Genomic DNA, 1153433 nt, shown 5'->3' with positions numbered 1-1153433 from the left:
TAATCACTGCAAAAGGTGCCTCAACAAAGTGCTGAGGAAAGTGTCTGAATACTTACATAAATGTGATATTTTGGTTTTTTTTAATTAATTTGCTAAAATTTCTGCAAACCTGGTTTTACTTTGTCATTATGGGGTATAGTGTGCAGATTGAGGAGAAAAAAATACATATTATCCATTTTTTAATAAGACGTAACAAAATATGGAAAAAATGAAGGGGTCTGAATACTTTCTGATTGCATTGTATTCATTTAGGGGCAGATCTTTAAATCTACGCCCGATTTTTTAACATACGCGCACTGCAGCATACATGTTATAAAATCCAGGGTCGGTGCGCGCAAGGGGGTGCACAATTGCGCAACTTGCGAACGCCGAGCCACGCAGCCTTCCTCCTTGCCCTCTGCCCCCCCCCTCCCCGCACCTTCCCCTATCTAACCCGCCCCCCAGCCCTATCTAAAACTCCCTCCTTACCTTTATCTGGAAAGTTACACCTGCCTCTGGGCAGGCGTAACTTTGGCACGCCATCCCCTGGCATGGCAGCTGTTCCGGAGGCCTCGGTCCCACCCCCCGGAATGCCCCTGGGCCTGCACCCCCAGAACGCCCCTTTTTCGAAGCCCCCGGCCATATGTGTGCCGCAGAGCCTATGCAAGATAGGCTTGGCCCGCGCAGGGGCAGCTTTTCGGGGGTTACGCGCATAACCCTTTGAAAATCTGCCCCTTAAGTATGTAATAAGGGTGTAATGTACAAGATGATTCCTTATTTAAGAAATCAATTATTCCAATTACTTCCGGTTTGGAAACATTAAAAATGTACCCACTCGATGAGCATTCCAACCATAGGAGAATCCTGAGTATCATTGGCAAAAGTATTACAGATAACTTGAATATTCTGGGAAAATGATTGCACATATGTTTTACAACTAATAAATGGTACCCTCTCAGAAGTTAGAAACATGACGACAGGAAAAGACTATGGCCCATCAAGTCTGCCCATCTGATCAATTAATTTAGCATTATAATTTTCATCACATCCTTACAGATCCCCTATATTTATCCCATGCTTTCTTGAATTCAGACACTGTTTTTGTCTTCACCATTTCCACTGGGAGGCTGTTCCACACATCTATCATCCTCCATCGAGGCTAGAGGGATTGGGGTGTCCACTGTTCCCATTGATGCTGTGGAGGCCGCCATCAACCCCAATGCGGCCACCGTTGAGGTCGCAGTTGATGCCGATGTCGATGCCGCATACTGAGCCACCACAGATCCATGTGGAAGTGCCAGTAACGCCTAGCCTGCCTCCCCCTGTAGCTGCGTTACCTATACCAACTTCCTGGGAGGAGCTGGACGTCCTCGTCCGCCAGGCTGTCCTTGATGCCTTCCGGAATCTACAACTTCAATCGATGTCGGCCCCCATACCGGCACCAACACTGGAGCCATCAATATTCGCACCATCACGACACTGCCTCGCTGCCCTCATTGGTACCCTACCAATGACAGCCTAAGTCATTGACGCCAACTCATCCTTCTGAGCCTCCACAGGCCCCTATACCTATCCTAGGATCCTCAAAGGGCGATGGGGACTCTAATCCTGCTTTGGCACTGATCCCATCGAGACCAAAACTAACCTCCTCTCGGAGCCTTCTCCACCAGAAGAGTGGAGAGTATCCCTCCAAATGACATCTCCTTTGCCACTTTTGTAAAGGAAATGTCTGAAACCATCCCTTTCGACCTGGTCACTAAAGAGGACCAGAAGTTTTCGGGAGGGTCTAGGTCGTAAAATCTTCCGGGGATCCATGTTAGTGTCAATTATTGCTTCCGGTTCTTTCACTACCCTGATTGGCCAGCACACAAGTCGGCAGTGCACTATAAAACCGGTAGTTCCAATATGGCAAATCCTCTGCTGAAACGCCGTAGCCACATTCTATCAGTTTAAAAAACCTCAAATTCACAGACACGTATGTATTTCTTTTTTTGCACAGGAATTAGGATCAATAGCCCCTGACGAAGGCCACGAAACACGGTGCTGTGTTCAAGTGGCTATTTGTATCATTAAAGTGTTTTTCCCCGTGATTATACACAGTGAGCATGCATTTCTGTTACACTTGTCAACAAATAAAAAGTTGTAACTATATAAGTGAACAGTTTACAAAAAGCTTTGTTTAGCTTTATGCCCTGCTCACATATGAGGGTTTTCACTTAAAGTTAAAAAAAAATTATTTTTGGCACTCTGGTGTAGTTTGGTTCCATTTTAATTTATACATATTGCTGTTTGACACAACACCGAAGGAACCTCACTGCCATCAACATGAAGTTTGAACAACATGTGATTGCTTCGAAACATCCTCCGGTTGCGAGCAATAGGACTCAGTGCTAGATGGTGAGCCGGGCTTAAGGCCCCTGATTTACGGCCTGAAGTCCAAGATAAACTAGCTCATCTGCCATGCACTACAGATCATCTCTTCGTGCACACGGTCCAGCACAGTGCCTCAATTGCAAGACCACCGCAACACCCTGCGACAACTCTCTACGTTTCTTGCAAATCCTCCATCTAGAAAACCAGCGAAGAGGGATGCTAGAAGGACCTTTTAGCGCTCACACGAGTATTATCCAGCTCCTGCATGAGACCAACCAGTCCACTTCAAAAAGCACGTACATGTCAACAACTGATATCCAGATCACACCAGCTCCGCGCCAGTTGGGCAGGCTTTTGGATTTTGAAACCTTGCCAGAGAACAGAACGGTCCATCCTACTGAGGACCAGGGCTCGGGACACCGTTCCCCGGACACAGCAAGGCAGAGGATCTTAATCCCGCTATTTCCTACTTCCAAGGAAAACAGGCGACCTCCGCCCATCCTGGACCTCAGAAATCTCAACAAATTTCTTTAGAAAGAAAAGTTCAATATGGTGTCTCTCAGCACCATGCTTCCCTTACTACAACAAAGAGGTTGACTCTATTCTCTGGACCTTCAATATGCTTCATAGTGAGTCAACAGTATTTTCAATACCAAGTTCTGCCATTCGAATGGACCGGATGGTATACACCCCAGAGTTCTGAAGGAACTAAAAAATGAAATTTCAGACCTATTAGTAAAAATGTGTAACTTATCATTAAAATCATCCATTGTACCTGAAGACTGGAGGATAGCAAATGTAACCCCAATATTTAAAAAGGGCTCCAGGGGCGATCCGGGAAACTACAGACCGGTTAGCCTGACTTCAGTACCAGGAAAAATAGTGGAAAGTGTTCTAAACATCAAAATCACAGAACATATAGAAAGACATGGTTTAATGGAACAAAGTCAGCATGGCTTTACCCAGGGCAAGTCTTGCCTCACAAATCTGCTTCACTTTTTTGAAGGAGTTAATAAACATGTGGATAAAGGTGAACCGGTAGATATAGTATACTTGGATTTTCAGAAAGTGTTTGACAAAGTTCCTCATGAGAGGGTTCTAGGAAAAGTAAAAAGTCATGGGATAGGTGGCGATGTCCTTTCGTGGATTGCAAACTGGCTAAAAGACAGGAAACAGAGAGTAGGATTAAATGGGCAATTTTCTCAGTGGAAGGGAGTGGACAGTGGAGTGCCTCAGGGATCTGTATTGGGACCCTTACTGTTCAATATATTTATAAATGATCTGGAAAGAAATACGACGAGTGAGATAATCAAATTTGCAGATGACACAAAATTGTGCAGAGTAGTTAAATCACAAGCAGATTGTGATAAATTGCAGGAAGACCTTGTGAGACTGGAAAATTGGGCATCCAAATGGCAGATGAAATTTAATGTGGATAAGTGCAAGGTGATGCATATAGGGAAAAATAACCCATGCTATAATTACACGATGTTGGGTTCCATATTAGGTGCTACAACCCAAGAAAGAGATCTAGGTGTCATAGTGGATAACACATTGAAATCGTCGGTTCAGTGTGCTGCGGCAGTCAAAAAAGCAAACAGAATGTTGGGAATTATTAGAAAAGGAATGATGAATAAAACGGAAAATGTCATAATGCCTCTGTATCGCTCCATGGTGAGACCGCACCTTGAATACTGTGTACAAGTCTGGTCGCCGCATCTCAAAAAAGATATAATTGCGATGGAGAAGGTACAGAGAAGGGCTACCAAAATGATAAGGGGAATGGAACAACTCCCCTATGAGGAAAGACTAAAGAGGTTAGGACTTTTCAGCTTGGAGAAGAGACGACTGAGGGGGGATATGATAGAGGTGTTTAAAATCATGAGAGGTCTAGAACGGGTAGATGTGAATCGGTTATTTACTCTTTCGGATAGTAGAAGGACTAGGGGACACTCCATGAAGTTAGCATGGGGCACATTTAAAACTAATCGGAGAAAGTTCTTTTTTACTCAACGCACAATTAAACTCTGGAATTTGTTGCCAGAGAATGTGGTTCGTGCAGTTAGTATAGCTGTGTTTAAAAAAGGATTGGATAAGTTCTTGGAGGAGAAGTCCATTACCTGCTATTAAGTTCACTTAGAGAATAGCCACTGCCATTAGCAATGGTTACATGGAATAGACTTAGTTTTTGGGTACTTGCCAGATTCTTATGGCCTGGATTGGCCACTGTTGGAAACAGGATGCTGGGCTTGACAGACCCTTGGTCTGACCCAGTATGGCATTTTCTTATGTTCTTATGAACTAGCTTCAACACCTTGTGTATTACACCAAATGCCCAGCAGTGATTGCCGATCATCTACGAAAAAAAAAAGCATTCACGTGTTTCCTTACCTGGACGACTGCCTGATAAGGAGTCAATCCAAACAAGGAGCTCTAAACTCTCTAAGACTCACTATAAATCTACTAAATTTGCTGGGATTTCTGATCAACTACCATAAATTCCTTATGGTTCCTTGCCTCCATTGGACCAGATCTGGGCACTACAGTCCAAAAGGCCTTCCTGCCCAACAACCGTGCAGACATCCTATCAAACTGTCCATATCTCTGCACACATGCAACATAGCCTCAGCCCATCAATTCTTCCCATTGCTGGGCGACATGGCTTCCACAGTCCACGTCACTTTTATGGCCAGACTAGCCATGGGAAAAACTCAGTGGACTTTAAAATTTCAGTGGCTCTAAGCCGTTTAACCACTTTCACCCCTGATCCATGTCACCGATCCAATAACCAATTCCTCATGTGACCTTGGCCACGGTCACATCCATCTTGGGTTGGGAAGCTCGTATTAACAACCTCCAAACCCAAGATGTGTAGACTCTGCTTGCTGAACAGTCTCAGATCAACTTCCTGGAGCTTCGAGCCATACGTTATGCCCTTTATACCTTCAAACACTGCCTCTCACACAAAACTGTGTGGATGCAGACAGACAAGTGGCAATGTGGTACTCGAACAAGCAGGGACGCAAGTCAGCTTTTCAGGCTATCCATACAATTTGCTTAGACCAAGTCTCCATTCTATGTAAAATTTATTTCAGATATAGGCACTGTTGCTATCCTAAAAACGCACCTGGCTCTGGGCTAAGACAGGTTTGGGAAGCCCAGCTTCAGATGCTTTATAGCCAAAATGTATTTAGACAAATTCAAGGCATTTTTTGGAGGAATGTATGATTCAGGTGTGTTCAGATAAAAACAATTGAGGACACAGACTGAGCATCAGCAATGTATCTAGTCAAGGTATTTTTAGACTGAGGTTGTCAGCACCATAATTTGCAGTGCTGAGAGCCTTGGGTCTGATTTCAGTACCAAGGAACTTGATGTTGAAACCTGTTATCACACCTCCCTGACTTATGGGACAATGGAGGCTGTGCCTCACCTCTATGGGTAAGAGTTGAACTGTTAAAGCTCCGAGTGCAGGATTTAGGTGACTGATCTTTAAGTACTAGTTTACCCAATGAAAAAGCATTCCTTCCCCACCATTCTGGTTCATAGGTTACCTTATATTAGGAGTATGCAATAGTCCATAGTTGGTGGCATGGGACAGTCCCAGCCACCTTTACTAATGGTTGTGATAATAGATAGATGGCATAGTGTGACCACGTTTAGCACACAACTTAAAAGGTTTCATGCCCGACACAGCTACCAAATTAAAAAAATTTTTTTTGAGAACTTAAAACATGAAAACAAGAGAACTAACTAAAAGAAAACCTTGGCAAAAACCAAAATGAACACGTCAAGGATACCTCTCCCTGTCAAAGAGTAGAGAACATCATGATCAGCAGCATAGGGACATGGATAACCTACATAGCTCTCTAAAAGTCCCGACTGGATCTCTGCCCAAGTTAAGAGTACCAAAGCTCACCTCAAGCGATGGCGCTTTCTTCACTTCCGAGCTTTCAGTACCATTTATTTATTTATTTATGTTTTTTATATACCGGTCTTCTTACATTATATGCAAATCAAATCGGTTTACAGAGAACTGTTGAAAAAAACTGACTCCTTTGCTTGAGATCATCACAGGCACTGTGGCACCTTGCTCAAGTTCTCAAATCCCTCCTCTCAACTTGAGATTTTGCTCAATTGCTAGCAACATGTCAGCACAAAGGGAGCATATGGCCCAGTCTAATTAATTTAGTACTATTTCCTTAGAGATCCCCTGCTTTCTTGAATTCAGGTGGTTTTGTCAGCAGGCAGAGGCTTTTCCATACATCTACCACCATCTCTATAAAGAAGTATTTCCTAAGACTACCGCTGAGCCTACTCCATTTCAGCTTCATCTCATAAGCCCTTGCTCTAGCGCTTCCTTTCCATTGTAGAAGGCTCAGCTCTTGTGCATGGAAACCTTTAAGATATTTGAATGTTTCTATCCTATCTCCTCTCACAGATACGGTATACACGTTTAGATCTTTTAGTCCATCTCCCTAGGGGGTCGATTTTAAAGACTGCGCATGCACACATGGCTGTGCCAGTGTACACATGCATGCTGGATTTTAAAATCCATGCGCGCATGTGCGGGCGAATTTTCTAATATTATGCGCAACGATGCAATTGGGCCTTCCCAAGCTCCCACCCAGTCTACTCCAATTAAGGCACGTACTTCCCCAGAACAGAGGCTAATGGCCACTGTCCCGGCTGGCCTCAGTCCCACCCCCTTTTTTGGGGCCGGGTCCTTATGCGCATATCTGGACTTACATGCGTGGCCAGACCCTTTAGAAAACGTGTGTGGTGCGCGCAGGGCCTGTCCCCATGCATAAGTCCCAATTTTTATGCACATGGCCCTTTGAAAATTCACCTGCATGCTTTACAACAAAGATCACTGACCGTTTTAGTAGTCACCCTCTAGTCTGTTTACATCCATTTGAAGGTGCAGTCTCCAGCATTATACCCAGTATTCCAGGTGAGGTCTCACCAGGGATCTATACAGGACTAATATCACCTCCCTTTTGCTGCTGACCATTCTTCTCACTATGCAGCCAAGCATCTTACTGGCTTTTACTGTTGCTTTATGCATGTGGCTGGCCAGGATAATACCTAAGCTTGGGCACCAGCAGTTGAGGTAGGTTCAAGGTTAACAGGCCCTCTGACTCCAGCTTTGAGAAGCTGAAGTTTAGCTTACAAGCAAAAACGGCTCATAGCAGGCTTTTCTAGGCCTGCATTGTTCCAAATGACACCTTTGGACAAAGTGGCAGCTGAACACCTTGTGGCTTTATCACACACACACACACACACACACCTGTGTGTGTGTGACAGTAATGGACATTTATACTTGGGTCAGAACTTTAAGCTGCTGGACTGTTTCTTGCCATCGTAAGAACTGACCAGGTGAACTAAAATATTCCTACCACAAAAGATTACTCCTGCTTATCTCTGTAGTGCTACTCCATGGATCAAAGCAATTAAAGATTCAGCTACCATGCATACATTGAAGAAAAACCATAGGCTGGTTCAGTGCATCCAAGAAAAAAAAACTAAGTGCCATTGAGGGTGGTTCAGACAGAGTTTAAGAAAATATCATCCCCTCAAATGCCAAGAAAGTAAGAACAGAACACATCTGATAGCCTCAACAGTCAAAACTGAACTGAGGGCAATAGCATGGGAACTGCATTCCAGAAAGCTCTGAAAGAAACAGTCTGTTCACTGCCAAACTGCAGTCACACAATCCCATGGGACTGAACTGCTCGTCTTCAGAGAATTAAATTACCATTTCCTGGCGTGTAGCCAGATGGACTCAGAACGAATGGGATAGTATCCGCGTGCTAGCAGTTGAAGACAGATCTGACGTCAGCACGGGGTATATATATCCCCACAGGAAGCGTAGCAACTCAGTAATTTCCGTCTCCAAAGCAGTTTGGAGTGCCTGCACGCTAGTTGAGCGTGCTTTCCAAGACTACTTTAATTTTTCTCTTTTCTTATCATTCTAGATTCTACTTTCTACAAAAATATCGAGCCCCGCACTCCTGCGGTGATACCCAGGGGGTCACTCCCCCAGTTGAGCTTCCCGGGGTGATTTCCGTGGTCCCCCGGAGGTGTAAGTCCTCGGTCCGGTGGCCGACTCGCGGCAGGGACACAGCCCCCGGGCGAGGTTCGGGTGAGGTGGACGAGGCTGCGGGTGCTTATCCTCAAACGCGGTGGTGAAGGTGTTTGCCCGCTCTCCCCGCAGCCGGAGACCGCCTGGGTTCCAGCCGAGAAGCACCGAGGTTCAGGTGAGGCGTACATCTCGTGTTTCGGGTCTCCGAAGGAACAGAGGATCGGCGGCGTGGCACGCCAAGGAGGGCGCCATTTTGTGGGCCTCGTTCAGGTAGGGCGCCGGTAATGGGCGCAGGTTTATTCCTCCTTGTGCGTTTATTGCCTTATTGCTGAGAGTATATCGACTGTCACGGAGCTTGTATTGCTAAACCGCCTGTTGCTGAGGGCATATTGAATGCCATTAAGCGTGTATTGCTAACCGCATATTACTGAGTGCATATTGAATGCCATTAAGCGTGTATTGCTAACCGCATATTAGTGTGAGCATATTGAATGCCATTAAGCATGTATTGCTAACCACATATTACTGAGAGCATATTTATTTATTTTATTTATTTTTAGTTTTTATATACCGATGTTCCTGTATAATATACATATCACACCGGTTTACATGGAAATAAAACTGATGCCTCGGAGAGGCAGTTTACATCGAAACATTTTTAACAGCATAACCAAAGGGGCAGGGGAAAGGAGGAGGTTACAGTGTATTAATTGCATATTTAATGTATTTAATTATTAATTGCATATTTAGTGTATTTAATGGCATATTGAATGCCATTAAGCATGTACTGCTAACCGCATATTACTGAGAGCATATTGAATGCCATTAAGCGTGTACTGCTAACCGCATATTACTGAGAGCATATTGAATGCCATTAAGCGTGTATTGCTAACCGCATATTACTGTGAGCATATTGAATGCCATTAAGCGTATATTGCTAACCGCATATTACTGAGAGCATATTGAATGCCATTAAGCGTGTACTGCTAACCGCATATTACTGAGAGCGTATTGAATGCCATTAAGCGTGTATTGCTAACCGCATATTACTGAGAGCATATTGAATGCCATTGAGCGTGTATTGCTAACTGCTTATTGCTGAGAGCCTATTGAAAGCCATTGAGCATGTTTTGCTAACCGCTTATTGCTGAGTGCATATTGCATACAATTGAGCCGTTTTATGGCCGCCTATTGCTGAGAACATATTGTGCATATTGCTGCCGCATATTATTATTATTATTGTGCGCCTGTTGTATTAAGCGCCTATTGCTGCCGCATATTATTATTATTATTGTGTGCCTGTTGTATTAAGCGCATATTGCTGCCGCATATTATTATTATTGTGCGCCTGTTGTATTAAGCGCCTATTGCTGCCGCATATTATTATTATTATTGTGCGCCTGTTGTATTAAGCGCCTATTGCTGCCGCATATTATAATTATTGTGCGCCTGTGCGATTAAGCATACTTTTCAATGGATGAGAACACCGCAGCGTCTTTTATTTTATTTATTTATTTATTTTATTTATTTGTGTTTTTCTATACCGGCATTCACGGAAGTTCGTATCATGTCGGTTTACATAAAACAAGGGGTGAGCAATACATTATAACGTACATAGCTAAAACGTAAGAGTATACATTACAAAAGTATAACAAGTGCATAGAAGAAAAAGTTACAATAAAACAGGGGTTATTCTAACTGGGATTAGAGTTAGAGGAGAGATAAAAAGTTTAACAAGAAGTAAAACATTGTAGTGATTGGTTGGTAGTGTCTGTTTCAGTTTAATAGAAGATGCTCAGTGTTGCTGCATTTGATGGAAGTGAATCATTAAGGGTCTGGAAATGCTTTCATGAACAGCCATGTTTTAAGTCTCTTCCTGAAGGTTGGAAGACATGGTTCCTGTCGTAATTCTAAGGGGACTGAGTTCCATAGTGGGGGACCTGCTGTGGAGAAGGCCCGATCTCTCAATGTTATATGTTGGGTAGTATTGTTGTGAGGTACCTGTAGATATTCTCTATATGCTTCTCTGATGGGTCTGTTGGAGGAGTGTTTTTTGAGAGCTATTTGTAGATGGAGTGGAGCCAGTCCATGGATATTTTTGTAGATTGTGGTGAGGGACTTATGAATTATTCTGTAGTGGATTGGTAACCAGTGAAGGTCTTTGAGGACTGGTGTAATGTGATCTCTTCTCCTTTTGTTTGTTAGAATTCTTGCTGCCGTGTTCTGTATCATTTGGAGAGGTTTAGTGTGGGATGATGGGAGGCCTAGTAGGATAGAGTTGCAGTAATCAATTTTCGCAAATATTATTGCTTGGAGCACTGTTCTATAATCATGGAAATGAAATAGGGGTTTTATTCTTTTTAATACGTGCAGTTTGTGGAAGCAGTCTTTGGTTGTTTGGTTGATAAACGATTTTAAATTTAGCCGGTGTCTATAGAAACTCCTAAATCTCTTACTTTTGAGATTTGCAAGTTGGCTGGCGGGTTTGTAGTGATTTTGCAATTATCTGGAGAGATTAGCATGAATTCGCTTTTTGATTGGTTTAGAATAAGATTTAAGCTGGATAAGAGATCGTTAATTTCTTGAAAACAGTTTTCCCAAAGTTCTAGAGCTTTAGTGATGGATTCTTTGATGGGGATCACAATCTGGACATCGTCGGAGAATATGAAGTGTTTTAGGTTCAATTTGTTTAGCAGTTGGCAAAGCGGGAGAAGGTATAAGTTGAAAAGTGTTGGTGAGAGAGAGGAACCCTGAGGAACTCCTTGTGAAGATGGGTATCTGGGGGATTCTTTGTTGTGGATTTTAACTTTGAAACCTCTGTTTTCTAAGAATGTCTTGAACCATGTTAGTGCTGATCCTGCAATACCGATGTTCGCCAGTTGGTTTAGTAATATGGCGTGGTTAACAGCGGCAGCGCCGCCTGCCTCAGGCATTAAAGCCCTTGGCCTCTGCTCTGCATGCCAGCTTAGAGCCACGCACAGTGAAAAGCCAGACTCCCTATGTGCCCAATGTGAGGAGGCCGGGAGACCCTCGGGCCAGGACCCCTCTCAGCCACGATTTTCTGACAGTTCCCCAGGGGCTACCCCGGATTTAGTGGGCAGTCTCGACCAATCAGGAATCCCGGGGGATCTTGTACCCCGGCGATTAGAGGCTGCTTCAATTTCTGGGTGGATCTCTTTAAGGGGATTCATGCCTTTGTACAGATGCAAACAGCTTCCCGTCCAGGCCTTGCTGTTCCGGTTGTTCCTGCGGTTTCTGCGGTTCCTGCGGGGGCTGTGACTGTGGCGGCGGCCTCTGCTGCGGCGGTGGCGGCTCCTATGGATCCTGTTCCTGGACCCTCACGCCATTATCGTGAGCGGGACTTCCCGCCGCTGGACAGTCCGGATCAATCAGACCAGGAGGTTTCACCGGATGAGTCTGAACTCCAGGACGAGGGGGAACTTCCCCCAGGGATAGCAAATGTTGCTTACCTGATGTAACAGGTGTTCTCACAGGACAGCAGGATGTTAGTCCTCACAAATGGGTGACATCGAGGATGGAGCCCACCACGGAAAACTTCTGTCAAAGTTTAAACAGAACTTTGACTGGCCCCTACTGGGCATGCCCAGCAAGGCACTGACCCTGCAGCCAGCAGGGGTCTCCCTTCAGTCTGATTTTCAAAGCTACAGGCAGTGCCTAGAAAGTAAAAATAAAACGAACCCAACACCGCGGGGAGGCGGGCGGGTTTCGTGAGGACTAACATCCTGCTGTCCTGTGAGAACACCTGTTACATCAGGTAAGCAACATTTGCTTTCTCACAGGACAAGCAGGATGGTTGTCCTCACAAATGGGTGAGTACCGAGCTGAGGATGTCCCGACTTGCACCAAATGTACTCAACGGTGTGCAACAGGCACAACAAGTGAGGAGAAATATGGGAAAGGGCATCTGCACCCTACCGGGTAGGTGGAAGGGTGTTGGTACATCAGGTTGGAAAAAGGTTACGCAAGACAGATTGGCCGAAGATGGAGTCCTGTCTTCCAGCCTTGTCCAAACAATAGTGGGCTGCAAAGGTATGGAGAGAACTCCAGGTTGCAGCTTTGCAGATGTCAGGAAGCGGCACCGATCGAAGGTGTGCCACTGACGTCGCCATGGCCCTCACAGAGTGTGCTTTAACACGGTCTTGAAAAGGAATGCCAGCTTGCTCATAGCAAAAAGAAATGCAGTCCGCCAACCAGGAAGAAAGAGCCTGCTTACCCACAGGTTGCCCTAACTTGTTAGGATGGAAAGAGACGAATAATTGAGTGCTCTTCCTGTGAGAAACTGTACGGTCTAGGTAAAAAGCTAGAGCCCGTTTACAGTCTAGGGCAGGGGTCGGGAACCCATGGCTCGCAAGCCAGATATGGCTCTTTTGAGGGCTGCATCTGGCTCGCAGACAAGTGTCGCCATACTTCGCGGTTCCCCGCTGACCCAGCTGCTCTCCGGTCCTCCGCCGCCCGGGCTTAAAATGCTGTCAGCCCGGGCGGAACGCGGCAGGACAGCTGGAGTCAGCGGCACCGGCGTGCTCTCTTCTCCTCCCCCCCCCCTCCCGCGGCCCGGAAGAGGAAGTGGAGAGCATCGGGTGCCTGCGCGGGAAGAAGAGACCACACTAGCGTGGTCTCTTCTTCCGCGCAGGCACCCGATGCTCACCACTTCCTCTTCCGGGCCGCGGGGGGGAGGAGAAGAGAGCACGCCGACTGGAGTCATCCGGGTGCCTGCGCGGGAGTCATCGTGTGTCAGCCGGGTGCCAGCGCTGGAGTCATCGGGTGCCTGCGCGGGTCTTCCCGCGCAGGCACCCAATGCTCTCCACTTCCTCTTCCGGGCCGCGGGAAGAAGAGAGCACGCCGGTGCTCTCTTCTTCCCGCGGCCCGGAAGAGGAAGTGGAGAGCATCGGGTGCCTGCGCGGGAAGACCCGCGCAGGCACGCTAGTGTCCGACGGGAAGAAGACTGCAGTGCGGCTCGGAGGAAAATGAAAATCTTCAACCGCGGCCGATGGGACTCCGCCTTCGCCTCCGCGAGGGCTGAAAATGAAGGAGGTTAGCGTTGGGAGGTGGCTGCTGCTGCCGCGAGTTCCCGGGGGGGGAGAGAGAGAGTGAATGAGCGAGCAAGCATGTGTGTTTGAGATCCTGTGTGTGTGAGTGAGAGATTGCATGTATGTGAATGATTGAGAGCCTGTATATGTGAAAGAGAGTATGTCTGTGATTGAGATCCTGCCTGTGAGAGAGAGAGCATGAATGTAAGTTTACCATTGGGAACCTGAATGTGTAAGTTTGTAATTGAAAACCTGTTTGTTTGAAAGAGTATGTGTGTATGATTGAGATCCTTTGTGTGTGAGAGAGATCATGTGTATGTATGATTAAGAGCCTGTGTGTATAAGTAAGAGAGAGATCATGTGTGTCTGTGTCTGATTGACAGCTGGTTTAGGTGATGGAGCATGTGAGTATGTGATTGAGAGCCTGTGTTTAAATGAGAGAGAGAGACCATGTGTGTCTGTGTGATTGAGAGCTGATTTAGGTGAGGGAGCATGTGAGTATGTGATTGAGAGCCTGTGTTTAAATGAGAGAGAGAGACCATGTGTGTCTGTGTGTGATTGAGAGCTGATTTAGGTGAGGGAGCATGTGAGTATGTGATTGAGAGCCTGTGTGTAAATGAGAGAAAGAGAGGACATGTTTGTAAGCATGTGAATGAGAGTCTGTGTGTGAGAGAAAAAGACAGCATGTATTTTTGTGATTGAAAGCCTGTGTGTGTGTAAGCGTGAAAAGATAGACAGCATGTGTGTAAATGTGTAATTAAGAGCCTATATAAGTGAGAGAGAAAAAACATTTGTATATGTGAGTGACTGAGAGCATGTGTGTATAGGTGTGTCATTGAGAGCCAGTGTGAGAGAGAGCGCTGGTATGTGACTGAGAGAGGAGAAAGTTCCAAGCAAACCACCCCACCTCCTGCTAATTCAGAACAATCTCAGGACACCTGGATATCAAACGTTCACAGGTATGCAGAGCAAAAAAATTTTTGTATCCTTATTATTTTTCATTACTGGATCTTTGTGTCTGCTATTTTGAATATTTTGTTGGTATCTGGAAATGTTTTATATGAGTTTTTAATTATTGGATATTCCACTCATCAGCTGTTTCGAAATATGTTCTTTTTGTTAGTACAGTTTTACTGCTGATGATTTTATATTTCTTGATTTGTTTTATAAGGATGTGTGATGTTTCTTTTTTCCTTTGTTACACTGCATACAGAGACTCTGGCTTGTTGCAGTTTCCAATTCAGTTTTTGTCTGCATGCTTCTTGTTATGCGTTTTGGTCTCTTTATTCTATGTTAGGTGAGGGACAGCACGTGATTCAGGTGAGGTTTTCTGCTGGCGTGTAGTTTCTGTGTAGGACTCTATAGCAGCCTGACTTGGTCCGTTTTCCTAATAGGAGATGTATTGGTGTCTTAAGGCCTGGTGTAATATTTTCAGAGACTTATTGTACTTTAAAAGTGTGATCTTACATAAAATGCATACATTTACTTGTATTTAGTTTTAAACATATTGTATGGCTCTCATGGAATTACATTTTAAAATATGTGGCGTTTATGGCTCTCTCAGCCAAAAAGGTTCCTGACCCCTGGTCTAGGGTATGCAGGGTCTGCTCTCCAGAGTTGGAGTGGGGCCTGGGAAAAAAGATAGGTAGTACGATAGATTGATTGATATGAAACTCCGAAACTACCTTAGGTAAAAATTTAGGGTGAGTGCGGAGTACCGCCCGGTCCTGCAGGAGCTTAGTGTAAGGCGGATAGGTAACTAGGGCCTGTAATTCACTAACCCTGTGAGCTGAAGTAACAGCCAAAAGGAATAACACTTTCCAAGTGAGATATTTCAAGTCACAGGAGTGCAGAGGTTCGAAAGGAGGTTTCATTAGACGACCAAGAACCAGGTTAAGGTCCCAGGATGGGGCCGGAGGACGCAAGGGTGGCTTTAGATGGAGTAAGCCCTTAAGAAAGCGTGTTACTAGGGGTTGTACTGAAATAGGATTACCCCCAATACCCTTATGGAAGGCGGCTACCGCACTGACATGCATTCTGATAGAAGAGGTTTTAAGACCTGATTCAGAGAGATGCCATAAATAGTCCAAGAATTTGGAGATTGGACAGGAAAGGGGATCAAGGGACTGAGAAGTGCACCATGATGTGTACCTTTTCCATTTGTATGAGTAAGACTTTCTTGTGGAAGGCTTTCGTGAAGCTATCAGGACCCGAGAAACGGAATCTGAAAGGTTAAATGGTTGAAGGACTAACCTTTCAACATCCATGCCGTCAGGGACAAGGCTTGGAGGTTGGGATGGAGGAGGCATCCGTCGTTTTGAGTGAGCAGATGCGGGTCCTTTCCCAGAGGAATGTGCCTGCGGATGGAGAGATCCTGGAGTATTGGAAACCATACTTGGCGTGGCCAGTAAGGTGCTATCAGGATCATGGTTACTCCGTCCTGGCGTAGCTTCACGAGAGTCTTTGACACGAGAGGGAGTGGAGGGAATGCATAGAGCAGACCGGTTGTCCACCTGAGGGAGAATGCATCTCTCGGCCGAGAGTGCTGGCTCCGAATGAGAGAGCAGTAATCGTCCACTTTGTGGTTCTGAGGGGACGCAAAGAGGTCTATGCGGGGAGAACCCCACTTGTGAAACAGAGAGGTCGCTACCAGAGGATCGAGTGACCACTCGTGTGGTTGGAAGACACGGCTCAGCTGGTCTGCCAATACATTGTCTACTCCCGGCATGTAAGTGGCCCTGAGGTACATGGAGAGGGAGAGGGCTTCCGCCCAGATCTGCGCAGCTTCCTGACACAGAAGGAAGGAGCCTGTGCCTCCCTGCTTGTTTATGTACCACATGGCCACTTGGTTGTCCGTCTGGATTAAGATTATCTGATGAAATAGATGATCTTTGAAAGTTCGGAGCGCATAGCGGATTGCTCGAAGTTCCAGGAAATTGATCTGGTGTTCGGCTTCCTCTTTGGACCATAACCCTTGGGTTTGGAAGTCGTCCATATGGGCTCCCCAACCGATGTGAGAAGCGTCGGTGGTTAGGATTACTTGCGGATCCGGTGGAAGAAAGGGTAAGCCCTGAAGGAGGTTGACCTGAGTCGTCCACCAGGTTAAGGACAGGCGCAGCGCTTGTGTGACTGTGACTATGGAGGACAGAGGCTGAAAAGCTTGAATCCATTGGTGTCGTAGAGTCCATTGTGTTACTCTCATGGCTAGTCGGGTCATGGGAGTGACTTGAACCGAGGATGCCATGTGTCCTAGGAGAATGAGGAACTGGCGAGCCGTGGCAGTGTTCTGAGGACTGGAGCTGGCGAGCCAGGGATATTAGGGTGTGGACCCTCTGAAGAGGAAGGTAAGCCTTTGCCTGTAAGGTGTCCAAGTCTGCCCCAATGAAGGATAAGGTTTGAGACGGGACTAAGCAAGATTTCTCGTAATTGACAAGAAACCCTAAGGAAAGGAGTGTTTGAATTGTCAATTTTAGGGAGGATTGAGCTATCTGTTGGGTGGAGGCCCTGATTAGCCAATCGTCCAGGTAGGGGTAGACGTGGACACCTTCCTTCCTTAGGAATGCTGCTACCACTACGAGACATTTGGTAAAGACTCGTGGGGCAGAAGCCAGACCGAAAGGTAGGACACGGTATTGATAATGGTCGTGGCCTACTAGAAACCGCAGATATTTGCGATGGGATTGTGTGATCGCAATGTGGGTATAAGCGTCCTTGAGGTCGAGAGAGCACAGCCAATCCCCTCTTTGTAGCAGAGGGAGCAGCGCACCTAAAGTTACCATTTTGAACTTCTCTTTTTGAAGGTATTTGTTGAGGGCTCGAAGGTCCAAAATGGGACGTAGTCCCCCTGATTTCTTTGGTATTAGGAAGTATCTGGAATAGAATCCCTTGCCTCGTTGAGAGGGAGGAACGGGTTCTATAGCATTTGATTGCAGAAGAAGAGATACTTCCTGTTGTAATTGAGCCAAATGGGTGGATAGACTCCACGCTTGAAGAGGCGGGGAGTCTGCCGGAAGAGTTATGAAGTTGAGGTGGTAACCGTGTGCGATAATTGTTAGCACCCACTGATCTGAGGTGATCTGCAACCAAGGTTGTAGAAAATGGTACAGTTGACCTCCTACAGGGATGTCCGGAAGAGGGGTTTGGCATGTGTTCCCTACAGGGGAGTCAAAGGCCAGCCGCAGGCCCAGGAGGAGGGGCTACAGTAGGCCTTTGTTTCCTAGGCTGACGCGGCTGAGGCCTAGTAGAGGATCGAGCTGGACGAGGCCTGGCCGATGGAGGGTAGTAACGGCGTGGCCGAAAGAACGACTTCTTAGAGTCCTTCTTAAGTGGTTGTTTGGAGGAAACCTCAGACGGAACAGAAGAAAGTTGTTTCAGCGTCTCGTGGTGATCTTTCAATTCAGCTACTATTTGCTGAATTTGTTCTCCAAACAAATTGTCCCCTAAGCAGGGTAAATCCGCTAAACGATCCTGGACCTCTGGGCGAAGGTTGGATGACTTTAACCAAGCCCAACGTCTGGCCGAGATGGCATTAGCTGAAACCTTTGTGGAGGCATCGAAGATGTCATAAGCTGTTCTGATCTCGTGCTTCCCCGCTTCAAACCCTTTGTTAAGAAGGGCCTGAAGCTGTGGCTGGTATTGGTCAGGTAATGTGTCAGCAAAATCTTGCATCTGTTTAAGGATGGCTCTGTTATATTGCGTCATGTAGAGTTGATATGAGGCTATGCGAGAAATCAGCATAGCTCCATGGTACACTTTCCGTCCCACACTGTCTAGGAATTTATTGTCCTTGACCGGCGGAGTGGAGGAGTGTGGCTTGAGACGCTTGGCTTTTCTTTGTGCGGACTCCACCACAACAGAGCGATGATCCAGTTGAGGCTTTTGAAAGCCTGGTGCTGACTGGACAAGGTATGTGGAGTCAGCCTTCTTGTTAACTGGTGATACAGATGAAGGAGATTCCCAGTTTTTCTTTAAGAGATCGAGAAACACCTGGTGAATGAGGATGGAAGCGATGATTTTTGGAGCGTCCAAAAATTGAAGCAGTTCCATCATCTGGTGTCTGTCATCGGTCTCAGATTGCAGCTGAAAAGGTACAATTTCGGACATCTCCTTTACAAAATTAATAAAGGAGAGATCCTCTGGAGGAGATCTTTTTCTACTCTCTGTAGGAGAAGGCGGTGATGGTAAATCTGTGTCAGAAGATGTATCATCACCCCAGGTATCATAGGGATCATTTGGGGGTTGAAGCCCCGATGGACCTGGTTGAGGATCCGAAGGCATCGAAGGAAACCTTGGAGGAACCGGTGGTACAATCGGTACTGGGAACGGCATCGAGGGTTTCGGTGCTACCGATGGAGTCGGTGCCGGTCTTGGAACCGATGGAGCCAAAGGATAAATCGGTGGAGATATACGAGAAGGCACCGATGGGACCACCCCGGAAGGGGGAATCAGGAATGGTGTTTCTCCCGCCGATGAAAATCCAGTCGGAGACGATGGCGCTGTCGGTGCTACTGGAATCATCGATGGGAGGGCATGTACAAGTGCCTCCATACGTTGTAGTAGCGGTGCCAGCGCTTCCACCAAAGGTTCGGTGCTCGGTTCCTTCCTCGGTGGCGGAGTCGGTGCCGGGGTCGATGCCGGTGGCGGTGCCGGAATCGGTGCCGGAGACGGTGCCAATGGAGGTTGGAATCTTTGCATCGCTTTCTCGATGGCCTCCTGGACCAGCCGGTCCAGTTCTGCCCGGAGACCAGGGGTAACAATACCCGGCTCGACGGGAGAGGGAGGCTGAGGCAGAGCCGGAGGGACCACCGTAACCGGTGGGATCACGGCTCCCACACCCCGAGAGGGTGAGGGTTTCCTCGATGCCTGCGAACGAGACGTGGACGGTGCCAAGTCTGAACGAGGCCTCTTAGTCGGTGGCTCGGCTTGTTCAGAGGTCGATGACTGTGGATCCTCGACAGGCCGAGACTTGTGCCGTCGATGGCGATGCTTGTCCTTCCGGTCTCCTCGCCCATCCGGGGAGGGGACAGGAGTCGACGGCCGAGAAGTCATCGATGGTGGACAGTCACCGGAGGGTTGACGATGGTGGTGCAACTTCGACGGTGCCGGTTCCGATGACGTCGATGCTATCGATGGCGTTGGGGTGGGTGCATGGAAGAGGAGCCCCATCTTCTCCATCCTGGCTTTGCGACCCTTAGGTGTCATTAGGGCACATTTGGTGCAAGTCAGGACATCATGCTCACTACCCAAACACAAAACACAAACCCTATGGGGGTCTGTGATTGACATAGTCCGGGTACAATCCGGGCATCGACGGAACCCCGTCGCCATGGCTTAAGGCCAAATTTAGTCGCGGGCTCGGTAATTGCCAACAGGCCTCGAGGGCCAAATTCGACGGTAGTCGAAGAAAAAAGGCAAAAAACTTACCGGTTTCCGCGGAGGTGACAAAAATTTGTCGAAGGGAGACCCCTGAGGGGCAAATTTTCTTCGGAAAGAAAAATACCGAATTCCTGTCTGGAACGTGGTAAGAGAGCTCCTTTCACCGCGTGGCAACTGCTGCGTGGAAAAAAGAAGACTGAAGGGAGACCCCTGCTGGCTGCAGGGTCAGTGCCTTGCTGGGCATGCCCAGTAGGGGCCAGTCAAAGTTCTGTTTAAACTTTGACAGAAGTTTTCCGTGGTGGGCTCCATCCTCGATGTCACCCATTTGTGAGGACAACCATCCTGCTTGTCCTGTGAGAATGAGCCATATAGAACCATGAGGCGGTTCTTCCCTAAGGAGGATCTCTCCGACCTGGTGTCTCAGTGTCTGGCGGAGTTGGATATTACAGGTCCCAGCACTACGGTACCCTCTGTGCAGAACCCCCTGCTGGAAGGTCTTCGTCCTACAGCCCGCCATTTTCCATTCTTGCAAGCGGCACAACAACTGATAGATTTAGAATGGGCGGCACCTGTACCCATTGGCGCCGGCTATCCAGGACCTGCTGGCGTGCCCTCAGGTGGACGCCTTGATTAGCGCTGTGGTCAAGCGCACTACCATTCCAGTTGAAGGGGGGACGGCCCTCAAGGAGCCTCATGACCGGCGACTGGACGCCATTCTGAAACAGACCTTTGATGTGGCGGCTCTATCTTTGCAGATCGCGACCTGCTGCACAGTGGTGACGCGTGCCTGTTTGTCACAGGTTAGAAACAACGCTCCAGCAGCTGACATGGAGTCAGCTCTTTCGTTCCTCACGGATGCTGCATCAGACCTGGTCCGGACAACTGCTAAGGGGATTTCATCCTCCGTAGCCGCCAGGAGGCAGCTCTGGATCCGGAGATGGTCGGCTGATGCGCCTTCAAAGACACGCCTCACCAGGTTGCCCTTTAAGGGCTCTTTCCTATTTGGCAGCAACCTTGATAAACTGGCCAGCACATGGGGTGCCTCTCCAGTGCCTAGGTTGCCGGAAGATCGGTTCAGAAGGGGTCAGCGTGCCTTTCCAAGGCCCTCCAGGGGCAGGAGTTCACAGTGCTTTGTTCCCTACAGGGGTCGCTACCAGGCACCACGTTCTCAGGCATGGAATCAGTCCTTTCGGACCAAGCAGCGCAAGAGGGGAGCAGGCCCGGGCTCGGGTCCCGGCCGCGCCTCCCAATGAGAATCCGCCGATTCATCTGGGGGACGGAGCCATAGGGGGCAGGTTAACCCTCTTCTACCCCAGATGGGTCGAGATCACGTCGGACCAGTGGGTCCTCGCCATTATCCGGGAGGGATATTATTTGGACTTTCATCATCTCCCTCCAGACAAGTTTGTGGAATCATCATGTCCCATGCACAAGAAGGCAGCATTGGAAGCTACCTTGGCGAGGCTCCTGTCCTTGAAAGCCATCATCCCAGTACCTGCCTGGGAAGTGAATTCTGGACACTATTCCATTTGTTTCATGGTACCCAAGAAAGGGGGCACCTTTCGGCCTGTGCTGGACCTCAAGTCAGTCAATCGCTACTTACGGGTGCCGAGGTTTCGCATGGAGACTCTGCGCTCCGTCAAGGCTGCAGTACAGCCGGGAGAATTCCTCACGGCGTTAGACCTGTCAGAGGCATACCTGCATATCCCGATCCATCCGGATCATCAGCGCTACCTACGTTTCAAAGTTCTAGACCGCCACTTCCAGTTTCGGGCTCTGCCCTTCGGGTTGGCCATGTCACTACGGACATTCACCAAGGTGGTCGTAGTGGTGGCAGCGGCACTCAGGCGGGAAGGAATTCTGGTCCATCCCTACCTAGACGACTGGCTGATCAGGGCGAAATCTCGAGAGGAGAGCCTTCGGACAACCGACAGAGTGATCGCCCTTCTGGAAAGCTTGGGCTGGGTAATCAACCTCAGCAAGAGCTGCCTACAGCCTTCCCAGTCTCTGGAATACCTGGGAGTGCAATTCAACACGCAGGCAGACACAGTCAGTCTCACTGCCAAGAGAAGGTTGAAACTTCAGACGCGTATCCAGTATCTGATGGGAGCCAGTCGGCCCATAGCTTGGGATTATCTGCAGGTTCTTGGTCTCATGGCATCCACCCTGGAGGTGGTACCTTGGGCAAGGGCCCCTATGAGACCTCTACAATACTCCCTGCTCTCTCGCTGGAGCCCTCGTCTACGGACCTATTCCACGCACCTACCTCTGCCTGCCAGAGTCCGGATACAGTTACGGTGGTGGCTGCAGTCCGACCACATGAGCAAGGGGTCGAGGATGTCCTCTCCCACGTGGACGCTGCTCACCACAGATGCCAGCCTGAGCGGCTGGGGAGCACACTGCGAAGGACTCACCGCCCAAGGGCGGTGGCGTGGAGAAGAGTCAGCGTGGAACATCAACCGTCTAGAGGCTCGGGCAGTCCGATTGGCATGCCTTCGATTTGCGCACAGACTGAAGAACAGAGCAGTCAGAGTGATGTCCGACAACGCCACCACGGTGGCATACATCAACCGTCAGGGTGGAACCAGAAGCCGACAAGTATCTCTGGAGATCGCCCCACTGATGGTTTGGGCAGAGACGAATCTTCAGGACATCTCCGCCGTCCACATTGCCGGGAAGGACAACACCACGGCAGACTTCCTCAGCAGAGAACGTCTAAATCCGGGAGAGTGGCAGCTGTCACCCACAGCCTTCCAGATGATTGTGGATCATTGGGGGATCCCGGACATGGATTTACTGGCGGACAAGTCCAATGCTCAAGTACCCAGATACTTCAGCCGCAAGCGCGACCCGTTCTCACACGGAATAGATGCCCTGGTTCAGCCGTGGCCTTCAGGGACTCTGCTATACGCCTTTCCTCCGTGGCCTCTGCTGGGCGCCATCATCCGCAAGATTCAGAAACACCGGGGCCTACTTCTTCTAGTGGCACCAGACTGGCCAAGAAGACCCTGGTACGCGGACATGAGAAGACTACTGGCAGGGGAGCCTCTTCCCCTGCCTCCTCTCCGGGACCTTCTACGTCAAGGTCCCATCCTCCACGAGGATCCGGCTCAATTCTCTCTTACGGTCTTGGCCATTGAGAGGGCTAGACTGAAGAAAAGAGGTTACTCGGAGCCCGTGATAGATACACTCCTCCGAGCTCGCAAGTTTCCACATCCCTCACCTATGTAAGGATTTGGAGAGTATTTGAAGCATGGTGCGACACTCGCGGCACCAATCCACATGCGACCACAATCCCTATTGTGTTGGATTTCCTGCAGGATGGACTTCAGAAGGGTCTCCCCCTCAGCTCCATCAAGGTCCAGGTGGCTGCGCTGTCTTGCTATGGTCCCAGGAGGGATGGCAAGACCATCGCCAAGCACCCAGATGTTCTCGCTTCCTGCAAGGAGTCAAGCATATTCGTCCACCACTGAAGTGGCCAGTGCCCTTATGGAACCTCAATCTTGTTTTGGATTTCCTCGCGGGATCCACCTTCAGACCCCTTCGGGGCCTGTCTCTCCGTTCTCTAACCTTGAAGATGGTGTTCTTGCTGGCTGTATGTTCAGCACGCCGCATCTCAGAGCTACAAGCACTGTCCTGCCGTGATCCATTTCTCAGAATCACTCCGGAGGCTATTCATCTTCGGACGGTTCCCTCCTTTCTACCGAAAGTGGTTTCACAGTTTCATCTTAACCAAACCATATCCTTGCCTACCACGGCGGGTTTGAAGAAATCTGAAGAAGGGCGTTTATTACGCCATCTTGACATTGGCAGATTGCTGCCCAGATATCTGGAAGTGACACAAGAACTACGAAAGACGGACCATCTGTTCGTCCTGCATAGCGGGAAGAAGCAAGGTGAAGCGGCCTCGCGGCCCACCATCGCCCGCTGGATTAAAGAAGTTATCAGAGCAGCTTACGTGGAGGCCGGGAAGTCCCCGCCTCTACAAATCAAGGCTCATTCTACCAGAGCACAAGCGGCATCTTGGGCTGAATCCAGGATGCTGTCGCCTGCAGACATCTGTAAAGCGGCAACATGGTCCTCCCTCCATACCTTCTCCAGGTTCTACCGTCTGGATGTCCAGGCCAGGGAGGACTCAGCATTTGCGAGGGCGGTCCTACATGGTCCTCAGGCAGCCTCCCGCCCAGGCTGGGAGTAAAGCTTTTGTACATCCCATTCGTTCTGAGTCCATCTGGCTACACGCCAGGAAATGTTGAGATTACTTACCTGATAATCTCCTTTTCCTTAGTGTAGACAGATGGACTCAGCATCCCGCCCTGCTGCCTGTGTACATGGGTTTCACCGATTCAAGGTAAGCCATGTCATTTGTTTACATAAGAGCGTACACTCTACCTGGTGTTAACGCCTTCCGGTTGTGAATGCTGGCGGTCTCCAGCTACTATCAATCGGTCAGGGGAATCCTGTTTCACTTTTCACTGAGCGTCAGTACACACATCCATAACAGCTTTTGCAAGGAAGATTACTGAGTTGCTACGCTTCCTGTGGGGATATATATACCCCGTGCTGACGTCAGATCCGTCTCCAACTGCTAGCACGCGGATACTATCCCATTCGTTCTGAGTCCATCTGTCTACAGTAAGGAAAAGGAGATTATCAGGTAAGTAATCTCAACAATATATCTAATAGTGTCAACAGCTGCGTACCACAGCTCATGAGAATGTTAAACAGGAATTGAGCTGTGTTCTGTTTTTACCAAGAAGTAATAGCTGTTTTGTCTGTTCACAATAGAAAATCTTAAATGCATCATCCTCTCTTCACTAGAAAATTCAAATCTGAAAAACTTAAAATAAGCCACAGCAATCTTGCATTTCAGTTCAGAATGTATGCTGATGCATTAATGCAGCCACTGTGTATTTTGTTTTTGCATATATAAAATGTTTTCTTTAATCCATAATGCCTGAAGTCTCCAACACTAAAGGAAAATTGGTTCTTACCTGCTAATTTTTGTTCCTGGAGTCCCACAGATCAGTCCAAATGCATGGGTTTTTCTCCACTACCAGCAGATTGAGACAGAAGCAAAGCTTTTATTTACTAGCAGTACATTAGACAGTGTGCTAGCTGCAGTCGCTCGGTATGACCTGTTCACAAGCCTAGCCATTTAAACTGTAACCATAACTTTTATTCTCCCCAAACAGGGGGGTGGGGTGTGGGAACCTGAAACAGGAGTACAGGCTTATATATGGAATATTCAATACTAAATCAAAGCAACCGCTGATCTATGTACACCACATAATACAGCAGTCTTTAAAACCAGGGCTCTGATCTGGAATGAAAAATAGTAGGTAAGAATCTATTTTCCTTTCCTTATCCTCCCTCAGATCATACCAGACCCATGGGATGGATCCAAGCTCCCCTAAACTAAGTGAGAACCTGGAAGACCTGCTTGCAACACACACTCGCCAAAACCAGCTGAGTCCAGAGCCCAAACATCCAGCCGATAAAAGTTTAAACTATGCAACGAAGATCACGTGACTATTTCTCTTGTGGCGACACCAGCTTACATGCAGCCCAGGTCAGTTTGCACTTTAGTAGAATGCACCCTAAGTCGTTCCTTTACTAATGTAGGCAGAAGCAATAGCCTCCTTTATCAATCAAGAAATGGTTGCTTTTGACACTTTTTCCCCTTTTTATGACTTGCAAAGGACATAAATAGTTCTGTCTTCTGAAACCTTTGTGATCAAGTAGCGCAAGAGGACCGTGCACATGTCCAACAAATGTAGCTTCCAGGCATCTGGATAAGACTCAAAATCCCTAAAAGGCAATTCAACAGTCTGACTTGAACGAAAAGCAGAAACCACTTTTGGCAAGAAAGATGGAACCCTGCACAGGGATACTCTTGCCTCTGAAAACTGAAGGAAAAGGTCCCTACACAACAATGCCTGTAACTCTGAAATACACTGTACTAGATTGCTACCAAGCAGCCAGATTTCAAGGCGAGGTCCTTCAATGACTCCTTTCCTAGGATCAAAACAAAAGATGGTTTACACAATGCCCTCAGGACCATATAGGGTTCCCACAGAGGCTCTACCTGCCCTACTGGTGGGCGCAAATGCCACCTGTACCCGAAGAGAACCAAGGGCTAGCCCTTTCAGAATCCCCTTCTGCAAAAAAAGACATTTACCTGAGGTTGCTTATAATGAGGCAACCCCCTCCGCCAGACACCGAGCCTCAAACTTCCACCCCCGCACGTATGCAGAGATACGGATGGCTTTCATGCCTGCAAAGGTGCTATAATCTCATGCAAGTAACCCTTCAATCTCTACTGATGCAGATTAAGCACCAAACCGAGACATAAGCAATCCACCTGATCCAAGAAAACTGGACCCCGACACAGCAAACTGGACAGGTGCCCTAACCTCAGCAGACCTTCCACCACCAGGTTTACTAGACCTGAGAACCACAGTCGCTGAGGCTACTCTGGAGCCACCCAAATTCATCTGTGATACAACCCAATACGCCTATTAAGGGCCATGGGGGAAACACACAGTACAGCAGGAGTCCCGAGGCCAAGGCTGGGAAAGAGCATCAAGCCCTTCCACCCCCACCTCTCATTTTCAGCTGAAGAATCACAGACCCTTGGCATTTGCTCTCTATGCCATCAAATCCATTTGAAGCACACTTCACCTCTTATGAATGAGTGACATCACCTTGCTCAACAACTACCACTCTTTAGGGTCTAGAGTGTGCCTGCTGAGAAAATCTGCCTGCACATTCTCCACCTCGGGTACATGAGAGAGACAAACAGGAAGTGCCATTCCACCCATTGGAATCATTGCTAAACCTAAAAAAACAAAACAAAACAAAAAAAAAACTGCTCATCTCTTGATGCCTCCTTCCTGATTTATGCTGCATTGTCAGAAATAACTCTAACCTCTTAGCCACAAACCAATGGCAGAAACAGGAACAATGTCTGCAGGGTCCTCTTGTGCTACTTGATGATCATTAACAGTTTCGGAAGACAGATAGTCTGTTTATGCTCTTTGCGAGTCAGTTGAGAGACCAGGATACTTCCAGCAGTGATCACAGTCCCTAAGCTGTTTGACTGATAGATGGCTCCCCATTCTTTCGACTGGCATCCATCATTACTACCACCAAATCTGGAATCTCCAGACACACACTCCTTCATAGGGAATAGCCACTGCTATTGATTGCATCAGTAGCATGGGATCTTCTTGGTGTTTGGGTAATTGCCAGGTTCTTGTTGCCTGGTTTGGCCTCTGTTGGAAACAGGATGCTGGGCTTGATGGACCCTTGGTCTGACCCAGCATGGCAATTTCTTATGTTCTTATGTTCATTTGTCCGGCGAAAGCCACCAGGATAGATACAACCTGACCTCTGCAAGAAGGGGTAAACAGAGCCTGAAATCTTCCAACTGTGGGTTCCTCCGTGACAGCAGCGCTTTCTGCAAGACGCATTTGTGCGAACATCCAGGGTACTATATCTAGTGCAGATGCCATGGAGGCAACACCTGCAAGTAGTCACAAACCCTGGGAACTCCAGAAGCAAAGCAACTGCTGTACCTGTCCCTGCAATTTTATTATGCTCTCTAAAGTGAGAAACACTCCACCTTCCTTGGTCTTGAAATGAGCTCCTAGGTATTCCAGTGACAGAAGGAGACAGGTGACCTTTCACCATGTTCACAAGCCAACCCAGGGATTTTAATAGCTATAACACCCACTGCACAGACTGCAAATATCCCTTGACTTTGCCCACATAAGCCAGATGTCCAAGGGTGAACTAGAATACCCTCCCTATGGAAGATTGCCATCACAACAACCATCACCCTTGTATGTGCGAAACACCATACGGAGACCAAAGGGAAAATTACAAAACTGATGGTTCTCCAATATGACAATCCTGAGGAACCATTTGATGTTCCTACTGAATGGGAACATGCAGATAAGCCTCAGTGAGATCTAGGGACTCCAAGAATTCCCCTTTCCTGGCTGCCACAATGACCGAGCACAGCATCTCCATATGAAAGCGAGGCACCTGCAAGGAAGCATTCTTCTTTTTGAGATCTAGGATGGGGCGAAACGTGCCCTCCTTTTCAGGAACCTAATAGAATATCTTCCTTGTGGGGATAGGGAAACAAGTGTAGCACAAACTGTAGTACTCATTTTGGAGGTAGATGGAGAAATCATGAAGTCTTCATGCAGCAAACATAAAATTAAATGTAATTGTCACTGATAGGACCCACTGCTCTGTTACCTTGGACCATTTTTCAAAAAAACAGGGATAAATGACCCCCAATGCTCACACTCTGAGAATGGGCCAGCTGCAGCCCATTGTGCTTCCTTAAGACACCCAGAGCCAGCACCCAAAGACTTTCTAGCAGGCTTTTTTTTTTTTTTTTGTGGATCCCTGAAAGGGCTGCCACTTGCCAGAAATCTGACACTGCAAAGTGCTGCTTTTTTTCAGCTGATAGTCTTGCTTCCCAGTACTTCTGCCTATTGGGAAATGTCTTCCTGGCTCCTTTGGGTTTATCGTTAGGCAGCTTATGTCACTTGGATATCCTTCCAGGTGCTTCAACAGATGCTCCAAGCCTTCGCCAAACAAGGAGGCTGCTTAGCTGCGACTTGGACCAAACATCCTCTGACCAATTTTGAAGTCAGAGAAGTCATATAGCTGGAGAAATAGTCACGTGATCTTCGTTACATATTTTAAACTTTTATCAGCTGGATGTTTGGGCTCTGGGCTCAGCTGTTTCTGGCAGATGTGCGCAGTGAACCATATAGATCTTCTGTTATGAAAGCCAAGCTGACCTCCAAATATTCTACCCCTCTGGCAGACAGTGGCATGCTCTGCCTCTTTACAAGATGCTGCTGAATCCAGTGCAGACAAGCTCGTGCCATAAAGCTACTGCAAACTGCAGCATGAATTCCCAACACCGAGACTTCAAACAGCCTCATCAGATGTAGCTCCAGCTTATGATCCTATGTCTCCCAGCGCTCCCAGAATGGTGGTCATTACCGCCAACCCCAAGGCATCCAACTTAGGTGAATTCAGCAGTTTCAGTGCCACCTCTGGGAACAAATAAAGTTGTGCCATGGCCCTTCCAAACTTTAAGCCCACCTCTGGGTAACCCACTCGCTAAAGACTAGCTTCTTCATAGTATGATGGAAGGAAAAAGCCATAGTGGGGCCCCCTAAGTCCCTCTATAATACATTCTTCTCCTTCATGCTCAGACTCTTCCATCACTTGCTTAATCCCCAGCTCCTTCAAAAACTGGGAGATAGGAGAATGCAGTTCACCCTTACGGAGTAGACGAACCATCTTAGGGTCATCCCCTTCAGTCACTGGGATTTCCCTCTTGTCCAACGAGTCCATCTTCCTCTACATACTGAGGGAATTCCCCCCCTCTCTCCTCGCCAAGACAGTATTTCTCCTCCAGATCCAGAATCTGGATGCACCCCCCCACCGCGTGGGGGGGGGGGGGGTGTGCATTTTTTTGCACTTTGAAGACCATGAGGCATGCTAGGAGCAAGGCCATCTTCCACTGACCCCTCTCTAACCAGATATGCCTTGTGCATAAACAGCACACATTCAGTGGAAAATGTCTCATCAAATCCTTGCTGGGGACTGCCCGAGGTTTCCACTGCTGGCAATTGTATTGAGGGAGAGGCAGCTCCCTACCTTGTGGGCCCAGCAAACAAAATGGTCACAGCAGTCACACTGTAGGATATTGAAAGTGCCTTACACTCAAGGCCTGTGAAGCTTGCTTCTTTGCCTCTGCTGCTGACTTCAGCAGCTCCCCCCCCCCCAATTGCCCACAGAAGGCCAGAAGCCTGCAACTTTGAGTGCTTTTTACCACACACAGCATTATTCCCTGTGCTCAGCAGAAACTGCCATCTGCACTATATGGTCATTTGCTCACTCATCGCAGCTTTGGGCGTCTCCAAAACTGAAACCACAAAGCTGTACCGAAGGCTCAGTGTCCTGCTAATTTCAGTCCCTCTCTCCCTTAACTTGCAGTTTCCCACCTGGCAACTGCAGCCCTGCTGCTCCTGTTTAAAAAAAAAAAAAAAAAAAAAGTAAACAGTGCCCTACAAGGAAAAAAAAAAAAGATGTATTTTCCTGTTCAGCATGTCCAGGGCACTTGCAGGAGCCAGGCAACTTATAGAAAGGAGGATTTAGACCACTAGCTATCAAGACTGCCCTACTTCCTCTGGGCAGTCACTCCAAGGACCACTGACCCCATTTGTCCCTATTCCACCAGGGGGATGCTCCCAGTATGAAGCCTAATACCCCGGGAGCAAATTCCTGTCTTCAGTATGACTACATACTACTGTTACAATAAAAGCTTTTCTTGCGTCTCCATCTGCTAGTAGGGGAGAAAAACCCATGCATCTGGACAAGAAGAAATTGCCTTAACTAATAATTTCCTTTCCATTAGTCCTGCTATACCAGTCCAGTCTGACAAGTGGGGAAATTCCCCCTACCAGCAGATAGAGGCAGACAACACTGATTCCCTCTGATGTAACAGCCACTATTTAGGAGTTAGTGCTAGCAGCAGAGATCCAGTATTCTTCTGACCAAGCTTCAGATCAGACCATCAACTAAAGAATAATTAACATTCAACTAAAACTCTGAGAAGCTTCCCTGTAACCCGCAACAGAAGGAAAAGGGGGAAATTAAATGTGAATAAGAAAAGAAAAAGGGCAAAGCCCCCAGATACCCAAAGAAAACATCCTGACAAAATACAGCCTTGCTTCCTGGATGAGTCCTAGACATGTAGCAGGACTAATGGAAAGGAAGTTAACAGGTAAGGAAATTTCTCCTTCCATCTTGTCCTGCTACACCAGACCAGCCCTTGGCAAGTAAAGAAGTACCAATGCTTCATCTACCCAGGTGAGAGGAAACAAGGTCTATATGGAGGATAGCACCATAAGATATATCATTCTCATGCCAGCACATCACATGCTTCACAGAAGGTATGCTGTGAAGATCAAGTGGTCACCCTGCAAATACTAGTTGGCGCAAGAGCTTGTACCTCCACCTAGAACGCAGACTGAGCCCTGGAGTGCGCGCACAGCAATATTGGAAGTGTATTGCTCTTTAGCAAGTAAGCCGAATCAATCATCTCCTTTATCCGGTGAGCCAGAGTAGCCTTAGAGGACGCCTCTCCTTTAAGTGGATCTCCAAAAAAGACAAAATCTATCCAGCTTGCAGAAGGCATTAGTGACCTCTAAGTACTGCAGGATAACCTTTGCACAGCCAAATGCCTGAGAGAACGAGACTAGGTCCACACTCCTTCATGAGAAAAGGCCAGAAAGGAAAGTCTGATTTACCATGAAAGGTGGTGTGTGTGTTTGGGGGGGGGGAGGGAGACAAACCACTGTATCAGAAGAAAGTCATCAGAAAGGAGTCCTGTCAAGATAGTAATTTAAAGAGCTCTGTTTCAAAGGGAGCCCCTGTTAAGGTTCTCAACACTAGATTAAGATTCCATGGGGGAACAACGAGACGGAAAGGAGGCTGCAACCTTTTCACACCTCTCAGGAAGTGGGACATGTCCAGATAAGCCACTATAGACACCAGCCATGGGGCCCCAGTAGCAAGAAAACTGCCACCTGCACCTTTAGGGAATTCAGGGCCAGACCCTTGTCCAATCCACCCTGAAGAAAGGACAAGATGCAGAGAACAGCAGCTCACCAGGGGGACTCCAACCTGGCCTTGGAGAACTTCTCAGTCAGACACCAGACTCAAATGTAAGCCAAGGAAGTGGATCATTTATGAGACTTCAGTAAAGCAGAGTTGCTTACCCGTAACAGGTATTCCCCCAGGACAGCAGGATGTAGTACTCACATGTGGGTGACATCAGCAGACGGAGCCCTATCACGGAAAACGTTTGTCAAAATTTCTAGAACTTTTGACTGGCACACTGAGCATACCCAGCATGTCATAATCCCTGTAGCCACAGGGGTCTCCCTTCAGTCCTGTTTGTAACAAAAGGTGCGAGCGAAAAAATAAAATAGAACATTTCGGACCCAACTCCGCGGGGTGGCGGGTGAGTTTCATGAGGACTACATCCTGCTGTCCTGAAAGAACACCTGTTACAGGTAAGCAACTCTTTCTCCCAGGACAAGCAGGATGGTAGTCCTCACATGTGGGCGATTAGCAAGCTACAGGCTGACTCGTTTGTTTGGACCAACAGCATACAACTTGTGCAACAGGCACAACAACTGGTATGCTGTTGGGAAAAAGTGAGGCAGCCTGAAAATCACAGCAGATGTATGTGGAAGGAGTTGGGATTATACTGGAAATAAGTTCAAGACGGATTGGCCAAAGGCAGGGTCCTGACTTCCTTCCTTGTCCAGGCAGTAATGTGCTGCAAATATGTGAAGAGAGCTCCATGTTGCAGCTTTACAGATCTCAGCAATCGGTACTGAACAATAGTGTGCTACCGAGGCTGCCATGGCTCTTACTGAATGCGCCTTCACTCGTCCCTGGAGAGGAAGGCCTGCTTTTTCATAGCAGAATTCGATAGTCTGCTAGCCAGTTGGATAGCGTTTATTTGCCCACTGCAATTCCCGGTTTGTTTTTATCAAAAGAAACAAAGAGTTGGGTGGATTTCCTATGGACTGCAGTGCAGTCGAGGTAAAAAGCTAGTGCATGTTTACAGTCTAAGGTGTGTAAAACCCTCTCACCCTGGTGAGAGTGAGGCCTTGGGAAAAACATGGGCAAGACTATAGACTGATTCAACTGAAAGTCAGTAACCACCTTGGGAAGGAATTTAGGGCGAATACGGAGGACCACTCTGTCAAAGAAGAACCTTGTATAGGGTGTTGGGGAGGTACCCGTAATGGAGAAGGTTTTCATGGGTAATGATTCAGATGGTCTGAATCAAATCACGGTGAACCTAGAAGATGTGGTAGGCCTGATTGACAAACTGAAGAGTAGTAAATCACCTGGACCGGATGGTATACACCCCAGAGTTCTGAAGGAACTAAAAAATGAAATTTCAAACCTATTAGTAAAAATTTGTAACTTATCATTAAAATCATCCATTGTACCTGAAGACTGGAGGATAGCAAATGTAACCCCAATATTTAAAAAGGGCTCCAGGGGCGATCCGGGAAACTACAGACCGGTTAGCCTGACTTCAGTGCCAGGAAAAATAGTGGAAAGTGTTCTAAACATCAAAATCACAGAACATATAGAAAGACATGGTTTAATGGAACAAAGTCAGCATGGCTTTAATAAACATGTGGATAAAGGTGAACCGGTAGATATAGTATACTTGGACTTTCAGAAGGCGTTTGACAGAGTTCCTCATGAGAGGCTTCTAGGAAAAGTAAAAAGTCATGGGATAGGTGGCGATGTCCTTTCGTGGATTGCAAACTGGCTAAAAGACAGGAAACAGAGAGTAGGATTAAATGGGCAATTTTCTCAGTGGAAGGGAGTGGACAGTGGAGTGCCTCAGGGATCTGTATTGGGACCCTTACTGTTCAATATATTTATAAATGATCTGGAAAGAAATACGACGAGTGAGATAATCAAATTTGCAGATGGCACAAAATTGTTCAGAGTAGTTAAATCACAAGCAGATTGTGATAAATTGCAGGAAGACCTTGTGAGACTGGAAAATTGGGCATCCAAATGGCAGATGAAATTTAATGTGGATAAGTGCAAGGTGATGCATATAGGGAAAAATAACCCATGCTATAATTACACAATGTTGGGTTCCATATTAGGTGCTACAACCCAAGAAAGAGATCTAGGTGTCATAGTGGATAACACATTGAAATCGTCGGTGCAGTGTGCTGCGGCAGTCAAAAAAGCAAACAGAATGTTGGGAATTATTAGAAAAGGAATGATGAATAAAACGGAAAATGTCATAATGCCTCTGTATCGCTCCATGGTGAGACCGCACCTTGAATACTGTGTACAATTCTGGTCGCCGCATCTCAAAAAAGATATAATTGCGATGGAGCTCCCCTATGAGGAAAGGCTAAAGAGGTTAGGACTTTTCAGCTTGGAGAAGAGACGACTGAGGGGGGATATGATAGAGGTCTAGAACGGGTAGATGTGAATCGGTTATTTACTCTTTTGGATAGTAGAAAGACTAGGGGGCACTCCATGAAGTTAGCATGGGGCACATTTAAAACTAATCGGAGAAAGTTCTTTACTCAACGCACAATTAAACTCTGGAATTTGTTGCCAGAGAATGTGGTTCGTGCAGTTAGTATAGCTGTGTTTAAAAAAGGATTGGATAAGTTCTTGGAGGAGAAGTCCATTACCTGCTATTAAGTTCACTTAGAGAATAGCCACTGCCATTAGCAATGGTTACATGGAATAGACTTAGTTTTTGGGTACTTGCCAGGTTCTTATGGCCTGGATTGGCCACTGTTGGAAACAGGATGCTGGGCTTGATGGACCCTTGGTCTGACCCAGTATGGCATTTTCTTATGTTCTTAAGTGCTTGTAACTAACTAACCCTTCGAGCAGATGTAATGGCTACTAGGAAGAGAACTTTCCATGTAAGAAATTTAACATTGCAGGAGTGCAAAGGCTCAAACATGAAGCACATGAGCATTGTAAGTACTAGATTTAGGTCCCATTCAGTGACTGGTAGCCGTAGCGGGGGCTTAAGTTGTAGTTGACCCCTCATAAACCGACTCACAAGGGGTTGCACCGTTACTGGGGCATCCCGCACACCCTTGTGGTACGCCGAGATGGCACTCAGGTGTACCCTCACTGAGGCAGTCTGGAGACCAGAGTCTGAAAAGTGCCAGAAAAAGAGATGGAGTGGGACAGGAAAAAGGCTCGATATCTTTTTGTATGTACCATATGGTAAATCTATTCCACTTAGAATGATAGGATTTTCATGTGGAAGACTTTCATGAAACTACAAGCACTTGAGAGACATCAGTTGAAAGGTTGAGCGGTTGCAGGATCAAGCTTTAAACATCCAGGCAGTGAGGGATAGGGTCTGAAGGTTCAGATGGCATAACATACCATGGTTCTGAGTTATGAGACTGGGCGCTGTGTCTAGGCAAATGGGTTCTCTGATCGAGAGGTCTAGAAGCATGGGAAACCACACTTGTCAAGGGCAGTACGGGGCTATGAGTATCAATGATCCTGTGTCCTGTTGTAGTTTCACGAGAGTTTTGGCTATCAGCGGTATCGGGGGATACGCGTATAGGAGGCCTGTGTTCCAGGGGTGAGCGAAGGCGTCCATGGCTAATGTATTTTGGTGCCTGTGCAGGGACCAGAATCTGTCCACTTTGTGATTCAGTTCGGATGCAAAGAGGTCGATTGTTGGTTGACCCCAACGCTGGAAGATTCTCCTTGTTACCACATGATCCAGAGACCACTCGTGGGGATGGAACTGTTGACTGAGGCGATCTGCTACTACATTCTGTAATCCTGCTAGTTAAGTGGCCCATATATGCATGGAGTGCGCAAGGGCCCAGGCCTGTGCAGCCTCTTGGGAGAGAAGAGCATGTGCCTCCCTGTTTGTTCAAGAATCACATTGCAACTGTGTTGTCTGTCTGTATGAGAACAGTTGTGTGAAAGGCAGTCCTTGAATGCATATACAGCATAACGTATGGCTCGAAGCTCTAGGAAGTTGATTTGAAACTTTGCTTTAAGTTGTGTCTAAGTTCCCTGAGGTTGAAGGTTGTTCACATGAGCTCCCCAACCCAAGTTGGATGCGTCCGTAGTTAAGGTCACTTGTGGAACTAGTTGCTGGAAGTGTAGACCTGTTAGCAAATTGGCCTTATCTCACCAGAGAAGTGAGACGCAGCTGGTCAGGTACATGGATCTGGGATGAAAGAGGTTGAGTGGCTTATAGCCACTGAGATTTCAAAGTCCACCGAGTTATTTTCATGGCTAGCCTGGCCATGGGAGTGTCGTGGACTGAGGAAGGCATGTGGCCCAGCAACATGAGGAATTGACGGGCTGAGGCTGTTTTCTTTGTGTGCAGAGATGCAGCTAGTTTGGAGAGTGTCTGCATGGTCGTTGGGCAGGAAGGCCTTTGCTACTGTGGTGTCCAAAACTGCTCCGATGAAAGTAAGGAGGTGAGATGGATTCAGGTGGGATTTCTGGTAATTGATGAGAAACCCCAACGAGTGTAACAGATTGATAATGAGCTTTAGAGCGCTGAGAGCTCCTTGTTTGGATTGGCTCTTGATTAGCCAGTCGTCCAGGTAAGGAAACACGTGTATGCTGTTTTTGCTTAGATGGGCGGCAGCCATTGCTAGGCATTTTGTAAATACACAGGGTGCCGAGGCAAGTCCGAAAGGCAGAACCCGGTACTGAAAATGGTGATGTCCCACTATAAAATGCAGGTATTTGCAAGCATACACGTCCTGAAGATCCAGAGAACAGAGCCAATCTTTTTGCAGAAGGGGAAGCATGGTGCCCAGGGACACAATCCTGAATTTTTCTCTGTAGAAATTTGAGATTGCTGAGGTCTAGGATGGGGCAGAGGTCACCTGATTTCTTTGGAATGAGAAAATAGCAGGAGTAGAATCCTCTGCCCTGCTGTGCCCAGGGAACGGGTTCAATAGCCCTGTCACTCAGATGGGTGGAGAGTTCTGACTATAGAAGGCTTGTGTGATCTTTTTGGATCCACAGCGGATTGGGTGGTGAATCCGGAGGTACCGTGAGGAAGTTTAGATGGTATCCGTGGGTTATAATGGATATGACCTATTGGTCTGTGGTAATGCTGAACCAGTTGGTTATGAAGTGGTGAAGCCGACCTCCTACCGGCAAGTCTAGTTTTGGATTTCTGGAGTGGCTGCCGTTCTCTGGATAGATTTCAAAATCCAGAGGCTTGGCCTGCTTGTGGAGCTGGCTGAGGTCTGGATGGTTTGGGTTGTCATGGATGTCCTCTCAGAGGTGGTTTGGATGGTCTCACGCGAGAGGTAGGTGGATAGTACCTGCTTGAGTGATAAAACTGTTTTCTGGGATCCCTTCTCGCGGTTCTTCTTGCGAAGGAGGTAGCCTCTGTAGTAACTGTGGTTCCCTGTACGTACCAGGATCAGTCCAGGACACCTGGGTTGTGACTCCGCACCAGTAGATGGAGACAGAGCAAGACCTGTCGGACTCAGCCATATATGGTAACGTGCCTCACACAGCCCCTCAGTCTTACTCTGTCTCCAGTAGATGGTGCAGGTGCAGTCACAACCTCTGCCTTCCCTGGGTTCTGTCAGATAGTCAGGGTTGGGGGTTTTTTGGTGTTAGTTTTGACTAAAAAAAAAAAAAAAGATTAGTACAGGAAATAGGAAGAAGAGAAGGTCCCTGTCTGTCCTGCCTCCCAGGGGGGTTAGAAGGTTCTGAGGGGACCACCCCCCCCCTGGTTGAGGCCACTGCTAGGGACGAGGACCCAGCTGGTCAAGTAGCAGCATCAGGGGTGACACCAGGGAGCCCAGTTCACTCACCCCGCTGAAGCAGGAGCCTCAGGACCGGGGACAGCGGCAAGTTTGGTTAAAAAAAAAAAAAAGCAGATTTTTTTTCTTCACGCCAGCTCAGTTTTCTTCGCCGGGGGGGGGGGGGGGGGGGGGGGGGGGGGGGGGGGCCCGCCTTGAAGGATCTTAAATTTAGATTTAATTTTCATTTTAACTTAGTTAATCTCTGTTCTTCCTCGCGGTCGAGCCGGGATTGCCGAAGGGGTCGGTCTGCGGCGCACGCAGCGTCTTTCCCGCAACAGCATCGAGTGTATTCAGGCGGCGAGGGACCATCCGGGGCCGGTCCCGGGCGGCGCGATCGCCCGCTGCATGTAGCCACGGCTGCAGAGCCTTTTCCCCATCTTAGCTACGGGCCGGGAAGTCACGCGGGAGGCTGCTGGTGATGGCGGCATGCCTCCTGCGCTTTCTCCGCAGCAATGGCCTTCGGGGGGGGGCAGAGTGCCGGTGGAGGCCCAGCGCGGACGAGGTTGTCTTCGACTCAAGAGTCCTCATTTTCTTCGGATTTTGCGCTTTTATATTAGTAATTTATTTGACCGAATAAGGTCATTTGACTCTGTAAACCACTTTGGTCAGGAAGTCTTTACTGGAAAACGGTATATAAATTTGCTTAAATAAAATAAATAAATAAATAAATCTGTAGTGACTTCGCCATACAGGCTAGCCTGCGCTGGGCCCAGGTCCTCCAGGCAAATGCAGATCTCTCGTCAGAGGAGGCCACGCAGGCAGATCGTTTGGAGGCAGCAATAGCGTACAGTGCAGATGTCCTCTACAACCTCCTTCGTACGTCAGCCAGATCCATGGTTTCGGCTGTTTCGGCCTGTCGTCTTCTTTGGCTCCGTAAAAGGGGAAACTATTGTTTGGCAAACAGATGATTTGATGCTGTCCCTTGGGGAAAACAGGGCCTTTAAGCTGCCTGAAGACTGGTCTAGAACTCTGTCCTCTGTCCCTAGTAGGTCCCGTTTCCGAGGAAACAGGAGGTCGCGTCCTCAGAAGTCCTCCGGTCCCCCCTACCATTCGGGTTCCTCCCGGTCCTCCTCGTGGTCGCAGTCCTTTCGTGGGAAACGGTTCGGTAGACAGGGGGAACCCCGGCGGGAATGGGGTCCAAGGCCTCCCAATGAGATGCGGTTGGCCCATCCCTCGCGTCAGCTCCAGTCCATCGTTCCAAATGTAGGAGCCAGGTTGGTGTCGTTTTCCGAGGAATGGGCCAAAATAACGTCGCACCAGTGGGTCCTCAGCGTGATAAGGCACGGCTACGCGTTAGATTTTGCACGAACTCCAGCAGACAAGTTCCTGGTGTCGCCCTGCAAGTGTCCAAAAGAGTGTACAGCAGTACGGGGAACCCTTCGACGCTTGGGGGCAATATCCCTCGTGCCCCCCGGTCAGCGAGGCGAGGGCCGTTACTCCATTTACTTTATCGTGCCAAAGAAGGACGGCACGTCAAGGCCAATTTTGGAACTGAAGGGGGTAAACAGATGCCTTCGCATTCCACACTTCAAAATGGAGACGATTCGGTCGGTGATTGCCTCGGTTTGTCCAGGCGAATTCCTGGCTTCCTTGGATCTCACGGAAGCGTACCTCCATATCGGCATTCAGCCGATTTATCAACGGTTCCTCAGGTTTTGCATTCTGGGCAGGCACTATCAGTTCAGGGCTCTTCCTTTAGGTCTCGCTACGGCCCCCCGCACGTTCACGAAGGTGATGGTAGTGGTGGCAGCTCAGCTCCGACGAGAGGGGTTCCTGGTACACCCCTACTTGGACGATTGATTCGGGCCAAGTCCGAGGTTCAATGTCGTCAGGCGGTCGACAGAGTCTTTCATCTCTTGCAGGCCCTGGGATGGGTGGCCAATCTCAACAAGAGTCATCTGGTTCCCACCCAGTCTTTGGAGTACCTGGGAGCCCTATTCGACACAAAACAGGGCAAGGTGTTTCTTTCCAGGGAGCGGGTGTGCAAGCTTCAGGGCCAGGTGCGCCGGTTATTGTCTCTTCGGCTTCCGCTGGTTTGCGATTATCTGATGGTTTTGGGTTCTATGGCATCAATGCTGGCTTTGGTCCCCTGGGCTTTTGCTCATCTACGTCCGTTACAATCAGCGGTGCTTTCCCGCTGGAAGCCAGTGTCAGAAGAGTTCCACCTACCGCTTCTGCTCAAAGCCCAGGCGAGGGCCAGTCTTCACTGGTGGCTAGAAGCGGACCACTTGACTTGTGGAGTGTCCCTGCTAGTGCCCGACTGGACAGTGGTCACTACGGATGCCAGCCTCTCCGGTTGGGGAGCGGTCTGCCTAGGCAGGTCAGTGCAGGGCTGGTGGACCTTGGCTCGATCTCAGTGGTCCAATTGCCTGAAGACCAGGGCAGTACGCCTGGCCCTGCAATCCTTTCTGCCGCTGGTACGGGGAAAGGTGGTCCGGGTGTTGTCAGACAATGCTACCACCGTGGCGTACATAAATCGTCAGGGCGGGACAAGAAGTCCACTGGTGGCAGAGGAGGCACAGCTCTTGATGTGCTGGGTAGAACAACATCTCAGCAACATTGCGGCATCTCACATCGCCAGAGTCGACAATGTTCAGGCGGACTTCCTCAGCCGTCATTACCTGGATCCCGGAAAATGGGAACTGGCGGAGAACGCTTTTTACCTCATTTGCGAAAGGTGGGGAACGCCACACATGGACCTGATGGCCACGTGGCAGAACACAAAGGCTCCTCGATTTTACAGCCGACGTCGAGAGCGAGGGGCAGAGGGCGTCGACGCGTTGGTTCTGCCCTGGCCGGCGGACGTGTTGCTGTATGTGTTTCCCCCTTGGCCGATGACAGGCAAGATACTTCGGCGCATAGAGTTGCACCCGTCCAACGTGATCATGGTAGCACCGGAGTGGCCGCGGCGCCAGTGGTTCGCGGATCTCATTCAGTTATCGGTGGATTCTCCCCTTCGTCTTCAAGGGTTCGCAGGGCTCCTCCGTCAAGGAGGACTGAGACGGGATCTAAGGAAGCTAGAACAGTGGTCAAAGACATGGCAGCTGAGATTCAATGCCATGAAGTGCAGAGTCATTCAAATGGTGTATGGAAATCCGAATGAGCTGTATTCGATGGGGGGAGAAGGGCTGATGTGCACAGAGCAGGAGAGAGACCTTGGGGTGATGGTGTCTAATGATCTGAAGTCGGTGAAACAATGTGACAAGGCGATAGCTAAAGCCAGAAGAATGCTGGGCTGCATAGAGAGAGGAATATCGAGTAAGAAAAGGGAAGTGATTATCCCCTTGTACAGGTCCCTTGGTGAGGCCTCAACTGGAGTACTGTGTTCAGTTCTGGAGACCGTATCTCCGAAGGGACAGAGACAGGATGGAGGCGGTCCAGAGAAGGGCGACCAAAAAGGTGGAGGGTCTTCATTGAATGACTTATAAGGAGAGATTGAAGAATCTAAATATGTACACCCTGGAGGAAAGGAGGAGCAGAGGTGATACGATACAGACTTTCAGATACTTAAAAGGTTTCAACGATCCAAAGACAACAGCAAACCTTTTCCGTCGGAAAAAAAATCAGCAGAACCCGGGGTCACGAGTTGAAGCTCCAGGGAGGAAGACTCAGAACTGTCAGGAAGTATTTCTTCACGGAGAGGGTGGTGGATGCCTGGAATGCCCTTCCGGAGGAAGTGAAGACCAGAACTGTGAAGGACTTCAAAGGGGCATGGGATAAAACACTGTGGATCCATAAAGTCTAGAGGACATGAATGAAGAACGGGTGGCTCACGGGAATGACGGCTACTACCTGGAGATAATACCCTTATTCAATAAACACACACGATTAATGCAACTCCAACATTGCTCCAAGCTTAACGGCAAGAGGAAATGTGGAAAAAGATTTGCATTCACAAAAAGCAGGGAGTAGCTTGCTTGTTACGGCGGTTACTACCCCAAACCAAATAAGCTTGATACTTCACTTTCAATGCATAACCAGCATAGCTCTCTGCTACAACGGCAGGGGAGGAAGTCTGATACTACGTGCATATCCAGCATAGCTCTCTGCTTCAACGGCAGGGGAGGAAGTCTGATACTACGTGCATATCCAGCATAGCTCTCTGCTTCTACGGCAGGGGAGGAAGTCTGATACTACGTGCATATCCAGCATAGCTCTCTGCTTCTACGGCAGGGGAGGAAGTCTGATACTACGTGCAAATCCAGCATAGCTCTCTGCTTCAACGGCAGGGGGAATGAAGAAAAGTGGATCTATTTACAGACAACCAACAGGGACTGAGTCGCATAGTCTGGGTAGACAAATAGACATGGGTGTAGCTTGCTTATTGCGGCGGGTTACTACCCCTAACTAATTTAAGCTATATATTACACTTAGATGCAGCTCCAACACTGCTCCTTGCATTAATGGTGGGGGTGGAAGGGAAATAGAACCAAAGGGTTACTAAGAGCCAAGAGTAACAAGTATGAGAAAAAAAAAAGTGCGAAGCTTGCTGGGCAGACTGGATGGGCCGTTTGGTCGTCTTCTGCCGTCATTTCTATGTTTGTTTGGAGGATGCGGATCACTTTTGTCTCACGGCATGGCTTTTGAGAGGCAGCGTTTGAAGAAAAAAGGTTATTCGGATGCGGTGGTAACCACGTTGTTGCGGTCCAGGAAGCAGTCTACGTCCTTGGCTTATGTCCGAGTCTGGGTGGTTTTTGAGGACTGGTGTACGGAGCGCAATGTGGATCCTATCTCAGCTTCCGTCTCCGATATCCTAGCTTTTCTTCAGGCTGGTCTTGCCAAAGGTCTCTTGTGTAGTACCCTTTGGGTCCAGGTAGCGGCGCTTGGTTGTCTGAGGGGCAAGATGCATGGGGTATCCCTGGCACTACACCCGGACATCGCGCGCTTTCTTAGGGGTGCTAAGCATCTCCATCCTCCTTTACGTCATCCTTGTCCATCCTGGAATCTCAATTGGGTACTCTCCTCCTTGTGCTAGTCTCCTTTTGAGCCAATAAAGCGGTCAACTCTCAAGGACCTTACGTTAAAGAGTTTTCTTGTTGCGATTGCCTCGGCGAGTCTCAGAGTTGCAGGCGCTGTCATGTAGGGAACCGTTCTTGCGGATCTCGGATTCAGGGGTTTCCTTACGGACGGTCCCCTCCTTTTTGCCGAAAGTGGTGTCGGCCTTTCATTTGAATAAGTCGATCGAGCTCCCCGCTTTTATGGTTAGGGAGCCGTCGGCGAAGGAATTACAGAAGTTGAATGTACGGAGGGTCCTCCTCCGCTATCTAGAGGTTACTAACCCTTTCAGGGTGACGGATCACTTCTTTGTTCTGTTTTCCGGTCCAAAGAGCGGTGGTGCGGCTTCCCGGACTACGATCGCCCGTTGGCTTAAGGAGGCCATTGGCTCAGCGTACGTAGTGCGGGGAAAGCCTGTTCCTGTGGGTCTCAGTGCCCACTCGACGCAGTCGCATGCTGCTTCGTGGGCGGAATTCTTCTCAGGTGTCGCCTCAGGAAATTTGCAGGGTGGCTACTTGGAAGTTGTTGCATACTTTTACTAGATATTACCGGCTGGATGTTCAGGCAGCTGATTCCGGGGGATTTGGAGAGAGGGTACTCCGAGCGGGACTCTCTGCTCCCCACCCTCGGTAAGTTGGCTCTGGTACATCCCAGGTGTCCTGGACTGATCCTGGTACATACAGGGAAAGGAAAATTAGTTTCTTACCTGATAATTTTCGTTCCTGTAGCACCATGGATCAGTCCAGGATCCCGCCCGTGTTTGCTGATCTGAAGTAACGGAGAGTCCACTCGTTGTTTGTTTACCTAATCTGATTACTTGTTTTGCTCTTTCGGTTGGGGAGCTCTGTTCCAGGTGGGGGTTTTTGAATTGCTCCCTGTTGAGGATAGGTTATCTAGTTAGTTTTGCTTGTCCTTTTCTACTTTGACATTACGTAAGACTGAGGGGCTGTGTGAGGCATGTTACCATATATGGCTGAGTCCGACAGGTCTTGCTCTGTCTCCATCTACTGGTGCAGAGTCACAACCCAGGTGTCCTGGACTGATCCATGGTACTACAGGAACGAAAATTATCAGGTAAGAAACTAATTTTCCTACAGCTGACGCAGGGTCTCGTAATGGTCTTTTAGTTGAGCCACCGCATCCTGTATTTTGTCGCCAAATAGATTTTCTCCGGTGCACGGTAGATCAGCGAGCTTGTCTTGGACTTCAGCTCGCAAGTCAGATGCCTTAAGCCAGGCCCACCTTCTGGCACTGATTCCTGTCACTGATAATCGAGAAGCAATCTCACAGGAATCTTAAGCAGCCCGTATCTCATATTTTCCTGCCTCAAGGTCTTTCTGAAGAATGGTATTGAGACCTTCTTGTTGTTGAGGCAGAGATTCTGCTATCTCTTGGACTGTTTCCACAGGTTCCTTTGGTATTGTGTCGTGTATAATTGATAGGGCGCTATGCGTGACACTAGCATACAGCAGTGAAAAACTTTGAGACCTAGAACGTCCAAGAATTTTTGGTCCTTTCCAGGGGGTACAGAAGAATGTGGATGCAGTCTTTTGGCTTTCTTCTGCGTTGATTCCACCACAACTGATTGGTGGGGTAGATGTGGTTTCTGAAACCCTGGAATGTGTTGGATTGAATAAATTGCATCTGACTTTCTGTTAACTGGTTGGACAGTGGAAGGGTGATCCCATAGGCTATGCTGGAGATCAAGGAGTACTTCATGGACAAGAATAGCCATAATTTCTTTGGGGGCATCCACAAATTTCTTTGGGGGCATCCACAAATTTCTTTGGGGGCATCCACAAATCAGGCTGGCCAGAGTGGCCAGCCTGATTCCCTTCAACAAACGGGAGGGATTTAAACACGAGAGAAGTGACTGATGCACCGACTAGCTCAGAAGGAGCCTAACTCTGTAGTCCTACGACTGTGGAGACCACCAAATGAGGAGCAACGTCTGGAGAGGGCATATGTGAGCTTTGGCCCACAGCACCAAATCCAGGTGCTTTAGCACCTGTAAATAATCCCATTCAGAAGGAACCAGCAGATCCAGGAAACTCTGGCTTGACTGAATATCTTGGGCACCCTCTTGACAGTGAGGAACACTTGGCCCATCTGTGTGTTTGACTTGTGTCCCCCAGGTACTCCATGGGCTGGAGGGTACTTTTTGCAAAATTGACTATCCAGCTCAAGTCTTCTAAAAACTGGGCCACTCAGTCACTTTACCTCCTCGAGAGACTGTGTTCAGATTAATCATGTGGTTTTTATTTGCCCATTTTCTTTTTTTAAATATTGTGGTGCTGAGGAGAGAGAACAGCAGAGAAGAGGGGAGGAGAGAGAACCAGGGCATGAGGAGAGTGCAAGGAGGAAAGCAGGATAAAAATCTCAGAAGAAAAAAGATTACTTATCTGAATCTTGTCTTTTTTTTTTTTTTTTTTTAAGAAGCTGCTCCTCAATCAGGCTCAACCAACCAACCCTGCAGGGGCTGGGAGCCGAGTAAGGGCTTGCATTTCTAGCCTAAACCAGTGGCCTAGCACAGGGATATGATCTGAGATCCAATGTAGAGTTGGTGAACCAATCCAGTTTTACTATCTGCTGGAGGCAGAAAATACTGGATCTCTGCTGCTAGTACTACTTCCTAAATAGCGGCTGAGATATCACAAAGAAAATCAGTGTTGTCTGCCTCAATCTGTAGGTAGGAGGAAATAACCCATTTGTCAAGGGCTAGACTGGTGTAGCAGGACAAGATGGAATAAGGAATTTTGGTTGTGGCTATTTTTGGTCATATGCACATGAATTGAAATCTTCAATCCAGTGCATACAAATTGACTATGTATAAAGCACCAAAGTATGCTCATTAGCAGAGTTTTCAGAACTTGATCATTTTGATTTTAAAAAACACACTAGACACTTTCAAATATAAAAGTTGATGTATTTGTGTATTTACTATGAACTGCCAAATAACTACCACTGTAATTGACAATGTGAATGATGAAGTACACACCATTGTTTTGGTTTTATAAATATTAGCTCAGCCTGTAACAAAATTGCTATTCAGAATGCACCCCCTATAGAGTCAAAATATTTAGAGCAAAAAAAAAAGTCTCAAATACTGAAAATTACAACTATAATATTCAGAAATGCCATTTAACTAACAGCAGTGTTGCATACCAAACTACAATACTGCTGCAGACGCAAAAACTCAGAAGCTTATGTAAATAAATGTCCCACTGACTTCTATGAACTCAGATTGTCTTATTACTTCGATAACCATTTGCATCTGCCACTTCAGATAAAATTGTCTGCTGCACATATAAAAACAGTTATAAAAAGGCAATCATAAAAGATTAAAATGTTGGCAGGCATGTCAGCTTTTAATGAAAAAATAGCCATATCTTAGTTTAAATAAGACTTTTGTTGCAATTTATTCCAGTGACTGAAAAAAAGGCCAAAACAATCATCTACCTCTCAAAACCCCTCCCTTTACTGCCCAGGGACACCCCTCCCCAATCCTCCCTGCCTCCCCCCCCCCCCCCCCCCCAAGAAAAATACTCCTTGTGCAAATCAGCAAAACTACCCTTTGGGGAAGCTCTTGAAATGATATGCCCAATTATTTGTATTTTATTCCCTAAATTACCTACTTCAAAAATCCACAATAAAAGAAAGTCTAAAATACACAACTTCATAGCTTAGCATTCTTTCAAATTACAAGAAAAATTTTCAAGTTACAAGAAAATATTAACGAAAGAAAACGTATGTACAGCACAATAGTATGCAATATGCAAAAGCTTCTGTGTTGCTATTGGCAACGTCTAAATCCTTCCAAACTCTATTCACAAATGTACCTTAACTAAAGACAATTACATCACTAAGCCTGTTAGTTTCAAGAGGGCCAAATTTAGGATTTGAAAATTTTGGTAAATGGACTCCATTCATTGGATTCTGGGTTGTAGACTTCAACTGAATTAAGAAATTCGTTTCCATCAAAGCCTCCCACTGCATACACAGTGCCTCCCACAGATATGACGCCGGCATTGCTTCTTGGAGTGGTCATTTCCCCCATCATCTTCCATTCATTTTTCAATGGATCATAGGCCTCCACACAGCTAAGCGCATGAGATCCATCAAAACCTCCAACAACAAAGAGTTTTCCTATTTAAAATAAAATTTAAAAAAAAAGTTATATTCAAGATTCTCTTGAATTGTCTGCAGTAAACTGACTGGGTAATATTCAAACATTCTATAGTTAAAAAATCCAAATATGTGCAATTGGTTTTATCCACAAGTATTCAAAAAAATAGAATTAAGTTAAATATCTTAAAATTCTCTTTATAATTAACTTATTTTGCTAAATTTTGTATAGAAAAGGATGTCTTCAGCAATAAGTTAAAACCAGTGGTGATCAGACTATGGTTCACTGGCCACATCCAGCCCAAGTTGATGACAAGTATGTCACTTACCAAGGGCTGGAAATGTTACCACCATGCACCTCAGACTTTTGCAGGTGGCTGTAATTCTGGGTGAAACTCAAGAACACACCACACTTCCTCTCCAGGTTGGAAATCCAGAGGAGATTCTGCACCCCCCAAAGTTTGGACCTTCACTGCTGCCTCAAACCCCAAGCCCCTAATGTGGCTCTTGAGCTCAAAAATTTTCAACCTAACAGCCTTTAAATTAGATTGTAACTTACTTTTTGAATTACAAATTTCATTTTTCAAAATATTACAACATGCAGGGGGTGCTCAATTCTGGTCCTCAAGGGCTGCATACCAATTACGTTTTAAGGATAACCCTAATGAGCATGCATAAATCTATTTCCTGTATATCCATTAGGGATATCCTAAAAAGCATACCAGTTTGCGACCCTCGAGGACACTGTGCTTTAAGATATCCTGTGTAACAGGGGAGATGGAGCCCTGTTACTTTAATCTAGTATACAGAGCGGCCAGATGCTGCCAAACTCTAAGGAATGTTTATTAACAGCATAAAAGTGCTCAGTTCATAGGCAAATGGAAAAAGCTGCAGACATTCCACTGCTAGTGCAGATATTCCAGTTTCATGACCAACACAGGATAAAGATCTTTTATTTCTGTTCTGACTACCTTCTGTCTCACACCACTTACCCACACATTGAAAAAGCTTACCATATACTATCTGCAAACGTTCTGATGCAGCCGAAAATAAAATCAATTTGACAGCTATGGTGAAATTTAGATTTTACCTAATATTCTTTCGAATCTTGCCAGACCAGTCCAGAAAAGTAGGTTATGCTCCCAATCAAGCAGATGGCGGCAGAGTGCAATTTACTGGGTCATTCTATGTAGGGTCCCATGTTTACCTCACCCTGCCACTATTTTCTATAACAAGAGAATAAAACTCCTCCCCACACCCCCATCATCCAGGGGCTTCGTAAATAGAGAAAGAGCAGTGATCTCCTTAAACCATGGGAGACCAGCTAACAAACAGCCTAACAAGGCCCCAAAATTGTAAGCTATAAAAACTGTAGCCATACAGATACTTTCAGCCATGCTAGGATTCTTACACCAAAGACAACGGACAAAGCAGAGAACAGAGAACAAACTTTCAGTCTGGGAGGGTGCTGGACTAGTCTGGCAGGATTCAAGGGAAAGAAATTGCAGGCAAGAATAAATGTCTCCTTCCTTATCTTCCCACCAGACTTGTGAGATGCAAAGCAGTCTCATATACTGGGTGGGGATACTGCTCTCAAAACCCTTGAGCCATAGGCATCCTCCTCTCTGGTCCAGGACAGACAATATTTTGTGAATAAATGCAAGAATGACAAAGAAGCCACCATATAAATTTCCATCAGAGAAACAAGACGAAGCTCCGCCCATGAAGAGGCCTGAGTCCTAGATGAACTCTTAAGACTTCTGGAAATCAGAACATCTTAAATGTATGCTGAGCCAACGGCTCCCTTAATTCATCGAGCTATAGAAGCCTTAGAGGCTGCTGCCTCCTCCTTCATCCACTAAAGAGAGGAAAAGCAAATGTTGCTTACCTGATGTAACAGGTGTTCTCACAGGACAGCAGGATGTTAGTCCTCACAAATGGGTGACATCGAGGATGGAGCCCACCACGGAAAACTTCTGTCAAAGTTTAAACAGAACTTTGACTGGCCCCTACTGGGCATGCCCAGCAAGGCACTGACCCTGCAGCCAGCAGGGGTCTCCCTTCAGTCTGATTTTCAAAGCTACAGACAGTGCCTAGAAAGTAAGAATAAAACGAACCCAACACCGCGGGGAGGCGGGCGGGTTTCGTGAGGACTAACATCCTGCTGTCCTGTGAGAACACCTGTTACATCAGGTAAGCAACATTTGCTTTCTCACAGGACAAGCAGGATGGTTAGTCCTCACAAATGGGTGAGTACCGAGCTGAGGATGTCCCGACTTCCACCAAATGTACCCAACGGTGTGCAGCAGGCACAATAAGTGAGGAGAAATTTGGGAAAGGGCATCCGCACCCAACCGGGTAGGTGGAAGGGTGTTGGTACATCAGGTTGGAAAAAGGTTACGCAAGACAGACTGGCTGAAGATGGAGTCCTGTCTTCCAGCCTTGTCCAAACAATAATGGGCTGCAAAGGTATGGAGAGAACTCCAGGTTGCAGCTTTGCAGATGTCAGGAAGCAGCACCGATCGAAGGTGTGCCACTGACGTAGCCATGGCCCTCAACGAGTGTGCTTTAACACGGTCTTGAAAAGGAATGCCAGCTTGCTCATAGCAAAAAGAAATGCAGTCCGCCAACCAGGAAGAAAGAGCCTGCTTACCCACAGGTTGTCCCAACTTATTAGGATGGAAAGAGACAAATAATTGAGTGCTCTTCCTATGGGAAACTGTACGGTCTAGGTAAAAAGCTAGAGTTCGTTTACAGTCTAGGGTATGCAGGGTCTGCTCTCCAGAGTTGGAGTGGGGCCTGGGAAAAAAGATAGGTAGTATGATGGATTGATTGATATGAAACTCAGAAACTACCTTAGGTAAAAATTTAGGGTGAGTGCGGAGTACCGCGCGGTCCTGCAGGAGCTTAGTGTAAGGCGGATAGGTAACTAGGGCCTGTAATTCACTAACCCTGAGAGCTGAAGTAATAGCCAAAAGGAATAACACTTTCCAAGTGAGATATTTAAAGTCACAGGAGTGCAGAGGTTCGAAAGGAGGTTTCATAAGACGACCAAGAACCAGGTTAAGGTCCCAGGATGGGGCCGGAGGACGCAAGGGCGGCTTTAGATGGAGCAAGCCCTTAAGAAAGCGTGTTACTAGGGGTTGTACTGAAATAGGATTACCCCCAATACCCTTATGGAAGGCGGCTACCGCACTGACATGCATTCTGATAGAAGAGGTTTTAAGACCTGATTCAGAGAGATGCCATAAATAGTCCAAGAATTTGGAGATTGGACAGGAAAGGGGATCAAGGGACTGAGAAGTGCACCATGATGTGTACCTTTTCCATTTGTATGAGTAAGACTTTCTTGTGGAAGGCTTTCGTGAAGCTATCAGGACCCGAGAAACGGAATCTGAAAGGTTGAAAGGCTGAAGGACTAACCTTTCAACATCCATGCCGTCAGGGACAAGACTTGGAGGTTGGGATGGAGGAGGCATCCGTCGTTTTGAGTGAGCAGATGCGGGTCCTTTCCCAGAGGAATGTGCCTGCGGATGGAGAGATCCTGGAGTATTGGAAACCATACTTGGCGTGGCCAGTAAGGTGCTATCAGGATCATGGTTCCTCCGTCCTGGCGTAGCTTCACGAGAGTCTTTGACACAAGAGGGAGTGGAGGGAATGCATAGAGCAGACCGGTTGTCCACTTGAGGGAGAATGCATCCCTCGGCCGAGAGTGCTGGCTCCGAATGAGAGAGCAGTAATCGTCCACTTTGTGGTTCTGAGGGGACGCAAAGAGGTCTATGCGGGGAGAACCCCACTTGTGAAACAGAGAGGTCGCTACCAGAGGATCGAGTGACCACTCGTGTGGTTGGAAGACACGGCTCAGCTGGTCTGCCAATACATTGTCTACTCCCGGCAGGTAAGTGGCCCTGAGGTACATGGAGTGGGAGAGGGCTTCCGCCCAGATCTGCGCAGCTTCCTGACACAGAAGGAAGGAGCCTGTGCCTCCCTGCTTGTTTATGTACCACATGGCCACTTGGTTGTCCGTCTGGATTAAGATTATCTGATGAAAGAGATGATCTTTGAAAGTGCGGAGCGCATAGCGGATTGCTCGAAGTTCCAGGAAATTGATCTGGTGTTCGGCTTCCTCTTTGGACCATAACCCTTGGGTTTGAAAGTCGTCCATATGGGCTCCCCAACCGATGTGAGAAGCGTCGGTGGTTAGGATTACTTGCGGATACGGTGGAAGAAAGGGTAAGCCCTGAAGGAGGTTGACCTGAGTCGTCCACCAGGTTAAGGATAGGCGCAGCGCTTGTGTGACTGTGACTATGGAGGACAGAGGCTGAAAAGCTTGAATCCATTGGTGTCGTAGAGTCCATTGTGTTACTCTCATGGCTAGTCGGGTCATGGGAGTGACTTGAACCGAGGATGCCATGTGCCCTAGGAGAATGAGGAACTGGCGAGCCGTGGCAGTGTTCTGAGACTGGAGCTAGCGAGCCAGGGACATTAGGGTGTGGACCCTCTGAAGAGGAAGGTAAGCCTTTGCCTGTAAGGTGTCCAAGTCTGCCCCAATGAAGGATAAGGTTTGAGACGGGACTAAGCAAGATTTCTCGTAATTGACGAGAAACCCTAAGGAAAGGAGTGTTTGAATTGTCAATTTTAGGGAGGATTGAGCTATCTGTTGGGTGGAGGCCCTGATTAGCCAATCGTCCAGGTATGGGTAGACGTGGACACCTTCCTTCCTTAGGAATGCTGCTACCACTACGAGACATTTGGTAAAGACTCGTGGGGCAGAAGCTAGACCGAAAGGGAGGACACGGTATTGATAATGGTCGTGGCCTACTAGAAACCGCAGATATTTGCGATGGGATTGTGTGATCGCAATGTGGGTATAAGCGTCCTTGAGGTCGAGAGAGCACAGCCAATCCCCTCTTTGTAGCAGAGGGAGCAGCGCGCGCCTAGGGTTACCATTTTGAACTTCTCTTTTTGAAGGTATTTGTTGAGGGCTCGAAGGTCCAAAATGGGACGTAGTCCCCCTGATTTCTTTGGTATTAGGAAGTATCTGGAATAGAATCCCTTGCCTCGTTGAGAGGGAGGAACGGGTTCTATAGCATTTGATTGTAGAAGAAGGGATACTTCCTGTTGTAATTGAGCCAAATGGGTGGATAGACTCCACGCTTGAAGAGGCGGGGAGTCTGCCGGAAGAGTTATGAAGTTGAGGTGGTAACCGTGTGCAATAATTGTTAGCACCCACTGATCTGAGGTGATCTGCAACCAAGGTTGTAGAAAATGGTACAGTTGACCTCCTACAGGGATGTCCGGAAGAGGGGTTTGGCATGTGTTCCCTACAGGGGAGTCAAAGGCCAGCCGCAGGCCCAGGAGGAGGGGCTACAGTAGGCCTTTGTTTCCTAGGCTGACGCGGCTGAGGCCTAGTAGAGGATCGAGCTGGACGAGGCCTGGCCGATGGAGGGTAATAATGGCGTGGTCGAAAGAATGACTTCTTAGAGTCTTTCTTTTGCGGTTGCTTGGAGGTCAGCTCAGGTGGGACAGATGAGAGTTGTTTCAACGTCTCATGGTGGTCTTTTAACTCCGCCACAATCTGCTGAATTTGCTCTCCAAACAAATTATCGCCTAAGCAGGGTAAATCAGCAAGACGATCCTGAACCTCTGGGCGAAGGTTGGATGATTTTAACCAAGCCCAACGTCTGGCTGAGATGGCTGTGGCTGAAACTTTTGTGGAAGCATCGAATATGTCGTAGGCAGTCCTAATCTCGTGCTTCCCTGCCTCAAATCCCTTGTGAAGAAGGGCTTGAAGCTGCGGTTGGTATTGGTCTGGCAACGTGTCAGCATAGTCTTGCATCTGCTTAAGGATGGCTCTGTTGTACTGAGTCATGTAAAGTTGATATGAAGCTATGCGTGAAATCAACATAGCTCCATGATAGACTTTCCGTCCAACACTATCTAGGAACTTGTTGTCCCTGGTAGGTGGGGTAGAAGAGTGTGGCTTAAGACGCTTGGCCGCCTTCTGCGCGGACTCAACCACAACAGAGCGATGATCCAGTTGAGGTTTTTGGAAACCTGGTGCTGACTGGACAAGGTAGGTGGAGTCAGCTTTTTTGTTAACTGGGGACACTGATGAAGGAGATTCCCAGTTTTTCTTGAGCAGATCCAAAAACACCTGGTGTATAGGTGTGGAAGCGATGATTTTTGGAGCATCCAGAAATTGAAGGAGTTCCATCATCTGGTGTCTGTCATCAGCTTCAGATTGTAGTTGAAAAGGTACAACTTCTGACATCTCTTTCACAAAATTAATGAAAGATAGATCCTCAGGAGGAGATCTTTTTCTACTCTCTGTAGGAGATGGTGGCGAAGGCAAATCTGTGTCAGAAGATGTATCATCATCATCACCCCAGGTATCGTAGGGATCAAGTGGGGCTTGTAGCCCTGATGGACCTGGCTCTGAAGGCATCGATGGAAACCGAGGTGGAATCGGTGCCGTAGGTGGAACCAGAAATGGCATCGATGGCTTCGGTGCTGCCGATGGAATCGGTGCCTGGCGTGGAATGGATGGAACCGAAGGATATATCGGTGGAGATATACCAGAAGGCACCGATGGAACCACCCCGGAAGGGGGAATCCGGAACGGTGTTTCTCCTGCCGATGAAAATCCAGTCGGAGACGGTGGTGTTGTCGATGGTACTGGAATCACCGATGGAAGGGCCGTCATGAGCGCCTCCATGCGACTCAGTAGCGGTGCTAGCGCTTGTATCAACGGCTCGGTGGTCGGTTCCCTCCTCGGTGGCGAAGCCGGTGCCGATGGCGGCACTGGAACCGGTGCCGGAGACGGTGCCGATGGAGGTTGCAATTTCTTCATCGCTTTCTCGATGGCCTCCTGGACCAGCCGGTCCAGTTCTGCCCGGAGACCAGGGGTAACCATACCCGGCTCGACAGGAGAGGGAGGCTGAGGCAGGGCCGGAGGGACCACCGTAACCGGTGGGATCACGGCCCCCGCACCCCGGGAGGGTGAGGGTTTCCTCGATGCCGGCGAACGAGACGTGGAGGGTGTCCGGTCTGTTCGCGGCTTCTTTGTCGGTGGCTCGGCTTGAGCAGAGGTCGATGGCTGTGGATCCTCGACAGGCCGAGACTTGTGCCGTCGATGGCGGTGCTTTTCCTTCCGATCCCCTCGCCCATCCAGGGAAGGGACGGGAGTCGACGGCCGAGAAGCGATCGATGGCGGACGGTCACCGGAGGGTTGACGATGATGGTACAACTTCGACGGTGCCGGTTCCGATGACATCGATGCTATCGATGGCGTTGGGGTGGGTGCATGGAAGAGGAGCCCCATCTTCTCCATCCTGGCTTTGCGACCCTTGGGTGTCATTAAGGCACATTTGGTGCAAGTCAGGACATCATGCTCACTACCCAAACACATTACACAAACCCTGTGGGGGTCTGTGATGGACATAGTCCGGGTACAATCCGGACAACGGCGGAACCCCGTTGCCATGGCCTGAAGCCAAAATTTAGGCTGGGGATCGGTAAGTGCCAACAGGCCTCAAGGGCCAAAATCGACGGTAGTCGATGGAAAAAAAGGCAAAAAACTTACCGGGTTCCGTAAGATGACTAAAAATTTGTCGAAGGGAGACCCCTGAGGGGCAAATTTTCTTAGGAAATTAACTTCCAAATTCCTGTCAGGAACGTGGTTAGAGAGCTCCTTTCACCGCGTGGCAACTGCTGCGCGGAAAAAAGAAGACTGAAGGGAGACCCCTGCTGGCTGCAGGGTCAGTGCCTTGCTGGGCATGCCCAGTAGGGGCCAGTCAAAGTTCTGTTTAAACTTTGACAGAAGTTTTCCGTGGTGGGCTCCATCCTCGATGTCACCCATTTGTGAGGACAACCATCCTGCTTGTCCTGTGAGAATGGGTGATCTCTTAAAGGAGCTGATCACTTTCAAATATCATTAGACTCTGAACATATAATCAGTGGAAGTCATTAGGAAGGATGATAGGAAAACCATCTGGCAGCTTAGGTAAAAAAAAAGGATGGGACCATGAAGAATTTTCAGAGGTGCTTCCTTAAAAGGCACTCAAGGAGAGCCATGAGGACCAAATTCACATCTCAAAGACAATGAAATGCTTCACCCCCTTAGGAAATGTGAAACCTTCAGACAAACCCTGAAAATGACTCCTGCTGCAGATACCTGCAACTTGTACCTTTAGAGAATTAAGTGCTAGTCTTTTCTCCAGACTTTCCTGCAAAAAGATTAAGATTTGTACCCATTGATGCTTTCAAAGGAGAAATCACCCTATCTTCAAAAATCCTCCACACTCCATATGCTAGGGAAGTGGATTTCTTTCAAGCCTATAAACATGGAAACCATATTAGAATTGCCTTTCCTAAATCCATGGTTCTCTCAGCTTTAGCCATAAGATAGAATGAAGCTGGATCTTCACACACTACTGGTCCTTGCACCAAGAAATCTCTCAGGAAGCTTAAAGAAATTCTCCCTCAATTTTCATAACTGCAAACCAGGAATATCTAAGACATCTGGTGCTACCAAGACCAACAGGTTCCAGATTCTGGCAATCTTTTGCAAGATCAAACCACAAAGCCATGATGGAAACAAATGAGAGCTGGCCAGAGTTGTGCCAATACATCAAAACTCTGTGCTTTCTTCTCTCCTTTGACTGAAGAGCTTTTCCACTTTGGCATTTCTCCTGGTTGCCATCAGGTCCATAATTGGCCTCTTCCATCTGGGAGTAATCAGGGAAGCAGCCTCTTTTGAAAGCTTATACTCTCCTGGGTCTAGTGTATGCCAACTCAAAACGTCTGCTTGGATATTCTTTACTCCTGCTATGTGCACTGCCAAGAGCACATGTGAGTACCCCCCCCCCCCCCCCCACACACACTGGAGAATGAGAACACTTGTATCCTCAACCACCTATGAAGCTGGATCTGGTTTCTGCTGGAAGAGGGAGTCTTGTACAACAACTTACATAACACCATTGAAACAGGAAGGGATTTCTGCTATAGCTATATTTGTACCCAAGCCCAGGTTACTAGGTCCAGGGCTGTTGCTACTGAGCCCAAGACAAGATATCCCCAGACTCTGGAACTCTGGTTCCATTGGATTATGCACACTGTCCTGAATCTTCAGAATCCTTCCTACCATTATGTTTACCCAACCATTCCTCATTTTGAAGCAGGCTCCCAGATACTACATGAGTGGGCTCTTGGCAAAATATGCCACATCCAGACCAGGTCCTGCAGAATCTATTTAGATGGTGGATTTCCAATTTTCCATTAACATCTGGGTCAACCAGTTGTCTAGGTTTAGAGTGTACTAAAACTCCCTCCTGGAGCAAAGTTGCTGACCCTATCACCATCTCTTTTGAGAAAGTTCTTGTTGCCATAGCCAAGCCAAATGGTAATGTCCAGAACTGGAAGTGTCCCTTGAAGAATATGAAAATAGGCTTCTGTTACATTCAGGGATAATAAAACTCTCCCTGCCTCATCACCATGACGTTATCGGGAAAATCGACACTCGATCTTTTGACATGCTTCAAGGCTAAAATGGGCTCGAAGGTATCCTTCCCTTCTTTGACATCGCTCCTATTCCATTACTGGATCACCACTTTCAAATAGCCTAGGCCACCTCCCTCTTTAGACAAGAGCAGCATGGTGATATTATGAAAGCATCTGACTTAACCTGGAAAATTCTAACGTTTAACTTTCTCATGACATACAGAACACGGATCTGAAGAAATCTGGACTCACTTCCAGTAAAACAAGTAAGTGGCTGCCTACTTGCAACTCCGGACCAAGAGTCCCCCAACTTTTATTGGATATTGCTGGGAGACAAACTTCCAAGTCCTTGATCAACTTCCCAAAATCCTCCCCAAAGAGAGTTTTCCCTTAAAGGAAGTCTAACGACACACACCTTGGAAGTTGACAATTACTCAGTTATGGCTACCATTATGGCCATGTTCAGCACAGGCACCCTAATAAAATCATAAGCAGCATCTGCCCAGAAAGGCTGCACCCACTTCCAGCTACATTGTCTCCTCCAAGTCTGCACCTGCTGTGCCCAATGCAAGTAGGTTGCAAATCCCATTCCACCATTACCAATTCTTTTACCACCTGGTTCAGGGGCTTCCTCATGCCTATTATAAGCTCCTCTACAACACCTTTCCTAAGTCTGGTCTTCTGTAATACCTAATGCTCTCAAAGCACCATCAAGGGGGCAACTTATTTATTTTAAACTAGGTGGATCACTGAAGAATTTCCAACCTTTAAAGAAATTTTGCCTTCCTTTGAATTCTCCCAGAATTCCTCTAAGTTTCAGCTTCCCACTGAGAATTTTTTAAAAATTTTCTCCAATACAATGTGCCTGGGAAGAACCAAGAAATGAGGCAGAAAGCCTGGTATAAAATTGAAACAAATTCAGGGGCAGATATAGAACACTCAAAGGCCCTGTGAGCTACCCTGGAAAAGTGCTTATTTCCTTGCCCCCTCACATGTGAAGATAGGAATCAAAACAGGAGGCCCCATTTTCATACTTTGTGGACAAGCAGCTCCACATGATGGCTGTCATTCCTATGGCAAATGACATCATGCCAGCAGGAACAACTGACCGGCATGAAATCGCCGCTGTCTGTAGTCCTGACAACTGTGCATTGCACCAGGGTCCCACCTTTGAACAAGTCTGTTAACAGCTGCCAGTTCCTGGTACCACACAATGCAGGTCACTGGTGCATTTCCTAACTACTCACCATGGTGGCAAAGGGAATGGGACCAAGTCCTGCCATCTGGTCCAAGCTGTCTAGCTCCAAGTGGCTGCTCAATTACTGCTTCACAGTTAACAGCTGTGGGGGTTTTTTTTACACTTTATTTTTAGATTGAACCTACACTGGCCAGCAGAGGGAGGGAAGCAAATGGAGAGTAAAGAAGAGCCAGAGACCATACCCTTATGTTTATTGTCCCAGAAGTTCACAGATTTTTCAACATCGTTCTTTTTCATCAGGCCAGAACCTGACTTCAGAGGAAAGGGAATGCTACTCTATTTGCTGGCGGTAAAGAAAAAGTTGATTACTTGCAACGGTATTCTCTGTGGACAACACAACACATAGGCAAGATGTCCACCTTAGAAAAATGAAATTCCCCTTGTTCCTATGTGGATCCTAGCAGGTCCTTCACAATCTTAATGGAATCTACTGGAAACAAAAGATACTGCCACCTGCTAACAGACCTAAACAAGCATACAACAGCTGAAAATTAAAGATGGTAAGCTTTTCCCAAAGAGGAGACCATGGTAGCAATATCTACCCCTTTCTGAGAACCTGCTGAAACTAGCCACAGAAGCCTGAGAAAATCTGCCAGGGATGTGGCTGACCCAGAACTAGGGACTGCATGTTATGGGTGGTATTCTGTGCAGGTAACCAACATGACAATACATTTGAAGGTAACGTAGTCTCTCACTTTACCCAAATATCCAAACATGTAAAAGACTTATGAATTTGCAATCAACTTCTACATATCTATTTTAAATCAATTTAACAAAGCTCTAAACATATTAGCGGGACTTTAGAAATCTTATACATTTTATTGAAAAAATTTTAAGAACATGGCTCAGATTCACGCTATATAAAACAAATAAAATAAATAAATCATTATAGTTGCCCTTCTCTGTACTTCCTCCATCTCAACTATATCTTTTTTGAGATGTGGCAACCAGAACTGTATATAGTATTCAAAGTGCTATCTCACCATGGAGCGATACAGAGGCATTATGACATTTTCCGTTTTATTAATCATTCCCTTCATAATAATTCCTAACATTGTTTGCTTTTTTTTGACTGCTGCAGCACACTGCTGACGATTTCAAAGTATTATCCACTATGATGCCTAGATCTTTTTCCTGTCAGAATGGCTTGACCCAAACAGCTTCTTTCAACCAACAAGCCTAAGTAGCTTTGGAAGCTTTCTCTCCTTTCTTCGCTTCATCAAACACCACAAAAAGATGGTCCAATCGCCGAAAGGAATTAGTGACCTTCAAATAACGTAACAGAGTGTGATGCACATCCAAAAGATGGAGATCTCTAAACCTCCGCCGAATCTCTAGACCATTCCGGGAAGCCCTGCAATTCAACTGTCTGATTCACATGGAAGGCAGAAACCACTTGGTAAAAATGAAGGCACCATATGCAAGGACACACTGACATTAGTAATATGCAAAAAAGGATCGCAACAAGATAGAGCCTGAAGCTCTGAAATCCGTCTAGCTGAGCAAATCGCAACCAGAAAAATAGTCTTCAACATTAGGTCCTTCAAAGAAGCTCATCCAAAAGGCTCAAAGTTGCCTGCACCTCTGATCTGAGATCTGAAGCCCGCAGCCATGCCATTCTGCAGGCACCAATTCCAGCTACAGAGACCCCTGATGCCATTTTGAAAAATCGTAGGTCACTCTGCCACATTCCAGGCCCTTATGCACCAGCGACATGAGGGTGGTTCTGCTGCTGTTGAGGCAGCTGCTTCCAGATGTACCACAAGTATGTCCAGCTGGTTGGAAGCTTTGCGGTCAATGAGCCTAGCTCCCTGAAAGACCATCCTCCCAAAAGTGTCCATTGCTCTGTGATCCTTCCCTTGGGACGCTGAGGAATGGGTCCTAGAACACTTGGCTCTCGACAATGGATTCATCTACCACTGATTGGTGGGACAGCTGATGCTGGTCGATTCCGGCAACCTTCTGCACGAGATAAACCGCATCTGCGTTCTTGTTTACGAAAGGCACCGTGAGGAGGTATTCCCAGATCCTCAACAGCAACTCCTTAAGGATGTTGTGCACTGTGACCGCCACAACCTACTTAGGAGGTCCCATGAACTGGAGGATCTCAAGCATTTTTGTGCCTGGCATTCTCCTTCAGTTAGCAACTGAAAGGGGATGGTCTCTGTCATCAACCGGATAAACTCTGCGAAGGTAAGGTTCTCAGGCGGTGACCTCCTTTAGCTCCTCCATTGGAGATGGGTCTGAAGGAAGACTACTGGAAGTATTATCGGAGACCTCCGTTGAATCATCCCCCCAGGGGTAATAAGCCTCCTCATCCCCCACTGTCATCGACCAGAGATGGGGCCCTGGGCACTCGGCCTTCATCCAGCTTCCTCCTCCACGGAACCTGTCAAAACCACCATGCTGGCAGGGGGAGGCTGTGGTCCCTCGAAGGGCATTGGTGCCATCCTGAGAAAAGACACCTGTTGTGTTTGAGGCTCAACCCACTGTCTGGACTGATCCGGGTACTTACAGGGAAACCTGTGTTGGTAAAAGAAAATTGGTTCTTACCTGATAATTTTCGTTCCTGTAGTACCATGGATCAGTCCAGACTCCTGGGTTTTGCCCCCCCCTCTAGCAGATGGAGACAGAAGTTTACAAACCAAAACTCCGCCTATATCTAGGCTGGTGCCACCTACAGTCTGGCAGTATTACTTAATGTCAAAGCAGAACAAACCAATAAACATCTTCAACTAACTATAGAAAACAATAACCTTGATACCAGTGAACAACCCCCCAACTGGGAACAGAACCCGAGGTACCGAACATCATCTCATTCTGATTGAGGAATAGACGAACACACAGACAACGCCACCTCTCCCGGCATCAGCATCACAACAGGGTGGGACTCTGGACTGATCCATGGTACTACAGGAACGAAAATTATCAAGTAAGAACCAATTTTCTTTCCCCTGTACGTATCCGGATCAGTCCAGACTCCTGGGATGTACCAGAGCTTACCTTACTTGGGTTGGGAGCCGGAGAGGCCCGCTCTGAGCACTCCCGCTCCAAACCCCGCCGGTCCTGGAGCGTAGACATCCAGACGATAGTGCCGGGCAAACGTATGCAAAGATTTCCAGGTGGCCGCCCTACAGATCTCCTCTGTAGGAATATGGTGACATTCCGCCCAGGAAGTGGCCTGTGAGCGAGTAGAATGGGCCTGCAACCCAGAGGGTAGCGACCGCCCCTGCAAAAGATAGGCTGATCGGATGGCATCCTTCAACCAACGAGCAATGGTAGTCTTGGAAGCCGCATTACCCCGCCTAGGTCCACTCCAGAGAACGAACAGATGGTCGGACACCCTGAAGGCATTGGTCACTTCCAGATAGTGCAGTAGCACGCGTCGCACATCCAACTTACGAAGATCCTTAGCCATGGGATCCAAACCATCTAACTGCAAAAATGATGGTAGCTCGATCGTCTGGTTCACGTGGAACACCACCTTGGGTAAAAATGAGGGAACCGTACGCAACGAGACCCCCAACTCCGAAATCCTCAAGAAAGGCTCTCGACACGAGCCTGAAGCTCCGAAATCCGCAGCGCCGAGGCAATAGCCACCAAAAACACTACCTTCAGAGTTAAATCCTTTAAGGTGACTTTGCGAATAGGTTCGAAAGGTGCCGCACAAAATGCCTTAAGGACCACATTCAAATTCCAGGACGGACAAGGCTGCCGAAACGGAGGACGTAAATGCCTCACCCCCCGAAGAAACTGCACTACATCCGGGTGCGCCCCCTGAATCCGTCCTCGCAAGGACCCCAGAGCCACTACTTGCACCCGCAAAGAACTACATGACAGGCCTTTAGACAAACCGTCCTGTAGGAAAAGAAGGATATCCGAGACGGCCGCATGCGTAGGCACATCGTGCCCAAGACACCAGGATTCAAACACCTTCCAGACCCGCACATAAGACAACGACGTCGATGCCTTACAAGAACGCAGAAGAGTGGATACCACTGTCTCCGCATAAACCTTGGATCTCAACCGTTGCCTCTCAAAAGCCATGCCGCTAGACAAAAGCGATCTACCTGGTCGAAACAAATGGGCCCCTGGTGTAGAAGATCCGGAAAACGAAGTGGTTCCTCAACCACCAGATTTAGAAGATCTGCAAACCACGGGCGCCGCAGCCATTCGGGCGCGACCACTACCACGTCTACCGGGTGAACCTCGATTCGTCGTAACACCCTGCCTATAAGAGGTCATGGAGGAAACACTTAGAGCAACATGTCGGTTGGCCACGGCAATGCTAGAGCGTCCACTCCCTTTGCTGCCGTCTCCCGACGTCGAGCAAAGAAACGAGGAGCTTTCGCATTCTTGAAAATTGCCATCAGATCGACTGCGGGAGTGCCCCATCGGGCACAGATGAGCTGGAATGCTTCCCCCGCGAGCTCCCACTCTCTGGGGTCCAGCCAGTTGCGACTGAGGAAATCCGCCTGGATGTTCTCTATCCTAGCTATGGGAGAGGCCGCTATGCTGGATGTTGTCGACCCCGGCAATGTGAGACGCTGCGATGTTGCTGAGACTTTGTTCCGACCAGGCCATCAAGAGCTGCGCCTCCTGTGCCACCAGTGGACTTCTCGTCCCGCCTTGACGATTGATGTAGGCCACGGTGGTTGCGTTGTCCGATAATACTCGGACCGCCTTTCCCCGCACCAACGGTAGGAAGGCTTGCAGAGCCAGACGGACCGCTCTGGTCTCTAGACGGTTGATAGACCACTGGGCTTGAGACGCTGACCATAGCCCCTGGATCGACTTTCCTAGGCAAACTGCTCCCCAGCCGGAGAGACTGGCATCCGTGGTCACCACCGTCCAATTGGGTACTAGAAGGGACACTCAACAGGTCAGATGCTTGGAATCGAGCCACCAGTACAGGCTGGATCTCGCCTGGCCCCCGAGTGGAAGCGGTAGGTGAAACTCCTCCGAAACCGGCTTCCAGCGGGATAGTAAGGACGACTGCAATGGCCGCAGATGTCTCACTCCGACAAGTTTTGCTCTGTCTCCATCTACTGGTGCGGAGTCACAACCCAGGTGTCCTGGACTGATCCTGGTACGTACAGGGAACAGAGGATTGTAGTTGGCATCAGGACAGATGGAGTCCGTGATGCATCCCTGGCATCAGTGGAGTACTGGCTATCCTCGCTGCAGGGTCATCACAGCATTAAGCTGGCACATCCCTGTGCCCAGCACCAAGCGTTGATGGGGACAGATGCTTCTTCGGCTCCCCTCGATGCTCAACACAGCTCCTCCCCGGTACCGAGGAAAGGAACCCAACTTCCTCGGCCTGAAGGAGTTAGACGATGTTCTGTCTCTGGTGCACCTATCAGCTGATGGCACTGAGTCTCACCGATGTCTGTGTCTATTGGTGCGGCTCTGGGTCCCTCAATGCCAATGGCTTGGACTTCTTCAACCCGAAGATATGCTCCATCTTATCAAGTCGAAGCCAACCTCCTTTTGGGGTCATTTGGGTGCATTTGCAGCAACCCCATATGTCATGCAATGTCCAGAGGCAGAGGATACAGTCATCATGGGAGCCGTGATGGACAAGGCTGTCGGGCACTGCTTAAACCTGGACACAGCCATGACAGGACGAAAGTAAGGAATGTTATATCAAGCTCGATGGCGACTGACTGCACTGCCACCCCGGGGGGTTAACACCACAAAAGGAAACTTACCAAAAACGTAAAAAGCCACAGATGCTAAAGGGAGGCATGAGAGGGGCCTGGCGTTGATTGCTGGTACAGCAAAAACAGATGACCACAAAAAGAACACATGAAATGAGAAATTACTACTTACCTGATTATTTCCTTTTCTTTAATGTAAACAGATGGATTCAGAATGAAATTGGCAAGAAGGTCCAAAAATACAAGGCTCATTCAACCACAATACTGTAGCTCCATGGAAAAGAAGAGATTGAAAAGGGATTCCGAGTGGATGCATGGTATAGGGCATACTCAAAGTTCTAGAAACTTTGACATAAATTTTCCACGTCAGAACTCCCATCTGATGTGACCCATGTGTGAGAATTACCATCCTGCTTGTCCTAGGAGAACAATATGTAAGATTTCAAATACTTACCATCATAGACAGCTACTCCTGCGCCACGTCTGGCCACATTCATGGGTGCAATCAATGTCCAGGTATTGTTATCTGGATTATAGCGTTCCACTGTATTCAGACAATTCCAGGACTCTGCTCCCCCAATGATGTACAAATACCCACCAAGCTCACAGACTGCTGACTGATGTCGACCTACAATAAAAATACCTAGAGGTGGTAAGGTAACACTACCATCTGTAATCCCATGAATTCATAATTTCTACAGGTAAATTATTTCAGTATCAGATGTGATTAAATCTGATTTATTTTGCTAAAACTTCCTAAAAGGAGTCTGGCAACTTACGAATGTTGAGAGGAGTGCTGCTTGTCCAGGATCTTGTCACAGGATCGAAGAGGTCACAATTCTTTAGTCCTTTTTGACCATATGGATCAGAGCCACCAACAACAAACAACTTCCCATTCAGAGCACACACCCCTATGAACAAGAAATTTGTTAGTTTTTCCATCAAATCAGTGAACATAAAGTTCTTACACAAAGTTGATCAATCCTTCTAATGCTATACCAAGTTTTCACTGCCAAATTTCTTTAAACATTTTCCCACTCATGAAATATGCACTAACAATGAAATAAAACTGCTGAACATCTAGTGAGCTCCCGTCTGCATGGCTGCTGCAAGTATTTCCCTGTTCCCATTATCAAGCATCAATGGAGGTTAGACAATGATGCTTTGAAACCTTTGCTCAATGCTCATCAATGATGAACACATAAGCATCGAATGGGAGGAGCAAAATTTGCCTGGGCCTACAGTTGTAGCCAGACTAATGAATTATGATGCACCCTCAATTGAGAAAATCACTAGGGGTTGTGCAGCACAAGAGTTCTTTGGTAACAAAGCAGGTGTGTCAGACTTCAATGAAAAGATGAAAATTTGATCTAAATTTAGAAATTACTACTTACTTGATAATTTCCTTTTCTTTAGGACAGTCAGATGAACCCAGAGCAAATGGGTTATGCACCTCTACCAGTAGATGGAGACGGAGCAGCGTATATAGGAAAATTAGTTCTTACCTGTTAATTTTTGTTCCTGTGGTACCACGGATCAGTCCAGACTGATCCGTGGTACCACAGTCCAGCAGGTGGAGACAGACTAAAAGGATATCCTATATGAGGACAGAGCCTATCCTGTAACCCTTCAGTATAACCATTGTCAAAGCAGAAAACAACAAAACCAGAATAGGATCAAGCAAGCAACCAGAAAGCTCAATGGAGCAGATGTAAAACAATGTAAGAGATATGGTATGACTAACCGCTCTTGCATATACTTGATGCTGAGCAACCAAGGCTTCCAGTATATTTGCTCAGTATTCATGCACAAAAAAGATGTATGGAAATCTACGAATCTGCAAGAGAAACAAGCTTCGAGAGGACAGACAGGGAAGGGCGTCTGGACTGATCCGTGGTACTACAGGAACGAAAATTAACAAGTAAGAACTAATTTTCCTTTCCCTGTATGTACCCGGATCAGTCCAGACTGTGGGATGTACCAAAGCTTCCCTAAACCGAGTGGGGCCCAGTCAGTCCCGCTCGAAGCACTTGTAGCCCAAAAGAACCAAGAAGCGGAGCTTGCACATCCAGGCAGTAGTGCCGAGCAAAAGTATGCAAGGACGTCCAAGTGGCAGCACTGCAAATCTCCTGCGGAGAGACCGATTGACTGTCCGCACAGGAAGTAGCTTAAGAACGCAGTGGATGAGGCGTGAGGCCCTCGGGAACCGCCCGACTTTGACAAAGATAGGCCGAGGAGATCGCTTCCTTCAACCACCGCACTATAGTGGTCTTAGAAGCCGGCTTACCCAGATTGAGTCGACTCCAGAGGACAAAGGATGGACCGAGACCTGAAAGCCATTAGTAACCGGGAGATAGCGAAGTAGAACCCGTATGGCATCAAGTTTACGGAGATCGTCCCCAGTCGCAGGGGAAAACGCAGGGAGTTCTGCAGACTGGTTGACATGGAGGTTAGAAGAACCTTCACTAAGAAGGAAGGGCCCATCATGAGGGATACCCTGGAATCGGAAAATCACAAAAAAGGTTCCCGAAAGGACAGTGCTTGGATCTCCGAGATCCGACGAGCAGAAGAGATAGAGACCAAAAAGACAGTCTTAAGCATAAGAGCTTTCAAGGTAGCGCGACGGAGAGGTTCGAACAGAGCCGCACAGAGGGCCCGAAAGACCAGATTAAAACTCCAAGACGGGCAAGCGGCCGAGAAGTTGGACATAGATGCTTGACACCCTTCAAGCACCAAATCACATCCGGGTGGCCCGCTCAATGATGATCTTCTACCCGACCCAGGAGAGAGCTGAGAGGGGAGACCTGTACGCGCAGAGAACGAGACCCTTGGAGAGACCTTCTTGGAGAAGAGAGGACTAACGAGATCGGGGTCGGAGTGCGCTGAGATACCCGACTCCGCACGAACAGATTCAAGCACGTTCCAGATACGCACGTACGCCAGGGAAGTCGACCGTTTCTGGGCCCGCAGCAAGGTGGAGATGACCTTCTCCTAATAGCCCTTGCGCCTTAGGAACTTACCCTTTAAATGGGAGTGAACCTAGACGAGACTTGGAGGAGGTATCTGCCAACCAGTTCCGAAGCCAAAGGAGGTGTCGAGCCGAGACCGCCGCCACCATCGATCTGACGAGGACCCGGAGCAAGTCGTACGGGGCGTTCGCCCCATAGGCAATCACGGCCTCCAACCTGTCCGCCTGGCACATCTCCTCCGGGGGCAGATCCTGCGACGTGAGAAGCTGTTGTACCCATCAAAGCCCAGCTCTGAGCCAGAGAGCTGCAGATGGTTACCCGCACTTCCAGCGCCGACGCTTCAAACACTCTCTTGAGGTACACCTCCAGCTTCCTGTCCTGGAGATCCCGCAGGGCCGTGTCCCCCATCACCAGGATGGTGGTGCGTTTGGTGACCGCCGAGACCGCAGAATCAACTGTCGGGACCTTAAGTAGATCCAGAAAATCTTCAGGTAGTGGATAAAGCTTTTTCCATGGCCCTGCTGACCTTGAGTGTGGCTTCTGGTGAGTCCCATTCCCTAGAAAGCAACTGCAGGAATGTAGGATGGGTGGGAAATGCTCTTGACGGCAGACGGAGCCCCACCAGAACAGGGTCCCCCTTCTTTGCCGTGGATTCGGGTCCTGGAAGATCAGGCGGTGCATCAATGTCCAGCTCCTGCAGGATATGTGGAATCAGATCCTCCAGCTCTTCCATCTGGAAAATGCACAGGAGCAGAGGGTCGTCACCCTCCATCTGAGCCGCCAGGAGCGGGTCATCGCTGGCCAAATCCGGGTCCCCCCCATGCCCCGTGGGATCCCCCTCCAGAAGATCCAGGAAGAGCCTGGGTCGGGCCTGCCGTCCCCACTCCGGGGGGCCGAGATTCTGGTGGGGGGGCTCCCCCTGGGGGCAGGATCTGACCGTGCCAGCTTAGGGGAGGGAAGGTCCAGGGATGAGATCCACAGGTCGAGCCATCCGGGCCAGGAACGCATTATACATTAGGACCACGAATTCTGATGAGAAAGATGGTGGGACCAGTGAGGTCCGAGGATCCCCCGATGGCAGCAGAAACTCTGGTGCCCGTACTGGTTCCAGAACCAGCAGTAGGACCGAAAATGAGGCCTCCACATCCTCCTCAGAGGCACTGGAGGCAGCTTGTTCCTGTGACAAGATGGTCGCCGTTCCCGTGCTCCGCGGGAACAGGGCAGGTCGCTGTCTGTAAGCGTGGTCCTGACCACGCGCATCTGTATCGTCCTCCGCCTTGAGCTGACCTCCCCACCGGGGAGGCAGTCGGTACATAGTCCCTCCTTGGAGCAGCGACCCCCAGGCCGACCACACGCGGTGCATGCCGAAAATCGCGGCATGTCGCGTGGCAGGGGTAGGGAGGGCAGAAGCGGGGGAAGGAAGATCCGTCAAAGCCACGTGCGTCGGGCTCAGTCCCAGAGCACTGTCGCACCCCCCCCCCTCCCCGCGCCCAAAATATGCAGGGACCACTGGGGAATGGAGCTTCCTGGTGATCGGCAGCCCTGGGGAATGTGACTTCGCGGGGCCGCGGGTCAAAGGCGACCAAGGGGGGGGGGGGGGGGGGGGGAGAGGCTGGACCCACCAGCATGCACCACCGACTTGCACCCCGGAGTGAGGAAATAACCTGTCAAAAGGAAATAAAAAACAAACTTACCCCGACAACAGAAATGGGAGGGATGGGGAGAGCTGCAAATAGTACTGCCTGCAAGCTATAGAATGCTCCCATTAAAACAGGAGCGGAAGCTACAGGAAAGCTCTCCAAAATAATTCCCTCAGAAAATTCTAAATTCAAAGATTTTTTTTGTTTTTAATTAGACATGATCCATCCAAAAGAAAGGAAAGCTGAGGAAAATAGAGAAAATTTCTAAAATAGCTTTCTAGTCATCTCAGTGGGAAACGAAAGCCACCACTGTCATCTGCTGGAGTCAAGGGAATACTGAGGATTAGTAGAGGGTGCACTACCTTATAAGGAAGCATCCTTCAAAGTTCTATCTGACTCCATCTGCTGGAAGGGGGACATAACCCACTGTCTGCACTGATCCTGGTACATACAGGGAATACTGAGGATTAGTAGAGGGTGCACTGCCTTATAAGGAAGCATCCTTCAAAGTTCTCTCTGACTCCATCTGCTGGAAGGAGAAGATAACCCCACTGTCTGCACTGATCCTGGTACATACAGGGAATACTGAGGATTAGTAGAGGGTGCACTGCCTTATAAGGAAGCATCCTTCAAAGTTCTCTCTGACTCCATCTGCTGGAAGGAGAAGATAACCCCACTGTCTGCACTGATCCTGGTACATACAGGGAATACTGGGTGCACTACCTTATAAGGAAGCATCCTTCAAAATTCTATCTAACTCCATCTGCTGGAAGGGGGAGATAACCCACTGTCTGGACTGATCCTGGTACGTGCAGGGAAGACGGAGTTTTGTTTTAAAACATCTGTCTCCATCTGCTAGATGGGGGGAGCAAAACCCAGCAGTCTGGATTGATCCTGGTATGTACAGGGAACACCATCTACCATCTGCTGGAGACAGAGAAATACTGAGGGACTGCAGGTGGCACACTGGGGTTATGTACAGTGTCCGTGAAACTCTCATCTCTATTCCCTGGTAGGAAGGCAAAACCCAGGAGTCTGGACTGATTTGGGTGCATACAGAGGTCACCCAATTGTTGGGATCGTCACCACATTTCTTGGAGAATCAGCATATACAGATCTAAAAAATCAGTTTCCCCTTGGTATGCACTATATGTTAATAAGAAACTGTTTCAATATATAATTTTCTTCAATTATAAATACAGCTGATACAAAGCTTTCAATCTACCTGCATTGCAGCGATTGGTCCTCAATTCTGGAACAGGAGTCCAGTCATCTGCACTTGGATCATACATTTCCCCACAGCTCAGATCATCTGAATGGCCATTGGATCCACCCACAACATACAGTTGACCCTGGAAAATGTTAAATATAATTTTAGAATTCACAGACATGCCAAAACTCAAGTGCCTTAAACATAGTATAGGAATACATGAAAAAAAACCAGTCAAATACACTACAGAATGCCATAGCTGTCCCTGGGAGCGAGTTAACAAGTAAAGTCTCCTTTTAGGGATCAGCTTGGTATTTGTGACCTGGACTAGTTATTGTCAAAGATAGGATGCTGAGCTCAATAGACCTTGGTCTCACCCAGCATGGCATTTCTGATTTCTGAGCGACTCGTTGACCAACTTGAGATCCAGAATTGGGTGGAAGGATCCCTCCTTCTTGGAGACCACAAAGTAGACTGAATAATGGCCGGAGCCCACTTCCATGGGGGGCACTGGGATGATTGCCCCGAGAGCTAGGAGTCTGTCGAGAGTGTCGCACAATGAGCAGCTTTGGGGTGACCCGCAAGGAGAGAAGAGGAATCTGTCTCTTGGGGGACGAGCAATGTCCAATGCGTAGCCGTGCCTTAGAATATCGAGGACCCATTGATCCGACGTGATCCGAACCCACTCTTCGTAGAATAGAGAAATCTGTCCCCCAATCCTGGGAGTCGGCTAGTCTGGCATCATTGTGGAGATTTGGAGGATGCCCCTTGTACCATCCCGTCCCTTGCCGGTCTGCGGCCTCGAAAAGAACGGGACCAAGACTGAGAACAGGAAGAGGTGTCCTAGGGATCGCCTGTCTAGTGGTGCGGAAGCGGCGTTGATCGCAGAACCAGCCTATGGAGGCATTGAACGATCTTGGTGGTTCGCGGCCGATCTTCCGGGAGTCTATGTACCATGTTCTCTCCGAGAGATTTGATGATCTGGTCCAGATCGTCCCCAAAAAGGAATTTCCCTTTAAAGGGGAGAGAGCCCAACTGTGTCTTGGAGGAGGAATCTGCCAACCAGTTGCGGAGCCAGAGAAGACGTCGGGCCAAGACTGCTGATACCATTGATCTGGCCAGAACTCGGAAGTCATACAGGGCCACCTGCTCCGTAGGTAATAACGGCCTCCAAACGGTCAGCCTGACGAGCTTCCTCTGGTGGTAGCTCTTGTGAAGTGAGGAGCTGCTGCACCCAGCGAAGTCCTGCTCTTTGCGCCAGCGAGCTACAGAAGGTTACCCGGACTCCCAGCGCGGAAACCTCAAACACCCTTTTGAGATAGACATCTAGCTTTCTGTCTTGTAGATCCCGTAGTGCTGTGCCTCCCATCACTGGAATAGTTTGCTTTGTGAGTGTCGAAACCGCGGAGTTACCTTCGGGACCTTAAGCAGCTCTAGGAAGTCCTCAGGGAGAGGGTACAGTTTTTCCATTGCCCTGCTGACCTTGAGAGAGGCTTCGGGCGAGTCCCATTCCTTAGCCAACAGCTGGAGAAAGGTAGGATGAGTAGGAAAGGACCTGGTCGGAGGGCGGAGCCCGCCAGCATGGGGTCTCCCTTCTTCCCCGGAGTGGGACCAGGCAGATCCAGAGGGGGCTCACTGGCCAATTCTTGTAGGATATATGTGGGATAAGGGTGTCCAACTCGTCTCTCTGGAAAATCCGCAACACTCTAGGGTCGTCCCCTTCCATCTGTGAAGCAAGCAGGGGATCCTGGAGATCATCCAGGTCCGGGTCTGGCACCGGATCCACTTCCCCAACAGGGGGGAGAACCAGATGCACCCTAGAGGACCCCTGAGGGACCCCCACACCTGGGGCCCCTACTCCCCGGGGGACTCCCACGGGAGGAGGATCAGCCGTCAAAGACTTTGGGAGGCGGAGGCCCAGTGACAGGATCCAGAGGCTGGGACATCCTGCCAGATAGGCATTGTGCATAAGAAGCACAAAGTCTGTAGAAAACGGGGATGGGCCGGAGGGAGGCAAAAACAAGGAATCCCCCACAGGCAAGATGGGCTCCAGAGGAGAAACTGTGTTAAGACAGGTGGAAAAAGCGTAGAACTATCGTCTGATGCGTCCTCTGGGGGAGCCGGGCCCGCCGGCTCTGCATCCAAAATGCCCGCCGTTCCCGCGCTAAGCGGGATCGGGGCCTGCCTCTGCCTGTGTGAGCACGTTTGGACGTGTGAGACTGAACATACCGCCAACTGTTAGGTGCCCTCCCCCCCCAGGGAGGCACCTCATGCAAATCCCCTCGCGGGAGAGCCTCGAACTGGTTTCCCCGCACGCTGAACATCTGAAGGCCCTCGGCATGACCGGGAAGAGGAGAGGGGAGCCGCGAGGAAAAGACAGGCAGTGCCGCGGGAAGAGCCTCCGCTTACTCTCTCACACCGACCCTGGGAGCTCCACAGGCGCCGCAGAGGAATGTGACCTCTCTGCAGTTAGCAGCCCCGAGGAATGCACGTCTCGGGGCCGTGGGTCGGGACGCGGTGGGGGGAGAGAGGTTAAAACCTCCAACATGTACCCCCCAGTCGAGCTGTAAAGGGAAATAACCTGAAAAGACCAAAAAAGTACACAAACTTACCCTGTACAGCTGAAGGAAAAAAAAAAACAAACAAAGAGAGGGAAAGATCTGTTTGCAAGTTTTAAAAAAAAAATTTTTTTACAGTTTTAATCTAGAGGACTTGATCCATCTAAAGAAGCTTAATAGTAGAAAGAGGAGAAAACAAGCACTCACAATGTACTGGGGAAACAGAGGTTCCCCTGCTCCTATCTGCTGGAGTCAGAAAGATACTGGAGAGTAGCAGAGGGTGCACTGGTTTATAAGGCAGCACGCTCCGAAGCTTTGTCTGACTCCATCTGCTGGACAGGGGACATAACCCACCATCTGGACTGAACCGGGTACGTACAGGGAACTGGGTCATCAGTTTTGATCTCGTCTGTGTCAGGATGACCTTGTCTTGTTTGGTGTCAAACCAAACTCCCAGGTATTCTAGGGATTGGGAGGGCTGCCAACAGCTCTTATTTGTGTTGACCACCCACCCGAGGCTCTCCAGTAGAGTTTTGACTCTGTTGGTTCCCTGGTGACTTTTCTATGGGGATTTCACCCTGATCAGCTAATTGTCCAGGTAAGGATATACGAAGATTCCTTCCTTCCTCAGTGTTGCTGCCACTACCACCATGATTTTGGTGAACATCTGGGGTGCTGTAGCTAACCCGAATGGTAGTGCCCGGAACTGGTAGTGATGGCCCAGGATCATGAAGCGTAGAAAACGCTGATGCTCTTGATGGACCGGAATGTGCAGGTAGGCTTCCGACAGATCCAGGGATGTAAGAAATTCTCCCGGTTGTATCGCCCATATGACCGAGCGTAGGGTTTCCATGCGGAAGCGAGGAATCTTCAGGTGGCGGTTGACCGACGAGGTCCAGGATGGGCCAGAACGTCCCTTCTTTCTTGGGAATGATAAAATAGATTTATTTATTTTATTTATTTAAAATTTTTATATACCGGCATTCATGTTGCAAACACATCATGCCGGTTTACATATAACAGGGGTGTACAGTGAACAATTCAATAACCTATTTGTGTAGAAGGAAGCAGTTACAAATAACAAGGTAATAGAACTGGGAGGAGAGAAGAAAAGGGAGAGAATAACATTAGGTATAGGTATTTACATTAGTAATAACATTTTTATATGTGGAAGTGGTAGAATCTGGCTGAATAGAATTAATCGGTGTCCGGGAAAGCTTTTATAGTGTCCAGTATTTGTTGTGGGTGCACCGGTGTTATAGCCTCTAAGGCGAATAATTTGGTCAGTGTAGCTTCCACTACCGTCCTCTTAGAGGGGTCCTGGCAGGGGGATTCCACAAACTTGTCCAGAGGGATGTGATGGAAATCCAGATAATATCCCTCTCAAATGATGGCTAGGACCCACTTGTCCGAAGTTATCTCGACCCATCTTTGGTAGAATAGGGCAAGTCTGCCCCCTATGGCTTCTTCCTTTGGACGGGTCGGCTGATTTTCATTGTGGGGTGCAGCTGGGACCTGGCCCAGAGCCGGCTCCCCTTTTGTTGTTCTTGTTCCGAAAGGACTGGCTCCTGCCTGCGGAGCGAGCCGCTTGATGCTTGATATGTGCTTCTGTATGGGTTGAAGTGCTGTGATCCTCTGCCCCTAGAAGTTCGGGGGAAGGGTCGCTGGTTTCTCTTATCCCTGTCCTCCGGTAGCCGCGGTAGTGGGGATTCACCCCATTTGTTGGCTAACTTCTCTAGTTCGCTTCCGAACAGGAGGGTTCCCTTGAAGGGCATCCTTGTGAGTCTTGTTTTGGACCATGCTGTCGAAGGCGAGAGAGAGAGAAAGAGATCCCGCGCTGCACAGCCGCCAGCCTGATTGGCTCCGCCCACCCACTACGTCATCTTCAGGGGACTCCTGGGCTGCTTAAATGCGCCGCGACGCCAGAGGCGTCGCACGACGAAGGAGCAAGACAAAGGGGCACGCCCCTTTGTTAGCCCCTTCATTAGCTTCTGAGTTAGCTTTGATACGTTGCGCTGTAGTTTGTGCTTGAGTGGAGAAAGGAAAATGGAGATACCTACAGTATTAGGTTATGGCAGATATGCCCCTCTGCTCAATCAAAACAAATGTCACACCAGGCAAGTATATAGTCATAGACGCTCGGTAATTCCTATCTCATTAAGTACGATATTGTCCACTGTAATACTGCCAGTATTAACTTTTATGTATTGTAATGCTCAATCTATTAGGCAGAAGTCTCCTATTTTTATGGACCTCTTGAAAGACAAAGACCCAGACTGCTTACTCATAACTGAATCTTGGCTTACGGAGTCAGATTCAGTGATAGTGAACAGTATTTGTCCTAACAACTATTGCGCCTTTTCAACAGTGCGAGCCAAACGCAGAGGTGGGGGTGTGCTAGCCTTTATTAAAACATCTCACAAACCTATCAGGAAACTAATTCACGAAAGTGATCCCTTTGAATTTTTAATAATATCTACCAACTGTTTAAATGTGATCTTAGTTTATTGTCCTCCAAAAACGTTAAATACACATTTATCTATATTTCTAGAATTGGTCTCCTCTTTGCCCCTAAACCTAACAGAAACTATTTTGATAGGTGACTTCAATTTACAGATAAATAATGAGCCTTCATCCACAACTACGACAATTACATCCTTTTTAGATGCTATGGCTGGTTTAGGCTGGACTCAACCTGTCGCTGAGCCTACTCATAAAAAAGGAAACACTTTAGATCTAATATTCTATAACTTCTCATATTTGAACATATCTTCGGCTGATTTAAAAATTCAACCGGTTCCTTGGTCAGATCACCATCTCATTTCCTTTTCGACCTCTATTATGCAAAAACACCCTCCAAATGATGCGGTTAAACAAACCAAAAGAAGGAAACCTATAGTAGTAGACTCCTTTCTAAATACATTTGCCGAGAACATACCTTATGATCTTGCAGAGAATGTGGACAAATCCCTTGAAAACTGGAACTCAGCTATCTCTAAGACATTAGATGCTGTGGCCCCTTTTAGAACTATAATTCTGAAGAAACCTTACAATAAAGCAAATTTTCCTTGGTATAATAATTCTCTACGAATGATGAAAACTGCTTTAAGGAAGAAGGAGCGTCTCTGGTCAAAACAGAAAAACTCTGAAACACTGCGTGTCTTTCATAACACGCTAAAATGTTACAAAAAAGAGGTTAACTTAGTAAGGAAAAGATATTATGCTGATAAAATAGCAACTGCAAATAACAATCCTACTATATTGTTTAACTTAGTACAATCTTTAACAGCTGATCATGCAAACGTACTCCCTGAAATCACAAACGAAATCTGTGAACAAATATCAAATTTTTTTCAAAATAAAACAGAAACTATATCCAAGGAATTTGCTACCTTACCATATCCTAGTTACAAGCAACAACTAGCAATTTCGGAATGGACCGAGTTCTATCCTATTACTTCAAAGTCCATTCAGAATATTGTTGGCAAGCAAAAAGTTTCTAACTCGCCATTAAATCCTTGTTCAGGTACTCTTCTAAAAAGTATTGTTGAAAAATACCCTGACTACTTATGCCTACTTCTTAATCAATCTTTGGACTCTGGCAAGTTCCCTGACTCATTAAAACAAACTTCAATATTGCCTATTTTAAAGAACAAAAAACTTCCATTTATGGATTTCTCTAACTTGAGACCTATCGCCACCTTATGCTCATTAGCAAAAATTTTGGAATTGGTAGTCTTATACCAGCTAAAAGATTATTTATCAGAGCATGACATACTCCATCCGAGTCAGCATGGGTTCAGGAAGGGACATTCCACTGAGACTTTACTACTATCCTCTTTTGACACCTTCCTGAGAGGTTTCGATTCTTATACGGATTATGTAGTCATTTTATTAGATATCTCAGCAGCATTTGATACGCTGGACCATAAATTACTATTGTCTGCTCTACAACTTATAGGTATCAAATCGACAGTTTTGAGCTGGTTCAGAAGCTCTCTCTCAAACCGCATCTGCCAAATTAATTTAGGCACCTCTTCTCAAAAATATGCCCAATCAACCGGTGTTCCTCAGGGCTCCTCGTTGTCTCCAATATTGTTCAATATTTATCTTTTACCTTTGTGCCAAATTCTATCTGCATTGAATGTTCAGTTCAAACTTTATGCTGACGATATTCAGCTATTTGTTCCGTATAAGTCATCCTGGGCAGATACTTTTTCTCTGATCCAACTTTATATCAGTACAATTGAGCAATGGATGGCTCATAACCGTCTAAAGCTCAATAAAAAGAAAACAGAGCTTCTGTGTTTAAGCTTTATATCCAACCCTACCAACGCCTCACCAACTTGCTTAACCATAGGTACTGAAACCAGACAGGTTACTAAATTAGCACGTAACCTTGGTGTATGGGTAGATACTAACTTATCACTAAAGCAACACATTTCAAAAGTGGTTAAAACTTCGTTTTTCAAATTGCATGTTCTAAAAAGATTGCGTCCCCTTTTATTTTTTCATGATTATCGCTCAGTGCTTCAAGCACTGATTCTGTCTGGTCAAGACTATTGTAACGGCTTATATTTGGGATTGCCTGATTCTACTATTAAGCCTTTACAACTGATACTGAACTCGGCAGCTAGACTTCTTACCGGTACTCCATTAAAACATCACATCTCACCTATTCTGCACAAATTACACTGGCTTCCAGTTAAATATAGAATTTGTTACAAAATCATGTTAATCCATTCTCTGTTGAACAATATTGACTCCACTTGGATGTGTTTCACTTTACATATCTATAAACCACAGAGAGAACTAAGATCTACAGGTAAAAATTTATTGGAAATTCCCTCAGTGAAGAATGCGGCATTGAGTATAACAAGAAATAGAGCTTTCTCGGTTGCTGGCCCCATTCTGTGGAATGCATTGCCTGACTCGTTTAGGCTAATAAGCAGCCGGAAGGAATTTAAGAAGGCTTTAAAAACCTATTTCTTTCAAGAGGCTTTTAAAGATTTAGAAACACCTTAGCTAAGTAAATAAGACTAAATAAGTTTGTATTATATTTTATTACTTTACTTATTCTTGCTTTAAAATTTTTTTTAATGTAATTGGCCATTCTCTGTTTAGTCCATTATTTTTATTGATTACCTAAAATGTTGTATTTTTATTCATACCTATTTTACTGTTTTAAGTTTTATTTAGTATTAATTTTAACCTTTTTAATTGTTAAGGTTATTTACTGCTGTAAACCGTTTTGGTCAGTAAGCCTTACTGGAAAACAGTATATAAATTTGTTTAAATAAAATAAAAATAAATAAATGCGTCAGCCGACCAGCTTCGGAGCCAGAGTTGTCTTTTGGTCGCCACGGCAGATGACATGCCTCTAGCCGCGGTGTGCACTAGATCAGAAGCAGCATCTGTAAGGAATGATACTGCTGGTTTCAGGGCTTCCCCGGGAGTGTTGTTCCTGGTCTGTGACAAGCAGGCACGTGTCACCACGGCACAGCAGGCCGCGATCTGTAGAGACATAGCGAAGACGTCAAAAGACAGGATGGATTCCAGACATCTGTCTTGGGCATTGAGTGGTGCTCCTCCCTCAACTGGGATAGTAGCGCGCTTTGAGACCACTCAAACCATGGCATCCACTTTTGGACATGCCAGGAGATCTCTGGCAGCGGGGTCCAGAGGGTACATGGCTGCCAGTGCACGCCCTCCTTTGAATGTGGTCTCCGGGGCTTCCCATTCGAGGTCAGTTAGCTGTTGGACGGCTTGTAACAGTGGGAAATGACGGGATGTCTGACAGAGTCCCTCTAGGAGGGGGTTCGTCTTAGGTTCCCCCAAGGCACTTGTGCCTGGGATAGCGAGCTCTTTCAAACTGTGTGTGACTAGGACTGGAAGCTCGTCCTTGGTGAAGAAATGCCTCATGATTCGGTGGGGTTCGGTTCCTGGGGGGAGTTCCCCTTCCTCCAGGGGTCCCGGGATGTTGGGGTCCTCTGGTGGAGGTTGTGGCCGTGTTATCGGAGGTCCCGGCTGCATGTGGACAAATGTATGCAGGCCTTTGAAGAATTCCACCCAGGATATAGATGCTGGGTCTAAATTGAGGCGATGTGTCCCTGGGGAGGAGCCCCGTTTGAGGGAGGCTCCCGCTGGGGGACACAAGGTCCGGTGTACTGTTCGAGAAGCTGGATCCTGGCACCGGCTGAGGAGGGCCATGGGCCGAATCCCCCAGGGCCTCCTCGCACTGTATACACAGGGCCGTGGCATCCTCGTGCTGCACAGCTCTGATGTGGCATGCTGGGCAAAGGCCCCGAGCCTTGAGCTTCTCCGGTGGTGCCATAGCTTGTGCGCGTAAAAAATACAGGGACCGGGCGGCCTAGTTATTCGCTCTGGTGCGTCGAGGTTGAGCGTGTAGATGCGTGCGCCGCTGTGCGCACGGGCCAAACTTATGCGCCTGGCACAGTAGACGTGTGGTTGTGCATGTTGCTATGCACACGGCAATTATGCACATGCTGATGTACGCACAAGAGATTTGTGCGCATAGCTCGCCTCTATGTGCACGGGTCGGGACGGTGGACAGGGCGGCGAACAGGTCAAGATGGCGACCACCTCGGAGGGTCTCCATGTGGGAGAACCCCCGAATCTGACCAGGGCCTAGCCCTGCTAGGGCTGATCAACCCAGTGGCACGGGCGCCGGCTGGCGACCTGTGCGACTCTTCGAACTTCGAAGACTGAAGACTTTAAAGACGTTTTCTACCTTACCTTGTCTTGGTGTTTCCCGGTCTCGTTCCGGGCGGTCTCCGGCTGCAGGGGGGAGGGGGAAAATACCTTCACTGCCGCGCTCGAAGTTGCACCCGCTGCCTCTCAGCCTCACTTGATGCCGGGGACTAAGTCCACGCCGAGGGTCGGCTGCCAGACAGAGGCCAACCTCCGAGGGATCGCAGAAATCACCTTGGGAATTCTCAACTGGGGGAGGGACCCAAGGGGTGTCACCGCAGGAAAGCGGGGCTCGTCTGTAGAGGTAAGATTTCTTGTTTTGGGTTTCTTTGTTAAATTACTCTAATGTTCTGCGAGCGTGCATAGAGTCCTGAACTGCTATGGAGATGGAAAATACTGAAGAGCAGCACTTCCTGCTGGGGTATATGTACTAGGACTGACGTCAGATTGAAATCTGATCCATCTCCAACTATCAGGAGTACACTATACCCATTGGTCCTGAGTCCATCTGCTACACGCTAGGAAATGGAGAGATAAAAGCATCTCTAGACCTTTTTTGTAGGGGGGAGTGAAGTCAGTTTGACCTTTTTCTTTCAGTCTCCATCTGCTGGCAGGATGACACACACTGGTATGAATAAGAAGGGACTTATCTTTCCTAAAGAGTGTTTTATAAAATTGTTAGATGTACCTAAGGCAACTATTTAAAACAAATTAGGGAAACTATTACAAAATGAACTTAAAATTTCTTGAAATTGTACATACCATTAACACTGCCATCTGGAATCTTGCTCTTGGTGTTCTCATTGGAGCAATGAAAGTCCAGTGGTCCTTTTGTGGATCATAACATTCAACTGTGCGCAGACACTCCTCCCTATTGTAACCACCTGATATAAAATATAATACTTCATGTAAGGCTTTCAAAATATATGACTACTTTCCTCAAGACCTTGCGACACTTTCTTATAAAATAAAATTAATCAAAAGCTGTTTCAATCTTTTGAACTGGCTTGAAATTCAGATTAGCAAATTCACTTATCTGCATGTTAAAACTCATTTATAAAAGTAGATTCATGTCAAGTCACAGTCTTTAATCAGATTCCAAGAAAAAGCAAAGTTGCTTTGTACCATGTACTTTCCAAGGACTGCAAGAACATTGGTTCTAACCTCCAGCAGATGGAGACAGAAGTTTTTGACTGTCACTGCCCTTAAACTGAGGTACCACCTGCAGTCCATCAGTACTGAACTGTATCCAAGCCAGATGAAAGGAATACAACTCACACTATGTACAAATTCCCCCCCAAACAAGCAGAGGGAAGAAGAAACTTGGAAAACTGATTGAGAACTATTACCTGTACAACACTCCTGCGCGGGATCAGAACCTGAAGCCAAACCCTGAACAAGCGGACTCTCCAACTCCCCTAACCCAACATGGGCGGGAGTCTGGACTGATTTCGGTGTACTACAGGAATGAAAATTAGCATGTAAGAACCATTTTTCCTTTCCCTGTACGTACCTGGATCAGTCCAGACAGCTGGGATGAACCAAAGCCTTACAGAGGGTGGGCTCCTGAGAGTCCTGCTCAAAGCACAGTTACCAAAACCCCGTTTCTTGGGCCTGGACGTCAAGACGGTAGTGCTTGGCAAATGTATGCAAGGACTTCCAAGTAGCCGGTCTACAGATTTCCTGAGGCGAAACCTGTTGACACTCAGCCCAAGAGGCTGCCTGTGAATGGTTAAGAGTGGGCATGAAGCCTGACCGGTACTGGCCGACCTTTTGTGATGGACGCAGAGCTAATGGCCTCCTTCAACCACCAATAGAGGCCCTTGATGCCTTTTGTCCTTACCTCAGACTGCTCCACAGCACGAGAAGATGATCAGACAGGTGGAAACTGTTGGAAAATGAAAATTGGTTCTTACCTGCTAATTTTCGTTCCTGTAATACCACAGATCAGTCCAGAAAAGGGGGTTGTGTATCCCTACCAGCAGGTGGAGTCAGAGAATAATTAGAACATTGGGCACTGCTACATAATGAGTGCCACCTGCAGTCCTTCAGTATTGGCCTGTACCCAAGCCCATGCTAACAGAACTAACTAGGGCAGAGGCTGAAACCCAAAACAAAAAAAACGACAGCCTGCGGCCTCAACAGACTCAGAAACTGCTCTATCGAGTAACTCTGTCAACATGGAGCTCCGTAATTACAAAAAAAACAGCAAATCATAAGGCAATGCAGACTTTCGGTATCTGAAGAAAGGGGTGGGCCTCTGGACTGATCTGTGGTATTACAGGAACGAAAATTAGCAGGTAAGAACCAATTTTCATTTCCTGAACATACTCAGATCAGTCCAGAAAAGTGGGATGTACCCAAGCCACCCTACACTGGGCGGGAACCCGAAAGACCCGCACGCAATACACTCTCACCAAAGGACGATTCATCATCAGCTTTAACGTCCAAGCGATCATGTTTAGTTAAAGTGTGTAAAGAAGACCACACTGGCGCCCTACAAATCTCCTGAGGCGACAGGAGTTGACACTCTGCCCAAGAGGTCGCTTGTTCCCTGGTTGAGTGTGCTCTGAGACCCAACGGCACTTGACGCCCTCGGGAAATGTAGGTGGAGCCGATGGCTTCCTTAATCCAACGAGAAATGGTTGCCTTAGACGCCTTGTCACCCTGTTTGTGCCCCCAAAACAGGAGAAACAAGTGATCCGAATGTCGGAAATTATTAGTAACCTCCAGGTAGCGCAGCAAAATACGCCGGACATCCAATAGATGAAGGTCCCTGCCCTGAGAGGAATCCCGATTGACATGGAAGGCCGAAACCACTTTGGGAAGGAACAAGAGAACCGTGCGCAGGGAAATTCTATCGTCATAAATCCGAAGAAAGGGATTGCGGCACGACAATGCCTGCAATTCCGAAATCCGGCGGGCCGAGCAAATAGCCACCAAAAACACTGTTTTTAAAGTAAGATCCTTCAACAAAGCCCTGCGCAGAGGCTCAAACTGGGCTTCGCACAGCACCCGGAGAACTAGATTCAAACTCCAATCAGGACAAAGGCCGGACAGGCGGACGCAGATGTTTAACCCCTTTGAGAAAGCAAGCAATATTCAGATGGACAGCTAGAGACACACCATTCAACCGACCCCGCAAGGCACCCAATGCTGCCACCTGAACCCGAAGGGAATTAAACGCTAACCCCTAGCGAGTCCTTGCTGCAAAAATTCAAGTACCCAGACTATGTCCACTGTCAACGGATTGCAGGAGCATTGGAGACACCATGCCTCAGTTTCCAAACGCGAACATAAGCCATAGACGTGGCTGGATGGCAAGCCTGTAGGAGTGTGGAAATAACCTGCTCAGAATAATCCTTCAAGCGTAAATGTCGCCTCTCAAAAGCCAGGCCGCGAGAGAGAAGTGATCCTCCCGATCCGAAAATATGGGCCCCTGTCGGAGAAGATTTATTTATTTATTTATTAACTTTTATTTACCGACATTCGTGCAGCACATCATGCCGGTTTACAAATAACTCAGGTGGGCGATACAATAAAACAGTAAAACAATGTACAAAGAATAAAATAAAAGTAAAACCATAACAATGTAACCTTAGAACCAAGTACTATTTCTTACAAAAGGACACATTAACCGATCATGATCAAAAAGGGATAAATTAAGCAGTAGGGGGGGATATTGTTTCTTCTAGGGTATCCATGGGTGGTGCGGGGGGAAGCGAGGGAAACAAAAGGAAGGGGTGGAGAGTTCAAACAGGGGGGGCTGGGGAGAAATTAAATTTGGTTTGTGTCGGGATAGGCCTGTCGGAATAGCCATGTTTTGACTCCTTTCTTGAAAATTTGCAGGGATGTCTCTTGGCGTAGGAGGGTGGGGAGGGAGTTCCAGAGGGTGGGGCCAGCGACGGAGAAGGCTCTCTCTCTGGTGTGCGTGGAATGTGCTGTCTTTTAGAGATGGGGTGTGCAGAGTACCTGCATGGGTTGTTCTTGTGGGTCGGTCGGAGGAACGGTACCGAGGCATTTCGTCTAGCCAGGTGTGATTATGTTTGTGTAGGGAATTGTGAAGGATGGTGAGGGTTTTGTATTGTGAGCGGAAGGAGATGGGTAACCAATGTAGGTCTTTTAGTATGGGGGTGATGTGTTCCCTTTTTTGTGTGCCTGTTATGATTCTAGCCATGGAGTTTTGTAGAATTTGGAGGGGTTTGATGGTGGTGGCGGGGAGTCCTAGTAATAGGGAATTGCAATAGTCTAGTTTTGTGAGCATTGTGGTCTGTACGACTGTGCGGAAATCGTGGGTGTGGAGGAGGGGTTTGAGTTTTTTTATGATGTTAAGTTTGTAGAAACCCCCCTTTAGTAGAGTTTTGAAGTGAGGTTTGAAACTTAGGTGTTGGTCTATGTAGACTCCCAGATCTCTTACAAACTGGGTCTGAGGGGTGGCTGTGGTTGTATTTTGAGTAGTGTTCTGTCGCATGGGGAGATTGAAACGTTCAGGCTGCTTAGAGATGACGAGTAATTCTGTTTTTGACGAGTTTAGAGCAAGATGGAGTTCGGATAGTGAGGCGCTTATGGTGGCGAGGCAAGATTCCCAGTGTTGCAGAGGTTCTTTTATGGATCCCTGAAACGGGATGAGAATCTGCACGTCATCTGCATACAGGAAGAATTTCAGGCCTAGTTTGGAGAGGAGGTGGCATAGGGGTATGAGATAAATATTAAATAGGGTGGAGGATAAGGATGATCCTTGGGGTACGCCTTGCGTGATAGGTATGTGTGAGGATTCGTGCTTGTCGATTTTTACTAGATACTCTGTGTGTGAGGTAGGAGGAGAGCCATGAAAGGGCTGTGTCGGCGATACCTATTTCTGTTAGGCGGGTCATTAGTATCTGATGGTTGACAGTATCATAAGCAGCTGAGATGTCTAGTAGGGCGAGTAGGTACGAGTTTCCGTGGTCCATACCTTTAAGTATGGTGTCTGTCATGGCTAGTAGTAAGGTTTCGGTGCTTCGGTCTTTACGGAAACCGAACTGTTGAGTGTGGAGGACATTGTGGTCTTCTAAAAACTCCGTTAGTTGTTTGTTAATAACCCTCTCTAGGACTTTGGATAAGAATGGGAGATTGGAAATTGGACGGTTCGTGGGCCATCCCTCAGTGGAAGTCGGGCGTCTTGTGGTAGATGAGCGAGTTGTAACAGATCCTCTAGAGCCAGGTGAATCAGATCCGCAAACCATGGGCGACGCGGCCACTCCGGCGCCACCAGAACCACCCTGCCGGGATCGAGTTCAATGCGATGAAGAAGTCGACCGATGAGGGGCCATGGAGGAAAGGAGTACAGAAGAATTCCCGTGGGCCAGAAACACACCAGCGCGTTGAGACCTACCGAGCCCTGCTCTTGCCGACGGCTGAAAAATCTGTCCGTCTTCGCGTTCGCCCTGGTTGCCATCAGATCCAACTGCGGCACACCCCACCGGGCGCAAATGAGGTTCCATGCATCGCGAGAGTTCCCATTCCCCGGGATCGAGCTGTCTGCTGAGAAAATCGGCCTGCACGTTCTCCACTCCCGTGACGTAAGAAGCTGCAATTCCCTGGAGATGCCTCGAGCACAACTGCGGGACTTCTTGTGCTCCCTTGGCGGCTGATGTAAGCTACCGTCGTCGCCGTGAAATCGGTGGTCTGCCGCTCCTGTGGGATGGGTATAATTTGAACTCTGTGTCGTCGTGCCCAGACTGCTCCGGTTTGGAGGGCCGTTTTGGGGGGGGGGGGGTGACTTGCAACACTGAGCAAGAAGAGGATTCCCCCCTCCCGATTTGGTCCCCATGGCAGTAGATCCAATGTTGGGGACTGGGGAATTGGCCCCGCAGGACCCCCCAGATGGGGAGGTAGACGCAGGAGATTTTTCCCCAGAGTTTATCTCGATGCAGCAGGTCTTTTTGGCACGGAGACAGGCTTCCTTAAAGAAACCCGGGTGTGCTGGGGATCCCGCTGAGCCCCCTCTGAAGCAGGGACGTCCTGCAGCCACCCAGCAGCGCCCGGTGGTCCGCTCTCGTCCTGGGGGGGGATGGTCGCGGGGATCCCCATAACCCAGATTTTGAGGCAGGGGTGGCGCCAGTTCAGAGTCTGGGGGTCTGATCTGCACAGCTACTGGACTTTCACCAAGGTTATGGTGGTGGTAGCGGCTTTCCTTCACAAGGAGGGTATTCTGGTCCATCCAGTGTGGCATCATCTGCAAGTCCTGGGCTCCATGGCTTCCACCTTGGATTTGGTGCCCTGGGCATTCGCTCACTTGCGACCGTTACAACGTGCGCTCTTGTCGTGCTGGAGTCCGGTGTTGGAACAGTTCCATCTCCCAATGCTGGGCCGCGTAGCCATGCAGTCAGAGCAGCTGAGGGAAGAAAAAAATAGGCCCAAGACTTGCAGCCGTGCGAGCGCAGGGAAAAATAAATAGAAAAACAAGGCCTCCGCGAGGAACCGCCTGTTCAGCCACCGGGTGCTGAAAACACGGCCTGGACCCGGTACACACACTGCCTACCTTCACTATCAACCCGGAGCCCCGGGAGAGGAAGGAAATGAAACTGCGATGGCTCAAAGCTGTCCCCACAGCCTGCTGCATAGCAGGCTACCCCGGTGCCGACTCCTTACCTCAGACTGAAGAAGCCTTTTTTTTTTTAAACAACTAAACTACTGAAGCCTGCATTAACAGGGGTCGAGGGAGCAGCTTCGGGGGTAGAAGACCAGGAGCCCCCAGCCTGTACACCCCGGGACAGAGCAGGCGAAACAAAATCAGGGGTGTCTAACCCCCCGGACGCCCGACTTCCACTGAGGGATGGCCCACGAAGGTGCCTAACACCTCAGGAAGCAAACGAGAAGGAAAAATAAAATAAATTTCCTAACTACCCTGAAAAAAAAACAGACTGCAGGAGATGCACCCTACCACCTGCTGGAGTCAGAGAAATACTGAGGGACTGCAGGTAGCACTCTCGTTATGTAGCAGTACCTAAAGTTCTAATTGTTCTCTGACTCCACCTCCTGGTAGGGATACACAACCCAATTTTCTGGACTGATCTGGTTATGTTCAGGAACCTCCAAGTACTGTAACAATGCCTGCCTCACTTCCACAATGCCTGCCAACTTCCACAATTCCCTGAACTGGGGGGTTGGAGGACCCGAAACCGGGAAATAAGGGGAGCTCCACAGACTGATTCAAATGGAAAGATGTCACCACCTTAGGCAGAAAAGAGGGAACCGTTCTCAGGGACACTCCCGAATCTGTAATTTGCAAGAAGGGTTCGCGACACGAGAGCCTAAAGCTCAGACACCTGCCGGGCCGAGGAAACAGCCACCAGAAAGACTACCTTCAAAGTGAGATCCTTCAGCGTCAAAGGCTCAAATGGTGATGCAAATATGGCCCTCAAAACCAAATTGAGGCTCCAGGAAAGACAAGGATTCCGAACGGGAGGACGTAAATGTTTTACCCCCCGAAGGAAGCAAGCCACGTCTGGATGAGATGCCAAACTAACGCCTCGCACAATCCCTGAAGGGAACCTAGAACCGCTACCTGAACTCGCAGGGAATTAAGGGATAACCCTTTCAAGAGACCACCCTGCAAAATGGCCAAGACATCACCCACGGAGGCATGGGTCATGTCCACCCCGTGGTCCACACACAGACACAAAAACACCCCAAACCCTGACATATTCCAGGGAAGTAGGGGATTTTTGGGACTGCAAGAGAGTAGTAATCATTGCCTCCGAATAACCTTTCCTCCTTAGGCGCTCCCTCTCAAAAGCCAGGCCACGAGACAGAAGTGATCCACCCCTCTTTTGTTGGTATGAACATGGGGAGCTGAAAAAACAATCCTTGAGAGGGCAAGCAAATTCTAAAGCGTAACCTCGACCGATTATATTTAGAAACCACTGGTCAGAGGTGATTTTTGGCCCACTCCCCGACAAAGAGAGCCAGCTGGCCCCCGATGAGCGAAACAGAAGAGTGGACCGATCTCGCTTCATTGAGAAGACGACTTTGGTCCATCCATGCCCATCTCTGCTGGGCTGGCGGCCACAAAAGGGCTGATCCCACGACTGTTGTCTACTGGGGGGTTGACAGGCAGAAGAAGCAGAGGATCTAGAAGCCCGAAGTCTGCGGTTTCCTCGGAAACGTGCCCGAGAGGGAAACTGATTCCTCGGTTTCGGCTTGTCCTCGGGCAATTTGTGAACTTTGTTCTCGCCCAAGGGCTTGATCATCTCCTCCAACTCCTTACCAAGCAGCAGCTTACCCTTAAAGGGCAAGGAACCCAGCTGCGTCTTCGAGATGTCTGCCGTCCAGTTCTTCAACCCAGAGAAGCTGGCGAGCGGAAACCCGAAGTCCACAGCAGATTGTACAAAGCATCTGTACTACAGGCGATCATGGCCTCGAGCCACTCAGCCTGAAGGGTCTCAGTCTCTGAGAGGGACTTATCCAATTGTAGTTGCTGTGCCCAACGAAGACCAGCTTGCAACATGAAACTGCTGCACATAGCAGCCCGAGCACCAAGGGCAGAGCCCTAAAAATCTTCTTTAAGTGAGCTTCCAGTTTCCTGTTCTGAAGATCCTTGAGCGCCGCAGAGCCAGTAACTGGGATAGTCTTTTTGGTTAACTGCGGACACCGCAGCATCCACTTTTGGGATCCTATGGTCCAGGGCATTCTCCGGAAGCAGGTATCATTTGTCCATGGCTCTACTAACTTTCAAACCCGCATTTGGGATATCCCACTCTCGGAAAAGTAGGGCGGTGACCGAAGCATGAAAGGGAAAAGCTGTGGTTAGACCCATCATTGGGTAGACTTTCCGTTAGGAGTGGACTGGTTTCACCTGTCCTTACCATTGACAGAGACTGCTCGGTCCAGCCTGGATTGGTGGCTTGTGTCAGACAATTTGACCAGGGGGGGTTCCTTTAGTGGTTTCCGACTTGTACAGTGGTCACCATGGATGCCAGTCTTACCGGTTGGGGAGCAGTTTGCGGCACTCTGTGCAGGGGCTGTGGTCCCTGGAGGAGGCGCAGTGGTCTTATCGCCTCAAGACCAGAGTGGTCCGACTGGTGTTACAGGCCTTCCTTCCGGTTCTTCATGGGAAGTTGGTCAGAGTGCTCTCAGACAATGCAACCACGATGGCTTACATCAATCGCCAAGGGAGTATCAAGAGCCGTCCAGTGGCAGCGGAGGCTCGGCAGAACAGAACCTGCTTTGCATAGCGGCATCCCACATAGCCGGGGTCGACAATGTTCACGCAGATTTTCTCAGTCGCCATCATCTCGATCCTGGAGAGTGGGAGCTGGCGGACAAAGCATTTCAACTCATCTGCGACAGGTGGGGGAACACCTTGATGGATCTGATGGAGACGTTCAGAAATGCCAAAGCTCCGCGCTTCTATACCTGGTCAAGGGACACGGGGTGGATGCCCTGGTGCTTCCGTGGCAGACGATGGTACTGCTGTACGTCTTCCCTCCTTGGCCACTGATCGTCAAGGTGCTTAGGCTGGTGGAAGCACACCCATAAGAAGTGATCCTGGTAGCTCTCGAATGGCCATGCCGTCCATGGTTTGCAGATCTGGTCAATCTGGCGGTAAGACGATCCTCTGTGGTTCCCGTGTCTGCTGAACCTTCTTCATCAGGGGCCCGTATGTTTCGACCAGGTCGATTGCTTCTGTCTAGCGACATGGCTTTTGAGAGGCAACGTTTCAAGCGCAAGGGATATACGGATGCGGTAGTGGCTACTTTATTGAGATTGCGTAAGCCTTCCACTTTTCTCTCTTACGTCCAGGTCTGGAAAGTCTGAGTTCTGGTGTGTAGCTCGGAAGGTGGTTCCTACTCAGGTGTCCATCTCGGATGTTTTAGATTTCCTTCAGGCAGGACTAGGTAAAGGTTTATCATGCAGTTCCTTGAAGGCGCAAGTAGCAGCTCTGGGTTGTTCGCGCGGTTCCATCCAGGATTTCCCGTTGGCTGCGCGTCCGGAGGTCTCTCGTTTCCTTCGGGGGGGGGGGGGGGGGGGGGGGGGGAAAGCATTTGCGTCCTCCGATACATCTTCCCTGTCCTTCATGGAATCTGAATATGGTTCTTTCTGGTACGGCACCATTTGAACCATTACATCGGTCAATGCTAAAAGACCTCATGTTGAAAGTGGTGTTTCTGGTGGCAACTGCTTCTGCTCATAGAGTATCGGAGCTCCAGGCTCTTCTGGATTTCGGATTCTTGTGTTACCTTACGCACGGTCCCTTCTTTTCTCCCGAAAGTGGTGTCCGCTTTTCACTTAAACCAATCGGTGGAGCTTCCGTCTTTTTCAGATCTGGACATTTCAGATACATTGTCTCGGGATTTAAAGAAGTTGGATGTCCACAGGACGTTACTATGTTATCGCAAGGTCACTAATGATTTTCAAGTCTCCGATCATCTTTTCGTGCTCTGGAGTGGTCCCAAGAGGGGGAATATGGCATCAAAGGCAACTATAGCTTGGTGGCTCAAGGAGGCGATAAATCTGGCATATTTGTTGCTAGGCAGGCCTTTACCCATAGGCTTACGAGCGCATTATACATGTTCTCAGGCGGCTTCCTGGGCTGAATGCTCTTACATTACGCCACAGGAGATTTGCAGAGCGGCTACATGGAAGGCTCTATACGTCCCTCTTTTGACGGCTGGTCTATTGGACGGCTCCCGAATGTTTTTTTTCTCCCTTCCAGCCCAGCCTGGCTCTCCTGCAATGCCGCATGGTGCGGCTTTTGTGGCCTGTGGTGCCATGCGGACGACGGTCTGTACTCTGAGTGCCTCCCTGGAGGGGAGGGACCCTCCGAGCACACTGCGAGAAAAAAAACTTCGGTTTGCCTAGAGCCTGGGAGGCTCACTTCGGTACAAGAACCGTTCTAGCTTAGTGCGGGAACGGTGGCCATTTTGTCCGCATTTGCACGGTTGGGGGGGGGGGGGGGGGGGGAGAGGCGGATTTCCCACCCTTGTTGATTCCTCAAGCTGGGGCCTCCAGGGGGGAGCCGAACCACGGCAGCGGGGAACCTCTCTTCCGAGGAGGAGCCTTGGGAAGGCTCAGACTCCTCGTCCTCCATTTCTTCTGACTTTGTGTCTTTTTTACACAAAGTCTTCCGGGTCAGACGCTCTGCTAAGCGTCGCAGACATAAAAATGGCTCCTCCAAGATTTCAAAGCGCTTTCAAGGGGTCCAACCACGACGGGGCTGCGGCTCCAGTCCCTATGGGACCTCGGACGCCTGAGAGGGCATCAGTCTCCAAGCTTTCTCACCTGGTGTGGTCCATGCTTCCCACTGCACCCTCTGCTCCTGCCCCTGTACAGGGTGCGGATCCTCCGGAAGGACCTTCCGATGGGCTGGACCCGGATCCTGATCAGTCCCAGTCTGATGTTCCGCTGCTGGCCAGAGATGATCCAAGGGTGGTGCATTTGTTCAGAGGAGAGGAATTGGCCCCCCTGATTCCAGCCGTTCGAGGAGCTGGGCATTGAGGCCCCCCAGGAGAGCACAGTGGACCGAAACGCCTGCCTCAAAAGGATGGGGATCAGGCGTGCAGCCGAGCAGCATTCTGCCGAAAGGACGCTCGAGACTTGCAACTCCCTTGAAAACGGGACCTGGACGAAAAGGATCCCCTGGACCGCGGTCTATTTTCCGGCAATCTTTGGATCTTATTCTCGCCCAGAGACTGAATCATATCCTCCAGCTCTTTGCCAAAGACTAACTTGCCCTTAAACGGGAGAGAACCCAAATGGGATTTGGACAATACATCCGCCGACCAATTCCTTAACCATAAGCGCCGAGCAGAAACAGCAGAAACCATGGACCGAGCGGACGTCCGAAGGAGGTCATAAAGGGCATCTGCACAAGAAAATTATTACTTACCTGCTAATTTTCGTTCCTGTAGTACCATGGATCAGTCCAGACAGTGGGTTATGTCCCCAATCCAGCAGATGGAGTCAGCCCAAAGCTTCGAGGGGGCGTCACCATAAATACTACTACCCCCTCTGCAGGAGTTCAGTATCGAGTATATCAAAGCCCGAGTAAACAGAAACCCCCTGCTTGGATCAAGTTGAAACAGGACGGCAACAATAAGCCGCTGAGTGATAACTTAGTAAACTGAAAACCGACCCACCAACGGGTGGGCGGACACGAACATAGCGTGTCAAACTCCAAGGGAGTAAAACAGTGACAGAGAGAAAACTGGAAACACGTAACGACAAACAGCAGCAGTAAGGGCACTACTGTAAAAGGAGACACAGCTGAACAGACTCAGCATCCACATACAGCCGAGCAGGAGTAGGCCCTAGGACCCAAATGCGGTGGGCGTCTGGACTGATCCATGGTACTACAGGAACGAAAATTAGCAGGTAAGTAATAATTTTCTTTTCCCTGTACGTACCTGGATCAGTCCAGACAGTGGGATGTACCCAAGCTTCCCTAACCCGGGTGGGATCCTGCGAGGCCTGCTCGTAGGACCTGCTCGCCAAAGTGTCCCTGGACGGACGAGGCGAGATGTAGTCTATAGTGTCTCGAGAACGTGTGCAACGATTTCCAGGTGGCCGCTCTACAGATTTCTTGCGAAGACACCGAGCGGCTCTCTGCCCAGGAGGCCGCCTGAGCGCGTGTAGAGTGTGCTACGCTGCCGGGTGGGGGAGTCCGCCCCACCCCAATATAGGAGGCGGCAATGCCGGCCTTCAGCCATCTGGCAATGGTCGTCTTCGAAGCCTGAGATCCCTTACGGGGACCGGCCCAAAGGACGAAGAGATGGTCAGAAGTCCGGAAATCATTCGTGGCCTCCAGGTAGAGCCTCAGGGTGCGCTTGACGTCAAGGAGACGAAGAGACCGCGGCTCCGACGAAGAGAACGATGGAAGCTCCACCGTCTGATTCACGTGGAACGCGGACACCACCTTCGGGAGGAAGGAGGGGACAGTGCGAAGTGAAACTCCCGAATCGGAGAACCGGAGATAAGGTTCCCTACACGACAGGGCCTGCAGCTCCGAAATACGCCGAGCGGAGCAGATGGCCACTAGGAACACCGCCTTGAGGGTGAGATCCTTGATCGTCGCATTCCGCAGCGGTTCAAACGGAGGTCCTGACATAGAGCGTACCACCAGATTGAGACTCCACGAGGGGCAAGGATCGCGCAGTGGAGGCCGCAAATGCTTGACCCCCTTGAGGAAACGGGCGATGTCCGGGTGTCGCCACAGAGATCCTCCGTCACGCAGGAGGGAGCCAAGAGCGGCCACTTGAACCCGAAGCGAGTTGTAAGCGAGCCCCTTGTCCACCCCCGCTTGCAGGAACTGGAGGATCTGAGGGACAGACACTTCCGAGGGTCTTGTGTTCAGGCCGGTACACCACAGCTCGAACACCTTCCAGACCCGCACATAGGCCACCGACGTCGAGGTCTTCCGAGAACGCAGCAGCGTGGACACTACCGCCTCCGGGTATCCCCGAAGGCGACGCCTCTCAAAAGCCAGGCCGCAAGACAGAAGAGTTCTGCCTGGTCGAAAATACTGGTCCCTGGTGGAGGAGGCGGGGAAGAAGTCCCAGCCGTATGGGCCCGTCGATTACTAGGTGGAGAAGGTCCGCGAACCAAGGTCGTCTCGGCCACTCTGGCGCGACGAAGATGACAGTCCCCCGATGAGCCTCTATCCGCCGTAGAAGCCTTCCCACCAGTGGCCACGGGGGGGAACGCGTATAGAAGTAGGTCGGCCGGCCACGGGAGCGCTAGGGCATCGACGCCCTCCGCCCCCCGTTCTCTCCGGCGACTGATGAAACGAGGCGCCTTGGTGTTTTGAGCGGATGCCATAAGATCCAGGTGGGGGGGACCCCACCGCCGAACGATCAGCTGCATGGCCTCGTCGGAGAGGGCCCACTCTCCGGGATCCAGGAGCTGGCGACTGAGGAAATCCGCCTGGACGTTGTCCACTCCAACTATGTGCGAGGCCGCCAGGCGGGCCAGGTGCCGTTCCGCCCACTGCATCAACATCTCCGGCTCGAGCGCGACCTGCGGACTGCGGGTGCCGCCCTGTCGGTTGATATAGGCCACCGTGGTCGCGTTGTCCGACAAGACTCTGACTTCCCGATTCCGAAGGAGTGGCAGGAAGTGAAGAAGAGCCAGCCTGACCGCTCGGGTCTCCAGACGATTGATGGACCACGTCGACTCCTCCGCGGACCACGTCCCCTGCGTGGCGCTGCGGTCGCAGACTGCCCCCCAGCCTACGAGACTGGCGTCGGTGGTTACCACTACCCAATTTGGTAGATCGAGGGACATGCCTCGAGCCAGGTTCTCTGGGACCATCCACCAGTCCAGGCTGCTCCGTGCAAACTGGGGCAGCGGGAGTATCACCTGGTAGTCCTGCGAAAGTGGTTTCCAGCGGGATAGGAGTGCCCTTTGTAGCGGCCGGAGGCGCGCAAAGGCCCAGGGAACCATGTCGATGGTGGAACCCATCACCCCCAGGAGCTGTAGATAGTCCCAGGAAGTGGGAGCTGGTAATGCAGAGAACCGCTGTATGTGCTCCCGCAGGGCGTGCGCCTTGTCCTGCCGCAGAAAAACCGCCCCCAGACGGGTGTCGAAGGTCGCCCCCAAGAAATCCAAGCGCTGCGAAGGCACGAGGGAGCTCTTGGAGAAGTTCACCACCCATCCCAGGGACTGCAGAAACTCTATCACCCTGGCCACTGCCGCCTGGCCATGCCGGAAGGACTTCGCCCGTATGAGCCAGTCGTCCAAGTAAGGATGAACTAGAATACCCTCCTTCCGAAGGGCAGCCGCCACAACTACCATGATCTTGGTGAAGGTGCGTGGGGCCGTTGCTAGGCCGAACGGAAGCGCCACGAATTGGAAATGCTGGTCCAGAATCTTGAACCGTAGAAGGCGATGGTGTTCTTGGCGAATGGGGATATGAAGGTAGGCCTCCGTCAGATCCAAGGAGGCCAAAAACTCCCCTTGGTGTACCGCCGCGATCACCGAACGCAGCGTTTCCATGCGGAACCTGATCACCCTGAGGGATTTGTTGACTTCCTTCAAGTCCAGTATGGGGCGGAAGGAGCCGTCTTTCTTTGGTACCACGAAGTAGATGGAATAGTGGCCCGAGCCCACCTCTCCGGAGGGTACGGGCACAATGGCGCCTATCTCCCACAGCCTGTCCAGCGTCGACTGCACCGCCTCTCGCTTGATGGCCGAGCCGCAGGGCGAGAAGATGAACCGACCCTTCGGAGCGCGGACAAGTTCCAAAGCGTAGCCGCGTCCTATGGTGTCCAAGACCCACTGATCCGAGGTGATCCACGCCCACTCCTCGTGGAAGAACGCCAGCCGCCCTCCAATCTTGGGGACGGCGGAGTGGGCGAGCTGAACATCATTGAGCGGACTTGGGCGAGGGTTGTCCCGCCGTGGAAGCAGATCGCGCGGGGCGGCGCCCGCGAAAGGAGCGAGACCAGGGCTGAGACCTGGGGGCAGAGGTCCGAGCCGCCGCCGGCCTATAACTCCTATAGCGCCTTTGCGCTCTGGCTCTGGTCCGGGAGGACGAAAACGCCCTGCTGGAGCGGTATCTGTCTTCCGGCAGGCGATGGACCGCATTTTCCCCCAGAGACTTGATGAGCTGGTCCAGATCCTCGCCGAACAGGAACTTACCCCTGAACGGCAGGGAACCCAGACTCGACTTGGAGGACGTGTCCGCCGCCCAGTTGCGAAGCCATAGCAGTCGACGTGCCGCCACCACCGAGGCCATGGAGCGGGCAAGGACCCGAAACAGATCATAGGAAGCGTCCGCCCCGTATGCCACCGCAGCTTCCAGTCTATCCGCCTGGGCGGCCTCCTCGGGTGGCAACGCCTGAGACGTGAGCAGTAGTTGCACCCAGAGAAGACTGGCTCGCTGGGCGAGCGAGCTGCACATCGCAGCCCGCAGCCCCACTGCGGAGACCTCGAAGACCCGCTTGAGGAAGACTTCCAACTTGCGATCCTGCGTATCCCTTAACGCTGCTCCACCTGTCACCGGAATGGTCGTCCTCTTCGTGACCGCCGAGACCGCGGAGTCCACTCTGGGTACCTTGATGAGCTCCAGAAAATCTTCCGGCAGCGGATACAGCCGCTCCATGGCGCGGCTGCCCTTCAGAGCGGCTTCCGGGGCATCCCATTCCCTGGTGAGCAACTGCAGGAACGACTCATGAATGGGAAAAGCCCGAGCCCTCGGGCGAAGGGCTGCCAGCACCGGGTCTCCCTTCTTCGAGGAGGTGACTACAGCGGGCGCGACGGGAGCTGGCGGGTCCGGTGGGGGATCAAGGTCCAATCCCTGAATGATCTGTGGGATCAGGTCATCCAGCTCGTCCCGCTGGAAGAGGCGCAGGGTGCGTGGGTCCTCACCCTCTGAAGTGGAGTCCCCTTGGCCCGCCGCCGCGGGGTCCGACCCAGGGGAGGCTGGTGCCGACCCAGGCCCCCCCGAGCCCACGGGGAGCCGTGGTTGGCTGGGGAGCTGTGGGGCCCCCACACCCGCCGGGGCGGGGGGGGCCGGATAGGAGGACGAAGGTCGCGGGTGCTTGGGTGGTGGCGGATCCGCGGGCGCAGCCAGGTCCTGCAGGTAGGCGGTATGCATCAGCCGTATGAACTCCGGGGAAAACCCCGGCCTAGTCGGGGGGACCTCCGCGGGTGGGGGCCCCGGGGGACCCTGCCCCCGGCGGGCCTTCCTCCGGGTCTGTCTCCGGTACTAACCTCGGGGGAGAGCCCTCTGAAGCCACCTCGTCCCCCCGCGCTGCCTGGTCTCCTTCAGAACGCAGCGTATGTAAGATGGCCGCCGTTCCCGCCAGGAATGGGGGAGGGGCCGGCCCGCGCCGCCCGGGCAAGGCTGTCATGGAGGACCGATGCGTGAGGGACCGGGAAGGCACCGAGCACAAATTCCCTCCCTTGACACACGCGATCCAGGTTCCCCACAGGCCGAGCAACGCGCCGGCCGCGGCATCTGGAGCGCAAGGGACCCGGGGGGGGGGGGGCACCGCAAAACGGATCGCCGCTGCGGGGGGGCCCGGGTGGCCTGCGCTACCCGCCGAAGACAGAAACGGCGCCGCGGGGGGGCCTTCCTGGCCGCACGACCCGCCGGTGATGAGCAGCCCTCTCCCCGGTGCAGCCCACGTGGAGCCGCAAAATGGCCGCGGGAGAGGGTGAAGACGCGAGGAGGCCGGAGCACCGGCAGCCGCGTGTAACCTAGCTGCAAGGGAAGAAACAGAAAATCACACTTACCCCGCAGCAGCCACGGACAGCGCCGGTAAATAGAGGAGAGACAGAGAACAATACAGAAGCCACGCCTCCCCAATTAATCAATTAACTTTTTTTTTTTTTTTTAACACAACTTGATCCAACCAAAACAAGCCTACAAACAATAAAGCCTCCAAACAAGGGAAGCAAAAGAACAAAGGAAAAAGACAATCGGGAGCAAGCCCAGATTCCACTACTCGCATCTGCTGGAGTCAGAAGATACTGAACTCCTGCAGAGGGGGTAGTAGTATTTATGGTGACGCCCCCTCGAAGCTTTGGGCTGACTCCATCTGCTGGATTGGGGACATAACCCACTGTCTGGACTGATCCAGGTACGTACAGGGAATGTAAGCTACCGCCTCAAGGTGCCCCCGCCTGGCGAGCCTCATCTTCTGATAGCCCCTCGTTGGCCTGTAACTGCTGCACCCAGCGAAGCCCGGCTCTCAAAGCAAAATTACTATACATGGCCGCTCTGACTCCAAGCGCCGATACCTCAAAAATCTATAAGTTGTAGTTCCAACTTTCGATCCTGCAGATCTTTGAGAGCCGTGGATCCTGTGACCGGGACCATCGTTTTCTTCGTGACCGCGGACACTGCCGCATCCACTTTGGGAACAAATTTCCAAAGCCGCCTCTGGCAGAGGATAAAGCTTGTCCATTGCCTTGGTAACTTTCAACCCTAAATCAGGGGTGTCTCACTCTCTAAAAAGGAGATCCGTAGCCGAAAAATGGAAAGGGAAAGAAGTGGGCGGAAGGGAAAGAAGTGGGCGGTCCCCGCAGGCCCAATAAAACTGGATCCATAGACCCCAAATGAGGTTCGGGCGAAGGCGCCTCAATCCCTAATTCCCCCAATATGGTGGGTATAAGGGGACCCAGTTCATCCTTGCGGAACAGGCGGACCACCTTAGGGTAATCACCCTCGACCAGCACTCTGCTTGTGGTCCCCATCTCCTTGTACCACCCTCGGGGGCTGGGCTGGAGAATCCTGACCATCCGGCTCAACCTCCTCCGAAGAGGTATCTGACCTGTTTTGCAGAGGGACAGACCGGACAGGGCGCTTACTTGTTGCCCCCCCCCCCGGACCAGTGCTGTTTCCGCGGCTGAGAAGGTGGAACAGACAGACTCCCCGTCAGACCCCTGCCTTTTACTGAGCTTCCTGAAGTAAAGGAGGATGAAGAATCATCAGTATCCATGTCTATAGGGTCCTCCAGTGCAGCTGAGCCCAGAAGCGCTGGAGATTTTGGCCTTGAAGGCAGCTGCTGTGGCGATAATGGCGGCAGGAGATTCCCCTCCCCCTCCGCCATCTGAGCCGTGAAGGTAAAAGAAGATAAAATGGCGTTGTTTCCCGTGCTGAGCGGGAGAGGCAGTGGGGACGTGAGGGGCAGGGCTGCAAAGCCCATAGACACCGTTCGACCCCACAGGACAACCCTCCCGGGACTCCCGGAAGGTCCTTCACCACCAGGGATGTAGACTGAACACAGCCCATCCCGTGAAAGCTGACCGCGAACGGAGCCGCACGCCCGACAGGCCGCACTGAGCGACATGAGATGGCCTCCTGAAAAAAATTAAAGCCGAAGAAAGCAAGACACGCCCAGCAACCTGCTCCCGCGTCGCCGCTGGCAACAATTAAAAGAGAGCCCCGGCCGGACTGCCTCTATTTTATTTTATTTTTTTCAAACCTGACCCAGTGTCTGCTGGTCCTGGTGCTGCGGCGGTCCCGTTGGGATGAGTGATCCAGGCTCCCCAGTATCACCCCAAGCTCTAGTGCACTGGTGGCAAGAAAAAAGGGCCCTCGACCCTAAGCCACTGCCACCGTACACACCAGGAGTGATGGTCCCCTCAGAACCTGTCCAGCTCCCGGAAGCCTGACGGACGTCCTCGTGCTGGTCTTGACTTTTTTCTTTTTTAAACAACTTCAACCAAAGGGGCCTAGCCCTAACTCCTCAATTATAAATGCTGTATTTTTCTTTTTTTTTAAGGAACTAGTACAGTCTGTGAGTGTTGCACCCCCCCATCTGCTGGAGACAAGTAATACTGGCAGACTGTGGGTGGCACCTGGGTATATAATGCAGAGTCTGTCGAAACTTGCTCTATCTCCATCTGCTGGTGGGGAGGCAAAACCCAGGAGTCTGGACTGATCCGGCTACGTACAGGGAAAAAGTTGTGAGAAATTCTCACAGAGTTGAGAATCACGAGGCAATTGCTGCGTGGAAAAAAAAAAGACTGAAGGGGGGCCCCTGCTAGATGCAGGGTTAGTGGCATGCTGGGCATGCTCAGTGTGCCAAAGCTCTAGAAACTGTGACAAGTGTTCAGTGATAGAGCTCCATTCTGATGATGTCACCCATATGAGGACTACCATCCTGCTTGTCCTGGGAGAATTGTCCTGTTTTGTCTTCGAACTCCAAATTCACATCCACAGTAACAAAATAACTTCATTACTTCACCTAAAAAAACCCATTACTTAGAAACCAGGGTTAAGCTTATTTGGTATAAATTTGCCATTACAGTAAATTTACACCCACTGTGGCACTCAAATTATTCAAATTTGTTCAATACCACCACAACTTGATATCTTGCACACAGGGACTCAGCTCTAATCAGATTTCCATTCTAACAGCATCAGTCTCTTCATAGTAATTTTCAACTAGCTTTACCTGCAGCTATAAGTTTTCCATTTAGTACTGCTGTTCCCAGTCCAGATCGAGCATACTGCATGGGGGACATGATCTTCTCCACAGGATCATCTTGCTTTATCTCAAAACTCATGCTTTTAAGCAAACGTGGAGTACTAGATGGGGAGCTTTGAGGACTGTTACGTCCATGCAGGAAAATCACACACAATACACCATTTAGGACCGCAAGACACAGGTAGGTGTTATCTGAAAGCAAAATAAAGACATTCTAGGAATTTATGTCAAATAGCTGAACATTTGTTGAGCTAACATGCTGGTCAAAGTCCATGCCATTTTTCATTCAGGTCTAAAAATTGCAGACAACCAAGCAGAATTAAAATACATTTCATGCATAGATACATAGTAGAAAAATTCATGTGGCCTATCTAGTTTGCTCCTCTCTACAATCTCTACCACTCCTTCAGAGATCCCCTGTGCTTGTTCCATGCTTTTTTGAACTAAGACACTGTCCTCGTCTCTACCTCTACTGGGAGGCTGTTCCATGCATTCATCACGCACTGTAAATATTTCTTTAGATTACTTGAGTCTATGCCCCCCTTTCAATCCTCATGCCCTGATCCCTCAATTCGAGCCTTCTTTCTGTTGAAAGAGGTCCACCTCCTATGCACTGATACTTTGGAGGTATTCAGATTCATAGCTCTATCCCATCTTTCCTCTAGGGCAGTGGTTCTCAACCCTGTCCTGGGGACCCCCCCAGCCAGTCGGGTTTTCAAGATATCCACAATGAATATGCATGAGACAAAATTTGCGTGCACCGCCGCCATAACATGCAAATTTTCTCTCATGCATATTCATTGTGGATATCCTGAAAACCCGACTGGCTGGGAGGGTCCCCAGGACAGGGTTGAGAACCACTGCTCTAGGGTATACATGTTCAGATCTTTAAGTCTGTCCCCATGTTTTATGAGGACTACTGACCATCTTAGTAGCCACCCTCTGGACCTACTCCATCCAGTTTATATCCTATTGAAGAAGGGGTCTCCAGAATTGTTCAAAGTATTCCAAATGAGTTCTCACCAGAGACTTCTGCAGGTTTTTGCTGCTCAAATGCATGACCTTGCATTTAGCATTAAATCTTAGCTGCCAGACTAGACATTGCTCAAGCTTTGAAAAATCCCCCCTGTTTTCCACACCTTCCAGATCACCTGTCCTGTTGCAGATTTTGGTATCATAAACAAACCTTTCCTGATAGCCCTTCTGCAATATCACTTTCAAAAATGTTGAAAAGAACCAGTCTAAGTCCTTGTGGCACACTGCTAGTAATGCCTCTCCTCAGAGAGAACTCCATCTACCTTTATACTTTTTTGCCTTCCATTCAGCCAGTTTCTAACCCAGTCAATAGGAAAATTGGTTCTTACCTGCTAATTTTCATTCCTGTAGTACCACAGATCAGTCCAGACAGTGGGTTGAGCCTCCTGTCCAGCAGATGGACACAGAGAAAAACTGCTTTTTAGTTTGAGGTGGAGTATTCTCAGATAAAAAATCCTCTGAGGAATGCTCTGATTGTGTGTCTGACCATGTATCTGATGTATGTTGGTAATGATGAGGTTCCAGTCTTTTAGATGGGGAAATCCCTGATGGTCCCTGTAAGGGATCCTGAACCTCTGGTGAACCGTCACTGCCTTCACCTTCCATTTCTTCTTCCTCAGGATCTGTAGGTAAGGATGCTAAGAGGTCCTGATACCTTTTAGTGAGTATTGCATGTAATCTTCTCTCAGAAGAGGCTTCTGAAACTGGCATGGAAGTATGTTTATATTTTCCTGATGCCTTTTTTGCAGAAGTAATTTTTCCTTGCATAGGTGCTCTAGTTGGAGCTAGAGTATATTGAGGCACTCGACATGCGGGTCCGTAATCGACATAGTCCGGTTGCAGGCCGGGCACTTTTTGAAGCCCGAAGTCTTTTCAGTCGACATCCGATGAAAAACGGTGTTTCTCTTGGTGAAAAACAGATATTTGTCACCAGCCGGTGACAAATCGAGTGAGACCCGTAAAGGGTGAAATTTGTTATAACTTTTTCTAGTTGTGAGGTAACTCACAGGGCTTCTATGAACCGCGATGCAGTTAGCAGCGCGGAAAAAAGAAGACTGAAGTGAGACCCCTGTGACAGGGAATATCATGGCATGCCGGGCATGCTCAGTAGCCTCAGGCAGCCAGTTAAAAGCTTCTAGAAACTTGCCAGAAGTTTTTCCCGCTTAAGGGCTCCGTGAATGACGTCACCCATATGTGAGGACCAGCATCCTGCTTGTCCTGGGATAAATAAATTTCCACTGTCTAATACAAAGAACATTTCTAATTAAAATTAACAAGCGAAAAGAAAAGGTAAAGAATTGGAATAAAGTTTAAATAAAGGAAAAATATAAACGATTTTTTTTTTTTTTTTTACAAGCACAAGGGTTGCACGAAGGGAATAAAGAATAAAAAGAATATACCGGTATAAAGAATATATAAAGGAAAATTAGTTTCTTACCTGATAATTTTCGTTCCTGTAGTACCAAGGATCAGTCCAGGACACCTGGGTTGTGACTCCGCACCAGTAGATGGAGACAGACTAAAACTTGTGGGCGGAGCCATATATGCCCCTGTGCCAGTCACAGCCCCTCAGTCATACGTAATGTCAAAGTAGAAACACAACCAGAGAACTAAAACCAAAACTATAAACCGCTAATAGAACGGGGAAAGAAACACCTCTTCTGGAAACGGCCCCTCCAACCGAGAGAGCGAAACAAGCGGACAAGATTAACCCAGAACAGTGAGCGGACTCTCCGTTACTTCAGCACAGCACTGCGGGCGGGATCCTGGACTGATCCTTGGTACTACAGGAACGAAAATTATCAGGTAAGAAACTAATTTTCCTTTCCCTGTACGTACCAGGATCAGTCCAGGACACCTGGGATGTACCAGAGCCAACTTACCGAGGGTGGGAAGCAGAGAGTCCCGCTCGGAGTACCCTCTCTCCAAAACCCCCGGAATCGGTAGCCCGGACATCCAACCGGTAATGCCGGATAAAGGTATGCAACGACTTCCAGGCAGCCGCCCTGCAAATTCTCCTGAGGCGACACCTGAGAAGCCTCCGCCCAAGATGCAGCTTGAGAGCGAGTCGAGGGAGCCCGAAGACCCACGGGAAGTGGTTTTCCCCGCAACAAGTACGCCGAACCAATGGCCTCCTTGAGCCAACGGACAATCGTCGTGCGGGACGCTGCAGCTCCTGTCTTTGGACCAGAGAACAAAACAAACAGATGATCTGTGACCCGAAATGGATAAGTGACCTCCAGACAGCGAAGGAGGGATCTCCGCACGTCAAGCGTCCGTAATTCCCTCGCTTCTGGATCAGAGGGCTCCCCGACCGCGAAAGCGGGCAGCTCAACCGATTGATTTACATGGAAGGCCGACACCACTTTCGACAGGAAGGAAGGAACCGTCCGCAAAGAAACACCGGAATCGGAAATGCGCAAGAAGGGTTCCCTACAGGACAAGGCCTGTAACTCCGAAAACACGCCGTGCTGAAGCGACCGCCACCAAGAACACCGTCTTCAACGTGAGGTCCTTAATAGTTACGTGTTTCAAAGGTTCAAACGGCGCCGCGCATAAAGCGGAGAACACCCAATTGAGGTTCCAAGCCGGACAGGGGAGACGCAATGGAGGACGAAAGTGCTTAGCTCCCCGAAGTAAACGGGAGATAACCAGGTGAAGAGCCAGGGACGTACCACGGATCTCACCTTGCAAACAACCGATCGCCGCCACTTGGACCCATAGAGAACTGCAAGCCAGACCTTTGGCTAGAACTGCCTGGAGGAATGCCAGAATGTCGGAAACAGAAGCCGTAGTGGGGCCCACCCCACGTTGCACACACCATTCCTCAAAAAACTACCCAGACACGGACATAAGCCAGGGACGTCGACTGTTTCCTGGAACGTAGCAACGTGGCTACCACCGCATCTGAGTAACCTTTTCTCTTCAGCCGATTCCTCTCAAAAGCCATGCTGCGAGACAGAAGTGATCCGCATCCTCCAACAGACGGGGCCCTGATGGAGTAGACCCGCCAGTCCCTGGCGCTGAAGGGGTGCCGCTACTGTGAGCTGGATGAGGTCTGCGAACCACGGCCGGCGCGGCCATTCCGGTGCCACCAGGATCACGTTGGCTGGGTGCAACTCAATGCGCCGCCGAATCTTGCCGATCATCGGCCACGGGGGAAACACGTACAGCAGAACAACCTTCGACCAGGGAAGCGCCAGCGCATCGATGCCTTCTGCCCCCCTTTCTCGACGTCGACTGAAAAATCGCGGAGCCTTCTCGTTGTGCCACGTGGCTATCAGATCCATGTGGGGCACTCCCCACGTTTCGCAAATGAGAAGAAAAGCTTCGTCCGCCCGCTCCCACTCTCCGGGATTCAGGCGAGGCCGGCTGAGAAAATCCGCCTGAACGTTGTCGACTCCTGCAATGTGAGAGGCTGCTATGTCGCTGAGATGTAGCTCTGACTAGACCATTAAGCGCCGAGCTTCCTCCGCCACCTGTGGGCTCCTTGTCCCGCCTCGGCGGTTGATGTAGGCCACGGTGGTCGCGTTGTCCGACAACACTCGGACCGCCTTTCCCCGCACTACCGGTAGGGAGGCTTGCAGAGCCAGACGGACCGCTCTGGTCTCTAGTCTGTTGATAGACCACTGGGCTTGCGACACTGACCATAGGCCTTGGACCGAGCTCCCCAGGCAGACCGCTCCCCAACCGGAGAGGCTGGCATCCGTGGTCACCACCGTCCAATTGGGCACCAGAAGAGACACTCCAGAGGCCAGATGCCTGGAATCCAGCCACCAGAGCAGGCTGGACCTCGCGTGTCCCCCTAGTGGAAGTGGTAAGTGGAACTCCTCGGAGACTGGCGCCCAGCGAGATAGTAAGGTCGACTGTAATGGTCGCAAATGAGCGAGCGCCCAGGAAACCAGCGCGAGTGTGGAAGCCATAGAGCCCAGGACCGTAAGGCAGTCGCAGACCCGCGGCTGGCTGAGAGACAAGAAGCGCCTTACTTGAGCTGGCAGCTCGTATCTCCGTTCGTGTAACAGGAACACCGAGCCCAGCGACTTGTCGACAACGGCTCCCAGATATTCCAAGGTCTGCGAGGGTGTCCGATGACTCTTGTTGAAGTTGACCACCCATCCTAGGGACTGCCAAGGTGTAGGCCCCTGGCCAACTGACATTGATCCTCGGGCTTCGCCCGAATCCACCAATCATCCAGGTAAGGATGGACCAGGAGACCTTACTGGCGCAGCCGTGCCGCCACCATCACCTTCGTGAACGTACGGGGGCCGTCGCGAGACCAACCGGTAGCGCTTGAAACTGGCAATGCCGTCCTAGAACGGAGAACCTGACGAAGTGCAGGAACGACAGCTGAATGCCTATGTGAAGATACGCCTCCGCGAGATCTAGGGAGGTCAGAAACTCGCCGGGCCGCCCCGCAGCAATTACCGACCGAATCGACTCCATGTTGAAGTGAGAAACGCAAAGGCATCGGTGCACTCCACCGAGATCCAGAATAGATCTGGCCGTGCCGCCTTTCTTGGGGACGACGAAGTAAATGGAGTAACGGCCCCTGCCGTGTGGTTGACCGGAACGGAGGAGGCAGCCGAGTCTGATCACTTGGAGGACCCACTGGCCTGACGTTACACCGGCCCATCTCTCGACAACTGAAATCAACCGCGCCCCGACGTTGGGAACGGCGTGCTGTGGCTGTGGTGAGAGAGCGAGAGGCCGACCCCCTTTCATTGCGAAGCTTAGGACCCCTGCGCTCGCCGGGGCTCCCTCATTTCCCCCGAAAGGCTGCTGCCGCCATGGCGGGGTCCGGGAGGAAGAAGTCCTATACGCCTGACCAGGAGACTTTGAGGACGTGACGTCCTGGATCACGAAAGCGGAACCTGGCCGAAAACGAATCCCGCGCCCTGAATTTATCCTCGGGCCGTTGGAAAAAACCCCGATTTCCCCTAGGGAAATCCTTCGATCTCCGGCAAGGGAGAGAGCTTACCCAAAGCGTTCGTGACCTAAAGGTGCAACGCCGGAGTATCCTATTCTCGAGAGGACAGGGCTGACCCAGAGAGGTGAAAAGGAAGGAAGCCCAGCCGAGCCTACCCCCAGCGGGGTGGCGATGCCCAACCCCTCCCGGATGGCGGGAATCAGGGGCCATCTACTTCCTGATGAAGAGGCGGATCAAGCTCGAGTAATCCCCTTCCGAAGCCTGTGTCTGCCTCGCCGCCCCCCTGCGGCAGCGCACCATCCCCCTCAGCCCCCCTCGGAGGCGGGGAGGACGCCTTGGAAATCTCCGGACCCGACGAATCAGATGTAGACCTCTCCCCCAGCCCCCCTCGGAGGAGGGGAGGGCACCTAGGAAATACCGGATCCGACGAGTCAGAGGCAGGGTCCCTGCCCAAGCTAGGCGGTAGGGCCCCAACGGGCGATCTGGCTATGAATCGCGCCGCTGCGATCCGCGGCCGAATACGCGTCCAGTCCAAACTGATTGGCCTCTCAGGCCCCCCCATCTGGCCAGAGGGTCGCTTGAGGGCTCTGCAGGCCATAAAGGCCCTAAGCCAGGCCAAAAGAAAACCAGGGGCAGAAAGGCCCCATGCCAGGCCCAAAAGAAAACCAGGGGCAAAGAGCGTTTCTCCCCCAGCCCTCCCCCCCCACCGCCTCCGATGGTAAACAGACCGCGGAGTCGGCCGCTGTGGGGGGAGGGGGGGGAACGGAACAAGGGAAATCCTGGGACCTGCCGCGCTTGGTGTCGCGCTCGACGCTGGCACCAAGATGGCCGACGTTCCCGCCAATTTCGCGCGAGAGGTCGGCGTTTTTTTTTTTTGTTTGTTTTTTTTTTTTTTTAATCTTTTCCCGCGGCAGACAGGAACTGCTTGGGGAAGGCCGCCGGATGGTCCCCGACCGCAAACGCGAGAGGCTGCCGCCGAACAAGCATCCCCCGAGGACAGGCCGACGATCCTGTGCCCCCCCTTTTTGTCGCCTGAGGAAACCGCGCTCGCTACAGGCGCGCGGCGCTGGAGTCGCAAGACGAGCAGGCCGACCCAAGTGGCCTGCTCGGAAGAGTGCCAAAACAGCAAAATAAAAAAGAGAGAGAGAAACGCCGAAACGACCGCTGCAGCAGAGAACCCGGCGCGCTGAAAAGAAAACGGCACCGTTTTTTTTTTTTTTTTTGTTTGGTTTTTTTTTTAAACTGAGCCGTCCCTCGCAGCGGTCTGGGGGTCCGGCCGGGGCGAGAGAACCGGGCTCCCCGGTATCCCCCGGCTGGGCTGTAAGCGAACCCCGGATCCGCGACCCGTAGCCCAGCCAGTGCCCTACCAGGAGGAATGGTCCCTTCAGGACCTAGGAACCTCCTGGGAGCAAACGACCCAGCCCCGAGGCATGCCGGCGAAAACGCGACGAAACGGAGAGCCACGCGAATAAACAGGTAGGATTAAGGCGACCGACCTCCCCCCGCCAGCAGCGCCCCCCCGGAGCGGCGACGCGAAGGAACAGAGCCAGAAACAAAATCAACTTTTTTTTTTTTTTTTTTTTTTACAAAAAAACCTGTCAACATCCACCGTCCTGGAGCCTTAATCCAGCAGGGGTGAGTGAACCGGGCTCCCCGGTGTCACCCCAGACGCTGCTACTCGCGTAGCCGGGTCCTCGACCCTAGCAGCGGCCTCAACCGGGGGAGGGTAGTCCCCTCAGGACCTCTCAACCCCCCTGGGAGGCAGGGCGGACGGGACCTCAGTGACAATTTACAATGCAAAAATGCAAAATTCCCAAAAGAAAACAACTATAGCCTAAACTGGCCTAAAACCAAGTAAAAGAACCAACCCTGACGGAGTACCAGAACCAGGGCAGGCAGGGCTGTGACCGGACCTGCACCATCTACTGGAGACAGAGTAAGACTGAGGGGCTGTGACTGGCACAGGGGCATATATGGCTCCGCCCACAAGTTTTAGTCTGTCTCCATCTACTGGTGCGGAGTCACAACCCAGGTGTCCTGGACTGATCCTGGTACGTACAGGGAAAGAATATATAAAGAATATAAAGATCTGCTGGGAGACACAACCCAGCGGTCTGGACTGATCCTGGTACGTACAGGGAAAGTAATTTCTCAATGTATAGTATTTTTTATTTTTTTATTTATTTTTTTACAATAGCAGAGGCATTAATAAACATCTCTAGGGTCAGACCAGCCAAGAGGGGAACTGACTGGACCACCAGTATCACCCCAAGCCAGGCAAGAAGGCCACCTAGGCTGAATACTCAAGGGGTAAGCCCCATAGGACCCTGTAAGAGCTAGGAGACAGAACTGTCTCCCTTGAGGAAACAGGTTTTGAGATCTTGAATTATTTATTTATTTTTTTAATAAGAATTAGGTAGGTAATACTTGCTTGATCCTGAAAGAGGTATGAAGGAAAAACCTCTCAGAGATAAATAAATTGCTAAGGAGAGGGAACTGCAGATTCAACTGCCTTCATCTGCTGGAGACAGAGAAATACTGAAGGGACGGCAGGGTGAGCACTGTCCTGATATAGGATACCCTTTCAGTTTCTCTGTCTCCAGGAGGCTCAACCTACTATCTGGACTGATCCGGTTACGTACAGGGAACAGATATAGAGCACATATCAAAGGTACTCAGTTTATTGATAATTTGCCAATGCAGAACCATGTCAAAAGCCTTTCCAAAATCCAAGTACACCGCATCTAAGAAAAACAGCCAATGAATCTCCACATTGAAGAAATACAAAGTTTGCTGATCATTTCGAATCAACAATTTAACCCAGATTTAGAATTCCATTACTGTGATGAACTAAAAAAAAAACCCAGGAGATATGAAGTTACTTACTTGATGTTTTCTCTGATGCAATGATTTTCCATTCATGTTTGGGGCTATGCACCATAGCACTTGGAGGAGAGAGACTTCCAGAGGAGCTGCTACTTATCTGCTTGTGGTCATTCTCACGTGGTGGCTTTTTCTGAAAAACCAAAAGGCAGCTACAGACACCTAACTAAAGACCACACCCTGAACTACCTTTACTCCTTTGGACTAATCCACACCAGCAGTAGGAAATTAGCCTTTAGTATTTAATATCAATCTTCTCCACCTCTACAGATCATTGATAGCACACCTAAATGTACATTAACACAAGCTTATCTTGGTTGGCCGGTAACTCAGTGTTACACACTGCCATGAGGAAAATTCCTGGTTCAATCCCCAAGTCAGGTGGTTCCTCAACTTGTTGGCTGTGATTGCTGGCAGAGGGGAAGTACTCAGTCATTAAGGGCAACACCTGATGGCCAGATTTAAAACTCATGATACAGGAGTCCAGAAGGAGCCCTTGTGCATAACCCTAGTTTCAGGACCATTGCTGCAGTGATCACATTCGGAAAGGTCTATGAAAATAGGGAAAAAAACTCCCCAGGTATTTACGAATGAAGGCTCATGGTACCAGAATGCCATTGCTAGTTCCATCTGATATATAAGAAAATGGAAAAAATGAACTACTGTGTAAAAAAAATGTTTTCTCTATCTTTCAACATGCAAACCTTCCAAATATTTCATCTAACCATGGACTACTACTACTACAGAAGAACTAAACTAAGTCACATGAATTCTTTCTGTTCCAATGTTTACCATACTATCAAGCAAAATGCAGTTGTACTATGCAGCTGACATGCAACTCCATTCCATTCACCATGGATTTTACATTCAGAAAGCCCCTGGTTTCTCATTTTCAGGTTATCAAAACCTAAATAAGGGCATTTAATGATAATGTTTACAGAATATCAGAAATGCTAACTCATATAGCTAAAGTGGAATCTTAAGTTAGCATGCTTAGCTATTTATTTCTTTGTGACAAGTAATTACTTCAATAAAGAGACAGTTAAAAAGCTTCTAAAAACATGGTCTCATTGTAACAAAGGATCTGAAGAACTTATCTTAAGTAAACTAAAAATAAGGTTGAAAAATGTAATACTATTTGGAAACCTTTTTAACTCTGATGTAAAATGAATTGACAAGTTTTTTGGTTTTTTTTTTTTAAATACGCCTCTGCTTTGGTTCTTTCACTTCTTGGAGTGTTATTGAGCAGGGGGATGGGATTTTCATTAAAAATGAATGAGCCAAGTTACATATGTTTGCAAATGTTCTTTATTGCCTTATGTAGGTCTATAGTTCATGTTATGGCTCAATAAAAATTTAAAGAATGGGCAGTGATTACAGTATGTTCCATTATCAAATGAAGTATATTAAAACAGAGAAATACTGACAGGCTGTGGGTGGCACCCTGGTATATATGGCAGAGCCTGTCAAGTTTTGCTCTGTTTCCATCTGCTGGTGCTGAGGCATAACCCAGAAGTCTGGACTGATCCGGTACGTACAGGGAAGACAGCTTTCTAAAGCATCACTTACAACTGGTGGGTTGTAAACCACCTGGGGACAAGGAAATACCTACAGTATGTGAATGTAATCCACTTTGAAGTGCCTGAAAGGCCGAAGAATATAAAGCAAATAAAGAGCTTCTCCAAAATTCTAGGACACTTCTAAAATTGCCACTAAATGGCAGATGTTTGAAAGCAACCACCTTTCTTCCTTTTTGATAAGGAAATGAAAGTAAGAAATGAATTGCTCAAGAAACACATGGGGGAGAGGTTATGACTATTAGGAGAAATTACTACTTACCTGAATTTCTTTTCTTATTTATTTATTTATTTTAAGTTTTTCTATACCGGCATTCACAATAAATATTGCATCATGTCGGTTTACAATTAACAAGTGGATAAGGAACAAGAGGCAACAAATAACATTGATCTTAGTAATAATAGAATAATGATAATAATAGTAGTAATAAAACATTAAACAAGAGGAGGCTAAGGAATGCAGTTACAATAAAACAGGGGAGTAATATAACTTGGATCGTAGAAAAGAAGCAGGGGTTTAATTGGAGAAAATCAATGCCAGTCATTGTGCTTAAAGCAATGATGAATAGCCCTTATGAGGTAGGGATATTAATTACCATTGTAAGGGCAAAGTCTGATTTATTGTACGATAATGGATTAGGTTCAGTTTGGTTCAGGAAATGCTTTCAAGAATAGCCACGTTTTAAGTCTTTTCCTAAATGTGGGAAGGCAGGGTTCCTGTCGCAAATGTGGTGGGATGGAGTTCCACAGTGTTGGTCCTGCATTGGAGAAAGCCCCGTCTCTGGCGGTTATGTGCTTCATGGATTTAGAGTGTGGTACTTGTAAGGTTTCTCTATAGGACTCTCTGATTGGTCTTTTGGATGTGAATTTTTTGAAAGGAATTTGAAGGTTGAGCTGAGAGTGTAGGTGTATAGATTTGTAGATAGTGGTTATGGACTTATATATGATTCTGTAGTGAATTGGCAGCCAGTGCAGGTCTTTGAGGATTGGTGATATGTGGTCTCTTCTCCGTGTGTTAGTTAATATTCTAGCAGCCGTGTTTTGGACCATCTGAAGGGGTTTAGTGTGAGATGATGGAAGGCCTAATAGCAAAGAGTTGCAGTAATCTAGTTTGGCAAAAATTATTGATTGTAGAATAGTTCTGTAGTCATGAAAATGGAAGAGTGGTCTTATTCTTTTTAAGACTTGGAGTTTATAGAAGCAGTCCTTAGTAGTTTGATTTATGAATGCTTTTAGGTTTAACCTGTTATCCATGATAGCTCCCAAATTTCTTACTTGTGTAGTTTGTAAATTGGATGGAGGATTTGTGTTGATGTTTTCAGATGAAATTAGGATGAGTTCGCTTTTTGAAGAGTTTAGTATTAGATTAAGGTTTGAGAGGAGTCCATCAATTTTTAGAAGACAAGTTTCCCAGAATTCTAGGGTTTTGGAGTAGGATTCTTTGACGGGGATGACTATCTGGACGTCATCTGCATACAGAAAGTGTTTAAGGTTTAAATTAGTTAGCAGTTGGCAAAGTGTGTATTGGTCTGCCTTTCTTCTAAGAAAGGCAGACCAATACACACAAGTGTGTTATGCACCTCTACCAGCAGGAAACGGAGTAAAACTGACATCACTGACATATAGCCCTGCCCCAACATTCTCTGGAAAATCCAAACTGTGGACAAACTGCTTATAGTTGAACATGACTTAACCACTCAGGATTCCAACCAAATGGGAATACTGAGCTTAGACAAAAGAATTAACATGCACTAACTGTAGAGGTCGGTTATAACACTTCGTCGTCCAACCTAAGGGAAGAACTAAAAGCAAGAAGGCAACCCAGGGCGGCTTGTGGATTGGCCACTTGCTGGGCACACATGTACAAACGGTAATGTCTGGTGAAAGTGTGAAGCGAAGACCACACCACTGCTCTGCATATCTCCTGAGGAGAAAGCAATTGACACTCTGCCCAAGAAGCTGCCTATGCCCTGATACAATTGGCTTTCAGCCCCTCTGGAACCTTACAAATATAAGCAAATAGCCTTAATAAGCCACTGTGCAATCATGGCCTTCGAGGCCTTATCGCCTTTCTTCGCTCCTCCAAACACAAAAAGATGATCTGAGCGCTACAAAGTTTCGTAACCTCCAGATAATGCAATATCACCCGGCATACATCCAACAAATGCAGTTCCCTCCCCTCAGGGGAATCCCTGGACTACTCTGGGAAACCCAGAAGATCCACCGTCTGACATGGAAAGAGCACCTTTGATAAAAAGAGGTCTCTGCATGACAACCTGCAACTCCAAAATCCAACTGGCTGAACAAACTGCCACCAGAAAAACTGTCTTCAAGGTCAGGTTCTTCAACATCACCCTTCTCAAGGACAGCCCACAAAGAACCTGAAGAACCAGATTGAGGCTCCAATCTGGTCACAATTTCCGCAATGGAGGACAAATGCTTCACTCCTTTCAGAAAACAAACATCAGGGTGGGAGGCTAACCACCTCCCTCGCACCTTGCCCCAAGGGACCCCAAAACGACACCTGCACGCAGGGCGAATTATAGGCCAATTCTCTCGACAAGCCCTCCTGCAAAAAGGATAAAATCTGGGGCACATCCACTGAAAGGGGATCTAGCCGGTGCTGCAGACACCAGGACTCAAAAACCCTCCAGACCCTGAATTACGCTACAGAGGTCGAGGGTTGCCACACCTGGAGGGTAGAAATTACCCTTCAGACGCAAGCGCTGCCTCTCAAAAGTCAAGCCATGAGACAAAAGTGTTCCCCCCGATCCAAAAACATGGGTCCCTGTCATAGCAAGCAAGGCAGATGAGCCAATCTGAGGGGTCCCTTGACTGCGAGACATGAGATCCGCAAACCAAGGGCAATTCTGCCACTCTGGTGGCACCAGCACCTCCAAACCTGGATGAGACTATGCACCAAAGAACGCATCCGATGAGGGACCACAGGGAAAACACAGTAGGACCCCCATCGTTCAAGGGCACAAAGCATCCAGGCCTACTGCACCGATCTCTCTTCTGCGACTGATAAGCCTTATCTTTGCCTTGGCCCACATCACCATCACATCCAATTGCGGTACGCCCCATCTGACACAGATGAGATCCCAAGCTTACAGGGACAGGTCCAATTTTCCCGGGTCCAACTGTTATCTGCTGAGGAAAGCCACCTGCACATTGTCCACACCTGCAACATGAGATGCAGCTTTCCCCTAAAGAGGGAGCTCTGCCCAGGCAAACAACTGACGAGATTCTAGTACCACCGCATAGGCTCTTCGCCCTGCCTTGGCGGTTGATGTATACCACTGTCGTTGCATTGTCCATAAAAACCCAGACCATCCTGCCTTTGATCCAGGGGAGAAACACCTACAATACCCGAACCTCCATTGTTTCCAGGCGATTGATGGACCAGGCCCTCTCCTCCACCGACCACAGGCCCACCCACCCCAGGCACACTGCACCCCAACCTTGGCATCCTGCCAATTCCTGAACCTTCTCCCAGAGATTCCGTGAATATTGGGCCATATATAACTGGTAGGAGACGATATGGGCTTTCAACATTGCCCCCTGGAACAACTTCCTACCCAGTGGGTGCCATACCTATGCTCTCGATCTGGAGGCATGGAAGCATGGGTCCGGGACCGCTTTGCCTTTTTGAGGAGGAATTCCACTACCACTGGTGGGGGAGCTAACACCGCTCAAACCCAAGGGACTTCTGAACAAGGTAGACTGCGTCAGCCTTCCTGTTAACCAGGGACATGGACACTGGATGTTCCCAAATGCGCAGGAGCAACTCCTTGAAGATCTCATGCACAGGAACAGCTACCACCCCCCTCTTTTGATGCGTCCACAAACTGGAGCACCTCCAGCATGTGGTGCCTAGCATCCTCTTCTGTCAGGAGCTGGAAAGGGTTAGACTTCGCCATGGTGCAGACAAAACTGGCAAATGTCAAGTTCTCTGGAGAATATTGGTGCCGTTCCTACGGGGGAGGAGGGGGGGGGGGGAGAGGAACGATTCCGAGAGGACATCCTTGGTGACATCGGAGGACTCAGATATTGTCCCCCCATGGACCGTATGGGGCCTTCTCACTGAAATCCCCCGGAGAGGTCAGTGGGGTACCTGTGCTGACTGCCCGTGCTCTGGGACCCAGAAGCACCAGGGGCATCAACAGCACCAAGGCCCCGATGACCCTGAAAGCACCGAGCCTTCCTCCTCGGAGGAACCAGAAATAGGTATAGCCCCCTGATGGGGGAGGAAACAATGACTGCCGGGGGACTCAGGAACCCCGGGTACCAGCTGCATAGGAAGGATGCCCAGCAGAACGTCGAGACACTCCAACAGCTGTGCTAAAATCGAGGGAGTGGACTCTGGTGTCTGGAGGAAGCAACAGGGCCCTGCAGTTTGATACCCGAGGGCTTGGAGCACCACCAATTGAATCCTACGATCCCGTTCCTCCTTGAAGGCCACCACAGGTAGGGCGGGTGGAGGAGCAGGTGCCACCGGATCGCTCTCGAAGGGGGATCAGTGTCTGGCACATAAATGGGCATCAGTAGGGAGTGCCTTGGCCTCTCGGGTGTGACTAAGGTCAAGACCTGGTTTCTGTGGGGCTGCTTCGGGGGCAACATATGTCTGATGCTGGTGCCTTCCCAGAACTGGTGCCATGTGTCGACAGCAACCGGTGACTGCTTCCTCGATCTCCTCCGGTGCTCGGCCCAGTCTTTCCCCGGCACCAGGAGGGTGAGGAATCAAGACGTCCTGGAGCATGAGGCCACAGACAGCGGTCGATCTCTGGCTTCCCTCTCTGGAGAGGGAGCCTGTACAGCTGAATTTTCCAAAAAGCTAGTGAGATTAGCTGGAATAGAGACTGCTAAATCAGAAGTTCTTTTCTTTGCAAAGAAACAAGAATTTATAGAGATCATATCAGAAAAACCAAGAACTTCTGTTAGAAATCTTTTGAAAGAGACATAGGGAATTTCCCCAGCTATTCTGGGAAAATTAACATCCCTTACATTTAAATGTCTAATATTATTTTCTATTATTTCTAATCACCTGGAACACAATGACTGATCCTTTATCATTATAGTATTCACAGCTTGTATAGATTTAATATTCCCTTCAACTACATCCATTCTTGTATCAATTTCATTTACTTGCTGCTGTATACCAAAATATTGTTGAGATAAATTAGAGGACACTGTATCAATCTTCCCTTCCAATCTATTGACAGTCACATTTAACCCACTGACCAAGTTCCATAGTGTCCCTAATGTTACAGTCTCAGGCCTTGTTGTTTTAGGCCTTACATCCTCCAGATGTTCGGGGTAGGGAGACTCTCGTTGTTCCCTAGCAGACACTGCTGCAGCCTCCTCTTCCTCCAATTCCAGTACGGAACCTCATCGGTGGGTATCACCACTGCTTCATCTGCGCCACGTTGGGCCGGGGGTGGACGCAAGTCAGGACTGAGGGAAGCCTCATCCTGGGGAGCCTCTCGTTCTTCTACTGGGAGGCTTCCAACAGATTCACTGGGTCCCTCTTTTTCCAGCTGTAAAAGCGGAGGTAGGGGTTCTGAAGGAAATACCCTCACTTTCCTTTTTCTTTTAGCAGGCATATCAAGTTTTAGAAGGCAAATATTAGGCTCCGAGATAGGTTTTATTGGTGCTGTCTTTTAGCCGAGATCTCAGTATATGGGGACGGCTGTCCTAATCCTAATCCGACCTTTTTGTGTTTTTATTTCAGGTTATACAGTATTGACTTCAATCACACTGGAAATCATAGATGCTTAACAGGTGTCTTTACCTGAACTGACGGACTTATAACGTTCACACTTAGAAAGAAATAACTATAGTGGAAGTAATTGATGTGATTAAACCTGGAAAATCTCCAAGGCTTAACGGGTACACAGGACGTTTTTATCAAACTTTTGTGGATCTTCTGGCTTCTCCATTAAATAGTAATTCTCTACGACTGGATTATACCTTGACTTCACATTCTAATATTGTCGGGATAACTATTTTAGCTAAGCCAGGACGTGATCTGGCGCTATGTGGCTCATACCGCCTGATCTCGTTAAATTTAGATTTAAAATTTCCTAAGATACTGGTGGAAAGACTCAATTCTTTGCTGCTAACAGTCATTCATCCTGATCAACTGGGCTTTGTTGCAGGCCACATGGCCTCTTCCATGCGAAAATAAAAGCCTTTAATAAATAAAATAAAAATATGGTGGGAATGCAATAAGAAAGACCCATTCATGCTGCTACCTGTAGACGCCGAAAAGGCTTGATTTAGTTTCATTGGCTCTTTTTTAAAGCTCTAAAAGATGCAATTTGATTTTGTTTTTTTATACAATAGCTTCACAAACTTTTATAATAATCCTAAAGTCTGCATTAAGATTAATGGGGGATACTCTGATTTGTTTGAGATTAGAAGTATCAGACAGGGATGTCCCTCATCACTTTTACTTTTTGCAATATTTTTAGAACCTTTTACTATTAGAGATCGGGCCAATCCTAATATTCAGGGAGTTCAGGTGGGAGATTTCTCATCTAAGATGTCATTCGCAGATGTGTTTACACTATCCAACCTGGTAGATTCAGTATGGGTCACAGTGGAGGAGATGGAGAAATTTAGAGCATTATCATAACTTTGAGCTACTTCAAGCTCAAAGTTATGAAAAAACTCAAACCCTTACTTCACACCCATGATCTCCGCACAGTCAATACAAGCGACCCTCTCTGCCAAATTAGACTACTGTAACTCCCTACTTCTAGGCCCCCCTACTCCACTATAAAACCACTCCAAATGCTGCAGAATGCCGTCGCCAGAATCATTACAAATGCCCGTAAATCGGACCACATAAACCCCATCCTCAAGGACCTCCATTGGCTCCCGATCCCTTCCCGCATCCTCTTCAAAACACTCACCATACACAAATCCATCTACAACCACAACTCCAGCTGGCTCGACGAGCCCTTCCGTTTCACACAATCTAACTGCCCCACCAGGGCAACCTACAAAGGTACCCTCCTCCACACCCCTTCCCTTAAGTATGCACACCTTTCCATTACTAGGGAGCGAGCCATCTCCATTGCAGGCCCCACCCATTGGAACACTACCCCCGAAATCTTCGCTTTGAGCCATGCTCCATCAAATTCAAGAAGAAGCTAAAAACCTGGCTCTTCAAACAGGCATTCCCAGATTAGGACATTTCCCCCTCTAACTCATTGCATCTTTATCATGCCTTCTAGTTTAAACTGTTACGTTATTGTTAACCTATTTCTTGAGCTTGTCTTTCACTCCTCTATGTAACCCATTATTCTAGTTATTGTTCTCTGTAATCCCATTCCCCTCCCCTGTTCATTGTATTTTCTACCTATAGTTTGATGTAAACTGACATGATGTTCCCACTAATGTCGGTATAGAAAAGCCGCTAAATAAATAAATTCGCTATCAGGGAAAGTCAAATTTTTAATTTTACAACTCCGGCTCCTCATGTGCAATTAAAGAATTTCCATTTAAATGATCCTCTAGCTCTATAAAATATCTGGGGATACATACTGGGGGTCTTCAGGACCTATTGGCTCGAATTTATAAAGATCTGGAGGAGTGGAATAGGTATTTCCTGGTTGGGGAGAATAGCGATCATTAAAATGAATGTATTGCCCAGATTGAATTATTTATTTCAAACACTCCCCCTAGTAGTACCTATCCCAATGCTTAAGTGGTGGCAGAGAATTATTCATTTCATTTGGAAAGGGAAATCACCTAGGTTTGCTAGTCCTTTTAACAATGTAAACTTCAGGGGGTTTGGGAGTCCCCAATTTAATAAGGTGGTATGTGGCATCTTACCTCAGGGTAGTACTAGACTGGCACAAAAGTCAGCCACCTAAGATGTGGGCTACTTTAAGAACAGGTAGTTCTGGCAGCATGACTTTATGGGCGATAGTATAGCAACCCAGAAAGACATGGCGACCGTTGAGTTGGGTCCCTCCATCGGTGTCTCAGACTCTTAGGGTTTGGCAAACTTGGAAGCCCAGTTTGACTGGGGAACGAGATTACTATTTTAGAACTTTGAAAATATTGAATTTTCTCTTGGTCTGCCCTCATCACCACTCTCTTTGTGGAAACAAAGGGGGATTCGGAGGATTGAGCGTATTTGGGGGGGCGCAGGGTATTTTAAATTTTGTGGAGCTTCAAAAAACCTATGACCTTCAGGAAGAGGAGATTTTTTTGTATTTACAGATCCAGCATTTTCTATATGGAAAAGGGATTTAGCGATCTTTGACTTGGAGTCTCCATGTTTCAATCTTTTTGTAGAACTGCAGATAAGCAACGAAGAGTACTGTTTAACCCCATCATTCATTTATCGCGCACGTTAACGCCATAACACATGCAAAAAGTATGGTAACATGGCGCAAATGCACATTTTTGAGGGAGCAGGATCAGGGAGGAGTTTGGGCGGGATTTAGTTAAATTAGTGGCAGTATCGCACTGTGTAATAGCAATGCATACTATCACACGGTTTTAACGCCGGAAATAACTACATCCTTTTCCCTGGCATTAGGCTGTGCAATATGCCTGAAAAGGAAAATTAGTTTCTTACCTGATAAATTTCGTTCCTGTAGTACCTAGGATCAGTCCAGACTGCTGGGTTATGCCTCCCTTCCAGCAGATGGAGTCAGAGAAAAGCTGAAAAGCACCCCCTAGATATACTGGTGTGCCACCTGCGATCCCTCAGTATAATCAATATCAAAGCAGTATGAAACATATAATCATCCACTCATGCTAAATGGCGAAGTGCAGAGGCCACGGAGAACCAAATTCAAGCTCCAGGATGGACAAAGCGTCCGCACTGGAGGACAAATTCCTAACCCCGCGTAAAAAACAAGCAAATTCCGGGTGACAGGCAATAGAAGAACCTTCAATCTTGCCCCACAGACAGCCCAAGGCCACTACCTGTACACGAAGTGAACTGTAAGCTAGTCCATTTTTCAAGCCGCCCTGCAAAAACGCGAGAATATGCACTACAGAGGCCCTCCATGGGGACAACTTCAACCCACTGCACCAGGAGTCAAAAACCTTCCAGGTCTTGCACGCCCTAAGAGTGGAAATCACAGCTTCCGGGTAACCCTTCTTTCTCAGTTGTCTCCTTTCATAAGCCAAGCCGCTAGACAAATGCGATCCACTAGATCGAAAAATACTGGACCCTGTTGCAGAAGATTCGGGAGATGTCAAAGATGCAAGGGACTGTCTATCAACAGGTTGATTAGATCCGCGAACCATGGCCTTCTCGGCCACTCCGGAGCCACTAGAATGACTAGACTCCGGTGGGACTATGCACCTTAGAACCTTTTCCACCAGAGGCCACGGGGGAAACACAAAGGAGGATGTCTGGAGGCCAAGGAAGCACCAGAGCATCCACACCTTCCGATCCGTGTTCCCGCCTGCGACTGAAGAAACGAGCCGCTTTGGCGTTCAGCAGAGTCACCATTAAATCCAAGCGCGGGGTCCCCAGCGGTGAGTTATGAGTTGCATCGCCTCGGATGACAGTTCCCACTCTCCTGGATCCAGGTGCTGTCAACTGAGAAAATCCGCCTGGACATTGTCCATGCTGCGATGTGAGAAGCCGCGATACAGGTCAAGTAGTGATCCACCCAGCCCATCAATAAACTCGCTTCGGCAGCCACCGGACTTCTTGTGCCCCCTTGTCTGTTTATATACGCCACGGTTGTCGCATTGTCTGAAAGAATTCTTACCGCCACGTAAGGCCAGGCGAACTGCCCTGGTTTCCAACCGACTGATCAACCATGTGGCCTGTCGAGGGGACCATTGGCCCTGCACTGCTCTGGATTGACATACCGCACCCCAGCCGGTCAGACTATCATCCGTTGTAACAATGATCCAAGGTGGAGGTTCCAAGTCCACCCCTTGAAGGAGATGGTCCGGTATTAACCACCAACTGAGACTGGACCGGGCCGGGTCCGGCAATGGTAATAGCAAGTGATAGTCCTCAGACTTGGGATCCCAGCAGGAAAGCAGCGCTCCCTGCAAAAGGCGCATATGAGCAAAGGCCCAAGGAACCAGTTCCAGAGTAGATGCCACATGTCCAAGTACCTGTAAATAATACCAGGCCGTTGGCAAAGGTAAGAACATAAGAACATAAGAACATAAGAAATTGCCATGCTGGGTCAGACCAAGGGTCCATCAAGCCCAGCATCCTGTTTCCAACAGAGGCCAAACCAGGCCACAAGAACCTGGCAATTACCCAAACACCTAGAAGATCCCAAGCTACTGATGCAATTAATAGCAGTGACTATTCCCTAAGTAAACTTGATTAATAGCAGTTAATGGACCAACAGGCTCCGCACTTGAGACATTAAATTGTCCATCCGCTGGTGGGGAAGGAAAACCTTGCCCGCATAAGTGTCGAATCGGGCTTCCAGAAATTCCAATTGCTGGGATGGGACTAGTTGACTCTTCGCGAAGTTCATACCCAACCTAACGCTTGCAGCTGATCCAGCACCGACCAAACCGCTAACTTGCAAAGTGTCTCCGACTTCGCCCGGATGAGACAATCGTCCAGATAGGGGTGAACTAAAATTCCTTGGCGGCGAAGGAACGCCGTGACTACCACCAACTCTGGTGAATACTCTGGGGGCCGTCGCCAAACCGAACGGCAGGGTGCAAAACTGATAATGCTCCCCCAGAACCATGAACCTCAGAAATCTCTGATGATGCTCCTGGATTCCTATGTGGAGATATGCCTCGGTTAGATCTAAAGAAGCCAAATACTCTCCCTTGTGGACGGCCGCAATGACCAACCTCAGCATCTTCATCCAGTTAACCTGCTTCAGGTCCAGGATTGGTCGGAACGTTCCTTCCTTTTTGGGAACTACGAAGTAAACTGAATACCGACCGGTTCGAAGCTCGGCAGGCGGAACTGGAACCACAGCTCCCAGCGCTCATAATAGAGACGTCTGTGCAATCACCTGCTGCTTTGCAGGAGGACAGCAGGGTGACACGAGGAACAGATCGCGGAGCAGACTAGCAAAATCCAAAACGTAACCGTGACTAATGTCGAGGACCCACTGGTCCGACGTTATCTTGACCCATTCCTCCCGAAACAGGAACAGCCGACCCCTGATTAGTGGAACTGAGGAATGGGTCGGCGTTTCTTCATTGCGAAGTCTTGTTGGGGGTAAAGTTATGCGAGGTTCCCAAATACTGAGGCCTCCTGCCACGAAAGGAATGTGTCCATGCGTGAGACCGAGAAGCCTGCTGTCTCTGTGTGGAGGAAGAACCGCTCCCCGCACGGAAACGACGCTGACCACGAGAATGGTCCCTGAAGGCGCCGGAAGGGCGAAATTGTCAGGGTTTGTCTTCGGGAAGCTTATAAACTTTATTGTCCCCCAAGTCCTTAATGAGTTGTTCCAGCTCATCCCCAAACAACAATTTCCCCTTAAAGGGAAAGGAGCCTAAGCGGGACCTGGAGGAAGCATCCGCAGCCCAGTGACGGAGCCAGAGCAGTCGCCTTGTGGTTACCGCTGATGACAGTGTGTGCAGAAGTCCGAAGATCATATAAGGCATCTGCTGTGTAGGCGACCGCGGACTCCATGCACTTAGCCTGCTCCGCCTCTTCCGGAGGAAGGTCCTGGGCTGTAAGCAATTGTTGGACCCAGCGAAGAGTGGCCCTCTGCATGAGGCTGCTACAAGACCGCGGCCCAGACGCCTACCGAGGAAACCTCAAAAATGCGCTTCAATAAAATCTCCAGCTTCCGATCCTGTCACAGGAATAGTAGTATGCTTAATTACGGCCGTGACAGTAGAGTCCACCTTGGGAAGCTTGAGAAGATTTAAGGACTCAGGCGGCAGGGGGTACAGCTTTTCCATAGCCCTGCTGACCCTTAATGAAGTCTCGGGAAAATCCCATTCCCTGGAGACAATCTGAAACAACTTAGGATGAAACGGGAAGGTTTGTGGAGGTCCTCTAAGCCCCACTAAAACAGAATCCCCTGGGGAAGAATCTAACTCCAGCTGGGGGCACCGGAATCTCTAGCTCCCTCAACACATGCGGGATTAAGGGATCCAGCTAGTCTTTACTGAACAAGCGGAGGATCTGGAGATCATCCCCCTCTACTAGCACATGTACGTCCAAATCCCCCCCCCCCCCCCACATCCTGAACTAAAGGGTCTTGGGAGGGGTCCAACGGCTCTGAAACCCCAGGATCTACGGCTGGTCGGGGACAGTGAATCCCCGCCCTCCCCTGGTCCAGAGCGGGCTTGTAATCTTAGGGGGAGAGGGACACGAGACCTCCCAGCCAGCCTCGGCCTCTAAGAAGGCCTTATGCATTAATAACACAAATCGCTAAGAAAAAAGTGCTGGCCTCTTTAAGGCCAGCCAAATCGTGATCGTGTTGCGGGCTTAGGGCCGGTGGAGAGGAAGGAGGGAATTCCCCTCCTTCCGACGCTGTTTCAGCATCCATGCTCGGCGTGGGCAGGCCTCTGCTCCCGAGCTGCCGGAACTCTTCACAGCTCGCATGGCCGCGAGAGGGGAGACCCGCGGGCAGAGCTCGGCCGCTGAGAGGGTCCCTCGCCCCCGGGAAGACATCGGGAGCAGAGACCCTATCGGGAGAGCCGCGCCCCCGACTCCCCGCAGACCGAAGAACACAGCAAAGTCAGCACGGGGGCTCCTCCAAAAAAAACCCGCACGAAAATAAAAAACGCTGAAGAGATGTAAAAATCGCGCCGGGTGACAAGGCCACCCCCTCCGAAGTCCCGGGGCTCTAGATTGGCAGGCCGGGGCAGATTCCACCACAAGCTTGTCACCAACAGGACTTTTTTTTTTTTTAAATTAAGAAAACTAATCAGCGCTTACAAAATATAAACAGTCTCCCTGGCAAACAGACAGGGAGAGAGTGACCGGCCCATCGATGAATACTCCACCTGGCCACCGAGGGAATAACTAAACTCCGGGAATCAGGCGTTAGGGCACTGCCATGCCAAGCCTGCCATGAATCATGCCCCCCCGCACAGCCCGTGTGAAAAGAAAAAGCGTAGCCCTGTAAAAAAGAAAATGAACTTGAACCAATCTGCCTTAGACTATTCTATATACTTTATAACTAAAAAATTGGTCTAGTCAAAGGTACTATACTGCCAAACCTGTACAATCAATCTTAAATTTGAAAGGATCAGGACCGCAAGCTATGTCTCAATCTGGAGTCAGAAATACTGGGGGATCGCAGGTGGCACACCAGTATATCTAGGGGGTGCTTTTCAGCTTTTCTCTGACTCCATCTGCTGGAAGGGAGGCATAACCTAGTCTAGGTGGCACACCAGGTTAAGAGGGGTGCCTTTTCAGTTTTTTTCTGACTCCCTCTGCTGGAAGGGCGAGAAAACACAGCGGTCTGGACTGATCCTGAATGGCCATTACACAATTCGTGATAAATTTTTGGTATTGCATTTTGGCCATTTCTGGGCTTGGGGAGGGAGGAGGGGAGTAAAGAGCCTCTGGGGAGGGTCTCACTGTGTGCACCTATTTATATCTCTATAGGAGGGCCACCTAAAATGTTGAAGTGAGGTGTTGGTGGTGGTTTAGGGTTTAATGGCCAGTTTCACATGTAAAGTGAGACGTACGAACAGCACGGTACACCTTGGTGAAGATTTGACGTCATTTGGCATGAGGAAAGTCTCAAAAAGATGAAATTCTGTACTATGTTATCTCACTCTAGCTTGATGGTAGCCTGTTATAGAGTTTACCACACCGTGCAATACCAATGTGAAGCGGTAACAATTTCCATAAACAAGCAAGCCCCTTTTCCTTATCGCCGGCATTATCAATTTCGTTAGTAACACTTTCCGATGAATCTAGGGGTAAATGCTATACACTTCTAAATAAATACCTTCCACCTAAGCCAGGATATATTAAGGCATGAGAACAAGATTTGGGGAGGACACTACCTGAGGAGGAGTGGAGATTTATTTTCAAGTCAGTTGGTAAGGGTCTAATTGCGGCTAATCTCATAGAAAAAGGTTAAAAAGGTGCTTCTACGTTGGTACTACACCCCAATTCAGCTGTACTACTTTTCTTTATGTGCTTCTAATATTGAGGATGCAGGGGCATTAGGTCATTTTTTCATTTGTGGTGGGAATGCCCATCTATTCAATCATACTGGCAGGAGGTATCTAATTGGTTACAAGCAATAATGGATCTGAAATTACCCTTCCTACTCAAGCCTTATTGCAAGTCCCGCTTGCTGAAGGGTTTTGGTTTCAACAGAACTGGCACAAAAGATTTTGGTAGTAGCATATAGTGATATTGCTCAGTGCTGGAGATCTACTAATGCTCCATCGCTTCAGACTATTTACTCGAATGAATTTGGTTACTGTTTGTTCAAGATCACTGCTTATAAATATCATTCTTTACAAAAGTTTGATAAAATATGGTCTATAGCTTGATGTACATACTCCAACAGGAGATATAGGGGTTTAATTGGTGGCTTATAGTTACTTTCTTCCTTTCTTTTATTCTGGTTATTTGTAATCATCTTTATCCTTTTCTCCTTGGGTTTTTGATACTTGTGTAACTCCATTATTTGATCCTGGATAATTCTTTGGCCCTGGTTACTTAATATTTAATATTTTGTATAATGGTTATGATTGGGATGGTGAGAGGAATGGGGAGGAGCTGGGAATTTTGTATATATTATCTACAAAAGACACTTCAGGATTAAAATTGGTCTTGCCATTTTGTTTTTGGTTTGGTATAAAGATTATACCTGTGTTAAGTTTTGTTTATGGAGAAAGATCACACCAGTATTACGTTGCATTTTGTCTTTAATAAAATTGTAAAGAAAATTTTTTTTTAGATTCTAGCCCCTTAGCTCCGACCACCAACCCCACAACTATGCCCCCCAAAATTTCAAGTTGTCTCTTAATGTTTCTTAAACCTGTATGTAAATCTGACAACCCAGTTACCTAACAAAAATGAGGCATAAAGTCTGACTGATGTTGACTTGCCAGCAAGAATCATACAAAAAATGATCAAGGAATTGCTACCTTCCAGCAATAAAAATGCAAAACAAATCTCATGCTTCCTTTATGCAGTAGTTCCAAGAATTTAGGTGTGCCACAATGATCCGATCAACATTTAACCTAATATTACCTCAGACCATGTGCATTTTGTACCTGCACAAACTGAATGTGGTCATCACAGCCAAACACCTCAGCCTGTCCATCTAGCAGATTCCCATCAAGCAGCTTGTGATCAGCTGAATAGTACAAGGTTTGCACCTGCAAAACAGCAACAGAATACCCATGTGGCTATTGTCTCCATAGCTACTCAACTAGATTACACAAACTCCACAAGGTAATCAGTGTAGCTCTTACAGCAGCTGACAATCTAAAAATCACAAAAATATTAAGTAGTAGATGGGACTGATGTCAATCTTCAAATGCTTGCTGAAGAATCCTTGCTTCTTGGCTTGAAATAAATCCTCTTCAATTTTCAAAATGCTTATTTTCTATTACAGTAACTTAAAAAGTGACAAGCACGAATGTACAGTATATTGCAAAATAAAGCATACAAGATCACAATTTCCATAATTGGGCAATAGTTACAACTCAGGGTTGGTGCATTTAGGTTGCTATTTCCTGAAGACATACTAGTTTACACACACAATGGCCTTTCCCAGCAGAGACAAAAATAGGCTTATAAACGAAGGAAAAAAATGCAAGCCATGGGTAAAAATCTCTTCAACCCCTAAAAATTAAGGCTTACAAATCAGATGCACCAGCCAAGCACACCAACATTCAGTCAACACTGGGGGTGAGGTAAGGGGGGATGCTGTTTTCCTAAAAGCCTGATTCTTCTGGATATGGAGGTATCCTGCATCCTCTTCTTGGTTCGTCAGTTTGATGACTCCTTTCTAAACATTTCATTTCAACTGATATCAGAACAGTTCTGCCTGTGCTTTAAATTTAGCAGCTTTCCTACACAAAACTAAGTTTCTCGGTGCCAAAATTCTTTAAACAGATATCCTGTAAAGGAGTAAACACCATTAAATCATCATGGTTCTCTGCCCACAGCGGATTTTCTTAGGAGAACTGGGGCAGGACTGTTGCTTCGTTACGTGTCAATACCCTTGTGGTTTTTCTTCCTGTTCTTCAGGTCTTGGGTATCCTAGTTTTGTTAATAAACCTATGGGGAGATAAATCAATGGGGAGGAACAACCATTAGAAGTTTTTACCTACTTTTTCATTTTAAGCACAAACCTGTGAAAAAAAGCATTTATGTGCCTACAGAAATCTTCAGTACCACATCCCACTTGCTAAACCAAATTTATGTGCTATTTTGAAGACAGATCAACATTACAAGACAAGAAAAGAGGAAAGCAGAAGACCAGACTGAACGGTTTATACAGCTCACCTGGAAACCCCCCAGTTTCTCAGCTTAGGGGTACCTACAGCAAAATTTAAATTCTTTAGGGTCATGGTTAAAAACGTAAATCAAAAGGGTAACCTTCATAATATAGCATTTTTATTAGAACCGTTTTTCATCCCACTTTTCTTAAAGACTAACCTCTTCCATTAGGTCTTCTAAACTGTCTCCGTTCTCCCAGATGCTACGTTGCACCCAGTTGATTACCTTTGTGTACAATTTGCCATTGCTGGGCAGACAGACATTATCTTCAAGCATTACCTCCAGCTACAGTATAAAAAAAAAGGCATTAGAACTCAAAACTCAGCTTACCACACAAACTGACAAAGTTTTCTGAAGGATTTAATTTAAAAATAAACACGTGTCTCAAATATAATTATATGCCTTTTAAGTCAGTCATCCAAAAGACTTTAGTCGATGCAATATCGTGCATGCTAGACAACAGGTTAACCAGTGGATGGACACGCTTCCACAATCCCTGATGCAATAAGGGGATCAGCGTGTCCAAAACGCGCATCCAAACCAGCACGTAGCTAATAGTGCTCATCACATGTAAATGCCATGTTGATGGGGGCTATTAGCTAGTATCTCCAATGAAAAAACTACCATGCGCCTGTTGGTCGTTTTAGCCCTCAAAAATTAACGCCAGCCCCGGAGCTAGCATTAAGTCTTGAGGTGCCTCAAGCCCTAAACAGAAAAACTGAAAATACTGCGGTCAGGTTAGGTCATTTTACGAGCATCCATTTTCCTAACCCATGGCTGTGCACAGGTTAAGAAAACTCTCGTAGAATTGAGCGTCCATTTACCTAACTTGCGTACAGCCATGTCTCCTGGGCGCCCGATGCCATGGATGCACTAGGAATGCACTATTTATCCCTAGTGTGTCCTTTTCAACACGGTGGCTCATTTGCCTATTGCACTGAGCGCCCAAAGAAAGGTGAATGTGCGCGCAGTAAAAGCACGCGCCTAGTTTCGACGCACGTTTTTACGCGCACTTTATTGCATCAGCCTGTAAGATTATGACCATGATCCCAAGAAATCCACAATGCTGACAACAGCGAGAATGCATTACCATGCGTTACTGAACTAAAATTCTTAACTACTTCAAACATCCTACTAACCTTTAGCCGTGGAAGTTTAAGAAACTCTTCCTGTTCAGAGACCTCCAACAAATGCTCCTGGATGTAACCATCAATTTTATTCAGCAAACGTGGATCTCCCATACAACTTGCAAAGTTCCGGTAACAGATACAGCTCTCAACATCCATCTTGGAGAGTAAATAATCTCCACACACCTTCATAAAGCACACAAATTTCCAAAGTCAGGAAAAAATCTAAATAGCACAAATTATAAAGATTTCTTTGATTCTGGGTCAACCTGCCAGGAAATGTATTGATATAAGGCTGGCAAGTACTAGCTTCTGGAGAAGGATGTTAACCCACGGACATATAAAAGCGTGCCAACATCCATGTAGAGTTAAAACAAAAATGAAAAGCTGAGTGTCCCACAGTGCACCAGAAACCACTGCATATGCCTAGAAAGATTTCTTGGAAAGCTCTGGAAAATTAATCCGTTTCAGCAAAAAAAAACAAAACAATCACATGACTAATCTTTGTGGCTCCACTGCACTTGCTTGCTATTCAAGAATGCATGCTACATAAACCGGAAGACGTTTCTGACAAAGTGATGGCCTTTACCTCTTCTGCTAGTAGCCATTTCAGGTCAGGTGGGGGACATAAGAGCAGGTGTTTGTTTAGACAACGGGAATGAGTGCTCATCTATTCAAGTGGAAGAAAACCAGTGTCTCTCCATTTGGGCAAACTAGATGAGTCAATCAGTCTTTACCATAATTTACTAGGGATGTGAATCGGGCTTCTGACGATTGAAAATATCGTACAATACTTTCAAAGTCGTCAGAAATCGGGGACTCCCCGAAAGATAGGAAAACCCCACGAAATTGTTCGAGGGGTTCTCTTATTTTGGGGGAGGGCAGGAAAAACGGCACACAACCCCTAAACCCACCCGACCCTTTAAAACAGATCCCTTAGCTTCCCCCACCTTCCCGACCCCCCTCCCCCCAAAACTTTTTAAAAGTACCTGGTGGTCCAGAGAGCGATCTCCCGCTCTTGGGCTGTCGGGCTGCCACTAATAAAAATGGCGCAAATGGCCTTTGTCCTTACCATGTGACAGGGTATCCGTGCCATTGGCCGGCCCCTGTCACATGGTAGGAGTAATGGACAGCCGGCGCCATCTTTAAAAATGGCGTGGGCCATCCAGTGCTCCTACCATGTGACGGAGCCGGCCAATGGCACAGATACCCTGTCACATGGGAAGGGCAAAGGGCCATCGGCACCATTTTTATTAGTGGCAGCCGACGGCCTGAGAGCAAGAGATCGCTCCTGGGACCACCAGGTACTTTTAAAGGTTCTACAAGGGAAACACCTGCCTCACTGCTTTTACTCCTTTCAGAAAATGGACTATATCCACATGCAAAACCTGGGACAACCCCTGCACTTTACCTCTAGAACAGCCCAAAACTGCCATTTTACTAAAACACCTTGTAAAAAGGCCAGAATACTAGACACTGATGCTCAAAGAGGAATTCCTTTTCCAAGACACCATATTCCAAACAATCTCCACACCCTAATCTAACTATCTTAAACCAAAAGAAATTGATCTAGTCAAAGGTCAGCAAAAAGTCAAACCTGAATAACCAAACTCAAATTTAGAAAAGATCAGGACCGCAGGTTATGCCTCTCAATCTGGTGGAGTCAGAGATATGAGGGATCGCAGGTGGCACCCCGGGTTATATGGATGGTGCTTTTCTCTCACTCCATCTGGACTGATCCTGGTATGTACAGAGAAAGGAATTCCTTTTCCAAGACACCATATTCCAAACAATCTCCACACCCTGGCATAAGCCAAAGAAGTGGAAGGCCTAGTCTGCAACAAGGTTGTAATAACTTCCTCTGAAAAACCTTTCAATCAAAGGCAATGAGACAAAAGTGAGCCACCTGATCCAAAAATTGGACCTTGATGAAGCAGCCATGGAAGATGCCAGAGTCTTAAAGGCACACCTACAGCTAGATTTATCAGATCCATGAACCATGGTCAGCACGGCCATTTCTGAGCTTCCCCGGATGAGAACTGATCCTTCTTAGAACCCTTATCAGGGGCCACAGAGGAAACAGATCAGTCCAGAAAAAATTCCTACCAGCAGATGGAGGCAGAGAACAAAACCTTGAGGAACTGCTACTTAACTGAGTGCGCCACCTGCAGTCCCCTCAGTATTGACTGGTACCCAAGCCAAGATTTGAACTCTGGCGCCGCTTTGACGGCCACTGCGTGGACGCCTCGGCGCTCGTTTAGGTGCACCAGCGTCCATTTTAAAAAGTTGGCTGTCTGGTGGAGTTTGTGGGCCCTTAATACTGTGTCCGCACCTCAGAGTCGGCACTTTGGATGGCAGAGGTCGGTTGGATCATTAGCAGTCGCCCGGTAGGCAGCCCAGAATTCAGAGTACTTGTGCCCCTCGCCCGGCCTCTACTCGGTACCACCTGGGAACCGGGGGTTAACAGAGGAGGCAGCTGAGTAGACGAATGTCCAAGAGGGGGAGGGGGTGCCCCGAGATGTTTGAACGATCTCGTAAGGGCGGGCTGATAAATTTTTTTTTTTTTAATTGTATGTGCTTTGTTTCCTTTATGCTTTTATCCGTGAAGTATCTCTATAGATGTTATAATTTTAAATGAAAAGAAGAGAAGGAGAGAGCTCCGCGCACACCGTTGCACAGAAAAAAAACCAGACTGAGGAGCCTGAGGTAATCCTGTCAGGGTACAGGAGGGAGGGAGTACTTAGCTAAAAGTCTTTGACAAGCTTTGAGAGCTCCGCCACCTAGTAGCACAGAGGACGTACCCCATACAGCATGGCTATCCAAGTGAAAACACTTTTTCTTTTAAAATGATTACAGACAAAACGAGGGAAGGTTTGACAAAGCAATTTCTCAAAAGATCCTGTATTTTAAACAGCTCAAATCTCCTTTTAGGCTGAGAGCAATAAATTAGGGCTTGCTATTCTGAAATATTTCAGGTGCATGGCTCACAGACAGTCAAGTGCAGTATTAACTGCAAGTTTTAGTTTGCTTTAATTACAGTGGACCCTTGAGCTACAACCAGCTTGACATACGAACTTGGGTTACAACCAGTTTTAGTTTTGAGTTATAACCAAAATCTTGTGTTACAACCTGAACGCCGGCCAAGGCCATGTGTATCCGCTTGTGCATGCGGTTGCTTCTATTTTTTTTCCTGTCAATCGCGGTTTTTTGGGCTTGGTAGGTAGGACTTCTGCTCTGCTGTTGCAGTGATTGGCTGTTGCTGCCGGTGTGGCCTGTCCATCTCAGGCGCACCCAGGGCTGCAAATGTTCACAGAAGCATATAGGCAGACCCGGCACGGCATTGCAGCAAGCAACAGCATCACTGGTGACCAAGGAAGCTTCTGTGCAGCAGCAGAAAGGGAGGGCAGCACTCAGCTGGCTACAGCAAGGTATCAGGAGGGGAGGAAGGAGTATGCTGGGAGGGGGAAATGAATGTTTGGGGGCCAGAGATGTGCTCTGAGGGGGTGGGGAGGGGGAATCCTCCCCCTCCCTCCCTTCCTGCAAGCTAAAGATGTCAACCTGAATGGTGAGTACAGTATGAAATTGTTGTTTCTGATAGGCTAGGCACATTTTATAACTTTTTGGCGAGGACCCTAGGAAAAAATTGAGGTGTATCTGGTAATTACACATATTATACAATCCTTTATTATTATGAAAATGTAGGTAAGGGGTGCTTTGGGAGGTTCGGAACGCTTGATGGGTATTTCCATTTCTTATGGAAAAACTAGTCTTGACTTACAACCAACTTGAGTTACAACCAGCCCTCTGAAACAAATTGAGTTCGTAAGTCAAGGGTCCACTGTATCTTTAAACATGGTGAAACAAAAAATCTGCATCACCAGTACTCTTCCTTCTGCTGGAGGCAGACAATACTGGCCGTGACTGTCAATGCGCCACAGGTAAGTAATGATGTGATAGAAAAAGACATGCTCTGCCTACATCTGCTGGAAGGGGAACATAACACAATCGTTCTGGATTATTGTAACAAGATGAGAAGGAATAATTCACTGTGGGAGCACTGCCGAGGCAGTATCCACGCTTCACTGGAACCATTACATGTGTGGATTGGCATAGCTGCTCCTCAGTCCATACAGCAGGGACATCTCATGGAGAGACTGGCTTAGAATCCACCCCCCATGGGTCCAAGCCATGAATATTCTTCATTCTTCTGTTCATTGCCTCCCCCCCTCTTTTTTTTTTATTTTGCTTTATTGCAGAAGCAAGAAGGGATTTCCAGGAGTTATACTTACAGGCAAAGATGTCTACTTAACCTCCAGCTCTAGCTTCTGCCAATTAAAGAATACAAGTGGAGGAATATGAAAGAAGAGGACCAAAGCCTGTAACTATCACAAATTTACAGAGCCAGTACAGGTCAGTGCCCACTGATCCCCTCCTCCCCTGCTCAACGTGTGTGTGTGTGTGGGGGGGGGGGGAGTGATCTCTTAGAATCATAACCCAAGAACAAATAGCAAACTTCTCTAGGTAGGCATAGCTACATGGGATCATTCATCTACCATCTGCTGAGATAAGAATTCTGGAGAACTGAAGCTGCACAGATCCCTATATAGGATGATGGCAGAGCTCTAAATGTTCTTTATCCCCATCTGCTGGTAGGGAGGCAAAACCTATACACCTGACTATTCTGGTAGGAAGACAACCATGTCAAGTCTAAACAATGTAATGTGGTCGCCATACTAGTCTAGATATGTGTAAATAAAGGTCATTAAAAGTTATAGGTGACACCTTTTAAAATTGGACTACTTTACGGCATTCATGACCAAACTATAGAGTTCTATTCCTTTCATCAGTTCAGCATGTTAAGGGATAAAAAGGTTTAACCTTTATTCCTTAAACTTAGAACTGTAAAATAGAAACACCTATGCACAGTATTCTTCATGGTCTCCAAGGTTTCAGATTTCTATAGCAGTTGTGATTATACCTGCTTTACTCTGTCCATCTTCAACTTCTTAGCTGCAGAGTATACATCTTTTACCAGCTCTTTGTCAGCTTTCAACCTATAAAAGAAATTAGTTACACATAATGTGAACACAAGGTTAAAGCTAAATATACAAATAAATGGTATATACATTTAAATATAAATAACACCAAGAGGAAAGCGTGTCCCCCGTCCCCCCCAATACACAAAATACTTACTGCGCAGTGTAGGCATAATTTAATACCACTTCTACTGCTTCTGGCTTGAGGTCATCAAATTTAACATGAGAAACTCCATGGGAATCACTGTCACTGTTGAAAATTTCAAACAGGAAGGGACTGCAACAAGCCAGGACTGCCCTGTGTGCCAACATTTCATGCCCACACACCTTAAGATAAACAAGAGAAGTAGCTTTATTTATTTGAGACATTTATATACCGACAGTGTGAAACATCATACCGGTTTACATTAGAACTGACGGTTGGAGAGTACAAAAAACAGTGGAAGGGGGAGGGGAGCAAATGAATTCAACGAAAGGCAAAATAGAACAGAAGCAAGAGATAACATATAACGCAACTATCAGTAATTGTGCTAGCGTAGACCGAAAACTAGTTACAGAAATGTACAAAATTGATGTACAGGCTGAGTACAGAGGTTCATAAGAGGGTTAGCTTAAAGTTCAATGGACTAGTTTTGACCTGGTCTACAAGAAACATGAAATTAGAGCAAGCTGTACAAACGTCATACTGTATCTCTTAGAATACTATGGGTCAGTCTTTACTTCCAAAAAAACAAAATGTAGCACTTCAGAGCAAGGTTAGAAGAACTATGTAACAATTGTGGACCCATGTACTGAATATTTTTCCCATAGACAAAAACAGGAAATACCTTTTGTGTTTCTGATTCTATAGAAAGAAAGTTTATGGTTCATTTATATTCTACAAATTAACATTTAAAGCGAAACTACTTTAGGAGCCTATTTAGTAAGCATGGTTCCTATAAATACAAAATGGGAGAAAACACATAGGAAACACTAAGCATACAGTTAATTTTTAGATTGTTCTTAAGACATTACCTGAAGTTTAACATCACAGAACTGTCCACTTTTGCGCAGTGCATTTAGCTTGGCAACAGATGATTCAATGAAGTTCTCATCTTCAAACATCAAATATCCATTGGGAATCATTTTGCAATCAGTTGGCTAAAAAAAAAAATAGCTGATTCAGAAAAATCTATAAAAATTGCATGCTTACACCATATCAGAAAGGCTTACCATGTGGGACTCAAATCTGGCTCTTAAAGCACTGATTTTTTTCAATAACCAAACTATAAAAATTAACCAGTTTTAGATCAGCCATATACAATTATATCGTGAATGCTCATTGTGGATATGTTGAAAACCAGGTCTGTCTAACCTGAGCTAAACTACTACCTTATAAGAAAAAATGTAGTCTTACCTGTTAAAGGAAAATTATTTCTTACCTGATAATTTTCATTCCTGTAGTACCACGGATCAGTCCAGACACCAGGGTTTTGCACCCCCCCCTAGCAGATGGAGACAGATGTTTTTAAAAACAAACTCCGCTTTACCTAGGATAGTGCCACCTATAGTCTGGCAGTATTACTTAATGTCAAACAGTATACTTCAGAACTACAATAACTATGTACAAGAACTTCATAACTAGACCCCAAATAACTCGGGTCACCAAACCCCACAAGGAACGGAACCCTGTGGACACCCGGGAGCAAGGAGAAGCCCAAACCGGATAGCGTTTTCTGCAAAAAATGACAGTAGAAGAAATAAGGAACGAGCAGACTCTCCCGAACAGTCATGTATCGCACAGGCAGGACTCTGGACTGATCCGTGGTACTACAGGAACGAAAATTATCAGGTAAGAATTAATTTTCCTTTTCCTGTACGTACCCAGATCAGTCCAGACTCCTGGAATGTACCAGAGCTACCTACTTGGGGTGGGATCTGAAGAGGCCCCCTCGCAGTACACCTGCTCCAAATTCCGCGGACCCCTGTGCGTGCACATCCAACCGGTAATGCCACGCAAAAGTATGAATAGACTTCCACGTAGCCACAAGACAAATCTCCTGTGGCGATACCAAGTGACATTCCGCCCAGGAAGCCGCCTGAGAATGAGTAGACTAAGCCCTAAGGGCCAGAGGAAGAGGTTTACCACGCAGTAAATAGGCCGAGTTAATGGCCTCCTTCAACCAGCGAGCGATGGTAGTCTTACTTAGAGGCCATCTTACCGCGCTTGGGACCACTCCACAGGACAAAGATGATCCTTCAGCCGAAACTCATTGGTGACCTCCAAATGCCGTAATAAGGCTCTGCGAACATCCAGCCTACGTAAATCGCCAGACAACGGATCCGACCGATCTATGCCCGAGAAAGCCGGAAGCACCACAGCTTGGTTAACATGAAAAGCCGAAACCACTTTCGGTAGAAAGGAAGGCACCGTTCGTAACGAAACCCTTGAATCCGAAATCTGCAAAAACAGCTCCCGACATGAAAGCTTGGCGCTCAGACTCTACGAGCCGACGTAATAGCCACCAGAAAGATAACTTTCAAAGTAAGATCCTTCAAGGTTATACTCTTCAGAGGCTCAAAGGGAGCTGAAACTAGAGCTTTGAGCACCAAGTTCAAATTCCAAGACTGACAATGAGGTCGCAAATGCCTGGCACCCTGTAGAAAACGAACCACATCCGGATGGGCCGCCACAGCCACACCATGAATGGTACCACGTATACAGCCAAGCGTCACGACTTGAACCCTCAGGGAGCTACACAACAAACCCTTAGCGAGCCCTGCCTGAAGAAAACAGAGGACATCGGATACTGATGCCCTGGTGGGAACGACATCCCGCTCGAGACACCACGACTCAAAAATCCTCCAGACTCGAACATATGCCAGGTTGGTAGGCATCTTTCGAGAATTCAGAAGAGTTGCGATCACAGCCGGAGAATAACCTTTACGACTCAAGCGACACCTTTCAAAAGCCATGCCGCGAGAGAAAAGCGCTCCACTTCCTGCAAACAGACGGGGCCCTAATGCAACAGATCAGGAAGGTGGGGAAACCGCAGAGGTCCCTCGCACGCCAGGTTGAGAAGATCCGCAAACCAAGGACGTCTCGGCCACTCCGGAGCTACCAAAATCACCTCCGTAGGATGAGCTCTATGCGCTGAAGCACCTTTCCGATCAGTAGCCATGGTGGAAAAACGTAGAGCAGGATCCCTGTGGGCCAGGGAAGCACGAGTGCATACACCCCTTCGGCCCCCGTCTCTCTGCACCGTCCGTAGAACCGCGGGGCCTTGGCATTCCATAACGTCGCCATGAGATCCATGCTGGGCTGGTCCCATGTCCTGTAGATAATCCGAAAAGCTGCGGACAGATCCCACTCCCCGGGATCGAGGCGGTGTCAGCTGAGAAAGTTTGCCTGTACGTTGTCTACACAGACTATGTGGGACGCTGCGATGCTGACCAGATGCTGCTCCGCCCAGGTGATTAGTTGGCAAGCCTCTATCGCCACCGGTCGACTCTTGGTTCCACCCTGGCGATTGATATATGTGACCGTGGTTGCATTGTCCGACAGGATTCTGACTGCTCTCCCCTGGACGAGAGGACAAAATCCCTGAAGTGCTAACCGTACTGCCCGAGTCTCCAGCCGGTTGATCAACCATCGGGACTCCTCGGGCGACCAGCATCCCTGGACCGACTTTCCTCCGCAAACGGCTCTCCAACCAGAGAGGCTGGCATCCGTTGTAAGTACGATCCAGTCTGGAACTTCCAGGGGAACTCCCCGAGAGAGATTGTCCACGACTAGCCACCAGTCGAGACTGGCCCGCACTGCATTCAGGAGTGGGAGAGGAAGGTGAAAGAGCTCCGAGACTGGGTTCCAACGGGCGAGCAATGCAGACTGTAAGGGCCGCAAATGAGCAAACGCCCAAGGCACCAGGTCCAAGGTGGAAGCCATCGAGCCGAGCACCTGCAAGTTAATCTCGAACTGTGGGAGGACTAGAGTAAAAATCCCCAGACTTGGGCTTGCAGCTTGACAATGCGGTCTGCAGAGAGGAATACCCTGCCTTGCTGCGTGTCGAATAACGCCCCCAAATATTCCAGGAACTGCGAGGGCACGAGTCTGCACTTGGAAAGGTTGATCACCCAGCCCAAAGACTGCAGTAGCTGGAGAACCCTGTGAACCGCTCTGCGCGAGATCGGTCGTCTTTGCACAAATCAACCAGTCATCCAGATAGGGATGCACCAACAGTGATAATACCCCCTCTGCTATACTCATCCCCATCACAGATGGAATTTCTCTCTCACAGGATCTTTATCTTGTCTGAGTCTATGCCATCCCCCCCCCAAAAAGAAATCCTGATATATATCCTCACAGGGATTAACACAATAACATAACGCTCCTTGTGCAATAAAGTGACTTTGTATTAGTGTCTGAAGAAATAAGAAGTTTCTACTCCATGTATATAATCACAGGTGCAACAAGTCCATAGTGTAAAATGACATACTTCTATGAAAGTTTCTATATATTTTATGCAAAAAAAATTGAAATTTATCTTCAATAAATCCTCATGCATGCTACCGTAGCACGAGATTAAGATTCCATTCTGGACAAATGCGACGCAGAGGTGAACGGAGATGTCTGACTCCTCGCAGAAAATGCACCACATCCGGATGGGATGTCAAGGCCTTCCACTGGACTCTCCCTCTCAAACAACCAAAAGCGTAAACCTGGACCCGAAGGGAACTATGGGCTAATCCTTTGGATAAACCCACCTGCAAAAAAGACAAAATATGGGACACACCGACACCTGAAGAGGGTCCAATCCCTGTTGTCCACACCAGGTCTCAAACACCTTCCATACCCTGGAATAGGCTAAAGAGGTAGCAGGGCATCTCGCTTGGAGCAGCGTGGTAACTACTGGCTCCAAATACCCCCTCATGCGCAATAGCCTCCTCTCAAAATCCAGGCCGCGAGACAAAAGTGATCCTCCCGATCGGAAAGTATAGGACCCTGACGCAGGAGATCCGGTAAATGGGTCAGGCATAGCGGTTCGTCCACTGCCAGCCGCATCAGATCCGAACCATGGACAACGAGGCCATTCCGGAGCCACCAGAATCACTGACCCCGCGTGGCCCTCTACACGCCTGAGTACATTTGATATGAGCGGCCTCGGAGGAAAGACGTACAGGACGACTCCGGTCAGCCATGAACATACGAGGGCATCGAGCCCCATTGCCCCGGACTCCCTCCAGCGGCTGAAGAACCTTTGCATCTTGATATTGAGACTCGTTGCCATGAGATCCAACTGCGTGGTTCCCCACCGTTCGCAGAGAAGTTCCCAGGCCCTCCGGGAATTCCCACTCCCCCGGATCCAACTGCTGCCGGCTGAGGTAATCCACCTGGACGTTGTCAACTCCTGCGACATGGGAGGCGGCGATTCCTTCGAGATGACGCTCTGCCCACTCGAAAAGCAGCTGAGCCTCCTGCGCTACCGTGGGACTCTTGGTTCCCTCCTGGCAGTTGATGTAAGCCACCATGGTCAAATTGTCTGTGAAAACTCACACCATCCGATCGCGGACCAAGGGTGGAAACTGATCCAGAGCTCAGCGCACAGTTCTCATCTCCAGGTGATTGACGGACCATGTCTGTTCCGACATCGACCAAAGGCCCTGAGCAGACCTGCCCAGACAAACTGTCCCCCAGCTCCGAAGACTTGCATCCATGGTGACCATCACCCACTCCAGGACCTCGAGAGGCATCCCCTTGTTCCGTGATATCCACTGAGGCCAGACTGGCCCCGGCCGACTCCAGAGCCAGGGGCAGGAAATATTGTGACAGAGGATTCCAATGGGACAACAAGGCTCTCTGCAGAGGCCTCAAATGGGCACACGCCCAGGGCACCAGTTCCAATGTGGACGCCATCGAGCCTAGGACCTCTGTAAGCAATCCCAGACCTTTGGCACTTGTAGACGAAGCAGATGCGCTATCTGCCCCTGAATTTTGTTCACCCTGTCGTCTCTAAGAAACACTCTGCTCCGCTGGGTGTTGAAACGAGCTCCCAAGTATTCGAGGGAACGGGAGGGGCAAGATGGCTCTTCTGCACATTGATAACCCAGCCTAGAGATTCCAGGAGCAACTGAACTCGGTCCATGGACTGCACACATTCCTCGAGTGACTTCGCCCGTATCAGCCAATCGTCCAATCCCTCCTGTCGCAGCGCCACCACCACCACCATCACCTTTGTAAAGGTCCGCAGGGCGGTGGCCAGTCCGAAAGGCAGCTCTTGAAACTGATAGTGCTGTCCCAGAACCAAGAATCTGAGAGAACCTTCTGGTGCTCCCGATGGATGGGGATATGAGATAAGCCTCAGTGAGATCCAGAGACGCCAAAAACTCTCCTCCCTGTACTGCAACAATTACGGTGCACAACGTCTCCATCTGAAAACATGGTACCTCCAAACTCTGGTTGACTTTCTTCAGGTCTAGGATAGGTCAGAACGTGCCTTCCTTCTTGGGCACCACGAAATAGATGGAATATCTGCCTTGTCCCTGTTCATACACTGGCACCGGTACAACCGCCTCCATACTTAACCACTGAAGCGTTTCCTGGACCGCTGCCCACTTGCTTCAGGAAAGACAACATGACTCCAGAAAGACCGACCGCAGTGGGTGAGAAAATTCTAAGGCAAAGCTGTTTCTCACCACGGTCGGAAGTGATCTTAGTCCACTCCCCGTAGAACCGGGCCAGCCTGCTTCCGATTACCAGAGACGAGGAGTGGACCTGCTGGATCTCATTGTGAGGACTTATTGCCACCCACACCCTGGGTGGATCCGCCTCTAGATGACCTTCCAGCCCCTCGAAAGGACTGTTGCCTATGCGAGGACTGTCTTGGGGCCAAGGCCGCTGAGGGCGCCTGATGAAAACGAGGCTGAGAAGAGAAAGGTTTCCGGCCAGACTTTCAATCCTCTGGCAGCCTTCTGCCCTTTGTTTCTCCCAGCGACTTCAAACGATCGAGGTCCTCGCCAAACAGCAGTTTCCCCTGAAACAGATTACATCCTTCAGAGCGGAAGCCCCAGTCACCGGAATAGTGGTCTTCTTAGTGACTGCCGAAACTGCTGCATCCACCTTCAGGACCTTGAGAAAGTCCAGATGGTCCTGCAGAAGCGGATAAAGCTTGGACATCACTCTGCCAACTTGCAGACCCGAGTTGGGGGAATCCTACTCTGTTGATCAATTTCTGGATTTTCTTCGGAATTGGGAAAGCACTGGGGAGTCTCCGTATTAACCCCTTCAGCATCTGAATCCTCCAGGGTGAGCTTAATCCCCAGCTCCTCCAACACCTGAGGTATAAGTGGGCGAAGCTCCTCTATCTTGAAAAGCCGGATCACCCGCGGATCATTGCCTTCAGCATCCAGACCCTCCAAGGTCCCCTGTTCAGTTCTAGAGTCCCCTGGGTCCAGAGGGGGACCCCCAATCGGGTCCCCATCCTGATCGGCCTCCGAGGAGACCTCATCCACCTTCTTAGACTTGTCCGAATCTTCCAGGTCCGATTCCAATCACACTAGCCATCCCTCGGGAGGCAGAGTTTGTGGGCCCACGGAACCTTTAGGGGGGGGGGGGACCTTCCCCTGCTGAACCCGTCGGGCCTTGTGACACCGCACTTACCTGCCTGCCTAGCCAGGACGGCCTCGTGCAGTAAAGTACGAATTCGGGCGAAAGCCCCCCCCCCGGGGCCCCCGAAGGGCTGTTAGGGCCCGAGACACCCGGACCCTTCCCCCCAGGTCGAAACATGGGAAACAGGAGCGGCAGGGACTCCCCGGGAGAAGCCCCCCAATCCAGCTCTACGTCTGCGACCATAACCAGTCCCTCCTGTGATCCCAGCGCAGCCTCCACAGCTTTGCTTGCCTTTCAGACCCCCCCTCTCCTCCTCCAGCACACTCCATGCAGAGGAGGTTATTCAGGCCGACCAACGAGCTACCACAGGCCCTGCAGGTCTCTCTGAGCTGCTTGTCTGTCATAAACACCAAGAAATAAAGCAAAGCAAAATAAAAATCCAAACAGGCAATCCTATGCTTGTCGCGCTTTCCTGCGGCCCAGATCGCGAGGGGGAGGGGCGCACTGCCCCAAGAATTTCCCGCCGGCATGGTGAACAGGCCACTGCAGCGACTGAAAACCGTGTGGCTCATTCAGGAGTACAGCCAGCCGCCACTGGAGTGAATCTGCCCCGACCAGGACCACCCTCCTCCGAATGATCCCCCCGATCAGCCCACTTACTGCCCAGCCTGCACCCGTTCTCACCGAGGATTTCAGATTGCTAGGCCACACAGCCTGCCACATGCTTCTGCTGTTGCATTCAGCCTGCTAGGCCGCACAACCTGCCACATGCTTCTGCTGTTGCAAAAGCAGACAGCTGCCGGTAACTTTTTTTTTGTTTTACAACAAATATTTAAAGGCCCAGACACAAAGGAAAGCACAAAAATAAAAGGGTACTTCCCTGTCCTGGGCAGGCGGAGGGGCTTTGGGCCCACCGAGGGAACCAGACCACTGGCTTAGAGGGGTCCCGGGCTGAAGCTGGCCAGAGGCATCCAAACCCCGGCTCAACCCGAGGGATGACCCTTCTCTGCAGGAGCCTGTCACCTCGTGGAGCAATTTTCCTTAAAATATCCAGTTAGTCAGTACTGCAGGGTTAGCACCTCTACCATCTGCTGGAAGTAGAGAAATACTGTGGGACTGCAGGTGGCACTCTTGTGTATGTGGCAGTGCCCAAAGTTTTATTCTCTACCTCCATCTGCTGGTAGGGATGAATAAAACCCGCTTGTCTGAACTGATCTGGGTATGTTCAGAAAAATTTCTTTTCTTTGTTGAAAATTTTACACTATTCTCTTTTGGATAGTGTCCGCATCTGCTATGGAGACTGAGAAATACTGAAGAGCTAAACTTGCTGCACAGGTATATGTAGAGTGACGTCAGCTTTGAAATCAGACTGTCTCCCATCAGGGAACACAATACCCATTGGTCCAGAGTCCTTCTGGCTACAGGCTAGGAAATCTTTAGCTTTGTGTTTCTTTTAAAAACTATTTTTTTTCAGAGATAAAGCAGCAGACAAAACATAAGAGCAAGAGAAGTGGGGAGGAGATAAGGGGTGGTGGGAGGCTAGTTTTACCCAACTGGTCAGGTCCACTACCCCCCAAGCTCAATTAGGCTGAGCTGGGAATCTGAGACCAACCCAGGCTCTATCAAGCCAGAAACATGGGAGACTGGCCCAAGATTCTCCATTAGGAAAATAGCCAGAAGGCTACTGCCCCAAAAGCAAAGGGTCAGCCCAGAAGCTCTAAAAGTACCAGGACCATCTCCACCATGGGAGGTCATAGGATGAAGCCTGAGAGCTAAAAAATCCTACTGCACCAATCCAGAATGTTGCACCATCTGCTGACGACAAATACTGGTAATTGCCTGTGCTTTAGACAGAGACAGACATATATAAACCTCATCAGTACAGAAAAGAAATCGATGCTTAATTGGTTTAGATATTAATTAAATCACACCATAATTAAGTACAAAAGCTCAAAAATGGCACAATTACAGTTTAAGGTTCAAGCTAATATGTACATCTTGTTGAAAAAAAATTAAACACAAAACATTCTATAAGCTGGCAAAAGCGAATATATAATAGTATTTTTTTCCTATTTTTTGGATCTGAGCTTGCAACAGACTTACAAAGAGAAACTCAGAACAAAAGGGTGAGTAGTACTTCTACTTTTCTTTGGAAAATTCAATCTCCTAATTTTAAAAAACTAATTATCTTTTAATCATCTAAGACAAATTCTGACATCAAATAATTTTATACCAAAATAGAAGCTGTTTCATTCAACTAAACAAATTTTTACACTTGAATACATGTCTAGATTAATATTCACTATGAATATTTGCCAAGCACAAAATGAAAAAAGTTAGCAAACAGAAGTTTTCAAGTTGTGAGCTGCAATAACGTAATCAAATCACTAAAAACTTACTTGGTAAATATCTTGATGTAAGACGAAAACTGAGGAGACAAACTGACCAAGATCCTGCTGGATTTATTTAGAATCAGACGATTTAAAGGTCTTCTTCCAAACAGAAATGCAAGCAGATAGTGCGTTCAGCCGCAATGGTGACCCCAAAACTATCAGGCTTGAAAATGATGTAATCAAGTCTCAGAGCTATAGACATGAATTTCTTTTGTGATAATCATGCATCATAATCTGTAATACAAAAGATAGTGTCAGATTTACTAAACTGTTTTTCATATTTTGTAGCTATGGGAGAAATGCTTAGTACATTTGACATACATCAAGCAAGGCTTTTAACTATTTTTGGTCTTTTTTCACCTTCCCCAAACAGCATTTCCAAGTACAGAAATTCTAGTAACCCTAAGGACCCTGCTTTCTGAGGTAGACCCTCAATGCTTACTTCCTTCTCTGCCTAAGCACACCCTTCAGAACACACCTAGGCTTGAAGGGCAACAGATAGAGAATCTGAATTCAGACTCTCCTATACCATAAGAGTACATACGGCATGGGCCACAAGTGCCAGACCCAATTTCACTTTTTAAATTGTGACTATCCAGAAGACAAGGAAAAGAAAATCTGTTCTTACCTGCTAATTTTTGTTCCTGTAGTACCACAGATCAGTCCAGACTCCTGGGTTTTGCCTCCCCTCCAGCAGATGGAGACAAAGTTTCGACAGATTCTGCCTTATATACCAGGGAACCACCCACAGTCTGCCAGTATTACGCAATGTCAAAGCAGAATGGTTCAAACCAAACTATATACAGGAATCGTAAACTTAAAATGGATCACTGGCCCCAACTGTAAACCAGACCCATTAAAAAGGATAAACAGGATTGATCTGTAGATCATAAACAAATGCAGGACTCTCCATTACCTTTATGCAACAAGTGGGCGGGATTCTGGACTGATCCGTGGTACTACAGGAACGAAAATTATCAGATAAAGAACCAATTTTCTTTTCCTTGTACGTACCAGGATCAGTCCAGACTCCTGGGATGTACAGGAAAATTAGTTCTTACCTGCTAATTTTCATTCCTGTAGTACCACGGATCAGTCCAGACAGTGGGTTGAGTCTCCTGTCCAGCAGATGGAGACAGAGAAAAACTGAAAGGGTATCCTATATAAGGACAGAGCCTACCCTGCATCCCTTCAGTGTAAACGTTATCAAAGCAGATAAATAGAGAAATAACCAACAAAGATCAAGCAAGCAACAAGTAACTAACAGATGGAATAATTTAAAGCTCTAAGGAACCGCTCTTGCATAGATATCCACATCCATCAAGTAGATGCTTCCGGTGCCATAAAATTCTGATAGCAGATAGATCTTCCAAAATGCTGTGAAGGAAACAAGAGAAAGACACTTCGAGCGGATGTAGCAACACTAGCCGGGCATCTGGACTGATCCGTGGTACTACAGGAACGAAAATTAGCAGGTAAGAACCAATTTTCCTTTCCATGTACGTACCCGGATCAGTGCAGACCGTGGGATGTACCAAAGCTTCCCTAAACAGGGTGGGACCGAGACAGTCCTGCTCGAATCCCCTGCCATCCGAAGGAGCCAAAAATTGACACTTGTACAGCGAGAGACCTCCAAGGAGCCGCCCCCCAGATTTCCTGAGAGAGAGACTGACACTCCACCCCAGAAAACAGCCTATGAACATAAAGAGTGGACTTTAAAAACCTGCGGAGCCCTCCGATCCTAACAGAAGCACACCGGCACAATCGCCTCCTTGAGGCTGCGAGCAATCGTAGTCTCAGAAGCCTTGGATCGTCCCTGAGGACCACTCCGGAAAACAAGAAAAGATCAGAGACCTGGGGCTCATTTGTAAACTGCAAATACCTTATAAGTACATTATGTCCATCAAGAAGATACCAGTCCTCATCAGGTGGATTCGCAATGCTCTCAATAGGAAGGCAGGGAGCTCCACTAATTAAGCCCTACAAGACAACGCTTTGGGCTCCAACACCCCTCAGGCTGAACAAGTAGAGACGAGAGTACAATGTATGGCTCCTCCCTTGAGGAATCCCCTACATCCGGATGTACCACCAGCGAGAGTACACCCGACAGCGGAAAACCGTACCCGTAGAGAGCTGAGAAAGATAAACCAGGCCAGAAAATGAAGGACCTGAGATATCGGAGCCTTGTGTGCCGGACTTCCGGACTCAGCCCAATCACAAAAACTCCCCAAAACCAGGCGTAAGTGAGAGAGGGAGAGGGCGTACTAGCCCTTAGCAAAGTGGAAATAAGTTCTTCCTTATACTCCCTCCAGCTTAGGCGCCGCCATTCAAAGCCAGGCAGTTAGAAGCGATCTGACTGACTGAAAATACTAGGCCCTGTCATAGCAGGTATGAAGTATGGCCGGGGAGAAGGGGACAGAGTATTACGAGGTTCACTATACCTGCGTACCACAGCCTGCAAAGTCACTCGGGTGCGATCGTTCTGAGTATCTCACCCACCAGAGGCCAAGAAGGAAATACGTACTGGGAAAAAACGTTGCAAAAATCTGGGAACATCCAGGACATGCACTCCCTCCGAAGAGTCTACCCCTCTGTGGCTAAATAATCTACAAGCTATTGTCCAGTGGGGGAGACCCCACCTGCAGACAATCAGCTCTATTGTTCCACTGGAGAGCCCCCACCCTCCGGGGCCTAGACACTGATGACTGAGGAAGTCTGCTTGAACAAGCAGAGGCAACAGATGACTTCCGGTGTCTCCCGGACATTGATGTAGGGTGTACTGCCTTGTGACGGATCAGAGTAAGAAAAACCTTGAGGGCTAAACGGACCCTCTGGGCCTCTAGGCAAGTGATGTGCCAGTGGGATTGGACTGAAGACCATTGGACTGGGGACCAGAATCCCTGTGTAGCTTGAGTTTGACCCACGGCCCTGGCATCCATCGTGACCCTGATCCACCGACGCATCTATAAAGGCATAGCATGCCGGCGATGGTAGAGTAGTAGAGCGGAGGAGCGCCGAGACCATTCGGATGCTGGCAGCCAGCCGGAGAGCAAAGCCTCCTGTAATAGATGCATATGTTCAAAGCTCAAGGAACCAGCACAATGTTGGAAGTCCTGGAGACCAGAACCGGAAGGTAATCCCAGGCCGTGGGTAGTGAGAATTACACACTTGGCACCTAAGTTTGAGCGCCCGAGGAACAGAAAGGAACACCTTGCTACCAGGAATTCCAGAACCTGGGAGAGCTGGAGATTGCTCTCGGGGACGGTGAGAGATCCTTTTTTTTTTTTTTTTAAACACAAAAGTATAGAGAATACTTGCTTGATCTTGGAAAAATCTGAGAAGAAAACCCCAAAGGGAAATAGAAAACTGAGGAAATAAGGGAATGGCAGGTTCTACCATCTGAATCTGCTGGAGACAGAAATAATGAAGGGATGCAGGGTAGGCTCTGTCCTGATATAGGATACCCTTTCAGTTTTCCTCTGTCTCCATCTGCTAACCAGGAGGCTCAACCCTCGGTCTGGACTGATCCGGGTACGTACAGAGAACAGAGCTTTTACTTATCGGGGATGGGATCCGGAGAGGCCCACTCTCAACACACTTGCTCCAAAATTTGCTCCCCTCGGATCCTGGACATCCAGTCTAATGCTGCGCAAAAGTATGCAAGGACTTCCATGTAGCTGCCCTGCAAATTTCTTGCAGAGAAATCTGTGACACTCAGCCCAGGAAGCGTGTGTAATGCGCCCTAAGCCCCACTGGTAAGGGCCGACCGTGAAGCAAATACGTGGAATTTATCGCCTCTTTCAGCCACTGGGCTATCGTGGTCTTAAGACACCATATTATCCAGCTTTGGACCACTCCAGAGGACAAAGAGGTGGTCTAAGACTAAAATCGTTGGTAATGTTCAGATAGCGCAGCAGAGCCCTGCGAACATCTAACTTTCTCAAATCCTTTGAGAGAGGATCAGACCTGTCCAGATCGGAAAATGACGGGAGTTCCACCGACTGGATTCAAATGAAAGGAGGAAACTACCTTTGGAAGAAAAGATGGGACCATTCGCAAAGTAACCCCTGAATCGGTAATTCGTAAGAAGGGTTCCCGGCATGACAACGCCTGAGCTTGGACACTCGACGCACAGAGGAAATCGCCACAAGGAACACCACTTTCAAAGTGAGGTCCTTCAGAGTTGACCTTTTCAAAGGCTCAAAAGGTGGCGCACACAAAGCCGTAAGGACTACATTCAAATTCCAGGATAGACAAGGTGAACTCACCAGCAGGCGTAAATGCTTTGCTCCTATAAGGAAGCGAGAAACATCAGGATGCACAGCCAACGCCACGCCTCTTATGGCCCCGCATAAGCATCCTAGAGCTGCAACCTGGACCCTCAATGAACTACAGGACAAGCCCTTAGCTAACCCTGTCTAAAGGACGGGGTAATTGCCAGGTTCTTGTGGCCTGGTTTTGGTCTCTGTTGGAAACAGGATGCGGGCTTGATGGACCCTTGGTCTGACCCAGCATGGCAATTTCTTATGTTCTTATCTGACACGGACGCCCAGGTGGGAACAATACTCCTGTCAACGCACCATGACTCAAAAACCTTCCAGGAAGAAAACCAGGGTTAGACGCCAAAGTCTTTTTCAAAACTTTATTGAAGTGGACATGTATATATTCTTAAAGCCCGACTCTGGATGAGTTTCGCCGTTAGCAAACGGCTGCCTCAGGGGCTAAAAACAAATCATAAAGCGCACTAATTAAAATATGCAATCAAACCAATAAATATTAAAGGACCATAAAAAATCATGTATATCTGAAAAATGTATATTATAAAAAGGTGACAATAAACTGTGACATTACAACATGGAGACGTGAAAATATTTAACAAAAAATGTAAAATCATTTGAATAAAAGGCAAACTAGAAATTGAAAATGAGTATTTTACATAAGCCTTTTATTCAAATGATTTTACATTTTTTATGTTAAATATTTTCACCTCTCCATGTTGTAATATCACAGTTTAATGTCACCTTTTTACGATATACACACATTTTTCGGATATACATGCTTTTATTTTATGGTCCTTTAATATGTATTGGTTTGATTGATTGCATATTTTAATTAGTGTGCTTTATGATTTGTTTTTAGCCCCTGAGGCAGCCATTTGCTAGCAGCAAAACTCGGCCAGAGTCGGGCTTTAAGAATATATACATTTCCACCTCAATAAAGTTTTGAAAAAGACTTTGGCGTCTAACCCTGGTTTTCTTCCTGACGGCTTTCTTAGACCGCCTACCTTCGTGCTTTTTGGGACCTTCAAAAACCTTCCAGACAGGCACATAAGACAGAGAAGTCGAGACTTTGCGCGATCTCAGCAGAGTAGTCACTACTGCGGAGTAGCCTTTGTTCTTTAGACACTGCCTCTCAAATGCCATGCCGCTAGACAAAAGCGATCAACCTGGTTGAAACAGACAGGCCCCTGATGAAGCAGGTTTGGGAACCGATGCGGACTCTCCACTGCAAGATTGACCAGATCCGCAAACCACGGCCGGCGAGGTCATTCATGAGCCGCCAGGATCACATCTGCCGGGTGTTTCTCTATTCACCAGAGCAGACGATAAGAGGCCAAGGGGGAAACAAAGCAGGATGGTCAGCGGCCAGAGAAGAACCAGAGTGCCAACGCCCTCTGCACCTGTGTCCCTGCGACACGCAAAGAATCGTGGAGCCTTGACATTCTTTAACGTCGCCATCAGATCCATGCAAGGCGTGCCCCATCTGTCGCAGATGAGTTGAAAGGCTCTGTCCGCCAGTTGCCACTCCCCGGGATTGAACTAATTTAGACTTAGAAAATCTGCATGTATGTTGACGACGCCCAGTATGTGGGACGCGGCTATGCTGGCCAGGTTCCACTCCACCCAACTGATAGGCGAGCTTCCATCGCCACCGGGCGACTCTTGTTTCCTCCCTTGTCGGACAGCACTCTGACCGACTTTCCCTGGACCAGAGGGAGGAAGGCCTCCAATGCCAGTCGAACTGCTCTGGTCTCCAGACAATTGATTGACCACCGAGACTCCTCTGGAGACCATAGCCCCTGCACAGACTTCCGCAAACAAACTGCTCCTCAACCGGAAAGGCTGGAATGGTGACTACTGTTCATTCCAGAACCACCAAGGGAATGCCACGACTCAGATTGTCCGAGAACAGCCACCAATCCAGACTGGACCAAGCGGACTCCGTTAACAGCAGGGGGTTATAGAACTGTTCGGAAACTGGACTCCACCGGGAAAGCAATGCTGATTGTAAGGGCCGCATGTGAGCGAACGCCCATGGAACCTAGAACTTGCAAGTAATCCCAGACTCTCGGAGGATGTTTCGCCAACAAAATCCTCACCTGCCCCTTAATTTGATAATTCGGTCCGATGTTAGAAAAGCTTTCCCCTGATGGGTGTCTAACAAAGCTCCCAAAAATTCCAACGATTGGGAGGGGGTTAGGTGACTTTTGACCCTGTTGACCACCCAGCCGAGAGTGTTCAACAACTGCAGCACGCGAAGGATCACTAACTGACAAAGAGCCTCAGACTTCGCCCGAATCAGCCAATCGTCCAAGTACGGACATACCAACAAGCATTCTCGTCGTAGTTGTGCTGCCACCACCACCATTATCTTGGTGAACGTCCTGGGGGCCGTCGCAAGGCCCAAGGGCAGAGCCTGAAACTGGGAGTGCTGCCCCAGGATGGAAAATCTCAGAAATTTCTGATGATATGCCCGGATCCAGATATGCAGATACGCCTCCTTCAGATCCAGAGATACCAGAAATTCTCCCGGCCGAACTGAGGCAATGACTGACCACAACGTCTCCATGCGGAAGGGGGAATTCAAAGACATTTGTTGACCTGTTTTAAATAGAGAATAGGCTAGAAGGACCCCTCTTTTTTTGGAACGATGAAATAAATGGAGTAATGGCCCCTGTGCTGTGCTGACGGGAGGAACCAGAACTGCCCCCAGATCGAGAAGGCGGTGCAAGGTCTGCTTTACCGCTTGACGTTTTTCGGCGTGCCCGCATGGGGAGACCAGGAACCGCGGATTGCGCAGGCATGCAAAATCTAAAGCGTAGCCGTGTGTTATCACAGAGAGCACCCATTGGTCCGATGTGATTTTGGCCCATTCCTCGTAAAACAGACAAGTCTGCCCCCTACCACCGGTACAGAGGAATGGGCCGGCAGACCATCATTGTGTAGCCTTACCGCCTTGAGTTGTCTGGGAAGTGCCACGTCTGCCAAAACGTCGTCCATGAAAGGGCTGCGACCAGGCTTGCTGTCTGCCCGTATTCTGTCGAAACGAAGAAGCAGGCATTTGGGTCGTCAGATCTTCGACTCCCTCTGAATCGGAACCTAGAAGAAAAAGCTCCTCTGGACCTTGGTATGTCTTCCGCCCAAGGACTGAATTCATGTCCTCCAGTTCCTTTCCAAATAGTAGTTTGCCTTAAAAGGCAAAGAACCCAACTGGGATTTGGAAGACATCTGCAGACCAGTTCCGCAACCACAATAATGTCCGAGCAGTGACTGCCAAGACCATGGAGCAAGCGGAGGTTCATAAAAGATAATAAAGGGCATCAGCACTATAAGCCACCACAGCCTCGAGGCGGCCACCCTGTCGAGCTTTGTCCTCCGAAAGGCCCTCGTTGACTTGCAGCTGTTGCACCCAGCGGAGTCCTGCTCTTAAACCAAAATTGCTACACATCGCCACCCGGACCCCAAGGGCAGAGACCTCAAATCTTCTTAAGCTGCAGCTCCAGCTTTCGATCCTGCAGGTCCTTAAGGACTGTGGATCCCGTAACTGGAATAGTAGTTTTCTTCGTGACCACAGAAACTGCCGCATCCACTTTTGGCACTCGCAGAATCTCCAAAGCCTCCTCCGGCAGAGGATAAAGCTTAACCATCGCTTTCATGACCTTTAACCTCAAATTTGGGGTATCCCATTCTCGGAAGCACAGGACCGTAGCAGAGAAATGGAAGGGAATAGCTGTAGGAGGTCCCCCTCAGGCCCAATAACATCGGATCCATAGACCCTAAGTGAGACTCTTCAGGAGGCACTTCAATCCCTAACTCCCCCAAAATGGAAGGAATGAGAGGCCCAAGTTCCTCCCTTCGGGTCATCGCCCTCGACGATGTGGGTCTGCCGAGCAGCCCCCTGCTGCTGATCGCCGTCGCCCTCTACCCCTTCGGAGGCTGGTCCGGTATGTCTGGATCTTCCTGGTCCAGGGTATCAGAGGCTGTATTCCGAATCCTCCCGTGGCAGCATGGACCTGAAAGGACACTTCACTTTTAAGGGCCCCCTCCCCCGGTCCGCCGACCAGGGTCGCTTATTACTCTTGGAGAGCGGCACTGAGGAGCTCCCGGGTTTAGAATCGTATTTCTTAGTTGCCTTTCGGGCCTTAAAGGCCCTATGCATTGCCAGAATAAAATCTGAGGAAAAGGAAGAAGAATCCTCTGAATCAGTCTCAGGTGTCATTACCCTGTCCTGTAGCATCTGCCCTTGCAGGAAAAACAGGCTGCGAATCGGGCTGCTAAGGAGGGGGGGGGGGGGCCGGGAATTCCCTTTCCCAGCCGCAAGTTGAGACGCTGAGGAAGCCGAGCTTAGAATGGCGCCTTTTCCCGAACTCAGCGACAAAGGCCTGGAAACAGTCGCCGGCAGTTCCCTAAATGCGATCGCAGCCGACCTCCTGCGGAGAACCACCCCCACCAACTGGCTCCGAAGTTCCCTCACCTCCGTGGATGCAGGCTGAGCACAGCCCATCCCTTGAGAGGCGCGCACACCCGGCAAAACAGACCACGCGGCATAAGGGAGCCAAAAAAAACCAAACTTTTTTTTTTAAACTGGGAAAGACGGAGTGAAACGTTCACCGACCGCCATGGAAACAAAGACAAAGGAGAGCCTCGCGAATCCACTGCTGAAATTAGTATTATTTATTTTAATTTTTATTAAAGTCACTCCAACCTGCTCAGCTGTCCTCTGATCGGGTCCTGAAGCGGTCTGACTGGGGTGAGTGATCCAGCCTCCTCTGTATCACCCCAAGCTGGGCTGCCCTGTGGCAAAAGTAGGGCCCTCGACCCTGAGCTGCAGCTGCCTACCCAACCAAGGGGGATGGTCCCCTCAGGACCTGCCACCCCCTGGGAGGCTAGAGACCGTAAGCCACCTTCCTCACTGATTTCAATCTCTTTTTCTTTTGAAATTAAATAAACTTAAGACAAAAACTGTCTAACTTTCCTTTCCTTTTACCAAGTAATTAGTACAGACTGAGTGTTGCACCCCACCATCTGCTGGAAACAGAGAAATACTGGCAGACTGTGGGTGGCATCCTGGTATATAAGGCAGAGTGTCGAAACTTTCTCTGTCTCCATCTGCTGGAGGGGAGGCAAAACCCAGGAATCTGGACTAATCCGAGTATGTACAGGGAAATAAGCAATCACCTTAGAGTACCTGTATTTTTTATTTACTTATTTAGATGTTTTATATACCGGCATTCATGAACAGGTCACATCATGCCGGTTTACATAGAAACAGGGGGTGCATCGAACAGTAGAACTATAACAAGTGCAAGGGGAGCAGTTACAAAAAACCTGGGGTAGCATAACTGGGAGAGAGAAGTAAGAACAGATAGGGGTAAGGAAGAACTGAATGGGGTTAAGATAAATAACTTAATAGTAATTTACAGTGTCAGATGGAAACAATGTTAAAGGAGATGTCGGTGGTTATGGGTTGTCTGGGAAGGCTTGTTTGAAGAGCCTGTTTATGGTTTGAGACAATTTGTGGACCATACCTGCTATGGTCTAAGCTAGCAATGCTGTGGAGATGGTGGGTCCCAAGTTTCTGTGGCACCTGTTTACCTGTGCCTTTCATATGAAAGACTTTCAGTTGGATGGATGGGAGGGGTAAGAAAAAGGAAAAACTAGGTAGCTGTGTCTGAAGGCTTGAAAGACTTCAGTCCAGTTAACACAGGCTCCAACTGACAGGTCAAATCCCTCCCAACATGACATGTTTCGAGTAGACTTATTTTGTATAGGCTCCTCAAAAAAAACAAACAATTCTCTGGCAGGTTTTATAATCCAGTAAAACGTCATTACTTAAACCAGTTTTGTAACAAGAATTCAAGAATAAGGGCTTTACAAATCCGACTTACATTTCAAGTTTTGTGCCAAGCTTTAGGCACCAACAACTTTTCGAGTTTCTGGTCCTTACTTTAGGCCAGATATACTGAAGAGTTTCATTTTATGGAAAAATACTTAGTGAATTACAAGAATTACAAATCTATGACTAATGTAAGTACAGCAGCTGATTTAAAATAATCACTGATAAAAATAGTAAAAAATAATTTAAATAGTCACTAGAGGTACATACTTTGAGAAACTAGACACCTGGCTTGTACTTTTTTTCTAATTTCCATTCAATTTACAGATTTTCTACAGTGATTACAGGACAGCATGCCTCTCCTTTCAGGGCTGTCAGCTATCAAGTGTGAGAAAATTTTTCTAATGGTAGTCAAATATTAAGTACTGCAGCAACATAATACTTCAAAGACTATCACTACCTCCTACATTTAAAACCTTTGCCTGATTGATAAAAGCAGTTCTCCCACTCTGTATGGGACAAAAAGAAGCTTTGTAAATCAAGCCATCTTCTAGTTAACAACACCAATGTGGCCTTTTAAGATACAAATTAAGAAAGGCTTGTGCTCCAATTAACAAATGAGAATTGGGGGGGGGGGGGTACTGTTTCTCATGTATTTTTTAAACCTGGCATAAACTTGATAAATAAAATGGCATCCCAAGAGAGACACTAAATAACCTATTCAAGAACAAAAGCTTGGCTGAAATAGCGTTTATATGTTTTAAAGAATCTGAGTTTTGCCCAGACATGGTCACTATTGTATAGAAACAGCTTAAGGCTTAGCGCAAATAGGGTTTGCATATTTTAAATGGTCTAAATTCTGGCCAGACACGGTCACTATTGCATCTGAATGTGACGTATCATTCAGACCATTAAGAAGTTTCAATAAAATAAACTGTCTTCTACCCCAAAGTTTCGCGTCTCCCACCTCTTCCAATAACGCAGACTTTATCTACGTGTCTCACCTTGCCGCCTTCCTAATTAGCTCAACGCCGCCTAGCGGCCAGCAAGGGCACAGGCCGCACAGCCGAGCCTTTCCATTGGCTGCTTCCTCCGCCAGTCAGCGAACGAGAAAACCCCGCCCCCCCCGCCAAAACCACAATGTGGACGAGGACAAAGAGCGGGAGAAAGGCCCGGAGAGAGGTTAGAGGGCGAGATCTGGCGCGAGACGATAGGAAATATCCAGCACAAAGCACGGGGTACCCTCCCCTAGCGAGGGAGGAAACCGCGAGACGTCCTACAGTAAGGAAGTAATAGCCCGAGCGCAACTCGCCAGCCAGCATTAACCGCATCGCACATGTATAACCAAAACGCATCTCCCTCGCCTCTGCTGCATTAGCGCATGCACGATTAAAAAAAAAAAAAAAAAGGAAATCCCGTCTCCGGCGCTGAGCATCGCCAGGCTGTCCCCGTCCCCCGACCCCCGTCCAGCGCCGGGAGCCTGTCTCAAAGGTGCGCGGGAACCGAGCGCGCCATCCGCATCCAATGACCCGGCTCGGAGCGCTAACAAAGAAACCCCATTAACCATGGGGGGGGAGCTAGATCTTTTCCTGTTGTGACAACCCAGCCGCGTCCGTTGCTCGGACACGCTCCCTGAAGGAATGATTGATAACAAGGCAGCAGCCAAGTGCGTTTCAGCTGTAGATAAATCGTCGCAGGACAACAAGCGGCGGTCGTCCCCGGCCCTCCTCGTGCCCCGGGGCTCCCCATCCTCTTGTCAAAGAGCATCAGTACAGTCGCTTTCACTTCCTGCAAGGACAGCAGTTCCTCCCCGCCCCCGCCGTTCCTTTACCTGATTCCTTTCGGAACAAACGAAGAAATACATATTTGTTGTTTCGACGATGTTGAAGGAAAACCACCAAGCACAAAGGAAGAGCAGCAGCCGCCTTCCGGACGCTCCCCGACTCACTCTCCGCTGTGACGCAGCTTCCCAAGGACGGCCGAGGTCCCTGCAACCGCCGCCGCCGAGGGGTGCTTTGCGCGCGAAACCGAACCGCCCCGGCCGTTAACCGCCACAGACAGCACGAGCCCAGCAGCAGCTCGCGCACCGTTCACCAAACGTACACACACGACCAGGGTTGCCGACGCTTTGGGCGCGCGCCGCCCGCCCGTCCAGCATTTAAAGCACTGACGTCAGCGGGCCCGCCCACCGCCGAGCAGCCAACCAATCGCGGGTGCGCAAGGCGCACGAGCAGGTTGGGCCGGAGGAGTCGGAGGCGACCGGACGGTGTCTGCGAGACTCGGGCTGGGGTTGGTTTTTACCTGCGGAAACCGTGCGGATCCCTCTTCACTCAGGCTTGGGCAGGGCTAAGGGTTTGCCCGGCCTTAAACCGCTCCTGCGGTGGCCACGATTCGGAGAGCTGCTGCACCCATTCTTTTTCCGTTTGGCGTGCAAGGCTGCCACGGGACACGCCGCCTTGGGAATGTGCCTTCCTCCATCCCGTCTTTGAACCAGTTTGCAATCCACCTCTTGTCCCAAGACTTTTACATTTTCTCAGGAGTCTCTTAGGAGGGCCTTTGACAGAAAATGCAAATCCAGTGCATCCACTGGCTCACCATTGTCCATATATTTATTAACCCCTTACAGAGATCGGTGGGGCATGACTTCCCTTCCATTAAACCATGTCTTTAGGTTCTGTAATTTTGATCTTCAATTTTTCTAGACACTAAGGCTTATCTGTCTATATTTTCTGGATCATCCTGCAGCTTTTTTTTTTTTTTTAAGAATGGCTTTATATTGGTCACCCTCCAATCTCCAGGTACAACAGATGATTTTAATGATAGGTTACAAATTGCTAGTAATAGATCTGCAAATACACTGTCTGGTCCACGGGATTTGCTGCTCTTTATTTTGTCAACCTGCTGTTATCACATCTTCCGGGTTCACTGTGATTGTTTCAGTTTCTCTGAATCAACACTATATAAAATAATCTTCCTGGCACGTGTATCCCACCCTCCTCAGTAAACACTGAAGCAAAGACATAGTTTCGTTTTCCTGCTATGGCCATGTCTCCTGTGAGTGCCCCTTTAACCCCTCAAACATCTAATGGTCAAATTAGCTCCCTCACAGGCTTCCTGCCTCAGGTGTATTTGAACATGTTTTTATTTTGAGTTTTTATCTCTTTGGCCAACTTCTTTTCAAATTCTCTTTTTGCCAGCTTTATCAGTGTTTTGCATCTAACTTGCTTTTTCCTATTTTCTTCCGTTGCTTCCTTTTTCCATTTCTTAAAAGAAGTTAGTTGGCTAAAAGAGTGTCTTTCACTTCATTCCAGCAGTTGCCTGGCTTTCCTTCCGCCTTTTTTAATGCATAGAATACTTCTGGTGTGGGATTCCAAGATGATATGTTTAAACAATACACACACACACATACCTGATGTAAACTCTTAATGTTTGCAGCTGCACCTTTTATATTTTTTCTATTTTATTCATTTTATCAAAGGTTTTCCTTTTAAACGTTAAATGTTAGAGCAGCAGTTTTCCTTAATGTCCTTGCTCCAGTTATTAAGTAAAATTTGATCACGTTATGAACACTTTTGCCAAGCAGATCCAACACCAAATTCTGTGATCCAACAAGAATTAGGTCTAAAATATCTGCCCTCTGCTATATGAAACTGTCATTTATTTCATATAGAAACTTCACCTTCCTAGCATGTCCCGCGGTAACATTTACCCAGCCAATATTGGGTTAATTGAAATCTCCCATTATTACTATGCTGCCAAATTTGTTAGCATCCCTAGTTTCTGTTAGCATTTCATCGTACATCTATTCTTTCTGGGCAGTCAGAGGGTAGATATTGTACCCCCTCCGCTATACTCATCCCCATCACAGATGGAATTTCTATCCCACAGGCTCTTTATCTTGTCTGTCTATGCTGCCACCCCCCCCCCCCCCAAAAAAGAAATCCTGATATATATCCTCACAGGGATTAACACAATAACATAACGCTCCTTGTGCAATAAAGTCTTGACATAACTTATTACATGCATGCCGATGATATACAAATCCTCGTTCCAATCTCCTCTACGATAGAAGATGCCATGTCAAAAGCAGCCTCTCACCTTGATGCAATCAGAAACATGCTAATCCACCTCAAATTATGCTTAAATATGAGCAAAACTGAATGTATCCTAATTAACAGAAAAAACCCTGGACAAAAAACAACACCACCCTTCCACTTTGACAAGACCCTCATCCAACTTAAAGAAAACATCAAAGACCTGGGCTTTTGGTTAGACATTGATCTAAATTACAAAAAACACATCTCTACAAAAATTAAAGAAGGCTTTCATAAACTACAAGTAATCAAACACCTAAAACCTCTACTTCACCCCCATGATTTCAAAACCGTACTACAAGCCCTCATCTTTTCCGGTTTGGATTACTGCAACTCCCTTTTGATTGGCTTACCAAAATCATCTTTGAGACCCTTGCAGCCACTTCAGAATGCTGCTGCCAGAGTTCTAACGGATAAAAGCAAATATGATCACATTACCCCTGTCCTCAACCAATTACAATGGCTCCCAATAGAAAAAAGAATTGAATTCAAAGTTTTATCAATAATCCACAAAGCAATCTACAAAGCCGACTACACTGCCTTTGATGACATTATACACATACATCGCTCTCAACGCACAACAAGAACATCTAGTAAACTTCAACTTGTGATTCTCTCACTTCCAAATGCCAAACTATCCTCCACCAGAAACAGAGCCTTCTCCATCATTGGACCTAAGTTATGGAATTCGCTACCCCACTTCCTCACCGCGCAAGAAAAAATCCTTCAAAAAAGACCTAAAATCCTGGCTTCTCAACCATACTCTTAAGGACAGCTCTCAATGACTTTAAATTATAATCCCATAAACTGCCAACTTTCACTATTCCCCTTGGACAATCTCTCCTGATTCAAGCTACTGATGCCTCCTTTTATGAAGAACTCAGTTATCTTTGTCTATCTATTCAGTGTACCTACCCTGTGTACACTATGTTTTTGTTCATACTTCTTTTTGATGCCATTTCCCACTATTGTTAAATTTAAAGTTTAAAAAATCTTTCAATGTAACAAGTTGTTCTATATGTAAACCGGAGTGAAGGCAACTATGCTATACCTCGGTATATAAAAAATGCTAAATAAATAAAATAAATAAATAAAAATAAATAAAGTGACTTCATATTAGTGTCTGAAGAAATAAGAAGAGTTTCTACTCCATGTATATAATCATAGGTGCAACAAGTCCATAGTGTAAAATGACATACTTCTCTGAAAGTTTCTATATTTTTAATGCAAAAAAAATTGAAATGTATCTGCAATAAATCCTCGTGCATGCTACCGTTCACAGAATCACAAGTGTCTTGCCAAGATTCTTGGTGTGAAAATGTCTTTTATGCTCTTAATTGGGATAGTTGTTTATAAATCAAAGAATGTGCTTAGGAGGGAAGGAGAGAAAGACAGTAAATAAATGTCCTTGCTTTCTGGGGTCTGTTTTTTTTTTTAATCAGGCACATACACTAAATATTCATTTAGTGTATGTGCCTGATTAAAAGATACTCAGCAAAGCAATACTTACTGAGCCTCTTCAGCCACTAGCTCTCAGCACTCCTCAGGATTGCATCCACCTCTTCTCCATGAAGAATTATTTTCTAATGCTATTCCCCAGTCTACCCCATTGAGCTTTTTATTATGATTCTAAGGTTTCTTTCTTTTGCATTATTTATACCTTTCTGGTATTTGAATTTCTCTATCATATCCCTTTGTCTCTCCTCCTAGGGTAAACATAATTAAGCCCTTGAGTCTCATCTTGATCATAGCTGTGTCCATTATTACTGCAGTCATTGTTAACGGATTGTTTGTATGCTTTTATAATCACAAAAGGTACAGCTTACATAAAGACTGAAGAGGACATAATGGACACATATCCTGGTCCAAGACTGATGGAGCCTACGAAGAAGTCTCATTTCATAAGGTTTTAGGCACAGACCTATTACCATTTTGGTAGCCCTTCTCTGGACCACCTCCACTCCTTTTGGAGGCGTGATTATTAGCACTGGAAATACTCTAGGTGAGGACTCACCAACATCCTACATAAGAAATTGCCATGCTGGGTCAGACCAAGGGTCCATCAAGCCCAGCATCCTGTTTCCAACAGAGGCCAAACCAGGCCACAAGAACCTGGCAATTACCTAAACACTAAGAAGATCCCATGCTACTGATGCAATTAATAGCAGTGGCTATTCCCTAAGTAAACTTGATTAATAGCAGTTAATGGACTTCTCCTCCAAGAACTTATCCAAACCTTTTTTGAACCCAGCTACACTAACTGCACTAACCACATCCTCTGGCAACAAATTCCAGAGCTTTATTGTGCGTTGAGTGAAAAAGAATTTTCTCCGATTAGTAATATAGTAATATAGTAACGGCATAGTCCGTGTATACACTAGTGCTGTGTAAAATAAATCAGATGGCTAGAATGTTCTAAACTTGAACAGTGGAGCTTGAAATCTAAGTTTGAGCACACTTTAAACCACTGAAAAAACAATGGCAAAGGAGAACAAGCAAGAGTCTCCAGATTTACAGCTGTGTTCCAGTTGCTGCATTTTCTTGCTAACCTAACCTGGATGAGCAAGGTAATAATCAGTAGGAATCAACACAGGAGGTGGAAAACAGGACTTATCAAAATGCCTTGATCAGTGTCTTTGAGAAGGTAAACAAAAACCTGTAGACATAGGAAATAAGGGGCTGACCTCCGTTACTTGGACTTTATGAAGTATTTGCTACAATGTCACATGAAAGACTAGTTTATAAGAGGACAGCTGGCGCTGGAGATAAAATTTACAAGTGGAACTCTTACTCAGATAAATAAGAGGCCAATGTAATAAGGTGTGCTGTGCCATTTCAGGGCACCTTTTTGTGTCCTAAACTATACTCAGGATTTCATGCTTTTAGTGCACAGAACAGTGCTCTAAAAAGGGGGAGTAACAATGTGCAGTAAAATTAGTGCAGCTCCATGCAAATCCTTTAAATGAAGGGCTTAGGTGAGGTGCTTTAAATCTTAAATTGTTAATGATGCGTTTTCTTAATTCTGGACATTTAACTGCTAGGGCAGAAGTGGAGTAAAGTTCTGACGTTAGTGTTAGTCCTTGGTATTGTGCTAGCATAGTCCCGGACGGAGATCCTCCAGTTTTTTTAACTAGGGTCTTTGCTACCATTTTTAGCACACAGGAATATGTAAAATAGTGGGCTAAGCTTTATACTCTTGCCTTAGCATGTCTTTTGTCTTAGCGCACTTTTTAAAACCCCCAATGAATTTGCAAAACATTTGCTTTCTGCACTGGGAGTTAACTTGATTTTTAATGCACAAGGGAAGAAAATGTATGCTAAATTTTAGAGCATATTTTTACTGACAGTTTAGCGCTTCAGACTCTTATTGCTATCTCTGCACACCAAAATGCTACATTCTTTATCACACTGCTACACCAGTCCAGACAGGTAGGTGATCCCTGCCTACTAGCAGATGGAGACAGAGGACACACCTTTTTTCAGTAAAATGATCACTTGCGGGCCGATACAGTAAAATCGTGGGAGAGCGGGCGCCCACTCTCCTGTGCGCGCGATACAGTAATTTAATTTATTAAAATTAGGGCCGGCGGTAAAAAGAGGCGCTAGGGACACTAGCACGTCCCTAGTGTCTCTTTTTGGACAGGAGCGGCGGCTGTCAGCAAGTTTGACAGCCGACGCTCAATTTTGCTGGCATCGATTTTTGAGCCCGCTGACGGCCACGGGTTCGGAAACCGAATGCCGGCAAAATTGAGCTTCCAGTTTTCAACCCGCGAGCCACGGACCTATTTCAAATTTTTTTTTTCAATTTTTTTTTTAACTTTTGGGACCTCTAACTTAATATCACCATGATATTGAGTCGGAGGGTGTACAGAAAAGCAGTTTTTACTGCTTTTCTATGCACTTTCCCGGTGCCCGGAGAAATTAGCGTTAATTTCTGACAGTAAAATGTGCAGCTTGGCTGCACATTTTACTTTCTGTTTCGCGCGGGAATACCTAATAGGGCCATCAACATGCATTTGCATGTTGCATAAGGGGTAAAGCTAGCGCGTCCAAAACGCACATCCAATCGCAGGTTAACAGTGTGCTTCGCCGGAGCGCACTGTACTGTATCGGCCTGTTGGTAAATAGGCTGGTGCTGCACTAGCAGTAGTATTTCCCTGTCTCCAGCAGATGGAGGACATGCTGGTCTCATGCAGAAGGATTTTGAGGCTTCCAGTGCCCCAGTCTTTCGGTCAGGTCCCTGGTGGAGCTTGCTCCTAAGGCAATAGTTGCATACTGATTTCCCTGGTGGAGCAGGATCTCAGTTCCTAGGGCAACAATTTTTGTGATTGTTTCCCTAGTGGAGCAGGCCCAAACCATAGCTTCCAAGATTCCCCTCCGGGGCCTGGTTGAGCAAAGGCCTGGACTATGACTCCTGGTTTCTCTGTGGGCCTGGTCAAGCAAGGCCTGGATCGTGACTCCCAGGTTCCCTCATGGGCCCGGTCAAGCAACATCAGGTAAGTGACTCCCAGGTTTCCTTGTGGGCCTAGTTGAACAGACTCTGGTAAGCGACTCCCAGGTTCCCTTATGGGCGTGATTGAACAGTCTTTGGTACGCGATTCCCAGGTTCCCTTTCAGACCTGGTTAAACAGCCTCTAGGGTTCTCTTTGGGTGTAGTTGAGCAGAGAAGGTCTGGTAGGGGAGGCCTTTAGCAGTTCCCACTCTACCTCAGACTTGTGGGTGTGGACTTCCCTCCTTCTATCTCCTGCCTCCTTCCCAGCCCCCGCTACTTACCTCTGAATTGACTATACTACGCACAGCCAGCTGTGGTCTTTCAGCATCTGCCGCAACAGAGAACTTATAGAGCTGTCTGCAAAGAAGGGCTTTCAACGTTTGGAAGACTCTCTGAGCAGGCATAAGAATTCACTATTATGGTGGGACCAGCAGCTGTTGGAACTGGGCCTGCCCTTATGAAGTCAAATGACTGGCTTTTTTTTTTCCTCCAGAGTTATGTTTGGACAGGGGCTGCTGTGGTTGTGGAGACAATCAGCATTTCGTGGGGGATTTCCACAGCTCGATGGGAGTATTTTTGTTGGCAGCCTCTGCAGCTATTCAATTTATTTATTTCATTTTATATTCCGCCATTTCAATTTGTTCAAGGCAGATTACAGTTTATACATACATAATCTATTACATATAAACATAAAGCAATAACATAAAACAATAGCAATATATTAACATAAAATAATTAAAATACAATACAAAATATATATAAATTGTACTATCAATGTTACCAGCATTTACATAATTGCTTGTCCTTTGCATGGAAAAGTCATAAGGCAAAGGGAAGCAGTCAGCCCTGCTACCTCTGCAGTCCACGGTGTCAATGCCAGCTTCTAGCTTGATGAATTGCTTTACAGGTAGTAGTATTTATTTACTTACAAAAATTTATATTCTGCCTTTTGCCAGGGCCTGTTCTAAGCAGATTCCAATAAAAGAAAAAAAGCAAAAATGATAAAAAATAATCTAAATAAATAATATTTGCCTTTTGTACTGATACCAGTTAGTGGGCGACCTTTGGTAGAGAAGCTCTTTCATGTATACATGTGCACAGCAAGACAGAGCGTTCAGCACAAGGATTACCCGTACCTCACAGAAATTTACGATCAGCAAACAAAGCTCTCTTAACCATTCCATCTGTAAAAACAGCAAGACTAACCCAGGCCAGAGAGCAAGCACTATCACTGGCTGGGCCCCTATTATGGAACACTATGCCCCTCGATCTAAGACTCCAGAGAAATTATAAACTATTTAAAACAAACCTCAAAACCTGGCTTTTCAAACAGGCCTTTTACAAAGAGAACAGCGCAAACAAGTAAGGAAGAGCGGGCATATAGCACCTAAAACATAATCTCCAAGTGCATACCTGGAAATTATTATTATTAATTTATCACACAGATAATCGTAGTTAATAACCCGTAATCCCATAAATGAACCACATGTTATCTCCTAGGAGACATGCATCAATGGAAAACCCATGTCATAAACCAAATAGCCTTTAATGTTTATTTGTTACCGGATACTATTGGCACCCCCTTTGTAAAGTATGAGCTAATCTCCTCTATATGTGCCTTATTGTAAACCGTTATGATGGTAAATAACTTAACGACGGTATAGAAAAACTTTAAAATAAATAAATGTTTTAAATAAATGTTAAAGGCATTCTGAAGGCTTGCAGTTTAAGCCATGCTTGGAGAGCCTGTTTTAATCTCGCATTCCTGGTGTGCTTGTGGGAAAATGCCCAGGCCCCAAGTTAAAAAACAAAAAAAAATTATCGCTTGTTCCTCCCTCAGACCTCTGGAGTCCTGGTCCTTCCCAAACTTCAAGCTCCTGGGAAGCCTCCTCCACTGGATTCCCTTGTGACTTGCTGATCAAGGTGGAGGACTGGAAAACCGAGGAGAATAAGGAGAATAAGGCTTGTTCCCACTTGTCCTTTGGATTGATGCCATGGTATTGGCCATGGACCACAAGACAGGACAGCAGGTTGAAAATTTGAGGCCCATCTTAGTCAGAATTCCCTTTTAGAGTTACTATTTGGACAAGATCCGGAAGGGTTAACTCTTAGTGATTTCCAGATTCCCAGAAGATAGTTTCTGCTAACCTTGACTGTTTGTTTGAAGTCACAATGACCTTTGGGATGTCAGAAGAGTCAGCCCAGGGAGATGATGCTCTGTTCAGATATTGATCAGCCCAGTCGTAGGGTGATGAAGACAAGAATTGTTGGTACAAAGATTTCTCCAGATACTCTTCTGGCCCATGGCGGTTTGGCTGGTCTTCCCCTCCCTAAAGCAATTCTTATAGGCAGCAGAATACACTACAGTAGCCTTACGATGAGTTATTCCTTGCTCTATCAGAACAGTGGTTCTAGTCATGATATGGGATAGGTGATCCCTAGAGGTTGCCACTCCTTTGTTCCAACACCTTGATGGTGTTTCTTTGTTTGTCAGGCTCCAAGAGTGGGTGGTAAAGGCTGCTCTGGGGAAGATTTAGAGTTTGACAGCTGTGATTCAGTGCCATTCAAGGCTCATGGTTTGGCTCAGTATGCCTATTTGAGGTTCTGAAAGAAAAGGCACGTCTCTTCCAGCTCTTCCCTGATAAGAAGAGAGTCGTCAGATGTCTTGGGATGTTCCATTTCAGTACTGAAACCCTGCCTCTGTCAGTCTGGTGGTGAGGCACCAGAAGCGCTTTTCCTCCTTGGACTAGAGGCTTCTGCCAAATTCCCGTTGGAGTTTTGGGCAGAGTGGTGAGCTGTGCAAGAAGTCTGGGGGCTTGTCTTGATACCAGGGTGGACAGAGGTCTCCTGACTCAGGAGAGAATCAGTAAATGGTATGCTAAAGTGAGAGATTTATCTCACAGAGTTCCTCAATGTGTAGAAGAATCACCAGCCTCTGGGTTCTGTGATGGCCTCTCTGGATGCAATTCCCAGGAGCCAGGGCGTCCCTTTGGCTTCAGATATCTCTGTTGTCCTGCTAGTCCAGGTAGTTAAAGCACTGTGGGATGTGTCTCCCTCTTCCACTCAGCCAAGGATGGCCTGCCTAGAATGGCAGTATCATGATTTATCAACGGAATGGACCTGGATTCTCCCAGATTGTTTGTGGGCATATGAGAGCAAGTCTGGTGGTGCTGGGCTGTGTTCTGTCACCCCTCACATAGCTCACAGAATCAAATCCAAAAAAGAAAAAGAAGCAAGTGGTCTGTAAACAGTGTGGAAACCAAGACTATCTGGCCAGCTTGATCATACTGCCCTACATGGTTGCCTATGTGAACTGGCAAGGGAAATCTCAGAGACCATTTGTAGCCCAGAAAGCAAGCAGGTTGGGCAGAACAGAACTTACTGTGTTTTTTTTTTTTTTTAGTTCACACTGCAGGCATAGCACACAATTAAACCGAGCACCTCAAACAGGAATAAGTTGGTTCCCAAAGTGTGCAAGCTCATCCTGGAATCATTCCAAAACCAGATAGATTACGGGGATCCCCCACAATCAAATCTGATGCCAAATCGCAAATTCCCAAGGCTTGCAGATGATTCAGCTGCCAGAAGGAAAAAAAAGAAAATAGACTTCAGTGATTGCTTGCAGCCTGATATCCCAGGAACTGGCTCTGCGTTTTTCTTATCAGCCTAACCCTTGAGAAGCGTGTTAGCTCAGAGAGGAAGGTTCTTCTGCAGTAACTCTTTCTGCTGGGGTCTCAGGCTTGAGGCTTCTTTCAAATCTCTGGCCATCTCACCCTGGCAGATGGAAATCCCCTCCATGCTGTCCTTGCTGCAAAAGCACTTGGGACAAAGACAGCGCTCTTCAGTCCTCAAGGGTCCCACTTGTAACTATTTCATGGTACAGACATCAGATTCAAGGAGCTCAGTGTTAAGCATATTTGCCCAGTGGAATCTGGATCTGGCTGTTAGAATTGTCTCCTTTTTTTGAAATATTTAATCTCACATTCTCAAAAGATATTCCTCAACGTTGGATCCCTAGTGGCCTAATCCAAGAGTTACGGATCATAATTGGCAGTGACCCCTCCTCGTTTTTCCACAGAGCCATTCTCCCTATCCAGGATTGGTTTTGCCTTTAGTTAAATAGGCATAATCTTTTCCAGTGGCCTCCCCGCTAACTCCACAAAACCTTTACAGATGTTGCAAAACGCTACAGCAAGGATTCTAACCAAAACAAACAAAAGAGACCATATAACACCCATCTTAAAGAACCTACATTGGCTACCCATCAAATTCAGAATTCTTTTCAAAGCCCTCTCATCAATCCACAAAGCAATAAATAACATCACCCCACTCAAACTCATGATCCCACTTCAACCTCGCACTTCAGCCAGACCGGTGAGACAAGCATATAGAGATAATCTACAGGCCCCACCGATCAAGACAGCATTAAGTAAAAGAGCTTTCTCCACTGCCGGTCCTAAACTTTGGAACTCTCTTCCATTAGACCTCAGACTAGTACAATGCCCAACTACATTTAAAAAAAGACTAAAGACCTGGTTGTTCAACCAAGCTTTCTCATAACTTCAGTAGCTTATTAGAACTCTAACCAATGAACCCTTTCATTGGTAACCCCTCCAAGAGAACGTGCTATCTATTTATCTCTATACAGTCAAATCTTATAAACCTTGTCCTACTCTTAACATCTGTCTTAACTACAGCCTACATTATGCTCCTTAATTATTTTATTCTACGTTGTTATTCCCAGTTATTTGTATCCAAGTTCGAATCATCCTGTTTCTTGTAAGACAACTCCTTGTCATGGTTATTGTTTTGAATGTAAACCGACTTGATTATTAATTCTGTTACTGGAAAATCGGTATATAAAAAAATGCTAAATAAATAAAGGGAAATGTGACGGTAAGTGTAATTTTTCTCCTTATTAAAGGTTCTTTGAACCTTCCTCGGGTAGCTAAAAGACTTTTGGTCTTAACTTTAATTCCATTTCCTTGAGTCTTGCTACTCCAGTCTAGGACCCTCCTGGGAAGTCAGGCCTTTGCAAGGACAGACACGTCAACTAGAAAGGCGTTGGCGCAAAAGCAGTTCAACCAAAGATGGATTAATGCTGAGTTACGGCATTAAGAATTATCTCAAGGAGATTAAGTGCAGCAAAAAGATTTACTATAAGAATCTCTTGAACAAAGCTGAGAATAGCAAGCATTTCTATTTAAGCTTGCCACGGAAATTTCAGGAACACCACAGTCTGTGTCATCACATATAGAGACACTGCTTCCTGAGGATTTTGCATGTAGTTTTGAGAATAAGATTAGAAACATTCAGTCTGGGTTCCATGCAGATCTTCCTCCCTCTTTTGCTACTGTGGGCTTTACGTTGCCTTCTACCACGACTGGTAGCGTTTACACGAGCAAGCTTTCCACGTTTAATTGAATTACACGTGCGGGCTCAGCTTTATTGCTGAAACAGATGAATCCTGCATCATTTATTCATCATTTTAAATTTATAAAAAGTACTGATTTAGGACTCCTGCCTCATTGGCAGCAATGTTTAACAAAGGTTTAAAATTAGGTGTTTTACCTCATAGTCTAAAAGCAGCCACAGTTCGCCCCTTCTTAAAAAAAAAAACCATCTTTAGATTTTGTTAAAGATGAAAATTACAGACCTATCTCCAAACTGCCTATAACTATCAAAAATCCTTGAGAAGGTTGTCCATGGACAGCTTACTAACCTTCTTGACAAAACCCTAGTATTATTCCCTAAGGGGTCGATTTTCAGACCCGCACGCACGCGTTCATATGCGCGCTAATTTTATAACATGCACGCGTCAGCGCACTCATGTTATAAAATCTGATGGCCGCGTGCACATGTGCACTGGATTTTAAAATCTGTGCATGTGCGAGCTGCCCGTGACTTGAGCGCACAAGGGGGGGGCATTTTAGCAAAATATGCACAGCGACGCAATCAGGCCTCCCCCAATTAAGGAGTGGACTGGGAGGAAACATTCCTATCTGTAACCCTACCCTTTCTACCTCTTCCTCTCTCCTCCCTGACTCCTAAGCTAACCCTAAATAGCCCTCATTTTTTTTATTTTAATACTTACTGCTCCCCAGGAGCAGAATTAATCTCCCCGCGCCGGCACATGCTTCCCTGGGACAGTGCCTAATGGTGCTGTCCCAGCCCATCCCCTTTGCAGGGCCCAGCACTTCAGTGCATAACCGGGTTTACGTGCGTGGCCGGGCCCGTTCTAAAATGCGTGTGGCCCTTTGAAAATCGGGCCGTAAGCAATCAGGTTTTTGAAAAGCTTTTGTGCTGAAACAGCCCTTGCTGCACTGATTTCAGAAATCAGCTTAAATTTGGACAGAGGTCTTGCTGTTTGTGTTGTTTTTCTTGACATAATTGCTGCCTTTGACGCAATAATAGACCATCAGCTTCTTCTCAACCGTCTATTCGACATTGGTATTCAGGACTCTTCCCTTCTCTGTTCAAATCCTTCCTAGAACAAAGATCGTTCCAAATTTATTGATGTCATCTATTCACTCACTTACTTGTGGAGTACCCCAGGACTCAGCCCTTTCTCCTACTCTTCTCAATTTGTTTATCTCTCCAATTGCAAATTTGATATAAAATCTTGGTTTCAGCAGCTACATTTATGCAGATGACGTTCAGGTTCTTGCTAGTTTTGAGTTAAAAAAAAGGGGACTCTCAATAAATTCAATATTTGCCTCTCCGAGATAGCCATTTAGCTTCAGTCCTCTAAACTTAAAGTTAATCCTGAAAATTCTGAGGCCGTTTGGTTCACCAGAAATAGTGATCCAGTGGACTTACCTACTCCTATCATGGCTGGAATTCCAAAACCTCTGAAGAGTACAGTCACTTCTTTAGGGGTACAACTACATTCTTCACTCAAATTCTTGTATATGTTTCTATCCTAGTTCAGCGATATATTTTTTTCTTACTTAGAAGATTCAAACCGTTTTTAGAAATTAAGGACTTGAAGTCGCTCACCTATTCTCTCATACTCAATAGACTAAACTATCGCAATGACATACTACATAAGAACTTATGATATGCCATCTGGGTCAGAGCAAGGGTCCATGAAGCCCAACATTCTCTTTCCAACAGTGGCCAATCCAAGTCACAAGTACCTGGCAAGTATCCAAACATTAAAGAGATCTCAAGCTACTATTGCTTATTAATTAATATCAGTTTATGGATTTTTCCTCTAGGAACTTATCCAAACTTTTTAAAAATCCAGTTACTAATTCCAGAGCAGGGCAACGTTTGGACTCATACCCTAGGACACTTGAACCATAGTCCAGTGCTCTAAACACCAGATCATTCATCCTTCCTAGAATAAGAATATGAGAAGAAAAATAAGTTTAAAGAGGCAATAATAGACTAAAAATCACCCTAGATGTACACCTCAATCTTTTCTGTTTCAGTTTGTCCTGTAACTGGACCCAGAGGTTGAGGCTCACAAGTTTGTTTGCCTGACACAAAGGGATTCAAGTTTCCATAACAGATGAAAAGTGAAATTTATACTGTAATATAAAGTCAGTCATCATCATTCACAGCTTGAGCCAATAGCAAGAAGCGGGCATGTTATCTAGCAAATCATGACTTCATTTTGTGAAAATATTAGTGCACCTTTTCCAGTCTATTTAGAGTGATCTCACTCATTCTATTCCAAGTCCAGTGGTTCTCAAGGTGTGATGAAGTTTCATTGTTGACTGCCTTATGTTGCTATGTTGATTCTTCTCTCTCCATTCCAAATGTAATCTAATACATTAATATCCTTGGCTACCACAATTGTCCTGTATCTTCAAGGATTTCTGCATTATACATGACTGCTAGAAAGCAGTCAGAGCTGGCAAGCCTTATAATTATGGTCTAATCTAATTGAGCATTAGTGTCTTGAATCTGTACAATGGGATTTGACTATAACTACTATTATTAATATTTATATAGCTCTACACGATCTCTTAACCTCTTCCCCTCCAGTGGAGCCACTCTCTCAACTCTGCCCCCTTACATCCCCAGTTCCTCTCACCCCCCCAAACCCACCTCCTCTCTTTCACTTCCTTCAGCCTTTATACATCCCTCCAGCTGATCCTCTCTCACCCCCCAAGCCCTTCTCTTAACCACAAAACTGATCCTCTGTCATCCCCTCCTCCCATCTCTATTACCTCCCAGCCTCTTCTCCTCTCCAATCTTTCACATCCCCCAGTCTCTCTTCTTTCATTCCCCAACTCTCTCCCTCAACATCAAATCCCCTTCCAGCTGATCCAACCCTCGAACAGCTCCTGCATCTGATCCCTCCCTTTAAACATCCCCTTCCTATATGAAATGAGAGCATTGCAATGTACCAAAACTTTTGGGAAGCAGCAAAAAACCTTGCTTTTTGTACAAGCTTACCAGTAGTATGTAGGTTTTTTAACATGTCTAATTTTATTGGTTCTTATTATTAATTTATTGGTTCTTATTATTACTTCATCTCCCATTACATAGTAGTTACATACAGCTCCGATAATAGCAAATGTCATATTGTTTGTAAAAATTGGTTTTCATTTTCTACCCATTAATCTTTACTGGCTAACACTAATACTTTTAGTTTTTATTTCAAATACCTATTAAAAATCTTTTGCTAGAGGCTAAATTTTACCATACCTTATCCAAAGGATTTTAAGGAATTAGTGATAATTTAACAAAATGTTTTTCATTCAATGCAACAGTTGTGGTGCTTATGTGCCAAGGCCTATCATTTGGAGAATAAAAGGATGTCCCTTTTGACTTCAGCTGTCTGCAATTAAAATGGAGCTGATTCATCTGAGGGAGGCACTGTCCAGTATCTCTTGCCCAATTTCCACAGAGGTTTCAGAAACCCAGGAAAAAATGGTTTACAGTGGGCTCTGGTAGAGCAAGACATGTGACAGCCACCCACCTTCCCCAACCTTACAGCATCCCGAGCATCAACCCCCCACTCCCACAGAGACCTCAGACATCCAGGATTCAAAAACCCAGGAACAATTGGATAAGAGAGGGCTCTGACAAAATAAGGCCTGTGATGAAGCCACACCCACTCTCCCCACCGTTACCCCTACATAATGCCTTAGTTATCTATTATTTATTTATTTAACATTTTTAGATACCGAACATTTGTTTTACACTTCATGTCGGTTTACATTGTGACTAGACCACGTATTAGCCCTGGTCCAATAAAACAAGTAAATTTAAATATATAAAAGCACTTGTAAAGTATCAAAGTAATAAAATAAATAAAATAACCATAAAATAAAATAAAATAAAAGAGCTGAATAATTATATTAAAGATGTAAACAACCATGTCAAAGCCACATAACAGGAGCATAAATGAACAAAGACAGAGGCGTTAAGTGTAAAAGAGGACAGAAAAAACCACCAATCCCAAAATTTGAGGTCGATGTTCAAAGATGTTGTCTGGCTGACTTTGGAGTTTGCTGGACAAAAGCCAAGATTTAAATATTTTTTTCTGCCAAGTAGGTACATTTTGTGTGCCTGCGAGCTGGGCACTGCGAAGGGGGGAGGATTGCCAGGTGCAGCAGCGCGAGTGCCGGTTCCATGCTGCCGCCAGACGGTGAGCCGTGCAGTTCTCTTTTGGGTCTGCGCTGCGACGTGTCGCCACCACTATTGTTGCTGCATGGCCTGTCTTTGTGCTGCTGCTGCCGCCAAGGCTGTCTTGGCCGCGGCTCTCTCCACAGCCCCATTTTGAGACTGTCCAGGCCAGGAATCTGATGCTCCAGACCTCTGCTCGACCCTGCTAGGGCACTCATTCAGCCTCTTGGGTGGGGGAGGGGATAAAAGAGAGAGAGAGATGGTGGACAGAGAAGAAAAGTGGAGCGGGGAGAGAAAAGAGGGAGATGGTGGAGAGAGAAAAGGTAGGGTCGGGACGCAGATGGAGAGAGGAGGAGAAAATGGGGAAAAGGGTGGAAGGTTGAAAAGAGAAGACAACTGAAAGAAAAGAAAGCAAGAAAAGCATGGAGGAAGAGAGAGGGCTTGAGCCTGCATGGCACGCAGGGGCCCTGTATCTGCCCAAAGTGAGCAGAGCCTGGTCTTGGGCTCAGTGATGGCAGTGAGGGAGCCCTTCAGGTGCAGCTAGAGCACAAAAATTCAGCACTGGTCCTGTGCCAGAGCCTGCTGGGGTCCCATCCAGGAAACGCAGGCAAGGCCTGTGAGTACTGTGCGGGCTCGGTGCTGGAGCTGCACGTGAAGGTCCCTATTGCTGGGACCGGGAGCATTTAGAGTAGAAAGATGATGGGACAGAAAGGCCGGACGTACTTTGGAAGGGGAGGATCTGGGAGAGGCCATAGAAGAGGCTGGTTCTAGAGCTCCTTTTGGGAGGCTCAAGGACTGGAGAATGGGGTGAGAACCCCAGGAAATGGCTGTGCAGAAAGGGATGAGGCAGGTGGTGGGATGCAGATTGCTGCCTTTTGCCACTGTAACATGGAAAATGACAGCAGTAAAATATATTTTTGGTTGCTGTGTGGCTTATTAGAAAGCTTGGTTATAAAACACTGAAGGACCCTGAGTGCTGTAGTTGATGTTGAGCTTGTAAGAATTTTATTATAATTAGAACATGACAAGGCCTGAAATGGAGGTGGTAGATTTGGGTTTCAGATTCAATGACTCAGCTTTCTAAATCTGAGCTTAAGATGAGTCACAGTTCAAGTACCGTGAGTAGGTACCTTCCCCAGAGGGCTTACATTGTAATTCAGTGCCTGAGGCAATGGAGGGTCACAAGGCCCATGAGTGCAGGAAGCAGGATTTGAACCCTGACTTCCCTGCTTGAGTTACTACGAATCCATTTCACTGCTCAATCTCAAGCCCTCTAGCCATGCTTGCACCCATACAGAGGGCGCTGACAGGAAAGGGGAGCTTGGGTGGGATCGAGCTCAGCTACACAACCGGGATGAATCGCAACTGGGAAGGCTGAATGGACCAATTTAGGATTTCTTTGGCTGTCATTTACTATGTTCCTTTAACCAAAATCGGGTATGTGATGGCCTCCCTTATGGGATTTTGTTTCTAAATTGATAAGAGGTCATCATATTTATATGACTAGCAGGGCTGTTTAGTGTTGGGATTTATTCACGTGCATTGTCTGGATATGTCCTTCTGGAATAGGTAATGTGGGTTTCACTGTTGTGTTGTTGTTATTATGGCTATTTTATGGCACGGTGTGTGTGTGTGAATGTTGGTGTGTGGTGGGGGAGGAAGCTCGTATGTTGGGAGCTGCTGCTGTCTTTGTATTTTCAAAATAAGGTACAGAAAGAAATGCATCTCCGTTTCCTTTCCATTTCCCCAGTGTTGCACTGCACAGATAGAATCTGGCTTATTGCTTCCAGTTCAGTCTTTGCCTGTATATTTCTAGTTATAATTTCTTTGTAACTTATTCTGTATTTGGCAAGGGTCTATCCATGTTCTGTCTGTGTAATCAAGGTAAGGTCCTCAGCCCTAATGTGTAGTTTCCTTGCAGGGATCAGCGGCATTCTGGTTTGTTCACTCTTCCTGATGGGAGAGATGTTGCTATTCTAAGATCGGGTATAATATTTACAATGCACCATTTCATAGGCTTTGCCGCCACTTACAAGGAGCAGGTTGGTTGTTGCCTTTCCCATACCATTCCCAAAGGCCCTGCATACGAGTACTGACACCTTTTTTCCCCCCCAAAAAAGATCTTGTATTTATATATTCTGCTTTTTGGCATTTCAAAGCGGATTACATTCAGGTACTGAAGGGATTTCCCTCTCCCCAGAGGGCTCACACTCTAAGAGGTAGATTTTAAAAGTGTTGCTTGCACAAAAACGGCCACGTATGCGGGCTGCGCGCAAGCAACGCACATTATAAGAAGCCGCGAAGTACACACGTAAGCACCCACGCAGGCGTCAAGAACAAGGGGACAGGAAGGGGCGGGGCATGGGTGTTCCGGGGCCGGGCCAAGACTTACGCGCATAGCTTCAAATTTCAAATCAGCAAAAGAGCAAATTAGCTAAAATCATGGGCAGCAAGAACGGTGGTTTTACCACCACGAAGAAAATAAACCATTTGTGCACTGCCAGTTCTTTACAAGGGACACATTTCTATTAAACGTTTCCTACGGAAACTCCCCTATTTCCATATTAGAAATATAAAACTGAACATCATCTGCATATGTTTTAAAAGGCATGACAAGACGTCAGCCAACAGATGCATATAAATATTAAAATGTCCCGCAAACAGAACTTTATTCTGAAAACACGGCGCAAGGTCTTGACTTGGTGACACTTTTTCTCCACCTCCTTTTGGAACGAAGTCAGTCTTTTAACTACAGAAAATAATTCTAAGGGCTTCTTTATGGAATTTGTAATTGAGTAAAGTAGGCACGCTTAGTAGTAGTAATGAGCAATTTATACCCCAGTATTGTTGTCCTCTTTATTCTGTGAGGATTTACACTGGCGCCATTTACACTCACCTTGCCTGACCGCCTCCTGTTTTCTGCTAGCTCTTTAGTACAACATGCTGCAGGTTTCATACGCTTTTTTACTACTATTGTTTTGACAGGAGCTGCAATATCATAAACCTAATGGTAATGTTCCCTCGTTCTATTGCAGATTCAGTTGATTCTAAATTTACCTTTTTACCCAAACAAATTTCTCACTGAGTCTTGAAAACATCTGTGAGGGATAGTGGGTGTGTGAGCCCTTTGTTCTGCGGCATAGTTGACGCAGCCTCGAGGACAAAACCCACGAGGCCTATGCCGGCAGCTGGCAAACATGCCCAGTAGCGGGAAAGTCTGGAGCTTCACCTATACCAGCCACCTCCCCGCAGGTTGAGCCCTTGGGTTCTGGCAGCCGAAGACTGAGGAGTTAGAGATAGGCCAAAGTCAGGGTAGGTGGCTAGCATGAATGGTCAGATCCAGGCAGCAGGCAATCGTGGTCATGGCCAAGCAAAAAGTCAAGATCTGGAGAGTCAGGCCAAGGGTGGATGAAGACACACTGAAGACATTGGACAAGGCAAGGCTGGACAAAGAAATTGTAGAGAAAAAGGCTGGACGAGGTAAGGCTGGACGAGACAAAACTGGAAGACAAGCCTGCACTCAGGAACGCAGGAGAACAGGAACCATGAACACGCGAGCAACACGTATTGCAAGGCAAGAGACCCATTACTGAAGTGAGGTAATGCTGCGGGGCCCTTGCTTACAGATATCAGGAAGTACCACTCAGTGTTTCCTGCTGCGGGGCCTATATTATGTGCGCACACGTTCTCGCACATGCCTAAGGGAAGGCAGTCAGCAGTGTACAGCAACAGCAGCAACAGGAGGCCTCCGGCAGCATGGGTCAGTGGTGGCGGTGAGTGTGGCAGCTTGCAGGGCAGTTCTGTGAGCCGCCAAACGTAACAACATCCTTATACAAAGCTGTTCTAATAACATGTCTCGCAGTATTTGGTGCAGTAATTGCAGTTTCAAGCTTGACAGTAAACGTCAGAAAATTATGACCTGACCATGGAATAGATTTACTGTTTACTGCCGATACCATATGGTCTTCATAAAGACTTTCAGGGACTAAAAACAGAATCTAAAATGTGTCCACCCTCATCTCGTCCTCAGATCCAGAGGGCAATGTGTGCTACCTTTAATATAGCTCATACTGTCAAAATGTGGTGAGCCCTCTGCAGAAATCTGAACATTGAGGCGAAGCACCACTGTCTATAGCTTTAAAAGACAATCCTAGCTGTCTATTCTCACATTCAGACTCAAGTTTAATGATTGGTGGGAGGTTAGGCTTAGATTTCTGGGGCAACATTGGGATGAGAGTGGATGGTTATCCTTTGGTTCTTTAAAGTTTGACTTTGAGCTCAGAACCGAATCCCATGAGGTTTTCGATAAGCTTAGGACTCTACAGGATAAAAGTGAGGGAGTGGGATGGTGGAGGAGACAGCCATCTCGAGTGAAATTGGTTTTGATATTAGCAGCTGAGAGTCCCAAGATAATTTCTCCATTCTATAAAGCCATCATTTGAACCACTGAGGAAAATGAACCATTATCAGCATAATCTGCTTAATGGAATGAGGACTTGGGTCTGGCCTTGATGGTACAGGACTGACGACATATTTGGAGGGGTGTGCACAGAATCTCCTCCTGCAATTGCAGAGTTGAATTGATGTACAAACCGGTGCGGAAAATGCACAGATATCCTTTATTCTTCTTCAAGTTCTCCCCTGTGTTGCCTAGGCTCTGCTGGAGGAGGTGTGTTGCTGAGGAGTCCTATTTACACCTATGATGGTCCTGTACTTTTATAAAAGAATTTTGGGGTAAAGTAGAGGCCAAAATTGGTGCCATCTTTGATACACGGTTCCACTTATCCTCTACACTATGTCTACTGGGGCTTTGGGAGGGCTTTTCAGCACTGGTTAAGTGAGCAATTGATCTATGCAGCCAGATCTACAATTGCATCTCATTGGGAATCTGATCCTCCTATATCTCGTTGGTTTGTACAGGTACTTGAAATAACATAAATTGAAAAACTGACTTTTTTCCTCCAGAAGAAATCTGCTATATATGATAAAAATGGGATCAATACCGGTCATGTATTGGAGATTCCTCCTAAGAACGGTAATAGGTGAGTCTGGGATGTCTTCATTGTAAGTATCATTTAGCCTGGGGGATTGTCATTTTTATTTTCATTCTGTGCTTTTACCTGTTTCCTTAATGTTTTCTTTTTTTTAATTTGCTATTTTCTTGTTTAATGTCAATTGCTGGTTCTTTAACTAGTTTACAAAAAGCTGTGTACAGCATTGCTTTGAGATGGGTAGAGTTACACAAAATTCACCAGAACAGCATCCAATTAATGTTTCAATTATTATCATCCATAGCCAACTAATACTGTTTTAATATAGTTGTTCCTAGCTAAGACCTTGCTGGGATTTTTTTTACGTTTGTGATTGGCTCTTATTTCTTAGCATTCATTTGATACGCGTATTGAGTTTTTTTTAACAAATATTTTCTTGCAACTGCCAGCGCCCTGCTTAGAACCAGTACTACTTCTATGTGAGACATTTCAAGATCTCGTTTATTTTTATGTTTTATGGGGTAGATAAGTTATGAGAAGATGGCACAGAATGTATATAATTCATGATAAATCTAGAAAAAGCTCTTTTGATGTGCAAGAAAAGATCTTCTGATGCAGATTCAGCTGTAGTGTACCAAATCTACTGTTTCCAAATAGATTGCACACTACACCATCGTTGAAAAATAACAGAACATTTTAATAAGAATGCACAATAGTGTTCCTTTTAAAAAGTACAAGACAAGGAATATTGCTATACTGCTGCTTAGGGACACATGGAGTATGCTGACCCCTACTGCAGACATATGCATGTGCAAAGCAATAGGAAAGGGTGAATAAGTGGGGAAAAGGGTCACTATAAGAACATAGGAACATGCCACGCTGGGTCAGAGCAAGGGTCCATCAAGCCCAGCATCCTGTTTCCAACAGTGGCCAAACCAGGCCATAAGAACCTGGCAAGTACCCAAAAACTAAGTCTATTCCATGTTACTGTTGCTAGTAATAGCAGTGGTTATTTTCTAAGTCAACTTAATTAATAGCAGGTAATGGACTTCTCCTCCAAGAACTTATCCAATCCTTCTCTCTCTCTCTTGCGATAACAGCCTTTCGCATAGGTGATAGTGCAACTCACAATACACGTGCTTATTAGCATAAGGTACACCCCTTTTTGGTATCGCATGCGATATTGGAAAATGAGGCCCTCTGTTTGCTTTTTTGACTGCCGCAGCACACTGAGCTGACAATTTCAATGTGTTATCCACTATGACACCTAGATCCCTTTCTTGGGTTGTAGCACCTAATATGGAACCTAACATCGTGTAACTATAGTCATGCAACCATTTCCCAGTCTTCCTATCAAAAGAAGTGCTGCTGTGAGTAGTCCAGCTTTGCTGTAGTACCCTCCAGTAGGGAGCCAGCCTCTGGTTGGACCTGCCAGCAATTCAGGGCCCACCAGCAGTCAATCCTGGCACTGTCCTCCTTCCTGCAGTCAAGATGCCGTTGTGATCCCCAGGATCCAGGCTCAGCCACCATGGGGCACTGTCAGTGTCCATAAGACTTGCTTTGCTTGTAATAAGCGAAGGACTGTAAAGCAATAGTGCTAGCTACATTTCTAAAGCAATTAACGTTGTTTTCTCTTACAGTCATATGTCTAGCTTTTCTGTCTATTTTTGTCATCTTATATTTTGTATCTAATAATAAAAGGTGTACCTTGTGTACTAGAGTCTGGTGTCCTGTTTTAACAGTTTCTTTCCCCAGATCCCCTCTATTGATCTTCATGTTATAGCCATGTGCTAAGAGAGCTCCTCTAAGGAAGGATATCAGATTAGTGCCTGGATTTATTCGTATTCATACTGCTGAGCTCAGCAAAGTGGGACATTTCAAAGACGGTTAACACTACTATCCTCTTCCTAACTGAATAAAAATCATAATGGAGAAGGGAAATGATGTGGCTGAATTACTTAAAGCATCATGTTTGGCTAGTATTGCTGCTTTCAGCTTCTAAATGCCCTGGGGCCTGATCCTTGACCTAAAGTCATACAGGTGAGTACCACTACTACATTTTATGATTTGGCAGAGTTGTCAGATATGAAGTTGGGACAGGGCAATTAACCTATGGCAGAGATTTTTGTTACAGTAGCTTCATTTTAATGAGATAGCTGGCAGGAATGATAATGGTAGCAGGTTAGAAAGCTGGGATGGACCGTGTTGTTGCTTTATCCTACTCCACTGGGCTTTCAGTTGTTAGGAACAGCCGAGGCTTGATTTGTACATATTTAAGTTTCTCCTTCCTCCCTTCTACCTGGCTCAGCCACTGACGCAATTGTTCTTAGTCAGGGTCCATAGACTGGGTCCCCTCCCTGGAGCGGAGGATGTCTGAATCCTGAACCTGGCAACTAGGTGTCACTGTCTGATGACGGCTGAAACCGCAGTACCCCTGCCAGCCCAAGGACAAGAAAGCACATCTGACATCTAGAAAGTTCTTACTCATAACTTGTTTAAAGGAAATATCCGGCAAACAATCGCAATTCTTTCTAACAAGTGCAATATAGTCACCGTTTCCTGAGTCTGCCATGTAACTGCTGCCTAGTGCTTGTCTAAAAGATGAAGTCCTCATTTATCTGCTTCTTTCTGGTATCTTTTCCACCTACTTGAGTTATATGTTTAAAGTAAATACACCGAAAACAAAAGGCAATTGACAGAAAACATTTCTTTGTTACTATGTAAACAGAAAGACATAGGAGGGCATTTATTCAAGGATTGTGATACAGCTTTGGGACACAGTATCAGGCACAATAAAGTGAAAGCAGGGGCCAAAAAGCCATAGTAACAGAGTAACTGGCAGGCAACAACCTCTTGGCTCAGATAAAGGCCGATGCAATAAAACCTGAGCTAAATTTTAGTATATATTTATTTATTTTTGATATTCCTCCCAGAGGCGTGGCGAGGGTCTCTGGCACCCGAGGGCCAATGCATTTGTGTTGCCTTCGTGGCGCCCCCACCCCCACTAAATCCTCTTTGTGGAAATGCTAAGGGCAAAGAAAGTTACACTAATAGAAACCCCAGAAAAGAAATGAACATAAGATCATAAATTGCCCTACTGGGTCAGAGCAAGGGTCCATCAAGCCCAGCCTCCTGTTTCCAACAGTGACCAATCCAGGATACAAGTACCTGGCAATTACCCAAACACTAAAGGTCCATATTCAAAAGGATTTAGCCGGCTAACTCAGAAGTTAGTCAGCTAAATGAATATTTGGACACATGCAGCTAAATTCTAATTGGCTCATAAGTTAGGCAGTTAGAATTTAGCCAGATAAGTTAGGGGCGTCTCAGCAGCATAACTGGGAGGAGTTGAGTTAGCTGTTGTGCGTCCCGGCCGTGTGGGTGCCGCGACCGCGCCTGCTCACCTGGCGTTACTGTTACGAGCGCGCGCGGGCGCGGTCATCGTAAGCGGGTGGTGGTGAGCCCTTGGGCCACGGCAGGACTCAAGGAGGAGCCCCAAGCCACACCGTGGGAGGTGAGCTGGGCAGGCATGGTGAGCCAGGCAGGCAGGAACAGAAGCAGGGAGTCCGGCCCTCAGCCGGACCTGCATGCCCATGGTAGCCAACACGGGGAAGTTGACTAATGAACGGTCCTCCGACTGTTCCCGGCCCTTTCAGACCTGCCGCAGGGAACGGCAATGGGCAGCAGGCCGGACAGAGGCGAGGGCAGACAGAGTCCTTAAACAGAAGACATCAGACGGGGCAGAAGCAGGCTGACGCAAGACGGAGACATCAGGACAAGGGCTGAAGCGAGACACAGGAAAGATCCAGGCGAGCAGGAACTCCGATGCTGGGATACTCACATCCGAAGCCCCCTCGGCTGGCAGAAGCTCAAGAGCCCGTGGGACGAGTCCCTCCTGTTGGCCACTCCAGGGCCCAACAGGACAGAAGGCTCAGGAACCAGACGAGGACGTAGGTCAAGGCAGAGACAGGAAGACATCCGGGCAAGGGCTGAAGCAGACACTGTAGACAAGGCTGAACGGAAACATTGCACTGTCCATCAGGGCGCCCTACTCAGCCCACCCGTGGGACTGAGTCGCGGACCACCCTGTCCCAGACGCGCCCTACACAGCCCAGGAAGGCTGGTCACGGACCACGCTGAGAAGGAGGGTGCAGGGAAACTCCAGGCGAACAGGAACTCCGATGCTGGGATACTCACATCCGAAGCCCTTACGGCTGGCAGGCACAGGAACAAACATCTAGGCAGAGACACTGGACAGGGATCCATCAAAGCATATGATGATCACGGAAGACCTGGATCAGCAAGGATACAGACGACTGTAGGACCTGATCCGAAGGGCCTTTGCAAGTGAACAGAAAGTCCTTAAATACTGGGGGTAGAAGGCAACTCCCTGGGAGGAGCTTGCCAGGACCGCCCACCGCTGGGCCTATAAGTCAGGTGGAGAGCTGCGGGCCAGCCCCTAGGAGAAGGGCGTCGCCAAACAGGAAGTCCAAACGCTGGCAAGCAAGCCACAGGCACAGCTAGGCCTCTCAGGCCCTGGAGCAAGTCCCGGATGGAACACAGGCGAGGCCCAGGCTTCAGAGCGGCCTCCGGAGGAAGGTAAGAGACCTCCTGTAGCGCAGCAGCAGGGGGGATCGCAACAGTTACCTTCCACAAGCGCAGGCTTGCCTGCTGCTGTGAATCCCCGGAGTCCCTGTCGCTCACCGCGGCTTCCCTCGGCGTCTCCGACCCGTTGAGGCTCCGCCCCTAGGCGTGCACGCAGCAGACCTCTCCACTCTTAAAGGGAGCAGTGTGGGAAAACCCCGGGAGACGCACGCTGATGACATCAATGAGGCTCCATAAATAAGGCAGGGCTCAAACCCCCGATCCCTGCCTTGGCAATCGGGTCGACACCATTGGTGTGATAGTTTGCTTCTGTTCCAAGTGTCTCGTATTCCAGCATCTCCTGTTCCAGCGTCTCCTGTTCCTGTGTCCTTCCCAGGTAGTACCTATCCGGACTGACTTCTTGGTACTGACCTCTGCCTGCCTGACCATTCTCTTGCCTGCCGCCTGGAACCGACCACTGCCTGCATGACCACTCTGCTGTCTGCCGCCTGGAACCGACCCTCGCTTGTTACGACTACACACGGACTGATTCTGGTATTGACCCCTGCTTTGGCTGACCTCTCTTGCACTGATACTCTGGCTCTGACCATTGCGCTTCACTTGGACACTCTCTTCTGGCCCCCGGTGACCATTGGACAACAACCGCGGCCTCCACATGGCTAGACCTTCAGGCAACCTCTATGAACTGTTGCCTTCCCGAGGTCTCCGGAGCTTCCGGGTCAGGTCTAGTTTACCCACTCTGCATCGGCAGCGCATTCTTGCCCGTAGTGGGCACACCTCTCCGATACCTCTCCGGGAGACCCCCGGAGGCACACCTAAGTCCAGATGGTCCGGGTACCCAAGGGTACCCAAGGGATACAAGGTGGAAACCAAGGGATACAAGGTGGAAACCCCGGACTGTTATTGGCGAAGCTCCAGCTATCCTCTGTCTCCTTGTGTGCTCCACCTCCTGGTGGCAGGCGCTCTCCGGGTCCGACCAGAGGGCCGTACCAATCCTGCACCAGGCCAAGGGTCCACCTCCAGCGCAACATTAGCCATCCAAGTTAATTGGCTAACTCCGATATGCAGTTAGCTGATTTACTTAGCCAGATAAGTCTTGTCAATTCAAATTGCTGTCCTAAAGTGAGCCGGCTAACCAATTACGATAATCGGATTTATTCAATAGTGTGGCTGCGTTATTGAATATGTCTTCAAAGTTATCCGGCTAACTTTACTGTCTGGACTGTGTCTGAATATGGACCTCTAAATAGATCTTACGCTCCTGTTGCCAGTAATGAGCAGTCACTATTTCCTACGTCAACCTGATTAATAGCAGTTTATGGACTTCTCCAGGAACTTGTCCAAACCTTTTTTAATCCCAGATAACTAAATGCCTTAACCACATCCTCTGGCAATGACTTCCAGAGCTTAATCATGCAGTGAGTGAAAAAGAATTTTCTTTGATTTGTTTTAAATGTGCTACTTGCTAACTTCATGATGGCATGCTCCCTAGTCCTTGTATTATCTGAAAGAATAAACAACCAAGTTACATTAACCCATTTCTCTCATGATTTTATAAAACTCTATCATATACCCTCCCCCCCCTCAACCGCTCTTCTTCAAGCTGAACACCCTAATCTCTTTAGTCTTTCCTCATAGGGGAGCTGTTCCATCCCCTTTATCATTTTGGTTGCCCTTCTCTGTACCTTCTCCATCGCAACTATATCTTTTTTGAGATGCGGCGACTGAGTACCAGTATTCAAGGTGCGGTCTCACCATGGAGCGATACAGAGGCATTATGACATTTTCCGTTCTATTAACCATTCCCTTCCTAATAATTCCCAACATTCTGTTTGCTTTTTTGGCTGCCGCAGCACACTGTACCAACGATTTCAATGTGTTATCCACTATGACACCTAGATCTCTTTCTTGTGAGATCAGCATAGAGCACATGCTAGCTACTCGTATCTGGGTAGTGCATGACAGCTGACAGTGAAGGAGCAGGAGAATGGGCTTCCTCTTCTTTCTTCGACTGCCAGTGGGATGGGCACTGCCGGTGGCCTTGCAGGCTTCCTAGTCTTCTGCCGCCACGCCCCTACCCCCCGTGGATGTGTGCCCTGTACAATTGCCCAGTACTGCCTTGCCTGCCCTAATGTGATTTAATCGGGCCTGCTTCATCTGCAGGGCCTGGAGTTTTCAGGACTTCCCAGCGCTGAAAAGAAAACAAACTAAAAAGGTTCCAGGGTACCCCCTACAGCCTAGCCCCCCTCCCCCACTACGCCACTGATTCCTCCATTCTTGACATTATAAAGTAGACTACATTATTTAACATGCAAGGAAAAAGACAAGGAGCCTGAGGGATGCAGGAAATTAACGACATGCAAATGAGACCAGGAATAAAAAAAAAAAAAAAAAAGCTAAACAACTTTTATCACTTGTTGGCCATTTGCATGCCATTAAAAGAGAATCCACGCTAAAAAAAACAGTCTAGAAATTAATTGAGTAGCCAATTGGGTCGAGCAAGCCGAACCCCTCTTCCTCCCTCCCACTTCCAAAATTTGCTGAGATGGAACAGCCGAGCAGCAGAAGCCCCCTTACCGTACCTGGGAACTCTCAGGATTTCACTCCCATACGCGGGGTCAGCACTAGAAATCTCAGGGCCTCTCTGTATGCAGCTCCACCGCTTCCCTTCCTCCGTTAGCCTGCAGGGAACAGGATAAGTAAGGCGAGTCTGGGGCAGACGTTGGAAACAGCCTGTGGGACGAACCTGGAGAGGGGCTCCAGCACCCACAAACCTCTCTACAGCAGTGACTCGCTCAGCTTAGGGGAGAGGGAGGATGCAGAAGTCACGGAGCAAAGAGAGTGCTGGGGTCAGGAAGAGAGGAAGGAGAAGGATGCGGGGGGGGGGGGCATCTCTGGAGGTGGGGGGGACAAGGTGGTGCCCCTTACCAACTTGCCTTCAAAATTAGCTGAGCTTAAGTGGTCCGAACCCCCTCCTACCCACCTGCTTGCCTTAAAAAAAATATTAAATAACCAGGAGCCCTCCAAATCCTTCCCCATTTCCAGGGATCCCCAGTCCCAGAAAACGTTACCTTCTTGGGTGGGGCTGCTCCCTCGCTGGCTGCTGATTGGTCCTTCCGCTGTCAGCTGTCGGGGAAAGGATCAGAATTCTGAAAGGGGATTGGTTCTTTCACTGACAGCTGACACTGCAGGGATTAGTCAGAAGCCAATGAGGGAACAGTTTACCTTTTGCGTTCCATATTGATTCCCGACTTGCTATTTTCCCCTGTTTCAGTTTTATAGCGCTTCTCCCTCCCTACAGTGTATTCATTTTTATTAATCTTTATTTTGTATTAATTTTATTGTAAAGCCTTGTTTCGCTGCATTATTTGTTATCTGGAAACCGATGTGATGTTCCCAACGAATGTCGGTCTATAAAAACGGTACATAAATAAATAAATAAATAAATAAATGAATGTTCTCTTCTTTTAGTGCCTGTTAATATTCTGGCTGCTGTATTCTGTAATATCTGCAGTGGTCTGATGACTGATTTTGGTAGACCAAGTAAAAGAGAGTTGCAGTGGTCCACACTTGTAAATATTAGTGATTGTAATATTGTTCTAAAATTTGAGAATGGTAGTAATGGTTTCATATTTTTTTAAAAGCATTAATTTTGCATAACCCTCTCTTACTTTTAATGATAATCTGTCTAGCTGCAAACCCTGCATGATCTCTGGACATATTTATTTATTTATTTATTTATTTATTGTTTTTGTTATACCGAGTTTCATGATAGGCATCACATCAACCCGGTTTACAAATAACAAGGAGTGTAAAGCATAACGTAACGTAAAAAACAATATTTTCAATAAGAACCTTGAACTTTAAATACAGTGAATCAGAAAAAGGGAGAGGGAAAGTTACAAAAAACAAGGAAAATAAACTTGGGATGGAAGGGGAGAAATTGAACAGCACAATATTTACATTTCAGCCTATTGATACATTAGAATAGCAAGTGAAAAAATAAGACTATGGAACGGTACATAGGTACATATACTTAACTTACTGAGTTGGAACTCTTTAGCATACTCCAAATCTGTTATTACGTAATTAAAATATTCTAAAATCTTGAATTTTTTAATAAAATGAGCTGGCATTTCAGTGGCAGTACTGTATTCCTCCATAAAGGTCAGGTCTTCTGTCAGGTCTGCTGGGCTGTGCAGGGCTGGGGATGTGGTGGGATAACATTCACTACTTCTCAGGGGGGAGGGAGTGCCCGTCGTTGCATAACATTGATACCCAGTGGCTAGATCTAGATTCATAGTTGCAGGGTTCTGAAATGAGCCGTGGTCAAGGATGATTGCTTCTGCGACTTGGATAAGTGAAGCGAAGTGAGGGGGTGATTTAAACTAGTGAAAAACAACCCTGGTTAGTTGCGAATGAAAGCTCATGGCACTGTAGTTCAATAAGAAGCCAATTGCAATTAATCTGGAAGCCTAAAGGAGCAGGAGGAGATTGCAGGGCCAGCTCCCCTTCAGAATCATTCCAGTTATGGCACCTGTGCAGCATCTACCTTAGGGACACCTAAGAACATAAGACGTGCCATGCTGGGTCAGACAAAAGTCCATCAAGCCAGCATCCTGTCTCCAATTGTACTCAATCCGGGTCACAAGTACTTGGCAGATTCCCTCTACTGCATTTCCCTTTTTTTTAAACTCTTTATTTAACAACTTTTTCCAGCATTCAGTGAAATCCAATACCAATTAATACAAAGTACACAGCATAAAAATAGAGACATATACTTTCGTGGGGACCTAAAGAGGACCATTACAAAAGCAAGATGTCACTTCTTGACAAAATGTTATTTACAAATACATACAACATTCCAAATAAGGACCCCAAATTTGTTCATATCTGAAGTTTGCATTTTTGAAATTCTTTCGCAGTCTTTCAATATCAGCAATCTCTCACACCTGGGTGTGCTGGGAGTCCAATATAGGATTAGATTTCCAGGAAGTTGCAATAGTGAATCTGTCTGCTAACAACACTGCCCATCCAGCACAGGTCTATGAGAGAGAGACTCTCGTAGTAGTCAACTATTTATCACTATAGGAGGGTTATTTAGTAACTCGAGGTGAGGTTTTAATGGTGGTCTAGGGTTTGGGTATCCATTTGCATTCACAGTGAGACATACAAACAGCACAGTACACATCAGTGAACATTTGATGTATTTGGAATGAGGAAAGGTACACAAAAATGACATTTTTACAATGTACTCTTGCCCTAGCTTGACACACTCTCTACCTGGTTACTATCAAGCTAGGGCGAGAGAACATTCTAGAAATCTCAACTTTGTGTACCTTTCCTCTCTCCAAATCACACCACATCTTCACTAATGTGTACTGTGCTGTTCGTACATCTGCCTGTGCATGTAAAACTGGTCCCAAATCCCTAGGCCACCACCAAAACCTCACCTGGAGTTACTAGATGACTCTCCTATAGTGATATAAATAGTTGACTACTATGTGTATCACATGAGAGTGTCTCTCTCTCTCTCTCTCTCTCTCCCCCTGTATGTTAGCTGCCTTGACCACCACTGGGTGTAAAATGAGTAGTGTATGTGCACCACCAACATAAAAAGAAATGTATGGCAAGAGAAAATGGGGATTTTTTTAATTGTACACTGAACAAGGAGACAGGAGGGAGAGTTTGTGAACTCTGAACGTCTGCTGGTACTGGTTTCTCATAGCCATACCCGTGCATTCTCATATTTGTCCCAGACTTGGGGATTGCAGTGAAATCTCTAGGTAACTGTCTGTCCCCTCCTGTTCTCTGCAGGCTGCCATGGAGTCGGGGCAGAAACAACATGAAGGGAGGTGCTGGATTAGGGAGCACAGTGGTTCTTTTCTGCTCTGTGGGCTCCAGATTCAGCCTTACCCTCTCCTATTAAATACTGCAGCACTTTTATCTACAGGTGGAGTGTACACAGTCTGTGGGACTTAATGAACATTTTTCTTTCTGAGGTAGCATGTATTTCAATTACATCAGCTCAGATTCAGACCATCAATCATCCACTTTTCTCATATTCACTTATCTATCAAAACTGGCACAAATACTGCAGACCAGCTGTAGGAAGTTATTCTTAATTTTAACAAATTTCCTACCTCAGAAAAGGATTGGAATTACAATGAGCACACTTTCACATACTGTCACAGCAGCTCTGCTTACCTGCAGCTTCTAACACACAGCTTTATCTGTAGTTTCCACTTGCGTTCTCTGCAATTTCTAACACAACACTGCTTCAGCACATCAGCTCTCCCTGCAGCCTCCAGACACACAGCTGTCTCTCAGTCTCTGGCACATAGCTCTCCCTGCCTCAGTCTCCATGTGCTTTCTCTGCCTCAGACTGCATGGACTTTCTGAAAAAATCCTCAGAAGAGATCCTTACTTCTCTAAAGTCTCTTCAAGAAATAGTTCTCATCTACTTTAAAAGACCTTCTTATCCACCAAGAAGCCTTTTTAAAACACCTTGACTAAGGAACACAGCTTTCAAAAGAATTTTAAGTATGTTCAAAATATTCTTTTAAGGTAAATAACTTTCTGTGCTTTGCCTCAACTTGGTGTTGCTACACAGACTGACCACAGAGCTGCCTTGCATAGACCCTGGGGTGGGCTAGCATTGCTATGGCGTTACCATGGCTTTGTTTATGGGATGGCAAAGAGTCTTCTTTTATTCTCTCTGAGAGCTGGAAAATGAAACTAATAAGAAAACTCCACTTGCACATTTCAAAATCACACCAATCTTTTAGGTTAGCTTCTAAATAAATGTAACAGTAGTCATGTGTCTTTTCATGACCATATTAGCTATTTTAACCTTTTTATAGCTAATTATATTTTTAACTTACATAATGAACATTTTTTTCCCCAAACTAAGGGTTATATCCATATTTAAATGATCTCACCAGATGACCACCACTAACAAACCCCAGTTTCTGAGAGGTTTTTAATGAGCTTTTAAACTTTAATTTTCCTACAGGCACTGTGTAGGCAGCCTCTTGCTGACATCACTGTCCCACGCCTGTGAGGAGGACCCGTTGGCCTGTACTGTGATCATGCTGGGGCTTTGATTACAGCCCTGACACTGTCTGCTGGCTTAATCTGACAGTGGCAGCATTCCCAGCACTGTTACTGCTGCAGTGGGGCACCAACCGCACTGAGCGGAATTTATCTATTTTTTTAAAAAACTCATTGCAGCACTTTTGGGCTCTCTCTGGTTGCCAGGAGCTCCCCAGGTTCCCTTGGCCCCAGCAATTTATTTAAATTTTATTCACCCCATTTACATTTGGATATCTTTTTTTATATCTTTTTCTTGATTTGTAAAGTTGAACTACTTTTGCCCGCAGATCCTCTGACAGTTCTTTTGCTGGCCCCATTTTTCAGTAACCACCAAAGTCAATGCAGCCCTGGATAAAATGCATAAGGGTTTCGCAAGAGGTAAGAAACTCACTGATTATTTATACAAAGACACTAATTATAATCAGAGAAGGAACAGGGGTGGATACCTACCCTTCATTGCCATCTCAACCGTTATGTGTCAACTTGAGTGTGTATTATCAGCCCAAATATTCAAGGGTATGTAAACTTTTGAAGAGGACCATTTTATTATTTGTTTAATGATTGTGCTATTCTGTGATGCACAAGAGTTGTAATTTGGAACACATTAAAAATAACAGATGTGTGGTGTCTGATCACTCGTGTTTTCTTAAAATTCTACATATCTTACAAATTCTGCCACGGGTATGCAAACTTATGAGCACAATTGTACAAGTTTTCTTTTTCTTCCAATACTTCATGGTATTGAGTAGCGGCATTATTTTTTCCCTCTGCATCATCCCCTAGCAAATGACTGGAGGGGAAGGGCTAGATAAAGGAGCATGTTAGCTCTTCTCTGCTGTATTCTGTCTGCTTTGCTCTCACCTGCTTCCTTCCTCCTATCTGTAGGCTATTGGCTGGGAGGGGAGAGGGTGGATAGAGCCAGAAGTAGAGGACTTCTGCAGTGCATTGGCCAACAGAGTTGGGGGCACCAGCCCTATAAGGCTATGACCAGGACAATACACAACAGCAGCAGAACCAGGTAATTGTCCTTGCCATTAACTCTGTACCCTGTGATATAATTACTGTTGTTTGCACTATTATGTATTATTTTCTATCTCCTTTTAACCACTTTATGTGTTAGTTTGGCAACACACGCACAAATGTTGTCATGACAGTTTCCTAAATCTACTTCTGAGAAAAGCACCAGTGGAGGCTCACTCTCTTTCCATCTCCAGCTCCCACATGCTAGGATGGATGGTGGCAGAAGCAGCATCAGCAGCTAAGAGCTCTGCTCTCTTATCCCTCTTCCTGGCAGAGGAAGGATGGAAAGGGGAGAGGATGACTACATCCTGTAGTCACAGGGACAGGGCTACCTTGGGAAGGCAAGGGCCACTGGATAGGTGCCCGGATTTCCCCCCACCCCCCACACACACCCCAAGGATGGCCTTGCATCTGAGTACCCTGGCATATTTCTTTCTTTCTAGAGAGAGAGAGAGAGAGAATGAATATGAATGTGTGTGTGGGGGAGAAGGAGAGGAATTTAACATGCACCTCCCCCATCCCCTCTAATCCACCCCGAATTTCAACTCAAAGGTTTGCAGGGATGCCACAGCAAACTTTGAAAAACTGGCAAACTCCCATTTGCCTCCTTTCCTTGATTGACTTTGTGGAGATTTAGGTTATTTTTTATGTATTTTTTTAAAAATACGACTCCAACATTGCTCTAAGCTTCAATGGCAAGAGGAAATGTGGAAAAAAGGATTTGCATTCACAAAAAAGCAGGGAATAGCTTGCTTGTTACGGTGGTTACTACCCCAAACCAAATAAGCCTGATACTTCACTTTCAATGCACATCTAGCATAACTCTCTGCTTCAACAGCAGGGGGAATGAAGAAAAGTGGATCTATATACAGACAACAACCAAGAAGGACTGAATTACATAGTCTGGGTAAACAAATAAGCATGGATGTAGCTTGCTTATTGCAGCGGTTACTACCCCTAACTAATTAAGCTAGATACTTCACTTAGATGCAGTTCCAACACTGCTCTCTACATTAATGGTGGGGGTGGAAGGGAAATAGAACCAAAAGGTTACTAAGAGCCAAGCGTAACAGATAAGTATGAGAAAAAAAAAAGTACGAAACTTGCTGGGCAGACTGGATGGGCCGTTTGGTCTTCTTCTGCCGTCATTTCTATGTTTCTCTGTTTCTATATACACCAACTACTACTTTGCTTCCCAATTCTACTGTACCCTGCCCTGCCCATCTCCTGAAATCTAAACTTGGGCTATCAGTAACAAGACCCCCTAGGCCTACCTGCACTATTTGTCCCCTCCCCTGCCAAGAGGAGTCGTGCTTACTCCTGCTATCCTGCCCATCACTGATAAAAAATAGTGCCAGCTCCACCCTGCTTCATGCATTGACCTGCAAGCGAGCAAAGCATGAGATAGCACAGAACTGCCATGATTTCAACAGTACTTGGCAAATCAGCAAGAAGTAAGCCCTTCTTCTTGTGGAAGGGCTTGGGAAATCAGGAAGACAACGGATGGTAGGCAGAATGATTGGAAGAGGTGTCCTTCTCTGGGGCAACGTGCATCATCAAGGTGAGGGATGCCAGTACTACTCCATACTGTCGTCTGTAGCAACAGGAGTTCTGATTTCTTACATCACCACTAGCAGAGGGCCTCCTCAGCCAGCTGGCTATGTCTCATCCAAGGGGGAGCTGCCTGAGGCGCCAGTGAGCCCTATAACGGGTAGGCCTTCAGAAGCTCTGGGTAGCCTTTCTATTGTTTTAGGGGAGCAGCAGGGGTGGTAGATTGTTCATGGGCTGCTTGTGTTAAAGAGGCAGGGGCCAACCAGTGGCTAGATGGCTTTTTCTTGTGTAAGTAGTGGCCAAAGTGGCTAGCACACAGACCTTGCGATGGGGTTGTCATGCTAGCCTTTCCTCACTATTACCATTCATTTTCTCACAACAACATAGCCATGAGAAAGTTAACCAGCTTCTTCAGCTTCCATACGATGAACCAGATTGAGTTTTGAGCAAACAATTGCAAAGAGCCTGCAAGTCAGTTTGCTTGCACAATTTTGAAATATCGCATCTGTTGGCCAAGGGTTTCATTTGCTACCACATCTAGAATGGGAAAGAATTCCACAGAAAAAAAAATTGCAGCCAAAACTTGTGCACAAATCACTCTAGAACATTTGTCCACTACTTTATGTGGATGTTTCTGCTTACACAATATTTTCTGTGGATATTTTGTCTCTTCCTGAAGTTGCAGAAAATTAAATCCTGGAGCAAGAGGTACTTCAAAATTGTCCAAACAAAATTCACTTGTAGTGTTTTTTACATTTTTTGACCTACTTTTGCCTGGAATGGAACTCTGATTCAGTATTACTTAATGAAAGCAATATTCCACCTTTCATAGCAGCACAGATGAGATGTGTATACTGTATTCAGTACATTAGTGTATATACAGATGTGTTAGGGAAGGCAGCATGTCAGGCTGAGAATCTGGAAAGGGCTCTCTTAGTTGCGATTGCTTGGATATGCTATTGGAAAGAAAATATTCAAAATCAGAGCGAACGATGTTACCCATTCAGCACAATGGGTACAAATTGCCAGTATACTGTACTGTAGATTTGCGTAGTTTGCTGTAAACAAAAGAGCAGTTGTAGTCAGTGAGAGTTGGCATAGATTAAAGGCGATCAGAATGGGTAAGCTGAAACGCACAGTTTGGGCTTACTTTATTGCTTCTTCTGACTAATATCCAAGCACGGCGTCTGAGTTATGAGCTGTGGACACACAGTCCCTTCTGACTGAGACAGAGAACCTGTACAATATCATGGGTTAATAACCTATTACATGAACCCATTGAGAACGTCTTGTTATAACCATTACTAAAGCAAGAGGATTAAACTTCCCTGAAAAAAAAAAAAGAATAAATTAGTTATGTTGACTGGGAATTGCAGTCACTGGCATTGCATTTGGCCTCTTGGCTAAGGTCCAAGTGTAGAGTCTGAATTTAGAACTGAATATGGTCCTTTCTTGGCCTTTGTCTCAGACTGAGAATTTATATAATATGGAGAGGGTGAGGGGATTAACACTGTGATGTGATTGCATTATGACCACTAAGCAAGAGAATTAAACCTCCTGTTAAAAAAGAAAGAAGAAAAAAAATCCATTTGCCTTGATCTGAATCTTACCAATGTGACCTTTCATGCTCCTCAGGAGAGGAGGAAGGTAGCTGGAACTTTAAAACAAAACAAAACAAAAAAAAAAAGACAAATATGCTATCAATCACCTTTGTTGTATTTGCCAGAGGCTTAGAGTAGGGAAAAGCATGTACTAAAAAGTTGTTGTAGGCAGGCACTAGCACTGCTGACATTTTACCTCCTTTGTAGAACTGTACATAAAACTTGTCAAACTGCTCAGAGAGATCATGCGGGTGATTTGTGGTGCTCAAGGTGAGTACAAAATAGATTGTGTAAACATTAGTGCAAAGGGAAAATAAGTACATAGTTGGGCCTACAGTTCTGACGATCATATCTTCAAAAGGTTATAAACTGGTTGGAGTCGGTCCAGAGGATGGCTTTAAAAGCATATGGGACAGGCTTAAAGATGCCCTAGAGGAAAGGTGGAATAGGAGAGATATGATAGAGATATTTAAATACCTTCAAGGTTTCCATGTAGAGGAGGCGAGCCTCTTTAAAAAAAAAAAAAAAGAGGCTCTAGAATGAGGGTGAAAGGGGATAGACTCAGGAGTAATAAGGATATATTTCTTTACAGAGAAGTTTAATTGATACATGGAACAGATTCCCCATAGAGGTAGTGGGACAAGGATAGTATCTGAATTCAAGAAAGCATGGAATAAACACACAGGATCTCTGAGGGAGGGAAGCTAAATAGTTGGTGCAGATGTGCAGACTAGAAAGGCTGTAATGTTTTTTTGTCTGCCATCATGTTCTACATCCCTATGGTTTGTTGAGACTTTAGAAATGTCTTATTTTTGGCACATTGCATGAAAACGTATTCCCCCAATCTACTGTTTCTACCCGACCTAGTGAAACCTGAATTGTATACTCCTGATTGTTTAGGGCTGTGGAGGATGAATATCTGTAGATATTTGGGATTGGTATAATAGCAATTGTTGTAATTGAGCCTATTCAGGAGATATATAGTGTGTGAAAAAAAATATATGCCATAGCTCAAAACAAGAAATTTGGGCATGCATTAGGTATAGCCAGCATCAATGCTCCATTAATAATCTTTGCTCTGGCAGAAGGGAGGGGAGTTCTAGCGTCTGCTGCCAGATAGATGTATAATAGATCTGCTAGGGATGTGCATTCATTTTCAACAAATGTGCAATCTGCAACGCATAAGTCCCTATTCGTTGTATTTGTGGGTTCACGAAATGCATGGCGATCCCCCATGAATAAAACATATCATATTAGTTTCATTCTTTTGGTTCGCAGTGATTTCTTAGCGGCCGTTTGAAATAGGAGAAGGCCATGTGGGAGTATCCATTGCAAAAACCAGCCCTTTCCTGTGAGCTATAAATGACCTCACAGCCCTGTCATAGAGTGGGTCAGACAGGTTGGCAAGGAGACGAGAATGCAACCTATCAGAGCTAAGCATTTTTCTAATGCAGCCAATCGCCGCTCTCACTCAGTGCTCTGTGACGCTGTTCCTGATGACGCTATAATATTTATACGTTAAGCATGAGATGTGCCACGCTCTTTCTTTGCGGGAGTGGTCCAGGGAGGTGGCTGTACTCAGAGCTAGTCTGAGTGTCTCAAACCAGTATTCAATTGCTTGCTACTTTGATAGAATTTTCCATTGAAAAAGATATTTGTTCGATTTTGCTGCAGTGCCAGCCATGGTTTTTTTGACCACACTTTTTTTTTTATTGATCTCAGACGGTCTCTCTGTCTGTCCCACTGAGACAAGCTGCTAGCAGTGTCATTTTGCTGCTTATTTTTATATTTTACCCCTGGGATAGGTTGCAAGCAGGATTTGGGTGTTGTGGGTGGGAGATATATTCAATTTCTAGCTAGTGTAATAGAATTTTCCATTGAAAAAGATATTTCTTCATTTTTGCTGCTGTGCCAAGCCAGGCTTTTTTTTAAACTGCAGTTCTTTTCATTGAACTCAGACTATCTCTGTGCTCTTTTAAGCCAAGAAGGCAGTGCACTGGGCATCAGTGGGCAGTTTTGCAGATTCACATATATTGGGACAGCAGTGCTCTTTTAAGCCAAGAAGGCAGTGCACTCGGCGTCAGTGGGCAGTTTTGCAGACTCACATATATTGGGACAGCAGTGCTCTTGTAAGCCAAGAAGGCAGTGCACTGGGCGTCAGTGGGCAGTTTTGCAGACTCACATAGATTGGGATAGCGGTGCTCTCTGAAGCTAAATCCCCAGTAGGCCTCTTTTGTAGTTACAAGTTTGGTGTGTGCACATACAGCAGTCCCAGTTGTAGTGTACATCCAGGTACTGCCTCGTGGGCCTGTGGGCAGTTTTGCAGACTCACATATATTGGGTCAACGGTGCTCTTTTAAGCCAAGAAGGCAGTGCACTGGGCGTCAGTGGGCAGTTTTGCAGACTCACATATATTGGGACAGCGGTGCTCTCTGAAGCCAAATCCCCAGTAGCCTCTTTTGTAGTTACAAGTTTGGTGTGTACACATACAGCAGTCCCAGTTGTAGTGTACATCCAGGTACTGCCTCGTGGGCCTGTGGGCAGTTTTGCAGACTTTCATATATTGGACAGCGGTGCTCTCTGAAGCTAAAACCCAGTAGGCCTCTTTTGGAAATAATTCTTTTAATTGAAATCTCTATTGGCAGTGACATTAAATCCATAATGTCAGGGAAAGCTAGATGTGGTCGAATGATTGGGACTGGCAGAGGAGGCATTTCAAAAGGCAGTGCCAGTCCCCCATTAAAGTTAAAAAGGGACCTGTTCCAATCTAAAATCTCTGGAGGGACAGGCAGTTCCATCCAGAAAAAATCTGAAATTTAAAGATGATGCATCGTCACCACCTGTTTCTGACATTGTAGTTTTGGAGGTGAGGGAAGGGGAGGCTGAGTCTTGCAAGACAAAAGGGTGAGACCCAAAAGCAGAAGTGCGACAGTAGGCTCTAGTTAGCTCTGAAAATGTAGCGCAGACACTGTTTGTTTCTGATTCCAATGAAGAATCATCTTGTGTGGGATTCTCATCATCAGAAATGGAATAAGTAATAGCTGAAGAAGGTTTAGGAGGATTAGTTAGTTCTGTCTTAGCCTTCACTTCAGTGCTGCAGGGGAGAGATGAAACTGATGATGATGAGAAAGAAGAGCAGTCAGTACAGGCACAGAGTGTGACTGAGGCCCCTGGCATTGCTTCTCAGGGTGCACCCACTACTTCAGCTCCAGTGCCAGCATCCACCCCGAAGGCTATAGAGAAGGGACCACAAAATAAATCTGAGATCTGGAGCCACTTTAAAGTGACGGAGGACCCGCGTTTTGCTCAGTGTAATTACTGTGCCAGGGCTATTAGCAGAGGCAAGCAAATGGGACATCTAACTAATTTTGGCATGATGCATCATATGAAGAGGCAACACCCAACAACAGTACTGCCATCTGGGGTTGGTGGCAGTACCAGTCAGGGGACTCCTTTTTCCAGGCAGTGTAAAGAGATTGAAAAGGAGCAGAGTCACCTCATGCCCTCAGCCCTTTCTAGCAGTCAGGTGGCAGGCCAGCAGCCCCCTGCCATGTGTCAGAAGTGACAACCCACCATGGAGTAAATGGGGTGGAGTGCAGTAACGCTATCCTGGGGAAGGAGACAGGCAGCCTCAAAAGTTGTAACCAGGAACATTGTAGAAATGATTGCCCTTGATGACCAGCCCTTGCAGATAATGGAGAATGTGGGTTTCAAGCATTTGCTGAAGATCTTAGTTCCAAATTACAAAATCCCCTCCAGTACCAGATTTAGCAGAAAGGTCATCCCCAGCCTGTACAACCAGTATCACAGTCACATCCAAGTGCTGCTATCTAAGGCAGAGGGGAGTGTGCATTTCACCTGCAATATCTGGACCACCATGAATGCTGTACACGCTTACCTCTCCCTGACAGCACACTGGTGAGACCTGGCTGAGGCAGGGGCAGGCAGCAGCTCTATTAGTGAACAAGTATCAGGGTGGAGGTGAGCTTTACTGCACACCCACCAGACAGACAATGCCCAAACCTCAGCTAATATTCTAGCATGCATCAGACAGATGCTGGTTGCTGGCAGCAACACCAGAGACGGGCCCAGAAAACAGCAAGGTAGGCAATCAAACAACGCCATGAGGAAACAAAGAATAGATGCCCAAGGGTCTTTTCCAAATCTTTAATTGATGGAGACGTATGTGATTAGTTAAAAATTCCCTACTCGCGCCGAGTTTCGCCACATTCCAGTGGCTGCCTCAGGGGCTTAATTGAAAGCACACTGAATAAATATATATTAATTCCAAACGCACATCTGCAGTACAAACGTATCTTGAATAAATACAAAGAGCTCTTTGTTTTGAATCGAGTGGAGACAGTGCACGCTGACGTGCAGAAACACATATGCGGCGCCATTATAGATTGGAACCAAGAGAGGCTTAAGCGCTACAGTATTTATTCAAGATACGTTTGTAGATTTATCCACCGATTAATGTCCTATTTACTAGTTTCTCTTATAGCACAAATTGTGATATTGATTCCAATATTTTGCTTCTAATATTTTCAAATAAAGCTAAACTAAGGAGATAATTTCTAAGGAGTTAACGTGCGATAAAACTTAACATTTTCGTAGCCCACTTGAGTAAAATTCATTTACACATGTAGAACCCAATTTTAAGCATGCAAATGCTTATTAAAATCGGCCCTAATTGTTCAAAAGCTGTGATCTTTGGGTCACTAGGACCTGGAGGCATCCTGTGTGATTTCTTAAAAGCTATAGTAGGTTCACTAGTAGCTGAAGGCAGGCTCTAAAAAAAATGTTGTCCATTTTAAACAACGAAAGAATTGAATCAAATGAACCCTTGTTTGAAAAGGATCATATGCAATAGCTGGAACAAATGACAATCCTTGCCTAAAAAAACAGATAATTCTGTCTGTATCAGATGTCTGTATGATAAAATGAACACATCTATGGCAGCTGAATCTGAAAACATGTAACTCTTCAAACCTCTGCTTGTTGAAGCAATTTGCCCCTCGCCTCTGTGTCTTGCACTAGTGGACAATGGCGGGAGCGTAAAAAGGTTCTGACATTACAATCACTACTGGATGAATTGCTAGAAGTGTCAAATTTAACTACCTTCTTTGGTTATACAAATTCTTTGGTGAATCAGATTCATCTCTTTTTCAATTTAATTTATTTCCTAAAGGGTCTCTGTTTGCAGAGATTCAAAATTTGATGTTCAAATGTACGCACTGACAGTGGTTGCTGAATAATTATAGTCTTATCTTCAGTCTCTGCACGCAAAGAAGATAGTGGTTTATTAAACATATCAATTATCAAAAGCATAAGGTCAAGGGAACATTTATTCAAAATCGTATTCCACCACTCAACAAAAAGAGGATCATCCCCATTGTCTATATCTTAAAAGAAAGAACAACCTGGGCAACGGGGAGGAAGCAGCCTCAGGCAGGGCTCTAGCAGAGCTGGGGGAAATGGGTGCCCGCTTGGAAGGATGTGCCAAAATCAAACATCTGTCAGCTTCTGGCTGGCACCCCCTCCAGCAGCAACAGCTGCAGCTGTATCCCCCAGCACCTCTAGCTGCCGCACCCCTTCAAATATCATAATATCATCATCACTGCCGCTGCTGGGCATTGTTCACCGTGGGGCAGAGACCACCTCTTCTGAGGGATTCTCTAGCGACTGGCACCGCGAACACCATTATTACCTCACCTTCATCCACTGCATCACCAGCTCGAGCACCTCAGCAGCAAGGCACAGAAAAGAAAAGAGCAAGATTAGGCCCCATTCTTCCCCTGTCACTGTATCCATCTCTGCTGCACTCAAAGCGCTGCAAATTAATATTATGCTTGTTGTATCCGGCACAGCAGCTGGTGGTCTCTGCAGGGGGAGGGAACAAAGGGCAATCCCAGCAGCCAGATTCATGAAGAATGGTTTTTCCCTAGACAAGTTATGTCAACTACCTCTTTCACAGTCTTACTCGGAGGCATGGGGTCAGGTGCCTAGCGATGAGAGAGGCAACTGTTGAGGCCCACGTAAAGGCACTGGCTAAAGTGATGGGTCCTGCTATCATGGTGGGCAGCAGAATGTAGAGACACATGTGGCAATTGTGAATGGCATGATAGTGAAGAGGGTCTTCATACTGATAGAGCCTCTGGAGGTCTCCAAAACTATGGTGGTGCTATCAAATATACTACCCTATATACCTCAGGCAGTATTAATAAGGAATCTGTGCACCCTGGGGAGGTCCACTCTCCCATCACAGTGATACCCCTGGGATGCAAGGACAGGACTATTTGACATGCCCTGTTCCACAGACACCATGAAGCTGCCTCAAGGAAGGGAGAAGGTGGAGGGCTCATTCATCATCCCACATGAGTATCTATGATAGTATGGAAGAGGTGAGGTGCTTCCTGTGCCAGGAGGTAGGGGCATACCTGTAAGGTATTAGGCAAAGAAAAACAGTAATTCTGCCGCCCCTGAGCCTGCCTGCTCTGCAGCTCCCTCATCTGCAGCTGATACCAACACCCCAGTATTTACAATGCCCTCCACCCCAAAATCCATCTGCACCTCTGGTGGTCAAATAACATCCCTAACACGTCCAGTTGACATTGCCAACAACAGTAGGCACCCACCATACAGATATATCAACCTAGGCCAAGGAACAGCAGGCCTTGACTAGAGGGACATCTATTACCACTTTTGAGGTCCCCAAGACCACCAATGAAACAGCTCTTATTGCTGAACCTGGCAATAAAATGGCAACTTTCACTTATGTGCCAAAGATGGTTGAAAATGATTTTATTGTGAAACATCATAGAAGATATATTTTTTGATTTAGGTGAGTTATTTCGCATTTACAGGGAAATCTCACTAGCATTTTCCCTCCTTTAGTTTCAACTGTATTTTTCATTGCAAGAAATTGCTTCCTCCTAACCTGTGTATGACGAGACAGGTCAGGGTAGATCCAAACGGGGGCACCATAAAACTTTTCTAGCCTCTTCCTCATGTAAATGCGAAACACTACATCCCTATCTGCGGAAAAAACAAAAGATATATGCAATGTAGCTCTGGTTTCAATTTTTGTATCTACCGATGCTTCAAGGATTTCGGATATATTTAATTGTGGTTTCTCAGATTTACTTTCTATATCATCTTTACCTCTCTTAGTTCCCACATAATATATCTTAGCTACTGGGGGAATAGCTTTTTGCGGCATTTGGAGTACATTAATATCTTCTATGATGTTTCACAACTGAAAGTTTATTTGGATTCATTGACCTAAAGTCTTTAGTTTTGGCTAGGAGACAAGATAGATAGAAAGTACCACCTTATTTTTTCATTTGTACTATTGAGATCACTCTCATTTCCTGTAACCGCTTGAATAGTTTTTCACCTCTAGAGGATTACCAATTGCTTTAAAGGTTGATACATATAGTTGTGTTGTTATTGTTAAGGAAACATTTTCTTTCTTATGTTAGAAATGTCAGATTTCTGTATCAAAAATCGAATTCTATGTATTATTTGAAACGCATAAATAAAAATTAAAAAAAAAAAAAGATTTTATTGATAAGAAAAATTCACACTACAATAATATGATTGGATTGGAGACACTAATAATTGAAAAATTATAAAAAATATCACAGTAATTACAAATTAAAAATGGTAAATTCAATAGTGAGACTATTACCAATATAAGGTCTAGTCCACAGAAGAACTACCGGACATCAGTGTACATAAAGTTTTATAGTCCTCTGGTGGTTTACAAGGTGTTGATTATAGAGAGGACTTATAGGGTCATGTTGTGTTTTGTTACTATCTTTACAAAACAGAAGCCACTCCTCTCATAAATAATCAAATGCAAAAAAGAGAGGAAAACAATCACTATCTTTCCAAAAGAACTCATTAAATGTTATTACCAGAGAACAACGATATCATAGACAATGTCTTCTTGTTTTAATCCACTCTCTCTCGCCCGCAATGGGCCCCAAACAGCATCAGCCAACACGGTACTTAATTGTAATCGTTTATCTTTGTCTCTTAAATATTTTATAGCTTTTCATCAAAAATATTTTTATTGTGCGAATTTTATGTACCAAAAAATCATTAAATGACGTTTTATACCCTATATTTTTTTATAAAAAGCTATAAAATATTTAGGAGACAACGATAAATGATTAAAATTAAGTGCCGTGTCCGCTGATGCTGTTTGGGGCACATTGTGGGCGAGAGAGAGTGGATTAAAACATCAAGGCATTGTCTATGATATCGTTGCTCTCTGGTAATAACATTTAATGAGTTCTTTTGGAAGGATAGTGATTGTTTTCCTCTCTTTGTTACTATCTTTGCCAGGTGCACAATCTACAATATGACTAGCAGCTCGTTTGACTCCATCTGAGGGGTTAAAGCACACACCTCTCAATGCTGCCAATCTACTATCAAAGACCTGATTAGAGCCTGGAACTTGGTCACTGCATCAAGAGAAGCCCCAGCAACCATAAGTGCAGAATACCTGTCCAAGCCTGTGCCCTACTCCTGCCTGGCTGCAAGCATGCTCAGGTCCTCTGTGGTTTGCCATCGACTCAGCCAGGATCACAGTGGTTGGGGATCTCCTGAACTATGACAGACAAAGGTGGGCGACCCCAGAGATCCTAGCCCATCTCATGGGTCTCTTAACCCCTCATGTTGCCCATCACCTACTACAGGAGATCAGGAACACCTGACGAGCACTCCTTCCTTAAGGGGGTTCTGCAGGCCAGCTGTCCCCCTACTTGCCTCGATACCCCATGCTTCCAGATCTGCTCATCAGCTCCAAGCCCTGTGAACCCCCTTAACCTTCTCACCCTGATAACCCATCATATTTCTGCACTGTGTTGAAGCAGAAGTCTACTTGCTCATGCTGCATACCATGGACTTCCTCTCCCTAATCTCCTACCCAGACACATCTGGCAAGAAGCTCTTCCACCATCTGAGGCAGAGCCACCGGTGGGCATCAACACATCCTGAGGCCCACTGAGGACCTGAACTGGAAAATGCTGCATGATGCTCTCTTCATGGACTTATCACTTTCTTGTCCCTTTTGTGGGAGGATAGAGTCCATATTTTGTGTCTTTTTTTTTTTTTTTTTGCATCAGGCTGCAGCCCCTCTTTCTTTTACTTAAAAACCTGCTCCTCCAGTTATGGTTGTATTTCTCCCCACCTATGTTTATTTTTGGATGTGCCATGTCCAGGGCTCTGGCGTAGAGGATAAGGGACCTCCTCGTCAACCTCTTCCTGGCTCTTGCCAAAATATCCATGTACATGACCAGAAGACAGCAGTTGGATGGGAAGACACCCTTGGATTATGAGGTTTTGTTCTAGATGATGGTGCGGTCCTACCTCTGAACAGTGTCTATTTTATTTATTTATTTATAGATTTTTCTATACCGGCATTCGAGATTAGGAACCCCATCATGCCGGTTTACAAATAACAAGAGGGTGTGCACAAAAAACAGAACATAAACAAGTGCAAAGAAATAAAAAGTTACATTACAACAGGGTCATAAAACTGGGGAGAGAATTAGAGTAAGATAGTTGAGTAGTAAAGATGAATTATTTACATTAATAATTTACATAATATTGTGTAGTGTCTTATAAGATGTTACTGTCTTTCAATATGGATCTGGGAAGGCTTGCTTAAATAGCCATGTCTTAAGCCTTTTTCTGAAAGTAGGAAGGCATGGTTCTTGTCTTAGATCGGGAGGAATAGAGTTCCATAGTGAAGGTCCGGCTGTGGAAAAGGCTCGGTCTCTGTAGGTTAGGTGTTGAGTGGTTTTGGTTTGTGGAACAAGGAGTGATCCTTTGTAGGCTTCTCTGATGGGTCTGGTGGATGTGTGCTTTCTGAGTGGAATTTGAAGATTGAGGGATGCTTGGTGATGGATAGTCTTGTAGATGATAGTGAGGGATTTGTGGATAATTCTAAAGTGTATTGGCAGCCAGTGCAAGTTCTTGAGAATAGGAGAGATATGGTCTCTTCTCCTGGTGTTAGTCAGAATTCTCGCAGCTGAATTCTGAAGCATCTGAAGGGGTTTAATGGAAGCAGAAGGGAGACCTAATAAGATGGAATTGCAGTAGTCTATCTTAGAAAAGATTACTGCTTGAAGGACCGTTCTGAAGTCTCGCATGTGAAGGAGCGGTTTGATTCTTTTAAGTACTTGAAGTTTATAGAATCCGTCTTTAGTAGTTTGTTTGATGAAGGATTTTAGATTAAGATGGTTGTCGATAATTGCGCCTAAATCCCTTGTTTGGGTGGTAAGATGGTGGGTTAGAGGACACGGAGGTGGGTTGCTATTTTCTGGTGAGATGATGAGAAGTTCCGTCTTGGCTGTATTTAATATCAGGTTTAGACTCGAGAGGAGGCGATTGATTTCTTTAAGGCAAATTTCCCAAAATTCAAGAGTTTTGGAGATGGTTTCTTTGATGGGGATCAAGATCTGCACATCGTCTGCATATAGGAAGTGAGTTAGTTTCAAGTGGGTTAGCAGTTGACATAGCGGTAGAAGGTAAATATTAAAGAGTGTAGGGGATAGGGAGGAGCCTTGAGGAACTCCAAAAGCTGAAGAGAAGCGGGAGGATTCCTTATTATGTATCTTGACCTTATAGCCTCTGTTGTTGAGGAAAGTATTGAACCATGATAGGGCAGTTCCTGAGATTCCTATGTTCGCAAGTTGATTGATGAGGATGGAGTGTTTGACGGTATCAAATGCGGCCGAAAGGTCCAAAAGGATAAGTAGAAAGGATTGGCCTTTGTCTAGCCCCATGATGATGTGGTCTGTCAGGGATATGAGTAGCGTCTCTGTGCTTAAAGCTTTACGGAAACCATGTTGTGAGGGGTAAAGTATTTTGTGATCTTCAATGTAGTTGGAGAGTTGAGTGTTGACCAGCTTTTCCATTATCTTGGCAATAAATGGAAGATTGGAAATCGGACGAAAGTTGTTGGGGTCCTTGGGGTCTAGATTAGGTTTCTTTAAGAGTGGTTTTAGCGAAGCTAGTTTTAGGTCTTCTGGAAATAGACCCTGGGATAATGAGCAGTTTATGATATCTGCCAGAGTTTTGGATATCGTTTCCGGTATTAGAAGGAGGAGCTTTGTGGGTATTTGGTCGAAGGGGTGGGAGGAAGGTTTCATTTTTTTAAGTAACAGAAGAATCTCATAGGCTGTGATGGGTTGGAATGATTCAAAGGAGGTTCCTTTGTTTTGTATCTGTGGCGCATTAGGACGAGAATTGTTGCTGGGGGTCAGTCGCTTTAGCAGGTTAGATATTTTGTCTTGGAAGAAAATAGCCAATTCCTCGGCTTTAGATTGAGCTAGGTCTATGGGAATATCTGGTATGTTGATGTGTGTCAGGTTAGATATGTAAGCAAAAAGAGCTTTGGCGTCAAATACAAGGTCATGAATCTTGCTAGCATAGTAATCCCTTTTTGATTTTTGGGTAGAGTTCTTGTAGTGATGTAGAGCTAGTTTGTAGGCGGCTAAGGTGCTGGGGCAGGGTGCCTTACGCCATTTGCTTTCTTTGTGTCTTAGGCTTTGTTTAAGTTTATGGAGGTTGTTTGAGAACCATGGTTGTCTTTTTGCTGGGTTTGGGTTTAGATTTTTTGCTGATAGTGGACAAAGTTTGTTTGCTACTGCCTCAGTGATGTTGTTCCAGGAGAGGATGGCTGAGTTAGGGTCAGAGAGGTTAATGTGAGGAAGCTCTGAGGTGAGCTGGCTGTTAAGGTCGTCGGATGAGCAGGGTCTTCTGTAGAGAAATGAGGATTTCGAGGGGAGATGTTTTCTGAATTGTGTCAGAGAAAAAGTGACGGTGATTAGAGAATGATCTGACCATGGGACAGGGGTGCAGGAAGGAGGTGAGGTGTATTTGATCCCAGTATTTACGAAGATAAGGTCCAAGGTGTGTCCAGCTTTATGGGTGGGTTTGTTAATGATCTGTTCAAATCCCATAGCTGAGAGGGCAGTAAGTAGAGCTTCGCAATTGGTGGTGGGTGTAGGGTTATCAACATGTAAGTTAAAATCTCCTAAAATTATAGCCGGGGATTCCAGATTTAAGTGTGTAGTAATTATTTCTACAACGGGGGAGGCATCTGAATCCAGAACGCTTGGAGGGGCATACACGAGTAGGACTTGGAGTTGAGTTGTTTTGAAAAGTCCTATTTCAAGTTTAGGGACTGCTTTGACTGAGAGTTGGTTAAATTTCAAATCTTTTTTGGCTGCCAAAAGAATGCCCCCTCCTCTTTTTTTGAGACGAGGGAGGGAAAAGAAGTCGTAGAGGTCGGTGGGGAGTTGATTTATTATAGCAATATCTGTTGGTTTAAGCCAAGTTTCTGTTATGGCACAGATGTCTGGGTTGGAGTCCAAAAGATAGTCATTGAGGATCAGAGATTTTTTGGTGAGAGATTGAGCGTTGAATAGCGAAAGGGAAAATAGTGTTAGTCCTAGTAATTGGGTAAGAGGAGAAATCATAATAGGGATAAGGGCTGTGTAGTTGCGGGATCTTTGTAGCAAGGTGGTTTTTCCTGTGGTGAGTAGGTTATGTTGAAGAATCGGAATCTGACATCTCGGCGTCATGCTGACTGTAGTGTTAGTGATGCTCGAGTGATGAGCTCAGATGAGAATTTGAGTGCGTTGAATGGTTGAGTATGGAAGTTTGGTGGATGTTGGAGTAGCTGCCTACTGCTGAATGGTCTACTAGCTTGGTGAATGCCTTCGCCAGCCAATGGGCACTGAATTGTGTGCTTTGCGCACCTCCTTTGTTGCTAGATTTTGCACTTCACTGGAAGAATCATATATCTCTGGGAGCTGTTTTCATTTCTGATTTCCGGCAAGTGGTACTGGTTTCCTTTTGGATCTTAGTTTCCATCGATTCTTTCCCCTTGGTTCCTCTTAAAGGGAAACAAGTTCTATGTATTGATAAGGTGCCACCTCCAGGTGGTATTAGACCAAAAACCATCTAAAACAGATCTGATTTCCTTAAGAAAAGCAGCACCTATTCTCCATGCATGCAGTGGGCTAAGACCAGAACTGACTCCACCTGTTCCCTACAGCGTGAAATAATTATTGCCTGCCCTGGGCCCGGTGAATGTCCTTTTCAGACTCAGAATATGGTTACTTTTGTTCACCCAATACAGAGAATAACTGTTGTCCAGAAACCTTTGTAAGTATCACCTAGGAATGAATTGAAGCTTTTAGGGCAATTTCCACTAGCATTAACCTGGGTAAAGAGATATTTAAGTAGGTTTACAACGACATGGGCTGCTTTAAAATTGCCCACTTTGTAGCTTAAGAAAAAAAAAAAATTCCAAAAATTGAATATTTTAAAATATTTGGCCATAAGAGTGACATAGGTTTTCTAAATTGAAACCGTAATGCACTAAGAATCCAACACACTGAGATTTAAAAGCATTTGCTCTCCTGTGCTTACAGATACAGACTAGGGGATTGCCACTGACACACATCAGGCTCTTTATTCCAATCTAAATTTTCAAAGGACTCAAAGCAGAAGAGGACAGCTGTTCTGCATTCCAATTGTGGTAAATGAAATGATTCATATTGCTTCCTGCTCTTGCTGCATGTAGGATAAGTTTCCAGCCGGAGGTGAAGTAATAAAACACTGGTGAGTCATGTCTTTCAATGTCTGTCAGTGCTGTGTGTACTATCCTTTAACACTTGAATGCTTGCAGTGGTGTGAGGATCGAATTCTAATGCAGTTTTATTTGTTCTAAATGTGCAATTAAGCCAGTGAATTTACAGGAGATGTAGGCCTGGATTTGTTGCTCGGCACCTGTGCCTAGGGGGGCAGCAGGCAGAGAAAACAAAATCCTGCCTCCAGTAGTAAAAAAAAAAAAAAGCCTCTACCATCCCTCTGATATCACGACAGATCCTGCATCATGCTTGCAGCTTATTTCCCATGGCGGCTTCTCTTCGGGGGCAGTTCTATCATGAGGCAGGGTGAGGTGGCGGCCTCAGGCGGCAAAATTTCGAGGCAGCAAAAAGTGGCCCCAAAATACTTCTGCCGCGATCGCCTCATCCTACCTTCAGGCCAACACCAGCGGCACAACTTCAACAAAAATTGCCCAAAGGAATCCCCCTGCCTTCTCTGAGGCACCCACAGGGTACACAACTCCACGGGCAGAAGAAGGTATCCACCACAGCACAGCTTAAATGACGCCACCCCTACGGCGCACCCTATGGCATAGTCTACCCTCCCACAGTGCATCTTAGAGTGACGCGGCCCTTTTCTCTCACGGCGCATACAGGAGGGAGGCCCTTCTCCCAATGAAGAGAGAAGGCATTGCAGGCCGATGGCTGTTCCCCGCTGCTAGGGAGGAAACTTCGCACAGCTTCAGCGATGTGTTCCCCGCCACCCACCCCCAACTCAACTTCAGTGACGTGGCCCACCCCTCCTGCAGGGCATCTTAAGAGTGACGCGGCCTCCTCCCCTCGCAGCCATCTTCAGTGACGCGGCTCCCTCCCCTTACAATTAATTGTACACTGTCTAGATTGTCCCACAGATTGATGGTATAAATATATAAACAGTGGCAAGGCCCAGCTTGAATGACTCTGCCCCCATAGCGCAGCTTCAATAACACGGCCCACCCATTCTGTGGCTTTGAATGTGTGTATGAGAGAGAAGGAGAGTGCCTGTGTGCATATTTGAGAGGGAGAAGGAGAGAGTCTGTGTTTGTCAGGGAGAGAGCAGGAGAGTGCCTGTGTGTATATGTGAGAGAAAGCCTGTGTGTGAGAGAGGGTGTGCCTATTTTTGTGTGAGAGACGGAATGTCTGTAGATGTGTGTGTGGAGAGAGCCACTGAGTGTGAGAGAGTACCTTTATGCACGAGTGTGTGTGAAGGAGAGCGAGCCACTGAGTGTGAGAAAGTGCGCGCGGGGGGGGGGGGGGGGGGGACGCTGCAAGCCGCTTCACAATTTGGCCGAGCCAGGAAGGAAGGAAGGATTGGGGTAGATGGAGCCCTAGCTGTTGTACTGCTGTTGCTGTTGCCGAGCCAGGAGAACTGGGACCTGCGCGGGGGGGACGCTGCCAGCCGCTTCACAGTTTGGCCGAGCCAGGAAGGAAGGAAGGATTGGGGTAGATGGAGCCCTAGCTGTTGTACTGCTGTTGCTGTTGCCGAGCCAGGAGAACTGGGACCTGCGCGGGGGGGACCGCTGCGAGCCGCTTTCGCTGTCAGCTGCCCCCTCCAGAGGGCGGCAGAGAAGGGAAGGGGCTGAAAAGCAACAAAAGGTAAGAAAACAACAGAAAGTAATGTCGAGTTGCTTCGGGAGGAGGGGAGGAGGGGATTTTAGGTTTTTAGAGGTTTCCTTTTGGGGAAAAGTTTGCCGTCTACCCTTACCCCTGCCTCTAACGCAGGGGTAAGGGTAGGCGGTAAGTTAGCAGGTTAAACGCGGGGCAAAATGGCAGGGTAAAATAGCGATAGTCGGGGCACGAGTTACTGTATGGGAGGGAATAGCTAATTCGCTCGTTTACATCTGATATACATGCCGCGTGCGGAAGGGGTTACCCGGGGATTTAAAGAGGCGGTAAGGATGGGTTAAAGGGGATAGTGTATCGCGGGTTGGACTAACGGGGCCGGAAAGTGAGTAGAAAGCGGGTTAGAAGCAGGGTAACCGCGGCCGCACTTTACTGTATCGGCCTGACAGTGGGGGGAAAGGAAACAATCTCCAGGGTGGTAGAGTTGTTCTTCACACCGAGGCAGGCACTCCAAAATCACCACACTGACTCCAGCTCTCTTGTTCAAAAATAAAAGCCTTTACTGGCAATTAATGAACAGTACAGCGGTTGATAGTGAACTACAAAAACAAAACCTAAAAATAGTCTCTTTCTATAGTACTCCATCAGAATTCTCCCAAATAGTCCCCCTTTTCCTGACTCTCACCTCGCTTCTCTCACAGTCACTCACCCCCTCTCCTTCCTCCTCAGTCATTCACCCACTCCCTTCCCCTCTGTCACTCACCACCCTCACCCCCTCCCTCCCATTCCTCATTCATACCTCTTCATTACTCATTCATACTCATTCATACCCATTCATACTCATTCATTACTATCGACAATAGGCTGAATCTCAAAAAATTTGTCACAAACACTACGAAAGAATGTTTTCACAAGCTACACATATTGAAAAAGCTAAAACCTCTCCTCCACTTTCAGGACTTTAGAACAGTCCTCCAAACTATACTATTTTCAAAAATTGACTATTGCAACTCTCTGCTAATTGGCCTCCCAGCTATCACCACCAAACCATTACAAATGCTGCAGAACTCGGCTGCCAGGATCCTAACCAACTCTAGTAGAGGAGAACACATCACACCTATTCTAAAGAACCTACACTGGCTCCCTATTAAATTTAGAATCATATTCAAAGTACTAACCATAACCCACAAGACCATTCATTCCCAAACTTCGCTAAATCTAAGTGACCCACTTCGTCCCCACGCATCATCGAGACCAATCAGATCCAGCTACTTAGGCACCTTATATGCACCTCCAGCCAAGTCATCGCTCAAGAAACGAGCATTCTCAACCGCCAGCCCCTCTCACTGGAATGCCCTCCCCACAGACCTTCGGCTAGAAACTTGTAGTCGGACGTTCAAAAAGAAGCTCAAAACTTGGCTTTTCACAAAAGCCTTCACTTAAAGGTCTCTCCCTCAGGGTCAGATTCACGATGATGCGAGATGTCAGACGCCGTAACCATTTAATCTTATAAGTTAATCTCATTATTTCCCCACTAGCTTTATTTTATAATGCATTCATGCTTTTCAAGTCTGCTGTAAATCCAAGTTTGTTGAATGTTTATGTTTATTTATTTTTTGTATATTTATACTTATATTTATAATCATTTAATTTTATTTTAAGTTGTTCGCTGCTTTATCTATAAGTTCATACGAAGTTAGCCCTGTTATCTGTACCCTCTTGTTTGATGTAATTTCCAACTTTGGTTCTATGTAAACTGACGTGATATGTACTAGTACAGGAACATCGGTATATAAAAGCCTTAAATAAATAAATAAATAAATACCCCTTCCCTTTCTTCTCAGTCACAACCTGCCATGTGACTCGCTTGTCTCCCACTAGTCCTAGTCTCCTTCCTGTTGGCCAGGTGCGGAAAGCCTGCCGGCAGGTCATCATTTGCCACCGCAAGGCATCTAGTACCTAGCTTCCTCTCTCTCATAAGCACATGCTCTCAATCGTGCAAACTCCTCTCTCATGTGAACACCTGCACACGCGTGCTCCCTCTGTCGTGTACACATGTTCACATAAACGCTTTCTCTCTCTCATACACAAATGCTCCCTCTCACTTATATACACAGGTTGTCACAAGCATGCAATCTCCATCTGTCGCATACACATACCCTCTTGACATGCTCCCTCTCTCTCTTTCACACGTTCTTACACATACAACAAGCTCCCATATAAATGCTCCTTCTCTCTCATATGCATAGGCTCCCACACACACACTCCCTTTCTCTCTCATACACTCATGCTCCCTCTCTCTCATAAACACATGTTCTCACACACAATCATACATATACACTAGCTCCCTCTTTCTCATACACACAGCCTCTCACATAAACATTTCCTCTCATACGCATGGGCTCTCACACACCTGCACACTCCCTTTCTCTTGTACACGCATGCTCCCTCTCTCACATACACACACACACCTCAGACAGGATCCCATTCACACACACACATACCTCGGTCTGGCTCTCATTCACACCTAAACCCCAGCCAGGCTCCCATTCACACACACCACACACTCCAGTCAGGCTCTCATTCACACCTATACCACAGCCTGCTCACATTCACATTCACACACACACACCCCAGTCAGGATTTTTATTTATTCACATTCACACACACCCCAGTCAGAGTTTCATTCAATAATTCACACACACACACACACACACACACACACACACACACACACCCACACCCACACACACACACACATACCATTGGAAACAGATGGGGGAGCCAATTCTGCTGTTCTTCTTTGTTGGCCAGCCCCTGCGCTACGCAGCTCTCACGAGGCCAGCACTTCCTCTATGCTGATCTTGTGCATCGCGAGATCAGCATAGAGCACGTGCTAGTTGCACGTATTTGGGATAGCGCATGCCAGCACAGTGAGGGAGAAGGAGTATGGGCCTTGCGGACCTCCTCGCTTTCTGCCACCGTGCCCCCTTCCCCCGCGGGTGTTTGCCCTGTGCGATTGCACAGCAGGCACACCCGGTAGTCATGGGCCTGGCTGCCTGCGGGCGATTTCATTGTGCCTGCTTCTGCAGCAGGGTCCGGAGTTTCCAGAAGCTCCCGTATTGAAAAATAAAATACAGAAAAGGCTCCCAGGCGCCCCCTACAGCCCAGCGCCTAAGGGCCTTGGCCTCTCTGTCCCCCCTCACTATGCCACTGCTACATCGTATTGTACAGCATAATTTATCTATACAACACCATTCTAGCAATATATACTAAATATTTTACAGTTTCTGCAGTTGAATCCATCCAGAACAAAATATGAACTGTAAAAGTACTTTTCAACAAACATTTAGCTTGATACGTTGCATTCAGAAAACACATACAAAGAATCTACTCTTCCACTTTTTCTGCCCACACTCTGCTTTCTTCCAGGAGAGAGCATACTTCTGCCCAATAGATCTAAAAACAGCAATATAACATTATATATTGGAAGCAGTTCTTAAGAAAACGAATCACCTCCCATTTCTCTTCCACTCAGTCACTTTCCAGTCTCACAGGCTAACGTTTTCCAGACGTATTTGTGCATTTTCCTTCCCTCCACTGTAAATATCTATCCTTTCATTGCCTCGTTTTTAGCTAGCATTCTGTGTGCATGAACCCATAGGCACATCCCTGAATCAGTTCCATAACCATTCTGAATAAGAATCATGTGACCTTGCCGGTATGGGTGGGGCCATAAAGTTATTCATAATCTCTTCGGGGCAGGGACCCTGAAGAGCTCTTCTACTTGCCTTAAATCCCAAGGTGTGGAGGGGTCCTTTTAGGTCCCAGTGCGGGGTGACTGACTTCCTTCCTTGAATTCCCTAGCTGAGGTGACTTCTTGCACACTGTCAGGCTGACGCAGTATTGGCTCATGTATGACGGGCGCTCATGACTGAGCGCTCGCTCTCCTAATGTGGGCCCAGCCACTTCTCCTGGGTGTGCGATGCATTATTGAAATGAGGGCTCGTGCTAAAAATGACACACTAGGGATAAATTGTGCGCCCCTAGTGCATGCAAGGCATCAGGCACCCAGGAGAAGTGGCTGTGCGCTGGTTAGGAAAACGGATGCTCAATTAATGGGGCGTCTGTTTCCTTAATCTGACCACCGGCAAAATGTTCGTGTTGCTTCCTGTAGTATTGGGATGATACTAAGTAGGAGGAACCACAGAAAAGCAGTATTTTGGGCTTTTTAATGGCTTTATGGGGTTTTTTTTAAGATAGCTCAGAGTGTGCAAAGACTTAATTCCAGCCCTGGGGCTGGCGTTAAGTTCTCCGTGTTAAAAGGTGTGCTTTGGGCGCACGGTGATCTTTTGCATTGAGGGGGTAACAGCTAATAGCCTCATCTGCATGCATTTACAGGTGATGAATGCTATGAACTACTCGCTGGTATGGGCGCACGTTTTGGATGCACTAATCCCCCGACTGCATTGGGTGCCAGTCTAGCGCTTCCGAAACGCACGCCCAAGAGCTCATTAGCCTGTGCGCTAGGCTCAGCGCACGATACAGCACTGGCCTGAGTGTGCCCAAAGAAGATGCAGGGACCACTGGATTAGTGTCCAAACTAATAACTTTACTGTAGACAATGATGGATTGAGAGCACAATAAATATGAATGAGAGCACCACAGTCTTTCTGGCTCTTTAGTACAATCTTGGTCTTCTATCAATGCAGGAGTCTTTTGAATAGGCCGAGAATCCCCCTTTTCAGTCAGGGCCCCTTTAGTGGACGGGAAAACCCTTCCCAGATGTCAAAAACTGTCTCTGCACAGAGAGTGATATTCTCTCTCCCCCCCCCCCCCCAGGGATTGTGAAGACTCAGAATGGGTGTCTTCTCTGGTAAATGGGTTCTTTCTCACACTTAGATGTCCTTTGTCTTGATGGGGGCCCCTGATGGAAGGGATCCTGGATGGACCTACAGGTCTCACAGGTCCACGGATGGGTAGGAAGAGGGGCAGAAAAGATGCTTCCTCTCAGTTCTCCAAAATTAACTTCATCTGCTCCCCAAAAGTAACTAACCCCAGAGAGCCCTTGCAACAGGTCACCACCACTTCAGAAGCAGGTCTTCCTTATCCCTGGGCATCCTAAATGCAGGGTTCCCCACTCCCTGAGTCCCAGCAAGGCCCAGGAATTCAGCAAGGCTCCTACCAAGCAAAATGTCCAAAAATCCAAATTAGTCCCTGGACAACCACCCTGCACCTCTGGAGGAGAGTACAGTAGTGGAGCCTTAACCTGCACAGGAGGATCTCAGATGGATTCCAAGGTCCCAGGTAGGCCAAAAAATTATTTAAAGAAATCTCACCCTTCCCCTCAAACTAGCAACTAAGAATGCTGTGAGAGTCCTTTGCGGAGGTCTGCTATAAAACCTCCTGCAGGGGATATCCATTACAGCACCCACAATGGGAGAGGCTGCCAATGAATGGATCCTCTCTTTAACCACACTAACATGTATGGTCCTAGGGCTTACTGGTAACCCGGGTTACAAACATATAAACCACTATTGCAAACTTCATATGAAGACTATACCACCCCTCTCAGATCTCAGCATTTTGATACATCTCAGGATCTAACTTACCAAATTCAGTTTACCTCTGTCAACACTACGTATATTTTGTTGTGTATTTCTAGGAATCTTTTACATTAAACTTGCAGATTCCCCTATGATATCCCCTCATTATCTTTTTAAAACTCAAAACTCTCAAAAAAAGAATCTCCCCTACCACACATGAATCAATACAATAATTGGAAGAGTATATAATAAGCAATTCTTCAGATGCCAAATTTTCAACAATCACAAACCATTTGACTAATTATCTAACTACTTGTGGAGTAATAATATCAAACATGGAACTTTGGGCTAAACTTTGTCCATACGGTTGACCCATTGATCATCATCAGCTGCCAGAAAACTCTACAGTGAACATTTTTTTAAACTTTATGAATACTTTTCAGTTGTACTTTAAATACATTTATAAGAATATCTCTGCAGTGTCCGTCTTTATAAGATATTCTAATGTCAACTTTATGCAGGAACAATGAGTAAACGCAGTTAACACTCATAATTCCATGGCTTCGACAGCCCACCCAAATGCTGTTTGCTATGCCAAGCTTATACTTAGCTTCTCCCACTTTGGGTTGTAACAATTGCTTAAGAAAAGAGATCACCTTGGGCCCTTACACTGATGTTTTAGATGTCCTACTTTGGGGGACCTGTGACCAAGACAGTGATATTGTGTTGTCAAGAACATTGAAATATAAATGACAAACCATTTAGCCAATCGCAGCCCCTTTACAAAACACATGACCATTTGTTATCCTATAGAAAAAATCTCCCAGATATCTTGTTGAGTTTGACTTCATAGTCTTTCCAAAAAGTCTGTAGCAGCCAAACAGACTTTTCAAAAAGACTTAGCTGGCATTTCAACAGAGTACATCACAACAAGAATTCTGAAATATAGGCCAATAACATCACTAAACTCTGCACATACTTTTTTTTAACTAGGGAGGATAAAAAATAAAAAAGGATGTGAAAAAAAACAGGATCCAAACTCCATAGCATTAGTCTTCTAAAGAAATATAGCCCATTTAATATCTGCATTTAAATCTGATGGTTCCATAGTATTACTTTTAAAGATCCATTATTGCTCCAGTTGGTAAAATATTAGCGAAATAGAATTTTCAAAGCTATTTACATGCATAAAACAAGGCTTCATGCATGTAAATGAAGGATTTAAAATAGTTCCAGGACCTGGGTGTGTAAAAGCATGTGCATAATCCATTTTTACATATACTTTAACATGAGCTACAGAGAGGCATTCCAAGGGGATGCAGATAGGGTGGAACTGGCATTTAGGCTTTAGGGTGGGGGAATTCATTTAAACTCTGCCTGTGTAGTTGTATATGGTTTTATAATATTTTTTTAAATATCTTTTTATTTTAACCAGGCACATAACATACCAATATCAACAGGTACAGAATATAATGATAAACATATCCACCCACAATTGTATCAGCATGAATACATATTCTCGCTACGGTCTTCCCCCTCCAAACCCAATACAGAGACAGAGTGCATATGCTAAATGCTCCAAGAGTGCTAGCTCACTCTTAGTCTCCTTACAACAAAAATGTGTGGAGATGATTTCCATATGCGAGCAATTGTAAGTCATGCTGCATGAAGTAGATGATTTATCACTTTCCTGGAACCAGCCATGTATGATCTATCTCTCCACATTCCCAGAAGACAAACTGATGGATCCAGGGACATCCTTCATCCACATATACTGTGGAAATGTCTGATACTTGAAACCAAAAATAATGCAGCTCAATGTATCCCCACCACATATGAATATGCCTTCCAATTCCCCTGCAGCCCCGCCAACATAATGAATCAGTGTTACAGAATTTAGAGAATTTAGAGAAGAAAAAGGAAGTGCAATATGCACAGTGTGTAACTTTTACAACCCAGTGACATTTTCCTGGAAGCTCTCCTAATTTGTTTCCAGTCTCTCCAGCCCAGATTAATTTGGAGGTCAGAATTCCATTTCCTTACAAGGCTTAATGATGCACCATCCTCTTCCACCTGATCCCTAATACATGCATATAGTTTAGACATGACACAATGTCCCCTATCATCACAACACTATAGATCTTTCAATCATTCACATTTCTCTACTGTCTCACCTACCTTTATCATCTTAGATATATCTTTCCTCAATCGTAGATACACAAGATGTGTATGTTTCGGTATCTGATATTCTACTAGCAAATCCTGAAATGATAATTCTGGAAAAACGGATCCCAAAATCTCAAACCAACTATGCTCCAGCTTGCAATATCAAGTGAAAAAGTTTCTATTGACGCTTGAGGACTATTAACAATAGACATCATATATTATTTCTAAGTAATACCCACTTTTGTCATAAACATTTATTTATTTATAAGCTTTTTTTATACCATCGTTTGGAACAAGCCATCACAATAGTTTACAAACACAATAAAAATAAGATAATAGTCTGTAAAACAAATAAAAATACAATAATAACAATCAATGCTTAGTTAAATAATAAAATCCATAACAATAAAAAGCAAAAAGCATTAGAAGAACTAGAAACAAGCCCTTAACTTCCTAGTGGTAGATGGAGGTAATAGATAAAAATATAAAACAGCAATAAATCTATAGTAATTATTAATAAATAACTCATAAACAATAAATAGAATAGACTAAAAATAATACCCTTTAAAACTGTATTAAAAAAAACTGCGCAATATGTTCCAAATTCTCTCAAAGTGTGTGCTAATATAGGGTTACCTCTACAGATTGATCTGGTGGAGTTAGAAGATAAATACATTGTTAATAATGTACAGATTGATCTGGTGGAGTTAGAAGATAAATACATTGTTAATAATGATGCCAACTAAGCCCTTTTGATTCCCCTGCTTGAGAGGGAGCAACAGATGTGAGGGATCTGTCAGCAAACATATACACAGGTAAGCCTACCTCGCTACCTAGTAATACGTTTGAAAATGGGTTAATTCTATGCCTCAAAATTCTTTAGGTTTAAGCAAATCTGAATATCTTAATCTATGGGATTTGTTCTGTCATATGAAGCTAAAACATTACTCTTTAAAGATGAAAAGGACGACATGGGGACATTGTGTGGCAGATGCATGAAGGGATAAAGAAGCCAGAAAAGAATCGCCATCTTGACTAGCTTAACTCTACCCATCCATGATATTGGAGAGATGTCCATTTACTTAAATCTATCTTTATTTTATCTAGAATGAGATTATAATTATCAGGGTAAAGTTTGGAAATGTCCCTTGGTATCCAAATACCATACACAGGCAGAGTTTAAATGAACCTTTCTTTTGCCAAGTGGAATAGATCAATTTAAATTGGCATCACCTCTGACTTAGAGTAATCGAATAGGTATCCTAATATATACTGTAACTATATGCATTAAGTATTTCTGTAAGAACAGGGATGGTTAGTAATGCATATGAAATTTTGTGACATGATTCCAAAAACTCAAATCCATGAATCAGTGGGGAGCACCCGATGGCCTGAGCCAAAGGCTCAATAGTTAAATTAAACAGAATGGGGGTCAGTGAACAACCTTGCCTTGCTCCTCTAATATCTGAAAGGGGGCAGAAACTACCTTATTAGATAACTCCTGCACCATCAGATTACACATTAAGGCTTTAATCCAGACTATGAAATCATCTGAAAATCCCCACATTTCTATCATTTTGAAAAGACATACAATCAAATGCCTTATCCGTAGCAATAGATATTATTGCTCCTGTAACTCTATACATATTTGCTAAGTATGTAATAATAATAAATCTAGTATGATTGGTCGATGATCTATTCTTTACAGATTTGATCAATTCGGGAAATGATCATCAAATCTCATTTGTAATATTTTTGGTAGAATTTTAATATCCGTATTTGTTCATGAGATCAGCCTGTATGAAGTATAATCCAATAGATCTTTAGTTTTCTTTTATATTAAGACAATAAAAACTTCAGTAAGACTACCAATCCTGGCATCGGATTATCATGAAATACAGAGGCAATTCCAAGAAAGGTTTGTTGAAATCAATCTGAAATCCATCATGGGCCAAACCTTTACCAATTGCTAAGTCCTTGATCGTTCTGTGGACCTTTCCTTTCATAATAGATGCATCCAAACCAAAAATTGAGTCAAAAGATAGTCATGGGAGTTCTAATGGGTGAATAAAGGATTCATTCTCCTCATCACTGAGAACTGTAGGTGTCAATATAAAGATATGAAAAATGTTTATCAATAAAACAATATCAGAGGGTGGAATTGCCCTAGACCAGAGGTTCCCAATGTGCATGTACCTAACCCTGTCCTGGGGACCCCCCAGCCAGTCGGGATTTCAGGATATCCACAATGAATATGCATGAGAGAAAAATGTGCATGTACCCAGGACAGGGTTGGGAACCACTGCCCTAGACCTTCCCTTTTTTGATGTTTATAACATAGCATGTTCACAAATACAGACTACTTATGTGTCTCTAGGCTCATTTTCTGCACATAACCCCTTTGAAAATTGACTCATTTGAGTATTTATTTATTTACAGAAGGATTATATATCGCTCTTCCGTGAGAGAACAGAGCAGTTTACAAGTTCAAAACATACATAATATGTACATTTAAATAACTACGCAGTTATACAGAGAAGACAATATAACAACAAAATTAAAACAATATTTAAAAAAACAGCTCAAAAGATAATTAATCTGCAAATGCCATCTCAAAGAGCCATGTTTTTAGGGTTTTTTTTAACAAATGTTTTGAAGTCTATGCACATGCTTAACCACTCTGGCATTATATTCCAAAGCTTTGGACCTGCTATCAGAATTGCTCTTTCCCAAATCTCAGTAAGGTAAGCACTGGGAATAGATGGAGCGTTACGGAGGCAGTGCAAATTTTCTCTCATGCATATTCATTGTGGATATCCTGAAAACCCCGACTGGGAATAGATGGAGCATCTCGGAGCCCCTTTCCTGCTGATCTTAGTGTTCTCTGCAGTGGGTAAAAATGAAGAGTTGCTCCGAGCTAGACGGTATCTTTGTTAGAGAGTATTTTATGGATTAAAGTCAACATTTTAGATTGCAAGCTAAACTGAACCGCTAGCCAGTTTTACAAATATACTATGGGTGCAATATTATCATATTTTCTTGTGCTTGATAACATGCGGGCTGCCCACGTTCTGGGGAATTTGTAGAGACCTTAAGGAACTGGCAGGGAGGCCGAAAAAGAAAGAATTGCAGTGAATGGTGTTTGAGAAGATGAGAGTTTGAAGTATGGTTTTGCCTTTTTGAGAATTTGCATCTTGAAATATCTTTGCTTAATGATAGAACATATACGGTTGGTCATGGAAAGCTTATTATCTAAGATGACTCCTAGATCACGAATCGAGGTGTTCATAGCAATTGTTTTAGAGTCAAAGCTAAATATTTGTGATTGTTCAAGACTGTTTTTTCTTGTCAAATCAATTATTTTGTTTTTCTTAGTATTTAGGGAGCGCTTATTATGAGCTAACCCAGTTTTGAACTGCAGTCAGGTAAATATGTAGACAGTTTAGGGTATGAGAGAGAGGATTATTAATTGGAATTCAGAAATTATCTGCGTATATATGCAAATTAAGGCCAAATCTAACCAGTAGCTTGCACAGCATTTTGACCTATGGAGCTTTCAAATAATACCTTTGTTGAAAGGATCACTTTCCCTTAACGATGATTTCTTTTATCGACTGTTCAAATACTTTAGTCTATCAAAATATACTATAGGAGTTTCTGAGCCCCCAACTCTAATTTGCTAATAATTGTTCATTATATTCTCAAATCTGCAAAATGGTGACACCTGGAGATATTCAGCTTATGGAGATTTTTCTCATACTGAAAAATAAATCTATTGGGTTAGTTCAGAAAATATTTGACTATGTCCCACAGGACATAGTCAAATATCTCTGAAGATTATAGACCTATGTAAAGCACTCTAAATAAAAGTGCTATAAAATAATCCACCTTTAATATACAAATGTTAAAAATAATAATACATTTGTATTGCAATGGAATACTTTTTGGATTCCATAAATTTTATTCATTGCAAGTTTGTTCCCAAGACTTAAAAATATTTCTCTTTGCTGGGGGTAGGAGAAGCTACTTAACAAGTAACTCAGCACTTTGAAGCGTTGTGATTTGTGTCTGATTTACATGGGGTTTGTATGCAAGCCAAATAGCTAAACTGCCTGTTGCTGAGCAACAGTGTCCCATGCAGAGCAGATGTAGGATGGAAAAAGTAAGAATGTGTAGGTAAAGGGACTCACCTGACAGCCTGGCATAAAGCCAAGGGAAAGGATCGCATCCACTTAAATCGCTGCAGATTCTATTTCTAAAGAAATGCTTTCATTCTGGGGCTTAGAGTCCGTTTTTACAGGGTGCTTAACTTTAAGAAGACGTTTTCCCCATTTTGTGTCTACGGGGTAAGCTACAGAAGCTAAGGAAGTAATTCTGAAAATGTTTAACATATGTAAATGGGCTTTTGAAAACTGCTACTTTTACATGTGTAACTCTGTTGAAAATTGTCAAAAGGTTTTATGCACTTTACGTGCACAAATGGTCTTTTGAAAATTTATACGATATATGCTACTTTTACATACTTATTTATTTATTTATTTAGCGTTGTTTATATACCGAGGTATAGCAGAGTTGCCTTCACTCCGGTTTACATTATAACAACCAGTTACATTGAAATTTGACAAATTACATTATACATAACTCCTTTGGAAATTACTTCCTTATGGGGCTGATGCAATAAATTTGCGTGGGAAGCGGGTGCTGAACAGTCAGCGCCCGCTTTCTTAACACACCCCAGGCACCCCCAAGAGTTACGCCATGCAATATTTAAATTAGGGGGTCGCATTAGTAAGGAGGCGCTAGGGCTGCTTGTGAGCGTAGGAGAACCATCCACTTCCTGGTACCTGTCATTTGAAATGACATTTGAAATGACAGGTACCAGCGCACCCAGGATACTGTATAGGCACTGTATAGTGCCTATACAGTAAAATGGATTGCGCTTCATGGATGCTTCATGGACACGCTTTGGATGCGGCTTGCATTTGCGTCTAATTTAAATACTGTATCGTGTGGTATGTGATCCGGACTGTGCGTGCAGCAAACAAGGGTGCGCCGGCACTGCCGCACTCTTTCTAACGCGTCCTTACTGTATTGGCCTGTGAGTTAACAAGGGGTTGGGTATGGGAATGTGTCTTGCTACCTACGGACTACTCCCGCCAAGCTACTCTGCTTCCTCGGACTTATTTATTTATTTTATTTATTTATTTTTAATTTTTCTATACCGATGTTCCTGTAAGAAAACAAATCACACCGGTTTACAATATAACTACAAAGATTCGCAAAGGAGCGTTACATAGAACAGTGAGGTGATTAAATAAGGAACGAGTTATAAATTAACATATCGTAACTGTGTCTTGTCATATCGTATAGCTTAACATATCGTAACAAATCGTAACATATCATAACTATAACTTAACTTATCGTATAACTCAACTTATCGTCATATTTTGAAACAGACAAGGTATCTTAGAAGCACGCTTAGGACAGGTAACTGAGACAGCATGACATAACCAGACATATCATAACATAACTTGGCATCTTAGGGAAAGCGAGGGGAAAGATGACTAAGAAACATAATAGGAGCAAAATTGAATTAAGAGACATAATGGGAGTGAAATTTACAGACTGTGTCGACTGATTTGGGTGTAAGAGGAGGAATTAAGAGTTTGATATGGCTAGAATTAAGAGTTTGTGATCGCCAGACCATACATAATTCATCGTAATTATGTATGGTCTGGCGTCTGGGAAGGAAAGAATTAGGAGTCAGGGAAGGCTAGGCTGAATAGCCATGTTTTAAGTCTTTTTTTGAACGAGGATGGACAATGCTCTTGCCTGAGGTCTGGAGGTAATGCGTTCCATTGGTGAGGGCCTGCTGTCGATAGGGCCCTCTTTCTTAAGGATGATTTTGCTTGTGGTGCAGACAGGGTGTCTTTTTAGGCGCTTCTAATAGGTCTGGATGAGGTATGTGGTGTGAATTGAATGGAGGTGTCAAGGGATATGAGGTTGTGTTTGGCTTTATGGATGATTGTGAGGACTTTGAAGAGGATCCTGTACTTGATGGGTAGCCAGTGGAGGTGTTGAAGAATGGGGGTGATATGATCCCTTTTTTTTTAGTGTTGGTGAGGATCCTGACTGCTGAGTTTTGAACCATTTGAAGAGGTTTTAGGGTGTTGGCTGGGAGTCCTAGCAGGAGAGAGTTACAATAGTCCAGTTTTGATAGGATGATGGATTGCAGCACCAATCTGAAATCTTGGAAGTGAAGGAGAGGACTTACCAGAGGTACCCTCTTCCTCGGGGCCTCGCTCTTTTTCTTTACTTTCAGATTACAGATAGGAACCGGTACTCGCTCCTCGAGGGCCCATGTTCCTGGACACTCTGAAGATTCTCTACTGCCTGGAAGCTATCACTGCTACAAACAATTGTGAGTTACCATCGCTCTCTCAGAGCTTTCCCTGGAACCAGGTACTCGCTCCTCGAGGGCCTAAACCTTTCCAGCACCTGAGCTTCCTTGAGACCTTATGTGAGTTTTGTCATCCAGTTCTGGCTATGAACACAGCATACCCTGTCTACTCACTATCTATAGTTTCTCTACAGCTCAGCAACCCTGGGATCGCTGTTCCGGTGCCTGAGGGACCAGAACCCTGCCGGGCATATCGGCTCACTACTGCCACCTCTGGTGGTTCCATAAACCTGTCTAATAAAAGAACTAATGTGTGTCTGTCTCCATACTCAAATCTACCCGGTGGTCCCTCTCGGGATATCCTCCCAGGGGTGTGGTCATCTGCCACCGGCCCAGAGATCCACCCACAACTATATCAGATTGCTGACTCCTCCTTCTTTAGGAGCCAATAAGAACAGATTGCTACTCCGCAGTCTACCTATCAGCAGATTTATTACAGATTGCTAACTCCCAGCTCTAACACAGAGCTTTCCTAACAGATTGCTAACTCCTCACGGAGATTCCTAACAGATTGCTAACTCCTCACGGAGATTCCTAACAGATTGCTAACTCCTCACGGAGAACTTAAGAACATAAGAACATAAGAAAATGCCATACTGGGTCAGACCAAGGGTCCATCAAGCCCAGCATCCTGTTTCCAACAGTGGCCAATCCAGGCCATAAGAACCTGGCAAGTACCCAAAAACTAAGTCTATTCCATGTAACCATTGCTAATGGCAGTGGCTATTCTCTAAGTGAACTTAATAGCAGGTAATGGACTTCTCCTCCAAGAACTTATCCAATCCTTTTTTAAACACAGCTACACTAACTGCACTAACCGCATTCTCTGGCAACAAATTCCAGAGTTTAATTGTGCGTTGAGTGAAAAAGAACTTTCTCCGATTAGTTTTAAATGTGCCCCATGCTAACTTCATGGAGTGCCCCCCAGTCCCTCTACCATCCGAAAGAGTAAATAACCGATTCACATCTACCCGTTCTAGACTATTACACTTCTTCCTGCCATGTCTTCAAAAACACCACTGGGTCAACATGCACTGAAACCTTCTGCCTGCCTTGCCCTTACCAACATCGATGTGAGGTTACTAAACAAATGTCGGTATATAAAAACTGCAAATAAATAAATAAATAAATAAATCACAGGGGCCAATATGCACTGACACCTTCTGCCTGCTTTGTCCTGTTTACATCACGGGGGGCAACATGCACTGACACATTCTGACTGCCTTGCCCTATATACCACCACTGGTGTCTGATCCTGCTACCTTCTAACACATCCCATCAACAACATTGCAGTCTGTCACATCCTGCCGCCTTCTGACACGTCCCCATCAACATCACTGGGGTCTGAATCTGCCTGCTGCCTCTTACCACATTCCTGAAAACAAGACTGGGCCCTGTCACATTCTGTTGCCACCTGACATGTCTCCATTAACAACACTGGGGTCTGTTACATTCTGCTGCCTCCTTTCATATCCCTATCAACAAAACTGGAGTCTGTCACATCCTGCCACCTCATGATACATCCCCAACAACAACCCTGGGGCTTCATTTCTCCTTTTACCTCCTGACATGTCTTCATTAACAACACTGGGTCCTGTCATATCCTGCTACCTCCTAACACATCACCAACAGCATCACTGGGGCTTCACTCCTCCTATTTCCTGACATGTACCAATCAGCAGCCTGGGGCCTGTCATATCCTGCTACCTCCTGACACATCCCCAACAACAAGAAGGTGAGTACCACAGATATAGATAAGAATGGTATTAAAAGCCTGAGGAGTGTTCTGTATGTTTGAAAAGCAACGAATGGCTAGGGAAAGACAAAAAGTGGGCAAGTACTGTATTGGAAGGGGATTTGGCAAGAACATTTAACACAGCTGGAGTAATGTTCCAGATGGGGCGAAACAAGCTGTGATAAAACCAATCCTAAAAACTAAACAGCTAAATTTTCAAATGCCAGCACACATAAAAACAAGGAGATAAGTGCAGGCAAAGACCTGATTGCATTGCCGTGCGTCTTTAAAAAATTCCTCTCCCTGCATTCGCAAGTGGGCACCCGTGCGCATATTCATGCACCAATACAAAATCGGCGCTTCCGTGTGCGCGTGCCGGGAACCATGCACATCTTTTAAAATCCAGCTTAAAACTTTCAGACTTGACGATTGGGACAACTATCTTCCAATATCCAATTTATCTTTTCTTTCAAAAATCCTTGAAAAAGCAGTGTTACCCCTAACTGGTAAACCACTAGGAAGACCATGATATTCTATACCCAAACCGATTTGGATTTAGAAACAAATCGCTCCCTCGAGACTCTCCTTGTAGATAAGCAACTTACTTTAGATCAAGGTCAAAAAAATAAATGTAATCACTGGGGTGGTACTTCTGTATCAGATCAGTATTTACAGTACTTACTTGAAAATAAGCTTTGCAATCAACATTGTAAACTAATTTAAACTAGGTGAAAAGAAACAAAACTAGTCTGATCTGTATCTAAAGGTATTCATCGTAATTATGTATGGTCTAGTGGTTACTCTATCAATCTACTGTATATGAAATTTTCCTTTGGGAATGTGTAACAGACATTAGTTTTGCATGAATGAGTAAACATTACAGCTCATTGCAAGAACTAGCTGGCTTGATCAGAAAAAATAGAGCTGAGATAACAGGGGAAGTGGTCTAGGTTTGAATCAAGAACAAGAAGAACAGAGCCGTTGAGGACGTTGACATTGGAAGGTTATTGCCTTCAGAATTGTATTGAATGAAAACTTTAGCCTATGGAATAGTTTACTGCACAACTGTAGCAACTGAACCTAAAAACCAGGACCTCATTTTAAAAGCAGAAAATAAGCCAAGGACTGGGGTAACCTATGATGACTTGCATGAATCTTTCCATCAGTTGTTTCTCCCTAGAGGAAGTTGAAGCTTAGAAAGTGGGATGAGGAAGATAAAAGTGGGTTGTGAGAAAGAACTGAATTGGTGTTTTTCTTAGTGTCCAGACAGATGAATTCAGAAGCAGTGGGTTATGCACCTCTACCAGCAGATGGAGACAGAGCAAAGCTGACATCACAGTATATATAAACCCCTGCAGTGACTCCAGCAGACGGTGGACTTACATCTCCCTACTGGGGATTGTTTCAAGTTTCAGAAGGAGAAAGAAAAACTTTAATGTCCCTGCTCTCCTGCGGGGATACCAAATGGTCCCTTCCCCAGTTCAGAATTCCTGAGATGATGTCCCTGGTCCATCAGACGACTGCCTTGGTCTGGCAGCTGCTTTTTTTCAGCCAGCGTAGACTTAGCTATTGAAACAGCTGAAAGGCAGCTGGTGCAGGAAGCCGAGCGCGGCAGTGATGGTAAATGCCCTCTCCCCTCAGCAGCTGGAGAATGATTCTGTACTCAGCTGGACAGGCTGAGCTCAGGTAAAGCTTAAAAAAAAAACAAAAACAGAGAAGGAGGGTTTTTTGTAGGGCTTCCTCCTTCCTCCAGTCTCTCTGCTCGGTGCCGATCCGACGTTCGTTCCTGCCTCCAAGGGAGGCTAAGGGACATGGGCAGTCTGGTGGATCGAGCAGCCCTTTTGGGCTAGGCCCCGCTCTTTTTTCAGTGCACTGCACGGTAGGCCGTGGCATCCGTTTTTGCGCGTTTTCCCCTGCGTATTAGGCTGCCCTCTTCAGTTCATGCAAGTGCATCCGGTTGTGCATCCAAATTGTGCGCCCAGTTTTTGAACGCTTAGTTGGATGCCTGCTTCGGAGTCCAGTTGGTAGTGGCATCTGTTTTCGGCACGAGCTTGCCTGTATGCACTATCTGGGCTAGGGCGCTCATCTTTTGGGTGCTCATCATGCACAGGGGTGTGCACTTAAATTTTGGGATGCCTACGTTTTGGACGCCTAAATTATGAATGCATATATTTTACAGCACAAATTCAGCTGGACGCACATCTTTCTGTTGCCTGTTAAGTGACCTGACAGACTAATGGCGCCTATAGCTAAGAAACCTAAGCGCCTTTCCGTCTGTGCTGCCTGTCATATTCAGGCATCTCAACCTGGTGTTCCCTCTAATTTGTCCCAGATGAACTGACCCACATCACAGTGAACCTGGAAGATGTAGTAGGCCAGATTGACAAACTGAAGATTAGCAAATCATTTGGACTGCATGTTATATAGCCCAGGGTTCTGAAAGAACTCAAAAATTAAATTTCAAACCTATTTCAAGTACTTTGTAACCTATCTTTTAAATCATCCATTGTACCTGAAGACTGGAAGTGGCCAATGTAACCCCGAGAGGGCTCCAGAGGAGATCAAGGAAACTATAGACTGGTGGGGCTGACTTCATTGCCGGGAAAATCGTGGAAACTGTTATAAAGAATAAAATCAGGGAACATACAGATAGACATGGTTTAAAAAGATATGGGATAAGAGGCGATGTCCGTTTGTGGATTGCAAACTGGTTAAAACAGAGGAAACAGAGAGTAGGATACAATGGTCTGTTTTCACAGTGGAAAAGGGTAAACAGTGGATGCCTCAGGGATCTGTACTGGGACCAGGGGACACCCCCTGGGGAGAGAGATTTGGACTCTCTGTGCAGAGATTGTCATTTATATTTGTTTTACCAGTTTTGGATGGGGTTTTTTTCCTAAAGGAACTTCAACGAGCTAAGCCCTGGAGGGTGGATGGTTCCCTTGCACAGACAGAGGGGAAGAGCTGTAACGAGAGAGAAATTCTGTGGTGCTGAGGACTAACTTTTGTACCATATTTTATCAGATGTTTGTAACAGTCAAAACGTTGATTGTGGACACTAATCCAGTGGTTCCAGCAGGTTATTGGGTGCACACAGTGAAGAAAGGTCCCCATCTCCCAGGGACAAGAGAATAATAGCATTCTGGGCCTTTCCCCCTATTCCAACAAGGAATCCAGGCCTTGGAAGTAAGAGACTGGGGTCGAGCTAGCCTGAGGTTCCAGCCCCAAAGAGACACTACCCACACCCAAGGATAGGGTATCACGTCTCGTTTCTGCCTTGCTTGCACCTGTGGCCCAAGGGCTCACTAATAAAAAATAAAAAAATATCAGTGAATATGGAGACCATCCTAACTCCAGTCGTTGGCATACAAATTCAGTAGCTTAACTGTGCATTTTAATCATCTGTCTCATTTTAACTTCTTTTGAATGCATTTTTGTTTCATCATATACAATTTCAAATATAAAGTAAAGCACTTCTAATATTCGGATCTAAATTCCCAATGCAGGCATCTGCTTCAGGGAAACTTGCAATCTATTCAGGCCCTCGAGAGATAGCAGTTCCCCTAAAGCAGATATTGGAAACATGGGGCTTGGGTCAGGAATTTAGATCTGAATCTGATACATTTTTGGCTTTAGATTTGAAAATTTTGTATGCTGCACAAAAATTCTAAAAAAAAAAAAAAAAAAAAAAGAAGAAGATAAAATGAGACGGATAAAACACACAGCTAAACTACTGAATTTGTTTGTTAACGATTAGGGTTATAATGGTCTCTGTATTCATTGATACTATTATTTGGTTGGTGTAATGGTGGATCACAACTGTATAGTATTTACTTTCTGCCCTTGGAGGTTGTAGAGTTGGACTGTAAAACGTTACCCATAAGTCCTTGAGGATGAAAACACGTAATCACACTTCTCAGAGCCAACCTACACTTTTTTCCGGGATTCTCACAGATACTTGTGTGTCTGCAAGTATCTTTCCATGCAGTGTCTGTGTCAGTCATACCCAGGTAGCCTGCATGTCTACTGGTGGATGGGAAATTCTCTATACAGCGGTTTCTATCAGGGGGAATGCAGAGACTCTAGCAAAGGAAGTTCTAGTCTTGAGTTTTCCCTTGAGCTATCCCAGATTAGAGTGGGGAGAGAGGTCCTTCTTTGGGATTTGGTGGAGAGAGAAACTCACCAATGTGTCTGAGAAGTGCTGTTACGCGCGCCAGCCGTGGCAGACCCGCGGCTCGGCCCCCTCATCTCTTTCAAAGTGATCCAGCACCTGGTCCCTCGTCTGGCGGCTGTGGGCCTCCGGTTCTGATCTCGGGCTGCCCCTGGGGCCTCCAGCTCTGCTACAGTTCCTGATGCTCCGCGTCGGGCCTCTCCGCATGGCCCGTGGAGAGATGCCATCCTGACCAGCACCGCGCGCACAGCTAGTCTCTAAATAGGGCCCGCGGGCGGGAACCTGGCTGCAGCCCCGGATGATGACTTCGGCTAAGCTCCAGGATATAAGGCCGGGCTCTGCTCTCTCAAATTGCCTTTGCAACAGGTCCCCTCGCTAATCGAGTACTCGTTGCTTCTTCTGTTCCTGGTTCCCAATCCTGATTGCCTTCATTCCTGTTTCCTTGTTCCAGTGTTCCTGTTCCTCATCTCTCCTTTGGATTGCTACCTGGTTTGACCCTGCTTTGCCTGACGACGTCGTTGCCTCTCTCCAGTCCTGGACCTCTGCATTGCCTGACTACTCCGTTGCTTCTCTCCAGCCCTGGACTTCTGCATTGCCTGACCACGCCATTGCTTCTCTCCAGTCTTGGACTTCTGCTTCATCTGACCATCCTTTGACTCTCTCCTTGTCTAGACCTCAGTCTTGCTTACCACTGCTTCCAACCTGCCGCCAGCCCAGAACCAAGCTTGCTTAAAGACACCTCTTCAGCCTTTGCCCTGGAGGTGGTTCATTCAGGCTTCAGCCTACTCTTGCTCGGGTGCCCTCTGTCAGACTGAGTTCCTATTGGCGCCCGGGTCTCCGGTACTCTGCCTCGTCCAGTACCTACACCAGTTACTGCCTCTGGGCTGCCCTCGATCCACCCATCGATGACCACTGATGGAGACCACCTAAGTCCAGCCGGCCCCGGCACCCAAAGGCTCAATCCGCGGGGAACGAGGGCTGGTATTGGTGAAGCGCCAGCCGGCCTCCGTCCGTCAGCCCTCTCTGCCTGCCGACGGTGGGGACCCATAGGATCCCTCCTACAGGTAGCGTCAACCTCACCTCGGCCCAAGGGTCCACCTCCGGCGCAACAAGTGCAGATGCTGCTCCATACATATGCCTTCGGACTGAACTTAACAAAAATGAATTTATAACAAATACAAAAAGCAGTTTAATTTCATTTTTGTTTGGAAAACAGTGCTCTATTTACAAATAGTGTGCACTGTTTTCTATAATGAATAAAAATAACAATTTTCAGGGTTTTTGGGGCCACATTTTATTTGTTTTGTATTTAAAGATACAAAACAAAAATGGCCATTTTTGGTTTGGATTACCATTCATTTTGAAATGAATGCACATCCCTAGTAAAATCTATTTGCATCCCTGCCTGTATGTCACTTGCATTGTGGTTGCAATTCATTGATTTTGAGAATTTTGAGCTCAGATCTGCTTTTCTCACTATTCACTTGCTTCTGAAAAAGAAAGTGGCACGTAGGACACAGAAAAACAGATTAAAAGAGGGAATTTTACAATGTCAGCATTTCCCTCTGGAAACCAGGATGTTTATTGGGACCCTGTTTCCAGGCTGCTTGGGGTTACCTTGCTACGCTTTCAGAGTTCAGCACCAGCTTCTGCTCTTTGCTTCTTTTGTAGTGCCTGATTTTCTTTGCATTGCCTTCACGGGTTTCCATCATGGGTTGTTCAGTGGCAAGGTTAAAAGTTCAGTTTGCATCAGCATTGGACAAGTACCAGCAGCTTCCTACAACTGACCTTCCTATGGAAATCAAGGCTGCTCTCAGAACAACCTGCAACCGTTCTGACAAAGAGCCAGGCAACTTCTGCCATAGTTCACTAAGCCAGCACAGAAGAAGCATTTCAGTTTGTAAACTGGATTGATCAGACTTTGAACAGTCCACAACGAGGTCAACAAATACCTGTTAAAATAACCTTTTGTCATTCTGAGTTGGGGCTTATGTAAGTAAGGCTGTATGTGCTAGTACTGAAGAAATGATGTAACCTGGTTAATCTTAGGAAAGCTATCAGCATTTGCTTCAGATCTCTAGATAAAGGCCTTTGCCAAAAATGATAAAGATATATCTGCAAACATCACAGATTTCTTTTTGTTTAATTAAAGATGCATGTTGACAAATGTTAAAATCCATATCCAGGGCTGGCTCAGTGGCAGTGATAGGTACTACTGCGTGGAAGGTCTGTGGCTGGGAGAGCAGCACTCATAGCCCCTGGAGGTGAGGGAGTCATGGTCATTGGTGGCTACACTAGAGGCTCATGATAGAAGGTTCTGGAAGAAAGGCGGGTCCATGACTCCTGCCCTCAGAACTGGAGCTGCAAGGACCAGACTAGACTCGGTTAAGGTTACCTGGATCCAGACTTTCCTGACAGGCTGAATCCCACTGCGTACATGGACTTGTAGTCCTGCTTTTCTTAAGAAAATCAGTAGGGACACCAGACCTACCCCTCTATACAGGCAGTGGGGGTAAGACACAGGACTGAATCAGGTTGTTCTGAAAATCTGGATTCAGGAAGCAGGCGGGAGGTTGGGGCTATGAAAAGAGTGGAAAATCCCCAGGTGCCTGTGAATACTCACCATGCTAGATTTCCAGCTCTGCTTCTGTTTGAGCTGGTAGAGAGAGGAGAAAGGAGGAACCAATGGGTCAAAAAAAAAGATCTGTGTCTAGAAAACCTGTTTGTAGTTGACTAAAGACAGTGCAAAGCAGGCCTAGTGGCACAGAAGCCATTTGGCATGACTTTGGTTTATACTGCAGTTGAAGTAAGTGATTATTTATTTGTCTAGCTTTCTATAAGACTTATGCAAGTCACAGAGAAAAGCCCTTTCTCTCAGCTCCCATACATAAGGATGGGCAGGAATAGGCACACATACAGATTTTAGGTGCACACAAGCTTGCACGAGTATGCGTGTACACTTGCACAAGCGCATGCATATGTGTGCACGTAAGCATGCATGCAAGCTTGTGCTAGTGTGCAGAAGCACACACAAGCTTGCAAAAATGCACATAAGTTCACAAACGTGTGCACAGGCTCTCACACTCCCCCACACACACTGGCTTGCATAAGCACACACACAGGCAGGCACACATACATAGGGAAAAGCCCCACATACATACAGAGGCGCAGGCACAAGCACCGTACAGACAAGCAGAGTCACACACACACACACACACACACACACACATACACACACACACACACAGGCACAAGCTCCCATACACACAGAGGCTGTTATAGACCAGACTACCAGAGCAGCGCTGGGCACTTTTTGCTAGTTTATATTTGAAAGACTTGTGTTGGTGGATCGGTTGTGTATGTCATACTGTCTTCAAAGCTCCCACACACAGGGGCAAGCAGATATAGGCAAACACACACACACAGGCTTACACAATCACACACAAACATGCATGCAAGCTCGTGCAAGTGTTGCGTCCGTCGGTCCTCGACGGCTTCGCCCCGTTTGCCTCACCTTATTCACGGCTCCTCCCGCTTACCTGGGAAAGGTGGCTACCGCCGCGTCTACAAGCCGGCCTCTCTGGCGTCCCCGGAATGGCTATGGTGCTGCCTCCCGCCATTGCTCCTCCCAGGTACCTACTAGGGTGCGCGCGCGCAACCCACGCCTTTGCCGTGTGTTGGGGTGGAGGTGAGGTTCCACCCAAGGCCCCGAGTGCTAAGGGAAAGGGAAAATTGGATGACCCAGTGTGTGCTGGATGTGCCCAATAAAACAACTGGTGCCACTGATTTAGTGTCCAAATTAAAGTCTTTTCTGTTAAATATGTATGAAAATGGCTCGCAAGTTATTCCACAGCACCGCAGTATTTGTTCTGTTACAAGCTCCTCCTCAATGTGCGCAGGAAAGCCTGGTGCCAGGGCCAGGGACCTGCTACCCTTCAGGTGGGCAGAGCACCCTTCCAACTGGCCAAACTACAAAGTTACTGCCTGCACAGAGAGAGAAATTCTCCCTCGCCCCAGGGGTTTGATAGCACCAGAAGGGGTTGGGCTTTGCCTTCACTCACAGTAAGATGACCTCCCAGACTTGGTCGTTTCTGATACAGTTCTTTTATCTCTTGTGTTTGGATCCCTGAGGGGAGGGATCTCTGTGCTTCAGTCGGGAAGGAAGGGCAGCCAGAACGTCCTCCTGGATCTTGAAACCAAATCTTTCCAAAAACTAAGAATAATAGCAGAGTTGGCCCTTGCTGTAGGTCACCACCATTTCAGGGGCAGCTCCAGACACAAAGTTCCCTGGGCCCAGGAGGTGTACAGGCTCTCACAAGGCTCCTAACACTTAAAATATTAGATCCAAAATAATGTACCTAGAGGGAAAATTCAAACTGGCTAGTAAGTGGACTGGAAAGGACCACCAAGCAGGGCTTGCCTGGCTCCTCTGACTGGGCCTGAAAAATAACTGAATCTAAGTTCCTAACTACCTCCTGCACTTGTTCAAACCAAAAGGGACTGCCTCCCGAGCTCTAGCCAGAGCACGCCTGACTTAATATCCAGCCAGATAAATACCGTATTTTCCGGTGTATAAGTCGCACCCCTCTATAAACAGCCGTTATCATGAAAAAGTTGGTAGATAAGTCGCAGCTTTCTATAAGCTGCACCTGTTTGTACAGAGTGTATTGGCTCACTAAGGGCATGCAGGATGCACTGGCTGTGAGTCTTTTTGCCGGGGCTGCGAAGGATGGAGGAGCAGGCACAGGGAGGGCGTGCAGAGTGTAGCAGTGGCATGACGGCATGGAGACTGTATCGGCGTACTTCGGACTTGCAGACAATATCGGTGCACTGAGGGCGTGCAGGATGCATCAGTTGCGAGTGTTTGCCGGCGTCGCGGAGGGCAAATCCACAGAGAGAGAGAGAGAGAGAGAGAGAGAATATGAGTCGCAATCACGAAAATTGTGGGAAAAAACAAGACTTATACACCAAAAAATATAGTAGTTATCTGGCTAGAATTTAGCTGGATAAGTGGCCAAATTTTCATTTATCCCTAGAATTCCTTAATTATCTGACTAAATGCATTTGACTATGGAATTCCTTTTTTTTTGCATTGGGGTGGGGAGTTGTTTTATTGGTGTTTATCAGTAAAAATCTAAAATCCAAAACCCTACTTATAAGAGCCTGATGTTAAAAAGCATTTGTTTGCTTAATATTGGGTTTTAAATATGAAATGCACTTTAGCCGTGTAAATTACTTTTGAAAATTGCTACAATATATGCCATTGAATTGTCTGTAAGATGGTCATGTGTAAGTGCACTTTACTTGCATAAACGGCTTTTTAAAATTGCTACGATAGGATGTTACATTTACACTTGTAATTCCTTTTAAAATGACTTCCTTTGCAGGTGTTGGGATTTTGCCTGCGGACCTAGCCACAGGCAATCCCTTACCTTAAGCGGCAGGCTGTCGCCAACGCCGTCTTCTCAGCCCAGAGGCCGCTGCTGTGCTCTTGCCTCCGCGGGCCTAATGTCGCCGCCGGGAGTTCCTCTTTGCGGCAAGAAGCCGCCGCTGTCACTGCCTGCTTCCATCTTCTTCGCGGCAGGGAGCCCCCTTCTGCCTGGCCTCCCACATGGCATGGACGCCACTGTGGTTTTCTGCCTCCTGGCTCTCCTCTTCATTTAAAGGGACAGCGGTGGGAAACGTCCCGCGGCCCTCAGCAATGACGTCATCCATCCTTGCCCGGACCAGCCTTATAAAAGGGCCCTGCTTCAATCCCTCAGGGCCTTCGGAGCCGGTCTTCACAGCGTCTGTGGTCTTCCTTCCAGTCCAGGTCCTCCGTGGTCTTCCTTTGCCTTGATGGATCTTCGTTCCATGTTCTTTGTGTTCCTGATCTTCTTCATCTTGATGTTCCTGGTCTCGTCCCTCGTCAGAGCTCCTTCGTCGCTTGTTCCTGAGGTTCCAGATATCCTGATTTCCAGTTGTCCTGTTGTTCCATGTCCAGATGTCCTGATGTTCCTGATGTCCGATGTTCCAGCCCTGAATCCGTCTTTCTCGTCTAGTTCCCAGCCCTGAATCTGTCTTCCTCGTCTAGTTCCCAAGTTCCTTGTCTGTTCACCTTTCCTGGCGAGCCTCCGTCGTGGTCCATGACCAGCCCATGGGAGGCTGTGTAGGGTGCTTCATAGCACAAGGCCTACTGTCTTGTCTGCAGTGCAAGCCTCCAGAAGGCTCCTGCCTTTAATGCCAAGTTCCTGAGTCTGAATCCTGAGTCTTGAATCCTGTCCCAGTCTTCGGAGTTCCTTGTGTCTGCTTCCGTCCATGCCTAATACTCTGCCAGAACCTGCTTTGCTTCACTGTGGTCCGTGACCAGCCACAGGCGGCTATGTGGGGCGCACCCCGGTGCAGGCCTCTCCTGAATCTTTGTCATGTCCCGGCTTCAAGCTCCACTGCTTCGTCTGGAGTTTGCTTCGCTTTTGGCGTGGTCCGCAACAAGCCATGGGTGGCTGTGTAGGGCATGCTGCGATTCAGCACTCGCCCAGTACTTTCTCCTGAATCCTGAACCCTTGCCTGAAACTTCCAAGTATCCTGAATCCTTGTCTGAGTCTTCTGAGTAACCTGAGTCTATGTCTGAGTCCTCTGAGTATCCTGAGTCTACGTCTGAGTCTTCTTATTCCTGCCCTCAGCCTCCGTCTGGCCTCATGCACTCGTCATTCCCAAGCGGTGTGTCTGGAAGGGCTATTGAGTGGCTGGAGGGCTACCCTCGAGACCAGCATTGCGTTGCTGGGTCTCATTGTTGCGTGTAGGTCCAGTGGAGGCCTGAGCCTGCCTTGCTCCTGTTCCAGACGTTCCTTGCCTTGTCTTCAGTCCAGCCTTGCTCCTGCTCTGCCTGTGCTTGTATGTGCTCACCTCTCGCAGTGTGTCTTGGTGCTCTTCCCTGAGCCGCACAGTGATCCAAGGGCTCACAATCTCCCTCGTGAAGCGACTGCGCCTCCGCGCTCACAACAACAGGTACCTGAGGCAATAGAAGATAAAGTGACTTTGCCAAAATCACAAGGAGTGTCAGTGGGGGAAGTCTAACTTGAACTCTGGTTTTGTTGTGCGTCCCGTCTGCACTTGGCCCGCGTCCGGACCTACTCACCTCACCAAGACTCCCACGGATCCCGGGTCGTTCTCCCCAGCTTCAGCAGCCAGCTCAGCCAGGCCTCAGCTTCCCATGGCAGCGGTCGCCGGGCCTTCCACCTCCTGCCAGGCCTCAGAGCGGGGCTCAGTGTCCTCCGTGGTGTTGGCCCCGCCCCTAGGCGCGCGTGCGCGCAGACCGCCCGCTCCTTAAAGGGCCAGGGGCGGATCCCAGCTCCGCGGCACGCCCTGATTAAACACTGCTTAAAAGGAAGTGCCTGCCTGCAATTCCTTGCCTTGGCAATCAGGTCAGTCACGCTATGATTTCTAGTTTGCCTCTGCATTTCCAGTGTCTGTTCCAGCCTTGTTCCAGTTTTGTTCAAGTCTCGTTCCAGTTCTGTTCCAGCGTCCTTCTGTTCCAGCGTCTCCCCAGGTAGTACCTCTCGGACTGTCTTCTCGGTAGTAACCTCTGCCTGTTCTTGACTACATTGATCGCCACCTGGATTTGACCTTTGCCTGTTTCCTCGACCACGTCTGCACACTGCCTGGAACTGACCTCTGCCTATCTACTGACAACGTCTGCACGCTTCCTGGAACTGACCTCTGCCTGTCCACTGACCACGTCTGACTGCTACCTGGAACCTGACCCCTGCTTTGGCTGACTAGCCACGGACTGACCACTGGTATTGACCCCTGCTTTGGCTGACTACTCTACCTTGACTCTGGCCTTGATCCTTGCCATACATTCAGAGACTTTATTCTGGCCTTCTCTGGCACCCCGGACTTCTAGCCTGAACATCGACCCTGCACCCTTGATCGTGGTGGGCACACCTCTGAACTTTCTCTCAAGGAGATCCTGCGAGGCCCACCTAAGACCAGGTGGCCCAGGTAACCAAGGGCTGAACCTGAGGGAACCCCGGTTTGCTATTGGTGAAGCTCCAGCTAGCCTCTGTCTCCTCTTGTGCTCCACCTCCTGGTGGCAGGCGCTCTCTGGGTCTGACCAGGGAGCCTACCAATCCTGCACTAAGCCAAGGGTCCACCTCCCTGCGCAACAGGTTGCTAAGGCCATGGACTCGACAGAGTCTCCCACCATACAGACCATTCCGGGTCTGGCTGCAACTATCCAAGAGCAACAATGAGCCTTAGAGACTCTAGCATCTTCAGTGGAAGAGCTCCGCTCTCATTTGCAGGATGCAGTAATGGCTAACACCACAGGCCTAACGTCTACCCTGCTACTGAGAGCATCACTGGCGCTGCGAGTTCTTCTTCATTTCAGTGGGGATCCACGCCTCTGCTGAGGCTTCCTCAACCATTGCTTCATGCAATTTGCCCTTCAGCCGTCATTGTTCCTCAAGGAATCCACAAAAATCATTTTCATCCTCTCACGCCTTGAGGGGAAGGCCCTGGCATGGGCTTCTCCACTTTGGGAGTGCTCTGACACCATCCTCACTCAACTGTCCCAGTTCATTACCACCTTTAAGCAGACCTTTGAAGATCATGGTCATCACCTTCTCCACATCCATCTAGGCTCAATATCCCTCTCTGAGTTTACAGTGGAGTTCCAGACACTGGCCACGGAACTAGGATGGCAAGAGGACTGCCTCCGGGCACTCTATCTAGAAGGCCTATCTCCCGCTCTCAAAGATGAGCTCGCTGTCCATGAGATTCCCATGTCTCTAGAGGACCTGATTTCCCTTGCTGGGAAACGCCCTGCAAGTGTCCAAAGCCCTCAGCTGAAGGGTCTACCTGCACCACCTCCATAAGAACCTATGAAAGTCAACCATGGACGGTTGTCTCTTGAAGAGCACCTTCAATGCAAGAAGCAGGGCCTCTGCTTATACTGCGGTGCTTCCGGACACCTGAGGCAGTTCTGTCTGGTCCTTCTGGAGAACTTCAAAGCCTGAGCCCGGCGGGGGTCCTGAGCTTGGACGCTACAGTCACCGGCCCCCAACTGTTACTTCCAGTTTCCCTCTCCATGGAATCGCGTTCCTTCGCCACCACTGCTCTTATTGACACTGGAGCAAGTGGCAGCTTCATCATGGACGATATCGTCAACCTCTTGAAAATCCCTGTGCAATTCCTAGAGGTGCCTCTCCGCATATCATCTATCCAAGGGGAACATCTCCCTGGATGCATCACGCATCGCACGGTGGCCTTCCGCCTCACCGTGGGAACCCTCCGCTAGGAAAAAATATCCTTGCAGGTCTTGAAACACTCCACAAACCCAGTCATCCTTGGCTCCAAACACATGGACCCCAATTTGACTGGCAATCCCTCCAACTGGTTCAGTGGGGCTCGCAATGCCAGAAACACTGCTTAAAACAAGTGTCCCCAGCAGTTACCATCCTGAAGACTACAACTCTCGCCAGCCTACCAGCTCAGTTCTCTGACTTTGAAGACGTCTTCTCTAAGCAAAAGGCAGACACCCTGCCCCCACTCCGAAAGTTTAAATTGTCCTATCGAACTTCTATTTGGCACTACACCTCCCAAAGGTAGAACCTATCCACTCTCACTTCCTGAGACCCAGGCGATGACCGAGTATATCAAAGAGAATCTCGAGAAAGGGTTCATCAGACTCTCTGACTCTCCGGCAGGTGCAGGCTTCTTCTTCATCAAGAAGAAGGATGGAGGACTATGCCCTTGTATCAACTATCTGGAGCTGAACGCCATCACCCACAAGGATCGCTATCCGTTACCCCTCATCAGTGACTTGTTTGACCGCCTGCAAGGGGCCCAGATCTTCACGAAACTTGATCTATGAGGAGCGTACAACCTTGTACACATCCAGCCTGAGGACATATGGAAGACTGCTTTCAACACCAGGGATGGCCACTACGAGTACATAGTAATGCCTTTAGGCCTTTGCAATGCCCCCGTGGTGTTTCAACGCCTGATGAATGAAATCCTCCGAGATCTACTTTATTCATTTGTAGTTGTATTCCTAGATGACATCTTGATCTTCTCAAATGACCTGCCCTACTTCCTGTCCTAGGTATATAATACATAGGGTAATTTCTCAAAATATCCCCTCACACCTGACAGAGGATCATTGAGAGCTGTGTGTTCCAAGGGATCCCTTTCCAACGTGGGATTCAAAAAAGAGAAAGAGATCAAGAGAGACATTGGAAAGCATGAGTAAGACCACCTTGAGACTTATTGAGGCCTCCCCTTAGGAGAGAGAGATATTTGGAGTCTCTGTGCAGAGACTGTGTTAGTATTTTTGTCAGCATGGGAGGGGATTTTCTGCCTGAACAAGATCACCCCTGACCACCTGAGAACCTCATTTGTCCAAGCCCTGGCAGGTGAGTGTTTTCCTTTGCACTGGTAAAAGAGAGAGAGAGAGACCCTTGTACAGATAATTTCCACTTGTGAACCAATGTGAACTCTGCCAATTAATATTCTGAACCCATCTTTAGTAAAGATTAATTTTGGACACTCACCTAGAGTCTCCTGCATTGCTTGTTTAGCACCCACTTCCTCCGGAGGGGACAAGCACAGAGACACCCTGCCATCTAGGGCCTCGGAAAGTAGATTATTCTCCCCCCCCCCCCCCCCCCCCCCACCATCAGTAAAAGAATGCAGATCCCAGAGAGTAAGAGACTGTGTACCAGCTAGCCAGGAGTGGTGGTTCCAGCCCCAACGGGACAGTACAAATTCTTTTATTGCATGGGATTGCAGTCAGCTCCCCAGGATGGGGGCTACACAACTTTTCACAGTGCATGCTCCCTCCTTCTATACCTATTTGTTTTTGTGTGTGAGTGTTCAGTTTTTTTTCTTTCTGTGCTTTGGGTGTGGACCTGTATTGCATACAACAGAAAGGTGTGTGCTGTTTGTGTGTTCTCAAGTTAGTGTCTCTGAATGGGTTTGTTTTGCACATAACAAAAAAAGGAATGAACCTCACCCTTAAAACAGCTCTCAATCTCTCAGATTTACTGCTAATGTTTTTCTCAGTTCTTACAACCGGCAGATTAAACACAAATCATAGGAAGTATTTTTCCACTCAGCACACAATCAAGTTAAGGAACCTTTTGTTAGAGGATGTAGCCAATGCAACTGGCATAGTGGGATTCATAAGAGGGCTGGACACTCAGTTATTAGCAAGGTAGCAGCACTTATCCCTGAGAGTGAAATAGATCAACTATTTGGGATCTGCCGGGTACTTGTGACCTGGATTGGCCACTCTCTGAGACAGGATTCTGGGCTCGTAGTATTTGGGTCTGACCCAGCATTGCACATCTTATGTTCGCTTCTTTGTAGAACTCATAAAGTGTAATATACAGAGGGGTTCAGAAATTCCTCCAGAAATTATTTGCTGGGACTGAAGTGAACCTACCATGTGCTCTTGCTCCCTCTCCCCCAATCATTTGTTTTGATAGGGGCTGCGGCACAGTATATGTTGAGTGCATTTCTTCCCTGGTGAGTGCCCTCCCCTCCCCAACCACCCGTGCAGCCCTCTCCCTCTCCTTTCCAACTCCCCACCACCCAGGTAAAGTTCGGTCGTTCCTCCTCCCTGCAGCCCTCTCAGTCTCCTCACCCCATCCCGCTACCACCACCTTCGGAGCAGAAGACGACACTGCTGCCTCCAAGACAGTGCCGGATTAAGGGTTTCTCCAACCCCCCCAGAAACAGAAGCTCTAAGGCACAGCCTCACAGTTTGCTGTGGCAGTTCAAGGTTAGGTTCCGTGACAAAAATGGGAACATTCTGAAGCATATTAGCAAACGTTTACATTTTTTATTTTACATTAGAAAAATAAAACAATTTTCCAAAACCAGCTTGTCTCTGTAAAATTAATTTTTATTGCATGAGGTAAAGAGACCTCACGCATCGGTAGATCTCAGGGACAGGAGAGGTTGAGGATTAGGGGGAGAGGATCAGGGATGGGGACAAAAAGGGAGGAGGATGAAGAACTGGGTGAGAAAGTGAGAGAAGAGAGGGAATGAAGGGGAGGGGTGCAGTAAGGAAAGAGGACCGGTGATTGGTGGCATGGGAAATGGGGAAGTCTGGGAAAACAAATAAGCATGGGGGTAACTTGCTGGTGTGGCGGTAACTACCCTTAACCAACATGCCTGGTATTCTGGATGCAACTCCAACATTGCTCTCTGCTTCAACGGCAAGAGGTAACAGGGAATTAGACAGACAGCAACCAACAAGGACCTTGATTTTGACGGATTGGAAAACCAAGTAAGGCGGGTGACTTGTTTGGCATACGAGATGCTACCATAAGCTTGCTGGGCAGACTGGATGGACCATTTCATCCTTTTCTGCCCTTATTTTCTCTGTTTCCTTGTAAATACACCGTGACCACTGAGTAAGTGTCCAAAATAATATTTTACTGCAAACAGCATGGTTGAGTGGTTGCGAGGGTGTTCGACCATGATGTGGAGTATGGTATGAATGGCACAAATAAATGTTTCCAGCTCCGCAGTTATCGCTCTTCATTTATTTATTTTAAAACATTTATTACCCACCCTTCCTATGTTTAGAGGAATATAAACAATATACAAATACACAGTCACAAAGAAAGGAGAGAACAAGATGCATAATTCTTGAGAAGAGGGGAATAACATAATTCATCAGGCAGGGGGAAGAAACAAGCACCCAGAGGAGAGGGCAGTAGTAGGCTAAGTAGCACCCTCCAAGGGGGGACATGGGGATATTCCATTGTCATTTAGGTTAGAGACGCTTTCTTGAAGAGGAAAGTTTTTGGGCTTTTTTTTTTAAGAATGTTTTTTCTCGGAGACATCTTGCTTCCTTAGGTAGGCTGTTCCATAGGAGTGGTCCTGCGGAGAAGAATGCACATTCTCTGGTTTCCTCAAGGTGAGTGAGCTTTGGAGGTTAGATGATCTGAGTGGTTGGGAGGGGGCATGGATTTTTATTGCTGAGGAGGGCCATGGGGAGTTTAAATTGTGGATTGAGGAGTGAATGATCATGGCAAATTTGTATTGTATTTGGTAAGAGATAGGGAACCAGTGAAGAGATTTGAGTACAGGAGAGATGAGTTCACGCATGGAAGTGCTGGTAAGGAGTCTTGTTGCCAAATTTTGTATGATCTGTGGCAGACAGGTAGTTTATAAAGGTAGCCCTGTCAGGAGGGAGTTGCAGTATATCACGGAGAATAGTAAAGATTGAAGGACTGACCTAAAGTCAGTGTTCAAGAAGGGACTTAAAGTGATGAAGCAAGCGTAGTTTGTAGAAGGAGGAGTTGGTAATAGTTCTTATATGGTTGCACATGTAGAGAGAGGGGTCAATAGTGACTCCCAGATTTCATACACTTTGGGAGATGGAGATGGAAAGGGAATCAAAAGAAATATGGTTTAGAGTGTCAACGACTAGATGGCTTGGTAACACAACTCCATTTTAGATATGTTGAAAGTTAATGTATTGATGTGAAGCCATTTTTGGTTGGTTGTAAGAAAGTGGGTGATGAAAGATTCTGTGGGGGCCCATGTTTTCTTGAGAGGATAAAAGAATTGAATATTGTCAGCATAAATTTTATAGTGAACTCCAAGATCATTAAGGGTGCGGCATAATGGAGTTAGGTAAAGGTTAAATAATTCAGCAGAGAGAGCAGAGCCTTGGGGCAATCCAGAGCTCAGAGGCATCAAGGAAGAAGTGAAAGAATCAATTTGGACTTGTTGGGTCCTGTTGTTGAGGTGAAGAGAATCAGGCCAGCACCAAACCAATTATACCAAAGGAGTGTTTTCTTGAAAGTAGAATGGAGTGATTGACCATGTCAAATACAGCGGAAATCTATTTATGTATTTATGTATTTATTTATTTATTTAAAAGGTTTTATAATACTGCTTTTACAACTAAAAAGTTGGGCAAAATGGTTTACAAATAAATATACATATTAAAAGTCATGTAAAAACAAACAATAAAACAGGTATCAATAAACAACCGTAGGAAGGTAAGGGATAAGAGAGAAGGAAAAAATAAAAGCAAGGGCTCCAGAAATAGTAATTTGATACTAATTGTCAGCGGATAGTGGTGTCAGGGGTTGTTAAAGACCAAAGCAAAGAGGAATGCTTTTAGATTTTTTTTTAATTCTGTGTTTGATGGTATTTGTCTTAGATGATCCAGGAGGGTATTCCAGAGCATGGGGACAACGACCAAGAAGGCATGCAATCTTGTGATATCTAGTCTGGCTAGCCAGGAGAGTTTTGTGTAATGAACAAAGTTGTCTGTTGGGCTGGTAAATTCGGATTAGAGTGCATAGCCAAGTTGAGGAGTCATTGTAAATTAAATTATGGACAATAGATAAAATTTTGTACTGTATTCTGAATTTTACTGGGTGTCAATGTAGTGAAGATAGTATTGGAGATATGTGTTCTTTGCGGGAGGTGCCAGTCAAAATGCGTGCAGCTGTGTTTCTGGGAGACAGAGGTAAAGAGTGTTGCAGTAGTCAATGCCTGTAAGAATAAGATTGTAAAATTGTACGGACGTCGTGTGAAAACAGCAAAGGATGAAGGTGTTTTAGTAGGTGTAGTTTATAGAATGAGATTTTTACTATTGTAGAGATATGGGAGGACATAGATAAGCACGAGTCAATATACACACCATGGGAATCGATATATCATCTAAGAGTAAGTGAGGGGGGGGGGCTGCAGGCAAAATAAGGAATAGTTGATAAGTGTATGACTTCTGTTTTAGAGGTATTTAGTTTGAGGCGGTTGTGTGGGAAAGCCATAATTCTATTGTTTTGATATATAGACAGACAGTTGCGAGGGTGTTCGACCATGATGTGGAGTATGGTATGAAAAACGATGTCAGCATACATTTTGAATTGAATATTGAGGTTGCTAAGAAGGTGATGGAGGGGTAATAATTAGATGTTAAATAGAAAAGCGGAGAGTGAAGAATCTTGAGGTATACCAGAAGAGGGGACCAATGTTAATCTGGTGCGAGCGGTTGTGTAGGTGAGAATTATGCCTATGGATTGTAATTGATGAATGAGTATATTATGGTCAAGTGTGTCAAATGCAGCTGAGATATCAAGTATTACTAGAATATAATCAGTGTTTGAATCGAAGCCTCATAGTATAGTCTCAAAAGAAGAGAAAAGCAGTGTTTCAGTTCTGTGACCTTTACGGATGAAGGATGAAGGATTGAGTTATCAGATAGTCAGTTAGTTGGTAAAGAACGATAGATTGTATGAGTTTTGTAAAGGAGGAAAGAGATGTGATCGGTCGAAGATTGGATAGGTTAGAAAGGTCTTCATTTTTCTTCTTTGGTATTGGACAGATAGATGTTTGTGTCAGGGCTTCAGGAAAAATGCCAGAATCTAAAAATTGATTTATAATGTTGCATAAAAAGGGGGTGACTAGTTCATTTAACTCTTTTAAAAGATAGCCAGGGCAGGGATTGAAAGGAGATGTTGGTATTTTGACTTTGTGTAATATATGAGAAACGGTAGAAGGGTTTGTTTGGGAAAAAAACAGACCAACTGTATTCTGGGGTAGGGAGTGATGAAAGAAATTGGCAGGGTGTGTGAAGCTATTAATTTTATCTTGGAAATAAGTGGCGATGCAGTTACAAAGAGAATTGTTTAAGTCTGAGTGAACCGGTTGTTGGATGGTAGAAATTTAACAATGTTGAACAAGACTGATAAGTTTCCATTCGCAGCTTTTATTCTATTAGAGTAAAATGTTTTCTTGGTATTGTTTATTTCCTTTTTGTATTTTCTTAATCAAGCAAAATAGGAGTTTTTAGAAGAAGTGGTGTTGTGTTTACGCCAGTGTCTTTCATGGCGACTGAGGGAGGTTTTTAGCAACAGTAACGAACTGGTGTACAAGGGGGGCACGAGTCTTAGATTTGACATGTACAGGAATAAATGGAGCTATGGTGTTTAAAGTGTTACTAATTGCTGAATTCCAAGTGGATACAGTATTATTTACATCGGTACTGACTGTGGAGGGTATGTTTGAGAGAAAAGCCTCAATAAAAGATTCTGTGGTAAACCTTTTTCTTCTAAAGTGTGTATTAATGCTGCTGTTATTTTTTCGGAGTGAGGGCTGAATCTTAAGGTTAGCAAATAGCTGAATAAGAAAGTGGTCTGACCAAGGTATGCTAGTGATAGAGAGGGTGTTTGGTGGGAGAGAGATGAAGTTAATGTTGAAAACAGCAGGTCAAGAGTAAGTCCTAGTTTGTGAGTAGGGGTGTCAATAATTTGTGTCCAACCCAGAACTTCCACGGCGTCTAAGAATGAGGAAGCGGAAGGGTACATAGAGAGGGAATCTAAATGAACGTTAAAGTCACCAGTAATTATAGTTTTGGTAAGGTCAATTGGGAGGGATGTTATAGTGTCAAGTAAAGGTGTTGAGTCATGGTATATCAAGCTTGAGGGAGTGTAAACAATTATGAAATTTGCAATGGTTGTCGTTAGTTCATATGGATAAATTTGAGGTAGAGGATTTTTTGAGGTTTTAAGGAGGACTTAACTAGGGCAAGGATGCCTGGATTTGGAAAAAGGAGTATATTTGGAGGATATAGAGACTTAATTGTGATGTTGGCTGAGTCGGTTAGCCAGGTTTCAGATAGAAGAAAACAGTCAGGCTTGAGTTCTAGTAGAAGATCATGGATTATAACTTTTTTTTTTCTCAGAGATTGAGCATTGCAAATGAGTAGAGAGAGAGAAGAGAGGATGGCTGGTGAGGATACAATAGATGGAGCAATGGGGATCAAGGAATTATGTTCTATAGGTTTAGGTCTGTGGTGGAAGGTACAGTGTTGTCTATATTTACCGTGTCCATGAATAATAGGGATTTCCATCTCGAACTGAGATAACACAGAGTGAATGAAAACTTTACAGATAGCTTGATAAGTGTGCCAAAGAGTGGTAAGGGCTGAAATAGCATGTATAAAAGAAATAAAATATAGAGCTCTGAGGTGCAGAGGCACGTCGAAAGGGAGCACAAAGGCGCAAGACCCTTTGTCGTGCTCCTTCAGCGCGTGGCACCTCCGGCGACACCACAGGCCCTTTGAGCTGTTGGCCCTTTGATGATGTCACAAGGTAGGCGGGGCTGGAAGCCCACCCGACAGCGGTAGACTCGGGCTCAAGCAGGTGAGACAAGAGGAAGACAAAGTTCAAACACAGCTCTAGATGGCAAACAGCTGGGGCTGGAGCAGAGGCACAGGCGCTTTGGCCACTCGGCAATGCCATGGGCCCTTTGAGCTGTTGGCCCTCTGATGATGTCACAAGGTGAGTGGGGCTGGAAACCCACACGGCAGCGGTAGACTTAGGAGGAATGCTGAGCCTTGATCAAAACCCCGTCTCACCAAATCAAAGCTGGAGAGCAGCAGTAATTCAGTGCTGTGGTGCTTCCTGATCATGAACTGATATTGGTTGAGGATATTATTAGCATCAATGAAGTTGGTGGAGAACTGTTGCTCTTTATCTCTCTTTCTTTTTACAATGTGTTCTCTATTCGTACAGGAGTCTTGTATGAGGTCAGAAATCCATCTGCTGTCCTGAGTTAGGTTAAGCAGTGTGGGCGGGAACCCCTCTCATGTGGCAAAAAGCTACTCTTGGCACAAAGAGTTAAAGTATCTCTCCAGGGTTGACTGAAGATGCCGGATGTGTGTCCTCCCCTATTTCAGATGGATTTTATTACTCACAGTTAGTTGTATCTTCTTTGGAAGGGAATCCTAGGTGAAAGAGATCCAAGATGACCTTCAGGTCCACCGATGGGTAGGAAGAGGGGCAGAAAAAATAATTCCTCCCAGGTCTTGAGAAAAGAACTTCTTTGTTCCCCAAAATAGATAACTTCGGAAGTCCACTGCCACAGGTCACTACTCACTTTAGGGGCAGGTCTTCCCTAAACCTAGACATCTTCGACTCAGGGTTCCCCAGTCCCTGCTTTCAGAAAAGCCCAGGCCTCCAGTAGGGAGGCCTGGGCTTTTCTGGCCTGAGCAGTTTAGTCCAAACCCACACTGGAGGTTCTTAGAGGATTTCCAAGGCTCCAGGTAGGCCGAAAGGTAGCTTAGGTTAAAAAGCTCCAACCTCTCTCACTAACTTCTAACTTAGACTGTCCCCAGAGCCCAGTGCAAAGTTCTGCTATAAAACCTTTCCCCAGGGTATCCATTACAGTTCTGCCATTGGGTGGGCTGTCACAGAATGGATACTCCCTCTAATAATTTTCTTAACTGCACTAGACAATCCCAGGGCTTATTAGTAACTCAGAAAGTGGTCCAGGTTACACACGTGAACCCAACATCAGGCTATTTAAAGGGCCATGGCACCCCTTGTTGACCTCACTATCTCTAGCCCTATATAAGGGCCTCTCTGATCACGATCTTTCCTCAGCAACGGGTCTCCTGCATTGGTTGTGTGTAACGTGTGTTACTGCTTCCGATTCCTGCATTCCTGTTCCTGCCTCATCCTTCCAGCCCAGCTTTGCCTCCTCACTCCAGCTGGGCGCCTTGCCTCATCTCTACAGCCCTGCCTGCCTTCCCTTGGATGGACTTTTGGATATTACCCCTGTCTAGACAGCCTTTGTTTCGCCATGCTAGTGGGGTAGGTACCATGGACATTTAACAAGCTTTTATTCTACGCATGTAGGGTAAATGAAGGGTAATGGTACATGTTTCTTTTGCAGTTTAAAACATGCAGCATTGTGGTGTTGTTTCTTCCTCCTGAAGAAGCCAATAGTAAGGCGAAACAAAGATCCTTTGTCAAGGAACCAAGTCTCCTTAAGGAATTAAAGGCTAAAGCAAGATTTTTTTTCAAGGAAGCAAATTTGAATTGCAAATCAGCTTGAACTTCTCTATATATGAAGTTTTGAAATGTGACAAATGCTGACTTCTCTTGGAGATTGTTTTATGAATGTGTTTTGGGGATCCATATAGATATTTAAATAAAAAACAGTAGTTTTAAGAATTCCAACTATTTTTGTTTAAGGATTCTAACTATTTTTGTACAAGTTCATAATAGTTATGAGACTTTTATAAAAAGAAAAATGTTTTTTGATATCAATAAATATATATGTAAAAAATATTTTTTGTGATATACCAAAAAGGGGCGGATTTTCAAAGGGTTTCGCACGTAACTTATGCATGTAACCCCGAGAATCCACTCCTGCGCGCGCCGAGCCTATTTTGTACAGGCCCGGCGATGCGCGCAAGCCCCGGGATGCGTGTATGTCCCAGGGCTTGGTGGCTCTGGCCGGTAGTTAGGTAGGTAGGGGAAGGGTGGGGAAAGATGGGGAAGGTGGGGCGGGGTGGAAGGAAAGTTCCCTCAGAGGCCGCTTCAATTTTGGAGCAGCCTTGGAGGGAACGGAGGAAGGCTGAGCGGCTCGGTGCACGCAAGATGCACAAGTGTGCACCCCCTTGCGTGCGCTGACCCCGGATTTTATAACATGTGCGCGGCTGCGTGCGCATGTTATAAAATCTATGCCCACGCGTAAATCTTAAAATCTGGCCCTAAGTGGTCAATATTTCTTGCACTTTGATAGACTTAACTTAAAGTTAAGTTATCCAACCAGCCCAACACGGCCAGTGTTTCGCTGTCTAGCTTCTTCAGGGGCATGCAATCATTTTATATATAAAGAGTCATAGAGATTCCACCTAGAAACGACATTGTCAATGTTAGTAAAACATTTTTCTTTTAAAAAAGTTGGAGAAGTACTTATCTGAATGTAAACAGGCTACCATCTTGAAATGGACATAGCGTCTTGATGCCTCTTCACCAGGGACAGAGGAACCGAAGCCGAGGCTTACGTCTCTTTAAATACCAAGTTGTCGAATGACGTCATTGAAACGCGAGTCTTCACTGACAGCTCTCCTCATTCATCACCATTTCTTGATAGACTTGACAGCACAATAACAGCTTCAATGGCTTTACCCTAGAAAAACATGTTTTGTGTTATCGATCACGTTCCATTGCATTGGTGCGGGGGTGATCGTGAATCACTCCTGCTACAAAAAGAACAACTATGGATTTACAGACTTAACACTGTTGCCCCATGTGGGTTAAATACTGAACTTGACTTACATGTTTTTCTAGGGTAAAGCCATTGAAGCTGTTATTGTGCTGTCAAGTCTATCAAGAAATGGTGATGAATGAGGAGAGCTGTCAGTGAAGACTCGCGTTTCAATGACGTCATTCGACAACTTGGTATTTAAAGAGACGTAAGCCTCGGCTTCGGTTCCTCTGTCCCTGGTGAAGAGGCATCAAGACGCTATGTCCATTTCAAGATGGTAGCCTGTTTACATTCAGATAAGTACTTCTCCAACTTTTTTAAAAGAAAAATGTTTTACTAACATTGACAATGTCGTTTCTAGGTGGAATCTCTATGACTCTTTATATATAAAATGATTGCATGCCCCTGAAGAAGCTAGACAGCGAAACACTGGCCGTGTTGGGCTGGTTGAATAAAAAGCATTATAGAGTTTTTCACCATTTACTGTTTTGACAACAGAGGACATTTTAAGAAAATTTATAAATACAACAAAAAAATATATTTTTTGCATTAAAGGTTTTTGAAGGTGGGTGATTAGAAGACCGGTTGGTTGCTTTATAAGTTTCACAACATCAGACTTGCTGACACCTTCTAGGCTAAACTACATATAATTTTTGGTTTCCACTTCTTTTTTGGAGACTTCAATTACCTCAATATTGACTGGGTAAATGTATCATCGGGACACGCCAGAGAGATAACATTCCTGGATGGAATAAATGATAGCTTCATGGAGCGATTGGTTCAGGAACTGACGAGAAAGGGAGCAATTTTAGATCTAATTCTCAGTGGAGCACAGGACTTGGTGAGAGAGGTAACGGTGGTGGGACCGCTTGGCAATAGTGATCATAATATGATCAAATTTGAATTAATGACTGGAAGAGGAACAGTATGCAAATACACGGCTCTCGTGCTAAACTTTCAAAAGGGAAACTTTGAGAAAATGAGAAAAATTGTTAGAAAAAAACTGAAAGGAGCAGCTACAAAAGTAAAAAATGTGCAAGAGGCATGGTCATTGTTAAAAAATACCATTCTAGAAGCACAGTCCAGATGTATTCCACACATTAAGAAAGGTGGAAAGAAGGCAAAACGATTACCGGCATGGTTAAAAGGGGAGGTGAAAGAAGCTATTTTAGCCAAAAGATCTTCATTCAAAAATTGGAAGAAGGATCCAACAGAAGAAAATAGGATAATGCATAAACGTTGGCAAGTTAAATGTAAGACATTGATAAGACAGGCTGAGAGAATTTGAAAAGAAGTTGGCCGTAGAGGCAAAAACTCACAGTAAAAACTTTTTAAAATATATCCGAACCAGAAAGCCTGTGAGAGAGTCAGTTGGACCGTTAGATGATCGAGGGGTTATAGCGGCACTTAGAGAAGATAAGGCCATCGCGGAAAGATTAAATGATTTCTTTGCTTCGGTGTTTACTGAAGAGAATGTTGGGGAGGTACCCGTACTGGAGAAGGTTTTCATGGGTAATGATTCAGATGGACTGAATCAAATCACGGTGAACCTAGAAGATGGGGTAGACCTGATTGACAAACTGAAGAGTAGTAAATCACCTGGACCGGATGGTATACACCCCAGAGTTCTGAAGGAACTAAAAAATGAAATTTCAGACCTATTAGTAAAAATTTGTAACCTATTATTAAAATCATCCATTGTACCTGAAGACTGGAGGATAGCTAATGTAACCCCAATATTTAAAAAGGGCTCCAGGGGCGATCCGGGAAACTACAGACCGGTTAGCCTGACTTCAGTGCCAGGAAAAATAGTGGAAAGTGTTCTAAACATCAAAATCACAGAACATATAGAAAGACATGGTTTAATGGAACAGTCAGCATGGCTTTACCCAAGGTAAGTCTTGCCTCACAAATCTGCTTCACTTTTTTGAAGGAGTGACCTGCTATGTAATGCTGACACTACAGAGCTGCTGCTACTCCTTGCAAGTCCATGGTTTTCACAGTGGGTCGTGCCGGCTCTGTACCTGAAGTAGGTGTTCTGTGAAACAGTAGATCATCAATTACACAAATTACCTGATCTTTGGAGCAATTCTTTCCCTTTGCTAACCAGAAACTAAGCAGCCACACAGAACCATGTCTATGCTGGAAAGTCATCTACATGCTTGGAAAAGACTTTCATGCTTTTCCAAAAAAGGCCTGAAAGTCCATTCTTTTGAGGGCCATGCATGGTTATGTGAGCCATGTGTGTGACTGGTGACCTACTTTAAAGATCACCTGTCACGATAAGCAACTTAAGGGTTTAATTTCCTGCAATTACTGGATAGGAAAATTTTCCACAGAAACAACAATGCAAGAAAAAACACACAAAAAGCACTGTGCAACTTTTGCCTACATTTAACATGATAGGACAAAAGGCCCTTCAGTAATTTTTTGCATAATCTTTTGCTCATACAGTATTTTTTTGGTATGGAAATTTTCATCTTCAAGTACTTGCAGGAAAATAAAGCCTTTGTCAAAATACGTGCTGCTTTACAAGTGCGCAAGGAAACTGACCTGCAGCTTTGCTTTGTTCTGTTTTGCTTCAGATTTGTCAGACCCTTGAATCTGGTCCCAAGCCTTTAACTCTGTGGACTATAATGTGCTGAACACTATAAATATACCACATGTAGGTAAAAAAGAAGGGTCTCAAACTAGTAGAAGTAGGACTACAAAACATGCTAAGAATTCAAAAGTTGGAATTTATATCGGTAAAAATCTAGTTGGGGAAGTAAAGAAGGAGGTTCTGACTAATTGCGTGTAGTCATGGTTGCCAGGGAAACCGTTTCCTGTACTTCAGGTTATGGTTTATGTTTGCAAATCCTAGGGTGGGGGAAACAGTCATTGAAACAAAAATAACTTTATTTAAAAAAAACACAAAGCAGTCAGGATGCAATTTTAGAATGCATGGCTGCGCTTTAGACGACTCAGAGTGAACCGGAACTGGGAGTTTTTGTAGACTGATTAGGAAGTTATAAGATTACAAAAAAAATAAAAATAAAAAGTTACCAGTCACTCTGTGGAAGAAACCCATGGCTCGGATTTCCAGGTCTGTCAAGGCTTTCAGTTCCGTGGACAAGCCATGAGGGATAGTTTCATAGGACAGCAGGTGACATCTAACCTCTTTATACAACTCAGATATAAAAGGCTTGGTCAGGCAGGAACTAGTCAGGCACGCAAGACTGAACATACTGAATGCATGATACACATGCTTGTGTGCAAGCATGGCTGTTACGTCTGTACTACTAGGGAGATGTTTCTGGCCAAGCCTCGTCATGAAGGCAACGACTGTCTTCAGTTCTCACATCCCGGGTCATGACCATATTGTGTTGTGTTTGGGTTGGCCATCTGTTTTGTGGGGGGGCATGGATGAGTCAAGGACATGGTCATAGCAATCCAGAGCTGAGGTCGCTGTTGGACAACGTATCTAATCATTTACTGAAATTTGACTTGCATTCACTCGAATATGTGTGAAACTCAAATAAAATGATGAGTTGAAACTGCTGTATAATGTATTCCTGCTTGTGATGCCTGCATGAGGTTCTGGTAGTGATTAGCAATCTCATATTCTTTGACTCATAAAAGGTTGGATCAGGACTGGTGCTTGCTTTTTTGCTGCCCAGAGTGAGCCCTTACATTGCTACCCCCTCCTAATTCTGTTTTGGGGTTTTTTTTAACTCTTAAATTGTATTCTTTTTCCAATCAGAGCCAGTGCAAGGGTATTTAGCATCCTAAGTGAACCTTACAACTTTGTGCCTAGTCCTCTTCTTATCATAACCCTCTCCACACACAATTACAAATTATGCATTTACAATAAAATATTTTACATGGAAAAGAACACTCAAAGTACAGGTTTTTTTAGGTTAAAATATCAAAACAGCTTATATATTATATTTACATGTACTGATGTGGTGCCAGCCGGAAAATCCTGCAAAAAAATAAAAAAAGATACTTGGAATATATATGTTATTAGGACTATAGTAATGCATTTTGGGTGTGAGCTTGGTCCTCAGAAAGCCATATGTAAACTGAATTACATTTATAATATAGTAAAACTCCCATAACTAAAACAGCGCTGCTAGCATGCAAACAGTTACAACACTACCTATGAAAAGACGACTCTGCAAATATTACACTAGGCCCTAAAACAATACGTCTCTCATTAGGAAAATAGAACAAGCCAGACTGTTATAGATCACTACACGGAAACAGCACGCTAGCAGCATATTTCATCTCAGTCAGACAAGCAAAACACAGACAAAACCTCACCAAATACAGAATAAAAAACTGAATTGGAAACCACCGCAGGTCTGACTCTGTGTGCAGAGAAAAACATGGAAAAACAGAAGCATCACCATTCCTCATAAAACATCTAGCAAAATCAAGAAATATAAAGCATCAATCATAATATTAAAACCAACTAACAAAAATAATAAATATTTCAAAACAGCTGATGAATAGAACAGCTAATAATTAAAAACTCAATTTTTTTTATTTCCCAAACACTAAGAAAATATTTCAAAACAGCATAAACATCGAAAACCATCCGATTAATTAAAACCAATAAGGCTAAAAAAAAAAAAAATTCCCTCACTCTCCATACATGTTAACGTTTGTCTTCTGGTCACCCTGAGGTTGTCGTAGGTTGGTGGGAAGGATAGGGAGGTGCACAAACTTTCTATGCTTTCTCGTGCTTATACTTATGCCTCTCTCACACATATATACACATGCTCGCTCACTCACAAACACACACATACATGCTCCCTTTCTCACACACACTTTCACATTTTCACATACATATGCTCCCTCTCAGGCAGAAATGCTCACACACATACACACGTATGTTCCCTCTCTCTCAGAACACATGCTCACATATACACACACACACACACCACACACACACACATACCTTCTCACATACACACGTATGTTCCCTCTCTCTCAGAACACATGCTCACACATACTCACACACACCACACACACACACACACACACACAAATGCTCTCTCTTATGTAGGGTTGCCAACTTTTCCACAGACCTCGACTGGACACCTGAGGACTCTGGTGGTGGGGGAGGAGAGGAATCACAAGGAGGCATTTTTGCCCCCCTCATTTGCATTAATTTGCATAATTTCAGATCATCCACCTTGATTTCATTGTTTCAGGCCTATTGTCACATGCATTGTATGTGGGCTTAGCCTTCAGAAAGCCATGAATTTAATTACTATTACAATATGATAAACTTCCCAGACGAAAACAGGATGAAGTGCCAGCACTTCAGCAGTAACAACCTTACTCATAGAAAGGCAACAGTGCAAATATTACACCAGACCCTGTTATGGAAAAAGAACAAACCAAGCTGCAATAAATTCCTACAGAGAAACCACATGCTAGCTACCTCTCCTCTGTCACATACGCAGGGTCAGACACTTGCTAAAAACAGAATAAAGAAACCACAGTATAAATAAAAACATATGTCAAGTACTGAACTGGAAACCGCAACTCTACATGCAGGGCAATAATGGAAAAAACAGAAGCATCACAATTTCTCATAAACTAACTAATAAATCAAGAAATATAAAGCATCAATTATAATAGTAAAACTATATTCATAAATAGAGTAAATAATTCAAAATGTCTGATGAACAGAACCTCTAATATTTAAAAGCTCATTTAAACAAAACATTTTATAAAATTTACCAACCAAACAGCACACTAATCAAATAACACCCAATAGATAAAGATTGAAAAACTTCCAACTCTTTATATGTGGGAACTTTTGATTTTCAGCTTCTCTGAGTTTGTCATGGATTATTGGGGAGTGGAAGGAGGTGAGGGGGATGCAGAAACTTTCTACTCTCTCATATAGACACACGTTTATTCTCTCATACACACACTCCCACTCTCTCTCAATGGATACACTGACACACAGGCTTGGTCTATCACAGTTGGTAACCCTATCCCCCACAGGCTCCCTCTGTCCCTCTCTCTATTGCACACACCCTTCCCCCCTCAGATAGGCTCCATCTCTTTCTGGCAAACACAGGCTCCTTCTCTCTTTTGCACACTCATACACCCCTGCACATCGGCTGCCTCTCTCACTCATAGACACCCCTTCACATGCGTTCCCTCTCACACACAAACACACACCTCACAAAATCCCTCACTCACACACACCATCACTCAGGCACAAAGGCTCTAAATAACACACATACACACACATACTACTGTGCCTGTCACTGTGCGCACGCACACACACACACACACACACACATTCACAGGCCACATCGATGTCATCAGCTGCTTACTGCTGCTCGGTTACAGTCCACTGGCACCTTATCTTCAGCCATGAGCGGGATGGGCTAGGCTCACGGCCCACTGGAGCCTCCTTCCACTTCGCGGCATTCTGCTCGTGGCGCACTCGGGGCCTCCTCCATCTTCAGCCACAAACGGGATGGGTTCCGTTCGCAGCCCAGTTGGGCCTCCTCCATGTTCAGCCGTGAACAGGATGGACTCCGTTCGGGGCCCACTATTTCTGGTTCCGTCTTCAGCCGCAAACGGGATGGGATCCACTTGCGGCCCACTGGGTCCGGCTCCGTTTGCGGCCACCAGGCAGCTTAAAATTCTGTCTGCTGGTGCAGGCTTCTCTCCTATCTCTTTTACAGCTGTACAGTGTCCGGTTACTGTTGGTAACCGGACACTGTACAACGGGCTGCAAAACCGGGCTGTCCGGTCCAAAACCGGGCAGTTGATCATCCTACTCTTATGTGATCTCTTGGTGACCATGGGACCGCTTCTTAAGTTAGGTCGTTGGGCAGGATGGCATTGCCTGGTGACCGCAGGCCTCTTCCAGTTGGGTTACCGGGAAGGACAGGATTCCCAAGTGGCCATAGGCCTCCTCCAGTTGAGCAACCAGGCATGTTAAGATCCCCAATGGTTGCGGGCCTCTTTCAGTTAAGCGGGACGGGATTCCCCAGCAGCTACGGGGCCTTTTCTTGGGCCAGGCGGGATAGGCTCCGCACTTCCTAGTGGCCACCAGGGACGAGATCCTCCAGCAGCCGCTGGGCCTCCTCTTTGGCTGGGCTGCCAGGTGGGAAGAATTCCTCAGTGGCTGCGGCTTCTCTCTTTGGCCGATTCACTTCGGCCTCCGGAATGATGGGCTCGGCAGTGGTCTCAGAGCTGCCCACCCTCAGGATCGCTGCCCTGTGCGAGCGTACAACTTGCATAGTGGGTCACGCGGGCCCTGGATGGGAGCTTTCAAAAAAGGTCTTAGCCATGAAATATAAATCTGATCATGCAGATTTCTACTGCCATTTTTACTAATATTGTTTTAAACAGAAAAAAATTGCTTGAAAATTAAAGCTCTATTCTTTCTGAATATAAAGTAACCAGGTCAGAAGAAAAACAAGGCTAACAAACTTGGAAGTAAGAAAGGGTTAACATTTTATAATAATATTACAAATGCCTCAGGTACTATTGACTGCCACACTCCGCCTTTCTGTAAGGTTGTAGGAACATGTGCAATGCTGACCTCAACTGCCCTCCCCCACCATCTCTAGCTCGGCTTAAATTGCATATAAAATAAAAGGCAAGGCACTGGAGCCAGTAGCACTCCCTCGCTGAACAGATGAATGATTTCTTAGTGGCATTCTGTTGTAATCTTTGTCCTTGACATTAACAAATTAATATTTTCCTCCTGTGATTTTCCACTTCTGGCACCCTCTGGCTGTGATTTTACTGCCATCGCGGCTCCATAAGCCGGCACGTCTCTCACATTCGCTGCCGAGTAAACAGGAACTCAGTCCAAGGGTAACTACTGTGGTTTGCCTCACGGTACCTGTAATACTGTAAGTTGCCTGGAGCAGCACGGAGCCTCTGTAACAGGAGAGAATCTGTTTTTAGTGCCTCATTAGCAAAATGTGCTGCAATATTTTTTTTTATTTGACTATGATATGATGCTTTTCATTCCAACAAGCACATGAACCAATGTGTCCTTTTCAAAGCACATCACTTCCCTTCATGCTTTCCGTAGTTCTAATATTCCTGGGAAAAGGCCATCTCCAATTTGACACTATGAAATGTTAATTTCTAAAACACAGTTGACCAACAGCAGCCAAGATCAAAAAGCTGCTATGGGCGGAGCATGTAAACATGAATTTGGATTGAAAATCCATTAAAAATGAGAAAAAATAAAGGCTTTAGGCCAAAAACTCAGACATGCAAATTAATTCATCCTGACATGTGTCTTACTTCCGTTTCCTTATGGCCATAGGATCCTGCACCATGAATTTTGGATTAGCTCAGCTCTAAAAAAGGGCTGGAGGGCTGAGAGGACTGGAGCAGAAGATGTAACAAGAGACAGGAAATGGCAAAAAGAAAGCATCACAGAGTAGAGGGACAGAAGATAAGGACAAAGAACATAGAAAGAAGGGACAGTGGCAGAGATGAAAGTGCAGGAGTTATGCAGCCGTATGACAGAGGAGAGACGGAAGATTAATGAGTTAGAGGCAGATACAGAAGGAAAACGAAGAGGCGCTACCATGGAATTTGGAGAATCATAGAGCAGGAGAGGGACCTTGGGGTGATAGTGTCTGGCAGTCTGAAAGTGGCAAAGCAATGTGACAAGGCGATAGCTAAAGCTAGAAGAATGCTGGGCTGCACGGCGAGAGGAATAACCAGCAGGAAAAAGGAGGCGATGATGCCCTTGTACAGACCCTTGGTGAGGCCTCACCTGGAGTACTGTGTTCAGTTCTGGAGACCGTATCTCAAAAGGGATAAAGACAGGACGGAGGAAATTCAGAGAAGGGCGACCAAAATGGAGTGGAGTCAATATCGGAAGATTTATGAGGAGAGGCTGAAGGATCTGAGTATTTACTGAATACCTTGGAACAAAGGAGGTGCAGGGGAGATAGGATACAGAACTGCAGATATCTGAAAGGTTTTAATGATGCACAAACTTCAAACCTTTTCCATTGGAAAGGAAACAATAGAACTAGGGGTCACAAAATGAAATTCCAGGGGGAACAATTCAGAAACAACATCAGGAAATATTTCTTCACAGGGAGGTTGTTGGAGGCCTGGAATACCCTTCCGGAGGAGGCAGTGAGGATGAAAACAGTCAAATAATTCAAAAGGAGTTAGTATAAACACTGCAGATCCCTAAAGAATAAAGCTTGGAAACAAAAAAAAAAAAAAAAAAGGATCCACGGGGTAACCTGCACGGAACGGCAGCTGCTGCCCTTACAGAATGTATGGGGAATACGACCCATAACCAGTTAGCCTAGAGGCTTTTGAAACTGCTGCAACATTGCTCGCCACTTTGAAAGTGGGGACAAAAAGGAGAGTTGGATTGAGATGACAGCCAACGCTGGGCCCCGACTTTTACCGTCCAGGCTACTGATAGGCAGACATTGGGGAAAAAGCCCAGGACTGCTTCTGCAGCCAAGTCCAAAAGCAAAGCACATTCAGGAAGCAGCATTGTCTGAATTATCATGAAGGCTGCTCACCCCAAAAAATGTTTCTAGTAGTAATCTTGTTATGGGTTAGATAGTTGCTTGATTTTGATTGTAAATATTACTACCCTTAACATAAGGCTTGGGTATAACCTGCCTAGAGAGGCAGTTATACCCTTAACAATAACATGGGGATGTCCTGCACGGACAGGCAGTTATTATCCTTATCAGTAACATGGGGATGACCTGCACGGACAGGCAGTTACTATCCTTATCAGTAACATGGGGATGTCCTGCAAGGACAGGCAGTTATTATCCTTATCATTAACATGGGGGTATCCTGCACGGACAGGCAGTTACTATCCTTATCAGTAATATGGGGATATCCTGCACAGACAGGCAGTTACTATCCTTATCAGTAACATGGGGGTATCCTGCACAGACAGGCAGTTATTATCCTTATCAGTAACATGGGGGTATCCTGCACAGACAGGCAGTTACTATCCTTATCAGTAACATGGGGATGTCCTGCACAGACAGGCAGTTATTATCCTTATCAGTAACATGGGGGTATCCTGCACAGACAGGCAGTTATTATCCTTATCAGTAACATGGGGGTATCCTGCACAGACAGGCAGTTATTATCCTTATCAGTAACATGGGGGTATCCTGCACAGACAGGCAGTTATTATCCTTATCAGTAACATGGGGGTATCCTGCACAGACAGGCAGTTATTATCCTTATCAGTAACATGGGGGTATCCTGCACAGACAGGCAGTTACTATCCTTATCAGTAACATGGGGATGTCCTGCACAGACAGGCAGTTATTATCCTTATCAGTAACATGGGGGTATCCTGCACAGACAGGCAGTTACTATCCTTATCAGTAACATGGGGGTATCCTGCACAGACAGGCAGTTATTATCCTTATCAGTAACATGGGGGTATCCTGCACAGACAGGCAGTTATTATCCTTATCAGTAACATGGGGGTATCCTGCACGGACAGGCAGTTACTATCCTTATCAGTAACATGGGGGTATCCTGCACGGACAGGCAGTTATTATCCTTATCAGTAACATGGGGATGTCCTGCAAGGACAGGCAGTTACTATCCTTATCAGTAACATGGGGGTGTCCTGTACAGACAGGCAGTTACTATCCTTATCAGTAACATGGGGGTATCCTGCACAGACAGGCAGTTATTATCCTTATCAGTAACATGGGGATGTCCTGCAAGGACAGGCAGTTACTATCCTTATCAGTAACATGGGGGTATCCTGCACGGACAGGCAGTTACTATCCTTATCAGTAACATGGGGATGTCCTGCACGGACAGGCAGTTACTATCCTTATCAGTAACATGGGGATATCCTGCACAGACAGGCAGTTATTATCCTTATCAGTAACATGGGGGTATCCTGCACAGACAGGCAGTTATTATCCTTATCAGTAACATGGGGGTATCCTGCACAGACAGGCAGTTATTATCCTTATCAGTAACATGGGGGTATCCTGCACAGACAGGCAGTTACTATCCTTATCAGTAACATGGTGGTATCCTGCATGGTCAGGCAGTTACTATCCTTATCAGTAACATGGGGATGTCCTGCACAGACAGGCAGTTACTATCCTTATCAGTAACATGGTGGTATCCTGCATGGTCAGGCAGTTACTATCCTTATCAGTAACATGGGGGTATCCTGCATGGTCAGGCAGTTACTATCCTTATCAGTAACATGGGGGTATCCTGCACAGACAGGCAGTTACTATCCTTATCAGTAACATGGGGATGTCCTGCACGGACAGGCAGTTACTATCCTTATCAGTAACATGGGGATGTCCTGCACGGACAGGCAGTTACTATCCTTATCAGTAACATGGGGATATCCTGCACGGACAGGCAGTTACTATCCTTATCAGTAACATGGGGGTATCCTGCACAGACAGGCAGTTATTATCCTTATCAGTAACATGGGGGTATCCTGCACAGGCAGGCAGTTACTATCCTTATCAGTAACATGGGGATATCCTGCACAGACAGGCAGTTACTATCCTTATCAGTAACATGGGGATATCCTGCACGGACAGGCAGTTACTATCCTTATCAGTAACATGGGGGTATCCTGCACAGACAGGCAGTTACTATCCTTATCAGTAACATGGGGATGTCCTGCACAGACAGACAGTTACTATCCTTATCAGTAACATGGGGATGTCCTGCAAGGACAGGCAGTTATTATCCTTATCAGTAACATGGGGGTATCCTGCACAGACAGGCAGTTATTATCCTTATCAGTAACATGGGGGTATCCTGCATGGACAGGCAGTTACTATCCTTATCAGTAACATGGGGGTATCCTGCACAGACAGGCAGTTACTATCCTTATCAGTAACATGGGGATGTCCTGCAAGGTCAGGCAGTTATTATCCTTATCAGTAACATGTGGGTATCCTGCACAGACAGGCAGTTATTATCCTTATCAGTAACATGGGGATGTCCTGCAAGGACAGGCAGTTATTATCCTTATCAGTAAAATGGGGGTATCCTGCATGGACAGGCAGTTACTATCCTTATCAGTAACATGGGGGTATCCTGCAAGGACAGGCAGTTACTATCCTTATCAGTAACATGGGGGTATCCTGCACAGACAGGCAGTTATTATCCTTATCAGTAACATGGGGGTATCCTGCACAGACAGGCAGTTATTATCCTTATCAGTAACATGGGGGTATCCTGCATGGACAGGCAGTTACTATCCTTATCAGTAACATGGGGGTATCCTGCACAGACAGGCAGTTACTATCCTTATTAGTAACATGGGGGTATCCTGTACAGACAGGCAGTTACTATCCTTATCAGTAACATGGGGATGTCCTGCAAGGACAGGCAGTTATTATCCTTATCAGTAACATGGGGGTATCCTGCACAGACAGGCAGTTATTATCCTTATCAGTAACATGGGGGTATCCTGCACGAACAGGCAGTTACTATCCTTATCAGTAACATGGGGGTATCCTGCACGGACAGGCAGTTACTATCCTTATTAGTAACATGGGGGTATCCTGTACAGACAGGCAGTTATTATCCTTATCAGTAACATGGGGATGTCCTGCACAGACAGACAGTTAATATCCTTATTAGTAACATGGGGGTATCCTGCACAGACAGCCAGTTATTATCCTTATCAGTAACATGGGGATGTCCTGCACAGACAGGCAGTTACTATCCTTATCAGTAACATGGGGATGTCCTGCACGGACAGGCAGTTACTATCCTTATCAGTAACATGGGGATGTCCTGCACGGACAGGCAGTTACTATCCTTATCAGTAACATGGGGGTATCCTGCACAGACAGGCAGTTACTATCCTTATCAGTAACATGGGGATGTCCTGCACGGACAGGCAGTTACTATCCTTATCAGTAACATGGGGATGTCCTGCACGGACAGGCAGTTACTATCCTTATCAGTAACATGGGGGCATCCTGCACAGACAGGCAGTTATTATCCTCATCAGTAACATGGGGTTATCCTGCACAGACAGGCAGTTATTATCCTTATCAGTAACATGGGGATGTCCTGCACGGACAGGCAGTTACTATCCTTATCAGTAACATGGGGGTATCCTGCACAGACAGGCAGTTATTATCCTTATCAGTAACATGGGGATGTCCTGCACGGACAGGCAGTTACTATCCTTAACAGTAACATGGGGATGTCCGTTACTATCCTTATCAGTAACATGGGGGTATCCTGCACGGACAGGCAGTTACTATCCTTATCAGTAACATGGGGGTATCCTGCACGGACAGGCAGTTACTATCCTTATCAGTAACATGGGGGTATCCTGCACGGACAGGCAGTTACTATCCTTATCAGTAACATGGGGGTATCCTGCACGGACAGGCAGTTACTATCCTTATCAGTAACATGGGGGTATCCTGCACAGACAGGAAGTTACTATCCTTATCAGTAACATGGGGGTATCCTGCACAGACAGGCAGATGCTATCCTTATCAGTAACATGGGGGTATCCTGCACAGGCAGGCAGTTACTATCCTTATCAGTAACATGGGGGTATCCTTCATAGTCAGGCAGTTACTATCCTTATCAGTAACATGGGGGCATCCTGCACGGACAGGCAGTTACTATCCTTATCAGTAACATGGGGGTATCCTGCACGGACAGGCAGTTACTAGTCTTAACAGAAACATGGGGATGTCCTGCAAAGACAGGCAGTTACTATCCTTATCAGTAACATGGGGGTATCCTGCACAGACAGGCAGTTACTATCCTTATCAGTAACATGGGGATATCCTGCACAGACAGGCAGTTACTATCCTTATCAGTAACATGGGGGTATCCTGCACGGACAGGCAGTTACTATCCTTATCAGTAACATGGGGATGTCCTGCACGGACAGGCAGTTACTATCCTTATCAGTAACATGGGGATATCCTGCACGGACAGGCAGTTACTATCCTTATCAGTAACATGGGGATATCCTGCACAGACAGGCAGTTACTATCCTTATCAGTAACATGGGGATGTCCTGCACAGACAGGCAGTTACTATCCTTATCAGTAACATGGGGATGTCCTGCACAGACAGGCAGTTACTATCCTTATCAGTAACATGGGGGTATCCTGCATGGACAGGCAGTTACTATCCTTATCAGTAACAAGGGGGTATCCTGCACAGACAGGCAGTTACTATCCTTATCAGTAACATGGTGGTATCCTGCATGGTCAGGCAGTTACTATCCTTATCAGTAACATGGGGGTATCCTGCACGGACAGGCAGTTACTATCCTTATCAGTAACATGGGGGTATCCTGCACGGACAGGCAGTTACTATCCTTATCAGTAACATGGGGATGTCCTGCACAGACAGGCAGTTACTATCCTTATCAGTAACATGGGGGTATCCTGCACGGACAGGCAGTTACTATCCTTATCAGTAACAAGGGGGTATCCTGCACAGACAGGCAGTTACTATCCTTATCAGTAACATGGGGGTATCCTGCACGGACAGGCAGTTACTATCCTTATCAGTAACATGGGGGTATCCTGCACAGACAGGCAGATACTATCCTTATCAGTAACATGGGGGTATCCTGCACAGGCAGGCAGTTACTATCCTTATCAGTAACATGGGGGTATCCTGCACGGACAGGCAGTTACTATCCTTATCAGTAACATGGGGGTATCCTGCACAGACAGGCAGTTACTATCCTTATTAGTAACATGGGGGTATCCTGTACAGACAGGCAGTTACTATCCTTATCAGTAACATGGGGATGTCCTGCAAGGATAGGCAGTTATTATCCTTATCAGTAACATGGGGGTATCCTGCACAGACAGGCAGTTATTATCCTTATCAGTAACATGGGGGTATCCTGCACAGGCAGGCAGTTACTATCCTTATCAGTAACAAGGGGGTATCCTGCACAGACAGGCAGTTACTATCCTTATCAGTAACATGGTGGTATCCTGCATGGTCAGGCAGTTACTATCCTTATCAGTAACATGGGGGTATCCTGCACGGACAGGCAGTTACTATCCTTATCAGTAACATGGGGGTATCCTGCACAGACAGGCAGTTACTATCCTTATCAGTAACATGGGGGTATCCTGCACAGACAGGCAGATACTATCCTTATCAGTAACATGGGGGTATCCTGCACAGGCAGGCAGTTACTATCCTTATCAGTAACATGGGGGTATCCTGCATGGACAGGCAGTTACTATCCTTATCAGTAACATGGGGGTATCCTGCACGGACAGGCAGTTACTAGTCTTAACAGAAACATGGAGTAACCTGCATGGACCAGCAGTTGCTACCATAAGAAACTTGCTGCCATCATTACTATGTTAGGTCCTAGAAGAAAGGTGGGATATAAGCAGGGGCATGGAGACATTCCTGCAACCACTTCAGCTCAGAGGGTCATAATGCCAAGCACAGCAGAGAACTCAAGTTTCTCACCGTGGGAGACCCTTTCCCGTTTGGGTGAAGAAATATCCACAAGATGCAGGAGAGCTCAGCCAGCAGCTAATAATGCATGGAGGTAACCACGCCAAAGTCATGTGGTAGCCTATCCCACTACTTCTCCTTGTGACCTCGGGCAAGTCACCTTATTCTCCTTTGCCTCAGGTTATCCCTCTGTGGATACTGAATATAATCTGCTTCGAAGCGCCAAAAAGCTCCGACTTGTTGCAAAATTCATTTTGGAAGCATGCAGGAGGCACTACAACTAAATTATACAACTACAACTAAACCAACAGTGTGCTGAGGACAGGTAAAGCAGAGCCAAGCATGTGTGTGTCTGGTCTGGGTGCACATGGGCACAGACCATATGAATTATGCTATGCCAATAGATCAAATATTTTACTTTCTTATGCAATGAAAATGTACAAGTGTGCGGTGATAGCTTCAGCCCGATGACTCTTGAGCAGTATCTCTGGACTCGGGGTATAAACAGTGGTCCCTCTGGGCAACATCTGGTGGCCTGGACTTTTTAAGATTCCTGTAGCCAAGATGTATGTAAGAACATAAGAACATAAGAAATTGCCATGCTGGGTCAGACCAAGGGTCCATCAAGCCCAGCATCCTGTTTCCAACAGAGGCCAAAACCAGGCCACAAGAACCTGGCAAGTACCCAAACACTAAGAAGATCCCATGCTACTGATGCAATTAATAGCAGTGGCTATTCCCTAAGTATAATTGATTAATAGCCATTAATGGACTTCTCCTCCAAGAACTTATCCAAACCTTTTTTGAACCCAGCTACACTAACTGCACTAACTACCTTCTCTGGCACCTAGTGCTGGTATGTATGTATGTATGTATGTATGTAATTATTTGTGCAGAAGAAATTCAGCTTGTGCCAGGATGTCACCATGAAATGACAGCAGGAAGTAATGAATATTTACCCAATAACCATGCAGCCTTATTTTGACTTGCTCAAAACTACTTATTTGGTTCTTTTTCATAGCAATCAATAGTGGAAATGAGAATGAAATGCACAATAGAAATATACCAATTCCGGCTGGAAACTATTTTTATATTTAGAGGAACATAGCCCAAATTGCTCGTAGAGATAAGAAATGTCATATGCATGTAAAAACTGATAAATAATGGTCCTCATGCACGTTGTAGACTTTGCTATATCTCAGTTCCTTGAGAGCAACACTTTATATATCAGGTGAACCATTCCACTCAACAACACAACTGTTCTCTACAGCTCCCAGGCCAGCATGCATTCCCATGTATATAATGCACAGTATAAAAAAGTTATTTATAGCTGGTATTGGTTAAGGTTAAAGGAGTGGATAAAAGACTGGCCACATGGATAGAAGACTACAGTCATGATAAGGCTCATATTTCCTAAAAGAGGCCTGTCTTATGGAAGTGTATATTCCTTTTGGTCTCTCATGCATCGTACAGTCAGACAGGATACATAATATTCAAGCATGGATTCTACAAAGAAAGGCGTAATATGCATTTGCACATAGAGGTCAGACCAGTACCACTTGTGTTCACTGTACCCTGAAAACTCCTCACGTGTGGCCGTGCACGGTGCACAGGCCTGCAGCACACAGCCTCCCGTCCCAGCCCGCTGGGCGAAAAGGAGAAGAGAAGCCTGAGGTGCAAAAGAACCAAAGTATGAAGGCGAGGAGAGGGAAAAGCAGGGGACCATTTGCCCACACTGCAGAGGGATTTACCGCAGGATCTTGGCAGTAATGTGGGAGGAGAGAAGAGGAGAGTCCCCCAGCACAGCAGGGAGAAGGAGAACCGCTGCTGCTTTTCTGATGTGCCCTGCTCTGAGGGGACGCCCACCTAGGGCTGGCTCATAGAGCCCACGCTTTAAAGTGCAGGGGCTGGGGTGGCCAGGTTTGAAAGCGGGACGACCCGCTGGATGAGTTTGTGGAAGCGGAGGGGGTGGCTTGAGAGGGAAAGCCAGCCAGAGGAGGAAGGGCTCGACCGGAGACAGGGGCCAAATTCCAGGCAGAGATCAGCTAGGGAGAATTAGAGGTGGCAACTGGCTAGAGGCAGGGCCGGCGGGAGCACTAGGCGAGAAGGTGCCTAGGGCGCGCAATCCCCTTGCACCGGCCCTGGCTAGAGGAATTAGCAGGGCAAACTGGCTGGGAGGGTTAGGGGGTTGCAATTGACTGAGGAAGTGATGGGAGAGGCAATTAAAGGGAAAGTTGGCCAGAAAAGGGCTCAGAATAATAAAAAAACAAATGAAGGCCTTCCCCATGTCTTATTCTCCCTTTCAGTTGCAAGGTCAAAATCCCTCTAAGCCACCCAAATCCCTCTGGGCCTCCAGTAAAGTAACAATAATGCTGCATGCATTAGACTGTGTTAATGCCTAGAGTACACGGGTTTAGATATTGCTTCCATTAAAGCACATTTTATGCAGGGGTTAACCCTAACGCCCATTAGCATATAAGCCTCTAGGACTTTTCCAGTTTTACAAATGAAGCACAAAAAAAGGGAAAGAAAGTGAATGGCATTTTAACTCTCTCACATGAACAAAACGGCAAAAGATTCATGTTGCTGCTTTTTTTTTTTTTTGTTATAGGTTCTGTTCCATGGAGCTTAAGAGAGCAATTTTCAAAAGATACTCAGGTAAAAGTGCTTTCTGAAAATTCTCCACTCTCTACAGGGATAAAATACACATGTTGTGTCATAATGTGTATACTTTTAGGGGCACAAATGTACGCCCGGTTTTATAACATGCTCCTGCAGCTGTGCGCATGTTATAAAATCAGGGGTCAGCACGTGCAAGGGGTTGCATACTAGTGCACCTTGCGCGTGCCGAGCCCTCGGGGAGCCCTGCTGGCTTGCACCGTTCCATCCGAGGCTGCTCCGAAATCAAGAGATGTTTTATAGAAACTACAGAAGAGGTAGATCAATTAATAAAAAGCATGCATAGTTGTTTCATATATAGGTCAGGCAAGCCAACCTATCAACCTGGTAAGTTGGCCAGAGTCTTACTAAACCAACGTGGAATATTTCAAACTGGTAAGCTGAAATGTAGAAGAAAAAAAGGCACAGATGTCATAAAACAAATCAATAGAAAACTGTCCAAATAATGTCTTTATTTAAACCAAGAAGGTGCACTATATTTACATTGAAAGTAGCAAAAACATATCATAGTCACTGCTATTCATGCTCTTAGTAGGTTAAACTAGTACCACAAAATTCAAAGCTATGCTGTAACAGAGATCAATATTCAACTAAAAATGCTTCTATTATAGGCCGCGTAATAACAGCCGCGATGTTCAGGAATCCCAGTTCATAGTTTCCTCTTCACCTTTTTAATATATATCAAACCACATGGACATTAAATAGCATATACTTAGTGGGGGGTGGAGTCACGATGGCGACTGCATCAGTCGCACTGTGAAACTGCTCTGGTGTTTTTTCTCATTAAACGAATTTCTAAAGTGTCAAAATGCCCCTGAAGCGAATATAGCTGGTTCAATGGTGCTGCTGATTGAAAAAAAAGACCCTTGGGGTCTGGTGGCCAATCACTGCCACCACCCACCCTAAATCAAGGGTCCTGTCGGGCTGAGCCTTTAGCACCCCAAGGGCCTCTGATAGGATTCAGAGTCCCCAGCTAGTTTCCTCCTCCTCGCCCCTTGCCTGTTGTCTGCTTCACATAATTTTGCCCACATTAGCCCTGAACTGCTTTTCCCAATCCCCCCCACCAATCCTAACCATTCCCGTTCCCCCAGCACCTTGAAAACCTAAATCGTTAGCCAGGGCCACAGTCACATAAGCAATGCTAAAAGCGCATGGCCCCGGTCACGGCAATAGCGTACGGTGATCCCAGTTGAAGATGTATATTTTCACGGTACTGGGAGTTGGAGGGACGGAGGGAGGGAGGCAGTGGAGGAGAACTTGGGCAAAATTATGTGAATTGGGGAGCGGGCAGGGCGGGGGGGGGGGGGGGCGTCACAAACTCCTTCGAGACTTTAACTCCTGTAGGAGGGTTTTGGGGGTTGCTGAAGGCTTGGCCCAGCAGGCCCGGGTGGGGGGAAGGGCAGTGATTGGGCCACTAGACCTCTGGTTCCTTTTTTTTTTGTTTTTAACCAGCAGCTGTACTTAACCAGCTGTGTTACTTTGAATATAGCCAGTTAAAGTTAACGTCATCTGGCCACACAAGCCCGGATAACTTTAGACCTAAGCGAAGATATTCAAAAGGTAGCTGGTTAGCTTTAAAGTTATCCATCTAAAGGTAGCTGGATAACTTTAATCGGGGATGTTTATCCCACTGAATATCAAGGACATCTTATCCAACTAAATTTAGCTGAATAAGTCATCCATTCTACTGCTTTTGAATATGAGCCTCAGTGTGTGTTTTAGGGAAAAAAAAGTGAAATACAGACTCTTCGCTCCTTGGTTTGATGTGTCTTAGAACTAGATTACAATTAGTTCATTGGGCTTTGGTATTAGCATATTTAAATGACTTGGCATATCCTAACTCGCAGAAGCATATTCTCAAACCAGATGCTTGAAGTTTGAATTCAGTGATGGTTAAACAAAGGTGTTGAAGCCACAAAAATTATTCCGTTGAGAGATTCTTGCGCAACTTGCGAGAATGGCAGCTAAAGTATTTAAGCAAGATATTTTGGTTTGCAGGTTTCCTAGAGATCAAAAATTCAAAGCTGTCATGTGCAAGAGAGATTGTAATGTCCAAAAATGATTTGAAGGTGGTGCTTGTTTGATGGGTAAAATGTACATTCTTATCACAATTATTTAATCAACTAAATAAAGTTTGCAAAGTGTTATCGTCACCAGCCCATATCATAAAAATATCATTAATGAAATGACATCAGAGATGAATATAATCCTTGAATGGACACCCAGAAAACTAATGACATTCGAATTCGCCAACATATAAAGTGATTAAATTGGGGGCTATAGTGGCCTCCATTGTGGTTCTCTTAATTTGCAGGAATAAAATATCTGATCAAACATAAAAAAATTGTCTTTTAATGCAAATATAGGCACTTTGTATAAAAATGGTTACTCTGATAGGTTCTGACCAGTTATCCAACAAACATTGGATGACATCCATTTACTCAATCAAAAATCCCACAATTTCTAGAAAGAAATCTTGCACATAAAATCACAACTTAGCTTTGTCATTCTGAAAAGCCAGTGAAGATACCCCAACACGGGTCTATGTTTCAACTGGCTTTGCTTCAGGGTGAGAAAAATGACTGCTTTACAGTTTTGAAGTTCCTTTGGCAATCCAGTCCTCACAACATTGGTTTATCATTTGGTGCCATATTGATAAATATAAAAAAGAGCATGAACAATATTAAACTGTGTTAAACACTACGTAGATGGACATACAAAAACTGATGAATAAAACTTATTGAGCTATGAATATTACCATGCTTTTAGTGACTCTACATGGGATGGTCCTTGTAGTCAACATTTATAATGTATCAGAGTGGTCGGAAGGTGACGGTCATAATCATCCATTACCCGGCCATTTTCTGAGGCAATGACTGTTTGTTTCTGCTATTCCCTGGGACATCTACTCCCCGTCTCCAATTACCTTGTCATGCAGATCAGTCCTCCCACTTCCCCTCCTAAGCACCATTTCCCTCCCAGGGTTCTTTGGCCTCTGTTTATTACTCCTAATTCCTACTTGGACTGTGTTCCGTGTCTCACGTTTCCTCCCTCTTTCCTATTCTTTGTTTCCTGCGTGTTTCTTCTGTCCTGCTCTTTACCTTCTGCTCCTCACTTTGCCATTCCTAGTTTGGTTCTCCCCTTTTCTGGCAAGGTGTAAAATACTACACCGTAGAGACAATATGCAGTCTGTGACAATGCATTTAGAATATTGTCATGCTTTTAATGCCTTGTGGGCAAAGCTAAGAAAATATATGTTTAATAACTAAGAAATGGCAGTGATATCAGAGATCAGTGTCAGATATATATATCTATATATAGATATATAGATATATATATATAAAACCGTGTCTTATTGCAGAACACCTTCACATCACAATAGGTGATCAAAACTGAAAATTCTAATTCACTTATTCTTCATTTTTTAGGAACCTTTTGAGTTCACTTAAATATATTGAAATAAAAGTCAGCAAACAAATTCTAAGTGACATTTTTATTGAACTAGCCTAATACATTTGTGATGAGCTTTATAAGGGCTGTGCAAAGCTACAAAAGCTTTTATATTAACAATTGCCCTCTTTCGGTGCCTGGAAAATTTCTACTATAAATTCTTATTCTTTAAAGAAAACCTTGCATTTTGGGTGGAAATATGGCAATAACTATACCTGTCTAGCTTATTTTTAATTGCAAATTAACTTCATAAAAGATACTGTTTTTAACTGATTCCCATAGCTTCATACCGTATTTGAAACCTTGGGTACGCTGTATAAGCCTGGTTCCCACACAGTAACAGATTTATTTCAGTAATATTTAGGTACACAGGCACAGTGGTATGCAAAACAATAGATCAACTTTCCCAGGGAGATAAGCATGAGACGTCTGGGTATTTTCCTCAACATAGTTTGTGAACCTAGATCACTTCATTCCCCTCTTTCCAATAAAGCTCTCCCTTGTTACAGGAAGAGCTCTTTTGGTGTGAAGAGGCTAGGAATAGATAACAGAGACCCCCATCTGTGACCCAGATCAAAGAGTGGATTTGCCCGAGCTTCCCTGTCCCCTCCATGCTGTACTATGTTGCACCATTCCCGCTCAGTGTCAATTATTAGAACTTCACCAATAGGTTATATTGGCTTAAGACGGCCGACCCAGATAATAGAATTGTATTCTAAATGTTAGGAAATATAATGGAGATAAAAGAAAAAATAGTAACTAAAAAAACAGCCAAGTACAGAAATGATCCTGTATGCTGAGCCTATGTAAAATGTCGTGCTTGAAAACAGATATTGTAAACATAATGAGGTTGAAATAATGCTTCCTTGAGCATTACCTTATTTGCGTCTTTACAGAACACATCCGTCTGTTTTCACTTAGAATTTAGCTGTAAATAAATTCTGAATGCAGCAAGACAGCCAGAAAATAATAGGGATTTGCACTACAGTACCTGTATCTAATCACTGGTCATCTTCTTCTATGACAACCAGCTTCATTTCAAACCAATTACCGCTTTCTTTGAAGAGCTAGGTAATGGAAGTATACAATGAGCATTTCTACTTTACATACATGGAGATTGCAAGTGGGTTACTAGTGCCTGATTAACCCTGCCATGTTAATGCATGATGCTGGTCTGCAAGTGGGTTACTAGTGCCTGATTAACCCTGCCATGTTAATGCATGATGCTGCTCTGTCATTGCCCAGCACACAAGAGCTTTCTTGCCCACTGAGAGAGTGGTACTGTTACATAACAAGCGTCTGGCACGAAAGGAACTGCCTTGTTATGAAATACGCTTTTTGTAGTAGGATGAGCTAAGCTCAGATGCTTTATGTGCTGAACTGTCTGTGTGAGTATCACAATTTGTTGCTGCACAAAGCACCAAAGCAGAGGAACAAAGGGCAGATATGAGAGGAAACAATGTTTGAATAATGGGCTTTGTGTGCCTCTGGGCTTTAGGCTCTCAGCAGATGCGTATGGTACTGTTGATGCTGGTATTGGCACTAGGGTTGCCAAATGACTCCAGATTTTCAGGACAGGTTGATCCAGCCCTGGTTTTACCCCCATTGCATTCCCTAAAGCAGAGCTTTCCAAAGTGTGTGTCGCGACACTTTACTGTGTCGCCTGAGGTGTGCCGGTGTGTCGCGCAAGCCCGGTGCACGTGATACACCGGCAAGTGCAGGGGCCGGGAACCCATGGCTCTGAGCCAGATATGGCTCTTTTGAGGGCTGCATCTGGCTCGCAGACAAGTGTCGCCACACTTTCCCGCTGACCCAGCTGCTCCCCGGTCCTCCTCCGCCCGGGCGGAACGCAGCAGGACAGCTGGAGTCAGCAGCACCGGCATGCTCTCTTCTTCCCGCCCCCCCCCCCCCCCGCGGCCCGGAAGAGGAAGTGGGGAGTATCGGGTGCGTGCGCAGCAAGAAGAGGCCACGCTAGTGCGCTCGGCATCAGCCCGAAGAAAAGAAGACTGCAGCGCGGCTCGGAGGAAAATGAAGAGCTTCAACCGCGGCCGATGGGACTCCGCCTCCGCGAGGGCTGAAAATGAAGAGGTTAGCGTTGGGAGGAGGCTGCTGCTGCTGCTGCGAGTTCCCGGGGTGGGGGAGAGAGAGAGTGAATGAGCGAGCAAGCATGTGTGTTTGCTCGCTCATTCACTCTCTCTCCCCCCCCCCCCCAGCTCGGGAACTCGCGGCAGCAGCAGCAGCCTCCTCCCAACGCTAACCTCTTCATTTTCAGCCCTCGCGGAGGCGGAGTCCCATCGGCCGCGGTTGAACCTCTTCATTTTCCTCCGAGCCGCGCTGCAGTCTTCTTTTCTTCGGGCCGATGCCGAGCGCACTAGCGTGGCCTCTTCTTGCCGCGCACGCACCCGATACTCTCCACTTCCTCTTCCGGGCCGCGGGGCCCTGTGTGTATGTATGAGAGAGTGAGAGATTGCATGTATGTGAATGATTGAGAGCCTGTACATGTGAAAGAGAGTATGTCTGTGATTGAGAGCCTGCCTGTGAGAGAGAGAGCATGAATGTAAGTTTACCATTGGGAACCTGTATGTGTAAGTTTGTGATTGAAAACCTGTTTGTGTGAAAGAGTATGTGTGTATGATTGAAATCCTTTGTGTGTGAGAGAAATCATGTGTATGTATGATTAAGAGCCTGTATTTAAATGAGAGAGAGAGACCATGTGTGTCTGTGTGTGATTGAGAGCTGATTTAGGTGAGGGAGCATGTGAGTATGTGATTGAGAGCCTGTGTGTAAATGAGAGAAAGAGAGGACATGTTTGTAAGCATGTGAATGAGAGTCTGTGTGTGAGAGAAAAAGACAGCATGTATGTGTGTGATTGAAAGCCTGTGTGTGTGTAAGCGTGAAAAGATAGACAGCATGTGTGTAAATGTGTAATTAAGAGCCTATATAAGTGAGAGAGAAAAAACATGTGTATATGTGAGTACTGAGAGCATGTGTGTATAGGTGTGTCATTGAGAGCCAGTGTGAGAGAGAGCGCTGGTATGTGACTGAGAGAGGAGAAAGTTCCAAGCAAACCACCCCTCCTCCTGCTAATTCAGAACAATCTCAGGAGACCTGGATATCAAATGTTCCCAGGTATGCAGAGCAAAAAAATGTTTGTATCCTTATTATTTTTCATTACTGGGTCTTTGTGTCTGCTATTTTGAAATATTTTGTTGGTATCTGGAAATGTTTTATATGAGTTTTTAATTATTGGATATTCCACTCATCAGCTGTTTCGAAATATGTTCTTTTTGTTAGTACAGTTTTACTGCTGATGATTTTATATTTCTTGATTTGTTTTATAAGGATGGGTGATGTTTCTTTTTTCCTTTGTTACACTGCATACAACCTCTGGTTTGCTAGTAGACTGAATTACTGTGTCCCGAAATTATGTTTGTCTAAAAAGTGTGTCACCAACATGAAAAGTTTGGAAAGCTCTGCCCTAAAGAAAAGCAAGACTATAAATATCTGCATGCAGGGAAGTAAAACCAGGACTGGATCAACCTGTGCTGAAAATCTTCAGCCAGCAAGCACTGGCAACCCTAACTGGTACATAGAGGCATGTTAAAACCGAATTACAGTTACAATTCAGACTGCAGCTCAATTACACTATTGTAAGCACTTTTGAGATGGGGGTTTTGCATACTCTGTGCTTTATGGTTCTGAGGCACTTTTCTCCAGAGAGCTCATTTCCTCTGTGCTGGCCTGCAGGGGGTAATTGACCTCTGTGCTGGTCCCTGCAGGGGGTAATTGACCTCTGTGCTGCAGTTCAAGCACAGTCTTTGGATGCTGCCTTGATTCAATAGGAAGTTTGAACTGCATACACATCCCAGGAGCCCCTGAGGAAATGTAAGATTGAAACATCCTGCAGTACCAAGGGACAGAAAACCCTTATCAGCCAGAAGGCCAATGGTGAGAAAGCTGACTGTTAATATTTTGTTCCCTGATTGGCCCTGCAGACAGAGAAGGAACTAGCCCTGGAGGTTCTGGAGCTGGGATACAGAGGGAGCAGATCTCTGTGCCGAGGCCCTGTTCAGCTTAGGTGGACAGGAGTTTTCCTGATCTCCCCTGTCACTAGATAAGAGGGAAAAGCGTTTAGTTAATTTGTGTTGATCAGTCCTTGTTCTTTTACCTGTTCCTGTTTGCAAATTTAATGTTTTTCTGTTCACTGTTCTCACTTTTTGTTAATAAACTTATTAGTTTGTTTGCTCTTGGACAGACTAACGATCCCAGTATTGTGTGTATTTGGTTGGTGGGTGTTTTTCTATGAACTCTGTGACCCTTGAGTTGTATGGGGTCCCAGTGTCCCTAGAAAGCACCAGGGGGTAGCTTGTGGGTGGGGAACTTGCCTAGAGGCAAGCAAAGTACATAACAGAGTCAGATTTACACGAAAACAAGGAAACAAGACTTTATCCTCTACCTGAAGGGACTGGGAGAGGATGCTACGTTGCCCTGTGTCCAGTTGAAGAGGGGACTGTAGTGCCAAGAAGTAAGAACTGCTCTGGAACAATTTGTCTTTATTCTTGGATGAGAGGAAGTCTTTTACCACTACTTTCCTATCCACTTTTTGGAGAAGAGATTTTCAATCTTTTCTGTCAGCAGGACGGGACATTGACTCAGATGGAGAAAGAAAGAGGCTAAGGCACTTGGAGTTTCATTCGTCATACATTTTTATTTTGTACTCTGTGATTTTTGCCCTTTTTGGTTGGATCAAGGTCTTCTGAGTTACAGCAAACTTTTTTAATTTGAATGCCACTTCAAGCTTCTGCTTACTCTTTCTGAATTGGAGAACTAGCTTGCTGAGATCTGCTAGAGTGAGTACCCTTGGGAAAGAGGTTGCGTGGGACTGGAGAGACTGTGTATTGATGCCCACCTTGCGTGCACCTCCATATCCCAGGAGGAATCCTGGCACCCAGTGGCTAACAGCGTGATGAATGGAGAGAAGAGTTCCAGGACAGGCCGAGCCTGGCCCTGGGGATTGGGTGGCCCCTTTCATTCTAGCAGTAATCCAAAGAGAGGGTTACACTAGGTACAATACATAAGATAAAGGGGTTCTAGGAGGAATTAGTATCCAAGCAATTACAGAGGAAGAACTGTGTTCCTCTTCTTTTTTGGGATTAAGAAGCTACCAAATCTGCACAACTGCCACCTTAGGATCTCTATCCTGCTATTTAATGAAAATTTACCTCTAAAATTTACTGAGGTGCTACACAAGTAGACTTGTAGATGTATTAAGGATTTCTCATATAGGCTCGAATTAGAAGAAACCCCTTAGCCTGCGGCAGTGTCTAAAACCTAAGAGCTTACAAAACTCTACACCAAGGATGGGCAACTCGGGTCCTAGAGAGCCACAAACCGGTCTGGTTTTCAGAATATCCTCAATGAATATGCATGAGAGAGATTTGCATGTGCTGCCTCCTTTGTATACAAATCTATCTCATGCATATTCATTGTAAATATCTAAAAACCTGGCCTGTTTGTGGTTCTTGAGGACTGGAGTTGGCCACACCTGGTCTAGATAGTCCTTTGTTTACTAGAGTGAGGGCAACTTCCCCTACTCTTTACAGTTTAATCAAAGACTAGGCTGGAAAGTGTATGATAGTAACATTATCCATAGACTAAGGGCTGATAACATGATTTATTTCATGTGTGACCTGCTTTGCCTGTCACTAAAGTGTTTCCTCATCTTTTCCATCAGGGAGGATTTTACATTTTTTTTTGCAGTTTTGAATCCTCTCCTTGCTCTATCCACACCATCCTGTGGGATGTTTTTTGGGGATTATAAAAGTCCCCTGGAGTACGTTCATAAATTAAAGGACAGGAAGACTTGAAGAGAGTTGGACGGAGTAAGGAGTTGCTATGGTTGGGTCTTTGCCACCCCCCAGGTGGACTGACCAAGAAAGGAGTTTTTAAGATGCAAGATTTTGCTATTTTTGGGGTTGAATCAGTTCCTAAAAGAAGGGAAACTCGTGGTATCTGGAAGGGCTGGGTTCTCTCTCTTTTTTTCCTTTGCTTATGGTCAACAGCATGGGAAGAGTGTGAAGATGTTTGAGATACTGGACATTGTTATAAAAGTTTTTGGATGTTTCCTGCATTGGAAGACTAGTGCTTGGAGCAAGGTGCTTTGCCACCTTTTCATGTTGGAATTACAAATAGACTACCCTACCCTCTAAGGGGAAGGGATTTTGGAAATCGATGCTGATGCTGGAATAAGAAGAACATCAAGGAGTGTCATGGATGAAGAGACAATGGTTTCCCTAACTTTGGGGTAATTTTTCAAATCGTGATGGGCAGTTATTGCTTTGCAAATTGAAAATGTAAATTAGGGGAGGAGTTTGGGGGGGTTTAGGAAATTTTGGATCCTGTAGCGCTGCGGGCGATAATGTATCGCACATTATTGCCCACATTAGCACCAGAATTAGCTACAGCTGTTTCATTGGCGCTATATGGGGGAGATAGTGTGCAGCGCGGCCACAACGCACCTTTGCAATGCGGCCGCCTGCTATCATCCCTCCGCCCCTTTTTTTCGCAGCTCATCATTCTGCAGAATGATGAAACCAGGGGTTTGATTGTTCTGATATCGTTGCTCATTTTCTCTGTTTTTACATGGATTTTGATTTTCAACTCGAGTAAACTTTTTACTGAACACCTTTTCTGGATTCGGTGACTCTTTTTTTTCCCATTGGACACTAGCATGTGAGTGGAGAGTATTTAAGTTTATTTTATTTTTGGTCTCTCTTTCCCTCCTGAAGAACTCTTCTGCCCAGTGACTAAGACCAGTGGACTGGGACTTTATGAGGATAACCACTGACATGACTACACCAAGGGCCCAAGAGGTTAAGTCTCCTCCCTGCCAGATGGACCCCATCTGGCATTGTAGCTCCCTGGTTTCAGCCAGCAAGCCAGCTGGGGATCCCTCTTAATATAGAAATTACTTGAGCAGACCCTCATAAAATCTTTAGGTCTTCTTATCATAAGACTTGCCATACTGGATCAGAGCAAAGGTCCATCAAACCCAGTATCCTGTTTCCAACAGTGGCCAATCCAGGTCACAAGCCCTGGGCAAGATCACAAAGGTAGAGAGAGGCCAAGCTTATCCATCCTAGGGATAGGCAGTGGATTTCTTCAACTCCACCTTAATAACACTTTATGGCTTTTTCCTCCAGGAACTTGTCCAAACCTTTTGTAAACCCAGTTACACTAATAGATTTCACCACATCCTCAGGCAACAAATTCCAGAGTTTAATTATATGTTGAGTAAAAAAATATTTTCTCTTATTAGTTTTAAATGTATTACCTAGTAACTTCATTGTGGATCCCTTAATTTTTGTACTGTTTAAAAGACTAAACAACTGATTAATGTTTACTCACTACATTCCACTTATTATTTTATAAACCTTTATCAAACCACTCCTCATCCGTCTCTTCTGCAAACTGAAGAATCCTAACCTATTTAGCCTTTTCTCATAGGGGAATCATTCCATCCCCTTTATCATTTTGATTGTACCTTTTCTAATTCTGTTATATCTCAGGATGAGATTGCGCCTTGGAGGACTACAGAGGCATTATGATATTCTCTGTTTTACTCTCCATTCCTTTCCTAATAATCCCTAGCAAAATATGTGCTTCCTTGGCTGCTGCTGCACACTGAGCACTAGATTTCAAAGTATTATCAACGATGACGCTTAGACCATTTTCCTGAGTGGTGACTCCTAATGTGGAACCTTGCATTGTGCAGCTATAATTTGGGTTACTCTTCCCTCAGGGGCGGATTTTCAGAGCCCTGCTCGCGTAAATCCGCCCAAAACCGGGCAGATTTACGCGAGCAGGGCCCTGCGCGCCGGGAAGCCTATTTTACATAGGCCTCCCAGCGCGCGCAGAGCCCCGGGACTCGCGTAAGTCCCGGGGTTCTCCGAGGGGGGCGTGTCGGGGGCGTGTCGGGGGGGCGGGCCCGGTCGTCGCGGCGTTTCGGCGGCGTGTCGGCAGCGTTTTGGGGGCGGGTACGGGGGCGTGGCTACGGCCCGGGGCGGTCCGGGGGCGTGGCCGCGCCCTCCGTACCCGCCCCCAGGTCGCGGCCCGGCGCGCAGGAGGCCCGCTGGCGCGCGGGGATTTACGCCTCCCTCCGGGAGGCGTAAATCCCCCGACAAAGGTAAGGGGGGGGTTGAGACAGGGCGGGGCGGGTGGGTTAGGTAGGGGAAGGGAGGGGAGGGGAAGGCAAAGGAAAGTTCCCTCCGAGGCCGCTCCGATTTCGGAGCAGCCTCGGAGGGAACGGGGGTAGGCTGCGCGGCTTGGCGCGCGCCGGCTATACAAAATCCATAGCCTTGCGCGCGCCGAACCAGGTTTTTAGCAGATACGCGCGGCTCCGCGCGTATCTACTAAAATCCAGCGTACTTTTGTTTGCGCCTGGAGCGCAAACAAAAGTAGGCTATTCGCGCGCCTTTTAAAATCCGCCCCTAAATGCATCACTTTGCACTTTTTCACATTAAATTCCATTTTCTATTTGCTTGCCCAGTTTTGCAAGGTCCTCTTGCAATTTCTCACAATCCTCTTGTGATTTAACAACTTTGAATACTTTTGTGTCATTGGCAAATTGGATCACCTCACCTGTTGTTCCCATTTCCAGGTCATTTATAAATATATTAAAAAGCAGTGGGCCCCGATGCTACTTCATTTATGATTCATCTGTCATATATCTGCAATCGAGAGCAGAGGCAGTGGTAACCCCTGCTGTTGCAGCTCAGATGGCCCTCTACATTCTCTTGGATTCTGAGTTCCCTATACTGTATAGTGAATGTGTGTGTGAATTGGGGGGGGGGGGGTCACAAGAACACCTTGAATCCTCTTGCAACACAAGAATAGTACAGAAGAGGCAGGGGTGAACCTTGCTCTTGAAGCTCAGATGGATGAAATGTAGCAAACCAATGCTTAATCTCATACCTCCTGTACTCTATTACAGCTTTCTTTAGTTTTCAAGTATTCATTTTGGGAGAAAATGAAGATTAATTTTAGAAGGTGGGAGATCGAGAGATATCTACGAGAGAGGTGGGGGAGATAGGCAAACCTGATATGAAGAAATAAAGAAATTGGAACGGGTATGTGGAGAGGAACCTAGAAGGAGCATAAGGGAGGAGATAGCAGGTAAAAGAACAGAAGAGAAGAGGAGAGTAAGAGGGACAAGCAGTCGGGGGATGATGATTCACCACACCACCTGCACCAGTGTCCCCTGCATGATGCACGCGTGTGCAGCTGCGCAGATCTTACAGGCCTGCAGCGCACAACCTCCCTCCCCCAGCTATAGGAGGAGGAGAAAACAAGCTGGCACCAAGTCAACAGCGTGAAGAAGAGAGACCAGTCTAGGACAGAAAATGCCACCAGCGCCCTCCCTCCAGGAGAGGAGAGGAGAGGTGGAGGTGGAGGTGAACAGCCAAGGGCAGGAAGTGACAGCCTCCTCCACCTCTAGAAGTGAAGACCAACCTGTGATGACAGGAAATGACATCAGCCACCCTGCCTCACTCCAAGGGGGGGGGCAGTCTAGCTGCCTACGCTGTAGAACAGTGGTCCCCAACCTTTTTTGCACCAGGGACCGGCTTCAAGCAAGACCATTTTTCCATGGCCCGGCAGGGTGGGGTAGGGGCGGGGCTTTGGTCATATGGGGGCAGGGTTATGGAGGGGGTTGGATTTTAGTGCACACTTATCATTTAATTATGGCATTTATAATGTGAATGTGACTCAACTCACCATAGGTTCTCACATGCATGGCACACTGACCCATGATCGTCACGGGGCTAGATGTAAAAGTACAGTTTGTATCCACGGGAACCCCCCTGACCCACAATAATGGATGTAAAGCAGAATTATGACATTCCCCATACAACTCACCCTACAAAAAATATATTCTGGTTCTGGTGACATCTCAGTAACAGTAACTCAAACTCCTTCTACTTCTAGGCTCAATAGCCCTACTTATGAAAAGACAGCAGTTTACTACCAATGCATGTCCTCTGAGAAAACACAACAAATAAGACCGATACAAACGCTTACATGCTAGCAAAATATCTCATCTCGGTAACAGACACAGAACCGACCTAACATACTCCCAGGATCTGTAGTAATGCACATAAACTAATCCGCACACAGTTACACCTGTATTATGGAATACACTCAAACAGGTGCAACCCTATCTATGAAAAGGCAACACTATAAATATTAAATCAGGCCCTAAAAACCAATACACCTCTTATTAGGAAAACAGAACTAGCAAGCAGCTATAGATCCCCACACAGAAATAATTGTAAAACTATACTAATAAGCAGAATAAATGTTTCAAAACAGCTATGAACAGAATAATATCCAACAATTAAAAACTCATAAAAACTATTAAACATTCTCCAAACACCAATAAAATATTTCAAAAAAGCAGACATCACACAATTAAAATGGCAGTCAAGAAAAATAAACTTAAAAGACACCTTTACTTACCCCCTCCAGCAGCTCTCCTACTCCCCGTCCCTGCAGGCCGTGGCACACACCAGAAGCAGCAGTAGAAGCTAAGCTCTATACTTATGGTCCTTTTCCTTAGTGCCCATGTCTCTCACACACACACCATACCAGTCATGCCCCCATGACCAGTTTCTGTCTCTCACACATCAATCATCTCCCAGTCTTTGGCACACACACACACACCAGTCACCTTCCTGAACAGTTTCTCTCATGCCGTACACACACACACACACACACACACACAGGCTTCCCACTCCCGTGTTCTACTTACAAATACGGGCTTCTCACTCTCATAATCACTTTCTCTGTCTCACCCACACACACCAGTCTCTCACTCCCATGCTTGTTCTCTCCACATGCACAGGCTTCTCATTCCCATAATCACTTTCTTTCTCTCACACACACACCAGTCACCTGATCTCTCTCATGCATACACACACACAGGCTTCCCACTCCCGTGTTCTACTTACACATACGGGCTTGTCACTCATAATCATTTTCTCTGTCTCACACACATTCACCAGTCTCTCACTCCCATGCTTGTTCTCTCCACATGCACAGGCTTCTCATTCCCATAATCACTTTCTCTCTGTTACACACACACCAGTCTCTCTCATTTCCATGCTCACTCTCCACGTGCACAGGCTTCTCATTCCCTGAATCACATTCTCTCACATTCACACACACCAGTCTTTTTCTCTCACACACACCGTCACCTTACCAAGCAGTCTCTCTCTCTCATGCATGCACACTCACCCAGGTTTCTCACTCCCATGCTTTCTTTCACCCCCACAACACCAGGCTTCTTACGCCCATGCTTTCCCACATACCCAGACTTCTCACTTCCATGCTTTTTCTCTCTCTCACACACACACATCAGTCACATCCCTGACTAATGTCTCACACTCTCACATACACATCAGTCATCTCCCTGACTAATGTCTCACACTCTCACATACACATCAGTCACCTCCCTGACTAATGTCTTACACTCTCACACACACATCAGTCATCTCCCTGACTAATGTCTCACACTCTCACACACACATCAGTCATCTCCCTGACTAATGTCTCGCACTCTCACATACACTCTCACACACACATCAGTCACCTCCCTGACTGTCTCACACTCTCACACACACATCAGTCACCTCTCTGACTAATGTCTCACACTCTCACACACACATCAGTCACCTCCCTGACTGTCTCACACTCTCACACACACATCAGTCACCTCCCTGAGTAATGTCTCACACTCTCACACACACATCAGTCACCTCCCTGACTAATGTCTCACACTCTCACACACACATCAGTCACCTCCCTGAGCAGTCACTTTCATTGTCTCTCACATACACAAACACACATCAGCTCTCTGACCAGTCAATCACACACAGGCTGGCTGCTTCTCTCTCTTTCTCTCACTCACTTCCTCTCTCTCCTCCCCCGGAGCACAAATGGGAGCTGCAGCCTCCTCCTCCTCCAGCCCCCGCAGGCCAAGAAGGAAGACTCCCATCGGCCGCGGGAGGCTCCTGCTGCTCTCTCCTTTCTCGATCCCCGGCTGCTTCGATTGCTCGGGGGCCGACGCTGCTACTTTAGCACGCGGCACTGCTCGTTCTCCTTCCCGCGCACCACTTCCTGTTCCGGGTCACGGGAGGGGGGGGGGGGGCAGGCGCGGGAAGAAGGAAAGTCCCAGCCGCGGGCGCCACCGCTGCCGCCGGGCTGGAACGCGCTGACAGCAGCGCGAGCGGCCGGGAGCGCGCGCCGCCCCCGCCGGTGGTCGGGGGACCCCTGCTGTGGAAGAATGAAGGTCGGCAGTGAGGGCAGGAGAGGAGAGGAGAGGAGAGGGGCCACACTGCAGGGGAAGGCAAGTGCAGCGACAACTGAAACCGAGCTTGAAACCAAACCTGGCTCACGGAGCGAGTGGTGTGGAGGAGGTGAGAGAGGGAAGGGGGAAGCTCGAGGGATGGAAATCTGGGGGAGAAGAGGACTGGGAGCTGATCAGACAGGGAGGGGGAGTTGGAGGGAGGAACTTGTCTGGAGGGCTTCCTTCTTTAAAGGGGGGGGGGATAGCTTTAGAGAGGAAATGTGCTGAGAAAGGGGTTTAAACCCCAGGTACTCTCTCGTCTCTCTCCCCCCCATGGGAGTGGTAAACTGTGGGGGGCAGCACAGACCCAGTTCCTCGTGCACTGCAGTTTTTTCATTGAATTCTGGGGTTTTCCTACTGAAATTAATGGACTTAAGGTGAATACTTGTTGGAAAAAATCTGCAAATAAGACATCGTAATATAGTAGATGATGGCAGAAAAAGAACAAACTGCTCATCCACGCTGCCCAATTATTTCTGTCCACACTGCAAAGATACTGTATCTCCCAGGCACAGCGCCTGACCCCTTATAAGACACTGTATCTCCCAGCCACAGCGCCTGACCCCTTATAAGATACTGTATCTCCCAGCCACAGCACCTGACTCCCTTATAAGATACTGTATCTCCCAGCCACAGCACCTGACTCCCTTATAAGATACTGTATCTCCCAGCCACAGCGCCTGACCCCTTATAAGATACTGTATCTCCCAGCCACAGCGCCTGACCGCTTATAAGACACTGTATCTCCCAGGCACAGCGCCTGACCGCTTATAAGACACTGTATCTCCCAGGCACAGCGCCTGACCGCTTATAAGATACTGTATCTCCCAGCCACAGCGCCTGACCGCTTATAAGACACTGTATCTCCCAGCCACAGCGCCTGACCCCTTATAAGATACTGTATCTCCCAGCCACAGCGCCTGACCGCTTATAAGACACTGTATCTCCCAGCCACAGCGCCTGACCCCTTATAAGATACTGTATCTCCCAGCCACAGCGCCTGACCGCTTATAAGACACTGTATCTCCCAGGCACAGCGCCTGACCGCTTATAAGACACTGTATCTCCCAGGCACAGCGCCTGACCGCTTATAAGATACTGTATCTCCCAGCCACAGCGCCTGACCGCTTATAAGACACTGTATCTCCCAGCCACAGCGCCTGACCGCTTATAAGATACTGTATCTCCCAGCCACAGCGCCTGACCCCTTATAAGATACTGTATCTCCCAGGCACAGCGCCTGACCGCTTATAAGACACTGTATCTCCCAGGCACAGCGCCTGACCCCTTATAAGATACTGTATCTCCCAGGCACAGCGCCTGACCCCTTATAAGATACTGTATCTCCGAGCCACAGCGCCTGACCCCTTATAAGACACTGTATCTCCCAGCCACAGCGCCTTACCCCTTATAAGATACTGTATCTCCCAGCCACAGCGCCTGACCCCTTATAAGACACTGTATCTCCCAGCCACAGCGCCTGACCCCTTATAAGATACTGTATCTCCCAGCCACAGCGCCTGACCCCTTATAAGATACTGTATCTCCGAGCCACAGCGCCTGACCCCTTATAAGACACTGTATCTCCCAGCCACAGCGCCTTACCCCTTATAAGATACTGTATCTCCCAGCCACAGCGCCTGACCCCTTATAAGATACTGTATCTCCGAGCCACAGCGCCTGACCCCTTATAAGATACTGTATCTCCCAGCCACAGCGCCTTACCCCTTATAAGATACTGTATCTCCGAGCCACAGCGCCTGACCCCTTATAAGATACTGTATCTCCCAGCCACAGCGCCTGACCCCTTATAAGACACTGTATCTCCCAGCCACAGCGCCTGACCCCTTATAAGATACTGTATCTCCGAGCCACAGCGCCTGACCCCTTATAAGACACTGTATCTCCCAGCCACAGCGCCTTACCCCTTATAAGATACTGTATCTCCCAGCCACAGCGCCTGACCCCTTATAAGATACTGTATCTCCGAGCCACAGCGCCTGACCCCTTATAAGATACTGTATCTCCCAGCCACAGCGCCTTACCCCTTATAAGATACTGTATCTCCGAGCCACAGCGCCTGACCCCTTATAAGATACTGTATCTCCCAGCCACAGCGCCTGACCCCTTATAAGACACTGTATCTCCCAGCCACAGCGCCTGACCCCTTATAAGACACTGTATCTCCCAGCCACAGCGCCTGACCCCTTATAAGACACTGTATCTCCCAGGCACAGCGCCTGACCGCTTATAAGACACTGTATCTCCCAGCCACAGCGCCTGACTCCCTTATAAGACACTGTATCTCCCAGGCACAGCGCCTGACCCCTTATAAGACACTGTATCTCCCAGGCACAGCGCCTGACCCCTTATAAGACACTGTATCTCCCAGCCACAGCACCTGACTCCCTTATAAGACACTGTATCTCCCAGCCACAGCACCTGACTCCCTTATAAGACACTGAATCTCCCAGCCACAGCGCCTGACCGCTTATAAGACACTGTATCTCCCAGCCACAGCGCCTGACCGCTTATAAGACACTGTATCTCCCAGCCACAGCACCTGACTCCCTTATAAGATACTGTATCTCCCAGCCACAGCACCTGACTCCCTTATAAGATACTGTATCTCCCAGCCACAGCACCTGACTCCCTTATAAGACACTGTATCTCCCAGCCACAGCGCCTGACTCCCTTATAAGACACTGTATCTCCCAGCCACAGCGCCTGACCGCTTATAAGACACTGTATCTCCCAGCCACAGCGCCTGACCGCTTATAAGACACTGTATCTCCCAGCCACAGCACCTGACTCCCTTATAAGACACTGTATCTCCCAGCCACAGCACCTGACTCCCTTATAAGACACTGAATCTCCCAGCCACAGCGCCTGACCGCTTATAAGACACTGTATCTCCCAGCCACAGCGCCTGACCGCTTATAAGACACTGTATCTCCCAGCCACAGCACCTGACTCCCTTATAAGATACTGTATCTCCCAGCCACAGCACCTGACTCCCTTATAAGACACTGTATCTCCCAGCCACAGCACCTGACCCCTTATAAGACACTGAATCTCCCAGCCACAGCACCTGACTCCCTTATAAGATACTGTATCTCCCAGCCACAGCGCCTGACCCCTTATAAGACACTGAATCTCCCAGCCACAGCGCCTGACCCCTTATAAGACACTGTATCTCCCAGCCACAGCGCCTGACCCCTTATAAGACACTGAATCTCCCAGCCACAGCGCCTGACCGCTTATAAGATACTGAATCTCCCAGCCACAGCGCCTGACTCCCTTATAAGACACTGTATCTCCCAGCCACAGCGCCTGACCCCTTATAAGACACTGTATCTCCCAGCCACAGCGCCTGACCCCTTATAAGACACTGAATCTCCCAGCCACAGCGCCTGACCCCTTATAAGACACCGTATCTCCCAGCCACAGCGCCTGACCGCTTATAAGACACCGTATCTCCCAGCCACAGCGCCTGACCCCTTATAAGACACTGTATCTCCCAGCCACAGCGCCTTACCCCTTATAAGATACTGAATCTCCCAGCCACAGCACCTGACTCCCTTATAAGATACTGTATCTCCCAGCCACAGCACCTGACTCCCTTATAAGATACTGTATCTCCCAGCCACAGCACCTGACTCCCTTATAAGACACTGTATCTCCCAGCCACAGCACCTGACTCCCTTATAAGACACTGAATCTCCCAGCCACAGCGCCTGACCGCTTATAAGACACTGTATCTCCCAGCCACAGCGCCTGACTGCTTATAAGACACTGTATCTCCCAGCCACAGCACCTGACTCCCTTATAAGATACTGTATCTCCCAGCCACAGCACCTGACTCCCTTATAAGATACTGTATCTCCCAGCCACAGCACCTGACTTCCTTATAAGATACTGTATCTCCCAGCCACAGCACCTGACTCCCTTATAAGACTCTGTATCTCCCAGCCACAGCGCCTGACCCCTTATAAGACACTGAATCTCCCAGCCACAGCGCCTGACCGCTTATAAGACACTGTATCTCCCAGCCACAGCGCCTGACCCCTTATAAGACACTGTATCTCCCAGCCACAGCGCCTGACCCCTTATAAGACACTGTATCTCCCAGCCACAGCGCCTGACCCCTTATAAGACACTGTATCTCCCAGCCACAGCGCCTGACCCCTTATAAGACACTGTATCTCCCAGGCACAGCGCCTGACCGCTTATAAGACACTGTATCTCCCAGCCACAGCGCCTGACCCCTTATAAGACACTGTATCTCCCAGGCACAGCGCCTGACCCCTTATAAGACACTGAATCTCCCAGCCACAGCGCCTGACTCCCTTATAAGATACTGTATCTCCCAGCCACAGCACCTGACTCCCTTATAAGATACTGTATCTCCCAGCCACAGCGCCTGACCCCTTATAAGACACTGTATCTCCCAGCCACAGCGCCTGACCCCTTATAAGACACTGTATCTCCCAGGCACAGCGCCTGACCGCTTATAAGACACTGTATCTCCCAGCCACAGCGCCTGACCCCTTATAAGACACTGTATCTCCCAGGCACAGCGCCTGACCCCTTATAATACACTGAATCTCCCAGCCACAGCGCCTGACTCCCTTATAAGATACTGTATCTCCCAGCCACAGCACCTGACTCCCTTATAAGATACTGTATCTCCCAGCCACAGCGCCTGACCGCTTATAAGACACTGAATCTCCCAGCCACAGCGCCTGACCGCTTATAAGACACTGTATCTCCCAGCCACAGCACCTGACTCCCTTATAAGATACTGAATCTCCCAGCCACAGCACCTGACTCCCTTATAAGATACTGTAACTCCCAGCCACAGCACCTGACTCCCTTATAAGATACTGTATCTCCCAGCCACAGCACCTGACTCCCTTATAAGATACTGTATCTCCCAGCCACAGCACCTGACTCCCTTATAAGACACTGTATCTCCCAGCCACAGCACCTGACTCCCTTATAAGATACTGTATCTCCCAGCCACAGCACCTGACTCCCTTATAAGATACTGTATCTCCCAGCCACAGCACCTGACCCCTTATAAGATACTGAATCTCCCAGCCACAGCGCCTGACCCCTTATAAGACACTGTATCTCCCAGCCACAGCGCCTGACCCCTTATAAGACACTGTATCTCCCAGCCACAGCGCCTGACCCCTTATAAGACACTGAATCTCCCAGCCACAGCGCCTGACCCCTTATAAGATACTGTATCTCCCAGCCACAGCGCCTGACCCCTTATAAGATAATGTATCTCCCAGCCACAGCGCCTGACCCCTTATAAGACACTGAATCTCCCAGCCACAGCGCCTGACCCCTTATAAGACACTGTATCTCCCAGCCACAGCGCCTGAACCCTTATAAGACACTGTATCTCCCAGCCACAGCGCCTGACCGCTTATAAGACACTGTATCTCCCAGCCACAGCGCCTGACTGCTTATAAGACACTGTATCTCCCAGCCACAGCGCCTGACCCCTTATAAGACACTGTATCTCCCAGCCACAGCGCCTGACCCCTTATAAGATACTGTATCTCCCAGCCACAGCGCCTGACTGCTTATAAGACACTGTATCTCCCAGCCACAGCGCCTGACCCCTTATAAGACACTGTATCTCCCAGCCACAGCGCCTGACTGCTTATAAGACACTGTATCTCCCAGCCACAGCGCCTGACCCCTTATAAGACACTGTATCTCCCAGCCACAGCGCCTGACTGCTTATAAGATACCGTATCTCCCAGCCACAGCGCCTGACCCCTTATAAGACACCGTATCTCCCAGCCACAGCGCCTGACCGCTTATAAGACACTGTATCTCCCAGCCACAGCGCCTGACCCCTTATAAGACACTGTATCTCCCAGCCACAGCACCTGACTCCCTTATAAGATACTGTATCTCCCAGCCACAGCACCTGACTCCCTTATAAGATACTGTATCTCCCAGCCACAGCGCCTGACTCCCTTATAAGACACTGTATCTCCCAGCCACAGCGCCTGACTCCCTTATAAGATACTGTATCTCCCAGCCACAGCACCTGACTCCCTTATAAGATACTGTATCTCCCAGCCACAGCACCTGACTCCCTTATAAGACACTGTATCTCCCAGCCACAGCGCCTGACTCCCTTATAAGACACTGTATCTCCCAGCCACAGCGCCTGACCACTTATAAGACACCGTATCTCCCAGCCACAGCGCCTGACCGCTTATAAGACACCGTATCTCCCAGCCACAGCGCCTGACCCCTTATAAGACACCGTATCTCCCAGCCACAGCGCCTGACCCCTTATAAGATACTGAATCTCCCAGCCACAGCGCCTGACCACTTATAAGATACCTCGCCTTATCCGGGAGAGTTTCTGTCACTTCCATCATTTGTACTATACGCAGATGAGCATATAAGATCCTCTACTTAGTTCCCACAGAACTTTGTAATAATCAAAGTAGCTATCAATTCTAGTGTGGCTGTTGCCCAAATATCCAGCTTCCTTTTTCCCCTGTATAGCCTGCCAGAGAGACCCTGCTATAGGAGTACGTTTGCTTCTGCTATGACTTCTAGTTATTACTGTACTTTCAGCCTGCCAAACACTCCCAGCTGCTAGTTTAAATCTGTCATCATAGCTAAGTCTACTTCGTTACCAATATTAATGTGGCTGTTGTTTGAACATCCAGCCTCCTAACTTCCATGCACAGCCTGTCAGATAGATCTGGTTGTGTTGCTGGACTGCGTTTCTGCTAGGATATGCCTTTCATTGTGGCAGCCCTAATGTGCATTGTTGAATCATGGAAGTAGGGCACTTTAAACACTCCAGTGTGTGCCACTAGATCACGCTTCTGCTATCTCTTGCAACTGAAGTGTCTGGAGCCATTTTTTGCTTCATGCCCATACTTTGTGTTGACTTTATTGCTCGCACATGCTCAGTGCGTTTTCCCTCACCTGTTTCCATAGAGGATCAACATCACTGAAGTGACTCTGCACAGTAGAAAATGTTGTGCGTCCCGGCCGCGTTGGTGGGCGACCGGGCCTGCTCACCTTGTGCTCCCTTCCACCAGCTCCGGATCCTCGTCTCTGGCAGCAGCGGCGAGCTCCCTCAGTCCGCGCCACTCCCAGGCATCCCCAGGCCCATCGGGGCCTTCCAACTATCAGCACTCCTCACGCCGGGGCCCCGCCCCTAGGCGAGCATGGACAGCGCTTCCCTTTAAAGGGCCCAGCATGGGAACCCAGTCCGCGGTGCCAGATGATGACATCACATATTTCCTGCATAAAAGGCGAGGTCCCATCCCCAGACCTCGCCTTGGCAATCGGGTCGACACTTTTGCTGCTCTTGTTCCTGTGCCTGCTTGATCCTGTCTTGTTCCAGTGCTCCTGTGTTCCTGTGTTCCTGTCTTGTTCCAGTGCTCCTGTGTTCCTGTCTTGTACCAGTGCTCCTGTGTTCCTGTCTTGTACCAGTGCTCCTGTGTTCCTGTGTTCCTGTCTTGTTCCAGTGCTCCTGTGTTCCTGTGTTCCTGTCTTGTTCCAGTGCTCCTGCGTTCCTGTGTTCCTGTCTTGTACCAGTGCTCCTGTGTTCCTGTCTTGTTCCAGTGCTCCTGTGTTCCTGTCTTGTTCCAGTGTTCCTGTCTTGTTCCAGTGCTCCTGCGTTCCTGTGTTCCTGTCTTGTACCAGTGCTCCTGTGTTCCTGTCTTGTTCCAGTGCTCCTGTGTTCCTGTCTTGTTCCAGTGTTCCTGTCTTGTTCCAGTGCTCCTGTGTTCCTGTGTTCCTGTCTTGTACCAGTGCTCCTGTGTTCCTGTCTTGTTCCAGTGCTCCTGTGTTCCTGTCTTGTTCCAGTGTTCCTGTCTTGTTCCAGTGCTCCTGCGTTCCTGTGTTCCTGTCTTGTTCCAGTGCTCCTGTGTTCCTGTCTTGTTCCAGTGTTCCTGTCTTGTTCCAGTGCTCCTGTGTTCCTGTCTTGTTCCAGTGTTCCTGTCTTGTTCCAGTGCTCCTGCGTTCCTGTGTTCCTGTCTTGTTCCAGTGCTCCTGTGTTCCTGTCTTGTTCCAGTGCTCCTGTGTTCCTGTCTTGTTCCAGTGTTCCTGTGTTCCTGTCTTGTTCCAGTGCTCCTGTGTTCCTGTCTTGTTCCAGTGCTCCTGTGTTCCTGTCTTGTTCCAGTGTTCCTGTCTTGTTCCAGTGCTCCTGTGTTCCTGTGTTTCTGTCTTGTTCCAGTGCTCCTGCGTTCCTGTGTTCCTGTCTTGTACCAGTGCTCCTGTGTTCCTGTCTTGTTCCAGTGCTCCTGTGTTCCTGTCTTGTTCCAGTGCTCCTGTGTTCCTGTCTTGTTCCAGTGTTCCTGTCTTGTTCCAGTGCTCCTGCGTTCCTGTGTTCCTGTCTTGTTCCAGTGCTCCTGTGTTCCTGTCTTGTTCCAGTGCTCCTGTGTTCCTGTCTTGTTCCAGTGCTCCTGCGTTCCTGTGTTCCTGTCTTGTTCCAGTGCGCCTGTGTTCCTGTCTTGTTCCAGTGCTCCTGTGTTCCTGTGTTCCTGTCTTGTTCCAGTGCTCCTGTGTTCCTGTGTTCCTGTCTTGTTCCAGTGCTCCTGCGTTCCTGTGTTCCTGTCTTGTACCAGTGCTCCTGTGTTCCTGTCTTGTTCCAGTGCTCCTGTGTTCCTGTGTTCCTGTCTTGTACCAGTGCTCCTGTGTTCCTGTCTTGTTATAATATGTTATAATTGTTATAATATGTTATAATTGTTTTTTGTAAAATAGGGCGGACTACGCCCTATTCCCTTGGTTATCTGGAAACCGATGTGATATCTCGATTGAATGTCGGTATATAAAAGAAATAAATAATAATAATAATAATTGTTCCAGTGCTCCTGTGTTCCTGTCTTGTTCCAGTGTTCCTGTCTTGTTCCAGTGCTCCTGCGTTCCTGTGTTCCTGTCTTGTTCCAGTGCTCCTGTGTTCCTGTCTTGTTCCAGTGCTCCTGCGTTCCTGTGTTCCTGTCTTGTTCCAGTGCTCCTGCGTTCCTGTGTTCCTGTCTTGTTCCAGTGTTCCTGTGTTCCTGTCTTGTTCCAGTGCTCCTGTGTTCCTGTCTTGTTCCAGTGCTCCTGTGTTCCTGTCTTGTTCCAGTGCTCCTGCGTTCCTGTGTTCCTGTCTTGTTCCAGTGCTCCTGTGTTCCTGTCTTGTTCCAGTGTTCCTGTGTTCCTGTCTTGTTCCAGTGCTCCTGTGTTCCTGTCTTGTTCTAGTGCTCTTGCGTTCCTGTGTTCCTGTCTCGTTCCTGTGTTCCTGTCTCGTTCCAGTGTTCCTGTGTTCCTGTCTTGTTCCAGTGCTCCTGCGGTCCTCCTTGTGTACCAGCGTCTCTCCTGATTCCTGCTCTTTGTTACTCCTTGTCATACCTCCTTGGACTGATTCACGGTATTGACCTCTGCTTGCCTGACTACGTTTGACCGCTGCCTGGAATAGACCACTGCCTGCCTACTGACCACATTGATCGCTGCCTGGAACTGACCTCTGCTTCTCTTGACCATGTACAGACTGATCTCGGAACTGACCCTTGCTTTGGCTGGCCACTCTCGAACTGATACCCTGACTCTGACCCTTGCGCTACACTCGGATACTCTATTTGCTCCTGTGATAACCAGACCAGCCTGCTCGGATGCTACCAGTGGCCTACCTCCGACTAGACCTTTACGTGCTGCCTATCTTGCCCAGAGGACCTTCACTTCCTGTTTCCTTCTGGAGGTCTCCAGTGATCCCGGTCCAGGTCTAGTCCATCCATTCTTCATCAGCCACGCACCTTTGCTAGTGGTGGGCACACCTCTCCGCTACATCTCCGGGAGACCTCTGAGGCCCACCTAAGTCCAGGCGGTCCGGGTACCCAAGGGCTCAACCTGCGGAAACCCCGGACTGTTACTGGCGAAGCTCCAGCTATCCTCTGTCTCCTTGTGTGCTCTGCCTCCTGGTGGCAGGCGCTCTCTGGGTCCGACCAGAGGGCCGTACCAATCTTGCACCAGGCCAAGGGTCCACCTCCAGCGCAACAGAAAAGGGATGATATGGGTCATGCATATTGCAATGAGGCTGATAATGGAATTGGTAGCTCAGAGCTGGCCCAGCCCCATATCGCAATTATATGCTCATTATTGCTCATCCCATGCAGGTTCTGCTCGAAGTTTGAATAACATTGTTTTATTCACCTGGCCTTTCTCAATAGCTATTCACCTCAGCCTTCTTCCCATCCTCACACTTTGTGAATCAACCCTGATGTGTTTTAGGTTAACTAATAGCATATTATCATCAGCTCCCCTATGAGGAAAGGCTGAAGAGGTTAGGGCTGTTCAGCTTGGAGAAGAGACGGCTGAGGGGGGATATGATAGAGGTGTTTAAAATCATGAGAGGTCTAGAACGGGTAGATGTGAATCGGTTATTTACACTTTCGAATAATAGAAGGACTAGGGGGCATTCCTTGAAGTTAGCATGGGGCACATTTAAAACTAATCGGAGAAAATTCTTTTTCACTCAACGCACAATAAAGCTCTGGAATTTGTTGCCAGAGGATGTGGTTAGTGCAGTTAGTGTAGCTGGGTTCAAAAAAGGTTTGGATAAGTTCTTGGAGGAGAAGTCCATTAACGGCTATTAATCAAGTTTACTTAGGGAATAGCCACTGCTATTAATTGCATCAGTAGCATGGGATCTTCTTAGTGTTTGGGTAATTACCAGGTACTTGTGGCCTGGTTTGGCCTCTGTTGGAAACAGGATGCTGGGCTTGATGGACCCTTGGTCTGACCCAGCATGGTATGTTCTTATAGATTTTCTCCGGGTTCTAGTTAACAAGGTGGAAATGACATTCTGCTGAGATTTGCAGATACCCACTCCTTGATTATCCAGTTAGCTTCTTATAACCTCTGAATTCCTCTCTCAGCAGATAAAAGAATACAACAACAGGCAAACAGTTTCCTGTTTTTCTAAGTTATATTTTCCGGAAGGAAAGGATATTTGTTTGACACTGTAGCATATGTGCTCGGCACTTTTTGCAAATAGTCTGTCATGAGCATGCCTGAGCTGAAGCATTTGCCTAGAAGTCATAAGGTCTGCAGACAAGCTAAAGGGAGAAATGCGGCAGGCAGCACTGGCAAAACACATCTTGTGATGGGGGAGGGGGGAATTCGTGAAATTCTCACGCCCTCCTGGTAATTAGTCACGCTGCCTTGCAATGTCCTTGCTACTTCAGCTGTTTCCTTGGCAAGAAATGTAGTTTCATGTGAAGCTCACTAGCCAAGGGGACGGTTGCTGGTCTGAGCCTGAAGGGAACCCCCACCTGATATGCACCGAAGTCTCCTGCACCCCCTCCTACAAAAAGGTTGAACCAGAACAAATTTGAAACTTTTGAGCAGCAGCATGAATCCTAGCTGCAGACTATTCATGCATTTCCCATAACCTTCATAATTCTGTCCCCTTGAAAAAATACAAAACAAAATAAATAATCTGAGGGGGACAGGCTTGTCCTGGCACGAGGATCATAACCAGGGTGAAGCGCGCAGGCGACAGGAATAATGCAAAGAAAGGTGATGTGGGGGAGGGGAGCGAAAGTAATGGGGCGGGGTGTAAGTGGCCTAGCGGTGGAAGTTTGGCAATTCAAATACTGACTCCTGATTGGTCAGAAGGGATAGTTAGTGACGTGGTGGGGCTGGCACTCGTTTCGGGTTAGCGGTGGCCTTCTTCGGATAGCCGGGCCCAGAGCTGCACGCAGCATGTTGCGTAGGGGCAGGGATAAAGTGACTCAGCCGGGCAGGGGCCCGAGCCATGCTCACATCAGTGGCAGAAGGTGGAGTGCGGTGGACTGGGCATCGGTGAGCACGAGCCTGTCTCCTGGTCATCCCCGTTTCCCCCGGGTTGCGAGGACGCATTGCAGCCTCTGGATCTTTCTTTTCACGGCCCCCACCCAAGGAGCCTGCTGCTGGGGCCCGTGGCGGCAGTGCTTCAGGAAGAGTTAAACAGCCCTCGGTACGGGGCACGAGGGAGGATTTGCGGAAGCGGATTGGGACTTACAGGGGAGCCAGGATGGTCAACGCGCCGGGGATCAAGGCCAATCGCTGCAGTCCAGGTCATGCTGTGACGCATGTGCCAAGCTGTCGTGGGAGAGGAGTGGAGGCACCTTTTCCGACGGCGGACAGATATGATAGTGAGTGGAAGATGGATGCACCGGGATATGACTCCACGGAGGGGTGTGGGATTTCTCAACGCTTTGGAATCGGGCGGGGCAGTGCAGCATGTGGTGTGAGTCGGAGACACACTGTGCCGGTCCAGCCAGGTAAGGGGAGGCTTCAGAGCCAAAAGAGGAGCAAGGGACATCTAGGCAGAGGAGCTGGGAATTGGGGGATGGTGCAGGACTACGAGGAGGATCAGGGCCATAGGAGTGATTTTGGAGGGTGGTCGGTGTGTGTGTGTGTGGGGGGGGGGGGGGCGGCGGGAGCAGGTTCCCAATGGGTGCCAGCTCGCCAGTGGAGAAAAGGGGAATGAGGGCAGGATGGGGGTGTGAGAGTAAAAGGGTAGGGGAGGGTGAAGGGGAGCCTTCCAGGGGTGGACTGGGGTGGGGGGCCAGTCTGCGCAAGCAGGGTACTGTGGCTTGTACATCTGTTTCCACAGCCGCCGCAGAGTTTGAGCAACCGGGGACATCCAGGGAAGAGGCGTGGAGGGAATGGTTAGGGGATGGTAGAAGGGAGCTACACAGCGACAGAGGAAGATCGATGATGGTGAAAGAGCAGGGGGTGACAGGTCAACAAGGTGGATAGCGCGATAAAGGGGAGTGCACAACAGTACAGACTGACCATCCAGCAGGGTCAGGCAAGAGGTGTAAAAAGTCTTCCAGGCATTCCAGGTTGGATTCAAGTTCTTCATCATCTTCTCAGTCTTCCACCAGTACCTCCTTGGGAGCTGAGCAGGGTGCAGTGGATGGTCCACAGCAGGATATGGGACATCTGGCACTGGCATCTTTGACGGAATTATGGGAGGGGGTACCCAGCAGGCTGAGGAAGAAGATCAAGAGGCGTAGATATATAAATATATTCAAACTCCTGGAGGGTAGACGGGGAGGTAGAAAGGATAAGAAGAAAAGCAAGAAAAGAAGGCGGGAAGGTCCTAAGGTGTCTAAAACATTTTGAACTGGGTGAGGGGTTTCTTCAGGTTAGCCAGCATAGTGGGACATTTTGAGCCACAGCAATATGGTGCCCTTTTGGCGTATGGGGATGGTATTGTCGGGGCATTTAAGGATTACGAAGGTTGGGCGTGGCTCAATTACGATGAGAAATTCAGGGACAAGATGGCGGATAATAGACATATGTCGTGGGGAATGCAGGATATTAATTTATGGTGTGATAACTTGGGAGTGGTGCAGGTCATTAATAGGTTATCGGCTCACTGTTCGAAAGTCTTGGCGTTGTTGAGGGAATTAGTGGTTAGGTGTTTGGAAGGGAATGTTAACATTCGGGCCAGGCTTGTACCAGGTGTTCACAATGTGATAGCTGATGCTCTTTCTCGTTTTCAATGGAAGGTATTTCGAGAAGTGGCTCCTCAGGCAAAGTCGGAGGCCGAAGCATTTCCGGAGAGCTTATGGAACCTAGGGAGAACGAAGAAAGGCAATTGATTCAGCAATCATGGCGGCAGTCACTTGGGTCGCTTATACTTTGGGATACAGAGTCGTAGCTCATTTCCTGCAGGGAGTGGGATGAAGGGGAGGGCCGGTGTCGGATGGGAGGGTGGTACAGTTTATTTTGTGGGCAAAACAACAGGGTTTGGCTGTAACAGCAGTTAGGGCTCAGTTAGCGGGTTTTTCATTTTTTCAGAAATTGAGGGGCTGGGGTAATCCGTTAACAGGTTTTGTGCTAAAGCGGGTATTAGGTGGATGGAGAAGGGGTATGGGGCAGCTGGGGGATAGGAGGAAACCGATACGTTATGGGGATCTGTTGCAACTCACGGTGCAATTGCGGGAAATTTGTTGGTCCAGTTACGAGGTGCTGTTATTCAGGGTGGCTTTCTCATTGACCTTCTTTGGAGCCCTGCGGATAAGCAAGTTGGTGGCAAAGTCGAGGAACATGCTGGGAGAAATGGGGTTGTGGGTGGAGCAGGTATATGTGAGTAGAGGACAGGTGACATTGTTTTTACAGAGGTCAAAGAAGGATCAGCAAAGTGGGGGCACTCTATCTTCCTTTTCCCGGCTGCTAGTCCATGGGTATGCCCGGTAAGGACATTGCAGGAGTATGGGAGATGGTTTCTGGCCCCTTGTTAGTGCATGAAAATGGATCACCACTAACAAGATTTGAATTGAAGGGGGCATGGTGTGGGATGATCTCTTGCAGGAGCGCATAGCGATGTGGGGGGTGCCTCACATCTTGTTAATTCACCTTGGGGGTAATGATATAGGGGAAAAAAAAGGATAGAATACAAAATACTATCCATATTACACAAAATAATATATGAAAAACAAACAAACTGGCTAAGTACATCCATAAAATTGAACTCTCCAAACAGAAACCTCCGCTCAGCTAACAAAGGTCTATTAAAGATTCCACCTGCTCATTCCAAACAACTCACCTCAACTCAGAAGAGAGCCGTATCACTAGGAAGCCCCAAACTCTGGAACACCCTCCCAATCGAACTTAGAACACAGCAAAATTTAAAAACTTTCAAAAAAGATCTAAAAACCTGGATGTTTACCAAAGCCTACCAACTTACCCAATGACTCTCAACCACCACTTCCCTTTTACAGATCCTATGCAAACATGTGGAACCAATGCAGGAAAGTAATATAACACATAACCGAAACCTGTATAGTTTGACAACTGAACTACATTTATAAAACCGACAATATCTATGTTAACAATCACAAGAACCTTTTTGAAAACTATGTTAAACATCGAAACTTTGTAAACCGTTGTGATGGCGAAACTGAACGACGGTATATAAAACTCGATAAATAAAATAAATAAATGTTGGGATCTCTTAACTTGTTTGAAAAAAGACTTAGCACAAATTATGATTAGATGGCCAAATATCAGATTAGGGTGGTCCGATATGATCGTGAGGTTAAGCTGCAAGGATCAGGCTTTGTGGAACCGGGGCATGGTCAAAATGAATAAACAAATGGGGCGTTGGATGTTTTGGGAGGGGGGTATTAGCATGCAGCATGAGTGGTCGAGAGGAGTTGAGGCTGGGTTATTCTGTGGGGATGGGGGTCCATCTATCAGAGATTGGTATGGATCTTTTCAATCTTACCCTGCAAGGGGGGCTCGAGAAGGAAATTTTAAGATTGTAAATGCCGCAGTGGGGGCACAAGGACATAAGGGGGACATGTCCTCGTTGTGGCAGAAACCCGAGCCCATGCTGTAATGGGGGAAGATGCAAGGTTAATTGGAAAGGGGGGGTGTCTCAGGCAGTTGGGGGGGCTGCTGCTCGTGAGGGCCAAAGAGCTTGGGGGGGGCTGACGCTCAAGGCCAAAGATTACCACCGCTGGGGGCGAGGCAGGGCGTGCAATTAGGGAGGGACAAATTACATCTTTACCACTGGATGGAGGTGGTAGAGGACGGGGCAGGGATTTAAAAGGGGGAATAATGGGGGTGGGTGATTGGAACGTTAAAGTTATATATGTGTTATTTGTTGTTCGGGCTCGGGTAATTCAATAAACTGCAGCCTTTTACAATGCCATTAAAAGTGTGGTGCATTTTTGGAGGGGGAGGGAGCTGGAGCCTGGGCATGTCTTGCCTCCCTGTGTTGCAGCAAATCTTTCGTTCACTCATCTCTGGCTTGTACTGAAAAGGGAGGATGAGCAAGCTGGTGCTGAGGTGTTTAAGGGAAGGCATTAGGAAATTCGAATAACAATAAGGAAAGGAAGGTTACAGGGAAATTTATTGATTTGATTTAGATTCCACTTTTTCAGGTGAATGTTCGGAGGAGGATGTGAGCTAAGGGAGATGCCCATGTTTTGGTTTTTTTAAGTAGCTGGTAAGTTGACAGGAAGTCACACTAAGAACACAAAAATTTAGGAAGAATCATTCATTTCCGCAGCTCCTGGCACAATCATCATGTCCTTTCTCTATACATTTCTGAAAATGACTGATTCTATTAAGCAAAAGCTTAGTTAAACCCCATGACTAGAACATTAACTTATTGCGTTATTACTTCTGAAGCAGAAGGCATGAGTTTTTAAATTACTCTGCACTATAGAATATAGAGCCCCACCTTGTGGCTGGATGCAGGCATTACGTTTTGATTAATGTAGTCCTGTTTTATTCACTAGTTTGCTTGTTGGCCATGGAACAAACAGATATTTTGTCCAGTAGCATTGACTAGCAGGCCATTAACACCCCACATAGTAAATATTCTTTATTTCAGCCTAAAGGGCTTGGGGAACAACCTTTACATTTGATTTTAGCCAAAGAGTGATAATACACTTGAGAGTGCAGGGTGCGGTCACTTCAGGGGCAGCTCAAGGCAATCTGTTACCTGAGGTGAGGGATGAGATGGCAACCCCCTCGCCCCGCCCCCTTTCCCTTTTCCACACACACCCATACATGCATACACACATATACACTCATTCACTTCGCTCCCTCTTCCATACACACATGATACACACATACACCCCACCCTCTCATATGCATACACACATCCTCTCATACACATTCACAAGCTGCATCCTTACCCCCAAAGCTAGCTGTCACACACACACACAAGCAAGTTTCCTCTCTCACATGGAGTCTCTTTCTTTGGCCAAGTAAGCCTGGCCTCCGCAGCATCTCTCCACTTTAGAGTTGCCTCCGGCGGCAGCCCCGCAGCATCATTTCTCTCTTCAGCCGCCACCAGCCTGGCATCGGCAGTGGCCCGCAGCGTCACTCTTCTCTTCAGCTGCCACCGGCCTGAGTCAGCAGCCGCAGCAGGGGTAAGCGGTGTGAGGCAGACACCACAGTGGTGTTCTAAGAGGGGCATTTTTTGCTGCCTCAAAATTCTGCCGCCTGAAATGGCCGCCTCACCCTGCCTCATTATAGAACCACCCCTGGGTTGCTTTGCTCAAGAAAGAGTGAGCCCTTGGATCATGGCACAACCTCAGGGCGAGGCTACAAGGTGGGCACTATGGGAGGGGAGTGTATTCAGACAATGGCTGGACGTGGAACATAGCTTGGTACTGGAATGTAGATTGGACTTGGAAAGTAGCTCACTCAGAACTCTGCTGAACCTGTACAGGCCCTTTTGGACCTGCTGCTTGGAATGGCGAGTGCGTCAGAACAGACAAAGGCTGAGGACAGGACATGGCATGATGAGGAACATGGACAAAGACCCTGGACAAGGGGAACATGGATGAAGGCAGGAACATCAGGAACTTGATTGAAGATTCAGAAGATTAGGACAAGACGAGGTCTCAGAAGGCTTGGACGAGGAACTGACGAGAGACCAGGAACATGGAACGTAGAACTGGAGGAGCTCCCATGAAGAACAAGGAGACCAAGAACATGAAGACCAGGAACATCTAACGAGGAATATGAAGACCATCAAGACAGAAGTATGACCAAGGAAGACCTTGGACAACCATGAGGATTCAACGAAAACCCTGAGGAACTGGCTGATAGCCCTTTTATAGGGCTGCTGGACTGATGAGGCGATGACATCATCAAAGAGGGCCGCAGGGCTTTCCCCACCATGGGCCCTTTAAATCAACAAGAGAGGCTCGTGCATGCCTAGAGGATGCCGGCAGAAGGTGAATTGACAGCGGCAATCTAGGCCCGAAGATGAGAGGTGGCGACGGTGGCTCCCAGCCGCAAAGAAAGAAGACAGTGGCAGCAGCGGCTCTCAGCTGCAAAGATGGCATGGGGCGACCCTACCGGGCCAAAAGAACGTCAGCAGCGCTTCTGGCCACTTAGAGTGGTAGCAGCAGTGGCAACCCTGCTGTGAAGGAGGACCCAAGTGGCAGCTTCGGTGGCACTTGGGCTGCAAAGAGGCAGACGATGGCAGCACTTGGGCTGTAGCTTCAATGATGGCATCGGGAACAGCAGCTCCCAGCCAGGGGGAGAGCACAGGACTGGTGTTCAGCCAGCAGAGAGGTGAAAGGCCGCTCACAGACTTGTCCTGTGGTGGCATCGCAACACTGTGCTACATTTTTGCTTCTGTTTTAAATGGTGATGTAGAAACTGCAATGAAATAAAAACCCTTTGCAAATGTAAGGGCAATGTGACATTGCAGTAGATATGCATGATCAATCAGATAGCGTGTGAATCTTTCTTTCTTATTTTACGACATTTGTCAAGAAGTAGGGTCTGAGATGGTTCATAAGAAGTTGTGTTTATTGGAAGGAACTTTTGCATAGCCTGCCATTGTTTGGTCTTATGCTGTTATGACTGAGTTGTCCTTGCATAGGATCAGTTTTACTAAACTATTGCATGGAGAATTAAACATAGGTTGATATTTATTTCCCATTTATTGATTGTGAGAGCCAGTACCATATTTAGGCATGGAGGCAGCTGGTTGTCTTGCTTGTTTAGAGATCCTTCCAGATCTCTACCAGAAACAAAATTCTACCAGAAGGAATGATCCATTTACTGGATGGGAGGAAATGGAATAGTTAGCATGAGTTTGCAGCTCCCCCATATGGGAATGTAGAATGGTGTGGTCTTGCAGGCTGGTACAGAGTGCTCAGTTGAGTGCACTGTTTAACCCACGGTTGGACGCATGTTTTGGATGCATATCCACAACCACTTATACTATAAGGGGTTTAGAGCGTCCAAAACGCACGTCCAACCCCCCCCCCCCCCCGAAACTAATAGCGTTTATGAAAGGCAAATGCATGTTGATGAGGCTATTAGCTATTCGCCCCAGATACAAAAATAAATGTGTGCCCAATCCGCACATTTTAACACTCAGAAATTAATGCCAGACTAGAGTAGGTGTTAATTTCTGAGCAACCCAAAAAAGTGGACAGAAAAACATAAAATACTGCTTTTCTGTATATCCTTCAACTTAATATCATGGTGATATTAAGTTGGAGGAACCAAAAGGTTAAAAAAAAGAAGTAAAAAAAAAAAGTGTGTCTGCAGTCGGGTTAGGAAAAGGGACGCTCAATTAACGATCATCCATATCCCTAACCCGGGGTTGTAAAATTGAGCGCCCGTTTTCCTAACTTGCTGACAACCACCTCTCCTGAACGCCTGCTGCCAAGGAGGTGCTAGGGGCACACAATTGTCCCTAGCGCCTTCTTTTTAGCATAACCCCTCATTTCAATATTGTATCGCACGCCCAGGAGAGGTGGCTGGGCGCACATTAGGAAAGAGGGCGCTCAACGCTTCTTTATTGTATCTGCCTGTTGGAGTATATAAACTCTTGAAACCATTATAAGGCGTGGACTTTTGAATTCTCCTTGAAGAGGCAGGATGTCGCTATGCTTTTCCTGGTTTGTTTATTTTACCTAAGGAAGGACCCTAGCCTTCCCTAGGTAAAACAAATCTAGTTTCAGATTTAGAAGCCTGGGTAAAGAGAAAGTAGTAAGGATGCCTTCACCAAACTTTAAGATGACTCACTGGAAACTTTTTGTGCTGAGGAGGAACTTGGTCCACCTTCCTTTCTTTAATTTAGTTCCCCTTTTTTCTCTGAAGAATTTACTTTTGCCACTTTTCTGAGTCCCCTGGGATCCACGGACTTAAGATAGTAACAACCTAAAGGATCAGTGGGTCTCAATCAGAGAGTATGTAGGGACTGCTGGAATTCCTGAAGACCTGTGGCCCTCATTTGCTATATCCATGGCCATCTCATTGAGATAATCCGGGAAGAGAAGAGTAGGAAGGTACCATACAGGTACGAACAGGGAAGTAAGGTCAGTGACTGAATAACTGGACTAAAGGGATGACAAATGGGACTTTTACTTTAATGAAATCTAAATTGGAAAGTTATCATCCTATCCATCAAATTCTGGGAGGGAGCTTTAAGACTATCCCACTAATTGGACAGGATCAGGAATAAAAAGATTCAATTGATTTCAGTAATATCATACATGAAATGGAAGCTTAAAGTCACAAATTTATGAAAAAGAACAAAAGCTGTAAATGAACTGAGGAGAATAAGATCTTGTAACTGACCATTTTCATCAACTTTCCATCTTTGCTCAGATAAAGGTTAACGTTAAAAGATGCGCATGTGCATCAATAAATGCGTGTATCTGGGCGCACACACCAAACCATATGTATTTTCTATCATGCGTGCAAGTATGCGTGCACGATGGAAAATACGCATAAGTCCATGTTGCTTTATGTGTGTGCAAAGCAAAACAACAAAGAGCACTAAATAAGTCCTTGAAATCAAATAAGGAACACAAAAGGCACCACCAAATCACTTCAGGCGCGCAAAAGGAATTTCAATTGTGTAAAAGGAAAATTATTAATGAAGTAAGAGCCACATCTGCAAGCCTGTCAACGTGTTCAAACTCACCAGGTTGAACCGTTCGGTCTTTTCTTCATTTGCGGCTATGAAGCCTGTTGTAGTTGTTATGACTAAAGATTCTGACAAGACTGGGACAGAGTTTGTCTGTTGTGGGGCGAAGTGTCGTCTTGCCAGCTGACACCCCGTGACCGAGGCAGACGGCGGTATCCCCGTCCCCGGCCTAAAAAACGATCTCCGCTAGGTTCTTTTCCAGGCTGATTGCCAGTTGATTTTTGTAAGATTTCATCACCAGACGAATCTTCACTTCCTGAGTCAAAAGTAGTTTTGTTTGCTTTAGATTTTGCTTTTTCACTCATCCAGGGGTAGACGTACCCCTGGGATTAATCTCGTTCGTCCCTCTGGAATTTTTCAAGTTTTAATTGTTTGATATCAGAATGTAATTTTTCAATTGACTCATTCAACTTGTTCGTGTTCAGTATAACTATCATGATCCAAGGAGTTCTCTAGTTGTTCCTTAATGGATGAAATCTCTGTTTGTATTTCTACATCCTTTGTCGGTGCAGTCTTTATAATTAAAATCATTAAGTCTAAACTGCACTTATTTAATATGGCTTTCCAGTCCTGAAGGAACGCGGGATCTTCTCTATAAAGGTGAGGTTCTTTAAGTATGCACAACCCTCTGGGAATCCTCTGTTGTCTGCAGTACTCCAAGAGTGTATCTGCATGTCATGTTGTGCGTGTAGAACGTCAAAGTAACTTATCTAGTGCAGTTAGTGTAGCTGGGTTCAAAAAAGCTTTGGATAAGTTCTTGGAGGAGAAGTCCATTAATGGCTATTAATCAAGTTTACTTAGGGAATAGCCACTGCTATTAATTGCATCAGTAGCATGGGATCTTCTTAGTGTTTGGGTAATTGCCAGGTTCTTGTGGCCTGGTTTGGCCTCTGTTGGAAACAGGATGCTAGGCTTGATGGACCCTTGGTCTGACCCAGCATGGCAATTTCTTATGTTCTTGTGTTCTTATGACCTGACCTCTATCTGTCCACTGACTACTCCTGATCGCTGCCTGGAACAGACTTCTATCTGTCCACTGACTACTCCTGATTGCTGCCTGGAACGTGACCTCTGCCCGGCCTGACTACTCCCGGACTGACTACAGGAACTGACCCCTGCTTCGGCTGACCATTCTGGACTGATACTCTGGCCTTGATCCTCGCTATCCACTCGGACACTCTCTTTTGGCCTTCTGCGACCTTTGGACATTCGTGCCTGAACACCGACTGCACACCCTTGTTTGTGTTTGGCACTCCTCTGCGCTTCTTCTCTAGGAGACCCTGCGAGGCCCACCTAAGACCAGGCGGCCCGGGTAACCAAGGGCTCAGCCTGAGGGAACCCCGGTTTGCTATTGGCGAAGCTTCAGCTAGCCTCTGTCTCCTCCTGTGCTCCGCCTCCTGGTGGCAGGCGCTCTCCGTGTCTGACCAGAGGGCCGTACCAATCCTGCACCAGGCCAAGGGTCGCACCTCCAGCGCAACAGATTTTCCTGTGAATTAGAAGCTTTTGACTGTCTAAGTGAAAAATCTTTGCTTTTTAAATTATCAGGGGCCAAGTATAACATTTGTCTATATTTAGAATATTGTCTCCTGTTTGGGGGGGGGAGGGCTGCTTTAATTTAAGTAAGAAAAAGGAGCAACAAGCTTGGATTCTAGAGTGTTGTGTGGCTTTATAAAAAAAGAAAGGAAACATCCCTTTGTTACTTGTCTTGTCTCTTGGGAGGGGCTGATTATAGCAATTGAAAAGCATTAAGCCACAGTGATTTCCAGCATATTTTCGAGTACAGTCTGCTCGACGGTGGAACAGAAAAGCACCCAATAAGTGCCTGCCAAGGAAAAATTGTTGGTGTCTGTTCGTAATCTCAACCTTTTAAAAGTCTTCCCTTCCTACACCTCTCCCCATCCACCCAAGAGCTTGCTCTTCCTACATAGCCTTGTAATTAGATTAAGTGGTAACAAGGTACTTTGCAAATCTGTAGCATATGAAAGGTGTGTTCCATATTAAAACACATTAACAAGATGACTATTATTCAATGCAATTATTGTGATGCCTTTAACTTAAGGCAAAGCATTTGGAGGCTACTGAAAAACTTATTTGTCTGCTTTCAAGCGTAGAAGACCATTGTGTAGCCTCTCTTTTCCTAAAGTGATAGAAACATAGAAATGACGGCAGAAGAAGACCAAACGGCCCATCCAGTCTGCCCAGCAAGCTTCACACATTTTTTCTCATACTTATCTGTTTCTCTTAGCTCTTTGGTTCTATTTCCCTTCCACCCCCACCATTAATGTAGAGAGCAGTGATGGAGCTGCATCCAAGTGAAATATCAAGCTTGATTAGTTAGGGGGTAGTAGGGGAAGTAACCGCCGCAATAAGCAAGCTACACCCATGCTTATTTGTTTTACCCAGACTATGTTATTCAGCCCTTATTGGTTGTTTTTCTTCTCCCCTGCCGTTGAAGCAGGGAGCTATGCTGGATATGCGTGTAGTATCAGTTTTTCTTCTCCCCTGCCGTTGAAGCAGAGAGCTATGCTGGATATGCGTGAAGTATCAGTTTTTCTTCTCCCCTGCCGTTGAAGCAGAGAGCTATGCTGGATATGCGTGAAGTATCAGTTTTTCTTCTCCCCTGCCGTTGAAGCAGAGAGCTATGCTGGATATGCGTGAAGTATCAGTTTTTCTTCTCCCCTGCCGTTGAAGCAGAGAGCTATGCTGGATATGCGTGAAGTATCAGTTTTTCTTCTCCCCTGCCGTTAAAGAAGAGCTATGCTGGAAATGCATTGAAAGTGAAGTATCAGGCTTATTTGGTTTGGGGTAGTAACCGCCGTAACAAGCCAGCTACTCCCCGCTTTGTGAGTGCAAATCCTTTTTTCCACATTTCTTCTTGCTATTGTAGCTTAGAGCGATGTTGGAGTCGCAGTAACCATGTGTATGTTTATTGAATAAGGGTATTATCTCCAGGCAGTAGCCGTCATTCTGGCGAGCCACCCACTCTTTATTGACGGCCTCTTGATTTTATGGATCCACAGTGTTTATCTCACGCCCCTTTGAAGTCCTTCACAGTTCTGGTCTTCACCACTTCCTCCGGAAGGGCATTCCAGGCATCCACCACCCTCTCCGTGAAGAAATACTTCCTGACATTGGTTCTGAATCTTCCTCCCTGGAGCTTCAAATCGTGACCCCTGGTTCTGCTGATTTTTTTCCTATGGAAAAGGTTTGTCGTCTTTGGATCATTAAAACCTTTCAAGTATCTGAAAGTCTGTATCATATCACCTCTGCTCCTCCTTTCCTCCAGGGTGTACATATTTAGATTCTTCAATCTCTCCTCATAAGTCATTTGATGAAGACCTTCCACCTTTTTGGTCGCCCTTCTCTGGACCGCCTCCATCTTGACTCTGTCTCTTCGGAGATACGGTCTCCAGAACTGAACACAATACTCCAGGTGAGGTCTCACCAAGGACCTGTACAAGGGGATAATCACTTCCCTTTTCTTACTCGATATTCCTCTCTCTATGCAGCCCAGCATTCTTCTGGCTTTAGCTATCGCCTTGTCACATTGTTTCGCCGACTTCAGATCATTAGACACCATCACCCCAAGGTCTCTCTCCTGCTCCGTGCACATCAGCCTTTCTCCCCCCATCGAATACAGTTCATTCGGATTTCCACTCCCCATATGCATGACTCTGCACTTCTTGGCATTGAATGTCAGCTGCCATATCTTCGACCAGTCTTCCAGCTTCCTTAAATCCCGTCTCATTCTGTCCACTCCTTCCGGCGTGTCCACTCTGTTGCAGATCTTAGTGTCATCCGCAAAAAGACAAACCTTACCTTCTATCCCTTCCGCAATGTCGCTCACGAAGATATTGAAAAGGACCGGTCCCAACACCGATCCCTGCGGTACACCGCTTAAAACTGCTCTCTCTTCAGAGAGAGTTCCATTTACCATCACACATTGTCTTCTGTCCGTCAACCAGTTTGCATTCCAGGCCACCACCTCGGCACTCACTCCTAAGTGATGGTACACTGGGATTAAAAAAATAGTGCTCCCATGAAGAAGAAAAGATTATTTTTGAAACATAGTCCATGTCAGGTTTCTTATGAGTGGAAGTAGACACCACGGTCTTCTGAGTATACAGATAAGTTTTTCAATGGACATGATTTGTTGTAGCATTTAAAAAGTATGGGGTAGATTTTCAGAGCCCTGCTCGCCTAAATCCGCCCAAAACCGGGCGGATTTAGGCGAGCAGGGCCCTGTGCGCCGGGAAGCCTATTTTACATAGGCCTCCCGGCGCGCGCAGAGCCCCGGGACTCGCGTAAGTCCCGGGGTTCTCGGAGGGGGGCGTGTCGGGGGGCGGGCCCGGTCGTCGCGGCGTTCCGGGGGCGTGTCGGCAGCGTTTTGGGGGCGGGTACGGGGCGTGGCTACGGCCCGGGGGCGTGGCCGCGCCCTCCGTACCCGCCCCCAGGTCGCGGCCCAGCGCGCAGCAGGCCCGCTGGCGCGCGGAGATTTACGTCTCCCTCCGGGAGGCGTAAATCCCCCGACAAAGGTAAGGGGGGGATGTAGACAGGGCCGGGCGGGTGGGTTAGGTAGGGGAAGGGAGGGGAAGGTGAGGGGAGGGCAAAGGAAAGTTCCCTCCAAGGCCGCTCCGATTTCGGAGCGGCCTTGGAGGGAACGGGGGGAGGTAGCGCGGCTCGGCGCGCGCAGGCTATACAAAATCGATAGCCTTGCGCGCGCCGATCCAGGATTTTAGTGGATACGCGCGGCTCCGCGCGTATCTACTAAAATCCAGCGTACTTTTGTTTGCGCCTGGAGCGCAAACAAAAGTAGGCTGTTCGCGCTCGTCTGAAAATCTACCCCTATATTTTTAGCCCAAATGTAGGGGGTGATGATGAAATCATGCCTAATCTCGTTGAGCAATCTGATAGCCTAATGATATGAGCATTTACCCTCACATGCTTATTGTTTGCAGATGATATAGTGATTTATTGCTGATTTTTCATCTGACTGTAGATTTATTTTTTGGTAAAAAAACCCAAACCTGTCATACCCTTGACACATCTGTGCATCTATAAATAAATATTTCTTATAGATAAAGATACTGGACAATTTGAAATTTTACTGCCCCATCGCTTGTTTCTCCAAAGAGGTGGCCAAGAAAACAAAAGCAGGTTTGGCAGCTGGGATTCAATGCTAAGAAGTACAGAGTCACGCGTTTAGGGTACAGCAATCCAAAGGAGTATTTGTGATGGGGGATGTAAGACTGATGCGCATTTAACTGGGAGAGAGACCTCAGGGCGATAATGTCCAATGATCTGAAAGCAGCGAAGCAATGTGACAGGGCAGTGACTAAGGCCAAAGGGCTCATGGGCTGCATAGAGAGAGGCATAAGCCAAGGGTGTTGTTAGATACTTGTCCTGGGGTTTGTGCCCATAATTTCTTCCCCCCTCAATCCCCCTCTCCACAAGATTTTGTACCTTGATTTGGGTATTTGAGCAAAAAGGCAAGTAATATGTTTCCAAAATGAACTTAATTATGATCAGCTTCCTACTTGCACCCCAAGAACAACTTAGGCCTTTGATCAAACCTTCTTGAAGGAAAGATAAAATCTGAGACACCGAAGACCATAAGGCCTGGATACCTTTAGTTATACAAAAAATGGAGCAGGAAGGATTGCACTCCAACAATTCAGTATCCACACATCCAAGAAGATGCAAGAGAATAGATGAGGTCCAATTAAATTTATAACCAAGTGTTTATTATAATTTTTATAATTTTTAATATTTTTTCAATGTGGTAACTCCATTGCTCATCTGTCAAAATTGTATAGTTCTCAATAGGGTCCCCCGACACAGACCCCGTGTTTCGCCAACAGGCTGCATCGGGAGGGACAGTAAATGATAGCAATTTCAACAACTAAAAAGTGAAAACAAAAATAATAATAATACTAGTGTTGTACTTTGGACATTGAGACGTGGGCCCTTGGTCACTGCAAGAGATGGCACCTCCCACAGGGCGGGACCCTGCGAGGACTTGCAGCCATATGCTAGCTCCAAGCAGAGATGGACACGGAGAAGTATACTTTTTAATTATACTGCAATGTAGATGGAGAGCCGAGGCGCAGGTAGTGTTCCCAGCCAGAAGAGGAGATGTCTGATGACAATGTTCCATTCTGAGGGCTGCAAGGTGGAAAAGGCAGTTCCACAGTCTCACCAGGTCCCGTGAGGGAGATGGGTCCGATAGTAGTCCGCGAAGCAGGGTAGGCAGAGAACCCAGGCCTAGATTGAAAGGCCAATGAGAGTAGATCCAGTAGTGGTCCGCATTGCGGGGTAGGCCGAGGATCTGAGAAGAGAGATGAGACAATGCAGATACAGAACTGGAGTGGTAGTACTCACTCTGATACTGGCAATTGTAGAAGCAGAGATCCCCCGAGGAGTGAAGGTCCAGGACGAAATAAGGCCCCCAAGGAGTGGGTACCTTAGGCATCCTTGATGGTGGTAGGCAACCCCGGAGGGTAGACAGGAGCGTTCTAGCTGGTAGCAGATAACCCCAGAGGGTGTAGAGGAGCGAGGCAAGGCCCCCGAGGAGCGGGAACCTAAGTCATCCTGGAGTGAGAGTACACAGAGCGGAGGAATCTGGTAGCAAGGAGAGATCAGCATGGAGGATTCCTTGCTAACTCGTATCTGATTTCGTGAACCGAGATTAAATACCAGAGCTTGTGACATCATGCGGTGGGGATGCCGCCGAGGTTCCCGCCATGACGCACGTAAAGGACGGGGCTGCATGCACACGCGTGCCCTAGGTGACTCCGGGAGAAGGATGGCGAAGGCAATCGCCCATGCCGGACTGGGAATGCTGAAGGGGTCGGCGTGCAGAAGCAGAGGCAGCCATCTTCCCAAACTGAGCTGAATCAGGTAGAAAAAAGGTGAGCAATAGAGGGCACAGCCATCTGCGAACGACGGGCGCAACAAGTAGCTTCAAATATATTTTTTATACTCATGATCGCAAAGATACTACACTGCATCCTAGTCCACCCGCATTCCATGCCCTCTCAATAACCTATGCCCCCCCTCACTTCCCTTAACACCTCACCACACAGTAGCTCTCCTCACGAAGAATACTAAACTTCACCTTACCCGAGTTTATCCTACTGAAAGCATTCCAGTCCACACACCCAATTATGTTTAACATTAATTATACCAGCCAACTTAGATATATATGTACAGTATTGTATTATATAGCAACCCCTATTTGTCACATTATAAACCTGTTACTACTGCAGTAAACAAATATAATCTGCTTAGTCATTTCTGTCAAACTGTTAAATTGTTATTATAGTTACTCTGTAAATGTTATATTGGTTACACTGTAAAGCTCTGTTGCTGACTCCATGTTACCTGTAAACCGATATGATGTCCAACAACGAATGTTGGTATAGAAAAACCTTAAATAAATAAATAAATAACTATTTGAAACAAGGACCGAAAACAAAATGGTATACCATAAAACATTTCGCCGATGAACATATCTTATAAGTGATGGCTCATTCTAACATTTGACACAGCAAGGAGAGCGGACGGGAGAGACAGAAACAAACATTTAAAGAGACTGTAGAAAAGGCGTGAAAATTCAAGCCAATAGGAGAGCACCAGCTCATAACATCAGCCAATCATAGGGATAGTGATAGCAGAGTAACAGCTGAACAGTCAAAACAGATGTACAATTGAGAAATTAAACAAAATATTGCCATTCTATTTCATTGTTCAAGCCTTTAGGGGCCAGACAGTCCAAACTGTGTATCCATTTCTGCTCTCTATGTATCAGCATCTCTGAAAAATTGCCGCCCTGAATTGGGGGAGGTAACATGTCGAGCACAAAGAACTTGAGGTCAGATTCAGAGTGTGCAAAAGTAAGCCAGTGAGATACAAGAGGTGCAGTTTCACGCCCAGTTCTGATACTTGATCGGTGCTCAATAATTCGTGTATGGACTGGACGGGTTGTCTTGCCTACATATAATTTGGGGCATGAGCATGTAATTACATAAATAACTCCCTCTGACATGTAGAAGAAAAATTTAACTGATACTTAATGTGGGAAACCGGGTGTTCAAAGTTAACCATTGGTGATACATGGGGGCAGACCGAGCAGTGTCCGCATGGTTGGTGACCAGAAAAACTTTGGGAAACTGGCAAGGCTGGGTCTCTAAGATGTGAATGGACCAAGATGTCCCTAAGTTTTCTAACTCGACAAGGCTCCCGAGGAGCGGGTACCTTAGGCGTCCTAGTTGGTAGGAGGTAACCCCGGAGGGTAAGGAGGAGCGAGGTAAGGCCCCCGTGGAGCAGGTACCTAAGTCATCTTGGAGCGAGAGTACACAGAGCGGGCGCATCTGGTAACATGGAGAGATCAGCATGGAGGATTCCTTGCTAACTCGTAAAAGGAATCATGAGCGGGGATTAAATACCAGAGCTAGTGACGTCATGTGGTGGGGACGCCCCCGAGGTTCCCACCATGATGCACGTAAAGGACGGGACTGTGCGCGTGTGCCCTAGGTGACTCCTGGTGAAAGATGGTGAATGCAATTGCCCATGCTGGACTGGGGACGCTGGAGGGTACGATGAGGAGAAGCGGAGGGAGCTATCTTCCCGAAATGAACTGAGTCAGGTAGAAAAAAGGTGAGCAATAGAGGGCACAGCCATCTGTGACCGATGGGCGCAACAAACAGATTGGTGAAGCAAGACTTCCCTTAGATAAATCCATGTTGTCTGTGTCCCATTAAGCTATGTTTATCTCTTTGTTCTGTAATTTTATTCTTTAGAATAAAATAGATTTTTCTCGGTATTGGTCTATAATTTTCCAGTTCAGCTGGAGCCATTTTTAAGATCAGAGGATGGACAATATAATGCCAGTCTTCAGGTACCATAGATGATTTTAATGATAGCTTACAAATTACCAGTAATAAGCATAGAAACTTGAAGGCAGAAAAAGTCTATTTGGCCCATCTAGTCCTTACAATTCTCATCATTCCCTCAGAGATCCCTTATATTTATCCCATGCTTTCTTGAATTCAGATACCATTTTTGCCTCCACCACCTCCCGGGAGGCCATTCCGTACATTAAATACCTTTTCTATGAAGAAATGTTTCCTAAGATTATTCCTGAGTCTACTCCCTTTTGCCTTCATCCCATGATCCCTTGTTCTAGATCCTCCTTTCTGTTAATAGAGGCTAGCCTCCTGTGCATGGAAACCTTTGAGATATTTAAATATCTATCATATCTCTCTTATCTAGTCTCTCCTGTAGGATATACTTATTTAGATTTTTAAGTCTATCCCATATGCTTTAGAATGAAAACCATTGATCATTTTAGTAGTCACCCTCTGGATCAAATCTACCCGGTTTTTATCTCTTGCAGATTTTGGTATCAATCAGCAAATTCATTTCATTTTTAAGTTCTTTCAGAATGATATGTTATAAACCATCTGGTCCAGAAGATTTGCTAATCTTTAATTTGTCAATTTGCTCTATTATATCTTCAAGGTTCGTCATGATTTATTTCATGTCCTCCAGATCATCACCATCAAATACTGTTTCCAGCATGGGTATCTCCCCAATCTCCCCCTCAGTAAATACTAAAGCAAAGAATTAATTTAATCTTTCCACTCTGTCCTTGTCTTTCCTAAGTGCCCCTTTTTCCCCTTGATCATCTAACAGTCTGATTCCCTCACAAGTTTCTTGCTTCATATATATATTTGAAAGATTTTATTATGAGGTTATGCCTCTATGACAAATTTTTTTTTCAAATTCCCTTTTTGCCTGCCTTAACAATGTTTGGTTTCTAAATTGCCAGTATTAATGCTTTTTCCTATTTCCTTCACTTGGATCCTTTTTTCATGTTTTGAAAGAGGATATTTTTGCTATAATAGCCTCTTTCACCTCATCTTTTAACCAGGCTGGCAGTTCGGCCCCACTTCCACCTTTTTTAATGTGTGGAATACATCTGGTCTGAACTTCCAAGATGAAATTGTTAAACAATGTCCATACCTAATATAAAGCTTTGCAGCTGCACCTTTTAGGTTTTTTTTTTTCTTTTTTTAAATTCTTTATTTATAAGCATTTTCTGATATAACAGAACAAAATTCTAAAGAAAAGTATGTTATAAAGAAACAAGGAAAATATTACAATTGCAAAATACAAGGTAATAAATAAATAAAAACAAAAATAAAACTACGGTCCACAATAAAGAGCGAGAAATCACCAAATGCCAAGGAAAAATAGAATTATATCTAATTAGAAAAGGCAAGTAATTATTATTGTATTACACCCCAGTATACTACCCCAAGAGACAGAAGAAGATTAAATAGCAGATGGAGAGGACACTATCGGGGAAGATGTGATACCAGTCTCAGGCAATGCCTATCTTTCACTGATGCATTGTGCCAGTTGAACTGGATCATAAAACACATATTTCACACCAGCAAATTTAACCTCACATTTACATGGAAAATTTAATAAAAAAACAAAAACAAAAAACATGGTCTTAAAAGAAGAAAGTGTTTTCCCCTAGTTTGTATGACCTTGGCTACATCAGGATACATAGCAACTTTTAAATTATTAAAGAAGTTATTCCTCTTACTAAAAGTACAGCCTCAGAAGGTAATCCCTGTCTGAGACCACAAGAAAATAAACACTCAAAGTTGAAAATATACTTTCTTCTTTACTTGGCTTTGCAATAATCAAATATGAAATATCCAAATAGCTTTTTTACTCCACAAAGTTCTCCCCCCATTTATTTTCTTTAGGATGGCGTTTAATAAATCTTAGAAACGGGAGGAATTAAATTATCTGGAACATTCAAAACCTCTAAGATGTACTTTTGAAACATTTACAAAGGGGAAACATTTTTTTTCTTGGAAAATGTATAAGTCACACTCAGAGAAACTAATGGTCCCACCGTCACCAGAGTTATTGAGACCTATCTCGGGTCCACTTCATCTGGCATTGAAACCATAAGGCCTTGCTTTTTAGCTGCAAACCCAAAACTTCTCCAACTTCAGGGTGCCCTTCTCTTTCTCTGTACAGAGATGGCGTGCATTCTCCCTCTCCCGTGACCATGCTGATGTCATCAGAATGCGACGGGTCACCACAAGAATCTGGCTACTGCCTTCACATTATCCCAAGTTGACGTGGAGGCTCACAAAGCTCCGGGGAGAATAAAAACTTTGTCTAAGGAGCCAAAGAGGGACCTCCTCACCTGAGGCGCCCAGCAATGCATCTCCAAAGCAACTCTGAGATGACTGTAGTGCTGACTGCTGCACAAATTGATCAATGGGGCCAGATGGAGATGGATTCGGACCCATAGCTGAGTGCACTCTAGCCTTCCCCTTCCTTTTCCCTATTCCAGTGAGGAAACAACAGAGCTGGACAGGACTCAACAGTAATCAGCCATCTTCATTCCCTCCCCCCCCCCCTTCACCCTCAACCCTTGGGGTTTTTTCTGTTTTCTTCATTTTATCATAGTCTCCCTTTTGAAAGTTAAATGCTACAGCAGTAATTTTCCTTAATGTCCTCCCTCTAGTTACTAAGTCAAATTTGATCAAGTTATGCTACCTCTTGCACCAAATCCTGCATTCCACTAAAGTTTAAGTCTAAAGTAGCTGATTATTCAGTTATTAATCACTAGAAATCATTTTACCTAATGCTAACAGAATATAAGCAACTATTCTAGTACGGTTCAGATATCTGGAAATAAAATAAACCAAACAGTTATTTAAAAATGACCTTACTTGCCCTTTTTTACAAACCAAAAAGCCATACTTGTTTCAATGTATTTACACAAGACTCATCTCTACTCTGGACAAGTGATTTCTTGCCAAGTTAACTCACTAAAAAAATCTTCTTGCAGAAAGAAAATCCTTTTCCCTTTTTTTTTTTTTTTTTTAGCTCAAAAACAGGCTACAGGTAACTATTTACTTCATGACTATCCCTGTTTCTATCTCACTCTCTCTGACTTTAAAACTAAGACAGTCCATATCTTTTTCTTCTTAGACTTCAACGAGACAGCTGTGATTAGTCAATACATCTTATTAGTACGTCATCCCTTGCCTGTTACTGGCTACAGGGATGAATAGATAACATATTGCCTAACTAAGTTCTGAGAAAAATGACTATCATTCACCAGTTTGAATTTCAATATCTGATAGGCTTCCAGAGATGCATTAATTAAAATATTCTTCCCACTGAGGAAGTAATGTCAACAGGGTGTCACTGATATTCATCCAAAGGCACAGCACTGGCGTCCGGCCAATAGGATCACTTACTTCTTCACATAATTATTTGAAACTACAAAATTCTCCCTTTTCCCCCCCTATGGAATTTCCAAGGAAAGAAAAGAAGCCTGCGTTAGCCATCACTACCATGGCTATCCAGCCATAAAGAACATAAGAACATGCCATACTGGGTCAGAGCAAGGGTCCATCAAGCCCAGCATCCTGTTTCCAACAGTGGCCAATCCAGGCCATAAGAACCTGGCAAGTACCTAAAAGCTAAGTCCATTCCATGTTACCGTTGCTAGTAATAGCAGTGGCTATTTTCTAAGTCAACTTAATTAATAGCAGGTAATGGACTTCTCCTCCAAGAACTTATCCAATCCTTTTTTAAACCCAGCTATACTAACTGCACTAACCACATCCTCTGGCAACAAATTCCAGAGTTTAATTGTGCGTTGAGTGAAAAAGAACTTTCTCCGATTAGTTTTAAATGTGCCACATGCTAACTTCATGGAGTGCCCCCTAGTCTTTCTACTATCCGAAAGAGTAAATCACCAATTCACATCTACCCGTTCTAGACCTCTTATGATTTTAAACACCTCTATCATATCCCCCCTCAGCCGTCTCTTCTCCAAGCTGAAAAGTCCTAACCTCTTTAGTCTTTCCTCATAGGGGAGCTGTTCCATTCCCCTTATCATTTTGTTCGACTTTTATGTCTTTCAAAAGGATATTTGATCCCTGCCCTCTACCGTGAAGCATTTCTTCTCCAAACTTAAGAAAAAAAAAGTTGCAGGGATCTTTTTCATGTCCCAAGTAACTGAAAATTAAACCTTAGCTAATCAGAGGAATAAATAATTTAAATTGATAAATGCTTCTAAGTCACTGACTTACAAAAATTACCTTGGAGGTCCACGCCCAATATAAAATTTTCCTATTTGTTTTCAGATTTTGTTGAGCATCCCATCCATGCTCAGCCCGCGCCCAGGACTGCTCACTTCATCCCTGTTCTGACGGGTCCCGGGTCCCGGGTCATACTCCCCCGCTGTTGCTGCAAGCTCTGCTCGGCCTCAGTGTCCCACCCACAGTGGCGTCTGCCGGGCCTTCCACCTCTCACCAGGCCTCACGGCGGGGCGCGGCATCCTCCATGGCATCAGCCCCGGCCCTAGGCATGTGCGCGGACAGCCCAGCCTCTTAAAGGGCCAAGGGCAGCTCCCAGCTCCGTGGCGCACCGTGATTGATTCCCAGATATAAGGATGTGGTCAGACACTACTTCCTTGCCTTGGTAATCAGGTCGTACCCTCCGGTGTCTCTAGTTTGCCTGTTCCAGTGTATCTCCATCCCTGGTAGTACCCTTCGGACTGATCTCTCGGTACTGACCTTTGCTTGCTCCTGACTACTCCTGATTAGGGATGTGCATCGTTTTTTTGACAAACTAAAATATCGTACGATATTTCCTAATTTGTCATGTATTGGGGGTCCCCGAAAATAATAGGAAAACCCCACGAAATTTCGTATGGTTTTCTTATCGTTTTTTTTTGGGGGGGGAGAAAGGGCACACAGAAAAACCCCCCCAAACCCACCCCAACCCTTCAGATCTAATTATTTACAATCCCCCACCCTCCCGACCTCCACAAAACTTGCCTGAAGTCCCTGGTGGTCCAGCGGGGGTCCCGGGAGCGATGTCCCCCTCTCGGGCCGTCAGCTGCCATTAATCAAAATGGCGCCGATGGCCCTTTGCCCTTACCATGTGACAGGGGCTATCAGAGCCATTGGCCGGCCCCTGTCACATGGTAGGAGTAATGGATGGCCCGCGCCATTTTTTGAAATGGCGCCGGGTGTCCATTGCAGACCACACACCAACTCCTGGAACATGCCGCTGCTCAATCCAAAAAACAGGCTGGTTAAAAAATGACGTCCAGCTCCGCAATTCCAACCCGGGGAACTCGTGTGGTTAAGAACCTGCAACCTCTGATTGCATTTGCCTTCGCTGAAATTCACTCCTTGTTTTGTGAGAACCTTTCAAGTAGTTCAACAGATTGGAAATGTGGCATATAAACTCAAACTATCACCCACGCTCCGAATCCACAACGTATTCCATGTATCTCTTCTCAAGCCTGCTGTTTTGTCTTGGCTATCTAGACGGCCATCATGACCTCTACCCATGATTTTCAAAGATGACACACAATATGAGGTGGCCGAGATCCTTGATGTCAGGAGAGTAAGGAAAGAACTACAATACCTCATTTCCTGGAAAGGGTATGGCCCCAAGGAGAACTCTTGGGACCCCACCAGCAAATTCAAGCTGCTCAACTTATCCATGAAATGAGGGGATGGAAATGGCTAGGAGGGGTATGGTGGGGGGAGGGAGAGAATGAGTGAGAATAGAGCATGGTGCTGCACCCTTCCTCCCCTGAGGAGGCAAACAGCAGGATGCACTTTTGAATTCCAGACATTCATCCACTCTGTCTGAGAAGGCTAAGAAGAGCAGGTGGTGCATGCTAGTCTGTCCCACTCCCCAAGGAAGAAGATTGCCTGCTGATTCCAGCTCAAAGAAGAGGCCTGTACCTTACTGATCAAGGAAGGTGAGGAAGAGAGATGCTGGAGAGGATAATTTCTGGGAAGGAGGAATTAGAGACCATTGGAGGTAGGGCAAAATGGGGCTCAAGAACCATTAGGGATTGTAGATGAAATTTGGGGATATGATGACTGATGGAGGAAACATGGCGGATTGGGGGGGGGGGGGCAGGGCTTGGGATGGAGGACCAGGATCACCAGGGCAGAGAGTGAACCTTCTATCCATAACCCTCATCAGTGTTTAACCCCAGTTGTCCTTCACTGCCAGCGCTTCCTGAGCATTGATGAAGAATGGATAGGGGTTGAGCACTGGTGGAGTCCGGAGATGAAGAATTTAAGGGATAGAGAGGAGGAAGAGTGTGTTCTTATATGTGTGTGCGTGTGTTTAGGAGAGAGAGTTCACGCCTGGTCCTGGTCCCCTCCTACCCCTTCCTCCCTCGCCCCCCAGTTCAGAGCCTGGCTCCACTTCCCCTACTCCGCCTTCCCAACCCTGCACAGTTCCACGTCCTTTTTGTTTACAAATTAAGCCCTGGCTACCGTCTGTCCTGGGAAGGTGGCCAGGGCCCAAGATGGGGTTCCCAAGACCTCGGGATGTTTTTTCTAGAGGTCCAGAATGATTACTGCTGAGGAGCTAAGAGAGTTGTCTGTAAGAAGGGTTTGGAGAAAGAGGATAATCCTTTGTGGGAGTCAGAAGGAAGACTGCCTAACAGGGGAAAGGCCCCGAGAGCTCCTGCATGAGAAAATTAATCAGCTGGAGACTCGTTCGTCTTTGTGAGAAGGAGGGCATTCCATATCAGGACTTTTGAATTCGGGGAGCTGCATGCAGTGGTGCAGGTACCAAGGGAGTGCCTAGGGAGGTTCCCTGGTCTGAGAGTACCCCCTGCCTGTTTTTTTATGTTTGTATTTTTAACTGAAACTGTGTTTGTGAATGGAGTTTATTTTGTGTATTGAAGGTGCACTGACCAGAAGTCTACTGCTGTGATTTGTGTTTTCTGTAATCAAGTAAAGGATTTTAGTTTTGAACAGCTGCAGTATGGGCTGTTTGCAGAGGAGATCCAGGAAGAGGCCCTTGAAAGACTGACCCTTCACCCCCCTTTTGAGGAAACACCCGGGAGCATGAGTGCATCCGTGGCCCATGAACCTCTCCCCCTGCAACCACCACCTGTGAGCCCCTGTGGACCAAAGGAAATTGGGGGATGGGCTACAATTGTCACTACAGCAAACAATATTTGCAGTTAGTTTCCTTATTGTAGGTATCTAGGAAAGGATTCACATGTTTTGTTCTTGAACTATACTCTAATGTGTCATCAACTTTTACATTAACAGGCGAGTGAAGGAAAATTGAAAATACTCTGATTATAATTTCCGGTTTCTTTCTAAACTAAGGTCCTTTCCTTAATCTTTTTTAATGTCTTCCTGCCCTGGAATTCAGAGCCTTATTTCAGAAAAGTATTAACCACACAAATTACATAAACATATTTTCTTTAACCTAAGTATACATTTCTTCTCTTAAATTTCTTTCCTTTGAGTTCTAGATTCCTTGCAGAAGTACTCTACTACAATTCAAACCAGTTGTCTTCTCAATACACAAATGTGATCTAGGTATATCATAGTAAGTCTATAGAGACTACTCTAGGAAGCATAAACTTCAGATTGTTTGTGCTGTACACAGCAATGCTCATTTGTTTTATGTTACCAGTGTGAGTGCAACTCCTGGATGGGTACAGCTCTTGGATCTACTCTAACCTATATGAAATAAAACCTGTCTAATCCCATTTTATCACACCAGCTTTCCAGAGAGCTCTCCACAGGATATGCCTTGTGCAAGATCTCAAAACTTTTCAAGGGAAAGGTCATTGTTATGCCCACTGGCCGCGGCCACCCGTGGCTGGCTCAACTCACCTCATGTCATGTTTGGCCCTTTACTCCCTGTACTCTCGTGGCCACAACCAGTCACTGCCGCCGCGTTCCTCCTGGCTCCCTGTGCTCCACGTGGCAGCAGGGATGCCATTGACCAGAGTTCCAACCCTGGGCCTCCCTAGGCGCGTGCGCGCATCATCTGTCCTCCCTTTAAAGGGCCAATGGCGGGAACTTCAGGCTTGTCCCCGGTTGATGACATCACCGGCCTGGGATATTTAAGGACTATCTCCTTCCACCACTAACTGACTTGGCAACGAGTACTCTGGTTCCTAGCTGGTGCTTGCTCTAGTTCTCTGGACCTGTTGTTCCTGTTCTACGGATCCCTGCTCTCTGTGTCCCAGCTCCTCGGGGTTCTGGCTCAGTGCTTCTACATCTGGGACCCAGTCTCTGTGCTCTCGCTCCTCGAGGCCTGGCTCAGTGCTTCTACATCTGGGACCCTACCTCTGCACTCCTGCTCCTCGGGGCCTGCCTCAGCGCTTCTACATTTGGGACCTGCCTCAGCGATCCCACTCCTCGCGACTGGCTCAGCACTGTTACCTCATGAGACCCTGTCTTGGCGCTTCCACCCTTCGGGGCCTGGGTCAGAGCTTCTACGTCGCGAGATGCTGTCTCTACGCTCCTGTTCAGGACCTGGCTCAGCACCTCAGGCAGTGCCTCAGTGCTTCTACTCCACTAGAACCTGTCACAGCAGATTCCCCTCTCAGGGCCTGCTTCAACATACCTTTACTCAGGCCTCTGCTCCTGAACTTCCTTTCCACGGGGCCTGCCCCATGTATCCTGCTTGACTGTCTCTGGAACTGCTGTAGCATCTCATCACTTGAGGCCTTCTCTCTCTCCTCAAGAGTACCTCGACGGACTGAATCTGACACTCCCTGCTTCCAGCTGCCTGTTTCATCTGGGACCACCTACACAGAGGCCTACCTAAGACCAGCTGGCCCCAGCACCCAAGGGCTCAACCTGCGGGGAACGAGGGCTGGTACCGGCGAAGTTCCTGTTTGCCTCTGCTCCCGGCCAGCCTCGCCTCCCGACGGGAACCTGCGGGGCTCAACCTCGCAGGTAGCGCCGCCCTTACCTCGGGGCAAGGGTCCACAATTCCTAACAGCCACACAGGACATTTGAAAACATTGAGAGGTCCTGGTGAGGGCTAGGCTCCCCCTTAGAGTTTGCAGAGTGAGTGGATGTCAGATATGGCCTTTTTTTTTTTAATTTCTTTATCAATGTTATACAATAAGGAAGGAATATACCTTACTTACAGAAAAAAAAGATGATTGATTCATGAAAGAAAAAAATACAAATAAATATAGAAATCAAGGAAGTAAACAGATCATAAATCCTTCTGCATATGATTTTACTAAGAAGATTGTAACACAGCCTTGGTAGGAAGCCTCAACCAATGAAATCACTCAGCTTTTTTCTGTGTGTTTCCTCCCCACCCCTACCCTGCCAACCCTTGTTTTCTGCTTCACTTTCTGGTTGGCTCCCTCAAGGCCCATTTTAGTTGAAACCCCCCTGCAAGGGAGAGGAGGGAAGAAAGAGCATGCTACCAGTTAAGTGAACTGCAGCAGAGAAAAAGAGAAATGAAGCTATATAATAACATGAGGAATCACCAGCCCGGGAAAACCAGAGCAAGACTGAAAAAGTTGCCAGAGCCCTTACTGTGAAGGTGCTTAAATGACCATTGAATAGATGAGTCAGAGACTCAGGTAGGGGATTTGCATGTTGCAGCCCACTTGACTACTGTTGTTAACTTACAGTGAAACATCACTTGAAAACAAAGGATGGTAAAATCCTGTTATAGACATTTGCCTGAAAAAAGTCTTATATTGCAGAATTCTGACTGAGAGGGATTTGTAAGAGAAATGTACTAAAACAATAGTCCTTTCAAACAAATAGACTCTCACCCTAATTAACAAGGAGAGTCAGAATCCTTGGGTACTTAGTTCTCAGAGCAGAAGAAAAGAAGGGTCAAGCAGAATGGGTGGGTTTGCATTTATTCTCTTTCCACAGCCCTGCCTGGGTCTTGCTCTTGTAATTGAGAGGATGTGATCCCTCCAGGTTGGATAACAGTAATTGACTGACCATGAAATTAGCTGAGCTGGAATCATTGAAAGCTGAGATTGCTAAGAGCCTGAATCACTGAGCAATAAGCAAGCCAAATGAAATTATAAACCCAAGCAAAGGAAAACCCTCCCACCAAGGAAGAAAAGTCTAAAGATGGCAGCAGATCAGGAGATGGTCATGGGTCCCCCATCAGGATGGGAACCCAGCGGCAGGTCAGGAGGTGATGTTGGGTCCCCCAGGAGGACAGGGACTCCAGCAGCAGAGGCAGAGTTGGGTCCCTCAGGAGAAAGTGGATCAAGAAGTAGAATTGGGTCCCCCAGGAGGGTGTGGACTCCAGCAGTGGAATAGAAAGCAAAGTCAGATCCCCTAGGAGGGTGTGGCCCTCTGTGGCAGACCAGAAGGCAGAGTTGGGTCCCTCCAGAGGATAGCGACCCCAGCAGCAGAAGCAGAGTTGGGTTCCCATGGAGGGCGGGGACTACAAGGCAGAGTTGTATACCTCAGGAGGGTGCGGGCCTCAGCAGTGGACCAGGAAGTGGAGCAGAGTCCCCCAAGGAAGGCATGGACCTTTCAGTAGGGCAGAAGAGGAGCAGAGGAGATGGAAGAGATTTAGACACAACACAATGGACTTTTCACTCCAACCAGCAATGCCCACCAGCCCATCTGCATCTTTTCATAAGGGGGATAAAAGGGGAAGGATAATAATAATAATAATGATTGATTAAGTGAGAACACAAGAGGTCCCTCCTATTCTAGATGGTGATATGCTATGGAGACAACAACCCTAAATAATCAAATATTAGATGTTCTTGCTATCTTGTAGAAATCTATATAGTTGCATAGCCTGAAACTAATAGCAATGAGTAGATAAGTGTGCTGTTTATTATCCTGTTAGCAATGTACATAGTCATGTAGAAATCTATATAATCATTTAGTCTAATAAACGTATATATTTGTACATACTGCCAGCCTTGTTCAGAGTCCCATTTGTTTTTCTGGGGTGAAGGGAGGGAAATCCCACCCGCTAACACCTTCTTCCCCAGGCAGAGGCACCAGGCGCCAAGAACATGAGGACGAATAGAGTCTGCTTTAAGGGGGCTCCCACCAGGTTAGTCCCAGACCCAGGAACGCCCCATGTGGTAAGTGATCAAGGGAGCAATACACAGTATTATACCCACTCTCTTCTGTCCCTTCCTGTGAATTTAACCTGAAGGCTTGAAAATCAACATTGGGCTGGCTAAATCCCTCAAATTTCTTCCTCCTACTTGGCCCAAGTCTTCCACTCACAGGGAAAACCCCAAGTAATAATAACTTTGGGCCACTCACTTATATTACACTTACTTACATTCTTGAACAAAGTTGAATGGTCAGTCTTCTGGATGAAGTAGTCAAGATCCTAGAGGCTTTGTTGTAGGCCAAAAGCCTAGGATGTCTTTTAGCTGACAGCAAACTCTATGCCTAAAAACAGTACCAGAAGCAATATCTTTCTGATGTTTATATTAGTGTGGCGACCCCATCATTGGCCACTAGATGGCCCTAGGTTCCTATCAGAGAAATTAGCTAGTAAAAGGAGATACCTCTTATCAGCATCTCCCTCAGAGGCTGTCTGTAGTGGGTGGATCCTTTCACTATAAGTGGGAGCTAGGTGTAGGTTAGGTTTGGATTTTGAGTTTGGGTTTTAGAGCGTGAGGAGCTCTTAGACGTCACTCTAAAGAAAAGACTCTTATCTCCTCACTGAACATAATTTTGGAGGAATATCCTTTGTAGGCAGTGGTTGGATAATGTATATTATTTGAGTAAACTTACGGCAGTCAAAAGAAAACAATTGGCTAAGAGTGAGCAATTGTGACGATAGTTTGTGGACTGGAAAATTAAGGCTATAGGAGGGAAAGGGTGAGGGGGATAGGAGGAGAAGACAGAAGATTAATCTGCATTTATAGAGTGGGAATGGGAAGAAAGATGTTTGATGACTTCCCTAAAATACATTTCAGAGTGGAATCCTTCTGGGGTGGGTTAGGAGTAGGCATAGATGCAAATAATGGAAAAGAGGGAAGTGTGATGGAAGCATTTTGACTACATTGTTGAGAACGATTGCACTATTGTACTTTTTCTGTTTCTATGAGCTTGTTACACTATTGTTTTGTGATCTGTTTATATGCTTAACATTTTTCAGTTAAAAAAAATGATATCATGGTGTACTACTGCTTTATATAGGCTCCCCTAGAACATTTCTAACACATAAGGGAGGTAGCAATAAACATGAGAAGATGGATCGGTAAAAAAGGACTTTATTGAATCTTGCCCGACTCTGGCCGAGTTTCACTCTACGAGCTGCCTCTGAGAGCAGCACATTGGCTTTACGTGTTATAAGTTTTCTAGCTTTGCCGTTGTCTAAGGAGTGCAAACAGAGTGGCGTTTTCACAACCACCACAATAGTTTGTTTCCACCCATGAATAATTTTCTCATATGCAACTGCAGCATTTGAGATATTCATGTTTTCAGTAACAGAGTGTTCGTGAATGTGCCAACTGAAGTGGCTCTTAAGCCCCTGAGGCAGCTCGTAGAGCGAAACTCGGCCAGAGTCGGGCAAGATTCAATAAAGTCCTTTTTTACCGATCCATCTTCTCGTGTTTATTGCTACCAGCGATCTTGGATCGGCTTCCGCTTTGTTTCTTGGGACTAACACATAAGGGAAACAGTAACTAATTTTAGTAAAGCTGTGATCTGATAAACCCTAATTTCTGATCATTATTTTCTTTCTATATTGCATGTATAAGGGCCCGGTTTTCTTTTATGTAGGCATTGGATGTATATTTGATCTATGAGCATACATGCATTTTTTTTTTTTTGTATTATCTTTATTAGGTTTTACAATTTCCATCAACAACAGTAAAGTGACAACCGAACAAATCTAGTGCCTCTGTAAGCCAGAAGGCACTAACAACAATAATATACAGGGTGTATAAAGCATTGACTCGTGCTCATGATACAAATGTCACTATGCATTTTTTTTTTAATTTTCATGGCATTATGTAATTGGAAAAGGCTTAGAAGTTTCTCTGTAGGTTTGTGCAGGGTTAGGAAATGGGCAAGTATTTTGGGATTCATGCCAGTATTTTCTGCTGACAGCAGCATGTGAGCATGAGATATTCAGTGTTGGCTATTCAGTGGCACATAAAGGCCATTTCTATAATTTTCCTGAGATAAGCATCTTTTTTTTTTAAAACAGACAATTTGACTTATTTTTATTTGCTGAACTCAGCCAAAAATTTCTCAAAGACCCAAATCTGGCTGGCTTGAGACCTTTATGTTTAAGCTTCAATCTGTAATACCAAAATCTCAGAAAGGAAAACCAGATTATGAATCTAAGTAGTTGTTAAAACAATAAGAGGAAAATGACTAAACCAGGCTTCACTGATACTGTTGCAGTAGCATGAGATTCCATTTCTTCCCTGCACCAGTAGATGGAGAGAGTGACCCATGAATACACTTGCAAGGCACTCAACTTCTGCCCAGGGCATGTTGTACAAATTCAGGTCTTGTGTAGCGATTCTCAAGTACCTTATGTTCAGTAGCAGTGTGCATTTCTTTTCAAATGAAACGAAAAATGTAATGAAACACTCACTTTTAGTTGATTGTAAATTTCATTTTAAAATTAAGTGCCAACATTTATTTGTTTCATTGACATTTTTTTCAAAAACCTACATCTAACACCAGCCATAATTTTTTAAAATGTAAACCCCCCCCCCCCCCCCCCCCCCATAGGTAGTAGTTTATCCCATCCATGGGCTTGTAATAGTCCAAAAGAGGCTAGAGCAATCCCTAGTAGCTCTTACCCTGTTGCTAAGAGAAATCAGGGAAGCTTAACCAATTTGGCAGTGCAATAACAATGGGAGATTTCAATTACCCCAATATTGACTGGGTAAATGTAACATCAGGACTTGCTAGAGACATAAAGTTCCTGGATGTAATAAATGATTGCTTCTTGGAGCACTCGGTTCAGGAACCAACAAGAGAGGAAGCTATTTTAGATTTAATTCTTAGTGGAACGCAGGATTTGGTGAGAGAGGTAACTGTGGTGGGGCCACTTGGCAACAGTGATCATAACATGATCAAATTTAAACTAATAACTGGAAAGGGGACAATAAGTAAATCTTCAGCTCTAACACTAAACTTTCAAAAGGGAAACTTTGATAAAATGAAGAAAATAGAAAAATACTGAAAGGTGGATCTGCAAAGGTTAAAAGTGTTCAACAGGCATGAACATTGTTTAAAAATACAATCCTAGAGGTGCAGTCCATATGTATTCCACACATTAAGAAAGGTGGAAGGAAGGCAAAACAATTATCTTCATGGTAAAAGGCGAGGTGAAAGAGTCTATTTTAGCCAAAATTCATCCTTCAAAAATTGGAAGAAGGATCCATCTCAAGAAAATAGGATAAAACATAAGCATTGTCAAGTTAAGTGTAATATATTGATAAGATAGGCGAAGAGAGAATTTGAAATGAAGTTGGCCATAGAGGCAAAAACTCATAATAAAAACTTTTTAAAATATATCTGAAGCAAGAAACCTGTGAGGGAGTTGGTTGGACCATTAGATGACAGAGGGGTTAAAGGGGGCTCTTAGGGAAGATAAAGCCATTGCAGAAAGACTAAATGAATTCTTTGCTTCCGTGTTTACTAATGAGGATGTTGGGAAGATACCAGTTCCGGAGATGGTTTTCAAGGATGATGAGTCAGAGGAACTGAATGAAATCACTGTGAACCTGGAAGATGTAGTAGGCCAGATTGACAAACTAAAGAATAGCAAATCACCCGGACCGTATGGTGTTATCCTAGGGTACTGAAGGAACTAAAAAATGAAATTTATGATCTATTAGTTAAAATTTGTAACCTATCATTAAAATCATCCATTGTACCTGAAGACTGGAGGGTGGCCAATGTAATGCAAACATTTAAAAAGGGCTCCAGGGGTGATATGGGTAACTATAGACCAGTGAGCCTGACTTCAGTGCCAGGAAAAATAGTGGAAACTATTCTAAAGATCAAAATCTTAGAGCATATAGAAAGACATGGTTTAATGGAACACAGTCAACATGGATTTACCCAAGGGAAGTCTTGCCTAACAAATCTGCTTCATTTTTTTGAAGGGGTTAATAAACATGTGGATAAAGGTGAACCAGTAGATGTAGTGTATTTGGATTTTCAGAAGGTGTTTGACAAAGTCCCTCATGAGAGGCTTCTAAGGAAACTAAAAAGTCATGGGATAGGAAGCGATGTCCTTTCGTGGATTACAAACTGGTTAAAAGACAGGAAACAGAGAGTAGTATTAAATGCTCAATTTTCTCAGTGGAAAAGGGTAAACAGTGGAGTGCCTCATGGATCTTTACTTGGACCGGTGCTTTTCAATATATATATATATATATATATATATATATATATCTATAAATGATCTGGAAAGAAATACGACAAGTGAGGTTATCAAATTTGCAGACGATACAAAATTATTCAGAGTAGTTAAATCACAAGCGGACTGTGATACATTACAGGAGGACCTTGCAAGACTGGAAGATTGGGCATTCAAATGGCAGATGAAATTTAATGTAGACAAATGCAAGGTGTTGCATATAGGGAAAAATAACCCTTGCTGTAGTTACACAATGTTAGGTTCCATATTAGGAACTACCACCCAGGAAAAAGATCTAGGCATCATAGTGGATAATACTTTAAAATCGTCAGCTCCGTGTGCTGCGGCAGTCAAAAAAGCAAATAGAATGTTAGGAATTATTAGGAAGGAAATAGTTAATAAAACGGAAAATGTCATAATGCCTCTGTATCGCTCCATGGTGAGACCACACCTTGAATGCTGTGTACAATTCTGGTTACCGCATCTCAAAAAAGATATAGTTGCGATGGAGAAGGTACAGAGAAGGGCAACCAAAATGATAAAGGGGATGGAACAGCTCCCCTATGAGGAAAGACTAAAGAGGTTAGGGCTTTTCAGCTTGGAGAAGAGATGGCTGAGGGGGGATATGATAGAGGTCTTTAAGATCATGAGAGGTCTTGAACGAGTAGATATGAATTGGTTATTTACACTTTCGAATAATAGAAGGACTAGGGGGCATTCCTTGAAGTTAGCAAGTAGCACATTTAAGACTAATCCGAGAAAATTCTTTTTCACTCAACGCACAATAAAGCTCTGGAATTTGTTGCCAGAGGATGTGGTTAGTGCAGTTAGTGTAGCTGGGTTCAAAAAATGTTTGGATAAGTTCTTGGAGGAGAAGTCCATTACCTTCTATTAATCAATTATACTTAGGGAATAGCCACTGCTATTAATTGCATCAGTAGCATGGGATCTTCTTAGTGTTTGGGTACTTGCCAGGTTCTTGTGGCCTGGTTTGGCCTCTGTTGGAAACAGGATGCTGGGCTTGATGGACTCTTGGTCTGACCCAGCACGGCAATTTCTTATGTTCTTATGTTCTTATGCATCTCAGTTGCAACATGGCATCAGCTGGCCCTTAAGCCAGCACTATTTTATTTCATAGCTGCATATGTTGTACATCTGTACAGCATGCAGCACTGCAACAGAATGGTGCCAGCCTCAGAGCTGCCCTGTTCCATTTGGAAACCAAAGCCTGGTAGGGCAAGTGTGACAAAGGCATCTGTCCCCTGTCTCATTTGCTCTGCTACAGTCCTACAGATGGGATAAGCTAACACCCATGGGATTTTTGTTGTTGTTATTATAGTGATGCAGGAAGATGGATTTGGCAACCATTTCATTATTTTTCTATTTCCTTTCCTTTTCTTTTAGTTTTATGTTTATTTTATTTCAACTAAACCAAATAGGCATTAAAACGAAGATGATCCCAAGATTAAGGGCTAAGGGGACTGGAAGGATTACAGTGTTATTCACAGAAATAGAGAAAGGTGGTGAGAAGGAGTATTTTTATTTATTTTATTTATTAAGGCTTTTATATACCGAATTTCTTGATACAAATCAAATCAATTCGGTTTACAATGAACTAAGTAGAATATACAATTAACCAATCAACAAGAGATACAGAGCATACAGTTACATTATAACAAGGAAGCCTTAACTTGGAGTAGGAAAATAAAGAAGGGGTGAACGGAGCAATAAATATATAAAGTGCAATAAAATAGAATAAATACTATATACAGTGGAGGGGGCTAGGAGCCAACCTCTCTTTAATGGATATTAGGCATGAGAAATTTGGAAAAGTTTTGTTTACAGAGATGTGTGGTGAACAATTCTAGATCAGGCAATGGAGTTTGTGGTGGGGAAGGCTTGGCTGAACAGCCATGTCTTTAGTTTCTTTTTAAAAGTTGTTAGACAAGTCTCCAGTCTGAGGTCCGGAGGCATGGCGTTCCACATGGAAGGGCCTGCTGTAGAGAATGACCGGTCTCTGATGTTTGCGTGGTGCACTAATTTGATTGTAGGAACGTGTAAAGATCCCTTGTAAGCATCCCTTAAAGGCCTGGCTGTCGAGTGCAGTCTGAGAGGATGAGACAGATCAAGCGGGGTTTGATGGTGGATATTTTTATGAATGATTGTGAGAGATTTATGGAGGATCCGGAAGTTTACTGGGAGCCAGTGGAGATCTTTTAGAATAGGAGAAATATGCTCTCTCCGATTGGTATTTGTCAAAATCCTTGCCGCTGCATTTTGTAGCAGCTGGAGCGGTTTAATGGTAGAGGCTGGAAGACCATGCAGGATGGAGTTGCAATAGTCGATCTTAGAGAACAGAATGGCTTGGAGGACGGATCTGAAATCGTAGTGGAATAGGAGCGGTTTGAGTTTTTTGAGTACTTGTAACTTGTAAAAGCACTCCTTAGTAGTGTGTTTTATAAAATGCTTTAGGTTAAGGTGACTGTCGATTAAGACTCCAAGATCTCTGGCGTGTGATATATGTGGAATATTTTGTGATTGGAGAAGTATGGGACTACCTTCTGGAGTAATTAGTAAGAGTTCGGTTTTAGAAGTGTTGAGCACAAGGTTGAGGCTGGATAAGTAGTGGTTTATAGTTTGTAGATGAGCGTTCCATAACTTGAGTGTTGAGTCCAATGATTTGGATATAGGGATTAAAATTTGAAGGTCATCTGCGTAAATATAAAATTTGAGTTTGAGGTTTGAAAGTAGGTGGCAGAGGGGGAGAATGTAGATATTAAACAGGGTGGGTGATAGGGAGGAGCCCTGGGGGACGCCAAAAGGAGCATTAGTATGAGGTGATTCCATGTTTTTAATTTTTACCTTATAGCCTCTATTACTGAGGAAAGATTCGAACCATCTGAGGGCTGAGCCTGTAATTCCTATGTCTGAGAGTCGGTTTAGGAGGATGTTGTGATTTACCGTATCAAAAGCCGCAGAGATGTCGAGGAGGGCTAAGAGAAATGACTGTCCTTTATCAAAACCAATATATAGTTGATCCAGGAGGGAGGTGAGGAGGGTTTCCGTATTGTGTTCTTTTCGGAAACCATATTGTGACGTGTGAAGTATATTGTGGTCTTCTAGGTAATTTGAAAGTTGCTTATTTACAATTTTCTCCATGATCTTAGATACAAATGGGAGATTTGATATGGGACGGTAATTGTTTCATTATTTTTCTATTTCCTTTCCTTTTCTTTTAGTTTTATGTTTATTTTATTTCAACTAAACCAAATAGGCATTAAAACGAAGATGATCCCAAGATTAAGGGCTAAGGGGACTGGAAGGATTACAGTGTTATTCACAGAAATAGAGAAAGGTGGTGAGAAGGAGTATACAAGGAAGATCCCCCAGGACACCTTAAGGGACTGGATCCAAGTATCTGGCCTGGTCCACCTTAAGGCACAGTCCAGAAGGTGATCCTGGTCCCAGGGTGATTCCCTTAGCAGGGGAATAAGAGAGCAAGTCCAGGTGAGAACAGGGAAGCCCTAGAGACGAGAAAGAATCATAGAATATGCTACAACTTCCTATGTTTAACTGCTGTGACTTTTCTTTAAAGACTATTGAAGTAAGCAGGTCTTGTCTGCTTGTTTCATTTTGTGTAAATAATAAAAGTGTAAAGAATAGCCAGACTCTTCTGTCTCCGGTACATTCCCTAAGCCACGAGCCGCACTGACACTTTTACATATAGCGGTAGAAGTGGGATTATCTGCTCTAAGTGCCAGCACAGAACAGAGGCCCATGCAAAAAAAAAAAAAAAGGACAATTCTTTTTTTCTCTTTGGGCCTTGCTACAATGACACCTGAGTGTTTAATACAGCAGGTTATGAGGGATAGCCCTGCCTTGATAGATAGGGAACTGCAATGAGTTAGAGCCAGACAAGCTAGGGATTTTTAAAAAAATCTTTTTTCCTTTTTGAAAAAAAAGGGATAGATTTTGTTTTCCATGTTCCAGAATAGGGCTGTGGCCCTCTGGGAAGAGAAGACTCTGTGGTACCACAGCACATTAAGCCAAAATGGAACAAGTACTACAGACCCTTGCAGAGAAACAACAGCAGCCACAGATAGTGGTACAAAACCAGAATACCCAGCAGCAGGCACTACGCTAACAATTCAATCGACAACGGCTGTCATTGACCCAAATAACATAAGCTGTGCAAGCTGCCATGACCCGGCTGCCCCTGCTGTCTAGGGTAATACTTAAAATGTCATCAAGAAAAGATCCCAGCTGTTTTCTGAGGAACTTTGAGAGAACTGCCTAGGCAATCTACTGATAGATAGCAGCCAGGCTGCCTTCCAAGCTGCCAATCTAGATGGAAAAGTCAGTTAGAGAGAGGTTAAGGTCCCCATCTTTGAAAGGACTGCGCTCACCCCAGAAGCATATCAGCAACAGTTCCCAAGGGGAACCCTCCAGCCTGAGGAAAGTTAATGAAGCCTTTTCTACTGGCTAAAAATGGCTTTTCTATCAGCTGGAAATGGCTGCAGCTGAAGGAGTAGATGGGCATAGAAGTAGCCAAGCTAGTCCTCTTAGATCAGTTCCTGGACAGGCTAGAATGGCCTATGCAAAATTGGGTCACCCTGGAGACCATCCTGGAAGTAAATGACGCCTATTACTGGGCCCAGTTGATGCCAGAGCAACGATGACTGCCAAAAAGACAGTCTTCACAGGACCCTGGGTGTCGCAGTCTGAAAGCAAGACCCCCATCGGAACAGGACAGGTCTGATCCCTTATCCCAATCACAGGACCCAGGCCTGTCACCCTGCTTTACCTATGGAGAGAGGGGTCACTTTGCCTGTGACTGTCACAAAATGTAGGGGCCGAACCTTTGGACATCAGTCTGATGACCCCACATTTATGCAATTTTGTGGACATTCCTTGCTTGGGGTTTTCAACTTTTGTGATTTCAGTGGAGTTGGATGTCTTCTTGACCAGGGTTGGTAGACTTGGGAAGATTAAAACCTCTCATTTGGAGAGAACTGGTCAAAAGAATACAAATCAACTATGATAAAATGGTGACCTTTGCCTGTATCCACAGAGACCAGCGACAATACCCGACCAGTCAGGGCTTGTTGAAGACCCCAGTTGGGCAAATTAAGATAGGAGTACTCCCTTAGCTCCCATAGCCCATTGTACTGGGGTGTGATTATCCAGAATTTGGGAACTTTGTGGATCTGGCTTACAATTGGTTTGGCTAGCTCAGACAGTGACAAAACATCATTCCTTGAGGTCTTTCCATTAGAAAACCCAGACTTATACATCAAAGATTCTAAAATACCTAAACCCCATAAACAACATTGGCAAAAGAAACCTATTCCCAACACTTAGAGGCTGCCATGGGTGATGGCTCTGAGTCAGAGGAAGATCCTCAAACCCTTCAGGATCTCGTAGTTATCCCTCCAGAGTGTGAAGAAGAGGGGAATTCCAGTGATTTTAAATGGACCCAAAGAAAGGATGAGTCAGTTAAGTTTGCCTGAGAATGTGTACAAATGGTAGCTGCAAAATTAGTCCCTGGTGCTGAAGGCAGTATCCCAACTCCCCCTATTTCTTCATTGTGAAGAAGGACTTAGTAAACCGAGTAGCAAAAGGGAATCTAGAGAATTAAACTTTTAGCAACTCTTGTTGCCTGGCCTTAATGCCAACAAGTTCTGCAACTAGCCCACAGCCACCTCCTAGGGGGCTACCTAAGGATTGAGAAATATCCTGGCCCAATTTCTTTGGTTTAGCTTGTACTGGCAAGTCCAGAATTATTATCGGTCTTGCCCTATGTATCAGATAACTAAACCTTCTGGAGTTCAACCAGCTTCACTGGTGCTGATGCCCATTATAGAAACTCCCTTTGAAAGAATTGCTATGGGCCCTGTAGGATCCCTGGAAACGTCCAGCCAAGGGAATAAATACATTTTAGTCATTCTGGACTACACTACCAGGTATCCAGAGACTGTACCCTTGAGGAATATGAAGATTCAAAATGTAATGACGGTCTTCATGGAGGTCTTCTTCTAGGTTGGAGTACCCATTGAGATATTAACTAAAAGACTATGTTTGTGTCCAAAATGATGAAGCAAGTTTGTGCCTTATTGGGGATGAAAATTCAGCAGACATCAGTTTACTATTTGTAAACCGATGGGCTGGTGGAACTCTTTAACAAAACTCTCAGGAAGTTTATTGTGGAAGATGACAAGAAATGGGATTGTTTTGTTGCTCTATGTATTATTTGCAGTCCAGGAGGTACCCTAGAGCTCAACAGGCTTTTCTCCATTTAAATTACTATATGGGAAAAGACCAAGAGGGATCGTAGATGTAGCCCAGGAGACATAGGAGAAAGAACTGACCTCTGGACAGATCCTGGTTGACTATGTAATCCGGGTGCAGGAATGACTAAAAAAAACCAGCGAAGCTGCATGCCTAGCCTGGAAAAGGCCCAGGATACCCAAATCTGAGAATATAACAAGTCCTCTGTTCAATGGGTCTTTTAACCCAGAGACCATGTCCTTGTCCTCTTACCATCTTCAGAAAGCAAATTATATTCCTGCTGACAAGGCCCTTATGAGGTAATGGAGAAGATAACGTCTATTGACTACAAGGTAGCCCAACTGGATAAAGGAAGAAGGTCCAAATCTTCCATGTGAACCTCCTCATGAAGTGGGTCACACCAACTTGTGGCCTTATCCAAGGAGAGGATTTTGGGCCAGAAATGTCACCAAATCCAAGTCCATCATCAGTCCCTTTTGGGGACCAACTCTTCACCCTGTGAAAATCTTCAAATATAAATAGGTCCGTGGTCCTTCTCCTTACTTAGATGGAACAAATGTCACACCCAAGTTTTCTGCAGTAAGTAATTACCTTTATTGATGTGCACACATCAAGAGAAAGAATGACAGAGAGAGGTCTTGTTCTAAGTCTAACAAGGATACACCTGATTCTTATATCTTACAAAGCTAGCATGATTCACTTCTCTCAGCATTCTTAGCTCAACTTGATCAGTAGCAGTTTCATTTCTGTTTTATTTTATTTAAGCAATTTATCTCATAAATCAAAATACCTATTTTAAATTCAAGCATAATCATTGTCTTTCAACTTTGGCCTATATTATCATCTGCACAGAAAAGTAAAGTTAGAATATCCTTTAACCTTTAGCCTAGTTCCTCATTTTAGTCTTGTCTGCCAAACTACATGTCTAATGGCACAGCTTTAAGCAAAACGTTCAATTATAATTGCAGGATACATTCTAAATATATTCTAATATCTAGTTTTCTAATTTGCACCATTACCTTTAGCCTATTTCTGATAATCAAACTGAAATGCGTAAGGAAATCTTTGCTAAATCACCACAACCCCACAAAAAAGCAGATCTAGACTAGCTGGTAAGCCAGAATAAGGATGTTTTTTCCAATGTTCCAGGCCAAATTCATCTTGTTTGCTATGATATCATTACCTCTCTAAGAGTGGTGGTTTGACAGTGGCCATACCAGATTCTGGAGGCTAGACATCACATGGTAGAGGATGAGGTGAAGGAGATGTTCTGATTCGAAATAATAGTAGAGTCCAATAGTGACTGGTTTTTGCCCATTATACTTGTTCCTAAACCAGATGGCAGCATCCAGTTCTGCATAGACTTCAGAAAAGGTAATGAGGCCTCTGTTATGACTGACTGCAGAAGTTAGCAATCTGTTAGAATTGGGGTTGCGGGCTCCTGAAGGAGGGAGAAGCTAGCAATCTTGTAGTGACTCAGATATTGTCTTGCTAAAGAGTAGCAATCTGTAATGAATCTGATATAGTAGTGGGTGGATCCCTGAGCCAGTGGCAGATAACCATGCTCCCGGGAGGATATCCCGAGAGGGACCACCGGCTAGGCTTGAGTATGGAGACAGACACACATTAGTTCTTTTATTAAACAGTTTTTGAAACCACCAGAGGTGGCAGTAGTGAGCAGATATGCCCGGCAGGGCTGTAGTCCCTCAGGTAATGGAACAGTGATCCAGGATGACTGAGCTGTTGAAAGTGAGTAGGCAGAGTAGGCAGTCCCAAGATGACAAAACTAGATGACAAAACTCACATAAGGTCTCAAGGAAGCTCAGGAGCTGGAAACTGTAGAAAGTGAGTAGGCAGAGTAGGCAGTCCCTAGATGACAAAACTAGATGACAAAACTCCCATAAGGTCTCAAGGAAGCTCAGGAGCTGGAAAGGTTTGGCCCTCGAGGAGCGAGTACCTGGTTCCAGGGAAAGCTCTGAGAGAGCGATGGTAACTCACAATTGTTTGTAGCAGTGATAGCTTCCAGGCAGAAGATAATCTTCAGAGTGTCCAGGAATATGGGCCCTCGAAGAGCGAGTACCGGTTACTATCTGTAATCTGAAATAAAGAAAGAGCGAGGCCCCCGATGTGCGGGTACCTCTGGTAAGTCCGAGGAGGCAGAGTAGCTTGGATAGCTGAAACAAATCCTTATCCATGTCCTTGCTAACTCAGTTTGTTAGCGAAAACAGAGACCTTTAAATATTGAAAGCGGATGATGTCATCTCAGGGAAACGCCCCTGAGGTTTCCGCCCTTGCTGGTACATTAATCAGAGCGCGAGCGCATGCGCGCGCACCCTAGGTTTTCATGCAACATGGCGGATCTGCAATGTCGAGCCGGTCCAGGGACACCGGAGGGAGATGGCACGGAGATACCGTGGCAGCCAGCCATTCATCAGACCCGGAGGGAGTCGCCACAGAGGCAAAGAGGGCGGAGTGAGGGCATCAAGCAGCGATGGACGCAACAGCCTCAAAGCTCAATGCCTTTCTGATGCCACATGTAGATAAACTTAGTGAGTGACTTGGAGTAGTACAATTTATCTCCATGCTGGACCTAACAAAGGGATACTGGCAGAACCTCTCATGCTTTCTCTATACACTTCCAGATTAAGCTCCTGCCTTTTGGACTTTATGGCGCTCTTGCTACATTCCAGAGGTTGGTTGACCACCTACTATGCCCACACCCGGGTTACACCACGGCCTGTCTTGGCAATGTTGTCATATATAATGGCAACTGCACCAACTACAGGTAATTCTTACAAGCCTATGGAAGGCTGGGCTGATGGCCAACCCTAGGAAATACCTGCTAGGAAGCCAAGAAGAAGCCTTCCAGAGTTTAAAAAAGGCCATATGCTCAGAACCATTTCTGATGAGCCTGGACTTCACCAGGTCCTTCACGATCCAGACAGACACCTCAGAGGTGGGCTTTGCAGCAATCCTGGTACAAGAGAAAGATGCATAGAAAGATTAAAAGAAGAGGGAACAAAATATACTTCACAGTTTTATTAATAATACAAATCTAAATATTTATTACTTGTGCATATTTTTATATAAAAAATCTTTTGCCAAGACAAACAATAGCCCAGGGTCTCTACACACATTAATTGTCATTTTAAAAACTATTAAACACACCTCATAACACAACCAACACACATACCTCAACCTATACCCATACATTCAACACATTCAATCTATATTGCCATGCAGACCAAGAAACAATATTGCTAAATATCCACAGAAAACCCCCAACCGAGACCCTTATTTCACTATGAAATATCTTCTTCAGGGGAATTTCTAAACACCATGAATGAATTAAAAACAGACCCAATTGCAATTGTTACACACCACACAATACAAATACAAAACTCAAAACATGTAAGATTCACATTGAATTAGGAATTAATAACACAAATGCACTTTAATCAGACCACATGAGGATTAACTTCACATAGTGCAGGCAACAGCACAGCTCATCTCAATTGAAAAATTGCACTTAAAATTCCACAATTATGTAAAGATGTGGATTGAGCATTCTCTCAACACCCACTACGATATGTCAATGTTGGAAAATTCAACCTTAGAGCAAACAAATGACATCAGCTCAAAGCTTGTTGTAGGAGTCTCCAATACACAGCCCTTATTATAAACAAACAAGTGATTTTAAATGTGTTTCCTACGAGACTTGCATCGCCTTCAACCAGTTGCAATAAACTATGTCTGGCACTAACAGCTATTTTAGGAAAATCGCAGAAAATGCAGCAACATCTTCTAAGAATCAACAAAGGGAATCAAACCTGATGATTGAAGAAGCTATTTCATAGCGAAACAGGGGTCTTTGTTGGTGTTTTTCTCTTGATATATAGCAATATTGTTTCTTGGTTTGTATGGGAATATAGATTGAATGTGTTGAATGTATGGGTATAGGTTGAGGAATGAGTGTTGGTTGCGTTATGAGGTGTGTTTAATAGGGTTTTTAAAAAAAAAACTTTATTTTTATTGGCTCAAAGAATAACAAGAATGTGTTTAATAGTTTTTAAAATAACAATTAATGTGTGGTGACCCTCAGCTATTGTTTGTCTTGGCAAAAGATTTTTGATATAAAAATATGCACAAATAAGAAATGTTTAAAATTGTCAGAATCTCTTTGAGGAGTTCTTAAGGCAGTTGCCATTATTGGGGTTTTCATATGTTTCAGTGGTAGGGCCTCAAGGTATCTTGTGGCATAGTCTAGGATCACGAGAATATACTTGTTACCTCGAATAATTCTTTCTAGTGGCCTCACAAGGTCCATAGCCACTCTTTCAAAAGGGTTTCAAATTATGGGCATAGGATTGAGAGGTGCCACCTGAACACCAGTAGGTTTAGTGAGTTGACAGGGAGAGCAAGATTGGCAATAACACTGGACCTGTTTATATATCCCTGGCCAAATGAATTGGCCAGGTTTCTTCCTTGCCCAGGTGACCCCCTAGTAGAAGACCAACCACTAGCTACATGACTTTGTGGCAATAGGACTAGGGGACTAGGATTTGCTCTATCAGTTCTCCATCTACACTCCCCTTTGCAACTCGATATAGCAAGTCTCTTTTCATTATGAATGTGGAGATTTCAGTGTAGTTGCTGGAGCTTCCAAAACCACCTTACCATCTACCCTCTGTAGGTGCTCCCTAACCTACTTAAGGCTCAACTTCCCTCTGGGCCCATTTAAAGTCGCCTGGTTTACCCTCCTTTTCCCAGTTAATGGGGTCGGGCATGAGATTCGAGTTGGCCAGCAATTTTTCCTCTAATTCTGAGGTAGCCGCCCCCTTGGTCTCTTGGTCAGCTGCAAAACTATACTTCTCCTGCCTCTGTTGTCTCCAGGATTTTGTCATTTTTGAGACTTTAGGAAACAAGTCCATATCCTCTAAGGGGAAGAGTTCGGGGAATGGTAACTCCTCATTGTTGGTAGTGAGTGTCTTTGCCATTAGCAGGGTCCAGAGATTGTTGATGTTCAGACAGTCTCATCCAATTAGGATAGGGTAGGGGAGCCATGAGAGAACCCCCATTTCTATTTTATCTTCGGCAATGGATGCCTTTAACTCGTTGGCAAATTGGATATTGTCTGTGGTACCATGTATGCAGGTCAATGGTATCACATTCTCAAAATTAATTTGGACCCGTTTCACCAACTCACATCAAATGAGAGTCTTAATGCTTCCCGAATCTACCAGGGCCTGTGTTGAAATGCTATCTATTTCTATGGAAATAACAAAAGTGCTGGTCTTTTACTATGGAATATCCGCAAAATGACAATAATGTGGAGTCACAGCATTAATGTCCATAGCTTCTTCTTCATGGTGTGAAAAGTCCCAGGCACAATGGCCACCTTCTACACAAACAAAACATGGAGGACTCCCAGTTTAGGCACTGGGGTTGGACTTGCATTTGGGATGATTTTCCAGCAGCCAGAACCTCAGGATCTCATCTGTTTCTTACCTACCTCATATCTTCTCAGGGCAGCGTGGTGTCTCTGGCATAGAGTGAACCTGGTAGTAGGCCTCGGCTACTTCTAAGGCCTTTTCCAGTGTCAGATTCGATAGTTGGTAGACCCGTTGCCGCATGAGCCGTCCAAGGCCATCTAGGAATTGCTCCAAGAGAATTGTTTTTACAACTGCCTCACCAATCTTCCCCTCTTGGTGGAGCCCCTTCCAGGCAACATAGCAAAGTTAATGGAAAAGGTTTCTTGGAATCTCTTCAGGGTGCAGGGAGCTGGACCAGAAGCATTGTCAATAGGTCTTTGGGGTGAGCCCAGCTCTCTATAGAATGGTGGTCTTAACTTCCTGGTACATGGCTGTGCTATCGGGGTTCACGGTCTAGAAAGTAGTTTGACAGTCTTCAATTAGTAAGTTGCCTATGGCCAGTGGATCAATCTAGCTGTCCGCTCAAAATTCTTTAAGAAGCTATTGGAGTCCTTTCCAGGAGTCATTTTCAGTAAGGCTGTGGCCAAGGAAGGGTGGTACAGTCAGCGCCATTTGCAGGGCCTGTGCCACTTGAGTCAGTATGGTGTTCTGCTGACCCACTTGCTCCTGCAAGGGGTGCTGCTGGTCGATCTGGACCTGCAAAGCATTCTGCAGCTGTTGCTGCCCCACAGCCAGAACCTGTATTACCGTATTTTTCGCTCCATAAGACACACTTTTTTTCCCCCAAAAGTGGGGGGAAAATGTCTGTGCATCTTATGGAGCGAGTATAAAAAACCCCCCAAAAACTAACTACAACCCCCTACCCTCCTGACCCCCCCCCCCCCCAAGACCTGCAAAAAGTCCCTGGTGGTCCAGCGGGGGTCTGGGAGTGATCTCCTGCACTTGGGCCGTCGACTGCCAGTAATCAAAATGGCGCCGACGGCCCTTTGCCCTTACTATGTCACAGGGACTACCGGTGCCATTGGTCGGCCCCTGTGACATAGTAAGGGCAAAGGGCCGTTGGCTGCCAGTAATAAAAATGGCGCCGACGGCCCTTTGCCCTTACTATGTTACAAGGGCTACTTGTGCCATTGGTCGGCCCCTGTGACATAGTAAGGGCAAAGGGCCGTCGGCGCCATTTTGATTCCTGGCAACTGACGGCCTACGTGCAGGAGTTCGCTCTCGGACCCCCGCTGGTCTTGGAGGGGAGGGGTCAGGAGGGTGAGGGGTTGTAGTTAATTAAATTTAAAGGGTTGGGATGGGGGTTTCCCACAGAAAGAGAATGATAAAAGTTTTCTGATCTGGGGAGTGGACCAAAATGACCCTCCCCAGACCTGAAAACAAAATGGGGACAAAAAAAAATTTTATGCACACCCCTAATTTTCTACATAAGAAGCACAGATGCGTGGGAACAGAGCAGGTTTAGCACACCATTTTTTTTTTTTAATTTTCCCCCTCTGAATCCTAGGTGCGTCTTATGGTCAGGTGAGTTTTATGGAGCGAAAAATATGGTACTTGCTCCATATTTGTCTGCATTCTGGGGAAGCGGAAGTGCTAGGCAATGCTTCTCTGGGGAAGGAAAGAGAGAGCGAGAGAGAAATTCCTGCTGACCTCTCTGGCCCTGCCTCATATTTTGAACCCTATCTGTACCAGGTGGGCTACCCCCTTAGCCTGTTTGTAGCGCTGTTAGACGAGAACTAGGGAGAACTAGGAATTAGGAAACAGAGAGAAAAAAAGTCTCTGCTTTTTACTTCTGTACTGTAGCTATGAGTTGGTGCCTGTGGTTCACTCTTTAGGCCACTGAATCTCACTGCTGCCAACACATGTAGCATTTTGGACTGGCCATGGCATCTGGAACAGCCAAGAAAGACAGCAGACATGGCTGTTCTCGTCAAAAACAAAGATTTATTTACAGGTTTCAAAGAAACAACAGTACAAAATAGTAGCTCACTTCACGTTAAACATACAAAATCAGTTATATGTACTCCATACGGGCATAGCATGGATTTGACGCAGCTCCCCAGGGCCTCCCTAACCCTTCTGGGCCCTGATCCTTTATAGTGTTAGGTAGGGATCCTCCCATGTCCAGAATCCTTTTTGGCCCTGTGCCTTAAGGTAGACCTGGGCAGATGGCTCTAGCCTGTGTTTTAAGGTGGTTTGAAGGAGTCTTTTGTAAACTCCTTCACATCCGATATATATCGATAAAAATATCGAGGGATATTCATTATTGTCTTCCGTTTTGGTGGAAAGAAACAAACTGCATGTAATTTTTTATACGTACATATTTCTGCGTGTACTATATGCATGCAAAAAATATGTATTCTATCTTTTCTTGCTTAGATTATGGAAGTTTTTAAAAGTAACAAACTAGTAAATAGTTTATATAAAACCATTTTTATTTAAATCAGTTAGGGTAAGTGTTATAGATACTCTTTGATAGAATGAAAACCTTCAAAGTCTTACTATCATCTGTGCTGTCAAAATGTTCAACAGCAAATGCTTCAGTTTTGTCATTGCCGAATCCATATTTATCCTTCTTAGTAGAATTGCATCACTGGTCATCTCGTGCTCTAGTACGCTTGCCTTTCGGAATCCACTTATGATGGTGCGTGACTTCATGGCCTGCCATGCAGCGTCAACCCAGCTACAGACTTCTGAATAGGTAGCTCTATATTGTTTCCCTGAAGGTGTGAATAAATGTGCACCTTCACACATCCATTTATCCCATTCTTTCCTTATTAGGCATGTAAATGCATGATTGACAGCAATATCCAAGCGCTGTAGCTTGCAGGTTATTCCTCCAGAGATGACAGCAATATGAGCTCCAGCAGCATTCAACATTTTCTTCACTGAATCCTTCGTGTGGGCTGCCTTGGAATCAAATATCAACAAGCGTATTTTGGAAAATATCCACCTTGTCAAGCATATAAGCACTTATCAGTCCAGTGTTTCATGACTTCCTTATTCATCCTCCTCTTTTTTTGCACATGACAACTACGGAATTCTGAATTTTTTGTGTGGCAGAGTTATGCGTTTGAAGATTACTAATGGCTTCACTTTCTTGCCACCCACAGTACATGCTAAGACTATGGTAAAGCTGGTTCATTCATGACCAATTGTTGTTATAGGTACCGTCTTAATGCCACATCAGCAACTGTTCTTGTATTCAATATATCAAAACTCATCAGCACTTTGTCCATATTAATAATATCTAGGGTTGTGCAATCGTTTTTCCCGAATTAGGCAATTTGGTTAAAATTGTTGAAATTTCAAAAATTTAAAAAAAAATTCATTTTCGGGTTAGTGTGCACTAACGGGGCCCCGAAAAAAAACAACCCCGAACCACGGGAAAAATGAAATTCCTGCGGGGGCCCCGAAACGAAGCCTGAGATGAAATCCTAACCCGAAGCACATCTCTAATAATATCTCCCAACTGGAGGTTACCTTTTACACTTTCCTCTCTCTCAAAATCACAGAATCTACCCATTTTTTTTCTGCCAGTCATCTGGTAGCTTCTGATCAATCATAGTTCTAGCATGAACAGACAAGTTGGGCCTACACACCCAGTTCACACCACCGTAAAAATCAGGGATTTGCATCTCAGCAGCCAATGCTTTAGCCGTTTTTGTTTGATGCTGACTGTGGAAATGATCCTGCAGCTAGCTCGTTGCGAGAGTACCCAAAGCTTTAAATTTTCCTCAAGATTTGGCCATTTTGCAGGTTTACCACTTCGAGCATATTTTCTTGAGTTTCTTCAGCATTTCTTCCTCAGAAATCTCAAAATCCAACTCAGAGCTTCGGAAAGGTCATGGCGCAAACACCAATCCCCCGCAACCAAAACTCTCTACTATCAACGCATGCATGAATATAGAAATTCCATCCTACATTCTAAACGGGAATACTACACCAAAAAAATAAATGGTCTGCAATACAACCCCAAGGCTCTTTTCACTATGGTCGCTGACCTGACTTCTCCCATACACACACAACAACTAGCTAACTCCTCTACAAATCGGTGCAACGAATTAGCTCAATTTTTTAAAAACAAGGTAGCATCCATCACGGCACAGTTCTCGCACAACAACCTCAATATCTGTCTTCCCAATATCAACTCTCCAGTCTCCCTTTCCTCGTTTGAGTCCTCATCTTCCCTATAAGTAGAGAACATACTTAAGAAAATGAAACCATCAACACATCCCTCTGAAACTATTCCCTCTAAACTCCTACTATCTATACACAATGTAATCGCCAAACCCATTTCAAATATTCTCAACTGTTCCCTAGAGCATGGCTTTGTCCCGAATTTTCTGAAACAAGCTATAGTTAAACCGCTACTCAAAAAATCCAACCTTGACCCCACCACTCTTTCTAACTACAGACCGGTGTCCAACCTACCCCTCCTAGCTAAAGTTCTTGAGAAGCTGGTGAACTCACACCTATCCGATCACCTTGAACAGAACAACATCCTCCCTCCTACCCAATATGGTTTCAGGAAGCATTTAAGTACTGAAACATTGCTCCTCTCCCTACACGATACCCTTATCAAAGGAACCGACTCCGGATCCTCCTACCTTATCGCATTACTTGACATCTCGACTGCGTTTGACACAGTCAATCACGATGGCCTACTCAACATACTCAGAAATATTGGGATCACTGGCAAGGCCATTGATTGGATTCAATCTTATCTCCAAAATTGCACTTTCACTGTCACAATGGACAACAATGAATCTGATCCCATCAGTCTTCCCCAAGGTATACCCCAAGGTTCCTCACTCTCATCCACGCTATTTAATATATACATGCTTCCCCTTACCACGCTTCTCACTAACCTGCACATCAAGCATTTTATTTATGCTGACGATGTGCAAATCATCTTCCCTTTCTCTGACACCATCCAAACTGCTTTACACAGCTGGGAATCCTGTCTTTCCTCCATCAACCAACTCCTAAAGGACATGCACCTAGCTCTTAATTCCAACAAGATTGAGCTATTAATCATATCTAATAGGCAACCGATCCCAGACATCCCTCCTGCTTACTCAGCTACCAACTTCCCATCGCACACTCGCAACTTAGGAGTTATTATTGATAATCACCTCTCATTTAAACCATTCATCAAATCCATCATAAAAGACTGCTATTTTAAACTCCAAACAATAAAGAAACTCAGACCCCTACTACACTTCAATGATTTTCGACAGTCCTCCAAGCTATTATTTTATCGAAGATTGACTATTGTAATGCGCTCTTACTTGGCATTCCTGCAACACACACTAAGCCACTTCAACTCCTACAAAATGCCGCCGCTCGGATATTGTCAAACACAAAGAAAAGAGATCACATCACCCCCACACTTATTGAACTACACTGGCTCCCTATACAGTCACGAATTCTTTATAAAACACTCTCGATCATACATAAGAGTCTAGTAAATTCCAACCTCAACTGGCTTAACCCCCCCCCTTACCTCGCACCTCCAAGAGACCTACACGCCCAGCCCTCCAAGGAACACTCCATGCCCAATCTATTAAATCTTTTAAACTCTCCTCCACTATTAACAGAGCCTTTTCTCTTGCCGGCCCCACCATATGGAACTCACTGCCCCATGATATCCGCATAGAGACCTATACCCCCACTTTCAAAAAGAAACTTAAAACCTGGCTCTTTCAGCAAGCCTACTCCATCTCACCCCCTATTACATAAAACCCCCCTATGAATGTTATACTGATATCTTGGTATGAACGCTTTTATGTCTGCTGATTTTGTACTTTGCACTATCATGTATATAGTTATAGTTATAATCCATAGCATCTACCCATTGATGCCTGTTATATGTAAGGGCTCCTCCCATAAATTATTTATATGTTGCCTAGTTCATCATATTATATTATGTTATCTGTTATATGTACGGGCACTGCCCAATGGTTTTTTGTTCACTGTGAACCGATACGATGTGCGAACGGATATCGGTATAAAAGAAATGTTAAATAAATAAATAAATAAATAAATAAATAAATAAATAAATAAATAAAATCTTTGCACCACTTGAGAATAAAAACATCTTGTCAACAGAAAACAAACGACCCGCTTCTAATTTGCCGTGCACCTTTGCATACTTTATTGACAATAATTTAAAATCAGTTGTGTATGACTTTCATTTTGGAATTGCGATTATACTACCATTATCATTTAATGTGCTACAAAAACTCTGTCATACCTCCTTAATCATTTAACGACTTTGGAAGGACCAATTGAAAACCAATTGGTTAAGGCTACCTGCATGTTATAATTGCAGTCTTGGGGAAATAGGGATGTGCATTTGTTTCATCCATTTTGTCAGAAAAAACCAGAACATGTGTATTTTTTTTATATATGCATATTTATGCACATATTATACAGTATTTCTGCATATACTATAGTGCCGAGGAACGTGCGTAATGCCAAATGTAAAAACGAGTATAACCCGCACTTTTGTTTACTCTGCATCAGACACCTATTGAATGTAAAAATATTTCACGGGTTATATGTGCAAAAATACGATATAGTATTATAAGAAGAACTGCCTCAACTGACTCAGACAATATAGTGGAGGAGAGGGGAGGAGAGATGAAAAAGTACTGGAGAAGATACAAGAGTTGACAACTTGGAGATTTCTGAAGATGTTGGTGGTGACTGGATGAGGCTTTGGGAAAGTATGGTTTAGTGTGAAAGTTGTCAGAAGATGGTCTGAGAGGGGAAGAAGTTAGGTGGAGAAGTTGGAGAGACAGGCAAAAAGAACTAGTCAAGTTAGTGGCCATGCTTGTAAATAGAGGTGAGGCAGTAGAGTTGGAGATGGAATAATGAGTTGGAGATGGAATAATGAGATTATGCTTGTGAATAGAGGTGATGCAGCAGAGTTAGAGATGGAATAATGAGATTATATCCAGCATAGCTTCATGCATATCCAGCATAGCTCTCTGCTTCAATGGCAGGGAAGAAAGACTGATACTTCACGCATATCCAGCATAGCCCTCTGCTTCAACGGCAGGGGAGAAAGACTGATACTTCAAGCATATCCAGTATAGCTCTCTGCTTCAACGGCAGAGGAGAAAGTCTGATACTTCACTTTCAATGCTTATCCAGCATTGCTCTCTGCTTCAACTGCAGGGGAGAAAGTCTGATACTTCACTTTCAATACATATTCAGCATAACTCTCTGCTTCAACGGCAGGGGGAATGAAGAAAAGTGGATCTATATACAGACAACAACCAACAAGGACTGAATTATTTAGTCTGGGTAAACAAATAAGCATGGGTGTAGCTTGCTTATTGCGGCGGTTACTATCCCTAACTAATTAAGCTAGATATTTCACTTAGATGCAGTTCCAACACTGCTCTCTACATTAATGGTGGGGGTAGAAGGGAAATAGAACCAAAAGGTTACTAAGAGCCAAGAGAAACAGATAAGTATGAGAAAAATAAATTGCGAAACTTGGTGGGCAGACTGGATGGGCCGTTTGGTCTTCTTCTGCCGTCATTTCTATGTTTCTATAAGGTGAGTAGTTCTGAGGCCCTTGAGTATGAGGAGTCATCAATGTGGAGGTTACAGACACCAAGACTAAAGGAAGGGAAAGATGGTTCAAGGAAGAAGAAAAGCCAGGACTCATAGTCAGTGAGAAAGGAAGAAGGGATGTTTCAGGGGGTTGATAAATGACAGCTACCTGGAGAGGGATGAATAGGTGGATGGAATGGCCTCAAAGGATGAAAAAGAGTGAGATTGAGGTTAATGCTGTGGCCAGCTTCCTGCTCCGTCCCACCCCACGCCTTACCCCATCTTATGTGTGCCTTCACAACAGTGGCTACAAAACCTTTTTCATTTCTGGAAACGCTGTATCTACTGTTTCTCTGCCCTGCCTCTGCTGTTTCTTACTCTCCCTCTGAGGTTAAGGTCACTATTTTATGCAAGGGTTAATTTCTCAGCCTGCTGAAGGACAATTATGTAAATAGGCTTCCACTCAGCCCAGACATTCCTGCCAAAAGTAAAAAAAAGACTTTGATGGTTTCAAATGTTTACATGTCTAATTCAAAAAGCATTTAAGTTAGCCTCCTTAAAGGTGCAGGGGCTCATGGACCGGTGCTTGCAGACCCTCTAACTCCTGCTCCTTTAAGGGGCTGACTCAGACGGGACATGACCATGTTGTTAGTGGTGAGGGGCCTGAGCCAAAGCTGAGGGGGCACAGTCCCCTGAAGACCCACCCGTGGCTATGCCTTTGATAAATAAGTAGCCAACAGGTTAAATACGATATGGGAACTCGAGGGCCACATGCAAGAATCACAGGATGGTAGAGGTTAGCATGAGCGCTGCGAAAGAAGAAATGGCAGGCAGGGGACTGCTTCAGACAGCAGTTTTCTGGAGGTGCACAAGTTAAACAAATTAGGAGATGCTCATAACAAACATTTTATTTTGTGGAAAACTATGCAAAACAGTATCAGTTTACATGCTTTTTTTTAGCTGTAGAACAAGTGAATAAAGGTCAGTTTCAGCCTTTTCACTACATTTGCAAGCCCCTTTTTATCTTTTAAATAATCGAGAAGGTAGAACTTCTGAATGTTACCATATTCTGCCTTTTAGACCTCAAAGTCTACAGAAAGTTGGAGTATTTGCAAAATGCAGTTTTTAATTTTCACGCATCCTCCTCAGCTGCAACCTCTCTCTCTCCCAGTTGGACCTCCCTCACTAGCGCAGCTGGCGACGTTGCGTTTGACCCAAAGTTTCAAGAGTTATAACTTGAGCTCCAGAACTGGGAGAACCCCCAGCTCCTCTGGGGCAGGTTGGCGGTAGGAGGGGGTAGGAATGGGGTGAACCAGTCCTGGTTGGTACTTAATTATAGCTGAGACTGTTCTGAAGAAGCTCTGCAGTTTAATGGTGGCTCCTGCAGAGAAAGGGGGTTTGCACTGTTCCAAACCAAGTAGCCTTAGAAAAGTAGTAGCACAACACACTGGAGACGAACCTCTGCTGGAGTCACTGAAATGGCATTTTTAAAAGTTTGTTTTCTTTACAGTTGAACATTTTTTGAATGCGGGCCGGATTTTTTTTTTTTTTTGCATGACATTCATTTTGTGTTCTCCTCCCCATCCTTATTATCTACAACTTGGTCCAGTGTCCTCTGCTCTGTTTATATTTTCTCATGAAGCAAATCTTTTCTGATTACCCAGCTGCTTGAACGCTGCTCTAATAGTTATGAACTGTGCACTTCCTGTCTGCTGTGGCAGGGACGGGGGTGGAGGCTGGGACCTGCCGCAAAATCCAAAATATGTTCCTGGCAGTACAAATGAAGCATTCTTGAGAAGAACAAAATGAAACCAAGATGCAAAGTGCAATGCAAAAGCCTGTGAGGGCTGTGCGTACCCAAGGCAGATTAAACAATGAAAACTGAGCATACGAAACTGCTGAAAACAATGCGTATGCGAGGGTCACTTCGTACCAGTTGTGTGGGTGGACAGCCTTTTCCAGCAAATCTCACCAAGACATGGGGCCCGTCCGCAGTCACGCAAAGGGCTGTGAACCAGTTCTCTAGAGATTTCACTTTCTAGAGGGACAGGATGCAGTCATTGCCCTATCAGTAGGGTCCCTCAATTTCAGTTTAAACTGATTTTCACCCATAAATTCCCAGAATCAGTTTAAACCTACACTCACCCTAATTTTAAGATGATTAAAAAGCTGCTTCAGATGCAGTGTTTCAAGGCCCATCTCCCACAAGTGAAAGCGCTCACCCTCCAATGCCACCCAGCCAAAGTGCCTGCTGTCTGGTGCTGTGAATGCATTTCAAGCAGTCCCTGTCTGCCAGACGCACTTTCCGGCAGGCTCCCTGGCCCTGCACAAAAGCAGAAGTGCAGAGTTGTAGAGCGAGGGAGCCTCAGTGAGCATGCTGTGAAGGAGGGAAGAAAGCCGGGAGCCACCATCAGTAAGGATGAATAGGGGTGGAGGGAGAAGCCAGGATGGGGAGGGGAGAGAGGGACATGCTAGGCAGGAGATGGGGGGAGAAATGGGGATGCTGCTGAGTGTGTGGGTGGGAGAGTCTGCTTGATACTTTTTGTCCTGTATTCTGTCCACCAATATTTTCCCAGAAAAATACAAAGTCATTTTTTCAAATGATTTTCTCCTGTTTTTCTTTGTCAAAATAAACCCCGATAAATTCCCACGAAAAATAAAGAACATTACAAAACAGACGGTTCAGCATATCCTGGTGCTGTCCTAGCATCGTTCATGTATCAGTCAGACTGTTCAGCACATCCTGGAAAAGGGTAAACAGTGGAGTGCCTCAGGGATCTGTACTTGGACCGGTGCTTTTCAATATATTTATAAATGATCTGGAAAGGAATATGACGAGTGAGGTTATCAAATTTGCGGATGATACAAAATTATTCAGAGTAGTTAAATCACAAGCGGATTGTGAAACATTATAGGAGGACCTTGCAAGACTGGAAGATTTGGCATCCAAATGGCAGATGAAATTTAATGTGGACAAGTGCAAGGTGTTGCATAAAGGGAAAAATAACCCTTGCTGTAGTTACACGATGTTAGGTTCCATATTAGGAGCTAGCACCCAGGAAAAAGATCTAGGCATCATAGTGGATAATACATTGAAATCGTCGGCTCAGTGTGCTGCAGCAGTCAAAAAAGGAAACAGAATTTTAGGAATTATTAGAAAGGAAATGGTTAATAGAACGGAAAATATCATAATGCCTCTGTATCGCTCCATGGTGAGACCACACCTTGAATACTGTGTACAATTCTGGTCGCCGCATCTCAAAAAAGATATAATTGCGATGGAAAAGGTACAGAGAAGGGCAACCAAAATGATAAAGGGGATGGAACAGCTCCCCTATGAGGAAAGGCTGAAGAGGTTAGGGCTGTTCAGCTTGGAGAAGAGACGGCTGAGGGGGGATATAATAGAGGTCTTTAAGATCATGAGAGGTCTTGAACGAGTAGATGTGAATCGGTTATTTACACTTTTGAATAATAGAAGGACTAGGGGGCATTCCATGAAGTTAGCAAGTAACACATTTAAGACTAATCGGAGAAAATTCTTTTTCACTCAACGCACAATAAAGCTCTGGAATTTATTGCCAGAGGATGTGGTTAGTGCAATTAGTGTAGCTGGGTTCAAAAAAGGTTTGGATAAGTTCTTGGAGGAGAAGTCCATTAATGGCTATTAATCAAGTTTACTTAGGGAATAGCCACTGCTATTAATTGCATCAGTAGCATGGGGTCTTCTTAGTGTTTGGGTAATTGCCAGGTTCTTGTGGCCTGGTTTTGGCCTCTGTTGGAAACAGGATGCTGGGCTTGATGGACCCTTGGTCTGACCCAGCATGGCAATTTCTTATGTTCTTATGTTCACGTATCATTCAGACTGTTCAGCACATCCTGGTGCTGTCCTAGCATTATTCACCTTCCCATTCTATGGAAGAAGAACAAATGTTCCAAGCTGAAATGGTGAACACTATACACAAGAACTTGTTTACTCCTACACCTTCAAAGCAGTACTTCCATACTGATGATCATGCCTGCACATGGACATTCAGCGTGTTCTGCAGTTCCAAAAAACCTTGACCACCATATCTGTTCTTTGTATGATGTGAAGGAGGGATGGGAATTATGTATGTACAAAGCAACTCGTATACTTGAAAACTGATTGTGTGTGGTAGTACTACGTAGTGCACACAGTGCTCAGTATGAGTCAATCCTGCTTACAGTGGTCAGTATGGCTCAATTGAGCACTTCAATATATAAGTAAATGTGAAGGCCTCGCTCTTCATTCACTTCTGTCAGAACACAGACTGAGCTTCTTCCTCTTATTCTGCACTGTAGGATTCGGGGCTCATCGTTCTGGAGAAAACTCATTGACTCAGGGTGGGTAAGTCAGGCAGCTGCCAGAGGTGCCATCAGCTGAGGGGCGCCCTGAACAGTGTGCAAACAAAGACCCACCCAGCTGCAGCCAAAGAGAATGCCGCACCCATGGGGGTTCCCACCCCCCATGTGCAGGAGGAGGCATCCCACAGGGTTCCACTCTCCCAACCCCGCTGGAGAAATGAGCTATGCAACTAGGCGGCACTAGCGGCGGCAAGGTAATGAAAGAGGAGGAGAGTGTGAAACAGAGAGAACCTTCCTCTCAGCTTAACTTCCCTTCCCTTCCCATTCTCTCCTTTCCTCTCCCTTCTTTCCCTTTTCAATGGAAAGGTTTGGGATGAGCGAGAAGGGAAAGGAATGGAATAAAAGGATTGGGAATTGAGTGAGTGAGTGAGAGGGGAAGCGAGGGCCAGCCTGGCTGCGGTGGATCCCATATCACCACAGCCAGACGGGAAGGGGGGCATCATCATTTGGGAGGGGACACTTTTTGCCCAGGGCGCCCATGTGCCCTAAATCTGGCCCTGCATTTAACTCTCAAATCATTCACAACGTGATAACAACTCCCAAGGTCAGAAGAATGAAGTGACACAAGTTATCCAGAGGTTTAAGCAATTTGCTTGGGAAGTCCTGTATCTCAAAAAGGATAAAGACAGGACAGAGGCGGTCCAAAGAAGTGTGACCAACATGGTGAGGGGTCAGCATCGGAAGACCTATGAGGAGAGGCTGAAGGATCTGAATATGTACACCCTGGAAGAGAGGAGGTGCAGGGGAGATATGATACAGACCTTCAGATACCTGAAAGGGTTTAATGATGCACAAACATCAAACCTTTTCCAATGGAAAGAAATCAGGAGAACTCAATGAAACTCCAGGGAGGAAGACTCAGAACCAATGTCAGGAAATATTTCTTCACGGAGAGGGTGGTGAATGCCTGGCATATCCTTCTGGAGGAAGTGGTGAAGACCAAAACTGTGAAAGAATTCAAAGGGGCGTGGGATAAACACCATGGATCGGTAAAGGCTAGAGAATGGAAATGAAGAAAGTGCATGGGGGCAACTTGCTGGTGTGGCAGTTGCTAACCTTGACACTCTTGATGCAACTCCATCATTGCTCTCTGCTTCAATGACATTAGGAAAAGAGGAATTGGATTCAGACAGCAACCAACGAGGGCCATGACTTTTACGGTTTGGGGAGCAAATAAGCTTGGGGTAACTTGCTGATGCGGCTTTTACAACCTTGGATTTCAGCAAAGCTTTTGATACGGTTCCGCACAGGAGACTGGTGAATAAAACGAGAAGCTTGGGAGTGAGTGACAAGGTGGTGACCTGGATTGCAAATTGGTTGACGGACAGAAGACAATGTGTGATGGTAAACGGAACCTTCTCTGAAGAGAGAGCGGTTTTAAGTGGTGTACCGCAAGGATCGGTGTTGGGACCAGTCCTGTTCAATATCTTTGTGAGCGACATTGCGGACGGGATAGAGGGTAAGGTTTGTCTTTTTGCGGATGACACTAAGATCTGCAACAGAGTGGACACGCCGGAAGGAGTGGAGAGAATGAGACGGATCTAAGGAAACTGGAAGAGTGGTCGAAGATATGGCAGCTGAGATTCAATGCCAAGAAGTGCAAAGTCATGCATATGGGGAGCGGAAATCCGAATGAACTGTATTCGATGGGGGGGGAAAGGCTGACGTGCACGGAGCAGGAGAGGGACCTTGGGGTGATAGTGTCTAATGATATGAAGTCTGCGAAACAATGCGACAAGGCGATAGCAAAAGCCAGAAGAATGCTGGGCTGCATAGAGAGAGGAATATCGAGTAAGAAAAGGGAAGTGATTATTCCCTTGTACAGGTCCTTGGTGAGGCCTCACCTGGAGTACTGTGTTCAGTTCTGGAGACCGTATCTACAAAAAGACAAAGACAAGATGGAAGCGGTACAGAGAAGGGCGACCAGGAAGGTGGAGGATCTTCATCGCATGACGTACGAGGAGAGATTGAAGAATCTAAATATGTACACCCTGGAGGAAAGGAGGAGCAGAGCTGATATGATACAGACTTTCAGATACTTGAAAGGTTTTAATGATCCAAAGGCAACAACAAACCTTTACCATAAGAAAAAAATCAGCAGAACCAGGGGTCACGATTTGAAGCTCCAGGGAGGAAGATTCAGAACCAATGTCAGGAAGTATTTCTTCACGGAGAGGGTGGTGGATGCCTGGAATGCCCTTCCGGAGGAAGTGGTGAAGACCAGAACTGTGAAGGACTTCAAAGGGGCGTGGGATAAACACTGTGGATCCATAAAGTAAAGAGGCCGCCAATGAAGAGTGGGTGACTCGCCAGAATGATGGCTACTGCCTGGAGACAATACCCTTATTCAATAAACATACACATGGTTACTGTGACTCCAACATCACTCTAAGCTTCAACAGCAAGAGGAAATGTGGAAAAAAGGATTTGCACTCACAAAGACGGGAGTAGCTGGCTTGTTACGGCGGTTACTACCCCAAACCAAATATCCAAATTACTACCTCCACCTTCCTCTATTCCTGATGCCTTTCAACTAGCTTGATCACTCCATTCTTATACTTCACTTTCAATGCATATCCAGCATAGTTCTCTGCTTCAACAGCAGGGGAAAAGAAAAACTGTTACTTCACACATCCAGCAGAGCTCTCTGCTTAAACGGCAGGGGAGAAGAAAAAAGGGTTCGCACTCACAAAGCGGGGAGTAGCTGGCTTGTTACGGCGGTTACTACCCCAAACCAAATGTACCTGATACTTCACTCTCGAAGCATATCCAGCATGGCTCTCTGCTTCAACGGCATGGGAGAAAGACTGATACATCACGAATGTCCAGCATAGCTCTCTGCTTCAACGGCAGGGGAAAAGAAAAACTGATACTTCACGCATATCCAGCATAACTTCAACGGCAGGGGAGAAGAAAAAAGGATTCACACTCACAAAGCGGGGAGTAGCTGGCTTGTTACGGCGGTTACTACCCCAAACCAAATGTGCCTGATACTTCACTTTCGATGCATATCCAGCATAGCTCTCTGCTTCAACGGCAGGGGAGAAGAAAAAAACTGATACCTCACGCATATCCAGCATAGCTCCCTGTTTCAACGGCAGGGGAGAAGATAAACAACCAATAAGGGCTGTATAACATAATCTGGGTAAAAACAAATAAGCATGGGTGTAGCTTGCTTATTGCGGCGGTTACTACCCCTACTACCTCTAACTAATCAAGCTAGATATTTCACTTGGATGCAGCTCCATCACCACTCTCTACATTAATGGCGGGGGTGGAAGGGAATTAGAACCAAGAGCTAAGAGAAACAGATAAGTATGAGAGAAGAAATGAGGGAAGCTTGCTGGGCAGACTGGATGGGCCATTTGGTCTTCTTCTGCCGTCATTTCTATGTTTCTATGTTTCTATGTTTAACTACTAAGCCTGCTACTTTTGATGCAACTCCTACATTGCTCTCTGCATCCACTGTAAGGGTAAAGGGAAATTGGATTCAAACAGTAACTAAGAGGGCCCTGGGTTTTACGGTCTGGGAAACTGATAAGCCTGGGCTAACCTGCATGGTGCGGCAGATATTTGCATAAGCTTGCTGGACAGACTGGATGGATCATTTGGTCATTTTCTGCTGTCATTTCTATGTTTTCAGGTCACCTCCATGGCTCTGGAGGCTGTGCCCATTCTATCTTATTGCAAAAACCTCAAATCTGGAAAAATAAATGGCTTCAGTTCATAATATTACTGCAAAAAGCGTTCCTTCTCACTCTTCAGCCTTTCAGTAGGAAAGGAAAAGCAGTTTTTCAATGTCTCTGCCCTACCTGGGTAGTGCTGCTTTACCTCCTATGCGGCAGAGTCCAGGAGCTCCAAACGCTGTGAACTGCAGAGCCTTTCTCTTTTTCTAGTGACTTTGCAGTGTCCCCAGCCCCACATTACAAGACTATCTGGCAATCTTGTCTGAGTTAGGATTCAGTTCTTTTCTGCCTCTGCATCATTCTTCCATGGGCTTACTTCCTTGTAGCCCTGCTTCTGAAAGACTCTCCGATCCCTTTCGCTCCTGTGCCTCTCGCCGGTTTCCACTCTAAGGGAGGAAACCACCCTTCCTTCCTGCTTCTTATTACTCCCACCTGTGCTCTGGTGGGTGGGACCCTGGCCCATCCATCTCTGTAAGGTCCCACCCCCCCAGAGCTCCCTTCCAGTCATAGGCCTGATGGGGATTGTGGTTTCTCCTTCTTCCATGTTAACTTGCTCTCTCTCTCAAATAGGCCTTACAGGAGACATCGCAAAAGGTGATGAAACCTTACTGCACAGTCACGAACAATGAGCCAGACTCTGTATGCAGTGCAACAATGGAAAAAGAGAAACATCATCATTCCTCATAAAATATCAAACAAGAAAATCAAGATTCATAATTGTAAAAACATATGTAACCCCTATGATGGCTGAACCAGGACAACTGATCCAGAGGCTTATTTCACATTTCTACTTTAGATCGACACTGTCATTATGCATAAGATTCATGTTCCAGGGTTTCCTGTGTGTGTGTGTTTTCTTTCAAGACCCTCACATTGCTCTTTACTTTTCTCATAGTTAAATCTCTTACTCAGAGCAATGATAATCTCATCCTAGAGGATAAGTCACTACTCAATAAAACACATGAGAATTATTTGGCGGTTTCCAAAACTTCTCTTTTACTGATATTGTGCAATTTATGATTTAAAGTCTTTACAGTGGTGTACTTCATTTTTAAGATAGTACAAGTTCTTTTAGTAAGTTTATGACTTCTTCCAGTCTTTCTTACATTTCAGATGTTAATTCAGTTGAATCAGTTCTTTAAATTCTGCTCATCAGTCGACAGGAGTAATTTGGAATCTTTCAGCACTTTACTTCAAGACACCTGGTCCGCTGTTAGGACCGGCTAGCCCGGACTGTGGGAACACTGAGGGAATAGTTAGTAGGGCTTTGTTTGCTGATTTCAGGTTTCTATTGGGGACGTGTACGCGAAGGGCTATGTTCAGCCATTCTGCCTTTTCGTCGTGTATTAATTTATGTATGGTGCATAGAGTCTTATATTGAATTCTTTGTCAATGGGTAGCCAGTGTAGTTCAATTAGGGTTTTGGTGATATGGTCTCTTTTACTTTTACCAGTTAGAATTCTTGCAGCTGTGTTTTGTAATACCTGTAGTGGTCTTATCGTGGTGTAGGGTAATCCTAGTAGAAGGGCATTACAGTAGTCCGTGCTCGAAAAAATTAACGCTTGTAGTACTGATCGGAAGTCGTTTGTTGTTAGTAATGGTTTAAGTCTTCTAAGAGTCATAAGTTTGGCGTATCCTTCCCTTACTTTTAGAGATATATGTTGTTTCATACTTAGTTCTGTGTCAATAATTACCCCAAGTTTTCGTAATTATTGTCCAACGGTCATGGAGCCCTATCTCAGGTGGAGTAATTCTGAGGCTGAAAGAAGAAGCTCTATTGGGCTCATCAAAGAGCATCCTAAAGTGGGTCAGGAATGCGTGAAGATTCAAAAGTCTGTGGAAGCCCTTGCCAGAGCCTGACAAGACAGCAGAACTATTATAAAGGCCACCTTTTCTCATTCAGGTGCAAAGTTGGCCAGCTGGAGCTAAAAATGAATCAGGCACAGCAGGTCTTGGGATTACCCTCATACTGAGAGGGTAGAGGTAGGTGATTGAAAGCTTGGGGTAACCTGCATGTAGCGGCAGTTTCTACCCTTTACTGATGGTATGGGGGTAACTTGCACAGAGTGGTAGTTATTAATCTTAACAGAAACATGGGGGTAACTTGCACGGAGCGGCAGTTACTACCATAAGAAATTTGCTGGGCAGATGGATGGGCAGATGATGTTTTTCTTTATCATTCATTCCAGGGAAGAGTAGGAGAAGTCAGAAGAAGAATGGTGGCACGCCTCTGGTGAATCCACTATCATCTCATTGAGATCAAGAGAGAAGAGAGGAGTCTGGAGGTGCCATTCAGGTGCAACACGAGGAAGAGAGGAGTATGAAAAATGGGACTTCACACACAGATGACTAAATTGGGTTAAAATCCTATTCACCAGCTGTTGGGAGGTTTAAAAACTACCCCAGTGACTGGAAAGAAAAAAGAACCATAATAATTAATTGGAATTGCTTTTAACCACAGAATAAATGTATTGAAAAGGTAAGGTCACTAATATTTTGGCGATCACGAGTGTAAAAATAGTTTTGGAAATAACAAGAGCTATAAGGACCCCTTCATCAATTTCCATCATTGATCCGTAAAAGTTAGGTTGGAAACCCCATCAGCTTCCAGTGTATGAAATGCTTGGTTGAGGCCTAGAAGAAAATCTTCCCCCAACAGGGAATTATGGACACTCGTTTTGTATTAACATCAGGAGAGGACTTGACCAACTTAAACCTTATTTGAGGTGAGGTCCTTGGGGGTCCTGTGATGGGACACTAGCCCAGGGGTTACAGCAGTATAATGAAAAGAAGAAGCCATGCAGAATAAAGCATGAGCATACCGTTAGTAAACAGAAACAGAAAAGCTGCTATGAAAGCAGGACACTGTGAAAGAAAGAACAAATAGAAAAACACCGGTGGAGATAGGACAAGCAGTGCAAGCTTGTTCTCTCCCCCCCAAAGCACACACATACTCTTCCATAACAGAATCGGTTCAGCAAGGGCAGCAATTGTGCAAACTTCCCTGCTGCGCTGCCAATGTGCCTCGATCCTGTTCTGGAGGAGCTACCTCTATGGATTAGTCACGGGTTTACTCTTGGGGGCCGATGCAAAACAGTGCACTCAGCCGAGCTCACTGTTTAACCCGCAGCTGGACATGGGTTGTAGAGGCACAACTTAATCCCCTTATTGTCTATACAACGCTTATCCAATGCGCGGGGAAACTAATAGCGCTCATCACATGCAAATGTACGTTGATGAGGCTATTAGCCAATCACCCACAATGCAAAAAAAAAAATAAAATGTGCGTCTAAGACATACATTTTTACACTCAAAAATTAACGCCTGCCTAGAGCAGGCGATAATTACTGAGCACTCTCAAAAGTTGTACAGAAAAGCAGAAACATGGGGTAACTTGCACGATATTAAGTAGAAGGAACAAAATCTTAAAACAAATAAAAAAAAAAGAAAGTGCTGGCAGTTGAGTTGAGGAAAGGGACGCTCAGTTAACAAGCTTCCGTTTCCTGAACCCCTGACTGTGCGCCGATTAGGAAAACGGACACCCATAAATTCGGTATCCAATTTCTAAACCGGCTGACAGCCGATCTCGCGCGGGCTGCCGTCGTCAAGGATGTGCTAGGGGCGCGCAAGTGACCCCAGGGCCTCCTTGACAGCGCGACCCCTAATTTAAATATTGCATGGCGCCCCCCAGGAGGGGTGCCTGGGAGCACGTTAGGAAAGCGGGGGCTGAATGTTCAGCGCATTTTAACTGCATCGGCCCTTTGTGTTTTCATTAACCTCTCTTCAGAGACTGCCAACAAGTACGCTAAACGGTGATGGTGATTTTAGAGATGTGTGTGTACCTGTTCAACGGGAACCGGACTGAGATCATACCTCATTTTACACAGGATTCAGATGCCCGGAGCTGGTTTTAAACTGGTGGGCTGGAGGTGAAAGCTCTTCAGCCCTGAGCCATTCAGTCATTGCAGCACACTCTCCCTCTACCCTGAACAAGCCAACATAATCTTTGTGGTAACACGATCTTATTGTTCATTTAACGGCAATATGGCATCACACAGTGAGCAGTTCAAGAAACCGGTGACCAGAAGGATGACCCCATGATCACTAAATAGCTAATTAACGCTGAGGTCACTGAACTGCCTGTTTACACTAAGGATACTTTCACTGTAGTGTATTTAAAGACCAGAAAGGAACAGTAACTTGCACCCAGATTAATGTTCACCTCTGATCTCAAAAGTCACAGATTACTGGAAGATGAAGTGTTATCACATTCTTCTTTAATTTTATCCAGAAAGAGACTCAGAGCCAGTACTTCCAACAAACATGCTTATTCACAGTACCACACAACCAACTTCCAGTAGGCCTTCAGTGCTCTCCCTAGATCTTCTGCACATGCAGAGCAGCTGTATTTTGACCTCCAAGGAAATATTAACCCCTTGAATGCCTTTAATATTGAATGTCTTTGAGTTGGGTATCTAATTCTGACCGGTGAATGCCCTGCATAAGGAAGCTTCTGCCATTGGGCACCTCTTGTTGTGTTCACCTACGCAATTCCCTTAGAACATGAAAAACAGTCCAAAACAAGCAAAAGGCCCCTAGTCCCGGAACCTGACAAACCTGGTTGCAACTGCCGGTGACTGCTTAACTTGTGTACAGCTGTCCCCCCTCTGAAGCTGCATCACAAGCCCCAGATAACTTGGTAACATTTTGTGTAGTAAGCCCACTCGCTGACTCCAGGCTTGTCAACTGCAACAGGAAGAATACGTTCGATGGCCAAAGGTGAAACCACCAAAATTCAATTGTCAGAATTTCAAACAGCACAGGAGTCACCACTTCACTTTTATCATAAATATACAGCTGTTAAATTAGACAAACTGTGACAAATCAATACATTAAAAAATACTCAACATGACCATTTTTTCAGCATAACACCTGCATCTGGGGTATAGACTCACAAAGCTTAAGAACGGGGGGTTATGCATCCCCATAGGTGATAACTAGAAACATTCCAGAGTAAGGGGTCAGTCAAGTGGCATGCGGTGCTGATCCAGATGGCGGGAGTGGTCTGGGTGGCTTTTACTTAGATCAGAGAGAAACTGGCAGTACCAGGGATGACTCATTCTGCTGCTGTGTGGGGAAGGCGATGCTGATCTGATGTGGGAAAGTGTTGGTGTTCAGCCTTGGGGCATGAAAAGAAGAAGGGGGAGAGTGCTGGAGACAGGTCCATTCTTGGTGGAGGTAGGGGATAGTGATGGGAATATGTCCAGTCGTGGGAGGGGGGCGAGAAGGAGGAGAGTGATGGGGTTGGAAGCAATCCTTGAGGAGAGGGGGGAAAAGAAGGGAGAGAGTTCTGGGGGTGTATTCAGCCTTGGGTGGAGGGGTGGTGGTACTGGAAGAGAACTTGAATTCAGCTTGGGGAGCAGTTAGGAAATGATGGGGATACATTCAGTCTTGGGGGGGGGGGGAGAGACAGGGACGAGTGTTGGAGTCAGATCTGGGAAAGGAAAGGAGGAGAGTGCTGGCTGCCGTCGCAGGGCCAGTTTTTGAAGAAAGTGGGGCTGGGGCAAGGGGGTGAGAGAGGGTTGGGGCAGGGGAACAGAGAGGAGGTCATGGGGGATATTGCTGCTCAGCAGGATGGGGATAGAGAGGTGGCAAAGTAGTGCAAGGGATGGGGTAGAAGGTGTAATGTTGGAGCTGCCAAAACCATTCTTGAAGGAGACTGAGAGGTGTTGGGTTGGGGGCCATGAAACCTTGTCATTGTTGATCACTGAAGCAAACTGGCACACGCTAAAGGCAAACAGAACCCGTGTGACTGAACAAAACAGAGGGTGTGCGAGGAAGAAAGAGACAGAGTGACTGTGATCAAGAGCCTGTCCGCATGACAGGTAACGAGTGTGTTTGATAGAGAGTGTGTGCACGGGACAGTCTCCAAAATGAAAAGCATGGACAATCTTTTGTCTTCTGTCTTGCTATTCCAGTCTCCTACGTAGAGAAGCAAACTCAGATTTCCTCCAACACCCACGTTTCTGCTAGGACTTCTAGTTATTAGAGTAATTTAAAGCCTGTCAAATAGATCTGACTGTGGAGTTTTACAGACAGAACTTTTCAAAAAGACCATTGCTTAAGTTTAGATTTTATTATATAGAAGAGGCATAAGATTTGTGTAGCCTCCTTGGCTACTTTGTAGGGGCACACATGGGTGCTGCAGAGTAAGGATGTGCTTTCCTTTGAAATGACAGAGACAATGTCAAACCAGGTTTTATCTTTTCATGTCATTTTTGTAAATAAAATGGCAGTAAAATACACTAAATTTTATTAAGCATTTTCTTTTTGTTTTAATGACTCTAAATTGAAATAGTACACACTAACAAAATAGTGCACACTATTTCAAGTTAGCTTGCACTATTTTGATTAGCACACACCTTTTGAGTTAGTATGCACTACTTTGATTTAGTGTGCACTAAAATGAAAATTATCACCATATACACCCATCCTGGAAACTTTGGGACCCGAGAGAGAGAGAGAGAGAGAGAGAGAGAGAGAGAGAAGCTACAAGGGGCTCATACTATTTAAGTATTTCTATCTCATAGGTCTGATAGGTCGAGGTGAGGTGTCAGTGGTGGTATAGGGTGTAGGGGCCAGTTTTGCATGTAGAGTGAGACGTACAAACAGCACAGTACACTTTGGTGAAGACTTGGTGTCATTTGAAGCAAGGAAAGTCTCAAAAAGATGAAATTTCTTCTATGTTATCTCACCCTAGCTTAATGGACCGGTTCAGGCCCCTCCAGGGGTGGCAGCTGGCCGGTTCAGCAGGCTCAGACAGCTGCGCAACAAGGTCTGTCAATAGGACTGGTTCTGATCCCTCCGGGGATAGCAGCAGGACCGGTTCAGGCCCCTCCAGGGGCGGCAGCAGGACCGGTTCGGACCCCTCCAGGGGCGACAGCTGGGCCGGTTCGGACCCCTCCGGGAACAGCAGCAAGGTGACCGGCTCAAGTCCCTCCTGAGGCGGCGGCAAGGCCGGTTCAAACCCCTCCAGGGGCGATGCAGCAGACTTGGACCCCCCTTGAGGCAATGCAGCAGGTTTGAACCCCTCTTGAGGTGATGCAGCAGGCTCAGACTCCTCTTGGGGCGATGCAACAGGTTCGGACCCCTCTCAGGGTGATGCAGCAGGCTTGTACCCCTCTCGGGGTGATGCAGCAGGCTCAGACCCCTCTCGGGGCGATACAGCAGGCTCGGACTCTTCTCGGGGTGATGCAGCAGGTTCAGACCCCTCTCGAGGTGATACAGCAGGCTCGGACCCCTCTCGGGGTGATGCAGCAGGCTCGGACCCCTCTCGGGGCGATACAGCAGGCTCGGACCCCTCTCGGGGTGATGCAGCAGGCTCAGACCCCTCTCGGGGCGATACAGCAGGCTCGGACCCCTCTTGAGGTGATACAGCAGGCTCAGCCCCTCTCGGGGCGATACAGCAGGCTCGGACCCCTCTCGGGGTGGTGCAGCAGGCTCAGACTCTTCTCGAGGTGATACAGCAGGCTCAGACCCCTCTCGGGGCGATACAGCAGGCTTGGACCCCTCTCGGGATGCAACAAGTTCAGATGGCAGAGCAGCAAGGTTAGAAGTAGTGCGCATGGAAGACAAAGATTGTACTGCCGTGGGCTTGATACCTCGAGCCAAAGTCTGAAGCTCCTGATTTTGTTTCTGGAGGAGCAGTTTAGAGAAGGCACAGGCAGTTCTAGGACGTCTAGGGAAGGTGCTCGTTAGTGGGAAGCAGAGCCCTGCTAGAGTTAATCAGCTCTCTCCGTTTTAGAGAAACCTGTTCCCGAGGCTCTAGCACTGGTCTCACAGAAGCCTTCTTGGCCAGGTAAGTCCTGGGTTTTTCTATCCACAAACTGCCAGCTAAAATGTCTGTTTTAGTTGAGCCAGAAGCAGAATCCCGGTTAGGAGGGCTGATTGTTTTCTCTAATGGAACAGCTGGTCCTAGAGCAGCACAAGGGGGCAGGGTTTGCCTGGTGGTAACAGACACGGAACACAGGAGCATTTCCAACACCCTGGTTTTGGAGTTAGACAATTTAAACATTCCTGATAAACCGAGACGTTCCTCTTATGACAACTGCTGCATACCCAGTGTTCTTGGTCTGAGAGTTGACAGGCAACACAGTTCTTGTAACTGGGATAGCTCAAGGTCTGGCAACAAGCACAGACATAAAAACTTGGAGGCTGAGGCATATTGTGAGTAGAGGGGAAAAAGAAAAATTGGCTCACCGGTAGTACCAAGACCTATCTCTTCCCCTGGAAATTGGTGGCTTCGGCATTCTGTTACACTCGGGCTGTGTTCTGGTGTTGTGAACACCACCCAGAAGGGTGGCTCCAGGTGGAGAGAGACAGGGATGGCTGGAAACAGTGTCTGGGTCCAGGCTGGGTCAGGGCAGGCGGCAGATAACAGTGTCAGAGTCCAGGCTGGGTCAGGGTACCTAGTAGTAAGGCAAAGAGCCCGAAGGCCACACACACACGTACGGCAGAGCAGAGGGCCCGTAGGCCACACACACGGACACAGGGCAGAGGGCCCGTAGGCCACACACGGACACAGGGCCCGAAGACCTCACACAGCGGAGCAGGGGGCCCGAAAGTTTCACTCACACGGCAGGGCAGAGGGCCCGTAGACCACACACAGCACAGGGCAAGGCAAAGCAGGGTAGAAGGCCTGAAGGCCAGACACAGCGCAAGGCAAAGCAAGGTCCAAGACCACACGCACAGCAAGCAAGGGAGGCTAGAGCAGGGAGCCCAGGCGAGCTCGATGCCGAAGCACTGAGGGAACTGCCAGGCAGGGATATAAAGGGAAGTCTTGAACATAGAGTGAACATGGAAGATGGACTGGGCCCGTCAGGAGAACCAGCTCTAGAGGGACCCCTGGTGGTGAGGCGGTTGTACAGCAGCCATAGCCGTAACATCCTCATTATCCTCATTAATGGCTATTAATCAAGTTTACTTAGGGAATAGCCACTGCTATTAATTACATCAGTAGCATGGGATCTTCTTAGTGTTTGGGTAATTGTCAGGTTCTTGTGGCCTGGTTTGGCCTCTGTTGGAAACAGAATGCTGGGCTTGATGGACCCTTGGTCTGACCCAGCATGGCAATTTCTTATGTTCTTATGTTCTTATGTAACTCTCCAAAACTTATAAAGGAGGAGAGAGCTGTTCTAAAGCTGCTCAGGGGGATGGCCATTCCCAAGCCCCTCAGAGGGAGGGACTGGATTTCAATGGGTCCTCCCTCCATCCAGTAATCTACTCTATCTAGCATTTTCCGGGGCTTCATGGTAACTGACAGAATGGTCGGGTTACATACTTAAGCAGCATAAGGTATTGATGTAGCTGATGGTGAGTTTTGGAACTTAAAGTACTATTTTCCTGCTGTGATTTTTTGCAATCTGGACTGTGTCTATTTTTCTATATTTGCTGAATTTGGATTTTTTTTTTTTCATTAAACTCTGTTTTCTGTTTGGAACACAATTGTTGGAGCGGATTGTTCTATTTTTTGGAGCGTAATTCCCTTTATGAGTTATCCCCTCCTTACCACAGAATTTGAATCCAGTACTATAAGTGGGTCAGTGCTCAGCAATGCATGAAAACATGACCCCTTGCTGAGGGAAGTGGAGGTTTACACTTCTTTCACACAATAAAAATGACAAAAACAATAAAAGCACATAAGTATGTATAATAGTACAGAATATGATTCCTAGAAAATCAATTAGCCCATAGACATCAGAAACTTGAGCAGCAGACATGAAGACTTGGAAACCTAAAAACGAAACAAATGTATAAATGATCATTTTTAAGAAACCACATCTCTAACAAAAAGATCAAGAAACCAATTACATAGCTATGTTTCAAAACCAAGTATTCTAAATATGAATCCGTAAAGAGCTGGACAAGAGCCTTTATTGTAAGAACATAATAAAAAATAAATTAATATCTTTTCAAAAGAGGGAGAGAAAGAGGGAGAAAGGGAGAAGGGAGAGGGAGATGGAGAGAGAGCGAGCAATATGTAAATGTATTGTTTATACCGCTGTAAGAGGGGGGCACTATTTATTTATTTATTTATTTTTAACTTTTATATACCGATTTTCTTGTATAGAATACAAATCAAACCGGTTTACAGTGGAACAATAACCTCGCATGAGAGCGTTACATAGAACCTTAAACATATATTAGCTTTGAATAAATAACATTAAATAGAAGGGGCATTGAATGCACCAAAGATGAACCAAATTAATACCTGAGGTACAAAAGAATTAATAAATGAGATACAAAAGGCGTGGAGCTAGTCTGAGGAGGAAGTGACATAAATCAATAGGGATTAAAAGATACAGACTTAACTTAAAACAATAAACAATGCTTGCTGGGTGCCATGAGACAAGCTAGGTGAATTGGTTTGGCTACCAGGGCGGTTCTGGAAACGCTGATTTAAATAGCCACGTTTTGAGGGTTTTTTTGAAGGAAATTGGGCAGGGGTCTTGTCGGAGGTCTGGTGGGAGAGCGTTCCATTGCGTGGGGCCTGCCATGGATAGGGCTCTATTCCTTAGAGATGATTTTGCTTGGGGGGCGTGTAGAGTGCCTTGGTAGGCTCTTCTAATCGGTCTGACCGAGGTGTGAGGGCGCAGCTGAAAGGTGAGATCAATAGGGGAGAGATTGTGTATGGTTTTGTGCAAGATGGTCAGAACTTTATAAAGTATTCTGAACTTGATAGGGAGCCAGTGGAGGTTGTAGAGGATAGGCATGATGTGGTCGCTCTTTTCTGAGTTTGTAAGGATCCTGGCAGCCGAGTTCTGTAACATCTGCAGGGGCTTGATGGTGTTGGCAGGAAGGCCAAGAAGCAGGGAGTTACAGTAGTCGATTTTTGTGAGGATGATTGATTGTAGTACCAATCGGAAATCTTGTGAATGTAGAAGGGGTTTCATCTTTTTTAGTACTTGAAGTTTGAAGAAGCATTCCTTAGTAGTGTTGACTATGAACTCAGGGTGAGGTTTGGGGGGGTGGGGTAGGTTTTGGGGGGCAGTTTTACATACACAGGCAGTGGTATGAACAGCAAAGTTGACATCAGTGAAGATTTTCTGTCATTTTGGAGTGATGAAAGGTAAAAGGGGAGTTGATTTGTAGAGTGTACGCTCTTCCTAGATTGAGAGTGCATCAAGCTAGGTAGAGAGTACATTGTACAACTCCTCTTTTACCATTTGAAATTAAAAACCTTTTTGGTTGGTAATGTGCCTGCCGTGGAGGAAATTACCAATGTGGGAGCAGGGACATTACCCTAACCACACCCACTTTTTTATCGCAGGCGCTATTTCTGCTGTATTTATAGCATTTTGATGAATCTAGAGGAAAGTTAGCCAGATAAAACTCATTCGATGAACTTTGTAGGGATATTTTCCCAAGCTATCTTAAAGTTAGCCAGAAAAGTTTATCCACCTAATTTATTGGCTGATTCACTGAGGCTTTTCTCCCATTCTGTATCTATGGTAAAATACTTTGATGAATCAGGGATTTAGTTTGATAATGCTGAAAATCAACATTTATTTGGCTAACCTAGCCAGATAGCCAACTCTGCCCCAGAATACTCCCCCCCCCCCCCCCCCATACTTATCTGGCTAACTTTTTAAGTCTGGTAAAGTGAATGTGGCCAACTGGCGCTGAATAACAGGCCCCAAATGTATAAAAATCTTTTTAATGTGAATAATATTAAATAAATAAATAAATAAATAAATAAATAATATACTGAAAACGATATAAAAATATACTATTGAAATAGTAAATTAAATAATTGAATATTTTGAACTATGTGTGCAGAAGACACTTTATTTCAAAAGGAGGAAAAATAATTTTAAATACCGTAATCCAACCAAATTAATCTAAAATACACGGTGGTGTATAAAATGTAAGTTCTAACTGTTGCAGGCGTGGACCCTTGGACCGAGGTGAAGTTGGTGCAATCTGTAGGGTGGAGCCCTGCGGGTCCCCAACATCAGCTAGCAGAGCTGGATGAGGCAGATGCCCAACTAGAGCATCACCTATAACAACCCTTCTTCCCATTAGGTTGACCTCTCGGGTGCCGGAGTCAGCAGATGTGGGCCTCTGCTAAAGAACCGGAGATCTATAGAGATGGTTGGGTTGTAGGCCAGGGACTAGGGCAGGCTGAGTTCAGTGATAGTCGGAGAGCAGGCAGTGGTCGGTGGCAGGCAGAGTTGAAGCAAAGTCCAAGGAAGGCCAAAATCTGAACTGGAGATCCGTCTAAGGGAAGGTGGGATGGACAGGCAGGCAGGGAGATGAGGAATGGCATGGCTGGGCAAGAGAGGAGACAGAAGGTACTGAAGAACTGAAGACTGACCAGAAGGCGAAGACCACACAATGAACTGAAGACTGACCACAAACAGAAACAAAGACCAGGAACCGAGGAGATGAAGACCAGGAACACAGGCAAAGACGCTGAGGCAACTCGCTCTACTTGACAGTAATGGACCTATTGCCGAGGCAAGGAGAGGATGTTGCAGTGGCCTTTTATAGGCCTTTGTTGTGAGGTCATCATCAGGTGCCACTTGTCTTTTCCCGCCGAGGGCCCTTTAAATGTAGCAACATCGGGTGTGTGTGTGTGCCTTAGGAGGGGAGGCAGGGAGAGCAGCATTGCATTGGAAGCAGGCTGACCCCCCGCGTCAGGCTCTGTTCATCCGGGCTCAAGGCTGAAGGTAAGTGCCGTGGTCTGTGGGGCAGTGCGTGGACTGCCAAATGCAACAGTAAGAGGTGCGTAAACAACTTTAAACATCAGAAGCCTCTGTTGCTGCTATGAAACAAAACTAGAATTCAAAAGCACACCATCTGCTTATAAAGAAGAGAAAAGAAAAGCTCCAACAAGGGCACCTGTTAAAAGCAGGGATGTGCATTCATTTGAAAGAAAATAGGAAATGTCAACATTTCCTATTTTGTTTCATTTTGTAGGCAAAACCTACAAAATGTCTTCTTTTTGAAAATGAAGGCTCCTTAATTTTAAATAAAACCATTCTTTCACATGGAGCTCCCCCGGGCCTCTCTGGGGGCTCCCATAGAAGAATTGCTGGGGCCAAGGACCTCCCTGACAGGCCGATACAGTACAGTGAGGAGAGCACTGTTAACCCATATTTGGACGCGTGTTTCGGACGCGCTAGCCTTACCCCTTATTCAGTAAGGGGTAATAGGGCGTCGAAAACGCGCGTCCAACCCCCCCGAACCTAATAGCACCCGCAACATGCAAATGCACATTGATGGTCCTATTAGTCATTCCCGCGCGATTCAGAAAGTAAAATGTGCAGCCAAGTCGCACATTTTATTTTCAGAAATTAGCGCCTACCCAAAGGTAGGTGCTAATTTCTGCCGGCGCTGGGGAAGTGAACAGAAAGCAGTAAAAACTGCTTTTCTGTGCACCCTCCGACTTAATATCATGGTGATATTAAGTCAGAGGTCCCAAAAGTTACAAATTTAAAAAAAAAAATTTTTAAATGGGCCTGCGGCTGGCGGGTTGAAAACCGGACGCTCAATTTTGCCGGCGTCCGGTTTCCGAGCCTGTGGCTGTCGGCGGGTTTGAGAACAGATGCCGGCAAAATTGAGCGTCGGCTGTCAAACCCGCTGACAGCCGCCGCTCCTGCCAAAAAGAGGCGCTAGGGACGCATTAGTGTCCCTAGCAACTCTTTTTACCGCGGGCCCTAATTTAAATAAATTAATTTACTGAATCACTCGCACAGGAGAGGGGGCGCTTGCCCGCTCTCCTGCGATTTTTACTGTGTCGGCCTGTGAGTCACTCTGACCCCCAGAAATGTGGCCCGGGTCAGGGTGGGACTCAGTCCCCACTTACCCTTTGCATGGGGAGTACTGGTTAATGAAAGATGCCCCTCCAGCCTCCCTCTACAAATGCCGCCGGCTGTCCCTGAGACCGCTGCCATCGTGATAGGAGAATGCCACTGGTCTTGGGACTGGCCATACAGCAAAACGGCTTCAGCTGTCCCTGAGATCGCTGCCATCGTGATGTCGCTATGGCACAGGGACAGCCGGCGCCATTTCTAAGCGACGCATGAGGGCATCCCTCTCGCACCTAATCCTATGGAAGCGATAAGTGGAGCTCAGGGCAGTCCCAGGCCCTGGCAAACATTTTCTGAAGGTGGGAGCGAGTTCAGAGGGGCAAAGAAAGGCCAAGAGAGGCTCTGTTTCTTTCTTTTTTAAGCTTATTTCGGTTCTGCAAATGAACCAAACTAAAACATTAAATGAAACAAAACCCCAACACCCTCCTACACTAAAAATGAAAAAGAAAAATGAAAAAAAAAGAAAAGAACCAAAACAAAATTTAGAGGGGGTCTGCACAGCAAGCAGCTTGAAATCACGTGGAGGCAATAAAGAACAGCCACCTGCACCTGTCCAAGCAGAGGAATCAATGGTTGTGTACAAGAAAATACTCTGCCTCATCGTTTTCCTAGTGAACGCGCAAAAGAGAAAAACGTAAAAGTCAATATAGAAGTAACATTACCAGCCTGTTACAGCCCCCGGCGGCTCCTAACTACAAAGCTGGTCTATCAAAACACACGGGCAAGGGAAACACCCAAGAAACCTGCCTTGAAACCGGCCTAGGCTTACATTCTCATTTGTTTCTAGTGTGGAGTCACAAAACCTTGTTTTATCCTTGCTTGGTTCTGAATAGTCCCATTTAAGTTTGATATTTTTGACAGCTGTTTTGAGAGGAAAATCTTCTTTAAATAGGGATGCCAGGGATAGCACCTGTAAACCTGTTTATTCTGCGGTTCTTTGCCACAAAGCCAGTGTGCAGATTAGGGGGAACAGGGCCTGCTTGATTTAGTGATGCATCAGAAACTTTGCTTTACCAAGCACAAATTAACCACATGCTAATTATTTAAATAAAAGGGCTAATGAGCTTCTAAGCTCATATCTTCCTATGCACTAAATTGCATTAACTTTCTCATGGCCATGTAGTTGTGAGAAAATGAATGGTACTGGGGTGCGGTAGTTGTGAGGAACAGGCCAGCAAACCAGCCCTGCACTGCAGGGTCATAGCGTTATCACACAAATGTATGAGTTTCAATGCGTGGATGAGACGATGGTGCAGGGAAGAGGGATTCAGCTTTGTAAGGAACTGGGGAAACGTTTGGGGAAAGGGGAGACTTTTCCGAAAGGATGGGCTCCACCTTAACCAGAGTGGAACCAAGCTGCTGGCACTAACTTTAAAAAAGGAGAGAGAGCAGCTTTTAAACTAGAACAAAGGGGAAAGCTGACAGTCACTCAGCAGTGCATGGTTCGGAAAAATGTATCCTTGAAGGATACTAATGAAACAGGAGAGTTAGGGCATCCCAACAGAGAGGTTCCATTAAAAGCAAACAGTCCATGTGCCTATATGTAAAAAATCACCAAAGCTAATGATTTCCAAATTATCCCTAACAACTGAAAAGCAGGTTGTTAAAACAAACAAAAAACACACTTTGAAATGTCTGTATGCCAATGCCAGAAGTCTAAGAAGTAAGATGGGAGAGTTAGAGTATATAGCAGAAAATGATGAGATTGACATAATTGGCTGTTACAAATCCAGAGGTGGACCCCTGTTCTGAGGTAAGTTAGCGTTACCAAAGAGAGTAAACCCTCTCTGGTCCCTACCGTCAGAGGGCAAGGCTTGAAGGTTCAGCAGTCGAATGAAGACTTCGCCCTGGAAGCTCGTGGTTCCCCCAGGAGGAGCCTGTAGGAACCCAGCCGCTGGGACTTAAGAACTTGAAGACTGAAGATTGGTCTGGATGCAGGTGCCTCCTGCAGGTCGTGGATTCCAGATGGCTGGCGCCTCAAGCAAGTCGAGTCAGTCTAGGAGTAAAAGCTGAAGAGTGGTCAGGAGCCGTTCCACGAGTCGAAGCCAGGAGAAGAGTCGAATCCATTCCAGAAGCAATGCAGGAGAATGATCCGCAGCCAGTCTAGAAGCAAGCCAGGAGAAGGGTCCACAGCCAGTCCCGGGTCAAGCCAAGCAAAGAACAACAGCTGGTCCAAGGGTCAGAAGCCAAGAATCAATCCAATGAAGGAGAAGAACAGAAACAGGAATGAAGGCCAGGAACAAAGACCAGGAAACAGGAACACCAGTACGGAGACTCAACAACAGAAGCCTCAATACCAAGGCAAGGTCTGAGGAGCAGACCTTGCCTTCAATACCCAAAGCGAGGGAGGAGTCTTGGGAAGGAGCCCCGACATTTCCTGTCGTGGCCCCTTTAAATCTCTCTTCAGCCGCGCGCGCGGCTCTTTAGTAGACAGAAGGGGGAGGAGTCATCCCGGCTGTGCAGAGCCCAGCGGCCGGCCTCAGCAGCGGCCATGGGCGTGGGAAGAGCGCCGAAGGGGCCTGCCTGCACCAGCAGGGGCCTCAGTGCTAACCCGACGCCGCGGGTAAGTACTTGGTCCCGGCCGCAGACCGCCATGGCCGACAGCCATGACAGTCAGCCCCGGTTGCTGCCCGCCGCGGCTGATGGCCATAACAGTACTCCCTCCTTTAGGCCTCCCCCTAGAAGGCTTGGGTTTACCTGGATGTTCATCGTGAAAGTTCTTAAGAAGAGTTTAATCCAGGATGTTCTTAGCAGGCTCTCACAAATTCTCCTCAGATCCGAATCCTTCCCACGCTAGGAGATATTCCCATGTGTTGCCTCGTTTCTGAACATCTGATACCTCATGCACTTGATATATATTGTCCTCCTCTGCCCTCAGCTGAGGTGCTTCAGGAACCTTCCGAGTAGGCCAGGTGAGGACCAAAGGCTTCAAAAGAGACATGTGGAAGGAATTGTGGATTCTCAATGAGGTTGGCAGACGAAGTTGATAGGTTACCGGACCAAGCTGTCGCAGCACCGGAAATGGTCCAATATAACAGGGAGCCAGTCCCATGGAAGGAACTCTCAAACGGATGTGACCTTTTCTCCCAGACGGAACCGTGGAGCCAGTCGCCGATGTCTATTGACAAATGTCTTGGGGGTATGAGCCGCTTTACGAAGCATGAGTTGGGTATGAATCCAGAGTCATCTTAGTTGTGTAGCAGTGAGCTGGGCTGCTGTGGATGGAACTGGTAACGGCAAAAGCAAGGGCGGCCTGGGTTGTCATCCAAATACGATCGGAAAGGGAGAGGCCCCCATAGAAGTACATGCGTGAGAATTATGGGAGAATTCAGCCCATGAGAGAAGAGTCACCCAATCATCTTGACGAGAGTTGACATATATTCACAGAAATTGCTTTAGAGTACGATTCGTACGTTCAGCCTGGCCATTGGCTTGTGGATGAAACGCGGTGGTAAAGTCTAATGAGATATGAAATTTTTTACAGAGACTACGCCAGTAACGTGCTGTGAACTGAGTACCACAGTCAGAAACAATGTGCTGTGGTAGGCCGTGAAGTCTGAAAATATGAAGCATAAACAGTTGAGCCAAACGAGAAGCCGGCGGGAGGGAGGGCAGTGGGGTAAAGTGGGCCATTTTTGAAAACCGGTCCACTACTACCCATATTACTGTGTTACCCTCCAAAGGCAGAAGGTCCACAATAAATCTGTGGAGATGTGTGTCCAAGGCTTCGAGGGTGCCGGTAATTGTTGTAAAAGTCCTTGAGTTTTCCCCATAGGAATCTTATGTTGGGCACAGGTTGGACAAGAAGCCACATATGCTTGATTGTCTTTGCACATTCCAGACCACAAATAGTACTGTTGAAGAAGTGCCTGAGTCCGGGCTCTTCCTGGGTGCCGGGATAGCTGAGAATCGTGCCCCCAGGCCAACACTTTGTTACGTAGTTTCTTAGGTACCACCATTTTACTAGGTGGAACAGTGAAGGTTGCAGCAAGCATGATGCAGACCGGATCAATAATGTGTTGAATAGGTTCCTCAGTATCATCCGTAGAAAAGGATTGGGATAAGGCACCTGCCTTAACATTCTTGTTCGCTGGGCGATATCGAAGTTCGAAGTGAAAACGTGTAAAAAAGAGTGCCCAACGAGCTTGTCGTGGATTCAAATGTTGAGCTTGCTGTAGATATACCAAATTTTTATGGTCTGTATATACCGTTATATGGTGTTGAGCTCCCTCCTGCCACTGCCGCGATTCCTCAAAGGCCAGTTTTATGGCAAGCAGCTCTTTATCCCTGATGGAGTAGTTAGGTTCTGCTGAAGAAACTTTTTTTGAAAAATATGAGCAGGGATGAGACATCCCGGACATGTCATTTTGGCTTAAAACAGCTCCTACTCCTTCAGCAGTTGCGTCCACCTCCACTATAAATGGACGTTTGGGATTGGGATGCCGAAGACAGGGTTGTTGGAGGAAAGAGTTTTAAGTGCTTCAAAAGCCAATTCAACCTCAACAGGCAATTCCTTGATGTTCGTCCCCTTACGGGTGAGGGCGGTAAGAGGTGCAGCCAGTTTAGAAAAGTTCTTAATAAAACTACGATAGTAGTTTGCGAATCCAAGGAAACACTGCAGTGCACGTAATCCTTTAGGCTGGGGCCATTCTTGGACACACTTTAATTTGGAAGGTCCTTCTAGAACCCATGCTTGGAAATGATGTACCCTAGAAAAGGCAAGGATTCCTGTTCAAAAATGCATTTTTCGATCTTGGCGTATAAGCGGTTCTCTCTTAAGCATTGTAATACCTGAACAACATGTTGCCGATGTGTCTGTAGATTGGAGGAAAAAATCAAAATGTCATCGAGGTAGACTACTACGCACACATAAAGTAGATCTCGGAATATTCCATTAATGAGATGCTGGAATACTGCAGGAGCATTAGTCAATCTGAAAGGCATAACAAGATATTCATAATGACCATCTCTGGTGTTAAAAGCAGTCTTCCACTCATCCCATTCCCGAATCCTGATTAGATTATATGCTCCTCGAAGATCCAGTTTAGAGAACATTCTGGCTCCGTGAAGGCGGTCAAAGAGTTCCGCTATCAGCGATAGAGCGTATCGGTCCTTGACGATGATCGCATTGAGACCATGGTAATCAATACAAGGGCATAACGTACTGTCTTTTTTCCCAACAAAGAAAAACCCAGCTCCTGCTGGTGATTTGGATCATTGAATGAATCCTTTCTGTAGATTATCTTGGATATATTCAGTCATAGCATGAGTCTCCAATGCGGATAGCGGATAAACCCTACCACATGGCGAGGTAGTTCCAGGAACCAGGTTAATAGTACAATCAAATTCTTGATGCGGAGGCAAGGTATCTGCGGCCTTCTTAGAGAAGACATCAGTGAATTGTTCATACTGGGAAGGAAGGCCCTCCAGACGAGTGGTGCAGATAAGGGTACTAGAGGCATTGGATTTTTTAATACAGGTTTCATGGCAGGTTGGACCCCAATGGACCAATCTTAGTGATGTCCAGTCGAACTGTGGGTTGTGATGTTGCAACCAAGGAATCCTAAGAACAACTGGATGAATGACTTTCTGGATAATTTAAAAGGTGATGCTTTCGGAATGATTCGGTGCAATATGGCAATCCAAGGGAATCGTGTGATGAGTAATTCTCCCTGGCAGAGGGTCTCCATGGATGGAAGAGATGATTAATGGTCTTGGACACAGACAGGTAGGAATATGCAGTTGTTCTACCACATCTTGCAGGATGAAACTTCCTCCAGTCCCGGAATCTACTAACGCCAATGTAGAAAATTTGTGGTCTTCATTCTGCAGAGTTATCTGCAGAGTGAGTGGGGGAGCCAGAGTAATGATGCCTAAGGTTACTCCCCCAAAAGAGCCTAGGCTTGGTAGTTTCCTGGACGCGTAGGACAACGCGCAATGAGATGATCCGACCCTCCACAATACCTTACGTCGCCTTCACCTTTCTTCTGGAGAGGTCCATGATTCAACTGCATAGGTTCTTCGCCCAACCTCTCTGCGATGGATGATGATCGAGCCGCTGGAGGAGAAGAATGAACAAGATTAGGTGCGGTCATTTGTCTTCTGGTACTACGTCCTTCATGAGCTCTTTCTTGTATACGGCGATCAATCCTGGTGACTAAGTCAATCAAAGAATCCAAAGAGTGAGGCAACTTCCGGGCCACCATTTCGACCTTAATTCTGGATGACAATCCCTCCAAGAATATGGTCCGGAGACAGCTATCCTCCCAGTGGAGTTCTGATGTGAGCGTTCTAAATTCTATAATGTAGACCACCAACAGATGACCTCCTTGGCGGAGCTGAAGAAGCTTGGAACCAGAGACTACTTGTTTTCCAGGATCGTCAAATACAGTTTGGAACAGTTTGAAGAACTGAGGAAGATTCTGCAGAACAGGATCTGATCATCTCCAGTAGGGGGAAGCCCACGCCAGGGCCTTGCCTTCCAACATCGATAAAATATATGTAGTTTTAGTCAGATCATCTGGAAAAAGAGAAGCTTGTAGATGGAAATGCATACTGCATTGATCGAGGAATCCTTGGCATAAACGAGGTTCACCAGTGTAACGTGGAGGAATAGGCAAAGGAATCATAGAACGGATATTACCCTGTCCCACGGATGGTAGTGGTAAGGATGGAGGAGCTGTCTGAACTGCCGTAATAGAATCCAGACGGGCGTTGAGTCGCTCCAGGGAGACTGCCATGGATTCTAGGATCTGTTGTTGCTCCAAGTTTCTGGGCCAGTCCAGGGATGGCCTGATGAGCTGAAGCCTCTGCTGGGTCCATGGCCTTGGTATTCTGTTACAAATCCAGAGGTGGACCCCTGTTCCAAGGTAAGTTAGCGTTACCAAAGAGAGTAAACCCTCTCTGGTCCCTACCGTCGGAGGGCAAGGCTTGAAGGCTCAGAAGTCGAAAAGACTTCACCCTGGAAGCTCGTGGTTCCCCCAGGAGGAGCCTGTAGGAACCCAGCCGCTGGGACTTAAGAACTTCTTGAAGACTGAAGATTGGTCTGGATGCAGGTGCCTCCTGCAGGTTGTGGATTCCAGATGGCTGGTGCCTCCAGCAGGTCAAGTTAGTCTAGGAGTAGAAGCCAAAGAGTGGTCAGGAGCCATTCCAAGGGTCGAAGCCAGGAGAAGAATTGAATCCATTCCAGAAGCAATGCAGGAGAATGGTCCACAGCCAGTCCAGAAGCAAGCCAGGAGAAGGGTCCGCAGCCAGTCCGGGGTCAAGCCAAGCGAAGAACGACAGCCGGTCCAAGGGTCAGAAGCCAAGAATCAATCCAACGAGGGAGAAGAACAGAAACAGGAATGAAGTCCAGGAACCATGAACACCAGTACAGAGACAACAACCAGAAGCCTCAATATCCAAGGCGAAGGAGGAGTCTTGGGAAGGAGCCACAACACTTCCTGTCATGGCCCGTTTAAATCTCTCTTCAGCTGCACGCGCGGCTCTTTAGTAGACAGAAGGGGGAGGAGTTGTCCTGGCCGTGCAGAGCCCAGCGGCTGGCCTCAGCAGCGGCCATGGCCAGAGGAGGATCGCCGAAGAGGCCTCGGTGCTAACCCGACGCCCCGGGTAAGTACTTGGTCCCGGCCGTGGACTGCCGCGGCCGGCGGCCATGACAGTCGGCCCCGGTCGTGGCCCGCCACAGCCGATGGCCATATCATTGGCATCACAGAGACTTGGTGGAAGGAGGATAACCAATGGGATAGTGCTATATCAGGGTACAAATTATATCGCAATGATAGGGAGGATCAACTTGGTGGGGGTGTGGCACTTTATGTCTAGGAGGGTATAGAGTCCAACAGGATAAAGATCATACAAGAGACTAAATGCTCAGTAGAATCCATATGGGTAGAAATCCCATGTGTGTTGGGTAAGAGTATAGTGTTAGGAGTATACTACTGTCCACCTGGACAAAATGGTCAGATAGATGATGAAATGCTAAGAGAAATCAGGGACACTATCACCCCAAGGTCTCTCTCCTGCTCCATGCACAGCAGCCCTTAACCCCCCAACATATACAGTTCTTTCGGATTGCCACACCCCAGAGCCATGACTCTGCACTTCTTGCATTGAATCCCAGCTGTCATAAGAACATAAGAAAATGCCATACTGGGTCAGACCAAGGGTCCATCAAGCCCAGCATCCTGTTTCCAACAGTGGCCAATCCAGGCCATAAGAACCTGGCAAGTACCCAAAAACTAAGTCTATTCCATGTTACCATTGCTAATGGCAGTGGCTATTCTCTAAGTGAACTTAATAGCAGGTAATGGACTTCTCCTCCAAGAACTTATCCAATCCTTTTTTAAACACAGCTATACTAACTGCACTAACCACATCCTCTGGCAACAAATTCCAGAGTTTAATTGTGCGTTGAGTAAAAAAGAACTTTCTCCGATTAGTTTTAAATGTGCCCCATGCTAACTTCATGGAGTGCCCCCTAGTCTTTCTATTATCCGAAAGAGTAAATAACTGATTCACATTTACCCGTTCTAGACCTCTCATAATTTTAAACATCTCTATCATATCCCCCGTCAGCCATCTCTTCTCCGAGCTGAAAAGTCCTAACCTCTTTAGTCTTTCCTCATAGGGGAGCTGTTCCATTCCCCTTATCATTTTGGTAGCCCTTCTCTGTACCTTCTCCATTGCAATTATATCTTTTTTGAGATGCAGTGACCAGAATTGTACACAGTATTCAAGGTGTGGTCTCACCATGGAGCGATACAGAGGCATTATGACATTTTCCATTTTTTTCCGTTTTCCGTCATATCTTCGACCACTCTTCCAACCTCTGTTGCGAGCGCGGAGGTGCAGTCGCTTACTCTAGATGGATTGTGAGCCCTTGGACACACACCATGGGAGGTGAGAGTGTTCAAGCACAGGTTGGAGCTGGAACAAGGCTGGGTCAGGACTGAGACATGGAACATCGAGGACTGGAATTAGGCAGGCTCAGACCTCCACTGGACCTGCACGCACAGGTGAGACTCTGCAACACAATGCTGGTCTTGGTAGCCCTTCCGGACCCGACACTTGGGAACGACAAGTGCGAGAGGCCACATGGAGGCTAAGGGCAGCAACAAGATGAGACATGGAACTCAGGAACTTGGAAGACTCAGATGAGGATTCGAGGAATTTGGAAGACTCAGACGAGGATTTAGGATTCAGGCACTAGTACAGGTAAGGACCAAGCCGGAAGCAAAGCAGACTCCAGACGAGAAGATGAAGACTTGCAACTGGAAACATGATGAAGATTCAGGAGAGGCCTGCACCGAGGCGCGCCCTACACAGCTGCCTGTGGCTGGCCGTGGACCACACTGAAGCAAAGCAGTTTCTGGCTTGAGTCTAGGGCATGGACGAAAGCAGGAATAAGGAACTCTGAAGACTGGGAACAGGATTCAAGATTCAGGATTCAAGGATTCAGAACTCTGATTCAGGAACAGACCTCACCATTAAAAGCAAGGGGCCTTCTGGAGACTAGTGCTGCAGACGTGAATACAGGCCTTGTGCCACGAAGTGCCCTACACAGCCCCCCAAGGGCTGATCACGGACCATGACGGTGGCACGCCAGGAAAGGTGGACGAGCAGGAAACCTGGAAGCAGAACGGAGAGCCGGAGACGGGAACATCAGGACCAGGACTGGAACATCAGGAACATGGAAAAAGCAACGAACGAGCTCTGACGAGGAACAAGACCAGGAACATCAGGAACATTTAACGAAGAGTCAAATAGACACGAGGAGACCATAGGAGAACTTGACTGAAGAGAGGAAGCATGGACGACCATGAAGATCCGATGCGAAGGCCCCGAGGAATAGAAGCTGAGCCCTTTTATGGGACTGAACAAGGCACAGGAAGATGACGTCATCTGTTTGGGCCACGGGACTTTTCTTGCCGCTGGGCCTTTAAATATTGAGAGGAGGCATGCGCGCACGCGTCTAGAGGAGCCCAATGCGAGGAGAGAGAAAGTTGGTGTTGGAGGCGTCCCTACCATGGGAGGATGAAGATGACAGCAGCTTTCCTGCTGCTCAGGCAGTGGCAATGATGGTGGCTCCTTGCCGCAAGAAAAGGCATCCTGGGAGCCGCTTCCCTGCCACGAGGAAGCAGCAGCGGCCCTTCCTGCCGCATACAGTGGCATTGGGCAGCAAGGAGTGGCAGCGGCGGTTTGGGGAAGCATAGGCAGTGAGAAAAGAGGAAAGAGGAATTAGCGCCAGCGTTGGGCCAGGTGAGAGGCTGCTAGTGGGATGGGCTCCATGAGCAGCATCGTAACAGCTTTCTTAAATCACATCTCATTCTCTCTAATCCTTTCAGCAGGTCCACTTTGTTGCAAATAGACAAACTTTACCTTCTATCCCTTCTGCAATGTCGCTCACAAAGAGTTGAACAGAACCAGTACCAACACTGATCCCTGCGGCACTCCCAAGCTTCTCATTTTGTTAATGAGTCTTCTTTGTGGGACTGTATCAAAAGCTTTAGTAAAATCACATCAAGCACTCTTCCCAGATCCAATTCTCTAGACACCCAATCAAAGAATTCAATCAGATTCATCTGACAGGACCTTCTCCTGGTGAATCCATGCTTCCTCTTATCGAGCAACCCACCGGATTGTAGATAGTTAACTATCCTTTCCTTCAGCAGAGTCTCCATTAATTTTCCCACCACAGAGGTGATGCTAATCAGCCTGTAGTTTCCAGCCTGCTCTCTGCTCCCACTCTTGTGAAACAGAACCACCACCACTATTCTCCAGTCATTCGACACTACATCCTTTTCCAGGGATCTATTGAACAGGTCACACAGTGGACTCACTAGCACATCTCTGAGCAAACTGGGATAAACCTCATCTGGACCAATGGTTTTGTCCACTTTCAGTTTTCCTAGTTCTTCTCATACATTCTCTTCCGTAAATGGAGTTTTGTCTACTCCACCCCTTTCCACAGTTTTGTTAACTAACAACGGTCCTTCTCCAGGGTCTTTCTTGGTGAACACTGAATTGAAGTATTTGTTTAGTATTTCCGCCATTTCTTTGTCTCTCTCCACACATCGATCCTTTTCACCTCTCAATTTCACTATACCATTTCGGACCTTTCTCTGATGTATCTGAAAAATGTTTTGTCACCTCGCTTTACTTTCTTGGTAATCCTTTCCTCCATCTTTTTTCTTTCTTGATTACTTTTTTCATCTCCCTCAGTTTTGCCAGATAATATTCCCTGTGTTCCACTTTTTGGGATCCTTTATATTTCGTGAATGCTTCTTTTGCATTTATTACGTCAGCCACCTCCTTTGTGAACCAGATCAGTTTCTTATTTCTCTTACTTTCATTTACTCTTCTAACATATAGATTTGTTGCTTTTGTAATTGCTTCTTTTAGTTTGGCCCACTGTTGTTCCACGTCTCCCATTTTCTCCCAGTCTTCAAGTTCCACTTCCAGGTACATCCCCATTTCGACAAAGTCCTGTATTTTTGAACTGCAAAACTCGGGTCTTCGTGTGAGTTCTCCATATCCTATTTGTGATATCAAACCATTCCATTTGATGATCATTGGTACTGAGGTGGGCACCCACCCAGACACTAAAGACATTATCCCTGTTAGTGAGCACTAGGTTGAGTATAACTACCTCCCTTGTGGGTTCCATTACCATTTGTTTGAACAGAGCCCCTTGCAGGGCATCCACTATCTCTCTACTTCTGGTAGATTCTGCAGAAGGGATTCTCCAGTCTACATCCGGCAGATTAAAGTCACCAACCATCAACATTTCCCCCTTCTTTCCCACCTTTTTAATGTCTTTGATTAGATCTCTGTCTTATTCTTCTGTTTGAGTTGGAGGCCTGTACACCACTGCAGTAAAAATAAATGCACCATCATCTTTTTTTAGGGTGGTCCATAATGCTTCTTCTCTACCCCACATTCTTTTCAGTTCAGTTGCTTGGATATTATTTTTGACATAAAGAGCTACTCCTTCCCCTTTTTTGCCCTTTCTGTCCTTCCTTAGCAAGTTATAACCTGGTATGTCCGTATCCCAATCATGAGAATCCGTGAACCATGTCTAAGCAGCACATTTAGTCTTTGGTAAGCATGAAAGGATTCACACTGGAGTTATAAGAAATGCATTTGATTTGGGAACAAGAAACAAAAATAGTCGGTTTCCTGTAACTTTGGATTCAAATTACATTAAAACTAAGGAGATGTTTATTTATTGAACTTGATATACCTCTTGTATGATGATAGGACTAAAGAATTTAAGCACAGAAAAACTTGTCATAGTTTGAAGTCAGAAAGGAAAACTGGAATTTCCCCCAAACAAGGATGAAACTAAATATTTTTGCACCAGTGCCAACATTTCTGCAATGAACTGTGCCCCCTTCTAGGTGTTGCGAATGGCGAAGGCACGGTCGCTTCTCGAGGGGATTGTGAGCCGTTGGACCACGGGACGGCTCAGGGAGGAGCCCCAAGCCGCACACCATGGGAGGTGAGAGAGAACCAGCATGGGCAGAGCAGGAACAAGGCTGGACTGAAGACAAGGCAAGGAACAACTGGAACAGGAGCAAGGAAGGCTCAGCCCTCCACTGGACCTACATGCACCAATGAGACCCAGCAACGCAATGCTGGTCTTGAGAGTAGCCCTCCGGTCACTCCATAGCCCTTCCGGACCCGCTGCTTGGGAACGATAAGTGTGTGAGACCAGATGGAGGCTGAGGGTAGGAACAAGAAGACTCAGATGAAGACTCAATATTCAGAAGATTCAGATGAAGAATCAGGATATTCAGAAGTCTCAAACGTAGACTCAGGTTACTCAAAGGACCCAGACAACACTAAGTAGACTCGTAGAACTCAGACAATGATTCAGGTTGCTCAGAAGTTTCAGACAAGGATTCAGGTTGCTTGGAGGTGTCAGGCAAAGGTTCAGGATTCAGGAGAAAGTACTGGGTGAGTGCTGCATTGCAGCATGCCCTACTTTCTCCCATGGCTTGTTGCGGACCACGCCGAAGGTGAAGCAGACTCCAGATGAAGCAGTGGAACATTGAAGCCAGGACATGACAAAGATTCAGGAGAGGCCTGCACCGGGGCGTGCCCTACACAGCCGCTGGTGGCTGGTCACGGACCACGCTGAAGCGGAGCAGGTTCTGGCAGAGTCTAAGGCATGGACGGAAACAGACACAAGGAACTCTGAAGACCGGGACAGGATTCAAGACTCAGGATACTTGGAAGCTAGGCATTAAAAACAGGAGTCTTCCGAAGGCTTGCACTGCAGACGAGAAGGTAGGCCTTGTACCATGAAGCACCCTACACAGCCCCCCATGGGCTGGTCACAGACCACTACGGTGGCACGCCAGGAAAGGTGAACAGACGAGGGATCTGGGAACTGGATGAAGAGCTGAAGATGAGATGGGCAAAGTCATGAGAGGAACATCGGACATCAGGAATGTGGAACATGGTACCTCTGGACACGGAACATCAGGACATCTGGTCGCAGAACAACTGGACATCTGGAACATCAGGAACATGAAACAAGTGAAGAGGGAGCTCTGACGAGGGACGAGACCAGGAACATCAAGGTGAAAAAGTTCAGGAAAAAGAACATGGAACGAAAATCCATCAAGGTACAAAGAGGACCTGGATCGGAACAAAGACCCCAGACCACTGTGTTGACCAGATCCAAAGGCCTCAAGGAACTGAAGCAGAGCTCTTTTATAGGGCTGGAATGGGGCAAAGACTGATGACATCATCGTTGGGGCCTCGGGCTTTTCCTGCTGCTGGCCTTTTAAATACAGAAGAGAAGCGCACGCCCGCGCCTATGCAGAGCCCAGAGGAGCAGAGGCCTGCGGCGGCGTCCTGCCACAATGGAAGGCAGGCTGGAGGCGGCTTCCTGTCGCAAAGAGGAGAGAAAGTCTGCAGTGGCGGCTCCCTGACGCCAAAGAACGAGTCAGCAGCAGCAGCAGTGGCTCTCTGCCACGAGGGAGGTCCCAGGGGTGGCTCTCAAGCCGCCGAGAAGGAAGCAGCAGCGGCGGCAATCCCCTGCCGCATGGAAGGACTTCGGTAGCTCTGCGCCGTGGACAATGGAGGCAGCATGGGCTGGGGCAGCCTGTGGTAAGTGAGGGTCTGTCCATGGGTTGGAGTCCGTGGGCAGGAACGTAACACTAGGTGACCTGATCTCCCTAGTTAGGCCACTGCCCCCACAATTTCCTCCTCTTTGCATGCCCTTCCCCAGATGACTGACCCAGTATCAGTCAGGTTCCCTCATTAGCTGAATGTTCAGGGACTGGCTTCCTTAATGCTGCTCTTGCACCAGCAGTCATCGTTCCTCATGGAAATAAACTTTTGCTTTGTTTGTCATTGAATTTTCTATTTGTTTCATTGTTTCGTTTCAGTTTAAATGATTTCAGCATGCACCAAAACGGTTTAGTGCATGCTAAAGTGACCAAAATGAAACAAAATTACATTTCGGCACATTCCTGCTTTGCTCCCTCCTGGATCCTAGGTAGTTTTGGTGGCATAATTTTCAAAAACCAAAGTGTGCACACATAGTTTCTCTTTGAAAACTGGTGTCATGTATGCACGTACTTGCCATCTAATTTATGCAGGCTGTAATAAAATGACTCCCATAATGAAAAAATCCAATTCAGTTTTCTGAAATAATTGCTTGTACTCTCAAGAGTCAATAGGTGGCGCCAGAGAGCTTATTCAGGGGCATTGAAAACCTGGCATGGCTGAGAGAAGACGCAGAAAGCATCAGTCTGAGCCGGAGCCTCCTCGGAGCAGCAGACAGGAGGGGGGCATGCAGCAATCCCCTACAAACTGCACCGGAAAACAAGGCAACAGAGAGAGAAGCAACAAGGAGCCAGCTGAAAGGAAAGCACACAACCAGAGGACAGAGGACCAAAAGAGCAGCCTGGGACAGCACTAAACTTGAGCAAGCAGCTCTTTTTCTTGCCTGGGTTTTCAGATTGGATTCTTGGAGCAGAGTTACAGGAAACCGGCTATTTCTGTTTCTTGTTCCCAAATCAAATGCATTTCTTATAACTCCAGGGTAAATCCTTTCATGCCTACCAAAGACTAAATGTGCCGCTTAGACTCTGGGTCCCGTCCAATCTAGGAAAAAATGCTCCTCTGCCGAGCTTCTTCTCTAAGGCAGGCAGAACTCTGCTTTGTGCTGTTTGTGTTTGCTCTTCTTTCTCACTTATGTGCCCAGGAGTCGAGCTCAGAAAATGAGCAAAAGGCTGAAGAAATACCTGAAGGGGGCTCCACTTTGGCATTTGTGTTTGATGTGACTGGCTCCATGTACGACGATTTAGTTCAGGTTATTGAAGGCGCATCCAAAATTTTGGAAACTTCCTTAAAGCGACCCAAGAAACCGCTGTATAACTTTGCTTTGGTGCCTTTCCATGACCCAGGTAAGCAAATATCCTATTGATTATTGATTAAGTACCATACTTTTGGAGATCTAATACTAATGCTGCAACATTTAAAAAAATGAAAAAAGTCACACCTTCGTTAGAAGAGTAAATGGATCCTTCTACATCCTGAATGAATTGCTTTGCCTAGTTTTTGCCCGTCTGCGCTGATGAGTTAGCAGCACTAAGTAAGATCAGGATCTGAAAACCCTGAAATGATTTACATTGCCACAGAGTTAATACTATGAAAAGCACAACAGTGTTAAAGCAAATTCTGCTTTCTTCCACAATTTGCCTCTGAAATTCGAAAAAAACATCGAAACCAGTGCAACACGGTGGGAAGCCGCTACATGAACTGAGCAAATGCATGATTGAAGTTGAGGAAAAGGTCCTAGCACACATTGCTTTCATTCATGATAAACACACTGCGAAAGCCAATGAAACTAGACCCCTGGGTAGAAAAGGAAAGCTGAGGAATTTAGAGCCAACTGGCTTTTGTAAGTTGGGATGAGGGTTTGATGGGACTGGAAGAGCCAAGAAGAGAGAATTATAAGAGAAGTATATGGCAGGGTGGAAGAGGAGAGAGTGAAGCCTGGCAGTAAGACTGAATTATAGCTGAATTCCCACTGAGAGGGGACCGGTGGTGTTGTAAATGAAACATATGCTGGTGCTTTTAAAAAGGGCATAACTGCTGAATTAATCTCACTGAACATAATCTCCCACATGTTCTGGTTAGGTTTAACCTGCACTTATACGACTGGTCACGCTTTCTAATTTTAAACAAGTCAGCAAAGAGCTGGTTGCAGGAACATGCTAGTCTGCCAGTCATCTGACCATAAACTCCAGTGGCTCATATGCAGTTTGAGCTTATACGTAAGATTTAGGGGACTTATGTGCTTAACATTTTCCCCATGGACACAAATTGGGAAAAGTTCTTTAGTCGATCAGGCCTTTGGAGCATTAATGCATGTTAAGTTGGCATTAGCGGAAAATGCTTGCATTAACGTTAATGCAAAATTTATGGGGTTAACATGAAGAATATTAAAATGAGCTGTGTCGCATGCAAGGTAGCTCTTAAATATTTAAATGGGTTACCGCAAATAGTGTTACCCCACACAATTTGCATGAACTCACTAGTTAATGCAAAAACAGGTATGTGTGTGGGTGGGTGTATAGTGAAACTGTGCTCGTTGTCTGCGTCTAATGTAAGGTCCAATGTTGCCAGCCTCTCCCACACCCTCATGTCCCACATCATGTGGCTGCCCAAGAGCCTCTCCCATTTGGTCATCTGAATCCCCCTGATAGCTCGGTAACCCTAATCCACCTAAACTCTCCCTCCCTGGGTCCCCCTGCAGCCCCTATCTAGCCCTTTGGATATGGTTGAAAGTGAAGTTAGGGGCAGGAGGAAGCTCACCTGTCTCCTGACTCATCAGCACCAGAATGTGCAGGCACTTCTCTATTTCTTTCTTTCATTTATATTACCACCAACGGGAATACATATGTCTTACCATCCTGCCTGGCTAACTCCCATACTACGCTGCTTCAACTTGTGCTCTTCAGAATTTGCCCCACTGGCCAGCTAACGTTTGCTCCATAAATTTACAAATTTAGCTGAGCAAAAAAAGAGCTGGCTCCAGAGCCTTCCTGAGAGGATGCAGCCAGTTAGTGCTGATCTTCAGTGTTATCCAGCTGGGCAACTTCAGCCACGCAAAGAATGAGCCTATTTCCAGCGAACATTTAAGCACATTTTTTTGCCCAACCTAACCAGCTATGGTTTTTGGCTGAAAATCTTTACCTAAATCTAGCCAGGCACAATGTAGCACTAAACAAAGGTGCCAAGCTAAAGTTAAACAAGTTTCTTACTTGCTTAGCAGCTCTTTCAAAATTGGCCCCTTTAGTGAATCGTGCACTAAAAGCAGAGCAGTAATGCGTTTTTAATGCTATTTAGTAACTAGAGCCCTTTAGACATTAGAAATTAGACAAATATAGGCAGAAAGCAGTGCTGCTTCTTGAAGAGAGGAATGAGATGGGCATTACTGTCCATGAAACGCCATGAAAGTATTTCCAACATGTGGTGGTGAGCACAAAGCTTTATCATGTGGGGAAGCTGGACAAGGCCTTTTGCAAATCGCTTTTCCTTCCAAATCATTCTTGGAACTGGCGTTCTAATTTTCCGAAAAGGAAAAGACTTCAGGTTTCAGAATGCTTTGTGAGGGAATTCAATAAAAGAAGACCCCGGAACTAGATGGGGTAGGCAATCCCCCAAGCCGGGAGTGCCACAAACAGGTCAGCCACAATGAATATGCCTGAGATATTCCCTCCCCCAGCTTTTTTCTCTTCTCGGCCCCTGTCTTCTTCTGGGTGTTGGTTCCCCTATCCTCCCTCTCAGGTTCTTTTCCATTTTCACCCCCTCCCTCAGGCTCTTTTCCTTCACACACCCCTCCCTCTCATTCATCAGACCCTGACACCTTGGGGGTGTCTCTTCTACTGGGGCTGAATGCAGCCAGCCCAACGGTTACCCGAAGACAGCTACGCGCACTCCCGTCCTCCCCACTCCTTTAATCTCCACAGAGCCCGTCTCATTTTATGAGCTGAGAGACTGCCTGTGATGATTAAGCACTGCTGCTCATGCTAGACCAGAGGAGTGAGGAGGAGCGTGGGGGAGAGAGTTGCAGGAGTTTGGGTTACCCTGGCCAGATCTGATGTCTTTAAAGCTGGGGTGCCAGAAACCCAGGTCTCTTTGCATGGTACATTTCTCTGATCCTGATCTGCTGCGGGACCAATGCTGCTTTTCTAAGGTTTTTGAATTGGATGAATAAAGACAATTTGCAGCTCAAATTGAATTTCCATATTCACCCTGTTTAGAGCTTTTTGACCCCAAAACCTAGAAGATCAGACTCTGAAACAAGTGTGACCCTCAGGAACCAGGCAGCAGCTCATCATCTCCTTCTGCCATTTTTGACTGGTGACAACAGCTAATAAGGGGGACAATGGCAGGGGGCTGTGATGATTGAATGAGAGATAAGGAGGCAGGCTGCACCAACAGCAGCATTTCCAGGTTCATGGACCGAAGGTCCCCTCTGAGAGATTAGAGAGAGTGCTTTGGGGGAAAGGTCCCCTAGAGTGCCACTATCAAGTTCTTCCCTTCTCTCATGTCCTTCCTCACCTGAACAAGGTCATGATCTGGTGTCCACAGCAGCAACAAAAAAAAAAGTATGGGGTCTTTTTCTGCACCGGCAACCTGTTACTATGGAAACCCATTAGAGAGGCAGGGTCATCACAAGATCAGTGAGCTCATGCAGGCTCACAAGTCCTATACCTTTTTTTTTTTTTTTGCAGTTGCTGCTGCTACTGTAGGTGGTAGCCCAGGCACACAGCTGACTGTTCTTCTGCTCTGTGTTGGCAGTAGGGCCAAATGGCGGTATGGTGCCTTCAAGGTTTGGTGCTATAGCTAGTTGTCTATGCCATAAGAACTTAAGAACATGCCATACTGGATCAGACTGAGAATCCATCAAGTCCAGCATCCCGTTTCCAACAGTGGCCAATCCAGGCTACAAGTATCAAAACATTAAATAGATCCCATGCTACTAATGTCAGAAATAGCAGTGGCTATTCCTTTAGTCAACTTCATTAATAGTAGTTTATGGAGGTCTCCTATAAGAACATATCCAAAGCTTTTTTAAACTCAGCGACACTAACTGCCCTAACCACATCTTCTGCCAATGAATTCTAGAGCTTAACTGGGTGTTGAGTGAAAAAGAATTTTCTCTGATTAGTCTTAAATGTGCTGCTTGCTAACTTCAGGGAGTGCCCCCTAGTCTTTCTATTATCTGAAAGAGTAAATAACCGATTCACATGAACCCATTCTAGACCTCTCATGATCTTAAACACCTCTATCATATCCCCCCTCAGCCATCTTTTCTCCAAGCTGAACAGCCCTAACCTCTTCAGTCTTTCCTCATAGGGGAGCTGTTCCATCCCCTTTATCATTTTTATTGCCCTTCTCTGTACCTTGTCCATCGCAATTATATCTTTTTTGAGATGCGGCGACCAGAATTGTACACAGTATTCAAGGTGCGGTCTCACCATGGAGCGATACAGAGGCATTATGATATTTTCTGTTTTATTCACCATTCCCTTCCTAATAATTCCTAACATTCTGTTTGCTTTTTTGACTGCTGCAGCACACTGAACCGACGATTTCAATGTGTTATCCATTATGATGCCTAGATCTCTTTCTTGGGTGGTAGCTCCTAATGTGGAACCTAACATCGTGTAACTACAGCAAGGGTTATTTTTCCCTATATGCAACACCTTGCACTTGTCCACAATAAATTTCATCTGCCATTTGGACTCCCAGTCTTCCAGTCTTGCAAGGTTCTCCTGTAATGTATCACAGTCTGCTTGTGATTTAACTACTCTGAATAATTTTGTATCATCTGCAAATTTGATAATCTCACTTGTTGTATTCCTTTCCAGATCATTTATAAATATATTGAAAAGCACCGGTCCAAGTACAGATCCCTGAGGCACTCCACTGTTTACCTTTTCCACTGAGAAAATTGACCATTTAATCCTACTCTCTGTTTCCTGTCTTTTAACCAGTTTGTAATCCACGAAAGGACATCGCCTCCTATCCCATGACTTTTTAGTTTTCTTACAAGCCTCTCATGAGGGACTTTGTCAAATGCCTTCTGAAAATCCAAATACACTATATCTACTGGTTCAACTTTATCCACATGTTTCTTAACCCCTTCAAAGAAATGAAGCAGATTTGCGAGGCAAGATGTCCCTTGGGTAAATCCATGCTGGTTGTGTACCATTAAATCATGTCTTTCTATATGCTCTGTGATTTTGATCTTTAGAAGAGTTTCCACTATTTTTCCCGGCACTGAAGTCAGGCTCACTGGTCTATAGTTACCTGGATCGCCCCTGGAGCCCTTTTTAAATATTGGGGTTACATTGGCCACCCTCCAGTCTTCAGGTACAATAGATGATTTTAATGATAGGTTACAAATTTTTACTAATAGATCTGAAATTTCATTTTTGAGTTCTTTCAATCTGGTCTACTACATCTTCCAGGTTCACTGTGCTTTGGTTCAGTTCATCCGAATCATCACCCTTGAAAATTGTGTCCAGAACCGGTATTCTTATGATCACTATGGCCCCACCACTGTTACCTCTCTCACCAAATCCTGCATTCCACAACGAATTAGATCTAAAATAGCTCCCTCTCTCATATGTTTGTAAATCAATTGCTCTATGAAGCAGTCATTTATTTCATCCAGAAACTTTACCTCTCTAGCATGTCCTGATGTTACATTTACCCAGTCAATATTGGGGTAATTGAAATCTCCCTTTATGACTGCACTGCCATATTGGTTAGCTTCCCTAATTTCTCTTAGCACTTCATCATCTGTCTGACCATTTTGTCCAGGTGGATGGTAGTATACTCCTATCACTATACTCTTACCCAACACACATGGGATTTCTACCCATATAGATTCTACTGAGCATGACCTTTATCCTGTTGGACTCTATACCCTTCTGGACATAAAGTTCCACTCCCTCACCAAGTTGATTCTCCCTATCATTACGATATAATTTGTACCCTGATATAGCACTGTCCCATTGGTTATCCTCCTTCCACCAGGTTTCTGAGATGCCAATTATGTCTATCAAAATCTGTCAAAATGCAGGCTTGGCTGGGACAGCGGCAGCGGTGGTGATCATGGCAGTGGTGATGATCGCAGATAGGGGACAGATCGGCAACTGTTGCAACTTTTTCTGGCCTAGTCTGGTAGTAGGCGAGGGAGAAAATTGTCAGCAGTGTTTGTGACCCAGGGAAAGGCATCATTACTTGTTCCTGACTCTCTGCCATGTGCGCTCCTTCTTGGCCAGCAGATATGTGGACATTGTGGAAATCTTGGGCTTGTCTTTGACTTCAGCAGGCACCCAGAGATTTAAGCTCTGGAGAGTTTTCAGTTATCGGTAATATCTCTTGTTTCCTTGGAAAAGCTAATCTTTCAATATTAGAGTGTCAAGCTTTGAATATGTCAGGGCAAAAAGTATTAGAATTGGTCCTGAACCAGCATCTGTTTGATTTATGGCTGGTGTGCTATAGTCTCAAGTGTAATGTTTTAGTTCTTGTGCATGTTAATATTAGAATATTTCTTACTGTAAATTTATGTGAAGATTATTGTGACTTTAGGTGAAGATTATGCTATGTATTATTATATTCTCTCCCTGCCTAGCATGACCTCATTATAGGCGGGCTATCAGGATGGATCCTCAGAGGGTTCACAAGCTATGCTGGGATGCTGGTGTAACCCTTATCATCTAAGGGGCATCTCCTCTAAGGGTACATAAAAGCATTTAGATTGTTTGAGGCTATTTTTCCATTGCCACAGGTCCCCTCCACTTGTATTACCCCAGGGGTGAGTTCTTTCTATGGGGGAAAACGGATGCTTGTGGCCCAGGCGATGAGGTGATTTCCTTTCTGGTGTGCAGCTGGTTAGTGTAAATCCTTTTATGACAATCAGGACAAGGCTTGGGTGTTCAAAATTAACTTTGCTGATTTAATGAAAAGGTAAGCAACATCCAGGTGATGTCACTGCCTGTACAATGAGTGTCCTGTCTTTAACTCTGGGTAAGTGCCGGGGAAATCCTAACTCCCTACACATGAGAGCTTGGTAGCCCCCCTGCTCCTGAAGGGTCCCAGACTACAACAGATTCCCTATGAATTCTCACAGGCCTAGCCAGATCCAGCAGACTTCACACTGTGACCCAACCTGCGCCTGTGTCCCATTCAAAGATCCTCAGTTTCTTATTGGGGATTTCCTTATTCTGCCAAGCCTCCCAGGCTTTATATCAGTCCCAATGAGAGACGGGGTAAAAACGCAGCCTCCCCTCACCTTCAGTAGGGTATCTCACTGACTGTTCCAATATCTTCTGAGCCCACAGACCCTGCAGCCCCTTCTTTGCTCCTGCTGACAGGGCCTAGTGACCTGGCCTCTGGATCCAGGGGGTAATCTATCTCTCCTCAGAGCTCCGGGCTCTAACCCAGGCAAAATAATCCTTACTACAGTCCAAATCCTTATACACGCGCTTAACTTCTCTCTATTGTGTACCTGACCTGTCAGGGAGTGCACAGGCAGTTTGTTTCCCCAAGCATCGAGGGTGAAGCTGTAGGGCCTCACCAAAAGGAAAGGGACCCACACCAACAGATCTCCTCTCGACTCCTCCTGAATCTAGCCCTGGTCCTCTAGTTATAGCAGGCTCCACTCATTCACCTACCTCATGGAGGAGGCGCTGTAAAATGGTATTCCCTCTAGCTACAGGGACTAGGTAACACCTTGTGGTCAACCCGTAGGGGTGCCGCACCAGTTTAGAGGTGTGGGATCCTGGTGGATGCGCACTTAATCCTGATGCAATGTGCAAATAAATATAAAATTATGCAAGTTTGCCACATTATACCTACAGTACCTGAATCTAGTCCACTATGAAGCACTTGAAAGGAGGAATATAAATCAAAGAAATAATAAAAAAAAAGTACTGTATTTCTCTGTTAATACTGTAAGTAAAAGTTGTATCTGTCCATGGAAAGGAAGTCCTGTGTAAACTGATCTGGATTGGATAAGTGGACTGGATTTAAATCTTGCCACAAATGCACATGTTGACAATCTTGCTTGATGCTACCTGTTTATTTATACCTGCAATACATTATGTCAAGTAATGTTTTTTGTTCTCATCTTATCTTATAATAAACCAGTATTGAGACACCATCCTCTCAGGCCCATGCAGAAAGGTGCATTCAGCTGAACGCATCTTTCTGCCTGCATTTCACATTTTTCTACAAGCAAGACTTACTGTTGTTGTAGCAAGACATTTTGCATGCAGAAACTATATATTCCAGAATGGAAGTACTGCTTAGCACCCTCACATGGAAATCCCATGCAGACGAGGTCATTAAGTAATACTCCCCAATGCAGAGAGGTGCGTTAGCCCAAATCAGATTTTCTTAGTGCTGAACACTTAATTCCATGTCAGGGATGGAGTTAAGTTTCCCGCATTACTGCGCTGACACTTAAACTCCCCCCCCCCTAAAAAAAAATAGAAAAAAGGCAAAAAAATGTTTAGAACACTTAAGCTGGATAAGTATTGACTTATCATGTAATTTACTGTCACTTAGCCGGATAAGTGCTCTCTCCTGTCAGCTGTAACGCCTTCCTCCCTTCCTGAATTAAAATGTGCGTTCAGCCTGTGCCAAACGCACATTTTCCTCACAAGGTGCTTTTTTAAACTTTTGATGCATTGGCACAGCATTGGCTTTACTGCATCGGAGAGTTAATGCACAGATTACAGGTTTGTTGTTTTTTACAGCGTGTGCTGAAATCCAGCGCACAGGTTCTTAAGCGCAGTGGCCTGTCAGTCTGCTTTGTCATCTTATTAAATGTGTTTCTTCATTGCAGCCAGCCTGATAGGTGACCCCTAATGGGGTCAGTCATTAAAACCATTTAGGGGATGGAACTCAGCTTCTTTTAACAGTGGTTATTTGGAATAATAGAGAACACCCTACAATCTTTGTGCTTAGTATGGCTGGGAGCAGATAAAAGGAGTTAAGTGATTGGATTAAATAGCAGCAGAGACCATGGACTCATCTCGGGGGTCAGATATTTTTGTGATGTAGAAGCAGAGGATGGTGACCACTGTTCCCTCTAAGCTGGGCGCGTGTGTGCGCACCCAGAGGTCATGAACCCTGCGCACACAGCAAAGCATAGCACGCACAAGAAGTCCCGGTATTACTGGCATTGGACTGGCTCATAGAACACAAATTTGAATTTGGCTTATAAATAGTTCACAGAAGGAAGATTTTGTGCATGCAGTCTTTCAAAACTTTGTTTAAAGTTGTTACTTTTGATTGCATTGCTATGAATTGACCGAGACTCTGTTATTTGCAGTTTTTTTGTCGTTGCTGCCGCTCTTCTGCTTCATCCAGGCTGGTTTTTGCTAATGGGCTTTTACTGTGGGGATTCGACTTGAGTTTTGTTCTTTTGTTTAGCCCCGGAGTGCCTCAAAATAAAGCAGGAGGCGGCCAACGCTTGTGTGGAGATTTCCTTAATTGTATTAGTAGAAGCGGAACTGTTCCTGGCACCAGAAGGTCTGAGGAGGGAAGCTAAAGAGGCACAAAGGACGTTTGCGTATGACCCGTAGGCTTTGCATCCAGGGCTACGTCAGAGCATGAATTCCTGGGCAGAGGCGGTTGTAAGGGTCAGACTGGGGCGGCTTGGCACCGGTTTTGTCAGATATCACTTTATAGGGCAGGTCTCATGAGCTATGGAGCCAAAGGCTTAAAATCCTCACCGTCTGTGGGGTTAGGCAGAACTTGCCTGGAGTGAACTTTGTATTCACAAAGCTGGGAGATAAGTCCGAGAGTTAAATAAAACATGAATCATTTGTAGTTTTATTGAGATTTTGATGGGACAAGGGGGAAGAGTTTCTTTGTTATTATAGGTGTCAAGATTAGCCTCATTACCCCTGAACAAGTGGTGGAAAAACCTCATAGCCCCTCCCACAATCAGCAATGTCCCCTCGAATGGTTTCTCAGAACATGGGTGACCCTGTTTTACCCTCCCCACTTACTGCTGCTGCTCAGGATGGGCTTGAGCGCCATCCTTCTCCCCCGTCTCTCTCATCTCAGCCTACACCTTTCTTCCCCTTTTATTGCCCTCTCTTCTCACTCCTCCCAAGCTTTTCTCGTCTCTCAGCTCTCTCAGCTACCTCTCAACTTCATTTTCCTCTCTCCCACCCTTCCATTCTTAATTTGCCTCCCAAACGCTCCACCTCCGAGCCATCCCTCATCCATTTGCTTCCTTTCCCATTCTTAAAATTCCGCCATTGGTCCTCTTGCCGTTGGGTCACGCTCCCAAGGCTTTGAGGGAGCAACGGTTTCCACATGGGGAGCCCATGTGCGAGGAGGGGGCAGGGGGCCGCAGGGCCTTGAGGCTGTGACTGGTGGCAAGAGGCAAAGCGCTGGACTTTCTTTACAGAGTTGCGTCTCTGCTGCTGCTGCTGAAGCTGGGTTGCCACTGCTACTTGGAGGAAGGGGGGAAGACCAGAGAAATGACTTTGGGGTGGGGATGGGAATCAGACCCCTTCCTTCCTCACTGCTTGTGGGCGCTTGATATATAAATCCAGCGCTCACAGGGGAACCACCCGAGCACCTTACAGAGAACACCGATCAGTGCTGCGCTCAAAACACCCATCCACCCCCCCTCACACCCTCACTCACACCTACACACAGACACACGTTCCCCCGCGCCCTCACTCACGCCTACACACAGACACACGTTCCCCCGCACAGGCAGAGGCACGCGGGTCTGAGGTTGCATTGTTCTGCATGTGCAGCTCTCCCTTCCTTCCTGCCTCTTTTTCTAAAGCCTGAATTTGCACACAATATTTTGTGGTAGCTGAGGAAATTGGGAGACAGTTACCATGCTGGTGGTGGGAAGTGGCGGAGGCAGGGTCACGCCTTTATTTTTATCTCCATGGTTATTAACATTTCTTAATCGCGCTAAGCAACGTAGAATGGAACATAACGTGAAATTCATTTAGATTAACATAAGACAGACAAGAATTCCATATCTCTATTCTTTCGACATCATGAGTGCTGACTGTCCCCCCAAAAACCCCATGAATCAGGCTACCTGTGATAAAAGCGAGTGCCAGAAACACAGAGACAAAGGGCTGTTCATAAAATTCAGAGCCAAGCCTATCTGAAAAAAAATGTGTAAGCACCGGTTTAAATGACTTTAGACAGCCTGAAAGCCGTAATTCCATAGGATGGGTGCCGCAACCGAAAAGGCACAATCCTTCGTGTCAGCAAGGCAGGCTTGTGAGATTGAGGGCAGCCTCTAACTGTCTGCTATCAGCACCACAATCCTACCTAAGTTCACGCAGACCTACACGCACAGAACAAGCATCTTCCAGGCTGCGATTGCCCTTTCCTTACTCTTGGATGCGACAAGTGGATAAATCATCCTGAAACCTAGCTGGGGCAATTCTCACCTGGGTGGGATGAGGTGACAGATACTCTAGTATCCTCCTTTGTAGCAAAGTTTGCATCTTATAGCGTGTGCAGGGATTTCAAAATAAAATCCCTCTACTCTGGTGGCTGGCTCCAGCCTTTTTCGGCATAGTTAAAAGTACCTCACCTTGTGCATTACCCACATTGGGGCGAGCAGTTTTGAGTGTCCCGTTTTGCCCAGGTAAGTGCTTAGTTACCCAGGTAAAATCTCGTGAAAACGTGACCATCCCATCACTTCCTGCAAATCAATCTTGGAAGCATTTCCAAAGCTGTGCTTCTGCCTGCCTTCCTCCTCTGTATTTTTTGGTAATCTAATGCTGTCCCATCCACAGTATCTGAGTGTAATCCACTTTGAAGTGGCTGAAAGGTAGAATCTGAATCTAAATAAATACATCGTAGAAGTTTATAATAATGGAGATATGTAAGCAGACTCGAATCAATCAATGCAGCATTCCCCTGTTTTATCACAGTCTCTTTTCACTGTGTGAATTTTTTAGGGTAGAGGAATAGAGGCAGCGGGTTACAAATATTTCAAACAAATAAATAAATAAATATGCATTAATCGGAGTAAATCAAGTACTTAAAAATTGTGAAGCCTGAAGAGGATTAAACTGGACATTGTGCAGCAACAACCAGTACCAAAGTCTCAACAGACATAAAGTTGTAAAAGCAAAATAAAATTGGGATGCACACATCAAGTGTCAAAGTAAGAGTCTTTGCTATATCCTTGGGAGGGAGGGAGAGAAACTGAATGCTATGTCGTATTTTAAGACCGTAATCAGAATTATTGTACCCATTTGTAGATATAATACCTTTCAGTCTGGCTCAAGATAAGAACATAAGAAAATGCCATACTGGGTCAGACCCAGGGTCCATCAAGCCCAGCATCCTGTTTCCAACAGTGGCCAATCCAGGCCATAAGAACCTGGCAAGTACCCAAAAATTAAGTCTATTCCATGTGCCTTATAAAGCACATGTATGCCTATTTCTAGGCTACCTTTGGAAGGGCAATACTCTGACCCCGTTAGATTTATTTGTCCTATATCATTGGCGCATCTCTGAATGTTAGGTTTCTTCTGTGTGTGAAACCGGGGGTTCTTGGAGATAAGGTTTGTAACTGCACAGCCTGGTAAACTTTCTGAAAGGTTGGTCTATCCCACTGGAGTGAGGGAACTCTCAGTGGCAGGGAGAGCTTCGCATCAAAAGAAGCAATGTACAGTGAGCAGTGCTCAAACAAAGGCTTAACATCAAAGCTGGTGCTTCCAAGCAAGCCTGGTGCTCTGTGCGACCCCCAGTCCCAGCTGATACCACTGCTGATGGGGCTTCTCCCATCCCCATGCGGCCTCCACCACTGCTAACACATCTGCTCAGCTCCTCATATTTATACTGATGGGTGTTTGCCAGGTGCCTGAATGTAGGAGCAGTGAGCTGCCGCATGGCCTGTCTTTCTTTCTTTATTTGGTTGGTTGGTTTTGTATACCGTCATTCGGTTTCGCCATCATAACGGTTTACGTATTCTTGTAAAATATTACAAAATAATGGTTTACATAATCTTGTGGATTGTTACAACGTCATCATCAATGCAATTTCAAAATGCTTACAAATATGCAAGGTATAGTAACCTTCTAACACAAAGATTTGGGATTTATATTATATTAATTTAATTCTCTTGGATCATAATTGAGTCTGCGTATGTTTTTCTGAAAAGCCATGTTTTTAACTCTTTTTTGAACGTTTCAATGCTTGATTGATTTCTAATTCCATTTGGTAATGAGTTCCATAGTTTGGGGCTGGCGATGGATATTGCTCTTTCCTGTGTTGATTTTAGACGAGTACTTCTGGCGGGCGGGGTTTTGAGGAGGCCTTTGTTGTTTGATCTTAAGTTCCATATTGGACTGTGGGTTACATTTAGGAAGGGGTTGGACTGTGAGTTTATTTAGGAAGTGTGGCTGGGGGAGTGGGGCTGTGGCATTGCACAGATTGTGAATAAGCCACCACCTGATCCAGTGCCTTGGCTAGCCTATGGCCAACATGGAAGGGCAATGCAAAAAATCATAGGTAAAAACCTCTGACGCTGATGTTAATAAAGTTTTTCTTCAAATGTTGATACAATCTTTTTTATAGATAAAATGTGCTTTTTACACCTACATAATGTGGAATGTGTTTATTTAAAGTGAACTATGTTATGTTTAATAAAATATTAAAGGAGTTAGAGGAAAGTTTCATACATAAGTTTAGGTGTCCCCGCACCACTACCTTGTGGTATATATAATCATAAACTCTCCTCCTCCTCCTGTGCAATTTTTTTTATATATAATAGAAAAATTTTTTTTGCTTTCTTTTCCTTATGGTATTATAACCTTGAGACTCTGCCGAGGCGAGAGGGTAGATAAAGTTTTGATGCAAACAACGCATAAATGAGGCTTAACAAACGTTAATGCTGGGTAAATGAATGAATGAAAATCAGACTTCCCCGTTTGGTGTTGGTGTGTGATGTCCGTCTTCTGGTAACAGTCCCGACACAAACTATCCGTGTTTCAGATGTCCAATCTTTCCTCAGGGGTGTACAGATGAATGCTGGACAACCAACTGTTGGGGTCTGAGTCTCTCCAAGCCGTAATTATTCAAACGAATTCCATGTTCGCCTCTAGTAAATATTACTCCGTCCTCGCCTCCGGTCGGATAGTCTATAGGTATGCCATGACCCCTTTTATATAAGACGCTGGACGTAAGATTAACCAATGAGATCAATGAAAGGCCTAAACAACCTGTGACGTGACTGAACCGACCTGGTCGGGAACTGCCCGACCTGGTCGGAAGCTTACCAATGTGCTGTTGACATACGTCTATGACGAGCTGAATTAGCGTGCTGAACCTGGATAAGTTCGAAACGTCTAAACGTCTGATACTACTGTTCTCAGTGAATTGAAAAATCCAAAACAATGGTTTGCCGGATTAATAAAACTTATAGACTTTACAACAGAGTATTCCAATTAAGTTCGTCATTCATGCCCCGGGGGACAGATGATGAAAGCGTAAAAATCCAAAATGCTTCACGGTTGTTAAGGAGGATACGAACGTCACCTCCCCTCACTGGGGGTTCTATGTGTTCTAGTACTGTCCATTTTAATTCTGTGATGGAATGTCCAGAGTCTATCAAATGTTGTACCATGGGTGCCGTTGTCTTGGCAGTAGTAAACCTTGATTTATGTTCTCCTAAATGGACCTTAATTAGTCGCGTTGTGTGACCAATGTATAGCTTCGGGCACGGACAGATGATGACATAGACCACATTGAAAGATAAACAGTTCGTATTGCTTTTACGCCAGACTTTATATCTGGAAATCGGGTCCTCCCACTGTATTCCCGTGATTGTTTGTGCACACCAGGTGCAATGACCACACATTTGGTGGCCAATGAGCGTTTCTTCATGTTTGAAATTCTCTAACTGTGCATGGACCATAAGGTCTCTGATGTTCCTACCTCGGGACATGGCAAACGTGGGTGGTTCATTAAAAATGTCATGCATTGTTAATACGTGCCAATGCCTCCGTATTGCTGCTTTTATTGCACTTACTGCTGTAGATTGTTTAAGCACTCATGTCAGTTGAGTTTCCTCTTTCATGGGTTTATACTGTAACAGTGCATCACGATCACTGTGCTTGGCTCTTTTATATGCCTTATTGATGGCCTGATGGGGGTAGCCTCTTGACAGGAATCTGCTTGCTAGAATGTCTGCTTGAATTTCAAAGTCCTTAACGGTGGAGCATATGCGCTTAGCTCTAAAATATTGGCTGACTGGAAGCCCCATTTTAAAACTCTGGAGGTGATGACTAGAAAACCTAAGTAGATTGTTACGATTGGTGGGTTTTCGGTGTATAGTAGTCTGCAATATCCCATGTTCTATATTTATAACCACATCCAAAAAAGAAATTGTAGTTTTAGATATGTGAAAAGTGAATTGCAGATTGGGGTCCACAGTATTAAGCCATGTTGTAAATGTATGTAACTGTGTGTCTGATCCTTCCCAAATGAAAAAAATATCGTCGATGAAATGATACCAACATTTTATGTACTGCCACCAACTGGAAGTATATATCTGTGTATTCTCAAATTGGGCCACATATAAGTTGGCTACCGATGGTGCTAAAGGGAACCCAATGGGTATGCCATGGATTTGGTGGTAACATTGATTTCCAAACCAGAAAAAGTTGTTATGTAACACTATATCCGCTAACTGTAGCAGCATGCTAGATTGAATTCTCTCTGTTGGTCGACGTTGATTTAATGTTTCTTCCAAAATCTCCATAGCCTGGGTTTGCGGGATGTTAGTATATAACGAGTTTATATCCATGGTGACCATGCTCACGGATTCCCAATGAACTTGCAGCGCTTCCATGTTTCTCAAAAAATGGGCTGTATCTTTTATATATGATGGAGACTGTGCCACGAATGGTTGCAAAAAGGTGTCTAAAAAGTTCGCAACTGGTTCCAAGATAGACCCATTTTGTGACACTATGGGTCTAATTGGGGGAGCTAGTAGGCTTTTGTGTATCTTGGGCACTGAATATATGACTAGTCTCCTTGGATGCGTTACCATGAGGTATGCTTTCTCTTTAATAGTCAATCTCAAGTTGTGCTCTACTACCTCTTGTATTTTAGACCCAAGAGCGTGCGTGGGGTCTTCCATAGTCTGTAGATAGTATTTCGAATCATTGAGATGTGTCATTAAATCCTCTGTATACTTTACACGGTCTTGGATTACCACTGCACCCCCTTTGTCCGCCGGTTTAATCATGATTTGTGTGTTTTTATTTAGACTGATAAGTGCTTCTCGTTGTGCTAAGGGGAGATTATAAGTGCTCCGGCGTGAATGAGATTCGTAATCCGTCAAGCCCTTTAATACTAGAGCCTGAAATGTTTGGATATGTGGATCAACAGATCCCGGTGGTATCCAATGAGACTTGGGTTTTACCACAGACGGGTCTGGTACCACCATAGGTCTATCTGAAAAAAATAATCTCAAGTTCAACTTGCGTACAAAACGCTGGATGGAAATACGGCTTTCAAACGCCGAATGTTTCGTGGTTGGGATATAGGAAAGACCCTGGTCCAATACCGAAATTTGGGAGTCTGTCAAGGGACTGGAAGACAAGTTAATTACTGAACTAGACTGTGATTTCATTGCTTCGTGATACCCTTGCCTTGCTGTATGTCATTTTTTCTGTCGCGTGGGTCGTGACACTGTCGACCCACCGCGGTTGGTTTTCTTTCCTCTCCCTCGGTTGGACCAGCGTGTTCCCTTATCGGTTGTACCTGGTTGTTCTGTGGTATCTCCATCGGTGTTTCTATTGGAGTCTCCAATAGTTTGATCATCTCCTTCTTCAGCACTGCTGGAATTTTCATCCGATGAAAGTGTAAACCGAACTTTTTTTGATGGTACTTTGGGACCCATCCAATGGTATACCCTGTCCATTTTATAATCTGTTTGATCTCTCTTAAGTTTGGATACTTTAACTGTTTTAATGGATGTTCGGAATTCTTCCAATGTATTTTGAAATTCTGTTAGTCTTCTAATGTGGACACTGTTGGATCTGCTTTGATTTGTTCCAAGATTACTGATGTTTGCTCTGTGAGTTCTTTGGTGCTTACTTTGGATCTCGTGATAATTAATAACATGAGATCCAGTGAGCATTTATTTAGTATGGCATACCAGGTCTTGACAAATTCAGGATCATCATTAAACAGCATTGGATCTTTAAGCATTCGAAGTCCTCTCGGGATAATTTGCAGTTTGACATACTCTACTAATGTGGCGCCATGAAGCTCCGACCTGATTAATTTCTTCGATAGACGCAGATATTCGTCCCAAGCTGATTCCTGATTAATAATGCTGGGGTCTATAATAAGGGACTCTTCTTTAAGCACGTCGGCTATTTGAGCTTCTGTAAAACTGAACGTGTGTTTCCATGTTTCCATGTTGTGGTGTAAAAGAAAACCGTAACAAACCAAGATATATCAATGTGATACACCACTATTTCAGCGATATAAACAACAATGCAAAAAATCATAGGTAAAAACCTCTGACGCTGATGTTAATAAAGTTTTTCTTCAAATGTTGATACAATCTTTTTTATAGATAAAATGTGCTTTTTACACCTACATAATGTGGAATGTGTTTATTTAAAGTGAACTATGTTATGTTTAATAAAATATTAAAGGAGTTAGAGGAAAGTTTCATACATAAGTGTAGGTGTCCCCGCACCACTACTTTGTGGTATATATAATCATAAACTTTCCTCCTCCTCCTGTGTAATTTTTTTTATATATAATAGAAACATTTTTTTTGCTTTCTTTTCCTTATGGTATTATAACCTTGAGACTCTGCCGGGGCGAGAGGGTAGATAAAGTTTTGATGCGAACAATATTTAATATTTAATATTTACTAGAGGCGAACATGGAATTCGTTTGAATAATTACGGCTTGGAGAGACTCAGACCCCAACAGTTGGTTGTCCAGCATTCATCTGTACACCCCTGAGGAAAGATTGGACATCTGAAACACGGATAGTTCGTGTCGGGACTGTTACCAGAAGACGGACATCACACACCAACACCAAACGGGGAAGTCTGATTTTCATTCATTCATTTACCCAGCATTAACGTTTGTTAAGCCTCATTTATGCGTTGTTTGCATCAAAACTTTATCTACCCTCTCGCCTCGGCAGAGTCTCAAGGTTATAATACCATAAGGAAAAGAAAGCAAAAAAATTTTTTCTATTATATATAAAAAAAATTGCACAGGAGGAGGAGGAGAGTTTATGATTATATATACCACAAGGTAGTGGTGCGGGGACACCTACACTTATGTATGAAACTTTCCTCTAACTCCTTTAATATTTTATTAAACATAACATAGTTCACTTTAAATAAACACATTCCACATTATGTAGGTGTAAAAAGCACATTTTATCTATAAAAAAGACTGTATCAACATTTGAAGAAAAACTTTATTAACATCAGCGTCAGAGGTTTTTACCTATGATTTTTTGCATTGTTGTTTATATCGCTGAAATAGTGGTGTATCACATTGATACAACATGGAAGGGCGGCAGCTGCACTGCAGGGGCTGGCGGTGTGGGTGGAGCATGGCTGCATCTCCTGCTCCTCTCCCCTGCTGCCAGACCTTTTAATTTCATGATTGCAAGAACTGCCACAACATCAAGCAGTGAAGGTACAAATGGAGGGGGAAGAGTCTCCCAGCAGGAAGAGGCAGGGCTGTCGCAGGGCCTGGAAGGAGAGCAGGTGCAACTATTTCCTTAGCTGCTTGATTCTCCTGCAGTTCCTGTCATGATAGGACAGGAGACCCCGGAGAAGAGGACAGGAGAAAAAACAAGAACAGGACCAATGTGATTAGAAAAATAAAATGGCCAGACAACAAATGGGGAAAAAAAAAATTATTTTCACTTTAATGATTGGAATAAGTCAATTTTGGGTCTATGCATCTCTTAATCTCTGTGCTGTGCTCAGTCTTTTTGTATTTTTTTAGCATTACACTGTATGCTTCTTGGGGTTCCCATTTCAGCTTTTATCTGAACATTTGAAAGTTGCGGTCCCTTGTTTTGTATCTGGTGAAGGTGTCTGTCCTGCATTTGTGACTGTAATGAGGGATTTTGCTACCTTGTAGTTTCTCTTAAAGGAACGTTTGCGGTACAGCTTGTGTTTTCCTCCTAGAAGATGCACTGGTGTCCTAGGGCCTAGTGCAATATTTGCAGAGCTATTTTTCATAGACAGCGTTAATGTTTATTGAGTAACACCAGGTCCTGTGACTGTATTTTATTACAGCAGGGACCTCCCCAGAGGCTTTCTGCTCACTTCATTTTTCCTGTGGCGGCAGCAGCAGTAGCAGTGGCTCTATGGGCCTGCTCCCACTGCTCTCCTGAGGCACCTCCTCCTGTCCCCTCCCCAACCATCGTGCATTGCTGGTAATATAGTTCCACTCCCTCTCCTCATGCTTCCCCTGCCTCTGCCTCTGTTGGCGGGAGGCAGTCAGTAGGACCTCTGCCGATATTTTACAGCCTGCTGATCCCCCTGGGCTGCTCTCATCTGCAGGGCTCCCCCTGTCCACCCATGCTCGGGTCATGGCAAAAACAAATACATAAAAAAAGCCCGCTCTTTCCCACACCAAGAGATACCACCTGAGGGAATAGCAACAGGTAGCCCACCCATACCCAATTCTCGTGAGGCTATGCCTGGATCCTCCCTGACCACTAATGGAAGATAAAAACAATTTTTTATTTACATATTTGTTGGAGAAGAAGAGTGAGAGAGAGAGTATATGTGTGTGTGTGAGCATGAGTGAGAGCATGTACTTTAGGGAGTGTGTGTGTGAGAGAGCATGTGTGAGAGTCAGGGAGTCAGCCTGTTTGTGAGAGAGCATGTGTGTGTGTGAGTCAGTGAAGCCTGTGTGTGTATGTGACAGAGTGGGTGAGTCAGTGAGCATGAGTGAGTCAGCCAGTTTGTGAAGGTGAAGGATCATGTGTGTGAGTCAGTAAGCATGTGTGAGTGTGTGCTTCTGAATGAGCATATGAGTATATGTGGAGAATGTTTGTTAGTGTGTATGTATATGAGAGAGAGAGAGAGGAGAAAGTTTGTGTGCATCCCCACCCCCGTCTAATTCATGACAATCTCAGGGTGACTGGAAAGAAAAGTTCTCAGATCTGGAGAGCGGGAGATCTTTTAAATCCTTATTTTAATTATTGAGTGGTGTTTGAGGCATCTGCTGTTTTAAAATATTTTAATTTTGAATATTTTGTTATAGTGTGACCAAACCTTTTTTTGTACATCACTTTGATTTAAGTTAGAGAAAGGCAATTCATCAAATCCAATAAATTAAACTAAATGAGTCTTGGCTTACTACAGAAAGAGAACTCAGCCACATTGTCAGGGCTCGCAACTATTTCTCTCATCTGATCCTAACTGCTTGGGCATAGCAGTTGCCAAATGAATATTGTCCAATTGGCTAGCAGACTGTATCCTGCATTGTTATGCACTCATTGGCCTCCAAATCACAGACCCCCATTAAGGCTCATCAGGTGAGAGCTATGGCTGCATCTGCAAGCTATGCCTATTGAGGACATCTGCAAAGCTGTAACTTGGTCATCATTGCTCACTTTTACACCCCATTATCATCTATACAATCTATGATGAAGTTACAGTAAATTTGGACAAGCAAATTTCTCTCAGAAATCCATTCTCCACACTGGTTTTGGGTTGCCTTATTCAGTAAAAGCTCCATTACAACCCTCAGGTTTGGATTCCCCAAGCATCATTGGCTAATTCAGCCCTGCCTATTGACAGAGAAAGCAAGTTTACTTACCATAAATGGTATTCTCCATAGACAGAGGAATAAATTAGCCATGCTTAGCATCTGCCCACATCCCTGGAGTCAACTACCTGGCTAAAGTTAACTCTAAAATCAACAGGCAATGTCTACACAGGAGCTCCTGCACATGCTCAGTAAAGCAAAAGCTGTATCAGCTCAGAAAGAAAGGTTAGCTCGGTGCCATCAGATGACATCACCCAAAGAATCATGGCTAATGCATCCTGCTACCTATAGAAAAAACTGTTTACTGTAAGTAAACTTGCTTTCTTCACATCATAATGTCCTCTCTCTTATCTTCTGGCTTCTTTCCCCATTTTTTTTTTCATTTTGCTTTTCATTCTTTGACTCTCCTTTTTCCAGTTTTCAGTCCAGCTGGCATCATTTCTCTTAACTGTCACCACTCCCCAATATCTTTCTTGTTTTGCCATTCTTGCATTAGTGCTTAACACCTTCAATTCTTTTGCATCTTATACATTTTTACTTCATTCCCTTTTTTTTTTAATCTCCCATCGGATTCCTCCATCATCCCACCCAGCCTTCCATTTCCTTCTCCCTCGTGCTTTCCTGATTCTCTCCTCTTCTCCCTTTCCCTTTGTGTCCCTTTTGTCATTCTGTTTCCCCCTTGCCCCTTAAAAGATCTCTCTTATGTGATGCTTAGTGTAGTCTTGTGGATGATATGAGGACCATGAGTCCAATTATATATGTATACATCTATAGAGACAGGTTTGGAGCAGAATAAGATAACGTGGATGTTTTATTACCATATGTTTATTTATTTATTTATTCAGTTTTATATACCGTCATTCGGTTCAGCCATCATAACAGTTTACAAGAATCATGTAGAAAACAGATAATTAAACATAGTTGCAAAAAATAACAGTGGGAGGGATGAAAGGAAGGGGGAGAGGGAGGGGTGGAAAAGGGAGGAGAAGGCAATAAAGGGAAAAGAGTAAAGTAACTGTATTGGGATTTATTCATCTTAGAGGAGGGCTCCAAGCGTTGTTTCTTATAACTTCAATATTGTTAAGACTATGGTTGATGCCAGTTGTTGTTTCTGTTTCTCTCATGCATGGGTTTGGTTGGTTGCATTGATTGTAGTTGGATTGTTGATTTAGTTGATCGTTAATGTAGACTTTATGAAAAAGGAAAGTTTTTAGATCCTTCTTGAACATTTTGATATTAGTTTGAGTTCTCAAATAAGGTGTTAGAGAGTTCCATTTTTTTGGACAGGCAATGCAGAATGCTCTATTTCTTGTGGTTGATAGGCGAGCATCTTTGATGGGAGGAATTGTTAGACGAGAAGTGTTACTAGATTGAAGATTTCTATTGGCATTTTGTGGAGTAATTTTTAAACCAGTTTGTTTATGGTGATCAGAGTGTATTAATTTGTGTATGATGGTCAAGATCTTATATTCTATTCTGGATTTAATAGGAAGCCAGTGTAGTGAAGTTAGTATGGGCTTGATGTGATCATTATTTTTTGTTCCAGTTAAAATTCTGGCTGCTGAGTTCTGAAGAATCTGCAGAGGTTTGATGTTGTTGTACGGAAGACCAATCAGAAGGGAATTACAATAGTCTATGGTTGAGAAAATTATTAGTTGCAAAACAGTTCTGAAATCTAATGAATTTAGGAAAGGTTTTATATGTTATATATTGCTCTTCCTGCAAGGTTTGTATTCTATTTTTATCATGTTCCCAAGAATAACTCTTACCACACAATGTGCCCCTCTCACCATTGACTCATAAATACCTCAAACGTCTGTACAAAGTGTGTAAACAAATATGGTCCTTGTAAAATCTTCTAAGTCCAAATATAAATTTAGAATTTATTACAGACAAATACAGATCTTATGCTTTATAACTATTTTGCATTTTGAATTCTCAATAGTCTTATAAGGAAGTCCCCGTTAAAATGAGGTTTCTGTGTCTCATCTATAAGGCAACATTACAAACAGAATGGATGGAAATGGATGTTCTGCCAAATAAATCATTTGATTGGCAGAATGCACCCAAGAATTTTATAATTTCTCTTTGATAATGGGAATAGGGCTCATGTCAGCAGATCCCAGCTCTGGTTTAATTGAACTACAGGAGCAGGAGGAAGTTGTTGCATCATACAAAAGAAGGATATCATCCCCAAGGTTACAGGTGGTAATAAGTATATAAGTATACATGAAGCTATTAATGAAAAAAGATTCCAGTTTCAATATATATCTGTCACCTGAAGGAATCCAATATGAATAATATGCAAAAGAGATTTGTTAAATCTTAATAAAAATCTTTAATTTGTTACAAACTAACCGGGTCCTTTAATCAAAATGCCTTAGGGCATTGTCGCGGCCCTAACACCCACGATAACGCCCTAACGCATGTATTATTTTTCACATTGCAAGATGCGTATGCAGATTTTGAGAATTTAGTCAAAGGGGAGGAGTTTGGGTGGGGTTTATGAAAATGAGGGGTGTTTAATGTTGTGTGCGATAGCGTAACGCATGTTTTGCCGGAAATAACCACACCTTTTTTCCTGGCATTGAGCTGTGCGAAATGCCGAAAACGGTAGTGGAGAGAGAGAGAGAGAGAGAGAGACTCTGGGGTGGCACTCATATTTATCATCTATTTATACCATTGTAGGAGGGTCAACTGGTAACGTGAGGTGAGGTTTTGGTGGTGGTCTATGGTTTGGGGGCCAGGTTTACATGCACAGTCAGATGTACGAACAGCACAGTATATATAGGTGAACATTTGATGTGATTTGGAATGAGGAAAGGTACATAAAGATGAGATTTCTATAATGTACTCTCGCCCTAGCTTGATAGCACCTAGGTAGAGAGTTTAAAGATAGGGATACATTATTATAACTAATTTTGGATACATTGTAACGTGGTTCAAGATACTATTTTCATGTAATGTCCTTGATAGTGTTGTGCACCAAACACCAAAAAAAATCAGCCACAAGGTGGCCCCTATAAATAGTACCAAAACATCACACCTTCCTATCTACTCACAAATAACATGCAATTTGTTTCTGTGAAAAATTAATTTTTTGTTTTTATATTTACTTTGGTTATATTTTTATAAAACATTTTATGAATGGGTTGTTGGCTTCATATATTCCAACTTTCAGAAAAAGACTTAAGACGTGGTTGTTTAAACAAGCCTTCCCAGCACCCAACTGACTCTTCTATGCATCGACAACCATAGTCAGATATTCTCAGAACACTGTAAATAATTGCTCTTTCTGTTATTTCCTTTAGACTATCCTTCCCCTCCCAAGTTTGGAACATCCTTGTTTTATTGTAACTTCAGATTCTCTGTTCACTTGTTATAGTTTTCCAGTGTTTTCTCTTTGTACACCCCCTGTTTAATGTAAACCAGCATGATGGGATTTTTATCTCAAATGCCGGTATAGAAAAACACTAAATAAAATAAAATAAATAAATATACAGATTGCTCTATTACCACCTGTAATCAGTAAATAGTATCTTTTAAATCATTAACTGCCAACCTCCTTCCAATTATGTTAATAACTAATTTTTTATTGAAAATTATTTTTATCAGGCACTTAAAACAATGTGAATGTTCGATTTACTCTTAATAACTGGCCATGTCTAAGTAACCAAAATGTATTTAAGTATCCAGGCTATTTAAATGGTATCCACAAGACAGTCCATGTTTTTCAACCAATTTTTTTCCCAAAAACCATGGCATACAACAATTATAGCAAAAAATCTTAATGCCCTCCTAACGAGGCCATGTTTCAGACCAAAGTCTTTCGTCAGGGGATGTTCCTTTTCTCAAGTTGTGCTGGTAAACTGGATGTCCTGTCTCCCCTGTGCTCAGGAGGTGGTGAAGATGAAAACAGTGAAAGAATTCACAGGGGCATGGGATAAACACTGTGGATCCCTAAAACTAGAGGATTAGAAATGAAGAGTGCATGGGGGTAACTTCCTGTTGTGGAGGTTACTACCCTTAACCAATAAGCCTTCATACTGTAAATGCAACTCCATCAGTGCTCTCTGTCTACTTCATCGGCAGGGGAAAAGGGGAATGGGATTCAGATAGCAAGCAGTAAGGGCCCTGACTTTTATGGTCTGGGGAAACAAGCGTGGTGGTAACTTGCTGTTGTGGCAATTATTACCCTTAACCAATTAGCCTACATACTGTTAAAGCAACTCCATCATTACTCTCTGCTTCAATGGCAAGAGTTACAGGAAATTGGATACAGTCAGTAACCAACGTGGGCCCTAACTTTTATGGTTTGGGAAACTGATAAGCATGGCAATAACCTGCACATACTACCATAATCTTGCTGGGCAGACTGCCATCATTTCTATATTTCTGTGTTTTTATGAGGTCGCACCATGGAGCAATACAGATGCATTATGATATTATCTGTTTTCTTCTCCATTCCTTTCCTAACAATTCCTAGCATTTATTTTGCTTTCTTGGCTGCTGCTGCACACTGGGCAGAAGATTTCAACGTGTTATCAATGACGCCTAGATCCTTTTCCTGAATGGTGACTCCTAATATTGAACCTTGCATTGTGAAGCTATAATTTGGGTTACTCTTCCCTAAGTGCACCACTTTGTACTTGTCCACATTAAGTTTCATTTTCCATTTGCATACCCAGTCTTCCAGTTTTACAAGGTCCTCTTGCAATTTCTGACAATCCTCTTGTGATTTAAAAACTTTAATAACTTTGTGTCATCAGCAAATTTGACCACCTCACTTGTTTTTCCCATTTCCAGGTCATTTATAAATATATTGAAAAGCAGCTGTCAGAATGAATACCTGGGGCACTCCACTATTCAACTTTCTCCATTGGGAAAATTTACCATTTCGCCCTATTTGTTGTTTTCTTTTAACCAGTTCTCAATCCATAATAGGACCCAGTCCCCTATCCTATGACTTTTTAATTTCCTAAAATGTCACTCATGAGAGAGTTTTTCATATACTTTCTGGAAATCCAGACACACTATATTATTAACTGGCTCAACTTTATTCATTTGTTTATTTACCCCCTCAAAAAAATAGCAGATTAATGAGGCAAGACTTCCCTTGGCTAAATCAATGCTGGCTTTGTCCCATTAAACTATGCCTATCTAAATGTTCAGCGGTTTTGCTTTTATGATAGTTTTACCATTTTGCCTGGCACAAGAGGTCAGGCTCACTGGTCTATTTTTTTCCTGGATCACCCTTTGATCCTTTTTAAAAACTGGAATTACATTGGCAACCCTCCAGTCTTCAGGTAACAGGTGATTTTAATGATAGTTTACAAATTATTAATAGCAGGTCCGCAATGTAATTTTTCAATTTTTTCAGCACTCTGGGATGTATACCATCTTGTCCAGATGATTTGCTACTCTTTAGTTTGTCAATTTTCCCTAGTGCATCTTCCAGGTTCACTGAGATTTTTTTCAGTTCTGCTGAATCATCATCTATGAATATCATTTCTGGCATGGATATCTCTCTTACAACTTCCTCAATAAAGACCGAAGCAAAGAATTCATTTAGTTTCTCTGCTATGGCTTTGTCATCTCTAAGTGCCCCTTTTACCCCTTGATAATGTAATGCTCCAACTGACTCCCTCACAGATACTCCAACTGACTCCCTCACAGATACTTCAAATGTATCTGAAAAGGTTTTTATTATGAGTTTTTACTTCCATGGTAAGATTATTTTCAAATTCTCCCTGTGCATTCCCTATCAATGCTTTGCTTCTAAGTTGCCAGTGCTTGTGCTGTTTCCTGTTTTCTTCATTTGGATCCCTTTTCTATTTCTTGAAAGATGTTAGCTATTATAGCCTCTCTCACCTCACCTTTTAACCATACCCATAGTCATTTAGCCTTCTTTCCACTTTTATAATGCTTGGAATACATCTAGTCTGGGCTTCCAAGATGGTATTTTAAAACACTGTTCATCCCTGCTGTAAACGCTTAACATTTTCAGCTGCTCCTTTAAGGTTTTTCCTAATCATTTTCCTCATTTTATCATAGTCACTCTTCTAAAAGTTAAATGCTGTCACAGTAGATTTCTTTAGTGTCCTCCCCCAGTTATCAAGTCAAATTTAATGTTATGATCACTATTGCTAAGTGGCTCCAACACTGTTACTTCTCGCACCGAATCCTGTGTTCCACTAAGGACCAGGTCTGAAATAGTTTCCCCTCTTGTTGGTTCTTGTACCAGCTGCTACATCTAGGAACTTTACCTCTCTAGCATGTCCTGATGTAACATTCACCCAGTCAATACTGTGGTAATTGAAATTACCCATTATTATTGTGCTGCTGATTTTAGTGTCCCTAATTTCTTTTAGAATTTCATTGACTATTTGTTCATTCTGGCCATGTGGATGGTGGTACACCCCCACTGCTATTTTTTTTTTTAATTTATTTTTTATTGAATTTTAAACAAATATACAGAACATTAGTTCAAGAAAGCAGATAACCTAAACAATAATACTCTCGTATTAATAAACAAAGGAAAAAAGAACAATTCGAGAAATATCTTCTAATTATCTAGATAATCATAGGTAAACGGGGATCTAAGTTTACAATAAGCAGTAATTAGAAGAAAAATAAAAATCCTAAACGACAATCATTCCCTGTAGGATTGGTTCAAGAGAACTAATAATTAATTACCAACACTAGAGACAAATTCAGGAATATGAATCCAGGTAACTTCGTAGCTGAGCTGGTTCTAGAAAAACATACCTAGAATCTTGATGAATCAAAATACATTTGCAGGGAAAACGCAAAATAAATTTTGCGCCCCTGTTAATGACTTCAGACCTCATCTGTAAAAAGCTCCGCCTTCTTTCTTGAGTACTTTTGGTTACGTCTGGGTAAACCCAGATCCTGTAACCATGGAATATTAACTCCTGATTTCTAAGATAATTTCTCAAAACAGTGTCTCTCTCAGAGATAAATACAAATGAAACTAATAAGGTTCCCCTTGTAGATATTACTGTGTCAAAAGTCATTTCAAGGAGCGCAGTAGCATTCAAAGACTCTTCTTTCCCATCTTGAGTTTGTTGAGTATTTTCTAGCTTTTTATCTTTAACCCCAGGCAAATAAAATATTTTTGAAATTGCAGGTATCGCTTCTTCAGGAAATTTCAAAATGTCCTTTAAGTAACTTTCAAACAAATCACGAGACGATAGACCCTTTACCTTTGGGAAATTTAAAACCCTCAGGTTAACCTTTCTGCTCTCATTTTCCATTCTCTCGATCCTGTTATACGATATAGTCTCTGATTTTATCAAATTATTTTGAACTTCTTTTATATCGTTGATAGATTGCACATTCTCTGCCATTTTCTTTTCTAAAGCAGTAATTTTTACATCCACAGTTTTAGAATGCTGTAAATTTTCTCTCAATAAACTCGATAAAGTTTTTATAGAAGAATCCATTGTTACTAGCAAATTCCAAATCATATCTGTTGTTATCTCTTGGGGTTTAATCAAAGGAACCATACCAGTTACTTGTATTCCCGGGTCTTTCCTCCCTGTAGCCTCAAGTGCCCCAGGCTTACCATCTGCCGGGATATTCATGGCCTCCTGGTCCCCGGAGCCCTGCTCACCTCGGCTCACCAAAAGAGACACTTCACATGCGTCCTTTCTCGGGACTGCTGTCTTCACTTGTGCCATTTTGCCCTCCAGCCATTCTGCCGTGGCTTCTCCAGATAAGCTGAAAATTTCAGATGGTGGTTCTGGGGGATCTGGTGTGCCGGAACTGAGGGATAATTCCTCCACCTGGATTCCCAATGCCTGCTCTGCATCGGGGATTTCTGCGTTTCCTCCTGCCGGCCGGCTTCTCATTGAACCTGCGAGCAACGTCTCAGTCCATGGCTGTCTAGAATCCACCAAGGGAGTAGAGGAAAAAGAAGGCTTCAGTTTTGCCTTTCTTTTTGTGTGTGGCATGGTAAGTAAAAAGTTAGAGGAAATATCGCTAAAGAAAGGCAATATCATATGAACAGCCACGGAGCAGAGCTGCACACGTCCTTCCTACAGGGCGGCCATCTTCTCCCCCACTGCTATTTTATTCTCCTTTTCACCTGGCATTTCTATCCATAAAAATTCAACATTGCATTTTGTTTCCTGCAGAACTTTTATCCTTTTTGACGCAATGCTCTCTTTAACATATAGTACCACCGCTCCATCACATTGATCCATCCTATCATTTCGATATAATTTGTACCCTGGTATCACAGTGTCTCTATTGGTTTTCCTCCTTCCACCAGGTCTCTGAGATGCCAGTTACATCTACCTCTTCATCCAGTCTATACATTTTAATTCTCCCATCTTATTTTTTAGACTTCTAGCATTTGTATACAGACAGTTCAAAGTATGTTTTTATTTGAATTAACAACCTGCCTATCAGTTGACAAGGGTAATTTGGATTCTTTCTGCTCTTTATTGAAAGGCACCTGGTCCAATTTAGCATTTATTACAACGTCTCTACTGGTATTTCCTAAATTCCCATGTGCATTTCAGCAACTGTTGGCTTTCTGCTTTGTTCTAGTTTAAAATCTGCTCTAGTTCCTTTTCAAAAGTTAAGGCCAGCAGTCCGATTCCACTCTGGTTAAGATGGAGTCCATCCTTTTGCCCAAAATGATGCCCAGTTCCCTCACAAACCTAAAACCCTCTTCCTGCACCATCATCTCAACCAGGCATTGAGACTCTGCTCTGCCTACCTCTGGGGTCCTGCACATGGAATGGAAGGCATTTCTGAGAATGCTGCCCTAGATGTTCTGGATTTCAGCTTTCTACCTAAAATCCTAAATTTGGCTTCCAGAACCTCCCTTCTGCACTTTACCATGTTGTTGGTACCCACGTGAGAGATGGCTCCTCTAGCACTACCTAAAAGTCTATCTATGTGACGCGTGAGGTCTGCCACCTCCACACCAGGCAGGCAAGTTGCCAAGGATCTGCAGAAAATGAAATATGTTAACATATGCAGCAAGAGAAAGTTTCAATCCGAGATCAAAAGCCCAGTGAGCAGCAAAGTGTCCATGAAGCCTAGCAGGAGGAGGAGAGGGACTTATCTCTTCCCGCTGGACTGAATATTATTTATTTATTTAAAAGTTTTTATATATCGTCATTAAGTTATTTACCATCATAACGGTTTACAATAGGGCACATATATCAAGGAAAATACCGGTACAGCTGACAGGTACTCGGTTTTGAACAGATTTTGGTTTATTCACCCTGGAGTGGAGCGGTGAATAAGTAAATAGTAAAAATGTCATGAGGCACCCTATAGACTGACCAACGTATTGAGGCATGAGGTTTCAAGGACAGAGTCCACTTCATCAGATGCATGAACTGAAGTACAGAGGTGGATAAAATATATGGGGATGGGGGTGATACAGAAGAAAGAGAAGGCATCGAATAGGCAGGCAGGATGTAGAAGCAAAGTAATAATAACCTTATACAGACAAACTCAGCTGTCAGTGGCATGGACTATATTGCTGTTATCACCTTGTTTCCATACCCTGCCTGCCTATTCATTGCCTTCTCTTTGTTCTATATCCCCATCCCAATCTATTTTACCCATCTCTGTACATCACTGCATGCATCTGACAAAATGGATTCAGTCCTCGAAAGGTCGTGCACCGATAAATTGATTGGTCTATAAGGTGCCACCTGCCTTGTGCCAGCAGATTGTAGACGGCAGCTGTTTAGGGTAAGGAAAAGTGAGCTGCAGCTCTGGATTCAGGATTCTTCCAATGGGGGGGCAGCAAAAAACCGCAGGACTCAAGGGGGATCATACTCAGTCTCTCAAGATAGTTTTCACACAATGGATGGTGTTCCAAAACAGAATATCTTTTGCATAAGTCAAATAAAAGAATTCCAGTTTTACAAAAATAGTAAAGACAGTTTAGAACTTCAGTAGTCCATCAGCAAAAAAATAAATAAAAAATATACAGTTTCTCAGGGTGTTTGAGCAAGATTTCAGGAACCCTGGGACTACCCCTTCTTCCCAATAGGCCTCGGTTTCACCTGGGTTTCTAAGGGAGACAATGAAAGCCTCTTCTCCCATGTCTTGACAAGCTTGCTAGCCCCAATGACTGGGATAACAAATCTTTCTGGACCACCGAGTGCAGCTGGATTCCCCCTGGAGCCGACTGAGAGAACAACCCACACTTTCGAGGAAAACGGAAAGCAAATTGCCCTTCTTCCTCCTCAGGCTGCCCCCAGAACCACAGCCATTGCTGCCTTTCCCCTGCTCCACTGAGTGACAGCTCCCCCTGTAACTCGTGGCGTCACCTTTCGTAGAATCTGAACAGGTGACCCACCCCGTAGGAGATGGATCTTATTACTCTAAAAGAAACTCCCATGCGGGACATTTCCACATTATAGCACAGAGTGAGGCCTAGTCAACCTTACAACACATAATCTTAAGGCGTTATGCTGAATGACTAGGTTCCAGTTTTAAAAGTAAGCAAAATAAATGATCGAGCTAGGCCAAATTCTGTATTTTGCCACTTGTGCACCCTGATATGTGTACGTCTCAGTTCAACCAGGCAGAAAGACTAAAACTGTGCACCTAGCAAAAACAAAGGCTTCCTGCTTGGCCGGTCGCACAAATTTTAGTTTTGCTTACTTTTGAAAATACATCTGCATGAAGTTTATATTCTGAAGTCAGGTGTTGAGAGCATATTCATGCCAAAAGCCCCCCACTGACAGAGGCTCTGCATCCCACCCTTAGGCCATGTAAGTGACTGAAGACTTGGAGATGGCCACGTTCCACGACCTGAAATGATGTGGGAGGGACACAGCTCACCCCTTCAAGTTCATGAGCGCTGAGATTGGCACCAGTAATTCTCCAGGAAACCCTGCAACTGATCTTGCCAAGGCCTGTTGGCCGAGTACTTAACAAAGGAAGCCTAAAGAGTGGGACTGGGAAGCAGACCAAACACAGATTTTTTTTTTTCCTTTGCAACAGTTCTCGCAAGCTGTCCAGGGACTCTGTTTCTTTGAAGAAATCCTGAACTTATGTGTTGGTCTCCTTTCTCAGCCAGCTGATTCAGCAGGAAATTAACTGGCTCAATTGACTTGCCTTTTAATTCTAATTTCATCTGAGAAGTTGGGCCAAAGGAGCAGCTCAGGGCAATAAACTAATGCAGATTAACTCTTCTCTTCCCACCTTTCTCAACCGAGTGCATGCATGTTAGGGGTGCGTGTGCGTGTGGTTCTGTTTATCAGACACCATTTCGGTTTGTATAGAAACGTAAAAAGGCATTAGCAGTTCAAGAATGAGCTAGGAGGCAAAGAAACAGCATGGGATTACTTTTCCAGTTATAAAAGCAAGCCTGTGTATGAGTTGTAACTGCTCCATTCTGAGTAGCAATGTTGCAAGGAATACCCGAGTCAGCACAAGACTATGAGGCCTGGCCTGGTTGCTTTAAACTTGGCTTAGTTGATTGCAGTTACTGATTCTAGCAATTCTCAAAGCCATCGCCATGGGTAAAACAGCATTTTACCCTTGGAAATGGGCATTTTAAAAATGTCCCACCCCCACGAGGGTAAAAATGGGTGCCTAATTCCACAACCTGTGAGCTTTTACCCGCAGTGTAGTGGAGGCCATCCCAGGATAGGGAAGAAAACAGAGAATAGATTTGGATCTTGAACATTATCTCCATTGTTTTGTTAAAAAACAAAAAAAAGTATCCTTGCAAAAGGCAGCGCAAATTTCGGCAGGCGGGTTTTTCCTTGAGCGATTTTCAGCAGAAAAGTCCGTGCGCCCTCTCACTTAGAGAAACAGTTCAAGTGCCCCGGGGGATAAAGTACTCGCACATTTTACAGCTGTTTGAACTCCGATGCATCCGATTTTGGCCACGTTGCTGGGTCTCCTTTTAATAAAATGTTGTGCTCCATCGCTGGTAAAGAGCTCTCGCCTGGCCATCCTGTGACCTTTCTTTTGCAGATGTGCATTGGCAATCAGCAGCCGTGCATTTTATTTCAGCCCAAGCGAGGGCAAATCCGGTCACCCAGGGTCCCCGAGCTGACTTTCAAGATGTCTGCAGTTAATATTTAGCGGAACTGCATACATTTGGCTTCATTTTGTCTATATTTTGTTATCGGTTTGTGACTCTGAAGGAGATGACCTGCATATCCTCGCTTCAGTCCGTAAGGAATTTATCAAGTTCCATTTCATAGCCCTGCTTTTCCTAGGAAAGACACAAGAAGTACAAGGAGTGGTGAGAGAAACCTGCAAAACTTTCAATTGTAATGTCTCTTGAAGAAGGAATAAAAGCAAACCCATCTAATTGCTTTGCTTGTTTTAACTGCCAGTGCTAATAGCCTATCGAATGACTTTTAAGTTTCATACGTCACCATATGCCACACGTTACAACTGCTACCAAGCTGCAACTTATCCTTTTATTGTTATCCTTCTGGTATTTACATTCCTAATATGCTTAAATCTTAAGAAAACTTGCAAATCCAAAATCATTTAAAATTCTACTACCTCAGGTAGTCGGTAACTTTATTTGTAATTTGACAGTTAAACATTAGAAGAACTTCAGATTCACCAACTCACTACACATCTTCAGGAGAATTTAAAATGGCCTTGCATCTCTCTCCCTCTATACGTTTGCCGGCTGGGGCACATTAGGATACTGAGGAATTGCAGCTCTCTCACCGTGTAATAGGTTGGAAAGATGCTAGAAGGAATATCGCTGCTTCCAAGGGGAAAAAAGTGCTTTTTTTACCCCTAACAGTGGATATAATGTAATGCACATTTTGGTAGAATGTCCGCCGAGCTGAGCGATTGAATTAAAAATGGATCTGATGTGCATTTGTTTTTTAAAATATGATGGAACACTTTTTTCTGTTCATTGCAGCAGGCTTGGCAGATGTTGTGAACGGAGAAGTTTTACTAATCAATTAAAGTACACCTGGGGCATTAATATTATTCACTGTCTGAGGTTTCGTTCTAGTACACAGAGTCTTCAGCTGAGCATTTTTACACAGGAACATCATGACAGATGCTGTCCCAGATGCCAATCAGATGCTGCTTTCATGCCTGCAACGCCATTTTAAAATACAAATTGTAGTAATTTAGTCCTTGACTCATCAAGAAATGTCTTTAGTTCTCTGCTTGTGGCTAAAACCCTTGATGAGTCAGATTTGTAGCTATGGGCCTTATTCAAGCAGGAATTTTTCCCATGTTATGCCTATGGAAAAACCTAGGAGCTCCGTGAGACGTGGGTCACACTATAACTTTTTTGCTACAGCACGAGGTATATTGTCAGTACTCCATGAGTGATAACTTACATTTTCTATTTTTATTTCATTTTATAAATATTGCTAATGTGGCTTAAACCTCATTTTATTTTCTATTTGTAGCTACCACCTCTCCCCCAGATTGTGGGGTGCAGCAAATTTATGTCCAGGACCTCTCCTTTTCTCGCAGATGCCTCACAAGAGCCCCTGCAGTCACTGGGGTTCAAACGCTGGGGGGCAGGTTCTACCTCCTGGTCCCCTGGTGCAGTCGTGGCTACAGTCATTAGAATTCGCACTCACATCGCCCTCGTCACTAGTCAGTGGGACTCGGGGGAACTCTTCTACTTGGGCTACAGGCCACAATAAACCATGAATGGTTTTCAAATAAAAAATTTACAGTTTGAAAATTAGGATCCAGGCCAGTATGGAAAAAATTAAATATAGCATCAGGAAAATTAGAATAAAAGAAACAATGGTCTCTTTATCCATGGTAAATTCTCAAGTTGTTCACCTAACTGAACCAGTGTCCAATTAAAAAATGCCTTTCCCCTGGAGGGAAGGGTGATCTTCTGTAGTAACCAGGATAGGACAAAGGCTGAGATGACAAAATCCCCCTGCTCAAAAAAGCTTGGATAAGAGAAAGCTGAGGAAGGATATAATAGAGGTCTACAAAATCATGAAAACGTATACATGTGAAACGGTTATTTACTCTTTCAGATAATATAAGGACTGGGGGCACTCCAAGTAGCACATTTAAAACTAATCGGAGAATGTTTTTCAGCCAATGCACAATTAAGCTCTGGAATTTGTTGCCAGAAGTTGTGGTTAAGGCAGTTAGTATAGCTGGGTTTAAAAAAGATTTGGATAAGTTCCTGGAGAAGTCCATAAACTGCTACCAATCAATATGGAATAGCCACCGTTTGTTGCTGGCATTAATAGCATGGGATCTATCTAATGTTTGGGTACTTGCGAATTGGATTGGCCACTGTTGGAGACAGGATACTGGGCTTGATGGACCCTTGGTGTGACCCAGTATGGCATATCTTATGTTCTTATGTAACTCTTCAAAATAGATTACTCCAACAAGTCTCTACTGAAATCTCAAAGTCCCAAAAAATCCACAGTCTCCAACCTCGGCTGTTAGCTGGTCGCAAAGGTAAAAGATTTATTAAAAAAATGTTTATGCTGCTCACTCCACTGATCGTGGCGGTGTACAGAATAACATACATATTAATTAAAGCACGTTACTTAACATACATCTTCACAAATCCATCATATAACAGCTTACATATCAGGTATTTCCCTGCCCAAGAGGGCTTGCCATTGAAGTTTGTCCCTAAGGAAATGGAGGGTTAAGTAACTTACTCATGAACCCATCCCTTTAAGCCACTGAGGGTTTGCCTTTCTCTCAGGAAACAGGTTCAAAATCCAAACTTAAAAAAATCTTCCAAAACCCAAACATTCTTTCATTCTCAAAAACTCCACTCTGCTTGGGTATCGTTAACCAGGGAAGCAGACAGCGTCCTCTGGATCAATGATTCTTATCACATGCTCAGGGATATTTATATCCCTGAGCCACTGCCCACAAAAAGGTGGGGATAGAATAGGGGCAGGACCCTAAAAATGCAAAAAGCCCTAGATGCTGAAACAGGGCAAAAATAGTAACGGATGCTACATATTAACACTTTTTACTTCTCCGGGACTGCCTGGTGTCTCAATGACACATGCTTCACATGCTGTACCTACACAGTGTCACAGTAAATGACAGCAGATAAAGATCAAAATGGGCGATTCAGTCTGGCCAGCAGCAATTGTATGCGCATCTACTCAGAGTAGATCACATTTCAACATGAAACCGAAACTCCACTCCAGTTACCCCATGCCTTCCGAGAAGCACAATGCAGTCATCTTATTGCCATACCTGGGAACTCTCCGGAATTGACCCTGGAATTGACTCTGGAATTCTAATGGACTTGCCAGGTCTCCAGGCCAACAGCTGTAATCTCTGAGTGCCCCGCCTCTGCTTCAGCTTAAAAGGTGTCTGATTGGCCTACATGAGCCACTAGAATGCCTCCTTCCATTTCCTTGCCCTGTGACCAATCAGAGGCCTTCTTTCATCTTCCTGAGCCTGCGGAGCAATACTGGTAGGACAGGAAGGGAGGAGGCCTCTGATTGGCCTATGGGAACAGGAAGAAGGGAGGAGGCCAATAGCAGAAGCAGCGCTACTTCTTCTATTGCTATTGCTATTGGCAGGAGGAAGTTGCTGCTACTGGTGAGTTTGGGGTAGGGAGAGGTAGTGAGTGAGGGGTGGTATGTGTACATGTGTGTGTATATGTGAAGAGGCATGTATATGTGTGTGTGAGGGAGGGCATGTGTGTTTGTATATATGTGAGGGGGAGGGCGCATATATATGTGTGTGTATATGTGAATGGGTTTATGCATGGGGAGAGAATATATCAAGGGGAGGAGAAGACCAGATCTGTGAGAGTGTGTGTGTGTGTGGAAGAGAAGTGAAAGTGTGAATGAACATGGGTGTGAGGGTGAGTGGGCATGTGTGTATGTGTGTGGAAGAGGAAGAGAAGTGAATGAGTGTGCATGTGTGTTAGAGGGGTGTGCATGTGGGAAAATGAGGAGTCAAGCTGTAGGTGAGCATGTGAGAATGAGTGTGTGTGGAAAGTCATTGTGAACAGGTGAGTGGTTAATGTGTGTGACGGTGAGTCTGTGCACATCCAGTTCCTTACCTCTGCAGGCATGCTCACTGCTGCCCTGGGCTGCAACTCTGGCTCAGTGAAGGCTGCCCAGTGCCCACCGCTTCATTCCATTCTCTTGCCACTAGGGATCCTCTCTGTTTATTCCATCCTTTTATGAAGTCTGTTACTGTTTTTGTCTTCACTGACTCCTCTGGGAGAACATTCTAGGAATCCACTTCCCTCTTTGTGAAAAAAAGCTTCTTGACATTGCGCCTGTATCTACTCCGTTGGAGCTCATATTGTAACCTACAGTTTCCTTTCCATTGAAAAAGCTTGGCTTCTTGTGCATTAATACCTGTCAGATATTTAAATGTCTGTATCTAGGGTATACACATTAAAAGGTTCTTCAGGCTCACCACATAGGGCTTTTGGTTCAAACTCTACACCATTTTGATTGTCTTTAGGCCCTCTCTAGCCTCTCTCTATCTTTTCTGGGACATGGCTTCCAGAAATGAAGACAGCACTCCAAGCGAGGTCTCACAAGTGAACTGTAAAGGAGGCATTGTGTTACCTTTGTCTACTGGTTATGCCTCTCCCTATGCACTGATGCATTGCCCTGGCAATGGCCACTGCCTTATCATACTGTTTCACTACCTTGAGGTCATCTGACACTATCACACCAAGGTCCCTCTTCTGGTCAGTGCACATCAGCTTTCTGTGGGACTTTGGTTCGTTTCACAGACTAAGCCAGGCCTATGCTCTTTTGGGATATCTGGGCATGCCATAGAGGCAGCATTCACGGCCATGTGAGGGATGAAGATACAGTGAACATGCAACACCTGATGCCCAGATGTTCAACCACCAATATTGGGTTCCAGAGAGAGTCAATGATTTTTCATAAAATCACAGTAGAATATAGTCATAAACAGAGGTTGTAATTACATTTTGCTGTACAAATATTCTTTATTTATCATGAGCTATTTGCTGTGAATATGTACAAATGTTTAAGCTTCTGGTACCCACTTTTATTTTTTGGGTTCACAGTTCTTCCTGCTCCTATTGCTTTCCAGCTCAGTCAGAAGCAGCAACATGAAACTTCATTCACAACTGACCTAGTGTCCCAGTTTTTAAGGATCCTTTATCAAAAGAAAAGACAGGAATGCCTTATGGGCAGGTCATGGCCATCCACTACATTGCAGTAGTTCTGAGATCTTAGGCATGTGGACAGCTAACTGGACCCCCCCCTCTTCCTTCCACACAAACAGAAGGTGATGCAGCGTTGCAGCTGATGCAAAACAAGGGATTCTCACAGCAGGGTGGCTGCCCATAGTCACTTGCCTGCTCTGCCTAGACTATTGGTATATCTGTCCCTCAATCTGGTCATCAAGAAGCCCAAACAAAATATTGCCGGCAGTCATTTTGTTATGGGTTTGATAGTTACTTGGTTCTGATTGCTAATATTACTGCCCTTAACATAAAGCTTGGGGGTAACCTGCATGGAGCAGCAGTTACTGCCATAAGAAACTTGCTGAGCAGACTGGATGGACTACAGTATTTGGTCTTTTTCTGCTGCCATTACTATGTTACTATGGTTTTCAAGGTTACCAAAATATGCATGGTGAACCTTGTTCTTAGACCAAATGCATGCAAATGTATAGCAGGAATATTTATTGTGAATATCCTGAAAACCAACCTTGCTTTTGATTTCAGACTGGGAAGCAGTGATTGTTGGACTGGTTGTTTTATTTTCTCTTGAGAGAAATTGGAACTTGCAGTCCAGAAATGCAATTGGGCAAAGTAGGATGACCTAGTTCAATGGACAAGCTTTATTCTCATGGCATTAATATTACCAGTTGGATCTGAAGAGGCTTTCAAAAATGAGTCTAGCCTTAAAACTCACACACAGACTGGCCAGCAAGACATAACTTCAGCGGAAGAGAAAAATCTATAAATTACATAGCAACATAGCAATGACACCTGAAAAGGACCACATGGCCCATCCAGTTTGCCCAGCAAGCTTCTTAAGCACAGTAACTTCCACTCCGTGCAGTCATCCCCAAGCCTTATGATAACTCATATCAATTTCAGTTAGCAACATTTTTTTGCTGGGTGATGAGCTTTCTTGAAAATGTAGTAATTATAGTTTTAAACAGGAAATCCATTAAAAAAAATTAACTCCTTGGTGGCTGGCTGCAGGAGGCATTATTAACCAGCCAAGGTTTGCAGACTGATCAGGACCAGGTCAACAAGACAGACAGGCAACTTTAACCCATGCTGTAAGGGCTGAGCTGGAGCCTGGAGACCTGCCATATTGTTTAAATTAAATCTACGGGCTGGAGGGGGGTGTAAAGCGGAAGGCATTGCAATTTTCTTGCCTCAGACACTAGAGCTGTTTACTTTGAACCGAACCTAAGTGTCTCGGGGGATGCAGGATATCAGCGAAACATTTCCTGAGTTCTCAAGAGCTGCACGTTGGTATGTTCAGTCCTGTTTTCTGAAGGACTGATTTCTTTGTTTAGTGTCTGAGAACACAAAGCCCGCTGCCAACAAATTTTTATTTTGTTATTAATTGCCTTCTCATTTTCATTGAGAAAAAAAGGATTATATGTTTCTGTTAATAACTGTTTAAAGGAAAGCAGAAGCTTTGATTAAGCTGAATGCGTGTAACATTTACAACACTTTTTAAAAAAAAAGACTAGGAGTTTTATAAGGGAAGATACATTTGCAAATCGTTGGCCTACCTGCTAACAACTGAATGGCAATGCTTTTAATTTGCACAGCGACTCCTCTGAATCCTGCACTCTGAATTGAGGATGAGACACTTATTATCCTGAGCAACTTGCTGGGCAGACTGGATGGACCATTTTGGTCGTTGTTTGCCATCATTTGCTATAAGGCTCTGACTCTTCTGACTATGCACATTAATCCCCTTGGTGATGATTTCACTGTATACATTTTGTCTAACAGTTTGCTCTGCTGTCTTCCAACTCTGCTGTTCCTTATCCCATTTAGAATTTTCCATTTTTTGTCCTGAAAATCAAATTCAGTGGTTTTTCTTTTCTAATGTACCTTGTACAATTACAGGAACGCATGCTAAAAACATTTGAGTTACACATTAATTTTTTTCATCTTTAAAAAGAAACCCATCTTGGCATCCTAGAGCTATAAAGCATGACTTAAACAAAATAAAAGGCATTTAGAGAACAAAATATGTTGAAAATAGAACAGATAAGATTGTTATCTATGGTCAGTAGTATTGGCAGGGAGGTGTGCAAGGAAACACAATTAATTGATTGTCTGCCTGGTTCTTGCTATTTCTAGATTTTCAAAGCTCCTTTTTATTTATTTTGATATTTATCCCATCCTAAGCTCACCTAGGACCTGTTAGAATACAATATAAAATCAAGCAATGTATCAATGAACATTGAACAATAGCAAATAAACAGATTTTTAAAGAAAATCTGAAAGATAGGGATATGCATGGCCAAAAATGTGTTTATTTTTGTGATGTTTTTATCTCTTATGTTTTCATATGTTTTTTCATTCTGATTCATTTTCGGCAAGTAGTTTGCAAACTATCCCTAGATTCATCAAAATGCTATAAATTTTGCATGCATAATGCCTGTGATAAAGAAGGGGTATGGTTAGGGTAATTGCAATGTATACTATTTTATATGAGAGAGAGAGAGAGAGAGAACCTCTTTATAAGAGTTCCTAACCTTTAGGAAAAGACTCAAGACATGGCTTTTCAGGCAAGCCTTCCCGAACTCCACCTAACATGCGCCATCAATAAATTCTCTGCTCAGAAGCTGTATATATTGGACTCCATATTTATATTGTATACCTGTATATAATTAACCTCTACTATCTCTCTTTATTTCTTACAATCCCAGTTCATTAGCCCTTGTTAATTGTAACTGCTTCTCTTCATCACGTTATCATGTCTTAGGTTGTATTCTTCGCACCCCTGTTTTCTGTAAACCGACATGATGTGAACGAGTTCATGAATGCCGGTATAAAAAAACCCTAAATAAATAAATAAATAAATAAATAAGAGTCTCATAGTAGTCAACTATTTATATCACTATAGGAGGGTCATCTAGTAACTCGAGGTGAGGTTTTATTGGTGGTCTATGGTTTTGGGGCCAGTTTTATATGCAAGGCAGATGTATGAATAGCGCAGTATGCATCACTGAAGATTTGATGTGATTTGGAATGAGGAAAGGTACATAAAGATGAGATTTTTACAATGTACTCTCGCCCTTGCTTACTGCACTCTACCTGGGTGCTATAAGCTAGGGTGAGAGAACATTGTAGAAATCTCATCTTTGTGTATTTTTCCCCATTCCAACTCACTTCAAATCTTCAATGATATGTACGCGTTGTTCGTGCATGTAAAACTGGGCCCAAAACCCTAGACCATCACTAAAATCTCACCTCAAGTTACTAGATGACCCTCCTATAGTCATATAAATAGATGACTAATTTATATGCCACACCAGAGGTTCTCTCTCATCATAACACTAGGAAAAAAGGTGTAGTAATTTCCAGCATTACTACCCATGATAGCATGCATAACACATGTGTTGTGAATACATTTTGCAAATTTGTATACACAGCACACGCTGCAATAAATTATGCATATGTTATAGCATTATCATGGGTGTTGGGGCCCTAACCTAATTTGATTAATGACCCTGTATATGCCAAAAATTGAATCAGATTGAAAATTTGGGGGTTTTGTTGTTGAATATGTTTTTTGTGATACAAAACCCAAATGGGCTTATTCCATTTTCCATTTATGTCTACTAAAAGACATATTCAGTTGAAAAGCACACAGCTTACTATAACTTATTCCACCAGTGTGGAACCACATAAGAAAACAGCAGTTTTAGGCCTTTGGTGATGGAATCATCAGATAATTACCTGCTAATGATTACAATTTAAGTGGAATGTATGGGATCAATTGCTCAGCCAAGGTTAAAGCTTTAAATTTAATACACTAAGCAACTGGTAATCAGTGGATAGCAGTCAGAATGGGTGAAACATTCTCTGAATTGTAACTAACAATCAGTATAGCTGCAGCATTCTGAATTGGCTGTAAATGCACTGTATTTTTTTTTGCTACTAAACCCAAGTACAGGACATTACAGTAATCAACACAATGGTATAAATATTTGAGCAAAGTCTGTCTGAGTTAAAAAAATGACTGAATAACCCTCAACTGCCACAAATAATAAAAACATGTTTCCACAACAGAGGACATTTGTGGATCCAAGGTTAGAGAAGCATCAACTGGACATCAGGACTATGTATTTTATCTTTTGCTTCAATTACGATCCTGTCACATTAACACATAGATGGAGTACTATACATACTTCCTTCCTCTCGCCATAATACCTATGTTCTTTGAGGACTTATTTAAAAAGATAGAAGCATGATGGCAGAAAAAGACCATATGGCCTATCTTGTCTGCCCATCAATACCAGCTGCTCAGCTGTACAATCCCTACCACTCCTTCAGAGATCCCTTGTGTTTGTCCCATGCTTTCCTGAATTCAGATACTGACCTTGACTCACAACTTCTAGTGGGAGGCTTTTCCACGCATCCACCACTCTCTCTACCTTCATCCAGAGCCTTATTTCCATTGAAACAAGGATTGTTGGGGCTGGCCGAACAAAATGCTAAGGTAAGTAAAATATTAAATAGGTGTATAGAAATGGGGGAAAAGGGCAACATCTGGAAAGTTAGGTGCATGTTCATAGTAGGGAAATAAAGTCCTGGAATTAGAGACTGTTACGAGCGCGTCCTCCACGCTGCTGAAGAACCGAGGGTTTGGAGGCCTTCGGGTTCTGTTGCCGGCGCGAGGAGCGCGGTCGCCTCTAGAGCAGGTGGCGTGAGCCCTTGGGTCACGGCAAGACCCAGGGAGGAGCCCCAAGCCACACCGTGGGAGGTGAGCCGGTGCAAGCATGGAGAGCTAGGCGAGGCAAAGCTGAAACAAGGACTAGAGGACAGGGTCTGACCCTCAGCCGGACCTGCACGCCCACGGCAACCAACAATGCAATGTTGATTGATGAACGGTCCTCCGACTGTTCCAAGCCCTTTTGGACCTGCTGCTGGGCAACGGCATTGGGCAGCAGGCCGGACAGAGGACGAGGGCAGACAGAGTTCTTGGAACACAGAAGACATCACAGATGAGGGCTGAAGCGGAGACATCACAGACGAGGGCTGAAGCAGAGACATTGGCACTGTCCCTCAGGGCACCCTACTCAGCCCACCGACACGGGCGGACCCAATGGGCTGGTCACGGACCACCCTGTCCCGTTACGCGCCCTACACAGCCCAGGAAGGCTGGTCGCGGACTACGCTGAGAATGGAACAAGCGCACTCCTGGCAGTCTGAGGCAAGCAGGAACATCAGGAATTGGATCTGGATTAGGAACAAACATCTAGGAACATCTGGAACCAACATCAAGGAAACAGGCAGAGACACAGGACAGGGAGCCATCAAGACAAGCAAAGACCACAGTGGACCTGTATCAAGGAAGAGGCACAGACGACTGTGAGACTCAATCCGAAGGCAAACAGGAACTGAAGTGAAGGTCCTTTTATACTGCTGTATGCAGGCAACTCCCTGGGAGGAGTTCACATGGACCGCCCCTCACTGGCCCTATAACTGGGGAGGAGTGCTGTGGGCCGGCCCTTAGGGAGAGGGCGTGGCCCGAACCAGGAAGTCCAAGCAAAGCCAAGCAAGCCTCAGGCAGGCCCCAAGCACATCGAGGCCTCCCAGGCCCTGGAGCAAATCTTGGATAGTACGGAGGCGAGGACCTGGCTTTGGAGCGGCCTCCAGAGGAAAAGGTGAGATGCCTCCTGTGGCGCAGCACAGGAGGGATCATAACAGAGACAGTCATGGAAAAAGCTGACTTGGATGTAGTGGCTGTAAAGGAAACGTGACTGGGCTATAGTTATACCAGGCTACAATCTATTCAGGAAGGACCGGATAGGAAGGAAGGGAGGAGGCGTGGCACTATACTGTTTGATATTATTTTTATAAAGCAACAGAATTGCAGTGCTTACAAGGTAAGGAGGAGGTGTTGTGGGTTAATCTGGAAAGAAGGAACGGAACACTTATTTATATTGGTGTAATATATAGACCTCCAATAGAGAAGGAAGAAATGGATAGAGTACAAATGGAAGGTATTCACAAAATTGCTATGAAAGGGGAGGTGCTATTGCTAGGGGATTTCAGTCTGCTGGATGTTGATCGGGACATTTTGGCTTTGGTGTCTTCTAGAAGCAGGGAGATCTTGAATTCTTTGCAGTGAGAACCATTCCATTAACTGGTAATGGAACCCACACTAGAGGAGGTGATACTGGACCAGGCGCTTATGGTGTTCTGATGTTGTATTGCAGAGCTCCTCAACCCAGTCCTCGGGGCACACCTAGCCAGTTATGTTTTCAGGATATTCACGATGAATATGCATGAGATATATTTGCATACAATGGAAGCAGTGCTTGTAAATCTATCTTGTAAATATTCATCGTGGATATCCTGAAAACTTGACAGGATAGGTGTGCTCCCAGGACTGGGTTGAGAAGCACTTTTGTAGTGGACGATCACCTGGGATCTGGTGATTACTGGATGGTGTTATTCAGTATTAGAGTGCAGGAGATGAAAATTCATTCAGAGGCCAGGGTTCTAGACTTCAGGAAAACTAAATTTGCTAAAATGGAGTAGCTCAAGGAATCATTAACTGGATGGGAAAATCTAAGGGAAGTAGAAGAGCAGTGGGGAAAACTTTAAAAGGAGATATTCTAAGGGCAGTTAACCTTTTTGTTAGGAAAGTAAAGGAAAGAGGAAAAAGAGGCTACTGTGGTTTTCTAAAAAAGTAGTTGAATAGTGTTGCGGTCTCGGTCGCCACGCTGGCGCCCGAGGCCTTACCTTCCTCCCGAGTCCCGGGGAGCTGCCGCGTTCCGCGGGCCTGCAGGGCCTTCGGGCACCATGCGCCGGCTCACACGCTGCCGCTGGCGTGCCCTCACGGCCAGTCCCGCCCCCAGGCGCGCGCGCGCGCGCGACTGTCCTCCATTTTTAAAGGGACCAGCGCGGGAAAACCCGGCTCCTCCCTTCTCTGACGTCAGACGCTGCAGGGCTATTTAAGCCCTGCAGTCCCTTCCCTTCTTTGCCTTGCAACGAGGTTCACTACTTCCGGTAGTTCTAAGTTGCGTTCTGGATTGCCTGTTACCTGCCTGACTCCGCTCTGCCTGACTCCGCTTGCCTGTTTCCTGCCTTGACTCCGGTTCGTAGTTTTGACCCTGCTTCTTCAGCCTGCCCTGACCTCGGTTCGTGACCCCGACTTCTGCTCGCCCGCTGCCGGCCCAGACTCCGGTCCGGATTCCACTCCTGGGTTTCTTCGGCCTCGCCTAAGTCCCAGCGGTCCGGGTCCCTACGGGCTCCTCCTGGGGGGACCTCGGACTTCCAGGGCGAAGTCTCCTAAGTCCTAGCAACCCGGGCTCCCACAGCTCCTCTGGAGGAGTCTCGGGTTTCCAGGTGAAGATCCTGTTGCCCAGTGGGAGTTCTGCCTACCGACTGTTCCCTCGGGCCAGTCGGCCCAAGGATCCACATCCGGATTGTCTCCAGCATAACAGTTTGCAAGGCCATGGATCCGGCAGACCTCGCCGGGCTACAGGCCATTCCGGGTTTGGCCCAGCGGTTGGTGCAGCAACAACAAGTCCTGGATTCCCTGGCTGCTACAGTAGAGCGGCTGGCGTCTCGCATGGATACCGAGCCGTCCGCGTCCGTTCCAGTACCGGCACCTGTTCCTGCACCACTGGTAACCCTTCAGACCCCTACGCAGCTCCCAGCGCCCTCTCGCTATGCCGGGGATGCCAAAGCGTGTCGGGGGTTTTTAAATCAATGTTATGTGCGCTTTGCACTACTGCCTAACCAGTTTCCTACTGATGGTACCAAGGTGGCGTACATTTTTGCCCTTCTGGACGGACGGGCCCTGAATTGGGCTTCCCCCATGTGGGAGAATAATGATCCTGCACTGGGGGACTTGAATCGCTTTGTGGAAGAGTTCAAAGCGGCCTTCGATGAGCCAGCACGACAGGCTTCCGCTACCTCAGAGTTACTTCAGCTCCGGCAAGGGTCACGGACTTTGGCAGACTACGCATTGGAGTTTCGCACCCTTGCCCACGAGGTAGGCTGGCAGGATGAGGCTCTCCAGGGTGTGTTCCTGGAAGGCTTAGCCGGTCGTATTAAGGACGAACTAGCGGCTCGGGACCTGCCGGAGACCCTGAGTTCCCTGATTGACTTAGCGGGTCGTATTGATCGGCGTTTGCAGCAGAGGGCGAAAGAGGGGCGCCCTTTCCGACGTTCGACGTCCGTGATTCCCAGGTCCTCGAATTCGGGTTCGAGTTCGGGGTCACGAGGAACTACTTCTTCACCTACAACTGCCGCCGACGAGCCCATGCAAGTGGGTCGTTCATCTTTATCTCCCGAAGAAAGGCAGCGACGCCGGGACTTGAGACTGTGCCTGTACTGTGGAGGAAAGGGCCATTACCTTGCCCAGTGTAAGGAACGGGCGGAAAACTCCCGCGCCTAGGTGTAAAGGAGGAGTGTCCCCTAGGCTGCCTTAGTCCTGCTCCTCAATGTACTATGCCAGTAACCTTGGAATATCCAGGTGGTTCTTTCCTCACGCAAGCCCTTGTTGACTCAGGGGCTGGAGGCAACTTCATTACTAAAGACTTGGTGCAACAGTTGAATCTCCCTACGCGACCTAGGACTCCTGCCTTGCGGATAACCTCTATTCAGGGTACTCCTTTATCAGGCTGCATCTCCACTGAGACCGTCCCGTTAATTTTGCAGACGGGCCTGTTACACACAGAGGAGATTTCCTTGCTAGTGTTGGAGAGAGCAGTACATCCGGTGGTTCTCGGGTTACCCTGGCTTCAGAAACACTCTCCTGTGATTCGCTGGAAAGATTTTCAGATTACCCAGTGGAGTTCGGAGTGTTTCCAATCCTGCCTCCAAGTGAAAAGATTCCAACGGATTCCGCTGGCCCACACCGTACCGGTACTTCCGACTCCGTATGCTGACTTTCAGGATGTTTTTTCCAAGGAAAAAGCGGAATTGTTACCGCAACACCGACCTTTTGACTGTGCAATAGAGTTGCTTCCGGGTACTACTCCCCCACGGGGATGAGTTTATCCCTTGTCTCAGCCAGAGACCCGGGCCATGTCCGAATATATCACTGAGAATCTGGCTAAAGGCTTCATACGCCCTTCCAAGTCCCCCGCCGGAGCAGGTTTCTTTTTTGTTGCCAAAAAAGACGGAGGCTTGCGGCCTTGCATTGATTACCGTGGGCTCAATGCTATCACCAAGAAGAACCGGTATCCGCTTCCCCTCATTCCGGAGTTGTTGGACAGACTTCAAGGAGCACAAGTCTTCACGAAATTGGATCTCCGCGGCGCTTATAATCTGGTTCGAATCCGTCCCGGGGACGAATGGAAGACGGCGTTCAACACCCGGGACGGCCATTATGAATATCTAGTAATGCCGTTTGGACTGTGCAACGCTCCCGCTGTTTTTCAGCACTTAATGAATGAGATTCTGCGTGACTTATTGCATTCCTGCGTGATCGTCTATTTGGACGACGTTCTCATACACTCCCCGGATCTTGCCTCCCATCGGCAACATGTGAGACAAGTACTCCAGATCTTACGAGACCACCATTTGTATGCCAAGTTCGAAAAATGTCTCTTTGAACAAGAGTCGTTACCCTTCCTCGGGTTTATAGTGTCTTCTACAGGTTTCCGGATGGACCCCAGCAAGGTAACCGCCATCAGGAAGTGGCCCCGACCTGAGGGGTTGAAAGCATTACAACGCTTTTTGGGGTTTGCTAACTTCTATAGACACTTTATTCCTCAGTACTCCCGCTTGGTGGCTCCTTTAACCGCACTAACTCGGAAAGGGGCAAACACTCGCCTCTGGCCTGAGGGAGCTTGTGAGGCTTTCGAACTATTAAAGGAGGCGTTCCTCCAGGATACCTGTTTACGCCACCCAGATCCAACACGGCCCTTCTTTGTTGAGGTCGATGCCTCTAACATTGCTGTGGGAGCGGTCCTCTCACAGGTCTCTAACTCCGGACATCTCCTACCCTGCTCCTATTTTTCTAAGAAGTTCTCCTCTGCCGAGTGCAATTACGGCATTGGGGATAAGGAGTTGCTGGCGGTCAAACTTGCGCTGGAGGAATGGAGACAGTGGTTGGAAGGCTCCCTCCATCCGGTTACAATTTATACAGATCACAAGAACCTGGAGTTCCTTAACCAGGCCCAACGTCTTAATCCTCGACAAGCACGATGGTCCCTTTTCTTTAACCGTTTTAATTTCATTCTGAAGTACCGACCCGCGTTGAAGAATGTACGGGCTGACGCACTCTCCCGTTATGAGCTTCAGGAGGAGAAGGAAGACCTTCCACAACACATCATAGATCCCGCTAAAATCCAGTTAGCTAGCACCACAGTTTCCACTCTTGGACGAGTGGTGGTTTCCTACAAAGACCGCAGAAGGGTGTTAGCTTGGGCCCATGACTCGCTTTCAGGGGGTCACGCCGGCAGGGAGAGGACGCTCGACCTGCTTAGCCGCTATTATTGGTGGCCTCGAATGCGACAAGACGTCCGAGTATATGTTGACTCATGCCCAGTATGTGCCCGGCAAAAACCGCCCAGTGGTCGGCCCTGGGGCCTCCTGCAGCCGCTGCCTATTCCCGTGGAACCATGGTCCCACATAGCCACGGACTTTGTAGTGGATCTGCCCCCCTCGGAAGGCAATACGGTGATTTGGGTAACTGTAGACCGTTTTTCTAAGATGATTCGCCTGGTACCCTTGCCTAAGCTGCCCTCTGCACCTGAACTCGCACTCCTGTTCACTACACACGTCTTCCGGGCTCACGGTCTACCACAGAGTATCGTATCGGATCGAGGGCCACAGTTCACGGCTCGTTTTTGGCGTGCCCTTTGCAGGAAATTTGGGGTCCAATTAAACTTATCCACGGCCTTTCACCCCCAGACTAATGGTCAGACAGAGCGCACGAACCGCACTCTTAAAGCCTTCCTTCGCAGTTTTATCTCCGAAAAAGGGAATAACTGGACTTCTCTCCTGCCTTGGGCAGAGTTCGCCTACAACAACCATACCCATGCTGCCACTGGACAAACCCCTTTCCAGATTGTGTATGGACGTCACCCAAGGCCTCCTTTGCCACTTCTGATTTCCATTCCATCACCTGCTGCCTTAGACACAGCACGGCAAGTACATCATCTCTGGAAGAGGATTCAACTCAAACTGACCACCGCAGCAAAAAGGTCCCAGCAGTATACCAACCGTCATCGACGACCAGCGCCAGTTTTTCTGCCAGGTACCAAGGTGTGGTTAAGCACTCGGAACCTCCAACTACCTAACCGCTCTCGTAAGTTGGCCCCTCGATACTGCGGGCCTTTTCAGGTTGCGGAGCGTATTGGTACCGTTTCCTACAGACTTCGCCTTCCGTCTTCACTTCGCATCCACAACGTGTTCCACGTATCCTTGCTGAAACCAGTGGTACTGTCCCGGTACCATCATCCTTCCACGGATGCGCTATCCTCCTCTACATCTTCAGAGACTACGTATCAGGTACGAGACGTCCTGGACGTTCGCTTCCATGCCCGTCGCTGGGAATACCTACTGGCATGGGAGGGGTGTGGCTCCGAGGAGGACTCTTGGGAGCCAGCTCGAAACATCTTGGACAAATCATTGCTCACTCAATTTCATTTGGACCATCCCGGGAAACCTGGTCCTCGGCGGAGGGGGCGTAAGAAGGGGGGTACTGTTGCGGTCTCGGTCGCCACGCTGGCGCCCGAGGCCTTACCTTCCTCCCGAGTCCCGGGGAGCTGCCGCGTTCCGCGGCCTCAGGACCCCGGCTGCTGCTTTCCGGGGAGCTGCCGCGTTCCGCGGGCCTGCAGGGCCTTCGGGCGCCATGCGCCGGCTCTCACGCTGCCGCTGGCGTGCCCTCACGGCCAGTCCCGCCCCCAGGCGCGCGCGCGCGACTGTCCTCCATTTTTAAAGGGACCAGCGCGGGAAAACCCGGCTCCTCCCTTCTATGACGTCAGACGCTGCAGGGCTATTTAAGCCCTGCAGTCCCTTCCCTTCTTTGCCTTGCAACGAGGTTCACTACTTCCGGTAGTTCTAAGTTGCGTTCTGGATTGCCTGTTACCTGCCTGACTCTGCTCTGCCTGACTCCGCTTGCCTGCTACCTGCCTTGACCACGGTTTGCCTGACTCCGCTTGCCTGCTGCCTGCCTGACTCCGCTCTGCCTGACTCCGCTTGCCTGCTACCTGCCTTGACCACGGTTTGCCTGACTCCGCTTGCCTGTTTCCTGCCTTGACTCCGGTTCGTAGTTTTGACCCTGCTTCTTCAGCCTGCCCTGACCTCGGTTCGTGACCCCGACTTCTGCTCGCCCGCTGCCGGCCCAGACTCCGGTCCGGATTCCACTCCTGGGTTTCTTCGGCCTCGCCTAAGTCCCAGCGGTCCGGGTCCCTACGGGCTCCTCCTGGGGGGACCTCGGACTTCCAGGGCGAAGTCTCCTAAGTCCTAGCAACCCGGGCTCCCACAGCTCCTCTGGAGGAGTCTCGGGTTTCCAGGTGAAGATCCTGTTGCCCAGTGGGAGTTCTGCCTACCGACTGTTCCCTCGGGCCAGTCGGCCCAAGGATCCACATCCGGATTGTCTCCAGCATAACAAATAGTTAAAGGAAAAAAGGTTAATGTTCATAAACCACTACTATGTGGTAGGAGCAATGGACTGCCAGCGCCATCTGGTCCTCCTACCATGTGACAGGGGCCAACCAATGGCACTGGTAGCCCCTGTGACATAGTAAGGGCAAAGGCTATCGACGTCATTTTGAATACTGGCAGCCAACAGTCCGAGTGCAGGAGATCGCTCCAGGACCCTCGCTGGACCACCAGGGACTTTAGGCAAGTCTTGGGGGGTGAGGAGGGTGGGGGGTTTATTAGTTCAGGATTGGTTGCATTCATGGGGTTTGCCATACGTTTCGCGAACCCACGAATGCAACGAATAGGGACCTATACGTTGCAGATTGCGCATTCGTTCACAACGAATGCACATCCCTAGAAAGTACTCAAGATTGCAAAGATTCAAATGGAAGAAAAAATACTAATACAGTAAAACGGGAGGAAGGGGGACAACTTTTTTCAGATATGTTAGTGATAGAAGGAACTGCAAAAGTGGCATTGTGAGACTTGGAGGCAAAGAGAAGGAATATGTAGAGGCTGAAGAGGAAAAAGTAAAATTGTTTAACAAATATTTCTGTCAGTGTTCACTATGGAAGGGCCAGGAACAGGACGATATAAAACAAACACAAATAAGATTGAAAGTGAGATAAATTTCAATCAATGTTTAGAATAGCTAACTCAATTTAAAGTAGATAAAGTGATGGGGCCAGATGGGATACATCCAAGTGGCCAGATGGGGCCAGATGGGATACATCCAAGGGCTATAGTTATACCAGGCTACAATCTATTCAGGAAGGACCGGGTAGGAAGGAAGGGAGGAGGCGTGGCACTATACTGTTTATAAAAAATAATATCAAAGCAACAGAATTGCAGGGCTTACGAGGTAAGGAGGAGGTGTTATGGGTTAATCTGGAAAGAAGGAACGGAACACTTATTTATATTGGTGTAATATATAGACCTCCAATAGAGAGAGAAGAAATGGATAGAGCACGAATGGAAGATATTCACAAAATTGCTATGAAAGGGGCTTAAGGGAATTGGGAGAAGTTCAGGCAGTTTCATTGATTGATCTTTTTAATGCTTCCTTAGAGTCAGGAGTAGTTTCAAATGGTACATTCTAACCAATTCTTAGTAGGGTGCTGAGAAGATCCCTACATTGTCTTAAGTATGTTTGACGTCTGTCACATTTTTGGTGTTATCATCTCTACTTGTTGGTTATTCCAGGTAGCACCACCCTCTCAGTAAAGAGGTGCTTCCTCTGATCCTTCCTCTAGATTCATATAATGAACCATGAATTCCCTTTTCTATGAAAAATGCTACCACCTTGTACTTTTATTGAAACCTACTAGATATTTGAAAGTTTCTAAGCCTCTCTATGTAATAATTGATTTTTTTAATTTAATGTGGTATTTATTGTGTTTCTATTTGATTTTATGTTTGATTACCTGTGATGATATTTATTATGTTTGTATTTTATGGAATCTGCAATAAACTAAGGAACATGAGGAATATACGTTTTGGGTTTTTTTTTTAAATAAAATAAATATTTGTTGTAGGTCCTGTAATGTTTTGGTAATTCTCCTCTGAACTGCTTCCATCCTTTGCATGTTCTTTCACTTGCTACCATGAACAATATAAAACAATGCTGCTGGTTTACAGTTATTTTAAACTATATCTAAAACATAAGCAATAGCATTCCATCTCCACAATAAAGCTGTTACCTTAAAGCTGGATATCAGTTTCTGCCGGGAGAGGGTAGAACATGTGGAACCTGTTAAGTAGCTACAGTAGGAATACGGTTAGGTCATTCCCTAACTTTTCAAGCCTCATTTGTAGAAGATCAGAGAAAAGATAAAGATGCAAACTTCTGGAAACCAGATGGGGTAGAGGAACAAAGACCTTGTGAATAGTCACTCTAGCCAGCCATGCTGTACTCCACTGCAGAGTATGGTGTTCTTATACGGATACATAGTTGCCACACCATTATGCTGGATGTGCAGCTAACACATCCATGATTACCACTACTGGGACACTGAAGTCGATGGCCATCACAAGAACATAAGTTTTGCCATGCTGAGTCAGATCAAAAGACCATCAAATTCAGCATCCTGTTTCCAGCAATTGCCAATTCAGGTCACAAGAACCTAGCAGGATTCTTAAGTTTAATAGAGTCCATGCTGCTTATCCCAGGGACAAGCAGTGGATTTCCCCAAATCTACTTTAATAATGGTTTGTGGACTTTTCTTCCAGGAACTACTACAATTTTTTTTTAAACCCAGATACATTGACAGCTTTTACCACATCCTCTGGCAATGAAATGCAGAGTTTAATTATGCTTTGAGTAAAAAAGCATTATCTCCTATTTATCTTAAATATATCACTTAGTAACTTCATTGCATGTCCCTTAGTCTTTGTACTTTTTGAAAGCATAAACAACCAATTTATATTTACCCATTCCAATCCACTCATTATTTTATAAACCTTTTATCAAATCTCCCCTCAGTCTTCTCTTTCCCAAGCTGAAGAACCTTGTCTTCTTTAGCCTTTCCACTTAAGGGACTTGTTCCATCCCCTTTATCATTTTGGTCACTCTTCTCCATACCTTTGCGGTGACCAGAACTGCATGCAGTATTCAAGGTGTGGTCGAAACATGGAGTGATATAGAGGCATTATGATATTGTCTGTTTATTCTCCATTCCTTTCCTAATAATTCCTAGTTGCATTCTTAGCTGCCACCGCATACTGGGCAGAAGATTTCAACACAATGATGCCTAGATCTTTTTCCTGGGTGGTGACTGCCAATGTGGAATCTGGTCGTGTAACTTTAATTTGGGTTCCTTTTCCCTATGTGCATCAACTGGCTTCCAACACTGACAAACATTGCTTCTCTAGATGTTAGAAGGGAATCCTTTAACCCATTTTGGCAATTGTTACATCTTATATATGGCAGAATGGAAAAAATGCCAAAATCATGTTTATGGTATAAATCAAGGAAACAACTGTGGTAGAGATGGGGAGGGGGGAAGAGTTAAGATAGGGGCATGAACATGGTTGTGTTCGTTCTCCTTTAGCGTTTTTTCCCCCTCAGGATTTGTTACCTTTCAGTATGCCTCCAAAAAAGAAGGGAATGCTTCATGCTCACCCCTTGAGTCATCGCCTTTACTGCTAGCAAAGCTGTGATCGGATGAATTCACCAACCATGCATCTGGAATAGTGGGATATATGGGGCCTATGTCAGCTCTTTCTGAAGGAGTGGAGGGCTGCCATGAGATGTTTCACTTATTCCCTTGGGCTGAGTCCACTGGCTTAATCTTAGGCTACTGTAGGCCTGAGCCAGGAAGCAGCTTCAGCTGATGATGTCAGTGCTTTTGTCCTGACAGGAGAGGTCAGCTCACAGAATGAAAGGCCTTGCAGCGCTGCAACTGCTGAGGATCGAGAGCCAAGCTGGGCTAAAAATAAGGTAATGGAGAAGGATAATCTGAGCTTTGGCAGGAGTGTACAGGATTCTTCCACAATTCTTGGCCTCAGGCTGGTGAGTTTCTCTTCCTCCCTTGGTCATAGTCACCTTAGATATCATACAATCAGTTCTTGTGAGGTTGGATTCGTCATTACCTTCTTGTGTTTCTGATTTGAATACCTTAGTCTGTGACTGAGTCTGCAGAAGTCCAGGAATTCCGGGGGATGGAATATGGTAGTAAAGGAGGTTCAAGAGTTAAAAGCTGTCAATGCAGCCCTGATTCTAGACAAAGCATTGTTGCACAGGAAAATGCAAAAGATGGTGGAGAACTCTGTGAGACATCTCAACCTCCACTTACATTTTTCTAAGGCATCGAGTATGACTGTGAGAGATACTTTTCATAAATATATAAAGAGGTTCTGGGTTTTATTCCTGTGACTCTCCCACAGGTCAGAAGTTATTTTTTCTTCCGGGGAGATGAAGTAGAGTAGAACTGAAGGTCTCTCCAGTTTCACTGGAGAGCTTAGATGGGTCGGCTTTTTGGAGAGGTCAAGTAAGGAAGAAAAGGATAGAGCCATCTTTTTGGTGTCTTTGATATTGAATAAGATCAGAACATGATTTAACACTTTTATTCTCGTAGAGCTCAAGCACTGAGTCTGGGACAAAAGATCTGATTTTATCCAGTTATCTCAAAATATACTCAGGAGAGAAGAATATGTGTCAGGAGACTAACGCTCATGGTGTGGTGTTTTTTCCTAAGATATCCCTGTAAATGCATTATTCATTTTGCCAGAGTTAAATATAATTTTTTGTACCCTTGAACAGTTGAATTTCTACTTAGATTCCAAAAAAATCACAGGAACGGGCTTGGTGATTCAGAAGTAATTTGGCAATTTGGAGGACCTGGACATTAAAAAGAATCAATGATTAATGCCTTTTTTTCTGTCATTCTTTTCCTTAAGCATTTCCTTTATTTCAGATTGTTCCTCCCCAAGTCTTGGGGTCTATGTTATGAATACTCCTGCCCACGGTGTACCCCGCAAGCAGGCTTCGCTTACTTCAGCCGTCGCCGGCGTTTCAGAGGGGCACGGAGCCGTCGACATTTTCAACACGTGGCATGAGGCCGCCCTTCGTGCTGCCGGCATTCCTTGTGGTACGGAGCCGCCGATGTCAGGGGCCTCCCTCGTGGCACGGAGCTGTGGCCTTGTCTTTCTCATGTGGCTGGAGCCGCGGACTGTGTTTCCTTCTCCGGTCGAAAGGCCGCCCCAAAGCCTGCCCCCGTGGCAGGCCACTATCATCAGCTTGCCCCTGTGGCCGGGTGCCACAACGCCATCGATGGGGTCCTCATTGGGCAGCCTGGAGGCTGCCCCGGGGCTTGCCTGTATCCAACCTGCCTCCCCTGCTCTGCCTTCGCAGCATGCAGGAGAGCACCACTGTCCGTGGTCCTGCACAAGCTCCTGCTTCCCCTTAGGCTCCGGCGCACGCCTCTCTAATACATTTAAAGGGCCAGACACAGGAAGTGTGCTGGCCCCACCTTTAATGGGACTTCCTGTACCAGTCCTATAAAAGGGCTGCTCCGTCAGTCTTTGCCTTGCATCGGAGTAGCTTCACTTTGGAGGCTCCTGCCTGCCAGAGCTCCGTCAGGTTTTCTTTGTCTTCTCCATGGAGTTCTTCGTCTCTTCTCGTCATGTCATGCCATGTCTTCATTGCCTGAGGTCCCCGTCCAGGTGTCCTGGTGTTTTGTTTTGGTCTTCTGCTTCCTGATGTCCCAAGTTCCTTGATGTTCTGCTCCTGTGTCTTCGTCTTCAGCGCTCCTGAGCCTTCTGGTCCTGTAGGCTGGGGGTCCCGTGGATGATGTCTTTCCCGAGCGTGGACTGGCCTGCAGGTGGACTGGTGTCCTGTGCTCCTGAGCCGTCATGTCCTGCCAGCCGCTGGTGGAGCTTCAGATGACATCGGCTCCGTCGTTGGAGTTCTGCTTCGACTGGATCCTTCCCTGCGCTCGTCCCGTTCTCAGCGTGGTCCGTGACCAGCCTCCTCGGGCTGTGTAGGGCGCGCAGTGGGACAGGGTGATCCGCGTCTCAGTTCCGCGGGTGAACTGAGTAGGGCGCCCTGAGAGACAGTGCCAATGTCCTTCCGCCCAGCTTCTCATCTCATCTGGACTTCGTCAAGTTCCTCGTCTCGTCCTGGATGCCATTGCATCACTCTTGGTATCATGTCAACGTCTTGTTCTTGATGTCGTCGCATCGACCCTGGTCTGGGATGCCGTCGCATCGACCATTGGTCCGGGTGTCTTCACATCAGCCTTGGTGTCATGTCTTCATCCGTGATGCCGTTGCATCAACCCTGGCGTCATGTCTTCAGCTACCTTGGTGTCTTGTCTTGTGCCAGCCCTCGTCTCTGATGCCGTTTGCATCAGCCTTGGTGTCAAGTCCTCGTCCGCGATGCCGTTGCATCGTTCCTGCTGTCATGTCTTCGTGTCAAGGCCCGTCTGCCCTCGACCTCAGGCCAGGCCTGCTGCTCCATGCCGATCCAAGCGGCAGGTCCAAAAGGGCTCGGAATGGTCAGAGGACCATTCATTTTCCAACATCATCCTATTGTTGGCCTTGGGAGCTTGCAGGCCTGGCAGAGGGTAAGACCGTCAGCCATGGTGGAACACGCCGTCAACCCTCTGTTCGGTCCTGGATCCGTCTGGGGTCGGGCCGAGGCCCATGGGCACACTAAAACACCCTCTTCTTGACAGTCTAGGTCTGTTGTTAATTGCCTTTTATGGAGCTGAATGATTATGTTCTTTTTCTTTGTGATGTTATTTTAAAATATATAAATATTAAAAAACCCCCCCAAAAAACTGTAGGAGAGACTTAAATGATAGACCTCATTTAATAATAATGACAAGATGTTCCACCCAGAATGAAAGGAGCCTACATTCCAGGACGTGCATGTACACTACTTTCTAGTAAAAAAGTGGTATATAAAAATCGTTTTAAAAACTAAATAAATAAATAAACAGACATGTCCATGGTCTGGAAATGTGTAGATCTGAAAAAAACCCCAAAACCCCCACCCTGTCAAATTCCTCATGTTCCCAATGATATGTCCTGAAAATATGGTGAGAAAAGGACATCAAACACAAAAATTACTAGACACAACATACACACACATTTTCTGCCCCTTTTGAATATAATCTAAAAAGTTGATATGTCATGTGACAATAACATCCCAAATAAAGATCAGCTCATTGACCCTACAGAACTAGTAGCTGGCCTTGATTTTCCACACGAGATATGGATAACTTTGAGTTAGATACAAACTGTACACAGAAGGTGTATTTGATATGTTGTAAAAGGTAAACACTGATTGTGATCATCATGACAATGAAAGCTAAATAAGGGAAGATATCATTAAAACCTACCCTCTTCATTCTTTTCCTGGACATCTGGCCAACATTTATGGTGACCAGTACTAGATGCCATAACTTGGCACTAAATTTGAACATTTAATATATGATGTTGCTGCCACAGCCATACATAAGAAGAATGTCCTTAGAAAGGTATGGACACCTGAGCATTGTACTTGAGGTAGGGGTCTGTACAAGTATTAATTTGTTGTAACTTGCTTTGAGCACCTTGTATGTTAAAGCGTGAAATAAATAATTTTATGATATATTATTTCCCATTTCTTGTTACTGATACCTCTTTATGCATATGAGTATACATTAGCATTTCCATCTGATTTGTTATATTGACTAGCAGCCTGAAATGATCATGCTTAGATTCCTTTCCTGTTTTGCAGTCGTCAATTCTTGCTTTCCTGATGGGATTGTGTACTTCTGATACATGACTTTTCACTTTCTTCCACTGAAAGAGAGCAACTAGATTAGATCCAGGGTTTTGTGTTGTGGAGCGCTAGGAGAGCGATCCCACTCCTGGGTGATGTGTGTCCTTGGGCCACGGCTCGACCCCAGAGGGCTCTGAAGAGGTGCCGCGGGAGGCGTGGCATGCCCGAGCATGGGCTGGACGGGAGCAGGGCTGGAGTGACATGGAAGACAGGCCCTCCTCCGGACCTGCACGCTTCGGAAGACCCAACAACGCAATGTTGGTCTTGTGAACAGTCCTCCGACCGTTCCCAGCCCTTTCGGACCTGCCGCAGGGTACGGCACGAAGCGGCAGGCTGGATGGAGGCCAGGACAGCGATGACTGGAACATAGATTCAGACGAGACTCAGGAACGTGGTACTGGACGTGCAGACGTAGACTCAGGAACGTGGTACTGGACGTGCAGACGTAGACTCAGGAACAAGGTACTGAACGTGCTGACGTAGACTCAGGAACATGGTACTGGAAGTGCAGACGTAGACTCAGGAACATGGAACTGGAGGAAGAGACGTGGAGTCAGGAACGAGGTATGATGCATATAGGAGACTCAAGGGCGAGGTACGAGACTGGCAACATGAAGCGCCCTACACAGCCCGCCCGTGGGGCTGGTCACGGACCACGACAGGGGTTGCCGCAGGATACCAGGCTTTCAGCAGGTTCAGGAACAAGGTAAGGCATTCTCACGGACTTAGAAACGAGGTGCATGGCTTGCATCACGAAGCGCCCTACTCAGCCCCGCCCATGGGGCTGGTCACGGACCACGACATGGCTTGCTGCGAGGCACCAGGACATTTTGAAGATACAGGAACGAAGTGCTAGCTTTCAGGAGATTCAGGAACAAGGTAAGACATTCTCACGGACTTAGAAACGAGGTGCATGGCTTGCATCACGAAGTGCCCTACTCAGCCCCGCCCCGTGGGGCTGGTCACGGACCACAACATGGCTTGCCGCGAGGCACCAGGACATTTTGAAGATACAGGAATGAAGTGCTAGCTTTCAGGAGATTCAGGAACAAGGTAAATACTTCTCAGAGATTCAGAAACGAGGTACATGGCTTGCATCACGAAGCGCCCTACTCAGCCCGCCCCGACGGCTGGTCACGGACCACAACATGGCTTGCCGCGAGATACCAGGACATTAACCAATGCAGGAACAAGGTGCTAGCTTACAGGAGATTCAAGAACAAGTTACTTAGCTTTCAGGGGAATACAGGAACAAGGTTTGCATCATCTGGGCTGGAAACATCAGGAGAGGAACATCAGGACTGGAACAACTGGACAAGGAGCTCCGACAGAGAACATGAAACACGGGACCTTGCAGAAGTGCTAGAACACGGACGACTTCCTGGAGCGAAGGATCTCAGGAGTGACCAACTCCTTGCGAAGGCAAAGACAGACTGAAAGCTGAGCCCTTTAGTAGGGCTGAGGTGGACAACGCCCAGGGAGGGGTCAGCAGGGGGCCACACCTGGCTGGCCCTTTAAGAGGAGCAGAGAGGCGCGCGCCCGCGCCCTAGGAAGCTGGAGAGAAGAGCTGGAAGCTGGTGGCGTCCTCAGCCACATGGAGGGCCCAGGGAAGCAGTGGAGCAGCCCTGGACTGGAGCTGGGTGAAGGCAGGTCACTGGAGCAGCTCCCAGCTGCAAGGACTGAAGCAGGAAGAAGCAGAGAGACTGCAGGCAGAGTAGAGAGCTGTAGCAGGCTGCAGGCACCGGCAGGGACGGCTTCCCTGCTGGGCAAGGACCCGGGCTGAAGCAGGCACTGGCAAGGACGGCCTCCCTGCTGGCTGAAAGGTCCCGGGATTGCAGCAGTACGTCGGGGGAAGGCAGGAACAGAGAAGCCGGCCACATGGGAACAGCTGCGGGGACAGCCCCAGCTGATTCAGGGAGAAAGCAAGCAACAGTGTCAGCAGCCCGGCTGGCTGTCTGTGAGAAGGTAAGAGCCTGCCCACGCTTCTTGCGGGCAGGAGCATAACATTTTGATTCACTTTTCATTTTTCCATCTTTCTCGTTGCATTCTACCTGTGTACAGATTTGTCATCTGGAAGCAATCATATTTTTCCTTAAGTCCTCTGTAATATCACTAAAAAGATATTAAAAAGAAGTGACCCTCCCACACTGAGCCCCAAGGCACCTCACTGATCACTTTATCCATGAACCACCACAAAGCTTGTGATGAGTTCTGTAGCTTATGAAGACAGGTTAAACAAGTTAGAGCTCTTCAGCTTGGATGAGAGGTAACTGCGAGGGAATATGATAAAGCTCTATAAATAATGAGTAGAGTAGAGCAGATAAATAGGGGACTTTTTTTTTTTTACCATTTCTAATAGTACTAAGACTAAGTGACACTCCATGAAACTAACAAGTAGCAGATTTAAAGTAAATTGGAGAAAGCGATTTTTTTTCACTTAATGCACAATCAAGCTGTGGAATTTGTTGTTAGACAATGTGGTGAAGAAGGCACCTAACATAATTAAGGAGTAGATATGCAAAGCTGGCCGTGTAAGTAACTTAGCCAGTTAGAACTTATCCAGTGGCACGGTGAAGCCGCTGAATATACGCGTATATATACGCACTAAGCTGGATAACTCTATCCGGCTAAGTTTAGACTTGCTGTATGGGGCATCTAAATTTACACCTATATTTATGTGGCTAACTCGCTCCGTCCCTGATCTGCCTAGTACACACCTACTTTTTCACTGATAATTCAAGCATTGCATCTGTTCTGGTGTGCTGTGTAGCAGGAAATGCAAAATTCTTCAACTTATAGATAATCACATGACTGTTTTTTGAAACATTGGAGGCTGGGATTGTGTATGGAGCAGTAAAAGGCTATATGGCAAGAATGGCCTACATTTGTCTGTAGCAGGAAGGAGGATGCTAAGTAAAATATTTCAGATCATATATTATCAGACATTTAAACTAAAGACTGGGGGTGGCAGAGATGGCCAATGAAATTGACGTCACCCCCAAGCAATATAGGAAGTGGGAGGAGAAAATAAAATCAATCAGCTCAAAAAAGCAGAAAAGGTGTCTAGAAAGTGCAACAAATCAAGGGAGAAAAATTGGAAAGCTATGACTACAAATTCTCGTAGTTTGGGCAATAAAATCCCAGACCTCCAGGCCCTAATGGTGGAGGCAGACTTGGACATGGTTCACAGATCCTCATGATTGGGATACGGACATACCAGGTTATAACTTGTTAAGGAAGGACAGAGAGGACAGAAAAGGGAGAGGATTAGCTATTTATGTCAAAAACAATATCCAAGTAACTGGATTGCAAGGAATGTGGGGTAGAGAAGAAGAAATATGGGCCATCCTAAAGAAATATGATGGTGCATCCATTTTTACTTGAGTGGTTTACAGGCCTCCGACTCAAATGGAAGAACCAGATAGAGATCTTGTCAAAGACATCCAAAAGGTAGGAAAGAAGGGAGAAGTGTTGATTGTTGGAGATTTTAATCTGCTGCATGTAGACCGGAGAATCCCTTTTGCAGAATCTACCAGAAGTAGAGAGATAGTGGATGCCATGCAAGGGCTCTGTTCAAACAAATGGTAATGGAACCCACGAGGGAGGGAGATACTCGACCTAGTGCTCACTAACGGGGATAATGTCTCTAATGTCCAGGAGGATGCCTACCTCAGCACCAGTGATTATCAAATGGTATGATTTGATATCGCAAATAGGATACAGAGAAGTCACACGAAGACCCGAGTTTTGAATTTAAAAAATACGGACTTCATGAAAATGGGGACATACCTGGAGGTAGAGCTAGAAGACTGGGAGAAAATGAAAGAGGTGGAACAACAGTGGGCCAAACTAAAAGGAGCAATTACGAAGGCAACAAATCTATATATTAGAAAAGTAAACAAAAGTAAGAGAAATAAGAAACTGATGTGGTTCTCAAAGGTGGTGACTAACAAAATGAAAGCAAAAAGAACAGCATTCAAGAATTACAAAGGATCCCAAAAATAGGAACACAGGGAAGAATATCTAGTGAAACTGAGAGAGACAAAAAAAGATATCAAGAAATCAAAAGGTCAGGCGGAAGAAAGGATTACCAAGGAGGTAAAATGAGGTGACAAACATTTTTCAGATATGTCAGAGAAAGGAGAAAGGTCCGAAGTGGTATAGTGAAATTGAAAAGTGACAAAGATCAATGTGTGGAGAGAGACGAAGAAATGGCCAAAATATTAAACAAATACTTCAATTCAGTGTTCACTAAAGAAGATCCTGGATAAGGACCGTCACTAGTTAACAAGACTGTGGAAGTGGGTGGAGTAGGCAAAACTCTGTTTACAGAAGAGAATGTATGGGAAGAGCTAGGAAAACTGAAAGTGGACAAGGCCATGAGGCCAGATGAGGTACATCCCAGGATACTGAGGGAGCTCAAAGATGTACTGTAGGTCCACTGGAATACCTGTTAATAGATTCCCTGGAAATGGGATCTATCCCTGCTGCTGCAACATTGAAGAAGAGTGGTGGTGGACCCACTTAACAAGAGTGGGAGCAGAGAGGAGGCTGGAAACTACAGGCTGGTTAGCCTCACCTCGGAGGTGGGAAAATTAATGGAGACTCTGCTGAAGGAAAAGATAGTTAATTGTCTATAATCTGGTGGGTTGCTTGACCTGAGGCATCATGGATTCACCAGGGGAAGGTCCTGTCAGACAAATCTGATTGATTTTTTTGGTTGGGCGACTTGAGAATTGGATCAGGGAAGACCGCTCGATTTGATTTACTTGGATTTTAGTAAAGCTTTTGATACGGTCCCACATAGGAGACTCGTGAACAAAATGAGAAGTTTGGGAGTGGGTTCCCAGCTTGGGAATGGATGCCAAGGTAATAGCATGGATTGCAAATCAGTTGACAGTCAGGAGACAGTGTGTTATATTAAATGGAACCTACTCTGAAGAAAGAACAGTGTTAAGTAGAGTGCCACAGGGATCGGTTTTGGCATCGATTTTGTTTAATATCTTTGTGAGCAACCTGGTGGAAGGGATAGAAGGTAAAGTTTGTCTATTTGCGGATGATACTAAGATCTGCAATAGAGTGGACACGTTTGAAGGAATAGAGAGAATGAAAAGAGATTTTAAAAACTTGAAGAGTGGTCAAAGTTTTTGCAGCTGGATTCAATGCCAAGAAGAGCAGAGTTATGCATCTGGGGTGCGGCAGTCCAAAACAGTTTTATGTGATGGGCAGTAAAAGACTAATGCACACAGACTGGGAGAGGGACCTTGATGTGATAGTGTCTGATGATGTGAATATGGCGAAGCAATGTGACAAGACAATAGCTAAAACCAGAAGAATGCTGGGCTGCATAAAGAGAGAATAAGCAGTAAGGAAAAAGGAGGTGATATTGCTCTTGTATAGGTCCTTGATAAGGCCTTACCTGGAGTACTATGTTCAATACTGGTGCCCGTATTTCAATAAGGATAAAGTCAGGATAGAGACGGTCCAAAGAAGAGCAACCAAAATGCTGAGGGGTCAGCATTGGGAGACTTTTGAGGAGAGGCTGAAGGATCTGAATATGTACACTCTGGAAGAAAGTGTTGGGAATATGGACCCTTGAGCCAAGACGAGGTTGGCCTACCACCAGGAGAGGGCCCCTGTTGGTCCTCATCATCAGGAGGCGCAACAGGCAGAGTAGATCCAACTGGAGCTTCACCTTTACCAGCCTCGTTCCCCGCTGATTGAGACCTTGGTTACTGGGGCCGGCAGGACTTAGGTGGCAGTCTCTCAAGGCATGGAACCAGAGGATGAGGCTGAAGCAGTGTCGGGAAGGCAGAAGTAGAAGCAGGCGGCAGATTGACGGAACCAGGAACAGGCCAGGGGTCAGGACGGGCAGCGAACAGACCTAGATGGAGAAACAGGCTGGAGGGCAGGCAGAGGTCAAGCAGAGTCAGGTTACCAGGCAGAGGTCAGGCAGGCAGAGGTCAAGCTGAGTCAGGCAGGCAGAGTCAAAACCAGGAGGTCAATCTGGAGGGATGAGGAGCAGGAATTCTAGGATCAGGAATCAAGGAGCATAGCAGGAATGCTGGATCAGGAGTCAAGGAACAAGGCAGGAATGCTGGAACAGGAATCAGGAGCTGGAACACAGAACTCGCACTCAATACAGAGTAGGACCCATTGCTGAGGCAAAGTGCTAGAGGCAGGACAGGGTATATATGCCCACCATGCCTGATGTCATCTTCACAGGCCGCGGGAACTTTCCCGCCGTGGGCACTTTAAATTTGCAGTGATGGTGTGGGCATGCGCCTTGGGAGCCAGACATGGAGGTCAGGGTGACATTGTGCAGGGCTGCGAGGGCAGGTCGCTGTAGCAGCGGTTGGCGTCGGCTGCGGTGAGTGGTGAAGGAGGAAGGCTGGACCTGGTTGCCTGCCGGAGGAGGTAAGGGGACCTGGTCGCGGCCGTCCATGGCTGGGGATCCTAACAACAATTAAGCCCTGATACTGTTAATGCAACACCATCATTGCTTTCTGCTTCAATGGCAGTGAGAAAAGAATTGGATTCAGACAGCAATCAACAAGGGCCCCAACCTTTATGATTTGGGCAACAAATAAACTTGGGGGCAACTAGCTGATGCAGTGCTTACTGCCCTTAATCACTAAGCCTAATACTTTTGATGCAGCTCTAACATTTCCCTCTGCTTTCATGGCAATGGTTAAGGGAAAATGGATTCAAACAGCATCCATGGGCCCTGATTTTTACGGTCTGGTAAACTGATAAGCATGGGGGTAACCTGCACAGTGCAGCAGATACTGACATAAGCTTTCTGGGCAGACTGGGTGGATCATTTGGTCCTTTTCTGCTGCCATTTCTATGTTACTATGTTTCCTCTGACAACTTTAAGAACTTGAGTGAATAATTGCAATAAAGTGACAGGGTGATAAGATAGCATCATGTAAACCTCCAAGGGTGGGTTAGACAAGCTTAAGAATAAGGTAGTGATAGTGTTGCGAGCGCAGCCTTCAGGGGCCGATGGTGCGGGCTCGGTGTGCATCACTTAGCTCATGGGAGAGCGGAACCCTTGTTCCGCTCTCCCATGAGCTAAGTGATGCACATGTCCCGACCTGAGCCACCCTTGGTCCACAGGGTGGCTCAGGTCGGGACATGAGCAGCACCCATGGTGAGGTGTGCGTTTGGGAATGGGTGGCACTGGAACAGAGCTGGACAGATCTAGGAAGACAAGGCTAAGACAAGTCTCGGGCAAGGACTAGGAGCTTGGAACTTGAGACTGAGGAGTCTGACGTGGAGCTTGGGACTCTTGAGGAGAACGACGTGAAGCTTGGGACTCTTGAGGAGTACAACATGGACTTGGAACATAGACTTGGAATGAAGAGACGAGGAGATGAAGACTTAGAACTGAAGAGACGAGGGGGTGAAGACTTGGAATGTAGACTTGGACGTGGAAGACGAGTCCCTCAGGCGCCCTACACAGCACATGGGGCTGGTTGTGGACCATAGTGAAGACTCAGACAAAGAACAAAGACACAGGAGGGGATGAGCAAGACCCTCAGGTGCCCTACACAGCACATGGGACTGGTCATGGACCACACTGTCCCCTAGGTGCTCTACACAGCCGGAAGGCTGTTCGCGAACCATGAGGGGAGCGGGGCGAGCTCAGGAAGTCTCATAGCACAGGAGAGAAGCAACCCCTCGGGGCCTCCAGAGACGGGACTGGATACAAGGAAATAAAACTTAGCACATAGCACTTGAGGACCGAACCTCGGACTTTAAAAACAAGGACTCTCCAGAGGAATGGGTTCTTCAGGACCTGGAGCATCAAGACCGGGACAACATCAGGACGGACTTGGACTCACAGACTTCTTAGAGCTAAGAACATCTTAGAACTAGGAACATCTTGGAATTAGGCATCCAGACTTGGAACAGCATCAGGATCTGGACTCACGGACATCCGGACTTGGAATAGCATCAGGATCTGGACTCACGGACATCCGGACTTGGAACAAGGATCAGGATCTGAAGAGACATCTTCAAGATCATCTGGATAGATGCGAAGACAAGGGGCAACTCCCTGGGAGGAACTACCAGGAGGGCCACGCCTGGCTGGTCCCATAAGAATGGGGGAAAGCCGTGGTCCTGCCCCTTAGGAGGAGCACTCAGAGGAAGTCTTCAGGACCCTGGACAGGGGCCCTGCAGACGCTGAAGCAGGGAGGAGCCGGAGCTGTGCCGTGCATGTCCCGATGTGGGAGGTGAAGCATTGCGGCCCCCTGCCGCTGGAGAAGGCCCTTGGGGGCGGCTTCGGCGGTGGCCTCTGGGCCACGAGAGGACAGGCATGGGCGGTGGCTCATGCCACGAAGAGCAGAGGCGTCAGTGGCAGCCTCCAGGCCACAAAGAAGAGCAGCGACTGGCAACGGCTTCAAGTCGCAGGGAGCTGCGGCGGCCGGGAGCAGTGCATGGCAAGGTCAGCAGCAGCACAGGGCCGCGGAGGCAAGGCCCTGTCTGCGTGAAGCGCGGGCAGGGGCGCAACAGATAGATGGAGTATCATGAAAAGAAGACTGAGAGATGTTATCGAGAGCAGAGATTTCCAAACAAGTCAGGTTTCAGGATAGCCACAATAAATATGCATAAGATAAAATTTGCATGCTATGGAGGTAGTGCATGCAAATTTATCTCATGTATATTTATTGTGGCTATCCTGAAAACCTGATTGGCTGAGGATCCTCCAGGACAGGTTTGGGAACCACTGGTCCAGGGGTTAGAGTACTGAACTGCTAATATGGATTATCTTTACTAGATAAGGAGAACAGGGGACAAGAAGCATCGTTGGAAGAGGGAAGGAAATTGCTTAGTTTGCTGCTGATTTATAAGCAAAGTTGGGAAGGGAGGTTATGGCATACAGAGCTCTACTAAACAACATGTTTCAGGCATCCAGAGTTCAATGAACTGGGGAATAAACTTGTCTGCTAAACTATTTCCAAGCCTCTACTATCCTTTAATTAAGCAGAAACATCTCACTGAGAGTTTGAAAAGGCTGTTTATTTAAAAACAAAATCTCTGCCTTATCAGCAGCTGCCTGCCCACAGAAGAGAAGCAATGATGCAAACAGACCAGTTTCATATGGTGCTAGATCAGCTTCCCCAGGCCTCTTGCAGGGAAATTATCCCCCATATTCCTTAGAGCTGGCTGGGCAGATACACCATTTTTATTATAATAAGTAGCATACAAAACTGGAGTGCTCGCCCATTGCAAAATCTAGAGAAAAAAATGCCATTTTTGACCAACTTGTTCACCCAAAATACCTTGAAGCATATTCATAATAGACCAACTGATCTTGGTGAGGCTGACCATGAGTTGCCACAGTTGGCCTGCTGATGTTTACTTCAGTATATAAAGAATCGTCATGAGCAATCTCTTGAGAATGCATGAAGATCAACTTCCTTTTAAATAATTGAATTTCTCTGAAATTCAAGTAAGACAAAAAGCTTCTTTTCCCCTTTCTCTGAGTCCTTACTCCTTACCAAAGACTCCAATCAAACCTTAACTCACTAGTAGGACACTCATTAAACTATAAACAACTTCAAGACAACTTTGTGTATGCCAGTCCATTCCTTGTGGCAAATTCCAGTAGCAACCAATAGTTTAAAGTTCCCTCAACTCTGCTTCATGGAGTTTAGAGGCCTGTCTCAAGTATCCAAAAGGTAGATCTTTCCTTTTCTTTCAACATCAATTAAAATAAAATGTTATTTCAATGTAACTCTTACTCAGGTGAACTTCAAGACGTCAAAGGGCTTACATGCAATACGGGCTAAGTCTCTATCATATTTTTCAATCTCTTTTGATGCACTGAATGAAGGATTCTTTATGGAGAGTGAGGTAAATCTGCAACGTCCTGTATTCTCTTCCTATGAGTGCCAATAAAGAAGCTGAACACTGTAGTGGTGTTCCAACATAAAGCGTTACTGAAGAATGCTTCCAACATGAATAATGTAATAGCCAGAACTCAACTTGGTCCCTTCTTTTTCCTGGGATGAAGTTGCCCTGGGTAAACTAGAAAGGGTTCTCCTATCTCAACTTGGATTTCCCTCCAAATTACCTGGGATCCACTGCTTGGTCTCGAATTCTCCAATGCTCTGCTCTTCTTCTCTTGTGTACCTTTTTGGGTAGCTCTTCAGCAGTTTGTGGATGAGCACCAGTGTGATGACTCAGTTCCTCCTTTCTCCTCCCTAGTATGGTACCAGATGTACATGGAATAGACTTAGTTTTTTGGTACTTGCCAGGTTCTTGTGGCCTGGATTGGCCACTGTTGGAAACAGGATCCTGGGCTTGATGGACCCTTGGTCTGACCCAGCATGACAATTTCTTATGTTCTTAAAATGGTATTGTAGATAAGAAGATTTGGTAGTGGACCCCAGCGTGGGTACACCAGGAGATTCCTGCAATCTGAATGAGATACCTCTCAGATCCGGTAGTGGTCCGCAGCGCGGGGTATGCCGAGGAAGCTGTACTGTAAGTGCCAAAGATGCAGAGGTCTGAGATGCAGGAACCAAGCCATAGATCTTGCGTAGATGGAGCAGTATGCTGAGGTACAGGATGAGTGGAATGGAGATGCTGAAGAACGGTAGTGGCCTGAGGCACAGGGTACCCCGTGGAGGCTTCAGCAAGGCAGAAGAGATGAAGCAGGTACTCACACAAGGAAGTTCCAGTAGAGATACCCGAGGAACAGGTCAGGATAGTCCAAGGCAGAAAGGCCTTCCGAGGGCCAAGACATGGAAGAGCCCCCATGGAGTGGGTACTCAGAGTGTCCGAATGCCACGAGGAGAGTCTGGAACAGAAGATCCAAGTTAGAGCGGATTTAACAACGAGAGGACTCCTTGCTAACTTGTCTTAGCAATGGGCCAGTCGGTATAAGTACACTAGCGGACTGACATCATCGGGAGGAGACACCCCTGAGGTTCCCGCCTACTGCAGAAGATTGCCTGCGCCATGCAATGGTATAACACACACTGCCCTACTGTAGCTGTACAGCAAGACACAACACAATAGCTGCAATGGTCTTATATCAATAAAGAAATTTAACTTACCTGGCAGACTAGCGGAGTTTCTCTGAATTGTGACACTGTCTTACAATCTGAATAGGGCTCAGTTTCCCTTGTGCTGATAAACACAGATTTAGGAATGATCATATACTGTATATCCTAACTGATACCTGGTAACTTTATAAGCTTCCCTCAGCAAGTAGCAGCGATCTGGGAAGACTGGCTGTGAGAAGACTGCATGATCCTGGAGCTAAAAAAGACTAACCTGGGAATGTTGGTTTAGTCATGCTATTTATAAATTGGCCATCAAAACGCATCCCAGTGCTTTGAAAAGGCACAAGAGAAAATTTTACTTCCAGTGAGATGAAGGAATCCAGCAAGACAAATTTAAGGGGTGTTTTTTTTAGCTCCAGGATCATGCAGTCTTCTCACAGCCAGTCTTCCCAGATCGCTGCTACTTGCTGAGGGAAGCTTATAAAGTTACCAGGTATCAGTTAGGACATACAGTATTATGGTCATTCCTAAATCTGTGCTTATCAGCACAAGGGAAGCTGAGCCCTATTCAGATTGTAAGACAGTGTCACAATTCAGAGAAACTCCACTAGTCTGCCAGGTAAGTTAAATTTCTTTATTGATATGAGACCATTGCAGCTATTGTGCTGTCTCTTGCTGTACAGCTACAGTAGGGCAGTGTGCGTTATACCATTGCATGGCGCAGGCAATCTTCTGCAATAGGTTCCAAAAGTATGGTCAAGGGGCTATAAGAAGCATATCTCTCTTTCTTGCTTAACTGAGCAGATAATGCCTGGCGTTTAATCTCAGACACACATTCCTTCAAAAGGAGACCTCTGTGCCTGATCTGGAACTAATAATAAGCTCCAGAAACACTGTTTTTATTTTATCTCAAGTTTTTGGCAAGCAGAGATCATTGTTTGATGCTTTGTATGGTGACTAAATAATGACTTGATTCTTACGATTTTTATCCAAGTGCCACTGACCTCATTTTACTTAGGACAGGGCAGCAGATTAGGTAATGTACTCAGGAAGTCTGGAATACTCGGACTTTTGATTCGGTAGCTAAGTTTAAATCTGCACCCCAGATAAAGTGTAAGAAACGTAAGCCAAAAATGTCCCTAATTAATGTAACAGGAAACCTAAGAGACAAATGTCCTCTGTGTTCTCTTAGGCTTTGATATGGTCACATTACCAAATGCCAGATGCTACGTGACATCTGGTCTTTATTAGCTAGAATTACACTTAGGCTATTGGCGTAAATTTTGCACAAGCAGCGTGGGGGTCCCAGAACAGCCGAGTGGGATGGCAAATGGCTAAATGACTGCATACAATTCCACACCCCTAACGGACCTGCCAGATTCTCCTATGCACACCCTCACCTAAACCTTCTCACCTTACCCCCACAGAAGAACGTGCACTATCATTGCAGGTCCACCCTCCTGGAATTCCATGCCACCCGATCTCCGACAAGAACAGGGCACTCACCTAAACCTTCCCACCTTACCACCACAGAAGAACGTGCACTATCATTGCAGGTCCACCCTCCTGGAATTCCATGCCACCCGATCTCTGACAAGAACAGGGCACTCACCTAAACCTTCCCACCTTACCACCACAGAAGAACGTGCACTATCATTGCAGGTCCGCCCTCCTGGAATTCCATGCCACCCGATCTCCGACAAGAACAGGGCACTTACCTAAACCTTCCCACCTTACCACCACAGAAGAACGTGCACTATCATTGCAGGTCCACCCTCCTGGAATTCCATGCCACCCGATCTCCGACAAGAACAGGGCACTCACCTAAACCTTCCCACCTTACCACCACAGAAGAACGTGCACTATCCATTGCAGGTCCACCCTCCTGGAATTCCATGCCACCCGATCTCTGACAAGAACAGGGCACTCACCTAAACCTTCCCACCTTACCACCACAGAAGAACGTGCACTATCATTGCAGGTCCGCCCTCCTGGAATTCCATGCCACCCGATCTCCGACAAGAACAGGGCACTTACCTAAACCTTCCCACCTTACCACCACAGAAGAACGTGCACTATCATTGCAGGTCCGCCCTCCTGGAATTCCATGCCACCCGATCTCCGACAAGAACAGGGCACTCACCTAAACCTTCCCACCTTACCACCACAGAAGAACGTGCACTATCCATTGCAGGTCCACCCTCCTGGAATTCCATGCACCCGATCTCCGACAAGAACAGGGCACTCACCTAAACCTTCCCACCTTACCACCACAGAAGAACGTGCACTATCATTGCAGGTCCGCCCTCCTGGAATTCCATGCCACCCGATCTCCGACAAGAACAGTGCACTCAGAAAAACCTGGCTCTTCAAACAAGCTTATGTCTAGCCCATCATATTTCACGATTTTATTGTTTAAAGCCTCATACATTGTTTTGTAACCTCACAGTTGTTTCTCCTCCCTCCTTGTTCTCATATTGTTATCTTATTGCTACTGTCCTCTCTCTTAAATATACTTAACCCTATTTTTTGTTAGCATTATTACAGTTTCATGTACCTCCCTTTTCCTGTTAATGCAGTTCCATGTAAACCGACATGATGCACCTACGAATGCTGGTATTAAAAAAAAAACCTAAATAAATAAATAAATGTCTTTTGGGGGAGGTACAACAAGAGAAGGAAAATTCAGCGCAGAGCCTGAGAGGGTGTGTAAGCTCACGGGCCCTGTGGTGTCAGTCTTGGGTTTCCTGTTACTAAGAAACCTGCGTGAGGGATGGGTCTGGCTCACAGGTCCCATGGTGCTGCTGCCCAGCTAAATGAGCTGAACCAAAGTGATGGCAGGGCTGGAGAGGGGACCAAGGAAGGGGCCATGGGAAAGGAGAAAATTGAGGGGCGTTTAGCTTGTCTTTTTGTGGATCGCATTAATACGTGCAACAGAGTGGACATGCTAGGGAGTAGGCAGAGTGCAAAGAGAAGGCTTGAGGAGCGGTCAAAGGCTTGGCAGTTAATATTCAATGACAAAAAGTGCAGAGTAATACATTTGGGGTGCAGAAATCCAAAGGAGTGGTACATGATGAGGGGGAAGATGCAGATTTATTTACTTATCTAAAATATTTATTGCCCAGTTATCGACAATTCTAGGCAGGTTGCAAAAATGAAACAGTGTAAAAGAGAAAAATATCTGCGTAGCAGTAAAACTAATCTTCCTGGAAAAGAAGCTGAACTAGCCAGAGACTCGCCTTTAAAGAAAAATTAACGATAAGAACATAGAAACATAGAAATGCGATGGCAATTAAAGACCACATGGCCTATCTAATCTGCCCATCTGACCAACTAATTTAGCTTTACAATTCCCATCACTCCCTTAGAGATTCCCTGTATTTCTCTCATGCTTTCTTGAATTCAGATACTTTTTGTCTCTACTACCTCCTTTGGGAAGCTGTTTCAGTTTTTTATCCAGTCAATCACTCTAGAGTCCCTACCAAGGGCGCTTAATATATTTATAAGTCTCCTATGCGGAACCATGAAAAGACCTTACTGAAACTAACGCTCTCCCTTGATCCAACTCTCTGGTCACCCAATCAAAGAAATTGATCAGATTCATGTGACAAGATCTGCCTCTGGTAGAACCATGCTGCCTCGTTGGATTCCAGAAACTGGACTATCCTTTGTTTTAGCAACGATTTGCTTAGCATAGAGATCAGACTAACCGGCCTGTAGTTCCTAGCCTCTTCCTTCCCTCCAGCCTAACATAAAAATGAGTGAATCCCTAGAATAACATTCAAGAAATTAGTCTAACTTTATCGTTAGAAAATGTCCATTATTACATTACCCTCTGTCTAACCAATAGCTGCTGTATTAGCAATTACTCATAGAACATTTGTCAGCAACAGCCAGTGATATTCCTGACCGATATCCTGCAAAGCTTGCATATACAACGTTTTAAAGATTTTTCTAAACATCCTCAGACACGGATCAGCTCTTAAAATGAGTGGCAATTTGCTCCATAAAGTGGGCCCTGCAACTATCCCTGGTTTCACAGAGATGAAGTGTGTAAACTGAAGGAATCTCTAAGAAATTCTTCCCTGATGACCTAAAGCTCAGGTTGGAGCACAGATTTTTAACATTGAGGCAGTACAAAATGAGCTGTTCTCATTTAATGCTCTATGTATGAGAATTTTAAACTGTATATGTCAGACAATGGGAAGCCAATGTGGTAATGGCAGCACAATGTAATATGATCATAATGCCGAGTACCTGTCAGAACTCTGGCTGCAGCATTCTGTACCATCTGCAATACCGATAGAGTAAATGCTGGAAGCCCAATATATACTGCATTGCAATAGTCTAAGCCATTAAGCAACATATGGGTCGATACAGTAAAAACACGGGAGAGCGGGCGAACGCCCACTCTCCCAGCACGCGCACAGGCCACTCTCCTGTGCGCGCGATTCAGTATTATAATTTATTTAAATTAGTGCCCGTGGTAAAAGGAGGCGCTAGGGACACTAGAGCGTCCCTAGCGCCTCTTTTCGGAGAGGAGCAGCGGCTGTCAGCGGGTTTGACAGCCGATGCTCAATTTTGCTGGCGTCTGTTCTCGAGCCCACTGACAGCTATGGGTTCGGAAACCGGACGCCGGCAAAATTGAGCATCCGGTTTTCGACCCGCGAGCCGCGGGCCTATTTCAAATTTTTTTTTTCTATTTTTTTTACTTTTTTTAACTTTCGGGACCTCTGACTTAATATCACCATGATATTAAGTCAGAGGGTGCACAGAAAAGCAGTTTTTACTGCTTTTCTGTGCACTTTCCCGGTGCTTGGAGAAATTAGCGCCTAGCTTTGGGTAGGCACTAATTTCTGAAAGTAAAATGTGCGGCTTGGCTGCACATTTTACTTTCTGAATCGCGCGGGAATATCTAATAGGGCCATCAACATGCATGTTGATGGCCCTATTAGGTTCAGGGGGGTTGGATGCGTGTTTTGGACGCGCTATTACCCCTTACTGAATAAGGGGTAAAGCTAGCGCATCCAAAACGTACGTCCAATCGCGGGGTAACAGTGTGCTCCGGAGCGCACTGTACTGTATCGGCCTGATAGATTGTAGGATTATGCGGACGTCATCCTGACATTGCAGTTTTAATCTTTGCAATATTGGAAATTTATAATAAGAAGATTTTCTTATTGGTTTTATTTGAGGCTGAAAAGATAAAGGATTGTCAAAAATGACACCTAAATTTCTGACCTGCTTCAAAATTGGAATAGTCCAGTCACTAAAGTGAAACTAAGCTGGAACATCAAAATTAGGATAAAATAATCACCTCAGTTTTTCCTATGTTTAGCATAAATCTATTGCTTGCATTCCATTTCCTGATGGCTGAATTACAAATTGTCACTTCAACCAATGAATGTTGAATTGAAGATGATTCAGAAATAAAGAACTGAATGTCATCTGCATAAAGCTGATATTCGACACCAAGTCTCACCAGCAATTTATAAATTGGTCTCAAATAGATGTTAAAATAGCTGACAATGCTGAGCCTTGAATTACCCCTGTCTTCAGTGGGTACCAATAAGAAACTGAATGAACCATCCTGACATGTTGTATCCTATTAGATGGACATTCTAGTACAGTATCCCTGATACCTATTACTTCTAATCTAAAATAGAATGATCAAGGGTGTCAAATGCAGTCGAAATATATAAAAAGGTGTATATATATATATTAGGGATGTGCAGACAAAACGTTTGCGTTGATAAGTTGAAGGTGAGGGTCGATTTCGTTCAATATGGACATATGGAGAATCCCATAAGTTGAGGGTCTGTACATACGTTCACCGGTTCCCTAAATAAAAATTTAAACCCCTCACCCTCCTTACGTACAAGTAGCCAGAGAAACACTGGAGCTGTAGCTTCAAACTCCCTGAGAGAAGCAAGACTGAAAATAGGTGCATTGATTTGGGTAAAATTAGCCATATGAAAAGTAATAGTTTTTTTTACAGACATGGACTATAGTGTGAAAGACAAACTATTTTTGGCAGATGGGAAATCCATTCCTGAAGTGGGGAAAGGGACAGAGGTATGTAGAACGTATCACTATAGCTGGATACAAGCACAGAATGTTTATGAAATATATGCTGTTTGTTCCAGACCTGAAGATCAGATCTGTGAAATGCCTGACAAATAAGACCTTCACATCCTCTTTCACAAAAATACATGCATGATTAAGAAGGGGACAAAGATAGTGGCACCAGGTGACAGCCTGTACAAACTTATTTTCACAAATGAGGAAGTTAAAGCAGCTACCCAACCTCCACACTAGAACTACATATTTGCATGGCATAAGTTCCTGCCCAGAAGCAATATCTGCCTAGAGGCAATAAATGACCTGCAGAACAAATGAACAACAGTAGATTTAAAGATATCCCCATGCACAGAGACACTGACATGTGTGTCTTTCTTAATAGAAAAGTGGCACATCCACCATTGCCAGAAGCAGGCCACAGCAGAGCAAGTCAGCCATTGATTTTGCCAACTAATTTCCCTAGCTGGCTATTTTTGGAATATGGACTTCAAAGGGTCAGGAGGCCCCCCCCAAGCTGGCCAAAAGTTCCGGTTGGGTCCAACGGGGGTCCCGGAGCGGAGGCGCGGAGAAACACGTGACGTCGGCGTCACTCCGACGTGACGCCGACGTCACGTGCTCCTCGCAAAGGAAAACAGCGATGGCTTCCTGACTCCCCGCTGGACCACCAGGGAGTTTTGGTAAGTCTTGGGGGGGTCAGGAGGGTGGGGGTTTAAGTGTTTATTTAGGTTCAACGTATTCAATGTAGCTATGTTGAATAAGTTGAAAATGCGATGCGTTGCGCATCATCACTTTTTTTAAGTTAAAAAAAAAAAAGTTGCGTTTTACATATAAATAACGTTTGTTGGTGTCAAATCCTTGATGAAAAACATATAGCCATGACATAAGTAAAATTTCTGTATTGTGACTGGATCAGAAACTATATTGATGCTGATTGAGAACTTCATGCTCCTCAAGATCTTTAAGCTGTTTTAATATCATACCTGATGTGGATGATCAGGAAAGAGACCTCGGGCTGAAAGTGTGTGATGATTTCAAGGTAGCAAAACAATATGACAAGACGGAGGCTAGAACCAGAAAGATGCTAGGCTGCACAGAGAAAGGCATAAGGAATAGAAAAAAGGTCTTTGGTGAGACCTCATTTAGAATACTGTGTTCAGTTCTTGATGCAGTATCTCAAAAGGGACAGAGATAGGCTAGAGGTGGTGTAGAGAAAGGCAACCAAAATGGTGTGAAGTCTATACCAAAAGACATTTAAGATGAGACTTCAGGACCTGGACACGTATTCTGTAGCGGAGAGGAGAACGAGGGAGATATGATATAGAAAATATCTGAAATATATTGATGCACAAATAAATCTTTTACAATGGAAAGGAAGCTCTAGAGGTCAGAGATTGAAGCTACAAAGAGATAGATTGGGGAGCACCACCAGAAAATATGTTTTCATGGAGAGGGTAGTGGATGCATGGTATGGCCTCCTGAAGAAGGTGGTGGAGACAAAGCAGAATTCAAAAAAAGTGTGAGCGAAACACAGAGAATAACTTATTGGCAAGAAGATGGAAACATGGGGAAGTTGTTCAACCGAAAACAACATTAAAATGATTGAATTATGTTTCCAAGAAAGGCATGTGGTTAACTTGCATGGACCAGCAGTTAAAATCCTAAACAGAAGACACAAGATAACCTGCATAGAGTGGCAGTTATAAACCTAAAAACCTTACTGAGCAGACTGGATAGGCCATTTTGGTCTTAAACACCAGTCTGCCAGCTCCTGTGGTGGATGCCTGGAATGCCCTTCCAGAAGAGGTGGTGAAAACAAAAACAGTGAAAGGGACATGGTATAAACCCTGTGGATCCCTAGGGACTAAAGGATGGAAATGAAAGGGAAGTGCATGATGGGGGTAACTTGCTGTGTGGTGGCTGCTACCCTTGGCCGTTGGGCCTTCATGGCTTTGGTGCAGCTCCAATATTGCTCTTTGCTTTAACCGGGGAATAAAAAAAAAAGGGGTGGGGGGGGGGGGGGGGAATCGGACTCAAACACCTGCCAACGAGGACACTGGATTGTGGGGTCTGGGAAAACAAGTAGGAATGGGGGTAACTTGCTGATGCGCCTGTTGATGCCCTTGACCAATAAGCAAGATACTGTTGATGCTACCATGAGCTTCCTGGGCAGACTGGATGGACCGTTTGGTCCTTTTCTGCTGTCATTTTTATGTTTCTATGTTTTAATAGGGTCAGATGATATGCTCCTGGCCTTAAAGGCACAGTAGCTGCAGACGGGCTCCAGACATTGAGAGGAAGAGCTGGATTTTTAGAAGGAAGACAACTTTGGAGGGGAACTGTGCCAGCCCCTATTCCTCAGGAATGAGCCATGGGTGTGGGGGCCTAGAATTTCACCTTATGCCACTGACTTTAGAAACTTGAACATGGGATGGGGGGGGGGGAATCAAAATAGCTGGCACTGATGGACCCTGAATGTGGACACTGTCCACAAACAAAATAGTTCTTAGTAGCTTGCCTTTGGTTTTCTTTTTGGATTGATATGAGTAGGGAAGAGAAAAGGGAAATAAGTGGATTCCTTTAGAGCCTCTACCCTGTTCCGGGTCCTGATGATCTTGCACCGGTGACTGTTGATCTCTACCCGAGAGGAACAGAGGCCTCACTTGATATGGGATCATTGCTGATTTCTGGTGAAAGTTCCTCTCTCCCACTAAGTAGATTCAGTCTTGCCACTTTTGAAAACTCTCTGGACGTAGCCATTGGTGCTGGTTTGTTGGAGGCATTGGTTGTGATTGTCAGAAATGGTCAGCAGGATGCCCTGGATATGCCCTTGGCTATGGGTTGGTTGGCGTTTGGAGGAGAGTGGAGATCTGAATGGAGGATAAGAAGAGCTATGTGGCTCATTTGGATTCAGCCATGGAGGACTCGTGCAGGCCAGTCTGGCTCAATGATGGATTGGAGCAGTATGTTGGACAGTACCAAGGATCACGTTTTGAAGGTCAGTGTGGAATTCCCAGGGAGTTCCAGTGCCAGTGGTTATTTTCCCTCCTCATAGAATGAGTAGAAATTGCAAGGGGATTTTTCCAACTGCCTCTTCCTTTTGGATGTATGGAAGGTGGTTACCTATACTGAGAGCACTCTAGCTGAGTCTGTTGTTCAATTGTGTAACTTTCCAAGGAAACAGCTTCCAAACTGAGAGAGCAACATTAGATGAAGTGGAGGGTTTGGTTTTCTCAATAGGAACTTGGCTCTCTACATAAAAGCCTCTGGAGCAGCTTATATTAAGCACAGTTTGACTTTTCACAATAAACTGGAATCCTTGAATAATACAGTCAGAGCAAAGCAATTTGTGGTAGCTTCATTTCCCAAGGTCCAGGCAGTTGTCTTCACAAGAATGGTTCAAAAATATTTTAGAGATATATTACAAAATTTCTAATGGGAAGAATATTGCTCTCTCAAGAATCTGTTACATTCCATTGGCAAAACTGACGGAATTTGTCTTTATTTCCTTTACTGGCACCGGTTCTGGCCTGATCTGTTTATTCAGGGTCAGAACTGGATATGTGCACAGCAGGGATCCCCATGCCTACAAGGGAAACAATTACTGGGAAGCAAAAATAACTCTTCTGTGTCAGCATGCAAGGAATCTTTACTTTGGAAGCTGGGATAGAAAGCAATAAGCATTATAGTTACACGGCTCTGTATGTGTGATTGTACTGGTATGTAACCAGGCAGGGGAAAAGATGGAAAGCTGATTCACTAGTACAAGTTATAGTCTATCTAGAAGCCCTTGTAGACCCACTCTTCCCACATAGTGTCGGGTGACATGGCTGGGAGAAGGGTGTTAATCCTTTGCTGTTTGTGCGAGAGGATGACCTTCTGCTATTGGTCCTCCAACACCCCTTCTCAATGGCTGAACAGTAAACCCTTGAGACCCGTTCTTTCCAGGATGTCCCTGTGGCAATCTTTGTGAGGAACCCTTCAGCTCTTCACATTGTATGTTCATGGGGGAGCCTTTTATTTCTTGTGCTGCTCTCCAATTCCTGATCTCACATCTGGGTGGTCTTTCAACATCTTCCCAGGTTGAGAACACCAGAATTTCTTGGAACTGGGTTCTATATAAGAATCTGCAAACTGGTATACCCTTTGAAGTCCATATTCCAAAAATAGCCAGCTAGGGAAATTAGTTGGCAAAATCAATGGCTGACTTGCTCTGCTGTGGCCTGCTTCTGGCAATGGTGGATGTGCCACTTTTCTGTTAAGAAAGACACATATGTCAGTGTCTCTGTGCATGGGGATATCTTTAAATCTACTGTTGTTCATTTGTTCAGCAGGTCATTTATTGCCTCTAGGCAGATATTGCTTCTGGGCAGGAACTTATGCCATGCGAATATGTAGTTCTAGTGTGGAGGTTGGGTAGCTGCTTTAACTTCCTCATTTGTGAAAATAAGTATGTACAGGCTGTCACCTGGTGCCACTATCTTTGTCCCCTTCTTAATCATGCATGTATATTTGTGAAAGAGGATGTGAAGGTCTTATTTGTCAGGCATTTCACAGATCTGATCTTCAGGTCTGGAACAAACAGCATATATTTCATAAACATTCTGTGCTTGTATCCAGCTATAGTGATACGTTCTACATACCTCTGTCCCTTTCCCCACTTCAGGAATGGATTTCCCATCTGCCAAAAATAGTTTGTCTTTCACACTGTAGTCCATGTCTGTAAAAAAAACTTTATTACTTTTCATATGGCTAATTTTACCCAAATCAATGCACCTATTTTCAGTCTTGCTTCTCTCAGGGAGTTTGAAGCTACAGCTCCAAAGAAATTCAGTGTTTCTCTGGCTACTTGTACTTTTAACTGCCTTTATTGTCTGAACTAATGACTGATTGCAATCAGGTTTCCAGGCTAAGCAGTTCTTCCTGAAGTGGTACATCTCTTTGCAGTGATAACATTGGTTGGGCTGTGACTGGCCCCCATCTATGTAGCAATCTCTGCCTTTCCCAAGTTCTGCTTGCCCACAAGCTTTAACCCCTGCTGTGTTAGGAATTTTTGCTTTTCTGGGCTGCTTTCATATACCAGACCCTCCCCCTACACCAAGGGCAATTTTAAAATCCTTTGTGTCTTTCTCTCACTCCTTCTTACAGGGTTGGCTCATGATGCTTGTGATCTTGCCTTTGTCTTCTTTAGTTTTCATCTCTAGAAATGAACTTATCTATGTGTCTGTGTTAGTTCACATTCTGGTCTAGACTCTAGTGCATTTACAAGTGCATCATAAGCAACTGGCAAGCTACACAATGATTTTGCAATCACATGATCATCTTTCAAATTTTCTCCCATGCATTTCAATTTCTCTATAACTTCTAGCATGGTATTAATATAGTGTACATTTTTTTTGGGATTATTTTAGCTTTAAACTGTATAACTTGTGAAGCAGAAACAGTTTGCTGTTTAAATTACACCTTTCATGTAAAACTTGCCCACATTTGTCTTGTGGTGCAACTGTTGCAGATGTGTAGTAATCAATTGTCTTCAATATTAGGACAAATAATACTTTTTGCTTCAATTTCTTTTTGGTTCCAAATTTCTGCATTTTCAGTTGGTCTATCCTTCCTTATCACATCTCATAATTTATCCTTATTCAGCAGCATTTCCATATTAAACTTCTGTTTCTGATAATTACTTGTATATAACTTAGTGGTAGCAGTTCTGAAAGCTATGCTGGATGCCATGCTGTCTAAGTCAATTGCTCTCTGTTCTTCTACTCACTGTTGCAATCATAGCAGGATGCCTCTCTTTTTCAGGTTCTTTGTCTCCTCTGGCTTGGTTCTGTAGTCTGCGTCTGTGTCTCCCTGGGTTAGTGCTGGGTCCATAGTGTTCTCTGGGCCCATAAACTGATGGAGTTTTCTTTCCTTTACTGGCTCCAATTCTGGCTTGATCTGGTTGTGTGCACAGCAGAGATCACCATGCCTCCAAGAGAATCACTTATTGTGAAGCAGAAATGACTCAGAACTCTTCTGTGGCAGAATGCAATGATTTTTTACTTTGGAAATTAGGATTGAAAACAATGGGGTAGATTTTAAAAGGAGCATGTGCACATCCATGTGTGCATGGTTCACGCATGGACGCATGGATTTTATGACATGCGCGCGTCACCGTGAGCATATTATAAAATTCAATATCTGTATGCACATGTGCGTTGGATTTTAACATCCATGCGTGCATGTGCAGTCAGCCTGCGACTTCATACATGCAGGGAGGGTATTTTTTCCTTTATGCATGGCAATGCGATTTCATTTTTCACAGTTCCCTCACATTCCACTCCAAATAAGGAGCAAACTGAGAGGGAACTTCCCTAACCCTAACCCTATCCTTCCTACCTTTTCCCCCTCTCCTCTCCTCTCCTCTTCTCTCCTCTCCTCTCCTCTTCTCTCCTCTCCTCCCCTCCCTGACCCCTAACCCTTACCTATCTACCCAATTATTTTTTGATTGTTAACTTACCTGCTTCCCCGGGACAGGGCCTAATTGCACTGTCCCAGCCCACCCCCGCCCTCCCCCCCCCCCACCCCCTGGCCCACCCCTTTCTAGGAGACCGGCACTTCGGCACGTATCAGGGTTATGCACATGTCCGGGCCCCTTCGAAAATGCGTGCAGCGTGCACAGGGCCCGGCCACACAAGTAGCCCCCAATATTTCCATGCACGTGCATTTTAAAATCCGGCCAATAAAGCATTGTGAGGTCAATATTCAGACATAGCTGGCTAAATAAGTTATCTGGATAAGACTTATGCAACTAAGTTAGCTTGGATATTCAGTGGTATAGCCATGTTACTGAATATATCCACACAAGTATAAAGTTAGCCGGATAAGTAAGTTTTCCAGTTAACTTTAGATCTACTCAGTAGAAGATCTAAAGTTAGCTGGATAACTTAGCAGGATAACATCATCATTCTTTATTGTGCAATGTTCCAGTATTGTTTGCAGTTGGGCTTTATCGCTTGCGATACCGACCACAATACTGTAGGCAAGGTTTGGATGGAGTTATCTCCCGGCAGCTCTTTGGGCAATAATGTTTTTCATGTTAGCATCAGCAGCACCACAGGAAATAACTATAGCTTTTCCCATGGCTCTATGGGGGCGATAGTGTGTGGTGTGTCTGCACTGTGGTGGGTGAAACCACACTGCTGCAATGTGGCTGCCTGCCCACTATCTCCCCTGCCCCCTTTTTTTTTTTTTTTGGGACATCATTCTGCTGTAAATATAGCATAATGATGATTCTAGGGTAAGTTTAAATATCGCTATTTATTTGGCTAAGTTAGCTGTATAAGTACCACCTCCCAGTTACACCCTGGAGTGCTTCTTTTTTATCAGGTTAGATTTTAGCCAGATTGTTTCTTTATTTATTTGAAATATTTATACGTAACCAGCCAAAATCTAGTCAGATAAAGGCAGAATATACCAAAACTTGCCATTTAGATAGAAAACTAAGGCCTGGATTTATCAAAATGCACTAAATATCGAATGTGATAGGAAAAGGGGTATGTTTTATGGTAATAGACAGTTTATCGCAACTTGCACTAATACCAATGCTAAGTGCAAGTTGTGATAACTTTTTTGCACTTTGCAATAAGTGCCAGAATTTTTGTATTTCCTATATACAACCACTGGGGGAACCATGTATAATAGTTTTAACCTCCTGGAGAGCCAGCCTAGCTATCAGGGCCACTGGGTGGGGGAAGAGAGAGAGAGAGAGAGAGAGAGAGAGAGAGAGAGAGAGAGAGAGAGAAGCCATAATGCCCTCACACTAGATAGGTATTTATATCTCTATGGGAGTCCCACCTAGTAACTGGAGGTGAGGTTTAGGTATTAGTGTAGGGGTTAGGGGCCACTTTGACATTCAAAGTGAGACGTACAAACAGAACAGTGCTCTCTTGTGAAGATTTGATGACCTTCGGAGTGAGAAAACTCACTCCAAGATGAGATTTGTGCAATTTTCTCTCAACCTAGCTTGATGGACTCTCTACCTGGGTAACATCAAGCTAGGTTGAGAGAACATTGCACAAATCTCATCTTTGGATGAGTTAGTGTGAGAGCATTATGGCTAGGTTCTCTCTCTCTATCTCTCTCCCCGGTGGCACTGATGGCTAGGCTGGCTCTCCAGGAGCTTAAAATGGCATTTGCGAAAACATCGCAATGCGCAATAAAGACCTATTGCATTGCTTTATGCAAATGAAAAAGCTGTAGTTAAAATTTGCATTAAAGCTGTGCGATACGGCTTCGCGAAACTGTGAGCCCAGCCACTTGGGCAAAAATCCTGCCCCGATATCCTCCCCTTTTTCTCATTTGCATCGCACCATGTGTTATGGTGCTTTCACACGCGTTAAGGCGTTTTTTCATGTGTTAAGGCGTTTTTGCATGCGTTAAAGGCATTTTTGCATGCAAAAACACCTTAACGCATGCGAAAATGACCCCCTAAGTTATCCATTTAAATGGTTTTCAAATATTGACCTCACTATATACAGTTACATGATTCTATCCATATGATTGTGCTAATATGTAACCAGAGCAACAAGCAGGGAAAAAGATGGAGACCCAACTCACTAATACAAGGCACATTCTTTCTAAAAGTCCTTATAGACCCACTCCTTCCATACAGAGTCAGGAGACATAGCTTTGGGTGGGGGGGGGGGATGGTGTTAACCCTTTACTGTCTGTGCTGGAGAATGACCTTCTGCTATCGGTCCTCCAACAGAAGTGAGGTGTGAATGAACTGGAAGAGGGGCACATTGGTGGTCTCCATTTTCTTCAGAAATAGTCAAAGACTTGATGCTTAAAACAATGCTGAAAAAATAAAGATATTTTCTTCTGTGTTCAAAAATTGCAAGTGTTCCCAGATGTTGCCCACTTGTCTCAACTTAGGGGGACATTTTTCCTTCAGATGAGACAGGGTTACTGCTTTGGGGGCTTCTGTGTTTTTTTTATTGAGTTTCCCTTGCAAGTGTAGTGTATGTTGAGGGACCTTAATATGTGCCCTAAAGTGACTTCCTGGGTTATAAACTGGTTAAGTAGGAGATGACAAAGAGAAGTAGTAAATGGAATTCACTCAGAGGAGAGGGACGGTATTAGTAATTTACTACAGAGATCTGTCCATGGACAAGTTTTTTCCAACATTTATGTGACCGACATTATGGAAGGATTATTTATTTAAAAACTTTTCTATACCGTCGTTTAGTGATATATCATCACAACGGTTTACAAATAGACACGTAAATAAGTTAGGTTTGGATTATAATTTATCTAGTAGGTGCCAAAAAACTTTTTCAGTTACATGATTAAAATAATAAACACTATGGGCTAGATTTTAAAAGCCCTGTGCACGTAAATCCTGCCGGATTTACGCGCACCGGCGCGCCTATTTTGCATAGGCCGCTGGCGCGTACAAAGCCCCAGGACGTGCGTAAGTCCCAGGGCTTCGTAAAAGGGGTGGAAGGGAGCATGTCCGGGGGCATGGTGACGGTTCGGGGGCAGGCCAGGAGGGCAGTCCCAAGTCCCCTGGCACTGCAGCCTGTGCCGGGGGATGCCGAGGTTGCGTGCGCAAATTACGCCTACTTCAAGCAGGCGTAACTTGCACAACAAAGGTGGGGGGGGATTTAGGTAGGGCTGGGGGGTGGGGTAGATAGGGGAAGGGAGGGGAAGGTGGGGGGACGTGGAAGGAAAGTTCCCTCAGAGGCCACTCCGATTTCGGAGCGGCCTCTGAGGGAACGGAGGCAGGCTGCGCGGTTCGGCGTGCGCAGGCTGCCGATTTTGCGCAGCCTTGCGTGTGCCGACCCCGGATTTTATAAGATACGCGCAGCTACGCGCGTATCTTATAAAATCTGGTGTACTTCTGTTCGCGCCGGTAGCGCGTACTTATTTAAGATCTACCTCTATATGTGATGTGGATTGTAATTCCATTTATGGAATATCTATACAAGCGATATACTGTACTTTAAATTAATACTTAAGTATGATAAAAATAAAAAGAAAGCATATATGTTATCTGGTGACTTTTTTCTGCTTGTCTGTGTGTAGGAGTCCCTTTCTTGTTTATTAGTACTACCTATACCCCACTCTCACTTTGTAAAGCTTTTTTGAAAAGCCATGTTTTTAAACTATTTTTGAAGAGTTTTAAATCTCTCATTAATCTTATTTCGGGTGGCATTGAGTTCCATAATATTGGACCAGCTAATGATAGTGCTCTCTCCCTCACTTGTGTCAGTTTAGCTGTCTTTACAGAGGGTATGGTTAGTAGAGCTTTATTTGCTAATCTGAGATTTCTCTGGGGGACATGTAGTCATAATGCAGTGTTTAACCAATCAGTATTTTCTTCATTGATTAGCTTGTGGATTGTGCAAAGTGTTTTAAATTGTACTCTTTGTTCGATTGGCAGCCAGTGTAATTCGGCGAGTGTTTGAGTGATGTGGGCCCTTCTGCTTTTTCCAGTTAGGATTCTGGCTGCAGAGTTCTGTAAGATTTGTAGTGGTCTTAGTGTTGTGTATGGTAATCCAAGGAAGAGTGTGTTACAATACGATCTTAAGGTAGCCAAACAGGTGGATAAGGTGATGGCAAAAGCCAAAAAGATATATGAGTGCCTAGGGAGAGAAAAAGTCAGCAGACAAAAGGAGGTGATATTGCCCTTAAATAAGTCCCTGGTGAGGCCTCATTTCGAATATGGTGTACAGTTCTGGAGACCAAACCTTCAAAACAATATAAACCAGTAGGAGTCGGTCCACAGGGGGGTTACTAAAATGACCAGTGGTCTTCATTTTAAAGCATATGGGGATAGACTTAAAGATCTAAACATGTATACCCTACAGGAGTTATCATAGAGATATTTAAATATTTCCAAGGTTTCCATGTGCAAGAAGTAGGCCGGTTTCAAAGGAAAGGATTCTCTAGAAGAAGAGGTCATGGGATGAGGGTGAAATGGGGTTGACTTAGAAGTAACCTAAGGAAATATTTCTTTATAGAGAGGGTATGGTTGCATAGAACAGCCTCCCCATGGAGGTGTTGGAGACCAAGATAGTATCTGAAATCAAGAATGGATGGGATCAACGCAGAATCTCAGAGGAACGTAGACATTTTCCATTTGAGTAGTTAGTGTGGGTGAGCAGACAGATACGTTGTATGATCCAGTCTTTCTATTTTTGTTGACCCTTTCCATTTGGAAATGTTTCTGATAGATGAGAATGAGGTTCAGTAATTCGTTTCCTTTTGAGTACTGACCTGACCCAATAAGGGGCGGGGATGAGTCTTCATTGGATTTCATATTTTCTTCCTCCACCCTTTAATGTTGACTTGTCATGGAATTGAAGGGTTTCTCCTTTTCTTTCTTATCTATATCCTTGGCTGTTTTGGGGGATAATTCATGATTTCCTTATGCATACATTTATGTGTAAATATATTGAATACTAATACAATTTAAATTAAAAAAACAAACCCTGGAAATGTGTTTTCTGTTCTCAGTGCCCTATGATAAACGAGTGCCTCTTTATGAGTTAACAGTGGTTTTTAAGTTGCAAGGACTCAAATAAAAAGTCAGCATATTTTTTTCTTTCATGAAACAAATTCATTGTTTCCTGTTAAATTGCTATCCTAGCCAAGGAAACCCAACATGTTCGTTTTTCTCCTTTTGGCATCAGCTCCAGAGGTTGACATTATGCAAATGGATAATATCTGTCTCCTTATTTTTATCATCCCATTAATGTAAAAGGTTTTATAGTTCAAAATATTAGGCAGCAAAGTTAGGGCAGTGTATATTGATTTGAGAAAAATTCTTTCAGTATTACAAGAAATAAGTTAGACCTTTTGGATGGGATCTCTCTTTTAGCATTAGTACTGCTTATGTGGCTCTGGAGACCTATATTCAGACTGGAGTAGCGCTCTGCCAGGGTCAGCAGGATGTGAGCTCATTGGAGCTAATGTGTGAATATTGCGAAATCTATTTTTTATTTTGTGAATAATTTTGCCAAAATCTGGTACATTTTATGAAAACCTTTGTCACAGAGTTGGTTGCCAAATCTTTAGTGCAAATAGTCTGGCAACCATATTTTTAGAACATTGAAAGTGACTATTTTTCATGAATACAGGAATCCATGATGAATTTATAGAAGCAGAGAATATGCCCATAGATAAGGTCCATGAAAACAATTTTATTTCCTTTTACAGTGCCGTAGAGCTGTGGTTCTCAAACTGGAAGGGAGGCAGAGCTCTACCCTGGAGGCTCAGTATGAATCATGGGGGTAGGGTTTGGATCGCTGTGCATGGGATGTTTGGTTTGATGTAACCTTAATTGCACTATGTTGTACAGCAATTTTATAAAAGGTCATTTTACCTTTTTTTTTTTGGGGGGGGGGGAGGAGGGGAAGATGGAAGGGCTTAAGAGTTTACAGAAAAGAAAAAGGGGGAGGAAGGTATAACCAAACAATTTTGCAAAAGACTGCCATAAACCACAGTTGATTTCTGGCTTTCCATCACATCTTCATGATTTAAGGATCTTCTATGTTAATCTCAGACTTTCTTTGTTCTATGCATTCACTATCCTTTCTGGGAAGAAATATATCCTAGCATTATTCCCAAATTTGCCCTCTTTCAGCCCCATAGTCAACTGAATTCTTGTTGAATTCTTGTGAAAAATACAGGAAACATAAACTGATCTTTGATGGCATGCATCTACAAGTATTTCAATTTACACGTCGACGACCCTATTCTCTCAACCAATTGCGAATCCTTCCTAACCGCCATGTCGGCCATAGGGTTCAAACAGATCATAAACAAACCTACCCACAGAGCAGGTCACACCCTGGACCTAATTTTTGTAAACTCTAGCATCTCTCACCCTACTCCACCCAAATGCCAACCTGTTCCCTGGTCTGACCATACCTTAATATCTTCCGCCTTTTTGCTAGAACAAATAAGCAAAAAACCTATCCCACAACCTGAATTCATATACAGGAAATCTTGCTCATCTGAGGAATTACACAATCATCTTAGCCCAGAACTCCCACTCATAGACATCTCTTCACCCAATTCAGCCCTCCACTCTTGGTCCACGATAACAGAAACAGTAGCCAACAATCTCTGTCCTCTGGCAACAAAAAAACTCGAACATAACTCCTCCAAAAGACAACCTTGGTTTAAAGAAGAACTCCAAAAACTTAAACACTCCCTCCGACAGAAGGAAAGCAAATGGCGGAAAACACCAACACAGACATCCCTCTCTGCCTACAAGTTCGCACTCCACCAATACAAAAGCACTACATTAAAAACAAAAAGGGACTTCTTTGCACAAAAGATCCACCACATTATCTTTGATTCCAAAGCCCTCTTTACCTATGTATCTAATTTAACGCAAACCATGAATCCTGACATCCCGGCCAACCTAGCTCAAGAAAAAGCAGAGGAACTGGCCCTCTTCTTTAGCAACAAAATCTCCAACCTAATAACACAGCTGAGAACCAACACTTCCACACAGTCCAACACATACTTCCACCACAACAAAAATATAACTCTACAATCCTTCGAACCCATCACTACTTTGGAGATACTATCTACACTTAAGAAAATGAAACCTTCATCTCACCCTTTAGACCACATCCCCTCCAAACTTCTCCTGCTAATACCAGACACAATCTCCAATGCTCTAACAGACATTATTAACTGCTCCTTAGCACAAGGAATCTACCCGGAAGACCTGAAAATTGCATCCATCAAACCACTCTTAAAAAAACCCAACTTAAATCCTAATGATCCTACCAATTTCCGTCCTATATCAAATCTCCCTTTCATAGCTAAGGTAATGGAAAAATTAGTTAACTCCAGACTCTCAGACTACCTCGAGGAACATAAAATTCTATTCCCATCTCAATATGGCTTCAGAAAAGCCTTAAGCACGGAATCACTACTAATTTCCCTGACCGACTACCTCATCATGGGCCTGGATAAAGGTCATACTTATTTACTGATCCTCCTAGACCTCTCAGCTGCCTTTGATACGGTAAACCACTCCACCCTACTAATTCAACTAGCAAACATCGGAATAACAGGAACAGCACTATCATGGTTCAAATCGTTCTTAGGGAACAGAACATTCAAAGTAAAAATTCACAACAAAGAATCTCAACATTACTCTTCATCTACGGGAGTTCCACAGGGCTCCTCCCTTTCACCAACGCTCTTTAATATCTACTTGCTCCCGCTTTGCCAACTGCTAACTAATTTAAACCTTAAACACTTTCTGTATGCAGATGACGTCCAGATAGTCATCCCCGTCAAAGAATCCTACTCCAAAACCCTAGAATTCTGGGAAACTTGTCTACTAAAAATTGATGGACTCCTCTCAAACCTTAATCTAATACTAAACTCTTCAAAAAGCGAACTCATCCTAATTTCATCTGAAAACAGCAACATCAACACAAATCCTCCATCCAATTTACAAACTACACAAGTAAGAAATTTGGGAGCTATCATGGATAACAGGTTAAACCTAAAAGCATTCATTAATCAAACTACTAAGGACTGCTTCTATAAACTCCAAGTCTTAAAAAGAATAAGACCACTCTTCCATTTTCATGACTACAGAACTATTCTACAATCAATAATTTTTGCCAAACTAGATTACTGCAACTCTTTGCTATTAGGCCTTCCATCATCTCACACTAAACCCCTTCAGATGGTCCAAAACACGGCTGCTAGAATATTAACTAACACACGGAGAAGAGACCACATATCACCAATCCTCAAAGACCTGCACTGGCTGCCAATTCACTACAGAATCATATATAAGTCCATAACCACTATCTACAAATCTATACACCTACACTCTCAGCTCAACCTTCAAATTCCTTTCAAAAAATTCACATCCAAAAGACCAATCAGAGAGTCCTATAGAGAAACCTTACAAGTACCACACTCTAAATCCATGAAGCACATAACCGCCAGAGACGGGGCTTTCTCCAATGCAGGACCAACACTGTGGAACTCCATCCCACCACATTTGCGACAGGAACCCTGCCTTCCCACATTTAGGAAAAGACTTAAAACGTGGCTATTCATGAAAGCCTTTCCTGAACCAAACTGAACCTAATCCATTATCTTACAATAAATCAGACTTTGCCCTTACAATGGTAATTAATATCCCTACCTCATAAGGGCTATTCATCATTGCTTTAAGCACAATGACTGGCATTGATTTTCTCCAATTAAACCCCTGCTTCTTTTCTACGATCCAAGTTATATTACTCCCCTGTTTTATTGTAACTGCATTCCTTAGCCTCCTCTTGTTTAATGTTTTATTACTACTATTATTATCATTATTCTATTATTACTAAGATCAATGTTATTTGTTGCCTCTTGTTCCTTATCCACTTGTTAATTGTAAACCGACATGATGCAATATTTATTGTGAATGCCGGTATAGAAAAACTTAAAATAAATAAATAAAATAAATAAGTATGTAGCACTAGTAATTTGATAGGATGAAAACATTTTTGTTGTGTGGGGTTAAACTTTTCATACAGTTTTTGAGTTGCTGCAACAATAGGATGGCGCCGTTGGCTGGGGTGAATGCGCTGGAGTTAATTAACTCCGGTGCAATCCCAGCAGATTGCTTCAGTTGAAGCAGTAGAGAAGAGGATGATGGATCTGCTTTGAGGCCCAGCTTCTGTACCTGGGCCTGACCCTAGGCCGAGACCCAGGTGCTGGGACCTGGCCTCCAGGCTAGGCCCCAGCATTGGACCTGGGTCAGGGCTGAGGCCCCAGTGTCGAGACCCAGGTTCTGTGCTGGGCCAGACCCTTGATGACTGGCCTGGGTGCGGGTGAAGGCCCCGGTGTCTGGACCCAGCCTCTTGGCCTGGGCTGTGGCCTAGGCCATGGCCTCAGCCTTGAGTAGGCTGAGGCCATGGTCATGGCAACCTACCGCGTCTCAACCTAAGCATGGCCGAGGCTTTGGCCTGGGCCTAGTCCTAGAACCCACTGGATCCTGGCTCCGGCATTTTCCCAGGTAGGTTGGAAGCCCCATTTTCATTTTTTTTTGTTCTTTTTTTATTTTTAATATTTGATTCATTTTTTTCAAATGAATGAAATGAATCAAACATTCCATGACTGAAATTCATAGGAAAAAAACTAAAAATGAACCAAAAAGCAAAAAATTTTTCCCTGCATATCTGTAATAGGGATTGACATTATTAATTTAACCTGAACACACTGTTTTGGTTTGGGTCCTATGACTAATTTTTTGCATAGTGGGGGGCCAATTTCTTCTATAGAAAACAGGAAATTGTTTAAAATTTGTTTAATTCTTTTGCTTAGTGTTCAGGTAACTTTACTGTGTTTATTGTTTGAGATATAATAAGACGCACAATTAAACTCTGGAATTTGTTGCCAGAGGATGTGGTTAGTGCAGTTAGTATAGCTGTGTTTAAAAAAGGATTGGATAAGTTCTTGGAGGAGAAGTCCATTACCTGCTATTAAGTTCACTTAGAGAATAGCCACTGCCATTAGCAATGGTTACATGGAATAGACTTAGTTTTTGGGTACTTGCCAGGTTCTTATGGTCTGGATTGGCCACTGTTGGAAACAGGATGCTGGGCTTGATGGACCCTTGGTCTGACCCAGTATGGCATTTTCTTATGTTCTTATGTTCTCTCCCTGTTTTTATTCTAAATATGAAAATGAATAATTTAAAATATGTAATTCCTTTTAGAACTTGAGGTAGTATTATTTTGACCTAAGAAAAATCATATTATTTATTCAAGACTTTGGGTTTGGAGAAGAACACTGCTGACCTATTCAAATCTTCTGTTGGTCTGTGTATGACAATCAAAGATATTCTACAAGCAAAGTCAAAGAAAACCGTCTTACAAGTGTTAAAACTGAGGATGTTTGTTATATTATTCTATTGAGAATTAAAAACTTGGAAAATGTGAACTTTTTAAAAGGACTGTAACTTCATATTAAGAATACATGACTTGGAAGTTATTGCATTGGAAGATGCATTTTGGCATTAAATAGCCAATAATCATATTTTCCTTTTCCAAATTGTATGATTTATCTAAGTAAATGGTATGTATTGAAGATAGACAAAATACATTTCAAAGTCTGCCAGAAAAATATAGCACTTTTTAAGAAAACGTTCACATGGGAAGATTTAACAAGTTTACATAAGAACACAAGAAATGCCATATTGGGTCAGACCAGTGGTTTATCAAACCCAACATCTTGTCTCCAAAAGTGACCAATTTGGATTGTTTGGAAGGAGCACCCGAAAAATCCTAATGAGGAGATTCACTTCCAGCTTCCAGCAGTAAAGTTGGTGTTCTGTAACCAACATCAAATTTAACAGCTTAATTGCTCATACATTGAAAAAAATTTTTTTCTGAAATTTGCTACCAGTTAGTTTCATGGGGTGTCCCCTAGTCACAGTACTATTTAAAATGATAAATAAGTGGGGGTTTTTTTTATTCATTTCTTCTCATTTCTATCCATAGACAATCCAGAATGCAGTCTACTTTGTGCAGAACTTTAATCTTACATTAATCTATACCATCTTTAGCATATAGTGCAAACAGCAGGATGATTTATTTATTTTATTTATTTGAGTTTTTTCTATACCGGCATTCATGATAAGTATCACATCATGCCGGTTTTCAATAAACAGGGGGGTGTGATAATAAGTTACAATAAAAAGAACAAATAAGTGCTGAGAGAAAACAATTGCAGTTACAATAAAACAGGGAAATGTACAACTAGGAGCAGAGAAAGGTGATAGGAATTTAACAGAATTCATTTACCAAACTTTAACAGAAAGCATTTACAGAATTTATGGAATTTGCTAGGTTATGTCATTTGCAATGTTATAGTTTTCTGTGTAAGGGTAATGACTGGAAGTTGGTTAGTGGTGAGTTAAAATCTGTTCTGTCAATTCGAAATATATTTTGTATCCTAGTATCACAGTATCCCATTGGTTATCTTCTTTCCACCAGGTCTCTAAGATGTCTGTAATGCCTATTCCATTATTTAGTGACATGCATTCTGACTATCCAATCTTATTTATTTATTTATTTATTTAAAAGATTTGTGATCTGTACATGTCCAAGGTTCAAGGCAGAGAACAATAATCAAACATACATAAATATTAATATAATAATAAATAATGCAAACATAAAAGAGCAATACAGCACCAAAATAACAACAATATGCAAAAACAATACATTTTATTTATTTATTTATTTATTTATTTATTTATTTACTTGCTTTTATATACCGGTTTTCGATTTACATATCACATCGGTTTACATTTAAACACATTCCTGATTTAAACAAACTGGGGTAGATTTTAAAAAGCATTTACTCGAGCAAAACTGGTTTTTGCTCGAGTAAATACACTTTACTCATATAAGTGGGCTTTTCAAAATTGCTACAATATATGCCATTGAATTGTCCATAGGATTTACTCAAGTAAGTGCACTTTACTCGAGTAAATAGCTTTTGAAAATTGCTACGATAGTATGTCACATTTACATGCGTAACTCCTTTGAAAATGACCCCCACTGTGTGAAATGAAGGAAGGAGGAACCAGGCAAACTACTTCCCTAACGGGGGTCTGGTGGGAAAGCCTGCTTGAACAAATGTTTTTAAGGATTTCTTAACACACTGATGAGTATTAACCAAAATCATGCAGCATGAGGGTGACTAGTCTAGAAAATGGTTTCAGTAACAGAAAAGAGCCGTTTGCATATTTCAGAAGGTCTGGCGAGACAAGGAGATGGGACATCTAGTAAAACACACTGGGGTAGATTTTCAGACGTGTGCGCACGTATCCATGTGCCCGTGCTTCCCGGCGCGCCCACATGGACGCTCTGATTTTCTAACATGTGCCCCCCGGTGCGCCTGTTAGAAAATCTGTGGGCCGCGTGCACATGCATGCCGGATTTTATAATCCGCACGCGTATGTGCGGGCGGCGAGCTCAAGGGAGGGAACGTTTGCAATTTCCGCACGGCGACGCACTCCAGTTAAGGAGCAGACTGGGAGGGAACTTTCCTACCCCCTACCTAACCTTTCTTCCCCTTCCCCTTCCCCTCTCCTCTCCTCTCCTCCCCACACCCTAAACCCTACCTATTCTTTTTGTTTGTTTGTTTTGTTATTTACTTCAGGGCCTGACCTGAAGTAAGTTGCGCGTGCTGGGAGCTGGGTCTTCGGGACAGTGATCAATGGCACTGTCCCGGCCCGCCTCCTGCCCCGCCTCTCCTCACCCGGAATTTACGCACGTAGGGCTTTTAAAATCCACCCTACTGTGCTTATCCTAATGCTCAACAAGGTTTATAAATTTGCAGCATATCATTTATCTAAGGTGAGGAATTTAGACTTAGCAGTCTTGGAATTAATCCAGCAGCCTTAAATTTCGTTCTCCACTGCACTGGTAACCAGTGCAAAGAATAAAGAACTATAGTGATATGTTCACAAATAGACTTGCCAGTTAAAATACTGGTGTCTGAGTTTTGAATTTTCTAAGGTATGCAATACATTTGCTGGAAGATCAAGAAAAGCTGAATTATGTGGGAACAGGCCCGGTGCTACCGGGTGTGCAAGCCATGAAATTGCACAGGGCAGCACATCCGGTAGGGCAGCGTCAGGAGCAGGGAGAGGCCTGTGCTGCCGCTGGTGCACCCGATCCCACTGGTGGCAGAAGAAGAGGAGACCTGTGTTGCTGCCGGTGTACCTGATCCCACTGGTGGCAGAAGTGGAGGCTTGTGGTGCCATTGATGGACCCGATCCCACCAGTGGGAGAAGAAAGAGGCCCATAGTGCCCCACTGGATCCAATCCCACTGGCGACAGAAGAAGGAGGCCACGGCAGAGGAAGTCCATCCTTCAGCTCCTTATCTGGTGCTGGCCCTACCCAAAGGTAGGCACTAATTTCTTCGGGCACCGGGAAAGTGCACAGAAAAGCAGTAAAAACTGCTTTTCTGTGCACCCTCCGACTTAATATCATGGTGATATTAAGTCGGAGGGCCCGAAAATTACCAAAAGTAAAAAAAAAAAAAAAAAAATTTTGAAGTCGGCTCGCGGGTCGAAAACTGGACGCTCAATTTTGCTGGCGTCCAGTTTCCGAACCCGTGCTGTCAGCGGGCTTGAGAAACGATGCCGCTGACAGCCGCCGCTCCGGTCCAAAAGGAGGCGCTAGGGATGCGCTAGTGTCCCTAGTGCCTCCTTTAACTTGTTTTTACCACTGGGCCTAATTTGCATAGTGAATCGTGCGCACAGGACAGCGGGCATTCACCCGCTCTCCCGCGGACTTTACTGTATCGGCCCAAAAGACCTTTTAAATTGAAAATGGATGACGTCAGTACTGGGTGACGCCCCCGAGGTTCGCGCCCTTGCTGGTACAAAGTCTGGAGCGCATGTGCACGCCCTTACGTCATCAGGAACATGGCGAATCCATAGCATCAAGCCAGCCCGGGGACACTGGGACCAAGAGACGGAGAGAAGCCGCGGTTGCATCTGTCCATCTGAGCTGAAGGGAGTCGCCACAAAGTAGAGAGGGTGGAGCGAGGGTGAGAATAGGCACGAAAGCAACACATTCAGACAACATCCAGCAAGGCATTGATCTGTGCAGTCTGGGTAACCAAGCATTGGGGTAACTTGCTTGATGTCGCAGTTACTACCCTTAACCATTAAGCCTTATGCTCACCTTTGATCCAACTCCAACATTGCTCTCTGCATCAATGGCACGGGGTGGCAGGAAATTTGAATCAAAGTTACCAACAAGGGCCCTGAACTTGTTAGTCGGTGAAACAGATAAATATGGGAAAATTAGTATAGGAGCTTGCTGGGCAGACTGGATGGGCTGATTGTTTTTTTTTCTGCTGTCATTTCTATGTTTCTATATATCACATTGAAGCCATTAAAGAGAGGGAAGTCCACGATAAAATCTGTGGACAAGTAGATACAGGGTTTTTTGGGGGCTGATAACGGCTTTAAAAGCCCCCAGGGTCGGCCATGCCAGGGCTTTTGCTATGTGCAGGTGGGAATGAGTCGACATAGGCCTTAACTTCCTGCTTCACTTGGGGACACCAGTAATGCTATTGAAGCAATGCAAGGGTTTGTGCCCATACAGGGTGTCCTATTACATAGAAACATAGAAACATAGAAACATAGAAATGACGGCAGAAGAAGACCAAATGGCCCATCCAGTCTGCCCAGCAAGCTTCCCTCATTTCTTCTCCCATACTTATCTGTTTCTCTTAGCTCTTGGTTCTAATTCCCTTCCACCCCCGCCATTAATGTAGAGAGCGGTGGAGGAGCTGCATCCAAGTGAAATATCTAGCTTGATTAGTTAGAGGTAGTAGGAGTAGTAACCGCCGCAATAAGCAAGCTACACCCATGCTTATTTGTTTTTACCCAGATTATGTTATACAGCCCTTATTGGTTGTTTATCTTCTCCCCTGCCGTTGAAGCAGGGAGCTATGCTGGATATGCGTGAGGTATCAGTTTTTTTCTTCTCCCCTGCCGTTGAAGCAGAGAGCTATGCTGGATATGCATCGAAAGTGAAGTATCAGGCACATTTGGTTTGGGGTAGTAACCGCCGTGACAAGCCAGCTACTCCCCGCTTTGTGAGTGTGAATCCTTTTTTCTTCTCCCCTGCCGTTGAAGTTATGCTGGATATGCGTGAAGTATCAGTTTTTCTTTTCCCCTGCCGTTGAAGCAGAGAGCTATGCTGGAAATTCGTGATGTATCAGTCTTTCTCCCATGCCGTTGAAGTAGAGAGCCGTGCTGGATATGCGTCGAGAGTGAAGTATCAGGTACATTTGGTTTGGGGTAGTAACCGCCGTAACAAGCCAGCTACTCCCCGCTTTGTGAGTGCGAACCCTTTTTTCTTCTCCCCTGCCGTTTAAGCAGAGAGCTCTGCTGGATGTGTGAAGTAACAGTTTTTCTTTTCCCCTGCTGTTGAAGCAGAGAACTATGCTGGATATGCATTGAAAGTGAAGTATAAGAATGGAGTGATCAAGCTAGTTGAAAGGCACCCATGGGTGTCATGGGTCCATTTTAACACCTTTTCACGCAATCTGGAAGGCACTACCATCTTCCCTGGAGGGCCGGGACTGCTGTGGCCAGGATTATCTTAGCAGGATCTATGATATGTCTTTGAGATTCTGAGATGTCCTTGGGCTGAAAAGAGTGAGAGAGGGTGTCTGTTCATTGATTCTTGAGCATGGAGCGGTATCACAACTCAAAATCGAAACAGAAAAAGAACAGAGACTAGCGAGCCTGTCTAGAGTTGAGCTGCTGAGCTTGTTATAGATATTCAAAGTTTTTGTGGTTCATGTATATGATGATGCGATGTTGAGCCCCCTCAAGAAGATGACACCATTCTCCTAGGGCCATTTTGACCTCCAAGAGCTCTCAGTTTCCAGTACTGTAGTTATGCTTAGTCAAAGAAAATTTCGTGGAGAATAAGGAACACGGATGAAGAGCACCTTCAGAGCTATGTTGACTGAAAACAGCCCCTATCCCAAGGGTAGAGGCATCTACCTCCAGAATGAAGGGCCGTCTGGGATCTGGATGACGTAGACAGGGTCCATGGGATAAGGTGTCCCTTAATCTCTGAAAAGACTAAGTAGCCAATCTTTGGTGTTCGGGTCCATGTGGCTAAGGGTGGTAAGGGGGGCCATCAAGGTGGAGTAATTAGGGATAAATTGGCGGTAATAGTTGGGAGACCCCAGGAACCTTGGCAAGGCTCAGAGTCCAACTGGGTGAGGCCACTCCAGGATGGATTTTACCTTGGCTGTGTCCATTTGAAATCTGTCTCGGGAGATTATATACCCAAGGAAGGGCAGTTTGGCATAAAGACTATTTTCCCTGAGGTACTGAAGAATGATCTGAACATCTCTATGATGGGAGCTCAAAGTCTGCTAAAAAATCAGTATATTATCCAAATATACAATCACAAGGGTGTACAGCAGATCACAGAAGATCTCACTGACCATCTTCTGAAAGACTACAGGAACACTGCAAAGCCTGAAGGGCATTACCAAATACTCATAGTGCCCATCGTGTGTGTTAAAGGCAGTATTCCATTTGTCCCCAGCCTTGATGGGAATGAGGTTGTTCGGGCCCTGGAGATCCAGTTTCATAAATATCTTGGTGCCCGGCAGGTGATCAAAGAGCTCAGTTTTTAATGGCAAGGGATGTCTGTCCTTCTTAGTAATAGAATTCAGACCGCAGTAATCTATGCACGCTCTGAGAGATCTGTCTTCGCAAAAAAAAAGCAACCTTCTTCCGCTGGGGAAGAGGATGACCGGATAAATCCAGGGCCCAGATTTTCTTGAATGTAGGCTGACATGGTAAATGTCTCAGGTAGAGATAGAGGTCCCGTAGAAGCACAACTCTAGGAATGAGTTTGATGCCATAGTTATAAGGGGGATGATGCAGCAGAGTCTCGGCACTCTTCTTAGAGAACATATCTTTATACTACTCATACTGAGGTAGAAGTCCTGGGTGTGCGGAAGCCACAGTCACTGAGCGAGAAGGTTCCATGGGTTTTAAGCAGGAGCCAGTACACCCAAGCCCCCAATGGGTGAGTTCTAAAGTGGACCAATCGAACTGAGGTTGATATTGTTGGAGCCATGGCAATTCTAGAATCACGGAATTAATGATTCTTGGAATGACATGGAAGCTGATATTCTCCATGTACAAGAGACCTCTTAGTGGTTAGAGCAGCAGGCTGAAAATCAGGAAAGACAAGAGTTCCAATCCCTTTGACACTCCTTGTGACCTTGGGCAAGTTATTTTACCCATTTCATCTTCCATTGCCTCAGGTTCAAACCTAGACCTTAAACCGTTTAGGCTTACTGTACTTGAATGTAACTTGCCTTGAACTATCAATGGAAAGGCATGCACTCAATCAAGATAATAAATACATATTCCTATGGAATCACTGTGAGAGACCAGAGGTTGAGTGAACTGGAGGGGGCATTGACAGTCGCAGCCCGCTCATCTTTTCTTCTCTTATTCCCACTGCTGATCTGGTCTTTGTGATCAGAGAAAGTTAGCAGCAGCATGGCATCTTAGGACACTTCCTTTTTCCCTTGCTGCCTGGAGCCAGTGTTTGAACTATGCAGTGCAACACTAGCCCTAGGAGGCAGAGAAAGATGAAGTAGTCCAAGGCACTGCCCTTACCAAGCCTGGACCTGAAGGGGTGGGGACAGGGGGATGATTGGGGAAAAGTGGTGTAAAGTATGTGAGAGTGAAGAGATTGTAGGAGTAATGGAGCGAGTGTGTGTGAAGTGAGGAGGTGTGGACTCTATGTGGGAAAATGTGAGAGAAGTGATTGGTGTTAGGAGGGGCATGGGAGAGTAGATCTACCCTCCCTGATCCATGATTCATCCTTCCTCCTTTCTTACCTTTTTCATCCCCCTTCCCTCTGCTCCTTCTTGCCCCTTCTCTTTTCCTCCCTTCACTCCTCCTCAACCCTCAATCCCCTTTCCCATCCATCTCTTATCTCTTCCATCCCTTTGGCTCTCCCCTTCCTTCTCCATCTCTCTTTTCCAAGATCCTCTCCCTTTAGTCTCTAGCCCCCTTTTCCCTTCTCCAAGGAGTGACGAGGTGTGTGCAATTTTTTTTAAACCAACAATTTTTGAGTGCCAGTATTAATGTTGCATTTCTGTATATAGCAAAGTAAAATGTATGTGAGTGGCCATGTAAAAACGGTGAGCGATGCTCCAAAATGTATAAGCAATATGCTCAGCTTAGAGGGAACAATGCTTCCCAGGACTGATTTCTAGGGATGTGCATTCAGATGATCAAATGTGAAATTTGTTCTAAATGAGTCCAAATCATATAGGCATAAAATTGGAATTCTTTTTGGTTCAATAAGTTCAGGCCCATTAAAGTCTGTGGGGGAAGCAAAGCCAGATAGAGTGGAGCCAGTTGGGGATGGGGCAAGGAAGGAGAGGACCAATCATGTTTCAGCACTTTTCCAACTAGCCTATCCCAGCATGGATTGACTTATTGTTTTAGTGAAAGTGAAACTAAGAGCAGTCAGTTGGATCACAGAGAAAGGAGACAGATTTTGAAATTTTTGTGCCAAAGTTAAAGAAAAAATTGGAAAGAAAAAGCTATGGATTAAGAGTAGAAACTGCTCTTGCAGTTAGTGTCACTCTGTCCTAGCTGTGCTGCTAGCAGCAGGAAAAATTGTAATCTCTCTGTCAAATTACAGTGTAATTGAATATCAACAGGATAAGATTGCACTTCTCTTCTACAGTAGGCTGGCGGCATCTATTAATGTATGTAAAAAAACCATAGAGAGTGATTTTCTCTTGCAGTGTGGCCAGTGACTGTGATAGCAACAAGCATGCTTTCTTTGTTTGCCAGTGACATACTGACCGGGGGTGGTTCTAACATGAGGCAGGGCGAAGCGGCTGCCACAGGTGTATTTTGAGGGGCAATTTATGCTGCTCTAAAATGTTTCCTCCTGAGGTCGCCGCTTCACCCTGCTTCATGATAGAACCACCTCCGGTCAGTATGTCACTGGCAAACAAAGAAAGCATGCTTGTTGCTATCACAGTCACTGGCCACTCTGTGCTTAATACCCTTGCACTAGCCCTGAGAAAGAGCGCTATGCACAGACCCTTGCCATTCACTTACCTCCCACATCCCAGGATGCGAATGCTATAGGGAAGGTTGGGAAGCAGATGATAGGGCTCCCAGCTTCCTAGAAATATTATCACTGACATTCTTATCCATGAACTCTGACCTCTACCTGCCCACTTCCACAGCATTTCAAATCATCTAAAGGGCCAAACTCCAAGGGGACCCTTGTCCTCGCCTTCCCAGGGCCATCTTGGTAATTTGACCTGCATCATGCTTTGGTGGGGGAGCATCATCTCAGGCAACGGATTGGCTCGAGCCGCCCCTGACACTGTCACTGTATTAGTTCTTCTCTATCTGACTGATTCTTGCACAAAGTTTTAGTAGACAAAAGGCTTGATTTCAAAAAGCATGTAAACGCTTAAAACTGGGTATTTCAGGGACTGGCCAGGAGATGCGCCTGCACCCCGGCGCCCGCCCAGATCCACTGCCGTGTAACTTTACGTCTGCTATGAAGGAGGTGTAACTTAAAAAATGAAAGAAATGAGTCATTTCTGCTGGGTTTAAAGGGTCTGGGGTAACTGGGGGGAGAGCAGGCTATCAAACCAGGGAGCTTTGGAGGACCTATCTCTTAACTGGGTGAACTGGTGAAACTGGCCATGGCGTGACACCCCCGCCTGTTATAAAATACCCTGTCTCACGTGCGTGCGCGTGGGCAGGCTGTTGGACAGCAGGTGGCAGTGTTGCGCAGGCCCCAGCCTGCTGGAGTTAATCCCCGGGACAGAGCGAGCTGATGATGTCACTGTCTGTGATGGTTGGAACCGGCAGAGAAGGAGAAACAGAGATATTCATTTCAGCTGGGATAAACAGCTGCGACTGGACAGCCAAAGGCTACATGGGAGCCTCAGAGCTGACTGAGGCGACTGATTGAAGTATTGCACTTAGTGCTAACGTGAAAATTCCTTTTCTTTGTCCTTGTTGCTTTCAGTTTTCCAATCTTTTTTTGCATTCATTCTTATTCTTTTTTAATAATAAACTTATTAGTTGATTAGCGCTGTATTTTTGTGACTGATTAGTGAACCACATGAATGCTATAGGTTCCCAGTGCTTTTAGTAAAGTCTAGAAATGCCCCTCAGGGAGCAAGCTGTGAGCAGGGTAATTGCCCAGAGGCAACTGGAAATCCATTTGGGTGGGTGGAAGGTTGCCAGATGTGAGGTATGTGCACAGGTGTAGGTGAAGCTATTATAGTCCTTGCTGGGTCCCTCGAGTGGCCAAGAGTGGGTGGGAGAGACAGAAGAAGGGCGTTGTCCCCCGTGTGGCAGTTAGCAATGGCAGTGTTCCTAGTGTTTTCTAGAGAGATCATCATTTTGCTCTTCTGGATCCCTTTTCATTTCAAGGAGGCAGCAAGTACTAAGCCGTGCTCTCATTTTTCTAAGTCTTAACTATAAGCTCCATGGAAACCTTTGTTTCTTTCCACCCTCTTCTGCCATCTCTAACATATTTAATGTTTGGAGTTTCAAATTCTTTTGGACTCCACTAAAGTGTTTTTGAGTTTTCTCTTCTAACAAATGGAAGATCTCAGGTTCTTGTAAGTGGAAGCTGAGATCAGCAGAATGCAAGGAGAGGATGTCTTCCAGACATCCCGAGAGAGAGACATTCCAGACATCCCGAAAGAGAGAGGAACGGGCAATAGTGTTCATAGTGCACAATCGTGCAGAAGCACCACCAGCTTTCAAAAGGAGTGTGCCGGGCACCACCAACTAAAATGCCATCCCCGTAGCCACGAAGAAGATCCGTGATACAAGGCCATGACGGGAGCCCAGCCCCACGGCGGCGAAGAAGGCCCGTGTAAAAGGGGTACCCAGAGTTAAGAAAAATAAAATAATTGTGCAGGAAAATGCATGGAGGAGGAGGAAGGCTGCAGTTCTGTGAGGAGCCTGAATGCCACAGAGAAGAGAGAGCATCGTGGCGGCAAGTAGGCCGATGGAGGGGAGTAAGCCGGTGACAGCATCAGGCCGTGTCAGAGCAGCAGGTGCAGTGACAGAGATGTGGGGGGAAGGCCGCTGAGGAATCCAAACTTTTCCCAAGGCGCTCGATCACGTTGGGGGAAGGAGTCGGGAACGGTGACTCTCAATTGCAATCCCGGGCCCGATGCGATGCGGCGAGGGAAGGGCCTTGTCAGCTGGGAGCCGGCCCTTCTGTTCCCTACCTCAGCATTTCCAGCCGGGTGGAGCAGGGCAGCAGTGGCAGCTAAAGCCAACGATACCGACAGGTGTGGGAACGAAGAAGAGAGGAGGGGCCTGCAAGGAAAGCACCCATCAGACCACCCCCGCTATGCCTGGATGCAGCGCCGTGAGGAGCAGAAAGAGGTGAGCAACAGTGGTGAGTGCCCTCAATCCGCACCACTGAAGTTTAAAAAAAAACAAACAAAAGGAAAATGAGCTGAAAATGGCATCAGGGCCATGAGAAACCCTCAATGTGAAGAGCACAGTCGGGCCATGGTTCGATGATGTCACCTGCCTTGGGGAACGTTCGGCTTCCTCAGTGTCTCCTCCTCACATCGTGCTCTCCGTCACTGCTTCTGCTGCTCTCCTGACACGGCCTGATGCTGCCACTGGCTTAGTCCCCTTCATCGGCCTGCTCCTTGCTCCCAGGACACACTTTTTTTCTTCTTTGCGGCATTCAAGCTCCTCATAGTACCACGGCCTTCGGGCATTTTCCTGCACGATGGCGGCTGCACAGGACCCTTTCCTAAGGACCTCTTCAGCTGTTAATCCGGGCCTGTCTCTCAAATACGGAATACTAATGCCACCACTGCTGATGTCGCGCCACGGTCACCGGGCCCCCTAGCCTCTGGCAGTCCTTGGTAGCCACACGCGGAGCTATCACTTGTTTCCGTGTTTTTGCCTCTGGCTCAGCTGTTTCAGGCCCCTTCATCCTTGGGATCCTCAGTTACCTTAAAGCTTTGGGTGCCTCAGGAGTCCATCCCCGTGGTGGCAGAAGAAGGGGTTTGGAGATGAGGCCTGGTGCCTGCATGTGTGCATATGAGAATGGGAGCCCAAGTTTGGGTGGCTGTGTGTGTGTTAGAGAATGGGAGCCTGGGTGTTTTGTGTGTGTGTGTGTGTGGGGGGGGGAATGTGTGTGAGGGAAGGAGAGAGAAGAAACAGAAAGAGAAGAATGACCCTGGAGAAGAAATTAGGAAAAGAATGACAAGGGAAAAGTGGGAAAAAGATATTGGGGTCAACTGATTAGGGAAATAAAAAGATCAGACAACAAAGGTAAAAAAGAAATAAATTATTTTGAGTATTTAGTGATTGGAATATGCTATCTTTGGGTATGTGCATTTCTTAAATTTTTGTATTTTGCTCTTTAGAGTTTCAATGTTCAGAGTCTGGATTCTCAGGCTTTCTATTTTGATGCAAGTTTCTATTTCTAAGTTGAAGTCTCTTATTTCTGTATTAGGTAAGGATGGTCTGTGTGTGACTGAGGTGCAGTATTTCTGCTAGCGTGTAGTTTCTCTTGAGGGATTTATAGCAGTCTGGCTTGATCTATTACCCTAGTAGGTGATGTATTAATGTTCTAGGGCCTGGTTTTGTATTTGCATTGCTGCTTTTTTATAAGGTTACTGTTATTTGAGTCCTGAGAGTCAGTGCTGTGACTGTAGGGTACGGAAAGGTTCTAGATGTCTCTTTCTTTGCAGGAGTTTGTTTGTCAGTGGAGGAAGTCTTTTTGCTGAGGTGACACCAGAATGTGAATATATTTTTTTTCATGTTGGGTTGTAATGTGCAAGTGTAATTGTGTGGGCATAGTTTTTTTTATTTAATTACATGGCAACAGCAATTTTTCTGGTGCACCATCAACTTCAGCAGTCACCCTACACCCCTGGAAGGAGAGACGGAGAGGAGATGACCCACATCAATGGCCCATGGATATCCACTGAAGATGGGGAGAAAGAGGAGAAGGAGAATAAAGGTATCATCTTTGATACTATAAAAGACTAATGGAAAATTCCACCCTTTTGCTCTCATGGATTCTTTTTGATTTCAAGGAGGCAGCATATCTTACGCTCTCCTCTCATTAAGATACATGGAGACCTTTGTTTGGATAAGAGTTTCTTTCTATCCTCTCATGCCACCTTTTTCCAATCTTTTTTGCCTTCACTCTTATTCTTTTCTTTTTTTTTTCTGTTTATTGATTTATTCAATTTGTACAAAGAATATCCTCTTTGCAGAGAAACAAAGAAACATATTTATGCAAAAACACAGTAAATACTTAACAATAATAAGAAAAACATTTCTCTTATGTGGCCACTAGTAATTATCTAGGGGGCTTATGCCAAAGTTATGAGGAGATTGAACAATAAAAATCATCTACAAGTACAAGCTTAGCGTTTTAGCTTTTCTTTTCTCTATGACTCACTCACTAGTAGCTAATTCCTGGACTATGGGATTAGGTAACACTTTTTTCTTATTATCCAACAGTGCCCTCAATTGCTCAGGAACAAAAAAAACATAGGTAACATTATCCATTTTTAGTATGCAACGGCACGGATATCTGAGCATAAATACAGCTCCCATGGATCGAGCTTCTTGCCTCATGGCAAGGAACCCTCTCCTCCTATCTTGGGTAACTTTGGCCAGGTCGGGGAATACTTGTACAACCTTACCCATAAACTCCACTCTCATATTTTGCAAATAATTTCTCATTATTAAACTGAGGTCCTGTGAGTATATGAAAGACACTAGGAGGGTAGCCCTCTCTATTATCTCAGTCGTAGAAGTCTCTAGAAAGGCAGTTAAATTTGCCATATCAATTGTAGGTGCCACTTCTTCTCTTGTTTTTACATGAGGTAGGAAATATACTTTGTTGAAAACTGGTATATTTTCAGGTGCAATTTTCAGTATCTCATTCATATATTTCTTTAAGGTTATCCTGGGTTGTTCTCCCAGAACCTTAGGAAAGTTAATAAACCTAAGGTTCAAGTTTCTGGTCTTATTTTCCAATTGTTCCATTTTCCTATTCAGGATAACTCGGTCTTGTACTAAGGCCACCTGGATATCTTGAAACTTCTTAGTTTGTTCCTCCAACTGTTGGATCCTCTGTAATTGATTCACACTCCTTGAGTTGACGTCTTGGGTAGCGGTTTCTAATTGTAAAGAAATACTTTTTTGCTGCAAAGAAACTGTTTGTAATGCTACACCCATCTGAGCCATCAGTCCCCATAAGGAGTCCATGGTAACTACCGAGGGTTTGGGAAACATGGTATTTGCAGCTTCAGACTGCTCAGCTTCACCAGTTAAGGCATTTAGTGAAAACACAGCCTCAGGTATGAGGCTTTTCGCCTGCAAATCCGCCAGGTTTTCCCCTTCCAGGCCTTGACACTCTTATTCTTTTCTAATAATAAACTTATTAGTTGATTAGCACTGTAGGGAACCAAATGAATGCTATACAATCCCAGTTCTTTTAGTAAATGGTCTACAAATGCCTTTCTGGGAGCTCTGTGACCTCAGGTTGTTGGGAGGTTACAGAGTCCCCAGAAACCCTCAGGGAGCAGCCTGTGAGCAGGATACTTGCCCAGAAGCAAGTGGAAATCCAGTTGGTGGTTGGAAAGTTGCCAGGTGAGAGATATGGACACAGATGTAGGTGAAGCCTTTTCAGTCCTTTCTGGAACTCTGAAGTGGCCAAGGGTTTAACCCTGGTGGGTGGGAGAGAGAGAACAAGGGCGTTATCCCCCACGGGACACCTCTCACTATGCCTTCAGATGCTGAGGACTCTGTGCCACTCTATGCCTTACTATGCATGGGGTCTTCATGCCTCTCCTGTGCTTGCTGCCATATGCGTCACTCTATGCCTTGGCATATTTATGCCACTGTTGGTGCCCTTTATTCCTCTTTTGTTGCCTTGCATGTTCATTCCAGTGTTTGCTGTTTTGCCCAGTTTTTGGTGCTTTCAGATGACCATGTCACTGTTTGTGCTGGTATGCTCCTCTCCTGGTGGCTTGGGTTATTCTTGCCATTTTTCGTGCCCTTGGCCCCTCCTTTGGTGCCTTGGGGTGTTCGTGTCACTCTTAGTGTCTTGAGTAGTGCCGTCTCTGCTGCTGATGCCTGCCAGTAAGGATTTATAAAATAGATGGAAAACCTCAAAGTTAGAGTAAAAAAAATAGGATGCATTGCTTCCCCCATTGACTTTAATGGAGATGAATGTTCCAAGTGAAATAAACTTCTGATCTGAACTAAATGAAACAGGAAACTGAATCATAATTTCTTTTTGAGTGTATACCCCTGCTGTTCATTGACATCCCTTCACAGCAAATAAAGAACACAATCCAGACATGTACATAATTCATAATGTAAATTATGCAAATGTCTGCAAATGTCCTACAGAATCTCAGAAACTTTGCTGCAGAATTGTCTACTCTTGCCACAGAGTCTACCTTTGAGCTGCCTCAGGACATTGGGGGGCTGCGGCCTTGGGTTGTTTTGTAACACACATACAAAGTGTGGCCCAACTTCTCCTAGAATGCAGGGCTGATAGGGGAGGTCAAGGGCCAAATCAGTAGCCAAGCTCTCAGGTTCTTCCAACATGGGGGAGGGAGGCAGGGAGAAAAGACTGTCTTTCAGGGCCCATAAGGGTTTTACTCAATTGGAGTTCCTAAACCTATGTAACCAATCCAGCAAGGTGCAAAAAACACACTCCACACTGTAGCTGATCAAAAAATAAAATCCTTTACTGATTACTGACTCTCAGAAAACAAAATGCACAGCCAGTAGTACACTAAGGCTTAGCACACCAATCAGTACAGAAAAATAAAGTCCATTAACACAAACAAGAAACAGCCTCTCACAGTAGCAAATGCTACACATCCTGTCGTGGCACACTCTGGGGAAGGAGGCCTTCTTCTCTGGGCTCTCTCCTGGATCTTGTTTCTCTGTATGTAGCTCTTTCTCTACATCTATTTTTCTCTCTCTTTGAATAGTCATGAGCAGGCAAGCCTCTGGCTGATTCCTTTTCTCAGTCAGCAACTCTTAGGACAGTCTTCCCTCTGATTCCCACAAAGGCAAATCTTCTTTCTCCAACCTCTGAAGAAATCCCTCTCACTTGGATCTTCAGGAAGCTTACAAATCCCCAGCAAAACTCTCGGGAATCGCTCTGGGACCCAAACTTTACCTTCCAGAACAGGAGGCAGGTCTCTCCACCAGCATCGTTCTTGAAAGAGCCTGGTAACATGAGAGTGCAGGAGTATTGTTAAACTCATTATACCTCCCATTGGGGAGTGTCACAACCTCTTCTAAAACTTCTGCTCTACTCTGACATCACACAACAACACACTACATGCAGGGTCTTGAGAGTACTGATGTACTTCAGTAAGGGGCAAGTTTTGGGGAATATAAATAAAATAAAGACATATATATATATACATACTTCTCCATCAGCCCTTATGAATACTTTAATATTTCACTTTAACACATAGCTTCATGTACACATATGTATCTATAGAAAACATATAACACACAAATGTATAACTAATTATTTTATTTGCAATGCTTGGACTGGATAAATGTCTGTGAGTCACGGGGTACACCTAGTACAGGGGTTAAGTCTCCTTCCCTGTTTTCTCTGTCGCTTTTAGCCCAGTGTATAAAAAAAAAGGAATTCTCCATGGATGGTGGAGGACAAAGGTTAAATCACCTGTGCCTAGGGTGGTACTTGTAATATTTTGTCTGCCATACGCCAGTGAACAAGCAAGACACTGTGTATTCCAACACACTCTACTGATAAAATGGTTCAGATATGTAATATGGCACTGGGTACAAGTCTTTGTCAAATATGTTCCATAAAACAATTCAATATAGTAATTCTATAAATTTGTGTTTTCGTGATGACTTGATCAATCGCTCAGGGTTTATTCTTAGTCTTTGACTCGATATGAAACCTCAGTGGGTAACCTGGGAAAGCATGGGATCCTCTTTGCAATTTAGCTCCCCAATCAAATCCTTGACAGCCAAATGCTTGGTCTTGAATTTTCCAAAATATCAACCAATATTGTGGTAAAGATATATTCCAAAAACTATGAAGACCACAATACATGAAAACGCAAAGCTATTGTAATAGAGGAAAGGAGACCATTCCTGGAAGCTCATGCCGTCTCCAATGAGCTCAAAATGGCTTTTCATTATAATCATCAGTCTCCTAGCTTCCTCAGATTTTTTGGCACATAAAAACTTAAGTTGATAGTAAACCAGTATTCATGAAAAAGTACTTATTATCCTGTAGAACATCCAAACCACTGTAAAAGGAACATCATGTATCTAGCATTTGCATTGGGGGTACATCTCTTAAAGATATATTGCATTCCTCTCCAGACATTACTGGACCATTTAATTTCTTCATTCATTCCAAACAGCATCAAAGATTTCAAAGAAAAGATCCAGTATTGTTCGCTATAGCTCAATAAAGATGGCAAATTACCATTACTGAGGTAATGGTGCTCAATCATCGACCATCATAGGTGATTAAACATATGATTGTATTGCAAATAATATTTCACAATCTGGGCTTGCTTCTTCTTCATGTGTAGGCAACTGCAATGCTCTGTAAGTCTTATATGTACCAGATATTTTGTACATCTAATATTAACATAGGGCATGTATGTTGCATCACATAGACTACATTATTAATACCGTAGTCAGTCCTCTGTTTATGATCTTATGACCCATCTGTGAATGATGCTATTCACTGTCCTCAATTGCATATTTACCCTGCCCGATGACCATACTATATTAATAATTCAGTGCAGTCTTCTTCCTTTGGTAATCACGCTTTGGTAATTCAGTCTTTTATGTTTGCTACCCTAGAGTATGCAATCAGTAGAGGTTGCTACCCAATGTTTTTCGAACATCTTGTAAATATCCTTATTTTGCCTTTCCATCTACACAATATTTGTCAAATATCTTGTAAATACCCTTATTACCTACCCAGCTTCCTAATCAGTATATCGACAACATGTCACTGATCCTTGTAAATTGTTACCCTGTTTACTTATTAGTTTTTATGGTTCCTTTCTCATAGTTATCGTTCCATGTAAAGGCAATGCCTAAAAGTTGTTAAGTTATCTGTAAACCGATACGACGTGCAAACGGATGTCGGTATATAAAAAAAAACAAAAAAAAAAAACTAAATAAATAAATAAATAATTGATAACACATGTCAATGTCATCTTAAACTAGAGGCAATAGCTGGAGACCTATCCATAAATTACGATACACCTACATCCTGAGTCTTGTGATGATCAGGTCGATACTGTAGCAGATTGTCCCTATCTGAATACAATGCTCTATAATACTTGGCCTTTATAGATGCTAATGGGTAGCCCCATTATTAAAACCTTTCAGATAATATAGCTGCCTGGCATTTAAACTTTTCTGTGGATGAGCATAATCTTCATGCACAAAAATACTAACTAATAGGAAGTCCCATTTTTAAGGACCTAGGTGGTTGACTGTTCTGTGGGAACTTTTTCCATGGAAATGCAATCTACATGTACTGTTTCCTGTCATGACCTAAAGCTGCCCCCAGGAACACCTCCTGAAGCATCTAAAAGACCATGAATTGTGAAATAATACATGCACTGTTAGCCAGGTTAAGGGTGTGCAATTTTCAGACAAGCCCCTTGAGCTAGGTAAATCAGTACTTGGGTAAATGGCTTTTCCTTGTCATCAATGGGACACTCGTAAAATAATAAGGGTATAATAAATCTGTATATACAGCAATGTAAAAAGAAATTTGGTTGATATCCTCAGATAAATTGGTTATTATACGCTCCCCCCAATGCAGATGAGTTTGTTGAACATGGATTGTGTCAGAGCCTTTCTTCTCCTTAGGTACTCTGGAAAGAACCTTCTGTCCTTCTATAGTTGGACAGTAACATATATCGCCTGTGATTTTGTGACATTTAGGGTGTTTTCGTAAAATACTTTAGAAAATGGTAAAGGGATTTTAATATGTTGGGACCTATGAATATAACCACAGGTATTTCATCATATGGTACTATTTAAAATCTCCATCTTATGAGTGTCCCATTGACTCCTTGGATATGATTGAGCAATCGATGTCTGTTTGGTCCTAGTTTTTGTGTGGCTATCTTTTACTGCATATGGGCATGGTGCTGTCTAAATGTATCTTATTATATGGCCAGTTTTTAAAAAATCTATTCATGATCTCCGTTTATGGATAATGTAAATGTAATCATAATGGGAAAATGATTTCCTAGATAATACAATCCATGTGCCCTACAGGAAAAGGACTAGAAAGTTGACATCTAATGTTCTTATTAAGGGGAAAAGAATGCTAAGCGGTGAATTTTCAGCTGCTTAGTGAAGAATTTAGAAGTGCCATATTTCAAAGAAATATGTTTATGTGAGTGCTTGTACCAGAAGATTTCACACACATTTCTTTAGCATTATCTTGCTTATTGAAAACAGTTGTAAATTTTATCAGTGACCCTGAATGTTTCCCATAGTGTTGTAAACTACATTTTTTTTGACATCTGCCTTTGTTTATTCATTGATCATTTTCCAAAAAGTTAACTGTTGTCACGAAATATTGCTGAAGTGTCATATGCAAAAAAAAAAAAAAGTTAAATGTTTGTGAAATAAGCTCATCAGGAGCTTAGCACCACCAGCTTTCAAAAGGAGTGTGCCATGACTATAAATGCTGTCACCAGTTCCTGCATCCTGTTTTCCTCTGTGCTCCCCCAGGTCCCATTCATCCCCTGCTCATCCCCTGTCCCAACCAGCACCTCCATCGTGCTGCAACTTAAATATGGGCGCCTCCTTCCTCCTGTAGCCCCGCCATGAAAACATCTCCTGTTTGAACCACAGGGTTCTCTATCTACAGAGGAGCGCATGGTTCAAACTGTAGAGTATCTTCCTTCTCAGGGTTTCCATTTCAGTTTTTGTCTGCATTTTTCTGTTCTTAATTTGTGTTAGATAAGGGTCAGTTTGTGTTGTGTGTGTGTGTGTGTGTGAACGAGTTGAGGGATTCTGCTGCGTGTAGTGTCTGGCCTGTTCTTTTTTCCCAGTAGAAGGTGTATTGGTGTTCTAGGGTCTCTAGTAATATGTGCAGTGCTGCCTCTTCCTAGGTGCAGTTGCTGCTGTTTGAGTTCTGAGAGTTAGTTTGTTAGAGTTTGGCAGGTTTTCTATATATATGTTCTGAGTGTCTTTTTTTTTTTTAAAGGTTTTGTGTTACTTCACAAAGTTTCTGGCAGTAAAAGGTGTTTGTGTGTCTTAAGGTGACCCCAGAATTTTTTTTTTTTTGTATGGTGGGTTGGTGAATGTGTGCATCCCTTTTGGGTACCTTAGTAGGAGTGGAGCCATCTCATTCCATCCCTTGCCTCGAGCCGTTCCTGACCGCTGGCAGCAGTCACCGATAAAGTAAACCTCCATGCCACACTCTGAACTACTTCCCACGGCCTGTGGTCATCAAAGGCCGGCTCAATATTGCACGTATCACCATATCAAAGGAGACATGGCAAACCCAGCTTTGGCTGCTGATGTCAAGCTAGGAAGGCAGCTCAGAAGGTCAGTCACAAGTCAGCGGCAAATTTTCGGATGAACCATCAACTTCAGCAGTCACCCTACGCCCCTGAAGCTCATCTATGCTTAGGCTGGTTTGCAAATTTTGCCTGAAGCTTCTAACGAGCATGTCCTATTCAACTTCACATTCACGCCGTGTGGTGAGCAAGGATGTGTAATTTTCTTTCATTTTTTTCAGCTCTTTTGATTCTGATTCTGCATCAGTGAGACCAAATCATCAGTGTTTTCCCCATAGGCACAGAACAGGGGGGAAAAAAAGTAGAATGCATATTGCATTTCAACTGTAAATCTTTTATTGGGAATCAACTGTTGTAAGCTTGAAAGAAAAAAGTAGTTATGTTCCCTCACCCCCTAATAATTGTTTTACGTGCATTTGCTTCAAGATAAAATGAATTAGGTGCCCTATTTTGGAGCCTCCTTCCTGGCGTTTCTGGAAGCAGATGCAGCTCATCCTTGGGACTTGTCTCCACTAACCAGGATGGATTGGTTCCTCCTGGAATTGCTGCTCCGCTGCCGGCCTGCTTATTCAGCACACGAGTAGACAGGTCCTTTGGAGAAAATTGGAAGCAGGCTCATTTTCGGGAGGTTAACATGCGACCCCCAGGCACATCCTCATTAGAACACGGGCGGCGTTCTCGTCTCTAAGTTTCTCCCTTTATGATGTGTTCCGTGCTGCCGCTATCTCGTCTGTGGGCATTAACTGCAGGCGACGTCTTCCCATGCAGAAGCAAACGCACATCGCCAGCCCCCCACTCATAGAAACTATGGAATGCATGGAGGAATTATTTTTATTATTATTATTATTTTTGGCCTGGCTGTTTCCTCCTGCTATGTTTGGGCCTCCAGTTCAATTGGAATCAGCCATATTGAGGCTAATACACCTTCATCTGCAACTGCCTGGGGGTTTTTCCCTATTTCATAATCTGATATGAAGCTTGTCATGAAGTTCGGTATAGAAAAATGTTAAATAAAATAAATAAATAAATAAATATTCTCCCTTCCCCAACCCCATTTAGCCCACAGAGAGTTTCTGGGCAGAGGCCACAAACCCCAGCGCTTCCTGAAGCCCGGTATGCGTGCGCCCTGGATCTAAGCCACTAAAAGTTGCCGCCGCGTGATTTGCGCAGCGATCCCTCCCCCTTTCCCGTGCTGCCTTGACAGCACTCTTAGCCCCACAGCCTAGCTTGGGATTTAAACATGAAACTGTTGACCGGAAACAATAATTTCACCTGCAGGTTAAGTAGAACAAATGTGGCTCGCCATCAATACTGTATTATAAGTGAAATAATTTGCACTAAATTAATTTTATGTGATTAAGGAGCCTATCTATTATGAAGGCAATTTTTGAAGGGACTTTTTGTGGTTAAAAGAGTGTTTTACGTGCAGAAATGGCCTTTAGCAAAAGCGCCCCTCTGATGTGCGGGTAAACCTATGCACATGTGTCATGTTACCTGGACGGCATGGAGGGATTCCCGCTGATGGCTGCAGGGAGGACTTTTGCATTTTCAGAAGTATGCACACAACATTTCCCAAAGATGTATCTGCTCAGTTTAGCAGGTATAATTGTGTGCAGGTAGTTTTACTGGCATAATTTTCAAAAGGGAAAATATGTGCATAGACGTACAACTTGCTTTTTGAAAACTGGGATAACTTATGTGCATAATTTTCATCTAATTTACACAGGCTACTTAAAAAGTTGCCCCCTAAAGATTCTGAGTGAACGAACTAATGATTTTGCAGAGCATGCTAAAAGAGCACCTACTGGGTGACGTATTCATTTATTTTTATGTGCCTGTTAAAAAGCAGTCTTTAATGAGTATGAAAAAACCAGAATGCATGCTAAATCTAAACGTGCAGCATGTACATGCTGCATCCTGAAATCCCCAGTGCTGATTGGCCTATCACGAAAACAATGGTTACCCCTGGGGATTTCATCCTCCCTGCCCTTATATCCTCATCCAAGCCCAAACTCCCTAACAACCAGGTCCAGCCTCCCCCCCCCCCTGTTATTGCCCTGTTCAGTTGATGAATAACCCTCTCCCCCACCAATATCAAGGGCTCTCCATTAAGGCTAAGTCCCCCACCTGAAGAGTAGACTGATCCTCTGCTCCCTTCTAACATCTTCAGGATATCGGCTTATCATTCCCTGAGGGTTTCATGTTCTCTGGCAGACGTACGTGTACCACATGGGGAAGCACTGCTGGCAGAAGGGTTCTTCCACCCCTCCTGCTTCTGAAGATTGGGTCGCTCCAGAAGGCACTAACCCAAAATGAATTTTCCCCGAAGTTCAGGGAAAATCCGTTTTGGGGTTTGGGTCCCCCGAACCATGACGAATTAGGCAATTTCATTGAAATGCCCGTCCACCAGCAGGCTAGTCCACTCAGGAGTACTGCATCTGAGGGACTACCGGACCAGAAGGCTCGAGAGCGTTGATGGCGAGAAGGAGGAAGGAACATCTAGGAAAGCAGGAACACCAGGACGTAGGAGAACGAGACACCTGGACGAGGACTCAGGCACGAAGACAGGACATGGCAAGACGAGAAGACATCACGATGAGGAGCTCCACAAGACAAGAAGACCTTACAAAGACTCTGGCAGGCAGGGGCCTCCAGAGCGAAGACTCCACGACGATGCAAGGCCAGGAACAGCAGATGGAGCAGCCCTTTATAGGGCTGGAGCAGGAAACAGTCATCAAGGTGGGGCCAAGACACTTCCTGTATCTGGCCCTTTAAATTGTAAAGGAAGATGCGGCCGCGCGCCTAGGGAGAGTGCAGGAGCTGTGCAGGACCGCGGACAGCGGCCTGCACCGACGTACAGCATCAAACGAGGCAGGGCTGGCCTGGGACGCAGGCCCAATGTCGGCAGTGGCTCCAGCCGCTGCAGGAGGCCCCGAGGGCGGCTCCAGCCACTACTCCAGCCCGGGGCTGCGGCCTTAGCGCCGCGAAGAGGAAGTCAGAGTCGGGGGCGGTCCCAGCCCCAAAGAAGGCCGCGGCTCCGGCCGCAGAAGACAGAGGAAGCACGGGCGGCCTCCGGGCCGCGTGGGCAGGCCGACGGCGGCGTCCTGCCGCGTCGGCGAAGTCAGCAGCGTGGGGTGAGTGGCCTGCTCGTGGGGGGATCCACAGGCAGCACGAATCATGACATTTAAAAGGGTTACGCGCGTATATTATGCATGTAACCCTTTTAAAATCCGCCCCTCAGTGCGCTGGGTTTGGCGTGTCCCCAAGCCTGAATGATACTGTCCCAGCTTTGTCATGTGATTTTTTTGTGTACTGTTTTTAGGCTTCTATGCATAACCTGTCTTTATCTCTTGTCAAGCAATAAATACACAGAACACATATGTTTCTCTTATTTTCTGTCTACTTTACACCATCTTGAATATATGAATTCCTTTGTGGGTAGATACTGATAAGAGATTGCTTGGTTTTAAAACTTGTTAGTCTGTGCTTGAGCCAGAATTTTTTTTTTAATTGGATGGAATTCACAACTTTTGCCCCATAACCTGCGCACGTCATTTGAATAAGTAAATAAATAAAGACGTTAAATAAAGAGCTGCTTGGGCCATCTGGTGCAACCTTTTTGATCAGCGCTAAGGTGAGCAGGGAGCTGCAGAGTAAGGTGGTGCTGCTTTGGCCATCCCTCCCCCTACATTGCATGCAATCGCCTGCGTTTCTCAGAAAAATCTGAACCACAGTCTTATCTTCATGTATGCAAACGGTTCAAAGCAAGGACTGACTCGGGCAGTCCCTTTTGAAAATTGAAGCTCAGGGCACTATGGTTTATCAAGCCAAACGTTGACTCTTTTTTTTTCATGCTAAACTCTAAACTTTTACTTTAAACAATAGAAGCTCTGCCACCATCATCTCCTGTTCTCTTGTTAGCTAGGGCAAAGGAAGCCCCTCCTGGAGCTACCCTGGATCCCATTAAGAAATCTCCCTCCCACATACATAGCTTATATAATGCTGACAAGGCAATAAAGCAAGTGACAGCGGAAAAGAGGGGAAAATGAGGCCTGTAACTCGCAGAAGGGGCACCCATTGCAAAGCTAAACAAATTAAGCCTGGCAGCACAGATTAACAGAACTACAATAAGCAGGTCTGCAGGGAAACGTTTAGATTATACGCTGTTAAGGAAAATCAGTAGTGTTTGCAGGTGGGGGATATGTCCATGTCTGCTTTTTTTTTAATTAGAGGAATGTTCCTACTGCTCAGATTTATCTGATTCTGCCTGTTCTAATCATTTCTACTGTCTTTGAAAAAGAGAGCGCTTGGTTTGCATGATTTTATGTTTACAGAAGGAATGAAAGTAGGTTGCTGCACTGTCTAATTCCAGCATGCACAGATGTCTGTTTACAGTCTGTGTACGGTGTCCTGTGTAGGACGCTTTACTATTGAGAGAGTCAGCACACCGCACAGCACATTGTCATGCCAATAAAACATAAGAACATAAGAAATTGCCATGCTGGGTCAGACCAAGGGTCCATCAAGCCCAGCATCCTGTTTCCAACAGAGGCCAAACCAGGCCACAAGAACCTGGCAAGTGCCCAAACACTAAGAAGATCCCATGCTACTGATGCCAGTAATAGCAGAGGCCATTCCCTAAGTCAACTTGATTAATAGCCGTTAATGGACTTCTCCTCCAAGAACTTAATCAAACCTTTTTTGAACCCAGCTACACTAACTGCCCTAACCACATCCTCTGGCAACAAATTCCAGAGCTTTATTGTGCGTTGAGTGAAAAAGAATTTTCTCCAATTAGTCTTGAATGTGCTTCTTGCTAACTTCATGGAATTCCCCTGGTCCTTCTATTATCCGAAAGTGTAAATAATCGATTCACATCTACTCTTTCAAGACCTCTCATGATCTTAAAGACCTCTTTCATATCCCCCCTCAGCCGTCTCTTCTCTAAGCTGAACAGCCCTAACCTCGTCAGCCTTTCCCCATAAGGGAGCTGTTCCATCCCCTTTATCATTTTGGTTGCCCTTCTCTGTACCTTCTCCATCGCAACTATATCTTTTTTGAGATGCGGCGACCGAAATTGTACACGGTCTTCAAGGTGCGGTCTCACCATGGAGCGATACAGAGGCATTATGACATTTTCCGTTCTATTAACCATTGCCTTCCTAATAATTCCTTACATTCTGTTTGCTTTTTTGACTGCTGCAGCACACTGAGCCGAAGATTTCAAAGTATTGTCCACTATGATGCCTAGATCTTTTTCCTGGGTGGTAGCTCCTAATATGGAACCTAACATCATGTAACTACAGCAAGGGTTATTTTTCCCTGTATGCAACACATTCCACTTGTCCACATTAAATTCCATCTGCCATTTGGATGCCCAGTCTTCCAATCTTGCAAGGTCCTCCTGTAATGTATCACAATCTGCTTGGGATTTAACTACTATGAATAATTTTGTATTATCCGCAAATTTGATAACCTCGCTCATCATATTCCTTTCCAGATCATTTATAAATATATTGAAAAGCACCGGTCCAAGTACAGATCCCTGAGGGATTCCACTGTTTACCCTTTTCCACTGATAAAATTGACCATTTAATCCTACTCTCTGTTTCCTGTCTTTTAACCAGTTTGTAATCCACGAAAGGACATCGCCTCCTATCCCATGACTTTTTAGTTTTCTTAGAAGCCTCTCATGCGGGACTTTGTCAAACACCTTCTGAAAATCCAAATACACTATATCTACTGGTTCACCTTTATCCACATGTTTATTAATCCCTTCAAAAAAAATGAAGCAGATTTGTTAGGCAAGACTTCCCTTGGGTAAATCCATGTTGACTGTGTTCCATTAAACCATGTCTTTCTATATGCTCTACAATTTTGATCTTGATAATAGTTTCCACTATTTTTCCTGGCACTGAAGTCAGGCTCACTGGTCTATAGTTTCCTGGATCGCCCCTGGAGCCCTTTTTAATTAATGGGGTTACATTGGTCACTCTCTAGTCTTCAGGTACAATGGATGATTTTAATGATAGGTTACAAATTTTAACTAATAGATCAGAAATTTCATTTTTTAGTTCCTACGGTACTCTAAGATGCATACCCATCCGGTCAAGGTGATTTGCTACTCTTTAGTTTGTCAATCTGGCCTACTACATCTTCCAGGTTCACAGTGATTCGGTTCAGTTTGTCTGACTCATCACCCTTAAAATCCATCTCCAGAACTGGTATCTCCCCAACATCTTCATTAGTAAACATAGAAGGAAATAATTAATTTAATCTTTCTGCAATGGCCTTATCTTCCCTAAGAGCCCCTTTAACCCCTCCGTCATCTAATAGTCCAACCAACTTTCTCATAGATTTCTTGCTTCGAATATATTTTAAAACGTTTTTATTATGAGTTTCTGCCTCTATGGCCAACTTAATTTCAAATTCTCTCTTCGCCTGCCTTATCAATGTTTTACACTTAACTTGACAATGCTTATGCTTTATCCTATTTTCTTCAGATGGATCCTTCTTCCAATTTTTGAAGGATTTTTTTTTTGGCTAAAATCGCTTCTTTCACCTCACATTTTAATCATGCCGGTAATTGTTTTGCCTTTCTTCAACCTTTCTTAATGCATGGAATACATCTGGACTGTGCATCTAGGATTCTATTTTTAAACAATGTCCATGCCTGTTGAACACTTTTAACCTTTGTAGCTACACCTTTCAGTTTTTTTCTATTTTCCTCATTTTATCAAAGTTTCTATTTTGAAATTTAGTGTTAAAGCTGTAGATTTACTTATTGTCCCCCTTCCAGTTATTAGTTTAAATTTGATCATATTATGATCATTATTGCCAAGTGGTCCCACCACCGTTACCTCTCTCACCAAATCCTGTGTTCCACTAAGAATTAAATCTAAAATAGCTCCCTCTCTTGTTTGTTCCTGAACTAATTGCTCCATGAAACAGTCATTTATTATATCCAGGAACTTTATGTCTCTAGCAAGTCCTGATGTTACATTTACCCAGTCAATATTGGGGTAATTGAAATCTCCCATTATTATTGCACTGCCAAATTGGTTTGCTTCCCTGATTTCTCTTAGCATTTTATCATCTGTCTGACCATTTTGTCCAGGTGGACGGTAGTATACTCATGTCACTATACTCTTACCCAACACATGGAATTTCTACCCATATAGATTCTACTGAGCATTTAGTCTCTTATATGATCTTTATCCTGTTGGACTCTATACCCTCCCGGACATAAAGTGCCACACTCCCACAAAGTTGATCCTCCCTATCATTACAATATAAATTTGTACCCTGATATAGCACTGTCCCATTGGTTATCCTCCTTCCACCAGGTCTCTGTGATGCCAATAATGTCAATCTCATCATTCACTGCTATACACTCTAACTCTCCTATCTTACTTCTTAGACTTCTGGCATTGGCATACAGACATTTCAAAGCGTGGTTTTTGTTTGTATTAACAACCTACTTTTCAGTTGTTAGGGATAATTTGGAAATGTTTAGCTCAGGTGATTTTTTCATATAGGCACATGGACTACATTTACTTTTATTGGAGCCTCTGTTGGGATGCCCTAACTCTCCTGTTTCATTAGTACCCTTCAAGGATACATTTCTGCAAACTATGGATTGCTGAGTGACTGTCGGCTTTCCCCCTTGTTCTAGTTTAAAAGCTGCTTTATCTCCTTTTTAAAAGTTAGTGCCAATGCAATAATCTTAAATGTGCATGTTATGGACACTAAAAATAGCAAGCTATGCATGAAGACCTCACTGTGCACATTAAAGGGGTCCTAAAAGATGTTAGCATGATCCTGCAAAACTTTGCATGTCCGTATATGCAAACGAAGGAATATCATATGTAAATGAGAGATTATCAGATATTTTGGTATGCTCACCCTCCATGTTATGTAGCAAGTGCTCTCTAATTGAACAGTTTGGCAAGGAGTCAACATGAAATCCAGTTCAGCAAAACAAAAGATCAGGAGAACCAACACTGTGGAGATCATAAGTTTGGCATCTTGCTTCTTTCAGCAGCACATATAAAGCTTCGTTTCAGGTGTTATACTTAATTTTGTCTCAATGTCACAATGTTGAGCCTCAGAATTATTCACTATAAAGTTGTAAGAGACTAAACAGTTTCTAGAAGCTTTTTGAATGCACGACATTGTGTCAATCAATCTGTCCATTGTTTTGGGACATGCCTTTGGTGAAAATAATTATATATATATACTCATACATAAAAAAAATAGATGTTTGTAGTTTCTTCAAAAAATCAACTATTCCTATAAATCCCCCTGAAGAAGCTATTTTTTTAGCAAAATGGGACCCTCTGTCGGAGGTCACTGTATATATTTATTTTTCAGCACTTTGAATTGGATTACATTCAGATAACGTAGATATTGCTGTATCCCCAGAGGGCATTGACACAGAAAGGGAGAAAAGCTTTAGTAAATCAGGCCCTGAGACAATGGAGGATAAAGTGACGAGCCCAAGGTCATAAGGAGCAGTAGTGGGCTTTGAACCCTGGTTTCTCTGCCCTAACCACTAGGCTCCTCCTCCAGCACCGGACTGGTGGAATGCAGGATTCCGTCTGGAGTGGTGCTGTTTAGGTCAATGGCTCTCCCCAGTGTTGGCTAGAGCTTAATTTTTCTTTTTTTAATAAGCCTGGGGTGACAGTATGGAGGCAGGGAAGAACCAGGGGAACCATGAAAGCAGCGGACTCTGTGGGAATGCACGGGTGTGGGGGCACAGAGAAGGGGGAGGTAAGCTGCAGTCACAGGAAGGAAGGAAGGGGATGAGCTAGGAGGCAGGGCCTGTACAGTATTGGTGAGACTTCTGTTTGAGGTAGCTGGGCTGAGCTCGGAGAGGGGCAGCTGGATTTGGAACCAGTGAGTCACTTGGGGATTGGGGTACCAAGAAGAAGTGGGAATGGGAAAGGGAGGGGGCTGTATAGGCTGGGGATGGGCTGGAGGCAAGCAAAACCTTTACATAAAGATGCTGTTGTTGGGGAACTCTTTATGTGAGCACATAAGCCGTAGCAAATCTGTGTCTTTGTGTCAGACACATCCACGGCTGTACTGTTTCTTGAATAGAGACAAAGTTTGTGCCTTTGTCAGAGAGTGAGTGTGGGTGTTTCTGTCTGAGAAGATTGTATGTGTGGGTATCTCTGACATGGCAGGGAGTGTGGTTATCTAATTACTTGGCAACTGATTCAAGAGCAGGTTGGTTGGCAAGAGACTAACATCAGAGCAGGAATCCAGGATATATAAATATTAGGCATGTGCATTCGTTTGCGACGAAATAGGAAATATAGACAATATTTCCTATTTCGTCGCGTTTCGGGGGGGGCGATGAAACGATAGGAAAACCCACAAAATTTCGTGTGGTTTTCTTATCATTTTCAGGGGGGGGGGGGGGGGGGAGAAAGGGCACATTAAAAAAAACAAAAACCCAAACCCAACCCAACCCTTAAAATGTAATTAATTGCAACCCTCCCAACCAAGACTTGACAGACCCCCCCCAAGACTTACCGAAAGTCTCTGGTGGTCCAGCAGGGTCCCAGGAGCTATCTCCCCCTCTTGGGCCGTCGGCTGCCACTGATCAAAATGGCGCCAATGGTCCTTTGTCCTTACCGTGTGATAGGGGCTATCGTTGCCATTGGTTGGCCCCTGTCACATGGTAGGAGCAATGGATGGCCCGTGCCATTTTTTAAGAGGGCCAATGGTAAGGGCAAAGGGCCATCGGTGCCATTTTGATTACTGGCAGCCGACAGTCCGAGAGGGGGAGATCGCTCCCGCGACCCCCGCTGGACCACCAGGGAATTTTGGCAAGTTTTGAGGGGGGTTGGGAGGGTGGGTAGTTTGCAATTCATTAAATTTGAAGGGTTGGGGTGGGTTTCGGGCTTCGGTTCGTGGGCAGCCAAAATAAAATCGGCCCGAACGAGATGATAATAAAGGCCGAACCGAAAGGTTAGGCCGAATCACATCTCTAATAAATATATGTGAGATATAATCAAACTTATTGGGGGCCAAACTGATTGCATGGATAGGAGGGGGAACTGCAGCTGTTTGCTCACCTCCTGGTCTAGGGTGTGCTCTACTACTTAGTTAATTAGGAAAATGTAAAACTTATGTTGGAGATTTTTTGGCTGAATTCTGCCAGGCTCCCAGTCACATGATGTACCTCTCAAAGATCAGCTTGGTTTGCTTTCGGGGGCTGTTAAAGCATGCGGTGCAGAGAAAACGCACGAGGGAGGCAGATACCTCATGGACTGATTTTGAAAAAAATCCCTGGGCTGAGAACTTTCCTGCAATCTGCCCCTGCAGCTCAGTATTCAGTTTTATTTTTCTTGACCAGGGAGGACACTCTTTCTATGTCAGTGCTACTAGGTGGTAGCACTAAAAAATGCTAGACAAATTTCCATAACAGAGGGAAATGAGTAGACCCAGTAAAAGTTCATGTCATTTGAGAAACTTCAAACCATTGCTTTTCTGGTGACGGTGACGTGCCTCCAGTTTGGATTCCCTGCATTTCCACGTTTAGAAATTGTTGAATTCGTTCAGTAGGTGGTCTACTTTTTCAGCAGCTGTCACTGGCATGAAAGTTTCTAAGCACTTAGCGGTTATTTCCATTCTTTTAGGGATAGCAAGATCCTGAACTGCTTCTTTCAATTTGGAGTCATGAATTGGCATCTTCTTCTGAAAATAACAAGTGCAAAACTTGTTTACATCTCTCGTTGTCAGTGTAAATGAATTAATATACTGCTTGCTTGTGAATGCAATGAATAGACTTTGGTTTTCTACGTAGTTTGAAGGAATCTCCACCTCTGAATCAATCACTGTAGCCTCAGCAACAGAGAATATTTTCTTAAAGAATTCTGTGAAAGCTGGAATCACTTTTTGCAGAAGGCAATGTTCTTGCTGCAAGAATGGGTTCAGTTGTGCAAAGAGAGGTAACATGGAGTGTACAAACATTGACCTAGATTTATCACTTTGCTATAAATATAGCAAAAATAGCGTCCATGATAAAAATAAAAAGGGGGGCATGGCTATTTTCACATCGTAAGCTGAGAAGTGGAGAGGGAGAAAGAGATGGAGATAGAGACTCATTATAAGCCTCTCATATAAGTAAACAATTTATACCAATGTAAGAGGGGCAACTAGTAACTCAGGGTGAAAGTTTGGTGGTGACCTAGGTTTTGGGGGGCAGTTTTACATGCACATTCAGAGGCACAAATAGCACAGTACACATCAGTGAAGATTTGGAGTGATGAAAGTTGCACAAAGATAAGAGTTGTGTATTGTACTCTCGACCTAACTTGATAGTAGCTAGGTAGAGAGTGCATCAAACTAGGTTGAGAATACAATGTACAAATCTCATCTTTGTGCACTTTTCATTGCTCCAAATCACTGAACTACTAATTGCTCCTCCTACAGTGGTATAACAAGAGGACACAGGTGTGCCTCCCCTGAGGCATTCTCTCTCTCTCTCCTCCCTCTCCTGCCCGAAATGGGATTTTCAATTTTTAGAGTAAATCCCGTTTCGGGCATAATGCATAGCATAACGCCAAGAAAAAAGGTGTAGTTATTTCCGGCATTAAAACCCGCGAAAATGTGCATTACACTAGCACACGCAACACTAAGCACCTCTCATTGTAATTTACTCTATCCCAACTTTGCCCAAATGCCTCCCGTTTGGGAAACATTTTAAAATTTGCATAAGCATCTCGTGATGCATAATTTATCGCAGGCATTATGGTGTTATAGTGGGCATTAGGGCCCTAACACCCACGATAAGGCCCTGACACAATTTGATAAATGACCCTGAATGTGTGGCAGCCTCCTAAGAATGACCCTTTTTATGTTTTGTCAAAGTGTACAAGGCTGTTTGGGTGGGGGAGGTCCATATTCAGACTTTGGAGGTATATTCAAATAATGAAACCACACTGTTGAATGTAGCCGGCTAATTTTAGGACAGCTCTTTGGCCTGACCAGACTTAGCTGGCTAACGTATTCAGCTAACTCAGCTCCTCCCATTTACACCCTGGCACATCCTGGTATTCTTATTAGCTGACTGGAATTCAGCAGGATAAGTGCCCAAGGATCCATTTAGCAGGATAACTTCCACGTTAGCCAGCTAAATGTTTTTGAATAGGAACCTCATAATGTCTTGACTAGTTAACACATGTTTTAGGGGAATGAGGCATGATGTAAATTGTTGAATGTGCTTTTTTGGGGGAAGCGTATACTCCCGTATCAGTTTGGGACTGTCTTATTGGTTTGGAGGGGTTTTTTCCCCTTTCTTCCCCTGCCCTCTTCAGTAATTGACAGGAGTACTCAGCCTGTGGACCCTCCAAGTGGAGTGGGACCTTGCATGGGCGTTTCCCCTGAAGGGGAGAGGCCCAAGGCTGAGAAAAATTGGAGTCCATTCACCTTCAGGGTTGGAGTGGATGCCAAGAAGAACTGGAGTGGCAAGGAGTGGGATTCGTCCCTCCTCAAAAGGAGAAAGGCGCAAGGGGAGTTAAACCAGTTGGGGAACTGCCCTGTAATATTCTTTTTTTTTTTTATAATTCTTATTATGGAAACCACTGAGACCCAGGAGCTCTTTGCACCATGTGACCACATACAACCTCTCACCAGCTGGTAGATCAAACATACATGTGGTCCTCATCATACATCTGAACAGCGCCCATCTCACTGCTGAAGTGCTGTGTGCATCTTAATATTACTGAGGTGTTAGTTATTTAAGTTGCTAGTGGAGTAGGGATACTTAATGTAATGTAAAGTCCTTTAAATGTATTATGAAGCCAATAACCAGTACTACTTAGTAGATAATTTCAGACTTATCCAGCTAAGTTGCACTATTTTAATATTTGGCCACATTCATCAGGATTCATCTCACTTATCTGAATAAATTTTATCTAGATAAGTGAGAGATGGGATGGGGGCATTCCAGGGCAGAACTGCTTATCTGGATAAGTTCCAATATTCAGCCTTATCAAGCTAAATTAGCTGGATAAGTTAGACCTGCTATTCAGCTCGTCTGAAGTTAGCCGCATACATTTATCCAGCTATTAGATAGCCAAGTATATTTAGCAGCATGGCTATGCTCCTGAATATCTCAGCCAAGAAAGCTAAGTTTATCCAGCTAGCTTACTCAGCTGAATGGTAGCTGAATATAGACCCCACATTGTATTTCATGTTAGTTTTCAATTACCAGGAGTGGGACAGGGCAGAGTTATTCCCTTATTTTATCTAGATCCCTATTTGAATCTTGTTGTGAAAGTTTCTCTCTTGTCCTTTTAATTGGGATAATAGTTTATATTTCAGAGACTGTGTTTGGGAAGGTAGGAAAGGCAGAAGAGCACAGGAATAAACTTAATATTTAAATTCTAACAGGCCAAAGGACATAACCTGGCTCTTCTGAACCCGTGACCACGAGTACAAAAGAAGTAGGCCAAACTCCAGCTGGTTCTATACAAACAGACATTTACAGGCAAACAAAAATACAGCACAAAGGCTACTTACCTCAGCAGAATCTTGGATTAACAAACATTCAAAGGTTCGTAGTTCTGGCATAGGATGTCTTCTCCCTGGGGCCTCGCCCTCTTTTACCCTTCTGGGTCCTGCATTCTTATGCTAGGCTGCAGGGATCCTCCCTGGGCCCAGAATTCTTTGCTAGCTTGGGTCTTAGGTGGGACAGGGCCAGATAACTGTGGCTGGTCTTTTAAGGTGTTCTAACACAGTAACATAATAACCTGGAAATGATAGAAAAAGATGAAATGGTCCATCTAATCTACCTAGCAATTTGCTTATGATAACTGTTATGGTTATTGATGTTTGGGTGGATCCTTGGACACTGTGGCAGCTGACCATGCCCACGGGGCGTAGTCCCGTGAGGGACCACAGTGTCAGGCTAAACTCTGGACAGACAAACACAGATTTGAATCTTTTATTAAACAGTATTTGGAACCACCAGAGGTGGCAGTAGTGAGTAGTGGCTGTAGAGCCCAGCTGGGTGCGTCTCTCACAGAATGCTGGAACGGTTCCTCTGTAAGCAGTGCTGTAGTGGAAAGAGACTGAGAGTTATGAGCACACAATAGAATTAGCATTCAGAGTCCCAAGTAGAATAGGAGAGCTCCAAGACAGGGAGAGCAGGCCCTCGAGGAGCGAGTACCTGCTCCATGTACCATTACACATTGTTTCATGTCAGTCAACCAGTTAGTAATCCACTCCACCAGCTTGGTGCCCACACCCAATCTTCTCATTTTATTCACGAGCCTCCTATGCAGCGCCGAATCAAAAAGCTTCACTGAAATCAAAGTAAATCACATCGAGCACTCTTCCTTGATCCAGTTCTCTTGTCACCCAATCAAAAAAGTCAATCAGATTGGACTGGCAAGACCTTCCCCTGGTGAATCCTTGCTGCCTGGGGTCCAACAACCCACCAGATTTTAAATATTTCACTATCCTTTTCTTCAGCAGAGTCTCCATTAATTTTCCCATCACCCATTCCAAACAGTAACACAGAGCAACTCACTCTCCTAAAGGAACAGGAAGGCAAACAACCTTTCCACATCCAGGAGTCTGGAAAGCCATAGCCCTTGCTGCCTTTCCCTAGATCCTCCAGATGCCTTCTCCTTGTGACACCTGGAGTCAACTTTATAGATGTTGGGATGTTGAGCCGCCTTGTTGGGGATGGACTTGGACAGATAACGGTGGTGAGGCCGCTTGGCAATAGTGATCATAATACAGTCAAATTTGAATTAATGACTGGAAGAGGAACATTATGCAAATCCACGGCTCTCGTGCTAAACTTTCAAAAGGGAAACTTTGATAAAATGAGAAAAATTGTTAGAAAACAACTGAAAGGAACAGCTACAAAAGTAAAAAATGTGCAAGAGGCGTGGTCATTGTTAAAAAATACCATTCTAGAAGCACAGTCCAGATGTATTCCACACATTAAGAAAGGTGGAAAGAAGGCAAAACGATTACCGGCATGGTTAAAAGGGGAGGTGAAAGAAGCTATTTTAGCCAAAAGATCTTCATTCAAAAATTGGAAGACTGATCCAACAGAAGAAAATAGGATAATGCATAAGCATTGGCAAGTTAAATGTAAGACATTGATAAGACAGGCTAAGAGAGAATTTGAAAAGAATTTGGCCGTAGAGGCAAAAACTCACAGTAAAAACTTTTTAAAATATATCCAAAGCAGAAAGCCTGTGAGGGAGTCAGTTGGACCGTTAGATGATTGATGGGTTAAAGGGGCACTTAGAGAAGATAAGGCCATTGCGGAAAGATTAAATGATTTCTTTGCTCCGGGGTTTACAGAAGAGGATGTTGGGGAGGTACCCGTACTGGAGAAGGTTTTCATGGGCAATGATTCAGATGGACTGAATCAAATCACGGTGAACCTAGAAGATGTGGTAGACCTGATTGACAAACTGAAGAGTAGTAAATCACCTGGACCAGATGGTATACAGCCCAGAGTTCTGAAGGAACTAAAAAATGAAATTTCAGACCTATTAGTAAAAATGTGTAACCTATCATTAAAATCATCCATTGTACCTGAAGACTGGAGGATAACTAATGTAACCCCAATATTTAAAAAGGGCTCCAGGGGCGATCCGGGAAACTACAGACCAGTTAGCCTGACTTCAGTGCCAGGAAAAATAGTGGAAAGTGTTCTAAACGTCAAAATCACAGAACATATAGAAAGACATGGTTTAATGGAACAAAGTCAGCATGGCTTTAACCAAGGCAAGTCTTGCCTCACAAATCTGCTTCACTTTTTTGAAGGAGTTAATAAACATGTGGATAAAGGTGAACCAGTAGATGTAGTATACTTGGATTTTCAGAAGGCGTTTGACAAAGTTCCTCATGAGAGTCTTCTAGGAAACGTAAAAAGTCATGGGATAGGTGGTGATGTCCTTTTGTGGATTGCAAACTGGCTAGAAGACAAGAAACAGAGAGTAGGGTTAAATGAACAATTTTCTCAGTGGAAGGGAGTGGGCAGTGGAGTGCCTCAGGGATCTGTATTGGGACCCTTACTTTTCAATATATTTATAAATGATCTGGAAAGAAATACGACGAGTGAGATAATCAAATTTGCAGATGATACAAAATTGTTCAGAGTAGTTAAATCACAAGCAGATTGTGATAAATTGCAGGAAGACCTGGAAAATTGGGCATCAAAATGGCAGATGAAATTTAATGTGGATAAGTGCAAGGTGATGCATATAGGGAAAAATAACCCATGCTATAGTTACACAGTGTTAGGTTCCAAATTAGGTGCTACAACCCAAGAAAGAGATCTAGGCGTCATAGTGGATAACACATTGAAATTGTTGGTTCAGTGTGCTGTGACAGTCAAAAAAGGAAACAGAATGTTGGGAATTATTAGAAAGGGAATGGTGAATAAAATGGAAAATGTCATAATGCCTCTGTATCGCTCCATGGTGAGACCGCACCTTGAATACTGTGTACAATTCTGGTCGCCGCATCTCAAAAAAGATATAATTGCGATGGAGAAGGTACAGAGAAGGGCTACCAAAATGATAAGGGGAATGGAACAGCTCCCCTATGAGGAAAGACTAAAGAGGTTAGGACTTTTCAACTTGGAGAAGAGACGGCTGAGGGGTGATATGATAGAGGTGTTTAAAATCATGAGAGGTCTAGAACGGGTAGATATGAATCGGTTATTTACTCTTTCGGATAATAGAAGGACTAGGGGGCACTCCATGAAGTTAGCATGTGGCACATTTAAAACTAATCGGAGAAAGTTCTTTTTTACTCAACGCACAATTAAACTCTGGAATTTGTTGCCAGAGGATGTGGTTAGTGCAGTTAGTATGGCTGTGTTTAAAAAAGGATTGGATAAGTTCTTGGAGGAGAAGTCCATTACCTGCTATTAATTGTTGACTTAGAAAATAGCCACTGCTATTATTAGCAACGGTAACATGGAATAGACTTAGTTTTTGGGTACTTGCCAGGTTCTTATGGCCTGGATTGGCCACTGTTGGAAACAGGGTGCTGGGCTTGATGGACCCTTGGTCTGACCCAGTATGGCATGTTCTTATGTTCTTAACCCTGGAGCCTCCCAGTGCTGAAAGTTTCAACATTTTAAGAATAGTGAGGCTTAGACAACCTTACACTTATGATAGTTAAATGCATTTTCATGCATTAGATCTGCATTAGTGCAGACTTAGACCTGGATTTTCTAATATAGCAGTGGTTTGTGAATCCCACAGTGACAGGGGCGAAGCGGGGGATGGGCCTGCGAAAGCCGGCAGCGATCGCACCATTGCAGTGTTATCGCTGCCGGCTTTCGCACCCAATAGCGCCACCGTGAAAGGTGGCGCTGTTGGGCGTGGTACTGGTGGCAATAACGGGTCTTACCTTATCGCCGCCAGCAAAGTTTCCGCTGCGTCCGCCCCAATGCCGCCCCGTCTCTGCCCCTATCTAGCTATCGCACGAGAAAAGGGACTTTTCACGTGCGATAGCGATAGAAAATGACTCCCTTAATGCAGCCAAACACAGAAAATATGTAAACAAGCTGCTTTTCATGAATAATTAATTCAGTTTTGAGTACATCACATTAATTTGTGTCAATCTTCTGATAATGCTGTAACTTAACCATACTTTGCAATTATATTTTAGTGCTATCCTCCCATGGCTAACACAAGTCTTGGTGATGGCTGCAATCTACCCCCTCACCACTCCCCCTCCTGATATGACAATCTAGGGCCTCATTGCTCCAATTCATTCCCTGACACCAAGAAGAATGTACCCCTGGCAGATACCCCTTGACTTCCTGACACCAAGATCAAGGGTCTTCCTTGTCTTAGCTCACCTCCCTCTCCCTGCCAGGTTCTTCCCTTCAACTATTCTTTCTGATGATGCCAAAAGATAAGGGGTAGGAGAGAGTAAGACTGCCATCAAATTCCAAAACGATGCAGGGCAAAGAAGTTGAAGTCAGCTGGTGCCATTTTAGGATTTTGTGGCAGAGGTCAGGAATCCTTCATAATTTCTCCTGCCTTGTTATGTTTTGTTATTGTTTATTTCTATGCCACTTATGTCAAAGACCCTTAGTGGCTAACAAGGGAGCATGTACTATTGTAAATATACACTTTAATATAAGACAAATAATTTAACATTATAAAAACGATGGAACAAGTGTGATCATGACATATAAAAACCAAATTAAAACATCAAGTGATAAAAACATTCTCATAAATTCAATAATAAAAAATACACCATAGATTTAAAATAAACATATTCTGAGGAGTTCAGTAGTGAAAACTGGCCATAGATTTTAGGAAAAATCCTCTATGTAGAGAAAGGTTTTTAATTGTTTTCTAACAGGGTCATTCTTTAAAATGTGATGGGCCGTCACCGTGTGCACGCGATAATGGGCGCATCACGGCATTAAAATTTAAATTAGGAGAAGGGGTGGAGTTAGGAGTTTGGACAGGGTTAAGGCTAATGAGATGGCAGCACCGCCGCGGGCGATAAAGTTTTGGACATTATCGCCGGCAGTAACGTGGGAAATAGCAGCACCTTTTGCCGTGGCGCTATGGGGGAGATAGTGTGCGGCATAACTGCACCTGCAGCGGACAAAATCCGCACTGCCACAGTGCAGCTGGCTGCACACTTTCGTCCCTGCCCCCTCCCCATTTTTCACTGCAGCTCATCATTCCGCTATATTTATAGGCCTCAATGACTTAGCACGTTGGATCAAACGTAATTTCCCTGGAGTGGCAGAATGGCTGAGAAATTGTTTGCACTAGCCAGCAATTTACTAATGATCTTGAACTGAATGGGAAGCCAATGAAGATCTGCTAGTGCACGTATGGAAAGACCAGAGATTAAATGGGTATTGGTTTAATGATGTTCCAGGAAAGACCTATGTACAACTTGTTGCAATAATCAATAAAGGGCATAATTATCAACTGAACAACTACGGAAATCACTCGGATGTAGGAAAGGTTAAAGTGAGCGTAATAACTATAGCTTATAAGGTCCTGATTTAATTATAGCTTTAATTTGAGGAATGAAAGACAATGTTGAGTCAATGATAACATCAAGGTTTCTTGTCTGGGAGCATAATTTCACTGTATTCCCATCAATTGAAATGGACACTGGGCTTGGAATAGTATCACAGGGTTGGAGAAGTACAAATTCAGTTTTTGATAAATTAAGAGAACCTGTTTTCACCAAGATGGCTGACATGCATGAAGAAACCCTTTTTGAGGTTTCAGATCACGAGTCTTCAATAGGTTACGAAAACTATATCTATCATCTGTATGTTTTCATTTGGCATCATCATAAGGAGTAGGCAGGGCTGACTTGGGAGATGACCTGGAAGTTGAGGCATGGAAGCTCCTTGACCTTGGTTGAGGGTTTGGGTTGTTGCCAAGGGTACTTTCTATTTGGTTTTGAGGGGATCAGGTAGGGCGCCACTGAAGGCACTTTCTTCTTGGTGTAGGGAGCTAGAGGGATAGATTGGGGCAAAAAGCTGCTTTATTTTCATGTACAAGGGTGGGGGAATTGACGCCCCTACTGGAATTAGCGTTGCCATCTTCAGTATTAAAGATATGTTACCAGGGGCAGAAATGCACATGCACGTCCTTGCAGATACATTATTAACATCCATTCTACTAAAGTATTTACATCCTTTAGTATACTGGATGTTAAATTTGCTGAGAGTGACTGGCCTAAAACTAACACATGAATCTGTATGAATGCTGATGTTTATGTGGAATAGTATATAGGCCCCATTGTCAACTTCCTTAAAGAGAAAAAAAAAACAAACCTTGACTGTTTTTTGGCCCTTCCAAATTATTTGAGTATTTATTTTCAATACTTATTATCCTGCACAGTCCACAACATAATTCCACATTCACAACAGTGCATACATAACCACTGCTCTTTTATAAAAGAGCTACAATATATATTTTTTAAGACTTACCATTCTTCCAGTATACAAATTATTTTCTTCACTCAGCATTATACTACTGGAGTACTTTTTGTGCTATCAATGATAATGTATGTGCAAGTTTCCAATCAATATCACATATGTGGATCCATCACCACTATAACAGCTGCCAGGAGAGCTGATTTTACAAAATACAGTATATTAAATTCAAAGTAAAATATTTACCTTTGTCTAAATAGAGATAGAGTGCATCTTATTAGTCAAGCTTCTGAAGTGCTATTTTGGATTTGCTTTTATATATTAGCAAAGGTATATTTTAACAAAATACTGCAGTGCTTCTGAGCTCTTTTGAGTCAACATCTGCCACATTTTTTTTATTTCACTGAAAAATTGTCTTTAGTGTAAACCTTGTCTTTGTTATTTACTGAGTCCTGTTTAAAAAAAAATGAAGAATCAACATTATTAATCACTGTCAAATACATTAGCACGCGGTTTCCTAGCCATGTTTGGTCAGTTGCTTAGGGGACAAGCCCAAACACCATATTGGTTGAGTTAAGTTGGGTTTTGTGGTTTTATAATTTAAGGAGCCCACTTCTTCTGTTAGCGTGCAACCTTTCTTCGTGAAATGTTTCCCATCATATGTAATCAGTTGTCACACACAAAAAAAATCCCTATGGTTATTTTGGGAGTTTGATTTCATATCCAAAACAATGTAAAAAATGCAACAGAATAATCAATGTTTTGAAGTGAGTGAAATACACTTATGTGTAGGCTCGTGTTTCATACTTGTTGAAAAGTTGATGGGACAAAAAAAGCTGCAAAGGATATTCATATCTGTAATTAAAATGAGTGTATCGTTTAAAGCTTCAGGAAAAAAAATAGTGCTACATGATGGACTCTTATTTCCCCAAATTTGCATGGCATGTTTTCTTTCCCTTTGAAAAAGCACAGAACCCAAAACACATGAGAAAATCTAGGTCTAAAAATGAGCAAACTCTTTTTCTGGCTCTGCACGCTTCTCACTGCTTGCAGAGTTAAAATGGTTCATCCTGGTTCAAAAAAGGTTTATTAGAGTATTACACATTTTTACTTGAACAAATGATTCTAAAAAAAAATCTAATATTATATCCACAGTTGACCTCCGGTCGCTGAAAAAGTGACATTACTTAAATGTTGTCTGCTTCTAGGCTATTTCAAGTCATTTTTTCAGCAACTGGAGGTCTAATGTAGCTATAGTATTGGATTTTGAAGAGCCTTCTGTTGAAACTAAATTTGTGTTTGGGTGTGTGTATATTCTAAACCTTAGTCTATTGTTAGATGCATTGCCTTCTTATTTAGGCTGATGACATTCTGTGAGTCAGATCCTGTGAATGTAACCTTGCAATATATGCATGTATATATTTCACTTATATGTAATACTGCCTCTGGGCGTTATAAGGCACAGTTTCTGTAATGTCTAAGTCTGCAGGAACATTCAGCTCAATCATTAATCAGTATCAATAATGAAACTGCACAATTCATTAGCATGGTATACCATTAAATTGTACTGAGGGAATAAGCAAAACATGGTTAACTTGCTCATAAAACAACACAAAGCTTCACAGATGTATGCTAAAAGGATTGCTTGAGTTTAGCAACACAATGCTAGAATTCATGGCTAAAAGAACATAAGAACATGCCATACTGGGTCAGACCAAGGGTCCATCAAGCCCAGGATCCTGTTTCCAACAGAGGCCAATCCAGGCCATAAGAACCTGGCAAGTACCCAAAAACTAAGTCTATTCCATGTAACCATTGCTAATGTCAGTGGCTATTCTCTAAGTGAACTTAATAGCAGGTAATGGACTTTTGCAAAGTCCTTAAACTGCAAACAACCTCTCAGCTCACATGTCCTACTGTGTAGCTGAGGTAAATGCTGGATGACGGGAAAAGTTGTTGCTGCTACTTATGCTGGTGAATTGCTCGAATACATACTCCAACAGTCTTCAGAAATGAAGAAGACCTCTGTCTCCAAGACATCAGGCAATTCTGAAGTCTTCACAGGGCATAGGTCCTTAATTGCAAACACATAATAATTCTTAAGCATTTCAGCAGAGCACATCCAATTATATATCTATCTTTTACCGCATCAGCAAGCCTGATGACGTGCCTTCTTTAACTCTAAAGGCCGTCTGGACAACTTAATCATTTGTGTTATCAACCCCAATTTTTGTATGTTTTTGTTATTAAAATATAACTTCACAGACATGTAGCTTTCAGAAAAATGACTGTGGCTCTCCGTCGGCGAGAGGCTGCCAGGCACCATGGGGCAGGACGCTGCCAGCTTCTGCCCCCACTGCTTCCTTTAGGCACATGTACGCCAAATATCAGGTCATTTAAAGGGACTGCGGCGGGCAAGTCCCCACAGCCCCTACTGATGACATCACTGTCCTTGCCCTATGTAAGGGCAGCTCTCCTGATGCACTCTGCCTCAGCAACAGGTCCAGCTACATTGTAGTGTGTGTTGCTTCCAGCTTTCATCTGCCCAGCCTGTCTCCACTCTATCTGTCCCTCTTCCTCTCCTTCAGTCAGATACCTGACCTTGATCCTTGCCTGGACTCTCAACTCGCTTGAATGCTGCTGGCCCCTGACCATAGTCTGCCCTTCAACCACTTCCTTACTCTTCAGTAGAGATCTTCGCCTCAGTCCTGCCGACTCTGGCACCCAAAGGCTCAATTCGAGGGTCCACCTGCTTAGAGCCTATGTAACCCAGCCCAAGGGTGCACAGACTGAACAGTTTATTTCAACCACCTTAGGGAGGGCTCATAGACTCGTCTTCAAGCTTTTTGTGAGGGTTTAGCACTTTTTTCCATCAAAAAGTATCACAGTTGATAGGAAATTTCTCAGGTAATTTTAATGACTCAGTGTTGCCACCTTTGTTGGGCCCTTGTTGGAGTGAGTTTTCTCTTCTGTCTTCAGTAGAAATCTGTCCATTCAATTCATGCTCTATGGCTTTAATAAAAAGTATTAAGATCAGATTTAGGGGATAATATTACTTTTATTGTACATGCCTCATTGACTGAAGGCTTATTTCCATTAGCATTAAAGACTGCAGTTGTTCATACTATTGCTAAGAAATTGGGCATTAATCATCAGACTGCAGTAATCACTGCCCCATTTCTTCACTTACCATGTTGTCAATGATAATTGAGAAGGTTGTTTACACTCAGCTACAGGAAAATTTAGATGATATATCATTTTGCACGAGGCACAAATTTGGTTTCCATCCCCATCATAATACCGAATCTACTCTTCTGTCTAATTTCGATCTATTCAGAACTGGCTTTGATTTAGGTCTCAAATATTTTCTAGTGCTGCTGGACTGGTTGGCAGTGTTTGATATGCTTAAGCATTGCATTCTCTTATGTCGTTTCCAATCCCTAGCTATTACATCTACAGTTCATCAATGGTTTACTTCATTCTTTTCAAATCATTCTTATTGAGCAGTTATTGGGGACTCCAGCCCCAGTTTGTTGCCTTTAGCTACTGGAATCCCCCAGGGGGTCATCACTTTCTCTGGTATTATTCAACATGTATATGCTACCGCTCTGTACTGTTCTGTCTCAGCTTGATATCAATTTTAAACTGTTTGCAGATATAGTTTTTCTTTCCCATTACCTCATCATTCAGGGTAATTTTTGACAAACTTTCCAGATGCTTCTCACATTAGTGCATGGCTTTCTGATAATAATTTAGCCCTGAATCTTAAAGAAACTGAGATCATGTTGGTTTCCCATTCAGAGCTTGTTAACTCTCTTGAAAGCTGGTCATTCAATTGCACCATCATTCCTATTAGGTCTGAAGCTAGAGACTGGGTATCCTGGTCAACTCTAAGCTTTCTTTATGCCCACATATTCAATCTTTGGTCAGGGACGCTTTTCATACGCTCCGCTTATTGCGTTCTGTTAAGCCATTTTAAAGCTGGTAACCCAAGCGTTAGTGGTCAGAACAGAGGGCCCACAGAGAGGACTGGACAGGAATATACAAACACAGAGAAACAGGCAAAGATGAGTATAAAAAACAGGCAACATATAAGGAGGCCAAGCAGCCACAAAGCAGAGCAAGGCTAGACAGCCCCAAGAGCCACAAAGCAGAGCAAGGCTAGACCCTAAAGGCCACAAGACAAAGCAAGAAGGCCAGGGAGGCTGCAGGGCAAGGGAAGTGGGCCAAAAATGATGCAGGACAAGGCAGGGAGGCCAAGGACACTGTAGAGCGGGGCAGGAAGGCCAAAGAGGCCACAGAGTAAGGCAAAGTGTCCATGGCAGGGCAAGAAAACCACAAGGACCATGCAGAAACAAAGCAAGAGGGCCAGAGCAAAGAGCTGAGGTGACCCAATGATGAGGCCCCAAGTGCAGGGAAAGGTAGGGTTAGAAAGGGCCCAAACCAACCAAGCTCTACCCTCTCTCTCTCTGTCCTCTTGCCCACCCCTGGGTCTCGCTCTCACCTCCTCCAGCCTCTCTGTCTTCTCTTACCCCCCACTCTTCTCTTCCCCCATCATCTTTCTCTTTCTCTCACTAGGAGCAGCCCAAAACAAGTGCCCAGATAGGCACTTCAGAAGCTGCAAAGTGAAAATATTGTGGGTGCGAAACATTTAATGTGTATTGCAGTAAAATACCTATATGAAGTGCTAAAAATGGCGCACGTTGCAGTAAGTAAAAAATTACCCTAACCATCCCCCCCTTTTTTTTTATTGCGGGCGTTATTCATGCAAAATTTTGGAGGACCATTTATAAGTTGGAATGAAATTTGATCCTGCCACCCAGAGAGATTCGTAAACCTATCAGAGGTCAAGTTAGGGGAAAGGATCTTCATCCTTTCCTGGGAGGAGAAGAGAGGAAGAAGGAAGGAGAACAGTGGCGCCCATCTGATGTTAACCACTTGAAATATTCAGATATTTTTGCGAGGATTTGGAAAGTTAAAAAGTATAAATATGATGAGAATTGAGCTCTTGGCTACTATTTTTTCAAATCTACTGTGATGGGCTAGCAGTCCGAGACCTGGCTTTAACCTGTATAGGTAAATTAGCCATTTTTTTTCTTCTGTATCTATTTTAGAAAAGACTTGACCAATTTACTCATATATAATAAATAAGCATATTCTTTTACGGAATATTCTTTTGTCTGATTATTGAGCTCTATCCTTATAAAATAATTATTGCTCTCATACAAATACATTAACTCCTTGGAGCAATTATATGTTACCCTTATATGACATGGGGTCCTGCAGAGAAAGAGTGACCTATAAGGGTACTCCTTGTTAATGATTCCCCCCTGTCACTACCTGACAGAGTGAACCTGAGGCGCTTAGGTTTCCCCTTACTAAAGGAGTATACCATTAATCTGGGGAGATTCTGTGCAGAAATAATTGAGAGGTTTGGGTTTTGCTCCCCCATGTGGAAATTACAGATGGTGTCCTAGCTGTTTATCATCCCAACGAACCTGCTATCCTCATAGATTTTTAGTTTGGAACTTGAGTTAACAGGTTGCTCCCTGTCACCTGCTTTAATTTTTCCTAATTTATGGGAAATAAGAAAAGAAGGGTTCCCATTTAGGAGCCAAGCTTCACTAACTCATCTATCCAGCCTTTAAGCTGGTTTGGACTCTCAAGCAAATTTTTGAGAGTTTCCTTTAAGAGTCTGGCACCTTTTCACAGTAGATTGGGGCATCTCCTGTGTAAGGTTAGATCATAGGGGTGTGCATTTGTTTGCAATGTATTGGCAATCTGCAATGTATATGCCATATTTGTTGTATTTGTGGGGGTCACGAAACGTATGGTGAACCCCCACGAATACAACGTATCACTAACGAATAAACCCCCACCCTCCTGACCCCCCCCCCCAAGACTTGCCAAAAGTCCCTGGTGGTCCAGGGGGCCCCTGGCGCGATCTCCTGCACTCGGGCTGTCGGCTGCTGGTATTCAAAATGGCACCGATAGCCTTTGCCCTTACTATGTCACAGGGGCTACCGGTGCCATTGGTCGGCCCCTGTCACATGGTAGAAGCAATGGACGAACAATGGCACCGGTAGCCCCTGTGACTTAGTAAGGGCAAAGGCTAACAGTGCCATTTTGAATACCGGCAGCCGACAGCCCGAGTGCAGGAGATCACTCCAGGATCCCAGCTGGACCACCAGGGACTTTTGGCAAGTCTTGGGTGGATCAGGAGGGTGGGGGGGGGGGGGGGTTGTAGTAAATTAAATTTAAAGGGTTAGGATGGGTTTTTTTTGGAGGAAACGAATAGATATGTAACTAATGAACGGATCGGGGTCCCCCGAGAATGGATGCAACAGATTTGGGTCCCGACGAATACCAAATGGGACGAATCCATCCCTGCTGCACATCCCTATTAGATCATGGATAAAGGAAAGGCTATCGGTGCCATTTTGAATACCAGCAGCTGACAGCCCGAGTGCAGGAGATCGCGCCAGGGGCCCCCTGGACCACCAGGGACTTTTGGCAACACAGCTTGGAGTACTGCAATGAAGGGGGATCACAGTCAGGAGAGACAGACAGATGGAGAGATGTAACCAGGACATAAGAAATTTTTCTTGCAAAAAAATGGCAGAGCTCAGTCTTTTTGAGGGATGTGAATCGTGTCCTCGATCGTCTTAACGATCGATTTCGGCTGGGAGGGGGAGGGAATCGTATTGTTGCCGTTTGGGGGGGTAAAATATCGTGAAAAATCGTGAAAAATCGTGAAAAATCTAAAAATAAAAAAATCGCAAAACCGGCACATTAAAACCCCCTAAAACCCACCCCCGACCCTTTAAATTAAATCCCCCACCCTCCCGAACCCCCCCCAAATGACTTAAATAACCTGCGGGTCCAGCGGCGGTCCGGAACGGCAGCGGTCCGGAACGGGCTCCTGCTCCTGAATCTTGTTGTCTTCAGCCGGCGCCATTTTCCAAAATGGCGCCGAAAAATGGCGGCGGCCATAGACGAACACGATTGGACGGCAGGAGGTCCTTCCGGACCCCCGCTGGACTTTTGGCAAGTCTCGTGGGGGTCAGGAGGCCCCCCACAAGCTGGCCAAAAGTTCCTGGAGGTCCAGCGGGGGTCAGGGAGCGATTTCCCGCCGCGAATCGTTTTCGTACGGAAAATGGCGCCGGCAGGAGATCGACTGCAGGAGGTCGTTCAGCGAGGGTTCCGGCGCCTCGCTGAACAACCTCCTGCAGTCGATCTCCTGCCGGCGCCATTTTCCGTACGAAAACGATTCGCGGCGGGAAATCGCTCCCTGACCCCCGCTGGACCTCCAGGAACTTTTGGCCAGCTTGTGGGGGGCCTCCTGACCCCCACGAGACTTGCCAAAAGTCCAGCGGGGGTCCGGAAGGACCTCCTGCCGTCCAATCGTGTTCGTCTATGGCCGCCGCCATTTTTCGGCGCCATTTTGGAAAATGGCGCCGGCTGAAGACAACAAGATTCAGGAGCAGGAGCCCGTTCCGGACCGCTGCCGTTCCGGACCGCCGCTGGACCCGCAGGTTATTTAAGTCATTTGGGGGGGGTTCGGGAGGGTGGGGGATTTAATTTAAAGGGTCGGGGGTGGGTTTTAGGGGGTTTTAGTGTGCCGGCTCACGATTCTAACAATTTATAACGATAAATCGTTAGAATCTCTATTGTATTGTGTTCCATAACGGTTTAAGACGATATTAAAATTATCGGACGATAATTTTAATCGTCCTAAAACGATTCACATCCCTAGAAAATATGTCTGACCATTTCTATCTAGGTTAAAGCTACTAAAGATTAAGCAAGCTGCTGGTATTTGGACTACAATCTTAAATTGTGGTGTAATATCTTCCCGTTTTTACAAGGGGTTCACACTTCAGTCCTGGCTCAACCTGATATCCTTTTTTCCAGTGCTGGGGACACAGGTTCATGTTTGGGAGAGGATAAAACCTATAGGTCTCTAAAGAGGGCTATTCCTAAAAAGAAAATGTCCACACACCAAAAGTTATGGTCGAAACAGAAAATAGCTTTTTACTGAAGAAAAATAAATTCCTCAGATTATTAGAAAAAAAAATAAAAACAGAAACTGTTTCTTGAATTCCAAAATGACACAAATGCAGATACAGCAACAATAAGATTCCCGGGTCTACCCCACTGTCTCTCTTCAGCTCCATTGAGAATAATTGCAGAATCCCCTTCTTTTCTCTCTCTTGATTACTCACTGATGGCAGGCTTGCAAGAAGCAGTCCTGTACACTGGAATCCCCTTTCTCCTCCCTTTACCAATCTTACAGGAAAACAGACTCTAGTCCCCTTGGTTGCTTCCCTGGTTCGCTTTCAGAAAAAATTCTCATCCAATTCCTACTGCTGACCTAGGCTTTAAGTGATGGACTGGTCTGTCATGCCTAATTTTCAATAAACTCCCAAGGACCTTCCCTTACCAGTATGTTCCTCTTAGCATTTTGGGTAAGAACCAGCAGGGATTCCCTTTACTAACCAACTTAGATTTCTCTGAAGGGATGAATAAACATGTGGATAAAGGTGAGCCATATCTGCATCTGATAAAGTCCCTCATGAGAGACTTCGCAGAAAACTATAAAGTCCTGGGATAGGAAATGAAGTGTTATTGTTGAAAGATAGAGAGAGAGAGAAAAAAAAGGAAAAATACATGGTCAATTGCATGAATGAAAAAAGATAAATAGTGGAATGCTCCAGGGATCTATTCTTGGACCAGTGTTTAACTTATTCATTAATAATCTGGAAAAGGATGCAGTGAATGAGGGGATCAGATTTGCAGAGGACACAGAAATATTCAAAGTAGTTAAAACACAAGCAGACTGTGAGGACCTGCGGAAGAACCTAGTGAGACTGGGAAACTTGAGCATCTAAATGGCAGATGAAATATAAGGTGGACAAATGCAAGCAGGGCTATTCTTGTGGGAGGGAGTGAATAGAGGTGAGATCCAATGGCCTTAAAACAACATGGTAGCCCCTCCGCAACCCCATAATTTCAGCATTCCCGCACCCTGTTGCAGTTGTGTCACACTGGACCCCTCACTCTAAGGTCAGTCTTAAGTGCAAGTGATGCACATAGGGAAAAATAATACAAACTATAGGTACACAAGCTGGGATCTATCCCCTAGATTCCTGAAAATGCTATAATAACGCCTGTGTAGAAAAAAGGGCATGTTTATGGTAATTTTAGAAAGAGAAAGAAAGAGAGAGAGAGAGAGACTACTTATAAGGCCCTCATAGTATTCAATCAATAGTTCAAGGTGAGGTGTTGGTTGTGGTTTAGGGTTTAGGGGCCAGTTATACATGCACAGGCAGACGTACGAACAGCACAGTAGACCTTGGTGAAGATTTGACGTCATTTGGAGTGAGGAAAGTCTCACAAAGATGAGATTCCTACAATGATCTCTCGCCCTAGCTTGATGGACTCTATAACAGGGTACCATCAAGCTAGGGCGAGATAACGTTACGTTATTCTCAGTTTTCTTCTGCATTCCTTTCCTAATAATTTCTAGCATTCTAGTATTGTGTACAGTTCTGGTCACCTCATTTCAAGAAAGACATAGTAGAACTAGAAAAGGTACAGAAGAAGGCAACAAAAATGATAAAAGGAATGGAATAGCTTCTTTACGAAAAAAGGCTGAACAGGTTAGGGCTCTTCAGCTTGGAGAGAGACAACTGAGAGGGGATAGGGGTTTATAAAATAATGAATGGTATAGAAGAGGTAAATAATGGCCGGTTATTTACTAAGGATAAGAGTTTCTTTCTTTCATTTTGATTAGTGCATACTCATTGGTTTAGTGTACACTAAAATGAAACAAAATTAAATAAAAACAAAAGGGTAAATTTTTTTGATTTCATTGTTAACTGGTTTACCCCCTAGTTTATTGTAAACCGGTACAATAAGACCTGGTCTTGAGCATTGGTATAGTAAAAGAATTTAAATAAATAAATAAATAAATTTGAAAACCCCGGTACGCGAGTAAGTGCTGGGGCCTGAAAAGGAGGTGGCGAGGGGTGGGGCTGGAGGCACTGGTACATCGACCATTTCCTGCTGTGCTAGGGAGCAGCAACTTAAAGAACAAAAAAAAGGTACAGCAGATTAGGTTTAGGGGGTGGGGAGGAGAGGGGAAGGGGAAGGGAGGCTAGGGTAGGGGGAGGGAACTGGGGAAACCTCTGATGTGTCACTGTGCGAACCTTGCTAAAATCTACCCCCCTTGTCCGCGCCGTGTGCACATGTGCGTGCAGATTACAAAATCCGGTGCGCATGTGCGAGTAGCCCACCGATTTTATAACATGTGCGCCGGCTTGCGCATGTTATAAAATCACGCGTCCATGTGCGCGCGCGTATTTTTTTTTTTTTTTAAATCTACCCCAAAATGAATAATATAACAAAATGATTTTGGCTGCACCTTTACTTTTTCAAACCATACTAGGAATAGGGCCACTCAATGCATCTAGCAGGTAGCAGATTAAAAACAAATTGGGAAATGTATTTTTTCACTCAACATGCAAGTGACCCGTGGAATTGGTTGTTGCTGCAGGGTGCGCACATGACATAACTGGACAAGCTCCTGAAAGAAAAGTCCATAAACAATTGCTAGCTGGGTGGACATGGGGAAGGCTACCGCTTATCCCTGAAAGAGAGCAAGGAGGAACTGGATCTACTCTTTTCAGTTCTGCAGGCTTCTTCCTAATGACCTGGATTGGCCAATGTGGGAAAGAGGATGTTGGCCTCAGTGGACCTTTGATTTGACCCAGGAAACCACATCTTATGTTCTTAGTTTACAAAGTTCCTTGTACACTCAACTATCAAAATTTTAACATAGAATCATAGAAATGTGATAGTAGAAACAGACCATATAGCCTCTCTAGTCTTCCCATCCACACCAACTATTCAGCTTTTCAATCCTTACCACTCTCTGCGATCCTCTGTGTTTATCGCATGCTTTTTAAAATATCAGATACTGTCCTTATATCCATAGGAAGGCTGTTCCATGTATCCACTATCCTCTCTGTAAATAAATATTTCCTTAGATTACTCCTGAGTCTATTCCCTTTTACTCTCATCCCATGACCTCTTCTTCCAGAATCTTTCTTCCTTTGAAATAGGCCTGCCCCTTGAGCATGGAAACAGAGGTATTTAAATGTCTCTATTATACGTCCTCTATCCCACTTTTCCTGTAGGCTGTACATGTTTAGATCTATAAGTCTTTCCTCTTGTGCTATAGAACAAAAGACCACTGACCATTTTAGTAGCCCCCTCTGGACCAACTTCAGATGCGGGCCCCAATACTGTACACAGTATTCCATGTAGGGTGCATCATGGGCTTGTCCTAGGGCACATGAGGCCAGTGTGTGGCAGTATCATCTTCATCCAGGGTCGCCTGACAATATAAAGCATATATATAAAAAAATGTGCTAAAAAAATATTGCAAACAATTTTGAAATGGGACAGGACTGGTGATTAAGCAAACAAAGGGCGTGGCGATAATTTAATTGTTTGATTAGTTTAGCGATGTATAAGCCCAACATATGATTGTCCCATAGACATGTCTTGAGTCCATTTCAGTGCGCAGTCATTATGAAAGGAGCAACATTGTTATAAGGTTATAGCAAATAATAATCAAATACAAGGGGTAGAACTATTGGCCATGGGCTAGCTACAGCACTGACCAATAGTGTTTTGGGATGGCACAAACACTAAATCTATCACTGGGATGACATGGGGTCAAAGGGCTGGAAGGGAATTAATAATGCATACATGTTGGTGATGAGATTTCTGACGGGGTTTACAGCTTTTCAGTTTTGTGCGCTGACAACAGCAGTACCGGGCTTATGCTATGAGTCCTTCAAACAGTATAATAGAAAACCAAGATGGGAAAATAGATAATTATTTGGTTATAATTTTGGTTTAAAATTTGTTTTGAATGCAGTGATTTCTCATATTTGTATTTTCCTCCACAGAGATTGGTCCTGTAACTATCACCACTGATCCAAAGAAATTTCAGTATGAACTCCGGGAGCTCTATGTTCAGGTGAGTTTGTCTGGTGTATTTCAGATTATACCAGGACGTATTCAGTCCTGGTGCTATACCTTGTCTGCTGCCTGCTGTATTTGTGTTCTAAAGTCAGCTGTTCGGTTTTACTCTAGCTCCTGATTTCCACCCTAGAGTAGTAAATACCATTCTCCAGTCTTTCTAAAGACTTGATCTATGCTATAATTGTAATAGACAGCAGTACTTGGTAAGGTTACGAACCTTCCCTAAATACAGTGGTGCAGCGATGCACTGTAATTATTATTATTATTTTTTTTTTAATTTAGGGCTCTCACCAGCTGTGCTCCATTTTCATAAAATTTAACAATGTATTCCTAGAAGCTGCCCAGAGCCCCTTCCAGCATGTCATTGAAGGGATGGTCTCAGGAAGCGTCTCGCATGATTAACATGATAAAATGACTAAAGCCACAGCATTGCATTTATTGCACAGCTCTGCTCATTCATCTCCCCATCCAATGCATTTTGGTAAATGTGCTCATGTTATTTTTACAAATATTGTACAGCAAATATTCGATGGCAGCAACTGCAGAGATCTGGAGTTTTGGGAACTGGTCACTGTGATGCAGTGTAGAGAGTGACAAGGTCATACATACACTTGAAGAGTAAAATGAGAAAGCAGTAGGGAGAGAAATTAATAGAAAGAAGCATGTGGGCAAAGACTTAGGGAGCCAGAATATATTAAAATTAGAATCGAGCAGCTACTGCAAAGACATGGAGTAATCTAGTATGCATGAAAGGACTGATAAGTAGGGAAAGAGAGGTGATCCTACCTCTGTGTAAGAACTCATCTAGAGGAAAGAGCTGGCACCTCCTGAGTACTGGGAAGATAGTGAGGAAACCCAAGAACAATCAATAGGAATGGGACGCACTTTGAATCTTTAATGAGAAATATAAATGTAAAAAAAATGAACTAAATGGATTAATGATTTTTACCTTGGGAAAAAAGATAGGACAATACTGTACAAAAGTGTAAGGAGGCCCTGCAGAGGCTCCGGTGAAAGCTTATTGATTTGCCTGCGATGAAAGGTTTGATAGAACCTAAAAGGTGAATATTCATACCCGCGCTCGCACATCGACGCACCGATTTTATAACATGCATGCGCCGACGCGCGCATGTTATAAAATCGGCTACCCTTGCGCTCATGCGTGTCCAGTTTTATATCAGCACACGCATGGGTGCACAAGTGCCGAGTCTCGTGCAAAAAGGGGGGGAGATTTTAGGATAAGCCCGTGGTGACAGACTGGGCCTTTCCTAAAACCCCTATCTAGCCTGCCTCCCTTTTCCCCTATCCTCCCCGACCCCTCAAACCCCTTCAGCTCATTTCTTTTTTATACTTAACTGCTTTCTGGCGCAATAGTAAGTTGAGCGCGCTGGCCGGCTGCCAGCACGCGCTTCACCAGGACAGTTCCCTAATGGCAGGGGGAGCACCTGTATTTAAAAGCAGTTTTCAGTTTCTAGCTCAGTAAATGTGGCAGCCCTTCCCTGTCTGCTCACCAGATGTCACTGTGCCTATATAGATTAACCCTTAGGGAGCCAACCATACCCCTCAGACCCTTCCACCTGGAGAGTCTGGATTGGATGCCTAAAGATTATTTAGCCCGGCCATTTTAGAACAAGTGGGGTTCAGTTTGAGGAAACAGAATAAAGGAGTTTATTGATTCCTCCCAGTGCCCTCCCTGCCTGAGGGTCCTTCTTATAATTTACAGAGAGAGAGACTTTTAAGCCTGATACCCTTTAGAGGCAAAAGGGCTCTCATCAGGGGATCAAAGCCCTGAGAGCTTACTCTAAACCCTAGGGGGCCGATGCAATACTTTGGCACAGAAAGCGGGCGCTGAACAGTCAGCACCCACTTTCTTAAAGCGCCCCCAGGTGCCCCCAAGGGGCATGCCATCTTATGGCCACCGGCCGCGGAAAGCCGCGACCGGGGCCGACTGTCATGGTCGCTGGCTGCGGCGATCTGCGGCCAGGACCAAACACTCACCTGCGGCGTCAGGTTGCTTAGGAGGCTCCTGCAGGGGCAGGGAGCCTCCGCCAGCGTTCTCCTCGCGGCCATGGCCGCTGCCTGGCTGACCGCAGGGCTCTGCTTGCTGCTCGGACTCTGCCCCCTTCTTGGCTGCCTTAGACCCACGTGCGCGGCTGAAGATAGGATTTAAAGGGGCCACGACAGGAAGTGTCGTGGCTCCCTTCTGAAACTCCTCCCTCAGGTTCAGGTATTTTAAGGCAAGGTCTGCTCCTCAGACCTTGCCTTGGTATTGAGGTTTGTGCCTGGTTTCCTGTTCTCGTTTGGTTCTTTGTCCCGCTGCTGCTCCTCCCTCCTCGCTGGATTGATTCTGTGGCTCCTGACCTTCAGACCAGCTGTGGTGAGTGCTTGGCGTTGACTTTGGATTGGCTTCGGACCCTTCTCCTGTGTTGTTCCTGGACTGGCTTCGGACCTTTCTCCCGTCTGTTCCAGGACTGGCTTTGGACCGCTCTCTGGACTTAGACCCCTGGACCGGCTTTTGGATTCTTCTTCGACTTCTACTCCCGGACTCCCTATGACCAGCTGGAGGCGCCAGCCGTCTGGAATCCACGACCTGCAGGAGACGCCTGCATCCAGACCTTCAGTAGTCTTCAGGGAATTCTGTAAGTCCCAGCGGCCAGATCCCTACAGGCTCCTCCTGGGGGGATCATGAGCTTCCAGGGTGCAGTCTTCTTTCATCACTCATCTCATTGAGCCTTGCCCTCCGACGGTAGAATCCTAACGGGTTCTCTGTCCGTTTGGATAGTACCACCCTACCTCGGAACAGGGGTTCACCTTCTGAACTCGTAACACGCCATGCAATATTTAAATTAGGGGGTCGCGTTACAAGAAGGTGCTAGGGTCACTTGCGTGCTCCTAACGCCTCCTTGCTAAGGAGAACCCAAATGCTTCGGCCCTCCGCCGGTTAGGAAAACCGACGCTGAGTTTATCGGCGTCGGTTTTCAACTGAGTTATACAGTGCACTTGGCTGAGTGCATTGTATTGCATCACCAGTGATGGATCCTGCTGTGAGGCACAATGAAGACACAAGAGATATCCAGTTTAAGCTTTAAAGTATTTTATGGATTTAAGAAGAGTGGGGGAGGTTTTTTGTATCCCGCTTCCCCACTGGGATTTCAGAGCGGAGAACTTGCCTGATCCCACTGACTTCTCCCCAAGAGAAGTTCCCCAGAAAGATCAGAGAATAAGGATAAAAGAATCTTTAAAGAAAGAAGAATAGGAACAGGATACCCCATCCGTATCTCTACCATCAAAGGATCAGGACGGGCTAGGTGTCTTAGGAGATGACCAAAGTTAGGATTTTACAATAATGCTGAGGACCCCTTGTTATGATATTGAGGTGATTGGTGGATTCTTAGGGGCAACAGTGATAGTGACTCTTACGGGGAGGAGCCCCATAGGGAACTATAGCACCTGGCTAGACTCAGATGCACAAACACAGAGAATATATCTTTATTATGCAGCTTGTATGGTTCACCAGATGTGGCAGTAGAGAGTGGATTAGATAGCAACAGTCTGTGATCCTCAGCGTAGGAGACCCGTCCCACAATGGTGGTATAAGGCCCCGATGCAGATATCCAGTGAGGCCCTGTAGGAGAGACAGACTTGCAGCTACACTCCCTTGTAGCTGAGTAGAGTTCCCAATAAGCAGTAGAGAGAGAATAGGTAGCAACAGTCTGTGATCCTCAGCAGAGGAGTCCCACAATGGTGGTGTAGGGCCTAATGCAGATAGACAACGAGGAGCTGTAGTTGAACAGACTGGGAGAAGTAGTACTCACTCTCTGTAGCTGATAGATAGTGTTCCAGCAAGTAGAAGAATTGGTAGCAGGCACCAGGATAGACACACAGGCCCTCGAGGAGCGAGTACCTGGATTCAGGATAGGCACCTGGAAATAAGCAAAGGGCCCCCGAGGAGAGGGTACCCAAGTTAGTAGAACCCTGGAGGGTGAAGATAGCTTCCAGCAGCAGCAGAAGCGGCAGAGCAGCTTCAGATTGGAACAAATCCAATCCATTGCTAACTCGGCGAGAGTCAGCAAATGGGCAACCTTTTGTAGTTGGAAGCAGTGATGTCACTCGAGGGGGATGCCCCCGAGGTTCGCGCCAACACTGCTATAAGATGTGAGGCGTGCGCGCACGCGTGCCCTAGGAGGCCTCAGGTCAACATGGCGGGACGCTGCGCCAAAGCCGCTCCAGGGACACTGGAGGGTATGGCAAGGAGTCGCTACGGATGGCATTCTCCCGAGGCTGGTGGAGAAGGCTGAAATAGAGGTGAGGCATGTTGGGCGAAGCCGTCTGAGACCGTCGGACAAAACAGTACCCCCCTTCAAAGGACCTCCTCCAGACACCCTACCTGGTCTTGGTTTCCGAGGATGTGAACGATGATACTGGTTCAGCATCTCTTTGTCCAGACTGTTAGACATAGGTTCCCACGAGTTACTTTCTGGTCCATAGCCCTCCCATGACAGGAAGTAATCCCATACTCTGCCTCTCTTCCTTACATCAAGTATAGCATCTACTTTGTACTCAATGTCTTTGTCTGCGTCAACAGGAGGGAGATCTGGTGTCTTGGTGCTGAATTTGTTGAGAATGAGTGGTTTTAGTAATGAGACGTGAAACGTGTTATGGATCTTCATAGCTGGAGGAAGTTTGAGACTGTAGGAGAGATTGCCCAGACGTTGGAGGATGGGGAATGGTCCAACATAGCGTGGAGCGAAGCGAGCAGATGGCAACTTCAATCTAAGGTGCTTTGTTGACAACCAGACCTTATCACCAGGCTTGAGTTCAGGAGCCTTGCCATGATGAATGTCATAGTCTCGTTTTGCTCAGACTCCAGCTTTGATGAGCATCTCCTTTATCTTCTTCCAAAGTTGTTGAATCTCATCGGCAGTGGCTTGTGCTGCCGGGGACGACACTGAAAGTGGAAGTGGAAAAGGTGGTGAAGGTAGTTGTCCATATACCACTTCGAATGGTGTTGATCCAATAGATGTTGCTGGATGAGAGTTGATGGAAAACTCGGCCCACGGTAGAAGTTCAGCCCAGTCATTCTGGCGTGAAGAGAAGTAGGCTCTGAGGAACTGTTTGAGGATATGGTTCATCCTCTCAGTTTGGCCGTTGGATTGCAGATGGTAAGATGAAGTGAAGTCGAGAGTGATATCAAACTTCTTGCAAAGAGCCTTCCAGAATTTGGCTGTGAATTGTATGCCTCTGTCTGAGACGATGTGCTTCAGTATTCCATGCAGGCGGAATATGTGGCTGATGAAAAGCTTTGCAAATTCACTGGCAGATGGTAAGCCAGGAAGCGCCACAAAGTGAGCCATCTTTGAGAATCTGTCCACCATTACCCAGATAGTGTTGTTGTCCCCGGAAAGGGGTAAGTCCACCACAAAGTCCATGACTATGTGAGTCCAGGGCTCATCCGGTATGGGTAAAGGTTGTAGCTGACCCCAAGGACATCCGGGTGGAGGTTTTTGTCTGGCACAGTTGGTACAGGCCGCTACATAAGCGAAGGCGTCTTCTCTCATAGACGGCCACCAGTAGAATTTTTGCAGCTTTGCCAGGGTTTTCTGTTGACCGGGATGTCCAGCCAGTTTAGAGTCATGAGCCCATGCTAGTACTTTCTTCCAGAGGTTGATAGGCGCAATCATTTTGCCCGCAGGTACTGGGTGAGTAGCTGATAGAATTACTCTCTCATGTTCAATGATGTGTTGCGGAGTGTCAGGCACATCTTCAGATAAGAAGAAGCGAGATAGGGCATTCGCTCTGACGTTTTTATTTCCAGGTCTGTACTTTAAGATTAAATCAAACCTGTTAAAGAACAGGGACCACCTCGCTTGTCTACGGTTGAGGCGCTGGGCGTGACGAAGGTATTCTAGGTTTTTATGGTCAGTAAAAACCGTAATCTGGTGTTGAGCACCCTCGAGCCAGGGTCTCCACTCTTCGAACGCCATCTTTATCGCCAACAATTCTTTATCTCCGACTCCATAGTTCCTCTCAGCCAGTGTGAATCGTCTGGAGAAGAAGGAACATGGCCGCAGGATCTTGAAGTCACTGGTTTGACTTAATACAGCCCCTACGCCAACATCAGAGGCATCTACCTCGACAATAAAGGGGCGTGTAGGATCTGGGTGATGGAGACATGGCTTGCTGGAGAAAGCGTCCTTCAGCTTTTGGAAAGCGGTGACAGCCTCTATAGACCAATTGGCAACATTGGCACCCTTTTTTGTCAGAGCTGTTAAAGGCACAGTGAGGAGTAATTCTTAATGAAGGTTCTATAGTAATTTGTAAATCCCAGAAACCTTCTGAGAACCTTTAGACCAGTAGGTTGGGACCATTTCTGAATGCTCTCCAGCTTTTGTGGGTCCATCTGGAACTCCTTGTTATACACTATGTAACCTAGGAACAGTACAGATTCCTTGTGGAATTCGCATTTGGACAGCTTAGCATATAGACGGTTCTCCTGCAGTCTTTGTAACACTCTCTTGACATCCATAATGTGGGTATTCAGATCTTGAGAGAAGATCAGGATGTCATCCAAATAGACAATGGCACATTGGTAGAGTAGGTCCTGCAGGATGTCGTTCATCATGTTTTGGAAGACAGCTGGGATTTTGCATAAACCAAAGGGCATCACCAAATACTCAGTGTCCGTTCCTGGTGTTAAAAGCTGTCTTCCATTCGTCACCTGAACGAATACGAACAAGGTTATATGCTCCTTTAAGATCCAGCTTGGAGAAGATCTTAGCCCCCCTGTAGGAGGTCAAACAGCTCTGAGATTGGTAAGGGACAGCGGTCTTTGACCATGATCTCGTTTAGACCACGATAATCAATGCATGGACGTAGGGCTTCGTCCTTCTTCCCCACAAAGAAAGACCCTGCTCCTGAAGGAGACTTGGATGGCCTTATGAAATCTTTTTGCAGATTTTCTTGGATGTATTCAGACATCGCTTTATTTTCCACCACTGAGAGGGGGTAAACTCTTCCCTTAAGTGGTTCAATATTCATTTTCAAATTGATTGCACAGACATAAGATCTGTGTGGGGGGAGTATATCAGCGGCTTCTTTAGAGAACACATCTTGAAATGATGTGTATTGGGGTGGTAACCCAGGCATCAACGGAGTCGTAGGCATAAAGGGTAATGGAGAAACTTCCTTCAGACATTTGCCATGACAATCTGGGCCCCAACGTGAAAGTTCCAGAGTAGCCCAGTTAAATTGAGGCATGTGCTTTTGTAGCCATGGTAACTCGAGTACTAAGGGGTTCATAGCCTTTTCTAGAATGAAGAAGGAAATGGATTCTGTATGAAGGGCTCCAGTCCTTAAACTGACAGGTTGCATTTGTATTGTTACTTCACCTGGTAAGGGCTCCCCATGGATAGAGGATAACAGAAGCGGAGGCTTCATAGTCATAGTGGGGATATGCAAATGTTCCACTAGATGTCTCAGTATAAAATTCCCTCCAGCCCCGGAGTCCACTAGGGCAAGAGTCTGGAATTCAAGAGGTCCGTTTATTAAGGAGACTGGCAGAGAGAGTGGAGGAGAAGTTGCAGTTTGTTATGGTTATTGATGTTTGGGTTGATCCTTGGACACTATGCCAGATGACCACGCCCATGGGGGGCAGTCCCATGAGGGACCACAGTGTCAGGCTAGACTCTGGACACACAAACACAGATTTGAATCTTTTATTAAACAGTTTTGGAAACCACCAGAGGTGGCAGTAGAGAGTAGTGGATGTTGAGCCCGGCTGGGCAGGTCTCCCACAGAACGCTGGAACAGCGAATCCTCTGCGAGGCTGTGCTGTAGTGGAGAGAGACTGAGAATTATGAGTACACAATGAGAAGAATTCAGAGTTCCAGGTAGAATTAGGAGAAGCTCCGAGACAGGAGCAGCTTCAGACCGGAGCGAATCCAATCTGTTGCCAACTCGGCGAGAGTCAGCAAATGGGCAACCTTATGAAGGAGGAAGCAGTGACATCACTCGAGAGGGACGCCCCCGAGGTTCACGCCAACATTGCTACAAGACGAGAGGCGTGCGCGTGCGCGTGCTCTAGGAGGCCTCAGGTCAACATGGCAGAACGCCGCGCCAGAGCCACTCCGGGGAAGCCGGAGGGTGTGGCAAGGAAACGCTATAGACGCCATTCTCCCGAGGCTGGTGGAGAAGGCTGAAATAGAGGTGAGGCATGTCGGGCTAAGCCGTCTAAGACCGACGGATGCAACAGGAAGTAGTGATGTTACTCGAGGGGGACGCCCCCAAGGTTCGCGCCAACACTGCTATAAGACGTGAGGCGTGCGCGCGCCCTAGGAGGCCTCAGGTTAACATGGTGGGACGCAGCACCAAAGCCGCTCCGGGTGCAGAAAGGATACGCTACGGACGTCATTCTTCCAAGGCTGGTGGAGAAGGCTGAAATAGAGGTGAGGCATGTCAAGCGAAGCCATCTGAGACTGACGGACGCAACACCCCTCTACTCGGATTCCCTCACAGCTGCTTAGAGTTTGCATATAAAAAATCACCATGGACTCTACCTGGAGGTCTTGAAAAAGGACACCTACCTAGTCAGAATTATATCATCAGTCAGATGTAAATTCACACTTTTGGATAATGGACTTTAATTTCTGAGTGTTAAACAGTAAACTTTATTTTAACACCCAGACCTGGTCCTATCTGAGTTCTCTCAACTCACAAAAAAGGGGAGCTAATTAATTATAGAAAAATTTTTGCTCTATTTGTTAATATAATAAATCTATTGTTGTTTTTATTATTATTATTTTATTTTATATTACTTTTTATTTTGTTTTTTATTTTATTATTTTTTATTTAACTTCAAGACTAATTGGCAACATGTAAATGCGCATTGCTTGACAAACCCCATCAGAGATAGAAAAAAGTAACTGCATCAGCAAGCCAGACGGCGTCTCTTAATATTATACAAAGAGCGCCCGGACTTCTCAATCACTTGCAGTTACTTTTCAAGTGTTGTAGTTTTGAAAGACCAACCGGACTGATTTTAAAAAGTCTCGTACAAAGGCACAGTCTATAAACACCGGTCTTGCTGAATCTCCAAAGATGCAGTGACTTCGTTGTAAGAGACGGAATGACAAGCTAAAACTGCGGCTCTACGGCGGCCGAAGTTTCGCTGTAACCAGCTTCATCAGGAGCCTAAGATCACACCATCGTATAGTTCCGTCTTGTCAAAAAACAATGCAATGTGTTTCTAAAGGCACAGCTTATGCTGTTGCAGCCTTTTTCAAGTTGCGTCTTCAATTTCTTGTCATTTCTAATATCTCAGGACCATTCGGTCTCCCGCACAAATTCAAGAAGACAGTTCTTACATCCTCTCACCTCATGGGAAACACCAAATGACTACACACCAAATGACAACACACAAACTGGCTACTTTTTTCCATCATTTGGGCCATAAGTGAGAGTTCCCCCCCCCATAAGAAGTGTTCCCCCCAGGGATTAAAAACATAAGAACATAAATTGCCATGCTGGGTCAGACCAAGGGTCCATCAAGCCCAGCATCCTGTTTCCAACAGAGGCCAATCCAGGCCATAAGAACCTGGCAATTACCCAAACACCAAGAAGATCCCATGCTACTGATTCAATTAATAGCAGTGGCTATTCCCTAAGTAAACTTGATTAATAGCAGGTAATAGACTTCTCCAAGAACTTATCCAAACCTTTTTTGAACCCAGCTACACTAACTGCACTAACCACATCCTCTGGCAACAAATTCCAGAGCTTTATTGTGCGCTGAGTGAAAAAGAACTTTCTCCAATTAGTCTTAAATGTGCTACTTGCTAACTTCATGGACTGCCCCCTAGTCCTTCTATTATCCGAAAGTGTAAATAACCGATTCACATCTACTCGTTTAAGGACTGCTGTCCTATCCTCAGCCTTCTCTTCTCCAAGATGAACAGCCCTAGCCTCTTAAGCCTTTCCTCATAGAGGAGTTGTTCCATCCCTTTTATCATTTTGGTTGCCCTTCTCTGTACCTTCTCCATTGCAACTATATCTTTTTTGAGATGCGGTGACCAGAATTGTAACTCAATAATATACCTGGACTTGACCAACATTACTCAAATAATGATTTTATTTATGAAATTGTAACTGAACTTTATTGGCACCTGTTAGAATGTACAATATCCTAGGTTTACTAACCTTAGTCTATGTGCCTATTTGTAAACCGTTGCGATGGTATATAACTTAGTGACGGTATAGAAAAGTTTTAAAATAAATAAATAAATTGTACACAGTATTCATGGTGCGGGCTCACCATGGAGTGATACAGAGGCATTATGACATTTTCCATTTTATTAACCATTCCCTTCCTAATAATTCCTAACATTCTGTGTGCTTTTTTGACTGCTGCAGCACACTGAGCCGACCATTTCAAAGTATTATCCACTATGATGCCTAGGTCTTTTTCCTGGGTGGTAGCTCCTAATATGGAACCTAACATCGTGTAACTACAGCAAGGGTTATTTTTCCCTATATGCAACACCTTGCACTTCTCCACATTAAATTTCATCTGCCATTTGGATGCCCAATCTTCCAGTCTTGCAAGGTCCTCCTGTAATGTATCACAATCCGCTTGTGATTTAAAAACTCTGATTAATTTTGTATTATCCGCAAATTTGATAACCTCACTCGTCGTATTCCTTTCCAGATCATTTATAAATATATTGAAAAGCACCGGTCCAAGTACAGATCCCTGAGGCACTCCACTGTTTACCCTTTTCCACTGAGAAAATTGACCATTTAATCCTACTCCGTTTCCTGTCTTTTAACCAGTTTATAATCCACGAAAGGACATTGTCTCCTATCCCATGACTTTTTAGTTTTCTTAGAAGCATCTCATGAGGGACTTTATCAAACGCTTTCTGAAAATCCAAATACACTACATCTACTGGTCCATCTTTATCCACATGTTTATTAACCCCTTCAAAAAAAATGAAGCAGATTTGTTAGGCAAGACTTCCCTTGGGTAAATCCATGTTGACTATGTTCCATTAAACCATGTCTTTCTATATGCTCTATGATTTTGATCTTGAGAATAGTTTCCACTATTTTTCCCGGCACTGAAGTCAGGCTCACTGGTCTATAGTTACCTGGATTGCCTCTGGAGCCTTTTTTTAATATTGGGGTTACATTGGCTACCGTCCAGTCTTCAGGTACAATGGATGATTTTAATGATAGGTTACATATTTTAACTAATAGATCAGAAATTTAATTTTTTAGTTCCTTTAGTACCCTAGGATACATACCATCTGGTCTGGGTGATTTGCTACTCTTTAGTTTGTCAATCTGGCCTACTACATCTTCCAGGTTCACAGTGATTTGGTTCAGATCCTCTGACTCATCATCCTTGAAAACCATCTCCGGAACTGGCATCTCCCCAACATCCTCATTAGTAAACACAGAAGCAAAGAATTCATTTAGTCTTTTTGCAATGGCTTTATCTTCCCTAAAAGCCCCTTTAATCCCTCTGTCATCTAATGGTCCAGCCAACTCCCTCACAGGTTTCTTGCTTCAGATATATTTTAAAAAGTTTTAATTATGAGTTTTTCCCTCTATGGCCAACTTCATTTCAAATTCTCTCTTCACCTGTCTTATCAATGTTTTACACTTAACTTGACAATGTTTATGTTTTATCCTATTTTCTTCAGATGGATCCTTCTTCCAATTTTTGAAGGATGATTTTTGGCTTAAATAAATAGCCTCTTTCACCTCACCTTTCAACCATGAAGATAATTGTTTTGCCTTCCTTCCACCTTTCTTAATGTGTGGAATACATATGGACTGCGCCTCTAGGATTGTATTTTAAACAATGTCCATGCCTGTTGAACACTTTTAACCTTTGCAGCTGCACCTTTCAGTTTTTTTCTATTTTCCTCATTTTATCAAAGTTTCCCTTTTGAAAATTTAGTGTTAGTGATATATATGTACTTATTGTCCCCTTTCCAGTTATTAGTTTAAATTTGATCATGTTATGATCACTATTGCCAAGTGGCCCCGCCACCGTTACCTCTCTCACCAAATCCTGCATTCTACTAAGAATTACATCTAAAATAGCTCCCTCTCTCGTTGCTCCATGAAGCAGTCATTTATTCTATCCAGGAATTTTATATCTCTAGCAAGTCCTGATGTTACATTTACCCAGTCAATATTGGGGTAATTGAAATCTCCCATTATTATTGTACTGCCAAATTGGTTAGCTTCCCTGATTTCTCTTAGCATTTCATCATCTGTCTGACCATTAAGATTCAGTGTGGGATGAAATAGTTAGCTGGAGCAGCCCTTGAAAAAAATAAATTAGTTGTGTGCCCTTAGGAGCAACAAGCCTTCAAAAACGGGGTTATATAAACTGTCATTCCCCTCTACAGGGAAAAAGGGCACGGCACTGTGTCTCTTGGAATTTTCAAAGAGAAACTCCATGTGGCATTTCCCTTTGAAAATTGCCTTGCATGCTCTCTGAACATGACCTTCTAAATGATTTTAACATTTAATGCTGACAGTAGAATTGCGAGAAGAAAAGCATTTGTAGAACATGAAAAACACTGCTAGATTTATTGAATGAGAACTGTTTTATGTTCTAACTAATTTTATGACCATTTTATGAGTACTATAAAAATCTACTTGAAAAGTGCAAAATAATTATTTTCCAGTGACCTTGAAAAACCTTTAATATATCTAGGAAAGCGTCATCTAAGGGGGAAGGACATATCCTGCGTATCATGACAGTTGAGGATTGGGAGAGTCATATAACGGCAGACCAAGGCACCAAGCTGCAAAATTAGCTGTGCTGGAACTACGTTTTGTTCATGACTGGTTTGTTGCAAAATTAATTTTGTACCAATTGTTGACCCTTGCATACAGTTCTACAAACGCTGTCAAATCTTTCTGGAATGCACAGGGTAACTGGTTTCTGATGACAAAAAGCAGAAGCAAATTTAAAGAAAGAAAAAAAAAAGTGAGCCAATAACTGTAAAGCTGGAGGGAATTCTAGGACTTTGAAATGCAGCCAAAAGCTGAGTCCACACAACTCGTAAAGAGATGCAAGAAAGCTCGACTTGACTCATGCAAGCAGTGAAAAATCATAGTTACCAGTCATATTTTTTTTTTTTACCATTCCATTCAAATGATGACAATGAATAAAAGGAGAAGTAATAATATGTCGATGGGTGGTCTATAAACTTTACAAATAAATAAATAAGGCAGGTTGGGTATGGAGGGAGGTGGAGAAGTGTAGCTAGAAGCAATCTGGAAATATGGAGGATATTTTTTATGTCGGTCCAACATTATTACAATGAAAGAAAATATTTTGCTTTGAAATCCTTCTCCCCGAAGATGTTTCATGTGGCAGTTCAGCCTCTGTTACTCATCATAGCTTGGCTGTTTTATTTTACTCTACTTCCTATCTACTTCTTATTTGTTTAAGTCACCTCTTTTAACCCCTAAGATTTTTTTTTCCTGTTTTTACCTTTGGAATGAAAGCATGTATCTTTAATTACAACTAGGAAAACAAAGGGACTCTGAGACTATCAGAATAAAATGCTTTCATCTGTTTACGTTTATTTGGGTTCCAAACCTGCAGCCATTTTCAGGGATAAACAGCGGAAATGGTCAAGATGAACAATGTCAGTATTTTAATCATCCATTGAGAATTAGTTTCCTCCCTCATAGATGGACTTTTTCTTAATCTTTGTTTCTGTTTTAGTAGACAATTTTCAAAATCTATTCATTTTGGTAAATAGACCTTCTGAAAATTGCTCACAAGAACATGCCAGACTGGGTCAGACCAAGGGTCCATCAGGCCCAGTATCCTGTTTCCAACAGTGGCCAATCCAGGCCATAAGAACCTGGCAAGTACCCAAACTTTAGATAAATCACAAGCTATTATTGCTTATTAATTACCGTGATAGTTTATGGATTTATCCTCTTGGAACTTATCCAAACCTTTTTTAAACCCAGTTACACTAACTGTTATAACCACATCCTCTGGCAGTGAATTCCAGAGCTTAACTATATGCTGAAAGAAAAATAATTTTCTTCAATTTGTTTTAACTATGCTACTTGTTAACTTCATGGAGTGCCCCCTGATCCTTCTATGATCTGATAGAGTAAATAACTGATTTACATTAACTTGTTCAAGTCTTTTCATGATTTTGTAGACTTCTGTATGCCTACAGTTCCATAACGCACATGCTTTTACCCACATATTTTTGGAGACATTCCTGGGGGTTAGGTTAGTTTGGGAGAATTGACAATGCACATAGTTTTGGCCAGAAAAAGCAGGTGCAAATCTCTGAAATTACTTTACCCTTTGACAATTTTCAAAGGAAAAGTACACATGTACTTTTCCTTTAAAAATTGGTTCAAAGTCTGTGGGTAATGCATCATTCTCAATATTTCCCCTTAAAGCCATAGAAGCTGATCACTAAACCTGACTCTAAAACAAGAAGGCCTATATTTTAAACAAATAGGCATGGCACACTATGGGGTAGATTTTCAGAGGGTTACGCTCGTAACCCCCGAAAACCTACCCCAAACCCCCCCTGTGCATGCCGAGCCTATCTTGCATAGGCTTCTGGCGCGCACAAAGCCCCAGGGCTTTCCTGAGGGGGCATGTCGGGGGCGTGTCACGACCGGTGCTTCATCGGGGGGGGGGCATGTTGGGGGGCGTGACATGGCCGGCGCGTCATCTGGGGGCGGGGCCGCAGGCATGGTTCCGGCCCGGGGCGTTCTGGGGGCGTGGCCTCCTGCCCGCCGCACGCAAGTTAAGCCTGCCTCGAGCAGGTATAACTTTCGCAACAAAGGTAGGGGGGGTGTAGATAGGGCAGGGGGGGTGGGTTAGGGAGGGGAAGGGAGGGGAAGATGGGGGGAGGCCGAAGGAAAGTTCCCTCCGAGGCCGCTCCGATTTCAGAGCGGCCTCGGAGGGAACGGAGGCAGGCTGCACGGCTCGGCGCGCAGGCTGCCGATTTTGGGCAGCCTTGTGCGCGCCGACCCTGGACTTTAATGGTTACTCGCAACTACGCGCGTATCTATTGAAATCCTGCTTACTCTTGTTTGCGCCTGGTGCGTGAACAAAAGTACGTGTGTGCGCAAATTTATAAAATCTACCCCTATTTGTGAAATTGGGCATGGTTGCATACTATTTTTCTATTGGGACTTATGTGCAAATTAGGCCAGTGGAAAAACAGCATGTGTAGATTTTCTACAGGAAATTCTGCAAAAGCTTTAAATGTGCCTCTTTGAGGTGTAGTTATTGTGAAATTGGCTTTCCAAAGAAAACTTTGCACAGAGCTTTACTAAGTACTAATAGTTAAAGAGCTGATTTGCATAATTGTATATCTCAGCAACTTAATTAGTATTAAATACAATTTTGCAAGTGTAAAACTACACTTATCATTTACATTGTCTGTGCACAAAGCAGACTTTGCTATCCTTTTTCCTGCTTAGTAAATCAGCCTCAAGGTTCGCACTCATGCTAAATATTACCCCTAGTCTCCTAATCACTGAGTTAATGGTGTGCACAGCATGAACATTCTTAAAGACCCACAGCAAAAGGCCTTTTAGTATGTGTACACTGTGCATGTCAAACCCCTCATGCTAACATTTCAGAGTGCAAGGGTTACTTAGCATTGTGAATCCCTATCTATGCAAAAGCAGCCCCTCTGAAGCCAGGACCCCTCGCATCGTCCTAGGTCAAGCTCAAGCTTTCTCTAGGGTCACTGGACACCCCTTCCTCCTCCCCCCACTAAACTGAACATGAAGTTCCTTTTTGGGATGCTGGCCTCCTCTATTCTAGAGTCTGCAAAATGCTTCCTAACCTGTTGGAATGGGGAATGATAGTGTAAGAACTGATACTGGAAACAACTTAATAGAACTAGGGGTCACGATTTGAAACTCAACGGATGAAGACTTAGAACCAATGTCAGGAAATATTTCTTCACGGAGAGGGTGGTGGATGCCTGGAACGCCCTTCCGGAGGAAATGGTGAAGACTAAAACTGTGAAGGATTTCAAAGGGGCATGGGATAAACACTGTGGATCCCTAAAAGGCTAGAGGATGGGAATAAATAAAAAAGCTAAACCGGCACGGAGCGGCAGTTACTACCGTTAAGAGAAACATGGGGGTAACCTGCACGGAGCGGCAGTTACTACCCTTAAGAGAAACATGGGGGTAACCTGCACGGAGTGGCAGTTACTACCTTGGGAAGCTTGCTGTGCAGACTGGATGGACCATTTTGGTCTTTTTCTGCTGTCATTACTATGTTACTATCAATTCTAACCTTAAAAAATATTGCTCACATTCTTAAAAAATGTGATGTGTCTTTCTAAACAAGGACTGTTATATGCAAGATCAAAGCACTAATACTGTACCTGTTCTACTAGTTACAACCATAGGACTGTAATGTCTACTTTATAGTTTTAAAAGATTTTTTATTTGCATAATAAAAGATAAATTTAACATGGATCCATGTTTTGTGTCCATTGCATTAGGGGTAAAACTTCCATGTGCAAGAGACTCTCATTAGGTCCCTTCAAACATCAAAGATTTTTTCTGTATTGAAGATTCCCTCTGTCGGTGCCTGGGGTTTTTTTTTCTGCATCTTTGCTACTTTTTCCCCTCTTCATGGTATCTTAGGATGTTCATGTCACACTTGGTGCCACTTTCTCCCTTTCTTGTTGCCTTTGGGGTTCATGCCACTGTTGGTGCCCTCTTTTGAAGACTTGGGGTATCTTTGATTCTCTTACTGCTGCTTTGCTTCTCTCATGGTGCCTTGGAGAACTCCTGCCACCGCTGGTATCCTTTTACCCATTTTATGTTGCCTTAGGCTATTCATCCTACTTTTGATGCCACTTTGCCATAGTTTTGGTGCCTTGGAGTTCTCTTCCCCCTTCTGATGTTGTTTCCTCAAACGTTTCATTAGAATTGATTAGGAAACCCCAATTTTGAAGCTGCATTACTTCCCCCATTGACTTTAATAGGAAACAAAAGCAATGAAACAAATAAACAAAAGTTGTTTTTCATATAAAACTAATGAAACAAATGGAGATGACCTACAGAACAAGTGAATAATCCAAAACAAAACTTTTGCCTCTCCAAATCCCTAATATTTAATAGTACTTGTTATGACTAATAATAATGCTATAATTGTCATATAATTGCGATTGAAATATACTAAGTGTGGATTATTTGTGTTTTGATGAATAGGGTGGAGGTGACTGTCCTGAGATGAGCATTGGTGCAATAAAAATTGCCCTGGAAATTTCACTTCCTGGATCTTTTATCTATGTCTTTACTGATGCACGATCTAAAGACTATCGACTTGCCCATGAAGTCCTGCAGCTCATCCAGCAAAAGCAGTCACAGGTAAGTAGCTGCTAAACATTTAGTTTCCTTCTTATTACAGCCTTCCAAGTTTCTCCTCACCAAACTGTCCAGTTCATATCTATAATGATGATTAAGCTGTCAGATCCAGTGCAATACTCATGTCAGATCCTCACAGATACTGTTGGCCTTCCCTCAAAAAACGAAACTTTCCAGTGCGCCCAAACCCTATTGTCACGTGCATTTCTAGCACTTATGTGTATGTAGCACCTGCTACATACGCAAGCTGGCTTCACTGATATACAGATATCTAGTCCTTCCTTTCACTTTTACTGCTAGAGCTGAAGAGAAAGCAAAATATCTGCCTTGGTCTCAACGTCAACTGGTTATAGATGTTGCACCTCTCACATGGCATGCCCCAGAGAGTGTGAACCTCTGTGTTTCAAGCCCTAGTAGTACTGCCCCAAGAGATGGTGCGAGCATGTTCTAGAGGCAGTGGGCCCGATATTCAAAGCATGTTCAGTGCTATTTAGCCAAATAAGTGGGACTTGTGCGTTAAGTAGTGTCCGCCTACATTCAGTGGCTGCCACTTAGCTGTATAAGTCCTTTATACAGCTGAAAGTTACATGCACAAAAAGTATGTGTGTACTGGGCAGATTGGGGGCAGAGCGAATTAGCTGTAGAACTTATATGGCTAACTACCAATATTCGGACTTAGCCACATATGTCTACATGTAAGTTTAGATGCCTCATAGAGCAGATCTAAACTTAGTCATAACTTATGCGCGTAACCCTTTTAAAACCTACCCCTAAGTGTGTATATATACACGTATATTCAGCGGTTTCACCGTGCTGCAGAATACACATTATAACTCAGCCAGATAAATTCTAATTGGCTAAGTTACTTACACAACCAGCTTTGAATATCTACTCCAGTATGTTCAGTTAAGTTGCTCTTGAGCTGGAGTTTAGTGTGGGAAGCAGCATGTGTGATCAAGTACAGTGAATGGAGCTGCGAGACAGGATCCCTTGGAGGAATGGCTAGAGAGATAATGCCAATTTTCTGGAGAAGATCCGAGCACTTGGGAGGATCTTCCCCCATCAGTTTCCAGCCGGTGAGCAACATGGAACAGTGAGTAAAAGGGATCCTCCTAACACACAGAGAGACACACACACAAGAAAGTGAAACCATACTATATGGTGGAAGAGGATTAGCCCAGGGTAGTACTTTCTAAGGGAAGTGTTCAGTACAGAGTGAGTTGGATGTTTTTTGCTTTGGCTAAGCTGGGCAGAAGCCGCATGCTTTCAAATTCTGGAGCTTTATTCTCAAGGTGTATTATCTGAGGCTTCGGTAAGATTGCCTGTCGGATTCAGATCTGTGATGCCAAAACTCCAAGCTAAACCCATACTAGAAGAAATGTTTTTAAGGCGATCTGTTGAAATCTGTGAAGTGTGGAACAGAATATTGAAACGGAGTCCAACAGGCTCAGCACAGATAATTAAAACGTGCGAATGTTCAAATTGTGCTTGTGTAGCAACAGGTAAATAGTTTGCTTGTAAATAAGTCAGGCAAGTTGAAACCACATCATTGAAGTTGTTATATAGAGAGTTCAAGACTCAGACTTAAACTCTGCAAGAAAGCTCCAGTGGGTAACAGAGAGGACTGGGGGCAGGTATGAAGCTATACGGAGAGAAGGCAAGGGAAGGAGAAATATCTGGAAGGTTAAGAATGCAAATGCTCAGTAGAACATAAAATCCCAGATTTGCAAACCTTTGTAGCAGAGGAAAATCTAAATATTGTTCTTGTCACAAAGATATGGTAACAACCTTGACTGAGATGATGCTTACAGATATATAGTACCACATAAGATGTATGTAGATGTATATAATTCCATTGTATATAGTTGTATGCAGTTCCTATATTTTCAGTCTTTACTGCCTTCCATCTCTTTACTTTCTCCAAACCCCCTCTCTTCTCTCTGCAATTTCTTGTCTGCCCCACCTCCCCCTCCCCTGTTGATTGTAATTTTCTTCCTTTCTGTTTATTGTACACCGGCATGATGTGTTCACAAATGTCGGTTAAGAAAAGTTCATAAATAAATAAATAAACAAATAAATATTGTGAAATGAATTCCATGACTGGGATGCAGCCGTATTAAGCTATGGTCTGCTCAAGAAGGACGAGCTATCGCAGAAGAGGGGGAGTAGCACTTTATGTAAAAAAAAAGCATGCATAGATTTAAGTAACTAAAATGCAGGGAGTGTGCAGAGGAAGGAGTCACAGTAAGTTGTGTTGGAAAAGGGAAAGGCACTTCCATTTACATTGGTGTAATATACACAGTATATAAATCTCCATCCCAGGCAGAAGAACAGGATAAAGATTTACGTCAAAGACAGAATATAATAAACGACAGCAGATAAAGACCAAATAGGTCCATCTAGTCTGCCCAGCAGTGATTTTACATGCATTTATCCAAAGAGGATCAAATTCCCACACAGAACTCAGCCTCCAATCCCCCCCCGTTAGGGTTGCAACTGCTGCTCCATGCAGATATATAGTTCCATGCAGATATATAGTTCCATACAGATATATAGTTCCAGGAAACACTGCTGCCCTGGGTCGCAGTCGTCACTCAGTGAGGGCTGCCCGGTGCCCCTTATTGCCGTTTTCTTGCCCCTTAGGGATCCTCTGTATTTATTTTAGGCTTTCTTGAAGTCTGCCACTGTCCTTGTCATCAATACCTCCTCTGGGATAAAGACAGGATGGAGACGATCCAGAATAGGAGAACCAAAAATAAGACTACATTGAAAGGGAAGATATTGCTAGTAGGAGATTTTAATCTGCTGAATGTCGATCGGAACTGCACATCTTCAAAAACAGAAGTAAACAGATCCTGCCCTCCCTTCAATAGACCGTCCTCAAGCAAATGGTAACAGAACCCCCAAGGATGGGGGTCAGTATTGATGTGGAAACTGTTTTCCATGCCTGAGTAGGTGGTCACCTGTGCGCCATTCAGGGTCATACTTGATGGTGGGGGAAGAGGAGATTAAGGGCAATCACCCTTGGTCATTTAATTTAAGAGTCACTGTGCTTCAGTCCTCTCCCCTTTCTCTCCCACTGGCAGCAGGAGAGCAGTACTTTTTACCTGTTTGTCCTCTCTGCTGCAGGCTTCAGTTTGAGATCTGACTTAGGACCATGCAGTCTTGCAAAACTTTAGTGAAGCTGGCAGAGGAGGAGGCAGACACAGGCGAGAAGCTCTGCTATCCTCTTGCCAGTGGAGGGGGCGGGAGGTGGATTGTACTGGAGAAGGAGGTTTGTAGAGGATCATAGGAATGGCGGGATATAATGAGGGGAGCAGAGCCCACAGCAGGCTTGATTATCAGACAGTATGGTTTAATATAAGAGCAAACGCAGAGATGAGTCAATCAAAGACAGGGTCCTGGATTTCAAGTATCAATTTTGTTGAAATGGGAGTACCTTAGGTAGACAATGGCAGGATGGACTTATGGTGGCAGGACTCTGCTCCTACCATAGCCTGGACTGCTTCTTGAAAGTCTAAAACAGCCAAGCAACCAGGCCAACTTGGAGAAACTGTCCTTCCTTCCTTTTCTCAGTGTGTTACTTCACAGAAAACATTGTTCCTTCCGTGAGACAGCAGGGTTCCTTACTTATACAAGAGGCTTTTATAATACAGGAGGGCATACAGCTGTATGCAATAGCCAGTAACTCCCTTTAAAGGCTGTAATCTGCCACTCTCTAAGCCATACATCAAGTCAGAGTTTCTCTAGTCTTTCTACAGGACTATGCACATCTGGAATAGTAGCTTCAGGCTTAACACAGTCATCCTTTGACTGGCCCTTGCTTTTTTGGCTGTTCTGTCCCACGACAGACTCCTCTCTCGTGCAGCCTTCACCTGGCTGCTCCTTCATCTTCTTTTTGTTGGCTGTCACTTTCCATCTTTTTGGTTGCACCTGTTCTTTTAGGGTTCTTCTCTGTCTGGTTGAGGTGGCCGAGCCGGGGGGTTGTTACCCTTGTGTGTGCTTGGTCTGAGTGCCCGTGAGGTGTAAATCTGGTTGTCCAGATCCCTCCCTTCATGAGGCCGCTGAGGCAGCTGCAGGCTCTTTACAGTACAATACAGTCTCTTGCCTACAGTGACATCACTTCCTCTTTCTTTCATCTTCCTCTTTGCAACACCCTCAGCTTCCCTGGTAGGCTGCTGCTACTTAAAATTTCTAAAGTGCTACTACATGTATGCAGTGCTGTACAGATAAGACACAGTCCCTGCTCCATGGAGCTTATAATCTAGAAAAAGACAAACATATGTAAGGATTCTGTCAGCTCTCTACTAAAATATAGTCAGGAAATACCATTGATAATAGTAACCTTGTGTGTTTACAGCTCCCCCATGTGGAAGCTAATAATGGATGTGTCCTTCTGGCTTATAGAGCCTGACCATCATTTTACCTTGTGGATTCTCTATTTTCTTTTGGAGAGGTAGCAGGCCTTAGCTGTCCTCTGATGTTTCTATTAATGGAGTTGGTGTTTCCATGGAGCATTTTAGTTGGATGGGAGTTTCCATCCTTCCAATCCCTTATATATTTGTATATTTGTAACTTGGGACTCAGTTAAGTTATTTTCTGCTCTACCATCAAATTGGAGAGAGGTTCCCTTCATGAAAGAGGAATCTGAGATCATCAAGATCCAAGAAGTGGATGACTTTCAGCCATCCTGAGAGGAAAATGGAAACAGAGAAGAGAGGAGAGGAGTCTGGTCCCCATCCAGGGCCCGAGGTACATCTAGTGGAGATTTGGAGAAGAGGAGCAAAAGGTATCACCCTGATACTGAAAAGGAGATGAGGAGAAGGACTTGTACTATGTCAGGAGATTAAGGAGTGAGAGAAGTCAGTTTGGAGGAGGTAGGAAATAAATGACCTTATAAAATAATTTCCATCTTTGCTATTTCACCTACATTGGGAGGGAAGTCCTTATCTTGCCCTGTGCTAGTGAGAAGGAAGAAATATAAAACTCTGAAGAAACAACGCAATTGGATTTATCATCTTAAACTTGAGAAAGATTGCAAGAAGGCACAAAACTTACTAGAAGCACTTATACCATCTAAAAGTGAATTAATCAGCTGTAAAGACTTTAGTGCGTCACTTTGCAGTCTATCGGTAAAGAGTTTTGTTGGAAACCACTAAAGACGCTAAGGTTTTTCATTTGGTCAGGATTACAACGTTCGTCTATGCTTGTGATAATCGCGGAGCTGCGCCCCTTACCTGTCCCTCACACTGACCTCTGGACTCCTCTATATTCGGGGAATAAGAGGTGGCATGAGTGCAAACCTTACTTCTACACCTTCTTGCCAAAGCCTCTGGCTTACCCCAAAGCCCGTTAGAACGGGCACCGCCATGCTGGATAGTCAGCAGTGGCTCCTCGTTCTCCAGACAGACTGATGATGACTGTAACAGCAAGAAAACAAAACCTCTTGAAATGGACTTCCCACAAAGGGCGAGAGAGAGGGAAGCCCAAACCCTTCCTGAAGGAAGCCCCTGACCTCAGTGCTTTTCAGCCGCGGGTGGCTTAAGGGAGACTGCCAAGCCGCTCACCGGCTTAGAATATCCTCGAGAACCAGCCCCTTTCCAGCTGGGCACAAGAAAAAACCACAGGCCTTCTTTATTGCCTAGCTCAGGAACAAAGGAAGCAAATCCGTTTTTCCCCGTAGTGTAATGAGGGGTATTACAAATGTCCAGAGCATGCTTATAGGGTGGTTCCCTTTTGCGACAAATTCAAAGTAAAAAACAAAACAAAACAGCTTTATTCATCTTCTGACCAGCTTGTCCCAGAGAAATGGCAGGGCCTGCCAAGGCACAGAGCCCTGCTACAGAGCGGCTGTTTTTTCTATCAAGTCCAAAGTAGTAAACAAAGCGCAGGGTTTGTTTTTTTCCTCTTTAGACTGGCTTGTCCCGGAGACACAGCAGTGCCTGCAAAGGCTCAGAGCGCTGCTATAGAGTGGATTCCCTTTTCAGTCAAGTTCACAGTAGAAAACAGATTTGTCTTTTTTTCCACAGACCCCACTTAAGAAGCTCTGCTGGTTTCAGCCTCCCACAGAACGCAGATGTCATCATGCATCTAGAAGATTCCCTCTGCATTTTGCAACTTTCTAGGCTTTGAATTCTAAAAGCTGAAGCCTGGCATCTCGCCTTCATTCCTGTTTCCTCTACGGTGACCATCAGCTCCGGCCTTTCCTCTCTTTCGGTCCATAACTCTACCTCCATCCGCTCTGGTTGTTCTCTGCACTCTCCTTCCTCCACCTGGGCCTCTGTCCCACCTCAATCAAAATCACCTAAGCTACCCCTGGGAAGCCCCAGCCATGCCCCCTCCTGCCTGGTCACTTCCTATTTAGGCTCCCAGGTGTCCTGGGAGAGGCTGGGCCCTCTGAGAAATGTAGTCTGGAGAATTTTTGTGGGCTTCCTGGGGCTCCTAATTTTTGTTGTGCCCTGCCTACATCTTCCTGTGGTTTTCTGTGGGAGTCAGTGGTTACTTCCTGTCTTACCTCGCCTTGTCACTGTATAGTGGACTTATAAGACAGATTCACTGTATAAATCCAGCAGCCATCGTACTGCACCAGGTTCCCGTGTGTGTATCGGGTAACCCGAAGAAGCTAAAAATGCTTATCTTACGTGCTAGATATTTAATCATCGGTTGCTTTAGGATTTTATGTCTCTTGTAAAGCTGGACTTTAACTCAGCAAATTAAAGTTAGTTAAATGCTATGGAATGCCGCGTTGAGCTATAGTCGGAGGGAAAGGCCCCTTTCAGGTACGTGTTTGCGATGTGCCGATTAGGGTATTTAAATGGACGTCCTGTCAAAGGGTTCCTTTCAGGTCTTCATTGCTGCTGGCTGTCAAGAACGCCCGACACTGCAGGGTTTCGGAATCGCTTCCTTCCTCAGGGGCGCAGCAAAGCTTGTGAATGCGGCAAATTTATGAACGTGCAAATCAATGTCTGTGATCAGCGCTGAATTTGAAAAATCCTCCTGTCAAAGCAGGGATAATAGTAGCTAGGGGTGGAAAGGAGTGTTTCCCAGTCCCAGCACGGAGAGGCTGATTTTCCCTTGTTGTACTGTGAGCTGTGTGTTGTGTGCCAAACGAACCACACTCGGACCACGTAGGCAGTGTCCAAAATAATGCTTTACTGGTACAGTTTTGTTGAAGGGCACAAATAAATATGGCAAATCTCACACCACAGTCTCTGCTGTACTGTTTCCCATTACAGCTCCTTTCGCCTCTTATCTGTGCATTAGTCTGTATTAAGCCAAGGATCCAGCCAACCTTCTCGATTAAATTGTGCAGTGGTCCCTCGGGGCATGCCCCTTCCTTGGCTGAACGGGAAACCCCTACCAATGGCACAAAACTCTATCTTGGCACAGAATTTAATGACTATCCCTCAGGGCTCTGGCCCTCCCTTGAATGTGGATCTTTTACTCACAGTTAGTAGATTAATCTTCTGGTGGGATCCCAGGGGTAGGATTCCTTGGCGGACTGCAGGATTTGCTTGATGGGCAGGAAGAGGGGCAGAAAAACACTGCCTCCCAGATGTTGAAAAACAAATCTTCTTTCCCCAACTTAGATAATCAGATAACTGCAGGAAATCCTCTGCAGCGGGTCACTACACCCCTTCCTCACCGAGGCTCAAACAGAGGGCAGATCTTCCCTAAACACTGGGCGTCTTCAGCTCAGGGTTCCCCAGTCCCTGGCTTCGGAAAGGCCCAGGCCTTCAGCAGGGCTCCTCTAAATAAAGGTTCAAAATCCCCAAATAGCCCCAGAGCAGCCACTCTGCACCTCATGGGGAGAGTACAGCAGCGGAGCCCTTTGGCCTGTCCTGGAGGGGTCTCGAAGGGTTTCTGAGGCTCCAGGTAGGCCCAGAATCCAACTTAGGAAAATACAACTTCTCTCTCTGACTTCCAAATAATACTGCCCCCAGGGCCTATGTCAGAGCTTTGCTATAAAACCTCAGGACCAGCGGTATCCATTACAGCTCCGCCAGTGGGAGGGCTCTCCATGAATGGAGACTCCCCTAATTATATCTCTAACTTCATTAGGCTGTTACAAGACCTATTAGTAACCCGAGAAATGGTCTGGGTTACTCTGAAATCCTACACTCATAGGGTTAAACATGGTGCATCCCAGCTTGCTATGTGCACCCTAAACTATTCCAACAGGCCAGCGCCACCCACCAATCAAGAGACACAGAACCATCTTCCTGCTGGGACATATCTACTGGGACATAGACTTACCCATGTGCCCCCAAAAACACCATTGCTATGTTATGTTACTGTAGCCATGGTTCCCATCAGCTCTTGGGAATAGGAGCACATTGACACACGGGGGATCTGTTTGGGGCATGCCTAATGAATTAACATAATAATGCAATATTTCAAGATTTTGTTCTTATGGAGGTAGATTAATGTGTGGGTGACCTAGATATCACATTGTCACTCTTTGTGTTTTGCGAACTCAGGTGGTATTTGTGCTGACTGGGGATTGTGATGACCGGGAGCACATTGGTTACAAGGTCTATGAAGAAATTGCTTCCACAAGTTCTGGTCAAGTATTCCACTTGGACAAAAAGCAAGTTAATGAGGTAAGGTGAAAAATGCATTTATTGTAGGGCATCATGTTTCTGTTCCTTTATTCTTTTTCATTTCATTTATTTAAAATTTATATTCTGCACATTACAGTAGTAGTTCAAGATGGATTCTTCTAGGCTATTTTGTAAACCTGCACATCGTCAATAGCTCTTGGCCAAAATATATTTTATTTTTTTACAAGTAGTGTTGGATGATGTCAGTGTGACTGTGGCTTTTTGGTTGTTTTACAGGTTTTTTGAACGAGTCCATTTTTTTCAAGACAAGCTGATCCAGCTGTTAGTTTTATCCCACTGCATGCACTGACATCTAGTTCTGATTCCTCTAAGAAAACCGGGAATCAGTGTATGCTATGGAGTAAAATCAGGACTAAATCAATCTGTCCTGAAAAAATCAGAGCCAATCGGAAATCTTGTTGCTGAGCTACATGGAAGACCAAATATCTGAAGGCACTGGTCTCATGATGCTTTGCTATTATGTTGCAAAAGAGATTCGGACTAGTTGAAGGGATATTGAGTACTGTCCCATGAAAACTTATTATGGAGCAAACAATTTTACTTATCTTTGGTTCGCCGCAGAATAGAGGCAATCTTACCAAACTTTGTCAAACGTGTGTGCAGCTTTGTGCAAATTTCTTTAAAAGACGTTTGTGTACCCATGACCCTGCAAGTCCCACATAACTGCCCTCAAAATGACGATTAAAATCAGGTTTGGTATGATTTTTACTATTTCTACTGCTTGTCATTTTATAGCACCACTAAGTATTCAAAGCTCTGTTCAGAGATGCATTAATATAGTCCCTGCTCCATGAAGTTACAGTCTAGTTCAGACCCTCAGACAAGACAAATAAGAATATTAAGTCTAGACAGTCGCCATGCTGGAGAGTAGGGAGTCATAAAACAAAACTGGAGGTCAAATGGGGAGGTTAAAGCGAGGAGCTTTTGAGGCATGAGTCAGAGGAGTCATCAGCATGGACGTTAGTCACTCAGAATAGAGGAAGATGGAAGAAGGAAAGCCAGGAGGTAAAGTTGGTGAGGAAGGAAGAGCGGGACTTATAAGAGGGTTAATAGATGACAGCTACTTAGAGAGATGGTGGGGTAAATAGGTAGGTAAATGCCTCAAAAGAAGAACAGGAGTGGAACTGAGAGGAAGAAAGGGTTGAAGTCGGGAAGAGGGGACAAATTACATCTTGCCATTACCTCCCTGGCCTCCAGAGCAAGGTATGTGGGAGAAAAGATCTCCTCCACGAGACATAGAGAGAGCATCATCTGGGGTCCTAAAGGGAAAGCTGGTGTAGCCCCCATCCTGTTCTTGTCCTGGACACGGGGGCACATGGGGAGGGCCATGGCCCATGCAAGGCTCCATTGCCTCTCAGGGAACTTACACAGTGGGTGAAAGGAAGTCTTTTTTAAGACCTTTAGGATCTTCTACATACCAGTAAGTCACACCAAAAAAATCACTCTTCATTCCAGCTCTGTTGTACCAAATAAAGTCTTTATTAAACAAACCGGGGGCAGGAAACAAAGTAAAGAAAATCTTGTACACTTCAGGATAATGCGCTAGAACTGTAACAGAATCCTTATTGCAAGGCTAAATCAGTCTCTTCCCAACTTTCCCCGAAACAGGTCAGCTCTTTGGGACTGGTACCCTTTCCTCCCTGGGTACTCCCAGTACCTGTCTGGTGGATGCAATTCACTCTCCAGTGTCCTCTTTCTGTTCCTCTCACTCAACGGACTCAGTGTTTTAAATGGTTTGTAGCAGGGAATCAGACTGGGGGATGGTTACCTCTAGGAAGAGGAAGCCAAGAAACAAGAAATGGTTCTGGCCTGAGTGAGCCAGAATGGCTTGTTGGCAAGCTGAGCTGGTTGTAGGAATGCAGGGGGTCAGAAGCCTAAGGGCCGGTGAGTTGCAGGGCCGCATCCCGAGGCAGCTGGAAGCAATCCTGTCTGCAGACAAACTGCAAGCTTTCCAGTCCCTGAGCTGCTGCTGGAAGCAATCCTGTCTGCAGACAAACTGCAAGCTTTCCAGTCCCTGAGCTGCTGCTGGAAGCAATCCTGTCTGCAGACAAACTGCAAGCTTTCCAGTCCCTGAGCTGCTGCTGGAAGCAATCCTGTCTGCAGACAAACTGCAAGCTTTCCAGTCCCTGAGCTGCTGCTGGAAGCAATCCTGTCTGCAGACAAACTGCAAGCTTTCCAGTCCCTGAGCTGCTGCTGGAAGCAATCCTGTCTGCAGCCAAACTGCAAGCTTTCCAGTCCCTGAGCTGCTGCTGGAAGCAATCCTGTCTGCAGACAAACTGCAAGCTTTCCAGTCCCTGGGCTGCTGCTGGAAGCAATCCTGTCTGCAGACAAACTGCAAGCTTTCCAGTCCCTGAGCTGCTGCTGGAAGCAATCCTGTCTGCAGACAAACTGCAAGCTTTCCAGTCCCTGAGCTGCTGCTGGAAGCAATCCTGTCTGCAGACAAACTGCAAGCTTTCCAGTCCCTGAGCTGCTGCTGGAAGCAATCCTGTCTGCAGACAAACTGCAAGCTTTCCAGTCCCTGAGCTGCTGCTGGAAGCAATCCTGTCTGCAGACAAACTGCAAGCTTTCCAGTCCCTGAGCTGCTGCTGGAAGCATGCAGGCAAGCTCAGAGTGACGTCGTCCCAAGGACACCGGCTGAAAAAGGAAGCTCATCCAAAGCATTATCTTATCTTCTTCCGTCTGCATCGGGCACTGCACAGGATGGCATTTCTACCACTGCCCGCATTTTCTCAATAATGCCATTTCAGCCAGTGTTAAGATTAAAAATGGGGTTAATTTGGCCCAGTATGAAATCTGTGCCAGTTAATCCTGATTTTAATACAATGTGGTCAAAACCTTGACCTGACACAGAAATCTGAATTGATGACCCTATTTAGTTTGAGTTTTTGGGTGATATGTAAAGCAAATGTTGAACTTTTCAAATGTTGAAGAATGTAGATTTTTTGGCTGAACCAGTTCCGTTATTATTTTAACAGAGAGCATTCATGTTGTTTTTCCTACTAAATCTCACCAAAAAGATTTCTAGATATTGTTTTTCAGTGAGAAATTTAGTGAATATAGAGTGCCTTTATTTTACATAGGAAACCTTTACATTGAAACAATTTCAATTTTTCTATCTCAAAGTAGTCAGATTAATACCACATATGGGTCTGGATATCCCACATTGTATCTTGTGAATTTTAACAAATCCGCTGTCTGCTATTACTTATGGCATCATCAAGTAATATCGTTTGGCATCATAAGCATGACAGATACAGCTAGAACGTCATGTTTTCTCTGCTCAGCAACAGCAGGAGAAAAGAAATGATAATAAACTGGGCCACTGCGGCCCAGAAGTTATATAAGAATCCAAAAGGTTATATTTTCCAGATGTAAAAGAGGGAACCTGTGGAATTTTCAAAGCTTGTGCATTTCGCCATCTTTGGATTATTCTTTGTTTGGTCCAAGAAAGGCAGTCTACAGAGACTACAGCTTTCTTGTTGCGCCCGGGGGTGGACCCTTGTCCTGGGGCAGGGATGGAATGGCTCCTGAAAAGGAACAGGAGGTAACTGCCCCCAGGGGGCGGAGCACTGAAGGAGACAGAGGCTGGGAAGAGCTTCACCACTGGAAGCCCGAGGTCCCCCCGGGAGGAGCCCGTAGGGACCCAGGCCGCTTGGACTTAGGTGGACCTCGCAGGGTCTCCTGGGAGAATGGAAGTCCGGTGTGCCCACAGACACAGAAGGAACGCGGTAGTGTTCGAGCTGGAGCAGGGAGAACCAGAACAAAGTTGGTGATGACAAGGCAAGGAACAGAGCCAGAATCTGGAGACGAGGTCAGGCAGGTGAAAGGTCAATGTCCATAAGTCAGTCCGAGGAGTGGTCAACGAAGCAGAGGTCAGATACCGGGGGTCAGACGAGGTCACTGGCAGGCCGAAGTCGGGAGGCAGGCAGCAGGTAGGCGGGCAGGTCGAGGAACAAGCTGAGGTCTTGAGGCAGGCAGCAAGTAGGCTTGGTCGAAAACCAGCAGAAGTTGAGGTCAAACAGCAGTCAATAGAAAGGAGTTCCAGAAGTCCACAACTAGCAAGGAGCCCAGACAACCTATGGAGGAAGCCAGTTGCAAAGGCAAGCTCTGGTAATCAGAGCTTGCCTTATATAGGTCTGTAGGGCTGACGTCTTCCAGAGAGACCCGGCAGCCCTAGCGTGTGGCGGCACCTTTAAGCCTCGGGAAGAGGTGCGCGCACGTGCTATGGGAGTCCCTGGCCGGAACGGGGCTCGGTGGCAGAGGAGCCGCATGCGAAGATCGAGAAGGGAATGGCGGTGGCGTCCCTACCGCACTGCGCAGCGATAAAGGAGCGTCCGGGCCGCGGCGAAGGGGTGAGGAGAGCCGGCCACGGGATTCGTGGCAGGCCTTTGTAACATTTCTTTCAGTTCAATATGGCTACTAGACCTCTGTGGCCTAATTCTGACTTTCAGTTGGGTCATATTGCCATTAGATTAAGAAATTATTAGTTTCAGACATGTGCCATCTTTACAAAGTGACTGCCAATGTTACATAGAATTTAATTCTTTATCCAGAATCTGCATGATTGCACAGGGATCTTTCTTTCTTGTAAGGGGAGAGGTCTTACTTTCAGGAGATTTTTACCTTAATTCAAGAGTTGGCGAGTGGCACAGCGCATTTTTGGTATCTGACGCTGCTGGTTGCATGTAAGTGCATATTACAGACGTGGGTTGAGGAGTCATTGCACACTATGGCTTTGTGGCAAATTAGAATGACTGAATATCTGCAGGTGGAAAGGCTAGATGTCAAACTTGCAAGAGTCAGTTTCTGTGACGTATGGGATAGCATGGAAGAAGGTTTTTCCTCAGCTGTCTTAAGAACTAGCAACAAGCACAACTGACGGGTTATGAGCCAGAATGGAATGGCTTATAATTGTGTCAGGGTGGGATTCACAGTTTGCTTTTAGTTCGTTTCCCCTTTTCATGGACTGGCGAATGTATGAGTTGGTGTTAGGAGGTTAGGATGAAGAAAATGTTTATTTGCTGGACGAGGTGATGTGTGATTGGAGTGGGAATGTAAGGGCTGGATGTTAGGGATCGCTGTAGAATGTGGGTTGAGAAGGTCTTAGAATGGATATAAAATGCAAAAGTGCAGGTAGTTACCTGATTATCTCTTACTTTATCAGATCATGGCTTATGTTACATGTTGTACTGCAAGAGTTTGAAGTGATATGTATTTGTTGATCATTGCAACATGAACTTTGTTGAATAAAATGTATTTAAAAAAAAAAAAGATTGCATTAGAACATAATAAATTGCCATACTAGAGATGTGAATCGTGTCCTCGATCGTCTTAACGATCGATTTCGGCTGGGAGGGGGAGGGAATCGTATTGTTGCCGTTTGGGTGTGAAAACTATCGTGAAAATCGTGAAAATCATGAGCCAACCCCCTAAAACCCACCCCGACCCTTTAAATTAAATCCCCCACCCTCCCGAACCCCCCGAACCCCCCCCAAATGCTTTAAATTACCTGGGGATCCAAGGGTGGTCCAGAACGGCGGCGGTCCGGAACGGCCCCCTCAATTGAATCCTGTTGTCTTCAGCCGGCACCATTTTGCAAAATGGCCGCCGCAAAATGGCGGCGGCCATAGACAAATACGATTCGACGCAGGAGGTCGTTCCGGACCCCCGCTGGACTTTTGGCAAGTCTTGTGGGGGTCAGGAGGCCCCCCCAAGCTGGCCAAAAGTTCCTGGGAGTCCAGCGGGGTTCAGGAAGCGATTTCTTGCCGCGAATCGTTTTCCGTACGGAAAATGGCGCCGGCAGGAGATCGACTGCAGGAGGTCGTTCAGCGGGGGTTCCGGAACGGAAAACGATTCGCGGCAAGAAATCGCTTCCTGAACCCCGCTGGACTCCCAGGAACTTTTGGCCAGCTTGGGGGGGCCTCCTGACCCCCACAAGACTTGCCAAAAGTCCAGCGGGGGTCCGGAACGACCTCCTGCGTCGAATCGTATTTGTCTATGGCCGCCGCCATTTTGCGGCGGCCATTTTGCAAAATGGCGCCGGCTGAAGACAACAGGATTCAATTGAGGGGGCCGTTCCGGACCGCTGCCGTTCTGGACCACCGCTGGATCCCCAGGTAATTTAAAGCATTTGGGGGGGGGGGTTCGGGAGGGTGGGGGATTTAATTTAAAGGGTCGGGGGGGGGTTTTAGGGGGTTTTAGTGTGCCGGTTTTCTTGCCCTCCCCCTTCCCCCGATTTACGATTTTTTAACGATAAATCGGGGGAATTGGTATTGTATCGTGGCCCTAACGATTTTTGACGATTTAAAATATATCGGACGATATTTTAAATCGTCAAAAAACGATTCACATCCCTATGCCATACTGGGTCAGACCAAGGGTCCATCAAGCCCAGCATCTTGTTTTCAACAGAAGCCAAACCAGGCCACAAGAACCTGGCAAGTACGCAAACACCAAGAAGATCCCATGCTACTGATGCCAGTAATAGCAGAGGCCATGCCCTAATCTTGATAAATAACAGTTAATGGACTTCTCCTCCAAGAACTTATCCAAACCTTTTTTGAACCCAGCTACACTAACTGCACTAACCACATCCTCTGGCAACAAGTTCCAGAGTTTAATTGTGCGTTGAGTAAAAAAGAATTTTCTCTGATTAGTCTTAAATGTGCTACTTGCTAACTTCATGGAATGCCCCCTAGTCCTTCTATTATTCGAAAGTGTAAATAACCGAGTCACATCTACTCGTTCAAGACCTCTCATGATTTTAAAGACCTCTATCATATCCCAAAGACCTCTATCATATGCTTGTTTCTCTTAACTTAAAAGAAGTAATATTTTTGAGTGGCGAAAAGGGCTTTAACACAAATTTACGATTGTTGAATTCCAATTGAAGAAGACATGTGCACACACTTTTGCCAGAGACAAAATGCATTCATTTTAAACAACACCTGCCCTTCCCCTCCTACCTGAATCTCGACCTGCGGTTAAGTCGATGCTGCAATTAAATATAGTCCAGAGAATTGCTCTGGAGGGTGATCAGCTTCTCCATTTCTGGCCAGGTGGTTCTTTGACTCCCACCTGAATATAACTGGTAGTTGCTGTTGGTAGCTGTAAATTCCAAAATATGTAGTGATGGGAACTTCATTCATTCCCAAAACAAACAATTATGACAAGAAAGCCAAGGAGGACCCTTGCTGGAAATGCCCTGATGTAAAGTATCAGCTCTTTAGAAAGTTATCTTGTCTTTTACCACATCCTGTCTATGAAGATACTCCAATTTAACTCCCTCCTGTGCAGCTGTTAGCTTTCCTCCGTGCTTTAGTAAATGTACTTAGATCATTCATAGCCATGGTTTCTGGGGCTTGCAAGCGTTCAGTTTATTTTCTGCTACTTTCATTATCCTCACCACTAGCAATACTGTGATTTTTGATAACCGAGGAGAAAGTTTGTGACCTCTAAACAAGCGTGGACCTAATGGTAAATAAATGGTTAACATGTCAAGGCAGGGTATTTCAGTAATTTGAGGAACTTTTTTTGTGACCCAGGACAAGCCAATGGGAATGGAGTCCATGCTTGGTACATTCTCCACATTCCAAAGATGACCTGACAGCAGGGGGGCTCCATGTCTGCAGAGATGTTATGACTTACTTCCTTGTCTCCTCATAGGAGTTGGGCCGCAGTTTGGCCATGGGACAAAATACGTAAATGTCTTTTGGGAGAGTCGCAAGGGAAAAATGTACTTCAAAGCCCTCTGAGAGCATAATTGCAATGAAAGGAATTGCTCAGATTTGTTGACATGCGCTTATAAAAATACAGTCATTTGCAGAAATGTAGCAGCTGATGCTTGTTGTTTTATAGGGATGACTTTGAAAAAGTTGCAGGCATTTAATGCAATCAGCCATAGTTTTATATTTGGAAGGACAGGCATCAACTTTTATTTAGTTTATTTTCGAAATTATATATTTATTCGGCATTATATGAAAAAATACATTAAAGAGTCAGAAAAACAAAGAAATAGCTTGTTAGTGTCAATAATCTCTCAATTAGGAGATCAAGAAGGAAGATATCTAAATATTAGAAGATATTAATCAAAAAAGAAAAAAAGGACCATTTCAGACCAATTAATTCCAATGCGGTTTAAACTCCATCTGTTTTGGATTTCAAATGTTGTTATTGAACTAGAGATCCAATCCCTGAGATAATCAGTTCCTTGCTTTTCAAAAACAAATTTAACTGGCAGGGTCTAGGAAAATATATCTCAGGTCTTGTAGTATCAAAAGCCACCTGCAGGAAAATCTCATGTAAAATTGAGCTCCAGGAGCCAGTGCTACTGAGGAAAGCAACATATTTAGCTTGCACAGTCTTTGAAACATCAGGAAAAGATACAGAGAAGGGCGATCAAAATGATAAAGAGAATAGAATAGCTCCCCTTTCAGGAAAGGCTAAAGAGGTTAGGGCTGTTCAGCTTGGAGAAGAGACGGCTGAGGGGGGATATGGTAGAGTTCTATAAAATCACGAGAAGACTAGAGCGGGTACATGTGAATCAGTTATCTACTCTGTCAGATAATAGAAGGACTAGGGGGACATGCAATGAAATTAGCAATTAGCACATTTAAAACAAATAGGAAAAAATTATTTTTCACTCAATTCACAATTAAGCTCTGGAATTCATTGCCTGGATCACTCATGTTCTCAGATTTCTCTCTTTGCCCCTGGGATGCTGGGTTCATCCAGCAGGGAGCAAGTTTACACCTCCAGGGCCCCTGGTGCTGTGGTGAGAAATCACAGCTCAGTCTAACTTCACTGGGTCAGCGAGAACTCACAGTGGCCGGAGTAGCAGATGTCAAAGGCACCATTAAATGAAGCACGGAGTCCAGGATTGGTGCTCAACTGAAAAACTTTGCCGCAACTTAAAGAGGATGAGCCAAGAAAGTATGGCAAAAATCATAATGAGCAAGCTGAAAAACCATAATCGGGAAAGCAGTGGTTTCTTTGTCCATGGTGCAATAGTTATCCATTCTCTAGCTGACCCAGTTTCCACTATCCACATAGAGGGTGGGGAGGATTGTCCTCAGTAACAAAAATAAACAGGAGGGAAACAAAACCCCAAATTCTCCAAAAACAGCTGTCTCCAAATACTTCTCCAAACCATCCTTTCCCAAAATTGAGCAGCTTCATCCACCGTTCTCTGGCCGTTGTTGCATTTCCTGGCCTCACTCACTCACTCTCGACGCCCGGGTTCTGGACCTGGCCCTTCCTCCTTGACAGCGGTAGGCAGTCGCCTACTCGCTCGCACTCCTGCTATGCTCCCAGGCTCCTCCAGCAGCTCCAGTCCCAGTCGGGTTTCCCCACGTGCATTGACGGAAGACGCCGCCATCTCCTAGTTCCAGCCTGCCTGTCTTAGGCGCATGCGTGCACACCTTTGTTGACTTTAAAGGGGCCGCAGCAGGAAACCTGACCACGGTCCGGGATAATGATGTCTCTCAGCCTTACTATTTAAGACAGGCTCCACCATTCAGTCTTTGCTTTGGCAACAGGTCTCCATGCATCCTGTCATGTGCTTAGTTGCTGCTCGTTCGTGTTCTTGTTCCAGTATCTGATCCTGTCCAGTGTTCGTGTTCCAGTCCTTGTGTTCCAGTTCCAGCTTCCTGTTTCCTAGCTACCCTTTGGACAGATTCCTTGGCTTTGACCCTCACTTGTTCCTGACTAAACTCTAGACGGATTCCTTGGCTTTTGACCCTTGCTTGGACCTGACCTTGTCTCCAGCTGCCTGCACCTTGAACCTGACCTTGTCTTCAGCCGCCTGCCCTGACTTTAGCTTGAACCTGATCTTATCTCCAACTGACTGCCTTGGATTTGGCCTTTCTTAGGCACCTGCCTACTCGTAAGCCTGGACTTAACTTGTTCCTAACTGTTCGCCTGCTTCTGTCTGTCCGGGTTTCTGGAACCTAGCCTTGTCGTCAACCTTGCTCCTTCAGACCCTGCGTCTCCGCTGCTTCCTGGTGCCCTGCCACTCTCTCTGGGATAAATCATGCGGAGACCTGGCTAAAATCAGCCGACCCTGATATCCAAGGGCTCAACCTGCGGGGAACAAGGGCTGGTATTGGCGAAGCTCCAGTCGGCCTCCGCTTCCCGTTCAGCCTCGCCTCCTGATGGTGGGGACTCGTGGGGGTTTCCCCACGGGTAGCGCCAACTCCACCTCGGGCCAAGGGTCCACCTCTGCAACAGCCGTGGGTCAAAACATCCAACCTCCAATGTCCACAGCAAGGGGAAACTGCAAAAACTGCTCTTAAAAATCTTCAGCAGGTTCTTCCTCAACCTTATCCCCCCAAATCCTCACTCTTTGCTGTTTACTGGGTGTCAAGGTGAACATCAGAGACCCAGCCCTCTAGAAACAGGAAGTTTGCCTGTCCTTCAGGATCTGGACCCCAGGCTCAAGAATAGTAAGAGCATCTTCACTGCAAACTTCCTGCAAAACAACTGCTCAAGAGTCCTCATAAAACTCACTCCTTGATCAGTCCGCCAGGGATGCAGAAAGACCAAGCTACTCCCTTCTCGATTAATCCCTGGGGAGGAAAGGACCTTGTGCATGTGCTCCAAGGACAGTTTATATCCCTGAACCACATCCCTTGAAAATGTGGGGTAAAAGCAAAGGAGGATTTCAACATGCAAAAACTCCAAGAACGCTGGAAAAATAGGGCAAAAAGAGTGGGCGCTGCACCTTATTGATCTGGTCCCAAAAAAGCTCCTCCTCAAATGTGTCACATTGCTCTTTTCTGTGGTGCCTGATCTTGTGTCTGTCTGAGCTGATTCTTGGCTTTAACATCTGGCCTGTCCCATCAATGTAGCATCTTTCGCATTGTCTGCGTTGAACAGGAGCATGAGTAGGATCCCATCATACTGAATGCATTTCCCATGTGGGTGACTGTGGTGTCCTGTATTATCTGCTCGTTTGCAGTGTGTGTGTGTGTGTGTGTGTGTGTGTGGGGGGGGGGGGGGTGTCCTATTCCCTTATTTGAGTTTCTGTTAGAAGCTTACTTTTCACTTATTTTTGTTTCAGATTACAGGTGGTTTCCAGAAGATTTCTTTCAGTGACTCATACTCTAGGAGAAGTGACTGTAGGTCTTTCATGACTTTTCTCAGTTTTTCCATCTTTGGGGTATGTGTTACTACAAGGGCTACTCGCGCTGTGGTTTTCCTTTCTTTGTACTGCACTAGGTGCCATCAGCATTCCTGCGACCCTTTAGAGGTGCATGCTCCTCAGGTTCTTGACTTTCTGCAACAGGGCCTCGCTAAGGGCTTGGCGTTAAATTCCCTTTGTGTACAAGTTGCAGCTCTAGGTGCCTTGCGGGGAAACTTTGACGGCTGTTTGCTGGCAGCGCACCTGGATATTGCTCGGTTTCTTAAGGGGGTCAAACATTTGCACCCTCCCATTCGTTCGGTGTGTCCGGATTGGAGTTTGAATTTAGTCCTGCGAGTTCTGTGTGGCGCTCCTTTCGAGCCTCTTCGTGGAGTTTCCCGGAAAGATCTGACTTTGAAAACGGTGTTTTTGGTGGCCATTTGCTCGGCTCGTTGGATCTCAGAATTGCAGGTGCTGTCTTGTCGGGATTCCTTTCTTCGATTTACGACGATGGGGTATCGTTAAGTATGGTTCCGTCTTTTGTCCCTAAGGTGGTTTCAGCCTTTCATGTCATTCAAACTGTGGAGCTTCCGGGGTTTCCTAACTGGTCCCGGGAGTCTTCTAAGAACAGAGACCTTCATCTTTTGGATGTGCGGCATGCCTTATTGCCTTATCTGGAGGTTACCAATGACTTCAGACGTTCTGATCATTTGTTCGTTCTCTTTGGTGGCCCAAAGAAGGAGGACAAAGCTTCAAAGGCGACCATATCTTGGTGAATTAAGGAAGCCATTTGTGCAGTGCCTTTGGGTCTCAGAGCTCATTCCACTAGGGCTCAGGCTACCTTCTGGGCAGAGTGTCAGTTACTGTCATCTCAGGAGATCTGTAGGGTGGCAGTGTGGTCGTCTGTTCACACTTTTACGAAACATTACCAATTGGATGTTAAGGCTTCTGATGAACTGTCCTTCGGAGAGAGTGTGCTTCGTGCAGGTCTTTCGGGTTCCCGCCTAGTGTAGGGTGGCTTGGGTACATCCCACTTTTCTGGACTGACCAGGGTATGTTCAGGAAATGAAAATTGGTTCTTACCTGCTAATTTTCGTTCCTGTAATACCACAGATCAGTCCAGAGGCCCACCCCTTTCTTCAGATACCGAAAGACTGTCTTGGTCAGAACCTGCTTAAGTTTTTTATTGTTGAAGCTCCTTTTTTGCAGACATGATTCATGGAGCAGTTTTTAGCAGATGTTCGGTCTGGTTTTTGCCAGCGACAAAGTGGTAGTCCGAAAATTTGGTTGGGTGCTACCCTTCGTTATTTAGTTCTGTTAGCATGGGCTTGGGTACAGGTCAATACTGAGTGACTGCAGGTGGCACTGTCGTTATGTAGCAGTGCCCAAAGTTCTAATTGTTCTTTGACTCCACCTGCTGGTAGGGATACACAACCCACTTTTCTGGACTGATCTGTGGATTTACAGGAACGAAAATTAGCAGGTAAGAACCAATTTTCATTTATCCGAATGGTCCAGTGTTTGGTTGCAACATCAGGCGATGCACTGGTGGTCTGAGATGAGATGTTGTTCTCCGTTTGACTATGGATAAGAGATTCTAGTTTTCTTTGTTTCCTTTTTATGCAGTGTATTGTTTCTTAGCCTGGATTCCTCTCATCTCTTTTTGGAATTGGTTCTGTAAAGTTATATGCTCTTGCATGGTTCTTATGATTTCCTCTTCCAGATGCATGACTCGATCATCTCACACAAGCATAAACAAACACACATCCATCCTCCCTCTCTCTCCCTCTGCTGATTCATCTTTCTTTCATACACTTGCACAGCAGACTTGTACAAAGCTAATTGCCTGGATAAAATATTCTTTATTGTATGAATAATTGCTTTGTGTGTAAATCTTATTCTTCTACATACTTGGTGAACCCAGCCCAACTGAATTCTTCTGAGCCCCCTGCCTATCACCTGAGCTGATAAGAGAGAAGTGTGAGGGCCTCCAATGGATCCAGCTCATCCTCTCGTATTGTTACATTGAGCATTTTAAGAAATGGTGATTGGAATTGGGCCCTGTACTGCAGTAAGAACATGCCGATTTTAGAGACAGTTGAAGAGAGCAAGTAAAGAGAAGCCTATACAACATAAGGATAGACTGAAGGAGTTGGGCCCATTAAGCCTATTCAGAAAAGACTGAGTGATGATTAGGTAGAAATGCGCAAATATGCTTTTAAGACTTTATAAAGAGAATGGCGAACATCTACAACTTGCATTAAACTGGGTTAAAGGAACTACAAAGAACTGCCATTAACTTGGGTACTTTTTCTTTTTTAAGGTATTGAAATGGGTTGAAGAAGCAGTGCAAGCCTCGAAAGTGCATCTTCTGTCCACAGATCATTTGGCTGAGGCCATAAATACTTGGCAGATCCCTTTCGATCCCAGTCTGAAGGAAGTTACTGTTTCACTGAGCGGCCCTTCTCCAGAGATCGAAATCCGCCATCCATCCGGTAAGATATCTGTATGTAACTATGGACTATAACTAAGAAGTGAAACGTAAAACAGAACAATAAATCACTAGCATTTCATACCCCTATGTTTAAGAACAGTTTAAATCTTTTTGAAACCCTGTTTATCCCCATTAACATTGAAACCTTCATATTTGTTGTAAATCGTTATGATGGATTTAGGATGATGAATCCGAATGACAGTATATAAAACTCGATAAATAAAATAAATAAAATGGGAAGGCACCTGGATAAAATAATATATTTACTTTTTTATATAAAGAATTAACCTATATCCCCAAAGTGTATCAATGGAAGAGACTGGATATGCAAATGAATTTGTTTTGATTTTTTTTTTTGACATCCTACATTCTGGACTTTTCTACAAAATTTTGATAACAAGTTTTCAATGGTTGCCATGAGCTAATTGAATGCACTGGTGATAATTATCATTTTAGTATTTGGTATGATTCATGATGATCATAATAATAGTTTTCACTATAGACAATCGTTTTTTGTGTATCGTAAGATACTCTTTCTCTTTGTATGCAGCAGCTCCACAGATCTCAGTTGAAAAGACAGAGACAGTATTTAGCAATCAAGAAGGCCTGGGATAAGTACAGATGATGCTTAGTTATAGCAAAGAGAGGGAAAAATTGGGGAGAGGGTCTGTAGTATTACGATAATGCCTGTGGGCATTAACCAATGACAGTCTGTATTTCGATGTCACTAAGCCTTAAATGATTACAAGAAATTTGAGTTCAACAAAGTGATGTATTTTTGTTCAATCAAATTAAGTATAATATAATAGTTATAAGCAAATTGTCTTTTGTATCTGGGGATTGTGGTGATTTTGGTTGTTGATTAGGGCTGGAAAATGTTGCAAATGTCTGTAATAGACTACTTTGTGTGCACAGAATGGGATGCCAGTTCCGCTAGCATTCCACCTTGTTTACAGGCTAGGAAGGCATCCCCGAATGCCATGACTAAGGCAGCGCTGTGCGTACGTTCCTTTGCCATTGTGTAAGCTGTGCCAGATGTGCTTTGTTTGTTTGTGGCGTGTAGAGCCAGCCATTTACATAAAGAGCAAACAGAAACAAAGGGCTTACATTTTGCATCAGAATGCAATGACAAGCATTACAGATTGGTTCCTTCTTTTAAATGTCTCACTTTCCCCAACCCCACAGCGGGATCAGCTTTCCTTATCTTTGACTAGCAGAAACATGCCTTTGCCAAAAGGAGATTGACAATCACTCAAAGCAGGGACGACTAGTGCTACAGGATGTTCACTTCCTCCTAGATGAGGAACTGAATATTTTCCTCTGGGCTCTTCACACTTGGACGCCAGTTCAAATCGCAGTTTAGGTGGCCGATGTGAAATCAGACAGCTCCAGGGACCATTGCAGAAGTGTTCACATGGTGGCTCCTGCCAGATTCTTATGAATCTGTGAATTCTGCTGCACCCCCTGTCATAATGAGAGAGAGAGAGAGAGATGCATGGACTGTTGCTTTGCTTCTTTGTGTGAAAACTTTCTCTTGCCTGAGAGGGGACAATACGAACATTCCCTTCAGTTTACCTCAAAGAGCATTAGTAGTATCAGAGATTATCATAAATATAAGATGATGTGATAACACTGTCGCCACTTGCACTGGATACACTGGGAGGTTCAGGGGTGCACAAGATAATACAGTGAGAAACGGAGCTCAGATTTGAAGATAAGCTAATATTGGGGAAATATTTGGATCTTAGGCATCATGAAGCACAGAGCATCTGGAATTGTCCAGTTGATGGTTACCATCTATAAGGATGCTTCATTTTCTGTTGGGTGTTGTATATCTTGTGGGTCTGTAGAATTGTCTCCTAATGCCACTTTGGACACTCATTTGGAGTGTGCATGGGTATCATTTTGTTATGTTTCATTGGTGAGTGTTATGGTTTTGAGGTGTTTGAGTGGATTCTTGGGTACTGTGGAGATGACCATGCCCACGGGGAGGAGCCCCGTGAGGAACCACAGTACTAGGCTAGACTTGAGATGCACAAACACAGAGATTCGTCTTTTATTATACAGCTGACGTATACCACCAGAGGTGGCAGTAGTGAGGTGATCCAGAGGTAGCAGTCCAGGGACCCTTGGCAGAGGGGACCCGTTTCACAGAGATAGTACAGGGAGATCCGGATGCAGTTTTCCAGTCCAGCAGAGCTGTAGATGAGACAGACCGATAATGTTAGATTACTCACTAAGTTGGTAGCTGTATAGGTGGAGATCACAGCAGGCAGAAGTAGTTGAATACCGGCACCGAGCCAGGGAGAGCAGGCCCTCGAGGAGCAAGTACCTGATCTCAGATAGGCACCTGAAAGAAAGCAAAGGGTCCCCGAGGAGCGGGTACTCAGGTTAGAGAAATACCCCGAAGGGCAGAGAGAGCTTCCAGCGGCAGCAAGGAAGCAGCAGAGTAGCTCAGACTGGAGGCTTTCCATCCATTCATGATCCTTGCTAATTCGATGGCTAGCAAACGAAGGGCAGGCTAAATACCCGGATGGCGTGACGTCACTCGAGGGAGATGCCCCCGAGGTTCCCGCCATGACATGGATAAAGACGTGGGTGGGATGCGCACGCACACCCTAGAAGGCCCTCAGGAGAAACATGGTGGATAGCCTTGCCATTGCCATTCCAGGGATGCTGGAGAGAGCGGCTTGCAGACGCGGTGGTAGCCATCTTCCCAAGGCTAGCAGGGAGAGCAGAGAGAAAGGTGAGGCACAAAGGTCAAAGCCGTCTGAGTCCGACAGACGCAACAGTGGGAGTAGCTATTGTTTGTGTTTCTTTTCTTTTTTAGGTTTCTTTCCTTTCATTTTGGTTTTAGTGTGCACTATTGCACATTAAAACCAATCACCATTTTTAGATTGCCCCTCCCCTAGCTACTCCTGCCACAAAATTTGTTATAAGTACACTATGTGAGTGTGGTAAGACACAAGGCCAATATCCAATTTTATATAATATTTATTTACAGCCATTAAGTACAGTTGTTTGCTCATTAGGTTTAAAATATTTAATATATACAGATGACATACAATTTTACATAAGAACATAAGAAATTGCCATACTGGCTCAGACCAAGGGTCCATCAGCATCTGTTGTGCATGCCGGCCACGTCGGCACCGTGGCCGGCCCTGCTTACCTCGCGCTTCCATCCACCAGCTTGGGTGACTAGGGAATTGGATCGAGGAAGATCGCTCAATATCATCTACTTGGATTTTAGCAAAGCTTTTGATACAGTCCCCCACAGGAGGCTAGTGAATAAAATGAGAAGGTTGGGAGTGAATGCCAAGGTGGTGGCCTGGATAGCAAACTGGTTGAAGGACAGAAGACAATGTGTGATGGTAAATGGAACTTACTCGGAAGAGAGAGCGGTGATGAGTGGAGTGCCGCAAGGGTCGGTGTTGGGACCGGTCCTGTTCAATATCTTCGTGAGCGACATCGCGGATGGGATAGAAGGTAAGGTTTGTCTATTTGCGGATGATACTAAGATATGCAACAGAGTGGACATGTCGGAAGGAGTGGAGAGAATGAGATGGGATTTAAGGAAGCTGGAAGACTGGTCGAAGATATGGCAGCTGAGATTCAATGCCAAGAAGTGCAGAGTCATGCATATTGGGTGTGTAAATCCGAAAGAAATGTATTCAATGGGGGGTGAAGGGCTGATGTGCACGGAGCAGGAGAGAGACCTTGGGGTGATAGTGTCTAACAATCTGAAGTCGGCGAAACAATGTGACAAGGTGATAGCTAAAGCCAGAAGAATGCTGGGCTGCATAGAGAGAGGAATATCGAGTAAGAAAAAGGGAAGTGATTATCTCCTTGTACAGGTCCTTGGTGAGGCCTCACCTGGAGTACTGTGCTCAGTTCTGGAGACCGTATCTCTGAAGGGACAGAGACAGGATGGAGGCGGTCCAGAGAAGGGCGACCAAAAAGGTGGAGGGTCTTCATCAAATGACTTATGAGGATTGAAGAATCTAAATATGTACATCCTGGAGGAAAGGAGGAGCAGAGGTGATATGATACAGACCTTCAATGACAAACCTTATCCATTGCAAAAAAATCAGCAGGTCGCGATTTAAAACTCCAGGGAGGAAGACTCAGAACCAATGTCAGGAAGTATTTCTTCATGGAGAGGGTGGTGGATGCCTGGAATGCCCTTCTGGAGGAAGTGGTGAAGACTAAAACTGTGAAGGATTTAAAAGGGGCGAAAGATAAACACTGTGGATCCATAGTCTTGAGGATGTGAATGAAGAGAAGGGGTATGGGGGTGGCTTGCAGGAATGACGGCTACTACCTGGTGATTAATACTCTTATTCAATAAACATACACACAGTTAATGCGACTCCAACATTGCTCTATGCTTCAACGGCAAGAGGAAATGTGGGACAAAGGAATTGCATTCACAAATAAGCGTGGGAGTAGTTTGCTTGTTGCGGCGGTTACTACCCCGAACCAATTAAGCCTGATACTTCACTTTGAATACGTATACAGCGCAACTCATTGCTTCAACGGCAGGGGGGGATTGAAGGAAAGAGAATTTATATTAAGACAACCAACAAGGACTAAATTGCACAGGCTGGGTAAACAAATAAGCATGGGTATAGCTTGCTTATTGCGGCGGTTACTACCCCTAACCAATTAGTCTTGATCACTTTTATGCAGCTCCAGCACTGCTCTCTACATCAATAGCAGGGGTGGAAGGAAAATTAGAACAAAAAAGTTACCAATAAGGGCCCTGATCTCAGTGGTCAGAATAACAGATAAGTATGAGAAAAATAAGTACGAAAGCTTGCTGGGCAGACTGGATGGGCCATTTGGTCTTCTTCTGCCGTCATTTCTATGTTTCTATGTTAATTTCTTCTATGTAGAACTGCCTTCCTCTCCTGACATTCTGGATCTAAAAACAATCCCACTATAATTTAAGTGCAGGACTGCCTTATTTATTGTTGCCCCTGCCAACATGCCCTCCTCTGCCTTTTCCTGACATGATGGAATTTGTCAAAGTGCACTGCCTACTGGGGGTCTGGATATTGCAAATTAGTTTGATATTGTAACTGTACTCCCACTCACACTACCATTCACTGTATGGAATTAAATCACAAACACACACAGAGACACACATACTGTTTATGTGCAATGTGCTGTGTGCACTAATGTTGACTGACTTCACACACAAAAGGTTTATGTGCTAACAGAGAAAAAAGACTGGTAGCCTGATAAAGACTCTTCAGTTCAGTCTCAGAGCTCACCTCGCTGGTGCACTGCCTCTCTTTCTGGCACAATGAGGGTATGAGACCTACTGCAGCACAGAGAAGAGCAGACGCATCCCTTTACCAGTGCCAAATTTACAAATTTAAGCTTTTTTCAAATTGTGAGAGCTTCTACTAGCATTTCCTTCTCCAGGAAGAGCTATGACTTTATACAGAGCATCTTGGACATGCTCAGACTTTACTGTGCGAGATAATCAGTGTTGTTTTCTTCAGATAGCAGCTATAAGCTAGCATAGAAAGATATTTCACTATGATTTATCTTCTGGGTGGTTTCCTTGCTAACTTGTCCTGATTTTAGCTCTGACAGGGCAGTGAGGTCATACAGGAATGAGCTAGTTGCTAAACAACTTATCAATTGTTTGTTTTCTCAGCAGTACACAGCCATAGACTTAATGGGCCATAGAAATGAATGGGAAACATAACCAAATGGGATGGAGAATATTTGTTTCATTGTTGTACCTTCCATTTGTTTTGGAGAGCCATGAATGCAATAAATACGGGCACATTCGGTATGACTTTCCTATGTGTTTCAAAAACACATCCTAAATAGATATGAATTCAGTGAACAGAAGCAGGTGAGTGAGGAAGATGTCTGACTTCATTGTAGCTCTAAAACATGTGGCATGACACTCTATATTTTTGTGCCACGCTTCAGCCAGTGAGGCAGCTGGAGGCAGGGGTCACAAGTGAAGAGCTGAGGGCAAAATTCCTCGCCCCTCACAAAATGCCTCTATTACTGTGGACCAAAGTACAAAAATGAGCACATTCTTTAGCTGGGGTTTGCGAGTGTCTGCCCTTACACAAACGTCCAGGGAAGATGTGGGTATGCACCCTGGGATCAGCTTGTTCAGAGGTGCACAAACCTGACAGGTGGGCTGATGCTGGGGCTCGCTGGTGCTGTAACGGCCTGGGAATGAGTGCGCTACGGATGTCACAAAAGAGGCCATGTCAGCATGGCTTGCAGTCAACTGCAAGCCATGCTGACATGTAACTGAACAGGATATATTCAAAAGGTATCCAATTAAATAGCTCTGTTTAGACCAAAAAATGGACCTCCATCAAAATTTCAAATAAGGCCCTGTTGGGCCATGCACCCCATCCCCCAGCCCACTCCTAAATTTGAAATCATGTCCCAGTTCTTCTCCCACCCCTATCCTGGTTCAGTAAATATAATAAGACTGCAGCTCCCACCCCACCAATAAGACTGCAGCACCCACCCTCAGTGCCAGTCTTGGGCTGCCCCTCCCCCCCCCCATCTCCCCAATACCAAAAAACCAAAAAAACCCCTGCTGGGAGGGCAATGCTCCTGGCACTTCTGAGCTGCTTCTGTCACGAGTAGTGCTGGAAGCGTAGACAGCAGCTTGTGCTTCTGAAAGGTTCTAATGATGCCCAATCATCCAACCTTGTCCATTGGAAAGAAATCAATAGAACTAGGGATCATGAACTGAAACTCCTGGGAGGACGATTCAGGACCAACGTCAGGAAATATTTCTTCACGGAGAGGGTGGTGAGTGCCTGGAACGCCCTTCCGGAGGAGGTGGTGAAGATGAAAACAGTGAAGGAATTCAAAGGGGCGTGGGATGAACACTGTGGATCCCTAAAGGCCAGAGGGTGGCAATAAAGAAAAGAGTGCATGGGGGTAACTTGCTGGTGTGGCAGTTGCTACCCTTAACCAATAACAGTATCAAGGCTTAATGCAGCTCCATCACTGCTCTCTGCTTCAACGGCAGTGGGAAAAGGGGAATTGGATTCAGACAGTAACCAATGAGGGTCCCAGCTTTTACGATTTGGGGAACAGTTAAACATGGGGATAACTTGCTGATGCAGCGCTTGCTACCCTTAATCACTAAGCCTGATAGCTTTGATGCAACTCCAACATTTCCCTCTGCTTTCATGGTAACAGTTAAAGGAAAATGGATTCAAACAGCCTCCGAGGGCCCTGACTTTTACGGTCTGGGAAACTGATAAGCCTGGGGGTAACCTGCACAGCGCAGCAGACACTGGCATAAGCTTGCTGGGCAGACTGGGGGATCATTTGGTCCTTTTCTGCCGTCATTTCTATGTTTCTATGTTACAATGCTGGGTTGTTTGGTATTGGCGGGGATAGCGAAGAGGCTGCCCGCGACTGGCAGTGAGGGTGGGTGGGAAGGCTGGAGGGGGTAGGAAGCAGCCTTATTTTATGTATATTTACTGAACCGGGAAAGAGGTGGGGCTAGCATTACCAGCTGGCTCGAGTTTCAGGACAGGGTCATCCAGTCCTGGTTTAACTCACCTGCAATCAGGTACTTATAGTCTTGCTTTTCTTACATATTGCAATAGGGAAAGCAGAATAAATCCCAGCATGCAATGGGGTAAAACCAGGACCGGATCAACCTGTCCTGAAAATCTGGAGCCAGCTGGCAACCTAGGTGGAGGGCACCGACCTGCAGACTGGGACATAATTACAAATTTAGGAGGAGGTGGGGGTAGGGAGTGAACGGCATGATTGGGCCTTATTTGAAATTTTGAGGGGGAGGAAGGCTAGCAGGCCACAGGTCTGTTCATATCATTTCATATTTTTCTTTTGGTCTAAACAGAGCAACTTAACCAGATATCATTTGAAGATACTTGGTTTAAGTAGCAAGTTATTTGGCCACACAGCGCCAGATAACTTTACACCAGTTCTGACGCAGGTGTAAAGTTAAGCGGTTAACTTAGCTGCTTATAGTTAAAATTGGCATCGTTGGATGGATAATATGACTCCTCCCTGAAACAGCCCTGTAATGCCTTTTTCTTGTCTGGTTAAACTTATCGGGATAAAATCTAGCTGGATAAGGGGCCCAATATTCAGAAACTTACCGGTTAGATGGTTAACTTTAAGTGTAAATGGATTTTGAATATTGACCTTTATATAAACTCTGCAAGGAATAGATGCTAGAAAGAACGACATTAAGTGCATATGTATTGTAAGAAATCCAGCTTTGGGAGGTGGGACATGCAGGGGCAGTGGTTGCCATTGCTAACACCTGGGAACTCTCAGGATTTCACTCCCATACGCGGGGTCAGCACTAGAAATCCCAGGGCCTCTCTGTATGCAGCTCCGCCGCTCCCCTTCCTCCGTTAGCCTGCAGGGAACAGGAGAAGTAAGGCGAGTCTGGGGCAGACGTTGGAAACTGCCTGTGGGAAGAACCTGGAGAGGGGCTCCAGCACCCACAAAACTCTCTACAGCAGTGACTCACTCAGCTTAGGGAAGAGGGAGGATGCAGAAGTCACGGAGCAAAGAGAGTGCTGGGGTCAGGAAGAGAGGAAGAAGGATGCGGGGGGGGGGGCATCTCTGGAGGTTGGGGGGACAAGTGGTGGTGGTGGTGGGTGGGAGAAAGTGTCGATTGATTGGGGGTGGGGGTGGAAGAGAGGAAACTGATACATGTTGTTCGCCCACTGCTTATCAGCCATAATCTGAAAAGTCCCCAGCTATGGGCATTGCACGGCTCCTGTTTCTATGAGTAGGGATCCAGGGTCAGGCTGAAAGCAAATATTCCCAGGAGCTGTTCCAGTCTGCAAATGCTTCCATCTCTGCTGGGTTTAAACACGGGCTTCGGCCAGGGCTCCACCCCTATCCCAGCTGGGGGTGTGCTTGGAGCCTGGTGACAGTCAGCTCTTTGGGGCTGGGTCCACTCTCCGGGTGGCCTTCCTGGTACTTTGTCTAGAGTCTTGGTGCTGCTTTGCTCCTCTCACTTGTGATTCAGATAACTTTACTGGTGAGCCCCTCTGAGGCAGGCAACGCTCAAAACATGGATCCTTGTCAGGGTCATTCTTACACGGGACACACAAACTAAGCACTGCTTTTGTTTTATGGGACATTGTGCTCACTGCTGAACGCCCTGGGTTTGGGGGTATTCAATGTTCCAAGTTAAGGAGAAATATTTTATTTGCATTGATAGAAAAAGCACTTTAAGAAACATATAAAAGTGAACCTAAGAGACATTCAGCTTACACTACGAAATCCACACGTCTATCCACCACCAAAGAACGAGCATTCTCTACAGCGGGCCCGGCCATTTGGAATAACATGCCCACAGACCTCAGGCTAGAACCCTGCCCTCTAACCTTTCGGAAAAAACTTAAGACCTGGCTTTTCCTCCAAGCCTTCCCTTAACTCTCAAAACCTTCAATACCCGACCAGACAAGACTCCACCTTCCTGACTAGGTGCCTCGCCTAGCTTAAACGTTATATTTTATGCCTTTGTTTAATTTATTCAGATACTCTGTCCTTTACCTCAGGCTACCCTAGCCACACCAAGTTCTACCTCCTTGTTATATGTAACTTTCACTTCTTGTTAAATGGTTGATCAATGTTATCCCCCTGTTATATGTAAACCGATCTGATGTGAATTTTTTTCATGAAGGTCGGTATAGAAAAGTGTTAAATAAATAAATAAACACATGTGATATTTGCTGGCGCTGTGTCCGTCCTACAAACTCCTACAGAATGCTGCCGCACGTATCCTCACCAACACTAGAAAAAGAGATCACATCACTCCTAACCTCTTTGATCTCCACTGGCTACCTATCCAATCACGTATCCTCTTCAAAACTCTATCCCTCATTCACAAAAGTATCACTAAGGAAAATTTCAATTGGCTCTGCCCCCCACTCCTTCCTCGCACCTCCACTAGATCCACACATCCTGCACTCCAAGGAACACTCCATTCCCCCTCTATCAAACCCTACAAGCTAATCTATACAATGAACAGAGCCTTCTCCCTCTCTCCCCCCAGATCTCCGCACTGAAACATCCACACCAAAATTCAAAAAGAAACTAAAAACTCTGCTCTTTCAACAAGCCTACCCTCCCTCTACTCCCTCCATATAATGTATGAAATCCATTTGTCCAGATGCCTGACTCTCTTGTAAATATTCTTTCTTGTAAATATACTGTACATTAGTTCACAACTATTATAATTATTGTTTACTCTCTCTTTCGCAATACCTTTGCTCTTGTTATGCCTTGCAACTTTTAATTGTTATAGTTACTGTTCTATGTAAAGGCTCTGCCTACCATGTTTTGAGTTAAATGTACACCGATACGATGTGCAAACGGTTATCGGTATATAAAAAACGTTAAATAAATAAATAAATAAATTGTCCATATAATTATGCTCATTATCTGTTTCAATTAAATAAGCAGAAAACAAACTCTTTTTAAAATATTTTCCATTCACATCAAGGCCATTGCCATCATGTTGAATGACAGATACAATATGTTTGTAAATCTTTATTTTGGTGATTAATAAATAAACACTTTCAAGGTACCGTACTATATGTGCTGTTACAAGTATTCTATACACAGTATGTATTTTTCTGTGGCAGGACTAGAGGTTAATTGCAACTGTTAAACATTTTATAAAGCAATAGATTTGGTCTTCAGGCTGCTGTAAGTTGGCTACTGCTGTTCCAATGTATCCAACCAATATTAAGAGCTGCCCCGTGAGGGATTCTTCATGCAGAGTGTGAGCACAGTAATGTTGGGTTTCATGGTTGATGGGCAGCTTGAAGACTGTTGATTTGTACCATCTTAAAGTATCTTGTGAATTCAGCTTGGCCAGTTGTGATATTTTGCCTTTTTGTCTGTATTTCAGGAAAGTCGATTAAGAAAGGATCTGGCTTGAACGAGTTACTGAACATTCATAATTCTGCCAAGGTAGTGAACATCAAAGATCCAGATCCTGGAATGTGGACAATTAAGGTACTTTTTCTACTGCAGCTATGCAATATTTATTCTTTATTTGGAACATTGTCTTTTTCTAAATGTACATCTTTATTAAATTTAAATCATTTACATCTAATAAAATTAAAAAAAAAGACATTTCCTGACATCATACAAGAATTAAGTTCAAAAAGCAAATACATGAACCAGCCTACAAGTTAGGGGGTGAGAATAGAAAAAACAACAACTATAAAGGAATCGAGTTTACAAAAAGAGAGAGAAAGGTCCCCTATAAATTGTCTGCCATCTGCAACCTTTAACTCTAACGGTTACAGACAGATATTGAGTATTGATCTCCTGTTTTATCACTCAGGAACGTTTCTAAATGTGTGGGATCAGTAAATACATGCAAATTTGAGAGAGAAAGTTGTCTCCCATGGACAATACTTTCTCAGCTCAGGAATTGCTTCCTGCGATGTTCAGTTGCGTAGGAAACATCAGGAAATATTTGCACCTTCTGTCCACAAAATAGAAAATCTTTATTAAGAAAATCTTTCTGGAAAACTTCATCCCTATCTTGATCTGCACAAAAGGATACCAGGAGAGTAGCTCTAAGAGGGATGTCATCTAAGGAAGATTCGAAAACCGCAGACAGATTAGGACTATTAGAGGATAAATCCTCAGGATTAATATTCCTCCTATTTTGGGAAATATATTACATCTTAGATCACACTGGGAGCCTTTCAACAGAGAACTCTGGGATTTCACACAAATACTTTTTAAACATTTCATTAGCTGAAATCAGCCTAGTTAGTCACTGGTAAGTTTAAGAAGTGCAAATTTTTCCCTCCTTGAAAGTTGTCAATGTCTTCTAATCCATTGTGAATAATTAGACTGCGTTTCACATGAGAAATCCTTGAGACTTGCTCCATTGCCACTTGAGATTTCAAAGAGAAACTGCATCCTCAGCTGAAGACAAATGGAATTTGTGATCTTGAAATTTCAGCTTAGTTTCCTCAGTTGCAGAATAGATGGAGACCTAGTTCTTTGCAGGTTGGAAGGCAAACATCAACTAAGGACATTTTGCTAGGCTCCTCAGAAGCTTCACCAGCATCAGGCAGGGGATGGACTGGAGATGGTACTGGGACAATGGAAGTCTTAGCCATTAGCCTATCAACAGCACTAACAGTCATCGGCTTACTATTCTGAATTGAATTCAAAGTAGCGACGTCCTTTATTACCATGGGAGAACTTCTGGGAACCCCTTCCTCATCAGGGGCCAAAGATTCTCCCTCTAAAGAAACCATGTGGGGTTGTAGTGGAGGCAGAGTTACTCCTGGACTCAGAGAGGCTCCAGAGCTTAAATGAAGGTTCCTCCTTCTCGCCTATTGAGGTTAAATTAGGTGACCACATAACATGGGAGAGTCCATGGGGAAGAAGCAGACCCCTTACCCTTCCTTTTCCTCCCCATACAAACAACGCAAGATGATAAACTCCGCAAATTCTTCACAAGAGGGCACCGGCGGTTGCGCGCCACAGGGCCGCGATTGAAATAGGCCCTGAAGGTCTCGCAGAGATGACGTCAGGGAGAGTTCCCACAGAAGAGGAGGGGGAAGGGGAGGCAGCTGTGGCGACACCTCCCATCTCTCCGATCTCACAAGGCTCTCTCCTTCAACTCTCAAAGCAAGCCTCTAGAATATTGTCTTTTAATAAACTGTAGTTTTGACCTAATGTGATTTGAAAAGACTTTCAGGCCGATAAAGTATAGTGCACTCGGCCAAGTGCACCGTTTAACATGCGATTGGCTGTGTGTTTTTGACGCGCATCTATACCCCTTATACTGAAAGGAGTATAGCTCTAACACACAGCCAATCGCGTGTTAAATGGTGCACTTGGCCGAGTGCACTATACTGTATCGGCCAAGCCTCACATTTTACTCTCAGAAATTAACGCCTGCCCAAGGACTGGGCGCAAGTCAGGAGAGGGGGCGCTCAACACTGAGTGTTGGCTCTCCCGCAATTTTTACTGTATTGGCCCGTTTATTAGTATAGTTCCAGCAGTCTTTGCAATTACTCAAAAACATTTGAAAATTAAGTCTTGTACATATACAGAATGAGAGAATTCGTCATGCTTTGAAGTGAAATTTGAAATTTAGTCTCATGCATGTGACAGTGCTTTAAGTCTTCATAGTGAGAATACTTTTCATCATTTGTATTTTCGGCACTTCAAAGCAGATTACATTCAGGTACTATAGGAATTCCCCTATCCCCAGAGAGCTTAGAATTGCACTGGCTAATTTTCAAACGAGCACGCATGCTCCTATACATGCACGTATTGGTACGCAAGTGGAGATTCGCTTGAATTTTAAATCATGCACGCACTTGTGTGCATATGATTTCAAATTCGCCTACCACGCATAAGTATGCTCCTAATTTTAAGAGGTAACTCGAGCAAACCTACTTCATGTATCTTTATGGCTTTAAAGTGCGTACTAAGAGGATTTTAAAACATGCTCGTGTGAGGGACATTCCCAGTTTTTCCAATTAGTCCATCAATTTGCCCAGTCAATCTCAAGGTCATCCAGACCCCTCTGGTTCTTCATCCATCATGTCCCCAAGTTGACCCAGACCCCTCACCCTGTAGTATAAGCCCTAACCACGATTTCTGCAGACTTGTTCCTCATCAGGAGCAGCAATAAAGAAGCGCAGCTAACAGGCCACCGCACACTGCAGCCTCCAGTTTTAAAATATGGAGTTACACACATAACTGTTGGCCCTGCCCCTTTATTTCTTACTCATGTGCATACATCGTGACTTAACTACATTCTCCAAGGACAAGCAGGATGGTAGTCCTCTCAGATGGGTGACATCATCAGATGGAGCCTGGCATGGAATACTTTTGTCAAAGTTTCTAGAAACTTTGACTGGCACACTGAGCATGCCCAGCATGCCACTATCCCTGCAGCCCTTCAGTCTCCTTTTTTCCGTAGTTCTGTTGCCTCGCAGGTTTTTGGAGCTCTTCTTTTACCTCACAGGGAAAATTATCCATTTTTCACTGGTACCTCCCATTCTGGGGGGTCCCCATTTGTGTGTTGGTTCCTCTGGCATTCGGTAAGGCCGAATTTTTTCCGAGTTGCAGATGGTTCCCGAGCGTCTGCCCCCCCACCCCCGGTGGCCGCCGGTCACCAACCATATGTCATCTTTTTTTGATGGCGACCAGCTTCTGGAAATGCCCCCAGTGTCCGCAGACTATGTCCATCATGGACTCGCATGACGTTTGTGTCCTCTGCCTGGGGCCTTCTCAAGATGATCATCGGTGTCCTAGCTGTGCTCAGATGATCCCCAAAGCCCGGCGGGCTCGATGTCCCTGCGTGATGACAAGGGTGCGGTGGATCATCTCTGACCGGCGTCGGGCCAATCTAAGGCCTCAGGATTGTCTTCCTCCTTGCTGGAGAAGGATCAGGTCGAGCAATGAGGGAAGCACCGACACCGGCACCAACGGTCATCACCACACGGTGCCAAAACTGATACCGGGGAGCACTGGCTTCAGCCGAACCCCCTCCAAAATGGCCCTGTGGCAAGGAGGCCCTGCCCTCCTTGAGAGCCCAGGGCATTCCCCACCGATCTCAGTGTTGGGTCGAGCCTCCACGGACCCCCATAGAGGCTCCGGTTACGCCCCGTCTGCCACCTCCTCCCTCCTCAGCGCTTACCACATTAGAAGTTTGAGAGGAGTTGGACCGCATGGTCCAGCAGGCAGTGCTCAATGCCCTTTGGGGCCTCGAGCAATCACCAGTGCCAGCCCCCATACCAGCATTGGAGCTGGCGTCATCTATGTTGGCGCCCCTATTGGAGATGTTGGACGTGCTGCTCGGTGCCTTGCCAATGCAGCCGGTGCCTGGAGGTCCTCCAGTGCCCCATCTGCCACTGATGCCGCCTTCCAATACTATCTCGATTCCAGGTTCATCAGAAGAGGATGCAGCTCCACACCGGCCACCACGGGCACTGCCGACAGTGCCTGAGCCCGGTCTCGGGCCATCGGGTGCCCCAGAGCCCCCGAGTCCAACGATGCCTGCGCGGCCGACACCGAGGTCCCTTGACAGGCCCTCGATGCCAGTAACCCGGGACCCAGGGTTCAGCCTTCCTCCCCAACCCAAACGAGTCATTGGGGAGGAGGAGGCCCCTTATGACCCATGGGATGATGATTCCTCCGAGTTTTCCTTGGAGGCCTTGGATGATCTACCATCGGAGCCTTCACCTCCAGACGAGAGGTGCCGCTCACCCCCAGAGAACTTGTCCTTCACCAGTTTTGTTCGGGTGATAGTGGAGACCGTTCCTTTTCAACTGCTAACTGAAGAGGATGCTTGCCATAAAATGTTAGAGATGCACGTCCTATGGTACCTTGGAGGAGCATGGCAGGAAGCAGCACCAAAGCCGGTCAGGGGACGCCGGAGAGGACGGCAGACAGACGCCGTGGCAGCCAGTAGTCCGAGGTGAGCGGGAGGAGCCGCAAGAAGAGTGAGGTAGGCGGGGCGAAGCCGTCATAGACAGACAGTCGCAACAGAAAGATTTGCAGGATCGCAAATTGAAGTTGCAGCTTAAAAAGATTTTTGAGGTTTCGGCCCTAGGAGTCCGGGCAGCTATGTGCAGCAGTTTCGTGCTGCGAGCCAGTCTCCGCTGGGTTCAGGATTTGCAAGCCGCACTATCCTTTTCTGCGAGTGAGGAAGTGCAAGCAGAGCGCCTGGAGGCAGCCATAGCTTACAGTGCTGACATGCTTTATGATCTGCTGCGGACTTCTGGCAGGACTATGGTCTTGGCCGTGTCAGCTCGCAGGCTCCTCTGGCTTAGGCACTGGGCTGCGGATGTTTTCCTCTAAGGCTCAACTGAGTTCCTTACCCTTCAAGGGTATGTTAAATGTTAAATAAATAAATAAGCTACTTTTAGGGCAACAATTGGAGGACATGATAAAATCTCTGGGGGAGAATAAAGTCCATAGGTTGCCAGAGGATAGACCCAGGATGAGAGGATCCTTTCCGTAACGGGCGAGATTTTGGGGAAATCGCTCTTCACGTTCCACCGGTTCGTCCTTTCGACAGGGTCCCAGCTGCCAATCTTCTTGGAATCAGTCCTTTTTAGGGTGCCGCCCTGCCAGAGATGGAGCCCTACAATCTCATGGGGGTCCCAAGTCAGTGCAATGAAGCAAGGCCGTTCCACTCTTCCTTCCCAAGAATAGGGGCGAGGTTTTCCCTTTTTCTAGAAGAGTGGACCAACTTAATCTCAGATCAGTGGGTCCTCAGTATATTAGAACACGGTTACGTGTTAGATTTTGCTTGGCCGATCCACGAGCGGGTCATGGTTTCCCCATGCAGGTACCAATAAAAATGCCAGGCGGTTTAGGACACTTTGCGGCGGTTACAGGACCTAGGCACCATAGTTCCGGTACCCGCAGGAGAGCTCAAGGGAGGGTGCTATTCCATCTACTTCATGGTGCCCAAGAAGGTGGGCACCTTCTGTCCCATCCTAGACTTAAAGAGAGTCAATCGAATTCGAAAGGTGCCTCATTTTCTGATGGAAACTCTTTGCTCGGTGATAGCGTCTGTACACAAAGGGGAATTCCTAGCATCTCTAGATCTGACAGAAGCTTACTTGCACATTCCTATATGCCCAGATCATCAGAAATATCTACGGTTTACAATCCTAGGGAATCATTTTCAATTTTGCGTGCTACTGTTTGGTCTAGCGATGGCACCCAGAGTCTTCACCAAGGTGATGGTGGTTGTGGCAGCGGCCCTGTGAAAGAAGGGGATTTTGGTACACCCCTACCTGGACGATTGTCTGATTCGAGCGAAGTCAGAAAACTTTTGCAGGGCAGCAGTGCAGAGGGTGCTACAGATGTTGAGCTCATTGGGTCAGGTGGTCAACCCTAACAAGAGTCACCTGGTTCCCTCCCAGTCCTTGGCGTTTTTGTGTGCTTGGTTCAACACGATTTTGGGAAAGGTTTTCCTTATCGAGGAAAGATTGTCCAAGCTTCTCACTCAGGTGGAGTCCTTGCGATCCATGCCTCATCCCAGGATATGGGATTATTTGTAGGTCCTTGGTTTGATGGCTTCCACTCTCGAACTGGTGTCCTGTGCCTTTGCGCATATGAATCCTCTTCAGTTAGTCTTGCTCTCCCAGTGGAATCTGCTCTCCGAACAGTTTCATCTTCTCCTCCCACTGACGGATTCAGCACGGTCCAGTCTTCTTTGGTGGCTGTGTCCAGAAAATTTACGACGGGGTGTGGATTTAGAAATTCCCTCCTGGATAGTAGTAACCACCGATGCCCACCTCTCTAGGTGGGGAGTGGTTTGGCGAGGATCAGCAGTGCAAGATCAGTGGACAAGGTTGGAGTCTTCTTGGTCGATCAATTGGTTGGAGACCAGAGTGGTTCGGTTGGTGCTACAGGCCCTCCTTCCCTTAGTAGAGGGGAGATCAGTGCGGATTCTTTCCGACAATGCGGATGATGGTGGCTTACATCAGGGCGGAACTCAGAGTCGTCCGGTGGCGATGGAGGCTCAACTTTTAATCAGCTGGGTGGAACAGCACCTGACAGGATAGCAGCCTCTCACATTGCTGGTGTGGACAATGTGCAGGCCAATTTTCTCAGCCGCCACCAGTTGGATCCAGGAGAGTGGGAACTCTCCAAGGCTTTCAGTCTCCTGTGCAACCGATGGTCCAGGCCCAAGATGGCTCCTCGATTTTTCAGTCGTCGAAGAGAGCCAGGAGCGGAAGGTGTAGATGCTCTGGTACTTCCCTGGCCAAAGGGCATTCTAATGTATGTCTTTCTGCCATGGCCGTTGGTCAGCAAGGTTCTACGCCGCATCGAGGCTCATTTGGGCAAGGTGATACTTGTCGCGCCAGAGTGGCCAAGGCACCCATGGTTTGCAGACCTTCTCAATCTGGCGGTAGAAGGCCCGCTGAGATTTCATCCATCCCAGAGTCTGATGCGACAAGTTCCCATTTATTTCACAGAGGTAGATCGCGTTTGTCTAGTGGCATGGCTTTTGAAAGGCGGAGATTGAGAAATAAGGGCTACTTGGAGGAGGTGATTACTACGCTTTTGCAGTTCCATAAAACTTCTACCTCCATAGCCTACGTCAGTTTGGGGTATTTTCGAGGACTAGTGCCTGAACCATGCAGTGGAGCCATCCAAGATTACTATTCCGGATGTTCTGGCCTTTCTGCAGGCAGGTCTAGTAAAAGATCTAGCCTTCAATTCCCTACGAGTTCAGGTGGGAGCCCTTGGTAGTTTTGGGGGAAAGGTACAGGGCCTCGCGCTAGCGTCTCATCCGGATGTGATTCGTTTTCTGCGAGGCGTTAAATATTTGCGTCCTCTGATTCGTGGAAGCTCAACCTGGTTCTCCATGCCCTTTGTAATGCGCCTTTCGAGCCGCTGAAGTGGGCGACCTTGAAGGATCTGACATTGAAGGTGGTTTTCCTCATGGCTATCATATCAGCGCGGCGTGTTTTGGAGCTACAGGCCTTATCTTGTCGGGAGCCCTTCTTAAGGATTTCTAATGAAGGAGTTTCTTTCCCTCCTTTCTTCTAAAAGTAGTGTCCTCTTTTCATTTGAATCAGATAGTGGAGCTCCCATCCTTGGCGGGCCTAGATCTTTCTACTTCCGAGTCTAGGGAGTTAAGACAGTTGGACATCAGATGCGTGCTGATATGTTATTCGGAGGTCACAAACGGTTTCCGTCTTTCAGACCATCTGTTTGTCCTATGGAGTAGTCCCAGGAAGGGTCAGAAAGCTTCAAAGGGGAGTCCAAGATGGCTGCCGCTTAGAGTGGACGCGTGCGAGCTCACTCCGGGGATCTCTTGTTGCAAGTCTTGTTTTTGAATGTCCTATTTGAAGAATTTCTTTGCTATGCCGCATACAAAAAGAAAAGCAAAGATTAAAACTGTTGTTACCTCGACTCCTATCTTTGACGTGAGACAACCGCGGATTGAGTCTATGCTCGCAAGAACCATGAGAAATATGCTGGGGACAGGCACCGCGGGGAGTCCTGATGCAGAGCAGACACCAGGACCCCAGGTGGACGAGCTATCCCTTAGCCCCGGCGCACCCAATACCCCGGAACCACCATCCGGGATTTTCGGCACGTCTGGAGATGCCATAGCTGGCTGGCTGGAAGGAAAAACGGGTCCAGCTGGAACATCAGCCCCAAGAAAAGACGCTATTAAAGCGTATGTTTCAGAGAGCCTTGGTATTAAAGGCTCCGGGGACAAGGATGCCGAGGAACATCAGGACGATGATGGAAACCGGGAACCTGCGTGTCCAGGGAAAGCAGAACCTGAGGCACATTTATATGAACCTTTACCTTTGGTTAAGCCCACTGAAATAACCTTAGAAGTCATTTGGAAAATGTTTCTTTCGATGGACAGTTCAATTAAAACAATGTCTAGTTTGCTGAGAGAAAACCTACAACATATTAAGTCTATAGATATAAAGATACTCAATATGGAAAGTAAATTAACTGTGACTGAACAAAAGGTTAAATATTTAGAAGAAGTACAATATAACCTCATTAAATCAGAAACTATAGGCTTTAACCGCATGGAGAAGATGGAAAATGATTTAAGAAGAATAAATCTGAGGGTTTTAAATTTTCCCAGATTAAAAGCAGTATCCCCACGTGATATGTTTAAAGACTATCTTAAGAAGGTTTTGAAATTCACAGATGAGGGAATACCTGCTATTTCAAAAATATACTATACCCCAAAGAAAGTAAATAAAGAAGAACAACAGCAACAAGTATCAGGACTACAGGAAGAATCTTTAAATGTTTCTGCATTACTTGAATTATCATTGGACACTGTGATTGAAAGTAGAGGTACCTTGGTAGTTTCTTTTGTTTTTGTTTCGGAACGAGATGCAGTATTAAAGTTATATCTACACATAACCAAGGTGGATTATTTCATGGGCATAGAATCTGGATTTATCCGGATGTCACGAAAGCAACCCAAGAAAAGAGGAGAAAATTTCTTCAAATGAGACAAGAAGTAATGTCTAGAGGCGCAAAATTTATGTTGCACTTTCCGTGCAAATGTATAATATATCAAAGCTCTAGATATATCTTCTTTGAACCAGGACAGTTGCGAACATACCTAGATTCTTCTTCCTGATAGGACGCAGGTTAGGGTGATAAGTTTAAACTCATGACCTCCACTCTGTAAACTGCAATAATAGTAGTTTATCTTTAGATATTTTCCTGTTTACTGCTCAATGTAATTGGACTCCCACGTTTCCTATAACTAGTAGCAGATTTGTAATGACACTAAATTACGTAAAGAGTATTATTCTTATCACTTTATTAATGTTATCTGTTTTTTCTCTGTACAAATGTTCTGTAAAAGTTTGTTGAAACTGTAATAAAAATTAAATTAAAAAAAAAAAAAAAAAAGAAAGCTTCAAGGGCCACCATTGCATGCCGGCTGAAGGAAGCTATTGCTTCGGCTTACCTAGTTCAGGGCCATCCGATTCCGATCGGTCTCCAGGCTCATTCTACTAGATCGCAGGCGACTTCGGGGACGGAATGTCAGCAGGTGTCGCCGCAGGAGATTTGTCGAGCAGCTACATGGAAATCTCCGTACATGTTTGCTAGGCATTACTGTCTAGATATCTGGGCCCCAGAGCCCGGTTCCTTTGGGGCCAGTGTTCTCCGAGCGGGACTCTCTCAGTCCCACCCTGGTTAGGGAAGCTTTGGTACATCCCAGGAGTCTGGACTGATCTTTTGTGATCTGCAGTCAGAAATCACAGATTGCTTGCTAATTGAACTGTTGATTCTGTTCCAGTTTGCACTGAGGCCTAAAACCATACTGGTTCTGAACCAATTAGAAAAGCTACACATGAGGGAGATTTTCCCTAAAGTAGACCATTTCAGCAAATGGATTACGTTTGCTATTGCAAGCATTTAAACTCTTGGACTGAAAGGTGTTGGAATTAATTTGGGCTTATCTCTAATGCTACTGAAAATACAGTTGCTCATAATCCTTTTACATTCCAGGTCTTGTAAGTCTTTCTTTATTTATGGGTCTAGAATAGAATAGGGTTCCTCTGTTTCTCCCTCTGATGTACCAGGAGGGTGGCTGGGATCATTATCCCACAGTTCATCACAATATTCATGTCTGTATACTTTGAAAGCAGGTGTGTTCCTATGTGGATGGTTTTGGCAGATGTTTTTAAATACTTTTCCTGAGTGGGTCAGGTATCGTTCTCACAAATGTTTCCGCTTTCATTTTTTGAGTGTGTGTGGGCATCCACGGTATGGCTCCCATACCTTGGATGAGGCATGAATGAACTAGTGTCAGGCATGGTTTGTGTAATATCTTTGGACCATGGTTGGCTGGGTCCCCAAGGATACAGTTCCCACCAGTGTTTTTAGATGATGAGAGTGGAGGTGTGGGACAGGGTTAGGGGAGGTTTAACTGGTATACTTAATGTTTATCTGATGTTTTTTTACAGATTGTTGTTTATACTGTGCCTATGATTTTTATTTCTGTTAATTTTTATATTTTATTTTAACTCTGTTCTGTAATTTGCAGTGAACAGCTTACCACCCAGAGTTGTAGAATGTAAATTAAACTGGACATTGTGCGGAACGCTAGATGGATTATTGCAAGAGAACTGAAGAGCTGCAGATATATATTTACAGTTTTTCCCCCATGTTTTTCAGATTTCCAGCAGTGGAAGGCATTCTGTTCGTATAACAGGCCTCAGCACAATTGATTTCCGAGCTGGGTTTTCCGGAAAAGCAACATTAGATTTTAAAAAAACTTCTAACAGGCCAGTGCAAGGTGAGGTTGCATCGCCTTGCTATATTTTCCATAGTTTCATGGGAACATAGGCAGTTAATGATCGCACTTTTAAAGAAGTGGCTCTTAACTCCTCCAGCTTTTATGTGGATTGCTAACAGATAACGATACACTTTTCTGTAAGTGTATTCTTGTAGAAATGATCATTAGAACATAAGAAATTGCCATGCTGGGTCAGACCAAGGGTCCATCAAGCCCATCATCCTGTTTCCAACAGTGGTCAATCCAGGCCATAAAAACCTGGCAAGTACCCAAATACGAAGAAGATTCCATGCTACTGATGCAATTAATAGCAGTGGCTAATGGCTATTCCCTAAGTAAACTTGATTAATAGCCGTTAATGGACTTCTCCTCCAAGAACTTATCCAAACCTCCTCCAAGAACTTATCCAAACCTTTTATAAACCCAGCTACACTAACTGTACTAACCACTAGGGATGTGAATTGTTTTTTGATGATTTAAAAAAATCATCAGATATTTTTTAAATCATCAAAAATCGTTAAGAGTCGTGATACAATAGAAATTCTCCCGATTTATCGTGAAAAATCGTAAATCGGGGGAGGGGGAGGGCGGGAAAACCGGCACACTAAAACAATCCCTAAACCCACCCCGACCCTATAAAACTAATCCCTTACCTTCCACCACCCTCCCGAACCCCCCCAAAACATTTTACAAGTACCTGGTGGTCCAGTGGGGGTCCCGGGAGCGATCTCCTGCTCTGGGCCATCCTCCCACTCCCGGGCCGTCGGCTGCCACTAATCAAATTGGCACCGATGGCCCTTTGCCCTTACCATGTGACAGGGTGTCTGTGCCATTGGCCGGCCCCTGTCACATGGTAGGAGCACTGGATGGCCCGCAGCATTCCCAATATAAAGCTAAACCCATCTCCCAGATCAGTTCCAAGACCAACAACTCCATTGTAAAAAAGGGCTTGATGCAAGTAAGCATGAAGTTAGATCAGCTTACAACATTTTTGATACAGCTTCCAGGTTATCAGCAGCCGGTATAAGTTCAAGGAGGTGGGCCTGGCTGAAATCCTTGAATTTGCTCCCAGAGGTACAAGACCGCTTAGCAGACCTCCCCTGTACAGGGGACAATCAGTTTGGAGAGAAGATCCAAGAAACCGTTGCACAACTCAAAGATCACAATGAGACGCTGCGGCAACTTTCCGCTGTACTGCTGACTTCTCTACCTCTTCTAAATGGCAGTTCAGGAGAGAGGCGAAAAGAACTGCTTACAAAGCATGCTAGGTCTCATCCATCTAGATCCTATCAAAAGCCACCTCGCCGGGGTGGACTTCCTCTGACCACTCTCACCTTCTACAAGGAGAGAAGGCTTCCCTCTACAGACCAATGCCATAGAACCAGTTCCTCCTTTGCAAAGGGGACAGGGCTTCTACTCCCGATACTTCTTAATACCAAAAAAGACGGGAGGCATTCGCCCCATATTAGACCTTCGTGCCCTAAACAAACATCTTCGAAAGGAGTTTAGAATGGTAACCTTAGGCTCTCTACTTCCTCTTCTCCAACAGGGGGATTGACTTTGCTCTCTGGATCTAAAAGACGTGTACATGCACATAGCAATTACCCTGTCTCACAGAAAGTACCTCCGGTCCCTCGTCGGAAATCAGCACTTCCAGTACTGAGTACTTCCGTTCGGTCTGGCATCAGCCCCTCGTGTCTTCATGAAATGCCTAGCAATAATAGCCGCATATTTAAGGTGACTATATATTCACGTCTACCCTTATCTAGACAATTGGTTACTGAGTTCTCAGTCTCCGGAGGCAGTTCTTCACTCCCTGCATCTCACTTGCAGGTACTACTGTCCTTGGGATTTCTAATCATCAGAAATCCAATCTGATTCCGTTTCAATCCCTTTCCTTTATCAGAGTGGATCTTGACACAATCCACTTGACAGCTTTCCTTCCCAGGGACCGAGCTCATACACTGGCAATGCTTGCACACACTATACAATCTCGCTGAACCACGACTGCTCGACATGTTCTCATCTTGTTGGGATGCATGGCGTCCTTGGTCCATGTTACACCAATGACTCGACTCACCATGCGAGTAACGCAATGGACATTAAAATCCCAGTGGTCTCAGGCCCACCATCCAATGTCCAACATTGTCCATGTCATCATGCAGCTTCGTCTCTCCCTGGCTTGGTGGATCCAAGAGTCCAACCTGCTCCGAAGGCTACCCTTTCAAGCTCCAGAACCTCACATAATTATGAAAACAGATGCTTCCACTCTAGGCTGAGGAGCACATATCAACTACCTGCAGACTCAGGGAACCTGGTCGGCAGCAGAAGCACAACATCAAATAAATTTTCTGGAGCTCAGGGTGATCAGATATGCCCTTCTAGCCTTCAAAGATTGCTTATCCAACAAAGCAATCCTAATCCAAAGAGACAATCAAGTAGCGATGTGGTATATCAACAAGCAGGGTGGAACCGGTTCCTACCTACTGTGTCAGGAAGTAGCACAAATTTGGGCTTTGGTTCTTTCTCATTTCATGCTACTGAGAGCGACCTACCTGGCAGGCGTGGACAATGTTCTAGCGGACAAACTCAATTGTACATTTCAGCCCCATGAGTGGTCCCTGAACCCTGCGGTGGCATAGCACATTTTTCAGAAATGGGGGTATCCGACTATTGACCTCTTTGCATCGATTCACAACCACAAGGTGGAGAACTTCTGCTCCCTATATTGCAGTTACAAGACTCCACCGAGGGACGCCTTCGCCCTCTCCTGGGCAACAGGTCTCCTGTATGCCTACCCTCCACTTCCTCTCATCAGCAGGACTCTCGTGAAGCTACGTCGGGACAAGGGCCTCATGATTCTCATAACCCCCTAATGGCCGCGTCAGGTTTGGTTTCCCATCCTTTGCGACCTCTCAGTCAGTCCACAAATTCGCCTGATATCTCAGAAGAACGGACAACTGCACCATCCCAGCCTTCAGGCCTTGTCACTGACAGCTTGGATGTTGAAAGGCTAATCTTGTGGCCTCTCAACCTCTCGGACTCAGTATCTCAAGTCCTGTAGCTTCACGAAAGCCTTCTACTAGAAGATCTTATCATTCTAAATGGAAAAGATTTTCATTGTGGTGTAATTCAAAGGAGTTAAATCCTTTTACCTGCCCCACTATGAAGTTTTTAGACTACCTCTGGCACATCTCGGAGTCAGGTCTGCAAACTTCCTCCATAAGAGTGCATGTCAATGCGGTGGCCGCCTTCCATAAGGACATAGGGGATGTCACTATTTTGACACAACCCTTAGTAGTGCACTTTATGAAGGGCTTACTGCACCTCAAGCCACTTCTCCGTCCTCCAGCCCCTGCTTGGGACCTTAATTTGGTGTTAGTGCGACTCATGAAACCTCCGTTTGAGCCTCCTTACTCCTGCGAGTGCTCTTCCTTCTTGCTTTGATGTCCGCTCGTAGGATCAGTGAGCTACAGATGCTGGTTACTTATCCCCCTTTCACGAAATTCCTTCATGACCGGGTGGTCCTTCGCACTAATCCTAAATTTCTGCCGAAAGTAGTCTCTGAGTTCCATTTGAATCATCTTTCCAAAACCCCACTCACATCCAGGTGAGTGGGCTCTGCATTCCCTGGACTGCAAGCGTGCACTAGCCTTTTATTTGGAATGCACTGCAGGCCATAGGAAGTCCACCCAGTTATTTGTCTCCTTTGATAAAATTAAACTGGGAATTTTAGTGGGAAAGCAGACCCTGTCCTCCTGGCTGGCGGACTGCATTTCCTTCTGCTACAAACAAGCAGACCTTCTGCTCCAGGGACGCGTTAAAGAGCACTCCATTAGAGCAATGGTAACATCGGTAGCACATCTTCGGTCTGTACCTCTTGCTGACATCTGCAGGGCTGCTACATGGAGTTCTCTCCACACCTTTGCATCCTATTATTGCCTGGAATAAAGGTGGCACAATTTATTCTCAGCTTAATACCCAACTTCCTTCCAACAGCCTGCTGGGAATTTCAGGCTGCCCGTTATCCAAAATCACCCCTGTTGTTGTGCCTGTTGCACGTCTTTGGGTGCTTTTGGTACAATGCTCGGGCATCCTCAGCTCGCTATTGACCCATATGTGAGGACTACCATCCTGCTTGTCCTGTGAGAAAACAGAGTTGCTTACCTGTAACAGGTGTTCTCACAGGACGGCAGGATGTTAGTCCTCATGAAACCTACCAGCCACCCCGCAGAGTTGGGTACGCTTGCGATTTATTTTATTTTTCACACAAACTTTTTACTATACATAAGACTGAAGGGAGACCCCTGCTGGATGCAGGGTTGGTACCATGCTGGGCATGCTCAGTGGTGCCAGTCAAAGTTCTAGAAACTTTGACAAAAATGTTCTGTGATTGGGCTCCATCCTGATGATGTCACCCATGTGTGAGGACTAACATCCTGCTGTCCTGTGAGAACAACTGTTACACGTAAGTAACTCTGCTTTTCTTGGCATACAACTTGCAATAGTCAGAGCACACAAAACAATGAGTAGCTACAGCATTTGATTATGGAATACTTATTGGTGTAGCTGGTAATGTTGTTCAGTCTTTGGGGGCAGCTGTGTTTTGTATTTGGTAAATCAAGGTTATTTGGAAAGCACTGCTGATCAAAGAATATATAACTTTCAAATGGAAGATAAATTGGAAGACTTTCTGTTTACCAACTACTCCATCCTTTCATTTGTTTACAGGAATACCTACATACATCCTGTTAAATACTACAGGGATCTCTCCTCCTGCAAGAGTGGATCATCTTGAACTTCTGAGTATCTCAGGCGGACTCCTCAAAACCCTTCCTGTGAGGTTCTACCCTGATCGCAAACCCTATGGCATATGGAACATAACTGAGTTCCTCCCCCCAGAAGAAGCCTTTTTTCTTAAAATAACCGGTTACGACAAAGATGATTACCTGTTCCAGAGAGTCTCGAGTGTTTCATTTTCTAGTATTATTCCAGGTAAGTGTTTTCCAGTGTTAAATGATTTTGTCATTTTGGTATTCATCCAGAGATGACCTCATATCTGCATGCATCAATATCTCCAACAAAATGGATCTCTCAAACACTGAATCTGCCATCTCCTCATGGTACAATATCACCCAAGACATTGCTGACCAACTATGCCCACTCACCTCTAAAGCCATAAACCCAGCGCACAACAATAAAAAAACCAATGGTTCACCCTCGAATTAAAGAAACAAAGACAATACCGAAAATACCCCTCACCCTCTTTACGAGCTTCATATTACGCCTCCATGCATACCTACAGGAATTTCATCCAAAAAACAAAACGGGATTTCTACGCCGATAAAATACACAACCTCCAATATGATGCCAAAGCCCTCTTCTCCATCTTATCTGACCTCACCAAAACCCCATTCCCACACATATCCGACATCGGCTCCAAAAACAAATGCAATGACTTAGCCCTCTTCTTCCAAAACAAAATTTCCACCCTTACAGTTAATTTTCCTCCAGACATCGCCAACTCCAGCTTCCTCCCTACCAACACCTTCGCATTTCTCGCCTTCTTTGAATCAACTTCTTCATCTGAAATAGAAACCCTCTTAAAGAAAACTAAACCTAACAATACCTAACCTGAAATTCAATACCTAACTGAAAAACAATACCTAACCTGAAATTCAGCTATCCCGTATTCTTACTTACCTGCGCCAAGTTCTTCTTCTCTCCCTATGTTTATCTCATCCTTCTTATCCCGCTGTACCACTATTTCCCCCCTCCATTATGCAATTTCTGGTTATTGACTATAAATTGACATTGGATATTGCCTTTGACAGTGAATAGCTCCTGCGTAATTTTTAAAAATTAATATATTTTGGTTATTATAGTTAATGAAGTTAGCATTTTACCCTGGAAACCCGTTATTTTTTTTGTAAAGCCTGTAGCTGTTAAATGTTTTTTCTGTTTAACCTGTTATATGTAAAGCCTGTTGCTAATTTATTGTTTTACTGTAAACCGAGGTGATGTATAACTATACGTACCGTGGTATATAAAAATCTATAAATAAATAAATAAATAAATAAATAAACCCTCCTCTCATCCCTCTGAAACCATCCCCACCAAACTACTACTCACCATTCCCAATATAATAGCTAAACCCATCTCTGAAATAATCAACTGCTGCTCACTAACACAAGGTAGCGTCCCCCCATTCTAAAACAGGTAGCCATCAAACCGATTCTCAAGAAACACAACCTTGACCCCTCAGATCTCTCCAATTAGACCCATCTCTAATCTGCCCTTCCTAGCTAAAGTCACTGAAAAAATAGTCAACATATGTCTCTCTGAATACCTTGACCATCACAAGATTTTCTCCACATCCCAATTTGACTTCCATAAACACCTCAGTACAGAAACACTTCTATCCTTAACAGATAACACACTCAAAGGAATAGATAGCGGAACTCCTATATCCTGGTTATGCTAGATATTTCAGCTGCATTCGATACTATCAGCCACAACATTCTCATTAGTCTTCTCTCAGACATTGGCATCACAGGAACAGCACTACTCTGGCTAAAATCCTACTTAGAAACAGACACTATAAGGTCATTCTAGACAACCATGAATCCGACCCTATTAACCTTAACCGTGGCGTCCCCCAAGGCTCCTCGTTATCCTCTATCCTCTTCAACATCTATATGTTACCCCTTTCCAAACTCCTCTCAAACATAGGCATTACCCACTACATATATGCAGATGACGTCCAAATTCTCATCCCTTTCACGGACTCTTTACATAAAGCCCTTCAGACCTAGGACAACTGCCTCACCACCATCAACCAACTTCTCACAAAAATGAACTTAGCCCTTAACCCTCACAAAACTGAACTAATTGTCATCTCCCCCAACCCACACATTTACTCAAACCTCCTGTTATGGAGTCTCAGTTTAGTGGACTCTTGGGCCGACCTGGAGAGACTTGGAAAGGTGTTCACTGTCTCTGGTACACCACAGGCCGGGAGGCAGATGTCAGGCAGGACGTAGATGATGCTCTTCACCCTGGAAGCTGGTGCTCCCCTGGGAGAAGCCCGTAGGAGCCCAGCTGCTGGGACTTAGGTGAGGTTTCACCCCTGGAAGCTGGAGTCCCCCTGGGAGGAGCCCGTAGGGGCCCAGCCACTGGGACTTAGGCGAGTAGTGGAACTTGAGACTGTAGCGAGCAGGCTGGTGAGCTGGACTAGGAACTGGAACCAGACAAGGACAGTGGGCAAGGCTGTAGTAAGGCTCGGATACTGGAACCAGGCAGGAACTATAGCAAGTCTCGGGTACTGGAACCAGGCAGGAACTGTAGCAAACAGGCAGGATCCTAGACAGGTACTGTAGCAAGCAAGCAAAGTCCAGGCAAGTACTGTAGCAGGCGGACAGGATCCAGGCAGCTACTGTAGCAAGCAAGCAGGAACGGAGCGAGTTCCTAGGCAACCCACTCCGGGGCACGGAGGAACTGGGAACCGGATGGTAACCCCGTTGCAAGGCAAAGACTGAATGTCCGCGGCCAGCTTATCAAGGCTGCGGTGTCTGACGTCAGGAATCGGGCGGAGTCAGCAATGGCAGGAACAGGCCTAGAAAAGCATCCGAGTGGTGCGCACACATGCCTAAGGGCAGGGCATCCATGGGAGGCTTCCCGGCGGCATTGCCCCCACAGGGACGCCGCCGAACAGGCCACGAAGTAGGCCACCAGGAGCGGGAACCAGTCCAGGAACATGGAGGTAAGGGTCTGGGCGCAGGACTCGCAGTTAGAACCGTAACACTTCCCTCTGCTTCCCAAACCCATTTCCCTACACACACGAAGCCTAGGTATCACTATTGACAACCAACTATCCTTAAAACCATTCATCAAAGCCACCCTAAAAGACAGCTACTTCAAGCTACACATTTTGAAGAAATTAAGACCCCTCTTACATCTCACTGATTTCCACACTGTGCTCCAGACGATCATCTTCTCCAAAATTGATTACTATAACTCCCTCCTCCTAGGCCTCCCTGCCTCCACCCTCAAACCCCTACAACTTATACAGAACGCTACAGCCCGAGTACTAACCAACACTCGCAAGAATGACCACATTACACCCATACTGAAAGATCTCCATTGGCTTCCTATCACCTCGAGACTACAATACAAAACCTTATCCCTCATACATAAGTCCCTAGTAAATGAAAACACGCAATGGCTACACGATTCTCTCAAATTCCATTCCTCCAGCAGACCCACACGAACTGCCTATCAAGGAACCCTCCACGTACCCTTCCCTAAGCACAAACAATTCGCCTCCACAAAAAAGAGAGCGTTCTCAATAGCAGGTCCCACAATTTGGAATCCCATGCCCCCCGAACTCCATATAGAATCTTGCACAACCAAATTAAAAAAAAATAATTAAAAACATTTATTTATTTATTTATTTATTTATTTTTAGATTTTTATATACCGGTGTTCCTGTATTAAAATACAGATCACATCGGTTTACATTGAAACATAAAAATTACGCCAAGAGGCGGTACATATAACAAGGTTATAGAACTTGGAAAACATGGAAAACAGGTTCGAAAAATAACATTGAGAAAATTGTAAAGTCTCTTTGAGAAACCAAATCATAAAATCATAAAATAAGGTGTAATTGTCTAAGATAAATATATATATATAAATATAAGATAAATATATAAATATAAATAAAGATAAGATAAAACATGGCTGTTCCAACAGGCCTTCCTGTAACCCATACACACCCTACCTCTGCATAAATCATAGCTAATTTCCTTTAAACACTACCGTCCAATTTGTACATAATTTGTTCTCATCCCCTGTTTTCCCCTCCCACTTAACATATTTAATGCCGGCTCCAGTTCTTTATTCTTCCCCTTTGTTGTTGCCATGCGTTCCTTGGAATTTGTTATTTGTTATGCCGTGTATTTAGGTGCTTTGTTCCTTGTTTCCTGTAAACCGATACGATGTGAAAACGGCTATCGGTATATAAAAGCTATTAAATAAATAAAATAAATAAATTCATGAACTGGCACCCTTAGAATTGGACTCTCTCCCTTTATCTTCAGTGCTAGTATGTAAGTTTTCCCATTGCCCTGTTAATGTTCCTCCTTCTGGTTTTGTTAAAGGCTGCTGCCTTAGGGCACAGGTGTCCTAACCAGGAAGACAAATAATGGGTCTTGCCGTTTTTGATGCATGCTCTTTCTTTGTGCCTGCCAGTTTCTGTTTTGTAGTCTTCAAAACCATTCAGTAGAACAGAAACTTTGCAGCCCTAATTGTCTCCCAGCACTCCAGCTGTTGAAAAAGGCAACTACACTTTGATCTCTCAATTTGACCTGCTGCAGTCTACCCATGTTGTCCTCTGACAGCTGTAGCACCCCAAGTACAAACTTATTACAATGTCCAGAGTATGAAAATACATCCAGAAGTGTAAAATAGTAAACAATTACATTACAAAAATTGCCCAGACTTGCAGATTCAATGTTTGTGTTTGAGGTCTCACTGTTAATGGTTTCATGAGCGTATGTTCTTAATTTAGTTTCAGTTTTAGTTAGTAGGATATGAATCCAACCTTTTTGATCCAGATGCACAGGGCTCAATTTTTAATAGTTTGTGACTATCACAAATGTTCTAGCTTGCAGAAAAGGGAGCAGCATTCCTTAGGCAAATGAGTAACATTTATATATATGTAGTAACATATGTGAAGTCAATGTTCATTAAGCCAGTGAGTGGAGAAGCTAGTATCCAGATAAAGTTAGCCAAATATACAGTGGCATTGAACATAATATGGGCATCCAGGACCTCACTTACTCGCATCCGCCCTCTTTCACAAATCAAGAACACTTATAACAGAGATTGGGTTAAACAGGGCTGCAGCTTTATTAAATACCATGGAGGCCCGAGCCTCACAAACAATAACATTCATAGCTTTAAATGACCGACCCCTAACCGTCCGCCGCCTTTCCAGCAAGACAGTCAGCACCAGCCACCCGGCTTGTCCCTCCAGCCCGTACACCACGTTCAGACCCCCGCCTCCTTCCAGCAAGAAGCCAAACGGTGGACCCCCGCCACTAGCGAGCAAGGAGTCAGGCCAAATGGGTCCCCGCCTCCTCCTAGCAAGGAGCCTGCACCTGATAACAACCCCAGTTGTCACAAATTTATCAGGCAACCATCCTGCCCATTAACAATTGTAAACTTTAGCAGCTCGGGCCATCCGCCATAGACACTGGTAATGAACCCGTGACCCCCAAAGATGTGGTCCTGATTACTACGGAAATAAATCCTCCAAGGCCTCCTGAATCGAATTTAGAAAAAGGTCCATTCCAATAAATGACAGGTGGACCCCATCCTTGCCAAACAGTCCCGTGACCTTACCCCAGGACCACTCATACCAAATGTGTCTGCCCCCCAGGTGTGCCAACCAGGAACCTATTTGCTGGTTGGCCTTGGCCCTACTCCGCTGCCAGATCACTCTCTCCGATTCAGCAGGCCTTAAAATGATGTCTGACCAGAAAAGCACCGTGGACGGCAACAGAATAGACACAGTCATCAAATCCTTCCAGACCATGCTGATGAACTGTCTTCCTGACAGTTTTCCCCAATCGTTCCCCCCCAGGTGGATCACTACCGCCTGCGGCTGCCCCAGCCATTCCCGCCCACGCTGCACACAGTCAATCAAATCATCCCACAACATTCCCCACCTCCCTAGCCAATGCACCCTCACCCCCCCTGCACTGCAAGTCCAAATGAGGCCCATACAGTCGTCCACACTCATGTTTATGCGCCCAGTGAATGTAGGAATGCCCGATGATCCACGCGGACTTCCCAGCGTGCTCCGCACCTGTAAGGAAACCACAGTTAAACACCGCTCACATTCGCTGAGGCCTGGGATGGATGTAACCCTCATACGCGCCCCGAACGCCACCTGCCAATCCTGCGGATCACACTCGCAGACAACCTTGCCGATGCCGCTGAAGTTGCCGCCCCGATCCGGAAAGAGTGTGTTCCGAACGACCTAATATCCAACCCCACAGCTGACAATGTTAACCGAAGAACCATCTCAAACTGGTACTTCGTTAAAGGTCGCATGTCCGCATGTACTAGAAAATGGGCCGATCCCGCAATCCAAGACTGACAATACTGCGCCGCGTTAGCCACTGGGCAAGAACGCAAGCCAGGAGCCGCCTGCAACATGACCAGCGAGCCCTTGCCTTGCTGATCAGTCTTGGACCTCGGAATGCATATTGAAACCGATGAACTGGTAACCACCACGTGTTTTGCCAGGAGTCTGGGGAACTCCACGCTGGACATGGACCTCGCAACAAGTTCACTAACCCTGAATGCTCCGAAAAACACGAAAACAAACTCCATCCGAAACAGCACTGTTTCATAAGGCGAAAAGCAAACACTCGATAACGAGTCCAAGAGCAACAACAAAATATCATGAATGATAGGCCAACGCCTGTCCACTCCCCTCCCCGATTCTCTAGACCAACCAGCCAACAGTCTCCTGACCAGGAAACCCCACCCATGAGCACGCATGAAGAAAGAGAACCCAGATAGCTGCCTGCTCACCGCCGCTTTCGAGCGACCGTCCCTCCTAGCATGCTCCAGAAAACGCAAAACTGAAACATCCAAAACCAGACCCCCCCACCCACCTCGCGGAAGATAAGAATTCTACCACCTTGCGTGTCCCGCCCACATAGGAGAACCACGAGGATGGGGCTAGTGACGACCGCAACAGTTTCCAGGCTTCCGGGAACCAAACCTCCAGAGGAAAGACGGCACCGAAGACCCACGGGGTTCCGCATCCAGGGCCAGCTCTCGGAACAAGTCCCACTTGAAACGAGAAAGAGAATCGGCGACACTGTTAGCAACACCCGGCACGTGCCGAGCCCAAAGAGTTACATTCAATGACATACATTGCATCACCAACTCCCTCAACAATTCCGAGACCAATAGACACCTTGCTGCCCTCTTGTTGATCACCTCCACCACACCCAGGTTGTCGCACCAAAACACAACTCTCTTACCCCACAACCTCAGACCCCAGAAGTGCAAAGCCACCACAATCGGAAACGATTCCAAAAAAGTGATGTTCCTGGTGACCCCCGATACCACCCACTCCTCCGGCCAACCCGCAGCACACCATGACCCTTGGAAATAAGCCCCAAACCCCACCGCCCCAGCAGTATCTGTATACAACTCCAAAGCATGATTGGACATGGGATCAGATTGCCAAAATTCCGACCCGTGGAAATCAACCAAAAATCTGTCCCAAACCTGCAAATCCTCACGGATCGGCGCAGTCACCCATACCCTGTGATTCCGCTTGTGCACCCCGGACATAGCAAATGACAGTCTTCGCAAAAACACCCGGCCCATTGGGATCACCCAGCATGCAAAATTAAGGCTGCCCACCAATGATTGTACCTCCAGCAAAGACAATTTTGACCGCTCCAAAGCCTTCTGCACCAAGCCCCGCAACCGATGCACTTTGTCTTCCGGTAACCGCGACAACATTGCTACCGAATCCAACTCAATCCCCAGGAATGCCAATCTTGAACACGGACTTTCCATCTTACCAGATGCCAAAGGAATTCCGAATTCACCCGCGACATCCTGGACACACCGCAGCAGATTCCCACAATCATCCGAATCTGCTTTGCCGACGAACAAACAATCGTCCAAATAATGCACGATGTTCTGGGACCCCGAACTGCTCCCTACAACCCAGTTCAGGAACGAACTAAAGGCCTCAAAATACGCACACGCAATAGAACAGCCCATCGGCATGCACTTATCGAAATAAAATGCCTGGTTAAATCGAAAACCCAGCAGACGGAAACTCCCCGGGTGCACCGGCAACAACTGGAAAGCGGACTCTATGTCCGCCTTAGCCATCAAGGCACCTGGACCACAGCTCCTGAACCTGCACACGGCCGAATCAAAAGAAGCATAACGGATGACACACAACTCCTTGGGGATGCAATCATTGACCGACCCACCCTCAGGAAATGACAGGTTATGGATTAGCCGATACTTCCCCACCTCCCTCTGTGGAACAACCGCCAACGGGGACCAAATCATATCTGGCAGCGGAGGAGTAGCAAACGGACCCGCAATCCAGCCCAAAACGATCTCAGACTGCAACTTAGCCTCCACCACCTGCAACAACCGCTTCACCAATGGACAATTTACCCCCTCCCCCACCAGCCCTGGACCCGAACATGGAATAGAGAAACCCACCGTAAACCCCTCTAACAACAACGAAGCCGCCCCTCGTACCAGATAAACCCGCAACCAAGGGAGCAACACCTCAATTCTAATGGGAGTATCTGCCCTAGCTGAAACATCACTTGCCCAGTCCTTTGGAACCAGGGGCCGCCCCCATTCCATCCCCCTGCCACTTAACGCAACGAGAGGAGGGGTGACCCGCCCCGCAAGAGGCACACGCGTGCTGGAACTTACAGTTGGGGAAAAGGCAGGAAGATCTGTTGAATTTCCAACAGACGTCACTAACGCCAGGACCCGACTTGCCCGCGCCAATTGCGGATGGCCCCTGCAGAAAAGGCCGGCTAGAACCACTCCCCTGGGAGCCCACAGCTCCAGAACCACTTGACTGTGTCTTTGATGCCATCTGCTTCAACCAGAGCCCCACATCCTGGGTGCCCCAGGACATGAACCTATTTTTCTCCATGCGATCCTGAAAACGTTCATCGTAGTTCAACCACGACCACCCTTCGTACATCTTGCTCGCAGCCAGAATCGCGTCTGCATACGCCAGCAAGGGACCATACTGCGTCGGGTCCTGATGTCCGATGATGCTAGCTAATCGCAAAAACGCACGTATCCAGTTGTGGACGTTTCGAGCCACCTTCATCTGAGTTCCGGGAAAATGGTCACTCTTCTTACGCCTTTTCTTCTCCCGTCTCCTCCCCATACGACCCTTCAACAACTGAAAAATATCAATAAACCTCTGTCTACAGATCTTCTTCCGCATGGAACGTGGCACTTCCTCCCATAGTTCCGTTAAGGCAACTAGAGCAGGTGCATTCCTCTCCGCCTCCTTACCCGAAACACCCACAACCACCGACCTCACCGAGTCCGACGAGGATGAAGAGTGGACAACGATGAGGAAGCGGTAGACTCCGAGGAGCTGGACCGCGCACGCTTCTTTTTTCGACTTACCTTTCTTACGCACTGCAGTCTTGACCTTGGCATCCACGCCCTCGACATTCGCCGTTTCCCGGACACCCTGGTCCGGTACGTCGCCGCTGACCTCTCGCAACCCACCACCAGGAACACCCAACTCCCCCCTATCCTTGGCCCTAGGAAAAAGGACAAACTCACCCACGGAGGCCTCACCGCTGCCGCCAATCCCGGGTCCTCCACACGAGCCAACGGCGCCCGCAGCTCCGCCAGATCCGCTGTAGACCTCCATTCTTCCTGACGCGATGTGCCTGGCTCATCCCAGGATCACTCCGCCTGTGGGGAGATAAAGCCATACGCAGGAGGAGGCACCACCCCCGGAGAAAAACCCCGCACCCCAGCCGTTACTCCCTCCCGGATTTCTGAGAAACCCCAATCCCTGCCCCCCTTTCAGGCCCCCCCCAACCTGCAATAGGATCCCCAGCATTCCGACCTCGACTAACCTACCCCCTCGACCGGACTGTGTATTGACACGAGTCCTCACCCTCGCCCCTCGAAGGCCCCCATCCAGAAACTGGAAAGCATGGACCAACTTCCGGCAAAACCCCCTGAGGCCGCCCATCCTCTCCCCCCCCCCCCCCCATTAACTCCCCGCGCCCTACGGTTGCAGACTCCAGATCCGGGGCCCGCCACCCCTTCGGAGCCATTGTAGGAGGCCCACTGCCAAAGCCCCGCAAGTGGACGCCCCCTGACCGACCCCTCATCGACCTTGTCCCCTTTCGTGTTGGCTCTGCCGCGAAAATCACCTCTGGGCCCATCCCAGCACTCGCCTCCAGAAGATCTAATGACCTTGCTGCACCTCCCACTAAAGGCCCAACACTGCTCCCCACTCCGCTGCCTGCACCCTCCCCCCCAGCCAATTCTCCCCCCCATCCCAAACCCCCAAAATGAACATGCGCACAGGACCGTGAACGAGGGGCTCGAGACCCCCTCCCCCTACCTGCACCTCTCGCAGGCACAGGAAACACCGGAACAACTTGCTCCTCGGCCCCCCATCCCTCTCCCGCCAAGTCAAATGATGCAAGTGGCCTAGATCTCCCCCCCAAACCTCCCCGAACCTTCGCAGCCCAGGTGTCACTCACCCGTCCAACTCCGCTTCCCAAATCAGTCCGCCCCAGCGCTGGCTCAGTTCCGATCACCTCCCCGACATTCCCTGGAACCCACACTGCTTCCTCCATCCTCCGACCAAAACACCACCTCAGAACCACGCTCACCTCCAAACCAGCCGGCAAAATTGAGCGTCCAGTTTTGAACCCGCGAGCCGCAGGCCAATTTCAATTTTTTTTTTCTTTTTCTTTTTTTACTTTTTTTAACTTTTGGGACCTCCGACTTAATCTCGCCATGATATTAAGTCAGAGGGTGCTCAGAAAAGCAGTTTTTTACTGCTTTTCTGTGCACTTTCCTGGTCCTGGGAGAAATTAGCGCCTACCTTTGGGTAGGCGCTAATTTCTGAAAGTAAAATGTGCGGCTTGGCTGTATCGCGCGGGAATGACTAATAGGGCCATCAACATGCATCTGCATGTTGATGGCCCTATTAGGTACGGGAGGTTGGATGCATGTTTTCGACGCGCTATTACCCCTTACTGAATAAGGGGTAAAGTTAGCGCGTCAAAAACGCGCGTCCAATCGGCCTATTACTGAATATTGAAAAAGAAATGTAGGTGGGCCATGTAGCAGGCCAAGCACCTGTTATTTGTCTCTCTTCCCCCTCCCCCGATATAAAAAGTAAAATCATGGGCCAGATCTCCATCCCTTAATCTAAACCCCCAAAAGGGTACCTGAAGCCCAGTTGGAGACGGAAAAGCTCTTGTCTCACCCTGTGGGGCTGAATGTTAAGCACCAATTTCGCTGACAGCTATCAGCCAATCCCTATTCAGAACTTCATATTGCATGCAGATTGGCTGTTTCTCTGTCAATGAGTTTTGCATGAGGATTGGTCACTTCACTGACCAATCTCCATGCAGAACTTACTGACAAGAAAGTGGCTAATTCCATTCAGTATGGCTTTCTAAATGGGATGACTTATACTTAAGTGAAGTGAATAAATGAATACTAAGTCCAGTACTTCCATGCCGCCACCTTTTGATGTGGCATGGCCAAACTGGGCTCCTCCTGGAGTGGAATGGCAGCTGGACTGGAGTCCCTTGAAGTTGGCAGAGGGCTAGACAAGGCAGGTTCCCACCGGGACACGGCTGTGCCTTCTGATTCTTCCTGGAAGGGCTCAGCTGGAAAAGAATGCACTTGTTGGAATAGGTCTATTACACTGGATTGTTCCTCCTGGAGCGGATCATCTGGATTGGAGTCCTCCAGATGCTGAGGTAGAACTATGGTTGCAGGATAAAGCTTTCTTTGAAGCAGAGGTTTTAAGAGGATTTTCACTTCACTTACTGGCTGATAAGAAGTGCTGAAGGTACCTGGAGACAGAACAGCAAGCTGGCATAGACTCTGTAGAACAGAAAGAGCTGGATTCTGAAATGGCAGGCAGAAAAGTTTTGCAAGTTTCTTTCTTAGCTGTCCGTCTTAAGCTCGTTAACAGGTTGCTGCAATCACATGTGGTTTTCTGGCTCTAGAGCAGGATTAATTAGCTATGCTGGCTGGCCTCACGGCTTCTACCCACAGGGACAGAACTGGATTAAGCAGTGCTTTCACTTGCCTCAGGCGTTTTAAGCTGGAATCACAAGAAGGTTTTACTTTTCCAGGTAAAGATTTTAATATCTTTGAACCTGCTGTGATGGAATTAATTGTGCAGTTTAAATTATCTTGACCATTAGAAGCAGAACCTAAATTGGGGTCAGGCAAGCTGGGGTTTTCAGTGCTTCTGTTTCCCCCTGGTTCCATGCGCTGAATTCAACAGGAAATTCTGCTTTTTCAGGTAAGATTTAAACCACTTGAACAGGCTATGGTTGAATTAGTTTTGTGATTTAAATTAGCTTGGTACATAGGAACAGAATTAAAATTGGTCAGACAGGCTTGCATTTCCAGTGCTTTTATTTGGCAACTTACAGCCTTCAGGGACACTGAGTTCCAAAAAGCTGAGGCCAGAGGTTTCTATAGCAGTTTTATGTGGCTTAGATAGCACCACCCAATGCTCACATGAAAAGCAAGTCTTCAGTGTCTTAGAACTACACTGTGAACATCTCCAGCTTTCAGTGTTAAAAGCAGGACATTGAAAGTGCTGAAAAATCTTGAAAGGACCCTCATCAAAACAAACAAGACAGAAAAAATATCTTTCTAAGGGGGTTTGGTAGACAGGAGTCAGGAACAAAATTACTCTCATTCGGGCCTGTACAGTAAAGTACGCTCAGGCCGAGCCACTGTTAGCCCTCGTTTGGACGCACATTTTCCATGCGCTATTTTTACCCCTTCAAGCCGCACATTTTACTTTCAGAAATTAACGCCTGCCACCGGGAAAGTGTACAGAAAAGCTGAAAAAAACTGCTTTTCTGTACACCCTCTGACTTAATATCATAGCAATATTAAGTCGGAGGCCCCAAAGATAAAAAAAATTAAAAAATTAAATCTGCCCACAGCCCGCGGGTTGGAAAACGGATGCTCAATTTTACCTGCATCCGTTTTCCGAACCAGTGGCTGTCAGCGGGTTCGACAACCAACGCCGGTAAAATTAAGCGTCGGCTGTCAAACCCGCTGACAGACGCAGCTTCTGTCAATAAGGAGGCGCTATGGACGCGCTAGTGTCCCTAGCGCCTCCTTTTTACTGTAGGCCCTAATTTGCATGCCTTAGCTTAGTGAATCGTGCGCCCAGGAGAGTGGGCGCTTGCCGGCTCTCCCGCAAGATTTACTGTATCAGCCTGATTGGAAACTGAAAAAAAAATGGTCTTTGACTCACTAACAGGGCTAAGGGTCTCATACCCACTTTTGTAAGTGAGTGATGATCTTATCATTCCTTCAGCGGTTCCAGAGTTCAGGAAACCCACCTGGGGAGCGGCACAGGACTCCAAGCCAGGACTTGGAGCATGACAAGTGCCAGTCTTCCACCTAGCCAGTCCCCTCCCCCACAGGTTGAGCCCTTGAGTTCTGGGGGCCAGTAGGTCTCTGCGGTAGCAGTACATCATAGTGGTGAGTCCGGATAAGCTGGAACATAATTAAGCAAGGCTGAAGGCAGGGCCAGACAGGCACAGCTGGGCAGGCAAGGCCAGATAGACAAGGTATTAGGGATGTGAATCGTTTTCCATATCGTCTTAACGATAGAAATCGTGTGGCAGGGCAAGAAAATCGTCTTAGGCACGATTTTTTAGTTAAAAAATCGTTAAAAATCGTTTTTTCCGATTAGTGCGCACTAACTCGAGTTAGTGCGCACTAACGGGAGTTAGTGCGCACTAACTGGGAGTTAGTGCGCACTAACTGAAAATGATACAATTTGACACTTTTCAGGTCAGTTAAGGTCAGTTTAGGAATGAATATGTATTCCTATTGGCTGCCCTCTTATTTATTCATGTTACCAAGTTTCCTACTGACAGTATATGGGGGATGGGAAATGGAAACAGTTGGTAGCTTGACAAAACAAGTAATGTGATCAGTCAATGTGACTAGAACTTGTGCCCTAACCCTGATACCAGGGGTATTGTGATCTTCCTGCACACAGTGCCCTATCCCTATTAATACCAGGAGTGTTGTGATCTTCCTGCACACAGTGCCCTATCCCTAATACCAGGGGTGTTGTGATCTTCCTGCACACAGTGCCCTATTCCTGATACTGGGGGTGTTGTGATCTTCCTGCACACAGTGCCCTATTCCTGATACCGGGGGTGTTGTGATCTTCTTGCACACATCCCGGTATCAGGGATAGGGCACTGCATGCAGGAAGATCACAACACTCCTGGTATTAATAGGGATAGGGCACTGCATGCAGGAAGATCACAACACTCCTGGTATTAATAGGGATAGGGCACTGCATGCAGGAAGATCACAACACCCCTGGTATCAGGGATAGGGCACTGTGTGCAGGAAGATCACAATACCCCGGAGGAGTGAGGGTCAGGCAGCTCCCCCCTGTCTGTGAAGCCAGCCTCTCACTAGTAATGCAGGGAGGGAGCTGTCTCAGACTTCACCATCCTCCCCCCCCCTCACCCACACACCATTCACTAGCTGGGACATGGGGGAAGTCAGGAGTGAGGGTCAGGCAGCTCCCCCCTGTCTGTGAAGCCAGCCTCTCACTAGTAATGCAGGGAGGGAGCTGTCTCAGACTTCACCATCCTCCCCCCCCCCCTCACCCACACACCATTCACTAGCTGGGACATGGGGGAAGTCAGGAGTGAGGGTCAGGCAGCTCCCCCCTGTCTGTGAAGCCAGCCTCTCACTAGTAATGCAGGGAGGGAGCTGTCTCAGACTTCACCATCCTCCCCCCCCCCCTCACCCACACACCATTCACTAGCTGGGACATGGGGGAAGTCAGGAGTGAGGGTCAGGCAGCTCCCCCCTGTCTGTGAAGCCAGCCTCTCACTAGTAATGCAGGGAGGGAGCTGTCTCAGACTTCACCATCCTCCCCCCCCCCCTCACCCACACACCATTCACTAGCTGGGACATGGGGGAAGTCAGGAGTGAGGGTCAGGCAGCTCCCCCCTGTCTGTGAAGCCAGCCTCTCACTAGTAATGCAGGGAGGGAGCTGTCTCAGACTTCACCATCCTCCCCCCCCCCTCACCCACACACCATTCACTAGCTAGGACATGGGGGAAGTCAGGAGTGAGGGTCAGGCAGCTCCCCCCTGTCTGTGAAGCCAGCCTCTCACTAGTAATGCAGGGAGGGAGCTGTCTCAGACTTCACCATCCTCCCCCCCCCCCCCCACCCACACACCATTCACTAGCTGGGACATGGGGGAAGTCAGGAGTGAGGGTCAGGCAGCTCCCCCCTGTCTGTGAAGCCAGCCTCTCACTAGTAATGCACGGAGGGAGCTGTCTCAGACTTCACCATCCTCCCCCCCCCCCCCTCACCCACACACCATTCACTAGCTGGGACATGGGGGAAGTCAGGAGTGAGGGTCAGGCAGCTCCCCCCTGTCTGTGAAGCCAGCCTCTCACTAGTAATGCAGGGAGGGAGCTGTCTCAGACTTCACCATCCTCCACCCCCCCCTCACCCACACACCATTCACTAGCTGGGACATGGGGGAAGTCAGGAATGAGGGTCAGGCAGCTCCCCCCTGTCTGTGAAGCCAGCCTCTCACTAGTAATGCAGGGAGGGAGCTGTCTCAGACTTCACCATCCTCCCCCCCCCCTCACCCACACACCATTCACTAGCTGGGACATGGGGGAAGTCAGGAGTGAGGGTCAGGCAGCTCCCCCCTGTCTGTGAAGCCAGCCTCTCACTAGTAATGCAGGGAGGGAGCTGTCTCAGACTTCACCATCCTCCCCCCCCCCCCCCTCACCTACATACCATTCACTAGCTGGGACATGGGGGAAGTCAGGAGTGAGGGTCAGGCAGCTCCCCCCTGTCTGTGAAGCCAGCCTCTCACTAGTAATGCAGGGAGGGAGCTGTCTCAGACTTCACCATCCTCCCCCCCCCCCCTCACCCCACACACCATTCACTAGCTGGGACATGGGGGAAGTCAGGAGTGAGGGTCAGGCAGCTCCCCCCTGTCTGTGAAGCCAGCCTCTCACTAGTAATGCAGGGAGGGAGCTGTCTCAGACTTCACCATCCTCCTCCCCCCCCCCTCACCCACACACCATTCACTAGCTGGGACATGGGGGAAGTCAGGAGTGAGGGTCAGGCAGCTCCCCCCTGTCTGTGAAGCCAGCCTCTCACTAGTAATGCAGGGAGGGAGCTGTCTCAGACTTCACCATCCTCCCCCCCCCCCTCACCCACACACCATTCACTAGCTGGGACATGGGGGAAGTCAGGAGTGAGGGTCAGGCAGCTCCCCCCTGTCTGTGAAGCCAGCCTCTCACTAGTAATGCAGGGAGGGAGCTGTCTCAGACTGGTATCAGGGTTAGGGCACTGTGTGCAGGAAGATCACAACACTCCTGGTATTAATAGGGATAGGGCACTGTAAGAGATGACTGTAGTAGATTGAATAAAGATCTGATGTTTCTGCTCTCCTCACACCAAACAAAAACAACACACAAGCAGAGAAGCCCTTCTTACAAAGCTGAGCTAGTGAGTTAAGTAGGAGGAAAAGTAAACATACTGGTGCCAGTGTGGCTACTTAAAAAATACACTTACCAACAATCAATTACATATATTTGAACTGTGTACAGTTCCAGCCAGGACCACCTTTCTAAAATGCACAGTGATTGGCAAATTCAACATGCACTAGCATTTCAGGTGCCTGCTAACAAAAATAATAAACAAACAAGTTCTAGTCACGTGAGTGCTGATCATTACATTACTTTTTTTGTCAAGCTTCCAACTGTTTCCATTTCACATCCCCCCAACCATTACCTCAGTATTAGCCTTGGTAACATCAATAGATAAGAGCACAGCCAGCCAATAGGAATACATACATACATATTCATTCCTAAGTGACCTTTACTGACCTGGGAAGTGTGAACACTTTGTTTCATTTTCTGTTGGTGTTCGTTAGTTTCCAGTTCCATTTCCCATCCCCCCAACCATCACCTCAGTGGTAACCTTGGTAACATCAATAGATAAGAGGGCAGCCAGCCAATAGGAACACATATTCATTCCTAACTGACCTTCAGTGACCTGGAAAGTGTTTATTTGTATCATTTTCAGTTAGTGCGCACTAAATCGAGTTAGTGCGCACTAACGGGGAGTTAGTGCGCACTAACTCGAGTTAGTGCGCACTAACACGATTTAACGATTTTTAACGATAAATCGTTAGAATTTCTATTGTATCGTGTTCTATAACGATTTAAGACGATATAAACATTATCGGACGATAATTTTAATCGTTGAAAAACGATTCACATCCCTACAAGGTATGGACAAGACAGGCAGGGCTTGGCAGGCTGGACAAGACAGGCAAGGTAGGACAGGCTGGACAAGGGTTGGTACTGAATAGAACCTAGAACTAGATGAGACAAGGCAAGGACAGGATATTAGGAATGACCAACAAGGCAGACTGGGGCAGGAATAGGACAAGGCAGACAAGGAAAACAGAGAACAGAAAATATAAAAGCCCAAAAGCAACAATGCTGAAGACAGAGTTGGCCCGAAGGCCTCAAAGCAGAATACAAAATAGAATTAGTTCAAAGGCCTCAAGGGCAAGAAACAGGATAGACCCAAAGGCCTCAAGGCAAAAAGCTAGAAGGCTCAAAGGCCACAAGACAAGAAGGCCCAAAGATCACAAGGCAAGGCAATGAAAGAAACTAGAAGGCCTGAAGGCCACAAGACACAACAAGAATGAGGGTCAGCTCTCAGAGCCAAGAGAGACACCTTGAGAAGACAAGGAGAAATAGGCAAGCCAGGTTTACATAGGACTGAAACAGAGGCGTTGTTGCGTGCCCCGTCCACAGCAGGCCCGTGATTGGGCCTACTCATCTCCTGTGCCTAGCTCCCGGTCCTAGCCCATCTTCCCTCGCAGCTGTGGGCAGCCATCTGCGCTCCCAAGTCTCTGTTGCCTCCTCGGCCATCTCTGGCTCCGCTGTGGAGCTCCCCAGCTCCCGGCGGGTCTCCCCACTGGTGCCGCGGGGAGTCTCCACCATCCATCGTTTTGCTGCCCTCTGGGCATGCGCATGCATACCTTGCCATCCTTTAAAGGGGCTGCGGTGGGAATCCAACCCGCGGCCCTGGATGATGTCACCAGGCCCTGCTATTTAAGGCAGGGCCCATCACTAGCTCCTTGCCTTGGCAACAGGTCTCCACGCTTGTCGTGTGCTTGTTCCTGCTTCCTGTTCCTGACTCCGTTCCTGGTCCCTTCCTAGTCTTCTTTGGACCGACCTCTGGCTTTGACCCTTGCTACCCTTTGGACTACGCTTTGGACTGACCCCTGGCTTCGACCCTTGCTCTATTGACCTCTGTTCCTTGCTTTACTCACTGCCTGCTCTGATGCCAGCCTGTCCTCCATTTGTCTCCTGGTATCCTCCTGGATTTGGCCTCCTCAGTCTCAGCCTACTACTACCCGGGCGTCACCTGTTCTTGTTCCTGGCCCTCTTTGGCGCTCGGGTCTCAGGATCCCTGCCTCGTCCAGACCTGCCGCCGTCTTCCTGTTATGTCTGCGAGTCCCTAGCTATCTACCACTACTCCAACTGGGAGTCATCTGACGGAGGTCCACCTAAGACCAGCCGGCCCCGGCACCCAAGGGCTCAACCTGCAGGGAACGAGGGCTGGTATTGGCAAAGCTCCAGTTGGCCTCTGTCTCCCAACCAGTTCCACCTCCCGATGGTGACAACCCGTAGGGCTTGCCCTGCGGGTAACGTCAACCCCACCTTGGGCCAAGGGTCCACCTCCAACGCAACAGGCGTGGCAAGGGCAGAGAGGAGGAGTTTAGCAAGGCTAGAGTTGAGGCTTACCGAGGGCCTCTGCTAGTGGGGGAAGCATCATTGCAGGGGTCCAGAAGGTAGGATAAGACTGTGTAGCAGGCGAAATCCTAACACTTGGCCTGCTACATTCTATTTTATCTTGGGTGAAAGGATATTTTGGAGATCAGAAACTTGTCCTACATTATTTTTTTAATCTTGAGAACAGACGCTTGGCCCTCTACAATTTATTTTTCAGTTATCTGGCTAATTGTAGGTCATCAACTTTTCAGACCAGAGTTAATCATATAAACTTTAGCCATGCCTCCAGAACAGACCCTGCATCACTTCTTTTTATGTGGCTAAATTTTAGCTAAAGAATGAGGTCATTATTTTAAAATAAAATTCTCTGCTCTCTTTAACCAAACTGTTGTACCTACATAGCAATGCTGCCAACACTCCTAATGGTGACAAAAATAGCAATAAATCAAAGAACTTATGAATTAATATAGGGGCCCATCTAAAAACGGTGAAAGGGCTGCAAGTATATGACTCATGTTCATGTTCGTAACTTCGGGACGTTCTGGCTGAATATTTAAAGCAGCTTGGGTTTTCTGGATGTGTCAACTTTGGAAAAGGGATTGGCGAATTGAACGAGTCCAGGGAATTTGGGGAGCTAAGTACCTTTCCACTTATTTTTCAATAATAGTTTTTCAATGCACGCATATAAAATATATACAAAATGATTTTGAGCACTTGTGATGAAAGCATACAGCGTCAAAAAAAAAAAAAATTAAAAAAAGGAGGAGCATGAGTGATAATACTCGCAGCCCTTTTGCCGTTTTTTGATGGTCTCCTATATTAATTCCTAAGTTCATTGATTTATTGCTATTTTTGACACCATTGGGAGTGTTGGCAGTGTTGCATATAGGCACTTCATTTTGATTAAAGAGAGCAAAGAATTTTGTTTGTGTACTAACCAGACTGCTCTGGACTTTCCACAAGTAAACTTTTAAATGCCACATTCAGCCTAACTCCAAAAATTAGCTGAACCCACGCTGTGAATATCAACCTCACCTAAGGGGTAACCTATTCAAAAGCCATTTAGACGGATAACAGGAAAGTTATCCGTCTAAATGGCTTAGCCGCATATTTAAAAGATTTATCCAGCTAAATTCTAGATGGATAATGAATTATCTGGCTGGAATTTAGCTGGGTAATTTGGGGGTGTTTCTGGGTGGGAGGTAGGCATTCCGGAGAGGAGCAAAGTGAGCCGGTTAACTCTAGACACATCATAGGGCAGGGCTAAAGTTAGCTGGATTCCACATTTCTAGCTAACTCTAATTTAGCCAGATATATTCAGCCGGATATATTCAGCCGGTTGTTAGCCAGATACAGGGGGACCCTTGACTTAGGAACTCAGTTCGTTCCAGAGGGCTAGTTGTAAGTCAAGACTATTTTTTCCATAAGAAATAATGGAAATACCCATAATGCGTTCTGAACCTCCCAAAGCACCCCTTACCTAACATTTTCATAATAAAAAAGGGTTGTATAATGTGCGTAATTACCAGAAACACCAATAATTTTCCTAGTGTACTCACCAAAAAGTTATAAAATGTGCCTAGTCTACCAGAAACAATAATTTCACACTGTACTCACCATTCAAGTTGACATTTTTGGCTTGGAGGAAGGGGGAGGATGGAAATGGAAGGTGGTTATTGTTTGGAAGGTGAGTCCCCTTCCATAAGAACATCAGGAATCTGGCTCTCTGGTGTCCTTTCTCTCCTTGGGAGAGTCTGTAGCCCACTAAGACCTGCTTCTGACTCACTAGGTCTCAACGCTTTCGCAACTAAAAACTGGTCTAAGGTTGTCGGTTTCTGTCTTTTCTTCAACACTCTTCTGTAGTATATGACATGACATTTTCATTAAGCAAGTGAATGCAATGATTGGCTTTTTCTCCTTCTGGATGGGTTTTCTCTACAAATGTTTGTAGCTCTGTCCACCAGGGTTCTCGTTGCCGACAACAGACAAAGGTGACGTTCTGCAGGGAGAAGAAATAAGAAAAAAATGGTGTAGAACAGAAAAAAAAACCCAAACCACCAACCCCACACACTCATTTCCCCCTCCCAGCATACTCTTTCCTCCCCTCCTGATACTGTACATTGCCAGCTTAGTGCTGTCCTGTGATGCTTTTGCTTGCTGCAATGCTGTGCCGGGTCTGCCCACTTGCGCCTGAGATGGGCAGGCCCCATTGGCAGTAGCACCAGCCAGCCAATCACTGTAGAAGTGCCGCCCACCAAGACCAAAAAAACCACTATTGGCAGTAAAGAACGACCAATTACAAGCAATCCGCGAATAAAAAAAAAAAAAAAGCACACACAAGCGGCATTTGGGTCGTAACTCAAAACCGAACAACTTGGTCGTAACCCAAGTTGTTCATAGGTCAAGCCACTCATAACTCAAGGGTCCACTGTATGTGTATCCGGCTAACTTAACTAGCCGCTCAGCTGCTGAATATTTACCCCTGTGTATTTATGTGCAAGCTGATGATGCGATGATAGTGAAGAAATGTGAATGCCGAAGATGCTTACTGCCCCTGGTTACCAATATGTTCCACTATTAGACAAATATCTACTTGTATTTGTTTTAAGAAGCCATCCTGAGAATACTTGGAGGTAATTTTTAAAGGACTTACACCAGTAAATGTAACATACTATCGTAGCAATTTATAAAAGCCATTAATATGGGCAGCGAAGGCGTGTGGCCTCTCCTCTTCCTGCTCTCTTTACAGTCCCAATCTACCTGCTTACCCACTATGGGGTAGATTTTCAAAGGGGTATGCGCGTAAGATACGCTCATACCCCCCCCCCCCCCTGCGCGCGCGCCGAGCCTATTTTGCATAGGCTCGGCGGCGCGCGCAAGCCCCGGGTCACGCGCAAGTCCTGGGGCTTGCATGGAGGGGCGTGTCGGGGGTGTGCCGGGAGTGACGCGGCGTTTCGGGGGCATGTCCAGGGGCGAGGTTCCAGCCCGGGGGCATTCTGGGGGCGTGACAGCGGCCCCTGGACCAGCCCCCGGACCGGAACATGGAGCGCGGTAGTCGGCCTGGTGCGTGCAAAGTTACGCCTGCTTTGAGCAGGCGTAACTTTCGTGATAGAGGTAGGGGGAAGGTTTAGATAGGGCAGGGAGGAGGGGTGGGTTAGGTAGGGGAAGGGAGGGGAAGGTGGGGGGAGGGAACAGAGGCAGGCTGCGTGCCGACCCCGGATTTTAATGGCTACGCGCGTATCTATTGAAATCCCGCATACTCTTGTTCGCGCCTGGTGCTCGAACAAAAGTACGCATGTGCGCAGATTTATAAAATCTGCCCCTATGAGTAACAGTCCAGGCACAACAAAGGGCGGGAGATTTTATCTCCCACACTATGGAACCCAGTAAGTTACACCCCTTTTTTCCTTGCTCCTCTAGGGCGTACTAATCACAAAGCCAGAAGGCCTTGCCTATGTTTGAGACCTAGAGGAGCAATGGCTAACTCCAACTCCCCTTCCTCCTGCAAAACTGCCATTGCAGGCAAGAGGCCAGGCCAAGCCCAATGCCCATATTATCATGGGCAGCTGCTGACCAGGCTCCTCCTGCCCTTTTCTTACATGTGTAAAGTGAACGTGAATATCCTATGGACAATTCAATGGCAGATATTGTAGCAATTTTCAAAAGCCAACTTACATGGGCAAAGTACATTTACACATGTATAACCCAATTTTAAGCGTATACATGCTTTTTAAAATCGGGCCTAGGTTTCATGATATCCTTATCTCAGTTATTGCATGTTTTGTGAGTTGTTATCACCTTCGAGGAAAGTAGATTATGCTGTTATCTGTCGAGATCATCTGCAAGCCAGTCAATTGTCTTTTTATAATTTGAAGATGGAATTTATATTTATACACACACACACACACTCACTGCGGGAGTAATTTACCTACAGTCCTCCTAAACTAGGTGTCCAAAACGCGTGAAAGCTACACCAGTTTTCATAGTGGAACTTACGCACATGAGTCCACTTTGAATATTATCTCACCAGATTTACCCTCACAAAGTTGCACCTGCAATTTTTGGGAAAAGTTACGTGCACGCAATATGCATGAAAAGCGAGAACCGCTCCCCCGCGCCCCATGCCTGGGACAGCATGTGCTCAGCATGGGTAAACACGCATGCTTATGATGTTTACCCACAGAAATGCCTTGCAAAGTTGTCCTCTGTGCCTATGTATTTATATTTCTTATTACTATATTTATATTCACGGTTGGTTTGTTTTCTTTAGATGTTCCGAAAGTGACAATGCTGCAGAGAACTCCAGGATACTACCTACAGCCTGGTCATATTCCATGTGATGTGGAGAGCCTAATACCTTTCACCCTGCGTTTCATCAGGAATGGAAAGGAACTGGGAGTGGATCAGTTCTTCAGGTATGTCGTAATTTTCATTTACAGGAAACGGGCTCATTTTTATGCTAAATGATGATGCTATAAAGATAGCTTTAGCTATTCTTTTCTCTTATTTGCATTTGTGATATAGCAGTGCTGCATAGAGCAGGATGGGGAAATCATTCTAGTTTGAAATGCCTAGCCTAGTTGTATGAAAAAACGGAGGCTTGCATAATGAAGCATCTCCGAAGCTATTTCTGTGCTGGCACTGGATATCATTCTCTCTGTGACTGGGATTGGAGCTCCACTGCCTGAATTCTGAGCATTATTTATTTATTTATTTATTTATTTATTAAAGGCTTTTCTATACCGAATTTCTTGATACAAATCAAATCAGCTCGGTTTACATCAAACAATTAGGAACTATAACCAACAAGCATTGCAGTCAGATACCAAAGCCCTCTAACAATGACCCGGGGCCTGACCCATTAGATGAGGAGAATGACCAGCAGAGACCCAACAGCCATTTCCCTTGTTTTCGAGTTGTATTAAATGTTTTCTTAATAGAATCCATTCAGCAAAAGTGGTTCTCACAGTTGTGTGCCTTCAGTCCAGTAAAGGTGTTCTTCCCACCCACGACCAAAATCTGTTTTTCCTCAAGTAACGGGCCCGTGAAAAAGACAATCTGAAGTAAAAAATATAATTTGCAACCACATCTGTACTATATTTACATGCACTACTCTGGCATCAACCAGAAAACCCTGCAAAAAAGACACTTGGAACCCATATGGCATTTATTCCGCTGATCAATCAAGCTCACAGTCAATACACACCCTAAAGCATAACGAAACCTTATGCAACACAAAACATAAACATGCCAAAACAACTGACAAACAACATTGCTATACATCTCTTGATAAAAAAAACAAACAAAAACATAGCTTAACGATATCGAACAATAGTCTGGGAAGGCTAGAGAAAAATTCTTCCTAAACTGAGAAAGATCACTCTCTGTCCTAATAGTTGCAGGAAGGCTGTTCCAGAGAGCAGGGTGATATGAAAGATCAGCTTGTGAGAGGTTGCTAATTAGGTCTATTGTAAAATATGTTCAGTGTGGCCTTGGCCCTCAAAGTCATAAGTAAGATGAATTACAATTACAATATAATAATCCTCCCATACCAGCACTAAGTACCAGCACTCATACAGTAACAACCCATAAAGAGGCAGCACTGCAGGCCCTAAAACACCAATACACCTCCTATTAGGAAAATAAAACAAGCCAGGCTGCTATAGATCCTTACATAGAAACTACACATTAATAGAATACCTCACCTCAGTCACACATGCAAACATAGACAGACTCTCACCAAATGCAGATTAAATAAACCATAAAATGTAAATAGAAATGTGCAGGCAAAAACTGAACTGAACTCCACACCAAGCCAGATTCTGTATGCAGTGCAGCAGTGGAAAAACAGATACATCACCATTCCTCATGAATCAGGAAATATGAAAATCATTAAAATTAGTACAACTATACTAAGAAAAAGAATATTTTAAATCAGCTGATGAACAGAAAAACATCCAATAACGAAAAACTCTTACATTTTTAAAAATTTGCCAAACACCAATAAAATATTTCAAAACAGCAAACATGTAAATAATACCTAATAATTAAAACTAATAAGGATCAAAAGAATCCCTAATCTCCATACCCAGAAATCTTTTGATTTCCAGTCTCCCTGAGATTATTATGGATTAGTGGATTCAGAGTGGGAGGGGGCATAGCACATTCTTTCACCTACATATATGCTCTCTCACATACATGATAGCACTCTGTCATACTCATCCATACATGCTCTAACGCATGCTTTCACACACATGCATACATGCTCTCTCTCTCACATATACATACACACGTGCTCTCCTACACACTCACATGCTCTTTCCCAAGATATTCTCTCTGACTCACACACACACACACACACACACACGCACATTCTCTCTCAGTCTTGGCTGCAGCTGCCTCCCTCTTGACCCCTGTGACAGTCGGGACACCTCATCTCTCTCTGCCATTGGTAGGCCTGGCAGATGTTGCTCCTTTTCCTCTCTTCAGCCACGTGGGCCGGGCTGACTCTCCTCTTGCTCCTGCTCCTTCCTTTTTGGGCTGTGTGCTTACCCGACACTCATCCCCAACTCCCTCCCAAAGCCTGTTTCTTTCTTTCAGCCCCGCAACACTAAGACCGATGCCTCCTACCTCTTCCTGCCATGGCGATTGGGCATCCCTCTTGCTGCCCAGGTGGCCAGTAGGGGAAGTGGTGTCCACTGGGCCTACATGGGCAGGAAGGAGGAGACTCGGTCACTGCGGTCCTGCTACCAGGAAGAGACAGGATTCTTGCTCTGCTGACTGAAGGCATCTGATCTGAGCCAGTGGAAGTAGCAGGGGACGCCTAGTCCAGCCCTGGGACCTGGATGAGTTTTACAGGTGACATTAGCGAACTGTAGTGCTCAGAATCCTGGCCCCTGGAGCTTGAAATTATACCTTCAGCTTCAGAAAAGGCATCCCAAATAACTATCAGGAGTGCAGCGCCTACTGTACAATTTCCAAATGGTTAAAAAGCACATGAAAAGAAACCTGATGAAAGGGAGAAAAATTGCCACGTGGAAGCCGAAATGAGGGAAAAGTGTGTGTGTGTGTGTGTGTGTGTGTGTGTGTGTGTGTGTGTATTTTGTAGGGTATAGAGACCCAGGGCAGATTTGTGGATGCAGTGAAAAGGGTAAATTTATCTATTTATTTATTCATTTAGTTTTGTCAAAAAAATCTCATTAAATTCTACAGTGAACAACTGTGAAGAACAAAATATGCAAACAAATCAAAATGAATGTGGAAAGGGAAATAACTTTGTATAAATGAGACTTTCCAGCCGTTGTTCAGAGTGGGCTGCTCTGACTTTCAATTTATTTTGCTCCATTTACTGAATTAAAGGTCCCATTGCTTGTCCGTTCAGCTGCTGCACAGTAGCAGTGTATTGGGCTATTGCATAATAATATTTTTCGGAGCTCATCTCATTGGGTAATGCTTTCCCACTGATGACATCACTTCCTGAAAGGGCTGTTCTGTGATTTGCTATTTCATTGTTGTGCGTTCTTTCCGCCGAGGGCCGTAGTCATAAAGCAGATGCTGGCAGGTTAGGGCCATTGGGTCTCCCATGCTGTCCTACTGCCTGTTCTTGTCCTTACCACAACTTTCAATGAACTCTGAAAACATTTTAAGAAACTGGCCAAGGAATTCAGAAATACAAAACAGTCTAGAGGCGCTGAGGCATGCAGATTAAGTGTGATGGTTATAAGGAATGTTTTCAGTAATATGTTAAATAAATTCCGTGATACTAATGTAAACTGAAGTCATTCAAAAATTACACAACCTCTTTGAGGTGTCATTTAAGGCAGAGGTTGTTTGGGTACATAAGTTGCTGTGTCAACAAACTTTCCCATACTTTAATGATCAAACTACATATTTTACTGCTTAGTTCTTAATAATAAACCTAGGTGAAGAGTTGACTGCTTGCAAGGCTGCTAGAGACCCCGGTTTCTTCCAAATTCTGTGTTTGTTGTAACTTAAAACGTTTTTTTGGAACAATGCATGCTTTTGATTTATTTTGTAAATCTGTGGAGAGTTTTTAAAATAAAATAAAAACAAGTAAGAGATTGACATCATGTGTACTCAAATTGTATTTTTTAAAATAACATTAAAGCAAGGAATTCTCATAATATTTATAGTAGGGGAGACCTGGTACCACTTTTCTGGAGAGACTTGCCTTGTGATTAGAGATGTACTCATTGTTAAATTTTGGGTGGTGCAGGAGACGACAAACCCAGTTTCCAGATGTGAGGGTTTTCTCCCCCCCTACTAGCAGGAGATAGAGGACATACCTTTTTATGACATTATCACTGGTAGTTTGGTGCAGCTCCAGCAAAAAAGTCGGTATTCTCTGTCTTCAGCAGAGAGCAGGATGTGCTGGTCTGGTGTAGCAGGAACCTGACTCTCAGGTTTCAGCCTTTGCTTGGCCTGCTGGAGAATTTTTGGACAGTTCTGCATTTCTCAGCCCTTTCTGCTTTATTGACAAGAGATCTGCGGGCCTGGCTTCTGGTACTTCCCATTTAAGTGAGCCCTGTGAAAGTTCTCCAGCCCCAGATGGAGTTTGGTGGAGCTTAGAGGGTGAGAGATTGTTTTGGCTCAGGAAGAGCTTCTGTTTGAAGTTGTCTTCCTTCTATTCTGCCTCCCCCATTCTGGCTTATTAAAGCTTTAAAAAAAAAAAATAAATAAAGTAAAGAAAGGTGAGGCGATCAGCCGATTCTGCATAAACAAGCAACTGGAGGAAGGAGGGTGAGTCTCCAGGGGACTGGGGGGGGGGGGGGGGGGGGGTAGCAGGTGGGTAATCTTTCAATTGATTTAGGAACGGAGCCCACAAGCTATCAATCTCCTTCTTGTCTTCAGGCCTGCAGTATTTCTGTGCAGCTTCTGACTATATGGCAATGGAGCCCAGTCAGCATTGGAGTTTGTGTGAGCTGATGCTTTCGCTGCAGTGCTGGCTTTTACTGGCCAACAAAGGCCCCCAGGTCCAGCAGCACAAATGGGATCTGTGTTGGCCAGGGCTATCAGGAAGAGATCTGCTCAAACATTAATCCATAGCATTAGATATAAGATGGGGTGATATCACATGACTTACGCACCATAAACAAGACCTTTCAGGAATTTTATGAAGAGTTGTATGCCAATAGTGTGGAGGTTAGGGTGGTGACATAGCTGAATATTTAAAGGGGGGGGGGGGAGGTGGTGGAGCTTCCGTAAATCACTGAGAGGCAGAAGGATAAGTTGGCAGCCCCAATCTCAGCCACAGAAGTGCCAAATGGAAACTGTCCAGGACCAGATGGCTTTCATCTAGACTACTTATCCCTGGGCATTAGCAGCATGGCATCTATCCACTGTTTTGGATCCTGCCAGATACTTGTGACCTGGATCGGCCTCTATTGCAAACAGATACTAGGCTTGATGGACATTTGGTCTCACCCAGTATGGCAATTTTATGGTCTTTATATAAATATATGACAAAATTGTTTACACCTAGGAAATTGGAAGTCTGCTATGCTACCTAGGGACCTTCATTTTAAGTTTTTAATTTTGCTTGAAATTTATCACTGTATATTATAATGAACAAAAACCAGACAAAAGCAGTGGGGAAAAAATAACTTTTTTGCCAATGATTTTCTCCTATCTTTTTGTTCATTATAACAATATTGATAGATTCCTAGGAAAATAAAAAACTGAAACTGAAAATCCCTAGGCTTGCGTTTAGTTTCCTTTTACTGAGTTACTTAGTTCATGTCCAAAGTGAAGCTCACTTTACTGATTAAGCAGCAGAATAGCTTCTAGGATCCCAGTCTCTCCCTAGGTTTGTATGTTAGGTGCTGTCTCTCTCACTCTTGAAAAACCATGTTTGTGGTGCTTTTTTAGGGAGAAGTTGATTGATTTTCATTTGCTTTGGTGTTCCACCTAAAACTATTCCTTAGGAATCTTAATTGAGGAAGAAATGTAATAAAAATGTGTTTGTAAGCCCGCGGTGCTTTAGAACATTATTCGGCCTCTTTTTTTTTGGGTACCGGCATGTGTGCTGGCTCACAGCTCATGTGCTTTTACCCCTGCAGAAAGCCGGCATATATTAAAGCATTCCCGGTGGACTGAGTCTGGGTGCATATATGCCTTTTTTTGCTCGTCATTTTGTTGGCCCTTTCCACTAGTATGCTATATAAAGTTTGTTCATGCATTTAGCTCATACTTTCCTGATTAATTTACAACATTTTACTTCATGCTTTTCTGATCCAGATGCCTGCAGTATTTAATCAAACTGCATTTTGCTACTTATTTGCTTAATCATCCTTGAGGCTTACACTGGGGTTAGAGGAGCACTATCACATAATTGTTGATTAAGCCACAAGGCTCCCTTTAGAGATTCTCTAGTAATAAAGTTTCACGTGCCACTGAGTTTAATTTATGAGACTCCTTGTAGAACTAATTTCACCCAACTTACGGAATTAAATTTTAGGTCAGTCCTGGCTCTTGTCCAACACATTTTGGAACTGAACAGTCCTGTGTTTTAACATTACTCTTCATAAAGCACAATTAAGTTTCACAGCCCTGTGCTTGTGTAAGGGGTTATAAAAAGATCAGAGAAGTTGCGATGGGGTCTATATTTGCCGCAACATACCAGAGGGATCAGAGAAACAGGATATGAAATATAGGTCCCAGGGATATGTTTATTGGGAAAAAAAAAGTTGTAGAGGAAAGTAAAGAAGAAATAGACAGGACTGACCCGCTTGAGAGGAGGTGAGGAGGGATTCCTTGCTGAGGAGACACTACCCTGCAGAAAAAAAGTGTTTCTTTTCGATCTGACTCGCTGATCCTGGTGTGAAGGTGGTGGCGTCGTGAAGTCTCATCCGCCTGACGCTGGGAGGTGCCTATAAGACCAGGTCTGCAACGGCGCGCAGCTTAAGCCGCGCACGCCAAAGGGCAGCGCGGCTTTGTCCTGAAAAGTTGAAATTTCTTTCTTTTGAGAAGACCTTCTGGACTCCCTCAACGTTCAGTCCCCACAAGGAGGAAAGGTTATTTATTTATTTATTTTTAACTTTTATATACCGACATTCTTGCATTAAATGCAAATCATGCCGGTTTACAGTGAAACAGAAAAAGCAGGAAAACATTCCTTAGTCGAATACAATGAAACAGCTTAGTTAACAAAGGAAACATAAATATAAATTTTTTTTTACATATACACAAAGGTTTGCACAAAGGGGTGCACAAAGGGGAGAGCCCCTTTGTCGCGCCCCTTCGGCGCACGATGCCTGGTGTTGAGGCTGTCTTAACTGTCCGATGTTAGTGACGTCATGGGGGGGGCGGGTCTAATGATCGCAGCACTTACATCGCTGCTTCTTTCCAGTTCCAGGTGAAGATCAAGCTGTTTCCTTCACTTCCCCTCCCATGACTGTGGGGTGAGAAGCGCTGCAGGGTGCCCCTTGATGTTATCTGGCTTCCCACACGTGACGCCTGGTGTTGAGGCTGTCTTAACTGTCCGATGTTAATTAAGTTTAAGTAGTATTATATCTGCGAAGTTGTTGATCTATTTCGTGGACATTTCTTTGCATGGTATATTTAAGACTATGTCTCACAAAAGGAAGGGAAAAGTGAGGATTTTCCCTTCTGAACCCTCACTTCTGCCAGATCAACAGCTCATCACTGACTTTGCAGTATCCACTCCTGACCCCGTGAGTGTAAGCCTCATTGGCAGTATAGGTAAAGGAGTACCTTTCTCGCCTGAGGATGTTTCACTTACACCGCCTGACCCTAGAACAACACTGCTAAAATTCCCTGGGGATGAGGCTTCGACTTGGGAGACAGCAAATATAATTGCTAGTCCCCTGGTAGAAAGAAGCATAGCGTCGAACCAGGTTGGAAAGTCTGATGAGAACAGTCCAAAATCAACATCCTTAAAGGACGAAGGGGCTGTAACAAGTATACAATTCCCATCCCTTTTGGGAGAATAAGGGTCATCTTTTGGAATCTGTATTACCAGGGACAGCAACTGCCCCAGATATTCCTAAGATTGTTATGAGACCAGCAGTGGCTACATTAGAATCACTCTGGGACTTGACTGCGGGACTTATGCAAGTTTTTGGGGATCAATCTCAGCGTTTGGAAAGAGTTTCTAATAAACTGGCCGCTGTTGCCTCTGATCATCAAAAAATCCTAACGGATCATACTCTCACTATCGGGCCGATTCAGTAAAGTCCGCGGGAGAGCGGACGAACGCCCGCTCTCCCAGTGTGTGCACAGGCCACTCGCCTGTGCGCGCGATTCTGTATTTAAATTAGGTGGTGCGGTAGAAACAGGCAAAAGGAGGCGCTAGGGACACTAGCGCGTCCCTAGCGCCTCCTTTTGACCCATAGCGGTAGCTGTCAGCGGGTTTGACAGCCGATGCCACGGGCTCGGAAACCGGACGCCGGCAAAATTGAGCGTCCGGATTTTGGCCCGTCAGGAAACATAAATATAAATTTTTTTTTACATATACACAAAGGTTTGCACAAAGGGGTGCACAAAGGGGAGAGCCCCTTTGTCGCGCCCCTTCGGCGCACGATGCCTGGTGTTGAGGCTGTCTTAACTGTCCGATGTTAGTGACGTCATGGGGGGGGCGGGTCTAATGATCGCAGCACTTACATCGCTGCTTCTTTCCAGTTCCAGGTGAAGATCAAGCTGTTTCCTTCACTTCCCCTCCCATGACTGTGGGGTGAGAAGCGCTGCAGGGTGCCCCTAGCGCCTCCTTTTGACCCATAGCGGTAGCTGTCAGCGGGTTTGACAGCCGATGCCACGGGCTCGGAAACCGGACGCCGGCAAAATTGAGCGTCCGGATTTTGGCCCGTCAGCCGCCGGCCCGTTTAAAATTTTTTTTTTTTTACCCTTCGGGACCTCAGACTTAATACCGCCACGATATTGTGTGGCTTGGCTGCACATTTTACTTTCTGTATCACGCGGGCATACCTAATTGGACCATCAACATGTATTTGCATGTTGAGGGCGCTATTAGGTGCCACGGGTTGGACATGCGTTTTCCGCCCCTTACTGAATAGGGGTAAGGGAAACGCGCATCCAAGGGCAGGAACGCACTGTACTGTATCGGCCTGTATGCAAGTTATGGAGTCTGATATTAGACAGTTACAAAATGTAAATGCCTCAATAGTCAGAGAGCGTTTAAATGCTATTAGGAGAATTGAATCTTTAGAAAACTACTCATGTCGTTTAAATTTAAGAATGATCAATTTTCCCAAAGTAATTGGTGCTCCCGTATCTGTAATAGTGAGAAAATATTTTGTAGAAAAATTTAAAAATTCCTATTGAAAAGCTACCTGTTTTGAGTAAAAGTGTTTTTCTACCCTTTCAAAAGAAACAAGTTACGACAGCAAATCCTACTAATTCAATAGAATTCGGAAATTTGACAGCCTTTTTAGAGACTTCATCAGAGGAGGTTCTAGAAAGAGCGACTCTAATTACATTTTCTTCCTTCCAAGATCTTAACTTAGTGATGAGGCACTATTTCCAAAACCTCAATACTTACACAGGACCGCCGTAAGACATCCCTAAATATGAAAAAAGAGGTATTGGATAGTGGAGCATCATTCCTTCTACGATATCCCTGTAGATGTCTCATTAAAAAAGGGAACAATATTTATGTGTTTTTTAGTCCAGACCAACTGAGTAGTTTCCTTAAAAACTCTGAGTTTTCTGGTCTTAAGATACCCCCTTTAATAACCTAGGTTTTTGTTAAATTTAAGCGTATGGTATACTACTTTTTCTTTATTTTCTTTGATTGAGAAATAATTACTGGTAAAATCTCTGTATTACGTATTCCCTTGTTTATGGTTGTGTATTTAGATTGAGATGAGGGTTTTGACTCTTGTTGACTTTCTTCAGTTTTATTTCCTGAAAAATTGTTTGTAGGATAAAGATCTAATTTACTTTCTGTGCAAAGATGATTTTTGCTTTGTAATTTGTTGAAATTAATAAATTAAACAAAAAAGAAAAAAAAAAAAAAGAAGAAATAGACACCCCAGGACCTGAGATGTAGATGCAGGGAGAGTCCAGAATCTCACCTATACTGCAAACTGGAGCAGAGACATAAAAGGCTATTGAAACCAGCAAATAAGGAAATGGGGCAACAGGTGGAGCAGGCCAAGCTACAAGTATAGCCAAAGAAGGTAGGACTAGAACAGCTTGCAGGCAGATTGCCTTATATCTTTAAGAGACCTTGGAATTATCCGAAGAGAGCAGCTTGTGGTTGAGGGTGACAGGGTGAGAATAGGAAAGCAGAACTCGTTGTCCTGGGATTCAGGAGTGTAACTCCTTTGGGTCTGGGTTCCTTGAATTTAAAGGACTGGAGGGAACAACGAGCCCGCTGAGGCTGGCCCAGAGGAATGGAGAGCAGGACTGATAGAGGCCATTGCTTGGAAATAAATAAAATGGGTTCTACCAGTACTTTCCAGCCAGAGGGAGAAGAAGAACAGAAGAGAGAATCTACAGTCCGTCTCCTCCGTTATAGGTTCCTGAGCTAAGCACACCCAAAATGTACTTCAAAAATGTTGATGTTTCTAAAATACCGTAACTACCAAGATATACTAAATAACAAAAAAGGCCAATAGATGCCAAAGCTGGTACATTGCTTTCCAAAAGGACTAAATATTAAATGAAGACAATCATGATAAAAAGGTAGCAAACAGGAGGATGGGACCATAAAACATGGGACAGTTTGTGATGATTGCAGCACAGAAAGTGCAAAATTTCTGGTAGCCTGGTGAAAGGGAGGCAAATATGGAAGAATCAGATTTGAAGATAGGCAGAGAAAGTTAGGCAAAAGAAGGGAGAGAGCATTCCAGAGGTGCGCACAGACATTTATCCATCTGTGGAAGAGGAAGGGAAAACTTTTATCCATAGTTGGTCCCTGGTGAAACTCGCACATGGGGTGAATTTTGAAAAAGAATTAGCATATATACACATGCAAGTAGCCTTTACTAGTGTATTCCATATATTATAAAATCTGAAAATAAAGCGCATATTTACACTTCGGCGTGCACATATACATGCGTAAAAACGGCAGGCTGGGTGTTCTGGAGCAGGGCCAACACTTACACACGTACATTGCTGTTTAAAAGACAACACGAATACATTAACCAACTTACTCGTGCATTTTTACACGTACTAATTATCTGGTGTAAGTGCTACTAAAGGTGTTTATTGTGTAGTAATGACTGGGAGGGAGGTTTAGGTAAACTGAGGGGAGTTCAGGATGAAGGATCAGGGAGGACTGGGCAAACTGGTGGACTGATGGGTAAACCAGTTAATTTAATTTGTGCATGAAAATTTTAAAATTGGTCGACTTGTGTGATTTGGGATTTAGTTGAGCGAGATCTTCTTCTTTACTTTCGTGCGTAAAATATTCGCCCATATACTTTAAAATAGGTAGGAAAAGTATGCAAGCTCATTGTATTGATTATAGGTGGTTTCAATGCATTGCATATATTCTCGCGGGGTAGGGATACTTGTATTTTATAAAACGCACATATATCATACACGTGGGTTATAAAACACTTGGAAAGATCTTCCATATATACCGCTACATGTATTTGTTTGAAATGTATCCTCATAGAGGGTCAACATTCAAAATCCATTTGTGCAGATAACCCGCATGTTATCCATCTAAGTGGCAAGTTTTGCCATATTTGGCCACTTCTGCGGCTAATTTATAGGCAGTCATTATCCAGCTGTAATTTAGCCAGGATAAAAAAAGAGACATTCCGGAGGCATTTCTGGGAGTGTGGCTGGATGGATAGCTAGCACCTTAACCGGATATCTTCAAAAGGATATCTAATTCAGTAGCACTCCTCCTTAGATTAACAAGAAATACCGGCGCGGGCCTCCTGTCCTGATTCCTCCCACCACAAAAGTCCCAACCCACCTGCTGGCCAGAACCCTTGAAATGTAAAATTAAAAGGACATCTGTGTCAACTGGGCCCGACCCTCCAGCCCTCCCCCTTCTGCCCTGCTAAATGGAATAAAAACAACCAACCCTGGTTTCTCACCCCAGCCAGCCGGTACCTGAATCGTGGCCCCTCCTGATTCTGTGCCAGGATCGCAGTGCAGTGTGATCCCGGGCACTGGAGACGCACTCTGTCAGCATACATGTGAGTGAATCTGCAGCCAATTGGCACACTCTCTATGCAAGCAATCCCCCTGGACAAAAATGCCCTGGAGTATTCAATGTGCTCTGTTTTCATTATTTCCCTCACAGACGAGGCGAAAGGACCAGACCAGCCCAAAGTCACAAAATGGTTTGAATTTGCACTGAATTTTGTATTTGTGACAAATTAAAGCCTTTACATACAAAGAGAGAATATTCACCCTTAAAATGACTCTGCATTAGAAAATTATACAAAATGTGCCAAAATCTCTTACCCATATGTATGAAAAAGGTCTAGCACAAATGTGAGTAAGTGGGGAAAACCTCATATAGTGCCTTCAATAGGGTGGCTACTGTCACTCCAAGCCCACTGATGCGGGTGTTGGATGTGTCATAATCCTTGGTTACCCCAGAGCATGTGATGCTTTACTAACTTGTGAAGCTATCGCTAAAGTCAGGTATAAATCCACCACTGTGGATGTACTGGGAGACAATGACTTGTTTTACCAGACTGCTGTGTTGTGCTCACTGCTATGGCGCCAAGATTATAGTTGAAAAGTCTTCATGCTGTGAGTGTATCAATCCTGACACTGCAATGTTTCGAAAATCAATTCTTCGTCAGGGAATCACTTGTAAGCATGCTGTCAGCACATAAATCTCGGCACAGCCATAAGTACTTAGTTTGTGGTGGTCAATATGTGTCTACGGTGAAAGCTCTTTGCGCGGTTACGGTCTAGATCTGCACATCTGGCTGTTTTGACATTGCTCTGGGGTAACCAATGATTATGACACATCCAACATGCGCATCAGTGGGGATGGAGTATCAGTAGCCTATTGAAGGCACTATATGAGGTTTTCCCCAGATGCTCTCATACAATCCTTACTCGCATTTGTGCTAGACCTTTTTCATACATATTGATATTTTTCAGTGTCTAGCATTTTTGGATTTTTTTTCTTGCGTATTTATACAACAAAATCTCTTACCTGCATAGTTTTTAAAAGCATTCAGCACAGAGCACAAAGTGGTGCAAGAAAAGATAGGATATATACTCAAAGGTCTGCAAAATCAGATGTATTGCAGCATTTCTACCTAAGGCTTTAAATCTGACCCAAAAGCTATCCTAGGTGGTGAGCCAAAGTCCTTCCTCTTAATTTAATAGCACGTCTCCCACTGTTCCAAACTTTGACGACATTTCTCATTTGCGGTGATCTCTTGCCACTGACACATTAGGGAAGTGAGTGAATAGTCAATTAATGCATGGCCTGGATCAATAAAGCAGGCAGGGCTTGGTCCATCTCCAGTTTAGTGGTAATGTTTAGTTTCTGTAAGTTAAAATAAATCTGGAGCTAAATTCATAAACTATGAACCCCACAACAGCTAAAACGTGCCAGATTCTGACAGGCCGATGCACTATGTGCGCTCAGGCTAGTGCACAGCTTAACCAGCGATTGGACGCACGTTCTGGATGCACTAGGCTAACACCCAATGCAATAAGGGGATTAATGTGTCCAACTAATAGCGCTTATCATATGTAAATGCCATGTAGATGAGGCTATTAGCAATTACCCTCGATGCAATAAATTGCTGTGCACCCGACATGCACTTTTTAACAGGACAGATTTAACACCAAAAAACACATTTTTCTGTGGTTCCTATTACTGAGGAGCATTAGGGGGTACCAGGAGCAGATCGTGGCACTGCCGCTTCTCTTTTTTTTTTTATTTTTATTTTTTGAATACTGTAACTCCCTGACACGGCCTCATCATCACCGTCACCCGCCCCGACCCCCGCTGCTTCCCTGACAGGCGAGCAGGAGAAAGATTAAGGGTCCGTGCACCCAGGGTCCGCCTCTCGCCTCCGTCTGTGGCTCTTGCCGTCATGCAGTGTGTCCAAAGTTGCAGATATTTAGTGCACAGGGTTTTTCATGTCCCAAGTCAAAATCACCAAAAAGGACTCGGGGGGAAATTGTGGGTTAAGTGATCGAAACAAAATATTAATAAAAGTGCATCACTAATAGATTTTACATAATCAATGCATAAAAGCAAACTATGAAATGAAATACTGGAGAACTATGAGCAAGGCAGTCTTGTTACACTTTGCAAGAAAAAAAATTGCATTATTATAAGTGAACAATTTACAAAAACGCTCCCGCGTCTGTGCCTTTTGCTCATTTATGAGGGTTAACACTTGCTTTATAAAAAGTGGCATTCACTTGCACCCTCTATCGCCTCACGGCCTTGAAGTATCATCGTCTTGCTAAGTTTAACCAAGTATGGGGCTCTTACATATCTTGGCGCCCTTTGAAGTTCACGCTATAATCATAGACTGACCTTTAAGTTTTATGTTTTAGGTTCAATCTTACTGTTCAACACTTTACTGCTAACGCACATGGAGTTTGGAGATATGGCTCTCTGGTTGCCCAGAGTTCTATTGATACTACATAGCATGCGTGGGGGGGGGGGGGGGGGGGAGGGAACATCTTGGAACTTTTTGGAGTTTTCTTATATTATGGTGTATCATATCCTGATGTTTCATAGAAAATATGCTGATCTGCTTGTATATGTTTTGCGTGTTATCACTTGTTAAGAACAGCAATAAAAACCATTAATGAAAAAAAAAAAAAAAAGTGGCATTCACGCCCAGATGTGGTTCACCATTTTTCTAAAAACAAACTATGACATCAGGCAGCATCACAATTTGTTCCCACGTGGGGAGTTCAGTTTGATATAAAAAATTAATATCTTTTTAGGAAGGCAGAAAGAGATGTGGGGAGCCGCTGCAAAATCTGCATCCAAAGTGCGCGTCCTTTTGTTTTTCAACGCACGCACAGCCACAGCTCCCCTGGGCGCCCGATGCTTTTTAACCCGGCAGCTCATTACAATATAGCGTCGCCTGGCCAGGAGAGGTGGACGTGCGAGCGTTAAACAGATGCCCGGTTTGGACGCACGTCCTTTTTTTTTTTTTTATGCACGCTTTATAGCATCGGCCTGAGAGTTACTTGGGGTTAATTCTGCAAAATGAAATTGTTAGTAATGAATCTGTGACTCTGTTTTCAATTATAGCAGAGACTAATTACATGGCTGCTTCCTGACATATCAAGTTTAGTGAGGTATAGATACCGAAATGATTAAGAAATTATGTGATGAGTGACCAGAAGATCCTTCAGTGGAGATGTTTGGTCAGAGTCTAAATTAATTTGGAGAAATGCCATTTCATCAACAAGAGAGAGGTTTCATTAAAATTAAAACTTAAAGTAATGTATGATGTCTTAAGTAACTGTTTTTGCAGGGCTATTAGTGTTAAGGCTTTAAACCCTTCAGGACGAGTTAATTGGCTCAGGGAGGATAAAGTCCAAAACTATTGGCAGTAGAGTTATTTATACGCGTAACTGGACGCGCGGCGATTTATGCTAATATTTTATAAACTGTGCGACACGAGCAGATCTGAATTATTCACGTATGTCTCAGTACACATTAAGATTTCCAATGTGAGTAAAGTGTGCTCTTTTTTACCTGTTTTATAAGCATATGTACATATATTCACATAGGAAAAAAATTATAATGTGCGCATAAAATCCTTATTTATATTTGAAACTGAGTTAGCAATGTAAACAGGAGGTAGAGACATCCTGCCTTCCGAAAAGTTAACTAAGAATCCACAACTCAATTCCAGCTGAGAATCCACACCCTAAGATGGTGGCAGGGGTTTATAAGCTGCTACAGCACAGCGTCTCCAGCTCCCTCTTGGGGGAGTCAAACCCGAATCTCTCTCTCATCCTCTCCAACAAGCTACTACATTCCTTCTGGGGCTCCTTTCAAATGTTTCACTCGTGTGCCTAGTTCTTTTGTCGTTTTTAAATTAATTTAGATGGAGTTTGTAACCGTGGCACAATAGCTAGTTTATCTGCGGCATAAATTCCTCCAAGATATAAGTGCAGTCTGTGGTAATGAGATTTATAGACCATTCTTCACAATTGCCCGCTCATTACTTAAGACATTTTACTTATAACTTTACACAGGGTGGTGGGGCAGCCCAGTATCCACTTCTGAGCTAAATTTGAAGGGTGTTAGCCCAAGATGATGACACATGCTTTCCTCTGCTGACCCAGCAAGCATCTGTTCCCAGGTGTGACCCACTAAAAAGAGGGTTGGTGCAGTATCTTTTATTTACTGTGCTCAAATGTACAATATGCACACTGTTTATAATGCAACATGGTTTTGGCTAATTCACAAGTAATTTTCATACGGCTGATGTCCTGGATGTTAGTAGTTAATAATATATCTGCCCTACATTTTTTGCACCAAGGCCAAGCTGGCGAATAATAATATAAGAACATGAGAAGAGCCTTGCTGGGGCAGACCAAGGTCTATCCTTAGTGGCCAGTCTGGGTTAAAATTACCCGTCAGATCCCAAATAATTTATCTCACTCCCAGGGATAAGTGCTGGCTTTCCCAGCTAATAACTGTTTTTATGGACTTTTCCTTCAGGAACTTCTCCAACCCTCCTTTGAACCCCACTATGTTACTTGCCTTGACCACGTCCTCTGGCAACAGTTTGCACAGCTTTATTGTGCACTGAGTGAAAAAGTACTTCCTATGATTTGTTTTAAACGTGCTGATTGCTAGTTATTAAGGTACAATAGGACACTATCTCAGATCCCATGACCATTCAATTTCCTGAGAACTCTCATGAGAGACTTTGTCAAATGCCTTTTCAAAATCCAAATACACTATATCAACTGGCTCACCTTTATCTGTATACTTATTTACAGTTTCAAAAAATACTAGTAAATTGGAAGGCAAGACTTCCTTTTGCAAAAATCATATTAACTGTTCCCCATTAAACCATGTTTATCTATGTGGTCGGTAATTTCCTTTTTTTTTTTTTGTTATAAACATTTTTATTGATTTTCAAGGCACGGTGTGTAATGAACATATTTAACACACAAAAGAAAACATTGCAATAACTCGTCCACCACGTGGACGCCATTACATAAACATGCTAATAGAACTATACAGCATTACAACTATGTGCCAGGAACAAACCCCAACCACCCCCCCCCCCCTTTATTCCCACAGGTCCCGGTTACTGAAATAAAATATCTTCCAGAGCTGAGTGCAATACAAGGTGGTAGGACAGAGAATAAATAGGAATAGGATACTCAGCGCCCTATCAATAAACAACACAAAATTCCTATAAATGACGGAGATCAAGGTGAAAAATACAGCAGGTCCAATCTGGTCACAGTGTGTCTGAGCTCAATGAGCCGAATCCCAAGGGGCAGGGAAAAGGCACCAGGCAGGGATAACTAGAAGCAATGCAACACTCCAGTATAGTAAAGCTAATCTGCTCACAAAATCATTCGAGTGTCTGGAGAACTTTATGGGAGAAGAGACCATGTATTCTGGTAAGACTGAAGGCGATTATGTCAGAGAGCGGTAAGATACTCAAGACGTTTGTGTTGCCGTAGCAAGGCAGTAACTGCTGCCAACGTTGGAATCCGAGGACTTTTCCAAAACTTAGCCAGCAGGAGGCGAGCAGCTGTCCATACTTGCTGGCAGAATCGTTGCTGGTCCTTGTTCAGTCCAGTGAGTAAACTATTAAGAAGCACTATTTTGGCAGTAAGCTGGATAGGCTGGGATAAGAGTGAGGATACCCAGCGCTGTAGGTCGAGCCAGAAGTCCGCTATTTTCGGACAAGTCCACCATATATGTAAGAACGAGCCCGCTAACCCACAGCCTCGCCAGCAAGTTGGTGAGTAGTGGCGATAGAGCATATGTATTCGTTCTGGTACCAGGTGCCATCTGTAAAGAAGTTTATATCCATTTTCCTGAATTCTGGCCGAAGTAGAACCACGGCCCACCCTGTCGAATATTTGTTCCCACTCTTGAGGCGACAGGAGCACTCCGAGGTCACATTCCCATTGACGTATATGAGACATCTTTGAACTAGGGGGAGTGTTTAAAAGACCGTATATTTTAGACGCCACTTTAGTCAGCTTGTCCGCTCCTTCACAATAATTCTCAAAGAGAGATCTTGTAGGCCGCAGGTCTTGTCGGCGCACGAGGTTGTGCAAAAAATGATGAATCTGGGCATACGGTAGGTAATCAGTAGTTGGAATTCCATATTGTAATCCTATCTGCGAAAAAGGCAAGATCTGTCCCCCTTGATAGACATGTCCGATAGTCAGGATGCCAGCTTGGGCCCAGGGGAGAAAAGATATGGTTTCGTGACCAGCCGGAAACTGCAATGTATGGTATAAAGATGATTGGTAATAATAAGAAAAGCTACCAACCAGTGCAGCTTTCCAGGATCTCCAGACCATCAATGTCGTGCGGGTGGTCCAGGGTATACAGACGGTGGGTCTCCACGTGTGGGTGGGTTGCCAAAATAAAGCGCTTATTGCCATAGAGCCCAGCATGGCTTGCTCCACTTGGGGCCACTGCTTGGGAGTCTCTCGTTTATGTAGGTCAACAATCGCTTTCAGCTGGGCCGCGGCATAGTACTGTGCAAAATTGGGAACTCCAAGGCCTCCAGACTTCTTGGACAGGTACAATGTTTGGCGTGCGACTCGAGGGGGTCTGCGTCTCCATATAAAGTCAAAAATTTTCTTTTGAAGTTTTTTCAGCATAGAGGAAGTCAGGTAGACTGGAAGAGTAGAAAACAAATAAAATAGACGAGGCAAAATGTTCATTTTAATGATAGCAATTCTACCCAACCAGGAAAAGGATTTTTGATGCCATCGCAGGAGATCTCGATCGATGGTCTTGAGGAGCGGCTCGTAGTTGAGATGGTAGAGGTCCTCTAATGAGGCATTGAGATACACACCTAGATACTTGAGGGCTTTCGTCGCCCATTTAAAGGGAAAGGTGCTCTTGATGATGGCTATGTCAGTGTTGCACAGGTTGATATTGAGGAGCTCGGACTTATCAAAGTTCACCCGGAATCCAGAGAAACCACTGAATGCTGCCATTTCCTGTCTCACCGCCTGCAGGGAGTGCACAGGATCAGCCAAAGTGAACATTACATCATCCGCGAAGAGGGATATGGTATACTGGGTACCGCACAGTTCTATGCCCTTGACCTCTGGGGAGAGGCGTATGCGGGTGGCAAAAGGCTCCAGAAAAAGTGCGAACAATAATGGAGAAAGGGGACACCCCTGTCTGGTTCCCCTCTCAATTGCGAAACTCGGGCCATACCGTCCATTGACCTTCACCAAAGCTGTGGGAGAGTCATACAGCCGATGTATCCACTGGAGAAAAGCGTCCCCAAAGTTCATAGCCTGTAATGCGTGAAATAAGAAAGGCCAATGGACTAGGTCAAAGGCCTTCTCCGCGTCCCCGCCAACAGGACCGCTGGAATATTTTCTCTCTTCGCCCACCAGATTAGATCCAAGATCTTCCGAACATTGTCCCCTGCCATGCGCTGGGGTATGAACCCCACTTGATCGGAATGAATAAGCCCAGGAAGGAATCTATTCAGTCGCTGTGCTAATATCCGCGCCAGGATCTTCAGATCTTGATTAATTAGTGAAATGGGCCTATACGACCCGCACATAGTAGGGTCACGGCCCGGTTTGGGGAGAATGGTAATGCCAGCCCTGTTAGCATGGATATGGAAAGAGCCTCCTTCTCGAATATAGTTGAAAAGTGCCACAAGATGGCCCGCCAGCTCATCGGACAATGCTCGATAATATTCACTGGAAAGGCCATCCAGTCCCGGAGATTTCCCGTTCGGTAGGTGTTTGATAACATCCCTTACTTCCGCTTCTGTGATCGGAGAATCTAACATTTCCTTCTGGACATCTGTAAGTGTTGGCAAAGGCAGATCAGCGAGATACTCCTGAATATCAGACAGCTTAATGGATTGGTCAGCACCATACAGATGAGCGTAGAAATCGACAAAGCTCTGCCGAATCTCCTCCGGATCCGTGGTTAATCGCCCCTCAGATGTCACTATCTTTGGTATCATGCTCTGTAACGTGCGTGTCTTCAGCTGCCTGGCCAGCAGTTTTCCAGCCTTGTCCCCGCCTTCGAAATAGCCTTGTTTAAGTTTCTCCAGATGGAAGGCTGTCCGATCCGCGTGTAAGTGCGCCAGTCGTTGTCGTGCGCAGAAAGTTTGGCGTAAACTTTGGCGGACAGAGTCAGCATATGCGACTTAGTCAGTTGCGCTATCTCCCCTTGCAGAGCTAGGCATTTAGCGTCCCTCTCTTTCTTAAGGGCTACTGCTTTTGCTATACAGACCCCACGGACGACGGCCTTCGAACATTCCCAGATCGTGCTAAAAGGGATGGCAGGGTCATTATTTATCGAAAAAAATTCACGCACCTGTGAGGCGAGGGCAGAACGAAAAGTTTCCGATCGGAGGATCGACGTGTTGAGCTTCCAGTAGGTCTGGCCCCCCAATGTAGCCCCATCTTTTAAGTCCAGTGTGACCGCTCCATGGTCGGACCATGTGATGGGAAGGATATCCGTGTCATGGACCTTAGGCAGGAGACATTGGTCCAGGAGAATAACATCTATTCTAGAGTACGTGCCGTGGGGATTAGAATAAAATGTGTAAGTCCGTTCTGTCGGGTGGTGATGTCTCCAGATGTCCGCCAATTTCCATTGCTTCATTAAAGCTTGAAGGGTAGCCCTAATTTTATGTCCAGATCGCAATGCCTGATGGCTGAGAGGGCGAGAGTTATCCATATCAGGTTGCAATGTGGCATTGAAGTCTCCACCGATGATCAAGAAGCCCTCTGCTACCGTTTTGAGCATGCCCTGAATCTGTTGCCAGAACGCTACTTGATCCTGCGAGGGTGCATATATAGATAACAGTGTGAAAAGGGTAGCTCCCAGTTTAAACTTAATAAGAACAAATCGCCCCAGGGGGTCTAGTCGTTGCTCCAGTAGTTCAAACGTAATGGCAGCTGAGATCAGGATTCCTGTGCCCGAATATCTAGCAAGGTTGCTGGCCGCCGCTAAGAACATCTGTGGAAAGCTTTTCGAGCGCAGGAGGTGTTCATGTCTCCTGCGCACATGAGTCTCTTGTATGAGGGCAAAAGAAACCTTGCGATCTGTTAGGTCTCGGAACAACATATCCCTTTTCTTTCTAGTGTTTAGCCCCTTGACATTAATTGAAAAAATTCGAATCATGATAGAATATCAGGAAAGCATGAAAAAACAGTTTAGTGCTCAAAACATGTAAGATGGACAGAGCATAAAAGACACCTCGTGACCAGAAAGGAACCCCTGCCAGTGCTGCAGACCTTTAGCGGGAGAAGAAAACCCCCTTTTAAACCCTGCTCTGAAGTATAATGACCGGGAAAAGGAACCCCAAAAGCAGAATCCGTGTACATTCTCCCCAGGATTCTGTCCTGTGGATGCGGTCCCATGAACCAAGAGGCTGCACACACCCCCCCTCCCCCCCCACTAGATTAGACCTACAATAAACAGATAACACATTCAGTAATTGTATATGTAATTGAAAAACTGCGTCATATAGCTAAACAAAACAGCAAAGAGAGAAAGCATACATCACCCCCTTTACATAGGATGTCTCGAATAGTGGAAGTCCAGAACAAAATTAAAGCTCAAAGTCAGCCTTGATCAGATAGCTGTTCACCAGTCGCCCCCGCGCGCACACGGGGCCTGCGTCTCGCCTTGCCCGCTTGCTGCCATCTTGGTCTCACTACGACTGAAGCGGGTTTCTGAGAGTGCGTTGGCTCCGGTAACTGTAAAACCAACCCCGCCTTTGCGAAAATTTTCACTGCCTCTTCAGTCGTTTGTAGCCGGTAGGTAGTCCCTTGATGCTGGAACGAAAGCGCGAACGGGAATTGCCACCGATACCGAACCTCCGCCTCCCTCAGCGCCTGTGTGACTGCCCGAAGATCGTATCTCTTTTTAAGCGTGCTTGGTGCCAGATCTTGATAAAATGCAATTTCTCCGCCTCTCCATGCCCAGCTGCGCTTTTTCCTGGCAATGAGCATTAATTTCTCTTTTTGTGCGAAGCGTTGAAAATTGATAATGAGGTCACGGGTACTGTTAGGTCTCCGCGGGCCTAGGGACCGATGCGCCCTCTCAATTTGGAGCTCCTCTGCGGCAGCGGATCCCGCGGTAGCCACCGCCCCGTCCTCTTGCAGGAGCAAGAAGTGGCAAATGTCCCGTGCCGTAGCAAAACAGTCCTCAAACTCCGGTGACTCCGGAATGCCTTTAATCCGTATATTCAACCGCCGATTGCGATTTTCCAAATCTTCGATTTTATCACGCAAGAAATTAATGTCCTGAGAGGCTTCCTTCGAGAGCGAGAGATCTTGTATCGCGATCGCATGGCCTTCTATAGTGGTGTCTAACTCGTCAACCCGCTGACCCAGGGCCCGCATCTCCTCCCTGTTCTCTGCGAAGGAATGGAGCAGCTCCTCTTTAGATCGCTTCATTTCAGTTCTAAGCTCAATAAACCACTCACGGATCATGGCTTTGGTGGGAAGCTCTGACTCCGCGGTTGATTTTTCGATGGGGTGCGGCGGGGAGAGGAGCGGGGCTTCCGGGTCCGATTCTTCTATACTGGCCGCCATGTTGTCCACGTGGGTAGATTCCAGGCCGGGCAGGTTATGCGCCGCTTTCGTGAAGGAAAACCGCTGCAGTTTGCCCAATTGTTCTTTGGTTGCCATCACGCCGCTGACTGGCGACTAGAGTACAAAATTAGGGGGTGATGAAAGCGCCTATGCAGTGTTATTTTCGCAAAATGAGGAGGGTGTCCAGGAGCTCCAAGCTCATGCAGCCATCTTAGTCCGCGGCGAAACCACGCCCCCCGGTAATTTCCTTTTTAAGAATAGATCCTATCATTTTGGCCAAAACTGATGTCAAGCTCATTGGTTTATAGTTTTGTGGATCACCCCTTGAGCCCTTTTTAAAAATTGACATCACATTGTCCACTCTTCAATCATCAGGTATCATAGCTGTTTTAAATGATAGGTTGCAAATCACCAGAAACAGATCTGCAATTTAATTTGAGTTTCTTCAGAACTTTAGGTGAAATGCCATCTGGTCCCGGTGATTTGTTGTTCTTTAGTTAGTCAATCTGATATTTTTTACATTCCCCAGTTTCACAGTGATTTTGTTTAGTTGCTATTATGTTTGGCAGTCCGTGGTCCTGCCATGTGGACTAGCACACTCACCTTCCTCTCCAGGGCTGGCCAAGGCCCTCCTCTTCTCGCCATGGCCAGCTGCCGCACTCAGCTGTGCCTCTGGTACCAGGCCCGACCACCCAGCGTGCACTGTGGCTTGGCTGGGCTTCTGCCATCCGATACAGGTGCTTCCTTCTCCTCAGTGGCACTGGGGGGAGGGGCATGCTCCTTCTGACATTGCTCATCCAGGGCCTTCCTAATATGCACGTGCACCAACTATCAGATTATTTAAAGGGCCAGTGGTGGGAAAATCCAAATGCTGGCGCTGATGACATCATGCCCTATTCTAGATATAAGGTGGTCCTGTTGACTATCCAGTGCCTTGGCAATACAATAGTAGGGCCCCTCCCCCGAAAAAAAACATTGCGGCCAAATACTGCAACACAGTGCTAACCCCCTGAAGTCAAACACAACCACTCCCCTGGCACTCCCGAAGTCAAACACAACAATCCCTGCCCCTCGGCCCCCCCCTACATCACTTGCTACTCCCACACCCTTCCCCCTCCAGAACAGCCCTACCTAAAACTGGATCCCTTGTTGCGGACAGACGCACCCTCACACCCAGCTCGGTCAGTGCCATTTTCCAAAATGGCACTGACCCGACTGTGCCCCAGGGTCAGGAGTTTGAAACACTGAATCCAGTGGTGCACAGCATTAGGAGTTGAATGGTTTACAATCTTGGTTTCAGAGAAATTGGAAAAGAAACAGAGCTAAGTTTTCATTTTTTCATCATTTTGACATTAGTTAAGGGTGCAGATTGAAGCATTATACTGGACCAGCAAATGAATGCAGCTCATTGTGTGGCAAGAGACAGGTTACTGGAATTATGAGCACTGTTTGCCTGATGCTGTGATCCTGAGATTGTTTGTCAAAAATTAAAGTGAGTGGTACAAATTGTCATGTTTCTTCTGATCAGTTTTAGATCAGCCATGCATGGCACAATACTGGATCTTATGCACGTAAATACCTTTTTAAAATTAAAATTACCCCCTTACTGGCTACATTTAGCCAGGGAATCCAGACAAACTAAATCTGGCCGGTCCGATTTTTGACTGTAGACTTAGACAGCTATTGAACTGAAAACCTAGTCAGTTAGGTTCAGCCGTACAACCTGTTGTCTTACTCACTCAGCTGGCCTTTCAATATTGGCCTCATTATGAACGCAGAATATTATCTTTCACTTTTAATGTTCTGTTTCATCAGTTTTGGGTGTGTGTTCATCTTTCAGAGAGTCGAGCAGCGTGAACTGGGACATTGCCAAAGTCTCCTTGTCTGATGAAGGTTACTACGAGTGCATTGCCATCAGCAAAGCAGGAACTGGACGTGCTCAGACATTTTTCGACGTATCAGGTGTGTGTCATTTAATTAAAGCAACAGTGAGGGCCCCTTACTCACTGCAGAATTTAAAATTGCAATGTGAATAAATAGCGCATGGATAATAAAAGTATTTTGCCAAGTTTAATTTAGGGAAGTTAAAGAAATCCCTACATAATAATAATTGTTTGTTCCTTTCTAGATTCTTTGCAATTTGTGATAACTTTTATTTTCTCAGCATGAGAATTCACCAAAATTAACAACATCAGATGAAATATTCTATGGAGTTTTAAGCTGCCATGACCATTGTTTTTTGGAAAGGATAGTTCTTATGTTGATTCAGTGAAAAGTCTATTTTCTCCAGGATCAAGACCATTACTAGAACACTTGGGGGCAGATTTTCAAAGGAGTACGCGCGTAAGATACACACGGAACCCCCGAAAACCTGCCCCAAGCTCCCCCTGCGTGCACCGAGCCTATCTTACATAGGCTCGGCGGCGTGCGCAAGCCCCGGGACGCACATGTGTCCCGGGGCTTCGAATAAGGGGCTGGCCGGGGGCATGGCGGCGGGCTGGGGGCGTATCCGGGGGTGTGGCGGTGGTCTGTGGGTGGGGCCGGAGGTATGGCGGCGGTCCGGGGGCGGGGCTGAGTGCTCCGGCACCGCGGCCTGTGCCAGGGCAGGGAGCCGGCGGCGCGCGTAAGTTATGCCTGCCAGAGGCGGGGGGGGGGGGGGGGATTTAGTTAGGACTGGGGGAGTGGATTAGATAGGGGAAGGGAGGGAAAGGTGGGGGGGGGGAACCAAAAAAAAAGTTCCCTCCAAGGCCACTCCGATTTCGGCGGGAACGGAGGAAGGCTGCTCGGCTTGGCGTGCGCAGGTTGCACAATTGTGCACCCCCCCTGCGTGCGCCGACCCTGGATTTTATAACATGCGCACGGCAGCGCGTGCGCATGTTATAAAATCGGGCGCAGATTTGTTCGCGCCGGGTTGCGCGAACAAATCTGCGCCCTCGCATAAGTTTAAAGATTTGCCCCTTGATGTCTATGGCAGAAACGTCTGGCAAACCAGATTGCCGGGGGGCTCCAGTTTTCAGGACAGGCCGATCCAGTCCTGGTTCTATAGGCACTGCTTGCATGGACTTGTAAACTGCTCTTCTTAGGGATCTACAAGTCCCTGCAGGCAGTGGTGCAGAACCAGGAATTATTCAACTTGACTGGAAATAACGGAGCCATTTGGCCACCCCCAGCTTCTTCTGGTGTAGGTAGAATTTCTGAAATATTGGACGGGGGAGCACCAAGTTTTAATTGGATCTGGAGATGACTGTAATCAACCAGATTACCTATTTATATGCAGCCAATCCTTCTTCGTTTAAAGTATAATTTGTTCAGTTCTCACAGTTGGCTTTATGTATTATGACTAAAATTAGGAATGATAATCACAACAGAGAGTCTTCTCTGTCCCCTATACTCACATCACAAACAAATAGGGGACCATATTAAACATCCTATTGTTTTATTCACATATATCCTTTTTATTCAACCGTTTATACATGTAATATTAAACCATTCCTTTTTACAATGCATTAAAACATATCATAAAGGCATCTCGTTTAAGGACACATACAGCATATATGATCTTACACATTAACGAAACATCTTAATGCCCATGTCCATTATCAATCCCCCCAAAACATTCCACACATACTCATCACTCATACTTCTCACTCATACTACACTAATCCCAATAATAATAACCCCTTTACCACATTGATCTCACACATATTTTGATGAACAGATTTTTTCCCATTTTTTAAAAACCTCTTAAGAGCTTATTTTTGTGCGATAGGGGTGGGAAGGAAGAGTATATTAGCTGAAGAGCAGTGTGTTATCCACTGTCCATACTCAGTACCAGTGTGACTACTCTACATTTTCAGGCTCTCGCCTTGGCAGAGGATGGGCTCAGAACCTCTCTGATACAGACAACTTTCGGGTTTCTTTAATATATATCTAATATATCTCATCCTCGCCAATCCTTATCTCCAATTACACCATGATTAACCATCTCCATTATTGTTTACATGTTTGAATTAATAACCTGTCCTTTCTCTTCTTTCTCTGCCAAGTTCCAATCTCCCTGTTATATGTAACTGCATTTTCCGCACCACTGTTTTTAGTTTATGTTTATGATGCACCCCTGTTCTATGTGAACCAGCATGATGGGACTGCGTTCTCGAATGCCGGTATATAAAAACCCAAAATAAATAAAAAAAAAAATAAAAAGAGTGGAGAAAAGCTAGATTGGGCTTATCCTGGCTGCACCTTTGTCAGCTCTCACTGCCTCTTACAACTCCTTTGTGAATTGTGATTTTTTTTAAAGTATGCCTCACCAGTTGGTGTGTTGGAGCACGACCAGCTGACATAAATTACTGATTATCTATCCATTTGTTGTTTTGTCATCTGCTATGATTCAGAATGAAAGACTCTGGATTTGCATCAACATTTTTCAGCCTTAGGAAAACAAACAGTGATGTTTCTAATATTTATTTTTTCAAACATTGCTGAAATAGAGACACAGCAAATACTTTAAATGAATTTTGGTTGACATCTTAAATAAATAGCCTTGGGTTGCCAAAAGCAAGTCTTGCAGACTGCATGTTTTTAATGTTTGTAGATCTTATTTTGAACTACGAAGTTCTGTTTGTGCTTGCTCTAGAGGGGTGATGTGCATTATTTTCCACAGTTGTACATTGAAGCGAAGGAACCACAGAGTTTCACGGGTAGCTTTTTCTGCTTGAATGATATCAGTGTATCGGCTTCTTCCTGTATTTATTTTATTTAAAAAGTCATTCTCATCACTCTCGTCTGTAGCTGAATATGGTAACCTCCATCTATCTATTTCCTAGAGAAAAAATTGATATGAACTGAAATTAATAGTGTTTTAAAAGCAGGACATAATATGTAATAGTGCATTGAGGTGATTTAATACATACATAAATCTGAATATCAATATGGTATCACACACTGATTCAGAGGGAACAGGAAAGTCAACACGTGAAAAAAACCCTCTGTAAGTGAAATACCAGGAGTCTCCTAAAAGATCTTCATAAAAGGCACTACCATCTTATAGGACAAGATCCTTCATTGCCTTCTCATTAATCATAGGTCTAGTTCATACCATGAAATTATATAGTCTTAATTATATATATTTGGATATTTTTTTGTAAATAAAACAAAGTACTTAGCTTGTCGAGTCGTCTTAAAAAGCTGTTAGGTAGCAATGGCGACATGACAAACAGAAACCCCAAAACAGTCTGTGTTTCAAATTGAGATTCTGCATCAGGGGGTGTACACTGTGATCATTGATAATCCATGGTCTCACCAGTCCGTTGCTGAGTTCTTAAATACCTTCTTCAGTTGGTGTCTCTGCAAAAATGGTGAAACATAGACCATGTTGGGGTTTCTGTGTATTTTATGGTCCAAGGACTGTGTGAATTATTTTGAATGGGCTAGCTTGTAACATAATAAATAGAGCAAGGGAAACCTTGATCAGTTAGAAATGCATTGAAACAGTACAGGTTTTCCCTGCAGCCTCATTCTTCAAGGGCTAATATTCACCTATCTACCATAGATGCATTGGAGAAGGTACAGAGAAGAGTGACCAAAAGGGAATGGAATGATTCCCCTATGAAGAAAGGCTAAAGAGGTTAGGGTTGCCGTCATTTCTATGTTTCTATGTCTCTATAAAGACCACTTCTATTATGGACCCCCATGATAGATGTCCATGAGTGTTGCAAGTGTGCGACCATGAGGCAGAAAAGACGCCAGTTCCAATTAGAACTTATGGGTAAACACTTTGGGGACTGGAAGACCAATTCATTGGCATCGGTATTGGAGGCATCGACATCGAAGGTCCTTGAAGCTGTACCGATAGAAGGAGCATCAGGGGGACCATCGCTCCCATGATGCCGTTGGCCAGTGGCGTGGCGAGGGGTGGGCGGCCGCCCCGGGCGCTGGGTCTAAGGGGGCGCCAAAAAGCTATTTAAATAAAAAAAGAAATTAGTATTTTAAGCCCAGATGTGTAAGTGTTGTTGAATACTGGCAGATCGTCTTTTTTTTTGTTTTGTTTTGTTTTGTTATGAGAGATTTATAGTAATGGTAATTCAATTTACTTAGGGGCGCCTGTGCTCTAGCCCACGCCCAATCCATGTTCCACTTAGCAAGCATGAAACTTAGGAAAACGAGGGGTAGGAGCAGCCCTGACCCTATTTCAGGTTGCAGGGTGGTCGGTAGAAAAATCGGTTTTCTGTTACTTAAGCCTCAGCCGACCCAAAACCAGGGATCCATCGCACCCGGTCCACCAGTTTTACGAAGGAATATAAAAAGGAGAGCGGATCGGTTCCCTAAATCAGGCATCGCATACTAGAAGGCGGACCAGAGCGGCATTTCTGGCGGTTCAAGGCTGATGATGAGTGTGGGTTGAAGGATGGAGCCTGCCGCAAGCAAGCTTCCATTATCTTAGCTGTATAGCTTTTGTTTCTGTACAGCTGCTAAGCGATGACCTGATTAGCGCGTTAAGGGCAGAGTTGGATGTTATGGTGAGCCCCACCCTGCCCTCCAGGGGTGCAGGATGAACCAACGTGACGAGAAGCCGCCCACAAGGTGCAGCCCTCTCTAGGCTGCAGTCTACTTTTTTCCTAGCACCGAGGGTCGCAGCCTTTTCTTCTGTTTTCATGTATGCAGAGAGCTATCCCCCTCAACCCTCATCGCGCTTGGTTTTGGTTTGTTTCATACACTTTGCAACTTTTAATTCTCTAGTACCGCAAACAGGAAAGCGCTTTTAGCCTCCGGCTTCTCCACTCCCTATCCTCCCCTGTGGCGTGTGCTTCAGCGCTCTCCCGCACAAAATCTTGTGCATGCGGCGTCAGCTCCCCTTCCCCATTCTCACCCTTCAGGCTCCCGCACGTGATCCTCTAGCACCAGGCAGGCAAGGGAGATACAGCTCCAGGCGTCAACGTCGCCCGGGTCCTCAATTGAGCCGCGCGCGTGCTGCCTGACATGGCGGCGCTGTGGCAGTGCGGATAAAGTAGGTAAGACTGTAGCGGGTGTTCGCTCCATGGAAATCATTGATGGAGGGAGGGGGGGCGCCGAAGAAGTCTCTTGCCCCGGGCGCCAAATTGTCTAGCTACGCCACTGCCGTTGGCTGTTGGGGAACCTGGAGACAGGCCATCATCTGACTCTTCCCGATAGAAGTATTTCCTACCATTGTGTTCCGAGCATTAAAATTGTTGCATAGTAAATGATGGCAGATAAGCCCCAAAAGACCAATCTAGTCTGCTCAGCAGAGATTTTATGCTCATTTTCCCAAAGTAGATCAAATTCTCACATGGAACTCACTCCCAGTCATATTGTGTCCTCTGTACCGGTTACCTCCTGCCTTCCAGGAAGTAGCATATTGCGGCCATGTCATGTCTGCCTTGGGTTGCAACTGTTAAATTTGGCGATTATACCTAAGCCTTTCAGCTTCCTTACCATGAACAGGAAATACCTCTGAAAATGCTACTGTCCTTGCCTATTCCCTGAAAACTGAAAATCTCCGTGACTTCATTTATTGCCAGGGCATTAGTACCCAAATACTGGACTATAAGATCAGTATCAGAATTCTGTTCTTTCGCTATAGTACAAAGACTTTGGTCTGTGTTCCTGCAAGCTGAGGATCCTGATAGGCATTTGACACTTTTTCCTCCAACTTAATGCCTTTAATAATGGAGTCCCCCAAGAGAAGGATTTTTTTAATTTTTAGATATTTTAGCAGTGCTTTTGAGTTTCTGTGAATAGTGGGTGTCTTTTTTTTTTAACAACTCATCTACTACTTGAGATGCATGTTATAGAGTAGTATTTATTTATTTAAAAGCTTTTATAGACCAGTATTTGTGGGAACATCATATCGGTTTACATGGAGCTTAAAAAGTAGTACATTAAACTGTTTCTAATGCTGGGAAGGCAATTTGGGTGGGTATGATGTCTGTGTTTCATGGGTCTTGTCCTACCAGAGTCCACTGTGACCCACCTATTTCTGGTTTTTTTCGGCTTCTTTGCAGAAGTGGAAGAAGATTTTCTGGATGTTCTTATTAATGGAGCTTTCCTTAATTTAACCCAATTCCTCTCTGTCATCCAACTCCTTTTTTTTTTTTTTTACTGCAGAAACTGTAGACAGGTGGTACAAGCTCTAATTTCCAGCTGATCTGCCTCTGGAGCAGAGATCCACAGTTATTGCACTGAAAAGGAGTCGTCATGTCAGTTTGCCTCTGTGGAACACCTGCATATTTATTGTTAAGAATCTTAATCACTTAACTAATCATTTAATTTAAATGTCCATCAGAGCTTGTATGGCTATTTAAGAAAGGCAGGCACAGGGATGGGTGGGCAAGAGATAGGATGGGAGGAATTATTGTCCAGACAGTAGAAACACATGAAAACTAGCATTGGATTTATTCCCTTTCACAAGAGCGAGCACTCAGCTGCAGTAGGCACACACACTGGACTCCAGCTGCTAATCACACTAGGTTGTTGCGCTCAAAGGCCTGATTTTAAAAAGCATTTACACGCTTAAAATTGGGTTTTACATGTGTAAATGCACTTTAGCCGTGTAAGTGGGCTTTTGAAAATTGCTACAATATATGCCATTGATTTGAGGCCGTACCATGGAGCGATACAGAGGCATTTTGATATTTTCTGTTTTATTCTCCAGTCCCTTCCTAATAATCCCCAGCATTCTATTTGCTTTCTTGGCTGCTGCTGCACACTGAGCAGAAGATTTCAAAGTATTATCAAGGATGACACCTAAATCCTTTACCAGAATGGAGACTCCTAATGTGGAACCTTGGATTGTGTAGCTAAATTTGGGTTACTCTTCCCTAAGTGCATCACTTTGCACTTGTCTACATTACATTTCATTTGCCATTTGTATGCTCAATCTCCCAGTTTTGCAAGGTCCTCTTGCAATTTCTCACAATCCTCTTGTGATTTAACAACTTTGAATAATGTTGTGTCATTGGCAAATTTGATCACCTCACTCGTTGTTCCCATCGCAGGTCATTTATAAATATGTCTTCCTATTTTCATTTCTTGTCTGCCTACCAGTCTCACTCTCTTTACTGCCAATCATACAGGATTCTCCATGAGCCATGGTCGTAATTTGTCTGTTGATTTAATAGATGTCAATAATCAAATTGGAATCAAAGCTGTTGTTCTAACATAACTTTACTGATAATGGGGCATAGACAGAAATTATGACATTCTCTACAAACGTCTTTCAGGTGATATCCACAAAAAAACTAGTCCTCTATGTAAGTAAATAAATCTATGGTTTTCAGATTCCTCAAAACCCTCCTCAGGGTCCCTTCCCAATTTTGGGTTAGAATTGTGAAACATCCTTGGGTTTGTTTAACTGGAATTAGTGTCCTCCCAATTTATTCCTATGTCAAATAGCTTGGATCTGTTTGTTGGATGACCAGTTCTCCACTTCTCTTGCTTGGTTGTATTAGATGGGTAATGGGTAACACCGGATTGGTACCTCAGATTCTTTTCTCTCTTCCCTCAACTACTTACACTGTAAAATTGATAAGTATCCTTGTCTCCTTCCACTGATTCTGCTGGGCTGGCACTGACTCTGTCTGGCTGAGAGAACCAGATGAAAAAAATAACACAAAGTTCCAGAAACGAGTTGGAAGGAATGGTGGGAAAATTCCTTTCAAAATAAAGTCCAAAACATGGAACAATCTTCTCTCTCCTCAAAAGGGTAAAATAACTCAGTCTCTCATGGCTTCAACTTTCCTTGCCCCAAAAGACGGGGGCTTGGGAGCTTCTAGGGGAAACAGGAACTGAAAAAAAGAAAGCACTCCTCGCCCTCTGACTTTAAAAAAATAAAAAAATAAAAAAATAAAAAAATCCATAGCTCTGCTAGGGCTCTGTGTCCGAGGCAGGAAGTAAGTATTGGGGGTATATTTCTCTCTTCTTTCAGTGTATATCCTTTCTTACAAAGCCACACTCTAGTAGGGATCCCATTGAGGCCCTACGTTTGGAATATGTGGATTGAAAAAAATAATGGTCCTGTCGGAATCCCCAGGTCTCCCCTGACATGCGCTGAAAATTCAATGGTGTAGATAGTCCACCATATAGGAAAGACATTAGCTGGGCACGCACACACCTTCCTTTTCAAAAAGTAGGATAAATATGGGCTAAAAGGATGCTTCATTTGTCATACTTGCCATATGTACGAAAAATAGGTTATAGAGACAAAAGGGAGAAGCCATTTGCACATCTGGTCTAAGCCTTCTTTGAAATATCTTCTGCTTATCCTTTCCTCTCCTTCAGAACCACCACCTGTTATCCAGAGTCCTAACAACGTCACCATGACTCTAGGAGAACAGGCCATCCTGACCTGTCTTACATCGAGCACAGTGCAGTACAATCTCACCTGGAAAAGGAATAACATGGACCAGAAATATGTGGAGCCCTTCCGGATAAAGGTGATGAGCAATCTGTCGCTGGAAATCAAAAGTGTAAAGCTCACAGATGATGGAGAGTACAACTGTATTGCATCCAATGAGGGTGGAACCACCATTTCTTCTGTGTTCCTCACAGTGCAAGGTACTGTAGAAAGCGAGATATGCTGGTTTACTATACTGTGTATTTATTTTTCTGGTCTAGTGCATTGGATACACACGTCAAGTGCAGTGCTTAATTTATTTGTACGCTTGTACTAACTGCATTGGATTACAAAGAGAATTATATCTACACTGCAATTATTATGCAGATATACTAAGGCATTAGAGGTAATTTTCAAAAGGATTTATATGCATTTAGGCATTTAAATGGGTTATTGAAAATTGCTAGTTTTACATGAATAACTTCTTTGAAAAATCACTCCAGTGTGTAACTTATAGACAGCATTACAGCATGAGCTCTACTGGATACTACAACAAATGCATTGCCCGTTTAGTTGAAAATCAACAGAAGAGACAAATGGTTGCTAGCAGGTTAGTAGTGAATTGCACAATAGTTGTTATGTTTAACAGAGAGGTGGTGGTGTCTTACCCAGTGCCATTTTTCTAAATTAATATTTAATGTATACATAATTATAGCGTTATACCATTCTATCCTCCGAACTACAAAATTTCCAAACTACTCTCAGTGCAAAAGATTATCAACTGATTTCTAATCAGTTTGTTTCCCAATGAGTTGCCAACATGTTGACATAATCTGCTGTCAACACTTTAACAATGTACTGAATGGGCTGTGAAGTCCAATAAACAGTTTTAGATGGATTGAGGCTGATATCTGTTGAGTCAGTTAATAATTCATCGCCGGCATTCTGTGATCCTGTAAGAAATTATTCATCCCCTTTTTAAAGCAGTATACTGAGCTTGCAGTGATCACGTCTTCAACTGGATTATTCTTAATGCTAGGTGCCATTTATGCAAATAATTGTTTTGTGTTCAAGGGTGACCAAAATGGTTTGGAGTCTATATCTAAAGACTTATGGGGAGAGGCAGAAGGATCTGAATATGTATGTCCTGGAAGAGAGAAGGTGTGAGAGAGACGAGATATACAGACCTTCAGATACCTGAAAGGTTTTAATGATGCACAATCATCAAACCTTTTCTGTTGGAAAGGAAACTGTACAACTAGGGGTCACAAAAAAACTCCAGGAGGGACGACTCAGAACCAGCCTCAGAAATATTTATTTAAGGGAAGGTGGTGGATGCATAGAATGCTCTTCCAGAAGAGTTGGTGAGGATGAAAACAGTAAAATTCAAAAGGGCATGGATCTCTAAAGGCTAGAGGTTGGAAATGAAGAAAAGGATGCATAGGGGTAACCTGCACAGAGCCGAAGCTACTACCCTTAACAGAAGGCCTGGGGATATTACTACTTTTAACCAATTAGCCTTGATGCTTTTGACGCAACTGCAACATTGCTCTTCACTTCAGCGGGTGGGGTGGGGGGGAGGGAATTGGATTCAGATGACAGCCAAGGCTGGGCCCCTGAGTTTTCCGACATCCAGCCGGGCACGGCTGGACGTCGGAGGTCACGGTGTGTGCGCATGCGCCTTCGCTGCCTTGAGCGCCCATATTGGACCTACAGGCGTGCACGTATTCACCTTCGCTGGCGGGGCTGCTGAAGCCGCTTTCTCTCGACGCTCTCTCTCGACGCCCTTCTACTGCTGCTGCTGGGGGCTTGCATGGCCGCGGCCAGGGCAAGTGAGCGGGGGCTGGGGGAAAGTTTGGGACTGTGAAAATTCGTCTCTCTCTGCTGGGGCTTGGATTGGGTTGGTTTGGTTTGGGACTGGGCGGCTAAGTTCACCACACTAACGCAAGGGTCAGGGTAGGCGGTAAATTAGGTTAAAGACGCGGCAAGATAGCAGGTTAAAAAGGCGATAGTCGGGGCGCACTTTACTGTATGGGAGGGAATAGCTAATTGTATCGTTTACATATCATATACATGCCGCGGGCGGAAAGGGATATGCGTCGAGTTAAAGAAGCGGTAAGGATCGGTAAAAACAGTGAATCGCGGGTTAGACTTATGCGGCGAAATTGGGAGTACACAGCGGGTTAGAAATGGGGTAACTGCGGCCGCGCTTTACTGTATCAGCCTGAATGTGAGTCCAAACTGGGAGCATTCTTTTTTTTTTTTTTTTTTAAATATGTGCACAATTACCTGTCCTGGGTGCACGATGCAATAAGCAAATGACCTGCTGTGCTAAAAAGGACATGCTAGGGATACATTTTGAGTCCTTATTGTGTCCATGGCGTCGGGCCTCAGGAGACATGGCTGTGCATGGGATAGCTCAATTTACGCATATCCATTTTTTCCCGTGGCAGCTATTTTATGGTAACAATAAGCATGCACAATATATGTGGCACAGAGCTTGTGTATTTTGGGTGTGTATTGTGCATCCTGAACTTCTTTTTTTTTTTTTTTTTTTACATCAAGACTTTTTTGCATGGTGCTGCTTTCTGTGGTTCTTCCTACTTAGTATTGCAACAATACGAAGTAGGAGGAACCAAAGAAGAGCAGTTTTTTTTTGTTTAAGTTGAACACTTGACGTGCGGGAAGACTTTATGCCAGCGACAGGCATAAAATTTAACGAGTTAAAAAGTGCTCTCTAGGTGCACAGGGATTTTTTGCATTGCTGGGTAATAGCTAATTGCCTCGTCTACATGGCATTTACATGTGATGAGCGCTGTTAGCTACGCCTTTGTTTGGACACGTGTTTTGTTGGACACGTGTTATTTCATCAGGGGTTTGGAAGTGCTTTCAAAATGTGCGTCCAACCACTCATTAAGCTGTGCGCTAGGCTGGGCGTACTTTATTGCATCGGTCCCATGTTTATTAAATCCTTAAATGTAGCAGATTTGTGAGAGAAGATTTCCCTTCGGTAAATCCATGCTGGTTGTGTCCCATTAAACTATGTCTATTTATATGATCTGTGATTTTGTTCTCTCGAATAGTTTGCACTATTTTTCCTGATACTGAATTTTGGCTGACCAGTCTATAGTTTCCCAGATCATCCCTGGAGCCCTTTTTAAATATCAGGGTTGCAATGGCCACCCTCCAGTCTTCGGGTACAATGGACGATTTTAATTCTTCCAACTTGTGAAGGAAGATTTTTTTTTTGGTGAAAATAGCCTCTTTCACCTCGCCTTTTAACCATGCCTATAATCATTTGGCCTACCTTCCATCTTTCTTAATGCAGGGAATACATCTGGACTCGCTTCTAAGATATTTTTAAACAATGCCCATGTCTGTTGAACATTCTTAAACTTTTCAGCTCCACTTTTCCAACTATTTTCCTCATTTTATCAACGTTTCCCTTTTGAAATGTTAGTGTTAGAGCTGGAGATTTACATATTGTCCCCCTTTCAACCATCGCCAGTTCACCAAGATCCTCCTAGTACTTCACCCTGAACTTCTCCCAGTTCACCCATGTTTCACAGAAATGAGCGGTCAAGACTTTTTTTTCTTCTTTTAAGTGCAACAAAATCACCAGAATTCACAGTTTGCACAATACAAATTCAGGCAGCTATGCAAAAGAATGGCCGTCTTCCATTTTAAATAGCTACTCAGATAAGTCAGTTATTATTAAGGGGCTGCCTATCCCTTCTTACATATATTCCTGGAGTCCTGGGTCTCCTTTTGACTTCCTCTCAGCCAGCCTGTACCCAGAATTCCCTATCTTAAGGTGGACCGAGTCCAGATAGCTAAGTCCTGTTCTTAAGGTGTTCCAGGGGTTCTGGATATGTATATCCTGTCACCACCAAGACCTCCCACCCAAAAACAGCAGACAACAGACGAGCCTGATATAAATTGCGCTAGTTAATTAGCAGGTGTAAAATTGCGCAAATAAGTTGCCTGATGTATTTGCAGAAATTTCTTAGAAAATAGCAACTTCCATGTGTACCTCTGGCCTCGCCCTTGAAAGCCTCTAGACCACTTTTTTTTTGTGTGGGTAAATGTGCACACGAAACCAAAAATTCGCACATAATTTTGGTATTTATAAAATAGCATATACCGAAATACAAATTACTTATATGCCTATATGCTAATTTTACGCATGTAACGCCTTTGAGATTTTACTCATTAATTTATACCTGTTATGAACCCTCCTGTAGTGGTGCTACGGGAGGCCCCTTACCTTTTCCTGGAGGCCGCTCCAAGCCAGGGTCTCGCCTGCGAACTGTCCAGGATTTGCTCCAGGGCCTGGGAGGCCTCGATGTCCGTGGGGCCTGCCTGAAGCTGCTCGTACTTGCATGGATTTCCTGGTTTGGGCCACGCCCTTCCCTAGAGGCCGGCCCGCAGCACTTCTCCGTAGTTATAGGGCCTGCCAAACTCCTCCCAGGGAGTCGCCGGTCTGCAGCCCTATAAAAGGACTTCAACTTCAGTCTTGTCTTGGCCTTGCATCAGCGTGAGTTCCCTCTGGAGTCTCCTGCCTGCCAGAGCTTTGTAAGGTCTTCCGTTCTTCGTGGAGCTCCTCTTCTTGTCTGCTTTTATACTTCATCTTCGTGTCTTGATGTCTGCCTGAGGTCCCTGACCATGTCCTGATGTTCTGCCATGATCTTCCTCATCCTATTGTGTCTGCCTGCTAAGATGTCCTTCCCTGCATCTTCGTCTGGTGCTCCTGAGCCTTCCGGTACCTGTGAGGCCGGGGGTCCCTCGGATGAGGTTGTGCCCGAGTGGACCAGCCCACAGGTGGACTGTGTGTCCTGTGCTCCGAAGCTTCCGTTCCCGCCAGCCTTAGAGGGAGCTTTGGGTGACACTGGCTTCGTCATTGGAGTCCCTCTTTGCCTGGACCTTTCCTGCGCTGTCCCGTTCTCCTCGTGGTCCGTGACCAGCCTGTAAGGGCTGTGTAGGGCGCGTAGTGGGACAGGGTGGTCCGCGACTCAGTCCCGTGGGTGGGCTGAGTAGGGCGCCCTGAGAGACAGTGCCAGTGTCCTCCTGCCTTGTGTTTGGTCTGTATGGATGTCAAGTTCCTCGTCATGCCCGTGATGCCGTCGCATCAGCCAAGTGTCTACGTGAAGGATCCCGTCGCATCAACCCTGTGTCTACGTCAAGGATGCCGTCGCATCGACCTTAGTCCTGTCTATGTGTCAAGGCCTCCGTCTGCCCTCAACCTCAGGCCAGGCCTGCTGCTCCAATGCCGATCAAGCGGCAGGTCCGAAAGGGCTCGGGACAGTCGGAGGACCGTTCCCCTACCAACATCACATGTTGTTGGCTCTGGGAGCTTGCAGGTCTGGCAGAGGGTCAGCCCATCAGCCATGCGAAGCCACCGTCAACCCTCGGCTCGGCCCTGAAGGTCTGGGCTCGGGCTGAGGCCCAAGGGCACATTAAACACCCCCAATCTCAACAATACCTGAGGTAATAAGGGTGAAGTGACTTGCCCAATGTCTGCAGGAGTGTTGGCAGGATTTGAACCTTGGTTTGTAGCCTGCTGATCTAAGCACTAGGCTACTCTTCCACAAATTTATGAAAGGCAGGTCCATTATCAATTATTAGCTAGAAAGATTTGGGTGTCACCACCTCTTAATTCGGGAGTGGACAACATGGAATGGACTTCCCCATTAGGATGTGCCAGATAATTCCTGATTGGCCACTATGCCATACAGGATGCTGGGCTCAATGGACAAGTGATCTGACCCAGCAAGGCACTTCTTATGATCTGCACAGTAAAGGTGTGCATTCATTTTAAACAAATAGCACATCTGAACTGAAAATAGCTTTGAATGAAAGTGTTCAGATATTTTCATTTTGTTAAAAAAAAAAAAAAAAAAGCAGCGGAGCCAGGCAGATGAAAAGCAGCAGAAAATAATACATGTATGGGTCACAGGACAAGAGGCTGAAAAACAAAAAAAAAACCAAATTCCGAAAACAAAAATGACGGGCCTACACATCCCTATTCATCCTCTTGTCCTGCTATGACCCGAGAATGTATTACTTTCAGCTGCTTTTCATTCTCCCATAGTATGAGGCTCATATTAGATTGTAAACATCTAACTAGTGATTTCCTTTGCTGAAACCTAATTAACAGTGTCCAGTCGCAGACAAAAACACTTAGGAAATGGATCCAGCTTTTAGTTTTCTCTCTCCAATGGAGGATGACAGCCTTCTCTTGGCAAACTGAGCCTGAATACGTTATCTCTGTGGACAAGCTGCCATCGCACGAAGAGCTCAAGGAAAGAGATTAATGCTGGATTTCCAGTAGTTATTAAAACAAGTGCGTTGTGTTCAAGGCCGTCAGAAGCAAAAAAAAAAAAAAGACAGAAACAGTTTTAGCGTTTTTTTATTATGTCCATGGGGTTTCAATTATCTTCCAAGTGTCTACACACCAGCTGGGAGATTTAAAGCACCAAGTAAATTGCTACTTGGCCAGTTTTCACGGTACAGCATGGAGGATTTGGTGCTGCCCCAGCAGAATCTTTTTTTTTTTTTTAGTCTTGATAAATTTTATCCGGGTAATGACATACCTTTTCTAAAAATTTTCCGGTCTGCAGGTAACATTTAGCTAAATTAAACCCATCATTTTGCTCCCTAAATGCTATCCAGATGAGTGCCCTAAAAACAGTTGGAGAAGAAATAGCTCCCATGGTAGCCAAATTTGTGAACTTATCTTTTGCCCAAGGTCATCTATCTGATCCATTCAAGGTGACTACTGTATGACCTGAAAAGTTCTGCTGCTGATCCCTCTGAGCTATCAAGCTCTAGACCGATATCCACCTTGCCTTTTAAGTCATTCATTCTTTGGCTCATGAACGACTGATTACCTGGAAGACAATAGCGTGTTGAATCCTAATCAATTTGGTTTTAGAAAAACAAAATCACAGTATGGAAACTTTCTATTTCTAGCCATAACAGTCCCTCTCCCACGTGGTTTTTATATTGTTCAAGAATACATTCTTGTACTCCTGGATATATCAGCTGCGTTTAATACCATTGATCATAACATCCTATCTAAAAGTTCAAAGAATTTAGCTTCACAGGCACAGTACTTAAACGGTTCAACTTTTATCTATCCAACTGCAAACAGCAGGTTCTACTAAGAGGTGGAAAGTCGGAATATTGAATAAAACTGTAATGCCACAAGGCTCTGCACTCTATCATCTTGTTCAATATGTATTGTATTTAGCGCCATTGTGTCCTTGGTGGACTGGGTTTCATCTTTCATATATAGGCTGATATACAATTTTTTGTCCCAGTCCGTCTCTCAATTTCCTCATTTAAAGAACTAAAATCTATCTCTCTGTAATACTGAAGTGGCTTTTTCATAATAGGCTGTCATTAAATATTACAAAAACCAAAATCATGAGGGCGCAGAGATAAGACGCGAACCAACTTGCCTGCGAACGCTGTCTGAGACCGGGTGAGAGAGTTCCTCTCCAACGCGAGTGCTCCAGCTCTGCGGACCGGCGTCGTGACGTCGAAGGGCGGCCCCGGGGCGGAACCCGGAAGTGCCCCATTTAAGCGGGGCATCCTGGAACTAAAACTGAGGGCGCAGAGATAAGACATGAACCAACTTGCCTGCGAACGCTGTCTGAGACCGGGTGAGAGAGTTCCTCTCCAACGCGAGTGCTCCAGCTCTGCGGACCGACGTCGTGATGTCGAAGGGCGGCCCCGGGGCGGAACCCGGAAGTGCCCCATTTAAGAGGGGCATCAAGCGGCGCGCCGCTAAAGCCGCGCGCGCTTAAGGGGCGCGCGGTGTAACGGCTTTGCCCGGCTTCGCCTGGAGTCGTCGGGGCGTCGGCAACACTATCTAAGTTGGACAATCTAAAGAGGTACTGTTTAATAATTATCCTTATAAAGTATTTTCATTTCTCTGCTTAAGACTCTGTTGTTCGTTAGTAATTGACATCATAATCAGAGCATAACTGCGGTATATCTTGGACATTTCTATGAACCATGCCTCCAAAACGTAAGGGGAAAGTGAGGGTTTTTCCCCCACTTCCCCTACCATCACCAATACAACAGGAAATAAGCAGATTCATGCTCTCCCCTGCTTTGAATTTAGAGAAGATCAAGGAATCCGGTGTGCCACTTAACCAGGGAGGGCTAAGCAGGCCTGCGGATGAGACTTCTCTAAGCCCGAATACCGGCATACCACCTGCGCAAAGACTGGTGGGTTTGAGTCCTGAGGGAGCTTCAGCCGAAGGCAACGGAGGTGAAGCACCTGCTACCAGGAGTGCTACTCCAACCACTGTGGAAACTGGTTTGGAGATAGCAACTCCTCTAGATGGGAATATTGAACATCTAACCCAGGGTAATAGTCCAGGTTTACCCACTCGTCCAGCGGTGGTAACCCTCGAGATATTGTGGGAAATGATGGTGGGTTTGTCAGCTAATATAAAAGGATTAGAAAATAAAGTAGATGTGCTAGTGGTTGGGAATCAACAAGAAAAGCTACATGTTCAGAAACAGATTAAGGACTCAGTTGACAGGATAAAAGGATTAGAAGAATCTCAAAAGAAAAATTTAGAATTTCAGGCAGCTGTTGTCAAAGACAGGGGAATAATTACTAGGAGACTAGAGACTCTAGAGAATAGTGCCAAGAAATACAATTTACGATTTTTGAATTTTCCTAGAGTGATTGGGGAATTACCCTCAGTCACTCTGAAAAAATTTCTGAAGGATATACTTGGCATTACCTCTGGAGAAAATATATCTTTAGTAAATTGTTATTTTTTGCCCAAAAATAGAAATGTTAATAGATCAGAGTTGCCATTCCAAGGAGACCTCACTAATTTTCTCGAGTCAAGTGCTCAGATCATTGATTGGGGAACCCTTTTGGTAAATTTTTCCCTTATAAGTGATATAAATCTTATAATGAAGAGTTACTTTCAGAAGTACCCTGTCAACTATTTGGAGAAACCAGTCAAAATATTCCCTGATCTGGCACATACTACTCAATTAAGGAGAAGAGCTTTCTTAACGTTGCGCCAGGAGGTGACTTCGTTGGGATATACCTTTACACTAAGATTTCCGTGTAAGTGTATATTAAGAAAACAGAACGATATTTTTGTTTTCTTTATACCCGAACAATTAAAAGAGTTTCTAGAGCAAAGGAAAATCCCATCTTCATCACCAATCGCGAATCAGTAAGAATAAGAGTGATAACAGGTATTATGAGAGAGGCCATTTTAGTTCAATAAGATATTTCTGTGATTAATCTCCCCTTGTTTTCTTTCTAACGATTCAACTTGCTCTCAAGTTTGTTTGATATTAATGAAACTGAGTTGGTACTTTAGGATTACTTTTGTTATATAGTGAAGAAATTGATTTTCCTTTAATTTTTTTAGTGCAACTCAATTCATGTATTTCTAAATGCAAATTTATTTATGTTTGTATTTTTTTTGAAAATGAGAAATAAAGTATAAAAAAAAAAACAAAATCATATTCTTGACATGATCTACTTCTGTAGATGAATTACTGAAATTGAAATTCGTGGAATCTTAGATTGCAGTCGCCGCCTATGTTTGTGATCTTGGTGTTCTCCTCAGCTCTAGATTGTCCATGAAAGTACATGTTTGTCACCTATTAAAAACCAGGTATTACAAACTTTGCATATTAAGAAGAATAAGACTAGAGCCTGAGGACTTCCGACAGTTTATCAGATTCTCAAATTTTCAGGAATTGACTACTATAACTCCCTTTTGATGGGACTCCCCAGTAATACTATTTGACCTCTTCACTACAGAATTCTGCTGCCGGGGAGTACTAAATATGAGACCTGTTCTATCCATGCTCTATTGGTTACCAATTCAATTCAGAATTAAATATACATTTATGATCCTAACCCAAATTATAAGTCACATCTATGAAAACATATCTCTTGGCACAGTGCTTCCTATACATACTCCTCAATGTAATTTGAGGTAATCCCCATGTGGATAGTCTCCACAGTTCATCAAGCACCCTGGAGTAAAGGTAGAAATCCATGTAATATAAATTGCTGGTCCAATGTTATGGAACACAATGCCTGCACAACATCGGATTATGACTGATCCCATACAATAAAGACTTTTGAAATAAAAAAAAATATTAAAAACTTGGTGGTTTCAACAGGTTTTTGGGACACCAAACTCTTGAATTTACATCTTTCCATTTATGGTACCTCACTATGGCATGAAATGTAAAGGATAAGTGTGCTTCAACAGAATGACTGGTATCCACCATGCCACTACGCCTTGCTGCTCTACCCCTCCTGCTACACCATGTGCCACTCCGCCTTGCTGCTCTACCCCTCCTGCTACACCATGTGCCACTCCGCCTTGCTGCTCTACCCCTCCTGCTACACCATGTGCCACTCCGCCTTGCTGCTCTACCCCTCCTGCTACACCATGTGTCACTCCGCCTTGCTGCTCTACCCCTCCTGCTACACCATGTGCCACTCCGCCTTGCTGCTATACCCCTCCTGCTACACCATGTGCCACTCCGCCTTGCTGCTCTACACCTCCTGCTACACCTCACGGCTCTTTGTGCCACTCAGCTTTGCTTTACATCTTGGAGTTCTTTCTGTCATTGCGCCTTGTAGTCATACTCAGACCTTACACCTTAAGTTGTTCTTGCCAGTCTGGAGTGTGTAGGTCATAGTCCTGTTTTTTATGATGTTTGTTAATATTTCCTTTTATGTATGGAAATATTGTGAATCGCCATGAACTTTGGAGTGTGCAGTAAATAATGTTAAATAAACTTAGGGGTTTAAATAGGTTTTATCTGGGTTAGTCTTGAGCTTAGTTGAACAAACCATATTTGAATATTGACTTCTAGGTATCTGAAAGTAGAACTGCTGTGTGTGAATGCAGTCTTTTTTTTTTTTTTTTATAAATTGGTTAAAGGTAAGGTATAAGAGGTTTCTGTAGTAAGCAGGATGGCGTACAATGGTTTAGATGACTGCTGGGATAGACTGCTGCATAGCTTACAGGTTAGCACTGGAATTTGGAGCTTTACACAGTAAAGCAGTAGTGACGTGCCAGAAGAAAAAATGTTGTTTTGTTTTGTTCATTCATTTCATAAGGACCCCAATTCATTTCTTTAGTTTCAAAGTAAAAAAAAAAATGCTTTTCATTTGATTTGCTTTTTGTTTTCCATTAAACTCCATGGGGGAAGCATTCTCAGCCTATACTGGCTCCAGAATTAGGATTTGCTCATCAATTCTCATGAAACGTGGGAAGAAATCATCAGAAGTGAAAAAGAGCTCCAAGCTATCTAGTCTGTGGCAAAGTGGCATGAAGAGGCTAAAGCTCCTTAAAGGGGTAAAGCAGTACCAGCATTGGCAGGAGTTTCCCAAGGCATCTTCAGAGAAGCAAAGAAGAAAACTAGTGTGGGACGAGCAATCCAAGACTCCAGCAAGAGGGGCATAAACCCGTAATAGCAGCATGAGAAGCAAATTGGTACCAAGAGTGGCATCAGGATCCTAAAGCACCATGAAGGTGGAACGAAGCAGGAAAAACCCCAAGGCCCTGATAAAGGGGCCAAGCAGCACAAAGAGTGGTTTCAAGACACCAAAACAACAGGAGAGATACCAAGCAGCCTCCAGACTGGCACGAAGAACAGGTTTAAGGTGTGAGGTATGACTGCAAGGCACAGTGACAGAAAGAAATCCAAGGTGTAAAATCTTGGCTTGGCAGCAAAGCTGAGTGGCACATGGTGTAGCAGGAGGGGTATAGCAGCAAGGCGGAGTGACACATGGTGTAGCATGAGGGGTATAGCAGCAAGGCGGAGGGCACATGGTGTAGCAGGAGGGGTATAGCAGCAAGGCGGAGTGGCACATGGTGTAGCAGGAGGGGTATAGCAGCAAGGCGGAGTGGCACATGGTGTAGCAGGAGGGGTATAGCAGCAAGGCGGAGTGACACATGGTGTAGCATGAGGGGTATAGCAGCAAGGCGGAGTGGCACATGGTGTAGCAGGAGGGGTATAGCAGCAAGGCGGAGTGGCACATGGTGTAGCAGGAGGGGTATAGCAGCAAGGTGGAGTGGCCTGGAAGATGCCTGTCGTGTTGTTGAAGGATACTTTTCCTTTGTTGGATGCAGAACATGAAAATGGACTGTGATAAGTATTATTTTCTAGAAATAAGCTTTTATTGGCTTTTCAAACAAGCATTCACCTAATCCTTCCATATTCCTGACCTCAAAGCAATTGTAATATAATTATTGTTCCCATCTTCCAGATATTATTAATCTCTCTCTAGGTCACCCTGACCACTTTCTCCCTCTCCCCCGTTCCTTCAATATCCCTGTTATATGTAACTTTTATTTTCCATTCTCTCTGTTAGTTATTCTCCCCCAGTTATTTGTAAACCGTAGTGATATCCATTTGAATGTCGGCATATAAAAGTTTTAAATAAATAAATATTACATTCCCTGATTGAACTGCTCCATCCAATCTGCCCGCAAGCTTCTTATGGTAGTATCTGCCGTACCATGCAGGTTACCCCCATGTTTCTCTTAAGGATAGTAACTGCCATTCTATGCATTCATCCCCAAGCCTTATGATAAGGGTAGTAATATTTACAATCAGAAACAAGCAACTGTCAAACTCATAACAAAATTACTGCTAGCAACAATTTCACTGAGTGATGAGCCTTTTTGAAAATTCAAACAATGCTGCTTGACGTGCTTTGCTTTTGGATTTGGCCATTGAAACAGTCCTGTGCTTTTTCCCTTGAGTCTGTGTATCAGATTCAGTACCCCAGAATGCAAAAGACAGGGCCCATGTTGGTTGTCATCTGAATCCAATTCCCCTTTTACCTCCCTGCCGTCCAAGCAGAGAGTCATGTTGCAATTGTATCAAAAGCATCAAGGCTTATTCGTTAAGGGTAGTAATTCCTTCTGTTAAGGGCAATACCACCACACTGAGCAGGTTACCTCCATGCTTTATCAGTACCCCAGACTGTAAAATGTCAGAGCCCTTGTTGGTTGTTTTCTGAATCCAATTCCCCTGTTCCCCCTTTAACCTACAGCTCCCATCTTCCCCTGTGCATATCTTCCCATAATCAGCAAAAAAGGAATATGTCATTTAACTCCCAGGCTGTGAGAGGCTGCAGGTAGGCTCTGTTTATATCCGCTCCAGATGGCCAAAAAGATTTGTCACCATCTAAAAATAGAAGCGCTAGCCCTGTTTTCCATCTGCATGGTGCTATGAAACAAATTACGCCACTGCCAGTATGAGGGCACCATGTTAATCATCCAAGATAGCAATATTGGGGTAGATTTTCAAAGGGGTACGCGCGTACCCCCCGAAAACCTACCCCAAACCCCCCCTGCGCGCCGAGCCCCGGGACACGCATAAGTCCCGGGGCTTGCATGGAGCGGCGTGTCGGGGGGTGTGCCAGGAGTGATGCAGCGTTTCGTGGGCGTGTCCGGGGTGTGGTTCTGGCCCGGGGGCGTGACAGCGGTCCCTGGACCAGCCCCCGGACCGGAACATGGCGCGCGGCAGCTGGCCCGGCGTGCGTAAAGTTACGCTTGCTTCCAGGCACTTGGACTACTTTTCTAATTATTGGAACCTCACTGTCAGGATGCCCTAATTCTAATGCATCATTAGTATCCTTTGAAGATACCTCTCTCCGAACCATGCGCTGCTGAGTGACTGTCGGCTTTCCCCTTTGTTCTAGTTTAAAAGCTGCTCTATCTCCTTTTTAAAGGTTAGCACCAGCAGTCTGGTTCCACCCTGGTTAAGGTGGAGCCCATCCCTTCAGAAGATACTCCCCCGTTCCCCAAAAGGTTCCCCAGTTCCTAACAAAACTGAATCCCTCTTCCTTGCACCATCGTCTCATCCAAGCATTGAAACTCCGGAGCTCTGCCTGCCTCTGGTGACCTGCGCGTGGAACAGGGAGCATTTCAGAGAATGCTACCATAGAGGTTCTGGATCTAAGTTTTCTACCTAAGAGCCTAAATTTGGCTTCCAGAACCTCCCTCCCACATTTTCCTATGTCGTTGGTGCCCACATGTACCACGACAGCCGGCTCCTCCCCAGCACCGTCTAAAATCCTATCTAGGTGATGCGTGAGGACCGCCACCTTCGCACCAGGTAGGCATGTTACCAGGCGATCCTCACGCCCACCCGCCACCCAGCTATCTACATTCCTAATAATCGAATCACCAACTATGACGGCCGACCTAACCCTTCCCTCCTGGGCAGTAGGCCTTGGGGAGATATCCTCAGTGCGAAAGGACAATGCATCACCTGGAGAGCAGGTCCTTGCTACAGGATCCTTTCCTGCTGCACCCAGTTGATGCTCTCCCATCCTGAGACCTTCTTCCTCAAAGGCAACACCAGGGCTGCCAGTCTGAAGTTGGGAATTGGCTACTATGTCCCTGAAGGTCTCATCTATATACCTCTCTGTCTGCCTCAGCTCCTCCAGGTCTTCCACTCTAGCCTCCAGAGATCGGACTCATTCTCTGAGAGCCAGGAGCTCTTTGCATCGCATGCACATGTACAACTTCTCACCGGTGGGTAAAAAGTCATACATGTGACACTCGATGCAAAAGACTGGGAAGCTGCTGGACTGCTGCCTTCATCTCAATTTTGATCAGTTCCTAGTTAAGTTTTAGGTTGCTAAGGGAGTAGGAATGTGTCTAACGTCCTTTAAATGTATTAGTGATCGAATTCTCAAAGTTTTTTGATTTGTTTTTTTTGTGAAAGTGGCACCTGCCTATAAATTAAGGGATGAGCTAGGGGTGGGAGGGTTGGGAAATACAAACAGTCTTTCAGTTAAATTCTAGCCCAGTAGTTCTCAACAGGTACGTTACAAGGTCATAGAAGGAGTGTCGCAGAAGGCTTTTCTTTTCTCATCAGTCTGGACAGTTGGCTGATTTCACCTTTATTGGGTATGACAGGAAGCTGCTCTTGCTTCCTTCTCCTCTTCCTGGCCCTGTGGGAGGTTCTTCCTTTCTCTCTCACCTGGCAGTGAGGCTGCTGATGCTCGCTTCACCTCATGGGGCCTGGACATGAAAAGCAGGAACATGAGGGAGAGGTGCGTGCTCTATAGATCCACTGCCGACTTCCGCTGCCTCCTCTTCTTTCTCTCCTCATTGCTCCTTGCCCTCTGCCCTCATCTGCTGCTGGTAAAGCGGGAGGGAGTCTCTGGATTGGACTGAATGCTTTTATGCTGACTGGGAGCCAAGAGGAGGGGGGAAATATGCTGGACAGGAAGACCTTGGGAGATAGGGAGTCAGGAGACTGCTGGGTAGGAAAGGTAGGGGAAAGGAGGTTGGGGTTGCTGGGTAAGGAGAGGTGGAGGAAGGAGGGGCTGGAGCTGTTGGGCAGGGAGGAGAGAAAAATGGAGGTGTGGGGTGGCAGGGTTGGGGGATAGTGCGGGGAATGGGAGATACTGAGCAGGAAGGGATAGGAAAGAGGTGGTCAGAGGGATTCTGGGTAGGGAAGGATAGGGAGGGAGGGAGCATGGGGAAGAGGATGTGGGGTGGGGGTGACAGGGATATGAGGAAGTGAAGGGATGATTGAGTAGTTGGGGGCATGGAGGGGAGTGACCGGGTACAAGGGCCATCCTATGTCAGTTCTGAGAATTTGCATTTCTTCTCTCTTTGAACTTTGCTTGGTGTAGGAGGAAATATATTTCTGTTTCCAGTCTCCATGCAGAAGGTGATCTTGGGGTTTCCATTCCAGGTTTTGTTGTAATTTGTGGTCTTTATTCTATATTTGGTGAAGGCAGGTCTGTCTGCGCTCTGTGTGTTTGTGACTGAGATGAGGGACTTTACTAGAGGTTTGTATCAGCCTTATTTGTTGTATTTTCTCAGTGTTATATTGCACTGGTGGCGAGCTGCTGCCTTTTCATGGGCAGGGCTATTGCTGTTTCATTTCTTGGAGTTAGCGCTGCTGAAGTATGGCAGGTTTGATAGGCAGGTACAGAGTGGGGTGGGTTTCTATTTTACCACACACCTGGTAGTAGGGGGAGTTTGTGGTGCTGTTATTAAGATGACTCCAGAACCACAATATCTTTTTTTGTATGATGAGTTGTACAGGGAAATGTCTTAGTTCTGCTCTGCACCCATTGTTAGGGAGCAGGAAATTCCTGTGGATGCAGAGTATAGGTTCATATTTAGTCCCATGATGGTCATGTGTTCAGTGTGCCATGCGTGTGAGCTTCATCTCTCAGGTGTGTCCTGATAGAAGAAAGGTGGAGAACCACTGCTCTAGCCTATAGACTCTTGTATGACTCCTGCAACTAATGGAGAGATGAGAGATAGAAGGATCTTCTATTAAGCTTCCCTTACCATTTCTTGAATCTGTCCATGTTTAGTTTACCTCAAGGAACCCAACTATCTCTTGGCTGCAGGACAGCGAGGAATCAGCTCCTTTATGCTGCCAGCTCGTGCTCTGCGCTGGTTGACTGTCCATCCTCTAGACAGGCTTTCTGATGATCTGAGCTCCATTAAGTTTGAAGAATTATGAACCTTGCATCACAATCCAACATACACTTGTCAGTCAGGATAAGACTTTTTAAAATTGTTTTCAAAAAAAGGTGCTACAATCCAAACTCCGTTGCTGAAATAAAGAGCAGAGAGACTATGAGCAGGCCATTTACTCTTCCTTTGGTATAGCAGTAAACTCTAAAGAGAAACATTCCACCACCTAAGATAATCACCTGATTGAAGTACCTCATGGTGCGCTTAGAAGTTCAGCATGTTGAGTTAATACAGTACACGTGGACCTTCTTGAGTCTGTTTCAGAAACTGAGGATCTTCCTGTGTTTGAAGGCACAAAGTTCTTATATTGAGCAGCTGCAAGTTTTGAAGGTCATGAGTATAAAATCTTGCTTCAGACTCTGATGTCATAAGAAGAAATATTGCATGTGAGTACTCTGCTTTTAATTTGTTACCGCATTTAGATTTGTGTCAACAGAAGAAATAAAAATATAATAAATCATGCTCAGATATTTCATTAGTAAGATTTAGGGTTTTTTGAATTTCTCTCTCTGTTTTTCTTTTCTTTCAAATGGATAACACAGTCCTTGGGTCAGACATTAGCATGGTTAGAGTGACATTTAACTGGAATTGGCTGAGCAGAGCTGCAGTCGTCATATTCATTGGGTTATTCTTATCTAGCACTAGTAATCAACATCTTTCTTGAGATTATTCCAGAATTTTATTTTTTAAATAAATACCATAATTGGTTGTGTTTGTTCAGTTTCAAGTACCTCATTAACATGCAAAATCCCATATCATTACTTGGTGCCAGATTGGAATTTTAGTGGTAATATCACTTAAAAGAGCTCCAAGACTACATCTGCTAAAGTATTAAAATATTGCTAGCTGAAATGCTAGATTTCTACTGGGTTTATTTGCATATACCATATTTTCCGGTGTATAAGTTGCAGGGTTTTTGGTTTTTTTTGGCGATTTCAGGGACTGCGACCTATATACTGTCATATTCTCACTACCAAATTAAAAACACAAAACAAAAAATGAGTCCCATGCCTGCCCATGTTTCAAAAAGCCAAGCAGCCCAAGGCTCATGCCAGCTCTCCTGGCCGCAATGTCACAGTAATTAATCTGGGGCGGTTTAAATCGCCACCCCAGACCTTTCAAAAGTTGTTGTTTACATTGCCTGCGCTGCTGCTATGGGTGGCTTCGGCTTGCACTCTTTAAACCCAACAGCATGCACCACCTCCAACGCCGTACACCACCCCACCTATCCAAGTAAAAAGGAAGGAGCATCGTGATGGAATAAATATGAATAAAAGCAGCGTCCCGCCTCACATGCTCTGCTCTCGGACACTCATTTTTTTACCTAGGCCCGAGGCGTCTTCAGAGTTGCGATGTCCTGTGAGGTTAGTAAATGGAAGATGCCTGGGAAGCGGGAGCATTCACTCTGGTGCCATTGCACGCCTCTTGGATCTCTCTCTCTCTCTCTCTTTTAATTCTGCTGTCGTTCGGCACTCACTACGGTCATGCTTGGTCGTTAGCTCGTAGGGCTGATCTTCTCACAGGCATAAATACCAGTGGGTGCATCTTATATACCGGTGTGACTTATCTACTGAACTTTTCGTGAAAAGGCTTGTTTACAGGGGTATGCGACATATATAAGGGTGCAGCCTATACACCAGAAAATACGGTTGTACCCGACAGCAAAATACTGAACACGCTTTGGTGTCCTTTTGTGGATTACAAACAGGCTAAAAGACAGGAAACAGAGAGTAGGATTAAATGGTCAATTTTATCAGTGGAAAAGAGTAAGCAGTGGAGTGCCTCAGGGATCTGTACTTGGACCGGTTCTTTTCAATATATATATAAATGATCTGGAAAGGAATACGATGAGTGAGGTTATCAAATTTGCAGATGATTCAAAATTATTCAGAGTAATTAAATCACAAGCAGATTGTGACACATTACAGGAGGACTTTGCAAGACTGGAAGATTGGGTACCCAAATGGCAGATGAAATTTAATGTGGACAAGTGCAAGGTGTTGCATATAGGGAAAAATAACCCTTGCTGTAGTTGCACGATGTTAGGTTCCATCTTAGGAACTACCACCCAGGAAAAAGATCTAGGCATCATAGTGGATAATACTTTAAAATCGTCGGCTCAGTGTGCTGCAGCAGTCAAAAAAGCAAACAGAATGTTAGGAATTGTTAGAAAGGGAATGGTGAATAAAACGGAAAATGTCATAATGCCTGTATATCGCTCCATGGTGAGACCCCACCTTGAATACTGTGTATAGTTCTGGTCACCGCATCTCAAAAAAGATATAGTTGCGATGGAGAAGGTACAGAGAAGGGCGACCAAAATGATAGCTCCCCTATGAGGAAAGACTAAAGAGGTTAGGACTTTTAGCTTGGAGAAGAGACGGCTGAAGGGGGATATGATAGAGGTGTTTAAGATCATGAGAGGTCTAGAATGGGTAAATGTGAATCAGTTATTTACTCTTTCGGGTAATAGAAGGACTAGGGGGCACTCCATGAAGTTAGCATGGGGCACATTTAAAACTAACCGGAGAAAGTTCTTTTTCACTCAACGCACAATTAAACTCTTGAATTATTTGCCAGAGGATGTGGTTAGTGCAGTTAGTATAGCTGTTTTTAAAAAAGGATTGGATAAGTTCTTGGAGGAGAAGTCCATTACCTGCTATTAAGTTCACTTAGAGAATAGCCACTGCCATTAGCAATGGTAACATGGAATAGACTTAGTTTTTGGGTACTTGCCAGGTTCTTATGGCCTGGATTGGCCACTGTTGGAAATAGGATGCTGGGCTTGATGGACCCTTGGTCTGACCCAGTATGGCATGTTCTTATGTTCTTGTAGGTGACTGTCCTTTCCTAAGTTGTCAAATCATTCACAGTCATTTTCCTGACAAGGGGCTTCATTCACTGTGAATTTTCACCTGCCATATGGTATGAAATGACTTCTCTAGTGCTGTGAATTAAGAGGATCCCATTTAAAGTCTATGAGCTCCATATTCAGACACAGTCTGGATAGCAAAGTTAGCCAGATAAACATATCTGCACTATTGAATATAACAGACTATCTTAAAATTAGCCGGCTACCTATAGCCAGCAAACTTTGTCAGCTCTTTGATTTGATCAGTCTTAACCAGCTAATTCATCTTGCTAACTTTGAATATCGGAGTTAGGTCGTTAAGTGAATCGGATAACTCAGCTCCTCCCGATTATGCCCCGGAACATCCCGAACTTCTACAGCTAAATTCTTTGCCACCAAACATATAAGCCGGCTAGAATATAGGCGAATATGTGCCAAATATTAATTTAGCCGGCTAGCTTCAGAGTTAGCCAGCTAAATGCTTTTGAATATGGAAGTCTGTATGAGCTCTGCTACAAGAATCTTCAGCTGATGGAAAAGGATCCTGTGCATTCCTTCACTGGTAAGCGATTCCTAGCATAACAGAAACGCAGATACAGAGGCCCGAGAGGATTGCAGTGCAGAGTGCTAGATTGGAAATAACCTTGCATGCCCGTCCCTGGAGGCACTAATTGAACGCCTTGTCAGCCTGATTACTTTGGAAAAGGGAGGTGTGAAATGCTTCCGAGTTGTTGACAGGTACTCAGTTCGCTTTTGATTTCTTGGGAGTCGCAAAAGGACCTTGGAAAGTCTGATTTTTACCAATTTCTGACATTTCTTCCAAACATCTGTACTTCCTGCGTAATTGGTTAACTTCAAAAAGATAAGGACTATCGTTGGCAGCGCTGTGAACGGCAGTTAGCAGTTGCAGAGCATCAGTAACAGACGTGGAGCTCGTTTATCCAACTCTGATTACGCAGAATCAAAGAACATTTCAAGAAATTGTGTTTTTGTCTTGTTTTGAAAAGGATACAGTTTTACGTAGAAAAGGCTGTACAAGGTGGTGATTCAAAATATGCAGAATTTGCAGCAGAAAAAATGATTTTTGGTTAATTATCTGTAACTGCTGCAAAGACATCTGAAGAAAGAGCTTGTGAGGCCCTGAAAGCGTTTGTATAACATTTCTTCTGGTTGGCTCAATAAAAGCTGTCCCCAGCCCCGACGTATCATATGTCGTTCTTTGGACCAACATGGCAATTGACATCGTAACTCTTAAATGATTATCTCAAAATGTTGGGGAGTACTTCAAACGTAAACTTCAACAGAAAGGTTACATTTGAGAATAGCTGAGCATGTGAATTTCTATCCATGGGGATTTTTAAAAGCCAGAGAACTTGTGGTCAAATTTTACTCTGTTAACTCTTGTTCAGCTGGTAAGAGGGGAAGTTACATTCTCGGTACAGTACACATGGAAGTTCTTGTACATATCGCTCATGAAAATGTCTGTTAATCTGTGCTCTTACAAATTTGTGTTGGATGTAATTGCTCAGCTTGTTATGTTTTCAAGGTACCCCATATGTCATTAATTTTCTTGTCACCAAATACAGATCTCTACCAGTGATAACATCAATAAGCACTGAACCAAACAGGCACTGAAAAATTACTGAAAACTTATCCAAATTAGATTTTGGCAAGATTTAAAACTTCACGAATGAAGAAAGATATAAATATCATGAGTTAATCCAACCATTTTTCACTGTACATGCCTGGATTTAATAATGAGTTGTTCGCAGATAACCAATCTAGAGCTTGACATGGAGCAAAAGAGTAGGCTGTGTAAATATAGCCACTGGTGCTCGGTGGCCAAAGGAGTTGCATTCTCCACCGTGCGTAAGCATCTCTGTTCCCCTCCCCTCCGTTGCAGGACACGGTGCATTTCCACATATCTAGTGAAAAATGATAAAAGGGCGATAAGGCCATGTTGCAAGTGTAAAAATGGCTTGTTATGCAGTAAGGCCTTACCATACATATGAAGATGATCTCCCAACATGTTAACCCTTGCATAAATGTAAATGAGAGTGTCATAAGCAAAAAAGGCTTTACTGGTCTCACAGTAATAGTGTGGTATGCTGACCCATACCTGCTATTTACTGTGGGCCTGATACAACTGAAACATTAACATCTGCCTCAGGCTAATTGCAAACTTTTTCAAAGATACAGAAAGAATCCTCTTAGGGTTGCCAACTGGCTCCAGATTTTCAGGACAGGTTGATCAAGTTCTGCTTTTCCCCCATTGCATGCAGGGACTTGTAGTTCTGACTTCTGTTGTAGTCCCTTAGAAAAGCAAGACTCCAGGTCTCTGCATGCAGTAAAGTGATACCGGGTTCAGATCAGCCTGTCCTGAAAATCTGGCACCAGTTGGCAGCCTAAATCTTCCATGCTAAGCAGCCCAAAGGGAAAGGGTGAGTTTGAAGGCCTTGAACAGGAGGGACGAGGAACGGAGATGGGAACGTTTGTGGGATGCGATTTGCGGTGCTCGGGTTGGTGTGGGAGAGACTAAGAGAGACGTGATGTTACGAGATAACCGCCTGGGGCAGCAGCAGACTCTTCCATCAGCACTGACCAGTGGGAGAAGGAGGCTAAAATAGAAAGAGACACCACGGGTGCTTTTCTTTGCTCCCTCCCTGATTGGTGGTTTCCTCAGATTTAGCATCAGGAAGCTTTATTGTCATGGCAAAATTTGTACAAGTGTTGCCAAAGTAATATATAAAGTGGTTACAAGGAGAAAAGAAGAAAAATAGTGTAATAGTGCTAACCCCTGAAATTAAAATGAGAAGGTACAGAACGGTTAATCGTATGTGCATTTGCCCGGTTCTGGTGCTGTTCTGTATTGCCCCTGATGACCACAGTCCTCTGCTCCATACCCTGCATAGAACAGCTACCTGCTTCCTTCTCTGTCGATTTTGTATACATTGCTCGGTGGGACCATCACAACGGTTCACAATATGATAAATTAATACAATAAATAATATAAAATATAATGCGTAATGTAATAACAATAGATAAAGATATCTGTCTAGTCCCTCCCCTCGCAGGCAGCAGCGTGCAGGGATTAGTAGTGGAGAGATGAAACTGACACAGCAGAGCAGAGAAGAGCAATTCTGCCCCCCCCCCCCTCCCCAGGTCATTTCCCAGGGGGCAGATACAGAAGGTAAAAAAATGAACTAAGTACTTAGTACCCTCAGGTACCTGCAAGAAGAAATTCCTGCTTCAGTCTATAATGATTTATTTATTATTTATTTATTAAAGGCTTTTATATACCGACTTCCTTGATACAAATCAAATGATCTGGCAGTACAGCACAGAGCTCCACATCTTTCCTGGAATCAGTGAAAGTATTAATTAGTGCTAATTGTGACGGTAGTTTTCATGGTTTTTGCAGGGACCTGTATTGGAAAATCCAGGTCAGTTTGCTTTCATGGTGAACATTTTCTGCCTTTTATTTGAAAGAAGCTCAGGAAAATTAATGATTCGTTAATAATAATTCTGTATTTTGTATTAAAGATCATTTTAAAAACATAGTAAGATGGATTTGGGAAAGTGTCAAAAACTTATACATTTTCTTTTCCAGAACTACCAAAGGTTTTTGTAGAACCTAAAACTCAGACTTTTACTGAAGGATCAGAGGTGACAATCAAATGCTCTGCGACTGGACATCCTAAGCCTCAGATAGTCTGGACACACAACGACATGTTCCTCATTGGTTCAAACAGGTGCTGCCTTTATATCTCAGTGGTGTATTTCTTGCTGTGTTTGAGGGGTCCTAACTCTGGTCCTGAAGGTTAGATTTTCAGGATATCCCTAATGAATGTGCTTGAGAGATATTTGCAAGCATTACTACCTCAGTTGCATGTAAACTTATTCCATGTATATTCATTAGGGTTCTCCTAAAAAACAGACTGGTTCATGGTACTCAAGGATCGCCCATTGCTGCTGTTATTGGTGGGGGAATTTTCAGAGTTGTAGTCACTGTGGACCTTGTTGCGGATTTTCAAAGGAATGCTAGACAGGAAGTTACCCTCTGAAAACTGCCTGTGAGTACAAATTAGCCAAAGACTTTGGTGCTATTATTATTGTGGTCATAAAATTGCTGGAAAACACCGAGGGATGGGCAGCATTTTTTTTTTTCCCATTTCAATTAGTGCGCACTAAGGGGCAGATTTTAAAAGCCCTACGTGCGCCGGGCCTATGTCCCGGGGCTTTTCTGAATGGGCGGATAGGAGGTGTGGCTGGGCAGGACAGCAGGCATGGCCGAGGACTCTAGCACAGCAGCCATTTGCCGCTGTGCTGGGGGATTGGGCGCCGGCACTTGGCTGGCGTGCGCAAGTTTCGCCCGTCTCTGGCAGGTGTAACTTCCACAACAAAGGTACCGGGGGGGGGGGGGGGTTATTTAGGGCTGGGGGGGGCGGGACAGGGAGGGGAAGGTGGGGGGGGGGGAAGGAAAGTTCCCTCCGAGGCCGCTCCAATTTCGGAGAGGCCTTAGAGGAAACAGGGAAAGTCTCGGGGGCTCGGTGCACACAATTTGCACTAGTGTGCACCCCCATGCGCGCGCTGACCCCTGATTTTATAACATCTACGTGGCTGCACGCGCATGTTATAAAATCGGGCGTACATTGGTGCGCGCCGGGTTACTCGCACAAATGTACGCCCGTGCTTATGTTTTAAAATCTGCCCCTAAACCTTATTTTGATTTAGTATGCACTGAAACAAAATAGTGTAGCATGCACTAGTTCAGTTTAGTGTGCACTAATTGGAAATTAGTGTGTGCTAAAAAAAAAAATAAAAAATAGTGCACACTAAAAATTAACAAAAGCCAAAAAACGAAAATAGGAACAATTTAAAAGATGACACGAAATGGCAAGACAAAAATATTTAGGCTGTGCCATCCCTAACAACACATGTAGTTTTAAAATCAAATCCATGTGCACTGTTTCTTTCCTTGCTCTCTCTCTCTCCGTCCTGGGAAATGCCTCCCTCATCCCGGCTCATGCAGGTGTCACAGAGTCTGGTTTTACCTGAATAAATCACTATGTACCGGTACTTGGTTAAATGGCTTTGAAAGTTGCCCTTCTAATGCTGTCATTTTGCTGACTGTTTAGTGGTCATTCTGCCACTTGCTGCTGCACAAGTCTTCACTTGCCATTTTTCAGTACAGACCTTGAAGAAAATGAAACTATACAGATCCCCTGCAAGCGACTGAAATTCCAAGAGGATTCCCTTTAGGATTTCATGCAAACGGGGTCTTCCATATATTCTCTGCTGGCTAGCAGTGACCATGTTGTCTCTGTACTCTGCCTATTTACAGGTATAGACTGACTCCTGCAGGCACGCTGACTATCAAAAAGGCCATTTCAAAAGACACGGGATCCTACGGCTGTTTGGCCAGTAACCCAGCTGGAACGGACAGACAGACGGCCAACCTCACATATATCGGCAAGTATAGAGCAAGCCACATGCAAAATAGTATACAATATATAGCCAATCATGCGGGATCTAAAGGGTTTATACCGCTAGAATAGACAAGAAAAAAAGTATCAGAAATAAGCTTTGCGGCAATTATATTTTTAATGTTTGCTTTTGACTATTAGAATATTCATAAATATTTTGTTCTGGTACTGAGGAGAAAAAAGGCATTAATTTGCTATGTGTGAAGAGGTACTAATTTTTAATACAGTATGTATTATGTTATATTTGTATCCTGCCTTCATTAGACATCATCCAACCCAGATTGGGTGGAGGCCATCATTAATGAAGAAAGCACTATCCTCCTCTCCTTTCTGCCTGTTATTAGAAGTAACCTCTATTTGCAAGTACTTGGGATTTTGGCCCTATTTTATATCCCCCTCCCCCAAACATTTAAGTCCACTCATTGTACGGTCTTTGGCAGTTATAACTTAAATTACGCTCAATTCTGTGGAACATAGCAGCATTCTGCGGCATCCAGTCAAATTATGCAGTGGAGTCCTCTGTATAGTGTGACGAGATTCGGTTGCCATGCATAGAATGAAAAGAGAGCAAGTTTTAATAGGTGACCCCTTTTTACTACACTTGGCTAATATGTTTGTGACCAGCGTTGGAAAGCAATGCATGCCTCAGGTCAGTGAAGTGCAGATCTCCGTGTAATGTGCCGCCATCGTGGCCGCCATGCCTCGCCCAGCGTCTCCTTACCTCTCTGGCAACGTGCTGCCTTTACCGCCACTAACTTTCCGGCCTCCCATAGGTGCGTGCATTCGCCCTTAGCGCCCTGATATAGGTCCCATGGCAGGAAACCTCTCTGTGGCGCTGATGGATGACATCATCTCTCTGGGCTTCTTATAAACCCCCAGTGTACTGCATGCCGATGCCTCAACAACAGACCCTCCTGTGTTGCAGTGAGCGTTGCCACTTGTCTCTGTGCCTTTTTCCTTGTCTTGCCTCCTTATTGTCCGGCCTCGACCTACTTTTTTGTTTCCTTGCCCTGTCTGCCCTGCCTGTTTCTTGGTCTGCTGTACCCTGTCCTGTCTTGTCCATCCATTTCTGCCTGATTCCTGGTTCTGACCCCGGCTACGGATGCTGACTGCTCTTCAGGACTGCTTCCTGCCCTGACCCCAGCTTGGACCTCAACCTGCCTTCTCGCTGCCTGCCCCAACTTTGGCCTGGACCCAGATCTGCCTTCTCGCTGCCTGCCCCAACCTTGGCTTGGCCCAGGGATACTGATTGTTCCCTGCCTGCCTCAACCTTTGCCCGGACCCGGATACCATTGCTGGCTGCCAGTCCTGACTTCTGCCCGAGACTTGACTTCATCTGACCACTCCTTACGGGCCTCTCGCCTAAGCCCTGCTGGCCCCTGGATCCCTGGATCCTGTGGGTAATGGGGCTAATAATTGAAGCCCCAGCTCCAGTCCTAGTGAGCGCGAATCCATCTGCTGGTGGCATGGACTGAGGAGGTTCACCCACGCCGCAGCCCAAGGGCTCGCATCTGTGACACTCAGCACAACTTATTAACACCAATGAAAAGGTGTCATCTACAACTCGTTTGCTTGCTTGACTTTTTTCCTCTGTATTCTTTGCAAACCTTTAGTATTGCATAGAATTTATAGAACTTTTTCCCATGATCTATTGTGAAATTCTGCACATTTCATGTAACTTGAGGATTTACAGTGAAACTTCTCATAAATTTAAATCAGTTTTGTCACACATTGCTTCCTCAGTTTTGTGCCTGTTCTTTTGTTGCCTAATGTGTAAAGGTTTGTCCTTGCTATATACCAGGTCCTTAAAATAAAAAAAAAAAAGGCCCTTAAAATTCATGTTTGTTTCATTTGGGCCTTCCCAGAGGTTAGTTAATTTCTTTGTCCTTTAAACATTTCTTCTTTAATTGACTTTACCGCTGTTCTATTCAAATACGAGTAATAATAATAATAATAATCCTCTTCTTTACTTTTAGAGGCACCAAGCGTGACAGTAGTGAAACGTGAACTTCTGGTGGCACTCGGAGCCACAGCTAGAATGGAATGCCACAGCACTGGCGTACCACAGCCTCAGATTACATGGTTTAAAGGTGAATACGAATGAATGTTTTGTCCTGTTTCGGAATTTGCATGCTTCCCTTAAAATAATTGTGCTGTTAGATTGAGTCCCTGTGACTTTGCGCCGTTCTGATTTGTAATTTTTCAGTGAGACGGTGACCCAGCTTTCAGACTGTTGTGACCCCTTCCGCTCATTTTATAAGGGACACGTTGGTTCATTTCGTGGTCACTAAACCCTCTCAGTTAGCTCTCCTTTTATTCACCTGTAATAATGTTACTGGTGTCCTTTCTCTAGATGGAATGAGAATATTTTACTCATTTAAGTCCTTGCTAAACAGATGCTGTGGATGGACTCTCAGCACCGAAGGGATCCAAGGTGCTAAGTAACTCTTAGATACGTCTATAACTGGATTTTTGGCCTCTGGATGAGGGCTTTTTGCCAGGTGTTTTTAACATTTTTTAAAAGATGGCTGACTTGTGAAATCTCCGTCCACTATTATTTAAATGTATTTTGATCAGAGCCCCTGGTTTCCTGTGACAGATTTTTCAAGATTCTGTGTCATTATGTGGTAAATTTGCATAAAAATTTACACCTCTGCCAAAGCAAAAAAAAGGCCTCTTTTATTAACAACCATTCACATTGTTTTTAAACAATATTCAAAGTATATGCAAATATAAAATTTACCAATCAACAAGTGAAGGCATACAAGTTACAACCTTTAACTGTGAAATGTCCCCTTTTGTTTTGAAATGAAATAATGCAGCCAGCCTTTTTATATTTTCCTGAGAAAGCCCTTGTTGACTTTGAGTATGAGTTTATGCGTGCTGAAAATGCCCTCAGCAGCAGTTTCTCATGATGTTAACACAGACATGCCTGCATATATTGGACATACGGCAACAAACACAAAAAGGGGTTGAAGTAATCCACATCTGAAGCTTGCCAATAGTAGTGCCTGTCATCGAGGCTTCTAAGAATTAAAATCAATGCCCTGTCTGTCAGCTGTGGGACGCCAGAAGTCGCAGACTTCCAAAAACACATCCAAGACTTTGTAGCTGGTATAAGTGCAAGGGCCTTTGTAGAAAGACAAAATTCTTCTAAAGATGCATCAGTCCATCCAGGAATTATATCCAAATCATCTCTGGTTTGATTTAAGAGATCTTTGAGGGATCAGACATTCTGACTGTTCTCTTGTTTCCTTCAGGATGTGGGAAGTGGGGGAGGGAAGAGCAAGAGGAGGAGAGGGACTGGATTAGGGCACGCATTCAGGCCGATGTAATATTTGCACTCATGACTGAGCGCCTGCTCACCTCACGTGCACCCATCCACCTCTCCCAAGCATGCAATGCAGTAGGCAAATGAACCACTGAGTTAAAAAGGAGGTGCTAGGGGAAATTGTGCATCCCCTAGCACTTCCTCGGCATCTGGCACCCAGGAGAAGTGGTTAAGTGCGGGTTAGGAAATCAGATGCTCATAAATTGTGCATCTGTTTCCCTAACCTGACTGCTGGCAAATCTTATTTTTATTATTCTTTTTTTTCATGTTACTGCTTTCTGTGGTTCCTCTGACAATATTGCCATGATATTATGTTGGAGGAACCATCAAAAAGCAGTATTTCCTGCTATTCTAATCAGTTTTCAAGGCTCCTCTTAACGCCACTTCTGGGGCCGGTGTTAATTTTCGAGGGTTAGAATGTGCGTGTCAGGCGCACACAGATATTTTTTACATTGGAGGTAATAGCTAATAACCTCAACCTCGCAAAAACCTTTCAACACAAATCCTTCAAAGACAGAGCGCTATCAACAGCAGGACCACTTTTATGGAACTCCATCCCATCCGAACTGCGCCAGGAACCGTGCCTACTAACTTTCAGGAAAAGGCTAAAAACCTGGCTTTTTAAAAAAGCCAATCAAGACACAGACCTGATCCCTGCTACCGTCATCATAAACTCATTGTTATAATTGGGTGTAAATACCATCACGCTATCATCAACTTCAATCACGACTTCATTCAGTCCACTTTGGATTTAATTTTGCATCTTTGTAAATATTAATTGTAAATTTGTTTTTTTCAATCAATATCTTTTCTTCTTCTTCCTCTGCTCCCAGTTGTGTACTTCCCTGTTTATTGTAGCTACAATTCCTGCACCAGTTATAGTTGCTCGAGTTCTCTGTACAATGCACGCCCTGTTAAATGTAAACCGGTTTGATGTAACCCTTGGTCGTGAAAGCCGGTATAGAAAATAGTAAAATAAATAAACAATGTGGCATTTACATGTGATAAGTGCTATTAGCTACGTCCTGCTTTGGACGCACATTTTGGAGGCACTGATCCCCTTATTGCATCAGGGGTTATGGACGTTCATCCAAAATGCGCATCCAACTGTGAGTTAACCTGTCCGCTAGCATGAGCGAACGGTATTGCATCAACCTGAGTGTCTCTTTTTTTTTTTTTTTTTTTATCTTCTCTGTCTGCGCCAGCCTTAGCTTCATCCCCCCCACTCCTCTAATCTGAAGGCTCTTTGCAAGAGGAGGGGCTGAAAAGTTGCAGAGAGATAGCAGAGAAGGAAGGCAGGCAGCCTGTAGCTTTCTTCAAATAATTGATTTAAGAAATGGAAAACCTTCAGGAATGTTGATTGTGCGGCAGGTTGTAAATGAAGTGGCAACAGGCTAATTATTCAGTTTCTTTCACAGAATCCCAGAAGCCTGGGGTACTGCTTATAACTTTGGGGCCAATGCAATACAGTGCGCTCAGCTGGTATAACCTGCAGTTGGACGCGGGTGTTGTATAGGCGCTAATTAATCCCTTTAAGCAATAAGGGGATTATAGCACCTCTACAACCCGCGTCCAACGCAGAGTGAATCTAAAAGCGCTCATCACGTGCAGATGCCTGTGAATGAGGCTATTAGTCATTCACTCCCAATGCAAAAAATAAAATGTGCGTCCAGGATGCATTTAGCGATCAGAAATTAGCGCCTGCCCAGAGCAGGCATTAATAGCTGAGCACTCTTAAAATTAGTACAGAAAATCAGAAAAAACAGCTTTTCTATACTGCCTCCTACTTTAATATCGTTGCAATATTAAGTAAGAGGAAAAACAAAATAAAGTAAAAAAAAAAAAAAAAAAAAGTTAAAAAAAACCCAACCCCACCAGAGTCGGGTGCAGGAAACCGTCGCTAAACTGTCAAGGGTCCATTTCCTGAACCCCCTGGCTGTGCGGTGTTTAGGAAAACGGACGTCAATAAACTCAGTGTCTGTTTTCCAAACCAGTAGACGGCCGACGCTGATCGGATTCTCGTTAGCAAGGAGGCGCTAGGGACGCGCAAGCGACCCTAGCGCCTCCTTGCTAACGCAGCCCCCTAATTTAAATATTGCATGGCGCCCCCAGGAGGGGCGCCTGGGGCTGTGATAAGAAAGCAGGCACTGACTGTTCAGTGCCCGCCTTCTGCACATATTTTTATGTGCAGAAGATTGGCAGTGAATCAAAATCTGCTTTTAAAATGATTGTTTTACTATTCAGATTGACTTAATTTTTCTTTTTTACTTAACTTAGGGGACCTTGAGCTGAGAGCTTCGGCATTTGTTATCATTGAACCTCAACAAGGAGTCTTGAAGATTCAGGAAACCCAGGATCTGGATGCTGGAGACTACACTTGTGTGGCTTCCAATGAGGCTGGAAGGGCAACCGGAAAGATCACGCTGGACGTTGGCTGTAAGCATAATTATTACCACGTCAGCAGTGTTTGAAAGGAGGGCTGAGGACCAGGGATGTAGGGACGACCGTTGTCACTTTGTTGGAGACTCTCTTGACCAACATGGAAGGGGATGCCCCTTCTGCTGCCTGGCGAGGCTTACCTCATATTGTTTAAGGAAGAACATTAGGAAAATAGGACATAAAATACTGTACAATTAATGTGCATTCATTTTGATCTTTTTTTTTTACATTGGTTTGAAAATATTGTGATTTGGCATGATTATTCAGCATATCCAAGTTTGGATATTGTATTGATACTATTTTCTGTGGTTTGTCTGTAAAGATGTATAGAAGTAAAATTTTAATTGTGCGAATGTTCTCATGAAAAATCAGCAGCATTCTCTTCCTAAATGTATTTACTATAGACTTTAAATAGGAAAGATTCCACGCAAAATGCAGTGTGTGGCATTGTTTTCAAAAGCAAAAAGTAGTGGGATATAATATTATAAAAACTGGAGCATGTTTAACACCAAAGGCAGATTATAATTGCTAAAGTTAAATGTAATATAACGCTACAACACAAAGAGGATCCTTTCCAGAAAGCCTGCCTAGAAACGTCAGCCAAACCATGCCTAAATCACACCAGTTCTCAAAATGCAGAGAACTGGGGAGGGGGTGAAAGGTAAATTTAAATCCCAGAGGTTTGTCCATAACCCCTGATGCAATAAGGGGATCAGTGCATCCAAAATGTGCGTCCATACCAGGGCGTAACCAATAGCGCTCACCTTTTAAATATCAACTGCACAGCATTTTTTTAGCTCCTTACACTTTCTGTATTGTATTTGATTTTATCAGCTATAGTTTCGGTTGGATGTTAAACACAGTACTGTATTTATAATATTGCCCACCATGTCCTGCTTTTCTTATGATGGTTTAGCCATGCTTCCGGTATTGGTAAATTTAATTTTGAAATAGTTTCTAATCCATCTTGATTATTTGCAGAAAGATGTGGGGTGTCAGTGTTTTAAATAAATGCATTTGCTAACTTTCTTTTGCAAAAGTGAAACATCCAGTCTTTGCTATTTCTGGTTCGATATTATTTTCAGTTCTTCTACTGGAGTTACGTAATAGGAGTCAAAATTTCCCATTTCCTTTTGCCTTGCCTTGAAAACCTGATACTATCATAGCACTGAAATGATAAAGAAACTACTCTCGCCTCTGACCTTCACCCCTCCTCTCAGTGTAGTAAAATATCATCATCTTGGAGTATGGTCTTATTCGCATTCCCCTTCTGATCTTCGTTTCAGCTTCTTGACTGATCTGATCTATTAATCCTCCATGCCAACCTCTCTCACCCTTTCTCTCTTGGATCTTGATTAGTGTACAGAAATGACTGGAGACAGGATTTCAGTTGCTGACGTATGTTTTATTGAAATTATTCAGTTGCTTAGAACTACAATGGGAGTGCAGGGGCTCTCTTTCATGTGATGGGTATTATTTCTCTTTCAGCTGCCCCAGTTTTCACCCAGGAGCCAACCGATGTATCCGTGGACATTGGCTTGAATGTGACTCTGCCTTGCTCTGTCCAGGGCTATCCAGAGCCCAGGGTTAAGTGGAGACGAGTAGACGACAGTCCGCTCTTTACAAGGCCCTTTTCAGTCAGCTCCATCAGTCAGCAAAGATCGGGAGCTCTCATCATTAACAGTACGTAAGCTGGATCTTCCTAGAATGACTTCAGATTTTGGAAACTGACTCTGTGGAAGTACAGTGCATACAGCTGGGACACATTCCAAGAGTTACTGCGCTCTTTCGCTAGGATAACAGTCCCTGCACAGTTCTGTAAATGATTTCTTATGTTTGCCTTTTGCATTCTGGAAACTGTCCTAGATTCTGGATTAAGATGTATCTTTCAATCACTTTACCCTGCATTGTCTCAGGTACAAAACTTAGATTGTGAGCCCTCTGGGGATAGGGAGACACCTACAGTACCTGAATGTAATCCACTTTGAAGTGCTGAAAAAAGTGTGAAAAGTGGAATATAAAAATCTAAAATATACTTCAAGAAGGATATAAATAAATTGGAAAACGTCCCATGAGGGACATGCAATAAAAAGGTTTAGATAACATTTTTAAAGAAAGATTGCAGAAGTTTGGTTTATTTAAACTAGACAAGACTTGGTGGGGAGAGAAAGAAGAGAGGTACTTAGGATGTGCCCGTCAGGCGTTATAAGTAGGCGATTTTAATCGGTATGGGGGACAGGACAAGAAGTAATGGTCTCACATTGCATCCCAGGAGAAATGCTTTCCAAGTGTAAGCGTGAACAAGCACTGGAATAATCTGAACAGGAAGATGGCGGAATCCCTGGCAGTTTTTATGGGCATCTGTCTGGGATGGTTTAGATACAGCAGGGTTCTACCTAGAATTAAGGAAGATTACCCCTTGAAGTCCCTATGATTCTATGAACTAAAAAAAAATCTTCATTTGATTTAAAAATAGGAGTATCTTAACACTAAGGATATCATAAATCTGTGTAATAGCATCAAAGTACATTACCTAATTAACAATGTCCATCTCATGAGCTTTCATCATTGTAACCTTAATCCTTTGTACCTTGACATGTCTATATCGCTAAAAATCTTTTTTGTGAAGATGAGATGCATGGGTTCCATGTGGTAGCTAAATGAAATACAAATCATGTCTGTTTAATTTTCCACCAATTGTGGCCTCAGAAACCTACCCATAGCCCCTCGCTTTAAAACAGGGGAGGGAGCACATTGCCTCATCTTGCCTTATTAAAGTCTGTGATCAGAGAGTTGTACAACACCAGTCTAATGCTGAAATAAGCTCATTTATCCAATTACACTTAACGGCTCCCAATACTTGCATAAGAACATAAGATACGCCACACTGGGTCATACTAAGGGTCCATCAAGCCCAGTATCCTGTTTCCAACAGTTGCCAATCCAAGTCACAAGTACCTGGCTAGTACTAAAACATTAAAAAGATCCCAAGCTACTAATTCTAGTAACAAGCGATAGCTATTCCTTATTGATTAATAATAGTTTATGGACTTCTCTTCCATGAACGTATCCAAATCTTTTTTTAAACCCAGCTATATTAACCACATCCTCTAGCAATGAATTCCAGAGCTTCTCAGATTTGTTTTAAATATGCTACTTGCTAACTTCATAGAGTGCCTCCTAGGCCTTCTATTATCTGAAAGAGTAAATAACCGTTTCACGTTTATCTGTTCTAGCCCTTTCATGATTTTGTAGACCTCTGTCATTTCCCCCTCAGCCTTCTCTTCTCCAAGCTGAACAGCCCTAACCTGCAGTTGAAGATATCCCACTGTTTCTGTAACTGACTGTCCCTCAATGGAGCCCTTCTTGAGGTCTCTTGAACACATGGATAGTCCTAGGCCAAGATAATCCTGAGATACGGTGCACGTTAGAAAATCTCCTGATTTACGCATGTAGAAAACAACATACAAAGGTTAAATATGTCTAATTTCCACAATTAAAATCTATTCGTGTATCCTTTAAATATTAAGGAACACAAAAGGCACCACCAAATCACTTCAGGCTCGCAAAAGGAATTTTAATTGTGTGAGATGAAAACTATTAATGAATTAAGAGCCGCATCTGCAAGCCTGTTATCGTGTTCAAACCCACCAGGTTGAACCGTCTGGTCTTTTCTTCATTTGCGGCTCTTACCTGGTGAGTTTGAACACGTTGACAGATGCGGCTCTTACTTCATTAATAATTTTCATCTCGCACAATTAAAATTCCTTTTGCGCGCCTGAAGTGAATTGGTGGTGCCTTTTGTGTTCCTTATTTGATTTCAAGGACCCATTTAGTGCTCTTTGTTGTTTTTCCTTTAAATATTAGACATACAAATTTGCGGATATTCAGTTGCACACACTTAGCTGAATGAATTTCGAGTTATTTGATTAAGTAGCAGCACTTTTCTGGACAAATTCCAATTTTATCTGGCTAAGTAGCAGCAAATCCTCTACTTAGCTGGATAAGTACTAAAACACTACATATCTGGATAAGTCAGATAGCTGGATAAGTAGCACTTTTCAGACGTATCTAGGCTATCTAACTTACTACGGAATGATGAGTCGCGAAAAAAAAAAAAAAGAGGCGAGGGGCGATAGTGTGCGGCGCAGTGGGCTGCACACTATCGCCCCCATAGCGCCACTGCCCAAACCCCTCCCCTTTCTATCATTTAAATTTTATCGTCTCGATGCAGTCGTTATCACGTGCGTTAAGACGTTATCGCATGTGATAAGGCCCTAACGCACGCGATAAAGGCCCGTCGCGTTTTTATAAATGACCCTGTTAGCCAGATAAGTAGCATTTTAAGATTTATCTGGCTAAGTAGCTAGACAGAGCGAGAGAGACCCTCTAGTACTCTTTTGTACAAACCAAGGGCTCCACATAGAGCGCTAAAGTCTGGGGGTACCTCTGTGATAAGGATAAATTAGCTGGATAATGCTGATATTCATCATTATACAAGTACGTCTGGTCATGCTTGAGAGCAGTCCAAAAATTATTTGGATAAGTTGTACTTTATGCAAGTATATTCAGTGGAATTCACAACTGGCTGCGTTCTGCTTAATATCCAGGTAACTTCACTTGGATAACTTATCCACTTGCTAGCTCTCTGAATATCAACCTCTGATTGTTTTTAGAGAGAAATATTATAGAGAGCCAAGAGGTTTTGGATTAAGGCACTTGAGATGTAGAGATGGCTTGACTATATATTGCTAGATTGTAATTAATCATTGATAATGCATATGCTGGAACTCTGTTGTTTTTCAGATTTATGGGTAGGCGATGAGGGCACTTATATATGTGAAGCTGAAAATCAGTTTGGAAAAATCCAGTCACAGGGTACAATCACGGTAACAGGACTCGGTAAGAACCCTTTAAATAAAACTCATTAAAAGAGCCTCAGTGACTTACTTATAATATGTCTAGAGAACTAGAAGATATATTTTACAGTAACTATTAGGTCCGTGTTAATTTACTATGGTCTAAGACGTCTTTGTTTTGAAGTTAAGCCAACTACTTGACTGCCTTACTGCCAAGAATATTCTCAGGTCATAATCCTTCTTTTTGTTTTACTTTATCTAAGGTTTCCTGCTTTAACGAGGGAAAATTGCTTCTGCTCAATGGCAGAATGCCTTTTCTAATTTATGGAGGCTTCTTAATAAGCACCTGGGAACCATAAGTTTGGGTACATAAAAGATTGCATTCACATGTGGTTTGGTAGAAAATCAGTCAATTGATGGAACAGAGTAGTGGGACCTGAATCGGGTCCTTGAGACTACCCCCCTCCCCATCTAGTTTTCAAAGTAATCCAAATATGCAAATGAAGATGGTTTTACCCCTAAGTTATGCAAATATATTTCATGATTATTTATTATGACCAGTCTGAAAACAGGTCCTATGATGAATCCCCTAGTCAGTTTGATGATTTTCCTGCTCATTGAGAGAAAGCTACAGAGTAAACACATTTCTTTCCGCCCTCTGTCTTAAGGTAATGACTCTATTGACTCAGTTTGTGAGATTGCTTTTTAATGGAGACAGGACTTCTAACGAGGCTTTGGTTGTGTACCTTTACGAAGAAGGTAGTGGAGTCGTAACTATGCAGCCAGGTTGAAAAAAAGTTTTGTGTAACATTTTAATAAATGAGCAAACTGATATGGAGAATAGCCATTTTGTACAGAAGGGTTGTCGTTGAATGACATTATGTTATTTCAGTAGTATAAGTCATTCAAAAAGCAACATTTTCTGTAGTACATGTATGAAGCAGATTTACAGTTTGAATAAAATCATAATTTTATATGAAATACTTAATAGTTTCTTGTCCAGATTTGATATATTTCGTGCACACATGGAATTAATAACTAGTAATGTTTTAGTGCTGCTTTTAATTCTTTTGAATTACATATGGAAAGGTCTACAGGAATATCTTCCCTGCCTCTCCCCCTTCTGTTTTGAAATTTTTCGGTTGCAAGTCCCAACTTATGGAACTCTCTTCCCAATTACATTCATCAGCTCACCACAAAACATGACTTAAAAAAAAAACCAAACCAGTCAAAACTTACTTTTTTTCACAAGCTTTCCCAGATTTGCAATACTAAAGTAATAACTCAATTTCATCATTACCCCATCTTAACTCTTTGTGACTGCAATTACTTAATGTATGTTTTGTTTTGTTTTTTTATCAACTATGTATGTTTTTATTCTTGTTAACCGCTTACTTCCACTTTGGGTGTATCCGCGGTATATAAAAATCTTTTAAATAAATAAATTGAAATGTAATAGAGGAGTGGCCTAATGTCTAGAACTAGAGAGACCAAGGTTTGGATCCCATGTCTTCTATTGACCTTCCTTGGCCAAATTATTTTACCCTCCATTGCCTCAGGTATCAACTTAGATTGTAAGTCTTCTGGAGAGGGAGCAACCTATGGTATCTGAATTGTGGGTGAGCAATTAAATCCAAGTCAAAATATATCTCTAGCCACAAGAAGGAAGCTCCTTAGTGAAAACTTGTATTTTGGGGATTATTGGGATGGTTCCAATTACCTAACAACATGCAGGCAAAGCAACAAAGAGGATCCTTGCCTCTCTGTTGGCTGAACCTACACACAACAAAGTCTTCTTAGTTACATGGTTAGCTATACTGGAGGAAGGGAACAGTCTCTCAAGTTCAAGCCAATATCATTTGTCCAGTTGACTGTGGTTATGCTGGTAACCTCAGCCCTTGCAGAACTGTATTCCTGGAGTTAACACACTCCCTCCTGAGATAAAGAAGCTAATTTGTGTAAATACCTGAATCAGTGCCTATTACTGTAATTAGAACCTTTATTTAAATTGGAATATCTGGTAACCCTACTATTCTTCATGAACAAAGTATGTTCAACTTCATTTTAAATGGCCACCACTGCAGGTGAGTTCACTTAATAGATGTGTTTAAAAACAAGTAGGTTTATCACTGTTGGCTATTAGCAAATAGATGTATACATGCACATGATTACTGTAAGCTATCATTTTGTTTCATCCTGTGAATAAAGTAAATGAAAAAATTTGAAGTCAAATACCCAGATGTTGCATTAGACTTAACATTTTAAGAACATAAGAAGTTGCCATACAGTGGTTAATCCAGGTTTCAATACCTGGCAAGTACCCAAACATTAAGTAGATCTCGTACTACAAATGCCAGTGATAGCAGATGCTGTTCCCTAAGGGCCGGATTTTCAAAAGGTTACGCGCACCGGGCCCATTTTCAAAAGGCCCCAGGGCTTGCTAAAAGGGGCGGGGATGGGGGGCGTGGGCGGTCCGGGGCAGGGTCGGCGGCTCCTGGCACAGCGCTGGCAATCAGCACGCAACAATATCTTTTGCGAGATTTGGCAACCAGAATTGTACACAGTACTTTTTATTATGAGTTTTTGCCTCTACGGCCAACTTCACTTCAAATTCTCTCTTCGCCTGTCTTATCAATGTTTTACACTTACCTTGGCAATGCTTATGTTGTATCCTATTTTCTTCAGATGAATCCTTCTTCCAATTTTTGAAGGATGATTTTTTGGCTAAAATAGCCTCTTTCACCTCCCCTTTTAACCATGATGGTAATCGTTTTGCCTTCCTTCCACCTTTCTTAATGCGTGGAATACATCTGGACTGTGCCTCTAGGATTGTATTTTTAAACAATGTCTATGCCTGTTGAACTCTTTTAACCTTTGCAGCTGCACCTTTCAGTTTTTTTCTGTTTTCCTCATTTTATCAAAGTTTCCCTTTTGAAAGTTTAGTGTTAGAGCTGCAGATTTACTTATTGTCCCCCTTCCAGTTATTAGTTTAAATTTGATCATGTTGTTGTTATCACTGTTGCCAAGTGGCCCCCACCACCGTTACCTCTCTCACCAAATCCTGCATTCTACTAAGAATTAAATCTAAAATACCTCCCTCTCTCGTCAGTTCCCTAACCAATTGCTCCATGAAGCAGTCGTTTATTCCATCCAGGGACTTTACGTCTCTTTATAGCTGCCAAAGTGATTTGTAACAGTGGAATGGTTATGAATACGTAATTATGCAATATCTTTCACTCAGTGCTGGGATTTCTTCAAATCCAATCATATGGGTTGTTAAAAAACTTTTTATTTCTAAAAGTATACTTATAAGTAAGTTATTACTTTTCAGATGGCTGGTATATTGATAGAATAACACACAGCTTTTGTAACTATTGAAATACATGTTGTGTATATTCATGATGATCTAAGTCTACTGCTCAGTTCTTTTTACTTTAGAAATACTCAGAAAGCAAAGTAAAAAGACCTGAGCAGTAGAATTAGAACATCATGAATGAGAAGAAATATTTCTCAGCTTCTGAGTGTGTCCCTAAATTTCTCTCTAGCCATACTATACATCCTTCATTTCAAGCTTAGAGTGCTTCTGCGTGTGCTTGATTTTTAGGGATGGCTATGTTTGGAATACTGGAGACAGAATGATCTTATTGGCTCTAATTTTCTATTGGAAATCTCAAAATCTAGTGAAAGAAGTCTTGTCTTGGCAGTTTTCTGTGCTCTTAGAAATAAGGTCCTCCCTGATCTTTTCTAGTTGCCCCTGCCATTGGAGTCAGCCCTGCAGTTGCAAATGTCATTGAAGGGCAGCAGCTTACCTTGCCTTGTGTCCTTTTGGCTGGAAACCCTCTTCCCGAGCGCAGATGGATTAAAAACAGTGTTGTGGTAAGTGGTTTGTTAATCTATACATTCATTCTTCCTATGGACCTGATTCACTAAGGGTTTCCCCGTAGGCACAAAATGGGAGAAGAGCCTTAATGAATCTGGTCCTTTGTTCGCTTTAAAACAAAAAAAGATAGTTTTATTCAGAATCTCAATACATTTGTAACTAGACACGGGGTGATCTAGTCAGAGAATAGCATTTATTTGCATTTTTGACAGTTTTGCAACAAATTCAGTAATTTGCATGATCTGTCCATGAACAGTAAGCAAAACTCACCATGTAGAGAGTTTGGCTAGAATTCACTTGATAGGTTGATAGGTGATAACTATTTGAATCCCTTGATGTACCTCCTATGCTAGGTGCGGGTGTGCAGACAGTGACCATTACCAGTTCCTAGAAGATGGAGAATGGCCTTCAGCTGGCACGAAGAACCCGATTAATCATTTCTTTAAGGAATTCTCAGTAAAGCCTTTGCATTTCACACAACCTTGAAGTTTCAAGAGACCTAGATTTTGTACCTAAAACAGCAGACATGCAATATTTGAAAGCTTATTACCTTTCAGTTTGATTACATTGCAGTAAAGGAACTATTAAAAGGGATAAGGGCCAATACATCTCTTATTTCTTTCTTTCTTTGTTTTATTTATTTGGGAACATTTATTATTCTTCCTTTTCCCAACAATTCAATGGCATTTATTGTAGCAATTTTCAAATGCCCACTTGTATGCATAAAATGCATTTAAACCTGTAACCCAGTTTTAAGCATGTAAATCCTTTTGAAAATGACATCCTTATTGCTTAGTTAGCTTTGAATTTGGACAGAGCATGGCTGTTAAAGCTTTTTCTTAAACATAGGGAAATTGTTTATGAATTATAATATTTCTATGTTTCTATGTCTGGATTATTCAGAAAAAAAGAGGCAATTTTTGATAATGAGATCAAATGTTCTGCATTCAGAGGCTTCCTTTCCTTTACCCTGCATGTGTGTGGTTAAATTTCATGGTATTGGTTACATATTTTTGATCCTTCAGAACTCACTGCTTTTTTGGCTAATAAAGGAGTTGCTCCTGTTTCCCCACATCAGGCTCCCTAGGATGTGATTGTGGAAGAGAGAACCTCTTTTTATTCAGCCACCTTAGTTATTATTTCCTTTAACTTGTTTTCTTGAGGAAACTCTCCTTTATGGCTTCCCCTCATATTATGGACTATCTATACATGGCCCTCTGTGTTTTATTTCTTAATAATAGCTTCTAAGTAGTCATTTTTATTCTTCTTTCTTGGGTCTGTATTATTTCCTTAAGCATTGCTAATTCTGCTTATGTTATAGTTAAATTTATAAATAAAAGTGAAAAAAAAAAAGAAACCACTGGATTACCTTAACTTCTGATACTGAGCCAGGATAATCCAGAGGGAAAATGGACTACAATAGAACTTTGATTTTGTTCTTTGTCCCATTTGTGGCTGAGAGCAATACAGGGGCACTGCTCAAAGTCATAACAATATGACTTGCGAAACAGGCTTGCTGGATTTCTTCTATACCTGTGGTGTTAGCAAACTTATAGCGTCAAGATTCTATTCTTCCCATGCCTTATCAACCTCCTTTAGGTTACAAGCTTTCTCAGATTCATAGTTCTCTACAACTATGAATGTCAAAACATGCTTTCTCTTGCATTCAGTGATGACTAAGAGCAAACTTTCACTGAGTACAACAGTTTCTTTCACTGAGTACTTTCACTGAGTACAACAGTTTCTGTAGGAATATCTTCTGCTATTGTGACAAAAGTAAACACTGACAGGATAAGGTACAGCTCTGAATACCTAACATTCCTTTCTTGGGTTACTGAATTCATCATTATTGGGGAGGGGAAAACCAGCAGGATCTAAAATCTTTGCTCCCTGGCTGAGTACTGATTTGCACAGCTGAAAGATTTTGGAGAGATGCAAACAATAACACACAAGACGGAGCTCAATTTTGCAGACTGAGGGACCTTCCTTCCTTCCTTGTTTTTGAAGAGTTTATAAAGCTAGACCTCCAACAAATCTATTATTTATAACCCAGTTTCTCCACAAGGTTTATTATGCACATACCATGACAGGAATGAACCCCTTTCCTAAGCCATGGCATGTTGGGGATGATCTCAGTTTCTCAAATCTTGCTAATGCCCTTAGTATTTACATTGTACTAAAGAGAGTCTCCTTCTGGAGTTCATAAGATGTAATCTTAGCAGGTAACATATAAAGATGTACCTGAAAACTATTCTTAATCAGATCAGTGGCACCTGAGATGATTGGGACTATTTCTTTATCTTTCTGCCTCATCTTCTTGGTCTCTGATTGCATCTCTTGGTACACTTGTCACACAATATTGCCCTGGTCTGATCACCAATTAATAAAGGCGGAAATAACCTTCCTCAACCAAACCTACAAAAGTACAGAAAATAAACCTTTACCTTCAGAAAAAAGATAGACACAGAGAAACTTGAAGAAATAATAGAAAATAAGCTACATGTACTAAATCAAGTCAATGCCTCCTCCGCATTTGACTCCTGGAATAAGTTCATCAATGACATAGCTGGAAATCTGTCCTGTCCAGATGAAAACTATTAACAAAGAAAGGAATACCACTAATCATAAGAAGCCCTGGTACAATGATGATCTAAGATGCACTAATCAGAACCTTAGAAAATTAGAGAAACAATGGCGGAAATGCCAGTCATCTGAATCCCTAGGGAAAGAATCTCTCCTAACAAAATACTATGTACTAACCAATAAAACAAAAAAAGATTACTATGCTAAACAGATTCACGGGGTAATATTTAATTCTAAATTGCTCTTTGAAGTTGTAAAAAACTTAATTAAGGACCTGTCATTTTCTATCTTGAGAAACTATAATTTCTCAAAGGCTACCTGCTAGGGATGTGAATAGTTTTTGAACGATTAAAATTATCGTCAGATAATTTTAAAATCGTCCAAAATCGTTAGAGTGCACGATACAATACAAATGCCCCCGATTTATCGTCAAGGGCATTTGTATTGTATCGTTAAATAGGGCGCGAGAAAACCGGCACACCAAAAAAACACTAAAACCCACCCCGAACCTTTAAAACAAATCCCCTACCCTCCCGAACCTCCCCCAAAATGTTTTAAATTACCTGGGGTCCAGTGGGGGGGGGGGGGAGGGGTCCCGACTCGATCTCCCTCTCTCTCTGGCCATGGCTGCGTTGAGAAATGGCGCCGGTGGCCCTTTGCCCTTATCATGTGACAGGGCAAAGGTAGCGCCGGCGCCATTTTGGTTCCTGGCTCCCAACATCACGCGTGCAGGAGATCGCCCCCGGACCCCCGCTGGACCCCCAGGGACTTTTGGCCAGCTTGGGGGGGGCCTCCTGACCCCCACAAGACTTTCCAAAAGTCCAGCGGGGGTCGGGGAGCGACCTCCTGCACGCGGGCCGTATTGCCAATCTTCAAAATGGCGCCGGTGCTACCTTTGCCCTCACTATGTCATACGGGCGACTGTCGTTCCACATGGGTTAAAACAAGCAGTAATAAAGCCAATTAAAAAAAAATAAAACTGGTAGAATCGATGATTGGGACAACTATCATCCAATATCCATCCTATCATTTCTCTCAAAAGTACTTGAAAAAGCAGTGCTATCCCAACTTGCAGATCATCTGGAAGACCAAAATATTCTCGTCCCAAATCAATTTGGATTTAGAAAAAATTGTTCAACTGGAACATTACTCCACTCACTAATGGATTCTGTTTTACAAGGGTTTGATGCAGATGATTCTTATTTTCTAGTGCTAATTGACCTAACAGCCATCTTTGACACTACGGACTGTGTCCAGCTGTGCCAACAGCTGAGCAACATTGGGATTGATGACTCTGTTCTCAGATGGTTCTCCTCCTTTCTGTCTAATAGAACATTCCAAGTCAAACTGGGAAACCACATTTCTGATACTTTCCATATTGATACAGGTGTCCCTCAAGGCTCAGCCCTCTCAACAGCATTTTCCAATATCTGTATGATCCCACTCTGTAAATCATTGGTGGAATTGGGAATTACCTTCTTATATGCTGATGACATACAATTTTACATTCCCTTCCCCAAATCATTTGAAAATACAGTATTGACACTTTCAACATATATGAAAGCAATACAACAGAAACTAACATTAAACACCCAAAAGACTGAAATCATTTTGTTAAGCAAAAACACTTAGTAAAACCACTGGCTCGAGATATGGGCAAAACAAGTACGGGATCTAGGTATCCAACTTGATGGGAACCTTATGATGAAAAAGCACATCTATAAATTAGTTACCACAGGTTATGCCCAGTTGTGAATATTACAAAAATTGAAATCTTTTTTTTTTTTTAATTTTATGTTTATTGAAGTTTCCATTTTAATACATTAAAAAAACCAGTGCATGGAGAAAAAGAGAAATTTAAAAACTGGAAATATTACATCTTTCATCAATTGCACAAAGAAATATATGTAACTATTTTTTTTCAATACTATAAGATCCAAGATGGCTGCCACACCGTGAACACGGAATACCTGAGCTCCATGTGATCTCTAAAAACCTTGCCTCTCATTACTAAATTTCTTATATATTTTCCTAATGCTGCATTCCAAAAGAAAGGCAAGGATCCGTGAAATCCTTACCTCAACTCCAGAAGCCCCTTTGCGGCAAACACGGATCGAGGAAGTATTCCGGGCAGTGCAGCAAATGCCGGAGAGCGTGGTTGCTGGCGTAGATGGTGGAGAACGGACGCTACATGCCCAGCCTTTCTTATCTGGCTCTGCTCGTCTCCTTTCAGCTTCACCCCTCCTGGAGCCTGAAATCATCAGGTTCTCCAAAGACGACATAGATTCCATGTCGCTTCTCTGGAGGTCAATAGATGGTTCTCTTAGCTGTTTTCGTGGGCTTTCCAGCTGTTGTTCCATCCCCTCTTCCATCGGGGGCTTGTAAGTTAAGGAAGGAACTGTTGGAGCACCGGGGCTGAGTGAAACTTCACCCCGGTGCTCCAACAGTTCCTTCCTTAACTTACAAGCCCCCAATGGAAGAAGGGATGGAACAACAGCTGGAAAGCCCACGGAAACAGCTAAGAGAACCATCTATTGACCTCCAGAGAAGCGACATGGAACCTATGTCGTCTTTGGAGAGCCTGGTGATTTCAGGCTCCAGGAGGGGTGAAGCTGAAAGGAGGCGAGCAGAGCCAGAGAAGGAAGGCTTCTTGGAAATGGGAGGTAAGAAGAAAGGAATACAAGTAGTTTTGAACTATCCTCTGAAAATGCAGGAAAAGATAACTCCTGAGGAAATTTGGAGAGCTCTAACCACGATGAATATGGCTATTACTGATTTTTTTTTTTAAATTCTTTATTTATTGCTTTCAAATTATTACAATAAACATTAATACAAAGAAGAAAAAAATCATATTGACAGACATTAATTGTTAATAAATCATTCAGATTCAAATTAATACCATTCAGGAATACATTTTATACATCTAATGTCTGTCTCAAATGATTATTTAAGGTAATATAAGTGGAATCCTTAAATTTAATGAACGGATCAAAGGAAAAAGAAATACATTCATCTTAAGCATTTACATTTGGACCTATTACATTCCTTTTACCAGTCTATTTTCTTTCAAGGAGATCTTTTAAACTCTCTGGATCTATAAAGGAATATTTCTTACCCTCAAGTCTCACAATACATTTACATGGGTATTTTAAACTAAAATACCCCCCTTTATCTAGCACCATCTTCCTGTATTGTAAAAAATTCTTTCTGCAAATCTGTGTGGACCTGGTGAGATCAGGATAAATCCATATTTTTTGGCCATAGAAATTTTCTGCTCTATTATGAAAAAAAATGTCTCATCATATTTTCTCTATCTGTGGAAAAGGCAAGTTGAACCAAAAGTGTTCTCCTTGATCTCACTTCCAACTTAAGATTAACTTAAGATTTTTGAATTTCCCCAAAACAAAATGGATGACACCAAAAGATTTACTAAAAAACTACCTCACAAATATATTGGCCTTTTCTGAAACATCTATTCCAATGTTTTCAAAATTTTACTATTTACCAGGAAAACAGATGAACTTTCAACAACAAGAAGAAGAGGATATTAATAAATATCCTTGCAGATAATCTTACAGATTTCCTGGAGAAGTCATATGAAAGAAAAATTGAAGAAAGAGCAACATTATTAGTGACATTTATGCAAATGTCAAATAGAGACAATGTATTAAGGTTATCCTTTTGGAAGCAGTCTGTCTTTTTATGGATATCAAGTCTGAGTCTTTCCAGACATAACCAAGAGGATGCAGGAAAAAAGAAAAGCTTTTCTATCCATGAAGAATGAAGTAGTATCTAGAGGTGCCAAATTTTACCTCCAGTTTCCCTGCCGTTGTATTCTGATTTATGATGATAGATACATTTTCACTGAGAGAGAGCAACTACGTGTATATCTGGACTCACACTCCCAATAGCTTCCAAGTAATGTTGATTTAAGTTGCATAGCATGGTGTTTCAGCAATTTAACATTTGTTGGATATTTCCTATCTGTACCGCTTTATATATTGAAACCTTTATTAACATTCGAGGACTTTTGTACTGTCTTGCAAACCCTAATTTTCTAAAACCTAGACTTCTGTAACTCATTATTACTCGGCCTTCCAACATGTCTATTAAAACCGATACAATTATTACAAAATGCCTCAGCAAGACGTTTGTTAGGAATGAGAAAGTTTGATCACATTACACCGTCACTGATCTCTCTGCACTGGCTGCCAGTACAAGCTTGAACACATTTTAAGGTATTAACGCTAATATTCAAAATCTTGAATTCCAGTAACACCAGTATGATAGGAGTGACAATACAACCATACACACTTCAGCAAACTCTAAGATCTCAAAATAAAGGACTATTGACAGTTCCATAATACGGCGCAAACTCCTGACGCAAGTAAGAGATCGTATGTTTTCCATAGCGGGTCCAAAACTATGGAACTCCCTACCTTCAACGCTATGGTTAATTCCAGACAGAAAGAGATTTAAATGTGAGCTAAAAACATGGCTATTCAAAAATGCATATAACCTAACTTAAAACATCTGAATGTAGAAAGAAACAATAACAAGAAGGTGAAAAGAGACTAACTGAAGCGCGAAGAGAATGAAAGAATCAGTGCAATGTAGTAACTAAAATGTGAAATCATTACGTTATTTTATTTATTTTAATCTATTTTAACTTTCTTTACTCTTTAACCATATAGGAACCACTTGATTAATAGATGCCAATGCCTATTTTTGAAAACTACCTCCGTTACCTGTTAGCACTGGCTGATTTATAACTATGAATGTTACTTTTGTCAACAGTTGTGATTTTTACTTGGAGCGATGGTATATAAAATGTCAAAATAAATAAATAAAGGATCTTAGAATGTTGTAATGCTTGTTTCTTTTTAAATAATAAATATAATCGATTTACTTATTTTAATATGCTTGGAGCATTTTTAAATGATTAAATAAAAGCAAAACCGATTTAAGTGACTTTTTTTTGTTGTTGTTTTCAGCTGACGTCCAGTCCATACGTCACCATCCGCAGTGATGGGAGTCTCCATCTGGAATGGGCACGTTTGCAGGATGGCGGGGAGTACATCTGTATGGCGAGCAATGTCGCCGGGACGAGTAATAGGACCTCTCTAGTCAGCGTGTATGGTAAGAGGTGATCCGAGGCTAAAGAAAGTCACAAACTCAGGAGACTGAAAGATGCACATTACACATTGTGATAAGCTGAAAGCCAGTAAGGACTACTGATCTTCACTGGCGTTAAGTCAAAGATGTGGGGGGTGCGGTGTTTGATAATTCTTGGAGCACTGAATCCTTAGGGGAAATGAGATATCCATCACAGCCCGAGTGCCCTCGGTTTCTTCAGATGAGATTTGCTGAAAGATTTCACTTCCTTGGAGCTCTTTATTCAGCAAATGCAGTTGTGATCATTGTAAGTGTAAATAGTGGGTCCCTGAACTGGTCTTAGCAAAAATGGATTGTTTGCAGTTTGTGAAACTTTTCATCAGACCAGCAAAAGACTTATCCAGACAGTTGTTACATCTCCATTGAGATAAGACCTGGTCTTGAGCATCGGTATATTAAAAAGAATTAAATAAATAAATAAATGTTTATGTCGCTCCATTTCATACCTTGTGAATTTCAAAATACTTCCTTGAATGTGGCGTTAGCCTGGTTCATTTCTCTTTTACATATCTGTTAATGAGCCCCTTCAACAAGTTGCTACAGTTCTACTTTTCTTATTCTCTTGGTCTTTTTTTCTCTGTCTCTTTCGCAGGCCTTTAATTAAAATGTCCTCTGAGGTAGCCCCGTTTTGTTGCATTTGGAATTAACCACTGCAAGGAACAATCTGAGGACGTTTTAACTAAAATCCCGTTATCTCAGAGGACTGGGCTTGATGGAGCTTTAGTCTGACCCAGTATGGCAAGATCTTATGTTCTTAATAAGAAAGTTTTTAGATGTTTTTTAAAATAGCTTATGGCATTTAATTCATCAGAGATTGACTGAAAGAGTATTCCACAAGGTGGGTCCTGCTACCGAAAATATCCTCACGTCTCACTCAGTCAACCAGTTTAGTAGAAGGGATCTCCAACCGACCATGGCCACTAGAGCACGTTTGTGCTGGATTGTAAACTCTTAGTACCTCATTGTTCAAAGCTATATGAATTATTGTGGCTAATTTATATTTTATGAGCCATGCAATAGATAGCCAATGGATTGATTCCAAGATTGGAGTTATAGGATCACAAAGCTATATCCCAGTCAATATGTGGACTGCTGCATTTTGAACCACCTGTAAGGCCCTAATAGTGGAAGGGAGGCCCATGTTAAACAGATTTAAATAGTCCAGTCCTGACAACATGAGAGACTGAAGCATGGTCCGACAGTCTGAAGGAGCAGAAATGATTTTATTCTACGAAGCAGCTGCAATTTGAAAAATGTAGATTTTATTACACTATTAATGTAAAGATGAAAGCAGAAGTCAGGTTTATAAATTACTGCCAAGTTTTTTACTCGACTAGCAAATGGAATCAAGGTATCATTAAATTGGATCAAAGATGCTGTATACTATAAGCCTTACCTATCTGTTGCTATTAACTGATGTCAGTCAGCTGCTGTTGTCAGTTTGACTTTGACACTCAGAAACACTCTGATTCTGAGTTCCCCCAACAGGATGGGTGAGATGAAGAGGTGCTGCCGAAATGAGGGGCTGTTCAGTAGGGTGGCACATGGGGAAGTGCTGTGCCAGTGTGCTCCTCCTGGTCCGAGCATGTAGCTTATCCAGGCTGTCCACATCTCTCTGCACTTTCTCACAGCTGCTTCTCTACATTTATTTGTTTAGATTGAGATTTAGCTTGCATTTTTTCACTGATAGCTGAAGGCGAGTTACATTCAGGTGCCGTAGTTATTTCCCTAGCCTCAAAGGGCTTACAAGCCAAGGAGTAAATTTTCAAAGGGGTTTGGTGTGTAAACATAGAATGTATGCAGGTAAGTAGCATTAAATTCTGAATCTAGCGTGCTCCTCCAGAGCCCAGAACATCGCATCCCTCTTCTCCCCCACCGCAGAGATCTCCAAGTGATGGCTATTGCAGGCGTCCTGTATTCATAAAACAGAGAGCCAAGTGGGAGTTTGTGGAAGAAGAAAGCCAAGCGCTGTCTAAAACATCATTGATGAAAGAGAATGCAACTGGCAAGGGGCAGGATCTAGAAATAAATTATGATGTCAGCAAATTTACATTTCAGACTGTGCCCAGGGATTCCGTCAGTGTTTCCATTCTTAATATCTTGCTTTTGTATTGCTTTGAAGATGAGTCACTTCATGGTTCTTCACCTTCGAATGCTAAGTGAATCAGCATTTCAGAATGGAAATAAATGTGCTGAGGCTGCTTCGGCTTCCTTTCTCTGGGTGAACAGCGTTGTGAGATTAAGGAATTGGTTCTATGACAGCCCGGCAGGGACTTTCAGAAGTTACCAGCTGACTCCAGGTCATCTACACAAGTCGAGCCAGGCCTGGTTTTATTTTAGTAGCAAAAACTATATGAAAGACCAGGTCCCTATTTTTGCTCACCCAATAACACAGTGCTCATCTAGTACTAGTAATTTTCTTTCTATTTATTTCATCCTTTTATAAAACTGTATAAATACATTTTAAATTAACATCATTCATATTTAAAAACACACAACCAACCATTCATCCGTCTAAATTCATACCCATCCACATTCATGCCATACAACCAACAACCCAATGTAAACCCCTTTGCTTGTTTTAAATAAAACTGTTTGTTACCAGGGCAAAATGCCCTTACTCGAATGATCTTCCAATCAGTCACTTAGACATATCCTTACTGCTTTGACGCTGTAGCTGTATCACCATATCAGTTTGGCATAATCATATTGGAATCATTGTCTCTTCCAATCACAAAGTCCATTAAACACCACAGGAGTTCAATACTTTGCTACCATGAGACCTTCAGAACCCACTGTGGTCTCTTTTCAGATGTTGAAAATCACCGACGATGCTTCGGCTCCACCCGTATCACCTGTGTCAACCAGCAATGCAATCCTTTCTTGTGAGGTGTACATCCACCTTAGCTTAAATAAACACGAACCATCCTCGTTCAAAAATACCCGACACCATGGCATTTCGGCATCTCTCTTGCCACCTGCATCAGGGGAAACTCGTATATTAAATTTGTGTTTAGACCAGCTCACAGGACCTTTAATTAATATCGCAATTCCTAAGCGCCCCGCGGCTGAATATTACTCTCCATTTTATGGACGCTGTTTCTTGTATCAATCTAGAAATAGAAAATACTTCAATATCCTCTGCTTAAAATACCCCATTCCCTTCCATATAGATATAACACAAGCACACTTACCAGACTGCACGCCATACACACCCAAACGATATACACTTCAATGTCTCAGCGGCTGTGAGCTTTGCCACTAAACCTCAGCTTTAAAAAGCCGTAGCCCCTCCCTCCCCTTGTGTTGTGACATCACGGATGCTGTATCCGATGTATTCCTTGCTGGCCAATTATTATCAGATACTTGAAAGGTTTTAATGATCCAATGACAACGACAAACCTTTTCCATAGGAAAAAAATCAGCAGAACCAGGGGTCACGATTTGAAGCTCCAGGGAGGAAGATTCAGAACCAATGTCAGGAAGTATTTCTTCACGGAGATTGGATGCCTGGAATGCCCTTCCGAAGGAAGTGGTGAAGACCAGAACTGTGAAGGACTTCAAAGGGGCGTGGGATAAACACTGTGGATCCATAAAATCAAGAGGCCGTCAATAAAGAGTGGGTGGCTCGCCAGAATGACGGCTACTGCCTGGAGATAATACCCTTATTCAATAAACATACACATGGTTACTGTGACTCCAACATCACTCTAAGCTACAACAGCAAGAGGAAATGTGGAAAAAAGGATTCGCACTCACAAAGTGGGGAGTAGCTGGCTTGTTACGGCGGTTACTACCCCAAACCAAATAAGCCTGATACTTCACTTTCAATGCATATCCAGCATAGCTCTCTGCTTCAACGGTAGGGGAGAAGAAAAACGGATACTTCACGCATAGCTCTCTGCTTCAACGGCAGGGGAGAAGAAAAACTGATACTTCACGCATATCCAGCATAGCTCTCTGCTTCAACGGCAGGGGAGAAAAAAAACTGATACTTCACGCATATCCAGCATAGCTCTCTGCTTCAACGGCAGGGGAGAAGAAAAAAGGATTCGCACTCACAAAGCGGGGAGTAGCTGGCTTGTTACGGCGGTTACTACCCCAAACCAAATAAGCCTGATACTTCACTTTCAATGCATATCCTGCTTCAACCGCAGGGGAGAAGAAAAACTGATACTTCACGCATATCCAGCATAGCTCTCTGCTTCAACGGCAGGGGAGAAGAAAAACTGATACTACACGCATATCCAGCATAGCTCCCTGCTTCAACGGCAGGGGAGAAGAAAAACAACCAATAAGGGCTGAATAACACAGTCTGGGTAAAACAAATAAACATGGGTGTAGCTTGCTTATTGCGGCGGTTACTACCCCTACTACCCCTAACTAATCAAGCTTGATATTTCACTTGGTTGCAGCTCCATCACTGCTCTCTACATTCATGGTGGGGGTGGAAGAGAAATAGAACCAAAGAGCTAAGAGAAACAGATAAGTATGAGAAAAAAATGTGAAGCTTGCTGGGCAGACTGGATGGGCCGTTTGGTCTTCTTCTGCCGTCATTTCTATGTTTCTATGTTTCTATAATCCTATCCCGCTAAGTTCCCCACTCTGTTTAACATCACAATTCTTCCTCTTCGTCCTATTTATCTATCAATCTAGTATGGGTCCGGGAAACCTCTGACTTGTACACTCTATCCCTACTTGCTGTTATCAGAACATAACATTCCACTCCACCTCTTTATTGAGGCCCCTCGGGGCTACTGTGTCCCATTGGAAGATATATTTTTGTTCCTCAATTAATAAGAGTTTGTTGATATCTCCTCCTCACTCCCTCAATTCAACCTGTTCCAGGACAGTGAACCTCAGATCTTCTACCTCATGATGGGCCTCTTCCCAAAGTTCAACTAGAGGAGCCTCTATACAGTTACAATGTAAACAACTCATATGTTCCTGAATCCAGACTTTCAATTTTCTAATCGTCTTCCCTATGTATCTCAGCCTGCATGGGCACCAAATCAAATATATAACCCTTTCTGATTCACAGGTAGTGGATGATCGTAACTTGAAAACTCTCTCATCTATCCATTTAATCTCCTCTCCCTGAAATGACTGTGCAAATGTTAGAATGGCCACATGGGCTATGCCCATTCAGTACACCCTCATTCCTCTTCCTACTTGATACCCCAGCATCCACCAGATTATCCCTGAGATTGGAAGCCCTAGAAAAGGCAAATAACGGTCTCTCTTCAAACACTGGGTGTAGTTTCAAAATGTTCCAATGGGTCATAATGCTCTTGCGGACTTTCCAGGAATCTGGAGTTAAAGGTAACACACAAATCAAATTGGATTGTTTTTCCTTTTGTTTCAGAGTCAAAAGTAAGTCTCTGTTTGCCCATCTGCCTCTTTTCATGGCTCTTTTTAACACCCTATTGGGATAACATCTTTCCCTAAACCTCTGATAATTCTCATATGCCTTGGACATGTATTCCGAATTAGAGGAACATAATTTCCTCAGACAAAGAAATTGACCAGTGGGAATGTTTTCTTTCAGTTTCACCGGATGACAACTTTGAAAATGTAATACTGTATTCCTGTCTCTTTCCTCTATATAGAAAAAGCAAAACCATTCTCATCTGCCCTGATATCGATATCCAAAAAGTGCATTACCCTCTCATTAATGTCTGAAGTAAACTGTAAATTTGAATTTTGTAAATTTAACCATTTAATGAAATCTTCCAAATCACCCTGCGACCCTTCCCAAATGATCAAAATATCATCCTTAAAGCGTTTCCACAGCCTCACATTGTATTTGAAGGGCAGTGGACAATACTTTCTTCTCAAATTCCCCAATATATAGATTATCTATATCTGGCACCATCGATGCCCCCATGGCAACTCCCTTTATTTGTTTAAAAAAACAATCCCCAAAACAGAAGTAATTCTGTGTCATTGCCCATGTTGTAAGATCCACCACGAACTCCGTAGAGATCCTCACCCTACCTTCTCTCTTAGTCATACAATCTCGGACCATCTGTATTGCTTCTCCCTGGGGTATGTTAGTAAAGAGTGATGTTACATTAAAGTCACCATCCACATATTAGCTGGGGGAAATAGAAAATTCCTCAAGAACAATAATCATGTGACCAGAATCTCTGATATATGAGGGCAGGTCTTCCACAAAGGGGCATGATAACTGATCAACAAAAATTGATAGGGGATCTAACAAAGACCCTCGGGAGGACATTATAGGTCTGCCTGGAGGTTTATCCAACATCTTGTGTATTTTTGGAAGTATGTAGAACTACAGAACCACCGGATACTCTACCCTTAAATATCTATACCCTCGCTGTGTAATCCAATTTGCTTTGAGTGCCCCCTCCAACATCTTATCAATACCTTTCTTCAGATTTACTGTAGGTTCTTCCTGTAATTCAACATAAAATGATTCATTCATCAATTGTGATTCATAACAACCACGGCACCCCCCTTATCCGCAGGTTTAATAGTGATGTCCTCATCCCGTTGTAACACTCTCAAGGCATATCTCTCTGATCTCGTGAGATTATCACTATTATCTCTCTACTTTGTTTAGGGGTAATCCGCTTGATATCTTTTTTTCTACTAAAGACATGAATGTTTGGAGCACCGGATCAGTGGGGCCTGGAGGGCACCACACTGATTTCGGTTGTACTAATGAATGATCATTTCCTCTTACATTTTGGTTACCAAAAAATAGCTTTAATCTTAGTGTCCGCATAAATTTATGTACTGCTACCAAAAGTTGGACTATATCTGTATGGTTAGTGGAAATGAATGAAAGTCCCTGCTCCAATACCTTTAATTGCTCAGAGGATAATACCTTTGATAAAAGGTTCACCACCAGTGGTGGATTCACGATGTTGAACCGGCCCGGGTATTCACCGTCCAGGCCGGCCCGGGACACATCACGTGGTCTGCCGAGTGCGGCTCTGTCATGGCCATGCACGGCAGACCACATAACTGGAGCGATCGGCCCACCCGGGGATGCCCGATTCCCCGATAGGCCAATCCACCCTTGTTCACCACTGCTGTGTTGTCCCTGAAACTGTGACCGTGTCCTGGGACGAGCACTGTCGTGTGGTTCCCAACCTATCTTTCCCCTGTTCCAACCATTGGAGCGATCGTTCCCCTGTAGACCCACACGGACCATTGATCTGGATTCCCTGGGCCCTAAAAAAGACTCCCCTGTAGACTCAGGAATTATACTTTCTACCCTCCTCCTCCCTTTAGTTCTAAATGTCTTCTCCCTCCTTCTTCCCTCCTCTCTCTCTCATCTCCTGAGGAATCATCCGACGAATTTTGAAAAGTAACCCGTCGTTCTCTCGGTCTACCATTAGGCCCCATCCACTGATATATATAGCCACGTTTATAGTCATTTTCGACCCTAGTGAATTTAGAAAATTTAAATTTTCTTATTTCTGCAGAAAACTCTTCCATCTGGTTTTTCAAATCTTTTTCAAATTTTTCAAAGGCTTCAATAGAAGGTCTAGATTTCTCTAGAGTGACTTCCATTTCTAAATCCATCTTTAACTGTTTTGATGAAGACTGTGCTTTTTTTATGATTAAAAGCATCAAATCTAGTGCACATTTATTAAGTATTCTATTCCAGTCAAGGACAAAATCTGCATCTTCACTATAGAGACGTGGCTCTTTCTGTATTCGCAACCCTCTAAGGATCCTCTGGGCTCTACAGTATTTATTTATTTATTTAACAGTTTTATATACCGAAGTTCTGGTAACAAAGTTACTAATCAAAAAAAAGTTACAGTACTCGATTAGTGTGCCCGAATGTGCGTCTGTTCTAATCAATCTCTTATTTAATCGGATGATCTTATCCCATGATCCATTCACCAGACCTCCCCCATCTTGTGAAAAAATGGAGGGTGCATTTAGCACCTCCCCTACCTCGGCGTCCATGAAGCACAACGTTTCTGACCAGTTAAAAGCCATTTTACCCCGGTCTATCTTGTATTACATACACTATTCAACAATGTACCGAATAACCCTGTCTCCTCCTGAAACAAAAATTATATGAAAGACCAGGCCCCTATTTTTGCTCACTTTAATAACAACAACTGAGTAGTACAATGCATGGGAAGTAAAACAATGCATCGGAGCTTGCCGAGGTGCCGGAGGAGCAAAGAGCAGAGCCCAGAAGTGGATTGTCCTGCTGGGGGTGGGCGGCGGGCAGGAAATTGAGAGAAGGGAAATGGGTTTGAGGAGGAAAAGAATAAGAGACAGGGAAACGTGGGGGTGAGAGTATGAAACCTTTCCACTTCGCTCCTCACTGATGTATGCCACTCTCTTGTTCTAGCTTTGCCGTACTCACTCACTTATCCTCCAGTTCACGTGTTCTCTCCTGAAAGATTGGGCTTTTACACCACTACGATCCCATGAATTCCCTCTCCCTCTCATACATTCTGCAAAATCTACCCCTCAGGTCCACACACGCTCTCCACCCTGCCTCATTCATTCCCTCCACCGGTGGCTGACCCACTCGGATACTGATTAGCCCAGGCTCTCCCTCTTCACAAAGCTCACATATTCCTCCCTCCCCTAGCTGCGACACACTTCACATGGTTACTGGAAAGCCTCCAGCAATTTGAGGTTTCAATCTTGGCATCTCTGAGAGCAGGTTTTTTAATTTTGCTGTTCATGTGATATTTTTCAGTAGTAATTGTTTGCATATGTTGAAACAAATCTGCCTTGTTTATCAGATCTTCAGTAACAAAAAAGAGCGACTTGTTCTGCAAAGGCCAGCGTTAGATCTCAAAGTGAGGGTGTATTTATGCACCAGAGGCCTAACCTGCAAAGAGTTTTTCTCCCGTCCGTGCATGGAAAAAATTCCTTTCTAAATCAGGCTCATGACTTCTGTTAGCAACACAGCCCGTCTCTGTAACAAACAGAATGGTGGCTTCTGCAGAGTTACTCCGGGACCTTTCAGTTTGTTGTAAACCAGGGTTATTCTAGGAATGGAGCCATGCATGTGTCATGGCTCTGATAGAATCTTTTTCAAACTTTTCTCCAGTGGCCGAGCTCTTTGGGGTAGTCAAGGTAAGTAAAGCCTACCCTGTCAAGCAGTGCCTAATTCCCGTTCTCATCTGTTTAGATTGCCTTCCCCCCACCACTAATCTTCTACAACTGAAATATCCACAACAGCAGAAAAGTAGATTTTTTTTAAGAGCCTAATTTCCCTTTTCTGTGGCAGTTTCCCGCCTCCTGCTCTTTGTGCATTCAGCTCAGTCAGAAGTGGCCTCCAGAACCTGTGGCACCATGAGCCTTCATTTGCAATTGCTCAAGGCATTTTATTTCCTCTTTTTATACCTCCATGCCCCCAGTCCTCAACTCCCTTAGCCCAGTCATTGTGGCAGCAATTCTCAACCAGGGGCCATGCACCATTGCTTCTTCCAAAACCCTGCCTTCATTTGTCCTGTCTGTTCCTCAGATGTCACCATTATAGAATGACCGGGACTCCCTCCCGCACGGGGCTGGGGAGCGCTGTCTCTGGAATCAGAAGCACAGCTTTGATTGGAACTCTGGCTCCCTATGCAAGTTAAGTCCCCTGGGAACACTCCTTCCACTGAGGGGGTCCCTTTGGCCTCTGTAACCTGCAGTTAGTGTTCATCTGGCTCTCCCTCTTCCAGGTAGATGAAGTGAACAGACAAGGAGAGGGGGATGGTGGAGGTGGGACAGGGGCAATGTGTTGTCATAAAATTTATCATATTGGTTGAGAAAGAGAGGTGAAGTAACAATAGTAGTTTGGGATCTTTGGCTCAGTGTAATCAACCTATTTTACATCAAACATAGCGTAATCTAGTGCGTAATGCCTCTTCCACTAGAAACAGAAAGCATCTTCTCTGGGCCCGATCAATGTTTGCAACAATCCCGGCTAAGGATTTCTGTAGCTCCTTTACTTGTCACACGTCAGGTTGGTCCATCTTCAAGCTGTGATTTCTTTTCTGATTTCCTGGGGATATTTTAGAGGAATATGCATTGTGCCATGTCCAAGTCTGAAATGAACATGTCCCCAAAATACCCTCTTTTGTTTCTGTTTAGTTCTGCCCATCATTCAGCATAGCCAGCAGATATTCAGCACAATCGAAGGAGTTGCTGTTACATTACCCTGCAAAGCAAATGGAGTGCCCAAACCATCCATCATCTGGTCCAAGGTAAAGTATATATACTTTTGGTTGGTTACCAATTCCAAAAAAATAAAATCATGCCTATTGTAGCTCGAAGAGAAAAATTCTATGGAGTATTTATGGCCAGATTTAAAAATTGGGTCAAACCTTTTTTTTCAAAATTCTATTTTGCCTCCAGGGTGCATTTTGTGTTTGCATCACATTTCAGCTTTTTGCCCAGATTTGCGCAAATTTTCTTGGATTGCCAAGAAAATCTGCAAAAATGTTGCAGATCACTAACTTGTACAATTTTAAATTGGATGGGTTTTATTCCAAAGAATGAACTTGGCTGAATTGTGCAGCTAAAAGATGCATAAATAACATTGTGGGACTAAATTCCCATCCCTTGAGTTTGGCCCTGTATATTGTAATGAAATGACTAAAGAGTTCATTACTGCAAACAGTTTCTAAGTTCTGTTTTTAAAGTACCCTCTATTTCATGGTTTCTTCTTTCCACAGAATTCCTTCCCTAGTATGAAGGCACTGAATTTACTTAGTAAACTTGATTTGCAGTGAAGTAATCTTCTCTTTCGGAGCTGAAAACCCCATACCTAGTTATGCATCCAGTCATGTTGAGCAAAGCTCAAACTCTTTGGTATTGAAAATATCACTTCCTTTATTTATCTTAAACAGCCGGGCCTTTAATTGCTAACCAGTCTTGTTGGCATGCTTCGATGACCATATAGTACCAGGAACACTGGAACGTGACCATTTTTCTATTGGGGCCAAAAATAACCAACAGCTGGATATGTTTATCTATTGGCCTTTTTTTTCATAACCATTTCAAATCATTCAGGCAGATTGATTGCAACACCACATCTCCACGCTTTCATACAAATCTTCCAGGTCATTGTTTATATCCATCCCGGTTTGCGAGTTTTCTGAGATTCATTTTACACAATGTCTTGTTGGATAATGCATTCTTGCTATTTTTTTTGTTTTCCATTCTGCTTTGGTAGAAAGGGGAGCTCATTACTCCCAGCAATGCCAAGTTTTTGGCAGGATCCGATGGGAGTTTGCACATCGTATCACCAGGAGGTGATGAGAGTGGGGAGTACGTCTGTACAGCAACCAATGCCGCTGGCTACGCCACACGCAAAGTGCAGTTAACTGTTTATGGTAAGCTTTGTTAATCATGAATTCATTGTCGTAGCCTCAGCTACTTGGAGATAGTTCATGAAACCAGGGGGGTCCTAGTAGACTGAACTGAAAGCTGAACTTGAATGGCTTTCCAAAATGTTGAAGGGTTGACACTTTGACGATTGGTACTTCTGCTAATTTGCTACCCAAGTGTCTGATACATGCAAGTGTCTTCTGCTGCAAAATGGAAAGGAAGGTAAAACGGAAATGAATGTAAAAGTATAGCTATTGGGGGAGTATCAGTTTTCTCATAAAATCCTTAGACTAAATCTTACTTTTCATAGACCAAAAAAACTATATTGAAATAGAAACCAAAGATGATTCTATTTTAGCTTTGATTTGCATACTTAGATTAACGATACAGAAGACAGTACACAGCATCTCAAGCTCAATCCATGAGTATGCTGAATGGAAGACAAATCTGTTAACTAAATCCAGGCTGCAAGAATGTTTGGAACCAGTCTTGGTTTTTCAGCTTTCATGTCTAAGCATGCTGGGATTGATCGTCATGCTTCTTTAAAAAATAAAATACAAAATTATTGCAGAAGCACATGTGTATATAATATATACCCCTTAACTTAGTTAGTTTTCAGCTTTGTGAAGCTCTGCTGTTTCATTGCCATCACCTTATTTAAACCCTGCAGTGTTATTCATTTATATTTTTCCTGGTGTACATTTGTACATTGTTACAGCTAAACTCGATGACCCTCTATGCTGCATATGGAAGTGGATAATGTTATGAAAGTGAAATGAAATGTCCATGAAACTTAAACTACCAGCAAAGTGGTAAAGCACCTGGAGGAGTAGCCTAGTAGTTGGGTCAGTGGGCCGAGAAGCAGGGAAGCCAATGTTCAAATTCTGCTTCTCCCACTGATGCTCCTGGTGACCTTGAGCAGTTGTAGCTCACTTTTCCTGGGAACAAGGGATGGTAATGCGCATTCCAGTGCTCCCGGGAAGTTTCACAAAGCTTGATGACAACCCCTGTGTGCAACACCCCCTCCCCAGGGTCTTATGAGACCCCCATCCACCCTCAAACTTTGCACTAGTTCTGAACTATGCACATAATTTCTCTTTGAGAACGGCCAAGGAAAACACCCACAGAGATTTGCATTTCCTGTTTCTATGGATTCTGTTCCCTTCCAAACAACGAGCATAGTTTTGAAAATGGAAAATTGCATGCGTTGTTGCATCCCCCACCATAAACCCCCACTACTGGGAACGCCTCTGCTCAATAAGGATAAAGTTTCACAGCGCGTGTACTCTTCCACACAGGAAGGGCGAGTAGTTTTCACATAATTTATGCGGGCAAATAGCCATTTACCCCCATGAAAAAAGCCTTTAAATTTACATAGAAACATAGAAACATAGAAATGACGGCAGAAGAAGACCGAATGGCCCATCCAGTCTGCCCAGCAAGCTCCACACATCTTTTCTCTCATACTTATCTGTTTCTCTTAGCTCTTTGTTCTATTCCCCTTCCACCCCCACCATTAATGTAGAGAGCAGTGATGGAGCTGCATCCAAGTGAAATATAATTTATATGTTGATTTATTAAAAAAATTGATTGCCCGCTCTATCCACAATTCTAAGTGCGTCACAGTGAACATAACACAATCCAAGTGATGTATGACACTACACAAGAAAATAAAAACATCACAAATGAAACCAATGCTCTAGCATCTAAACTAACCTGACCATGTCTTGTTGATGTAACACAAGAGCAGGTGCATGGACTCCCAACTGTCAACATGTTTATATAAAAATTAGTTGGGATATCTTGTGCAGCAGTCCATCCTAGCCAACCCTACTAGCCTAGAATGCTGAAAGGACAGGGTATTTATTCAATCAAACAAGGGGACTAAGACCCTTAGATAAATCAGGTAGAATCCACCCCATTAGTTAAAAGCACACGTAAACAAATGCGTCTTTAACAACTGCCTAAAACAGACTATGGACGTCTCAGACTTCATCTTCTTTGGGGAGTGCATTCTACTGTAAAGGACCAGCAACACTGAATTAACATTCACTGGAATCACACAGTCTAATGTGTTTAACGGATGGGACATCCAACAAGGAGTGCAATAAACTGGGAGGACGATAACATTTTTAAGACCCTATTAAAGCAACAGGGCACCAGGCTGTTAATCACTTTATAGATTGTAAATAAAATCTTAAACCGAATTCCCCACTTACCCAGCAGCCAGTGAAGGTTATGCAAGCAGGAGTGTTAGAGTTGAGGACCCAGCTCAGCTGGGGAACACCCACAGGAACAGTCCAGGACTCCAGGGGCAGACTAGACTAGGGGATCTTCGGCCTCTACCAGCCACCTTCCCTGCAGGTTGAGCCCTTGGGTTCTGGTGTCCAGCAGGACTTGAACAAGGGAGATACCTAAGGCTAAAACTGGACGGGAAGCTGGAGTGGAGAGGAACGAACTGAGGTGAAGCTGAACAGGCCTGGGGATGCAGGCTGCAGGGCTGGAGGCTGATGTTAGACAGGACTGGAGATAGAAGCCAGAGCAGACGTGGGATGCAGACTGCAGGGCTGGAGGCTGATGTTAGACAGGACTGGAGATAGAAGCCAGAGCAGACTTGGGGTGCAGGCTGCAGAGCTGGAGACTGATGTCAGACAGGACTGGAGATAGAAGCCAGAGCAGACGTGGGATGCAGGCTGCAGGGCTGGAGGCTGATGTTAGACAGGACTGGAGATAGAAGCCAGAGCAGACTTGGGGTGCAGGCTGCAGGGCTGGAGACTGATGTCAGACAGGACTGGAGATAGAAGCCAGAGCAGACTTGGGGTGCAGACTGCAGGGCTGGAGACTGATGTCAGACAGGACTGAAGATAGAAGCCAGAGCAGACTTGGGGTGCAGACTGCAGGGCTGGAGGCTGATGTCAGACAGGACTGGAGATAGAAGCCAGAGCAGACTTGGGGTGCAGGCTGCAGGGCTGGAGGCTGATGTCAGACAGGACTGGAGATAGAAGCCAGAGCAGACTTGGGGTGCAGGCTGCAGGGCTGGAGACTGATGTCAGACAGGACTGGAGATAGAAGCCAGAGCAGACTTGGGATGCAGGCTTCAGGGCTGGAGGCTGATGTTAGACAGGACTGGAGATAGAAGCCAGAGCAGACGTCTATGCTCTGGCTTCTATGTCCAGTTCTATGTCCAGTGTTCTATGTCCAGTGTTCTATGTCCAGTGTTCTATGTCCAGTGTTCTATGTCATGTGTTCATGAGACGAATTCTGACAAATACCAGGAGAAGGGACCACATAACCCCTATTCTAAAGAACCTCCATTGGCTACCGATACACTTTAGAATAATATACAAGGCCATTCTCACCACATACAAAAACATCCACCAACTGGCTCCCATTGACCTACAGATCCCTCTCCGACTACACAATTCGTCAAGACCGACAAGAGATGCATACAAGGGTTCGCTACAGGTACCACCGCCCAAATCTACCAGACACAGCACACTAAGAGACCGAGCTTTCTCTACAGCCATCCCACCGTTATGGAACTCCATACCCTCAAATCTCAGAATAGAACCATGCATCTCAACCTTCAAAAAAAGACTAAAGACCTGGATATTCATACAAGCCTTCCCAGACGTCAATTGATCTAATACTTCCAAGCCACCCCTAATCTCCATCTACACTATGGTCGACCTTATCTCCTATCGTTTACTTGTGTAAATTAATAACCTGTCCTTTCTCTTCCTCTAAGCCAAGTTCTTATCACCTTGTTATTTATTTATTTATTTATTTTTAATTTTTATATACCGAAGTTCTTGTAGGGACTACAAATCACTCCGGTTTACATAAAACGAAGAACTGCTCAACAGAGAGCTGAGCTTTACATGGAACAGTAGAACATATGGAACAGTATAACTGGTTGACAATTTAACATAGAGCTAAATAAAGAAATAATAGTTTAACTGGTAATAAATAGTAATAAGTAAAGAAATATAATATATTATATAAGCAGTATAACTATTTAACGTAGCAATAAATATAAATATAAGCAATGCCAAATTATATATGAAATAAAGTAAATTTTTGATCTCAAAGATAATTGTCCAGTTGTAGATATTTTAGAATTAGTACTGGATACAGTGACCATAATTAGGGTAATTAGGATACTTAGTAATTAGGGAGTCTGTCACTTAAGCGTCTGGGAAAGCTTGTTATATGTAACTGCCTTTTCAGCACCATTGTTATTGTTATGTTTACTTTGCACCCCTGTTTTATGTGAACCAGCATGATGTGACTGCTGTCTCGAATGCCGGTATATAAAAAATCTAAATAAATAAATAAATAAATGAGGGGAGCAGCCACAATTGAAGAATAAGGAAGACCTAAGTAAAAGGCATAATGACACAAAACAAAACATTTTTTTATGCACATGCCCGGCATTTATTGCCAATCCAACCCCATTCCTTAAGGCATTCAGTTTTAGGCAACATCTTTATGCCAGAAATGGCTAATATGTATTTATAGAATAACAATCATGCAAACTATTTAATGGTTACAAGCATCAGGAGTAAAATCAAAGGGTAGTTTCAACTCAGGAGGAGTACGGAAAGCAAAGAGCATGATAAAGAGAGAGGGTTAAACATCTGAAATTCAGAAATGTGCAAACATTTATGCAGATTAAAAAATATTCATCGGACAGGGTTGAATGTCTGAGCTGACCCGAACAGGAGTAAATAAAGAAGCCTGAAGGTCAAATCTCACCAGATATTTCATTATTTACATGACTCAGGAATGCTAGAGAATAAATAGCTGGGATATTATTCATTTATTATTTCTACAGTTAAATAGTTTCCTAAACCAAGGTGCTTTATAGCAACTTATGTGTGACTACAGTAAGTCCCTGCCCCACAGAGCTTAAATTGCAGGTAATAACTGAGGCAATGGGAGCGTCTCAAGGTCACAAGTGTCAATGTCAAAAGCAGGATTTGAACCCAGGTCTCCTGGTTGCTAGTCTATTATCCTAATCACTAGGCTTGCTCACATTTATCACACGCTAGTACAAGGTCCAGATGAGACTCTTCCAGGGTTGCTCAGAATACTGCACTGTTTGTCCTAAAAGATTTCAATGTTCAATATAAGGCATCGGGCCTGAGTAACCACTAGCAATATTAGAAAATAGTAAATGAATACATCATGTATGCTCCAAATATTAATAATAGTTACAAATTCCAAGACTCAATCTTGACTCACTATTGATTGATAATTATATTTCCTAGATATCTAGGTAACATGAACAATTTATAGCCATGAGGATATTTTCTGCATATGTAGAGTTTTATTCTGTATTTTAATGTGATTCAGTTAACTGTACTTTATCTGAGACGAAATTAAACAGTCTGGGTTAATCCTTCCAATATATACAGTGAAGCCAAGGGTGACCAGGCCTGGTTCAGGAGATCAACAAGGACATTCGCCAGGCGATGCAATAGAAATCTCAGTAACAGAAGGGGAAGACGTTTTACTTCCGTGTGAGGTGAAGAGCATACCACCTCCCATCATTTCCTGGGCCAAGGAAATGCAACTTATTTCTCCATTCTCTCCTAGGTAACAGCTCACGCTATATGTTGTATGTGGGTATTTAAGATAAAGAAGTGCTTATGAAGGAATTGATGAATCATCTCGGACTAGTTCATTGCATATGTGTGCATAAGGGAGTGTGATTATATACATGCATACATCCCTTACATGCAGCCCGAATCCCGAAGTTATGCATATTAATTTATTTAAAAATGTTTTGGGCACGTGGCTTCGTACACGCACACAATGACTCGCACAAAATTACATCTGCTTTTCAGAGGGGTGGGTTACCTTTTTAAAATCATAAAGTAGGCATAGAAGTCCCAACTACATCCTCTCTCCAGTTTGCATGAAACCAAGAAATGGGCACTTTTATGCTCACTGAGCCTGGGCTATTTTATAACGGCCATTTATGTACATAAAACCATGTTTTATGCATGCAAATGGAGTTAAAAATCAGGCGATTATATATTTATGTGGGTCCTCCCTTGCCCTGATATAAGTGAGTCCTGCACAGATAGAGGGAAGAGGCTGTAAAGGAACTGAAGATAGATGTCTGTGGTGCTGCAGTTTGAGTTTTGTGACATTCGCCATCAGTGCTTAACTGTAAAGCCTTTTATTTTGGACACTAACCAGATGGCTCCGAAGTATTTATTTCTGCACTCACAGTGGAGACCAGCATCCTCCCCAGGGGAAACACAAGGGAATGTGTAAGGAAACCACCCCCGTCACATCGGGACCTGAGAGGACTCCTTTCTTCCCCCAGTTCAACCAACTTAACCTTGGGAAGAAAAGGAAGAAGAAGAGCAGCTAGTCAGGGTCCCTGCCCCAAAGAGTATAAATAACTTTATGCTAGACTGGCCCACTGGGGTGGGGTTACATAATCATTATCATGGGGTATCAAAATAAATAGCTGAGCTTACTCTAATAAACAAACAAAGCTATTTATCTCGGTTTGCCAGCAGTTTGATTTCACTGAATAGTCTTTAGCAAGCTGTAAACCAGCACTATGAAAGATTTCAAGCAGGCTTGGGGTAGATATAGAGGACTTTATTAGGGACACGGTTGGGAGGTTGCCCATACCATTCACTGCTTCAAGAACAAGGCAAGGGGAGAGAAGAAATAAAGAGAAAACAGAAAAAGGTAGAACAATGAAGCAATACTACTACAGGCCATGGGGTAGCTGGTTTGGAACTAGCAGGCTACAAGTAAGTTGATGCCAGAGGTTTGATGGTGTCTGGCTTCCACTCAGAAAGATAATAAGAGGCAAATAAAGGAAGCATGAGCTAGGCCTTGGGGTCGCCAAGTTAGCCAATGTCATCAGGCTGTTGGTGGTCAGGCACTATCCAGCAAGACCATGGGACCTAGGTGACTGGATATTCAGCAAACAGCCTTGATAGTTTTGGTAGCTCTTTAGATTATTACAAAGCTTGGTAATCAATCATGGGCGAAGGGTGGCTAGAAGTGGATTAATATGGGAGCTTGTATGCTGATATACTCAGGATGGTAAAATAGCAAGGAGGAAGGCAACAAAAAATGACGTAGGATATAGAGCAATATCCTGCAAGCAGTCAAGCTTTTACGGCTGGCAGCTGAAATCAGTTCTTAGCAGTATAGACTGGAAAAACTGGGGAGCCTGGATGGGCCAATTGGTCATTGTCTTCCATAATCTACTCTATTATTATGTGATACCACTGCCAAATGTCAAGCAATTTATATGCTCCTGAATGAAATCCCAATCACTGTTGGGTTTCAAACATGATAATGCATACTAATGCATATTAATGCATCGAATGACCAACTGACAGCCTTATACATACATATTTACCCTTGAGATTGAGACATTGTAAGGGGAATAGAAAAGCAAGTCCATTTCCTACTGAATCCCTGGGCTGGAGCTTATCTCATGTGCACGCACCCATCTTTAATAATGAGCATATAGAAAAGCTGTATCTGCAATATGCTGGCACATTTTTATTTGTATGGTAGCATTTTAAAATATATTATTTTCACATTTACTCTACAAGTTCTTATGAACAGATATGAAGTGGCATCATTTTGAACAGACTATTACTTCAGGTTTTCTTCTATATGAAAACCTTTAATGGATATTGCTGGTACAGTGTTTCAGACAGAGGGGAGTGGGGCAAAGAGTAAGAAATGGAGGGGATGAAACCCAGATATGTTGTAAGTAAAGGTTCATGGCACAGCATCTTCAATTAAGACCAGTTCCAATTGATCCAAAAGCTCACGGGAGTAGGAACAGGAAACTGCTGGGCTTCATATAATAACTCGTCATTTCAGGTCTTCACTTCTGCATACTGTACAGGACCAGCACTATGCATTCCATTAAAGCAATCTACAGGTGGCAGGAATGGGGAGAATCATGCATGAAGTGTAATTGTTCATATTTTCATTGATTGCATTCTTTGATGGCATAAATAAAGTTTCAATTTCTTCAAGTCGTCGTATCTTCCGTTTTGCAGACACACTATTCTGAGCTCGGGGTCAATGAAGATCAGTGAGACGAGGATTTCAGACACTGGAATGTACCTCTGTGTAGCCACAAATATTGCTGGGAATGTGACTCAGTCTGTGAAACTAAATGTCCATGGTGAGTTATCATCATTCACCTTTCTGTAGATTCCACTTTGAAATCAGGAGCTTGGTATATGTGCGTATATATATATATATATATATATATATATATATATATATATATAGAGTTGTAGCTGGTCCCTATGCGCTTTGTTAGATAAATCATCTGTACATCTTTATTACCTGTCTCTGTCCTCTTGCTTTTCTTTCATTTGTTTTATTTCTCAAGAGGTCAGCTTTTATTGAACGAGTTTCTGTGATTCCCTTTGTAGCTGGTAAAATGGAATTACCATATTAGTTGCCAGAATACAGAAGAAGAGATTTTAGTTGTACTGAAATCTTGTATTGTTAATTCCCTGTACGTACCAGGATCAGTCCAGGACACCTGGGTTGTGACTCCGCACCAGTAGATGGAGACAGACTAAAACTTGTGGGCGGAGCCATATATAAGCCCCTGTGCCAGTCACAGCCCCTCAGTCTTACTCTGTCTCCAGTAGGTGGTGCAGGTCCAGTCACAGCCCTGTCGGGCCTGATTCTGGTTTAGTCAGGTTCGCTTTTTGGGTTTTATTTTCTATTAGGCCGACTTGGTTTTTTTCTGCAAATTGGGTTTTTGTTGAATTTGGTTAGTTTTAGTCCCGGTTGCCCTGCCTCCCTGGGGAGTTGAGAGGTCCTGAGGGGACTACCCTCCCCAGGTTGAGGCCGCTGCTAGGGTTGAGGACCCGGCTGGTCTAGTAGCAGCGTCAGGGGTGACACCGGGGAGCCCGGTTCACTCACCCCTGCAGGACATAGGGCTTTTCAGTACCAGGGACAGCGTTTGTTTTTTTGTAAAAAAAAAAAAAAAAAAATTGTAAAGTGTTTTACTTTGTTTTTGTCGGCTCTCCGTTGCCTGGCGTTGCGCTCCGTTCCGCTCGGGGGGGGGGGGGGGGGCGTCGGCAGGGGGGAGGTCGCCGTTTTTCGCCGCGGTGATTTGTTTTTTAATTTTCTGCTTTCTTCAGCGCCCCTCACTGTTTTTCGGCGCGCCCTTTGGTTTCCCGCGGTTTTTGCTATGCCGCGCGGCTCGCAGTGCAGGGCCTGCGGCTCGGCGCGTGCGCGTCTCTCCCGGGACAGCCTTTGCTCGGCCTGCATCCCGGGAGACGAGGGATCGTCGGCGGCACCTCGGGGGGCCCGTTCCCAGGTTGCGCGATCGCTGTCGCAGGGGGGGGGGTCCCCCTGATAGGCCTCCTGACCCGTTCCCGGTCAGCGCGGGAGTGGCGGCCATTTTGTCTTCCGGCCGGGTAGTTTCGCGGGAAACGGTGGGGGCCTCGGTTTTACCTCCTATGCTTTCCCCGCAGCGGGGTGCGGCGGGGGAGGTCCCTTCTGAGGGGTCCCAGTCCCGGGGGCATTCGGAAAGCGACGCGTCAGATTCGGGCGAGTTTTCTGAAGATTTTGTGCTTTTGCTGCGCAAAGTTCTCCGTTATAAGCGCAGCAAGCGCAGACGGGGGGACGCCTCGCGCTCAAGGGTCCACCGGTCCCCGCCGCAGAAGAAGACGGCCAGGAGGGTGGCGAAGATCACCCAGAGCGCGGCCCGGGGCAAGCGGCTTCCCCGAGGGGTGCCGCAGAACTCTGATTCCGAAGATACCTCCGGGGCGGACACAGAGGCCTCCGAGGAGCCCCTGCCGGGGGCTGGGACGGCAGCAGCAGATGGCTCGGCGCAGCCAAGTACAGGTAAAGGAGCGCAGGCCGTCGACGGGGATGACCCTAAGGTGGTGCGTCTGTTCCGCAGAGAGGAACTGTCGCCACTCATTCCGGCCATTCTCCAGGAGCTGGGGATTGAAGCTCCTCCGGTGGTGGTCCGCCAGGAGGCAAATATGGATCCCGTGCTGCTTGGGCTCACAGGGCCGGCGGTCGCCTTTCCTTTTCATTTTTCGTCCACGGATATCCTCTTCAAGGAATGGGATACTCCGGAGTTAGGTCTGAAAGTCAGCAAGGCCATGGACAAACTTTACCCTTTGCCGGAGGATGCGCTTGAGCTCCTCCGACTCCCAAAGGTGGATTCGGCGGTGTCCGCTGTCATGAAGAGGTCTACCATCCCGGTCACGGGAGCGGCAGCCCTCCGGGATATTCAAGACCGGAAGTTGGAGGTTCAACTCAAAAAGATTTTTGAGGTTTCTGCCCTAGGGGTGCGCGCCGCCATTTGCACAAATTTTGCTATGCGTGCTAGTCTGCGCTGGGCTCAGGTCCTGCAGGCGAATGCGGGTCTCTCTTCCGAGGAGGCTTCCCAAGCAGACAGATTAGAGGCGGCTATTGCCTATGGAGCTGATGCACTCCATGATCTTTTGCGCACCTCAGCTAGGTCCATGGTGGCAGCGGTGTCGGCACGTCGTCTCCTTTGGCTGCGCAATTGGGCAGCGGATGGCTCTTCCAAGGCTCACCTCGGGGCTTTGCCTTTTAAGGGGAAATTGCTGTTTGGCAAGGAGTTGGACGATTTGATGGTTTCCCTGGGAGAGAACTGAGCGTTTAAGCTGCCGGAGGATAGGGCCCGGTCCAGATCTTCCTTTTCAGGCAGAGCCCGGTTCCGGGGGCCCAGGAAGTCAAGGCCGCAAAGATCCTCTGGACCCTCGTATAGACCGTCTTCCTCTCGGAACCCCCAGTGGCAGCAGTCCTTTCGGGGCAAACGTTTTGGCCGACAAGGAGGGGCCCAGTCGGGTGCGGGCTCCAAGCCTTCGCAATGAAGTTCGGCCGGCCCATCTCTCGTCGCGTCCTCGGCCCGTTGTTCCAAACGTGGGGGCGCGTCTATCCTTATTCCTCGAGGAATGGGCCAGCGTGACGTCGGATCAGTGGGTCCTCGACGTGATAAAACACGGCTACGAGTTAGATTTTGCTCGCATCCCAACGGACAAATTCCTGGTCTCACCCTGCAAGGATCCCAAGAAGAAGGTGGCGGTGCTAGATACCATCCAAAGACTAGAAAGCTTGGGAGCCATCTCTCCGGTTCCGGCCGATCAGTACGGCAAGGGCCGTTACTCCATTTACTTCATAGTCCCCAAGAAAGAAGGCACTTTCCGCCCAATTCTGGATCTGAAAGGAGTCAACAGATGCCTTCGGGTCCCTCACTTCAAGATGGAGACCATTCGTTCGGTGATCGCGGCTGTGCGTCCCGGCGAATTCCTGGCGTCCCTAGATCTCACAGAAGCATACCTTCATGTGGGCATCCATCCAGCGTTTCAGCGGTTCCTGCGGTTTTGCATTCTGGGCAGGCACTTCCAGTTCCGGGCGCTCCCGTTCGGCCTGGCGACAGCGCCTCGGACATTCACGAAAGTGATGGTCGTCGTGGCGGCGCAGTTGCGTCGGGAAGGCCTGCTGGTTCACCCTTACCTCGACGATTGGCTGATCCGGGCGAAGTCTCAGACTCTGTGTCGGCAGGCGGTGGCCAGAGTGTTGCAGCTCTTGCAGTCCCTGGGCTGGGTGGTCAACTACAGCAAGAGTCATCTCGAACCCTCCCAGTCCTTGGAGTATCTGGGAGCCCTTTTCGACACGAAGCGAGGCAAGGTGGTTCTCTCTCAGGAACGGATGTGCAAACTGCAGTCTCAGGTGCTGCGTCTTTTGTCGCTACATCGGCCACGAGTCTACGATTACCTGACGGTTCTGGGGTCTATGGCATCCACGCTGGCGTTAGTCCCTTGGGCGTTCGCTCATCTACGACCGCTGCAGTCCTCATTGCTTTCCCGCTGGAAACCGGTTTCCGAAGATTTCTATCTACCTCTACCTCTCGAGGGTCAGGCGCGATCCAGCCTGAGCTGGTGGCTGGATTCCAAGCATCTCTCCTGTGGAGTGTCCCTTCTGGTGCCCAACTGGACGGTGGTGACCATGGATGCCAGTCTTTACGGCTGGGGGGCAGTTTGCCAGGGGAAGTCGGTTCAGGGTCTGTGGTCACAGTTGCAGACCCGGTGGTCTATCAACCGGCTGGAGACCAGAGCGGTCCGTCTGGCGCTGCAAGCTTTTCTACCCCTAGTGCGCGGACAGGCGGTCCGGGTATTGTCGGACAACGCTACCACCGTGGCTTACATCAATCGCCAGGGCAGGACAAGAAGTCCTCTAGTGGCGGAGGAGGCGCGGCTCTTGATGCTCTGGGCAGAGCGGCATCTCAGCCATCTCGCTGCGTCCCACATAGCAGGGGTCGACAACGTCCAGGCGGATTTTCTCTGCCGTCACCACCTAGATCCCGGAGAGTGGGAGCTGGCGGACGAGGCGTTTCTCTTCATCTGCAGGACTTGGGGAACGCCCCACATGGATCTGATGGCCACGTGGCACAACGCAAAGGCTCCGAGATTTTACAGTCGATGTCGCGAAAGAGGAGCAGAGGGAGTCGACGCGTTGGTGCTTCCCTGGCCGGTGGATGTGCTACTGTATGTGTTCCCACCGTGGCCCATGATCGGCAAGATCCTGCGGCGCATAGAATTGCACCCGTCCAACGTGATCATGGTGGCGCCGGAGTGGCCACGCCGTCCGTGGTTTGCGGACCTGGTCCAGTTGTTGGTGGCCGCACCTCTTCGTCTCCAGGGGTTCGCGGGGCTCCTTCGTCAGGGCCCCGTCTGTTTGGAGGATGCGGCTCACTTCTGTCTCGCAGCATGGCTTTTGAGAGGTATCGGTTGAAGAGAAAAGGCTACTCGGATGCGGTCGTTGCTACGTTGCTGAGATCCAGAAAACAGTCTACGTCCCTAGCTTATGTTCGGGTCTGGGTAGTTTTTGAGGAATGGTGCATGGAGCGGGGTCTGGATCCCACTTCCGCTTCTATTTCCGATATTTTGGCTTTTCTCCAGGCGGGGCTCGCCAAAGGTTTAGCGTGCAATTCCCTTCGGGTCCAAGTGGCGGCGCTTGGGTGTTTGCGTGGTAAGGTCCGGGGGGTCTCTCTGGCTCTCCACCCGGATATCTCCCGTTTTCTTCGGGGGGCTAAACACCTCCGTCCTCCTTTGCGGCTCCCTTGCCCGTCCTGGAACCTCAACTGGGTGCTCTCAGCCTTAGGCTCAGCGCCGTTTGAGCCCCTGAAGCGTTCTACGCTCAAGGATCTCACGTTGAAGACCGTATTCCTGGTGGCGATTGCGTCCGCTCGCCGTGTTTCGGAATTACAGGCGCTGTCCTGTAGGGAGCCCTTCTTGCGCATTTCCGATTCGGGGGTTTCCTTGCGGACAGTTCCCTCCTTCCTTCCTAAAGTCGTGTCGGCTTTCCATTTGAATCAATCGATTGAACTTCCCGCTTTCGCGGTTGGGGAGTCTTCGGACCCGAAAACGAGAGAATTGCGAAAGCTAGATGTGCGGAGGTCCCTTCTTCGCTATCTGGAGGTCACCAATCCGTTTCGGGTGACGGATCATCTGTTTGTGTTGACTTCGGGTCCAAAGAAAGGTTCTGCGGCGTCCCGCACGACGATTGCCCATTGGCTCAAGGAAGCCATTGGTTCCGCGTACATTCTGCGCGGAAAATCTCCACCGGTGGGTCTTCGGGCTCATTCGACGCAGTCTCACGCTGCGTCTTGGGCGGAATCTTCTCAGGTGTCGCCTCAAGAGATTTGCAGGGCGGCTACCTGGAAGTCGTTGCATACCTTCATTAAACATTACCGGTTGGATGTTCAGGCTACTGATGCTGGGGGATTTGGAGAGAGGGTACTCCGAGCGGGACTCTGCTTCCCACCCTCGGTAAGTTAGCTCTGGTACATCCCAGGTGTCCTGGACTGATCCTGGTACGTACAGGGAAAGGAAAATTAGTTTCTTACCTGATAATTTTCGTTCCTGTAGTACCAAGGATCAGTCCAGGATCCCGCCTGCAGTGCTGCGCTATAGTAACGGAGAGTCCGCTCATTATTGTTTTTATTTTTCAGTACGCTGACCCTTGTTTGTTCGTTCTCCCGGTTGGGGAGCCTGGTTCCTGTAGGGGTGTTGGATTTCTTTCGTTTCCCTACCAAGTTGTATGGTTAGCTATGGTTGCCTTTTGGCTTTTTGTCTACTTTGACATTACGTAAGACTGAGGGGCTGTGACTGGCACAGGGGCATATATGCTCCGCCCACAAGTTTTAGTCTGTCTCCATCTACTGGTGCGGAGTCACAACCCAGGTGTCCTGGACTGATCCTTGGTACTACAGGAACGAAAATTATCAGGTAAGAAACTAATTTTCCTATATTTGTCACCTTGGGTATTTTTTCTATCCACTTCCTGGTAGATATTAACCAAAGGAAATCTTAGGTAATCTCATTTACAGCTGTGGCTGCGTCCTCCAGGCTATGCAAGTAAAGAGAAATTTATGACTGTTCGACTGATAGTAAGTTGGAAACCACTGAAGTAATATTGAACAGAGTCACAAATCATGTTGGGACATTCACTCATATACAATAGTCTTTCTCATTAAAGTAAGTGTCATACATTGTCCATTCTCAGAATTATATAGTGGATTCCCTTATCCCCTGTAAGGATAGTTGACTCTTGTGCTGTGGCGTGGTTGATGCAACCTAGTAGGCAAACCTACTAGGCTCTCTACAGCAGCTGGTGAATGCACCCTGGACAGGAACAGGACTGGAGCTTCACCTCTACCAGCCCCGTTCCCTGCAGATTGAGTTTTGGGTTCCAGGGGCTGGCAGGACTTAGGCGAGGGTCCCACAGGGTGTATAGTGAGAGAGTCTGGGGCAAGTCCAAGGTCTGGACAGGCTGTAGAGAGACAATTACCAGGAGCTAGCCGAAGTCGAGGCATGTGGCCAATGGGGCATAGACAGAGTTCATAGCCGAGGTCAGAGGCAGACGGCAGGCAAGATGGAGATCTAGGTCCAAAGCTGAGGTCAGTGCCAAATAGACTGAAGATGGAAAAGGGGAGAAGGGAAGCCAGGAACAGTGCAGGCTGAACTGAGCAAGACAGGCTGAGTAAGATAGGACAGGCTGGGCTGGGCAGACAGGAACCAATGCAGGAGCAATATGTACTGCATCTGAGCAGAGAGACCTGTTGCTGAGACAATCTTGTGAAGTGCAGCTGGGCCTTTTATACTGAGCTGGGTGATGTCAGTGCTGAGTGCCAGCAGCCAAGTTAACTGCTGCAGGGACTTCATAAGATGCTGTGCACACCTAGGGGAGCAGGTTTGCAGACTATATCATGGCAGTGTTCCTGCATTTTTGGAGGACATCAGCATCCTGGGATGAGTGCTACCAGTTGCGGGTCATCCCATGACTTGCAGACGTTACAGTACCTCCCCTTCTAAGCTGCCTCCTGAGGATTCTAAATTTGGGCTTCTGGGGGAGCCGATGATTGAAGTCCTGAATCGTATGAGGGGCTTGAAGATTGGATACAGGTTCCCATCAATTTTCTTCTGGCCCAAAGGAAAGCAGATATCTAAATGATTATGACATCTCCTAAAGCCTAGGACTTCCTGGACCTCAAATTCAGTTTCTGTTTCAGCAAAGGCTGACAAGAGGCCCATTAAAGCAACAGGGATTTTAAAAAAGATATATGGAACATGTTATGGATCTTCAGTGTAGGTTGAAGTTTCAGCTGGTAGGCAACTGCCCCTAACTGCCACAGGATGGGAAATGGTCCAATACATCTTGGTCCAAACTTCATTAAGAGCATCTTGATGCAGATTTCAGGTGCTTGGCCACACCAATTCTCCTGGTTTGAACTGAGGTGCAGGCTGGCAAATCTTATCAGCTTGTTTTTTAAATCGTTCTGCTGCTACAGTGAGCAGTAGATGTGGTTCTACACCATAGATCCTTGTGGACAGGAAACGGAGAGAGGTACTGGAAGCGGAACTCGAGGATGGCACCCAAAGACAATCTGGAAAGGAGAAGCTTCTGTAGAACTCCCTACATGTGGCTATTGTGGCAAAATGCCGCCCACGGGAGAAGGGAAACCCAATCATCTTGGCACTTTTAAGAATATGATTGACCCTTTCCATTTCTCCATTACTTTGCGAATGGTAGGCAGAAGTGAAACCCAAGGTGATGGCAAACCTCTTACACAAGCCTCTCCAGAAGCAGGTGGTAAATTGTACCCCTTGGTGTGAGAGGATATGAGAAGGAAGTACATGGAAACGGAAGAAATGTTGCCCAAAAAGACAACTCAAGTAGGTGGAGGACCAAACCATAAACAAATATCCAGAAAATATGAAGGAGTTGTTAAAACGGAAATGTCCAAACTTGTAGCGGCTCAAATAGGAATTTTATTAAATTCTCAGGAAGTGTCAAAGATAATCTGTTCAAAATCACTTGCACTGTCCTCCGACACGAACTGTGTTTCATTTGACTGTGTCAGGAGCAACCTCAATCACAACACGTATACTGTGAAGCTGATCATCCAGTTTTAATGCATTTTTCAGGGCAGTTTTCAGAAGCCATCTACCTGAGTAAACTAACTTTCTGATAATTTCCCAGCACTTACTTAGCTAAAAGTACTGCAGACATACTTATAGCCAGGTAAAAAGGAAGCAGGCCTGGGGCATGTTTAAATTGGGGGAGGGAAATAATGGGGCTGATTTTAAAAGCCCTACACGAGCCGGGCCTATTTTATAAAGGCCCGGCAATGCACGTAAAGCCCCGGGACGGGTCTAAGTCCCGGGGCTTTACAAAAAGGAAAGGGGCGGGGCCAGAGGCCTCCGGCACAGCGGCTATTTGCCGCTGTGTTGGAGGATCACATGCCGGCAGGCTGCTGGCCCGGGCAACTTGAGCCTGCCCAGAGGCAGGCGCAAAAGGTAAGACAAAGCTCAGGGGGGGTTAGAGTAAGGCTGGGGGGAATGGGTGGGAAGGTTAGAATAGGTGGCGGAAGGCTGCAGGCGTCGGCGTGCACTAGTGTGCACCCCCTTGCACGCGCTGATCCCTGATTTTATAACATGCACGCGCATGTTATAAAATCGGGCGTACATGTGTGCGCACCGGTTAGCGCGCGCACATGTACGCCCTCGCATATTTTTTAAAATCTACCCCAGTATGTATAGATTACATTTTCAAATCTATGCATGTTTTGTGTGGAAATTTACCTACAGAAAAGCTGATGATAATCTCTGCAGATACTTTCGCCCAACTATTTTTACTTTTCCTTTGAAAATTGCGACAAAGCCCACAAGTGTAAATATACTCAAAGTTTTCATCTATGCAGGCAGATCTGAAAGTTGCCCCCTTTACATAGCACATACTTGAAATGACTTTAAGAGAATTTTCACAGCAAAAATGAGTGTATAATTGATTGGGGGAAAGGCAGGTTGGGTGTATGATCAATCCTTTGGGAAGTGAATGGCAGTACAGCCGCACAAATAAATAAATAAGGCTTCCAAAAAGTTTGGGGTAACCTGCAGAGTCGCCCTGGTTATGACTCTAAGGTTAATTAGCATGGAGTGCTTGGATGCTTTAAAGAATAGCTTTACTAGTTTTGGTGGTTGCTCTGTTTATTACATAGCTCGGTGATAAGATATGGGTAAGTATGGGAGTTATAAGAACTGGAGAGGAAAAAGATGAGGCCTAGTATAGCCTTCCTGCAAAGGTGTGGGAGGCCAACACTGTCACAGATTTAAATATGCTTGGGACAAATATAGAGGATAGAGATGTGAATCGTGTCCTCGATCGTCTTAACGATCGATTTCGGCTGGGAGGGGGAGGGAATCGTATTGTTGCCGTTTGGGGGGGTAAAATATCGTGATATATCGTTAAAATCGTTAAAACCCGCTAAAACCCACCCCTGACCCTTTAAATTAAATCCCCCACCCTCCCGAACCCCCCCCAAATGACTTAAATTACCTGGTGGTCCAGTGGCGGTCCGGAACGGCAGCGGTCCGGAACGGGCTCCTGCTACTGAATCTTGTTGTCTTCGGCCGGCGCCATTTTCCAAAATGGCGCCGAAAAAATGGCGGCGGCCATAGACCAACAGGATTCGACGGCAGGAGGTCCTTCCGGACCCCCGCTGGACTTTTGGCAAGTCTTGTGGGGGTCAGGAGGCCCCCCCCCAAGCTGGCCAAAAGTTCCTGGAGGTCCAGCGGGGGTCAGGGAGCGATTTCCCGCCGCGAATCGTTTTCCGTACGGAAAATGGCGCTGGCCATACGCGCCGGAACCCTCGCTGAACGACCTCCTGCAGTCGATCTCCTGCCGTCGCCATTTTCCGTACGGAAAACGATTCGCGGCGGGGAAATCGCTCCCTGACCCCCGCTGGACCTCCAGGAACTTTTGGCCAGCTTGGGGGGGGGCCTCCTGACCCCCACAAGACTTGCCAAAAGTCCAGCGGGGGTCCGGAAGGACCTCCTGCCGTCGAATCCTGTTGGTCTATGGCCGCCGCCATTTTTCGGCGCCATTTTGGAAAATGGCGCCGGCCGAAGACAACAAGATTCAGTAGCAGGAGCCCGTTCCGGACCGCTGCCGTTCCGGACCCCCAGGTAATTTAAGTCATTTGGGGGGGGGGTTCGGGGGGGGGGGGGATTGAAGGAGGTAGGATTTGGCAAGGAAATGTTTAAGTTATTTGGGGGGGGGGTTCGGGGGGGGGGGGGGTTTAATTTAAAGGGTCGGGGGTGGGTTTTAGCGGGTTTTAGTGTGCCGGCTCACGATTCTAACGATTTATAACGATAAATCGTTAGAATCTCTATTGTATTGTGTTCCATAACGGTTTAAGACGATATTAAAATTATCGGACGATAATTTTAATCGTCCTAAAACGATTCACATCCCTAATAGAGGACAGTGGATGGTATGGGCTTGAGAGTTTGGGTAAAAGTCATGGGGGAGGTAGGGAACTAGTGTTCAGCTACTCAAAGTGGAAGACAACTGGGCTGGGCCAATTGATCCTTATCTGCCATCATCTACTGTATTAATGTATTATTGTAGCACATCGAGATTCAAAACATATTTTGTCCTAGAAGTTCTCTCCTGCTGCTTTGGACTTCTGGTACCGTAGGTGCCTGCATCTATTGGGCTATGAGCGTTCATGCTCTATCCTCCTTGTAACTGGGATTTATGTGGTGTGCAAAACTGATTCAGGTGGTCGCTTTGTCTTGTTCAGGAAGTTAAAATTATCCATAATCTTGGTAATGAGGATATAGTAGTGCAAATGGTAGCATATTGATGAGAAATGTGCAATTTTTTCTGGCAGTTCAATTGAACATTGGATCCCAGAAAAAATAAAAGGCTGGATACAATGAAATATTAATGTTTGAACAATGTTCTGGTAGAAAGTTATTCATTACCTCAAGTGCATTAAAAAATGTGCATCCTTTCTTAAAATGCTCCCTAGGAAGGGGCTGTATATGCTGAAGAGCCTGGTGTTGCAGGGAAGCTTTGCCATCACCAGGGCTTGGAAGGTTCAAATTTATATCAATTTATATTTTTTTAAAAAGTTTGCAAACTCATTTGAACTTGCAAGAATTTTCCAGGTTTGTTGAACAGATTTGACAAACTTTTCTTTTGTAGGAAATCCATTACAAATTTTTATGAATTCGGAAATCCACTTCAGATTTCAGGCATATTTAACGATTCACAGAAATCTGCATCTGGAAAATACGATACAGATTTTTGTGAAAACTTCTTTATACTTTGGCAAATGTGCTCTAATTTTTTACCAAATCCACTCAGAAAATGTCATTTCTCAGCTGATTTGGCGAAATCCTAAAATCCTTTTTGAGTTTGACCTCAAATGAGTCCATATTTCTACCATCTGAGGAGAATCCTGTTACTGACCTTTTCTACAACGCAATTATTTTTCTGAGTTGCTTGGTGAATATCTTGATTTTTCAGGCAAATCTTTCTTTACAACATCTACTATTCATCAAAAATAGAATATCCTCTGATATTTGCTGCTTTCAGGACAAAAAAATAATTTGAGCAAATAGGGGCCAAAATGACTTTGAAAGAATGTAGAGCTAACAATTTGTATTTTTTTTCATTTGGTTTGATCAAAGGCATTTAAGGACTGCTGTTTTCTAGTATGTTCATGTACAAAATTTTGGCAATAGGGCAAAGAAAAACAGAACAAATGGCAGAAAATGGTTTTTTCCTCACGTTTTCATTCAATTCTGTGGTCTGTTGTGAAAAGGATTAGTATTCATGTGAAATGTACAGAATCTACTACTTCAGGATACATCATTTCTTTCAATTCTTCAGACTTCATGTGAAATCCAGGCTCCTTAAATATCTTGACTAGAGATGCAAATGGATGATCTTTTCCATGCATGAACACCAGATACTTCTGGAGGACATTAGATCTTATTTGCTAAGGAAAGAAAAATGGAAAATGATTTTTCCCATGAGCCATCAATTCGATCTCTGCGTTTAGCATCATTGTGTTTCCTTTCTCTAGTGCCTCCGAGAATCCAGCGGGCTCCTCAAGTGATGAAAATTCAAGTTGGCCATCCAGTAGACATTCCCTGCAGCGCTCAGGGAATCCCGCCCCCTGAAGTCACCTGGTTTAAGGATGGTAGCGCTGTGCTGATTGATGGGGGCCAGTACAGTGCCGCTCCAAATGGAATGCTGAGCATTGACAAGGCCCAGCTATCCGACTCCGGTGTCTACAAGTGTGTGGCTAGTAACATAGCTGGCCGTGATGAGGCAGAAATTACTGTGCAAGTTCAAGGTAATTTGCTGTAATAAAGTTAGAAGGCATATTATAGTCCTTGATCTCTTCCATAACTTCCATAACATCTTCCATATAGTCCTTGATCTCTTCCATAACTCCCTCCTCAACCACCTGGCACTCTCTCCTCACAGCACCAACTTGTAAATATTAATAAAAGTAATTTGTAAATATTAGTAAAAGCAATCCTATTATCAAGTTTTGTCCCTGGGTAACCTGTATTAATTCCTCTCAGCTTTGCTCTTTATCCAGATTTGTTCTGTATCCCCTCCTTTATGTATATCTCTCTCTTTATAGCCACCGAGTTCTCTGTATTTCTCTTTCCCAGTTTGTTCCATGTAAACCGATGTGATGTCCTCGAATGTCGGTATAAAAAAAAGTGTTAAGTAAATAAATAAAATAAATATAAAATCCATTTAAAAACAAACTAGAATCATAAAAACACAGCATTGTCCCCAGAAATAATTAATTTAGTTAATTTATTGCGGTATTAGATTCTGATGTCTTTTTCAATAACCTAATAGGCTGGAACGTAATATGTTTGTTAAAAAAGAAAAGGATCTTATATTTACTTAAGTGGTAGCTTTGGGCTATTTATAATCCTAGCCTTTGGTTTACTGGAATTCTGCAGATACAGGAATTGGTGCAGGATTTGTTTCCTGCTGTGAAGATCTCTAATTTTTATGTTTTTTTCTTACACTTTCCCCAAACATCAGAAATTTACACAATCTGGCTGTTTCCAGGGGCAGGAAAAGGGTGGGAGTGGTTTGTATTACAGTTTCTTTCTGGATTTTGTCTCAGTTCTGTGAATCAGGGTAAAATTATCTATGCCCCATATACCTTAACATGGCTTAGATGGTCAGGAATGATTATTTCTCGCTCTGCTCTCTATAAGTGGGATGAAGTGTGTCATATTACTATTGCTTTGTTATTCAGAACCACCCACTGTAGAGGAAGTAGAACCTCCATTCAATACTCCATACCAAGAGAGAGTGGCCAATCAACGCATTGCTTTCCCATGCCCAGCTAAAGGTATGTACACTTCATCGTTCTGCCTTCAAAGTGCACATGGCCTAAAAATAAATATAGTCACTGCAAATATTTGATGAACTGAAGTGGATGTCCAAGATGGTCTCACTAAGCTTAAAAACTTCCTCTAAAACTGCCTGTAGAAAATCTCGTTCTTTTCTATTTCCTCCTGCTTCTTTGGCCTTCCAGCTAAAGTAGCCTCTAACATCATGAGGCAACTTTCACAACCACCCTATTTATCCCCACTCTCATCACACTAGCTCTGCCCCTCACAGTGACAGATGTCAGATACTTCCTCCCACCTGGGGCTGTGAAGGCTTCCTCTGCAGTGCTCCCAGGAGCACAAGCTGGGCCTGAGATGTAAATGTGGGTCTTCCATATGGCAGCATGCAACACTGGCACTGAGCAAGTGTCATTCTGTTTATGTCCTTCACTGTGATGGAATAACCTCTAAAGGGTATAAGCACATGGGATGCCATTCTGTTATTTCTTCTGCTCCCACCACCGTATATTTAACTGATGGTTGGTGTCAACATGTAAATCTGTATGTTCTATACTTTTTCTGTGCACTATGTTTTTCCTTAATGTCCTAAACATTTCTTCTGGACCCCACTTTGTTACTAGGTGTCCCAAAACCCATAATAAAATGGTTCCGTAATGGGAAAGAACTAACAGGTAATGAGCCTGGGACCTCAATTCTGGAGGATGGGACTTTGCTGATTATTGCCTCAGTGACACTCCATGACAACGGGGAGTATATGTGTGTGGCAGTCAATGAAGCCGGAAGCACGGAAAGGAAATACAATCTGAAGGTCCATAGTAAGTATTTGTGTATGTAATACAAATATTCTGCCAACAGTTTCTTCACGCTCTACCTTTGTGTGTGTGTGTGTGTATGTGTCACCTGGACCGGATGGTATACACCCCAGAGTTCTGAAGGAAGTAAAAAATGAAATTTCAGACCTATTAGTAAAAATTTGTAAACTATCATTAAAATCATCCATTGTACCTGAAGACTGGAGGATAGCAAATGTAACCCCAATATTTAAAAAGGGCTCCAGGGGCGATCCGGGAAACTACAGACCACAAAAATACGCTAGTAAAGCTGTTACAAGCTGATTCAATCGCTTTGTGCCTCAGAATGCCTCAAAATTTGTAGCAGAATCTTATTCAACCATAAATGTGATACAACTTGAACATTGAAATTTCAGTCTTATGATTAATAGCAGGACGGACGGTATAATTCACCCCGTCTCTTCTCATAAAGTCTTTTTCCCGACAATGTTAATATACGGCGTAACACTTATCTTAATTCAATGAATTTGATGATCACTGGCATTGCAGATAGTTTGTTCACTTTGTGCTGCCGTATTGGGACCCGGAGGGTCTAACAACCGCCGCCAACGCGGCCGGCGTTTCGCAAAAAACGCTGCGTATTTTTGTGGTTTATATATTGAGTCATTCAGCAATTAATTTAAGACCATCGAGTTGTTGGAATATTAACATTGTTACTTCACTGGGACAATTGAACACAGTAAGATTACAACCATTTGTTGATGGAGTAAAAGAATCGCTACTTCATCTTCCTAAAGTCACAAAGTTGCCAAACAACAACATCATGTTTTTTCTCTTTGAAACGTGTCAGTTCATTTAAACAAATCTTTAAATAAGAGGAAACATTGAATGATTCATACCAATTCCATTAACAATTGAAAAAAGTGTTCAATCAATTTACCTAAAATCAACCACACTGTTGCCTCATTCGTGTCAATTTTATTAAAAAATTAAAAACCAAAATAAAAAGATAGTATGCTTTATAGCAACTGGTCACAAAGTAATTTTTATATAATTAATAAAATTAATAAATTCATATTAGAGATTATAAGACCGTTGATTGGACCTATTGGCCATAGAAGTTTCTGTTAACTCAGATCTCTTGCCAAAACTGAGGTCTTATCTCTATAGTTAGATCCATATACAGTTTATTTCCAACATACATTATGATCAACTTGTTACATATTCTATATAGCTAGTTATTATTCTTCATATAATTGTATACTAGTTATATCCCTTATTTTGTTGCCACTATTCTATGTGAACATATAATCACAAAATTAACTCTATGTAATTGTCAGCAAATATACAGTCAATAATGAGTGTTTGCGTTTATAGGCCAAAAGGTGAGTGTGAATTTTACTACTGAGCAGGAGCGGATTGACCTATCGGGGGATCAGGCATCCCCCAGTGGGCCGGTCTACCTTGTCACGTGGTCTCGACTGCGTGGCTCTTCCTCAGCCCATCCTCAGCGCCTTCCAGTCAGCCCCTGCCGGAGGCCAAGCCAGCAGGGGCCGAAGAAATACAAATCGAGGCCGACGGGGGCTGAAGAAAAGAAGATCAGCCAGCGTGGGCCAAAAAAATGAAGATGGGAACCTCCCAGCCAACCCCCGCCGGAGAAATTAAAATCGAGGCCGGTGGCGGCCAACCCCCGCCGGAGAAATTAAAATCGAGGCCGGTGGCGGCCGAAGAAAAGAAGATAGGCGCCTCCCAGCCAGCCTCAAGCGGGGGCTGGCTGGGCAGCACCTATCTTCTTTTCTTCGGCCTCTGCCGGCCTCGATTTTAATTTCTTCGGCCCCCGCCGGAGACCAAGAGGGCCGAAGAAATTAAAACTGAGGCCGGTGGGGGCCAAAGAAATTAAAATCGAGTCCGGCGTGGGCCGAAGAAGTGAACACCGGTGCTGCTAACCTCCGGAGACCAGCTGTTCAGCCTTCGATCGGAATGGTGCTTGTGTGTGTCTGTATGTGAGAAAGGAATGGTGCTTCTGTATGTGTGTATACGGTATGTATGTGAGAGAGGAATCTGCCAGTTTAAAAAAAAAACTTTTGTGCTGGTAGTGCAACTTTTGAAAAGTTGGATGAAAGATTAAATTACTGAATGTTAAGCATCCTAGAAAATAAAGTTTAGCAAAGTGGGTAGAGACAAATACTAAAGCAAAAAAAAAAAATTAAACTATTTAAAATGTTCATCTCAGCAAAATCACAAATTTAAGATACTGATGCCAGGTGGGTTTTTTTTTGTTTTTTTAGCATAATTTAAGCATGAAGACTAGAATAGTTTCCAATCTGAAATGGTTTTGCTATTTTTTTAAGCCTTTAGAAAATGTATATTTTTAAATGACTAAGACTGGAATCTTCCCATTTAAAAGGGAAGTTGACTAAAGATGTCTTTCGGTTCCATATCTCCCACATGAATAATCATATGACTTTGAAGAAAGACACTTGCTTTATTGCCTGAAAGCGTAAAACAAGAGAAGCTGTACGGTGTGGGTGGCTGTCCCTTGGGAGGACAGAACCTGAAGGAAGGGTGTAATTTCACCTTCTGATAGGAATGTGGTTTTCTTATTTAATGGTTGGGATCATCACTTTCACTTTTAGTAAAAGTGAAAAATGCTGCAAGTCTGAAAGCAAGGTGCTTCTGTGAGAGTGTAATGTGTATGTGAGTCAGGGAAGGCACTTCTGTGTGTCAGTGTGTGTGTGCAAGAGATATGGAGCATGTTTTTGGCTGGCTTGTAACTATGAGATAGAACATGTGTGTAATTGAGAGCTTGTGTGTAAGTAAAATAGAGAGAGCATGTGTGTGATTGAAAGCCTTTGTGTAAGTAAGAGAGAGCGAGGGCATTGTGTGATTGAGAGAGACTGGCCAGAGAGGTGACATGTGTATGTGTGAGTGATCAGGGAGATGACTGGTATGTGTGTGCTCGTGTGAGTGAGAGAGAGAGAGAGAGAGAGAGACTGGTTGGGGAGATGATTGGTGTGTGAGAGACAGAAACTGGTCTTGAGGGTATGACAGGTGTGTGTGTGAGTGAGAGAGAGAGAAGAGATTGGTTGTGGTCCCTAAGGAAGAGGACAATGAGGACAGCTTCAGCAGCTACTGCTGCTTCTGGCGTCGCCTGCAAGGGAAAGGAGTAGGAGAACTGCTGGAGAGAGTAAGTAAAGGTGGCTTTTTAAGTTCATTTTTCTTGATTACCATTTTAATTATTGGGTAGTATGTGATGTGTCTGCTGTTTGAAATATTTTATTGGTGTTTGGTAAAGGTTTCAAAATTTCCTTGAGTCTTTAATTATTGGATATTATATTCATCAGCTGTTTTGAAATTATTTTATTAGTATGATTTTATAATTATGAATCATGTTTTATATATCTTGATTTTATTGATTGTTTCATGAGGAATGGTGACATTTTTGTTTTTCCATTGTTGCACTGTATAGAGTCTGGCATGATATGTTTTACAGTTTAGTTTTTGTCTGCACATTTCTATTTATACTTTGTGGCTTTATTCTGTATTTGGTGAGAGTTTGTGTTCTGCATGCAAAGACTGAGAGGAAGCATTCTTTTAGCATGTGGTTTCTCTGTAGGGATCTGTAGAAGCTTGGCCTGTTCTGTTTTCCCGATAGGAGGGGTATTGATATTTTAGATTCTGGTGTAATATTTGTGGTATTCTTTTTCATAGGTGGGGTTGTTATTCTTTGAGTTTTGGCAAATAGTACTGTGTTGATACGGGAGGAGCATGCTGAAATATAGGGGTGTGTACATATATATGTAAATTAAATATGTAAATTTATTGTATATGTAATTGGGTACCCATGGGCCAGTATGGAGAAAAAACCCCCTGGCCACTATTTTCCCTCAATCCGCCCCTGCTACTGAGGAAAAGTATGCAGTCATTGTAAAAAAAACAAAAACTCCAAAAAACCCTTATAGACTGATTTTAAAATGACTGTGCACGCTTGTGTGGGTGCATGCGGCGAAACAAAGGAATTTTCACTGGTGTGCCAAATGTGCATCCTATACATGGAAATCTTTGAGATATTTGGATGTCTCTATCATATCTCTCCTATCTCTCCTTTCCTCTAGGGTGTACATGTTTAGATCTTTGTCTATCCCCATAAGCTTTAGTACAAAGGCCATTGACCATTTTAATTGCCTCCCTCTGGACTGACTCCATCCTGTTTCTATCCTCTTGAAGGTGCGGTCTCCAGAATTGTACACAGTATTCTAGGTGAGGTCTCACCAAAGACCTATACAGAGGCAATATCTGGGCATTTTTGCACAAGCACCGCTTTTAAAATCTACCTCTTAATGAATACGTTCTTATTTTACACCTGTAGAAATATGTAACCATTCATTGATCTTTTATCTTGCAGGTGTCTATGAAAAAGGAATATTTTGTAAGCTAAGCTGATTGAAGCGAGACCTTATTTAAATAACACTGAAAAGAGTCAAGTTATTATTCAATATCAACCCATTTGCATATGATATTCTCTATTAGGACCATGTCATAAAAATATAGAATAAAAATGTAAAAATGCATGTAAATATTTTGAATAAAAGTACTGTTGATTAGATTAGATCTTGCTTCATTCAGCTCATTTTATGAGATGCTCCCGTTTCACACACCTGTAAGATAAAAGTTCAACAGATAGTTGTGTATTTCTCCATTTTGTGAACATTTGTAAGATTAATTTTAAAAGGAGTTACGCTCATAAATGTAAGATTATCAGAGCAATTTTCAAAAGCCATTTACACGAGTAAAGTACATTTAGATGTGCAAAAACCAATTTTAAGCATGTAAATGCTTTTTAAAACAAGGCGTACAATGTTTGTTTGAATTGGTTATATACCTTTCCTCTGTAGTAAGAATCATACCTCCATGAAAACAGGATGTACATTTTTCACCTATAATATGTAAATTAACAAATTATTGACTGGATGTTTGCTGATGTTAATGAAATGGGGTTAGTTTTACAATTAAATGTTCACATTGAGTATTGTGCTATACTTTTGTTTTGTGTCTCATGTCAATGCACAGTTTTGTATCTTTTGAACTTTGTAAATAGCTCCCCTAGAGAAAGGCTTGTTAGCAAAAACCTGGCCGTATTGGGTTTCTATTAATCATTCGCCTTACCTATGAAGTTCCTCTCTTGTCCATTCCTTATTGCCCCTTGGATTTGTTGTAAATTCTGCTCCTGTTCACATTTTTGTTGGTTAATATTGTGACTAATTTTAGCTCATGACCCATAAGAACTCTTTTTATGTGCTTTTAATAAATCTGTATAGCAGCACCCTCATTGTGTTGTCAAATAGCCTTCCAAAGATTGGCCACTTTAAAGTTTGTCCTGTCGACCACTTTGGGTTTAAAAAAATCTTTTCATTATCATGACAACAATAATTTGCACTAAGCTGCAAAAACAATAAAAAAAAAAAAAACAAAGCCACAAATCAAGAGCAATTTCTTTACAATAATTGTCTTTGCAAAAGTCAAGCAAGTTCAGTCTTGGACGTATTGAGAACAAAGCCTCAGCCTTGTTCTCAATACGTCCAAGACTGAACTGCTGGTCATCTCCCCCAATGATAATAACCCACTAGCCAACTCTACTAATACACCATTAGTAAATCAAGTGAGAGACCTCGGAGCTATCCTAGACTCCAGAATGAACCTTAAAAAATTCATTAACACCACCACTAAAGAAGGCTTTTACAAACTACAGGTCCTAAAACAGTTAAGACCTCTCCTTCACTTCCATGACTACCGCTAAGTCCTTCAAGCCATACTATTCTCAAAGATTGACTATTGTAATGCGCTTCTGCTTGGTCTCCCGGCTTCATCTACCAAACCTCTTCAGATGCTGCAAAACGCTGCAGCCAGGATCCTAACAAACTCTCGCCATATGGACCACATTACACCGATTTTAAAAATACTTCACTGGCTACCCATCCGCTACAGAATTCTCTTCAAGACACTGACCATCATTCACAAAACCATATTTCAGCAATCCTCTCTCCAACTCACCATACCCCTCAAACCACAGTCCTCAGCAAGACCTACCAGATCTGCATACAGAGGCTCCCTCCAGGTTCCCCCGAACAAAACCGCTATACACAACGCCATTGAAAAACGAGCGCTATCAACTGCTGTCCGCATCACTGGAATTCTCTCCCGCCAGATCTCCGCCAGGAACATTGTCATATCACATTCAGAAAAAAATTAAAAATTAAAAACATAAGGATTTATTCCCTGAATAAATCCTTATGGTAACCCACACGGACCAACACTCCACTGTTGCGTCTTCTTTCTGCCTCACAAAGGAACTGTTTTCTGCTAACTACGCTCTTATATAACTTGCCTAATCGACCCCTCTGTGTAAATTGTATATAATTTTACCATGTGTAAATTTAAAGTGTAAATTGTATTTAATTTTACCATGTAAGCAACTACTCTCTGCTCACATGCACGGCTCTCCAGTTAGAAATCGTTAATCTATCCCTTTTTTCTAACAGTCCTGTTCGACATTCCCTGTTGTAATGTAACTTTCGCTTTCAGTGTTAATTGGTTTACCCCCTAGTTTATTGTAAACCGGTACGATAAGACTTGGTCTTGAGCATCGGTATATTAAAAGAATTTAAATAAATAAATAAATAAAGCAAGTCTATACATAAGTCGGATATCATATCCAGCACGATTAAGCACTGGAACTGAGATTCCTATTGGATAATTGATAGTAGATTCAATCTGGTTGCCAACTGCAGGCATATTTTTCTATATTTTGTCCATGTACTCACAATCAGGAGGATTTTTATTTCTAGATTAGTTTTCTTTAGAAACTGGAGCCTTGGGACTTCCAAAATGACATAAGAATATCGCACACTGGAATTTTTTTTTTTATTCCTCAGGCTGTACTGTGTTTGCTAGTAGAAATGGTGAGGAAGAAATTTCTCTTCCACTCACCCAGTCAGAATACAGCACTTAAGCTGGGACCCAACTAATCAGTCTTCTGACATATTACAGTTCCCCCTGAAATCCGGGACAAAGAAAAGCTGACAAATGTGTCGGTGGTGATAAACCAGTCAACAAGTATCTTCTGTGATGCCTCAGGCGCACCATCTCCTATCATCACGTGGTACAAAGATGAGGTCCAGGTAGGTCCTATGGATTAGCTTTCTATACAGTATTTTGCATGCTGGTTTTACATTACTCGAATCTTAAATATCTCTGTTGTGTGGTTGTATGAGGTCATTGTGCTTCTTATGCCAATTAAATTCAAGATTATGTTCATTAAATTTGATTTGTGCCTATAAATCATGTTTTATGCACAGAGAATATGCTTTGTGCACAAATCGTGTCTTATGCACAGAAATCTTTTTTTTTTATGCTTTATGCTCAGAAATCTTTTTTTATGCTTTGTGCACACATTTTTGGGTTGGTATGCTTTAACTCCCGCTGCATTAGCATACCATTAGCTTACTGCATCAGGAGGGAACTTTATTTTAGTAGCTGCGTAAAGTGCCCATTTTTTGCTCATGCCTTAGTACATCAGGGTAAAGTTTATAAACTCTTGTCCTTTCCATGTTTCCAGTGGATTACTGTTCTTCAGGAGAAGCTCCTGATTCTAGGCCCCTGCCACGCTCAAACAAGAGTTTTGAATTTCCACAGTAGAGAAATCTTAGGAGATGCTCCTTCTCCTGCTCTTTCAGCAGAACTCTGGATCTTTTCTCAGCTTGGTCTATCACAACCTGGACTAAACCACAGGCGGGGGGGGGTCTCTTACTGGGCTGTTCCTAGAGCATATCAATGTTTCAGTGAGGTAAATGTATTTTTGTTTAACACTGAGCATGGTAGAATGCTGGTATTGAAAATAATAATTTGTTAGCCTGGAAATACTGCACCTTGCTTTCAGCCGGTTCCTGGAGGCATAGGGGCTTGTCCCAGGTCTCAAAGAGTCAATGGCAAATTCATATCCTAGACCCTCACCTGAATCCTAGTCTAAAGTTCTAACCGCTCAACTATTCTTCCTCCCTAAATGTGACTATGCTTTAACAGTTTTGTCTTACTGCTGAACACTTACAAGTAATTTTAGAAAAATATGTGCACATATATTGGGCACATGGTAACGGGAATGAAAAGGGGGGTGAATTAGCACAAGTTTGAAACTGGTGAGCAGTAGCGCCAGTCATCAAGCCTTCAACCCTGTAAACCGTGTAGGTAATTTTTAGCATGCGACTTGCTCTCAGGGTGCTTGCTACCTAACCCTGTTTCTATGAGCAATATCTCGTGCTTTGTGTTGCTTGCTTGCCATTCTGGGTAAACAGCACTTATTTGGGTAATTTCTCACATGCATTCCATCTGAATGTCAAAAGGCATTTACTCAAACAAGTCTGTAGCAAGAATGGAATGCATTTCAAAATCATTTGTGGGAACGTGAAATGGGGACTTAATCTTAATAGCAAATACAAGCAAAGCAAAACACCGTACCCTCAAGGGGTTCTACTTCAGTGAACCGCAGCATCTTAGTGGTTGTCATGCTAGAGTTCATTTATTGAAGAACGATGTCTAATGAGTATGAAACCCAGTTCTCTTGCATAATATGATGTGAAGGAAATCACACATGCTTTTTCTCTCGATGTAATTCCCATAGACTATGGTATCACTCATAGGGTCTTATGCAAAAAGGACCTTTTCCCATTCAGTGCATATGGAGAAAAAGTCTTTATTGAATAAGACTCAGATTTCTTTGAACTTACTGAAACCAATGGAGAAAAACAAACCATGCGGCATATCGGCTAGCAATGGAGCAAAAAGCAAGATGCAGGTATAAGCCGTCTTCCATTTTTGCTTTTCTTGCCAGTGGGGGGGATCCAGTTGGATTCCAGTGTTCCCTGTACGTACCCGGATCAGTCCAGACCGTGGCTTATATCCCCCTTCCAGCAGATGGAGTCAGAGAAAATACTGAAAGGGCGCCCCCTCATAAGCTGATGCGCCCTCTGCGTCCCTTCAGTATTTTCTCTGACTCCAGCAGATGAGGGTTGCACCTGCGGGTCTCCTTTATAGTCTGAGAGGACAGTTAGACCTTTCCTTATTATTTTCCTGGCTATTTTTCTTCTCTTTTTGGATGGATCAACAAAAAAAAACAAAAAAAAAAAGAGAATTCAGACAGGGAGATGCGTTTTCTGAGTGAGGTGCTTTCTCTTACTTTCTCCTCACTGATCTATAAGGCTACAGCTTGCAGACTGAACTGTTAGTACTGCTAAACCTACCCATTCGTAGTTTCTTCTGTTTGGGGGTAAGTGTTTTGTGCCTTTTTACTTACAGGTTTTATCTCTTTCTGCCTGATCAGGGGTGCACATTGGTGGTCCAACCTCTCCCCTGCTGGCACGGCCCGCTACCCCGAGATGTCATTTTCCTCTGGGCAGCACTGAAAGAGACGCGACATTCCTCTGTCTGGCTGCAAAAAAAAAAGTCAGGTCGGTGCCTTCTTAAACAGAACCTTGAATTAACTTTGACTGCTTATAGCAGCCTTCGGGGGTGATTTTTGTGTACCGCCGGTTCCCCCTTATGCCACAGCCATCACGATGTCACGCCTGTGGGGAGCCCAGGTTGTGGCTCTCATGCAAGGGGCTCTGTGTGAGGTGCCTGAAGGGCCCTCGAGGCCAGCAGCATGCTCTGCTGCGCACGCTCAAGTGCACCTGCCTTCAAGGAGGTCGACCCCGTTCCCAGCCAATGCGGGAACGGCGGCCATTTTGTCTTCAGGGTTGGAGGCTCCCTCTCAGCCAGATGGTGCTGCAGATTTGGGCCGGTGTCCCTCACCGCTGATTCTTACTCTGGCGCATTTAAATCTCAAACACTTTATCTACGCAGATGATGTGCAGATAGTAATTCCCATTAAAGAATCATTAGTCAAAACACTTGAATACTGGAATTCGTGCCAATCAAAAATCAATGACCTTCTCTCTAGCTTGAACCTCATACTAAACACCTCCAAAACAGAACTTATTCTCATTACTCCTGAAAACAACATTCAACATACCTTCATACCAAACATCCCCTTATCTTCTCAAGTCAGGAACCTAGGAGCCATTATTGACAACAATTTGAACCTAAAAGCTTATATAAACCGCACCACTAAGGACTGCTTTTATAAAATACAAGTATTAAAAAGAATTAAACCTCTCTTCCACTTCCAAGATTTTAGAACCATACTTCAAGCAATAATCTTTGCCAAATTAGATTATTGCAACGCCATACTTCTGGGCCTTCCATCTTCATACACGAAACCGCTACAGATGGTACAGAACACAGCGGCTAGAATCCTCACAAACTCCAAAAGAAGAGACCACATCTCACCCATCTTAAAAAATCTACATTGGCTCCCCATCCAGGCTAGAATCCTCTACAAATCTATTACAATCATATACAAATCAATCCATCACCTCACATCCCTGGATCTTCAATACCCGCTAAGCCTTCACACCTCTCAAAGACCAATCAGAGAAGTCCATCGAGGATCCCTCCAGGTTCCGAACACAAAATCAACCCGTCACACTACAGCAAGAGACCGGGCATTCTCGACAGCTGGACCTGCACTTTGGAACTCAATCCCCTCAGATCTCCGCCTAGAACCTTGCCTTCCAACTTTTCGCAAGAGACTAAAGACCTGGCTTTTTAAACAAGCCTTCCCGGACAGTTCTTAACCACCTCCAGTTCATACAACAATGTCTCTTTATAGTAATGTAACTAATTATTAACTTATTTATATTTTGCCTTACAGTTCCTATCTCTCCCCACTCCCCCTTTCCGCTCTTCCAAGTTACTCTACCCCTGTTTTTTGTAACTGCTCCCCCCTTGCACGAGTTTAGTTCTACTGTTCATTGCACCCCTTGTTCTATGTAAACCGGCATGATGTGACTTGTTCATGAATGCCGGTATATAAAAAAAGTTAAATAAATAAATAAATTTGCCAGACTCTGAGCCACCATCGGAGGTCCCCCCCCCCCCTTCGGTTCCTTCCCCCGTGCCTCCCTCTGGTCCTCCTCCTGAGCCATTTTCGGCCGAGTTTATCCTCCTGATGCATAATGCGTATCTGGCCAGACAGGATCCAGCATTTGCTCCTACACCACCCAAGGTGCTGAGATTAGGAGATGCCCGCAGGCCTCAGGTCCTGGGGTCACTCAGGGAGACACAGGAGCAGTACTTCCCCAGGGACCTCCCGTGTTCAGGTGTACCCCATTCCGTTGCCCCAGACTTGCAGGACAAAGTCGAGGATCCAGATCTAGATGACCCGGTCCCTCATACGCAGGTGGATGGAGATGATCCCCCGAGTCCTACATCTTTTTCAGAGGGAGGAATTGGACCCTCTTATCTTATTCCTGGAAGAATTGGATATCAAGCCCTCTCCAGAGACCCCGGGTCCCAATCAAGTGAATAAGAAGGGGGGACCCCATACTGGCAGGCCTTCGACCACCAGCCGACTTTCCCTGCTCATCCTATGCTCCTTGAATTACTATCCTGGAGACGTCTCTGAGAGTAGGTAGAGCAATGAATAAACTGTACCCGCTCCCAGAAGAGTTCTTAGAGTTCCTCAAGGTTCCAAAGGTAGATCCCTCAGTGTCTGCAGTCACAAAGAGGACAACCATTCTGGTAAATGGGGGCACCGCCTTGCGGGACATTCAAGACCGCAAGCTAGAAGTTTATCTGAAGAGAGTCTTTGAGGTCTCTGCCTTGGGTGTCCGAGCGGGGTTTTGTAGCTCCCTCAAGCAGTGAGCAGGTCTCAGGTGGGTCCAACAGCTCCTGGGTGCACAGCAGGTAGAATGCCTGGAATCTGTCATAGCTTACAGGGAGGATGCGCTGTATGATCTGCTCCGGGTGCTGGCCAGGTCCATGGTTTCAGCAGTATTGGCTAGACGTCTCCTCTGGCATCGGCGGATACTTCCTCCAAAACCCAACTGCGTTCCCTGCCCTTCAAAGGAAAATTGCTGTTTGGGGAAGAGTTGGACCAGATGATTAAATCACTTGGGGAGAATAAGGTACATAAGCTGCCGGAGAATCGTCCTCAGAGTGCCAGAACCTTCAGCTCTACTTGAAGCCGTTTCCGGGGTCAGCGGCGATTCCGTCAGTCAAGGCCAGAGAATCAGTGGCCGCCCTCCTCCCGGTCGCAATCCTGGTCTCATTCCTTTCGTGGACGACGACCAGCTCGTGATGCCCTCTCTCAGGGGGCAACATCCAAACCTTCCCAATAAAGTCTTACCGACCCACTGTTCAATACCCAAGATAGGAGGACGGCTGTCTTTATTCTATGAGGAGTGGGTCAAAGTTACCTCGGACCAGTGAGTTCTGGATATTCTAAGAGACGGCTAAGCTTTAGAATTTACTTGACCCCTAAGAGACAGGTTTGTCTTTTCTCCCTGCGGTCCTCTGAAGAAGCAAGGTATAGTACATCAGATGCTCGACCGGCTCCTGGGCTTAGGGACTATTCTCCCGGTGCCGGCGAAGGAACAAGGGTTAGGCCATTATTCCATCTACTTCATAGTCCCCAAGAAGGAAGGCTCTTTCCGCCCAATACTGGATCTCAAGATGGTCAACAGGACCCTCAAGATACCACGCTTCCAGATGGCAACTTTGCATTTTCAGTTTCAAGCCCTGCCTTTCGGTCTGGCGACCACCCCTCACACCTTCACCAAGAATAATGGTAGTTGTGGCAGCGGCCCTGCGGAGAGAGAGAATTCTGGTTCACCCATACTTGGACGATTGGCTCATCCGAGCGAAGTCCGAGGCCCAGTGCCAGCAGTCGGTCAGTAGGGTCCTACGCCTTCTCCACTTTCTCGGTTGGGTCGTCAACTTTGCCAAGAGCAGTCTTACCCCCTCGCAGATGCTCGATTTTCTGGGGGCGCACTTCGACACTAATGTGGGCAAGGTCTTCCTCCGCTAGGAATGAGCGCGATCCCTTCTCATCCAAGTGCAGCGCTTCTGTTGCCTCTCACCCCCGACAGCTTGGGACTACCTTCAAGTTCTCGGTTCTATGGCTTCAACTATAGATGTGGTTCCTTGGGCTTTTGCACATATGCGTCCGTTGCAGAGGGCGTTGCTTTCCCACTGGAAACCGGTGTCCCAGGATTTTCAGGCACCCCTGCCAATGCCGGAGATTGCCAAGGACAGCCTCTCCCGGTGGCTCAGTCTGGATCACTTATTGCAAGGGTGGAGTTGGAAATCCCCCAATGGATCATCGTTACCTCGGATGCCAGCCTTTCCGGTTGGGGAACAGTGTGCGGGAGGCAGTCAATGCAGGGGCAATAGACAACATTGCAGGCTGCAGGGCCAATCAATCACCTGGAGGCCAGGGCAGTTTGACTCGCACTGAAGTGATTTCTTCCCCTGATTCAGGGCACAGCCTTTCGTGTGCTCTCCAGCAACGCAACCACAGTGGCGTAAATAAATCGCCAGGGAGGAACAAGGAGACGGCATGTCTCTCTAAAGAGAGACAAGCTATTGGAGTGGGCAGAGCTCCACCTTGCCCAACTGGCGGCTTCACACATGGCCAGTGTGGAAAATGTCCAAGCAGATTTCTTGAGCCGCCAATGCATAGATCGAGGAGAGTGGGAAATCTCCGAGGAGGCAGTGGCCCTTGTCTTCGGCAGGTGGGGAGTCCCCCATCTGGACCTTATGGCCACTCAAAAGAATGCGAAAGTTCCATGCTTCTTCAGTCGCAGAAGGGAACACGACGCAGAAGGCGTGGATGCTCTGGTCCTCCCGAGGCCTCGAACACTCCTGCTCCACGTGTTTCCACCATGGCCCCTGGTCATAAAAATGCTTTGGAGAATAGAGATTCATCAAGGGTTGGTGATTTTGATAGCACCAGAATGGCCTCGATGGCCATGGTTTGTGGACCTGGTCAATCTAGCAGTGGTCGGTCCTCTTCATCTCGGACATCTGCAGAACCTCCTACACCAGGGTCCCGTATTTTTCGACCGGGCAGATCGCTTTTGTCTTGCGGCCTGGCTTTTGAAAGGCGCAGGCTGAGAAGACAAGGTTACCCAGAGGATATTATTTCCACCCTCCTTCAGGCTAAAAAGACTTCCACGTCCATCTCATATGTCCGGGTCTGGAAGGTTTTTGAGGCCTGGTGTGAATTAGTGCATGTTCTCCCGCGTCAAGCGTCAGTACCGCAGATACTTTCCTTTTTGCAGTGAGGCTTGAAAAAAGGACTGGCCTACAATTCCCTGAGGGTTCAGGTGGCTGTACTGGGGGTCCTGGTCCCTCGCCTGGAGAGAGCTCCTCTTTCTTCTCATCCTGACATATTCGGATTTTTGAAGGGGGTGAAGCACGTCAAGCCACAGGTCCATGCAGTGGCACCCTCTTGGAACTTAAATCTGGTACTTCAGATACTCGGCGGTCCACCTTTTGAACCCCTGAAGAGAGCTTCCCTCAAGGATCTCACTCAAGGCCGTATTCCTGGTGTCTATTTGCTCTGCCCTCAGGATTTCAGAGATCCAAGTGTTGTCGTGCCAAGAGCCCTACCTCCATTTCACAGATTGCGGAGTCTCTTTGACCACAGTGCCATCTTTTCTACCAAAGGTCATCTTGGCCTTCCATTTGAACCAGTCGGTGGAGCTGCCCTCCTTCTCTGATGAGGATCCCAGGGAGCTTCGGCGACTGGATGTCAAGCATGTCCTTATTCGATACCTGGAGGTGACTAATGACTTCCGTCTATTGGACCATCTGTTTGTCTTGTGGAGCGGCCCCAAAAGGGGACACAAGGCATCTAAAACCACCATTGCACGCTGGCTAAAGGAAGAAATCTCATCAGTGTATATTGGAGTGGGGCGTTCTCCTCCAGAAGGCATCAGGGCTCATTCGCTCCGTGCACCAGCGGCTTCTTGGGCAGAGAGCCAAGTGGTCTCTCAGCAGGAGATATGTCGAACGGCTACTTGGAAGTCGTTGCATACTTTTGCGCACCACTACCAGTTGAATCTCCAAGCACTGGTCTTTGGCTCCTTTGGTGCTCAGGTAATTCGAGCTGGGCTATCAGGGGCCCACCCTACGTAGGGAAGCTTTGGTACATCCCAGGGTCTGGACTGATCCGGATACGTACAGGGAAAAGAAAAATATTCCTTACCTGCTAATTTTCGTTCCTGTAGTACCACGGATCAGTCCAGACGCACGCCCTAAAGATTTTCTGGGGTTGGGAGTGTCTCGCAGCTCGAATACACAATTAAGATATTTCAGTACGGATTGTAAAGAACTGATATTTCTATTTGCAAGTTGTTGTTCTTGACAGTTAATTACATGTTTTTTCTCCATAGATGTTGATCATTTTGGTTTTTATGTTGTTCCATCCAATTGTTGGTTTTGTTGCTTTGATATGCTTAATACTGAAGGGACGCAGAGGGTGCCCTTTGTTTTTACTCTGACTCCATATGCTGGAAGGGGGACATAACCCACGGTCTGGGCTGATCCGTGGTACTACAGGAACAAAAATTAGCAGGTAAGGAATAATTTTCTTATAGATTGTGATAATATCTCTGAAACCTGGGCAGAGAGAGCAAAGTTCCTCTTCCAGATGCAATCTGATAAACGTTCATGCAGTGAAATCCATGGATTATGGCAGTCTCTATTATCAATATAATTTGTCAGGGAGTCTCTAATGCTTGATTTAAAAAATCTGTAATGGTACCGGTGACATGACTCTTGGATTTAGTACTGCAGTGATCAAGGCATATATGGGTTTATGTTCTTTTTACTTTTTAAAAAATTTCTCAGAACAGAGAATAACAATTCTTTCAAACAAGGACCTTTTCTACTAAATCTGTTCCTATGATTTTCCCCCAAATATTTATCTACTGGTTGTATTTAGGTTGTCGAAAGCAATGTTCTGCAGATTTTGCAGAATGGAAGGATATTGAAGCTGCTGAAAGCTGTCCCCAGTGATTCTGGAAGATATACCTGCAGGGCTATTAACATTGCTGGCAGTTCAGAGAAGCTGTTTAATATTGACGTTCATGGTTAGTACCCTTCTCTCCAGGGGAGTGACCCAAATAAGGGTTGGTATCAGCAGCAGCTGTTTTTGATCTTCAGTGAGTTCTGTACAGTATGTCAAACTGGTGCTTACACCAAGTTCTTTTGAATTGTTTTGAATATTTTAAGCACTAGGGTAGGTAATAGCTCTCTAGCTCCCCATGGAGTAAGAAAGGTATGGAAAACTTGAGAAGGGATCTAGCAAAGCTCAAGGAATGGTCTAGGATCTGGCAGCTAAGATTTAATGCTAACAAATGCAGTTATACTCAAAACTGAGACCCAAAAGATTTTAGCAAGATAAAGTCAATGTAGATATATATAAAACTTGCTAGCTATAATTTCTCTATTGGTCTAGTAGTCCACCTTCATACGATACCAAAAAATGGTTATCGTGCTGATAAGCTCTGATACTTCACGAGCTTTGTTAATCATTAGGTGACTTAGTATTGTGCTGTGCTATGCTGTTTCAGTCCAGGAAAATTAATCATTAGGTATAGTACTCTTAGTATTTATCTTAGAATCCACAAGTGGATTCGGACAGCAACAACTATCATCACAAGTGGATTCTAAGATAAGTACTAAGAGTACTATACCTAATGATTAATTTTCCTGGACTGAAACAGCATAGCACAGCACAATACTAAGTCACCTAATGATTAACAAAGCTCATGAAGTATCAGAGCTTATCAGCATGATAACCATTTTTTGGTATCATATGAAGGTGGACTGCTAGACCAATAGAGAAATTATAGCTCGCAAGTTTTATATATATCTAAAAAATGCAGTTATACATTTAGGCTGCAGAAACCAAGATAGAGGTACAGTACTGAGGGTGACATTTTTCTAAGCATGAAGGAAAAGTGGGATCTGGAAGTGATTGTCTCTGATGATCTTAAAGTGGCCAAACAGGTGGACAAAGTAATAGCAAAAGCCAGAAAGATGCTTGGCTGCATAGGGAGAGGAATGGACAGCAGAAAAAGGGAGGTGATATTGTCCCTGTACAGGTCCCTGGTGAGACCTCTCTTGGAATACTGAGTACAATTCTGGAGACCCCACCTTCAAAAGGATATAAACAGGATGGAGTCGCTCCAGAGGGAGGCTACTAAAATGGACAGTGGTCCTCCTTCTAAAGTATATAGGGATAGACTTAAAGATCTAAAGATGTATACCCTGGGGGAAAGGCGGGATAGGGGAGATATGATAGAGACATTTAAGTATCTCCAAGATTTCCATACACAGAAGGCAAGCCTCTTTCAACAGAAAGGAGGCTCTAGAATTAAGGGGTCATGGGATAAGGGTGAAAGGGGGTAGGCTCAAGAGTAATCTTAGGAAGTATTTCTTTACAGAGAGCGTACTGGATGCATGGAACAATCTCCCAGTGATGGTGAACAGTATCTGAATTCAAGAAAGCATGGAATAAACACAGGGGATCTCTGAGGGAGTGATGGGAATTGTAAAGCTAAATTAGTTGGGCAGATGGGCAGACTAGATAGGCCATGTGGTCTTTTTCTGTCGTCACGTTTCTCTGTTTCTCTTTTTTTCCTTACAAGTTCCACCGACAATCGCAGGAGCTGTTATACCAAGTGAAGTCAATGTGGCCCTTAGCAAAGAGATCAGGCTGGAATGCAAAGTGAAAGGCACGCCATTTCCTGCCATTCAATGGTTCAAAGATGGCAAGTAGGTATCTACCCTCCAAACGGAGCACATCTGTTCTGCTGCTTGGATATGGAAGGAGCAGGTACATTGAGTAAAGAATATTGGGCTAGATTTACATTGAGAATTTTGTGTTTTGGGGACAGATTATTAGTGCCCTGGCTCCTTCGTATTTTAAAGCAGCAGTAATACATATGCTGTGGATGTGCACTTTTGGATACTGTATTACTAATATTCAATGCAATATGTTGACTCTAGAAAGATGTTCCCACATCGGATAAGGTGCATCATTGCTGTATAGTACATGCCAGCATGTTAGAAGTAAATCAGCTGACCTGAAAAGGTTAAATAAGAAGAGGTGTTATCCATCATTCCAGTGATTACTAAGACTATTGGCGATAGAATAGCCTAAGAGCAACAGGCTATGGATTTAAAATTGTCAGATAAATTTGGGAATAATTTGCAATATCAATAGTAGTCCTCTCTGAAAAATGGAATAAATAATTTATTTGTATGGTATGTCATAATGCTGTTTCTATTTAGTTATTTACATTGCAGAGTTCTACCAGCTATGTTGATCTTACAGGAAACTAGTTGTTTTGCAGGTTGTAGTGCCTCTTATTGCCTCAACGTAAGACTTAATAGCTAATGATGATATGGCTAAGCTTTTGAGACCACTCAAGTCTAGTCTTCAGATGGAAGGAGCTTGGAACATCTGGAGAAAGGACCAATGAGACCTTGAAAGCTCATGCATGGCAACGGATCTGGACCCAAAGAAGGGTTGAATCAGCCCAAATTTGAAACTTCTGAGCAGTAGCTACTGTACTGTCCATTCGGGCTTCTTTCATATGCATTCATCATTCACTATCTTCATAATTCAGTAATCTTTGAAATATACAAAGAAATATGCTTAAAACAGAAGTACATGTGAGAGAGTGAGGAGGCATTCTGGCTGGTTTCTGTGGGGAAACAAGTGTGCTGGGAGATGTGATGATTTACGGGGTGGGAACTGGTGATAGTGGCCAGAAAAGAAACACATTTCCCCTTTAATTTTCATAAATTAATCTTGCTTTAATAAAAGTGGCACAGCTTGCAAGGAATCTAGCTGAGTACTTGAAATATTCGTTTTTATGTCTTCTGTAAACAGCTGGCATGCACAAATGAATGGGTGATCCCCTGAAGGAGAATATTTAATTCAATTATTTATAAGTCGCCTCTTATAGGCCACATGGCACAAGCAGAGCGGCGTGTGGAGAACATGTGCTGGCTCTTAGAGCTGTACGCTTTGAGGCTGTTTTTCCTTAATTTCATTCTGGATATAAAGTAAACTTGTGTTTTATTTTATTCCCTGTTGAATGGTCTGAGTGATTGGAAGCCAGGCCTGCTCCTGTGTTTGTCTGAAATCACACACACAGACACTTTCATGCAAAGTATTTTATCCTCACAGGGAGACCTTAAAGGCAACAGAAGCTCTGTGGTGGCTATTGCTATTTCAGTAGCTTACGGCACTTTCAAAGTTATTGCAACTGATCTGAAGGATAAGTAAAGTGAAGCAACATTAAACAATCTGTGGCAGTTTGAATAGAAAAACAAGATAGGATAGCATCAATTAAGTTTTGAAATGTTAGTGTAGATATTTTAGAATTCTGTTCCCCAATCAGAAACAAGTACTTTTCAGAAAGTTGCTGTAGTAAAAGTTGGAAGCAAACTGCATAAAAACAAACAGTGACAGTTACAGCAATGCATATTCATAGTTATTCTGTTTAGAAAAACTAATTGTAGGCTTTCAGTTTAATACACTTGTTAGAGACATGACAAAATGTTTTTACCATGCATAGAAAAAAATTGGTCCATAAGCCTGAATGGTGATTTAATGTCTTTTCCTTGGAATCCATTACAGTAACTTGTGTCTTCAGAGGATGCATATTTTCAGATCTTTGGATATGACAACACTCAGGGAACAAGGAATGTTGGCAGACAACTAGAAAATGTCAAGTTACGTTGTGAATAGTTTGGGATAATAATGTCTAATGAACTAGTCTAATGCAAACATTGGCCGACAAAAGAAGTCAGTCTTAGTCAATAGAGCTTGAGTGGCCAAGTTAGTACTGGAGGAAACTGGTACCTTTCTCTGCAGTTTGTGGTATCTTTTTAATGTGTCAGTATGAGCACTATATCCAAAGATGATGCTGTAATATCTGTTTCTAAGATCACATGGATAGCATTTTCAGCTGACATGTTTGAAAAAGTGACTAATGTGGATATGAAAGTTCAGGTTGTTATGTTGATCCAATCAATGGTACCACAAGCTGCAAAACATTCGAGCAGAGAAGGGTCTGAGCACAAGTGACATGCCAAATGGAAAGCAGGTGCCACGTCCACCAGTTGGACAAAGTCAAGACTAGTTTGGCTTTTACAGTTCTCTTTCTGGTATTTGAAAGCAAAAAAAGAGCCATCCTTTCCTGAACCTGCCTTAAACAAATGGGCTGAATTTTTTTCTTCAATTCTAATTTATGGAAATGAAAGGGAAAAAGTGCCCCATTATTGCTCAGGCCACTGCTGTTCCTCAGAGTGAGATTATTTGCGTCACAGTGGCAAGAGCGTATGTAAATGGAATGATTGCATTGATTAAATATTCTGTCTTGCTTTTCTGTGAATTTTTGCAGTGGTATATTGCACTGTCTGTTCCCTAAAAAATGAATCTGTATTCCAGGCCTTTGTTTTTCGGAGATTCCAATTATGAGCTTCTGAGCAAAGGTCAAATCCTGCAAATCAAAAGCTCTCGTCTAAGTGACAGGGGGCGCTATCAGTGCTCTGCGACCAACACAGCTGGAAAACAGACCAAGGAGATCAAACTGAACGTAAATGGTAAGATACGTCTGTAAAAAAGAGATTTTGGTTTATTCCAAACAACTATTTTAGCATTCAGATTTACTGTTCATATATGCAGTGTTTATTTAGTTCATGCCTTTTCATTCTTAGCTCAAGGCAAGTTACATTAGTTTTTCTGGGTATTCTTCTGTCATTAATACAGAGAGTCCCAACCTACCTGAGCAGAAGACTGGAAGCATGAATACTGACAGTAAAAATATTAGAACAAAACATGACGAGCATACAGGAGGCTCAGAAAAGTAATCTAAATGCACTGTGAAGGAGAATTAGCTATAACTGTAGTCAAGCTCTTCAAAGTATTATACAAGTCCAAGATTTGCAAGCCATGCTAAACAGGAGACATTCTGTCAGGAAAAAGCAGATGAATTGCTCTGGATTATCTTGAAAAAGCAATAAGGAGTGTTAATATCTGTACCAGGGTTTCCAAAACATGACCCCCCAGCCAGCTGGGTTTTCGGGATATGCACGCTGAATATGCATGAGGTCAGTTTGTTTACATTGGGTAGCGGGCATAGAAATTCATGCGTATTCATCGTGAATATCCTTAAAATCCAACTGACTGAGGAGTCCCAGGATCAGCGTGGGATGCTCTGATCTACTTAGATGCAATCTACCAGCCACCATCACAACGGGAAGAGGTATATATGAACATGATAGAAGGCATTGAAAGGACAAAGCAGAGGTATGGTTAATGGATTCATAAACCTATCAGATATAGATTGGAAAATATCAGGTGTAGGGTCAGATAAAAGTAAAGGGATACTAGAATGTTTGCAAATAAGAAAAATACTAAAGCTGGTACTAATAAATAGATACGGTATCCCTGAAGTCATGGCAGATAGCAATGTGGGGTTCACTGATCAGCTGACAATGTTTCAAAGAAAAGATTGGACCCAGAGCAAAGCAATAATAAAGCACATGTCCTAGGCTTAAGAAAATGATTGATTGCATTAAGGAAGCCTTGCCAGGAGTATGGGATTTATGGTATAGAGGAATAAAAAGGAGCATTGAGAAGTGCGCATAAATATTTACACAATCTGGCATCGCACTGAGGCCCCGTCACATATCTTTACTTCTACTATGGATGATGTGCAAGTTAAAAAAAAATATAAAGAAAAATAGGCAGATGTGCGGGGTTTTAAGGATCGGGGTTAACTGGGGGGAGTGAAGGTTATTAAATGAGGAGGGTTTGGAGGACCTATTTCTTAACTGGGTGTACTGGGGATGTACTGGTAAAACTGGAAATAGCATCGGCGTGCACCCCTTTTAAACCGCCCCCCCCCCACACACACTTACACGGTAGAAGTGGCACTTAAAATTGGGCGTACAAGTGCGCGTGGCCAGGCTATTTTATAATTTATTAGCTTTATATATCGACATTCGTGGGTACATCATGCCGGTTTACAATAGTACTGAAGGAGGAAATTACAAAAAAACCAGGGTGGGAGAGAGGGAGCAGATAGGAAGAGAGAAGGGGCGAGAGAAGAGAAGGAAAAACAGGAAGAGGAGAAAAGGAACAGTACCTGATGGAAAACAACAGAAGAACATAATAAGTAGCATTGCAAATTATACACTCAGTAGGGACTGTGTATAACCTTATATAAATTATACACTCCAAAAAGTATTATAGACAATAATAGATGCCTGGATCTTTTTCAACGCTTTATTGGTGCAGAGACGTGTCAAGTAAAATCGCCTGACTCAGGCCGAGTTTTGCAGCTTTGCAGCCGCTGCCTCAGGGGCTCCACTATTCCACTATTTCAATCAATGATGTTGTTTCATCCAATCAATTGTACTAATATGCCGGCAGTATAAGAACAACTTGTGCACGATGGTTCGAAACGCATGCCAGCATAACAAACAGCAGTCTCCGCTTTCATCTGAGATGAAAGCGGAGACTGCCGGCATATTAGTACAATTGATTGGATGAAACAACATCATTGATTCTTTCCGGGGAGACCAAAATGGCCGCCGGATAGCTAACAGCGACAGATCGAGCTCCGGTGGCGTTTTTCTTTTTCTTGATCTAAGATTGCTTAAAGTTGTCTTTTTCTAGTGTGTGGTATCAAAATGCCACACACTAAACGGAAAGCTAAGATAAAAGAAGTTACCTCCACGCCGGTTCTTGATGTACGACAGCCCCAAATAGAGGAGATCTTCGCTGGACTCACGCAGCCGTTGCCGGAGGGAGGAGCCGCATGGGGTGATAGCGGTGAGCAGACGCTAAGCCCCCAGGCTGAGACATCATTAAGCCCCGGCAAGCCTAAAACTCCGGACCCTCCGCTTCCAGCGGAACCAGAGCTACCCTTGGAAGGGGCACTGGATTTGAGACCTGCTGCAGCTGTAGCCAAAACCCAGAGAAGGGATGGAGGGTTTACCCCACTCCCTTCGGAGAGCCCAATAATGGAGGGCTCCAGGGAATTAAACATCGAAGCACAGCTACAAGTAACGGACAGAGTTTAAACCCGTGGAGGTAGGTAATGAGAAACAAGATTTACAAATTGTTTGCAATACATCTGTCTTAAAAACTAACAAAGTAACATTAGAAGAGATCTGGAGAGTTCTGTCTTCTATGGAAAAGTCAATAATTTCCTTGACAACTTTAGTTAAAGTATAAGACTCAAAATCTGGAAAATAAGACTGAGAATATGGAAATATCATTGAGAAAAATAGAACAAAAAACAGCTGAGGTGGAAAAAATACAAGGGAATCTGGTAAATTCAGAGAGTATATTGATGAATAAAATGGAAAATATTGAAAATCAGTTAAGAAGGAACAATCTGAGGATTTTGAATTTTCCTAAGATCAGACTACTTTCTCATCGAGAATTACTTAAAAGCTATATGATAAATATCCCTGTTAAAATGTAATTCCCTGTTAAAATGTAATTTTCCAAACCTAACTTGTTTACTGTAAACCGACATGATGTCCACAACGAATGCCGGTATATAAAAATGTTTAAATAAATAAATAAATCTTGAAAATACCAGAGCAATCAACACCTAATATAGCAAAGATTTACTACCTCCCTCAATATGGAAAAAATGAGAATGAAAACCAAGATCAGGCACAAGGATTACAATCTGCAGCTTCAATAAATTTATCCTCAATCCTAGAGAAATCACACGAAATGACGGTTGAAGAGAGAGCAACTCTACTGGTACAATTTACTGTGGCATTGGAGAGAGATATGGTATTGAGACTTTACTATCGTAATCAAAAAGCCAACTTTTATGGTTATCAGTTAAGAATTTTCCCAGATATTATAAAATCATCACAGATAAAGAGGAAGAAATTTATCAACATGAGACAAGAAGTAGTTTCAAGAGGTGCAAAGTACATTCTACGTTTTCCATGTAAATGTATTGTTATATTTCAACATGCTAAATATGTTTTTGTGGAACCGGAACAATTAAGGTATATCTTGATACTCACTCCTAACATATACACGGGGGAGGGCTAAGTAAGTGAATTAGCCTGAGTTAACTATTCGACAATATTTGTTTGGTAATATGGTAATTTCTTCGACACTGCTCGGTGTAAGTAATTTTGGTCTCTCTTATTTCTTATAAATAATGACGGAAATATTCATATTGATGTAAAATGTTCATTTTTTCTGTTCTAAAAAATTTTTCTTCTGAATATTGATGTCAGAAAATCTTAAGAACATTGTTCTTTGTAAATTTTGAAAATTCAATAAATAAAAAATTTAAAAAAAACAAAAAAAACCCCCCAACATCATTGGAATAGTGGAGCCCCTGAGGCAGCGGCTGCAAAGCTGCGAAACTCGGCCTGAGTCGGGCGATTTTACTTGACACGTGTCTGCACCAATAAAGCGTTGAAAAAGATCTAGGCATCTATTTTTTATGTTCACCTGACGGTATCATAGATCGCCTACCTCTTTGTTTTATAGACAATAATATACATTATCTTTAACTAGTACATACAGGAGACACAATATATGACTACAAATTATGCGTTCAGAAAGGCAGGGATGCTATAGGGAAAAGTAAGGTTTAAAGGATAGCGGAGGAGGTAAATAAAAGGGGTATAAAAGGTAAGGTTTAAGGACAGGGGAAGGGGGAAAGGGGTATAATGGGGGTATATAAGGAGGTACAAAGAAATGGGAGACAAAACAGAGTATAATTAAAGGAATAAAGGAGAAGGCTTATGAGTAAGTTAATGACAAGGGCTCTTTCTCTGAAGGAGTAGAGGGAGCAGGGGGACTATGTAGGATCCGGATCAGGGTAGGCCATGTTAAAGAGCCATGTTGTAACCCCTGTTTTTAATTTCCGAATGTGTGGTTCTAGTCGGAGCTCAAGTGGTGCAGTGTTCCAGAGGGAGGGGCCTGCAATGGATAGGGCCCTTTCTCTGGTGGAAGTGTGGTGAGCACATTTAAGGGAAGGGGGGAGTGGAGGGTTCCTGAAAGTGCGGTTCTAGTAGGACTATTGGAGGAGAGGAATCGAAGAGCATCCTCAAGCCAGGAGTGATTGTGGTTGTGCAGGAAGTTGTTAATAATGGTGAGGGTTTTGTATCTGATGCGGGAGGAGATGGGAAGCCAATGGTGTTCCTTAAAAATAGGGGTGATGTGGTCGGCTTTGCCATAGCATTCTGTAACATTTGCAGGGGTCTAATAGTAGAGTAGGGAAGGCCTAGAAGTAAGGAATTGCAGTAATCCATTTTTTTTTACATTGTCGCTTGCAGGACTGTGCGGAAGTCTTGCAAATGGAGTAGGGGTTTAAGTTTTTTGAGGATATGGAGCTTGAAAAATCCTCCCTTTATGATTGTGTTAATGTGGTTTTTGAAGTTTAGTTGGTGATTTAGGGAGACACCGAGATCTCGCACGAAGCAGGGAAAAGTATTTGAGGGAAGGGTGAGGTCACAAGCAGATGGTGGCGTCCGGTCAGGGTGATTTTAACATGCACGCTTATACGTGCAAGAGCGCACGTGTGCCCCTGTGCGCTGGTTTGAAAGTTACCACCCCTGGGCCTGATTTACGGAAACATTTGGCCCACTTTATTTTTGTGGCAATATAGCTGGATAAAGCAGGCCCATTTTCTGATGCAGCGGCTTTGAAACGAAATCCCTCTGACCTTCTCCAGTATATCTGCAAGTCCATTGCTCTGAGCCATGGCTGTAAAGTAAAACTGAATTAACTGGACAGATTCTCGGCACCTCAGGGAATGAATAATGGCACGGCATCCACTAAGTTTATTTTGTAAGTGTGGCTTTTAAGTCATTTATAAGAAAAATCAGTAGCTTTTCCTGTACCCCTGAGGCAGCCGCATTGAGAAGAATGTGATGTCATTTGGGATATATTTGGTTATTTCAGTTATGCCTAATTAAGAAGTGGCTTTCTCCTCTGGAATTATAATATTCACTGGATATTTTTTGTAATTGCTGTAATATTTCTTAGCTGTTGTGGTAACAGCTAAATGAAATATTTTGGTTTGATTGAAAAAAAAACCCTGACATTTCTAGTTCTCAACAAAGAAACGTAATGTGACTCAACATGATTTATAAAATGGATTTCTTCCATGTGATGTTACATAGTGAGATTTTAAATGCAGGACATGCTGTCCCACAGTTTTAACTCACTGAGAGCAGGCTGGTCCAATTCTTCTGTTTTAACAGTCAGCCCAAACCAAGGTTTTGTAAACTTGTGTTATTACAAAACAAGGCTATTAATTTGAATTTCTACCTGTTTTTGTAAGTGGGAATTGAACTACCATGAATGAATCGGCCTCTTCTTGTGGGTCCAGACTCATGGTCATCAGAGAGGAATAGCATAATATAAGAATACATTTTACTGCATTCATGAGCATTGCAGTGTATTGCATGTCTATAAATTATAGAACATGTTTATGGCTAACACCTATAAGCAGATTAAATAAAGATGTTGGCAGGGTAACTTGATGAATTCTGATATTTTCAGTTTACACACCAGGAGTGCGTTTTCCACGGAGTTTTGCATGTAAAGGTTGCATATATCATACCAATTTTCCAAAGCCCATTTAAACATGTAAATCCTTTCGACAATTCAGGCCCATGGAGTAAATTTTCAAAGGCGTTGATCGTGTAAAAGTAGCAATTTTCTCCAAAAGCAAATTTACGTGCTTTTGAAAATTACCTCCAATGTATATACAGTAGACAACCAGTTCAGATATTTTGTGATATACATGCAGATTATACAGCAAATATTAACTGTTCTCACTGTTTTTTTGTTTTGTTTTTTTTTAATAGTTCCACCCAGTATTAAAGGAGGGAACATTACCAGTGAGGTGACAATTTTGCTGAACAGCTTACTCACCTTGGAATGTGAAACCAAGGGCATTCCCGCGCCTGCCATAACATGGTTCAAAGATGAAAAACCGATTCTATCAAGTCCACAGGCCCTGTATGTGGAGAGGGGACAATTTCTTCAGATCTCTCGGGCGCAGGTCTCTGATTCGGCCAAATACACATGCCAAGTGACGAATATTGCCGGAACTGCAGAAAAAGCCTATGATGTGGATGTCTACGGTAAAGCATTAACCTGATGGCCTAATTGCTCTACACTTCTTTGTTCTGTCTGTTATCTGGGCTATGGTTTTCTTTCTTTTGTATGGGAAACCATATTTTTCCTGCATAACATGTCAGGAATTCTTATTGCTCTTCTGCACAGTACTAAAGGTACAAACATCTAAACTATAAACATTTAATATCATAATCTATATACAATAAAACATAATGGAGGAAACTATTTTAACATTAACTCTACACTCTAACTTATAGGGTCATTTATAATTTTGTGTTAGGGCCTTAACACTAGCATTAAGGCCTAATGCATGCAATAATGCTGGCGTTAAATAGCGCAATGTGTGCTCGTATGCAAATGTCACATTTACTGTGAAAGTGGGAGGAGACTGGGCAGAGTTAATGGAAATGAGCAGCAATAGAGTAACGCACAGCAATGCAGGTTTTAACACCAGAAATAACTACACCTTTTTTCTGTGTGAAAAGGTTTTTACTGCACATGCCATCGAGAAAGAGAGACCAATATGTCACTTTAGTATTCATACCACTGTAAGAGGGGGCACTTTTACATCAGTGTGGGGGTTTAGGGGGTGGGGTAAGTTTGGGGGGCAGTTTTACATACACAGTATGAGGTACAAACAGCAAAGTTGAAATCACTGAAGATTTTCTGAATCGATGCAAGGTACAAGAGGAGTTGATTTGTACAATGCACTCTCTATCTAGCTTGTTGCACTCTCTAGCTAGCTTGTTTGAAGCTAGCTAGAGAGTGAATTGTACCTTGCGGAAATTACCTATGCCATGAAGGAGCAGGGAAATTAGCCGAGGCAAACCCCCCTTTTTTTTATTGTGGGCATTATTTCTATTATAAATACAGCATTTTGATAAATCTAGGGGTTAGCTCTTTGACAGGAAAATGAAAATAGCGTGTGTATGTGGCAGGGAAGGAGATGAAGGTTGGAGGGATTAGGGGTGGTTGAACAGATCTGATTCAATTTTAATTTACCCAGATAGGGATATCCCAGACAAATGGACAGAGAGATGGCAGATAAGGTTGATTGTGCACAAGAGTAGGCTTAGGGATTCGGAGAATAGAACTGCTTGTATTTGCTACGTGAATAGGGTAAAAGATCAGATAATGCTGGTTGATGGGAAGCCAAGTAGTGGAAGTCAAAACTGAGCCAATGTTGGTATACATTAAAGGCCTGATTTTCAGAAAGATTTACACACAAAAACTTGCGCGTGCGTCCATGTACGCACGCTACCCAGCATGCACACATGGACACGCGGTTTTATAACATGCACGCACCAGTGCACATGTGTTATAAAATTAGGGGTTGGCACGTGCAAGGAGGTGCACATTTGTGCAAACAGCACGAGCTGATGCCCGCGGCCTTCCGCAGTTCCCAGTCCACTCCGATTTAGAAGTGGCCTGGGAGGGAATTTCCCTACCCCCTATACTAACCTTCCTACCCCTTCCTCTAACCTTCCTGCTCCCTAGCCCTATCCTAACCCCCCCCCAAATCCTTATCTTTGCATTTGCTCCTGCCTCTGGACAGGAGCAAGTTGCATACACTGGCACCCTACCGGCACGCGATTCCCCGGCACAGCGGCAAATGGCCGCTTTATGCACAGACTTTGTGCACAGATTTTGATTTATATGCACGTAAATCTACACATCCACATTGGTATCCACTAGCAAGCAGCTGTAAATGGGCACGCATATGCCCGATTGTGTTTCACACACACCCACTGATTTTCAAAGCGGACGTTTGCGTGTTAGTCCTCTGAAAATTCAGGTTAAAGTCTGCGTGTACTTTGTAAAACACACTGGGGTAGATTTTCAAAGGGTTACACGTGTAACCCCCGAAAACCTACCCTTGTGCGCGCCGAGCCTATTTTGCATAGGCTTGGCTGCGTGCACAAGCCCCGGGATGCGCGTATGTCCCGGAGCTTCGAAAAGGGGCAGTCTGGGGTGGGGCCAAGGGCGTGGCGGCCATCCGGGGGGGCGGTCCGGGGGCGGGCCTGAGTCCTCCAGCACAGCGGGGATGGCGCGCGCGCTCCTTTAAAATCTGCCCACTGTATCCCTACATGGGCCTCTGAAAATTACTCTCACGAATACTTGGCACTAATTTTCAAAATCAATCTATGAACATATGTTTATTTTTGAAAATTATCCAGGGAAAATTGCTTGCACCTATTTACATCTGCTAATTTGTGCGGGTATTTCTTCTGAGAAAACATATATGCCTACTTCTGAAAGTTCCGTGCAAGCCCCGCCCCCAGGAACTTCTGTTCTCACTGCAGGCAAAGTTATGTTGGCGCTGTGCGTATAAATTTAACTGCACATATAGGCCGATACAGTACGGTGCGCAGTTGTGCCATGGCAGGTAGCCTTCTCTTAAATTTCTTTTGTAGAGATAACAATTAGACAATTAGAAGAAGGGTTTGATACAATAGATCTTTAGTCTTCTTTCAGATTATGAGCACAGGGAGTATAGACCTATGATGGGTTTCTGTTGCCTAATATTTAATACCTCTTTGTTTACAGTTCCTCCTAGCATCAAGGGTGACTCTGAGAAGCCTCAGGCTAAGAGAGTCATTGCTACTAATTCCCTGAGCCTGGACTGTGAGGCTGACGGGCACCCGCCCCCTCTTCTCACGTGGCTAAAGGAGGGCGTGCCCGTGAAAGCCAGTGACAACGTTCGCATCCTATTTGGAGGGAAGAAGTTACAGATTCTGAGCGCAGCAGAGTCCGACCGAGGGCGCTATTGTGTGCGTGGCTACAAGTGCAGCAGGGGAAAAGAAATCAAATATGAGGGTGGACGTGCTAGGTAGGCCTCAGCCTCCGTAACTAACAGAGATGAACTGTTCCAGAATGCAAGCAGGGATAGAAATGAATGAAATCTCATGGGTTTACCTTCTGCAGAAAGCTGCTAGAATACTTTACTCTTTAAAACATTCAATACAGTAACTTCCTGTTTCATGAATTAAAAATGTAGCGCGAGGCAAGCAGGCATCCCAAGCAGGCTATGATCACATAAAAGCAAAAGAGCTTGTGTCAGGACGCTCTGACCACCTTTTTACTGATACACTGCAAGCTCTAACTCTGCCTGGTAAAACTGAAAGCACCTGCCAGCCCAGGTCACTTGGGTGTCAATGCGGAGTGAAGATGACGAAGAAACACACACACAGGTGATACTATTAAAATGTCCATAGTCGTTCAGTGAGATCGCCGTAAGCGAGAGCACAGCTTAATGAGCCATTTTCACGTAGGACAGGCGACGCAGTCAAGACCCCGGGCTCGTTCATGCAAGGTTGAAGCACTAACCTCTGATTTCTAGGGCATTAACTTAAAACCTAATTTGCTGTCTGAAGTAGTTGAGGATAGACTTGTAACACTGAACACTGACTGAGAGTAGGAGTCCTATCCAGAGGGGATTATTATAATTATAAACTATAGGCTTTTTAGGCTCCTAACTTTTAGAGTTAGGCTTCTTGGCCTATTTTGAAAACTTACTAATTGGCTGAGTGCCTACATGTAGGCTCCTCGTTCCATTCGGATCCTAAATTTATGTGAATTTTCAGTGGAAAACATGGGGACCTAATTCAGAGGCCTACATTTAGGGGCTCAGCTTTTTTTTTTAATATCGGCCCCAACATCTTTATGAGTTTTAACAAATTTTTGCATTGCATTTAAAAGGTAACCCGTCGTCCAAACGTTTCCGAGAAATAGTGTCAGAGAAGCGAGACATTTCGAGGGAAATAATACCTTTTCTTCAACCAGCTGGATTGCTCTAAATCCAATTATAGGCTAGGCCATGATTAGTAAGAGCAATAATCTCAGGAATTTGTACAGGAGTACACTTAATCCATTATTTGGAATAAATACTGTTATTGAATGGTGATTGCAACAAGATTTCGAGCTGAGATGCAGACTTTTCAGACTGTCTAAGTCTTTCATTATGTTTTGCTTTTGTCTTCTTAAGTACCACCAGTTGTACAAGGGGGAGATGAGAGGGCAGACTCTACCATAATTGCTAACAACCCCCTGGAGCTGGACTGCCAAGCAACGGGGATTCCTCCACCCACTATAATGTAAGGCTCAGGACTGTATAGTCCTCAGTTCACTTCCTACTGCAGGCTTTGGTTTATAACGGAACATGCAATACGCTGCTGAGAGAACTTAGTCTGACTCTTGGTAAGACAGGGGCAGTCTGCAGCAAGGCTATGAAGAGCTTTAATAAGCTAATAAATGTTAACAAATATTTTGCATTCCAGAAACAGCAAGGCCATCAGTTACTGACACACACATTGTGAATACGGACTTAAAACTAACATAATCTAGAGTAATAAGTGTATATATACATATATATATATATATATATATATTTTTTTTTTTAGAAAGATGTGCACAATTTTTGTAGCTCATCTAAAAAAAATGTCAAGTGGAGTTATCACCCTTGAGAATTACTCATGAAAAATCACATTTTTTGCCTTAGAACTATATTAGCAATGACATTCATTATGTTTTAATTTTGCTAAAGCGTGTGAGATACTGCCACTAAGTTCTCATTATTTTAAAATAATTTCACTGGTTTTTATAAGTATCTGTGCAAAAACGTTGGCATTAAATTCTAGGGTGCATATTTTCACGAAGAGGCATAACAGTGACAATTTTTTGTGAACTAAAACTCTGCCAAGCAGAGTCTCTGTTAATTGTAAATTCCATTTTTTCAGATTGAGAAGGAATCCTATTTTGGAAGCTTAAATATTTCCAGATCTCCAGATTTAGAAATAAATATCCTTCTATGTTCTGTGGTTAGGGAGGATAATTACATTACTCTATTACCATCTAGTATTTAAATATTTTAATTTAAAACACATGTGGTACTGCAAATAATTGTTTGTCTTTTTATCCCGTAAGCTCGTTTAATTCTTGCCTAGCCATGGTCTATGTATGTTTCTAATCTTTTCTGCTGTTACATAATTTATTTAGATTTTTATATTCTGCTTTCCACACTTTTTTCAGCATTTCAAAGCAGATTACATTCAGGTACTGTGGGTATTTCCCTATCCCCAGAGGGCTTACAATCTAGGGCCTGGATTTATCAAAATGCACTAAATATCACATGCGATAGGAAAAGGGGTGTGTTTTTTGGTAATAGGCAGTTTATCGCAATTTGCGCTAATACCTATGTGAAGTGCTTTCTTAGCATTAATTGCGATAAGTGCCAGAATTGTTGTATTTATTTTATTTTATTTATTTATTAGCTTTTATATACCAACATTCGTGGGTACATCATGCGGTTTACAATATAACTGAAGAGGGAAAATACAAAAGACCAGGGTTGGGGGGGGAGGGGAGCAGCTAGGAAGAGAGAAGGGGCGAGATAAGAGGGGAAAAAGAAGAGGAGAATAGGAACAGTACCTGATGGAAAAACAACCAAAGAACATAATATGTAGCATTGCAAATTATACACTCAAAAAGGACCGTGTATAACCTTAACATTGTGGATAACCTTATACACTATATATAAATTATACACTCCTACAAATGTGTAGGTCCCAGAAAACAGAGGTAGGCGATCTATAATGGCCGTTAGGTAAACAAAAAAGAATAGATGCCTTGATCTTTTCCAAATATTTATTAAAGTAGAGACGTGTTCATAAGAATGCCCGACACGGGCCGAGTTTCGCAGCTCAACAGCCGCTGCCTCAGGGGCTCAGACAATCAAGAATCTCAGCTGAATTATAGTGGTATTATATCATCATATACTATAATATAGTGGTATTATATCATCACGGTGACTGTAAACCACTGCTGCACAATAACTTACACTCTACGAGTGGAGACTGAATACATGAATTATAGTGGTATGATATCATCACGGTGACTGCAAACCACTGCTGCAAGATAACTTACACACTGCCGTCAGTAACTTACACACTGCCGTCAGATAACTTACACACTCAGAGGGAACTTTCCTTCCACCCCGCACCATGCGTTAATGGCATTTTCACCATAAAGCACTTTGATAAATGACCCCCTAAGTTTGTACCTGAAGCAATGGGGAGTAAAGTGACTTGCCCAGGGTCACAAGTAATTCTTCCATATCTCTTCGTCTGTTGATTATTTACGGACAGATGTACTGAAGGAGCATTAAGATTAACAAGCATGCTACCGCTCATTAGTGCACGCATTGATTAACATCCTATTTACAAATGCCCCCCCCCCCCCCCCCCCCCGACGGAAATAAAAGGTGCACTTAGCTAATATGTCAGCATGTTAAAAGTTAGCATGCTAGGATATGCTAAATAGGTAATAGTAAGCTAATGACCTTATTTGTCAGAGCAAATTTTAAAGCACTTTTTTAGCCCATAAGTTAGCTTCTGTTGGGTTACTAATGGGGTAGGTCACATTGTCGACCTTCCCCCAAGTACACCTAATCCCACCCCAATCCCCCTTGCCTATCCTCATGATCTGCAAAAAGTGAGCCCCCTATCCCTAATCCCCCTCTCACCCCAATGCAAAAAATAAAATATTTCTCCCAAGATGGTCTGATGGCTCAGTTGGTAAGCGCTGTGCACAGCTATTTGGAAGGTCCCCAGTTTGATCCTTGTGTCAGGTCTTCTGCTTCCTGGGTTGGCCAGGGCAGGAGATTCTACAGAGGTAGTGTTCTAACTGTAAATAAATTTGCACCTAAAAAAAACCAGCTAGATTCTGCCAAATTTCAAAGTACTGTGGAATCAGCTAACCTCAGGTTCCCCCCAGGCCTGCAGTGAAGAACTGACATTTCCAGAGCTCTTCCCCTTAGAAAGTATCATAAAAACTCTAAGACTCCTATATTCCGGAGACAACACCAATGGGATAAATAAATTATGCTGCTAATTTGGGAGCAATCGGGGAGGAAGGAACAGAGTCAGAGGAAGAACAACCACCAACCCAGAATGTCTTACCTATCCCTTTTGAGTGCAAAAATGGGAGTGTCCCGGGAAGCTTCAGATAGGCCCAGAGGGAGGATGAGTCTTTTAAGTGGGCCCGGAAACATATGTAGAGGATGGACAGAAAGCTAGTTTCTGGAGTGCAGATAACAGACCCTATGCCTCCTTATTTTATAATGAAAGGGGACCTACTTTACCGAGTCACAAAGGGAAGTGGAGGGGAAATTAATAGAACAAATCCTAGTCCCCAAATCATATCTCCAGAAGGTCATGCAACTATCACACAGCCACTTTCTAGGGGATCACTTGGGGGAGGAAAACACCCAAGAGAAAATATTGACACAGTTCTATTGGCCAGGCCTACATAAACAGGTCCAGTTGTATTATCAGTCCTGCCCTATGTTCCAACTCACAAATCCTGCCGGCAAACGGGTGGCACTTCTCATAGAAATGCCCATCTTTGAAACCCCTTTTGAAAGGATGGGCATGGACCTAATGGGGCCATTAGAGAGATCTACTCGAGGAAATAAGAACATCCTTGTCATTCTTGACTATGCCACAAGATATTCAGAGACAGTACCACTACAGAATAGGAAGACCCTGTTGGTGGTGACCACCCTAATGGAGATTTTTTCTCGACTTGGGTTACTTAAGGACATCCTAATGGATCGGGAACCCTGTTCATATCTAAGGTAATAAAACAACTCTGCACCTGGTGTATCACCCACAGACCAATGGCCTTGTTGAGCAGATGCTCAAGCAAATGTTGAGGAAATTTGTGGATGAAGACGGCAAGAATTGGGGCTCACTGCTACTCTAGTACTGTTTGCAATCCACAAAGTACCTCAGAGCTTTATTTATTTATTTATTTATTTATTTAAATTCTTTTAATATGCCGATGCTCAAGACCAAGTCTTATCGTACCGGTTTACAGTAGAACTAGGGGAAAACCAATTAACACCGATAGAGAAGACAAAGTTACAAAAACAGGGAGCATAAACATGGGCGTTAGAAGGGAAGGAGAAGTTCAAATGAGTACAACTGGAGAGAAATGTAAAAAATAGGCAGTGAACAATTGATTAACACAGAGTAGCTGAATTTCGGTGGGTAAATTTATCATAAGCAGTTACTAGCATAAAATTCCTGTGGGTGAAGGAGCAGAGGAGGAATCGAGGGGGCAAGGGAAGGGCAGGGACCGGGGCGGAGAGACTGAGGTGATAGGGAACAGGTAGGAAGGTAAAAGGGGTGGGTGAGAGAGTCGGTACAGGTAGATAGAATGTTCCTTCAGCGGTATGCTTGAGCGAACAGCCAGGTTTTCAGTTTCTTTCTGAAGGAGAGATGGCATTGTTCCTGGCGTAGATCTGGGGGTAGTGAATTCCAATGGAGCGGACCCGCTGTGGATAGTGCTCGTTTATGAATGGAGTTGTGAACCGCAGATTTGTTTGGGGAGCCTGGAGAGAGCCTTTGTATGCAGATCTAATCGGCCTTGTGGAAGCATGGAGTTCGAGAGGGATGGAAAGTTGGAGTGAGGATTGCTGGTAGACAGATTTGTGAATGATGGTAAGAGTCTTGAAGAGTATTCTATAGTGGATGGGTAGCCAGTGTAGGATTTTTAGTATTGGTGTGATGTGGTCCTTATGACGTGTGTTTGTAAGGATCGTGGCTGCTGCATTTTGCAGCATCTGTAGAGGTTTAGTAGATGAGGCGGGGAGACCGAGTAATAGTGCATTGCAGTAGTCAATCTTTGAAAACAGTATGGCCTGAAGAACTGAGCGGAAATCGTGGAAGTGTAGGAGCGGTCTTAGCTGTTTTAGGACCTGTAGCTTAAAGAAGCATTCTTTAGTTGTGGTATTAATGAACTTTTTGAAGTTCAATCTGGAGTCAAGGGTGGCCCCAAGGTTTCTCACCTGGCTTACTAGTGGTATAGTTGTGTTGTTGGCGAAGGTGTTATTGTCACTAGGAGAGATGGCAAGGAGTTCTGTTTTGGACATATTAAGAACCAGGTTGAGACTCGAGAGAAGGAGGTTGATGGCGTGCAGTATTCCAATAGTTTAGAGTAGTGGAGATGGGGGTCCGAGACGGGGATTAGGATCTGCACATCGTCCGCATATATAAAGTGGGTGAGGTTGAGGTTATTGAGTAATTGGCATAAAGGAAGTAGATAGATATTAAACAGGGTAGGGGAAAGTGATGAACCCTGTGGTACTCCTTGCTTGATGGGGTTTTCACTTTTTGACTTACTGTATAGAAGGAGGCCAAGAGGAATCTTAGACATAGCTAATGAAACTTGGGAAGACATAGGGAACACTGAACAGAACCTCATTGACTAATTCTCAGAGTGCAAGATAACTTAAAAAAAAAAAAAGCTGGGGAGGTGGCTTGCATATTCCTAGAGAAGGCTCAGGCTAACCAAGCCCGAGCTTACAATCTCCCCACTATCCAAAGAGTATTCTAGCCATGGGAACATGTTCTTGTCCTCCTCCTGTCTTTGGAGAGCAAGTTGTTAGCCTGTTGGCAAAGACCCTATGAGGTTTTGGAGAAATCAGGGCCCATGGATTACAAAATAGTCCAGCCAGATGAAGAAAAGGAAACTCAAATCTACCATGTAAACCTTCTGAAGAAGTGGGTCGTACAGGTGTGCAGATTGTAACAAGAAAAAGAGATTGGTCCAGTGATCAGACCTAAAATGGACTGAACTCAGATACCTTTTGGAAAGCAGCTGTCCTTCACACAGTCAACTGACATAAATCAGCTAGTGGAGCTAAACAAGATCTTCTCGAACCTACCAGGCTATACCCCCCTGATGCAGCATGACATTATTACACCTTCTGGAGTTGTTAAGAACATAAGAAATTGCCATGCTGGGTCAGACCAAGGGTCCATCAAGCCCAGCATCTTGTTTCCAACCATGGCCAATCCAGGCCATAAGAACCTGACAATTACCCAAACACTAAGAAGATCCCAAACTATTGGTGCAATTAATAGCAATGGCTATTCCCTAAGTAAACGTGATTAATAGCCGTTAATGGACTTCTCCTCCAAGAACTTATCCAAACCTTTTTTGAACCCAGTTACATTAACTGCACTAACCACACCCTCTTGCAACAAATTCCAGAGCTTTATTGTGCGTTGAGTGAAAAGAACTTTCTCTGATTAGTCTTAAATGTGCTATTTGCTAACTTCATGGAATGCCCCCTAGTCCTTCTATTATTCAAAAGTATAAATAACTGAGTCACATCTACTCGTTCAAGACCTCTCATGATCTTAAAGACCTCTATCATATCACCCGTCAGCCGTCTCTTCTCCAAGCTGAACAGCCCTAACCTCTTCAGCCTTTCCTCATAGGGGAGCTGTTCCATCCCCTTTATCATTTTGGTTGCCCTTCTCTGTACCTTCTCCATTGCAACTATATCTTTTTTGAGATGCGGCGACCAGAATTGTACACAGTATTCAAGGTGCGGTCTCACCATGGAGCGATAGAGGCATTATGACATTTTCCGTTTTATTAACCATTCCTTTCCTAATAATTCCTAACATTCTGTTTGCTTTTTTGACTGCTGCAGCACACTGAGCCAATGATTTTAAAATATTATCCACTATGATACCTAGATCTTTTTTTTGGTTGGCAGTTCCTAATATGGAACCTAACATCGTGTAACTACAGCAAGGCTTATTTTTCCCTATATGCAGCACCTTGCACTTGTCCACATTAAATTTCTTCTGCTATTTGTATGCCCAATCTTCCAGTCTTGCAAGGTCCTCCTGTAATGTATCACAATCCGCTTGTGATTTAACTACTCTGAATAATTTTGTATCCGCAAATTTGATAACCTCACTTGTATTCTTTTCCAGATCATTTATATATATATATATATATATATATATATATATATATATATATATATTGAAAAGCACCGGTCCAAGTACAGATCCGTGAGGCACTCCACTGTTTACCCCTTTCCCACTGAGAAAATTAACCATTTAATCCTACTCTGTTTCCTGTCTTTTATTGTTGTGTGGCAATAACTCTATCAGATTCCTGAGGGCCAGGGGTCATGTCATTGAGACCAAAGTGAAGGAGATACCCCAGCTCTGATCAAAGCCAAATGGGAGCATAAGGTTCTGTAAGTGGATGAACTGATTGGGATCATCCCAGTTCATTTCTACCCTGGACTTCACAAAAGGGTATTGGCAGGTGCCTCTCATGCCAGCAGAGAAGGGGAAGATTATGTTCTCAATACCAGGGGGACTTTTCTACTTCACTGTCCTCCCTTTTGGACTTCATGGTGCTCCCACAATATTTCAGTGCTTGCTTGATAGCCTGCTCCAATTACATCAAGGGGTCACAGTTGCCTACTTGAATGACATTGTGGTGTATAGCCTGGAGTGGAAGACACATCTAATCCAACTCCAGGCCATGCTAACCAGCCTAAGGAAAATAGGACTGATGGCCAACCCTAAGAACACTTGCAGTTGAAGAAAACACAAGAGAAGGTCCAGTGGTCAGTGGAAGTAGAGGAGGCTTTCTGGAAGAGGTGTTATGCACTGAACCGGTCCTGATAAGTCTGGACTTCACAGAACCTTTCACGGTGCAGACCAACTCAGAACTAGGCTTGGGAACAGTCATAGACCAACAGAAGGATAGTCAAGAGCATCCTGTAGCATAGATTAGCCAGAAGGTATCGCCATGGGAGAGGCATTACTCAACAGTTGAGAAGGAGGCCTTGCTCCCAAGTAGACATAAATGTGTGGGTGTATGCTGTGCTGGGTTAAAAACATACCTGCTAAATTTTCCAAGCAGACTTGCATGTATATGACCACTTGGAAAATTTGGGCTGAAGTCTGCATGTACTTTCTGTATGTGGATTTCAGCCCTGCATGGGCTGTTTTAAAATTACTTTCCGAATGCACGCAGTTTTATGCACATGGGGGAGAGGCATTCCAGGGGTAGGGTCTGGGTCAGAGGTGGGAGTTTACGCAATAGTTAGGGTATAATTGTGTGCTTGTAGTTTATCTGACATTATTTTTAAAGCAAAATTACCACATAAGTTTTGCTTTGAAAATTGGTGCATACCAGGAGGATAACAGCCAACAAATTTATAAAATTATTCCCTTCATCTATTTTCTGTTCATAGATACAAATATTTCAGCCTGATATTGTTTTATCATATTTACTGGGTATGGGTCTCCATATTTCCATTTGCAAGTAATAGAAATATGGTCTTTGAATGTAATATCAAAAGCTGTATGAAAATAGCATGCTATCTGCTTTATTCTAGATGGTTGAAAGATGGGAAGCCAATTGAAAAGAGAGAAGGTCTCAAGATCTTATTGAATGGACGTAAGCTTCTCATCCCACGGGCTCACATATCGGATACGGGTCGTTATCACTGTGTGGCTACAAATGAAGCTGGAAAGCAGGAGAGAGAATATGATGTGACTGTCCATGGTATGTTTAGCAAAGGAAAAAGGCGTTTAGACTTTTTTCTTACAGTTCAAGACTTTTTACCCAGGAAAGCTTTCCCCATGAAGCAGGAACAGTCAAAACCAAATAGTTTGCTTCAGTAATTTCAGAATGGGGGGTAGGGGAAGGGTGTTTGTGCAAGTAGGCCCTAATCTCTGTGCACACCATGAAGAAGATTTGCAAGCAGAACTTATGAGAAATCATTTTTCGTGACTGACAAAAGCAGCATAGACTTTTATTTTTCCTTTCAATTCCTGTGTAATGCTTTTTAAGCGAGGGAGAATATGGTTTCTGATTTTCCCTTGTTTTCTGGAGCCTTTTTTCCCTGTTCATGAGTTTAAAAGCTAAACCAGGGTGAAATTAAAGGAAGAATGTTATGTATTGTACTAAATCTCAGAGTGGAAGAAAAGGGAAAAAGAAATGGTTCCCTATAAGATGGAAAAAAACCCCCACAAAAGGTCATATCTATAAAAATAACTTAAAGCCATAAAAACAAAAAATATAAAAAGTTTCTTTATTATATTCAGCCTTTAGTGACTGATCATAAATTTTAATGAAACAATATACATGTATCATATGCATGTAATATACAATGCAGTATAAAATAATCGAAACATAAATATACAAAAACAATTTTTAAATTAAACCAACTGTAAGACAAAGTAATTTGTGTACAAAAATGGTATACTACAGCAAAAGTCCAAAATATCCCCCAAAAAACAACAAATAGAAAGTGAATAAATTTGTATGTACTCAAAAAAAAATCATCTCAAAAGAGTTTTTAATTACTCTAAGGATTCCAGCTACAAAATACTATGGTCAAGCAGAAAGAAGTCCCAATATGTTTGGCTCTCATGAGCTTCTTCAGAGAAAAATTAACTCTGTTTTAGTAATGTCCAAAATCACTCACTTACGCAACCCTCCTTAAGGAGGCAATCAATGTAGCTTACAGTGAAATTCAAAAACGTTGGTAGCCTCACAATATCCTGCTGGCTATTAACACTCCATCCATGACAAAACTCCACAGTCAATGAGTCAATTCGTCATATCAACAGTATGAAGTGTCATCCATCTTATATTGCATTGCATCTATAAACATAGCAACAAAGCATATTTGCATACTCTTAAACATACAAAATTTCAATAAATTCAAACACTATACAGAAATTCATCACCATAAACTAACTCAGTGTCCAAAAGGCGTTGACTCACATGACACCATTTTACAAGGAAAGACACCTGACCTCAGGCACCCTATCTCAGCACCTTATATACATAACTGTAAACCACTACCAAGAGGACAAAAAAAGAATGTGTTTTAAAAGAAACCCACTAATTTAATGTTCTCATTCAAACCATATGGGGGCATAGTATTAAAATAAAAAATCCAACATGGTTCAATCCATAGCAAAAATGGATTAATATCAGTTCTTTGTTTGTAACATGCTGTAAAACAAATAATGCATGTCATTCTCAACCCAGTGATGGATAAGGGGAGCATCCACATAACGACCCCAAAATTTATTTCAGTGCATCCTGACCTTGTGTGTCATTTCCCCAATGTGTAATAAACCACAAGGGCAGTGGATCATGTACATCCCATGACTCATATCACAAGTGGTAAGAGACAGTAATATAATATGTTTCCCTGACATTGGATGTACAAAATCAGCAATATGCACAGAAAATGCACAAACACAACAATCTAAACATGTATAATGCCTGACAGCCTGAGAAAGTAGATCTGGTGATTCAGGAACTAAATCTGGTGATTTACTGGTGATTCAGGAAATAAATCTTGTGATTCAGGAAGTAAAAAAGAAAAATACAAAAAAATCCTGAATGTGTTGTGGGTGCTTAAAAGCAAAGATAGGAAACTGCTCCATACCCAGAAATCCCTGTAAGAAGGGCCAATGTTTTCTTAACTGTCTCGACACAACAACTCAATCCATCTGCTTGAAAAAGGGAAAAAACACACAGCAGCTGAGAGGACCCTAAAGGATTTTTCTCAATCAGATCCAGATTCACATAACTCACCATATAACGGAACTCGGGTAACCCCTTGCAAGGAGCCACTGTGTCCCCCACCCCATAAGATGGGACACAGACATTATCATTGTGATAAATGGGCCTCTAAACTCTCCTTGTTAAACAGCTATAAAGATTAATTGTTTACATGTACTTGCATGTCATTTACAAACATATAGATGGTATATTTTACAATTTACCCACAATTCTGTACAACTTTTAGTAATTTTCACTACTTTCCCAAGGGCGCATCCTGTACCATGTAAGGATCTGGAGGTAATTAATTTCAGTTATTTATGGTGATTATTTTTCAAGGGTTTTTTTTTTATCCCCACAAATTAGTAAGATTCACTGCAAGCTAAATGTAAAGTACCCAAGTTGCGTGATCGTTAATCTCATTCTACCATCCCATTCAAGAGTGTCATGGATTTGCATTGAATTTCAGGAATAAAGCTGTAACATTTATGGTTGGGCCCTGGGTGTTAGATCTCGTTCTGTCTTCCTCACCATGCTGCAGCATACCAAAAGTTTCAAAAGCATTTACACGCTTAAAACTGGGTTTTACATGTTTACGTGCACTTTAAATGTGTAAGTGGGCTTTTGAAAATTGATACGATAGTATGTGACATTTACACACACAACTCCTCTTCTTTGTCTTCTCCTGTTCCCTTGACCCTGTCTACCTTTCCCTAGCACTTTGACTGTATCCCTCTCTTCTCACGCTCCCCTGACTTCTTGTACTTTCTTGCAAGGAGTGATTGAGGGACCCTGGTGTAGCTCCTTTTCCCTTAATCAGGAATCCACCCCTCTTCTGCCTCTTCCTTGCAGTGGAGTTTGTGCATCTGAGAATCTGCTAATCCAACACTTCTTCAGATTGAGGGGCTCATTTCCTCACCTGCATTGAAACAGCATATTAACATGCCATTTCCCACCGGGCTTAATAAACTATGGTATATGACTACCACTATTCAGTAAATCCCAAGTTTGCACTAGGAACACATGTTGCCTTGGCTGGAAAAGTATGCCAGAGCATGTTCGTAGCCATGGCAACACATGATTGTGGCCTAGAGCCTCAAACTTTAAAGGGGCAGCTGACCCCCTCCCCTCTCAAAGAAAATACCTCCCTCCCCTTGTCCCAGCATAGCCCCTCCTACTTCCTACAATATGCTGCTAGACCTGGCCAGGCAAAAACTCAACCCCTCCACCCAACGTCTCAAAAAAGAGGCCTCTTACCAGAAATCCCCCTCATCTGCCTATAGCTTCAGATCCAAGGGGACAGGAATTCAAAATGGTGCCAGTTGATCTAAAGCTCCACTTTGCCCCACATGATGGAGGGGGGGGTCCACTTTTTCTGGAGGTTGTGGGGATGGGTTTTGTGTTGGGGTGAGGGTAGCAGCATATTCTTTGTTGAAGGTGGTGGAGGAGATAATACTAGAGCTAATGTGAGGATCCATTGCTGAGTGCTCCTCCAGCCTGTAAGTGGCAGTGTAAGCCACTGGAGCTGTCTCACTTCCCCCCAATGTTCATCTTTTTTTTCCTGTATAGTCCTGTCCTTGTACTGAGCCAGTTGCCAGAGCTTGATCCTACTTTCCGGTCCTCTGGCTCCTCTTCAGTTTCATCAGCATCTACATATAGCTTCCACATTCAAAGCTCCTGTTGTGCTTCTTCCTGGCCTCCTGGATTTCTGGTTAGTTCCTGCTCCTTATCCTGTATCCTGCCTTTCGCTTGTCCATGTCAGGTCTATCCCTGTTTCTCATGCCTCTCTGGCTACTAGCACTGGAGGGCTCAACCCAAAGGGAAGGTGGCTGGCCTAGGCGAACGTGGCTGGGGTTTGACTCGCTTACTTCTGGGACAACCCACAGACTACAAACATTACAGCCAGGAAGGGTTCTTTGGAAGAATTTGGTGCCTAGAGGCCAGGACTCAAGGCTTATTGCCCCTTTAAGTTTTGAAGTGGGGGTGAGGAAGCTCAGGATGCCTCAGCAGACATGTTAGCTTTTTTTTTTTTTAATTCTTTATTTCTCATTTTCAACTAACAAACAATAAGAATATAGTTTGCTTGGAAATACATGTATTGGGTTACATTATATAAACAAAAATCTATACTTCTTTCCACAATTAGTAATTACAGGAAATTATAATGAAAACCCCCAATAACATTTGGTATCAAACACACTTGAGAGTGAATTTGCACTTAAAAGAACCATTAGGGAGTTAAATCATGAAACAAAACAATTAAATCAGGGCCGCATAATACCTGCTATATTTCTATTCCAATTAACTCGGTATAGGGGGCGATGATGGGATTTGTCTCTGCACTACAAACTCTTTTAATGTTCTGGGGTGAAAAAAATGAATATATCATTCTGTTTTTCACTATGCACTTGCATGGGAATCTTAATGTAAAGTATAACCTAAAGCAATTACCTCCTGGCGTAAAGCCAAAAAGGCTTTCCTTCTTAATTGAGTAGGATATGCCAAATCAGGGAATATCTTAACTAACTTATCCATATAGTTGACAGGGTACTTTTGGAAAAAGGTCTTCATAATTAAGTTTATCTCTTTAAATGAGGAGAAATTTACCAACAAAGTACCCCAGTCTATAATCTGGGCACTGGTCTCCAGAAAATTAGTAAGATCTCCTTGAAATGGTAAATCTGATCTATTATTCACATTTCTATTTTTTGGCAGAAAATAACAATTTACTATACTTATGGTTTCTCCAGAGACAATGCCAAGTGCATCCAATAGAAACTTTTTTAGAGTGACTGAGGGCAATTCCCCTATCACTCTTGGAAAATTTAAGAATCTCAAGTTATATTTCTTGGCACTGTTTTCCAGAGATTCCAATCTTCTAGTAATTGACTCTCTGTCTTTGACGACAGCTACCTGAAATTCCATATTTTTCCTTTGAACATTTTCCCAACTTTTTGTCTTGTCATCTAATTCTTTAATTTGTCTTTGAATTCGTAATGTTTCTTGCTGATTCCCACTCATTAACAAATCTACTTTCCTTTCTAATCCCTTTATGTTTAAAGACATTCCCTCCATCTTTTCCCACAATACATCGAGTGTTACCACCGCTGGGCGGGTGGGTGGTTCTGGATTATTACCCGGATTGGATAACTCAACATTCCCTTCCAAGGGACTTGCTACCTCCAAGTCTCTTTCTCCACCACTTGGGGTTGCCTCCGTGGTAATAGGAGTGCGCTCACTGTTGACCTCTGCTACGGCTCCCTCAGAACTTATCCCCACCAGTCTTTCAGCAGGAGGTATGCCGGTGTTAGGGCTTAGTGAAGCCTCGTCTGGGGGCACATTCAGCCCTCCCAAGCTGAATGGCACATCAGAGTCCTTGTTTTTCACATCTAAAGCAGGAGAGAGCAAAAACCTGCTGATTTCTTGTTGGATTGGAGAAGGTAAGGGGAGTGAGGGAAAAACTCTCACTTTCCCCTTACGTTTAGGAGGCATGGTCAATTCAAATTACAGGAATATCAGCAGTTCTCTCAAATTTTGTGGCCAACAATTTTAAGTGCAAGCTGATAAATATCAGAGAACCAGAAATATAGATCACATGGAAAAAAATATACAAAGTACCTTTAACAAAGACCAGCCTGCAGATGATGGTCCGGACGTCCCGGCGTATCCGGGCGAAGCCGGGCAAAGCCGTTACACTGCGCGCCCCTTTAGCGCGCGCGGCTTCAGCGGCGCGCCAGCTCTGCTGCGCGCCGCTGACGCCCTGTTTTTATAAGGGCTACTTCCGGGATCCGCCTCTGGGTCCGCCCCTCCGCGTCTCCGCGTCGGCAAGAAGCTGGAGTGCTACAGGCAGGTAGGGAATCCCTGCCCCCGTTCTCACAGCTTGCAGGGTTGGTTGCGTCTTTCTCTGCACTCTCAGAGCTCTGTTCCAGGACGTCCCGCTTTAAAGGGCCACTTCCGGGATCCGCCTCTGGGTCCGCCCCTCCGCGTCTCTGCGTCGGCAAGAAGCTGGAGTGCTACAGGCAGGTAGGGAATCCCTGCCCCCGTTCTCACAGCTTGCAGGGTTGGTCGCGTCTTTCTCTGCACTCTCAGAGCTCTGTTCCAGGACGTCCCGCTTTTAAAGGGCCACTTCCGGGATCCGCCTCTGGGTCCGCCCCTCCGCGTCTCCGCGTCGGCAAGAAGCTGGAGTGCTACAGGCAGGTAGGGAATCCCTGCCCCCGTTCTCACAGCTTGCAGGGTTGGTCGCGTCTTTCTCTGCACTCTCCACATGTTAGCTTTAGGCATTGTTAACTTTTCCTGGCTTAATGTTGATTGTGAAATGTATTGTGATCCACCTTAAGCCATTTTAATATTCATATGTTTCTTTGCATGCAACACAGCTCATGAATATTTTTCTTGCCTTGTGCCAAATTACTTTGGTGATATTGGCAACACTGATGAAAGCATTGCTAACATCACAGGTTAACCTGGTTCTAATGCACATCAACCACAGCATTTGGCAGTTACAAAATTTTTAATAGTGTGCATAGCTCAGCAAATATATGCATAAGTGTGTGCACTTAAAGTGAAGCCTGTGTTTTAAAAACTATACAATGGGAGCCACACATTATATAAAATATTGCATATCATCATCTCAAAAGTACACACGTAAGTTTCAGTACACACGTATTTTTTGAATGCAGGGATCCATATAATTTATGCACCCATTTTATAATAGTACACTCACGGATTTTATGCATGAAAGAATTGTAATGTGCATATAATAACCTCAGGAAGGTATTTTTTAAAGTTGGCTGATGTAAGCGTGTATCTCACTTATGAAATTATTTGTGCGAGTACTTCCAAGCACCAGTTTGCTGAGACCTCCAGCACATGATCCAGACCTTCACAAGTTCATCCACATCTCCCACCACTTGCTCCAGACCCCTCACTCGAAACCTGCAGACAAAAGAGAAGTCCAGTTTAATTTCTGTGACTTGATGACCAATTCCAGAGATGGTTTTCAAGGGTGATGATTCAGATTAAATGAATCAAATCACTGTGAACCTGGAAGATGTAGTAGACCAGATTGACAAGCTAGAGAGTAACAAATCTCCTGGACGGATGGAATGCACCCCAGGGTTCTGAAGGAACTCGGAAATGAAATTTCAGATCTATTAGTTAAAATTTATAACCTATCATTAAAATCATCCATTGTACCTGAAGACTGGAAATTAGCCAATGTAACCCCAGTATTTAAAAAGGGCTCCAGAGGTGATCTGGGAAACCATTGACTGATGAGCCTGATTTCAGTGCCTGGTAAAATAGTGTAAACTATTTCAAAGTTCAAAATCACAGAGCATATAGAAAGACATGGTTTAATGGCACAAAGTCAGCATAGCTTTACCCGAGGCAAGTCTTGCCTCACAAATCTTCAATTTTTTTTTTTTGAAGGGGTTAATAAACATGTGGGTAAAGGTGAACTGGTAGATGTAGTGTATTTGGATTTTCAGAAGGCGTTTGACAAAGGCTTCTAAGAAAACTAAAAAGTCATGGGATAGGAGGCGATGTCCTTTCGTGGATTACAAACTGGTTAAAAGACAGGAAACAGAGAGTAGGATTAAATGGTCAATTTTCTCAGTGGAAAAGGGTAAACAGTGGGGAGTGCCTCAGGGATCTGTTCTTGGACCGGTGCTTTTCAATATATTTATAAAAGATCTGGAAAGCAATATGACGAGTGAGGTTATCAAATTTGCGGATGATACAAAATTATTCAGAGTACCGGTACTTAAATCACAGGCAGACTGTGATACATTACAGGAGGACCTTGCAAGACTGTAAGATTGGGCATCCAAATGGCAGATGAAATTTAATGTGGACAAGTGCAAGGTGATGCATATAGGGAAAAATAACCCATGCTATAATTACACAATGTTGGGTTCCATATTAGGTGCTACAACCCAAGAAAGAGATCTAGGTGTCATAGTGGATAACACATTGAAATTGTTGGTGCAGTGTGTTTCAGCAGTCAAAAAAGCAAACAGAATGTTAGGAATTATTAGGAAGGGAATGGTTAATAAAACAGAAAATGTCATAATGCCTCTGTATCGCTCCATGGTGAGACCGCACCTGGAATACTGTGTACAATTCTGGTCGCCGCATCTCAAAAAAGATATAGTTGCGATAGAGAAGGTACAGAGAAGGGCAACCAAAATGATAAAGGGGATGGAACAGCTCCCATATGAAGAAAGGCTAAAGAGGTTAGGGTTGTTCAGCTTGGAGAAGAGATGACTGAGGGGGGATATGATAGAGGTCTTTAAAATCATGAGAGGTCTAGAACAGGTAAATGTAAATCAGTTATTTATTCTTTTGGATAACAGAAGGACTAGGGGGCATTCCATGAAGTTAGCAAGTAGCACATTTAAAACTAATCAGAGAAAATTCTTTTTCACTCAATGCACAGTAGAGCTCTGGAATTTGTTGCTAGAGGATGTGGTTAATGCAGTTAGTGTAGCTGGGTTTAAAAAAAACGTTTGGATAAGTTCATGGAGGAAAAGTCCATTAGTTGCTATTAATCAAGTTTACTTAGGGAATAGCCACTGCTATTAATTGCATCAGTAGCATGGGATCTTCTTGGTGTTTGGGTACTTGCCAGGTTCTTATGGCCTGGATTGGCCTCTGTTGGAAACAGGATGCTGGGCTTGATGGACCCTTGGCCTGACCCCGTATGGCAGTTTCTTTTGTTCTTAGGATGTAAAAGCATGAGTATATGTTTGTGACATATGTGTACTCCATTGATAAAATGTTATTTTGTATGTAATTCCGAATACTGTTAAAATGTCCTCTTTGTATGTGCGGACTGTTCCACTTGGCAGCAACAGTACATGCATGCTCCCGCCCTTCTGACAATTTGTGTATTATGCACAGAAGGTATCTACATGCATGTACACCAATTTTACACACACAGCCCCTCTTTTTGTGTGTATATGTGTGTAAACTCCTCCCTTAATGCACGTTACCATATTAATGTAGCTTGGAAAATAGGCCCCTCGTTTTCCTTTCATCCACCATCGATAATGTGATGTGGTTGCAGTCTTAGTTAACTTGAAAAGACGGAAATAAAAGTCAACAGAAAAATATAAGCTTATGCTTTTTTATTGGAGTAACTTAATATAGTTCTCGACTAGTTTTTGGGAGCTCCACTTCCTCCATCAGATCAAAACAAAATGAGTAGGTCATTTGTCATTCACGTGTATATTAATAATAATAATAATAATAATAATAAACTTGATGTAGCATATAAACCAAACAATTCCCAAGTGGTTAAAGACCAAAAAGTTATCATAATAAAACCAGGTAAAGCAAGGCCTCTCCCAAGACCCAGTAAAACAATCCCAATCCTCAACCACTCAACCCACCCCATAGGGCAATATAATATAGTATCAATTGCACCACATCTCCCCCCCCCCCCCTCCCCAGTCCATACCCACTAACTGAAGCAGATAACAGGAGCAATTTTTCAAATTAATCCAAATTCATAATTCTAAATAATAAATAATATAAAAGGCCCACCAAATCCTGACCCTCCTTAATAAGAAGGGTAACCTCACATGGTTTTCCTTTCTGAGGCTCCCCTGCCTCCACACTAATACATATTACCAATATTCCTTAATTGTAATTCATCCACTTCTGCCAATTCTTAATTTAGCCAGGACTATAAAGGTCCACTCACTCAAAATCGAGTGCCAGTAGCCAAACTTGTATCTTCTTCCAGAGCACATTCTTTGTCTTGTCCTGTGCATTTTGTTGTGATCTGATGGAGGGAGTTTAGCTCCTGAAAAGTAGTCAAGAAATGTATTGTTAGCCTATTTAAAACGGGCTCACTTTATGCATTTTTGTTGCGTTTTATTTCCCTCTACCAGTAATGGACGACTTCAGTGGGCAGCTCGGCCCAGCCCTGCTTACATCCTGCACTTGTGTGTGGTTGTGTAGAGCAGGCTTGCCTTGTTGGCTTTCTTAATTGCTAGCTTGCATGGAAGTGAAAACAATAGGGAGTAGCCAGGCAAATATTACATTAAAAAGTCACCAAACATCCCTACGTTCAAAACAAGGTTTCTGCACTACAGAAATGTAAAAATTAAGTAAAGATGTGAAATGGAATGTGACTCTGCCTACCCTGACCAGCTGCCACTAGATGCTAGGTCAATGCCATGTCTACTTGGATACGTTATCATGGAGCTGAAGTTGCACACCTTCTCCATGCTTAAAACTATGCAGTCTCATGACAGGCAGGATGAATGTCGGTAGGAAAGATTATAACTCATATCTTGGATAACACTTGCATATGGAATCTTGAGAGAATGTATTACATTGTTTAATCTCGCTGTATGCTTCAAATTCTCAAAGCTAACTGTCATGGGATGGAAGTACTGAAGTGGTCATGAACTCATGTGTGAGCAGACCATGAGTTTTAGGCTAAAGTATTAGCTTTTGGTAATAGACTTTCCTAATAGCATAAATGCAAGTAACTGTTTTGCATTTCATTCATTTTCAAGGTCATTATAGTGTGCAATGCATAGCTGGAAAGTATTCAATGATTGTAGTGGGAGGAACCCCAACCCTTCTATCAGTAACTGGGAAACCCTTTCAGGAGACTTTCTTCTGTGGCTGAATGATCACTAGTAACTTAGGGTAACTGGGAGAATTTGGTTGTGAATGAATGCCTCACCCTTCTGAAAGTAAACGTTTTCCTACATGTAGCTCTGCTTGCAGTGGCACAGATGTGGCATTCCATTTATTCGTGGTCTCACTGAGAAGATTCTGTGTTTGATTTTTTCCTACATGTAGCTCTGCGTGCAGTGGCACAGATATGGCATTCCATTTATTCGTGGTCTCACTGAGAAGATTCTGTGTTTGATTTTTTCCTACATGTAGCTCTGCGTACAGTGGCACAGATGTGGCATTCCATTTATTCGTGGTCTCACTGAGAAGATTCTGTGTTAGATTTTGTGATATGTTCAATATTTAATTGAAATATTTTAGTGCAAAATATTCACTTTAGTCCCAACATTCATCTCAGGGGTCTTCCTAGGGTGGAGAGGATTGATGAGTGGTTCTTTTTTGAAATTTTTTTATAAACTATGCTACTAAATTTCCTTCTTATTCATATTTTTCAGTTCCACCGGCAATTAGATCTACTGGGCCTTCAGAGAGATCTGTGGTGCTACATAAACCAGTCGTTTTGCAGTGTATAGCTACCGGCATTCCTAACCCTTCCCTCATGTGGCTGAAGGATGGGCGGCCTGTGAACATAGCCATAGGAAATATCAGAGTAAGCGCAACATGCTGCTAATGCCATTTTAAGATTATAAACCATCTTTTTTTTTTTTTATATGACAGGTCTTCTGTCAAGGAGCTCGTTTTTTCCACAAATAAACTCCAGGAAAGGATCGTGGGTGGGGGAGACAACGTGGCCCAGCCTGGAGTCAGATTTATGGTTGTGGAGATTAATGGAAATACTGTAGAAACTGTTTATGATTTTCTGATTGTCCACTACATAGTCTCCCTTCTGGTAAAATTATATGATGCATTTTGCACTGTGTAACAGTGAAAGAGCAGTTAGTGGTTTATGTGGAAATGTTCCCCTTTAAGAAGCATAGGGAGCATGTCATCCAGTATAAAAGGATAGGTTAAGAAACTCATCCAAGGAGTGGATTTGCCCAGGGTGTCCTCTCATCTGAAAAGGCTCTTCAGGGGCGGGCCCAAGGTATAAAGTTGTTTCTCCTCAAGGTGAAGCACCCAAGGGGACCCGAGGAGAGTCAGACGGTGCCACGGGTGTTGGTTTGATTAGGATTTGAGGAGCCTCAGGACACTGAGAGTTGGGGATACCAGGGAATGTGCCTGCCTGTTGCTTGAAGGGGGTTCAGTAGTGGTCAGAGTCTCCTGTACTAAAGAGACCTACCATGTGCCAAGAGAATGAGCTCTGATGTGTTTATGACTGAGAAAACCCAAGTCTTCTGAGAAAAAGTGAACTAGAGGAGTAGGTGACTGGAAATCGTATTCCCCGAATGTATTGTGAACCACTGGGATGAAGAGTGGGGAAAAGTGTAACCAATTCTCCTAACCCGCAGGAAGGTGCATATAACTGTTAGACTTAGCACGTTTGACCTTTTCTGTTCCTTCTGTAGCCATCTCAGCCTAGCCGTGAAAGATTATTTCCCCCTTAGGGAATAATTAGGGAATAAACGTTTGGTTGTTGGTATGTCTCTAGCTTGAGTCCCATTTTTTCCCCTGGATATAGTGTGCTTTAGGAACGCAGAAGTCAGAGGGGGTCATCGAAGGGGTTCTCTTGAAATCTTTTGCATACCCTGGCACTCAGATTCTTTCACATTTTTATGTGCCCCATCTGTCAGTATTAAAAAGGTAATAGAACCAATATAGTTTATGGACTGGCTCTGTTCTTTCAAAAGTTTTCCCACAATGAGAGAATGGATATCAAGAAATGGAATGGCAAGTGGTTTTCAGTGGAAAACTCTAGAAAAGGGGTCTTGATATGAAGCTGGCAGGTGGGGGAAAATTTAAGTCTCAGGAGTGATATTAAAGTAAGGGTGGTATATACTAGGAATATACATTTGTTTGAAAAAAATAGGAAATGCCAGAACAGCTGATTTTAGCTGCTGATGGCTGAACGGCTGTAATCCCTATACCATCCTGACGTGTCATACATCAACATATGGGTGCTGCTCGGTATGTGCTGTGCAGTGCATGTTGTGTGAGGGGCACTGGATTCAGAGGCTTCTCAACCAGTATGTTGAATCCACAGGTTTAACAAATTACTTTTCACAATTCTGTTAGACATTGAGCAGCAGTTAGTGAAATCCACTGGCGAATCCACTCAAAACCTGCCAGGGAGTGGTAAATTGCTGTGGATTTCTTTGAGATCTATTGCATAAAATGCAGTGACATTTTTTCCCCTAGATCTCAGAATAATCTGAAGATCTCTTTTCAACATTGAATCAGTTTTCAGACATCCCTGTTACTCATACGCATGAGTAATGCCAACAACCACAACAAATGAGCTAGTCAAGGTTTGCAATGTGAAACTGTTATGGAACATCCATGTACCTTTTCAGGAGGAGAAATGATGATGACCTTTAGGATTTATGCTTATATTCAGGTTTCTCTGAACCTCCCATGAAAATAACCTTTGCTGTGTGTCCTATGTTTTGAGTAGCTGGAGTCTTCAGGCCGAGTGCTACAGATCGCTAAGGCATTGCTGGAGGATTCTGGGAGGTACACCTGTGTGGCCACGAACGCTGCCGGGGAGGTCCAGCAGCACATCCAGCTGAATGTACATGGTAATGGCATTTCCATGGCTGGTTAAATGAGGGAAATATTATTTGCATGTGTGTGGGAAAAGATGTGGAGAACCTCCAATTCCTTTGAAGCATCTTGGTAGCTTCCCCTTCCCTATCCTCTCTGCGTCCGGTTACCTATTCCAAGGACTGACTGCTAGAAGACTTGGCTTTCATCCTTCATGAATCCTCCTCCCACCAGCTAGCTGAAAGGGTGATACGCAATAAATGCACTGCCACACAAACTATGCTGGATTTTTCCTTGAGTTTTTTCCATTTTGAGTGTTATAGCTGTAATGTATTCAGTGGTAACAGTTATATTCCAAATATCGGTCTCATCACTGCTGTCTACTCAGTGGCTCAGTAAATGACATGATCATCATCTTCCCCTTTCCCAGAACCTCCCAGTATTGAGGATGCTGGGCTGATCCTGAATGAAACTGTGATAGTCCATAACCCTGTCCAGCTGGAGTGTAAAGCATCTGGAAACCCTGTGCCAGGTGTGTATGGGCTTAAAACCTGTCAGTGCCATTAAAAAAAAAAAATCAACTTTGTAATGTTATCCTGTGCTCGTTTTACTGTTATAGACAAAACTACATGAAGCCACATACATCCAATTAAAACATGAGGTACCTTTTATTGATGCTGATTCAAAGCATGTAAGGGGACGCATGCAGCTGTCAGTATAATTCTGATGCACGATTCCTGATCTCAGATAATATTATAGGTCAAAACCTGTTGATGGCCTCGCAGATAAATAACCCTGTGTGTACCAATGACCCTTTCTTAAGTGAAGGTATATCACTGCAGTGGGTTGGCATGCAGATGTGAATATGTGCAGTGCCTTGCACCAATACATTTGATTTCAGTAACTTTAATTTGCTGATTCAGCTCTATAATGTTATATTGAATTTAGTTTTTATATGGTAGAGGGCTACTAGTAGTAAGGAGGGCTTAGAATATTCTCCAATACTGGGAAATCCAAGTCTAGTTATTAGGGGCTGGCAGACTTGACATTTTAGGATGTACAAAATGTATGTGTAAGAGGCAGATTAGGTTCTCATAGTTCCAGTTTTCATGAAAACCGTCATAATGTATATCAGTGTTCAGGATTGCCGTAATGAACACACTGTATGTGAGAGATACACTGCATGCAGATACACTGCATGCAGATACACCTACTGCATGCAGATACACTGTGGGGCGGATTTTAAAAGGCGCGCGAATAGCCTACTTTTGTTTGCGCTCCAGGCGCAAACAAAAGTACGCTGGATTTTAGTAGATACGCGCGGAGCCGCGCGTATCCACTAAAATCCTGGATCGGCGCGCGCAAGGCTATGAATTTTGTATAGCCGGCGCGCGCCGAGCCGCGCAGCCTACCCCGTTCCCTCCAAGGCCGCTCCGAAATCGGAGCGGCCTCGGAGGGAACTTTCCTTTGCCCTCCCCTCACCTTCCCCTCCCTTCCCCTACCTAACCCACCCGCCCGGCCCTGTCTAAACCCCCCCCTTACCTTTGTCGGGGGATTTACGCCTCCCGGAGGGAGGCGTAAATCCCCGCGCGCCAGCGGGCCTCCTGCGCGCCGGGCCGCGACCTGGGGGCGGGTACGGAGGGCGCGGCCACGCCCCCGGGCCGTAGCCACGCCCCGTACCCGCCCCCAAAATGCTGCCGACACGCCCCCGAAACGCCGCGACAACCGGGCCCCGCCCCCCGACACGCCCCTGACACGCCCCCCTCCGAGAACCCCGGGACTTACGCGAGTCCCGGGGCTCTGCGCGCGCCGGGAGGCCTATGTAAAATAGGCTTCCCGGCGCGCAGGGCCCTGCTCGCGTAAATCCGCCCGGTTTTGGGCGGATTTACGCGAGCAGGGCTCTGAAAATCCGCCCCTGTATGTGTATCTGCATGCAGTAGGTCTCCAATGTATACAAATCTATCTCATGCGCATTCATTATGGGTATCCTGAAAACCCAAATGGTTAGGTGTGCCTCCAGGAGAGGGGTGAGACTCATGTATACATGGATGCCATCTATAAATCCCAAAGGACTTAGAAGCAGAGAGATGTTAATTCCTTCTGGATAGGGTTTGTCAGATTGGTTCAGTGAACCTTTTGTTTTGGAAAAAAGCCATGAGGATTTTGGTGACTTGGTTGATCCATTTCAGAGTTTTAAGAATCCGAAGCAGATTTTTAAAAAAATATGTTTTAAATGTTCCCCAGATTCGTGGGTCCAAATGAGGTGTACATCTCCAGTAGATCTGAGGAAAATCTGAAAATTCTGTCAGCTCAAACCAGTCGGAAATCCTCTTGGTTCAAGACTGATTTTGAATTTTTTGCACATTTCTGCTTGCCAGGCATGACATGGACCCCTTTATCCTGTTGATCCAAAAATTCTATATTTAACTTTTTTTTAGTGCTTCTTTTCCTCCATTATTAAAAAGTTCTATGTTGTATCTTTTTTTCATATTTTGCATTGTTTGGAGTTACATTTCTATTTATTTATTTTCTTTATTTGCATCTATAGGCTGCTAATGCATTAGCCTGAAGCAGCTCACTACTCTACATAAAAAGTCCAGCATGAACTCATACAAATAGATAGATATCACTAATAAAATGCACTTTAATAATGTATTACTTATAAATAGTAGAAAATCCGCATGGTAAAACACAATTGCTCCGAGGATTGAGAATTAAACAAGGGCAATAAAACATCATGCTAAAAGATGTGATCCCAAATTAAAATTAATAAAAAGCTTGTTTAAAAAAATGTGTTTTAAGTGCATATTTAAACAGTTTTGGGCACCCAAATACCCTGAGTTCATGACCTCTAGTTGCATGAAGCCTTGCCTGTTTAATGGGAGGAATATCTAATAATCCCCTTTGTGAGGACCTCAGAATTCCTGTTGGGCTCGTATGCTCGAAGATTTAAAGTTGCCCATGGAAACTTTCAGAGAGCATAGTGCATCCATTCTCCTTAAGCGTGTTCAATACTGAGATACAGTTAGTCTGAGAGAAATGCAGTAATTTCATATTATAAAAAAGTCTTAACGTGTGAGTCTGTTGTTTCCCCTAATTCTTCTTGCAGCAATCTCATGGTACAAAGATGGCCGACTGCTCACAAATGCTGCCGGGGTCACGCTGTTGAACCGTGGACAAATCATTCAAATCAACAGTGCCCAGATCTCAGATACTGGCATTTATAAATGTGTAGCCGCCAGTGTAGCTGGAATGGCAGAGCTCCTATACAGTCTGCAGGTGTACGGTAAGTATTGCATAAGAAGACAGCAAAATAGCATTTAACTGCTTTGTTTTTATGCTATGTGATATTGTTATTTATGTGATTTTTATTGATCTTGCATGCCTGGAGCACATGTTTCAAAGAGTAAGAGAGATTTAAATGTAACTAACTAACTCAATAAATGTTTGTTTCTCTGAAGCAGAAACATTCAGATATCTGAAAAGCTTCAATAAAGTACAGCAGGGTGACATTTTCCATAGAAAAGGGAATTCAAGAACAATGGGTCATGGTCTAAAGTTGCAAAGAGGAAGGTTCAGAGGAAATCTGAGAAAATAATATACTGAGAAAGTGGTGGTTGCCTAGAATGAACTTCCAGCTGAAAAATGGCCGCCAAAACCACGACAGAACTGAAGCATGCTGGGAAGACTCAGAGCACAGTGGGAAGGACAGGTGGGGGAGTAACAGATGAAATGAGGAGATAGGGCTTGAAAGTTTGCTCGGTGATATGAACCTTGAAAGGGCCAAAGAGGGTAAAAGAAAAGCTGATGGTCAAAGTGTGGCAGCTTCAGGTTTCCAAGAGGGGTGGAGCCATAAGGTAAAAAAAAGGAAAAACACAGAATATGAAGGCAGATAAGGCAATTAGGCCCATCTAGACTGCCCAGTTTCACCCCTGGTGCAATGTCATAGGCCACTATTAAGCTCTGGTTTCCCCTCATTTCTTCACCACCAGGGACCCCCAGGCACTGTCTCCACCACCTTCCCTGGGAGGCCGTCCCTTGCACCCCCCCAAGCCGTCGGTGAAGAAATATTTTCTGCCCTTTGCTCCTGAGCTTATCCCCCTGGAGCCTCGTACCTTGGGCCCGGATTTCAGATGTTGGAGCCCAGAGGCAGGGCTGGAGAGTTGAGGGAGCAGGGGGAGTTCAGAGAGCTTTAGCAGTGTCCCTTTGAGGCGGCGCTGATGCTAGGCACTAAAGTAAGTGGGAACAGGCTCTTCTTTAGGCCTGGTGTTTGCTCCTCCCCTATCTTACCTGTGGCTGAATGGAGGCTTCATCCTACTCTGGTCTCTTTTTCTTTTCTTTTTTTAAAGCGTGCTCTCCTTTCAAACAGGTTTGCTTCTTGTGCATTATCAATGTCTTGGGGGATAGTTTTGTTCCCACCTGCACAATTTTTAAATGAAATTGTGTAAGTTGCACAACTTTTCAAAGTGAACCTCCGTGTGTAAGTTTGCTTGGGATATTAACTCACAGTTTCACCTGCTAATGTCTATGCAGAAATGTTTTGAGAATTTGCATACATACTTTTGAAAATGCAAAAATTTGTGTAAGTGCAATCCCTCCACAACTCCACCCCTATGATTAAATTTACATCTAGACAGACTATATACGTACCTACGTTTATCTGCATATTGGGCAGGCAGCTTTATAACACGTCACTTCCGTGGATAAAATACTGTGTTTCCCATGGGAAATGCCTTTGCAAATTACCCCCTTGAGGTATCTGAATGTCTCCATCATATTCACGGTCTCTCCTATCTCATCTTCTAGGATATACTTGTTTGTGCTCTAAAATCCTCATCTTATATGGCTTTTTGTATAGAATCTGCATCATTTTGGTGGCTTCTCTTTGACATCTCCACCCTGTTTATATCCTTTCAGAGATATAGACTCAAGGACTAGACTCGCCAACCACCTGGACAGAGGCATTATCACATCCTTGTTTTTTTTTACTGCTTGTGTCTCTTATGCACTCTAGCGTCCATCTGGCTCTGGCCGCCACCTTATCACACTGTTTTAATATCTTGAGATCATCAGATGCTATCACCCTGAACTCTCTGTCCTGGTCAGTGTATCTCAGCTTTTCACCCCACATTGTGTACCTCTGCCTTGCATTTAATGCACGACTCTGTACCTTTTTGCATTGAATCTTAACTGTCAATCACTTGACCCCCTCCTTTAACTTACTTAAATGACTTCTTATTCTATCTTTTCCCCTGGGGGTGTTCACACTATTGCAGATAGTGTACTTTTCAAATAGGCAAACCTTTTCTTCTGACCCCTCTGCAATATTGCTTACAAAGATCTTAAACAGAATCGGACACAGGATAGATCCCTGAGGCACTCCACTTTGCTCATCACATTTCTTTCTCAGCGTGAATTCCTTATAACATTACCATCTGTTTATTGAGTCCATCACCTTGTTGCTCAGTGCATTTATGAGTTTCCTATTTAGGACAGTATCAAAAGCTATACCGTAATCCACGTCCAACACCTCCATTATATGCCCTTCATCTCATTTGCTAGATACCCAATCAAAGAAAGTGATCAGGTTTGTTTGATGAGATAATCCTCTGGTAAAACCATGCTGCCTTGAATCCTGCAACCTGCTGGATTCATGATGCTTCGCTAACCTTTTCTTCAATAGAGACTCCATCAATTTTCCCATCACCCAGGTGAGACTAATTGGCCTGTATATAAGAACATAAGAAATTGCTATGCTGGGTCAGACCAAGGGTCCATCAAGCCCAGCATCCTGTTTCCAACAGAGGCTAAACCAGGCCACAAGAACCTGGCAATTATCCAAACACTAAGAAGATCCCATGCTACTGATGCAATTAATAGCATGATTAATAGCTGTTAATGGACTTCTCCTGTAAGAACTTATCCAAACCTTTTTTAAACCCAGCTACACTAACTGCATTAACCATATCCGCTGGCAACAAAGTCCAGAGCTTAACTGTGTGAGAGAGAATTTTCTCTGATTAGTTTTAAATGTGCTACTTGCTAACTTCATGGAATGCCCCCTAGTCCTTCTATTATCCTCTTCTCTGTTACTGCTATCCTCAAGAGGGACAACATCCACTCATCTCCAATCACACAGAACCGCTCCCGACTCTAAAGATCCTAGTCATCTTCAGCTGACCTGCAAGAACCTCTTTAATATCCTAGACTATATCCCACAGATTTGCCGACTTTCAGTTCTGCAAGGTCCTCACATGGTATGTATCTGTCCTACTACCATATGTACGTCTGCCAACATTCAGCACTCTTTCTCCAAAGCCCTTTTCAGTAAATACTGAACAAAAATATTCAGCGTTTCCACTTTTCCTTGTCACCCTCCATACAGTCTTTCAATCTCACCTTTGCCCTTTCTCCTTTCACTCATATCTCCCTGTTTTTCCAGCTTAGCAGTGTGCTTTTCTCTTTCTATCCTTCCTTTTTTATCTTTACCAGGAATCCCCTGTGCTTCACTTTCTGACATCCCTTATTCATTTCAAAGGTGATCCTTACATCTTTAGCTTTTCAGTCACCTCTTTGGAAAAGGGTCCCGCTTTCCTCTTATTTATTTTCTACTTTCCTAACATAAGGAGGCAGTGCTTATAATGTGGATTTGTTAAAAGGCTGGAAAGAGAGAGCAGGACCTAACGGTCACTTTTCCAAATGGAGAAGGGTCGTTAGTGGAGTAGCACAGGGGATCGGTACTGGTGCCTGTGCTATTTAACATATTCAGAAATGATCTTGAAAAGGGAACGATAAGTGACATGATCAGATTTGCAGATGACACAAAATAATTCAAAGTTGTTAAAAAGGTGGCAGATTGCAAGGCACTACAGAAGGCTCTTGTGAGACTAGGAAACTGGCACTCGAACAGCAGATGAAATTTAACGTGGAAAGGTGCAAAGTGATGCACATAGGGAACAATAATGACAACTACAGTGACACAATGCTGGGTTCTGTATTGGGATTCACTATGCAGGAAAAGGATCTTGGAGTCCTTGTGGACAATATATTGAAATCCTCTGCTCTGTGTGGGTGGCGATGGTCAAAAAAGCAAAGAGGAATGATCTGAAAGGAATGGAGGATAAAATGGGAACTCTCATATTAAACTCCATATCTGGCCATAGTTTGACTGCATCTTGAGTATTGTGTACAGTTTTGATCACCCCCATCTCAAGAAAGATATAGCAGAGCTAGAAAAGGTAGAGAGGAGGGTGACAAGAATGATAAAGGGAATGAAACATCTCTCCTACGATGAGAGGCTCTGCAGGCTGCGACTGCTCAGCTTGGATAAGAGACGGCTGAGAGGGGACATAATAGAAGTTTATAAAATCATGACGGGGTGGTACGGGTAATAAAGGATGATTACTTAACCTTTTAAATAATACTAAAACAAGGGGACCCTCCATGAAACTAACAACCAACAGATTCAAAACAGATTGTAGAAAGTACTTTTTCACTCGGTGCACAATCAAGCTGCAGAATCTGTTGCCAGAGGGACGTGATCAAGGTGACGAGCGTAGCTGGGTTTAAAAAAGGTTTGAACAAGTTCCTAGAGGAAAAGTCCATCACACATTTAGCCAGACAGCCTAAAGAAAGCTATTGCTAATCCTGGGAGTGAATAACAGGCATTAGACCTAATTTATGGGATCTGCCATGGTACTTGTGGCCTGGGTTGGCCACTATTAGAGTTAAGATGTTGGTCTGAATGGACCTTGGTCTGAACCAGCATGACAATTCTTCCATTCGTTTTATGGCTCCTTCTGCTTCAGCTCACTCTTCTGTTTCCCAAAGGACTTTGCACAATGCCAGCACTTCCGTAAAATACTCCCCCAGTTTAACAATTTGGTACTCCTGTAGTGCAGAGTTCTGTATGATCCCTCTCTATTCTGGTTCTTTTATTAAACCGAACTATTTTATGATCACCGGAGGTCAGGTGACCACTTATCTGGCATTAGAAATAGCCCTTCTGACTAGGCTATATTATCATGCAAATACAATTCGGCTAAACACACACAGTCAAGCTATTGAATTGAAAATTAGCAGAGATGTTAACTTGCAGTTATCAAAAAAAGTATCATTCTCTTAAACATAGCAAAGAAATATTAGCAGAAGAAATTTTAAAAGCAAGACAATATTTTCAAGCCCTTGGCATGGCAGCCAACAAATCCTTGCCAGAATCAACTTTATATAAGAACATAAGAACATAAGAAAATGCCATACTGGGTCAGACCAAGGGTCCATCAAGCCCAGCATCCTGTTTCCAACAGTGGCCAATCCAGGCCATAAGAACCTGGCAAGTACCCAAAAACTAAGTCTATTCCATGTAACCATTGCTAATGGCAGTGGCTATTCTCTAAGTGAACTTAATAGCAGGTAATGGACTTCTCCTCCAAGAACTTATCCAATCCTTTTTTAAACACAGCTATACTAACTGCACGAACCACTTTCTCTTGCAACAAATTCCAGAGTTTAATTGTGCGTTGAGTAAAAAAGAACTTTCTCCGATTAGTTTTAAATGTGCCCCATGCTAACTTCATGGAGTGCCCCCTAGTCTTTCTACTATCTGAAAGAGTAAATAACCGATTCACATCGGTTGCTTGCCCCTAAAAGGTACTTTCTGGCAATTCTAATGAGTATTTTGGCTGATATTATTAAAGAACGGCACTCACAGACTTGTACTGATGCATCTCTCTAAACTGTGAATTCTCCTTGAATTTGTGCAGTCCCACCATCAATTTCTGGCAGCAGCGACATGGTAGCAGTAGTGGTGAATAATCTTGTAAGGCTGGAATGTGAAGCCAGAGGTATCCCTGCACCCAGCCTGACTTGGCTTAAGGATGGAGATCCAGTTTCCAGCTTCTCTGATGGGACCCAGGTATTGCACTTTACTGCTACTGATGAGCAATTTACTTAACATATTTCATTGGGGGAGGGGGAGGTAGAATTTGTAGAAACTGCTGAGCATCCAACTTAGCCAGCTAGATTTTGACTGGCCAAGCTTTTCTCCCTCCAAGACCTTACCTTGCCCTGGGAACACCCATTCTTTAAGCAGCTAAATATAGCTGCCCCGAGAAACTAGAGGGTGAGCACATTTTATCAGCCTTGCAGATCTAGCCAAGCTAGATCCCTTTAAAAATTGTCCTCTACCTGTGTGCTGATGCGAGCTTAATCTCAGCTAGAGGTGTGGTCAGTTTGTGATGGAAATTATTTTAAAAGTACACATCCCTGATCCATGTAGTGAAGTGAATGAGGCATAGTGTCTTATTGTTTTCATTACTCATCACAAGCTGCTGATCTCTCCCAAAGCAGCTCTCAGTTGTAGGGGAGAAAAGAACAAGGGACTGTGCAAATCATACACAAACAGTATATGATGAGTTTCCAAATGGTTGCGTGTGTAAAATTAAGACTTGTGCGTCTAAAATAGCAAGGGTTTGTGAGCAAAAATAACCATCTAAAAACGGGCGGTTCAGAGGCGTTCTTCCGCATGTAAGTTGCAATTTTACAGTCTACTAGAGCAACACAACTAGGAGTATATTTACACCTGGACATGATCTAGCGTAAGTGAGAATAAAAGTCCTCATTGCCAAATACTGACTGGGTGATGACTGGGGGGGGGGGGGGGGGGAGTAGAGGCTGAAGAACCAGGAGGGTCTCAATGATCTAGAGAGAGACTGGGCATACTGGTGGAGTAATTAATAAAACTGGTTATTTCACTGCAGGGCACACGCTGGAAAATCCCTTCCCTTACACATGTAAAAGCCGACTTACGGGGCAAATGCATCTAAATAACACGAGTAAAATCTACTTGTGTAACCCTTTAAAATTTGAAGTACAAATTCGCTGTTGCATCATTTGTGTTGCGTTGGAGGTGGACCCGTGGGCCGAGGTGGGGTTGACACAACCCGTAGGTCCCCACCATCGGCAAGTGGAGTAGGCTGAGTTAGAGGCCGCTGGAGCTTCACCTATACCAGCCTTCGTTCCCCTCGGGTTGAGCCTTTGGGTGCCGGGCCGGCAGGACTTAGGTGGGCCTCGAGGATAGTAAATAGAGACAAGTGGTTCAGCCCAGAGACAGCAGTCAATAGGTGGCGTAGTCCTACCCTGGACTGGGTTTGGTTCAGGACTTAGGTATCGAAGGAACAGAAGGAGACAGGAGGCACCCAAGCAAAGAAAGGCCAAGGCATTGTAAGTCCATGTCCAGAGGATAGGTGAGAGGAGGCATCTCTGACAGGCTAGGATCAGAGCTGGTGGCAAGCAGAGGTCATGGCAAGCAAAGTAGAACTCTGGACATGAAGGAGTCTGTAGCATGGTCAATCAAGGCAGAGGTCAGGGCATGAAGAAGACAGTCATAGTCAGGCAAGACAGAGGTCAGGGCACGAAGAAGGCAGGCGTAGTCAGACGTAGCCGAGGTCCGGGGCTGGAGAGAAGCTGGAGAGCAGTCAGGTGTAGCGGAGGTCCGGGGCTGGAGAGAAGCTGAAGAGGAGTCAGGCACAGCAGAGGTACAGGGCTGGAGAGAAGCTGAAGAGGAGTCAGGCACAGCAGAGGTACAGGGCTGGAGAGAAGCTGAAGAGTAGTCAGGTGTAGTGGAGGTCCGGGGCTGGAGAGCTGTAGTCAGGCGTAGCCGAGGTCCGGGGCTGGAGAGAAGCTTAAGAGTAGTCAGGTGTAGCGGAGGTACGGGGCTGGAGAGAAGCTGAAGAATAGTCAGGCGTAGCAGAGGTCAAATCCAGATCCAGAGAGTCAGTCCAACACACAGATGAAACAGGAACAAGGAAGACAGGAATCAGGAACACAATGAAGAGACGATTCTAGGAACAGCAACGAGTACTCTGAGTACGAGGAGACCTGTTGCAAAGGCAACACTATGGAGCGAGGCCTGAGCTTATATACACTGAAGAGTCTGACGTCAGCATCTGGGGTCGCGGCCAGGTTCCCGCTGTGGGCCCTTTAAAAGAGTCAGTGATGCGCGAGCATGCACCTAGGGAGGGGCGCGGCGCCGGTGGCGGCTGCTCTCCATGGCCCATGCGGAGAGGCCTGATGAACAGGGGCATCTTGGCTGGTAATGCTGGGAACCATGGCAGAGCAGGAGGCACCGGAGGCTGCCCGAGGTTAGAGCTGGCAGTCCACCGCTGCCAGTGAAGAGGAACCAGGGGCTGGAATCTGTCCAAGAAGGTGAGAGGGCCGCGCTGTGGGCGGCACGCGTAACAATTTGCATACACTTATCTGGCTAAATTCCCACTTATCCAGCTAAATAATGGGTGCAAAGCTATTAGGCTAATGTAATAAGGTGGATGCGGTAGCATGCATAGTATAACTTGCAGCTCTGTGCAGCAAGAAGTTTTACACACCAAACAATGTGTGCAGACCAATGTGCATTTAAGTTGGTGCCCCCCTCTCCCCCAGATGCAGAGAGGGCACTGGTTTACCTCCTGTTTTCTTGGTGCTGGAAACTTTACTCCTGGTCTGAGGTGGAGTGAAGTTTCCAGGGCTGAGGTTAGCCTTCGGTCGGAAGCAGAAGTTCCGGTGCTGGGATGTGTACTTGGTATTTTCAGCACAGAAAACGTGCGCCGTGCACAAAAAGCATTTTTTCCATGCATAAAATATGGTTTATGTGTAAAAAAAAAAAGAATTCTGCGCCAAAAACATTTTTTTCTGTGCATAATTTATATTTTACGTTCAGAAAATGTGATTTCTCAGCAGAAAGCCGATTTATTTATTTATTTAATTTAAAAACTTTTCTATACCATCTCAACGGTTTACAAATAGGCACATAAACTAAGGTAAGTAAATGTAGGATATCTTACATTCTAACAGGTGCCAATAAAGTTCGGTTACAATTTCATAAATAAAATCATTATTTGAGTAAACTGGATGCACATGAATCCAGTTTTTTGCTGTGCACGGAGCCTTTACTTTGCACATATTTTATACTTTGTGTGCATTTTTGAAGTCCCGAAGCATTAGCATACTATTAGCTTACTGCACTGGGAGTTGAAAAAATTAGCTTGTGCATTAAACTGTGCACTGTATTTCAGTGCACAGTTTTAGTGTTCTGCTTTTCACTTTGGCCTCTGTGTGCACATTTGAACATGCACAATTTACTTTCCTGACCTAACCACCCCTCTCGAGGTATGGATGGTTTTGGATGTAACACAAATCATGTGGTTTAACGCAATTTGTGGCAATCCATTGTAATATTAATGAGCTGCTTTGCATGCATTTGGATGTGATGCAGCTCATTCGTATTTTGCTAGTGTAAAGGATTTGTTTTTTCCCTGTTGTCTATAACTCTTAAGCAGCCATTACTTATCCTCATATTAATGTGTAGTTAACATACATTATGCGTTAAATTTGGTATTTAACATGAGTTTATGCCTTTATGGACTGCAGTAAATACATTAGGTCCCTTCGAGCAGTGCTTGTCAACCCTGCCCTCAGGATACATGCACTGCCTCCATTGTTTGCAAATCTATCTCCTGCATATTCGTTGCGAATATCCTGCAAACCTGACCAGCTTAGATATGTCCTGAGGATTGAGCTGAAAAGCCTGTCATATAGTGTTTGCACAGGTGACTCTCCAAGATGATATTCCTCCATCCTCTCATTTTTTCATGAATTATTTTATCAGCTATTTTCTCTGCTTATAATTGTTATCTCTTATATTTGATTGCATGGCTGATTTGGGTTTGGTTTTTTTTCTCTTCCATACCCTTGCAATCTCAATTGTTTGTTTGTTTTTTTTGTGAAAGAGAGCAGTTTGTGCCTCTCACTCATGCTTAGTTTATTAAATGTAGGGCTAAGTAAGTCTTGAAACAATGTCTAATGACTGTAGTGCCTTTCCTGGATGGATGTGAGCCATCCCTACTCTATAGGGCCTTCTCCCAGACACATTCCAAGTCACTAATGTGCTCCAGTCTTTCACCCATGAATTGAAGTTCTTTGTGGGGATGACTCTTCCTATTTCCCTATTGCATAAATGACAGGAGGCAAGTAGCACCAATTTATTTTGAGGACAGAATCCATTCTCAGATATCTATGGAATGCAGGTAGCACTTCTAGAAGACTGGAGTTTAATTATTTTGGCCTAGTGTTATGGAACTCTGGTTAGACTCAACCAAAAAAAATAGCCGATGAAATAAACCCCATCAAAACAATAACTATCAAAGAAACAAAACAATCACTGGCATAATGCAAAAATAAAAGATGTAAAAAGAAAGCTCAGAAAATTTGAAAAAAACTGGAGAAAACACAAAACAACTGAAAACTAACCAAATTCAGGAAACATCTAGCTTTCTACAAACAACTGATCCTTAATACTAAAAAAGAATACTATTCCAATAAAATAGAAAAGTTTGCCAATAACCCAAGAACCTTATTCTCCATAGTAACGAATCTCACAAATGACAAACAAGAATCACCTCAAAGTCTTCCTGAATCAAAATGCAATGAATTAGCTAAATTTTTTAGTGACAAAATATTAAACCTAAGAAACAAACTCCCAAAAAACAGCAAACAAGCAATCGTAATGCAAAAAAGAGATGTTAACATATGGTCCTCATTTATAGAAATATCAGAACAAGAAGTTGAATCAATGATTGTACATAATTTTCTGTACGTAGGGCCAGGGCCACAAGAACACTTAGACTCAGTAAACGGTATAAAGTAAATTTTATTTGGCATTAAAAAGTGTTCTTGGGAGATGCTGTATACTGGGTGCCCTTTGTCTTTCAAAATCACCAGCATCTCATCGAATACAGGAAGTGAACCTTCTTTTATAGTTAATCATACAGTATTGCCGAAACTTCTAGAATTACGTGACTGTCCAAAGACTCATTTACAGAGACACATCATGCTGTGGTCATGACAACCTATCCTCTGAACTGCCCTGACAGGTTTCCCCAGGTGTAGCTCATTTGCTATCCCTTTCCAGATACTCCTTTTGTCCTGTAAATGATCTTGTCTAGTGAGGTTTCAACAGAATAGTGCCTGAAGCTCCCGCCGTTAATTTCTTCTGTGTGACCCATTGAATAGGCTCACCTCCTTTGGTGCCAGCTTGTCTATCTGCTCAGAGACATTCTGCAAGTCATGCTCAGAAAGGCACTCAGAGTTCATTCAGCTCTGACAGGCTACAGGACAGCAGAGGCGTCTGGGTATTTTTCCTTCTCAATATTGGTTGTCTGATCAGGCATATTCTTCATGATAAAAAATATAAACCCTGCTCCACACAAAACAGATACAATACCAACAACTGAGATAAAAAAGATTACCAATGTAGTAACCCCAACACTAACTAATATCATAAACCTATCCCTAACTGAAGGATTAATGCCAGATACACTAAAAGGGGCAATCATTAAACCAATCATCAAAAAGAAAAACAGTGACCCACTAGCCCTCATTAACTACCACCCAGTCTCCCATTACTAGTTAAATTAATAGAGAAAACAGTACAGAAACAGCTAGCTGAACACCTAGACAATAATAACATACAGTACCCTTCACAACATTGTTTCTGAAAACACTACAGTACTGAGACATTACTTCTCACTAACAGACAACATACTAAGAGGTTTTGATAACAGTAAACATTACATCCTTATAATGCTTGACTTATCTGCAGCCTTTGATACAGTAAACCACAAAATACTACTAAAAAGACTTGAAGAAATTGGAATATGTGACAAAACAATAAACTGGTTCAGATCCTACCTAAACAACAGGTTCTTTCAAGTCCAGATAAAAAACACATTATCAGAAAAATTTAAACTTGAAACAGGAGTACTTCAGGGTTCAGCGCTGTCTGCTACCCTCTTTAACATATATATGCTACCCTTATGTCATCTGCTGGCAGGCCTAGGGATAATACATTACATTTACGCAGACGACATTCAATTAATTCTACCAATAGACGACACAATTGAAAAAACATTAAGTCTAGCTAACATGTACCTAGACATAATTAAACAACTATTAAACCAGATGGAACTGGTTATCAACATTGACAAAACTGAATTCCTTCACCTTGAGAGAAAACATACTGAAATCATTCAAACACCGATAACCCTAAGAAATAACCAAAAAATTGAGCTAGCCGAAAAAGTAAGGCTTCTGGGAGTAATAATGGACCCAGAAATCAACCTGAAGCAACACATATCTATAAAAGTAAGAGAAGACTATGCAAAACTTATGGTCCTCAGAAGATTTGAAACCATTACTCACACCTGCCCACTTCAGAACAGTATTGCAAACACTTATCTTTTCCAGCACTGACTACTGCAACGCACTCTTACTAGGTCTCCCAAGCACATCGATAAGACCACTCCAGATACTTCAGAATACTGCAGCCAGAATACTGACGGGAAAAAAGAGGAGGGACCATATAACAAACTCTAGCAGACTTACATTGGTTACCCATCGAATACAGGATAAAATACAAGGCCTTATGCACCATACACAAAGTAATATATGATAAAGAAGCAGACTGGCTAAACACAGCCTTACGAGTACACGTTCCACAAAGAAACCTCCGCTCAGCAAACAAAGCACTACTAACAATCCCTTCAGTAAAGTCAGCAAAATTAACCCAAGTGAGAGAAAGAGCTTTATCATTGGCTGGGCCCATACTATGGAACACGATGCCACCCGAATTATTACAGAATAATCTCAAAACTTTTAAGAAAAATTTAAAAACATGGCTCTTTAAAAAAGCCTTCACTAAAGAGTGTGGAGGGTAGAGAATGAAAGTACAGGGTAATGCAGATGAGAATGAATTTACTCAATCCTACATTTAAGAAGTAATATTTCAAAGCGATAGTAACTCAATAATATATCTGGACTTGACCAACATTACTCAAATAATGATTTTATTTATGAAATTGAAACCGAACTTTATTGGCACCTGTTAGAATGTAAGATATCCTACATTTACTTACCTTAGTCTATGTGCCTATTTGTAAACCGTTGAGATGGTATATAACTTAGCGACGGTATAGAAAAGTTTTTAAATAAATAAAATAAAAATACTTTGCAGATCAGGACTGAAATAACCACCTGACGTTTAGGAAGATAGTGAAAGCCTAATTATTTGGCCAGACTTCTTCAGCTGGCTGAAGTTGGTTGGCCAGACTTGGCTGTTACTATTGATAGGAGAGCTGAGGTGATGATGATTGGATTGGACTGGAAGGTATGGGGGGAGGGGTTTGGGGTTAAGAGATTCCGTTGTTTTGGGCTGACAAATTGTGTATTTTTAGGCTTATTGTGTGGAGTGTGTGTGAGGAAAGTCTTGCATCTTTTTATAGACAGAGCTGGGGTGAGGTGGATTTGGGATGAGATGTGTGTTTATGTGGGATGGGGATTAGGGTATGAGATGGGTTTGGGAAAGAATGAATGTACTTTGTCAGGTGGGAGAGGGAAAATTGCTGTCTGCATTCTCTTTTTATTATTGAACACCACCTGGGAAGGAGGGTCTGGCACATTTTACTAAATAAATAAGGTTACAGGTTTAGTCGCCTATTAAAGGTCTCACCCCGTTCACATTTCTGCAGCTTGCCTATCCACCAGGAATAGTGTCCCCGTGCTTATTCCCCACCGAGGTACCCACTGCTATGAAATCCCTTGTCAGAATGTATTTCTTCTTTGAGTCTCTCTTTCCAGGTCATTGGTTTTAATGGGTGCCCACCCTGGCTGCTTCTGCACCATGAGGGTACGTTAAAATTGTTCTAGAGGAGCAGAAAGTAGGGAGGGTTTCTGATGCATAGTCTGAGATAGATTACCACCCTCGTTGAAGGCCTCTGTTTCAGCTGTACTAAATAAAATGGCCCCTGAATTAGTTCAACCTTTTCTAGCTAGGCCCTAAGTTTGGAAATTTCTGTCTTTAATCTGTTGGGCCTACATCAAAGTTTCCACAAAGAGTTTTTAAATTCTGCTGCCCCACAAACATTTCCTGGCACTGTTTCCCTCATCCTTCAAATTAATGAGTCAATTATTCCAAAAATGCCAGACGTGACAGCAAGGATTATTTTGCTGGTCAGCGTCATGATGTCAAGAATGTCAGGAAGAGGTTGGAGGAAGTGTACTGAGCAGTCCTCATGTATGGATGACGCTCAAGGTAAGGGCCAGGCAGCCACAATTCAGGCTCACCGGAAATTCCTGCCCCCAGACAGGATTCATCTCTTTCTAACAGCAGGAGGTAGGGCCGGGATGGAGGAAATCTGTCCAGAAATCAGTGTACTTGCAGATGCAGGTAGTGCAAAGATAAATTCTGAGCAATATAGCTTAAAAAAAGTCTGAAATTACAGCTCAAATTCTCACATATTTACTCTAAATTCTAACAGTTATCAGTTAATTTGGAACAGCCAGCCGATCCCAATGATCAGAAGACGAGAGTGATCCTCTTTCCCTCCTTCCCACTCAGGGCCTAAGCACGTCACCTCGATGCTGCAAAAGAGAAGAGATCAGTACCATGACCGAGTTGCTGGACAGCTCTTACAGGACGTCTGCTCCTAGCTCAGAATCACAGTGCAGGGCTAATGTGGTTATATGTTCTGCCTCCACAGGTCCTGTTTGGAGGTCGGGTGCTTGTACTGACAAGTGCACAGATCAGTGACACGGGAAGATACACATGTGTGGCAGTGAATGCTGCAGGAGAGAAACAAAGGGATATCGACCTCAGAGTTTATGGTGAGAAGCATTTGGTATTTTCACTATTGTGAATTTTTATCAGTTTCTCCACAATTGCTAATGATACGTTTTATGGGCCATAAATATCAAGTCGTGCTTCTTATCTTTCCTTTTTCGCTCTTTTTCTGTGAATGATGCTCTCATCCCCCGGGTTCCTTTGGCCGGTAACCTTGCAATCTTCTTTGATGCTTCTTATTCTCCACACATATCCAAAATATTGCTAAAGCATGTTGTTTCTTCCTCATCACTAAAATTTGTCCCTTCCTTTCTAAGCATGCTACCAAAATGCTCACCCGGTATCTTACTACTGCAGCTTACTGATCGTGGCCTCCCCCTGAGCTGTCGTTCTCCATTGCAGTTTATTCCATCTTCAGCTGCACAGCTTATCTGTCTTCAGCATTGCTATGACTATGTAACTCCTCTTCTCCAGTCCCTGCACTGGCTTCCTGTCTGCTTCTGCATACATTTCCACTATCTCTTGCTCCTCTAGAAATACATTCACTCTGCAGCGCCTCATTAATATGTCTTCACTTCTCTCTCCCTACACCCTATCTCCTGAGCTCCTTTCTTCTAGCAAGGCGCTCTTATCTGCGCCCTTCTCCTCCACTGCCAATTCCCATCTCAACCGTCTGCCTGGGATAGACTCCCTGAGACAGTACATTATGGCCACGTTCAAATCCACTCTAGAAACTCACCTGTTTGTGATTGCATTTAATGCCTAACTTGTTCTCTATAATAAATTCACTTTCCACAGTCTCTTGTTTGTCTTGATTAGATTGTAAGCTCCATGGAGCAAGGCGTCTCTCTTATGTCTGTCTGTACAGTGCTGTGTATGCCTGGTAGCAGTTTAGAAATGGTGAATAGTATTGATAGTTGTCTTTCTAACCTGGAGTTATGGGCAATACCTTTTCATTGAATACATTTGGCTAGCTTGTTAGAATTATTCTCCCATCCTAAAGTCAGTAAAACGTGTGCTAAAGCAGACGCTGCCTGGATATACATGTAAATTGCAGGTTCCCTGGGCTTAGCTGATAAGGGCTGGTGCTGATCTGCCTGAGCCTTTGCTCAGCCAGCGGCAGGTTGGTGGAGATAGACTGTCCAGATACATCAAGAACCATTTACCTAGATAAATACAAAATTTACCTAGAAAAACGCACCCGCCCTTAACCCAGTGAAAAGTTCACCGCATGTGCATTTGTAGTCTGATTACGGGGGCTGTGCTATGAGTGGGATTAGGAAATAGCGTAGCTTGCATTTTCAAGTGTATGCGTGCTATTTCCCAGTCAAACCTTTAGCCCGCACACAGTAACATGCAATGTTCGTGGACCAGTGGTACCCGCCGGGCAATTCTGAAAAGGAGAGTCTGGGCGGGCTTTCCCTGTGACCATTTGCAGAAAGTGCGCGGATGCACAGAACCTGCAGACTTGCTGCCGGGGTGGCCTGACTTAAAAATTGTTTCCTGAATATCTTGCACACTCTGCAGGACAGTCGAATAAAGAGGCACTTAAAAATGATTGAGGAGTGCAGGAGGCAGTGCAACCTGATCCTTACAGAAAGGTTTGACTCACTGACATCCATGGGACCAGGTTTCAATATGCCCAACAGTTTGCTCTTCCAGCTGTCTTGTAGCACATCAATGCTCATACTCATGCTAATTCAACCCTTGCCTCTTACCATGTGTCTAATATATGCGCATGTGCTTTCCCTGTATATATGGGGTCTTGGTTACATAGTCATCCTGCAGTCTCTCATCGTTTTCCGCCGCCAGCTAGCCAGCGCCCCGATGCCGTGCCCTGCGGTCTGGAGACCGCCCACTGTTGCTCCTGCATGGTGGGCCGTGCCTCTACGTGGCCAGGAGGCTGCTGACGCCGTCTTCATGCGGCAGAGGCCACCGCCATCATCCTGCCTTCGCGGTGGGAGCTGCCGATGCCTCTTCTTCTTGCGGCTGGGAGGCCGCCTGGAGCTCCTCTTTGCGGCCCGGAGGCCGCCACCGGTGTTCTTAAGCGGCTGGAGCCGCTCCCAGCTTCTCTTTAGCGGCAGGAGCCACTTCCGATGCCTCAGGCATGCTTTCTCCTTCCTCTGCAGCATGGCCGCTCTCCAGGGTCCTGCCTCCTACCTCTTTAGGTGTGAGGCCGCACCTCCTCCCTGGATTTAAAGGGCCAGTCCCTTGGCTCCTCCTAGTGATGTTATCCTGGGTGTTACTCTTCAGCCCTACAAAAGGGCTCAGCCTTCAGTTCCTCTTTGCCTTCGCAAGGAGTCAGTCATGGAGTCAGACTGCTCCTGGATCCTCCATTCCAGCTCTTCAGTCCAGGAGTTCCTGATGTCCAGCTCCGTTTCTTCAAGGCACTCTGTTCTTCATGGGAATTCGTTTGTGGTTCCTGATCCTTCATCTTATCTTCGTTCCATGTTTGGTCTCTTGCTGGATCCTAAGTCCTTGTCTTCAGATGTCTTCATCGTCCGACCCTACTGATGTCTTCACCTTCAGATCTTCCTGAAGTCCTCATCTTCCAATATCCTGTCCTTCCTGAAGTCAGTCATCCTATAGTTCTGCCTCTCGGAGCCTCCTCGATGCCTTTGGCTGGGTGACCTGGGGGTCCGAAGTCCAGATGTCTCAGATGTCTTGTTCTCCAGTTCACTTGACACCTCCTGGATGCTCTTGACTGAGTGTCTTGAGGGTTGAAGTCCAGATGTCATGACGTGCCAGACATCTTTGTGTCAAGTTGTCTTTGTCTTCAGAATCCTTTTGACATCCTCGTCTTCAGATCTTTTCGCTGTCAAGCATTCAGACCCTCTTGGCTCCTACGTCAAGGAGCCTTCAGACTCTTTGGCTCCCTTGGCAGGGTAGCCTTCCTCTCGGATATCCTGGTTCTGGATTTACATCCTAGTGGACCGTCCTCTTCAACTTCGGTTGATTTTCTGATTTGTTCTCCGTGTTGGGTCTGAAGCCGTCGCTTCTTCAGGTTGGCCTGCGCTGATTACACCAGGTCCCCGAAGCCTCAGTTCAGGATGGATGCTGCTATGAGTTATGGCTGGATACCTTCATACTGAGTTTTAACTCTGTCATCTTTCCACTCAGCAAGTGTCTTCATCAGTGTCCCTGATGTTCTTCTCCTTTTCAGCCTTGCCTCATCCTTATCCAGAAGTCCTTGTCTTCAAGTATCGTCTAATTGTCAAGTCTCATCTTGTTCCAGTTCCATCATCTGCCCTTGACCTCTGTCTGTCCTGGCGCATTTGCCGTTCCCGTACGGCAGGTCTGAAAGGGCTATCGAATGGCCAGAGGGCTACCCCAGAGACCAGCATTGCATTGTTGGGTCTCTACTGATCCATCAGGTCCGGCGGAGGTCTGAGTCCCTGGTCTTCTGCCTGTCCTGGGATACGTCTCACCTACCTCTGTGCTTCCACAGAGCTCCTCTCTGTGGTCGCATTGTGGTCCAAGGGCACACCACTCTTCCCAAAAGCGGGATCACTCCCTAGCGCTCCCGTAACATTCACCTACTCTCAACAATTTCTCTATGCATGTTGTCAAAAGCAGTAATAATGCAAAAGGCAAACCTAATATAAAATGTTTAAAAAAAAAAAATTCTGGCTACAGGACGCTGAGATGCAGAATTCACTGGAAAAAATATTGAAGGAGAAAGGGAACTATTTAAAAAGATTTTGCAAAGTTGCCAAGAAATATTCAAACCAATGGGAAAACAAATATAAGGAAAACCTGCTCATTCCCATCAATGCTAATCATGAGATCAAGAAAAAATGATCTGAGAAAGGGGAGTATATGACAATGAGAGGGATGTGACAGAGAGAGACTGCAGCACATGTCACAGGGCATCCGAGAAAGTAATCAGACAAGCTGAAATGATCTGTGAAAGAAATGTTGCAATAGATGGCAAAGAACCCAAAAAGGTTCTATGTAAACAGTGATAGGAAAAAGAGGGCAAGAAATCCCATCAAACCCTTTCTTGATAGAAAAAGAAAAATGATAGCAGCACACACTATCACACTGAAGCTCTTTTTTTCTGGGAATGTTGTACCAGACTCATGAGCACTTCCAGGACCACTCCAGCTGGCTGCAGAGTCCACGCACACATGGGCTGCCCGCTAGCACTACAAATGACCAGAAAATTCCACTTTCCAGGTCTGACCCCTTCCCGACTTCTGATTTGGAAAACTGAATTGCTCACAGTCACCAGATGCACGGATGCAGAAAGGACTCCAGAGGGAAGGACATTTTTAAAAGGTGCTCTACATCTTCCTTTCAGGGTCCTCGACACAAGACCAGTCTAAGATACAGCGGGCAGGGGCGGCTCAAGGCAATCCTGCTGGCCGAGGCAAGGGACAAGATGGCGCCCCCATTGCCCTGCCCCCTCTTGCTCCACCCTCTGTCCCTCCTCCCTCTCCACTTCGCCGGTCCTGGCCTCCGGTGTTGGCGGCAGCAGCATCCCTCCTCCATGCCACCGGCCTGGACTCCGGTGGCAGCGACTCTCCTCTTTTCTGCTGCCACCAGCCTGGGTTGGCAGCCACGGCAGGGGCAGGCAGGATGAGGCATTCTGAGAGGGGCATTTTTTTTGCCACCTCAAAATTCTGCCAACTGAAGCGGCCGCCTCACCCTTCCTCATAGAGGGGATACTGGAATCTTCATTGGTGTTACTGGAACTCTGACCAAGAGTTGGGATCTTTCCACATGGTGATATTGCAGCAGTGCTGCACGTTTATGGAAGGCAGAAACTACCTGAGCCAGGTAGTTTCTGACTTGCCAATTGATCTTACCATCTTCATGGCGATAAACAACCTGAACGCAGCTGTACCTCTAGCATTATCAGCTGAAGAGCACATTCCTGCTATGCTCATTAAGGCACCGCGTTGCCAAGGGAAGAATATAATGTATAAAACCTGCCCAGCAGATGCATTAGTGGAAAATGCTCCCTACGGCAAGATTTGGGCTTTTGTCATGCAGCAAGTTGTCAGTTGTTGAGTTGCTGTGGATTCGCCATGGATTATGAATTTGATGCTAACTGAAAACAAATTTTATTTTCCAAAGTAAAAAAAGGTCATCTGAACTGTAGAGCTGTAAAGGGTCAGTTTTCAGCATCGAAGATCAACATGCTTTATGTAAATAGAGAGAGCTCGTGGGTACCTTTTACCCGCAAGCTCTGTAACAGTTTTTGAAGAGAAAGCATGCATCTTTGAAATGAACCATGGGTACAATGTGCCTGCAGATGTTTGCATTTGCTTTTTTTGTATGGGTCCCTTTTTTTTTTTCATGGAAAATAATGCGTGGAGATTCATAATGCAACCCATGGCGTTATTTTCCTGTCCTGACCTAAACACTCCCCCGGGAATGCCCCCTCGAGATGCAGCTGCACGTGGAACACTGCGTGTACTTCGAGCCATGTTGCGGGAGGGTAATACTCAAATGAGCAATTTACGCTAGCAGGCAAGTCACTATTTCCCTACCTTAATGGCTTCCGCCACCGCCCTCCATAGATCGTTTCTCCATTTAGCTTTGGTCGTATTGAGAAGGCAACTTTCAAACTACGCGGAAGTATCCGGTCTGCAGGTACATTCCCCCCCCCCCCAGGATTTACAGCAGATTTTCAAAGGAGAAATGGTTCCCTTTCGAAAACCGGGTTGGAAAAAGTGCAGGCAAGGACCCGGAGAAATTCCACGCATCCGTGCTCAGCCCGCCCAGAACGCCTCCTCTCGCTGCACGTGCACGGGTCTCGGCTCTGCGGACCCACTATGATGAGCAGAGAGAGTGGGCAGTTATGACAAAGCCCATTTCCATGGCGGAAATACCACTTTACTTGTGAAAATGCCTCTTAGATGATGTCGAGGTATCTTTGTTGAGCTTAAGATTTCCAACTTTAAGCGAATAGAACTGGAGCTCACACCTTCCGACCAGCAAGGAATCTTCTCTTTTGGGCCCACGTAACTGCTGGAATTCTGCAGCTGCATCTGACGTGGATACCTGGACAATCTTCGAAACTGCTGGACATTGTCATGTTTGGGAATTTCTGTGCTATTTCTATTCAAACAGGTTATGAATTCTTTCATCAAGTTGGATCCATTTCTGGGGTGACTTTTAGAAAGTGATGCTCCCTTGCTTTTGATTCTCTCTCTCTGCTCAGAGTTGGAAGACCAAGTTTTGAATTCAGCTCAGCGCATTTAGCTGTCAGGAAAAAAAAAGTCTTGAAGATGAATAACTGTTTTAATGCATCTGTATCCAGTTTTTTGGTTCCACGGTCATGAAACCACAGGCTTTTTTTTTTTTCTGAATTCTACAAAGAAGCTAAGATAAACACATTCATTGCATTTACTCTATTTCTGATCCTTTGAGACCAGCCAGTTGAGTAGATTCTTTCCAAACTGTGAAATCAGCTGTTCTGTTCAGTGCCTCCTGTGCAAGGGAAGACCCAAGGGAGCCTGGTGCCTGCATCAGTTTTCGTGACCTCTTTGAAGCAGTGTACTCTAGCTGGCGCTACCAAAGAAATCCTATCGCTCCTCAGTGAAATCTCTAGGCTGCTTTAAATTACAAGATGGAGCTAGAGCGGCTTTCAGACAGTTGTGATTATAAAATAGAATCTCTACTCAGAGTTGTCAAAGCTGCGAATCGAGGTTATGGAATCTCCAATTACTATGCAGGGTTTACTCCAAAATTAACATAGTAATGACATCAGAAAAGGACCATCCAGTCTGCCCAACAAGCTTCTTAAGGTAGTAACTGCCACTCTGTGCAGGTCACGTCCATATTTCTCTTAAGGGCACAAACTGCTATTCCGTGCAGTTAACCCCAAACCTTATGATAACCCATAAAAATGTTTGCTAGCAACATTTTTTTACTGGGTGATTAGCTTTCTTGAAATTTCAGACAATGCTGCTTGCTTGACATGCTTTGCTTATGCACTTGGCCGTAGAAGCAGTCCTGTGCTTTTCTCCTTATGTCTAGGTATCAGTACCTCAGATCGTAGAAGCTGGGGCCCTTGGTGGTTGTTTAAATCCAATTCCTCTTTTCCCCTTGCCATCTAAGCAGGGAGCAATGTTGCAGTTACATTAAAAGCATTAAGGTTTATTGGTTAAGAGTAGTAATATCCATGCCTTCTGCTAAGGGAAGTAAATGCTGTCCCAGCAAGTTACTCCCATGCACGCTTTTCTTCATCTTTGCCCTCTAGCCTTTAAAGATCCAAGGTGGTTGACTGTTTCTGTCTTCACCACCTCCACTAGAAGGGCATCCCAGGCATCATCATCCTCTCCATGAAGAAATATTTCCTGACGTTGGTTCTGAGGCATCGCCCCTGGAGTTTCATTTTCTGACCCCTAGTTCTATTGTTTCTTTTCAGTGAAAAAGATTTGAAGTTCATGTATCATTAAAACCTTTTAGGTATGGGAAGGTCTGTATCATATCTCCCCTGCACCTCCTCTCTTCCAGGGTATACATATTTAGGTCCTTCAGCCTCTCCTCATAAATTTTCCAATGTAGATCTCACACCATTTTGATTGCCCTTCTGTGTCCTGCCTCCATCCTATCTTTATCCTTTTTGAGATATAGGCTCCAGAATAGAATACAGTACTCTAGATGAGGCCTCACCAAGGACCTGTATAAGGGCATTAACACTTCATTTTTCTTACTGGTTATTTCGCTCTCTATGCAGCCTATCATTCTTCTGGCTTTAGCTATCTCCTTGTCACACTGCTTTGCCATCTTCAGATCACCAGATACTATTACCCCAAGATCCCTCTCTTGGTCTGTGCACATCAGTCTTTCACCCTCCATCAAATACAGCTCTTTTGCATTACCACATCCCAGATGCACTTCTTGGCATTGAATCCCAGCTGCCAAATCTTCGACCACTCTTCCATCTTTCTTATTTTACTTTTCATTCTCTCTACTCCTTCAGGCATGTCCATTCTGTTGCAGATCTTAGTATCATCCGCAAATAAACAAATTTTACCTTCTATGCCTTCCGCAATGTCGCTCGCAAAGATATTGAACAGAACTGATTCCAAAATTGATCCCTGTGGCATGCCACTTAACATGGTTCTCTCTTCAGAGTAGGTTCCACTTATCACTACATGCTATCTCCTAACAGTCAACCAGTTTATAATCCACATCACCATCTTGGTGCTCACTACCAATCTTCTCATTTTATTCACTACCCCCCTGTGAGGCAGAACTCCTAGTGTCCCCTTGTGAGCATGTGCAGGACCAGACTGGGAGCGTGGTCCCTTTTAAATCCCCTAGAGGGAGAATGGCTATGGGTGGTACCCTGCCAGGGGGGAGGTGTTTGAAGGGTGTGCCCACTACAGGGGAGGATAAGTTACTGAGCCAGCTGGGAGAGGATGGGCCCCATGGATCGGGAATCAGGAGCTCCAGGTCCTGTCTGAGAGTGGGAGCTCTAGGCTTCTCTCTCAGAGAGGGTCGGCAGACATCTGGGAAGTGCCTAAGGATCTGTGAAGGTGGGTTGACTTCTGGGAAATGCCTAAGAGTTACTGTGGAAAACAGGTAGACTTCTGGGAAGTGCCTGGTTAATTGAGACTAGAGAGTAGACTTTGTGTTTGCCACTGTGTTTGCCAATCCTGATTGTATTGAGTGTGACACTGTAAATAAACACGCTGAAGTTACAGCAGAGTCTGAGTGTGATTCCTCTGGCTGTGTCCAAGTCCTTGACTGCTTGAATGCCACACCTATGTGGGACCGTATCAAACGATTTGCTGAAATACAAGTATTATCATATCAAGCATTCTTCCTCGATCCAATTCTAAAGTCACCAGTCAAAAAAACAATCAAATTTGTCTGACAGGACCTTCCCCTGGTGAATCCATGCTGCTTCGGGTCCAGCAACCCAACGGATTGTACACAGTTCACTATCCTTTCCTTCAGCAGTCTCCCCATTAATTTTCCCACCACCAAGGTGAGGCTATCCAACCTGTAGTTTCCAGCCTCCTCTCTACTTCCACTCTTGTGAAGTGGGATTACCACTGCTCTTCTCCAATCTTGTGGCACCACCCCCATTACCAGGGATCAATTGAACAGGTCATGCAGGGGACCCACCAGCACATCTCTGAGCTCCCTCAGTATCCTGGGATGAACCTCATCCAGTCCCATGGCCTTGTCCACTTTTAGTTTGCTTAGCTTTTCCCATACATTCTCTTCTGTAAATGGAGTTGGGTCTATTCCATCCCCAGGTACAGCCTTGTTAACCAGCAATGGTCCTTCTCCAGGATCTTCTTTAGTGAACACCAAACTGAAGTATTTGTTTAATATTTCGGCCATTTTTTCATCTCTCTCCATCCATTGCTCCTCATCTTTCAATTTCACTATACCACTTCTGGCCTCCCTTCTTTCTCTGATTATATCTGAAAAATGTTTTGCCACCTAGAATGAACTAAAAGCTATTGTTCCATTATTCCTATGCATTAATTTTTTTTTTTTTAGAAGGAATGTGTTTTTCATTAAATTATTTTAGTTCCACCAAATATCATGGGAGAAGAACAGAATGTCTCTGTCCTCATCAGCCATACTGTGGTATTGCAGTGCCAGACCAATGCCGTTCCACCGCCCACCCTCACCTGGCTGAAGGACGGCAGGCCACTGTTGCAGAAAGCAGGCCTGACTATCTCCGAGGGAGGAACACAGCTGAAGGTAAGGACTGGAGATTAGAGAGGACAAACTGGAAATCTTGCTGTTCTTGTCTACCTGTAAATGTAGAAAGCGCCAAAAAGAACCAGGGTGCATTTTGCACCCTAAGGCAAGATTTGAAGATCACTTTCCTCCCCCCCAGGTGAAAGTATACACGACGCAATTTTGCCTCTCAAAACATTTGTTTATTTTTAATGCAGAAGCGAAATAAAGCACACAAGTTGTTAAACTCAATGCACAACTGCAAATTCAGTAGTGACTCCAATACCACTTTTCTTGCTCTAATGTTTTTGTTTATTTCTAAATGTGCTGCACCCTGAGTGTACATGTTGTGTGCCCACCTCTTCTCCCAGGTCTGGCAGCAGTGTGATCACATAACAAAGATGCAAAATATGTACCTGCTCGTTTTAAGCCCAAATGCTTAGTGCACAGAACACAGCAAAATCTGCCTGACAAGCTTTCAGTCAGAGCGTTTATCATTCAGAAGTCTGTCATCAGTCGTGGACACACACTAAGCGGCACAGAAATAAAGGTTAATTATTAAAAACAAAATATCTACCTTTTATTGGACTAACATCATAGATTTCTTTGCTAAGAGATTTAGTCCAATAAAAGGGTGTCACCAGATACATAGCTTTTTTGTTTTTATTTGATAACCTTTCTTTCTACACATTCAAATGAACTGACATACCAATCACACTGCGCCAATTTATTGTTGAAAGGAATGACAAGAAAGAGTAAAATAAAATGTAGTAATATTGTCAATACAAAACCTTGCACGGTCTAAGAGCCAAACCTTCTTACATAAACAAGCACAAAAGGTGTCAGAGGTCAGCTTCACAGGCTGCCAGCCCTGCTTATACCAACCAACAGCGGGTCCTGTACCTTTAGGACAGCCGGACTAAAGCTGCGGGAATTAAAGTGCCTGTAACCCAAAGCAATGGCGCCAAATAAAACTTTAGCAAGCAAAAACCCCCTCTTTTTTTCTGATGTCCAAGCTGCTGTAATTTGGAAGGTGCAGCAGGCACTTTAGTTTCTCTCTGTAGGCTGGCTGTATACTGCGGGGCTCAGCAGCTGATGTCTGACCTATTTTGTGCTTCATATGGGAAAACGTTTGCCTGTTAGACCATTCAAAATGTTTTTTTTTTAATGTGAGGCATCTCTGTAATTTAGTGTCTGTCTGAAATGGGTGATAGCTGCTATGAAAAGCATGCACTGAGAAAAAGCATGCATGCTCCTCTGAGTTACAGGCTTTGGCTTAAAATGTTACAGGCGGGCAAAAGAGCAAGATTTCCTATTTTTGTGTGAAAATTTGCCCAGCAGCAGTTATTCTGCAATATCGACGGCATCGGGAGGGTCCTTCTCAAAGCCATTTCTGTGCATAAATCTGTGGTTTACCCACAGAAAGGGGCTTCTGGAAACTTTCCCACCTGATATGCAGGTAAAAGACCTGCGTAGGTCTCCTCCATGGATGCTTTTGCCTGTAGCGGGGAGAAGGGTTGGCTCATACTTTTGAATTTTCTGACGTAGGCCTAGAATTAATGTCAACAAACAAGTTGTAGGCAATCCCTTTGTATTGGACTAACTTAGTGCATCTGTGACCAGCTTTCAAGAGTTACCCACTCTTCCTCGGGCCGGTGGAGAAATAGCGTAGTTACCCGCAGTTACTGTTGTACTAGGGGGAGCGGCTTTGGACGTTGACCCTTCCGATGCTGTTGTCTTTGCACAATAACTGGTTACACAGTGTGAACGGGTTCTTCCTTCATTGACTCGATGGAGAGGATGATTCTGGAAAGCTGGTCACAGATATGTCTAATTCGTTCAGTAAAATGATATCACCTTCAACTTTTTGGTTGACCCTTAATTCTGAATATCCAAGTGGACTAGCATGGCAACCAGAGCTCTTTGCTGAAATGCGTGCGTGTAGGTTCGCAGATATAAATGTGTGGCATCATTTTCCAAGGGGAATTATGCACATGCTTTCACTTTGATGATTAGTGGAAAATCTGTGGGCAGGTTTAAAATTATCCCCCAGAAGTGTTGGGGACTTTAGATAAGTGTTAAAGAATTAGCCTGGTGACAGATGGATGCATTGATCGCAATGTGTTCTGGGTTTGGCAAATGAAGTGTTTGGCATTCTCATAGTGTTTACATATTGCTCAATTTTTATTTTTTTTTGCCGTCCTTTTGAGTAGTGGCTCTGTTTCTAGATGTACGGTTTACATCTCTCTTTCACTTATATCATTGAGGTAGATGGGGCAGAAAACCTTTATGGGTTCAGAAGAATAGAACATTATACTATCATTACCCTGTTTGTTCTGGGAAGGGGTTAAGGGTTACCCCAAATCTTTTCGGTCTTTGCTCCATATTAAAAAATACCCCAAAAATATAACGAGACATATCATGAAAAGAACAAAGGTGAATATGTTTGGTTTCCATAAGGAATCTTCATCTGGAATCAAAACAGCCTTGCTTTTTTTCTTTCTGTGACCCATCTTAATTAAAAAATGTATAAAATGTTTTCTGTATACAGAATGCCTTTTTATTCCTGACAGATACCATCCATACGTGGAGACATTGGTAATATTTGCTATACTTGTGTCTTCACAAAGCGTTGGCCTGTCCAGGAATGACTTTCATGAATGGTAACAAGTGTAGTGTTGGGCAGGCACCGGAGAATTCCATCAGCATTTTACACTGCCTAAAGGCAAGTCATGCCCTCATTGACCATAGTTTTTCTTCCCTTCATTGCTCTGAAAAAGGGGAAAAAAATCTATGAGAATGAGATAAGGAAAGCAAAACTTCTAACCAGCGCAGGATGTGCACATCTCTGCTCCCGCAGCTTTCGGTATTCATTTTCTCATAGAGCTGATGGTGATGCAGAACTTTTAAATCATAGTGAGTGCCTCTGTCCTTCTGCCCAGGAGCAGCTTAGATTGGGCAGAATGGATGGGCCCATTGGTCCTTACCTTCTGGCATCCTCTCTGTTATGTTCCTAAGTTAAGTGTTGGAGCTGGCTTGAATTTTAATCTGAATCTGCCATTTCACCTCTATCTGAAAATGCTTGTATCTTTTATGCTGTGACATGGACTTTATTCCTCTCAGATTGAGGGAGCTCAGATTCAAGATACCGGACGCTATACCTGTGAAGCCACAAATGTTGCTGGAAAAACTGAGAAAAATTACAATGTCAACGTCTGGGGTAAGTGGTAATACTCTGCACTAAACAAAGTAGGAGAATTATCTGATAACATGAAAATATTTATTGTTGGCATCAAACTACAAACAGGAAGCATGACTTAGTAGTGAGAACATTAGACTGTGCATCATAAAAGGTCTTCCGCACTCTCCCTGTGGCAAAACAGGCAAGTCACTTTATCTCCGTGTGTCTCTTAGACCCAATGGAAGCAAGATGTTTGATTTAAACTGGTTTTCCTAGTCAAAAGATATTTTTAAAGAGCAGGTATATTTCTCCCAAAACCTCTGAGGTTTTTCTGCTTTAGAACATAAATAAAAGTAGAGCAAATGTTATATGAGTTGTATATATAACAATTCTTAACTCTGGTAAATTAAGTTTCTGTTATTATTTGTGGTAATTGTGGGTGGATCCTTGGGCCGGTGGCAGGTGACCACGCCCCCAGGGGAAGATCCCGAGAGGGACCACCGGTCAGGCTCAGAGTTTGGAGACAGACACACACTAGTTCTTTTACTAAACTGTATAGTGAACCACCAGAGATGGCAGTAGTGAGCTGGAAGTGCTCGGCTGGGCTGAAGTCCCTCAGACACTGGAACAGCGATCCCGGGATGGCTGGGCTGTAGAGAAACTAAATATAGTGAGTAGGCAGGGTATGCAGAGTTCCGGTACCGAACCTTGATAGAAACACTCACACAATAGTCTCATAGAAGTAGTCCAGGTGTTGGAATGAGTTAGGCCCTCGAGGAGTGAGTACCTGGTTCCGGGAAAGCTCTGAGAGAGAGAAGATAACTCACTGGTGTAGTAGACAGCGATGACTTCCAGGCAGAAGAGGTATTCAGCAACCAGTCCGGGAACATGGGCCCTCGAGGAGTGAGTACCGGTTCCAGACTGTGACCTGAAAAACAGAGCGTGAGGCCCCCGAGGAGCAGGTACCCCTGGTAAGTCTGAGGAGGCAGAGTAGCTTAGGTAGAATAACCCTTGCTAACTCGATTAGTTAGCATTTTCAGAGACCTTATATATCCGGAACAGATGACGTCATCTCAGGGGGACACCCCTGAGGTTCACGCCACTGCTGGTACATCAGTCGGGGCCGTGTCGCGCATGCGCCCTTAGGCCCTTGTGAATCATGGTGGATTGCAGCATCGAGCCGCTCCAGGGACACCGGAGGGAGTTGGCAGAAAGACACCGCGGCAGCCAACCTTCCACTTGAGCAAGAGGGAATCGCCAAGGAGGTAAGGAGGGCAAAGTGGAGACATCAGGCAGCGACGGTCGCAACAGTTTCTCATAGTACATCCTTACCTGATTGACCTCTGTTTTTGGGGATCAGTCATTTTCCAAAGATCTCTCTGGAATGGATATAAAAAATGATCAGCAGAAATATATTAGAAAAGATTGATGGGGCTATCAATCATCATGAGGAAGTTATCTTCCTCAAGCTCTTACCTTTGCACATAAGATAGGAGATTCTCACAGGCTAAGCTGGATGGTAGTTCTCACATATGGGCGACATCATCAGGATGGAGCCCAATCACGGAACACTTTTGTCAAAGTTTCTAGAACTTTGACTGGCACTTACTGGGCATGCCCAGCATGGCACTAACCCTGCATCCAGCAGGGGTCCCCCTTCAGTCTCTTTTTTTCCACACAGCAGTAGCCACGTGGGTTAAGGAGCTCTCTAGAGATTCCTGACAGGAATTTTCCTCAAGGAACTTTCTAAAATTTCAATAACATTTTACCCCATCGATTCCGTAGTCCGTGGTCCTAAATTAAGGCTTTACCCTCATTTGCGGTCGATTCCCATCGAGTTTTCCCTTCAGGACCTACTGGCCATCGACCGCACCATGGCTAAAGTTTTGTCTAAACCATAGCTTCGGGTTTCCGTCGGTGCCCTGATTGTTCGGACAATTTCCATCACAGACCCGCATAGGGTTCGTGTGTTGTGTTTGGGGTCAGACCACAACATCATAACTTGCACCAAATGTGCCCAAATGACACCGAAGGGCCATAAGACCTACTCAGAGAAGATGGAGTTTCTTTTTCAGGCAAAGCCACCCACTCCATCAAGCGCTTCGACATTGTCTGAGCCGGTGCCATCGACCTCTCGCCAGCAGTGAGACACTAGTGCTGTCCACCCGGCACCAATTACTCTGAAGGCATCGACTTCTTCCTCTTCGGCTCCAGAGAAGGACCGAGGAGAACATCGTGAAAAGCATTGACACCGCCATTGGAAGGCTCAGTCCGCTGATCCTGGCAAGCCCTCGGCATTGGCATCGATAGAGCCACCCACAAAGAAATCCCATCCAGGGAAGGCCCCATCCTCTGTGACTGGGTCACCGAGGCGTTACCCACCTTCATTGGTGCAGGGATCCACGACTCCACTTTCACCGGTAGACCCTCCAGCTATGCCAGTGCTGCCTCCTATTCCGGAGCTGGGGTTCCATGCTCTAGTCTTCCGTGAGTAATTGGATCGGATGATCCAAGAGGCCATCGGAAAGGCACTGCAGGGATTCCAGCCTCCATCGACCCTGGCACCGATGCCAGCTCCAGTCGCCGACCCAATTCCCTCTGAGCTCGCACTGCTACTCGGCAGGTTGGATGCGTTGAGCAGTGCCCTTCCACTGGTGGAACCGAGGATACCGGTATGTCCAATGCCTTCCACCCAGATTCCTTTGTCATCGGACAGTGAGGAAGCACCGAGTCTGGAACCTATGCCTGGGCCATCTGGGATCTTGCCACCGACTCACCCATCGATGTCACAGATACCATCGATGCCGCATTGTCCTCAATCGGTGCCTCCATCGATGCTGTCGGTGCCTCCTCCAATGCCATCAACGCCTAGACCTGATCCTTCAGGAATAGCACCATTACTTCCCTCTGGAGATCCTAGGGGACAAGGTGATCAGCCTTATGATCCTTGGACCGATGATTCTTCCCAGGGTTCTGATGATCTACCTTCAGAGCCATCTCCCCCTGATGAGAGAAGACATTCTCCTCCAGAGGAACTGTCCTTTATTAATTTTATAAAGGAAATGTCTGAAGCCATACCATTCCAACTTCAGGCTGAAGAAGACTCCAGACACAAGATGCTGGATGTGCTCCAATTCATAGATGCACCCAAGGAGATCGTGTCCATACCCATTCATGAAGTCCTCCTGGCCTTGTTGAAGAGGAATTGGGAGCATCGAGATCTGTACCACCGGTGAATTGAAAAACAGATGCCACCTACTTGGTACAGACCTCCCCTGGTTTCCAAAAACCACAGCTGGATTACCATTCTGTGGTTGTAAAATCAGCCCAAAAAAAGGCACGACGTTCTAAGCCTCATTCTTCCATACCTCCAGGGAAAGAACAGAGGTCCCTGGATGCATTTGGCCGTCATGTTTTCATGGCTCAATGCTTATTTCTCACATTGCTTCCTACCAGTTATACATGACCCAGTATAACAGGGACCTATTTAAAAAGATCCAAGAATTTTCTGAGTCTTTACCCGACCAGCTTTAGGATCAACTCAATACCCTGGCTCAGAAGGGTCTAGATGCTGGCAAGCATGAGGTCTGTGCTGCCTATGACATTTTTGACACTGCTTCTAGGGTGTCCACAGCGGGGATTAGTGTACGAAGATGGGCCTGGCTGAAGTCCTCTGACTTAAGACCAGAAGTACAGGACCGGTTGGCTGACCTGCCCTGCGCTGGAGATAATCTGTTCAGGGACAAAATCCAGGAGACTGTAACACAGCTCAAAGACCACCACGAGACGCTATGCCAGCTTTCGTCGATGCCTTCTGATTTTCCGTCCACCTCTAAAAGGACATTCCGAAGAGACTCTAAGCAGCCATCCTTCAAGCCACGGAGATATTATCCTCCTGCTACTCGAGGTCGCCTCTTCTCCGGGCCTCAGAAAACTCAGCCAGCTCCTCCACCGGGCCCAGCTGCTGGATTTTGACTCCTTGCTGGAGAGCATAAGCCAACCTCCTCTACCGTCTGTACCCGTCGGTGATTGGTTGGTTGTGCCACTTCACCAACATATGGCACACGATCACTTCAGATCAGTGGGTACTTGCTGTACTGACTCAAGGTTACCACCTCAACTTCCTGACTGTACCAGCAGACTCCCCACCTCGGCCGACGTGGGGATCATCCGACCACTCCTCTCTTCTGGGGGAGGAGGTTTCAACCCTCCTGAAAACCCAGGTGATAGAACCGATGCCCCTCTCCCATCAGGGGCAGGGGTTCTATTCCCGGTATTTCCTCTTTCCAAAAAAGTCAGGAGGCATTCATCCAATCCTGGACCTGCATGCCTTAAACAAGTATCTACAGAAGGAAAAGTTCAGGATGGTAACCTTGGGCTCTCTACTTCCTCTTCTGCAAAGAGGAGATTGGCTTTGCTTTCTGGATCTTCAAGATGCATACACACACATCTCGCTCACTCCATCTCGCCGCAAATTCCTTCGATTCCTAGTCAGCCTCCGGCACTTCCAGTACCAGGTACTGCCCTTCGGCCTTTATAGGAGCAGACTTAGATATGACGCTTTCCAGAATATACGACACTGTCCAGAGCATTCTTATCCGATTACGCTGTCCAACCTTGCCAGCTTTATCCGCCGTCGAAAAAGATCCTCAGCTGGCCAGCTACTAAGGTTGCTCGGCCATATAGCATCAACAGTCCATGTCACCCCTTTGGCACATCTTGCCATGAGAGTGACCCAATGGACTCTGAAATCCTAGTGGCGACAAGCTACTCAGCCGCTGTCGTCCATGGTACACATAACCAGCCAGCTTCGTCTGTCCCTTGCCTAGTAGACACACAAAGCCAACTTACAAGTGGATCTTCCTTTCCAACAACTGGCTCCTCAGGTGACTTTAACTACGAATGCCTCCAACCTAAGTTGGGGAGCCCATGTCCAAGGCCTTCAAACTCAAGGAACTTGGCCAAAAGCTGAAGCGGCCCATCAAATCAACTTTCTGGAGCTTCAAGCGATGCAGTTCGCCCTTTCTGCATTTCAGGATTACCTCTCCAACAAAGTTGTCCTGATTCAAACAAACAACCAAGTTGCAATGTGGTACCTGAACAAACAGGGGGCATGGGCTCTTATCTGCTTTGCCAGGAGGCAGCGCAGATTTAGGCTTGGGCCCTGTCGCATTCCATTCTTCTGTGAGCCACTTATCTAGTGGGCACAAAGAATGTGCTGCCGGACCGCCTCAGCCGACGTTTCCAGCCCCATGAATGGTCTCTGTATCCCTTGGTCGCAAGCAGAGTCTTCCACTGGTGGGGTCATCTGACCATCAACCTCTTTGCGTCCAGTCAGAACCACAAAGTGGAAAACTTCTGCTCCCTGCACAGGGACCGGCATGCACCAGCCAGGGATGCCTTTGCCCGTCCCTGGAACAAAAGCCTGCTTTATACATATCCTCCGATTCCGCTAATAAGCAAGACTCTCGTGAAGCTACAACAGGACCGGAGCTTAATGATTCTCATAGCCAGTACTGGCCGTACCAAATTTGGTTTCCCATACTTCGCAACCTTTCTGTCCAGGACCCCATTCGCCTGGGCACGTCGCCCAACCTCATAACACAGTATCACGGCAAGTTACACCACCTGAACCTCCAGGCCTTCTCTCTGACAGCCTGGATGTTAAAAGGATGATACGTCACTTGAAAGGTTGAGTGGTTGAAGTATCTCAAGTCCTAGTAGCTTCACGGAAGCCTTCCACCCGGAAATCCTACCACTCTAAATGGAAGAGATTTACCTTCTGGTGTACACAAAAGAGCTTGGATCCCTTTTCTTGCCCCACATCGAGTCTGTTAGATTATCTCTGGCACCTTTCAGAATCTGGTCCCCAGACTTCATCTATCTGAGCGCACCTTAGTGCCATCTCTGCTTACCATCAAGGAAAAGGGGATGCCCGATAACGTCTCAACCCCTGGCGAGTCGCTTCATGAGAGGCTTGGGTTTCATTCCCAGTTCAGGTCTTCCGCTCCCTAGGTTGGCTGGAGCTGGGGATGCTACAGCAGTGCGCACACAGCCCCTTGGGGGAAGGAGTTGGGAGTGCGCACATTAAACATTTTTCCTTTCATTTTGTTTCTTCTTTGTTCTGTTTTGTTTGGTTTCATTTACCCGAAAAACTAAATTAAACAAAGTATCTCCTTCCTCCCCCCCAACAAAATCACTTCCTGGCCCTCAACACGCCTCTGCCTCCTCTTACCCCATCTCAGTCCTTACGACATCAAGGGTCTGCCAGTCCCTGGGACTTTCAGGGGCAGGGCTGATCCCCAGTCACTCCTGCCCTGTCTGCTCGGACTTTATAAAATAACCATCAGTCAACCTGAAGCAGGGGCCATTATCTGGTACAGCAGATTCTGCCATACAATATAATGGCACCTGCCATGGGTTGATCATCACCTATATTAGAAAGCAGGAGCAGCAGGGCAGGAGTGACTGGGGATTGCTCCTGTCCCCGGAAAAACCAGGGACTAGCAGACCCATGAATGGGGTAAGGCCTAGGGTGGGGGAGGTCGGGAGGAATCCTGGTGCTCATGGGCCTTTTCCAAAGCAGTTTCAGTGAGCAGCGACCGAGTGGGAGTAGGACTGAGACTCAGGCTTTTCTTATATAATGTGGCCATGGCAGTGGTTAAAAAATTGAACACAATTTTGTTCATTTTTCTTTTGCTTCATTTTGAAATTGAAAAGAAATAGGAAATATTGGCATTTCCAATTCCATTTCAAATGATAGAACTTCCCTAAAAGGAATTGGTCATCATGCAACAGTGCCACCTAGTGGTCCGTTGTAAGGTCCATGATTGCAAGATTCTGTATTAAGAGCTCTGGTGCAAGGCCTTTGAATGAGAGCTGTTGCTACAATGACTAGGTTGAGTGAATTGGGAGGGGATTTAAAATAGGAATAAACAAATCCTTGGCTCATTGCAAATTAATGCTCATGGCACCAGATCCAAGCCTTTCTTCCAACTGTGATGGAGAAGAAGGAAAAGGCATCGGGGGAAACAGAAGAGGCATGTGGAAGAGATTGTTTGGCAAAAGCATAACACAGTAAATTTGTTGCCAGCATTGAACTGTGGGAATCATTGTTAATTCTAATAAAAAATATCAGAAAGCTGTGTTCCAAAATAAAACCTTGGACACTATTTCAGTAGCCATATTCAAACATAGCCAGCTAAGTATCTGGGTAATGCATCAAGCCGCGTTCGTGCTCTAATGCGTATTTCATGCGATATACATGATATTTTGTGTCTTCCTGCCCAGATACCTCCCCTATTTATTTATTTATTTATTCATTTATTTTTATTTTTATTAATTTTCAATATTTAAACACATTTACACTTATGCTTAAGAAATGGAAAGGCATACATTTCCATTAACTGCATTACATCATTTTCCATCTCTATCTTATAATTATCTCTTGCTTTGTTACCTTGCCTTTTCCTCCTGCTTAACTATCTCTCTCAGCTAATTGACTATTTTGCTATCTCTCCCAGCTAACTGACTGTTTACTTAACCTCCTTTGATTATTTGTATGTTTAATATCCTTAATTACTATAACTATCATACCCTTGGATTACTACAATATTAGTTTATTTAATACCCTTGAGTACCTTAATTGCTAGTTCGTTTAATATCATCTTGTTTTCTCATCAATTGCACTTGTAAAACACCATTGCTATCTTTCTTGTTGAATGTAAACCGATGTGATGTTTTTCACTAAATGAATGTCGGTATAGAAAAATCTGCGAATAAATAAATAAAGCCTTTTCCATAATTTACAAGGAAAAATTGGGAGAAGGAGCCTTAGGAAAACTTGTGCGGTTTATCAAAGGTAACAATAAAAAAGAAATCTGGAGGACTTCTGAGGTAGCTACGAACACATGCCTATCTGCATAGGTACCATTCACTTAGGGTGTGAGTCTAAAAAGGTCCGCAACTGTAATGGATCATAGAAACATATCTAGAAGTTTGAAAATTTACAACACATTTGCAAGGGTATCGGAATGTGAACTTGTTACAAATCACTAATGCTTCTGATCTCATTGAGATAAATTTCTTTCTCCTCTCTTGTGTAGTACGTGTAATGTCGGAATAAATCCATATTTTATTCTGGGGTGTGGTGAGGTGGTGGACTTCTGTAATGTCATACCCATGACATCATAGGGGTGTGGCTTGGGGCGAGGTGTGAGTGGGGCCACCAGTGACATCATAGGTGGGTCAGTTTGGGGTAGGGGTGTAGGAGGGGCCTCTCCATTCACTTCTATTGTAGGGATCATAGGCAAGATCTGGGGGTGTAGGGGCATGGCCTGGGCGGGGTCGAGGGCGGGAGGAGGCAGGATGGGCATGGCTACACCCCTATTCACTGCTGTGGGGGGTGGGGGTGGGTGGGGCTTAGACCAGAAGTAAACGGTGATTGGCTGCTGTCATCCTTATATCACCTGTCAATCAGTTTGATTGATCGTGTACCCATAGACTACTTGCAGAAATAGACATTTCCACAAATATTCTTGCAAGGGCAAAATATCCCGTTTTCACATTTTTATTTTTTTTTTGTTCTTTTGTGCTTTTGATACATATATTTGCACCTATCTAAGCTCAACATGTTACATCGCTTGGATAACAGAATGTAATTGGCAGAAATTATTACATGAGTGGGTTTGAGGACAAAGTATTGTGATTGTCACCATTCCTGAGTGTTGCTGACACAGGACAAAACCAGACTGTAACAGTGGTAAAAACATCCACTCCATCCCCAGTGCCCTATTATGTTGGTAAAATATGTCCTATTGGGTTTTATCAGATTTTGATTTGAAAGCTGCTACTTTTAAACTGTGGTCGAAAGCTTCTCTTGCAGACATATTTGGTTAAATTTGCATTTTCTTCTTTTGCACCGCAAGCACACTGTGATATCCGTAAACATCGTGAAGACTTTCTCTGCAGTTGGTTGTGCTTGATGATCTCAAAGGTTCTGTAATATTCTGTCACATCAGACTATTTCTTATGCCAAATGCTTGTGCGTTAATTCAACCCATTTTATAACACTGCTCCTGACCAAACATGGAATCCAGAGGAGGTGGCTTTTCAAAGGGTTTAACTGACTAACTAACAGGCCAATGCAATATCGGGTGCCGCTGAACGTGCGGTTGTACACACATTTTGGATGACTTAGGTCCGATGCAATACCAGGATTAGTGCATCCAAACCAGCGTGTAGCTAATAACGCCCATGACATGTAAAAGCGTATTGATGAGGCTGTTAGCTAATACATCTGATGTAAAGCATAACTGGGCTGGACGTGCACATTTTTACACACAAAACTGAATGCCAGTCCTGGAGCTGGCGATACGTTTTGAGGAGCCCCAAGTCATGCACAGAAAAGCAGAAAATACTCCTTTTCTGTGGTTCCTCTGACTTAATATTTCACGATACTAAACAGGAGGAACCACAAAAACAGCTAAAAAAAAAAGGTCTTTAAAGTAGACAGGTTAGGAAAAGAGATGCTTGATTTATGAGCGTCCATTTTCCTAACCTGCACACAGCCAAGTCTCCTGGGCGCTCGATGCCATGGACACACTAGGGACGCACAATTTATCCCTAGCACATCCTTTTTAACGCGGAGGCTCATTTGCTTATTGCATCGAGCGCCCAGAGAAGTGATTGTGGGCATGTTTAAAAAAAAAAAAAGTGTGTCCAGTTTGAATGGACATTTTTGGCCTGTTAGGGCGTTAGCTGATAAAATCTTCATCACAGCTAACAGGCAGGCCGATACAGGTACTGGACGCGCGTTTTCCCTTACCCCTTATTCAGTAAGGGGCCGAAAACGCGTGTCCAATCCGCTGAACCTAATAGCGCCCGCAACATGCAAATGCATGTTGATGGTCCTATTAGGTATTCCCGCGCGATTCAGAAAACAAAATGTGCAGCCAAGCCGCACATTTTGATTTCAGAAATGAGCGCCTACCCAAAGGTAGGTGCTAATTTCTTTGGGCACTGGGCAGGAGAGTGGCCTGGACTTTACTGTATTGGCCCGAGGGTTATTTTGCCATAAAGGCTCAATATAGCAAAGTGGGGTCACGTTGCTATTTATAGTACTATAATAGGGTGGACTTTAAACTCGGGGTGAGAATGGCTTGGAGGGCAGTTTTAGATGCACCCACAGGTACAAACAGCACAGTAGACACTTGTGAAGATTGAGTATCATTTGGAGTACTGAGAGTTGAAGAAAAGTAGATTTGTATACTGCACTCTCTACTTAGCCTGATTAACACTCTACATAACTTCAATCAGGATTTGCGTTGAAGTAAATGGGAAATTTGACTAGCCACACCCCTTTTTTCCATTAGCCACACAAATAGCAGTCCTAAATCTAGCCAGTCAAATTTGGACCAGCTAGAACAGGGCTTCCCAAACCTGAGGACTCCACACCCAATCAGGTTGTCAGGATATCCACAATGAATATGAATGGCATAAATTTGCATACACTGGAAATTCTATATGTTATTTTATCTTATTGTCTTTCATAGATATACTGTTGGTTAATTTTATAATTTGATGCTATGAATTGTTGGTATTTGTAATTATTGTTATGTTTTATTCATTACATGTTTTTATGATATCTATTTGTTTATCATTATGAGCACTTTTTGGAGCAGCGGTATATATGTGTTATAATAAATAAAAAGTGTGGAGATCTGAAAACCCAGCTGGTTATGCAGAGGCCAGGACAGATTTGGGAAGTTTTGGGCTAGATTTAAGCAGACTTTCAGTTGAAAACCTAGCTAGCTAGATTCAGCTGAAAATGCACCCAAAGATTACATCTAAATTTAGCTGGTGTGGCTATCATATCTGCTCAGCCGCTGTTTGAAAACTGACCCCAACATGTTCATGAGACTTTTTTTTTTATGCCTTATTTTTGTTTTAGTGCCACCAGTTATTCGTGGCTCAGAGGAGGTTTCCCAGTTGACAGTTACTGAAGGCAACCTCATTAGTCTTATTTGTGAATCGAGTGGTATTCCACCACCTGGTCTTAGCTGGAAAAAGAATGGTAAGCACCAATCATTTTTGGAGAATTTAAAGTAATTTACTTGTCTGGTATCTCAAAAACATCTCTATATTATTGAGTTAATATGAAACTGTACGTCTTCACCGACTAACGTTTTTGTCTGGCTGGCTGATCTAGGCACTCATTTATCCACTTAACAAAGCACGTTGGATTTAAATTTGGCTTTTAGATGTATCTTCCAAAGTGGAGCTGAAGGCGAGTTATATTCAGGTACAGGAGGTGCCTGCTACCCAGCATGCATCTCTTGAGTGCCGCCAGTTCTTGTCTTTTTCAGTTCCCAATGAGCTCAACCCACCCAAATATTTGACTATAAATGTCTTTTTCAGGTTCTTTGTTGATGGCTGACCTTCTTGGAAGAGTTAGGGTGCTATCTGGGGGTAGACAACTACAGATTTCCATTGCTGAAAACTCAGATGCTGGATCTTACACTTGTGTGGCTTCAAATCTAGCTGGAAGTGCGATGAAAGAATATAAATTACAGGTTTATGGTAAGTTGTCATTAATATAAGCTTTCCAAAAAGAAGTGGTAAACGACAACCCCACATAGAAATATTAGCCAAGGAGGAGGTGAGGTGTACACAATTCAAGGCCGTATCCAAAGGATGGGAGTTCATCAATCAAACATAAACGTTTCATCATATCCAATGCAGCAGTCCAACAATCTGATAGTCCTTTCAGTCTAGGTCAGTCCCCCCGATACACACGATTGTGTTTCACAATGCTTCATCGGGAGAGACAAGGAGCTGAAAATCTGACTGCCCGCAATCAGCCTTGCACTGAAGGTCCTGAATTTTCAGAACCCTGTCCCTCCCGATGAAGCACTGTCGCAAAACACAGTCACGGATACCGTCTTGAATGTGTACACCTCACCTCCCTCTTGAATAGTAGAAGCTTGACGTTCTCGACATTCAGAGGTAGAAGTAAAAGCAGTTGGAGTTAACCAGACAAAAGGCGCTATTTAAAAAATTCCCCCAATTTCGCCAGATAAATTTTAGCCACGTAAGTCATCATCCAGCTAAAATGTATCTGGCTAAATAGAGGTGGTGCTGGAGGCATTTGTATGACTACATTTCATCTGGCTAATGTTGGTACTCAGCACTAGCCGAATAACGGTATCCAGGTATCTCTGATTGGAAAAACAGATGGATAACTAAAAAAAAACAAAAACCCCTAACAGCTGATTTCCCTTCCCACTCAATCCTCCAGTATGTTAAAAAACTGAAGTAGACCAATAGGACCTCGCCTTTCATCTTCCATATGTTTAAAAGCTGCAGCAGTGGGAGCCGTGCTGAGCCCTCCCCCAAATCCTACTTTCAAAAAGCTGTGGACAAAAATCCCTACTACTCTGAACCCCCAAAGCAGAGCAGGAGCCAGAGGGGTTCTTGCCCGCTCCTGCTCCACGTAATACCAAGTGCTGCTAGCTCTACCGGCACTTAGTATTTGTTTATTCACAGCTCCCCGGGGCACTAAAGTCCAATCAGAATTCAATACTGAACGGGGACTGGCTGCATGCCTGACGCTGAGTGCTGGATACAGGTTGGTCTCTTCTCTGCCAGTGAGGTCTGAATGGGGATCAGACCTGGAATGCAGTGAATAAATTTAATACAAAGTGCTGGGAGCTGTCACGTACTAGGGATTCAGCACAGCAGGAGCAGGAAAGAGCCTCTCCTCCTCCCACTCAGCTTTAGGGAAACCTTTAGGGGTTGGAGGGTATAGGCAGTGGGGTGGGGATTTTTTACAACACATTTTTGAAAGGGGGGGGGGGGGAATTCAGCACCATTCCAACACTACAATATTTGAACATTTTGGTTGAATGGGAGGACCCTTGGGCCCATTAAAATTTGTAAGCATATTTTAGGAAGGGGACCAGCAGCTGTTCCACTGCACTATGGAGCGGATTTTCAAAGGGTATAAAACCCGCTCCTGCGCGCGCCGAGCCTATTTTGCATAGGCTCAGTGACGCGCGTATGTCCCGGGGCTTTGAAAAAGGGGCAGGGGCATTGGTGGGGCGGCAGTCTGGGTGTCCAATTTTTTTCTTGCTCACATCTTAAAATTTAAATTTTGCCAGTTGTCTCTTCATGGGGGACAGGTAGTCTGGAGCCCATTAAAATTAATTTTCCAAAAAATAAAAGTCAAGAAAGTGAGAAATGCAAGAAATTTGCAAGAAGAAATTCCCAAACTACAGAGAAGTCTAAATATTGTAGAGTTTCCTTATTGTCCCACCAGACAAGTTGACCATACTCCCCTACTAGCAGTTGGAGGCAGAGAGAAACTGGTTTGCAGATGTCATCTTATATAGGGTCCTGAGCTTACCTCGGTATTCTCCACCTCCAGCAGATGATAGGGTGTCATACTCATGCTTCTAGAGTCAGCTCTTGGCCTGCTAGAGGAGTCCTGGGCTGACAGATGTGAGTCTGGTCCTCTCCCAGTGGATTAGGGCCACAGCAAAGGGCTTCCAGAGAGGATCAAGGCTGGTTTTGAATCCAAGAGGAGAGGAGGAGAAAAGTAAGCAGCTCCCTCCTCTAGCTGCTTGCTTGCGGCTAGTTAGATATTTGTAAATATAAAATTACTTTCATAAAAGAATCAAAGAAAAAGGTGTAGCTGCAGGGGAATCGAGCAGCCAGCCAAAGCAGTCTTAGCTGTGGTTATTGTAGAATCTGGAGCTGGCCTGCCTGGGGCTTCCACGAAGGCACCAGGCAGACTGGGAAGCGAGAACCATGTCGAGTCCAGAACACGAGAAGCATGCCAGAGTTTATGGGCCTATGGCCTACGCTGCAAGTTGGTAGCTAGCAGTGGCCATTGCTGCATTTGCTCAGAGGAGGTAGGGAGAATGGAGGTACAGGTTGCAGCTGCACCAAAGACCCTGCCCTCAGTCAGAACAGGACAGAGAGATGTTCCCCCTGGTATATTTTTGGCTGAGGCAGAAATGGTGGCTATTTTTGGACTCATGTGACTCTAGAGAGATTAGATATGAGGCTTCCAGTGTTAACCCCTGCTACTCTGGAGCAGAATCCTTTGGCTGGATTTGATCTTGGGGCATCTCCTTCCTTGTCTTTTCTTCTCTCTGCCTCCCTGCTTTCCTCTGAACTCGTCCTGTTATTGCACCATGTCTTGTTGCTTAAAGCAGGAAGTTTGGGTGGGTGCTTCTCCTCCTGTTAATGCCTCCCAGGAACATGGGCACATAATATTAGTGAGGAAATGCTCCCAGTGGGTTATGGACTGAGAACTGAAGGAGGAAAGGTCTCACTCAGGAACTTGACTGGAGTCCCTGAAAGAGGGACAATAGGGAGATGTTGGGGAGAGAATTCTGAGGGTAGTGAGATTTCATCTAAGGAAGAGGAGGAATCTTCCACTATCAACCTGCTTAAAAAGAAGGAATTTCCTTTTCTGCTTTTCACTGTCCTAGGAGACGGGTAATTCTGAGGAGCAGACTGAAGGAGGCCCAATTATGGTGGGCATATAAAGCCATAAGTGTGTCCCCTCTGGGTCAGTCTGTTAGAGAATTGACTGTGGCAGAATGGAATTCTTCAGGGTAAGATTAAAGTTTGGAAAAGCAATGGGAAAGATTTAGCCTCTGCCCTAGGAAAATCCCTATCCCTCTAGAGTGAGGTAAGGCTTTGAAGGATCATCGGTATCATAAAATTGAATTTCTTGTTAACAATTCTTTGAGGTATTTGACTTAAAGCTGCAGGCAACGTAGCTAGAGCATGCCTACAAGAAACTGTCTCAGACCTGGAGGAGGTAACATACCTTGACGTGGACATGGAGTGTACGAGTAGCTTAGTACTGTGACCCAGGGAAACCAAATCCCGCTGTCGTTCCTTGTGACCTTGGGCAAGTCACTTCACCCTCCATTGCCTCAGGTACAAACTTGATTGTGAATCCACTGGGGATAAGAAATTACCTATAGTACCTGAATGTACAGTCATCCACTTTTTAAGCACTTGTAAAGCAGAATATAAATCAAATGAATACATAAATGTCATTCTTAAGACACTTTTTATGACCTGGTTTGGACATCAGCAAAAACCATGGCCAGATGGTAGCTACTTACCATCTTCTCTGGATGAGGAAGTGGACAGAGGATTCAGCCTCCAAGGCTTCCATTTAAAGGGGGGGGGGGGGAGGGACTTAGAAAAGTTGGTCATAGACTTGGAGGAGTTCAAGTCACCCAAACTTCTGGAGGATAGAGCTAAGGTTTCCTTCTAGACTTGTCCAGCAAGAAACCATTTCAGGGAGTCAAAATGTTATCATCCTAGGAGATACTCAGTGTTGCAGCAAAGCCAGCAATTTTGGAAGTTGCAGCCCTTTTGAGGGAACAAAAGTGGAAGAAAAGATAGGACCGTTCAGCCACAGCTCTCAATGAAGGTTTAAGGGCCTTATCTCTGTAAGTTCAGATAGGCAGTTACACAGCATTGTTTTATCAGAGGAGGTTCCAAATAACTTCAGAACAGTGTGTCCTGGGTTTCAAGCACAATGGAAGCTAAATCCAAAGGTGTCCGACTATGCAGCTTCGGAGCAGTATTTCTCATGCATGGAGACATGGAAGACCTTGGAAGCAGGACTGAAGCTTCAAAAAAAACTATTGATCAAGTTCATCAGATAGCAATGGACAGGCAGAGAAAGAAATGGAAGCACATTTTGCAAAGCCTCTTGGATGTAATGTTTCTAGCTCACTAGAATTTTCTTTTTCTCGGTCTCAAAGAGGACATGTCATCAGCAAACAAAGGAAACATCATGGAATTGGTAGAGTTGCTGTCAAATTATGATCCAGCTTTGAAAGAACATTTTGTAAGGATTAAGCATCCTGTTCCATCTGAGAGGAGAGTGGCTTCATATTTATTTCCAAAGATTCAAAATGAGTTTATTTGCCTTTTGAGGAATTATGTCAAAGAGAAAATAGTGGCTGATATCAAGAAAGCAAAGTATTTTGGGATTCTTGTTGATAACACTCCTAATGTTTCCCACACTGATCAGATGTGTGAAGTGATCAGATGCATCCATATTGAATGAAATGACGTCACTGAATCATTCTTGGGCTTCTTGCCTACTGCTGGAACGAATGCTGTTGAGCACTCTAAGGATATCCTGAGACATCTGGAGAGAGATGGGCTGGACAGTCAGGGATATGACAATGCTGCAACTATGGCTGGGATTCATGATAGTATGCAGTCAAAGATCAGAGAGAATAATCCCATTGTATGTGCCTTGTGCACATCATTCTCTGAACATTTCTGGAGTACACTCATTTGGATGTATTTTTTGTGCAACTTTTTTTTGAAACCTTAGAGAGAGGCTATTCCTTCTTTTCAGCCTCATCTCATTGATGGAAAATGAACATAAGAACATGCCATACTGGGTTAGACCAAGGGTCCATCAAGCCCAGCATCCTGTTTCCAACAGAGGCCAAAACCAGGCCATAATGATGTCAGAGAACATTGGCATGACAGTCAATAGGCTTTCTTAAACAAGATGGAATGCTTATTATGATGCTTTGAACGCAGTGAAGGCAAATGTTGAGAAATTGTCCTCAGCTTTGGAAGTACTGTGCAGTCCCAAAGAAAATATAAACACAAGAGGATCAGCTCTGATTTTGCAGTTACCTTTCTTTCTGGGTTGAAGTCCTGGAAGAAATTAATCTCACACAAAAATGTTTGCGAACAGTTGGAATCAACCTTGATAAGTGCAAATGTTTCTTGAAGTTCAGCGCAGTGAAATTGTGGAAAGGGCCATTCATTATGCAAATACAAAGTGTGAGGGAAATGGGCATTTCTATGGAGAGAAGAGGGAGAATAAAGCTGTGACAAAAGGATGTCAGGAAAAATGGCAAAGGATGGTGGTCTCACATTGCCAGAGGAAGTAAAGCAAGCTTGCTTGATTATCTTGATCACGTTCATCAAGAATTGGGGATTCATTCTAAGGCAATGGATCACATTCTGTCGATCTTCACTGTTATTCAGCCAAACACTTCCAGGCTAATTTTAAAATAAGCATGCGGGTGCCCATACATGTGCATATGGGTGTGTGAGCAAATATACGTTGAAATTTTAAATCATGCGTGCATTAATGCACGTAAGATTTAAAATAAGCCTAGTGCGCGTAAGTGTGCTCCTAATTTTAAGATGCTACTCGAGCATACCTATTTTGAGTATCTTTCATAAGAGTTTGCTGGATTTAATGCTTGTATGTAAGCAGATTTTAAAACATGCTCACCCAAGGGACATTCCCAGTTTTTCTAGTTAGTCCACGAGTTTGCCCAGTCTCCCTCGAGGTCATCCAGAACCCTCTGGCTCTTCATCCTGCACTCCCCCAAGTTGACCCAGACTACTCACCCTGTCATGTAAACCCAAAAACGCAAGATCTGCAGACTTGCTTCTCATCAGGAGCAACAGTAAAGTTACATGGATAGCAAGCTGGTGCAAGCTGTGGTCTCTGAGTTTAAAATATGGAATTACACGTGTTAGTCTTGGCCCTGCCCCAGAACACTCAGGCTCTGCCCCCAATTCCACCCCCTTTTTTTTACTTCCACAAGCACATAATTTCCAGCTTTTAAAATGCACGTTGCTTGCGCGCAGCCCAGATACTTGTATATATGGGCTTTTTAGTGCGAGTAACACTTTTAAAATTTGGTCCTTTCTTTGTTGCAACAGAAGAAGAACTTGCTATATTCCAAATTTGACTCAGATTTTCAATGAATTATCTGATGAAGATATCACTGTGGAGACTGGATGACTTCAGAGGCATTGGAAAGGTGCCAAAATCAGCATTGAAGAGGCAAAGAAATGGGACAGCATTGCATTTTCTGGGGTTTATGGTGAAATGAGATTTTTGTGACTCTTGCAAGCGTCTTACTGTTTTTGAGATTCTTTTTGACATTTTGTGTTTGTTGCTTCATGTGAGAGAATTTCTTTTGAGATTGAAATTGATAAAAAAAAATTTCTTATGCTTGACAGAGTCAAGCAAGATTGACAAATCTGACTTTACTTTCAATTGAACATAAATATGTAAAAGAGGTTAATTTTGATTAGATCATTGATCGATGTAGGCTCGAAAGCAGACTGTGTATCCTCTCTAGTTACCTTTAAAGAACAGGCTGAGCATTGATACTGGATTTCCTGTGATTTTGGTTATGACAGTACTGAACTAGGTGTACTATGTAAAAATCTACTAGTAACATTTTTCTGTTTAAATTTTAAAATTATATATCGGGGGGGGGGGGGGGGGGGGGGGCAAAGGAACAATCTGCCTCAGGTGCCAGATACTCTAGGTACACCACAGGGGCCCATTCAACCAGGATTCAGGCCCCTTCATGGGTAGAGCTTCGCCAAGTTTTTCCTTAGGAGATTTGCAGGATGGCTACTTTGACCTCTTTGCATTCATTTACGAAGCATTATTGTCTGGATGTTTGAGCCGGAGATGACACTACTTTTGGCTCAGGCATTTTGAGAGTAGGCCTATGAGCATCCCACTTGTCTGGGATGTACCTGCTAATTTTTTTTTTTTTCCGTGAGTCACGCCAGATCATTCCAGGGCCTTACCAGACTGATGGTTGTTTGCTTTTGTTCTTCATCTTCTTTGTTAGGGGTTTAACCTTCGGAATTGCTAAAGGAATGTGTGTGTATATAGTTCCTATTCCTTACAGGTTAAGAGTCCTGTTACGCTTCTTGTTAACCAATGTACCTAGGTTTGGTGAAATCCCTAGTGTTTCTCTCTGCAAAGGCCCCTGGTTAATGGGGGTGTGTGTAGGCATTTTTTATAAGCTTGTTACAGAAAATACTGGCAGGCTGAAGTAAGCACAGGACCCTATATAGGGTGACTTCAGCAAGTTTGCGTCTGCCTCCATCTGCTGGTAAGGGAGTGTTTTTCTCGATTGGTCTGGCAAAACTCAGGGAAAGGAAATTAATTACTACATTTCATCTTATATTTTTTTCCTGCAGCCTCATTTTTCACTCTCCCTGAGCTTGAATTCCAAGAAGCAGATTATTAATAGTTGAAATAACTGAAACATCCAATAATATATTTCTGTGAGAAAGTGTATATAGGAAAAATGTTTTAAAAAAGTGCTTTTATAATGCATAATTCAAAAATACAACATCATACCCTACATTAATGTACTTCAACAAATCAGGCTGAAGTGATCTGTTCAGCGTGAAGGCGAAAAAATCAAGACTTGAAATGGAATTTGAACAGAGGAGAGAAATCTTCAATGTTTTCCTTTTTCATTTCCCAATAGTTCGCCCTGTGATATCTGATAGTGGGAGCCATCCTTTCGATGTAATTGCGACCCGAGGGTCAAATATTTCCTTGGCATGTGAGGCGAAGGGTAATCCCCGGCCAGCCATCACTTGGCTGAGGGACGGCCGCCCGTTGATTGCTGGGCGAGGAGTAGAGATACTGAACGAAGGAAGACTCCTGCACCTTAAGAACATCCAGGTGTCAGACACAGGCCGCTATTTGTGCATTGCTGTGAACGTAGCTGGACAGACTGACAGGAAGTATGACCTGACTGTCCGTGGTGAGTACTGGGATTAAATCATTTGTGTTGAAGCGTTAATATGTAGAGGCCTATGCAATAGTTTATCATGAATATTCAGGGCCATTTCTTCATGCTCAAAATAGCGTATTTTGGGATAAGTTCATAACGTGCATGTTGAGAAGGTCCTCCATTACATTAATGGGTATGTGCTAAAATTAGAGCTTACCCATTTGTAAATGAGGGTGCCTGATATGCAATTGAGGCTTTACTCGGCCCATGGGAAATAGTATGGTAGGCACTCCGTATGTGCTATTTTCTGTGGGCTCAGTAACGCTGGATCTGGATTTAACATTTTACCAGGCTTGCTTTCTCAGGAAATTCCCTGTGTTAAGTGGCCTGAAGTGAATGGGCCAGTTAGAAGGGAGATTTCATCCTTATTTATCGAGTGACGGCACCACACTCCTGAGTCCCTCCAATAGACCCTCCATCGAGTGACAGAAACCTCTGTAAGTTCCCCCCATGCCCTCCCTCCATTGATAGCATTCCATAACCCGCATGAAAAACAATTATTTCTTTTTTTTTTTTATTATTCACATCATTGAAAACATGCCAAACACTCGGTCACCACTATCTAATCAAACATACAACACACTTTTCACAATGAAAAAACATTTTTAAGAGAGGAAAGTGATGTTTTGTAAAGTTCATTCAAGGCACCATCCAGGTTTACCTCATTGTTTTTTAATCACCACCGTCCACCCTAGGTAGAATTTATTATTTTTAATGTCAAAAATCTTTTTTTTATTTAAAAATATTTGCATTTTATATTTTGTGAAACTGTGGACTGTTCCTATTCATGTCAAGGATGTACTTTTCACAACAGTTTCACAAAATATAAAATGCAAATATTTTTTAAATTAAAAAAAAGAGTTTTTGACATTAAAAATAATAAATTCTACATAGGGTGGACGGTGGTGTTTATGATTAAAAAAACAAAGAGGTAAACCTGGATGGTGCCTTGAATGAACTTTACAAAACATCACTTTCCTCTCTTATAAAGTTTTTTTCATTGTGAAAAGTATGTTATAAGTTTGATTTGATAGTGGTGACCGAGTGTTCGGCATGTTTTCAATGATGTGAATGATAAAAAAAAAAAAAAAAGAAAAAGAAAAAAAGAAAATAAATTTTTTTTTCATGCGGGTTATGGAGTGCTATTAGTTTAGTTACCCCCATTTTGTGGATTGTTGGCTAACTCCTCCCATTGATAGCATGCCCCACCCCCTCCCTCCTCAAAATACTCTCTGAACCGACCAACAAGAAGACTTGACCCTCTTCCCCCCGCCAGCCCTTTGGAATGAAGATTTACTATTTCAGAGGGCTCCACTGTTCGTGGGCAGGAGGTGGCTGTAGATTCGAGCCCTCCTAGCCACACTGCTGTGAGTCGCTGAATGATGCAGTTTATTAAAAATTGATAACCCGCATACATTATAAATGTTTCATTGTGCCTAACAAATATATATACATACCTACATAAAACATCCATGAATTGTTGTTTAACTGACACTACTTATTGAATTATAGTCTTGAAAGACCAAATCTCAAGGTAGTATTTTCCTGCAAATATTGGTTTGCCTGCTTACTTGTAGAATTTTAAAATCCTTTCTTAGCTTAGAAATTAGTAATAAAACTGAGAGTTATACCCTGCCAGACTTTACAGTTTGTTAATTTAAAGCAATGCAGCTAAACAAATGGAATAGCATTGGCTATAGGAGCATTTGTTGCGTTAAGGGAAAGTGACCAACTTTAGGTACAAGTTTCCCTATGCAGGTACAATACATGCCCTGTATTTAATGTTCGGGTGTTTATGGATGGGGGGCTGTAATGTATATCACTTTTTCCCAACCCTCTCCTGGAGGTACACGTAACCAGTCGAGTTTTCAGGATTGCCACAGTGAATATGCACAAGACAGATTTGCATCCCCTAGGTCTCCAATGTGTGGAAACATATCAAATACAGAGCGATGATAGATCAACTTTCACAGTCATATTGAGTAACAAATATACCCAGGTCGTAGCTCAGTGGTTGGGTCACTGTTCTGAAGTCTGAAAGCTGCAGGTCTGAATCCTGAGATTTCTCCTTGGTGATCTTTTTGGGGAAAAATGAAATTATCTGCACCAGTCAAAATTTACAGAATGCATTGGTGCAAAAGTTGAGGTATTGCCAGTATGAAAAAGGAGGTGTCAGAATCACCCTCCCACTCCGTCTTGAATACTGAGGTACTTTCTGGAGGCTATACATCTGTAAGAACAAGGGAAAGATGGAAGCAGCTCAGGAGAGCGTGCAACACAAGCTCTATGCTGAGAGATTTGAGGAATTCTAGACAAATAAAGGTATGATCCAAACATTCAAATCTCTGGCAGGCTTCAGTCAAGTGTAAGCAAGTAGCAAAGGAAGTTTCAGGACACAAGATCATGATATGAGCATTGGGAAGCTGAGGGAAAATGCTACTTTTTGATAAAGAGGCATATGGCATGTCAATAAGAGGAGAACAGATGCTAGCAGAGTAGTGATAGTAATTATAAAAATAAAATAGAATTCCAGTGTGTTGGTGACAAATGCAAAGGCAGGCATTAAAGGACAAGAGAAGGAAAACACAGGAGCCTCAGTAGACAGGAGCAACAGGACAGGTTGGCGGGCCAAGAGGTCCTTATCTGACATTTTACATTGTTACTATGTAAGACAGTGGCTTCATTCAGAAATATCTGTCAGATTTTATTTAATGTGCTCAACTTTTGGGTTGGGATTGTCTTCTTTTTGTTTGTTTGCATTCTTAGTGCCTCCGAGTATTTTGGGTGACCTAGGGGGGCCTGAAAACATCAGCGTTGTAGAAAGAAACCCTGTGACGCTGACCTGTGAAGCATCTGGCATTCCTCTGCCCTCGATAACGTGGCTGAAAGAAGGCCGACCCATCGGACCGAGCAGTTCAGTCAGAATTCTCTCAGGTACGGTAATTACGGGATCATCCCTTAAAGCTCTTAATTCAGTGATTTTCTAGTCTATCATATTTCATTAGCTTTTTTTAATTTCTGTATTTATCTGACATTATTAATGCTGTGTTGGGACACCCCCTTCCCCTACAGCTCCCCCCTCCTGGAGAAACAGCCTTCAAAGATGCTGAACTGTCCGTCCATCCTTCCCTCCTCTCCTACCCGCACAAGGTGTTTTTTTTATGACTCTCTCATCTGCAATGAATCATTTTTAATGTCAGGGCATTTTGCTTTCCCTGGACCGTTCCACTGAGATTGCCAATACTACTTTATTTCTACTCGTTGCATCTATAATCCCTTTAGGACCATTTCCTCATTAGGGTTTAGCCAAGAAGAGCTATAACTTCGTATTGTGAACATGGAAGAAATAGGCTTGCATAATTAAACTGGATCCAAAATAAAGAACTGGCAGAATAGCTTGACCAGAGGGTAGAAGATAGTTTTAAGCCTTAATTAGATTTGACAATAATGAAGCAATAGGTGGCACTGATGCTCTAAGGTATATACATTATTTGAGTTGGGGGTGACAAGAGATATGTACAATAATGATGATGGGGGTTGCATCAGGGATCCATACAGAAGCATTATGATAGTCTCAGTTGTATTCTCTATTCCTTTCCAAACAATTCTTGCTTTCTGAATGTCTATTTGTTGTTAACCCTTGCTGTACATTAAGAACCAGGGTTATCTTTCATGCTCATATCTTCTGTTGTCATGAATATTTTCTGTTTGGGACCTGCTCAAAAACTAAGTCAAAACCATGGGAAACAACATAATCAAATCATGTTACTACAAATCGCAATTCTTTTTTATCCTGTAGACTTAATATTATAAAAGGCACTGTAAAAAGTAATCAGATGATTAAATATTAAAATGTCTTTGATTTTGAGATGATGAGTCCAGCGCTTTTCTTTAGGAATGCAGAAGTGGTGACCAACTGCAGTCCGGCTGTCCTGCTGTTTTATTAATGAGCATGAGATGTACCATGCTAGGTCAGGCCAAAGGTCCATCGAGCCCAGCATGCTGTCTCTGTCAGTGACCAATCCAGATTACCAAGAATTGCCTGGAGGATCCCTAGAATAAGTGGTGTTTTCCCCCAAGTCTACCTGGCTAATGATTGTTTATGGACTTTTTTTTTTGCAGGAACTTGTCTAAACCCCTTTTAAACCCAACTGAGCTAGATGCCTTGACCACATCCTCTGGCTGCAAATTCCATGGTTTGATTGTGCGCTAAGTGAAAAAATACTTAACCCAATTTGTTTTGAATCTGCTACCAATTAGTTTCATGGAGTAATCCCCTAGTCCTTGTACTACTTCAAAGGGTAAATAATTGTTTTCTATTCATCTCTTTCACCTCCCCTCATGATTTTATTAGGGGTGTGCTGGCATTTGAAACGAAATAGAAAATGTCAATAATTTCTATTTCAGTTTTGTTTTCAAAATGGAACAAAAGAAAAACAAATGAAAATTCATCAATTTTTCTATTTATTTGTTTTCAGTATTCACTACTGGGCCAAATAAAAACAAAACTCTAAGTCCGTGTCCAGGTGCTGGTCACGGTCTTTCCGCCCCCGCCCACCAAATCTGCTTAAGCAAAATCCTCACCCCTTGACTTCCCCCCCAACCCCAGCACTAAACCCCATTTGAGGGTCTTCTGGGGTCAAGATCAATCCCCTGTTGCTCCTGCCCTGCTCCTCTGGCTTTTCAAAATGGCCACTGGCCCAAAGCTAAATTTTATGAAACTCTCTCACTTGCCTCTTTTCCAGGTTGAAGAGCTTTGACCTGTTTATCCATTCATCATAAGAGAGCGTCTCCACCCCCTTTATCATGGCTATGGCCCTTCTCTATATCTTTCATAGTTCCACCATAGCCTTTTTGAGATGGGGTGCCCAGAGCTGCATAAGGTGCTTGAGGTGTGGTCATGCCATGGTTCGACGTAAAAGCATTCTGATATTCTCAGTTTCTTCCCCATTCCTTTTCCAATAATCCCTAACATTTTTTTTTTTTTTTGACAACGGCTGCACATTGATCTGAAGATTTCAACATCTTGTCAACAATGTCTCAAAATCCTTTTCTTGGGTGCTAACTCCTAATATGAAATCCAGTATACTGGAGCTATAGGGATTATTTTTCCCTGTATATATCACTTTGTACTTATTACCATTACATTTCATCTGCTATTTAGATGCCCACTTCCCTAGTCTGACAGTATCATTCTGCAGTTTCTCACAGTTCACTTCTATTTTAAAAGCACTGAATAATTTTGTGCCATCTGTAGATGTGGTTGATTCACTCATAGTTCCCTTTTCCAGATCGGTAATAACTTAAGCAACACCTGTGGTTTATCTTGTGCTTCAGTGGCAATTCTTGCAGGATTCTTTTCTGGGGCCTGATGTACATGTTAAGGGTTATTACTTTGTTTATTCTTGCACTGAGGATATGTCTCCAGGGTTGTTTGCCCAGGGAGGTATGGCTAGGACTGTCATTCTTGCTGGCAATTCGATCATTACAAATGTAGATAGCTGGGTGGCTGGTGGTCATGAGAATCACTTGGTAACTTGCCTACTTGGTACAAAAGTAGCAATCTTCATGCGTCAGGATTTTAAAGAGCACTGGGGAGGAGCTAGCTGTCATGGTGCATATAGATACCAATGACACAGAAAGGTGCAGGAAAGAGGATATGGAGGCTAAATTTAGGCTTTTACATAGGAAATTGAAATCCAGAACCTCCAGAGTTGCATTCTCAATATTGCTTCCCATTCTACACTCAAATGAACTCAGAGATAGGCTAAGCTTCAGAGTTTCAATGTATGGATGAAATGATGGTGCAGGGAAGAGGGCTTTAGAATTGTTGGGAAGTGGGGAACATTCTGGAGAAGGGGTAGCCTATTCAGACATGATGTGCTCTACCTTAACCAGTGTGAAACCAGGTTGCTTGCATATCATTTAAAAAGGAAATAGAGCAACTTTTAAACTAGACTTTGGGGAAAAGCCGATTGTTGCTCGGAAGTACATGGTTCAGAGGGAGGTATCTTCCAAGGATACTTTCAAAGAATATTCCAGTAGAAAAGTTGTGGTTAAGGCTAAAGTAGGCCAGATGGATGTAAATAAAGAGCACCCAGATGTGAATGACTCTATTCTGCCTGAATCGTCTGCTAATTAGAAGGTTATAAATACAAATAGATATTACAAGAAAACAAAGCAAAAAGTCTATACATAAATGCTGAAGTCTGAGTAGCAGGATCAGAAAGTTAGACTGTATGACATTATAAGAGTATACAGAGATTATAGGCATCTCAAAAAATGTGTCAGAAGGAGAATAACCAATGGTATAAATTAAATTGATGTTATGGGCAGATGGGATAGATGAAGGAGTGGCACTATATATAAAAAATGGAATAGAATCAAGGAAGATAAAAAAAAAATGCACTGTGGAATCGTAAGAGTATAGCAATGAAACCTAAATGTTAGCCTTTCAGCAGCAGAGAGGGAAATTCAAATTCATTTTTCAGTTCTTTCAGTACTCTGGGAAGTATACCATCTGGTCTTGGTGATTTGCTAGACTTTTGTTTGGCAATTTGCCTTAGTACATCTAGTTCACTAAGATTGTTTCAGTTCCTCTGAATCATCTCCTTATGACATGCATATCTGCCTTATATCTTCCTCAGTGAAGAAAGACCAAAACAAAGAATTCATTTAATCTCTTTGCTATGGCCTTGTCATCCCTAAGTGCCGCTTTTACCCCTTGATCATCTAATGGTCCAATCGACTCCCTCACACTTTTTTTTACTTCAAATGTACCTGAAAAAGTTTTTATTATGAGTTTTAGCTTCCATGATAAGCTTCTTTTCAAATTCTCTCTTTGCCTTCCTTATCAGTGCTTTGCATCTAACTTGTCATTGCTTATGCTGTTTCCTGTTTTCTTCATTTGAAGCCCTCTTCTATTTCTTGAAAGATGGTCTTTTAGCTCTTATAGCCTCTCTCACCTCACCTTTTGACTATGCCGGTAGTTGTTTAGCTTTCCTTCTGCCTTTTGTAATGCTTGAAATACATCTGGTCTGGGCTTCCAAGATGGTATTTTTAAACAAGGTCCATGCCTAATGTAAACTCTTAACCTTTGTAGCTGCTCCTTTTGTTTTTTTCCTAATCATTTTCCTCATTTTTCCATAGTCACCCTTTTATATGATTTTGCAGTAGATTTCTTTAATGTCCTCCCTCCAGTCAAGTCAAATTTGATGGTTGTAATCACTATTGCCAAGTGACTCCAACACTGTTACCTCTCGCACCAAATCCTGTGTTTCACTAGGTCTAAATTAGTTTCACATCTTGTTGGTTTTTGTACCAGTTTCTCCATGAAGCAGTCATTTATTTCAACTAAGAACTTAACTTCTCTAGCATGTCCTGATGTGACATTCACCCAGTCAATATGGGAGTAACTTAAATCACTCATTATTACTATGCTGCTGATTTTGTTAGCTTCCCTAATTTTTGTTAGGATTTCATTGTCTGTTTGTTCATTCTGGCCAGGTGGATGGTAATACATCCCCACTGCTATTTTCTTCCCCTTTTCACATGGAATTTTTATTCATGAAGATTTAACATTGCATTTTGTTTCCTATATAAAATGTATCCTGTTTGATTCAATGCTGTCTTTAATATATAGAGCAATCCCTCCATCAATTTAATCTATCCTTTCAATATTTATTTATATTCTACTTTTTGACACTTCAAAGTGGATTACATTCAGTACTATACGTATTTCCCTATTCCTCCATTCCATAACTTGTACCCTGGTATCACAGTCTCCCATTGTTTATGCGCCTTCCACATCTCCTTCCAACAGGTCTCTGAGATGCCAATTATATCTGTCTTTTCATTCAGTGCTATATACGCTAATTCTCCCATCTTATGTTTTGTACTTCTATCATTCATAGATAAACATTTCAAAGTATGTTTTTTGTTTGCGTTAACAACCTGCTTATCGGCTGATGGCGTAATTTGGAATCTTTCTGCTCTGTCTGCTCTTTACTTAAAGGCACCTGATCCACTGTAGCATTCTTTTTGCAGCCTCTCTACCGGGATGCCCTAACTTCCCTGTTGTGTTAGTAACCTTCAAAGATACATCATTCTGAACCATGCGTTCCTGAGTGAATGTTGGATTTCCCCCATCATCTAGTTTAAAAGCTGCGCTATCTCTGTATTAGTCATGGAGACTAGGGAAAGTTATTGTTATCCCTGGGTATGAGTAAGAAGAAGTGGATTTGCTTTGTGGGATCTGCTTGAACTTGTGACCTGGACTGGCCACTCTTGGAGACAGGATACTGAGCTTGATGGACCTTTGATCTGATAGCATAAAATATCTTATGTTCTTTAGTTCTTATGACCTTTATATTGAGCACCAATAACCCACAACTCCCTCACATAGGAAAAAATAAAACATTTTATGTTCTTTGTCTGCCTGAAATGCAAAGGACATTGAGCTGAGTTTACATTTAATATTATTTGATATACTGCCCAACATCAAAAGCATCTAAGCAGTTTACAATAAAATATTATAAAATACAACAGCTTTTCTAAAATAAATCAGCACAAAAATGCCATCCCCCTTCTCTCAACTTCCCTCAAAACACAAGCCAGTCATACTGCCCATTTAGCCATTAACCCCATACGTTCTGTCCTAATGGGATAGGATCAAATTACAGTTCCATACGTGAAGTTAAAAAAAAATGATTAGCTAACTTCCCTGACTAACAAAAAACTTGGTTAAACAAGCCAGGTCTTGTTTAGTTATCTGAGCGTCTATTCAAAGTCTCATTATGAAGTCATACAGAGGCATTATTTATTTATTTATTATTTATTTATTAGATTTTATATACCGTGGTTCCTATATGAAATACAGATCACCTCTGTTTACAGTAAACCTTTTTTTTTGCAGCTAAGAGAAGGCCTCCGCCTCTTTTTTGACATTATGACATCCTACCTAGCTTTCTGTTTGCTTTTTTAACCGCCACAATACACTGAGCTGACTATTTCAAGGTGATGTCATCTATGATGCCCAGATCTTTTTTTCCTGGGTGGTAGCTCCTAATTTGGAACCTAACATCATAATTTAATTCCTGGCTTATATCTATGGGGAGAGAATTCCATAGAAAAAGGGGCATGATACGAAAAAGGAGTTCCGTGAGTCCCTTCCAGTCTTATATCTGAAGGTGAAGGAAGCCTCACCAGTTCTCGTTGAGAAGATCAGAGAATATGTGCTGCTTTATAAAGAGCTAACAGCATTGCCAGATAATGTGAGAAGCCAGCATGGAGCACTTTAAAAGTCAGAGAATCCTAAGTTTAATTTGGACTATCATTAGTAACTATTGAAAGTTCCTGGCGTACTAAAAACTTACCAAGAATTACAACACCCAAAAGAGGTCCTCTCTTGAATTAACAAAATACCAACAAACAGAGGACACTGTAGCCTCATGAGCAATACCGGACATCTGTGTACATAGAAAAATACAGTGTCCTCTGTTGGTATTTTTATACTAATAACTTAACCAAAGACAGACTGGAGTATGAAAGTAGCCATAGCCAATCATATTGTAGCAGAATTCTCACATCAGCGGTGTGAGCTGGGAGTTCTCTGTAGAATTGGTAGCATGTGCACCCCTGAATTTACTCATGGCTGGTGAAAAAGAAGTCCCTACACTTTCAGAGTACTATAAAAGCATAAGTTTTATTAGGATTTAGCAGGAACAACAAATAAAAAAAACATTCAAATAATAGTACTGAAACGTCATCACTTTTCATGAGAAAATGTATGTCCGCTTTATAAACTGGTGCCATAGTAAGTCCCTCTGGGAAGCCTACTTGCAAGAACCCCCTGAGCTGTGATTTCCTATTCTCACATGTGTTTACTCTCTTTAGGGGGCAGGACCTTGCGTTTAATGCAGGCAGCAGTGAATGATGCAGGCAGCTATGCCTGCGTGGTAATCAATTCTGCTGGAGAAGAAAGGAAACACTTTGAGCTGTTTGTGCTAGGTATGGTTTGTATTTTACAATCTATTTGGTTTTGCATTATGTTGTAATTTTGCTCCTCATTTTTGCTTCATTTCTTACCCCATACCAGTTTTTTTGAGTAATCTTTGTCCTCCCAAGGAAGAAATTTTCTGCAAGACTGAATCCTTGAATATTTATTGTGTGTTATCAACTGGCTCCATTTCATGTGGAAAGGCTGAGCCAGACCTGGATTTATCCTGTTGTGTTTCTGGTCTTGTTAGTGTAGTTTTCCTAAGAAAAGCAGGCCACAGATCCATAGATACAATTGGGTAAAATCAGGACCAGTTAAAGCTGTCCAGATGACATGGAATCACTTAGTAAGGATAACTACTGGAGCAGTAATTTTCAGTTCTTCCTTGAGGCCTAGCACATCACCTCTGCTAGATGGTCACATCCTACTAGCTTTGAAGAATCGGAGACTCCAACATACCAACTAGTTGTTTACTTAGAAGATTGGTAAAGAAGTCAGTATGGGACTGAGACAGAAATTTCTAGACTTGGTGAGGGCCTGCTTCAGTCACAAAGGGGGTAATCAATAGAGTTCACTCTGCTGAAGGTAAGGTGACTACTAGGATTCCTCAAGACTTGCTGCCGATACCGGTGTTTTTCAGGACTTTTATGAGCAACATTGCTGAAGGACAAAGAAAGAATATGTCTATCTGTAGATGATACAAATATCTGAAACAGATAGAGGCAAGTGGAAGAGTAGCATAGTGGTTAGTGCAGCAGGTTGAGAACTAGATAAGTCAAAATTCAAATCCCTCTGACACTGCTTGTGACCTTGGGTAAGTCATTTCATCCTTCATTGCCTCATGTACAAGCTTGGGAGCTTATTCACTAAGCCACCTTAGGCCATTTACCACGTGGTAAACGGCCTAATGAAGAGATAACTCAAGGTATTTCAAATACCTCCTGATTCCCTTGCCAGCATCACACATACTACCCTAAGCAATGCAAACCAAATAGCGTGGCTTGTCTCAAAAATCGCAAGCTGTGATAGTTGAATGGAAATTAGATGCAATTCAAGAGTTGTAAGCAACTTCCCCTGGGAGCATCTAGACATTTGGCCCCCAAGTAAGCCTCCACCAAAGTCTTGAAAAAATCCAGGGGGCTCTCCATAGATCCTCCCCACCCCTGCCACTCATGAAGGCAGCCATAGCTGCAGCCCCTATCCTATTGGGCCTCCACAGGCTGCAGCCCCTATCCTATTGGGCCTCCACTGGCTACCCATCCACTTCAGAATAATCTACAAGGCCATCCTCACCATATACAAAAACATCCATCAACTAGCCCCAATTGACCTTCATTTCCCCCTCCGATTACACACTTCAACAAGACCGACAAGAGATGCTTACAAAGGATCACTTCAAGTACCCCCAGCCAAAACTACCAGACACATTACGCTAAGAAATCGGGCCTTCTCCATAGCCGGTCCTACCTTATGGAACTCCATCCCCCCAGATCTTAGAATGGAACCCAGCCTCTCAACCTTCAAGAAAAGACTCAAGACCTGGCTGTTCATGCAGGCTTTTCCTAACTCCAATATTATTTAACTCCTAACAATCAACACACATCACCATCAATATCACTATTAGCTACCTCTTACAATGTAATTATATGTAATTAGCTGGTTTTCCTTTCCTTTTTCCTTCTCACTCCAAGTTCTATTTTTCCTTGTTACATGTAACTGCTTTTCCGCACTATTGTTCAAGTTTAAGTTTATTTTGCACTCCTGTTTCATGTGAACCAGCATGATGGGACTTTTGTCTTGAATGTTGGTATATAAAAAACTTAAATAAATAAATAAATAAAAATAGCATTAAAAAAAAAATTCAATAAAATTTGAAAACATTGGTTAAAATTCTGCTATGAATATGCAGCAGATTACATTCTGGAAGCAACTTTTAATAGTCCACAGTCCCAAAGTTTGTAGGAGCATTTAACGTGTGTATTGTAGAACAAATGTTCACAAAAGTAGAACATTTTTCAAAATGACGCTGATCAGCCCTTTGCCCGAGTCACATGAATTTTACGCCTCCATTTTGTTCCCTTTTTCCTGTCCAAGCTAACTCATTAGTTTCAAGTGCATGTAAATAAAATCTTTTGGATTTTTGAGTCTTTTTTTTTTTAAAGAGAGAAGATTAATTTTCAAAACAACAATATAAATAAATTGCTTTTTTCTTTGAAAGGAAAAATGTGTGTTTCTCTTCCGTTCTTTCCAGTGAGCAGTGTAAGAGTTGGTTTTAATTTGGGCTGTTTCCTAAAATACTCTCATAAGCAGAAACATTAAGGGGACGATTTCTCAAAGACATTTACCTGGTTAAATGGCCTGACCGGGAACTGCCCTTCTCTAAGCTTGAGTCCTATAGATCACGCACTTTTAGCGGCATTAAAACGAGCAGTTCGAGTGGGGGAAGGAAAACCACCGGGGTGCATTCAGTTTTCAAATACGTGTGTTCTATTTTTGCCCTTTTCCTCTCTCCACCTGTACAAAAAGGTAGTCACAAAGTACTCAGATGCTTTTATCTCGCATCTTTGCACTTGCTAGTACTGAAAGGGAAACATGCACGGGCAATTTCTCTATGAACGTTTGTTCTACAATACACACGTTAAATGCTCCTATGCACTTTGGGACTCTGTGGACTATTGAAAACTGCTTCCAGAATGTAATCTGCTGCATATTCATAACAGAATTTTAACCAATGTTTTCAGCAAAACTATGAAATCTGAAACACTTGTAGAGGAACTCTTCTCTTTTTGATTATCTAATTTGCAAGGTGCTTTTTTTTTTTGACCATAGTGCCTCCAAGCATTTTGGGTGAGAACAGACTGGAAGATGTGAAAGTGAAAGAGAGATCCAGTGTTACATTATCTTGTGAAGTGACGGGTAAGGCTCTACCATGTCCGTAATTAACAGTTGGGATGTGCTATTGTTGCATTTTGTTTTGGAAAGAAATAAACACAATTTTGTTTACTTTTAGTTTAGTTTTGTTTTCAAAATGGCAGCCACCACCAAAGCCCCGCAGAGTGTTGCCACCATGGATTCTCCCACTCAGTCCTTTCCCCACTATGTCTCCATTTCAAAACGGTGCAGGCGGGTCCTGAGGCCTTTGTTACATGGAGGTATATCTGTACCGTTAGCAATGGCAGAGGGGAAGGGGCTGGGCATACCTGACATTTTCCATCATCTTTTGACCATTAGCTCCCACCTCTGGAATTCATGGTGCACAAGTAGGTCTGGTTTTTAGGGTAATCAGCTATCCAGGTTATCCTGTTTCTGTGTCAAATGTTTCTAAATATATATTTGGCCTATTCATTCTGGTTAGCCTGAGATGATGATGGACACTGGGAACTACTTATTTTGATAAATCATAAGCAGAACTTCTGGTTTCCTGCAAGGGCCATAAAATCTGGCCTTCGTTGCTGAGTTGCCCCATCCCCCGAGAATCATAGGCACCACTTTTCCTCTGCTCTTGACCAATTCCTTTCACCTACCTATCCATCTGACAGGAGGAAGAGGAGAGCAGCGATGCCTCAGGCCATGTCCACCTCTTCTGCTAATGGAAGTCAGACGGTTGTAGTTTGAACTGCTCAACACTATGGTTTCTTTCTTAATCAAACCATGATTCTGAATTTCACTGGTAGCAGAGGAAGATACAGCCCATTAAGCCCAAGGCACCACCACTCTTCCCCCCCCCCCCCCCCACCATCTGTCTGCCAAATGGTTTGGCAGGAAGAGAGGGGTGAAAAAGGGATTAATAGGAGGGAGATGAGAAGGAATTTGGTTCGAGGAAGTGAGAGAGAGAATTGACTGGAGGGTAGATTAGAAAAAGAACCAACTTATGGGAATGTAAAACGATTCACTGGAAGAATTAGCTGGGGCTGAAGGAAGGTAATGGGGTCATTTGGAGAAATTGTAAGGGTGAGAGGGTTCAACTGGAGGGGAGAGGGATCTATTGGGGGAGATGTGTGGGTGATTGATTCGCAAAGAGTGTGAAAGGGAATCTGCTAGGAAAGGAAGTGAGTGTCTGAGGGGATTGACTGAGGGAGATGTAAGGACGAACGTGGAGGAATTGACTGGAGAGGCGGGTGCGAGAGGGGCTTGGGGAAGTGCAATCGGTGCTGGAGTGAGTGGGGGGAGTGGGAGAAGAGATGGGGGAGGAAGATTTAGAAAAGGGTCTGACGTGGTAGAAAAAAGAGTGAATGGGAATGTGAGGGGGAGCAGGGAGATGGACATCTTCCTTCTCCCTAATCCAGGTCCTCCTTCCCTTGGTAATGAATTATCTCACATCCTAGATCCCAGAACTTCCTCTCCCTTCATTCCCCCTCACTCACTCCCCATCTCTGTCCTCTCCCCTTCTCCTTCCCTTCCCATTCAGTGTCTCTTCTTTCTTTCCCATCTCCAAAATCCCCTCCTTGCACCAATTCCTGAGAATCTTTTCCCCTTTCCCTGTATGTACCTAGATCAGTCCAGAGTCCTGGGTTTGCATCCCTGCCAGCAGATGGAGACAGAGAACGTTTTAATGACACTCTACATAACCCAGTGTGCCACCTGCAGTCCTTCAGTATTTCTCTGTCTCCAGCAGATGGTAGATGAGGTAAAACTTGCAGTCTGGAGGGAAAGAGAAAAAAAAAGATTAAATGACAACATTTTTGGATCCTCCCAGGGGGTTATGAAGTCCTGCTGGGGTCACCCCCCTTGGTTTAAAGCAGATGAGCAGGAGGTTGGTGACCCTTCTGATAGCTTGGTCCAGAAGTCTGTGGGGTGGACATCTGGTTGTCTAGATAGATCCCTCATTCTCATAAGACAGCGGTGGAATCTGCTGGCAGTTCTGTATTGTAAGTCCAGTGGAGCAGGGAAGTATACCTTTTATACGGTTTGTCCTGGGCTGGGTCACTAAAGTTTGGTGAAAGGAGACTGATATAACCAGTATTCTAGCTCTTTTCTGATCTGCCATGTGGCCTGCACTCCTGGAACTTGTACCTCTGCACCAAAGGAAAGTATTGTTTTCCTAGTACAAGCAGGATGGTAGTCATCACACATGGATGATATCATCAGATGGAACCCAGCACAGAAAACTTCTGTCAAAGTTTCTAGAACTTTGGCACACTGAGCATGCCCAGCATGCCCTAAACCATGTGTCCACATGGGGTCCCTCTTCAGTCTCTTTTTTCCTGTGGAGCTATCATTTCACGGTCTTGGAACTCATGCTCTTTTCTTGGAAATCTTCCAGTTTTGGCAAAAATGTAGCTTTTTCCCCACGCCAAGTCCCTTGATGGTTCCCCTTGCCTTCAGTCGGTCTAGCAGCACAGTAATTTCCTTTAGTGCAATCGGTTCCCAATAGTAGTATTCTTCATGGCCTGCTGGCCATCGACCATTTGCCGGCCTTGTTTTTCCATATGGCACTGTCTGGTTTTCAACGGTGCCCCCAGTGCCTTCGGACTATGTCCATTATGGATCCACACGATGTGTTCATCCTCTGCCTGGGGGCAACCCATAATGTTCGAGGGTGCAGTCTGTGTGATCAGATGACTCCCAAGGGCCGGCGTGCCTGCCTCAACAAAATGGAGAAGATTTCATGGCCAAGAGGTCTGAGCCTTCTATGTTGGCATCGGTGTTCTCGACACTGAAGGATCGTGGGGAACCGATGATCACCAATCCCTCGCCATCTGACCCTACACCGGTAACACCGGAGGAGGGGGGGGCCTGGGGTTCGGGCAAATCTTTGCCATCCACCTTGGCTCCTGGGAAAGACTGGGCCGAGCACCATAAGAAATCAAGGAAACATCGACATCAGTCTCCGTCGGTGCATGGAGCCAAGCTCGGGTTGGTGCCGATTCTTACCGCGATGTCCCTGAAGTGTTGCCGAGTCGAGGAGGTTATACTCTCCATCGATGCTGGGGCTTCAAGGCGGTCCCCACCAATTCCTGTTACAGGTAAGCAACTGTGCTGTTTCTATGTATCTTTATTTGTTCTCGTAGAGAAAAAAAAAAGAGAGAGAGAACAAGGAATCAGTTACAGCAATCTGTGCAGCAGCGGGGAACCAGGGGGGGGGGGGGGGGGGGAATCTACCTTAGCAGCTCAGGGAGCTCAGCGATGGGGTTTCTCAGCAGCTTCTCTGCCTGCAGAGGAGACCAGGTGTTGGCCTTGTGGCACTGAGGGATTGTTCCCCTGCTTGCCGTTGAGGTACTGGTGGTGCCGTGGGTATGGGGAGGAGCAACATGTGCATGCGGCAAAAGCAGCATGGCGTTCAGGTGTCTGCGTCAAGCAGGATCATACTGGTAGAACAAACCTCGCGGGTGACAGAGTCTAGCGTTGAGGCTTTTCCTGTCAGTGCAGAAACTGTGGCCATTTTCGATTCCCTAGCAGCATCAGCGGGAGAAGCAGGGGAATCTTCTCAACTATCGCCGGCCGTTCCCTGTCCTGCAGAGAGGCACTTGCACTAAGGAGGAGCCTCTGACTCTGATAGAGGTTTTCTGCTGGTTCTAATTTGCTTATGTGCAAAGCGTGTTTAGCAGGGTATCCTCTGTCCACAAATCTGGATGTTATACGGTTCCTTTGGGGAGCTAAGAACTTGTGTCCTCAGGTGTGGAACATTTGTCCATCTTGGAATCTGAATCTAGTCCTTAGAGAATTGTATGAGACTCAGTTTGAACCACTAAAGAGGTACAGTTAAGGACTTGACTCTTAAAGTGGTTTTCTTGGTGGCTATTTGTTCAGCCAGGAGAATTTCGGAGCTTCAGGCACTGCCTTGTTGAGATCCCTTCTACAGATGTCTGATTTGGGGGTATCTTTATGCATGGTGCCTTCTTTTCTGCCTAAGGTAGTATCAGTGTTCCATCTTAGTTAGACAGTAGAGCTTCCAGCTTTTATGGATTTGGATTCCTCAATGCCTCATGTGGGGGAGCTTAGGCTCTTAGATTAGATACCTCAAAAATGCATGCCTCTAAAGGTCACTTATGATTTCCATAGATCGTATCACCTCTTTGTATTATGAAGTGATCCAAAGAAGGGGAATATGTTATCTAAAGCTACAGTTGTATGGTGGCTGAAGGAAGTGATTGAGTTGACTTACTTTTCTAAAGAGCGTCAATTGCTGGTGGGTTTAGGGGTGCACTTGACGCGTTCTCAGAAGACTTCCTGGGCTGAGTCACAACAGGTGTCTCCTCATGAAATTTGCTGGGTGGCCCTTGGGAAGTCATTGCACACTTTTGCTAGGCTTTATTGATTGGATGTGGGGGATCCAGCTTCCATGTGCTTTAGTGAGATTGCTCTACAAGCAGCTCTATCCATATAGCACCCGAGTTAAGGGGAGTCTGGAGTGATCTGGGTACATAGAGGGGAAAGGAAAATTGGTTCTTACCTGCTAATTTTCTTTCTTGTAGTGCCATAGATCAGTCCAGAGACCTGCCCATTTACTGGGGGAGAAAGTCCACTGCTCATACTATTACTTTAAATATAGTGCAGAGTTGTTGGATGTTTTCAATGCTAATTGCTTCTGTTAAATTTGGGAAACTGGTTTTCCATTGTCTTTTTGGGCAAATTCACCTTCTTCCAGCTCCTTGGAGAGGAATTAGTTTGCTTAGAAGTTTGCTTAGACATTTATGGCTGTTGCTGTCATCTTGGCTTGGGTACAGGTCAGTAATGAGGGACTGAAGGTGGCACAGTGGGTTATGTACAGTATAGGTGAAACTTTCTCTGTCTCCATCTGCTGGCAGGGAGGTGAAACCCAGGAGTCTGGACTGATCTGTGGTACTACAGGAATGAAAATTAGCAGGTAAGAACCAATTTTCCTTTCCCCATAAAACCCAAAAAAGAACAAAATAAATTATACAGACACTAATAAAGTTGGAAAATTACTCTATGTAAGATGATATTTAAATTAATGTGCATATTTATGCAACTGTCTGAAATGCTGATGCAGAATTCCCTGGCCCTTGTTGAAAATGTACCTTTGAGGTACTGCAGGTTATAATATTGATTGTGGTTCTAATATTATCGAATGAGGTATGACCTTTATAGGAAGATGGGCTCCTTAGCACACCCTTCAGCCCTACTCACTTCAATGGCATCACCTACTTCAGTATCAGAAAGCCACAGACATGGGCAAACTGTGCAGTAAATGGGAGGGGGGCTTGGTTTTAGCAGGGAAGCACAAATAGATTCTGCTGCAGTGTGAGTCTGCACTCAGCACAAGAACTCTGACCCCTAGGGAGTGTGCTGCTAATATTTACTATGCCATCTGCATTCAAGATATTATATTTTGTAGAGATGTGATTTGGCCTTCGTTATCGGCCCACCGCGGGAAATTTCGTTTTCCCATGGTTCGGGTCAATTTTTCTTTTTTGGATTCCCCGAAGCAAAAATCCTGAACCCCCCAAAACTTGCCAAAAATCCCTGGTGGTTCAGCGGGGGTCCCGGGAGTAATCTCCCCCTCTCGGGCCGTCGGCTGCCAGTAATCAAAATGGCGCCAGTGGCCCTTTGCCCTTACCATGTGACGGGGCTGTTGGTGCAATTGGTCAGCCCCTGTCACATGGTAGGCGCAAAGGACAGCCGGCATCATCTTAAAAAATGGCGTGGGCCATCGGAAGGGTGGGGGGTTGCACTTAATTAAATTTGAAGGTTGGGGTTGGTTTGGGGTTTTTTTTTAATGTGCCCTTTCTCCACCCCAAAAAAATGATAAGAAAACCACACGAAATTTCATGGGTTTTCCTATCGTTTCATCAGCCCCCCGAAATGCAACGAAATAGGAAATAAAGATGATATTTCCTATTTCGTTTAAAATGAATGCACATCCCTAATATTTTGAAATGCTTTTGTTCCCCTGTTAAAATCATTACAGTATTTGAATAGCCTTAGTAGGTAACTGGAAACAATGTTCCTCTTTTAAGGGAATCCTGTACCGCAGATTACGTGGTTAAAAGATGGACAGCCTCTCGCTGAGGACAGAGAGCACCAGATTGTGTCTAGTGGGCGCTACCTGCAAATTAGCAGTGCACAGGTGTCCGATACAGGAAGGTATACATGTATTGCATCCAACACCGCCGGCGATAAGAGCAAAAGCTTCAGTCTTAACATACTAGGTAAGCTTCTTTGGCCTGTCTGTGGGAAATGTTCCAAGGAGCTGGCCAGGCTGTAATGGGCGATTCTGCTCCTGCTGATGCTTCTTAGATGCAATCAGCTGAACCTATACCGTAGGGCCTGATAATGAATTTTAATCAAACATTAATGACATTTTGTATTTCTTGGTTGCTATTTTTGTACTATACAGAGTTTAGAATGTAAGTTTATAGCAACCTGAGTAGGGTTAAAGGTGCAGGGGACTTTCTACCCACAAACTATAGCCTGAATTTTAAAAGTGGACTTAGGTGCACAGGTTTGTGTGGGTTGTCCTGGTACTTTTATGTGCTTACTTTTGAAAATTAAAAATGAGTAAATGCTTTCCCCACCTGGAGTCCACTCCCACCCCCTCCCCTCCCCCTTGCTAGTGCGGGTAAAAGTGCATGGGACCTGGGATTTCACTTGCACTTTTACAAATGCAATCCCCTTAATTGATTTCCTAAGTGTCACGCATGTAAAGCAGAGTTTTATGCATGCAAATTACTTTAAAAATCAAGCCCTTACCTGGAAAATTCAATCATTCAGCACTTAGAAATAACTGAAAGGCAGTTTTATTAGCCATGAAGAGGGTATTTTTCAAAGCATTTTACCTGGGTAAAGTTTAGTTTATTTCATTTAATGAAACACCTTTCTTTACAGGTAATCAAGGCATTGTATAATAAAATAGTAAGAAAATGATACAATATATATGCTATAAAACTTCTTAAGACAGTAAAATAATACATAACTCAATAATAAAAAAATAAATATTAAATGAGATAATAAACTAATAAATACTATATATACTTGTGTATAAGTTGAGACATTTTACCCCAATAATCGATGCTTAAAATCATTGTCTTATCCACGGTGCAGTAATTAACGTTGTATGATTGAATTGTTCGCACGCTCTTCCTCCCAATCCCTTAACTCACCCGCTGCTATGAGGACGGCACTTCTAGTTGCTAAGGCACACCCTCCCCCCCCTCGCTCATAATGTTACATTGAAACATTCGGGCAGCTTCTCATAGAAACATAGAAATGTCGGCAGAGGAAGACCAATAGGCCCATCCAGTCTGCCCAACAAGCTTTCACACTTATTTTCTCATACATCTGTTACTCCGACTGCTGAGTCCAGGGTCCTTATTGGTAGCTTTTTGATACTAATTTCCTTCCACCCCCGCCATTGATGCAGAGAGCAGTGTTGGAGTTGTTTCAAAGTGAAGTATAAGGCTTAATGTTTGAGGGTAGTATCTGTCGTATTGGGCAAGTTACCACCGATGTTTGTATATTCATACTGCTCCGATCAATGCCTTGTTAGATGTTGGCTGGATGTAAATCCTGTTTCTTCATTCCCCACCCCTGCCGTTGAAGCAGTGAGCTGTGCTGGATATGCATTCAAAGTGACTTATCAGGCTTAATTTGTTAGGGGTAGTAACTGCCACAAAAAGCAAGCTACTCCCATGCTTATTTGTTTACCCAGACTGTGTAATTCAGTCCTTGTTGGTTGTTGTCTGAATATAAATCCTCTTTTCTTCATTCCCTTGCCGTTGAAGCAGTGAGCTGCGCTGGATATGTTTTCCAAGTGCTTTCGCCTCTGCACCCCCTCCTTATTCCTTAACTCACTCGCTGCTATCAGAACAACAACGGGACTTGAGGCTGCGCAGGCACGTCCTCCATCCTTCAAAGCTAGGGTCTGATTGGTACACTTAGAACCACATGGTTCAAAGCACGCCACTGGAACTCTGTGGGGTGCTGTTATCCTCATAGCAGCAGCTAGCATTGGAGTTAAGGGATCTGGAGGAGTTTTGGGGAGAAAAGCTGTCCTACTGCTACACTGGGACACCATGGGGGAGGAGGAAGGACATTTCTGAGCAAATGCAAGTGCTGTCTTGTCCAGATAGCAGCAGGTGAGTTAAGGAATTGGGAGGGGGAAGGATTCAAACAGGGCGGGCAGCCATGGCGGAGGGAGGGAAGGATTCAAACAGGGCGGGCAGCCATGGCAGAGGGAGGGAAGGATTCAAACAGAGAGGGCAACCATGTGGGAGGGAAGGAACAATTCTGATAGCAGGGATAGATATGAGGAAGGGAAGGAATCAGAAAGGGACAGCCATTAGAATAATGACATCTTACCCTCAGGAAAATGAGTGCTGAGAAGAAAAAGAGAGTATCTTATACCGTATCCCTGAAACTAAAGGTTATAGAACGTGCAAAGGAGGCCAATAATTGTGTAGCTGCAAGAGAATTTGACATTAGTGAAAAACCCGTCAGATTGGAGAAAAATTGAAGAAAAGCTGCTAGAAATGCCAAAATCAAAGAAAGCCTTACATTTCAAAACTGTGCCTTTTGAAAGAATGGAAAATGATTTGAATGACTGGGTAATGAATGCAGACAGAATGACTACATTGTGACTTGTTCAGGCATTAGGATTCATGCCCTTCAAATGGCAAAAGAAGAAAAATGTTTAGCTACTGAATGACTGAATGATTTCATAGCATCATCTGGTTGGTGTTCACAGTTCATGAACTGATATGGATTGTGCCTTCGTCAGCACACAAACATTTCACAGAAACTGCTTGATGACAAAATCAGTTTGTTCCCCAAATTCATTATTTGGCAGAGAATAAAGAATCATTTCAATATGAATAACATTGGTAATATGGATGAAATGGCTGGTGTTAATGAGAAGATCGTACTTCTAAAAACAACTGGTCATGAAAAGACCCATTTCACGGTGGTCCTGTCTTGCCTGGCCGATGGCACAAAACTGTGTCTGGTGGTAATATTCAAGAGGAAAACGATGCTGAAGAGCCTAAACATTCCAGCAGGTGTAACTGTTCGGGTTCATCCTAAAGGCTGGATGGATGAGGAGGGAACAAATTGGTGGCTGTGCGATGTGTAGGGTAGGTGACCAGGCATGGGGGCTAAAAAGACAACCATCACTGTTTGGTGTGGGATATGTTCCATGCACATATAACAGAGGATGTGAAGGACAATGCAAAAAAAAAAAAAAAAGGTGATATATTAGCAGTGATTCCAGGAGGTCTGACATCAATGCTCCAACCGTTAGATATCTGTTTCCAGAAGCCTTTCAAGGACCAGTTGTGGCATATGTGGCAACAATGGATGTGTTCTGGTCAAGCAAAGTTAACGAAGGAAGGAACCTAATGAAACCAGATATTGATTTGGTAGCAAAATGGGTAAAGGATGCCTGGGAGTCAATTCCACCAGAAATGGTGAAGATATCCTTTCTGAAATGCGGCATTAGCAATGCTCTGGATGGATCAGAAGATGACACCATCTATGAAGTCAAAGACGAATCAGCATTGGATGATGATTCAACAGGTGTAGACAGCAAAAACAACATTACGCTGATGGCATCACCAAAGAACAATTCCATGATTTATTCAGACATTCCAATGATGAAGGATCGGACTTGGAAGGATTTGAATAAAAGAGAAGGATTCAAATGGCAGGGCAGAGGGAGGCAAGGATTCATACAGCAGAGACAGTTTCTTAAGTTGCTAAATAATGAGACACTTTATTCTGCTCTTAAAAAATAAATAAAAGCAATTTTCTTAGTTTGTTTCTTAGTATGATTTCACCATTTCATAAGCTCCTTAGGTTTTACCCTCGACTTATCCACAGGTGACATAATTCTTGATTTTATGGCCCAAAAAATACCCTTGACTTACACATGAGATCGACATATACCTTGCTAGTATTAAACATAACTAAAATCTAAAAATAAGCTAAAACAATAAAATATATTATTTAAGTTTAAATAATAGCTAACTCAAACATTTGAAACTATGTCTCATAAATCCTGGAAAACAAGCAGATTTTGAGACCTTTTCTGAATTTTCCAAGCTCTTTCTCTAAACGCGGTGACAAAGGGAAAACATTCCACAGATTGGGTGCTAAGTAAGAAAAGAACATTTCATGTTGTATGTATTCAAGACAGGTTTCTCCAGGTGAAGGAAGTTTAAGTAGTTCTAATTGAGAAAAACTTAGAGTGTCATTGGCTAAATCAAGATAGGACGGATGTCCCCTTCACAATGCTTTGAAGGTTAGACAACCTTTTACATTTTAAATAGGTCTCACTGAAACTTGCCACTCTCTGTGCAGTTGAAAGAATGTTCACACTTTTCCATGGGAAGTGCTTTTATCTGAGTTGAAAGGAGGCATTCCTGGAGGGGAGTGTGAAGGTCAGGGGGGTAAGCAATGAGCAATACATATTGAAGTCCATACTCGGGACAAAGGGACTCATCTGCAGCATGTGCTTAGAGCCCCTAATAATATAGAGACCCTTGTACTAAAGTGTGTTAACATGGCTCCTTAATGCATGTTAAATGACATGCAGATTTCTTTGGCATTAATATTCAAGCATTAAAGTTAGCATGTGTGCACTGATATTAATGCAAGCTACACCTATCCAAGGTATAGTTAAGCATCTTGCGTTAATGGATCTGTTAATATTCATATGTTTTAACAAGCCTTACTTAACTGTGAGTTCATAGTTAATGAATTGATTTGCATAAATTTGCAATTCTACCTGTTTTGTATAGATTTTCCATTGATATGCATGAAAGCTAATTAGTATGCATTTAAATGTCTATTATGATGCGATAAGTCAATTACATATATTAATGGCAATTGTATGGGATAATTTTTAAAAGGATTTACATGAATATAGCTCACTTTATGTGTGTGTAAATGACTTTCAGAACATCAGTTTAGGGGGTTGAGCAAAAAAACGTATGCGCAACACGATTCTGTGTGCATTTTTTCCACACACTAGCAGCAGGCGTTCTGCAGGGGAAAAGCATTTACTCACATACGTTTGATTTTTGAAAGCTTTCGCATTAATGTACAGGCAAAAAAAAAAAAATCTGCTCTGGAGTAGGGGTAACTTCCTGTGCATATATCCATGCTTCTGCCAGTACAACCTGGGAATTTTCAAAGCAGACTTCTGCACAGAGGAATGAAAATGACCCTCTTGAGCTTTTGATGCTTGTGTGAAAATCAGCACATTTCAGTACATCAGCCCCGTAGATATTATAACAGCAAAGTACAATGTGACAAAACTACCACAGAGTGAAGCACATAAAGTGCATAATATAATTAGAGTAGAGAGATGTGTTGATTGCATATTTCTCATGGCATCATATGGCCATTTCTTCAACATGGAGTAGTGCAGTAATCTGAATATCATATTATAATAGTATGTTGCAGAAAACCAGACTGCAAAATGCCTTAAGTTGCCCATTGGCATCTCCTGCGCATAGGCTCTAAATTAAACATCTACAGGAGATAGAGCAATGGTGAATAAAATGTAAAATGTCATAATGCCTCTGTATCGCTCCATGGTGAGATCGCACCTTGAATACTGTGTACAATTCTGGTCGCCGCATCTCAAAAAAGATATAATTGCAATGGAGAAGGTACAGAGAAGGGCTACCAAAATGATAAAGGGGATGGCACAGCTCCCCTATGAGGAAAGACTAAAGAGGTTAGGACTTTTCAGCTTGCAGAAGAGACGGCTGAGGGGGGATATGATAGAGGTGTTTAAAATCATGAGAGGTCTAGAACGGGTAGATGTGAATCGGTTATTTACTCTTTCGGATAGTAGAAAGACTAGGGGGCACTCCATGAAGTTAGCATGGGGCACATTTAAAACTAATCGGAGAAAGTTCTTTTTTACTCAACGCACAATTAAACTCTGGAATTTGTTGCCAGAGGATGTGGTTAGTGCAGTTAGTATAGCTGTGTTTAAAAAAGGATTGGATAAGTTCTTGGAGGAGAAGTCCATTACCTGCTATTAAGTTCACTTAGAGAATAGCCACTGCCATTAGCAATGGTTACATGGAATAGACTTAGTTTTTGGGTACTTGCCAGGTTCTTATGGCCTGGATTGGCCTCTGTTGGAAACAGGATGCTGGGCTTGATGGACCCTTGGACTGACCCAGTATGGCATGTTCTTCTTATTTTTAAGGAAACGAGAATGTAATTCTGCCACACTTGAAACACGAGGCATTCTATTTTCAAGGCATCCTAAATCTTGGTGATAGACTACAGCCAAGAAAACATTATGGCCCTTTTATTACAAAGGCAGTTTCCGCTTGTCTGTATCTGGTTTGGGGATAATCTGGTGAAATCCTGCAACAGATCCAGCCTGGAAGTGAAATTCCTTTTTTTTATTTATGTATTTAGTTTCATAAAGGAGGGTGCAGCCTGACCTCTGCAGTAAGTGAGACTGACAGCCACTCTTGCTTTTTACTCAGTGTCCCCTACCATTGCTGGCACAGAGAACAATGGAGCCCCGGAAGAAGTCACCGTGATCCTGAACAGCCCCACTTCCTTAGTGTGTGAGGCCTACTCCTACCCTCCAGCAACCATCACCTGGCTAAAGGATGGTGCGCCCTTTGAATCAAACCGGAATGTCCACATTCTGCCAGGTACGTCGCAGCTTACTTATGTACCTCACGTATCATCTGGTGTCATGTCCCTCAGTCACACTGAGCGCACTTTGCTGTTTTGTTTTAACTATTCCAAGTTTAACTGGGAATTTGATAGTCAAGTTTCAAACCACTAAAACATTATAGCATATGATAAAAATATTCCATATCCTAAACCCATTGAACTAAAAAGCATACGCTACTAAATTTCCTTCTAAACGGGGGGCGCGATTCTCCAAGACAGTTTCTCAGTAATTGCTACTAGGGATGTGCAGACCAAAAGTTTAAGTTCATAAGTCCATAAGTCAAATGGGGGTCCCATTTGCGGTCAATATGGACTTATGGAGAATTCCATAAGTTGAGTCTATGTCCATATGTGCAAATAAAAATTTAAACCCCTCACCCGCCTTAATCCCCCCCCCCCCCCAAAGACTTACCAAAACTCCCTGGTGGTCCAGCGGGGTCAGGACGCCATTCCTGAACTCCTTTGCAAGGAGCACGTGACGTCGGCGTCACGTCAGAGTGACGCGGCGTCACGTGATTCCCCTCGGGTTCGCTCCCGGACCCTCACGGAACTTTTGGCCAGCTTTGGTAAGTCTTGGGGGGGGGGGATTAAGGAGGGTGAGGGGTTTAAATTTGTATTTAGATCAACAATCGCGATTTCCAACGTATTCAACATAGCTATGTTGAATAAGTTGGAAATCCGATCGTTTACGCCTCATCTTTTTTTTAAGTCAAAAAAAAAAAAAAGTTGCATTTTCCATTTAAGTTCAAAACGAATGCACACCCCTAATTGCTACCATGAATGGTCCTCACAATGCCATGTGCCTCGCATTGTGTGGTTTCTTCCTCTCTCTCTCCACATAACATTGTTTATTCTTTCCTGAATCTAAAATTTAAGGTGAAAAATATCCCAACCCATTTCTCGAATCTCTGAATTCCAAGGCCACCACCTCCTTTACAAAATATTGAATTCTGACATCTGGTGTCAACGGCAGAGGTTCTGAATTGGAAGGGCCCTTTCGACATGTTAATTCGTAAGCCAATATTGATATTAGGGTTGTAAATAATGTGCATCCACTCTGCCCTTGTGAGGGGCAAGGCAAACACAGCTGCCAGGACAGCAGCTAGCGAGGCCATCAAACTGTAGCCTGGACGTGGCTTACAGGAGGTGATTTTAACAGTTTCATTCTTAATTACAATTTCTAATGCATTCCTTTCCCTTGACCATGCATTAAGAACCTTGATAGCTTACACATTTTGTCTGCTGCAAGGGTGTTCTGTGCTTTTGGATGTGTTTTTTAATACAGCGTTGCCCTCCCACTAACAATTGCAGTGTGGATTACAATCGTCTCTGAACTAATCTTCTTTTTTTATTAATCTTTATAAATTTATAAAATTATAGCAAAGTAAAACTTTGAATAGAATCATAAACAATCTAAGAATCCATCCAGAATGGAACTTAGATGTTATAATCCACAACAAGGGGAGAATACATAAGATAATGCAAAAGAAAAGCTAATAACGTTTCAGATAAATGCAGGCCACAGTAAGGAATTACAAGTCAGGTTACACTAATATGACGTTCCCTGCTCTGCAGGAACCCTTTTAGCTGCAATGGATCACACAATGCGTAATTATTCCCTTGGAATTTAATTAAACATCTGCAGGGAAATTTAAATAAAAAACGTAGCCCCCAGGGCAAGGATTCTCTGCTTCTTTAAAAGAAATAATAATATGGGGTAGATTTTAAAAGGAGCACGCACCAGATTTCATAATCCACGCGCACATGTGCGGGCGCGCTGGCGTGCGCAGGGGGAAGGTAATTTTACCAAATTAGGTGGTGCGACGCAATCTGGCCTCTCCCAGTTCCATCCCAGTCCACTCCAATTAAGGAACAACCTGGGAGGGAACTTCCCTACTCCCCTGCCTAACCATCCTACCCTTTCCCCTCTCCACCCCGACCCCTACCCCCTACCTAAGTAAAACGCTTTTTGTTACTTTTTACTTACTGCTCTGTTGGAGCAGAAGCAACTTGTGTGGATCGACAGACTGCCGGCCAGCCCTGCCCCTCCCCACCCAGACCACACCCCCTGGCCTGTGCCTTTTTCAGGGCCTGGCAATTGTGCGCATGGCCAGGCCCTTTTAAAAAATGCACGCGGCGGTTTATATGTTAAGCTGCTTGGAGATTTCAACCACTGCTGAGATTTTTCTAAACACATATAAAGATTTCTCACAGATTATGGGACAGGCGCTTGTCTAAACCCCTGTGTTGATAGGAAGGTCCCTTTAAACTTTGTGCCGACTTTATTCTGGAACAAGCCGCATATCTCAGCAATCCGCAGCACACAAGCTTGCTGTACCCCTGAGGAAGGAAGATTTCCGAAACCCTGCAGTGTCGGGTGTCCAGACAGTGTGCAATTTAAAGCTTGCCTGAGAAGGAACGTGGCACAGGACTTTAATCTGATAGCGATTGTAATCGCGGACCTGCGAGGAACCCTTTCTTTATTCAAGTTCATCGCGGCACTTGGCGGCACTTGGCGGCATCTTGTTTTGAGAAGGCTGCATTGACAGCTCTCAATAACTTACAGTTAAGCTAAGTAACACTTTCAATTTAAAAGTCATTTAAGTGGTTAGCTTAACGAGAGACATGGCCCTAAGCAACTGATGAATTATCTCTTTTGCACAAAGAAGCATTTAGCTCTTATAGGTTACCAGATGCGTATTCTGGAACCCAGTGCACTATGATGGTTGCTGGGCTACTATTACAGTAATATTTGCCTTCTTTATGTTCCATAATCTGTGAAAAATCTTTATATGTGTTAATTATTTTTTCTTTTCTCACATTAAGAGGTTTATTGAGATTTTTCTAAATGCTATATCCACCTGTGGATGGGAACAGATTATTACTGGACCCACACATAGAGTGGGTCATATCCTCAACCTCGTATTTCTCAATCCTACTTTCATTCCAGGTTATAATGCAAATGTTTCTGTGGATAAAGTTCCTTAGTGCTCAGACCATTCCTTGATTTATCTCACCTTGCGGTGCCCATCAGGAACTCCATCTTTAGTAAATGTTGTTTGTTCTTTGCTAAGAGAGGTCACTTAGACTCAGACAGGGTAGACATTCAAAGCTGACTAATCTGATTAAGTTATGATGTCTATTCAGTGGCACAGCAAAGCCAAGGAATATTCATGTATATGTGCATTCTTTCTGAGATAAGTCTACCGGCTAAGTTTAGACCTGATCTATGTGGCATCTAAACTTAGATGTAAACTTATGCAGCTAACTCTGAATATCAGTAGTTAGCCATATACGTTATATGGCTAACTTGCTCCAGTACACGCTTACTTTTTGTACGAGTAACTTTTAGCCATATCAGGGACACATACGGCTAAGTGGCAGCCGCTGAAAGTAGGTGCACATTCAGCAGCCACTACTTGGCTGCATAAGTCCTGCTTATCCAGCTAAATAGCATTTAATGCGCTTTGATTATTGGGCCCAGACATCTTTAAGCCTAAATTTATTCAACTGCTTGATATCTCATCACAGTTATCCTCTGAAGAGCTCTACATTTGGGATTCTTCTATTGACTAAGTATAAACGAAATAGCCCCAATGCAAAAGGTGATCAAAAAATGCTCCTGAGCAACTCCCTAGTTCACATATGCATTACATGAGATGAAAAAGCTAGTACACAGAGCAGAGAGAAAGTAGCATCACCAACCCTCCCAACAGATCTATGAGAACTATCGCAACCAACTGCCATTATATCAATCTGCAATTATCAATGCAAAAAAATCCTACTTTTACACTAAGCTCTCTGAATATTTTCATAATCTCAGGGAGCTGTTTCACTCAGTAAAACAACTCTTCACTCCCCTCTACTAATCAAGTTACTCCTATGCCTGCAACCAGGAATGGCTCTTCAGTAACATTTGCATCATACTTCGCTGACAACATAACTATGATACGCAAAAGCTTCTCAAGTGACCAGGACATATATATAGATAGCATCAGCTCTGATGGGACAATTTTGATGAGATATCAGAATTTGAGGTTATTCAGGCTATTAATAGGTTGAATAATACAACCAGTGCACTGAATCCCTGCTCTACTGCTTTACTAAAACTCATAAAGGAGGAATCTACAAAATTCATAACCAAATTTGTAAATGCTTCACTTTCCTCTGGTATATTCCCTATATCCTTGAAAAGAGCCTCGGTCTGCCCTACTCAAAAAACCCCTACCATTCTCTCAAACTATCAACCTATCTCATCCCTTTCATATCTATCGAAGCTTACAGAAAACATTGTATTACAACAGTTGTCTCTTTTTGGATATTCATACCATTTTAGACCAATGCCAGTTTGAATTTCATAAATATCGTAATATTGAAATGTTACTTTTGTCCACTTTTGATGCTATCCACCATAGGTTTGATTTAGGCACATGATATGCATTTATTTTTCTTGACCTCTCTTCAGCCTTTGATTCTATCAATCAGTCTATTCCCATCTCTTGCTTAGCTTCTTTGGGCTTCATCAGAACTAACTCTCTCTCAATATTGGCAAAACAGAACTCATGATCTTATCCTGCTACCATCCTCTAAATCTTTCAGATAAACTTTCACTCCATTCCCATCACAAACATGATGTGCAGTCTGGGAATTCTTATTGACCCTTCTCTGTCCATGCACACCCACATCAAAACCATAACGCAGTCTTCTTTTTATAAGCTTCTTTTACTCCATCATTTGAAACCAATACTGGATCTCCCAGACTTTCGCACTCTACTTCAAGCATTACTCTCTTCAGGTATGGGTTGCTGCAATTCTCTCTGTTGGAATTCCTGCCTATGTTATATCACCATTACAGATAATACAAAATTCCACTGCTCGTCTCCTCACTAACGCTTCAGTTCAAGATCAGTTTACTCCTGTCTTGTTCTCTTTACATTGGCTTCCCATTTCATACTGGATACAGTATAAATTTGCAAGCATTAGGCACAACTTACTTAACAATATCTCCTCCCCATGGATCACTGCCATGTTGAAGATTTACACACCAAATAGATATTACGGTCCTCAAATCAGGGCATCCTTAATGTCCTGTCCTATAAATATGCGCCAAAGCTTGTATAGGTGGTATAGAAAAACTTGTAAATAAAATAAATAAATAAACTTAAATAAGGTGCATGAACATACATCCTACTTTATTGAACTCTTTACCAGCTGAACCGAGATCTATAAGAGATGCAAACCTTTTCAGAAAGGTTTTGAAGACCCACTTCTTTCAGCTCGCATGTAAAGACCTCTTATGAAACCGTATGATTTTGAAGATGTGCGTTTTTAATATTTTGCCAATGGTCTTAGGTATGTTTCCATTTTATGAGTGTACGTTGTACCCCACCCTGAACTAAGGAAGGGTGGGTAACAGGTTTTTTTTAAAATAAATAAAGTCTCAACGTCAATCTTTTATCATTCTCAAATCTAAATGTCACTAGCAAGGTAGCTCCATCATTAATTACATAATTAGATTGTTCCAAAATCTCTGAAATACCAAAACTCATTTTCAGTGCCTCCACTTTAAGTTCTCAGGAAATGATTTGTCAATAACAGGTAAATAATAAACCTTAGAGAAATTAGGAAGATATTCCTTTGAAACATTAAACAACTCTAAGTAGAATTTATGTAACATCTCTAACTGTGAAATTAAGGAAAACCTTGGAAACTCTAAAAATCTCAAATTCAAGATTTTAGGAAGATTACCCAGGTTTCCAACTCTCTCTGAAAGTATTTTCATTAATCAAGGAAACTTGGCACGCATGCATAGAAAAACTCTATTGGAAATTTCAACTAATTATTCAGAGTGTTCTCTTAAAGTCACAGAGTGTTCCAAGGGTTGTGAGTGCAGCATCATTACAAGAAGATAATGATTTCTTGAAACGTACCATATCCAGCATTACAGCAGAGGATGGGACAATATCCACTTGTGTTGTTAAGAGTGAACTAGAAACACAGTTCCTTTTCTATTCCTGGGGAATAGAGGCAGGGTATAGAGACTTTCATCAAACCTGCTTCGGCATCAGTCCCCAGAAAGGATATGTCTGATGGATGCAACAGTGATGGATCTTCATGACTCAACATCTCTGATGGAATAGAGGGAGCAGAGGAAGGATCCCCAAGGTCACAAGGCACAAGAATATGCTGTCACTGAAAATTAGTCAGGCATTTTTACGAACATGTCTCTACTTTAATAAATATTTGGAAAAGATCAAGGCATCTATTCTTTCTTTTTTGTTCACCTGACAGCCATTATAGATCGCCTACCTCTTTGTTTACTGAAAATTAAATGCCTCGAGTAGGCTAAGAAGAGGGAGTAGTAAATAAAGTGCAAAAGTGCCTTCTCCTTTTCTTCCCCATTCTGAGGCAAGGAAACGTGAAAATGCCAGAAATGTTCTCTAAGGAGTGCACCCCCTAGGCGCACCACAAGACAGGCTCTTTTGAAGAGGAAGGAGGCCCCTGGTGGTGAAGTCGGCCAGCTTAATGCTCCTCCTCAGGGAAGCCACAATGACAAAGGCTTCCTCTCTCCCCCCCCCCCCCCCCCCCACCCAAGCTAATATTCTTTAAAAATTATAAATACTTATGAAAATCACTGAAAGTCAGGGCAGGGAACACCATAGTACTAGCCGTCACCTGGCATCTCGGGTGAAATCAAACAGGTGCAGATCCAGTTTCATCAGTGTACACTATTGCCAGTGTATTGACATGACCGTTCTATATTTAATAAAAGATTAAAAAAGTAGCCCACATCTTCAATTGTAAATACATTTCAAACAGTGAATAGCTGAGTATAATTATGAATGAGTTTGATTAACCTTGTCTTGCAGGAGGCCGGACCTTGCAGATTCTAAACGCCCAGGCAGACAGTGCTGGGAGATACACCTGCATAGCCACCAATGAAGCTGGGGAGACTTTAAAGCATTATGAAGTCAAAGTATACAGTATGTTTTTTATTTGCCTAGCTTGCCACTAAAGTATTTTTCTAGTTATCTTTTACAGCATCAATTGGCTTGCATTTAGTTTAATAATAGTCTATTGTTGTTTTTTTTTTGTTTGATAATCTAAAAGTAAAATGAGTCTGATTTTCATAGTTAATGACCTTATTTAGCATTGGCTCTAGACAAGTGTGTGTCAGGCATGCTGGGAAGAGTAAGCAGGAGAGACATCTGAATAGGCTTATTCAGGTCAGATTGCTTCTGTGATAAAATGAAAAGGGTATCGTACAGGCCATGCCTTTCCTCCATTCAGCACCAGCTAGATTATTCTCCTCTTCCATTCTCTCTCTCACTAAGCCGTGTGTAAGCAGATTATGGACCTAGCTTGGCTTTTACATTATGGAAGATCTGAAGCACAGTGCAGACAGTGCTACTTGGTAGGGGTGTATTGAACTGAAGTCATCTATTCAGTCAAACAAATGATATTCAGCAAATCACAGCTTTATCAGGATAGAATAAAAATAATGCAGCAGTCTTGTACAGTGTGGTTAGGTGGCAGCATAAACCTTGGGATGAAAAGAATGTTTTGAGCAAGAAAATGATTTAGCTAATCAGTACCCTCTGCAGAAGATGTTGGATAGCATCTGCATCAATTACGAGTTGATGACTGAAAGAAATGGATAACGCTAATCAGGCCAGGTTGAATTGTGGCTAACAGGTTTATCATTATCATACCAAACTCTATATGAGAATGACAACACTCTGGAGCAGGGGTGGCGAACCTCATTGCTAGAGGGCCACAAACAGGCCAGGTTTTCAGATAACCACAATAAATATGCATGAGAGAGTTTTGCATACATTGGAGGCAGAGCATGCAGATCTAGCTCATGTATATTCATTGTGGTTATCCTGGCCTGTTTGTGGCCCTCGAGCTCCGGAGTTTGCCACCTGTGCTCTAGAGTGTATTTCAGGGTGAAATTTACTTTCTGCTCATCTTTATATTATGTCAGACAGTTATAAGAACATCGACATGTCTCTGTTGCCCTCTGATAATTCGATCATCCTGCAGTTGTCTTGTCTCTATGTGTTTGCATTGCCAGTTTAATGTCTTTCCATTGTATGTTTGCTTACGTGCAGTTCCGCCCATCATCGCTAAACGAGATGGCTTCGGAATTGGTCTGTTTCCCAAGGAAGTGAAGATCAGGGTGAACAACAGCCTCGTCCTAGAGTGTGAGGCACATGCAATCCCTGCTGCCTCCCTTAGCTGGTTCAAGGATGGACAGGTCAGTCATTGCTCTGCTACCTGTCGACTTCTCAGTGAGATGCATGGGACATGAATGCATCATTGAAAGCAAAACCCCATATAGCATTTTCTCCAAATACCTTTTTTTTTTTTTTTGTTATTTACCCTCTTAGGCAACTTTAAAATAATTTTCCTCTTCATCAGGTCAGACCAGTCCAGATGAACGGGTTATGCTCACCAACCAGCTAATGGAGACAGAGATCAACAAGTTTGCTGTTGTCACCTCTTATATGCATCCTTAATGACCTCAGCCTGCCAATCTTCTCCTTCTTCAGCAGATGGTGGAGGAGCATCTTGTGCTGTAACCTGGGGCCTGGTTAGGTCGGATGAATTGGAATGCTTGGTTGTTCTTAAGGAGAAAGATTCATTCTCCCTCCCTCAGTGGAGTGGAGCCCTGACCTATAGACTGGGAATTTTAGGGTTTGCATCTTCTGAGGAGAAAATATAAGCTCCCTCCCTCAGTAGAGCTCAGCTGGAGCCAGGATGCTGACAGTTTTTCCTTAACATTGGTGACTCCCACTCCCAATTCTCTCTCACCCCATAGAAGGAAGCAGAAAACTATGGTTTTAGAAGGAGGAAGAGATGCTATTGCTTTACTGGAAATAAAGTAAAAAAAAAAAAAAAGTACAGATAGAGGCGCAGAGGATGCAGTCAAGAACATAAGGGACATGGGTAGCTTTTACGATGGAGTCGAGTTAGTCAGTCCTGGCCACCTCAGTGAGAATTTGGTAGTAGGGATGATGTGGTGGCTGATACAGTGCAGAAAAAAAAGGATCTCTCTCTGCAGCACTGGAGAGCACTGAAAACAGGGGGCCTACCATCTTTGCCACTCTTGCTTAGAATTGGGTGACAGCAGGAGGATGAATTTGGAGTTTCAGTGGAAGGGGGGCGACTGTGGCCACAAATCAAGTTTGACCATAGGTTCCCGCTGAGGAAAGCAATGCTGCAACCGCACCAATAGCCGTATTAGGATGGAAGAGGAGTCGGGGCCTCCTCTTATATGCTGGAAAACAGAGGGATAGCTGCAGGGCCATTTAGGCTGCAGTCAACTTCTGTCCCAATCCCAACAGTTGTCTTCTCTTTTTATTGGGATGCTCTGTTGGAGGACATGAGGGCAGCCTTATTATTATTCTGACAGAGTTCAGTTCTACAGTCCACTCTGAGCTTCCCCTCATCATTATTTATAGAAACAACTGTATGGGCCATGTGGAGAGTGGAGTTGGGAGGAATCGTGGCTTCAGTCTTTCTGTGAATAAATAATTAGATACGCTTTTACACGTTTTGACGATTATACTACTGAAATATTCAAGATGACGTCAAACAACAAATATCTTTCAAACTTGACTACGTACGCTGTACAAAAATCTTAACACCCGGAAAAATGCTTATATATCATATGTGACCTTCATAATGCCCTGCAGTATCCTTGGGCATTACTGCTCTATTTGTATACTGCTTAAGGGCCATTTTTAATCATTGGTCATGCCCAATTTTAAATTTTCTGTTTTGGCTTTTTCAAGATTATGATAAAACTCAATGTTATATCACAAGAAAATGCTTTTCAAAACTTTAGGTATTCGCCAGTACTTAGTACTTCCCTTGAGATGGTGAAATTCCGTTACCACTCTGTTCCAGTTAAATGTATATGTTCCCTTAAAGGAGATAACAGAGCTCAGTCCAACGTGATCATGTTTCGCATCCCAGCTGCCTCAGGGACCTCTCTGATATCGGGATTTATATTGCCGGTATCCCAGGTCTCAAGAGGATTTTTCCTTTTTCACGATTTCATTTCAGATTAATTTCCTCCGCGGGTGTTACCGCAGGGCTGTAATGATATCGGTCTTTCTGTGCCAGAGTCTCCCTCTTCTGCCTCCTGCATGGCAAGGGTCTGCAGCCATGCCCTAGGTGACCTGGTTTGTGTGTGTTGTATGGTCCTCGTCAGGAGTAGGAATGGCAGCTGTGTTTGTTGGTTGGATGTGTCAGAGAAACAATGCATCCCTCTCATTCTCTCTCTCTCTCTCTCTCTCTCTCAGTTCAGAGGGATCAGTTGGGTAGGAACTACTGGACACAGGAGGTTGCTGATTTCTTTTTAGGGCATACAGCTTCCGATTTTCTGTTTTTTTTACATGGACTTCAATTCTGCTCTGTTCCTCTCTTTCAGAGTTTTATGTGTTATTCCAAGCACTTAGTAGGGGGCTGCAGTCATAATGGCTCAGGAGGGTGGAATTAGGGATTTCCTGCAAGCACTTTCTGGATAGAGGTGCTGTTTGGGGAAATAGTGATGGATGCCTGTCCTCTGGGAGAGAGCTATTTCCATCATGAATCTTTGGCCATTTTCTTCTTTCTGTCCTTTGGTAAAAAAATGGCTAAGGTTAGTTAGAGTGAGGACCATATCTTGAGTCCACATTTAGAGCCCCTGTGGTTCCCCTGTGGGATTCCCTGACTTGGTCGTCTTGAGGCTGCAGTTCCTTCTCCTCTGCCCTGCCTGGGAGGTAGGTGGATTCAGAGCTCTTTGGTGATGACCTGCACCTTGAATACTGTGTACAATTCTGGTCGCCGCATCTCAAAAAAGATATAGTTGCGATGGAGAAGGTACAGAGAAGGGCAACCAAAATGATAAAGGGGATGGAACAGCTTCCCAATGAGGATAGGCTGAAGAGATAGGGCTGTTCAGCTTTGAGAAGAGACGGCTGAGGGGGGATATGATAGAGGTCTTTAAGATCATGAGAGGTCTTGAACGAGTAGATGTGACTCGGTTATTTTCACTTTCGAATAATAGAAGGACTAGGGGGCATTCCCTGAAGTTAGCAAGTAGTACATTTAAGACTAATCGGAGAAAATTCTTTTTCACTCAACACACAATAAAGCTCTGGAATTTGTTGCCAGAGGATGTGGTTAGTGCAGTTAGGGGTAGATTTTCAGACAAGCGCGAACAGCCTACTTTTGTTTGCGCTCCAGGCGCAAACAAAAGTACGCTGGATTTTAGTAGATACGCGCGTAGTCGCGCGTATCGGCTAAAATCCTGGATCGGCGCGCGCAAGGCTATCGATTTTGTATAGCCTGCGCGCGCCGAGCCGCGCTGCCTCCCCCCGTTCCCTCCAAGGCCGCTCCGAAATCGGAGCGGCCTTAGAGGGAACTTTCCTTTGCCCTCCCCTCACCTTCCCCTCCCTTCCCCTACCTAACCCACCCGCCCGGCCCTGTCTACACCCCCCCCTTACCTTTGTCGGGGGATTTACGCCTCCCGGAGGGAGACGTAAATCCCCGCGCGCCAGCGGGCCTGCTGCGCGCCGGGCCGCGACCTGGGGGCGGGTACGGAGGGCGTGGCCACGCCCCCGGGCCGTAGCCACGCCCCGTACCCGCCCCCAAAACGCTGCCGACACGCCCCCGGAACGCCGCGACGACCGGGCCCGCCCCCCGACACGCCCCCCTCCGAGAACCCCGGGACTTACGCGAGTCCCGGGGCTCTGCGCGCGCCGGGAGGCCTATGTAAACTAGGCTTCCCGGCGCGCAGGGCCCTGCTCGCCTAAATCCGCCCGGTTTTGGGCGGATTTAGGCGAGCAGGGCTCTGAAAATCTACCCCATAGTGTAGCTGGGTTCAAAAAAGGTTTGGATAAGTTCTTGGAGGAGAAGTCCATTAATGGCTATTAATCAATTTTACTTAGGGAATAGCCACAGCTATTAATTGCATCAGTAGCATGGGATCTTCTTAGTGTTTGGGTAATTGCCAGGTTCTTGTGGCCTGGTTTTGGCCTCTGTTGGAAACAGGATGCTGGGCTTCATGGACCCTTGGTCTGACCCAGCATGGCAATTTCTTATGTTCTTATGTTCTTATCTTTACTTGAGAAACTGGGATAATTTGAATCCTTAATTTCCCAGTCCCCTAGTGCCTTGGGATATTGTAGAGCATGAGGATTCTATTATGGTCAATACTTGAAAGCTCTTCCGGGTTCTGCCCTCTTTGTAAGTCATGGAGGGAATTATTGGATATGGAATGAGTGTTTCCAGGAGCAACCTTTTAAGAGTAGTTGCTCACTGGCCAAGTTATTCCTTACTTGCTCTGCTATGAGATGAACGTTTATTCCATCACAAAAAGGTTGACAATCCTGGTAGAGAGAACTGTGGCACCTAAGAATTCCCAAGATAGTAGATTGGAAGCCATGCTTAAATAAGTCTGAGGGTCATTAGCTGGATTCTAGTTAATTCTGCTTGTACCTGTCTAATGGCAGGATCTGGCTTGCATCTGGTGCTACAGGTTCAGAAAGAGGTACCGGAGGATTCAATTTCATGGTACTGCACTCAGCATATTGGATGGATGCTTGTGTTCTTCCAACGGAGTAATGCCTAGAGGGATGGTGGCTGGAATGGCTTCCATGGCTGTGTATTGTTGGAAGACTCCAGGGAGAAACCACAGGACTAGTATCCTTTTGAGGAACCATTATAGGTATATGAGCCCTATCTCTAGTCCCAGAGATAGGTGGCCTCTGTCAACATTTTTTCATAATTGACTCCATATTATAAAAGATCAGAGATGCTCTTGCATCTCCCAATTTTTTTTCAAACTCTTGGAGCTCAAACTCATTTTGCCGGAAAGACAGATGCCACAAGAGGATCATTGGGCAGTTTCTTGGATTGTAAGCAGTGGTACTGATTCAAAGGGCCTAATATAGCTGGGGTATTATTCTCCATAAAAGAAGTGTCCTTCAACCTCATTCTGGTTTGGAAGCGAGTCCGTATCTAAAAGTTTCTAATTCCATATTTAAAACGTTTTTCAGTGATTCTGACAGAAGGAAGGGGAGAATTCCTATTCTCCTTATGTTAATGGAGGCTTATCTTTGTATGCCAGTAAGGAAGGTTCCTAGGTACAGTCTTTTGTTTGTAATTCTGGGGTTGTGTAGTATCCTGCAGTGTAATCTTATCTTCAACTTCCTGGTCTAGTGGCATTGGATCTTGTTCCCTGAGTGAGGATGCACATGGGACGACTTCAGAAAGCTTTGATCTCCAGACAGAATCCCCAGTCTCAGTCTTCTTCCATGAGGCTACAGGTGCTGTAATCCATCAGGATATGCTTGTGATGATGGCTAGTTTGTAATAGCTTAGCAAACAAGGGCATGGACTTACCTCCTTCATGATTTGGGCAGAGCACACACCTTTCAATAGGTCGGACCATGGTTCAAAATTGGCCACCACATGGTTATGTTTCTGCCTGGTGACATTTACAACAGTTGTCTGTCTACCGAATCCTTCGCAGGCTTTCTGCTTTGGATATATTTTAAATTTTTTTTATTATAATTTGTTTTTGCCTCTACAGCCAACTTCTTTTCAAATTCTCTTTTAGCCTGCCTTATCGGTGTCTTACATTTGACATGCCAATACTTATGCTTTATCCTATTTTCTTCTGATGGATCTTTCTTCCAATTTTTGAATGCAGATCTTTTGGCTAAAATAGACTTTCACCTCACATTTTGGCCATGCCAGGAATCATTTGACCTTCCTTCCTCTTTCTTAATGCGTGGAATACATCTGGTCTGCGTTTCTTAGATGGTATTTTTTAAAAGTGTCCAATATTACCCTGATTAAAGAGAGAAATTAAGACACTGATTTGAATCAGTGGGCGTAATAAGATTTTTTTAAAGTGTCCAAGCCTATTGCCCACTCTTAATCTTTGTAGATGCACCTTTCAGGGTTATTTTTTTTTCTATATTTCTCATTTTATCAAAGTTTCCTTTTTTCAAGTTTAGTGCTAGAGCCATGGATTTTCTTACTGTCCCCCTTCCAGTCATTAAATCAAATTTGATCATATTATGATCACTATTGCCAAGCAGCCCCACCACCGTTATCTCTCTCACCAAATCCTGTGCTCCACTGAGAATTAGATCTAAAATTGCTCCTTCTCTCATCTGTTCCAGAACTAATTGCTTCTTAAAGCTGTCATTTATTTCTATCCAGGAACTATATCTCTCTAGCATGTCCTGACACTTACCCAGTCTATATTAGGGTAATTGAAATCTCCCATTATTACCACACTACCAATTTGGTTAGCTTCCCTAATTTCTATTAACATTTCACTGTCCATCTCATTATTTTGGCCAGGTGGATGGTAGTATACTCCTATCACTATATTCTTTCCCAACACACAAAGGATTTCTACCCATAAAGATTCAATTGTGCATTTAGTCTTTTGCAGAATCTTTATCCTGGTGAATTCTATACCATCCTGGACATAAAGTGCTGCCCCGTAATCCATTTGCTCCTCTCTATCATTGCAATATAATTTGTACCCTAGCAGAGCTATATCCCATTGGTTATCCTCTTTCCACTATCTCTGAGATGCCAATTAAGAGATGTTTTTATCTGTCTATGGCAGTAAAAAGGATCTTAAGTAAAAAAAAATCAAATCATTACTTAAGATCCTTTTTACTGCCATAGACAGATAAAAACATCTCTTAATTGGCATCTCAGAGATAGTGGAAAGAGGATAACCAATGGGATATAGCTCTGCTAGGGTACAAATTATATTGTAATGATAGAGAGGAGCAAATGGATTACGGGGCAGCACTTTATGTCCAGGATGGTATAGAATTCACTAGGATAAAGATTCTGCAAAAGACTAAATGCACAATTGAATCTTTATGGGTAGACGGGGGTGGCAGAAGGACATTGGAGTGTCATCCCCGATATCTCCAAGAAATGGGTGAAGAAAGTAACAAAAATCAGTTGATTAGGGCAGAAAAGATGTCCAAGAAGAGAAGCAAGCTGAAGGAGAGAAGCTGGAAAGCTATGAGCACAAAGGCTTGTAGTCTAGGCAATAAAATCCCAGACCTGCAGGCCCTAATGGTGGAAGCAGACTTGGACATTTTGTTGTTACAGAGTCATGTTTCGAGGAGTCACATAATTGGAATATGGCCAGCCTGTTCTATAACTTAAGGAAGGACAAAGGGACAAGGAAAGGGGGAGGAGTAGCACTTTATCAGAAGCAATATCCAAGAAACTGAAATGCAAAGGATGTGGGGTAGGGAAGAAGCATTATGGGCTGTCCTAAAAAAAAAAAAAAAAAAGATGGTGCTTCCATTTATATAGGTATGGTCAACAGCTGAATACAGATCTGGTGAAAGGCATCCACAAAGTGGGAAAGAAGGGAGAAGTGCTGCTCATTAGAGATTTTAATCTGCCAGATGTAGACTAGAGTAATTCTTTTGTGGAATCTACAAGTAGAAGAGAGATAGTGAATGCCCTTCAGGGAGCTCTGCTGAAACAAATGGTAATGAAAACCACAAGGAAGGGTATGATGCTTGACCTGGTGCTCACAAATAGGGATAATGTCTCAGATGTCTGAGTAGGTATCCACTTGAGCACCAGTGATCATCAGACGGTATGATTTGATATCTCAAATAAAATACTGAGAAGTCACACAAAGACCCAAGTTTTGAATTTCCAAAATACTGACTTTGTCAAAATGGAGAAGTTCCTGGAGGAAAAACTAGAAAACTGGAAGATAAGGGGCAAGGTGGAACAACAGTGGACCAAGTTAAAAGAAGCTATTAAAAAGGCACAAATCTATATTTTAGAAAAGTAAATAAAAGTAAGAGGAAATAGAAACCAATCTGGTTCTCAAAGGAGGTGGATGTTAAAATACAGGCATAAAGAACAACATTCAAGAAGTATAAAGGATCCCAGGAATACAGGGAAGAATACCTGGAGAAATTGAGAGATGAAGAAAGAAATCAGGAAAGCAAAAGGTCAAGTGGAAGAAAGGATTGCCAAAGACAGAAAGCAAGATGATAAAACATTTTTCAGATATATTAGAGAAAGGAGGAAGATCCAAAGTGGTATACTGGAATTGAAAGGTGATGCGGAACAATGTATAGAGAGAGACGAAGAAATCACAGAAATATTAAACGAATACTTCAGTTCGGTGTTCACTAAAGAAGACACTGGAGAAGGACCATTGCTGGTAGACAAGACTGTAGATGGGGGTGGTGTAGACGTAACTCCGTTTATGGAACAGAATATATGCGACTAATTAGGAAAACTGAAAGTGGACAAGGCCATGGGGCTTGATGAGGTTCATCCCAGGATACTGAGGGAACTCATAGATATGCTGTCAGGTCCACTGAAGGACCTGTTTGTTCAATAGATCCCTGGAAACAGGAGTGGTGCCACAAGGTTAGAAAAAGAACAGTGGTGGTCCCGCTTCACAAGAGTGGTAGCAGAGATGAGGCTGGAAACTAAAGTCCAGTTAGGCTCACCTCGGTGATGAGAAAATTAAGAGACTGCTGAAGGAAAAGATAGTGAACTTTCTACAATTGGCTGGGGTGCTGGCCACAAGGCAACATGGATTCACTAGGGGAAGTCCTGTCAGGCAAATCTGATTTTTTTGATTGAGTGACTAGAGAATTGGATTAAGGAAGAGTGCTTGATTTGATCTTCTTGGATTTCAGCAAAACTGTTGATACAGTCCCGCATAGGAGGCTTGTGAATAAAATGAAAAGCTTGGGAGTGAGTGCCAAGGTGATGGCGTGGATTGCAAACTGGTTTACGATAGGAGACAGCATGAATTGATAAATAGAGCCTACTCTGAAGAGACAACTATGTCAAGTGGACTGCCACCAGGATCGGTACTGGGACCAGTTCTGTTCAATTTCATTGTGAACGACATTGCGGAAGAGATATAAGGTAAAGTTTGTCTATATGTGGATAATACTAAGATCTGCTACACAGTGGACATGCCTGAAGAAGTAGAGAGTATGAAAAGTGATTTAAGAAAGCTTGAAGAGTGGTCTAACTTTGGCAGCTGGGATTCAATGCCAAGAAGTATAGTCATGCATCTGAGAAGTAGTAATCCAAAAGAGCTGTATGTGATGAGGGTGAAAAACTGATGTGCATGGACCAAGAGAAGGATCTTGGGGTAAAAGTGTTTGGTGATCTGAAGATGGCAAAGCAATGTCACAAGGCAATAACTAAAGCCAGATGAATGCTGGGCTGCACTGAGAGAGGAATGCCTATTAAGAAAAAGGAGGTGATAATGCACTTGTACAGGTCCTTGGTGAAGCCTCACCTGGAGTACTGTGTTTAGTTCTGGAGCCCATATCTCAAAAAAGATAAAGGCAGGATGGAGGAAGTCCAGAGTAGGGTGACCAAAATGGTGTGAGGTCAGTATCACAAGACTTAGGAGGAGGGGCTAAATGATGTAAATATGTATATCCTGGAAGATGGGAGGTGCAGTGGAGATATGATACAGACCTTCAAATACTTGACATGATGTACGAACTTTGAACCTTTTCCAATGGAAAGGAAACAACAGAACTAGGGGTCATGAAATGAAAATCCAGAGGGGACAACTCAGAACTAAAGTCAAGAAATATTTCTTCACGGGAGAGTGGTAGATGCCTGGAATGCCCTTCCGGAGGAGGTGCAAAGACAAAAACAGTCAAAGGGGCGTGGGATAAACACTGTGGATTCGTAAAGCCTGGAGGATGGAAATAAAGAAAAGGGTGCATGGAGGTAACCTGCTGATATGGCGGTTACTACCCTTAACCAAAAAGCCTTGATGTTTCTGATATAATTGCATCATTTCTCTCTGTTTCAATGCCAGTGGGAAAAGAGGAATTGGATTTAGACAACAAACAACGAAGGCCCCGATTTTTACTGTCCGGGAAACTGATAAGCATGGGGGGTAACCTGCATGGAGCAGCAGAAGGCATGGGATTAATACTCTTAACCAATAAGCCTTGATGCTTTTGACACAACTGCAACATCGTTCTCCACTTTGATGGAAGGAGTAGGGTGGAAGAATTGTTTTCAGACGACAACCAACACGGGTCCTGACTTTCATGGTCTGGGGTACTGATATGCAGACATAAGGGAAAAAGCACAGGACTGCTTCTAAGGTCCAGTCCATAAGTAAAAGACATCAGCACTGTCTGAATTTTCAAGAAGGCTCATCATTCAGTAAAAATGTTGCTAGCAGTAAATGTTTTATGGGTTATCATATGGCTTGGGGTAACTACACGAAGCGGCAGTTGCTGCGCTTAAGAATAACATGGAGTAATCTGCAAGTAACCTGCAAGGCGCGGCAGATACTACCATAAGAAGCTTGCTGGGCAGACTGGATGGACCATTTGACCCTTTTCAACCATCATTTCTTGTTACTAAGTACAAGAATTGATATTTTCATCTACCCAAAGAACTACAAGGAAAACAATGGGACAGACTGGGTGGGCCAATTAGTTCTTATTTGCTGTCAACAACTATATGTTAGTAGAGGATCAGTTTTGAAACAGGGCCAGAGTGCCTTACAGAGCCAATCAGATTTTGACCAGCTCAGTTAAGCATGTTTTCAGCTGACCCTGAACGCATAGGTTTTCAGCTGAAAATGAGCTTAAATCTAGGTGGCTAGAATTGCTTTATGTAAAGAAAATATCTACTGTCTAAAGCATTCTATGGAGGGCAGTGATTGGCTGGCAGAAATCTGATAAAACACTGGAATGATTCCACTGAAACCCAATTTAGTTCATGACCTACACAACAAGCAGTCGCATCATTTCATTGAAGATGGGTTTACTGGAATTATGAAAAAGGGCTAAAAAAATGTTTCTTGATTGTATTAGAAATTATAAGGGGTCTCCCTTTCACTTTGTCTCTGTCTTCTTTTAAAGAGAAACGTGCAGAAAGTAATCCAGAAAAATGAATTAGTTTTATTGCAACATAAGACAGGTAGATTAAGAATCATGAATGATCCTGCATACACTGGGTTTGATGCAGGTTTATAGAATTTTCCTATTTTTTTTTAATTGCTTCCAGCTATAATATTAAGGTAGTGAAACAAAACTGGAACAGTATAACTGTTTGTTATCTGGGAGATAGAGACAAGCATTCAGAATTCTAAGAGTCATGTGCTAACCCATGGGATTTTCCACGGGAGATTTCATATGCAATTTTTCTACCCAAACAAATGATCTGGGTAGAAAAACTGGGCTTGAAATTTCCTGTGAAAACGTTTGCAAAAAAAAGAAATATTACCTCACTGAGGTGCTCAAACCAGCCCCCAATAACATTTTCATGGAATTCATAATTATATGATGTTGTATCATGCATGATATTTCAGCACAGCAATTTACTAGTTTTGATTTTTAATAAAATTGTGTATATAATGAAATATGTTTTTCTTATAAATAATGTGCACTATTTAGAGGTTTGGCGTGTGAAACACTATTTGCAATAAATTGTGCTCATTAGTACATCAGCCTCCTAGTATGAACCTAAGAATATAAGAAGTTGCCATACTGGTTTAGATCAAGGGTCCATTAAGCCCAGTATCCTGTTTCCAACTGTGGCCAATCCAGGTTTACAAGTACCTGGCAAGTACCCAAACATTAAACAGATGCCATGCTACTAATGCCAGAAATAGCAGTGGCTATTCCCTAAGTCAGCTTGGTTGATAACAGTTAATGGGCTTCTCTTCCAAGAACTTATCCAGACCTTTTTTAAACCCAGATTAACTGCCCTATCCACATCCTCTTGCAACAAATTCCAGATCTTAATTTTGCATTGAGTAAAAAAGAATTTTCTCTGATTTGTTTTAAATGTGCTTCTTGCTAACTTCATGGAGTGCCCCTAGTCCTTCTGTTATCCAAAAGATTAAATAACCGATTCACATTTACCCGAACTGGCCTTCTCATTATTTTATGTTACTGGACATAAGATGATGGTATTCATAGTATGGCCAAATATGTGTAGACTACTAATACACCAGCTAACTAATAGTGTACAGGATTTCCTGGATCCTTTCAACAATCAGAGCTATTAATTGTGTTCGAGACAGCTTAACACTTGATGCTGCAACCTTTTCTTTTTCTTCAATTTCCAGCCTCTCATTCCGGACGGCCATGTTGCCATCTCACTTGATCGTTATACTCTGCAGATAAAGGAGGCGCAGGTGTCCGATACTGGCCGCTACACGTGTGTGGCATCTAATATTGCTGGTGAAGATGAATTGGACTTCGATGTTAATATCCAAGGCAAGAAATATTACTCAGGAGCAGTAAAACTCCAGACTTGCTGCAACGCATTTGTAAAAACATTTTTGAAATGGTACACGTTGCCATTGTTGTATTTCATGCCTCCCTAACGTTTCAGTTGTACTGCAACTCCTCCTTCACTGCCACCTGGCAAGGCAGCAGTGACATGAAACGCAACCAAACACAATGGGTGACCATTGTTGCCAGCCTGGTTTACTAACAGACTTTCCTTTCTCAGGCTTCTAGTTGTAAAACTTCTAGACACAGGAACTTAAAAAGCAAAGCTGGAAACATCATGCTTATTGGTAAACTGTGAGAAAAAATAATAGCAAGGGAAAAGGAGAAGGTGTGCACTGTAGTTAACTCAGCTGAGTGAGCACTGTTCCTTGAATCATTTGGAAAAGTCTTTGGTGTGGAACTGGTGATTTGTGCGTTCAGTTCTTGTTGTGAACACTGGTTTGTGAAACTGCTAAGTGGTACAGCTCATATAGATCCCTCAAGTGTGCTATGATGTAATCAGTTAATCTAAACAAACTGGTACAATATGTGATCAAAAAATAACAAACTGGTGAAAGAGATCACATATATCCAACGCAATATTATGCAAGAAGGTAAACCCTCATAAATGAGCGCTTGCACACAACCACTGAAAGAGTGTTTTAGCTTTTATGCCGCTCGTCGTAAGCGTGGCAGCTCAAACAACTTTAATCACGGGGTAAACTTTTTGGTATTGCGTTTCAAAATACCGCTCCCTTAAACAAGACCATTAACATTTTTTTAAAGAATTTTTTGAAAATTTTTTTCTTAGTTACATACACTCCAACTTAGTAATAGAACATTTTACATTCCAACTTAAACTTTTATGGAATGGAAAACTTATCTTTTTGCCGAAAATGCAAGCTAGAGCCAGAGCCCGTCCGCCCTGCTCTGCTACTAGAAAGCCCGACACCGCTGGTGTTTCAAAAGATTTCTTCCTCAGGGGCTAGGAACAGGAGTTGGAGAATCAATCATCTGATCGGCAAGTCAGATTGGTCTTAACTTGCAGATTGGCAATAAGAAAAATGCAAGACATTTATGTTCAAACATTTTATTGAAAGCAGGTAACAGTACAAATAGAAGGCACAATGCAAATATCTTTTACATCCATTCAAGAGCAAGAATCTGACGATCACAAATTTGTTGAATTGTTTTGTTTTTAATCCCCAAACCTCAGCCTTGTCCATATAATCTTCCAAATGCAGGACATTTACAGTTCAGTGAATAGGCATTATTGCATTTTACTCTATATAAAAAACACACAAATTCCAGTCTCAAAGCTCATCTTATTCCCAGTCTCTGCTTTTGAGCCTTAATCTCTGCAAATCAATCAATGATCTCATCAAAATGCACCTCCTTTGCATATTCATGTTCAATTGAAAATAAAGCTAGATTTGTCAGTCTTGTCTGATTTATGATCTAGTGTAAATCTTTTTATTTTTTTTTTTTATCAATTTCAATTTGGAAAAGCTTCTTTCACATGAAGCAACAGACACACAAAAATCCCATTTCACAATAAACTCCAGAAAATGCAATGCTGTCCATTTCTTTGCCTCTTCAATATTGATTTTGGCAGTTTTCAAATGCCTCTGAACTTGTTCAATTTCCACAGTGATATCTTCATAGATAATTCATTGAAAATTGAAGTCAAATTTGTGATATATTTTCTAAGTTCGTCTTCTATTGCAACAAGCAAAGTGTTTAGCTGAATAACTGCAAAAACTGACAGATCTTAGATCAGATCTCCAATTCTTAATGAAAGTGATCAAGACTTTCAAGGATAACTCGTTTTACTTCATCTGGCAATGTGAGAACAGCATCATTTGCCATTTTTTTGAAAATTGGTCAGTGACAAATGAAAAGACACTTATTGTTTCTTTACGGTCTTTTCTAAGTGATTAGACGCTGAAGGAGCTACCCAAGTGTCCTGCCTGACATGGCTCGTGTTTTGTTGCTTCATCATGGCATTGACTGCGTTTTTTAATTATCTATAATGAAAGATAAATTGCAATGCTCACTTACATGTAAAAATATACTTTAATCCACAATACTTATAACATATGCTTACATATGCTCCAATTTTTCTTGTCACCCATCTCAATCGTGCTTCAGCGTTTCCAACTGAGATCCTCCATTTTGTTTTACTGGGTTTTTTAACTTACTTAAGACTACAGCTACAGCCAATCCCTGACCTCTAAAGGCCCCTTATTTTGACCAATAGGAATCCTGAAAGGGTAACATTAAATTAATGTCATCCAGTCTACAGATTCACTCATACCATTCTGTGCTTGAGAAGACAGTTTGAAAATCCACTTCTGCTCACAATAATTTAGTTGTAATTGAAGATTACCTCCCCGTTCTGAACGCTATACTTAGTCTAAGATAGTCTATTTTAAGTGATTGAACGTATATTGATTTTGGATACAGTGTCTAACCATGGGCGCTTCAACGTTCCTTGTGTGTATTCGGCTTCTATGTTCCCTCAGGTGAACCCTAATTTGTCTGCTGGTGCATCCTACAGTTTTTTGACCTGTAAAAGTGCCTTCTAGGTACACCTGGCCAGAACCTACATCACTAAACATTTGTATGTATTTTTATGATTTTAATGTAACCGAAACTTAATGGCACCGGTTAGAATGTACTATAGTACGCTTACTCCACACTTACTTATGTGCCTACATGTAAACCGTTGCAATGGTATATAACTTAGCGATGGTATAGAAAAGAATTTAAATAAATAAATACATAAATGGAGGGACATGGGCATTGTATTAAATAGACGACGTTGATAGATTCACAATTTGTTGCCCATTTTTTAGGACGCATCAGCAGACAAATTAGGGTATGCCTGAGGTAACATAGAAGCTGAATACACAGAGGGAATGTTGAAGCTCCCATGGTTAGACACTGTATCCAAAATCAACATATATTCAATCACTTAAAATGGACTGTCTTAGACCAAGTACAGCATTCAGAACGGGGAGGTAATCTTCAATCACAACTAAATTATTGTGAGCAGAAGTGGATTTTCAAACTGTCTTCTCCAGCACCGAATGGTATGAATGAATCTGTAGACTGGATGACATTAATTTGACGTTACCCTTTCAGGATTCCTATTGGTCAAAATAAGGGGCCTTTGGAGGTCAGGGATTGGCTGTAGCTGTAGTCTTAAGTAAATTTAAAAACCCAGTAAAACAAAATGGAGGATCCCAGTTGGATACGCTGAAGCACGATTGAGACGGGTGACAAGAAAAATTGGAGCATATGTAAGCATATGTTATAAGTATTGTGGATTAAAGTATATTTTTACATGTAAGTGAGCATTGCAATTTATCTTTCATTATAGATAATTTAAAAATGCAGTCAATGCCCCTGATGAAGCAACGAAACATGAGCCATGTCAGGCAGGACACTTGGGCAGCTCCTTGAGCGTCTAATCACTTAGAAAAGACCATAAAGAGATAAGTGTCTTTTCATTTGTCACCAATTTTCGAAAAAAAGTTAAGTCTGAAAAAAATGGTAAAAAAATTTCAAAAAAGTCTGTGTACGGAGACCAATGATTATACAATGTAAATGCAGTCATGAATCATGACTTTCTTGTAGTGGTGATTACACTAAATAACCACACAACTGACAGTCGAGAGTTATAATATAATACTACTCGATACTATATATGAGGTCTCCATTCACAATAAGATTAATAGATGTTTCCATTCATATGTGGTGTTTGTTTGGTAAAATATTAGGTATTTACATTATTGGCAGTTCTTTTGATTAATAATTTCCCTGACCATGGCACATGTTTATGTCTAGCCCATCGCTCTCTAGATACCTCAGGATATCTTTAGAGAGCTCAACAGAAGTCTTTCCAGGAATAGAGAAGATGTCCAAGAATGATTCCTTTACTTCAACTTTGTGACATTCAATATGGATGTATCTGATCACCTCATACATCTGATCAGTATGGGACACATCAGGAGTGATGTCAAAAAGAATCCCAAAATACTTTGCATCCTTGATATCATCCACTATTTTCTCTTTGACGTGATTCCCCAAAAGGCAAATAAACTCATTTTGCATCTTTGAAGATAAATATGAAGCCTCTTTCCTCCCAGATGGAATAAGCTGCTTAATCTTTACAAAATGTTCTTTCCAAACTGGATCATAATTTGACAGCACTCTACCTATTCCTTGAAAATTCCTTTGTTTGCTGATGACATGTTCTTTTTGTGACCATGAAAAGGAAGATTCTAGTGAGCTAGAAACAATGTTACATCCAAGATGCAATATAAAATATCCTTCCATTTCTTTTTTCCCTGTTCATTGCTACTTGATGGGTGTAATCAATAGTTTTTTTGAAGCTTCAGCCTTGCTCCCAATGTCTTCCATTTCTCCAACTATGAGAGATGCTATTCAGAAGCCATGTGGTCAGACACCTTTGGGTTTAGCTTCCACCATGCTCCAAACCCAGTGACAAAGCTGGATGTTCCAATTCCTTTGTTATCAAGAGCAAACAGTCTGCAGCAAAAACAGAACAAACTTTCTTTTGCTTGAGTGTAAACCATCCATGTTTTCAAAACTTTCTTGCCATTTCCCAGAATCTTAGTCAGCTGTTGACTCTTCTCTTTGGATTTCTCTCCTTGTCTTTGAACTACACTGAAAGGTCCATCCCTATTTTGGAAAGATTCATTTCCCTGCTTAATAAGATCAACGCTCAAGTCAATTGGAACCAGTATTGACCAAGAAGCGACATCAGAAATAAACTGAAAATCTATCAATCTCCTCTTCTTCAATAGAGTCTTCCTCCTATTGGTGTGGACTTCTGCTGGCATTTCCTTTCTCTTCATCAATTTCACTGCATTTAGAAGATGAATTACCATCTTCTAATCCTTACTCTCAGTTAAATCCTCTTGTAAAGCTGCTTCTTGTATATGCCCTTCAGACTCTCCGGGCTGAATACTTTTAAGGATTTTCTCCCATTGTACTTGATGTTAAAGGTGTTACATACTTCAAAATTGATCTGTTCTCTTACCTTCTTCATTTTTCTGTGTTGGAATACACTGGATCAATTTCAGTTCATATCAGTGTTTTCTGCATGTGTGTTACATTATTCAACTATTTAACACATGCTATTTACAACCACGGCCCACCATTTCAAGTGGCATAGTAATGACAGCAAAAAAAAAGTACAAATGGTCCATCCTGTCAGCCCAGCAAGCTTCTTCTGATAGTAACTGTCACTCCATGTTTCTGTTAAGGGTAGTAAATGCTGCTCTGTGAGTTACCCCCAAGCTTTATGTTAAGAGTAGTAATATTTATAATCAAAATCAAAATCAAGCAACTGTCAAACCCATACAAAATTACTGCCAGCAACATTTTTGTTGGGGAGAGAGCAACCTTCTTGATAATTCAGACCTTGCTGCATGAATGTGCTTTGCTTTTGGACTTAGTGGTAAAAGCAGTCCTGTGCTTTTTTCCCCTAATGTCTGCATATCAGTACTCTGAACTGTAAACGTCAGGGCCCAGAATTGGCTGTTGTCTTAATCCAATTCCCCTTTTTTCCCCACGCATTTGGAGAGTAATGTTGCAGTTGTCTCAAAAGCATCAAAGGCTAATTGTTTAAGAGTAGTAATCTCCATGCTTTTGATTAAAGGTAGTAACTGCCGCTCCTTGCAGGTTACTCCCATGCACCCTTTTCTTCTCTTGCAACCCTAGCTTTTAGGGATACAGCTCTTTTGGATTACCGCACCCCAGATGCATGACTCTGCATTTCAAGAAGTATAAAGGATCCCAAAAAAAGAAACACAAGGAAGAATATCTGTTAAAACTGAGAAAATTTGACAAATAGAATAACATCCAATAATTAAAAATGCATATACAAAGTTTAAAAATTTTCCTAAACATAAACTATTTCAAAAAAAGCAGATACATCAATAATTAAAATTAGTAAGGATTTTAAAAATCTATCACTTTTGATATCTGTCACCCTGAGATTGTCGTATGTGGGAGCACATACAATATACTCCCTCTGTCTCCTTTACACACTTGATGAGAAACAGAGGAAGCATGCGTGCATGTGAGAGAGACACACATACACACACTTCCTCTTTCTCTCACACAAACACACACATGCTTCTTCTGTCTTCCACACTCACACACACACACGCTTCCTCTGCTCTCACACACACACAAAATGCATTTCCTGTCTCTCTCTGACACACGGACAGATTCCTTTCTCACACCACACACGCTTCCTCTGTCTCTATCACATACATACACACTTCCTCTATCGCACACATACACACTTCCTCTATCTCTATCACACACACATACTGCCTCTGTCTCTCACACACTTTTATACGCTTCCTCTGTCTCTCATGCGTACACACATACTCTTCTGTCTCTATCTTACACACACACACTTTTCCTCTCTATCTCACACATGACACACACTCACAAACTTTACAGGGTCCCGTAGGACTGTGGTTGCAGAGAAGGAATCAGATAATGTATAGCAGCAGCCAACAGTACAAGGAGGTAGCAGCAGTCAGCAGTGCACTGGAATTCTAATATGCTTGACTTTATGGTGCATAACACTAAGCTCCTTTAAAGCGAGAAATTATTAAAGGAAAAAAAACTCTCACTTCCCCGATACAGCGTAATGAGTTGTATTCTATTTTATTTGTTTTGAATATTTGCAAAACTCTAAGGATGTGTACCTCCTGTTTCTGAATCTAGTTCCTCCCAGTTTCCAGAAAGTACCTTTAGATGATGGTAACCTGGCCAGAAGTGGCGAAACCAGGGATGTAATAATCAATAATCCAATTTCATTGTACTGTGAGAGTAATGCTGTGCCCCCACCCACTCTGACCTGGTATAAGGATGGCTACCCTCTGACCTCAAGTGACAAGGCACTGATATTACCAGGTGAGTGGCAAATGCTATTGAGGGAAGAATTGCTGAATATGCTTAGCAAATGTTTTCTTTCCTTTCATTCAGGCCGCAATTGGACGTGCGTTTTCGATGCGTTAGCGTTACCCCTTATTCAGTAAGGGGTCGAAAACGCGCGCCCAACCCCCCGAACCTAATAGCACCTGCCACGTGCAAATGCATGTTGATGGCCCTATTAGGTATTCCCGTGCGATTCAGAAAGTAAAATGTGCAGCCAAGCCGCACATTTTACTTTTAAGAAATTAACGCCTACCCAAAGGTAGGCGCTAATTTCTCCGGGCACCAGGAAAGTGCACAGAAAAGCAGTAAAGACTGCTTTTCTGTGCACCCTCCGACTTAATATTATTGGCGATATTAAGACGGAGGTTCTGAAAGTTACAAAAAGTTAAAAAAAAAAAAAAAAAAAAAATTGAAGTCGACTTGCGGGTTAAAAACCGGACGCCCAATTTTGCCAGCGTCCGGTTTCCGAACCCGTGGCTGTCAGCGGGTTTGAGAACCAACACCGGCAAAATTGAGCGTCGGCTGTCAAACCCGCTGACAGCCGCCGCTCCTGTCCAAAAAGAGGCGCTAGGGACACACTAGTGTCCCTAGCGCCTCTTTTTACCTCTTTTTACCGCTGGGCCTAATTTGAATACTGAATCACGCGCACAGGAGAGTGGCCTGTCTTCGCCCGCTCTCCCGCGGACTTTACTGTATTGGCCTGATAGTCTTCCATATTTTAAGTTTTAATTACTCAGAGCTTAAAGTTCTTTGCCTGTGTAATGATGTTGTGCATCTATGTTATATGTTACACACAGGCTTTCCTGTATTTGTTGTGTGAGTGCCTGCTTTGTGTATGTTACAGGCTGTATTTGTTTGGTTTGCTTGTGCATTTTGCATGTTACATGCAGGCTTTTTTGTATTTGTTTGTGTGTGCCTTTGTTGCATGCTGAATATCCTGTATTTAATGCATAAACCTGAGAGCGTTTCTTGCTAGGTGGCCGAGTGCTGCAGATCCCACGTGCACAGGCAGCAGATGCTGGGCGATACACCTGTGTTGCTGTTAATGAAGCAGGGGAGGATTCCATTCAGTACGATGTCCGAGTGCTTTGTAAGTATTTTGGTTACACGGCTCCAGGTTCCCTTTGCTTCTGAATGTCCATGGCCATAAATACAAACTCTTGTGTTTAATGCCTATCGCACTTTAGCAATACTACAACAGCTACTTTCAGTTCCAACTCTATAATAAAGCCCTTTCAGAGACAGGAAGAGCAACTTTAAAACAACTGGGTGAGGTGGGAAATACATGCTTATATGGCCACGCGGAGTTTACCATAGTATTTTATAACATATTCGTATATTTACCTCATAATATATGTGCATATGTATGCTTATATGCAAATATTTGCAATGCATTGAACACACATACTTTTTCTACCTATTTAAAAAATATATTCATGCAAAATTATATGCAAAAATAAAGTAGAACTTACTCGCACAAATAGGATTTACACACGTAAGTCGGTATATTTTAAAATATGTGTACATAAGTGAAATTACCAGTTTTACCAATTACTCCATCCATTCCCCCAGTCCTTCTCCAGGTCATCGAGACCCTCCTTGTTCTTCAGCCTGAACTCTCCTCAGTTCACCCAGCCAATACTACACAATAAACACCTTTAATATCACTTACACAAGATGATTAATAGGTGTAAAATTATGTAACTAAGCTGGAAAATCTACGTGCATGTCTTTTAAAATAGCAACTTACATGCATAGATATTGGTCCAGTCCCAGAATGCCCAGGACCATCCCCTTTTTATGCATGTATATATGAGCATGAGAAACATGAGTGCATAGTTTTGCAATTTATAAAGCAGCATGTAATGAGCAGTGCTACATATGTGCATATATGCTAATTTTTATGCATGTAAGTCTTTGAAAATTCACGCTTAAACCTGTATTGGAATGGAAGAAAGCAATGGATATGCACAGAGGTTTCTTAATGGTGAGGAAGTTTGTGGTGAAAAAGAATGCCTCTCTCAGGCCATGTATCAACTACCACAGGTTAAATTTCATCACAAAATAAGATTGCTACCCTCTACCACTGATTACAGAACTTTTCTACCGACTCAAAGAAGCTATGATCTTCACCAAGATAGATCTCAGCAGAGCCTATAACCTGGTTTGAATTAAAGCTGGCTATGAATGGAAGACAGCTTTCAATATTTATGATGGACATGACGAATATTTGGTTATGCCTTTGGGGTTATGCAATACACCTGCAATTTTCCAAAAGATGGTTAATGAAATTTTTCAAGACCTACTTTACATCTGTGTAGTCATGTACCTCGACAATATAGTAATCCCCCGAGATCTCTACACCCATTGTCTTCATGTGCGTACCATCCTGTAATGCCTGCATGAAAAGAACTTGTTCGCCAAACTGGAAAAATATTAATCTGAAAAGGAGAAACTCCCCTTCCTGGGATACATTGTCTCTAAGGATGGATTCCATATGGATCCCGAGAAAGTAAAGGCCATCCATGACTGGCCTCACCCAGTGGGGCTCTGAGCACTACAGAGATTTCTGGGATTCATCATCTGTTATTGCCAATTTATCCTGAATTACTCCACAATAGCACCTCTCACAGCTCTCATCCAAAAGGGTGCCAAAACTAAATAAAGACTGGCTCCCAGAAGCCATAGAAGCCTTTCAAGAACTCAAGAATGCCTTCTTGAAAAACCCTTGCCTCCATTATCTGAACCCCACACAGCCATTGATCCTCAAAGTGGATGCCTCCATCCTGGGGGTAGGCGCAGTTCTAAGTCAATACTCACCTAAGGGAGTCATTCACATCTATTCATTCTTCTCAAGGAAATGTTCTCCTGCAGAGCGCAATTATGGCATCAGTGACAGAGAACTGTTAGCCATCAAACTGGCTCTGGAAGAGTGGTGCCAATTACTCAAGGAAGCCCAGCACCATATCACGATTTAAATGGATTACAAAATCTCGAACACCTTCTCTATGCTCAGCAGTTGAACTCAAGACAGGCTCGCTGGTCCCTATTCTTTGCCCACTCCAACTTTGAACTGAGGTATCATCCAGCTGCCAAGAATCTCCGGGCGGATGCTTTTTCCCACTCCTTCCTAACCAAGGACATCCCAGAAGCTGGAAGAGTGGTCAAGGATATGGCAGCTGGGATTCAATGCCAAGAAATGCAATGTCATGCATCTGGGGTGTGGTAATCCAAAAGAACTATATGCGTTGGGGGGTGAAGGGCTGATGTGCACAGAGCAGGAGAGAGACCTTGGGGTGGCAGTGTCTAAAGACCTGAAGTCGACAAAGCAGTGTGACACGGCGATAGTCAAAGCCAGAAGAATGCTGGGCTGCATACAGAGAGGAATATCTAGTAGAGATGTGAATCGGACCTGGAATCTGATCGGTTCTAGTTCCGATTCAAATCTTAAAATTTTTATCGTCCGACTCAATTTTTTTTTTTGTTATCGGCTGCGCCCAATCCGATAACAAAAAAACCCCTCCCCCATCCTCCCGAACCCCCAAAAAACGTTTTAAAATTACCTGGTGGTCCAGTGGGGGCGCGGGGAGTGATCTCACGCTCTCGGGCCATCAGCTGCGTTAATAAAAATGGCGCCGATGGCCCTTTGCCCTTACCATGTGACAGGGAATCCATGCCATTGGCCGGCCCCTGTCAATGGTAGGAGCACTGGATGGCCGGCGCCATCTTTAAAGCCAGTACCCGATTAACGATTTTTCACGATAAAGCGGGGGAATTTGTATTGTATTGCGCACTCTAACGATTTTTGATGATTTAAAAAATATTGGACGATTTTTTAAATCGTCAAAAAACGATTCACATCCCTAATATCTAGTAAGAAAAGGGAAGTGTTAATCCGCTTGTTCAGGTCCTTGGTGAGGCCTCACCTGGAGTACTGTGTTCAGTTCTGGAGACCGTATCTCAAAAGAGACAAAGATAGGATGGAGGCAGTCCAGAGAAGGGCAACCAAAATGGTGGGTGGACTCCATTGAATGACTTATGAGGAGAGGTTGAAGAACCTGAATGTGTATACCCTGGAAGAGAGGAGGAGCAAGGGTGATATGATACAGACCTTCAGATACTTGAAAGGTTTTAATGCTCCATGGTCATCAACAAACCTTTTCCATTGGAAACAATTTAGTAGGGGTCACGATTTGAAACTCCAGGGAGGAAGACTTAGAACCAATGTCAGGAAATATTTCTTCACTGAGAGGGTGGTAGATGCCTAGAACGCCCTTCCGGAGGAAGTAGTGAAGGCTAAAACTGTGAAGGATTTCAAAGGGGCATGGGATAAACACTGTGGATCCCTAAAAGGCTAGAGGATGGGAATAAATAAATAAAGCTTAACCAGCACAGAGTGGCAGTTACTACCCTTAAGAGAAACATGGGGGTAACCTGCATGGAGTGGCATTTACTACCTTGGGAAGCTGGCTGGGCAGACTGGATGGACCATTTTGGTCTTTTTCTGTCGTCATTACTATGTAACTAAGGGGAACGTAGGCTGATAATGGCAAAGCTCCAGTTGGGCCTCTGCCTCATCCAGCTCCACCAGCTGATAGTGGGGACCTGCAGGCCTCCACCCTGTAGGTTGTGCCAACTCCACCTTGGTCCAAGGCTCCATGCCAACAACACTTTTCCTTTCTACAGAAGATACAAAATTTATGTCCATTGTTTGAGCGTGGAAGATTTGATGACTGTTTTTCATGCTTTAATTTTGGCAAGATTATTTATTTAATTGTTTATTTACTTAAATATTTATAATCTTGTACCAATTGCAGGACTCTCTTTATTTGGGGCTTTTGCATGTTCAGTTAACTCAACTTCAATTAGTTCAGAACCCTGCAGCCAGACTCTTGTTGGATCATAAGCATTACTATCATATTACCCCAACATTGAAGTCTCTGCATTGGTTTCCTGTTTTATTTCGGATCCAGTTTAAAATGTTTTTATTAGTTTTAAAGTCTTTACATGGCTTGACCTCTGACTATCTTGCTGCTTTTTTAAAACTGTAAAGGTGAATTTTAAAAGCTTTGATGCGTGCCAAAATTAAGGGATGCACGGATATGTCAGGCTCACTCGTGCCGAGCAGATTTTAAAAGCCACCAGGGTACACATGTAAATGCTGCTGCTCATACATCTCAGAACTTCTCAAAAGGGCAGGGTGTGGGCGGGGCATGGGTGGGACATGGGCATTTCGGGACTTAGCAGAAATTTGTATGTAAATACTTTCGCGATCTGGTGCATGACAAAGCCCCCTGCTATGGATGGCATGTAAATAATAATAAAAAAAAACCCGAGCTATTTTGGACGGGTTCAAACGGTCAGGAGTAACTGGGGTGGGGATGTACAGGCGATCAAACCAGGGGGGTTGGAGGACCTAGCTGGTAACTGGACGAACTGGAAATGAACTGGTTAAACTGGCAAATGCATTGGCATTCGTCCCTTTTAAAATGTCATCATTTATGCGATAGAAGCGACTTTTGCACGCACAGGCACATGCTCACTTAAAATTGGGTGCACTTGGGCCATGTGGCCAGGCTATTTTATAATATGCGCATATATACACACATATGTTATGAAATAGCCGCATGCCTGGACATGGGCCAATGAACGCACACACCACTTTCAAAGTTACTGTCCCATTGTCCATTATGACAGTTATGTTTGCTGATAAACTCTTGTTAGGTGAGTCAAGTAAACTAAAGTTAAACAATGTCATGAAAAAAACCCTCTCTTCTTGTGGTCCCATTATGTGGAGCTCCCTACCTTTGTGCCTTTGAGAGCTGAGTTTAGTTAAACAGTTTAGGAAATTATGTAAATCTTTGCTGCTTGCTCCAGTTTATGCCTGATTCAGTTTATTTTTATGACTGTTTCTTATTTGTTATATTTTATTATTTTATGTACTTTTTGTTTTTGTTTTAGTTTTTTTTATTGCTATATACATCACCTTGGGGCTTTGGAATGGGGTGGTTGATAAGTTTAATGACTAAATAAATAATATGTATAAAATACAATAGACCTGGTGCAAAAGATACCATGGATAATGTTTTTGGATCCCCCCTTTTGACCACTGCTATTGACTGTTAAGGACCCAGTTTTTAAGTTACTTTGACATTTGACATCACTTTCATGAAGATGTAGGGTTTACTGGGAGATGGAAGTGAAAGCCACTGTGGGATGTAGCCTATGAAAAAGTAACAACATCCAGAATGTTGATGGCAAAATGTAAACCCAGGACAGCAGTCGCAGAAGTGTTGAGCGGAAGCAGATCCTTGTGAAGCAGTTACTACTTAATACTCAATGGATGCTGAACATCTTCCAGTCATCCCTCAACATTGTTAATATTCATTTTAGCTCTTCAAAGTTTCCTGATTATTGGAAGTTGGGTCCTTAAATTACACTATTATTCTCATTGAACTGCTTTTAGCTAATGTGTTTGGAGACCAGTTAAAAAGTTTATAATGAATAGTCTTCATGTATCCTGGGATGCTTGAAAAATTGGTGTGAAATGGATTTCAAGTACATGGTATGAAGATAAATGAGCATTTAGATGATTTTTCTGTTCATTTCAAGCAGTCTTTTTATATTTCCAAAAGAATCCAAGTACCACGGGGTAATATTATATATCCTTGATTGTTATCTTGACTTTGCAGTACCACCCTCTATCAAGGGAGCAGATGCTGATTTTCCTGAAGATGTCACTGTGCTGGTTAACAAGAGTGTGGGGATGGAATGCCTAGTGAGTGGGAATCCTTCTCCCAAAATCTCTTGGCACAAAGATGGCCAGCTCTTGGAAGAAGATGCCCGACACAAATTCTTGTCCAATGGGAGAACTTTACAGGTAAATGCATGAAGCTTCTTGCATGAAGGTACTAAAATATTTAGGGGTGTCTTGTCTTTTAAGCTTCCAAAACAAGCGGGATTTTTAGGATTTCCACAGTGAATATGGATGAGCTTTATTTGCATACGTTTGTTCTAAAGACAGCTTCATTTGTATATTATGGTACTCGGAAAATCCAAATTATTCGGGAGCCATGAGGACTGACGTGAATTCACTGCTTTAGGAGCGTTGGAGTTGTTTAACAATGGGTCAAGATTTGACCCTCGATGTTAGCCATGCTTCAAAGAGCCACATTTAAATGCTGCCTTCTGACATCCACAGAGTATTTTTGTATAAAACTCATTTGCATTTCTTGTCTTTTAGATTCTAAATTCTCAAATAACGGATATAGGCAGATATGTTTGTGTTGCGGAAAACGTGGCTGGAAGAGCCAAAAAATACTTCAACTTTAATGTGCATGGTAAGGTTTTGAACTCTGCATGGAAAACGTTTGTCTCCTTTTATGTGGTTGGGTGGACATTTTTTTTGGGGGGGGGGGGGGGGGGTAACTTTGTAACTGCCGAATCTTTTCCGTATGAACTTTGTGCAAATATCCAAAGAGAAATTACGCACCTACTTTCCCTTTGAAAATTATCCCAGAGAGGCTGCCTGCACATATTCATACCTGCTAATGTGTGCAGGTAGTTTCTTTGAAAATTGAAACATATAGGCGTATGTGCAGATCCCTCCAGAACCCTCCCCCAGGAGCACCTATCCCTGCGGCTGGTGTAAGTCTTCACATACAGGTTTACTGCGTATCGGGTGGGCAGTTTTTTCAAAGCCTGTTTCCTTGGGTAAAGCACAGTTTTACCCACAAAAATGACTTTTAAAGTTACCCTCGGTTGCTACAGCTTCAGTGCCATCTCTGACACATACAAAAAAAAATATATATATAGCATGGAATAACAGTTTTAGAAAATATGCTAATGAATTATTTCCTTTTATCCCCCAACAACTGAATAATACGAATACAAACTGGAAAGATCCCAATTGACAATATCACGCAACCATACAAACTTTCTATAATTTTCAGGCAAAACTGTCATATACGGTTTCCAAATTTGACAAATAGAAGAAACCTGATGAGTTTTCATAATAGCTGTTCTGTACTTCATACATTCCAAATCTGCCATTCGGGCCTTCCAACTCATTAAATCAGGAGGTTGCTCAGTCAACCAAGCAAATAAAAGACATCTTTTTACAATTAAAAATGCCTTGGTTGTAAATTACCTATGAAATGTGCTGACCAAAATGTGTTCTTCCAAATGTTTCAGTAAACAAAATTCAGATGAAAACAGTTTGCTTGCCAGTTTATCACACCCAAATTGTAAGCTATGTTTTGCCAAAAGGATTGGACTTTTGGATATGCCCATAAGCAGTAGTACAAAGTACCCTTGGCAGCACATTTTAAACATCCATCAGATGTTAGTAACACTGTGAGAAAATAGTTCTGTGAGGCACACAAAACTGTAATTCTCTTACTTCAACATTATCAAAGATTTTAACTCTAGACGCACTACCCTGACAGGAGACAGGTTCCTTCAAGTAAGAGTGATGATCTCTTCCTCAGTAGTTGATTATTCTAACACAGTATCCCGTGTGCAAATGCATGACAGGGCATACAGTTGTAATTACAAGAGACTGAAGCTTGCAGATGGAATGCATTCATCCAATTTTTCAGTCCTTTTAGATGAGAAACTGATAGATTGCAATGCTCATTATCCAAGCTTTTCTATTACAGTATGAATTGCAATAATGGTATAAATAAAGAAGGTTGACTATAGGCTCATGCAAGATATCGATGGCATGGAGGAACCAAAAACCTGATTTTTCTTTCCTTCCAAATGTTTATGCTTTCTGCAAAACTGTTTCCATTCTGTTTTTAGTACAACTGGGATGTTAACTGTCTTGGTCAAGGTCACAAACTGAGATGTATATAAGCTCTCTGCATCAGTTAATAATATTGAGGCCATGTGAATTATCTTGCATTATGCTTTTCGCCCTGATGATATTATGAAAATAGTCTGATTAAAGTTACTTTCCTAACCCAACTATATTGCACTTTGCAATGTTAGGCCAAAGATTCTTTCTTGGGTTTTTTTCTTAGTTTTTCTTGGGTTTTTTTCTTAGTTTGGTGTAGCAGTTTCCTCTTGCTCTTTTGGGCTTTCAGCTCAGTTGGAACCAGCCTCTGCTAGGCTCAGGTGCTACGAACTTTCCTTTGCAATCACTTGCGGGGGTTTCCCCATTTAAATAAAAGAAAAAATAGCCTCCATCTAAACCAGTCATCACAGAACCAGCCCTCAGCCAGGGCCCACAGAACACAAACCTTTCAGGAACCTGCTACGTGTGCACCCTGTGTCTGGCCAGTAGGTGTCACTGTTGTGGGATGATTGGGATGTCTTTCTCCCTGGGGGCTACAAACCCTAGCATTTTCAACCTCAGCAACCCTGAGGAATAGAAGCTAGCATGGAAAAGAGATTTTAATTAATAAATTGTTGCAGGAGCAAATGGACCAGAGGAAAATGCCTTTGTGCTTAACTTATGAACCTAGAAGTTTGAGTCATGGTGTTATGCTTAATATGAAAGTGTTAGACTTGTATTCAAAATGAGAGATTAGATATAACAGGGTACGTTTGGGAGAATGGATTGATCCATTATTTAAAAAAAACAAACAAACCGAGGACTGCATTTTAATGTGTTGGTCCTGATTGGAGGGCAGTATGGGATATTGCACTTTTTAACTGAGTTCATATACCAAAGTTAAAATAATTATTGAAATGTCAGGAAATATTGTCAATGGCCAATGCATCCATTTCCCAAATGTTCTCATAGAATGAAAAGGATGCCTGAAAAACGTAGGCGTTGACAGCAATCACGCCCTTGGTCCAGGGTCATCTTTCCAGTGTTTGGGGTAAAGACATGAAATTTGCTCTCCCACAGAGTAACCACCAAACCAGCCTGTAAAGTCTGTATATATGAAATATTTATGATTCTCCACAGGCCTTAAGTCTCGGTCATTAAATAACTATAATTTCAAAATGGATGAGCTTCGCAGTTAGCAAGAAATATGGATGGTATTCAAATTCAGAGATATGCATGTTTCCTATCAAGTCTTCCTTTATCCACACAGACTCTCGCTTGCTCTTTAAAGATAAGATTTGGTTGGTTAGAGGTCAGAGAGCAGCAGTACCCACTTCTGTCCACTTCTGGCCCCAGTCGGCATGCCATTTCTCCCACACCCAGTCTCTGGCAGTAGAGGGACGCTACTGGTCCATTACTTCAGTTTGATCTGCACAAAGCCAGCAAGTGTTGTGCTGTTGTTATGAGACCTGCTGGCACTGTGTGGCTCATAACGAAGAGGGAGAGTCAAATGTTTACACAATATCATTCTCCGGCCATTGCCCCGAAGAGGTGGGGATGTGGAAGTTAGAGAGCGGGTGGAAGGGGACACAGGGAAGGAGGAGGAGGAGAAGGAGGGAGTTTTGAAGGAAGAGGGAAGAGAAATGGAAGGAGGGCTGAGAAAGAAGGGAATACAGGCATGGTGGGCTGAGGTGGTTGAGGAAGGTGGGGGAACTGAAGAGGGACATGTGGGAGGAGAAAGAGATGAAGCAGTTAGAAAAGGTGCAGAGGAAAATAAGAAAGGAGGGATGCAGAATAAGAAATCAGAGACAGAGCTGGAAGGAAGTTTGAAAGGAGGATGTAAGCAACTTGGTTTGGGGAAGGAGAGAAAGGATTAGACAAGGCCCCAGAGCTGTGGGTGGGGAAAAGGAGATATTGGAGGACCTGAAGAGGGAACAAGCATCTGGTTGGCACTGCAGCAGCTGGTGCAGTGTTTCAACACGCGACGGGCCTGTGCCATTTTGGAAACCCTATATAGTGGCAATCATAAAATGAAGCTATAATGATTTGTTTGTAAGCTAAGATTTTTAATATGCTTTGAGTGACTTGTGTATTCAAAACGTTGGGATATAAATCCAAGTAATAAGTAATTCCCTTTAGTACCCGGATCAGTCCAGACTCCTGGGTTTTGCCCCCCCTCTAGCAGATGGAGATAGAGACGTTTTGACTGACTCTGTCCTATACCCTGAGGTGCCACCTACAGTCTGTCAGTATTTCTCTGTCTCCAGCAGATGGTAGAGATGCAAAATCCTACAGTCTGTAGTTAGTTTAAAAAAAAAAGTCAGAAGTGAGGGGGAATTTAATTGAGGATAGTTAGTGGACAATTGGCTGATCTGAGAGAAGTCTGAGGCTCTCTGTCACTCTGCGATTCTCCAGATTCTTCAGCTATTGAGGTCGCTTGGTTGAGTAGTCAATCTCGCCAAGAGCCACCTGGTTCCCTCCCAGTCCTTGGAGTTCCTGGGAGCCCGGTTCAATACACGAATGGGGAAAGTGTTCCATACCAAAGAGCGAAACATCAAGCTGCAGGGACAAGTTCAGGAATTGCTGTCCAAACATATTCCCAGGATATGGGATTACTTGCAAGTCCTGGGCTCGATGGCTTCGACCTTGGACTTGGTTCCATGGGCCTTTGCACATATGAGGCCTCTTCAATCTGCATTACTGTCCTATTGGAACTTGGTGTCTGAACAATTTCATCTGCTGCTGCCTCTTACGGATGATGCATGCTCCAGTCTTGACTGGTGGCTCCTCTCTGACAATTTGCGCTGCGGTGTGACCTTGGAAATTCTGGGTTGGACGGTAGTTGCCACGAATGCCAGTCTCTCCGGTCAGGGAGCGGTTTGTCAGGGGAGATCGGTGCAGAGACAATAGTCAGCGGAGGAATCCCGATGGTCGATCAATCATTTGGAGACCAGAATGGTGCGGTTGGCGTTATAAGCCTTTCTTGCCACTTCTGCAGGGGAAGTCGGTCAGGGGTTCTGTCTGACAATGCGACCGCAGTGGCTTATATCAATCATCAGGGAGGAACCAGAAGCAAGCCAGTGATGCTTGAGGCAACAGCAGTTGATAAGCTGGCCAGAACAACATCTAGTCAGCATTGTGGCCTCTCACATCTTCAGAATCGACAACGTGCAAGCTGATTTTCTCAGTTGCCACCGTCTAGATACTGGGGAGTGAGAGCTCTCTGAAGAAGCATTCAATTTCATATGCCACAGGTGGTCCAGGCTAAGTGTAGACTTGATGGCAACATTCCAGAATGCCAAAGCCCCCCGCATCCTCAGTCGATGGAGGATGACAGGAGAAGAGGGAGTAGATGCCTTGGTTCTTGCCTGGCCGAGGAACGACCTGGTATATGTGTTCCTGCCTTGGCCTCTAATCAGCAAGGTGCTACGACGCATAGAAGCTCAGCCATCAGAAGTGATCTTGGTGGCACTGGAATGGCCGCAACTTCCATGGGTTGCATATATGGTCAACCTAATGGTGGAAGGTCCCTTCAGGCTTCGGGACCTCCTGAACCTTCTACGTCAAGGGCTCGTTTGGAAGAGGCAGATCACTTTTGTCTAGCAGCATGGCTTTGAGAGGCAACTTCTGAATAACAAAGGTTATTCAGATGCGGTTGTGGCTACTTTTTCGGTCACAGAAAACCTCTTCTTCCCTAGCCTATGTCAGGGTGTGGGGGATTTTTGAATCATGGTGCGTCGAGCACGAGGTGAACCCTACTTGGGCTTTGGTATCGGATATTTTGTCCTTCTTACAAGCCAGCCTGGCTAAGAGCTTATTGTGCAGCTCTCTGAAGGTGCAGGTGGTGGCCCTCGGTTGTTTCTGGAATAAGATATGAGGCGTAGCCATAGCCACACATGTGGACGAGGCGCGTTTTCTCCGGGGGGGCAAAACATTTGCGTCCATTGATCAGGAATCCTTGTCCTTTGTAGAGCCTAAATTTGGTTCTCAAAGCTTTGTGTGCAGTGCCATTTGAGCCTCTGAAGAGGTTGACTCTGAAAGACATTATGTTAAAGGTGGTGTTTCTAGTGGCTATTTCCTCAGCTCGTTGGGTGTCAGAGCTTCAAACGTTATCAGGCAGGGAGCCTTTTTTAAGGATTACAAACACGGGAGTCTCATTGCGGATGGTTCCTTCCTTTCTCCTGAAGGTGGTTTCCTCCTTTCATTTGAATCAGTCTGTGGAACTCCCATCCTTTACAGGTTTGTCCCACTCTATCCCCAGTCAAGAGATCTGAGGAAGCTTGATGTGCGCCGGGGGCTGTTGCGTTATCTGGAGGTTACCAATGGCTTCCATATGTCAGACCATCTCTTTGTTCTCTGGAGTGGCCCCAAAAGAGGGCATAAGGCATCTAGGGTGACGATCGCTCATTGGTTGAAAGAGGCTATTGGCTCAGCGTACCTGCTTCATGGCCGGCCGTTTCCGGTCGGTCTTCGAGTGCATTCTAGCCATTCACAGGCACCTTCATGGGCAGAGTGTCAGCAAATTTCACCGCAAGAGATTTGTTGGGCGGCCACTTGGAAGTCTTTGCACACCTTTGCTAGAAATTACCGTTTGGACGTTCAGGCCCCAGGTTTGGGGAGGTTTGGTGAAGGTGTGATCCGAGCAGGACTCCGAGTCCCACCTCACGTAGTGGAGCTCTGGTACATCCCAGGAGTCTGCACGGATCCAGGTAGTACAGGGAAAGGAAAATTGGTTCTTACCTGCTAATTTTCATTCCTGTAGTACCACGGATCAGTCCAGAGTCCCGCCATTTTCGGTATGAGAGTCCACTCATTCAGTATTTCCTTATATTCTCTGCAGACTAGTTCAAATGTTTTCCAAAGTTTTTCAAGTTTTCACGGGTTCTGTTCCCACTGGAGGTTAGTGAGTGGGATGTGTGAGTTGCAGGGGTTTTTTTTCCTGGACCGTGAAGGGATGAAATTAAAATTAGAAGTAGTTTATTGGTTTTTAAAATGTTCTGCTTTGACACAGTGTGATACTGACGGACTGTAGGTGGCACCTCAGGGTATAGGGCAGTCAGTCAAAACTTCTCTGTCTCCATCTGCTGGAGGGGAGGCAAAACCCAGGAGCCTGGACTGATCCGTGGTACTACAGGAATGAAAATTAGCAGGTAAGAACCAATTTTCCTATAATACTGTGCATGCTACCAGGCATATCTTGGGCTCAAATAAATCAGCATGCCACTGAATAGTCAGCATGCAGATGCAGTGCCAGTGGTAGTGCCAGGAAACTAAGTATAGTGCCCCATTATCAGTTCTAAAGTCTCAGGGGAACAAACCAACCTAAGTACATTTTTTGCGGTTCATTTGCTAGGAAAAGTATAGTTAATTTTCAAGTGTTTCTTTAAGGGTAGGAGACATGGAGGAGGAGAAGATGGTGTGGTCATGAGGTGATGACAATTGTCCTTTTCCCTGTTACTTCCCGCCTCATAATTTCATGACTCCTGTTTAGAACAGAAGCCCTTTTGATTTGGGGCTACGTAAAAAGGGCAGACATTAGTTTAGCTATTGCCGAATTTAAAGAAGTTTGTAGAAATCTCAGCAGGTTTCCTGATTTTTTGATGCGGGGGAGAGAGAGAGGACAATAAAGTCACACTGTTTTTGTGAGTTGTGCTGTTTGTTGATGCCATCATGCATTAATTTATGTGTTTATTCTGCAGTACCTCCAAATATTGTGGGTAATAATCCTGAGAATTTGACTGTTGTGGTGAATAACTTCATTTCCTTGACTTGTGAGGTCACTGGCTTCCCACCCCCTGCTCTCAGCTGGCTCAGGAATGGAAAACCCATCAATTTAAATACGAATGCTCTCATTGTGCCTGGTGAGAATTTTGTTATTCTATAAACTGAAGAAGAAGCTTGTGTCTGTATTTTGATGTGTGGATCCCTTTGAAAAGCAGGTTTAGTTAAGGAAATATTCCAAAGTCTCTCCCTGCTATCCAGCAATATCTCAGCTCTCCCTCAATATTCCAACATGTGATTAGGAATACAAAGAATACATTTACGTTACTATATGCAAATGCCAGAAGTCTAAAAAATATGATTGAAGAGTTAGAATGTATGGCATTAAATGAAGATATAGACATACTAGGCATCTCAGAGCCCAAGTGGAAAAAAAGATAGCCAATAGGGCACTGTAATACCAGAGTACAAATATATTGAAATGACAGAACAGCTCAAACTGATGAAGGGTAGCACCATATGTTAAAGATAGCATAGATTCAAGCAGGATAAAAGTTCTGCAGGAATTTGGAAACACGCTGTATTGTGCAAACTCTATGATCAAAAATTCCATACATGATAGGGAAATGTATAGCAGTGGGGTTACACTACCATCCACCTAACCAGTATGATAAGAGACTGTGAAATGCTAACAGGCTACTAAAATTGGAAACATAGTAACGATGGGAGATGCCAATTACCCTAGTCTTTATTGGGTGAATGTTTCATCAGGGCATGCTAGGGAAGATCCTTTGATTTATTGATATTCATTTGCAGTAGAAAATAACAACTTTTTTTGAAATGATTTAGCTAACAAATGGAGAGATTGCTCTGGGTTTGAAGCTCATACAAACACATCACCTGCCTCATGCAAACTTGTTGGCTCCCTGCTAGCATTAAATATTACTTGACCCCTCTACAAGATGTTCTAATTTCTCCATTAACAGATCTGTAATTAAGGCCTAGAACACACAGATTATGTATATTATATTTAATATTATTCATTAATTACCTCATAATAAAAACCACCAGTGGCTTCTCTTTTTACTTTAATTCTAAAATGAAGACATTAAGTTTTTGATGTCTTTCAAAGCCATTCCTACTGCACTACATTTCTGTGGGGGTGTTGCTACTGTGCTGTTTCATTAAAAAAATATTTGTCCCCTGATACATAAAATAAATCACTTGTATAAATAAACTTCGGTGAGATGTGGTTCTGAAATAAATAATGGTCTTGACCAATACAGATGTACCCAAAAATGAACAAAATGGTGTAAGACAAAACTAGGAAAGAATGGTAAGAGGAGAAGGCGAGGATGCAGTGTGGCCAAACCATGTAATATTAAGTCATACATTATATAGAAACTGAGAGGTTTAAGTATTGTTTGTTTGTCTTTCTGTGACATAGGTGGACGGACCCTACAGATTCCTCGAGTGAAAGTATCAGATGGTGGAGAATATACCTGCATTGCCATTAACCAAGCTGGTGAAAGCAATAAAAAGATCTTCCTTACTGTTTATGGTTTGTTTCCATTGTGCAATCTTTAAAAAAAAAACCAAAACAAAAAACAGTGAGAATTAGCTTTTTCTCAGCACAAAAGCCAATTGCTGTCTTTACTCTGCTGGCAGTGCCCCCCAGCATTAAGGACCGTGGCAGCGAGTCTCTGGCAGTGGTGACCGCTCGAGTAGGAACTCTGGTGACCTTAGAATGCGAGTCCAATGCTGTGCCACCTCCCGTCATCACCTGGTACAAGAATGGGCGTCCAGTTACTGAGTCGGCTAACATTCAGATCTTGGCAGATGGGCAGATGATGCAGATAAAGAGTGCCGAGGTACCGTAAAACCCCACCACTTTCATGAGCACTGTGATTAATTCTGCTCAGAACGCATCATGCGTAACTGTAATAAAGAAAGCATGCTCACCTGGAGATCAATAATGAAAGCCTTTTTCAGGGTAACTTTTGGAGTTACGCAGATAAAAGCTGAGATTTGAAAATTGCTACCTCTGATCCTCAGCTAAATTCTGTGTGGGTAACTCATTACCCTCACAAAATTTGACCAGGTAAAAAGGCATTGCTGTGGGCATACTGGGAGCGAGAAAAATCTGTCTCTGATTGCTGATATTCACTGCTACCTGTGGAAGTAGGGTCAGAAAAGTAGCAGTTATCAAACTTCAGTGGAATACTCATCTGGATATGTTTTGCTGAATTTCCAGGTGAAGTTATCTAGGTAACTTTCTCACTAACCAGCCCACTGAATATCAACCTTTTATTCTGCAAATTCAGAGAAATAAAAGTCATATATTTTTAATGGACTAATATATTTCTTGATGGGTGAGCTATTCTCACTTCCATCTGGTCAAAACAAAATGAGGAAGTTGGTGGAAAGGAAGATGTCAATTGAAGTTTGCATTACAATGGTGGTATTTGTTTTCAAAGCTCTCAGATAGGAGTAAGCCTGATTATGGTCAAAGGATTACATATGGCCTAGTTATTAGAAAAACAAAATCCTAAAACCTTATCAAATAAAAAAAAATAGGATCTACTTTGACCAAGTTTCTCTGGTAAAAGGACATACCTCACTCTTTCCTCATGTTATAAATTCTTTGCACTGTACTTTCATCAATTGTTTTATGCAGCATTGTCTCTCTGCTAGGATTTATAACAAGATACCCAAGCATTTTATCTGAGTGATTTGTCACCTCAATGAACTAAATGTTGAATAGGCCTGAGGAGTAAACATTTTCTGTCTGGTTTTGTTTTATGTTGTAGGTTTCCGATACAGGTCAGTATGTGTGCAAAGCTACCAATATCGCTGGAGAAGATGACAAGAACTTCCATCTTAATGTTTATGGTGAGCAATGGTTTTCTCTCATGAACACAAATGGACAACATTTGACGTTGACCATGGTAACTGAATCAAGAGCCTAGTAAAAATGTATTCCTTTTATTTTATGGTATGTTTCTAGTGCCTCCCAGCATAGAAGGCCCTGAAGAAGAATCCATCAATGAGATTATCAGTAATCCTGTTACCTTTTCATGCGATGCCACTGGGATTCCTCCGCCAACCCTAACATGGCTAAAAAATGGAAAGCCAATTGGTAATGTACTTTTGTCGGACACAATTAATACATCTATTGGAAACCATTGTAAAGGTAGATAGAAGATACTGAAGCAAATCCTGTCACTTAATCGATTAACAGCTGACTGAGGTATTCATCCATGGTAACCAATGCAGTCTACAATTTTTGATGGCTCCACGGTGATGTCAGGTTTGGATTCCAATCACGTTGATAGAATATTAGGGTGAATTAAAATAACGCTTTGAGGCATTCGCTTGAAAACTATTCAGTGTGTTAGGTGTCTTTTGAACTAGCTCTGAAGATTCCCTGAGTTTGATATGTTTATTTTTAAGGAGTTCGGATGTTTGCCCAGTCCAGTCACTCAGTGGTCTGGCCATCAAAAAGCCCCCAGTTAACAGCATTCAGTTAGTCCTTCACAATACCATGACAACGGGACATTTCCATTACAATATCTACCATGGTTTCCAAATGCTTATCTACTTCATACGGAAAAAAAAAAAATTCAAAGCATTTCCCAATGCGATGGTATCATAAGGTAACTTTTTAAAAAGCTGTATTAATGTAACCATTTACAGTTTGGGATTCATAGACATAACTTTAGTCTTGAACTTGACTCATATGTCCCTTATATTGTATCTTTACTCCCACATGGCCTGATAGCTGCACAGTATATAACGACTCTCCTCTACTTCATATCCTTAATACTAGAGTCTGGTTTTCTTGTTTTGAAAATGGATAGCGTTGAAGGTACATAAAGAATGTGTCCAGCGACTAAGCCAGGCTATTAATGTGAAGTGCAAAGACCACTTCTAAGTCACCATCCTGCTTTGGCTGTCCATAATAATTTGACAGTGTACTTTGTCTCCTTTGACCTGAGTGAATTTTCACAGTTTTTCCTGTAGGCAAAAATGTAGTTCAGCTCTCCCATTCACTGAGAGAATCTCCCAGATCACAGATGTAGGCAAATACATTAACCTTAATACTATTAACATCTCACTGACCACTGAGACTCCAATGTAAGATATTATTTCTGGGCAGGACCACTGTAAAATAGAAGCTCTTCCACCTTGTCCTAACTATAAGACGTAAATCCTACGCCTGACTATAATATGATAAGAGTTCCTTTCACTTTGACCTCCATTAATATTCCTCTCTCTCGTTAACCATTTCCATGTTCCATTCATATCCCTTGTTAAGCACTTCCATGTTACAATTGTTCAATGTATTAGACAAATGTTCAATGTATTTGACAAAGGAAACGCCCGATTTCCTGCAGTTTTTTATTGAATGTAAAACAATGTGATATGTAAAATCAAACACCGGTATAGAAAAATAAATAAATACTCAATAGAGTTTTTTCTTCTGTATGTAGAGAATTTAGAGTCTCTGGAAATCCACGTTTTGTCTGGTGGAAGCAAGCTGCAAATTGCCAGATCTCAGCGGGTAGACAGTGGAACCTACACGTGCATTGCATCAAATGTTGAAGGGAAAGCTGAGAAGAGTTACATCCTGCACATTCACGGTATGTGATGTACGTGTCTGTGGATATATATGTGCGTATATCTGGAACAGCATCACCTCTGGACAGAAGACGTTTTGTGATGGCTTAGAATATGCTTTTGACATCTTGCCCTTGCAGTAGTCGGACATCCTTCCAGATGATAAATTGTCCTCATCAGAAAGATATCTGTAGGGCATAAAGCCACTTCATATACAGTAGTACTGTGCTGATAGGTTTACAGACTGTGGGAGGATCCTGCACTGGAATAAGGCAAATAACATAAAAGAGGAGTGTTGTATTAGCTTCTTGTTTGCTGGCACAGATAATATATGGAAATAAATGTTTATCCTCTGGATACTTCTGTTGTGCAATTTCAAGTCTATATGCATGGATACCTGTCCCTCCTTCCTCTGTAATGAGGTAACTGGGAAGGACACTGTGATTCATCGTAAATAAAATCCTCCGTATATGAAAAGTGTAAATACTTCTTATTCTTGCTAATAGCTCCATTTTTGGCTTGAATATATATCTGTAATGTTTTTCATACCTTTCTGTGGCAAACTAATCCACAGATTTACCAGGCTATTGTGACCATGTGTTCTTTCTCTGTATCTTTTTCATTATTCCTTGTCTTTCATATTTCTTTCTCAGTATAAAATGCTTGGACTTGCTCTTTTTTCTCTTGATTTATCATTTTACCTCAGTCATTGCGCTCTTTTTCATGGGTGCAGTTTTCAAAAGATTCCAGTCACAATTATTCTAATGGTGTTCCTGTTTTTTATTTTGCACAGTCCCCCCCAGCATTGTTGGGTCAGAAATGCCCAGTGAGGTCAGTGTCCTTCTGGGAGAAGATTTCCAGCTGATCTGTCGAGCAGATGGCTTTCCCTCACCAACAATTCAGTGGCTTAAGGATGGCAAATCTATCACCAGTAGTGAATCCCGGAAAGTAAAGTAGGTTGCAGGGTTCTACCAAATTCTCCAAACCCTAATAATGTAACGATAAGTGCCAAAATGATCATAAGAGCATTGCTTGGATAAATGGTTAGAATTTCATCCAGTTTCGTTTTGATTTAAATTGAGCCATGGACGCCTCTGACGTTTCTTGAATGGTAGTTGATGCCATGTTGGGAAGGCATTCAAGAAGAATTGAGAGCTCCTTTTATTCATCCCAATGTATTAGCTAAAAATACATCCTCTGTCCAGAAGGGATTATTGCTAGTAAAAAAAAACAAAAGTTATTTTTTTAAATTGCATATCACTCATAACATTTTTCAAAAAGTAGTCACATATTGTTTGATTACTTTGCATGCTGTCCCTTTCTGAGTGTCCTGAGAGTACCAGTTTCAGTGGATGTTACATATATCTAAGCATGTTGCTCTGTCCATTAAAGATTAAGCAGTTCTAGCAGTAATACATAGAGATGTGCTTCGTTTTTTCACGAATTAGGCAATTTCAACAAAATTGCCTAATTCGTCGGGGGCCCTGAACCCTGAAACTAATTTTCCTCGAACTACAAGGAAAATTAGTTTTTCGGGTTTGTACGGGGGGAGGGGCACATTTTATTTTTTTAAATAAAAAACCACCCCAAGCATTAAAATTTACTGTAATACAAACCCCCCCCCCCCCACCATCCCGATCCCTCCCCAAGACTTACTAACATCCCTGGTGGTCCAGCGGGGTCCCGCGAGGGATTTCTCCCTACGTGCCGTCAGGCTGTCCGGCCTGCTTCGCATCAAAATGGCGCCAATAGACTTTGACCTACTATGTCACAGGGGCTACCGGTGCCATTGGTCAGCCCCTTTCACATGGCCATTGGTGCCATCTTGTGCTGCTACCATGTGACAGGGGCTGACCTATGGCACCGGTAGCCCCTGTGACATAGTAAGGGCAAAGGCTATCTGCGCCATTTTGATTACTGGCAGCCGATGGCGGACCCCCACTGGACCACCAGGGGCTTTTGGCAAGTCTTGGGGGACCCTCCTGACCCCCACAAGACTTGCCAAAAGTCCAGTGGGGGTCCGGGAGCGACCTCCTGCACTCAGACCATCAGCTGCCAGTAATCAAAATGGCGCCGATAGCCTTTGCCCTTACTATGTCACAGGGGCTACCGGTGCCAAGATGGCACCGGTAGCCCCTGTGACATAGTAGGTCAAAGGCTATCGTGCCATTTTGATGCGAGGCAAGCCGGACAGCCCGATGGCACGGAGGGACAAATCGCTCGCGGGACCCCGCTGGACCACCAGGGAAGTTAGTAAGTCTTGGGGAGGGGGGGGGGGGTTATATTTAATGTGTTATAGTAACTTTTAATGCTTGGGGTGGGGTTTTTTGTTTCGTTTTCCCGTGTCATTTTTTGGACCCGTTTCGTTTTTTGTTCTTTTTTCCAAAAAACTAACTGAGGAAAAACGAACTTTACCCCGAAGCATCCGACTCAAAAAATGGCCCGGTAGAAAAAATTGAAGCTCATCTCTAGTAATACAGTCATCATATGTGTGGAGTATAATATAACAATATCCAAACTGCTGTTTGCTTCATGAATGGTTTTTCAGGATTTTGCTGCTGTGTCCTGTTGCTTCAATGTCTGTTTCCAGCACTGTTAATTTGAATATTATGTTTAGTTAGCATTCTGTTTACAGTACTTGTAATAGTTTGTTATACCACTAGATAGATTTAATTTTCGATGACTGGAATCTTTGCAGGTTTTGTCATTTTTTACTGAGCCAACATAACATTTTCTAATGATGTCAGTGAACATAGGCCATTTCACAACAGAGGAAGGGATCTATTTTGTCTCAAAAACTCATATTAATCATCATTTGTAGTTAATTCCTGGTGTTTCGATAAAAGCTATTAGTCTGCAAAGTCATGCAGTTTTCTCCAGGACCAACATGGCTGCCAGAGATCTGTCCTTGGGAATGAATGAACTGCTTAGCTGTTGGCTACTTGGTGGTGGTAATGACTGTTGCTAAAGATATTTTGTGAAACATCTTTTCTGTGAGAGGTTGGACAAGACCCCCATACCCAGTTACTGAACTCTTCTCGCACTTTCTGCTGCAAAGGATACGTTAGCATATTCATTGATGTTTCAAGTTCTATTAGCTCTTGCTTGCTACTGCTCATGTATCGTCTTTCAAATAACTTTGGTAATAGCTTCCTGGGGCAAGTTTGGTTTTGAATTAATGGAAAAGGTTTAGGCTGTAATGTAAAACATAGTAATGCTAAATTAGCCCAAACATTAAAATTAAACCCTTGAATGAAAAGCACATTTCTTAAATGTTTTCAAATATATTTCATATGACAAGTTGACATGTTTTTAAATACAAAAGAAACAATCTTTCATTACTGAACATTCATTGAGAAGATGACCACATAATTTGTTTGTAAACCGATACGATGTGCAAACGGCTATCGGTATATAAAATAAATAAATAAATAAATAAAGTTTGGGTGCCAGATATGAGGAAGCTGTAAATCCGTTGATATTTTTCACAGAGTAACACCAGATGGTTATGCCTTAAGTGTCTTTGGGGCACTCACCTCTGATATGGGAAAGTACACCTGTGTAGCTAGCAATCCTGCAGGAGAAGAAGACAGGATATTCAACGTTAATGTGTATGGTGAGTATCACAGTGCGATACTTTAATTTACATCTTTTCTAACTGCAGAAATCATTGGATGCAAGTGAAATCTTATTCTAGCCTGTGTTTCTGGAATGATGGTCTCGGGCAAGGCTTCAACCGAACCTCACGGTGAACAAGAAGGCAGTCTTTATTCTTAACAACTGGCCTCTTGCCCCGAATTCTAGAAACATAAAAACATGTCTAGATTTGACTACATGGTATTTTTAAAAATGACCAAGGAACTGATTCTCTACTTTGAATATTCAGTCTACCCCTTCTCCTCACCCTAGGGAAAAAGCAATTGTAGTGCTGTCACATGTTGACTATGCAGAGAAACAGAGATGAGAAATGCGATCAGGAAAAGGAAGGCTGTTGTGTGAGATGGCAGGAAAAGGGCGTGTATGTCTCCCTTTCAGTTCAGTTTCACGTTTTATAATCATAAATTATATACACTACCGCTATACCCGGTGTTCTCTTACGGCATAGAAAATATAGTCAGTTATTTTAGAAGATTTTATTAAATATGGCTGTACTTTCTGATACAATATAGGCATTTACTGCCAAGCACAGTGGAAGTACTGAGGAACTGATGGCATATTCTCATCAGGAATTTATCCCAGGATTCTGGTTCAATGAGCGCTTAACTATGTACAAAGTCACATAGAAGGCCTCGTAACTCAGGGCCTAATTTACTCGACTTTTTCTCCAGAGATAGAGAATGAGGGAAACGTCAGAGTAAATCAGACCCTAAGAAGCCATTTAGATGGATAATTCACAATTTGTGTGTAAATGACAGGTTTTGAACATTCCCCTTGCTTATCTGGTTAAATAGTTCATTTTCTGACTAAGATTTAACCGAATAAGAAAGGGGCATATTGGAGGCATTGCGGGGTGGGATTGAGCTGGCCGAATAACTTATTCAGCAGACTCTGAATAAATGTGATATAAATACAATAACTAAATGAACTTTAGCCTAAACCAGTTACATTCAGAAGAATATAGCTGATTAAGTGCTGAGCTGCATTTAAAAAAAATAATAATTTGCTGGCTTAGTTGCTCTTTCACAGACCCTTTCCCACCTAAGCTAGAAATATCTGGCCCTGCTGGGCTGTGCCTGCAGCTCCCCCTCCTCCCGTGCCCCTCAAAGTCATCTTATAAAAGTACATTTTCAAGGCCAGCTGCCAGCCTCCCCCTGCCTGCTCTTTGGTTCTACCAAAAGTATCCTCCTTGGCCATCCCCCTCTCTCCCCTACTCCTCTACCACCCCAGCTCTAACCCTCCCAATACCTTTCATCTGCTCATCCTCAGCCTGGGACTGTGGGAGCGACCTGCCACGTGTCAGGCCCCCCTCATTTCTATGGTTGCTAGGGGAGCTATCCTGGGAGTGTACATTTCCAGCACAGTGATTCTAAGCATCCACTGAACCTGAGTCACGAGGGCCTAATACCTTTAATCTGCTCATCCTCAGCCTGGGATTGTGGGAGCAACCTGCCACGTGCCAGGCCCCCTCGTTTCTATGGTTGCTAGGGGAGCTATCCTGGGAGGGTACATTTCCAGCACAGTGATTCTAAGCATCCACTGAACCTGAGTCACGAGGGCCTAATACCTTTAATCTGCTCATCCTCAGCCTGGGATTGTGGGAGCAACCTGCCACGTGCCAGGCCCCCTCGTTTCTATGGTTGCTAGGGGAGCTATCCTGGGAGGGTACATTTCCAGCACAATGATTCTAAACATCCACTGAACCTGAGTCACGAGGGCCACTACAGTGATCTGAGCTGAAGATGAGTGGATTAAAGGTACAGAGAGGATGGGAACATTGGGTTCTGTAAGGGGGCGGGAGGGGGACCCCAGGAAGGATGTTTTTGGCAGGTTTGGGGACGTGGGCAGGAGGAGAGGGAGGCCTGCATCAGGCCTTTAAAATATACTTTTTAAAGATGAATTTGAGAGGGGGTGATGTGGTAGGGGCAGTCTGGCAGGGCTAAAGGACATCTAGGCCAGCAAATTTTCTTTTTTCTTTTGAATATAGTCTGTTACACAGACTATATTCAAAAGCCGGATAGCTTTAAACCCACACCAGTGATTTTCAAAAGATATTCATTTACGTTTAAAGTTATTCGGATATTGATAGTCTGATAAATTCACCCAGGGATGCCACTGAATATCAGGGACAAGATATATGGCTAACTGTAGCCAGATAACTTATCTGCTTGACAGTTTACTGAATATGGACCTCAAGAGATTGAGGCTTCTCCGTGGGAAGCTTAATTTTAGAGAATTCATTTTAAACTGCAGTAACTCTGCTTGTTTCCTGATCTGCAGCTTATCTGTGCTCATTGTTAAATTATGTGGTGCTGCTGTAGACTGATTTCAAGGGAAAACAAGGTGCTCCAAGGGCCTAATTGGTTAAATGTTCCCTATTGGCACTGAATACAAAAACATTTGCTAAATTGAATTTCTTGCTTTTAGTATGAGAGATCCATAAGAATAATTTTTAGAAAATAATTGTTTAACATCCATTGGTGAGTGGCTTCTTTACGTTCATTTTCAATCACCTTTTCCTTGACCTATCATCATTTTAGTGGGAGATTTTTAAGATCTTTTTTTATTTAATTGCTCTATAATTTTAGTGCCTCCGATTATTGATAAAAATAAGGATGGGGCCATACAGTTGACGGCCATATTGGATACTTCAATAAACATTGAATGTATGGCCACTGGTACACCCCCACCACAGATAAATTGGCTGAAGAATGGACTCCCTCTTCCAATTTCATCCCATATCCGATTATTGTCTGCTGGACAGGTTCTTAGGTAAGTCATCAAGATGGAGAGGCCAAACTGCTTCAACTAAGCAGCTTTTGTGGTAGACACCATGTTGTACATGCTAACAGTAGTGGTCATATTTTCCTGAGCAGTATCCTCAGTGATAAACCAATTTGAATTAAGGAAGGATGTGTGGGTCTCAAGGTATATTGGATATTGGGAGATCCTTATTGTCCAAGCTTGTCAGGAGTTTCCAGGTCTTAAAGGGACGGTTGTGCCAACCCTACTCTTGCTCTTACTCCATGTTTGAAATTAAATTCCTGCTTATGGAAATTTGAACCTTAGGTTCAAACATTCAGTGAGGAAAAACAGGATAGGTTTAGCCTGTTCTTTATGACCTGCATTCATCTGGTAACTCTGCCCTTAAGCAAAACTGAGAAATAGCTTCTCTTTAAGTACTTGATTCGCTAAGGGTTTTTCCCATAGACACAAAATGGGAGAAAAGTCTTAATGAATCTGACTCTAAGTCTGAACTTAAAACATAATGATGCAGTTTTCTCTTTAGCATGAATTATAACCACATACTCCCCTCCCACACACACACACACACACACACACACCACTACCATCAAATCTGAATTCGGAATATAAACTAAAACTGAATATGATACCCCTGTATTTCTTTTTTTTTTTCATATATATAATTTTTTTTTTTACATTTTAATTTATCATGATGTGATATAGCAAAAACACAAAGAAAACAATCATGAGGACATAAGGATAACACCACAAAGATAGTAGGCCAAGGAAAATTTTGCTTCTTTGAGCAATTTAGGGATTAATTTAATCTCTACTACGTAATTTGTTTCCATTTACAGTGCCATAGACCACAATTGATCTCTGGCTTTCCCTTCATTTCAGCTAATCCCTTGCCTTCTTGAATTCTGTTATGGTTTTTGTATCCACCACACGTTTTGTGAAGGAATACGAAAATTTAAAAAATATTGTGTTGTGTGCTAGTCAAAGTGCGAAAGACTGAAGATGTCATTTTGAAAGAGGATGGCAAGTGGGCTGGAAGGAAATAGGCCATGGCCCTCGTCCTGCTAGCCTGCTGATCCTGAAGGCAGGCGAGTGAGGAGAACAGGATAGAATAAGGACCATGGAGAAGAGGGGTAGGAGCTGTCCAGAAGGGGGAGGGAGAGCTCACAGGGAGGCTCCAGCTGAGGGAAGCGGAGAGATTAGAAAGGAGGAAGAGATCAGCATCAGTGTGCTAGCCCTATCGCCACTTTCCAAGGTGACAATAAATTCAGTTTGTTAATTTTCAAGCATTTCATGTATGCTGACGATGTGCAAATCATCTTCCCCTTCTCTGACTCCCTCCAAACTGCTTTACTACCCCTGCTACATTACTCGGATTTCTGTACAGTGCTCCAGTCTATTATATTGTCTAAAATGGACTACTGTAATGCTCTACTCCTTGGCATCCCCACAACACACATCAAACCATTACAGCTATTACAAAACGCCGCCGCTCGTATTCTGACTAATGCTAAAAAAAGAGACCATATTACCCCCACCCTTATCGAACTACACTGGCTCCCAATACGCTCAAGAATTCTTTATAAAGTGCTCTCCCTCATCCACAAAAGTATGTTAAACTCCAACCTCAATTGGATCAACCCCCCCCCTCCTCCCACGTACCTCTAACAGACCCACTCGCCCTGCCCTTCAAGGAACCCTACGTACCCAACCTATCAAATCTTTCAAACTCTCCTCCACCATAAGCAGAGCCTTCTCTCTCGCCGGCCCCACTGTATGGAACTCCTTGCCCCATGACATACGCATGGAGACTTTCACGCCCAAATTCAAGAAAAAATTGAAAACCTGGCTTTTCCAGCAAGCCTACCCCTTGACACCGCCCAATTCATTAAACCCCTCTCTAATTGATTCAACGAACTATGATTAAGTATGTGCTACGACTAAGAATGCCTTTTGACCACCGATGTATGCCTTGTGCTCTTATGACTACTGATGCCATGTATATATGTATATAGTTTTATATATGTTTATATTTACAGTTTTCAATATTTATTGATCTATTAATTTGCATCGCCTAATCCCCCTGTTATTCTGTACTATTATTTCGGTTTTATGTAAGGGCGCCGCCCAAAAGTTTTTGTTCTTTGTGAACCGATACTATGTGCAAACGGATATCGGTATATAAGAGACCTTAAATAAATAAATAATACATTCTTACTGCACTTAAATGCATAGGCCCCTTAATGCTGGATAATATTTAAATTTGATAAGACAACATACACCCCTTCTTATCTTTAGATCAGAAATGAAGTCTTTCTGTGTCTCTCAGGGTCTATAGTCTCTTCAAGTACAGCAAAGGGATTTTCCCATTCATTCATTCCAAACCCAGTTGATTTTGGTGGTCTTTTACAGAATTGTGAGGGCTCAGGTGTCTGATGTCGGCACGTACACCTGTGTGGCTTCCAGTAGAGCTGGCGTGGACAATAAGCTTTACCACCTGCAAGTGTTTGGTAAGATTGCTAAAATCAGCTCATACATGGGCAGATTATTTTTCTCCTGTTTGGTGTCCTGTTGCGGCTGTTTGTTTTTGCATAATCTAAGCTTTCCATTACCCAGGGAGAATTGTTTATCTTTTCATGTATGGGCATTGTAGGATGTGGTAGAGAAATATCACAAATTCATAATGGGTTTGAGCATGGAAAATAATATTAGGCTGTGCCTGGTGGGATTAGCACGTAGTCTAAATAGTCTAAAAGGGCGTGGCTATTGTAGCACAGTTTTAGGCACAAGACTTTCTATAATTCTTCCTACCATTTGACAACTTGATTACATTTTCAGATTTTCATGCAATAGAGCTGTGAAGCACAAGGCTCACTTGGAAGCAAATGACTTGCAAATTCAGTCCATGATAATTTTGCCAAAGCCAGTCCCTGTTCTCATAGCCCATTGGCTAAATAATTAAAGGTGAATTTTCAGAGTTGCACACGTAAAATATCAGCACGTTCATGACTAAGTAGCATTTATTCGCGCACATGCTAATTTACAAACCTCACAATACACATGTAAGTAAAGCTATCTGAGTAAGTTTGCATGGGTAGAAAACGGAGCAGGCCAGGGCCAACCTTTATGTCAGTAAGTTGTTATTTTATAAGCAATTTATACCTGTAAATATGGAGGATTATCTGTGTGTATTTACATCTGCTCAATATCTGGAGTAAGTGATAGTAAAAGTGAAATACGTCTTGCTTTGAATGTCAAAGTGACCCCTAATCCCTACACTAATACCTAAACCTCACCTCAAGTTACTAGGTGGGCCTCCCATAGAGATCTAAATACCTGTCTAGTTTGAAGGCATTATGGCTAGTCTCTCTCTCTCTCTCTCTCTCTTTGCCACTACTTAGCTGCATAAATTGCAATTTATCTGGATAAATACTGCTATGTAGCCGGATAAATTGGAACTTAAACTGATAAGTGCAATATGTATTCGCACATTGTTTGTACATGTGCATGCATGCATGTTGCAGGGTGTATTTAAGCATATTTTATAACCTGCGTAAATCATATACATGCAGGTTATAAAATACAGGAGTACATTTTTGTGCATCCATGTCTGCACATATCTATTATAATATTTTATAATCTGCATGGGTTCATCTGTGCAGATTAAAAAATACAAATATCTACAGGCTAAAATATATGCAAGAACATTTGCCATTTGCGTAAATGTTTGCGCATAAGTGAACTAGTATGAATAAACTTTTCAGACAGCACGAATGTACATGCGCATGCTTTTCCGCACATGCACAAACTTCCATTTTTTCTGTGGTGGGCCCATTCCAAGATGGCCCTTCCTCCCAGCAAGACAGCCAAATTTCACCACGACTACCACAAAATATGTCGTGACTAGTATCCCTGGTGATGAGAAATAAAGAAATCCTCTTCCCACCCCGGGAACTCCAGAGAAACAACTGGGTCCTGAGGCAGACCTGGAGGAGCCACCAAGCTGAATACAATCAAGAATTACCTATTTATGCAGGGTAAGTACATTGTGGGAGCTAGGATGGTGGGTGGGGACAGGGAGGAGTGGATTGGAGGGCATTTTGGGATCAGGAGTGTATGGTGTAAGGGGTGGGTTGGGGAGGCAGTTGGAGGGCATTTAGGGGTAGAGGCAGAGAGTGTTGGGGAGCAGTTGGAGGACATTTGGGAGGTGGAGGTGGGGACAGTGGGTGTTGGGGAGCAATTGGCATGGCATTTGTGGGGTGAGGTGGGGCTGAGGGTGATGGGGACAATTGCTGTTTGGGGTGGGGTGAGGGAAGAGGGTGTTGTGGGCATTTGGGTGGTAGGGGTGGAGGCAAGGGTTGTTGGTACATTTGGGGATGGGGTAGAGAAAGGGGTGTTGGGGCATTTGGGCAATGGGGGTAGGTATGAGAGGGTTTGGAGCATTTGGGGGGGCTTTTGGGATGGAATTGGGTTGTGGCATGGGGAGGTCATCGTGGGTTTGTGGTAGGGCAAGAGACAATAGGCATATATGGATTCAGAAACTGATTTATATTACATTAATGGCATGACCTATGTACATGTGTTGCTAAAGTTTAATACTGAAATAGTTCATTAGTCATAGGAAAAACAGGACTACTTTAGACAAAGAGCATAAGTGTAGTAAAGATCCAAGTAAGGGAAAGAATGTTTCTGTTTTAGTTGCTGACTCCTATTCAGAGCTGACCAGTTTTAGAAGGGAGAAAATTGGGCCAGTCTTTATTGTAAACTTATATCCCTAAACAATGTGCTATCAGAAATCATAACGCATCAGAATGGGGTTGTCAGCCTTCACTGGCCTGCTGCCTCCCTCCTGAAACTGGGTCCTTGGCTGTTCTGGGATTGTCCCTGCTGTGGACTAATTTCCGACAAGTTGGCATGACATCACATATAGCTATTAGGGATGTGAATCGTTTTTTGACGATTTAAAATATCGTCCGATATATTTTAAATCGTCAAAAATCGTTAGGGCCACGATACAATACCAATTCCCCCGATTTATCGTTAAAAAATCGTAAATCAGGGGAAGGGGGAGGGCAGGAACTTACTTACTTGCCCTAAACCAATGGCAGGAAAACCGGCACACTAAAACCCCCTAAAACCCACCCCCGACCCTTTAAATTAAATCCCCCACCCTCCCGAACCCCCCCAAATGCCTTAAATTACCTGGGGGTCCAGCGGTGGTCCGGAACGGGCTCCTGCAATTGAATTGTGTTGTCTTCAGCCGGCGCCATTTTGCAAAATGGCGGCCGCAAAATGGCGGCCGCCATAGACCAACACGATTTGACTGCAGGAGGTCGTTCTGGACCCCCGCTGGACTTTTGGCAAGTCTTGTGGGGGTCAGGAGGCCCCCCAAGCTGGCCAAAAGTCCCTGGGGGTCCAGCGGGGGTCCGGGAGCGATCTCCTGCCGCGAATCGTTTTCCGTACGGAAAATGGCACCGGCAGGAGATCGACTGCAGGAGGTCGTTCAGCGGCGGTCCGGAACCCCCGCAGTCGAATCGTGTTGGTCTATGGCCGCCGCCATTTTGCGGCCGCCATTTTGCAAAATGGCGCCGGCTGAAGACAACACAATTCAATTGCAGGAACCCGTTCTGGACCGCCGCTGGACCCCCAGGTAATTTAAGGCATTTGGGGGGGTTCGGGAGGGTGGGGGATTTAATTTAAAGGGTCGGGGGTGGGTTTTAGGGGGTTTTAGTGTGCCGGCTCACGATTTTAACGATTTTCACGATATTTTAAACACCCAAACGGCAACAATACGATTCCCTCCCCCTCCCAGCCGAAATCGATCGTTAAGATGATCGAGGACACGATTCACATCTCTAATAGCTATACGAAGAAAGAGCAAAGAACATGAAGCAGCGTCAAGCTTTCAATAGGAAAAATGCAAACATACCATTCTGGAGGTCAGAGAACCAGCAACATTGAACTAATAGCAATGTATGTTTACTAGGAGAGTTGAGCCCCCTGATATTGAGTGTGACACATCAATTTTCTAACCCCAGTCATTGTACCTCACAGGAAACCTTAAAGATATTACTCCAATGATATTCTGATGCTCAGGCCCTCTGCTATCCTGTATTATAATAAGGTGTATTACATAGAACCAGATTCAGACATAATCAATGTGTCTTGAAAAGATCAAACTTCCAAGTAAATCCTCTCCCCCTCTCACCAATCCCCCCAGTGTCGCACAGCCCAGCCTAACCCTTAGCATAAACAATCAATTATAGCACCTCTCCAATCCCCAAACCCCAAAAAACCCAAAAATCATGCATCCAAGCCACAACTACCATGTGCTCCTCTCAGGAAACTATTCCCCCAGAATCTCCCTCACATGCAATTGTATTCACTGTACTTAAATATAAGAACACTCCCTTCCTTCTGAGTATCTAACCCATGTGAAACCCCGAACCCTTATACGTAACATTAACAAGCTAGTAAGCTAAACTTTCCATTTCCCCATCCGCAATACTTAATCTGGCCAACTCTGTTTTTGTCTTTGCTTTTTTTTTTTTGGAAACAAGAAGTATTCAGAATAACTTTTGAAATTTGTGAAATCAGCACACACAAAACCTCTGTCCTTACAGGTTTATATGACTAGCAATTCAGAATAGTTAGACACACATTTTGTGCCAGGAACTCCATCTCATTCTCTTCTATGTCTTTGGATCCTTGGGTAGTCAAGCCTTCTTTTCTTCTTCTTTGTTCAATATTTTTGTGAGCGACATTGTAGAAGTGATCGAAGGTAAACGTTGTCTATTTGCAGATGATAGTAAGATCTGCAACAGAGTGGGCACACCTGAAGGAGTAGAGAGAATGAAAAATTGCTTAAGAAAGCTTGAAGAGTGGTTGAAGACTTGGTAGCTGGAATTCAATGCCAATATCACATATGGTGTGAGGTAATCCAAAAGAACTGTATGTGATGGGGGCTGCAAGGACTGGGAGAGGGACCTTGGGGTGATAGTGTCTGGTGATCTGAAAGCGGCAAAGCAATGTGACAAGGCGATAGCTAAAGCCAAAAGAATGCTAGACTGCATAGAAAGAGGAATAGCCAATATGAAAAAAGTAGTGATAATGCCTTTGTACAGGTCCCTGGTGAGGCCTCACCTAGAGTACTGTGTTAGTATGTTCAATTCTGGAGATCGTATCTCAAAAAGAAGAGCAGGAAGAAGACGATCCAGAGAAGGGCAACCAAAATGGTGGAGGATCTGTATCGGAAGACTTATGAGGAGAGGCTGAAGGATCTGAATATACACATTCCAGAATGAGAGGTGGTACAGGGGAGATATGATACAGACTTTCAGATACTGAAAGGTTTTAATGATGTACGTTCCTCGAACCTTTTCCATTGGAAAGCAAAGAGTAGAACTAGGAGTCATGACATGAAACTTCAGGGGGGATTACTCAGAACTAACGTCAGGAAATATTTTTTCATGGAGAGTGTGATAGATGCCTGGAATACCCTTCTGGAAGAGGTGGTGAACATGAAAACTGTAAACAAATTCAAAAAGGCATGGGATAAACATTTTAGATCCATAAAGGCTAGAATTGGAAATTAAAAAAAGGGTACATAGGGGTGACTTGCATGGAGCAGCAGCTACTATCCCTAACAGAAAGCATGGGGGTTACTATCTTTAACCAATTAGCTTACATGATTGTGTTGCAGCATCGTTCTCTGCTCAATGGCAGGGGAAACAAGGGGAAATGGATTCAGGCAGCCAATGCTGGGCCCTGACTTTTACGGTCTGGGGCACTGAATGCAAACATTAGGGAAAAAAGTGTAGGACTGCTTCTATGGCAAAGTCCTAAAGCAAAGCACGTTCAAGCAGTATTGTATGAATTATCAAGAAGGCTGCTCACCCTGTAAAAATGTTGTTAGCAGTAATTTTTTTTATGCGTTTGACAGTTGCTTGGTTTTGATGGTTAATGTTACTACTCTTAACATAAGGGTTGGGGAACCTGCATGGAGTGGCAGTTGCTACCTTAAGAAAACTGCTGGGCAGACTGAATGGATTATTTGGCCTTTTTCTGCCCTCATTACTATGTTACTATATTACCATATTCCTTAAACCAAGGGTCCTCAGATCTGCTGCTATTAGACAGTTTTTCTAGGACATCCAGACATTCCCATGGATCTGAAAGGGGATAATCCTTTTTCCCATAGCTGAAGTTTAATGAAAACGAAAAGCCCCATTGACAACGAATAGATTGGGAGGTTTCATCTACTTTCTTTTCAGAAGAGTAGAGGATGGTAAATCTGTGAAAACCATTATATTTTCTCCTGTTTTTATTATAGAGTCCTTAAGCATGGCTTACTCATCAGGGTTTGCATAGCTTGGTAGTGAAAGCATGCCATAATAGATCTATGCAAAGCTTTACCCAAAACCATTCCTCCAAGAACACGATGGACCCTGTCTATCCTTACATTTTTGCCAGAATCAGGCCCTACCACTAGCTGGAAAATATATTTTATTATTTCATGCAAATTCTCCTTTCTGTCAATTTTAGGCACTCCCACAATCTTCACATTCACTCTTGTCTATTCTCAAAAGTCCTCATGTTTATCTTTGAGGATCTGAACCTTTTCCTCCAAGGATTTGTTTCTCTTGTGAGAATGAACCAAGAATTCTGTTTGTTCCCCCATATATATTTCTGTGAGATCCACTGTCTCTTTAAGATCCTTAAAATCCTTCTGTAGAGTAGAAGTAGCCCCACAGATTTCCATTCACAGGATATATCACTTCAGAGATATTAATTTGCCATCAGATCTATTAGTTATGTTATTGGGTGAGCCACAAAGGAATTTCCCACCGTTTAAGAAGGAGGGCTATTAGTTTGATTAATCATTTGCTAGTTGCAACCAGACAAAACGTCACCTGTTATTGGAGGTTGGCTTTCACTCCTCCTTTGGCTGCATGGTTATAATTACTTTGGCAGGTATATACAATGAAATTTATCACCTATCAAATGTGGGATTTATATCATAATGAGCCCAAAATATGGGAGCCTTTTCACTCCAAAATAATGAATGGGGAAGTATGTGGTCTGGAGTATTTGGGAAATGCTTAGTGAGTTATATAGTCATTGAATATTTATTCTAACCAGGTACATATTGGGATGACTTAATACTTTTGTGTTTTCCCATTTCAGCAATCCAGGTTGCATATGGATAAAGCATGAATGGTATAATTTGTTCTCTTTGTTGTTCTTTATGGTCATATGTGTTACTTATTCTTTTGTATTGTTTCCATTGATTTTTCTGTTTTTCATCTGACATTGTACCATATTTTCCTTAATAGAAATCTCCAAAAAAGAACTAATAGATTTATAATTCTATTTCCCTGTATAGATTGAAGGCCTGAAAAAGAAGACCCGGGAGCTACACCATAAGGAAGGGGAGTGGATCGACTATCTGCATTCCTCCTGGCAGGAGAAGCATGGAGGTAAATTCATTATATGGCCATCAGGGAGATATCAACACTCTATTCCAGCTTACATCACAGGCCACACTATTGCCTTACCATTCTACAAGACCTTGTCTCTTTCTAGAGCTTCAAGAAACTCTCATGCACATTTATTTCATCCTTGCCTATTCCGTGGGTCATGGGCAATGCTGTCATGAAATTACTCACAGGCCTAGTTTTGAACTCAAGAGGGTGTTTGAACCTACTCCTGAAACTTGTACCATGGAAATTTAATACATCCCATTAAAAATAATAACTCTTAGACTTGGGGCTGCATCCTGGCCCTTGACAGCCTCTTATGTAGACCACACTTCTACACTAACTATTTAGACGCTAAGCTACCTCCAACACCCTATCATTAGCTAAGTACCATGTTGTAAAATATTGCTGTATAGATGCTTCCGTATATTGGGGAATCTATCTATGGCCTAGCCTTCCTCAATAGGATATGGGTATCCTACCACTAGGGGCACTTCCCATTGCCTTCACCTCATCTTCTAACTGTTTATTAGGGATGTGAATCGTTTTTTGACGATTTAAAATATCGTCCGATATATTTTAAATCGTCAAAAATCGTTAGGGCCACGATACAATACCAATTCCCCCGATTTATCGTTAAAAAATCGTAAATCGGGGGAAGGGGAGGGCAGGAAAACCGGCACACTAAAACCCCCTAAAACCCACCCCCGACCCTTTAAATTAAATCCCCCACCCTCCCGAACCCCCCCCCCCAAATGCTTTAAATTACCTGGGGATCCAGCTGTGGTCCAGAACGGCGGCGGTCCGGAACGGCCCCCTCAATTGAATCCTGTTGTCTTCAGCCGGCGCCATTTTGCAAAATGGCCGCCGCAAAATGGCGGCGGCCATAGACAAAAACGATTTGACGCAGGAGGTCGTTCCGGACCCCCGCTGGACTTTTGGCAAGTCTTGTGGGGGTCAGAAGGCCCCCCCAAGCTGGCCAAAAGTTTCTGGGAGTCCAGCGGGGTTCAGGAAGCGATTTCTTGCCGCGAATCGTTTTCCGTACGGAAAATGGCGCCGGCAGGAGATCGACTGCAGGAGGTCGTTCAGCGGGGGTTCCGGACCGCCGCTGAACGACCTCCTGCAGTCGATCTCCTGCCGGCGCCATTTTCCGTACGGAAAACGATTCGCGGCAAGAAATCGCTTCCTGAACCCCGCTGGACTCCCAGAAACTTTTGGCCAGCTAGGGGGGGCCTCCTGACCCCCACAAGACTTGCCAAAAGTCCAGCGGGGGTCCGGAACGACCTCCTGCGTCGAATCGTTTTTGTCTATGGCCGCCGCCATTTTGCGGCGGCCATTTTGCAAAATGGCGCCGGCTGAAGACAACAGGATTCAATTGAGGGGGCCGTTCCGGACCGCCGCCGTTCTGGACCACCGCTGGATCCCCAGGTAATTTAAAGCATTTGGGGGGGGGTTCGGGAGGGTGGGGGATTTAATTTAAAGGGTCGGGGGTGGGTTTTAGGGGGTTTTAGTGTGTCGGCTCACGATTTTAACGATTTTCACGATAGTTTACACACCCAAACGGCAACAATACGATTCCCTCCCCCTCCCAGCCGAAATCGATCGTTAAGACGATCGAGGACACGATTCACATCTCTACTGTTTATATGATGGTGCACATCATACCTTGGAGTATACCAGCTGATGTGGCTTTAGACACACATTTTGCTCTGCTCACACATAATGCCAGCTCTTTGTCAGAGAAGGATGATGATGAAGAAGACAAAAAACTCCTGGCCTCTCTTTTTGCAGCAGCTATGTCCATTGCAAGGCACCAGCAGCGATCGCCACCACAACCAACAATGTTGGACCCTGCAGCACCACAGCAGCTACTCTCCTCACCATGGGAGGCCCAAGGCCAACACAGCCCATCCATCCATCCCTCTCCCCTTCCCATTAGGCTCTCCTCCCTGTTCTGACCAGGAACTCAGGATGCTGGTCCTGAGGCTGCCAAACCATTGCTGGGCAAATGAAGTGATGACCTTACCGTTGATCTCCCACCTGAATCAGCACTGCACTCTTTGGCTGCAGAAGCCACCTCATTGGCTGGAGCACCTGCTTCAGACCAGGAGGCAGGGTCTCTGGCAGCAATGGGCTAAGTGATAAAAAGATGGGGAAGGAGATTAGCGGGGTCAGAGCCAAGCTGAGGAAGCTGGTGGAGGTGGTGGAGCACCTAGCCCAGCGTCAAGAGGGCTTCACCAGCTTCTCTTGAGCTGATGGGCATGAGGTCATCTTCACAGCCCCTTTGCCATTCAGAACCTGGCCTCCTGAAGTTCCTGGTCTCCACTCCCTAGTTTTTCTACCCCGTTCCTATTCTATTTTTATACTTGTAAATAGTTTCAAATAATTTTATTATTATTATATACATTTTCAAATATTTTAATTTCTGTGTCTGTGTCTTTTATTTGATGCATGTTTAGGTCCATTTCACCCCCATAGTAAAACCCCTTTCAGGACAGCCAGTTGCAATTCCTCTCGCCACAGATTGTCATGCCTGTAGCTTCCTGTATACTCTAGCCTCCTCTCAGCTACCCTTACAGCTGCCTATGTGTAACTTCTCATTATTTTGGTGTGCAGTCCATACTTGGCTCCCCTGAATGACCTTCCTGTAATGGACACTAGTCTTCAGGGATGTATGTCTGCATTTACCTTGTGCCTCCTAAAAGGGCAAAAGAAGTGAGTGCAGCCAAGCCACATGCACAGGTAGAGTCTATAGAAAGAAGTATCTTGTATGCTTACCCATTACTAAAAGTACTGTACTGGGAGACTAGCTGCACACATTAAGTGGGCATTTCAACTTCAGCACAACTTCCAGCAGGGAAGAGGTGTCGTCATATTGATGAACAGGTAGGAGCTTCATTCATCTGAAGCTGTCTGCTGCAAGTTCTAATTATTCACCTCTGTGTCCCAAAAGCTGCTGATGTCAATGAAATGAATAACTATCTTTCTAAACCCACAGAGAAAGACTACCTGGAGTAATACAGGTGTTTGATGTATCTCTTGCCCCAACCTTAAGCTTCTCCCTGCTCACACTGTCAATCTTCCCCACTAGAACCCAGATTACACCACAAGGCTCCTAAATTCCATCAAAGTGCCCACACTTATATCTCTGAAAGACTCACCTGTCAATGGAAATCTGCCAGACAGAAGGCTACATAGCCCTGTGATGTACAAGACATTTAGGATAATGTCCTATTTAAGGGCTCTTACAAAAAAGGTTCCCAGCTATTAGGGATTCTTTGCTGTTTCCACGATCTTGCCTCTTCACCAACCTACACTGCCTGTAATTGGATATGACACTGACACCAGAAGCCTTCAGAGTTTAGCTATCACCTGAAGCTGGGTCTGAACTATAATTTCCCTCAGCTGCTTCCCGAACAGACATCCATTACACTACACAGTTTGTAGGATAGATGTAGCTACTGCAACCTAGTAGAACCTTTTTGCCTGATGTTTTCTAATATACAGGACACATACACTTTCCAAAAAGAGTGTTCATGAAGGTGAATGAAGGTTTTCTTCCTTACTGATAAAAGACCAAGTATAAAGAATAAAAACAAAGGCCAATATATAAAAAAAAAAAATCCAAGCTTCAGAACATAAGAAAATGCCATACTGGGTCAGACCAAGGGTCCATCAAGCCCAGCATCCTGTTTCCAACAGTGGCCAATCCAGGCCATAAGAACCTGGCAAGTACCCAAAAACTAAGTCTATTCCATGTAACCATTACTAATGGCAGTGGCTATTCTCTAAGTGAACTTAATAGCAGGTAATGGACTTCTCCTCCAAGAACTTATCCAATCCTTTTTTAAACACAGCTACACTAACTGCACGAACCACATTCTCTGGCAACAAATTCCAGTGTTTAATTGTGCGTTGAGTAAAAAAGAACTTTCTCAGATTAGTTCATCATCCACATATGCCTTGTTTTTCCTTACATCCAAGATATAGCTTATGGATGTGGGTTAGCTGCAAATTGCATGTCATATGGGGCAGGCAGAGCCAGTCCAGCTGTTACCCCCCCGTGAAAGCTGTAGGGTAAACACTGGAGCGGCTCTGACTGACTTTGATGTGGAGCTGGCAGCTAACAATGTGTGTAACTATTCACACATTTATATGGAAAATGAAATCGTATACCACAATTGTTCAGTAATAGAATATGCATATCTTCTACCACTATACGCAAATATAACTTACGCATGAACTTTTATCATCCATTTTTTTAAAAAGTTCACACGTAGTTTATGCACGTAAATCATGCCCCTTAATATGCACAAATACATGCTTTTTATGCACACAGGTGAGTATAAAAGGCTTGCTTCCAGTGTCTGTCTTCCTAATTTCATCATGTCTGTCAGGAGGGAAGCCCTGCTTAGGAAGCCTGATATCCAGACAAGGAATGTGGACCTTCTAGTCAAAATCATGAAGGTCCAGAATATGCTATATGGGACTGCGTCCAGGACAGTGAGCTCTTACAGGAAAGAGTGGACCTGGGACAAGATCTGTCACCAGCTCATTGCAGTTTTCCACAACAGCTGGCATGTGCATGACCTGAGCCAAAAGTGACAAGACCTGATACCAAGTGAAGCTGAAGCAGGCCGGGATGAGGGCAGAGGAGCCTGCAAGCCAAATCACCTTCTCCGCAGCACCTTCATCTCCTCTGTGAGAGGTCACCGCTGTGGAAGAGTACAACACCGGGACAGGTGAACGCACAGAGCTTCACCCAAAAAGAAAGGGAGACCAAGGAAGCATTAATGTTTTATTTTTTTCTGTACTTGTATCGCTATTGTAAATAAATGCATCTTCACAGTCCAAAAATGGCTTTGTATCAAAGTGTACCTGTACAACCTGTTGAGTCCGGTGATGTATCGCCTGCAAGTCTTCTTCCTCTTCATTCAAAAGAATATCTATTTCCTCTGGAGGCAGACCTTGGGTTTTTGGCCAGGTTGTGAAGCATCTAGCTGCCTAGAAAGATCTTACAAATATTTTTATGGTTGTAGAGAAAGCATCCCTCAGATCTGTCCAGGCAGGGGAAATGTGTTTTGAGTAGGCCAATTGCTTTCTTGACTGCCTTGATCTGCCAGTGGGCCCTGTTGCAGCAAGCATCTGCTGTGATCTGTGGATTAGCTAGCGGGATTGTAAGCCGGGTTAGAAAGGATATCCTCTATCACCTCTAGGGGAGAAGGCAGAGAAGAGCAGAATTTTGTTTTCTCTTGGTGTTAGGCAACAGGGCAGTTTCCTGGTTGAGGTTGGAATGGTTTTCACTCCACCTAGAAATGAGGGAGAGAAAAGAGAAGAGGTTAGCTGTGAGAACTGCTTTCCTATCTAGAAACCAGCCTTCAGTGGCGTGCCCTTTCTGCAAGACGTCATGAATTTCTGTGAGAGGATGTAAGCTTCATGACAGGATCCTGGAAACCTGGGCACAGTGTCCATGATGATCCCCCTTTGACATCACAGACCTTCTGAATATTGAGGAAGTCGAAGCCCTTGTAGTTGCAATAGGTCACCTTGTTGGCCCCTGATGCCCTGGAATCACAAGTTTACTCATACCATGTATTTTATTTTTATTTATACAAATTTATTAATTGCTTTTCAATTTTTACAATAAAAATTTCCAAAATGAGGTACATAAATAAAATCAAAACAATAAAAACAGTAAAAATAAACATAGCACAAAATATTCCAATACACTTAACATGTTAACACCAAGCCTTCCCAGATCAAGCCTTCCCAGATCCTCCGGATAATCACTAGCTTGAGCCGCACTTCTTACAAGGTCTTTGACACACTTCTTCCTGAACAATGGACACTGGCATCTCCAGGTTAAAGCACTTGCTCTAACCCGTTAAATTATTCGTATCACGTTATATTTATTCTTCCTGCCTTTATCTTCCTTCCAGCTTGTCTTCAAGCCTCCAAGTTTTATACATTCCTTGTTGATTGTAACTTTGACTTATTCCTTTTTCCTTTGTTATCTATTATTTAACCAGAATTGTTACCTTAGTTTACCCTTGTTAAAATGTAAACCGATCCGATATGGTTATCTACTATGAAGGTCGGTATAAAAAACTGTTAAATAAATAAAATAAATAAATGTTACATTGCGCCACCAACCTCATATTGCCACCCACCTACTCCATTCCATATATCACAGGAAATACAATATTCCACCATCCTCATAATCCCACCAACCTAGTCCCTTCCACATATCACAAGATTAGGGAGACATCTTTTAATTTTGGAAATTCTGAGCAGCACCATTTTTAAGAAGCAAGCTCTGACACCATTAACCATGTTCTTAGTAGGCAACAAAAATCTCAGCAAATCAATTTTCTCTCTGATATACAGAGGGAGCTCATTCCATAATATGGGAGCCTTCACTAGTTCACTAAGACTTTTACCAGTTCACCTAGACCCTGTCAGTTCAGCAAGACCTACCATCCAAAAACTACAGAGAGGTTTTATTTCAGTTGTGTGAGTTTATTAAGAGTAAAAGGTTTTAGATATTTGATAATGTATGTGCATATGCAGCTTACAAAATAGCAGCCTGAGAGGATACTTCAGAATTCAGCCCTGGAAAATCTTAGACTGCTCCTTTCTTTCCCTGTTAACATTTACCAATGATACTGCAAGTATGCGTGTACTCTCAAAGTTTATAAAATAGTATATGCTACTTATACACATATAAGCTATTTTTCCATGTGCAACCTCCACATTGAAAATTGCCTCCTATATGTTTGTCTGCTTACCCCATGTAATTGGTTTTTAGTTCTGAGAACTGCATTTTTAGTACAATGACAAGCCCTGCTCACAGAGAGTGGAGCAGGCTGTTGCATAGCTGACATTCATAGTATGGGCTGTAGAAATAAGGGTCAAACAAATTATAGATGACACCTTTGTATTGGACTAGCTCAATACAGTTGTGTCTAGCTTTCGAGAGCTAGGTCCCCTTTATCAGGCCAGTGAAGAAACATTAATGAGGGGAGCATAGCTCTTGAAAGCTTGTTGTAGATGTATTGAGCTAATCCAATAAAAAGATATCACCTACAACTTATTTGTTTGACCCTTAATTTCTACATATTTAAATAGTCTAAGATGGGAACCATTTAGTTTGGGCTGAGTATTTGGTTTTCTACAAGAAATTTATTTCAAACTTTAATGTCATCAACTTGACTTTGAAGCGCCAAGTTGTATTATTGAACCAACTGTACCAAATTAGGACCTTTACACATGAGATAAGAACCATTAACAATTCCTAATAATCTTGTGCAAATCACTTCAAAATAATTAGAGCTTGGGGTACCACTAGGTAAATAGTGGCCAAAAATCAGGTTTTCATGAATGTCTACTGTTGTTAAAAGTGATATTCAACTATTAAATTCAGTAGGTTTTGAAACTGTCAAAAACCTATTGAGAAGGGCCCGTAAAAAGATATTCAGAATATGTAGGAGATGGATTTGTTCATAATCTTCATTATCTATTTGCCTCTGGCCTCACCCACAAAGGGTTATTCACCCACTTAGCTGACTTACTTTCTGTTACATGTTCCTCTGAGACCCCAAATGAGTTCAAAGACCTGAATTGCTCTCTAAATAAACCCTTTAATCTGGATGGTATTATAATTATAGAAATTATAATAAAGCACTAGTCAATTTCAGTGATTTCCTAGTCTCCAATAATTATTTGGTTTTATTGCAATTCTTATTATTTATTCTTCTAATATAGCTTCCATTTTGCTCATTTTGCCCCTATTCTTTGGAGAAGGGGTAAGAAGAGTGACAGCAGTAACTCTCTGGCTTCCAGATGTGTCTGTGTATGTGCATGCCATCATTACCTCCACACATTCTTGTTCAGGGCAGGGACAGTGGGAGATGTTCAAGGCATCCCCTTTTACAGGGCACTATGCCAAAATGTATGATGGTTGCTTTGTAGAAGGTAACAGGATGCTTGCAGAAGTGGGGTATATGAAGGCAGAATACTCTTTGCCTTTGGTATGCCTACTGAGGATTCAGGGTAGGTGATACAATGATGTATTATTGTGTAACAGATGAGGCTTCAGTTCCCAAATCCCCTAGCCCTGCTGGCCCATGTTGATGTATGGGAAGTGGTTGTGAGGCCATGCCACCAATGCAGAGATTGAGAATTTCATGTGTTTGTAAGGGAAAGGTATGTGTTTAGTGCACAAAACACATAAACAGATATACTGTAAAGGATTAATGCTTGATACAGGGACTAGAAAAAGCTTGCATTTAAAGAATGTGAATGCAAAGGCAGGGAAAGCCTCTTGTCTACTGATTTGCTGTGAACGTTTCTTTTCTTTCTGCTTGCTCCCTGCTGTCATATGGGCTGATACAGTACAGTGCACTCCGCCTTATTCAGTAAGGGGCCAAAAACGCACGTCCAACTCACCGAACCTAATAGTGCCCTCAACATGCAAATGCATGTTGATAGCCCTATTAGGTATTCCTGCGCGATTTGGAAAACAAAATGTGCAGCCAAGCCACACATTTTGCTTTCAGAAATTAGCACCGGGAAAGTGCACAGAAAAGCAGTAAAAACTGCTTTTCTCTGCACCCTCCGACTTAATATCATGGCGATATTAAGTCGGAGGTCCTGAAGGGTGAAAAAAGAAAAAAAAATTGAAGTCAGCCGGTGGCTGTCGGGTCGAAAACTGGACGGTCAATTTTGCCGGCGTCGGGTTTCTGAGCCTGTGGCTGTCAGCGGGCTTGAGAACGGACGCCGGCAAAATTGAGCGTTGGCTGTCAAAACCCGCTGACAGCCGCCACTCTGGGCCAAAAGGAGGTGCTAGGGATGCGCTAGTGTCCCTAGCGCCTCCTTTTGCCTGTTTCTACTGCCAGGCCTCATTTAAATACAGAATCGCGTGCACAGGCGAGTGGCTTGTGCGCGCACTGGGAGAGTGGGTGTTCGTCTGCTCTCCCGCGGACTTTACTGAATTGGCCCAATAGTAATTAGTGCTTTCTGCTGCTTTGAAACTCTGTGTAAAAAATACACATGGCTACATAAACACATTCAGGCGCAGTGCTGCTTCAAAATACATTTCATTACTGTGAGCAAAGAAAATAAGAAAGTATCTTTTATAATTCTATAATCATCTATATTGCTAGAAATAGAATATATAATATAAAGTAATTGTACTGAAAAGGAATTGTACCAGAAAGTACAACATGATGAAGCCAGGAATTGGGACAGAGGGATGTGCGGGAGGCGAACACCAGAGACTGGAAAAGAAAGGTGTGTACTTGTATGTCACCAACAATGAAAGGGTAAGACATGGAAAAAGTATGAAGAGCTTTGAGATGTGGAAGGAGCAATAATAGGGCCAGGGTGACCACATCCCATAAGCATAAAGGACCCTATGACAAGAGATAGGAAACTGAAGAACCAGCGAGCTGCCAAACTGAATACAAGCTTGCACATGAAGGTCTTCCCAGAGCTATCCAAGATTCTCCCTCTCCCCATGCAGGGTCGTCTTTCATTTGCCTGCCTGACAGGACTGACAATTCAGATATTTCAAGAAAATAAACTGTCATCGATTTAAACATATTTATATATAGCGCAGCTTAGCTTTCTATATGCTTTACTATTTGTATTTTATTCAATACTCTTTGGTAGTCTGTATTATTTTTATTGCTAAAAGAAATATATAGTTACCTTTTGCATATCATTACCCTCTCCAAGTATTATTCCTATTTATATAGGAATATAACAGAAAAGAAAAAGAAGGGCAGATGAATGTGTGATCAGTTCTCATAAGTTCGCACATTAGTGACTGCAAGTTCTCACACTGGAATCTTCAGCATAGGTACAGAATCGGGCAAAACCTGAGGGATCTTTAAACCTGTGCACAACACAGTATGTGACTAATATCCTGTGAATGCTGTTATTTCATGGACAGGACAGGTGAAAGTGAAGGATAAAATATAAATAATGTATGCATAGAGCATTTGTATATTTGCTGGCCTCGCATTCCAGCAATTCCTCATGCATTGCAGCCTGGTGGTCTTTTATTTGACTGTAACAAGAATATTTTTTAATGTGCTAGGGTTTTTCCTATTGAATTTTATGGAGATGGGATGAGTAGATAGTTCAAAGAGTGTACAATTGAGGTAGTGTAGAGATTAAAGTCTGGGTATGGGCTTATGCTTCTTGTCCTTAGTTTTTGTTATCTTGGCCTACTCATGGTCAGTGCAGTTTCCTGTTTTTTTCTAGAGTTGTCGAACATCACCTAAGTGACTTTGCATATCTGAAAAAGGATAATCTAGCTAGACATTGTTGAACAGTTCACCACTATTTATTCTGTTTTTGGCTCCTGCTCAAGCTTTGAATAGCATTTTTATCCTTTTATTCACTGGCTTTCCTGAACAGCTACTCTCCACTGTCTCTTTTCCCACTGAATGAATCAAACCCAATTATCTTAGGTAGTGTGATTTACAGTAGAGTACTGTGTACATGCAGAAGGGAAAATAGAAATTAACAAACCCAATGAACCACAGCTGTACAGTTGTTCTTATAACATGAATTCTCATTATCATGATCACCCCTTCTTTATTTCTATGTTCCGTAGTGCCTCCAAGTATGGACAATGCAGGTGGGACAGAGGAAGTAATCACTGTGAAAGGAAATCCAACCTCTCTACTGTGCTTTACCGATGGTACTCCCAACCCCAACATGTCATGGCTTAAGGATGGACAGTCTTTAAAACTGGGAGCCCATCTGACTGTGATTAACCAGGGAATGGTCCTCCAAATTTCAAAGGCAAAGATGGAAGATGTGGGTCGATATACCTGTATAGCATCCAATGAGGCTGGGGAAGTCAGCAAGCATTTTATCTTGAAGGTGTTGGGTAAGCTTGTTTCTCAAGGATAGAGATAAAATATGAGAAACAGAATAAAAAGCAGCTCTCATATCTTCAAATGAATAAAGAACTGTTTTCAGATTTATTTTAATAAAGAGCATTTAAGCTGTGTGATCATACCAATGCAGATAGTGTGTCATCTACATTTGGTTTGCCTGACTGATTTATGGCTCAGTAGGAATGAGGGAAAATGCTAAGAATAAGGAGGCACCTGAGAAGGTACATGGTACAGTTCTACACACAAATCATATACCATGGCCAAAACAGGAGGATGTAACTTTTTCAAGGACCATGGTACTAGCAGGGCTGTGCATTAACTGTGTGGTAAGACAGTCAATAGAACAGTAAGTAACATCCATTTGGTTCTTAGGTCATGAGTACTATGTCTGCCACATATTCAGCCCGTCCACCCTGGGACATGAATGTAGAGATGCTTCCTACTTTGTAGCACAATGCTTTAACTACATTGCCATCTGACTGGCAGTAATTTTCATATTTCTCATACAAGATAGAATAGCAAGCTCTCTGTCCCTAGGTATGTAAAGAATAAGCATGGTTCAAAGAGATTACGCAATTTTTATCATCGTAATAACAATAAAAATGTTTATATAGCACCACCAGTTGTAGTGACAGAGTTTGCAGTTTTCATGCAAAAAACAGGAGGTTAATTGATTTGCTCAAGGTCAAACAGTGTATGGAAAAGTGGTTTACAGCACTGTGATCTGACCAATGTATTTCATTATTATATCTTACACTGTTATAAGCCTTTTAAATCGTACAACAGTAATATAACACACAAGTGTGACCAGTCATTCTTTGAACTGCCAATGTATTCATTCATAGAATATTTTGCATGCAAGACTCATTCTTTCTCCACTGTACATACATTGAATTGTATCTGCCTAATGGAGACTGATAACATATCTTTTTTTTTTGTCTGTTTTGCAGAACCTCCTCATATAAATGGGTCTGATCACCCTGAGGAGATATCTGTGATCGTTAATAATCCTTTGGAACTTTTCTGCAATGCAAGTGGGATCCCAACCCCAAAATTAGCTTGGCTGAAGGACGGCCGGCCCATTCCCCAATCAGATGCTATCCATGTCCTGCGAGGGGGAGAGATGCTGAGAACTGCAAGTGCTCAGGCAAGGAATTCACTTCTTTTTTAACAACCGAAATTGCACATAACTGAGTAACTGTCTCATTCCAAAACCAAGGGGCTGATGCAATAAGACGCGCGTTAAAACGGGCGCTCGTATTGAGCATCCGTTTCCCTAACGTGCGCACAGCCACCTTCCCTGTGTGCCCAGTGCAGTATTAAAATGAGGTGCTGCATTGAAAAGGACATGCTAAAGAAAAACTGTGCATCCCTAGCACGCAAATGCATCTGGCGCCCAGAAATGCACTGGGCGCGTGTCCATCTTATCCTGCTTCGGGCTGATTTCACCCCTTGTATATTTTGCGTACAAAGTGTGCATCCAGAACTTATTTTTTTATTTTTTTTTTACATTAAACCACTACATTATATCTTTATTTTTAAACACCAAGTAGTAGATTTTAAGTGTCACAATGATACTGAAGTAGGAGGAACCACAGAGGACAGTACTTTTAAATTTATCATGAGCCCTTGATTCGCAGATTTACTTGACGCTACTTCCAGGGCTGGAGTTAAATTTGCTGCATTTAAAAGTTTGTATTGGGCCCCCTGGCAATTTTCTGCATGGGGGGGGGGGGGATAATAACTAATAGCCTGATCTGCATGGAATTTACATGTGATGAGCGCTATAGGCTATGCATTTAGGCATGTGTTTAGGACGCGCTAATCTCCTTATTGCATCGGGTGCTAGTCTAGCATGTCCCCAAAACATGCGCCCAACCAGACGTAAACCTGTGCGCTAGGTTGGGTGCACTTCATTGCATTGGCTTCCAAGTACGTTGACTCTCTTTAGATGTAATGTAGTGTTATAGTAATAGTGACGGAAGAGAAAAGGAGGAAATGCAAACAGGGGCATATTTTACTCCCAAGTGCTTCTTTTGGCTGTTGTAAAGCTAAATCAGCTGGGATGGGAAAGGTTCTAATACTTTTTTCCCTATGTTTAACTGAAATAGTATAAATACTCTATTAATAAGCTTATCCCATCTCCTGGAGTTTGTTTGCTGTAGAAAGCAGTATATCAAGAGCATTAAAATAAATTACCTTTATAATGATGGCTTTGGATAGCCTCTATTTTGACCATTGTACACAAATTATATAATGTCGCTTACTTCACATCATGAGCATGTACAGCACCATATGAAGTAATTCACATGGCTATAATGTCCTAGCCTGAAGAGCTTCCAGTCTGAGATTGAGCATTGTATAAAGAAGCCAGCAGGGTCCCCAGCCAACCTATGCACCTCACCTCTGCTCTGGAGTGACCATTTCTAAGGGTGAGGGGTGACTCAGTCTCCATGCTTCTATGATCTTTGGCTTTCTGCTGAGACTGCCAGCCTTGGTGCCATTCACTGCCAAATTATGACGCAGTAATGTGTAATGTGGACACCTGACCACTGGGAGCTAGACTGAGAGCACCAGCTGCCGTCCATCAGATTGAACTGGTTTCAGATGGTGATGCCTTTCTCTTACTACCAGCTTGAGCTAGATTTTAATCAAGTAACTTCCAGGCAAAATGTGCTGTAACCCTCTCCTGATTGTCTGGACCATCCGGCACCTGCTCTTCCCCCTGGCCAGATTCCATTTAAATATATTGCTAAATAAGATGTGAAGTGCTTTGCAAATAGAAAACATTTCAGTCTGTGTTTCTCTGACTGTGAATGAAAACTACTGATCATAACAATAGAGAGATTGACCATGAACTGACAAATGCTAACGAGCAAGGACCCTGTGTACCCTAACTAATGACCTGTGCTGCTTCTGTAGGTGGAAGACACAGGAAGGTACACGTGCTTGGCATCGAGCCCTGCAGGAGATGATGATAAGGAGTACCTGGTAAGAGTGCATGGTAAGTTAGGATACTGAGCTCTCACAGGCTGGTATTCAGTGCCACTTAGCAGGATAAGTTCAGACTTTCAATATTTGGCTGCGCTGAGTGGCAATCACTTATCTGGATAACTTTTTATTTGGCTAAAAATGTATCCAGATAAGTTATGGGCGTTTGGCAGGGTCCTTGTTTAGCTGCATCTGGGGAGCCAAATTTCCCAGGGTTCATCTGATGGGGGGGGGGGGGAGAACGTAATCTTCCAGGGCTTTAGGCGTATCTAAGGAAAATTCCACTACTCCAAGTCTCTGTACTCTGGGGTGCCTCTTAGGTACAGGGATAACCACAACAACCACTGAAGAATAACATCACATACAGGTGCAGAAGCCAAAATAAAAGGGCAGAGTCTACTTTGGTGTTCAAAGTAAAAGTTTACTTGCAGAAAAATAAAATCCCAACCAGCACAGAAACATAAAATTGCATGAAATTGTGTTCCTGTTGCACCCCCATCCAGGTTTAATGATCCCTTCCCATTGGAGAGTTAGGGTACTGGGCATCTCCAGCATAAACGAGGAAAATAGAAAGGGCCAAAGTCCATGATTATCACAATCTCTACAAATCTCCTTGCCCTTGCTTTTGCATTGCAGCCTGGGCTTAGAGATCAGCGACTCAGCCTTTCCAGATACAGGGGGGGGAAACCTTAGCTTCTAGACTGGTCAATTGAAAGTCCAAAAATCTTCTTCAAATCTAACGCAGACTCCTTCTCTTCTGATCAGAACCCCAAGGGGTGAGGCTATGACCATTCACGAACTTCCACTCCCACTTCTCTCTGTCTCTTCTCCAGGCTGAGGAGCCTAGACAGGGATCTCCACCAACTCTCCACCCTCTCTCTTCAAGTATCGTCTGCCCTCCGACTCTGAGCATACTCATGAGGATATTTATATCCCACACTGGGCCTCCCACAGAAACGTGGGGTTAATGCAAGGGGAGGGTCCAAAAATGCCCATAGCTGGTGGGGATTGAGATAGTGATGAGCATAGCCCCCATCACAGGTGGAACGGAAGTGATCTGGGTGGAGCTACTTATCCAGAGCCACTAAGCCATGGTTTTTTTCACAGGAGGGGTCCCACTATCAGGGGGTGGGACAGTCATGGCAAACGTGGTCCCCTCCGTCCAAAAAACATCATGGCTCCATGGCACTTTAGTGTGTTTCGCGGCCAAACACCACAGGACAAAACAATGAGGTTAACAGCCCTTTAGGTGTGATGGCAGCCCCAACCTCAAGAGACTACCATCACCTTAAAGGGTCAACCACATAAAAACATTGCTGCCAAAAACGTTGAAGTTAAACAGGGGTCAGGGCTGAACCCAGCTCAACCTGGGGCCACCACGCAAGATAGCCCCGACACCAAAAAGTAAAAAAAAAAAAATTGAAACATTTCCATGTGTCTCAGTTGTGCCCCCTACCCCAAATCCTGTCATCCAAAAATAGAGTTGCCTCCCCTTTCCAAACACTGAAAGACTTTCATTGCCCCGCTCCTCCCACACACCCCCACTTTCTTGATGGCAGCGATAAAATAATAACTTTTAATAAACTTTAAATAAACTTTTAATAAATTAAATTGACTAGTAATGAGCTGCTTTGCATGGATTAGCATTATTCATGTATGCAAATCACATGCACAGCCCGGAACTACACATATTTGAGTGAGCTCATTTGCATGCAAATGCATGGGAATGTATTCATTACTACCCTAAACTATGCTAATCAAATAATGTGGCTTGCCGAAAAATTCACAAACTGTGCAATTTGGCTTGAAATTAGGTACAACTCAGGAGCTCTAGGTATTTTCCTGCAGATGTATCTCAATGTTAACGCATGTGCCAATGCACCTGTGGCTCCCCCCCCCCCCCCGCCACAAGTTGTAAAACTACCCTTCTCCTACTCACCCCTACGATACAGGCAAAGGGTGAGTGGTGCCATTTTGGAAAATGGTCTTTACCTGGTCTCAAAGCCTAGGGGGCACTCCAGGTCCCCAGTGCACCAGTGCACCACTAATGCATATTCTACAAGTAAGGGGGGTCCAGGGGGTGGGGATTACAGAGCCACTAGACCACCAGGTAGCTTTATTTGTGAGGAGGGTGGGGGTTGGGTGCTCCAGTGGCCCACCAGGGCCATGTTTTTTTCAAAAAAGGAGTCCAATGGGAGACTAGGGTGGGGGGAAGTGGTCCCCAGCCTCCCTCTGGGTGCTGAATGTTTCAGTGACGGGGCAGGTTGGGGACAGAGCGTCCTCCTTTTTTACAAAACACTTGCATTACATCTTTTACAACTTATGTGCCACTTGCAAGGGCAGCAGGAGGGTGGTTCCAAGCAGATCCCTGGGGTATTTGAAACTCATGGGGAGGGGGTAATGTTTTGGGGGCGATCACGGCCCCACAGTCCCAGGTTTCTCCTCTTATGTTGTGTAGGGTGTCTTTCCCATGGAGAAAAATAGCACCGGATTTACCAAACCACAGGTTATTTACTGCCGCTGTGTGAATCCCTCAGAGGCTTAGTGAATAGAGATGTGAATCGTGTCCTCGATCGTCTTAACGATCGATTTCGGCTGGGAGGGGGAGGGAATCGTATTGTTGCCGTTTGGGGGGGTAAAATATCGTGAAAAATCGTAAAATCGTGAGCCGGCACATTAAAACCCCCTAAAACCCACCCCCGACCCTTTAAATTAAATCCCCCACCCTCCCGAACCCCCCCCAAATGACTTAAATAACCTGGGTGTCCAGCGGCAGTCCGGAACGGCAGCGGTCCGGAACTGGCTCCTGCTATTGAATCTTGTTGTCTTCAGCCGGCGCCATTTTCCAAAATGGCGCCGAAAAATGGCGGCGGCCATAGACCAACACGATTCCACGGCAGGAGGTCCTTCCGGACCCCCGCTGGACTTTTGGCAAGTCTTGTGGGGGTCAGGAGGCCCCCCCCAAGCTGGCCAAAAGTTCCTGGAGGTCCAGCGGGGGTCAGGGAGCGATTTCCCGCCGCGAATCGTTTTCCGTACGGAAAATGGCGCCGGCAGGAGATTGACTGCAGGAGGTCGTTCAGCGAGGCGCCGGAACCCTCGCTGAACGACCTCCTGCAGTCGATCTCCTGCCGGCGCCATTTTCCGTACGGAAAACGATTCGCGGCGGGAAATCGCTCCCTGACCCCCGCTGGACCTCCAGGAACTTTTGGCCAGCTTGGGGGGGGGCCTCCTGACCCCCACAAGACTTGCCAAAAGTCCAGCGGGGGTCCGGAAGGACCTCCTGCCGTGGAATCGTGTTGGTCTATGGCCGCCGCCATTTTTCGGCGCCATTTTGGAAAATGGCGCCGGCTGAAGACAACAAGATTCAATAGCAGGAGCCCGTTCCGGACCGCTGCCGTTCCGGACCGCCGCTGGACACCCAGGTTATTTAAGTCATTTGGGGGGGTTCAGGAGGGTGGGAGATTTAATTTAAAGGGTCGGGGGTGGGTTTTAGGGGGTTTTAGTGTGCCGGCTCACGATTCTAACGATTTATAATGATAAATCATTAGAATCTCTATTGTATTGTGTTCCATAACGGTTTAAGACGATATTAAAATTATCGGACGATAATTTTAATCGAAAAACGATTCACATCCCTATGAATGACCTAAGTTAGGTGGATAAGGTAGACCTGCTGCTCTGCTGAACATCTCCTCCAACTTATCTGGCTAACTTACTCAGCTGGATAACGGCTGAATGTGGACCCCAGTATTTCTTGGGCATATGTAAAAGGAGGAGTGGCCATATCATGCTAGGAAAGTTGCACACGGCATGGCGTTTCCTAAGCTTATGGAAAGGTAGTGGTTTATTTTAGTGTTCCTATTAAAAGGCCCGGTGGCTCAGAGCTAGCGCTGAGAGCTGCTGTGTGGAAGGGCCCTGGTTTGGCTCTCCTCTTTCCCAGATCCAATGATTAGACTGGGTATAGTTTGAGGGAGGGGCAGAAATATAAATTAGGAGAGGAAATCCCTGGGATTTGTTTCATAGTGTCAGGATCCCCAGACCCAGTTCTGGTTTGAGCTGGAGGCACAAAATAAAACAACAACAACTTGGTAATGTGTTTATGTAGCCCCTGCCCTGACTGCTGCCTGGGCACAGAGGGTCAAGGGCAAGAGCAGGACCGATGCCTCCTGGATTCTTCCCACACGGTGTGGGGGAGGGGGGTGGTGTATTTTTCCAAGGCTTTTAGGGTTTTTCTCACCTCTGAGGCTCTTCTGCAAACTCACCAAAACACCACACTGCACGCCAAAGTTGTTGTCTGGTTTCCGATGGCAGGAAAATTAAATCCACACCAAACAGATCAGAAAAACTAAGCCCCAAAGCACAAAAACAACTCGGTGTATGACATTAGCACAGGCTGCAGCCCCTAGGCGTGCAAGCTCTCTTGGGAAGGAGCTCCCCTGGCATCTGTTCCTGGACCGCAGATCTTTTGCCTTCTCTCTGGGACTCACACTCAGACGAGACGCTGGCTGCTCCCTTTTTCTCAGTTAGCTGCTCGTCTGTTCAACTTCCAAAGCACTGCCCTTGGACAGGCGAGGAATGTAGACTCCAGTCTCTCTTCCTGGACACTGGTTCTTGTCTTCACCAAACCCTCAGATCCTGAAAGATGTCTCCTCCCTGATCTCCGTCCCCAGCCATTCTCCTTCAGACAGCCCTCAGTTGGGAAAGGGTCCAGCTCTTGATCTCGTCCCTGATCCTTTCTCTGAGGAAGGAAGGATCCCACACCAGCATCAAGTTGTGAGGAGATGCACCTTCAGTTCCTGCAGGAATTGTATTAAGCCTATGACACCCCCCACTGGGGAGTGTCTGAGCTCTCCAAACACTCCGACCCTACTCCTAATCACTCACTGCACTCGGGCTGTGCGCTAGCAAGGGGAAAATTCTGGATCCCACCTCTCATAAAGCTAGGGGGAGCTGATACTCGTGCCAGGCTTGGAATCTGTAGAAAGGCGTTCCCTAGCCTGGACAAATGGAGCTTCATTTCTGAGAAAACATTAGCATATGTGTCTGTAAAAATGTGCATGCTAGGTTACAAAACGTTGCATGGTTTGCTTGCTTTCCCAGTGCCTCCAAACATAGCGGGCAGGAGTGGGTCTCAAGATGTGACAGTAATGAAGAACGGGCAGGCTATCCTGGAATGCAAATCTGATGCTGTCCCCCCACCTACCATCACATGGCTGAGAGACGGGGAGCCACTCCAGGTACTGGGAGCTTCCCAGGAAGAAACTCATTCCCTCTGTCCTGTACGGAGGGGGCATCCAAGCTCTGAGGCTGGTGCAGTCCTTCGGAAAATGCAAAATTCCGATGACAGGGCATCCGAAGCTTGTTCATTTTACATTGGTGTATGGTGGGGGGGGGGGGGGGGTATATTTTTAATACATTTTACTCCCTTTTTATTTTTGATTTGGTTGGAATCTTTGTTACTCTTTTTATTAGACCAACAAAAAAAGATGTTGCAGTAAAGGCAGTGTTGGTCCGATATATCTACAAGAAGTGAAGTACAGAATGTTCCTTTTATTTATATTTAATTAAAATGCACTATTTGTTCTCACTTGCACATATGCTGAAAGGAAAAAGTTTGAGTAGTTATACTGAAAAGCTTTTCTTAAATTTACTGTAAAAATAGATCATTTTGTGTCTAGAATTTTACAGGACTAGTGGTCATCTGGCCTTCCAAAAGACATGCAGAGCCATGTTGCCGGGAGCAAGAGTGATCATTGTCAGTGTGCAGCTGAACTGTGCAGTAATAAGTTGCTTGTTTCTCTAAGGCTACTCCGCGAATCCGCATCCTATCCAGCGGCCGATACTTGCAGATCAATAATGCAGAGCTGGCAGATACAGCAAGCTACACCTGTGTGGCAAGAAACATCGCAGGAATGACTACCAGGGAGTTTACGCTGACTGTAAATGGTAAAAATGCAAGCAATTGTCCATAATCATGGGAAGAGTTCACTCACTGTTCTACAGATTTTATCTGTCGGAACGTGAAACAGAATTTGTTATTGGCCAGATGCACAGCAGATCACTGTGTTTTTTAAACATGAATTGTATTTTTTTGCATTTGGATTATTAATATTTAGGAATTTTTGTACACCCCACAGGATTATTATTGTTTAAGAATTTTTGTGCATCCAAGATCACTATTTGATATTTCCTAAGCACAATCAGAAATTTTGACCAAGATTTCTGGCCAAATGGTTTGGTTAAGGTAGTTATTATTAATTAGGGGTGTACAGGGATAAAAAAAAACCTTGTTTTTATTATGGGGAAGTTTTTTCACATGAATTTCAGTTTGTGGAATGTTTGATTATTTTAATTTGTGTGAAAAGCAAATCAAACATAAAAAAAAAAAAAGTAGAAGAAGAAAAAAGCAAAAATAGGGCTTCCCGACCCCACTACCCATCCTTCCCACCCACCCAGAAAACTGCCAGGGTCAGGACCCCCCCAGCCCCCACTTAGCCAGCGAGGCCTAGGCCAAAGCCTTGCTCTTGTGTAGCTTGAGGCAGGTTGTGTAGGTTGAGGCAGGTTGTGTAGGTTGAGGCAGGTTGTGTAGCTTGAGGCAGGTTGTGTAGGTTGAGGCAGGTTGTGTAGGTTGAGGCAGGTTGTGTAGGTTGAGGCAGGTTGTGTAGGTTGAGGCAGGTTGTGTAGCTTGAGGCAGGTTGTGTAGGTTGAGGCAGGTTGTGTAGGTTGAGGCAGGTTTCTGCAACTTTGGCCTAGGCTGGAGCCCAGGTTTGACGCCACGAACCGGCCCAGAGGCTGGATTCCAACTTCTGGGCCTCCATCCAGGGTCATGCCCAGGCCTCGGAGCTCCTCTTTTTGCGTCTCCTTTCTTCAGCTCTTCTATTGCCAAAGACGCCACCCACTGGGGTCACACCGGAGTTAATTGCCGGAAAGTGCCGTACATCAAGATGGCACCGTCCGCTGGAGCGAATGTGCCAGAGTTAGTTAACTCTAGTGCGATCCCAGAGGATGTCATCAGATTGGCGATAGAAGAGCTGAAGAAAGAAGAAACAGAAGAAGAGCTCCGAAGCCTGGGCGACAGACCCGGGCATGACTCTGGGCCAAGACTCCAGTGTTGGGACCCGACCTCCGGGTCAGGCTGCATCATTGGGCCTGGGCTCCAGCCTAGGCCGAGACTCAGGCATCGGGACCCGTCCTCCAGGTCGGTCCCTGACATTGGGCCTGGGTCCTGGACAAGGCCCTGGTGTCAGGATACGGTCTCCAGGTTGGGTGGCAGTGTCAGGCCCGGGCCCCAGCCTAGATCTGGACCCAGGCCTGATTCATTCATTTAAAATGAATGCAATGAATAAGATTTTAAACTAATGTACATCCCTATTATTAATATTGACTAGTGTTCCTTTTTATACAGTGGCTCCTACAATAGAAGATGGGCCTCAGACTGTTACTGCTCACATTAATGAGTCTGTGGTTCTTGAGTGTATTGTAAAGGGGGTGCCGAATCCAAGAATAACATGGAGAAAAGATGGTGTCATTCTTGCTGGAAACAATGCCAGGTAATAATATGCGTTACTAGTCTAAAATACTTCTCCAGCTTTCTTGAGTCAACACAGAATTAATCCTTTGCAAGTTAATACGTACTGTGGCCACAGTCTATTACATGAGTGTCATCATGTACATTTATGGCACAACATGAGGACTGCAGGCCAAATGATGCACAGTGAGAGGTTTAAACAGCTAAATAGGCAAGCTGCCAGTAATAGCCCATTTTTTGGAATTTATTTTAGATACAAGATCTCTGAGAATGGATCCCTGCACATTCACTCGACACATGTTACGGACACGGGGCGCTATCTCTGCATGGCCACAAATGCAGCTGGAAGTGAACGCCGGCGAGTTGATCTACAGGTCTACGGTAAATGTACTTTCATAATTATTGACCCCTAATGATAGTTTGTATACTGCATAGACGGAAGGCTGCAGAATCGTATGGGCCAATGCAAGAATGCTGGAGATACTTGCAGCCTTGTAATGGTATACTCTGCAGAATATCGCGCCACTTGTGTTTCATTATCAGTAATTCTTTTATTTGGCTGTCGCAGATGAGGCATGTGCATCTCTCATAGCATGTGTTCTGCACAAGAACATAAGAAATTGCCATGCTGGGTCAGACCAAGGGTCCATCAAGCCTAGCATCCTGTTTCCAACAAAGGCCAAAACCTGGCCACAAGAACCTGGCAATTACCCAAGAGAGAGTGGACAGGCATCATTATTAATGGCTTTCTAGCAGCGGTAATCTGCGAATGCCTTGGGCAACAATGGTTTGAATGAAAGAACCTTGCAGTTAAGAAAGAGAAATTGTTGATTTTTTTGTGCATCAGATAAAAGTATGAAAAAAAAAAATGGAAACTGCAATACCATTTTTAATACACTTGATTTCTTGTCTTTTTTTAAAAGTAAAAATTATGAAACCATGGCCTGCAAAATCAGCACTCATGTAACTTCTAGCAGTATTGTTGAAATTATAGTTATCCCACAGGAGCATATCATGGTCTGGCTATTTCTGTTTTATTTATATCCATTGGTAACTCCAGGCAAGTTATATTTAGGTACTGGAAGTATTTTCCTTGTTCCCAGAGGGCTTCCAATCAAAGAGGGACATTTTACGAGCAGCATTAGGCATTTATCATGCAGTAAAAGCCTCGCGGTGGGATCATAGTGTCAGTTTGCGTTAGTTTCACACCAATGCGGCTTGCCTGAAATGTCGAAAGCTGCGTTACTTTCAAGAAAGTTAGCTGCGACCTGGAAGATGTAGGTAACTTTGCCAGAGAGCAGCGAGATCCTAACATGGGTCCCGATGCCCCTGGGGATGCTGGCGAAGAGCCAGAGCGACCCTGAAATCTGTGATGGGGCATAACTTGAAAACTGATCGGTGCAGGGCCTGCAGCCTGGGAGGTACTCCAGGTTCCATTAATGCACCAGGGTTTTAAAGGTAGGACCTGAGAAGGAGGACTGGGGGAGGGCTAAAAGAAATGTTAATTGCTAGCAATGGGGAGATCATAGCTCACAAGACCCCAAGGGGGGGGGGGTCAGGGGAGGTTACACACTTTGAAGGGGAGAGAACTTTGCATCGCTATGGTCCTTTAATAAAATGCTGGCCCCCCCAGGCTAAGGATCTGCCATCGCGTGCAATTTATGGAGGCGACTAATTCATGGTGTTTTTCCCTGTGGTAAACCCGGTACCATTTCCCCCTGAGGCAATGGAAGGTGAAATGACTTGTCCAAAGTCACAATGGTCATCAACGCAGCGCTAAAGCTCTACCAACCAATTAGATCTCTTAAGATCCTCCTCCCAAATGCTTTGGGATATTCTGTCTTCTAAAGTGATTAGTTTAGATGAGTCGTGGGAATGCCTTTTCTACATGCAAGGTCCAACGTTGTGGAAAAGTGTACCATCGTGTCTGAAAGCAGAGAGTGTGATGCTAAAGTTTAGGAAAGTGGTAAAAGGAATTTTTTGTTTCAGCGAGGCTGCTGGGAACAGATACTGCAGCTTTTATGATATTGAAGATACTGTTTCTTTACTGTTATTATTTTATCATATAGTTATGCTTATTGCTTTAATGTCATGTTTTATGTGAATATTTAATATTATGAATATTTTTATGTAAACTGCCTAGAAATGTTGGTAGGTAGGTAGTTTATAAATTTTAAACAAATAAATGGGATTTGAACCCTGGTGTTATGAATGAGCAGTGTTTGGGTGGCCTTGGGTACTGTGGCAGATCACCACGCCCAAGAGAAGGAGCCCCGTGGGGAGCCACAGTACTGGGCTAGACTCAGGACACACAAACACAGATAGTCTTTATTAAACAGCTTGAAGAGTGTCACCAGAGGTGGCAGTAGTGAGGCAGTCTGGTAGTTGCAGTCTCAGGGACCTCGGCAGAGGGAGCCCTTCTCGCCCCGTTGGTATAGGAAGGTCCCGAAGCAGGTTTCCCAGCAAGGTCGTACTGTGGATAAGATAGATTGAGAGTTAGAGTACTCACTAGGTGTTTGCTGTAGATAGGCAACTCCACCAGGTAGGTAGTAGGAGAAAGTGCAGGCCCTGAGGCAGGGAGAGCAGGCCCTCGAGGAGCGAGTACCTGCTCCATGTAAGGCACCTGAAATAAAGCAGAGGACCCCTGAGGAATGGGTACCCAGGTTAGCAGTTACCCCGAAGGGCAGAGAGAGAGCTTCCAGCGGCAGCACGGAAGCGGCAAAGTAGCTTAGACAGGAATGGATTCAAGTCCTTGCTAACTCAACAAGCTAGCAAATTAGAAGATGGTTATATACCCGGATGGCGTGACGTCAGTAAGGGGGAACGCCCCCGAGGTTCGCACCAAGAGTTGCATAAAGACGTGGCTGGCACGCACGCACCCTAGTAGGTACCTGGGAGGAGCATGGCGGGAGGCAACACCATAGCCATTCCGGGGACGCCAGAGAGGTTGGCTTGTAGATGCAGCAGTAAGCGGGAGGAGCCGTGAATAAAGTGAGGCAAACAGAGCGAAGCCGTCGAGCACCGACGGACGCAACACCTGGTTTATCTGACTAATTTTAGGACTGCTCTTCTGCCATCACATTTCTATCTTCCTATGCTTTTGTATTTAATACAAATGTTTTATTTTTTATTTTATTTAATGTGTATTTAGCTCAAGGCGCATTGCATTCAGGTACAGTATTTTGTCATAAGCTGAATAATTTTAGAAAATGTAATGTAAAACTGCAATACACATTATATTCTCTCTAGTTATTTGGTGTTCATACACTATAATTGTTCTTATCTTTCAGTCTCCCCGTCTATTGCTCCTGGACCCAAAAACATCACAGTAACAGTAAATGTCCAAACCACGCTCTCATGCGAGAGCACTGGGATCCCCAGACCAGTGGTCAGCTGGAAGAAGAATGGGCAGCTGCTCGGCACTGGTCCACATCAGAATATGTACAGGTGAGCAGGGATTGGGATAGCTAATCTCTGAAGGAACTCAAAAATGAAATTTCAGACCTATTAGTAAAAATTTGTAACTTATCATTAAAATCATCCATTGTACCTGAAGACTGGAGGGTGGCCAATGTAACCCCAATATTTAAAAAGGGCTCCAGGGGCGATCCGGGAAACTACAGACCGGTTAGCCTGACTTCAGCACCAGGAAAAATAGTGGAAAATGTTCTAAACATCAAAATCACAGAACATATAGAAAGACATGGTTTAATGGAACAAAGTCAGCATGGCTTTACCCAAGGCAAGTCTTGCCTCACAAATCTGCTTCACTTTTTTGAAGGAGTTAATAAACATGTGGATAAAGGTGAACCGGTAGATATAGTATACTTGGATTTTCAGAAGGCGTTTGACAAAGTTCCTCATGAGAGGCTTCTGGGGAAAAGTAAAAAGTCATGGGATAGGTGGCGATGTCCTTTCGTGGATTGCAAACTGGCTAAAAGACAGGATACAGAGAGTAGGATTAAATGGTCAATTTTCTCAGTGGAAGGGAGTGGACAGTGGAGTGCCTCAGGGATCTGTATTGGGACCCTTACTTTTCAATATATTTATAAATGATCTGGAAAGAAATAAGAGTGAGGTAATCAAATTTGCAGTTGATACAAAATTGTTCAGAGTAGTTAAATCACAAGCAGATTGTGAAAAATTACAGGAAGACTTGTGAGACTGGAAAATTGGGCATCCAAATGGCAGATGAAATTTAATGTGGATAAGTGCAAGGTGATGCATATAGGGAAAAATAACCCATGCTATAGTTACACAATGTTAGGTTCCATATTAGGTGCTACAACCCAAGAAAGAGATCTAGGCATCATAGTGGATAACACATTGAAATCGTCGGTACAATGTGCTGCGGCAGTCAAAAAAAGCAAACAGAATGTTGGGAATTATTAGAAAGGGAATGGTGAATAAAACGGAAAATGTCCTAATGCCTCTGTATCGCTCCATGGTGAGACCGCACCTTGAATACTGTGTACAATTCTGGTCGCCGCATCTCAAAAAAGATATAATTGTGATGGAGAAGGGACAGAGAAGGGCGACCAAAATGATAAGGGGAATGGAACTGCTCCCCTATGAGGAAAGACTAAAGAGGTTAGGACTTTTCAGCTTGGAGAAGAGACGACTGAGGGGGGATATGATAGAGGTGTTTAAAATCATGAGAGGTCTTGAACGAGTAGATGTGAATCGGTTATTTACTCTTTCAGATAATAGAAAGACTAGAGGGCACTCCATGAAGTTAGCATGGGGCACATTTAAAACTAATCAGAGAAAGTTCTTTTTCACTCAACGCACAATTAAACTCTGGAATTTGTTGCCAGAGGATGTGGTTAGTTCAGTTAGTATAGCTGTGTTTAAAAAAGGATTGGATAAGTTCTTGGAGGAGAAGTCCATTACCTTCTATTAATTAAGTTGACTTAGAGAATAGCCACTGCCATTAGCAATGGTAACATGGAATAGACTTAGTTTTTGGGTACTTGCCAGGTTCTTAAGGCCTGGATTGGCCACTGTTGGAAACAGGATGCTGGGCTTGTTGGACCTTTGCTCTGGCCCAGTATGGCATGTTCTTATATTCTTACGTACCACTGCTAGTTTTTGAAGAAACCACTGAGCTCAGTATTCCAAAGATCTAGGTGCCTAACTTAGATCTGTCTAAATTTTCCCCAGCTGAGCACTTAAAAACTGGACTGATCAGGTCAGGAGTAGTAAGTTGGGTGCTCAGCACTGATTTTAAGTTGTAGGTGCTGAACTGAGGTGCAACTGAGTAACAGTTCCCCTACCGCCCTCCATCCTGGTAGCCCTCCTGTCTCTAAAACGCCTCCTTCCCAAAATGTTGTCTGAGCACTTGAACCCCCTCCTTCTTCCATAATAAAGTGTGTGAGCTGGAGGAACCCCCCCCCCCCATCTAAACAATATTGTGTCTCACATTGCTGCCCTCCCAACCCCTACCTGTACCCCTCAGAAGTCCCCAAACTCACGCTCAGATCCCAAGCCAAGCTGGCAAGAGGACTCACTCTCGCTTCCTGCCAGCCCAGCTTTCAGTGTGCCGAGGCCTGGGGTCATTTGGAGTAGTTTGGGGGGTTCTGAGAGGGGGGGGGTGTGGGATGGGATAGGGACAAACAGGGCAAAATGTTTCATATGGGTTAAGGGAGGGAGATCAGGAGGGGGCATCCTCAACTCATTTAAGCTTCTGGCAAGAGGAAGGCAGGGCTGACCCTAGGGGAGATGCAGGACCTTGGGCCTGAGCCTGGGGTGAATCAGGCAGAGTGAGGCCCCCATAAGACTGAAGAGCAGGAGGCCCTCTGTGGACCATCTGCCACTGTACCTGCTATCAACAACTCCAGACCCACTGGTGCTCAGGATCAGGAAGTGAGAGCTGTGGAGCCTGGATACGGTTGGGCATTTTGTTTTATTCTTCATTTTAAGGGAGGATAGAGCTGGCTGGGCAGATTTAAACCTGCCTAGATGTGCACACATGTTATAAAATCAGGCGTAGATTTGTTTGCGCCGGGTTGCACGAACAAATCTACGCCTGCGCACAGGTTTAAAGATCTGCCCCTTTGGTTTTAGGCACGATGTTTATAGCTCATTTTCAATGTAAATGTATTTTGCTACTAAATAATGTAAGATATGTATATTTTTAAGCCGTCACAGATTTGTTTCTGTTTAGATTCTAAGAAACAACGGGGACCTGGAGACTTAGATTGTCCATTGTGGTTAATATGATTTCACTGTTTTTCCCTCTTGGTTTTGTTGTAAAACACTGAAATTTTAGTTTTTGCTCTGAATGTATCCTCTCTAGGTTGTTCTCTGTATAAGAACATGCAATGGTCTTTATTTCTTTTTTTTTCCTGTTGTGTTACAGTTTAAGTGCAAGTATGCATTTGCATTAAATCTTAAATTTGATAAATAAAATAAAAAAAAAATAACCACAACCGAACAGGTAAGAAGCTCATACCTGAGGTTTTCTTTCCTTCCTAAAATATTTCCTTGTATAATTAAGCATAAGGTAAAAGCTGAAATGGCTTGAACTGCTATCAGAACATAATTGCTGGCTGATATCAAAGGTCCATCAAGCTCAGCATCTTGTCTCCAACAGTGGCCAATCCAGGAAAACTAGACAGTAGAGATGTGCATTTGTTTTTGCCGAATTGGAAAATTTCAACGAAATTTCAACGAAGTCTTTAGTTATTCCGCTTTAAGCTTCTTTTGGTTTGCAATTGTTCCTTTGGTTTCCCCAAACGTTTTTTTAACGCTTTTATGCCCTTAAGCTAATGTTTTAATGTTTAATGCTCTAATGTTTAATGTTTCTCTCCAAACATTTCTTATGTTCTTATGCTCTTAGTTTCAATGTTTAATGTAACACCTGCCCGCGACAGTTCTGTTTTACTGTAAACGGTGTGATCTGTATATTTTACAGGAATGTCGGTATATAAGCATTCTAAATAAATAAATAAATAAATAAATTCGGCATGTTTCAGGGAGCCCGAAAAAGATTGGGATTTGCAGGTTTTTTTGCAAAAATTAGTGCGCGCTAACGGGAAAAACTAACAAAGTAACAAAATCTAACGGTTTTTGTTAGTGCGCACTAACTAAAAGTCGATTTTTCGTGAAAAAAAGACCCAAACCGAAAAAAAACATTTTCCATGGCATCCGGAAAATGAAGAACGACACGAACACAAAAAACGATGCACATCTCTACTAGACAGAGCCATTCCTTATTGCTCACTCCCATGGAAAGTTTTGACTGTCACAAGTCAACCTAGCTAATAATTGTTTATGGACTTTTATTTTAGGAACTGCTCCTAACCTCTTTTAAACTCAGCTATGCTTGATGCCTTGAACCACATTCTCCAGCAACAAATACCCCAACTTGATTGTGTTTTGTGAAAAATACTTTCTCTGATTTGCTTTAAATCTGCTGCTTATGGTTTATGGTTTATTTGGTTTTTTATACCGTCACATCAGTAATAAAACCTTCACAATGGTGTACATTCAATAAAAGCAAGAAATATAATAGAGATAGTAATAAAAAGATAATAGCTAATATTTATTTATTTTATTTAATTCTTTTTTTATACCGGTATTAGTGGTTACATCATACCGGTTTACATCCGACCTGAGGTAGAAAATACATCAAACAGGGACAGGGGTTGGGACTACAAGGAACAAAGAGAAGGTTAGCTAGGAACTGGCAAACAAGAGATCAGAACTATAGATATAACCGGTTAAACTATGAAACATAAATCAAAGTAGAAATAAAATAAATATAGTTTTTAAAATTTGACTATAATATTAAAAGGCATAATCAATCTAATGGCAATTATGGAAGCACAAATTAAAACAATAATAAATACAAAAATAGAAGGCTTACCGTTGGTTTAACCCGACTCTGCGAGGCACAAAGTAGAAAGCCACGTTTTTAGATCAGAATTAAATTTCTTAGGGTCTATTTGCAGCCGTAATTGAGGTGGCAATGTACTCCAAAACTTGGGGCCTGCAATAGAGATTGCCCTCTCTCGTACTTCACTGAGTCTTGCTGATTTAATTGTGGGAATTGTTAATATGCAGCGGCCCGTGTCTTAATAGGCACAAAAAAGAGTGATCATATAACTCCAATACTTGTTAAATTACATTGGTTACCATTAACTTATTGTATACAGTATAAAACGGCATGTATTATACATAATATAGTTTATGGATCAAATGTTGATTGGCTGAATACAACAAAACGGTTATATGTACCGCAGAGGAACTTATGGTCAGCCAATAAAGGACTATTAACAGTACCAACAATTAGATCAGCAAAACTTTGTCAAGTTCACGAAAGGGCAATATCGATAGCAGGCCCAAAACTATGGAACTCTCTCCCTGAAGAAATTAGACTGCAAGCAGACGTCAAGAAATTTAAGGCAGATCTTAAAATGTGGTTTTTTAAATGTGCTTATTTGGAATCACAGTGACAACAGAACATGGCATTACTGCAGCACCTTACTATTTTGTATTGTATCTTATCTTTTAACTTTCTCTTTTAATTAATTAAGCTAACTTTATTTTGTATTTGTTTTATTGATTAAGTTTTATATGATTTGATTATGTATTGTATCTTCTTACTTTATTTATTGTTCACCGTTATGATGGTTCCACTGAAATGACGGTATACAAATAAATAAACCTTAAACCTTTGTTGCCAGATCTCAGATTTTTTGTGGAATATGTAGCCGGATTGCTGAATTAAGCCATTCTGTTTTATGTCCATAGATTATGTTATGCAGTATGCAAGCCATTTTATATTGTATTCGTGGTGTTATGGGGAGCCAATGTAAGGAAATTAAAATGGGGGTGATGTGATCACATTTTCTCACCCCCAGATAGAACCCTTGCAGCAGCGTTTTGTAGCACTTGGAGCAGTCTTACTGTACTATGAGGGAGACCAAGCAATAGGGCATTACAATAATCGATGTTCGAAAAAATCAGAGATTGTAGAACAGTCCTAAAATCTTTAGGTTCAAGAAGAGGTTTCATTCTTCTCAGACTGGGGAGTTTGAAATAGCCATCTTTTATTTTTAATGCAACGTGTTTTTTAATCCTAACTCTGTGTCAAGAATAATACCTAAATCCCTTATATATAATGATGGCTTTATCTTGGAGTTATTGCCTAAACATAATGGGGGGATTTCGCTTCTCATACATTTATGTTCTGTTTAAAATGAGCTTCATGTGTTTTATAAGTTCTTTAATCGCGTTTAGATAAATTACTATGGGGCAGATTTTTAAACGAGCACGCGCGGGGTACTTTTGTGCACGCTACCACACGCATGTTATAAAAACCAGGGTTGGCATGAGCAAGGGAGTCCACACTTGTGCACCTTGCATGCGCTGAGCCCTAGGGGAGCCCTGATGGCTTTCCCCATTCCCTCCAAGGCTGCTCCCCCCCACCTTCTCCACCCTTCCCCTATCTAACCCACCCCCCAGCCCTACCTAAATCCCCCCTACCTTATTTCAAGGAGTTATGCCACTTTCGTGTGCAGGCCAGCTGCCAGCATGCCATCACCTGGCACAGCTGCTGTGCTGAAGGCCTCGGGACTGCCCCCGGACCAGCGCCCCGCCCCCTTCCCACCCCTTTTTCAAAGCCCTGGGACATGCGCGCTGCTGAGCCTATGCAAAATAGGCTCGGCACGCACAGGGGGGGTTTTAAAGGGTTACGCGCATATATATAAGCGCGTAACCCTTTGAAAATCTACCCCTGTGGTTTTAAAAGACTGCTCTATAGACACATCTATGGGTACAAGAGACTGTATGTCGTCTGTGTAAATATAAAAATTAAGACCAAGCCCTGAGAGAAAATGGCAGATGGGTAAAAGATAAATATTAAAAAGTTAGCGGAAAGTGTGGAGCCTTGTGGTACTCCAGTTTCAAGAGGTATTTTACTAGAATATGAATTTTTTGTCTTCACATGAAAAAATTGATTATTTAAAAAAGACGTAAACCAATTCAAAACAGTGTCTTGTATTCCGATTTCATTAAGGCGAGAAAGTAAAATGGCGTGGTCAACAGTATCAAAGGCCGCCGATAGGTCTAAAAGGACTACAAAATAACTCTGGCCATAATCAAAACCTCTAAGAATCGTATTGGACATTGATATTAATAGGGATTCAGTATTAAAATGTTTTCTAAAACCAAATTGATTCGGGAATAAAATGTTGTTAGATTCTAAGTAACAGTCTAGCTGCCTTTGTACAATCTTTTCTGTTAGTTTTGCTATGAAAGATAGATTTGGTATAGGTCTGTAGTTGTTTGATTGTGACACATCTAGTTTGGGTTTTTTAAGAATGGGTTTAATGATAGCATTTTTTTAAATGTCAGTGCAAATACCTTCAGTTAATGAGAGGTTAATTATTGTAGTAATTGGCATAGCAATAGTACTGGCTATTGTTTGAAAGGTGGAGATTGGAATAGGATCAAGTGGGTGTTTTGCAGGGTTTACATTTTTTATTATTATTTTCTCGATCTCTAAAGTTGAAGTGGTCTCAATTTTTGGAATCATCTTAACTTCCTGACTAGATTTAGAGGGAAAAGTAACAACTAGTAAATCTATTTTGTTTTTTTTAAAAAACGTGCTATCTCATCTGTTCTGTCCTCAGATAGAACTTCATTATTGTGGGTATTATCTTTAGTTAGGTTATTAACTATTGAAAAAAGTATCTTGGGGTTATGATAAAATTTCTCTATTTTACTTTTAAAATATTATTTTTTTGCTTTATCTATACTTTTTTTTATAATGGTTCAATGCTGCTCCAAATTTATCTAGTGATGACGAATCTTTATTATGTCTCCATGTTAATTCCAACTTTTTAAGTGCTTTTTTTTCCAACTTCAATTTTTTGAAAACCAGGGGTTTCGTGAACTGATGGGTTTAATTTTTTTTGTTCTGATGGGAAATAACTTATCGGCAATGACTGGGAATCATACAGCCAGGTATGTGTAGCCTCAGTATAGTTTTGATCTTTAAACTTATCGTTTAAGTTCTTAAATTCATTTATTAAATCTTCAGTTTTGGGTTGTATTTGGTAGGATATGTGGATGGATTCATTGTTTTTGTGTCTAACAGGTAGGGTATATTCAGGTACTGCATAAAGAAGAGAGTGATCCGTTCAGGGTACCTGTGTTATTGATACATTTGTGTTCTTACAAAGTTGTGTTGGTGAAGATCAAATCTAAAGTATGACCGGCTTTATGAGTAGGTTTAAATGAGGAGAGATCATATCCTAGAGCTTCTAAAGATTCAAGTAAAATGGCACATGTGTTATCTAAGAGAGTAATATCCATATGTAAATTAAAGTCGCCAAGGATTATTGACGGCTTATTGGGATTTAGTGAGATAGTAAGTAGCTCAATGAGTGGTGAGATATTATGTTTGAGTAATCTGGGTGGACAGTATAACAAAGAAATTTGTAAGTCCTCTGATTCTAATAACATCACTTCGTAAGGTTGACAGATGGCAATAGGAGATATTTTACGTTATAACTGTTTCTTAGCTATTAACATTAAGCCTCCCCCTCTATGTTGTACATGAGGGGCTGAAAAAATATCATAATTTGTATTAGCTAATTGGTTAATTAATACGTTGTCTATAGGTTTTAGCCATGTTTCTGATATAGCAAAAAAAGTCAGGTTTTTTATCATGAATCAGATCAGAGATTAATACTGATTTTTTTTTTTAGATAGCTTAAATATTGATAAGAAAGAACGTGAGGAATAAGCAGTTAGTAATTGAAGGTTTATGAATACAAGCAATATTGATCAGCGTCCGGTAGAAATTGGTCTGGTTGTGGGATTTTTTTCGTGTGGTCTTGGAACTTCGTCGCAGGGTATTTCCTATTTTTTCCATTCTAAATACAGATTGAAATGTTTTGTGGAGCAGTATCTGATCGTGGAAACATTGATGCGGCCGGATGAATCAGTTATAGGGAAAGAAACAGTGGCTGAGCTTATCGAAGATGTAAGTGCGATATCTTGGTCAGGGCAAACAGATGGGGTGCTCAAAGGGGCAGGCCCCTTTTTCGCGCAACGCCTGGGCCTGTTGCCACACTTTATGGCCTCCCCAGCACTTGGTGGTGACGTATTTGGGCGGGTGGAGCTGGCCTTGGGGGGAACGAGCACAGCACGCTACAGGCCCTAGCGGAGCAGGAAGATGGTAGGCAGTTCCCTTCTCCCTCTGACGGCCTCCGATGTCAGGTAAGGCAGAGTAGCTGGCAGCAAACAGCAAGCGAAGAAAGAGTAAGCTCGCCCTTAATGTTAAATAGACTAATAATAAATAGGTTTGCCCCCTACTGATGTGCCTTCTGTGTTTCTATTTGAAAATTGTGAATTGCCAATATTAGGACAAGTACATAATCTAGGAGTTATCCTTGACTCAGATTGATCTATGCACACACAAACTCGGCCAGAGTCGGGCACATTTCAATAAAGGGCTTTTTCCATCATCCAATTCTCGTTTTGTAACCCATTAGAACTACACGAGCCTCTCTTCATTTAATTAGAAATGCTAAGTGGCTAATGTTATAATGCATTTCAAAAGAAATTAGGAAAGCTACCCTACAGACACTGCTGCTAACAAAAGAATATGTCTTTTCTCAAAGATAAATTGGCATTTTATGGTTTCCAATCTCTGTTCCAGACTTTTATCCTCAGGTTCCTTAGTAATAATCTCTCCCACTGTGGATGATACTGGCATTTACGACTGCATTGCATCAAATGAAGCTGGGGAAGATAAAAGAAGAATTGATCTCACTGTACAAGGTAGGATCAACATTTTTATTCGGCATAAATCTTTACTACTGTAAACTGGAATTTTAGATGCTAAGATTCCCTCCGTTACTATGTGTGATTCTTATTCCAGCTCCATTTTATTTGTTAATCTTTGACTACATGGTCTGCTGCCTGAGATGGATATTTTTCCTTTTCTTTTTCTCTGTGCAATCCTTGACCTCTGTATTTTACAATGAAACTATTTCAAAATTGTGCTTAAAAACCTTGCTGGCCTAGATACACTTTTATTTCACCCTTTCTCTCATGACTAAATACATGCCAGATGTTTTATGAAGAAAGTCACTAACTCTCTAGCCCAGCAGATATCTTTAGCTGAAAAGTGTTATTGGTCATACAAGCCTTAGAATCCTAACAATCTGATGCCAAAGTTTAACAAATTATGACTACATTAACCTTTTCAGAACCTCTAAAATATATCCTGGAGCTTACAGGAGTTTCTTATAAGTTTCTTATAAGTTTCTTATAAGTTTCAGATCAAATTAAAATCTGTTTTCTAGAAATTTCCATTCCCCCTTCTGATCTGCATGATTTTTCATTTTCTTCATACTTGTAAAATAAGCTCTCTAGAGAACTTAGTGAACGTTAAAGGTGACAGCACTGCTATTTAGACACCTTGCGCCAGGCACATCACCATTATCTTCCTCAAAATGCCTTTCCATGGTGGTGAAGGGATCACTCCTGTGGGGAATATCAATGCTGGGTTTCTTTATTCATGCCAAAGGCTTCATGCTGGAACTAAAACCGGGGTAGAAATTACAGTGCAATTTTGATTTAGCTTTCTAAATAGCGCTCTTAGTGGTTTCAAATCGGTTTAAAATGTGTAGAAAGAGTGTTGAAGGCCATTCATTTTTTGGTTGTGAACTGATCCGACACTTACTTCTATGTTGCTTAATGCTGGAAAATTAATTGCTTTGAAACACATTTTAAACAATTTTGAAATTGGTACTATGTCTATTAAGGGGAAAAATGCATGGGAATTGCATTGCAGCATCGGGTACACTAGTGGGTTTAATGGTGTCCTCTGGAATCTAAAGTGTAACTATTTTTGGGGGCACATAAAATAAAAGAGTGTCTAATGCCTAGGAGCTGAGGGTCAGCGTCTGTGGGTTCAAAAAATCAAAAGTGGACTAACAGATGGTGTTATGGACCTGGCCCTGTTGCACTGGAGGTGGACCCTTGGCCTGGTGTAGGATTGGTATGGCCTTCTGGTCGGACCCAGAGGAGTGCCTGCCACCAGGAGGCAGAGCACATTAGGAGACAGAGGCTAGCTGGAGCTTTGCCAATAGCAATCTGGGATTCCCCAGGTTGAGCCCTTGGATACCCGAACCACCTGGACTTAGGTAGGCCTCTGAGGGTCTCCTGGAGAGATAGCGGAGAGGTGTGCCGACCACGAGCAAAGGTGCATGGCTGGTGAAGAATGGAGGCGCTATAGTTTATAGTTTATTATTCTTTATATAGCGACATATCGGGGTTCCATCATATCGGTTTACAATAGACTAGACCTGAACCAGGATCACCGGAGACTTCTGGAATGCAGCAGGAGATGAAGGTCCTCCGGGCGAGATAGGCAGTGCCTATTGGTGTAGCCAGATGTAGGCCGTGGGCAGTGTCCAAGCAGGCTGGTCTGGTGGTCACGGGAGCAAACAGAGTATCTGAGTGTAGTGCAAGGGTCAAAGCCAGTTTATCAGTCCGTGGGTGGTCAGCCGAAACGAGGGTCAGTTCCAAGATTAGTCTGTACATAGTCAAGAAGAGCAAAGGTCAGTTCCAGGCAGTGGTCAAGAGTGGTCAGAAGGCAAGCAGTAGTTGGTTCCAGGCAGCGGTCAAATGTGGTTAGGCAAGCAGGGGTCAGTACCATGAATCAGTCCAAGGAGGTACGACAAAGGAGAACGAAGAACAGGAATCAGGAGATGCTGGAACATGAGGAGGACCACGGGAACGCAGGAGCATTGGAACAAGACAGGAAGACTGGAACGAGACTGGAAGCAGGTAAACGCAGGAACAAGGAACAGCAAACTAGTAACACCGAGGTGTCGACCCGATTGTCAAGGCGAGGCTCTGGGCCTCGCCTTATATACACAGCCTATGTGATGTTGTCATTAGGCATTGCGGATCGGTTTCCCACGCTGGGCCCTTTAAAGAGCCGAGCTGTCCGCCTGCGCGTGCCTCGGGGCGGGGCCGGCGTAGAGGAAGACGCTGAGCCCTGGCATGAGGAGCGTTGAGAGCCAGAAGGCCCTGATGGGCCTGGGGACGCCGTGGGTGAGAGGTGCTGGCTGCGGCTGCGAGGGACGAGGAGCCGGAGCTGGTTGACGGAAGCTCGAGGTGAGGAGGGCCCGGTCACGGCACCAATGCGGCCGGGACGCGCAACAGGCCCAGAGGCAAGGGCTGTGTTCCTCAAGCTAGATAAGGTAAACCACAATAAAACTCTTCTTTTCCCTCTGATTACACTCCAAAAAATCCAAGCTTTTCAACCCATTCTTCTGATAGATGCATCTCACAAACTCATGCCTTGGGATAAGGAAGGGACTCATTCAAGGGTATCTTCAAAGAAAACATTTATTTTTCAAAATCTGGGGTTGCCAGCAGTCAGAATAAAACATAGAAAGTCACATCTCTCAGGGTACACAAGTGTCTCACAGCGTAAGTAGCAGCAACAAAACACGTGTCCTCCTGAACTTCACTTCACTTTTACATGTAGCTTTGCCCTCTTAGTACCTAACATTATCGCTCATCTCTTCATCACAAGAGATAATATTCAATACTTACAGATCTCCTAAAGAGGATTCCCTGACAAGAACATGGATCCCACAAAACCTGGAAGTCCATGATTCCTTCCAGGTGGCTCAGAGGCACAGCCCAGGAATCCAGTCTCAAAGTCCTGGACCCGTTATCTGGCTGGCAATTCACTGCAAAGAAGGAGATACAGAGTCTCCAAGCCTCAGGAACTCCAAAAGAACACATTCACTCTCTGAGCACCCAAGGAAAACTCCTTCTATTGGTTCTCCTTCCTAACACTCCCTTAAAGAAACAAAGCTTACCTTCCAATAAATCTCTTTCATAATGACTCACAACTAGAGGTTAAGCCACCACTCGTTGAATTTCTCCAACAGCAATAATTCTCATGAGCAGGTCCTATTGTAGGGCCTCTGGCACAGGACTGAGACCATCAGTTCATTCTTATCTATTCTAGACCACCAAATGACAATTAGATCATAATGAATCTATTGATTAAACTGAAGTAAATGCTCTACAATACGTCGTCTAATTGTAATTCCCATAAAAAAAAGTTGAAAATAGTTTGCATTTTTCTTTTTCCTTGGTTTAGTGCCACCTTCCATAGCTGATGAAGCTACAGATCTTTTGGTAACGAAACTGTCTCCAGCAGTTATTACCTGCACTGCTTCAGGTGTTCCAGCTCCCTCAATCCACTGGCTCGTGAATGGACTAAGACTCCTTCCCAGGGGAGATGGCTATACGATTCTTTCTTCAGGTATGTGCATGTGCTTGGATTCTGCTAGGATACATACAATTCTAGCTATCAGTACGTTAGATTGTGTAATCCAAAAACGCAAGGCTCACGTCTCTCTATCTGCAACATAAACTTCAGTCTCTTTTTAAGCAAATTCACAATATAACACACACTTTTTATATTTTACCTTTGCCTCATTGTTATTTCCACTTTAATTTTGGAGTTACTTGTCTTTCTATTAGATGGTTTCTTTTATTCCATACGATAGGATGTTGATTGGTAAATAGCCTCAGGTACCCACTTGCGATCCATGAGAGGCAGTAGAAGAACCGTAGCTGCTCTATAATGGATCCACTTGCAGATACCCATGCTAATCTCTAGTATTTTAGTAGGTCCCATGTTTCATGCTGCTTTAATCATCATGAAATTGCTGTCTTGATTTATATATGTCCGCTAGCATGGTTTAAACCTTGGCAGTGCATTATTTATTTATTTATTTAACAACTTTTCTATACCGTCGCTAAGTTATATACCATCGCAACGGTTTACAAATAGGCACATAGACTAAGGTAAGTAAATGTAGGATATCGTACATTCTAACAGGTGCCAATAAACTCTCACAAGGTTCAAATGTGTGCTACCTTGAGTCCAAGAAATGCCTTGTCCCTTTTCCAGTAAAATCTATGTATATAGTATTGATATAGGTGCTTTACATGATAACCCATTGAGCACGTGCTGTGTTGTTTCTCCCGTTTTTGCTTTGCCCTAGGTACTATTGAAATACCGTCAGCTCAGCTGGATCATGCGGGACGGTATACCTGTGTAGCCAGAAACGCAGCAGGCTCTGCACACAGACATGTCACCCTTCGTGTGCAAGGTAAGAGACAAAGCTGCTTCAACTGTGCCTGTTGCCCCAGGGGCCCCTGTTCTGCTTTCAAAGAGAGAGAGCAAGGGTCCAGAGTCCTTACAATAAAAGGACAGTGCTTGGGTTTTCATTTCTCTTGAATTCCTGCTTGTAACACTGCAAGAGTATGAAGGAGGAGGCCGAATCAGCCCTTGCACGGTCTTCCCCCTAACGTACTGGGAGATGATCCGCACGTTACTTTTACACTCTTGTTAATGGGTTTTAAGCATACTAGCTTGATGGAGCATGAGAAGACTGAAATAGAAATAAGAACGTAAAATAAGATTGAATAATAAAAGCAATTGCTTTTATTGATAAGGTACACAAATAATGCAAAGAGCTACAGTAAAAAGAAATGAACAAAACCACTTAAGTTGATGCCGTAGTTGGTATGCTAATTTTTTTATGATCTCACTGGTATTTCATTGTGAATTGAATAGTCATAGTGAAAGGGGGACCATTGTTTGAAAGGAATAGAGGGAATTTCCATATGGCATGCCTAAATGATACTTGATACGAACATTTTCTTTCTGCAAATGCCGAGTCAGTTGAATCAATTTTGTTTTAAAAGAACGCTGTTAGCAATAGAAGAGGAAATTACTTTCATTTTTTTGGTTAGATAAGATAAGAAGATGACAGAGAGGAGCAGTCGGGAGGAGGTGTGGTGCTTTATGTCCGGGATGGCATAGAGTCCAACAGGATAAACATCCTGCATGAGATGTTTCATGCCTGCCAGCTGTTCCCACCTATATCTTCCCCCTTCCCACTCGCTCTGCTGTTGAGGCCATAGTCCTATGGCTTGAAGGGCATGAATCAGGGCATCTTTCATAGCCCCGGTATGAGAGAGCCCTGGGACAATGGTAAAGGTCTCTGCTGAGACCTCTGCCTCTGGGACAATGGTAAAGGTCTCTGCTGAGACCTCTGCCTCTGGGACAATGGTAAAGGTCTCTGCTGAGAGGCAGCAAATGTTTTTCACCTTTCTAGGATGCGACCAGCTCTCCCAGGGTTAAGCAGTCCAAGGAGCATAAGCTAAGGTTTAGGGATTGTTCCTGCATCACCAGATAGTAGCCCACAGCTTTACCAGGGGGATCGCACGTGTTCCCAAAAGAAAGTGATGAGTCAGAAGCTGCCTCATTTTGCGCTTTATCGTTGATTGTAGTAACAAATCCATTAGTAAAACGTGGAAAGGCAATTGATCATGTTGGGATAATTATCTTTGGGTCTCAAATCGAACTCAAATGAGCAGAGGCAGGTGATGCCTGCTTGTAACAGAAATGTACTGCAGTTACTTTGCAGGGCAAGTTTTAGGCGATTTTTGTTTTTATTTTTGCACGATGTGTCATTGTTTAAATAAGAACATATTCAGTACTAAATGTTGGGACATTTCCTGTTGGGATATGATGCAGTATTTACTGATTACACCAGATTCTCTTTTAAGCTCGTAAATACAATCTTACAGTGACATCTTTTTCAAAATATGCACCACTGCCATGACACTGAGCAATGAGGCTGGACCACCGTGCCTGGGTCTCCGTGCTGCCAAGGTCTGCTCTGATGACTCTTCCTCTGCCAAAGTGAATCGCCTCACACAGATCTTCTTTGGAAGGGTTCCTCCCAGGCATGGCAAGCAGCTGTTATGAGAGTGGGGGAGCTTATATGAATGGAGCAGAAGGAAAAAACAAAGTATTCAAAAAAGAATGGAGGCAGACTGCCCTTTGCATTGTAGATCATGCACATGTCTACACTTTTGCTACCTTTGTTAGCCAGAGTTGTTATTGATTTCATATTAGCTAGGCTTTATCTGTGTGTTTTCAATTTCTCAGAGCCTCCTGTAATTCAGGCCCAGCCTGGTACTCTTGACGTCATTCTGAACAACCCCATTAATTTACCTTGTGACGTGCTAGGGACTCCCAGTCCCCTGATTACGTGGCAGAAAGAGGGCATCAATATCATCACTCAAGGTAACGCATGCTCAGGGTTCTCTTCTACATGTGCAACACTAAGATAGAAACACAGGAGATGGCTCGTTTAGCCCAACCAGCCTGCCCTTTTGTACCTGCCTGCTGTGTTCTTACTTGATCTGTGGCGTTCTCCTTCCCTCTGCCACAAAGGTTCTCCTGTGCCGATCCCCCCCTGCATGCTTGAATTTTGCCACAGTTCTGGCTCCTATACCCTTGGCTGGAAGTCTGGTTCAGGTGTCCACCAGGATTTTCTCACATTTCTATTGGGCTTCCCTTCCTTCGGCTTCATATAATGACCCCTTGTCCTTGAACTTTTCATTCTATAGAAAATGCTTCCTTCTGGGACTTTATGGAAGCCTGCATGTATCATATTCTCCGTTTCCCTTTTTTATTCTAGAAAGTGCATCTTTAGCTTTCTCAGTCTCTCTGTGCATGGCTCGTTGCACAGGCTATGCTCCATTTTGGTGGCTGCCTTTAAATTGCCTCTACCTCGTCATTGTCCTTTTGTAATTGTGATCTTTAAAACTGAACACAGTTCTCAAGGTGTGGTGTTATCCCAGACCTGTAGAGTGGTAACACTACTACTTCCCTTTCTCTCGTTATGCATGCAGCTGTTTTATTACACTGACTGGCAGCCTTCAGATCATCCGAGATAAGTCCCAGGTCTCTCTCTTCTTTCTTCACCTCCAAAAATGGATTTGGCCCTAGGATTTTTGCATCCCAAATGCTTGATTTTGATGCTTTTTTTTTTTTTAATTAAAGCATAGTTTCCATACTGCTGAGCATTTTTCCATTTTCTAAAAGTTGTCATTTTATTTACCCCCTCTGGCATATCTACTCAGTTGCAAATTTTCATATATTTTATAGACAGGCATACTTTCCTTTTTACCCTTTTCCAATGTCACATGAAAGAAGACTGGACTAAGGACCGACCTTTGTGGCATCCTACTGGTCACTTTCCCTTCTCCAGAGTGGACTGCATTGACCACCAATCTCTGAGTCCAGTTTCTCATCCAGTATATTTTTATTTCAACCCCCAGCCTGGCTAGCTTGCTCACTGGTCTTTTGTGTGGAGCAGTGTCAAAGCTTTACTGAAATCCACATCTACTGCACCAACCCCTTGGACACTTCATCAAAAAAATCAATAATATTTGGCAAGATTTCCCCCTTGTGAAAATGTATTGCCTATGATCTTATAACCCACTGGCTTCAAGGTATTGTGCTATTATGTTCTTCACTAGTGCCCACTGCTGATAATTAAACAGATTTGTAGGTTTTTGATTCTGTTGTCTAGGAAAACTCTGTTCTAACATTTTTCAAACCCACATTATAGGAGGCAATTACACAGTTCTTCCTGATGGGAGTCTGCAGATTGCAAGAGCCACTATGGAGGATGCTGGGACTTACATATGTGTTGCACAGAATGCAGCTGGCACTGCCATAGGGAAGATCAAGCTCAAAGTTCAAGGTAGGCTACCTGTGTACAGTGCTGTCCTCAATAATCTCTCTTACAATACATTTCAAATCCATCTTAAAAAGATTTCAAATGCATTTCACAAAAGCCTGAAATTTACTCATGTCACAATTTAATATGAGTCTGTCACACTTAGACTCAGCCACTCTCTCTCTCTACCTTCCCTGTAACACATTCCCAGGAGCTAGTATCGGACACACAATCAACTAGATTGAAACTGGAGGATGTGGAAATTCATGGCCACAGCTTTATTAGATAAAATATTCCAATTTACAGAGCAATGAATATCCCATTGGAACATGAAAAGTAGCAAAATATTACAGAACACGGATGACAATGCACGGAAATCTCAAATCTTGGGAAGAGCACTATCTGCAGCTATTAAAGGATGTGCTCCTTCCTCTGCTAATTGTTTTGAGAGCCCCAAGCCCTGGCCATTGCAGCTCAAGGCTGGGCACACATACCTCTGGCCATTGAAGCTCAAAGACAAACACAGTTTCACTGGAAGGGAAGCCACGTCTATTGAAGATTCTCATTCTGAATTCAGAAGAGGCTCAGTGAACCCAGTCATAGTAACTGGGAGATGAGAACACGTTCTGAATTCCCAGTGTCCATGCACTTGTTGCTCTATCTACATTGCTGCAACAGGACCTAACTTACGCTGTCCCACTAGCTTAACAATTTTGCCTTAACCTTTGGAGGTTCTACAGTAGGAGATGGATAGTGTGGTACCCAGCTTGCTGGCTCTTGGTTCCTCCCTGGTTTGGGAAGCCCTGGTTTGGGAAGCCCTAGTGTAAGGTTTCCATTTGAAAATGAATCACCTTCAAGTGACAGTTGATCCTCTTGAAATCCAGGCTGGGATGAAAGGAGCCCTCCTTCTTGGGCACATCAAAATAAATGGAATATCGCCCCATACTTTCTTGAGATGTGGGCACCAGAACCTCAGCTCTCAGTCTCAGGAGCTTTGAACTCCACTGCCTGCTTCTTCTGTGGGGAGTGGCAAGGGGTCACCATGAACAGGTGGAATACTGTGAATTCCAGTGCATACCCTTCGTGTATCACTTCCAGGTCCCACTGGTCCGATGTGATCTCAACCCATCTCCTATAAAAGAGAGAGAGACATTCCCCTATTTCCTGTTGTGGAAGGTGGGTCGGCAAACCTTCATTGGGAAGCTCGGGAAGGTCCACCTGCTCCTCTCTTGGACTGCTGGGGTTGAAAGGACTGAGACCTGCTGAAAGGTCATCTGTCTGTAGGGATAAAAATGCTTGAAACCCCGGAAATGACCCCTCATACCAAAGGGGCGCTGTAACTGTTTCTCATCTTCCGGCAACTGAGGCACCAGAGACTCACCCCACTTACTAGCCAGTTTCTCCAACTCGCCCCAAACAGGAGCAAACTTGTAAAGGACATCTTGGTAAGATTGCCTTTGGAAGCTGTGTCAGTTGACAAATTTTGCAACCAGAGTTGACATGGCCGCTATCACCAAAGCCACTCCTCTGGCTGAGGTCCAGACCAAATCACAACCTACATCTGCTAAAAAAGGCCTCCATAACTGCTTTGGAATTCCCTCCAGACTCATCAACCTCCTAAGAGAGAAACAGACAAGATCTTGCCACTAAGGCGCAACAGGAGGCAATCTGTAAATTCATTGCTTCTGCCTCAAAGGCTTGCTTAAGAATAACCTCAAGCCTTCTTTCATGTACATCCTTCAAGGCCGCTTCTCCTTCTATGGGGATAGTTGTCCACTTAGGCATGGCACATACCAGGGCATCCACTTTTTGATAATGCAAACACTATCTCACAGCTGGATCCAGGGGGTACAGGCCTTCCAATGTCCAATTCCCTTTAAAATTTGCCTCTGGGGTGCAACCCATTTCAGATTAATCAATTCCTAGATGGCATCCATCACCGGGAAAAAACAAGAGGCTTTACATAATGAATCCAAAATGGGATTCTTCCTCTGCTCTGACATAGCATCTGAACTAGGAACACCCAGCTGTTTCAAGGTCTGGGAAATCAGGGCCGGCAGTTCATCTCTATGAAAGAATCGCAACATGGTTCAATTCGGTTCCAGCCTTGGAGGAATTTACCCATCTTCCAGGGAATCAAGATCAACCTCATCATCAGTGCTATCCGGAATCCTGTTGGGAACAACTTTAAGGAGCCGAGGCCTAGGACTGGAAGAAGGAGGAGCCACCGGCTGAGGGTCCAACCAGACAGAAATGGGGGAAGCGCAGGACTGCGCCTGAAGAAAGGCTTGTAAGCCTTGAAAAAATTCCACCCAAGAAAAAGCAGCTGGGTCCAGACCAAGCCCAAAGGGACTGTAGCTGGTCCCACCGAACTGCCCTTGCCAGTGGAGGAGCCAGTCAAGCTAAAACCAAGAATTGGCATCCCCCCAGTAAAGGCCGTGACCAACCCATCATCAAAATGGGAAGAGCCAGGCTTAGCAAAATCTGAGGAAGACAACTCTCCCTGAGTGTCGGAGCAGTGCTGACACAGAAGCCAGGTCAGTCTGAGAAGCCCTAATATGACAGGCAACACAAATAGAAAGATGCTTAGGCTTCTTGCTTACTGTGAATGTGCATCGGAACGGCTTGTGCTCAAAAATTAAATGCACCCAAAAGATAAGCGCCTAGAAGAAAGTGCGGCAAGGCGGACGCAGAACCTGCGTGCCAAGTTAAGCGTGTAAAAAAGTTTGTACATGTAAAGAGCACGCCCAAAAACTGAGTGGAAAACGCGTGCGCAGAGCTGACACACTGCGCACACCAACAGCCTATAGAGGGCAGCAAAACATGAGCACGAGTGCGTGAAAACGGCCGCCACAACCAACCACATGGATTGCAAGAAAACAGCCTAAGGGTGGGGCCTAGCCCCCCAGGGGCTGCTCAGCCCGCCAGAAGGCCCAGTTCCCCAACCCCATCAGGAGCGAGAACGAACGTCGGCACGGCGCCCCGAGAACGGAGGAAATCCTGAAAACGCTCTGTCTCTGATTCAGGTAAAACTTTCTCCTTTTTTTTTTTTTTTTTTTTTTAAAACCTTACCTGAGCTCAGTGCTTACTGGCTAAGTAGAGAGACTGTTTCCGGCTGCGGAGGGAGAAGGATTCTCTCATCACCACTGCGCTCGGCCTCCTGCACCCGCTGCCTGAACTAGCAGCTAAGTCCACACCAGGAAACCCATCTACTAGATCAAGGCACACCTTTGAGGGACCACAGAAATTGCCTCAGGAATTCTCAGCTGGGGAAGGGACCTTAGGTATCACTGCAGGAGAGTGGGGCTTTCTTTTCCTTCTCCTTTCAAAAAGTTCAAATCAATCCCCATAGGGAGATGCATGTCCACTATCGACTGGAGACGGAGAATACTGGCAGGCTGGGGTCACTGCAGGGTTATATATTTTATTTATTTATTTATTTATTTGTTTTTGTTTACTGACATTCGATCGAGATATCACATCGATTCACATAACTGAACAGTAAATAAGCAGGAGCTGCTTATTTTTACAGTATAACTTAGAACATTTAACAGGACACTAACTACATTACAAGTGCTAATGTAAGGATGGTGGTAAACATATAGAAGACATGGCTTAGGAATGGTTGTATTTACAATATAGCTTAGAACAGTTTACAAGAAACTAACTATAATACATGTGCGAAGGTAAAAATTAGTGGGTTGCATGTTAGATACATTCATACTAGGAGGTGGGAGGGATTAGACAATATAGGTTGGATGCGTATAAGATAGGATCGCGAGCAATGGGATTGGCTGTGACGTCAGCTTGCTCTGTCTCCATCTGCTGGCAGGGGAGCATAAACCCACTGGTCCTGAATCCATCTGTTTACATGCAAGGAAAATTGGAGATTCATATGCATGTTAGATATCTTTCAATCACAGTAGGTACCATATCATCCCAAAATGGGGGAAAACCTTTAGTATATAGGACCCTTAGTTTGGTTGTTATTCCTGATCAGATTATATAGTTGAAATGTTTTTGCAGTAAAAAAAAAAAAATGTTATGCTAGGATAATTGTGTCCTTCCTGATTCCAAAAATAAACATCTAGACTTATTTGCAATGCTTTTATTGGAACACCTTTAGTGTTGCAGCAAGAGTTTATTAAACAACCATTCCATTCTATTCCACTGACAATATCTCTGAATTATACCAAGTGCTAGAGGTTATGAATTGCAGCATTATCATTCTTCCCAAATGGCACGTTTTCTTGAATTGCGGCTTCATTTTTCAGTGGTGGCAGAATGCTATTTTCAAGCATAGGTTTTCTACCACTAAGCAGACATTGAAAGGACAGCAAAGTCCTTATTGTTTCCTGATCGCTAGCTTTACCGAGTATGTTATTGGGAAAAACTTTGGAAAAAGTATCATACGTTCCAATTCTTTGGAAATCATAGTTTGATGTCTCCCCATTGATGAAAGTGCTCTGCATTCAGCGCCATGCCCTTCTGGTAGATGACTGTAAATGTGATATGTAATAAAGAAAGAGCAATTAAATCTTATGACTAAGACTAAATTAGGACTAAGACTGATCCAATGGCTATACCTACCCTAGCAGCGTGGACAAATAGAATGATATTACTTTTACAAATGGAATTTATGGACTTCCGTAGCGGTACACGCAAACCTGATAAATTGTATTGTGCTTGTTGGCAAGCTTATTACGCGATACTCCCTCAAGATTTACAAGCTGGTTTGATTGATTCTGGTTATAAACATGACTGGTCTTAAATGGAGGTTTATGTAATAAGAAATGTATGAATGTTGTGTTGAATGTGGTGTGGTTTTAAATGGATGAAAGATAATGTATGATTGTGATTGGGGATATTTGATTGTTGTTTGGTTATTTAATTTGATATTGTATTTTTATTGTATTGTGTTTTATTTTTGTAAGTTGTCTTTTATTTTTGTATTTATTTAAAAATATAATAAAAATTATTTTGGAAAAAAAAAAAATTTAGGACTAAGGCATGCAGAGAATCAGTGGCTGAGAGGGGTCTTCAGCTCATGTCCTAGAGTATTTTCTAATTTGTAGACCAGTACTGTCTCCCCCAAATCCAAGCCAATCCCCCCAATGCAAAAAAAAAAAAAAGTGACCCAGTTATAAAAATAATCTGTATATAAAACAAAGCGGAGACCTCTTCTACTACTAATTGTCAAACTAAACCAAGAGCCCTATCAATTATCAACCCAATTTCATTGATCACTTAACTATTATGTCTTTCCTGAACATGGCATCCAGAAAGGGCAGAAGTGTAATACAATTTACATTCACCACCTCTCACCACACATTGGGCCCCAAGTGGGATCAGCAATAAACACCTTCAGTTGTCACTCATCTGCCGGTTCAATAGGAAAAAATCTCATTAAAGTACCAACCCTAAATTTCTATTTATTAGTTATTTAAATTGAATATTCCTAACCAGCCCCAATTGAAAAAACTCTTTGTTACTTATCTTAAAATTTGATTCATGAAGTCCCGCTGTTTGTGAATGTTCCACATGATCGCTTAATTTCAATCACCCGACATGAGCTCACATTTCGGTAAACACAGCTACCTGCCGGAAATTATATCCATCTGCTTCTATGTATTTTTCAGTTCCTCCTGTAATCAGCTCACCCCCCAAAGAATACATAGTGGTGGTAGATAAGTCGGTGACTCTGGTGTGTGAGGCAAATGGTTACCCAGCTCCTGACATCAACTGGTACAAAGATGGACAGCAGATCACAGAGTCAATGAGGCGGAGGATCCTTAGCACAGGGGCTCTGCAAATAGCGTTTGTGCAGCTTGATGATTCTGGGCGCTACACCTGTACAGCCGCCAACGTAGCCGGATCGAGCAGTGCCACCATGGATCTCACTGTGCACAGTAAGTAGGATTGCAAACGTTTGCGGGAGGGATCTCGCACGGTGCTCAAGCCAAGCCCCCGTTTTTTCTTTTATTCTTTATAAATCTTTTTACTGCATTTTAAATGAAATAAACACAACAAAAACAACTATAGCTACAGTCAGCCAGCATCATTTCAACAAACATTGTGAACATGAGATACAATTTCCCAGCTTCTACCGCATCCCACCGAGGCAGAATTACATTATTTTTAGAAATTAAGTTTAAAAAAAACTCGTTGCCGAATGTGCCCAAGTTTCCTGCTACACTTTCTGTAGCGCTAAGATGCCCTTTCCCTGGGAATATCACATGAGGGCCTGAAATCCATTCAGCCAAGACAGGTGCAATCCCACAGCGACATTTCTTCATTGGCAAGACCTCTTTTTTCAAACATTGCTTGCTTGTCTATTGTTAAATCTTTAACACAGCGTAATACATCCAGAAGGGAAATTAGAGGTAATGCAGTTCCCCCACTCCCTACTAATTACAATAACTAGCTCTTTCCAGAACCTTTGTATCCCATTACATGGCCACAACATATGAGATAAAAACCTTCCTCTTACATTTATTACACAAGGGAGAATCCAAAGGCTCGCCATGCTGTGCCTCAACTCCTCTCGCCCAGGCATTAACTGTCAGGATGATAAACTATAAGGTTTGCACAAGCCCCTTCTTTAGATCTTTCTGCTGCTATGTTAGGAAGAGCACATCTTAAACTCACATTTAAATGTAATCAAACAGCAGATAAAAATTAATGCGTGAAAGATGAACAAATACTAGTGATGGAGATTCATTAACACGCTATTACTTACTGCCTTCCCGCTTTCCTTTATTTTACTTTCGAAAAGAATACAAAATGTGCTATCTTCGGCTTTTATGCAAGAAGCATCTCACTATTGCCAGTCAATAAGCTCTCTGTCTGGTAAGTACAGCACTGGCATTTTAACTGTTGCAAGCGTGGACCCTAGGGCCAAGGCAGAGTTGACGCTACCTGCAGGGTGGAGCCCTGAAGGTCTCCACCATCAGTTGGCAGACCCAGATGAGGCAGAGGCCCATCTAGAGATTTGCTTTTACCAGCCCACGTTCCCCTTGAGTTGAATCTTTGGATACGGTGGTCAGCAGGTCTTAGGTGGGGGCCTCTGCTTGTGATGAGATCTGTGGATGTAGCAGGGTTGGAACAGGGGAAGGCAAGACATATCTGGTGGCAGGCTATGGTTACAGGCAGGAACAGGAGTCAGGCCCGAGGTCAATATGCCCAATATCCATCCAAAGGGTAAAGGAGAGACAGATTGCAGGGCAGGCAGGCAAGGGGCAAAACAAGCAGGAGAACACACTGAAGACCTGAAGAAGCAACCAGAAGGACTAGCAAGAAAACAAGGACCACAGAGGCTGAAGCCTGAAGACTCAGGACCAGAAGCTGAAGACTGGAACTGGAGACATAGAAAAGCTGGAACTGGAGACACAGGAACAAAGAAGCTGGCAACTTGCATCACTGGAAGCAGGCTGACCTGTTGCTAAGGCAAGGACTGCAGTCATGTATGGGCCTTTTGTAGGCCCAGTCTCCTGATGTCTTCCTCAAGGGGCCACAGGGCTTTTTCCGCCATGGCCCCTTTAAATTTCTGAATGATGCGAGTGTGCGCGCCTCTAAGGAAGCTAGCAGGGAAGAGAACAGGTGCATTGGCGTCCACCGCATTTCAACAGTGTCTTGCCATGTACTAAGAAGTGGACATTGGTGGGATTAGTTCAGGCCCAGGGCTGAAGGTAAGAGTGGCAGTCCACGGGAGCAGCCTGTGGACCGCCGATTGCGACATTAACACTGCCATGCTCTTTGGATATGGCACTGACTGCTACTCAACTTCCCACTGAAGTCCCTTGGCACTGCCCAGTGCTAGGGAGCCCCTAGGGGTTAGGGGGAGGGGTTGGATGGCCAAGACTCCCCCAGACCACCCTTCTCCTCCATCACCTGTGCTAGTCCTCCTGAGTTAGGGCATCATTCAAATCCATCCTTTTTGAGGCTATTGTTAAATCTTAATCCCTGGTTCTCCTGATCACAAACTTGTTGGTTTTAACCATATTCTTTAATAAATAAAAACGCCAAAGTCTCTTATTTGTCTTGTATGTAAGTTCTATTTGTAAGTCTTGATTCTCATGTATTATTTGTGTCTTTCATGTGATCTGACACCAAGGATGTTGGATGTGACTTCTAGCTGATTGGAAGAAGCAGCTACACAAAGTTTAAGTTCTAAAGAGATGATGTTTTTGCAAGCTAAGCGCCCACATACTCCAGTATTGTATGGTGTGAAACATTGGATAATCCACTGTCTTCCTACATTCTCTGCTAATGATTCTTTATTAGAACCCTTGTCCATTTTTGTGGACTTTTTTTTTTTTTTTTTTTTTTTTTTACAAAATAGTGTCCAGTCAGCCAAATTCTGTATCCAAGACTCCTTTCATATGTTAAGAGACTGCAGGATTTACCCACACTTCCACTGAATTCTTTTTTGTCAGTTTAGATGTAGAATCTCTCTACACCAGTAATCCACAGGATGCCGCTCTTAAGATTAAGACAAGACCATAGTAGATCAGAGATCATTACCGCAACGCATTGCCTCTTCATTTATTTTTCATCTAATAATTTGACTAGCACTAGACCAAATTCTGCCATGACTCTCTTGTATATAATTTAATACCCTCTTCGGGCCTTTTTTCTTCCAGCTGAATCAGCTTCCAAGTTTATGGTCCTTGTTATATGTAACTTGTTTCTTCTGATTACAATAAGTTGTTCCCTATGTTACAGTTATCTTTCCTCTGTTTGATGTAAATCGACCTGATATGGTATTCAACCTTGAAGATCGGTATAGAAAAATGTTAAATAAATAAATAAATAGGTGAGATTTATGTTCGGGACTGTGATTATTTAGTTCATTTATTAAAAAAAAAAAAAAAAGTCACCCCTAAATCTCTCTCCTCCTTGCAGCTGCTCTGCAGACATTAATTGAAATATTGTTACTCCCCCACAGCCCCACCTAGAATCAGCCACACTGAGACAGAGTTCACCGCCACGCAGAATTCCCAGGTTATTGTTCCATGCATAGCGGATGGCGTTCCAAGCCCAGCAATAACCTGGCAAAAGAAAACGGGTGAGCGTCTGACAGACACACCAGCAAAATACAAGGTGCTGCAGCACGGAGAACTCGTTTTGGACAATATTTCTGTAAGTTCTATTTAAAACATCATTTGTTTTGACAATACAGGAAATACTGTAGCTTACGGTTCAGGCCCCTCCCACACGCTCCAAACCTTAAATTCAAAATGGGGCTCCCATAGTCGGGCCGGGGTGCAGGGATCGGACCTCAGCTATGTGGTCTGGGTCCAGTCTCCGGACCTTGCCCCAGTCACATGGTTGGGGCAAGGTCAGGGTGGTACCATTTTAGAAAATGGCGCTGACAGGGCCGGATGTAAGGGCACGCTCCAGCCTGACTGCATAAGCCCCGTCTTAAATTTAAGGTTTGAGGGTGCAGGAGGCAGATGGGGGCCTGTACCCTAATTTTATTTTTATGCTTTCAGAGGAGGGGGTGGGTTTGGGATGGGGGAGCCGGAGCCATGTTTGGATAAAGGGGTGGGGAGTGGGGTTGTCAGGGGATGGGGACAATTTTATTTATTTGTGGCCTTTGGGGGGACCGTCGCCATGTGGCAACATTTAATCTATTTTTAAACTTTGAGGGAGCTGGGGCCGCTTCAACTGGTGCTCAACCTCCTCATTTGGCAGCACATAATTTTTATTTTTTTTTAAATTTCCTGGTTCTTCAAATGTGAGATGGGAGCCTTGAAACTCTTATTAGGGTCCCAGGCCCTCCCGCCTCACATTTAACGCTTTCAAAAAGGTGCTGTTATTTTATCGCGACTGACTACCTTCTCAGTCAGCCGCAATAAAATATTTGCATAGGATTGCCTATGCATGACCTTCTATGTGTGTGTTTGCATTATTCATGCATGCAAATCGCATGCAAAGATGGTCATTGTTATAGAGGAGGGAAGCTGAGTGGAGAGAAGAAAAGTATCGATAGAGCACTACCGCGGCCTGATGCATCTACCTGTAAGTTAGCTGGATAATTTTAGACTTGCTTCATAGATGTATAGCGTACGCTTCCAGCACAGGAGCTGACTGGTTGCGGGTTAAGTTCATATCCCACTCCTGGCATGGATTTACAGGGTTCAGGGAGATGGGGAGAGCATCCGGGAGGATGGGGGTCTGGCACAGAATATTCAGACTGGTGGGTGGAGGGAGGACCCGGTGGCAGCATTTAAAATAATGAGAAATCCAGGGAAGTGAGTGTCGTGGATGCCATGATCGGATCTGGATCACTTCTCTAATGTTTTAAAGAAAATTATAGGATTGGGGGGTGCATGGCCCGACAGGGCATGTGCCAGTTTTGTAAGGGGAAAGTAGAAAATCGGGCCATAGGCCCTTTATTTCATCTCCTTTTTTTTTTTTAAGTGCTTATTACCTGGATAACTTTTCAAGACATCTGGTTAAGTAGGAAGTTATCCAGCCACACAAGGCCAGATAGCTAAAAAATCTAACCACCTTTATTCAAACATAACTAGTTAGGTTTTTTAGTTATCTGTCTCCATGTAGCCTTATCAGTCTCCTTCGTATTTAGCGCCACACCATTTTTTATGACGCTTATGGCCAGGGAGACAGGAACACTTAGATATTTATTGAAAGCATAATTTTTTATTGAACAAAATAAGTATTCTTGGGAGATACTGATGCCTTGCCTCTGACAAACAGACCACCAGCATCTCATCGTATACAGGAAGTGATCCTTCTTTTATAGATAACATACAATATTGTGGAAGATTTTAGTGTGCGTGACTGCCTTAGAGAATAATTTACATTGGTTGTGATGTCAACAGCATGATAAGATCACCCCTAGCTACCCCTGAGTATTTCTCCAAGGTTGGGGCCCATTTACCATCACTCTTTGGATAGTCTTTTGTTCTGTTAAAATCTTGCTGGTCAAGGTAATTAACACATCTGAGGTTGTGTTTATAGAAACCCCTGAGAGAGAGTGCCTCTTATTGTGAAGGATAGCCTGAAGTTCCTGCATTGGTTTCTGCTTTGTTTGACCCTATGATTAGGCGTCACCTTATGGAACCAGCTTGACTGCCTGTGCAGATATCCTGGGAATTCTGCAAGTCATGCTCAGCAAGTCACTTTGAGGTCACATAGGCTAAGAGAGCAGAGGATGCTAGGTCGGTTACCATTCTCCATGTTGGTTTTCTGTTCAGGCACACTCATCATTTCCCTCTTGTGCCACTTACAAATGGCAAGAGTGGCACATATGAGTACCAGAGGGGAGGACAGAACAGTATGAAGTGATTATGGCAAATGGTCTGAAATGTGTAGGCTAACAACTAACCTTTCGTGTACATTGTGATCCCTTTAGATCCCCACTAAAGTAAATGAGACTCATAGGTAGACATGCATTCTCTAATTAACAAATAATAGCAGTATGTCTAAGTTTCACCTTTGATGCAACTCCAATATTACTCTCTGTATCAATGACAGGGGATGGCAGGAAATTTGAATCTAACAGTTACCAACAAGGACCCTGAACTTGGTGGTTGATGAAAAAGATAAGGATGGGAAAATGTGTGGGAGCTTGCTGGGCAGACTGGATGGGCCGATTGGCCTTTTTCTGCTGTCATTTCCATGTTTCACTAGGTATTCGTTAGCTCTATTATTGAGCTGTAATGATACCTGTATTATAAAAAGGACCTAACTTATAATAGCAAGACCACATATTTATTTATTTGTGTTTTTTTCTATACCGGCATTCACGGAAGTTCGTATCATGTCGGAGCCAAGTAATTACATAATAGTGGTGTAACAAGTGTAAAGATAGGAAGAACAGAGTCTAGTATGAAAGTATTATTTTTCTCATATAATACTCAGCCTCTGCAAGGAGCACTGCTATTGTAACCAACAACCCAGGATAATTTTCACTAGAATGGCAAACAGGGATATAAGCAATGCACATAACCAGAAAAGTGAAGGAAACCATGAAAATAAAGAGGGAAACCAAGAATCAGAAGAAGGACTCACACTGTGTTGTGCATACATATGTGGGACAAGTTATAAAAGTGTTGCAAAGCATAAGTCATATTCTGGTCATAGGCAGAAGTGGGCCTGTAGGTACACAGAAGTGTCACACTACCAGCGCACATCTGTGAGAGGTTGTAAATAAACTGATAAGTAGTGTTACAAGAAGAAATGCCCAAAAAGGTATTTAGAATATACCTTTCTTACTCATAGTACAAGAGGCTAACCAAATTCGGTATATTGGGTAAGATTAGGAGCAGGGGGAATAGAATGTGAAAGGCCAGCAAAGTGAGTGCCATAAATGTAGGCTGCAAGGGAAGAAATAAAGACACATACTTGTGCAGAAGCAGCAATAGGGCAGAATTTAACTCAAGGGAATATTTGATTTATACCAAAACATATCACACTGTAAAGTGGCAAGTAGTGGGACAAGGTGATTGATCAGACTAGCTTTCATAGATAAAAGTAAAAGAGAACATATCAAATAATCATCTCACTGACTTAGCAAGTAAATGCATATACGCATTATAAGGTGTAGGACTGGATAATGCTACAAAATGCTTGGACTGTAGAGACTAAAAAACTGCTGTAATTCAGACTGTGTCATTAACTTAAAATCTAAATAGTGGCATTTTCAAATGTGTACATAACTAAATATTGACTAGGTGTATCATAAATATTTTTGCTATGATAATCAGTTATCACATGTCAAATAAAGGTCTATATAATGAAGGGTGCAAGATGATTTCTGTGCAAAAGATGGGATGATTTCTGAAATCAATGACACATGATGTATGCAGTTCTCTTAGCAGGGTGGATTTCTGACATTGGAGGATAGCCTAACTCATTTTTAGATGCATATGTCACGGATTAAAGCCTAATATAAGAGCAAAACAAATTCAAATTAATCAATGAGACAAATTCCATCATGTCCTTAACTCCCTACATCTAGTAGTCCCTACATCTGCATATTATTCCATCTTTATTATTAGGTAACATGCAATAGTCAGGACCACAAACAACGTAAATGCTCAGACATTACACAGAAACATGGATTTCTCTAAACTGACACACACATTCATTCATTGCATTTTTCAGGTGTCATGACACACACATAACACAAAAATACAAATAACAATTAACACATTTGAGCTAAAAAAATTAGACCAAAAAGTTTTTGGATCGATCCAAAATAAAACGAGTTAAAATTAAAATAGATCCTTTTAAAAATGAAAAAATCAAACTGTGAAAAAAGTCATCTTCACACTCTCTCATTCATTTCCCCAACCAGTCTCCTTTTCCTTCTTATTTATTTATTTATTTAAAAACTTTTCTATACCGTCGTTTAGTGATATACCATCACAACGGTTTACAAATAGGCACATAAATAAGTTCGAAATGGATTTACTTTAACTAGAGGGTGCCATAATTGTTCAGATACATGATTCGATATTATAAGCTATATGTAAAGTGTATTAAAGTTCTCTTTATGAGCTAACCGTAGATGCAGTATACTGTAATTCTTTAACTTAATACTTAAGTGTGATAAAATAAAATAAAAATAAAAACACATATGTTCTCAGGTGACTTTTGCCTGTGTGTATAAGTCCTTTTCTTGTTTCTTAGTAACACCTATTTCCCACTCTCACTTCGAAAAGTCTTTTTGAAAAGCCATGTTTTTAAGCCTTTTTTGAAAAGTTTTTGATCCCTCATTAGTCTTATTTCGGGTGGCATTGAGTTCCATAATATAGGGCCGACTAACGACAGTGCTCTCTCCCTTACTTGTGTTAGTTTAGCTGTCTTTACAGAGGGTATGTTTAGCAAGGCTTTATTTGCTGATCTGAGATTTCTCTGGGGAACATATAGTCTTAATGCAGTGTTTAACCAATCAGTATTTTCTTCATTAATTAACTTGTGGATTGTGCAAAGTGTTTTAAATTGTACTCTTTGTTCGATTGGCAGCCAGTGTAATTTGGCAAGAGTTTGAGTGATGTGGTCCCTTCTACTTTTTCCAGTTAGGATTCTGGCTGCAGAGTTCTGTAATATTTGGAGTGGTCTTAGCGTTGAATGTGGTAATCCAAGGAAGAGTGTGTTACAATAGTCTGCGCTAGCGAAAATAAGTGCTTGAAGAACAGTTCGAAAGTGTGCTTGGGTTAGTAGTGGTTTTAGCCTTCTAAGGACCATTAGTTTCGCGTACCCCTCTCTGACTTTCAATGATATGTGTTGTTTGAAGTTGATTTCATTGTCAATTATTACTCCTAGGTTTTGAGTTTTTTTCTGTTAGTTCCACTATCTGAATGTTTCTGAGTTTGATGGGATTCTGGATGAATTCAATTGTTTTTCGTTCAAGGTGTATGAATTCTGTTTTTTCAATATTAATTACTAGTTCCATTTGGCACAGCAGTTGTTTAATTATGCCTAGGTATAGCATTGCTAGGTTCAACGTTTTTTCAATTGTTTCGTCTACTGGTAAAATTAGCTGGATGTCGTCCGCATATATGTAATGTATGATACCAGTCTCCCCCTCTTTTTCATGCACTTTTCCCAACCTGGCTTGGCCAGTCTCCTGCTCTCACTCGCTGAGTTCCCCCCAAACTGGCCCCACCAGTCTCTCATTTTCTCAAACACCCTCTTGTCCCCAGCAGTCTCTATCAATCCCTCCTCCCCCCATCACAGTCTCTATTACTGTCTTCACCAGAAGGCAATAGCAGCAGTTATTTTCTCCTGTTGGACAATAACACTGTTGCCTCCTTCCTTTGGCACTGTAATGGCTGAAGCTGCTCCTCATTCTCTTCCCTTCTGCTGTGCAGACCAATCACACTCGCATCCTTCCTTCAGCCAGCATGGCCTGTAAGGAAGATAAATGTTCAGGAATCCAAACTGTTAGATACTTAGATTGTTGGCAGTCAAGCCAATTGAAGGATTTAGTTCTTACTGTAGGGCAGCAGAGTATTTATATGTCTGATAAAGTAAGAAATTTGGGGATTACAGTAGTGGGAAATTTTCCCTTAGAAATCATATTAGAAATGTGTCAAAGGCTGCATTTTATAAATTACATGTAGTGAAGCATTTGCGGAATTACTTGGATCCAATGGATTTCCATCTTGTGGTGCAGGCCTTCGTTTTAAATACAGTAGATTATTGTAATGATCTACATGTGGGATTACCTAAGTATCTTTTAAAGGCATTACAATTGATGATGAATGCTGCAGTTAGGATGAGTGTAAGATCCTATATGAAAGAACTCCATTGCCTTCCTATTGAACAAAGGGCTCAATTTAAGCTGTTGACCTTAGTACATAAGATGATATATGATGAAAGTATTTGTTTATTTGGAAAAGTTCTGGAGTATATGCCGAATCACATTTTGCCTTCTCAAACCCAGAAGCTATTGGTTGCTCCTTATGGTAAGGATTTTAAGTTACAGCATACATGTTACAATGCATTTTTAATCATAGGACTGGGACAGTAGAATAAGATACCTCTTGTATTAAAACTTGAACAAGATCATAAAACTTTTCATAAGAAGCTGAAAACATACTTGTTTATCCAGGCACATCAGGAAGGTTAACCTAGATTGCACAGTGGTAGCTGAGGAAGTGCTGGTGCTTTGTACTATAGATGAGTTTTATGTTTTAATGTGATATATTAAATTGGTTGGTTTTTACATGTTTTAATTTGTATGTACATTTTTTTGTTATCCACATTGAACAAAGAAGGATTTTGCGGCTACACGATTTTAAAATAAATAAATAAATGCATATCTGATAAATTACAAACCAAATTAAAATCTTTACTTCTTTTTGTAGTTTATACAAATTTTATTGTGGCAAGTAGAGCTCAGAATTGTTTATCATAGAAAAATCATTCCTGTTCAAATGCCTTAAAAACACCCTATGCCAGCTTAATCTTAATATGTATTTTTGGAAACCCATTTCAAACTAAATACCCAGCATGTAAGAATAACTAGTCAGTTTTACATACGTTAGGAATGTGGAGACATTTGGGCAGTCTCTTTGAGGCAGTCCTAGCTGCTGGTCCAAGGTCTGGTTGGTGTCTCATTACGGCACAAAGACAGCCAGCTGTAACCCCTCTAGCAGGCGACGCATTCTCAATACCCCATAGTCCAAAGATGACAGATTAAATGGTTTTCCGTAAGCCCGAGGCAACCAGAAAGGCAGGAATGGATGGGAACTTGGTATGCAGGAGCACAGGCAAGTGTGCCAGGATGATTCAGTAAGTTGCAGGTAAGAATTCCAGTTCATTGTCTTTAGCATCTTTTTAAGATCTTTCTGGAAGGTATCAGGTCTTCATGCAAATGCAGAGAATGGAAAAGTAGGTAGCGTGACTGGATATTGCACAATGCATTGGTATAGAATTGATGAGTTTCTGTAGCTGCATTTTCCTAGTTGCTTTTTCATGTGAGTTTCATGTGTACAGTGACATGTGCTGGAAAACAGCTACGGTAGTTCACCTGAATGGGCCTCTCAATTAGATTCAAAGTTTGTCAAGGCCACAGAACTCAGCAAGTTTGTGTCTGGCTGTATCAGCTAATTACAAAGTGAAGAGCAATGTTCAGTCTATTCAACAATGGCAGGTTTCAACTCAGTGCAGTCTGGCCAGGCCCGGCACTACTGGGTATGTACACTGTCCAACAGCACAGGGCATCGCATCCTGATGGGTAGTGACAGAAGGGGATCACAAAAAAAAACTGAAGCCCAGGAGGCCGCTGGTGGATCCCATCTCACTGGCAGCCGAAGTAAGGCCTGGGAAGTCAATGGTGGAACCCATCCCACAGAAGAAGCCTGCTTTCCTGCCTCTCCGCTGTATCAGCCGCACGGTATTCAAAACACGTGCAACTGCTTTATGTTGATCTCATTATGCAGAAGATCAGTTTAGAAGAAGTGCTATTGCTGCAAGATTTGAATAACACAGGGCTGGCTCGGGAGGAGCCTGCCTGCCTGGGTTGTATGTATGTGTGAATGGGAACCTGTCTGGGGAGAGGAATGTTAATGGAAGCCTACCTGGGGAGAGGAATGTGAATGGGAGCCTGCCTGGAGCATCTGGTGTGAATGGGATTCTTCCTGTGGGGGTGGGAAGTGTAAATGGGAGCCGGCCTGAAGAGAGAGAAGTGAATGGGAGCCTACCTGGGAGGGGGTTGAGTGTGAATGGGAGCCTGTCTGTGTGTGTGTGTGTCTGAATGGGATCCTTCCTGGGATGAGAGTATGAATGTGTGTGTGTGAAAGGGAGCCTGGATGGGATGGGTGTGTGTGTGTCAGCTGAGGGGGGTGAATTGGGAGTCTGCCTGGGGTTATGAGTGTATGTGCTTTATGTGTGCTTTTTTGTGTGTGTGAAATGGAGCCTGCCTTGGATGGGGATGTGAGTGTGTGTATGTGAATGGGAACCTGCCAGGGATGAGTGTGTGTGTGTCTGAATGGCAGCCTATCTTGGATGAGTGTGTGTTTGTATGTGTGTGAATGGGAGTCTCCCTTGGATGTGTGTGTGTGTGTGTGTGAATGGGAATCTGCCTGCGTTATGTGTGTGTGTGTGAAGAAAGTTTATGCTGCCCCATTAAGCCACATCACACTCAGATTGGTTAGAAATCAAACATTTTAAGGTATGGAGAGCAGAGGATTTAATTATTTGGTGTCTGATATGTCTGTCATTCTGAAACATTTTACTGCTGTTTGGAAAATTTTGTAAATTTTGGATTAGCTCTTAATTATTGGATATTTTTCAGTTCATCATTGCTGGAAATATTCATTTTATTAGTATAGTTGTTCTAATATGATTGATTTATATTCCTTGATTTTATTGTTTGATGACTGATGTTTCTGTTTTACCTTGCTGTATTGAATACAGACTCTGGCTTACTGCAGTTTCCAGTTTGGTTTCTGTCTATGCATTTCTATTTATATTTTATAGAGATGTGAATCGTGTGATCGATCGTCTTAACGATCAATTTTGGCTGGGAGGGGGAGGGAATCGGATCGTCGCAGTGTGGGTTTTTTAAATATCGTGTAAATCGTGTAAATCGAAAACCGGCACACTAAAACATCCCTAAAACCCACCCCGACCCTTTAAAATAAATCCCCCACCCTCCCGAAACCCCCCAAAATGCCTTAAATTACCTGGGGTCCAGTGGGGGGGTCCCGGTGTGATCTTCCACTCTCAGGCACTCTAAAACAACCCTAAAACCCACCCGACCCTTTAAAATAAATCCCCCACCCACCCGAACCCCCCCAAAATGCCTTAAATTACCTGGGGTCCAGAGGAAGGGTCCCGGTGTGATCTTTTACTCTCGGACCTCCAGTGCGTTGTAGAAATGGCGCCGGCGCTACGTTTGACCTGTCATATGACAGGGCAAAGATAGCGCCGGTGCCATTTTGTTTTTTTGTCCCCCGACGTCAGGAGCATAGGAGATCGCTCCCGGACCCCCGCTGGACCCCCAGGGACTTTTGGCCAGCTTGGGGGGGCCTCCTGACCCCCACAAGAGTTGCCAAAAGTCCAGCGGGGGTCTGGGAACGACTTCCTGCATGCAAATCATTTTTCCGTTCCCGGACCCCCGCTGGACTTTTGGCAACTCTTGTGGGGGTCAGGAGGCCCCCCCAAGCTGGCCAAAAGTCCCTGGGGGTCCGGGAGCGATCTCCTACGCTTCTGCCGCGAATCGTTTTTCCATACGGAAAAATGATTCGCGTGCAGGAAGTCGTTCCCGGACCACCACTGGACTTTTGGCAAGTCTTGTGGGGGTCAGGAGGCCCCCCCAAGCTGGCCAAAAGTCCCTGGGGGTCCAGCGGAGGTCCGGGAGCGATCTCCTACGCTCCTGACGTTGGGGGACAAAAAACAAAATGGCGCCGGCGCTACCTTTGACCTGTCATATGACAAGGCAAAGGTAGCGCTGGCGCCATTTCTACAAGCACTGGAGGTCCGAGAGTAAAAGATCACACCGGGACCCTCCCTCTGGACCCCAGGTAATTTAAGGCATTTTGGGGGGGTTCGGGAGGGTGGGGGATTTATTTTAAAGGGTCGGGGTGGGTTTTAGGGTTGTTTTAGTGTGCCGGTTTTCCTGCCCTCCCCCTTCCCCTCTCCCTTCCCCCGATTTACGATTTTTTGTCGATAAATCGGGGGAATTGTTATTGTTTTTATTTTATTATTTTATTTAATATCTTTTATATACCGACGAACGTTGGGAACATCTCATCGGTTTACAGAGAACAGAACTTAGCAACAGGCTTTACATTTGTCACATGATTATAATAGGAATAGTAGAAATAATAATAACAAAAACAATAACATACGAATAATATGGAAGTTATACAAGTAATAATTAACTAAGTGGGATACATGATAGTGGTTAGTCAGAAGAGGGGCAGGGAGATTCTGCTAGATATGATTGATATCAACATTTGTAGGAGGAATAAATTTGTATATACAATGGTTGTCGAGGAATATATACACGTTTGTGAGTAAAAATGTTCTTATTTACAGTAAGCTGTCTTGATAAATTTGCTTTCCGGGAAGCATAGTAGAAAGCTAATTGTTAGGCAAGATGGAAAGGGGTGGTTAGGGGGTGGGAAGGAAAAAGGGGTGGGGGGGGAGAAGGGAGGAGGGAGGTTAGGAGTTAGGGAGCGGGGGGGCTAGTGGATGTGTGAATGTTAGGTGTATGAGTGTCTAAAGAACCAAGTCTTCAGGTTTTGCCTGAATATTTTTGGGCAGGTTTCTTGGCGGAGGGAAGTGGGTAGTTTATTCCAAATTATCGGTCCTGCTAGGGAGAGGGCTCTTTCGTTAGTGGTGCGGAGTTTAGTAAGCTTAGGTGAGGGGGTGTGTAGTGTGGCTAGATATTGTTTTCTGGTGGGTCTACTACTGTTGTGAAAGGAGAAGTGTTCTTTGAACCAGTGCATGTTGTTGTTATGAAGGGATTTGTGTATTAGGGTGAGGGCTTTGAAGGTAATTCTAGATGCGACGGGTAACCAATGTAGATGTTTGAGTACAGGGGTTATGTGATCATATTTGTGAGTGTTGGTGAGAATCCTGGCAGCTGCATTTTGGAGTAGTTGTAAAGGTTGGATGGTGTTTTTAGGCAAACCTAGTAGCAAGGAGTTGCAGTAATCTATTTTCGATAATATGAGGGCTTGTAATATGGTGCGGAAGTCGCTGAGATGTAAGAGAGGTTTGAGTCTTTTTAGGGTGTGCAGTTTGTAGAAGCAGTCTTTAAGGGTGTTATTAATGAATTTCTTGTAGTTAAGATGACAGTCAATGAGTACGCCGAGGCTTCGTACATGGGTGGGGAAGGTGTGGTCAGTGGCAGGGCCATTGTTGTGTGTTTGTGTGGGGGTCATAAGGAGGGTGGGGGATATGTTGGGGGGTGATATTAGGATAAGTTCTGTTTTAGTAGTGTTGAGGGCGAGAAAGTTGTTAGATAAGAGGCTGCTAATATCAGAGAGGGCGGATTTCCAGGTTTCAATGGCTTTGTGTATTGAGTCTTTAATCGGAATAAGTATCTGCACGTCATCGGCATATATGAAGTGCGGAAGGTCAAGTTTAGCAAGGAGATGGCAGAGGGGGAGGAGATATATATTGAAAAGTGTGGACGATAGCGATGAGCCTTGGGGTACTCCTTGAGAGAGGTTGTGGGGCTTGGAGGTGGAGTTTCCCATTTGTACGCTAAATTGTCTTTCAGCTAGATATGAGTGGAACCATTGTAGAGCCAGGCCTGTATTGTATCGCGGCTCTAACGATTTTTGATGATTTAAAATATATCGGACGATATTTTAAATCGTCAAAAAACGATTCACATCCCTAATATTTTATGGCCTCTTTATTCTGTATTCTGCCTATGTAATTGAGGTAGAGTATTCTGCTAGCATGTAGTTTCTATGCAGAGATTTATAGTAGCTTGGTTTGTTCTGTTTTCCCCATAGGAGGTGTACTGGTGTTTTAGGGCCTGGTGTAAAATTTGCAGTATTGCCTTTTCTTAAATAGGGTTGTTCCTTTTCGAGTGCTGTTAGTTTGTACTATTTTAGTATGGAAAATTTACTATATGATTATCACCATTCAGTTTACTCAATACTTTCTGAGAACCAAACCTACACCCAACACGAGTTACAATAGGCCTAATAGCATATGGGTTCCAAGTATCTATTTTTGCAGGGTTTTCTGGGTGGCACCACAGCAGTGCATGCAGTTCTGTACAACAAAAAGTTGCCAGCTACAGGGCCAGCCGGCACTATTTTTACAAACTGCTTGGTGGTGCAGGAACACCTTGGGGATCACTCCTGACCAATTTTGGACCTTCAGATGGGATAAGATCGGTTCAGGAAGTGTGTCAAGTTTGAAAGTTTAGATTGCTGGAGGGAACTTTGCTTTTTTTCACAGGAAAGGGAGGCCTGGGGCAGACTGAGAGACTGACAGTTTCTACTGTGTTTTGGTTATTGGGAAAAACAACACAAATTCTATGTTAAAAAAACAGAACAAGGAAGGGGGCAGCACAATAATTGTTCACACGGGGCAGCACAAATGCTTGTTTCGGCCCTGAGTATGGTAGGGTCCATTTTGTATTGCTCAGCTACCATTTTGTTTGATTACAATAGCACAAACCAACTTTTTGGGGTGACCAGGCTAGCCCCTTCATCCCACACATGTGGGATGAAGGGGCTAGCCTGGACGTTGCTTCCCTCTGGCCCCGCAGGATGTCCACACATCCCCCTCCTCCTGTTGGCTCGCACGGTCAATGACACTGCTTCCATCTCTCTTCGGCCACATGGGTTATGATTCTGCTTCAGCACTGCTACCAGCTGCATTTAAAGTGCCATATTTTTGAGTTCAGGGAGCTGCATGATGTTTACAAGATGCTAGTTGTCCACTCCTGCTCTACAGGAATGGTATCTCTAAGGGATAGTGGAAACAGCAGGAACAGCACATGAAGTATCAGAAACGTTTTAGGAAGGGTGAAGACTGACAATGGCCATTGTGAACTTGTATGCTATAGGCTCATTCACTAACCTTGATATAATGAATCTAGTACAAAGACAGTTTTGTTAATAGGGTTTTAAAGATGTTGCATACCTCTTATTGTTGATATATATACATTTTTTTTTTGTTTGCGCTAGCCTAAAGATTCTGGCAGTTACACATGTATCGCTAGCAATGTTGCAGGAGAAGACATGCACACAGTCAACCTGCTGGTGCACGTTCCCCCGGCTTTTACGGAGCTTCCCGGAGACATATCCTTAAATAAAGGAGAGCAGCTGAGGCTAACCTGCCAAGCCACTGGCATTCCTCTACCCCAAATAACCTGGGCCTTTAACAACAATATCATCCCTGGTGAGTTATGACCTGCACTATACCAAATGCTGAGAGCAAATCTGAGTCCATCCCAAATACTTATGATACGTGATCTAGCTTGAATTTAGATATTGAGATTAAGGTACACTGGAGTAAACACAAGTTTTCAAAGCTGTCCACTGTACACCATTTGCGAACAAAAGTGTGCCCACAGAAATGTATGCTTCATGTACATGTAAGCCTCATGTAAGCCTTCATGTAAGCCTCATGGTTTATAAAATACTATGTATTTCTGCACTAAATGTATGTCTCCGGGTACACGTATGTTTGTAATGCACGATGCGCTTACTTTCTCTGCTCTTTGAAAGTGACCTTCTCAGAAAACGGTTTTCAAATAATCGTTTCCCTGGGTAAGCTGCCTGTCTGTCTGAAAATTTGTCGCGGATCTTCCAGTAGACTCCGCACGAGGGAAAATACAGAGTATGTAGGCGGAGTTTAGGATTTTTCTCCCCCTTTCTGTTACCAGAAAGAGAACCCAGCCTGAAAAGTCCTCTGTTGAAAGGTTTTATGTCTTATCATGGAAGAGTGAAGCACTGACTAGCTGCGTTTCAGATGGAGAGAGAATATCTGTTGAGCTCTTTAAAGGTGATGTGACTGTCTGCTTTCTTTCTATGTATGCACTACAGAAGTTTGATACCTCTTTACCAGCAGCTGAAATGAATTCACTTAAATAAATCAAACTTTATTCTCAGCCCATATCTGCACGTCATAGCTTTGGGAATTTGTTCACTGCATAAACAATGTCTCTCCTGCTGCAAAGATGCTAACTAAATAAGTAAATGTGGGATGCTAACATGCTTTTACTGTGCTGCTCTTCGGGGGTTTCCTTGGATTCCTTTAACTCTGCACATATTCTGTCTCCTTAGCAAAGTTTGACAGTGTGAATGGACACAGTGAGCTTATTATTGAAAGAGCATCAAAAGACGACTCCGGTACTTATGTTTGCATGGCGGAAAACAGTGTTGGCTCTATCAAGGCCATTGGATTTGTGTATGTTAAAGGTAGGAATAATCCCGCCTGAACCAAGATTCTTTTAAACAATAAGAATAAATTCCCCTGAGGGCAGGCAAGTCATGCACCTATACCAATTTGTTTTCTATGCATTGGATGGCACCATTAGCTCTAAGTAAAAACGTGCACTAGTGGGCTCTTGCTAATCTGCCTCTCGGGCGCAGTGGGCCTGTCTGTAATGCACTTATTAAGGGCTGAGCACACAAATACTCAGGTCAGCAACGCCTCAGGAGCCTGGGCCCATGTGCACAGGATTACTCGTCAACTTTCCAATTGCAAGCCTGTGCTGTGAGCATATAAAATAGCAATTTATTGGCTAAAAGGGGATAGAACATGTGCCAAGAAAATAAAAAAAAAAATTAAAGAAAACTGGGACAAAGCTCCTCTGAGCAAAACATTAGCCCCTTTAGGCAAAGGTTCCTTAGTGCTTTTTGAATAAGTGTTTCCATAACATATTTCTAGGGAATTGTGTCAATTCCAGAATTTGAAGGCAATAAAAACCTTCGACAGTAGAAGCCCTGTTTTCGAATGTGCTGAGCTTTTTGTGCTTTTTGGCCTTACTTTTGCCCAGGCCGTACACTGGCCCCTTGAAGGGTAATTTCATAGCTGCTTATTGGGGCAAAGTCTTCATGCAACTTTTACACACACACTTTACCCACATTTTCAAAGCAAATTTCTATACCTTTAAGTTTGCTCTGAAAATGCTTGGGCAATCCCCTTCACTGTGCACAAAATAACCCACAGAAAGTTGCACCTGCTCTTTGTAGGGCATCATTTCTGTGGATTAGTAAGACATTTACTTTTGCAAATTTATTTATTTATTTATTTAACAGTTTTTTATACCGACCTTCATAGTAATAACCATATCGGATCGGTTTACATTTAACAGGGAATAACTGGAGTAACAATTCAAGTAAACGAGAGCTAAACAATAGGAGGGAATAAGTCAAAGTTACAATCAACAGGGAAAGAGAACTTGGAAGCTTGCGACAAGCTGGAAGGAAGATAAGGCAGGAGAAATATAAAGTGTTACCGTAGAGTGTACGGTTAAATGCTTAATAGGTGCTTTAACCTGGAAGAGTCAGAGTCCATTCTTGAGTGTAAATGCCAGGTCGGGTAAGAGTGAGGTCAAACTAGTGAATGTCTGGTGGATCGGTGAAGGCTTGGAGGAAGAGCCAGGTTTTAAGTCTTTTTCTAAAAGTTAAAAGGCAGGGCTCCAGTCTGAGATTTGATGGGATGCTATTCCAGATAGATGGGCCAGCTATCGAAAAAGCTCTGTCTTTGGTTGTAGAGAGGCGTGAGGCTTTAGTGGGGGGAAATTTCAGAGTGCCTTTGAGAATATCTCTAGTTGGTCTGTTGGAGGAGTGGAGTTTGAATGGGATTTCCAGGTCGAGTTGAAGATGATGATGGATGGTTTTATGAATTAAGGTGATTGATTTGTATAGAATTCTGAAATGAACTGGTAACCAATGTAGGTTCCTGAGGATGGGTGAGATGTGTTCGCCGCGGCTGGTACTGGTCAGCAATCTTGCTGCTGCGTTTTGAATCATCTGCAGTGGTTTGGTAGTGGATTTGGGGAGGCCTAGGAAAAGGGCACTGCAGTAGTCTATTTTGGCAAATAGTAGCACTTGGAGGACTGTCCTGAAGTCATGGAAGAATAAGAGTGGTTTAAGTCGTTTTAGAACCTGTAGTCTGTAGAAACAGTCTTTGGAAGTTGTGTTGACCATTTTCTTTAGGTTTAGTCGATTGTCTAGTATTACCCCAAGGTCTCTAACCTGCTTGCAGGTAATGTGAGAAGAGTGTGGTGATGGTGGGGTGATATTGTTTTCATTTGAGGAGATATGGAGCAGCTCTGTCTTGGAGGCGTTGAGAACCAGGTTTAAGCTGTTGAGAAGATTAGTGATGGAAAGAAGGCAGTTATTCCAGTGAGTGAGCGCTTTTGATATTGATTCTGTTATAGGGATTAGAATCTGCACGTCGTCTGCGTACAGATAATGAATTAGGTTGAGATCTGTTAACAGTTGGCAGAGGGGGAGGAGGTATATATTAAAGAGGGTAGGGGATAAGGAGGAGCCTTGTGGTACACCCAGAGTGTACCACAAGGTACACTCTGGGTGTACCAGAGTGTTGGGACTTAACAATGCCGTTAAGTCCCAACTCACCTCCTGGAGCACCTCTCCCCAGTATAGGGAAAAATGCATGTGTGAAATTGCGTTACACAAATACTTGTACGCGCACTGAGCTGCAGGCTATTATACTGTATAGCAACTATTTTATGAGCACAAAATTATTTTCTATGCAGGTAAATGACTCTCACAATTCATCCCATTTGGGCTTGATTTTCAAACTGATTTATGTATGTAAAACTCTCTTTGATGCTTTAAAAATCTACTGGGGTCCAATGCATGTAAAAGGACGTGTGAAACTTGATTTCGCACATACTTGTACATGTAATTGGAAGTAAGCGTTCCAGAGGGTGGAATTGGGGCTTGGATACAACTTATGCACAAAGTTCCAAATTTTTGAGAGTAGGTGTATAAGTTATCATGCACAAATTATGCTCTGCTTGGAGCAGGTGTAAGTTTGTGCATGGACAATTCCATGCATGCCCGGCCAATTAGGAAAGGATTTTCAACACTAATTTATGCATATAAATTTGCTTTGAAATTCCTCAGTATGCAGAGAATGATAAAATTACCCTCTTCATGTTTAATGGGAGAAAAATCACGAGACTGACTCATGTCAGACCAAACTATGAGAAAGTAATGAGCAGTAATCCAATTTGGAGTCTGATGTTGATTATGTCTTCTTTGATTAACGCTTAATTTTTTATTTCTTCAGAACCTCCAGTTTTCAATGGGGATCTTAATGCAAACCGGATTGAGCCCTTAGGCGGTAATGCTATACTGAACTGTGAAGTCCAAGGAGATCCTCCCCCTATGATCCAATGGAGCAAAAAGGGAGTCGGAATTCAGATTAGCAACAGGATTCGACAACTCAACAATGGTTCTTTGGCTATTTATGGCACTGTGGTAAGGATAGCAACACAATTTTAGGGTTTGGAAATGGATTAGCATTATTATGTCTTGCTTATTCTTAATTTAATGGCTATGTTTTTTTTCTTAAAGGTGGGGAACAGCCCTGTGACTCAGGCTCTATAGAATCCATGTCTGGCGGGGCAAGGGAGGCCAAGACTAGCAAGGGGTCTAGAGGGTTAAAAAGAATAAAACAAAATTAGACAAAAGGATGTCCACTTGTTGCAGGGTCTTATAAAACATTCACTAAGGGCACTGAGCTCATAAGCCATCTCAGATCAGATAGGCTATGTCATTTTGGATTTTGGTTTGAAATTGTATCATTTTGTATTGTAAATGGCTGAAATCTGAATTTCACACTCAGCCTCATGCCTCTAGTTTTGTTAGCATTACGATTTTGCACACTGTTACTATTCAGGTCTGCATATACTTTCTCCCCCTGCAGAATGAAGATGCCGGGGATTATAAGTGCATAGCAGCAAATGAAGCTGGGGTGGTAGAGCGCAGTGTGACGCTGACTCTTCAGAGTAAGTCTTATCATTTCCTACTTGCAGGGACATTTTTAAACCTGTTGATCAGGGTACTTAGCAGCATATTTCTGTGGGAAAGTACATTTTCCATAACCCTTCCCCCTCATCAACCCTCTTTTAATGTTACCAGTAGGAGGCGTTTTCCCATCAATGCTAGATGGCAGTGGGATGCCTATGCATGGTTACAGTACATTGTCTGCATATACTGAGCTTTCCAATGGTACCACTTACCATTTCCACTGGTCCTGGTTCACACTATGCAAACTGTCGACTGTTGTGAGACAATGGAGCAACTCTCCAGAAAGAGGGAACTGGGATGACCTTGTGATTCTTCGTGGTGCTAGATTCTCATGGTGGAGCTGGAAATGACCATCGTAGCTACTGGTGAAATTCACAATTTCTCTTGCAGCAGTTTATGGTAAAGTATATAACAAGCACTGAATTTCTCACTTTCTCTCAGGTCCTCCAACTATCACAGTTGAACCTGTGGAGGAGATTATTGATGCTGGGACCACAGTAGTAATTCACTGCCAGGCAGAAGGAGAGCCTCCACCAACCATCGAGTGGTCTCGCCAGGGTCGTCCCATTTTTAGCAGTGACCGGATCACTATCTTGTCTAACAACTCCTTGCGCATAGCTTCCGTGCAGAAAGAGGACACCTCTGAGTATGAGTGTGTAGCCCGGAATTTGATGGGATCCGTCCTGGTGAAAGTGCCAGTCACTGTGCAAGGTACTGTACTCCAGCAAAGTGCGGCTAAGCCAAGAAAGGGTGCGGGGTTCCTTTCTCAAAATTGTTTGGATAGTGGCGGTCAGAGCATTGCATTCAGATTAAGATAATGAGGCAAACACTATGGGAAATAGCTGATGAGTATAATGCCATACATTGGGAAGCAAAGAGAAAACTCAGGAGAAGAACTGCTAAGCTGAAAGGTCTCTTCCCATTCAAATCAACAGACTTCCTACACTCCTGCATTAGAAGTTTCCTTTTCTCATCAGTTTTTTCCCTGATCACTTCATCTCCATGAGTTATCTGTAGCCTACTGGGCCCTGACAAGCAAGAAACTCCAACTGTAGCCAAATCATTTTATTTTTATTTATTTATTTATTTAAGGTTTTTATATACCGGCAATCATGAGAACATATCTTGCTGGTTTACATGAAACGGGAGTGCATTAAATACATCAAACTAGGTGACCGAAGGTACAGTTACAATTAACAAGGGTGGCAAAACTTGGTGAAGAGGAAGAAATAGGAAAGAATAAAATGGTTAAACGTTATACAAGTCAAATTACAAGTTATGTGCAAATGGCATGATTAAATAAATAATTTATGTGCAAATGTGCAAATAATTTGCAAATAATTTGCAAATGTGCAAATAAATAAGTTATGTGCAAATGGCATGATTAAATAAATAAATAAAATAAAATCATAAATCCAGCCTCATGTATTTGAGTATTTATTTATTTATTTATTTATTTATTTGTTTGTTTATTTATTTATTTATACACTTTTCTATACTGTTGCTAAGTTATATACCATCGCAACGGTTTACAAATAGGCACATATCCTACATTTACTTACCTTAGTCTATCTTACATTCTAACAGGTGCCAATAAAGTTTGGTTACAATTTCATAAATAAAATCATTATTTGAGCATTGTTGGTCAAGTCCAGGTATATTATTGAGTTACTATCTCTTTGAGATATTACTTCTTAAATGTAGGATTGAGTAAATTCATTCTCATCTGCATTACCCTGTTTATTTTATTTATTGATTACCAACTATAATGAACTGTAACTGCTCCTGCTATGATAGGTTAACACCCAGAGAGAGAGACGCAGGCAGACACAGAGCACATCACACACACAGAGACGTAGACCACACACACAGACCAAAGCTCACCAGACAAATGCAGTGATATACACTTCACAACACACAGGCTACACACTGCAAAGGTAAGGGCTGGAAATTTTTTCAAAAACTTAGGTGCCGGCCAAAATGTTTTAGGAGCTAACAAAAATTCCATCCCACCCTGCGTAACCTTTTTTTTTTTCATCAATTTTTCCTATTCTCCCTGTATTTTACTTAGTTTGCTCATCTTTTATACTTTTTCATGTTTTGATTTGCTTAACCTATTTACACTTTTTGCTTCTATTCTCCCTTGCCCACATCCTCCCTCTCTCCCTTCTACCTCCTCATTCTCTCTCTCTGGGCGTTTTGTCCATTCTCCTCCCCATCCTCAACACTTCTTTTCCCCTGGTGGGCACCGGCCGGGCTCTCTCACCGTGGGTAGGCAGCAGGATCTCCTTGCAGGACGAGGCCTGGGGAATGGAAGCTGCTCTTGAGTTATGGAAGAGCACAGTGGTTGCTCCCATGTCCAGTTCTGCCCCCCCGAGTATGCAGCCCCCCCACCCAGGCCTGCCACAGCAGAAGCAACTCCTCTCCTTGGCCCAGCAAAGGAGACTCAGCATGCTTACAGTGATGTTACCTCGTTCTGGCACCTCCTTCCCGCCTGAGCTTGCAGTGCCTCCATGGCGCCAAGATTCAAGAGCATGGCCATTTTTAGTGTGCCTGCCCCCCTTCAGGATTGTTCAAGCCTGCCCCTCGGTTTGCTCACTCCTGCACTGTAGGATGGTTATAGAGGGCAGCATTGGCCAAATACCATTCTGAGTCACTGCAGCCAGCTTCTTCCTTGCATAGCCCCTTCTGTCCACAACCATTTCCTATCACATCGCTCTTGGAAAATCCTTACTGTCATAGAAGACAGGTGGTTCTAAACATGAACTCATTTCAGTTTTCTGCTTTCCTGGAACTCTGTCCTTTCACCTGTCTTCTGGGGTATACTGGCTCTCCCACTTCATCCCGCTGAATTGACAAATAACCCTTATGTGCCAGGTACCCTTGTATGCCCTTTGGAAGCCAGCAGGAGAAACAAGAAAAGAAAACTAACCTTGCTCATGCTATTTAACCAATGCATTTTCAGATTTCTGTGCAAAAGAATCTGGGACTTAAATCTTATTGAATCACTTGTTAAGTGGCATTTTAACATGCGTGTTAAATTTCTTTTTTCAAAGCTCAATATGTGTTGTCATTGGAATAAAATATGTGATTCCAGGATTGACCTATTAGCATCTACATATCCACAAATCCTGACTTTACTATAGCTCGCCATGGAGGACAATCAAACCTGTTTACAAAGGATCACAAATGATCCTCTCCTGCTAGTTTCTGTGCACACTAAACGGCCTTAATGTGCTCGCTGAGCTTTAATGCAAAGGCCCCAGAATGCTAAAACTTCTTTAGTGGTCATTGTAGGACACAAGCACTGTATTACATTTGCTACTTTAATAAAAAAGCAGCTTGGTTAAAAAAAGTAAGGTTATACATTTATGGATATCAGATACCTTCAAGAGATTGCTAGGTTTAGTATGAAAATGCATGTCTATCTTTGTCATACCTTGAAACGTAAGGTGCTCCTTTTCTCTTCCAGTACATGGTGGGTTTTCTGAATGGTTGGAATGGCGACCATGTAGTGTGACATGTGGTCAGGGAGTCCAAAAGAGGATCCGCCAGTGCAACAACCCGCTACCTGCTAATGGCGGGCGGCACTGCCAAGGGCCCGATGCAGAGACTCGCAGCTGTCAGAACAAGCCATGCCCAGGTAGTTAACTTTTCTCAAACTGATCTATTCTTAGCAGCTGTTACAAATCTGAGACCTTCTGTTGGTCTCTTGAGTACCCATCTCCCTGAAAATCTACAGTTTTGCATTTCAGAACTAATTGTTAGGACAAGGTGATAGCTTTATCTTGTGCATTGCATTATAATTGCACTTCTGCATAAATGGAAGCGTGACATTATCTTCCCTTCCTCCTCCATCTTATCCAGTCAGGTACAAAAATGAAAAAAGAAGACAATGTCTTGTTTCCATATGTTTAGTCTAAGCGATGTGGCCATTTCTACCCAAGAAATAATTTAAAAAATGTTCACTGCCCATTGGAAAAACACAAAATGTTTCATTTCAAGAGTCCACCTTCAAACATGTTGCACATTTCTCCAAACAAGCAGATTGTGATAAATTGCAGGAAGACCTTGTGAGACTGGAAAATTGGGCATCAAAATGGCAGATGAAATTTAATGTGGATAAGTGTAAGGTGATGCATATAGGGAAAAATAACCCATGCTATAATTATACAATGTTGGGTTCCATATTAGAAGCTACAACCCAAGAAAGAGATCTAGGTGTCATAGTGGATAACAAATTGAAATTGTCAGTTCAGTGTGCTGCGGCAGTCAAAAAAGCAAACAATGTTGGAAATTATTAGGAAGGGAATGGTGAATAAAACGGAAAATATCATAATGCCTCTGTATCGCTCCATGGTGAGACCGCACCTTGAATACTGTGTACAATTCTGGTCGCCGCATCTCAAAAAAGATATAATTGTGATGGAGAAGGTACAGAGAAGGGCTACCAAAATGATAAGGGGAATGGAACAGCTCCCCTATGAGGAAAGACTAAAGAGGTTAGGACTTTTCAGCTTGGAGAAGAGACGGCTGAGGGGGGATATGATAGAGATGTTTAAAATCATGAGAGGTCTAGAACGAGTAGATGTGAATCGGTTATTTACTCTTTCAGATAATAGACTAGGGGACACTCCATGAAGTTAGCATGGGGCACATTTAAAACTAATCGGAGAAAGTTCTTTTTTACTCAACGCACAATTAAACTCTGGAATTTGTTGCCAGAGGATGTGGTTAGTGCAGTTAGTATAGCTGTGTTTAAAAAAGGATTGGAGAGTTCTTGGAGGAGAAGTCCATTACCTGCTACTAATTATGTTGACTTAGAAAATAGCCACTGCTATTACTAGCAACATGGAATAGACTTAGTTTTTGGGTACTTGCCAGGTTCTTATGGCCTGGATTGGCCACTGTTGGAAACAGGATGCTGGGCTTGATGGACCCTTGGTCTGACCCAGTATGGCATATTCTTATGTTCTTATGTTCTTAACAGCACATCCCATGAATAGTTTAGAAGAGATGTCTATAGACTCATTCACTTATTCCATATAGTGAGCAGGTTTATTAAGTGTCAACATGTAAATGTGATTTTTCATGACTAAACTGAGGCAAAGATGCTAGTATGCTATTTCTGTTTTGTTTTTTCAAAATATATTAGGGAAAGCTATTCATTATGAACAGTATAAAATAAAAGGCATCACAGAAAAAACCTGAGAAATAAGAGTTAAGAGGTAGTTTACTATTTGTAATATAAGTAAAATTGACAAGCTTTAACTAAATATTTTCTTTGTTTGTAAAAATAAAAAAAAAAATGCATTAGGTGGGAATAGGGAGGTTCAGGGTTATAAAGGCCCTCACTAGGGGTCAGTGGTCAATCCCAGATATGAAGACAAGAGAAGTAGAGATTTGTGAGTTATAGAGATGGAATTTTGCCTAATCATGAAGGGAATATATATAGAACCTAATTCAAAAATGACTTTTTTTCCATAATTCTGTATTGAAGAGCGCTCATAGACTTGAAAAAGTACTGGAATATTTAAATTATTCCTTTGCACAGCTTACCCACAAATGTCCATATACGAGTACTGTGTAAAGCTGTTTTCCTTTAGGTCTAGAGTAGCCAAATGCCTTTCATAAATCAGGATGATAAGCCTTAAAGAAATAAAGCAACCAATTTAAGGCTATGCAAAGTCGCTGGCATAGCTTGAGGTTATACTCTCGAGTGTTCCTGACTCCTAGTCCATTGCCTGGACCTGTACATCTCACCTTGCTCCATTTTGAGCACATTTGTCATACTAGTTGTAGGATGCTTAAGAGTTAATATTGCAAGTCATCAGAAAATGTTTTTGTCTCCGTATAGTGGATGGTAACTGGTCAGAGTGGAGTGCTTGGGAAGAATGTTCCAGAACCTGTGGTCAGGGTAACAGAACCCGAACCCGAACTTGTAGTAACCCATCGGCACAATATGGTGGAAGAGCATGTGACGGAAATGCTGTGGAAGTTGTGATGTGCAGCGTTAGACCGTGTCCAGGTAACGGCAGGAATCTGGTGCCCCTGCTTCCCCCAGAGCACATACACTGTAAATCTCACTCAGCTGAAGGACAGGAATGCCATTTGCAAGGATATGATGCTTGGTCCATGAACCTGGCAGAAGTGTTTTGGTGGTTCCACTTTTGTGGTCCAGTAAGGTAGGATGTATATACAAAAAGAAAAGAATTAGCATATCTCCCTGTAAAACCCCTGGTCAACTTGTAGAGCTCCCAAGAAGCCAAGTCTCAAAGCTTCATGGCCTTCTTTAGTTCATTTACTTTGTGAACAGTATGTAATTGATTGTAGTTAGACTTAAAAGTTCTAATTTTTTAGAACATTGTAAATCCAGTTACAGGAATACCTCTACAGTCAAGCATTCAGCTGGATTAACTGCACATACCCAGGTCCTTGACCTGCCTTAAATTAGAATAGGGCACCCAAGCTGAGTAATCAAGGCTTGCATTGTGCAACATTTAAAATGAATAAGTTTCTTCTTGTTGGCTTACTAAACTGGTGCAGACACAGCATTGGATACCTAACCCATTAAAGAAAAATTCTATTGCGATATGCCTATATATATATCTCTTGTATGTATGTATGGATGTATATAATATTACAACAGGCATTCCTGAGTAAACTAGAGGTGTGGGTGTGCTTCGTTTCAACACCGCAATAACACGTGCACAAGTCTCCTGCTGAATATATTCAGATAAAGTTATGAAGGTTAAAACTGAGGCATTTCCAACAGACATGAGCGCACAACTTTACCCAGTTAGCACTGAGTATGTGTGCAGGGACAGTAACTTTAAAACAAGCACATGGATGCTTGAATGCTCGCAAGAGTGCACATACACAGGAATTTTAAATCGGGTGCTCAATTGCTCACACAAAATTTAAATTCATCCATGTCGCATATGTGTGCCCCTAATTTTAAGTGGCTACACGAACGAGCCTAGTTCATGTATCTTCCTTCGGACTTTGTCGACTTTAGCACACGCAGGCAAGTGGATTTTAAAACTTCATGTAGGACATTCCAAGTTTTACCAATTAGTCCACCAGTTTGCCCAGTCTGTCGTGAGGTCATCCAGGCCCCTCTGGTTCTTCAATGTGCACTCCCCCCAGTTTGCCCAGATTCCTCACCCAATTGTTGTAGACCTAAAAAGAGATTTCAACAGCCCGCCGCTGCGGGAGCCAGATTTAAACTACAGATTTATGCGGGTAAATGTGGGCCCCGCCTTAGAACGTGCCCCTGACACGCCCTGACTCCACCCCCTTTTTTCACGCGTTGGGTTGCTCATGCACATGCATATACTCACGCAATTGGGACGTTTTAAAAAAGGATTTTCTCGCACTCTGCCCAGATACTCGCATACATGAGCCTCTTAACATGAGAAGCCCTTAAAATCCACTCCTCACTGTGTAAAGTTAAACCCATCTTTGGAATGCCTCCATTGACTCCTCTTTTTGTGCAGGAAAATTTTGTGCATAGAAAAAAGTTGTGCGTTCAATAAGTAATGCAACATAAGTAATAATAATGTTATTTGTCTTGACACTCTGAGCATACAGCAAACCCAAGAATGGGCAGCCTGAAGGGCTACAGGCCTTACGTACATGTCACCCCCAAAAGACAAAACTACTAACCCAATGACTATATCACAACTGATGGGTTACCCAAGGCTGAGAGACTGTATTTATTGTGTCCGCTTCTATGACTCACCACCAAAATCATACCTCTATCCACACCATTTTCTTCGCAGGTTGAAATTTAAGCTTACACCCAGCTAACTGAACTTAACCACTTCTGCCGTGCAAGCGACAACAACAACGACAATAATAATAATAATAATAACATAACTATCAACAACCACAGCGAACAATGATTACAATGCTTGCCACGCTCACATTTTGGATGGATGGAAAAGGGGAAGGGTTGAAGGGGGGGGGAGGTGAGGGAAGTAAGAAATTGGGGATTGATTGATTGATTTCAGACTAGTTTACGGACCGGAAACTAAATGTCCAGTCCCTACTGCTATTATTAGAGTATGTTTAGCATGACTTAATTACTTGTTAATCTGATGTTAGTACTTTACGCCGCTTGTTTCATGTAACAATGTTCTTTACTTGTGTTTGTATATGCCAAACCCCAATAAAACACAGTTTCAAAAAAAAAAAAAAAGTTGTGCATTCGACTGGGTAAAATATTTAAAACTCATTTTTTGTGCACGTATCTTGAAAAGTTATATACACAAAAGCTTTTAAACTATCTCTCGCGCCCTCTATAGAGAGAGAGAGATATTTATTCGGGTGGCTTGGATGCTACCAGGATTAAAGCTAATATATATATGGGGAAAATGCATCAAACATCCACACTTTTTAATGTGCATGTTGGAAGAGAATGATTTTAATGTTTTAATGTCAACCTCTGCTCCTTTCCCTTGACAGTTCATGGCACTTGGGGTCCTTGGTCCTCATGGGGGTCTTGCAGCGAGACATGTGGGAAAGGAACACAGGCCAGACTAAGGCTATGCAATAATCCTCCCCCGTCGTTCAATGGATTGCATTGTGATGGTCCAGATACACAAATACAAGTTTGTAATGAGAAGAACTGTCCAGGTAAGAACAATCCAACTGAAAAGGGAAAAAACCAAAATGCAGACTTTACATACAGATGTGTTAATTGTATATTCTAGACCAGCGGTTCTCAACCGGTGTGTCACAACACACCAGTGTGTCACCAAGCACACGCAGGTGTGTCGCCACACTTCCCGGTCCCCCGCTGGCCCAGCTGCTCCCCCTATCTGAGCGAAATAGGTCCTTCGCCCGGGCTTAAAATGCTGATAGCCCGAGCCAGGATAGCTGGAGTCAGCGGCACCAGCATGGTCTCTTCTTCCTGCCCCCCCGCTCCCCCCCCCATGACCCAGAAGATGAAGTGGCGTGCAGCGGGTGCGCGTGCAGGAAGGGCATTCTATTGTGTGCAACATCAGCCCGAAGAAGAGAGGCGTGGCCTGAAGAAGAGCAGCACGGCTCGGAGAAAAACAAGGAGCAACATACATCAGCCCCCGCGGCCATTGGCACTCCTTTCTCCATGAGGGCTGAAAGTGAAGGAGGCTGCTTCTGCCACTAGTTCGAGGGGGGGGGGGGAGAGAGAGTGAGTGAATGAGCAAGCATTTGTGTTTGTGATCCTGTGTGTGTATGTGTGTGAGTGAGTGAGACATCATGTGTGTGAGGGATTGAGAGCCTGTATAGGTGAAAGAGAGTATGTGTGTGTGTGTGTGTGTGTGTGACTGAGAAACCTGAGTGTGAGAGAGAGAGCATGAATGCAAGTGTATGACTGAGAACTTGTATGTGTAACTTTGTGATTGAAAACCTGTTTTTCTTTATTTTTTATTTCTTTAGATTTTTATATTCTGCTTTTCACACTTTATTCAGCACTTCAAAGCGGATTACATTCAGGTACTGTAGGTATTTCCCTGTCCCGAGTGGACTTAAAAAGAGCTAGTGTGAGAGAGAGAGAGAGAGAGCTTGTGTGTGACAGAGAGAGGAGAAAGTTGCAAGCAAACTATCCCTCCTGCTAATTCAAAACAATCTCAGGGCACCTGGATATCAAACGTTCCCAGGTATGCAGAGCAAAATGTTTTTTATATCCTTATTATTTTTCATTATTGGGTCTTTGTATCTGCTGTTTTGAAATATTTTATTGGTATCTAGCAATTTTTGATACGAGTTTTTAATTATTGGATATTCCACTCATCAGCTGTTTTGAAATAATCTGTTCTTTTTGTTAGTATGCTTTTACTGCTATTGATTTTATATTTCTTGATTTCTTTTATGAGAACTGGTGATGTTTCGTTTTTTTCCTTTCTTGCACTGCATACAGAGACTCTGGCTTGTTGCAGTTTCCAATTCAGTTTTTGTCTGCAAGCTTCTAGTTATGGGTTTTGGTCTCTTTATTCTTTGTTAGGTGAGGGTCAGTACATGTGATTCAGGTGAGGTTCTCTGCTGGCGTGTAGTTTCTGTGTAGGGCTCTATAGCAGCCTGACTTGGTCTGTTTTCCTAATAGGAGATGTATTGATGCCTTAAGGCCTGGTGTAATATTTTCAGTGTTGCCTTTTCTTAGGTAAGGTGGTTACTGTTTAAGTGCTGGAAATTGGTGCTGTTTTGGTGTGGGATGTTTACTATTTATGCAATTTCTGTTCAGACAGAATATGTATCTTTCCCCTGTGTCATTCTTAACAATAAAAATAATATTGGACCTTTATTTTTTATTTCCGCTGTGGATTGTAATGAGCAGTGTGTCACACATGTGAGTGTGGTCTATCAGGTGTGTCACGATGGGAAAAAGGTTGAGAACTACTGTTCTAAAACCATGTTGGCTGAATTTTCTTTTTAAGGATAACTAGAATACCTTAAACCAGTGGGTCTCAAACCTGTCCTGGAGGACCCCCTATCCAGTCGGGTTTTCAGGATAACTACAATGAATATGCATGAGATAAATCTGCATGCATTGCCTCCAAAGCATGCAAATTTTATCTCATGCATATTCATTGTGGACATCCTGAAAACCTGATTGACTGGGGGTGTCCCGCAGGACAGGTTTGGGAACCTCTGCCTTAAACCATTTCAAGTTCTGTCATTCTTGCCATGAAAAGTAGGCACATACTAGAAGATGTCCTTAGATCTACAGTAAACATCACTCTGGTGTTACCCAGAATCCAAAGCCTTTTAAGAATAATTACTAAAATGTTACACTATAGGTGGTAGTCATGAATCTTCAAACCGCATACTAATTATTACAGGAAAATTGGTTCTTACCTGATAATTTTCATTCCTGAAGTACCACAGATCAGTCCAGACAAGTGGGTTTTGCATCCCTACCAGCAGATGGAAGCAGAGAACTAAAAACTTTTCAGGCACTGCTACATAACTGAGTGCCACCTGCAGTCCCTCAGTATTGACCTATACTCAAGCCAACTATAGAGTAACAACTCCTCAACAACCCCCTAAATGAGGGAGAATGTCAAACCCAAAAGTTGGAGCCCCCCAAACAGAAAAACCACAAATCAACCCAAGGGGCTAACCACAACCTGGCAAAATTCTTTAGGTTCTGTATATATATATTCTGACCGTTCTTCCCAGTAAGCATGCCAGAACATGGACTTGTAATGGTCTTGAGAACATTAAGGGGCTGGGTTTCCGGACTGATCTGTGGTACTTCAGGAATGAAAATTAGCATATATGAACCAATTTTCCTTTACTGTTCATACCCCAGAACAGTCCAGATAAGTGGGTTGTACCAAAGCACCCCTACACTGGGCAGGCCTGTGAAAGATCCCCCTCTAAACACACTTTCACCAAAGGTTGAACATCTAAACAGTAATGGCAAGATAAAGGGTGAAAAGAAGACCACATCACTGCTCTACAAATCTCCTGCGGTGACACTAATTTATACTCGGCCCACAATGCTGCCTGCACTCTAGCAGAGTGCACATGCAACCCCTCTGGAATTCTTCTCCCCTTACAAAGGTAGGCCAAAGCAATAGTTTCCTTCAGCCAACACACTATCGTGTCCTTGGAGGCCTTGCATCATTTCTGGCACCCCCGAACAATACAAACAAATGATCCAACCACTGAAAACTGTTTGTGACCTTTGCCTCCGGTGACTCAGCAGATCAATTTGGGGAAGGCAGGAGCTCCACAGTCTGATTCAGGTGAAACAAAACCACCTTAGATAGGAAAGAAGGTACCATGCGCAAAGACACCCCCTCATCCGAAATCTTCAAAAATGGTTCCCTACAGGACAAAGCCTGCAGCAACGAGATCCTTCTGAATGAAAAAATTGCCACCAAAAATACCACCTTCAGCTTGAGGTCCTTTAACGATGCCTTCCTCAATGGCTCAGAACGGAGGCCCATAAAGCACCCACGAGATCAAGTTTAAACTCTATACTGGACAAAATCTCTGCACCAGCGACTGCAGATGCTCGACCCCCCTTCAAAAACCTCACAACATCCAGATATGAGACCAACAGCCTTTTCCGGTTGTATACCTCTGAGTCACCCCAAGGCTACCACCTGAACCCACAAGGAATTGTAAACTAAACTCTTGAAAATCACAGGCTCAGAGTATCCTTTTTGTCGCCAGCGCTTGCTCTCAAAAGTTAAGTTGCAAGACAAAAGTGATCTGCTTGATCCAAGAAAATAGGACCTTGCCTTAACAGCCTTTGCAAATGAGCCAATCTCAGGCACCCATCAATTGTGTGGTGAACCAAATCCACGAACCACAGATGACAGCTTCTCCAGCACCCCCAGTACCACCTGGCCCGGATGCCTCTCGATGTACCTAAACGGTCGACCTATTAATGGTCATGGAGGGAACACGTATAGCAGGATCCTTGTCGGCCATGGAAGAACCCGAGCATCTATGCCCTTGGCTGCAAAGAAATTTGCTGCCTTGGCATTGCTCCTTGTCACCATCAGATCCAAACAGGGTACTGCCTCAATGAGACTGGATAAGGCTGAAGGCCTCCTTCAACAGCTCCCATTCTCCCGGGTCCAACTGTTACCTGCTGAGATAATCCACTTGCACATTGTCCACTCCTGTAACATGTGAAGTGGCTATCCCCTGCAAATGTTGCTCTGCAAGGCAAAAAAGTCATGGGCTCCTTGGGCAACCACGCAACTCTTCATTCCCCCTTATCAATTGATATAAACCACCGTTGTCGCATTGTCCGAAAACACTGACCATTTGACCTTGGACTTGTGGAAGCAATTCCACCAAATGCCCTGCACATTGCTCTCATTTCCAAGTGATCTCATTTCCAAGTGATTGATAGACCAGGATGCTTCCACTGGTGACCACAGACCTTATGCGAGCCATTCTTGACAGATCGCCTCCCAACCCTTGAGGTTATCGTCCTTGAACCCTGCAACCCAGTCCAGAACCTCCAGGCCCATACCTTTCTCCAAATTGGGCTGACACAGCCACCATGAGAGACTGGACCTGGAAGTATCCTGCAGCGGTAAAGCCCAATGAAACTCCTCTGACAACGGTTTCCAGTGTGATAGTAATGTCTCCTGTAGAGGGCACATGTGGGCAAAAGCCCATGGCACCAAATTCAACGTAGATGCCATTGATCCCAGGACCTAAAGATAATCCCAAGTCCTGGTAACTGGCATCTGCAAAATCCCCACCACCTGGGATTGTAGCTTCTGAATCCTCTGAGGTGAGAAACCCTCAGCCGAGCTATCGAACTTTGTCCCCAAGTATTCCAGCATCTGGGTAGGGCTCAGGTGACTCTTTACCAAATTCACCACCCAGATCAAGGACCGCAACATATCTATCACTGTGCACACAAATTACTGGCATACCTCCTACGATTTCCCTTGGATAAACTAGTCATCTGGATAAGTATGAACTATGATCCCCTCCCTGCGGAGAGCTGCTGCCACCACCATCATCTTTGTGAATGTGCGAGGTGCAGTCACCAACCAAACGGGAGGGCCTGAAACTGGAAACGTTACCCCAGAACCATAACATGAAAAAACTTTTGATGTTCTTCCGGAATGGGTATGTGTAGATAGGCTTCCATCAAGTCCAATGAAGACTGACAAACTCCATGAGGCAAACTGCCGCTATCACCATCTGCAATGTTTCCATATGGAAAAACAGGGAACTCACAGTATCACACTTCACCTTTTGCAGATCAAGGATGGGATGAAAGGCTCCTTCCTTTTTTGGCACAAGAGAAAATCGAGTACTTCCCGCAACCGTGGACTCTGGCTGCTACCAGTACTATCATGCCAGCAACTAAAGGCGACACAACATATCCTGAATCACCACTTGCTTGCCTCGGACACTGCAATGAGACACCTCAAAAGCTTCTGTGATGGGGCAAAAAAAAAAAAATCTAAAGCATAGCTGACCTTTATTACCTCTAGGACCTATTGGTCCGAGGTAATCCTGGTCCACTCTTTGTAAAACTATGATAGACAGCCTTCCACTGCCATTTCAAGACAGTGGACCAGCCTGGCTTCAATTGAAACCTTCCCACCGCTGGACCCCTGGTTGGAGCCCTCTCAGGGAAGTCTACTGGCACCTTGAAAGGTCTGCTGCCTACCAGAACCCTGGTTCTGCCCTGAAGACAGAGCAGAACCCTTATTGAAACAAAAAACGCCGCAACTCCTGAAACCTAGGGCAAGGCGGAAAAGGTTTCCTGACTGTCATCTTATCCTCTGGCAGCTTATTCCCTTTAGACTCCTCCAAAACCTTCAATTGTTTCAAGCCCTCCTCGGACAACAATTTTCCTTTCTTTAAAGGGAAGACTACAGAACTGAGACTTGGACCACATATCAGCTGACCAATTCTGCAACCACAGCAGACGTCTCACAGCTCACGTCATAAAGCGTGTCAGCCTCATATACAATCCTGGCCGCCACTTGAATTGCCTGGCTATTAACACCAACGTCTGCTGAAGATCTCCTGAGACTTCTGGTCCCAGCATAAATAGGCCCTCTGTATCAGACTTCCACAGATCGCTGCTCACAGGCTCAGCGCCAAGACTTCAAACATCCTCTCCCGATGAATCTCTAACTTATAGTCTTTGAGTCTTGTGCATCCTTTAACACTGCCAAACCCGTAGCCAGAATGGTCAACTTGTTAGTGACCACCGAGACCGAAGCATGCACCTTCAGCAATACCAGTAGCTGCAGGATATCCTCCATGAGGGGATACAATTTTACTTTGGCTCTAGCCACCTTGGGGATCACCTCTGGGAAGTCTCATTCGTGGTTCATGAGCTTCTTGAATCTTTTAGGGAGAGGAAAGGCTTTCAGTGGGCCCCAGAGTCCAAACAATATTGGTTCCACACCTTCATTGTCTAACCTCTCCTGGACCATCTTAATAACCCAGTTCCTTCCGAACATGGGAAATAAGGGGCTTCAACTCCTCCTTACGGAACAGACGAACCACCTGTGGATCATCTCCCTCCGTTATTGGGACCAGCCTGATCGACATCTGCTGGTTCATTCTGATCCATCCCTGGACCAACCCCATGACCATCTTCTGGGTCATTCAGGTCCGAATAATCTGAGCTGCCAGGGTCCTCAGGATGGTCCAGGCCCAGCTGGCAAAGGTGGTTCCCTGACCCCCCGGCCAAGGAGCCCCTCGGCCTCTTTGCAGCAGGAGAGACAGCTGGCAAAATGCCCTTTTATAGCCAGTGCTTTTCCTGGTTAAAAAGGCCTTATGCATAAGCAGGCCTTGTCATCCTCTCCCCTGTCCGGCCCAGAGCTCACATCTCCTCCCCCTTCTTCCCAATGGGATCACCAGAGACAACAGGGGAGGGGAGTCCCTGGGCTCTCGGGAGTCCGACACCTGAGCTGTAGCCCTTCTCCTGCCTGAATGGCTATTTAGGCTCCCAGTATTGATCCTGACAGGGCCTTGGAAACCTGTGGCTCTCCTACCAGCCTCGTTCTTCCCGGAGGGCCCCTCCCCTCCAGAAATGAATTGCGGCATAGTGCCACTGCTTTCAGCTATCCCCAAGCCATGCCGGCCCGACAAGCTTTTCTGCACTAGGAAACCGCTGTTGGCACCATCTTGTCTCCACGTGGCCAGGCCTGCTGCAGAGGAACAGAAACCACGTGATTGCAGTGCGTGGGAGAGGAGGGAACACTGCCCAATGCAGCCTCCGGCTCCCCAAGCAGCCCGAAGCTTTCCCATGCTGGGAAATCACTGTTAGAGCCATCTTGTCTCCACACAGCCAGGCCTGCTGCAGAGGCACAGAAGCCGCATCATCACAGCACATGGGAGAGGAGGGGAACACGGCCCAACGCAGCCTCCAGCTCCCTGAGCAGCCCTAAAGCCACAGAGGAGCTACACTGCTCCCTTTCCCCAGCTCGGGCCTACCCTGATGATCAAACCAGAAACAGCCCGAGCGATTGGTGCTGAAAGAAAAATGTAACACTTTTTTTTTTTTTCCTTTAAAGAAACAGGAGCCACAGCAAGGAAGAAATTCAAGCAAAAAAAAGAAAACTTCCCTGCTGCTGGCGACAACTCTGGGAAGGAGCCTTCAGGGGATAAGAGGGAACCAGGACCCCCGGCTCTGCTGTGAGCTAAAGCTGATCAGGGATTACCACCCCCCCCCCCCCCCCTGCTCGCCCAGCTCATCCTGAGGGATGGCCCACAAAGGAACCTAACACCTCAGTGAGCATCTTGTACCTTCTCTACTTCTGTCCCTTCTTTCTTTTTTTCTTAAGTGCAGGAGATGCACCCTGCCATCTGCTGGAGACAGAGAAATACTGAGGGATTGCAGATGGCACTCTCGTTTATGTAGCAGTGCCCCAAAGCTTTTAGTTCTCTGTCTCCATCTGCTGGTAGGGATGCAAAACCCACTTGTCTGGACTGATCTGGGGTACGAACAGGAAATGGAAGATTGTGGTCTACAAGATTTCCAAATAAATATATATTGTTACATTTAATAAAGATTGTAGAAAGGAAATACCTTGTCAGCCTATAAAAAATACTTAGTTAAAAGACAAGCAAGGAAAGATTGGGCTGCTGGCTCCGCGATTACTCTGTACCGTGATGCAGAAGAACTGGGTTATTCCCAAGTTAGGTTTCTGCTTCCTGCGCCAACCAGGAGACAACCTTCACAGCTTCTGGGTGCATGAAACTTTGGCCGTGACATCCAACCTGGATGTGGAATATCAAATATCTGCAGACAATATCCAGTTTTTCATACCTATCAGAGGGACCTATAGCGAAGCTTTACAAAAAGTTTCTACATGCTTGATCCATTTGAAACAATGGTCAAAGTCAAATAAACTTGTTTTAAAAGTGTCAAAAATTGAGATTTGGTATCTTGCAAGATACCCTCAAACTATCCCAGAGAAAATAATTGTTGATGGATTTTTGATTAACATCAGGGAAGAAGTAAAAAATTTGGGCTTTATTGAGGATTCCAGGTTGTCACTTTGCCCACAGATTTAAAAAGTAGTACAATCCTCCTCCTTCAAGTTGCATATGCTCAGGAGAATTCAGCCCTGTTTAAATGATTTTGTCCTAAAAATTAATCCACTCTTTCACTGAATCTGCTATAGATTATTCAGTTCTCTTTACCTGGGTCTCCCAAAAAATACCATGAGAGCTTTACAATACGTACAAAACTCAGCCATGGGAATATTAGAATGACTTCCGATCCATAGCCACCTCACTCCCTATTTGATAAAACACCATTGGCTCCCATGTGGAGTGGTGGGTAAAGTTCAGGATGCTTGTGAATAGTATACAAGGGTTTGAAAGGCATAGCATCTCATGATATAAATGCTGCCCTTAAGCTGTACTGCCCAGCTAGGGTCCTTTTTTCTGGATCTCAACTAAATTTAAACATCCGTTCTTTCAAGGTTGTACGCTTAGAAGAGTCTAGAGATCATTTATTTTATGTTCAAGGGCCCACTCTATGGAATGCACTAGCACAACAATTAAAAAATGAAGTAGTGCTGACATCATTTAGAAATATGCAAAAAGCATTTTTGTTTGCACAAGCCTACAATCTATAAACCAAGGATTGCTGTTCTGAATGAAGTATTGACTAATCTGTTATTTTACGTTTTTTGTGTTTTTATTGTTTTATTGTGTTAATTTATTTCTATTAGTTTGTGTATTTACTGCTATTTCTGAATTGTGAATATTCTTTGTAACTCACCTAGGATTGTTGATAACTGATGTATTTTTTTCTTTTTTTAGCTTTTTTTTTTGTTTGTTTTATTCTTATATGAATCTGTTGTAATCCGCCTGGCATGATATGTTCATCATAGGCAGAATATAACTGTTTTAAAATAATAAAGAAAGAACTATAAATAAAGAAATAGCCGTAACATCTAGAGGGCTGACCGGACCCCTCCTAGCGGGTTCTGGAGGTCAGTCCTGTGGCCCCTGCAGTGTCTGGGCTGAATTGGAAGGGGGTTCTAAAACCAAGGAGAAAAATCCCCGGGAAAACTTATGACCCCAAACCTCAGAAGAGGCTGCTTCTGATTGAGCTGGAAGCTTGAAGAAAGGAACAAAAGGAAACTCCTGGGTAAAAAAAACAAACAAACCAAGAATGTGGTTGGGAAGAATGGATATCCTTCTCAGTCTAAACTTTTGCAGCTAAAGGACCTTTATAGACCAAAAAACCTTTATCTTTAAATAGTAATGTAATAAGTTTCCTGTTGACTCTTCTCCTTTACCTGTGACATTCTGATCAATTTTATTCATTAAGATTGTTTGATGTTCCTGTTTCTGGTAAAAGAGTTCATTTCTGATTTGAAGGACCGCACTTAATATCTCTGCTACATTTAACCAAAAACCAAATAGCAAGTTGTGTCTTTCTGTGTTGACAAGTGGATGGAAGATGGGCTGGCTGGGGCAGCTGGACTGCCTGCAGCGTGTCCTGCGGAGGAGGCACCAGGCAGAGGACAAGGGAATGCGCCAATCCTGCCCCGCACTTCGGCGGTCACAGATGTGAAGGCAACGACTTGCAGACTGATTTCTGCAACAGCGACCTATGCCCTGGTAAGCAACACACAGTTTACCTTCTTGCACTCCCCATGCCTTTGAACGGTCTGGAAGCTTCTCTTGCCGCTTGCTAAAAGGTTTTCTATCGTGAATCCTTTTGCGTGCACAGAGAGCCCCATTACTCTATTTTGAACTGCCCATGGTATGCCCAGAAATCTTAAATAAGGTGGGACCTTTCCATTAGGCCATCCTAATGAATTTGTGGTTACATTTTCAGAGTTGTCCCCTCTTCAATGGGTGTGCGCTGGCCTTTATTTTCAGGTATTTAATTGAACAAATGGCTCCCTCTTTTACTTCAGTCATAAAAACTTTGGACTTTATAGCAGTTCAGCTGTAAGGGGAAGAAAATTAAGATGAGTATCCCCAGGATTAAAGGATTGATTCTTCCTCTCCACTCTGAGCTACAGATGTTCCAGTCTGATCCTGATCTGGGCAGGCCGAGCAAGGTCTTCTATTTAGTAAAAATATGTGGTACCTTACCTTCAAATCTCATCTCCTAGACATGGAACTAAGGGACCTTATCAAGCTCGGAGAAACATCTTGTGGAGGAAGAGAACGGATCCAGCCCCTTGTGTGTATTAATCCATTCCCACCAAGGTTTCCAGACGCAGTGTTCAGTCACATCCACTCTTCCATGAGTCACTTATGTTCAGGGCTTTTGACCATGTACTTAACAGATACAATTAGTACCACTCTCCATAAATGCTGTTACTATTAATGTTGCAGTTCATGGTAACTGGGGCCCATGGAGTAGCTGGGGAACATGCAGTCGAACATGTAATGGTGGCCAGATGCGGCGGCATCGTACCTGTGACAACCCTCGTCCTGCCAGTGGTGGAAGAGCGTGTGCTGGTGCAGACACGCAGATACAGAGGTGCAATGCTGACATCTGCCCCGGTGAGATTTTTACGGAGATGTTTCTTACTATTTCTATAGCATTGGCTATTCGTGCTAAAGATAGTACGCTAGCATGTGAGAGGGCAGGGCCAGAAAGCTCATCGTGCTTAACCACTCCCACTACTGAGCCTGTATAAACCAGGCCCCGATTGTTCTGATCCTTATCAGAACTGAATGCAGGCATTATACTGACACATGCAAAGTGGAGTCAGAGAAAAACATTAAAATGTGTATTAAAGGGAGGAAAATAGAAGGGAAAAATATTGGGGAAAAGAAGACTTGGAATCCATGGAGCCAAGAAGTAGGCGAGTTGATATTTTGAGCCATCTATCATCTTTGCTTTTAGACAGGCTGAACTCAAAACAAATACGTGCAGAACAAAATCAAAGAGAGGAAGGTCTGGGGGATGGGTTTCCTGTCCAGTTGTACAACCTGTGGAGTTTATTCACACACACACTGCAGTTCTGTCTGTGCTGAACTCCACCCATCGCTTTGAATTAGTCAGTAGTGCTTTGGATTCTGATTATTTGGGACTGGAAATCTTGAGCTATGTCTCCCATAAACACGTACGGAGAGAAGTTTTGCAATGCTGGGAACGTTTCGCTTGCGGGATGTTTGAATAGTCTGGAACTGTGCTATAGCTCAGCGGGTGGAGTTGGGCCTGCCAGAAACAGTGTGGGGGGGCCATGGCATTAAATTGAACAGGGGTCCTTGTTTCTCATCCTTATCGTGTGTTTGGTGGTCACACATGACTCCTTCCCCTCTGACACATGGATCCAAGCACAGCAAGGGGTCGGAAGGATGGTTTGGTGCTCTTGGCTTTGTCGCTTGTAGCAGCCCTTGGCATAGCTGAACTCTTGCACTTAGAATACAAAATCATAATTGTTTTACTTTTCAAATTTCACCATCTCTGCTCAAAATCTTTCTGGCATCTCTCTCTCTCTGCAAATATTGTGCCTATGGAGAGAAATATAGATAGATGGATAGATATCAAGGCTTCTGAGCCTTTTTAAACAGAAATGAAAACCTTCTAATTGTAGACTCTCAGATGAGAGGGCCTGGCCAGGATTAATTTCCTTGGCCAGTCATCAGCTTTATAGCCATATATGTATTCCTAAAATGTATGATAAAAATCATTATGATGAAATAGCCATATATAGGACTGATGTACTAAATGTAAAACATTTTCTAATAGTGGAATGTATGTTCATTTTTTGTATTAATGTTTGCTTTGTATTGTAAAAACAACATGTGCAAGATGGTTCTAAATCAAACAGTATTGCATCCTTCTTTCTCTCTGCCATGGTCCGTATGAACTGCTTGGCTACTGCTTAAAGAGACGTCACCAATAGGGAGCAATGCATTGCCTCAGAAACCTTTCTAGGCCTTTGCTGGCTTTTCCTGAGCTCAGGGCTTTGTATCCTTGCCCTCTTAACTTCTGATAGCTTTGGCATCAGGAAGGTGCTTTTTTTTTCATTCTGTAGCTCCAGGTATAATGTTATAGTCTTTCTCCTCACCATAGGCTGACTGAAACCTCTGCTCGTTTCTCCTCTTCCTCCCTGCCACCTCATTCTTTCCCCAGACAAGCGACATCGCATTACCTCCTCCAGCAATCTTATCTACTAGCCCAAACATTAGAGAGGTGCAGCGTTTTTTTTTTGTTTTGTTTTGTTTTATTTTCAATGTGCGCTAATCTTGAATTAGTGCACATTAATGCGAGTTAGTGCACACTAAAAACCAAACAAAACAAAAAAAAAAGGTACAAAATATTTATGGCTGCACACTCCTATCAAACATAGTCGTAGGAAGGCCTGTCAAAGAGATTGCATCTTGCTTTGGTGGGGCTTACGTAGATGGACTGGATTCTCAGAAGAGCAAAGAAAAGTAACAAATCATGGAAATCACCAAAAGGGGACATCAAGCTTTGTTATTCTATAGGTTGTAGTACAGTTGAAGCAGGTCATCAAGTCAGTACCTTAGCAGACAGGAGGAATGGCATCAGAACAAAGGTTCCCAAACCTGAATATGTATGAACTATGTTCGCAATCATTGGAGACCTAGTTTATGCAAATTTGTCTCATGCATATTCATTCTGAATATCCTAAAAATCCAATTGGCTGTGCAGTCAACAGGACAGGTTTGGGAAGTTCTACATTAGAAATAGGAATGATATTCTTTATTTTCTGTGTAGACTAATGATATTTTGAACATCATTCTTAGAAATAGCAGCAGGTAGTTATTCATCTGTAAGATGTTTGTATTAAAATCAATAAAAAAGGATATTAAAAAAAAAAGGAATGGCCAGGAATGATTAGAATGAGCTTTCCAAGGCAAAGCTTGAGAATGCCTCGTTGGGTGGAGTGATCTGATGCTTAGACAGGAGAAATCTTGGCACATGACTTCAGGCTTCTCTTAACCACTGTCTCTGTGTGTGATCAGGGGAAACTTACTTCTCTTCCTTTCTTACAGTTTACCCTACTAGAGTCAGGGAAGTGTGACATTAATATTGATCTTTCTCTTCCTTCCTATCCCCTTTTGGAAGATGTCATATAGGTGAGTTGCCGGAGAATTGCTATTGGGTTATTCATCACAGATGTAGCATTTCTGCATGAATCTCTTTCGCAGATTGTGTTGAGATCGTGTTTGAATGAATAATGCAACACGTATACAGTAGTATCTTACAAGCATAGCAGAATTATTGTTTTGGTAGTTTAACCCTTGGATGCATTGTCCTGAAGGCTTTTTTCTATTTTGTGTTTAGTGGGTGGGAACTGGGGCCCTTGGCAAGCTTGGAGTGAGTGCTCTGCGTCTTGTGGAGGAGGAGGAGAACAGACCCGATCACGTTCATGTAATAATCCAGCCCCATCTAATGGCGGTCGGCCTTGTCCAGGCGACTCCTCCCAGATATCCAGGTGCAATATTCAGGCATGTCCAGGTAAGCAGAACACAGGGTCACCACTTACTGTTTACAAACCTCCTGCTATGAGAAATATAAAATGTGAAAATAAAATGAAACAATATGATACATAATCCTTATTAAAATAAATCCTCCAATGATCTAGGCAAAATTATTTAAATGTAATGGTGTTTTGTCCTTACTAATAGAATCTAATTAAGAGCATTCCATAAATGGGGTGGTTCAGGAGAGTCCTTTGCCCATAGGCAGAAAGGAGTATAAATGGTGCTTCCATGAACCACTGGGAGAAGTTTAAGAGTTTTGCTTGGAGTTTGGAAGATCTTTGTATGTTGTCTTACTGGGAGCCAGGGAGGGTGGCAAGGAGCATGTCTTAGGGTTCCCGTTTTTGATCCTTAGAAGAGAAAGGGATCCCTTCTGCAGGGATTGACTCAAGACCTTCAGAGCACCAGATTTGTCATGGGCTAAGTCTGCCAGTCTGTGTCTACGTTGAGGAGACTGCAAGAAGGACTCTCTACCTTCTGTCCTGGGGATAAGCAAGAAAACGTTTTTGGGGAGAAAGTGTGGGGCATCCACTGAGTTGCGAGAAGCCTTAAGCAGCATAAGATCTTGAGATCTGTGAAAAAGCTGTAAGCTGGTTGAATTTTTTAATCTTTTAGACTGCTTCTGATTTTATTCTTCTATCTGCTGGAACTTTATTTTCCTCTGGATTTGGAACGTATCTTTTGGAGTCGGCTGCTTTATTTTTTGTGAACCTCTTAGTGGCCCTGCAGGTGCATTCCTGCCCCCCGATTCACAGAACCCGAGTCCTCCACCCTGTTGTGAGTAGTCCAGTGCTCCTCAGGAATGGGAAGTTTGGGGGATTCATTCAATTATGAATCTCTGAAATGCATCAGTTACGGGTCCAGATTTAAAAGAATTCTTATGTTTTAAATTTGAAAAGGGCAATTTTAGGGAAACCTGATTTTTGAAAGTGGAATCAAAACTCCTTATGAATTTAACTAAGGTCAAATGAGTAATCTTAAATATAAACAAGTCAGAGCAGGGACTACAGATCTACAGAGCAGGAAAAGTAAAGATGTGAGAGAAATGCTCTTCAGCTAGTAAAGGAACTGTTCAGTTCATACTTTGTGTATATAAAGCAACAGAAGTTATGCTGCTCTTTGAAAAGATTTCAGGGTCACCTCCCTGTAAACGTTACAGCCTAGAGTTTTAAGGAGCAGTTTTTCAAGGAAACCATAAAGGATTGTATCATCATTTTTTTTTATTAAAGGAAATGGACTCGTCATTACCATCTATCAAAAACTAAACATCTTTGCCTTGTGTTTTTGGACAATTTGAATTGCTCTTAAACGGAGCCATGTGCGGGGACGCGGGGAGTCGGGGAGATTAATGAGCTGAAAGTATCGCACTTCGTTCGGCCTCTCCATTACAGCAAATGGTGCATTGCTTTATTTGAAGTCGTTGAAGCCCCATTTCCTGCGGCGTCGATTCAGTGCACGCAGGGAAAGAATTCTTATTGAATTGTATAAAATATGACAATTGACCTCATGTTTACTAATTTTCTTGAAGTCTATTGCAGGTGGCCATACTATTTAATTTTTAATGGGTTGTTTTCTTGCCCCTCCATAGGTGGACCTCAGCTTGCCAGAGGAAGTGTTATTGGAAACATTAATGATGTTGAATTTGGAATCTCCTTCCTAAACGCAACTATTGCAGATGGCTTTGATTCTAACACTCGGATAATACAAGCACAATTTACAAATGTTCCCCGGACTCTTGGTAGGACTATTTTCTCCTTGAAATAAATGCCTAGGGTCAGGTTTAAAATTCAGGCAAAGGTACTACAAAAGCTGAAAGGCTGTTTCACTGCACAGTTTCACTTTTTTGCCCAGATATTTGGTTTTCTGCAAAAACAAAAAAAATCTTCTGAAAATTCATGCAATGAAAATCTTGTGCAGGAAGCCCTTGCAGCACGTTGGTTGGATCTGTAAATTTAGCATTCCATGGGGAGGCTTGCAAAAGAATTTCCTTGCACAGTTTTTCTTGAAGGTTTTTTTCAGAAGCTGAAGCAATCAAATCCTTGTACAAAAGGAGGTGCTGTTTCACAATTACACACACAAACTGATGGCCTGTAAGCTTTTGAACCTTTTTTCCCCCTAAATCCTAACTGTGTCTTTAGTTTTATTAAGACAACCCACTTTTTTAAAAGGTAAACAACAATAGTAACTCCATGCGAACCTTGATTCCTTGGTGTTTAGACTCACTTACAAAGTTTTGTAACATCTGAGAAGCAGCAGTCATAGCTATTCTATGGCCAAAAGGGGAGGCTGCTGTTTCTGCATCCCAGCGGAGACAAAAACAGGAAGGGAGGGACTGGATTACAGAGCAGAGTAGCTCTTCTTTGATCCCTTCTGCTCTGTCCACTCCAAATTCTCCCCCTCCTGTCTTATTCTGTGCAAGACAAGAGGGCAGGGATTGGACTATTTATTTATTTTTATTTATTCAAAATATTTAGAAGCTACAGCTCTAAGTGGCTCACAAATTAAAACATACATATTAAAAATTCACACGAAACAATCACAAGTAGATTAAAAACGCATTGTTTCCTCGTGCCTCCTCCAATTTAAGTAATCTCAAAAAAATAAAAGGCTTCAGCATTTTCTTGACCAGTTTAAGGCAGGATGTTTGCCACGATTCAGGTGGAGACACTGAGAACGCCCTCTCTCGATTCTCAGATGGCCATGATGGATAGATGATACTTCCCAGAATTCCTCTTTGAGAGGACATCAAGGCTCTAGATGGATTGTGGGTGTGCAACATGGAATTCATCCACTGCAGAGTCTCAGAACTTATGAACTAGACACGTGACCTTACATGGCACCCTATCAGTAACCCGTGGCCAATGCAGCTCTTTCAGTGCTGGTAACACATGGATGGTCTTTTATTAAGACCAGTTATTCATTGAGCAGAGGAGTTTGGGAGCATTTGAAGGGCTTGCAAGGCATAGACTGGCAGACCAACGTACAATGCGTTACAGTAGTCCAAGCAAGGGAGAAACCAAGGCCTGAACCACTGAATGAAGATCTTCTATCTTAAATGTTTCAGAGGACTTAACGACATTTTATAATAGCTTTGAATACTGCTGAAATTTGAGAGGATATCTAAAGCTCAGTATCTAGAATCATTTCCAAGCTTTTCACCTGCATAACAACTGGAATTTGACAATTTTCAAACTTGAGAAAATAAGAAAGTTTCCCAGTGATAGTTTATTGGTCCTACCAGATCTCTGCAGAAATAGCACTTCTGTTTTATTTATATTTAAGACTAGGCCATCATGCCCTAATAATTGCTTAATGACTGAAAGGCACATGGAAACCTGCCCCATAGTGACAGACTAAGTTGAAGAGAAAGGGCTAAAAAGCTGAATGTTATCCAAGTATAAACGACAACCTTCACAGGGTTAGAGAGCAGTGTGACTCTTTTCTTCTTTGCTCTGTTCTGCTCTAGCTTCTGCCTCACCTAGCCCTTTCTTTCCCTACACTGCAGTAGGGCCTTGTAAGGGAAGGACCTGGAGAAGGAAGTAGAGAGCTGTTCTCTGCTGAATACGATTCCATGCGCAATTCTTGTGTGCCCATGGCATGGTAAGGTGGGTTCTGGGTAGGGCTTGAGGTTAGAGGGGAAAATGTGAGGATTATCCTTGAAGGGGATGGACAAAAAGAGAGAGAATATGTGAGGGAGAGATTGTGTTGGGGAAGCGTGGAAGAGAGAAAGTTGATGCATACACCCCCTTTCCCAATTCACATCAAATCTCAAGGTGACTCAGCTCACAAGTTTCCAAGTACGGTATTTGCCGAGAGGTGAGTGGGTGGGTGGGTAAAGGGGCTGGAGGGAGGGTTCGCTGTTTCTGACAGCATACAAACACCATGCACTGGAAATGTTATTGGGCCTGGCAGTATCATCAGAAGTGGGATCATAAAAAATGTAAAAAAAAAGAGAGATTGTGATGGAGAAGCGTACAGCTAACAATACATGTTGGACTTGTGGCAAACAGAAAAATGTAGTAGGAGACTAAGCATTGAAAATGGAGCAAGTGGGTTAGCCACGTGTGTGGCTAGAGGGCCTTTTTGTGTAGGCTTATAGATAACAGGAGTCACAGGCCCCACAGTAAGGTTATTGCTGAGTGAGTCCTGGGCGTTACTGCTGTTATGGCAGAGCAGGTTTGCTCTAAAAGTTCTGAGTGTGTTTTTGGCAGGATTTTGTGGTACATCATAGGGTGCCTCTTAGTGGAGGGAGTTTGCTTTGTTATTAATAAGACCTGGAACCTAATTCGTTTATTATAATAAAAAAACCATAAAAGTCAATAGAAGAGAAAAAGGCATGATATCATCATGGCTTAATGACACACATCCTTTTTACAACTCTGACTGCTTATCAAGGTAGAGATTTCAAATCCATTGGGTAGAAACAGGAGATTCAGTTCTAAGAAAGGTCGAGGATTATATCACAGTAGTGTCTACTTATACATTATAAATAATAATAGCATTATGTTTTACATTTTAAAATACTTAAAACATTTAACAGATTCTCCCAGCTCTGTTACGTAGAGAGTGAGGGCACACTTCTGGCTATGAGAAGCAGCATCTTACTTTTGGGATTAGATAATAGGAATAATTAAGCCTTTGAGCAAAAAATGTATTCATCTGAATGTGAAGTACCGTACTTTTTTCCATTGATCTGGAGCAGGGTCTTGAGATCCGCAAGCAGGTCTGGATTTTGAGGATACCCACCGTGAATATTCACGAGGTGTACCTGAATAGGATAGTACTTACAACTGCATGCAAACAACTATCAGGAATATTCATGTAAACCAAACCTGTTTAAGACCCCTTGACTCGTGTACAGTAGCATTCCTAAATAGAAAACAAATATGGTAACTGCAGAGAGAGTACAAAAGTGGAACTTGCAGCGTCCATGCTTCACCTAGGCTTAGCCACCTCTCACCACCTCCTGCTCCAGTTTGAAAACACTCAGGGGGGTCATTTTCAAAAGGATTTATGTGCATAAAAGTAACATATTATAGTAGCAATTTTCAAAAGCCCATTTATGTGCTTAACGTGCACTTGTGTGCATAAAACCTATTGACAATTCAATAAGATATATCATGGCAATTTTCAAAAGTGCATTCACGCCAATAAAACTCAGATGTAAGCACGTAAATCCTTCTGTAAAATTACCCGCTTTGTGTACTGCTTCCAGTGTTACTTTTCTGAGATTCAAAGCAATAAAGGAGACCTAGCATTTAAAATGTATTAACGTTGTGTTTCAGGCCCTGCTATGAGGAAGCTTGTCTCCATCTTAAATCCTGTTTACTGGACCACAGCCATGGAAATCGGGGAAGCAGTTAACGGGTTCACTCTCACCAATGGCTTCTTCAAGAGAGAGTCACAAGTGGAGTTTGCAACTGGTTAGTATTAAGGCAATAAGCACATCAAGCCAGGTTGTATTTAAATATAGCTTTTATAGAAATGGTGTACTGCTTAAAGGCTACTATTGATTTTGAAAAAAATAAAATCAAAGTTTGTAGAAAACAGAGTATCTAAAGTTTCAAAAGGGCTCAAATTCTGCTTCCTCTCATAAAAGCACAGGTGTTATTTACTCCATTTTAAATTGCAGATTAGTTGAACTGTGAAACCATAATTTTAAAACATATGCTTACTATTTAAATATTTTACTGCATATTTTGTGCTTCGTCAATCGCTCCTTAAATCACAATGGGGTCAAACTGTATCAGTGGCAATAAAAGCATTATCGCATGATAGCACTGTGAACGTGCAAATTAAATTGCATTAGTGTTAACTCAAAAGCAATACTGATGAGGTAATGAGATGCAAAAATATACTAATTAGCTCATTGCCTATTAGCCCAGTAAAAAATAACATTCGTTAAAAAGCACCAAATGTAGTGCAAACATTTTAAAGCAAAAAAATGTGTGGAAATGTTGTTGCACTTTTTGCGTTACTGTCCACATTAACATAGATACTTTTACCATCTGCATTAATGTGTGCCTCATTTACACCTCGTAAACACTGGCTGTTAATACAGGCATTAACGGACAATGTTCAGGCAGTTTGGTACATCAACAGGATTGTGAGAAATCACAAGCCAGGCCTTGATTCTTCTTTCCGTTCCTCAGTGTTGCTAAGCAATCACCCTACCCTTCCATAACCTTTCCTTGGCCTTCTGTTATCCTGTTTTGGATATCGCTTCATAGCTTCCAGTTCTCGATGTATATTTTAATTTTTACTTTGTTGCTGTATAGTGCAAGAGCAATCTGAAGATAAAGTTTGGTTTCTTACTCTGTGGCAATATCATTAAATATTTGGATTATCCTTTCCCATTGGTTTCTGTTCCACTGGTTGTCATCAGTACAGCAAAACATAGTGTCCAACCTTCAAAATTGAGGGTGGAGTGAATGTTTTTCAGGTAATATGAGGAGGCCGATATTCAGTGCTACTTAGCAAGATAAGCCACTTATCCGTCTAAGCAAATAGCTGGATATCCAGTAGGTGGGCAATGGACGAAACAAGGTGGCACTACTTAGCCAGTAACTTAGCTGGATAAGTGACAATATTTGGACTTATCCGGCTAAGTTAATAGAATAAGTTAGACCAGCCATGCTGTTGAATATCCCATGTAAGTTAGCTGGATAAGTCTTGTCTGGCTAACTTACATAGCCAGATAACTCTGAATATTGAGGCTGGAATCTAGATTTTATCACTGGATTCTAGAACAGTACCCAGTATAGCAAGTTTCACTGACTGATGTATGGCTTCAAATCCTTTGCATGTAAACCAAAACAATACAGGACTGTTACATACCGGTATTTTAAATGTTTTACAGCTCGGTACTCTGAACAGTCCTAAATAAACAGGTGTTACCATTTGCAGGGGAAATCTTGCGCATGACTCACATTGCCCGGGGCTTGGATCCAGATGGAGCTTTGCTACTGGATATCATAGTGAATGGATACGTTTTACAGCTGCAGTCCTTTGCTGACATTGGTGTAAAGGTAAGTACAATAGAAGAAAGACAAATAATTCGGACAATTGTTGCTGTTTTATTCATTTTGCATAAGGTGTGACAAATTAAGATTTTTTTCATGGATATATACTGTGCTGGTCCTTTCAAACTACTAGTAAACTGTGACCTTTTGGGGCAAACCACAAATATTCCCAAAATTTGTCATTGAGTTAAATGGTAAATGGGCCAATATGCAAAAGATCTAGTGCCTAATTTGAGGAGTTTTGCTGCATGGATCATTCCAAATGAACATTCACCCCCCATTCTAAACACCCAACTTTAAGATCCTAAAAAGTGGATGAGATCAGATACTGTTTATTTTGTTTTGTTTTTAATTAATTTTGTTTTCTATATTTACTGTTTGTTTCTCTAATATCTGAATACACCATTTTACATTGGGAAGGTGTTTTAGAAGAATGTTTAAAAAGAAACATAGAAATGACGGCAGAAAGGGACCAAATGATCCCTCAGTCTGCCCAGTAAGCTTATGCCATTATCTGCTGCGCTGTGCAGGTTACCCCCAGGCTTATCAGTTTCCCAGACCGTAAAAGTCAGGGCCCTCGACTGCTGTTTGAATCCATTTTCCCTTAAACTTTGCCGTGGAGAAAGAGAGTAATGTGGGAGCTGCGTCAAAAGTGTCAGGCTTTAGTGATTAAGGGTAGTAAAAGCTGCATCAGCAAGTTACCCCCATGTTTATTTGTTCCCTTAACCGTTGAAGTCAGGGTCCTCCTTGGATGCTGTCTGAATCCAATTCCCCTTTTCCCCCGTCGTTGAAGAAGAGAACAATGATGGAGTTGCATCAACAGTATCAAGGCTTATTTGTTAGGGGTAGCAGCTGCCACAGCAGCAAGTTACCCCCAGTTACCCCACGCACTCTTTTCTTTATTTCCATCCTCTGGCCTTTATGCGTGCATGTCACTACCACCAGGCTGTAAAATCAGAGCCCATATTGGTTGCCATCTGAATCCAATTCCCCTTCCCCATCCCCGCCATCAAAGCTTAGAGTGATGCTGCAGTTGCATCAGAAATATCAAGGCTTATTGGTTGAGGGTCGTAATCCCCGCGCTTCTGATAAGATAGTAACTGTCGCACCAAGCAGGTTACCCCATGCACTCTTTTCTTCATTTCTGTCCTCTAGCCTTTAGGGATCCACAGTGTTCATCCCACGCCCCTCTGAATTCCTTCACTTTTTTCATCTTCACCACCTCCTCCGGAAGGATATTCCAGGCACTCACCACCCTCTCCATGAAGAAATATTTCCTGACATTAATTGTCAGTCATCCTCCCTTGAGTTTCATTTCTTGACTTCTAGTTCTATCGATTTCTTTCCAATAAAAAAAGTTTGATGATAGTGGATCATTAAAACCTTTCCGGTATCTCCCCTGCACCTCCTCTCTTCCAGGGTGTACATATTCAGATCCTTCAGCCTCTCCTCTTCAGTCTTCCAATGCTGGCCCCTCACCATTTTGGTCATTCTTCTTTGAACTGCCTCTGTCCTGTCTTTGTCCTTTTTGAGATACTGGCACCAGTACTAAACACAGTACTCCAGATGAGACCTCACCAAGGACCTGTACAAGGGCATTCTTCTGGCTTTACCTATCAACTTGTCACATTGCTTCGCCACCTTCAGATCATCAGACACTATAATACCAAGGTTCCTCTCCCAGTCCATGCGCATTAGTCTTTCACTTCCCATCACATACCGCTCTTTTGGATTTCCACACCCCAGATGCAAGACTCTGCACTTCTTGGTATTGAATGCCAGCTGCCAAATCTTCGACCACTCTTAAAGCTTTCTTAAATCACTTTTCATTCTCTCTATTCCTTCAGGTGTGTCCACTCTTTTGCAGATCTTAGTATTATCCGCAAATAGACAAACTTTACCTTGAATCCCTCCCACAGGGTGCTCACAAAGATATTGAACAAAACTGATCCCTGTGGCACTCCATTTAACACCATTCTTTCTTCAGAGTAGGTTCCATTCATCATTACATGCTCCTGTCAGTCAACCAGTTTGCAATCCACGCTACTACCTTGGCATCCACTCCTAAGCTTCTCATTTTGTTCACAAGTCTCCTATGTGGGACCGTATCAAAAGCTTAACTGAAATCCAAGTAAATCACATCGAGTGCTCATCCCTGATCCAGTTCTCTGGTCACTCAATAAAAAAAATTAATCAGATTTGTCTGACAGGACCTTCCCCTGGTGAATCCATTCTGTCTCAAGTCAAGCAACCCATCCGAATATAGATAGTTCACTATCCTTTCCTTCAGCAGAGCTCCATTAATTTTCCCACGACTAACTTGTCTAACTGGCCTGTAGTTTCCAGCATCCTCTATGCTCCCACTCAGGGTACAAATTATATCGCAATGATAGGGAGGATCAACTTGGCAGGGGTGTGGCACTTTATGTCCGGGAGGGTATAGAGTCCAACAGGATAAAGATCATACAAGAGACTAAATGCTCAGTAGAATCTATATGGGTAGAAATTCCATGTGTGTTGGGTAAGAATATAGTGATAGTGGTATAGCATGAATACAATAATAGATCGCAACCTCAGCTACATGGGAGCTGGAGAAAATGTCACAACTCACCAGTGTCTTAAGTTCAGGAACAAAAACACATAACAATGGTTATTGACATTTACAATGCATTTAAATAGGTATCTTAATAAATAATCCCTTTCTAGCATTGATCACATTGCATGCTACCATATTTGGAGATAATGTCAAATGATGGACTTCAGTAAATGAGACCGCCTTAATGGTCCTTTGTTTATTTCAGGATTATTCCGAGGACTATATTCAAACAGGGCCTGGTCAGCTATACGCCCATTCCACACGGCTATTTACCATCGATGGAGTTAGTGTTCCCTACACATGGAACCACACAATCACATATGATCAAGCTCAAGGAAGGATGCCGTTCTTGGTAGAGACCATGCATGTGTCTTCTATCGGATCAGAATACAACCAGCTGGAAGAAACTCTGGACTTTAGAATGCGCGCCTCGATTTCTAAAGGTATGGAAAGTCGGCATAAAAAAATGTCATGTTGGAAGAAACCCTGACCAATATTTCACTTTAAGTTTGAATCCATGCCTATGTGTACCAGGGAGAGCCTATTGCTACAGGAGATGTGAGTGAAAAGGTAGGCCTTGAAAACAGTCATTATTTTATATTCAATCATTTTCACCTTCTGCTCTGAGACTGCACCTGTAAACCAGGTATTGGCAGGACTGTGGAAAGGCAACTTTAAGGTAACTACAATTTTCAATGCCAAAGCAGTGTTTTGGTCATTTTGGGAATAATTTTAAAACTGCCTGCTGCTACTACTACTACTTGTCACTATTGCTATCAACATATGCAGTGCCATGCAAAAGCACATAAAAGGCAGTCCTTGCTCTGTAGAGCTTACAATCTAATCAAGACAAACTTACAAGGCAATAGAGACTTTGGCAGTTTCATTTAAGAAAATTGTTAAAATCAATAAGGCTGTGAGTGGGTTAATCGGGGATTAAGATTTAAAAGCAGCCCCAAAAAGGTGTATTTTTAAACTTGATTTGAATAAGGCCAGACAGGGAGCACGACAAGCAGAATTACTTCAAGCATATAGTCAGCAAGGTGGACAGGCCAGTCAGGAGTTGGCAGTGAAAGGCATAGGTCAGAGTGACTTGTCGGATGAGCGGAGTGCACGAGGAGGTGTGTAGGGAGAGATAAGAGAGGAGAAGTAGTGAGGAGCTGCACAGCAAAGGCTCTCGTAGATGGGTAAGAGGAACTTGCATATTACATATTGGAAATGCAATGAGAATATGTATGCAGGAATGGATAAGAAGCCAATGTAGTGACTTGAGGAGAGGAATTAAACATGTGTAGCAACTCTGGTGAAAGATAAGTCACTCAGTTGAATTGTGGATGGATTGTAGTGGAGAGAGATGGCTCACTGGGAGACCTATGAGGAGCAGGTTGCAATAGTCTAGACAGGAGATGATAAGAGAGTGGATAAGGGTTCTGGTAACGTGATGAGCAAGGAAGGGATAGATTTTGGTGATGTTACACAGAAAGAAACAACACATTTTAGCAATTTTTTGGATATATGTAGAGAAGAAGAGAGAGGAGTCAAAGTTGACTCCAAGTTTATGGACTGAAGGGATTGTAAGGCTGACAGTGCTAGCCACAGAATAGAGAAAGTAGGAAGTGGGTTGGAGATAAAGACAAGGAGCTCTGTCTTGGCTGTGTGGAGATTGAAGTGGCGGTGGGATATCCAGGCAGCGATGTCTGACAAGCAAGTTAAGATCTGGGCCTGGATTCCTGATGAAATTTCTGATGTAGAGAGGTAGATCTGGGAATTATCAGCATAAAGATGGTACTGAAAGCTGTGAGAGGAGATGAGCACATCAGGGGAATTAGTATAGAGAGAGGGCCCAGGACAGGATCCTAAGGCTCATCTTATGATAGTGGGGTGGCTGTAGAGGAGGATCTGCCAGAAAGCACACTCAAAGTGTGATGGGACCAGATCAAGGTCTGCAGGAATTTCCTACTGATGGGCTTTACACTCATTTTCAAAGTGAAAGTACATGTGTACTTTGAAAATAATCCCAGAAACACTATCCGCACATATTTACACCTGCTAATTTTTGTGCGGGTAGTTTTTCTAAGAAAAAAGCGCATACTCTTGAAAATTCAAAAGTATGCAGAGATGCAAACCCCTCCCAAACCCTGTCCCTAGGACTGCCTCATCACACTGCGTCTGAAAGTATGTGCGAAGAGATCCTAGGTGCATCCTTTGCTAAAAACCTATAGCTCAGGCAACCATGATGAAGCCAGCCATGCCCTTATCCCTGTCACAATGAATGACACAATAGACAATCAATGTGCAGACGCTGCTTAATTGAGTGGGAATATAGGCCGCAGCTTTATTAATGATCTGACACAGGAATCTAGGTTAGGTATCCAAGCCCTCCTGTCTGTGTATGACAACAGAAAAATCAGCACCAACTGCCGAGCTCTACAATCACCAACTACCCCTTCAGACATCCCTTGTGTTAGTTCCATGAATTCTGGCACTATCCTTGTCTCCCCTGGGAAGCTGTTCCACACATCCACCACTCTTTCCGTGAAGAATTATTGCCTTAGATTACACCTGAGTCTACCCCTGTAATCTTCATTGCATGGCCTTCCTTTCCTTTGAAAGAGGCCTGCCTCCTGTGCATTGATACCTTGGAGGTATTTAAATGTCTCTACTCTATCTCCCTTATCCAGTGTCCTCTTTAGGGTAGACATGTTTAAGTCTGTCTCTATGTGCTTTACGTACATTTTAGTAGGCACCCTCGCTGGATCCAACACAATCATCCGGCAGAACATCACAAACACGGTCTCCATTGGTAAGCGCCAGGTCCAGCACGTCCCATCCATGTGGCTTCCATTGCTAGTTAGTAGATCAGTTCTCCCTGCAGAGAATCCAGGATCGCCCTGCCTCCAGGAGACACCACAGCCAGGATGCCCCAATCGACATTCACCTAGTAATGGCACCTCCCCCCTCGTACCAATTTAGTGAATATCCTCCAGTAAATCTCTGTCCAATTCATCTGCCGGAGAAGGTCTGCAGTGCACACCAATACAAATGGATGGTCCATTCCTTCTTTCCAGATTAACCCTCCATGCCACCTTCTTACTTTGTAAACTGCTGTTAATGTTGCTTCAGGATTATTTTTTTATATATACTGCCAAGCCTCCTCTCTTTCCTCCTGCCCTGTCCTTCCTGAATCACTTGTAGCCTGGTTTTCCATGCACCACACGTCTATGACAGCCACTACATCCGTATGTATATAACCTGACCCCTCACCCATGGTTCCCCCCCCCCCCCCCCACGCACACACACACACACACACAGACGTCACTAATCCAGGAGGTACATATAGGATAATCATTTCAGAACTGTGAGGCCTCCATGTGCATAGAAGGCCATGGTGCATTCAGGAAGCCCACCAGCCATAGCGTAACTGTGCCGGGAGTCCCAAGTTTGCTGCCAAACTAGGGTCAAGTCAGCCCAGACAGCAGAGGGACCCCAGTTGTGCTCATGCAGTCCTCTGTCAATGCCCCAATCTCTCATGACCATGCCAGGGTCTGCCACCCTACCAGGCCAAGCCAGCCCTGATGGCTAATAAATCCCAGTCATGCCATAGAGATCATGGGTAGGAGGGACTCGGCCCTTCCCCATATCTAGGCTTTTTCTGTTTTAAGTAGTCATTTTGATTTTCTCTTCTATTTAGTTTGTGAAAAATTATGTATGTTTTGTTGTAAACCATTTCGGACATAGGCATTAGTGGCATATAAATATGAATGAATGAAGACATAAATACATACATAACCTGCTCACACTCAAGTACGCCCAGCCTCTAAGAATGACAAGGAATACAACATCAAAGAAATAATGTACAATGTATTCTGGCCAAGTAATTCATTGCAGCAACCCACGCTGTGCCCATAAGTGACCTATGCACTGTGTGTCCACTTCATCTGCCCTGCACCCTTCAGTGATTGTGCTGCACTGCTCCGATTAAAGGGAAGGTGAGTAGGCAAATCATGGTGAACATAACGTGGGAGTTAGGAGGAAGATGCTGAGCTGCTCTTCCGCCTCTCCCGCTCCTTTATCTTCCAAAGTTGTCCCGCTCTTGGGCCTGTGTCTGTGGCCCAGGGGAGGAGGTAAGAAGTGCAGCTGGAGAATCCAGCTACCTTCCAAAGAGGCTCTCCCAGCGACATGGTCACTGGCAAGCCGGCTCCCTCCCCCCCGAATCTGCCACCCAGGGGTCCAGTGAGTGAGGGATGGGCCCCCTGGTGCACACATAGCCTGGGACTGCCCATTTACCACTGGTAAAACACTACCTGCTCACATGGCTTTGAAAATTACCCTTCCTATGCTTAAAAATATACAGGATTGGGTTGCAAAAATAGTTGAAAATAGAATATATTGTTTATTGACTGCAGCACTAGTTATGTGTTTATGTAGTGGGTGTGTCACATTCCACTAGAATGGAATATGTAGTTGCATGGTACGTTCACTGGCACATTTCACATACTTAGAGTCTCCAGAGATTTGATAAATGGTGAAATTTTGAAGCTCATGTAATTCTGCAATCATTTTATCTGATAGGTGACCGTAGTAACCAGTGTCCTAATGGGTTTGGTTTGGATTCCACTGGCCCTTACTGTGCAGGTAAGTGAAAGGGACGTTATTCATAGCTGCATTTCCAGGAAGCTGCATACACAAAGCGAGCTATGGAATTATCTCTCAGATCTTGATCTGACTCTGATAACGCTTCAGAGGTAAATGATGATACGCTTGGGTGGTGATACCGTCAGGGAGTACTTGAGAAGAAGGGTTCCTGGAGGACTACAAAAGTCCATCTATTAAATCATTTGTTTATTAAGTAAGAGTTCATAACTTGCAAAGTGTTCTCTTTCTTTCTGGGATCAGTGTGGCAGCAGAATATTCTAATGCAGGGATAAATGATCGCATCTTGAGCTCTGTCCCCAAAATCATCATCAAACTTTGTGAATCCAGTATTTCAATGAACTATATAGGTGAAAGGCCAAAATTTGGCCTGAAACATCAAAATTCAGAAATATTCAGCAAAATAATATGAAATGGCTCATCCATTCCTATTTGATTCATATGGTGCAGAGAGGGTACGTGTTTGCTATTAACAGAGGGGGGCTTTCCAGTCTTTTGCATTGAGTGTCACATGTATGATTTTTTACCCGCCGGTGAGAGATTGTATGTGTGCACTCGGTGCAAAGAGCTCCTGGCTCTCAGGGAACGAGTCTGATCTCTGGAGCCTAGAGTAGCAGACCTGGAGGAGCTGAGGCAGACAGAGAAGTACATTGATGAGACCTTCAGGGACATAGTAGCCAAGTCCCAAAGCCAGTCTGGCAGCCCCAGTGCTCCCTTGGATCAGAAAGGTCTCCCAGTAGGAGAACATCACCCTGGTGTAGCAGGAAGTGATCCTGTATAAGGACCTGCTCTCCAGGTGATGCATTGTCCTCTCACACTGAGGACAAGTCTCCCAGGGCTACTGCCCAGGAGGAAAGGGTTAGACCGACCATCATAGTTGGTGATTTGATTATTAGGAATGTAGATAGCTGGGTGGCTGGTGGGCGTGAGGATCGCCTGGTAACTTGCCTGCCTGGTGCAAAGGTGGCGGACCTCATGCGTCACCTAAATAGGATTATAGATAGTGCTGGGGAGGAGCCGGCTGTCGTGGTACATGTGGGCACCAACGACATAGGAAAATGTGGGAGAAAGGTTCTGGAAGCCAAATTTAGCATTTTAGGTAGGAAGCTAAAATCCAGAACCTCCAGGGCAGCATTCTCTGAAATGCTCCCTATTCCACGTGTAGGTCACTAGAGGCAGGCAGAGCTCCGGAGTCTCAATGCGTGGATGAGACGATGGTGCAAAGAAGAGGAATTCAGTTTTGTAAGGAACTGGGGAAACTTTTGGGGAAAGGGGAGATTTTTCCGAAAGGATGGGCTCCACCTTAACCAGAGTGGAACCAAGCTGCTGGCACTAACTTTCAAACAGGAGATAGAGCAGCTTTTAAACTAGAACAAGGGGGAAACCCGACAGTCACTCAAAGGTGCATGGTTCGGAGAAATGTATCCTTGAAGGATACTAATGAAACAGGAGAGTTAGGGCATCCCAACAGAGAGGTTCCATTAAAAGCAAACATAGTCCATATGCCTATATATAAAAAATCACCAAAGCTAATGATTTCCAAATTATCCCTAACAACTGAAAAGCAGGTTGTTAATACAAACAAAAAACACACTTTGAAACGTAAATATGCCAATGCCAGAAGTCTAAGAAGTAAGATGGGAGAGTTAGTGTATAGCAGCAAATGATAAGATTGACATAATTAGCATCACAGAGACCTGGTGAAGGAGGATAACCAATGGGACAGAGCTATATCAGGGTACAAATTATATCGCAATGATAAGGAGGATCAACTTGGTGGGGCTGTGGCACTTTATGTCTGGTAGGGTATAGAGTCCATCAGGATAAAGATCATACAAGAGACTAAATGCTCAGTAGAATCTATATGGGTAGAAAGCCCATGTGTGTTGGGTAAGAGTATAGTGATAGGAGTATACTACCGTCCACCTGGACAAAATGGTCAGACAGATGATGAAGTGCTAAGAGAAATCAGGGAAGCAAACCAATTTGGCAGTGCAGTAATAATGAGAGATTTCAACTACCCCAATATTGACTGGGTAAATAAGAACATAAGAACATAAGAAAATGCCATACTGGGTCAGACCAAGGGTCCATCAAGCCCAGCATCCTGTTTCCAACAGTGGCCAATCCAGGCCATAAGAACCTGGCAAGTACCCAAAAACTAAGTCTATTCCATGTAACCATTGCTAATGGCAGTGGCTATTCTCTAAGTGAACTTAATAGCAGGTAATGGACTTCTCCTCCAAGAACTTATCCAATCCTTTTTTAAACACAGCTATACTAACTGCACGAACCACATTCTCTGGCAACAAATTCCAGAGTTTAATTGTGCGTTGAGTAAAAAAGAACTTTCTCCGATTAGTTTTAAATGTGCCCCATGCTAACTTCATGGAGTGTCCCCTAGTCTTTCTACTATCCGAAAGAGTAAATAACCGATTCACATCTACCCGTTCTAGACCTCTCATGATTTTAAACACCTCTATCATATCCCCCTTCAGTCGTCTCTTCTCCAAGCTGAAAAGTCCTAACCTCTTTAGTCTTTCCTCATAGGGGAGTTGTTCCATTCCCCTTATCATTTTGGTAGCCCTTCTCTGTACCTTCTCCATCACAATTATATCTTTTTTGAGATGCGGCAACCAGAATTGTACACAGTATTCAAGGTGCGGTCTCACCATGGAGCGATACAGAGGCATTATGACATTTTCCGTTTTATTCAGGACTTGCTAGAGACAAAGTTCCTAGATGTAATAAATGACTGCTTCATGGAGCAATTGGTTCAGGAACCAACAAGAGAGGGAGCTATTTTAGATTTAATTCTTAGTGGAACACAAGATTTGGTGAGAGAGGTAACAGTGGTGGGGCCACTTGGCAACAGTGATCATAACATGATCAAATTTAAATAACTGGAAGGGGGACAATAAGTAAATCTACAGCTCTAACACTAAATTTTCAAAAGGGAAACTTTGATAAAATGAGGAAAATAGAAAAAAACTGAAAGGTGCAGGTGCAAAGGTTAAAAGTGTTCAACAGGCATGGACATTGTTTAAAAATACAATCCTAGATGTACAGACCAGATGTGGTGGAAGGAAGGCAAAATGATTACCGTCATGGTTAAAAGGTGAGGTGAAAGAGGCTATTTTAGCCAAAAAAAATCCTTCAAAAATTGGAAGAAGGATCCATCTGAAGAAAATAGGATAAAACATAAACATTGTCAAGTTAAGTGTAAAACATTGATGAAAAAAGGCAAAGAGAGAATTTGAAATGAAGTTGGCCATAGAGGCAAAAACTCGTAATAAAAACTTTTAAAAATATATCCGAAGAGGTTAATAAACATGTGGATAAAGGTGAACCAGTAGATGTAGTGTATTTGGATTTTCATAAGGCGTTGGATAAAGTCCCTCATGAGAGGCTTCTAAGGAAACTAAAAAGTAATGGGATAGGAGGTGATATCCTTTCGTGGATTACAAATTGGTTAAAAGACAGGAAACAGAGAGTAGGATTAAATGGTCAATTTTCTCAGTGGAAAATGGTAAACAGTGGAGTGCCTCAGGGATCTGTACTTGGACCGGTGCTTTTCAATATATTTATAAATGATCTGGACTGGAATAAGACGAGTTTCAAATTTGCAGATGATACAAAATTATTCAGAATAGTTAAATCATAAGCAAATTGTGATACATTACAGGAGGACCTTGTGAGACTGGAAGATTGGGCATCCAAATGGCAGATGAAATTTAATGTGGACAAGTGCAAGGTGATGCACATAGGGAAAAATAACCCATGCTTTAATTACACAATGTTGGGTTCCATATTAGGAGCTACCACTCAGGAAAATGATCTAGGCATCATAGTGGATAATACTTTAAAATCGTCGGCTCAGTGTGCTGCAGCAGTCAAAATTATTAGGAATTATTAGGAAGGGAATTATTAGGAAGGGAATGGTTAATAAAACAGAAAATGTCATAATGCCTCTGTATTGCTCAATGATGAGACCGCACCTTGAATACTGTGTACAATTCTGGTCGCCACATCTCAAAAAAGATATAATTGCGATGGAGAAGGTACAGAGAAGGGCAACCAAAGTGATAAGGGGAATGGAACAGCTCCCCTATGAGGAAAGGCTGAATAGGTTAGGGCTGTTCAGCTTGGAGAAGAGACGGCTGAGGGGGGATATGATAGAGGTGTTTAAAATCATGAAGTCTTGAACCAACTAGATGTGAATTGGTTATTTACACTTTCGGATAATAGAAGGACTAGGGGACATTCCATGAAATTAGCAAGTAGCACTTTTAAGACTAATCAGAGAAAATTCTTTTTCACTCAATGCACAATTAAACTCTGGAATTTGTTGTCAGAGGATGTGGTTAGTGCAGTTAGTATAGCTGGGTTAAAAAAAATTGGATAAGTTCTTGGAAGAGAAGTCCAGTAACTGCTATTAATCAAGTTACCTTAGGGCAGGGGTCAGGAACCTTTTTGGCTGAGAGAGCCATAAACGCCACATATTTTCAAATGTAATTCCATGAGAGCCATACAATATGTTTAAAACTAAATACAAGTAAATGTGTGCATTTTATGTAAGATCACACTTTTAAAGTACAATAAGTCTCTGAAAATATTACACCAGGCCTTAAGACACCAATACATCTCCTATTAGGAAAACGGACCAAGCCAGGCTGCTATAGAGTCCTACACAGAAACTACACGCCAGCAGAAAACCTCACCTGAATCACGTGCTGACCCTCACCTAACAAAGAATAAAGAGACCAAAACGCATAACTAGAAGCTTGCAGACAAAAACTGAATTGGAAACTGCAACAAGCCAGAGTCTCTGTATGCAGTGTAACAAAGGAAAAAAGAAACATCACACATCCTTATAAAACAAATCAAGAAATATAAAATCATCAGCAGTAAAACTGTACTAACAAAAAGAACATATTTCGAAACAGCTGATGAGTGGAATATCCAATAATTAAAAACTCATATAAAACATTTCCAGATACCAACAAAATATTTCAAAATAGCAGACACAAAGACCCAGTAATGAAAAATAATAAGGTTACAAAAATTTTTTTGCTCTGCATACCTGGGAACATTTGATATCCAGGTGTCCTGAGATTGTTCTGAATTAGCAGGAGGAGGGGTGGTTTGCTTGCAACTTTCTCCTCTCTCAGTCACATACCAGCGCTCTCTCTCACACTGACTCTCAATGACACACCTATACACACATGCTCTCAGTACTCACATATACACATTTTTTCTCTCTCACTTATATAGGCTCTTAATTACACATTTACACACATGCTGTCTATCTTTTCACGCTTACACACACACACAGGCTTTCAATCACATAAATACATGCTGTCTTTTTCTCTCACACACAGACTCTCATTCACATGCTTACAAACATGTCCTCTCTTTCTCTCATTTACACACAGGCTCTCAATCACATACTCACATGCTCCCTCACCTAAATCAGCTCTCAATCACACACAGACACACATGATCTTAATCATACATACACATGATTTCTCTCACACACAAAGGATCTCAATCATACACACATACTCTTTCACACAAACAGGTTTTCAATCACAAACTTACACATACAGGTTCCCAATGGTAAACTTACATTCATGCTCTCTCTCTCTCACAGGCAGGCTCTCAATCACAGACATACTCTCTTTCACATGTACACGCTCCCAATCATTCACATACATGCAATCTCTCACACACACACAGACAGGCCCGCCCCCCCCCGCGGCCCGGAAGAGGAAGTGGAGAGTATCGGGTGCGTGCGCGGCAAGAAGAGGCCACGCTAGTGCGCTCGGCATCGGCCCGAAGAAAAGAAGACTGCAGCGCGGCTCGGAGGAAAATGAAGAGGTTCAACCGCGGCCGATAGGACTCCGCCTCCGCGAGGGCTGAAAATGAAGAGGTTAGCGTTGGGAGAAGGCTGCTGCTGCCGCGAGTTCCCGAGGTGGGGGTGGGGGAGAGAGAGAGTGAATGTGCTCGCTCATTCACTCTCTCTCTCCCCCACCCCGGGAACTCGTGGCAGCAGCAGCCTCCTCCCAACGCTAACCTCTTCATTTTCAGCCCTCGCGGAGGCGGAGTCCCATCGGCCGCGGTTGAACCTCTTCATTTTCCTCCGAGCCGCGCTGCAGTCTTCTTTTCTTCGGGCCGATGCCGAGCGCACGAGCGTGGGCTTTTCTTGCCGCGCACGCACCCGATACTCTCCACTTCCTCTTCCGGGTCACGGGGGGGGGGGGGGCGGGAAGAAGAGAGCATGCCGGTGCCGCTGACTCCAGCTGTCCTGCCGCGTTCCGCCCGGGCTGACAGCATTTTAAGCCCGGGCGGAGGAGGACCGGGGAGCAGCTGGGTCAGCGGGAAAGTGTGGCGACACTTGTCTGCGAGCCAGATGCAGCCCTCAAAAGAGCCATATCTGGCTCGCGAGCCATGGGTTCCCGACCCCTGCCTTAGGGAATAGCCACTGCTATTAATTGCATCCGTAGCATGGGATCTGCTTAGTGTTTGGGTACTTGCCAGGTTCTTGTGGCCTGGTTTGGCCTCTGTTGGAAACAGGATGCTGGGCTTGATGGACCCTTGGTCTGACCCAGCATGGCAATTTCTTATGTTCGTATGTTCTTAACAGGCATCATTTCTTACTATTCCTAATTTGTACAGTTAGGTCTGGTTTTGCAGCTGCTAACACGGGTCTAATTATACGAGTGTAATCTATGAAAATATATACATACAGCACTGGAGAACAGGAAGTTAAAGGGAAAATGCTGGGCCATTAAACCAAAACGCACACTTCGGTGGTTATTTCTTTCAATGTATGAACAAAGTTTCCAGAAAACCTGACAAAATGTCATTTTCACTTCTTCAGATGAGGACGAGTGTGCTATTCGCAATCCTTGTTCGCACGCATGTCATAATGCCATGGGGACTTACTACTGCTCCTGCCCAAGAGGCTTGACCATATCAGCAGATGGAAGAGCATGCCAGGGTAAGCCAGCCTGCAAGGGACGTTTCTACAGGGCTGCTAAATGCTTTTGTCTCACACAAATTGAAAAAGCGAAATTGTCTCTATTTACTAAAACTATTTTTTCATTTAGTACCTTAAAAAAAAGTGCTTAGTTGTATGCTGATGAACCTAAGAACACCTAAGCAAAGCTCATCTCACTGTGGAATAAGGATTGCACTTAAGTTTGACCGAATATGATTTATATAAAATTTGGACACGAGCACATAAGGTTTCCATCTGTATTGTTTAAGATCTTACATTGTACGTACAGACGTCCAACATATATCACTAAATTCAACCTGTCCTCCAGTCCATTGTAGTGGAGAAAGCAAGGTGGATAAGGCATATATTTTCATACATGGTGGTATGATGTTTTGTTCAACTTTTCTGACAAAAGATGGAGGTGGAACTCACATGTTTACTTAGGGTATGAGTTTTGCCTGCTTGTCATATGGGCAGATATTTCTCTTTCTTCTTCTAACAGAAAGTTGGTATGGCATTTTGGAGGCTAGACTGGACCTCCTGTACTCTCTCTTGTTTAATCCGTAATATCTGTATATGTTAAGTATTCAAAGCCTGCATTGTATGTAGAAGATTTGCAAGACTAAGGGAGTCATTTACTAAGCCGTGATATTTTCCCTGGAATAAAAAGTGCCGCAGGATTCTCCATCGTTTGATGCTCAGTACTGCAGCTTACTAAATCCCAAAGGATTTTTCCTGGTGGTAAAATACCTCCTGGTAAAATACTGTGGCAAAGTAGCTCCACATAATGGTGGTCCCAAATCCCAGGACCACCATCATTTAAAGAGCCCATGCAGCCTGCATTCCCTGTACCTACCTAGATCAGTCCAGACTCCTAGATTTTGCTCCCTGCCAGCAGATGGAGACAGAGAAAGTTTCACTGGCACTGTACATAATGCAGTGTGCCGCTTGCAGTCCCTCAGTATTTCTCTGTCTCCAGCAGATGGGAGATGGTGTAAAACCTGCAGTCTGGAAAGAAAGAAAAAAAAAAAGATTAAAAAGGCAAAATTTCTGAATCCTCCCAGGGGGTTGTGAGGGCCTGGTGGGGCTATCCCCCCTGGTTTGAGGTGGATGAGCAGGGGGTTGGTGACCCTTCTGATAACTTGGTCTGGAGGTCCGTGGGGTGGACATCTGGTGGTCCAGATACCTCATCCCCCATGAGACAGGGCTGGCAGTTCTGCGCTGCAAGCCCAGTGGAGCAGGGAAGGATCCCTTTTATATGGTTTGCCCTGGGTTGGGTTGCTAAAGTTTGGTGCAAGGAGATGAATATAGCCAGCGGTCTGGCTCTTTTCTGATCTGCCATGCGGCCTGCGCTCCTGGAACCTGAACCTCTGCATCAAAGGAAAGTATTGGTTTCTACATTAGTTTGTACTAATGTTTGTACTAATAGTTTGTACATTAGTGTACATTCTACACTTGTTATTCCTAGCCCTCTCTGTTTCAAGTGACTCCTTGTATAGCCCCAGGTTGTTCACACTATGTTATAATTTATCTGTACCTCATGTTTCTCTGTACTCGCTCCAAGGAGAGACAGCTTGTTATTCTCAACCCTCTCCATCCACAGTGACCCCTTGTACAGCCCTAGGTTGTTCATACAAAGTTACAAGTTATTCGTATATAAGTTATTTGTATCAGTTATTTGTACAAGCTATTCATTATAAGTTATTAGTATCTCATGTTCCCTGTACTCGCCCCAAGGCGAAAGTTCAGTTCTTATGTAAACCGGTGCGATATGTATTCTATAAAGCAGGGGTCAGGAACCTTTTTGGCTGAGAGAGCCATAAACGCCACATATTTTAAAATGTAATTCCATGAGAGCCATACAATATGTTTAAAACTAAATACAAGTAAATGTGTGCATTTTATGTAAGATCACACTTTTAAAGTACAATAAGTCTCTGAAAATATTACACCAGGCCTTAAGACACCAATACATCTCCTATTAGGAAAACAGACCAAGTCAGGCTGCTATAGAGTCCTACACAGAAACTACACGCCAGCAGAAAACCTCACCTGAATCACGTGCTGTCCCTCACCTAACATAGAATAAAGAGACCAAAACGCATAACAAGAAGCATGCAGACAAAAACTGAATTGGAAACTGCAACAAGCCAGAGTCTCTGTATGCAGTGTAACAAAGGAAAAAAGAAACATCACACATCCTTATAAAACAAATCAAGAAATATAAAATCATCAGCAGTAAAACTGTACTAACAAAAAGAACATATTTCGAAACAGCTGATGAGTGGAATATCCAATAATTAAAAACTCATATAAAACATTTCCAGATACCAACAAAATATTTCAAAATAGCAGACACAAAGATCCAGTAATGAAAAATAATAAGGATACAAAAATTTTTTTGCTCTGCATACCTGGGAACGTTTGATATCCAGGTGTCCTGAGATTGTTCTGAATTAGCAGGAGGTGGGGTGGTTTGCTTGGAACTTTCTCCTCTCTCAGTCACATACCAGCGCTCTCTCTCACACTGGCTCTCAATGACACACCTATACACACATGCTCTCAGTCACTCACATATACAAATGTTTTTTCTCTCTCACTTATATAGGCTCTTAATTACACATTTACACACATGCTGTCTATCTTTTCACGCTTACACACACACAGGCTTTCAATCACATAAATACATGCTGTCTTTTTCTCTCACACACAGACTCTCATTCACATGCTTACAAACATGTCCTCTCTTTCTCTCATTTACACACAGGCTCTCAATCACATACTCACATGCTCCCTCACCTAAATCAGCTCTCAATCACACAGACACACATGGTCTCTCTCTCTCATTTAAACACAGGCTCTCAATCACATACTCACATGCTCCATCACCTAAACCAGCTGTCAGACACAGACACACATGATCTCTCTCTTACTTATACACACAGGCTCTTAATCATACATACACATGATCTCTCTCACACACAAAGGATCTCAATCATACACACATACTCTTTCAAACAAACAGGTTTTCAATTACAAACTTACACATACAGGTTCCCAATGGTAAACTTACATTCATGCTCTCTCTCTCACAGGCAGGATCTCAATCACAGACATACTCTCTTTCACATATACAGGCTCTCAATCATTCACATACATGCAATCTCTCACACAGGATCTCAAACACACATGCTTGCTCGCTCATTCATTCACTCTCTCTCCCCCTTCCCCCCCCCCCCCCCCCCCGGGAACTCGCGGCAGCAGCAGCCACCTCCCAACGCTAACCTCCTTCATTTTCAGCCCTCGCGGAGGCGAAGGCGGAGTCCCATCGGCCGCGGTTGAAGATTTTCATTTTCCTCCGAGCCGCGCTGCAGTTTTCTTCCCGTCGGAGACTAGCGTGCCTGCGCGGGTCTTCCCGCGCAGGCACCCGATGCTCTCCACTTCCTCTTCCGGGCCGCGGGAAGAAGAGAGCACCGGCGTGCTCTCTTCTTCCCGCGGCCCGGAAGAGGAAGTGGAGAGCATCGGGTGCCTGCGCGATGACTCCAGCGCTGGCACCCGGCTGACACCCGATGACTCCCGCGCAGGCACCCGGATGACTCCAGTCGGCGTGCTCTCTTCTCCTCCCCCCCGCGGCCCGGAAGAGGAAGTGGTGAGCATCGGGTGCCTGCGCGGAAGAAGAGACCACGCTAGTGTGGTCTCTTCTTCCCCCCGCGCAGGCACCCGATGCTCTCCACTTCCTCTTCCGGGCCGCGGGGGGGGGGGGGGAGGAGAAGAGAGCACGCCGGTGCCGCTGACTCCAGCTGTCCTGCCGCGTTCCGCCCGGGCTGACAGCATTTTAAGCCCGGGCGGCGGAGGACCGGGGAGCAGCTGGGTCAGCGGGGAACCGCGAAGTATGGCGACACTTGTCTGCGAGCCAGATGCAGCCCTCAAAAGAGCCATATCTGGCTCGCGAGCCATGGGTTCCCGACCCCTGCTATAAAGGAACATCGGTATATAAAAGTTAAAAATAAATAAATAAATACATATCTTTATTTATTCTCAGAGAGTAAAAAAAAAAAAGAGAGAGAGAGAACAAGGAACTAGTTAGAGGAATCTGTGCAGCAGCGAGGTTCCAGGTGTGAAAGCTGCCTCAGCAGTTCAGGGAGCTCAGCAATGAGGTTTTTTAGCAGCTTCTCTACCTGCGGAGGAGACTGGGTGTTGGCTCCGTGGTGCACAGGGGACTATTCCCCTGCTTGCCGTTGAGATGCTGGTGGTGCCTCGGGTGTGGGGAGGAACAGCATGTGCTTGCGGTAAAAGTGGCATGGCGTTCGGGGTCTGCTTCGAGCATTACCGCACCGGTAAAACAAGCCTTGTGGGTGACAGGGTCTAGCACTGAAGCTTACCCCGTCAGAGTGGAAACGGGCGGCAGCCATTTTCAATTCCCTAGCAGTGTCGGCAGGAGAGGTAAGGGATTCCCCTCCTCAGCTATCGCTGTCAGTTCCTTGTCTCGCAGAGGTGCAGAGAAGCACTTGCACTGAGGAGGAGTAGAGGTCTTCTGCTGATTTTAGTTTGCTTATGTGCAAAGTGTGTTTAGCGGGATGCTGGCTCTTGGCCCCAGTCTCCATGGATTCTCGGCCAGTCAAGAGGCCTGAGCTGTTGAGAAACTCTTCAGGCTGATGATTTTTGGTGCCAGATGTTAAATGGATCCGGGTCTAAATGTGCTGCAGGTGTAGGCAGGCTTTACTTAGCATGTGGTAGGCCACTGCATGGTTCTTTTCTCGCATGCATAAGCGTGGGTGCACATTCTCACTGTGTGGCAGTTGCATGTGCTGGGTTCTGTGTGTGAAAGGCCATAGCCTAGATTTGAGCATATACATCTGTGACCTAGATTTGTGCTCGTATTTGCGCAGGTACTTGAGCGCGTAAGGCTGCAACATAGACTGGAGCACGTATTTGCATGGGTACTTGTGCGCGTACAACCGTGACCTAGTTTTGAGCACGTATTTGCATGCGTCCTGGAGGGGTGTGCATATATGACCAGGTGGCATTGGTGTGCGTAGAGAAGGCCACCTAGAACCAAAGTTCAGGAGATCTAGGCACCAGGGACAAACAGGTCCAAGCACCTTGCTATCTGTGAGGCTTGCCGTCTGATAGCCATTGTCCTCTCTCTCCATTTGTGTCAGTGCTGTTTAGATGCTCAAAGCAATTTGACTACTACAGCTTTTGCCCATGTTAGATCAATTTAAAGTTAAGCGTTATGTTTCTTTTCCCTCTTGTATCTAATTCAAGAGATATTGGATTTAAGGAAAGTAAATGCAGCTCTCAAGCTTCCCAAATTCCACATGGAAACTCTGAGGTCCAATTCTGAGGTCCGTCATAGTGATGGTACACAAGGGAGAGTTCTTGGCATCTCTCGCCTTGATAGAGCCATATCTGTACATAGCCATCAGGCCAGAGCACCAGAGATTCCTGAGGTTCATGGTCCTAAAGAAACATTTTCAGTTTTGAGCCCTTCCCTTCACTTGGCAATGGCTCCACATACCTTCACCAAAGTGATGGTGGTGGGAGCAGCTGCATTGCAAAAGGAGTGTGTGTTGGTGAATCCTTATTTGGATGACTGGCTTATTCATACAAAATCAAATGAACTCTGTCACCAATCAGTACAAAAGGTACCGATGCACTTGAAGTCTCTAGGATGGATGACGAATCTAGTAATGAGCCATTTAGTCCTCTTACAAACTCTGGAGTATCTGGGAGCTCAGTTCAGCATATTAACGGGGAGAATGTTTCTCACGGAGAGAGATTGCTGAAAATGCAGTCAGATTAGGCTTCTGCTAGAGCTTTTGTTGCCCAGGGTCTTGGACTATTTACAGGTCTGGGTTCTATGGCATCGACATTGGAATTAATGCTTTGGGCATTCGCACATATACGGCCTCTGCAAAGGGCTCTTCTTCCACCAGAAACAGTTATTGGAAGAGTTTCATCTTCCTCGTCCATAAGAGGGGGAAGCCAGGGACAGTCTTTTTCATGGTGATTACTTGCACCAATCTCGAGCGTTGTGTGGAATTGGATTCTGAATTGGATAATAGTTACCAATGCAAGCCTCTCTGGATGGAGTGTGGTGTGGCAAGATCATTCGGCACAGGGCCAGTGGTCGAAACAGGAGGCCTCATGGCCTAACAATCAGAGATGAGAGCGGTGCATTTTGCGTTGCATGCCTGACTGCCAAGGTTACGTGGCCTTCCAGTACGGATCCTATCAGACAATGCAATGATGGTGGACTACATCAGCCTTCAAGGCAGAACCAAGAATCAGTCAGCGGCTCGAGAGGCCCAGGAGTTGATCCTCTGGGCAGAACAGCACTTGGAGCTGCTGGCAGTGTCTCACATCGCCGGCGTGAACTACATTCAGGCGGATCTTATCAGTCAGAGAAAGTTAGACCCCGGGGAATGGATGCTGATGGAGGCAGCAATGGGTCTCATTCACAGAAGATGGGGATATACCGTCCAAAGAGAAAATCAAGGGGTCATGGTTTTACAGCCGCTGACCAGAAAATGGTACAAAGGAATCAGAGCTCTGGTGCTTCCATGGACGAGGGATTCTTCTTTGTCTTCCCTTCCGTAGCATCTAGTGGACAAGGGATTACGGCGGATAGAGAAAAATCCAGGCAGCATGATCCTAGTTGCTCCAGAATGGCCACATCGACCATGCTTCCCAGATCTGATCAACAAGGCCATAGATGGGCCCCTTAGGTTTGGATATTGGTCAACTGTTTTCCCCAGGGCCCAATATTTTTGGGTCAGGTGGCTCACTTCTGTCTCATGGCTTCGCTTCTGAGAGGAGACATCTGCGATGGAGGGGATATTCTGAAGCGGTTATTTCCACCTTATTGCAGGCTAGGCGATCTTCTACATCCTTGACGTATGTGCAAATTTGGAGGATCTTCGAGTCCTGGTCTGCTGTTGATGGAGTTCAGCCTCAGTCTGGTCAGGCTATGGTGTCGCATATTTCGGCTTTTCTACAGAAAGGTTCTGGTCAAGGGACTGGCTTTTAACTTTCTGAGAGTCCAAGTAGGGACACTGGATTATGTTATACGGTTCCCTCAGGGAGCTAAGAACTTGTGTCCTCAGGTGTGAAACATTTGTCCATCTTAATCTGAATCTAGTCCTTAGAGGATTGTGTGAGGCTTGGTTGAACCACTAAAGAGAGCTACGGTTAAAGACTTGACACTTCATTTATTTATTTATTTATTTATTTACGCAATTCTTATATACCATTACACAGAACACAAGATTCTATCTTTACGGTTTACTTAGTAAAAATCATTATACAACGGTTTGAAACAGAATAAATACAATAAAATTCAATAAAAAATAAAAACAAAATAACTAAAATCTACTCATTAGAAATAAAATAAATATAGTTAAGAAAATAGAAATAAATCCCTCTGTCAAACTTTAGTTTCTCAATTACCCTCTTTGGCATTGGTTCCATATGCTTGCTGAAAGCACCATGTTTTTAGGTCTTTCTTGAATTTCTTCAAGTTATCCTATACTCTAAGTTCCAGTGGTAGGCTGCAATCGAAATAGCCCTGTCCCTCACTTCGTTGAGGTGAGCAGATCTAACAGTAGGCACTGAAATTAACCCTTTATTTGCTGACCTTAGTTCTCATTGAGGTACGTGGAGTTTGATAGTTGAGTTCAGACAGTCTGTTTTGTCCCTATATATGATCTTATGAATCATACATAATGTTTTATGTTTGATTCTGTACTCAATTGGTAATCAGTGTAAAGACTTTAGAACTGGTGTAATGTGATCTTTTTTTCTTGTATTTGTTAGTATCCTTGCTGCAACATTTTGGATAACCTGGAGGGGCCGTATAGTTATTTTTGAAAGTCCTAGCATGGTAGAATTGCAATAATCAAGTCCTGAAAATAATAACACCTGTACAACATATCTAAAATTATTTTGTGAGAGCAAGGATTTTAGACGTTTCAAAAATCTTAATTTATTAAAACCTTCCTTTACTTTTTTAGATATGTGGGCTTTAAAATTTAATTCATAATCAATGATGAGTCCTAAGTTTCTTGTTGTATCCGTTAACTTAAAACATGTTTGATCATCCAGGGTGATCATTTTTTTTTCTAAACTGACATTTTTTCTATCTAAAATCATGAAGACTGATTTATCTAAATTGAAAATCAGTTTCATTTGTACAAGAAGTTGGCCAATGATTTTTAAGTACATTTCGACCATTCTGAAAGTGGATTCAATATTGCTTTCTATCAAAAATAGCAGCTGAATATCATCCGCATAAATATAATAAGTTAAGACTAGACTGGTTAACAAGTGACATAGCGGTAAGAGGTACACATTAAACAAAGTGGCCGATAGGGCCGAGCCCTGCGGAACTCCTGTTGTCAATTTTATCTTTTCTGACATAATATCTTTAATCCTAACCATAAAAGTTATATTTTCTAAAAATGATCTAAACCATTTTAAGGTAGTATCTATTAATCCAATGTCCTGTAATCTATTGAGAAGAATATTATGATCTACCATGTCAAAGGCCACTGAAAGATCTAACAACACGAGTAAAAAAAACATTGGCCTCTATCAAAACTCCTAAGAACCAGATCCAACAGAGAGAGTAATAATGTCTCAGTACTATGTAATTTGCGAAAACCATGCTGTGAAGTATATAGGACCTCATTATTTTCTAAGTGCTCACTTAGTTGTTTGTTTACTACTTTCTCGATTAGTTTGGCCAAAAATGATAAATTTGAGATTGGCCTATAATTCTTTAAAATCGTAGGATCTAGATCTGGCTGCTTCAAGATTGGTCTTACTATTGCATTTTTTAGCAGTGCTGGCATACTTCCTTCATTGAGGGATTGATTAATTATGGCTACTAGAGACGTACTAATTGTTTCTACACACTGCTTGAGGGTTAATGTGCTAATTGTGTCCAATCGATGATTTGCTGGATTTAATTTCTGAATCAAATTTTCAATTTCAAGCTTTGTTGTAATTTCAAATTTTGACCATTTTGGTATCTCCCTTTTTGGCATATTAATATTCTGTGTTGGAATATGGTCCAGTCTCAATCAAGTTATGTACCTTAGGACATCATTTTCTAAAGTATCACAGGCCTGCGATACTTTAGGGGATGAGGGGTGGGGGGCGGGCCTGAGTTAGCCGGCAGCGATCGCACTGTCACGGTGCGATCACTGCCAGTTTTGCACCCAATAGCACCACCATAGAAGATGAATCTATTGGGCTCGAACGCGAAAAGGGCCTTACTTTTTCGTTGTCCGCGGCATCTTCGCGGAGTCGGCCCTGGTGACGCACCGATGACTCCTCTTCTGGGACCGACTCCGCCCCCATTTTGGTATCGCACGTGTTCGAAACGTCCCTTATCACGTGCGATCCGTTTAGAAAATAAGGCCCTTAGTTTTAAAAAATGATGCTATTTCTTCACATCGTGATTCTGGTAATGTTTCGCATCTCAAAGGATCACTAGTAAGTTTAGTAACAATATCAAATAAAGTTTTTGGATTATTTGAAAATTTTTTGCATTGTAATATTGTTTTTTTTTCTATTGTTTATCATTTTCCTATAATAGGCCAAATAAACTCGATAATTACTTAAATCTAATATTGATTGAGTTTTTTGTTGTTTTCTTTCTTTTCTTCTTAATGCAATTTTTATTTGCCTTAAATCATTATTATACCCGGGATTCTGTTTTTTTAATTATTTCACAACTTTGGTTTTTGGGGGTTTATTTTATTTGCTATTTCCTGTGTTATGGCATGCCAACTATTAGCTGCATCCTCGGTACCATTAATCTGTGTCTAATAATGCTTGTGCTAATTCATTCGACAGTAATTCTATATTATAAGGTTTTCTATATTGGAAGGTGATGTTTTTATTCATTTCCTTTTTATCATAATTTGTAAACAAAATATTTGATTCTAATAGAAAATGGTCAGACCAGGGAACAGGACTAATAACTAACTTTATATCATTTACTATTTTTGAATTTGCAAATATCAAATCCAGAGCATGTCCACCTTTGGTGATTTTTGAAGTAAGTAAATCAAAGCCTAGTGCTTACAACGTTTCAACTAGTGTATTACATGCTAGGGATCAAGGTAAGACATTCATATGAAGAATTGAGGGTTTTTCAGGATTTAAATTGTGATTAAACTTTCTATAATTGGTGAGATATTTGATTTGAGTAAACCAGGGGGGCAGTATACCAAACACATTTGTAAACTATCTGACTCAAATATAGCAATTTCATGTTTATCTGGAATTTCAAATGTCCGTTTTTTTAACTTTAGACTTTTTTTTTTACTGATTAATAACAATCCTCCACCTTTTCGCAATGGCCTGGGAACAGAGTTAACATTATACTTTTCATTTGCAATCTCATTTAAAACCATCATATCTGATTTTTTTTTAGCCATGATTCTGTAATGGCTATAAAATCTAGGGAAGAATCTCTTAACATATCATCGATTGTTGTCGTTTTTTTTTGCAATTGATTGGATATTTATCAGGATAAAAGACAACATTAAACAATTAATCATATTCAGACTTTTGGCATTTATATTAATTAAATTTGGGTTCTTTTCAGTTTTCATTTTTGGGTGTTTTTCTGGTCGCTTAAAGTTATAGTTTGGTTCAGGCTTTCGTTGGTTAATCAAGACTGGGATCTTTTTTATTTGATGAACTTGATCTGTTGCAGAGATGGTATTCATTTTGTAATTTCTTTTTTTTTTTTTTTTTAATTCTTTATTTATTGCTTTCCATTTCATTACAATAAACAAATATACAATAAAACATCATAATGACTGAGTTGAGTTATAACCAATCAGACAATAACATAACTTAATCATTTACATTTTTCCTTATCAACCCTCTGTCATTTATAATATTATAAGGAAGTAACAGTGAAATTCCCTCATTCTGAACGGTAGTCAGGTAAAAAATAGAATCAAGAAGAATATACATTATCTAAGACCTATTTATTTTTAATGCCAGTCATTTTATTGCAAGGAGGTTTTTTAGACCAACTGGATCTATAAATGAATAGTTTTTACCCTCCAATTTAATAATGCACTTACATGGATATTTTAAATTAAAATATCCCCCTTTATCTAATACTACCTTCCTATATTGCAAAAGTTTCTCCTACGGATCTGGGTAGATTTTATAAGATTGGGAAAGATCCATACTTTTTGGCCGTAGAAAGTATTTAATCTATTGCGGAAGAAGGACTTCATTATATTATCCCTGTCTGAGGAAAACACAAATTGAAATAATAGAGTCCCCCTTGTTTTTATTTCTAGTTCTTCCTGAGACTTTTGTAGCAAATCTGATAGATCTATAGAATTATTTCCAATTTCTTTACCTTTACCATTCTTTGTTATATGATCTAATTCAATCTCATTTTTCTTGCCTCCTAAATAGAAGGCTTTAACTATCACTGGTAAGCATTTTTCAGGGATTTTCAAGATTTGTAATATGTAATTTCTAAATAATTCCAAAGGGTCTATTTTTCTTATAAGTGGAAAATTATTGACTCTTAAATTTAATGATCTTACTACATTTTCTAAATTTTCTAAGCTTTTGTTTGTTTCTTCTTCTATATTTTTCTGATGACTGAATTTTTTCAATCTGCAATACACGTTTATCTATTACATCCATATCCCCTTTTGCTTTTCCAACTCTGCAGTATTTTGTACTGACGAGTTGGAGGTTTTCATCACAGCTTCAGTTAATTTATTTATTGAAACATCAAGTTTCACCAAATAATTCCACAGACTTTCCAAAGTTATATTTCCAGGTTTCATTATTACATCAATATTATCTTGTTTCCCTTTAATAGGATTAATTAATCTTGGTATGCTAGTCTCTTTCGGTATAACAATAGAGCTTTCCAACATACTTAGTTGTATTAATTCTTGCTTTCTCTGTTCCAAGGGTTCCATATTCTTGTTAGATTGCTCTAATTTATCTTGAAGATCCAGAGGATTTAGAATTTCCTCATGCAAAGCACCTGGGCTCACCGGGGAAAAACCCCTTTCTCTTCCAGGTGGTGATTGTGGACCTGGCGCCCCAAGGCTCAGTGATGTTTCAAGGACCTGGAGAGAGGCAGTCCATTCTAATACATCTCTCCCAGCAGTCTGCCCTTGCGGGAGTTCTGATGGTCTAACCATTCAAGTACAGTTTTCTGTCCGGTTTCTACCATAGCCATATCACTAGGAGGCCTTAACTGGGCCTTCCTTTTGGTGTGTGGCATGATTACAAGAAAAATATTCTAGTTAAAACACTAAATTTGAATGATATAATGTATAAATACAAAAACGAGGATTTCACTTAGGAGGCCTTTGAGGAGAGAAGGCATAGGTAAATCCTACCTGAAGATGTTAGTCAGGTCTTAAGTCCAGTAATCCATAATCCTGGGAGGCAAAACTGGCCAAACCGGTGAAGCCCGGCAAAGCCCTGCTTAACCCCGTGCCCCTTGATGCTGCATGAAGGGGCTCACATGGCTATTTGTTCAACCAGGAGAATTTCAGAGCTCCAGGTGCTATTGTGTCGAGATCCTTTCCTACAGATTCTGATTCGGGGGTATCTTTATGCATGGTGCCTTATTTTCTGCGTTTGATAGTCTTAGTGTTCTATCTTAGATAGACAGAAGAGCTTCCAGCTTTTATGGATTTGGATTCCTCTACGCCTCATGTGTGGGAGCTCAGGCTCTTAGATTGGAGGCATGCATTATTGAGATATCTAAAGGTCACATGATTTTCGTAGATCACATCACCTCTTTGTTCATCAGATCACCGCTAAGGCTACAATTGTGCAGTGGCTGAAGGAACCCTTTGAACTGACTTACATTTCTAAAGGGTGCCTGCTGCTGGGGCATTTAGTGGAGCACTTGACACATTCTCGGGCAGCTAATGGGAAGTCATTGCACACTTTTGCTAGGCATTATTGCTTGGATGTAGGAGATCCAGCTTCCATGTGCTTTAGTTAGAATGTTCAAGCGGAACTCTCCAGGTTCCAACTGAGTTAAGGGGAGCTTAGGTACATCCCAGGAGTCTGGACTGATCTGGGTACATAGAGGGGTAAGGAAAATTGGTTCTTACCTGCTAATTTTCATTCCTGTAGTACCACAGATCAGTCCAGAGACCCACCCATTTACTGGGGGGGGGGGGGGGGGGAGAGAGAGTCCGCTGCTCAGACTGTTGCTTTGTATATAGTGCGAGTTGTTGGAGGTTTTTCAATGATGATCGCTAATGTTAAATTTAGGAAATAAGTTTGTTTTTGAACCACTTCACCTTCTTCCAGCTCGTTGGAGGGGAGAAAATGTGCTTAGAAATTTAAAGTTGTTGCTGTCATCTTGGCTTGGGTACAGGTCAATACTGAGGGACTGCAGGTGGCACACTGAGTTATGTACAGGGTCAGTGAAACTTTTGCTGTCTCCATCTGCTGGCAGGGAGGCAAAACCCAGGAGTATACGGAATTATAAAACCACAACCCTTTCCATAAAAAATGTTTCTTATTTTTCAATTAAAATACATTTTTCAAAAATATAGTTGAATACATCATGTAGAATTAATTACAGTTTTATTTGATTAAAGTAAGTTGATTTGGACTCTTGACAATTATTGATTGACCAAGGTGACCATTTTTAATTGTCAAGCTGGTAGATTGTCATCTTGTTGTGGCATTGTATGTTATACTGCTCTCTGGTACTACAGGAATGAAAATTTGCAGGTAAGAACCGATTTTCCTGTCTTCCCACCTGTCCATAGTGAAAAAGATCCTGGGGGTCAAGTGAGACCCCCCTCTTCCAGCCCTCCTCACTGACCCCTGAGATGGTGATTTTAAAGTATAAAATGTTTTCGCCTCAGTGCTGCCCTCTGATCCCAAACCGTGCCCCCTTAGAGTTAAAGAAGTTACCCCATCTCCGTGGACTTCCTTCCTCCCCCTGATCCCCTGGCCATTTCCTTAAACTCCCTGGTATTTAGTGGTTGCAGTTAGTGGTTCAAAGTATGCTGGAATCACTATCTCTATCCCTTTCCCCCTACCTCATTCCCCCTTCTTTTCATTTTCTTTTCCCTCTCCCTCTCCCCTTCGTTTCACTTTCTTTGTCCCTCCCCCTTTCCCAGTTTCACCAGCCCCAGCCACCCCCTCTAGTTAATTCAATTGCTCTTAAGCACTACTTTATTGTTACCATTGTCCCTCAATTGTTTACTTCCTCCCTCAGCACTGTCTGTCCTTAAGATATTCGTTAAGTTCTGATGTAAGTTCCGATTTAAGTTCTTAGTTTCTTCTTTATACTAGGTTACCCGGAAGTTCTCCTCAAGTTATCTTAATTATTACCATGTTATATGTAACTTTCCTTACCTTTCCTATGTTTTAATGTAAACCGGTGTGATATGACTTTGTCCTGAACGTCAGTATAGTAAAAATAAATAAATAAATAAATAAAGCACACATATACCCCAATTTATATGGCTATAAAATCAAACTCCAGCTCCCCTAGAAAAGAAAAACCAGGTTGTTGCACGCTGATGACACCACTTCTGTACTGCATGAAAAGCAAGCAAACAAGGATAGCATCTGTAGAGCTCTTAGGACAGATGTGAGGTGGGGGGGGGGGTGATAGTACATCTGTGGGCATAGCCATCTGGCAAATGTACAGATACAACTGCAGGAGGGATGACCTTGGGATTCCTTGATGAATGCTCCATGGAATCTGATCACTTCCCTCAGGTCCTGGTATCTTCACTGCTTCAGTGCTTTATGCTTTGATCGTGCTTAAACTGAATAAATTAATACACTTTTGACATATGAGCCTCACTAATGTGACAAGACTAGTACTGCATGAACTAACATGCATTACTGTATATGCCTGAATATTCTTCCTGTCATTTACTAGAATCTGTAATTTATCCTATGCACACAGAACTTGAGACCTATATCTGAATGCTAAATCTCTATGGCCTACATTGTAGTGCTTTGTTTTTCTTCATTATTACTGACGGACATTTATTGTAGATATTGATGAGTGTGCTCTGGGTGGACATGCCTGCCATGCTGGTCAAGACTGTGAGAACATCATTGGCTCTTATCGCTGTGTTGTGAGATGTGGACTTGGTTTCAGAAGAACATCTGATGGATTGAGCTGTCAAGGTAAGAAAAATAAATGTATTTTATGATCATTTTAAAATAAGCTCTATAGACTTGCATTTGTCGGATGACTATGTAAAATATTCTAGTCTTGCTTTGACAAATGGGATATGATAGGTTCAGCTTTAATGACATACATGTAGAAGGTCATTTTCAAAGGCATTTCCTTAGGTAAAATGGTGCTGTAACTCCCCAACCCAAAGAAATGGCCGGTTATAAAACTGCCCGCTCAATATGCAGGTAAACTGGAATGAATGGAGGCGTTTCCAAGACAGAATAGAGGAGGGGTTGGCAGTTACTTGCATACTTTTCAATTTTCAAAAATATGCATGCAAAATTCTGCACACATAATTACAGGTGAGACCACATGCGAGTAAATTTGGTGGGATAACTTTCCAAGCGGATTTATGTATGTAAGGCCGTTCTGAATACTGTTGCAACCTATGCATGTATTTGCCCGCGAACTTACACGAGCTGTTAAAAGAGACTGTGTCCCTCGTAGGACGTGATTTTTAAAGGCATTTTCCTGGGTGAAGCAGTGCTTTACCTACAAACACTGGCCACATGCTAGGCGTCTACGTTTACCCACAGTGAGTGGAGGTGGGAGAGAGGTTTGGACTTAACACACCACTGCATTTTCAAAAATATTCACATCAATTTTCTTGAAACAAATCTGCAGACAAATTATCAATATAAATGTGTATAGGTGGGTTTGGTGAAAGGTATGCAAGTACTTTCCCATTGAAAATCAGTGCCACTTATGTGTATATTTCATTGGGCTGTTACAAACGTATCCCTAAGAGGGCAATCTTCAAAAGCCATTTAACCGTATACATGGCTATTTACCCAGGTTGTAGGGCTATCTGAATACGCCCCACCCTGTTTCTGCATATAAGCATGTGAAAGAGTCATGTACTTGTACCCGCAATTATATGGTGGTCTTCCCCGCATGGGGTCAGACTGGGGGAAGCAACAATATGCATAGTTTGGGATTGTGGCTAGGAAGCTATCCCCCGAAAAAACAGGCACAGGTCTCTGCAGGCACGTTTTCCTTGAGTGCTTTTTAGAGGTTAGGTGCATATGCACGTCCCCTTTGAGAAATGGTGCTAACACTAGCCATGGACTTTGCACCTGCCCACACAGTTCTGAAAATTGCCCCCTTAATTTGCTACAAATGAAATTCTGCCAATGCAGCTCCCCTTTGATTGGGGCATGAAATCTAAGGATGCATTACCTCATGCTCTGGATCCTGTGGGATGTCATACACAGTGCATGAGCCAAGCAGTTGTCAGTCTACGTGCTATCGTTTTCTGGATTTTAGGGAAACTAGACCTAATTGCTCAAAGAATTAAAGTAAAATATTTAATTGATAGTCATTTGGATTTTTTAAACATTACACAGTGCATGGAGGATGTGGTTTTATTTGAAAGAGTTTTTTCTGTTACCTTCAACTGAACCCTTTGGTGTGGATTCTCCAAAAAGGAGGGAGGATAGATCTGAGAGCCATGGTGTAGGGGGTGGCCCTCTTCCGTGGGTGCTAATTTCAATAAGTGCAGTATGGATGGAGTTGAAAGCCAGATAACCAGATGAGATACTCTGGGTGGGTGTTCCAACTTAAACTTTACTGCTGCAGATCTTCAATGGCAATGGCACTTGCTCTTTGATGCATCCATTTCTCAACTGTTTCTCCAAACTCTCTTTATCTAGTCAGGTGTTCCTCAGTATTTTGGATCCTGAAATTATCTCACTCTATATCTGAAATCTCAGATGGGACGGGGTATTGTAGAGGTGAGCAGAAATCCCTTCCCGAGGTCCTAAGATCTTCTACTTCACTGCCCCCAGTCTTCCTCTCTCATCCCATGGGGGGAGGGAGGAGAAGATCGCCAGATGAAAAAATACTCTTATTTCTCCTCTCCAGATGGTATTATAAGAGAATCTCAGGAGAAGCACTTCCAGTTCTCCACACAGTGGGAAGGATGTCTTTCCTCACTAATGGGCAGGAAGGGTAGTAGCATAACCTTACTCCCAAACCAAAAGGCAACATTTTCACAAAAATGCTTCTACATTGAGTTACCACTGTTCATCCACTGGGTATGAGATAGTCAGCAAGTCTTTCTTCTCTACTCTTACCCTTCCCAAGACTGAGTATTTCCCTCCCTGATCCAGGAGTTCACAAGTAAACTCAAAAAATTAGTATCAAAAATCTCTAAATCCAAAACTTAAGACAACCTTACCAGACAGGCTTGCTTTGGAAAAGTATCTACCTTCTTCTTCTTCTGTGTACCAGGACATTGAGGCCTAGCACCATGAGTAGGGAAACCAAAAGTAAAAACAACCCTACTCCTCCAAAACCTAACTCAGGATGCCCTACTAATTTCTACATGTACTTCACTGGCAGAACCCCATCACTGTAACCACCTCACTTGGGGGTGCTGTAGCAAAGTGGTATGCTCCCTTCCTGACACTCACAACCCAAATTCTCAACTAGGGCCATGTAGTGGAGATGCCAAGGGTTCGCCACAGTTCTATAAGGTTTTAAAAGTATTTCAATATGGAAGATAATACCAGAACATAGCCATGAGAAGTCATCGGCTTTTATGATGGTGGAAAGGTCTGAGATTGGAAAGAGATGTCACAGTTTCCAAAATGATCTGGAGTTGGAAGAACAGGAACGGGTCAAAGCTGCCAATCTGTGAAAACTAGAGGCTTGGCATTGGTCCTGTTCAACTGCACGGACACCTCTCGTAACTTTGGGTCCCTCCTTATTATCCAGATTGTGCTTACGCCAACAATTGATTATCCATTCTGAAATATCTTCAAGATAATGAGGCAGCCTGGAACCAGAGGACCATAGCAAGCTCTCACTGGGCTTGATTTATTAGTTCATATAAAAAATAGCCTGGAATATGAAGTAGTCGAAGCAAGAATGGAGTGATCTTAGTAGATCTTAGTAGATCTTAGTAGATCTTAGTAGATCTTAGTAGATCTTAGTAGATCTTAGTTTGTATTCTACTTTATAATAGATTAACTGTTCTATATGTTCCATGTAAACCGCCATCTCGGCGATAGTTATCTCTGTTATCTGTGAACCGGAGTGATATGTATATTATATAGGAACTTCCGGTATATAAAAACCAAAAATAAATAAATAAATAAATTTGCTAGTTGAGGTATTGGCCTTCATTATGTGGGCTGTTTCTTGAAACCTTTGTGACTATGATCATATAAAAGCTATGCTATACTAAAAGAAAACCTCCCTCTTCCTTTCTCTTCCCCCCCCCCCAAGCAAAAGCATTTAATCAATCCTCTATCTCTGCTTCTTTCCCCCTCTACCTTTGCTTTTGCTCTGGCACTGTTTCTCAGCCATCACAGACCACAGCTCCTCTTAGGGCTTTTTATTCTGGCAGGGTGGGCTACTCTTCCTCTACCCCCCGAGTTGTTTTCTCATTGACGCTCTGCAGACTGGGTGAAACATTGCCATAGACTGGCACCAGTTCATGGACCAGCGGTGAGGAATCCATGATCATTTACTCTCTCTTTCTTTGAGGTGTTGCAGCAATGTTATATATATATGACATCTCAGTTGGCGAGGTTAATTTGCTCCCTGTGTAATTATCATGCAGAGGGGAGCAGATCTTATACTGTGCATGCATGATTTTAGAGAAACCAAAATGGATTTCCATTACTCCTATTTGCAAGATCTTAATATGTCCAGCAAAGCGTAAAGTTCATGAATATGTGATGGCCATCCAAATATTAAAACAGAGGGTGAAAAAAAAAAAGAAAACTAAAGATATTGCTTTCTATTGTCCAACAGATATTAATGAATGTCAAGAGCTAAACCCCTGCCAGCAGCGATGCCTGAACACTGTAGGAAGTTTCCACTGCGGATGTGACCTGGGCTACCAGCTCAAAGGCAGACGATGTATTGGTAGGAAATAGACTTCATTCAGTGATACTTAAGTTGCAGTTCAGCTGTGGATATGGATTCAGGAGAGAGATTTTTGTGGAAGAGGAAGTGCTTTTAACTCATCATATTTTGATGTGTCTTGTGGAAGTCAGTATACTTGGATAAATCAAATCACAGAAAGTACTTTTTTTACTTAGTGCTCAATCAGGCTGTGAAATCTGTGGGCAGAGGATGTGGTTGAGGTGACTAGCATAGCGGGGTATAAAAGAGATTTGGACAAATTCCTAGAGGAAATGTCCCTAAAACATTAGCCAGGTAGACTAAAGAAAGCTACAGCTAGATATGCAGGGTACTTGTCACCTTGATCTGACCCAGCATGGCATTTCTTATGTTCTTACAGCAAATGATGTCAGAGAAGGACTATTAGGCTCATCTAATTTAGCAGGTTGTGAAGAATTGCAGAGAGACCTATGAACCTAGGAAACCAGGCATCAAAATGGTAGATGAAATGTAATCTAGACAAGAACAAAGTGATGCACATAAGGAAAAAAATCCTTACAGGTCCACTGTGCTGGGTTCTGTATTAGAACGGAAAATGTCATAATGCCTCTGTATCACTCCATGGTGAGACCACACCTTGAATACTGTGTACAATTCTGGTCGCCGCATCTCAAAAAAGATATAATTACGATGGAGAAGGTACAGAGAAGGGCAACCAAAATGATAAAGGGGATGGAACAGCTCCCCTATGAGGAAAGGCTGAAGAGGTTAGGACTTATCAGCTTGGAGAAGAGACGGCTGAGGGGGGATATGATAGAGGTCTTTAAGATCATGAGAGGTCTTGAATGAGTAGATGTGAATTGGTTATTTACACTTTCAGATAATAGAAGGACTAGGGGGCATTCCATGAAGTTAGCATGGGGCACATTTAAAACTAATCAGAGAAAATTCTTTTTCACTCAACGCACAATTAAGCTCTGGAATTTGTTTCCAGAGGATGTGGTTAGTGCAGTTAGTGTAGCTGGGTTCAAAAAAGGTTTGGGTAAGTTCTTGGAGGAGAAGTCCATTAACTGCTATTAATCAAGTTTACTTAGGGAATAGCCACTGCTATTAATTGCATCAGTAGCATGGGATCTTCTTGGTGTTTGGGTAATTGCCAGGTTCTTATGGCCTGGATTGGCCACTGTTGGAAACAGGATGCTGGGCTGGATGGACCCTTGGTCTGACCCAGCATGGCAATTTCTTATGTTCTTATGTTCTTAAGTTGTTACCCAAGAAAAGGATCTCGATGTCAGTGTGAACAAAAATAAATAAATAAATACATTGAAACCCTCAGCTCAGTGAGCGGCTGCAATCAAAAAGAGAACAGAATATGAGGAATAATTAGAAAAGGAATTGAAAATAAAATGGAGGATATAATAATACTGATTCATCTGTGGTGCAACCGCACCTTGATTAATATATGAAGTTCTATTTGCCCCATCTTAAAAAAGATAAAACAGAACAAGAAAAGGTACAGAGAAGGGCAACAAAAAAGGTAGAGGGGATGGAATAGCCTCCCCAGGGCTATTCCAGGCCCAACCCAAGGCTTCCCTGGGTCCACCCATGAAGGTCCTGATTTGGGCAGGAGGATTGCCCACTCACCTCCTGCCTCTCTGACAACCCTTACAAATGACACAGGTTGGACCCTGGGATCAGCTCCAAGGAGATCAAAATGGCGCTGATCTCATGGCCGGCCAGCGCCATTTTGTAGTACATTTTGTAGTGATGTCACTATGGCACTAGTCTCATTCATAAGGGGCAGGAGGCAAGTAGGCATCTTTCCTGCCTGTTTTACTAAGCAGGACTTCCATGCAAGAGGTAGGGGGCCATGGGGCACCTTTTCCAGCAGGCAGGAGGGGCCTCCATTTCTTTCTTTGTTTGGAGGAGTTGTACCACTAACTTAAAGAGTCATCCTGTGCCCCTGATTTGATCCTAATCAGTTCTGTCTTGCCTAGATTAAGTAACTTGTAGCTTCCAAACTGGCTTCTGTTAATTGGAACAAATAGCCAACTGTTTGCAATACCAGAATTAGTGTTCCTTGTTTCTACCAAGAGCATTCATAAGGGAGGGACCGAGGCCTTAGAGGGCAAATCCTTGGAATGGGGGGAGGGGGTGATACTTCTCGGGGGTAGTCGCCTTTACAGACAAAATCCCCAAATCACCAAGAGCACATGAATGGGCCACAGCATCTACCGCCCCTGAGAAGGACCACTCGGAGCCTTGAGTTGGTGGCAGTCATTCTTTTATGCTACCAGTGACTAGAAAAATGATTAAATTATATCTGTATATTTTTTTTTTAAGATGTGAACGAATGCAGACAGAATGTGTGTAGACTTGATCAGCAGTGCAAAAATACACGCGGTAGCTTTAAATGCATAGATCTCTGTCCAAATGGAATGACAAAAACAGAAAATGGATCATGCATTGGTGAGTATAGAGATATGAGCTCATAGTAAAATGTAATGGTTTGATTCACGATTTGCATATTTGGAAAGCCATCTCCCTGGTGGAACTCTTGGCTTTCTTTTTACTCACCGAATTAGTTTCAAAAGGGTCATATGATATTATTATTTATTTTTCTTGATTGTTTACCATTTCATAGCAATACAATCATAGCAGTTTAAAAATCCTTCACAGCATTGTAATCAATTAAAACCAATATACATATATATAAACACACATTCTAAAAATAACGAATGAAAACTAATAAAGCAGAATAACAAACTAGACAAAAAAATCACAAATCTTTAAAACAACTGGAAAAAGAGAAAAGTAATTACTTAACACAGGAACAAAATCAGGAAATGTTTAATCATGGAAGGGTGTTGGATACATGGAGTGCCATCTTGAAAGAGCTAGTGAAGATAAGTTATGTCATCAATGTAGCCATCATAATAGGCACTTCTGGAAGACAACTACCTTCGTTGGCCTTTTTCTTCTCTTCACCAGTTTTCAGAAGAGATTTTTATGACTCCATCACATTTGAAAATAAAGAAGCAAATACCTAAACTAGGCAATAATATGCATTTGGGTTTCTGATAATGTTGGTATGGATGCTACATTAGTGTCACATGACCCCCCTCCTCTCTTCTTCATTTCTTTAGATATTAATGAGTGTCGGGATGGCACGCACCAGTGCAGATATAACCAGATCTGTGAGAATACACGTGGTAGCTACCGTTGTGTGTGTCCCAGAGGCTATCGATCCCAGGGAGTTGGAAGGCCATGCCTGGGTATGTATCCTTTAAATCCTGCCTAGACAATGTAGTAACACCTTTCATGTGCTTAGCTGGCTGTGCTTTGGCTGCTGTTTCCAACACAACATGCATGTGTTTAAAGTGATGCTATGCTTTCTTTGACATTTTATAAGACTTCATCAGTCATAATCTTGAAAGTTCTTGTTTTATGTTGTATGCGGCAAGTCTTTACTGAAGTAGCAGCTCTGATCACCACCATCCTGTATCTTCCGTAAGCTGTTTGCAATTCTTTTTTAAAAGCATGCAAAGGGAAAAGCATGCACAGTTTCCCCAGTTAGGCTTTTTTTTAACAGACAAAATACGGGTAAATGTTTGGCAAAATGCACAATTTTATTGTATTTGAAAGTGATTGTAAAAGTAAATCAAATATATACACCAATAAACTTAAAACTATGTGTAGGCTTAAATAGACCTCCAGAAAACCAATACAAGTATCAAGCACTAAAATATATTTTTTGAGCCTAATCTGAAGTATTTTGCAATGTGCAACTGAATTTCTAAGATGTCATAGTGCTGAAATCACATTAGCTTTGTGCTTATGCTTGCTTTTTTTAGAGGATTTTGGTTTTTCTGTTAGATTACACATTGAAAAGGTACCTTAGTTTCTTGCAGGGTGGCACTGGCTCCTTATCGAACTCTGTTCAGAATGGTAACTTTTTGTGCACATTTTGGGTTGTGTGCTTCTTTACCAAAACACCCCACAAAGTGCGCATTTTTGATACGGAGCCCTTCACTTTTGGGATTTTACGTTGTTATGGACAACATGGGGAACATTCAGCTTTGCATGGATCATGCAGTTCAGTGAACTGGGCATAGAAATCTCCTTTATGTCCCACCACCATTAGCGCTAAATCCAATATACCATTGCCTCCTAAAGGGGAGTGGGTTCCTCCAACAGGTCTGGTTGTCAGGACATCTCTTAACAAATATTCATAAAATATATTTGCATTCAATTGATCAACATCCTGGGCTAATTTTCATATTTTGTTTATCCTGAAAATCTGACCTGTTGAAGGGGCAATCAAAACTGGAGCTGAAAATGAGTGGAAGATCCCTTACAGAATGGAAAAGGTCAGCCAAGGCTTGATATATGTGTGCCTGACGTTTGAAATCAACATAGAGACTATGGCTCAGACTATGGCTCACTCAGAATCCTTTGCTGCTTGGCCTATCTGCAATTCTGGCCATGAGAACCTCAAATTGACCCTAGCTTGGAGACTCTGGGAGACATCTGGACTGCAAACTTAAAAACCAAAATCACAAGCACAACTAAGCAAGAAATTAAAATACAAAAAAGAGACGCTACACAATGGTTAAAAGACAGGAAACAGAGTAGGATTAAATGGTCAATTTTCTCAGTGGAAAAGGGTAAACAGTGGAGTGCCTCAGGGATCTGTACTTGGACCGGTGCTTTTCAATATATATATATAAATGATTTGGCAAGGAATACGACGAGTGAGGTTATCAAATCTGCAGATGATACAAAAGTATTCAGAGTAGTTAAATCACAAGCAGATTGTGATACATTACAGGAGGACCTTGCAAGACTGGAAGATTCGGCATCCAAATGGCAGATGAAATTTAATGTGGACAAGTGCAAGGTGTTGCATATAGGGAAAAATAACCCTTGCTATAGTTACACAATGTTAGGTTCCATATTAGGAGCTACTACCCAGGAAAAAGATCTAGGCATCATAGTGAATAATACTTTAAAATGTTGGCTCAGTGTATTGCAGCAGTCAAAAAAGCAAACAGAATGTTAGGAATTATTAGGAAGGGAATGGTTAATAAAACGGAAAATGTCAAATTGCCTCTATATCGCTCCGTGGTGAGACCGCACCTGGAATACTGTGTACAATTCTGGTCTCCGCATCTCAAAAAAGATATAGTTGCGATGGAGAAGGTACAGAGAAGGGCAACCAAAATGATAAAGGGGATGGAACAGCTCCCCTATGAGGAAAGGCTGAAGAGGTTAGGGCTGTTCAGCTTGGAGAAGAGATGAGGGATATGATTGAGGTCTTGAACGAGTAGATATGAATCGGTTATTTACACTTTCGAATAATAGAAGGACTAGGGGGCATTTCATGAAGTTAGCAAGTAGCACATTTAAGACTAATCGGAGAAAATTCTTTTTCACTCAACACACAATAAAGCTCTGGAATTTGTTGCCAGAGGATGTAGTTAGTGCAGTTAGTGTAGCTGGGTTCAAAAAAGGTTTGGATAAGTTTTGGAGGAGAAGTCCATTAACGGCTATTAATCAAATTTGCTTAGGGAATAGCCACTGCTATTAATTGCATCAGTGGCATGGGATCTTCTTAGTGTTTGGGTAATTGCCAGGTTCTTGTGGCCTGGTTTGGCCTCTGTTGGAAACAGGATGCTGGGCTTGATGGACCCTTGTTCTGACCCAGCCTAAGCAACTACAGACCAGTGTCAAATCTACCATTAATCACAAAATTAATAGAAAAAATGGTACAAAAACAACTGGCTGAACACTTAGATTACAATATACTGAATCCATCGCAGCATGGCTTCCGTAAACATTACAGCACAGAGACACTACTGCTTTCACTAACAGACAATATTATGAGAGGGTTTGATAATGGAAAACATTACATTCTAATGATGCTAGACCTGTCGTCAGCCTTTGACACAGTAAACCATGAGATACTACTAAAAAGACTAGAAGAAATAGGACTACACAGAAAAACAATCAACTGGTTCAAATCATATCTAAATAACAGATTTTTTCAAGTACAGATCAAACACATAATATCATAGAAAATAAACCTTCAAACAGGAGTACCATAGGGATCAGCATTGTCTGCAACACTCTTTAACATACACCTACTGCCAGGCCTGGGTATCATACATTATATATATGCAGATGACATTCAACTAATCCTACCCATCGATGACACAATTGAAAAAAACACTAAACCTAGATAATATGTACCTAGATATTATCAGCTACTAAACCAAATGGAGCTAGTTATTAACATTGAAAAAAATGAATTTTTACACTTAGAACGAAAGAATATTGAGGTCATTCAAAACACAATTATGATTAAAAATAACCAGAAAATAGAATTATCAAAGTACAGAACCTCAGAGTTATAATAGACACAGAACTCAGCATGAAACAACACATATCTTTAAAAGGAAGGCTATGCAAAGCTCATGATCCTCAGGAGATTAAAACCCTACTAACACCTACAATCTTCCAAACAGTGCTACAAGCTTTAATATTTGCAAGCACTGGTTACTGCAACGCATTACTATTAGGATTACCATACACAACACTAAGACCACTCCAAATACTACAAAACACTGCAGCATGAATTCTGACGGGTAAAAGAAAAAGAGACCACATTACCAGAAAGTATGTGTGGCACCCTCAGATCCACTGACTTTAACTCTATCCACGTAAAAGGCAACTAAGCGTTTGAAAATTTAACCTTCTATCTGATGGCTCATAAATTGAAAGATTGGAATATTTTCTTTGTACCACATAGCAAAGATAGATCTGTTCCACTGAAGGCTTTAATGACGTTTGTGCGTGATCATGGGAGAATGGATAATAACAACCCATGCATTAAATCTGAGAGTTTCCCAGCAGCAGAGCGGTGTATTTCAGTGGGCCTGAAGGGTTGTAAGGAAAGCAAAAAAGGGAGTTTCCCACGTGTGGCGAAAACTTTCAAAGGAATTGAAAAGCGTGTCATGCTTGTTAATCGGCAGTCTAAACATCGTCCTCCCTTGATGTAGTTAAAAGTTTGTGCGTTGTTCACAATGGACAGATCTTGCAGAGGTGCCCCCGGGGGTGGGTTTATCTGGGGGGGGGGGGATATTGAAAGTGCGCGCCCAGATTTGAAAATCCAGACGACGCACACTTTTCCAGCAAAATTCTCCCCACAAGGATAGCAGGTGCAAGGCATCATGCAGACTTTGTACCTGCAGCGTACTTGTGCTTTGAAAATCAGCGCAAAGCCGGCAGATAAAAAGGTATGTGCAGTCTTTGTCCCAATGCGGACAGCTTGTTGCAAAGCACACGCTCACTTATACCACTCACCATGTGTGACTCATTTTCAAAGGGAAATGGCTAGCTTACAGTAGCCACTAAAAGCGTCCGGGTACTTTGCACCTGCTATTTTGCGTGGGGGGCTATGGGTGGGAGGGAATTGGCTCGTGTACTTTTGAAAATGAAATATACATCTGTGGTTTTCCTCTCCCTGAACTAAACACTCCCCCTCCCCTGGGACCGTCTCCTCGCAACCCAGCTAAAAATCCACGCAGGACAATTTGCAGGGGGGCTAAGTTATATGAGGTTTGAAAATTGTCCACTTACTTACTTTCAGCATCCCATTGAAGGGAAAAATAAAGTAATAAATACCTAAGAACCAAATTCGGTAATTCCCTTTTAAGGAGACCCCGAGCTGGCTGGGGAGCCCTGTGGAGTCAGGAATAACCCAGCCGGGTTGTGCAGTCATAGAGACGTCTCCTCCTGCCTCTGATGTACTGAGGGCTCAGGTCAAAGGCTTCACTTTGGTGGAGGAATCGTAGCTCATCTAGAGTAACCTCAGGTCGCTGTGTGAACGCGGATCATTTAAAGGCCTAGCATTATCGTTGCTCCAAGCACAACCATTGCCTTAACTGTTCAGTTCCTTTATAAAAGATTGCAAGAAGATGGATTATGTTTTTATTATTAAAATTAAAAATACTTTCTTATTACTGTGTCCTTTGCAAGCAAGCAAATTCTTGCAAGTACAATGTTTTACTTCTAAATCGTATATTAGGATTCTTAGCAGTATGTGTGGTTTATTTTTGGTCAATAAACAATTTAGTATTGAGCTTATCTTTAATAATGAAAGCCTAACGAGCTTGTTGTAATAAGATATGTAAAACTTATGTAAAAAGAGGAAGTAGAGTTGAGTTCTCTGACACTGCACCTTTCTTGGCTCATTGGTTTCTGGTTCTTGTTCTATGTCCTCGGACTGATTTACTCTTTGTGTTGTGTGTTTTTCTTTCTCCTCTCCACGATGTGTTGTCCTGGGACATGCCGCATGAACAGATATAAATGAATGTGAGCAGGTGCCCAGTCCTTGTGCCTATCAGTGCGTCAACACTCCGGGCAGTTTCAAGTGTATCTGTCCACCAGGCCAACATGTATTAGGTGATGGGAAATCTTGTGCTGGACTGCAGAGGTTGCCCAATTATGGCACGTACGAAGCCAATAGCTATAGCACTGCACAGTTCCTCCCCAGGAACGACTACTATCAACTCCAGCAGCATTACAGGCAATCCAATCTCTACAGCGCCTACTCAGAGTATAGAAACAGCAGATCATCTGTCTCCAGGACTAAAAGGAATAGTAAAGACACTTGTCCTGAGGGTTATGAGGCAAGAGATGGAAAATGTATAGGTAAATGTCAGCCCTAACAACTGTCTTTTTTGAATATGAACTTTTAAGTTTATTTATAAAAGATATTGAATGCAGTATTGAATTACTGCCATGATGTATATTTGGTCAGATTTGAGATACTGTTCCAAGGGAATGAGGTTATAAGTCTAAGTAGAGCCCACTACTACAGAAGCTACCAAATTATCAATTAATATATGTTTTCTTTTAGTTTGTTTCCTACCCACAGACTCAGCTGTGAAGGTCAAAAGCCCAACAACTATTTTCTTATTCTTACTTACATTTATTATTCACTTACGGGCCGATACAGTAAAGTCCGCGGGAGAGCGGACGAACGACCGCTCTCCCGGCGCGCGCACCAGCCCTTCGCCGGTGCACGCAATTCTGTATTTAAATTAGGTGATGCGGTAAAAACGGGGAAAAGGAGGCGCTAGGGACACTAGCGCGTCCCTAGTGCCTCCTTTTTGACAGGTGCAGCGGCTATCAGCAGGTTTGACAGCCGATGCTCAATTTTGCCGGCGTTGGTTCTCGAGTCCGCTGACAGCCACGGGCTCGGAAACCAGACGCCGGCAAAATTGAGCGTCTGGTTTTCGGCCCGACAGCCGCAGGCCGAATTCAATATTTATTTTTTTTTACTTTTTGGGACCTCTGACTTAATATTGCTCTGATATTAAGTCGGAGGGTGCACAGAAAAGCAGTTTTTACTGCTTTTCTGTGCACTTTCCCGGCGCCGGAAGAAATTAGCGCCGACCTTTGGGTCGGCGCTAATTTCTGAAAGTAAAATGTGCGGCTTGGCTGCACATTTTACTTTCTGTATCCCGCGCGCATACCTAATAGGGCCATCAACATGCATTTGCATGTTGAGGGCGCTATTAGGTGCCTGCGGGTTGGACGCACGTTTTCCTCCCCTTACTGAATAAGGGGTAAGGGAAAACGCGCGACCAAGAGCAGGCTAACAGTGTGCTCCGTCGGAGTGCACTGTACTGTATCGGCCTGTTAATGACCAAAGGCGCTCTAAACGAAGTGCAATAAAATCTGACACACAAACTGATTTTCTCCCAAATATTAACTGGAAAACAATGTATTATTTAACTATGTGCATGATTAAAGAGCTAAAAAAAACAGTGAGTTACAACAGCCATTTGTCAACAACTATAACCTGCCAGGATTCAGTGCTGATTCAGCGATAGTAATGTTTCATTTTCTAGCCCTTTTTGGGGCATAACATCTTCTATGAAAGTTCTCTCGGTATAGTTGGCAATGCCAAATAAAGAGTAGAACCATAATTCTGATACAGCTACAACTTCCACATTCTCTGAACTTCAAGATTATTAGTTTAATGGAGTTTGTTTTCTAAATACTGTGTCAATGGATACAAGATGAGAAGATAATATTAAATTCAGCAACTTGCTGTCCAAATATAATCCTTTAATAAACTGGGAGGTTTCTTGCAGGGCCCCATTGCTGTCAGTTGCACAACACAGCCCTGTTGGAGCAAATCCCAAGGAAAAGCAGGAATCACAGTGTCCTGCAGCCTTAGTGGAGCCGGGTTTGCTGTGTCCCATACCCCTGCCCAGGAAGAGCTGCTACCTCTTGGGGGCGGGGAGGATAGAAAGAGGTTAAGGAGGCCATCTTAGAGAAAGTGTGTATGTCAGAGAAAGAGGAAATAGATTGCAGAGGGAGGGGCAGAAGGAGGGGTGTAGGGAGCGAGAGAGATGAGATGGAGGCTGAAGGGACAGAGAACAAGTTACAGAGGGAGATGTGGAGGGGAAAAGGGAAAGAGATGTTGCAGGTGGCTAGAAAGAGAGAAAAGGGTAAAGGCAGGGAGGAAGGAAGTGACTGGAGGAAAATGCTACAGAGGGGAGAAGGCTGTGGAGCACAGAAAGATAACTGGAAAGTTCTAGATTAAGGAAGAGACAAAGTGAGCAGAATTGGTTTGGGGAAGAGCTGTGGAAAATGAAGACGAGGTGACAGGAAACAGTAAAGCCAGGACACGCAGGAGAAACATGAATGAGAAACAAAGATAAGAAGTAGAAAGGAAATATGCACAATACCCCTCCATACACATTACGGAGTGTAATGAATTATTTTAAGCTTGCTACAACAATTCTGACATACAACTGCACATAATTCCTGTGTAGAAGTGACTCTTATGCATACATTTAGGTTATCAGGGCAAACTTTAGTGATCGGTATAATCTGGGATTCTATGCCGATCACTACAGTTTGTCCTGCTTTCCAGCATCATTGATCGGCTTCCGATTTGTTTTTTGGGTCCTACATTTAGGTTATAAAATATTCCTTGGTGAGGGGGGTTTATTTGCCTTACTGAACAATCAGCCACCTTCAGTTTCAGTTAGGAATGTACCCTTTAAGCGTTGAACTTTATTTGAAATATAATTACCTGATGAGATTATGATGATTAAATCTCTAATAATGCATGTGTGTAGTGTGATGGCAGTAGAATAGTCAGAATATTTTATTTATTTATTTATTTATTTATTTAAAGCTTTTATATACTGAGGTTTAGCGCATGCCTTCACCCCGGTTTACATTGAAACGAAACAATGATACATAGAACAAGTAGTGAAACAAAAGTATATGCATATAACAGGTCATGGAGCAGGTTGTAACAGGAAATAACTAAAATAGTTTAAGCCAAATAACGAAAATGAATATAGAAACAAAAAACGAGGAAGGTATATACAAACTCATGCTCTAAATACAAGAAAGTATGAGTGGGAAATGAAGGAAAGAAGGGGGGGAATGGGTGGGAGGTAGGGGTCGGGGGGATAGAGGGGGAGGCAGTGGGAGGAGGAAGGGGTAAATATCTGCGGAAAAGAGAAGAGGGGAGAAGGAGGTGGAGGCTTAAGGCATCACAATTGTAATTTGCTTAAATCATCATTGAAAGTCTGGCTGAAGATCCAGGTTTTCAGTTCTTTTTTGAATGATTTATTATCGATGATATTGTACACATATTGTATTATTGTGTACAATATTTTATTTTGTGTACAATTGAATTATTGTAATGCCAGTATCCTTAAAAGACAACTGGCATGGCAACGTTTTTCAAAAGGCTTATGTTCCAGACTGAAATAAGTCTGTGAATGAGGAGACGGTAACTAGAAATGTATTGTTTAATGCTGGTGCTCCATGTTGAGCCAGCAGCTGCAGGGCACTTCATGACGTGCCTGCTCCCCACGAGAAGGTGGCATAATATGGCTGCAAGATACAAACCTGCTGAAAAGCTGTGCATCAGGCAGGAAGCATGCAACGTTTTGCTTTGCAGTGGTGCTTGTTCTTAAAGCACCGTGCAGTGGGTCTTGTAGTTCTGGAGATGCTAAAGAGTGCAACTGCCCAAGTACATCCAGAAGAGGTGAAGAGTGTTTCTTAGGTATGATTGTAGGATAGCAGTCAGTGCGCGCATGAATTGATCAAACAAGTGTACGGCTTTTTTTTTTTTTTTTTTACAATGTATAGATTAGCTAATGAAAGTATAATTGCAAAGAGGGATTTAATTTTTTTTTCAGTTATGGTATTAGCTGTTAAACCCCATACATGTAACCTCTTCCAGGTGATCCTAGAGAAAATGCATTCATCCTAATTCTCTGGTGCAATTAATTCTTTATTGGGTAACAGTCCATTTATAAAGTTCAGGTTCTTTTAAATAATACTCTAAAGATTTTATATGGCGATTTTTTTCCCCTTTTTTTGTGCATGTTCTTTTTAGGAAACTTGAAAAGTGATTTTAAACTGAAAATAAAATATTTTACTGGTCATATTTGTCTCCAAATATTTAATTACAATTTTTAAATAATGGGGTTTTTTACAAATTGTTTTATTCTTTACTGCAGTTTCAAAACTGTCAGAGTGCTGCTGCACTACATGTCATTATAGAAATGTTTTCAGTATCCTTCCAGATATTTTTGGTAGAATTCTTAGCATGGAAACAGTAATAAATAAATAAATTCCCCTGCATTGCAGCAGGTTAGGAAAACCTCTATGGCTGTATATATTGTCACAGAACTTTCTTGGTTTGGGTGCATTTCTTCATTATTTGTTTGGGGTGCAATGACTCTGCTTTGCCTCTGTGTACTCATTATTCTTTTGGATCTAAACAGTTAAAAAGGAAGCTTTGAAAAATGATAACCAGTTTAAGAAATATTCACGTTTTAGAGTTCCCTTTGAACACGTTTCTTTTTCATATCTTCTTGTTTCACAGATCTTGATGAATGTGAAAACAGAGATGCTTGTCAGCATGAATGTAGAAATGTCCCAGGAAGTTATCAGTGTCTCTGTCCTACTGGATATCGTCTCATGCCCAATGGGAAAACCTGTCAAGGTATGAAAAATATTCTCAACTCTTTTTTCACCAGCTTATTTTAAGACTGCATTGTATTTGTACACGTTGTGTGTAAAGTGAGGCACTTAATGTGAACAGTAATAGCATAATTTTCACATTACTCAAACCAACCTTCTGACTTTAGCCTGAAGAAAATTGGATGATTATCACTTTATCCAAATTCCATATTTTATAGCAGATAGGCCATAAATGAGATAGTGTGATATGGTGGGGTCTCCTTCCACTCTCCATATTCTCCCTAGATCTGTCTTGTTTTGCCTCCAACCCTGGCCCTCTCCTTTCCACCCTTATCTCTCTTGCAACAACTCAATCCTACTTCCTCTTTCCTGCGCTGCTACTTCCTCTTTTCCCCTAGCAGCTGGAAAAGGTTTTGGTCTCCTGTTCCCAGGTCTGGCACAAGAAATGAGCCAAAAGGTTTACTGCCTTGGGCCCTAAGCCAGGGTGGGGGCACCATGCTGCCCTTTTGAGCCAGTCTTTGAGCAGCACGCAAGTCCAAAAGAAAAAGGAGGTGTCAAAAGCAACCTTTACCCAGGACACTATTTTGTCTCGTGAGTGTTGCTTCACTAGCTGGACTCCCTCCCTCCTGCATTACAGCTTAGTGCCGCTTTCCTAAAAATTGTTTGCGCACTGAGCTTATGAACTAAAAGCACTTGAGGGTCTTGTTTTAACAAGGTTGCTATTGGTCAAAGGATCTCCTCCATGGACCCTCCCCTTTCAGCTAAACAAAGCAACTTGGGGGGGAGCATTCATTAGTATCAGTCCAGCAAGGGAGAGAGAGACAAAGAGGACTGCTATTTCCTTTAAGAAAAAGTATTTTAGTGGTATGTCATACCTTAACAGAAACCATCACTAGGAAAAAGCAAGAGTTCCAAAATGTATCTTGTTTTTCATTCACTTCCGACCTATAATACACGTAATGGGGATAAAGCACAGAGCAGCAGTTACTACTCCAAATAGAAGGTGTGAGGATAAACCCACACAGAGCGGCAGTTACTACCTTAAAAAATAAAACATTTACAAAAATAAAAAAACTTGCTGGGTAGACTGGATGGACCACTTGGGTCTTTTTGTGTCAGCGTTTACTATGTTACTATCACTAAATCCACTGAAAACTGCATGAAGAAAAGACAGTATGGGGACTTCTGGGCCTGATTTTCAAAAGTATTTACGTGTGTAAAACGTTTTACATGTGTAAATGAGCTCTTTGAAAATTAGTCAGGGGGGGAGGGGGTTGTATGCATGGAAAGGATTTTGCATGTACTAGAGAGGCGTTCCTGGGGCAGAATTGATGCGGGAAAGCCATTTCCACTCATACTTTGAATATTCGAGAGTACACATACACATTTACACGTGTTTCCACGCAGGCAAAAATCTGTCTGCATATGCTGCACAGGGGTAAGTGTGTACCCAGTAATTTTCACAGCCTTGAAAGCTAAGACTGAAATCCACCTGTACAGCCCTACATGGGTCTGTGTTAAAATTGCCCTCTTTATGTATAAGCACATGGAAAAATGTTTTAACTTATCAAATACATCAGAGACCAACTGCAAACCTGTTTTCTGTGGGATGCAATGAAAAATGCCCTGTCCTGTAGTTCTGCTCTGCAAATATCTATTCACCTTATGGATCACACTTCACTTCTATCTTGATATTGGGCTTACCCGAGCCTTAGTGAACATTGTATTGTTTTGCAATCAGATATTGATGAGTGCCTTGAACAGAACATCCTCTGTGGAGCAAATCGCATGTGCTTTAATATGAGGGGACGCTACCAGTGCATAGATACGCCGTGTCCTCCAAACTACCAACGGGATCCTCTTTCTGGGTAAGTCCTTGAGTTTGCTGCTGCTGGCAGGTTGACTGAATCATCTAGAAGCTGTCCAACAGAAAGTGGGAACCAGGACATTTGAAAATTCTGCCAGCAAGTTTAATTAGACATCCAAATAAACAAGGATGTGTGAAATAGTACATTTCTCCCTTTTTTGAAGAATCTTCATGGGACTTCATCACCTTTTTCTCGCTTCTAAAGCTATTTGCTACAGGATTTTATGGAACAAAGTTCCTGGAAATGTAGGGATTTTTGCAAAATGATGGTGAAATCATGGGTAATTAACTCAGAATCAATGGGTCATTTAAAATATGAGCCTATAAAGGCAGGAAAAATGAAAGTTAAACCCATGTCCTTTTGTGAATAATTTGAAAATTCCACTTTTGATCTGACCACCACATCCTCTACATATGAGTACAGTAGGATATACCCTTGATATAGCCCCGCCCCAATCATGGTATGGACCAGGGCCAGCCTGATGACCTCCCAGAGGGGAAAAGATCTCCCTTTCAAGGCTGCTTCTTACTGGGGCTCTTCCACTCACCAGGCCAGTCTACACTAAATCACCACATAGTCACAGATTTGTTGTGTGAAAAATAAAAGTTCTTTTTCTGGTACTGAAGATGGGCAACACATAGTCCAAAAAATACTGGTGAATGATGCCCCATATGGCAAATGAGTCCCAAATGGGTCAGAAACAAATTCATTCTCTGAGATGCCTTCCTCCCTGTAAGCCTTGGCCACCCCCATCCCTGGGATGTAGCCAACTTTCCTGGGTAGAAACAACTCCATTTTCCTGCTTCTAGAGCCTTCCCTATAGAGGGATCGATTCCCTTGGAAGGCTGCGGGACTGTCTTCTCCTGGTTCAACTCCTGAATTCCCCCTGCATCAAATGGGTGCTGGTCTTTTAGTCAGGCTCAAAACTCCTCTTTAGCACCTCATAAACAAGAGTGGAGTCTGTTGAGAACTGAACTAACTTACTGACACATCCTGATCACAGTGGTTTCACCAGACCTGACACCTAAGGGCAACACTGCTAAAAAGGGGCAGACGTGCAGGGTGCCTGAAAGTCATGATTGTCTTCAAGCCCAGTTTCTTTTCAATATAACTTAAGCAACAACAACAAAAAAAATACAATGCTTTAGTGAATGATCTGTGATAGCTCTAGGTTGTTTGAAAACATCTGTTTTATTCTAAACTCTCTCTGTACTTCTTTCACATCTTCACATGCTGGGAGACCGTCATTCACAAACATGACGTAGGTGATCCAAATGGAGCACATAGGAATTGTCTGTTGCATTCTGCATCTGTAACTTATTCATGTAACTAACATAAACCTACCCTACCATAATGAACTTTAGAAGGCATGAGCTCACTGTTACATCATCCAGACCTTCCTACTACAGTAAAAGGTAATTTGGAGTTTATCTGCTTCTCTATAGGTTCTGCCTCAAGAACTGTCCCGCCAATGATTTGGATTGCGCTCTTAGCCCCTATGCCTTGGAATACAAACTTGTTTCTCTTCCATTTGGAATTGCTGCCAATCAGGATTTAATCCGCCTAGTTGCTTACACGCAAGATGGAGTGATGCATCCCAGGACAACATTCCTTGTGGTGGATGAGGATCCTACAATACCCTTTGCCATAAGAGATGAAAATTTAAAAGGGGTTTTGTTCACGACCAAGGCTCTGAGAGAACCAAAGACTTACAGGATGAAAGTGCGATCATTGTCCTACAGTACTGATAGAACCATTGAATATCAGACTACATTCATCGTTTATATAGCTGTGTCCGCATATCCTTATTAAAAGCACTTTAGGAAGTTACAGAACTATCTTAACCACTGTCATAGATCCTATGGGGATTGTCACTGCCTGCCTCCTGTCTTGACTGTTGCTGTCTTTGCAGCTTGAAAACCGTTGTCTTCTTTGTGCGACTTTCCCAAGACAACCACTCTATGTCCAATCTTCCTTCTTTGGTGGTTCTAGTTTTTATGGAATGGGAGAGGAGCCCTTGCAATTGCTTTATTTATTATATGGGAGCAGGTATTTTCCAAGGACACTTCTGAAAAACTGAATGCATTAGTAGAAACAGCACCTCAGGCCGCAGTGGATAGGATGGTCCTTTTTCACTGACGTAAGAAAGGGAATTTTTAGGAATTGACAAATTGAATACTGTTTACAATATCAGGCACTGCAGGTTGCTAGTGTATTGTGGTTCTATTACCTTTAAAATACTGTTAATCTTACCCAATATTTCACAATGAGATCTAGCGATTCTGAAGCACCAGCCTCTGTATCGCATTGCGGTGTTCCTAGAAATGTTGTCTTTTCAGAAAAGAGCATAAAACTGGCCCTCTAGTGATAAGTCGATTTGGAAGAATGAGATTGTTGGTGTGCTTGTGTCTGCTCCAAGACTTAATGGTCTTGTTTGGTTTCTTTTCCAGTTACATTATGTTTTTAACCACTTTGCCAGCATGAAAATGTTTTAGAACGTTCTAGGCAATGCTCCTCCTTTTGGGTGGCATTATCAGAGAATAAACAAGAAGGTCACTTGAAAGACAGCAGTCTTAGGAAGCATCCCTACAATAAGCGTAGGTTCAGCCAGACCTCCTGTTTAATAGGAACCCACTTCCATCTTCAACAGAGGATGTTTTATTGTACAAACCTCTCCTCTGGTTCTGTGCTATAATGGTCATTATTATACCTCCTACAGCACTATTTCTTTTCAGTATTCCTAAACAGTTAAATGGAATTCTTAATGAAAGGTTGTATTTTTATTCCAGCATTATCTAGCAAGTCTGGATCAGCATGATAATTGGCGTCAATACACTGTATAAGGCAGAAACAAACTCTGGAAATAATGTACCAAGATGTATTCTATTTTTCTGAAACATGTACAGTACGTTTTCTCTTTTGTTAATTTTCTATGCAGTATACCAAAAAAGTGTTTTTTTACTGTGTTTTTTTGTTATGTTTTTTTACCAAAGAGAACTGTTGCATCTGAAACAATGCAAATAAAGATTTGCTTACCTTTTTAAGAACATTTCTGTACGGGCTACAAGTTCTGTTAACTGCAATTTGCTTTGATACTCTTGAAACCGATTGACAAAATCACCATCCCAAGAAGAGCAGGCATGGAAAACAAATGTAGTTACACGATATTAGGCTCCATATTAGGAGCTACCACCCAGGAAATAGATCTAGGCATCATAGTGGATAATACTTTAAAATCGTCGGCTCAGTGTGCTACAGCAGTTAAAAAAGCAAACAGAATGTTAGGAATTATTAGGAAGGGAATGGTTAATAAAATGGAAAATGTCATAATGCCTCTATATTGCTCCATGGTGAAGACCACACCTTGAATACTATGTACAATTCTGGTCGCCACATCTCAAAAAAGATATAGTTGCACTGGAGAAGGTACAGAGAAGGGCGACCAAAATGATAAAGGGGATGGAACAGCTCCCCTATGAGGAAAGGTTGAAGAGGTTAGGGCTGTTCAGCTTGGAGAAGAGACGGCTGACGGGTGATATGATAGAGGTCTTTAAGATCATGAGAGGTCTGGAACGAGTAGATGTGACACAGTTATTTACACTTTCGAATAATAGAAGGACTAGGGGACAATCCATGAAGTTAGCAAGTAGCACATTTAAGACTAATCAGAGTAAATTCTTTTTCACTCAATGCACAATAAAGCTCTGGAATTTGTTGCCAGAGGATGTGGTTAGTGCAGTTAGTGTAGCTGGGTTCAAAAAAGGTTTGGATAAGTTCTTGGAGGAAAAGTCCATTAACGGCTATTAATCAAGTTTACTTAGGGAATAGCTACTGCTATTAATTGCATCAGTAGCATGGGATCTGTTTGGGTAATTGCCAGGTTCTTGTGGCCTGGTTTGGCCTCTGTTGGAAACAGGATGCTGGGCTTGATGGACCCTTGGCCTGACCCAGCATGGCAATTTCTTATGTTCTTATGAACCCCAAACTTCCAAAGGTTCCCACAATATATGTTCTACCTAAAGTCCATAAAACCTTACATAATTCACCGGGGAGACCTATCATATCTTCAAACAAATCTTTACTGGAACCTCTTTCAAGATTCGTAGATTGTTTTCTGAGGGACCTTGTATCATGAAGTCCATCATATATTCACGATACATCCCATTTTTCACAGATGATTGAAAATTTGCCTGATAATATTGAAGACAAATGGTTTGTCATGCTTGACATTAAATCTCTGTATACCTCGATCCCACAGGATGAGGCATCAAAGACCATAGAGCTTTATTTGAATAAAAGATCAAGACCACATTGAGTGCCCAGTGAGTTCTTTCTCCATTTAGCCACCGTTGCATTGAAAAAGAATTTTTTCATATTTCAACAGAAATATTACCAACAAATTTCTGGAACAGCGATGGGGGTGACAGTGGCTCCGACCATTGCCAATTTATTTATGTCTGAATTTGAAAGTGAGTGGCTTAATAATTCCCCATTCTTGCAAAAAATGTCTTTTATAAAAGATATATTGACGACATTTTTATTTTATGGTGTGGCAATGAAACTGAGATGAAGTCATTTGAACATTGGATCAACACCTGTGATGACAAGATTCAGTTTGTAATGCATTACAATTTTTGGGAAATATTTTTTGATGTTTTGTTGAAAAAAACAAAATCAGGAGAAATAACCACCAGAGTTTTTTTAAAAAAGAAACTGACCGAAATACCATGCTTCATTTTGAGGGTGCACACCCACTGCCACTTAAAAACAGCTTGCCTTTTTCTCCGTTTTTGAGATATAAACAGAACTGTTCCAATAATCATATTTACAGACAACAATCTGAAAAATTAATACAAGATTTCAAACAGAGAGGTTATCCTCCGAAATGCATTAAAAATGCTTTTTAAAGGGCACTGTTTTAAAATCGAGATGCTTTGTTGACCCCAGACAAAAAAAGGAAGAGCAAAATTTGATCACTTGTGTAACAAAATATTCCCCTTCGTCACGTAAAATTATTCAATCGATGCGCAATCGTAGGTTTCGCATTAAGATGACTCCTGGAATGGAGAACTTAGAATTCAGAATAGCTTTTTCTAGAAGCAAAAATTTAAAAGAAATTTTAAGTCCATCCATGTTGCCTGAAAAAATTGATAGAATGAGAACTATAGACGGCACCACACCTATAGGACATTATAAATGTGGTCATTGTAAAATATGCAGCCAAACATTGGAATTAAAAGAATATACTTGTTCATATACTCAATATACTTGTATATTGAATCATTTTACTACCTGTCAAACTGATTTTGTAATTTACATTATAAAATGTCCATGTAACAAAATCTACGTGGGTCAAACCACCAGATCATTGAAAATTTGCATCAGGGAACATAAAAGCTGTATTAAAAATAAGAGAGAAACTGCGCCTATTGTTGCACATTGCATTTCAGAAAATCATAACATGGAAGATCTACGTTGGTTCGTAATAGGTCATGTCAAACAAAATCCAAGAGGAGGCAACAGGGAGAAATGCTTGTATCGGAGGGAACAAGAATGGATCTTTAGATTATTTTCTGAAGAACCCAATGGTCTTAATAGCAAAATCTAGTGGAACAGTTTGATAAAATGAGTTTGTTAAAATTACAGCGACACTCTCAGATAAAGGCAGCAAGCGGTAAAGAAAGTGTCATTTACATTGTTACGTCATAGCGGCATGACACGTCAAAACGTGAATCCTGATTGGTTACATTTCAAGTAAGTTTGTAATTTAAATTAAGCAGCCATGTTTGTAGAGTTAAAACCAAGCTCGACTATGAAGATGGAAGGTAGAAACATTAGCTGTGAGTACAGCTGACTACAGTGATTATCTAAATCTGTAACACATCTTAAAAATAAGAGCGCTGTTAACCTGTTTGTTTTTGTATCGTAGAGCCCACCTGATGCAGCGCTTAAGCGAAACGTTGACAACGTTGGTGGTGGCGAAATAAAATTTAGTGGTGGTTGAAGGCGCACACTTGTCAATAGAAAATAGAACATCAACAACGTCAGGGCAAGTTTATTAGTACCAACGTGCTATTGAACGAATGAGGTTTTCTCGTTCTCAGCATTAAGATATATTGGGCTATCCGGTCAAAATATCGGTTGTTATGAAAGCATAAGGAGTCCAGTTAAAGACTTTAAGTGCTGTTGAAGTGCAAGGCAGCATGGGAAGAAGTTCCTTTTTTGTGAAAACAAACAGTAAATGACATTAAAGTGCTCCTCCACATCCGCACATTGCAACATACGAATCCAGTACAAAATAGAATTGTTGTTCAGCAGAGCATTTTAGGTAAAAATACAAAAAATAAAAGAAAGGGTTAAGACCGGTGACTGAAATAACTGGCTTGAAAGTTTCTGAATTTATCAGATCTAGTGCCAGTACTGAGGTCTTCCTTTCATTAAAAATTAAGTAATTTTAAAAAATAAAGGGAAAAAAAAGGTAATTTGAATTGAAATAAAAAAGAAAATCTTTTAACAGTTATGATCATTAAAAAAAATTGTTAATGAGACTCTGGACAAGTACGTTAGAATTTTTCAACTAGTTTATTTGTTTTGCATCATTTGGAAACTATTTGTTCCCCGATTGTTGAATCGCTCCTTAAACCAGTACAGAAAAGCAGTTTTTTCTGCTTTTCTGTACTGCCTCCTACTTAATATTGTTGGATATTAAGAAGGAGGGAAAACAAAATTAAATAAAGTTAAAAAATAGGGAAAAAAACCCACTGGCAGTCGGGTGCAGGAAAAGGATGCTGGAATGACAAGCATCGTTCCTGAACCCCCCTGGCTGTGCGGTGTTTAGAAAACCCAACGCCGATAAACTCGGCGTCGGTTTTCCTAACCAGCAGACCGCTGACGCCAATCTGGTTCTCGTTAGCAAGGAGGCGCTAGGGGCGCGCAAGCAGCCCTGCTCCTCCTTACTAACGCGACCCCCTAATTTAAATATTGCATGGCGGGCGCTGACTGTTCAGCGCCTGCTTTCTGCGCATATTTTTTGCATCAGCCCCAAAGACTGGCTCTACTTATCTGTCAGGTACTTGTGACTTGGATTGGGCACTGTTGAATCCAGGATGCCGGGCTTGATGGATGTTTGGATTGATCCATCATGGCACATCTTATGTTCTTATAGCACTACAAGACAATTAAACAGGCCATTTTACTGAAATTTGATTTTTCATTTCCAAGTAAAGCACATCCCTAGTGTATGAGTGTGTGTGTATATATATATATATATATATATATCTGTAGATCCTGGATGGGTGTACGTTGAGTCACTGGCTAGTGTGGCTAGCTCTACTCTGGTACACACATTACTGCGACCAATGCTGCGAGGGGAATACTGTAGGAGAGGGGGGCACTGCCCCTGCCTGCCTCACTGCTCTGCTCTTTTATAAAGCCCTTCTAGAGAGAGAGTCTGAATGCAGAAAGTTCACGCAGACTTTAGCCCGAACTTTCTATGCGGACTTCCACGTGTAGGGTCTGCTTCGAAAAGTAGCACTTACCCCTGCCGTGGAGCAGGTGCAATCATGTGCACAGGTATTTCCGCACAGGCGTTGGAAAACACGCAGCCTGCACAGTAATGGCTTCCCCGCCTGCTCCTCCCCTCCCCCCAGAATGAGGGAATCCCTTCTGCGCATAAACGTCTGCGCCATTTTCACAGGCCAATCTGCGTACATGAAATTGGGTTTTATGTATAAAAATGCTTTTGAGGATTCATCCCTGCATGTATACTGCATGACTAAATGGTGACTGGCTTCTTCCTGCTGTGCACACAATGTCAGCAACAACCCAATATTTGCCAGAAATAGCTGCTAGTAGTCAATGTCTGGGACTGGTTTGCTCTCATTGCAAAGTGCAGCTGGGCATATATCATGTGTGTATGTGTGTCTGTGACGTAACTTCCACCCCTCTTCTTTTTAAGTTTTCTGGAAAATGCCATCACTGATTTTTCTTCCTGTCAGTGTTTTATCTTTCCCTGCCCGTGTCTAGTTATTTATTTGTCCACACCTTGCCAGTTGGGGACTGAGCTGTTCCACAATGATGGAGGAGAGCGAGGAACTGGGAGGCTGAAATTCCCTGAAATCGCCAGAGGAAGGATCTCTGCACTACTTCAAGGTGAGCTGGAGCCATACGTGATTCTGATCCACCCTTGTGATTCACATGTAATCCTTACTGAGGAGGTTTTCATCCCAAGGGCACTCGACCTTATTTCTAACCCTTGGGTCAGGTTCCGGATAGATCTCCTCCCATACAGGACTCTTTCTCCCTCGGGTGGATTCTTTCTGTGTGGGGGAAGCTCTCGCTTATGCCCCAGACGATGCTCTGCTTCTCCTCGTCTTGTGTTAGCTGCTGCACCCCAGGGTGGGAGATGCTGGGACAAACCAGGCAGGACAAGGCCCTGGGTGTTAAATTAGATGTTTACTGATCCTGTAATAGTTAATTAAAGTCCATTTCTCAATAAAGCTGAGGTTACAGCTGACTGATGTACAACGGTTTTCTCTTCTGGGTAGGGGTCCTTTATCTCTCAGGTATCCGGGCAAAGCTTCCCAAGCTGATTTTTAAACTGCACAAAAGCTTTCCCGATGGCCAAATGGGAATCCTATTGGGGGGATCCCCTCAAACATGAAAAGTCCTACCTGAGTCCAGTTTATTCCGATCCCCCAGCCTGTCCTGGTCCCATGGGGTGGAGATCCAAGTGGGAACTCCCAGGATCTCTAAGCTCCTGCTCAAGGTTAGCACTGGTGACTTCTCTGGCAGGAAAAGTCTGAGAAGGAGGGAACCAGGCTCTGCCAGTCCTGGGACCCTGTGGAGCGGGTGTTGCCAAAAATCCTCCCCACTACACAATCCTAGCACTCGCTGACTGAAAACTTCTCGGTGGCTGCTGCTTTACTATCACCGGTGCTTGCCCCATTCAGGGCATAAATTAACCCCTTGTGCTCTGTGTCTGGGGGAATCCTTCTCCAAAGAGTGCAAGGTTTATATAGGAGTCCTTTCCGAAAATAGTCCGGATACATCTTGGCCATTAAAAATCTCAATCAGAAGATCTGTCACTGGTGCTTCCTTCTTCTAAGGAGTAGAGCGGGCTCCTGCTCGTCAGACCTTTTGCCCCAAAGGGAATCCAGCAAAACAAATCTCTCTCACTGCAAGTAAATACAGGACAAGCTTCTGGCAGGGAGAGCGCAGAGAAGGGACCTCTTCAGAAACAGAGTTCATGGTGAGGCTGGGAGGCCTCCTCAGGGAATGGAAAAACTTGCATCCTCACTGCTCTGCTGTTAGAAGACTTCTAAGAGCACTAAAATGATTGGACTAAATCTTCCAATCCAGTCCTCCAGATTGGGAGGGGCTGAACCCGACGGAAGGCTCTCATAGGTGGTGAGTCCTGTGCAGGGACCTGGTGACATCTAGTGCCTGTCCCAAGGGGGCACCACACACAGATATGACCCCCTCAAACTGTTTTGGGTTCACAAACCCCTGGAAGCCCTGGCCTGAGGAACTTAGGGTTTTTCATTCCTCCCTGCTCTAATTTTACATGCGTTGCTCAATTTTATCCTCAGCTTTCTAAAACTCCACTTTGAAAAGCGCCCCCTTCTCTTTTACCAGAGTACAAACAACTGCCAGTTACGGCTTCAAAGCCCAATAAACCTTTTTTTTTTTTTTTTTAATATGTCCCCTTTTCTGTTTTCCTTTAGATCTTAGAGAGTTGCAAGGACATTTTTTACGAGACCTCTATGATTAAGCAAGAATTAATATAAGAAGGTAGTCTGTCAAGAAATATGTAGAGACATTACCTCATTATTAATGGATCCAAGCATAATTAGTTTCCATGCTGTAAATCATGTACATCTGCTACTGGGAAGGGGCCATGTCTTGTTTGGGCACTCAGTAGTTTGCCATTATGTAATCAGCACTGGGAGACAACAGATCATTTCCCAGCCTTAATTTTAAAGATGAACGCCTCGGGACCTTCGCAACCCCCCAAAACTCAATCAATCGCAATGCTATGCATATTAGGTTGCATTAACTTTCAAAGCTTCACGAGTAAAAATCCAAATCATAAATACATATGAATTGCAAACTCTTCCTTGGCATACAGGGTTGCTTCTTTCTCCTCTGGAATTCTGTTTTGAGGACATGGTTATGAGAATTGGAAATGCATGACACTCGATTTGATGGTAACGCATGCAATTTATATAGATTTTGAATGACAAGTTGGATTACTGTCTGAGCAATCCTAGGCTTTCTTCTGTGAATATGATACCAGTCTAATCAACACACGGAAAGGGCGGAGTAAATAGCACACACATGCAATAGTAAATGCAACAAGAACTAATGTGTGGCAAACATAAAGACCCGATCAATATATCTCAAAAGGACACACTTTTATTGAAAATGCAGTCACACCAGTGGTGTACTATGGTTAACAAATTACAGTTCATAGTTTTGAAACAGGGATCCCGACACGGCTGTGTTTCGCATCGGGCTGTGTCAGGGGGACCAAGCATGTAAATAATCTTCTATCGTGAGTTTCAAGTGAAAAATAACCTAAAATGGATGGTTAATTAACATAAAGGATCCTTAATTCACTAAATTTAGTGAGAGCCATGACTGCATGGGAGAAACGCGTCAGAGCCGCTTGTGAGTGAGAGACAAATATTTATGACGATTAAATTCCGATGGATACTAGTTAGTTCTAGAGAAGGGTTCAAATGACATGTACCGTGGACACGCAGGAAAATCCCACTGCGGTTAGAAGAGGGTATGCAAGCTTTAAATCATGGGACTCAATGGGGAAACAGAAAAACCTTGTAAACTGTAAAGAAGAACTGCCGACCCTGGGCTTTTAAAAGCTTAGTAATATTCAGAGAGGGTTTAGACTGCCAACCTATGGTGTAGCTGGGTTTAAAAAAGTTTGGATAAGTTCTTGAAGGAGAAGTCCATTAACTGCTATTATTCATGTTGACTTAGAGAATAGCCACTGCCATTAGCAACGGTAACATGGAATAGACTTAGTTTTTGGGCACTTGCCAGGTTCTTATGGCCTGGATTGGCCACTGTTGGAAACAGGATGCTGGGCTTGATGGACCCTTGGTCTGACCCAGTATGGCATGTTCTTATGTTCTTTTGAACTATTCCCTGTTCTTTTTATAGGCAGAATGTGTGACCTATGGTTGTTGGCTGTCCAAACCCTCTTTGAATATTACTAAGCTTTTAAAAGCACGGGGTCAGTAGTTCTCTTTTTCAGTTTTCAAGGTTTTTCTGTTTCCCCATTGAGACCCATGATTTAAAGCTTGCATTCCCTCTTCTAACCACAGTGGGATTTTCCCGCACACCCGCAGTACATATCATGTGACCCCCTTCTCTAGAAATAACTAGTGCCCATCGGAATTTAATCGTCACAAAAATTGATGGTCCATCAAGCTAGGGTGAGAGAACATAATAGAAATTTCATCTTTGTGAGACTTTCCTCACTCCAAATGTCATCAAATCTTCACCAAGGTGTAATGTGCTGTTCGTACGTCTCAATCTACATGCGAAACTGACCCCTAAACCCTAAACCACCACTAACACCTCACCTCGGCATATAAATACTTAACTACTAGGAGGGCCTTGTAGATAGTCTCAGTCTCTCTCTCTCTCTCTGCGCAGTAAGTTTCTGCATGGTGCAGTAATTTAATAAATACACCCCTTTTTGATAATGTGTGCATTATTAACATTTTTTTATGTCCTTCTATGGGACTACAGATATTTGAATAAAGTGTAGAACTAGATGTTTAATTTCGGACGGGAGCCTGATTTGTGCAAGAAAGACAAATATGCTCAGTATAGTAGTCTGCAGTGTAATGTCAGTAAAAGTGGTTTCCAACTAGCCTTCAATTCACTGCATTCTATACTAGATGAAGATATTTTATTTTGCCTTTCAAAACGGATTTCCAAGCTATCTGTATGATAAAGAATTGTCTGCTCTAAGTTCTCTTTTGAAGGGCCCTTTTTCTGGTGATCTGTTGGGAGTTATGTCATGATCACCAGAAAAAACACCGCCCGGACTCTAAGGAATTTTAATGACTAGCTAAGCAAGCACTGAAGACGTCCGAAGCACATATGCGCCCCCAAAGGTCTTATTTCAACAACATGAGCAAGAACTGCGGAGGCACACACCAATTTCTGAGAAATGATGTGAGCAATAACATAGCGCAGGGTGTGCATCAGTCTAGATCCTAAATGACTTGGGGACATTAATGCAAGCTGAATGGGTGTGGGAGTTTATTTCACAACTGAGCAGAAAATCTGTTAGGAATCATATTCTGCTATAAAAGTAAAAGTGTTCAGCTTATAAAGAGTAAACTTTTCCAGTTCAGTTAAAGGAAAATATAAAAGTACTTTATACTGTTTATTCAAAATGGGTTCAGAAATCCAGATCATGAAAGCACTTTATCGTGAACATTAAGCCCCCTTGAGGTTGTTGAAAACGCTTGATCTTGTAGCTGAGTGTACATACTGAGGGTATTTAGTACCTTTCTACTATTGTGAGGAAACATCTCAGCCAGGACTAGAAACAACAAGGTTTTTTTGCCTAAAGGCTGCATCTCTAGTGAACGGACAAAAGCAGCAGCTACTGTTGGTCAAGCAGTAGGAGTTCTGGTATCTGTCCTCCGCTGGAATTCTCTTTTACCCCTGCTCCTCATATGTTCGGTCCCCCGTAAGGGATGGGGATTCAGTTCACTCGAAAGAGATGAATGACAATAATGAATGGTTCAGGTTAGGTCCCAGGAAGGGTGCACCAGCAATGATCAGTCACCCCTTTGTAACATTTCAGTATCTGTTCTTTGGATTTCCATGTTTTAAGACTGCAGACATGGCAACCTACTATTTTTGAACTGTTTCAGCAAAGAGTTTTAATTCTGGAACACCCTAACTGTGTCGTGTCTTCTTCATTCACTCCATCTAAATGTCTTGGGCCCTGCAAGACAATCCTCCCCTGCTTTTGGAGAATGTACACACCAGGGTTTGCAGGACTGAGTCAAGACTAAGCCCTGGTATTGAGTGTTCCCCCACAGTTAACCAATTCACTGGGGAAGGAGGTACGTATTGAATCATTGTGTGCTAGCCCACCTGATATAGCTCTAAGAGCCACCAAGTGAGCAGCCAGCCTGGAGAGCTGTGAAGAGGGGCTTACCCCTCCCCTCCTGTTCTCTGCAACCTGCGGGAGCTTTCTAGTATTTCCTTGAAGAACAGGAAGATGCAGGTAGGCAGCTTTCATTAAGACCTGCAAGAATGGCAGAGATCTAAGATGGCACTGGACGGTTGAAATGCTTCACTCCAGCTCTGCAGTCTGTTTATAAAAAGCCTGTTTAAAAAGCCAGGTTTTTAAACTTGCTTTAAATAGTTTCAAATTTCTCTGCAATCTCGGTTTGAGTGGCATGGAGTTCCACAGTACGGGTCCAGCCAGCGACAGGGCTCTCTCCCTTACTTGAATGAGGCGTGCTGATTTGATGGGAAATGTATGAACAATTGCTGTACTTATTATAAATCATTATGATGAAACCCACTGAATGACGGTACATAAAACCAACAAAATAAATAAATAAATAAAATGGGAGATATCACAATGCCTTCCTTTGACTGGCAATCCACATTTCCAACCAGGATATATGCAAGCAAGCTTTAAGCAGTTGGAATGTAGAGTTATAGATACCTTACAAATTTTTCTTGATTTGGATTGGAGAAATCTAAACTTTTTTTGAATATTGTTTTATTCAGTTACTTATGAATAAGAATGAATATTTAAAGGTGAATTTTAAAAGCCCTGCATGCATAAAATGGAACAAAGTCAGCATGGCTTTACCCAAGGCAAGCCTTGCCTCACAAATCTGCTTCATTTTTTTGAAGGAGTTAATAAACATGTGGATAAAGGTGAACCGGTAGATGTAGTATACTTCGATTTTCAGAAGGCATTTGACAAAGTTCCTCATGAGGGGCTTCTAGGAAAAGTAAAAAGTCATGGGATAGGTGGCGATGTCCTTTCGTGGATTGCAAACTGGCTAAAAGACAGGAAACAGAGAGTAGGATTAAATGGGCAATTTTCTCAGTGGAAGGGAGTGGACAGTGGAGTGCCTCAAGGATCTGTATTGGGACCCTTACTTTTCAATATATTTATAAATGATCTGGAAAGAAATATGATGAGTGAGATAATCAAATTGCAGATGACACAAAATTGTTCAGAGTAGTTAAATCACAAGCAGATTGTGATAAATTGCAGGAAGACCTTCTGAGACTAGAAAATTGGGCATCCAAATGGCAGATGAAATTTAATGTGGATAAGTGCAAGGTGATGCATATAGCGAAAAATAACCCATGTTATAATTATGTAATGTTGGGTTCCATATTAGGTGCTACAACCCAAGAAAGAGATCTAGGTGTCATAGTGGATAACACATTGAAATCGTCAGTTCAGTGTGCTGCGGCAGTCAAAAAAGCAAACAGAATGTTGGGAATTATTAGAAAAGGAATGATGAATAAAACGGAAAATGTCATAATGCCTCTGTATCGCTCCATGGTGAGACCGCACCTTGAATACTGTGTACAATTCTGGTCGCCGCATCTCAAAAAAGATATAATTGCGATGGAGAAGGTACAGAGAAGGGCTACCAAAATGATAAGGGGAATGGAACAGCTCCCCTATGAGGAAAGACTAAAGAGGTTAGGACTTTTCAGCTTAGAGAAGAGACGGCTGAGGGGGGATATGATAGAGGTGTTTAAAATCATGAGAGGTCTAGAACGGGTAGATGTGAATTGGTTATTTACTCTTTCGGATAGTAGAAAGGCTAGGGGGCACTCCATGAAGTTAGCATGGGGCACATTTAAAACTAATCGGAGAAAGTTCTTTTTTACTCAACGCACAATTAAACTCTGGAATTTGTTGCCAGAGGATGTGGTTAGTGCAGTTAGTGTTGCTGTGTTTAAAAAAAGATTGAATAAGTTCTTGGAGGAGAAGTCCATTACCTGCTATTAAGTTCACTTAGAGAATAGCCACTGCCATTAGCAATGGTTACATGGAATAGACTTAGTTTTTGGGTACTTGCCAGGTTCTTATGGCCTGGATTGGCCACTGTTGGAAACAGGATGCTGGGCTTGATGGACCCTTGGTCTGACCCAGTATGGCATGTTCTTATGTTCTTAAAAACCGGGAGATATGTGTAGAAGTTGAGCTGGCGCACGTGCCGAGCAGATTTTATAAGCCGCCCATGGACAGGCGTATCTCCTGCTGCACACGCAAGTAAAAAGAATCAAAAAATGGGCGGAGCATGGGGTGGGTGTGGCGGGACATGGACATGACAGGGCTTGGCCAAGAAACGTGCAGGTAAATACTTATGCATCCTTGCACGTGCTGGGGTCACTGCTGCATAACTTTACTTCTGGTATGGATGACGTGCGTGTAAGTAATAAAATATAAAAATCTAGGCTACGCAGCGGGGTTTTAAGGGTCGGGGCTAACAGGGTAGAACAGAGGTTATTTAACTGAGACAAGGGTAGGAAGTCCTCTCTCTTAACTGGGCAAATTGGGAATGAATTGGGAAAATGGCAAACAGTGTTGGCACATCTCCCTTATAAAATTCCCCCACTCATGCAGTAGATGCGACATTTGCACACGGCCATTTAAAATTCCGCGCATGTGTGCATGTCCAGGCTATTTTATAACATGCATGCATGCATATGTGCCTGTATGTTATTAAACGGACGCGTCTCTGGATGTGAGCTGGCAAAATGTGCGCATGTGTGCCCGTGCACCAGTATTAAAGTTACCGTCCCTGTGTATTTCAAATCCAGAGTTACTCTTCATAGACACTTAAAAAGGTTCTCTCAGACTACTGTTCAGGTGCACTTCAAAGATTAATACATTTATGACATACAAAGACAGTATCTATGTCTATGTATAAATACTTCCATTCATCACCAAATATCGGTTGTTGCAATCTGTTGTCAAAGTGTGAGGAGACGATGTGGGCATACAAATCCAGGAAGATGATATCTATGAGGCATTAATAAATAAAACATCAGATGCCTGTCTAAAGTGTTCAAAACCAGGAGCCACATTAATGCATTATCTCTGGGAATGCTCTGAAATCCACAGGCACAAAGGATCTCTAGTCCTGAGTAAGATGTTTTCCACACCATTCCCATGTTCAGCATCTTTTAGCTTGCTGAATAATCATGAGGAGGAGCCAGGTGTGGTAAAATCACAAGAAGCTTTACTGTTAAATGCAGTTTAATTGTAAAGAAAGGTATTCATAATAAGTGCTGGAGAGCAAAGTTCCAACATAGGTACGTGGAAGGCATTTTAGATTTAATGCTGATGGAATACCAGTCTGTAGCATCAACTTCTACGAACGTAGAATTAATTTTCGGGACCCCTGGGCTCCATTCTTTCCAGTACTACCTGGGGAAATAAGAAGGTTCTGGTAAACTGCTTGCTCTTGACTCTTGGAGTTGTGCGGGGTGAAGCAGGTTGAGTTAGTGTCTTTGTAAGTGCTCATAAAACAAGATTAGTTCTTCTACCTATGCAGACATTTTCCTTGCCAAGGTAAAGGGGAGCTGGGGGTTGGGAGGATGGAAGCAGATATGAGATTGTTTGAGATTATAAGACTATTTTGGCATATTGTATACATTCATATTGTGTGTGTGCAGTCTAAAGATGGAAAGCTGTTTGTCTTATACTGAAAATGATAATAAAGAGATCTGAAAATCAAAAGTGCTTGTGATCTCCTTGCTGCCTCATTTTACCCCACCAGTTGCTACTTAAGCTGTGCTGCCTTGGATATATCAAGCTTCGTTCCAATTGTCTCGCAGTTTGCCTAATTATTTTGCATCTGACTTGCAGTGTTTATGTTCTTGCCTATTTTTCACTGTTTGGAGCTCTTGCCACTTTTTGATGGATGACCCTCTTTTTAAACTTCCTTTTAACCCACGTTAAATCCTGTGGGTAGTCTTGGATCTTCCTTTAACCTTTGTAATGTATGGAGTACGTTTGTCCTTTAGTGCTCTACAGTTTATTTCTACAGCCTTAATTCAGACTTCTGGCATTGCACACAGACATTTAAAGTAGGTCTATTGGTATTTGTACATCAAACACACACCCCTCTTGCTTATTATCAGATGATATTGGCAGTTTGGGGCAGGGGGAGGTATATGAATGCTCAGTAATTAGTGTCTTGGCGTATTTCTTATCTGCATACTCCCATTAAGTACTCTCCTTGGTAACCAGGGATTGCTTGAGTTTTTCACATGCTTTCTTGACTTCTATAATCCCTTTTGTCTCAATCTTCTCCATTGAGAGGCCATTTCATGCATCCTCATGGAGGCCCGAGCAGCCAAATCATCCACATTGTCCTCATATTCCCCAATCAGTCTATCTATAAAAATGCAATAATAAAACAAGGGTTAGGGCCTTCTCAAAATGTAGCAAGTAAAAAATTTCAAAGCAATTATCAGCCATGGGTGTGGGAGAAAACTAAGATGAGTTGCCTGTCAGTATTTGGCTTTGATGGCCAAAAATGAATCATGCTCTTCTGCAGACCAGTACATCATCTCACTTGCAGAAAATGTTTACCCAGTAATCAACGATTGAATTGCAGGATAACACAAGGGGCAAAGCTTTCACGACTCTGTGTCCCAGACAGTGAAATGTGTAGAAGGGCTGGCTTCTACGGCTAGCCCTGCAGCGGCATGGTGCTTGAGTGCTTGTCTTGATGCTTGCCGAATGCTTATGGATTGAAATGCAGCTGATGAAGGCATAGTCACTGTGAATACTTTGAGAAGCTAGAGGGTGTAATTGTTTATATTCAGTGATTGAATTGTTATAATGTAGTTGACCTAGGCTGTGCCCACATACATCCAATATGTAACCCTTACTTGGGGAGGAGCGCACAAACATTTATTCTTTGGGGCTGCTCCGGCTAGCACTTCTTTCATAACTTTACTCTCTCTCTCCTAAGGGTGGAATCTTTTTGGAGAAGGAAGCTCTTGCTTATGGCTCAGGTGATGATGTGTCTGTTTCTGTGTGTGATGTTAGATACTGCAATCAAATTTGACATAATCACTGGATGGAGGACATTAAGTAAAACTACTATAATAACATATAACTTTAAAAAGACGACTATGATAGAATGAAGGACTTAGAAACTAAAAAAAGCAGAGGCCAAGATTAAAAGTTTGCATGAGGTATGGTCATTGTTTAAAAATACCATGTCTGAAGCCCAGATCAAATGTATTCCTAACAACCTCAGCATAGTTTAATGGTGAGGTGAAAGAGATAGCTAAAGCCAAAAGAGCATCTTTTGTGCTTGATGAACATTAGTGTGACTCATTATGGCATTTCATATATTCTTCATATGTAACTATGCCCACCGTTATAGGGGATGCTTTCTCTTCTGATCATCAGAATCCATGCAGACATCAATCATGAATGTAACATAAAATGCTAAAACATGGTCTTAGGGGGAATATTTGTATTTCATTGGCTGAATAACGGGAATAAATGACCACACTAAAATAATACAATTCAACAATAGCCATATAGAACATGAAATAAAGAGTTGCTGAGTGAATAGACCTCATATAAATTTGGGTTATGAACGTCACGTATATGTGGTTTTGTTTGTGACAAAATTAACATCACCACAAAAGAGTTAATACCCGTTGTGTTTTTTAATCATTACCTGTTATGTTTTTGAATCATCGCACTAAAATATTGACACCTTTTCTTTTAATTCAAGTGTAAAAATATAAGAAATGAAACACATTAGGACAAAATAAGAAAAAGGAAACCTAGCAATAAGATCAAAAGAGGTTTTGCAGCAAAAAACCCCCAAAAAACAGGTAAACTGATAACAGGTAATCGCTCCTTTCCTTCTTCACTGAGAGAAGTACAGCAAGCGTGATCCCTGGTAAACGGTCTCAGTAAGTGACCTTTGTGCATTGCCTTAATGGAAGCTTTTCCACTGAAGAATATTTTCAGTAACAAAATAAATGAATATTGAAACAGCTTTTTTTTCTAAAATAAAACTGTGATAATACTGGATGTTTTTTTTTTAACTTTATTTTGTCCTATAATTAAGCATAATGCAGCCATATCAAGATCACCCAGTCTGAGGTACACGCTGGTGCTTTCCAGCTGCACTGGCTATCTTGCTGCATCATTGCCCTGTGAAATTAGTGCTCTCATAATTCATCTGGGCTTCTATTTTTCTTGGCAGCTCTTTATTTTTCTCAATGGGCCTGTTTTCCCAGATGTGCTCCAGTCCCGCCGTCTGGGATCTTTTCCAGCAGTTGTGGAACGTTTTCTTTTAATAGGGTTGAACTTGGCACTTCTGGTTTTGTCCAAGGTGCTAATTGAATCCCTGCAAAATGCATGCAGCAATATATAAGCTTTGAGAGGCAAGCGGGGGAAAGAGACGGAAATCGGCTGTAAGGTAAGTGGATGCCTGAGCTACATTCACCGAAGGCCAGGGTTAAATCTGCGTGCTGTAGTAGGTAGTAATTCTTTCATTCATGTTCTCACACCTTTTTTTTTGGTCAGAGGAGGAGGATAGTGCATAGTTTACTCCAGAAAAGAACCACTATTGCCAAGTTACCTTAGAAATATTAATATCTATAAAAGAAGGGAGGTTAATTGGAGGGTAAATAATACTACAGTTCTAAGAGCACAGTTATAACACATACAAAGTTATCCCACCTACAGTACCAGCAGAGGACCTGGACATCAACATCAGAATAAATATTGCTACAAGCTATGGCATTGCAGAGGAGAACAAGTAATTTAAGTTAAAAAAAAAAAAAAGATGATCTTATATAAACTATTTGAAATTCATGTGAATTAGATACAATTTTCCTTTCCTAAAATTTCCTCTCGTGGGGAAAATACTTAAAACCAGGTTGCTGCAGCCAACGTCTCTTGTTTGTCTGTCCAGGTTTTATCATCAGAAAGTAGTGCTCAGCCGCCATGCAATAACCGTTCTTTCAGAAAACTTCCAACAGGCATCAACATTCATTTCTTTGATGGGTTTTGTGTCGTAGTGCTGTCATATTAGCATTAGTTTTATTGCGAGAGCAACAGAAATGCTAAATGGCATTGGAACAGTGGCTTCAATGCAGTGCCCAAAGAGATAAAATATCTACCCGAATCCTTAGATACAAATAATATTTATATGTAAGTAACTTGTACAACTTACTGAGTATTTCACTGGCTGTTTGCCCTTTGTATAAGTATTAGAGCAGGGACTTACGTTTGGCACAAGACTGCTAGCGGTCATTAATATTTTGTTGCTTTTAGGTTTACCTTCACCACCAAGAAGCCATCATGTCATGGAGGGCCTATTCCATGCAGCTGATCTTCTACGCTTCCCTTCTCTTGCCTGAGCAATGTTTCACGCGAGGTAAGTATGGGCACGAACGTGAACTTTTCATGTGAATATGGCCAGTGGCATTCATTTACCCAATTTATTTATATACAAGTATTTTAAACTGCCTTCCAGATTAAAGATTGCCCAACACGATATACAACAAACGAATTAACAATAAAGTGATAAAACAAAAACTAATTAAAATAATGAAATTAACAAATAGTTATAGGAACCCCAAGTATCATCCTGCCCCCAGAATTCCTGGGAATGCAATAAATGACACTGCATGTCAGAGAGACTAGAGATGAATAAACTAGTTTGCATTAAATCCAAGCTCCATCTAAATCAGGGTTTCCAAGAATTGGATTTGAACTGGGATAGGCCATAAAATGGTTGGGAGAAATCGAACCTCTTCAGAGCTTGACATCGTCATATTTGCTTGGTCTGGATGTTTTTGAGCTTGTTTGAATGTAAATATTCACAGATCCATGATAATACTCAAAAGTATTTGAAGCTTCACAAATACTTGCATAATCCAAAGAAATAAGGAGTTTTAAAAGTCATAGATTCAATGCAGTTGAAGCTGACTCATTACCTTTGAGTTGAATATGAACAGATTGGAAGGATGGATTTTAACCAGGGTGCAAGGGATACATCCTCTTCTAGGTTAAATATCCACGTGTAATCATGGATTATTCCAAGAGCTCTCTGGTGTTATATTCATACTTGCAGGTGGATACTAGGAACTTGTCCTCTTGGAGTCTACTGTATATGTAATTAAGCTTTGAAAAAACATCTTTATTATCTGCAAGCTCAGATGCAGCAGTGTTATAGTAAGCAAAAAAAAAAAAAAAGGAAAATGGTTCTTTCCAATAGGCCTACTCATTTACAACTAATGAAACAAATTGTAAAATAGTTTATTTGTAAACAAGTGGATTTTTTTCTGGAAAAGTTTGTGCAGAGAAAATGAATAGTTGTCACAAATATCCAAAGATAATGCATAAAGCACTCAAAGCCCATTGGTAAAGGATAGGAAATTGACAGAAAATGAGTTTGTTATAGAAAAGGATATTATGTTAGAACAAATGCATCCATTTTTCTTCTTTCTTTCCAACATTTATGTGATATTTGCTGGGTTTACTAATGAACAGTCCTGATTGTTCATTAGTAAACCCAAGTATGAGCCAGTTCCTTTGTATCAATACTAAGTTTTACATTAGAGCAACATGTTATTTATTTTCATATTCACCCCCTATAGCCCCCTCTGCCCAAATCCAGGCCTAGACCCAGGCAACTTAAGTACATTTGCTGGCCTAGGGCAGGAGGCAACTCATCCATGACTGTTTTCCCCCGCCTCCCTCAGTACTACTCTAGCATTAGCAGAATGGTCACTCCTCTTGTGCTAATCATCTTCCTTCCCTCCCATAGTTCAAGTGCATTGCCTCTACCACACAACCCAAGCCTTCTCACTTCCAAAGTCATTAATGTTAATAATGATGAGCAGTGCCATTTTACATTGAAGGATAGCAAAAATATCTTGGGAACAGTGGGAATTTCCAATGCAAGTATAGGTGATTAGCTACAAATTAATATATGTCCTATGTACGATGTTAATTGGCAATGCTTAATATTGGATCGTTTTAGATCCATCTCGATGTCAAGGAAGATGTGGAGAAGCCTACTTTAGAGGGGATAAGTGCCATTGTGATTATAACTGCCTTTACTTCATGGAGTGCTGCCATGATTACAGAAAAGCCTGCACCTCAGGTACTGTTTCAAATCCTGACCTTTTCTGTCAACATGCAATGCTACCGAGGACTATAGAAATACTAGAGACTTGCACAAAGCATTGATCATACAGATGAGTAGACTGGATGGGCTATGTGCTCTTTGCTATCAAGTTCTGTGTTTCTATGTAACTTAAAATTGTTTAGATATTCCATGGGATTGCTGTTGTAGTTTAGTGTTGAGGTTGAGCCATAAGGAAATATAATCTATGCCATAATGAATAGACTCTCATACTATACACACACATATGGCTGCTCTAGAAAGGTTTTAAATTATCATAACATCTAAAAGAATATGACTTGAGTTCTTTAATTAGCATTAGGCCTTCATAGTGTGACTATTAGATTAAGATTAGTTTTAGCCGGTGTTGCACTTGTGTTATTTAATAGATCTACTAGACACTTTTTTTTAATGATAATTATATGATATTTTGATTTCTTTTAATGTGAGAAACAGCCATGATTCAAAATGACAGCAAATGAGACCATACTTGGAATGAAAATATCTTATGTAAATGTCTTAAAAAAACAAGATTTTACCATCTTTTTCCGACTACCGCTATTTAATGTCACAAAACTATGACTGATAACCATATAGGGAAGTGGAAAAGGGTTTTGTGGAAGGGGAGGAAAGTATCAGATGTGTGATGTTTCATTATGATTGGACATTGTAGGATATATTGTGAATGGTGAATTTTATTAGTAAAATATAAAAATCTGTAGGCCAATCTGTCACCCCCTGTAGATTAAGCGGCCATCTTTGATTTTTCTATGAGACATCATAGCAGACATTTAAAAAAATGGTGTTCCCTATGGGCAGAAGCAATTATGAGCAGATTGTTATGCCCTGCAGAGACTTTGACATTCTAAAGACGTTTTCAAAATGTTTCTAAACATGACATGGAAGTAAAGGTGAGCAAATAAGTTACAGGTGAGGCCCATTTTATTGAACTGACAACCCATTTGTGACTAGCTTAAAAGAGCTGTGCTGCCTTCATCAGATCAATGCACAATAAGGAAGCATAAAGTTGCCTCTATATATAAGCAACTGGTTAACAAAAATTATAATCACTGAATTCTTTAGAGGTTTATAGTCTTGTTGCTTTCAAGATTAAGATTTATTGGTATATTTTCAGCTGTGACATCTGTAAAGTTCACAATAGTATTCAATCTACTTTATTTTTATAAAGAAGAGTGATTATAGGAATGGGCATTGATTTTTTTTTCATGTCATTTTTTTTTCTTATCTGTGGATGTGCCAAAATTCCAGGGCCCATTTCCTAAAATAAAAAGGGATTAGCAAATTCAAAATATACATTTGCATTATATGCTTTTACTTTTGCTGACTAGAACAAGATGCTATTATTTATTACATCACTTGTTTGTTTACACTTGTTACCAGGCACTGGCCATCCCCCCACAAACACCCACATTGCAATCTTGGCAGCACAAACAAGTAACTAAGGAGACAACCAATGGGAATGTAGAACCTTATCTCTCACTAACGAACTGCTCCCCAATTGACAAATTTTAACTTATTGTAACATTTTCAGTTAGTGTGCACTAATTCCGAAATTAGGGAAACCCAAAATAAACACCCCCGGAACCATTTTAAAAATGAAATCAAACAGATGATAAAAAAAAATGACATGGATTAAACATGAGATTTATCAGAACCAGAGAGGAAGATGACAAGGGTTGTAATAGCCTACCAGCAAGGGAGGTGGAGAGTGGCATAGTAACAGAATATGAAGGACAGTGTTAGTGTTGAAAGTTTGAGAAAAAAATATAGGCAGGAAGGAGCTGGTGTTGGTTTAAACCTATGGGTAGTTTTCAAAGCTATTTACATGCATAACGCTTGGTTTTCTGGGTGTAAATGGGTATACTAAAATAGCCCAGGCTGGAGTGCATGTAAAAGTGCCTGGGTAATCCAGTAATGGTTATACTTTCACATAAAGTAAGCAGAGGCAATCCAGAGACTGGACCTGGGGCAGAGTCGACACTTTCAGGCAAGACTTTGTAAGAGGAGAGCAAATACATTTGCGTACCGGGCACATTAGCTGAGTATTTTCAAAGTGAATTTACATGCACGAGTTCACTTTGAAAACATTCAATAGTCTTGCCTGTACAAAGTAGGTGTTGGGATGTCCAAGCTTAATAAACCTTAGCTTGGTGGATTAAAAAGAGGTGAAACCTCATAGGGTATCTCAGCTGTGGGCTTACCACGTTATCCTGCCGGTGTAAAGGACAGACAAGATTCATTTGGACTGGGGCCAGAGAAAAATAGAGGAAAGCAATCAGACCAAAAAACTTGGTGGACTGCAATCACAAGATGCTCTCTCCTCTGAATTTCCCCCTTGTAGAGGGCTCCTGTAAAGGCCGCTGCCACGAGACTTTCAAAAGAGGAAGAGAATGCGATTGTGACCCAAACTGTAGCAACTATGATCAGTGTTGCCCAGACTATCATCTACACTGTGAAGGTAAGAGCGTCAAGGTTTGACTAATCCTAGCTGTAAACTGTCGGATGTTAGCCTTATCCTTCACAAACACTTGTATTTTTGTAAGCCTTTTCCCAAGGATGAGGCTGTTATCCTAAGGGTAGGCCCCAACTCTTGTCCTCCAGAGCTGGATTCCTTTCTGTGAGGGAAAGGTTAACCTCTTGGCCCAGGCAGTAGTGATCTCCCTCCCATGTGAGAGAGTTACCGTGGCTCTTGGGGACAGGGACACTTGCAGACCAGGCTGGATTTTCAGGATGGGTGATCAGATGAAACTTTACTGTAATTGATTTCAAAAGAATTAATAGATTTCAGAAAATAGTGTCCAATTACATCCAGGGTCCTTAGATTTCCACTAGCCAGGATTTAACTGATCTCTGCCTCTGTGGATGTGTCCCGCCAAGCAGAAAAATCTCACACATCCACTGTGCGTTTCCTGAAGGGGAATGCTGGACACTATCAACATTTGTTCTTCATTTCTTGGCACCCAAATCCAGCAGTGGGAAAGCTAACTTGAAGCCATGGCCAAAAACACAGCACCAGCACATGGGAATGACATAGCCAGCCTGGGCTTCCTCTACCCAACCCTCACTTTATACTGTAAACACTTAACCCGAGAACATTTCTCATTGAGCCATGCAGTAGGACTCATACCAGAGTCACTTCTTCTCCAACATTCCTCGCCTAAGGCCTGTGAAAGAAAGAGTTACTCCTATTATTGGAAATAGGAGAAGACTGGAACCGGGAAGAAAAATAAGTTAACTGCAGAATGGTCAAGACAACCTTTCGGAGGACTCCCACCTAAAGAAAAGAATAAACACTTGATTAGCAGAAATAAATCAAGGAACCCCACGTTTTTTCCAAATTTTTGTTTTTTATATTTTTTCTAGAATGTCTTTTTTTTTTTCAACAATAGCCTCGTTGTTCTTTCTCCAAACAAAAAAATCATTTTTTTGTCAAAATTCATAACTTATAGGAGTGCCCTTCCTCTTAAAGGTAACTAGAGTCCATCCAGAGTTGGTCTTCGATGATTCTTGTCCATAGAGATCCTCTAGCCCTCCCATGAAGGGTAAGCTAACAGTTCTTTAAAAATAAGTGAAACACCTTGGCCTTCCCAGCCTAACTGGAAATGCCGTCTGCAAAATATAAAACAGACTAACAACATAGAAATGTCTAGGCCATTTATCCTCTGGTAGCTGGATCATCTCTGGAACTGGTAATTCCCTACCACTCAGGGTAACTTCTTCATTCTTCTTCAGAAGGCTCTGGTTTCACAGGTGGTGCCTCAAGGTGCAAGGGTTCAGGTTTTTTTCACCACCTTCCCATTAGGAAGGAGGCAGACCAGATTATTCTTGACTTGTGCCCCACGTCTCTTCTAGCAAATTAACACATACTTAATAGATGTTTGACCGAGTTTCATTTCAGCAATTTTTCTGTCCAGGTCGCTTGGGTAGTCTGGATGTGCCCTCACAAATTGAAGGTCTGTGCAGTCTTTGATAATACACTTGTCTGCCTACTCCGTGATCCAGGCATCCCTCTGATCTGCCACAAAGTTCATTACAAGGACAGGCACGTAATGGTTCTGCAATCCAAGCAGGGCCTGCACCTTTCTCCCTACCAATCTTTCAGCCTGGGACACTCAATAGAGTTTTTATTGTCTATCACCCTACTGGGCTCCACTCAGGCCTGGTCTCAGATTTCAGCCTTTGCTTCAATAGTTCATCTTCTATCAGAGACTCATGAATTCTGGACACATTGCTGCCAGCATAGGAGTAGCCTTTTTCCTGTAGAGAAGGCAAAGGAGATGGTGAGTCACTGAATGGTATAGATCCCCCCTGCCAAGGACACTCCTGAGATGGATATGGGTGCAGGAGTCCCCATTGTCATTTGGCATATCTCCCTGTATGTTTTGGGGCCTCTCATAAGCAAATTGCACTTTGGAGTCACCACCAAAAAGTACTCAATGGCCCAGGTAGGGCCCACTACCATGCTGCACTCCTTTCGGTCATTGCTGCTTCAATACACTACAATTGCGATTGAGAATGCCACTTTTCCATTGAAATCATGTATACAAAACCTTGGTGTGCTAATCGACCCTTTGCTCTCTTTCCATCTACACATAAGAAAAGTGTTAAAGTCCAGCTTTTATAAGCTACGGGTTTATGTGGCCTTAAACATCTTATAGACGTCAGATTTTCGGACAGCAGTACTGGCCTCTTATCTGCCGTTAGTTAACTACTGTAATGCCATCTTCATTGGCTTACTTGCTGTGACATTAAACCCACTACAACTTCTGTTAAACGCAACTGCTCGTTTGAGTTCAAGTTGTAAAAGATGGGATCATATGATCTCTTAGGGGCCAATGCAATAAATTTGCGTAGAAAGCAGGCGCTGAACAGTCAGTGTTCGCTTTCTTAACAAGCCCCCAAGGGGGGCACCATGCAATATTTAGCGCATCCTTGCTAACGAGAACCCGATCGGTTTTCGTGACTCGGCCGTCCACCGGCAAGGAAAACAGACACCAAGGTTTCAGGAAGTGAATGCTTGTCAGTTGAGCATCCATTTCCTAAACCCGACTGTCTATTTTTTTTTTTTTTAACTTTTTTTGTTTCTTTTATTTTTCATCCTACTTAATATCACAACGATATCACAACGATATTAAGTAGGAGGCAGTACAGAAAAGCAGTTTTTTCTGCTTTTCTGTACTTGTTTTAGATGCACTCAACTATTAACGCCAGCTCCAGGCAGGTGTTAATAGATGACAGTTAAACGTGTGTCCGAAACATACATATGTTTTTTTTGCATCGGGAGTGAATGCATTTGCTTGTGATGAGCGCTGTTAGAGTCACTCCGCGTAGGATGCACGTTGAATATGCGCTAATCCCCTTATTGCATTAGGGGATTGATTAGCGCCTATTCTACCCACGCTAATCAATTATTGTATCATGGGATACACTAATTATATTATAAATGTCTTTAATAACCACAACAATTTAAAAAAATTCCATAATCAAAGTAATCAAAATACAATGAAATTACATACAATAAAAATATTCAGTATTGATCATACATACACATTTATAAAAACGATGCTCATATACATTCATACATAGAGAAAAAATCTTAGCTAACTAACATACTGCAGACAGCTCATGGATTCTCAAAGGACAAAATTGCCATACATATTTAATAATATATCATTCACATTTAAACACTGTATCATACCAGTGACACAATGTATGAAAGAGCTGAAAAGCAAGTATCCCAAGGTGTCAAAAAAATGTTAAAGCTGGTGGTAAAGGATGTTTTCTTCTCGATGTGCTTAAGTCTAATGTTGCTGGAGTGTATCCGTTTCAAAATAGAGGGCCAAGCTGTCTGCAGTATGTTAGTTAGCTAGGATTTTTTCTCTGTTTATGTATGAATGTATATGAATATCATTTTTATAAATGTATATGTATGATCAATATTGATAATATTTTATTGTATGTAATTTAATTGTATTTTGATTACGGAATATTTTTTAAATTGTTGTGGTTATTGACATTTGTAATATAATTATTGTATCCCATGATTCTTTCATGTTTAAGGTAATAGAGTTTTCAGTTCTTTCTACCTTTGTTTATACAATCGACTCTGCAACATTCATACATTTTGCAGGAGCTTTGTACTCCCATTCTCTCTGCTTTCATCTCAAATCCCATGTCTCACTTATTTCATATTAGCTGGGTATCATTTTATACACATTTATCTGCATGTATTTGGAAGACTCATACTTTGAGCAGCCTTTGATAAAACTGCAACTAGTTCACTGCACTTTGGTCCTCACTGGGTCAATATTCATCATAGCTGGATAAGAAAGCTAGCCGGATAAGAATTATCCAGCTAACTTAAAAGAAATATTCAACGGCATGGCTATGCTGCTTAATATCCCCATAATAGTCACTAGTTAGCTGGGTAAGTCTCATCCGGCTAACATTATACCTACTATTGAGCAGGTCTAACATAATTGGTTAACTTAACCAGATAAGTTCAAATATTGGCACTTATCCAGCGAATTTAAGTGGATAAGTAGCTTCTCCCCAATCTGTCCACATCCCGCTCATCACTTATCTGATTAACTACTTATCCAGCTAAATGTCAACCGCTGATCACAGCTGGACAGTCATAAGTCGCTGCTTCTCTGGCTAAGTTGCGCTGAATATTGGTCTCAACGTAGTTTTACTTTCCTAAGTTATTTCTTAATTTTCTCACTCATTTATTAAATATTTTGTATGTAAGGATAACCTGCTGAATGCAGACTCTCATGTGATTTACTTCAATCCAGAGCCTTTTGACAACAAAACACATGTGCTGCCTTCTACAACAAGCCCACTGCCACCTGCCTGGAGCAGAATATCTACCACAAGACTTCCACAGAGCACCCCAATCAACTTAACAAAAAAGAACATAAAACCGGAGGATGTAACCCATGGTAGGAATACTTTATCTTGGCATGCGTCTTCAATAGTTCATCCCAACTTATCCCATCAAACCTCCTGTGCAGATTTACACCTGGTAATGTGTGTCCATGGATTTTTCTTGGGGAAAATGGCGTACATACTTTTGAAACTGCAAAAGTAAATAATTCCAAATCCCATCCATACAGGCACCTTTTCCCACAACAGGCAAAAGAACACCCATACGGGCCCTATGTGCAGGTTTTTACCTACATATCGGATAGGTATGAATTAGAATTTGAATTAGAATTTGTATTTACTCTTGTGTTGAGCTAGAAATATGAACTATATTTATATAACAACTAGCTTGATATCTTAGAATATGTATAACTATGAACTGGAATATGTACTTGCTATGGTGTTGAATGACATGTGGAATGTGGACACATATGATCAAAGACCATGAATATGAATGCTGTTACTGTAAACCGTTGTGATAATCTTTTGGTATATAAAACAACTAAATAACTGGACAATTGTTACAAAGTCACTTTCTCAGTACGGTACTGTTTTACCAGCAGAAAAGTACCCTTCCTAAGGCAGCCGCATTGTGTAGCTCAGAAGTCATGTGCAAGATTTCTGGTTTTTTATTTTCCTTTGTTGGCCTTATTACGAGGTTTCTTTTTATATTACATTTTTTACGTGACTATTTACATGTGTAGCATTCACTTTTTTTAAATTTTTTTTTTTAAGTATTTTCCTTCTCTTGCAGTTTCGTGTCAGCTGTTGGTCCTATGTTGATAGGTGGCTTTATAGGAATAGTACTGTAAAATTATAAACAGATCAGCATTTTATTTTATGGAAATGAAAAAGCAGGAGGAATTCACATTCCCAGGAGTTTTCCTACTGATGCAAAGATTGCATGGAAAGGCACTAATTTTTTGGATAAGAACATAAGAACATGTCATACTGGGTCAGACCAAGGGTCCATCAGTCCCAGTAACCTGTTTCCAACAGTGGCCAACCCAAGTCGCAAGTACCCAGACATTAAACAGATCCCATGCTACTAAAGCCAGCAACAAGCAGTGGCTATTCCCTATTGATTAATAGCAGTTTATGGACTTCTCCTCCAGGAACTTATCCAAACATTTTTTAAACCCAAGTATACTAGCTGTCTTAAATGTTTTAAATGTGCTACTTGCTAACTTCATGGAATGCCCCCTAGTCCATGTATTATTCAAAAGAGTAAATAACTGTTTTATATTTACCCATTCAAGTCCTTTCATGGTTTTGTAGAACTTTATCATATCACCCATCTCTTCTCCAAGCTGAAAAGTCCTAACCTCTTTAGCTTTTCCTCATAGGGGAGCTGTTCCATCCCCTTTATCATTTTGGTCACCCTTCTCTGTACCTTCTCCATCGCAATTATATCTTTTTTGAAATGCGGTGACCAGAATTGTACACAGTATTCAAGGTGCGGTCTCACCATGGAGTGATACAGAGGCATTATGACATTTTCCGTTTTATTCACCATTCATTTCCCAATAATTCCTAATATTGTTTGCTTTTCTGACTGCCGCAGCACACTGAGCCAACAATTTCAATATAATATCAACTATGATGCCCAGAAATTTTTCCTGGGTAGTACAAAAATGGGAAGGGTAAGCATGGTCTGGCATGGGTGAGGGAGCCCATTTCTTCTTTTCTTAAATTGAATGCTTACTTCATTTGGAGAAACAAAACAAATAAATAAAAAATATTAAACAAACTAAATAATCTCTCCAGCCCCAGAACAAAACATTTTTTCCCAGCACATATACCGAGTGTTTCGGTGTGCACTTTCAACTGTAGTGAGACCACTTTAAACCTTTTATAGTGCGAGTCCTAGCATAATCCTAGGGAATCGTTAAAAGTATGTAGGGACTTTTCGTAAAATACTTCTATCAAAAGAAGTAAGGACAGAGTTAGAAGCAAACAAGCTGAAATTCTATTGAACCTACAGACTACTGCTTCTGTATGCCAGTGCCAGAGTAGCATAACGAAGGGTTGCGGCCAGGCCAAGGTTGATAGGGTTCTTCTGCTAGCTTGGCCAGAGAACCTGCTCCTTTAGCTCTGTGGTAGGGTCCCTGCTTTGTGGCCAGAAATGTACAGGTTCACGTGCTGAGATCCTGCCTATGAGAAAAATATGCTGCAATCCTACAGAGGGTTCAGGGCGAGTGTGACCTTTCACAATGCTGTACCACCATGACTTCTCTGGAGTACTGAATGTAGCCCACAATAATTAATATTGTTATGCTGTTCCAGGACCATTAGAAGATCCATCGCCTTTATCTCCACTCAGTCCATCCAGAACTACAACAAAACCACCACCGAAAGCCCCACCGAAGAAAAGGAAGAAAGTGATTTACGAGGATAATTTAACAGAAGGTAGGACAGCAGTGTCTAAGCTTCAGTACTACAACACCATTCCATTCTAGTGTCTCTCTGAGCTACTTGAGGAAGGTCGTTGTGATATAAATAAATATAAATAAATAAATATTGTATGGCCAGCTTCAAAGCTTCCATCAGTTTCACAATCCAAGCAAGAAAACAGGTGCACGTGTTGGACAGACAGTAACGGACACAAAAAGGGGGAGAATTAGTAGAAATGTGAAACTTGTGAACAGAAATGCAAGTTGTCAAGACTTCAGCCTCAGCTACAGTCTTGTGCTTGCATCTTTCTCAAACATTCAGACTTCAATGATCTTAAAAAAAAAACACAAAAATCTCTCAGATTGGATCGATAAGAATAGCTGGGCCTACTGGCCCTGAGCTCCTCAAGGACTTCCTATTAGGGATTTTTAACGTCATTAAGGAATTGCTGGAAAATGTGATTTGGGGGAAGAGGAGGTATGGGTGAAGCGTTGTTGTTAAAATAGCTTGGAAGCAGACCATTCATCATCCAATGACCTTAAAACAATATGAATCAAAATATCAAACGTAAAAACACATCTTTTATTCATGCATGCCAGGCTGGGGTTGATAAGAAAGGTCGGGCAGGCAAAGTCTGCGTATTTTGAGGACTTGCATTAAGAAATGTAGCTATGGAAAGGGAAAGGAGTTTTGCAGGGGAATGGGAGAAGGGGAGAGAAGGGGAAGTGCTTTTAAGAAGATCTATTTATTGTTTTCTATAACAGATAGATGGTCTGAAAACCATCCCAAGTGATGCACAAAATAGTAACATCAATCTTGACAAAATAATAAAAATTCTGCGTCACATTGCCATGGGGAATGAAGCAGCATTTACAAAAATATAGAACAATTTATGCATTCTTAAAGATCCTACCATTATCTTTGTGAATTTAGCTTCATTCCTCAAATCAGCTTCTTAGCTACTTAATGGGGCAATTTTTGAAGTAAGTGTAGGGCTTGCGGTCCTGCCAGGTATCTTGTACCCATGGGAATGCAAGCACGCTTTAAAGGGAAATTCCCTGCAGCTTTTCCCTTTGAAACTGGTGGCTGGCAAGAAACCGGGCTCCTATCACGGCACCTCCATTATTTTGAGGTCATTGAATTATGAATTCTTAGGAAATGCACAGCAGCTGAGTTGAAGCCTTAATGTTCGGTGCTACTGCACACAAGTTTAAGATTTGGGCTAATTCAGCCCCTGAGTGAGCCATTGCATGAGATGTTATTTCTTGCAAGGCTAGCAGAACCTTTTGGACAGAGATGCTTAAAGGAAGGAAGAAAAACCTACGTTTTAGCCAAACCCACCACCGTCGGAGTAGCAGTGTGACTTGTTCAAATCAAATACTATATGGTCTCCTAGGTGTACTGCTACGGATATATGAAGGGGGCAGTGTTTTGTTTCTCATTGCAGCTTGCTGGTTCGTCTTGTTACTTTTCAACAGGCATGCAGGTGCCGATGTGCGCACGTTCGTCAGCCCTTATCCAGAGACGCGGCCATTTTATAACGTATGCACGTAAATGTGTGCATGTTATAAAACAGCCTAAGCACGCGCACATGTGCCTCTGCATGCAAATGCTGCTTCTACCACATAAGTGGGGAGATTTTAGTAGATGTGCGCTGACGCCATTATCTGTTTTCCCAGTTTGTTCCCAGTTCACCCAGGTAAGGATCAGGACTTCCAAATGCCCACTAATTTAAGAGCCTCCTTCTCCCCTTTGGCTCCAAACCTTCCAATCCCGCCTATCAATTTATCTTTATTTCATTACTTACACGTCCTCCATAGCAGAATAAAGTTACCCGAAAGGGACTCCAGCGCGTGCCTTTGAGCATATTCATGCGTTAATTCAAAGCTGAAATCCAGGAGTGCCAGGCCCCGCCCAGAACATGCCCCACCCCTTTTATGGACGTTTTAGTTTGTGCGCATGGTGGGAGATAAGCGCGTACTTGGGTGGCTTTTAAAATCCGCTCGGCGCGCACTGGCCCGACATATTCGCGTATCTCCCAGTTTTGGCGTGCATCGGGCTTTTAAAGTTCACTTTTATGAATCTAAATTTGTCAGAATACGATTTAGATTTTCCTCCCAAAATTGTTTGGTTATAATAAAATGTGATTGTGATGTATTCCACACTCTAGAACCTTCTCCACATCCTTTGCCATCGCCCTCCCCCTCGTCATTCTCGCCTGCTGAGAACAGAAAACCTCCACCTAGAGCTCCGAAGAAAATAAAGAAAGTGATATATGAAGATGGCACAACTGAAGGTATGGGTTTCGTTCTCATAGAAATAAACATGGCAGAGTAATAAATGTGGACAGTAACTCACCACACGATGTGCATCAAACACTTTCATGAGATCCAGGAACAGTCATACGGGAAATGTCTTCTTTTGTGTACACACACAATAAAATCTGTGCAGTATCGGCCTTTTAAAACTTATGCTCTCCTTCACTTGAATCGCAAGCAAAGACAATGGGACGTGGTTTATGAAACCCACTTTTCTGCCAATAGAGACCTTCTTCTGCAACCCATAGGGAGAATACAGAATGGTCATATTAGACTGTGAGCTTTCTGAGGATGGCAAAATACCTGCAGTACCTGGATGCCATCTGCTTTGAAGTGCCTGTAAGGTGGAATACAAATAAATAAATAAATAGAATATGTATCGAACATAATGCCCACGGACACTCCTCTAATGAACCTTACTACCATGACCCCCATCAACCCCAACCACCTCAACCCCACCCCCTCCCACTTCCCTATTCCCCATTCCTCCCACCATCCCCTCCTCCTCCTCCCAACCCATCAACCCCATCCTCCCCCTACCCCCCCATATCCGCCTACTTACCTGCCACCTTGTGAATAATTAAAGAACCTATTTTCCTTCAACCTCCTTAAGAGTCACCTCTCCTTACCCGCCCTCTTCCCTATCACCTTGTAAATAGTTAAAGAACCTCTTCTCCCCTACTCTCCTCAAGAGTCTTCATCTGAATAATGAACAGAAATTCAACTTGTAAATAGTTAAAGAACCTTTTTTTTTCTAATGTTTATCTATCCTTATCTATTCTAAATTTTGTAAAGCCTGTTGCTACGTTACACTGTGAACCGAGGTGATGTTTTTAACGTGCCCCGGTATATAAAAAATTCTTAAATAAAATAAATAAATAAATAAAGATTGTCCCTACATATTAGCCTATCCTGTGTTTACATGATGTACTTCAGGCTCCTATTTTTTCTTTCACTAGAGGGTCTTGCATGTGGACTTGGCATTGAGAGATAAAGCATGCATTTTCTTTACTCCAGAACCTTCTGAAGGCCTGTTACCACCACCTGAGAGCAGTAATATGGCAGCACAAAGCTCACCTAGAAATAAAAAGAGGATAAGGAAAATCATATATGAAGATGATACAACAGAAGGTATGAACTTTGGTGCACTAGCAATGAATATCACCCAGACACATATAAGATGCATAAAAAACAAGGAAAAAAATATTTCAACAAAGTACATATGTGTGTGTGTGTCTATATATATAGTGTGATAATATCCACTAATTCTTAGTGGAACGCAGGATTTGGTGAGAGAGGTAACGGTGGTGGGGCCACTTGGCAACAGTGATCATAACATGATCAAATGTAAACTAATAACCTCCCCTCGGCCCTGCCATCCCCCCTCCCTGCCACTGTACATAAGTTAAATCAGAACATATTCTGTTTAAAAAGTTATTTCAATATATTTACTATTAAGTTAATTCGTTAAGCAAGTTATAAGTACCTAGTTAGTTAATTAATCTGTTACAATGTACTATGTCATTATAAGGCTTGCCTTTTGACATCATGTTATATGTAAACCGATGTGATATGCCAAATCGAATGTCGGTATAGAAAAGCAAATAAATAATAACTGCGTGACAATAAGTAAATCTGCAGCTCTAATACTAAACTTTCAAAAGGGAAACTGATAAAATGAGGAAAATAGAAAAAAACTGAAAGGTGCAGCTGTAAAGGTTAAGTGTTCAACAGGCTTGGACATTGTTTAAAAATACAATCCTAGAGGCCCAGTCCATATGTATTCCACGCATTAAGAATGGTGGAAGGAAGGCAAAATGATTACCGTCATGGTTAAAAGGAGAAGTGAAAGAGGCTATTTTTTCCAACAAAACATCCTTCAAAAATTGGAAGAAGGATCCATCTGAAGAAAATAGGATAAAACATAAGCATTGCCAAGTTAAGTGTAAAACATTGATAAGACAGGCGAAGAGAGAATTTGAAATGAAGTTGGCCATAGAAGCAAAAACTCATAATAAAAACTTTTTTAAATATATCCGAAGCAAGAAACATGTGAGAAAGTTGGTTGGACCATTAGATGGCCGAGGGGTTAAAGGGGCTCTTAGGGAAGATAAAGACATTGCAGAAAGACTAAATTAATTCTTTGCTTCCATGTTTACTAGTGAGGATGTTGGGGAGATACCAGTTCCGGAGATGGTTTTCAGCAGTGATGAGTCAGACGAACTGAACGAAATCACTGTGAACCTGGAAGATGTAGTAGGCCAGATTGACAAACTAAAGAGTAGCAAATCACCTGGACCGGATGGTATGCATCCTAGGGTAGTGAAGGAACTAAAAAATGAAATTTCTGATCTATTAGTTAAAATTTGTAAACTATCATTAAAATCATCCATTGTACCTGAAGACTGGAGGGTGGCCAATGAAACCCCAATATTTAAAAAAGGATCCAGGGGCAATCCGGGTAACTTTAGACCAGTGAGCCTGACTTCAGTGCCGGGAAAAATAATGGAAACTATTCTCAAGATCAAAATCATAGAGCATATAGAAAGACGTGATTTAGCGGAACACAGTCAACATGGATTTACCCAAGGGAAGTCTTGCCTAATGGCTGAGGCAGAATTGGACATTGTTGCTATCACAGAAACATGGTTCACAGAATCTCATGAATGGGATACAACAATACCAGGCTATAACTTGTTAAGGAAGGACAGAGAGGATAGAAAAGGGGGAGGTGTGGCTCTTTATGTCAGAAACAACATCCAAGCATCTGAGCTACAAGGAAGTTGGGGTAAAGAAGAAGCTCTATGGGTCGACCTAAAAAAAGATGACGGAGTGTCCATTTATATTGGAGTGGTTTACAGGCCTCCAAACCAAAAGGAAGAGCTGGACAGAGATCTGATTGAAGACATCCATAAGATAGGTAAGAAGGGAGAAGTGGTGATCGTGGGTGACTTTAATATGCCAGATGTAGACTGGAAAATCCCCTCTGCAGAAACTAAAAATAGTAGAGCAATAATGGATGCCATGCAAGTATCTTTGTTCAAACAAATGGTGTTGGAACCCACGAGAGAAGGTGCTATACTCGACTTATTGCTCAATAATGCAGATAATGTCTCAGATGTCCAGGTGGGCGCCCACCTCAGCAGCAGTGATCATCGAACGGTATGGTTTAATATCACTAATAGAATAGGGAAAAGAACCACAAAGACCCGAGTTTTACAGTTCAAAAACACAGACTTTGAGGAAATGGGAAAGTACCTGGAGGAAGAACTTAAAGGATGGGAGAACGAGAGAGATGTGGATCAGCAGTGGACCAATCTAAAAGGAGCAATCACCAAGGCAACTGCTCTATATGTTAGAAACATAAAGAAAAGCAAAAGAAAATTGAAACCTATCTGGTTCTCAAAGGAGGTGGCTGACAAAATTAAAGCTAAAAGAACAGCATTCAAGAAATATAAAGGATCCCAAAGGGAGGAGCACAAAGAAGAATATTTGTATCAACTGAGGGAGACGAAGAAAACAATCAAGTTGGCAAAAAATCAAGCAGAAGAGAGGATTGCCAAGGAGATAAAAAATGGTGACAAAACATTTTTCAGATACATCAGCGAAAAGAGAAAGGTCCAAAGTGGTATAGTGAAATTGAAAGGTGGTAATGATCAATGTGTGGAGACAGACGAAGAAATGGCAGAAATATTAAACGAATACTTCAGCTCTGTGTTCACTAAAGAAGACCCTGGAGAAGGACCATCTCTACACAACAAGAAACTGGAGGGAAGTGGAATAGATGAAAATCCTTTTACAGTAGAAAATGTGTGGGAAGAGCTAAAGAACCTGAAAGTGGACAAAGCCATGGGGCCTGATGGGATTCATCCAAGGATATTGAGGGAGCTCAGAGATGTTCTGGCGGGTCCGCTGTGTGACCTGTTCAATAGATCCCTAGAAACGGGAGTGGTGCCGAGAGACTGGAGAAGAGCGGTGGTGGTCCCGCTTCACAAGAGTGGGAACAGGGAGGAGGCTGGCAACTACAGGCCGGTTAGCCTCACTTCGGTGGTGGGAAAAGTAATGGAGTCTCTGCTGAAAGAGAGAATAGTGAACTATCTACAGTCCGGAGAATTGATGGACCAGAGGCAACATGGATTCACCAGGGGAAGATCCTGTCAGACAAATCTGATTGACTTTTTTGACTGGGTAACCAAGGAATTGGACCAAGGAAGAGCGCTCGATGTCATATACTTGGATTTCAGCAAAGCTTTTGATACGGTTCCGCACAGGAGACTGGTGAATAAAACGAGAAGCTTGGGAGTGAGTGACAAGGTGGTGACCTGGATTGCAAATTGGTTGACGGACAGAAGACAATGTGTGATGGTAAACGGAACCTTCTCTGAAGAGAGAGCGGTTTTAAGCGGTGTACCGCAAGGATCGGTGTTGGGACCGGTCCTGTTCAATATCTTTGTGAGCGACATTGCGGACGGGATAGAAGGTAAGGTTTGTCTTTTTGCGGATGACACTAAGATCTGCAACAGAGTGGACACGCCGGAAGGAGTGGAGAGAATGAGACGGGATCTAAGGAAACTGGAAGAGTGGTCGAAGATATGGCAGCTGAGATTCAATGCCAAGAAGTGCAAAGTCATGCATATGGGGAGCGGAAATCCGAATGAACTGTATTCGATGGGGGGGGAAAGGCTGACGTGCACGGAGCAGGAGAGGGACCTTGGGGTGATAGTGTCTAATGATATGAAGTCTGCGAAACAATGCGACAAGGCGATAGCAAAAGCCAGAAGAATGCTGGGCTGCATAGAGAGAGGAATATCGAGTAAGAAAAGGGAAGTGATTATTCCCTTGTACAGGTCCTTGGTGAGGCCTCACCTGGAGTACTGTGTTCAGTTCTGGAGACCGTATCTACAAAAAGACAAAGACAAGATGGAAGCGGTACAGAGAAGGGCGACCAGGAAGGTGGAGGATCTTCATCGCATGACGTACGAGGAGAGATTGAAGAATCTAAATATGTACACCCTGGAGGGAAGGAGGAGCAGAGGTGATATGATACAGACTTTCAGATACTTGAAAGGTTTTAATGATCCAAAGGCAACGACAAACCTTTACCATAAGAAAAAAATCAGCAGAACCAGGGGTCACGATTTGAAGCTCCAGGGAGGAAGATTCAGAACCAATGTCAGGAAGTATTTCTTCACGGAGAGGGTGGTGGATGCCTGGAATGCCCTTCCGGAGGAAGTGGTGAAGACCAGAACTGTGAAGGACTTCAAAGGGGCGTGGGATAAACACTGTGGATCCATAAAGTCAAGAGGCCGCCAATGAAGAGTGGGTGACTCGCCAGAATGATGGCTACTGCCTGGAGACAATACCCTTAGTCAATAAACATACACATGGTTACTGTGACTCCAACATCACTCTAAGATTCAACAGCATGAGGAAATGTGGAAAAAAGGATTTGCACTCACAATGACGGGAGTAGCTGGCTTGTTACGGCGGTTACTACCCCAAACCAAATATCCAGATTACTACCTCCACCTTCCTCTATTCCTGATGCCTTTCAACTAGCTTGATCACTCCATTCTTATACTTCACTTTCAATGCATATCCAGCATAGTTCTCTGCTTCAACAGCAGGGGAAAAGAAAAACTGTTACTTCACACATCCAGCAGAGCTCTCTGCTTAAACGGCAGGGGAGAAGAAAAAAGGGTTCGCACTCACAAAGCGGGGAGTAGCAGGCTTGTTACGGCGGTTACTACCCCAAACCAAATGTACCTGATACTTCACTCTCGACGCATATCCAGCATGGCTCTCTACTTCAACGGCATCGGAGAAAGACTGATACATCACGAATTTCCAGCATAGCTCTCTGCTTCAACGGCAGGGGAAAAGAAAAACTGATACTTCACGCATATCCAGCATAACTTCAACGGCAGGGGAGAAGAAAAAAGGATTCACACTCACAAAGCGGGGAGTAGCTGGCTTGTCACGGCGGTTACTACCCCAAACCAAATGTGCCTGATACTTCACTTTCGATGCATATCCAGCATAGCTCTCTGCTTCAACAGCAGGGGAGAAGATAAACAACCAATAAGGGCTGTATAACATAATCTGGGTAAAAACAAATAAGCATGGGTGTAGCTTGCTTATTGCGGCGGTTACTACTCCTACTACCTCTAACTAATCAAGCTAGATATTTCACTTGGATGCAGCTCCTCCACCGCTCTCTACATTAATGGCGGGGGTGGAAGGGAATTAGAACCAAGAGCTAAGAGAAACAGATAAGTATGGGAGAAGAAATGAGGGAAGCTTGCTGGGCAGACTGGATGGGCCATTTGGTCTTCTTCTGCCGTCATTTCTATGTTTCTATGTTTCTATGTTTCTATGTATACTGAATAAGCAGCCCTAACCTTACCATGGTGTGTAGACTACTTTGAGATCAGATTACCCAAATTTGCTTATTTATTTATTTATTTTTAATTTTTATATACCGGTGTTCCTGTATAAAATACATATTGCACCGGTTTACAGAGAACTGAACTGTCGCCTCAGAGGCGGATACATTGAAACAGTAATTGAAAACTGAAAACTTACAGAGAAACCAATGGGATGCACTTCAAAACATGACTAGCAAAAAGAAGTATAATTCAAAGCCTAAACAATTCAGAACATATTTACAGTGGGGTTGGTGGACCAGTGTCTGTAAAGCTCTATTCATTAGCTCTTAGCTATCAGGGAAACGCTTGGCTAAACAGCCATGTCTTTAGCTTCTTTTTGAATACCAAGAGGCAGGGTTCTTGGCAGAGGTCTGGAAGGAGCGTGTTCCAAAGTGAGGGGCCAGCTGTGGAAAGGGCGCGTTTCCTGAGTGAAGTTTTGGCAGGCTGGGTTTGTAGCATGTCCTTGTACGCTCTTCTGATGGGTCTCATGGTGGTGTGCAGCTGAAGTTGGAAAGTTAGGTTGAGGGGGGAGGTGTTGTGTAATAGGGATGTGAATCGTTTTCCATATCGTCTTAACGATAGAAATCGTGTGGCAGGGCAAGAAAATCGTGTTAGGCACGATTTTTTAGTTAAAAAATCGTTTTTTCCGATTAGTGCACACTAACGGGAGTTAGTGCGCACTAACGGAGAGTTAGTGCACACTAACTGAAAATGATACAATTTGACACTTTTCAGGTCAGTTAAGGAATGAATATGTATTCCTATTGGCTGCCCTCTTATTTATTCATGTTACCAAGCTTCCCACTGACAGTATATGGGGGATGGGAAATGGAAACAGTTGGTAGCTTGACAAAACAAGTAATGTGATCAGTCAATGTGACTAGAACTTGTGCCCTAACCCTGATACCAGGGGTATTGTGATCTTCCTGCACACAGTGCCCTATTCCTGATACCGGGGGTGTTGGGATCTTCTTGCTCACATCCCGGTATCAGGGATAGGGCACTGCATGCAGGAAGATCACAACACCCCTGGTATTAGGGATAGGGCACTGCGTGCAGGAAGATCACAACACTCCTGGTATTAATAGGGATAGGGCACTGCATGCAGGAAGATCACAACACCCCTGGTATCAGGGATAGGGCACTGTGTGCAGGAAGATCACCCCGGAGGAGTGAGGGTCAGGCAGCTCCCCCCTGTCTGTGAAGCCAGCCTCTCACTAGTAATGCAGGGAGGGAGCTGTCTCAGACTTCACCATCCTCCCCCCCCCCCCCCCCTCACCCACACACCATTCACTAGCTGGGACATGGGGGAAGTCAGGAGTGAGGGTCAGGCAGCTCCCCCCCTGTCTGTGAAGCCAGCCTCTCACTAGTAATGCAGGGAGGGAGCTGTCTCAGACTTCACCATCCTCCTCCCCCCCCCCCCCCCTCACCCACACACCATTCACTAGCTGGGACATGGGGGAAGTCAGGAGTGAGGGTCCGGCAGCTCCCCCCCGTCTGTGAAGCCAGCCTCTCACTAGTAATGCAGGGAGGGAGCTGTCTCAGACTTCACCATCCTCCCCCCCCCTCACCCACACACCATTCACTAGCTGGGACATGGGGGAAGTCAGGAGTGAGGATCAGGCAGCTCCCCCCTGTCTGTGAAGCCAGCCTCTCACTAGTAATGCAGGGAGGGAGCTGTCTCAGACTGGTATCAGGGTTAGGGCACTGTGTGCAGGAAGATCACAACACCCCTGGTGCCAGGGTTAGGGCACTGTGTGCAGGAAAATCACTTAAAATCTACACTTACCAACAATCAATTACATATATTTGAACTGTGTACAGTTCCAGCCAGGACCACCTTTCTAAAATGCACAGTGATTGGCAAATTCAACATGCACTAGCATTTCAGGTGCCTGCTAACAAAAATAATAAACAAACAAGTTCTAGTCACGTGAGTGCTGATCATTACATTACTTTTTTTGTCAAGCTTCCAACTGTTTCCATTTCACATCCCCCCAACCATTACCTCAGTGTTAGCCTTGGTAACATCAATAGATAAGAGCACAGCCAGCCAATAGGAATACATATTCATTCCTAAGTGACCTTTACTGACCTGGGAAGTGTGAACACTTTGTTTCATTTTCTGTTGGTGTTCGTTAGTTTCCAGTTCCATTTCCCATCCCCCCAACCATCACCTCAGTGGTAACCTTGGTAACATCAATAGATAAGAGGGCAGCCAGCCAATAGGAACACATATTCATTCCTAACTGACCTTCAGTGACCTGGAAAGTGTTTATTTGTATCATTTTCAGTTAGTGCGCACTAAATCGAGTTAGTGCGCACTAACTGGGAGTTAGTGCGCACTAACTCCCGTTAGTGCGCACTAACACAATTTAACGATTTTTAACGATAAATCGTTAGAATTTCTATTGTATCATGTTCTATAACGATTTAAGACGATATTAACATTATCGGACGATAATTTTAATCGTTGAAAAACGATTCACATCCCTATTGTGTAAGGCCTTATGGATCATCATAAGGGCTTGTCCAAAGTTACAGGCCGATTCAGTAAAGTCCGCTTGCCTGTGCGCGCGATTCTGTATTTAAATGAGGCCCGGCGGTAGAAATAGGCAAAAGGAGGTGGTAGGGACACTAGCGCTCCCTAGCACCTCTTTTTGGCCCAGAGCGGCGGCTGTCAGCGGGTTTGACAGCCGACGCTCAATTTTGCCTTGCATCGGTTCTCGAGCCCGCTGACAGCCACGGGATCGGAAACCAGACACCGGCAAAATTGAGCGTTCGGTTTTCGACCCAACAGCCGCTGGCCCATTTTACTTTTTTTTTTTTTTTTTTTACCCTTCGGGACCTCCGTCTTAATATCGCCATAAAAACTGCTTTTCTGTGCACTTTCCAGGTGCCCGAAGAAATTAGCGCCTACCATTGGGTAGGCGCTAATTTCTGAAAGCAAAATGTGCGGCTTGGCTGCACATTTTGTTTTCTGAATCACGTGGGAATACCTAATAGGGCCATCAACATGCATTTGCATGTTGCAGGCGCTATTAGGTTCGGTGGGTTGGACGCGCGTTTTCAGACCCTTACTGAATAAGGGGTAAGGGAAAACGCACGTCCAATGGCCCGTTAGTCAGTCCTTGAAAGGTTGTTCAGATAGCAATAGGACATAAAGGTGTAAACAGATGATCAAATTGCAGCTTTGCAATGTGCTGGAAGGGTAGTAGCCTAAGATGAGCAACACTAGAAGGCAGAACCCTGAGCTGATGAGCATCGATAGAGTCTATGATCTGCAATCCTGGCATGTTCCAGTGATTAACGTATACAGGTGGATAATGTATGTTAGGTGACTTGGATGCAAGTCCGTTAATGTCGCATGCGACAAATAGATGCAAATCCTGGTGATGCAGCTGAGCTTTTTTCTTAAACTAGATGAAGATTTTTTTTATAATCTAAAGTGTGAAGGGCTCTTTGTTCTTCATGGGCATGCAGTCTCAGAAAATAGACAAAACGATAGATAGATTGATTGGTATGGAAAGCTGAGAAAACCTTTGGTAGAAATTTTGGATGAGTGAGAAGGAATACTCAAGCATCGAAAAATTGTATATATTGTCATACCGTGAATATTGTGAGCAATTCAATTTATTATAGGTTTTTTTTTGTCATTGACATTGCTCTGGACTGGTTTATTTTTCTGAAAATTGTGGTGTAGATTTTCCACTTTGCTTGCGCGCACACATGGATGTGCCGATTTTCTACCATACACGTGCACATGCGCTGAATGTTATAATCCATGCGCATATGTGTGGGCGACCTGTGTGTGTGTGTGGGTGGGGGGGGGGGACTTCTGTAATTTCCATGCGGTGACGCATTCCAGCCTTCCCCAGTCCACTCCAATTAGAGCGGACTGGGAGGGAACTTTCCTATCCCCCTACCTAACCTTCCTTCCCCTCTCCTCCCCACTCCCTAAACCCTACCTTTTTCTTTTCTTTGTTTTACTTCAGCTCCCAAGCATCCCAGTTATGCACACCAGCAGCCGGGTCTTCAAGACAGCAAACAATGGTGCTGTCCTGGCCCGCCCCCCTCCCCCCGGCCTGCCCTTTTGAAGAAGCCTGGCACTTGTGCGCGTACCAGGCTTTACGCTCATGGCCGGGCCCCTTCGAAAATTGGCTGGGCACATGCAAGGCCCAGCCACGCAAGTAAAGCCCAGATTTTACACATGCAGGGCATTTAAAATCCGGGCTTGTATCTATGGCATGTAGCAGACATGAGCTTGGAGCTTGCTGACTCTTGTAGCTGAGGTAACTGTGGTGAGGAACGCTACTTTCCATGTCAAGAGCTGAAGAGAATTCTTATGCAGTGGCCCAAAAGGAAGCCCCCATGAGTTGAGAAAGGACAATATTCAAGTGCTATAGAAGGGGAGGTTTCTGTGCCGGGGCTAAATGTAGCACAAGGATTTCATAAAGCTGGATATCAGTGCATGAGTAGAAATGGGTTTAGTGTGTACTTGAATGTAGTAAGCCACTAAGGTATTGAGATGTACGTTCACCAGCAATGTGGTAAGATCTGAATCAGAAGGGAGGAGCAAGTAATTTATCAAGTGCCTGGGCTCACAAGAAAATGGGTCCAAGGTTTATTTTGTTGGTACCATTTGGTATATCCGATCCATTTGAAGGTATAGCACTCTCTGGTGGATGGCTTGCTAGACGAAATAAAACATACTTGATCATTCTAGGTAAAGAGAGATGAACAAGTACTGGGGCATTCAACATCCAAACCACTGGATTCACTTATGGAATGCTTGGATGACAGAGCATTCTTTTGTCCTGAGTAAACATTGTAGGATCTGTCCCCAGATATATAAAGGCACTGCTGGAAAGATGGATGCAAACTATGTTTGTCTGGGTCATGCTGGAGCTATAAGAAGCAAGAAAGCATGATAGTGCAACAGCTTTTGCACTGCCCTGGCTTCTCTCCCAATCGAGGAGAAAAGCACCCTTAGCCATTCTGAAATTGCTGGGTAGAACTGAAGAAAAATTGATCTAGTTTTCTGTTCTGATGAAAACAGGTTAATCAAAAGTCAACCCCCCCCCCCCCCTTAAAATGAATAGTTCAGCAGTTGTTGATTGACGCAAAGACCTCTCATGTGATCGGAGTACTCTGCTGAGGTGATCTGTCAGCGTGTTGGAGATTCCTAGAAGATAGGTGACTTGTAAAACAGGTCAATGTCTGGTTGCACACTCCCCAGTCTTGAATGCTTCTTGCAAAGGTGCCATGATTCTGCACCTCCTTGTTTGCGGTCATAAAAACATAGCAACCTGGTAGGCTGTTTGAATTAAGATGCTCCTCCCTTAAAGAAGATGCAAGAACTGACAGAGCATATCTGATCACCCTTGATTTGAGAAAAATGGTCTGATAATGGCTCTGCTCACAAGACCAGGTGCTGTAGGCAGGTTTAGGGTGCAGGGATTTGACTGTTAAAAGACACTGCCAGCTGCCTTCCCCCACCTTACTTGTGTTATCTAAGTCAGGGAAAAGACAATGTGCATTCTCCTCAGAAATAGACTTTTATTTATCAGATTTGGCACGACTTAGGAATTGTTGTTATTTTATAAATGCTATCTCTAACATCCTGGCCATGAAGCACCAGTTTTCCCTAAAGAAATTTCTGCATCATGGGTGGTGACAAACTTTAGCCTGCTTATGATATTAATACTTGTGGTTAACTTACTTACCCCTAATTCCAACTTTTAGGTGATACCTCTGAAGCAGGTTCTGGCTGGAGAACTGGGGATGGTGTGCGGGGAGAGGCTTGGTGCTAGCAGAGCGGGCAGGCTAGCTTCTGGCTCTGGTGCTTGCCGGCTGTCTGGGCTGGCTCTCACCCTTCCTCATCCATGACTCTGTGTCACTCTCTGCACCTGTTCCGGGGTCTCCTCTCTCCGATCACCTGGCCACATCTAGTCATCTCCCTTCTTGATAGCAGGGAGGGTTGGTTTGCCTCTGGGCCCCCTTTCACTCCCAGGGACACCTCAGCACAGGTTCTCGCTCTCTGGGTTTTCTCCCAGAGTTTGCTTTCAGGGTTTGTACCTTCTTTACTTTAGAGGGTCAATTGCTTGCCTGCCTGCCTGCTCACTTTTGGCTTCAGAGTCACCCTCCCAGGGGGTCTGTTCCTTTCTTTCTTTCCTTTTTCTTCCCTTGCCCCCTCTCTTATACTTCCCAGCTGATAAATGTGCATATTTATCAGCTCTTGCCACATTGCAGGTCTTTTCCCCCCTCCCATTCCTTTGGGGGGGGGGGGGAACGGTCACGTCTGTATGCCAAGTTGTGTGTCAGAGTGTTAGCATTCTCTCAGGCTGTCCCCCTTCTTCTTTACAAGGTGGAGTCTTCATAACCTTTTGCACTCTGCTTGCTTGTCTCTGACACTTGCTTAGGATCTTAAGTCCTATTGTTTCTGCCCTCTGGTTTCTTTATTTGCACAGGAACTGACAAACAGGCACATCTGATAAGGCCTCCTTCTCCACATTAGGACAAGGCCTCTTCATTTTCCACTGATTCAATGCAGTTTAAAGTTCACCTGGGTAAAATTCCTTCTCTTGCTGTGGTAGCATCTGGGCCTGTCAGAATTTGGCCTGTACATGACTATTATAATTCATATTGGTGCATCATTGGTAAACAGGAGACATCGCCCTACAGTGCCCTGGGTTCAGAATGATCTCGTGTGAATGCGCCCTCCCTCCATTTGAGGAGGTGTCCATCACTAGAAAGACTTAATGAGGAAGTGGGAGCGGAGCAGTAGCCTAGTAGTTAGAGCAGTAGGCTACAAACCAGGAGACCAGGGTTCGAGTCCCGCTGTCGCTCCTTGTGACCTTGGGCAAGTCACTTTACCCTCCATCACCTCAGGTACAAAACTTAGACTGTAAATCCTCTGGGGACAGGGAAATACCTACAGTACCTGAATGTAAACCACTTTGAAGCGCTGCAAAAAGCGGAATATAAATATAAATAAATAAGTTTAACCACTAGAGTAATACTCTCTGTGGAAACCTGGATTGTGGTGGATAACACTTGAGTCAGCTGATCCCATCGAGAGTGGAGACACCAGTGTAAATAATTGATATAAAGGGGGTCAGTGGAACTGCATACAGTAGCCACCACCATGTGTTCCTGCTGATGTGTGATGAGAAGTAAGTAGTTAGTGTATGAGGCATATCATGGTGTATTCTCTAGGGGTGTGCATTCGGATTGACCGCATTAGTAAAACGCAACTCATATTTTTTTTTTACTTAAAAAATTGATTCGACATAAACGATCGGATTTCCCACATATCGAACATAGATATGTTCGATATGTGGGAAATCGCGATTGTTGAGCCAAAATAAAAATATAAACCCCCTCACCCTCCTTAATCCCCCCCCCCGACTTACCACAACTCCCTGGTGATGGAGCGAGGAGTGAGGACGCCATTTCTGCAATCCTTGGCGAGAAGCATGTGACGTCGGCGGCACGTCGAGTGACGCCGGCGTCACGTGATTCCCGGCTCGTTCGCGCCGGACGGCTCGTTCGGCCCAAAAAGAACTTTTGGCCAGCTTGGGGGGGCCTCCTGACCCCCCCAAGCTGGCCAAAAGTTCTTTTTGGGCCGAACGAGCCGTCCGGCGCGAACGAGCCGGGAATCACGTGGCGCCGCGTCACTCAGACGCGACGTCACGTGATTCCCAGCAAGTTCGCGCCGGACGGCTCGTTCGGCCCAAAAAGAACTTTTGGCCAGCTTGAGGGGGTCAGGAGGCCCCCCCAAGCTGGCCAAAAGTTCTTTTTGGGCCGAACGAGCCGTCCGGCGCGAACGAGCCGGGAATCACGTGACGCCGACGTCACGTGATTCCCGGCAAGTTCGCGCCGGACGGCTCGTTCGGCCCAAAAAGAACTTTTGGCCAGCTTGGGGGGGTCAGGAGGCCCCCCCAAGCTGGCCAAAAGTTCTTTTTGGGCCGAACGAGCCGTCCGGCGCGAACGAGCCGGGAATCACGTGACGCCGCGTCACTCGACGTGCCACCGACGTCACATGCTTCTCGCCAAGGATTGCAGAAATGACGTCCTCACTCCTCGCTCGATCACCAGGGAGTTGTGGTAAGTCTGGGGGGGGGATTAAGGAGGGTGAGGGGGTTTAAATTTTTTTTTTGCACATATGTACATATACCCAACTCATTGGATTTTTTTTATGTCCATATTGGCCGCAAGTGGGACCCCCTTTCGGACATAAAAAATATGAACATAAAATTTTGCTCTGCACATCCCTAGTATTCTCAGTCCAAATGAGGGAGGGGATCAGCTTGTGAAAGAGAGAGGGGGGAGAGAAGTGTCATCCATGGAAACTTAACCCCACCTATAGGAGAGCACTACTTTTCCATCTGATATCCTGAGGCTACTGAAAAAAGGGTTAGAGCCAGGAATGGCATCAGCTTAGGTTAGCAAAAGAATCAAGATATAGAAAAGTGTAAAATGCACCAAAGCAGTATTTAATATAATCATTTCTAAATATTTCTCATTTTTACTTTATTTTAGAGCCCTATCAAAATCCACTGCCTTCCCCTCCCTCCACGTTGTCATCGCCGTCACCTACTGAAGGCATTCAAGGCAATACAAAACTACCAAATAGGAAAAAGAAACTGAAGAGAGTGATATATGAAGATGATACAACAGAAGGTACAATAGCAGTGCGTACCATGCAAATGAAAGTAGACTGATCTTAAACTAGATACTGACAAACAAGTTCATGCACTACCTTCTGATAATTTGCACACAACCTTTAGATATGATGTAAAATATGTTCCTAAAACATCTCTAGGCAGATAATTCTTGGTAATTACAGATCATATGCGTAGGAACTGTATATTGTATTTTATTAATGATTTTGTTTGCATCTGAATTGTATTGTAAACCGACATGAAGTTAACACGAATGTCGGTATATAAAAAGTGAAAAAATGAAAATAGGAACAGGTAACGTTAGTCTGGCCCCTGGTTGGGTTCACACTGATGCCTGGGGTATCATCAGTGTACAGAGGATAAAGATTCCTTGTGGGTCAGTGCTTTCGCCGTGTTAGGATCTGGCCTATCAGTTTTACTGATCAGTTCATGAGTGTATTACTGTACCCTGCCACTCACCTGCAATGTCTTCTTTTTCCAATTTTAACAGATTGTAGATAACACTGTAATAAATTGGATAGCTGCACTAATCTCATCATAAATAAATATCTCAAAGAAAAGGTGCTTTTTAGAATCGGTGAATAAGAATATTCAGTAGGCAGCAAGAAGACCAAATTCACCTCTCGTTAGCAGTCAATAAGGAGTCCATGCTATTAAAGATTAGAGAAGCACAGTAATTACCAGGGAGAGATCCTAATCACTGATAATGCATTGTCAGAATCTTTATAGCCAGAGGAAACCGCAGGTCACTTATTAGGGACTGCTTTGGGGACAATGCCCTGAAAACCTTGCATATAGAACTAGATTATAGTTTCATAACCTGGTCCTGGAGCCAACGCCTCTGGTTTTCAGGTGATCCTCAATGTATGTGCATGAGATAGATTTATGCCAGTTTATCTCAAGCATATTTACTGCAGATAAAATGAAAACCCGACCCACTGGGAGAAGCTCCAGGACCAAGCTTGAAGACTTAGTGATGCTGTGCTGCTGGATCCATAAGGTGACCCTGGCTAGACTTTGGAAAGGTCTTCGATCTGCACTTTGGATCCCAGATCAGTCCTCTGGAAGTAATTTTCAAAAGGTTTTACACACGTAAATGGGCTTTTGACAATTACTACGATGCATGCTATGTTTACATGTGTAACTCTTTCGAAAATTCACTCCTCACTGTTTAGTTTGTAGGGGAGAAAGGAAAGAGAAGGCCAGGATACAGAAATGAAAGTCTTATGGCAACGAAGCCTTGGATCCTGGGTATAGTACAGTATGTAAATGAAGGGATTTCAGTGAAGGCTTGGAAATGAAGGCAGTGCTCTGCAGTACATGAATGCATGCAGGGGAGCACTGATATGCAGGGTAGCAAAAACTAGTAGAGGAAAACCAAGTGACAATGCGAGCCAGTATTTTAAGAGAAGAGATTTGTTTTATTCTTAACATATCTACTTATACTAAATTATTTTAGGCAAACCGATCAAGAAAACCTTAGGGTCTTATTACTAAGCTGCATTAGGGCTTTACCATGCACTAAATAGTGTTTGTGTGGCAAATGCCTTAACGCAAAGATAATGTGTGGTATTTCTAATACTGTGTTATCTACCCTCTAAAAAAAATAGTGCATATCAGCTAATTACTAGTTCCTATGCTAATCAAATAATACGCCTTGCCTCAATATTCACAAGCAGCATAGATAACGTCCCCCAGGAGCACTGGGATGCTGAAACTTGTCTCGATGCTTCTTGGCTGTCTCCTTATAGGGCCTGAGTGACTGGTAGACTGTCTCTCTTACCCCTGGTGATCTTGTGAGACCCCTTTCCCACTACCCCGCTCAGCCCTTGAGAAGGCCAAAGTTAAGTTAAATAAAGTTTCAAGCCCCAGGCCTAGCCCTGCCCTCTTGGATTAGAAAAAGGCACCACCTAAGCACTCCCAGCTCCTCTGACAAGTACCTTCCCTTCCCTGGTGGTTCAGTACAGCCTGGAGTGCCACTTAGTGTTCAGGGCCCGGTGTCACCATTTTAAACATTGCACCAGTGGGCCACATGCATTCTTACCCCATCACATGATGGGGCAAAAGTGCTGTATATATGAGGCCAACTGGAAGTGTTGATAAAATGGTGATGCTGGGCCCGGAGCCCTAGGGGTGCTCCAGGTCCCACAGAACCACCGGGCAAGATAAGATCAGGAGAGTAGGGGAGGTCGAGTATGCTAGAGGGGGTGGGGTGGAGTGAATTTTTCTACAAGAGGGCCAAGACAGGGGCTTAATGTAATTTTTTTTTTTTTTAATAATTTTTTCAACTTGCCCAACTCAAGAGGCAGCAGGGATGAGGAGATAGGAAAGGGGGGCTAATAAGACCAACAGAGGCTTTAACTGTACTGTGGATATGGCATTGGGGTCTATCCTGGCCCCTTTAAAATATGCTGGGCTGCTATCATGTGCTAAAGGTCAGGTAAGATGCAGTTACTTCCCCTGGCAGAGTTTAACCACTGGGGAAAATCCCGCAAGGTTCACAATATTGCAGTACCAAGTACTAGGGATGTGAATCGTTTTCCTTATCGTCTTAACGATAGAAATCGTGTGGCAGGGCAAGAAAATCGTCTTAGGCACGATTTTTTAGTTAAAAAATCGTTAAAAATCGTTTTTTCCGATTAGTGCGCACTAATTCGAGTTAGTGCGCACTAACGGGAGTTAGTGCGCACTAACTGAAAATGATACAATTTGACACTTTTCAGGTCAGTTAAGGTCAGTTTAGGAATGAATATGTATTCCTATTGGCTGCCCTCTTATTTATTCATGTTACCAAGTTTCCTACTGACAGTATATGGGGGATGGGAAATGGAAACAGTTGGTAGCTTGACAAAACAAGTAATGTGATCAGTCAATGTGACTAGAACTTGTGCCCTAACCCTGATACCAGGGGTATTGTGATCTTCCTGCACACAGTGCCCTATCCCTATTAATACCAGGAGTGTTGTGATCTTCCTGCACACAGTGCCCTATCCCTAATACCAGGGGTGTTGTGATCTTCCTGCACACAGTGCCCTATTCCTGATACTGGGGGTGTTGTGATCTTCCTGCACACAGTGCCCTATTCCTGATACCGAGGGTGTTGTGATCTTCTTGCACACATCCCGGTATCAGGGATAGGGCACTGCATGCAGGAAGATCACAACACTCCTGGTATTAATAGGGATAGGGCACTGCATGCAGGAAGATCACAACCCTCCTGGTATTAATAGGGATAGGGCACTGCATGCAGGAAGATCACAACACCCCTGGTATCAGGGATAGGGCACTGTGTGCAGGAAGATCACAATACCCCGGAGGAGTGAGGGTCAGGCAGCTCCCCCCTGTCTGTGAAGCCAGCCTCTCACTAGTAATGCAGGGAGGGAGCTGTCTCAGACTTCACCATCCACCCCCCCCCCCCCTCACCCACACACCATTCACTAGCTGGGACATGGGGGAAGTCAGGAGTGAGGGTCAGGCAGCTCCCCCCTCTCTGTGAAGCCAGCCTCTCACTAGTAATGCAGGGAGGGAGCTGTCTCAGACTTCACCATCCTCCCCCCCCCCCTCACCCACACACCATTCACTAGCTGGGACATGGGGGAAGTCAGGAGTGAGGGTCAGGCAGCTCCCCCCTGTCTGTGAAGCCAGCCTCTCACTAGTAATGCAGGGAGGGAGCTGTCTCAGACTTCACCATCCTCCCCCCCCCCCCCTCACCCACACACCATTCACTAGCTGGGACATGGGGGAAGTCAGGAGTGAGGGTCAGGCAGCTCCCCCCTGTCTGTGAAGCCAGCCTCTCACTAGTAATGCAGGGAGGGAGCTGTCTCAGACTTCACCATCCTCCCCCCCCCCCCTCACCCACACACCATTCACTAGCTGGGACATGGGGGAAGTCAGGAGTGAGGGTCAGGCAGCTCCCCCCTGTCTGTGAAGCCAGCCTCTCACTAGTAATGCAGGGAGGGAGCTGTCTCAGACTTCACCATCCACCCCCCCCCCTCACCCACACACCATTCACTAGCTGGGACATGGGGGAAGTCAGGAGTGAGGGTCAGGCAGCTCCCCCCTGTCTGTGAAGCCAGCCTCTCACTAGTAATGCAGGGAGGGAGCTGTCTCAGACTTCACCATCCTCCCCCCCCCCCCTCACCCACACACCATTCACTAGCTGGGACATGGGGGAAGTCAGGAGTGAGGGTCAGGCAGCTCCCCCCTGTCTGTGAAGCCAGCCTCTCACTAGTAATGCAGGGAGGGAGCTGTCTCAGACTTCACCATCCTCCCCCCCCCCCCCCTCACCCACACACCATTCACTAGCTGGGACATGGGGGAAGTCAGGAGTGAGGGTCAGGCAGCTCCCCCCTGTCTGTGAAGCCAGCCTCTCACTAGTAATGCAGGGAGGGAGCTGTCTCAGACTTCACCATCCTCCCCCCCCCCCCTCACCCACACACCATTCACTAGCTGGGACATGGGGGAAGTCAGGAGTGAGGGTCAGGCAGCTCCCCCCTGTCTGTGAAGCCAGCCTCTCACTAGTAATGCAGGGAGGGAGCTGTCTCAGACTTCACCATCCACCCCCCCCCCCTCACCCACACACCATTCACTAGCTGGGACATGGGGGAAGTCAGGAGTGAGGGTCAGGCAGCTCCCCCCTGTCTGTGAAGCCAGCCTCTCACTAGTAATGCAGGGAGGGAGCTGTCTCAGACTTCACCATCCTCCCCCCCCCCCCCCTCACCCACACACCATTCACTAGCTGGGACATGGGGGAAGTCAGGAGTGAGGGTCAGGCAGCTCCCCCCTGTCTGTGAAGCCAGCCTCTCACTAGTAATGCAGGGAGGGAGCTGTCTCAGACTTCACCATCCTCCCCCCCCCCCTCACCCACACACCATTCACTAGCTGGGACATGGGGGAAGTCAGGAGTGAGGGTCAGGCAGCTCCCCCCTGTCTGTGAAGCCAGCCTCTCACTAGTAATGCAGGGAGGGAGCTGTCTCAGACTGGTATCAGGGTTAGGGCACTGTGTGCAGGAAGATCACAACACTCCTGGTATTAATAGGGATAGGGCACTGTAAGAGATGACTGTAGTAGATTGAATAAAGATCTGATGTTTCTGCTCTCCTCACACCAAACAAAAACAACACACAAGCAGAGAAGCCCTTCTTACAAAGCTGAGCTAGTGAGTTAAGTAGGAGGAAAAGTAAACATACTGGTGCCAGTGTGGCTACTTAAAAAATACACTTACCAACAATCAATTACATATATTTGAACTGTGTACAGTTCCAGCCAGGACCACCTTTCTAAAATGCACAGTGATTGGCAAATTCAACATGCACTAGCATTTCAGGTGCCTGCTAACAAAAATAATAAACAAACAAGTTCTAGTCACGTGAGTGCTGATCATTACATTACTTTTTTTGTCAAGCTTCCAACTGTTTCCATTTCACATCCCCCCAACCATATTGGTAACATCAATAGATAAGAGCACAGCCAGCCAATAGGAATACATACATACATATTCATTCCTAAGTGACCTTTACTGACCTGGGAAGTGTGAACACTTTGTTTCATTTTCTGTTGGTGTTCGTTAGTTTCCAGTTCCATTTCCCATCCCCCAACCATCACCTCAGTGGTAACCTTGGTAACATCAATAGATAAGAGGGCAGCCAGCCAATAGGAACACATATTCATTCCTAACTGACCTTCAGTGACCTGGAAAGTGTTTATTTGTATCATTTTCAGTTAGTGCGCACTAAATCGAGTTAGTGCGCACTAACACGATTTAACGATTTTTAACGATAAATCGTTAGAATTTCTATTGTATCGTGTTCTATAACGATTTAAGACGATATAAACATTATCGGACGATAATTTTAATCGTTGAAAAACGATTCACATCCCTACCAAGTACTGCAGGTTAGTAAATCTCATGGAATAATCCACTCGTGCAGAAAATAGGTCCCTTAGGCCTGGATTTATCAAAAAGCACTAAATATCGCATGCGATAGGAAAAGGGGTGTGTTTTATGGTAATAGGAAGTTTATTGCAATTTGCGCTAATACCTATGTGAAGCGCTAAGTTACCACAACTTGCGATAAGTGCTAGAATTGTTGTAAGATCCCAGAGAGCCAGCCTAGCTGTCAAGGCCCTCTACAACCGAGGGGGGGTGGGGGTGGAGAGAGAGAGACAAGTTAGGTTGAGAGAACATTGCACAAATCTCATCTTTGGGTGAGTTTCCTCACTCTGAAGGTCCTCAAATCTTCACAAGAGAGCACTGTTCTCTTCATACTTCTCATTTTGAATGTCAGTGGCCCCTAACCCCTACACTAATACCTAAACATCACCTCGAGTTACTAGGTGGGCCTTTTGAGGGCATTATGGCTAGACTCTCTCTCTCTCTGTCTCTCTCTCCCTCCCGGCCCTGACAACTAGGCTGGCTCTCCAGGAGTTTAAAACTCCACTCAGTCACACATCACGCCCCAAACTCCTCCCTTTTTTCTGATTTGCATCGCACCATGCGTTAAGGCGTTTTCGCATGTGTTAAGGCATGCATTTTCGCATGCATTATGGTGCTTTCGCAGGCATTTTCGCATGTGAAAACGCCTTATAGCAATTTGATAAATGACCCTTAGTTTGCTTGTTGATAAAATATGTATATTGAGGAGGTACTGTAGCTAGCACTGCTGCCATGAGTCTCGTGATCTTCTACCCATTATTATACAATTGAGGCCAATTTGCTTAATGCTATTATTAACGCTAATTAAGGTATTTGATTTGTTACAGAACCCCAAGAGGAACTATTACCCCCCTCTTTATCGTCATCGTCACCTGATAATGGCAGCAAATCTCCAAGGCCACCTGCACCTTGGATTCCAAAGAAGCGAATAAGAAAAGTGATTTATGAAGATGATACAACAGAAGGTATAAATATCGTCTATAAGCAGTCATGAGAACCAGTTATTTAAATGGTGCATTTACTGAGGAATGATGAACATATAAGTAGGAGTAGGATGCAGCTCCAGACAGGTGACTGGGAGATAATTCTAGACAGTTGGTAAAGAGATCTTTAAACAATTGAGGTGCCCCCATTTTTGGATAAGATAGCGGTAAGCCTATTATTGTATTGGAGTTTTTGGGCTGCTGCTGCCATTTATCAATATGAATCCTTTGTTTATAATTCTATTACAGTGTGTATTAGCAAATATTTTATAATGGGGCTGCTTCCTTAAATTAGCACAAATTAATTGGCATTTCCCAAAATGATGTCTATGTCCTCATTGCTTAAAGACTACACGGGGTAAGGAGGTGGCAGAGGACAGAGGCAAATTCTATTTCATCAGAATTATGTAAGATAGCGTTTACGTATGACCTATTTATTTATTTGGAGGTACCAGTTTTCTGCTACTTCTATGGGCTTCCAGCACAATCAGAAAGAAAGGTGGAGTCTCTCATCGTGAGCCTTCATTTCCAACTACTTGGGGATTCTTCCCCTATTTTATACCCCCTTCCAACATACAATCATTGCTCTGGCAGCCTTTAGCCAAGGGACAAGCGTCAGGGCTCCCTTTCAAACCCTGAAATCATGGGTCCTGACTACGGCCACTAGGTGTCAGCATTGTGCAGTGACAAGACTCCTGCCCCCACCAGGGGCTGCAAACACTGCCTACAGCCACTAGGCCGTAGGCAGTGTTTGCAGTGGAAAGAAGTCGGACCTTACCATCTCCTTCACCAGCTTTTGCCAACTTGACATCGGTTATTGAAGTTGCAAGTTAAGTACAACTCCTTCAGCACTCTTGAGACTATTAGTGCATTGGGACAGCTTTTATCCATAAGCGTCCCGTAAAATTTAACTCATTGAGACCTAAGGAGAAGCTTGCGCCACTATAAGCTCTCATTAAGCCTAGATATTGGGCACTCAACATATGAGGTCTCAGTGAGTTTCCCACCCTCCATTTTCTTCAGGAATATTTGATTTATAGTCTACATTGGTTGTTTCCTGGTTTCTGTGGATTCTTGAATTATTGTATTAACACTGCCTCTGTAGCATCCTCAGTCCTGGCTGAACTGGGAAGCAGACCACCTGAGCCAGGAATTCAACTCAAGTCCCTCCAAATGGAAGCATGCTCCATTGCCCCCCCAAATGTCTTTTAAACAAGAAACCATGCTTCGTATTTTTTTTTAGACCAATAATAAGCTTCTTTTTTTTCTTTCTTATATTTTTTTTTTATTTTGAGGTATCTCATTCATTTGTGTAATTATTGCCTTCTGTGTTAATTGCAGCTTCTCAAAGAAGGAAAGAGAACCAATAAAATATCAGTAAGAGAGAGAATGTTGATATTTTGCACAGGAGCGATAGAGCTGCTATTTCGAAACCCATTTGAACTGATAAAATCTCCCAAAAGCATGAACAGAAGGGGGCTATTTTAAAACTATGCATGTTCGGCCAAAGTGCAAAGGTAGTTTTACTCTGGACGTTTGCCCAAATTTAAAAGCAAAGGCACGCGTGTACTTTCACTTTGAAACTTACCATGGGTACAACATGCTAGCAGACAATTGCACATGCTTTCTCTATGGGTACTCTGGTGAGAAAGAGTGGCCTAGCAGGTTTGCAAAAGGAAGCTAGGATTCAAAACCCGCTGACACTGCTTGTGACACTATCTGCCACTGCCTTAGGTACCCATTAAAAGGCGGATTTTAAAAGCCTGGCGCGTGCATAAACTAGGGGCTGTGCACACAAGTCAGGCTCACGCGCGCTGAACGAATTTTAAAAGCCTCCCAGATGCACGCGTATCTCCCGCTGTGGGCAATTCTCACTTGACTTCAAACAGGGGCATGGTCTGGGTGGGGCATGGCCATTTCAGGCCGTGGCCATGAGATGTGCACTTAAATACTTAGGCGCCCTTGCATTGCCCAGGTTCACTGTCGCATAAGTTTACTTCTGCTGGGGAGCAGATTTAAGGTAAAAAAATAAAAAATTAAAAGCAGCCATTTCTGCTGGGTTTAAAGGATCTGGGGTAACTGTGCAGGCTATTAAACTGGGGGGGTTAGAGGACCCAGCTCTTAACTGGGTGAACTGATGGTTGAACTGGTAAAACTGAAAAATGACATGGACGTGTGTCGTTACAAAAAACTCCAACTTGCAAGGTACAATCCGGATTTGTGCACATAGACGTGCGCCCACTTAAAATTGAGTGTACATTTGCATGTGTGCAGGTTTATAAAATGGCTGCGTATCTGGGCACGCACCAACACACACGTGCCAAGGTGCACCCATGCGCCAGGTTGAAAGTTACTGTCCCAGATTGTTAGCTCTCTTCTGCAGGGAACTTATCATAACTGAATACGTATCACCATTGTGCTGTGTGCGTCCAATAGTGCTGTAAAAATAATAAGTATTGTATATAACGGAGGAAGGCAACTCTGGACCTCAAGTGCCACAAATGGGTCTGGTTTTCAGGACATCCACAGTGAATATGCATGAGATATATTTGCATGCACTGGAGGCAGTGCATGCGGCTCTCTCTCTTTCATGCACATTCATTGGGGATATCCTGAAAGCCCGGCCTGTTTGCTGCCTATCCCTGATACAGGGTATTACTTTTTTTCATTTAAAATTGTGTCCATAGAATTGATATTGTAATCTGTCTGTTATTTTCCTGCCCTGACCAAAGCACACTGCTGAAAACACCTCCTCTTAATGCTGCCAATTTACATGGGTAAAATATTTTTTACCTGCATAAACTTAGAAAATTGTCCATGAAATGCAGAGTCCAATAAACAGGTATCATCCTATATATATATTTTTTCCATGTACTGACGTGAACTAACATGGTAATCACATCCCTTTATCCAATAGTCCTCATAAAATGATGTCACGTTTGCTTCTGGACTGTTGATAGTAGAATTCTAATTAAAAATAGCAAATTGTACTTCCTTCAAGAACCTTTGGATGACCCCTCACCAACCTCTGCACCCTCATCATCACCTTTGGGCAACAAAATCACACCAAACCGCTCCCCTTCAAAGCCAAGAAAGAAAATAAAGAGAGTAATATATGAAGATGGTACCACAGAAGGTAAGTGCTCCATCCAGGACTTTGTCATTTATTTATTTAGAAGTTTTTATATACTGTCATTAAGTTATTTACCATCATAACGGTTTACAATAGGGCACATATATCAAGGAAAATATAGATCATACTTTAAATAGAGGGTGCCATTATTATTCGGTAACAATATGATACTAAGTATAGTATGGTTTATGACGTGAAATTTACATTGATGAAATTCTCATGGGGGATTGAATGTTGCTATTAGGTTCAGGGGGGTTGGACGCACGTTTTCGGCCCCATTAGCACACAGCGGCATTCTAAAAGTTCAAATAAATGAGTTATTGCTAGACATCAAATCTACGATATATGCCAATTATTCTGCACCATTGCTCACCCCTTGAAGAGTTGGTCTTCGCTCATTAGAACTGGTGCATTTACAAGTTAGAAGTTGTTACGTTATCCACTTATGTCAGCCTGAGGTTCAGTGGGTGATAAGATTTAAACAAAACAAATCAGTTCTACAGTATCCTCCTGCGTGAGGATCACAGCTCCATCCCACTCTCTCTCTCTTCCCTTGTAGTCTGGAACAGCTCCAGAGTCAGGAGTGTCAGGGTCTTTTCCTCATCACCTCTGCTCCATAACTGAGCCCCTTCAGGGGATGATCCCCCTTGTCTTTCAAGAAGGCAGCTTATGCCTTCTGACACAGAGCTGACCCAGGGCTCTGGAATATCCCTGTGCTGGTCCCAGTTTAACATTTGCCCCCTGCACGTCCTGTGCACTTCCAGCAGAAGTTAGCACACTGCTTACAACCCTTCAAGGCACTCATAAACAGAACACGTGCATTTTACTATGAAAGCTCTCAGCCCCGTTTAAACTCTATGCACGTTCTGTAGCATAGCTGCAGGGCCGGTGCTAGCCTTTGTGCAGCCCTGTGTGAACAATTATCATCTCTGACTCGGGCCCACCAAAAAACAGTCCAGCTCCTTGCAGCAACCTAAACTTTAAAAACTGTTCCCACCTACCTCTGGATCTTCACCCACCTCCCCCGGAAACCATGGCCAGTGCAAGAGTATGCGAACCTTATGCCCTTGCATCCTATACCCACCCTCTCCACTCACGCAGTTAAAAATATGCATTCATAATAATAGATTTTACATGAAAAAGAATATTCAAAGTACAGTCTTCTGAGGTAAAAAAAGAAAAAATCACATGTATATTTACATGCACTGCTATGGTGCCAACCAGAATACCCTACAAAAAAAGACACTTAGAAACCCATATGGCATTCAAACTACTGTAACATGTTGGTTGTGGGCTTGACCCTCAGAAAGCCATGAATAAATTACAATTAAAATATAATAAGCCTCCTATACCAAAACAGCACTAACTGCCAGCACTTAAAAAGTAAGAACCCTAATCAATGAGACAGCAGCACTGTAAATATTACACTAGGCCCTAAAACACCAATACATCTTCTATTAGGAAAACAGAACAAACCAAGATGCATTGATTCCTAAATGCTAGCAGAATACCTCTCCTTGGTCACACATGCAGAACACAGGAAGACCCTCACCAAATACAGAAAAAAGAAACCATAAAATATAAATAGAGCTAATGCGGGGATCAAAATGGCCGCCACCTAGCGCACACGCTGATGCTCTCTCTGAGGGATTTCCTGATAGCTTTCCTTATACCTCTAAAATTTTGATTTCTTGTAATGCCTCATACAAAACGGAAAGCAAAGGTGAGAGATTCCCTCACATCGACTCCGATTCATGATTCCAGACAACCCCGGATAGAGATGCTGTTCACGGGGCCCATACAAGCTCTACCGGTGGGAGGTGCTGTAGGAAATAATGGTGAGAAGCAAATGCCGAGTTTCCAGACTGAAGAAACATCACTCAGACGTGGTGCGCCGTTAGCCCCACTGCCGCCATTCAAAATTATAGAAACTTTGGACAATAAAAACAACAATCGGGTGGAGGAGCAAATCGATCTAGCAAGAAGTTTGGCTCTGAGAAGGAATGGTGAGACACCATTGCCTTCGAAGAGTCTTACCATTCAAGGCTCCACAGGCCCTTTGGTGGATAAACAGTTTTACCACGTCGGCAATGGAAACAGGAGGAGAAGAATCAGAGGTACGTGTGATTTGTCATCCTCCTTTAGTTAGACCACAAACTATCACCTTGGATACTATTTGGTCTGTTCTAGTATCATTGGAAAAAGCTATAAATTCATTAATAGGAATGCTGAAAGAGAATACTGCTAGATCACAGAATTTGGAATCTAAAGTTCTCTCCATAGATTCCTTAATGAAATATATGGATATAATGATTTCTCAAGTTGAATCTGTTCAGAATAATCTAGTAAGATTGGAATCTCTCTATCTGAATAAAATGGAGAATCTAGAGAATGCAATGAGAAGACCCAATTTAAGAATTCTGAATTTCCCGGTTTTGAAATTGGTGCAATCAAGAGATTTATTTAAGAATTATTTGGTGAACATACTGAAATTTCCAGAGGAAGCCATACCAACCATTACTAGAATATATTACCTTCCAACTCCTAAATAAGTGAAATCAGCTTTGCGATCTCAAGAGCAACTTCATGCTTCTTTAAATATTTCAGAAGTTTTGGAGTTAACACAAGAGACGGTTATTCAAACAAGAGCTACGCTCCTGGTCACTTTTGCATTTATTTCCGAAAGGGATTCGGTGTTGAGTTTATATTTTCGAAATCAGTCCCAACATTTCCACGGTCAGAAAATATGGATATTCCCAGACATTACAAGAAGTACTCAGGAGGGAAGAAGGAAGTTTCTATTGATGAAAGCTGAAGTAATCTCGAGGGGGGCTGAGTTTAATCTGCGTTATCCATGTAAAATAAATAAATAAATGTCTATTAATGTATCAAAATACTAAATAACTGTTCACTGAACCTAGTCAACTCAGGACATATCTGGATTCACACTCCTAAAGTAATAGTTCATGGGGGGCACAGCAACTGAGATGTAATTGTAATTATGGTTTATTTTTCTTGTTATGATTGCTCCTTTACATCTTGATCTCCCCAATATTACTTATAATAATAGATATGCTTTGCCTAAATTTAGATACATATTTTCTTTGTATTGCATTATGTTCTTATACAAGTAATTGTATCTAACTTATTCTGAACAACTTTATATATATATATATATATATATATATATATATATGTTTATATATAAAAATTCAATAAAAGTTAAAAAAAATATATATTTATTTATTTATTTATTTATTTATTTAAGTTTTTTATATACCAACATTCAAGACAGTGGTCCCATCATGCTGGTTCACAAGAAACAGGGGTGAAATTATAATAAACTTTACCATTTAAACAATAGTGCAGAAAAGCAGTTACATATAACAAGGAAAACAATAACTTGGAATGAGAAGGGAAATGAAGATTAGAAAGTTATATATATGTATAAATAACATTGTGAGAGGTGGCTATTAACGCTAATACTAGCGGAGCTTGTTGCATGAAGGGAGTTAGATGGGGTTGGAGTTAGGAAAGGCCAGCGTGAACAGCCACGTTTTGAGTCTTTTCTTGAATGTTGAGATGTTGGGTTCCATTCTAAGATCCGGGGGAATGGAGTTCCATAATGTTGGACCGGCTGTGGAGAATGCCCGATCTCTAAGCGTGATGTGTCTGGTAGTCTTTATATATATTTATATATATATAAATAGATACATGCAGGCAAACTGAAACAATGAAAAAACAGAACCATCACCAATCCTCAGCCAATAAAATTAAGAAAAATAGTAAATACATAAATCAATATAGTATAAACATACTAATAAAATAATTTTTCAAAAAAGCTGATGAATGGAAGATCCAGTAATTAAAAACTCATATAAAATTTGTTTTAAATTGCACAAATACCAATAAAATATTTCAAAATAGCAGACATTAAATGATATTCAAAAATTAAAACTAATAACTAATAAAGAAAAGGATTTATGTTCTCCATACTTGGGAATTTTTTTTATTTCCAGTCTCCCTGGGATTGTTGATTAATGGGAGAGGAATGAACAAGCTTTCTCCTCCTCCTCTCATAGATATAGCTACATAACTATATATACATACACAAATACATACATACACAAATACATACATACACAAATACATACATACATACATACATACATATGTTCTCTCTCATGCACAAGCTCCCTTTCAAACCCACACACCGGCTCTCTTACACATCACACACACACACATACACAAGATCCTCTCACACCTAAATGCTCAGACACACACATATGCTCTCACACATGCTCACTCTCTCAGACACACACACATGCTCACAAACACATACATGCTCAGACAGACACACACCCACACCCTCTCTCTCAGACACATGTGTTCAGATACACATACAAAAAGAAGTGGCAGACCTGGAGTGCCACCCTATGCTTGGCTACCACAACCTTTCCTGATATAATCTGCATAATCTATTACTCAAAAAGGAGAGGTGGCTGTCAGTATAAGTTAGGGAAACGGACGCTCAATTTTACGAGCCTCAGTTTTCCTAACCTGTGCACAGCCATGGGTTAGGAAACTGGATGCTTGTTTATTGAGTGTCCGATTTCCTAACCTGACCACCGATGACATTTTTTTTTCCCCTTTCTTTTTTGGTTCCTCAGACTTAATATTTTCTGTTAACAATTTGGAGCTCCTCAAGAATTAACACCTGCTCCTGGGCAGGCATTAATTTTTGAGAGTAAAAATGTGGTTGTCGGGTACACTTTGTTTTTGTTTTTTGTTTTTGCATCGGGGGATAATATCTGATAGCCTCATTTACATGTGATAAGCGTCATTAGCTACGCACTGGTTTGGATGTGTGTTTTGGACACCCTAATCCCCTTATTGCATGAGGGGTTTTGGACGCACAACCAAGCCTGCTGAGCGCACTATATCGCATTGACCTATTAATGCTCCCTTTCACACACACATACTCAGACACACACAAAACACATGCTGAGACACACAGATGCTCAGACACACACACACACACACACACAGATTTATTCCTGCTCATACATATATCGGCCACAAGCCCTCCTCTTCTTCACTTCCACCACGGGGCAGACTGGGAATTGCCTCATGGCTTTTTTTCTTCTGGCTGCTTGGCAGGTTGGATCTACTGGGCGGCTCTGCAGCTCCTTCCTCTCAGCTTCATGGTGGCTTGGGAGCTGCCGGGCAGCAGCAGCCTCTTCCTGATCTTGGCCTCCTGGTGGGATCTGGTGGTGGAGGCATCAGAGGCGTTTCCTCTTGGCCATGCAGTGGGTTGAGAACCACCATCTTCTTGCCACCTGGCAGGTTTGGGAGTGCCAGCTTGGCAGTGGCCTCTTCCTGATCTTGGCTTCCTGTTGGAATGGGGTCTGGGGGTGGCGGCATCAGCCGTTTGTCTTCATCTTGGGGCTGACTGTGCCCCAGGCCACTGCCCCGTGTAATTGCATGGCTTGCACAGTAGGTTGTGCTGGCCCTGAGTAGGTGCCACGGGAGTTTACGGTAATTTCATTTGGAAGAACAGAAGAAAAATGATGGCGAGAAAAGAAATGGCTCGTTAATGTTATTTTAAGGAGAATACCATGTGACACAGGACACTGCAGAATTGTAAAAACATTGCATGAAAGTTATGACTATGTAATTATCCCAGCTGATTTGCAATAAAAAAAAAATGTGTGAAAAAAATATGTAGCAATTGAAGGTTAAAGATAGTTGACAAATTTTGACTGAGTTTTTGTTAATCATGAATTAGAAGCAAAAACTTTTTTTTTTTTAATTAAATGGATAATTTTGAAAAGGATTTATGTGCATAAGTCCTCTTTGAAAATTCTGGTAAAAGTCTGTGGGTACTTTGTATATGCAGATGTTAGCCCTATGTGGCTATCTCTGCTGTGCCCCCAGGTCACAAGGATATTCTTAAGCCCACAGGTGTATTAGAAAAGTTCACTGCATACAAACACGACAGCAGAAAATTCCCTTTTAATACAGAACCATGCAGTACATGGTTTGCCAATCCTTTTATGATTGAGCAAGGAAAAAGCACTGCAAATTCAGTAGCTGCTGAAGCTCGGACCCTCATTACTGGAGAATGTAATCCGCCTTGAGACCAACTTTGGGAAGAGACTAAATATCAAATGGACAACAATAATCCTCATCATAATCTCATTATCATCTTACACAAGAGAAAAGTGTGAATCGTTCTTATTATCTGTAGCTTTTATGTATATTTTGTGTCTTGGTACTTTGCATAGATCGTGAGACCTCCATGTTAAAAGCATTACATTGGCTATTTGTCGAGCTGAGGATAAAGTTGAAGATCCTTTGCTTTGTTTTCAGAGTCATTAATCAGGATGGGCCAGTTTATCTTGCCAACTTATTGACTCCATTCCCTCCCCCTGCCGGGTTTGTGCTCTGCTGGAAAGCAGCTTCTTTCGGTTCCATCTGTAAAATATGCACCCCTGCAGGCTACTCAACATCTGGCTTTCTCAGTCATAGCTCTGGCTTGTGGAACGGTTTATAAGAAGACCTCCAATCCCTAAAGGATCTTTTGGAAGCTGTTTTTGGAAGCTTCTGCTTCGTATGATTCAATTGAGGCAGACTTTTGCTATTGTGCTATTGTGCGCTGAATGCATTATTTGGGTTATTACTTGCTGTTTTGTCAGTTTGTTTTTTCAGTTATCTGTGTTTCCTTTTGATATGTCTAGCATAGCTGGCCTGCTATAGGTGGAATGTAAGTGTTTTAGAATATATTCACCTTGGGTCTTTGCGAACGGGTGAATAAGAAATCAAAGAAAGGAATAAAAAAATATATAACATCTGAGCAAAATGCTCCTGCAGGAGGTATTCTTAAAGTTCCTTCTTTCCCTTCTGGAAATTTTGATATTCATGTTTCTACTATTACTCCAGAGGAAACTGATAGAGAAACTCAAGCAGATCTCCCAGAAAAAGGGCAGCTCTTTGCAGAACACAACACAGGAACTACACTTTTAACTGAAACCAACAAACACTTTTACTCCCGTAAAAGAAAAAGCTAAAAATATTACTTTACTAACCACCACTGCAGTGTGTAGGCAAGGAGGTGGTAGTACTTTTACTAAAGACCCCTCCTTCAGCAGTCAAGGAATTAATATTACTCATTTCTCCAGAAAGAGAGAGAGACAAATAATCCAACATTTATCTCAGATAGAAGAGCAAAGCCTCTAGGACCAGTTTGGGAAACACTGTAATGTCATTTAGATGAAGCTACCTCTTCACTTGATTCGTAGGTGGTACTAACTGGACTCTTGAAAAGGCTTTGATCTGGCTGTTGGGTCACAACTCAATCTGCAGGGCCTGATTTTCAAAAGCCTTTACACAACAATGGGTTTTACACATGTAAATGTACTTTGCCCTTGTAAGTGGACTTTTGAAAATTGCAACAATATATGCCATTCAATTGTCCATAGGATTTACCCGCATAAGTGCACTTTACTTGGCTAAATGTCTTTTAAGAAAAGGCTTCCATAGTAGTTATATTTACCCTTGTAAATCTCTTTAAAAATTACCTCTTTGGTGTTTAGTTTATTGGAAAAAAAGGGATTATGAAAGGTAAAAAAGGTCAGGATACATGAATGAAATTCCAATGGCAAGGAAGCCTTGGGTCCCCTGATATGGTAAATACAGACTGGGAGGATCAGTGCAGGCTTGGAAACACGTGGGCGCTGATGGTATTAAAGCACTATAAGGAAAGCTGAATGTAGCGATGTACAGGGCGGATGTTCCAACTAAAACGCTCCAGAGGGGAGAAGAAAGGCACAAGAACAAGGCAAAGTTTTAGGAGAGAACAGTTTTTTATTCTGTATGGAAACTAATAATTATCTACTAGGGATGTGAATCATTTTTCTAATGAATTGAAATATCGTACGATATTTCTAAATTCGTTAGAAATCGGTTAAAAGAAAGAAACAATCAATTTTAACCCCGATTTTTCATAAAAATTGTTTTTCGGGTTAGTGCGCGCTAACGGGAGTTAGCGCGCACTAACAAAAAAACATTTATTTTGTTAATTTGTTATTTTTGTTAGTGTGCGCTAACAAGAGTTAGCGCACACTAACGGGGAGTTAGTGCGCGCTAACTCATGTTAGCGTGCACTAACCCGAAAAACGATTTTTCACTAAAAAAAAAAAACGGGGAAATGTGGGAAAATGATTTTTTCCCATGGCCAGACAATCCCAAAAGCGGGAACGATCGGGCACCCAATTCACATCCCTATTATCTACGCATTGTCTTGCTCAGTGCTCTAATGAACTCTAATTAGGGTATTTTGATTTACTCCAGAGCCTCCAGAGGAACTACTTCCATCCCTATCCCCCTCTTTATCGTCATCGTCACCTGATAATGGCAGCAAATCTCCAAGGCCACCTGCACCTTGGATTCCAAAGAAGAGAATAAGAAAAGTGATTTATGAAGATGATACAACAGAAGGTATAAATATCGTCTATAAGCAGTCATGAGTACTTGATCATAAGATGGCATTACTGAGGAATGATAAATACATAAATCAGATAGGTTACCAGACAGGTGGATTAGGAAGTATTTTTAAATAGTTGCTGGCTTGGTCATTAAATAGATGAGGGATTCAGGAGATGTGTCAATTGGCTGAAGTGCCTACATTTTTGGAAAAGATGTAGGTAAGCCTAGTATTGTATGGCAATTTAGAAGCTGATGTTGCCATGTATAAATAGTTCATCTTTTGTTATCTTTCTAAGACAGCATGATCAGACATTTTATAAATGAATTGCCTCCATGCATTATCGTAAATGAATTGGCATTTCAAAAAATTATCTTTATCTCCGCCATACTGAAAGACCACACTGGATAAGAGGAATTACAAGGAAGAAAAAGGCAATTTATATTCCATCTATTTGAATCATATAGGACAGGTCACACTGTGGGGCCAATGTACTAAAATGAATTAAGAAAAATCAGTGTTAATGCAGGTTAAACGTGTGCTAATATGGATTTAATATGTGTGTTAAACATGTGTTACTTTTAATGTATTCCACTTTATTCCACTTTATTCCACTTTAATGCTGTTAATGCAGACTAATGCCAAAAACAATGTTAATGTACTGTTGCAAAGCAGCTATCCATTTTCAGCTAGGGTAAACACAAATTTCATTAGGCATTGCAATTTATGTTAACCTCTTGGTAATACAAAAACTTAACCACACTTTTTTGAGATATATTTAACTCTTTGTATTCGCTTCCACGGGCTAACAAAATGCCCAATGTGGGCCATGATGCCCCTTACACCACAGTCACAAGCATACTGAAGATTCCCCTTGTGGATTTCAGGAGCGCCCCACCATCCAATTGAGAGGATTCCCATATGCATGTAATAGAGCGGTTCCCATGGGCAGAGCCGTAGCCAGGCCATTTGGCGCCTATGGTCAAGTTACAACATTATGAGCTGGAAGACTCAGTGTCGCTCGTATACTCTCTAACACTACCTCAAAGGATCATATTACCCCTACCCTAAAGGGATTACACTGGCTCCCCATTCAATATCACATACAATACAAGGCACTATCCCTCATCCACAAAGCCATCCACAATCCTGAAATGAATTGGCTCTCTAACTCCTTACAAATGCATACATCTAACAGACCAACTAGAAATCCATACCTAGCCACATTGCAAACCCCTTCTCCCAAACTATTCAACTATGCATTTACCAAAGCCCGTGTCCTTTCCTTAGCGGGCCCCACGTTATGGAATTCCATGCCTACTGAACTACGTCTTGAATTATCCCTCAAGATATTCAAACAAAAACTCAAGATATGGCTATTCACCCAAGCCTACACATGATCCCTTACATGCTCTTATTATGCCACTCGCTCATGTTCATTTTTGCTACCCTTGCACCCCATATAACCCTTTATATAATCTCTACACCCCCTTAACTATGCTTTTCTCTCCATTCATAATGTAATTGCTACGCCTTCTTACTCATGTTTTTTTCTCTTCGCTCATATGCGTTCTCCAAGTTTCAACGCCTTTCTTAGCCAGTCACCTCCAATTTATTTATTTTTCCTCCCAGTCTCCCCATCTATTTCTGCCAATCTATGCTTTACACGTATTCTCTTAAACATGATTTAAGTTATAGCTCTGTTATTATTAATTGCTTTATACAAGATTTAAACTATTATTCTTTTCCCTCCCAGCCTCCCCACCTTTTTCCGCTAATCTTTGCTTTATATGCTACCTTATAAATATGTTAAGTTATAGCTCTACTTTAATAGCTGCTTTATATAAGATTTAATTTGTATTAGTTGTTTTGTATAAGATTTAAACTATTATTCTTGTTCCATGTATAACGCTCCGGCGTATGTTTTTGTTCTATGTACACCGACGCAATATCTCTGATGAGCGGCGGTATATAAAAACCAATAAATAAATGCATGGGGCTTTGTAAATCTACCATACTAAAACAGCATTAACTGCCAGCACCTTACCTGTGAAAAGACAATACTGCAAAATATTATACCAAGTCCTAGAACACCAGTACACCTTCTATTAGGAAAATAGAAAAAGCCAACTACAGATCCCTATGTAGAAATAACAAGCTAGCAGAATCGCTCACCTCTGTCACACCTGCAGAACATGGGGACTCTCAAATACAGAATAAAAAGACTATAAATAGAAATGTGCAAACAAACACTGAATTAGAAACCACAACAAGTAGTGCAACAATGGAAAACCAGATATATCCTCTTCATTAGACTTAGTGTACTGCCTCTACTTAGACCTTCATAATAGGCATCATCGAGATAGATATGTGCAAGACATCTATAGATCTTCTGCCTTATTTATAATCATAGGTCTCTTACCACTATATATATATTTTTTTTTTATAAGTTTTGTGCTGCATTTAAAACCTTGTGACATTTCCCAATGCTATTATAGTTCGGAAAAACACTTATCTTGAAATCTGAGGCTCCACGCCGAACAATGCATGAATCTGCCAAATGGGAAAGCCTAGTGACGTTCCCCTTTGGCAGATTCTTGCATTATTCGGCGTGAAGCCTCAGATTTCAAGATAAGTGTTTTTCCAAACTACGGGCTGGATTTTCTAAGATTGCACCGGTTTGTGAATTGTGCGATAATGGGGGCGGGGGGGGGGGGGGCGAAGCAGGGGGCGGGCCTGCGAAAGCCAGCAGCAATCGCACCACCGCAGTGTTATCGCTGCTGGCTTTCACACCCAATAGCGCCACCATGAAAAGTGGTGCTATTGGGCGCGCTACTGGTGGCGATAAGGGTCTTACCTTTTTGCCGCCAGCAAAGTTTCCATGGCATCTTCCCCGATCACGCCCCAACTCTGCTTCTTCCGGTCCCGTCGCCACCACGACTCCGCCCCTATCTAGCCATCGCATGTGATAGGGATAGAAAAGGACCCCCTATATTAGTATTGGGAAATGTTGTCACAAGGTTTTAAATGCAGCACAAAAATTATAAAAAAAAATATAGTGGTCAGACCTATGATTATAAGTAAGGGAGAAGATCTATAGGTGTCTTGCACATATCTATCTTGATGCAAGTATAAAGGTCTAAGTAGAGGCAGTACACAAAGTCTAATGAAGAGGATTTTCTGTTATACTGAATACTGCTCTCTTCTACCATTGGAAAGTTTTGGATTACAAAACAGAAATATCACCATTAATCATAAAACAAACAATAAAATCAAGAAATATAAAATATCAATTATAACAGTAAAACCATACTAATAAAAATATTTCAAAACAGCTGATGAATAGAACATTCAATAATTTAAAGTTTATAAAACTTTTCCAAACTCCAATAAAATATATAAAAAGAGTAGACATCAAATAACACCTAATCATTACAATTAATAAGGATTTTTTAAAAATCCCCTTTTTTTCCATACCTGGGAACTTTATTTCCAGATGCCCTGATACTGTCATGGATTAACATGGGGAGAGTAGGGAGTTGTTGCACACAAAGGGGCAGATCTTCAAACCTGCACTCAGGCATAAATTTGTTCGCCCAATCTGGCGGGAACAAATCTACGCCTGATTTTATAACATGAGCGTGCTACCACATGCATGTTATAAAATCCAGGGTCAGCACGTGCAAGAGCGTGCACAATTGTGCAACTTGCGCACTCCGAGCTGCGCAGGCTTCCTCCGTTCCCTCGGAGGGAACTTTCCTTCCACACCCCCCCCCCCCACGTTCCCCTATCTAACCCGGCCCCCAGCCCTATCCAAACCCCCCCTACCATTATTGTTGAAGTTACGCCTGCCTCTGGGCAGGCGTAACTTATGCGCACCGGCCAGCTGCCGGCACGCCATCCCCCAGCACGGCAGCTGTTCCAGAGGTCTTGGTCCCGCCCCCGGAATACCCCCGGGCCGGCACCCTGCCCCCGGAAAGCCTCTTTTTCAGAGCCCTGGTACATACGTGCGTCCCGGGGCTTGCGCGCGCCGCTGAGCCTATGCAAAATAGGCTCAGCACACGCAGGGGCAGATTTTCTCGGGTTATGCATGTAGCCTTTGAAAATCTGCCCCAAACTTTCTCCTCTCTCCCATGTTCAGTCTCTGCCGTGCTCAATCACATGCACACTCGCTCTCTGCCATGCTCAGTTTCACATGCACTCACTCGCTCTCTGCCATGCCATGCTCAGTCACACATTTTTATTTATTTGTTTGTTTTTCTATACCGATGTTCATCACATGAACATACACACACTCTGCCACGCTCAATCATCACACAAACACACATCTTTTTGCCACACCCAGTCATTACACAAATACACACTCTCTGCCATGCTCACTTGCACATACAAACAACATCTTCTCGTTGCCATGCTCACTCACACACATATACACACACACCTCACTTTTACCTGTTTTCCCACTCTGGAAGCAAAAGGAGCAGGAGCAGCAGCCACCTCCTTCAGTACTATAGCCCAATCTTCCTCCTCCTCCTCCTAGACTCGGGCCTGCTGCTGTTTGTGGCTAAGAGAAGGCTGATGCTGCATCTTCACTGGTGGCCATGTAGCTCCTCCTGCTTCTGACTGCGGGGGACAAGTAGAATATTATTACTTTTCTGATGACCCCCAGAGATTGCAGCTGCACTACTCCTTCAGCTGAGTGCCAGGCAGGAAATGCAGACTGCTCCAACTGCAGTTGGTGGGAGACCAATGCATCTTCTTCCAGCCGAAGGGCATGGGTGGACAATGATTCTTCTTGCAGCCCCACAAGGGCTGGCGGGACATGCCTTGCTCACTTCCTGCTGTTTAGCGTGGGACTGCGGAAGTGCCAAGTCCACTTCTGCTCCACTGAAACATTTCATTTGCTAACACTTGGAATGGGAAGCCAACGAAGCTGCCATCTGAATGCTGGTAAGATCCTTGGGTCTCCAGAGTTCCTTTTTGTAAACAAGCAGATGGAGGCATTGAAGCTGGCAGAGCCAAAATTCAAGAAGTAGGATCATAAATGGAGAAGTTATTAAAAAAAAAAAAAAGTATTGCCTGATTGAAGAGGGTCTTGCGATGGACAGCTTCATTTGCATTTTTGCCCCAATTTACAAGGAGGGACACTAAGAGCAGGTGCAACAATTAATCTTTTCCTGCCCTCCCCCCATCGATGATAGCATTCTTGAGGGACCAAGAGTTGTATCAAGAGGAAGGGAAGCAGCTTCTCAGTCCCATTGTGAGAGTGGTGGTGCCCCATGCTGGATGGTGCCCATGGCCATATTGCCCATAGACTAGCTATGGCTCTGTCCATTGAACCGATACCCTTGTATCCCCATCCTTGACTTATCTTCTCAAATGTCCAGGAAGTGCAGTGTGGGCTGGAGGAAGCTCTCCTCCATCCTGCCCCACTAGTGCCATCTGAGGAAAGTGTTTTCAATGACCTCACATGGAAACCTCATACACTTTGGGTCACAGATCAGTCTTTAGTGTTTGTGGGAAAGAGGGGATTAAGAAAGACAAAGCAGCCAGGATACATGAATTAAACTCCCCTGGCATTGAAGTCTTTCATTCCTTGGTATGGTACAGTAGGGAAATACTATGAATGTCAGTGCAAGCATGGAAACTTGTAGATGCTGTCCTACAGTGACAAACTATTATTCAAGTATTGCAAGGTAACTTGAATGCAGTGGAGTACAGGATACACATTTCATGAGGTCACCTATGCATGATGTCACTGAATGTCATTTCATCAGATGGTGCCAGTGAGGCAGTATGAAGGCAAGCGCCGTTCTCCCAACCATACTTCCTGTACATCTAAGCCTGGGTGGTAGGATAGGGGGATTGACCCCATGGGAGTGACAACTTGACTCAGGAATATCCTTTTGATAGGAGATACTTCTGGGGTCTCCAAGGAAGGATGGAGTATTAATGTCCCCGATGAAGGGATCTCCTGAATTCTGAGGGGCCAGGGTTTTTAGTACTTTGAGAGTTTGATGTGGAAGACATCATGGCACACACTGGGCCTTGCATACCTGGCAAGGTAATGCTAATGCATTGCCCCTGCCACTAACACATGTTAACACCTGCAAAACCCCTTGTTTAATGCATGTTTTTCCAGCAGATAATGCCCTTGGCAAAAATCAACCAATAATGCACGTTATTGAGCAATTTTATCGTGGCTTAATACTTTGGCCTCTGATTTCATTTAAATAAGCATCTGTGTTTTATATTTTTTATGCCAATAATAAGAGGTTATTTGTTTTTAGGTACACAGAACATTTATCATCTCATTTACTTGGTTGTATTATTGCAGTATTGCCTTCTAGGTTAATGTGTTGGTTCTGAAGAAGGAAGGAGAACAAAGAAAACATCAGTAATAGAAAGTATGCATTCTGGAAATAGAAAAGTTGATTTTTTGCATATATTTAATAGGACTTTAATTCTGAATTTAATAATCCTCAGAAATTGATTAGAGAAGTGCTCCTGGAATACTGACTAGAATTCTAATTAAAACAGTAAATTGTGCATCATTACAGAACCTGTGGAAGACCCATCACCATCATCTACCCCCTTATCTTTATCATCTCCGGGCAGCAAGATTACAACAATGCACTCACCTAAAACCCCAAGAAAGAAAATAAAGAGAGTGATATATGAAGATGGTACAACGGAAGGTATATATTTCATAAGTTCTATGCAATTAGTACAGAGATAAGTATTCTAAAATCTCAAATAAATAAGAAAGAGTTACATCAAAACAGCAGATTTATGATATGGCAAGACATGATTTGTTGGCCATCTTGAAAGAGTTGATATTTGGTTGTTTAGGGTACGGGATTTGCAAGAGGACAGTTAGGAATTCTTGTGTTATCTGCTTATCTCAGTGCAGGGTTTAGGGAATTAAGATTTTGACAAAACATTTTTGCATATTAGTTCTTCAGTGTAAACTGAAACTCTTCCATTATCCATATCAGATACCACGTTGCTGGAGATTTAGTGATCTACACCAACAGATTCCGATAATATTTTCATAGAAACTTCCCAAGAACTTATAAGAGTTTACTGTAATTTCATTTGTAAAGGTCAGAAGAAAAGTGATGGGAAGAAATGGCTTGTTAAAGTTATTTTAAGAATACCACATGACACAGGGTACCGCTAAGTGGTGAAAAATTTGCATGAAAATTTTGACTATTTCTTCTGGTATTTATATACCACCCATTCAGATAGACTCTGGGCAAGTTTACAGTAATATATGTCATTATCTGGAGCTTTTAGATATGGAAGATTTGTCTCGGGGTAAACTGAATTTTGGCAGGCTGTGATAGCTTTTAGTGGAGTTATATAAGTATTGTCCCAAAATACTGTATGCGAGCTATTGAGACTTTATAGGACCCTGCCATTGATGTAAATCTCTGATATGACACCTGAAGAAGGAGCATATGTAGTTTTAAAAGCTCTTGTACAATATTTTTAGGTAAAGGTATTTAATTTGCAGGTATTTTTAGGCAGCCTGGCTTTACTTAATAGGTGGTGTATTGGTGTTTTAGGGCCTGATGTAATATTTGTATTGTTGCCTTTTTATACATAAAGTTCTTATGTTTGAATGCTGGCAGGTAGTGCTGTTTCGATATGGAAATTTTACTATATTGTAATTGTTTATTCATGACTTTCTGAGTGCTAAGCCCACACCCAATGAATATTACAAAAAGCCTAATTCCATGTGGGTTCCACCTGTCTTTTGTATGTTGGGGAAAGGGGTCAGTGAGAGCAAGACTGCTGAAGAGTTGGGGAGGGGGATGTGGAAGGGTAGAAGGAACAGAGGGAGGAAGATTGTTGGTGACTTGGGAGTTGGGGGTGGGGGGAGAGATGAAAGGGGAAAGTGGACTGAGAGAGCAAGACATCTCCTATGTGTCACCACATGCCATTGGCTGCTTGGAACCTAATCATCATCTGCTCATTATAATAAAACTAAGGCTCGCATGCTTAATACTCTAATTGACCCTAAGTTATTTTGATTTACTCCAGAACCTCCAGAGGAACTGTTTCCATTCCTGTCCCCCTCTTTAACATCATTGTCACCTGATAATGGCAGCAAATCTCCAAGGCCACCTGCACCTTGGATTCCAAAGAAGAGAATAAGAAAAGTGATTTATGAAGATGATACAACAGAAGGTATAAATATCGTCAATAAGTAGTAAAGAGAACCACTTATTTAATTATCATAAATTGGCCTTACTGATAAATATGACAGATACATCACCAGACAGACGTTTTTAAACAGGTGATGCTTTCAGAAGACCTGTCAGCCTAATTGAAGTGCCTAATTTTTGGGATAAAATGGTGGTAAGCATGTTAGTGTATAAGGTAATATGGCTATGTTCCCATTATTTATTAATCCCATTTCCTGGCATAATCACATATTTTATAAATGGGCTGCTTCCATACATTATCACTAATTAATTGGTATTTATGTATTTACTCATTACATTTTTGTTCGCGATTTCCTTCAGTTCAATGCAGATTATATCATAAAATACAATATTTATACATACACCATAAAACCCAATAAAAGGATCATAAAAAAACTCAATCTAAATACACTTCACAAACTAAAATTTCAAAAACATTTCCTTTATATGGTCCATTTTTAAAGACAGGAATTATGAAACAACTCACGTAACTTAAACATTGCCAAAGCACATAAGATATGCCTATTTTCATAGCAAATTTCTGCACATAAGCTTGCTTTGAAAATTATCCCTAAGAATATATACAAACTTACCCACACAAGAAGTTGCACCTGCTCTTTGCAGGGCATAACTTGACTATGTGAGTTGATGTGGATACGTTTTAAAATCGAAATTGTGCTCACAGATCCCAACTCTACCCCCTCTCCTCCAGAGCAACCTCTTTTGTGCAGTAAAAGTATGTGCATGGTCAGGTCACACTCACACACACACATACACACTTATGTGCACAATCCTCAGGCAATATCATAACTCGTGTTTTATGCTCGTAAATGGCTTTGAAAATTTCCAAAGACTACACTGGATAAAAGAGGACAAAGGGAACTTATATTTCATCTCACATGGACTTCATTTAAATAGGAAACTGTGCTTTATACTTTTCAATCCAACAATAAGTATTTTCTTGCTTTTAGACACACAGAGGATAACTTTCAAATAACTCCACACTGCCCCATATACATGCATAGGGTTTAATTTGTATCAAAAAGGAAGTGGAACTATGGCGGAGGAGTGAGATGGGCAGACTCACACTCTCACACACATACATGATTCAAAGCAATGTGACTGCCCTTGTCTCAGCCTAGGCAGCCACAATGGTACAAATGGAACTGAAGGTATATCACCAGGTATCAATACTATACGAATAATACATTTAAAAAAATACCTGCTAAATTTACAGAAATGTAATCAAATGTATTACAAAAAAATTGTTAAAATTCAACACAATATACAAAATCAATAAGCAAAACATACAATGAATCTCTTATATTAAAAAACATGTATTTAGTTACCCAAACAATTTGTTACTCTTGTATTACTCAAAGGGTCCTTGTTTTGCCAAAAATACAGACTTCATCAAGGGATATTAATACATTGTTGGGCCTATTACAACAATAAACCAGTAGACATAGTATGTGTCCCAAAACATAGACATGTATATTAAATGTATACTTTATTCTGAAAATTTATTTTAGTCGTGCATAGTTATCCATAGATTGCTGTATAACTGGTGTGGTGCTAGATGATTTTTATATCTCCAAACTTAAATCATTCATCCTTCCACCTACAAAAACAGACAAAATTATATTAATAAAAAATATCATTGCGTACCTAACTATAAAAATTCTTTTTAAATTGTTTTTCAATCAATTGAAAGGATATGTGTATTACTTGTGTATTTCCTTCTTCAAAAATTAAAAGCAACCATAACTTATACCATTTATCGGGACACCGTATATCAGCAATCTAAGGGAAACAAATGTAATATATTCTATTTCATTTGTCAACAATATTTAATCAGCCTCCAGAATACTCATTTAAAATGTAACAGTACTTACTTGAAAGAAAGCTTGACAACCACAGCATTCCCCAGGTTATTTCCCAATGTGGAGGCAAGGGAAATGGCACCTACACAAAGGGAAAAAAAATCATCCTTTACTTTATATTCTCAATCTTTTCTACATCCCTCATGACATCAATCTGATATCAACCAATCCCTACCAAAGTATATATATATATATATATATATATATATATATATGCATACAACTCCATTCCCACTCAATGTCCCAATTCAAACCTTTCGGGTGCAAAGTATCCCATTCAAATATAAACCATTGTTCCTTTTGTATCAACACGCTGGAAATATCACCATCCCATTGTAGATCTATATGGGACAACACACGTATTCAGGAACATATTAGTTGCATACCTACAAATAAGGAAAATGCTGCTTTGGTAAAACATTAGTATGGTACACAGCACAAAATTGAAGAATTATGTTTCTGTGTTTTGTCCCATATAGATCTACAATACTTTGCACCCAAAAGGTTTGAATCGGGACATTGAGTGGGTGGCATTTCTTTAAGAACGGAGTTGTATGTATATTATATATATATATATATACACATTGGTAGGGATTGGTTATTATCACATTGATATCATAAGGGGTGTAGAAAAGATTGAGGATATAAAGTAATGGATAGGGTTGTGTGTAGGCGTGGCATTTTCACTTTGTGTAGGCACCATTTCCGGTGCACCACATTGGGAAAGAACTTTGGAATTGGTAGTGATTGTCAAACTCTTTTTCAAGTAAATAATGTTATATTTTAAACGCGTATTCTTGTCACTGATTACTGTTGATTAAATATTGATGATAAAGGAAATAGAACATATTAAATTTGTTTCCCATAGGTTAGTGATATACGGTGTCCTGATAAATAAGATAAGTTATGGTTGCTTTCAATTTTTTAAAAAGGAAATACACAAGACAGACACATATCCTTTTAACTGAGTAAAAAATAATTTAAAAATAATTTTTATAGTTAGGTATACAATATTTTTCATCAATATAATTTTGTCTGTTTTTGTAGATGGGAGGATGAATGATTTAAGTTTGGAGATATAAAATCATCTAGTACCACACCAGTTATACAGCAATATATGGATAACTGTTGCGAGCGCAGAGGTGCGGTCGCTTCTCTAGGATTGTGAGCCCTTGGATCATGGTGTGGCTCAGGAAGGAGCCCCAAGACACACCGCGAGAGGTGAGCAAGCATAGGCAGAGCAGGAGCAAGGCTGGACTGAAGGCAAGGCAAGGAACATCTGGAACAGGAACAAGGCAGGCTCAGCCCTCCACTGGACCTACATGCACCAATGAGACCCAGCTATGCAATGCTGGTCTCGGAAGTAGCTCACAGACCACAACAGTGGCATGCCAGGAAAGGTGAACAGACAAGGAACCTGGGAACTGGATGAAGAGCTGGAGATCAGGAAGACGGATTCAGGGCTGGAACATCGAATATCAGGACATCGGAACATCAGGATATCTGGAACAAGCAACGATGGAGCTCCGACAAGGGACGAGACCAGGAACATCAAGACGAAGGAAACCAGGAATATGAAGACCATTGAATGAAGATCCATAAAGACACAGGAAGACCATGGAGGACTTGGACCAGAAGGAAGGCCACAGATGCTGTGAAGACCAGCTCCAAAGGCCCTAAGGAACTGAGGCAGGGACCTTTCATAGGGTTGATCCAGGCAAGGGTGGATGACATCATCGGTGAGGGCCATGGGGCTTTTCCCACTGCTAGCCCTTTAAAAGTCAAAGAGAGGCGTGGCCGCATGCCTAGAGAGGGGGGCAGGACCAAGGACAGCGTTGGCAGCGTCCACGCTGTGAAGAGGAGCAGGCAGAAGCTGCACTAGGCCGCGAAACGAGGGCCTGATGTCGGTGGCTTCCTGCCACAAGGGAGAGGAGTTGATAAAACAAGGAGGAAGGTGATCTAAAAAAGCGCTTTATTAGGAGAGTAGTCCAGCAGCAGCTCCCTGCTATGAAAAGGCTCAGCGGCGGTGGCCTCTAGGCCGCACGAGGGATGGTGTCAGCAACTGCCTAGTGCGAAGGTAAGGGATTGCCTGCTGCTAGACCCGCAGGCAGGATCCCAACAGATAACTGCACGACTGAAATTAATTTTCAGAACAAAGTATACATTTAATATACATGTCTGTGGTTTGGGACCCATACTATGCCTACTGGTTTGTTATTGTAATAGGACCAACAATGTATTAATATCCCTTGATGAAGCCTGTATTTTTGGCGAAACAAGGACCCTTTGAGTAATGCAAGAGTAACAAATTGTTTGGGTAACTAAATATCCAGTTTTTTATTTTCAAATCTTTTTATTGAACCAGAAATTGTAAACATTACAAAAACATGGGAGGGTGCAGGGTTTCTGAGACTCTACCACAGGTTACAGAACTTCGTCAAGTTTATAATTCCCACCCTCCCCTCCCTGCACCCACCCCCACAATATCCAGCTTCATTGTACATGTTTGGTTTTTGGTTTTTTTGCATATGTCTTGAATTTTAGCAATTTTTTTTTATAATAAATTTGATTTATATTTGTGTAAATTTAGTGGGGTTTTTTTTTTTATTATTATTATTCAGCATAAGCAGCTTAAAAACTCTCCGCTCTGCTTCCTGCAAGGGCTGGGGGAGAGATGGGGACATAAATAGTCCATGCAACTATTGGCTCTGTTTTATTTTCCTCAGTGATATACACTGCTGGCTCTGCTCCGCTTTCTTGGGTCCCAGAAAAAAGGTGGCACAATGCCATTCCAGGCTGTTCCGCCAGAAATTAAGCCATCAGTAATGGACAAGAAAAGGGGTTGAATTAGCAGAAGTTTGAAAGGCGTGAGCAGTAATGCCATTCTTCAAGTCCAGGGCACTACTGCACACAAGTTTCAAACTTGTGCTAAATCCAATCCTTTTTGAGTCCGTTCTTTGCTCTGCAGTGTCTGCTTCAGTATCACCCCTTCCCCTTCTGTTCCCTGCAATAGATGAGAGGTAGGGGAGGGGAGATCCAAATGAGAGGGGTTGGATTAGGGAGCAGAATGGCCGTTCTCTTCTCTTTGTACTCCAGGCTCAACCCCCTTTCTCCTGCCTGCTGCGTGGAGGGGAGGGGCTAGAGCAGGACATCCTTGCTGTTCTGCCTCTTAATTCTGAAACGAAGGGCTGCAACTGCGTTCCAGGCCATTCCCCTATAAAATAAGCCTAGTACATGTGTACATGGCTGCACGGAGATCTACTACGGTATTTTAAAATGCACATATCAGGTACACACAGATTATAAAATAAATGTATGTCTATCCCCCCAACATACATGTACATGTATGATTACGAGCAAATACCTGCAATGCATAGTAAGTGCATACCTTTTCTATCTATTTTATAAACATACACATGAATTTTTTTATGAGAAAAATATAACTTGCTCACATAAACCCTGATATATATGTGGAAGTTGGTATATTTTAAAACTTGCCACATAATTTAAATCACCAGTTACCGATACCTCCATGAGTTCTCTCATTTCTTCTCCAGATCATAGAGACCCTTCTAGTACTCCACCCTGACTCCCCCCACTTCACCCAGACCTCCCACCCAACCAATAGCAGACAACAGATGAGTCTGATATCAATTGTGTGAGGCAAAATTGCACAAATAAGTTGCCTATGTACTCATGTAAGTCTCTTATAAAATAGCAACTTACAGGTGCCCGACACAGAATGTCCCTAGATCGTCCCTGATTTGCACATGTAGATGTGCATGCAAAACCAAAATTACGCACGTTTATGAAATAGTCTCCAGTTGTTTTGAATAATTTCAGCTGGTTTACAGAGTTTTGTTAGCACACTAAGTTCAACTGGGTAAAAAACCATGGACTCTTCATGTATACTGAATTTTAGACAGCAGTCCCATTACCTCCATGATAAAAGATAAGTGTTTTTAATTGGAAGTAAAAGTTCAATTTTGAAAAATGGTTTAAGTAATACAGGACTAATGATTATATCTTGGGCACTGCAACAATCGTTGCTGTTTGAATGATATACAATGCGTTAAGTCCTTATTATGAAGGTCCTTCTAAATAATACAAATAAAACATTGTAACATGTTGTTCAGGGTATAGTTAAGAATATGAACATTGAATAATGAGAGGCAATATATGTAGAATAGCATGCATAGGAGTTATCCTTTCGATATTAAATAGTATGTTCAAGAGTGCAAGCTACTTACATGCAGATATGCTAATTTTTACGTGCATAACTCCTTTGAAAATTCACCTCCTATCATCTTTATGCTCGGTATTATATTCTTTTCTTAATGCTATTCATTTGGTAGCACCATTATTGCATGTGTTTGTCGAGAGAAGAATACACCAATAAGAGAGAGAAACAGGAACATTGATATTTCATGAAGAATTAATAAGGCTTAATTTTCAATTTAATAATACTCAGAAAATGATTCTAGATTGATTGTAGAATTCTAATTCAAACAGTAAATTGTACTTAATTGCAGAACCTTTGGAAGACCCATCACCATCACCTACTATCTCATCATCATCTTTACCACCACCTCAAGGTAGTAAAATTACTGCAAAGCGCTCCCCTAAGACCCCAAGAAAGAAAATAAAGGATGGAACAACAGAAGGTATATACTGAATTTCAGATAGTACCATGCAGTTCTTGTTCGTACCCCAGATCAGTGCAGACCCATGGTTTTTTCATTTTATTTATTTATTTAAAGTATTTATTTCCTGCGCCCTCCAAAGTTCGAGGCGGGTTACAAATAAAACCATACATTATTTTGTCCAATACATGTAACTAGGACAAGAGTTAAACAAAATAAGTGATAATAAAATAATGCAGAGAAATAAAATAATAAAATACTTCGATGGTATATCATGGAGATAAGGTGAAAGGGAAAAGAAAAAGGATAATCATGATATGCATAATTCTGGAATGCCTGTAAGAAAAGATGATGTTTGAGAGCTTTTTTAAAATCTTTTTTATTGGTGGTTAGCCTTAGATCGGGAGGTAGTATATTCCAGTGAATAGGACCTGCAATTGAGAATGCACGCTCTCTGGTTATAGCTAGTCTTGTTGTTTTAGGGGACAGAATTTGTAAAAGGAGCTTATTTTTGGATCTGAGATTTTTGCAAGGGGTATATATGTGTAATGCAGCAGATAACTAATCTCCAACTACACCATGGTTTACCATATCTTCTATCGTTTACCTGTGTGAATTAATAACCTGTCCTTTCTCTTCCTTCTCAGCCAAGTTCTTATCACCCTGTTATATGTAACTGCCTTTTTCAGCACCATTGTTATAGTTATGTTTACTATGCACCCCTGTTTTATGTGAACCAGCATGATGTGACTGCTGTCTCGAATGCCGGTATATAAAAATCTGAAATAAATAAAATAAAATAACCAGGTGGAATTTTTGTTATAAATCAGGCTATGAATAATTGTCAGCGTTTTGTATTGGATGCACCATTTAACCGGTAACCAATGTAGTTGATGAAGCATTGGTGATATATGATATTAAGGCCTGCTGTTGGAAAGAAGTCATGCTGCAGAGTTTTGTAGAAGCTGGAGTGGTTAAATAATACATTGGGAGAGGCCTAGATATAATGAGTTGCAGTAATCTAAGCCAGAAATAATTAGTGATTGAAATGGTTCGACATTGTGCTACTTAAGATAGTGTGACACCTGCAGTCCCTCAATATTTCTCTGTCTCCAGCAGATGGTAGAGGTGCAAAACCTGCAGACTGGACTTGGAGAAAAAAAAAATGCAGTAATTAAATAAAATGTAAGGAAAAGTGCTTAGGTCTGCAAAAGCTACTGTCCTTGTTTGAGCTTGGGCAAGCAGGGGGTCAGTAGCCCTTGGTGTGCTTCTGCCCTGGGAGAGGTCTGAAAACTGGTGGTGCCAGTTCCCTCATTCCTTCCTCCTTCCTTCTAGGGTGTGCGCCCTCTGTGGCTTCTCAAGATTGGGAGAGAACATTATGGCACCGCAGGATTTGTTTTCCCTCACTTAATGGGCGTGAACAATATGGGGCCACAGGACTCGTTTGCACATGCTCACTGGGAGATAACATTAAAAAAAAAGGAAATTGAGATATAAGTAGCCTGCTTTTATCATTGACTGGGAGTGCAGAGGCAGCTTCTCCAGTGGGGTGGGCTGGTGGCAGGCTGAGTGTTTGCCACAGAAAGGAGGAGCTTGTAAGTTTCGGGGCTGGAATGGCTTTATCTTGCACTGGGCATGGGAGGATGAGACCATAGCACCTTTGTCATCGTGCCCCTTTAGACACTGGCAGTGCCGGGGTTATTGCTCCCACTGAGTACAGGATGAAGAGTCCTAGGACCCCATTGTTTATGTTCTTGCGCAGTGCGAGTGGATATGTTTGCAGTGGCAAGGTATTCGTATCCTCTTTGAAAGGGAAGACAAGTTCAGCAACACCAGATGGTTCCCTTCTAAGCATGGGAAGATAATTCCTCCATTGCTGTGCTGTTTCCCCCGCTCAGCACAGGAAGACGTTTCATCTAGTGCCATAAGGTTCACTCCTGCTAAGGATGACAAGATGCATTCGCCTATTGCCTGCTAAACACAAGAAGGCAAGTTCTGCACATATATATTATTTGCTCTCGCTAAGGGTGGGAAGGTGAATTTTAATGTTATCTCCCACCGAGCATGGGCAAATGAGTCCTCGCGCCCATATTGTTCGCTCCCACTAAGTGAGGAGAGACGAATCCTGCGGTGCCATAATGTTCTCTCTCGAAAAGTGGCTCCCAATCTAGGCCTTCAGTCAGGGTGAGAAATATATACATAGCAATCGGTGGGGGCTTCCCCTTTCTGACTGCAGTGATCAAAGGGTCACTGGTCATTTATAGGCAGTAGGTTCCTTGGCCAACCTCTGCTGGAAGAAAACAAAAGCTTCCTGTCTGCGGGACCTGCTACAGTACCAAGGAGGGATAAGACCAGCAAGGACCACATAGTTCATTCAGTTTTGGTCCGGCCCCTGGGAGAGCCAGCACTTACTGTGTGTTGTGCACAAAGGTGCCTTTGGATACAACTGCTTGGCAATGGATCCGGCACCATTTCATTGGGTCCAATATTCAAAAGTATCGGGTATATAACTTAGTTGGACATGACTTATCTGGCTAAGTTATAAGGGATATTCAGCAACACGGCTATGCCACTGAATACCCACGTACAAGCCGCTGCCTAGCCAGATAAATTATATCCAGCTAAGTTAGACCATCTCTATGGCTAATCTAACTTCCCCTGCACACAGGCAAATCAATCCACACTAGTGGGTTATGCACCTCTACCAGCAGATGGAGACGGAGTAAAAGCTGACGCCACAGACATATAGCCCCGCCCCTGACAACAGCCTGCCAGTATTCTCCGTCTCCAGCAGATGGTGGACATGCATTTCCCTTCTGGGGATTGCCTGTAGGAAAAAATAAATGAAAGAAAAGGAGAAGATGGAAGATATTTGAAACACCGCTTGAGTTCTTGAGGTGACACCAATAGGTCCCTCCCTCAGTTGAATGTTTTCAGTCTGGGAGCCTGCCTCAGACATGGACTTAAAAAAAAAAAAAAAGTGGTTGGAGCCAGGAGGAGTGCTTGGTGATACCCCTGTACCCCGTAGCCGGAGACCCATTCGTGTTCTTAGCCAGGAGTGTTGAGCTCAGGTACGAAAAACAAAAAAAGGGAAGAGAGAGATTTTAGGGAGGTTTTTTCCTTTCCTTCCTTACTGGGCCTCCTTCCTTCGATGCTAAATGTTCGGCATCCCTTCGCCCCTTCCCTCTCACTTTCCTCAGAGGTTAGTGTAGAGCGGGCTGTGCCAGCTCAGCAGGTTGATCAGGCCCCGCTTGTAAGGCTCGATTTTCTTCAGCTGCGTGGAGGCCCGCGGCAGCATGGTTTTCCCGCATGCCGGTGTGCGCACGCGCTGCACAGCAATGAACTGATGGGAATGCGCAGGTGTGCACGTGCTTGTGCACGTAAGAGTGTGGCCTATATAGAGCGGGAGGTGTGGTGCGAGCGCATGCTGTCTGCACGTTGTGTGTGTACTATCTGAGTGCATACTGAGCACCTCCTGTCTGAGCGCATGCTACCTGGACACATTCTCGCTTTGTTTGGGCATGTAACGTTTGAGCGCATCCTGTCAGAGCGTATTCTATCCGGGCGCTTCCTGTATGGGAACGTGGCCCTTTTGCGGGCATGTGATGGTGTATGTTCTCCTGGGATAGTTATGGTGCTGGGCACAGAGAGGTTTCAGCGTCTAATTAGGCTAACCTAGAGGTTACGACTCCCGTCCTCAACCTTGCAGCAGATGCCATTTCAAGCCCGATTGGGGATCCTTTCTGGACAAGCAGTTTTTGCAGGAGTCTTCAAGGGAATCTGTTCTAATGAAGTCATATAAAGACAGCTTGCACTGTGTGTGTATGATGAATTATGTTTATGTGGCTTGCCATAATAAAGACAATGGAGCCATCACCTTCTCTGTGTCTGAGTCAGTGCTGGTTGGACAAGATGATTTACCTACTATGGCTTTTTTTTTATGTTGACCATCCCCTTGGTCTGAGGGGAGTGGGTAGAAGGCGATACATTCATTGTATCTCCTTCTTGATTTCCCATGACCGAGACAGAGAGATGTGGGTCATTCCGACAGTGTTAGTGTTGGTCCTATGAGCTCTGGGATGGATCCATCCTCCCTTTCCTGGTTAGAATCCCAGGGTCTTCAGGTTTTCTGCAGGGATGCTGGGATTTTCCTCTCTAAGTAACTTAGCGCATGTTTTGTTAGAGCTCTAGTGGTATTGGTTATTTTCTCCTGTTAAGATTTCCCAGGCAGCAATGGGATATTCTTTGCACACCTTCTCAAGCATTGTCACTTGGAAGTTCGGGTTCCGAAGGGTGCAGCCTTCACGTGTAGGGTGTTGTCTGCACCACAAGCATCCTTCCACCCTGATCAGGAATAACTTTGGTATATCCCACTTGTGGGGATTAACCTGCCTGAGTGCAGAGGAAGGAGAAATTTCTACTGACCTGATAATTTCCTTTCCTCTAAGGAAGGCAGGTCAATCCACAACCCGCCCTTGGCTGTCTACTTGCTTTTGTTCATTCCTTCTTGCGGACGATGCAGACAGTTATTCTATTCATTCTTTGAAGGACTGGTAAATGACATAATCAGTCTCGGAGATTAGTGAATGTTAATGCTTTTGGCTGAGCTCTGTGTTTCTGATTGGGTGAAAACATGACTGGTTAACTGTTAGTAATCATGTTCTCATATAACCAGTTTGCCCACAGTTTGGATTTTCCAGAGAACACTGGTGGGCTGATGTCTGGGCAAGGCTATATATCCGTGACGTCAGCTTTTACGCTGGCTCCATCTGCTGGTAGAGGTGCATAACCCACTTGTGTGGATTGACCTGCCTTTCTTAGAGGAAAGGAAATTATCAGGTAAGTAATAATTTCTCCTTATCTGATTAACTTAACCAGTTAAGAGTAATATCGCTACTGATCTGGTTAAATTACCCACAACAGCCCACCCACAAAGTTCTCCAGCTAAGGCACTGAACATACTTTGGATATCGGGCACTATAGGGATGCTGCGTGTCACTGGCATTTTAGAGGGAGAGATTGGTGGGATAGATCCTGCATCACACCTCTGCTGCTGCTGACAACACTGACCTTTTTGGACAACAGATTAATCTGGTTTTCAGGATATGCACCATGAAAAGACATCAAGATTGTGATTATCTTGAAAACCAAGCCTATTTTAGTCCTGTGAAGGTCAACCTTTCTACCCCTGCTCTTAGGCTTAGGAAGTAGAGCTGACTGTATGTTGCTAGTGAAACAGTGTGTGTCTTGCTTCCCTCCAGAACCGTTATTGCAGTCTTCACCACCCACCTCATTGGTATTGCCATCACCATCCCACAGTGGTAAAACACCAAGGAGACGTGTACCTAAAACTCCAAAAACGAAAAGAAGAACGGGTATCTATGCAAACATTACAACGCCAGGTATGCATTTTCCCAAAACTAGGAGAAGTATTACCCAAATGAAAGCTTACTTCCTATAAATAAATTGTCATAAATCCCAAGGCAGACAGTCTGTTGGTCTGTATGATAAGATCATTCAGATAGTAGGGTTCTATCAACTTTCAAATTCAGGCCGTTCTTTGAACCAGAGCAATTATGAATAAGGTGATCTCTAGTAAACAGTGAAGGAATTTAAAGGAAGTCAAAACACAACAGCCTTATATCATCAAAAACTTTACATAGCCTTCTTAAGTGTGCTATAACAGATTCTGGAAAAATGTAATAGGTTTAATCTGTTTCCATTTATACTGCTAGTAAAAAAAAAAAAAATCAATAATGCAAAACTTAGGAAACCCTACAACAAATAGTCTGCATGCTTATATCATATTTTAAAATATAAATTCAATATGCTGGAAGAATAATAATGAAAAATGGGAATAATGATGATCAGCAAATTTTAAAATGGACATGGTATTGCTGAAGGATAGAGCTTGTACTTTCTTCATTCTAGAGCCCATTTTGGACCCCTCACCTATGCCACCAGTGTCCTCCACACCTTCAGAGGTCAAAGCGACAACAAAACGTTCCCCTAA

At 44.1% G+C, this 1153433-nt stretch overlaps 2 protein-coding genes across 2 annotated transcripts; one reads left to right on the top strand and one right to left on the bottom strand.

The window, feature by feature from the left end:
- Positions 1-45811: 45811 nt before the first annotated feature.
- Positions 45812-153084, bottom strand: IVNS1ABP (influenza virus NS1A binding protein). The gene is made up of 15 exons (XM_029618367.1): positions 152775-153084; positions 140834-141061; positions 131864-131989; positions 131007-131176; positions 130792-130867; positions 125826-125999; positions 124846-124971; positions 123453-123557; positions 106699-106828; positions 97818-98042; positions 78691-78812; positions 68675-68801; positions 63620-63751; positions 63295-63468; positions 45812-46439 (listed from the first exon to the last, which is right to left on the bottom strand). The coding sequence occupies exons 3-15, from the start codon at positions 131972-131974 to the stop codon at positions 46186-46188; spliced, it is 1926 nt and encodes a 641-aa protein (XP_029474227.1). The 5' UTR covers positions 131975-131989; positions 140834-141061; positions 152775-153084; the 3' UTR covers positions 45812-46185.
- A 226907-nt stretch (positions 153085-379991) lies between these two features.
- On the top strand, positions 379992-1068199 carry HMCN1 (hemicentin 1). Its single transcript, XM_029617466.1, is given in 108 exon segments — positions 379992-380632; positions 524282-524352; positions 541611-541769; positions 550247-550369; positions 563833-564004; positions 574922-575028; positions 585700-585820; positions 590552-590815; positions 613748-613892; positions 638030-638151; positions 646486-646761; positions 669543-669684; positions 671277-671404; positions 673395-673508; positions 677027-677185; positions 678677-678871; positions 681995-682090; positions 685796-685923; positions 693505-693649; positions 703778-703890; positions 704862-705021; positions 710437-710617; positions 713077-713204; positions 725469-725741; positions 726678-726773; positions 727395-727589; positions 734613-734743; positions 743449-743596; positions 745160-745286; positions 747976-748130; positions 754398-754676; positions 757219-757439; positions 757441-757501; positions 758657-758765; positions 766892-767061; positions 778233-778387; positions 780290-780413; positions 780809-780910; positions 783488-783664; positions 789141-789292; positions 797967-798090; positions 807555-807730; positions 810833-810929; positions 821842-821964; positions 822309-822470; positions 830216-830497; positions 833294-833461; positions 840422-840535; positions 843354-843440; positions 849446-849637; positions 855938-856111; positions 863006-863119; positions 864251-864396; positions 876283-876433; positions 883208-883396; positions 884397-884510; positions 890113-890300; positions 890664-890760; positions 897899-898060; positions 899368-899481; positions 899589-899791; positions 900731-900812; positions 900928-901059; positions 902414-902563; positions 903334-903493; positions 906032-906156; positions 908786-908969; positions 911373-911470; positions 929064-929342; positions 930303-930499; positions 932275-932356; positions 937444-937580; positions 938148-938289; positions 939749-939893; positions 940125-940252; positions 943162-943318; positions 952548-952669; positions 956022-956186; positions 956935-957042; positions 958893-959030; positions 960364-960498; positions 966114-966383; positions 969422-969615; positions 982620-982833; positions 983721-983855; positions 986707-986897; positions 987346-987427; positions 987891-988160; positions 990922-991092; positions 993307-993477; positions 995919-996089; positions 1005852-1006022; positions 1006752-1006922; positions 1009684-1009857; positions 1011469-1011618; positions 1015166-1015303; positions 1016787-1016908; positions 1019704-1019941; positions 1024071-1024133; positions 1031035-1031154; positions 1046209-1046343; positions 1050158-1050271; positions 1052594-1052719; positions 1053397-1053525; positions 1058615-1058965; positions 1063185-1063304; positions 1065024-1065150; positions 1066596-1068199. Coding segments are annotated over 108 exon segments (16944 nt in total). The 5' UTR covers positions 379992-380340; the 3' UTR covers positions 1066963-1068199.
- The last annotated feature ends 85234 nt before the right edge of the window (positions 1068200-1153433 follow it).

The sequence above is a fragment of the Rhinatrema bivittatum genome, chromosome 10, assembly GCF_901001135.1.
Source record: "Rhinatrema bivittatum chromosome 10, aRhiBiv1.1, whole genome shotgun sequence".
NCBI classification, from domain to species: domain Eukaryota; kingdom Metazoa; phylum Chordata; class Amphibia; order Gymnophiona; family Rhinatrematidae; genus Rhinatrema; species Rhinatrema bivittatum.
The sequence above is the reverse complement of the archived record's forward strand: the minus strand, read 5'-3'. Positions and strand labels throughout refer to the sequence as shown.

Bases quoted from the DNA above. Each gene is read 5' to 3' on its own strand.
- IVNS1ABP (XM_029618367.1), bottom strand. From the start codon at position 131,974: ATGATTCCCAATGGATATTTGATGTTTGAAGATGAGAACTTCATTGAA. The intron at 130,868-131,006 runs GTAAGTATTTTG...TTTCTTTTATAG, and splicing joins AATTATGCCTACACTGCGCA to GTTGAAAGCTGACAAAGAGC. The intron at 106,829-123,452 runs GTACAAAATGCA...TTGGTTTTTCAG, and splicing joins ACCACATTCAGTTTGTGCAG to AAAAAGCCACCACGTGAGAA.